This window comes from Homo sapiens, chromosome 1 (assembly GCF_000001405.40).
Source record: "Homo sapiens chromosome 1, GRCh38.p14 Primary Assembly".
Classification (NCBI taxonomy): domain Eukaryota; kingdom Metazoa; phylum Chordata; class Mammalia; order Primates; family Hominidae; genus Homo; species Homo sapiens.
In genome coordinates this window covers 218,831,197-219,968,378 of record NC_000001.11, presented here as the reverse complement: position 1 = coordinate 219,968,378, position 1,137,182 = coordinate 218,831,197, and the positions used below count along the sequence as shown (strand labels likewise).

The window sequence follows — 1,137,182 nt, the reverse complement described above, 5'->3', positions numbered from 1 at the left end:
TTTCTGTTTAAAAAACAAAGCAAACCCACAAATGGAAAAAGCAACAATAATAAAGATTTCCCTTGAACTTCTGTCTTTCTCTAGTTAGTATCAGGTCTTTGAAATAAGGGTTACAGTTTCTGTCTGAAAGAGTGATAAGCCCTCCTCCCTTCTTTAAACTTTCTACTTTTCCTCACCCTTCTGCCCCTACCATAGCACTGTTTTCACTGAGATCATGAAGGGTACTCCTGAGCAAAGCTCATGTTGACTTCTTAGTTTCATGTCTTACCATATCACTCCGGTGCATTTGATACTTTTTAAAAAAAATTATTCCTATGACCTGCCCTCCTACATCTCTGACCCTTTTTAGTTCCATGTCTTTCACTGACTTTTCTTCCTGGGTATGCGTCTTTGACATTGGTTTACTAAACTTCCATATTTGGCCGTCTTCTCATGCCTAATCAGCCTCATCTAATCCCACAGTTTCAAATAGCATTAATAGGCTAATGACTCCAATATTTTTATCTGTATGTCTGAGTTCTAGATCTTTTCCAACTGCATACTCAATTCTCTTGAGTGTCCCATCAGCCATTCAGGTCAACATGTCCCAAAAAGCTCATTTCACTCTTTACCGCCAGACCTCCTCCTATAGTATTTCCTGCCCAGAAGATTAGCATTGCCAAAACGTTCGTCATAACCCAAACCAGAAAACTGAGAGCCCCCCTGGGCTGTCCCTCCAGCACCATCATCCATATTCACTCGGCCAGCAAAACATGTTGCTAGTACCTCTAATTCCTCTTGGGTATTCCCTTTCAAAAACCTGTGGATTGCCTGCAGGCCTTGGTACCTCTTGTGCTGATTACTGCAATGGACTCCAGTCATCTCCAGTCCAGTCCACGTTTTCACAGTGTTGTTTTTCTTTTTCCTAACAGTTTATTAAGAATTTTTTCTTCCCCTTAACATCCCTTTGTAGTTCACCATCACTTAAAAGATAAAATTTAAACTAGCCCATCTAGTTTCCTTTTCAATCCAGCAAAGTCCTTTGCAACCTAACCATTTGGGGTTTCCTGGAAACAACGTGGCTATTTCCTGCCTGTGCCCTTTGCTGGGAAAATGCCTTTCCTCCCTCATTTCTAGTCCACTTGGTCAATCTTTTACCAATATTTCCAGTCCACTTGGTAAATCTCTTCCAAAATGCTTTTACACTTGGTAGTGATAAATACACCAGTAAAGGAAAATGCATCAGAAAGGACTTGCATTTAAAAAAAAAAAAAAAAAAAAAAGGACTTGCATTTTGAGCTGTGCTTTGAAGGATGAGTACAATTTCAATAGGTAGAGGAAGGAGGAAGGACATTCCAGGTAGAGGGAACAAGAGATGGAAAAGAACAAAAGCACACACTGTATGAGAAAGCAAGAACTGTTCTTAACATTGGTAGGAAATTGTCAGTTGAAAGCAGACTAAATAGAGCATGCTTTCAAGACTCACGTCTTGAATATGTGCATTCATATACCTGTTAGTGAAATTGATTTCAATGGACTGAAATATATATAGTCACATTTTTATACTCAGAATCATAATTTTGTATTCATTTATGGCAGTTCAGAATGCTTTGCCTTCTAAGTGTCTACATAAACTGCCTAAGTTCAGTTATAAAATGGAGAAAAGTCTAACAGCTATCTCAGTTACTCTACCTCATAGAGGAAGGCAGTTAAAACAATGCCCAGCACATAATAAATAGCTGTTGTTGGTTATGACCATTATGTAGGGTCAACTGGAAGTTGCTTCTAATATATAATCCTAGTTATAGTAGTTACTTTAGCTGCTAATTGTTTTTCTGCAAACCAACATAAATGCTTTTAGGGGACAAGGCTTTTTTTTTTTAACCAGTCCACGATAAAAGCCCAAAAAGTACATTAGAGATTATTCACATTTTTCCCTGTAGCCACTGGCCATTTTGGAGGAGGTGGCCATCTCTGGTGCAAAGAGAAATCCTTAATATTACGTTTTGAAACTTCAGATGAGTAGCACTAACGACAGAAAAGCTTGAAGTTTGCTGCTTTAAAGGAAGTCACTATTTAAAGAAACTCTACATTAAGTACTTTTGTTAAGCAGGGAATCCTTTACTCAAAATGTACCTCTGGCACATTGGCCTTTTTTCATAAGTTGAGGTTCAGCTAAAGTATCAAAATATTTTCTTGAGTGTGCGCTTTTCAAAAGAGTACATGAACCTGAATGAAATGAACACGATTTTATTTACAGGTGACAGCTGTAAACTAGATGTATGACTGACAGTTTGTGATTATGTGCTTCATGTTTATTGTAGCCAAAAGAAAGCAGGTCAAGGCATATTTACTACTACTCCGTTCACTGGGGCCCGTGTACTACAATACATCTTAGCAATTTCTAGTTCATCCATGAGAGTGTGTTTTTCATTATGCCAGTAAATCACATGAATCCTTAATGAGAATTGGACAATAACGGTTGGCTTGCCAGTGAAGAGGATTTAAGTCTTGATAATAGCAGCATCAGAACATTCATCAAGCAAGCAAGGAGGAAGGCATTTTGACCGGAGAGTGGAGAGATCACCCTATTTACGTCTGACTCTAGTTATTAATATTAGTTATCTGCCATATAACTGTGGTGTTCAGGGGTTGCCAGTACCATCAAAAAGTTGGGGGAAGTAGCTACCACTACCCTGTTATTTTCAAACATAACTTTGGTCCTTTGCTTGTCACTTTTACTATGTCTAGAAAGTGCTAGCCATTTAACAAATTTGAGTGCCTGCTCTGTGCACAGCGCCAGAGGATACACTAGTGAGTAAAGCAAAACATGATTTTTCTTTTTCTTGGCTGTATGTCCTTGCAGTAGTTCTGTTTGAGATGCCAAATTAGGCAATCACTCAGTGGTGGAAAGTGAGATGGGGCACTGAAATTGGGTTGAGTGTTGTCAGTAAGAGGCCATAGTCTGAGTGACCCTGACTAAGAGGGTCTTATCTAATCATGAGATTATCCCTGTCACCAGTGGCAACACACTGAGAACTTTGTAGTTGAGATAATGCCTGGAAAATCACTCTGCCACACCATCAGGCTTCAAATAACAGGTAGAACCATATTCATCTTGTGGTCAGTAGGCAATTTTAAACCAATGTCTTTGTTCAATTTTACTGGAAAATGTATGAGTTTGGAACATCAAAAGTACTGAAATGATATAAAATATTTTATTAATATTTAAAAAGCATCATGTAATAAGGATATTTCAAAATACATTTGAAGTATGTCACCAAAACCAAATTTTGTGATGAAATATCTGTTGATGAGGAGGTTGAGGGATACAAGAGCTGGTGATGATGATAATATCAGTATTACTTTATATGTGGGTAAATATGTAATTGTACCATATTTCCTTCATTCATTCTCTCACTCTTCTAGACAATTATTTCATACCCTTCTCTCCTCAAATACGAATGCTTCCTTTTTTTGACTTTCAGTTGATCATCTTGATTTCTCTTTCACTGAGATGACAGAGGCAATAAAGATAGAACGTTTGGGACCTCCCACCACATCTACCCACCTACTCATGTCCATGCATTTCACTTTCTCTGCTGTTTCAGGTGAACTGTCTGTTCTCAGAGTGGATGCCAACCCCTCCACGTGTGCACTAAATCTCATCCCCTCTTGCCTTCTCAGTCGTGGCACATCAGCAATTCTCCCCTATGTATCATCAGGTTTTCTTTCTCTCCTGGTTCTTTCCATCAGCTTACAAACATGCTGTTATTTTTCCCAACCTAAAAATACCCTTTCTTGACTCCACATCCCTTTCGGTGTAGAGCAAAACTCATTGAAAGGATTATCCACACTTGCCAGCTCCAATTTCTCTTCTCCATTCTCTTGAGCCCCTGTCTCATTTACCCTCAGCACTTCCCTGAAACCACTCTTGTGAAGATCACCCATGGCCTCCATAAGGTGCAATCCCATCGGCATTTCCAGCCCTCATTTTGCTTGCCCTCGTAGCACTTGACTCAGCTGATTCTCCCTCCTCTTTGAAACACATTCTTCCTTGGCCTTCAAAACACTATACTCTTCTATTTTTCCTTTTATCTCTCTAGTCCTTCCTTCTCACCTCTTCATATTTTCTTCTCTTCATATTTTCTTGGTGGCCTCATCCAGTCTCATGGCTTTTAATGTTATAAATTATCAACTCTTGAGTTCACCCTCCCCTGAACTCCAGGGTCATTCAACTCCCAACTAGCTTCCAACTTGGATATCTAATAAATACCCCAAACTTAACATCATTTCCACCCCTCGCCCCATGCTGCTCCTACAACAGTCAACTTCGTCTTACCTTCATCTCAGTTGCAATATCACTCTTCCAGGTCAAAACTCTAGTGCCATCTTTGTTTTTGTTGTTGTTTTGGAGACAGAGTCTTACTCCGTTGCCGCCAGGCTGGAGTGCAGTGGTGTGATCTCGGCTCACTGCAACCTCCATCTTCCGAATTCAATTGATTCTTGTGCCTCAGCCTCCCGAGTAGCTGGGACTACAGGGGTACAACCATGCCCGGCTAATTTTTCCATTTTTTGTAGAGATAGGGGTTTCACCATGTTGCCCAGGCTGGTCTCGAACTCCTGGGTTCAAGTGATCCATCCACCTCGACCTCCCAAAGTGCTGAGATTACAGGCATGAGCTACCGTGCCCAGCCCCTAGTGCTGTCTTGACTATTGCCTCTCTCCTACCTTACGTTTAATTACTCAGCACATGCTGTTGACTTTAATTTCAAAATCTCCTGGATACCAGCCAGCTTCAGGTGTGTGCGACCTGAGCAGTTGCACCGGGCTCTGTGCTTGGTTTAGTGCTCTGCTGTTGCTGTCTTGAAATTATTAATAATTTAAAAAAACTGGAGTGTGGTAAAATACATATAACATAACATTTACTATCGTAACCATTTTTAAGTGTACAGTTCAGTAGTGTTAAGTATATCCACATAGTTGTGCACCCAGTCTCATCTTTTTTTATCCTTGCAAAACCAAAACTCTGTAGCCACTAAACAACTGCCCCATGTCACCTTCCCTTCAGCCCCTGGCAACCATCATTCTCCCTTCCATTTTTGTGAATTTGAACTTGACTGTAGATACCTCATATAAGTGGGCTCATACAACATTCATCTTTTTGTGGCTGGTTTATTCCACCTAGCAAACGTCCTCAAGGTTTATCTATGTTTTAGCATGTATTGGAATTTTCTTCCTTTTAAGGTGGAATAATATGTGCTTGTATGTATGTAGACCCCATTAAAAAAATTCATCTGTTGATGGACACTTGGATTGCTTCTGCTTTTTGGCTATTGTGAATGATGCTATGAACATGGGGTGTACATACCTCTTCAGGGCCCTGCTGTCAAATCTTTTCAAGTTTCTATACCCAGAAGTGGAATTGCTGGATCATATGGCAATTCTATTTTTAAGTTTTAAAGAATTGCTATATTGTTTTCCATAGTGGTTGCACCATTTTATTTATTATTTATTTATTTATTTTAAGAGAAACCACTCAGACTGCATGCATCCTCTCCCTCTTACTCTCTCAGAGGAAGAGAAGAACAATCATCAATGGCAAATAGCAGTTGCAGTGAAGCAATGCCAAGAACCAACTTCACGCTCAGGAGAGAATACTGAACCTCCTCCTTGTGGATTCCAGGGCTGCGCCATTTAAAAACTCTTCTTCTTCCTTTTCTTTGCGGGGTGGGGGGATAAAGTCTTTCTCTGTCACCCAGGCTGGAGTTTACTGGCACAATCATAGCTCACTGCAGCCTCAAACTTTTGGGCTCAAGCAATCCTCCCATCTACTTGTCTCCCAAGTAACTGGGACAACAGGGAGTGTGCCACCATGCCTGGCTAATTTAAAAAATTTTTTTGTAGATGCAGACTCTTGCTATGTTGCCCAGGCTGATCTTGAATTCTGGGCCTCAAGCAATCTTCCCACTTTGGCCTCCCAAAATGTTGGGGTTACAGATGCACACCATCACGCCTGGCTTAAAAATTCTTGATAATTGGCTGGGCATGGTGGCTTACACCTGTAGTCGCAGCACTTTGAGAGGCCAAGGCAGGCAGATCACTTGAGGCCAGGAGTTCCAGACCAGCCTGGGCAACATGGTGGAACCCTGTGTCTGCTAAAAATACAAAAATTAGCTGGGCATGGTGGCTCATGCCTGGAGTCCCAGCTACTTGGCAGGCTGAGGCACAAGAATCACTTGAAACCAGGAGGTAGAGGTTGCAGTGAGCAGAGATCATTCCACTGCACTCCAGACGGGGCGATAGAGCATGACTATCTCAAAAAAATAAAACATTCTTGATAATTTTTGAACAATGGAACCTGCTTTTCCATTTTGCAGTAGAACCCATGAATTATGTAGCCAGTCCTGCCTGGGTGTTTCCACTTTACACCTAGTCTAAACCACAATCTCATCTAGATTATTGCAGTAGCCTCCTAACTGGTCTCTCTGCTTTCATGTGATCTCAAACACATACAGCGATTCCTTTAAAACATATACAGGACCTCCTCATTCTTCTGCTCAGTATTCTCCCATCTCCAGGCCCCACATGATCTGCCCCTGCTCCACACTTCTCTGGCTTTGTCTCCTCTTTCTCATCCTCGCCATTACTCCTCTCCAGCCCTGCTGACCTCTTTGGTGTCCCTTGAATTCCCATGCGCATTGTTCCTTCTGCCCAGAAAGATCTTCCTTCAGATGTCTGTGTGGTTTAGTTTCTTACCTCCTTCAGATCTTTATTCGAAGAACATTTTAGTAAATTCTTCCCTGATCATTTTATTTAAAATTTAAAATTTAAATTTATTTAAAATTTATTTAAAATTCTTCCCTGACCATTTTCTTTAAAATTACAATCCATCCCTATCTCTTTCCCCTGCTTTATGTGTCATCATACTTATCACCATTTAATATTCAATACATTTCATAATTTATTTTGTTAATCATTTATCTCCTCCCATCAATCACTAGAATACAAGCTTCATAAGGGCAGAGATTTTTGCCTGTTTTGTTGGCTGCTGTCTCTCTGGAGCCTAGAACTCTGTCCAGCATGTCGGCACTCAGTAAGTATTTGTGGCATGAATGGATGAAAGAGCTAGTCTTAGAGCAATAATTTTCACAATATGGTTGTATTGGAAGTCTGTCAGAATATTAACTGAATTGGAGATAATTTATGAGATACTATGGAAGCTGTTAGGGCTACTGTCTAAATTATCAGGTTTTAGTCAAAGTCAGACTATTAGCCAGTGTTCTCCAGAGAAACAGAACCAATGAGAATGTGTATGCATGGTACACAGATAGTTTTTTATATATATATATATTTATATATTATATATATTTATATATATTTATATATATATTTATATATATTTATATATATATTTATATATATTTATATATATATTTATATGTATTTATATATATATTTATATATATTTATATATATATTTACATATATATTTATATATATTTATATATTAATATATATATTTATATATTAATATATATTAATATATATATTAATATATATTAATATAGATTTATATATTAATATATATTAATATAGATTTATATATTAATATATATATTTATATATATTTATATATATTTATATATATTTATATATATTTATATATATATTTATATATATATTTATATATTTATATATATTTATATATATTATATATTTCTATATATATTTATATATATTTATATATATTTCTATATTTATATATATTTATATATATTTCTATATATATTTCTATATATTTCTATATATATTTATATATATTTCTATATATATTTCTATATATATTTATATATATTTATATATATTTATATATTTATATATATTTATTTACATATTTATATATATATTTATATATTTATATATATTTATATATTTATTTATATATATTTATATATATTTATATATATTTATATATATTTATATATATATTTATATATATTTATATATATATTTATATATTCATATATATTTATATATATTTATATATTCATATATATTTATATATTTATATATTTATATATATTTATATATATATTTATATATATTTATATATATGTTTATATATATTTATATATATGTTTATATATATATATAAAGAAATGTATTATAAAGAATTATTTCACATGATTAAAAGACTAAGAAGTCCCAAGATTGATGGTGAATCAGTAGGCAAGAGACCCAGGAGAGCCGATGGTGTAGCCCAAATCAAAGACCCACACGCTCAAGACCCAGGAAGAGTCCATGTTTCAGTTTGAGTCTGAAGGCAGGAAAAAACAAACGTCCCAGGCTGAAGGCAGTCAGGCAGGAAGAGCTACCTCTTATTCAGCATTTTTGTTCTCCTCAGGCTTCAACTGATTGGAGGAGGCCCACCCACATTAGTGAGGGCAATCTCCTTCATTCACTCTGCTGATCCAACTGTTAATTTCATCCAGAAACACACTCACAGACAAAGCCAGAAAGTCTTGCATGTCATTGACCAAATGACCAGTCAAGTTGACATACAAAATTAACATCACATCTGGGAGAAATAGAGATTGTAATATCACTCTGTGTTTCTTTAAAATATTGACAGTAGTCAGGCTGCTCACAATAGAGGCCACTGCTGTTTCAGTCATTTTGGAACTGATAGGCCTTTAAGGGCTATGAGTGTTTGACAGATAACATTTTTTAAAAATAAAAACAAAAACTTCCTTGCATCAGTGAAATCATTATTACCTGTCTGTCTTCCTGGAAACTAACTGGAATTATGTCTTCAGCTCTTCCAGTTTAAAGATTTCCTGAATATGAGGAATATTTCTTTTGTCTTATAGAGAATGTTTGGAAGTAGGGTGACCCCTCGAATATTCCCTACTTCACACAGTAAATGACATTCAGAACTGCACACCAGGTGGACAAGATGTAATTGCTTATGTCAAATGACTTGCTTCACCTGAGCTGTTTCTGCACACACGGAGCATGGAAGCTGGAAAGGCCACCGCCACTGATGAGCTTCTACATGACTCAAGGACACAGAAGCTCTTGACGTCTGTAATTAAACACACACATGCACAAACAAAACAGTCTCTCAAGTCCATATCTGAAGCCAGTGTCTTGTATTTCCATAAATCCTGGCTCATGTGACATCTCTTGCTTAATTGCCCTTTAAACTGTTTTATGGCTTTATAGCAACCTATAAAAGGTGATTTCCAAATATGACAAGCGCCGGAGGGCTGAAGGGAAGAGTTACCCAGGAGTTGTAATCACTGAATCTATAGCTGCTTCCCTAGCAGCTCAGCCTTCCCAAGAAAGGGAGAGGAACTGCCAGGGCACCGAGACGCCATGGGGCGATACTCCGGAAGAAGCTTCCGTTTAATCCTCATGTGCGTCGTTAGCATCCTCCTCTTTGTGATGGAACTAGTGATCGCTTACGTTGGCAACTCCCTCTCCTTGGCCTCCGATGCTTTTGCCGTCCTTTCCCACTTTGTGTCCATGATCATAGGTTTTTTTGGTGTAAGGGCCAGTAACATAAAACAGCACAAGAAGAGCACTTACGGCTTTCTTCGGGCAGATGTTGTGGGAGCATTTGGGAACACCATTTTTGCGGTGGCGCTGATGTTCAGCATCCTGGTTGAAGCCATCAAAAGGTACATCAATCCCCAGAAGACAGAGGAGCCGATACTGGTTCTCAGTGCTGGAATTATCGGTCTGTTCTTCAATGTTCTTAACTATGTCATCTTCTTGGACTGCTGTTACTGCGCAGCACCCAAGCCCCAGGGAGACATGGAAGCAGGTAAATAGCTACTCAGAGGGTGGCAGTAAATTTGGTGAGAGTCCTGGCAGGTGCTGTCTGAGGGGGCCTTTGTGGTGCTATCCAAAGGGGCCCGAGTCTTTGGGTCAGCCTTTTGTCCCTGTGATTTTACAATCGACCTTTCTCAGAAGAGTTGCCTTTAGTTTGAGGTTCCTTGTGAGTAGGGTAGCAGCAGTTTGCTTCAATGTTGGGAGGACTTCTCGAATTTTTACTCACAGGGAATGAAAAAGTGTCTTCAGGCACGCAGAGAGGAAGTAAAGGCACTAATCGTAGCCACAGAGAGAGCGATTGGAAAGACGGTGGATGTGGCAGTCTTCTTTAAGTGATTCACTGTTGTTTACCCATATGTGACATGGCTATGTTTGAATTTAAAAAAAAGTTAATGTCTCCATAAAATATGTTTAAAAGTACTGGGCTACATAACCAACTTACAAAGAGCACAGTATCAGACAATCAGGTACGCTGATTAACTGTTAGGAATATATTTGAGGAATGGTATGTAAAATGGCGAGAGAAAAAATAAAGAAGATAGTCCAGTAAATGGGCTAGTTTTTGAAAGGAAAATTTGCACTTATTTATTGCATACGTCTGTTCTGTTTGAGAAACAGGACAATTTACATGTGAATCTTTAGGAGAGACTTAAGTGTGAGTACCAAACTTATTAGATTATCTGTCAAAAGAATGGAATTAAATCTTGGAAGAGAACAATATATCTATAAGATGCTTTTTTTTTAAGATGGAATCATGTTTCTTTAATTTATTGCCACAAGAGGTGTTTGTAAGTATATATGTATCAGAAAGTTCTTACAGAAGAGAAATTTTTAGTGCTTTTATAAAAGAAGTCATATAGCATGAATAGATTCAAATTATGGTTCCAGCACAGGGCAATAGTCAACTTACTTCACCTAGCATGTTTCTCTACCTGTAATATGGAGTTAATAAGGACTGAGAGAAATGCTAAGTAACTTATTTAGTATTTAGTAGGCACTTGATAAATATAAATTATTTTCGAAATCACAATGCAAGCCTTTAAACTACATGGCAATCCGGTATTTAATTCTAATAGCTCATATGAATTTTTAAAAATTTCAAATATTTCCTTATTTGATGCTGAAGAGTTTTCTCTCAGTAGCTGGGCCATTATATAACTGAGTATGGGGACCTCAGAGGCTAAGTTGCATTTTTTATTTGATTCCCTGTCTTTGCTACTATGATAAATTACGTCAGTTGGAGCCGGTCCTTTATCCTACCTCTGTGTCGATTTTCCTGTTGGTAGAACATATGTTATGAGAGTATCTGTAGGATGTGGTAAACATAAAAATAAATTAGAAACTAGAGTCTAGATTTTTATTTGAGTTAATGAATCACTGAATTTGGGCCTCATCTTTTGTAAAGGAAAATTCATTGTTAACTTGAGACCCTATGCTATGGCTACACCAATCATCGTGAAAATTACTACTAGAGCTTCCAGATCATGAAATTCACATATTTCATATAAGACAAATATATATTTTTTATTGCTAGGTATAAATTTAAGGCAAGAGAGATGATTTCAAATGATTAGTGTTGACATTACCATTATATTTTTGATTGTCACATAACAGTTCTGATTTTGCCTTCATTCTTGACATACAACATTTACCTGCACATAACAAAAGCAATTTAGGTAAACGGTCTGACTCTGACCAGTATGAAACTTGGTACACACCATAGTTCTATTTTTATAAAATTGAATTATTACTGGATAGGTCTTAGTTAAGCTTTTGTTTGGGAAGTGGTATTTTCCAATGTGTATGTTCATGCTGAGATAACAAGAGGCTTAAGACAAATGTTTCACTCCAACCATATGGGTTTCTTTTTTTTCTTTTCTTCTTTTTTTTTTTTTTAATTTTTATTTTTAGTAGAGACAGGGTTTCGCCATGTTGGCCAGGCTGGTCTCGAACTCTTGAGCTCAAGTGATCCACCTGCTTGGCCTCCCAAAGCACTGGGATTATAGGTGTGTGCCCCAGTGTCTGGTCCAGCCATATGGGTTTCTGCTGGCTTAATTCTAGAGTATCTAGCTTGTTTTGAAGTATTTGATGCTATATAGTGTTCTAGTTTAAATAAGTGATAGGTACAATACACGTGTGACTCACGCTTTAAGATCCATGTTCTATGTTACCATTATTATTTTGGCAGCTTTTGGTGTTGTTAAATTCTTCTATTAGAAATTTTAGGCTGTGTACAGCAGCTCATGCCTGTAATCCTAGACTTGAGGAGACTGAGGCAGGAGGATCACTTGAGCCCAGAAGTTTGAGGCTGCAGTGAGCTATGATCACACCACTGCACTTCAGCCAGGGTGACAGAGTGAGACCCTGTCACTAAAAAAGAAGAAAAAAGAAAAAGAAAAGAAATTTTAGTGTTTAAACTTGCCAAATTCCTTTAGGACAGCTGTTTGGCTTGTTAGCATTTATGTCTGCAGTTATGTATCACCTTTTCTGAACCATACATTTTGGTATTCTTCCCATCATCTAAATTGGTTTAAAGAAAAGAATAAATATTGCATCAGACGAACGTCATAAATTGACATTAACCTGATATCAATTGGCTCACATTTTAAGAACAAATATGATTAATCCATCCATATTTATAAAAGGAGTTATAAACTATGAGAGGGAAAGACTCTTGATTTCAAAAGATTCAACCTAAACTTAGGATAAAGAATTTCTGTAAGTCTAGAACCCTAGCTTATAGCACATGGCAGTGCCTATAAAACAACTCCTGGTACCGCCTGGCTTCATGATCAGAATCCAGTAATGTATCACTTCTTTTGTGGAATCTCTAACTAGAGATTTTGCTTAACAAGCCTTCAGTCTCCCCCAGGTTTTGTGGATCTTTTACTTGTTCTGCTTATCTATCTGGTGTAGAAATTGAATTCATAATATTTGATGTTTGAGATCATGGAAAGTAAAAAAAATCAAGACCACTAACTTTAAATTAAATATAATAGAACAAACTATATATAGGTAAGACTTTAAATATCCCTGGGATTCATGAAAAAAGTTATACTGGAGAATCAGACATACAGAACCAGAAAATTTTTAAAACCTGCGAGAAAAGAATGTCTGGAAGATTTAGCTGAGATGAGAAAACTTGGAAGTCTTAGATCCAGATCTAGCCGGTGGGAGGTCACCCCTGACTCTAAAAGGTGTGAGGAAGTTCAGGTGATGGTAGAGCCAGTATTTTTGGCTAAAGTGAGAGGCAAAGTGAAAAAAGTAAAAAATACGAGCATTAAGTAAAAGACAAACAAACAAAATAGGGTTAAAGTCCACAATGGTCGATGGCTTTGTGTGTGCATGTGTTTCGGGGAAGGGAGTAGGGGAAAGGTTGAAGGGGTGGAAACAACATGTAGGTCCAGATCGCAGGAGATACTTGTCACGAGCCAGTTTCTTTCTCTAGGCTTAGGGACTCCTTTTGTTAACGTTTATACGTTTTCCTATTCCTTGCTTACTTTATTTGATTTTCCTTGATTTTCTTGTTATCTTTCATGTTTAAGTCTTATTTTTAGTTATTTTTTCAGACCTGAAGTTTCTTTAGAATCAAGCTACTAAAACCCTCCATGCCCTTGCCTTGTACTGTACGAATAACCTTGCTGTACAGTGGCCTTTATTTTAACCTAAAGGTGACCTTGTACAGCTCACTTTTCTAGTAGGATGGCTTCTGCTCTATTTTGCGTCTTTTTCTGTCTGGGATAGACGGGGCCTGCCATTTATATCATGTACAAATGATACATTTATATCAGAAATATCTGTTAATTATTTTAAAGTATTTTTTTCTTAAAAAAATGCCTTTCCTTTGAATTTAAGTTTTTTTTTTTTTTTTTTTTTTTTGAGATGGAGTCTCACTCTGTTGCCCAGGCTAGAGTGCAGTGGTATGATCTTTGGCTCACTGCAACCTCTGCCTCCTCGGTTCAAGCAATTCTCGTGCCTCGGCCTCCCAAGTAACTGGGATTACAGGCGTGCGCCACTATGCCCAGCTAATTTTTGTATTTTTAGTAGAAATGGGGTGTCACCATGTTGGCCAGGCTGGTCTTGAACTCCTGGCCTCAAGTGATCCACCCGCCTCAGCCTCCCAAAGTGCTGGGATTACAGGTGTGAACCACTGTGCCCGGCTAAGTTTTGTTTTGATTCCAAATTGTGCTTGCTTTCTCTCTCTCTCCTTCTGTTTCTCATAATCACGGTTCTGGCATTATGTTTCTCCAACCAACTCGCTAGAGGCAGTGACAGCACAGCATCCAGCAAAGTGTATTGTTGCAGAAGGTTTTAACACACTGCTGATTAGTTGCTCATGCAAGCTTCTAGTTAAGACTCAGTACTATAGCCTGACATGGGCTTTTCACGTGGACAGTCCTGTAGCCGCTGAAACAAGTCAGGTTTCCTTTTGTCATAGAGGAAATTTTATTCAGTGACAAGCAGAGTAGGCAAGGCCAAGAATTTTAGGAGAGGCAAAGGGGAATTTGCTGTCTCTCTACCAGTAGCAAATACTATGGAGTAAATAAAATTTGAGGCCGGGCGCGGTGGCTCACGCCTGTAATCCCAGCACTTTGGGAGGCTGAGGCGGGCAGATCATGAGGTCAGGAGATCGAGACCATCCTGCCTAACACGGTGAAACCCCATCTCTACTAAATATACAAAAAATTAGCCGGGCGTGGTGGCAGGCGCCTGTAGTCCCAGCTACTCGGGAGGCTGAGGCAAGAGAATGGTGTGAACCCAGGAGGTGGAGCTTGCAGTGAGCCGAGATCGGGCCACTGCACTCCAGCCTGGGCAACAGAGCAAGACTCAGTCTCAAAAATAAAATAAAATAAAATAAAATAAAATAAAATAAAATAAAATAAAATAAAATAAAATTTGAGAAGCTGCATAATTGAAGGTAGCTTTTCTTTCTTTCTTTTCTTTTTCTTTTTTTTTTGAGACGGAGTCTCACTCTGTCACCCAGTCTGGAGTGCAGTGGCACAGTCTCGGGCTCACGATAACCTCTGCCTCCCTGGTCCAAGCAATTCTCCTGCTCCTGCCTCAGCCTCCCGAGTAGGTGGGATTACAGGCTTGTGCCACCACACCCGGCTAATTTTTTGTATTTTTAGTAGAGACGGAGTTTCACCGTGTTAGCCAGGATGGTCTCGATCTCCTGACCTCATGATCTGCCCGCCTCGGCCTCCCAAAGTGCTGGGATTACAGGCATGAGCCACCGTGCCCGGCCTGAAGGTGGCTTTTCAAACTAGAAAAGGGAAGGTTTTCTAGGCATAGGTTACCTGAGTTCCCTTTCTAGATCGGAGGCAGAATGGTAATGATTGGGAATTTGTGATAATTATTAAATAATTTAAAGAAACATGATGCTTAATTCCCACCAGCTTTACTTTGCATTTTGTCTATATCTGACAGTAACCATTGTTTTCCAAGCACTGTCACAGCTGTTGATCAATTAACTTCCACATGAGGATTCGGTGATAAGAATGCACACACCACAGATCACAGTATCTGTCCCATGGTAGAGACCTAATAAATTCCCTCACAGCTCTTTTGCTACGTTCCTGACAGCTTACCTAACCTCTTACTTCTCTTGTTGTCCCGTGAAGGGGTCTGGATTAGTTACGGGGAGTAAATAAGAAAGATTAAAGGAAGATAGAAAAATAGGTGCTATTTCACATTTGTGAAACCAAATTCAACTGAAGAAAAAAGAAGTTAAAGAGACCATCTCTTTGTTCTTAGTAATTTTTTTTTCCAATGTGCAGAGGCTGCTATGACTGATATCAGGTAAATTTTAATGAAAAATGAGTTTATATTGACATCTGTGCATTGTCAGTCTTTGTCAGAGTATAGAGAGAATAATTAACAGCATCATATCACATACATTTGAAGAACTGTACAAAATAATTAGCTAGAGAGAATACTTGCTATTTATTTCCATTGTTTAGACAAGGAAAACAGGTTCAGACAAATTCCACAATCATACAGCTAGTTAATAGTAGGGTACAAAGAAATTAAAACTTTGAGTCCAGGCCCTTAATTAAAGACTCTACTCTACTTGGCTCCCCTCAGAGAGGAAAACAGTTATGGACTGTGGAAAGTTATTTGGCAATAATCACAAAAGGGCATATTAAAATGTGCAAATGAACATACCATAAGTTGAATCCTAATTCCAGTAGCTAGATGACCTCCAAAAAGTCACTTAAACTTTCTAAACCTCAGTTTCTTCATCTGTAAATCTGGTAATATCTGTCTCTTAGAGATGTTGCAAGAATGAAATTATATTATTTGTGTAAAGTACTCAACACAGTACTTGGAATACACTGAACACTCAATAAATGGTAACATTGGTGGTGGTGGTGGTGGCTGGTAGTGATTGTCCAAGGGCTGAAGGGAAGAGGAACTAATGAAATATTAGTAAGATCCCTTGGCAGACAAGGTCTCTGCTCTATTTCACATCCACAAACTGGCAGGCCACCTTATCCTTGCCAAGACTCTTATTATTGTTAATCATATATATGGTTACAGCAGATCCATCACTATTTCTACAAACCGTACAAAACATGTGTTGTTTTGATGATGGGTTAGTGGCATCTCTTGTGGGATGAACCAGAAGGAGCATAGACCAGTAACAAAAATATATATTTCAGCTGGGCACAATGTTCATGCCTGTAATCCCAGCACTTTGGGAGGCCAAGACAGGAGGATAGCTTGGACCCAGGAGTTTGAGGTTGCAAAGAGCTATGATAGCATGCCATTACACTCCAACCTGGGTGACAGACCAAGTCCCTGTTTCTTTCCTTTTCTTTTCTTTTCTTTTTTTTTTTGAGATGGAGTCTCACTCTGTCGTCCAGGCTGGAGTGCAGTGGCGCGATCTTGGCTCACTGCAAGCTCCGCCTCCTGGGTTCACGCCATTCTCCTGCCTCAGCCTCCCGAGTAGCTGGGACTACAGGCACCCGCCACCACACCCGGCTAATTTTTTGTATTTTTAGTAGAGACGGGGTTTCACCATGTTAGCCAGGATGGTCTCGATCTCCTGACCTCGTGATCCACACGCCTCGGCCTCCCAAAGTGCTGGGATTACAGGCGTGAGCCACCGCGCCCGGCCCCCAAGTCCCTGTTTCTAAAAGTAAATAAATAACTACACAATAAATTAACTTAAAAAAAGAAAAATACATGTTCTGGAACGTCCTCCCTCATCCACTGGTTCTGACACTGGAAAAGATACTTAAGCACTTTGAGCCTCATCTTAGGTATCATTACACCTATTTTAAAGAATCACTCTACAGCCAGGGGCGGTGGCTCACACCTGTAATCCCAGCACTTTGGGAGGCTGAAGTGGGTGGATTGCTTGAGCCCAGGAGTTTGAGACCAGCCTCGGCAACATAGCGAGGACTCACCTCTACAAAAATAAGAAAAATTAGCCAGATGTGGTGGTGCGTGCCTATAGTTCCAGCTACTTGGGAAGCTGAGGTGGGAGGATCACCTGAGCCTGAGGACAGATGCACCTTCTTATCAAGGCTGCAGTGAGCCATAAGAATCTGTTTTTCTTTTGACAAATAACAACACCTTCATGGTGTGTTTTATTTATTTATTTTTGAGACGGAGTTTTGCTCTTGTCACCTAGGTTGGAGTGCAATGGCATGATCTCAGCTCACTGCAACCTCTACCTCCTAGGTTTAAACCATTCTCCTGCCTCAGCCTTCTGAGTAGCTGGGATTACAGGCGCCCGCCACCACGCCTGGCTAATTTTTGTGTTTTTTAGTAGAGATGGGGTTTCATGTTGGCTAGGCTGGTCTCAAACTCCTGACCTCAGGTGATCCACCTGTCTCGGCCTCCCAAAGTACCGGGATCATGGGCATGAGCCAACACGCCCAGCCTATGTGTTATTTATTTATTTATTTATTTTTAGACAGAGTCTTCCTCTGTTGCCCAGGCTGGAGTGCAGTGGCACGATCTTGGCTCACTGTAAACTCTGCCTCCCGGGTTCACACCATTCTCCTGCCTCAGCCTCCCCAGTAGCTGGGACTACAGGCACCCGCCACCATGCCTGGCTAATTTTTTGTATTTTTAGTAGAGATGGGGTTTCACTGTGTTAGCCAGGATGGTCTCGATCTCCTGACTTCGTGATCCACCCACCTCGGCCTCCCAAAGTGCTGGGATTACAGGCATGAGCCACCGCGCCCAGCCAGATTTTTAAGAAGGCTCTTGTAAATGTTAGCTTCCCCATCTTTCAGTGCTCAAGATGGCATTTTGTAGCAGGCCATTACTTGTACTTTTAAAACTACATATTTTAAACTGCTTTAATGGTAATGCAATGTCAATATGTAGCTCATTGAAATAATGCAAATGTGGCTCATATACTAGACTGTAATTTCCAAGATACAGATGAAGAAACTGAGGCATCAACCGTTTTATGGCTAACCCAAAGTTGATGTTAGAGCTGGACTTTGTATTACTGCACCTCTCTTCTGTCAACAGATAGTTTGCCTCTTGAATATTTTCCTGCAGTCCTGTCTAGTGAATAATGATACTCCCCATTTTCTTTGCTGAGAAGCTTGATTTTTCAGGAAGGTAGGGTGAAAGTAAGCTTATTATTTTGGTTTTCTTATTGGCTAGCTGTTTACAAGATGGAGACATTATATTTCTAATTTTTTGCCTCTTTCTTGTTCTTTTGATGGAGACAATAGTCATTGTGGCTTTTTGAAAACATTGTGTACAACTGTCTCTGATGATTATGAAATACACCAATTTTTCTTTTTTTATTTTTATTTTTATTTTATTTTATTTTATTATTATTATACTTTAAGTTTTAGGGTACATGTGCACAATGTGCAGGTTAGTTACATATGTATACATGTGTCGTGCTGGTGTGCTGCACCCATTAACTCGTCATCTAGCATTAGGTATATCTCCTAAAGCTATCCCTTCCCGCTCCCCCCAACAGTCCCCAGAATGTGATGTTCCCCTTCCTGTGTCCATGTATTCTCATTGTTCAATTCCCACCTATGAGTGAGAATATGCGGTGTTTGGTTTTTTGTTCTTGCGATAGTTTACTGAGAATGATGGTTTCCAATTTCATTCATGTCCCTACAAAGGACATGAACTCATCATTTTTTATGGCTGTATAGTATTCCATGGTGTACATGTGCCACATTTTCTTAATCCAGTCTATCATTGTTGGACATTTGGGTTGGTTCCAAGTCTTTGCTATTGTGAATAGTGCCGCAATAAACATACGTGTGCATGTGTCTTTATAGCAGCATGATTTATAGTCCTTTGGGTATATACCCAGTAATGGGATGGCTGGGTCAAATGGTATTTCTAGTTCTAGATCCCTGAGGAATCACCATGCTGACTTCCACAAGGGTTGAACTAGTTTACAGTCCCACCAACAGTGTAAAAGTGTTCCTATCTCCACATCCTCTCCAGCACCTGTTGTTTCCTGACTTTTTAATGATTGCCATTCTAACTGGTGTGAGATGGTATCTCATTGTGGTTTTGATTTGCATTTCTCTGATGGCCAGTGATGGTGAGCATTTTTTCATGTGTTTTTTGGCTGCATAAATGTCTTCTTTTGAGAAGTGTCTGTTCATGTCCTTCGCCCACTTTTTGATGGGGTTGTTTTTTTCTTGTAAATTTGTTAGAGTTTTTTGTAGATTCTGGATATTAGCCCTTTGTCACATGAGTAGGTTGCGAAAATTTTCTCCCATTTTGTAGGTTGCCTGTTCACTCTGATGGTAGTTTCTTTTGCGGTGCAGAAGCTCTTTAGTTTAATTAGATCCCATTTGTCAATTTTGGCTTTTGTTGCCATTGCTTTTGGTGTTTTAGACATGAAGTCCTTGCTCATGCCTATGTCCTTAATGGTAATGCATAGGTTTTCTTCTAGGGTTTTTGTGGTTTTAGGTCTAACGTTTAAGTCTTTAATCCATCTTGAATTAATTTTTGTATAAGGTGTAAGGAAGGGATCCAGTTTCAGCTTTCTACATATGGCTAGCCAGTTTTCCCAGCACCATTTATTAAATAGGGAATCTTTTCCCCATTGCTTGTTTTTCTCAGGTTTGTCAAAAATCAGATAGTTGTAGATACGTGGCATTATTTCTGAGGGCTCTGTTCTGTTCCATTGATCTATATCTCTGTTTTGGTACCAGTACCATGCTGTTTTGGTTACTGTAGCCTTGTAGTATAGTTTGAAGTCAGGTAATGTGATGCCTCCAGCTTTGTTCTTTTGGCTTAGGATTGACTTGGCGATGCGGGCTCTTTTTTGGTTCCATATGAACTTTAAAGTAGTTTTTTCCAATTCTGTGAAGAAAGTCATTGGTAGCTTGATGGGGATGGCATTGAATCTATAAATTACCTTGGGCAGTATGGCCATTTTCATGATATTGATTCTTCCTACCCATGAGCATGGAATGTTCTTCCATTTGTTTGTATCCTCTTTTATTTCATTGAGCAGTGGTTTGTAGTTCTCCTTGAAGAGATCCTTCACGTCCCTTGTAAGTTGGATTCCTAGGTATTTTATTCTCTTTGAAGCAATTGTGAATGGGAGTTCACTCATGATTTGGCTCTCTGTTTGTCTGTTATTGGTGTATAAGAATGCTTGTGATTTTTGTACATTGATTTTGTATCCTGAAACTTTGCTGAAGTTGCTTATCAGCTTAAGGAGATTTTGGGCTGAGACAATGGGGTTTTTATTTTTATTTATTTATTTTTGAGACGGAGTTTCTCTCTTATTGGTTGCCCAGGCTGGAGTGCAATGGTGTGATCTTGGCTCACTGCAACCTCTGCCCCCCGGGTTCAAGTGATTCTCCTGCCTTGGCCTCCCAAGTAGCTGGGATTACAGGCGTGATTACAGGTGTGAGCCACCACACCTGGCCTCATTGTTTTTTAATGAGAGGCAATAATATCTGGAGATTCCCTGTCCTTAGAATGTTTTCCATAGTCCATGTCCTGATATATACTGTCTGCACCTGAATAGGTGTCTTTAGAGAATTTTGAGGAGGTAATTTTTTTTTGAGACAGGATCTTGCTCTGTCACCCAGGCCAGAGTGCAGTGGCATGACCACAGCTCACAGCAGCCTCAACCTCCCAGGCTCAAGCGATCCTCCCATCTCAGCCTCTTAAGTAGCCAAGACCACAGGTGCCTGCCAACCATACCCAACCATTATTTTTCATTTTTTTGTAGAGATGGGGGTCTTACCATGTTGCCCAAGCTGATCTCGAACTCCTGCCCTCAAGCAATCCTTCCACCTTGGCCTCGCAAAATCCTAGGATCACAGGCATGAGCCATTGCACCCTGAGGATGTAGTTTTTGATAAAGTATACCTATGCTCTTGTTCTTCATCTGCCATGAGATCTTTAAAAATGTATCAGCTTAATAGGAAATAAAATAAAGATGATCCTTACATCAGGTCAATGGGAGGTAGGGGCTGGCTCCTTACAAAGGAACAGCAGAGAAGTCAGGTTGAAGGGGCAACTGGCTGAATGGACCATCTGTTTTCTGTAGAATTCTTTACCTGAAGAAACTCTCTTAAGGTCATGAAGGAGAGGAAAGAGGAGAACTAGCAACTAGCTCCACACATGCTGACCAGAGCCAGTTGAGCACATTGTTGGGACTTTTGGGGGCCAATAAACAACTTCATTCATAAATCTGGAACTACTTGAGAAATAAGGAATAAAAGTCCAATAGCAATGAAAATAGTAGCTCAGTGTTTTTGGTAAAAGCTGTTTTGGAGAGTGTAGCTTGGATGTCACAATTGGCTTCCTAATACTAATTCTGTGGAGTAAACTCACCTATCCTCTTACAAGCAGAGCACAACAACTGGAAGAGCAGGGGTGGGCCCAGGAACAGAGAGAATGTGCCTTCTCAGTGGGCAGGCAGTTGGAAGGAGGAAGCCCAGGAAGGGCTGAGCCAGGCTTAATCCATTTCTTCAACCTAACCCGCCAGTGAGAGAAGACCCTTCCACCCTCAGAGTGACTACTTACATGGGGACTGGGGAGGGAATGGAGGCTACACTGGTGGTCGTCTCATGGAAACACAAGACAAGAGGAATGGCAGTCTCCCCCAACACTCTCCAGATTTATGTTCCCTTCACTCCTGGCTCCCCTGGAAGGACTAGATGAACAGTTTATCAGGACTGTACTGCTGCATTTCCATAAAGCTTGTGCTCCCAATATCAACCACTGCTTCCTTTGGATTTCATCCTTTGGAACAGGTTTGGCAATTTAGATACCCTCAATGACTGAAAAGGGTTAGAAGAGTAAGTATACTAGTTAAATTAACTCTGAGGCCCCCAAATGTTCAATATTGCTCATTGGCAATTATATAGTGACACAAAGTGATAGTATCAAGATATGCTAACAATTCAATGTCAGCAATATAAAAATGCCCCAAATTTTAGCAATATGAATCCCTTCCTATTATCAAATTATAACAGAAAATTAAATTTCAAAATTAAATATCTTTGAACTTATGTATTAATAGCCAAAGAAATCAAAACCACTGTTTATTAATCTAAAGGCAAGACCAAAGGCAAGTAAAACCACAAAACCCCCAAGCTTCCTCTTTTGGGCACAGTCTCAGTTTGAGTATAGTTTCATGCCTGGTGGAGTTGGAGTTCCTTCAGCAGTTTCAGTCTGGATTGTTTTCCACTAGAATGGATGCCATTCCTTCAGGGCATCCAAAGTTGCATAAGTTTAGCACCAAGACTTTCATGTTCTCCACCTTTTAAAGATCTTCTCTTTGTCTTTGATGTTCTTCAGTTTTGTAATCATATTTCCATATGTGGACTCTTTTTAAAAAATCCCATCTGGGGATTAAATCCAAGCATTTATGTCTTTCATAAATTCCAGAAGATTTTTCAAACATTATCTCTTCTAGTTTTGGCTTTCCCCTGTTCCTTGTACTTTCTCCTTCTGCAATGCTAATTAGATAATATTTGATCTTATTCTGTCCTCCATGTTTTGTAACTTCTTTTTTCACATTTTGCTGTTTTCACATTTTTGTTGTTCTGTGTTGCATTCTACGTGGTTTTTCAGATTTACCTTCATTTATTTCTAGTTTTTGTTTTTTAACTTCGGTTCTCATTAACCTGCCCATTCAATTTTTTAAAATTTTATTTTGAAATCACTTTATATTCTCAGTAAGTTACAAAAATAGTACATAGAAGTCTCATGTACCCTTTGTCAAGTTTTCCCCAATGGAATGATAGTACAATTTCCAAACCAAGAAATTTACATTCATACAATGAGTTATATAATTCTACGAGATTTTTGTCACAAGTGTAGTTCTGTATAACCATCACCAAAATCATCATTACAAAAATATCCCTCATGGTACCCTTTAGTAGTCATAGCCACCCTTCCTACCTTTACACCCTATCTCTATGCTCTGGAAACTAATAATCTGTTTTCCATCTTTATAATATTTTTATTTCAAGAATGTTAAATAAATGGAATCATACATATGTGACCTTTGAAATGGGCTTTTTTTCTTTCAGCATAATGCTCTTAAGATTAATTTGACTTGTTGCATGTATCAGTTGTTGTTTTTTATTGCTGAAAAGGATTCCATGGTATGGATATAGTTAGATATGTGTTTTAGCCACTCTGCCAGTTTTCTGTCTTTTAAGTGGTGTGTTTAGACAATTTACATTTACGCAATTATTGAAGGTTGGGGCTTGAGACTGCTATTTTACTTTTCATTTTCTGTTTGTTCCTTCTATTTTTTATTTCTCTATTTTCCGTTTCCTGGCTTCTGTGAACATTATTTAGAATTTCATTTTGATTTCCCTGTAGTGCTTTTGAGTATGTCTTTATAGAGCTTTGTTAGTAGTTGCTCTAGGTATTAGATTGCACATACATAACTTATCACTGGCTAATGCTGTCAATACTTTGCTAGTTTGAATAAAATGTAGAAACCTTACCTCCCTTTATCTTTTCCTATTTATAATTGTTATAGTTACACAGGTCCCTGAGACTTATTTTATTCTATTTTCTCTCTGTTGTTCAGATAAAATACTTTCTTTCCTCTGTCTTCCCCATTTCTGCTACTGGGCCCATCCATTTAGTGTTTGTTTTGTTTTGTTTTGTTTTGTTTTTGAGACAGAGTCTTGCTCTGTCACCCAGGCTGGACTGCAGTGGCGCGATCTCGGCTCATTGCAAGCTCCGCCTCCCAGGTTCACACCATTCTCCTGCCTCAGCCTCCTGAGTAGCTGGCACTAAAGGTGCCCACCACCATGCCTGGCTAATTTTTTGTATTTTTTAGTAGAGACGGGGTTTTACCGTGTTAGCCAAGATGGTCTCCATCTCCTGACCTCGTGATCTGCCCGCCTTGGCCTCCCAAAGTGCTGGGATTATAGGCGTAAGCTGTCATGCCCCGCCAGTTTTTTTTTTAATTTTAAAATTTTGTATTCACTGCCAAGAGCCCCATTGAAGGTTTTTTTTTTTTGAGATGAGTCTCACTCTGTCACCCAGGCTGGAGTGCAGTGGCATGATCTCGGCTCACTGCAAACTCCACCTCCTGGGTTCACGCCATTCTCCTACCTCAGCTTCCAGAGTAGCTGGGACTACAGGTGCCCACCACCATGCCCTGCTAATTTTTTATATTTTTTAGTAGAGACGGGGTTTCATCATGTTAGCCAGGATGGTCTCAATCTCCTGACCTTGTGATCCACCCACCTCGGCCTCCCAAAGTGCTGGGATTACAGGTGTGAGCCACCGCGCCTGGCCTCCCATTGAGTTTTTATTTCAGTTATTGTAGTTTTCATTTTTAAAGTTTCTATTTCATTCTTCCTTTTATCTTCTATTTCTTTGCTGAGACTTTCCGTATTTTTATTTGTTTCAAATGTATTTGTAATTGCTTGTTGAAGCATTTGTATGATGTCTACTTTAAAACTGCTTGCCAGAAAATTTGTAACATTTTGCTACCTCAATGTCAGTGTCTTTTTTACACTCAGGTTAAAATTTTCCTGGCTTTGCTATGATGGTAGATTTTCTGTTGAATCCTGGACATTCTGAGTTATGAGGCTGTCAATCTTATTAAATTTTCTGTTTGAGCAGGTCTCCTCTGACACTGTGCTGGTGGAAGGGGTGCTGCTTGTTATTTTAAGATGAGAATGGAAGTCCAAGTTTCCCACTTGGCCTCTGTTGACACCCTGAGATAGGGGGTGCTTCATTAGTGCTGAGCAGGTGCGGGAGATCAGGGTCTCCATTATGACTTCACTGATAGCATCCTGACTAGAAGAAGCAGGGGCACCTTCTATTGAGTTTTTAATTTCAACTAATCTACTTTTCATTTATGATGACTTGTTCTTTACTTATACTTTCCAGTCCTTCCTTTATTCCCTTCTATTAAACATACTTTGTTTATATTATGTATCTGGTATTCTCAACATCTGCAATTTTTGCATGTCTGATTCTGTTTATTATTTTTGCTGCTTCTCTCAAGGTGGTTTACCTTCTCACATTTTGTGTATTTCATGATTATTTTTATTTTTATTTTTGAGACAGAGTCTTGCTCTGTCACTGAGGCTAGAGTGCAGTGGCATGATCTCAGCTCATCGAAACCTCTGCCTCCCGGATTCAAGTGATCCTTGTGCCTCAGCATCCCAAGTAGCCGGGATTACAGGCCCTTGCCACCATGCCTGGCAAATTTTTGTATTTTCAGTAGAGATGGGGTTTTATCATGTTGGCCAGACTGATCTCAAACTCCTGACCTCAAGTGATCCTCCCTCTTCAGCCTCCCAGAATGCTGGGATTCAGGCATGAGCCACCTTGCCCAGCCATTTCATGATTTTTGATTGTGAATTAATGTTCAACAAAGCTTTCTCTGAGGGAATTCTTTGAAGAATAGATTGTTGGTACATTTTTCCAAGAAGATTTGCATTTGCTTCTGTCAGGTGCCTGAGGGCATTACCAACTTGTAAATACTTAAAAAATTGTTTGCCTGAGTTATTATTATTACATACGTAGCATGACTTTAGACTGCATTACCACATGAAGACCACATTATAGTTTCAACTTCCCATGGGAGGTAGTTTTCCCTATGTCCACAACCAAGGCTAACAGATTCAAGTTTCCTTGTTGTCGCCTTTGGGGCAGCGGGTTTTTGTTTGTTTATTTGATTGTTCATTTCATTTTGGTTCAACCTTTGATCAAGGAGTCAAACTTTGTAAGGGGATCTCTGGTCCAACTCTCCATCTCGCATCGATCTCAGTTTTGTCTCTTATAACATCCATGATCATGTGGCTGTCAAAACTCAAGGCTAGAGCATTTGTCTTTATTGGACAGATGCTCTTAAGTCAGATTCTGACTTCAACTTACCTTTCTGGATTTTGACTTTTACTTCATTTTTGGCCTTTGAGTACATTTTTTATTTTCTGCCACACTTTCTGAAGATTTCAAAAAGTCTGAAACCTTATCCCAGAGCTAGAACAGTTATAGGAAAATTTAGATTACCAGAATTTAGCACTTACTATAAACCAGGCCATCTTTATTGCTTTTTATGGCCACAGCAGAGACTCAGAAAGGAAAGAAGTCTTCTTGGTTTTTGCCTCTCAAAGATACCAGCCAGTATCTGCCAGACCTGGCCAGGGCCAAGACCTGGGTACTTAGGTCCACTGGCAGAGCTTTCACAACAGGAGATCGATTATGGCACCAAGTTTTCCTATCTGGTAAACACATGGTATCCTTTCCCAGCGAGTGACATTGAAAACATTCTTGCTTGCTTGCAGAGTTTAGATATGTGCAGCAGTGACATCCTGGGCTGCAGATTTTATTTGTGGTACATTTCCAGTCAGCATGTGAAAGAGATGAGAGAGGGAGAAGGGGAGAGGGGGAGAGAGAGAGAGAGAGAGAGAAAGGGAGAAAGGAAGGGAGGAAGGAAAGGAGGGAGGGAGAGAAGGAAGGAAGGAAGGAATGAAAGAAAGAAGGAAGGAAGGAAGGGAAGAAGAGAGGAAGGCAGAGAGGAAGGGAGGGAGGAAGGAAGGAAGGAAGGAAAGAAGGAAGGAAGGAAGGGAAGAAGAGAGGAAGGCAGAGAGGAAGGGAGGGAGGAAGGAAGGAAGGGAAGGAAGGTCCTTAATTCCATTTCCACTTGAAGCCCCTGCTTTGGGCTCTGTCTACACTTGGGCACCATCTATACTCACTGCTGTGACTGCCTGTAGCTCTAGCACTGCTTAGACCTGTGAATCCTGCTTCTAATCCTGCTGCTCCCTCATGCTCACATTCATCTGAAGTTCAGCCTTAGCAAACTCCTGAGCTGAAGCTGTTTTGAAGGCTTCAAATTTGTCTTGTTGTTTCTGCTTTATGCTCCTCCAAACATTATCTTTCCACAGCTTTTGAAGGTTGCAAGCATATCATTCAACTGAATGTCTCATTCTGAAGTTTGGAACGTGCTTCTCGTGTTTTATTTCCTTCTGTGTTCTCCTTCTCCTCTCAGGAAGGCTCAGTTAGGTTGTTAATGGTTTAATCAAGTTCGTAAGCTGGTCTTTTTCCTTCTCTACCTCCTGTAGGCTGGCATTTTCATTGGACTTTCTTCCTTTTACTTTGTCATGGTTTTCTGGGTCAGATATTTATTATTCAAACAGATTTTTTTCTACTCTCAGTGAGAGAAATGAAGTCAGGGTTTTATGGGTCTGCCAAAGGCAACAGTTGTCCAAACAAATCTGATCAACCCTCACCTCTCTGAGTTAGATAGTCTCACTTGAAAGGCATTTTCCAATTAAACCAAAAATCGACCCAGGCCTGGACTCAAACTATTATTGTCCTGCCTAGATCCCATTCAGTAAGTCTCGGCCTTCCTGTGCCTGTCAGGAGAATCCTACCTTTGTCTGTTTTTTAATCTGTTCACTCAGGACATGGGAAAACCCTGCCCCACAATAACTATTTTGTTTTGAAGCTCATCTAATAATACCCTAAATATTCTATGCCAATATCCATTGTCTTCTCCTCTCTTATAGTTCCAAACTTTATAGACCCTTTGTACGGCTTCCCAATCTTTCACATGGTGGTTCTCCCTTCCAGTTACTCTATAACAAACCATCCCAAATGTACTGGCATAAAATAGCAATTGTTTTATGAACCCAGGGGTTCAGTGGGCTAGAATTTGGAAAGCACACAGTGGGAACAGGCTGTGTGCTTCCACGATGTCTGAGGCCTCAGCTGGGAAGACTCAAAGGCTAGGGGTGACTTGATGGCTTGAGGCTGCAGTCACTTGAAGGCTCATTCACTTATAGGTCTGGCATCCGGGCTGGAAGGTCTCAATGTATAGGACTGCTGGCTGGACCACCTACACGTGACTGCTCCTTGCGTCTTGGCTTCCTTGCACTAGGGTGGTCTCAGGACATTGGGTGTGGTGGCTCAGCGTTTCAAGCATGAGTGCTCCATCAAACAAGGTAGAAGCTCCATTGCCTTTTCTGATTCAACCTTCGAGTCTGTGGATTGCAAGCAAGTGACAAGATGGAAGGAGTGTCAAGCACATAGAGTCGGCCTTTGAATGGAAGGCGTATCAAGGTCACCCTGTAGAAGAACATGTGGACTAGGAGAACGTGGAGTAGAGATATGATTATGGCCATCTTTAGAAAAACAATCTGCCCGGTTTGCCCCTTGGCTATGATTCTCATCACTTCCACATGCAAAAGACTCTCACTCCTCCCTAAGATCCCTAAAATCTCAGTCCATGCGGCATGAGCTCCAAGTCCAGGATCTTGTCACCTTGAATGGGTCCATGGTTAAAGAGGCTCTTCTGGGACAATTCCTCAGATACAGCTCCTTGAGTTATCTTCCTCTTGATTTGGAGATCTGTGAAGTAAAGAAAGAAATGGGCCAGGTGTGGTGGCTCACACCTGTAATCCCAGCACTTTGGCTGGCCGAGGTGGGTGGATCATGAAGTCAGGAGTTCAAGACCAGCCTGGCCAAGATGGTGAAACCCCCTCTCTACTAAAAATACAAAAATCAGCTGGGCGCAGTGGCAGGTGCCTGTAATCCCAGCTACTTGGGAGGCTGAGGCAGGAGAATCACTTGAACCTGGGGGGGTGGAGGTTGCAGCGATCCAAGATAATGGCCACTGCACTGCAGCCTGGGCGACAGAGTGAGACTTGGTCTCAAAGAAAAAAAAAGGAAAAAAAAGAAACCCATGACCTGCCCTCCACACACCCAACACATAATGATAGGACAGTCATGGAATAACTGTTGTATTCCCCAATTGCATTTATTTTGGATGGCATTCACAGCTTTGAGAGGGTAGCTTTTAATAGCTGCCTGGATCTGTATCCCACTGATGGTAGAGGTGCATTCCAAATCCCAGGCAACTATCTGAAATATTGCCTTCCTGCTTCTGAAAGATTTATTTGGTTGCTAGTCCCCAGTCTCATCTAATTCATCCCCCTTTTAAGAGTATTTAGATATGTGGGCATTTTTCTTTTTTGTATCTTTCTAGCCCCAAGAAAGCTCTCCAATCCTCTAACTTAGTCTGCCTGTTGTTTCTGAGAGCAAATTACTCTCTCTCATTTTCTTTGCACAGTAATACTGCAGCATGTAATAAAAATTGCTCTTAAAAACTCATGCTCACTAAGGTCTGTTAAAACAGCCCCATAGCTACGACAGCAGCATTCTTCTGTAGCCAATAAGCTGCTGCGACCTGCCAAGGTTGAAATACTGCCTGACTGCCTGACTCACTCTTACTGAAGCATTAAAACCTGGCAGCTGCTTACCACAGGCTCAATCTCCATGGGTTACTTTGGCCTGTAGATACTCATCTTTATCTTTCTCAAGGTTCCTGCCAACTTACCAATATGTTAGGGCTTCAGGGACACATAAATAATACCCATTTCTTACTCTTCTAGGTTTGGAAGCAATTGATAACATAAGATATGGATGACAGTTGAACATAAAATATTAACCTGATTACTGATATTGAAGGATATGGCTTAGACATGTAGTGGCAAAGAGCTTCCTAATCGTCCACCCCAGAATTAAACTTCCTCACCCAGTCCCAGGCCTCCCTCCACAGGGCAAAACCTGCCCCAGTTAGCTTCTCTCATGTAGCAGGATTGCAGGTCCCTGGGGAAGGCAAATTTGAAAAAGAAGTCCCAGAAGAGGATAGCTGAGCATGCTGCACTCTTTCTCCCAAGCTTACTGGACAGAGAAGTGATCCTGCCTCTGGGAAAAGTCAGGGGAGTGGTAGAAAGATGTCTAGAGTGATGGGCCTTTGGAGGCGCCCTCATGGAAATGTGAAGCTTGGGGGAATGCAGTGTTCCCCTAACACAAATCAAAAACTGCACTGGGCAGCTCCATTGTGAACCATGTAGGCCATCTCCAGAGTGACTTATCCTGATGGGAAGAAGCATATTTTGTTCCATCCCTCAACCCCTTCCCCCACTGTTAGCAGATTTGGATATAAGTGCCCCACTCAAAGATGCATGATAATCAGCAAAGATCCAACATGGTAACTACATAGAGATACTACAAAGAAAAAGTTAAAAAAGGAACCAGCAAAAAAGGCAGAAGAAAAAATACATTGAAGAAAAATAATAATTACCCCAGGTGACAGAAGAAATTTTCAGATAAAACAATGAACATGAACTGTCAGAACTCCGGTGGCTAGGGAAAAGATAACAAACATTACAGAAATGAAACTCATATAGGAAGCAGTGAGGCATAAAATAAGCACCACTGAAAACCATCAGTGAGCTAGAAGACAGGGTGGAGAAATTGATTAAGGAATTATTCTAGTTTTTTGAGACTAAGTCTTGCTCTGTCACCCAGGCTGGAGTTCAGTGTCGCGAGCTCAGTTCGCTGCAACCTCCGCCTCCAGGTTCAAGCGATTCTTGTGCTCAGCCTCCCGAGTAGCTGGGATTAAAGGCACACACCAGCACGCCTGACTAATTTTTGTATTTTTGGTAGAGATGGGGTTTTGCCATGTTGGCAGGCTGGTCTTGAACTCCACACCTCAAGTGATCCGCCCGCCTTGGCATCCCAAAATGTTGGGATTACAGGCGTGAGCCACTGTGCCTGGCCTCATCAAGGAATTTAAAGCAACTGGAAGACAGATAATAGATATGGAAAACAAAGAGCAGACATGCAGCATAATATACACACTAGGTGTTTCCTGATGTAGAAAGCAGACAAGTGCCCCATGAAAGAAATTCGAAGATATAATAGAAGATTTTTTTTCTGAACTAAATGATGATAAAAATTTGCATACCAAAAGGGAAAATTGATATGGAATAATTCATACATACATTCTGGAGAAGTTGCTAAATATCAAAAATAAAGAAAGAATCCCACAGGCATCTAGGCAGAAAAAGCCTGAGGACAAATATCAGGCTGTACTCAGATTTTTCCACAGCGACATGCAATGTCAAGATACAATGATGAGATGTCTATACAGTTCTCAGAAATAAAATAAAACACGAACTTATGAATTTCATACCCATCTAATCTAAGTTTTGCTCATTTATGAATGGCAACATAATGACATTAACAAATATATATATGTAGATAACCCAAGAGCTCTTCTTTTTTTAAAAAAAGACTAGATGAAATCCAGTCAACCAAAATGTGAATCAAGATGAGCTCAGAAATTGGAAAGCCATGGTATGAAAAGACTGTTGGTGAGCATCAAATCAATTTGAATATAGAACTGTGGCTAAGCCACTTTCAGAATTACAGGTACACAATAGAATGTAAGTGTTTTGGAAACTGTCAATGAAATATAAGGAAAACCAGGAGGGTGCAGCATTCAAAAGTCAAATTAGGAGCGTAATTGAAGAAGGAAAGCAAAGATTCTCTACCACTGCCTCTCAGCTCTTTCTGCTTCCTCTCCTATTGCAGTTTGAAGGGTATTGGAAAGAAGCAGGGGAAGACAGGATTACCAGGGGCTCCAAGTCACATCCTCATGTTTAATGACCAGACAAGAAATGAAACCTCTCTCCCAGGTTCATTTGAAAAATTCCGAAAGAAGAACTCTGGCCCATCTTGGGTCAAGTGCCCATCTCTTGAACCAAGCATTGTGATCAGGGCATGAGGGACTGTGATTGGTGTACGTGCCTACCTCTGTATCCAAGGGGACAAAGGGAACAGGATATCTTACCACAGGAAAGCAGGGAGGGGTTCAGGGAGGGGTCCAGGCAATCTGAAGCTTAAGCTGACCCATTTAAATACTGGTGGCCACAAATACAGTGCTTGCTTTCTAGAACTCATGTTGGTTGTGGGTCCATGGCTTCATAATTACAGCAATAATGCCTTTTATTTTTCTATATATTTGTACCTTCATTATCTTATTTGATATTCAAATCAACTAGATACACTAAGTAGTATGAGGCTATTCTTTGCATTTTACAGATTAGGAAACTAAGGCTCAGAAATTCTGTAACTGGTCCAAGTTGTACAATAACTTCATGTCAGAGGTCAAGAATCTTAGTTCTCTTCCAGACTTCATTTCAATATTCAAAACAGCCTCTCATTTTGTGATAGTAATAGTGTCTCCCAGTCCAGATACCTTGATTCTCTCTACTTTTCTGCCACATGACTAGCAGGTAGGTCATGATGGCAAAAGAAGGATGTCAATGATAAAACTAGGGGGTTTGGGTTTAGATTTACAAAAGATTTTATTTTAAATATTTTTATATTTGTAACATAGTATTAATCAATGTTTTATATTCATATAATATTTTATTAGTCAATAGCTAATTTGTTTTAAGATAATTAGCTAAGTAGATTATTTGGATTAAGGGGACATACATGATTTTATAAAAAGTAGGATACTCTAGATAACTATGAAGGAGATTCCACAACTGGAAGTCAACAATAGTTTTGGGTATGACAACAGCCAGAAATCAATGGAAGGAGCCAATGTTTGTTGATTATCCACTAAAGGAACTATGCAAGACCCTTTACATAAGCTTTTTCATTTGATTCTCATAACTACTGTCTGAGAGAGTGATACCTCTATATCTAGCTTAGAAATGAAAACATAGAGGCTCAGAAGTTGAGTGACTTGCTCACTTGCGAAGAGCTGACAGAAGCAAGATTGGATTTTAGATGTGCATGGCTCCAAAGCCTATGTTGTCCCACTACATATTCAACCAGTGCACTTGGCAAATAAAGTTAAGGACATTTATTAATATCTTTGGTTTTGACCCTCTCTCCCCTTCACACAAAATTATTTCCACAATTTCTTGGGCAAAAGGCTTTTTTCATGTTCATATAGTCTAAAAATTAAGGCGAAATCTAGCAGTGAAGAAGGTTGCCATCTGTGTTGGATTGTTTCTGATGGCACCAAAGAACACATAGGAAACCTTGTTGTAACTTACAAAATAACACAATTTAACTTACAGTTAAAACAATTAGGTCTAGAATCAACATCAAGGGGTTTTTCTCTATTTCTTGCAACTTGTAGTTCTTTTTGCTTCCATTTGAATTGGAAATAGTCTAAAAGCTGATTTTTCCCCCTCACTGTTCACCCATCAGGAGGATTCAGACCCCAAATGATATCAGTAAATGATGATGAACTCTGAATGAAAAGTGTTTCTTAAACTGCCAGTTCTGCCTTTAACCCTTTCCCCTGTTCTTCCTAGTAGCCATAACCCCTTTCATTTTCGTGTTTTCACTTACCCTTGTCCCCTTGACAAACCCCAAGCACAGGGTTTCTCTATGAGTGCGTCTCTGGGGTTGTCCTTGTGACCTGGAGATGGTAAGAAACACAGAGAGCAGTGCTATAGTGTCAATAATGACAAGATGACCCCAGATACCACAGTTGGCCTCTTTGCTCTCAAATGAATCTAATAGCCCAAGGAAGTATTTCTCCTTTATCAGCAGCCCATTCAAAGTGGTGTTAGCCATTACCCAGCTTTTATCATTCCATATCTCATGGAAAAATAATAGCGTTCACCTCAAGTCAAGAATCTCTTAAATTTAATGCATTCTGAAATACTTCGAGAAAAAAAGGCATCATCCTGGTGTTATATAAAAATTGATGTCATCTTTTTACATCCATGCGATCAACAGATGGTAACTTTGGTTCCTATATTTTGTATATGTGGAACTATTGTCTTTCAAACTATGCTTTTCTTCTTTTTTTTTTTTGAGATGGAGTCTCACTTTTGTTACCCAGGCTGGAGTGCAATGACATGATCTCAGCTCACTGCAACCTCCGCCTCCCAGGTTCAAGCAATTTTCTTGCCTCAGCCTCCTGAGTAGCTGGGATTACAGGCACCCACCACCATGCCCGGCTAATTTTTTTGGTATTTTTTTGTGTGTGTGAGACGGAGTTTTGCTCTGTTGCCCAGGCTAGAGTGCAGTGGCACGATCTCGGCTCACTGCCAGCTCCGCCTCCTGGGTTCACGCCATTCTCCTGCCTCAGCCTCCCGAGTAGCTGGCACTACAGGTGCCCACCACCACGCCTGGCTAAATTTTTGTATTTTTAGTACAGACGAGGTTTCACCGTGTTAGCCAGAATGGTCTCGATCTCCTGACCTCATGATCCACCCGCCTCGGCCTTCCAATGTGCTGGGATTACAGATGTGAGCCACCACACCCGGCCTTTATTTGGCAGTTTTAGTAGAGATGGCATTTCACCAAGTTGGCCAGGCTGGTCTTGAACTCCTGACCTCAGGTGATCCGCCCACCTCGGCCCCACAAAGTGCTGGGATTACAGGCGTTGAGTCACTGCGCCTGGCCTATACTTCTCTTCTAATTGCAGAAACTTAAACATGTTTTATCTTATGTCTTCATAAACTTCACTGCTCCCCAGATGGATCTGTAAACAAATTCTTAAATGTGTATTTTCTCTAAAAGTAATCCTTAGCGAATCCTTTGGTGAAGGAAAATATTCTGCTGTCTCTCTAAACTTGGATTTAAAACTCCAGGTGATGGTTATTTTTTGTTAATATTCACTGAGCCTTTCTTATGAACCTGGCACTATCCCAAGCAATTTATATACCTTTTCCCACTTAAGTCTCATGACAACCTCATGAAGTAGATACTATTATTATCCCTATTTCACAGGTGAGGAAAGAGAAGGTTTAGTAAGGAACGTGTCCCCCAGGTCACAAGAGCAGTTGCAAGTGAGAAGCACAGCCCAGATTTAGTTCCAAATCGGTCCGACTCCAAAGCTCAAATTATTAACTGCAGCGCTACTCTGCCTTTTAAATTTTCTCAAAGTGAGTGCAAAATTAAAATTATTTAGAGTCTGGTATTTTCTCAGTAAGTAGGTGGTATCACGTGATGCTATGCTCGTGCTCCTAACACTTCCTGGGCCAGGGCTATTAGGAGACATACTCTTTCGTTGCAAGAACAAGTGGCATTTTGAAGAAACCATGGAGGTGGCGTTTGGGTGAGGACACTGCAGGCTGATGGGCACAGCTTTACATTCATATTAGAGCTGCTTCGTTCTAGGTGGGCTGCAAATCACAACTCCCTTATAAATATAGCCCACTCAAATTAGTATTGACCACTATCTCATTTTTCTTTCTTCTTTTTTTTTTTTTAGACGGAGTTTTGCTCTTGTTGCCCAGGCTGGAGTACAATGGCAGGATCTCGGCTCACTGCAACCTCTGCCTCCCAGGTGCAAGCGATTCTCCTGCCTCAGCCTCCCGAGTAGCTGGGATTACAGGCGTGCGCCACCACGCCCGGTTAATTTTGTATTTTTAGTAGAGACAGGGTTTCTCCATGTTGGTCAGGCTGATCTCAAACTCCTGGCCTAAGGTGATGCGCCCACCTCAGCCTCCCAAAGTGCTGGGATTACAGGCGTGAGCCACCTCGCCTGGCCTCACTACCTCATTTTTAATCTTTTGCACATCTCATGCCTCCATCACTAAAAAAAAAAAAAAAAAAAAAAAAAAAGAATGGTTACTCAAGTCAAGAATCTCTTAAGTTTAATGGATTCTAAAAAAACTTGGAGGCCCAATATGCATACTTTTGGGGTACAAAAATTACCTTTGTACAAAAGGTTACAGACGTACACATTATATAAATTCACCAATGAGGAGCTGACTTCATCCACAATAAGAATTTGGTGCTTTGGAAAGATGTCCATTCTCTTCTCCAAAGGCAATGTCATCTCTTGTCAAGTAGAACTAAAAACAAAAACAGATGCTTTTACAGTTTCTAAAAAAAAACTAATTGTTAATTTCTGGTCAAATACCAGTATAAAAATAATTTTTAGTGTCATAATCTCTGAATTTGTGAATTGTAGCATATCAAGTTTTGCACCAATACTAACAGAACTTTTAAAAACCATTTCATTTGTTTAGAACAAAAGAAGCATTAAAGGCCAGGAGCAGTGGCTCACGCCCCATCTCCACTAAAAATACAAAAATTAGCTGGGCGTGGTGGCAGGTGCCTATAATCCCAGCTACTTAGGAGGCTGAGTCTGGAGAACTGCTTGAACCTGGGAGGTGGAGTGTGCAATGAGCTGAGATCACGCTATTGCACTCCAGCCTGGGTGACAAGAGTGAGACTCCGTCTCAAAAAAAAAAAAAAAAAGATGATTGAGTTAGTATAATCTGGAAGCAAAGGGTGTAAGCTCTAGAGTTTGATGCCTAGTTCAGAGCTCAAATCTATCAATCATTTACAGCTTGTGTGGTCTTGGGTAAGTTACTTAAAATCTCAGGTTCTATCCTATAAAATAGTACTTATTTTATGGGGCTGTGATGAGGAAGAAATGAGATGATGCTTATAAAACTCTCAGCACAGGGTTGGGCAGAGTAAGAGATCAATAAACAAAAGCTATTTAAACCTCACAATTTGCTGTTAAGTATAAAATGCTGGCCAGGTGTGGTGGCTCACGCCTATAATACCAGCACTTTAGGAGGTCAAGGCGGGCAGATCATTTGAGGCCAGGAGTTCGAGACCAGCTTGGCCAACGTGGTGAAACCCTATCTCTACTAAAAGTACAAAAATTAGCAGGGTGTGGTGGTGCACACTTGTAGTCCCAGCTACTCGGGAGGCTGAGGCAGGAGAATCAGTTGAACCCAGAGGGCAGAGGTTGTGGTGAGCTGAGATTGGGCCACTGCATTTCAGCCTGGGTAACAGAGTAGACTCTGTCTTAAAAAAAATAAAAATAAAATGCAGCCTGTATTTTTATCAATTAACTTTATATATACTGTGTGTGTGTGTGTAGTTTTAGTACAAACATTTTTCTACAGTGCTTTTTATTGACACCATCTGGCAACACTTACCCTTTCTTAAAGTCAGGAATGGGTCCCCCAGGCAGGCTGCCTCTGCCACTTCCAGCTCCTCCAGCTTCCTCAGCCACTGGCTTTATGGTTCCATCCACTGCACTCCTGGGGCAGTGACACAATTCTTATCTGCCTTTGGTTAGGAAAATAATTGGGCAATTTGCTCCAGTGATACATTTCTGCTGATTTCAGGTTTTCTTTCAGTGGTGAATGACAAAGACATGCAATTAGCAAGGAATGCTTTAGTTTGTCAAGTTTAGTTCCACCAGGCTTCCCTCACTTATTTTGACTGTTTTGCTTGCTGTCATATTAAATGTTTCAGAAGCTTTACAGTTTGAAGACAGTCTAAGCCAGAAACAGCAATGGCTACAGTACTCTGATAAATCTCTTTTGTCTATTAGAGTGTCTCATCTGTTGTTCAATAGTAATTCCATCACACATGTGCTGTAGTATTAATACTATTGACAACAATAATAGAACATTTATTGAGTGCTTACTGTGTACCAGGCACTATTTTAAGCATTTTACACATATTAACTCATTTAATCTTCCCTATACTATTATTATTCCCATTTTACACTAGTGAAAAATACCGTAGTCTATATCTTCTTACCTCTACATTATTGATTATTTTTATGTTGATTTTTAGAAAATACTTCCAATGATCAATTTTCTCTAATTCTCAATATAAGGATATTTTCCTGGAGGTGCAAATATTTAATAAGCTCTGAGTTTGGAGGCTTATCTGGTGTAAGGTGGGACTTGGATCAAGGATGCTTTAGCATGGCTGTTATGGACCTCAGAAATACTGAAAGACAAGGTTATGTTTTACAAGGCTAAGGACAATGAATAGGGCTAGAGGTTAGGATGTTCTGTGGTTGGGGGGAGGTGGGGTTGAGACAGGGCCTTGCTATGTCACCCAGGCTGGAGTGCAGTGGCACCACCACGACTCACTGCAGTCTCGACTTCTTGGGTTCAAGCCTTCCTCCCACTTTAGCCTCCTGAATAGCTGGGACCATAGGCACACACGCCTGGCTAATTTTTTTTATTTTTATTTTTTGTAGAGATGGGGTTTCCCTATATTGCCCAGGCTGATCTTGAACTCCTGGGTTCAAGTGATCCTCCCACCTCGGTCTTCCAAAATGTTGAAATTACAGGTGTAAGCCACCACGCCTGACCTGTGTTTTTTTTTTGTTTGTTTGTTTTTTGTTGTTTTTGGAATAAGACATTTGTATTCATTTCTAAGCCAAAACTACATGTGTATTCTTCAGGAATGGTTAAAGTTCAGGGGCTAGGGATGGGGAAGGAGAATAGAGATGACCAGACTGCACCTTCAAATCCTCTATGGGATGAGATAATGAGACAACAAAAGAAACCAACAAAGAAACCTAGGAGCCAGGCCTCTCAAACCTCCACAGCAGGAAGAGACCAGCAGCAGACACCCTTCTTCAAGGGTCCCTTCCTCAGCCTCTTCCAGAGTCCTGGAGACAGTTACCTTCTGGATAACTTTTATTTGGAACACAGCCTGTTGTCAATAGAAGAGTCTTGGCCAGGTGCAGTGGCTCACGCCTGTAATCCCAGCACTTTGGGAGGCTGAGGTGGGCAGATCACTTGAGGTCAGGAGTTCGAGACCAGCCTGGCCAACATGGTGAAACCCTGTCTCTACTAGAAATACAAAAAATAAAAAATTAGCCGGGCATGGTGCCTGTAATCCCAGCTACTCTGGAGGCTGAGGCAGGAGAATCGCTTGAATCCGAGAGGCGGAGGTTGCAGTGAGCCGAGATGGCGCCATTGCACTCCAGCCTGGGCAACAACAACGAAACTCTGTCTCAAAAAAAAAAAAGAGTCTTTATTTGGAATAAACCTTCATGTAGGTCAGTCGATTGTACTGCGTATCAGGTCATGCTGTCAGGGACACGTGGGGGTGAGTAGAATATTCTCTTCAATGAAGAATGAGACAAGTACACAGAGGAGGTCAGCCCTGGTTTCTTTGGCGGCCAAGGGACTTGTGTCTACCACAAAGTAGACCAGCCTTCGAGTGCTAGGCAGGAGTGCATGCTTACAGAAGTGGGGTCTGCTCTCCTGAGGGCTGCCTGCGATTCACCCAGGGAAGGAAGCCTTGACAGCGAAGATCCTGAAGGGGAACGGGGACGATCTTGTGCCATGAGTGGGTAATAGGAACGATCCTGCACCGTTTATAATGGCTGTGAGGAACAAGAGAGGATTAAATAGCTTTATCCTGGGGTTAGTGGAATGAGGGTGGAGGGCTGAGTGGCGGATGAGGTCACATTTCACGAAATGAAAAGCAGGAAGCACCCTCAAGGGCAAGTTGCCCCAAGCCTGTGCTCCGGGGCCTTGCACCTGATTAATATGGAATCTGCACCGCAAGGTGCCTATGGGCACGTACGCGAAGGTGTCCCAGTCCACCGCAGCGAACACACCCCACAGCAGCCAAGGCCCTTATGACTGAGTCAACAGGACACTGGCGACCCTGAGGGCCAGGAGAAGCGGGGTGTCTGGGTGAATCCCACCTCTGCATGGGGAGGGAGTCTGTGAAGATTGACGTCCAGACACGCCCCCTCTCCTCCGCAGCGCCCCTCTCTGCACAGTCCTGTCCCACAAAGAGAGACATCGGCTCGTGGCCACCTGCCAAGTCAGGCCCAGGCCGCGAGGGAGGGGAAAAGGGCCGCGGGAGGCGGTGCACGGGCTGTTCAGATACTGCCCCCGCCACTCCTTTAGACTCTGGACGTGCGGGGACTGGTGGCGCTCGGCCTCGCGTTATAAAAAGCGGTGGGGCAGGGCCGGCGAGACAATCTGGGAGGCGGGTACCGGGCCTCACGGATCCGCGCCGCGCCCCCCACCTGTGGCTGCGCGCGGGGTGGGCTGCGCTCCCCTGGGCGGCGCCGGGCGCCCGGGGCTGGTGGCGAGATGGGCCGCTACTCTGGCAAGACGTGCCGGCTGCTCTTCATGCTGGTGCTCACCGTCGCCTTCTTCGTGGCGGAGCTGGTCTCCGGCTACCTGGGCAACTCCATCGCGCTGCTCTCCGACTCCTTCAACATGCTCTCCGACCTGATCTCGCTGTGCGTGGGCCTGAGCGCCGGCTACATCGCCCGGCGCCCCACCCGGGGCTTCAGCGCCACCTACGGCTACGCCCGCGCCGAGGTGGTGGGCGCGCTGAGCAACGCGGTCTTCCTCACCGCGCTCTGCTTCACCATCTTCGTGGAGGCCGTGCTGCGCCTGGCCCGGCCCGAGCGCATCGATGACCCCGAGCTGGTGCTCATCGTCGGCGTCCTGGGGCTGTTGGTCAACGTGGTGGGGCTGCTCATCTTCCAGGACTGCGCCGCCTGGTTCGCGTGCTGCCTCCGGGGACGCAGTCGCCGCCTGCAGCAGCGGCAGCAGCTGGCGGAGGGCTGTGTCCCCGGCGCTTTCGGGGGGCCTCAGGGCGCGGAGGACCCGCGGCGCGCGGCGGACCCGACAGCCCCAGGCTCGGACTCGGCCGTAACCCTCCGGGGGACCTCGGTGGAAAGGAAGCGGGAGAAGGGGGCGACCGTGTTCGCAAACGTAGCAGGTGCCTTTCGGTTGCATCCTTTGGACCGCTTGGCCCTTCCTTCCTCCTCCCACCCGGTCCCTTTCTTCTCACCCCACGCCCTCTTTTTCTTCTGCATGCTTTTTTTCTGTTTTTTTTTTTTTGTTGTTGTTGTTTTTTTTTTTTTTTTTTTTTTTTTTTTTTAATAAATCCATTCCCTTTACAATCCCGCTTTACTTCTCTTCTGCCAATTTAACATATTCCCCATCCCTTCTTTTTTCTCCTGGATCCTCGGGTAGCCCTGGCCTCTTTTCCCTTACCCTATTCTCTGTATATGAGTATTGATTTTCTTGGAAATCGGTCACTATTATTGGGCAACAGGCAGGACTCTCCAACCCCTCCTCCCTCTCATTACTTGCTGTCTGAATTTTGTTGTTCTCCCCCCCTCTTTGCCCATCCGTTTGTCTTCTTGGGTGTTACGGGTTTAGGGGCTGCAGGTGGGCTCCCATTCACCCTCTTTTTGTTTTAACTTGAAAGGATGTGTGAATGAAGTCCAAAGGTGGATCACAAGGCTATTTCAAGGCCAAAATGTACTGTTCTGAGCTGTGGGTGTGCAGAAGGGTCTCCCTTAAGCTAGTAGAAATTTAAAATAACAAAACTTTATTTTGAGTCCATTGGTTTTTTTTTGTTTGTTTGTAGAACTTATACACAACACAAGGTTTCTTCTTTGAATGCAGGTGATTCCTTCAACACCCAGAATGAGCCAGAAGACATGATGAAAAAAGAGAAAAAGTCTGAAGCTCTGAATATCAGAGGTAGGATTGACTTTGGGCCTATTTGAAATCCCTTTCTATGACACACATGGACTGTGTTGTTTATTTCTGTTTGACTTTTAATAAGGCAAAGGTGTGTTTGAAAGTAGGCCAGTTACATGCATAGACTATGACCCAACTCTCTTTCGTAATCACTGCATTGATCCTGAGGGAGAAACTGGTTGCTAATGATTTATCTTAGCTCCACTGAGACCCATGCTAATACTGCCTGCTCCAGAGCTGCACATATTAATATTGTGTTACTACTTTACTTGGTTTTACTGGTCCGTGGATATTGCTAATAAATCATGCAACCCATTTTAATTGAATTGATTTTGATAAAGGTAGGAAAAGAGTAGGTGAGCTGCTATCCAAGGTTATGCCCTATCTCGCATTGCTGAGTGACCCTATTGCATCAGCTATTTCTGCCAGAAATCTGCTTTTGTGAAGGGACCGTTGGCTCACTAAAACCTCCACTCCCAGGACCAAAGGGAGTGTTCTGGTGAGGCCCAAGGCAAGCACCTAGCTAGCCTCTCACCATGTGGTCAAGGTCGGAAGCACTGGACTAAGGTCAGCCCAGGGCTTTTTGAGATGTGTTTCTCGCTGGACACCATTGTAGCCAACATCTCTCCCTTCCAACTTCTTGGGCATAGACTTTGCTTCAGAGTGATCCCAGAAGGGGTTAATCCCCAATTTTGACTTTGAGAATTCCAACAAGGATTAAGCAACCCTCTACTTTCCTGTGGTTTGGGGAAAGCCTGTAAGTGGGGCTTTGATGGAAATAATACAATGAAAAATTAATAATTCAGGAGATACCTTCACTTTGAGTGTCTCACATCTGTTTTACAAAGGAATTCTCAGAGTGAACCTATAGGGAAAATCCAGAAGATAACAACAATAACATATGATCTCCTAAAAATTTCTAAATTAATCAAACAAATTTAAAGGCAACAGGGGAATTTGCTCTCTGAAAGAGCTTAGTAGTGAGCTTTTAAAAGAGAATCTGTAATGAAAAAAAAATCATCCTTTATCTCTCTTTTTTAAGGTCCAGTTTAAAAATATATACATTGGGGTGGGCGCGGTGGCTCACGCCTGTAATCCCAGCACTTTGGGAGGCTGAGGTGGGCAGATCACCTGAGGTCGGGAGTTTGAGACCAGCCTGGCCAACATGGTGAAACCCCACCCCATCTCTAGTAAAAATACAAAAACTAGCCAGGCATGGTGGTGGGTGCCTGTAATCCCAGCTACTCGGGAGGCTGAGGCAGGAGAATTGCTTGAACCCCAGAGGTGGAGGTTGCAGTGAGCCGAGATTGTACCACTGCACTCCAGCCTGGGAGACTGAGCTAGATTCTGTCTCAAAAAAAAAAAAAAAAAAAAAATATATATATATATATATATGTACACACACACACATAAATTTTAAGGTGGAGTTCACCATCAGAGGCTTTAACTTTTCAAAGCCTGTTCTGTTAAGTATCCTCATTTTTTTTCTTCTTTGAGATGGAGTCCTGCTCTGTCTCCCAGGCTGGAGTGCAGTGGCGCCATCTCTGCTCACTGCAACCTCTGCCTACCAGGTTCAAGTGATCCTTGTGCCTCAGCCTCCCAAGTAGCTGGGATTACAGGTGCGCACCACCACGCCTGGCTGATTTTTGTATTTTTAGCAGAAACGGGGTTTCACCATGTTGGCCAGGCTGGTCTCGAACTCCTGACCTCAGGCAATCTGCCCGCCTCGGCTGCCCAAAGTGCTGGAATTACAGGTGTGAGCCACTGCACCCGGCCAACTATCCTCATTCTTATGTTACAAAGTTGAGAAAGAGAATAGGTAGGTGGATTGATGCAAAGAAGAAGAAGAGTAGGCCCTCATAGTTATAGTGATCTTGTTTGGGAAACTTGTATGAACTTGCCAAATTTTAGTCCTAAGCTATTGAAGTTTCTTGGTAGAAAAATGTCAGTAGTAGAATGCCTTGCTATACCTGGCTGGGCCTTTGGTTTACAGGGACTGACACCAGTGCACCTTTAGCTTCTGATAGAGGTGAATAGTGCGGTGGCTGAAAGGTTGGGATTTGGCTTCAAACTGCCTGAGTGTGAATCATGGCTCTGCCACTTAAGAACCATGTGACTTTGGGCAAGTTATTGAACCTCTCTAAGCCTCCAATCCCCTCATCTTTAAAATGAGGATAATAACAGTACCCACCTTATGGGATTGCTTTGAAATAAATGAAACATATAAAGTGTTTAGGCTTATAGTAGGAAAACTAGCTAACATTTTTATTGAGTATGTACTTTGTCCCTGGTACCATTCATGAATGAGTGAACTGGTAGTCACATTAATCTTACTGAGTGGATACAATTATCGTTTAATTAGTGGGTGGAATTGCTGGGCTCAATCCATAGTGCTTCCGTGTTAGCTGAGATCATTCCTGCTGCTTTTGATGAGTACCTGTACTGTGGCTAATAGGAGCCTTTACATATTCCCGGCTAAGTGTGAGGCTGGCCTCCCCTTTGGTGCTGTGTTCTTATCTTGGAGCCACAGTTCAGGGAAGGATCACAGAATGTTAGAACTAGAAGGACCTTAGGGAAATTGGACTTCAACCTTTCACTTCACAGATGAGGAAGCAGGGTGTGGAGAGTTTGACGACTTCCCCAAGTCACCCCAGCTCATAGCAGAGACAAGGCTGGAATCCTGGGCTCCTACATCACATTTCTGGCCCTTTCCATGATCACACATTGCCTCTAGACTCCAGACAGGGCTTGCTTCTCTAGTACACAGTCCACTGAATGGTTATATTTCTAACATTTAAGCAACTGCTTTAGAAAGCAGGACTGTGTCCCACTCTCCAGATCTGCAGAGGTAACAGCTTACGGGGATCTCTGTGAACAAAAACAATTTCTTCACTTTCTTTACTGTTTCTCTTATTCCAATGGGAATTTAAAAAATGAGTTTTTGTTTGTTTGTTTGTTTTGTTTTTTGAGATGAAGTCTCACTCTGTAGCCCAGGCTGGAGTGCAGTGTCGTGGTATTGACTCACCACAAACTGCCTCCCAGGCTCAAGCGATTCTCCTGCCTCAGCCTACAGAGTAGCTGGGATTACAGGCGCGCGCCACTGCACCCGGCTAATTTTTTTTGTATTTTTAGTACAGACGGGGTTTTGCCATGTTGGCCAGGCTGGTCTTGAACTCCCAACCTCAGGTAATCCGCTGGCCTCGGCCTCCCAAAGTGCTAGGATTATAGGCGTGAGCCACCGTGCCTGGCAAACAAATGAGTTCTAAGGAACACACTCTGTCTTCTACTGTAAAGTATGGTAAAAACACAATCCTCTTAAAATGCTCATCAATGTGCTTTGTAGTGGTCAATTTTATTTAATAGGATCAAACATGATGTATTAAAAATGTTGTAACAATATGTCAGAAAGACAATTAGCTTTTTAAAGTTTGGTGTAAATAGATGAATAGCCATCTTGACATCCCTTGAAAAGAAATCCCCTTTGATGAGATGTTTCTTTGTAATTCCAATAAGAAAGATCTCAGTTTTTCATTACCATTTGCCCAGTGCAAATGCACTATTTCCAGTCATTCAACAAATTCAACAGCACTGATGGCTTTCCTAAGTGCTGGGACACATCAGATTTCAACTTGTGTCAAATTGCCAATTTATGTTATATGCCCGTTTTTTGGGGGTTTCGTTTTAATCTAAAGGCAGCAAGTGAGGGCCAAGTACAGAGGTTTGCTGTCTTTGCAAAGCTACCTTGAGAGCATTGTAACTTAGCAGGTGATTGAGTTGTCTACTAAGTGGTGCTCTTTATGTCTCAGATAATGCTGCCAGATTTATCTTTCTGAATCATAGATGTGATCACATCGGAGTCTGCTCAAAGCCTTGGCCGCATACAGGGTATGGTCTAAACACTGCTGACATTCAGAGCTTGCTGTTCCGGTGCCAATACTCCTTTCTAGACATTTCTGCCCTTCTCTTCACCCCTTCATGGCCTCACCTCCCCCATCAGCTCTTCACTGTCTCCCGGCATACCCATCAACATTTAATGTACATCTGTAGTGAGGTGAGAAGCACTTACACCCTGTGATCAGGCAGATCTGGTTTGAGTTCTGCCTCTCCCTTTTCCTAGCTAGGTGACCTTGGGCAAGGAACTTCATCTCTTTAATGTTCAGTCCCGTCATCTATATAATGGAGATAATAGGACCAACATCACTGTGTTGTGCGGATCACATGGGTGGTTAGAATAGCACAGAGGACCCACTCAACAAATGGTGCCTGTTATCATTATCATCACCTCTTGGTCATTCTCAGAGGGTTTTCAGACATTTTTTTACATACTCTACAGAACTAGCCTCTGAGGGAGGTGAGGCAGATATTATTACTACCCCATTTCACAGATGAGAATCTTGCTCCTCAAAGAGGTTGACTCTCATAAGGTCTTTGGCTCATAGCAACAGCGTCAGGGTCTGTGAGTCCAAATTTAGCACGTCAGCCTCCAGCGTTGCCCCACGAGCACGTCCTCCATCTTCAGTTTCCCACGAGTCTCCCGTGAGGTGTTTCTGTCTGAAATGCCTTCTCCTGTGGTTGCCTGTTGAAGTCTGTCTCCTCTCCAGAGTCCTGCCCAAATTACCTACCTCTCAACAAGACTTTCCTGAGATGTCTCATCACAGGAGACTCTTTTCCTCCCTGAGGAGATTATCGATGTATTTATCTCAGAATCTTCCATTTTGAGAGGCTGAGGCAAGAGGATTACTTGAGGCCAGGAGTTTGAGACCAGCCCGGGTAACATAGCAAACCCCTGTCTCTGCAAAAAAAAAAAAAAAAAAAAAAAAAAAAAAAAAAAAAAAAAAAAAAAAAAAAAAACACACACACACACACACAAACAAGAAGGTAAAAAAATTCTTTTAAAAAGTAAAAAAATTAACCAGTGCAGTGGCACACATCTGTAGTCCTAGATACTTGGGAGGCTGAGATGGAAGGATCATTTGAGCCCAAGAGTTCGAAGTTGGAGTGAGCTATGATTGTGCCACTGTACTCCAGCCTGGGTGACAGAGGGAGACCCCATTTTTTCTCTCTCTCTGTCTCTCTCTCTCGGTCTCTCTCTCTCTCTCTCTCTCTGTCTCTCTCTCTCTTTCACACACACACACACACACACACACACACACACTCAGAGACACCCCACAGAATTTTGCCAGTGCACTGTAGTTAATGGTCATGACCAGGCCTTCTTCATCTTTGCATGGGCAGCCAGAAGATACATTGCATTATTAAATGTCAGGAATTGAGTGGGATACTGCTTTAAACAGTTTTTCAAACTGAAGGCTGCGACAATTTGGGCCCTAGAATTAGTTTAGTAGAAAATTAATTATAATTGAATGAAATAGAATAGATAATATTAAGAAGTCATATATAAGGATGAGTTTTGCTTTCCCATGAATTATTTGTTGCAATTTGTATCTCTGTGCTAGGATGCAAAACATAATTCTTACTGTGGATTATGGGAAAAACAAGTTCAAAAGTTACTATTTTATGTAATTCTTAGGGGGTAATAGTGGGATTTCTCAGAAGGAAAAGCTGAAATTGAATTTTAGAACTTACATGAGGCAGGATGCACAGTAGATCTCTGGTCAGACCACCCAGATTGATATCCCCAGTTAACACTTTTTAGTTGTGTGATTTTGGACAAGTTACTTATGTATTCTGTGCCTCAGTTTCCTCATTTGTAAAATGAAGAGAGTACCAGCCATAAATAATCAAAAGGGTCAGATTCCAGTTTTCCAGAGTTTATTCAAGTGAAAAGTTGGCAATGGCCATTCCGGGACTCATCACTCCAGAGAAATGGGGATAGGGTTCCAAAGTTAAAAGCTAAATTCTTGCTTATATATAAGACAAAGAAATTTAGCAGGGTTACAACATTTTGTATACAAGCCTGGTTTAGTAGTTAAAAAAATTAGTTACAATTTGTTTTCTTTTCCACGCGGCTTGTTTTCTTTATAGCTGGTTTTCATTTCCTTTCCAACTTAAAAGAGTGTATTTAACATTCCATATTAAGGGACTGTGATAGCCATGATGTCTTGTATGAAAAAGGTAAGAGGGAGAATGAAAATCAACAGGAAGAGAGAAGGGGGTCTTCCCTGGGGCCCTTTGCCATTTACAACATTTTACAGAGCAATGCAGGTAAGGAAAAAGACTGAATTCAGACATACAACAGCTTACAGCTGCCTGTCACGTAGCTCAGGCCCTGTAATTCACATTCCTTGAAGGCTCAAAATACTTTTGAGTTCCAACAGCTTAGATTTTGCATTACTTATTTTTACAAGGGTAACCACCTTACAGTCCTTAAAAGGACTTAATGGGTAAGTATAATACGCTTAAATCAATACCTGGAGCATATGTGTTAGTTAGCATAATAATAATAATAGTTATTATTATTAAAGACAAGAGTTACTGTATGTCATAGGAGTTATGACAATCAACCAGAAGCTACTGTTTTATTGAATGCCTACATTGCTATTATATAAACAAAGGCAATTTGGAGTATGGCCCTGATCCTCATGTTACTTACGGAGGAAATGGACCTAACATGTATGAGACAATCAGAGAATAACAGACTGTCTCACGCAGTAAACATGACATCACATGTGTATAGGAGATATTAGGCTTTCATATTTTTATGGTAGCATTTTGTACTGTCCTGAAGCAAGTTAAAGCTTCGATTCTTAGCTCCTTGTAGAGGAACAAAGTATTTTTGAGTTTCCCTTCAGTGGTTCAGGACAGGGACTGGGGAGTTAAAAGCTCCTTTGGGGGTGGGGTGTTGGGAGAAAGGAGCACAGCATTAGAAAATGAGAATGTTAATGTATATATTGAATCAAGATCTTATTATCATAAGTAAACACTCATCCAAAAGGAAATATGGGAATTCTTTTTATTCCTGTATTTTTTTGGGGAAAATTTGAGGCAACTGCCTCAAATTACATTTAGTGTTCACATGCCATTTTACCTATGATGTTATTTAGAATTGTGGAGTTGTTGCCAAGAGGAGGAATTAGCTCAATTAAAGCACCTTCCAAATGAGACTGTTTAGTCTTAGCCATGAGTAAGTTGTTAGTAATTTGGATTATTATTAATTCTACTGCATAAGTCTGTGGAATACATGGAGAGACAAAGCAGACCTTTCTTAATATATATGCTTTCTTCTAGAGCAGTGCTTTGGAAACTTGTATGTGCATTCCAATCATCTGGGCATTTTTTTTTTTTTTTTTTGAGACAGAGTTTCACTCTTGTTGCCCAGGCTGGAGTACAATGGCACTATCTCGGCTCACTGCAACCTCTGCCTCCTGGGTTCAAGCGATTCTCCTGCCTCAGCCTTCTGAGTAGCTGGGATTACAGATGCCCCCACAATGTCCAGCTAATTTTTTGTATTTTTAGTAGAGATAGGGTTTCACCATATTGGCCAGGCTGGTCTTGAACTCCTGACTTCAGATGATCTACCTGCCTTGGCCTCCCAAAGTGCTGGGATTACAGGAGTGAGCCACCACGCCCAGACTCACCTGGGCATCTTTTTAAAACGCAGGTTCAGATTCTACAGATCTGAGGTGGGTCCTGAGATGCATCATTTCTAACAACCTCCTAGGTGATGCTGATGCTGCTGGTTTGCAAACTATACTTTGAATTGCAAGATTCAGATGTTGCTTTTTGTAAAAAACAAACAAAATCCCCCAAAACCAAAACCCAAAACTTTGTGTTTATATTTTATAATTTTTCTGACCAAATTTTTACCTAATTTACTTACTGAATCCCAATTTAGTCTTTGGCTAACAATTGGGCACTCAAATCTTTGCTGAGGAATGCATGTGTTCTATATCATAATCAATATCTTTAGAAACAATTCCCTTAATTAAAGGCACCCACAATTTTTAGTATTATCTGTAGAATTTTAATTTTATTTTATTGTGATAAATGGCTCTTTATGCAATGGAAATGTTGCCAGAGTCCCTGTTCTTGGACACCTCTTAAACCAAATGCCATTTAAATGACCACAGACTAAATACAAAGTAGGTAAATGCTTACAGGGAAAGGGGAAAGTGGATCAAGGTAGAAAAAAGACAATTTGTTTTAAACACTCTTAATACAACTTGTTCTCTCTCCCCTTAAACATGTTTAAAACAACGTAAAGCACAGATGATTGTCTGAAAGAAAAAGAAATCATTTGCACAGCCCCTGTTTTCCAGCTTGGTGCCCTTTGATGGGTGGTGAGTGGTAGCGATGTGGCCCAGTGAGACGGCACAGTCGCTCTTCCTGCAGGTCAGAATCTTCCTAGGCTGTTGCTCTTCCAAGGTACTCTGAGTCCTGCGATGGTGGCCTGGGGTTTTGTTTCCTAAGAAGTAGTTGCCATTATTTTGATTCATCCTACTGTTCTAACCAAAACAAAAACCAAAAAACTCCAAATGGTAACAGATATTCATATACCCGGACACCCAAGTCAGTGAGTGTCACGTGGCTTCCAGATTTGCATCTGTGCTGCAGTAGTCTTTCTTCCTGGCAGGTGTACTTTTGCATGTGATGGGAGATGCCCTGGGGTCCGTGGTTGTGGTCATCACGGCCATCATATTCTATGTGCTTCCCCTGAAGAGTGAGGACCCGTGTAACTGGCAGTGTTACATTGACCCCAGCCTGACTGTCCTCATGGTCATCATCATTTTGTCATCTGCCTTCCCGCTTATCAAGGAGACCGCTGCCATTCTGCTACAGATGGTCCCAAAAGGAGTCAACATGGAAGAGCTGAGTAAGTAGACTGAATTTTGATCCAGAACCACTCTCAATTTAATGTTATTCAGGCCAAAGGACAAGCATTATTTAAGAGCAGTGTTTGAGTTATGTATTCTGAAACACCTTAAATCACCAGGTGGTAGAGATGTCATCATATGTTTTATAGCCTATTAAGATGACTCAGCTCCAAGTACCAAAGGTCCTTTGCAATCCGTGATTCTCTGACTCAACTGCAAATTTTTAAGAATGCAATACTTGGTCTGGGCATGGTGGCTCACGCCTGTAATCCTGGCACTCTGGGAGGCAGAGGTGGGTGAGTCACCTGAGGTCAGAAGTTCAAGACCAGACTGACCAACATGGTGAAACCCTGTCTCTACTAAAAATACAAAAAAATTAGCCAGGCGTGGTAGCACGCGCCTGTAATCCCAACTACTCGGGAGGCTGAGGCAGGAGAATCGCTTGAACCCGGGAGGCGGAGGTTGCAGGGAGCTGAGATTGCACCACTGCACTCCAGGCTGGGTGACAGAGTGAGACTCTGACTCAAAAAAAAAAAAAAAAAAAAGGAAAGAAAAAAAAGAAAAGAATGCAATGCTTGGATAATACCTATTCCTGGGCTACTTACTTTCATGTCAAAGATTTATTTTAATTCAAATAAGGCCATTTCTGCCAAGAACTTTATTTTATTCTCCTTATTCTAAAAACACAAATCATTCATATTCTAGACCCTGCTTTCTAGTTAATGCGGGCATGCAAGTCACTGTGTCTCTCACAACACTGCCCAGAGCTGCAGGCAGAGCAGGTGGTGGGAGAGGGAAGGAGACAGAAGAGCAGACATACAGCATTGCCTTTGCCTTCCCAGGAGCTAGATCATTTCCCAATTGAGGAAATAAGATAAACATATACAAAGAAATTTGTGATATATACTGGATATGTTTTTAGTAAAGTAATATATTTAAAAACAGATATTTTTAAAAATAGAGGGCTACTTTTTGTGACTCATTCCTGTAATCTCACCACTTTGGGAGGCTGAAGTGGAAGGATTGCATAAGGCCAGGAGTTCAAGACCAGCCTGGGCAACATAGTGAGGCCTCATTTTTAGAAAAATAAAAAAATTATTTTTTATAAATAAATAAAAAAGTAAAGGTTGTAGTGTGTGCCTGTGGTCCCAGCTACTCAGTAGGCTGAGGTGGGAGGATCACTGGAGCCCTGGAGTTTGAGGCTGTAGAGAGCCATAAATATGCCACTGCACTCCAGCCTGGGAGACAGGGCAAGACTCTGTCTCTAAAAAAAAAAAAAAAAAAACCCCACAAGATAGTAATAACAATAGCAATATTTTCATAGCGTTTACTACATGCTAGAAATGTAAGTGTTCCAAGTGCTTTACTTATAATAATTCATTTTAATCCTTAAAATAATACAAAAAGGTACTATTATCATTTCTATTATACAGATAAGGAAACTGAGGCACAGAGAGGTTAGGTAATTGCCTAACGTCATGCAGTTAGTAAATGTCTAAACTAGGATTCAAACTAGCTGACTGCAAAGCCTTTGCTCAAATCAGCACTGAATACCATCTCTCTAAATACATACTCATTTTGGAAAGTATAGAAAATACAGAGGAGCCTAAATGAGATAATAGAAATCTTTCATAATTTGACCATGGAAACTACCACTGTTAATATTTTCTTCTATATGCGGTGTAAAAAGAAAGATCATACCATACACACAGTTTAGCAATTTGCTTTTTCACTTAAAAATACCTTATGTACATTTTCTCATATCCTTAAATATGCAACTTACTTTTAAACAACTATATCCTATTCCATTACATCATTGATTTAACTATTTCCTTGTTGGTTCCATCTTTTTAATGAACACAAGGAGCATTGTCCAAACCATTCTTGTACATACATATTTGGTTATTTCTTTTAGGTTAAACTTTTAGTACTAGAATTGCTAGGAAAGGTTTTTTTTGATCCATGTTGCCAAATCATCCCTTTTAAGAAAAGGCATTGCACTTTATCCTACTATGGGAAGTTCATTCAAGTGTCCATTCCCTTGTATACTCAGCAACCCTGGGGACTTTTTTCTTGTCGTTGTTAGACTTACTTTCTTAAATGACTTTGTGTGGACTAACAATGTGTGGAGAAAGAAGGTTAAGGGCAAATGTACCCACAGAGGTAGAACTAATTTCTTCCAGCTGTTCGTAGTAAGTAGGCAGCCATTTTGGTGAGAATGCTTAACGGAACCATATCCCTCCTGTAGTTCCATGTTTCAAATGCAGCGCTCACCTTGGCTTTTGTTTGCTCTTCTCTGTTATAGTGAGTAAACTCTCTGCTGTGCCTGGAATTAGCAGTGTACATGAAGTGCACATCTGGGAACTTGTAAGTGGAAAGATTATTGCCACCCTGCACATCAAGTATCCTAAGGACAGGGGATATCAAGATGCCAGCACAAAAATTCGAGAAATCTTCCACCATGCGGGAATCCACAATGTGACCATCCAGTTTGAAAATGTGGACTTGAAGGAACCCCTGGAGCAGAAGGACTTACTGTTGCTCTGCAACTCACCCTGCATCTCCAAGGGCTGTGCTAAGCAGCTGTGTTGTCCCCCCGGGGCACTGCCTCTGGCTCACGTCAATGGCTGTGCTGAGCACAATGGTGGGCCCTCTCTAGACACATACGGAAGTGATGGCCTCAGTAGAAGAGACGCAAGAGAAGTGGCTATTGAAGTGTCTTTGGATAGCTGTCTGAGTGACCACGGACAAAGTCTTAACAAAACTCAGGAGGACCAATGTTATGTCAACAGAACGCATTTTTAATCTGGTACTCACATAATCAGACCATATAGACGAGGCACTTTGGAACCACAAGCTTGGCTCACAAAAAGAGCTTTCTGGGTTGTAGGCCCAGACTAGACTTGCAGCATGCATGCTCTGTGTTCACTAGGGGTTGGCTGTTTGGGATTTTAGTTAAACGTGTCTGTGAATTTTTATGTAACTAACTCCTTTCCATTCCCCTGGGTGTCTCATGCTGCTCTTTGACTGTTTCAGCTTGAACATGCATTTTCTAAAGCAAACTGCACTAGTGTATATATCAGGGACATTAAAGTCTGGGACTGGGGCTCAATAGCTGCGGATACAGTGTTCAAAGAAGTTCTTGTTTCTAAACTGATTAGAACTTCTAGCTAATGCTCAGGTGAGATCATAGCTTAAATACATTGAAAAAACTAAAGTACCACAATAGCTGTATTTTTCCCAATCCCCTTAACGATCATAAAAGAGGCAAGTTAAGTATTTCTGGCACTGAAGAAATATCTTTTTTCTTTGATTCATTTTTGAATAAATATAAAATGAATAACTATTAAGGTAGAAAATATTCTCAGAACATTCTAGAGGAGGTAAAGGTTAGTAGGAGGGCGTTGGCCATCTCTACATTTTGTGAGGTGAGAGAAAACTAATGTTTACTTTCTGCTGTGAACTGAACTGCAGCTATAGAATGTTTCAAATGCTTAAATATATAATACATTTTTTTCCATGGAAGTGAGGGAATATTTCAGTTTCCTGAAGTATGACACAAATACTCATATACTGTCTTTTAGAGTCAGTATAGTTGGAGCTGTTTTCATTTAGTGCTTTGATAATGATTTACTTATTTTTCCAAATTTCGTTTGAATTTTCTTTCATATGATTGCATTGATCTATGCAGCATTTACCAGAAAAGAGTATTCCTGGGATAGCAGAATGCATAACACTGAGTGTTAATTCTTGTGAAATAAATAAGCTAGACTGCCTTCTCTTTAATTAGACATATTTTAAAGTATTTATTATAGTTGTCAACTAGTAACTCAATGAAAAAGTTGATGCCCAAGGGAGAAATGAGAATTAGCTTAATTGCTGCCTTTAATGTGTTTTTGAGGAACTTAAAATTTTCTTTCATGTCGCTGATCCATATTACCAAGTTCAAATAAAATTTTTATAATCGGATTCAGACCCATAACCAAACTATGTTGGTAGTAGAGAAGCATCTGTCATGTTTTTAACACATTGCTCAGACATCAGTATTTAAATCAGAACAGTCTCACAGGTATGAGAAAATGGGAAGTGCCTCACTAGACAACTAGTATCATCTCTGGTAGACTGCAAGATTGTCTGAAAATAACCATCTCTTAGTGTGTAAAGTCCTGTTCAGAATCTGCACAGGGTTTTTCAGAGGTGCTGGGTTGATAATGAAGGCAGCATCCACAGAACAAACATCATATTTAAACAATGTATCTTAGTCCTAAATTTGAAGGCTAAAATAAATAAGCAGCTATGATCCGTAGGATAGGAAATTATTATTTTTTTCTTTTTTTGTAGAGACAGGGTCTCGCTATGTTGCCCAGCTGGCCTTGAACTCCTAGCCTCAAGTGATTCTCTCGCCTTGGCCTCCCAAAGCACTGGGAGAACAGTCATGAGCCACTGCACCTGGCCAGGAAATTCTTTATTCCTTGAAAATGTATTATCTGAGTTTAAATTGGCTGTGAAGTAGGTAAATAGAAAAATGCCTAAAAATGTTTTTATTTCTAGGAGCTTATTGGGCTAGGTTATATGCCCTTTATAAGCTCAAAGGGGTTAATAAGTAAGAATTTCTATTTTTAGTATTAAAAGTGTGGCATGTACTCACACAAAACAGTGCATCCTCTTAAGAAACTTGGCATGGAGATCAGTGGGCCAGATTCTCCTACATAAACATTGGTTGAAATTCCTTAGAGCCAAAAAAGAAATTTTTCTCTGACTTCCAAATTTGAAGGTCTAATTTGATTTCACATCATTCTGCCTTTATTAAAAGGGAAAATTATAATTTCACAGTTTTTGTGCAACTGGCTGAAGGAATGGATATTAGTTTGCACTTAAACACTGTTCTTTAATCTCTAAAATATTTTTCTGGGTAAGAAAAGGCACTTAATTCCACTGTAATTAAACCTAACTTCAGAAAAGTATCTTGATAGACAGTTATACCAGATTATGGCCTGGAGTCAATATGAAGTAATACCTTTTTAAGACAGTTTGGCTGACTGCATTTAATAATGTCCAATCATGCTAAGTGCAATAATTTTGTATTGGGTTGAGTGGCTTGCATTTGCCACCTGTGGCACTGTGATGCCTGCTGTATGCTATTTTCACTTGGGTTTCACTCTCTCTTTAATTGTCCTGCCTTTTAATTCTCCCAAGGAAATACAAGAGTTTTCTTTTTCCCTTTAAATCAGCCCTGCTTGGTGGCAGTAGCAGCTGATAAATAGATTTAAAACAGCACTGTTTTCCTTTAAGATTAGAAAAACACTGGCACTCAGTTTGGTGCTCCTGTATACTTAGGTTATTTACAGAAAATCCCCTCCTCCCCGCCTTTTTTTAAAGAACTGACATAATTTTTTTTTGGTTTGTTTGTTTGTTTCTTTGAGACGGAGTCTTGCTCTGTCGCCCAGGCTGGAGTGCAGTGGTGCTATCTCGGCTCACTGCAAGCTCTGCCTCCTGGGTTCACGCCATTCTCCTGCCTCAGCCTCCCGAGTAGCTGGGATTACAGGTGCTCGCCACCATGCCCGGCTAATTTTTTGTATTTTTAGTAGAGACCGGGTTTCACCATGTTAGCCAGGATGGTCTCGATCTCCTGACCTTGTGATCCACCCACCTCGGCCTCCCAAAGTGCTGGGATTACAGGCGTAAGCCACTGCGCCCGGCCAGAACTGACATAATTTTTAAAGTCTACGGCATATTTTGTGTGTCAGCTCAGGGACCAGTTGTCCTGTGTGCTCACCTGGCCTTCTACACGGCCCTACTGCACTTCTGTTTCTACAGAAACAGTCCTTTCCACATTATTTTAGCATTGGCCATAGGAAATACTGTCTGTTTCATTTTCTGACTCTCAACATTGTTTTTGAAAATATAATTAATTTTTTTCATGATATTGGGCCATTATGAATACCCACAGGCTCCATTGTTGACAGAAAATAAAATTACTCTCTTCTTGATAAAATGTCAATAAAGTAGGGAGACATTATTTGAGGAAGAATTAAGAATATTCTCCATATTTAGTTCTTTTTTTTTTTTTTTTTTTTTTTTTTGCCATTGGTAGAGCAAATTCCAGTGGTGGTAAATCAAGAACTCTAAAGTTCAGTAGAGACAGGTGTTTTGAATGTCAAGGAAATCACTGAGGTAGATTTGGGATTACAATAAGACAGCTGCCCTGTGAGGTCATAAGAGCTTTTGTGAGGCTTACTCCAGGGGTTCTCAGTCTTGGCATTACTGACATTTTGAATTGGATGTGTTCTTGCTCCTGATGTGTGGGTTGTGTACTGTAGGATGTTTAGCTGCACCCCTGACCGCTATGCATAAATGCCGGTACTGTCCCCCGAAGTTGTGACAACCAATGTCTCCAGACATTGCCACATATAACCTGGGAAAAAAAATTGCCCCAAGTTCTGAGCCACTGGGTAGAACTAAGGGTAGTTTAGGGACAATGTTAATGAAAGCCTCTCCAAAGTCCCATAGTCTTTTTAATAATTAATTCTGCAGAATTTGCTCTTTAAAAACATATTTTTAAAGGCAAGACCAGCCTATTCATAAAAATTGCAGTTGTTTCCACATAAGAACTTTGGATATTTAAAGAAAAATGTAATTTGAAATGAAAAGCCCTTATAAATCCCTTTATACTCATCAGTCATTATAACAGTAAATGAAATGAAGAAAAAGCATTTGGTCTCACTCTTCTGTGCTGATCTCTTTAACTCCTGAATATCCTCAATTTGATGAGCCCACTATCCAATGAGACTGGATAGTTATCAGCACAATTGATTCATGGGGTTGAGATGTTTAAATCTCCTTCATATTTAAAATGATCGATTTTAAACTTGATGATGTTAATTCTTCTTAGTTCCTGGTAAGCAGCTCATCTTAGTGCTAATGACAAGTTCAGATGTTAAAAAAATCTTTATCATTTATGGCTAATTTTATCCTTTGCCAAATCATATCTATTTTCTTCAAGAGAGCAAAATACATTTCCTGATTTTAAAGTATTCTATTTTTAAATATATCTTCACATTCCTGTAGTAAAAGACTGCAAAAAAAAAAAAAAAAAAAAAAAAACTGATGTAGAAAAAATGAAGAAACATGACCTGATTTGAATTTTGAGTTTGGATGAATGATCGCGGACTGCATGCCTGCTCTATAGAAGTCATGCACCTGATAAAGTGTCACGTATTTGTGCTTCTTAGTTTATTTACCCTTGAGTAGCCACAGGTAGAAATGAGGTTGTCAAACCAGGAATTTAGTTTCTCAAGTGGAAATTGCATTGAAAGATAATCCTCAATGTAATCTGCATGTTCTTACCCATCTGGAGTTTAGATAATGCAGACGAGTCATTTTCTGGTGCTTCTCTTTTCATGTGTTTTATTTCGTACCTTTTTGTTTACATGGAACTTTCTTGAATGTTTGCTAGATGATCAACTGTCACCTCTTAGTACAAAGCCATGCCAGACACTGCACCTACTCTGCACTCTAATGAGAACAATCCGGAAAGGATGATTTTCAAGGGAGAGTGACCTCTTCCTGGAGATCTGAGGTTATGTTACAGTATTGTGGAGTTTTGTTGCTTAAAATTCTCCTCCTGTCCTCACAGGCAATTTTGCTAGAGTTGCAATCCTCACATTTGAGAGAACTGTCAAAACTCTAAGACATAAAGTTTAAATAACTCATTAATAATTGCATGTGAATCCCCCAGTAATGTATGTACATGAGCATACCTTTCAAAGATGTTCAATGGTGCTGTAAATAAAATTTTTTTAAAAAATAGAAACATGACTGAGATATGTCTGTGGCAATTAAACAGATAACTGAAAGTAGCAGAACTCATTTTGTCTTTGTCACTTACCCTGGTAAGTTTATTATTCAGTAACTCCTTGGATTGGTTTTAATAATTTGGGCCTATTTCTGTTTTTCTGTTTTGCTAGTCTCCTTCACACCCCTTCTTCTGTCACCCAGGCTGGAGTGCAGTGGCACCATCTGGGCTCACTGCCACCTCCGCCTCCCAGATTCAAGCGATTCTCCTGCCTAAGCCTCCTGAGTAGCTGAGATTAACGGCGCCCGCCACCATGCCCGGCTAATTTTTTATTTTTAGTAGAGACGGGGTTTCACCATGTTGGCTAGGCTGGTCTTGAACTCCTGACCTCAAGTGATCCACCCTCCTCAGACTCCCAAAGTGCTGGCATTACAGGCATGAGCCACCATGCCCCGCCCTGATTTGGTTTTCTAGAAAGACTGTTTTGGCCCTGGGCTCTGACCGATTTGGCTCAGTAGGCTTCGTGTAGAAGGGAAAGCTGTTTGGATTCAGGGAAGATAGAGAGGCCTGGCTTATTTTGGAGAGGGTCTCTGGATTTGAAATATCTCCAATGGGTTGACTGTAATCTTTATAAATGTTGGATTAGAGGAACAATCTTCCAGTTTTTTCAATTGCTTTTATCAATTAATTGATTTATCAGCATACACTTATTGCAAAGTGTGTGCAAGTGATTCTTGTCTTCAAGGAGTTTATAGTCCACATGTGAACTTAAGTAAGGCCGTGCAACTTAGTGGGAGTTTAAGGGCAGCTGTGTATAGCCTGTGATTGCTGAGATAACCTTGTGCTGGATGCGTTCTGGTGCTCAAATGTGCACATTCCAACCCCTGGGTAGCGTCTGCAATAAAAGGGGGCTACACGACATTTCATGACTATCAGTTTCTTTCAACAATAAGAGTCTGTAGGATGAAGCAGAGGACTGAACCCAGGAGTTAGAGTACAGACTCTCTATTCCACAGAGAATCCCACCTACCCTCTGTCTCTTACCCTGCAGAATATTTTTTTCATACCACTATTATGTTGTAACATTAAGTTATGCATTCACTTATTTTCAGTCTCTCTCACTAGATAAGGCTTTACATAATCCACCACTGTGTTCTTCAGCCCCTATCACAGTATTTGGAACAGTACCTGGCACATAGTGGTAGCTCCATAAATATTTACTGAGTGAATGAATGAATGAATGAAACAAACACAAGAATGAAGGAAAATTTCAACTCTTGGTGTTAGTAGTTACAGGCTTTGAACAAATTCTATAACTTCATTGAGCTTCAGTTTTCTTATTTATAAATGAGGCTAATGATGAAAACCTGTGGTACCTACCACAGCGTTGTAGGAATTAAAGGAGATGATGCATATGAGAACAGATTTAAATGTCAATGGATCTTATTCTTTCACACTTTCAATCTGGCATTCATATTTTTCCTGTTCTTATCCTGCCTCCTGCCATCTAGGTAACTCCATTTTGTCAATTAATTAAACATCAATGCTAAACAGCACTAAATGGTAGTATAAGCAACAGGGTGAAAGTGAAGAAGAAAGAATGAAGAGTCAAAGACAGCTTCACAGGAGAGCTGGCATTTGAAATCAGCCCTGGAGTGGTTCAGCGAGTGGAGAAAGAGGGGAAAGGACCTTCTGAATTGAGAGCTTAGTTTTAATTCTTTAGGCAATTGCCCTTAAAGCTTTGGTGGGAGGAGTGTGAGAGGGCAAATTGGGGAAATGCCAAGAATAGAATATTTTCAGAAGACAATTTTCTCCAAAAATCTTCCTCAGCTGCTCTATGTTGCTCTGTACAGAGCGTTTCACCTGACACGCACTGAGCCACTAGCATCTCCAGTCCTGCCCAGGATGCTGAGCTCCATCAGAGAAGGACTCACTGTTGTTAAGTCAAGTTTAGCCTAAAGCTGCCTCCTTACATATTTAACTTCAGCCTAAAGGTTTCCCTGTACATCATGAACTATAGCTAGTGGAAGTGGAACCAGATTGTAGCCCACACTTGCGCCAGTCACCGAGTTTTGGCCAATCAAATATGGCTCTGTTCCCAGGCTGCAGTGCAGTGGCCCAATCTTGGCTCACTGCAACTTTCGCCTCCCAAGTTCAAGCCATTCTCTTGCCTCAGCCTCCCAAGTAGTTGGGACTACAGGGACAGGCCACCATGCCAGGCTAAGTTTTCTGTATTTTTAGTAGAGACAGGGTTTCACCATGTTGGCCCAATGGTCTTGAACTCCTGATCTCAGGTGATCCACCCACCTCAGCCTCCCAAAGTGTTGTGATCACAGGCGTGAGCCACCATGCCCAGCCTATCCTAATTTTGAAATCAGCTTTCCTTGACTCTTCTCTGTTCCTTTCAGTGGGAACAGCTGCCCCAGATTCCCCCTTACCCCCTGGCTTATCCCCACAAACCAGCTCAAACCTTGCAGCCATGTTTAATGCTGCCTTTACTCTTATCCTATGTCTAACTCATCATTATGCTCAACTAATGCTCCCTGCAAAGTACTACTCATGTCAGCGCCTCCTTTCCATTCCTGCCTGTTCCTCAGGTTCAGCTGTATCACCTCAGCCTGTACTGTTGCAGGAGCCTCTTGGCCAGCTCCCAGCCACCCCTAAACTTCCTCTTGTCAACCCTCTTGCTTCCCTCTGCTCCAGGAGGAGGGACAAACTCCCCCAGCCTGTCACTGTGGTTTCCTTCTCACCCCAGCACCCCCCAGGGTTTATCTTCTTCAGCAGACAAGCAGAGCACAAAGATACCTAAGGAAGTTAGAATGTGAGAGGGTGCAAGGATGCATTTTCTCTATAGGCTAGTGAATCGAGTTTTGTATGAGCTGGGGAGAGAGTATTATAGAGTAGTCTGTTTCTTCTATGCCAAAAGTCTTTCTTCTTCTTTTTTTTTTCTTTTTGATTTTTACATTACACTTACCAAGTTATTTCTTTTCTGGTTTCTCTTTCTGGCTGACTTCCTTTTCTATGTGAGTGTGTCATTTTGCCCCAAAGCTGACTTCCTGTGGATGACCAACTGCGACCTTCCTTGACTAGTGTCCTGATTCCAGAGCACACTCTGATATTGACATATCCCATGAGCGTAAGCAGAGCCATGGCCTCTCTCATCTTGTGTGAGGCAAAAAAGAGGGTGGACTTTCCTTTATCTCATATTTTCACCACATGGTCACATATGTGGCTGTGACATAATAATGAACTCCAATATAGAGCCAAAATATTTGGCACATTGCACAATTCTTTTAGGCTTGAAGATGCAAGAGTAGATTTGCATGGGATTTATAACCACAGGGCTGGGTGGGGACGAGGTGAAGGTGGGGGAGCAAATTGTCCCAGTGGCTAAGGTCGATAGAGGCTTGCAGTGGTGCTGATAACAACCAGGTCTCCTATCTGCCTCAGAAAACTGGGGCCAAAAGAAGACCATGAGTTTGTAGATGTCATCTGATGCCCAAAAGCATTCAGAAAAAAAAACTGTTGACTCTTGGAAGGCATGATGATTGAGAATGTTTTATAGCATTTACTTTCCATTGTTAAAAATTGCACTATTGGCTGGGCGCCGTGGCTCACGCCTGTAATCCTAGCGCTTTGAGAAGCCAAGGCGGGTGGATCACTTGAGGTCAGGAGTTCAAGACCAGCCTGGCCAACATGGTGAAACCTCATCTCTACTAAAAATTAAAAAATTAGCCAGGTGTGGTGGTGGGCACCTATAATCCCAGCTATTTGGGAGGCTGAGGCAGGAGAATCACTTGAGCCTCGGTTGCGGAGGTTGCAGTGAGCTGAGATGGCTCCACTGCACTCCAGCCTGGGTGTCAGAGAGAGACGCTGTCTCAAAAACAAAAACAAAAACAAAAACAAAAAAATTGCACTTTACAGCACTTCCTGAGTGGGGAGACATGACCCATGGTATGACTAATGTTAAGTTATAGGAAAGTGTTTACAGAGAGATTTTATTATAAAAATCAATACATACTATGAACTATAGTTTAAGGTTTAAACATTCTGGTCTTGAAATCTGCCTGCTTTCAAATCCTAGCTCTACTATTTGTTAGTTATTTGACCTGTGAAAGTAAATTGCCAGAGAATTTAAAAAGTTCTCTGGGCCTCATTTGTGCCATGCGTGGAATGGAGGCAATTAGATTTCCTGCCTCATGAGATTGTCGTGCAGACTAAAGGAAATGCGGAACGCTCAACACAGAGCCTGGGTCTCTGAATGTTCTATGAATGCTATTAACAAATCTTCTTTAAATGCCAACTTTAATTAATAAGTAAAATTTGAGCCAGAGTTATTCCAATTGTTAACTCACTACTCGTGAAATGTCAAAAATATATGGTGTAGATTAGCCTGAGTGTCAGCACCCAGTTAGATTTGAAATGGCAGAGGCTGTATTACATGACTTTACCAAAGAACTATACAGACCTGGACGCAGAACCCTGCTTCTCCACCCCCAAATTCCAAGGGCCCTTATTTCTAAGAAAACACAATTCAATGCTGAAGGGCTTCAACAAAATACCAGGGCTTGATACAACAGGACCTCACCTCCCAGCCATACACAGGTGGCATCTCGAACAGTAATGTCAATTGCTAGAGGGCTACTGAGTCCAGGGTTCCAGTCAGAGGCAACGAAGTCTTCAGCTGACTCTGGGTGAACCTCCATTCTGTCAATGCCTTCCAGCTAGAGACGAACACACCTGTGGTTGAATGAGTTGGGTTTAATAATTGATGCCAAGAGGAGAAGGTACACCATGGGGAACCACGGGGCATATCAGCAAGAGGGTGTTCACAAACTTGAGGATTTGGGTTCATGTTAGGTGATTTTGGGGGAGGATTAAAGGAAATGAGGCTTTGCTTTGGATTGGATGCTGTCAGCAAGTGGGGATAACTCTGACCAGGTATCTTAATAAATCCTATCTTTAAGGGAAGTGGGGAGGAATGAAGCAAGGCTCAAGTTTTAACTGGGAGCAGTTGTCACTTTTTTCTTTTTTTGAGACAGAGTCTAGCTCTGTTGCTTAGGCTAGAGTGCAGCGGCAGGCCCATAGCTCACTGCAGCCTCGACCTTCTGGGCTCAAGTGATCCTCCCACCTCAGCCTCCTGAGTAGCTGGGACTACAGGTTTGGACTACCACTCTTCGCTAGTTTTTCTGATTTTTTTTATCAGAGACAAGGTCTTGCTATGTTGCCAGGCTGGTCTTGAACTCCTGAGCTCAAGTGATCTTCCTGCCTCTGCCTCCCTCTGCAGTGGCTCACACCTGTAATCCCAGCACTTTGGTAGGCTGAGGCTGCTGTCACTCATTTTATCCAGGGTGGGGTCTGGGATTTTAGGGATTTGCACAGTGCTCTTGTTTTTGTCTGTGCTGAGATGGTATTACAGAGTGATCTTGTTTCTCACCTCACTTCATCACAGTCACGGTGGCCTCTTGTCTGGTGCTGGTGTTCTGAGAGATGGTTTGTGCTCCACAGGGGAATACAATGGCTTAGCTGTGAGAGCCAGGCCAGTCCCACCAACACCAAGGTCTTGTATAGTATCAGTTTCCAGATGCCAGGGGTGTACTTTTCTTTTTAGTATGTTCTCAGTACTTAATATATTTGTGGTACATTTTAATGAAGCAGGCTATGCGCATTGAAATCCTGGCTGAAAGGACACTTAGAAGCTATGTGACCCTGGAAAGTTACTCCACCTTTTGAGGCATCAGTATCTTCCACATTTTATATGTGAGGTCTATACCTGGCCTCCCAGGGGTGCTGTGAAGATTAAATGAGATAATGCATGTTCCTGACAAATAGTGATTTAAAAACTTAGCTATTTTTGTTGAGTCCTTCTGTATAGTTTGGCCTCCATGGCTTTCCGATTTTAAGACATGGATCAAATGCATTCTCTCTCTCTTTTTCTTTCTTTTTTTTTTTTTTTTGAGATGAAGGCTTGCTCTGTTGTCCAGGCTGGAATGCAGTGGCATGATCTCGGCTCACCGAAACCTCCGCCTCCCAGGTTCAAGTGATTCTCCTGCCTCAGCCTCCTCCGAGTAGCTCGGACTACAGGCACGAGCCACCATGCCCAGCTAATTTTGGCATTTTTAGTGGAGATGGGGTTTCACCATATTGGCCAGGCTGGTCTCAAACTCCTGACCTCAGGTGATCTGCCTGCCTCGGCCTCCCAAAGTGCTGGGATTATAGGTGTGAGCCACCGTGCCCGGCCAGCTCAGAAAATTGAAATGCGTTGTTCAACTCAGCTACAGTGGAGCCAGGATTAGAGCCAAGCTATTTTCGATTTCAGTGCCTCTGCCCTTTTCACTATTCTGTGATGCCCTCCACTTCAGAATCTACCGAAGTCCCCAACATAGGGATGGACACACGATTGATGTTTAATTAAAAAGTGTTGGTTTAACTACTATTGAGGACAATAACTTTCTCTAAAGTCATAACCTGGTCAGCATACCCAAGCCAGTCTCCTCAAAGACCAATGCTATATGATATGTCCTGACCAGCAATGCTTCTTTTTTTATATTATTAGCCACTGGATTCTCTTCAGCATTTGGCCTTGACACATCACAAGAAGAAGGAGAAAAGCAAACTGGGGAAAAGGTGAAGTGGTTTCTTGAAGCAGTAACGTATGGTGGAAGACAGAGGCTGAAGCTCAGTAGATCCAAGGGAATGACTCCTACAGAACTGAGGCTATTGATTGGTATTGAAATGTGGGGTGCCTATTCGTTGTCACCCTTATCTAAAAGTTGTTCATTAGAATTCATAATTGCCTTGTCATAAAAGAGGGCTTGCATTTTGAACTGCTGGGCAAGCGAAAACTCTGGACTTTTTAATGTTTTTGAACAGCCTACTCCTTATGAAAGCAACCACACCTCATGGCGATCTCATCAGTTCTCTGGAAAGCAAGTCATGCATTTAGAGGCAGGTCATGCAGCAGAGACGTGGTCTTCCCTCTTTCTCCACAGTGCTCTTCTCTATGAGAGCTCTAAGTACTTTAGATATACAGTAAATCTGTCCTTAACTACAAGTTCTTACTCCACTAAATTCTAACATAAGAAGATTTGCTTCTGTATATCTTTTCAATATCTGGGAGAATTTGGATTCTAGAACATGCAAATTGCGTGTCAACTCCCGCGAGGGTAATTTGGAAGAACAGGGAGCTAGGTATTTGGAATAGAGACAAGGATATAGTTGACAGAGCAGAATTAGAGCCCTTTGCATGGACTTCTTAGGAAAGATAAAAGCAAATGAGGGAAATGAAACCTTGGCCTTGGGACTGCATGTGCGTCAGAGGAGCCAGGAGTAGGCAAGGTCAGGGACTTTGAAATGCAGAGACCAGGAGAGGGGCTAAGGGGATAAAAGCCTAGATGTGTGGCCTGGGGTGAGACTGAATGGTGAGTCCTGGAAGTTAGGGGTTAACATAGCCATGTGTTAACCTTGGAAAAGCATTCAACACTTGGCTCAGAAAAAAAGCACATTGCAATAAGAGGACTATCTGTTAAAGAAAACAACTCAAAATGTACCAACAACTTATTTTCAAAATTAGGGAGATCATGGACCTTTTCTAGCAAGCAAGTGATGATAGCATGAAAAAACATGGCACCTTTATTACTTATTTACAATGTATAATTATTATTACTATCGCTTACACTTTGCACTTTCTTTGTAGGTTTATTTTAGTGGATGTATAATATTTACTAGGCCTTTCATTCTCACCTTTGCCTTCAATTGAAATTTCATAAATAAGGTTTTAAGTCCTCTTCTAGTCCCACACTGAAAAGTTCTCCTATCCGGGAACTTTTTAGATACCCAACACCATTGTTCAGGGAGAGTGTTCTGGTTTATGAATGACTAGTAATAACATCAAAAGGATGCAAAATACGACAACAAAAAATAGGCATGGGTACAAAAGAATAACCAAAAATGCATACTTGCCATATTAACTTCATTTAAAGACGTTTTGAGAATGCAGCCCTCACTTGAATGAAAAGGAAGTTTGCACTGAGCTGAAACATTGAACTATAACAAAATTTGTTGTTGGGCTACTTAGATCCCCATTCTCAATTCCCTTTTCTCCTGCCTGCCTCCACTGTAAAGGCTGGAAATGCCACCTGCTTACTGTCCCAGCTTCACGTGCAGTTCGGGATTCCCATATGGCAGTTTTGGCTGATGGCAAGAATGCAGGAGTTTTTAGGTTTGGGAAAGAGAGAGTGCTGGGAAGGCCTTCATTTTTTTTCTTCACAAAAAGAAGAGATATAACTCTTATTTCCCTTTCTCTCTTCTTTTTCACTTGAATGCAGATTACATGCACAGAGCTATGATAACCATCTTGTGACCAAAAGAAGGGAAAAGACAAAAAAAAAAAAAAGAAATTGATCACAGGGATGCAGTTTGTGATGTTGCTGGGCTGTGTAACCACAGTCAGCAGCTGCTGATCTCTAGGCTTCTTTTCATAGGAGAAGAGTAAACTTGTACTCTTTTAAATACATTGTTAGAAAGTCTTCTGTTACTTGAAGCTAGAAGCATTCCTAACTGATTCATAGTATTGTAATTTTCTTGTTTCCTCATTGGCAAACATGAGTCTGTTCATGGAATTGTATTACCAATTGATAGTCCCTATGGGGAGTGTATATTGTTCCAGCCTTGTCTTTAATTCTTACGGATTCCCGAGTCGTATTTCTTTTTTCTTTTCTTTTTTTGAGGCAGAGTCTTGCTCTGTCGCCCAGGCTGTAGTGCAGTGGCGAGACTTCAGCTCACTGCAACTTTCGCCTCCTGCCTCAGCTTCCCAAGTAGCTGGGAATTCAGGTGCACGCCACCATGCCTGGCTAATTTTTGTATTTTTAGTAAGACGGGTTTTTACCATGTTGCCCAGGCTGGTCTCAAATGCCTGACCTTAAGTGATCCACCCACCTCGGCCTCCCAAAGTGCTGGGATTACAGGCCCAAGTCATAGTTCAAGAATCACAATATTTTAAATTGATATCCATGTTATATATCCATGTTATAGGCTGTTTTATCTATCTAAAATAATTTCTCTGTGTTTTATATTGAAGGAGACAAAGATATTTTGTGAAAGTCAGGGAAAAATCTATGTTCAAGAGTTTTTATAGCCTCATTAATACTTGGGGCTAAACAGTATACATTGTCATCTCATACTAAAACTCTCATGCAAGGTGGTGGGCAGAGTTCCATCCACTTTACAGGTGGAAAAATGGACTTAAATAGATTAAAACTATTATGCAAAATTTTACTGCAAATCAGGCTTGGGGGAAATAACAGAATATTTGCATTATATTAGGAAGCCTCAAGTATTTTCTTAATTTTTTAAGTCCTTAACAAGTGCCACAAGCCCTGGATTTATTTTGCCTACTTAATACATCTTTTACCATGTGGTCCTATGTCATCTCCTCCCTTTCTCCCTCCCTCCCCTCTCCGTCCTTCCCACCTCCCTTCCTTCCTTCTTATTTTAATTCCATCCTTTCAACTTTTGTGTAAACTGTTTTCAATCAAGTTTATTGTAAATCCCATTTTTTTTTTTGAGAAGTAAAAACTTAAAAAGAAGATTAAATGATTGTCTCTTTGAGAATCAGGTCTTGAGTTTCTCTCGCCCATTTAGGCGACTTCTCCTTTTTCCTCAGATGAAACAATGAATTTCTATTTTGCTGTCACATTTTGGATGTGGAATCTGACTTTAGAGAAAGAACCCCTGGTTTCTGAGTCTTGGGCATATCTTTTCAGCCTGGGCCTTCTTTTCTCCCTGTCAAATAAGGAAAGTGGGCTGAATGATCTCCTTTCCAGCACGTCCACCCTAGGATTCCATGGTTCATGCTGTGAGTTTCCTGGCCTTATTCTTGAGAGTCTTGAGGGTTTCTTGCTCTTCTGCTGTGTTATCCTTCTCTGTTTGTACAGCTGTGGCACATGATGAGTGTTTTGATTTTATTCTTGGCTAACTGTATTTCCCTTTAGCTTCCTGCTGATTTGTTTGTTTGTCTAAAGATTTTTTTCTCTTACATTCTTTGCCTGTGTTCTTGCATTGATTCTTTCTGGACTTGTATCCCCATTTTAGTTCCATCACACAGGACCTCTTTGTGCCCCCAATGTCAGGAGATAGGCCTAAGGTCTGTTTTGAAGGCTACTTGTGTTCTTTCAGGACCTGCTCTTCCCACGAGATAGTTGAGTCCATGGAAACAGGAACCTTGCCCAAACTGGTTTTTCTTTCCTTTGCTAAATGGTTTTGGCATCTGTTCCATTGTATTCCATTTCTCCTCTTTGGTTTTCTTTCCTTTTTCTCATTTTGCATAAATCTAGTAAGCTTGTAACTACTTTCTATGGATTACCTTCAAGCTTTAAATATCCAACATTGTATATTCTTTCTACTGGTAGAAAACAGCCTAGTGTGGGGTCATATTCTCAAAACAGAACCTGTGTATGAGAGATGAGTTTTAGGTGATACCTGACTGAATATCTTGTCTTTGAATATTACATACTTATTTTAATGTTTATGGAAATATAGCTGTCACATCAAACTTGTAATTTCATAGTTGTGCTATAAAAACCTCCCCCTTTAATACATTTACTGACATAGCAAAAGCCTAATTTAAAAGAAATTCTGAAATAATGCTAATGGATTGAACACTTACTACAGTGCATGCATTACATATATTAATTCATTTAATCCTCAAAACAACCCTGAGGTAGGTACTACTGTTTACCCCCATTTTAAACATAAGGAAACAGGCATAGGTCAAGTCAGTTGGCCAAGGTCACAAAGCTAGTAAGAGGCAGCACTGGGACTGGAACTTAGCAGGGGTGACTTCAGAACTACGTTCTACCCACTAAACCATGATCCCTCTTAAAAAATCCTGTATGTGGTACATGATTTTGGAACAAATAATGAAGATAGTATTTGAATGATTGAAATTTAGAAATAACTTATGTAATGGAAAGCACATGGGCTTTGAACTTAGACAAACCTTAAATGCTAGATCTGTTAACTGGTCAATTATGTGTTTCTAGACACATCACTTAACCTCTATTAAAATGCCCATCCCAAGTTGTTTTTTTTTTTTTTTTTGAAAAGGAATCTTGCTCTGTCACCCAGGCTGGAGTGCATTAGTGCAATCTCGGCTCACTGCAACCTCTGCCTCCCAGGTTTTAGCAATTCTCTGTCTCAGCCTACTGAGTAGCTGGGGCTACAGGCACGTGCCACTGCACCTGGTTAATTTTTGTATTTTGAGTAGAGATGGGGTTTCACCATTTTGGCTAGGCTGGTCTCGAACTCCAGAACTCAAGTGAGGCTCCTGCCTCAGCCTCCCAAAGTACTGGATGGTTTTGTTTTTTTTTTTTGAGATGGAATCTCACTTACTCTGTCACCCAAGTGGAGTGCAGTGGCACAATCTTGGCTCACTGCAACCTCTGCCTTGTGGGTTCAAGCAGTTCTCCTGCCTCAGCCTTCGGAGTAGCTAGGATTACAGGCATATGCCACTATGCCAGGCTAATTTTTGCATTTTTAGTGGAGAATGGGTTTTACCATGTTGGCCAGGCTGGTCTTGAACTCCTGACCTCAAGTGACCCACCTACCTCTGCCTCCCAAAGTGCTGGGATTATAGGCGGAGCCACCGTGCCCGGCCCCTATCGTAAGTTTTAACGCATATGAATTCCCTCTTCTTTCTGTGAATCTCAGTCTTTTCATCTGTTAAAAAATCAGGATCCGTGACTATTAAGAGGTTTAGAAAAAGTTATGGTGGTCAATATATAGTAGGTGTCTACCAAAAATACACATGAATATCTTCCATTTTGCTGGCCTCTCATAGTTCGTACTTTGGCATTTAGGATCTCCAAGTGCTTTAAGAAAAGATCTCTCTCTCCTATTCCCGTGTTTTGTGACCAAAACAGGGTCAGCCTGGTGAATTTCTTTGATGCCAGTTTCCCCACTGTGGGGAAAAGCACAAAGTACCGAATAAGCATAGCCAGGAAGAGAGCACATTTCTTGTGTGAAGCTGAACTGATAGGAAGGGGGTTGTATCTCTATCAGAAAAGAAACGGGGGTGGGTTACCTTTTAGGGTTCACATGGATAGCTTCTGAATTGGTTTGGTCACTATGTGGGTCATCATAAAGAGGCTGTGACCTGCAAGATGTGACTGTGGGTGAGGACAGCTGTGGTTCAAAATGGGAAATGCCTATAGCAGCATTCTAGTGGTAAAACATTTCCAGATTTTACAACTTTGAACTTATTATCCTATACAAATGGCTCCAGACTGTTTACCCAAAAGTGATTACAATGGCGTTAGATAAAGATATGGCCGTTTCATTCTTCACAAATGATTAAACCTCTGTGACGAATACATGGACAATTGCATTTTAAAGACAGGGGTTGATTAGTTAAGAATTTTGAAAATAGCCAGATGCCCTGATACGATAACTGAAAATAACATTTCATGCAACTTAGTTGAAAGGGCTTTTTTATAAGCCCGTCTCCTCCTCCATGAATGTATGTGCCAGTTTTTTTTTTTTAAATAATTCCACATTCTTCTTGACTTCTTCCATGATGTAGGGAACGCAGAATTAGAGTCCAAAGCTCTACACTCAAGTTTGTGCCCTTCCATTTAAGGCTGCTGGGTGACTTTGGGTGTTTATGAAACCATTCTGGACCTGAGTTTTTTAATAAATAAATGGAAGGGGTGAGATCTGCCCCTGCCTGCCTTCCAGGTTAAGGTGGGGGTTATCAGGTAAGATACTGTAGGTGAAAGTGTTTTTAAAAACTGTGAAGGGCCATAACTTGCAGTGTTGTTATTCTCTATGTCTTCTAACCAGATGCCAGGTCATTTTCCCCTTCCAAGTTCCATGCGCCTTTCCTGATCTCTTCCCTAAAGCTTATCTCCAAAATCTTACAGGAGTCAGAGTCTGGGAGATTCTGCTTTCCAGTTTAAGCCTTGATGGCTCCTTGTTTGTTTATTTTTTGTTTTGTTTTGTAAACACAACATGAAACCTCATTAATTTTGGGGCAAGCTAGTGAAAATCTACAGGGAAAAAAGGGTAATTCAAAATGCGGGCACACTGTCTCATTATGTTTTTCCATTATAGCAAGAGTTTTAAGTGCCTATCATATGTACTCACCGATGTTAGATGAAACGCAAAAGAAACCTTCAGCGGATCTTTAGTCCACTGTGTATATGTGTATGTATGTTGGTGGGGGTGGGGGTGGGGTGGGGAGGAGAGATGCTCAAAATGCATGAAGGAAAACTAGAACAGACACTCTTACCTGAGAGTTCATGGGCTCCATAAGGGGTCCACAGATGGTCTTTCAGGGGGTCCTTGAAAGCATATGTCCAGATTTATGCATATGCGCATGTGTATATTTTCTGCAGAGAGGACTCATAGCTTTCATCAGGTTCTCAAAGGATCTGTAATTTAAAACAGTAACAACTTAAGAACCAAGACAGAGAACACGGCCAAGCTGCAGATAGTCTGACTAAATGGCATGTAGATTATTTATATGGTGAGCTTAGTCAGAAAAAGCTTTTCAAAGAATAATTAAGTCAGGTCCCGAGTCAAGAAAAGTTTCTGCTGGTTCTGCTTGTATGTGTAGATACGACTAATTTATTAAATACGACAAGTCATTACAGTAAGAAGCTGTAACATCTGGCACTTCACTAATTGGGAAAGCTTTATAAAATTGCATTGGAGGCCAGGTGCAGTGGCTCATGCCTATAATCCCAGCACCTTGGGAGGTCAAGGTGGGTGGATCGCTTGGATCGCTTGAGCTCAGGACTTCAGCCTGGACAACATCAGCTATTATGTCTTCAAGTATTGCTTCTTTTCCATTCTCCTTCTTCTTCCCTTCTAGGTATATTCATATGTTAAATCTTCTCACTGTGCCTTTCATATACCCTATCACCTGTTTCCCATCTCTTTATCTTTCCATGCTTTATTTTGAATATTTTCTTATGATTTATCTTCCAACTCATTACTAATCTTTTTAAGTGTATGTAAAAGCTGTTATACTCAGGCACCAAGTTTTCAATTTTAATTATTTTACTTTTTAGTTTTTCAATTTTCATTTGTTTCTTCAGGTACATGCATATATATTTTTCTCAGTTCTCTGCTGAAGTTTTCATGCTTTCATCTTCTTGAGCTTGTGAACTTATTTATTTTGAAGACTGTCTTTGAAACTATAATAACTGAAGTCCTTGTTGATATTTATTTACTCTAGTTTTTTCCTTCTTGGTTTTTATTCATGTCACATTGTCTTCTTGTTTGTCTGCTTATTTTTGGTTGTATGCTTCACATTGTTTGGCAAAATTTTTTTGTATAAATAATTTGAGGCTAGACTGATGTTATTTTATCACAGAAAGGATATCATTTTGCTTTTCCCAGTTATCCAGGGGGCACTAACAATGCTGGATCATCTCAATCCAATGTTACAGACTGAGAGGATTCTAGCTGAATTGCTCTTCTGTAAGGATCTATTTACATCTGGTTTACACTTACTTCTAAATGAATCCTGTTAAGATTCTAATCTAATGCAAGGGATGTTTATCAGGTTCACCTGTTGGCAAACTCTCACTCCAATACCTGTCTCCCTAAAACTGCAAGAATTTCCAAAGTGACACAAAACTTCCCAGGAGTTCTTAGGGACAAGCAATCCCAAACATTGGGCTTACTTTCCTGCACCTTCTCATCCCCCATCTCCTAAACTGGTAATTCTGCATTTGCTTGATAGTTCTCTATTGCCTCTAAGCAGATTTAAATTTCCACTTTTCTAGTTGTCCTCAGCAGAAGAGTTGGCCTGAATGTCCTGGTTTGCATTTGCCGGAAGCAAAGGTCCTCTAAGACATTTAAATTATATCTTAAGGCATGCTCCTTCTCTCACACTTTCCCTACTACTGGAAGTTAGATATTCCCTTTCAAAATGTTCCTGAACTGCAGTTGTCCGTGAAAGTGTTTGCTAGTAATCTGTTTAGAAAATTGACTTGGCTATTCTTGAATCTTTATACTATCAAATAAATTTTTGAATCTGTTTATAGGTTTTCATACACAAAGATATCCTGTGGAGTTTTGATAGAAATGGCATTGAATTTTCATAATATGAATGGGAGATGGCAGATTGGCTTTCTGAAAACATGGCCGAGACAGAGATCGCTTTGTAGCAAGGTTCTATGCTGCAGTTGTAGATTTTCTTGGAAGCCCAGTCTAGGGCTCTTTCTTGAGCCCTTCTATTGATTCTATGAACAGCTTTCACTCTTTTTTGTTTTGCATATTTGTATATTTGCCTTTTATTCTTATGAAATAAGAAAGAAATAAAAATTATTTAAATTACCATATCAATTTAGATTAAGAATTCTTATCTGTTAGTATAAATACACGTCACCCAACTATTATTGCTTATGTGGAAATCATTTTAATTTTTTAAATTGTAGTAAGAATACTTAACATGACATCTACCCTCTCAACAAATATTTAAGTGTACAATACAGTATAGATAACTGTAGGCATGATGCTGTACAACAGATATCCAGAACTCAATCATCTTGCATAACAAACTTTATACCTGTTGCAGAGCAACTCTATTTCTCTCTCACCCAGTCCTTGACAACTGCTATTCTGTTCTCTGTTTCTATGTGTTTGGCTATTTTTAGATACCTCATATTAGTGGAATCGTGAAGTATTTGTTCTTTTGTGACTGGTATATTTCACTTAGCATATATAATGTCCTCAGGGTTCATCCATGTTGTTGCATGTGGCAGAATTTCTTTCCTTTTTAAGGGTGAATATTACGACCTTGTATGTCTATACCACGTTTAAAAAACCCATTCATTCATCCATTTACATTTAGGTTGTTTCCACATCTTGACCATTCTGAATAATGCTGCAATAAACATGGGAGTGCAAATATCTCTTTGAGATCTCGATTTCAGTTCTTTTGGATAAACACCCAGAAGTGATTGCTGAATCATATAGTAGTTGTGTTTTTATTTTTTTGAGAAACCTCTATACTATTTTCCATGGCAGCTGCATCATTTTATATTCCTACCAACAAAATGCAAGGGTTCCAATTTCTCTATGCCCTCATCAATGCGTGTTATTTATTTATTTACTTTTAAATAGCCATTCTAATGGCTGTGAGGTGATACCTACTGTGATTTGAATTTCTCTGATGATTAGTGATGTTGCGTATCCTTTCATATAAGTATTGGCCATTTGTATGTCTTTTTTTGAGAAATGTTCATTTTTAAATTGAGCGTTTTTTTTTCTTTTTGCTAGAATTGAAGGAGTTCCTTATATATTTTGAATATTAACCCCTCATCAGATATATGGCTTGCAAATATTTTCTCCCATTCTGTAGATTGTATTTCACTCTGTTAATGTCCCCTTTGCTGTGCAGAAACTTTTTAGTTCGATGTAACTCATCTTGTCTATTTTTGCTTTTGTTGTGTGTACTTTTAATGTCACATCCAAGAAATTATTGCCAAGACCACTGCCATGAGGTTTTCCCCTATATTTTCTTATAGGGGTTTTACTCTTTTAGATATTACATTTAATTTTTTAATCTACTTTGAATTGATTCTTGTGTATGGTGTAAATTAAGGTTCCAATTTTATTCTTTTGCATGTGGATATTTGGTTTTCCCAACACCGTTTATTTATTTGAGACAGGCTCTTGCTCTATCACCCAGACTGAAGTGCGGTGGTGCAAACATGGCTCAGTGCAGCCTTTACTTCCCAGGCTCAAGCCAGTCCTCCTATCTCAGCCTCCTGAGTAGCTTGGATCACAGGCGTGTGCCACCACATTTGGCTAACTTTTGCATTTTTTGTAGAGACAGGGTCTCGCCATGTTGCCCAGGCTGGTCTTGAACTCTTGGGCTCAAGTGATCCATCAGCCTCAGCCTCCCAAAGTCCTGGGAATACAGGTGTGAACCACTGTGCCTGGCCCCGAAACCGTTTGTTGAAGATACTATTCTTTCCCCATTGTGTATTCTTGGCATGGTCAATTGATCACAAATGAATGGATTTATTTCTAGGCTCTGTGTTTATTTCTAGGCTCTGTATTCTGTTTCATTGGCCTATGTTCCTGTGTTTATGCCACTATCATACTTTTTAAATTACCGTAGCTTTATAATATATTTTTGAAATAAAAACCACGATGCTTCCAGCTTTGCTCTTTTTCAAGATTGTTTTGGCTATCTGGAGTCCTTTGTGGTTCCATATGAGTTAGGATTGTTGTTTCTATTTCAAAATGCCACTGGCATTTTGATAGGGATTGCATTGAATCTGTAGGTCACTTTGGATAGTATGACCATTTTAACAATCTTAAGTTTCCAGTCCATGAACTAGGCATGTTTTTCCATTTATTTGTGTCTTCTTTTATTTCTTTTATCGTTGTTTTGTAGTTTTCAGTGTACAAATCTTTCACTTTCTTTGTTAAGCTTGTAAGCTTATTTTACTCTTTTTGATGCTATTACAAATAGGATTATTTTCTTAATTTCCTTTTTACATAGTTCATTATTAGTGTGTAGAATGCAACTGACTTTTATATGTTGATATTGTATCTTGCAACTTTACTGAATTTGTCTTAATTCTTTTTTTTCTCATAGAATTTTTTTTATTATACTTTAAGTTTTAGGGTACATGTGCACAACATGCAGGTTAGTTACATATGTATACATGTGCCATGTTGCTGTGCTGCACCCATTAACTTGTCTTTTAACATTCGGTATATCTCCTAATGCTACCCCTCCCCACTCCCCCAACCCCACAACAGGCCCCGGTGTGTGATGTTCCCCTTCCTGTGTCCATGTGTTCTCATTGTTCAGTTCCCACCTATGAGTGAGAACATGCAGTGTTTGGTTTTTTGTCCTTGCAATAGTTTGCTCAGAATGATGGTTTCCAGCTTCATTCATGTCCCTGCAAAGGACATGAACTCATCCTTTTTTATGGGTGCATAGTATTCCACAGTGTATATGTGCCACATTTTCTTAATCCAGTCTATCATTGTTGGACATTTGGGTTGGTTCCCAGTCTTTGCTATTGTGAATAGTGCCACAATAAACATATATGTGCATGTGTCTTTATAGCAGCATGATTTATAATCCTTTGGGTATATACCCAGTAATGGGATGGCTGGGTCAAATGGTATTTCTAGTTCTAGATCCTTGAGGAATCGCCACATTGTCTTCCACAACGGTTGAACTAGTTTACAGTCCCACCAACAGTGTAAAAATGTTCCTATTTCTCCACATCCTCTCCAGCACCTGTTGTTTCCTGACTTTTTAATGATCGCCATTCTAACTGGTGTGAGATGGTACCTCATTGTGGTTGTGATTTGCATTTCTCTGATGGCCAGTGATGATGAGCATTTTTTCGTGTGTGTTTTGGCTGCCTAAATGTCTTCTTTTGAGAAGTGTCTGTTCATATCCTTCGCCCACTTTTTGATGGGGTTGTTTGTTTTTTTCTTGTAAATTTGAGTTCTTTGTAGATTCTGGATATTAACCCTTTGTCCGATGAGTAGATTGCAAAAATTTTCTCCCATTCTGTAGGCTGCCTGTTCACTCTGATAGTGGTTTCTTCTGCTGTGCAGAAGCTCTTTAGTTTGATTACATTCCATTTGTCAATTTTGGTTTTTGTTGCCATTGCTTTTGGTGTTTTAGACATGAAGTCCTTGCCCATGCCCATGTCCTGAATGGTATTGCCTAGGTTTTCCTCTAGGGTTTTTATGGGTTTAGGTCTAACATTTAAGTCTTTAATCCATCTTGAATTAATTTTTGTATAAGGTGTAAGGAAGGGATCCAGTTTCAGCTTTCTACATATGGCTAGCCAGTTTTCCCAGCACCATTTATTAATATGGAATCCTTTCCCCATTGCTTGTTTTAGTCAGGTTTGTCAAAGATCAGATGGTTGTAGATGTGTGGCATTATTTCTGAGGGCTCTGTTCTGTTCCATTGTTCTATATCTCTGTTTTGGTACCAGTACCATGCTGTTTTGGTTACTGTACCTTGTAGTATAGTTTGAAGTCAGGTAGCATGATGCCTCCAGCTTTGTTCTTTTGGCTTAGGATTGTCTTGGCAATGCGGGCTCTTTTTGGTTCCATATGAAATTTAAAGTAGTTTTTTCCAATTCTGTGAAGAAAGTCATTGGTAGCTTGATGGGGATAGCATTGAATCTATAAATTACCTTGGGCAGTATGGCCATTTTCATGATATTGATTCTTCCTACCCATGAGCATGGAATGTTCTTCCATTTGTTTGTATCCTCTTTTACTTCATTAAGCAGTGGTTTGTAGTTCTCCTTGAAGAGGTCCTTCATGTCCCTTGTAAGTTGGATTCCTGGTATCTTATTCTCTTTGAAGAAATTGTGAATGGGAGTTCACTCATGATTTGGCTCTCTGTTTGTCTGTTATTGGTGTATAAGAATGCTTGTGATTTTTGCACATTGATTTTGTATCCTGAGACTTTGCTGAAGTTGCCTATCAGCTTAAGGAGATTTTGGGCTGAGACGATGGGTTTTTCTAGATATACAATCATGTCATCTGCAAACAGGGACCATTTGACTTCCTCTTTTCGTAATTGAATACCCTTTATTTCCTTCTCCTGCCTGATTGCCCTGGCCAGAACTTCCAAACTATGTTGAATAGGAGTGGTGAGAGAGGGCATCCCTGTCTTGTGCCAGTTTTCAAAGGGAATGCTTCCAGTTTTTGCCCATTCAGTATGATATTGGCTGTGGGTTTGTCATAGATAGCTCTTATTATTTTTAGATATGTCCCATCAATACCTAGTTTATTGAGAGTTTTTATCATGAAGGGTTGTTGAATTTTGTCAAAGGCCTTTTCTGCATCTATTGAGATAATCATGAGGTTTTTGTCATTGGTTCTGTTTATATGCTGGATTACATTTATTGATTTTCATATGTTGAACCAGCCTTGTATCCCAGGGATGAAGCCCACTTGATCATGGTGGATAAGTATTCGATGTGCTGCTGTATTCGGTTTGCCAGTATTTTATTGAGGATTTTTGCATCAAAGTTCATCAAGGATATTGGTCTAAAATTCTCTTTTTTGGTTGTGTCTCCGCCAGGCTTTGGTATCAATATGATGCTGGCCTCATAAAATGAGTTAGGGAGGATTCCCTCTTTTTCTATTGATTGGGATAGTTTCAGAAGGAATGGTACCAGCTCCTCCTTGTCCCTGTGGTAGAATTCGGCGGTGAATCTGTCTGGTCCTGGACTTTTTTTGGTTGGTAGGCTATTAATTATTACCTCAATTTCAGAGCCTGTTATTGGTCTATTCAGAGATTGAACTTCTTCCTGTTTTAGTCTTGGGAGGGTGTATATGTCAAGGAATTTATCCATTTCTTCTAGATTTTCTAGTTTACTTGTGTAGACGTGTTTATAGTATTCTCTGATGGTAGTTTGTATTTCTGTGGGATCGGTGGTGATATCCCCTTTATCATTTTTTATTGCATCTATTTGATTCTTCTCTTTTCTTCTTTATTAGTCTTTCTAGCGGTCTATCAATTTTGTTGATCGTTTCAGAAAACCAGCTCCTGGATTCATTGATTTTTTGAAGGGTATTTTGTGTCTCTATTTCCTTCAGTTTTGCTCTGATCTTAGTTATTTCTTGCCTTCTGCTAGCTTTTGAATCTGTTTGCTCTAGCTTCTCTAGTTCTTTTAATTGTGATGTTAGGGTGTCAATTTTGGATCTTTCCTGGTTTCTCTTGTGGGCATTTAGTGCTATACATTTCCCTCTACACACTGCTTTGAATGTGTCCCAGAGATTCTGGTATGTCGTGTCTTTGTTCTCATTGGTTTCAAAGAACATCTTTATTTCTGCCTTCATTTCATTATGTACCCAGTAGTCATTCAGGAGCAGGTTGTTCAGTTTCCATGTAGTTGAGTGGTTTGAGTGAGTTTCTTAATCCTGAGTTCTAGTTTGATTGCACTGTGGTCTGAGAGTCAGTTTGTTATAATTTCTGTTCTTTTACATTTGCTGAGGACTCCTTTACTTCCAACTATGTGGTCAGTTTTGGAATAGGTGTGGTGTGGCGCTAAGAAGAATGTAGATTCTGTTGATTTGGGGTGGAGTCCTGTAGATGTCTATTAGGTCCGCTTGCTGCAGAGCTGAGTTCAATTCCTGGATATCCTTGTTAACTTTCTGTCTCGTTGGTCTGTCTAATGTTGACAGTGGGGTGTTAAAGTCTCCCATTATTAATGTGTGGGAGTCTAAGTCTCTTTGTAGGTCTCTAAGGACTTGCTTTATGAATCTGGGTGCTCCTGTATTGGGTGCATATATATTTAGGATAGTTAGCTCTTCTTGTTGAATTGATCCCTTTACCATTATGTAATGGCCTTCTTTGTCTCTTTTGATCTTTGTTGGTTTAAAGTCTGTTTTATCAGAGACTAGGTTTGCAGTCCCTGCCTTTTTTTATTTTCCATTTGCTTGGTAGATCTTCCTCCATCCCTTTATTTTGAGCCTATGTGTGTCTCTGCACGTGAGATGGGTTTCCTGAATACAGCACACTGATGGGACTTGACTCTTTATCCAACTTGCCAGTCTGTGTCTTTTAATTGGAGCATTTAGCCCATTTACATTTAAGGTTAATATTGTTATGTGTGAATTTGATCCTGTCAATATGATGTTAGCTGGTTATTTTGCTCATTAGTTGATGCAGTTTCTTCGTAGCCTCGATGGTCTTTACAATTTGGCATGATTTTGCAGTGGCTGGTACCGGTTGTTCCTTTCCATGTTTAGTGCTTCCTTCAGGAGCTCTTTTAGGGCAGGCCTGGTGGTGACAAGATCTCTCAGCATTTGCTTGTTTGTAAAAGATTTTATTTCTCCTTCACTTATGAAGATTAGTTTGGCTGGATATGAAATTCTGGATTGAAAATTCTTTTAAGAATGTTGAATATTGGCCCCCACTCTCTTCTGGCTTGCGGAGTTTCTGCTGAGAGATCAGGTATTAGTCTGATGGGCTTCCCTTTGTGGGTAACCCAACCTTTCTCTGTGGCTGCCCTTAACATTTTTTCCTTCATTTCAACTTTGGTGAATCTGACAATTATGTGTCTTGGGGTTGGTCTTCTTGAGGAATATCTTTGTGGCATTCTCTGTATTTCCTGATTTGAATGTTGGCCTGCCTTGCTAGATTGGGGAAGTTCTCCTGGATAATATCCTGAAGGGTGTTTTCCAGCTTGGTTCCATTCTCCCCGTCACTTTCAGGTACACCAATCAGATGTAGATTTGGTCTCTTCACATAGTCCCATATTTCTTAGAGGCTTTGTTCGTTTCTTTTTATTCTTTTTTCTCTAAACTTCTCTTCTCACTTCATTTCATTCATTTGATCTTCCATCACTGATACCCTTTCTTCCAGTTGATCGAATTGGCTACTGAGGCTCTTGCATTTGTCATGTAGTTCTTGTGCCTTGGTTTTCAGCTCCATCAGGTCTTTTAAGGACTTCTCTGCATTGGTTATTCTAGTTAGCCATTCGTCTAATTTTTTTTCAAGGTTTTTAACTTCTTTGCCATGGGTTTGAACTTCCTCCTTTAGCTCAGAGTAGTTTGATCATCTGAAGCCTTCTTCTCTCAGCTCGTCAAAGTCATTCTCTGTCCAGCTTTGTTCCGTTGCTGGTGAGGAGCTGCATTCCTTTGGAGGAGGACAGGTGCTCTGATTATTAGAGTTTCCAGTTTTTCTGCTCTGTTTTTCCCCCATCTTTGTGGTTTTATCTACCTTTGTTCTTTGATGATGGTGACGTACAGATGGGGTTTTGGTGTGGATGTCCTTTCTGTTTGTTAGTTTTCCTTCTAACAGTCAGGACCCTCAGCTGCAGATCTGTTGGAGTTTATGGGAGGTCCACTCCAAACCCTGTTTGCCTGGGTATCAGCAGCGGAGGCTGCAGAACAGCAGATACTGGTGAACAGCAAATGTTGCTGCCTGATCGTTCCTCTGGAAGTTTTTTCTCAGAGGAGTACCCAGCCGTGTGAGGTGTCAGTCTGCCCCTACTTGGGGGTGCCTCCCAGTTAGGCTACTTGGGGGTCAGGGACCCACTTGAGGAGGCAGTCTGTCCGTTCTCAGATCTCCGGCTGCATGCTGGGAGAACCACTACTCCCTGAATTTGTCTTAGTTCTAACAGTTTCTCTCTCTCTCTGTTTGTGTGTGTGTGTGTGTGTGTGTGTGTGTGTGTCTACAGTCTTTAGAATTTTCTATGTATAAGATCATGTCATCAGCAAAGAGAGATAATTTTACTTCTTTCTTTCTGATTTAGATACTTATTTCTTTCTCCTGTCCAATTTCTCTGGCTAGAACTTCCAGTACTGTGTTGAAAAGAAGTAGCTAGACTGGGCATCCTTGTCTTGCTCCTAATCTTAGGGGGAGAACTTTTCAATTTTCCACCACTGAGTATAAGGTTAACTGACTTTTCATATGTAATTTTTTTATGTTGAAATCTCCTTCTATTCCTAGTTTGTTGAGAGTTTTCGTTATGAAAGGGTGTTGAATTTTGCCAAATGCTCTTTCTACATCTACTGACATGATCGTGTGTTTTTTGCCCCTCGTTCTGTTAATGTGGTATATTACACTAATTTTTGTATGTTGAAATACTTTGCATTCCATGGAAAAATCTAAATTGGTTATGGTGTAGGATCCTTTTAATGTGCTATTTAATGCAGTTTGCTAATGTTTTGTTTTGTTTTGTTTTGTTTGAGACAGGGTCTTTCCTGTCACCCAGGCTGGAGTGTAAGTGTGTGATCATAGCTCACTCTTACCTCAAACTTCTGGGATCAAGTGATCCTCCTGCCTCAGCCTCCTGAGTAGCTGGGACTATAGGTACATGCCACCATGCCTTGCTAAGTTTTAATTTTTTTTGTGGAGACAGGGTCTTGCTATGTTGCCAGGGCTGGTTTCAAATTCCTGGCCTCAAGCAATCCTTCAGCTTCAGCCTCCCAAAGTGCTGGGATTACAGGCATGAGCCACCACAACTGGCCTTTGCTAATATTTTGTTGAGGATTTTTGTATTTGTGTTTATCAGGAGTATTGGTCTGTAGGTTCTTTTTTTTTGTAATATCTTTGTCTGGCTTTGGCATTAGGGTAACACTGGCTTCAAAAGAGTTGGAAAGTGTTCTCCCCTCTTCAATTTTTTTTAGAAGAGATTGAGAAGAATTGATGTTAAATTTTCTTTAAATGTCTGGTAAAATTTACCAGTGAAGCCATCTGGTCTTGGACTTTTCTTTATTGAGAGGTTTTTGATTATTGATTCAATCTCCTTACTGGTTATAGGTCTGTTCAGATTTTCAATTTCTTCATTATTCAGTCTTGTTAGGGTGTGTGTTTCTAAGAATTTATCAATTTCTTGTAAGTTATCCAATTTGTTGGTGTATAATTGCTCATAGTATTCTCTTATTCTTTTTAATTCTGTGGCATTAGTTGTAATGACTGCTCTTCCATTTTTTATTTAAGTCTTCTCTTTTTGTCTCTTAGCCTAGCCAAAGGTTTGTCAACTTTATTGATGTTTTTTCAAAAAAGTGTTGCCGATTTTTAAAAGTTTTCTATTTTATTTATACTCTAATCTTTATTTTTCCCTTTCTTCTGCTGAAATTGGGCTTAGTCTGTTCTCCTAGTTCTTTGAGGTTGGTTTGTTAATTTGAGACTTTTCTTCTTTGTTAACATAGGGGTTTATTGCCATAAACTTTGCTCTTGGTAATGCGTTTCTTGCTGCCTCCTGTAAGTTTTGGTACATTTTATTTTCATGTCTATTTGTTTCAAGGTGTTTTCTAATTTCCCTTTCATTTCTCTTTTGACCCATTGGTTATTCAAGAATGTGTTGCTTAATTTCCACATATCTATGGAGTTTCTAGCTTCCCTTTTCTGTTGTTTCTAGTTTCATTCATTGTGGTTGAAGAAGATACTTGGTATGATTGCAGTGTTCTTAAATTTGTTCTACATGTGTCTGTTAGGTCCATTTTTATCTATAATGCTCTTCAAATTTGCTGTTTCCTTATTGTTTTTCTGTCTGGATGCTCTATCCATTATTGAAGGTGGGGTGTTTAAGTTTCCTATTATTATTACATTTGTGTCTATTTCTCTTTCAGTTCTGTCAATGTTTGCTTTATATATTTAGGTGCTGTGATGTTGGGGATGGATATATTTATAATTGTCATATCTTCCTGGGTGAATTGACCCTTTTATTATGAAATAATGTCTTTCTATATCTCTTGTGATAGTTTTTGACATTATATAATAATAAATGTCAACTGAGCAGGAAGACATGACAATTATAAATTATAGTTTATGAAATATCTGTTGCTTGAGTTTGGTTAGATTCATTTGTAAAATTGTCTAGGCCTTATACCCTTTTGGTGTGGGATAGGAGCAGATTTTTGAATGACTTTTTAGTTTCCCTAATGGCTATTGGTATGTTCAGGTTTTCTATTTCTTTTTATTTTTGCGTCAATTATGGTAATTTATATTTTTTAGGCATTTGTATGTTTCATTTTCCAAATTTATTTTAGTAAACTTGTTCACAGTGTACTCCTATTTTAAAATCTCTACTGATGTATAGTTACCAGCCCCTTTGTTCTCATATTGCTTATTTTGTCTTCTCTTTTCCCCTGTTGTGATTTAGTGCAGATTATTTTATGAGACTTTTCAAGGAATAAACTTCTATTTTTATTGTTTGACTCTTTTTTGTTGTTTATTTAATAGTTCTGTTTTGTTCATGTTAAGGTTTGTATGCCCACTTGACATCCAAGTGGAGATTTTAAGTAGGCAGTTGGATATCCAAGTCTGGAGCTTACAGAAGAGGTCAGAGATGATGACATAAATTATGAGAATGATCAGCATAGAAATATTATTAAAAACTATTGGGCTAGATGACATCACCCAGGAAATAATGTGGATCAGCGCTTCTCAAAACTGTCTGTGGGGAAGGACCAGTTTTATTTTTCTAATCCAATCTGATGCAAACCAATACTTTGTAAAATACAATTGTATAAATCATTATAAAAATGAAATATAAACTATTTAAAAAAGGTATTCAAATTCAAGCCTAATTTTTTATTCTTAGATACAACAACAGAAACATATACTGTCAAATTGCGATTAGAACTTTCTAAAGGCTTAGTCAGTTTCTGTATTTCTGTCATTGCAGTCTGGTAACAAATAGTTAATGGACTGACACTGGTATGCAGACCAAGGCTTTGAGTGGCACTGCGTGCATGGAAAAGAGAAGAGAATCAAGGACGGAGCCCTGGGGCACTCTGACCTTTGGAGATCTGGCAGCTGGGGGAGGAGCCAACAAAAAAGCTGGAGGAAGAGCAGCCATGAGGTAGGAGGAGAACCAGGCAAGTTTACAGTCAGGGAGGGCTGGAGAGGATAGTGTTTCTAGGAGGAGACAGTGGTCAGACCTTTCGAATGCTACTGAGTGGGTTGGGTTGGGTAATACAAGGACAAAGCATTGATCATTGGCTTTGTCAATATTTGACCAATATTTGGGATGAAAGTCCCTTTAAAGTAACTTGGAGAGAAGATGAGAAGGGAGAAAGTAGAGCCAAGTACAGACAGCTTTTTCTAAAAGTTTTACTCTGGTGGAGATCAGAAAAATAGGGCCACGATTGGAAGGAGATATGGTGTCAAGAGAAGGCATTTTGTTTAAAAAACACAAGGGATAAATATTGTATGATTCCATTTATATGAGGTCCTTAGAATGGTCAAATTCATAGAGACAGAAAGTAGCATGGTGGTTGTTGGGGGCTGGGAAAAGAGGGAATGAAGAGCTAATTTTTAAAGGGCCTTCAGTTTTGGTTTGGGAAGATGAAAAGTGAAATGGATGGTGGTGATGATTGTGCAACAATGTGAATGTGCTTAATGCCACAGAATTGTACATCTAAAAATGGTTAAAGGGTTAAAATGGTAATATCGTAAATTTTATGTTACTACACTTTACTACAATAAAAGACATATTATGTATGAAATATTAAGTGATACTTTTATGTGGATGGAAATAATTCAGTAGAAAAGAAACTGATGGTGCAGGTGACCCCAATTCAGAAGCAGTTTTACTTCAGTGGCTTTCATGTTGGGAAATTACAGTCTGAGTCCCAGTCCATGAGCAGGGTCTGGTGGTGGGTGCGTCTTCACCTGTTTTCCAAAAAAGCAACTTGTTTCTCGTGGTAACTCCAGCCTTCATTCTTGTGTGTGCAAACCAAGCCGGTGGCTTTATGTAAAAAACCTGGTTTGGGCTAGTTCCTTTTTCCCTGAGGAAGTTGAAATTCCACTACCCATTGTCTGCTGTGTCTATTGAAGTAAGGCTTGAGTCTTTGCAGACTTATTATGCAGAGCTCAAGGTAATAAAAGGTAATAATTAATATTAATTGAGTACTGACTGTATACCAGGTACTTTATGCTTACCCCCCATAAGCTTCGCAAGAGCCCTATGAAGTAGGTGTTATTATTAGTATGACCAGTTTACAGATGTGGAAACTGAGGCACATTGATGTTAAGTAATTTGCCCATCGTCACACATTCAGAACATAGGAAGTGACAGCTTTGGGATTTGAACTAAGGCAGCCTTACTTCAGAACTCCAGTTTACATAGAGGGTAGATACAGAAATATGAATTCATCACCCAGTACATAATAATTTGGGCATGCTAATCCAGAAATTTCTCCATCATAACGTCAGCACCATGTTTACATTGTGGGCAGTGGATTTTGTTTTAGCAAAATATGATTTATCACATTAAAGTAATGTCATTCGCTTAATTTTTTGTTGGCATTACATTTTAAAATGTGTTTCTTTTTAGAGCTATAAATGATCTAAAATATATAACCTAATTTTATGTTTTTGCATATTTGCTTAATATTATAATAAAATATTATTTTAATCAACAATGGAAGTCTTAAAAAAATTTTGTCCTTAGAGTTTAAGTAAAAAAAACCATAATGGTATAGTTTTTTTAAGAAAAAAAATTTTTCTGGAAGAAAGAGGATCTTTGTTTTTTTTCTTAGCTCCCTGAGAATTAACCAGACTTCTGTTTGTAGAGAGGAATTAGTGTATGACTTAACAGGACTGTTCTCATTTGACCTAAAAAGACTGTATTTGAGGGACTTTCTGAGACCTGTTCAAAGGCTTCAGCTGCCTGGGTAACTGAGCAATGTAGAAGCAGAATTCCAGTTTTGAATTGCTTCCCAAGGCAGGCTTTATTTAGTTCTGGGAGAGAGGGAATGCACTGTGATTCTTAAAGAAACTCGGTGTGATTTTGCATTGCGATAACAGATTTGCAAGACATCCAGCACTTTTCCATGGGCATTTTCTTAGAGGAAAAAAAAAAAAAAACAGTAGATTGCGATGATCTGTTCTGTTTCCCGAAGGTTGCAGAAGATGTTAAAAACCGGAGCACCTAGATGACAGACTGTGAAGTTGACCAGGGATCTTTGTATTGCCCCATTATTTATCCATTCCTATTCCTAACCGACTTAGTCCAAGCGTGTGCCTTACTTTTTGGTGCGGGGGTCAGGAGTCATAGCTGTTACTATAGGCCTATAAGAACTTTGTAAGGGTAGAATACAAAATGAACATCATTTTCATAGGCTTTTAGGTTGACTCCTTGGTGACAATGAAAAGGTTTAATCTGAGCTCACAAAATTGCTCCTAGACACTATTATAAAGTTTTACCACTCTTATAAGTTCTGCTTTGAATTCCAGTTTGCCCTGTGAAATAATGGGAAATCATTAAATATGTCCTGAATGAATTAACAAATGATACTTTCATTCCTGTCTGATACTTTCCAATATTATTTTGGAATATTATTTGACAGGGGAGTATATACTTTTCTATTTTGACCCTTTACTGTCAGATATTTCATGCCTTGAAAAACCCTAATTCCGAGCTGGAATTCTTCATGGCATGTGAATAAGATAACAGAAAAAAAAATTACATGTCTTAACAGTAACCACATTTGTTAATAAGATGTCTGGGTTAAGCACTTTTATTTTTTTATCATAAATCATGGTCATCTTATCTCCAACCCAGTTGCTAAAAGCAAAAGCACAAGTGAGTTGTTCCTTGCTGGTTTTTCACAGTAAGACTTAAACAGTTAATCAGTTGCAAAGGGAAGAGGAAAATCTGAAAGAAAAGTTGGAGCTCCTAGTTATTGCCTTTTGCTGTGATAAGGTATTAAAGACTAGTGATAACAAAGGCAGAGTGATGATACCCAACATCTGCAAGATTGGGATAATAAAACTGCTACTCTGATAAGATTAAGTGCAAATTCACAAAAAGCATGTAATTTTTTAAAAACCAGTAAACACATATAGAGTGCTTAGTACATTCCAGACATTCCCTGTCTTAAGGTGTTCTCACAGTTTAAACTCATTTAATTCCTACAGTGATTCAATGAGGCAGGTCATTGAATGATGAGGTCATCATCATTTATTCCTCTTTGATAGATGAGGACAACTGAACCATAGGGAAATGAATGTGCCTGAATTCATCAGCTAGTAAGTGACAGAGCCAGGACTTGAACCTAGGTGGTCTTGCTCCAGAGCTCACACTCTTGACTATGAGGCTAACACTGCTTCTCAAAAGATGGCAGCAAATGTATGAAATGTTGATTATCCTCAAATATCATTGATGACCTAGCTCTCACAATCTATGCTTTGAAAAAAAATTGAAACACTTTTATTGTGATAAAGTCTTTCTTATTATCCTTAATCCCAAGGGGTTAGAAAGGATTCAGGCAATAATGCCAGTAAATTACCTTTAACTTTCTGTTTGGAATTTACCATTTAAATGTGGAGAGACAATCATTATCTATACATTTTAGCAGCTACTATTCACTGTAAGTGCACACAGAAAAGCTCACATAATAAGTCAGATAAAAAACTGGCATCAGACAGAGAGAAAAGCAAAATAACTTAAAAGGGACCTAGAGTTTGTGCATGCACTTTTTGCTACATTATTGATTAGGTCATTGTTTCATTCACGTTTTCTTCTGTTAAAGATCAGCTACAGCAATAGCTATAAAGAATTTCGGACATTAAGGTAATAATTTTTATGGTACTTTTATTCTAGAAAGACTACAAAAAGTTTCCAAGAGATAGACTGAAATCTTGAGTATTAAGGTCTCTTCACGTTTCAGAATATAGAAAATTTCCATTCATCTTTAACTAGTCCCTGAACAAATATAATTTTGTTTGGGACACATAATTTAATTCACAGAAAAAACAATGTGAAGATGTAGATGCCATTAAAAAATCACCCAAATAATAAACATTGTAAATAAGGCAGGTATTTCATTATATTAGAGAAAAAATGAATTCATTTTATATGGTTATTAGTTTCACAGTAACAGCGTTGAGATAAATGTAATTCTATGTAGATATTTACTTTCGATTTGCAAGATGGCTGAGAACATCAACCAAACATTTTGCTGCAGTGGCTAAAAGAAAATAAATCATTGATAGTGGTTATTGCTTGTAGGAGTATTTGTTAGGCAAATAAACTTTTAATTACAAATTTTTTACCGATATCATAATCTCATTACATTTCTTAAAACTTTTAGATTAGTCATGGTTGCCTGGCACTCTTTAAAGGAGGCAATTTTCAATTTGTAGTTAATAAATAGGAGACTCACTAATCAATTTCAAACTTGAAATATACTTAAAAGAAAACATTTGATTGCCAAACTTTCAATGTACTTTTTCAGTGATTTAACTTTTCTCTTGTAGAACCAATAACATATTTGGTATAATAATAAGAATGTTACAAATTAAATACTTAACTTGAGCACATTTATTTACTTTCATAGTATCAATTTTGTGTCCTGTAACATAACTTACACATCAAATTAACATGAAAGTGACATGGAATTTGTGTGCTCAATATTTTTTTCTAAATGTATAAAATGAATTAGAAACAAATTAAAGAATATAAAATTCAATGTCTTCTTCTTAAACACCTTGTTTATTTCCTTAGGAATCTAGTATTTCTCATGAGAAATATCATATCATCTGGAATAGGTTAGCGTGACATTAAAAGCTAAAAATATGTAATCCTCAGAACAATTTTCTCTCAGTTCAGGAATGGTCAGTTGTAATAGCCTTGTCAACGTCTCTCCATTTACACTTTTCAGGATAATTTTCTATGTATTCTGTTTATTCCTGAAGTCCTGAGTTTTTTGCATCCTACAAAGTTGGATAGTCCTTTAAAATTTTTTGAACACATTCTGCATTTTCTCATTTAATGCCCTTAAGTTGAATAATGGAGCTATACTTAGTTTTGTTTTGAAAATGTCCTAGTTAGAGCGAAATGTCTTTACAATGACTATGACTGAATGGCTCAACATTTTAAACTGTGAACAACTTATCAGCTTACCTAATTAGTTGTATTGCAATTCAATATTTATATTTCCTTAATATTTTTCCCTTTAGTTGTCTTCCAAAAATCTGAAGTTATTTGATAATTTTATACATAAATAAAATAATCTTTCTGATTTCTGTTTAGATTGTAACAGTTATAAAAACATATAACACAATACATTAGTGTATTAATGTATTCAGTCACAAGGAGTTAATTTTTCAACTCTTGCAGGAAAAAAATGAAGAATTTTTAATATCAAATGCTAACTTTTCAAATTCTAGCCTTTAGTAAATAGAATATTTCTGTTTTTATAAGTGGCACAAGAACTTTGCAAATTCTCAAGATGCAGAGAAACATTTCTGGAAAAGATTGATTTGGAAGGTATTTTTGAAGAGCCTACTCCTTAATTAAGTGCCAACATAGTGACTACAGAACTCTGAAATTTGGTCTAGAATTACGTCCCATGTGAGCTAATGTCATGCTTTCTATTTTACAGGTTTGTCAAAGGATTAATCTAAGCACAACTAGCATTTCCAAGGTTGAATTTAAAAGGAGTAGGCTATTTTACACATATCTAAGTGTGGAGCTTGAATTTGTCTGAGCAGTCATTCATGTTTTTTAATGTGTAGTGTAAGAACAAAGAAAGGAAACATTTGAATGAACAACTGATTAGCCATTATCTTAGTAATTTTTTGATATGGAAAATTTTAGTATATGGCAATATGAAACCAGCTAAGTTGTTAGCATAAAGAAAGCATAAGAGGTGATCTAAAAATCAACATAAAAATTGTCCAAGTTCTTCTCAAATTTTCAATTTAATGGTGCTTATCCCCCCTCCATTAAATAATTTCTAGGAAATTCTTTTCCTAGCGTTTCGACAGCCTATAATTTTTTAAAGAGTTTGCCTATTAGTGTATTACATTTATTGATATTTGTTAAGCACCTTAATTTCATCTTCATCAACCTGAAACATCCTCTGCATTTCACATAATCTCTACTGTAAGAAAAGTGTATATTATATACACATACATGTTGCCTCTATTTCCTTAAGGACGCCAAAGTCAAAACATGGATGTGTAAATTAATTTCTCTCAACATAGGTAGGGACACTCATCAATCCTTTTATCTCTTGAATTTGTTTTCATATTCCGTTCTGCATTATTTTATGTTTTTATATGAAGTCTTATGTCATAGGCAAATCATATTGTGTCTAAAAGTTTAGTTTTGTAGGATTGTAAATGATCAGTATGAGCTCTTCCTTCCTTGATATACAGTCATGGATTGCATTCCTACTGGCATGACCTGACCTTGTTCATTTCACTTTGGGGATAGTCTATGAATTTTCCAGAGTTGAATTAAACATTTATCTCTCTCCTAGGAAAATAACTTTGTTTCCATTTAAGCATCAAAGCTTAAAATTAGCCTTTAGTTTCAGAAGATCTGTATTTAATATGTTCTTTGCAAATTTTTTTGTAGGATCAGGAAAAATAAAAACAGAAAAGGTTAAGAAATGAACACCACGTTCATTCATCTTTAGACACTTTGAAACGAGAAAAATCTCCAATCAAGAGATTATTTGATATTTTTAACACATAAACTTGTACTGAATTTAATTTAATAATAAACAATTTTTTTGTTTGTTTGTTTGAGAGAGAGAGAATATGTATTTAGATATAGAAGGGGAAATCTCATTGGAGCAACAGAACTGTTTTTTACAAAAAATTTTTGAACAAAATTTATTACAAAATAAATTCTTATTTGTTGTGTAATTTTTGGCATTGGTGGTCTGAGTCACTCCTTACAATTACTTTAAAAAGTAATCTATTGGATGTTTAAGATAAGCATCTTTATAATTTTAAGGGACTGTAGATTCAGATAAAATACTATAACTCATCCTATAAATTATGAAGTTGTTTGAAGTGATGGCCATGGCAAAAATAACTGGTAGCCTTATCATCATCATCATCATTTTTCTTTATGACTGCATAGTACTCACCTTGTAGCACTATGAAAGTTTTTATAGGTCCTCTTGAATTGGAGGCATTTTTTACAAATCCTCCATAGTTAGATAAATACACAGCAGCTGTAAAACCTATAAGGGCTGAATATATCTGCCGAGAAAAATTCTACGCTTTTTTCCTTGGGGCTGCAACAGAGTCTAATGAATTTTGGAAGTTAAAAAAGCAGAAAGTCATTCTAAGCCTTATCTGTGGCCTGGAAGCGCCCCCGTATGTCCAGGATCTAGAATGTACAGCAAATGAAATCTTGTTTGAGTATGAAACCAGCAACGGTGGCTTTAGTCTTGGACAAATCAGCAACAGAAAGGGCTTTAACTTGCTGCTGCCCCATTTGTTGTACCCCAAAGACAGAGAACCAGTAATCCTTGTTTTCTTTCCAGCCCCCTCAAAATCTGTTTTCTGGAAGGCAGTTGGTAGGCTAATAAACATTAGCCTATAATGTTATGACGTATTATATTATATTATATATAATTTGCTGAGATTTAATACGCTGCTTCCTCTCAGAAATTTGCATGTTCATTATAGACAATGATGTAAAAAGAGGGGCTTCTGAAGTGTGAAATTTCTGGGATCACTAGGTCGGTCCAGAAGGGCCAGGGTTAGGTGAGGAGAGAGGCTGAATCATGCAAGTGCAGGCTCTAATTCAGTTTTTATTAAAATTTTTGATATTTCCCTCATCATGATTTCTCTGTGTTAATTTTTTACTTTTGAAAAGATTGCATCAAAATGTTATTTATCTTAATTACTAAGTTTTTGGACACCTCCTTAAATTCTGCACGCTACCCTCCTACCCCCAAGTTCAGTGCCTTACTTGCTTCACCCTAGTCCTTGCCCATTCTGGAGGAAGTGATCTTTTCTTGGAGTGGTGGAAGGGAGGTATCCACCATTCCCAGTATTCTAGATATCACACTGCAAAGTTGCCACCCAGTCCACCTTCCCAGCTGAACTTGGTGACCACCAATAAATAGTTTCACCATGTCTATCACAAGTACGCTGTGCAGGGCAACTGAACTGGAAACTTGCCACCAGTCCAGTGATGTTGGGAAGGTTTAATGGGTTCATGTAACGAGGGAGGAGGAGGTCCATGGGTTCAAAGATCATAAAATAATAAAGTCATATAATATTTTTGAATTACTCTAATAAAAAATAAAAGACCTGCCGTATTGCAATGATATCTGTAGCCCTGGAATGATATCTCATTTTGCATAGCTAAATGTGCAGTAGTCATTATTTTTAACATTTCAATTCGCTGGCTTTTTCTGGTAGGATGAAATAGATGTAACCAGGTTGGAGATGATATGTCCTAAAAAGCATAGGGTTTAATATTGACTTCCCGGAGAGACAAATGAGGGCTTCTGGTGCGTGCCTCAGTTGCCTTGGGTGAGAGCTGAAGGCTCAGTACTCCCAAGCCTGGAGTGTGATGAGGTTTCAGCCTTCAAAGGTCAACATCTGAGGCTGCTGAAATGCAGTATTTGGAGTGCTTTTGAGGCTTATGACAGGGAAGAAGAATAGTTGTGTTCAGCAACCCTGAGGATTCATAGGCAGTGCTGTTTTGAGTTGAACTTATAATGTGTTTTGATGGAGTTTGTTTTCCTTCTGTAGATCAGTTTCCTGGTTTTAACAAAATAGGAAACCTAAATAGGGAAGCTCTTAATTGCAGCTGGGCAAGAAGACAGGACTACAGAGAGGATAATCTGGATAAATACCAAAAGTTTAAATTCACTTATAACTTTGCTTTTATATATGAAAATAGATCCTCATCTAAAGTAGGCTTTTCATTTCATTTCAGTATGACTGAGACATCTTCATCATTGTGTTTATGAGGCATTAAAATCTTGAGGGGGAGGTGCCTAATAAATTCATTTAAGAGCTGCCTAGAACTCATTGTGGAAGAAACCTGGCTACAAATAATTAGCCAGTCTCATAGTTGATTCATGCTTGATTAACAATGGTGATGGCAGCCGTACATACTCTTTATTTTTCTACTTCCACAAAAGTCAGAGAAAAGGAATAAACTCACCCTATATTAGGAGATAACTTTCTGTCATGTTTATAAAAAGCATTAGGATATATTAGAAATTAGACTATGATAAATGTTGCTTTTCTTGATATCTTTTTCATGGGAAATATTATGTTTGTGTGTTTAAAGATTTTCCCCTCGATACATAGGGTTTTAAAACGGATTTCATTAATGACTTTCTAACCTTGAGTATGCTGAAATTGGATAGAAATTCAGCTAAAACCCTTGCATTTTATTTAATAAGACCTTCAAATTCATATTTTAAAATTAAGAAAATTATTTGTTTTAAAACATATTAGCTGCCAGACAAACACATAAATAACAGTAACTGGCATAATTGGAGTGTCTTCTTTTAAATGTATCATTTAAGCAGCATTATTAGGCAACACTTCTGTCTAGGAAGAGCAAAGTCAAAACTCCTAGAGTTAATATGTGTAATGAAGAAACGTTCATTAACCTTGTAATATCTTGCAAGTGTCCAGAAGGTTGCAAAAGTGTTTATACAGAAACCCCCCATTTGTCTTTTTATTTTTCTATATTTAAACTTTCCATTATTCAACACCGATTTGTTTTTTGTTTTCAAGATGGAGTCTTGCTTTGTCTTTCAGGTTGCAGTGCAGTGGTGTGACCTCGGCTCATTGCAACTTCCGCATCCCAGGTTCAAGTGATTCTCCTACCTCAGCCTCCCAAGTAGCTGGAATTACAGGTGCATGCCAACATGCCTGGCTAATTTTTGTATTTTTAGTAGAAACAGGGTTTCAACATGTTGCCCAGGCTGGTCTTGAACTCCTGTTCTCAAGTGATCTGCCCTCCTTGGCCTTCCAAAGTGCTGGGATTACAGGCGTGAGATACCGAGCCCAGCCATGATGTTTAAGATGAATAGACAACATTTAAAAATGAAATTTTATCTTTCTCAATATATTTAAGTACTAATATCGAAATTACAATACTTCTTTTTATGACACTTTCCTTTTTGGGGCTTATCTTCCATTAGGTAGGTTCATGTGATCTAGCCTTGGAAACTAGCCACCATTTTTAACACCACTACTATGGGAAGATGAAGCAAACTTTTGGTACATAACATTTGCATTAGGAATGACTATTTGTTATAAAGAATCATGAACCCCAGGATAGTCAGGTTTTCTCACTGAAGTATCAAAATGAGCTCAGTTTAAGGCCATTTTCCCCATGAGATGGTACCATGGTTGGTCGGACCTAGATGACGTGGCTTGAGTGTATTAAATTCTGTTTCATTAACCATCAAAATACAGCAGAGCAATTGATAGATAAAACAGTTTTAAAATAGCTCAGAGAAACAGGGGAGTAGGGCAATAATCAGAATTTTAAAAGTCAACATTACCAATGAGATTAACTTTAATCATGTTAGGCTAGATGTCCAATTGATTTATAAAATGCAATGACTCACTTAAGGTGTTAATTCAGTATGTCAAATGGATTAAGCTGGCCTGAGATCCTGGGAGTCATAAAGGAAACTATGTTGTTGTTTTTTTTTTAATTTTTATTTTATTACTATTATACTTTAAGTTTTAGGGTACATGTGCACAATGTGCAGGTTAGTTACATATATATACATGGGCCATGCAGGTGTGCTGCACCCATTAACTCGTCATTTAGCATTAGGTATATCTCCTAATGATATGGAAACTATGTTTTGAACAAGTTTAGTTTTGTGAACTTTGCTTGCCTTTTGTTTTAAATAATTGAAAGTGTTAGTTAGTAAAAGGCGAAAGATTTATTCGGTCTGAAGAGAAACCAGTGAATAGAAAGGGGGGAAAGGTGGGGAAAAGATTGAGAAATCGGATGGTTGCCGTGTCTGTGTAGAAAGAAGTAGACATGGGAGACTTTTCATTTTGTTCTGCACTAAGAAAAATTCTTCTGCCTTGGGATCCTGTTGATCTGTGACCTTACCCCCAACCCTGTGCTCTCTGAAACATGTGCTGTGTCCACTCAGGGTTAAATGGATTAAGGGCGGTGCAAGATGTGCTTTGTTAAACAGATGCTTGAAGGCAGCATGCTCGTTAAGAGTCATCACCAATCCCTAATCTCAAGTAATCAGGGACACAAACACTGCGGAAGGCCGCAGGGTCCTCTGCCTAGGAAAACCAGAGACCTTTGTTCACTTGTTTATCTGCTGACCTTCCCTCCACTATTGTCCCATGACCCTGCCAAATCCCCCTCTGTGAGAAACACCCAAGAATTATCAATAAAAAAATAAATTTAAAAAAAAAAAAAAAAGAAAGTGTTAGTTAGAAATATCTCTGTTTATTAGCCATTATTAATGATGAGTCATTGTCTTTACCTCATATACATATTGGGCATTGATATATTTGAGTTATGATGAATTATAGTATCGACCCCAAATGAGACTAGGGAGACACAATTTTTGATTTTTAGTAACACAGATTAATTTGGTATTGGTCATCTATAGGTTGATTGGAAAGCAAGAGTCAACTGTATGTTATCTATAAGAAATACACTTTAAGATACAGATAGGGTAAAAAATACAAGATGGAAGAAGACATATCATGCAGACACTTCTAAGAAAGCTAGAGTGGCTATATTAGCACCAGACAAATAGATTTTAAATAAAGAATATAACCAGGAATAAAAAAGAGGCTTCACATAATAGTATAGGGAGCAATTAATCAAAAAGACATCACAATTCTAAATGTGTATGTGGCAAATAACAGAACTTCAAAATACACAGAGGAAAAACTGACAGAAATGAAGCAGTAAGCAAACACAGTTGTAGTTGGAAACCTCAACATTTGCTTTTTGACAATTGATAGAAGAAATTGACAGAAAGTCACCAAGTATATAGAAGACCTGAACAACACTGTCAGCCAACTTGATTTAATTGACATTTGTGGAACATTTCATCCCTCCAAAAAATTTATATTATTTTCAACCACACATAAATTTTTATCAAGATAAACCATATGCTGGGCAAGAAAGCAAGTTTCTGTAAATTTAAAAAGCTTGATTTCATACACAGTATGTTATCTGACTACTATGAAATTAAATTAGACATTAGTAGTAGAAAATTATCTGAAAAACCTCTCCATATTTGAAAATTAAGCAACACAGTTCTAAATGACCCAGGGAGGGAAAAACCCACATTGTTTTGTAACCTGCTGTATTTACTTAACAGTATGTTTTAACGTGTTAATGATTCTGTTGTATAGAGGTACCATAATTTACTTAGCTGATTCACAGAGGCTGCCCATTGAGGTTGTTTCTTAGTTTTTGCTTTTGTAAACAAACGTTGCTATAAATGTTGTTTATACTGTTGACTCCTTTCTTGATTATTTATTTAGGAAAAATTCTTAGGAGTCAACCCTTTTTTTTTTTTGCCAGAGTCTCACACACTCTGTCACCCAGGCTGGAGTGCAGTGGCACGATCACAGTTCATTGTAATCTCCACCTTCCAGGCTCAAGTGATCCTCTCATCTCAGCCCCCTGTGTAGCTGGGACTCCAGGCACATGCCACCATACCTGGCTAATTTTTTTTTTTTTTTTTTTTGTAGAGACAGGGTAGGGTTTTGCCATGTTGCTCAGGCTGGTCTGGAACTCCTGAGCTCAAGGCATCTTCCTGCCTCAGCCTCCCAAAGTGTTAGGATTACAGGCATGAGCCACTGCTCCCAGCCAAGTCAACTATTTTGACCAATTTCTGATCTAAGTGTCTTTGATACATATTGCCAAATACTCCTTTGGAAATTGTACCAGTTTCCTCTCTCAGCGGCAGTTTATTAACATTCCTGTTTCCCTGTATCCCGAATAACACTAAACATTATCTGTTTAGATGTAAGGTGTGAGGGAGCAATCTAACTAGTTAGCCAGTTCACTAACTGCATTTCAGGAAATACCATTTTCATTTGAAAGAACGATTGACAGACAAACTATGGTTCCTCATACTTCGGTATTTCACAGATATGTTCTTGAAATTAAAAAAAGTGAGTGTGTCACTTCAAGGAAAACAACTGACAGTATTTATTAGCAATGATAAAATTTAACCTTTCAAGTAAAAATTAGTATTCTGAAGAACTTGTTTCTCCCATCTTGAGCCCATATTTCTGTATTTTCCTAAGAGTGGTTGGGATATTAATGAATTTGATTTGTTGATGTTGCATATTGAAATGCATCAATATTTGAAATAGCTGCATAGCTCAAAGAATCAATATTTTCCAATTTATTGGTATTCATAACATAGGTTTCCCTGATTCTCAGGCCTTAGAATTCAGACTGGAATTATACCACTGGCTTTCCTGGTTCTTCAACTTGCAGGCAGCAGATCATGGTGCTTCTCAGCCTCTACAATGGCATGAGCCAATTCCTCATAATAAATCTCTTTATATCTATATCTATATATTGGTTCTGTTTCTCTAGAGAGCCCTGATTAATGCAACCAAGGTTATTACAAAATCATACGTAGGTAAAAGTTTCATTTAAAGTGCAAGATGGGCAAATGATTTTTAATATTTCAGAATATGGAGAGCTTATTGGTATGGTTTCAGATTCTGCATTGCAACTAACCATACAGAAATGATCTTTTATTGTGTTTTGGTATATTTTACCAATGAAGAATATTGACAATTGTCTGAAAAGTCTATTAAAAAACTCCTCCCCTTTCCAACTGCAAATCTGTGTGAGGCCACATTTTTTTCATACACTTCAGACTTCAATCAAAACAACATATTGAATGCAGAAGCAGATAAAAGCTATTTTCTATTAAGCCAGATATTAAATAGATTTCCAAAAATGTAAAACAATGACACTTTCTCACAAATTTTTTTCTTTGTAAATATGATCATTTCTCTTAAAATATGTTTATGCTAACATGTATTGGGTTTATTATATCTAAAGAATTTAAAAAATATTTTAAATTACCTTAATTTAATTTCTAATAAGGTAAATACCTACAAGAACAGAAAATCTTGGGTGTTTTTAGTCATTTTTGTGTGTAAAGAGAGTTCTGATACCTGAAAAGTTTGAGAAACCTGAAAAAGATGCTCTATACTGAAGCATCTTTGTGCCAACCATCTACTGTGAACGAGATCCAGTTGGTATAATCTTATACATGTACTGGGTCAGGGCAAAGTTCTGTGAAGTGTCAAGATGATCAAGATCCCTGTAGACTATATTATCACAGAAAGCAGGACAATTAACTTTACCCTGAAACAAGCTATGTAAAGATAAACTGGTTTTGATCCTTGCTTTTGGCTATTGATATGTTTTCATCACATTGACAAACACATTCAAAGTGACAGGGTCTGTGTTGATTGTTCCTGTAAAGATGCAGCATTCAACATGGCAGCCATGGTTTGGGCTATCATCTAGTTATGTTTATGTTAGTCCATCATTATCTGTCACCATCCATCTCGTTTTTACAGAGGTCAGATAGGTGAATTGAATGAGGCTATAACAAGGCTCACCACTCTTTTTTATTTTTTTTTTAATACTTTAAGTTTTAGGGTACATGTGCACAATGTGCAAGTTAGTTACATATGTATACATGTGCCATGCTGGTGCAATGCACCCACTAACTCGTCATCTAGCATTAGGTATATCTCCCAATGCTATCCCGCCCCCCTCCCCACACCCCACAACAGGCCCCAGAGTGTGATGTTCCCCTTCCTGTGTCCATGTGTTCTCATTGTTCAATTCCCACCTATGAGTGAGAATATGCGGTGTTTGGTTTTTTGTTCTTGCGATAGTTTACTGAGAATGATGGTTTCCAATTTCATCCATGTCCCTACAAAGGACATGAACTCATCATTTTTTATGGCTGCATAGTATTCCATGGTGTATATGTGCCACATTTTCTTAATCCAGTCTATCATTGTTGGACATTTGGGTTGGTTCCAAGTCTTTGCTATTGTGAATAGTGCCACAATAAACATACGTGTGCATGTGTCTTTATAGCAGCATGATTTATAGTCCTTTGGGTATATACCCAGTAATGGGATGGCTGGGTCAAATGGTATTTCTAGTTCTAGATCCCTGAGGAATCGCCACACTGACTTCCACAATGGTTGAACTAGTTTACAGTCCCACCAACAGTGTAAAAGTGTTCCTATTTCTCCACATCCTCTCCAGCACCTGTTGTTTCCTGACCTTTTAATGATTGCCATTCTAACTGGTGTGAGATGGTATCTCATTGCGGTTTTGATTTGCATTTCTCTGATGGCCAGTGATGGTGAGCATTTTTTCATGTGTTTTTTGGCTGCATAAATGTCTTCTTTTGAGAAGTGTCTGTTCATGTCCTTCGCCCACTTTTGGATGGGGTTGTTTGTTTTTTTCTTGTAAATTTGTTTGAGTTCATTGTAGATTCTGGATATTAGCCCTTTGTCAGATGAGTAGGTTGCGAAAATTTTCTCCCATTTTGTAGGTTGCCTGTTCACTCTGATGGTAGTTTCTTTTGCTGTGTGGAAGCTCTTTAGTTTAATTAGATCCCATTTGTCAATTTTGGCTTTTGTTGCCACTGCTTTTGGTGTTTTAGATATGAAGTCCTTGCCCATGCCTATGTCCTGAATGGTAATGCCTAGGTTTTCTTCTAGGGTTTTTATGGTTTTAGGTGTAACGTTTAAGTCTTTAATCCATCTTGAATTGATTTTTCTATAAGGTGTAAGGAAGGGATCCAGTTTCAGCTTTCTACATATGGCTAGCCAGTTTTCCCAGCACCATTTATTAAATAGGGAATCCTTTCCCCATTGCTTGTTTTTCTCAGGTTTGTCAAAGATCAGATAGTTGTAGATATGCGGCGTTATTTCTGAGGGCTCTGTTCTGTTCAATTGATCTATATCTCTGTTTTGGTACCAGTACCGTGCTGTTTTGGTTACTGTAGCCTTGTAGTATAGTTTGAAGTCAGGTAGTGTGATGCCTCCAGCTTTGTTCTTTTGGCTTAGGATTGACTTGGCGATGCGGGCTCTGTTTTGGTTCCATATGAACTTTAAAGTAGTTTTTCCAATTCTGTGAAGAAAGTCATTGGTAGCTTGATGGGGATGGCATTGAATCGGTAAATTACCTTGGGCAGTATGGCCATTTTCACGATATTGATTCTTCCTACCCATGAGCATGGAATGTTCTTCCATTTGTTTGTATCCTCTTTTATTTCCTTGAGCAGTGGTTTGTAGTTCCCCTTGAAGAGGTCCTTCACATCCCTTGTAAGTTGCATTCCTAGGTATTTTATTCTCTTTGAAGCAACTGTGAATGGGAGTTCACTCATGATTTGGCTCTCTGTCTGTCTGTTGTTGGTGTATAAGAATGCTTGTGATTTCTGTACATTGATTTTGTATCCTGAGACTTTGCTGAAGTTGTTTATCAGCTTAAGGAGATTTTGGGCTGAGACAATGGGGTTTTCTAGATATACAATCATGTCGTCTGCAAACAGGGACAATTTGACTTCCTCTTTTCCTAATTGAATACCCTTTATTTCCTTCTCCTGCCTAATCGCCCTGGCCAGAACTTCCAACACTATGTTGAATAGGAGTGGTGAGAGAGGGCATCCCTGTCTTGTGCCAGTTTTCATAGGGAATGCTTCCAGTTTTTGCCCATTCAGTATGATATTGGCTGTGGGTTTGTCATAGATAGCTCTTATTATTTTGAAATACGTCCCATCAATACCTAATTTATTGAGAGTTTTTAGCATGAAGCGTTGTTGAATTTTGTCAAAGGCCTTTTGTGCATCTATTGAGATAATCATGTGGTTTTTGTCTTTGGTTCTGTTTATATGCTGGATTACATTTATTGATTTGTGTATATTGAACCAGCTTTGCATCCCAGGGATGAAGCCCACTTGATCATGGTGGATAAGCTTTTTGATATGCTGCTGGATTCGGTTTGCCAGTATTTTATTGAGGATTTTTGCATCAATGTTCATCAAGGAGGTTGGTCTAAAATTCTCTTTTTTGGTTGTGTCTCTGCCCGGCTTTGGTATCAGGATGGTGATGGCCTCATAAAATGAGTTAGGGAGGATTCCCTCTTTTTCTATTGATTGGAATAGTTTCAGAAGGAATGGTACCAGTTCCTCCTTGTACCTCTGGTAGAATTCGGCTGTGAATCCATCTGGTCCTGGACTCTTTTGGTTGGTAAGCTGTTGATTATTGCCACAATTTCAGAGCCTGTTATTGGTCTATTCAGAGATTCAACTTCTTCCTGGTTTAGTCTTGGGAGGGTGTATGTGTCGAGGAATTTATCCATTTCTTCTAGATTTTCTAGTTTATTTGCGTAGAGGTGTTTGTAGTATTCTCTGATGGTAGTTTGTATTTCTGTGGGATCGGTGGTGATATCCCCTTTATCATTTTTTATTGTGTCTATTTGATTCTTCTCTCTTTTTTTCTTTATTAGTCTTGCTAGCAGTCTATCAATTTTGTTGATCCTTTCAAAAAACCAGCTCCTGGATTCATTAATTTTTTGAAGGGCTTTTTGTGTCTCTATTCCTTCAGTTCTGCTCTGATTTTAGTTATTTCTTGCCTTCTGCTAGCTTTTGAATGTGTTTGCTCTTGCTTTTCTAGTTCTTTTAATTGTGATGTTAGAGTGTCAATTTTGGATCTTTCCTCCTTTCTCTTGTGGGCATTTAGTGCTATAAATTTCCCTCTACACACTGCTTTGAATGTGTCCCAGAGATTCTGGTATGTTGTGTCTTTGTTCTCGTTGGTTTCAAAGAACATCTTTATTTCTGCCTTCATTTCGTTATGCACCCAGTAGTCATTCAGGAGCAGGTTGTTCAGTTTCCATGTAGTTGAGCGGTTTTGAGTGAGATTCTTAATCCTGAGTTCTAGTTTGATTGCACTGTGTTCTGAGAGATAGTTTGTTATAATTTCTGTTCTTTTACATTTGCTGAGGAGAGCTTTACTTCCAAGTATGTGGTCAATTTTGGAATAGGTGTGGTGTGGTGCTGAAAAAAATGTATATTCTGTTGATTTGGGGTGGAGAGTTCTGTAGATATCTATTAGGTCTGCTTGGTGCAGAGCTGAGTTCAATTCCTGGATATCCTTGTTGCCTTTCTGTCTTGTTGATCTGTCTAATGTTGACAGTGGGGTGTCAAAGTCTCCCATTATTATTTTGTGGGAGTCTAAGTCTCTTTGTAGGTCACTCAGGACTTGCTTTATGAATCTGGGTGCTCCTGTATTGGGTGCATATATATTTAGGATAGTTAGCTCTTCTTGTTGAATTGATCCCTTTACCATTATGTAATGGCCTTCTTTGTCTCTTTTGATCTTTGTTGGTTTAAAGTCTGTTTTATCAGAGACTAGGATTGCAACCCCTGCCTTTTTTTGTTTTCCATTTGCATGGTAGATCTTCCTCCATCCTTTTATTTTGAGCCTATGTGTGTCTCTGCATGTGAGATGGGTTTCCTGAATACAGCACACTGATGGGTCTTGACTCTTTATCCAATTTGCCAGTCTGTGTCTTTTAATTGGAGCATTTAGTCTATTTACATTTAAAGTTAATATTGTTATGTGTGAATTTGATCCTGTCATTATGATGTTTGCTGGTTATTTTGCTCGTTAGTTGATGCAGTTTCTTCCTAGCCTTGATGGTCTTTACGTTTTGGCATGATTTTGCAGTGGCTGGTACCGGTTGTTCCTTTCCATGTTTAGCGCTTCCTTCAGGAGCTCTTTTAGGGCAGGCCTGGTGGTGACAAAATCTCTCAGCATTTGCTTGTCTGTGTTTTATTTCTCCTTCACTTATGAAGCTTAGTTTGGCTGGATATGAAATTCTGGGTTGAAAATTCTTTTCTTTAAGAATGTTGAATATTGGCCCCCACTCTCTTCTGGCTTGTAGAGTTTCTGCCGAGAGATCCACTGTTAGTCTGATGGGCTTCCCTTTGAGGGTAACCCTTTCTCTTTGGCTGCCCTTAACATTTTTTCCTTCATTTCAACTTTGGTGAATCTGACAATTATGTGTCTTGGAGTTGCTCTTCTCAAGGAGTATCTTTGTGGCGTTCTCTGTATTTCCTGAATCTGAATGTTGGCCTGCCTTCCTAGATTGGGGAAGTTCTCCTGGATTATATCCTGCAGAGTGTTTTCCAACTTGGTTCCATTCTCCCTGTCACTTTCAGGTACACCAATCAGACGTAGATTTGGTCTTTTCACATAGTCCCATATTTCTTGGAGGCTTTGCTCGTTTCTTTTTATTCTTTTTTTCTCTAAACTTCCCTTCTGGCTTCATTTCATTCATTTGATCTTCCATCACTGATACCCTTTCTTCCAGTTGATCGCATTGGCTCCTGAGGCTTCTGCATTCTTCACGTAGCTCTCGAGCCTTGGTTTTCAGCTCCATCAGCTCCTTTAAGCACTTCTCTGTATTGGTTATTCTAGTTATACATTCTTCTAAATTTTTTTTCAAAGTTTTCAACTTCTTTGCCTTTGGTTTGAATGTCCTCCCATAGCTCGGAGTAATTTGGTCGTCTGAAGCCTTCTTCTCTCAACTCGTCAAAGTCATTCTCCATCCAGCTTTGTTCCATTGCTGGTGAGGAGCTGTGTTCATTTAGAGGAGGAGAGGCGCTCTGCTTTTTAGAGTTTCCAGTTTTTCTGTTCTGTTTTTTCCCCATCTTTGTGGTTTTTATCTACTTTTGGTCTTTGATGATGGTGATGTACAGATGGGTTTTTGGTGTGGATGTCCTTTCTGTTTGTTAGTTTTCCTTCTAACAGACAGGACCCTCAGCTGCAGGTCTGTTGGAGTGCCCCGCCGCCGTGTGAGGTGTCAGTCTGCCCCTGCTGGGAGGTGCCTCCCAGTTAGGCTGCTGGAGGGTCAGGGATCAGGGACCCACTTGAAGAGGCAGTCTGCCTGTTCTCAGATCTCCAGCTGCCTGCTGGGAGAACCACTGCTCTCTTCAAAGCTGTCAGACAGGGACATTTAAGTCTGCAGAGGTTACTGCTGTCTTTTTGTTTGTCTGTGCCCTGCCCCCCAGAGGTGGAGCCTACAGAGGCAGGCAGGCCTCCTTGAGCTGTGGTGGGCTCCACCCAGTTCGAGCTTCCTGGCTGCTTTGTTTACCTAATCAATCCTGGGTAATGGCGGGCGCCCCTCCCCCAGCCTCGCTGCCGCCTTGCAGTTTGATCTCAGACTGCTGTGCTAGCAATCAGCGAGACTCCGTGGGCATAGGACCCTCCGAGCCAGGTGTGGGATATAATCTCCTAGTGCGCCGTTTTTTAAGCCCGTCGGAAAAGCGCAGTATTCGGTTGGGAGTGACCCGATTTTCCAGGTGCCGTCTGTCACCCCTTTCTTTGACTAGGAAAGGGAACTCCCTGACCCCTTGCGCTTCCCGAGTGAGGCAATGCCTCGCCCTGCTTTGGCTCGCACATGGTGCACGCACCCACTGACCTGCGCCCACTGTCTGGCACTCCCTAGTGAGATCCACCCAGTACCTCAGATGGAAATGCAGAAATCACCCGTCTTCTGCATTGCTCATGCTGGGAGCTGTAGACGAAGCTGTTCCTATTCGGCCATCTTCAAGGCTCACCACTCTTGCATCCTTCAGGTTTTCGATGGTGAGGATAATCTTGGCTGTCCCTCCAATAATTCAATATAGCTTCTGATTTGCTGCCTTTCAGTTTCAGGAGCTCTCATGTTGTTCTTCCTGCCATAATAACTCTTACTCTCTAGGTGAGGGAACCAGTGTGAGGATTCTGCCAGCTGAAAATTGCATAGTCCCAGTGGAGTCACTGTGAGACAGACTTGGGCCAGAACTCCATTTATTACCTGGCTTCCATTAAGTCTATGTTTTTTTTGGTTGTGTGTGTGTGTGTGTGTGTGTGTGTGTGTGTGTGTGTGTTTGAGATGGAGTCTCACTCTGTTGCCCAGGCTGGAGTGCAGTGGTGCGATCTCAGCTCACTGCAACCCCCCCACCTCGGGTTCAAGCGATTCTCCTGCCTCAGCCTCCTGAGTAGCTGGAACTACAGGCACGTGCCACCACATCTGGCTAATTTTTTGTATTTTTAGTAGAGACAGGGTTTCAGCGTGTTAGTCAGGCTGGTCTCGATCTCCTGACCTTGTGATCCACCCTCCTTGGCCTCCCAAAGTGCTGGGATTACAGGCGTGAGCTACCGAGCCCAGCCCCATAAGCCTATGTTATAACCAGAGGACCATAGTGCCCAAAGCAGCTGGTAGCAAAAACAGCTGAGATCCTGTGTACACTTGTCCTTAAAAAAATTCTGGCCTTTCCACTTTGTTTGGAAGTTTGTAGTTACTCTGTCAAATGATTGCAAGTCTTCTTGGGGGAAGGATGGAAAGAATATTTAGAACATATCTGTGCAGTGGTTACAGGGTTGATCCTCAAAGGGACCCGTCTTTGTCCTCAATCAGTGGGCTCTGGGCCTGTGAAGAGATTTAGATCAGGACACTGGATGAGCAACTGTGATATTTCATTGTGAGCAACTGCTATGAGCCTTCAGGTTATCATCTCTTCATTTTTTTCCTATTATATAACCAGAAATTATCCAGTGTCTTAGGAGCTGTCCATCAATCTTGCCCCTAAGAATACTGTGATCTGTTACTTTCACTCTAAATCCCTATGTCTTATGGAACTTGACTGCTGCTCTGAGCTTGCTGACCATTAAGGTACAATTATATCTATCTTGCTTCAGTAGTTAAGTGCTGCTACCTGGGATCTGCTATTCTGAAATTTCATCTTCTTTATGGATACTAGGGAATCTTATTTCATATCAGTATGTCCTACCACCAATTCTGGCTTGCAGAGTCACTGCTGAACTTCTCACCAGTATACTCCTTACTGTCTTAGCAAGGGAAGTGTCTTTTGGGTTCTCAAGAGAATGTGGAAATATGGTAGGTTCTCAGGTTTTAAATGACATTTCTACCTCTCCAAGGCTTCTAATCTCTCTATTTCAGTGCCCAAGAAATTCTCACATTTCAACTTCATTTACTGTCAGCTATTGTCAAATTCAGTCTTTGAAGAGCCATTCCAGCAAGCTCTCAGGAACAACTATTGTTCCTTGCTGGAGCTTTGAATCCTGAAGAACAGATGAGTGGTCCCATATCAGAGAATTATCCCTGAACCACATTTATATTCTTCTTACCCAGCCCCCTCTTCTCCAGTATAACACCCTCAATATCCACTTCTGTATATGTTCCTCTTATTTCTGCTGATGCATTTTAATCCAAGGATCAGTTATTTCCACAATAATTCTACATAATGAACCACCAAAAAACCTCAGTGATATACAATAATAAACATGTATTTTTGACAACATGATTATGGCTGGCTGAGCAGTTCTGCTTATCTGGGCTCACTGGGGGCTTGTTCATGCACTGAGAGTCAGCAGCAAGTGAGTGCTGACTCTCAGTGCTGATGGCTTTGCTGATCTTAGCTGGGCTCTCTCACATATCTGGGGACTTAGTTGCTTGGCTGTGGTCCACATAGCACCTCATCCTCCAGCAAGCCATCCTAGGATTATTCTCCTGGCAAAGGAGAGGTGCAAGAGTAGAAGTATGGATGTTGAGGCCTAGGCTCAGAACTGGCACATGTCACTTATGCTGCATTCTGTTGGCCAAAACAAGGCATGAGACAAGCCCAGATTCAACGGCTGTGGGAGTAGACCACACTTCATGATGTGAGGGTCCTCAAAGTCACATGCAAAGGATGTAGATACAGGGAAAGTGGAGAATGAAGGCCAATTTGGCAATCAATCATTTTATATCCTCTAGCCAGAATTATTTACATCTTATCCACATGCAAGACACATTCTCACCCTTTCAAGGTTCTTCAAGGTCTTATACAACCATAGTATCAGGTTCAAAATCCGGGATGTTATGATCAATATCAGGTCTATAGTGGTTTCTTGGATGCATCTCCTTTTGGTCTGAAGCCCTTAGAATAAAAAGACATGTTATCTTCCCCTACATACCCAATGTGCAATGGTGAATAGGAACAAAACAACCACAATAAAGATTCCCATTCAATAAGAGGAGGCACATAGCAGCCACTGTTTCATGACAGTTCTGAAATCCCAATGGAGAAATGTTTACAGGTTCTCTTGGAGTGAAGAGTGTGTCTTGATTTGGCCTTGCTTCTGCTCTTTGGAGTGGTTCCTGGCTGTACCCTCTGGCCCTTGATTCTGCACTCTGAGACATCCTTACTTTTCAATATCACTTGGTCAATTCTAATGAGGGCAATGGAAATTATGTCCTTGATTTCCCTAATTGGTCTGAGGCTTCTTTCTGTCTGGGGGAGAAGGAATATTCAACTTCTGGCATAATAATGATATTTCTAAATTCTTTTATATCTCTGCTTAATTTGTCAAGGCCCAGGCTCCTAGAATTAATGTATTATAAAGAAGAGACACTTTCCCCCTATGATCATTGGCTTAGCTATAATGATAATAGAGGACATTCAGGTTCTGGGGGCTGTGGAAAGAGGGAAGGGAAGAGAGCAAGGAAGGGGTTAGACCTGTGGGTTTTTATTCATCCTTTCTGGATGATGCTCTGGAACGGAGAGGTGTGTAAGATAAGCTAAAGGGAACACCAGTAAATGAGGGGGTTCCTTCCTCACTCTCTGAAAGAAGAAAGTCTCAAGGGCTGCTCCTACATCAAACTTTGGAAAGGCAATGTCAGCTTAGTAGCTCAGTGTTGTGAGACAGAGGAGCAGCCTTAAGTCGTAGCTTTCTGGAGATGCCCTTGCTTATAGAGGCATGAATTGGACCCAAATGTAGCTGAGGTGTGCTGGGGACTTGGGCTAGAGGGGCTTAGTGTACCAGGGCAAGGGGTTCTGTAGAAATGAACTGCAGGGTAGATGGTTCAGGCTAGGACAGAGTGGGAGTCACAGCTAGACCTCCAGAGGGACTGTAGTGGTAGGGAGCATGTAGGTGTGACTAAATCATGAAGGGAAGGTGACCCTGGCTTCCAGGGAGCAGTGCCTGATGCTAAACTAATGGAATGATTATGAGTTCATCTGTTGCAAATGCCAGCATTGTGTCCAACAGGGCTTCTGGCAACTGCGCAGAAGACAAATCTCCCTGGAGGTGAGAGGACGTGGAGAACATCATGCCTTAGTTCTCTGATTCTTTCTCTCTGTCACCATGCTCTGTGAGCCATACTTCTTCACGATGTTGCCTTGGAGAAGAAAGGTGGGGATGGTATGGAAGACTAAAATCTGAGTGACTAGTCAGTTTTTCCTAAAGAGATTGACATTTACTTAAAGTGTTTTTAAATCTTATGGACATTAAGTTATTTTATTCCCATTAACTAGTAGAAGAGGAGTTAGAAGGAAAGTGCGAATTACATAAAAAAATGATGCTTACTAACAGTTACTGACACTTACTATGTATGAGGAATGTGCCAGACTTAATCACAGTAACCCTCTGCAGTAGTTATTATGGCTGTCCCTATTTTGCTTATGAGGAAATTAAGGCACAGAAAGGCTAGGAAATTTCCCCCAAGGCACATAGCTATGGAATGATAGAACCAGAATTCAAAACCAGGCAGTTTGAAACTCGAGCCTATGTTCTTAAATATTTCCTTTGCACAATCAAATTGTAGAATGAGATAAATTTGCAATTCCACTTCATAGATGATCAGTAAGTATTTTTGGGATAAATGAATGGTGTGCTGAGTACTGGAGGTGGTAGTAGGGATGTGTGTGTGGACATTACAATGAACCCCAATTACTACCTTCCTGGGTCTTAAAGTAGGGATGAACTTTAACTGTGAATAGTGAATTCAGCCTTCCTTAATATATATAACTTATATTTTGATTGTATGTAAATAATTTAGCCTTACAACCAAGGTATTGCCAAAGCAAATACTGAGGGTAATAAGAGAAAGACTCGTTGACCTTAAGTGTGAGACTCCAGTATAATAACAACCCATAAAAGCTGCTGAATTGGAATTACCCAGGAGATAGGGCTGTCAGCCAATTTACTCAGCTTAAAGTGTTCCCTAAAAACAATTCTCCAGGGAAGGAGGGGTCAACCTGGGACACCGAGGTGGAAGGGACTGATAAAAAAGACATACTTTATGTGTGTGTGTGTTTTTTTTTTTTTTTTTTGGTTCAAAGACTCTCAAATACTTTCAAAGAGCAATCTATACGTGAACAGCTTCCTGCATAAAACCCATATAACAGCTGAGCCTATTTGAAGAGGGTCCAAGTTTTCTTTTGTATTTATTGGAGATTGGAGGAATGAAGTTTGCAAACCCAACCTTTGCTCCTTAGGATCACTCATTTCAGGCACATGTTCAGCAGTGGAAAGTTTGTGATTTCTTGGAGACCTCCTCAAGGCCTCTGCTCCTAGGAGCACATGGCAGTGTAGGATAGCAGGACTCCAGCCGAAAACCATGGCGTGAGAACTTTGAGACACATGCACAAGCTTCAATAGCCAATTCCATCAAGTAAAAGAAAGGGTATCAGTGATTGACGATCAAATTAATGAAATAAAGTGAGAAGATAAGGTTAGAGAAAAAAGAGCAAAAAGAAACGAACAAAGCCTCCAAGAAATATGGGACTATGTGAAAAGACTAAATCTACATTTGATTGGTGTACATGAAAGTGATGGAGAGAATGGAACCAAGCTGGAAAACACTCTTCAGGATATTATCCAGGAGAACTTTCCCAACCTAGCGAGGCAGCCCAAGATTCAAATTCAGGAAATACAGAGAACACCACAAAGATATTCCTCAAGAAGAGCAACCCCAAGACACATAATTGTCAGATTCACCAAGGTTGAAATGAAGGAAAAATTGTTAAGGGCAGCCAGAGAGAAAGGTTGAGTTACCTACAAAGGGAAGCCCATCAGACTAACAGCTGATCTCTCGGCAGAAACTCTACAAGCCAGAAGAGAGTGGGGGCCAATATTCAACATTCTTAAAGAAAAGAATTTTCAACCCAGAATTTCATATCCAGCCAAACTAAGCTTCATAAGTGAAGGAGAAATAAAATCCTTTACAGACAAGCAAATGCTGAGAAATTTTGTTACCACCAGGCCTGTCTTACAAGAGCTCCTGAAGGAAGAACTAAACATGGAAAGAAACAACAGGTACCAGCCACAGCAAAAAACATGCCAAATTGTAAAGACCATCAGTACTATGAAGAAACTGCATCAATTAATGAGCAAAGTACCCAGCAAACATCATAATGACAGGATCAAATTCACACATAACAATATTAACCTTAAACGTAAATGGGCTAAATGCCCCCAATTAAAAGACACAGACAGGCAAATTGGATAAAGAGTCAAGACCCATCAGTGTGCTGTATTCAGGAAACCCATCTCAAGTGCAAAGACACACATAGGCTCAAAATAAAGGGATGGAGGAAGATCTACCAAGCAAATGGAAAGCAAAAGAAGGCAGAGGTTGTAATCCTAGTCTCTGATCAAACAGGCTTTAAACCAACAAAGATCAAAAGAGACAAAGAAGGCCATTACATAATGGTAAAGGGATCAATTCATCAAGAGGAGCTAACTATCCTAAATATATATTCACCCAATACAGGAGCACCCAGATTCATAAAGCCAGTCCTTAGAGACCTACAAAGAGACTTAGACTCTCACACGATAATAATGGGAGACTTTAACACCCCACCGTCAATATTAGACACATCAATGAGACAGAAATTTAACAAGGATATCCAGGACCTGAACTCAGCTCTGCAACAAGCAGAACTAATAGACATCTACAGAACTCTCCACCCCAACTCATCAGAATACACATTCTTCTCAGCACCACATTGCACTTATTCTGAAATTGACCACATAATTGGAAGTAAAGCACTCCTCAGCAAATGTAAAAGAAAAGAAATCACAACAAACTGTCTCTCAGACCACAGTGCAATCAAATTAGAACCATGATTAAGAAACTCACTCAAAACCACACAACTACATGGAAACTGAACAACTTGCTCATGAATGACTACTGGGTAAATAACGAAATGAAGGCAGAACTAAAGATGTTCTTTGAAACCAGTGAGAACAAAAACACAATGTACCAGAATCTCTGGGGCACATTTAAAGCAGTGTGTAGAGGGAAATTTATAGCACTAAATGCCCACAAGAGAAAGCAGGAAAGACCTAAAGTCAACACCCTAGCATCACAATTAAAAGAACTAAAGAAGCAAGAGCAAACACATTCAAAAGCTAGCAGAAGGCAAGAAATAACTAAGATCAGAGCAGAGCGTAAAGAGATAGAGACAGAAAAAACCCTTCAAAAAAATCAATGAATCCAGGAGCTGGTGTTTTGAAAAGATCAACAAAATTGATAGACTGCTGGCAAGACTAATAAAGAAGAAAAGAAAGAAGAAACAAATAGACGCAATAGAAAATGATAAAGGGGATATCACCACCAATCCCACAGAAATACAAACTACCATCAGAGAATATAATAAACACCTCTACACAAATAAACTAGAAAATCTAGAAGAAATGGATAAATTCCTTGACACATACATCCTCCCAAGACTAAACCAGGAAGAAGTTGAATCTCTGAATAGACCAATAACAGGCTCTGAAATTGAGGCAAGAATCAATAGCTTACCAACCAAAAAAAGTCCAGGACCAGATGGATTCGCAGCCAAATTCTACTAGAGGTAGAAAGAGGAGCTAGTACCATTCCTTCTGAAACTATTCCAATCAATAGAAAAAGAGGGAATCCTCCCTAACTCATTTTATGAGGCCAACATCATCCTGATACCAAAGCCTGGCAGAGACACTACAAAAAAAGAGAAGTTTACACCAATATCCCTGATGAACATTGATGCAAAAATCCTCAAGAAAATACTGACAAACTGAATCCAGCAGCACATCAAAAAGCTTACCCACCACGATCAAGTCAGCTTCATCCCTGGGTTGCAAGGCTGGTTCAACATATGCAAATCAATAAACGTAATCCATCACATAAACAGAACCAACAACAAAAACCTCATGATTATCTCAATAGATGCAGAAAAGGCCTTTGACAAAATTCAACAGCCCTTCATGATAAAAACTCTCAATAAACTAGGTATCGATGGAACATATCTCAAAATAATAAGAGCTATTTATGAAAAACCCACAGCCAATATCATACTGAATGAGCAAAAACTGGAAGCATTCCCTTTGAAAACCAGCACAAGGCAAGGATGCCCTCTCTCACGACTCCTATTCAACATAGTGTTGGAAGTTCTGGCCAGGGCAATCAGGCAAGAGAAAGAAATAAAGGGTATTCAATTAGGAAATGAAGAAGTCAAACTGTCCCTGCTTGCAGATGACATGATTGTATATTTAGAAAACCCCATCGTCTCAGTCCCAAATCTCCTTAAGCTGATAAGCAACTTCAGCAAAGTCTCAGGATACAAAATCAATGTGCAAAAATCACAAGCATTCCAATACACGATTAACAGACAAACAGAAAGCCAAATCCTGAGTGAACTCCCATTCACAATTGCTAGAAAGAGAATAAAATACCTAGGAATCCAACTTACAAGGGACAGGAAGGACCTCTTCAAGGAGAACTACAAACTCTGCTCAAAAAAATAAGAGGACACAAACAAATGGAAGAATGTTCCATGCTCTTGGATAGGAAGAATCCATATTGTGCAAATGGCCATACTGCCCAAAGTTATTTATAGATTCAATGCTATCCCCATCAAGCTACCAATGACTTTCTTCACAGAATTGGAAAAAACTACTTTAAAGTTCATATGGAACCAAAAAAAAGCCTGCATTGCCAAGTCAATCCTAAGCCAAAAGAACAAAGCTGGAGGCATCACACTACCTGACTTCAAACTATACTACAAGGCTACGGTAACCAAAACAGCATGGTACTGGTACCAAAACAGAGATATAGACCAATGGAACAGAACAGAGGCCTCAGAAATAATGTCACACATCTACAACCATCTGATCTTTGACAAAACTGACAAAAACAAGAAATGGGGAAAGGATATCCTATTTAATAAATGGTGCTGGGAAAACTGGCTAGCCATATATAGAAAGCTGAAATTGGATCCCTTCCTTACACCTTATACAAAAATTAACTGAAGATGGATTAAAGACTTAAATGTTAGGCCTAAAACCATAAAAACCCTGGAAGAAAATCTAGGCAATACCATTCAGGACATAGGCATGGCCAAGGACTTCATGACTAAAACACCAAAAGCGATAACAACAAAAGCCAAAATACACAAATGGGATCTAATTAAACTAAAGAGCTTCTTCACAGCAAAAGAAACTATCATCAGAGTGAACAGGCAACCTACAGAATATGAGAAAATTTTTGCAACCTACCCGTCTGACAAGGGGCTAATATTCAGAATCTACAAATAACTCAAACAAATTTACAAGAAAGAAACAAACCCATCATAACATGCGCAAAGGATATGAACAGACACTTCTCAAAAGAATACATTTACATAGCCAACAGACACGTGAAAAAATGCTCATCATCACTGGTCATCAGAGAAATGCAAATCAAAACCATAATGAGATATCATCTCACACCAGTTAGAATAGCAATCATTAAAAAAGTCAAGAAACAACAGATGCTGGAGGGGATGTGGCGAAACAGGAATGTTTTACACTGTTGATGGGAGGTAAATTGGTTCAACCATTGTGGAAGACAGTGTGGCGATTCCTCAAGGATCTAGAACTAGAATTACCATTTGACCCAGCAATACCATTACTGGGAATATACCCAAAAGATTATAAATCATGCTACTATAAAGACACATGCAGACATATGTTTAATGGGGCACTATTCACAATAGCAAAGACTTGGAACCAACCCAAATGTCCATCAATGATAGACTGGATTAAGAAAATGTGGCACATATATACCATGGAATACTATGCAGCCATAAAAATGGATGAGTTCATGTCCTTTGCAGGGACATGGATAAAGCTGGAAACCATCATTCTAAGAAAACTATCACAAGGACAGAAAACCAAACACTGTGTGTTCTCACTCATAGGTGGGAATTGAACAATGAGATCCCTTGGACACAGGGTGGGGAACATCACACCCTGGGGCTTGTTTGGGGGTAGTGGGGGCTGGGGAGAAATACATAATGTAAATAATGAGTTGATGGGTGCAGGTAACCAACATGGCACATGTATGCCTATGTATCAAACCTGCACGTTGTGCACATGTACCCTAGAACTTAAAGTATATATATATATGATATAAGGAGGGGGTCCTGTTTCAGTTTTCTGCATATGGGTAGCCAGTTTTCCCAGCACTATTTATTAAATAGGGAATCCTTTCCCCATTGCTTGTTCTTGTCAGGTTTGTCAAAGATCAGATGGTTGTAGATGTGTGGTGTTATTTCTGAGGCCTCTGTTCTGTTCCATTGGTCTATATATCAGTTTTGGTACCAGTGTCATGCTATTTTGGTTACGGTAGCCTTGTAGTATAGTTTGAAGTCAGGTAGCGTGATGCCTCCAGCTTTGTTCTTTTTGCTTAGGATAGTCTTGGCTATATGGGCTCTTTGTTGGTTCCATATGACATTTAAAGTAGTTTTTTTTTTCTAATTCTGTGAAGAAAGTTCATGGTAGCTTGATGGGGATAGCATTGAATCTATAAATTACTTTGGGCAGTATGACCATTTGCACGATATTGATTCTTCCTATCCATGAGCATGGAATTTTTTTCCGTTTGTTTGTGTCCTCTCTTAGTTCCTTGAGCAGTGGTTTGTAGTTCTCCTTGAAGAGGTCCTTCCTTTCCCTTGTAAGTTGGATTCCTAGGTATTTTATTGTCTTTGTAGCAATTATGAATGGGAGTTCACTCATGATTTGGCTCTCTATTATTGGTGTTTTGGAATGCTTGTGATTTTTGCACATTGATTTTATATTCTGAGACTTTCCAGTTTTATTTATTTAATTTCTTCCCATCACTTCTTTCTTCCACACTCTCCTCACCCCTTAACATTAATTTTTCCAATCCCATCAACACTCAAGAGGATGTAACTTAACAAACAAACAAAGAAACCCATGCATTACTTACCATTATGAATGTTTTTGGTCTGCTTCTGAAAGTATAGAGAAAAAATATGCATTGCCTCTAAATAAAAAACAAAAATATAAAGTTGATCCAAGGTCTGAGTATGAGTTTTTATTTTAATAGTGTTTTGGAAACAGGTGGTTTTTGGTTACATGGGTAAGTTTTTTAGCGGTGATATCTGAGATTTTGGCGCTCCCCATCACCCAAGCAGTGTATACTGTACCAAATGTGTAGTCTTTTATCCCTCATCCACCCTTCACCCTTCCCCCGAGTCCCCAAAGTCCATTATATCATTCTTATTCTTTTGTGTCCTTATAGCTTAGCTCCCACTTACAAGTGAGAACATACGATGTTTGGTTTTACATTCCTGGGTTGCTTTACTTAGAATAAGTCTCTGACTGCATCCAGGTTGCTGCAAATGCCATTATGTCATTTCTTTTTATGACTGAGTAGTTTTCCATGGTGTGTATATGTATACTATATATGTGTATATATATATATATATATATATATATATATATATATATATATATATATATCACATTTTCTTTATCTACTCATTGGTTGATGGGGATTTAGGCTGGTTCCATATTTGTGCAATTGTGAATTGTGCTGCTATAAACATGCATGTCCATGTGTCTTTTTCATATGACTTCTTTTCCTCTGGGTAGATACTCAGTAGTGGGATTGCTGGATCATATGGTAGTTCTACTTTTTGTTCTTCAAGGAATCTGCATACTGTTTTCCATAGTGATTATATTAGTTTACATTCTTACCAGCAGTGTAAAAGTGTTCCTTTTTCACCACATCCACACCAACATCTATTATTTTTTGATTTTTAAATTATGGCCATTCTTGCAGGAGTAAGGTGGTATCTCAATGTGATTTTAATTTGCATTTCCCTGATAATTGGTGATGGTGAGCATTTTTTCTTATTTTACTGTCCACTTGTATATCTTCTTTTGAGAATCGTCTATTCATGTCATTTGCCCACTTTTTGATAAGATTATTATTTTTTTAATGCTGATTTGTTTGAGTTCCTTATAGGTTATAGACATTAGTCCTTTGTCGGGTGCATAGTTTGTTAATATTTTCTCCCAGTCTGTGGGTTGTCTGTTTACTCTGCTGATTATTTCTTTTGCTGTGCAGAAGCTTTTTAGTTTAATTAGGTCCCATCTATTTATTTGTTTTTGTTGCATTTGCTGTCTGGTTCTTGATCATAAATTCTTTGCCTAAGCCAGTGTCTACAAGAGTTTTTCTGGTATTACCTTCCAGAATTTTTATGGTTTCAGGTTTTAGATTTAAGTTTTTGATCCATCTTGAGTTGATTTTTGTATAAGGTGAGAGATGAGGATACAGTTTTATTCTTTTACATGTGGCTTGCCAATTATCCCAGTACCATTTGTTGTATAGGATGTTCTTTCCCCACTATATGCTTTTGTTTGCTTTGTTGAAGATCAGTTGGTTGTACGTATTTGGCTTTATTTCTGGGTTTTCTATTCTGTTCCATTAGTCTACATTCTTATTTTTAATACCCTTGTAGTATAGTTTGAAGTGGGATAATGTGATGCCCCCAGATTTGTGCTTTTTGCTTAGTCTTGCTTTGGCTATGTAGGCTCTTACTTTTTGTTCCATAGGAATTTTATGATTTTTTTTCTAGTTCTGTGAAGAATGATGATGGTATTTTGATGGGAATTGCACTGAATCTGCAGATCGCTTTAGGCAGTATAGTCATTTTCACAATACTGATTCTACCCATCCATGAATGTGGTATGTGTTTCCATTTGTTTGTGTCGCCTATGATTTATTTCAGCAGCATTTTGTAGTTTTCCTTGCAGAGATGTTTCACCTCCTTGGTTAGGTATATTCCCAAATATTTTATTTTATTTTCACAGCTGTTGTAAAGGGGATTGAGTTCTTGATTTGATTCTCAGCTTGGTTGCTGTTGGTATGTAGCAGTGCTACTGATTTGTGTACACTGAGATTTTATATTCTGAAACTTTTCTGAATTCATTTATCAGACCCAGGAGCTGTTTGCACAAGGCTTTAGAGTTTTCTAGATATGTAATCATAACATCTGTGAACAGCGACAGTTTGACATCCTCTTAACCGATTTGGATGCCCTTTATTTCTTCCTCTTGTCTGTTTGCTCTGGCTAGGACTTCCAGTTTTATGTTGAATAGAAGTAGTGAAAGTGGGCGTTCTTGTTTTGTTCTAGTTCTCAGGGAGAATGCTTTCAACTTTTTCCCATTCAATATAATGTTGGCTATGGATTTGTAATAGATGGCTTTTATTACCTTGAGGTATGTCCCTTGTTTGTCAATTTTGCTGTGGATTTTAATCGTAAAAGGATGCTGGATTTTGTCAAATGCTTTTTTTGTGTCTATTGAGATGACCATATGATTTTTAAATTCTGCTTATGTGATGTATCACATTTATTGACTTGCATATGTAAAACCATACCTGCGTCCCTGGTATGAAACCCACTTGATCATGGTGGATATTCTTTTCAATATGCTGTTGGATTCAGTTAGCTAATATTTTGTTGAGGATTTTTGCATCTATGTTCATGCAGGATATTAGTCTGTAGTTTTCTTTTTCTGTTATGTCGTTTCCTGGCTTTGGTATTAGGGTGATACTCATTGCATAGAATGATTTAGGGAGGATTCACTCTTTCTCTATCTTTTGGAATAGTTTGATTAAGATTGGTACTAATTCTTTGAATGCCTGATAGAATTCAGCTGTGAATCCATCTGGTCCTGGACTCTTTTATTTGTTGGCAATTTTAAAAATTACTGTTTCAATCTTGCTACATGTTATTGGTCTGTTCAGAGTTTTTATTTCTTCCTGACTAGTCTAGGAGGGTTGTATATTTCCAGGAATTTATCCATCTCCTCTAGATTTTCTAGTTTGTGCATATGAAGGTTTACATAGTAGCATTGAATGATCTTTTGGGTTTCTGTGATATTGGTTGTAATATCTCCCTTTTTATTTCTAGTTGAGCTTATTTGGAACTTCTCTCTTCTTTTTTTGGTTAATCTCATTAATGGTCTATCAATTTTGTTTATCTTTTCAAGGAACCAGGTTTGGTTTCATTTATCTTTTGTATTTTTGTTTGTTTCAATTTCATTCAGTTCTGTTCTGACCTTTGTTATTTCTTTTCTTCTGCTGGATTTGGGTTTGGTTTGTTCTTGTTGCTCTAGTTCCTTGAGGTGTGACCTTAGATTGTATGTTTGTGCTCTTTCAGACTTTTTGCTGTAGATATTTAATGCTATGAACTTTCCTCTTAGCACCATCTTTGCTGTATCCCAGAGGTTTTGTATCACTATTATCATTCAGTTCAAAGAATTCTTTAATTTCCATCTTAATTTCATTGTTGACACAACGATCATTCCAGAGCTGATTATTTAATTTTCATGTATTTGTATAGTTTTGAGGGTTCCTTTTGGAGCTAATTTCCTGTTTTATTCCATTGTGGTCTCAGAGGACACTTGATATAATTTTGATGTATTGAGACTCGTGACCTATCATATGGTCTATCTTGGAGGATGTTTCATGTGTTGATGAAAAGAATGTAAATTCTGAAGTTGTTGGGTAGAATGTTCTGTAAATATCTGCTAAGTCCATTTGTTCTAGGGTATAGTTTAAGTCCATTGTTTCTTTTTTGACTTTCTATTTTGATGACCTGTCTAGTGCTGTCTGTGGAGTATTGAAGTCTCCTAGTATTATTGTATTGCCGTCTATCTCATTTCTTAGGTCCAGTAGTAATTGTTTTATACATTTGGGACCTCTAGTGTTAGATCATATATATATTTAAGATTGTGATATTTTCCTGTTGGACTAATCCTTTTATTAGTATATAAAGTCTCTCTTTGTATTTTTTTTAACTGTTGTTGTTTTAAAGTCTATTTTGTCTGATATAAGAATAGCTTCTTCTGCCTGCTTTTCATTTCCATTTGCGTGGAATATCTTTTTCACCCCTTTATCTTAAGTTTGTGTGAGGTCTTATGTGTTAGGTGAGCCTCTTGAAGACAGCAGATACTTGTTGGATTTTTATCCATTCTGCCATTCTGTATCTTTTAAGTGGGCATTTAAGCCATTTACATTCAACATTGGTGTTGAGATGTGAGGTACTGTTCTATTCATCATGCTAGTTGTTGCCTAAATACCTTTCTTTAAATTTTCATTCTGTTATTGTTTTATAGGCCATGTGAGAGTTATGCTTTAAAGAGGTTCTGTTTTGGTGCACTTTAAGATTTCATTTCAAGATTTAGAAATCCTTTTAACATTTCTTATAGTGCTAGCTTGGACGTGGCAAAATCTCTCAATATTTGTTTGTCTGAAAAAGATCTTATCTGTGCTTCATTTATGAAGCTTAGTTTCACTGGATACAAAATTCTTGGCTGACAGTTATTTTGTTTGAGGAGGCTAAAGATAGAATCCGAATCCCTTCTGGCTTATAAGGTTTCTGCTGAGAAATCTATCATTAATCTGATAGGTTTTCCCTTATAGGTTACCTGATGCTTTTGTCTCACAGCTCTTAAGATTCTTTCCTCCATCTTGACATTAGATAACCTGTGCCTAGCTGATGATCTTTTTGCAATGAATTTCCCAGGTGTTCTTTGAGCTTCTTGTATTTGGATGTCTAGGTCCTAGCAAGGCTGGGGAAGTTTTCCTCAATTATTCCCTCAAAAATTTTCCCAAACTTTTAGATTTCTCTTTTTCCTTAGGAACACCAATTATTAGCTTTGACCATTTAATATAATCCCAAATTTCTTGGAGGCTTTGATTATTTTCAAAAAGTCTTTTTTCTTTGTCTTTGTCTGATTGGGTTAATTTGAAAGCCTAGTCTTCGAGTTCTGAAGTTCTTTCTTCTACTTGTTCTAGTCTATTTTTAAACCTTTCCAGTGCATTTTGTATTTCTCTAAGTGTGTCTTTCATTTCCAGAAATTGTGATTGTTTTTTCTTTATGATATCTATTTCTGTGGAGAATTTTTCATCCACATCCTCTATTGTTTTTTAAAGTTTATTTAAGGTGTTTTTCACCTTTCTCTGGTATCTCTATGAATAGCTTAATAATCAAGCATCTGAATTCTTTTTCTAGCAATTCAAAGATTTCTTCTTGGTTTGGATTTATTTCTGGGGAGCTAGTGTGATCTTTCAGGGGTGTTATAGAACCCTATTTTGTCATATTAGCAGAATTACTTTTCTGGTTCCTTCTCATTTGGGTAGACTATTTCAGTGGAAAAGTCTGGAACCCAAGGCCTTCTGTTCAGATTCTTTTGCCCCACGAGCTGATCCCTTAATGTGATACTCTCTTCCTTCCCCCAGGGATGAGGCTTCCTGAAAGCCAGACAGCAGTGATTGTTACTGCTCTTCTGGGTCTAGCTACCAGGCTTTGGGCTGGTGCTGGGGAATGTCTGCAAAGAGTCCTGTGATGTTATCCATCTTCAGGTTTCCCAGCTATGCATACCAGCACCTGCTCTGCTGTGGGTGGTAGGGGAGTAAAGTAGACTCTGAAAGTCCTTGGTTGTAGATATGTTTATATCTGTGTGCTGGCTTTCTCTAATGCTGGTTATGCTACTAGTGAAGTCATGTGGACACACTCAGGACCACTGTTAGCCAGGGTGTTGCAGGCATTGAACTTAGTCATTGTTTTCTTCTTCGTGGGAGTAGGGTTATTCTGTCATGAGTCGCTATAATGGCCAAAGTTCGTTGGCCTCCAGCCAGGAGGTGGCACTTTCAAGAGAACACCAGCTTCAATAGTAGTAGAGGGATCTAAGTTTGCCCTAAGTTGGCCAGGGCAAGTATTTTGTTTTCTCAGGTGATGGGTGGGGCCATAAACCTCCCAAGAGTTTATGTCTTATGTGTTTGGCTACCAGGGCAGGTAGAGAAATACCATCAGGTGGGGGCAGGCTTAGATGGGTCTGGGCTCAGGCTCTCCTTGGGTGGGGCTTGCCATGACCACTGTCAGGGATGGGGGTGTGGTTCTCAGGCCAATGGAGTTATGCTCCAGAGGGGATTATAGCTGCCTCTGCTGTGTCATATAGTTTTCCAGAAAACTAGGAGATAGCTGGTAGTTAAAGACTTCACCCAGCTGCCACACAGTTGGTGGGTGGTCTTGCTCCTGCAGTGCCCTGCTCAGACCTTGTTCCAGGCCTTAAGTTTCTCTGCTGAGAAAGCAAGCATGGCTTTCAGGTCTTGTCCCTCCCTGTCTGCCCACAATTTCGGCAGCAGCTCCTGTGCTTGTATATGCAGCAGTTTCTGTTCACACCTCGGATTCTGCTCGAGAAAATTTGTGCCCAGTCAAAATTATTACAAATTTCATTTGGAAGCTTATTTCACCCTGTGACCTCCCCACCGCCCAGTTCAGCTGGCTGTCTTCCCCAAGGACCTCCATGAGTTATAGTCAGGGATGGCTTCCTTGGGCTCAGGCTGGAGACTGGGAGTGCCTACAGGGCTCTTCCTGCTGCTGCTTCTACTTTTAGATTTTGTGCAGGCCCCTAAATCCATTTCAGCACTAGATAAGGTTAAGTCCTTATCCTGTGATCTGGATTTTCAGATTCCCCCATGGGGATGTATGTTTGGAGGAAGGTTTTCCCCTCTCACACTTTGGGAACTTACAGTTTTTTGCCTGTCTCATGAAATTTGCTGTAGCATGCCGCTTCCTTCAAAGGATCCATGAATTCTTTCAGTTTTCCTGGTGCATTCCTGTGGTGGTTCTTGGAGCAAAACGATGTGAGTCTCCACACACTGTTCTGTTGGTCCAAGTGGGAGCTGCACATTAGCCCTGTCTCTTATTTGCCATCTTCCTCCTAATCCTCCTGAGCATAACTTTTGTGTGATCTATTTTTTTTAGTCTTGGTCTTAATTTGAGGCATCAAGTTTATTTTATTTTGTTAATACTTGGAAAACTTGGGTATTGAAGTACCTTATAAGTAATAGTGTTGCTTGCAAGGTCTGGCTAGTATTTCAGTTCTAAACTGAATAGTTCTGAGTTCTATAGTGAATAATTCTATTCACTATAGAAACCTGAGTGCAGGGAAAAAGAAAAAAAAATGAAAGAAAGAAACTAATTTGGGACTGGAGTCAGAAAATCTGGAATTGGAACTTAGCATTGCCAAATCAGAGTGACAACAGCAGCAAACACTGGTTGAGCACTTACTATATGTCAAGTGCCATTTTTCTAATTTTCTCAGACTGACTAGCTGTATGATTGTGGGAAAGTCCCATAATCTTTCTGAAATCTAGTTGTAAACTAAAATAATACTGTGTACCCATCTTATTTCATAAGGTTGTTATGTGACTCAAATGAGATATTAAGTAACACAAATAGAGCTAAAATTTACAGTTCCCTTATTATGTATCAGGTATGGTTTTAACTGCTTTACATGCATTAATTCATTTATTTTTAAAAACTATCCTACAAGTTAGACAGTTTTATTTTATAGACAAGGGAACTGAGGGAAGAAGACTGTAAGTATCTTTCCCAGGGTTAAATAGCTAGCAATGCATTCAGAGCATGCATTTGAATGAAATGATATGTTAAGATGATTTGAATATATACAACATTTCTTATTTTTCTTTTTTATTTTATTTTATTTTATTATTATTATACTTTAAGTTTTAGGGTACATGTGTACAATGTGCAGGTTAGTTACATATGTATACATGTGCCATGCTGGTGTGCTGCACCCATTAACTTGTCATTTAGCATTAGGTATATCTCCTAATGCTATCCCTCTCCCCTCACCCCACCCCACAACAGTCCCCAGAGTGTGATGTTCCCCTTCCCGTGTCCATGTGTTCTCATTGTTCAATTCCCACCTATGAGTGAGAATATGCGGTGTTTGGTTTTTTGTACTTGCGATAGTTTACTGAGAATGATGGTTTCCAATTTCATCCATGTCCCTACAAAGGACATGAACTCATCATTTTTTATGGCTGCATAGTATTCCATGGTGTATATGTGCCACATTTTCTTAATCCAGTCTATCATTGTTGGACATTTGGGTTGGTCCCAAGTCTTTGCTATTGTGAATAGTGCCGCAATAAACATACGTGTGCATGTGTCTTTATAGCAGCATGATTTATAGTCCTTTGGGTATATACCCAGTAATGGGATGGCTGGGTCAAATGGTATTTCTAGTTCTAGATCCCTGAGGAATCGCCACACTAACTTCCACAATGGTTGAACTAGTTTACAGTCCCACCAACAGTGTAAAAGTGTTCCTATTTCTCCACATCCTCTCCAGCACCTGTTGTTTCCTGACTTTTTAATGATTGCCATTCTAACTGGTGTGAGATGGTATCTCATTGCGGTTTTGATTTGCATTTCTCTGATGGCCAGTGATGGTAAGCATTTTTTCATGTGTTTTTTGGCTGCATAAATGTAAAATGCCTTCTTTTGAGAAGTGTCCATTCATGTCCTTTGCCCACTTTTTGATGGAGTTGTTTGATTTTTTCTTGTAAATTTGTTTGAGTTCATTGTAGATTCTGGATATTAGCCCTTTGTCAGATGAGTAGGTTGCGAAAATTTTCTCCCATTTTGTAGGTTGCCTGTTCAATCTGATGGTAGTTTCTTTTGCTGTGCAGAAGCTCTTTAGTTTAATTAGATCCCATTTGTCAATTTTGGCTTTTGTTGCCATTGCTTTTGGTGTTTTAGACATGAAGCCCTTGCCCATGCCTATGTCCTGAATGGTAATGCCTATGTCCTGAATGGTTTTCTTCTAGGGTTTTTATGGTTTTAGGTCTAACGTTTAAGTCTTTAACCCATCTTGAAATAATTTTTGTATAAGGTGTAAGGAAGGGATCCAGTTTCAGCTTTCTACATATGGCTAGCCAGTTTTCCCAGCACCATTTATTAAATAGGGAATCCTTTCCCCATTGCTTGTTTTTGTCAGGTTTGTCAAAAATCAGATAGTTGTAGATATGCGGCATTATTTCTGAGGGCTCTGTTCTGTTCCATTGATCTATATCTCTGTTTTGGTACCAGTATCGTGCTGTTTTGGTTACTGTAGCCTTGTAGTATAGTTTGAAGTCAGGTAGTGTGATGCCTCCAGCTTTGTTCTTTTGGCTTAGGATTGACTTGGTGATGCAGGCTCTTTTTTGGTTCCATATGAACTTTAAAGTAGTTTTTTCCAATTCTGTGAAGAAAGTCATTGGTAGCTTGATGGGGATGGCATTGAATCTATAAATTACCTTGGGCAGTATGGCCATTTTCATGATACTGATTCTTCCTACCCATGAGCATGGAATGTTCTTCCATTTGTTTGTATCCTCTTTTATTTCATTGAGCAGTGGTTTGTAGTTCTCCTTGAAGAGGTCCTTCACGTCCCTTGTAAGTTGGATTCCTAGGTATTTTATTCTCTTTGTAGCAATTGTGAATGGGAGTTCACTCATGATCTGCCTATCTGTTTGTCTATTATTGGTGTATAAGAATGCTTGTGATTTTTGTACATTGATTTTGTATCCTGAGACTTTGCTGAAGTTGCTTATCAGCTTAAGGAGATTTTGGGCTGAGACAATGGGGTTTTCTAGATATACAATCATGTCATCTACAAACAGGGACCATTTGACTTCCTCTTTTCCTAATTGAATACCCTTTATTTCCTTCTCCTGACTAATCGCCCTGGCCAGAACTTCCAACACTATGTTTGAACAGGAGTGGTGAGAGAGGGCATCCCTGTCTTGTGCCAGTTTTCAAAGGGAATGCTTCCAGTTTTTGCCCATTCAGTATGATATTGGCTGTGGGTTTGTCATAGATAGCTCTTACTATTTTGAGATACGTCCCATCACTACCTAATTTATTGAGAGTTTTTAGCATGAAGGGCTGCTGAATTTTGTTAAAGGCCTTTTCTGCATCTATTGAGATAATCATGTGGTTTTTGTCTTTGGTTCTGTTTATATGCTGGATTACATTTATTGATTTGTGTATATTGAACCAGCTTTGCATCCCAGGGATGAAGCCCACTTGATCATGGTGGATAAGCTTTTTGATGTGCTGCTGGATTCGGTTTACCAGTATTTTATTGAGGATTTTTGCATCAATGTTCATCAAGGATGTTGGTCTAAAATTCTCTTTTTTGGTTGTGTCTCTGCCCGGCTTTGGTATCAGGATGATGCTGGCCTCATAAAATGAGTTAGGGAGGATTCCCTCTTTTTCTATTGATTGGAATAGTTTCAGAAGGAATGGTACCAGTTCCTCTTTGTACCTCTGGTAGAATTCGGCTGTGAATCCATCTGGTCCTGGACTCTTTTTGGTTGGTAAGCTAATGATTATTGCCACAATTTCAGAGCCTGTTATTGGTCTATTCAGAGATTCAACTTCTTCCTGGTTTAGTCTTGGGAGGGTGTATGTGTCAAGGAATTTATCCATTTCTTCTAGATTTTCTAGTTTATTTGCATAGAGGTGTTTGTAATATTCTCTGATGGTAGTTTGTATTTCTGTGGGATCGGTGGTGATATCCCCTTTATCATTTTTTATTGTGTCAGTTTGATTCTTCTCTCTTTTTTTCTTTATTAGTCTGGCTAGCGGTCTATCAATTTTGTTGATCCTTTCAAAAAACCAGCTCCTGGAGTCATTAATTTTTTGAAGGGTTTTTTGTGTCTCTATTTCCTTCAGTTCTGCTCTGATTTTAGTTATTTCTTGCCTTCTGCTAGCTTTTGAATGTGTTTGCTCTTGCTTTTCCAGTTCTTTTAATTGTGATGTTAGGGTGTCAATTTTGGATCTTTCCTGGTTTCTCTTGTGGGCATTTAGTGCTATACATTTCCCTCTACACACTGCTTTGAATGTGTCCCAGAGATTCTGGTATGTTGTGTCTTTGTTCTCATTGGTTTCAAAGAACATCTTTATTTCTGCCTTCATTTCGTTATTTACCCGGTAGTCATTCAGGAGCAGGTTGTTCAGTTTCCATGTAGTTGAGCGGTTTTGAGTGAGTTTCTTAATCCTGAGTTCTAGTTTGATTGCACTGTGTTCTGAGAGATAGTTTGTTATAATTTCTGATCTTTTACATTTGATGAGGAGAGCTTTACTTCCAAGTATGTGGTCAATTTTGGAATAGGTGTGGTGTGGTGCTGAAAAAAATGTATATTCTGTTGATTTGGGGTGGAGAACTCTGTAGATGTCTATTCGGTCCACTTGGTGCAGAGCTGAGTTCAATTCCTGGGTATCCTTGTTAACTTTCTGTCTCGTTGATCTGTCTAATGTTGACAGTGGGGTGTCAAAGTCTCCCATTATTAAGGTGTGGGAGTCTAAGTCTCTTTGTAGGTCACTCAGGACTTGCTTTATGAATCTGGGTGCTCCTGTATTGGGTGCATATATATTTAGGATAGTTAGCTCTTCTTGTTGAATTGATCCCTTTACCATTATGTAATGGCCTTCTTTGTCTCTTTTGATCTTTGTTGGTTTAAAGTCTGTTTTATCAGAGACTAGGATTGCAACCCCTGCCTTTTTTTGTTTTTCATTTGCTTGGTAGATCTTCCTCCATCCTTTTATTTTGAGCCTATGTGTGTCTCTGCACGTGAGATGGGTTTCCTGAATACAGCACACTGATGGGTCTTGACTCTTTATCCAATTTGCCAGTCTGTGTCTTTTAATTGGAGCATTTAGTCCACTTACAATTTAAAGTTAATATTGTTATGTGTGAATTTGATCCTGTCATTATGATGTTAGTTGGTTATTTTGCTCGTTAGTTGATGCAGTTTCTTCCTAGCCTTGATGGTCTTTACAATTTGGCATGATTTTGCAGTGGCTGGTACCGGTTGTTCCTTTCCATGTTTAGTGCTTCCTTCAGGAGCTCTTTTAGGGCAGGCCTGGTGGTGACAAAATCTCTCAGCATCTGCTTATCTGTAAAGTATTTTATTTCCCCTTCACTTATGAAGCTTAGTTTGGCTGGATATGAAATTCTGAGTTGAAAATTCTTTTCTTTAAGAATGTTGAATATTGGCCCCCACTCTCTTCTGGGTTGTAGAGTTTCTGCCGAGAGATCCACTGTTAGTCTGATGGGCTTCCCTTTGTGGGTAACCCGACCTTTCTCTCTGGCTGCCCTTAACATTTTTTCCTTCATTTCAACTTTGGTGAATCTGACAATTATGTGTCTTGGAGTTGCTCTTCTTGAGGAATATCTTTGTGGCATTCTCTGTATTTCCTGAATTTGAATGTTGGCATGCCTTCCTAGATTGGGGAAGTTCTCCTGGATAATATCCTGAAGGGTGTTTTCCAACTTGATTCCATTCTCCCCGTCACTTTCAGGTACACCAATCAGATGTAGGTTTGGTCTTTTCACATAGTCCCATATTCCTTGGAGGCTTTGCTCGTTTCTTTTTATTCTTTTTTCTCTAAACTTCCCTTCTCGCTTCATTTCATTCATTTCATCTTCCATCACTGATACCCTTTCTTCCAGTTGATCGCATTGGCTCCTGAGGCTTCTGCATTCTTCATGTAGCTCTCGAGCCTTGGCTTTCAGCTCCATCAGCTCCTTTAAGCACTTCTCTGTATTGGTTATTCTAGTTATACATTCGTCTAAATTTTTTTCAAAGTTTTCAACTTCTTTGCCTTTGGTTTGAATTTCCTCCCGTAGCTCGGAGTGGTTTGATCATCTGAAGCCTTCTTCTCTCAGCTCATCAAAGTCATTCTCCATCTAGCTTTGTTCCGTTGCTGGTGAGGAGCTGCATTCCTTTGGAGGAGGAGAGGCGCTCTGCCTTTTAGAGTTTCCAGTTTTTCTGCTCTGTTTTTTCCCCATCTTTGTGATTTTATCTACTTTTGTTCTTTGATGATGGTGACGTACAGATGGGTTTTTGGTGTAGATGTCCTTTCTGTTTGTTAGTTTTCCTTCTAACAGACAGGACCCTCAGCTGCAGGTCTGTTGGAGTTTGCTAGAGGTCCACTCCAGACCGTGTGTGCCTGGGTACCAGCAGCGGTGGCTGCAGAACAGCGGGTTTTCGTGAACTGTGAATGCTGCTGTCTGATCATTCCTCTGGCAGTTTTGTCTCAGAGGAGTACCCGGCCGTGTGAGGTGTCAGTCTGCCCCTACTGCGGGGTGCCTCCCAGTTAGGCTGCTCAAGGGTCAGGGGTCAGGGACCCACTTGAGGAGGCAGTCTGCCCGTTCTCAGATCTCCAGCTGCGTGCTGGGAGAACCACTGCTCTCTTCAAAGCTGTCAGACAGGGACATTTAAGGCTGCAGAGGTTACTGCTGTCTTTTTGTTTGTCTGTGCCCTGCCCCCAGAGGTGTAGCCTAGAGATGCAGGCAGGCCTCCTTGAGCTGTGGTGGGCTCCACCCAGTTCGAGCTTCCCGCTGCTTTGTTTACCTAATCAATCCTGGGCAATGGCGGGCGCCCCTCCCTCAGCCTCGCTGCCGGCTTGCAGTTTGATCTCAGACTGCTGTGCTAGCAATCAGCGAGATTCCGTGGGCATAGAACCCTCCAAGCCAGGTGCGGGATATAATCTCGTGGTGCTCCATTTTTTAAGCCTGTCGGAAAAGCGCGGTATTAGGGTGGGAGTGACCCGATTTTCCAGGTGCCGTCTGTCACCCCTTTCTTTGACTAGGAAAGGGAACTCCCTGACCCCTTGCGCTACCCGAGCGAGGCAATGCCTCGCCCTGCTTCGTCTCGCGCACGGTGTGCTGCACCCACTGTCCTGCGCCCACTGTCTGGCACTCCCTAGTGAGATGAACCCGGTACCTCAGATGGAAATGCAGAAATCACCCGTCTTCTGTGTCGCTCAAGCTGGGAGCTGTAGACGGGAGCTGTTCCTATTCAGCCATCTTGGCGCCACCCCCCCAACATTTCTTATTTTTCAACAGAAAGATCTCAAATTCTGTAGACTGGGAAGTCTAGCATCCTTAGGAACATACCAAGAATTTGCATTCAGTAGTGCCGAAGGAACAGCAGCTCCGTGACAGTTCAACTCATAAGTGGCTCCTCTTTCCTTTCTCTTACTGTTAGGTTCCTATAATTCACTCTACGTCAATACATTATGGATTTAATGTCAATTAGAGAGCCTTCAAAGAGCAAAGTGACCTGAACACTTTGCAATGAGATGCACTTGAAAATACAAATGAAAAAATGACAAAATACACTGTTACATCAAAAATAAATGCTATGCACTAGATTTTTCCCCTCTCTACCTCCAACTTGTCCTTGTTCCTGTAAGAAGTCAAGATGTGGCTATGTTAAAAAATGGGTGGATGGGTGAACAGATATGGAGCCAACACTATCTCTTATACACAGAGGAAGCAGTGAAGGAACCTTTCACCTTGATTTTAAGCCTGACAAACAAAGGCCAATTTGGTTGTAAGGAAAAGATGAAGTCTTAGGAGAAAATGACCTTGCCTTTCATTTTCGACCTTATAATAACCATTCTGAAAAGTTGTAAAAGGGAATCCCATGTTGATTAAGATAGTGAATGGACCAAATGACTTCATTGGTTTAAGTGAGGTACACCCTGTCCTCACCTTAAATTCAGGGTGGGAAAGGCCGGACTGTCATCTTACTCTTTTCTAATCATCCATTTAGTGGATGTTATTGTTCGATGATTTGTTCGATGTTATTGCTGTTTACCATGGGGGCTGTAAAAGATGAAGCCATTTTAGTGTAGGTCACCAGAGCACACACTCTGGAGCCTACTGCTTAGATATGAATCTCAGCTCAAGTCCATGTATGAGCTGAGTGACTCTGGGCAAGTTACTCAACCTCAGTTTACTCCTCTATAATATGGGCATAATAACAATTCCTCCTTCATAGCTTTATTGTGAAGGTTAAATAGTTAACATTATGTAAAGTGATTAGAACAGTGCTTCATAATAATAATTATGTTGATATTAACTTATTAAAAATTAATATTACTTAAATTATTGTTATTATTGTTATGCATTTTATTACTTGTCTATAGACTCTGGAAACTCAAGGCCTTTCTGTCTTTTCACGCTTGAACAGGTCACTGTCTTCTACATCCTATCCTTTAGTTTTCTATCAAATTAACTTTTCCAATTAATGTCTTTCATCATTGTTTTTTTTCGGCTCACACTGTGGACTGACCTCACACTGAATAGACAATAACTCAAACACTCTTTGATTACCACTCAAGGCTCTCCATAGACTGGCCTCAACTGTATTCTCCAAACTTTTTAGTAGGGAAGATGAAGTCGCTTTGGTTTCTCAGTCCATTTTCAGAGACAGCAGCACCATCTACTGGACGATCTTTATTCTAAGTAACTGAGCATTCACATTCTCGACTGTTAGAACTTGAAAGAGCGAGAAAGCAGAGGTGGATGTTGGTGTTGTCTTTGGTTCATTTGTTCTAAGATCACATTCCAAGGCTGAATACATGAAAGACCATGAAAGAGTTAAGGGAATGCCAGGTACAGTATTTCATGTTGAAAGACTTTGAAATCATGATTTTAGAATGTAAAGGGAACTTAGAAGACAATGGTAAAGCAGCAACAGTTAGAGTAACGCTGTATGTTTATGTATCGCTGAAAAGTTTTTAAAGAACTCTCACATGATTTGACCCTCAAAGTAGCCCTGAAAAATAGACAACACAGATCTTATTATCTCCATTTTAAATGAAAGGAGAGTTAGGCAAAGGAAGGCTAAATTAGGTGCTTTAGGTTTCACACCAGGAATTGTGACTCAGTGTTGTGGACTTTCCATTACACTATACTTACCTGCTCCGGACTCTCATTCTATAGATGGGAAAACTGACTCCTGAAGAATCTAAGCAACATCTCTCAAATCCAATGGTAAGTTGTAGTAGTATCAGAACAAGAGTCTCCTGATTAACAATTGGCACTCATTGACAATTCTACTTCTTCACTTTCTTATAAAATTTGTATAAATTTAAAGGGTATAGGTGCAGTTTTTTTTTTTAACATGGATATATTACACAATGGTAAAGTCTCAGCTTTTAGTGTAACCATCACCCAAATAACCTACGTCATGCCCATCAAGTAATTAATTTCTCATTCCTCACCCCTCCCACCTCTCCACCCTTTTGAGTCTCCAGTGACTATTATTGCACACTCTACGTCCATGTGTACATGTTATTTAGCACCCACTTTTAAGTGAGAACATGCGGTATTTGGCTTTGTTTCTGAGATGTTTTTACTTACGGTAATGACCTCTAGGTCCATCCATGTTGCAGCAAAAGATGTGATTTCGTTCTCTTTTATGGCAGTGTATATTCTTTTGTGTATATATGCTACATTTTCTTTATCCAATCCTCTGTCGATGGACACTTAAGTTGAATTCATGTCTTTGCTATTATGCCCCACTTTGCCCTAACCCCAATAATGACAACACCATCAGTGAAAAATAGAGAGGTGATGATGAAACTCTCATTGGAATTATTGCTCTGAATTGTGAACATAGGCAGGTGAAGCATGAAAAGGTGAAGCATGAAAATAAATTGATTCTGATACCTGCCATTGGTACAGTCACTCCAGGGTAGAGCCTGGTCCTGAGATTGAAGAAAGAGGCTGGGTAAGATGGCTCATGCCTGTAATCCCAGCACTTCGGGAGGCTGAAGTGGGAGGACTACTTGAACCCAGGAGTTGGAGACCAGTTTGGGCAACATAGCGAGACCACATCTCTACAAAAAATAAAAAAATTAGCCAGGCAGGGTGGCGCATGTCTGTAGTCCCAGCTACTCGGGATTCTGAAGTGGAAGGATCACCTGAGTCCAAGAAGTTGAGGCCCCAGTGGGCTGTGATTGTGCCCCTGCACTCAGCCAGGGTATCAGAGCAAGACCCTGCTTCCTGAAACCACCCTCCCGACCACAGCCCCCCAAAAGAAGGAGGTGGTGAGAGGAAGGGACTGTACCTTGAACCTCAGATGGACTCTCCAGATTTTCCCAGGCTTGGCTCTGAGCCACATTCTCAGGACACCAGGTTAAGGAGGCCACTTGAGCAGGGCTACTCCACAGCTACCTTCTGACCTCTGGCTCTGGGCAGGTCCTTGCCTCTTTCTGCAGGAAATGGGGCAGGTCGCTATGGGGGCTGTGGGTTTTTACAACACATCCTTTGCCAGGTCTAAGACCTTTTCCTGAGCAGCTCTCACAGTTTGAGCTCTGGCACTAAACACACTGGTGGAGTGAGAATGTCTTATTTCCTGGTCTCAATTCCTACTTTTGGGAGTTTTAATGAAGATTTGATCATTCTCTAAGGGCTGAATCCTGGCACAAGAGTTTCCTGGAAATATAAAAATGTCACCTGGGCTTGCTTGCACTTAGGTAACCCTTGCTGGTACAACTTTGAAAGAAACCAGGAGACCCTTTTAGTTAAATATTTAAAACGATTTAATTGTCAAGCCTTCACAAACTCTATTGGTTCTTTTGCAGTTGATTAAATTTTCTAGGACCACACTTTCTAGAGCAATCATTGTTTCATAAAACCAATTTAAAAATGAGTGTTCAGCTAGATTCCAAATTTAGCACTATGTACATTCACCAAATTTCTGTCATTGCCAGGAATTACTGGACTCCTTTTTCTTGTTGGGTGGACAGCTGGAGTTTTCAAATTACACTGTATAGTTTGCTCTGCCTTTTTTTTTTTTAATCTAAGAAGAAAACTTTTTCTTTTTCTTGCTGCATAAACAGTAGTGGTTTCAAATGTCAAAATCTGAACTCTAGATCCTTGCATGAAGCTTACTTCCCATGCTACCTGTGTCCTGTGTCCTTCAAGATGGTGTGTTGAAGTGAAGCGAGGACACACAGTGGAGGAAGCTGTGGACATAAGGTTAAGATGTTACCCAAGATACAGGTCAAGCTGAAAGAGGATGGGGTAAGCGAGAAAAGATGGTTAGAAGGTAAATTTGTTGGTTGGGCGCTGTGGCTCACGCCTGTAATCCCAGCACTTTGGGATGCCAAGGCGGGCAGATCACGAGGCCAGGAGATCAAGACCATCCCGGCCAACAGGTGAAACCCCATCTCTACAAAAATACAAAAAAATTATCTGAGCATTGTGGCATGTGCCTGCAGTCCCAGCTACTTGGGAGGCTGAGGCAGGGGAATCGCTTGAACCTGGGAGGCAGAGGTTGCAGTGAGAAGAGATTGCGCCACTGCACTCCAGCCTGGCGACAGAGCAAGACTCCGTCTCAAGAAGAAAAAAAAAAAGAAGGTAAATTTCTAAATTTCTTTCCTCCTATTTGTCATATCTTCTCCTAGGACACCAAAAGGGCCTCAGGTAGAAAAAGTTCAGAGATTATAAACTGAGCACAATTGATGAGGTCAATTGACTATAGAAACAATGCAAAGCAGCATCATTCATCTGGGGTAATACCCGAGGTTCAGTGTCCCACGCCAAAGAAATCAAAGATACGGACACACGAGCAGTGAGGTTAAGAGCAGAGGTTTAATAGGTGAAAGAAAGAGAAGAGCTCTCTCCTGCAGAGAGAGGGGTCCCGAGCAGGTTTTCTGGTCCATTGTGAAATACATCAGGTTTTATAGATGAGCTTGAGGAGGTGGTATTGGATTTACATAGGGCACAAAAGATTGGTTGGACCAGGTGTGTCATTTGCATAGGGTGCGAAAAACTGGTTAGGGCTAGATGTGCCATTTGCATAGGGCATGAAAAAGCTGGCCACCCCACCCTAATCTTTTATTATGCAGATGGGTTCTCTATCTGGCTGATGCCATGTTGCCTGTTTCCTTACTGTACACGTGGTGACAAAGAAAAGGGAAGATAGAGCCTCCATGTGGAACATGCCTGGCTCTCAGGTAGCCCTTTCCTATTGGCACAGCTGCCAGCATTCACCTGTGCAAGCTTCTAGCTTGCTTGTATCTATGTCTGCAGCTCGATTTTTCAGGCAGTTGTTAGAAAAGAAACGAGTTTGAGGCTGTTTTTCATTAAAAGGGAAATTCTGCTGAGGACTCTCTTACCCATACTATCTGCCTAAATAACTTCTTTCTATCTCTTGTAGCAAATGGATTTTTCAGATGGAGCTCTTTTCCTCTTTGGAGGGAGGGCTTAGCCTGGGGAGGACAGCTAGGTGCCAAAGAGAAAAGAAGCACATTTAACGGAGGCACATTTGACATCCAAGAAACACTGAAATATGGTTTAAATCTTTATAAAAATTTCTATAAAATGTGCAAAGGAATGATTACATTGTTTGACACAGCAAAACATTGTAATATTCTTAATCAGTGGCTCAGCTATCACAAATCTCATCTTCAAGGCAGTTTCTAAGTTGACCAGGTAATTTGTAGTCCAAATGGGGACACTTTTGGGTGCAAAGAGCATGCGATTTATAATTTCACTGGGCACAGGCATACACCAGGCCTGTCCTTGCACACTCCTTTTTCATCTAGTTCTCTCAATTCTGGCATGCACTGCATCACCTATGTTCATGTTTTTCTCCCAACTAACTCATCTGTGGGATTTATTCTGTTTTCCCAGAGGATCTAGAATGTAAATTACTGCTTTGGTCCTTACTGAGATCAGCACAACAAAAACCCAGTGGGTGTTCAAGCCTCATCTCTCACCACCATGCCTCTCTCGCTTATGGTTTAAAAGGAAGTTTCTTGGTCTAGAGCCAGTGCCACCCCAGGAGCAATGAGCACGCTGAACACTCAGATCTTGCTTTTTCTAAAGATTGTTTTTCAGTGAAAGGGGCCAGGGCTTTTTGGAGACATGGCTGATTCTAGGGCAAGAGTGCGAAAAATACAAGATGAGCCTGGAGAGTCTTGTAGTGTCAGGAAATAAGGAAGTGCTCAGAAAGTAAAAGCATGTAGGCATGCATGGGACAGACATACTAACCTGAAAGAGCTCCTGGGGGCCAAAACTGGAAGAATTTAAACAGTAATTTTTTTTTAAATGTAGCATTGAATTATAACACAAGTATAAAATAAATGTACATAAGCCTATGTTGCTATACATAAATAATTGAATAATCAAATTAATGAAGGATGAGCAATAAATTTTCATTACAGAAGAATTTCAGATAGTATGTGTGTATAATCTACCCTCTCCTCACTCTCCAAAAGTGTGAACTGGACATAGTGACTGATTTCCAGTGAGTAGATATAGAAAGGGGAAAATAGTAACTTTACAGTGGAGAAAACTGGCAAACACTACTTTAACCAAAATGATCAAGTTTAACATCACCAGTAATAAGTCATGTTGCTACCACACTACTTCCTGTTTTGCTATGATGACGAGAGGACCTCATCTCTGTGGTATTCTTTTCCAGATCCCATAATCCATGTTGAATCATGATGAAAACATATGATGAACCTGTATTGAGGTATATTCTAAAAATTACCTGACCAGTACTTCTCAGAACTTTTGAGGTCATGAAATACAAGGCAAGACTGAACAACTGTGAGAGTAGAGTAGACTAAGATGACACGAGGACAAAATGCAACATGGCATACTGCCTTGGATCCTGGAGCAGAGAAAGGGCCTTAGTGGAAAAAGTGGTAAACCTTAATAAAGTCTGGAGTGTAGTTAATAGTAATGTACCACTGCTGGTTACTTAGTTTTGAGAACAGTGCCATGGTAATGTAAAATGGTTATAGTGGGAGAAGTTGGGTAAGGGGTATATGTGAGCTCTCTACCATCTTTGTAACTTTTCTATAAATATAAAATTATTCCAAAATAAAAAGTTCATTTTTTTTGAAAAAAAGAACATAGTTTCCAGCTTCATCCATGTCCCTGCAAAGGACATGAACCCGTCTTTTTTTATGGCTGCATAGTATTCCATGTTGTATACGTGCCACATTTTCTTTATCCAGTCTATCATGGATAGGCATTTGGGTTGGTTCCAAGTCTTTGTTATTGTGAACAGTGCTGCAGTAAACATACGTGTGCATGTGTCTTTATAGTAGAATGATTTATAATCCTTTGGGTATATACCCAGTAATCTGATTGCTGGGTCAAAAGGTATTTCTGGTTTAGATCCTTGAGGAATCGCCACACTGTCTTCCACAATGGTTGAACTAATTTACACTCCCACCAACAGTGTAAAAGCATTCCTATTTCTCCACATCCTCTCCAGCATCTGTTGTTTCCTGACCTTTTAATGATCGCCATTCTAACTGGCATGTGATGGTATCTCACTGTGGTTTTGAATTGCATTTCTCTAATGACCAGTGATGATGAGCTTTTTTTCATATGTTTGTTGGCCGCATAAATGTCTTCTTTTGAGAAATGTCTGTTCATATCCTTCACCCACTTTTTTATGGGGTTGTTTGTTTTTTTCTTGTAAATTCAATTAAGTTCCTTGTAGATTCTGAATATTAGCCCATTGTCAAATGGATAGATCGCAAAAATTTTCTCTCCCATTCTGTAGGTTGTCTGTTCACTCTGATGATAGTTACTTTTGCTGTGCAGAAGCTCTTTAGTTTAATTAGATCCCATTTGTCAATTTTTGCTTTTGTTGCCATTGCTTTTGGTGTTTTAGTCATGAAGTCTTTGCCCATGCCTATGTCCTGAATGGTATTGCCCAGGTTTTCTTCTAGGGTTTTTATGGTTTTAGGCCTATCTGGGGTTGGGGGTAGGGGAGGGATAGCATTAGGAGAAATACCTAATGTAGATGACGGGTTGATGGGTGCAGCAAACCACCATGGCATGTGTGCAGCTATGTAACAAACCTGCACGTTCTGCACATGTATCCCAGAGCTTAAAGTATAATAATAATAACAATAATAATAATAATAATAAACAGGACATAGCAACTAGCTTAAAGAGGTTTTATTTACCAAATCTGGACCAATTTTAGCATAAAATTGGGATTATAAACCAATAAATTCAGTTAAGGTTTATGAGTTTGTACTAAGGTAAATGAATGAATGGGTGAATAAATAAATAAATTGGAGGGACAAAAATGTTTCTCCTTACATTGTATTGCCAATTCATAAATGTAGAAGGGACAGTGAATTTAGAAAATTATCAATGGATGCCAAAACTAGTGATTGAAAGTTTGATGATTGAACAGTTACTTGCATAACCTTAAGGTATTTACCTGCAAAGGAAGTACGGGGGAGAAAGCAGGAACGTACTTATGGTTGAAGAACATTGTCAGATGTTCATAAAGAATCACCATTAATATGACGAAAAATAGACAAACTAGCGTTGTGTGCTTCTGGAAAGGAAGCACTGAGGGCACCACATCTCTTTCATGGTTTTTCTGCCCTCCAGAAGGCATTACCTGAATCCTAATCATGGAGAAATATCAGAAAAATTCAGACTGGGAAGCCTTCTCCAAAATAACTGGTTTATATTTTTTTAAATAAATATTCAGGCTAAGAAACAAAAAAATTGGCTAAGGAATCATTTCAGATTAAACGGGAACAAAGAGCCATAACAGATAAATACACGATGTGATATAGAACTGGATCTTGCACTGGGGTAGGTGGGAGCTATTAAAGGACATTATTGGGACAATCAATTACATATGACTATCAACTGGGGATTAGATAATAGTATCCTATCAGTGCTAATTTTCTTGATTTTGATAATTGTGCTGAGATTATGTAAGGCCACGTGTTTTTATAAAATACACACACAAGTATTTTATTTAAAAAAGAGATACTTCTTGCTGCTTTGTGGAGAAAGGACTGCAGAGGAGATAAGAAGGAAGCAGGAAGCCATTAGGAGGCTATTTAATACTACGAGCAAGAGACAAATGAGGCCTGGTGTGGTGGCTTATGCCTGTAATCCCAGCGCTTTGGGAGGCTGGGGCAGAAAGATCCATTGAGGCCAGGAGTTCAAGACCAGCCCAGGCAATATTGTGAGACCTAGTCTCTACACACAAAAAATAAAAATATTAGCTGGGCATGGTGGCACGCCCCGTAGTCCTAGCTACTCAGGAAGATTGCTTGAGCCTGGAAGTTTGAGGTTGCAGTGAACTATGATTGCACCACTGCACTCCAGCCGTGGTGACAGAGTGAGACCCTGCTCCTAAAAAATAAAAAAAAAAATTAAAAAGATGATGCTTTTTTGTAGTTGGTGGTACTTGTAGAAATGGTGAGAAAAGGCTGGTTCTATTTGGAAAGTAAAACCAAAAGGGTTTGCTGATGGATGGGCTGTGGATGACTGGGAAAAAGAGACAAGGATTTCAGCCTGAGCAACTGGGAGAATGGAGGCGGGAAGGGGCTGTCACTTAACTGAAAGGGGAAGATCCTGAGAGGAGCATATTTTGGGGGTGGGGGAAGATCAGGATTTCAGTTATTACACATTGTAACTCATTGCTTTCTCTCAAGTGTAGCTCTGATAATCCCATTTCCCTGGCTGATAATTTCATTTCTTCAGTAGTTGAGATGTTACCACCAAAGGACTTGGCATTCGAGGTCTTTCTCAGCTTGGTCCCATAACACTTTATAAAGGCAGTATTTGCTCCCCTCCTCAGTGTTCCTTTTGTTTCAGTCTAATTGAAAGACTTGTGATTGTTAACTTTTTTCCTGTTGGTGTTTCCCAAAATAGGGTCTGTATATAGTTGTTGATCTGAATAATTGCTACAAATTGTACTGGCAGAAATATTTTTCTTTTGATAGTTACACACTGATCTTAATGTATATTAGAAAATGACAACACTAGTTCATCAAACCTGTGATAACATTAGTATTATCATTAGTACAAATCTTGAGTATTATCATTAGTATTATCATTAGTACAAATCTTGGTAAAATAGTGGATCGGTTTAAAGTCAATAGAAAGAAAAATATTGTATAAGATATTACAAAATAATAATATGAAGGTGGAACATGAAAACCTGGAGCTGGATAAATACTGTACTGTTAGGGGATAATTTTTTAAAATATGTTTCATTTTATAAAATTTAAATATACCAAAAATAGAGAGAATAAACCTGTCATTCAGCTTAGAGTTGCCTCATGTCTAGGTTGAAGGTCCCTCTGGCTCACCAGTCTATTCCAGCTTAGTCAACCAGGAGAACCCACAGGAATTCAGTGCCCCTAAGCCCCTGTTTAAAAATGAAGGGCTTTTGAATAGCCAAGGCAATTCTAAGCAAAAAGAACAAAGCTGGAGGCATCACGTCACCTGACTTCAGACTACATACTACAGGGCTACAGTAACCAAAACAGCATGGTACTGGTACAAAAACAGACACATAGACCAATGGAACAGAATAGAGAGCCCAGAAATAAGGCTGCACATCTAGGACCATCTGATCTTCAACAAGGCTGACAAAAATAAACAATAAGGAGAGGACTCCTACTCAATAAATAGTACTGGGATAACTGACTAGCCATATGTGGAAGATTGAAACTGGACCCCTTCCTCATACATACCACATGCAAAAATCAATGCAAGGTGGATTAAAGACTTCAGTGTAAGACCTCAAACTATAAAAACCCTGGAAGACAATCTAGGCAATACAATCCTGGACACAGGAATGGGCAAAGGTTTCATGACAAAGATGCCAAAAGCAATCACAACAAAAGCGAAAATTGACAAATGGGATCTAATTAAACTAAAGAGCTTCTGCACAGCAAAAGAAACTATCAATTAGCAGAATAAACAGCCTACAGAATGGGATAAAATATTTGCAACTACGCGTCTGACAAAGGTCTAATATCCAGCATCTATAAGGAACTTAAAGAAATTTACAAGAAAAAACAAATAACCCCATTAAAAAGTGGGCAAAAGACATGAAAAGACACTTTTCTAAAGAAGACCTACATGTGGTCAACAAACATATGAAAAACAATATCACTGATCATTAGAGAAATTCAAGTGGCAAAACCACAATGAGATAACATCGCACACCAGTCAGAATATCTATTATTAAAAAGTCAAAAAATAACAGATGCTGGTGAGGTTGTAGAGAAAAGGGAACACTTACACACTGTTAGTGGGAGTGTAAATTGACTCAACCATTGTGGAAAGCAGTATGGTGATTCCTCAAAGAGTTAAAAACAAAACTACTATTAGACCCAGCAATCCCATTACTGGCTATATACTCAGAGGAATATAAATCATTCTACCATAAAGATACACGCATGTGAATATTTATTGCGGCACTGTTTACCATAGCAAAGACATGGAATCAACCTAAATGCCCATCGATGACAGATTGGATAATGAAAATGTGGTACGTATACACCATAGAACACTCTGCAGTTATGAAAAACAACAAGATCATGTCTTTCATGTGAACATGGTTGGAGCTGGAGGCCATTATCCTTAGCAAACTAACAGACACAGGAAACCAAATACTGCATGTTCTTACTTATAAGCGGGAGCTAAATGATGAGAAGTCATGAACACAAAGAAGAGAACAGCAGATACTGGGGCCCACTTGAGGGTGGAGGGTGGGAGAAGGGTAGGAGGTGGGGGGAGCAGCAGAAAAAGTAACTATTGGGTACTAGGCTTAGTACCTGGGTGATGAAGTAATCTGTACAACAAACTCCCATGACACGAGTTTACCTGCATATCAAACCTGTACATGTACACCCAAACCTAAAAGAAAGTAAACAAATAAAAATGAAAGGCTTCGAAGCCAGGAGTGGTGGCTTACGCCCATAATCCCAGCACTTTGGGAGGCCGAGGCAGGAGAATCCTGTGAGGCCAGGTGTTTGAGACCAGCCTGGACAACATATTGAGACACTGTCTCTCCAAAAAAAAAAATTAGCCAGGCATGGTGGTATGCACCTGCAGTCCCAGCTACTGGGGAGGCTGAGATGGGGGGATTACTTGAGCCTGGGAGTTCAATGATGCAGTGAGCTATGATTGAGCCACTGCATTCCAGCCTGGGTGACAGAGTGAGACCCTCTCTCTAAAAATAATAATAATAATAAATAAAAATTAAAAAAAGAAGAGCCTTAAATACTCACCAAAGAATATGAACTTGATCATATAATAATGGGACATTACGGTGAAATTATTTGAATAGAGAAATGACGAAAGGGTTACATTTCAGTTTAGAAAGGACTTAGTGATAGAGTAGTATCATAACATATAATGGCTGAGATGGTGGTTGTAAATCTGGGGTATTAATTTAAATGGCACTGATTATTAAGAGCCATATTTTGCTATAATGCAACCATGGGTCCAATCAGAACTTACCAGGGGAAATGCTCACTACCTCTTTACTATGGTGGACACACTGGGGAGAACACTGGGTGTGGAGTCAGGCAGCTTCAAGCTGGTAAGACACCATATCCATATTTTGCTATTTTCTAGCTATATGGCCATGGGGAAGTCATTCTAATTCAATGAGTTTTTCTTTAATTTTCTAAGCATGGTGTTTTCTTTTCTTTTTTTTTAATTTTTAATTTAATTTTATTATTATTATACTTTAAGTTTTAGGGTACATGTGCACAATGTGCAGGTTAGTTACATATGTATACATGTGCCAAGCATGGTGTTTTCTATACACATCTATTGAGATAATAATAGTTGTTGTAACGATGGCAATATTCTAGAAGCATTCTGCTCTCTGCAGATGCACTACTTTGGTGATTTAGTATTCTTTTATAGTGACTCCAACCCCCAACTCCCTGCCTCAAGCCTATGTTTTTTTACTTTGGTGGGTGAGAAGATAGAGATAACTGTGGGGATGTACTTTATCATCAATGAAAGAAGGGATAAATAACAGAAATTTAAACCTTTGTTCTGTGAGCCTCTTGCTTCAAGGGAATCAGCAGGTTACCCTCTGTGGGTTCCTGTTATGCATTTGGAAAGAAAGAAAGCCTGATGAGGGAGGGGATGACATTGTTGAAGTTTCTCTTTTTAGCTGGCAAAAATAACACATTTAAAGGTATAGCAATAATTCTCCTGCCATGTTTCTCACAGAGAAGCAGTGGGATCTTGTTGGGAATATTACGTCTTTGGAAAGGGAGAACTTCCTCAATCAGAGGACATAAAACAGTAATGAGAATAAACATTTGGTAAATTTAGGAAATCAACTTCAGCTTGGGAATCCCAAAAGGGAGCTCGTTTTGTGGGGTGGAAAGATATTTTTCCAGGGCTGACCCTTAGTAAAAGGAAACTTATGATTTTAAGTTTAAAAGCTCCAAAGGACTAATTCAAAGTGGAGAAGGGAAAGTTATTTTCATGAGAATTCCTGCTAAGACATTTGCGTACTGTAAACCAATTGCCTGTTGGCTAATAGGATTTGAAGTTTTGAATCTGTGCACTTTTTTTCAATTTCTGTGGAATGGATGAAAGCAGGGAAAGGGACTTAGATAGACCTAGGTGTGAAGCGAAGCATTTTCATCTTAGATCAATTACTGAACCATTCAAACTCTAGCTTCCTAATCACTAAATGAAGATAATAAAATCTACACCTCGGATTTGTTGTGAGAATTAAATGAGATATCTGTTAAGGGTTCAGCAGGGTGCCTGCATGTTGAAGTGCTTCATAAATGGGAGCTATTGTTGTTTTCATCTGAATCAGCTGGCCTCTCCCCACCTCTCTGGCCTTCTCCCTCATGTATTTGAAACCTACTGGATGGGCCTCTAATGAGCAGGCTATCTTTATGGTTAGATGCTTCTATGGGGAAAGAAATGTAAAAAAGCAAATTTTTAAAAAGTAAACTAAGGAGTAGCGCATGACATCATTCGTAATAAAACAGAGTTAAGGAGTCCAACTGGAAAGGTTTATGACTTTGTAGTAACTTTGTGTGTGTGTGTGTGTGAATATACCAGTGAGATTAGGGTGGGTCAAAGACATTTATATTTTGTAGAAGGGAGTGATTTCACTTTTCCTTTGTGTATGATGTCCATGAAGCTAATTATAGCTGAGATTTATAACAGCTGATCAATTTGGTGAAATGGAAAGACACTCAAAAGAATTAAAGAGTAAAAATGTTATTATTTAGCATTCTTTCATCAGATAATCTTTAACTGCTCCTGCCAACCTGGTATATGAGAGTTGGTTTTTCCAAAGGTAATTCTGAGGCCCTTGATGATAACATTTTTGTTTTCTATTGTGATCAGTGAAAATCTTACCTCTCCAACAAATTGCTTTGTACTTCAGGACAAAGATTGTCTCCTTTACTTCTTTTTTTTTTTTTTTTTTTTTTTAATATTCCATGGTGATATGGTTTGGCTGTGTCCCCAGCCAAATCTCAACTTGAATTGTATTTCCCAGAATTCCCACATGTTGTGGGAGGGACCAAAGGAGAGGTAATTGAATCAGGGGATTGGTCTTTCCTATGCTATTCTCGTGATAGTAAGACTCATGAGATCTGATGGGTTTATCAGGGGTTTCTGCTTTTGCTTCTTCCTCATTTTCTCTTTCCACTGCCATGTAAGAAGTGCCTTTCTCCTCCCACCATGATTCTGAGACCTCCTCAGCCATGTGGAGCTGTAAGCCCAATTAAACCCCTTTTTGTCCCCAGTTTCAGGTATGTCTTTATCAGCAGCATGAAAATGAACTAATAATATGGTAATTAGATTATTTAATAATTACTCATTTACTTTGTCTTGTGAGTCTTGAATGATCAAAACTAGTTTAAAATAAGGTCATGGAACTTTTAGTGTTAATCCTTTTTTACATGTTCTTTGAACATAACTATTTAAAAATTGGCAATCTGTGTATTTACTAACCAGAACAGTCCATTCTCAAGTCCTGCCATGTAACAGGGAGTTCCCTGCGTTCTTTTTATTGTTATGGCCCATATGAGACCTGATGAGTAAATGGGATCTGTCCTCATACACATCTTAGCATTTGGATTTACACAGATTCTGAAATGCAGAATTAATACTTAATGTTAAATTCTGATGTCGAAATATGTGCCCACTGAGAATTCTACTGGGTTTGTTTATAGAAAATAAATATTAATTTTGTTAAATTGAATGCATTTGCATTTCTTTCCCCAAATTACCATCAGCTTGCTTAACAAAAGACATGCAGAGGCAAATCCCTCAGTTAGTGACTTTTCTATTTTCCCTGGGATGCTTTTCATAGACGCTTGTGTGTGTGTATGCACGTGTGTGTGTGTGTATGTGTGCATGTGCGTGCTATTTATACATATATATAATTTTTTTTTGTATCACTTTACAGTGTCACTTGAAATGAGGGAGCTCTTATTGATATATTCCTTTTGGCTAGTTTTCATTGCATTGTCTGTATAGGTGACCGACTTGATGGGACAATTCTTCAAACACACACAAGATGCTATATAAGGCCAAGGCTTGAGTGACTTGACTTATAAAGTAGAACAAGTCACTTTTACATTCAGGCCATTAGTTACTTACATAGACAGCAAAAGGAAAAGTAGCTGAAGATACTCAGCTCCCTGAGGTCCTTATCCTACACACCAGAAAGGAACGACACAGAAACAAAAGGGACTGGACAATGGCAACACAACTTAAGGGATTCCCCTTTGCTAAGGAGCCAATTCTAAGCTACAGTACAATGGATTTATATCCTGCATCTCTGCTTTTAGGGAGGCAGCCCCAAATTCTTCATACCTCATCAGAACCTCTGAGGCAATGAGAAACAACCTTGTGACAGCCCCCAGAAGAGAGAGGGAGGTGGGTGGGTCTCACAGCAGCTCATCACGAGCCTCTCCTGAGCTCATGTTTAGGGAGGACTGTGAGACATTCATTGAAGACATACATGAGCTGCAGTCCAAGCCTTTGCCTGCATGTCCCATCCAGACACGTGCAAGGCCACCAGGGCACCATAGTGGAGCCATCTCTTACACCATCCTTCTGAAGCATCCATCTCCTACGATGGTCAAGTGAGATAGACTACAGCAGGATCTCTCACTCCATTTTGAAGACTGACTTATCTTGCTTGCCCAAATTTCTTGTAGCTGCTTGAAATCCACAGAGAAGTTTTCTTATGGGCAGATTTCAGTTACTAAGATAGCTTAGGCCCACTCCATCACACGTTACACTTGACTCCAAGAGGATGCCCAATGTATTAAGAAAGTAAAGCACTTTCTGAGTGCTTTGGTGCAGATTTTGCCGTACAAGGCTTTAGTTGGTGACCTCAGACTAGTGGTTAAGAACTTAGACTCTGCAGTTGGATGGTTCTGCCACTTACTAGGAGGGTGAACTTGAGCCAGATATTTAACCTCTGTAAGTCTCCATTCTCTAATCCACAGAATGAAGACAACAGCACAAGAAACTTGTATGAAGCAGTGCAGGTAACGTGCTCAGAATGGTGTCTGAAACAGGGTAATACCCAATAAACGTAGCCCTATATGTTATTGGGAATCTATTGGCGCTGAGCTCTTTACTGAGCACATGGCACTGGGGAGAAAGACAAGGGAAAAGAAACCCAAACATTGTTAACTTACCATATAGTTGAATGAACTGAACATGGACAGTCATAAAATAGCCTACCGATGAATATCAACCACGGTCTTTGCAAAGGAGAAATCAGTAGTCATAAAATTCATCCTTTGGTTGAACTATGTTTGATTACAGTTCTAAGTTGGCCCAGTGACTTGTGGATAAAGGCAGAGAGCAGTGGGTCACTCCGTAAAGGCCACCACCAGAGTGCTGTCCATAGAGTCTCTTTGTATAATGGTCTTGGCCAGGCATTGCTCGCTTACCTCCATTTTCCTTTCACAGTCCAGCCTGAGGAATGCCTGCTCAACTGGTTTGATCATTTTGACTGAAACAAGCGGTCATTTCATGTCCTATGGGATGCTTGCTGAGGACATTAAACACAGGTGTGTGGGGATAGGGGGTGAAAGCACAGCTATTTTCCAATTAGGAGCCCCTTGGTTCCCTGAAATCCAATCACATGGAGTGAACCAGACGCCCCTGTCTGGAGCTCTGTGTTCAACTCAGGATCCAACTCTCAGTGGAAAATTAAAAACAAAGTCATTATTATATATTAGATTTATTAAAAATGCAACTATTACCAAGAGCCTGTGGGCATGTGTGGAAAATGCTGTAATTAAATTAAATTAAATTAAAGCCAGCAGTTAGAAGTAACATTTTCCACTAAGGAGGAGGAGGAGGAAGAAAAAAATAAGCCCATCAGAGAATTCCAAACCAGAAAAGTGCAAGAAGTGGCCAGGATTCTTCTAGGAGAAGGAAGATGTCATAACTGTTATTATTATTATTATTGCTGCCCTGAGATAATGGAAAAGTAATATATAAATTTGGAACAAGGTTGGAACTTTCCAGGCATTGGGAAAAGATGTTTATTTGGAAGAAGGTGAATAACATTAAAACCAGAAATGGAATGGCTACTATTATAGACAGAAAGTTTATTTGTAGTGATTATCTAGAGTCATTATTCCAATAGTGACTATCAAATCAGTGGGAAAGCAGTGCTCTTTCAATGTTGCCAAGGTCATGGAAGGGTAAAATTGTCTGTTGGCAGTTGCAGCTGTCATACTTTGTTGCTAGAAGAATTGGGTTGTGTTAAGATGATAGGTGATGGTTAAAGCTGGAGCTTTAGTCCTAGCTTTAAGACAGGCTACGTTTCTTGTTTTCATCTCCATGTGGTGGAAGGAAGGCAGGAAGGAAGGCAGAGAGTTAGTGTGATGACCCTACATGTATCTACACTTAGTTTTTTTTTTTTCTTTTTTGAAATGTGTTGCTACAAAGAGAGTTGCATGGTCCCTGCAAAGGCCTCTAAGCGTGTCTCCATGTCCCTTTGGAGGCAGAAGCTCTTTAATTGGTTGGATTGCTGGATTAGCATGTCTATAGCCTGATTTGTTGGCCTCTTCTGCAAGGTCAACACTGGCTACAGTTATGCTGCTTTTTCAGAAATAAGGATAGTTCTAGGGTATGTTTAACAAATGAAGTGGTCTAGGCAGCTTGAGAGTGAGGTCACAGCATAGCCACTACTTCGGGGATGGCAGCTTCCTAAGATGCCTGGTCAGAGGAATTCCCTGGCAGCAGCACCAGAAGCAATGGCTGTTCTCATGGTCCATGGTCATGGACTGTCTGGCTACCAGAAATGTTCCACTAGTATTTGGTATCAAAAACTTTTATCTTGTCCCATACCTGGAAAATTTGTTATCCTTCTGGATTTTACCAAGGATGTGTTTTTGCTCCCAACTGGCTTTTTCTGATTTGGTTGAACTTATTGATCAATTTGGACATCCCATTTGACTGATTTGATTTACACTTGATCAAATAGTCTCATTCATGTCAGTCAAAATGATTGAACCATTTGCTTGAAGGTGACTCTAGGTTGTCACCAGGCCGCTTAGAGAGTTTGATGGAAAGCTCTGAGGTCCAGAAAGAATCCTACCCTCTGAATGTGGCATTTTGGGGGCATTCTGCACAAGAACTGGTTTCACTTTGCTCAGGAAGAAAGCCTGTGAGGACTTTTAATGATTTTAGGATTTTTTTTTTTTAATGGTGAGCTCATTGATTACAGTTCTAAAACTCTTGAGGGATGAGGGAGATGGTGAATTCTGGCATTGAGGCTGGCCAACCTTGTAGTCAGTGAGGCTCTTTGGCTCTGGAGTGGGGCTAAGTTTGTCTCTGGCTGTGAATAAAGACTTCTTGAGTTTACATAAAAGGGGTTTGCTCATCCCCTGAAATCCCCATGAGAAGGACTGGGGAAATCAGAGCCTTATTTAACACAATATAATTTAAACGCCACAAAACCTCTACCCCTTTTACACGCATAGAACTCAAGTGCCAATTGCTGAGCCTTGAGCAGGTCTGCTTTTATTCTTGTGCAGGTTTTCCCAGGGTATTACTGTCAGGGTGAGGTGGTCTGGCTGCTTACCGTAATCCGAGCCCTGGTTGCACAGTAAGATTTTAATTTTTCTTGAATTCTAACCAAGTGGCAGAAGTCAAATGTTGGAGTGCAAGGGGAATCAGATACTTAAAATCATTTTTATCTGCTTGGATCAGATCTGCAAAACCACTAAAAAAGCCAACCACTCGTTCCATCTGCCACATAGTGCAGGGAAAAGAACTGGTTTCACTTCTATAGAAAAACTATATCATTTTCAGATACTTTGGAAAATTGTAAACTATTCTCAGACGTTTCTTTGTAATATGTCCTCCGCTTCTCTCCACAAAAAACATAGGAAAGATAGGATGATGATATCAGGAAGTATAAATCACATTCCCTTATAATATCTTTTTTGCTGTGTGTATGTTTCTTTTCTTTCTTTCTTTCTTTCTTTTTTTTTTTTGAGACGGAGTCTCGCTCTGTCACCCAGGCTGGAGTGCAGTGGTGCGATCTCGGCTCACTGCAAGCTCCGCCTCCTGGGTTCACGCCATTCTCCTGCCTCAGCCTCCCGAGTAGCTGGGACTACAGGCGCCCACCACCACACCTGGCAAATTTTTTGTATTTTTAGTACAGACGGGGTTTCACTATGTGAGCCAGGATGGTCTCAATCTCCTGACCTCATGATCTGCCCACCTCGGCCTCCCAAAGTGCTGGGATTAAAGGCGTGAGCCACCGTGCCCAGGTTTTCTGTGTATGTTTCTAATGCCAATATTAAGAATGATGAGGAAGAAATGTTAAAGTGGCATGATGGCTCCATGTGGATGATTTGCACTCTGATGGCCTCATGAAGTCAGATTGCCAGAAGCAAACTGGGACATGAAATGTAGGACATGGAGAGGAATATCAGAAAATTTCATGCTGTTTCTAAGGAATTGTACCATTTGCAAAATATGCTGATAATATTTTGGATTGCAGAATCTCCATGTCCATGCTGTGTGTGTGGTTGAGTTGGAGTTTGTAGAAGCACAGCTTGAAAATGGCCAGGTGGCTAACCACTGGAAAAAGGACATGGCTCTTCAAACCAGCGGCTGAGCAGCCTTCCGGATGGGTTGGAGGAAGGGTTTAGGGGGTGCAATGTGGTTTGAGAAAAATCGACATAGCTGAGGAAGGGTGAGATGAAGAGTAAAGGAGAAGCCCAAATAACATTTCATACAGATAATCACTCCATATAAGCCCTGAATGAAATGATGGGAAAATATATTGTTGCTAATTCACTGGCTTTGCTGTCATTACTGGATATCTAATTTCAGCAAAGGCTTTGGGGTAAAATGGTAATAGAACACATATATATCACCAACCAACCTTCATCCTAAACATGATTGCATGTGAAATGGCTCTGACAAGGCGGAAGGCAGAGCTGATCAATGTTAGCATGAACATAGTAGGCTTAGACATTTATATATGGCCGGGCGCAGTGGCTCACGCTTGTAATCCCAGCACTTTGGGAGGCCAAGGCGGGCAGATCACTTGAGGGCAGGAGTTCAAGACCAGCCTGGCCAACATGGTGAAACCCTGTCTCTACTAAAAATACAAAACAATTAGCTGGGCGTGGTAGTGGGCACCTGTAATCCCAGCTACTCAGGAGGCTGAGGCAGGAAAATCGCCCAAACCCAGGAGGTGGAGGTTGCAGTGAGCTGAGATCATGCCATTGCAATCCAGCCTGGACAACAAGAGCAAAACTCCATCTCAAACAAACAAACAAACAAACAAACAAAAATTTATATACATTTTCTTTGTATCATGCCATTTATCAAAAAGTACGAACATGGCTTTGAATACGGCTTCTGGTTTTGTTTTTCAATTCTGTGAAGGATATGTGAGGTATGGGAAGAAGCATGGACTTGGACAGATCTAGATTTGAGTCCCAAGTCTACCATTTGTTACCTGCTGGATCCTGAGCAGGCTGTTCAAACTGTTTCAGCCTCAGTTTCCCTATCTTCAAACCAAGGATAACAGTACCTACCTTATGTATAGTCATGAGGATTAAATAAAATGATGAATCAAGAGCACTAATTTTTATCTTTTTAAACCATAATATACAGTAGGACATCCTTTTTCCTTTTTTTTACATTTATATTTGGTGTTCCTAGATGTACACACACACACACAGAGATGCATATGACTTTAACAAAAATTTCATGAAACAATGCTTACTCTCACTAATGATACACTCTGATAGTTTCTGTTCTATTCTATTTCACATTTACAGAAATTCTGGTCATGACCCACTAAATTTATTTTACAACCCACCAAAGGGTCTTGACCCATAGTTTGAAAAACATGAATCCGGCACATAGAACAGTGTCTGGTACACAGTCATTGACCTGTAAGGAATAAACACTGCTCTGGGGAAGGAATGATGTCATGTAGTAGGTTTACTGAGGCATAATTCTTTGGCCAAAGGAAGTTGTAATAAAACGCTAAAAGTTTCTTAATGAGAGTAGCATGAAGGTTGCCAATATGATAAAAGCACTTTCTCCTCCTCCTCCTTCTTCTGATTAAGGCACAAAATGGAAAAAAATGAGGCAAAGAGACTGAAAAAATTAGAAACAAAACATGATGATCTTTTCCTTAAAATAATTTAATTAAAATTTTCTAGCTTAAAGACTGATTTCAGAATGGTTAATATTGCAATTTTGGGCAATAAATATTTAAAGGGGAGAAATCCAAGGAGGTTGTTTACATACAGTTAACTAAAAGCAGAAAAAAGTAGGGCCTGCTGAGTTTCTATCTTCTAGATGATGGTAAAACATCCTTTTCTTGTCTCCTTCTGCAGAAACAAGTAGAACATGAATTCAGAGTGAAGGAGATGTTAAAGGTATGGTTGGTGTATTGGTTTTCTACTGCTGTTATAACAAATTGCTACAAGTGTAGATGCTTAAAACAACACAAATTGATTATCTTATCGTTTCCATGGGTCAGAAGTCCGGGCACATCACGGCTTAGTGGTCCTTCTGCTCTGAGTCTCACAAGACTGAAATCAACATTTTGGCAGGGCTGCTTTCCTTTCTGAAGTCTCAGGATGAATCCACTTCCCAGCTCCTTCAGGTTGATGACCTGATTCAGTTCCCTGCAGTTGTAGAACAGAGGTTCCCATTTCCTTGCTGGCTGCCCACCGGGAATCAGGCTTTTCTCCTAGAGGCTGCTCCATTCCTCCTCATGCTTCCCGTGGTGCTCCCTCCCGCGACTAATTGAGTCTCTCTTACCTCTCGAATCTAACTTCTCCTTCTGCCAACCTCTCTCTCATTCCCACTGGAGAAATTACTCTGCTTTTAAGGGCTTATGTAATTAATTAGATTGGACCCCCTAGATGACTCAGGATAGTCTCCCTAGCATAAGGTCAGCAACCTACAAAGTTTCTTTTGCTATGTAATGGAACATATTCACAGGATCCAGGGAGTAGGGCATGGGTATTTTTGGAGGGCCATTAGTCGGTCTGCTAAACATGGTTCAGAAATCATTTTCTCTTTAAAGAAGAGCTCTTACAGTCATGAGATTTTCCATGGGTTTTAAGTACCTACAGTTACTGGATGAATCTTAAAATTAAGGAATTTTAGAGGCATCTTAAGATTCATGAGGTTCAACTTCCTCATTTCACAGATGAGGAAATCAAATGGAATTACTTGCCTACACTTACAGGAGACTGGTAAAAGAGTCAGTGGTACCTCCCACGTTTCTTGATTTCTGGTCCTTCATGGCTCAGGTACTCAGAAATCATGATGGAGTATGTTATTGAAAGGGTGAATCATTAAGAAGAAATAAATGAAAAGTCTCAGCAATTGGAAAACCAGGATTTTGTTTTGCCTCCTTCCATATAGGAAACATTTGTAAGATAGAATTCTGGCAGTTATTTGTTGAAGGGTCATTTTATACCATCCTCTCATATTTAAATGTGAATAGTGGACATTTTTTTTAAAAAGACTTAATTCTAAATGATATCTGTGATATCAGAGATATTTAAAATTTTTCTTATTCAGATATTTCAGATAAAAAAGAGTGTTTTTTTCTTCTTAATATAGAATAAATAACATTGTTTCTTTAATGAAACCCAAGAGGATGAGGATGAAAAGGAGTGCAAGAGGACAGAAAGAGAGCTTGAAACAATCAATTCTTGGGAGTTCCTAAATGACAGTCAATGTTGTGCCCTTGCTGTCTGAGGCTGATATTAACACACAAGACCAGTAGTAGTTTCTTATTTGTCAGTGTCAATGGAAGTAGGAAAGAGGTTCTATCATCTATCTATCTATCTATCTATCTATCTATCTATCTATCTATCCATCTATCTATCTATCTTTCCATCCATCCACCTATGAATTATTCTTTCATTCCCACTTCATTTACTCTGTACTTACTGAGAATCTGTTATATGCCTGGTGCTATGCTAGGGGCTGGGATACGTTGAGAAATGAGATATGGCCTTCGCATGAGATCACAAGATGTGATCTTCGGGGAGCTCACAGTTTAATCAGGGAGACAGATATTAGAACAGATGTAAAAGCATGTTGCCCCAGAATTGTAACTAAAATCCCAACCTGAAAGGAAGATGCTCAAGTAATCCTATTTTTTAACAAGAGGCAAATAGGAGCCAGATATCTCCCTCCAGGGCTTACAAGGAGGAGGTAGAACTTCCCTATTAGCACCTGCCACCCTCCAAACACAGGATGAAGGGGTGGGAAGGGGAATGATGGTCCCTTACATAAGAAGTCTTGAGAATGAATGGGAGACACAGGGAATGTTTTGAGTCACTAGCCTTGTGAGGAGTGCCGTATTCATGATAAGAGGTGATTGCCACTCTCCCTTCGGGTAGCACAGGGGTTGATCTCCTTCCCCATCATCAAGTGAAGGGGTTCCCCACAATCCTGTGTAGAGATTGGGTGTGTCTGTGCAAGGCAGGGTCACTGGCATCTCATTCCTTAGGCATCAGACTTGCTGATCTGCCCCTGAGTACCAGAGAAAGGGAAGAGAATTGGAGGAAGACTACAGGGCTGCAGAAAGAGTACCACAATCAGCACAGCCACCAGTTAGTCTGGCAGGGGTCTGTGAGTCTCTAGTGGATAGAGTGGAACCTGCAGAGATGGCTGGGCTTGAGCCCTTTTGATGCTACTCCACTTGAGAGAGCTACACACAGGATAAGGGGACCCCATCAGCAAAGGGCTATGGGAGATGCAGCATGAATGACAGGATATGGGAGGATAGAAGAGGTGAGGCAAGAGTAGCATTTGCCATGTCAACAAAACATGTAGTCAGAAGGCCCCTTCAGTGCTCTCCAGTCAACATATTCATGAGCCTCACAAAAGAGTCAGCTTTGGATTCCTCCCCACGTGCCCAGCCTTAATGGCCAGTCAGGGTTGGCCAGAGAGAGAACTGCAATGACTCCAGTTAAGTAAGGAGCTGTTTGCTCTTCACCAATCTCCCGTATCTCACTTCCTTGTTTCCATCACCAAAGAATCCAGTCCTGAGCACAGAGGTGGTGCGGTAATGAAAGAGTGTCATCCTTCACTCTCCAAGTCCCTCAAGCCATAGGTCTGATTTGCAATGAGGGAGAGGAAAAGTTTTGAATCAAATATGAGTCCAGAGTTATTAACAGGATGGAACTGAATTTTAATAACTGAAAAGTTATGACACTTGTTCGAGGTGTTAAAGGATTTACTATTGAGTGGGGAAGGAAGATTTGACAGAGTGTGAATGAAAACAGCGATTAAAAAATTTTGTTTGTTTCCCACTGATATGAAATTCCAATTCCTCAATGCAATGGTTACAAAATAAATGCAAAACAGAGGGACTGGGCTGTAATGGTGGCAAGTACTTTTTCTTTCTTGCACAACATTTTGTTTTTTTCTAGACTTCATAAACTTGTCTTAATTATCGGTTTGCTTCAGTTTCTATTTACATATTACCAATTCGACCTCAACCATTTTTATCAATTGTCAAAATCTTCTTTCAGTCTGTTGGAGTACCTAATGTGTTCTATTACATGTACTTTGCTGAAGAAGTCTCATTTAGATCTCTTTCGACCTGTTTCAGTTTGAACTGGTTGCTCTCTGTGTCTGCTTCAGAGCTATCAGCTTGTGGTCTCCCAAGAATATTTTTCTGGGAATTTCCTTTTTTTTTTTTTAAATTTCACAATGATATACCTTATTTTGTGTCTCTTTCCATCTTCTTCTATTGTGCTGGGTGAGCACTTGATGAAAATGTATACTTTCCATCAGAAATTTGTGCCTTCCAGTTTGGGACTTATTTTTTCTCTTTTGGTGAATTATTTAGCCGATGATTCTAGTCATCTGTTTTCTGTGTTCTCTCTGAATTTATCTATGGATACTAAACTCCTTGGGTTGTACCTTAGATTTTCTTATGTGTTTTTTCCCCTTTCCATTGCTTTGAATTTTTGCTCTATTTTCTGGAAGATGATCATTAAGGTTTAAAACATTGAGGTGTTAAAATCAATTAATTAGGCTAACAATGTATTTTGGCAAGCATCCCCAAATTCCCTACACTTTGGAAGAGAAGGCTATCTGAAGAAGCCATTTAAGTTATTCTCCTGGTTCCAACCACATCTGTGTCCAAACAAATGGAAATAGCTTGAAATATTCTCTCTTTCTTTGACAGCCTCCAAAGGGAAGCATCATAGAACCTTTGGCTTATAAACATTTAGGGTTGAATGGAAAATTAGAGATTTATTATGATACTCTTTTAGCAGTTGAGGGGACTGAGACCCAGAATAGTAAAATGCCTCTCACAAGGTCACATGGCTGGTTTGTGGCAGAGCAGGAACTAAAATCCAGTGTTCTATATTTTAAGTTCAGTTTTCTTTGCAACATACCACATTATCACTCACAGTCCCTGTGGAAATTTCTTCCTTGCATCTAACTGAAATTCTTCACTGTGTGTTTGAATCCCAGTTTCCTACTGTCTTTACCAAGAGTGATGAGTGTTGGCCATTGTTCCTGGCAATAGAAAGTCTTTGTCTCTGTTAGCTGTATGTTATGTTTTCCTCTGCTGGGATGGGGCGATGTCCATTTCACATTTGCACTTCTCTGAAGTTAACAAGAAAGCTGAATAATAAAAGACAAAACTGGTAGTTACTGCTGTTTGCAGTAATTTCTCAAATACTTGCATTGAAACCAAGGTTAAGATCTGGTTCCCACATGCCTGTAGGTTTCATGCAGATGTCTCCTCTCAGGGAACAGACTTTTGCTTATTTCATAACTGGCTGAAGGCATTGTTTCCACCCTGCAAAACTCTCGCCAGGTGGACAATTCAACTGGGGTCCAGAACTTAAAATGGTAGCTTTGTCTAAGGCAATCCTTTCCCTACCACTCTGTGCCTTAGTTTTTACATTTATTGACATTCTACTAATTTTGAGTTGGGCTTTCTAAACCTGCATGCACTACCTCTGTGTATAAAAATAGAATTTGATATACTCATGCCTCCTCCTCTTACTTCCTCCTACCTCCATTTGGACCTTTTGCTGTTTAAAATATGCATGATCATTTAAAACCATGAGTGTATTCTTTGATAAATATTTTTAAAAGATTCTTGGCTCAAGAGTTGTTTTGTGTTGTTTTGGAACTGGGAAGGGATCGGGCTGCAATCCAGCACTCATTATTAGATGTTTTCTCTCTGATGTATGAAGACAGCTCAGGTGGCTGTAGCTCTGCATAACCACAAGAGGGCAAGAGAGTCTAAAGAATGAGAAGAGGACCCGCCACGGAAACAAACTCCTCTTTGTTCACCTAGAGGCCAAATCATCAGATGATCTGCAAAACCTGGCAACTCTCAAGAACAATAGAGGGGCATGTATTAAGTGACCAGCTTGCTAGTCAGACCATCCAGAGGAGAGCAGCAGACTGCTAGGTCCAAGATTTATAAGCTGCAATCTTTGGCTAGTCGGCTGACCTCTCTGAATCTTTTTCTCCTCTGTAGAAATGGGTATTGCCCATCAAGCACCTGCCTGTCTTCCTTCCAACTTTTCCCAGGGGTTGGTTCCAACGCCTAATGCCACGCTTTCTTCAATGCCAAATGTCACTCCGCTGAGAAACCTTCCAGATCCCCTCATCCTTGCTCTCATACTACTCTGCACTGACCTGATAGTCTTTCTCTGGTTGTGTTCTTATTATTTGTTTCCAAGTCTGCTTCCCTCATTTGACTAGAGCTCTTGCAGGGCAGCTACTGTGTATCTTTATACCTGGCGTTCAAGGAACTGTGGAATTCTAAGCATTTCTCTCCCTTCTTTTTTGCTCCCTCCCTTCCTTTATTCGTTTATACAGGTTTTTGTTCCAAGAATCAAGATAGGCATTAGGGAGGATGTGGTCCCTGCTCTCAGGATTACAGGTTAAATAATATTTTGGCTAAAACTCCCAGTATGAAAGAGTAAGCATAAGAGCCACATGATTAGTCATTGCACTTACTGAAATAAGCAAATGTTAGCATGATGTACAAAGGGAAGAGAAGACATATCTCATTTGGCACATACTGGGGCTCAGACCACTCTTGGCTGTAAATGTAAAAAAGATGTTTCCAAAGAAATATAAAAATATATACACAAGGAGGCTTGTTTTTCATTTAATTAGAAATGAGCAGGTGAAAGGGATTTAAAGTTCTCATAGGATTCAAAAATGCCAGAGAAGCGTGGAACTGTGCAAACTCACTGTGCTCAGTGAAGAATGGTGCAGTTAGTGGTCAAGAGTGGGGCTTTGGGGTTAGAGTGAGCCAGCTTCCTCACTTACCTACCTAGGAGGGCAGGCAAGGTGCCTCACCTTCCTAAGCCCCAGCTGTTTATTTGAAAAATGAATACGAAATAGGAGACAGTTGGCTAAAGATCAAGGGTAATGCCTGGCACATGAGGGACATGTCAGCTGTTATTGACTGTGATCATCCTTCTTTTTTGTAATTGACTTCACCACATTCAATAACTTTCCACAGTGAGGATGAGCCTTACAGGAGGTGCCTGAACATCCCAAGAATGGCAGCAGATTTTTCAGGGAAACAATCATTCTTATTTGGTTGGAGGATCTAACAACGCAGCTTTGGGAGCCCCAGTCCTGTAGTGTCCTCCCTTGGGCGTGAGAATAGAACCAACCAGGGTGGCTTGGTGTGTCACCAAGGTCTGATGCTGCCCTTCCCACATTCTAACTCATTATGAGTCAATCATCCATTAATGCATCTGAACAAATTAGCTCTGATTTATAATTTTATCTTGGGAGGTGGCGGAGTCCCATAAACTGCTTTACTGCTTCGCTGATGATCATTTGAGCCAAGGGAAACAAAGGAAGAAAAGAATGAGATTTAAGCACAAGTTTTAATCACATTCCACATATAGAAATGCAACAAGTAAGCCAGCCTTTGGAAATGGCCATTATCACAAATGTATTGTGTGTCTGAGGCTTTGCAAATGTCTCTGCTAGGACAGTATGATTGCAGAGGTGCATGGAGGTTAAATACAACTTCAGAGCAGCCTCACAGTGCCTTGTATGGCTGACATGCCTTTAGATGCCCTGTGGCTTTCCAGGCAGGAAAGGGGACCCAGTAGATGTGCTGAGGTTTTCACACCTATCGCAGGCTTCTTAGTGTGAATGTGGAGCTTACCAGGGCTAGCTCTTGCAGGCTGCAATTTCCAGATAACTGGAAGTTACACAGTGATGGTGGCCATTGGTTATTCTGATTATTACAAAGAATCAGGAAAGATATTATTTACTCTTTTATTGGATTTTCCAACATATGGCAGGGTTGGGTGTGTTGCTCTCTCATCTCCAATAACGAATCGGCTTTCTCTTGGCCAGCAACTCTTGTGCGTAGGAGGCTGAATGCCTTGTTCTCTTGGGAAAGATAGACTTAGCTGCCAGGATGAGGAATCCAGCTACGCCTGGACAGGGTGGGGTCTCCAGAGAGCAATGTGAGGGAGAGGGAGGGATTGAACAAGAAGACCTGGGCTCTGGTAAAGTTAACTTTTTAATATTTACTAGGGAGCCTAGAGTTTCAGTTGATAACTGCGTGATGTGTTTGCACCAAGTGAGCCAAATGACATCCCAGAAAGCTGTGTGAGAGAAGGCTTTGCAGTAATTCAAACATAGAAAAGGACCTGGAGTATTCAGACACCACATAGTGCCCAGTGCTACAGGCTTGGGATAGCAAAAGAACCTGTACTGCGGATTCATTCATGACTTCATTTCAGCACAATGACATTATCAGGAACATTAAATTAGTGTAACTGATGTGAATTTTATTTATAAAGTTTATTTTCATTTATAGTTACATGTTTTGATTAATATATGTACCTGTTTAGGTAAGGTCATGATAATAATAATTTAAGTAAACACTAGGAAATTACAAGGTTTTTTTTTTTTAAATGAGTTCATGCATTACTCATGTTTCAGAAAGGCTAAATTAAAGAATATTTAAAAGGGTATTTTTCTGTATCAACGTTCAATCAGAAATAGAGATCCAGTATGAGTGACATGGAATAGGGGGTTTATTATTCGATCTCATGCAACTGTGGGAGCTGGTGAAGAAGTCTAAGGAAGACTGTTATCCTTTTGTCTGGTCTGATGGCGAACCTGAAGTTGCTGTACCTCTGCAGAGCTGGCAGCTGGGGAATAATAAGCTGGGCATGAAATAGCACAGAAGACAAAGAACAAACACAACTGAGAGGACAATCTGGAACCTACGACCATCCCCTACCACCTCCAAACCTGATATGCAGAACCTGAAGCAGGAAATGCGGTGGCGGCTGGTACAGCTGCAGGTTTGGCTGCAGGCTTACACTGACAGGGTGATCCCACAGATTTGCTACAACAGCCACTGGTACCTACATCCACCTTCAGAACATAATGGCTGCTACTTCACTTTTGCCCTCTGAATCTCAGGCAAACTTCTCTTGAGGTTAACCCTAACCTGCACCAACTGTAGGAGGGAGTGTTGGGAATCTTAGCTCAAGGTTAGTTAAGTGGATACAGTACAATGCCATTGCAATGATTTAATTTCAGCTATTTCTGGGATGAGTGTTTAAGCAGAATCTATAACACAGCATATATTCACTTAATTCTTATTGAATGAATAAATGATTTGATGAACAATATTGAGGTTCAATTAGTCTCACGTCTTGATGATCCCAATTTTTCAGTTTAGCAGAGGGTTTGGCATGTAGTTCATGCTCAGTGAATATTTGTTGACTGTTACTGAATGGTGTGGCAGGAAGAGCAATGGTGCAATGGTTAGCCAATCATGAGGCTTCAGGGTGGTCCCAGTTGGCTACTACTTCACTGTGGGGTCCTAGAGCAAATCACGCCAGCTCTGTGGCCTTGGTTTGGTCTAAGGGACTGAGATGAAATAATCTCTATGTAACCCTTTTGCTCAGAAGTTTCACAGTTCAGAGAGTTTATCAGATTGCTTATAAATGGTGGGGGGGTGGAATATTTCACAAACTGAGCATTTGGAATGAGAGTTAGAGAATGTGAGTGATCATTAAGCAAAGCAGGACTGGGCGGGGCCCGTTGGGAGCCCTGGAATCCATCAGTCTGCAGGGAGACCTACCTGGAGGGTGCTTGATTAGAAGAAGAAGGATAGGTGCAGACGGGAGTTGCAAGGGAACTCGGGGCCAACTTTGCCTGTTGGAAAAATTGTGCCTCAGCTAGCTCTGCTCCATAAAGCACGATCTGACTCGATTCAAGTCTGGCTTCTAAATCGTGTTAGTTTTTCTGCAGAGCTAATTCTCTGCAGAGCAGAGATCTTTGTCCCATAGCAAGTGGCAGTGTCTTCTGAGATTCCCAGGCTTCCTAGGACACAGAGCCTTGCCTTGAAAAGCCTTCTTTCTTGGTTTGGGCACTGATTTCTTCTATCTGTCCTAATTCTGCCAGTTGCTTTCATGCATATGCTATTTGAGCTGAGCTTGGCTGATGGTTCTAAATTTTTAGATGAAAATGGTGTAGAAAGTCCTTTTTTTTTTTTTTTCAAATATGTGAGATAATTTGTAGTCTTTTGAGCATGAGACAAGAAAAATCTCCAGCTTAGGCCATGGTAAATGATAAAAAGTCATGGTAAACTCATTCCTGTTTTAGACGGAATAACCATTTCCTTATGCATACCCCACCCTGGCCACCTCCCAGGACCTCAGATGCATGAGGTCCAATTCAAGCTAAATTTAACAGTTTATCTAGAACTTAAAGTCAGTCAACAGCTATTTACTGAGCATCTACAATGTTGTTTGGCTAAGTAGGTGCTGGAAGAATCCTGAAACATAATTAAACATAATACTTTCAAAGAACTAATCATCTTCTTGGAAATAGAACAAACACATGAACAATTAAGAAATGAATGTGCATGACAGGTGGCTCCAAACATGGTGGACTCTAGGGGAGGGCTTTACAAATCTATGTGATTCACAGAAGAATTTTCTTTTACATGATGGGCATGGAACGAGGCTTGTAACAATTGTCAAAAAACAGGAGAGTTGTTCCAAGCTGGAGATGGGAATGACAAAGAGGTGATAAGAAGACATGAAAGGAGGACAGAGGAGAAGTAGATAGAATGTTAGATCGATACAGAGTAGGACTTCTGTATGTTTTTTCTCTTCTTAACATTAAAATATTAAGACTTTATTTTTAAGAGTAGTTTGAGGCTCACAGCAAAACTGGATAGAAATTCTACTGTTTCCACTTACCCCCTGTCCTCACACACCCATGACTTCCCCCACTATTGACATGTCACACCACAGTGGCACAACATTTGTAAGTTTCTGTGCTCATCTTTCCTTGATATTGTTAGACTCTTTTTTTAAATTTATTTTTTACTTTTTAGACAGAGCCTTGCCCCGTTGCCCAGGCTAGGGTGCAGTGGTGTGATCTCAGCTCAATGCAACTTCTGCCTCCTGGGTTCAAGCGATTCTTCTGCTTCAGCCTCCTGAGTAGCTGGGATTACAGGTGCGTGACACAATGCCTGGCTAATTTTTGTATTTTTAGTAGAGCCAGGGTTTTGCCATGCTGGCCAGGCTGGTCTTGAACTCCTGACCTCAGGTGATCCACCCGCCTTGGGCTTCCAAAATGCTGGGATTATAGGCATGAGCCACCGCACCTGGCCCAGATAGACTCTTTTAAGACAAGATGCTAAACTGGAGTTTAGGTATTACCTGGCACAATCCCAGTTTCGAGATATGAGCCTCTGTTTTTGGAGGATATTTTCTGAAGAACTATTGTCCGAGATAACCAGTTTAGATTAGGAATCTAGGCTGAGAACCAAATTCCTAAAGCCCATTCTATTTTTCTGGTGCAGACCCATACATCTTGCCTCTTTCCCTTCTAGCAGCTCAACGTCTATAGGTTAGTGCTCTAAAAGAACTTCACAGGTGGCAGAACTGAAAAAAAAAGCCTTTTTTCCCTCTCATAAAAATACCTCTTTACTTTATGCCTTTCCATCATCTCATGTAGCTTTCCAAAAAATGAAACACGTACATAAAGACCAACTACACTCAAAATGCTGAGTGGGTCAGGGAGAGACTGGGATCTTGATCATTAACCAAGGCTCTGTGGAGGAATTAAGTTGTTTGACTTGTAGCTCCAGGCTTGGTGAATTAGGTAGTATTTCATTTCAATCCTTTGTAGGATTCAGGCTGCCAATATCTAGGCTTTGAAGTGGTTTCCCCCTCCTATGATGTAACTGGATTCCCTTTGCTCGGCCTGAAGAGGCGTTCTTATACTCCTTTTCCCCAAACTAGTCACCAGTGGTTTGCCAGGCTGTGAGTCTGATGTGACTTCTCCTCTGGTTTCCAGCAATTCTCCCCCAAAGTCTATATTTCCTGCCCTAGATAATTTAAGAAATGAAGATTGCAATACATTCTGCCTGTATGTGTGTGCTTGTGTGCATTTGGTCGGGGGTGGGTACTGGGCTGGTAGCAAGTGCTGCAAATTTCAACCCTCAGAATTTAACTCTTCCAACTCAACTGGGATTTAAGAGTGACTCTACTAACTCTATTTCTTTGTTTTGGGCCATCCACACCAGCACAGGCTTTACTGACTCTTCAATTTCCATTAGAGGAGCGTTGCCTTACCCATTTTTTGGTTGTTCATTGAAGAAAATGGGTATTTTATTGGAATCATAGAATGTCTTCACTCCAAAATCTTTCCAGAAGTTAACAGATTGATATTTCGTCGATCTACTCATTTTCCATGTCGTGAGAAATAGTTTGTATTGAGGCTTTTCTGAGAGATAGAGGCAGGCTCTCTATAAGTCACTTTCACTTTGAGTAAAGGCCCCGCCACCAGAAAGCTGTGTGTTGGGATGTATTTTGCCTCTTGCATAGATGTATTCACTGACTTTCACCATTGTAGTATGTCTCTAGCCAACACTGAGAGGCATGTAGGGGCAACTGTGTGAAACTTACTTTATTTACTGTAAGAAAGCTTTTGAAACATTGCCCTTCATCATACATTGTCTTTCTTAAACCAGGAAAATAACAAAAACAAACAAGTAAATAAAGATTCTATCATGTCTCAAATATGGTTTTTCTAAAGTGTGGTTTCTTAAGAGGAACAATTTCATAGCAGATATAAAATCTCATTGTATCAGTTCCTGCTGATTTAAAAGTTATAGTAGTTTGTACCTATGATTTTGATCTCAGATCAAACTGGCTTTTAAAATTTTATTTTTATTAATTAATTAATAATTTTTTTTTTTAGAGATAGGGTCTTGCTCTGTTGCCCAGGCTGGAGCATAGTGGTGCAGTCTCAGTTCACTGCAGCCTTGAACTCCTGGGCTTAAGAAATCCTCCTGCTTTGGCCTCCCAAAGCGCTGGGATTACAGGCATGAGAAACCACATCCAGCCTGATTTTGATCTTAATGTAAGCATGACATATTTTGTAACTTAAGCTCATGGTACCTTCTTTTGTCAAAAAGTCTTTGGCTGGTTCATAATTATGGCCTTAATTTACTGCATTTAACCTACAGATGCTCGTTTGTTTAGTGGCTTATAAAATGGTCTGGGGAAAGTAAACGGTATTTATTGGAAATGTTTTTGCAATTTGGAGGTTAAATCGTGTTTCTTCTATCAACTCAAATTATTCTGTCTAGGTCTCTTCACACTAGGTGGCAGAAGTGGCTCGTGGAGGAGTCTAATTTCTTGACACGTGATTTTGATTGCTCCTGGGGGGCAGGGGCACTGAGGGGAGAGGTAAGTCAGTTACTTATAATGGACACTGAGATGTCTTTCTCTGGTGAAGTGAGCAAATGTGTGGCTTGGGGGATTGTCTCTGATTCCGAACCTGTAGCCCCACCCATCTTTCTGTCTCTATTGTTGCATCCAAGAGACAGAGGTGAGGGCAGGGAGAGAGAAAGAGCACCTTCATTTTTCCTTATATTAAAGTAACCAGAATCACATTTAATAAACCACAAGAGAGATGAGAAGTTACAAGCTGTTATGCACCCTGAATTGACCTGCCTCTGATGAGCTACAGGAGACAGTCGTCTGTCGTGGCCCATGGGTCTCTTGATTGTGTTGATGGATACCAGGTTAGCAGTGTTCCTGCTTGGAATTCTGCTCACATGTTGCTTTTGGACCATTTCAGTTGTTTAGTCAGCACAGTGAGAGAGCATGAGAATTGGGTAGGGGGGTGCTGCAGCCTTCTTTGATACGGTCTTGTTTTGGGCAAGTTACTTAATCTTCCTAATAAAAAAGTTTCCTCATCTGTAAAATGGAGATGATAATAGTACTTTATAGTGTGTCTTTGAGAATTAAAGGAGATAATACATGTAAAGTGTTTAGCACATGGTAAGTAGATAATATATGTTTGTCATTGTTTTTTGATCAAGTCAAACTCTATAAATGAACTTTAGTTTCATAACTTATAAGATGATAGTTTTGAATAATAGATCTGTCATGTTGTTAGCCTTCAAAGTTTAAAAACCTGTGTACAATGTGTGCACTGTCTATGTCATTTCTATATCACTCATAGGGCCTCGCACCTGGATGTGCACACAATAGTTAATCATGCTATTAAGTGCTTATTGAATTCTGGATAAATAGAGAACATAAGGAACTATGCTTCTAACATGATTTATTTTACATATAAGAAGATAGTTAGAACAGAAGTAATATAGTCCGTTTGTTCCTTCTTGATCATTCATTTAATCATTATATTTAAAATAATGAACATTAATGCACCAAACCATTACTACACCCTAGGAACTGAGCAAAAGGCAGCAGGTATAGAAAGCAAAGGTAGAACAAGTTTCATGTCCTCAATGACCTGACTTCTGGGTAGGGAGACAGAGAAATGTAATATGGTGCCAAAAAACCTAAGTCTGCACAGATTCCACTGGAGCCAAGGGTGAATGAGCTTGTTGTATTAGCAATTGCAAGCTGTTTGATGTAGCTAGTGTGTAGGGTGCTTTGGGGGGTGTTCAGAGATGAGGCTGCTTACCAACATTTTCTAGGGTCTAAACTGTGCACGCACTGTTTGAAATGTAGATGTACCACATTTGAAATGTAGATGTACGTAAAGTTCAGCATTTTAAATTAATGAAAAAATATTGACTTTAACAATTGTTCTGAAACTTCTCTATGGTAGAAATGGTAACAACTATACTGCATTGTACAACTCATAGAACTTAGACATTATCTCATTTGATTAATCATAATAATAGTATATTTCATTTAATGAGCCTATATTATTTACTAGGTACTATGTTTGACACATAACATATGTTATCTCATTTATTCTTAATTAGAACCCTTTCTATCAGGAGCCCAAGTTTACCAATAAAGGGTGTAAGTTAGGAAGAACCAGCTTAAGCTCTGTGAGAGCAGAGATCATGTCTATTCATCTATCCCTCTATCTGGCATGCTGCCTGGCACCTAGTAGGAGTTTAAGTGATGTTTATTGACTGAGTAGATAATATGACTTTTTCAGGTAAAACTAGTAACTAATGGAGACAAATAGGAAGGTACTGGATTTTGACAATTTAGTTCGACATGATCATGGTTAGTGGAAGTCCACTTTTTTTGTGATGTAGGAGAGATTCAAACTCAGTTTATGTCCTTTTAGCCATAGATCCTTGCTGGAAAGAAATGCAATCTTGGTCATCAATTGCTTTTCATTTGTCAAGGATGTTGACTCTGGTGAGACAGTCCTTAACTGTGCAGGACAGGCTATCAGTAATTACGTTTTTGAGGAGTCAAAAGTTATTTGTGCATTTTTGACTGCATGGGGCGTTGGTGCACCTAACCCCTTGTGTTCAAGTGTCAAGTGTATTGTTTCTGAGAAACCTTTCTTTTCATTCTTAGTTTGATCCAATAGCCTCTAGTCAAAGGTGCTGTATTATTGTTTCAGCTTCTGGTCTTGGGGTCATTTTGGTTGAGGAAAGGTCACCAAATTTTGGGAATGACTTCATGACTGAAGAACATTTTTGAGACTTTTGAGTTTGCTCCCTTTCAAAACAATGTTTTTCTCTTTAATGAACTTAACTGAATAATTCAGCCAACAGTTTCTGATAGCTTACTCTGTGTTAGGTCCTATGATGGGTGCTGAGGATACAAAGATGGTAAGACACAGCTCTTGCTTTCAAGGATAAAAGGGGGAGACAAACTTGTAGACAGATTACTTTTGTATTCAGTGTGTTTGAGACCCTCATTGGGAGAACATGAAAGGCCTATGGATGCACAAAAGAAGCAGAAATGGAGGCCATTGTTGGCTTCCCAGCATCAGCAACTTGAGGCTAATGGGAGGTAAAGGTGGGGAAGAACTTGTAGGAGGGGCAAAACCATCTACTGGCTATGAATGGGTGAGAAGGCTCAAGTTGCACCAGCAGTAATCTGATACCTCTGCCTCATCATTTTGATGGGCCAACAGCTCCCCAGATTTTAGAACCAGATTAACACTGCACGTATTATTTTTGTCTCTTTCATATTCATCAGCTGAAAGAATGCAAGTCCTCATTGACTTGGATGGCTCTCAGGTGGAGAAGCTGAAGCTTACCCTTTCTTCTTCCATTCATGGTCCACTGATGTATGGCACCTCTAACGGTTGTCCTTGGTCTAGGCTCTGAGATGCTGATTTATCTTTGGCCATTAATCTTTTTTTTTTCTCTCTCTCTTTTGAGACAGAGTCTCACTTGCTCTATCGCTCAGGCTGGAGTGCAGTAGGGCAATCATAACTCACTGCAGCCTTGAACTCCTGGGCTCAAGCGATCCTCCCACCTTAGCCTCCTATGTAGTTGGGACTACAGGTGCACACCACCATGCCTGGCTAATTTTTAAACTTTATTTTAGGTAGAGACCGGGTCTCACTATGTTTCCCAGGCTGGTCTCCAACTTCTGGCCTCAAGTGATCCTCCCGTCTCGCCCTCCCAAAGCACTGGGATTACTGGCATGAGCTGCTGTGCCCAGCCTGGCTATAAATCTTCAATCTGTTGTATTACTAATTCTTCCTTTAATCTCCTTTTCCCCAGTTTTCTCCCTTTGTGTTTATTTTGTTCTCTCAGTGAGTACATAACTGAGATTATCTCTATTTATTCTAAGAATTTGGTAAAAACGTTAATGCAAACTTAAGTACAAAAACTGCTGGGCAGAACTGATTATCTACACCTGCTATCAGAGAGTGAGGGAATCCCTGGAGAAGCAGGGGTGCTATCACACAGTTAACAATCTGAGCAAGTCTCATCTCTTGAACCCCAAATTTAGTTTAGTTTACCAGACAGAATCCATGACTGCTCATCAACATAATAGACCAATGGTAAGTATGAGGATGCCAGATAACAATTTGTCTCATGATTAGAAGCTAAGGGCAGGTAGCAGCCATTCAGCAACCCTGAAATGACAAAGTTAGGGAATTGGGTTTTGAAAATGAGTCACCCAAACATTTTCTTTCCAAACATCTGCAGGTTGTTAGCCTGATTTATTTTGAATTAAAAAATCTTTTTGAGCTGGCTGACAGCTTATTTTAATTCCCAGCTGTTAAAATGTTTCAGCAATTGGAATTAGGGGCCGTGCCATTGCTTTTGATGTGGCGGGAGCCAGTTCAGCGCTCAGGTACACTTGGGGGACCTGCCCCTTCTCATCATGGCCCTCTATAGTTTTATTTCCTTCTGTTTAAGAGCTTGGTGCTTTGAGTTCTTTGTTTACGATCTATTTGCTTGGGTCTTATAGAACTGGTGGCCAAGGGAGTTTAGCTCATATTCCAGGATGTGGTGGCTTTTATCCAGCACACAGTGCTTTGTTGCTGTCTTAGATTCCTTCTGTGACAAGTTGGGGGATAAACAAATAAATAAATAAGTGTATATTTAATTAATATTGCCGCCTCCTTTCCCAAAATATGCTGAAGTAAACTTTCTACCCAAAGCAGTGGTTCTTATAAATGTTTTCAAGATTTTTATGCAGATTGTTGTCTTGGTAAAGGCTCATTTTCCCTGGTTTTGAACGAATGCCTCTCTTTTTTGTTGTGATTTTGGATAGGGGATCTGGGGACCTAGTCTCCTCTATCCTGATGCCACTTACCACAAACAGCTGACACCGCTACCAGCATCTATCATGACCACCACCAAGGAGCTGGTCCTGGCCACCCCTGACTCCTGTGGAATGCTGTCTGATCATTACTATTCCTTTTAATGCCTGATTTCCCCAAGGAATTATCTACACTAGCTGCTTTCCCTCTTCAGCTTCTCTTTATGCCTCAGTTTTTTCATTCTGTTTGTGGCTCATTCTATGCTTCTGTTGACACTGGGCTCTCAAAGGTCATTCATGGCTTTTTTTTCTTTCTTTCTTTTTTTTTTTTTCCCGAACATGTTTTTTAGAGCATGCTTTCAATTAGAAAAGTAGTATGGCTTATAATATAACATTTAGAAAACACAGACAAATGTAAAGAAAAAACATTCATGATCCTGTTTTCTAAAAATAATTATTTATAACATCTAGTTTACCTCCACTTGGACATTTTATTTGCATATGGGCATATATTCAAAAAATTGAGCTCCATGAGATTTGTAGTATTCATTCTTTTTCAATATCATGAGCACTCAGACCACTGGAAAATCCTCATGAACCATGCTTTAAGCATTCATGGCTTTTTAATTGGATCTCAGTCTTTTTGTTACTTGATTTCTTTGCTTATTTCATGACCTCCATGTATCTGCATTAAGGGAAATTATAAAACCAAAGCCTAGAATGACATAATGGGACATTCAATATTAGAGTAAAGATTTATGACTTTATTCAGTGGGCACCAAGAAATCCAATCCTGTTTTTTAAGCTGTAAAATGAAGCATCAGATTAATACAAAGATGAAAAAATGAATAGAAGAGACCATTATGAAGATGGTCACAATAGTCTAGGTGGAGATAGGTATTGAAAGTATTAATTAGAATAATAATACAGAGAATCTAATGTAAAGCAAAGTTTGGAGAAGCATTGAAAGAGTCAAATAGATAAGATCAGGGGAATGATAAAATATGTAGAGGGAAAGTGGAAGGAGAGAGATGCCTTTCTCTAATTATGTTCTTCAGTTTTGACTTTCATGTTTCTATTCCTGTTCTCTCTTTTTGTAGTATCCTTTTTTGGTCATCTCTTTTCATTGAAATCTACACTTTATTTTAAGTTCCGGGGTATACACGTGCGGGATGTGCAGGTTTTTTACGAAGGTAAATGTGTGTCATAGTGGTTTGCTGCACCTATCAACCCATCATCTAGGTATTCAGCCCAGCATGCATTAGCTATTTCCCTGATGCTCTCCCACCCTGCGCACTCCCCGCCCTAGCAGGCCCCAGTGTGTGTTGTTCCCCTCCCTGTGTCCATGTGTTTACATATGAAATGTATACTTTTTATCAGGATTCTTCCTCTTCATGAAATTTTTCTTGATTACCTCAGGCAGATATTATACCTCCAATTTCTTAGAATTCTGTCATACTTTCTATATCTCAAATTTTATCTCATTATTTTAGGGCAATGATCTCCTCAGCCGTAGTTAGGTAGACAGCTTGTGGTTTAGGCTTTAGATGAAGGTGTAGGAATAAGAAAAACGCAAAGAGGCAATTGAAAAGTATAAGATTACATGATCTAATGACCAAGATGAAATTACAAACTCCATTTCATGTGCGGTCTGAATTAAAAATACTTTAACTTGTGACAACATTTTCAAGTTAGCTCCTTGGGAGCTTTGTTAGGATAAAATGAGTAGGAGGAACTTACCCTTTGGTAAGAAAATACATCATAGTTTCCATGTCTCTCAAGGAACTGGAAGAGAGTGCTCATTCTTTTTTCTGGAAATTTAAGAAAATTATTTTATATTAAACAATTATCCTCTCTCCCTCCCTCCCTCCCTCCCTCCTCCCTCCCTTCCTTCCTTCCTCCCTCCCTCCCTCTCTCTCTCCTTTCTCTCTTTCCCTCTCTTTCTCTTTCTTTTTTTTTTCTTTCTTTTTTTTTTTTTTGTAGGATCTCCCTCTATCGCCCAGGCTGGAGTGCAGTGGTGTGGTCTCAGCTCATTGCAACCTCCGCATTCCAGGTTCAAGCAATTCTTCTGCCTCAGCCTCCTGAGTGGCTGGGATTAGAGGTGTTAGCCACCATGCCTGGCTAATTGTTTTTTTGTATTTTTAGTAGAGACAGGGTTTTGCCATTTGTCCAGGCTTGTCTTGAACTCCTGGCCTCAAGTGATCCACCCGCCTTGGCCTTCCAAAGTGCTAGGATTACAGGCATGAGTCACCATGCCCAGCCTACTATTATTTCTTGACAATCTTTCCTGAAGAATTTATCTTTATGTGACTGAATGTGAGTTAATTTGTTTTCTAGAAAGATGCATTAATACAAAACAATATTGGTTTTCCACTAGGCTTTTCTTTCTCTAAAGACCTTCAAGTCTTAAGAGAAATATGACATTGAGTGTGAAAGCAATATATTAGAGAAAATAAATATTCCCTGCCTCCAGCCTTCCATTTTAAATTTGGCTAAACTTTGGGAATCATTTTAGAAGAGTAGGGTAATATTTTGAGTGAGACTCTCTCAGATGCAGTTTAGTTGGGAATGAGTCATATGGGTGCTTTCTTAATGATACGTTATGACACATCACATGAAGATGACTGAATTTTCCTTTTCCTCTTTCTTTCCATTAGCACATTATCTACTTTGCCTCTTTTTCAATGATGAGTATCCAGCTTTGTCTTTTCACTTCCTTTCACATTTCAAGTCTGGTTTCACATTCAGAATTTATTAAAAATGACTTTGAGAAATGCTAATTTCACAACCATCTTCAAAGATTCTGTTCAGAGTTCTAGGATGGAGTTTAAGACATTGCATTTTCAGTGTCTACCACCATCACTCTCTGTCCCTAGAGGATTTAGGTACAGTTGGACTGTGGATTACGCTTTGAAAAATTCTGGACTAAAGGAGCTGATTGAACTTTATCTCTTATTACAGCATCTCTCTCCAATTGCCTTGGCCCATTAGTGAGCAACTACTAGATTTAAATTTGTATGTTTCTTCCAACGCATCTCTTTTGAAGGTTTATTATAGTGTTATGTACCCATTCAGAGCTTAGTACCTATAAATGGAGAGGATTCTCTGAAGATAACCTCCCTTTATCACTTCTAACCTCTTATTCTTGGGTTGTGACCATTTTGCTTACTCAGGGATTCCTAAATAGCCTTTTCAAAAAGTGCTCTAATGAGTAAATTAAAGTAAAAAGCATTTTTAATGATATTCATGTATCTGATAACGATTTGGACTTAACAATGCTGAAATTCTATAACTCAATGAAATGCACTTTTATAATGTTATACATCTATATTTAAATTACCTATTAAGATTTAAATCACAGCAAAACTTTCTTCTCTCAGATAATGCACTGTGGAAGTTATGAATTTACCTCTCATTTCTTTCCAGTAATTCTTTCTCCCATTTTGTGTGAGATATTTGTCTTTATAATTTGACATATTATTTTGGTGTTGCTTAAATATTGCAACTATTATGGGTAACTGAGCTGGCTATTGACATTGTTTGCCACTTATTATAAACAAGAAAATAATGAAGACAAGTCAAAAATGTCAGAACCTGTTAATGATGGGATCGCAGTTATGGTTGGATATACATCAAGGATGGGAGTAGCTAGCTGCTATTTATTATGACATTGTACCAAGTGTGTTAACTTTTGTTATTTCATTTTTTCTCATTTTATTCTTATTGACTCATGTAAGTATAATCATTCTAATGTTACAGAGGAGAAAACAGAATCTCAGAGAGTAACCTGCCTTAACCACAACAATGTAAGTAATAGAAGCAGAGCATGAATCCTGGCTTGCTTGACTCCAGAGTCTCAGCTTTCCCCACTACACTGTGCTGTTATGATGCTTAATTCATTTATTGTATGCCAACTTAATAAAAATAGATTTTATTCAGTGGAAACTCTCTGAATCATACTATATTGGTGGATGCATGTCATTATACATTTGTCCAAACCTGTAGAATAGAAAACACCCAGAATGAACCCTAATGCAAACTATGGACCTCAAGTGACAATGATGTGTCTATGTAGGTTCATCAATTGTAACAAATATTCCATTCTGTCCAGGGGTGTGGATAATGGAGGAGACTATACATGTGTGGGAGCAGGAGCTATATGGGACCTTTCTGTACCTTCCTCCTAATTGTGTTGCAACTCTAAAATGGATCTTAAAATATATATATGTATTTCTTTTTCTTTTTATTTCTTTTTTTTTTTTTTTTTTTTTTTTGAGATAGGGTCTCACTCTGTTGCCCAGGCTGGAGTGCAGTAGCACAAAATGCAGCAGCAGGATTCTCTTGCCCCAGCCTCCTAAGTAGCTGGGACTATAGGTATGCACCACCACGCCTGACTAATTTAAAAATTTTTTTGTAGAGACAAGATCTCACTATGTTGCCCAGGCTGGTCTCAAACTCCTAGGTAAAGTGATCCTCCAGCCTCTGCCTCCCAAAATGTTAAAATTACAGGCATAAGCCACTGCCCCTGGCCTAAATATATATATATATATATATAATTATTATTTTTTGAGACAGAGTCTTGCTGTGTCACCCAGGCTGGTGTGTAGTGGCACAATCTTGGCTCACTGCACCTTCTGCCTCCTGAGTTCAAGTGATTCTTATGCCTCAGGCTCCTGAGTAGCTGGGATTATACACATGTGCCACCATGTCCAACTGATTTTTTAGTAGAGACAGGGTTTCACCATTTTGGTCAGGCTGGTCTTGAACTCCTGACTTCAAGCGATCTGACCACCTCAGCCCCCCAAAGTGCCAGGATTACAGGTGTGAGCAACAATGACTGGCCAAAAATAATTTTTTTTAAAAAAGATTTTGTTCTGATTCTGATGGGGAATGGACTCTTTTCTAAAGTTACCAGCAGTTCTTTAACTGGTTAGCGCTACGTTAGGCATAGCTCGTAGTTTTTAGGGTGGCAGGTATGTAAAAAAAGAGGAGAGATGGACAAAACCAAGACAGCAGAAGTAGCTATTTGAGGGATTTCGGAACCCTTGACTGACAGTCACTTCCTGGGACAGTCCTGATTTTGCTGCTCTTTCCCCACCTCTTTCTTTTCAAGGCTTACTCCCTACACACTTACCCTAGCTCTAACCCTTCCTGCTGAGGGGCACCCCATTCACAAGGCAGCGGATACCAGATGTGAGGAATGGAAAGAAAAACGTTGTTACTTGATTGTTCTTATGAGTTATACACTCAGGCTCTTGGTTGGAGGGCTCTGATGTGAAAGCTTGGCTTCAAATCCACTGAAAAACTAGCATGATTGAAGTGGTGAACTGGAGATAGGGTGGGGGTGGCCTACCACGAGGACTAATTTGTTCTTTAAGTTTATCTAATGGTTTGTAAGGGTGGAAATATCTCTGGGGAAGTGTGATGGATTCTCCTAGGAAACTGACTTCACCAAATAATTCTTTTGAAACTGTTTTCAGAAAGGAGACAAGTGGCATGAATCTATTTACAAAGAGAATCACCTCTGTGTCTGTGACCCGAGAGCCATTCCCGTAGTGATACAACTTGGACATTTGTTCAGGAGGCAAGCGCTCACGCTGAGTGATTTTCAAAGCTGTTCGAGGGCATTTATCAGGCTTTTAACTCTAGGTACTCTTTCCCACGGTGTGAAGGCCAAGAGAAGGGATCCTGGGCTCTCTTCCCCGGCCCCAGGATGGGAATTCAGGGGGAAAAGGTCATCTACTCTTATCCCACAAAAGAAAACTTATTCATCAGTTGTCAAGCTAAGGAGCTTCGGAGTCCACAAATAGGGAAATTGCTAAGAGCTTATCAGTAGTGTTCACCCCCCAACCCAACCTGGGGCCACATGGAGAATGATGTTGGGGGCACCAATCTTGTCCTACTTCAGGTGAAAAGCAGGGGTGGGGGGTTCATTCTGAAGGGCTCCTTTGTTAAAATTCCTTCCAATTCCAGGAAAAACATGCACTCCAAAGCCATTATCTCTTTTACTTCTTACTAGGGGACTTCCAGGAAAGAGACAGAGGGAGCGAGAGAAAAAAAGAGGAGGGCAGAACAGCTGCAGTGAATTTAGTCGCCTCTCCAGTTGCTTTCCTTGTTGCAGAATATTTCACATCCCAGGATTTTCCTTCTTGTCCTCTGGACTGTTGATACACCCAAGATCTTAATATCCTTTCGATCACAGGTTAAAGACATGGGGTGGGGCCGGGGGTTGAGGGAGCAGAAAATTGTATTTTAAAGTTTTGTTCTATTTGTTTTATCAGCAATTAAAACTTTTTGTGGTCCCTACCCTGGGCCATGAGGCCACCCTGCTGTGAATTCAATCCAGCCTGACCAGCTAGGACAATGATCATATGAATTAATGGATCTTGATAGACCTCAGTTCCCCTCTTCTCGCCTCACTGAGCACAGCCCAGGCTTCAGTGGCTGCACGTGTGAGCATCCACTCCCACACTCTACCCAAATCACATGCTGAATTCATTGCACATGTGAGCCGTGCTGCACCTGTGGTCTGGAGATACCAGAGTAAATGTAGCTGTGCACCTCCTCTGGGTGTCAGAGGACCTGAGGTTGCTCCTCTGCCTCAATGAGGGGATCTTCCTTCTTCCCTCACATCTCTCCTCCTCTTTGAAGTCGGTAGCATGATTTGGACCCAGCCTCTTGGGAGAGGTGAAATACTCTTTCACTTTGGAACAGCTGAGGTTTGCTCATGGAATCGGAGGTGCTGAAGTCACAAGATCGTGGTGTGGGTGACGCTGGCGTTTCTTAGTAATGAGCCTTGCTGACACATCCCAGGAGAGGAAGTTAGGTTAGGGCAAGGCAAGTGAATGAAATTGATTAAAGGCTGCAACAGATTAAAAAAATTAATGTACTTCATTTAGGGTTATGATGTCTTCTTTCCTGGGTTAATCCATAGGCAATGTGGGATTAGGGCTCCTTAACCTACACCTGGAAGATTTCACGTCAGAGGAAGGTAAGATAGGGGAATCTGTAGGGGCTGGTCTGTGAGCCAGCATTGAGAGTTTAAATTGAGCCCCATAAGGAAAGCCTTCCTTATCTCCCATAACTAGGAATTACGATGGTGTCTGAGGAGGGGAGGCCTCTGGATGCAGGGTTTACTGTAAAACTGAAGGACAGCAAGGCTGATGCTCACAAGTGAGGGTGGAACAGGTATGGTAAAAGTGCTTTGCATTCAGCAGTCACTCAACAATGACTGAATTAAAGCTATTTTGTGATAAACTTTGTTTGATAGGCTACTGCCCCAGAATGTTTGCAAATATGCTCATTTTTGAGGTTCACAGCTGTCCTCTCCTTCCTGAGGTTCTACTGAGGCATCATTTACCTCCTGGTAGATGTGAGATGTGGTGATCACTATAGGGTAGGCAGCTTGGAAGCAAGGATTGGTGAGCAGTCTTTTGTTCTGAGTTACTACTGCAATGTAGGCCAAATTCCTCTAATTTTTTTTAAAAGACAGAGTGTAGATATTGATATTCTCATTTCCTTTGGAGCTAGAGTAACCCAGAGTAATAAAACCCCTTGGGCAAGCAAAGCAAACACAACTCAAGACAAACCACTTGCACGAGAGGCTTCAAATGGTGATTTAGATTTAGAAAGTTAAGTGATGGGATCTTGAAGACCACATATTCCTTGGGAAAGGCACATGATCTGGCCAGCCTGAAATGCATCATCAGCCCCTTTGAGGAGGTCAGTGACCCATGTTAATGTAAGGTATAAAATTCCAGGTTGTGGAATTCGGTGGTGCAACTCATGAGGGTTCCTACATTATAGCAATCTTTAAATGGTTTGATAAAGTTGAGAGAGAGAAACAAAACTGAAGATTCTTTTTTCTCTCTGAGTAATGAGACTCTTGGATGAAAGGCTTTTTCTATATATGGTTTTTAATCTTCATTTTCCACTTTCTGGTACCCAGATCGGCGCAGGGGAGATCTTTAACTTGGATAGCAGTTTGTATTTCTAATTCAGCCCCAGATTAGTCTCCTATTGTGTATATGAGATGTTGAACACAAAAGAAAACTGCCTGAGAGTGTGAGTTGTGGAGGTGGCTGGGCCAGATGCTTGCCTGAGTGATGAGCTGCAGATATCGGCTCAAGTGGAATACTAAAAAGGGCTGGTACATGACTCCAACATCATTGAATTTCCTTTTTCTCCTGCCAGTGGACATGACAACTGAGGATAAGGTGGCTGGGAGACCATGAGGGCAAATGTGACACAAGGCAGGAGTCTTGCCCGAGCTTGTCAGCTGGTTCTTATTTCCTCATGCTGCAGGAGCCTTCTCTGGTAGGGCAGAAAGACAATGAGATCTCCATGCGATTTTATGGATCAGTTTTCACTTTTCCAGATGCAAAGAGAGGAGCCATAATTACCTTGCATATGTTTTGATAGCATCCCTTGGGCAAGTGGAAGGGGTAACTCACAACAGATAAACTCTGCTTTTGCTCCAGAAATGTCTCCTGCATCTGCAACAGGGGGGTGTTGAGTGATGCTATAGGCAGCTGGAAGGGCTCATTTATTTGACCTAATTATTCCCAGTGTAGACCTGACTCATCATAATGGGCTCTTCTTCAAAGGAAATGAGAGCCAGATTGTCTCCTTGGCAGCAATGGAAAACAAATGCTATCCACAGAATGGCTGTTAGATTAAAAAAAGGTGCAACTTGCCTTTGGGGCCAGCTGATGTTTAATGATGTTACCAAGAATAGAGGACTGGAAAGAGAGTAGTGTCAACTTCTGACATTGTAGCTTTCTAAAAATGTTCTTAATAAAATTAACTTACCATTGGATGCCATGAACAAAAGTAACCACATACTCAGAATCCAAGGAAAAATGGAAGCCTTGGGGTGTTTTTATTAATAATCGATGAAATCTCTATGGGTACAATGGAGGACTTTTCACATAGAGACCTTATTATTTCTTAATCCTCTTGGATGCTCTATTGAAGGATTAAAATGATCTTTTTTTCCTAAGGGATGGAGAAATGGAGAAAGAGAGTTGAAATAACTCTCCTATTACCATCAAGCAAATCAAACACAGAATGGGACCAGCATGCCACATTCCCTCTGTGAAGCCTTGGAGTGCAACTGCATTAGCTCAATGGTGCATTTCACAACGTCACAACTTCATCTCAGATCATCACAAATTGTCCATATTGAAACCTGGGTGCAATGAGAATAATCACTTAAATTTTCTCTGGTCCCACTTTTCTGCTTTACAGTGGTAGTTGAGAATGTCATACCCCTAAGGACATGGGGAAGATGTGTCCTTGACTGATTGATCCCTGTGACACAGTCTGACACTTTGCTTTTGTTCAGCAATTCTCAAAGCACTGGATTGCAATGATGCCCTGTTGACAGCACTGTTCAAAAGTCGACCTGTTGTTGCTGGAACCTCCAAGAATACAGTGTTTGATCTCAGCCAGGATCCTGTCTTGGAAGAGGAGAGGGAATCCCAAAAACTACTTGTGAAGAAGATCCCATTGTTCAATCAAATCCTCGTCACTGTAGCAATCCATGCATGCCATTGCAGTTGGCATTCTGACACGTGTACACAGTGTTTTCATCTCTTCCCTGGAGTTGCAGCCAAAGCCTGAGATTCCTTTCGACACGACCCTGAAAAAACTCTGGGTTTGTGCTCCCCTCTGCTCTGCAATAACATACCAGCTCTGTGATGTGGCCAATGTTTACCTAGTTGGTGGGAGGACTTTTTAATATCAAAAGGAAAACATTTCTTCTGCATTCCACATAGGTAAGATGTGGTTTGCTGTTGTGCAGGGATAAGGATTTGGGGTGGGGAAGGGATGAAGAAAAGAAAAACAATCCCCCCACCCATGTTTTTTTTTGAAATTTTCAGGGCTAAAGTGATGGGTCAGAGTAGGTGAGCAAAAAAAAAAAAAAAATCATCAAGCAATGCGGGAAGATGAAAGATGAACAGACTTTGTTTTAAAGAGTCACAGTCATGACTGAGCATATGTTTCCTTTGCATTCAGTTCCAAAAATAGATGATTAGTAGTGAGAAGCAACTGGTTTCTGATACTTATCAGAGGTCAGTTAATATCATTTCCAACTGTTGGGGTTAGATATAGGGTAGGCTGTATATCTAATGGAAAGAGATTATAAAACTTCATGGTACCTTGGATTATATTTCACAAAGCTGTTTCTGGCCAGACAAAGCAGTTAGCTAAGTAAGAGGAATTTGCCCAAGGATAAAAGGGGCTGGTAAGTTGTAGTGATCTTTTTAGATACTCTCTGTTTTAAATAGTATGAATACACTGGCAGTTTATCAGTTATCATGGAACAGTGGGGGCCAGGGAGTGAGGGATGAGCAGGAGGGGACACACTGAAGACCAATTGGGTGAAGAAGCGGGTCCAGCTGGGTATAGAAATCAGTGCTCTATTTTCTCCATAGACCCCACAAATGGTAGCTTGCAGGCTAGAGATTCTCTGAACCTCTAATGTTACCTAGAAACCTGAAGAGGCTGAGGGTGCCCTGTTCTTAGGGAAAGAACAACCTTGCTTTAAGTTATGTTGTTAAATGTTTTGTCAGTTTGATTTAGTTTGTTAATTTCTCCAAAGCAGAATCTGCCAAGGACATTCCCAAAGATCTACTTACTTATTAGAGAAACCAAGAGAGTCCCAGCAGCACAGAGGGATCGAGAAGACTGAGAACAGAACTGGAGGTGAGAATATGGCCACAGGAGACCCCAGGACTTAACAAATGCACTGGTTTGACTTATTTTCTGGATATTTTCTGGATGTATATACTGCCTTTACTTCTCTTTAAAATAGGGGCAGTGCTAGAGGTATTGACGTTTCTTGAAATGTTCACAAGTCCTTGACACAGACTTCAGGGACTTGCAGTGATCTATGTAGACTGGATATGCTTCAAGTGGAAGGTTGTTGACTTTATTTTGGTCCCTAGGGTTAACATCCCACCTTATGGATTATTCAAGTTAAACTCTCAACAGCTGTTAGGGCTTTGTACTTCCACAGAGCTCAATCTTTCAGTTGACTGCTCATTGCTGAGCCCTGTACCATGCACTCTGGGAGTAATATAGGAAGTCTCTTCCTTAGGCATTGATTTGCAAAGGCTGAGTAGGTGAGAGTATGAAGGCGTGTAGGGGTATGGGCTAACTTTTTTTTTTTGATTGGGATCTCACTCTGCTCTCCACGCTGGGGTGCAATGGTGTGATCATAGCTCATGATAACTTCATACTTGAGCTCAAGTGATCCTTCAACCTCAGGCTCCCCAGTAACTAGGACCACAGGTGCATGTCACTACACCAGGACAATTTTTAATTTTTTGTAGAGACAGGGTCTCGCTATGTTACCCAGGCTGGTCTCAAACTCCTGGCCTCAAGCAATCCTCTGGCCTTGGCCTCCCAAAGTGGTGGGATTACAGACATGAGCCATCATGTCCAGTCTGATTTCTTCCTTTCTAATGTAGCTTTTCTTCTGAGGTTGAGGGAAACAATATAGTGCAGTTATTAGTATATTCTATAAATACTTATTGGGCATCTATCCTGTGACAGTCTGAGATTCAAAGGTTAATTAAGAGACAGAGAAGTCGTCAAATAATTTATGCTTGATTTACATTTCTCTCCTCTCACTAGACTCAGCTTCTCTAGCATAGCATTATTCTTCTTTACTTCCCAATCCCTGGCATCTAGCATAAACCCTGGCCTATAATTGGTACTCAACGAGTATTGAAATGATGTACAACAAGAAGTTTGCATTGATATTTTTCTTTCCTTTTCTCTAACAACTTTGCTTACACATAACAACTGACCATTTTCCTTCTATCAAAATAGAACATTTCCCTCTCTGGGCTGCTTATTTACCATTGTGTCTCTTACAGTTACTATGAGGAGGAATAAACCTTTCCCTTATTGGCAAGACTGCCTTGCTATTAGTACATATTATATCCCATAGAGGCAGAAACTTTTTATTCTTTTGTTCACCACTGTATCCTCAGCATCAAGAATATACAGGGCTTTTAATAATTATTTGTTGAATGAATACATAAAATTGAAATCAGGACAAAGGTTCTAACTATATGAGGCAGGTTAGGTTAAGCTTTGCTGCAGTAACAAACAAATCTGAAAATCTCAGCACCTGAGCATACGTAGGTTTATTTCTCTTTTGCACGAAGTTGGCTCTGGGTCCTGCAGCTTTCCAGGTCAGCTTCTTTCCCAGTGGCAACTTAAGGATCTAGTCTGATTGCGTCCTGTATATACCCAATCTAGAACATGCAGCTTTTGAGTTGCTGTATTATGCGAAGAGAGGGTACAAAGGTTGCATACAGACTCATAAGTGCTTTGACTTGGAAATGATCTGTGTTTCTTCAGTTCAGACTTTCGGTCATCAAATATAGGTAAGCCTATGAGTATTTGGTGAGCATGCCACACTAAGTATGTTATTCAGTGCTTGCTAAATGGTGCTGTAATTCCATGAAAAAGTAACTTGGTGTTCCCTGCTCACTCTTGCCACTTCAGTGCAGACTGGTCAATTTCCAATTGCCGTTTTCCTGAAGTCCATCTTGATAAGCCAGAGATTGCTTTGGCTCCAACATAAGAGGCTCTCAGTAGCAGGGAACTATGCTATGTTATGCTGGGGTTCAAATTTTAATAAGACATATAGCATCCACGGAGGAGTTTAAGCTGTTTAAATTTCTGGCTCCCAACTGGACTAAGCTTGTCAAAGGCAGCATTGACTCAACCAATGACTCAGGGAGTTGGTATATAAATACCTCAGATCCCTCACTGCTCTGGTGAGATGGCCCTGAGATGCATTTTCTACACTGGCTCCCAGAGATGTCATTTGGATTAAATTCCAATTATCCACAGTGGCAACTACCTTTATTGCTATCTCCCCTTCCCTGTCTCATTTTCCCATTTCCTGACTCCCCCAACAGTGTTTCTTGGGGTTCTCTCTAAAATTAACTATTTGCACTTGAATCCATGTCTTTGGGTCTGTGTATGGGGGAAACAACAAACTGAAAGAGAAGGTTAGAAGGTTATCTAGATAGTTATCGGTGTGTGTGTGTGTGTGTGTGTGTGTGTGTGAGAGAGAGAGAGAGAGAGAGGCAAAAAAACTTCATACAGATTAGGGAGGGGACCCTAGGGAGGCCTCTTCCTTCACTATCTGCACTTGGAGAACTGCTTAGGTAGCTGGAATGAAGGAAGTGAAAGAATACAAGCGAGGGGAAAGGAGAATCCCTGAGATGCCAGAAAGATTTTCTCCTATGCTATGCATTTAAGCACATAAAGTCTGGATCCTACTGTGAAAGTATTGGCTACCTGAAGTCTTGGGGAGAGGGATTCCCAAAGGTGTTCTAAAGCAAGCACTTCCTGGGCAGCCAACATGATACCTGTGGTAATTGGAGCCCTGTATTTATAAGCACTTCTTATTGGGATTCCAGAAGTGTAATTGGACAGGTTGACAAGTAGCTGTGGCTGCTTGTAACTGCAACACAGGGCTCAGAGTCCAGGCTGGGTGCAGTACTGAAGGAGTAAAGCATGTCGTTTGTGGTTCTCCACCTCTCCTTTTAGTGCCCTCTGCTCCTTTTTGGCGATCTGCTATACCCCAAGGGTCATATAATGGTAAAGAGACCTTATAATTTATCATCTAAACAAGGGCACTTAAAAAATTACCTTCCCAATATTCCAATGAGAAAACCAAGAAGTCATACAAGTGCTCCAAAGGCCAGTAAGTGGTGGCACCAGGATTTAAAGTAAGATTTGGGTGATTTCTTACTGCACCACCCATGTTCCGCGTTGACTCTGACAAAGGGCTTCCTGGCAGGGAGAATGGGGCTGGGGCTTGGGAGTCAGGAGATGCAGGATGATCCCAGGTTTGCTATTCACTCATACGAAAACCTTGGCAAGTCCTTTCTTTTCTCTGCTTGTTTTCTTATGTTTTGAGAGTTCTTTATATGTCCTAGATAACATGTTGCTTATCAGATACATGTTTTGTAAATATTTTCTCTTAGTCTGTGGCTTCACTTTTCATTCTTTAGCAAGCCTTTCACAGAGCAAAATCTTAAAGTTTTGGTGAAATCTGATTTATTAATTTGTTCTTTTATGGCTAATTGAAAGGTTTTCTCCCAGAAGCTTTATGGTTTTAGGTTTACCCTGAAGTCTACCATCCATTTTGAATAAAGTTTTGCATACAGTTTGGTGCCATAAATCAAAGTTAATTTTTTTACATATGAATATTCAATGGTTCCAGCATTATTTTTTTTTTAAGAGACAGGGTCTTGCTCTGTCACCCACGGTGGAGTGCAGTAGCATGGGCATGATCATAGTTCACTGCAACCTTGAAATCCCAGGCTCAAGCAATCCTCCTGCCTGAGCCTCCCAAATAGCTAGGACTACATGTGGGTGCCACCATGCCCAACTAATTAAGAATATATATATATTTTTTTAGAGGGGAGGTCTTGCTGTGTTGCCTAGGCTGGTTTTGAACTCCTGGCATCAAGTGATCCTCCCACCTTGGCATCCCAAAGCACTGGGATTACAGGTGTGAGCCACAGCACCTAGTCCCAGCACCATTTGTTGAAAAGATTATTATTTCTCTACTAGATGGCTTTTACACTTTTGTCAAAAGTCAATTGTCCACATATGCATGGGTCTGCTTCTGCACTTTCCATTCTGTTCCATTGATTATTTTGGTTTGTTTCGTTTCCATCAATACTACACTGTGCTGATTACTATGTTTATAATAAATCTGAACCAAGATAGTTTCAGTCTTCCAATTTTGTTCCTTTTCAAAGTTGCTTCAGGTCTTCTTGGTTCTTCACATAGTCATGAATTTTAGAGTCAGTTTGATAGTTTCTACAGAAAAACCTGCTGGGATTTTGACTGACATTTTGTTGATTCTACAGATTAATTTGGAGAGAGTTGCCATCTTGACACTATTGAGTCTTCTGACCTGTGAACATGCAAACTGGGACACATTTGAGAATGAAAGGGGACACTATGAGTAAGCCAGGGCAGTTCTGGGCAGATTGGGAATTATGGTCATCCTACCTGGTGCCCTCTTGTCACTGCATGTGATGATATCTTGCTGGTGGCATGGTTCCCACAACTCTCATTTACTCCTGTCCACCTGAAAATTTATTATGTTTCCAGTGGTTTTAAGTATATTCCTGGCACAAATATATCAATAAATAAAACCTTAAAATCACAGTATCCCATTGGACATTTTTCTTGGATGACAAGAGTGACAATGGATTAGCCTGATAAATCAATCCCTAGTCAGAATTACGTAGCCTATGTCTTATTCTATTACTCATTCTTTTGACTTTCCAATGTGTCCAACACATATACATAGAGCACTCGTGTAATGGGTATGATGCTTGGTAGTATTCTTTAACTTTTAAAAACAAACTCTGAAGGCAGGTTAGAGGGAAGGTGCTTCAGACTGTCTTTAAACATTCATCTCTGCAAATTAGATAACAGATGTGAAATGCCCAGTACTGTTTCTGATTCATGCTAACCCCCCTATAAATTCCCCTCCCTGGGAGCACATCAGAGTCCTGGACAGTCCCTGCAGCCAGCCGGGAAGGTCCTTCCTGGGGAGGGAGAGAAGGATGTGAACCCTGATCTTCCTATATTTGGGGTGGATCAAAAGCAAAGCTCATGTAAAGTTGGCAAAAGAAAACTCAAACTATTGTGGCAAAAAATATCGTGACAAAAAATCTGGATGAGTTCTTCTTAGTGTCCCTGCCAGCAATCTTGCAAGATACTTGGGGACATGACCTTCATCGCTCTTTGCTGTCATACATCAAGGGTCAGGGTTTGGGTGGAGCAAGGAAGGAGGTGGTCACTTTGAAGCCCTTGCCATTCTTGTGGGCAGGAAGTGAAGTATTAAGGGTGTTATCCAAACATTCTCTCTCTGCTGAGTTTTGAATCACCATGACTTCCTGTGCATCTCTTTTGTACTATGTTCCTTTCCTGGGACGCTCTGAATCCATTCAGGTGGTCAAGATGATAAGCTCAGCTGGTTAAGCTATGGGGCTAAGGAAATCAGGCTCACAGGTTCAGTCTCTATATGAGCCAGTTAACTCGGCACACAAAGCAATCTGTCCAAGTCCTCAGATTGCCTCACTAACTCCCACCAGCTGGCTTGAAAACACGTGCTGTGTAGGGCCTGGAAGACGGATGGCTAAATCATAGGCCCATTCCCAGTCCTGGCAAACTCCCCATAAAGGAGGCCCTCCAGACATTAGAAACCGCTCATTAGATTCTGGAACTGTTCATTAATCTGGCAGCACTTCATTTTAAGGCCTGGTGTTTATCTTGAAGTAATTTATGAGCGACAGAGGATTTTGTATTGTTGTAAAAATTGGTTGTTGATAGTGTACCAGCCTACTTGATAAATGACTCCTTGCTTCAGTCTGCTGGAATGCAGAGTCCACTCAATGGGACTTGAGGAGGGAGACCGTGGGCCAGCCAGTGGGGGCTTCGGAAGTTTAGTTCTTCATTTAGAAACTTCTACTGAGTGCCTTCCATGGGCCAGTCACAGTTTAGATGCTAGGAATTTAAGTATTCATTATTTCCACCAATGTTTTCTTGCCTATTCCATGCTAGGCATTGTGCTGGACCCTAAAGCCTCAGCAGAGAATGAGACCCAATCCATGCCTTCAAGGAGACCTGAGCGTGGGGCAGGAAATAATTTATTTTGTGCCATGGACTTTTTTGGCAGTTTGGTGAAGCCTGTGGAAGCCTTCTCAGAACAATTTTACAGGCATACAATAAAGCACATGAGATTACAAAGGAAGCTAATTATAACATAATACACTTGTCAAAACATTAAACAAATGCATCAGTGCTAAGTGCTAACTATTGAACATGTAAACCATGATTCATGCCTGTTCATTGCCTTCTTCTAAGGGATACTGCCCCAATCTCAGCTCCTGCTGCTGGGGTGGTCCTCACCTTGTGTCTCTATACACCCAGACACAGCTGAGTAAAGACAGGGAAGCACTAGCCTGAAGGCTACTGTTCCTAAGCAACTGAGATGCTCTGACCAATCAGAAAGAGCTGCCTCGTCAGAGCATCACTCTTAGGAAGTGTAATTGGAAAGCAGGAAAAATTCTGGCAATAAAAGGGAACTGAAGATGAAGAAATACAGAAAGTGGACTCATGTAGAGTTGCAAGTCATGAGGTGTCTGAGCAAAGTAAGGTTATGGGGAAGCTAAACCAATAAACAGGCAGAAGCTACTAAGAAAGGGAGAGAAGTGAGTGATTCAGTAACTTGTAGTGGGAGAGAGGTAGACTAACACGAAGAGAAGCAGAAAAGCAGAGTAGCAAGGTGGCAGAGTGGTGAAGGGAGAGCCTTAGAAGGAGAATTCAGAAACTTTTCTTCTGAAATCCCTTGAATTGGTTTGGATTCAGAAGAATCCTTTATTATTTATTTATTTTTGAGACAGGGTCTTGCTCTTTTGCCCAAGCTGGAGTGCAGTAGTGTATTGCGGCTCACTGCAGCCTCGACTTCCTAGGCTCAAGAGATCCTCCCACCTCAGCCTCCTGAGTAGCTGGAACACAGGTGCACAACCCCACACCTGGCTAAATTTTAATTGTTTTTTGTAGAGATAGAGTCTCCCTATGTTGCCCAGGCTAGTCTCAATATCCTGGGCTCAAGGAATCCTCCTGCTGCAGGCTCCCAAAGTGTTGGGATTACTGGCGTGAGCCACCAAGAACAACCATTTCAGTTTTTCTCATGGGAGCCTGGTTGTGTGTGTGTGTGTGTGTGTGTGTGTGTGTGTTTTTAATTGCACTGAAGGCTAGCTTCCTGGATGACATTCCCATTTTCTTTATTACCATGCAGATTCTCACAATAAACTTTCGTTTCCTGAGGCAACTAGAGTGAATCTCTGTTCCTTGTGATCAAAAGAGTCAAATCCAAACATGGCAGGGTGGGGTGAGGACAATGAGGCCATCCTACTCCGCCTCCAGCAACGGGTGTGGACAGAGACTGCTTCCCAGCTCCCTTCTAAATTGATTTTGGATTTGTTAAAAATTACCCAGTTAGTTCAAAATTTTGGCAAAACATGTCATGGTTTATTAAAATACTGCTTCTTTTTCATGTTGTTGACATTTTAATTTCATTACACTGTGTGGTACTTAGGGTAAAAGTTTATTTGGTATTTTAGGAGAAGGGTATGGTAAAAGAGAAAAGTCATATCAGTAAAAAATTCAAGGTAATTAAAAGTGATATTGAAGTGGCCCTGTTGTCTGGGGTAAATACCCAAGGTTCATTGCCTCATGCCAAGGAAATCAAGGACACCGATACAGGTGAAGTGAGGTTAACAGCAGAGGTTTAATCAGCGAAAGAAAGAGAAAGGAGAACAGCTTTCTCTCCTGGGAGAGACAGGGGTGCCCAAGTGGGACTTCCAGCCCACAGCAGATTGCACAGGATTTTATAGACAAGCTCGAGGAGGTGGTGTCTGATTTACATAGGGCCCAAAGATTGGTTGGACCAGGTGTGACATTTACATAGCATGGGGGTGGGGTAGGGGGCAGGGGGAAGTGGGGAAGCTGGTCACCCCGCCATAATCCTATTATGCAAATGGGGTCTTTGCTGGCCTGGGCCATGCTGTCTGCTCCTGACTGCACACCTAGTTGGCAAAGAGAACGGAGGATGGAGCCACCATGTTGGTCATGTCTATCCCCTCTTTCCTGTTGGCACAACTGCCAGCAATCACCTGTGCAAGCTTCTAGCCTGCGTTTCTATGTCTGCAGCTTGATTTTAGAGGCTCCTATTTGTTAGAAAAGAAAATAATTTGGGGACTTCTTTTCATTAAAAGGAAAACCTTACTAAGGACTCCTGTACCCTTATTATCTGATGAAATAATTTCTTTTTAACTCCTATATCAATGTTTAATAATGAAATCTCATTCATACCTTGATCACCTGGTAATGGATAGTAAGGTAAGAAGAGCCAATAATGACCTCTAAAATCAGAAGTTGCATGTGGATCACTTAGACTAGAAAGTATAGTCCATCCTATAAATGAAGGAAGAGGGTATTGGAACCAGCAGGGACTCATTCATTTATCTATTGGGTGGCTACTATGTTGTCAGGCAAAAACCAGACAGATATTCCCCCAAGGAGCTTACATTCCAGAAGGGGAAAATAAACAGGCAACAAATTTTAAAAAAGGCAAATAGATGAGATATGCTAAGAAAGCTATAAAGGGGGTCATGAGAAGAGAGCTACTGGGTCTGGTGGGGCTACTTTAGATCAGATAAGTAAGGAAGACCTGCTTCTGTTAGGAGGTGACATTTGAGCTGAGACTTGAAGGATGAGATAAGCCAGCCATAGGCAAAACTGGAGGAAGTGCATTCCAGCCAGAGGGAGCCTGAGTGCTCCTTGGAGAAGAGCATGGGAGGAAGAGGAAGAACTATATGAGTGAGCCAGGAGATAAGTAAGGACCACTGGCTTAACAGCCATTTATGGAATGCTGAAAATGGACCAGGCTCTGTGCTGGTCTCAGCAATACAGCAATGGACAAAATATACAAAAATCTCTGTCTTTATGGCAGTTATCCTCCAGAGTGGACCAGGTCCTAATGTGCCCTATAAGTCATAACAAAGGGGTGAGACTTTAGTCTGAAGGTGATAGGGAGCCTTTGAAGTGCTGAAAGCTGGGGAGTGACACAATCAGATTTGCATTTTAGAAATACCAGCTCTGAGGTCAGTGTGGAGAATGGCTGCGACAGGGTATTCTAGAAGCAAGGAGACTGCCCAGAGGCAGGTGGCAGAAAGAAGATGCTGTTCTTTATGTAGACAGTGAAGTAGGCTGGAAATAAATAGAGCCATTCTAGAGATACTAAGAAAGTACAGTGGACAAGATCAGATCATGGACAGGGGAAAGATCTAGGATACAGAAGTGTACTGTCAGGTTTCATGACTTCAAGTATCGGGTGGATGTTGTTGCCATTTATTTCGTTGGGCAATGCAGGAGGAGGAGCAGATTTTTGGAGAAAAATTAAATTGTATTATTCTTGTCCTTGATGCAGTTTGTACTTTATTGAGGAGACAAGTATGCAAATAAAATCATTCCATCAGCCAACGTACCAGTCAGGATAAGCTAAACTTTGATGTGCAAACTAACAACCATCAGAATAGCAGCTTGACACAGCAAAGATTTATTTTTCTCTCGTGCTACACATCTAAAACGGACAGGATTGAGTGGGGGTCTGTTTTCATTGTAGTCCCTGGACTGAAGCCTATAAATATACGTTCCATCCTGACATACGCATCCATTGGGACATGGTTAAAAAAAGAAAGAGAGAGAAGTAGTGAATCACACACTGGCTCTTAAATCTTCTGTCTGGAAATGGTTTGCATCACTTCTGCTCACATTTCATTGGCCAAAGCAAGTCATAGGGTCATGCCTAACTTCAAGAAAATGAGGGAGTGCCATCATTCTGTGTACTGAAACGAGGGAGACTATTCGTTCTTGCTATTGCAATCTATTAGGTGGTGCACAATTTCAATTTGTCCTTTATTGACAATAGTAGTTTTGATAGCTTGATTAAAGTGGTGTCTGCTAGACTTCCTCACTGTATGGTTATTTTCCCCTTTGTAATTAATAAATACATTGTAGAGAGTTACTTTGAAATGATGTAAACTTCCCATTTCTTATCAGACTTTTAATTAATTAATATGTAAGGAGATTTATGATTTCTGTTTAATTAATATCTAAACAGACTCATGGCTACAATTTCTAGTCTACTAAGTGATTCATATGCAACTTCAGATTTTAAAGGTCATGGTTTCCATCGAATACTCATGGTATTCAATGAGTTATCATTATTGCTGTCGTTATTTACTCGATGCTCAAATTATCCCAGATTTGATTTGGCCATTGGGAACCTTTCAATCTGGCTTCTATGTCTTTTTGTCATGGCCCTGCATTCTTCGAGCACTTCCTTGCTCCAGAATCATCTTATACTTTTCTTGCTCCAGCTCTGGCCATGGGTCCAGTCCTTTCTCCAAGGAGCCCTGATTGTTTATAGTGGAGAACGGTATTTAGAAGTGAAGATTGGGGTGCTTGGTGTGTTATTTGCTATTGGGATGTTGCTGCTTCCATGCTCTTTCGGGGGACAGAGCTGTAGGATAGAGGCATGTATGCACACGTACACAGACATACAGATTTACATCTATACTTGTATCTATCTTTATCTATTATGTACATTAAAAACCGTGAACTCACATTGATGCCTCCAATTCAAATTCAAATTCAAAATCATACGGTATATTCTGGTTTTCTCTCTCTCTTTTTTTTTCCTATTTACAAATCCTTTCTCTCCATTGAGAAAGTTGGTCCTCATATCCAAACTTATTCCATAAGCTTCCCCTTTACTCCCTTACCCTGTGTAACTAAACTTTCATTGTCACTGCTGTCCCCTCCCTCACGTCAGAGCCCTCCTCCCACACTGGCTACTCCCCTCAGGTGGGGACCCTCCTCATTGTGCCTGGACTCCAACAACCAGGCCCCCTCTCCTGTCTGGACCTTCTCACTCTGATGTCCCCTTAGGTGGAAGCTCCTCACTTTGCCTGGGCTCTGACTTTTCATTCCAGGTTAATGAGGATGTTGCAGCAGCAAAGAAGTTAGCCTGGTGACATACCTGTATCCTACTAGGTATCTGTGTGCAGACCATTTATAAACCTGAGAATGGGTTACAGCCAACTGAGAGTTAGAAACCCAAGTTTTCTGATTCCCAGTTTTTTTCTCTCTCTCAAGTTCCTGGCATCGATAGCAATTAATGGAATCCATGGAGGCTTTCTGTGGTTCTCTTTCTCAGTTTGGGCCCCAAATGGATTTATTTTGGAAACCAAATGTAAGTCCATTTACTCATTTAAGGGTTATCTAAAGGTGAAAAAATGCTACTTTTTTTTAGCAGTTCAGAAATTTTTCAAATGCTTTTTTGCGTTTGAATTTCTCAAAAGCAACTTTGTTTGGAAATTTTAAACTTGGCATTCCTGGTACATAACCCTGAGTGAGGAATGTGTGCTTTGCCTTGTTTGAAGAAATTTGGTTTTGAAATAACAAAGTTATGGATGTTTAAAAATACTGCACGGAACAGACACTGTGAGTTATTTTCCTTCGCCTTTGAAACATACTCTATATTGTGAAGCTGGTAACTTTCATGGGTGGGGGAATTTAATAGCATATACTTGACTGATGCAAATGTGAGATCATTTTATAAGCCACATGGGGATCTAGTTGAGGCATCTTTTCAATTTTTACTCAGTAAATTCACTTGATCTCTGAATAACTTAGAATCCTGGGGCATAGTGCCTGTGTCCATATCACGTACTCAATGATTGTTGAGCTGATGTGAATTGAACATGCTTGTTCTCATTTGGCTGCTCATTTCCCCTCCAGCTCCAAGTGGCTAACTATGGTCTGGGAGGGTGGTTAACAAATTACAGTTCGTGGGCCAAATACAGCCTGCCACTGTTTTTTTTTTTTTAATGGCCTGCAGGCTGAGAGTGGTTTTTACATTTTTAAATTCTTGAACAACAATAAAAAGAAGACTAACGTATCATGACATACGAAAATTACATGAAATTCAAATTTCAGCATCCATAAAAGATGTTTTATCAGAACACAGCCATTCTCATTCATTTATGTATTATCTAAGACTGCTTTCACACTACAATGGCAGAGATGAGTAGTTGCAACAGAGACTGTATGACCTGCCAAGCCTAAAGGATTTACTATCTGGACCTTTACAGAAAGAGTTTGCTCACCCCTAATCTAAGAGACAGAACACACATCGTCAGTTCCTTTTTAAGATTACTTGCTATAAAATTAAAAGCCAAGCCTTTTTTTTTTTTTTTGGTTTTTAGTATATTTACTGTATTGTGGGGCATGTGGAATTCAGTGTTTTCTAGTGTATTCACTATGTACTATATACACTACCACTGTCTAATTCCAGAGCATTTCTATCATCCCAAAAAGAAATGCTGTACGTATTACAGTCAGTCCCAATCCTCTCTTCCCTCACATTCCCTAATCTACTTTCTGTCTGAATGGATTCACCTATTCTAGACTTCATATAAATATACATACCATATAAGTATTTCATATGAAAATTTCATTAAAATGTTCATACAATATGTAGACTTTTGTGTTGTTTTTTTTTTTCAAAGTTCATTCATTTTCTCACATATAGTAGTACTTCATTCCTTTTTACAAGGCTTTCTTTTAATTTTCTACTTTAATACTTCTGGCCTGCCTCCTCTTTGACATTTGATTGAATTCCAATTCAATATCAATAACAAAAATTATTGTGATAATAATAAAAGTATAAATCATCAAGCCAAATATAAATTTTTTAAACTCTGTCCATTTTGTTAATTGCACTATTTCCACATTTGATGACTAATAAAGATATCATGAGTGAAGAGATTTGGATGATAACATCTATTTTATACATCTCTAGGTTTATGTCTAATTGGTGCATTTGTTTTGCTTTCTCTAGCTCTTTATAAGCTCCAGAAAGATAACTTCTTTCGGATTTCATATGCATAGTGTATTAGTCCATTCTCGTGCTGCTATGAAGAAATACCTGAGACTCGGTAATTTACAAAGGAAAGAGGCTTAATTGACTCACAGTTCCACAGGGCTGGGGAGACCTTGGGAAACTTACAATCATGGCTGAAGGGGAAGCAAACATGTCCTTCTTTAAATGGTGGCAGCACATTGATTTTGTATCCTGAGACTTTGCTGAAGTTGCTTATCAGCTTCAGGAGATTTTGGGCTGAGACAATGGGGTTTTCTAGATATACAATCATGTTGTCTGCAAACAGGGACAATTTGACTTCCTCTTTTCCTAATTGAATACCCTTTATTTCCTTCTCCTGCCTAATTGCCCTGGCCAGAACTTCCAACACTATGTTGAACAGGAGTGGTGAGAGAGGGCATCCCTGTCTTGTGCCAGTTTTCAAAGGGAATGCTTCCAGTTTTTGCCCATTCAGTATGATATAGGCTGTGGGTTTGTCATAGATAGCTCTTATTATTTTGAGCTACATCCCATCACTACCTAATTTATTGAGAGTTTTTAGCATGAAGGTTGTTGAATTTTGTCAAAGGCCTTTTCTGCATCTATTGAGATAATCATGTGGTTTTTGTCTTTGGTTCTGTTTATATGCTGCATTAGATTTATTGATTTGCGTATATTGAACCAGCCTTGCATCCCAGGGATGAAGCCCACTTGATCATGGTGGATAAGCTTTTTGATGTGCTGCTGGATTCGGTTTGCTAGTATTTTATTGAGGATTTTTGCATCAAATCACAAGCATTCTTATACACCAATAACAGACAAACAGAGAGCCAAATCATGAGTGAATTCCCATTCACAATTGCTTCAAAGAGAATAAAATACTTAGGAATCCAACTTACAAGGGACGTGAAGGACCTCTTCAAGGAGAACTACAAACCACTGCTCAAGGAAATAAAAGAGGATACAAACAAATGGAAGAACATTCCATGCTCATGGGTAGGAAGAATCAATATTGTGAAAATGGCCATACTGCCCAAGGTAATTTATAGATTCAATGCCATCCCCATCAAGCTACCAATGACCTTCTTCACAGAATTGGAAAAAACTACTTTAAAGTTCATATGGAACCAAAAAAGAGCCTGCATCACCAAGTCAATCCTAAGCCAAAAGAACAAAGCTGGAGGCATCACGCTACGTGACTTCAAACTATACTACAAGGCTACAGTAACCAAAACAGCATGGTACTGGTACCAAAACAGAGATATAGATCAATGGAACAGAACAGAGCCCTCAGAAATAACACCGCATATCTACAACTATCTGATCTTTGACAAACCTGAGAAAAACAAGCAATGGGGAAAGGATTCCCTATTTAACAAATGGTGCTGGGAAAACTGGCTAGCCATATGTAGAAAGCTGAAACTGGATCCCTTCCTTACACCTTATACAAAAATTATTTCAAGATGGATTAAAGACTTAAACGTTAGACCTAAAACCGTAAAAACCCTAGAAGAAAACCTAGGCATTACCATTCAGGACATAGGCATGAGCAAGGACTTCATGTCTAAAACACCAAAAGCAATGGCAACAAAAGCCAAAATTGACAAATGGGATCTAATTAAACTAAAGAGCTTCTGCACAGCAAAAGAAACTACCATCAGAGTGAACAGGCAACCTACAAAATGGGAGAAAATTTTCACAACCTACTCATCTGACAAAGGGCTAATATCCAGAATCTACAATGAACTCAAACAAATTTACAAGAAAAAAACAAACAATCCCATCAAAAAGTGGGCAAAGGATATGAACAGACACTTCTCAAAAGAAGACATTTATGCAGCCAAAAGACACATGAAAAAATGCTCACCATCACTGGCCATCAGAGAAATGCAAATCAAAAAACCACAATGAGATACCATCTCACACCAGTTAGAATGGCAATCATTACAAAGTCAGGAAACAACAGCTGCTGGAGGGGATGTGGAGAAATAGGAACACTTTTGCACTGTTGGTGGGACTGTAAACTAGTTCAACCATTGTGAAAGTCAGTGTGGCGATTCCTCAGGGATCTAGAACTAGAAATACCAATTGACCCAGCCATCCCATTACTGGGTATGTACCCAAAGGGCTGTAAATCATGCTGCTATAAAGACACATGCACACGTATGTTTATTGCGGCACTATTCACAATAGCAAAGACTTGGAACCAACCCAAATGTCCAACAATGATAGACTGGATTAAGAAAATGTGGCACATATACACCATGGAATATTATGCAGCCATAAAAAATGATGAGTTCATGTCCTTTGTAGGGACATGGATGAAATTGGAAATCATCATTCTCAGTAAACTATCGCAAGAACAAAAAACCAAACACCGCATGTTCTCACTCATAGATGGGAATTGAACAATGAGAACACATGGACAGAGGAAGGGGAACATCACACTCTGTGGACTGTCATGGGGTGGGGGGAGGGGGGAGGGATAGCATTAGGAGATATACCTAATGCTAAATGACGAGTTAATGGGTGCAGCACACCAGCGTGGCACATGTATACATATGTAACTAACCTGCACATTGTGCACATGTACTCTGAAACTTAAAGTATAATTAAAAAAAAAATGGTGGCAGCAAGGAGAAGTGCAGAACAAAAGGGGGAAAAGCCCCTTATAAAACCATCAGATCTCAAAAGAAGTCACTCACTATCAAGAGAACAGAGGGTAACTGCCCCCATGATTAAATTACCTCCCACTGGGTCCCTCCTATGACACGTGGGGATTATGGGAACTACAATTCAAGATGGGATTTGGGTGGGGACACAGAGCCAAACCATATCTCATGGTGTAGGGCACAGGACTTAGAATCACAAGGGTCTGATGGCATTCTTCCTGAATCATGTTATTGGAGATACTCATAATGCGTAATGATGACAAATCTCAATTGGATACTCCACCCTGCCTGATTATCCTACAAACATCCCTAGTCAGTTCACTTTCTCATTCTTGCTGTGAGTTGGTTGCCTCATCTCATACTTCCCAGAGAATATGGAAAGAACAAGATGAGAGTTAGGTCCATAAGTATGCCCCATGTACTTGCATGTGTATCTAGATGATGATACAGATCATCACCTAACAATGGGCCTTTTCACCAGAGGTAATATTCCCTTTATTTCTCTCCTGGATCACATTGCTTCTTGCCTTCTACAGGACTTGGCTCCTTATTTACCATTTCCTTGTTTCCACTACCAGTTTTCCTCCTCTTCTGCATCATTCCAATCAGCACATGAGCTAGTTCTAATAAGATTCATCTTTTAAAACCTGCCCTTTCCCCAGCACTCTTCTCTAATTACTGCTGCAAGTCTTTGCTACTTTTAAGAGACCTGCTAAAACCATTGTCTATGTACTTGTTATCTTCACTTTCTCATGTCCTTTTCTATTCTCCATTTATTCTAAACAGATTCTATTTACCACCACTTGTGACACTTGTTAAGGTCCCTAGAGACTCCATCTGACCACATCTATTTGATTATGTTTTTTCCCTACTTTGCCTACCAGTCACACACACTGTGGTGTTTCACTTTCCTTTTAAAACACTTTCTTATCTGGTCTTCGTGGGTACCACACTCTTCCGATTTTCCTCCCACATGATTGGTGATTTTTCTTCTTAGACGAATCTTTGCAGGGATTGGACATCCCAGTCAGAAAATCAAAAATCTGAAATGCTTTAAAATGTGATGTTTTTGAGCACTGATATGATGCTCAAAGGAAATGCTCATTGGAGTATTTCAGATATAATGCATGTATTCTAATGTCCTCCAAAAATTGAAATCCAAAATACTTCTAGTCCCAAACATTTTGTCTATGGGATACTCAACTTCTACCTAGTCTCTGCTTTATCCTCAATAGCTGCAACAGTGCTTGGCATAGAGTTGGTCTCAAAGATGACTTGTGGAATGAATGAACTCACCGACCTTGTTCCCGCATTGACATCTTTGTATTTGCTGATTTGCTTGGAAGATTTTCCCTCCAGGCCTCCACTTGGCTTCCTTTTTGTCATTGTTCAGCTTTCAATTCGAGTCACTTCTTTGGAGCAGGCAGCCCTTGCCAGCCTTCTGCTTCCCATTCCCACCCCTGTGACTCTCTAGGACAGAAGTAAGCAAACCTTTTCTTCACAGAGTCAGATAGTAAATACTTATGACTTCTCAGTTCATCCAGGACCTGTCACAACAACCTAACTTTGTCACTGTAGTGTGAAAGCAGCTGTAGATAATTCCTACATGGGTGAGTATGGCTATATTCCAATACAATTTTATTTACAGATACTGAGACTTGAATTTTGTACATGTCATGAAGTATTAATCTTTTGATTTTTTTTCAATCATTTAAAATGTTACTTTGTGAGCTGCACCAAAATAGGCAGTGGGCTGGATTTGACCCAGAGGCTATGGTTTGCTAATTTCTGCTCTAGTGCATTACCCTCTTTTATCTTTGTGGTGCTGAAAATTATGTTATTTATTCATTTGCTATTGTAATTTGTTTTCCCTTTCTTAGAACATGGTTACCTTGAAGGCAGGAATTCTGCCTTATTCCTTATTCTATTCTCAGAGCCTACAACACTGCCTAGATGCCTCCTGCCCAGGCTAGAGCTACCCCTACCAGACCTTGCCCCTCCCCATAGCCCTTTCTCTTTAAAGGCTTATTCTCTTTCCTCTCCCATATTGATAGCTTCCCTCTTAGGAATTCAGGGTTCATTTCAAGAGAGGGAGTCAGTAAATTTGTCATCTGGTTGGAACAGGAACCTCAGATTTTAGTGGGGAGGGGCCCACTTAACGTGATTATAGCTGATTCCCGGCATCTAACTGTTCTGATTACATCCTATTTATCCCAGTGGTAAAGGAGGGATCCCCCTCCACATAGTGTGAGATAGTCATGCACGAGACACTTGACACTGGGCAGATAAGGGTGACAGCAGTTTAATAGTCACATCTATTCACTCTGGAGGTAGAGGACACTGCCTGCCATGCAGGGCCAATGGGGTTGCACTCAGGAAGAATGAGCTGGCAGGGACTGTGGGAGGCAGGCTTTGTAGTATCAACAGGGTGAGGTGACCCCTGGTTACCAAGCGAGGATGTGATTGGCTTGTTTGAATAATTTCATGTGCTGTTAGGGAGATAAAATCCACTAAGTTGAAAACTGAATGGGGTTAAGATGATTGGGCTGGTGGGAAACTAGCAGAATGGGGTCTGTTTCCTGCTGGGTTGGGTATATCTGGTGAGAGCAAGAGAACTCATGGGTAGGCCTTTTGGGACCTGGCTCAGACCTAAAATTTAAAGGGCCACCTTAACATCTCGGCTCAAAGATGTTAAGGTGGCACTCTAAATTTTAGGTCTGATATACTAGCACCAAGCTTAGAGTAATAAATATTTGTTGAATGAGTGAAGGATTTTACTTAACCTTTATTCAGTATCTGTATGTAACAGCTTCATATTTGCTACTGAGGACAAAAAGAGGATTGGGAGGCCGGGCGCGGTGGCTCATGCCTGTAATCCCAGCAGTTTGGGAGGCCGAGGTGGGCGGATCACGAGGTCAGGAGATCGAGACCATCCTGGCTAACACGGTGAAACCCTGTCTCTACCAAAAATACAAAAAAAAAAAGAAAAAATTAGCCGGGTGTGGTGGCGGGTGCCTGTAGTCCCAGCTACTTGGGAGGCTGAGGCAGGAGGATGGTGTGAACCCGGGGGGTGGAGCTTACAGTGAGCCGAGATCGCGCGACTGCACTCCAGCCTGGTCGACAGAGTGAGACTCCGTCTCAAAAAAAAAAAAAAAAGAGGGTTGGGTTACAATTACATTTACATTATAAGGCTCTGTACAATTACAACAGAGAGCAATAAATGTTCTAATGGAATGTAGGTTCCAGGGTTTGTCAGAATGCTGATGATAAGTCAATGTATGGGTAGGATGGGAACAAAAAGAGGGAGTTGCATTGAATCAGTTCCATGTTTTTGTTCTCATCTGTTCATCCAGTATTTATTGAGGGTCTATCATGGGCCAGGCTAGGCAACTAAGCTTTTGTTGTTTCTAACTGAACCCAGGAGACAAGCTACAATGGTTGAACACAGAGGATGAATTGGAATTAGCATATGAACAAGGGCACACTAATGTGGTCTAAATAGTCTTCCCGAGAACTGTAGGAATGTGGCCAGCACATGTTCTCATGTGAGTGTGGTGAGTCAGGGACACCTTGGAGGGGCGTTTGGAGTTCAAGGCAGTGATGGACGTGGATTGGCAGGAAGGAGAGGTAAGGCAATCCAGGCATGAGTCATTCTATGGTTGGTTTCCTTGCTAAATAGATTCTTTCACAGGGAAGAGTCATCTCTTGTCCAACTACTTTCCTCTGTTGGATTTGCACAGCCATAGACTACACCACGTCTTTGTTTATGGGGATTATAAGGCTGTATTTGCAGCTGAATTTTAGTCAGGCAGAACCTCTCATCATCCAGATCCTGGTCTTCACCATAAAATGTGGGCAGGAAATGGGAGCCATAAACTCCTTGCTCTCCTGAATCAACTTATTTTGATAAGACTCTTTAGTCCTCATTTCACTCTTCGTGTGGTGGAAATTCGTGTCTGTATTAATTTGTCACACGTTTATTGAGCAAGTGCTTTGTGCAAGACAAAGGGCCTGGGTCTGGGTAAAACAGCAATAACAACAAAAAATAAAGATCCCTGTTTTTGAAAAACTTGCAAGATAACAGGGAGTAATAGCAACAACAAGATAGCAAATAAAATCCCACGTAAATAAAGTATAAGACACTGACTCTCAAACAAGAAAACTGTGGCTGAGTTTTGATTCAGCCTTCTATTAGCTGTTACACCATAGAAAGTAGCTTAGTCTGTCTCTTGGCTCTTCTCTAAAATGGGACTAATAGTTCAAACACCTCATAATGTTCGTGTGAGGATGAAGTAGTATAAGATTAAATGTTGTTAGAGCAGAGTCTGAACATAGAAGTCAATAAATGCTAGCCCTTATTATTATTGTTATTATTATTATCATTATGACAGAGACATGTTCAGTATGCAGTGTGTATACATAGGATAGACAACCAATAGGGAGGAAAGGATTCGTGAACGTTTTCCCATAAGTGGTGACACTTGAACTGAATCTGGAAAGAAGGGTAATGACCGTTGCTAAAATGTGTCGAGTACTTATGAGAGGTCAGATACTGTTCTGAGAACATAACATGGATAATCTCTCTTAATTCTCACATTACCCTCTGAGGTATATGCTAATATTACCTTCATTATTACAGAGGAAAGACAAGTAGGACTTAACCAGGCAGAGAAAGGACCTTGGGGAAGGCATTTTGGATAGTGGTACAGATCCAAAGGTCTAGAGATATGAAAGATTACCAGATTAATGGAACTCAAAGCAGTGCAATATGGCTAGAACAACAATTTAAAAAAGATGGGAAATGGTGTGAGGTGAAGCTGGAGAAATAAGAAGGCCAGATTATTGCTGTCATCCCAGAGACTCATTGGATACCCCAACTGAATATGGCCCAGCATTCTCTCTAACAAAGCTCTGGCCATCCACTTTTTTATTTTTATTTTTTAAATTTTTCCATAAGTTATTGGGGTACAGGTGGTATTTGGTTACATGAGTACATGAGTAAGTTCTTTAGTGGTGATTTGTGAGATTTTGGTGCACCCATCACCTGGGCAGTATACACTCACCATATTTGCAGTGTTTTATCCCTCGCCCCCCTCCCACTCTTTCCCCCAAGTCCCCAAAGTCCATTGTATCATTCATATCCATTTGCATCCTCATAGCTTTGCTCCCACATATCAGGGAGAACATACGATGTTTGGTTTTCTATTCCTGAGTTATTTCACTTAGAATAATAGTCTCCAATCTCATCCAGGTCACTGCAAATGCTGTTAATTCATTCCTTTTTATGGCTGTGTAGTATTCCATTGCATATAAATACCACAGTTTCTTTATCCTCTCGTTGATTGATGGGCATTTGGGTTGGTTTCATGATTTTGCAATTGTGTACTGTGCTGCTATAGACATGTGTGTGCAAGTATCTTTTTCAGTTAATGACTTATTTTCCTCTGGATAGATACCCAGCAGTGGGATTGCGGGATAAAATGGTAGTTCTACTTTTAATTCTTTAAGGAATCTCCACACGGTTTTCCATAGTGGCTGTACTAGTTTACGCTCCCTCCAGCAGTGTAGAAGGGTTTCCTGGTCCCCACATCCACGCCAACATCTACCGTTTTTTGATTTTTTGATTATGGCCATTCTTGCAGGAGTAAGATGGTATCGCATTGTGGTTTCAATTTGCATGTCCCTGATCATTAGTGATGCTGAACATTTTTCATATGTTTGTTGGCCATTTGTATATCTTCTTTTGAGAATTGTCTGTTTATGTCCTTAGCCCACTTTTTGATGGGATTGTTTGTTTTTTTCTTACTGATTTATTTGAGTTCATTGTAGATTCTGGATATTAGTCCTTTGTCAGATGTACAGATTGTGAAGATTTTCTCCCACTCTGTGAGTTGTCTGTTTACTCTGCTGACTGTTCCTTTTGCCATGAAAAAGCTCTTTAGTTTGATTAGGTCCCAGCTATTTATCTTTGTTTTTATTGCATTTGTTTTTGGGTTCTTGGTGGGGAAATCCTTGCCTAAGCCAATGTCTACAAGGGTTTTTCCAATGTTATCCTCTAGAATTTTTCTCGTTTCAGGTCTCAGTTTAAGTCTTTAATTCATCTTGAGTGGATTTTTGTATAAGGTTAGAGATGAAGATACAGTTTTATTCTCCTATATGTGGCTAGCCAATTATCCCAGCACCATTTGTTGAAAAGGGTATCCTTTCCCCACTTTATATTTTTGTTTGCTTTGTCGAAGATCAGTTGGCTGTAAGTATTTGGGTTTATTTCTGGATTCTCTATTCTGTTCCATTGGTCTATGTGCCTATTTTTACACCAGTACCATGCTGTTTTGGTGACTATGGCCTCATAGTGTAGTTTGAAATCAGGTAGTGTGATGTTTCCAGATTTGTCCTTTTTGCTTAGTCTTGCTTTGGCTGTGCAGGCTCTTTGTTGGTTCCATATGAATTTTAGAATGGTTTTTTCTAATTCTGTAAGGAATGATGGTGGCTGGTATTCAAATGAGGATTGTGCTGAATTTGTAGATTGCTTTTGGCAGTATGGTCATTTTCACAATATTGATTCTACCCATCCATGAGCATGGGATGTGTTTCCATTTGTTTGTGTCGTGTATGATTTCTTTCAACAGTGTTTCATAGTTTTCCTTGCAGAGGCCTTTCGACTCCTTTGTTAGGTATATTCCTAAGTATCTTATTTTATTTTTATTTTTTGTAGCTGTTGTAAAAGGGGTTAGTTCTTGACTTGATTCTCTGCTTGGTCACTGTTGGTGTATAGAAGAGCTACTGATTTGTGTACATTAATCTTGTATCTGGAAACTTTTCTGAATTCTTTTATCAGTTCTAGGAGCTTTCCGGAGTCCTTAGGGTTTTCAAGGTAAATGATCATATTGTCAGCAAACAGTGACAGTTTGACTTCCTCTTTACCGGTTTGGATGCCCTTTATTTCTTTCTCTTGTCTAATTGCTCTGGCTAGGACTTCCAGTACTATGTTGAAGAGGACTGGTGAGAGCAGGCATCCTTGTCTTGTTCCAGTTCTCAGAGGGAATGCTTTCAACTTTTCCCCATCCAGTGTTATGTTGGTTGTGGGTTTGTCATAGATGGCTTTTTTACATTAAGATATGTCCCTTGTATGCCGATTTTGCTGAGAGTTTTAATCATAAAGTGATGCTGGATTTTGTCAAATGCTTTTCTGCATCTATTGAGATGATCATGTGATTTTTAAAAATTTTGTTTATGTGGTGTATCACATTTATTGACTTGCATATGTTAAACCATCCCTGCATCTCCGGTATGAAACCCACTAGGTCATGGTTGATTATCTTTTTGATACGTTGTTGGATTTAGTTAGCTAGTATTTTGTTAAGGATTTTAGCATCTATGTTCATCAAGGATATCAGTCTGTAGTTTCCTTTTTTGGTTATGTCCTTTCCTGGTTTTGGTAATGCCACCTTCATAGAATGAATTAGAGAGGGTTCCTTCTTTCTCTATCTTGTGGAATAGAGTCAAAAGGATTGGTAACAATTCTTCTTTGACTGTCTGGTAGAATTCTGCTGTGAATCTATCTGGTCCTGGACTTCTTTTTTGTTGGTAATTTTTAAATTACCATTTCAGTCACACTGCTCATTATTGGTCTGTTCAGGGTATCTAATTCTTGCTGATTTAAGCTAGGAGGGTTTTATTTTTCCAGGAATTTACCCATCTCTTCTAAGTTTTCTAGTTTATATGGATAAAGGTGTTCCCAGTAGCCTTGAATGATCTTTTGTATTTCAGTGGTGTCAGTTGTAATATCTCCTGTTTTGTTTCTTAGTGAGGTTATTTGGATTTTCTCTCTTCTTTTTTTGGTTAATCTTGCTAATGGTCTATCAATTTTATTTATCTTTTCAAAGAACCAGCTTTTTGTTTCATTTATCTTTTATATATTTTTTTGTTTCAATTTCATTTAGTTCTGCTCTGATCTTAGTTATGTCCCTTCTTCTTCTGGGTTTGGGTTTGGTTTGTTCTTGTTTCTCTAGTTCCTTGAGGTTGACCTTAGATTGTCTGTTTGTGCTCTTTCAGACTTTTTGATGTAGGTGTTTAGGGCTATGAACTTTCCTCTTAGCACTGCCTTTGCTGTATCCCAGAGGTTTTGATAGGTTGTGTCATTATTGTCATTGAGTTCAAAGGATTTTTTAATTTCCATCTTGATTTCATTTTTGACCCAATGCTCATTCAGGAGCAGGTTATTTTCCATGCATTTGCATGGTTTTGAAGGTTCCTTTTGGAGTTGATTTCCAGTTTTATTTCACTGTAGTCTGAGAGAGTGCTTGATATAATTTCAATTTTCTTGCATTTATTGAGGCTCATTTTATGTCATATCATATGGTCTATCTTGGAGAAATGTGCTGTTGAATATAATGTATATTCTGTGGTTGTTGGATAAAATGTTCTATATATATCTGTTAAGTCCATTTGTTCCAAGGTAACAAATGGACTTAAATCCATTGTTTATTTGTTGACTTTCTGTTTTGATGACCTGTCTAGTGCTGTCAGTGGAGTATTGAAGTCCCCCACTATTATTGTGTTGCTGTCTATCTCATTTCTAAGGTCTGTTTGTAATTGTTTTATAAATTTGGGAGCTCCAGTGTTTGGTGCATTTATGTTTAGGATTGTGATATTTTACTGTTGAACAAAGACTTTTACCATTATAGTGTCCCTCTTTGTCTCTTTTAACCACTGTTACTTTAAAGATTGTTTTGCCTGATATAAGAATAGCTACCCCTGCTCACTTTTGGTGTCCATTTGCATGAAATGCCTGTTTCCACCCCTTTACTTTATGTGAGTCCTGATGTGTTAGCTGAGTCTCCTGACAGACAGTTGGTTGGTGAGTTCTTATCCATTCTGCTGCAGGGTTCAGTATCTTTTAAGTGGAGCATTTAGGCTGTTTACATTCAATGTTAGTATTGAAATGTGAGGTACCATTGCTTTCATCGTGCTCTTCGTTGCCTGTGTACTTTGGTTTTTTTTTTGTTTGTTTTTTGTTCTTGCTTTTTAACTTACATTTTGTTTTATAGGTCCTGTGTGATTTAGGCTTTAAAGAGGTTCTGTTTTGATGTGTTTCCAGGATTTGTTTCAAGATTTAGAGCTCCTTTTAACAGTTCTTGTAGTGGTTTCATGGTATTGGTGAATTCTGTCAGCATTTGTTTGTCTGAAAACAACTGTATCTTTTCTTCATATATGATGCTTAGTTTCCCTGGATACAAACAAGCACCAAAAGGTATTTTAAACTAAGACACATTCAAAGAAACATTTGAAAGGAAAACAGATAAAAGCATCAAATAAATGTGGAAGTGTAACCCCAACAGCCCAACGCTTAAGTCATGTCCATGATTTAGGGCAGGTACTTGAGAAGGATGCTGGAGCCTTCTAGCTCTTAGGAACCCTAAAGCCACCTGACCAGGTGGGTGACACATTTGAAGACAGGCCTGGTTCAAATGGCAGCTAACACTCTCCTGTTTGTAATCCAAGAAAGAGAAGCTCATTAGTACCTCTCTTCCCCCCTCCCCTGTCCAATGCACCACTGGGGACTCTTCTTAACAGCATATCTTCTATTCCAGTGATTCATGACTTTGATTAAACTTTATCTTTTTAGTGCCCCTTCTTCTCCCTGTTTTATAAGACAAATGTTATTTTTGGGGGTAGTGTTCAGGGTCAGAGACTTTTCAGGGTGCCTGTGCTCAGTCTGATGGTGAGACCAGGATGTTGAATATTTTGTCATTTGCCTAGGTGACTTGATACTTGTAAAAGCGTATATCTCTCTCTGTACCTCCATGCTGACCAAACTTCAGTTCCTCTGAGAATTTTATGCTAAGAAAAGGCTCATCTTCTAAGAAAATAACACTAATATTAAACAGTTGTCTCTTGGAGGTCTATGATAAGCAAGATGCTTTACACATCTCTAGTCAAGGGACTGTTTTCTTCATTTTTCACTAGAGAGAACTGAGGCTTAGAGCATTTAATTCCCAGGTCTTCAGTCATACGGTATCTACTAGACCTGGGGTTCAAACCCCAGTCCTTCAGACTCCAAAGCTCATGCATTCTAGACCACACTGGAGCTGCCAGCTTCTTGTTATAGAACACTTTGGGGTTCCCTCTCTTGATGTGACTGCAAGTAAACTCTGGCATTTATTTATTTATTTATTTATTTTTTGTTTGGGATGAAGTCTCACTCTGTCGCCCAGGCTGAAGTGCAGTGGCACCATCTTGGCTCACTACAACCTCTGCCTCCCGGGTTCAAGCAATTCTCCTGTCTCAGCTTCCTGAGTAGCTGGGACTACAGGCGCGCACCACCACACCTGGCTAATTTTTGTATTTTTAGTAGAGACAGGGTTTCACTATATTGGCCAAGCTGGTCTTGAACTCCTGACCTCAAGTGATCCTCCCACCTCTGCCTCCCAAAGTGCTGGGATTACAGGTGTGAGCCACCGAGCCAGTCCTAATTTAATGTTCATGGATGGTAATTACTGTCTTTATATTTCTCGTTTAATTATCTCTCTTTTTTATTCTAGATTATTTTTCATCTCTCTGATTTTGTTTGTAACACTTGCTGAATATACATTGGAGTCTATTTCAATCTGCCTCAAATTCTCTACTTTTTTTGAGATTTGGAGTTTAGATTATAAATAAATGACTAATAAAGTCACCCAGTCTTCAGCTCTTTATTAATAGCTAATAAACTTCATTGGTGCTATTGAATTTTACGGGGTATTCATTTGCCATGTATTGCCTCATATTGCATTTAAATTTCCATTTAGCCAGAGGCCAGACTCTTAGGCCAGACACCTGAAAGCCAAGCCTTCTATTCTCCCTCTCTCACTCCATATGCAATTAGTCAGTTTGTTCTCCTGACCCTATTTCCTCATCACCTCTATAAGTCTCCCTTCCTTCCTCTCTTTTATAAGCAGTTCGGGACTTTGATATCCCTCTTGACTATTGCAATTACTTTCTGACTGATCTTCCTTCCTCTAATCACTCTTTACTTACTACAGCAATCATTTTTTAAAATTTATTTTTTATTTTTAAAAGTTTTAAGAGACATGGTTTCACTCTGTTGCCCAGCCTGGGTGCAGTGGCACAATCATAGCTGACGGCACCCTTGACCTCCTGGACTCAAGTGATCCTCCTGCTTCAGCCTCCCAAGTAGCTGGAACTATAGGCATGCACCACCACACCTTGCTAATACAGCAATTTTTGTAACATGCCTATCTGCTGGGTTTATTCTACTTATTATTTATACTGCTTACTGTTTATCATGTATTTATGATCAACAGGTAAGAGCAACCATCTCAGTGTAGCACACAGAATCATCTGAAATCTTGCCCTTACTTACCAGATCCACGTGGCCTTTTAATACTCTTCCACAAGCTCTCTCATAGCACAAGGGACTTCAAGCTATTGTGGTCCCAGAGGAGGCCATGCATTCTCACTCCCCAAGTTTTCCTGTGTGCTGTCTTCTCTGTCTGGACTGCTGTTCACCCCCGACTCACCCACTCAAACAATTCTATTTGTGAAGGTTTTTCTGCACCTCTTTCTGCCTCACATATATTTAACCAATCCCTCTTTTATGCTCATTTTATATGTTGGCTTTTTTATTTTTATTTATTTATTTTTTTTAATTTTACTTGAAGTTCTGGGATACATGTGCAGAACATGCAGGTTTGTTACATAGGTATACATGTGCCATGGTGGTTTACTGCACCTATCAATCCATCATCTAGGTTTTAAGCCCCACATGCATTAGGTGTTTGTCCTAATGCTCACCCTCCTCTTGCCCCCCCACCCCCCAAGACAGGCCCCGGTATGTGAGGTTCCTCTCCCTGTGTCCATGTGTTCTTGTTGTTCAACTCCCACTTATGAATGAGAACATGTAGTGTTTGGTTTTCTGTTCCTGTATTTGCTGAGAATAATGGCTTCCGGCTTCATCCATGTCCTGCAAAGGACATGAACTCATTCTATTTTATGGCTGCATAATATTCCATGGTGTATATGTGCCACATTTTCTTTATCCAGTCTATCATTGATGGGCATTTGGGTTGGTTCCAAGTCTTTGCTATTGTAAATAGTGCTGCAGTAAACATATGTGTGCATGTGTCTTTATAGTAGAATGATTTATAATCCTTTGGGTATATACCCAGTAATGGGATTGCTGGGTCAAGTGTTATTTCTGGTTCTAGATCCTTGAGGAATTGCCACACTGTCTTCCACAATGGTTGAAATAATTTACACTCCCACCAACAGTGTAAAAGCGTTCCTATTTCTTCACAGCCTCAAGATGTTGGCATTTGTTGATGCATCTATCTTCTCCATGAATCTGTGGGTTTCCTTATGGGTCGGGAGCAATATGGGGTAGGGCAGAGGCTGTAAACTGGTGGCCAGCAGGCCAGGTATGGTCCCTGAAGTGTATTAAAAATACCTTTCATAGCATTTAATTTTCTTAAAAATTAGTTGCCAACTTTGAAAATTCAATTGATTTCATATGGAAATTAAAGCTTCTGGCTTTTCTTTAAACATTAGAAGGTCAGTATCCCAGGGACCTTATTTCTGCACAGCAACCATCAGCTGGAATAAGACAAGTGCTCTCAGGTTTGCTTCTCTGGTTCAGATTCCATATCTGGTCCACTGGAGGCACTGGGGTATGAAAACCCTGAAGCAGTAAGGATAGGGGTGGTGGAGCTGACCTCGGCTCTAATTCCAGCTTTCCTGTTTATTGGATTTGTTACCTTGGGCAAGTGTCTTAACTTCTCTGAACTTGAGCTTATTCATCCTCAAAAGGTAAGCAGTAGTATACTGAAGGATTTTGCAAAGTTTAAAGGGGAAGATGAGCAAAGAACACTTGGCATATAGTAAGCATTCAATATTAACGGCTACTTTGATATCATTATTGTTGTTTTGAATAAGTATCCATGAATGAACATGACCCTTGCCATCAGAACACTAACCAGGCCTGACCCTGTTAGTTTCTGAGATCAGATGAGATTGGGTGCATTCAGGGTAGTATGGCTGTAGACTGAACATGAATCTTATTCCCCCAACTATGCTGCACACTTTTTGAGGCCAGAGAACAGGACTGTTCTTTGTAAGTACTTTGTAGGCAAAATTTGATATGTGGTGCCCTTGTGCCTTGGGGGTAGGCAGTATAAATGAGGTTTAAGAAACAGTCAAGGAAGTCTGTCCCTTCAGGATTTCTCTGTGTCCCTAGGGGCAGAGTCTGCAATTTCTACGTCTGTAGAAAAGTTTAAATGTCACTTTCTCAGGGAAGCATTAGCTAATGCCCCAGAATAAGTAATATTCTCCTATGACATGTGCTTATACAATTTCATTCTTCTCCGTTGCAGTGCTTTCACCATTTCGATTAATAATTATCCTTAGTGTGTATTTCATCTATGAGACAGTACAGTCCACAGGGCAAGGATCAGCCTGTTTTTCACTGTTGAACTACTGGTGAGCTAAGCACATAGTAGGCATTTGGTAGAAGCCATAGATGGTAGTAGAACCATGACTTGGTTTCCTCATATGTGCAATAAAGGTAATAATACCTACCTTGTAGTGCAGCTGTGAAGATTAAGTAGGGTAATTAAGGTAAAATCTGTAGAATAGTACCTGGCACATAAAAGTACTTAGTAGTATTTGCTGTTCTTATTTTCAGCAAATATTTATTGAATTTTCATAAATAAATGATTACATGAATATATTCTTCCTTATTGAGCACAGAAGAGTAAATGATCAGATAGCACATACACCTGTGTTCTGGTGCAGTATCTATCAGAGGAAACTCACAGGGGCAGGGCTGGAAACAGGTATGCAGGTCCTCTGCTGCCCCTGTGAATTAGTGTACAAATCTATCAGGGACCAATGTTAGACTCCAGGAGAGGGGCTCTGGCCCATGGTCTTCTGCATTTATGTGATATTTTCCATGTCACATATCGTATTTGTGTGCAACATACCAGGAACTAAGTCCGTGGGTGGCCAGGACCACTGGAATAGGCAACCTCTGGTGTAACAATAGAGCTTGAACAAAAATTAGTTGGGGTTTCAGTGGCCTGGGCAGTAAGGCAGGGAAGGAAACTGGGAATGGGATGGGCTGGGTCTAGAAGCGTTAACCTTATTGAAGGCCCACTTTCTTAATGGGCAGATGAGAACGGTAGTTTAAAGTCTGGTAGATTAGAATTGAATAGACTATAAGAAAATAAAATTTTTCAGGTGGAACAGAGGAGGAAGGATTCCCTAATAATGATGATACTTACAATCTGATAGTATCCATATCAAGATTATAGACAACTGTCCTTTTTGCAACAGGATCCCAAGAGGTACTGAAGACAAGTTCTAGCTTCCAGAAGGAGCCCAGCAAGTGCTTGACAGGAACTCCCACCGGGTGAGCTGGGGGCAGAAAACAGCTCTAGTGTCAGGTGAAAAATTGATGCCAAAAAAAAAAAAAAAAATGAAAACAGCAGCCTTGTCTTAGTATAGAAAGTGGGATGGTGAGGGAATATAGCTGGTTGGAAAGGGGTGGCTGATGTTGAGTAGCCATTTAAGGTATGCTGGCCATCAGGAACAGGTCACCAAGCAGCAAATGCCAGGTCCTCCCTCTGTCTACTTGTCACCTCACATCCCCCAAATGACAGCAGACATCCAGTAATGAGTAGTGGCCTAGGGGTTGGCTGGGATTGAACCTCTAACTTTCATTACCAGCTGCTAATCACTGGTAAGGAGGGGACGAACTGACCACCTCAACTTTGACTCCCACAAAAGCCACATTTCAAGATGTGAGAGTCCTCATCTTCTCAGGTCTATCCCTGCCTGTCTTGTCTTTTATTGAGTTATATATATATATATATAATTATGATAATAATTATTATTTTTTGCACAGCCTTGGAGATGACCTCTCCTGGTCATCAGTACAGAAGGTTGTCTTCCTGGCATCTGCAATGAGATGGAGCCAGGAATGACCTGTTAGCTCATGATCAAACCCAACTCCAAAAATTTTCAGTTTACTTTCCATCCTCAAAAGATTGAGAGAAGCCTCATTAAGCACTCAAAATCTTTGATGTTTGACTAAGCTGACCCTGTTGATCCATTCAAAAGTTATTCTTAGCAGAGCAGGGTGAAGAACCGGTTGGGATTTATGTGGGGGCTGCAGGCTGAAAAACACTGAGCAAGGGGCTGGCCAAAGTTCCTCTTGGGAATTTTGTCAATTACAGTGCTCAAGTCTTGGCCCTTGATTTTTTTTTTTCTCTCCCCTTAAGGGGGTGAGGGCTAGTTAAAGCAGTGTTTCTCAAGCTTGAATGTACATGAGAATCACTGACAATCTTATTGAAATGCAGTTTCAGATTAAGTATGTCTGGGGTTAGGACCAGGGTCCTGATATCGTCTCCCTCCCTTCCTTCCTCCCTTCCTTCCTCTCTCTCCCTCCCTCCTCCCTCTCTCTCTCCCTCTCTCTTTCCTTCCTTTCTCTCTTTCTTTTCTTTTCTTTCTCTCTTTCCCTTTCTTTCTTTGTTTCTTTGTTTCTTTCTTTCTTTCTTCTCCCCTTTTGTCCTTCCTTCTATCCACACTTCCTTCCTCTTTTCTTTCCTTTCTTTCTTTTTTCTCTCCTTCATTCCTTCTTTCCTTCTCTCTCACCCTCCCTCCTTTCCTTTTTTCCTTCCTTCCTTTCTTTCCTTTCTTCCTCCTTCCCTTTCTTTCCCTCCCTCCCTCCCTCCCTCCTCCCTTTCTTCCTTCCTTCCTTCCTTCCTTCCTTCCTTCCTTCCTTCCTTCCTTCCTTCCTTCCTTCTTTCTCTCTTTCTTTATTTTCTTTCTTTATCTTGCTCTGTTGCCCAGGCTAGAGTGCATTGGTGTGATCCTAGCTCACTGCAGCCTCAATCCTGTGATCTTCTTGCCTCAGCCTCCCTAGTATGATACTCTATTTCAAATAAGCTCCTAGGTTATGGCAATGCTGTGAGCTCAAGGACCACAGTGTGAAAGGCAAGGGTTTAGATTGTAGTTTATGTTTATCAGCCAAATTGTGGCTCCAGAGAGAAGCAATAAAGCCTAAATCAAAGTGGATATATTTGTAGAGTGAACAGCATGCATTTTAACAGAATCAATTGCCTGAATGGTAGAGTCTCATTGTAAAGTGGATTTAGATTTTTAAGTTATAATGAGAGAAATGCTTTAGTATAATTTTTAAAAGGGGGCACATCATTTGACCTACCATAAACCAAAGTAGTATTATAATGAGGCCCTTCAGAAATGAAACTTGTCAGATGGATTTAGGTTTCCATTGCAGAAACTCCTTTGGAATAAATGTCCCCAAATTTCTCTACTTGAGAAATATAAATTTCTTGGGATGCAAAAATTGTGAACAAAACTGTTGGAGGGAAGAGATGAAGAAGAGGAACATGTGCAGGATCATAATGCAGCTTTGAAGGCAAAAAACAAAAACAAAAACAAAAATCCAAACAAAAACACCCAAACCCAGTGGGACTGCCATTTAGATCTGAGCCAAAAGAATGGGCTTGAGATCAATCAGCCTGAAGCCTCTACATTCTGAAGGCAGGAGAACGGCTAAAGTTAGCATGTGCAGCTTCCTACACACTGGGAGTAATCTAAAACAGATATTCTCCAAAGGATACTTCCAGTGTTTCCTGGCCCTGGGCCAGACACTTCAAAGCTTCATTATCAGTGAATTGTGGTCCCTCTGTTAGGAAAGCTGGGTGATGCTCTGAGGAAATGTCAGCTCCTGATCACAGTTTCCTCTCATTTCAGTGCACAGAGGTCAGAGGCGCTGAGGGCTGCCCACACTCTGCCAGCCGGCCAAGTTGCCGACTCTAACTGTGCACGTTGGAGCTTGCCTTCTTAATTTCATCATGAGTTAAGATGCTATCTGAAGGGAAGCAGGGTTTGAAATGGTCTCTGCTAGCAGATGGATGACTTCTCTCCAGAAATCTGACTCTGCCAGAAACCGCTCACCTTTTCAATGAAAAGAACACAGACAGATTCCATGTCCTAGGCTTTTCAATTGTTCCTGGTTGAGTTGGTCAGTTGTCAGCGTTGGGCACCCCTGTGGTGCTAAGTATTATACACAAGGATTAGCAAGCTCACAAGACAGGGAATCTTAAGAAGTCTATTTTGAAAATATGAGGACGTCACATATTTCCATTTCTACAGTCTCTTGAGTTCTGAGCAGTAGTACTTGCACCAATAGAAGTGCACTGTGGAGCTGAACTTCCTCAAACCCAAGAACTCCTTCATTGGAGACCAAATGTCCTCTTTGTAGTTTAGTGACTGTATTAGTCTCTTTTCACATTGCTATAAAGAAAGACCTGAGATTGGCAATTTATAAAGAAAAGAGGTTTAATTGGCTCACAGTTCTTCAGGCAGTACAGGAAGCATAGAAGCATCTGTAGATCCCCAGCATCTGGGGAGGCGTCAGGAAACTTTTACTCATGGTGGAAGGCAAAGTGGGCCCAGGTATCTTACATGGCAGGAGCAGGAGGAAGAGAGAGAGCGGGGAGGTGCCACACAATTTTAAACGACCAGATTTCCTAAGAACTCACTCACTATAGTCAGGACAGTACTAAGACAGATGATTCGAAACCATTCATGAGAAATCTGCCTCCATGATCCAATCACCGCTCACCAGGCCCCACCTCCAACACTGGGGATTACAATTCAACATGAGATTTGGTGGGGATACAGATCCAAACCACATCAGTGACACAAACATGGCATAAAGATGAGACTACATTCACACAGCAAGCCAGGGTCCTAACTCTGGATCCAGGCATAAAGCTGTTCGCAAGAGTGTTAGGACTTCCGAGTTCGCTATCCTGACCTTAAGGAAGTATAGAGAGATAAACATGACTAATTGGGATCCAGGAAATTGTTCTGTTGTTTCTGGGACTAGTTGATTCTTGCTTTGGGGGACTTGGGTGGAGAGAGGAGAGGAATAAAAAGGCTGGGTGCACAAATGGTGAGAAAAATTGCTCCAAGCCAGGTAGTACCCACCTTTTTATTCTACATGGGCTTGAATGTCAGCTTTGAGTGAAAAGGAAATGTCCCTTAGTGGACTTAGTATTATGTGCCATTGTAAAAACTTTTGTCAGCATTTTGGGCTGTTTAGTAAGTGTGTCATCAGGGCCAGTTCTTGGAAAAATTGAGGTTTGTCCCTAATACCTATTTCTCATTCTCTTTCCGCAGTAAGATATTAGTTGATAAAGCTTAGGGTGTGATAGCTCTTGGGGATATTTGCATATTATTAGAACACTCTTTTGTTTTTCAAAATAAAAAAGTTTTATGAGGTATAACCAATATATAGTAAACTACACATATTAAAAGTATATACTTTGATAAGTTTTGACACATATATATATTTGTGAAACCATTATCACAATAAAAATTATGAGTGTATGCATCACCCCCAACATTTTCCTTATGCGCATTTGTAATGTCTTCCTCTCATCCCTGAATCTCCACTGATCTGTTTTTTTTTTTTTTTTTTGGTCACTATAGATAAGCTAGGATGTTCTAGAATTTTGTATAAATACAATATATTCTCTATTTTGGTCTGGCTTCTTTCACTGCAGATAATGATTATTAGATTTATTCACGTTGTGGCATGTATCAATACTTCTTTCATTTTTATTGTATTAATATGCCACAGTGTGTTTATCCATTCACCTGTTGATAGACATTTGGGCGGTTTCCAGGTTTTGGCCATGACATTCTGCTGTGAACATACTAGCTGCTATGAACATTCTTGTCCAACGTTTGTATGGACATATGGTTTCATTTCTCTGAGGTAAGTACCTAGAAGCGGAATGCCTGGATCATGTTGTAGAAGAATGCTTAACTTTTTTTTTTTTTTTTTTTTTTTTGAGTCGGAGTCTTGCTCTGTCGCCCAGGCTGGAGTGCAGTGGCGCGATCTCGGCTCACTGCAAGCTCCGCCTCCCGGGTTCACACCATTCTCCTGCCTCAGCCTCCCGAATAGCTGGGAGTACAGGTACCTGCCACCACGCCTGGCTAATTTTTTTGTATTTTCAGTAGAGACGGGGTTTCACCGTGTTAGCCAGGATGGTCTCAATCTCCTGATCTCGTGATCCGCCCGCCTTGGCCTTCCAAAGTGCTGGGTTTACAGGCGTGAGCCACCGCGCCCGGCCGAAGAATGCTTAACTTTTTAAAAATATTGCCAAACTATTTTCCAATGTACTGGTACTATTTTATAGCATATTCCTACCAGTTCCTTCATATCCTCACCAACCCTTGGTATAGTCAGTCTTTTTAAATTGATCCACTTTAATACGCATGTAGTGATATCTTATTGTGGTTTTAACTTATGTTTACTTAATGACTAACGATGCTGAGCATCTTCATGTACTTATTTGGCATCTATATTCCTTTATTGGTGAAGTGTCTGTTCAAATAGTTTGTCCATTAAAAAATGTGGGTGTTTGCTTTCTTCCTATTAAGAGTTCTTTATATATTGTGGATACAAGTACTTTATCAGGCATATGATTTGCAAATATTTCTCTACGACTATGGCTTGTTTATTCATTCTCTAACTAATGTCTTTTAAAAAGCAGAAGTTTTAAATTTTGATAAAATTCTAATTATCACTTACTTTTTCTTTCATGGATTGTGCTTTTGGTGTTGTATTTAAGAAATTTTTGCCTAACCTGAGGTCAAAAAGATTTTCTTCCATGCTTTTTTCTACATGTTTTGTAGTTTTAGGGTTAACATTTCAGTCTATGATTCATTTGAGTTACTTTTGTATATGTTGCAAGATACGGATCAAAGTTTATTTTTTTTGCTTGTAAACACCCAAGTGTTCCAGCACCACTTGTTGAAAATAATATTCTTTGTCCACTGAATTGTTTTTGCATTTTTGCCAAAATCAGCTGTATATGTATGTGAGGCATGTATGGACATTGTACGTGTTCCATTGATGCCTATTTCTGTTGAAGTCAATACCATACTGTCTTGATCACCTTAGCTCTGATGAGGCTTGAAATCAGATAGTGTTAGTCCTCCAACTTTATTCCTTTTCAAAGCTGTTCTGGCTATTCTAGGTCCTTGCGTTTCCAGATAAATTTTAGAGTCAGATTGTCAGTTCCTACAAAAAGAGCCTGCTTGGATTTTGATTTGGATTGCACTGAATCTACAGACTGGGGAGAATTGATATCTTAAGAATATTGAGTCTTCCAACCCATGGACATATTATATGTTACCATTTATTTAAATTTGGTTTATTTTTGAAAACACTGCAGAAATGTCGTGTTTTGTAGATTTCAGGTATTGCACATGTTTTGTGAGATTTACTTCTAAGTATTTCATATTTTTGTTGCTATTGTAAAGAGTGTTTAAAAACATTTAATTTTGAATTTTTCTTGTTAGTATAATAGAAAAACAGTTGACTTTTATACATTGATCTTGTATTCTCCAACCTTGCCAAGCTCACTCTCTACTAGCTCTTTTTTGTTGATCTCATTGGATTTTCTACATAAACAATCATGCTGTTAGAACGTTCTTTAAGACTAAAAAGACTTCAAGACCAATACTATTTTAAAAGCAGAATTTTTTTATATGCATATGTAATCTTAATGAAAGCAGCTCACGGAGAAAGGTCAGTACTTTAACAATTCATTTCTGACGATGGTTCTTTAGAGCACCAGAAGGTGATGAGTGACACAAAAGTTTCCTTGGCAGACACGTGGATCCTATATCTTTGGTTTCTCAGCACAACAGTGGACTGTCTCACTTTCACTTGCTCCAGCCCAGTCTGGTGCTGGGCTGTAAATTCCATTTTATAGTCATATTTTATGTGCACTTAGAATACCTCTACAAACCATACAGGAAAAACCTATATACATGGCTAGGTGCTAGCACACATTTCAAATTAATTATGGCTTTCAATTCATTGATAGTGAGTTATTACTTTTTAAAACATTTTAAGTTGCCTGTTTTATCAAAGGGGAGATAAAATTGAAAACAAAAGAAAAAAAACCAGCAACAGTACATTTGCATCTTTATTTATCCTTTCTTTGCAGTCCTGCAGTTTTTTCTTTTTTTAAAATAAAAGTTCACTTTTTTTTTTCTCCTTTGGGAAAGGATTGCAGAGGTAGCTAAACCACATGGTGAAAACTCATGTGAAGACTGAGCTTTTGATGTGTTTATTTTTGCTGGTTCAGGGAGGCATGGTAGTTGACAGTGGAATTGCTTGCCTCCCAGATGGTGCAGGCAGAAGCGTTACTGAACGTGCATGCCCTCACCTCGTTCTCTCACACTTACACATATGCACTGCCTTGTGTTACCTGCAGAACCTCTCTGACCTGCACATATACTCCACATTCCTCATGCCACTCTCCTTTCCCTCATCCTCCCTGGCTCAATGTATCTTGATGCACTTGTTGATAATACTGCAGATTGTCAGCATTGCTCATGTGTATGGTTCTGGAAGAAAACGCAAGATTAGAGGCCGGGCATGGTGGCTCACGCCTGTAATCCCAGCATTTTGGAAGGCCAAGGCAGGCAGATCATGAGGTCAGGAGATTGAGACCCTCTTGGACAACATGGTGAAACCCTGTCTCTACTAAGAATATAAAAATTAACTGGGTGTGGTGACACGTGCCTGTAATCAATCCCATTACTTGGGAGGCTGAGGCAGGAGAATTGCCTGAGCCAGGGAATCAGAGGTTGCAGTGAGCCGGGATCACACCACTGCACTCCAGTCTGGTGACAGAATGAGACTCCGTCCAAAAAAAAAAGGGAGATTAGAAAACCCCTAACTCCTATACATGTGTTCATGACAACACTTTAGCTTTAGTGCCCACTTTCTCCAAGACAATGGAAACATGAAGGAAGGATATTGAGTAGTTAAGTAGAGAACTAATGACCATCCATTGAGCATATTATTTGTGAGGCAAGGGTAGGGGGAGTGACAGGCAGAACAAGAAGGTCTCTCCTAGCATTCACTTAGTCAGCAAATATTTTTGAGTGCCAACTATGTGCTAGCCTTTATCTTAAGTGCTTCGCATATTTAACCAAAGATAGGGGAGGGTGGTGACAGAGAATAAATAATAAGTGTAATAAATAAGCAAATTATGTAGTACATTAGGTGAAAATTATATGGAGAAGAGAAAGAGCAAGGCTGGCTCTATTGCTTTTCTCCAAATAATTGGACACAAAATGGAATCCAGAGAGGAATCTGGAGAGGAGTGAAAAATGATTATAATTTTGAATAAGGATTGCAGAATGATATTTAAGCTTGAAGGAGGTAAGAGAGTCAGCCATACAGAAGTGCCATTTTACCCACTGTGACTGGTTTAAATGGGACCATGCCTGGCATGTTTGAAAAATAGCAAGTGGCCAGCACAATGAAACTGAGACCTGGTCCAGTCCATGTCAGCCTCTGGTAGCTCTGAATATGAGAAGAAACCTAGCTGGAGACAGGAGGATGGGTTAGCTGCTTTCTTTAGGCCCCTCTTAGTCTCCAGTATTGTGGTTTTTGACAGCTTCTGCCAGGAGGGCACCAGCTGGTGTTTGGTCACACTCTATGCTGCCTTCCAATCTCTAGCTATTTCATTAAAAAAATTTGGGTAAGAGTGAACAATAATAGAAGCTTCAGATGTGAAAATAAGGTTGAGTTTTGTTAGAAAGGTATTTGGGGCTGTGTTGGATGGGGTGGTGTGGGCAGTGTGTGTGTGTGTGTGTGTGTGTCTGTGTTTGTGTGTGTGTGTGTGTGTAGTTACTGTTGCCAGACAATGCTTCTGAATATTCTCAATAATGACAAAATCTTGGCCTTTTGTCAAGATCCAAGTCTGGTGTATATGATGGGTGGGAAAAATAAACTGTAATGAAGCTGACAACCTTGGGTGAGCCATAACTTTGATCTGAAGGCAATTTGCAAAGTGAAGTTCCAAAATGATTTTAGCACCAGCAGGACTTTTTGGATGTGTGTGTGGTTGCCTACGGGCTACTTTAAAAGGAATACTCTTAGGAAAACAAGCTTGATCCTTAAGGAAAGAAGATGACCTTAAAAAAAAAAGAAAACATAAGAGGCAGGACCATTTGTTCTCCAAACCTGGAGTAACTACAGCATTCTGTTTTCCTAAAATGTGGAGGTGTTGGAGAAGGTGTTGAGGTGTTGAAGGTCAGATTGCTTCTGCCTCACGTCATCTGCAGGGTGAGGAACAATGCCTCCATTGTTGTATGTGTGTATTTCTCATTATTAGAATGCTATGACTGTCTTATATTTTTATGAAAATTTGGTGAATCTGTAAAGGAAGTGTGGTTGTATTCTCACAGAGGGTGAGGACTTTTCTGGTATGAGGAAGAGTCATGGTTCGGGTCGGAAAATGGCACGAGGAAAGAGTTTATGAAATGACTTCAGGTGAGAATCTGTTCTATTCATCTAATGCTTGGTCTTAAGCATGGATCAACATGTTGAGATGTTTCCAAGTGGGCCACCAAGTGGTGGGAGTTAACACAGTGGCCAGAATGTAGAGGTGAGTAGTTGGGGGCAGGTGGGCATTGGGGTGGGGGAGCTGTCCAGCTGTACCAGTCCTGTGGGGCTTAAGACAAAGCGTTCAGTAAGACAGAGTCTGTGAACCTTGGGAGCAAATAAACCAAGGTAAGATCAAAACCTAGATTCTTTGTGTTTCTTCTTTTCTGTAGCCTCTCTTAGCATTTAATGAAAAGATTTTGAAATTTTGAGCTATTCTAAGGGGAACCAACAGTGCTGAAAGGGAAGCAACTTATCACAAGGGCCAGTAAAGTGGTGGTAGCAGGGATTAAAATTACAGGGCTCTGGCTGGGTGTGGTGGCTCAGGCATGTAATCCCAGCACTTTGGAAGGCCAAGGCAGATGGATTGCTTGAGTTCAGGAGTTCGAGACCAGCCTGGGCACCATGGTGAAACCCTGTCTGTACTAAAAATAAAAAAAATTAGCCAGGTATGGTGGTGCACACCTGTAGTCCCAGCTACTTGAGTGGCTGAGGTGGGAAAATCACCTGAGCCTGGGAGGTCAAGGTTGCAGTGAGCCAACATGGTGCCACTGCACTGCAGCCTAGGTGACACGATGAGGTCCTGTCTAAAAAAATTAAAAATTAGAGAGCTCTAAAGGAAAGGGCAAAGTCCAAGATGGCAAATCAAGGAAACATGTCCATTCACCTCTTTTCATCTGGTGATTTGCTTCTTCAAGCTAAAAATCTCAAGTTGCAGTTCTGGCATTAGTTTCTTTAGGAAAACTGAGATTGCTTTACAAGGTCTCACATCTTCAGTTGAAAGTCAGATCAGTTTCCATATCCAGAAAAGTAGCTTCCTCTAATCTGCTGTTTTGCTTTCTGCAGTTTCAGTTACCTGCAGTCAATGGTGGTCAGAAAATGGAAAATTCCAGAAATAAACAATTCATGTGTTTAAAATTATGTGCCGTTTGAGTAGCATGATGAAATGTAGTGCCATCCTACTCTGCCTTCCCCAGGGAATCTTCCCTTTGTACAGCATCACCATGCTCTAAGATCCAAGTTAAGAATGAGTCCATAGGCCGGGCGCGGTGGCTCACGCCTGTAATCCCAGCACTTTGGGAGGCCGAGGCGGGTGGATCATGAGGTCAGGAGATCGAGACCATCCTGGCTAACAAGGTGAAACCCCGTCTCTACTAAAAATACAAAAAAATTAGCCGGGCGCGGTGGCGGGCGCCTGTAGTCCCAGCTACTCGGGAGGCTGAGGCAGGAGAATGGCGTGAACCCGGGAAGCGGAGCTTGCAGTGAGCCGAGATTGCGCCACTGCGCTCCAGCCAGGGAGACAGAGCGAGACTCCGTCTCAAAAAAAAAAAAAAAAAAAAAAAGAATGAGTCCATAAAATTGTGAAGAAGGGAAAAGAAATTCTTTCCGGTTTTGCTGTCACACCTCAGACTGCAAGTTACAACCACGGTGTGTGATGAGAGTTAAGATGAAGAAGGCATTAAATTTGTGTGTGGAAGACACAAATAGAAATGCATTCTGGTTGATAGCAATCAGATTTGGTACTATCCATGGTTTCAGACATCCACTGGGAGTGTTGGAACATATCCTCCTGGAGAAGGGAGCAACTGCTGTTCTTAACCGGGTGAATCTCACACCCAGAGCTTGCTATTTGCATATAGTTCTCTATCACTGATGCATTTATTAACAAGATATACCATCAAGAGGGTTTTTGATTAATTGTTTGGCAGTCTCAGTGTGTCCTGGCTCACAAGAGCTAATCACGTGCATTTTTCCCAACACCACATGGTAGACTGTGATTGCCTGTGTAAGGAGTATGACACCACAGAAACTGGCAAACTGTACAAATCAGGGTTTTCCCACCCTCAAAATCTGTATGTTAAACATTTACCAGCACAACATTTGTCCTAGTGCTTTTTCCTCTTTTAATAGAAGATAAAATATGAAATAAAAATATTTTTTTACAGGTCCACAAGGGACAAAAAATAAAGCTACCAAAAGTTTTGGTTATTTGGATCGTTGTTCAGTTTTACTCACAAAACAAGAGAGGCATTCGGTCACAGACATTAAGAGCCATTTCAGAATTTTATGGGTATTTTTGTCTCATATTTCTTTGGGTAGTGTCATGCAAGATTTGGAGTATTTTTTTTGAAGTTAGAAAACCCTGGACTTGGATCTTAACCTACTGTCTTTAAGACGAATGACAATAGAAAAGCTATTTAAATTCTCCAAGGTTTAAATTTTCTTATCTGTGACGTTAGAATGAAATATTTTACATGTGGGGGAGTTTTGTAATTTATAGAGCTCTAACACTGTAATCTATGATTACACAAACACCTTCAGTAGGTAATAGTACTGTTATTCAATTTATACTATAAAAGTATTAAGGACTGCCTTACTTTTTCCTACAATATACAGATGTGTTTTTTCTTTTTCTTTTTTTTTTTTTTTACAGCTATTATGGTACTGTACAATAGCCAAACATTTGACTGGCCAAGCCCTTCCCTTTTTGAATGGTGGGAGAGGAGTTCTTTCAAGTCCCAGTGAATAATTATTTAGCATTAACGTCTGAATCATGGGAACAGTGCCTGCTTATCCCACTGCTGATTGTCACCCTGTGAAATGGAGGATAATAAAATATAAATACACTTTACAGGACAGTAGAAACAAAGAAGGGAAGCTTTTCCATATTCACTTCCCTCTTTCCATACCCAGGCCTCTTCTCAGACTGAACTTCCTTCTTCAACCTTTTTGTAGTATCAGTTGCTGATAATGACCTAAAAACAGAAGTACACTTTAGTGAGGATGGCTGCTATTGATCAAAGTTGTATCACCCAGACCAACAGTTAAAAGATTTCTGACTTCCTCCCTTATCTATGGAACTTCTCTTTGTTCTTCGTCACCCCCATCCCTCTTCAGCTCTAAGTACATACTTACGGTAGTCATTCCATTTTGTCCTCTCTGTTCTCTGGCTTCGGAGGTTGTTGATCCATATATTATGTTCTCATTCTAAACATCACAGTGTTCACTTTTCTTTGCATTCACTTTGTATTTAGTGTGGGCAATAGATTTTGCTGTAGCCTTCTAATTATTTCATTTGTGTTTATTTTGCATTGAAAACTGTCTGCAAGCTCTGCAATATCTTCTCCTATATAACCTTTCCAAGTGTTAATTTCCTCATTTGCAAACAGAAAAAAAAAGATACTAATACTTTTCTCTTAGAATTGTGTGGATTAAATGAGATGATGTATGAGTATGTAAGAACCCTTAACATGGTGTCCAGCATTTTGTAGGTGTTCAACAAATATTAGCTATTTCCTCTTCTTTTGCTGTTCTCCTTCATGCCTAAGACAAAATTTATCTACAAGTAAGCATTCAGAAAATTGTTATGGGGTACATAATTATAACACCCATATGGATAGTACCTATTCTTCCCCAGTCTTGTGGTTTCTTTTTCTATTGAGGGATTTCTGTTAGTAGAACAACACCCTGGTTTCGTCTCCCTTGGGAAGGAGTGATATATTGGATAAGTTCGAGATGAAGAACTTTAGAATGGGGAAGAAAAGAAGCTTGTGATGAAGAACAGAATGAGGAAATAGCTCAGCCCCTTTTTGCTCTGTGTGTGTGTGTGTGTGTGTGTGTGTGTGTGTGTGTGCATGTGTAGCAGGGAGACATGGAAGATAAAAGGAGATTTGACTGCTTATAAGCACAGTCTGACCTGCTCCTTTATGCTGAAAGTTTTACAAGGGCAAGCTCCCACACGAGGGGGTCTTTGTTTTTTCAGCCTTATACGTGCATACTTCTGTGATTCAGTAATAAAGGGTTCATTGTTGCTGCACATGGAAGCCACATTCTTCAATATGAGATTGATCAAAAGTTAAAGTGGTATTTTTATCTACATATACTACTCTTTTGTGCCTCTCAATTGGATCTGAAATTGGGTATGAAAAATAGCTTTTTAAAAAAAAAAAAAAAAAAAACTCTTTTTTTTTTTTTTTTTTTTTTGAGACAGAATCTTGCCTTGTCACCCAGGCTGGAGTGCAGTGGCATGATCTCACCTTACTGCAACCTCTGCCTTCTGTGTTCAAGCGATTCTCCTGCCTCAGCCTCTCAAATAGTTGGGATTACAGGTGCCCACCACCATGCCCAGCTAATTTTTTGTATCTTTAGTAGAGATAGGGTTTCACCATGTTGGCCAGGCTGGTCTTGAACTCCTGACCTTGTGATCTGCCCGCCTTGGCCTCCCTAAGTTTTGGGATTACAGGCGTGAGCCATAGCGCCTGGCCAAGTCTTTCTAATATCTCTAACAATCTATTCTTCCAGTTTGTGTAATACAAAATTATATCAGTCCCACAGCATCCTGTTTCTCTTATCCTACTTTAAAAAGTCTCTTTCATATGAATTCGCAGGTCCAGTGGAATTCCAGGACCAGTGGAAGCCATCATTAATTTTTTTTTTTTTGTAAATTATCCAAAGCGCTCTTTATTGCTTTGACTTCTCGATGGATCCTTTTCATTTGGTGTCTTTCTGAAAATAATAACTTGTTTTTGAGGTTTTGCTATTTTTGGTGCACTTCTGTTATATTGACCTGTTAGAATCACAATTGCTGTATTTTTCATCTTAATATTTATTTTATTTAAAAATTCTTTATGTAAAAATTCTCATCTTTATCTTCTTCAGAGGACAAGATTTCACTATGGAACATGGTTAGAGGCCAAAATTGCTAACCTCTGAGTGACTATAAAATACTTGAGCAGATTCTTTTATCATTTTCCTCCAATTCTGACTTGGAACCTGTGTGTAGGGTCACAGAGAGGAGGGAATGGGAAGGAGGTGATGATTAAAGAACAGGCAGAAAAGATGGGCTATAGGCTGCCAAATAGGTTTATGACGGGGATTGGTAGAGAAGTGTTCTCTGTGCTAAGATGCTTTTTCAGAGCCCATTGAGCCCTGGGACAATTGATGATGTTCATGTGACACTAGTGGGGAATGAGTCAACATCAGTTGTCGGAAGGAGGGAGTTATCAAGCACACAGATGTGTCAGTTCTGAGAGACAGACTGCATTCTGTGGCATTTTAATGGAGAGTAAGATTGCCAATGAGCCACCAACTACAGAGCTCTATGTTAAGCTAAAGGAGAAACACCAGGGATTTCACCCTCTTCAGAGTGCTGGTGAGTTTTGTTTGAGAGCACTTCTCAGAACTGAGTTTGGGAAAATTTATCATTGACTCCAGAACAGCTGGAGTGGTTTGTATTGGGGGCTACTTTTTCTTTCAGAACCATTGTTCTGTCCATTGTTCATAGGATCCAACCACTGGGATAATAAGAGGTCAAAAGAATGCCAATTACAGGAACTCTTGGCCTATCCTACCTATATAGTGAGTTATCAGACTTTCACTTCACCAACCCTGCCCATAAAAAAACCAACAGAAGTGTATTCTCAGGGTCGTATTCATTTGTTAGCTAATTAACAATTTATTCACTGAACTCATTTTGGACCCTTGGCATTGGGCCTGATGATGGAAATATAACAAATCCATAAGCTGTGGCTCCTGGTCTGCTTTTGAGGGAACTCTGAGGTTTCAGGGGAGGCAGAAATCTGAACAGCTAAGCCACAAGCTCATACGAATCAAGAACTAAAGGTTGTGGAAGCACAGAGGAGAGGCCAGTCTCTTACACAGCATGAAGACATAGAGGGTGCAGCTTTTCCAGGGGAAGGAGTGACCAGCAATGTATACCATTTCTAAAACGTGCTGATGCGTTGAGTATCATTGAAATTTGCACCACCTGTTTCATTGAGTTTTCTCACGCTGAGGGAACTTCATGGAACACATGGGTGTCAAGACAGTCAGTTGTGAGCAGAAATGATTTTAATATCTTACTAATCATGATAACATCTAAATAAGTGTGTCATAAGAAGATAGATGCCTGTGAAGGAATTGCCTGAAAAAAAAAGTGTGGTTGAACCAGATTATTGCAGTTGGCTGAAGGAATTTCATTTTTCAAACATATTTGTAAACCATGCAGAAGCTTATCTGGGTGACCTTCTGGCAAGTAGCAAAGGGTGATGCTACCTCGGTGATGTCTGGGAGTGGTGAGGCTTGAGTTGTTTAGGGCCAGGAGGAGAAATAGAAGATATTTATTCTCCAGACACTTCTTATCAGATGCAGAGTTGGAAGTATCCTGATAAATCTGGCACTAGTTAAACATCCGCTGAATTATACACTCCCATGGGAAAAACCTACCCTTGAGAACTTGGTCTTTTTATTTGCTTTGAGAACCTCAGTTGCTAAACTATACAATTCCTGGAAGCATCTTGACAGCATGAATTGATTATGAAGACAGTGTTAGTAGCACTAAGGTTTCAGTGCATTAGGTCATTAGAGTTCTTCATCGTGAAAAGAATAGTTGGGACATTTGCTGAAAGGATGATGACATGAAAGAAACACCATTTCCCACCAAATCTACAAAGGTTACCATGGCATTACCTGCAAGCAGCTTGCACAATATAGCAGACTTTGGGCAGATCTTATTGTAGTCAGTGTTTCCAGAAGTAGCCACTGAGAATGGACATGACCTTTCAAAATGCTGCTTTATTTTTTGTGATTGTGAAAATGGCAAGTGGCTGGGCATGGTGACAAACACACATAATCACAGCATTTTGGGAGGCTGAGGCAGGAGGATCACTCAAGGCCAGGAGTTTGACACCAGCCTGGCAACATAGTGAGACATCATTTCTACAAAAAAAGAAAAAAACATTTAAACATTAGCTGGGTATGGTGGGATGCACCTGTAGTCCTAGCTACTTGGGAGGTGGAGGTGGGAGGATAGCTTGAGCCCAGGAGTCTGGGGCTGCAGTGAGCCATCATGGTGCCAGTGCACTCCAGCCTGGGTGATGGAGAGAGACTTTGTCTCTATTAAAAAAAAAAAAAAAAAAAAAAGAAAGAAAGAAAAGAAAAAGAAAAAGAAAGGTAAATTATTATAAACATGGAGGCCAGGGCATGGTTCTGTAATCAAAGTATTGAGTAGAAGGAAGAAAAACAATTTTACTAACCATATATATATGTATGAAATCATTTAATCCTCATAATATGAAATCATTTAATATGAAATCATTTAATCCTCACAATAACCAGTTAGACATCATTGCTCTCATTTTACTGAGAAGGAGGCTGAGGCGCCAAAAAATTAATGAATTGAGTCAGGGCAGAAAGTGGAAAAGACACTGGACCAGATCTTAGAACCTAATACTTATTTCTTTGCAATGTGATATTGTGTAAGTTATTTAGCCTGTAACCTCTGTGTCTAATGTCTCAGTTTAATGATTGAAAAGATAATAATTCCAACAATAATATATTAGTGTACTACTTTATACTTTATGAATGTTTTTCATATTTATTATCTCATTTGTTCTTCACCTAATGCCTGTGTAGTAGCTGGCATAGTTGACACAAAATAGTGGAAAGTGCTAGAGTCCTGGGTTCAAATCCTGGCTCTGCCTTCAGTCTGCCCTTTCGAGATTCAATCTCATTTTCACTGCAGTCGAGATAATAATGCCTATTTGCAGCGCTGTTGTGAGATCTGAAAGAGATAGATGCGGGTAAGCATGTTTAACAAATGGTAGCTCCTATTAAGGGCCCATTTGAGGGATGAGAAGAATAATACTTAGATACTGCATGAGTTCCTCAAAGTTGCACACAACATTCTAGGCAGTGAGGTAAGGAGTTAGAAGCATAAGCTTTGGAGTTAGGTGGACTTGGGATTTAATTCTAGCTCCATTTCTTCTTCTTCTTCTTCTTTTTTTTTTTTTTTTTTTGAGACGGAGTCTTGCTCATCGCCCAGGCTGGAGTGCAGTGGCGCGATCTCGGGTCACTGCAAGCTCCGCCTCCTGGGTTCACGTCATTCTCCTGCCTCAGCCTCCCGAGTAGCTGGGACTACAGGTGCCCGCCACCATGCCTGGCTAATTTTTTGTATTTTTAGTAGAGACAGGGTTTCACCGTGTTAGCCAGGATGGTCTCGATCTCTTGTCCTCGTGATCCGCCCGCTTTGGCCTCCCAAAGTGCTGGGATGACAGGCGTGAACCACCGCATCCGGCCCCTCTAGCTCCATTTCTTATAAGCTGTGTGATCTTGGGCAAGTTATTCAATCTGTCTGAAATTTAGTTTCCGCATATGTAAAATTATCTGTAAAATAATCATAGCTTCTTAAGTGGGTGGGTGATGGAGATGATAAAATAAAAAGCACCTAGCTAAATGCTGGTCTCTTTCCTTCTTTACGCTCCCTCCTTTCCTTTCTTCCTTCTGTCCTTTCATTTGTAATCTGGTACATGCCCAATACATGTTAGAAGATCAAATATAATCTTTTTTAGAGGAACCAGCTTGATGTTGTAAAAAGCTCACAGGCTTTGAAGTTGAATGTGTAATGGTTGAGGTTGAGGAGTCCTGAACTGACCCCTCTAGCTCAGTGATTTTGTGCGAGTCACCTCACCGTCCTTTAAACCGACTCACCTGTTAATGATCCTTACCTTAAAGGGCCACTGTAAAGAGTGCAGGAGGGAGATGATTTGGATGGTGCTTTGTAGTGTCATAGAGCTAGAGAAGTGTTATACTTATGAATATGGAATTTTGGGCATTAGGCAATAAATTAGAAGATGTTTTTGTGAGTGAGGGCAGTGGGCCTAGATACCAAAGTTTTTAGAACAAAAGGAAAGTCCTGTCTCAGGCAGAGCTGAGACAGGTGGTTCAACTCTCACCATGTTGCTGTCATTGCTCATCTCATTAGCCCAGTCCTTCTCTGTGCCTGGTACTGCCCAGACTTACCAAAAGGAATCTGTAAGTCCATATGCATATGTATATTCCCAACCAATGAATTTAAAAAGTAGATTTTCTATCATTATTCTTACCAAAGTTTTCGTTGTTAAAAAGAAGCCTAATGGCAGCGAAAGCTAGAAGCTACTTCACTTGAGTGGGGCAATTCTCTGGTGGCAAGGACTGGGTCTTACTTATCTTTGTATCCTAGTGCCTAGCACAGTATGTTATGAACTTAGTAGATATTCAAGAAATAGTGTGAATAAGTGAATGAATAAATGTGTTTTTTTTCATTGACTTAGCACTATGCCCAGTTCCTCCCTTTGGAAGCCTACAGAGTCCAGGTGTGGCCAACTTGACCTCTGGCTTCCTTTGCCTTTTCATGTGAGTTGATCTGCCTCTGGGCTTACAGAGCTTTTGTTTGAAGAGTATCCTGCTCCCTTGGAGTTGTTTGTCTGATAGACTTTTCTCCTCACAGGATGATGATATCACTTGAGAAATTCAGCTCTTAAAAATTCCATCTCGTCTAAACTAGGAAACAAGCTCATCTCAGTCAAGCTGTATACCTGTTATTATATCTCAATAATATCCTGCCCTACTATCCCTTTTGTCTTTAGTGTTAAGAGAAAGAAGAAAAGCAACAACCCAAAATGACCTACATGAAACATCTCAAAAGTTTTCAGCACTTAGTTATTATCACCTCTCATGGGAAAAAGCCTTAGGCAAAATGTGGGAAAATGGTCCCTTAAGTGGAAAAAATGAAGAAAGGGAAAAAAATGAGATCAGTGAAAATAAATACAGTACAAAGCTCCAAGTGATTCAGTTTTGTTAAAAGTAAAGTGATGATAGGTAGAGGGAGTGCTCTGATTGTGAGTTATTTTCTAAAACCCCAAACAAGGGATTTGGAAAGCTGAAAGGCAAATCTGTCTCTTAAACTTCCCCAGAGAGATCTTTCAGGGAGAGCTAATATCTGTAGCTATTTTGGGAAGGTCACCTATTAAACAAGAACCTTGTGTGCTGAATTCATTTGGGGCTAGCACTCAAGGTCGTGGACATCCATGAATCAAAATGTTCCCGAATGTGGATTGTCTGCAGCCAGTTGGAATCTGGTGGAATTTCTTCAGGAACTGGAACACCATCCTTATCCCTACAGCCTCCACTGATGTCACAAAACTCTACAAAGGAGCCCTCCAATGGATCTCAAATCTTTCCATACATTTGAATGGCAGATCCATTTTATTCCAAGGAATGTTCTCAGGAGCAGAGATGTGTGGCCCAGAGGCTCACATATTCTTTTCTGGTTGGTGGTTGTGAAATGCACGGTGTGGTGGTAAAGGTCCAGGAGCCTGGCATTTCTTGAATTTGGACTTGGGCCAGATGGTACGTGACCCAGTGTTCTGGGGGCAGAATACTGGAACTTTGGTGGCATATAGCAGGTTAAAACATAGCTTGAGAATCAGATATTTCTCTCTCAGTTGCCTACTGATTAAGTGGCAGAGGACAAGTTAAGTATTTTGGAACTTACCGCCATGTTTAAATAAGATGAGTATAATATTTAGATCACGAGATTATGTGATGATTAAATTACGCAGGCAAAAAGTGTCCTGAACTGAACTTGATCAGAGTAAGTAGTAAATGTTGCTATTGTTATTATTCTCCAGCTAGAGAGCTGGGAAGAGAAACAGGATCACATATAGGATGTGAGCAAGAGGATGTTCTTCTATTGCTTTTGTATTTTCTTTTTATGAGGAATCACTGAATTTGCGTTGTTGAAACATTGTCACAAATGGAGTTTGTAACATTATTACAAATAGAATAGCATTTTGTTACTCCTTGAAACATTGATGCAAATGGATTTAGGTTCCAAGGCAAACCCAGAATGTTGCTGAAATAATGTGCTTTAGCAACAAGATTTTGCATTTTCTCTTTCTTCTCGTTGCCAGTGTAAGTGATTTAATTTGTGTGAGCTGCTTTAGGAGATTTATCATACTGTTTTTATGGGTAAATCCATTCCCAGCTACAGACAACTGGAATATAACTTATTTGTGTGCTGGAGGCTTCCAGTGCTGTTTTAGGAGGATTTTAATTGTGTTGGAAATCAGTACTCATGACTCCTGGTGAATATTTTTATTTTTTTAATCCTGCAGGAAATTTCTAGTGCTTTGGCTAAGCGGCTGGGAGGGAATCTCAGCCTTTGGCCACAGCTACCTTTCCCTTTTCTTCTCTGTCTCCTTTTCCCTTTGGTTCCTCTCCCAGGATCTTGGGTATTTCTCTGGGCAAATGAGCCTGCTTGAATGACTTCTATGTGGGGCTACTGTTTTGATGCTGCCTTTAAAAATATGTCAATTCAATAATTTTACTAAAGAAATATTTTTATAGTAAGCAGTTGGTTACTTAAGGTTAAAGTTATTTAACCAGTAACCTTAATCTAATTCATAGAGTAAGCCTATAACATTTCCCATTTCCACGACATCCTGTTTTCTCCTCATCCCTACCAGTAACAGGTATTATTGTTATTTTTAATTTTTTGTCAGTCTGTTAAATTTTAAGTGTTATTTTCTTATACTTCCTAATAAATTTATACCTATTTTCACATGTTTGATGGCTATTTAGAACTGTTCTTCTCTGGATTGTCTATATATCCTTTGCCTGTTTTCTATTAGTTTGTCTTCCTGACAATTTGGAAGAACTTTTTAAAAATAAATAAACTGTGGACATTAGCCTGAATGTGTTCTGTTTGGTGAACAAATAGTCTCTCTCTCTCTCTCTGAGTTTCCAGTCTTGTTAAAATGGCATCATCCAGCCTTATGCTGATTTAGATGACTTAGAATGGTTTTTCTTGCAAGATTGTGTTTTGCACATATGTTTAAGCCATTAATCCATATGAAATTCAGTTTTGTATGTTGTATAGAAGACCACTTTTATTTTCTTCTGGACACGTGGCCACTTATGACAGCAGCATTCATTAAATAATCCACATCTTCCATGCCTTCATTCTATTTTCACCTCTTATTTGTACTGGGATCTATTTCTGTATTTACTATTCTGTTGTTGTGATTAGCGTGTCTATTTCTACCATTATTAAATTGATCTGATTATATTGGTTTTGTAGTGTGCTCTGTGTCTTGTTTTTCCTTCTTTTTCATGTTCATTTTGGTTCTTCTTAGGCATTTATAAATCTATATAAACTTTAATAGGTATCTAATTACAAAATAACCCCATCTGTTGAGATTCAAATTGGAATTGCATTACATTATATATTCATTTGGGGGAGATTAATTTTTAATAACAGTAAGTATTTTTACTCAAGAACCAATGTAAGGAGAAATACAAATTAAAAGTAAGAAGCTTACTTCTCTCTGTAAAAATAAGGGAAGAAACTTCTTCCCCATATTCCTTTTCTTTCAGATTTTCTTTATGAAATTCTCTTTTCAAAAGACAGTTAGATATATGAGTCTGGAATTCAAGTGAGAAGTCTGGGCTAGAGCTATAAAACTGGGAGTCATTGGCATATGCTATTTAAAGCCATAATATTGTTTGAGATCACTAATCAAGTGCAGATGAAGGAAAAAAGGGACCAATATTAAGATATTGGGGAATGACAAAGAATGGCTAGATTACTGAGGAAAATTAGGTGATTAGAATTTCTTGGAACTAAGTGAAGAAAGTATGTATTTCAAAGAGGAGGGAATGATCAGCCATGCCAAAATGCTGCTTACAGGCAAAGTAAGTGGATGTTGGATTTAGGAACATGAAAGTCATTAGTGATCTTGACAAGAGGTCACCAGTGGAGGAGAGTGTTAGAGGTGAAAGCTTGATTAGGGTATGTTTAATGCAGACTTCGAGGATGACAATTAAATGTAATGTATGGTCCTCAATTGAATCCTGGATTAAAATGCCACCATCACTGTCACCATCACAGATACTATCATCATTATCACCATCACTGACAATAATAAAAAAATCTGTAAAGAACATTATTGGGACAAATAGAGAAATTTAAATAGGGACTATTAAATAATATTGTAGCAATGTTAAATTTTCTGATAGTGAGGACTGTATTGCAGTCCTATAGGAAAATATTTGTAGGATATACATACTTAAGCACTTAAGGAATGACATAATGTTTGTAATTGACTCTGAAATGGTTCCTCCAAAAGAATGTGTATGTGTGTGCATATACTTCACACTTAAATACATACATATATGTGTATATAAAACATGTATTTGTATATGAAGACTAGAGAGATATCATGGAAATGTGGCAAAATATTAATAATTAGTATATGGAGGTGGAGGGTACATGGATCTTCATTTTATTATTCTTATACTTTTTGGTGAGCTTGGCATTTTCTAAATAAAAAGTTGTAAAGAGAAACATTGAGAATGGAAGAAGAGGAATTAGAAACAGTGCATATAATTTATGTTTTTATCTAGTGCACAAGTAAAGATATTAACTTTAGATGGGAGCACCAATTCCTCCTCTTCAGTAAAAGGCAGAAAAGTGGACTACATGAGTACAGATTTCAACAGATGCTGATAGATATGGTAGTGTGGGTCTATACCTTTTCTTACAAAAGTAACCTTTTGTATTTATTTTCTTTTGGTTGTTCAACTTTCTTAGTGAAGTGGGAAATAAGATCATCAACTGAACATAAGGATGGGTGAGGCTTAAGGAGAGAGAAGCGCTGAAGTGGGAAAGTGAAGGCACTACGGAAATGCAATTTCTGATTAGCGTTAAGGGGCCACCTGGGGTTCAACAACAAGCAGACTTAAGGTAAGACCAGTCGGTGTAGCTGTGTGTTTTTCTTTAGTCAAATTCAGATACTTGGTTGAAGGTATGAAAGTTGAAGTGGATTTAGTCAGGGTTGTGGTTTCCCAAGAAAGGACAATACTAGAGAGGACAAGAATTGTTGAAGGTGTATGCAAGGACATGATTATGATCACTCATGGAGTAAAGCTGGGAGAGGGGTGAGGCCTGGTGAAAAAGTTGTATGATCAATGGATTGGAGATCCTGTTGAGGGAAAATGATAAAAGTTGGATACCAAGGAGAATTATCTGGAACGACAGGAGGTGGTGGTCAGAGAGTGGGAGATATGAAATGGCATTTACGGAGGGGTTACAGTTATTGCCAATAGTGAACTACTCTTGTTTTTCTGGAATATCTTCCTTACTCATAGTATACTATTCATTGGCTGGATTGCTAGAGTTCTATTTTATTTAGATATTTTGCATTTATATTTAAAAGTGAGATTATTCTTATTTGATTCTTTTTTTTTTTTTTTTTTTTTTTTTTTTTTTTGAGACCGAGTCTCGCTCTGTCACCCAGGCTGGAGTGCAGTGGCACCATCTCTGCTCACTGCAAACTCTGCCCCCCGGGTTCACACCATTCTCCTGCCTCAGCCTCCCCAGTAGCTGGGACTACAGGCGCCCGCCACCACGCCCAGCTAATTTTTTGTATTTTTAGTAGAGACGGGGTTTCACCCTGTTAGCCAGGATGGTCTCAATCTCCCGACTTCATGATCCGCCTGCCTCGGCCTCCCAAAGTGCTGGGATTATAGGCGTGAACCACTTCTCCCGGCCTATTCTTATTTGATTTTTATGTTCTGGCATTAGAGATATATTGGTCTTATAAAGTGAATTGGGAAGCTTTTGATAATTTTGGGAACAGGTAAAGCTTAGCTGTTGACTTACCTGTCTTGTGCCCTTTTCCATAGTAGACTTAAATCACTTTCCAATTTATTTCAATAGTTATTAGTTTATTCAAGTTTTCCATGTCTCTCAAAAATTATTTTGATATTACTACCAAGTCATTTCTTTCTTATGGGTTTCAAAACTTGTTGCCACAGGGTTGTATGAAATATTCTAGTTCTTTTTATCTCCTGAATCCGTAATTTTATCCCTTTTCTTATTCCTAATTTTGTCTATTTGTGCTATAATCAGGTACACAATGGTATTATCTGTTTTACTTTTTTCCAAAAGTAACCTTTTGTATTTATTTTATATATCTACCAATTTTATTTTATTCTTCATTAATAAAATATTTTAGATTTATTAATTCCTTTCTCCTGTGTGTTTTTTCCTTTATTTTAATGATCTGTTAAATGAGTGAACTGACTGGGCACAGTGGGTCATGCCTGTAATCCCAGCACTTTGGGAAGCCAAGATGGGAGGATTTCTTGAGCCTAGAAGGAGCTTGAGGCCAGCAACATGCCAAGACATTGCCTTTCCAAAAAAACAAAACAAAAAAAAACTGTGAACAAGGATTCTTTGTTTTATATCTATTTTTAAATTACGAAGACATTTAAAACTGTGCATTTAATTTTTGCTTAGTGTCAAAGAATTTGAAACAAACTCCTTTTCATTGCTCTTCAGATCGTTTGTGATTCAGATTGTCTCTTTAAGCATTGTCTAGATATTTGTGAATAAATTTTCAACTATTTAATATTTTTGGCACCAACTTTTTATTATTTGTAATTGTATTATATTATTATCAGAAAATATGGCTTATAAAATTTATAATACATTTAGCCTGTGAATTTTCTTTTGTGGCCAAGTACATAACTTGCTTTTGTAAACGTTCCTTCAATATATGAAAGAAATATGTATTTGCTATTTAAGGGATGTAAATTTTTTTTCTATCTGAAAATCAAGTATTATTTAATTTGCCTTTGACTTATTGTTTACTATATATAACAAATTCTGTAATAAGTGTATTAAAATAGCTTCTTCTAATTGTATTTTAGTTGAATTCTTCTTTTATTTCTATTTTTATATGCTTTACATATTTAACTTATATTTTGTGATGTGTATAGGTTTATCACTATTTTATCTTCTTCGTAAGTTGTGCCTTTATTTACATAATGTTCTTATTCATTCTGTTTAATATTCCTATCTTTAAATTCTACTTGTGTGACATTTTTCTTGCCACTTCTATTTTCTTTTTCTTGATATTTGCCTGAATTTTTTTGCCTTTTGCTTTATTGTCAACCATTCTTTATTATTTTTTAAAGTGTTTTTTATAAATAGAATATAGCTTTATTTTTGTATTTTAGCTTAACCTGTCAGCCTCTTTTCTTGGTTTGTTGTTGTTGTTTGTTTGTTTGTTTTTGAGACAGGGTCTCGTTCTGTCACCCAAGCTGGAGTGCAGTGACATGATCTCGGCTCACTGCAGCCTTGACTTTTTGGCCTCATGTGATCCTCCCACCTCGGCCTTACAGGCATATGCCCCCATGCTTGTCTAATTTTTTGTATTTTTTTGTAGAGATAGGGTTTTACCATGTTGCACAGGCTGGTTTCAAACTCCTCTAGTCTCTATTTTTTAAACAGGAGAATTTAGTTATTTTCCATTGGTTGTAAAGACTTATATACATGCCTTGTCCTCATACATCTTCCCTCCCTGGATGCTGGGCACCGTCAGATAGTCGTTCTACTTTGTGGACTCCTTGAGGATCAGGTCTGGTTGTAGTCATACTATGCTACAAATGGTTGCAATTCTACCAGCAGACAGGAGGCTGCTGGAATGTCCTTTCTTGTATTCTTTCAGCCTCAGGGGTGCGGACTCACTCCATTCCTTTAGCTTCTCTCTAGATTTCTTTAGGCCAACTCTCCAGGGAGAAATGCCAGCCCCAGTTTTTTCTGCTTAATTTTCTTCAGAGCCCAAGGTCTTATTTACACCTGGGTCATCATGGACTTCAGCAGCAGTTTGGCTCAAGAACTGTGTACAGACTGGAGTTAGGAGTGGAGAGGTTTTGAGGTGAGTTGAGGCTGTCATTTTCCGAATGTCTTCTAAGACCTGCCACTGATGTTTATAATGACCATTTTTTTCTTCAGTTTTGACATATATGGTTTACCACACAATAGGGTTGTATTTTGAGAAAACGCTCAGTAGTCTTCTCCTCTCTATATACTTTGGCTCATACTTAGACAAAGCACCTAACTGTAAATAGCCCAGTAGGGATACTGAGCATCAATAAAATAAGAAAGAGCAAGTGGTTTATTTTTATGGTCAAACTGCTTGGCATTAGTTTTTAGAAAAAACTTGTCAAGTACTTTCTGCCCTCATACTCTTTAAACCAGTCAGAGGCTAAGGGGCACTGTCAGAATGTCCTACTTTGGCTTGGGAATTTCTTCTTTCTTTTTCTATATTTTCTAGGAGTCCCTAGTACTTCTACCATAAGCCTATCCATTCTGGGACTCTGACAATGATTCTTAACTGTGATTGTTATCAAGATCACTCATAGATTTTAAAAAGATACATATATCAGGGTTGCATTGGCTCTAACTTTGTGTCTTTGGAGCTCAAACTTTTTTTTTTTTGGTAAAGGCTCTTAGGTGACTGATATATTCCCAGGGAATTATCTTCTCATCGTTGCTATGCTCTTTTTCTTTCTTATTCCCCCTTTTCTTAAATACACCAAATCACTGACTTTCATTACTAGCACACTTCAAAGGCTTAAAGAGTTTTTCAAAAAGGCTGGACCTTTCTAATGTCAGACATGCATTGACTCTCCACAGCTACTGCGCTTAGCATTATGAATTTGCTCTCTAGGGTGTGGTCTCAATTGTGTAAACAGATTGGCCTTCACTCCCTTGTATATTCATGGCTGGAAGTGGGAACAAGCATGGACACTGAAAGTTTTGAGCAGTAAATGTCCCTTTAAGTCTATGTCAGATAGCTTCTATTTGTGCCTCTAGATCCATTCTCCACCCTTATCTCCTTGCCCTCTGTTCCAGGAAGCTGACCTGTGTGGACTATAGCAATAAGTTCCCTTTCTTGATGAGGCTGGGCCAACTGGGAGCCCTGGTAAGAGAGCAAGGTTGATATATTCAGTTCCCTTTTTCCTTCTTTGTGAGGACCTTGAGCTGGCTGTGGCCTCAGCTGAAGGTCACTATTCCTTTCAACGTGGCTTCCTCTATGTGGTATTCGTCTTCTGGTTTCCACCATTCTCTCCTTTCTCTTGCTTCTCTGGCCTAGGAGTAGTAATGGCTATGTGGCGATCTTGCTCTTTCCTGTACCTGATCTATGTTTTTGGAAATAGCTCCATTGTAATTAAACCCTCTGCCTTGTCTTGGGTGTGTCATCTGGCTCCTGGTGGGATGCCAACTGACCCTCCCTATTTCCCATGATAACAGTGACCCTGATCTCCCTGCTGCTTGGTAGGAAGTTATAAAAATGGCAGGATGATCATTAGTCTTTTTAGCAGATTCTGTGGTGTGTTGCCCAGACTTCCTCTTTCAAGACTTAAATACTCATTCCTTCAGCTGCTAAGAGTGTTGGTGGCTGAGTTCCCTTCTGGAGATTGTCCTCCACTGAAGAGAACTGCCTCTACCAAGAATGCCTTTCCTGGGGCAGTCTGCATCTGGAGACTAGTCAAATGCAGTGTGGTGATCAAAGACATGGCTCCTTATGCCAATTTGGGATGACTGTGCAGGGCCGTTCCAGCTCCTTTGTTGTGACTGTCCAGCTTTTCCCTCTGCCCAGTCTTTCTTCCTTCACTCTCCTATAAATGTCGATCCTGAGCATTCTAACCATTAAGCTTCCTTCACACAAACCTCTGAGTCAGAGTCTGAATTCCCCAGGGAGTCCAGCCTATCATAGTCTTCAATCTGCAGCCCCACCCCCCCCAACCCAGTCCCCCACAGCTGTCTTCTTGATCTGTCTCCACCTGTCCTCATCACTTACCTATGGGAGCAGACCTGGAGGGTCTTCATTTTGAAGGCAGTTTCCAACACAAATGAAGGATACACATATGAGGGAAGTCTAATGAGAGTGATTCTAGGCATGAAAATATATGGAGAACTGGGTGTGGGGAATCCCCTAGGGTGTCTCAAACTTCAAGATACATAATTAAATTCCTAGAACCAGGGTGGAGAGAGGAAAGGGGACTAGGAACAACAAAGTAAATACAAAGAAAAGTAGAAAGAGTTGGTGGCTAAATGGACTATTTGAAGGTGTGTTTTAAATTAAATGTTATTATGATTTTTAGAGATGAGTCTGTTTCCCAGGCTAGAATGCAGTGGCTATTCACAGGCACGATAATAGCACACTATAGCCTCCAACCGGCCTCAAGTGATTTTTCCCGCATTGGCCTCCCAAGTAGCTGGGACTACAGGCATGTACCACCATGCCCAACTTTGGGGGATTGCTTTTGAAGCATAAACTGTCCCAAGATGGATTCAAGATGTTAAACTAAATAAAGCTGTGTACGCTGTCCCATCACCTGCTAAGGTCTGTCTAATCCAGATTTGTAGGCCTGCCCTCTGCAGTAAATGAGACATAGGAATGGCAAGGGTAAATTCTGTTTTCATATTGGAAATTTGGCCTCTTCCTGGAGGGTGAATTCTGAAAAACAAAGCTCTTTTTCGTTAAAGAGCTTATGGAAACTTCTTTGAGGAAATCGTACATTTTGCCATTTTAAAATATTGAGCAGAAAAAAGAGTACACATTTTTAATTTTAAAAGGGCCCAGAACAGAGCCAAAAAGGAGCCTGTGATCCAACCCTGCACTGGTTTGGCTGGATTTTCAAGTTTATGAGCAAACCACCAATTTGTCACCAAAGGCAGATGGGTAGCATTGGACTCTTCTAACCTGCTGGCTATTTCTGGGAAGGCAGACAGAGCCCCTATTCACTGCCTGCTTGGGAAAGCTTTGAAATCCTCCCCCACAGATATAATCCTCCTTGAGATCCTTCTGATGAGCTTGCCTCCCACCCAGGAGAATAAATTTTGGTCTAAAGGTGATTTAAGCCACAGTGTGGGCTTGATTAAGAAGAACGTCTATTTTATTACCAGTCAGATTTAATAAAAGGCAGTATGCTCTGATTAGTAACTTGCAAAACACAAAGTGTTGTTGAAAGCTAGAAGGGAAAGGTTAGGACCACTTCCCGAAGGTGCTTGGAAAGAACATTGAATATATTTCCCCTATTCAATTGCCCTTTTATACTGAATCTGATTGCTGGACCTTATACACTCTAAATACTACAAAACATACTCGACTTGCTTGACAGTAATTTAGTAGGGTTTGGGATTATTTTCTTAACTAATTTCCATAGCAGGAATCCAGTACCCTCAAGTATAGACAATGGGTTGATAAGGCTTTATCTTTAAACTTTCTATGGCCTCATTATTTGTCATTTACTTGATTTAATTTTTGTAGTCATATATTTTTACTATATTGCTTTCAGTTTCAAAATGTTAATCTTTTCTCAAACATATTCATTATTGACAAATAACATTGTTTACATTGATAATTAAATAATGATCTGTTTAATGTTCATCTTCCATACCAGACTATAAGCTCCAATGATTGATTTGTTCTTATTTCACAACATAGTGCCAGCATATAATATGCATTATAAAAATAGTTTTGAATAATAGAATGTATTTATATAATGCATTCTAATTTACAAAATGTTTTCACATACATTTTCTTATTTTGATTCTTACAAAGTACTGTTTTGTATAGTTTTGTTATCAGAAAGGGGTCCCGATTCAGACTTCAAGAGAGGGTTCTTGGATCTCATGCAAAAAAGAAGTTGGGGTGAGTCCATACAGTAAAGTGAAAGCAAGTTTACTAAGAAAGTAAAGGAATAAAGAATGGCTATGCCATAGGCAGAGCAGTGTCATGGGCTGCTCAACTAAGGACACATATAGTTATTTCTTGATTATATGCTAAACAAGGGGTGGATTATTCATGAGTTTCTTGGAAAAGGGTGGGCAATTCCTGGAACTGAGGGTTCCTCCCCTTTTTAGATCATATAGGGTAATTTCTTGACGTTACCATGGCACTTGTAAACTGTCATGGTGCGGGTGGTAGTGTCTTTTAGCACGCTAATGCATTTTAATTAGCGTGTAATGAGCAGTGAGGATGACCAGAGGTCACTGTTGTCATCAACTTTGTTTTGGTGGGTTTTGGTCAGCTTCTTTACCACATGCTGTTTTATTACCTACGTCTTTGTTACCTGTATCTTGTGCCAACCTCCTATCTCATCCTGTGACTTAGAATGCCCTAACCTACTGGGAATACAGCCCAGTAGGTCTCAGCCTTATTTTACCCAGTCTCTATTCAAGATGGAGTTGCTCAGGTTCGAATGCCTCTGACAGTTTGGGTAGATATTGCCATATGAATTTCACCAGCGGGGCTGAAACTTAGATTAAGTGGTGTACTTATGATTAAGTGGTGTACTTATGGTCACAGGGCTACTAAGCAGTAAAGCAGTGGTTCTCAAAGTGTGATTCCTGGACAAGTAGCATTAGCATCACCTGGGAACTTGCTAGAAATGTCAGTTCTCAGGCTGCCTTCCAACATGAGACATACTGAATCAGAAACTTTTTGGGTCTGGGTCCAGCAGTTTGTGTTTTAAAAATTGCTCCCCATGATTGTGATGCATACACACAGTACATGTTGTGGTTTGAGAATCACTGGTGTAAAGGAAGAACTTTCACTATACTTCTTAAACAAACAAACAAACAAACAAAAAAACCTCAAACTAAAAGCATCTTACTTTGACACTATGTCTTCTTAATCCAAAATTATATTATCTTTGCCCTATCATTTTGGCTCCCTAATATTATTTAAACATAAAAAGTTTCTGAAATTGAGGCAATAATTAATAGCCTACAAACCAAAAAAAGTCCAGGACCAGACGGATTCACAGCTGAATTCTACCAGAGGTACAAAGAGGAGCTGGTACCATTCCTTCTGAAACTATTTCAATGAATAGGAAAAGAGGGAATCCTCCCTAACTCATTTTATGAGGCTAGCATCATCCTGATAACAAAGCCTGGCAGAGACACAACAAAAAAAGAGAATTTTAGGCCAATATCCCTGATGAACATCTATACGAAAATCCTCAATAAAATACTGGCAAACTGAATCCAGCAGCACATCAAAAAGCCTATCCACCATGGTCAAGTCCGCTTCATCCCTGGGATACAAGGCTGGTTCAACATATGCAAATCAATAAACGTAATCCATCACATAAACAGAACCAATGACAAAAACCACATGATTATCTCAATAGATGCAGAAAAGGCCTTTGACAAAATTTAACAGCTCTTCATGCTAAAAACTCTCAATAAACTAGGTATTGATGGAACGTATCCCAAAATAATAAGAGCTATTTATGACAAACCCAGTATGTGCCCAATATCATACTGAATGGGCAAAAACTGGAAGCATTTCCTTTGAAAACCGGCACAAGACCAGGATGCCCTCTCTCACCACTCCTATTCAACATAGTGTTGGAAGTTCTGGCTAGGGCAATCAGGCAAGAGAAAGAAATAAAGGATATTCAATTAGGAAAGGAGGAAGTCAAATTGTCTCTGTTTGCAGATGACATGATTGTATATTTAAAAAATCCCATTGTCTTAGCCCAAAATCGCCTTAAGCTGATAAGCAACTTCAGCAAAGTCTCAGGATACAAAATCATGTGCAAAAATCACAAGCATTCCTATACACCAATAATAGACAAACAGAGAGCCAAATCATGAGTGAACTCCCATCCTCAATTGCTTTAAAGAGAATAAAATACCCAGGAATCCAACTTACAAGGGATGTGACGGACCCCTTCAAGAAGAACTACAAACCACTGCTCAATGAAATAAAAGAGGACACAAATAAATGGAAGAACATTCCATGCTCATGGATAGGAAGAATCAATATCATGAAAATGGCCATACTGCCCAAAGTAATTTATAATTCAATGCTATCCCCATCAAGTGACCACTGACTTTCTTCACAGAATTGGAAAAAACTACTTTAAAGTTCATATGGAATCAAAAAGAGCCTGCATTGCCAAGACAATCCTAAGCCAAAAGAACAAAGCTGGAGGCATCACACTACCTGACTTCAAACTATACTACAAGGCTACAGTAACCAAAACAGCATGGTACTGGTACCAAAACAGAGATATAGACCAATGGAACAGAACAGAGGCCTCAGAAATAATGTCACACATCTACAACTATCTGATCTTTGAGAAACCTGAGAAAAACAAGCAATGGGGAAAGGATTCCCTATTTAATAAATGGTTCTGGGAAACTGGCTAGGCATATGTAGAAAGCTGAAACTGGATCCCTTCCTTACACCTTATACAAAAATTAACTCAAGATGGATTAAAGACTTAAATGTAAGAATAACACTGTAAAAACCTTAGAAGAAAACCTGGGCAATACCATTCAGGACATAGGCATGGGCAAAGACTTCATGACTGAAACACCAAAAGCAATGGCAACAAAAGCCAAAATAGACAAATGCAATCTAATTAAACTAAAGATCTTCTGCACAGCAAAAGAAACTATCATCAGAGTGAACAGGCAACCTACAGAATGGGAGAAAATTTTTGCAATCTACTGATCTGACAAAGGGCTAATATCCAGAATCTACAAAAACGTTAAACAAATTTACAAGAAAAAAACAAACAACCTCATCAAAAATTGGGCAAAGGATATGAACAGACACTTCCCAAAAGAAGACATTTATGCAGCCAACAGACATATGCAAAAATGCTCATCATCACTGGTCATTAGAGAAATGCAAATCAAAACCACAATGAAATACTATGTCATGCCAGTTAGAATGGTGATCATGAAAAAGGAAACAACAGATGCTGGACAGGATGTGGAGAAATAGGAACACTTTTACACTGTTTGTGGGAGTGTAAATTAGTTCAACCATTGTGGAAGACAGTGTGGCGATTCCTCAAGGATCTAGAACTAGAAATACCATTTGACCCAGCCATCCCATTACTGGGTATATACCCAAAGGATTATAAATCATGCTGCTGTAGAGACACATGCACACATATGTTTATTGTGGTACTATTCACGATAGCAAAGACTTGGAACCAACCCAAATGTCCACCAGTGATAGACTGGATAAAGAAAATGTGGCACATATACACCATGGAATACTATGCAGCCATAAAAAAGGATAAGTTCATGTCCTTTGCAGGGACATGGATGAAGCTGGAAACCATCATTCTAAGCAAACTATCACAAGGACAGAAAACCGAACATTGCATGTTCTCACTCATAGGTGGGAGTTGAAAAATGAGAACACATGGACACAGGGTGGGGAACATCACACACTGGGGCCTGTCAGGGAGTGGGAGACTGGGGGAAGGATAGCATTAGGAGAAATACCTAATGTAAATGACGAGTTGATGGATGGAGCAAACCAACATGGCACATGTATACCTATGTAACAAATCTGCACGTTGTGCACATGTACCCTAGAAGTTAAAGTATAATAAAAAATAAGTAAATAAAAATAACAAAAAGAATAGCTTTTCCTACTTGCTTGTGGTTTCCATTCACATGCAATATCTCTTTCTGTCCCTTCACTTTCTGCCTATTTGTGTCTTTATGGGTGAGGTGAGTCTCTTGTAGGCAGAATATGGTTGGGTGTTGTTTTTAATCCACTCAGTCAGTCTGTATCTTTTAAATGAAGAATTTAATCCATTTATATTCATGGTCATTATTGAGAGGTGAGGTCAATTTTACTATTTTCTGGCTGCTTTGCGTGTTCTTTGTTCCTTAGTGTCTTTTATTTATTTTTTTGCAGTTGTATAGTTTTCTGTAGTAATAAGGTTTGGTTCCTTTGTCTTTCTCCTTTGATATAGGCTCTACCAGTGAGCTTTATGGTTTTGCATGTTTTCATGATGGTAGTTTTTATCTTTTCACTTCAGATGTAAGAATCCCTTGAACATTTTTTTTTTAAGGCCTGTCTGGTGGTGATTAATTCCTTCAGTTTTTGCTTGTCTATGAAAGATTTTATTTACCTTCATTTCTGAAGAATTGCTTTGCTGGGTATAATATTCTTGGTTGACAGTTTTTTTGTTGTTTTCCTTCAGGACTTTGAATATAACATCCCATTGTCTCCTGGCCTGTAAGATTTCTGCTGAGATATTTGTTGTTAGTCTAATGAGGATTGCCTTGTATGTGACTTGATGCTTTTCTCTTCCTGCTTTTAGAATGTTTTCTTTGTCTTTGCCTTTTGACAATTTGACTATAATGTACCCCAGAGAAAAACAATTTGGGTTAAATCTACTTTGTTGGGGGGATTCTTTGAGCTACACAGACATGGATGTCCATCTCTCTCCCAAGACTTGGGAAATTTTCTGCTATTATTTTAATAATTATATTTTCCTCACCTTTGTCTTCTTTACTCCTTCTGGAACACTGATAATACAAATAGTTGTTTGCTTAATGGTATATCATATATCTTGTTGCCTTTCTTCCTTCCTTCCTTCCTTTCTTCTTTTCTTTTCTTTTCTTTCTCTTCTCATGTTATTTCACAAGACCCATCTTCAAGTTCAGAAATTCTTTTTTTCTGCTTGGTTACTGTGCCTTTGAAGCTCTAGATTGTATTTTTAATTTTATTTATTGAATTCCTCATCTCTAGGATTTCTGTTTGGTTCTTTTCAATGTTAACTATCTCTTTGTTAAATTTCTTATTCAAATAATCATTTGTTTTCCTGATTTTGTGGAATTATTTATATATATTCACTTGTATCTCACTGAATTTCTGTAAGATTATTCTTTCAAATTTTTTTTGGCATTTTATGTATTTCCTTATGATTGGGATCTGTTACTGGAGAATTACTGTCTTCCTTTGGAGGTGACATGTTTTCTTGCTTTTTTATGGTTGATGCATTCATACATGGATTTCTATGCATCTGGTGGGAAAGTTGCCTCTTCCAACTTTATGGTGTAGGTTTCATAGGGAAAACCTTATTCCTATGAATGAGGCTTGCATTGTCAGTTTGATTGGTATATGTTGGCTTTGGTTTTAGGTGGACATAGTTTTGTAGTGTCTGTGTAGTTTCTTCAGCTGTAATCCACACTAGTGGCATTTGGGAGTTTCTTAGTGGCCTAGGCTGGAAGAGTATGTGGTGATAGTGGTTTAGCTTTGCCAGGAGTAGGCTTGCTGAGCTGTTTCTCAGATTGGGGGCACATATGTGCACATCATGGGGTAGCCAACTTGGAGTCTAGCTGACTGTAGTTGGGGACATAGGGTTGTTACTCTGGCTATGAGCAACTGCCTTGGGGATGCCTGCTCAGGGGGAGCCTGCAGGGCTTTTCCTCAGGCCTGTTATATAGTTGCATGGCTGTTCAGCTGGCCTGTGAGTGTGTCTATTGGGTTTGAACCACTGGCCTGTTTATCAGTCCCAGGACACAGCTGCATGGCTGCTTAGTTGGCCTGGAAACGTGTTTGCCAGGAGTGGCTTACAAGACTATTTCTCAGGCCCAGGACATGGTCACATGACTTCTTCACTGGTCTGGGTTTGTTTCTGCTGGGGTGGCCCATGGGGCTATTCTTGGGCCTGGGATGCAGGCAAAGGACTGCTCAGCTGATCTGAGGTGTGTCTGCCATGGGTGGCCCATGGGCTGTTTTTCTTATTTTTTTATTTATTTATTTTTTTGAGACAGAGTCTCCCTCTGTCACCTAGGCTAGAGTGCAGTGGCGCAAACTCAGCTCACTGCAAACTCTGCCTCCTCGGTTCAAGTGATTTTCCTGCCTTGGCTCCCCAAGTAGCTGGGATTACAGGTGCGCACCACCACACCCAGCTAATTTTTGTATTTTTAGTAGAGACAGGGCTTCACCATGTTGGCCAGGATGTCTTGATCTCTTGACCTCGTGGTCTGCTCCCCTTGGCCTCTCAAAGTGCTGGGATTACAGGCGTGAGCCACCGCACCTCTCCAGGCTGTTATTCAAGTCCAAGGTGGGGGCTCTTGGTTGGTTGGTTGGCCTGGAGGCATGTCTGTCAGGGATGAGCTGTGGGGCTGTTTCTCAGGCCCTTACTGGGGTTTCGGGGCCATTGGAAAGGCCAGGGATGTGTCTGCAGGGGGTGCTGTGGGGCTATTTCTTAGGTCCTGAGCATGGGTATGTAGCTACTCCACTGGCCCAGGAGCATATCATCTGCTTGGACGGTCTAGGGCCTCTCCTGCTTGTGGGAGGGCGCAGCAATTGGGCTGGCTCACAAATGGATTTCCTGGGCAGTGCTGACAAACTGTTCCTTCGCCTGGAAGTGCAGGTGGTGGGGGTTGATTTTCCTGCTGTTCAGAACTAGAGTGATAGCCAATCCTGGGCCCAAGTTCTGCACAGCTAAGGTTGCAGTATTCAGCCACCTGTGTGGGCTTGGCACAATGAAGGTAAATCCTTAGAGCTGGAGAGGTGCAATGACTACTGGTTCCCCAGAGCAGGGTACACTCCAGAGGTGTGTGTAAGCTGCCGTAGTACAGCACCATCTTTTCCCAAGATGGTGCTGTACTACAGCAGCTTAGCTCACAGGAGTTGGGGGATGGAAATGTACACCTTGTGCTCCTAATCCAGGACAATGCAGCCACATGAATTCCTGGTAGCTCTCCAAACTGGACTCAGTGAGTGTAAGGACTGTTGGTTCATCCATTGTAAGGACTGTAGGCATGAAGTTTGGTGGCAGTGGAGGCTGGTGGAGATTTTTTGATTACCTTTTCTCTGTAACTGGATGTCCCTCCTGACTCTTGGCAGATCTGATCCCAGCAGGGGAGATGGGGCTGTAGAGGTCAGGTGCCTCCACACTGTCCTCCTGGATTTCTAGTTGCCACAGGTGCATCTGCACTCCCCTGCTGTACTCCAGTGCTCTCCCTTGAACACTCCTGTCAAATCTTAGCTGTTTATTCATTGCTTTGGTCCTTTCTTACTAAGACCTCCTTTTGACCCATGGATTATTTAGAAGTATGTTGTTTACTTTCCAAGTGCTAGGAGATTTTCTTCTTTATTTGTTGATTTCTAGCTTGATTCCACTATGGTCAGAGGACACACTGTATAATTTTAAATCTTTTAAATTTGTTTTTTTAATAACCCCAAATATGGTCTTGTATGCTTAAAAAATGTGAATTCTTCTGTTGTTGGATGGATTGTCTTATAAATGTTAAATTTTGTTGGTTGATGGTACATTCGTCTGCTTGGTCTGCCATAACAGAATACCACAGACTAGGTGGCTTAAACAACAGATGTTTATTTTCTCACAGTTCTGGATGCTGGAAATCCAAGATCAAAGTGCTGGCATGTTTGGTGTCTCTTGATGCCTCTTTCTTTGGCTTGCAGGTGGCTGCCTCATTTCTGTGTCCTGGATTGGGAAAAACCCTCTCCAAATGTGTTTTTTCTCTACTCTCACACCACAGCATTCATCAAAATAGAAGAAGACTTCTGAAACCAGATGTGTGTGGGTTTTTCTCCACACACCAAGCGGTGGACACCCATTCAGTCCTGACACAACCTACTCAGAGATAGTGTCAGATTCCACACATTGGGGTCTCAGTCCCCAAGACTGCCACCCATACCCACAGATACCAGTTGCAAGTCTGGGCCTCCAGAAGTTCTGGCCAATTGGCTTCAAGTTGGGGTTCTCATGACCCACTCTGAGTTTAATTAATTTGCTGAAGTGGCTCACAACTCAGGGAAACACTTTTGTTTACTAGTTTATTACAAAGGATATTACAAAGGATACAGATGAAGAGATGCATAGGGTGACATATGGTGGAAAGGTCACGGAGCTTCCCTGTCCTCCATGGGTATGCTACCCTCCAGGAACCGCCATATGTTCAGCTATCCAGAAGTTTTCTCAACCCAGGCCTCTTGGGTTTTTATGGAAGCCTTCTTTCTCCCAGGGTATAAGGTGGGACCCACACAGGGGAGGGTCTTAAGACCCACAATCAGAAAGGTAGGGGAAGATTCCAGTCCTACATTGGGACAGGTGAAAGGAAGGCAGGCAAGAAGTTCCATTTCCTGAGGCCTGCCTCTGAAGCCTAACACACCCAACATTACAACAAAAGACAGTAACAAGGGATATGGGAGTTATGAGCCAGGACCCATGGATGAAAACACATAAAAAGCCTACATACTTATATATGTTTCCTATATATCATAATGCCACACACACACACACACACACACACACACACACACACATGTTTCCTATATATCTTAATACTACGGTCCTCACATGGCCTGTTTTGTGTGCACGCACATCCCTGGTGTGTGTCTCACTCTATATATCCTAGTCTCTCCTTATAAGGACACCAATCAGATTGGATTAAGGCCCACCTTAACAGCCTCTTTTCAATTAACTCTTTAAAAAACCAATATCCAAATATAGTCACATTCTAAGGTTCTGGAGGTTAAGCCTTCAAAATACAAATTTTTGGGAAACACAATTCCATCCATAATAGATGGTTTTGTTGAATTCTTATGTAGTTTTGCTGATTTTCTGTCAATTGTTGAGCAGATGGTGCTGAAACTTTCAACTGTAACTTTATGTGAACTTGTCTTTTTCTCCTTTCAATTCCATCAGTTTTCGCATCCCATATTTTCCAGCTTCATTGTTTGTTGCATGCACATTTAAGATTGCTGTACCTTCTTGGTTCACTGACCCTTTTCTAATATATAATATCCTGCTCTGTCTATGGTAATTTTCTTTGTTTGGAAATCTACTATCTGATATTAATGTAGTCACTCCTGCTTTGATTAATGTTTGAATGATGTACAGTAATCTCTCTTTATCCATGAGTTGTTATTCATGAGCAACCATGGCCTGAAAACATTAAGATATTTTGAGAAAGAGAGAGAGAGAACACACACACACAACTTTTACTACAGTATATTGTTACGATTGCTCTATTGCATTATTAGTTAATATTGTTAATTTCTTATTGTGCCTAATTTATAAATTAAACTTTATCATAGGTATGTACGTATGTATAGGAAAAAACATAGTATATATGGGCTTCAGTACTATCCATGGTTTCAGGCATCCACTGTTGGAATGTATAACCTATGGATAAGAAGGAAGTATTATATCTTTTTCCACCCTTTTACTTTCAACCTGCCTATGTCACATATTTGTGGTATTTTTTTTTGTAGATGGCACATAGTTGGGTTAAGTTCTTTAATCCACTTTGACAATGACTGTCTTTTATTTTTAATTGGCATATATAGACCAATTTATATTTGATGTAACTATCGATATATTAGGGTTAAAATATGCCTTTTTATTTTTTGTTTTCTGTTTGTTCACTTTATTGATTTATTATCTTTATAGATTTAGGGGGTACAAGTGCAGTTTTGTTACATGGATATATTGCATAATGATGAAGTCTGGGCTTTTAGTGCAGCCATCAACAAAACAGTGTACATTGTACCCATTACATCATTTTTCATCCTTCAGCCTTCTCCCACCCTCCCACACCTCCAAGTCTCCAGTGTCTATTATTCCACTCTCCATGCCCATGTGTATACATTACTTAGCTCCCACCTATAAATGAGAACATATGGCATTTAACTTTCTGTTTCTGAGTTATTTCACTTCGGATAATGGCTTCCAGTTCCGTCATGTATAATGCCGAGATAAACATATGAGTGCCAGTATCTTTTTGATATGATGGAATATCTACCCTTCTCTTTGGGTAGATATTCACAGGAGGATTGTTGGGTTGAATATTAGTTCTGTTTTTAGTTCTTTGAGAAATCTCAATATTGTTTTTTATAGAGGGTGTATCAATTTACCTTCCCACCAACAGTGTATAAGCATTCCCTTTTCTCCACATCCTCACCAACATCTGTTATTTTTTGACGTTTTAATAAGAGCCATTCTGATTGGTGAAAGATGGTATCTCATTGTGGTTTTAATTTGCATTTCTCTGATGATTAGTGATGTTGAACATCTTTTCATATGCTTGTTGGCCATTTGTATATCTTCTTTTGAAAAATGTCTGTTCATGTCCTTTGCCTACTTTTTAATGAGATTATTGGTATTTTTTGTTGTTGTTGAGACATTTGAGTTCCTTGTAGATTCTGAATATTAGTCCTTTGTCAGATGTATAGTTTGCAAATATTTTCTCTCATTCTGAAGGTTGTTTGTTCGCTCTGTTGATAATTTATTTTGCTGTGCAGAAGCTTTTTAGTTCAAGTCCCGTTTGCCTATTTTTGTTTTTGTTGCATTTGTTTTTCAGATCTTAGTCATAAATTATTTGCCTAGGCCAATGGCCAGGTTTTCTTCTAGCATTTTCATAGTTTCAGGTCTCACAATTATGTTCACTTTATTTTTTGCTTTTCTATAATCTTTTTTCCTTGACTTCCTGTGAATTACTAGAACATATTTTTTAGAATCTCATTTTGATTTATCTATAGTGATCTTAAGTGTATCATTTTGTATAAATATTCAAATGGTTTCTCTGGGTATTACATTATATATACATTACTTATCAGAGTCTAATAGTGCCATTAGTTTACCATTTCAAGTGAAGTACAGAGACTTTACCTCTTTTACATCCCTTTACCCTCTTCTCTTTATAACTTAATTATATAAAGAATTTTCTTTATATACATTTAGAATAACATAAGATAGTGTTATAATTATTGCTTCAACAGTCAAATGTAATTTAGAAAAGTCAAGAGCAGAAGAAAAGCTGAATGAACTCACTCATATTTTTATATGCCTCATTTCTTAATTCCTTCTTATATTCCAAAATTCTTTATTTTATTGTTTATTTTCTGTTTAAAAACTTTGGTTAGCCTTCCTTTTAGGGTATATCTGCTGGCAATAGTTTCTCTTGGTTTTACTTTATCTGAGAATGTCATTATTCCTCCTTCATTCCTGAAGGATATTTTCACTGGGTATTAACAGTTATTTTCTTTCAACATTTAAAAAACATTGTGCCACTTTTTTCTAGTCTCCATGCTTTCTAATCAAAAATCTATTTTCTTAGAATTGTTTTCCCCCTATTGCTCAGGTGTAGTTTTTCTCTGACTATGTTCAAGATTTTCTTCTTTGTCTTTATATTTGGAAGTTTAATTATGATGTGTTTTGATATTGATTTGGTTGGATTTATTCTGTTTGGCCTTCCAAGAACCCATAGGTTTATGTCTCTTCCCAAATTAGGGAAGTTTTTGGCCATTATTTCTTAGAGTACTTTCTTTAGACCTGCCCTCTTTCTCTTTTCTTTTTAGGACTTCAATGACAGATTAGATCTTTTGTTACAGCCTCACAGGCCCCCAAGGCTCTATTTATTTCTTTAAAAATTCTATTTTCTCTGTTGTTAAGATTGAATAATTTCCATTGGTCTACCTTCTAGCTCAAAGATTCTTTCCTCTGTTTCTTCTGTGCTGTTATTGAGTTCATCTATTGAGTTTTTATTTTGCTTATTGTATTCTGGAATTCTAAAATTTCCATTTGGTTCTTCATTATGTCTTCTATTGCTTTGCTGATACTTTTATAGATTTGGCTAATTTTACTTTTTCATTTTTTTCAAACATCTTCGTAAATGATCATTGTAGCACTTTCATCATGGCTGCTTTAAAATCTTTGTCAGAAAAGTCTAGCATCTCTACCATGTCAGTTTTGGCATTTATTGATTGTCTTTTATTAAACTCAGTTTGAGATTTTCCTGGTTCTTGGTGTGGTGAGTGATTTTTTTTTTTTAACTGAGATCTGGATAGTTTTGTGTTATGTTGTGAGACTAGATATTACTCAAACCTTCAGTTTTAATTGGCTTTCTCTGTAGCACACTGCCATAATTGGTGGGGAGTGTTACCTCATTATTGTCAGGTGGAGGTAGAAGTACAGATTCCCATTTGGCCTTTGTTGACATCTAAAGTAGGGAAGTTCCTTGTTATTGCTGGCTGGGCGGGGAGGTCCAGCTCCCCACATAATCCCCACTGACACCATTGGAAGGGACCCTGTAACTGGCTGGAAGAGATGTAAATGCTGTCTCCATACTTGGCTTTCTTTAATGTTACCTTAGCAGAGTATTGGGTATTTCACCATAGCCTCATAAGGGTGGAAATCTGGGCTCTCCACTTGACCTTTTCTGGCACAGACATGGTGGGGCCACCATTTTTCCTGTGGTGTTTGGCTGGAGTAATACGATTATTGTCTAAATTTTTTTTTTTTTTTTTTTTTGCTGGGCTTTCTCTTTCTTGATCCTTTGGCTAGAGGGTGGAGGATTTGTTGGAGCTCTTTTTGTCTGTACCTGTTTTCATTTCTGGGTTACCAGCTTCTTACAGCTCCAAGTCTGGTATACAGGAGGTTAAAAAGAAAACCAGGTAACTCACCACTGTGTTTCCTCACATCATGAAGTCCCTAGGTGGTCTGCCTTCTCTCCTCCATTTTTTCTTATGTTTATTTTACGTATATGGTACAGGTCTTTTAGTTGTACTTAGTGGGAGAAACAGGGAAAGTACATCTACTCAAAGTTCCTGAAAGGAGAAGTCATCTAACTATGTTTCTTAATACAGTTCTTTTCCTAAAAGAGAGAAGTAGGTTTTTATTTTCAGATACAATGTATTTTTTAAAGAAAGTATGCCTAAATGGAAGTGTATTCCATGTAATGTTCCCAGTGCTTTGACTGTAATATTTGTGCAACGTAAGTATGTCAGGATTTTAAAAGTTGCCTTGTTGATCTGGTTGCGATTTAAAAGTCGACATTTTGCCTTGGTTCTCGGATTTCCTTTTTATGCCTATAAAGCATTTACATCATTTAGTCAGTTAGCCAGGAGTACCTATTGCCAATAGGCCTCCAATCTCAAGTAATTCTGGGTGGGAAGTATCCAGGAAGATGTTTAGATTTGTTCATGGAAAATAGATAAGCTTTCCGATCAACTGATATAGAGTCGGATAATAGAACAGCTGGGACTTCTGTTGGGCCTTGAGTGATTGGTAAAATTTAATTAGTAGTGGAAGAAAGGGAAGACTGTTATGTTCCAGAAGGTTGCTTAAGCAAACAAACTTTTTGAGTGATAATTAGGTGACAGGACTATCTGAAGTGACGGGAACGTTCTGGAGTGCCCTGTGAAGAACTCATTAAACAAACTAGAAGTTCAGTAGAGACCTTAATAGCTCAGCCATCAAGCCTTAGGCTTTCATAAGGACCACTTCAATGTGGTATAGTGAAACACGGAAATACTAATCTGTTCACCTAATAGAGCAAGAAGCATCACCCAGAGAAATGATAGAAGCACCAAGGGTTCCTGAGCGCTTGTGCTTCAGGCTATTCAGAGAATGGCTCTTTACTTTCTCCAGTGATGTTCAGTGGTGAGCAAGAGATATTTAATGCCAAGAAGTTTTTGCGACCCAGTCTGACAAAGTTAGTTTATATATCTCCTTTTTTAATCACTAAATTTTCTACATGTAGAGTTGTATTCTCAGTTTACTCCTTAGCAGTGATCCAAGACCTCAGGGCATGTGTGTTAGTATGTTAACTTTATCCATGTCTTCCCTTTCTATGCTACCATGATTATCCCTTCATTTTGGTTTTATTGTCATTGTTTTTATCCTTTTGCTTTATATACATTTCCATAATTATTTAAATAAATTTTGAATATGGTAGGATACCTGTGTCTAATGTCTAATGGTGTGCTGGTAAATATTAATCACACTAAAAAGATATCTATATATTTGTATCTATATCTATATACCTATACGTATAGTCTTAGTTCATTTCATGCTGCTATAACAGAATACCTGAGACTAGGTAATTTATAATGAATGAAAATTTATTGGCTCATAGTTCTGGAGTCTGGGATGTCCAACATCCTGGCTCTAGCATCTGGTGAGGACCTTCTTGCTGTGTCATCCCATGACAGAAGGCAGTAGGGCAAGACAGAGCAAGAGAGAGAGAGAGAGCAACAAGGGCCCAAACTTGTCCTTTTATAAGGAAACCACTCCCACAGTAACAAACCCACTCTCATGATAACAACATTAAGCAATTAGTGAAGGCAGAACCCTCATGGCTTAGTCATCTCTTAAAGGTCCCACTTCTTAACACTGTTGCATTGGAAATTAAGTTTCCAACACATGCTTTTTGCGGGACACATTCAAACTATGGCGTATACACACACACACACACACACACACACAAACACACATATATATGTATGTTTATATATATGCTATATATACAGACTGTATATGTAGGTGTGTGTTATATACATACATGTATCTATATGCTTTATTATAAATATTAGATATACAGATGTGTAGCACACATTTATAAATAATAACATATACAATACATTTTATTGTAAATTCCATATATCCAATTGATTCTTAAAGAATGCTTTTGCTGATTTTTGGTGAACTCTTGTGTCTTTAGCCAACTTACGATTGCAACTGCTACCTGAGAAATGAAATTTCTTTCCAATCTGCTAACTCTTTTCCTAGTACAATCTATCATCACTACATTTGTTATGTGTCTTATAATTAAACTATTTCTCATCCTTATACAAATTACATTTATTAAGTAAAAATCTCTTTCAGCTTCAGGACTATGTAGGAATGTCACTTATTTAATGATGAGTGACTTCTTTGCTGAGCCAAATAATGATTTTCAAATTGAGGAAAAATTTTTAAACAGATATTTTGTGTTATTTAGAATGCATGGCTACAGATATATACATTTTTAAGTTTATCTTCATTATTAACATTTTATCCATCTCTTTCTTAAGCCCAGGCAATCAAAAAGATAAATAAAACCCTGGTTTTTAGCTTTTGTTGATTTCCATAGTATTAATACTCATACCATGTCTGATTTCAAGTTACTAACATGATGTTACTGAAAGAGGAACTGGGAAGAGGAGTACAGCAGCACACAATTTTATAGTATTTTCATCATACAGATAAAATGCGTGTCTATAACATCGATAGCATAGATGATTGTAAAATATAGTAAAATAAGTAGTGAGAATTTTGAGTATTATCTTTCCATTTTGATATAATGCATTTCATTTTAAGCTTATATAATTTAATTTTTAAAATGGCTGTGTTTAACATGAGCTCGCAAATCTCTTGACACTTTAACAAGTGGTTCTTAGACAGCCTGAGTGAGCCAGCTGCTGCATCACACCACTGCTAATGTCACTGTCAGAGCCAGAGTATTGGGTTAATTTTGGTTTATAAGGGCATTTCAATTTTCTCAAGCCAAATTGTCAAGAATAAAAAAGACTTTAGGTTTTTCCATGTTGAGGTTTATTTACCTCTTCCTTTATACTCTCATAGAGGGTAGCACTGGGTGTATTTAGTTTCTTATTCCCCTCTACTTCCTTCTTATATTTTACGCCTTTTATTTTTTGTAAATAATTTTCCTGAAGTAATAAGCTATACATAGGCAAGCGAACGCTGTAATGGTGACTCCAGTAGCAAAAGACAATGGTGGTGTCAGAGAAGAGTCCTTGGTCCCAGAACTCTCCCAGGGAATGAAAGCCTTCTTATCCCTGCAACCCCTGATTGGAGTTAGGATGGCCTGTTAGGTCTTGTGAAATGTAAAGTCTCAGGAGGGTGGCAACATGTTTCTCCGGTTGATGGGTTGTTTCTTCTGATATCTTGCAATGCCAAGGCTTTGGCTGTCCACTCCATGCGAGACTTCAATTGAGTTTTCTGAGGCTCTCCCCTTGGAAATGCTTGGCATATTAGGTAGAAACTGCTGATCTGGACCACTTTCTTTTGCCGTATCTATAGTTTGAAGTCACTTCCTGAGAGGAAGAGGCCACTCTTACCAGTAGCCCTTGCCTCTTGCCTTCTTAGCAGGCATAGACTCCCCTGGCTACTCTTACAGTTGCAAGACAACCTCTTCTCCTATTGCTAGTGGTGACATCTGTGAATGACCTCATGGAGCTCAACCTGAGGTTTTCTTTTTATGTGATTACGTGACTTTTATTCCGTCAGCAAAATCTGTTGATCTGATCCAATGTGAAGGGCAAAGAAGGTTACCAAGAGTGAATTGGGAAATACAAAATACAATTAGGAATGATATAGAAGGGATATGTAAAAATGATTTTTTGACTAAGAAACAAAAACTGGCACTATAAACTCTTTTTCTTTAGGCTGTGTTGAATTTATGGCAATTAAGCGAAATTAAAGTACTTTACTGTTTTTGAAACTTAAATGACAAGAAAACAGCCTCAGGAGTCTTTTTTGGTCCTTTTTGATCTTAGAAAGAAACACAATTTAGATACAGAAAAAAAATAGGCCTAATTAAGAGAATTCACAAACTATTTTTTTCTTTCATTCACATGAGATGTCAGTGTGTCTAGAAAAGCAGTTTGATGTGTTTTCTCTTGCCTATTCCCATGGATGTTATCCCATACTCTTAGAACTTAACACTTTTCTCCTATAGCCCTGAGGTCTAGTTTCAGCTCTATTGTCTCAGAGCCAAAAGCAATACATACTGAAAAAGGAGCAAACAATTGCTTTTATTTAGAGTGCTGAGTCAGGGACAGCAGCTGATGTAAAACTAGAAGTGAGGGCTAGCAAGATCAAGGGAAGCCTGCGAACCACGTCCCAGATAAAGTCACATAGATAATTCAGAATGAGGAATGGATGAAGAAGATGGCAAACAATTTGCCAAGCCACAGAAACAATCCTCACAAAGAGAGAATGTATTAACAAGAAAGGGTCTTCTATAGGGCCTGCCTTGGACGAAAGGCCATCTGTTTAGATGTTCTAATGATTGTGTGCCTCGTGAGATGGCCAGTGCCAGGACAACAGTGGGGAAGCTGTGTCTTTTCCTAAGCTCTGGCAGTCTTGACAAACAGAACTCAGTTACAGCAGAACCTTTTAGGAAATGGTTCAATATTATCAACATTATGACATTTTCTAATCTGTGGCTGTCAATTTGGGGGTTTGCAAAGTACTTGGTGGGATCACATTATTAAAGACAAGAATGCCCCGTTTTAAAGTCAATACATAAGCCATTATTTTTTTTTTTCCTCTTCAAAACAAGTCAGTATGAAGGATGCTGAGATGGACCTAGTGAACATGTGAGCGAGCCTGTTAAGACGCTGCTTGTGATTTTATCACTCAGCTAATTTATTTCTCAGCCAAACACCTCTTTCCCTTGTGGTAGTATAATTACAAATAATTTTTATTCTTGCTCACATATTTTAAAATTTGTACCCATCATAAATTGTTGGTTAAATATGAGATCATAATGAACATTGATGCTGAAACGTGGGTATAATTGTGTAGGTTAATCTCAAGATAATCTTCACTAAAGATCAAGATGATAAACTGTTTAACTTTCAATTATTTAATGGAAATTCTTTTATGTTTTCAGTTCTTAACTAATGTTTACAGAGGAACTGTTATGATGATTTTATCCACTTTACTGGGAACAAAGATGATATATCAGCAATACATTATTTGTGGAGAGGGTTTACAAGTAAAAATCTAAAGCCTTTTTTTCAATTAGTTTAGAACTAAAATGCAAAAGTTATGAAGAAGTCTATTTTATTGTCATAATATTTAGTTAAATTTCAGTCTACATTTACATATACATTTATAACTTTTGCACCTACATATATATTTTCATGTATAAAATTATATAATATATATTCTATGGTCTCCAAACTGTACATACGCCATTGTAACCTTTTTTGTAAACTGTTTTATATTACAAAATTAATGTAATGGAACTTAGGTGGAACTTTTCATATATTATGGCTATTATTAATGATAATAGGGCTTTTATAACACAGTCAATATTATTCCAGTTTAAAATAAAAGTGAGTCTTTATTTAAAGTGATTTTTTAAAAATAATATACCACTCAGTAGTTTACAAAAATGTCTTGCGAGGGTTTTGGAAGGTTTATTTCTGTGGAAGGAGTTCCTCGTAAGTTATATCATGTTGGAAATTCTGAGATGCAATATTGAAGCCGAAGGAATCCTTTAAGAACATCTGGGCAGTCCCCTGAGTTTCATAGGTGAGGAATAATGCAGCTGAAACTTCAGGCATTTGTACATGACACAGACCAAATGTTGTGCCTGGGACACTGCCATGCACTGTGAAAGTCTGAGATAATGTGACTTGTTAATAGCACAGATGGCATTCGCAAAATCTTGCCTTCTGTGTTTTTCTCTTCTACAAACAGCATGGGACAAAATTCATTGTTTTTCTAAGAAACACTGAGGAGGAAGCATCAACAAAATTAAATATTCTGGCTTGAAAAACAGGGGCCCACCTCTTTGTTAGTGGATGCGATCCTGCAAACAATGAATGGAGAGCCAACTTATTGTCAAGTGGCAAAGGCATACATTATTTGAAGACAATTTAAAAAAATGAATATATTAAAAAATTGGTAAGTGTAAATATCAAGTAAGGAAAGGTTAGTTTGAACTTTTACTCTGTAGTTTCTACATATTGCATTTGCTTTTGGGATAAGTATTTTCCTCATTCATTTCACTCTAATCTAATGGAATAGAACCTGGGTATCCTCCACCCCTCTAGCCTGTGGGCACTTGTGGAATTATATTAAAATTATATCTCCAGCAACTATGGAGACTTTAGGAGTCCCTACGTGTTGTCTATGGGCTCACGTGCAGTTTTCTTTATTTTACTTCCTGCCGATATCCCCTGCCCATTGGCTACTAGTGGGAAATATGTGGTGGCCACTGTTACAGGGGCTCTAGGGAGAGAGCTGCTTCCAGGCCTGGAAACTGCCCTGGTGGAGCCCATAAGTACCCACTGTTGTTCCTCCTGGGTCATCTCCAGTGCCCAAAGCAACACTGTGTTTTCCTGTAAATATATCCTCACTCCCCAGCTGGATGGATTTGGTCCCTTGGGTCCTGGAGTAATCCTGATTGATCCTGAGAGATAAATTCCACTGGAAACAGTGTTTTTGGCTTCTGTCTGCAGCCTCCTTGAGGATAGGGCTGACCTGTCCTCCAGGCCTGGGCTGGGATAAACAAACACACTAAGCTGTCCTCTCCAGGGGCCATTTCTCCTGCCTTCCTCCAAGATACCACAATTAAACTTCCTGCCTCCTTTCTGGACCTCTTTTTGTTTATTTACATCCACTCCTAAAGGCCACACTTCTTAATCAGATTGTACTGGGGATTCAGTTTCCACATGAATTTTGGTGGGGACACCATGATTCAAACCATAGCAAGGTGCTTAGGTTTAAAGTGTTCTCAACACACCCAGACTTTCTTGAGATCGCACAATTATTGTTCAGCTGTGTTACTCTAAAGAAAGTTTGAGGCTGGGCACGGTGGCTCACGCCTGTAATCCCAGCACTTTGGGAGGCCGAGGCGGACAGATCACGAGGTCAGCAGATCGAGACCATCTTGGCTAACACAGTGAAACCCCGTCTCTACTAAAAATACAAAAAATTAGCCGGGCTTGGTGGCGGGCGCCTGTAGTCCCAGCTACTCGGAAGGCTGAGGCAGGAGAATGGCGTGAACCCAGGAGGCGGAGCTTGCAGTGAGCCGAGATCGCGCCACAGCACTCCAGCCTGGGCTACAAAGTGAGACTCCGTCTCAAAAAAAAAAAAAAAGAAAGAAAGTTTGAAACACAGAAGTTGTATTTTACAGGTGAAAAAGTATTTTCTGCTGCAGTAAAGATCACTATCTCTGGAAAGTTTTGACCGCAGTGTTTTGAGTCATTAGTTCTGTTGCCTGGGCAACTTAGCAAATGTACCAACTCCATAGTATGTGGGTGGCCATTTACTTTTGTTTCCTGCTTCTGAAAAGGTCTTTGAGGATGTGGATCAGGATGCTAGAGTAAGTATTTTAAAGTAGAGAAGTTCTTTCATGTGGTAACTCCAGAAGTTTGTAGGATGACTAGGATCCCCTCTCACTGGTCCCATCTGTGTTAAAGGAATTGAGAATTGCCTCCTTTGGATCTGAGTACATTGGATGACTCAGACTGAAGATCAAGAATTTGCCTTACAAGTATTTCTTTTATGATGATATAAATGTTACTCCTGATCCCCGGCTATTGGGAATGAAAGTGGATGAGGTGCTGGTGATTGTGCATTTCGGAGTCACATGACTATGACGGAAACTTTTTCTATCTGTGACAGAGGATGGCACAGTGCATTTCCTTAGGAAGCTTCCTTTCATTTCCCTAAGAAAGTTGGGGGGAAAAGTAGGGTGGGAAGGATTTCTACTTTATTAGTTTGGCTCGATCAGAGAAGCAGAGCCACAGTGAATGATCTGAAATAAGGGGAGTATGATACGGATCCTCCATAACTGTGGGATCTGATAAAGAATTCTATGGGATGCTGTGGTCTCTGCACCTGGTGTGGGCTTGAAGTTGCTGTGGATGGATAGGATGGGCTGTCAGGAAGGAAAGCCAGATGTTAAGTGGGAAAGAGCAAAACCCACCTGGAACCCATGAGGTTAAATTAAACCCCTCCAGGACAAACTGGCTTGGACTTGAGGAAGCTGAAGGGAGCTGTCTGGTGGGAATGAGAGTAGCTACAAGCCTGGAGGGTCCCGTGTCAACAAAATGAGCCCACAGATCAGTCACAACATCCAGGAGCTGCAACCATGCCTCATGCCCTTGACATACCTTCAGTGTGCAATGGCTGCTACTTCGTTCTGCTTTCCAAAACTTATGAACATTTCTCTTGTTGTCAATCCTAGCCTCGCCCCATGCAGGGAAGGAAATTCTGAGAGATGTAGTCCAGCTTATCTAAGAGGGCACAGGACAAAGCCACCAACCACATCTTCATAGGAGCCCTTTTTCCCCTAGTCCTTTAGATGAAGCCCCAGAGCTGGGTTACTCTCCCATGTTTCCCAGTGAATTCTTCTGTGCCCCTACTGAAAGAAAGAAGAGCATCATCTTCTATTTCAGTTGATGTTTAGCACTAGAATGTATAGATCAATGATATTTTGTGGCTCTTCTCACTATTCCAACAACCCTGAGAGGTAAGCATTGTATCATCTACACTTTACAGTGAAGAGTACTGGAGTGTTTATTCACCAGGGAAGCTAAGTTTGGGAAAAAAGCAAGATCAATAACTATCACAAAAAAGCGTAGTTTGGCTTTTAGGTCAGTAGCGATAAGTTGATAGTCACGTGTAAAGTCTGAAGGAAATTACTGCAATTGGGCAGTGTTGCTTGGAGCCACCCTTTCTTGGATAGAGGTGCTTGAATGAGCTTCCTTGGAACTGGCTATCAGCTATGATGTTCACTGGCTTCTCAGTGAGCACATGAGTGCTTTCCGGGTGAGGATGGACTTCTGGCCATACTCATTTTGTTGTCAAGTTCATCTGAGAAATCGAAAAATTGTTCTGGCAGCCTCAGCTTTCCTTTTTGTCTTTTCACCACTTCAAGAGCATTCCTAGTGTTTTAAAATATGAGGTTATGCTCATTTCAATCATAACTTGAAACAAAAACGTTGACATTTTTCAATGCATTTATAAAATCTTCACCTTCTGGAATCTCTCTCTTCTTGCTGATGAGAACCATCTGATTCTGGAAGCATCAGTTGACAGAAAATTTTCTGGCAGCAAAAAGCTCAATAGTCTATTGGGCACTTAGAAGTCGATTTCACAGAGTAGCCATTTTTTTTTTTCTTTTTGGGATGTTTATCACTTGAAATGCCAGCACTTTGCTTAGTCATAGTAGTAGTTTGAAAGCTTACCTCTAGGAAAAAAGGCTTGGGGGAACAGAAAGAAACCGCTTTAGTTTTAGAAAAATGTCTACAAATATAAAAATGATGACCAAGGGAAATTAACCCAACAACCATCCAGGATACTTGGAATAAAGATTCTTGGATCTTTCTCTTCCTTTTTTTTAGCTCTTTATCAGTTCGGCTGGGCACCATCACTGTATTCTGAGAATTCGTAGGTGAGTAATCTATGTTTTCTGTTCCAAAGGGATTTTCAGTCTCATAGAAAAAGGCAGGAATGTAAACAAATTAAGTATTCAGAGTATTACTAAAAAGTTTTCCAGGCAGTTTTGGGGTCACGAAAGTGAAGAAAAAATTTTATAGAGAAAGCCACTCTCCAGCAAGACTCAAATGTTGAACTAATATTTCCTAAGCCAAAGTTCCCCAATCTCGGTGACAAGCTACATGGATTAGAGGTGTGTTAAATTATTGAATTCCTCAGCTTTGGGCTCTTGGAGCTCCTCTTTATATTCTGGCCTGCTGTATAAGTATTATTTTAAAATGCATGCCATGACATAAAAAAATTGGTGATCACTGCTAAGCGAAAACATGGGGTGGGGAAAGAACAAAGGGAAGGCTCAGAGCAAAGAAACTGAGGTGTGAGCTATTTCCATATTTGTAGGCACATAAAGGGTTTGGAACAGGGGAGGGACATGCTCAGATTTGTATTTAGAAAGTTCGCTCTTCTCAAAGTATGTATGTTGGATTGGAATATAAATGTACCTCAAAGATATTGCAGGTTTCTATTTTAGACAACCACAGTCAAACAAATATTGCAAAAAAGTGATTCACACACATTTAAAAGTGAATATAAAAGTTATGTTTATGCTACATTTTAGTCTATTAAATGTGCAATAGCATTATGTCTGAAAATATACACACTTCAATTTAAAAAGTACTTTATTGTTAAACAAATACTGGCAGTCAACTTAAACAAATTTAAAAGAAAAAAAAACAACCCCATCAAAAAGTGGGCAAAGGGTATGAACAGACACTTCTCAAAAGAAGACATTTATGCAGCCAACAGACACATAAAAAATGCTCATCATCACTGGTCATTAGAGAAATGCAAATCAAAACCACAATGAGATGCCATCTCACACCAGTTAGAATGTCGATCATTAAAAAGTCAGGAAACAACAGGTGCTGGAAAGGATGTGGAGAAATAGGAACACTTTTACACTGTTGGTGGGAGTGTAAATTAGTTCAACCACTGTGGAAGACAGTGTAGCAATTCCTCAAAGGTCTAGAATCAGAAATACCACCTGACCCAGCAATCCCATTACTGGGTATATACCCAAAGGATTATAAATCTATAAATTCTACTATAAAGACACATGCACATGCATGTTTATTGCAGCACTGTTCACAATAGCAAAAGACTTGGAACCAGCCCAAATGTCCATCAACGATAGACTGGATAAAGAAAATGTGGCACATATACACCATGGAATACTGTGCAGCCATAACAAAGGATGAGTTCGTATCCTTTGCAGAGACATGGATGAAGCTGGAAACCATCATTCTCAGCAAACTAACACAGGAACAGAAAACCAAACACGGCATGTTCTCACTCATAAGTGGGAGTTGAACAATGAGAACACATGGACACAGGGAGGGGACCATCACACACCAGCGTCTGTCAGAGGGTGGGGGGCTAGGGGAGGGATAGCATTAGGAAAAATACCTAATGTAGATGACGGGTTGATGGGTGCAGCAAACCACCAATGCACTTGTGTATATATGCAACAAAACTGTATGTTCTGAACTTGTATCCCAGAACTTCAAGTATAATAAAAAAAAAAATGCTGACAGTCACCTGAACCTTTAGCGAGTTGTAATCTTTTTTGCTGATGGAGGGTCTTGCCTTAATGTTGATGGCTGCTGACTGATCAGGGTGGTGGTTGCAGAAGGCTGGGATGGCTGAGGCAGTTTCTTAAAATAAGACAAAATTGAAGTTTGATGCATCAATTGACTCTTCCTTTCATGAAAAATTTGTCTGTAGCTTGTGATGCTATTTGATAGCAGTTTGCCCACAGTAGAACTTTCAAAATTGGAGTCAATCCTCTGGAACCCTGAAGCTGCTTTATCAACTAAGTTTATGGAATATTCTAAATCTTTTGTTGTCATTTCAACAATGTTCACAGCATCTTCACTAGAAGTAGACTGTACCTCAAAAATCTACTTTCTTTTGTTTCTTCAACTTTTATTTTAAGTTCTGGGATACATGTGCAGGATGTTCAGGTTTGTTACATATGTAAACGTGTGCCATGGTGGTTTGCTGCACAGATCATCCCATCACCTAGGTATAAAGCCCAGCAACCATTAGCGATTCTTCCTGATGCTCTCCCTCCTCTGGCCCCCAACCCTGTGACAGGCCCCAGGGTGTGTTTTTCCCCTCCCTGTGTCCATGTGTTCTCATTGTTCATCTCCCACTTATAAGTGAGAACATGTGGTGTTTGATTTTCTGTTCCTGCATTAGTTTGCTGGAGATAATGGCTTCCAGCTCCATCCATGTCCCTGCAAAGGACATGATCTCATTCCTTTTTATAGCTGCATAGTATTCCATGGTATATATGTACCACAGTTAGACAATCCAGTTCATCATTGATGGGCATTTGGGTTGATTCCATGTCTTTGCTATTGTGAATAGTGCTGCAATGAACATATTCGTGCATGTATCTTTATAATAGAGTGATTTATATTCCTTTGGGTATATATCCCATAATGGGATTGCTGGGTCAAATGGTATTTCTGGTTCTAGGTCTTCAAGGAATTGCCACACTGTCTTCCACAATGGCTGAACTAATTTACACTCCTACCAACCGTGTAAAAGCATTCCTTCTTCTCTGCAACCTCACGGCATCTGTTGTTTCTTGACTTTTTAATAATCGCCATTCTGACTGGCATGAGCTGGTATCTCATTGTGGTTTTTATTTGCATTTCTCTAATGATCAGTGATGTTGAGCTTTTTTTCATATGTTTGTTGGCCTCATGAATGTCTTCTTTTGAGAAATGTCTGTTCATGTCCTTTGCCCACTTTTTAATGGGGCTTTTTTCCTTGTAAATTTGTTTAAGTTCCTTGTAGACTTTAAATATTAGACCTTTGTCAGACAGATAGATTGCAAGAATTTTCTCCCATTCTGTAGATTGTCTGTTCACTCTGATGATAGTTTCATTTGCTGTGCAGAAGCTCTTTAATTTAAGTAGAACCATTTGTCAATTTTTACTTTTGTTGCAATTGCTTTTGGCATTTTCATCATGAAATCTTTGCCCATGCCTATGTCCCAAATGGCATTGCCTAGATCAAAAATCTATTTTCTTTCCTCCTTCATAAGAAGTAACTCCTCATCCATTAAAGTTTTAACATAAGATTCTAGCAATTCAGTCTCATCTTTAGGCCCCGCTTCTAATTCTAGTTCTCTTGCTATTTCCACTACATCTGTAGTGACTTCCTCCACTGAAGTCTTGAACCCCTCAAAGTCACCATGAGGGTTGGAATCAACTTCTTCCAAACTCCTGCTAATGTTGATATTTTGACCTCTTCCCATGAATCACAAATGTTCCTAATTGCATCTGGAGTGGCGAATTCTTTCCAGAGGTTTGCAACTTTCTTTGCCCAGTTCTAGCCGAGGAATAATTATCTATGGCAGCTATACGCTTACAAAATATATTTCTTAAATAATAAGACTTAAAAGTCAAAATTACTTCTTGATCCATAGGCAACAGAATGGATGTTGCTAGTAAACATGAAAACAACATTCATCTCCTTATACCTCTCCATCAGAGCTCCTGAGTGACCAAGCACATGGTCAATGAGCAGTAATCTTTTGAAAGGAATGTGTTTTTTATTTTTTTTCCTGAGTATAGGTCCTAATAGTGTGTTTAACATATTTGGTAAACTATGCTGTAAACAGATGTGCTGTCATCCAGGCCTTGTTCCATGTATAGAGCACAGACAGAGTAGATTTAGCATATTTTTTAAGGGCCCTAGGATTTTCAAAATGGTGAATATGCTTTGGCTTCAACTTAATGTCACCAGCTACATTAGTCCCTAATCAAAGAGTTAGCCCATTATTTGAAGCTTTGAAGCCAGGTATTGACTCCTCTTTATCTGTGAAAGTCCCCAGTGGCATCTTCTTCCAATAGAAGACTGTTTTATCTGTGTTGAAAATCCGTTGTTAGTGTAGCTATCTTCCTTAATTACGTTAGCTAGATCTGGATAACTTGCTGCAGCTTCTCCATCAGCACTCACACTTTTATGTTATGGAGATGGCTTCTTTCCTTAAACCTCATGGACCAACCTCTGCTAGCTTTTCTTCTGCAGCTTCCTTGTCTCTCTCAGACTTCATAGAATCTAAGAGAGTTTAGACCTTGCTCCAGATTAGGCTTTGGCTTAAGGGAATGTTGTGGCTGGTTTGATCTTCTGTTCAGACCACTAAAACTTTCTCCATGTCAGCAATAAGGCTGTTTTGCTTTCTTATCATTTGTGTGTTCACTGGAGTAGCACTTTTAATTTCCTTACAGAACTTTTCCTTTGCATTCACAGCTTGGCTAACTGTTTGACAAGAGGCCTAGCTTTTGGCCTATGGCCTATCTCAGCTTTCGACATGCCTTCCTCACTAAACTTAATCATTCCTAGTTTTTTACTTAAAGTGAGAGACGTGTGACTCTTCCTTTTACTTGAACTTTAGAGGCCAATGCAAAATAATTAATCGGCCTAATTTCAATATTATTGTGTCTCAGGGAAAGGGAGGCCTGTGGAGAGGGAGAGAGGGGAATGGCCAGTTGGTGGAGCAGTCAGAACACATACAACATTGATTGATTTGTGTGGTTTGTGGGGCCCCAAAACAATTACAATAGTAACATCAAAAATGACGGATTACAGATCACCATAACAGAGATAATAATAATGAAAACGTTTGAAATATTTTGTGAATTACCAAAATGTGACACAGAGACATGCAGTGGGCACATGCAGTTGAAAAACTGGTGTCTATAGAATTGCTTTACACAGGGTTGCTGCAAATCTTCAGTTTGTAAAGCAAAAACAAAACAAAACAACAACAACAGAACCTCAGTATCTGGGAAGTGCAATAAAAAGAGATGTACCTGTATCAGGAGAGCAGGTGTACGAAGCCTCTGGGAGACCTCTGTAATAGACAGGTGAGAAGTTGTTAAGCTGTGAATGAGGAGAACTAGGGAAGGAGAAGCAGAGATAAATATGAGGGATGTTAAGGAGGTAGACTTGGAAAAAAAAAACTTGGCTACATATTGTTTGGAGGAAGAATACAGTATTCATTCATTTATTCATCACATATTTTTTAGTTAGTTACAATGTACCAGGCACTATGCTATGCTCTGGAGAAGTAATGGTAAATAAAACAGAGGTAGTCTCTGTTCATGGATATTATATTTTGGTAGGGGACTTAAAAGTCAAATAATCGCAAATAAATATAAAATCATAAGTGGTCTGAAATATGGGGGCAGGATGGTATGGATTGTGTATGTATAACAGAGAGCCTCACCTAGTCCACAGTTAAGGGGAGATTGCTGCGAGGAAGAGAGGTTTAAATTGGGATCCTAAGGGTAGACGGAAATAAAATCGATGCTGGAAGGGTTGTTGTGGTGGAGGAGAGAATTACAGGCAGAGCCAGCATGGACAAAGGCCTTGTGGTTGTGGGAAGTACAAGAGTGAGGAACTGAAAAAAGAACAGAGGAGCTGGAATATAAAGAAAAAGTAGGGAGTGGTGTGAGGGACAGCTGGAGAGGAGGTAGAAGGCAGCCACACAGGGCCATGAAGGCTGTGCAAAGTATTTTGGCATCTATCCTCAGGGCAAATATGAGGTTTAAGCAAAGTGGTGTGTGTGTGTGTGTGTGTGTGTGTGTGTGTGTGATCTGACCTTATTTGGACTGTATTAATTTTATAAAGATCACGTTGGCTGCAGCATAGAGAATGGATTGGAGAGAACGAGAGTGGAGCCTTGTGGGAGATCCATCAAGCCTGCTGTGGTTGTCATGGTGAGACTTGGGCAGCTGGAGCTAGGGTAGTGACATTAAAGACGGAGGGAAGTGGATAGCTCTGAGAGACATCTAACTGTCAGCATTAATAGGGCTTGGTGATATGCTGGGAATGGGAAGTGAGAGAGAAAGAAAGGATATGTTTGTAGGTATCTGGTTTGGATGATGGGTAGATAACTATTTTATATTCTCTGAAACTGGAAAAACAGGAAAATGCATGGGTAAGGGAGGAATGTCTTCAAGTTGAACATGATATGTCCAGTAATCATTTAGAGTTCCAGAGTATGATCTGGGTAAAGATATAGACTTGTGAGTCATCAGTCTATAAGAAATGACCACATATGTGGTAATGTAATATACCTGATAAGCAAGGAAGATTATGCAGTATAAGAAGAGAAGAGATTGAAGGCAGAAGCCTAGGCAGAGATCCAGGAAGAGGAGCCATCCATGGAGGATGGGGAAAAGGAAAGTCATCATGGGCCAAAGCCACTGATGACATCAAAGGGGACGAATTTGTCAGTCTCAAGGAGAAAAGAGAGAACCATTGAATGTTGAGTCTTCAGAAAACATCTATTTCTCTTTAAAAACCAAAGGCTGAAATATACTGTATTTTTATGAAATAACAAAATAGCTTATTAAAAATTGAGAAAGTAGGTGCTCAAACATCATCACATCCTGCTGGACTTGTCTTTGTCCCTGAATATACTACTTCCTTTTCCCCCTCTAATGCTTTGGGTACAGCATACTGAGGCTGAATGCCGGCCCCACCCAAATATGTTGGACTGAAATCAGAAGAATAAAAGAAACAACAACCCACAAGTAAACATAACAAATTTAATCAAACAATCAATTCTTATGTCTTCTTCTTCCTGCCTCTCCACATATAAAGAGAAGATTTTTCACTATCCACGTGTACACAAACTGATTTGGACAAAAGCCTCTATCAGAAGTGATTGGGAATGTCAGGGCTTCCAAATTCCTCCCCAGCAGCTTGCTAGATGCTCAGGAAGGCACAGTTTCTCACTGGGGACATGTGGGGTCCCAAAACCTTGAAAGGATGTTTAATGAATGCTTCCACTAACTAAAATCTTGGGGATGTTGCCCTTGGTAATTTATTGTGAAGTGTATGAGTCCTCATTAGCCCCCTTTTCAATCAACACATAGTTATTACGTATCTATTATTTGTTAAACACTGGGGTGGCTCCAAAGGAATATAAATTCTGGCTTCCTTCCAGCTTGGCCCACATTCCCTTTACTTCAAGGACTCTCTTGACGCCTCCAGCCCTCAGTTATACCACCCTCCTTTGTACTCTTGTTGGCCTCATATGCTCTTGTAATATCCAGTTTTAGCAAGATGATGGCTCAGAGATGGCTTGGACTCTGCGGTTCTGAGACAGCGCTTGGCAGGTTAATTGTATATTAATCAGGGCCAGATGGATGTAATCAGACTTGCAGAAAGATTTTAAAAGGTTCTGGACTCACCAAAATGTTCACCAGCCTGGAAACATTCTGATAAAGATAACAAAGGTTAACAACCCTCAGGAGGATTCTACATATTTATAGGATGGGACCCAAAGCATTCTGATGTAATTGAATAAAAATATTGACCTTCCCAATGGAATAGAGCATACTTAGGCCTACATGTGGAGTCATATCTCTCCTGTGTTGTATCATCCAGTTCTTGCTGCAGGATCTGAACTCAGTTTTCACAGACTGCCTGTGTTCATCTATCTTGTATAGTCTTGGCTCACACACAGTTACAGAGGAGGTTTGCCTTTGAGGTCTTCTTCATGCCATTATGTTCATTCTCTACCCAAGGTGCTAATGCTCTCCTCTGGATTCTGGGCTGAAATTCTTCCCCTTTAGCCATTGTCTGGGTGCATTGCGATCTTCCTGTAGGGAAGTTTGTACAGCATCTCATTCCCTCGAAGCTCTACTCTCCATTCTAAAGTGATCTCTAGTTATTTTTGATACAATAGCCTGTGTTTAGTTTATAACAGCTGATAACGGGTTAATGTGCTACCCTTCTCTGGGATATATAGACCTAGAATCACAGGGCTCAAAACAAAGAGTGAAACAAACAAGATTTCAGAAACTTGATGGGGAGATACCACGGGCTATAAAGCTGGGCTTGTTCATTGTGGCTGATGTCTCCTGAACAATGGATACGTTTTGATATGTTTTCTTTTCTCAGAACCAGAATGTTAAAAATTAGTTAATGACTTTTGAAATAAATTTGGCAATGTGAGATTCCAAGGATTAGAATAATACCTGCTTAACTTCTAAGGACAATCTGTCTTGCATGCTAGAATTTTGTTCTTGCTAATGACTTGAATTGCTAATCTAGCCCATCAATCAGCAGGCTTTGCATGGTACTATGACTTAATTAGTATACATTAATTATATGTATGCATTAACTTGTATTTAATTATACTAATTAAGTTTAGTTTAATGGCAGACTGTCTAGACTTCAGTGTCCTGCCTTTTCTGATTCCAGGCACCTAATATAGCTAACATCAACACACTTGGTTTCTCCTTGCACCCCATTTTCTTTTCAATAAAAAATTATTATCATTATTATTAATTTTTCTTTGTAGAGATAAAGTGTCACAATGTAGCCCAGGCTGGTCTTGAACTCCTTGCCTCATGTGATCCTCCTGTCTTGGCCTCCCAAAGTGCTGGGATTGCAGGTGTGAGCCACAGCAATTGGCCCCAATTTTCTTTTATGTTCTCCGTTTTTTTCTTAATAGGCTCTGTCTCTTCCTCCCCTTACAGGGTGCTCTGGCCACAGGCTATGGGTTGTGTAGCTGCTGCGTTATATCAGAAATCCTGGCAGGACTGGGTCAAATCAGGGAGTGGGAGGCCCTCACTCAGAGAAGGCTCCTTTCAGCAGCGTGATGGGGATGGAGCACAATGGGTCAAGCCTGGAGCTCTCCTGCAGGGCAGCTGTGTTCCCGCTTCTCCCCTTACTCCCTGTCTGTCCTCACCCCAAGCAAAACATTCACCAAGTTATCTCCTTGTGGTTTCTCCACAATCTGTTCACATCATCATGTTAGTCATCCTTCCTTTGGTTTGCTCTTGGACGGTGTTTATCAGTTACCTCAGCTAATCCCACGGAACATGTTTCCTGGATTCCTACCTAGATCCTCCATTTACCCTACTATGTATTTAGAAAATAGGCACTGGCATAAGTGTCTATATGCATTTTTTCATTTAATCCTCATCACAACCCTGACACTTATTTCATGGTTAAGCAAACTGAGGCCGAGGGAGATGAAATAACTTTCCTGTTGCAATGTCCCACTGCTTCAAAAATGTTGTGTTCCTACATATTGTCCTCTGTTTTCTTCTTTCCCAATGCAATGGTGCCCACATCTTCTCTCCACTTGCATTTCCACAGTTGCCTCAGACCTGGAAGTCTACAAAAGCCTTCTGTCTCTTCACCTCTCACTTCCTACCCTCTTGGAGCGTGAGGGAAAGCCTCAGGGAAGGGAGTCTGGTTGGACTTCCAGAATGAGGATGATAAAACTGTTCCTGAGCCATGAAGGTCCTGAGATGACTGCCAAAGGCACATAGTGGGTGCTTAGTAAGTGATCATTGAAAGAATGGGCAAATGAACTGGACAGTGATGAGTACAGTCTTTTATGTTTGGTGTGTGTATTATGCTATGATATGATACATTTAGCGGCTCCTAACCATGATGTTTACCCACAACACTGTGTAGCAAACCATCCTGAGGCTTTTTCACAAAGAGTTAAAACAGCTTTCCAATAATTTATTACAAAGATAGTTTACAGCCCAATTCAAGGCCATCACTGAGAATTGGATAAACTTTTCTTGAATGGGAAGAAAAGGTTAAGATAACCCAGAATCTGTCTGGTGTTTTCACAGCCTGAAGTGAGAGATTTTTAAATCTCTCAGAAAGTTTGCTGCACTCTTTGTTATACTTCTCTTCCAATTTGAGGGTGAATTTTTTTTTTCAAAATCTGGCTCTGCCCATAACATTAAGCATATTGTGGCAAAGGCAGTGTAATGTGCTTATAGGGAGTCACTAAACTGTTTCTTTTCCCTATGTGGTGCACGGAAAGACTATGTTTCCCAGCCCTTGGATCTAGATAGGATCATGTGACTAATGCACACCAGTGAAGTGTGAGCAGGAAATGTGTATATTACTTTTAGGAGATCATGAGGTATCTGGTGTACCTTCCTTACTCTCTCTTCTCTTTCCTGTTTGCTTGGGACAAGAAATGGAGGGTTCCAAGATGGCAGAGCAGCATGATGAAAAGAGCCTGAATCTCTCTTTCAGGCTGTTTCCATCACCACTCAGGGGAGAGCTGTGAAATCAAAGCAGATTGTGATTCTCAGATTGTGATTTCTCATTCATTAAGAGAAATGAATTGTTATTTATTAGTGTTACTTCCCTTGACTAATACTTATATAATGTATATCATGACAGAAAGGTCAAGAACCACTGGCATTTATTTTAACTCTAAGTTTACTCAAAAGTATTTCCTGACATTGACATTTGAGAGAGTTTGGTTCACACCTATAATCCCAGCACTTTGGGAGGCTGAGGTGGGCAGATCACCTGAGGTCAGGAGTTTGAAATCAGCCTGGCCAATGTGGTGAAACCCCATCTCTACTAAAAATACAAAAATTAGCCAGGCGTGGTGGTGCATGCCTGTAGTCCCAGCTACTCAGGAGGCTGAGGCAGGAGAATAGCTTGAACCTGGGAGGCAGAGGTTGCAATGAGCTGAGATCATGCCACTGTACTCCAGCCTAGGTGACAGAGCAAGACTCCATCTCAAAAAAACAAACAAACAAAAACAAAAACGCGCGCGCGCGCGCGCGCGCGCGAGAGAGAGAGAGAGAGAGAGAGAGAGAGAGAGAGTTTATTCTATTTTATTTCTATTTCTAAAACATCATTGTCATTGTCATCGTCGTCATCATCATCATCATCATTGCCTTAACAAATTGAGCACTTACTGTGGGTCCTGTAGAATCCTAGGGTACTCTCACATAGCCTGTTAAATCAGTACCTATCATCTGCCTCTCCCTACTATGCCCTTGCCACACAGCCAGATTATTTGATCCTTGGAAATGCCAAGCATGTTTCTACCTTAGGGCTTGACATTTGTTTCATCTGGCTGGAATATTCTTCCCCATATCTTTGCTGGTTGTCTCATATGAATCATTCAGTTGCATATAAATTATGACCTCCACAGCAACACATTCCCTGATCATTCAAACGAAAGTATCCATCTGGTTTCTCTCTCTTTGTAGCCCTGTTCTATTAAATTCATGGATCATTTGAAATTATCTTGCTTCCTTATGTATTATTTATATCTTCCCTGGGTCCCTTCCTCCTCACCACTGTAGCCTCAGCCCTGGAAGGATGCCTAGTACACAGTAGGTGCTCAGTAAATACTTGTTGAGTGAATAAATAAATAAACCTTACATAGTAGAAACTATGACTTTTTTCTTTCTTTTTAAAAATGATACCTATTATATAGATTGTGCCTGTGACTACAGTGAAAAGTTCGGCCCACCAGCTAAGCTTTTTTATTTAAAGAAAGCCAAGTATCCAGATATTTACAAATGGTAAATGTTTAGAATAGTGTAGATTCTGCTATTTGACAGATGGATTCAAACCGTTTAGATGGACTTAATACCTAAAAGATACCTAAAAGTATTAAAATCAATCCTTTGATGCATGTTTGAACCATGTTCACTATTTTAAATGTCTAGGTCTTGCAAATGCATTTATTTTTCTTCAGAAATGCAAACCTTTTCCTTCTGAGGGACAGTATTTCTTAAGTTTTGGAATTGTACTCATTATAACTCTGTCTCTCAGATTCATTATGCTCATTAGCATAGGTAAGGCTTTGAGAAGTCCTGCACTTAAGAAACCTGTTTAATTTTATTTAATCCAGTATTTCCCGAATTATTTGACACTGGGCTTTTTTTTGGTCCACGTAATGACTATTAATATTTTAAACAAAACTCACTGGGAAACACCGCTCCAGAGTATGCTAAAAATTTATAGTGATTTTAATGGTTGCTACAAAGAGGTTTGCTTCCCAAGTTTGCAGCTCTGTCTATGTTACAAAAAATTTGTCATTTTGTTTCACAAACTTCTAACACATAAAAGGAAATAAACTATGCATTGTTATATATTTGCAGCTTTCTGTTTTGTTGAAAGGATCTTTTATTTATTTATTATTTATTATTCTTACCTTCCCAATAGCTCATTGATATGGTCTAATCAATCTTCCTGTCACGGATAAGAGCTTTCATGGCTGTGGGGTTAACATATTTTCTTTAAAAATGTAGCACTCATCAACTATGTTCTCTTATCTTAATCCAATTCCACAAATGTGGAAATATCTTTTTCATAAATTCAGAGATGAAGCGTTGACTGAGGAAGAATATGATCCAGATATAAGATCATCCTAACAAAAGATGTCTTTTTCCTACAGGAATTTTCTGAATTTTAGGTTCTCAATTAATCAAGCAATCATCAATACTTATGAATTCACTTAGTATGTGTTCAATTTTATATTTTTTGCTGAGGCATCTGAAGAAATATGAGACAATGTACCTGTCCCAGTGAAGCTTACTGTCTCTCTAGAGAGAGATCATGATTACTCTCAGAGCAATTACAGTAGAGCTGAATCTATAGACTATAGGGTCTGAAATTCATAGCAGAGGAAAATCCTTTAATTAAACATATTTCAAGCTTATTGATGCAGTTATCTCTTTGCAGAACTCCTACTCACCTGCCTACCATGACCAATTTAAGTACACGAGGAATTCTTATTGTGTAATTTAAATTTATGTGTGAATCTGTTAAGGAAAAATTAGGACATTTTGTCCAGTCATAAACATTGGTTTGGTCAATTTGGGGGTCAATTTTTCCCTTTTCTTTCTTTTTTTGGAGACAGAATCTCACTTTGTCACCTCAACTGGAGTGTAGTGCCTTGATCTCGGCTCACTGCAACCTCTCCCTCCCAGGTTCAAGCGATTTTCCTGCCTCAGCCTCACAAGTAGCTGGGATTACAGGTGCCCGCCACCATGCCCAGATAATTTTTGTATTTTTAGTAAAGGTAGCGTTTCACCATATTGGCCAGGCAGATCTCAAACTCCTGACCTCAAGTGATCCACCTGCCTAGGCCTCCAAAAATGTTGCGATTACAGGCATGAGCCACCGTGCCTGGCCAATTTTTCATACCTAATATATAAGGTGAATTATCTCTCTTTCTCTCTCTTTAGAGACAGGTTCTTGCTCCGTCACGTGGGCTGGAGTGCAGTGGTACAATCATAGCTCACCACAGTCTCAAACTTTTGGGCTCATGCAATCCTCCCATCTCAGGCTCCTGAGTAGCTAAGACTACAGGTGTGCACCACCACGCCTGGCTAATTTTTAAATTTTCTGTAGAGTCGAGGGTCTTGTGACGTTGCTCAGTCTGGTTTTGAACTCTTGGGCTCAAGCAGTCCTCCTGCCTCAGCCTCTCCAAGCATTGGGATCATAGGCATGGGCCACATTGCCCAGCCTGAATTTTCATTTTTAATTCTCATTTTCCATATATTAATAGATTTGGATTTTCTTGGGTCAATAACTACAGGAATATTTTTCCTTTTGAGTTTTACTTAGGCTGCATAAACATGTGAATGTGGTTTAAAAATTAATGTAAAGTTAAATATTTTAAACCACTACACACACACATGTTATTCCATGGACAGATTGGAAAGATGCTGGGCCTATATCCCCATAAAGTTGGGGAGCTTGAGAAGCACCGTGGCAGAAATTGATAAGAGGTAGGCTAGTTAATAACCTGAGCTCCTTACATGGATGGCAAGTGTCCATGAGTTTCCTTGGACTCAGAATATGAAGCAAAGACATTAGCTGTGAACAGGATCCAAGAGGCCACTAGGCAAAGTGAGCACACTTCATGAATGAAGTCTATGCAGGAGACTGATCACTGGTGGTGGGGGCTGTGTCCATGCTACCATAGGATCATTCAGGCCAGGAAGTTGCACAGAGACCCAGTTGGGTGGCTATCGAACACTACTTGCCTGAGTCTGTATCAGGTATTTATTCTTTATGTACAGTCAAATGCCCATGTACCTGAGAAGATGAGCAAAATCATACCAAGAATGAGAATATACTACCCCGCTCCCTGTCTTGTTCACCATATACTTACTTGTTGTACCTGATTGTCCAAATTTTCCATGCCTTCCATAGAGTGTGATGTGAGTGGGAGTGCAGAATAAGCTTTGAAAACTCCTTTAAAAAATAACTGAGTTTAAATTGAGTTTTGAGTTAGATTATGTTGTACTAGATTTTTCTGTTTCTGAGCCGTAATGGAGGAACCAGAGTAGAGATCAGTGGTAGAAAATAGAGCTTTACTTTTGCAACATTGTAACCAAGAAATCTCATATCCACTACACACACAATGAGCTCATGTATTCCCTTCTAACTCTCACCAAAGTGAAATGGAAAGAACCGATCCACTCCATTTACACAGATTCCTGTGTCAGGAGATATATTGCTCTTTTGTGATTTTTTTTTCATCAAAGATGAATCTTGATATACCTTTGTATAAAAGGAGGCATACAGGAAGGGAAACGTGGAGGAAAGGAAGGGAAGAGATCCTACAGATTGGTTTGCTCCAGTAGATACTCTAGCAATATTCATCAGCAAACTTCCAGGGTTGCTACATACAATATTCATTCATTTATGGAATTTTTTCCATAATATTACCATTTGGAGCCTGATCTTAGGGAGGATTTTCCTATAAGAGCATAAAGTGTTAAAAATGAGTTCTGGCTTCCATAGATATTTTAATAAATCCCAATAGGCAACTATAATTTTAAATTTGTTAAAGCATTTTCAAAGGCTAATGTCAATAGCAAAAAAATAAAGAAGAAAAAATATCCACATGCAGCATAAATATGACATGGCTCACTGAGTCTTCTCATCTCTTTGACCTTTTCCTGTGGTAATGTTGGCATTCTTTCTATTAAGGAAACAATACATGGCATTTTAAAATGAAATTAGAGTTAAATGGAGTTGGGGAGATTTCATCTGGGAAGTAAGATCAAAGTGTTGTTTTAGAAACACTCATCTAATTTTTTTTAGTGCAGTGTCTTTGGAAAATGTTATTAAAATACAAATACATTTAAGAGCAAACTGGAGGAGGGAGATATAGGAATCTGGGGAAAATATTTTGTAATTATGTGGTAAGTCTATTATGTAGCAACCCTCTTTCAAGATTAAACAAATGGTAGGTGGTCTGTTGGGCACATGCAGGAGCCGACAGGATCCAGTTATACCTGAGAAGCAGAAGTTTGGCCCTGGAATACATGGTATGGAGAACTATGTTTTGGGGGATGTTTTCGTTATCCTCAGACGTAAGAAGAGGTAATGCATACTCAAACAGCTGTAATTTATATAGTAGAAATCTCAGCTAGAGAATACAAGCTGTTTTTCACCTTAGCATTTAGATGTATCTGGCCATTTTTTAGCATATCAACTGGGTTAACTAGTGTTTTACTTGCAGAAGGGATTGTGAGAAATTATCACAAAATGATCCCTATTTTCCATCCTTCCCTTCAGCCACATCCTTTGCAAAGTGAGTTTGTAGCTCTTCTCATCAGGGATGGAATCTAGTTCCTCAGCTCTGGAATTTGGGCTGGTCTTTTGACTTGCTTTGGCCAACAGAATGCAGGGGGAATAAAATTATGACAGTGTTACGCCTAGGTCTCAGGAGACCAAAATGCTTCTGTTTTTCTTCTTGGAATCTCATCACTGTCATAGAAATCAGCTTGCACTGGCCTACTAGATGATGAGCAACACTTGGCCTGGTCACTGTTGTCACCACAATGGACAGTCAGTCAACCATCAGACACGTGAGAAAATCTGGGATCAGCCAGCCTTTGGCCAGTTGACCCCAGATGCATGATTAAGCCCAGCTGGATATCAACTGAATTGGCTCAAATCAGAAACATTTTGCTGAATCATAGACTCATTAACAACAATAATAATTTTTTAAATGACTACATTTTGGGATGATTAAATCCCAAAATGCAGCCAAACATACTGACAGAGACCAGGGTATCCCCTGGGAAAGCCAGTACCCTGAAGGTAAGGGCCACTAACAAGCACTAATTTGGTACAAAGATAATGGGCCATTTCAGAGTGGAGGATGAAATAGAGCAGTGGTTCTCAAAGCTTGGGTCTAGGACTAGTAGCATCTGCGTCACCTAGGAACTTGTTGGAAATTCAGCCCTTTAGCTGACACCTTGGACTCACTGAATCAGAAACTCTGAGGGTAGGGTCCAACAATCTGTGCTTTAACAAGCCCTCCAAATGATTCTGATTCATATGAAAGTTTGAAAACCACTGAGATATATTTAAAAGGCCTGGGATAGGAATAAAGTTTCTTATACTTCTGCCCTGGCAATTCCTCAGGTGATACAATTTGGTGATTTTAGAAACACAAAATTAAGTGACCCAGATAAATACAATTATTTATAAAGGATAGGGATTTCAGGCAGTTTGAAGGCAAATCATTTCTATTCAACTTGATGCTACCTATTTTGTTTTGAGTATCAGAAACTTAGAATCCGTCTCAAAATCTGCAATAATGGTGCTTAAAAATCAATATCCACAGTAGTTTTTGAAACACTGACTATGAGATGGATACTGCTGGCACCATGACGATGCCTATTACTAGCACATCACCCTGGTGCCACCGCTATCGTCACTATAGCCAACTCCTTCCTAAGTGCAGGCACTGTGCTTAATACTTCACACTAATCAACCCAGTTGCTGCTAAAAACAATTCAGTGAAGCAGGAATTATTATTTTTATTTCAAAAATGAGGACGCAGAGGGACTTAGAGGGATTAAGTAATTTGCCAAAGGTAGTACAGTAGAATCTCTGCTAAGCAGGAAGTTAATGTTTCTCTTTTGAAACGCAATAGGAAACAGTGATACACTGCAAAATATTTAACAACTAGCTTTCTGGAAAATAACAGCCACTGAACACCCCCGCCCGACCTTTGCTTTTTTAGTGTTTGCTAATTTCCATGGTATAAATATTGATACTATAACTGATTTCAAGCTACCATTGTGAAGAAACTGTTTGTGGAGTTGGGAAGAGATGCACACAGTTGGCTCTTATGACCTGATATGAGCCAGCTCCACATCATTGAGGGGAAACATGAATGAATCCTACTTCCTGGGGTCCATAGATGTGATTATTTTAAATTTGATCTTTAAAGTAAGTAATTATTTTCAGAGAGGACCATTTCATCACTTTCCGGTATAATCAAAAAAGACATTAAAACCATTCTGTCTTAAGTTTGAATTTCAGCCCTGACTTTACAAAGAAAATATATTTAAAAAAATCATCTGCTTTCATGAACTTTTGGGAGATACTCATTTTATGGAGTTAGAGCTGGGTGGTAGAACCTTATGAAAACATTTTTTCTTGCCCCCATGACTTTAGGGAAGGATGCTTATCTAGTAAAATTGTTTTTTAAGAGATGGGGTCTTGTTCTGTCGTCCAGTCTGGAGTGCAGTGGCAGTGGTGTGATTATAGCTTACTGCAGCCTCAAACTCCTGGGCTCAAGTGATCTTCCTACTTTAGCCTCTCAAGTAGCTGGAACTACAGGTGCATGTCATCATGCCTGGCTGATTTTTTTTTATTTTTAGTAGAGACAGGGTCTTGCTAGTTTTCCCAGTCGATTTTGAACTTCTGGTCTCATGTGATCCTATTGCCTTAGCCTCCAACCTTCTGGGATTACAGGCATGAGCTTGCACCTGGCCCTATTTAATTTTGTTGATCTCTAAGCATAAAGGCTTTACCACATTTCTCAGTATTCTAAATGAGTGCTTTATCAACCTCAAGAAGGCTCTCTCCTAGGTTGATACGAAAGCGCTTCAAGTGTAATTTAAACCTCTTCCCTTTGTTTTATCACTACAGACATGAAAAGTGATTGACTGGCATTCACCTCTTAGAAACTCTCCTACATTGACAAAAGATGTTAAAAGATTACTTTAGTATCTAATTCCAACTTCTTTAAAAATAACCTTTCATCATTACATAAAGAGGAAGATTTCCAGTTAGGCAGGCTGTCATTATTGGTTCCTTAAGAGTACATTCTTAAGACCTCTCAAATTACGAAGCAAGAATGTCCTGACCTATTTTTGACATATACCCTTCTTCATTTCATCCAATGTTGGGATATTTTTTATTGTGGTAAGAGCACTTAACATGATATCTATGCTCTTAACAAATTTTTATGTGTATAATACAGTATTGTTAACTATAGACATGATGATGTACAGCAGATCTCTAGAACTTATTCATCTTGCATAATTGAGACTTTATGTTAGATTTTTAAAGAGAAAAATGCACCAGGCATACACTTCCAGTTCTGTAAATGGCTTCTCATTTATATTTCACTGGGTTCAGCTTCAAGAGATTAATCCATTTGGAATATCTTGGCTGTAATGCTTTTAGAAAAATAGGAAAAGTAATACTGCCTTTAAGTGACTGTACCTTCTGCAATAAAGAGGGAGATAACTTTTCCTATAGAAGTTTGATTTCATGTGGAAAGGCATAAGATACACTATAAGGTGTTGAATTTTTTCATTATTGCTCTTTCCCACCTCCACCACTCAAGTAAGAGACAATGTTTAAAAATATATAGGTAACTTCTTTATTAAAATGTATGGAAGGAAGTTATTTAAAAATGTGTTCTTTTGATATCTCTTAGCAGGAACCCTCTTCCTACCCTCTCTCACTGCATATTGGTTTGGCTTTGTATTTTTTTTTGTTGTTGTTGCTATGGGAAAATCTGATTCTGAGTTTTTCACTTCAGTTTGAGTAGAAGCAGAAGATCCTTGGGAAAGTTACAGACCCTGACCTTTATGTCCCTGGCAGTGACATCCCAAGGATAGGAAACGGTGGGGAAATCAGGTGCCAGTTCATGAGCTGACAAAGCATGCTAGAAGGATGAACAATAAAGGGCCTGGTAGAGAGGAAAAAAGAAATTCAAGAGTTAAAACGAGCAGGGTTAAAATTATGCTGACCTTGCCTTCCTAACTTAGCTGAGACTTTGGAAAATCATGTAACTTCTCAGTGTTTTTAACTATAAAAGTTAGGCCAGTGCTGTATACTGCAAAGGATGAAATAAGTTAATGTACATATTACCATCTAGTTTAATGTCTGGTACATAGTAAGTGTTCAAAAATGCTTGTAGGTCATCTGCATTCAGACTGCTTAGGATTTCCAGGATACACTTGAGCAAATTTTCATATATTTTCCTTTGTTGGTAGAATAGCATCATTTCATGTAATTCATGGGTCTCTTTGCCTTCTTTCCTGGTTGCTGATCTTTGCTTGTGTTGCTGAAGTTTTACATTGGCACGCCTAAACTTCTATATAGCATAGAAATGGAGTATTAAAAGTAAGGTTTTTTTTCCTTTCTTCTTTTATTTATTTTTTTCCTACCTAAGCTATTCTAACTAACTCCCTCATGACAGCTGAGTGAAATTTTAGTATTAGTTTGCTGGACAGAATTTTTAGGGAAGTCAGTTCACTATGACTTCTGCTCTCTGAAACCTTGAAATGCAATTCAAATTTAAAGAGGCAGAATCAGCTCATAAAGTGTGATTTCAGGATTAGACTAGCTCTTCGAGATAGCAAAACTGTGGTCTCCTGAAATTCTAGAGCCAATGCTTATCTACATTTAAGATTTTATTTGGAACTGTCACTTTGCTCAAATTCTAAAGATCCTGTAATCATTTTATTATTCATGTTATCTTTAACTCTTAAACTGTGCTTATCAATTCTCTCAAGACATATTGATACTTTCCTCAGCAAAATATGAAATACACTATGTTTGAGGATAAAAAAACTACGATCACCTTACGTAATATAGAATTTGATATCAAAAGTGATGTGATAGCATCAAAGTCAAAATATGTGACACTGACTTAGCATTTGGTTTCCTGGCAATGGGCAGTAGGGTAATTGATATTGGAATCTGGAAAGATAAAGACTCATCCTATTTGGTGGCAATGCATTTGGTAAAGCCATTATCCTATGAGAGCTCGGAAAACAGACAAAGTGAAGACAAAGTATACAGCTCTAGGAAAATAAATTGGAAAATGGAATATTATTAGAGTGTGTTAATTATTGATTAGTTATTCAAAGAAAGATATGAGCTGCGGCAAGAACTGGCTGGTTAACAAGCAGAAATTTTAAAAAAAATGTAGGAACAAAATGTGGGGGCTTAAGACATTGTAAAGGCCAATTGCTTCTAGACCCGGTGTCTAGAAATTTGAGAGAAATAGGCATGGTGAGGAGAGGGAGGGTGGCAACAAGTCAGAAAGATAAAGCAGGTTTCAGAATTATATCTAGCAAAAACAAATTTGGGTGTTTACTGGCACACGAACTTGTCTGGAACAAATAGATACAAAATCTACTAAGGGCCAGGCACAGTGGCTCATGCTTGTTATCCTAGCACTTTGGGAGGCCAAGGTGGGAGGATCACTTCAGCCCAGGAGTTAGACATGAGCTGGGGCAACAAAGCGAGACCCCGTCTCTACAAAATATAAAAATAAAAAAATCAGCCAGGTGTGGTGGTGCATGCCTGAAGTCCCAGCTGCTCGGGAGGCTGAGGTGGGAGAATTGCTTGAGACCAGGAGTTTGAGGATGCAGTGAGCTATGATTGCACCACTGCACTCCAGCCTGAGTGACAGAGCAAGACCTTGTCTCTAAGGAAAAAAAAAAACCCAATAGCCTATTAAGTTTCAAGAGAATTCTACTGTTAAAGAAATCATAAGTCTGAACTAAAAAGCCTTAATGATTTACATCTTAGAACTCTTGGGCTGCCAAATGGGAAGTGAACTGTGAAAATTGTACTGTCTCTAAGAAGACCAGGCTCTCCTACTTCCTGTGTTGTTTTGGAGGATAGCATGTATGGAAGTCCCTCTCTGAAATCAGAGACAAGGCCTACAAGAGCAATGGAAAAGGGAGTTCTCTCCAGGGAGTGTCTCCTGGGATTGCAGATGGTTGAGTTCTGGCAAATAGAAAGTGGGTGGATCTGATGTATGCACATTTCCAGGTGTGGCTCAGAAAAACCACCCATGTGCAATTCTCTTTTTCTTTCTTTATCTGCTGATAGGGAGTCACTGGCCAAGATAACCTTGGAAGCCAATAAAATATCAGGGTTTTTGTTGTTGTTGTTGTTACAGCAGCTATGAATGACCTAACTGGTACACAAAATAAACGCATTAAATTGGCCGCATTTAAGCACCACTCCCTTAAATAACAGCATCTAGCCTGATTCTTAGAGCCAAAGTCTTTGTTAGTTAATTTCTTGCTAACTATAAAATGTTATAAAGTGAAAATCAACTGCAAAGATATCTCGAGAGCCTGGCAATGTTGAACAATAAGAATCAAGAGAGAAAGGGACCTTGTTACTCCTCAGTTTAGCAGGAGGGTTCGTGAACATTCTCTTTAGAGAGCTGCCCCTTAACACTCCAGGGACTGAGGGTCTGTGTTTCCCGCCATTGCCTTTCATATTCCCAGAAGAGACAAACTCATTGTCTAAGGAACAACCAGTCTAGAATTAGGCTGATCCTTTTTTTTTTCTTTTTTGAGTCTGTCCACAACATTTGATTGCTACTGCATATATCCAGTTTTCAAGTTAAATTTGCTGAATTCCTTTAACCATCCTTTTCTAAAGACATTTTCCAGACCTTTTTCACCATCGAGGTTGCTTTCTTCCAAATACAATCCATTTTGACAGTTTTCTTAAAATGTGGTACTACAGATTGGGCTGAGTGGTGCAGAGGATACGGAGCTTCCTTCCTTTGATGTGCTAATGGTACCTCATATTCTATTAACTGCCATGGCCTTTAATAGCCAGGTCAAACTTGTAGGCTAATTTTGAAATTTGAGTCAACTCATTTTAACAGTCTTCCTTTTTGTTTACTTTTTAAACACTCCTTTTCTCCCTCCCTTTCTCTCTTGCTCTCTTTGTCTCTTGAATACAAACTTTTCAGCTAGAACTTGCTTCTCTTGCTGTTTTGCCAGAGACTTCTCTGAAGCATACGTAACACATAACTTTACATTCATTGGATTTCATTGTTGTTTTCCACTCACTATTTCAGTTTATATAGAGTATCTTTATTTTTTAAACTCTGAAGGCTATTTCTTTAAATAAAAGTTTTAATTTTTTAATTTTAATTTTTTCAAAAAATGAGATGGGTTCTCACTATGTTGTCCAAGCTGGCCTCGAGCTCCCAGGCTCATGTGATCCTCCCATCTCAGCCTCCTGAGTAGCTGAGACTACAGACATGCATCACTATGCTCAGCTTCTTACAAAAGCAATTTGCTGTACATTTGCAGAAACTTTGGAAATACCGAGACATATAAGAAGAAATTAAAAGTCTGCTACGTAGTCCCATTTCTTAGGAACAAATAATACTTCAGTGTACTAATTACTTTAATGTACATGTCTCAATTTCAATAGCAGCACCCTGTGAGGCTATCATATTTTGACTTGTACAGTCATTCCGCTCCTCATTTATGAGCCGACATGAATCTATGAATAGCTCCACAGGCTTTTACATAGTTTTGCCAGTCTCTGCTCTGATAACAGATGCATTGAGACTCCAGAGAGCCCCTCAGATTCTTTATTGATTCATCATCTTCAAACACCAGAAGGACTAATGGAGAAGCAGAAACATCTAACAATCAACCAGTTGTTCTGTCTCCTTGATGCAAAACAACTAACTTCAGAGTTTTTTCCTTCCTTAATTGATGAGTTATTTGAGACTTATTCCCAAGCTCAAGAGACTCACATCAAAATGCTCATGGTGGGAATCTCTCAGTCTTGCTTATACAACCCTGTTTATATGCATTAAGGAGTTATCTGCTGAATGAAATTCCCCAGGTCAGCGAGGACTCAAATCATTTTCAAATTGGGTTAAATTTGCCATTTCTTTGGCTTTCGACAGAGAAGAATGGGAGGTCTCTGGAGCCTGCAACCTGATCGGCTCTCATCCTCTAGTGTTTCCTTCTAACAGACAGGGTGTGATCCATGTGGCATTACCTCATGTAAAGCACGAGCCCACTGTGTTCTTTAGTCATCTGTGGGGCATGATAGTGTGTTGAGAGACAGGGGTCCTCGTTTTGTTGAATTCTGAAAGTTGATCTTGGAGTAATAGTTTTTTAAATGGCAAACCATAAAGTTTATTTGCACAAAAATCAGAGCTTGGTGACTTCTTTACAATGAGCTAATTTTGGCTCTTTTCCAGAACAAAAGTGAAGTGGTGGCAAAGTGCTGGACCAGATGTTAGAAGTCTCCAATTTGCTCTCGACAACAACAATCCACAAGTAACCCTGAGAAAAGTCATCTCTGTTTCCCCACTGGTAAATAATGGTAAGAAAAATAGTGCCTAGTGGGGCTTACGTAGAGGACTGGGAAGCTGAACTGTGAAAAATGATTCCAAGGTTTCTGGTCACCATGGCTACTACTCTTTTGTACCCAGTTCTTTGCTCCTCAAGGAGCCTTGTTTTCTATACTTGTGAATATTTCAACCAACTAATAAAGATTTAATGGCAATGTGTAAAGTTACTTTTTCTCCCTGGACATCCATTTCTTCATTTTGTGAAATCAGAACATCAGACTCAGTTTGACATGAACAGACTTTTCTCAAAAGAAGACAAACAAGTAGCCAACAAACATGAAAAAGTGCTCAACATCACTAATTGTCAGAGAAATACAAATTAAAACCACAACGAGATACCCTGTTATACCAGTAAGAAGGGCTATTATTAAGTCAAAAAACAACAGATGTTGGCAAAGATGCAGAGAAAAGCAAATGCTTATACACTGCTGGTAGGAATGTAAATTAATACAACCTCTATGAAAACCAGCATGGAGATTTCTCAAAAAAACAAAAATAGAACTACTATGGAACCCAGCAATCCCACTGCAGAGTATCTATCTAAAGGAAAAGAAATCTTTATGTAAAAAAGTCACCTGAATGCATGTGTTTATCACAGCACTATTCACAATAGCATAGTCATGGAATCAACCTAAGTATTCCTCAACAGATACTTTGATAAAGAAAATGTGATATCTACACACCAGGGGATACTACACAGCCATAGAAAATGAAATCAATTTGTTATTTTTAAGGGTTTTCTTTTTAAGGCTGTGAAGTTCTTTCTTCAAATGAACACTTTCATTTGTCCTTCTTTGTGTCTCTACAACTTGTCGACATTCTCCACCGATGTTACCACTCACCTCTCACTTGCATTATGGAAGAAGCCTCTCAATGGACACACACTACAATATAAATGAATCTCCAAAGTATGCTAAGAGAAAGAAGCCAGACCCAAAAGTCTACATACTATGTGAATCCATTCATATGATAGTCTGGAAAAGACAAAATTACAAGAAGAGAAAATAGATCAGTGGTTTTCTGAGGTTGGGTATGGAGGGAAACAGTTGGCTACAAAAGACCACAAGGGAAATTTTTGTTGTGATGGAAGTATCCTGTATCTTAATTGAGATGGTGGTTACATGACGGTATATACGTGTCCCAATTAATAAAACTGTACAACTGGAATTGGAAAACTCTACTGCATATAAATTATATATGAATATGCATGACTTTAAAAAGGTCGTTCTTTAAAGGTCAGGTCTTTCAATAGATGATTAGAGGGTACAAATATATAGTTAGAAGAAATAAGGTCTAGTGTTTGATAGATCAGCAAGGTGAGTATAGTTAACAATATAATACATATCAAAGTAGCTAGAAGGGAATTATTCAAACATTCCTAGCATAAAAAAACAGGTAAATATTTAAGGTGATGGATATGTCAGTTACCCTGATTTGATCTTTACACATTATATGAATGTATAAAATTATCACATGTACTCCAAACACATTTATATCTTTTATTTATCAGTAAAAAAATATATAGAAACCAAATTGATAGAAAACACATACTTCCCTTTTCTCTAGAGGGAGACAGTATCTCTATATTCCAAGAATATGCGCGATATAAACATCCTTTGAAAGATAGGAGAAAGGGTAGTCTTGTTAGCTTTACTTGCAAGATTTGTGGAGATGCAAGAGACTTGGGAAGATCCTTTCCCCAATACAACTCTCCAAACCTCTAGTCTTTTTTCTTCTTTTTATAAGTTTCCACACACAGCATTGACAAACCTCTAGTCTTAATGGTTCCTAATTTGTTAAGTTGGCCTTTGTGTTTATGAAAGTTAAGAAAGTTAATTTTATCTCAATATTTCTGGCAAATTGTCTGCTGCCTGTGTGCAGAAATGTCTTTTTTTCCCCCCGAATGTCCTTTTTCTTTTGTTCTGCCTAGAAACCATGGAAGTAATTATTTAGACTTTTTTTTGGCTTTAGGGTGGAAAGAATAATTTCAGTCGAGCAGTATCTGAAAATATCCCCAAATATGTAAAAATCACTGACTGCACGTGAAAACTGATGTGTGGAGACTATGTTGAACCTAAATATATAGTTACCTAGAAAAGAATGGGCTAAATAAGAAGTGTCTTGCACAGTACTTTCATTTTTACATAGAAAATATTTGTAAATATGTTTATTAGTGCATACATACATTCTTAAGAATGATAAATTATCTAAAGTTTGGTAATACTATCATTTTGCTACTTTCTATAATAGATGAATAAATCTATAATCTACATTAACATAGTTATATAGATCTAATGCCAACATTATATTACTACTGATTTCCTAGAAATGGAGAAAAACAGGTACAAGATGTGTGTTTTTTTTGTTGTTGTTGTTCTGAATTTGTTGCTAATGGCTCACACCTGAAAACAACAGGAATTACATCATCCTTCACATTCTGATTAGCCTTCTTTGCAGTCAGACCCAGTTACTGATTTGACCACAGAACCTGTGAAAGGAAAGGCTGAGCCAGCTCTTCTTCCTCCACCCAACATGCCAGCTTCCTTCCTCCTTCCTACTTGCAGACTGTGAGGAGGGAAGAGAGAGAGGAACTGGGAATGCAGTGTTTACAAGAATTTATCTTCTCCCTTTTTTTTCATGGGGTGGATAAGCACTCATTAAGATTGGAACTCTAGGAGAGGGAGGCTGTTTTTTTGTTTCCTGGGTGATGTATGCTGTGATTAGAGCCCATAGACCTATCCTGGAAGTCTTGGGAGTGCCGCTGAGCATGGGGCTGACTTAAGTTGGGGCATGAACTTGGAGTCAGGTGCCTGCATTTCACCTGCAGATCACTAAAGGTGGGGATCTTGATGAAATTAGCTATATCAATGCAAGAGAAGGTACTATGAAGCTGTGCATGGGAAGAAAAGGTGTCTTTTCATCCTTCCCAAAGCTTTTGGAGGATCTCAGTGATCCAATGGATTCACAATGAAGGGGCATGATTTTAACAAGATTAATAACAAAAAAATGTATCATGAGGTTAAGTAAATTCTAGTGAGTTGAGTCTTGGCGAGGACTTGTAATGGAAGGGAGTTGGTTTATATTTCTAAATTCAATTTCAATTATAGGCCAAGTGTAGATTAATCAAGTGTCATACCTCTGTATGAATTTATACAAGGTTTATTATATAATATATACATACATAATATATATACTGTATACATACACACATGTATAGGTTTGTATTCAGAAACATGTTCATATATTTTTAAGCCAAATTTTCCCATAGTTTAAGGATTTGCAGAGAGGACGTTCTTGGTTCCGGGGAATCCAATTTTTGTGATTTCCCATTTATTGATCTTGTTTTACTAGATGTTTACTTCCAGTGTTGGCTGTTTTCTGTTGTTCTGAAGTACTGGAATTAATCTCTTGTTAAGTTATTTTAATAACCGTTGGACAACCCAAGTTAGAGAGCTGCCCTTGGTAACCATAATTGCCTCTTTGTTCTCAACTTCAGTGTGTCCAGAGAGAAATGGTGTCATTGTATACCCTATCTAGGATGTTATCAAGTAGGAGTCCCTGAGATAGGATATGTTGGCTAAATATTTTCTCTACAAACTCTGCAAGGCCCATAATTAGAAATAAGAGCCCACACTTCTTTCTAACTAGTGTTTATTTAACCTTACAATAAGGAGCACATACAATTTTTTTCTTTGTTTCAAAGAAAACATTTTATCATTTAGATCAATATAGCCTCATATAAAATTACTCTTTTTGTTTCTTTTCAATGGCAGTGATTCTCTTGATGCTAGTCAATCTCCTTTTGTGTCTTCTACATGGAGCAATATGGAACTTGATCTATTACAAATTTCAAGATGATAGATGTCATAAAATATTCTTCTCTAAGCTTCCCAGTTTTTGGGTAGTTTTTCAATAATTTGAGGCATGGATTTATCCCTTACCAATCATGTGTGGAACATGCTCGTAAGCTCTGATAAGGGCATATAAGGAAGAAAAAGAAAAGACCTTGCTGTTGGAAGGTCTTAGACTAAAGAAGAATATGCGAGAGATAAAAGCTCCTTCTCATACACACTTGTTAGGGACTGAATATTTCTGTCTTCCCAGCATTCAGATGTTGAAATCCTAATGCCCAAAGTAATGGTATTGAGAGGTGAGATCTTTGGGAGTAAGTGAGGTGATGGGGGTATAGCCCACATGAATGGGAGTAGTGCTTGTATAAAAAAATACCCCAAAGAGGTCTGTTGCTGTCTTTCCACCATGTGAAGATACAAGAAGTTGACTGTCTGCAACCTGGAAGAGGGCCTTGCCAGTACTGAACATGCTGGAACACAGATCTCACACCTCCAGTCTCTGGAACTGTGAGAAATAAATGTCTGTTGCTTAGGAAGCCACCCATTCTATGGTGCTTTGTCATACAGCGTGAACTGACTAAGACACCATTCCCCACTAAACCTTCCTGCAAGAACAGATACAATCAAAACTTACTAACATAAATTTAAGTCATCAACATCTGGTCTATCCAAAATAGTCATGAACCTTTCAGCACCATATTAATTCTCTAAGTTAGGGCTATTGGGACCAACTGAACTAAGGGCTCTGATGCAGATGCGAAGGGGAAGGGATTGAATGAATTCAAATGATTGAGTTTGAATGGAATGATTGAGTTTGGATGCATTTTCTGTCCCTGACTTCCAAAATCAAATAGAAATTATTTTTGTATTATTTGCTGGTTTTATTTGAATCTGTCTGTTCTTATATTATTTTATTTCTTAAGAGTAATTTTTTATTAGAAGGTGAATATTGTGATATGCAAAAATTATATAAAAAGCAGAGGTCAAATTGTAGGCACCTTATTTTACAGATGAGGAAACCAAATTTGAAAGGATCAACTAATCCAAAGAGCCAGCACACAAACAGAGGTGTTCTTATCTCCAATCTGTTGTTCTATTTCCCTCAGAATGGACAGTGTAGATTTGAACACGTAGTGGCATGTACTCATTGAAATCTATACTTTCAAAAAATAGGCACATTAGTTTATGTCATCATGTTAGTTTGTTTTCTTGAGAATAGATAAGGTGTTGTTTTTAAAACAATTTTAGGTAGATGAAAAATTTTGGTGAATTATACAAATGAGACTTACTAAGACAAAGATTGCTTCATTTTCTTTCTATTGACATTTCTTTGGCTTCTTTTGGGAGGCTTAATTATTTTTTATCAAGTCATTAATTGATAATTATTTCACCTAAAAAAACTCCTTGGAGTGCTATTATATATCAAGCACTGTGTTAGGTACACAGAATGTAGAAATAAATAGAATTAAGTTCCTAATGCAAAGATCTGTGTGGTCCAGAGAGGAGAACATGACCAGCTTTGGTGGCTGAGTATTCTGGAAGGCTTCATGGAGATAATGTTAATTTGCTTAATCTCAATTTAGAAGGATGAGTATGATTATTTTAGGTAAGTGAGGGGCAGAAAAGCTTTTAGGGTAGAAGAAACTGCTGGTAAAAAGGCAAAGAGGAATGGAATTTGTATGTCATGTTTGGGTAATGACAAGTAGTTCGGTGGTTCTGGAGCATGGGGTATAAGGAACTATTTAAGGAGATAAAGTGGTATGGATTGTGAAGGGCCTGGTTCACCAAGGGTATTAGTTTCCTAGGGTTCCCATAGCAAGTTACCAATATCTGAACAGCTTTAAACAATAGAAATTTATTATCTCACAATTATGAAGGCCAGAAATCAAAAATCAAGGTGTTGGTAGGGCTATGCTCCTTCCAAAGGCTCTAGGGAAGAATTCTTCCTAATCTCTTCCCACCTTCTGGTGGTTGCTGGCAACTCATGGTGTTCCTGGGCTTGTAGCTGCATCACTCCAGTGGCTGCCCCTGTCTTCAAACGGCCTTCTTCCCTCTTTGTGTCTGTCTGTGTGTCCAGATTTCTCTCTTATAAGGACAACAGTCATTGGATTTAGGGCCCACCCTAATTCAATATTATCTCATCTAAAACTTGATTGTATCCAAAGAGACACTATTTTCAAATAAGGTCACATTCACAGGTTCTAGGTGGACATGATTTTTTACCCCTTTTTTGTACATATTGTTGAAAACCATTTTAAAGAGCAGTTTTAAGTTCACAGCAAAATTGAGAGGAAGATTCAGAGAGTTCCAAATACCCACTACCTCAACACATGTACAGCTTCCTCCATTATCAGCACCCCCTACCAGAGTGGTACATTTGTTACAGTTGCTAAACATATGGTGATATACCATTATCACCTAAAGTCCATAGTTTACATTAGGGGTCACTCTTGATGTTGTGAAAATTCCTTGGGTTTGGACAAATGTATAAGGACATTTACCCACCATTATAGCATCACACAGAGGAGGTTTGCTACCCCAACAATCCTCTTGGTTCTGCCTATGCATCCCTCCCTCTCTCTTAACCCCCTTGGACTGTCTAGTTGCAGGAAAATAAGCTCCGGGTTCCCACTGTTTCTACATTATAATGAGTTGTATAATTATTTCATTGTATATTACAAGGTAATAATAATAGAAATAAAATGCACAATAAACATAATGCACTTGAATCATCTTGCAACCATCCCCCACCCCACTGCCCTGGTCTGTGTAAAAATTGTCTTCCACAAAACTGGTCCCTGGTGCCAAAAATGTTAGGAACTGCTGATTTAGGAGATCATCCTAGTATCGGAGGCAACAAATTATATAGGTTCATCAAAAGTTGGACCTGACCCCTTCCTTCTATTTCCCATATACTTATTCATTGTAATCCCTATTGTCTTCTCCTGACTTTTCAGTTTTGGTTAATTTTGATTGAAACCAATTGTAAATGCTCTTGATATCAGGTTTCAGATGTCATTGAAAAAAAATATTTAAGGAAAAAAGAATTTTTTCTAAAATCTTGCAAAGAGATTTTTTTTTTTTTCTAGTTAGCTGTTGTGCTGTATTTAGTCCCAAAACTTCCCACAGGTAACACCTACTGGTTACAAGCTTTCTTCAACAAGGTGGTATAAATTTGAGCATGCCTTTACTGTTTTTTTCCCCCTTTGGTATAAATGCCTAAGTTATGGGGATGCCATTTTCAAGTGAAGCTGGTAAACTGATGCTGATACAAGGAAAAGTCGGGACTCTAAAAATTAATATTCAGCATTTGTATGGAACTTTTGGTATTACGGCACATTTTAAAAATTGTGGTATTGTATACCTATGTAACAAATCTGCACATTGTGCACATGTACCCTAGAACTTAAAGTATAATAAAATAAATGAAAAAATAATAATAATAAAATAGTGGTAAAATACACATAGCATATAAAATTTATCATTTTAATTTTTTTTATATCCTGCTCGCCATCCACTATGGCCCAGGACCCCATAGCATATTGTGTCCTTCTCCATCACCCCATTTTAACCATTTTTAAGTGTACCATTTAGTGGCATTAAGTACATTGTTCAAGGTTGTACAACCATCACTACTATTTCCAGAACTTGGTCATCATCTCAGAAACTCTGTACCCTTTAAAGAAAACCACCCATTCCCCCTTTTCTTCAGCTTCAGTACTCTCTATTCTACTTTCTGTCTCTGTGAACGTGCCTATTTCTAGGTACCTCCTATAAGTGGAATTATACAGTATTTGTCCTTTGGTGTCTGATTTATTCATTTGGCATGATGTTTTCAATGTTCATTCATTTTGTAGTATGTGCTAGAATTTTATTCCTTTTTAACATGGAATAATATTCTATTGCATGTACATACCATATTTTGTTTGTCCATTCATCTGTTGATGAATATTTGGGTTGTTTTCACCTTTTGGCCATGTGAACAATGCTGAGCTGATTATTGGTGTACACGTATCTGTTTGAGTTCCTGCATTTAATTCTTTTGGGCATGTACCCAGGACCAAAGTGTTTTTGCACAGATCACCTTCTTTCAATTCTGTGTGGTAGCTGGGTCAGATGCTATTATTTCTACTTTGCAGACATGCAAATTGAGGGGGATATATTAAGTGACTTGCCCAAGGCATCCAGAAGCTTAAAAATAGAATTGGGAGGAGAATTAGCGCATCCTAATTCATCCAGTGCCTTTTCCACTATATCTTGCTACTATCCCATTGAGCTGATTTGTTGCTGAGGCTGAATTTTAAAAAAACTTTATGGCCTGTTGAGTATGGTAGCTTCTGTGAAATTTCTAAGGAGCTACATCTCACATCCTAGTGATAAACCATCCTATCTAGCTGCACATTGCTCTGCATTCTGTGTATCAAGCCCATGCCAGGAGCTTTAGTTTTAGTTTGTTTCTTTTTAGCTGCTCCTGAAAATGTTTCAAGTTGCTGTTTACACCATGTAAACTGTTGCAAGGAAACTTCTCTTAACCCACATGCATCACTGCTGAGCTGCCAGAAGCATAGCTATTGTCTTCATGATCTGAAAACAACCAGTTAATTCACTCAGTTCAGAGCATGCACCACTTAAAAGTTGTTCTAGAAGTTTCTAGATCAAATAAATGTTAATGAACTACTCTTGTGTTCACACAGTACCCAAAACCTCTGGTGACATCTCTTAGAAATGTAATGAAAAGATTTGCAGAATCACAAAGATGCATTGTCTATACAGGCTGGTTTTGGGTAAGGACCATTTTTGTTTTACATTTGTTTTGGTCGCATGGTAAAAAATTCTTAACAGCTTTGGCTAAGCGTCCCATTAATGTAACCTGGAGATGAGCATTCCATATCATGGAACTGTAGGAGATTTTTAAATGCTTTTCTGTTTGCCTTTACAGGGACTGCACACTCTGGGCTTCAGGTCTTGAGCAAGGGTCCCGTTTATTCAGAGAGAATTCTCTTCCCATCTCCCATAGGAATTTGGTTTTCATCTATGACTGAATAATGTTGCGAGTTATCTTTCAATTTCTGGCTACCACAGCCAGAAAACTCTGTTAGCTAATGCATTTTTGTCTAACTACGAACCCAGAGGCACTACAAAAAGTTCAGATCTGACACATCAAGGGGAAAAAGAAGAATAAACAAGCAAGCTGTGAGCTTTCTACTGTGTGAGGGTACAGACTCACTAGGGTTCTCAGCATCTTTTATATACCATGGCCACAGTTTGAGAGGTCGCCAAGTTTGACCAGAAGTTAGACTTCAGAAGTATCACGCCTCCCTCAAGAGCATTGTCACTGATCTAAGATGCAGATTGCATTTGAACCGAGTTATCTTTGCTATGTGTCTAAATTTGAAGCAGAGAGAGAGATAATCACTTTGCTCCTCCTCCGAGCAAGGCTTCCCCTTGTAATGATGAGCTTTGTTCTGGGGAGTACATTTCTCAACTTCACTCTCATTCTTGGGTTGCTTGGCAGGTTTTCTGATGCTTTGGGGCAATCTGAATCACACCTGAAGCTGATGGGTTGCTGACATACGGAGCTTTAATTAAACCAAGCTGAAAAGGGAGAGCATCTGGAAAGCAGGGCTGGGCCTTGGAAGGGCCTGGGTGGTGCTTTTTTGATTATGTTTTTTTTCAGAGACCATGTTTATCTTCTCTACCAAAAAAAGTTGGAATAATATGAATAAGCAGATTGAACTTGGTCAAAGTGTTGTGTCAAGAGAGATTTGTTTTCTTTTGTGAGTGTTATAGGCAATACTTGAAAGAGTTGAAGTGGGATTTGGTCATGGAAACAGTTATTTGAAGGGCACATTGCTTCTTTGTCTCAACAGAACATCTCCCAAGGTTAATTTTCACTGGCCCTAAGGGGAGGTGGTGGAGGACCACTGAGTCAAAAGTGATCCAAAAGCTCATACCAGGAGAAGATTTTTCAATTCAGAACTTGCAACTGATGACCGGTGTAAAAGTTTGGTGAGGCAAAAGGTACCTCCTTGTTCCTGAACATGAACTATCTGTTTATAAAATGCAGTCTATTATTGCCTTTGACTATATGAAACATTAATCATAGCTTCTAGCTGGGTCAAAATCAGATTGTTACTAAATTATAAGAAGGAATCAGAGCACATTTCCATGTAGTAAGCATTTATTCTGATCTAGACACTGCACTTGACTCTAGGGATACAAGTATTCATTTATTCATTCATTCACTCATCCAGCAAATACTTTCTGGGTGCATATTATATGCCAGGCACCATTTTGAGCACTGGATAAAACAACGAACCCAACGAAGTCTCTCTTCTGGTGGAGTTTGCTTTCTAGAAGGAGAGTCAAACAATAAAGAAGTAAACAAGGAAAGTTATAATACAGCTTGAGGGAGTTATTAGAGATCTGAAGAAAAACAAAATGAGGATAACATGCTGCATACACCTTTGTTCATTTGCTCATTTACCCAACAAAATTTTATGGAGGCCCTCCATGTGCCAGGAAGGCAGTCAGGAGCCAATGAAGACTCAACTTGTCCTGATTGCTATGAAGAAAACAAAGGGCTGATATTGACAAGAACAAATGGCTGGGATGGAGGCCTGTGTGGGCCCAGAAGTACTGAAGGCTGTGGGTCAGGAAAGTCTTCTCTGAAGACCTAAAGTACGAGAAGGAAGTGGCAGTGGGAATGGTTGTGTTGGTTGTCTTTGTGTGTGTGTGTGTGTGTGTTGGTGGCTTGGGACTATAGGAGAGGCAAAGAAGATTATTGCAGGTAGGAACAGCAGTATATTCAAAGGCTCTGAAGCAGAAAATGTTTGGTGAGAGTTGGTCACGTAAACAAAATTTGTTCATGTTTTTAAAAACCTGGATAATGAGTGTGGCTCAAGATGAGGCTGGGGCCAGATCATTCAAGACTTCAAAGGCCATATCAAATTTTTGAAGTAGATTCTAAGGATAATTCAAAGACACAAAAACGTTTTGAGGAAGAGTGTGACATGATCTGATGCACATTAAGATCCCTTTTACCACAACTCAGGGAATAGATTGGGGTGGGCAAAAGTAGGAGCTGGGAGAGCAGCATGGAGGCTTTTTCAATAATTTGGGCAACAGAATTGGAGGAAGAATCCACTGGTAACCTTGTGTGCAGTAAACACCTCTCTGATAGTCTTTCTCATGTCCTTCTTAATTGGATCAGTGAGAATAGACAACTGTTCCCGACTCTTGCCTCCAGGCCATTGAATGTCTAGACTAATTTGAAACCTCTGGAGTTTGAGGTACCTGGAAAGACAGGTCCTATTTTAAACTTAATTTTATTCAGGGTGTTTCCTAAGAAGTGTAATTCCTCCTTTTGATGAGAGTCTGACATTAACAACAATAATAACCCAAGCCTATAACTCCTTAGTATGTCAATCAGAGTTTGAGTTTAAAAACTAAGGATCATATAATGTTCTTTGGAAATAATATTACAGCTTAATTTTTTTCTCTACCAGCATTGTTGGGAAGGACAGATAAAATAAGACAAACCATGCAAATGATTTTTGTATCAAATTTGACATCGCAGCTGTGGTGGTACGAGGTGAACCTTATAGACGAACAGACGTGAGTTTAAATATCAACTCCACTGCTCAACTGACTGTGTGACATGTGGCAGAAGCCTGCAGTTCTGGAGTGTGCGTTTCTTCAGAAAGTGAGGTGATATGGACAAAATAATTGGTACATGATCGATATTCATGATACGGCAGTTTCTGTTACTGCTGTGGTTTGAATGGGTCCCCCTCAAAAGCATGTGCTGGTAATTTAATCATCAATGCAACGGGGTTAATAGATGGGGCTTTTGAGAGGTTAGAAGGCCATAAAGACTTTGCCTTCATGCATAGATTAATGCCAATTATAAAATGGCTTGAGGAAGTGAGTTTGATCTCTTTTTCACCTTGTCTTTGCCTTTCTGCATTGGGATAACACAACAAGAAGGCCCCCACTAGATGACAGCCACTTGATCTTGGACTTCCAAGCCTCCAGAATCATGAGCCAGTGAATTTCTGTTCATTATAAATTATGTGGCTGGGCTAGGCATGGTAGCTCATGCCTTTAATCCTAGCACTTTGGGAGGCCAAGGTAGGCAGATCACTTGAGCCTAAGAGTTTGAGACCAGCCTGGGCAACATGGCAAAACCTTATCTCTACAAAAGACAAAAATTAGCCAGGCATGGTGGCACATGCCTGTGGTCTCAGCTACTCAGGAGGCTGATTGGGGAGGATTGCTTTACCCTGGGAAGCTGAGGCTGCAGTGTGCTGTGATCGGGCCACTGCACTCCAGCCTGGGTGACAGAGCAAGACCCTTTCTCAAAATATATAAACAAATAAATAATAAATAACCAAGTCTGTTATATTCTGTTATAGCACAGAACAGGACAAAACAGACTAAGACACTTGGTTTCTTCCTGGCTTTCCTCTTCCCTCTTCTGAAGGGCATCTAACTTCTCTTGGCTGCAACACATCCTAAAGATGTTCAGCTAAATTTTCTTCCATCATCACAGAAATATGAAGAGGATAAAGTAAATATTTTTTCCCTCCTTTTTGCTTCTCTTCTGTTTCTCTTCTCCTCCTCTCTCCTCTTCTCTTTCTTTTTGTTTGAAGGAATATTACAGGTTAGCAATTATGTCCTGACCATAAAACCTGGTGTCTGGCACCATACTGGTTACTTTCTAGGCATTAACTTATTTAATTTTCACAAAATCCCAAGAGGAAAGTATTAACATGATCTCAATTCTATAGATGGAAAAACTATGGCTTGCAGAAGTTTACTTACCCAATTTCACACAACCTGTAAGTGGTGGCACTGGAATTTGAATCCAGGCAATCTGACTTCAGAGATTTGTTAGTGCATTTTTTAGATTTCTCTGTCCCTTTAGACATTTTTACTGGGTGTGGAATGTGGGGACATTGGTACTGTTGATGACCTTGGTGGAGAGGTGGGAAGTCCTGCCGGGAAGTAAAGAGGATTTGGTGTTTATGAGTGCATGTATCTATGTGCCTTATTAATGAAAAATGGTTTCTCCCCTTTTATTGTCCACCATCTGTGTCACACCTGGAGGCACTCAGTATTTTTTAGAAATATAGATGATTCATACAACTATTTTCTTATAAAGTCTAACCTCCCAGAGGAGGAACTGGAGGGGAAAGTTCATTTACAAAGATCATCTATGCTTATAAAGGCATCTTAATTTGGTGAGTTGGAGAAAGCCCGGCTGCTAATTGATTAGCTTGTTTCTTGACCCGCTAATTGAGACTTGGTCTTTATTCACATGGCTCCTAGGCAGTTTTGACTTCAGTTGTGTGTCCTGATCTAAGCTTGCCAAAATCAGATACTGTGGGGTGTAGAGTTAACAATCTGGCAGAGCATCTGGAGATGTAATGTCAATGCCGTTATGGAAAACTGAGGAACTTCCCTCCCAATTAGAGAAGATTGTTCTGGTGCTTACTCTGTTGTTACAAGCTTGTTCTCTTAAATGCCTCTACTGTTACAATTCTAAAATATAAGACACAATTTTTTTTCAATAAGGGAAAACTGTGTATATTTAAGTGTTATTTATATTACAAACTAATACTCTCAAGTAAGTGCTTGGCAGTCACAAGTTGACTCAGTTAAAATAGTCCATCTAGGACTAGCTTGAACAACAGGGGAAGTTTCCTGTGGATCTTAACCACCCTTTTTGGAGAGTTAAGAGGTGCAATACAGTTTGCATAGAGGGAAGCAGGATCAGTAAAAGGATTTCTGACAGGGCTTCAACCTTTGTTGAGCTCCTTGGGTCTCTTGTGCACTCTGATCAGGGGTAAGCCATACTCTGTATTCTCCTTGGTATCTTCCTCTGAGTCCTTGTCTGCTGGGTGGTCAGCTGCCTCACTCAGTGCTTTATAGACACAGGGCCAGTCATAAGGCAGAAAGCAGGCCGGGTGTGGTGGCTCACACCTGTAATCCCAGCACTTTGAGAGGCCGAGGCTGGCAGATCACTTGTCAGGAGTTCGAGACCAGCTTGGCCAACATAGTGAAACTCCATCACTACTAACAATACAAAAATTAGCTGGGTGTGGTGGCACATGCCTGTAATTCCAGCTACTCGGGAGGCTGAGGCACGAGAATCACTTGAACCTGGGAGGCAGAGGCTGCTGTGAGCCGAGATTGCACCACTGCGCTAGTTCTATGGAACTAGATTCCAGCTTGGGTGACAGAGCGAGACTCCATCTAAAAAAAAAAAAGCAGTAAACATTTGTTTTCCATTTCCAAAGCAATGTTTCCATAGTATAAGAAGAGAAGAGAAAAAAGCCACTCAAGCCTTCTGAAGTAATAACAAACCATGAAGGTTTTTTTGTTTGAAAAAGAATATCTTTCTTTGAGGACTGACATGAAAATATCTTTAAAGCATAGAGTATAGAGCCTAGTCCTCAATAAATGGTTATGACCATTTAATTCATATTTTAGTACATTTTTGCATGCTTACCTGTTTGTCTTTCCCTGCTCTTCTTCCAACCCACCCTCCACTTCCTTCCCTCTGTCCTTCCTACTTTCCAGTATACAAGCTGTAGCCTACATACAACTTGGTAACCAACTTATCATACAATATTTTGTCTATTTAAACTGAGTAATCATTACTGAGAAAGCAGGGCCCCACACCCCATTCACTTTTCTTTTTTTAGATGACTACTTATCATTGTGTTCCTCTGTGTGGAGTCAGGAATAGAACTAGAGCTGGCAGCCTGTCAGCCCTCTGTCCTTATCGCCCTTCCTCATTTCCTCCTGGCTTTCCAAATGGCCGACAACTGGAAGCAGCCAAGTCCAGGAAACACACCTACTAATTTCAAAGGACGTATTTGACTGGGAAGTACTTGCATAAGCAGAATATTCTTGGAATTATACAAAATGAAGCTGGCCAATATGTGGTTGAGACCTCAGAGAAATAAAAATGTCGTCAAAATTGGACCTACCCTTTTGCTCCCTAGTCTTCATTTCTACTCCAGCTCTCTTCTTATTTGGTTAAGCAGTTGAGTCACAACTTGATCTCGATTTTATAGATGAAAAAACTATGGCTTGCAGAAGTTACTCACCCAATTTCACACAACCTGTAAGCGGTGACACTGGAATTTGAATCCAGGCAATCTGACCTCAGAGATTTGTTAGTGCATTTTTTAGATTTCTCTGTCCCTTTAGACATTTTTACTGGGTGTGGAATGTGGGGACATTGGTACTGTTGATGACCTTGGTGGAGAGGTGGGAAGTCCTGCCGGGAAGTAAGGAGGATTTGGTGTTTATGAGTGCATGTATCTTATTTGGTTAAGCAGTTGAGTCACAGCTTGAACTTCAGGATCATCTTGCTCAGAATCATTTGACCTATGAAATCAATGAGTTAGAAATCAGGTTGGGGTGAAATGATTTCTTATTTTCTTATTTGTTTTCCAACCCTGTGATTCTGTGAATTTTATGAACAGAAGGGGAAAACAATGCCATCAAATGGCATTTACTTTTGAAATTTTCCTGAGAGCCGCACAACTTGAAGTCTATTTATTCAATTCCTCTGAAAGTTGGGTAGTCTTTAAACACATGTCAAGGCAGCCAGACTTAATGCCTGTATATTTTACTAAGAGGTTGGTGGGCTTATTTGATTTAGCTCATGTGAGAAGTTTAATTGTTTTCTTCTTCTTTCTTTGCTGGCAGTGACTATATCTGGTAAAATAAAGCTTTGTCCAGCCACCCCCTTTCATTCTTTACACACGAGAGATGGGAACTGTGGATGGCTGGTGTTTTCTTGAGGTTCCCAATAGACCATGTGTTTCACATCAAGTGAGCTAATACCTTTTGAGCTGAAAACCTTTCAACGGCCTCAAGTTTCTAGACCAGACTTTACCTCTGGGCTCCAAACAGATCTAGTGCTCATGTTGGTTCACCCTTAATATTGGCACAGTACATGCTGATTCATGAAAGTAAGTCCCAAGACTTGTTTGGTATTATGCCTCAAGTCTTACACCCATTATTTCCCCCATCCAAGTCCTGCCAAACTGTTATGGGAGGCTCTATGCATGTTGATGATATTAATGGCACTGTGAATAATTATGCCCCCAGATCTTCGTAAGAACCCAATGAAGTAGGTATGGCTATTATGTGTATTTTACAGACAAGGAAGCAGGCTTAGGGAGATAAGGTCATTTGCTCAAGGTAGAAGAATTAGCATGCAGGTAAAGATTAAATCATGCTCTTTACCCCCTAAATCACACTTTTTCTGCAGCAGGAAATGTAAGTGCCAAGCCATGGGAGGGTAAGACGTTATTTTCTTCTTGTTTTGGTCAAATTAATTTAGAGCAAAAGTGATCTTTGAGATCAACCCCAATCCTACCTTCTTTATAGATGAAGGAGACAAGATTTGTGATGCTGAGTAATTTGCTCAAGGTCGAGCTACTGGCAGTGGTAGCGCCATAAAGAACAAAGGTGACCTGTGCTCTTTCCGGCACAGTATGCTGGGCAGGGCAAGAATCTGAAATTACAGAGGAGTGAGATGGTGCTGACTAAGAGTTAAGAGAGCTAAAGGTTTTTGTCCTAAATTAAAATGAGATTACACTTTCTTGAAATACAAATATAAATTAAAGGATCCTACATGTGGATGAGATCTGGAAAGCTTTCCTGATCTTCTAGTACCTTAGTAAAATCCACACTCCTTTTCAGGATCTCCAAGGCAATGCATGATCTGTCTCTGGCTGCCCATCCCAAGCTCTCATGGTGCTAGCCTCTTTTGAGACTTAGAGCCCAAGCTCTTTCGCTGCCATCTCATCTGCTGCTTGACCTGGTCTTTGCAGGGCTGGCTTCTTCTGCACACCTCAGTTTAAATACCTGCCCTTAGAGAAGTCTTTCCTGATATCGCTGCATGTATGCATGTCCTCTGCCCCATCTTTTATCTTTTTTTCTTTAGCCTTTACCACTATTTGCAATTATTTCTTTATTAGTCTGCTTGTTGAATGCTTGCCACTCCTTCTAGATTCAAAGTCCAATAAAGTCAGGGTCATGCTTGTGTTGTTCAACATCGATATGCTGGCACATTTGTTGAGTGATTGGCTGGCTGGTTGGCTGGTTGGCTGACTGGATAAATGAATGAATACATTTCCACCTGCCAAACCCCAAGTATACAGTCCTGAGAACAATATTGCCTGAAGCTCCCAATGGGGAGAGCTTTAACTACTCCAATTCCAATTCCAATTTATTTTCTAAGACTAGTAAAGTTAAGTTACTAACACTTCCTTGCATATTTTTTTTTCAAATAAACTAGCCAGTTGCTTAGCAAAATACGAAGCGAACAGGGTAGAAGGCGGGCAATATTTTTAGAGTAGAGGTGAAGAATCAAGAACTGTCATCCAAGGTACTGCATGTGAGCACCGTGTGCATACATGGGCCTGCATAAAACTTCCTTTTCCAAATGTTTAACAGTTTAAAAAAACCTCTAAGCTTCACTTAATGTCCACATACTCCTTCCTAAATCAAGATCCTCCTATGCCGAGCACCTTTCTCTACTTGAGAGACTCTCTGATGCCTCCTGGTGTTCCCTGGGCCTTGTCCAGTGCCAGGCACTCCACTGATGTTTGTCAGACTGGCTTCATACAGGAAATTAGTATATTTTAGAATAAAATTAGTCCAGAGGTATTATATAAATATAAAATTAATGATGATAACAATATGAATAATGATTATTGATTGAGTGCTTACCATATGCCGGGCATCATGTGGCTTTGCTTTCAATGTTATTTAATTCTTATAGTGACCCTTTGGAAGTAGGCATTTTTATTATTTCTGTTTAATGGATGAGGAAACTGAAGTGAAAGTAATTAAAAAGCAAAACAGGTTGGGCACTGTGGCTCACACCTGTAATCCCAGCACTTTGGGAGGCCGAGGCAGGTGGATCACTTGAGGTTGGAGACCAGCCTAGCCAACATGGTGAAACCCTGTCTCCACCAAAAAAAAAAAAAAAAAAATTGTCTGGGTGAGGTAGTGCATGCCTGTAACCCCAGCTCAAGAGGCTGAGGTGGGAGAATCGCTTGAACCTGGGAGGCACAGGTTGCAGTGAGCCGAGATCGCACCACTGCACTCCAGCCTGGGTGACAGAAGAAGACCCTCTTTCAAAATAAATAGAGAGAGAGAGAGAAGGAAAGAAAGAAAGAAAGAAAGAAAGAAAGAAAGAAAGAAAGAAAGAAAGAAAGAAAGAAAGAAAGAAAAGAAAGAACAACAAAACAAGAAGACCAAAAGTGCCGAAGCTCACACACCAAATTAGTGCAGAGCTAGCATTCCAAGCTGGTCTCTCTGATTCCAGAGCTTCTGCGTCTAAACACTCTGTCATGAACATGAGTCTTGTCGCACCTTCCCTTTTTCCTGATGACGTGGGCTAGACACATAAAATTCAGGAATGATCTACCTGATGGTGTATTCTGAAGGAACCACAGCAAGGAGGCCCGGTGGCCTTTGGGTATGCAGGGAGCTGCAGGGACTTCTCCCTCCTGTAGCCCTGGCTGTTCGATTCTCAAGGAACTTTGTACCACTCTTGGGAACATGGGACTCTTTCAAGGAGAGCACCAGGACCAAGTTCCTTGCTAATGTTCCCAGCCGATGGGTAGTGGAAAGAGATCAGGCCTAAATGTGATTCTGAATTTGCCGGCTTTGTGATTTGGGGCATAGCACTGAACTCCTCCGAGGTTGAGTTTTCTCATCTGTGCAGTAAGGACAAGAGTAGCGGCTACCTAGTGGAGCCGTTGTCAGGACTGAAAAAGAGTAATTCATTTGCATGTGTCTTGTAGGCAGCACTATCTTTACAATGCAAAATTTGTTACTAGTGACCGCCCTTTCAAGTGAAAAACTTGATGCCATTTGGACCTGGCAAAGTGATCAATAAGTGTTTGCTGATTGATTGACACAACACCGAGGGCCCAAGAGTCCTGAGGTCCATGGCCTGTTGTCCAGACTCCAGTTGAGTGGTGGGTCCCAGGCTTCCAATGCTATGGCCCCTGCAGTGGCTTCCATTTTTGAGAAAGATAAACGAGGCCAGGCCATAGGTTCCCAAAAATCTGAGGTGTTGGCTCATCAGAGCTTGCTGTGGAGCATAACTTGTGTACTTTAGTCCTGCTCACTGGCACATTTGTATTCATTGAAAGCAATTGCCCCAAATGTAAAAGTCATAATAGTGATAGCCAAATACTCTGTCCTTTACTGACAGTCAGCCAAGCCTTGCATAATGATCACACCGGAAAATCACCATGGAGCAACAAATCTGCTGGGGGAAGAAAGGAAACACTTCCAATCATTTCTGAGTCAGCTTTCTGACTTATTGGTTTTGTTCCTTCCCACATGAAGCATTTATAGAAATGTGCTTGGCTCTGAGAAACGGGCTTCCCTGAATGGAGAGACGCATGCCTCAGTTAGGGGTGTTGAGTGGTTCAAGCAAAGTTCTAAAGTGAGAGATGAATGGTTTCGTGTTTTGTGGTTCTGAAAGTTGGGGGGTAAGACTTCTTTTTCTTTAGAAGGAGGGTTGAGTGAACCAATCAGACTGAATACAGAATGCTTCCCCTTAGCAGGTCCAAACCAAACCACTTCTAACTTAGATTGGAAAGCCAAGCTCTGTCCTCATGTCACTGTTTATGAAGCTGTTGCATTCTTTGGCAGGAGAATATGGAGGCAAATCACAAAAGGAAGCAGAAATCATATAAAATCTTACTTTCAGTAGTGAGGTGTCTACTTTTTGTTGTCGGTCCTGGAGGAGCTGACAGTGGCTGCAACCTTCATCACCATTTTCATAACGACTCTTGGAGAAAAGAAAGGGAGATATATGTTGTATCACTAAAAGTAATCAGGATGCTGATGACTCTCCTTCTCTGCACAAGCAAGGCTGCTTCTTTTTCAGTCTGATAATTTGGTCTTAGCCCCACGTGACCAAAATGCTGGACTATCCTGGCGTCGTGAGCTTATAAAGCAAACTCTCTGCAGCAAAGCAGTGCTGGGCAATGTGCGGCTGTGTCCATGTCTGTCAATGGCTTGACTTTCAATATGATATTTGTTCTGAGTATTTATTCAGAACTTCAAAGTCACCAACAGCAAATGATCCCTTATACAGTTTAGATGACACATGCTCTTGTAGGGTATGGTGTATACATTTTCTCTAAAAAAGAGAAAAATATTTCCTCAGCAAGTCTGGAAACAAGAAAATAGTTAATTTCTGGGGTCTGACAGTTTTTTTTTTAATGAGATTCCCTGAGACCCCCTGAAACTCATCTAAAAATCCCATCAGGGTCAGCATTGTGTGTGAGGTGTGTGCATCCAGAAGTGGGTACCTGTGATCCTAGCTGAGTCAAAAACTTGGAAGATGTGGGAGTTGAAGCAACAGATTAGAAATCTGATGACTATGACTATTTATGTATATACGTATGTAAATATAGCATCAGAACATCTGGATTAAAAAATAGAAAAATGTCTACATAGTTATCCATAGATATGGATATATAGATATAGATATAGATATATACTTATAAATATATAAAATGCTAAATATCTGGCTGAATAGTTTATGTGCTTTCTCAGTTTTATTTGGACTTAGACTAAGTGTGGACACAACATGTGAGTTCTGATATCAGTTATGTAAATAAGACTCTGTTTGTTCATAATTCGGGTTCTAGGTCTTTTTTCTTCTTAGGAAGCAGCTGGTAACATCGGTGACATTTCTAATGCACTTGGACACACCTGACAATACCCTACCTTGATGAAACAGGTGAATGCCTATGCCTTTTAGGGAGCAGAGCCAAACTTGAAAGGCACTACCACCACTGTACAGCTAGCTGGATCTTCCTTCACAGATTTGGAAATGTTTACTTAACTGAACTGTGTGGCTGCAGTTTCTAGGTATTTGATAAGGAAGAAGAGGAGTGACATGCCTCTCCTCAGAATGAAGCAGCAATATAGTCTTGTGTATTCTTTATGTTTTGAAGTTACACCTAGACCCAGGGACATGACAACATGGTTTGGGGATCACTAGTAAACCCCTGGGCACCTCTTGGTTGTCCCCAGGACTGCTTTCTGAGGTATTACAGTATGACGCTGTGTAAGCTTTGGTTTCTGGTATGAATTAACTTGATATATTTATTATATTACTTATGATTTTTAATGAAAACCAGACATCATCTCGTTGGTGTTTCACCAAAGCACTGCCACATTTACTTATTTATTTACTTTTGTGGTCAATGAGGTTTTGGGTTTTTTAAAAATCTCACTGATATTAGGTTGGTGCAAAGGTAATGGCAAAAACCACAATTACTTTTGCACCAGCCTAATACTATCCATAGACAAAAACATTGTATCTTGGTTTATTCTACATTTTATAGGTTGGTGCAAAAGTAATTGTGGTTTTCACCTTTTTTTTTTTTTTTTTTTTTTTTGAGACGAATTCTGGCTCTGTCACCAGGCTGGAGTGCAGTGGTGCAATCTTGGCTCACTGCAACCTCCACCTCCTGGGTTCAGACAATTCTCCTGCCTCAGCCTCCCGAGCAGCTGGGACTAGGGGCATGCACCACCATGCCCAGCTAATTTTTGTATTTTTAGTAGAGACGGGGTTTCTACTACGATCATGTTGACCAGGATGGTCTCGATCTCTTGACCTCGTGATCTGCCTGCCTCAGCCTCTCAAAGTGCTGGGTTTTTACCTCTTTTTAATGGCCAAAACTGCAATTACTTTTGCACCAACCTAATAAACAATTCGATAAACATTTCTTGAGTTCATCACACACTTGGATGAGTGCTGCAGCTATCTGGATGAAAAGCTATGATTCCTGCCCTTAACAAATTCATAGCCTAGTAGAGAAGACAGAGGACAAATAATTGTTTTAGAGATTGTAAAACCTGGTGATTTAGTGACAGGCTTGGAATGACATCCTCTGGATCTGAATCTTTTCTCTTGCCATATACTAACTGTGTGCTCTTGAATAAGTTTCCTAATGTCCCTTTATCTCAGAAAGGATAATCAACATCTAAATAAGGGTAAAAACTGTACCCTCTTATAAAGTTATTGTGATAATTAAAAGAATTAATACATGTATGAAGTGTTTCAAACAGTGCCTGGCAAAAAACAGAAGTCTAATAAATGTTAGCTTCTACTGTGATTCCTCAGAATTATGGCGGCAATAAAATAAATGCATTTGCATCAAAATCACCTGGTGATGGGGGAAGCTTAGTAAATGCAGATTCCTGGGCCTCCATCTCAGAGTTTCTAATTTAGTAGGTCTAGGTGGAGCTTGGGCTTCTGCTATTTTAATAAGCACCCGGGTTGGAGGTCTTTTTAAAGGGGTGGTGGCTGGCGAAAAGTTGTGGGTGATGAAGTTAGAAAGTGAAAGTAATTTCTGGAGAGTACCTGAGACCATCTAATTAAAGCATTTCAGTGAATAAATGGGTCAAATTGGTTTCTGATTTCATGTGGACAAAAATGAGGGATGGAGTAGAAGTTCGATCTTGCAGTTTGTCATGGTGGTGATAAGTAGAAACAGTCAATACTGTGCTAGTTAATCATTATGTCATATTCTCTTCTGATAACCAGCACTGAGCATTTCTAGGGAGAATTCAGCTTAGATGCTGGTAGTGGGGATATTTAGACACAGCAATGAGTTAAAAATAAGGATGTGAGCTCTCTCCCTCTTCCTCTTATGAATATCTCCCAAAAAAAGGTAGGCTTTTACCCATCTGAGGTGTTTAGATATTTGGGATATTTTAGATATTTTAGATTTGGATATTTGGATGCTTGGGAGTACTTAGGTAATGCCTCAAAATATCTACTCCATAAAATGAGAAGGGATCTTGGGGAAAAATGTTACTTTCTCTTTCTGTAGCATTAATAAAACTATGGAAATAGTGAGGGAATAGTCAATGGTCTTATAGTACAGATAAATAAATGAATTTCCGGCAGAATACGTGATTTTCTTCCTGCATTGTTTTAGACGAGATCGGGTGCGTTCAGGGTGGTATGGACGTATACCTTGCATTGTTTTAAACCAAGGGGATTTTACAGTGAATTTGAACAAGAAGAAAGTTCCAAGTGAAATCTGGCCATTGCTTTACATTTAATCTTTACATTGCTTTATGGTAGAACAAAACTTTTTGTCAGTTGTATGGTGGATTCTATGATTCACCTGATCCAGCAGGGGAAAGAAGGAGATTCTTTGGGAAACCTTGTTTGGTGACATGCAGTTGTTGGTGAGGTAAAGGGAAGGGACTAAAAAGGTAGTCAGAAATTGATTAGTTGTCAGAGACATTCAAGGGTCACCTTTGTTTTTTCTTTCTTTTTAAAATTGTCATTCTTCAGACATTCTATAGATGCTGTTTATTTATCATGCTATTAGCAGAAACTATGCTGCTCTAAAAAGTTACATAATCAAACCAAATCCTTATCCAATTTCACTGCAGTGGGACTCTGCCCACTGTGTGCTGCTCCATTATTATTGTATCAGCTTTTTAGCAATAATTGACGTCTATCTGATATAAAAATTGATACTTGGCAGAGGAAAAGAAAACCTGTTCTTTTGTGCTTAGGGCAAGTGGATGGTAACTTGCTTAAAACCCGTTTGGGAGTCAAATTGGAATATCTCTCAGCAACATTTCCCCACTTAGGTACAGTAACCGGAAGGTAGCATCCAAAAAATGTAAACCATTGTTGGGCTTCTGGATGTCTCTGAGAGAGCCTGTGTTTAGATTAATGGACGGTCGACTGAATAGGGGGTCATGATGAGTGGCCAGACTCTTTGCAACACAGTAGGCCTATTGTACATCTAACAGCGACTCAATTCAAAGCGATTCATGGCTTGGATGCTTCTGTAAATATACATTAGCCTTTAAGCAAACCAGGAATTATACCAGCTTTTATTTTTTTCTTTAAGAGAAGAAAATAAGAGAAAAAAGAATGAAACAAACACCAGAGAACTTTCTTTTGCAACAATGCCTTCTTTTCCTTTTGACATTGTTTTTTAAAGTTGCGGCAGTCCTGGGTGAATGAATATGGGTTTTTATCCCTTGAAACAGAGGCCTGCTGTCTGATGCAGGCTTCTTTTTCCTGCTTGATTGGCAGGACTTTCTGTCTCACTCCCATTAGAGAAGAAATACTGTTTAGATTTCGACACAAGATATTGCCAGTGGAATAAATAGTGCCATTTTCATGATAAAGTGGATGTTTAAGATTAAGGGTTTATTTAAGCCCACTGGTGAGCGACATTCCACTTGAATTAGGAGACACTCCTACAGGAAACAAATTTTATCAACCTAATTTTGTATTTTCCAAGCTTTTCCTGAGCAGCAGACAGAAGCAAAGATGTCGCCATAACCTTCTGTAGATGTCGCCATAACCTTCTGTTGATAGCGGAAAGCAACACCCAGGAGTAAGCGCTTGCAAGGTTAAGACAAAGAGCTCCCATGTACACGGCAGAGGGCGCTCGAGGACTGGCTGCGAGGAGTAGTTGGAACCGACTTCCCCGCTTCTTTCCTTCTCTTTTAAATGTAGGACAGGAAAAATAAAAGGATCATCAGCCAGAAAACAAAGGGCGCCAGAGAGCCAAATGTATGCAGCTGAAGAACTTGAAAAAAATTCTGGGGACTCAAGAGAGGAACCCATATTCTCATTCTCGTTGTCAGTCATTTTGCAGCTGTCCTGGCCTAGTATCACCTTCTCTTCTCCAGCCACATCCCCCACTTCACACTCCCTCAATTTGGCCCTCCGAGATTTGGTCCCGTTGGCCAGAGCCATAGGCTGCCTTTAGGAAAACCCCTGGCTCGCATGACGTCACCACGCTCATAGGGAGCGAAACTTCCCAAGCACCCCCACGGATGGTGCTAACAAAAGTTAAGCAGCGCCCCACCTCCTGTGTGCAACAGGGGTATCCTCCTCACCCCCTTTTTTTGTAAGGGAGGTGAGGTGGGAGGAGCTGACGTCGGGACACCTGGTTCTCAGCCCAGCGCTGCCCCCAGGGGCCTCCCTTAGTCTTTGTATTCCTGTTCTTCATTTGTAAAATGAGGGAATTGGGCTAAATGGTCTCTAAGCGCTCAGGTTATGCCGTTTGTAAAATTATAAGTGAGAGGTTGAGTCACCCCAAAGCAAGATTTTTAGTGCAAAATTTTGAGGGAATTGAGGCAAAGTGTTTTTTTCCTCTCTTCTTCCTGGAGTGTGAATTACCTGATTAAAAGTCTTGACTATTTCACTTCTATCTCTGTGGTGTATCGATCAAAAAGTTTATTGAACTTTTACCCTATGATCAAAATGGAGACGAGCAGATTAGATTATACCTTAATTAGCAGTTTTCTTTTTGCTAATGGTTTATTTATGAGTTCACAGCAATTTCTTAATATTAAGTTAAAAATATTGCCTGATAAACTGACAGATTACACTTGCATTTTCTCTTTTGTTCTCAGAATAAACGTTAAATATTCTTTTTTGGGGGGGATGTTCTAATTTAATTGGCCCTAATGAGAGCCAGATTGCTCATTAGAATAAAAAGGAAAATGACAATCTGTGTCACGTTTATCATCCTCAGTGATGGGCAAGGTTGTACTAAGGTTTGGAATAAGTAGACAGATGTAGAGACTAAGAGGGGCTCTGATAAACAGAGATATTGAATGTAGATAATAAGCCAATCTTAAAATTAAGCATGTGTTTACATTGTGTTCAAAGACTATGACGCCATTGGGAGACAGAATGTGGGGAGAGTTTAGCAACAGCCCTCTCAGCTGGTGACTTCAGGACAGAAACTTCTCAGTTCTCAGCAGGGGCTCCCTAAACAGCAGGCATAAGTGGATAAGTCAGTTTTGTCAAATATAGGAAAGTATATCATGTTTCAGAAGAAGACCAAAACATTATTTCAATATGAGTAAGAGTTTTCTCTTTTACCTAATAAGTGAAATGCTCACCAGTTTTATTCTGGAATGTCAGTGTGGCCCATTTTCCCTTAAATATTTGTGCCAGCAATTTCATAGTTTCCTTGGGGGCATATTTTAAAATCTATTTATCTCCACAGTGTCTACTTTGCATGGGGCTTTTGCAATAAGAGGTGCTCAAAGGCAGTTGTTGAACTGAATGTTCATATTAATTTTTTCCTCTTTAATGCAACAGAACAGCTACAGAAACAAACAAACCAAAAAAAAAAAAAAAAAAGAAAAGAAAAAAGAAATAGCCCTGCATGAAGTCACAATTTGGCTCATGCTAGGTGCTGAGTCCATTTCCAGCTCTAATGACTGGATACTCACCACCAGCTTTATCTAGGCTGCTGGGAATGAGCTGCACCAGTTGGAAGACACACTACTTATTGTTCAGATCGTTAAGCATGAATGTGCTAAGCATCAAAACTCAGATTTAGTGCAAGCTTAAAGTGGCCATTTCTTAGATCCAGCATTCTGAGTTTCAAAAAAAGAATGTTTTTGTATGTTAATACTAATGCCACTTTCTATTTGAGTCACTTCTGAAAAACAGTTCTGTGCTAGGGCAGTGCAATATATAGTTCTGTGACATTACTTAGTGAGAACCAGCAGCAGTGTGGCAAAGTGCTTAGTTGAATCAGAGCCATACAGAATCATATTTATGCTTACATAGGCGTTGTTGCATTTGGGAGAACGTGTTCACGGGAAAGGGTGGTGATGATGGTGGTGGTGGAATAGTATGTGATGTGGTTAGAAACCCTGTTTTTCCATTCATTGTTTAATCTTTGATTCTTCATCTATAAAATGAGACCTCTTGCCATTGAGTTGTTTGAAGGCTGAGAAAAATATATGTAGAGTCCGTAAACATATTCAAAAGTAGGCATTCAAAAATAAGCTATTTTTGTTATTTAGGTTCTAAAAAGCTCTTTTCTTCCCAACTATATTTCCAAAGAGCTGTCAAATAATGTACTTAGTTTTTGATTAAGACTGATGCTTTCCAGAATTACTGGGACAGAAACACTAACTACTCATTAAAATAATCCTTTGTGCCTTCAAGGGTTCAGTTCTTTTCTTCTTTCTCTATTTTCATTCTACTTCTCTCCTCAGAACAGTTTCTAAATTCTGCTTCCATCACATCTATTTGATAATAATCTAATATGCTACTCTTCCTGAGAATATTTCATTATTAGTAGGGAACAAATCTATCCACTAAGAAATAAAGTATGGAATGGGAATTTTAAGCGTTGGTGAACACATTGGAACATGTTTTTTTAGAGTACTAGGAAGTTTTCAGTGTTTTTGAAATTAAACTCATTGGTGGTAACTATGGCATGAAACAGATCATCTATTAAATCATCAGAAATTAAGGATTAAATAATTTATCTCACCAGTTACTTATCTAGAAAGGCAATGAGGAAAAAACATTTACATTCACTCATTTATTTAAATTTTTTTTTTTGAAATGGAGTCTTGCTCTGTCGCTCAGGCTGGAGTGCAGTGGTGTGATCTCAGCTCACTGCAGCCTCCACCTCCTGGGTTCAAGCAATTCTCGTGCCTCAGCCTCCCGAGTAGCTGGGACTAAAGGCACAAGCCATCATGCCCAGCTAATTTTTGTATTTTTAGTAGAGATGGGGTTTCACCATGTTGGCCAAGCTGGTCTCGAACCCCTGACCTCAAATGATCTGCGCACCTCAGCCTCCCACAGTGCTGGGATTACAGGTGTGAGCCACTGCGCCTGGCCAATATTCAAAATATTGAATACTAAAAATATTCAATATTTTTAAGTGATGGATTATTATGAGCCAAGAACCATTGGTGCTGAAGAGTCAAAAGGCTTGAGGCACAGTCCTTATACAGAGAGTTCCCAGCCTAGAATCAGAGAGAGCAACAGCAATGCACTGATAACCCGGAGGCAAAGTGGGGATGACTGAAAGAAGGTTGTTGAGGAACCAGCTCTGACCACCATGGTCTTCAGAAAGCACACTGCCTCCCTCTGGAATGAGAAGGCTGCACAGGCCATGCCAGGTATAACCTGGGCAGTTGAGAATTTCCACTGGGGCCATGTATTTGTCCATGGACAATGGACTGGATCTGTCTAGAGAATTATTTTTTGAGCAGAAAATTCTCTCAAAACATAAGCAAGATTATGGAGTCAGTGGAAAGTGATGTGACCTCTGTTTAACCTTGGGACTATTTATAATTTTAAACTTTTTCACTGCCTAGGAGAACAGGGGAAAAGTCTTCTGTTTCTACCCTTATATCTTCTATTATACTAATTGCAGGAAGAAGGCTTCTAAAGTCCACCATTAAAAGCAGTAAGGAAACTCTACCCATGACATGAAACACTACACCAAGCCAATGTAAAATTGAGTTACAGGCTCACAGGATTGTGGCCTTTATTTGAAGTTGTCAGCTGTGCTATTGTGGGTTAACTATTCTGAAAGCATACATCTTTTTTTTCCTAGGCAGTAAAGCTGTTTCTGTAGCCTTATTTTATTTGGGAACTATGCTGTGCTTAAATATAGTTTGTGGGTGAAATTGTTATAAGCTGGCATTTGTACTTTATATGATTTTGTATTAGGAAATTTTAGTTAAATAAAAACACTCACAGGAACTCGGGCAAATGTCTCTTATTCAGAGCATGCTTTGTAGGTTCTCACCGTGTTACATTCTAAAACCATAAGTTTCCTAAGAAGCAATGCAAATAGGAAACAGTAAACAGGGTGGAACACAAGAATTCAAAGCACCATGGGATCCAATTAGTCCTAGCAATTTGATAAAAATAAATTTTAAAGTCATGTACCTCCTTGTTAAGTATTGTGACAAATGTTCACTTATTCTGATGACGCCAATATTGAGGGGATGAACTGAGGAAATATGAGGGAAGGCTATCACTCAAGGAGCCCTATGTATACAGAAGCCTCTCAGAATTTAAGGTGCAGTCATTGTCAATTTTTTTTTTTACTGTGTGTATTTCAGTTAATAAGGTATCAGACATTAAACTTAAACATTGCATTTAAGTACACGATTATGAGATATGCAGTGCAGACTGAAGATGTTACAATTAGCCAAACCTATGGAGAGAAACAGAACATAAGAGAATGAACTGAAAAGAGTATCATGGCAGGAAACACATACACAATTTCATGACAGCCTTTCAGGGCATTTTCTCTGTGGCTATGTGAACTTGCTGAATCAGTGGGCTTCTATTCAGATCACCAAATGCGGAGACAAAGGCAATAGCATTGGTAGCTGGATGGCTTTTCCTATTGCCTTCAAATAGGGCTGAAAGCTGAGGGCAAAGAAGCATCAAGCATTTCACTTTCTGAAAAGAAAAATGAACAACTGGTACAGGAAACCTCTTTTAGGGCTTCTAGGTTCTGTTACTACCATCTCTGGGCTCTGCCATCTTGCTTTTCAAGGTCATCCCGTCAGCACATGCTGCTTTTACTCATCTTCCATTGGCTAGAATCAGTCACATGGTTAGCCTGACAGCAAAGAGTCAGAGAAATGTAAAGAAGTGCATGGAAATTAGTGAGAATCAACATTCATTGTGGTAGACTTATTGGCATATTCGGAAGCACACTTGCTTTCTCAATACCAAGTGAATGAGGGCTCCAAGGATTCGTGATTAGCGACTGAAGATAATTGAAAAAAGGGAAGACTGTCTCTGATAGGTCACCTACTTAGGCAATAAACTTACTGAAGTACTCCTTGTGTATATCTTAGCAGAGAAAAGACAATTACTGAAGACCAATAGCAAGACAAAGAGAGGGGATGGCATTGGAGTACTCCACACTCACACTGGTTGGAATGTCAAAGATACAGGAAATAACAACAACAGCCACAACAACAACAACAGCAACAAAGCAGGATCTTTCCATGGGCCAAATGGACTCTGAAAAAACTTGTAGTGAAGTCACTGAGGAGTTCCCCATTCAAGAATGTGGGCCACAGTGAGAAGGGACCAGGAATCAAGAGGCTGTGGGATGCTCTGCCAGGACCAAGAGCTATGAAGAATTACAGGATGTCAAGCCACGGATAGAAATCTTACAGAGAACGGTGCAGCATAGATGGCCTTGCAGAATGCTCCAAAGAACGTTCACATGTGTCTTGTTAAAGAGCCAATATTGAATGCTTGATCACTCAGAGGATATTGATGCTGGAGAACAACAGGCATATCTATCTACCTACCTATCTATCTATCTATCTATCTATCTATCATCTATCTATCTATCTATATCAGAACCCAACAGAGAAAAAAATTGCAACAGACAGAAGATGGAAATTAAGCAAGAGGCAGGTGTTTCTTTCTTACCTGTTTACCCTTCCAACCCTCAACATTAGAGGAGTAAGGGAAGAAGAGAGCAGGAGGAGGGATGCCAAGTCCAGAATAGACTTCCCTAAGGAGGAAGGGATAGGAATAAATAAAAGCAAATCATGCCTTCTGCACTCCAGCTGTGTTGGAGGAGAAAATGTGAGTTTAAAATTCAGCTGGATTCTGAAAATGACAGCACAAGAAAATGATGGAATCTTCTGAAGACATTGTTTGAGGAGCAGAAAGAGAGTTTCAACATAGCAGGATTGAAAGCAGTAATTGGAGAATAAATAAAAGCAATTATTCATTGAAACTTCCACTGAGGTGAGCTGTTTTGATAAACTGGCTATAGATTCATCTGACTTATTAATATTGCAATCTGACTTATTAATATTGCTCATGTTTTGATGGGTTGGACCAAAGATTTAAATCTGACTTAAAAATATGAGAGACTGATAATGTGGAGTGGAAGTGAGATGAGGTTGGACTTGTGACATCAACAAGACATGAGAGCTGGGGTGTTGTGTTTACTGGCTTGACCCTATCATCTTTCACATGAACAAAACAGGGACCAGAGTTGGCATATGATTGGCTACAGATAAAATGACTGCTTCATAATCAAGATAGCTAACTTGATAATATCGAGAATACTATTAAAAATAAATGCTCCAATTCTTATTTTATATGTAAACTGATTCATCATTTAATTTCAAAATAAGTAGATTTGAAGATGAGAAGATCATTCTTTTTATGTTGGTCCTCTGCAATTTTGAGGCTACCTAAAAAGTAGTGACTTGAATTTTTTCTAGATCCTTTATAATCCAGAGTGCACATTGCTCAGAATTCTTTGTGATCAGAGTCCCTTAGAATAGTAACTAAAGAATAAAACATATGTTCCAAATGTTACTGGGCTTCCGGGATTAGCTTATAACATTGTCCCTTTCTCTTTATTTGAAGTAGGACTTACCTCTTCATCAAATCCCCAAAGTCAATCCAGTTCTACAGAACATTAGAGAGTAATGTAAATTTTCCTCAATATGTCATGGGGTAACACCATCCCCTCTTTTTAAGCATTTTACGATACTTAGTAAAATTCCCAGTCAAGTACCTTGCCCCCTCCTGTGCCTCTCCAGTCATCAGCTGCTTCTTTTCACTCTTAAGTGCTCCTAACCTGTAGCCTTTTCTTGCCTCCCAGAAATTTTATGATCCCTTTTCCATGTAAAGTAATTGACTCTTCTCTTAGCTTCTTTCATCTTGCACCTTCACAACATCATCTCACAAGGCAGGCCCCACTTTGGGGACAGTCTCCTTAGAGAGCTGAGGGGGATTTCAAATAAGAAATAGGAAGCAATCTAAGGGTCCATCAACAGATGAATGGATAAAGAAAATGTGGTACATAGACACAATGGAGTACTATTCAGCCATAAAAAGAATGAGATCCTGTCATTTGCAACAACATGGATGGAATTGGAGGTCGTTATGTTAAGCGAAATAAGCCAGACACAGAAAGACAAACATTTCATGTTCTTATTTATTTATGAGAGCTAAAAATCAAAACAATTGAATTCATCAGCATAGAGAGTAGAAGAATGGTTACCAGAGGCTGGGAAGGGCAGTGGTGGGGAGGTCAGGATAATTAATTGGTACAAAATAATTAGAAAGAATGAAAGGGACCTATTATTTTATAGCACTGGAGGGTGACTATAGTCAATAATAACTTAATTGTACATTTAAAAATAGCTGAAAGAGCATAATTGGAATGTTGTAACATGAAGGATAAATACTTGAGGGGAGGGATACCCCATTTTCCATGATGTGATTATTATGCGTTGCATGACTGTATCAAAACATCCCATGTACCCCATAAACATATACACCTATTATATACTCACAAAAATTAAAAATAAAAAACAAACAAAACAAAAGAAATATTTTTTATCTAAAATAAATGTAGCAACTTCAGGCAGTATAGTATTTTTTTATCTGAAATAAATGTAACATCTTCAGGCAGTAGAGTATTCTTCATGTATCTCAGTTCATCATGAGCAGTTGATGTTTGTAGATTCCCCCTTACTTCTAGAAGTTCAGTCTCTGCCCTCAAAGAGAGTCACTCAGTGTTGGATGTGGCTTGTAGAGACCTGAGCCTTTACAGTTGGTGTGGGTTACCTATGTATGGCTTTCTCTCTGGGCTGACTTCATGTTCGTGCTAGTGTCTGTTCTTATGTCTCTCTTCTTCGGTCTATATCAGATCTGAATATGGGCTACTATGCTAACTTGATATCAGGCTCAGCCCTGGCCCACCCTTCTTCTTACTAACGTCTCATTACATGAACCACATTTTAACATCCTTTCCTATTCCCCCACTGCATTCAGCATTTGTCCTTCTCCATGTTTAGAATGTGACTCCTGTATCAGCTTTGAGAACTGACCTTAGTTGTTCTGTCAGAGATACAACTCCCAGATCAAGCAGAGAGAATTTGTTGGGTTTCAAGTCACCATTGCTAATCTTAGATGATGTGAAGAGAAACTTTCATGTCTGGACTAACATATCCCTTTGTGCCACTACAAGATGAGATATCTGGCATATCCTGAAAGAATATATACACACACACATATATATATATACACACACACATATATACATATATATGCAACAATTTATATCACTATCTAAAGGATCATATACATGCAGAGAAATCCATTTCGACTTTTGGTTGAAGTTTTCCAAGGGTATAAATAGATGCAATTCCATGAAATTGTCAGTACCTTCTAAAAAGCTTACTCAGAGTTAGTTCATGAAACAGGCAGGCATTTGGACCTCACAGTCTGAAATCAAGAGTGCTAGAAGACCCGTGGCATGGGGTTTTGGTGAAGTAAGAATGCTGATCTCTCTGCTGTTAGCCACCCAGCTAGTGAGGGAGCCAAGTTCACTGCCCAGCATCAGCCTCTCACTGGACTCGCCTGTCATCTGCTCATCACTACAGGGATTTTTTTTTGTGAGGTAAATTATACACTGTTCTTGAATTTGGGGGTTCTGGACAATCTTGGGTTTTTATCTAGATTCTCAAGCTCTTACTTTGTTTTCTTAGTCACTCCCAGCCAAGGCTACTGTTTGTCACATGCTACAAGGGAGACATCTCCTCTCCCTGCCTGGGCCATTTCAATCTGTCTATTCAACCTCTCAAAGTCTGTAATTAGCCTCTCTCAGAGAACAGGATAAAACACAGAACCTGAGGTGAGGAAATGGGATGTGAGTCTTGGCTCAGAAATATGCCCATTCTGTGACCTCGCAAAGGCACATTTCTTCTCTGAAACTAATTATCCTTGTCAGTAAAATAAGCATAAAAATACCTTCCTCATAGAGTTGCTCAAGAACTTAAATGAGATAAGATACAGGAAAATGCTTTCTAAAGTGTAAAATTCTTACAAATGCAAAGTGATATTATTCTCTGGCAATCTATTTGTAAAACTTAGCATAAGGAATTTGTCTACCTCATATCCTCTATGGAACAAGGTAGAATGGAAATACAACTGGTTATTTCACTCTAACTTTTTCTTGTAACTTTCATATGTTTTTGAATGGTAATTCTTTTTATTGGGAATTTTTGTCAACCTTTCAAAATGTCAGTTTGAACAGTAAAAGTTATCATTCTTCATTATAATAACCCAAATACAGATTGTGTTTTAGGACATTAATATAACATGACATTATCTATAACTCATTTATTTACCTATTCCACCAACAAACTACTGGAATCACAGTGGACACTGCAAAGGATACAAGAAGAAATGGGGAGGTATTCTTCTGATCTTACTGCTTTCTAACAGGGAGGCCAGAACACATGAAACAATTAGAAGCAAGAGAGTTACTCAAAGATTACTTGATTAAAATAGCTATATATGGAGAATTTTGGAGGCCACCTTTTTACCAAACTCTCTGTGCCTTTTAAAAATGTCACCTAATTTTTTTATCTCAATTCAGAAATCGATGCAACTATCAGGCGCCACTCACAATTTATTATATGTCTCTTTAGTCTCTGTTTGTGTCCCACCTTAAAGATTTATAATGTGTACAAGCAGCAATTTTCTGTATTCATTACTTAAATTTCATTTTTAAAACCCCTCCTCAATTTTACCTCTTTATGTTTTAATTTTGAGATTGCAACTTGACTTGCAAATTTTGCTTGCAAAATCGCACCACAGATAAAGAGTAAGAACACTTCTAAACCTCTAGTCTACTGGAGCTGAAGATGCTTTCTTCTCAGCCACCGTGAGAGTAGAAAGGGTTAATGAATTAGTCAGTTCTCTGCTCTTTGCTCAGTTTCCGGTGGTAACCTAAACCCAATGGAACCACACAGACCTGCACTCAGCTTTTCCATCGTTTATATTTCTGGTGCCTGAAACAATGTCCTTAAAATGAAAGGAGCATTCTTGGCAAAAACAGACACCTGCTGTTTGGGTGAACTTGAGAATCCTTTGGTTTGCCTTAACAAAATAAATATTTCAGGGAAGAGCAAGTTCCAGGTCTGAAGATGACCTAGGTTGGGCTGGCTCCATGGAGTACTAGCCAAGGCATTGAGGATAATGGAAATAGATGGTCTCTGTAGGAGGGAAGTAGGAAAGAAGTGAAAGGGAAGCTCTGGATGAGATTATTACTTAAAGTATGGTTTGGCTGGAGGAATAGGAGCTGTGCTCCCTAGATGGATGCAAGAATCGAATATGTGGGTAGCTGTGGTTCACTTCCCAGAGGATAGTCTAGACTGGAGTCACTGTTCAAGTGTTGCTTCCAGCAAATACTAATTACAGACCTTCAGAAAATTAGGAGGCTGTCCATATAGAAAGAATGTAGATGAAAATATTCAAATAAACATTAGTGTCAGAAAAGGGAAGAAGAGGTGATAAAAATTTTTTATGCCTGCTATATGCCCAATGCTATGCAAATGTTTTTTCATTTACTCCTTTCAACTAACATATGAGATCTCTAACTATTGCCATCTTACATAGGAAGGAACTGAGATTATGGGAGCTTATGTTACTAAAGGTGGCAGAATAAAAAAGTAGAAAAACCAAAATTTGAATCCCAGTCTGTCTGACTCTGAAGTCTAGATTTTTCTCTCCTACAGCATTTGGCCTTGCAAAGTCTGTCCTCCGTAGGATCATGCTCCTCCTGGCTTGTCATGATCTCTGCTATCATTTACTGAACACTGTATTGTACATTTTATATATATATGCTCACAAAAACCCTAAACATAAGTTTTATTATTCTTATTTTACAGATAAGCTGAGGGGTGGGTAGATTAAGTTGTACTGAAAGGCGTACAGTGGGTGGAACCAAGAATCGCACCCTGGTTTATCTCTCTCCAAAGTCCACGTTGGTTTCTGTTTTTAAAATAATTATCCTGAATACAATGAAGTGAAAAAATTATTCCAGATCCAATGAATTTGTTATGTTAAGTGACTTCTTACCGTAGTACTTTGGGACACCCTACCAATCATGAGTCACCATGTTAGGGTGGGCTGTTTATATGTTTGTCAAGAAGACAGCAAGAAAACAGACTGTATTTCAGTCTATCTATCTATCTATCATCTATCTATCTATCTATCTATCTATCTATCATCTATCTATCTATCTATCATCTATCTACCTATCTCTCTCTCCATCTAGTCTACCTATTATCTATCTATTAATATGATCTGTCTATCTATCTATCTATCTATCTAATCTATCATCATCCATCTATCCGTCTATTTATCTACCGTGTACCTATTTTGCCATGAAGTAGCAATATAGCAATTCTGTCCCTAAGTTGAAGGTATAGGTAACTTTTAAAAAGTCTTAATAAGCTCAAAAACAAAACAGCAACCTACCAAGAGATGGATTCAGGGGTAAAATGAAGGACAAAGCCAGAGGCAGAACAGACACAAAACTGTTCTTCTTTTCCAGGTGACTTCAATCCTCTCCCTCCCAGTTGTTAATGTGCTACTGAGAATCAGGGCTTCAGCTCTTTCAACACCAGATCCTACAGTCTTGCAATAGGATTTAATTCAATACTTATGTTCCCTTGAGAAACAATTATTGGGAGCTTACTATATTCTGGCACTGTGCTAGGCACTGTAGACACACAGCTTTGCAAGACACATTCTCTGTCTTCAAGGAGCTCACAGTCTACAGGGGGACATAGATATATAAACTTAAATTGTGAAGGATGCATTCTTGAGAAGCTCTCATAATTCAAAACACCAGAATTCAAGAAACTACCGTATATAGCCAGTGAAATATATTACTGGCACCTTCTCCTCTTGCCTTTGGTATCCAGTCAAATGGAAGCACATCTATGGAGTCCTATAGGTCAAGAAAGAGTCATGATCCACGTTACCAAGTTGTTCCTGTGGATGAGAAGATATTCTGAAACTAAAGTTCAGTCAAACATAAATGCTATCCTTCCAGTACAATCCATACTTTAGTGTAATCAAAATGTTGATGAGGAGAAATTTCTCTTGATAGATATATTCCAGCTAAGAAATGCAGCATGAATTATAGAATTATGCATTGATCTTACTTGGATTTTGCTTCAAATGAATATACTATAAAAGCAAATAAGCAAAAACAAAACAATAGCTTGCAACTAAAAACAACTCAAATGGCCACCCAATGGGTGAGCAGTTCAACAAATTGTGGTATATCCTTATAATGGAAATGATATTCATCAATAAGAAGGAATGAACTATTGATTCACATATGGAATGAAGGAATCTCAAAATAATTATGCTGTATGAAAAAAGCCAGTCCCTTCTCCTCCTCCAAAAAAGTATATATTGTATTATTTTATTTATGTAAAATTTTAGGAAATGCAAACTGATCTATATTAATAGAAAGCAGGTGAGTGGTTGCTGGGAGATGAGTGGGGCAGTTCAGAAAGTGTAGAGGGAGAATTACAAAGGGATCTATGCAAACATTTGGGAGTGATGCATGTATTTATTATCTTGATTGTGGTGATGGTTTCATGAATATATGTATTTGTCAAGAACTAACAAATGTGTACTATAAAAACCTGTTGCTAGTTATATTTCAATTATATCTCAAAAGTTTATTTTTTTAAAAAGTGTAACAAAATCCTTTCCTATTATGCATGCATATTTGACCTTCAGTTAACTTTCTAGCTGTGTTCCTCTAGCAGTTGCATAGGGTAGAATGATACCTATGTTGCCAGGCAACACTGGTTACGGCAAAAATGATCCCTAATTAGAAAACTGTATTTGGACTTGGCGGAATTAAAAATACACTATAAATACCTGACAGGGACATGAAATAAAAAACAAAATTCAAGACAATTTTCCCCATAAAATTGGCCAAAGATGGCAGTTCTTTCTATTTACCAGTCTAAGTGGCACTGTCACTTGTTAATGTTAGAAATATGAAGGATGATGATTTTGAAATTAAATAACTCTTGATGAATTAAAAAATTGATAATGTACATTATTTCAAATTGGATGAATAAGTAAAATTTTATTATGTTGGATTACATTTCAAAGTTGCATATTTCAAAGTACCATCAAATGTGATTACCACATAAAGCAATATGATGAATGCAATGACAAAGGTAAGCTCAGGATGCTTTGGGGGCACCTGTGTGTGTGTGTGTGTGTGTGTGTGTGTGTGTGTGTGTGTGTGTATGCAGAAGGCAATCAGGGAAAACTTCCAGGAGTTCCGTCAAGTTTGGGATGAAGGGACAAATGCGGAGGACATCTCAGACAGAGGACAGACTGTGTGAAAGGAGAAAAAGTAAGAAGTAAAGTGGTGACTATGGAGACCTGAAGGCTGTTTGATGTTGCTGATGGAAAGTGAGAGATAGTAAATAGAGGGGCTAGGTTGCACATGTCAGCCCAGGGCATCTTGTCTAAGGTGTTAAAAAAACTTAGACCTGAAGTAGAGGGGCATATCTTCCCCCAAATCTCCCCTTGTCTCCCTCTCTCTAATCATTTTGCTTACCCCATAAGTTATTTCAAAAAGGCCATCTCTGAGCAATCAATCTACAATGATACTTCTTGACATCTTGACAACTTCTATTTCTTTTTTTTTTTTTTAAGAGACGGAGTCTCACTCTGATGCCCAGGCTGGTGTGCAGTGGCACGATCTCAGCTCACTGCAACCTCCGCCTCCTGGGCTCAAGCAATTCTCCTGCCTTAGCTTCTCGAATAGCTGGGACTATAGGCACACACCAACATGCTCAGCTACTTTTTGTATTTTTAGTAGAGACGGGGTTTCACCATATTGGCCAGGCTGGTCTCGAACTCCTGACCTCATGATCCTCCCGCCTCGGCTCCCAAAGTGCTGGGATTACAGGCATGAGCCACCGTGCCTGGCGACAACTTCTATTTCTTTACCTGTTTTTTTTTCATAGCACACACCGCTTCTTGACAGAAAATTACCTATCTATTTGAAAAATTGTATTACTATTGTCTTCTTCAGCAGAATGTAGTTCTATGAAGACTAAGTAAGGCTCGTTTTTTCTGTTTCCCACACCCTCAGTAACCTCAGTTTCCCAGCCTCTGGTAACCATCTTTCTACACTCTATCTCTATGAGTTTAATTATTCTAATTTTTAGCTCCTGTAAATAAGTGAGAACATGCAAAGTTTGTCTTTCTGGGCCTGGCTTATTTCATTTATAATGTCCTCCAGTTCCATCCCTGTTGTTGCAAGTGATAGGATCTCATTCTTTCTCACGCTGAATAGTACTCCATTGTGTATATGTATCACATTTTCTTTATCCAGTCATTAGTTGATGGACACTTTGGTTGCTTCCAGATCTTGGCTATTGTGAACAGTGCTGCAACAAATACTAGAGTGCAGATATCTCCTTGATATACTGATTTATTCTCTGATGATTAATGATGTTGAGCACCTTTTCATATGCTTGTTTGCCATTTGTATGTCTTCTTTTGAGAAATGTCTATTCAGATATTTTGCCCATTTTTAAAGCAAATTATTAGATTTTTTTTCCTATAGAGTTGTTTGAGCATTTTATATATTCTAGTTATTAATCCCTTGTTAGATGGGTAATTTGCGAATATTTTCTCCCATTCTGCAGGTTTTCTCTTTACTTTGTTGATTGTTTCCTTTGCTATGCAGAAGCTTTTTAACTTTATGTGATCCATTTGTCCGTTTTTGCTTTAGTTGCCTGTGCTTGTAGGGTATTACTTAAGAAATCTTTGCCCAGTCCAACGTCCTGGAGAGTTTCCTCAATGTTTTCATTTAGTAATTTCATATTTGAGGTCTTAGATTTAAGTCTTTAATCCACTTTTGTTTCATTTTTGTATACGGTGAGAGATAGGGATCTAGTTTCATTCCTCTGCACGTGGATATGCAGTTTTCCCAGCATCATTTATTGAAGAGACGGTCCTTTCCCCAATGTATGTTCTTGGCATCTTTGTCAAAAATGAGTTCACTGAAGATGCATGGATTTATCTCTAGGTTCTTTATTCTGTTTCACTGATCTATGTGTCTGTTTTTAGGCCAATACGAAGCTGTTTTGGTTACTAAAGCTTTGTAGCATAATTTGAAGTCAGGTGATGTGATCCCTCCAGTTTTGTTCCTTTTGCTCAGGATAGTTTTGACTATTCTGGATCTTTTGTGGTTCCATATAAATTTAGAAATATTTTTTCTATTTCTGTGAAGAAAGTCATTGGTATTTCGATAGGAATTGGATTGAATCTGTAGATTGCTTCAGATAGTATGGACATCTTAACACTATTGATTATTCTAATCCATGAACATAAAATACCTTTCCACTTTTTTGTATCTTCTTCAATTTCTTGCATCAATGTTTTACAGTTTTATTGTAGAGATCTTTCACTTCTTTGGCTAAGTTAATTCCTGGATACTTAATTTTATTTGTAGCTATTGTAAATGGGATTACTTTCTTGATTTCTTTTTTAGCTTGTTTGCTGTTGGTATATAGAAATGCTATTGATTTTTTTGTATATTGATTTTGTATCCTGCAACTCTCTCAAATTTATTTATCAGTTTTCATAGTTTTTGGTGGAGTCTTTAGGTTTTTCCAAATATAAGATCTTATCATCTGCAAATAAGGATAATTTGACTTCTTCCCTTCCAGTTTAGATGCCCTTTATTTCATTCTCTTGTCTGATTGCTCTAGCTAGGAATTCCAGGGCTACGTTGAATGGCAGTGGTGACAGTGGACATCATTGTCGTGTTCCAGATCTTAGAGGAAAGCCTTTCAGTTTTTCCCTGTTCAGTATAATATTACTTACAGGTCTGTTGTATGTGGTTTTCATTTTGTTGAAGTATGTTCCTTCTATACCTAGTTTTCTGAAGGTTTTTATCATGAAGGGATATGGAATTTTGTTGAATGCTTTTTCAGCATCAACTGAAATGATCATATCATTCTTATCCTTCATTCTGTTGATATGATGTATCACATTGGTTGATTTGATATGTTGAACCACCCTTGCATCTCTGGCATAAATCCCACTTTGTCACGATGAATGATCTTTCTAATGTGTTGTTGAATTCAGTTTGCTAGTATTTTGTTAAGGATTTCTGCATCAATATTTATCAGTGATACTGGCCTTTTCTTTTTTTGATGTGTCTTTGGTTTTGGTATCAGGGTAATACTGGCCTTGTGGAATAAGTTTGGAAGTATTCTCCTCTCCTCTGTTTTTTTAGAATAGTTTGAGTACGGTTGGTATTAGTTTGGTAGAATTCAGCAGTGAAGCCACTGGGTCCTGGGATTTTCTTTGCTGGAAGACTTTTTGTTAAGGTTTCGATCTCATTACTTGTTATTGGTCTGTTTAGGTTTTGGATTTCTTCCTAGTTCAATCTTGTCAAGTTGTATGTCTTTAGGGTTTCCAATTTATTGGCATATAGTTGTTCATAGTAGCCAACAATTATCCTTTGAATTTCTGTGGCATCAGTTATAATGTCTCCTTTTTCATTTCTGGTTTTATTTATTTGGGTCTTCTCTCTTTTTATCTTAGTCTGGCTAAAGATTTGTCAATTTTATTATCTTTTATAAAACCAACTTTTTGTTTTGTTGAGCTTTTGTATTGTTTTTCTCATTTCAAATTCATTTATTTCTGCCCTGATCTTTATTATTTATTTTCTTCTACGAATTTTGGGTTTGGTTTGCTCTTGTTTTTCTAGTTCTTTAAGATGCATCATTAAGTTGTTTATTGAAGTTTTTCTTCTTTTTGCTATAAGTGGTTATAGCTATAAACTTCTCTGTTAGTACTGCTTTCACTGTATCCCATAGATTTTGGTATGTTGTATTTCTATTATTGTTTGTTTCAAGAAAGTTTTCAATTTCCTTCTTAATTTCTTCATTGAACCACTGGTCATTCAGGAGCATATTTTAAAATTTCCATGTGTTTGTATAGTTTCCAAAATTCCTCTTGTTATTGATTTCTAGTTTTATTCCATTGTGGTTAGAGAAGATGCTTGATATTATTTCATTTTTGGGGATGTTTTAAAACTTGCTTTGTGACCTAACATATGATCTGTCCTTGAGAACGTTTCATGTGCTGAGGAAAAGAATGTGTATTCTGTAGCCATTGGATGAAAATGTTTTGTAACTATCCATTAGGTCCATTTGATCTATAGTGCAGATTAAATCCAACGTTTCTTTGCTGATTTTCTGTCTGGAAGATCTGTCCAATGCTAAAAGTGGGATATTGAAGTCTCCAGCTATTATTGTATTGAGGTCTATCTCTCTCTTTAGCTCTAATAATGTTTGCTTTATATATCTGGGTGCTCCAGTGTTGGGTGCATATATATCTACAATTAATATAACCTTTCGCTGAATTGACCCCTTTATCATTACGTAGTGATCTTCTTTGTCTCTTTTCATAGTTTTTATCTTGAGATCTACTTTGTCTGATATAACTATAGCTACTCCTGCTCTTTTTTGGTTTCCATTGGCATGGAATATCTTTTTCCATCCCTTTATTTTCAGTCTATGTGTGTCTTTATAGGTTAAATATGCTTTTGTAGGTAACAGATTATTGGATCTTGTTTTTTTTTAATCCATTCAGCCACTCTATGTCTTTTCATTGGAGAGTTTAGTTCATTTAAATTCAATGTTATTATTGATAAGTAAGGACTTACTCCTGACATTTTAAAATCTGTTTTCTGATTGTTTTGTGGTCTTCTCTTCCTTCTTTCCTTACTTCCTGTTTTCCTTTTAATGAAGGTGATTTTCTCTGGCAATATGGTTTAATTTCTTCCTTTTTATTTTTTATGTATCTGTTGTATGTATTTTGATTTGAGGTTTTTTTGATGAGGCTTACAAATACTATCTCATAATCCCTTATTTCAAACTGTTGACAACTTAACACTGATTACATAAATAAACTAAGAAACAGGAAAAGAGAAAACTAATAAAAACTCTACACTTTCACTCTGCCCCTTCCATTTTTAAACTTTTTATTGTTTCTATTTATATATTTTTATACTGTCTATGTCTTGAAAAGTTGTTGTTATTGTTTTTGATAGGTTCATCTTTCAGTTTTTCTACCAGGACGTGAGTAGTTCACACATCACAACCACATTATTATAATATTCTGTGTTTTTCTGTGTATGTACTATTACCAGTGAGTTTTCCACCTTCAGATGATTTCTTGTTGCTCATTAACACCATTTTCTCTAAGATTGAAGAACTCCCCACAGCATTTTCTGTAGAACAAGTCTGGTGTTGATGAAATCCCTCACCTTTTGTTAGTCTGGGAAAGTCTTTATTTCCCCCTTCATGTTTGAAGAACATTTTCACCAGATAAACTATCCTACAATAAAAGTTTTATTTCTTCAGCACTTTAAATATGTCATGCCTCTCTCTCCTGGCCTGTAAGGTTTCCACGGAAAGGTCTGCTGTCAGATACTTGGGAGCTCTGTTGTATGTTATTTGTTTCTTTTCTTCTGCTGCTTTTAGGATCTTTTCTTTATCCTTGATCTTTGGGAGTTTAATTATTAAATGCCTTGAGGTAGTCTTCTTTTGGTCAATCTGCTTGGTGTTCTATAGTCTTCTTGTACTTGAATATTGATATCTTTCTCTAGGTTTGGGAAGTTCTTTATTATTATCCCTTTGAATAAACTTTCTGCCCTGATGTCTCTCCCTACCTCCTCTTTAAGGCCAATAACTTTCAGATTTGCCCTTTTGAGGCTATTTTCTAGATCTTGTAGGGATGCCTCATTCTTTTTCATTCTTGTTTTTTGGTCTTCTGTGACTGTGTATTTTCAAATAGCCTGTCTTTAAGCTCACTAATTCTTTCTTCTGCTTGATCAATTCTGCAGTTAAGAGACCCTGATGCATCCTTCAATATGTCCATTGCATTTTTCAGCTTCAGAATTTCTCCTTGATTCTTTTTAATTATTTCAATCTCTTTGTTAAATTTCTCTGACAGAATTCCGAATTCTTTCTCTATTTGCTTTCATTGAGCTTCCTCAAAACAACTAGTTTGAATTCTCTGTCTGAAAGGTAATATTTCTCTGTTACGCTGGATTAGTCCCTGGTTCCTTGTTTAGTTCACTCGGTAAGATCATGTTTTCCTGGATGGTCTTGTTGCTTGTGGGTGTTCATCAATGTCTGGGCATTGTAAATTTAGGTATTGGCTGGGCGCAGTGGCTCATGCCTATAATCCCAGCACTTTGGGAGGCTGAGGAGGGTGGAACACCTGAGGTCAGGAGTTCGAAACCATCCTGGCCAACATGGTGAAACCCCGTCTCTAGTAAAAATATAAAAATTAGCTGGGCGTGGTGGTGGGCGCCTGTAATCCCAGCTACTCGGGAGGCTGAGACAGGAGAATTGCTTGAACCCATGAGGCAGAGTTTGCAGTGAGCCAAGATTGCACCATCGTACTCCAGCTTGGGTGACAGAGCAAGACTCCGTCTCAAAAAAAAAAATAAAGTTAGATATTTATCATAGTCTTTGTTTGTACCAGCCCTTCTTGGGAAGGCTTGCCAAATATTCAAAGAGACTTGGGTGTTGTGATCTAAATCTTTGGTCACTGCAGCCATATCTGCATTAGGGGTCACCACAAGGCCAGTAACCCTGTGGCTCTTGCAGACTTGTAGAAGTACCAACTTGGTGGTCTTTGGTACGATCTGGGGGAATTCCCTAGATTACCAAGTAGAAACTCTTATTCTCTTCCCTTACTTTCCTCCAAACAAATGGATTTGCTTTCTCTGTGCTGAGCTGCCTAGAGCTGGGGAAGGGGTGACACAAGAACCCCTGTGACCACCACCACTGGGATTGTGCTGGGTCAGGACCAAAGCTAGCACAGCACTGGGTCTTGCCGAAGGCCCACAGTTACCACTGCCTGGATACTACCTATGTTCATTCAAGGCCCAAGGGCTCTACAATCAGCAAGTGGTGAATCCAGCCAGGCTTGCATCCTTCCCTTCAGGGCAGCGAGTTCCTGCAATCCCAGCACAGGTTAAGAGATGTCTTTGCAGATCCAGGGCCTGGAGTCAGGAACCTTTGGAATCCACCTGGTGCTCTATTCTACTGCAGCTGAGCTGGCACCCAAGCCTCAAGACAAAGTCCTTCCCACTCTTCCCTCCACTTTCTTCAAACAGATGAGTCCCTGCGGCCACCACTGGCTCAGGCCGACAGCGAGTACCACCAGGCTACTGCCAATGTTCACCCAAGGGCTCTTCAGTCAGTTTGTGGTGAATGCTGTCAAGCATGGGTCTCTCCCTTCAGGGATGTGGGCCCCCTTCTGGCCCAGGAAAGATCCAGAAATGCTGTCCAGTAGCCAAAGCCTGAAACTGGGGATGCCAGGAATCCACTTGGTGCTCTACCCCACTGTGGCTCAGCTGGTACCTAAGCTGCAAGACAAAGTGTCCTTTGCTTTTCACTCTTGTTTGCTCAAGCATAAGGAGTTTCTCCCCATAGCCACCATAGCTAGGAATGTGCTGGGTCATAACCGAAGACAGCAGAGCTTTGATTTTTCACTTAGGGCCTGCAGTGAGTACTGCCTGGCTACCACTGCTGATTACTCAGAGCCCAAGGGCTCTTTAGTCAGCAGGTGATGAATCCTGCCAGGACTGGAACTGTAATCACCTCTAATTAATCTTTATATTCAGGTTTTACTATACTTCCCATTCATGTGCTGGATCTTATTGCTGTTTCCATGATTGTGTCATGGGATAGTTTGGTCAAATGACTCTTGTTCAGAAGTGCCAGAAAGAAGTTTCCAGTATTATTCTAGGGATTCCATCAGTTTTCATTGAATAGAAGTATGAAAAACAACCAAATGCAAATCTAATACCCTGTGACCCACCTACCATAACCCCATCCCTTTGCTTACCCTTAACTCCCATTGCTCTTTCAAAAAGGAACAAACAGGTCAGCAAACATGTGGACTTTATAATCTCTGCTATTTTAACTTTTTGAAGACTCCTTGTAACATTGGCAAGCATGTTAGAGCTCTGCAAGTATCCTTTTGATTGCAAAATACACAAGAACTTGCTCCTGACTAGCTTATTGTTTTTCCATACACAAATGGCTTTTCTTTGCAAAATGTGTTTAGGAAAACTGTCCAACACCATCTAAATTCCCATGATTTTGTACCCACTTTTGTTCTCTGTGAAGGTGAATGATTAATACAAAAAATCAGGCAAGATTAGGGAATTCTGCACACTATCATTGCCAATCTGGTTGCAACATATTTATTAGCAGAGTGGCATTTGTTTGAGGTTAATTTGGGTCTGTTATATTATGTCATAGAAGCACTACATTTTCTTTTTTTATATGTTATTGTTTATTCATTTTGTGTCTATAGGCAAGTATTCATATAAGACATATTCCAAAAATAGAAATACTGTGTCAAAAATGTGCATTTTTAACTTTTCTATATCTTGTCAAATTTTGATGGCCATTGCTAAAATGGCACTGAAACAGCTGCACTCGAATGCACTGGGGGGTGAGAGGGCACCTTTCCCTGGGCCCCACCTCCTCAGATACAGTCTCAGCTACATTTTCTATGGCACAAATACACTATATCTTTTCTTTTCCCTCAGGGTCAAGGTTTTCATTCTAATAGTCCTAAACTGCAATCTTTTATATAGGGCAATAATGTTTAAGTTCACCAATATGAAAACAGTTCTTTATTTAGGTTTGTAACAATCCATTGTAATTTCTACCATGTACAACCTGAAGAGGCTCTTTGAATGATCATTTGTTATCCTCTAACTCCAGTGTTTAACTTAAGTCCTTGGAAGGTTGAGGTAGGGATAGTAATAATGGTTATACAATGCTGGACATTTTCCCAGTTCTACTGTGGTCACAGCTCTGGTCCCTTTCAGAAAGGTAGCTGAAATCTTTGTTGCTGATGGTTACCAAAAGCTATGGCTGCTGGGAAATATTTCTTTCAAGTATGAGCCTCAGTTGTGATTTATTATCCTTTTCCCAGGAATAGAGATGAATTTGCAATGAGTTATCACTCAGAAAAGGATCTTATACTTAAAAGCGTTATATGAATAAAGGCAACCTGTCACTCTCCAAAAAGTGTTCATCTACTTTGATTCTCAACCCAAGAAAATTTATTTCCTTAGAACTCGTATTCCAGGAAGAACAGAAATTCAAGTTCTGAATAGTGATTCCATTTGAAATCAAGATGTCATGGTTTTGAGTAACTCTTACAATATTTAATTTGTGTACATAATCACACAATCATATAGCTTAAAGAAACAACGCTACTCTCCTATCATACATCCTGTGGTGGTGTTATTTCTGGAAGATTCTTGGACCCAACTAAGAATGGCACTTTTTACATTCCTATGTCCATAATTAGGATGTCCTCTAAAAAAAAATAACTAAAAGCTGAGCACTACAGTAGGCTTCACCCAATATCTTCATGCAAATATGGTCCAAGCAATGAACCAGTCATATTTCCATTTCAGTGATCTTTGATGTATACTTGGGCCAGTTTTGCAAACACTCTGTAAAATTCAGACTTAAAATATTCCAAGTGGAGAATTGCACGTTTCATAACTTACCTGTAAGGGAAAACCCTTTTAAGTACTTCATGGGTGCAGGAAGATAATTACTAATGGATTCATCAACTGCAGAAGATATTTAAGCTAACTGACTTGGAATTTATGTTTGGCTTCAGTGGGCAATTATACATAGTTTCTGCTAATCTGAGTTTTCCTGGTTGGTAGCTCTATAAATCTAGAGGTAGCCAAAACTTAGTGGCTTCTCAAAACACTTTTAGGTCCCACCTCTTCCAAATGTAACATGATGTGGCAGGATGGATATCAACATGTGGAGAATATCTATGTAATGCTGTTGTAGCTAAGTGATTGATTATGAGACATATATTTTCACCTCATCTAACAGGCAAGTAGACTGTCAGTGTATGGTTGCTATTGGGTTTAAAAGTAATACCTATAGTTATGTGAGAGAAATCCTCTGGATTATTTAATAGTTATCAAAGAAATGATTTAACTCACTGCTAAACCATAGTATAATTATAATTTTATATTAGAGGTTTATGAGAATGTTTCCAGTAACAGTGCAATTTTTTAAAAGTGTGATTAAGTTTCTATAAAATGGACTCATCTACTTTATTGATAATTTAAGAGATAATTTCATATTGCTGTAGCCCAGAGATTCTCAACCGAGTGATCCTGCCTTCTAGGAAACATTTGGCAATGTCTGAAGACATTTTTGGTCATCACAACTGGGGAGTACTACTGGTGTTTAGTGGGTAGAGGCCAGTAGTGCTGCTGAACACCCTACAATGCACAGGACAGCTTCCCTCCTCACTTCCCAACAAATAATTATCTGGTCCAAATTGTCAATAGTGTCAGGGTTGAGAAATGCTGCTCTAGCCCGTATGGAGGGGAGGCTGCAGGAAACTCTACAGTCTTGTGGGATAAGCATTGGACTGGGAATTTGGGATAAGCATTGGACTGGGAATTCGGACTTCTGGGTTTTAATGCTTATTAATAGCCTAGGAAATTTGTGGAAGGGCATCTTACCTTGCTCAGCTTACTTTTTAAATAAAAATGATAACTTATTCGCCAAGCTGGGATAATCATTTTGAAGTAAAAGTAGAGTGAAATTGTGGTGACTTTATCGTTGATTCTGATTCTCTCTCATGGGTGGTAGGAGTTTGGGAAGAAAGTATTGATTATCTTTAGCATATACAGATTAATGATCATCTGCATCTTCCTTTGGAGATAACCTGGGTTGAGTAATTGGAAGTTGTTCCAGCATTCTTCTTCCTGACAAGTCACGTGGTCACCACATTTGTACAATGCAGGGATTGGATCGCATTTTTTCCATGCTTCTTTGGTGGACTACAGGGAGGAAAGTGTGTTCATGTACTGGCGTATCCTGCTGATGAACGAGGACCACACACTCTATTGTTTTGATATTTGTAAAATAGTGTAAGTGTCTTGCTGTTGGATTCTGATGGGAGCTGCCAAACGGTGTAGAGCTGGTAACTGGTGCTTAGTGTATGGAACAAATTGAAGAAACTCAATTCCAATGATGCATATTCAAACTGATTTTCTTTTATGGCTGAACATTGAAGTTTAAAAATAGAATATCTCAGTTTTTCCATAGATGTGAATGCTGACTGAAGATCCAGTATCCAAATACATTTCTTTCTCACACACAATTTTCCCTTTTCACATAGTCTAGCTCTGGAATGAAAACACAGCTTTTTAGCCATTTGGGTGGCACCAGGGCTCTATGCAGCAGTTACACCCAATTTTGTATTCCCTAAACAGTGTACTGGGTACAATATTTATTCAGAGACAATTTCATTATTGTTTTTAGAATAAAAAATAATAAAACATCCCAAATCCTAATCCTCCCATGTAAACATTATAAACTTAAACTTTATTTGATTTTATTTTTTGAGACAGGGTCTTGCTCTGTTGCTCAAGCTGGAGCGCAGTGGCATGATTACAGCTCACTGCAACTTCCGCCTTTGGGTTCAAGCGATCCTCCCACCTCAGCTTCTCAAGTAGCTTGGACTGCAGGGGTGTGCCACCATTGCCTGGCTAGTTTTTTAAGGTTTTCATAGAGATGAGGTCACACTAAATTGCCCAGGCGGGTCTTAAACTCCTCAGGCAAGTCTTAAACTCCTGGGCTCAAACACCCTCCCATTTTGGCCTCCAAAAGTATTGGTATTACAGGCATGAGCCACTGTGCCTGGCCCAGTTTAAACTTTAGATACAGAGACATAGTTTTGCAAAGCAGAGCCCCCTGGTCATGCGCTCCTTGGGCTACATGCTCTCCTATGCTCCTAAACATTCCTTCTCTAAAACAGGTTGGATAATTGTTTGCTTGAAGTAATTGCATTCTTCTACAACAATTTCAATGTGATTTCTTATGAATCACATTGAAATCATATAAGAAATAAGATGATTTCTTATGAATCACATTGAAATTGTTGTCAATTAAAGCAGTATTTTTTTCTCGTTTCTGTGGTTTTAGATTTCCTGTTTTTAGTCTGTGAAATTGTTTGATTTAGCTTCCACTCTTTGGTTGATTCATTTATGTAAAATATTTTAAGCGGCAATAGAACACAAACCCTTCCTCTGCTCTGTTCTGAGCAGATAATGATTATCCTGTGATTTCTCACCCTTTGTTATGCTGCTGCTCAGGGCATCCTGGGTCTGCATTTTTTTTTCCTTGGAGCTTCCTTTTCATTTATCTTTCTCGAGAACATTCTTATTAAATATTATTAAGTGAGCATACATTAGAAGGGAAAGACCAGTGTCTGCCAAAATTCTTACTTTACATCCTATGTATTTCGATGTAAAAAAAAAAAAAGATGACTTTTTTCTTTCTCTTTTCTTTCCTCCTTGGCAAGAATTCTGAGGAGGTCTTTCTGGAAATGGATCTTTTTAAGTTCTGGGTAAGCCTCCTTATTATATAGATAAACTTTCCATAATTTAGAGGGGTTGTAGACCCACTTCAGCATGATGTTGTAATCAGGGAAATGCAACTCCTACGTTTAAAATAATTGAAAAACAATTTACTTATTATACTTCGTGATTACATAATTTATAATACAGAAACACTTCTTATAGTGCTTTTCTGTATTTATCTTTTTTTTTTTCCCTCTTTTTTGGAGACGAACAGTCTCACTCTGTCACCCAGGCTGGAGTGCAGTGGTGTGATCTAGGCTCAGTGCAACCTCCACCTCCCAGATTCAAGCAATTCTCCTGCCTCAGCCTCCTGAGTAGCTGGGATTACAGGCGCGTACTACCATGCGTGGCTAACTTTTGTATTTTTGTAGAGATGGGGTTTCACCATGTTGCTCAGGCTGGTCTCTAGCTCCTGACCTCAAGTGACCCGCCTGTCTCGGCCTCCCAAAGTGATGGGATTACAGACATGAGCCACTGTGCCCAGCCTGTATTATCCTTATTCTTAATGTCTCCTACACTTTACTGCACTCCCAAGTATTCCTCAACAACCACGTCAAGCTTTCCCAAACTTTTGCAAACCCAGCTATGTTTCTTACTTCTTTCCTCCTCTTTCTGGCTCAATTACTTATTAGATAAACTGGCTTGGTCCCTGAGATATCTTTCAATTTTTCTGCTGGAGCTTTTTCCTTGCATTCCTTGCAGCAAAGGAGAATCTAAAAACTGAACCTGAAAGGAAGAGTCCTTCTTTCTTGGAAGGCAGGTAAGGGTGAGGGAGATGGGAAGGGTAACAGCACATAACTTAATATTGAATTTTTTCTTTTATTTCTGTCACATGCAATGCTTTTATATTGAAACAATATGATTCCTGATCACTGAAAACAATTGGAATTCAGAAATAGAAACAAGACCTTCATCTACTCTAAGAAATGTGTGGCTTAGTAAGCAATCCCTCCCTCAGCCTCATTTCCCCCTTCAATTCCTCAATTATTTTTCCCAGATATCTCAAACCTATGTGCTGCTGTCCTTTATGGCTGAATGTTAAGATTTAAAAATAGAAACAACCATCACCTTTCAGCCAGATAACTTCAGTTTCCACACAGAAAAAAGAAAGACTTCATTTGTTTTACGTTTTTGTCAAACGCAAAGATAATTATTTCACATTCCCTTGCTTGAAACCCTTTAATTGCTTCTTGTTGCCTTCAGAATAATGCCTAAGTGCATCCACCTACATCCAGTACCCTCTGCCATCAGAATCCTTCTTACTGCCACCACATTTCCCCATCATATCCTACTCGCTAGCCATATTAATTGTCCTTCAGTATACGGATCACCACGATCACTCTTATCTCAGAGACGTCCCATATCTTGTTGCCTCTGATGAAATATTCTTCCTGTCCCAGCCTGCTTTACATGGCCAACTCCTTTTCCTACTTCAAGTCTCACCTTAGACATTATTGCCTCCCAGGAAGCCTTCTCTTACCCTCCTGGACTGCACTAGGCAGCCCTGAAATGCATTCCTTTAGCAACCCCCACTGTTTGTTTTTTGGCTCGTAAAATCCAAACTATAGATTATCTTGCTCAGTGTATATTCCACATTGAGTGGTATGAATTAGACACTCAGCACATATTTATTGAATGCTTATTGAATGCAGGAACTAACATTTCTTGAGCAGCTTGTATGTGCACTACTCATCAAGCCAAGAAAGGCATCTATCAACTAGTATAATTTATCCACTGGAATTACTCTGTGCATACTCCACAGTGCTGTGGGATAATGTTGTAGCTCTCTCCTTCATGCTCATATAACATTCCCATTGTGAGCTATTAATTATTATAATGACAAAGCTAACCCTTATCTCTTATTACATGTGAAACCTTGTCCTGAGTGCTATATGTGAATTGTCTCATGTAATTTCCATCCTAGATATTTACTGTTTAGTAGGTTGGAAGTAGGTACTATTAAGTATCTCCATTTTTTGAGTGAGGAATTTGAGGGTTAGATAAGTCACACAGGAAGTCATGAAGCCAGGATTCAAGCCTAGGCATTTCAGGTCTACTCTGCTAAAGTGGAACTGAACTTGATTGAATAACTTGGGGCATTATGATGAATATAGTGATAATTGTAAAACCTTATCATTACATATATTTTGTAAGCACATTTCATTTTCTTCTTTAAACAATACTGCAAGTCATATAATGTAAGTTTTACTTTCTTCCTTCAACTGCTGGTAAAACTTAAATACAAACTGGTCAAATAATGTCCAAAAGCAGTCAGCTAATGAGAAATGAATGGAACTTCAGAACCCAGTTGTCTTGACTGTTTAAACATTTTCATTGGTTCTCCATGGCCTTGAGAATAAGCAATGCCTTAACAAGGTAATCAGGATTCACTCTACCTCTTCCAGCCTCATCTTCACCAACTTCCCGCAGTGATCTTACACTCAGCCAGACCAGAATACCTGCCTTCTTTTTCACATACTCTATACACATTCACAGCTTGTCTCTTGATTTATACTGTGTTTTGAAACCTAAACAAGGTAAGTCGAATGGATGCCAGATTTTAAAAACAAGGAAGCTTTGCCTGGATCAAGTTAGACCAATAAGACTTACAAGGTTTGATGAATAAAGTGGGACAACAGGAACATTTCTGCTTTCTGATCCACAGAATCTGAGTCTGGATGGCCGGTTCATTCCACATCTTTCAATTTGCAATTTATTTGTACTGATAATCACACTCTTGCAAATGACAAATGGACAGTAACTTCATGGAAGCACAGGAGTGAAAATAGCCTGTTTCTTTGGTCCATAATTGAAACGTCCTAAGCTCTCAGACACATTAATAGACAACATCTGCTAAAGTCAAGAGAAAGACTGAAAAACAGGATATGAGGCTTTGAGGATTAGAGTGAAGGGTATCCAGCATGAACAAAGCTCCCATGACCGGGGTAACTGAGGCCAAGTGACTTGGTTAAGCAAAATAAAAACAACTAAAAAGAAACTATTGAAATGGAGCAGAGTTTATTTTATTCATTTTTCATCTGTCTCTTTTAGCTAAATGGATAATATAGAAAGACACACAAAATGCTTTTTTAGTCAAAAAGGAGTCAATCAGAATGTATGCTCTTCAGGGAATTATGTTGAGAGAGCTAGAGTATAATTCTTTTTACATTCCCTCATCATGAAGACTGTGTGAAATAAAAAAAAAAAACCCAATTAAAAATCATCGTGGCCTCTCCACAATCTTCAGATGATTTCTTAATCAATGAAAATGATTCAATAAAACTTCTACTTATTTCTGAAGAAAAACGCATGACCATGAGAACAAGCTATGATGGTGTCTTTAAACATTCTTCAAACAAAAGCTATTGTAGAGTCCAATTTAATTTACAGTATACAAAGACTGAATGCCTTCATGACTTTGCCCTTGCTCCAATATGGTAGAATAGACGACTTCCATCAGAGAGGAAGTAAATGTGGAGAACTGATTTTATTATGCAGAATAATGCACATACCTTTAGAGATATATTTAACCTAAGCCCATTCAGAAGAGATTATTTTGTCTTTTAAGAGATATTTTTCTCTGTTCCGGAATGAAGATAACCTTATTGAAAAGAAAAAGTTATGGCTTATCCAAGGGTCAGCAAATGTTTTCTGAAAAAGGTCAGATAGTCAGTATTTTTGGTTTTGGGGGCTATACGGTTTCTGGGGCAACTACTACGCAATTTTGCCATCGTATTGTGAATGTAGCTATAGACAAGAAGTCTATGAATGGGCATGCCTGTTTTCCAGTGATACTTTATTTATAAAAACAAGCAGTAGGGCCAGACCCTGGGTTATAGTTTGCTGACCCCTAGCTTATGCTAAGCATTTACCAATATTTAAATGAAGCAGCTTTTCTCTCTGGATTTTAAGCAAGGTTCAGTGATTACTTAAGCTTTTCTAGTTGAATATATGGCTTTTAGTGGCTGCATATCATAAAGTGGTCAAAATCGTTGCTTTCTGGTTATAAATGATAGAACATAAAAAATGCTACCGACAGCTGGCTGTTTGTCCTTTGGCTCTTAAATAAATGCCAAAACCTCAGTATGATGTCTTAATATTGAATGGAATCCAGTCTGAGGCAGGATGATCTTTGATACCATTTGAGGGGAGTTAGAAACAAAGGGGCAAACAATACCTCATTATAAGGCGGTGTTACTTATGAGGCATGGATCTCAAGGGCATTTTTTGAACAACAATGCTCCTCATGTAGAGGGCTATTTTCTGAGTGGGATAAAATTTGAGGACTGCATTATTTTTCTTTCAGATGTCTTTGAATGGAGAAAGGAATATATTGTATTTTGGGATCTACTTCCAGCCTGCAATGTTTGGACTTCACCCACACAGGCAATAGAGTAGTTTCCTCTACTCTGTGTGGCTGAGTGATCACCTTTTATTTTATTTTGTCCTTAGGGATGGGATTAGCCCTACCTATTTCCCTCCTCCACTCCCACAAAGTAGTTGGGCCTCTAGATGCTTTTAGGAGATCAGTAACTCATTAAGCTGTCCTAGGTGAGCCCCCTGAAGTAGGTGTACTTACCTCTGTATGCCTGCTGCCACAGAAGCCTTACTTGAAGTTACAGGCAACTTTCCCTAAGGAGGAGCACCATTCTGAAAGCATTGGAAAGACAGAAGTTTTTCTTTTTCTGTCTTTTAGTCCCCTTCTCCTCTCATGACTCTCTGAGGCCTGACGACATATGATCATTCTGCACCATTCATCACTTAAAAGATTTCCAATGAAGAAACTTTTATGCAAAAGATATACACATAGAGTGCGGCTAAAGAGAATTTGTTTTACAGTTCATGTACCACCATAAGAGTTGTAAAAGTCCTTATTTATATTTCAAATTGGAATTTGAACTGCATAAGCTTTCTCTGTTCCTTAGAAGTGAATGTTCTGAGGTTGGAATTTAAATCAATATTTTAAAATATAGACTGGCTGTGGCTCACTCAAGGTTTTCTAAGTATATGGTATTGTATATCTTGCCTGCTTTTGGCTGTCTTACCCCAGGTAAACGCTGACATGTCTGCTTGTCAGCTCTCACCATACAGCAGTTGGTCCGGTCCTTGACTCATTTTCCCAGGCTCCATGCAGCTACGGTCCATGTTTAATATTTTTTTGTGGATGATAACGGCCATAAATGAGAGGAGCAGTCCTGCCCCCACTAACTGCTTTGATATGCACTTATCTTTCTTATTTTATTTTTGTGGCTATATGTCCAAATAATAAAAGAATTGGATGAGATGGCAAACTCTAGCACTAAAATTCTATTTTTATGTAATGCTATTTGATTCAATTGAACCAATAGTACAGAATGCATGATATAACTAGGAATAGGATTCTGGAGCATAAAGAGGAAAAAGAGTTCACAAAGTAGCCATATTTCCTCTAGAGGCACCTAAGATTGTGTTTTCTTAGATAACCTTCTCCTTTCTTTCCTCCTTCTATCACTTTGGCTCCACTGGCGCTAGATGGAAGGAGAAGCTTAGATAGAAAGGGGAAAGGCAGCTGAAAAGACCATGAACATGTATTACTCCACATCTGCAAAAGACCCATGGAAAACCCATCTGTGAATATCTCTCTGCTTTTCAGTGGAAAATATATATTCTTTAATTTCTCCATGTGTGAGCTACTTGGTCATTGCCTTTCTGGGCTGATAGCCATGCCACTATGTAGGCTTTGGCAAATATTTTCTTCTCCAAATTGGGCTTTGATAACTTACAGGAATGTATTTTGGGCCTATGAGTAATCTAGGTCCCCTGGAAGGGAGTCATCCCAATTAAAAGATAGCAAAAAAAGTTGGATTTTACAGGATTCTGGTCCTTGTCAGTAGGAGGATGGGCAAACATTTCCTTCCCTGGGTTGCTGTGGTAATCTCTAAACCCAAGGGTAACACAATCATGCCACAAGGCACTTTTCAGAGGAAACCCAATATCAGAGCAAGGGAATGGGGTGACTCAGGGGGATTTCCAGTTTTTCTGGAAAAATAATTTTCCTGGGTGACAACTTGGGCAAGGGTAACAGCATGGGATACTCTTCATTACTAAATCTTGTTTTTATGCAAATAAAGTATAAATTGCAGAATTTCTCTTCCCATCCTTGTAGTGTTTGATGTAGCAGTAAGTGGGTTGAGGAGGAGGTGCTTTTATTACAGTGCACCATTTTAGCAGAAAATGGTTGAATACTTGTATCCAACTTCCTTAAAGGCACAGACTAACAAGACTGCAAAGGAAGTAAATAGAAACCAACCATGAGCTAAAATTCTCTATAATATAGTCCCACTTCTCTGGCTGTCTGTGTCCTTCCCTTCTTCACCTAATACCCTCTTTTTGCACTCTCTCTCTCTCTCCCTGAAACTCTCACTCTCTGTAAGTCTCTGTCATCTTTTGCACCTCTAATTTTTTGGAGTATGAATGTTTTATTTTAGAATAACTTTAGATTTACAGAAAAATTGCAAAGTTAGTACAGAGAATTCCTGTGTATTCTATACCCAGCTTCTCCTCATTTTAACATCCCACATAACCATGATATATTTGTCAAAACTAAAAAATTAACCTTAGTACATTACTATTAATTAGACTACAATATTTATTCAGATTTCGACAGTTTTTCCACTAATCTCCCACTTATTTCCACGATCCAGTACATGCAATCATACCTCATTTGGTATCCTCCTCAATTTATTTGCATTTTACAGTCCTTTTTTTTTTTTCTCCCCAGCTAAGGATGTAGCAGCGCTTCTTTGTTGGGAAGGATGCATCCTGGTTTATATAAAAATGACTTAGCATATTTCTCAGATCTCTTCTTGAGGTACAGGCCAAAAGCCTCAAGGATTTGTTTTTGCCTAAAGTTAAACCCCCATAGTAACTGTCTCTCATATTTTTTCACTTGTGGGAAGTGTCGTTTTCTCACACACCTTGCTCTCTATTCTGCTTCAAACCCAGTGGAGATCAAAATTTAAATACTACACTTTCTCTGAGAAAAAAGCAGTCATAAGGAGAAATAAGATCAGTTCTAGGGGCACTGGAAGACTGGAACATTTAAAAATGTGCTATGTCAGGACAGTAAAAAGTGCAAATGATTGTTAGTTAACAAGTCTGTGTTATAGGTTTGCAATGCACCAAGGGCTTATGAAAGCTGGTATCATTGATTTGCAGAATGCCAAGGCTTGGTGTGGACGGTGGGCGGGGAGGTGTTCTGTAGAGAGACCTAATTTACCACAGTTACTTTATGGAGTATAAAACTGGAGCCAGCCAGGCAAGGAATTGTCTTGACCAAGTTCCAATGAGAAGGCAAAACTAGAAACCACGTCCTTGTCCCTCTGGTCCAGTGCTTCTTAGGTTAGTTTTGCCAACAAAAGCCCTATTAACCGTGCTTATGCTATCGAATAAGTAGTTGACAGGTTAATTAAGTCACTTAAAGAAGAGGATCATTAAAAATGGTAGCATATATTTTAATATTTCATTTTATTGTAAAAACATATAACTGAGCACAGAATAACTTAAAAATGTATGATCAAGGCTAATTTATGTTTTCTGAGTATGAGTTCAGGGATTAGAGCTCATGTTGTCTTCTTTACATAGCTTATGATTTCCAATTGGATTTCTTTAAAGTGGACTAAGAACAGAAAAATACTCATGAAGCAATCTGTGTCTAGAAATCTTCTAATTTTATTAACAGTTACCTTTCTTTACAGTTATTTCACCAATACCTACATGGGAGAATATTTTTAAGCAACTCATATATATCAGCGATTTTCAAGGTATATAAGTTAGCTTTTCTAGGAATTTTTTTTTACTGTTTCATCCATTTATATAATATTTTACTAAACTGTAAAAACAAATTCAGCTGGTATAAAAACGTTCACTTTTAGAAGCAAGTCACTACAAACTAAAAGTGATCAGCTGCTTGCGGGTATCGGTCAATATACTTTACAGAGGACAAAGAGAAGTCTGGGAAGTCACTTAGATGAAAAATTAAGCAAGACAGGTATTCAAATTTCCAAACTTGGTCCCATCTCCTCCATGAAGCCTTTCCCAGCTACTCTACTCTGCAGATGTCCCTGTCGTCTTTGATTTCTTCAGTACTTTTTCATCCTGTCACAGTGTCGTTTAACAAAAGCTGTTTCACTCTTATCTCTTTAATATGCGTATGTCTTATTTTTACCCCAAATGTTTTAGCAACTTGAGGCTGACAATATGACTTATAATTTTTATGTTTCTGGCCAGCACTTAGCCTAGAGCTGTGGAAATAAGAGTTACTAAAAATGTACTTGAGGTCAGTTGAATTTGATGCTACATCTCTTTTGAGGTCAGCCAAGAGCACATGTGACTCTTTTCCTCATGGTCAGAAGAATCAGGTATGTGCTCTATGAAGGGCTCTTCTATTTATGGCCCTGTGATGGGCACATTAGACAATAGCCTAGATAGACCACTACCATACTGAGGTGGAAGCTGGCAACGCATCTACAAGGGCCACTCAAGGGTGTGTTATACATCCTCACTCTCATAGAGAAAGATCTGAATGTAACACATGAGCTTTGAGCCTCGGAAAAGGAATTCCCTGATAGGGAAGGTTGCTAAGTACTAGAATGTACTACCAAGGCAAATTCCAAGAATACTTTTCTTACAGGCCTTTATAACAGGATATATTCATCTCTGTCTTGGGTTATTGGGCCACAAGGTCCCACTTCTGCATTTTAGTCACAGACCTTCTTTATTTACACCATTCAAGACGTGGGGGCAACTCTTCTCTTATGGAAGCTCTTTAGCAGGACAGGCTCTATAACCTCCTAGAAGAGATCATTTTACTGCTTTATCACTCAAACCTTGAAAATACCTTTTTTTGCTCAATGGTAAACTCTCTGGATATAACTTAAACACAGTTTTTTTTGTTGTTGTTGTTGTTGATTCTCTGTGGATGTGGAACATAATTATTTACTGCCTTTAGAAAAGAAATCTTCAGTGACTGAAGAGCTGTGTACAAATCACTGTTTCTCTTCTGTAGGTGAAACACCTCCAGTTCCTTTAAACTTTTCTTGCAAAAACTCTTTCCCATTATTTAATCACATTGATTGCTCTTCTTCTTCCAAAAGAGGATGTGGTAGGCAGCGGATTAATTCATGCTGGAGCTTGAGGAGTCTCTATCGATATGTGGGTTGTGGATTGGACATCCAGCAATCTGACTCTGTGGACAGCGCACATTCTTGGAACACACAGAATGTGCAGAAAGCAAGACAAAGGAGAGACGGAGCAGAATATTACCCGTTTGAGATGTCTTGTAAAAGGCTCTATTTAAAATACTTTAAAAGACATTCTGTAGGCTTAACTACAGTGTTTTTAAAAATAGATCAAATGGTTTAAATATGATACTGTTCCTCCACTTTGCAAAAACTTAGACTTTCCTCTGGAGTATAAAATGTTTCCAACACCAAGCATGGTATCATAAAAATGCAGTTTATAAAAAGCATGCTGACACTGTAGAAATTAATAGTTTTCTTGGAAGTGGAATCTTTTCAATTCTCACAGTGGTAAACTGAAGTGAAAATGGACTTTTTTTTTCCTTCTATCTTGTAAAGTTAATTAACTTTCTTGTCTTAGTTTTCCCATATGAAACATTTTGGATGGCACACATGCACACAGTGAGTGCTCACCACCAGGCACCCTCCTAGCTTGTCATTCAAATGCTCAGCCTTATGTCCTGGAACTCCTTGGGTCACAACTGTTAATGGTTATGTTGGACAAGAAAGGGGCCAAATACTCAACCTTTAGAATAGTTACTTAGATGAGTTTATCCTACTTTCCCATTTTCTTAAATGTCATAAGAAACCATGACCGTTATTTTCTCCCATCATTGAATTCATTTCCCATTTCTTGCTGCTCATTCCAGTGGTTAAAAATCCTGAAAGGAGAGAAGAAATTGCTTGTGGATGTTTTTTAAAAGACTTGAGCAACATGTCTATGCAAAAGAGACTTGATTACAAATTGATGAGATGCTTCAAGTTTAGGCATGAATTTCTTTATATGTTTTAGTCTTATAGAAAATAACTTCTGTGTAGTCAGGCAGACCTTTTAGAAGAGTCTGAGAAAACAAAACAAAACTATCAAAAAGTTGATGTGAAAGCCAGAACCATCTTTGACATTGAAAATTTTATATTGGGGCATTCCAAACCAGTTGTTAGTATTTGTACATTTCTAGACTGGTGGAGGTGCTCTGAAGGAGAAGGTTGGAATAGCCCGTGGTGGAGAAGAACACAGAATCTCATATCTAGAAAAGATTTTGGGAACCATCTAGTTCAGTGGTGTCGATATAAATCTGACTATAAAATGTATTGGCAGTTGTTCACTAGCCTTCTAATTTATTTGAAGAGTGGTCTTATGCCCTTAAAGTCTTCTCATTTTCAGGCTTAATCATCCCAATTCCTATAACATTAAGCCATTTAGATTCATTCCCATCTAGATTTTCCTGCACTGGAAACACTTTAGTTTGCTGAAGTTCCTCTTAAACTGTGACCTCCTAAAAAATTGCACTCTTTCCTGTGTGTTTATATATCTACATACAGATATTTTATACCTAAGAAAAACACTTTTATTTTTCATTAAAACTCAGTATGTTATTAGAACCAGCCATCTCTATCATTTAAAAGATTATCCTGTCCTTTTATTTTAATATCTCACACTTTATCTCATACTTTATAAGCATCTGAGCTGCCTGTAATCCCTCATCCAAGTCATTGATAACCATGTTGAGTAGAATAGAGCCTGATATAAATAAAATATCAAATATTCTTCATTGTGGAAATAAATGTGGAAAGGGAGAGAATAAAATCAGGAGAGGAAGAAAGAAGGAGCAAGATTACCATGGAAAAGTGAAGGACAGGGGGACAGTGTACGATGACCAGGAACCCTACCTGCTGGGTGAGGTCAGCTCTGGTAACCCCTGTGGGAAACCGACTCGCCCATCTGAGCAAACACTGTCCTTTCTTTGTGGGGTTAGGGAACCTAATTACCACAATGAAAATCTACTGAAATTTATGGCCTTGAAAATTTGAAGAGAATCTGAACTTTTCATGATTGAGTCCGTTGACAATTGGCAAATGTAGCTTCCTGTTTTTATGAGGAGAGTGGATTAAAAATCTTTCTGAAAAGGCTGAAAACTCTTTGTGGACATTAAATTCCTCCTGGAAAAGAGTAGTTTGATGATTACAGAGAAAATGAATCAGTATTACATGGGCTACATTTCTGCTGAAATACACATGGTTTAAACATGAATGGAAAAGTGGTTACAACTTGTAAGTTTCATAGTTTTCTTTCTTTCTGAGTCTCCAAGCCCCTCCACTTCTATCTGGGACGGATGAAGGGGAGAGTTTGAGAGCTTCACAAAACTTCAAATATACCCTGGCTTTCTTCTTTCTTGTCTTCTCACCACCAATGAGGCTTTATGGATGAATTTTTAATTATATAAATAAATGTAGCTATGGAAAATTAACAAGCATGTCCAGCTTCACCAGGTGGGTCTGATATCTAAAGAGCATAGCCTGAAGTCTTCTTGATTTCTTTCTTGTTTCTCTATTTGTCCAGCTTTCAGATTTTCCTGAACTTTAAGATTTATGTCTCCACATACTTTCAAGTATTACTAAATCAATATTTATCTTTTCTTCTATAACTTACAACTCCAGAAAATTACTTTCTTAGTTGATAATAATACAGGAACAATTCAATAAATTTGATGATCTCTCTTGTACCTGAGGAAGGAGAAGAGTGGACGATAGAAGTGATCGCCAGGCTCTTGAACCCTGAATCTCCTCCTAATCTTTAGAGGTGGGTTACAGCACTCTCCTGTAGATGTGACTATGTGCCAGCCCAACCCCAGTTCTGCCTTCTGAGGGGACCTCAGTAATTCATCATTAGGAACATCTTGTGACTAGTACCTCTCAAATTTCAGCAACGCTCTTCCAAGTTATTGGGTTCTTACATTGTTTCTAAACCTTGCTGTGGCTGAATCTCTGCCCCGTAATTATTTCTCCAGAAAACAAATTCTCTATCCTCTTCCCCATTTTCTTAATGGCAAGATTTCTGCATTGTGTCCTTATTCTAGTGACCAGACATTTATCTGGTAGCCCATTCCCTAGGGTTGGCTGTATTGTTTCTGAACCCAGAAATTTTATCTTATCAGGATGCTAAAATAAAATACCATAAACTGGGTGGCTTATAAACAACAGATGTTTCTTTCCCACAGTTCTGGGGGCCGGGAAGTCCAAGATCAAAGTGCTGGCAGATTCAGTGTCTGGTGAGGGGCTGCTTCTTGGTTCATAGATAGCAGTTTTCTTGGTGTGTTCTCACATGGTGGAAGGGACAAGGGATCTCTCTGGGCTCCACCCTCATGACCTAATCACCTCCCAAAGGCTCTAGGTCCTAATACCATCACCTTTGGGATTAGGATTTCAACATACGAATTTCGAGGGGACATAAAAATTCAGGCCATTGCAATCCCCATCCCTATAATTGGGTCTCCCAGATGTCCACAATGTGGGATACATTCATCCAACTGTTGCCTGCCACTTGTAACCTCACATCTCATTTCCCCAAATTTCCTGTGCCACTCATTTTTTGCACTCACTTATTTTCTTATTAATTAGCTATTCAATATATGTAGACTGTCTATTACGTTACACAAACTGTACTGGGTGCTGTTTAAACAAAACAGCATTCAGCCAGGTAAAATATTGGAGGAGGACAGGCCTTGTACACAAAGGGAATAGCACTTATCATGGATTATGGATATAACACTATGAAAAAGGCAGACAGAGTCCTTGCCTCATAGAATTACACTATAGTTGCCAGATGATAAGTTTTACCTGGAGAGCTTGTTAAAAACACAGATTCTTGAATCCCTTCCCTGTTGATTCTGAATTGTAGGTCTATAGTAGAACCTGGGAATTTGCATTTTAAAAAGCATTTCAGTTCTCTTTGAAGAGGTCCTTCACATCCTCTCTAAGTTGGATTCCTAGGTATTTTATTCTCTTTGAAGCAATTGTGAATGGGAATTCACCCATGATTTGGCTCTCTGTTTGTCTGTTATTGGTGTATAAGAAGCTTGTGATTTTTGCACACTGATTTTGTATCCTGAGACTTTGCTGAAGTTGCTTATCAGCTTAAGGAGACTTGGGGCTGAGACGATGGGGTTTTCTAAATATACAATCATGTCATCTGCAAACAGGGACAATTTGACTTCCTCTTTTTCTAATTGAATACTTTTTATTTCTTTCTCCTGCCTGATTGTCCTGGCCAGAACTTCCAACACTATGTTGAATAGGAGTGGTGAGAGAGGGCATCCCTGTCTTGTGCCAGTTTTCAAAGGGAATGCTTCCAGTTTTTGCCCATTCAGTATGATATTGGCTGTGGGTTTGTCATAAATAGCTCTTATTATTTTGAGATACGTCCCATCAGTACCTAATTTATTGAGAGTTTTTAGCATGAAAGGCTGTTGAATTTTGTCAAAGGCCTTTTCTGCATCTATTGAGATAATCATGTGGTTTTTGTCTTTGGTTCTGTTTATATGCTGGATTACATTTATTGATTTGCGTATGTTGAACCAGCCTTGCATCCCAGGGATGAAGCCAACTTAACCATGATGGATAAGCTTTTTGATGTGCTGCTGGATTCGGTTTGCCAGTATTTTATTGAGGATTTTTGCATAAAAAAATTTTATTAAAAATCAAAAAAAAAAAGCATTTCAGGTTATTCTTATCATCAGCCAGCTTGGAAAACTCTGTAGAGTAGAAAATGCTAAGGCTCAAAGGTAAGAAGTGTTTGGAAACTGAGCAGTTCCATCTGGCTGGATTGTGAGGTGTGGAATGGGAGTCAGTGAGAGATGAGGTAAGTAGGAGCCAGTTTACGAGAGACCTTGGAGGCCAGCCAAGGAGCCCTGGCATTATCTAAAGGCTGTGAAGGCCATGGAAGCATTTTAAGGATGTTAAGACTATGACTATTTTTAAAAGTCTTAGACTTTTGGATGGCTATAAGAGTGATTGGGAGTGGTGCTGGAATTAGAAGATAGAGAAAGAAAGAAGATATCTATGGCGTTGAGCTTCCTACAAAGGTTTGGGATGCAGATATGTATTAGAAGTCATCCTGACACACATGGTAATTGGACACCTTGGTCAAATTGGATCTTTTCCATTTCTTTTTTCCAACCCATATATCGATCTCCCCTTTTCTCAGCTACCCATGTGTGACTGTATCTACAGCCAACAACCTGTGACCTTGATCCTGTGTCCACATCCCCAGGACCTGTGTGCTGGGTCTGCCTAGACTTCTGCTCTCAGCTTTTCCTTTCATAACTAGTCTGACTAATACCTCCATTCTCATTGGGTATTTCTGCGAGGGGTGCAGAGGCTGCTCTTCTATCTTCTTATGCCATATGCTGGATTAGTACTTGATTGTGGGGAAGAAGTTTTCTACAGCTCTAAACCTCTATAGTTTCTCACAGAAAAATTGAATTAGGCCCAATTCATGATGGGAAGCCTCTCCTACATCTGGCTGATTAGCAGCTGTCAGACAATGGATTAGGATGCCCTTTAGGGTTTTGGATTTAGGATAACAGCAGGTAATTTAGGAAAGCTGACTCACCTGTTTCACCTCTCTCTTCGAACCTTTATCTTTGAAACCAGACTTTTGCTTTGGAAACATTGTTTCTGTTTATCTAGTATTGGTTTTTATGGTACTAATAATAGAGTAACCAGGGTATTGAAAGAGCGGTTCTCCATTGGGTGCAAGCAGCAAACTACATTATTTTTTTTCTCACTGTCCCTTTAGACAAAATCTGTGGATTAGTTTTTCCTTGCTTTTTGGCTGAAATTTTGGGCAGGGTCCTAACTTTGCAGACACTTTTTGATAATTAAAAAGTCCACTAGTCACTTTTAGCCCCAAGATACATAATTAACATTTGCTGTCCAGTTTAAATATCAGCATGGCAATACTAAAACATAATATTATTTTAGCCTGGAAAGCCATCAGGGGAGGAGAGATTTATGGTAGATTTCTCCTTCCAGATGAAGTTGTCTCCTTTCAGGGGACAAATAAATTCTCTGTGTGGTCTTCTTAGAGCCTCTTGCTGTAGATTGAGATGCAGGAGAAATTCTGTCTCCCCACCCCCAATTAAAAACACTTTCTAGAGAAAACTCTTCTGTCCCTTTAACTTCAAATGTTTTATACCCTAGAGTTGGGTGATGGGCTAAGGCTGACCTGCCAGTTTCAAAACCACATAGACAGCTTAGCCTCTCTCTGTGTAACGTGAAGGTCCTTGGCATCTGGTGTTTTGTTCTTGGTCTTTATGTCTTGGAAAAAACTGAATGAGAAAGAGTCACAAATAAGATTCCATTAACAAATTAATTTTGGCCAGTGCTATATATTTTACAAAGTGTTTTCACATGTATTGATTTCATTTGTTTTGTAGTAATTCCATGAAGTACACAGGACAAAAAAATGAGACTCAGATAGGTTAACCGGCTTGTAGTGTATGAGGCTAGGGAGATATTAATGGTGGAAGCTGGACTGAAACCTAAGTCTCATAGCTTTAGTCTGGTTTAGGAGTTATCCTAGTGGAGTGGAAATATAGTAAGTTTTAAAATGGGCCCAAATCCAGCTTTACTCATTATTATCTTGTAACTTTTATACAAATTTCTTAAACTTTCTGATCCTTAATTTCCTAATGTAAAATGGAGATAATACCATCCTTATCCAGGATTTTGATGCAGATGAAATGATATAAATGCAATGCTGCGGATCTTGTTAAAACGCAAGTCTGGATGGCACCTGAGATTCTGAGTTTCTAAAGGCTCCCAGGTGATGCTGATGCTGCTGGTCAACCATGAATGGCAAGAGCATCATTCATTTCCAGCACTTGGTACATAGGAGATGTGTAGGGAAAAGAAAGAGAGATCAGACGGTTGTGTCTATGTAGAAAAGGAAGACATAAGAAACTCTATTTTGACCTGTACCCTGAACAATTGCTTTGCCCTGAGATGCTGTTAATCTGTAACTTTGCGCCCACCTTGAGCTTATAAAAACATGTGTTGTATGGAATCAAGGTTTAAGGGATCTAGGGCTGTGCAGGATGTGCCTTGTTAACAAAATGTTTACAGGCAGTATGCTTGGTAAAAGTCATCGCCATTCTCCGTTCTCGATAAACCAGGGGCACAATGCACTGCGGAAAGCCGCAGGGACCTCTGCCCTGGAAAGCCGGGTATTTGTCCAAGGTTTCTCCCCATGTGATAGCCTGAGATATGGCCTCATGGGATGGGAAAGACATGACCGTCCTCCAGCCTGACACCCGTGAAGGGTCTGTGCTGAGGAGGATTAGTAAAAGAGGAAGGCCTCTTGCAGTTGAGGTAAGAGGAAGGCCTCTGTCTCCTGCCTGCCCCTGGGAACTGAATGTCTCCGTATACAACCCGATTGTACATTTGTTCTATTTTGAGATAGGAGAAAAACCGCCCTGTGGCAGGAGGCAAGACATGTTGGCAGCAATGCTGCTCTGTTACTCTTTACTCCCCTGAGAAGTTTGGGTGGACAGAAGCATAAATCTGGCCTATGTGCACATCCAGGCATAGTACCTTCCCTTGAACTTATTTGTGACACAGATTCCTTTGCTCACATGTTTTCTTGCTGACTTTCTCTCTACTATCACCCTGCTCTCCTACTGCATTCCTCTTGCTGAGATAGTGAAAATGGTAATCAATAATGAGGGAACTCAGAGACCTGTGCCAGTGTAGGTCCTCCGTATGCTGAGCGTCGGTCCCCTGGGCCCAGTGTTCTTTCTCTACATTTTGTCTCTGTATCTTGTTTCTTTTCTCAGTCTCTCATCCCACCTGATGAGATATACCCACAGGTGTGGAGCGGCTGGCCCCCTTCAGAGACGCTCAATAAATGTGTGTTTCCTTCTCCTTCCTGAATAGTCCATCTGCTCTGCTCTCCATCTGACTTTAGGATCCACTAACTTGTTATTTGGAACGTACTCATAGGTAACACAGAATTCACATTTAAAGGACATACATACACAAACTCCTCATCTGGTCCTCTTTGAGTCAGTTGGAGGGCAGAACGTAGCAGTATCATAATTCGGGCTCTCCATAATATGGCACCAGCAGCACGAACATAAGAAAAGCTACCTAGATCATAGGGGATGCTGGATTCCAGGTTCTCAAACAACAACTTTATCTTCACTGAGCTAAGAAATAAGTGGAGGGCTTGCCAGAAAGAATTTAAAAGATTGCTTTTAGAGTTATTTTAAAGAAATGAGATGATTGTTACAAATACAGAGATAGCTTATGACACCGTACAGGATGGCCAAAAGCCATACACCAGTTATACTTTTGATAATAATTTTTCAATTATGATTTACTGAGGAGGGAAAGACAAAAATATTTTCAAACCCAAAGCCTAAGCTCTGCTCCTGAGCACATCTGTTTGAATTCTGACATGGCAGCATATTGGCATGTGTTTAAGCTTATTAATCCTTAAGAAGGTGTAAAGGGATCATGGAAAAATCTTTTTTTGCCTGTAAAGAGCTGCAAATTTTGCCTTTAATATTCAGTTCCTTTTGTGTCATAATCGAGTGGCATCTTCAGTTGTCAGCAGCTTAAAAGATAAACTTAATTTGAAGAGGGAGGGGAATTTCTTTAATATATTTATTATATAAATGTATATAATTTTTAAGTTGCCTTTTTAATGCTTATTTGGGATACTTGATCTTTCCTCTTGAGTAAAAGCCCCTTGGCTATTAACAAACTGGGCATATTAGCGACTGAACTAGGCTGAGATGAAGTAGAATGAATCCCTTCCCTAGGTGGACACAATCAGAAGACTCCATCCCTTTTCCCCAGGTGGCTGTGGTCTGTGTGGCTTACAGTGTGTAGGAGGGAACATTGACGTATTGAGCACATGCAGTGGAAAAAAAAAAAAAAAACCAACAGGGATAAAATAGTTTGTGGTATAGGAAAGCACATTTTGTTTATTAATAGAAAAGACTAGAATATGCAGTAATTTTCTTGCAAAAGTAACAGAAATTTATAGAAGTTAGAAGAGTGCAACAGAACAATTTGTTGTCCCTGGAAATTTTTTCATTACCAATAAATGCAGACCATAATAACATGTTTGCTATATTTTTCCATTGCAAAAGTAATACTTATAAAACAATATTTGGAAATATAGAAAGTTAGTGAAAATGTATCCATATTTTTGGCATTCAAAGGCAACTAAGTTTAACATTTTGTAATGTTTCTTTTCTGCCTTTTCTTTGAAAAAAAAAAATTGGTTTCTGAAAATATTTTTGACCAGAATGTGTGGGTTGATGGCCTCAGACCCACCAAAAAATGAGGTCATTGACCCCACTATAATAAGACAGGGCTATCTGCCTGTAGTTTCCAAGGAAGATAAAGTCTCAGCAAATAAATTCTCAATGTCTTACACTCCTTGTCAAACATTGTAACCCTTTTATTCTATTTTATTTTATTATTATTATTTTTTTAGATAGAAACTCGCTCTGTAGACCAGGCTGGAGTACAGTAGTGCTATCATAGTTCACTGCAGTGTCAAATTCCTGGGCTCTAGCCGTCCTCCAGCCCCAGCCTTCCGAGTAGCTGGGTGCAGATGCATGCCACTGCACGTGGCTAACTTTAAAAAATTGTTTAGAGTTAAAGTCTCTCTATGTTGCCCAGGCTCAGTGTGACCCTTTTATAGGTTCTTCCTGTTTTATGGACACACTCTGAGCTCTATCTAGGATGTGTTATTGGTCCCTCTTTTGAAATAGCCTTCTTGATGTTTATTTACCCTTTCTTGAGACTACCGAGTCAGCTCTGCCCCAGCCCCTGCTGAGTATCATGAAATTTCCCCTGTATCCCTGACTCGGAGGAGGAACCTCTTCCCCTCCTGACCACACACACAAAATTTTTGCAAGGGTCTTAATTAGAACTCTTGAGTGAAAGCAAACCCATAATTTTCATGAGTTAAAATACTGGTAATCCCCAACCTCTGGCTGGTGAGCACCCTCCTTCCTTCCTGAAATATGGACTTTATAAACAATAAGGTCACATTTGAAAAATGTGAACTCTTCTAAGTTCATGGTTTTGTTTTTCACAGAAGAAGTAACATGGTATATGGAAGAGTCAGCTTCATCATCTTCTTTTAATTAATTTTTAGCTATGCTCTGAAACCAGTTTTACAGAATTTAATTGGCCCTGTGTATTACTAAGTATTTGTATTTGTTGAATGCTTTGGACATTATTTTTCATCAACTTTATTGAGGCAAAATTTATATACAAAACATCTTCTAGCTGGATGAGTTTCAGCAATTGTATGCTCCTGTGTAAGCAACATTCCCACAACTAAGATACATAATATTTCCATTACCCCAAATTTCCCTCAGGTCTCTTTGAAGTCAGTCCCCACCTATATCCCACCTTAACTCTAGGCAATGACTGATCTTCTCCCTGTCAACATAGTTTTGCCTCTGCTAGAATTTTGTATAAATACAATTATCCAGTATGGACTCTTTTATATATGGTTTCTTGAATTTGTTGTAATAATTTTGAGATTCTTCCATGTTTTTGTGTCTTGCAGTGTGTTGTTATGATGTTACTTTTTATTGCTGAGTAATGTTCCATTGTAGGGTTATATTACAATTTCTTTACTTATCTGTTTTTGGACACTTGGATTGTTTCCATTCTGGCCATTGTGATTAGAGCTGCTATGATTACTTGTGGACATGTCCTTGTGTGGACATGTTTTCTATTTGGTAAATACATTGAAGTGGAATTTGCCATCGTACATCCTCTTTGGTGTCTTTTTGTCTTATGCCATTTTCTAATTAGATTTTAAAAATATTTTAGCTGTTAAGTTTTGAGAGTTTAATAATATATTCAAAATACTACTCAGATATGTGGTCTACAAATATTTTCTACCAGCTTGCGACTTTCATCTTTTTAACAGTCTTTGATAGACCAAAAGTTTTTAATTTGATCAAGTCAAATTTATTAACTTTTTCTTTTATAGATTGCACTTTCAGTGTCAAACCTAACAACTCTGCCTAGCCCTGGATCCTGAAGATTTTCTCCTATTTAAAAACAAGGCTTTATAGTTTGACATTTTACTTTGAGTCCATGGTCCATTTTGAGTTAATTTTTGTATGATATGTAAAACTTAGGTTGAGGTTTTTGGCTACTGATATCCAATTACTCCGGTACCATTTGTTGAAAAGATTATTCTTCTTTTATTAAATCGCTTTTGTACTTTTGTCAAAAATCAGTTGGGTATATTCGCATGGGTTTATTACTGGGTTCTCTATTCTGTTCCATTGATTCGTGTGTCTATCTCTTTGCCCGTGTGACACTGTCTTGATTACTGTAGCTACACAGTAAATTTTGAAATTGGGTGGACTTATTTTTCCCAATTTATTCTTCTCTTTCAAAATTGTTTTAGCTACTCTATTTCCTTTGCCTTTTCCTATAAACTTTTGTTTACATCTGTAACAAATATTGCAATATAGGAATTGCATTAAACCTAAACATCAATTTGGAAAAAATTGACATCTTTGTTGTATTGAGTTTTTCAATCTATGAAGATGGTGAAGTTTCTTCATTTATTTAGATCTTGTTTGGTCTTTCATCAGCATTTGAAGTTTTCAACAAATAAGTCTTGTAATTTTTTTTTTTTTTTAGCTCTACACCTAAGTTTTTAATTTTTGGGGACATTATAAATAATACTGTTCTTATAAATGTGGTGTTTCCATGTTCATTGCTAATATATGGAAATACAATTAATTTGTATAAGTTTATCATGTATATTGCACCCTTGATAAACTCACTTTTTAATTCTAGGAGTTTCTTATAGAGTCCTTAGAATTTTCGATGTATACAATAATGTAATCTTTAAATAGAGACAGTTTTATTTCTTTTTTAAAAATTACCTGTATCCTTGTTTCCTTTTCTTGCCTTATTGTAGTGGCAAATACTTCCAGCGTTATGTTGAGTAAGAGTGAATATTCCCTTTGTTTCCAGTCTTTTGGAAAATGCATTGTCTTTTATTATTAAGTATGATGTTAACTCTAGGTTTTGTGTGGATGCTTTTAATCATATTGAAGAAGTTTCTTCTGTTCCTACTTTTCTGATTTTTTTATTTACCACCAATGAGTAGTCAATGCTTTTTCTGAACTGATCAAGATGATCATATAATTTTTCTTCTTTAGCCTGTTGATATGGTAGATTACACTAACTTTTCTAATATTAAACCATCTCTGGATCCCACTTAGTAATGATACAGAATTCTTTGCTTATATTTCAGAAGTTTTTGCTAATATTTTGTTTAGGATTTTTGTATCTGTATTCATGGAAGACATCATTCTATAATTTTCTCATGCTGTCCTTCTCTGGTTTGATACCAGGATAATGTTAACCTCATAAATGAATTAAGAAGCATTCCCTTTTCTTCTACTTTCTGAAAAAACTTGTGGAGAATAGGCATCAAGATGTTTGATAGAATTCTCCAGCAAAATACTCAGGGATTAGAGATTTCTTTATCAAAAATTTTAAAGTTAAAAATTTAATTTTCTTTAGAATTATATGGTGATTCAAATTATCTGTATTATGTTAGGTGTTTTGTGATAGTTTGTGTTTTCTGAGGAATTAGTCCATTTCATCTAAGTTATCAGATTTATGTGTGTAGCGTGTATTACGTCTGTAGTGATACCCCTTTTCTCTTTCCTGATATTGGTAGTTTGTATCTTGCCTCTTTGTTTTCTTTTCTTGACAAATCTTTGTAAATTCAATTTTTTTTGGTCTTGACAAAGCTTTGTCAATTTATTAATTTTTTTACCAGCTTTTTGATTCTGTGTGTGTATATTCCATTTTTATCCTCATTGTGTTTTTATCGTCCTTAAAATCCTTGTGTGCAGCTATAACTACTTTAAGGTTCTTGTCTGCTAATTCTATTATTTCTGTCTTTCTGCATCTGTTTGTATTGACTTATTTTTCTCTTGTTATGGCTTATACTTTCCTGATCCTTTGCATTTTAAATAATTTTTGTTAGGATGTTAGACATTGTAAATATTTTATTGAAAGTCTAGATTTTGGGCTGGGCGTGGTAACTCATGCCTGTAATCCCAGCACTTTGGGAGGCCGAGGCGGGCAGATCACGAGGTCAGGAGATCGAGACCATCCTGGCTAACACGGTGAAACCCCGTCTCTACCAAAGATATAAGAAATTAGATCTTAGGCATCGCGTCATAGAGGAACTACATCTTCCAGAACCCTCGCGCCCTGCGTCGTGCTGGCACTTTTACCGGCCGGGCCTTAGAGCGCAGCCTGTAGCCGGGCGCCATCTTTGACGCTGGCAGTCTTGGTTTTCTGCTAGTGCTGCTGCTGCTGGGAGGACGACGGACGGCAGCGGCCAAGCAAGAAGAAAGACGTGGCAGCAAGCGGGAGTCGGGGATAGTGTCATCGGTTCGGGTCCCACTACTTTGGAGCTTGTCTCAAACTCCACATACAGAAAGCCACCAACCTTATTCCGGTATCCTACACCCATTCCCCACCCTCATTACACTCCCACCCCTGGCCCTCAGCATGGGAGTCAAGAGCAACAGGGACACTTCCGTACTCCTTGTAGGATTGGTGAAACCGTAATGAAGAACACCCCTAAACTCCCATAATTGGTGCGGATTCCTGTGGGGAAGGCCTATACTGTTGACATCTTCCAGGCCATCTCAAGGTTCTGGACCTTGAGAAGGAGGCTGTGGAACTAGAGATAGTGATGCTTTTTAGGATTTGGGGATATTCCCTGCCCAAAAAATTCCTGGAAAATTGACTAGTATTAAGTGTGAAGAAATCTTGAAGACCAGAAATTGGATCTTACTGAAAAATGTTTTTTTGTTTTTCAGATTATATTGTTCAGCTATGGAAGATGGATTTTTTTTCATGATCCTTTGACTCTCAAGTTCATCTTTAAATGAACTCTTTTTTTTGTTTTGTTTTTGAGGAGATAACTAACCCTTGCTGTCTCCAGTCTGACAAAGGTTATTTGAATGGACTTAATCTCCCAGTAGTTGGGAGATGTTTTAAAAACACATGCTGTGTTTGAATTGTGGCTGAGAGGTTTTCTTGGCAATGTGAGGAGGAAAATTTTTTCTGCCTCATTATTATTAATTCATGGATTGAGTGTTGGTTCGACCTACAGGCATAATAGATTGGAACTCAGTGAAGACACAGACGTTCCTGTTGAGAGCAACCAGCTAATGATTACAGTTTAAAGACAATTTCTGTGATCAAGTTGTCATTTGGAAGATTAAACCCATTTCACGAGGACTTGGAGCCTGGTCCTTGCTTTGAGGAAGCAGTGGCTTGTTTCAAGAAGCCACTTCTGATCTAAGAATCTACCCAGCATGCCTAATCAAGGAGAAGACTGCTATTTTTTTTTCTATTCTACATGTACCAAAGGTGACAGCTGCCCATTCCGTCACTGTGAAGCTGCACTAGGCAATGAAACTGTTTGCACATTATGGCAAGAAGGGCGCTGTTTTCGACGGGTGTGCAGGTTTCGGCACATGGAGATTGATAAAAAACGCAGTGAAATTCCTTGTTATTGGGAAAATCAGCCAACAGGATGTCAAAAATTAAACTGCGTTTTCCATCACAATAGAGGACGATATGTTGATGGCCTTTTCCTACCTCCGAGCAAAAGTGTGTTGCCCACTGTGCCTGAGTCACCAGAAGAGGAAGTGAAGGCTAGCCAACTTTCAGTTCAGCAGAACAAATTGTCTGTCCAGTCCAATACTTCCCCTCAGCTGCGGAGCGTTATGAAAGTAGAAAGTTCCGAAAATGTTCCTAGCCCCAAGCATCCACCAGTTGTAATTAATGCTGCAGATGATGATGAAGATGATGATGATCAGTTTTCTGAGGAAGGTGATGAAACCAAAACACCTACCCTGCAACCAACTCCTGAAGTTCACAATGGATTACGAGTGACTTCTGTCCGGAAACCTGCAGTCAATATAAAGCAAGGTGAATGTTTGCATTTTGGAATAAAAACTCTTGAGGAAATTAAGTCAAAGAAAATGAAGGAAAAATCTGAGGAGCAAGGTGAGGGTTCTTCAGGAGTTTCCAGTCTTTTACTCCACCCTGAGCCTGTTCCAGGTCCTGAAAAAGAAAATGTCAGGACTGTGGTGAGGACAGTAACTCTCTCCACCAAACAAGGAGAAGAACCCTTGGTTAGATTGGGCCTTACTGAGACACTGGGGAAACGAAAATTTTCGACAGGCGGTGACAGTGATCCTCCATTAAAGCGTAGCCTGGCACAGAGGCTAGGGAAGAAAGTTGAAGCTCCAGAAACTAACACTGACGAAACACCAAAGAAAGCTCAAGTTTCCAAGTCTCTTAAGGAGCGATTAGGCATGTCAGCTGATCCAAATAATGAGGACGCAACAGATAAAGTTAATAAAGTTGGTGAGATCCATGTGAAGACATTAGAAGAAATGCTTCTTGAAAGAGCCAGTCAGAAACATGGGGAATCGCAAACTAAACTCAAGACAGAAGGACCTTCAAAAACTGATGATTCTACTTCAGGAGCAAGAAGCTCCTCCACTATCCGTATCAAAACCTTCTCTGAGGTCCTGGCTGAAGAAGAACATAGGCAGCAGGAAGCAGAGAGACAAAAAAGCAAAAAGGATACAACTTGCATCAAGCTAAAGACTGATAGTGAAATTAAAAAAACAGTAGTTTTGCCACCCATTGTTGCCAGCAAAGGACAATCAGAGGAGCCTGCAGGTAAAACAAAGTCCATGCAGGAGGTGCACATGAAGACGGTGGAAGAAATTAAACTGGAGAAGGCACTGAGGGTGCAGCAGAGCTCTGAGAGCAGCACCAGCTCCCCGTCTCAACATGAGGCCACTCCAGGGGCAAGGTTGCTGCTGCGAATCACCAAAAGAACATGGAGGAAAGAAGAGAAGAAACTTCAGGAAGGAAATGAAGTTGATTTTCTGAGCCGTGTTAGAATGGAAGCTACAGAGGCTTCAGTTGAGACCACAGGAGTTGACATCACTAAAATTCAAGTCAAGAGATGTGAGATCATGAGAGAGACGCGCATGCAGAAACAGCAGGAGAGGGAAAAATCAGTCTTGACACCTCTTCAGGGAGATGTAGCCTCTTGCAATACCCAAGTGGCAGAGAAACCAGTGCTCACTGCTGTGCCAGGAATCACATGGCACCTGACCAAGCAGCTTCCCACAAAGTCATCCCAGAAGGTGGAGGTAGAAACCTCAGGGATTGCAGACTCATTATTGAATGTGAAATGGTCAGCACAGACCTTGGAAAAAAGGGGTGAAGCTAAACCCACAGTGAACGTGAAGCAATCTGTGGTTAAAGTTGTGTCATCCCCCAAATTGGCCCCAAAACGTAAGGCAGTGGAGATGCACCCTGCTGTCACTGCCGCTGTGAAGCCACTCAGCTCCAGCAGCGTCCTACAGGAACCCCCAGCCAAAAAGGCAGCTGTGGATGCTGTTGTCCTGCTTGACTCTGAGGACAAATCAGTCACTGTGCCTGAAGCAGAAAATCCTAGAGACAGTCTTGTGCTGCCTCCAACCCAGTCCTCTTCAGATTCCTCACCCCCGGAGGTGTCTGGCCCTTCCTCATCCCAAATGAGCATGAAAACTCGCCGACTCAGCTCTGCCTCAACAGGAAAGCCCCCACTCTCTGTGGAGGATGATTTTGAGAAACTAACATGGGAGATTTCAGGAGGCAAATTGGAAGCTGAGATTGACCTGGATCCTGGGAAAGATGAAGATGACCTTCCGCTTGAGCTATGAGAAATGATTGATAGCTGAAGGTGGTAGTGAGGACACTTTAAAAAAAAATCGCCAAAAAACTGGACTTAGTTTCATCTATTGTAACATTTACCTGAGATGATCATTTCTTTAGTCTAGAATTTGCCCCAAATCAGAAGTATACCTCTGAATTATCTGTATGTGTCCTGGATTCCTTGGGGTCAGATTTTTAAAGTTACTTTATAACCATTTTGTCCATTTGATGCCATTGTTTATCATCTTTTGAGAAAAAAGTTCTGTCATACCCTTCTCTCCACAAAAAAGAGACTGAGGGGGAGATCAAGTGAAAGGGTGCAAGCAAACTTAGTGACTCCTTGAGGTGTTTGTCAGTTTTGGCTTTTTTCTCCTTTGTTGTATTCTTTATGTATTGTCTTAATGTACTTAATATTACCTGAGTTTGAAATGGATGAAGACAGCTGCTACCATTAAGGGCCAAATTTTATGCTACCACTAAACAAAAATACCCACTCAGTCTGTGTTAAATTGTATGTCTTTTTAAAGGTATTTAGAGATTCAACTAAGCTTTAAAGAGGGCTGAGCAACTCAGGAAGCCTGTAATGTGGGCATAACTCTTTGGACCTGATCTTGATGCTTCTGCTGCTCTGTTGGCCTCTGAAGAGCAATATCTAATTTATTATTACTGTAATTTTTTAAAAGGCTTTAAAGTGCCTCAGGGGTCCCCTGAAACTAATTTTCTATTTCTGGGATTCCCTGGATTCATTATATGAGATGGTGACATGATTAGAGGAATTCTTTTTTAGTATGAAAATTGTTCCTTTTCTTCTTCAGTACTTGCCTCCTTGCTGGCATTGAATTAACACAGGGACAAAATTTGGTTAATTTTTTATTTCTAATTCTCCCAACAAACCCCTGTTGCCCAGTATTTATGTGGTGGCCTTTAACCACCTGAGGGAAAAAATGAGCTTATTCAAGCTGCCAATATTTATCTATGGGCTGTAGCAGTACACTGAATTGTACTGTGCCAGGGATATTGAGATGCTCTGGGGGTGTATTGTATACCTGCCAGTTTTCTTCATTTCTGAATTGGGTTTTCTCTTCTTGATGTTGGTTTCCTTCATATCACCTCAAGGTTTAGATTTGTGAAGGAATAAGCATGATGGAAATAATAGTCTTGAAAGGAGATATGTTGTATATAATCAGGAGGAAGAGGAAGGCAGGACTTACTCATTTTGATATTTTGCTGTAGGTGGCCAGTTTTGTTTCTCATAGGGAAATCTGACCCACCTGTCATGTTGGCTCCTAAGGAACTGCTGTTGTAAGCGGCTCATCAAGAGTTGAACTTCAAGTAGCCTTGTTGGGAATATGGAAAAGGAAGAAAGCCACAGGACTGCCCATTCAGTCTTGTTAAGATTGGGATGATTCTGCACAAGCAAAAATGACTCGAAATTTATGTATCGACACACCTCTACCAATCCATCTTCAGCTGACTGAATGTTGTATGATAGCCCTTCTCCAAAGCAGGGGTAGAATGTTCAGGTTTCACCACGGATTTTCTACTTATTTCGCTTTTGGAATCAGCTTACAGATTCCAGGTCCCTTTTGTATATATTCTTTATTCTTTTGCTTTTTTAAAAAATAAACTTGTATTAGTCAATGTTTCGTGTTCCGCATTATTTGAACCATTTGCCCTTACAGAAAGAGAAATACTTGTTTGTGTTTTAAATAAAACTGATGTAGGATAAAAAAAAAAAGAAAGAAAGAAATTAGCCAGGCGTGGTGGTGGGTGCCTGTAGTCCCAGCTACTTGGGAGGCTGAGGCAGGAGAATGGTGTGAACCTGGGAGGCGGAGGTTGCAGTGAGCTGAGATCGTGCCACTGCACTCCAGCCTGGGCAGCAGAGCAAGAGTCCGTCTCAAAAAAAAAAAAAAAGAAAGTCTAGATTTTGTAGTCTTCCTCTGGAAAGCCGAATTTTGTTTTGCCAGGGAGTTAAGTTACTTACCATTCAACCTGATCCTTTTTAAGCGTATTTTTAAGTTTGGGAGTATGCGTCTAGAGTAAGTTTTTCTTTAGGGCTAATTTAATTATCCTTTTGAAGCACGCCTCTTCAGGAGGCTCGAGGAAATATTCAGGGTGGTCAGCAATGCCTCCATTCTGGCTGGCTGCAACTCAACCCCCAGCTCACAAATCCCAGTAGCTGTTTTTGCCTGGCCTCACAGAGTTTCATTTCATGCATATGTAGCCTAATATTCAATGAAGGACTCAGGATAGCTGCCTGTATAGATTTCTGGAGTTCTTTCTCTCTGTGCCTCACATTTCAGCTCTTTTAGCTCCTTTAACTCTGATCTCTGTCTATTAAATTCAGTAAGTTGGATCTGCCTTGTCATGGTTCCTCCTCTCTTACTGCAGTCTTGGAAGTGCCTACATCCAGAAAGCCATGTTGGTTCTAGGGCTTACCTCATTTCTTTTCCTGTTGTGAAGACTCACACTTCTGTGCTGTGTCTGTTTTCTAACGTCTGAAAACAGCTGTCTCATGTATTTTGTCCAATTTCCTAGCTGTTTACAGCAGAGAGACAGATTTGGTACCAGTTATTCTATCACATTGAGAAGTGATAGTCCCTAAACTTGCTCTAAACATGTTTAGATTTAATGTGAACAACTAATGTTTCCATTTTCAGTTTCTCTTAGCAGTTTTCAGGAGCTTCAATCCATTAATTCTCAAATACATCCATAAATCACTTGGAATATCTTAATGCATTGTATGAAAGATAATTCCTCCTCTGTACCCATCATCACCACTCTTCCTTTAAATTGTGGGATATGTTTTTCTGAGACTGTGGCTTTAGTGTGTACGAGAAAAATTCAGTTGTTATCCCCTCATTTTGGGGAGTAAAAATAATAAGAATGAGGAGCATTATAGTATCTAATCTTGTCCAACAAAAACCTAGGTAACTTTGGAAGTTTTCTTCTCTCTCCCCCACTCTCCCACTTCTATGTGTGTATAAGTGTGTTTATTGAATAAAGAGCCTTTTATTTTTATTTATTTATTTATTTGAGATGATGTCTCACTGTCATCCAGGCTGGAGTGCAGTGGTGTGATCTCAGCTCACTGCAGCCTCCACCTCCCGGGTTCAAGCGATTCTTCTGCCTCAGCCTCCCTAGCAGTTGGGACAGACTACAGGCACATCCCACCACGCCCAGCTAATTTTTTGTATTTTTATTAGAGACAGGGTTTCACTTGTTGGCCAGGCTGGTCTTGAACTCCTGACCTCAGGTGATCCACCTGCCTTGGCCTCCCAAAGTGCTAGAATTACAGGCGTGAGCCACTGCCTCAGGCTGAATAAAGAGCCTTTTAGATAATGTCTTGCCTGACAAGTTTAAAACAACTTTCTTACCAGATATGCCATAATAAAAATCTCCAAGAAATTTTCCTTAGGCTACATCTCAATGGGCCATTTAATACTATATCAATAAACTTTATTACATAATAAGATCTTGGTGTTTATCAGAAAGGGATTTGAGCCAGGGTGTTTTAAGTTGGTTAGTATCTTGAGTGAGAAAGATCTCTGTTTTCATTAGCCTTCTCAGAAAAAACTCCCCCTATTTATCAGGAATGCAAATGTTTCAGATTGAAGTGGGTACCCAGACATAGCTCAACATTGCACAAACAGGTGCCAAGGGGAATCTGTTTCTTTTTCTATCTAACTCCAACTCCTTTGAATTTTTTTGACAGGTACTTAGAAAAACTGGGATTGACAAAGTGATACAGTTTGAGTTATATGTTGCCATAGAAAGAGGCAAGTTGGCAAATATTTTGGTAAATCATTTCAAGATAGCTTTGAGGAGGTCCTCAAAGCTTAGTATTATACATAGAGCAAGAGGATTATATGAAGTATGAAGAGAAAATTTCTTCTGATTTTCTAAGGAAGATATTGTTTAAGATCCAAGACTAGAAAACCAGTTGAATAATGTAATAGTAGTGCTTGGGCGAATCAAACCTTTTGGTGTGTTAAGTTTAAATTCTCAGGAGGATTGGGAAATCCATGGAACCAGATGGCTCCTAATTGTTTACAAGGAGAAAAAAGTCATGCAGAGGTTGAGAATTGCATGGTATTAAAACCTATAGGGTTAAAAAAATTAGAAAAAACTAGTGTGGAGTTTGGAGTATTTCGACTGGTAATCAAATACAGAATGTTATGAGATAGCTGATGAGATATTCTTTCGTCAGATTTCCTCAAATAAATAAAGGCTGTTGATGGTTCCATCAAGACAGTTTTGCGTGTAGGGAAATAATTAGCATGTGTTTTATTTCCGTTAACATATGTTCGTAATTGCACCCATACACTTCCTTAGAAGGGGAAAGTTTGCAGGCCTCTGAAATGACATTTGTACTTCCATAGCAGAATTCAAAACCAACACTATAGAAAGCATCTATAGCTGCCTTAAAGAAAAAAACTGGTGAATCAGCCAAGGGTGATGGGAAACATGGGGCCTGATAGACTTGTCATATCTTGTTACAAATGTTCTCAAAAAAGCATTATTCATGTGCCTCTGGTTCCTATGACTAGATATCAGATATCACCAAGTCTCTGTCACTGAGGAGCTTCTAGCTTAAAAGGGGGACTTTTAAATAAGTAAACACACTAGTAGACATTAATCAGCTCACCAACCCCAAAATATTGGAGCATTAGGAAGAACTGAATTCGAATCTTCGCTCTGGTACTTAAAGTGTGATTATGGGAATGTGTTTTAATTTTAATGAACATCAGTTCCCATCTCAGTTAATAGCAACCAAGCTTCCCGGTAAAAATTCTATGGTTATCCTTTATGTATCTTTCCCCTTGCCTCTTACTGCCAATTTAACAGCACGTCCAATTGATCCTACTTTCAAACAGACATGACTACTTCTCTCCCTTTCACAGTGACATCCAAGGCCCCAACATCTATTGCCTAGACAATTGGCCTCCAGTCTACTTCTACTTTTGTCTTCCTCCCCTTGATCCCTGTTCAATTTTTCTTGGTTGAATAGCCATATTGATCCTTTCAGTATGCACTGGATCACAATACTATCTTGCTCTAACCCCTTCAGGTCCCTCCCATTGCACTGGACTATACAAACTCTTGGCTGGGTGTGGTGGCTCATGCCTGTAATCCCAGCACTTTGAGAGGCCAAGGTAGACAGATCACTTGAGGTCAGGAGTTCGAGACCAGGCTGGCCAACATGGTGAAACCTCATCTCCACTAAAAATACAAAAATTAGTCAGGCAAGGTGGCATGTGCCTGTGATCCCAGCTACTCGGGAGGCTGAGGCAGGAGAATTGCTTGAACCCAGGAGGCAGAGGTTGCAGTGAGCCGAGATCATGCCACTGCACTCCAGCCTGGGTGATGGAGTGAGACTCTGTCTAAATCTATCTATCTATCTATCTATAGATATAGATATATCTGGGATTAGTGGTGACCAGCTTCCAAGATGACCCTCAATGATCCTGCCTGCCTCCGAGTACCCACACTCTTGTGAAGTTCCCTCCCTCACACACTATGCCAAGGTTAGTCTGTTTGACTAACCCTTGTTAGTCAAAAACAAAAACAAGGAAATAAAAAAACCCAAACTCTTCAGTATGCCCTTCAAGGCTCCATGTGACCTTGCCGTGTCTACCTCTTCTGCCTCATCTGAACCTTAGCTCTTTCCACACCCTTCTCATTCTGCTACAGTCATCTAGTTCTTACTGTTCTATGAGCAGCTCATTTGTTAAGCTCATTTCTTCTCCAAGGAGTGGCTCCATTTCTCGAGCGATTCCCATTTCCACTGGCTGGTTTATCATTATCATATAAGCTCCATGTCTAACTCAAGTGTTACCACTTCAAATGGGTTTTCACCATCCTAGCTAAAAGAGCAGCCACTGTCTCTCTTGCTCTGTTTTATATCTTCATGGCAATATTGCCAACTGAAATTTTATTATTATTATTTTAAAATATTATTTATTTCTTACTAGAAGGTTAGTTCTGTAATGACCAACTTTTCCTGTTGTGTTCACTATTGTTTTCCAAGCACATAATCGATACCCATTAAATATCTGTCAAATGAATACATACTTTTTAATGGGGATGATGAATAAAATATTATTTTTTGAGGAGGGAATAAAAGAACATACGTATATCTATAAATACTACACTTGATCTTAGCCAAAAGGCCGAGAAGCGATATGTATATCTATAAATACTTAAAAAGTATGAAGTACTACAATATTAATATTCATAGATATATAACTAAAAGGGTTGGATGGTAAACAAAGTACTTGGACATGTTTCTGGTAAGTTTCTCTATGAGCTGGGACATAAGTTTTACATTTAATCCTATTTTCTATGTTAAAGGAGGATAAGTGAGTTTTACCCATTGAACAAATAGACCCATTACTCATATTTCACAATTAGCTGCTTTATGCATATTTGACCAGTGTTGCGCTTTAAGCAATTACAGTTAACACTTAGTCCTGGACTTACAGATGGTTTGACTTATGGATGGGGAACGCAGTAGAATATTGTGTTCCCAATAATGCTGCCTATTTACAAAAGCAGCGTTTCCATCCTTTTCATTAGTTAAAAGTGAATAGTTTTTACTAATTAAATTAATATTTAATATTTAATTTGTGTCAATTAAATATGCACAAATTCTGCACAACCCTCAGCCCCCTTTTGCAGATTCTGATATGACAGTTGAGTATTATTATATGAGTAATGATAACTGTCAGGGCCAATGTTGGAAGCAACCATGTGACCTACTAATACAATATTTATTCTCTGTCCCTTTGATTTTCTGTTTAGTAGGCTCTCCAAATTATCACTCATTATGTATCCCAAAGCAGAAATCAGTGTAGGTAGCATTACTAAACTTAGCAAATAAAAATATGGGATGCCAAGTTAAATGTGAATTTCAGAAAAATGAGTGCTTTTCTAGTATAAGTATGTCCTATGCATAAGTATGTAGGGGTACAGTTTTGCTAAAAATTATTTATTGTATATTTGAAATTTAAATTTAGCTGGATATCATGTATTTTATCTGGTAAACATATATATAGGATATAGCCAGTGACATAATTCCTGATGCCATCACTGGTCCTTTGGCTCAGACCACAGTATTTCTAATATCAGCGGAGCACAGCTAGATTGTTCAACTGTTGCATCTGTTAAGGTGGTTAGAAGATGGTATTTCATGGAACAAGAATATTTACTATGCCTTCCTTTATCTAAGTGCCTTTAATATGTTTCCTTTTATTTGAATAACTTTGAGTGAGAAATAGACATAAAGGAGAGTTTTCCTATGATGCTTGACTAACTCTGAATACTTCCTGGCACTTGTAAGATAAACTTGGTCATGATAAATTAAGTGATCAGTTATTGCTCCCAAGGTTTCTGTCATCTGGGTTTAGGGTCAGAGGTGGATTTTCTGTGAAGTTAAGAAAACTATAGCTTTAGGGCCGTCACTCGCATAGGTCACTTCCACAGCCCCGTGCCTAATTTTGTATTCTTTTTCTTAAATACAAAAAAAAGAGACCTCCCAAACTCTATAAGTGCCATGAAAATCTGCATTCTATCCCCTCATCCCCCACCCACGTCTAGGGATAAACAGTCTAGCATGCTAGCTCTAGATAATTGCTGCTTTGGATAATTTCCAGATAAAATGCCCAAATTGACAAGACAAATGTTTTACATGTAAACAAGTTGCACTTACTTATCTTAGGCCCCCAACAACCTGATTCATTTCAGCTATTGGCTTTTTCTTTTCTCTATGGTCACAGTTATCACAGTATGCTCTCAGGAACATGGGGGCAGAGCTTCAACGTTAAACAGATCTTTCTGTTTTCCTTTCCACTGGGAGATACCTAGTTCAATGTTCCTGTAACCAGTTGTAATATATGCCAATCTCAAAGTTAAATTCTGGCTCTTTAGGAGGGAGCTTTCATCTGAAGACCTGGGATCTTCAGATTATCACTGCGTTGTCACTTCCCCTAATTTAACAGCTGCTTGTTTTGCTTTACTCCAGTCCTCAACCCCCAGATGAGGTAGTAGAGATCCCCTACTGTTTCATGGAAACACCAGCAACATGGACACAAAGGCAAACTGCAGCTTTCCTCACACCTCTTAAAGAGCATCTTGAACCCTACAAGTCTAGATGGCCCTGGCCTATTCCCTGGGGGATATTTTTTCCCTATAGGTAGGGCTGGTGAGATATTATGTTGGAGTCACCCGGGGCCTATTCTTGTACCTCTTCTGTCTTTCTTTGGGTATTTTCATTCACTTGGTAATCCCATCTTTTGTCATGGCTCTAAAAACCATCCAAATGTTGACAGCTCCCTAGTTTATATCTGGGAAATAATAGGAGGGTTTAGAGTAAAGAAGTGACCCGATACATGCGTGATTAACACATGCTTAAAGGATCAGCCCCGAATTCTCCCTTGACTCAAAACTTATTCAACTGTCTATCTGGGTGTCCTTTAGGCATCTCAGACATACTGTGATCACAGCTGAGCTCCTGATCTTGCCTCCAAATATGGTCTTTCTGCAGTTTTCCGTATCTCGATAAATGACAACTTCATCTTCCCAGTGTTTCAGGCCAAAAATCTTGGAGTCATTTCTGACTCCTCTGTTATTCTCACGTTAGCTGTTCAAACTATCTAAATAACAGTCTACCTACTAAATACCCTTTGTCTCTACCTTCAGAATATATCCAGAATCTGATCCCTTCTCAGTATCTTCACAGCAAACACCTGGCCCAGGCCACCTCATCTCCTACGTGGCCTTGTAATTGCCTCCTAACTGGTCTCCCTGCTTCTGTTTTCAGCCAACTTTAGTCTGTACTCAATGTAGCAGTCAAAGCAGTCTTTTCAATACAGAAGTCAGAGCATGTTAGTTATCCTCTGCTCAAAAGCCTCCAAGAGCTTCCCACATTAATAGGAATAAAAGCCCAAGTCCTATAATGGCCTGCAAGGTGGTATCTGATCAGACCCTCTGCAATGACTATTGTCCTTGTCTTCTAAAATTTTATCCACCACCCACTCCCCTCCAGCCTTGCTGACCTTGCTGTTTTTCACAGAAGCCAAACATTTCCCCACTTAGTGCCTTTCCATTGGCTGTTCCATCTGCCTGGATTGCTCTTCCTTCAGGTGTGTCTATCTGTGTGTGTGTGAGTATGTGCGTGTGTGTGTATACATGCTTACATGCTTCCTTACCTCTTTCAAGTACTTTCTCAAATGTTACCTTCTCAATGATCACCCCATTTAAAATCGAAACCCCCCCTCCACAATTGTTAATCCTTGTTTTGATTTTTCTCCATAGCATTCATTACTTCTAAGATAGGTTTTTAAAAATTTTTTATTCTGTCTCTTCCAATTAAATATAAGCTCCATGAAATCGGGTTTTTATCTGTTTTCGTTCCTGCTCTATCATTCCTAGCACTCAGAATAGTGCCTGTCACAAGAAATGGAGGGCACTCAACATATATCCATTGAATGCATAAAACAGGATAAGAAAGTCTTAAACATTTGCTTAATGTGTCTTCATCAATCCTTAAAGGTTCAAAAGCACTCAACCCTCTTTCTCTTCTTTGGACTTCCCCTTATGGTGTGTGTGTGTGTGTGTGTGTGTGTGTGTGTGTGTGTGTGTGTGTTTTCCAGCTAAAACCTAATATCCTTGAGTTACACCATTAAGAGAGTTGCAGCTAGCTCTTCAGAAATCTTGTATCTACTGAACTCCAAGAACATCATTTATTCAGTACCCAAGGATGGGACATAGCCAATGATGATGATGGGAACATTTTCAGGAACTGTGCTCACTCACATAGATTTTTGTTGATGGAATAAGTTTCTGAAGGTCTGTTTATCAGGGTAAAACTTCAGTCCTGTATCAACTAACAATCCCATACAGAAGAGTCACTGTTTATATTTCTCCAAAGCCTGGTCAAAAGTAACTTTGACTAATTTGATTAAATTGATTGATAACTCAAAGTAAATCATATCACCAAAACACTTCTCATTCCAATGCTTGATAGTTATGGAATTTGCTGAGACCACCCACTGAATACCCGTTCAAATGAATGGAATCTCACAGAGCACACATAATCATCTCTGACTTTTGTAGCCATAGGGATACATTAATACCTGTGCCTCATACTTAACTGAAAATCACCAGTTGTCTGCTGAGTAGTTTACTGCATGTCAAATCTGAGGTCCAGTGTAATAGACTGTTTTACTACTTCTATTCAGAATTTTCTAATTCATAGACATTCTAATTTTATTTGTCTTTTTCTCTCAAATACCATGATAGGGTGAAAGTTTGAGCTTTTGTATCTTAATGTTTATTGAATATTAAGATACATAGAGAATACTCTACTATACATAAATGCATACCACTCAATGAATTGTCCTTGGATCAACATTGCTGTAAAACTATTCAAGTTAAAAACTAATATTTCCAGTATCCAGAAGTCTTCTGATGTCTCCTCCCCATCACTACTCCCTTCTTCCTCCCCAATGTAACTGTTACGCTCATTCTAACATTGGAGTTCAGTTGTGTCTCTTTTCCAACTTTCTATAAATGAAATCATCTGTATAAATCTTGCATCTGGCTTCTTTTGCTCCATATTATGTTTGTGAAATTCATCTATATTATTGAATATAATAACTGTGGTTCATTCAGTATTACTGCTTCATAGTATTCCACTTTATGAATTTATCACAATATATTGTTTCTAGTTTTTCATTTTTATAAATCATGTTGCTCTGGGCATTCTTGGAAATATTTTTGGTTACCATGATCCCCTTTCTGTTGAATATACACTTTGGAGTGCAATATCTGTGTCATAGGTATGTACATGTTCAACTTTAGTAGATAATGTAAGCAGTTTTCCTAAATCATTGTCCCAATTTAACTCCCACCAGCAATATAAGAGACATCCTATTGCTACATATCCATGTCAGCAGTTAGGATTATCTCTCTTCTTTATTTTAGTTATTCTCCTTGGTAAATAGTAGTAGTATCTCATTGAGGTTTTAATTTGCATTTCTCTGACTACAAATAAGATTGAAAATATGCAGACATCCTTTTCCTGAAGTGTCCACTCAAGTATTTCCTTCTTTTTTCTATTGCATTGTTTATCTAGTTATAGTTAATTTGTAAAAGTTTAAAAATTATTTATCTGGATGCAAGTCTTTTGTTAGTTATGTGTGTTGCAAATATCTTTCCTCACTCTGTGGCTTGTTTTTATAGTCTCTAAATGGTGTTTGTGTTGAAAAGAAGTTTTTAATTTTAACATCCAATGTATCCATCTTTTCTTATGAACAGTCATTTTTGGTCCCAATTTATCAAATCCTTACCTATCCTAAAGTCTTGAAGTTATTATCTGTGTTATAGTCTTAGATTATCTTCTAATTGATTTATTATTTTCTCTTTCACACTTTTCACAGTTAAATCTACAATCATCCAGAATGGATTTTCATGTGTGGTGGGTGGTAAGGGTCATTTCTTTTTTAAATCGTCAACTTTTTAAAAAAATTATTTTTATACTTTAAGTTCTGGGATATATGTGTAGAACATACAGGTTTGTTACATAGGTATACAAGTGCCACGGTGGTTTGCTGCACCCATCAACCCATCATCTACATTAGGTATTTCTCCTAATGCTATCCCTCCCCTAGCCCCTCTCCCCCTGGCAGGCCCCAGTGTGTGATGTTCCCCTCCTTGTGTCATGTGTTCTCATTATTCAACTCCCACTTATGAGTGAGAACGTGCAGTGTTTGGTTTTCTGTTCCTGTATTAGTTTGCTAAGAATGATGGTTTCCAGCTTCATCCATGTCCCTGCAAAGGACACGAACTCATCCTTTGTTGTGGCTGCGTAGTATTCCATGTTGTATATGTGCCACATTTTCTTTATCCAGTCTATCACCGATGGGCACTTGGGTTGGTTCCAAGTCTTTGCTATTGTGAACAGTGCTGCAATAAACATACATGTGCATGTGTCTTGAATTGACCCAGCATCATTTGTTGAAAAGACTATATTCTGTGTGGATTTCAATTTGAAAATTTTATATAACAAATATTGTATCTATATTTATTACTATGATTTCTCTTTATGTTTGTAAGGCTTAGCAATTAGGATATGCTATCAATTTATCATTTTAAGGCTGATTTTGTCTTTTTTTAAATGTCAAAGTATTTATTTTACCTCAATTGTTGGAAGAACTCATTGGTTGGAGCAGCTAAACCTAGATCTTTGTGGAGAGATAATGTAAGAAATCCGTAATAGGTATTTGATTTTCTACTTAAATCTATTCACTGATTACTAATTTGCTCAGTTTATTTTCTGGAGTCAATTTTTAGTCATTTATATTTCTCCAGAAAATTATACATTTAAAGGCATGTTTTATTTTTACTAATATAAAGCTACATTTAATATTCTGTTAAATATGTAAACAATTCTTGTAAATACTGTTTTTCATTTGTAGTTTTGGTATGATTTTTGTTTTCTTATTGTTACGGTCTGTATATTTTATAAAATGAATGTCTTTGATTCTGTTATCTATTGCTGTGAAACAAATTACTCCAACACTTAGTGGCTTAAAACAACAAACATTTAGTATCTCATGCAATTTCTGAGGCAAGGAAATCTGGGGGCAGCTTGGCTGGTTCAACATCTCTCACAAAGTCACAGTCAAGCTTTTCTTCCTGGGCTGCCATTGTCTCAAGGCTTGGCTGGGGCTGGAGAATCCACTGTTAAGCTCACTCACTTGGATACCGACAGAGCTCGATTCCTTGCTAGCTCTTGGCTGGAGGCTACATTTTCTTTCTTTCTTTCTTTGAGACAGAGTCTCCCTCTGTTGCCCAGGCTGGAGGGCAGTGGTGCGATCTCGGCTCACCGCAACCTCCTCCTCCCGGGTTCAAGCAATTCTCCTGCCTCAGCCTCCAGAGTAGCTGGGATGACAGGCGCCCGCCACCACGCCCAGCTAATTTTTTGTATTTTCAGTAGAGACGGGATTTCACCATGTTAGCCAGGATGGTCTTGATTTCCTGACCTCATGATCCGCCCACCTCGGCCTCCCAAAGTGCTGGGATTACATGCGTGAGCCACCGCGCCCAGCTGGAGGCTCCATTTTTTTTTTACCGTGCAGTCCTCTCCATAGAACTGTTCACAATATGGCAACTTGCTTTTCACTCCTTTCCCCTTCTCACTCCTCTTTTCCAGCAATAGATCAGAGAGAGAGAGAGAGAGAGAGAGAGAGAGAGAGAGACAAAGACACAAAGAGACAGAGAGAGCAAGAGAGCTCAACGTGGAAATTATACTCTTTCAAAGTCTAATCTTAGAAATGACTTACCATCACTTCCACATCTGCTATTGTTCAAACAGACTAACCCTGGTATAGTGCGTGTGGGAGGAGACTTCACAAGAGTGTGGGTACTCGGAGGCAGGCAGGGTCATTGAGGGTCATCTTGGAGGCTGGTCACCACTGATCCTGGTTATATACATATTTTATATATATATTATATATATTTTATATATTATATGTATTACATATATTTTGTATATATAATTTATATGTAATATAATATATATAAAATATATATAATTTATATATAATATAATATATATAAAATATATATAATTTATATATATAATATATGTATTTTTTAAGACAGAGTCTCATTCCATCACCCAGGCTGGAGTGCAGGGGCACGATCTCGGCTCATTGCAGCCTCCGCCTCCTGGGTTCAAGCGATTCTCCTTCCTTAGCCACTGAAGTAGCTGGGACAACAGGCATGTGCCACCATGCCTGGCTATTTTTTGAATCTTTAGTAGAGATGGGGTTTCACCATGTTGGCCAGGCTGGTCTCAAACTCCTGAGCTCAAGGGATCCATCCGCCTTGGCCTGCGAAAGTGCTGGGATTACCGTTGTGAGCCACTGCGCCCAGCCTGGTAATAGTTTTGTTGTGAATTCTATTTTTTTCTGATATTAATATTATTTTCTACTTTTGATTTGTGTATTTACATATATATGTTTACATGATTTTTATCTTTATATTTTTAAACTTTTAAAATGTCACTATTTGGCTGGGTGTGGTGTCTCAGGCCTGTAATCCCAGCACTTTGAGAAGCCAAGGCAGGTGGATCACTTGAGGTCAGGAGTTCGAGACCAAACTGGCCAACATGGCAAAACCCCGTCTCTACTAAAAATGCAAAAAAAAAAAAACAAAAAACAATTAGCAGGGCATCGTGGCACATGCCTGTAATCTCAGCTACTTGGGAGGCGGAGGCAGAAGAATCTCTTTAACCCAGGAAGCGGAGGTTGTGGTGAGCCAAGATCATATCACCACACTCCAGCCTGGGCAACAGAGTGAGTCTCCATCTCAAAAAAAAAAAAAAATATATATATATATATATATTTTTTTTTTTTTTAATTAAAATGCCACTCTATTTTAGCAAAACATGGGTTTTGTTCATTGAATCTGAAAGTCTTCAGTTTTCCATAGAAGAACCGAAAACATTTAAATGTACTGTCCTGATACTTGGCCTTACTTCTTATTCCTCTTATTTTCAAAAACATTGTTGAATTATATTTGTGTCTTTATTAAGATGATGTCCAAACAGGAGTTTAAAATTTCTTCTGTATAATCATGGAACATTCTCTGAACTGGCACATTGTAGACACTCAATAAGTATTTGTTGAATCAGTGATACAGATAGATGGATGGTTGGTTGAAAGAGGAATGATGCCGCTTTGCTAGGGGAGGTGAGTGTAGGACTCCCTCCCTCAAAGTAGTCTGTTAAACAGGGAAGTGGCTGCTTGGTTATCTGAACAAGTATTCACTCCATATTTTGAGCTAGACATAATCATTGAAAGAGAGCTAGAATGCCTTCCTGTTGACTTCCTGGCCTGCTGGGAATTTTTGCTTCCTTCTCCCCCAGCCATCCAATTTTTCAAGAAAAATTTTCTGTTTGCCAGCTTATTTCCCCAACTCCCCTACTCTTTTGTCTTTCCTACCCTCTAAAGAGAGTCTAGGTCTCACAGGTGATCTTTTGTAGCTCTGTGATGCCTAATAATAGAACAGAAAAGGAGATGGGGAAGAACTGACAGAAAGACTAAAGAAAGGAATTAACTAGCGAGTTTAAGTGGAGCTGCCTCAGGATGCAATGCAGGAAAAAAAAAACACACAAAAAATGGATGGGGACTACATGCTGAAGGGACTGAAGTCAAGAGGGAGAATTTGGGCTGCGAGTCAGCCAATGAGAGATTCCAAAAGGAATAGAAAGTGCTGAGAAGACAAAAGCACATGTAGCCTGATAAGGGCATGGTGACCAGGAGCTCAGGTCCCTCAGAAATGAGTGTCTAGTTCATGCCATCAGGTAAGCTACTAAGACTAGCAGAGCTGCACCCTGATATAGGAGGAATCCAGACGGATAATGGAGGAAGGAGATGATGAGTATCAGTTGCAGCCCTGGGACTGGTGCAGAAGCAGGGGTGGAGTTCCTCCTATTAACTTCCCCTATTGTAGATTTCACTGGGAAGAGATGCCTCTTGGTACAGTGGAGGAACTGCTCCTTGAATGTATTCAAGTGGCGCATTTGGCTCCTTGAAGTGGATCCAAGTGGCACATGGGATAGATGGTGGTAGAAACAGAGATGTGCATCTCAGAAGGACATGTTGTCCTTCTGCCAGTTATAGTTCTGACAGTAGATAGCCTCTAGGGCTCAGCCCCTTCAGGGATTCTTTTAGCTGCAGAGGTGCAGCTTAAACAGGTGGCCTGAAAAAGGTGGCCTTAGCTAAGGCCACCACCTCCATCCCCTCAAAGGTTGGCATGCAGTGACTGATGGAGGGCCATGTTCACCCTAAGTGAGGCAACTCCAGCAGGCACCTACAGCTTCCTGTGGAGTTGGCTAAGGCAATCAGGTCTGCATCACAACCTGACTTCTCCCTCTGCTCCATTGTTTTCCCCTTCTTTTCACAGCTGTTGGTCCCAAGGGATACCCTAGAAATATACTAAACGCTAAACATTGTCTCAGGTCTGCTGTTGGACAACTCAACCCATGGCAGTGCTCTGTAAGACTACGGAGATTTTGTGGGATTAAAACTAGTAGAGAGTATGAAAGCCTTTTTTTTTTTTTTTTTTTTTTTTTTTTTGGCAGATGCAGTATTCTGAGAAATGGATTAACATGATTTAAAATGGTGGCCAAGAAATATGATTCTTGTTGTTTCATTGGAAGGCCTGGAGGTGTAAGAGGCTAAAATATAAAACAGACTGGGAATTTGTTTCAGGAGTCTAAGAATAAAATCCACAGGCTAAAAGAGGGTTGCAGTTGGAGGGAAAAAATGTACTTGCTATTTTTCAAAAAAGAGTTGGAAAGATTTGGTGTCAACCTGGATGTGAGGATGAAGACAAGCCAGCTAGAATAAATATTGATTCCAAGATTGAGGGCAGAGGTTTCTGGGAGTGTCACTGATGGGAACAGACAAAATGGAAAAAGACTTAATGAAGAAGATAATATCCTCAAGTTTTGACATCTCTAATTTAAAATGTCAACAATCTATTTAAGAGGAAGTTTCTTTGTGTTGGGAGCCACCTTAGTTGTCCAGCCATATTAAGGGGCTGCAATACAGTCTCATGAAGGCTATAACCAGCACTATGGTATCATGCCCAGTCTAAAATGAGGCTGAGCTCTGGCCAATGTGGGGCTGCATGTGCCAGGAAGAAGGGGTGCCTTTTCTGACTGGCACAAAGATGTTGTGTGAGCTGGTAGGGGGCCTGGCCATTGTCTCAAAATCAGTGAGAGAGACAATGTGATGCCTGGTGAAATGCACAAATTTGGTTTAGATTAGAGATGGAAAGTTAGTGAAGGAGAAAAGGCTTTAGTAAGTTAGATTTCTTTAGGGTCAGAGAATAGGCAAGTCACTTAAACCTTCTGAATCTCATTTTCCTTATTTGTGTGGCAGGATGCTTTTCTTTTCTCCACTCCCTCACAGCTTCCTCGTACCAAGATATGATAACTGAATGAGATATTTGGCAAGGCAGAGAAAAGAGATGGAGATGCTTAGCCTAATTAATGTGCTACACTTATGCCAAGAAGGGATTCTATGCTTACCTAGCAGATAATTTACCCTGAAACTGGACTAGGCAGGTCACCTTTTTCTTCATTTTATTCTTGCATATGCAGGATCTAATTATCCAGACGTATCCACAGAGAGAGGAACCAGATGAAATGCGGAAAGCACGGTTCACCTTCAAGAGAAAGAAGTAGGACTCTGGGGTTTTAAGCCGAGGCATGAAATGTACCGATTAATAGCGTCATTTTGTAACCACAGGTCTCAGGAGTTTTGGGAAGGTTAGTATGAGCTTGTCAGCATTGCTTATTAATAACAGTGAGATTGCTGCTTTGCACCTGATCTCAGTCAGACCTCAGAGGCTCAGCCACTGGGGCTGGTTATGCAGCAGGAATATATCCATGCGACCAGCAGGGTGTAAGAAGTCCAGGCCAGGACGGGCGCAGTGGCTCATGCCTGTAATCCCAGCACTTTGGGAGACCAAGGTGGGTGGATCACAAAGTCAAGAGATCGAGACCATCCTGGCCAACATGGTGAAATCCCATCTCTACTAAAAATACAAAACTTAGCTGGGCCTGGGGGCACGCGCCTGTAGTCCCAGCTACTCAGGAGGCTGAGGCAGGAGAATCACTTGAACCCAGGAGGCAGAGGTTGCAAGTGAGCCAAGATTGTGCCACTGCACTCCAGCCCAGGTGAGAGAGCAAGAATCCGTCTCAAAAAAAAAAAAAAAAAAAAAAGAAAAAAGTCCAGGCCAGACTCCATCTCAGGCTCACTGGTTCCAATGTGTTCCATCCATACCTCAGTGGCTCTTGATTTAGGGAAAAAAGCACATCCTGCTATTTAATTTGCAAAAATTAAATAACTACTTGATGTGTCTTTTGTGCAGATAATACCCACAAAATATTAATTTTTGCCCTTTTTCCCTTATAATTTTAACATACTTATTTTCTTTACTTGTCTCATGTTTTCTTTCAGAGATTCTAACTCTCTTTGCTAAATGGATATAGGAATAAATACTCTTAAAATACATTTTTTATTGTATTGATGTGGAAAATGTAGAAAAGCACAAAGGGATTTTTTTAAAACTCTGCAATATCATCCACCAGTCATAATCATTATTAAGATGTTTTCACAGATATTCCCAGCTTTTATTCTATAAATAAGACTCTCATGATTCACTTATCCCTCACTTGTCTAACTATTTTATACTTTTTGACGCACTAAGATTCTAAAATGAACCATAAAAGCTGGCACATATTTATAGTAATCAGTTTTCTTATTTAAGAGGATGAGATAGATGAGTGTAAATAATCTTGCTATACACAAAATTGTTTCTGCTACTCTGAAGACAAGATGTTCTTACATCTTGGTCTTTGAGCATATATGTAATTAAGTTTTGCATAAGGTTGCAGACTTTGTCTTTAATACAAAGGAAAACAACAGGTATAGCCTTCATATAAATTATCTCATTTAATCCATACCGTGATTTTATGAGTTTGGTATTGTTACCTTCATGTTACTGATGAGGGACCTGAGCCAGGAGAGGCAAAATATCTCAGTCAAAGTAGCCCAGCTGCTAAATGATTCTGCCTTTGAAAAATCGCCTGCCATTGACACCTTTGTCACCGTCACCTCCATCTCTGTCTGAGCCACCATGATCTTTTTTGACCTATTGCAAAATCTATTTAACTGCTACCTCTACCTTGGCCCCTGTATAGTGACCAAAGTGAGCCTTTCAAAAACATAAAGCAGATCATGTCATTCCTCTGCTTAAACCTTTCACTGGCATATCCCTCAGGGTAAAATCCAGAGCATTAGTAGGGCTTCTAAGATTCTATATAATCTATTCCCCACTCCCTCACTTTCCCAATCACTCTGGTCTCACCTCTCCCTCTTACTTCCTGAACTCAGTGCTGCCATTCTCCACACAGCTTGACATGTTCCTACCTCAGGGCCTTTACACCTGCTCTGTCTCCTTTGCCAGAAATCTATCACTTTATTCCCATCTCTGATTAAATGTCACTGCTCCTTCAAACCCTTGCCTGGCTACGCTATATAAAATAGCCCCTTTCCCAACTTTCTTTATCAATTACCCCGATTCATTGTTTTTCCAGTGGTATTTGTTACCACCTGGCTTTTATTTGTTTATTTCTTCATTTGTTTATTTTCTGTCTTCTCCTGCAAGAAGGTTACTATATGAGAGTGGGGACTTTGTTTTATTTGTTGTATTTCCAGGCCCAAAACAGAGCCTGGGCCCACTAAGGAAAATTTGTTAATGAATGACGGAAAGGAAGGAGCCAGATTTCCAGTTCACATCTTCACCCTAAGCCCAGGCTATTTCCTCTATGCATTCTGAATACCAGAGCCACCTGAAGGAAGGAACATACAGCGAAACACCGGTGATACTGTAATCCTTCCTTGCAACCCTCTTTGCTTGCCTTGCTGAGATTAGGAAGATTGGGATGAGTCAAAGCCAGAGTCCTTCCTCGGAAGATCACTCTAGCATTTGCTCTTCTCCACTGTCAGGAAAGAAGAGAAAGCATAGAGAAAATGGTACCTATAACAGTGAATTCACAAGAAAGAGGACACGAGACCATTTGATTGTACATAAGTAACCTGGACTTTGGATGAGAGGACCCTGGCTCTGCTGTGTGACTTGGAAAAACTTTTTAAAAACCTTTCTGAGGTTGTTTTTATCATTTTTAAAATGAAATTAATGATCCTTCCTTTGGTCATGAAAGAGTCAGGTTCTCTAAAAAGCCAAAGGACCTGTTTCCTCACAAAGTGTCAGAGAGATTTTTGAAAGAGCTAGATACTGCATCTCTGGGATTAAAGTGTCAGAGAGATTTTTGAAAGAGCTAGATACTGTATCTCTGGGATTAAAGTGACAAAGCATGGCCTTTAAGAGATCAGAAGTAAAAGATATTTTAGCACAGTGGATTGTCAGTCTGCATTAGCAGGTGGTGGAAGAGCTTTCGGCAGACATGCCCCTATAACTTCAGTTAGTGGCAGCACCATTGGCACAGGTACACCCCCAGGGAGCTGGCCCTGGTAACAAGGTGGCAGCAAGGGGAATTCACATTTAGAGGCAATGAAGGTAGCTGTCGCCACCATCATAAACTTCTCCTCCTACTCCTCCCTTACTCTTCCTCATCATTCTCCTTTCTCCCTCTTCTCCCCTCCTCCTCTCCCTTTTTCATCCTCCTCATCCTTCTTCATCTAGCTGTGATACTTTTTGTCCTGGATTTAGGTTGTACTGGTGAGGATAGAGACAGCAAATCAATAATAATATTTTAAATAAAGTTTTAAGCACATATACAACAAACGCTGCATTTGATACATACATTGTCTCATTTCATCATTATTTAATCTCCCTTAAGGTAGGTATAGTAACTCTGCAATGGAGTTGAGAGAAATGAGGCATAGGAGGGAGAATGACTTGCTTAAGGTCTCACAATTCATAAGTGATGGCAGGAGGATTTGAACTTCTCTTGGAGGTTCAAATTTGAACCTGGAGTCTCTTTGACTCCAGGACACTTGTTCTAAAGTCACTCAGATTCAAAAGGTAGAATCAGATGCCTTAGTGATTGGATGTGTCAGGGACAGGGGACTGTGAGGAGGAGAAGGGGTCTAAAATACTTCCTAGTTTTCTGATTTGGGTGGCCTGTTGAAATGTTAATGGTGCTTTACCCAGGGTAGGGACACTCTGACTCCTAGAAATAGTTCCAGCCTCTAATTAGTGTCGAGATCATTTTTTAGGTTAAAAATGAGCTTTGGGCTAGAGTTACAGGAATTCTTATTTCAATCTTTCACTTGGTTTTGCCTATAATAGACTGGCTAAACTGTAAGAGGCCTCCTCTTAATTTTAAACTGTCTTGAACTCAAAATAGGCAAAGTATTAAGCTAATGAAAGAGCAGTGTTCTTGTTACCTTTATGTTCATGCCCCCAGAGTCTTTTTCCCAATGGGCACCAGGTATCATGTTATGGCCGTGAAAGCTTTCAGGCAGTGGTTACAGAAAGTCTTGAAAAGTAGAAAAGTCAAGCATGCTGGAGGAGCCCTGGCCTATTAAAGAGAGAGAGAGGTCTGGTTCTGATTACTGATAATTATAGATAAGCTGGAGCCGACAGCCATTTTCTGACCACAAACTCAAATCAATCAATTAAAAACTGCATGTAGCTGCACCACGGCTAATCAGTCCCAGGCACTTCAGGATGATCCATTAAGTCCTACCTCTACCGTGTCATGGTTGCTGTGTTCCATCTGCTACTCTGACAGTGGATCAAATGCACACCTCATTTTATACTTCTGGCTAATCAAGAATGCTGTTCACAGTGTTAGTCTTCCTTCTACTTCCTGAAATTGCCAGCCTTGTACAAGAAGCTTGATGATTGAGTCATTATTTCCCTTTCTGGACCCAGACATGCAATACTAAGAAAAATAATTACTAGCAAGAAGAAGCAATCATCTTTGAAATATTTTGCTCATTCTGTTGCTCTCCCAGGAAAACAGATGGTGGGGGCTTCTGGAGGTGGGTGGTTGCAACACTGAGATACAGAAGCTATTCTGTAGAAGCAGCAGTTGAATGTGTGTTGGCTAAGTAGTCTCCGAAAGATATTTGGGGAAATGTGATCTACTTTCAAACTGAGATATGTGGAAGAGGGATAGTGACTTTTGGTTCCTCCATATGTGTGGATTCTCAAGGAAGCAGATTTCGACACAATCTAATGAAGAAATCTTTTCTTCTGAGGCTGCAAACTGGTAGCTCATGAGCTAAAGCCTGCTAACAGATGTGGCTTGTTGGTCTCACAGAGTGTTTAAAACAAATTTTGAATTAGTTACTAACATTTAAAAGGCAAGAAATTGAACATTTTTTATTTCTGACTTTATTTATTTATTTATTTATTTTGAAAAACTGGAAGATCCAGTGAAACTGAGCTCAGACTTCCTCCAGCCTGCAGGCTGTTTCCTTTGGACAGCACATGTGCTTTCCAGCTCACCACATTCCCTCCAACTTTCTTTGGAGGACCTGCATCAGCCTCCTTCACTCATTTATGTTACTTTCTGGCTCTTCTAGCTTTTCTGAGTTTGTAGCTCTTACTAAATACTGAAGCACCTTATGTAGTTAGTGATGAGCTTTTCAAGTGTTTAGACAGGCTGGAAGAACATTTGCTGGACAAAGAGTGGACAGTATATCCTTGGACTCCAGAAACTCGGCCCCTTCTGAACTCCAATCTTTAGAGGACCCTTCTTGGACTTTCCTCCAGCTGTGCCCCACCCTTGGGAAGAGTAGGCCATGGGGTCAAAGGGACAAGTCCTTTCAGAATCTATTCACTTTTGACATTCACTGCTCACTCCAGACACTTATCTTTCAGATTCTCCCCATGTTTGTCTTGCTGAAGATGGACTGTGCTGCTGGTGTATACGTACCCCTAAGTGTGATGAGTGGGCAAGAGGAGACAGTTAGGTAGGCAAGATATATTTGGTGCTTAGATATGTGGGTTGTTGAGTCCATAGACATGCATGGGAGACCCTTTGTGATACAGGACAGAATTCAGGGCAGGAAAAGAAGGTGGGCTGGGGGCCTCTGTTAGAACCCTGGGAAGGGCCTTTAACTCCTTTCCAGGGCTTATCCTGAGCTCATATTTTTAAATACTATGTCTCTAATATTCTCTTATTTCCAGTAATGGCACAAATCCTGTGCTTTGCAAAACATTAAGTAGAGGGTGGGTGGACTCAAGAGAAACAGGTACACGCCACTCTAAAATATGATAGACTATAAAGAAAGGCCAAAACAACACATAGATAACCATATGTCAAAAGAGTGCTTGGGGAGAACACTGGATTTCAGCAAAGAAGTGATAAAGACCCTCTGATGCACAAAGACTCAGGATGATAGCACAGAGAGGGAAGAAAAGCACCCAGCTAGAATTGGCTAGGAGTCAGGAGGGGCTCCCCATTGCAAGGAAAATATAAGCAGGATATCTCCAGCAGTTCACATTCCCACCATGGACTCCTGCAATCCTAGCCACAGGAGAGCCCCACAGCCCTTGCGGGACCTGAGCTCAGTATAGGGAGCTGCTTGGAGTTCACATGATTGCAGTGTTCCAGAGAGGGAATTCATTCTGGGTTCTCCTCCCTGCCCCCTGGGCAGCACCATTCTGTCACCATTTTGAGAATGGAGTAACCACCAGAGTGCATCCTGCCCTAAGGCCCAATAGCTCCTGCATCTCCATATCTCTTGTGCGCCACTGACGTGCTGTCACATCCATCTAGAGGGCTGTGATGTCACAACATAGGCTGAACCCAGCTGTGCAGCCATGACCTTGTTTACTTGAGTGCACACAACACATTATTTCCTGAAGCACAGGCAGTTCAGCTTAGCAAGAATGCTGCCCCAGGACAGAGGGAGCCAACAGGCATGCTCCCCAGGGCCTGTGGACTACAGCTGCCACCACTAGTGACCTCATTTGCTCTAGCAGCAGAGCTAGCACCCTCCTAGGAGCCAAAGAATTGGCCTTCCCAGGCCCACTGACGCTGCTGTCAGTGACGTTTTTTCATCCAGAACAAAGCTTCTGCATGTCTGCACATGCCCCTAAGTGGCCTGAAGACAGCCTTGCCCAGGATCTGCTGCTGTTGCTGGTGACCCCTCCCCTCCAGTGGTGAAGCAGCCATGCATGGGCATGCTCTGAGGGGCCCAAGGACTGGCCCACCCAGTGCTCTGATTCCCAGCAAAGTCTCACCCCCAACCTCCACAATCAACCACACCCTAGGCCGTTGAGGCAGTCACAGACACCACTGACATTGATTATAGCTGAAGAAACCATAAGGAGGCCATACTACTGAATCAATCAAGAACCAAAGCCAAAGCATCCCACCCAACCAACACTATAGGACATGCCAACAGAAATAGCTTTCATATCTTTTGCTATGAAAGCTTCTCCATAAAATTGGAAGAAGCTACTGATCCACCAGATATACAGATATTGACATATAGACACAAGAAATATGAAAAAACAAGGAAACACAACACCTTCAAAGGAACATATGAATTCTCCAGTGACAGATCCCAAAGCAAAGGAAATCTATGAAATGCCAGAAAAGGAATTTAAAATAATGTTCTTAAGGAAACTGAATAAGATACAAGAGAACAGAGATAGTCAATTTAATGAAATCAGAAAAACAATTCATGATTTGAATGAGAAATTCCACAAAGAGGTAAATATCATTAAAAAACAACCAAACAGAACTCTTGTAACTAAATAATTCAATGAGTAAAATAAAAATACAATTAAGAGCTTCAACAACAGACTAGATCAAGCAGAAGAAACAGTGTCTGAACCTGAAGACATGTCTTTTAAGATAGCCCAGTCAGATGGAAAAAAAAAAAGAAGTAGGGGGAGAGGGGAAAGAAAAAGAATGAAGAAAGCCTATGGTACATATAGAACACTGTTAACAACACTAAGCAAATGAATATTCACGTTATGGGAATTTCAGAAGGAGAAGAGATAAGAAAAGGCACAGGAAACATATTTGAAACTGATAAATTTAGCAAAATCGCAGGATGCAAAATCAGTACAAAAAATCAGTAGTATTTCTATACACCAATACAAACTAGTTGAAAAATAAGGAAAGCAACTCCAATTACAATAGCTACAAAAATACCTAGAAATAAATTTAACCAAAAAGGTGAACGATATCTACTATGAAAACTAGAAAACATTGATGAAAAAAATTGAAGAGGATACAAACAAATGAAAAGACATCCCATGTTCATGAATTGTTAAAATGACCATACGACTCAAAGAGATGTATATATTCAATGCAATCCCTATCAAAATACCAATTACGTTCTTCACAGAAATAGAAAAAGCAATTGTAAAATTTGTATGGAGCTACAAAACACCCTGAGTAGCCAAAGCAATCCTGAGCAAAAAGAACAAAACCGAAGGCATTACACTACTAACTTCAGAATATACTATAAAGCTATAGTAATCAAGACCGCAAGATATTGGTATAAAAACAGACACATAGACCAACGGAACAGAATAGAGACATCAGAAATAAATCCATGTATTTATAGCCAACCAAGTTTTGACAAAGGTGCCACAAACACATACTGGGGGAAAGGACAACCTCTGCAGTAAATGGTGCTGAGAAAATTGGATATCCATATGCAGAAAAATAAAACTAGATGCCTATCTCCCACCATATATAAAAATCAACTCAAAATGGATTAAATATTTAAACATAAGATCTGAAGCTATAAAACTACTAGAAGAAAACAGGGGAAATGCTCTAGGCCATTGGTATAGGCAAAGATTTTATGGGTAAGACTTCAAAAGCATAGATAACAAGTGGGATTATATCAGACTAAAAAGCTTCTGCACAGTAAACAATCAACAGAGTAAAGAGACAACCTGTAGAATGGGAGGAAATATTTGCAAACTATTAATATTGCAAACTATTAATCCAACATGGAATCAGTATCCAGAATGCACAAGGAACTCAACAGCAAAATAAATAAATAAATAAATAAATAATCTGATTAAAAAATGGGCAAAGGATCTGAATAGATATTTCACAAAAGAAGACACACAAATGGCTATTCAGATCTTGTCCATTTTTATGACAGAGATGATTAGAATATCTCTGATCATCAGGGAAACGCAAATCAAAAACACAATGAAGTGTTATCTCGCCCCAGTTAGAATGGCTATAATTAAAAAGATAAAAAATAGGCCAGGCGTGGTGACTCACGCCTGTAATCCCAGCACTTTGGGAGGCCAAGGCGGGCGGATCATGAGGTCAGGAGATAGAGACCATCCTGGCTAACACAGTGAAACCCCGTCTTTACTAAAAATACAAAGAAAAAATTAGCCGGGCGTGGTGGCGGGTGCCTGTAGTCCCAGCTACTCCGGAGGCTGAGGCAGGAGAATGGCATGAACCTGGGAGGCGGAGCTTGCAGTGAGCTGAGATTGCGCCACTGCACTCCAGCCTGGGCGACAGAGAGAGACTCCGTCTCAAAAAACAAAACCAAAAACAAAACAAAAAGACAAAAAATAACAAATGCTGGCAAGGATGTGGAGAAAAGGGAACTTTTATGCCTTTTTTTGGGAATATAAATTAGTACAGCCATTATGAAAAACAGTGTGGCGTTTCCTCAAAAAACTAAAAATAGAGCTATCTTATCCAGAAATCTCACTACTGGATATTTATCAAAAAGAAAAAAATTATATATTGAAGAGATAGCTGCACCTTTCTGTTTACTGCAGCACTATTCACAATAACCTAGTTGTGAAATCGGCTGAATGCCTATCAACAGATGAATGAATAAAGAAAAAAATGTGGCACATATGCACAATAGAATCCTATTCGGCCTTAAAAAAAAAGAATGAAATCCTGTCATTCACGGTAACATCAATAAGCCTTATGTTACGTGAAATAAGTCAGGTACAGAAAGATAAATACCACATGTTCTCACTTCTAGGAGGTAGCTGAAAATTGAGCTCATATAAGTAGAAAGTAAAATTGTGGTTACTAGAGGCTACAAAGGGTAGAGGGTAGGGAAGGATAGTGAAAGGTTGGTTACCAAATACAAAATTACAACTAGATAAGAAGAATAAGTTCTAGTATTCTATAGTACTGTAGGGTGAATACAGTTAACAATAATTTATTGCTATTTTCAAATAGCTTGAAGAGAGGATTTTGACTCTTCTCAGCACAAAGAAATGAGGAACGTTTGAAGTGATAGATTTGCGAATTACCCTGATTTGACCATTACACATTGAATACATGTTCAAAATATCACTATGTACCCCATAAATGTGTACAATTATTATGTGGAAATTAAAAATGAAAAGAAAGCAAAAGAAAAAAGTGATAATAAATGTGTTGATGGATTTGGTCCTCTAAATTGAATTACTGTCAGAAATACAGATTGGAAAAAAAAGGATAGGTTTCACAGAGACAGGAAGTAGATTAGTGGTTGACTGGGGCTGGGGGGTGGAGAGGTTGAAAGAGGGGGAGGGATGGGGGAAAGGGGAATGACTACTAATGGGTACAGGTTTTTTTTGCGGGGAGAGTATGCTGAAAATGTTCTAAAATTAGATTGTGGTGATGGTTGCACAACTCTATAAATATATTAAGTCACCACACTGTACACTTTAAGTGGGTGAATTTTATAGTGTGTGAATTATATCTCAATGAAGCTGTTTTTAAAACATTTTAAAAAATGATAGCTTTTCTTGCCAAGAAGAAACAAAAAAACAACAAATCTTAGAGCACCTCCAGGACACTTTTGTTAATTCTTCTCCTAGTTATAAAATATTCAGTATTAGAATGTGATACTTCCCTGGTTATACTGGAACCAAATGGTCTTAAAACACAGTATGGTATTCTATCTCTTTTGAGCATCATTGCTCATTTCTCATGGCTTTTATCTATTTTCTCTGATCCTGGATACCTAGGCTGTGCCTATTTTCATGGCTGGTCTCATTCCTTTTGCTGAGGTCTTCACTTTGACAACCAAGAACTTTTTCTTTTAGGATTAGAAGAACCAGTCACTAAAACAGCTTCAGGTTTCCATGGTTTCCATTGCTTCTTGTCTTTAAAGAAGTACCCAGTCCTGCGACTCCCAGTAGCTTGCCAGATATATACAGATTTTTCATCTAAAGCCCCTCACACTGTTGCAATGTCACCATAGTGCATGACTCCTCAATGAAAAAATTAAATTTTGGTGACCTTGGCATCATCTCTCAAGTTATGATAAGAAGCACATTATCCTTCAAGTTAAAAAACCAACCAAACAAAAAACTGATAATTGGGCCAAAAGATTTGATTAAATTTGTTTTCATCAAATTTAAATTCAAGCAAATTGGCTGAATGAATTGGCCAGTTATTAATTGAGTCAAATCCTGTCAAACTGGTTGGGCTTATAAACACAGCCGTGGGCTATCAAGGTTACACCACTGCTTACAACTGCCCAAAAGGAGAGCTATGCTCCCACTGTTTCAAAAATGTCCCATTTCAACACTTTTCCTTTATCTCTAATCATTTGGCTGTGCTGAAAGTCACCACACCATCAAGCAAACAATACTTGGCCACAAATCACAGAGTTGTAGAAATATTAATAGCAAATGGACTCTCATCACTTTCCATAATTAGAGTAATAGAAAACAGACATCTAAATGTCATCTCTTTGATTGTCAACTTATGCTTGTCATCTACTTTGACCTTAGGAAGAAAATATCATCCTGCTTATGGTGGTATTGGCTTGTTTATTTGTTGAAAGGACTGAAATTTGTTATGAACACACAATTTGGATTCATCATTTACTCCAAGCCACTCTTAAAAGAGACTTTCTAATCCACTCAACATTTCGAAAAAAAGTATGATAACTTGCTATCATTGTCCTTGTCCGTTATCATTCCAAAAGATGATATATTTGGAAAGTATGTTAGATATCACTCCAAGTATCTTTGCCTTGTTTTGCAGAAGCATAGAATTACTGTACAAATTATAGAAAGTTAGTACTTTCATATCCTTTAATGCATCAATTTTCAACTTGGTCTGCACCTTGGAATGATCTGGGAAGTTTTTTAGAAATGCTAATCTTGGCTGGGCACGGTGGCTCACGCCTGTAATCCCAGCACTTTGGGAGGGCAAGGCAGATGGATCACGAGGTCAGGGGTTCGAGACCAGCCTGACCAACATGATGAAACCCCGTCTCTACTAAAAATACAAAAATTAGCTGGGACTGGTGGCACGTGCCTGTAATCCCAGCTACTCAGGAGGCTGAGGCAGGAGAATTGTTTGAACCTGGGAGGCGGAGGTTGCAGTGAGCCGAGATTGCACCACTGCACTCCAGCCTGGGTGAGAGAGGGAGACTCGTCTCAAAAAAAGAAAAAAAAAAAAAGCTAGTCTCTGGGTTTCCAATCCAGAAATGTGATTTTATTGCTCTGAGTGTGGCGTGGGCATTAGAAGTTTTAAAAGCTCCCCAGGTGATTCTAATCTTTAGCAATCTTTGGGAACCACTGATCTAGTATAGCCCAGTGCTTCTTAAATCTTAATGTGCATATGGATCACCTGGAGGGCTTGTTAAAACATAGATTGCTGGTCTGCATTCCTAGAGATTCTGACTCTCTAGATCTGAGGTAAGACTCATGAATTTGCTTTTCATACCAGTGTTCTTGTGATGGTGATGGTGCTCACATTTTCATTAGCACTGGGGTGGCCCAACAGTTTTCTCTCTCCTGCATATGGAGCAGGCAAAGAACATTGAAGAGACGTGAACGGTCAAATGTACTCAACTGAATCTTTTAAAAGACAAGCCAAAGTATATAAAGGAATGAGTCAGAAGCTTTCGATTTTATTGCAAGGGGTGCCAAACCAGTAAACAAACCCTTGCCAAGCCAGTAAACAAACTGCTGAAATCCTATGGGATTATTTGAATTACTGGAATGTCAACACAAAGCTTAATTTATGTAGGAAGAAAACTGGGAATGAGCAAAAACAGAAAATCTGATCACATAGACTCTAAATCTTCACATTGGATTTGCAATCCAGTGATAACTGGAAACAGAGGAAGGAAATAAGGACAGAATTATGAGGGATGTTAAAAGAAAGAAATTTTTGGCCGGGTGCGGTGGCTCACGCCTGTAATCCCAGCACTTTGGGAGGCTGAGGTGGGCAGATCACAAGGTCAGGAGATCAAGACCATCCTGGCTAACATGATGAAACCCCGTCTCTACTTAAAAAAAAAAAAAAAAAAAAAAATACAAAAAATTAGCCGGGCGTGGTGGTGGGTGCCTGTAGTCCCAGCTACTCGGGAGGCTGAGGCAGGAGAATGGCGTGAACCCGGGAGGCAGAGCTTGCAGTGAGCCGAGATCGCGCCACTGCACTCCAGCCTGGGCGACAGAGAGAGACTCTGTCTGTCTCAAAAAAAAAAAAAAAAAAAAAAAAAAGAAAGAAAGAAATTTTTGTTATATAACCACATTTGAATTTTATTCTAGGTCTATCCACATTTGGGCATTGGAGCTAGAAAGACTTCAGTTTGATTTTTGTTCTGAAATTATTTATTTTGTGACCTGATGGGGTGACCAACCATCTTAGTTTGTCTAAGGCGTTCCCAGACACTGAAAATCCTGCATCCTGGAAAATCCCTCAGTTCCTTGCAAGCTGAGATGGCTGGTTCACCCTAAAATAGGCAAGTAATTTAACACCCGGGTAGCTCATTCTCTTCACCTATATAATGTAGACAATGACACCTCGAAGAACTGTTAAGAGGATTAAAAACAACAAAGTATCAAGCACCCAGCACATACCTGGCTGTAGGAGAAACTGAAAAATACTGGCTTCAAATAATAACTTTTTCCTGGCTATGAAATTTTGGAATGGGAGGCTCCTTAAACCAAAAACTATGCCGACACTTTACAACGTACCTAATTTGGTCTGATGGACTATTTGATGATAAGGAAGAACAGTTTTCTACACCACAGAAGAGTTCCAAACATTTGCTAGTAAATTCTTAAAGTCTTCTGGTGATTGAATAAGGTGTGCTATGAAACAAAAATTTAAGTTTTCAGGCATTCTCTGATAAACCTATGCACACATCTGCCTCCTTGAAGAAATCTCACTAAGAGAATTCAGACTTCAGGCAGATATCTTGGGCATGCTTGTTCACATTATAAGGATCCTTTCTTTCATCTATCAAGTTTCCTAGTAGCTTCTTTCTGCAGCAATGGAAATGCTCTATACCTGTGCTGTCCGATATCATAGCCACTAGCCACATGCAGCTCTTCAGCCTTTGAATGTAGTTACGGAAACTAGGGATAAGATTTTCAATTTTACTTAATTTTAGTAAATTTAAATTTAGATTGCCTTCCTGTAGCCTAGTGGCTGTATTGGAGGGAGAGGAGCTCTAGTATATTTGTTAGCTGTTAGAATTGATGATTAATAGAGAAGCTAAGACAAATGGAGGAGGAAACACTGATAATGATATCTTAATTAGAACAGAGGATGGAGCTATTTCCAAAATTATTTAATTCAGTAGACAAGTAAGGATTTATTGAACAGAAGGACAGTTAGTGAACAACTTTTCAGAATGGCTGTCATGTCACCCAGGAGTTTGGGAAAGGACATCGAGGAGAGGCTGGAAGTCATGGAGTCTTGAATTTCACTTGTAGTTCTGGCCTGCCCTAACCTGCTGAGTATCCCTGCATAAGTCACTTACCTGCACTGGGCCATTTTTCTCTAAGATCCTTTAAAACCCCCAATATCTTTTGAAAGGAGAGTACTTGCACATTGTAACTATTTTTTTTCCCCTGGTAGGCATATCTAAAAGTCATTCTGATTTTAGCATTTTTGAACTAGTAGGGAAGGAGAGAAATGTATTGTGAGAAAAAAAAAAAACAACTTTTCTCTGGAGAGAATCTGAGTTAACGTAATTCAAATTCATAGATACTCAGTCTTTACTTACTATGAACACAGTCCCCTACAAGATGGATAAAATAAATTCTCTGTTCTTTTACCACTTACAGCCTGGTTGAGGAGGCAGGTAGGACAACTCAATAGGATCCAAGGAAGAATGAAATAAATGTGCAATGTGCATACAATTTGGGGTGAGGCCACAGAGGGAAGGTCTTTTTTTCACAGGGATATGCACAGGGTGGGTGGCGTTTGGCCACTTGGGCCTTGCAAGAGAGACTGATGCCTTCAACAGGGACAGAAGACGAGGAATCAGGTTTGACTAAACCGTTTGGGGTTTAAGGACCCAGAGTATTTGGGCAATGGTATAGTCACTTTTATTTTTTATCTTGCTGAAACAACTCACATTTGGTATTACTAAAGAATGAATAGAGTCCTAACTTTTGTTCATTATTTACGGCATCTCTTCCTTTCCTTTTGATAATTTTAGCACATTTCTGATGATGATTATAAACTTCCATTGTCTTCCCAAATGTACCTCTTTTAGAAGGGCATTCTAGGTGAGGGAGCATTGTGAGAAAATACAGGGAGATATGAGTGATGATTTCTACCAGGTACTCATTATGATGCAATCACTCAACAAAACAATTTTGAGGACCTGTGGTGTAGGCTATAATAGGATTCTACCTGCATTTGATCTTGCAACCCTAAGTCAGCTGCTAATTAGACTGCATATTTATCTTTTTCTCCTCCGAAGTGCCTATTAACACTCAGCTGCCCACACACAAAAAAGCCTATGCAAACAGCTTCTACCAAGGCTGCTGTCCCTTCTGGTGGCTTTCCAGACCTCCCTCACACAATTTTCTTAATTATATCTTCCACCATCCCCAGCTGTACCCCTGGAGCAGCTGCCACTAATCCTAAATAAATATTTCCTGTTCTCCTTAGAAACAATTAAACTTAGCCTTTACCAAACCTTTGGCATCTGAGGCTCACACTGGTGGTGGTGCAGCAGTTGCTTTTTGTCCTTGTAAACTGAGCAGAGACTAATTCTATTCTTAAAGTCCTTTTTCTTGAAACAGAATCGCCTCTGCTGATGTGTCTCTAACCTTTTGGTTATGCATACTGAATTGATAGCTTAGAAAATCGCTCACAGCCGCTTTCTGCCCTCCAGGCAACATAGAAACATAGAAAGAGGTTGTGGGCCTGGGGCTGATTGAGGCTCAAGCAGAGCCTGACTTTTCTCCGCAGCAGTGGATGCTGATGGTCGGAAGCATTGGTTCCCAAACTTGGCTGCCTTTGGGAGTAACCTAGAGAGTTTTAAAAATGCTGATGCTTGGGCCCACTCCAAGAAATCTCATTTAATTGCTCACGGAGGTGACCATGGGCATTGGGATAGTTAAAAAGCTTCCCAGGTGACTGGTCTAAATGAACTCCCTTCACACACTTCCTGGCTCTCTGTCTAGGTCCATTTTTACCCTGTTTTGGTTCCCTCTGATTGTCAGTAAGGCCAAGGCAGAAGAGATTGGTATTCAGACCTTCTTTGTCAGCCTAGATCTGCTTTTAACTGCAGGTCTAGCCCAGGGAAGAGAATATCTAGCTGGTATATTCCCTCTTCCCCCGAGCCGGACCTCTACTTTCCTTTGCTTAACCACTCTCCAATTAGCACTTCCTAAGAATTTTCCCAAGAAACACATTTAGTTCAAAGGGACTCCCATGATGGTAGAACAGTCAACATTTCCATAGTTCCAAATGCAGTTGCCAGTATTTGACCCTGGGGAAGTCTTTAGGAGAGGGTGCTCTTTGGCAGGCAGCATTATGTCTGTGCAGGCCGTGCTGTAGCTCAGCACGGCCTGCAGAACTAATATGCCTTCATGTGGCCCATCTGAGCTTTTCTCTGCAGTCTTTCAATCCCTCTTCTGAGGCCCCACTTGCTGTGTGTTGAGACTAACTTTTAGGGATGCCTTTTCTTTGTCCGTTATCAATATGAAAACAGCAGATCCAGTGAGAGATGTAAGTTTGTCCTGTGGCTAAGCACTGAGAGCCTGGCTTCAGGTAGTCCTGGGCAGTCTCTGTTCCACCACTTCTTAGAGGCTGCCAAGCCAGCCTTTGGAAAGTCTCCTAGAAGAGTGAGAAATCAAATCGTTGCAGAGTGGCAATTCCCTGAAAGGCAGCTCATCCATCATTTTGACTTCATTCCATTTACAATAAGCACATTCAATTTTCCCTTTAATTAAGAACCTGAAAAGTACACCATCAGGCAGAAATACAGCCCAATGTGAGTTCTGGGTAAAATCTACGTGTCCTTGACAACAACAGCAATCTGAGTGTTTAGTTTTTCCTAGTGTTCCTGTGTGTAGAGTAAAGCAATAGTTTCAGGAACCACAGGTGGTAACTGTTGAACCTAATGGTTCTCCAACTCTCCTGGAGTGTGAGCTATCAGTCAGTCAACAGCATTTATTGAGCCTACACTCATTACTGAGCTGCAGAAAGCTTCAGAGTAAGTCAATAACATGTGCATTAAGGTTCACCATGATTCCCTTAAAGCTAATGTGAGTGGATGTGTGGGTGTGTATTCTCCCTTAAACATGTATGAGGTGATCCTGTAAACTTCATTCATTCTCTAATTCAGCTAACAGCTATTGAGCTCCTACTAATGCAGTTTACTGCTAGATTTTGAAAGAGTTGCAGAAATAAGACAGACGTTGTACCCACAGACCTTATGCTATAGCAAAACAAGGGAAAGGGAAGAAAAGGAAAGTTTAATGAAAGTGTAGTAACTGTCATGCAATGTTCTGGGCAGTTTACACTTTTTAGTTCATTTAAATCACACAGTAGCCCTTTGAAGTAGATATTTTTCATGCGCTCCTTTCTTCCAACTGGCTAGGAGATTGAGTAAGTTAACTAAGGGTACACAGTTCATAAGCAGTGAAAATGGGTCTGACTTCCTCTCTTCCCTTAGCGCTCCAGCGCTTCTCCGGGAGCATCCAAGGAGAGACACAAAGGTAGGGCATGAAGAGGAGGGAGACGTTTATCCTAGTTTCAGGAATTATGGAAGGCTTTTTCTAGATCAGGGACCCCAAACTCTTTTTAACTCTCAGTAATTGTTGATTGGGTATCTCTATAAGTGCCTAATACAAAACCTGTGGGGTCTTACCAAGGTGAGAGGAAAAGAACAAAGGTAGGAAAGGGGGAATAAGAGATGTGAGTTACAGCATGTTAAAGTCTGGCTGGCAGCAACTGCCGCTTGTGCACTCAGCTACTCTCATATCTGAGAAGTTACTTAGCGTTTACAAGTGGGTTTTCCCCCCTTGCTCACTAAAACCAGCTCTTAATCTTTAGATCAGTTTACCAAACACTCTAATGATAAGGCTGCTAATGAAACCTCTTTCCTGAGTACCCTGAAGGAGCTTGGAGAATGTTTTGGATGCTGCTTTTTAGATCTTTGAAGACAGCACCTTGGAATTCCCCACTCGGAGGGCTCCCCACTGTGCCTTCAGGAGCTCACAGAAATATCCCAGGGCAAAGAAACACATGGGGTTTCTCGAAATGAACTCACTACTTTCTATTATGGCCATGTTGAAAAATGTAGAACCTTTTCTTTGTTGTGTGTGTGTGTGTGTGTGTGTTTGGTTTGGAATAGAAAAGTGTTTTCATGATCCTTGGTGCAGGTTAAAAATAAATATTTTTTTTAATTCATTCATTTTCAATGGCAGTTTCCATTTATAATGAGCCAAGAAGCTCTACACCCTTTAATTTAATTGCCCTTCCCCCCATATTTCTTAGAGCAAAAGCCAAAGCCCTCACAATGGCCTACTTATTCAACATGATTTGTACCTTCTTCCCACCCCTTGCAGCATCATGCCATGACTTTTACTGACTTCACCCTTTATAACTTTCTTCTTTTTCATCCAGGAACATCCTGTTTCATTTCTGTTCTGCGCATATACTAGGCATGCTCCTGCCTCAGGGTCTTTGCACTAGCTGTTTCCTCTCCTGAAATGTTTCTACCCCAAAAACCCATATGACTCTTTCAGTTCCCCTTACCATTCTCAGCAGAGGCCTTCTCTGATCACTCTATTTAAAACGGCATTCCTTCCCATTCTCCTTCCAGACTTTAGTTTTCAAGAGTATTTATTACTTTCTAATAAACTAATTTACCTACTTTTTAAAAAACTTAAACCCCAGTAAAATGTAAGCCCCATGAAAGAAAAACCATGAGCATAGTACTCATGGCAGGGTGTTCAATATAGTTCCAGACAAATAGAGAGTGTTCAATAAATTTTTTAAAAAATTCCATAATTAACATTTAACATAGAGCCAGATCACCCCAGTAGCAAGGAGTATACCTACTTTTCGGGTCTTGTTTCTTTTATTTTTTTTTTCTTTTCTCCACATTCATTCTTTGTTTCTCCTGTGAATTGTCTGCTTCTGCTCTTTGACCATTTCTACTTATTTACTTACTTACTTAGTTGACAAATAAGAATTATATATACTTATGGCATAGAACATTATGTTTTGAAATATGTATACATTGTGGAATGGTTAAATCAAGCTAATTAACATATGCATCACCTCACTTATCTATTTGTGATGAGAACACTTAAAATCTACTCTCTTAGCAATTCTCAAGTATACAATACATTGCTATTAACTATAATATATTCACCATGTTGTACAATAGATTTCTTGAATTTATTCCTCCTGTTTAACTGAAACTTTGTGACCTTTGATTAACATCTCTCCAATCGCCTCCCTCTCACAGACACTCGGCCTCTGGCAACCACCATTCTACTTGCTGCTTCTATGAGTTTAACTTTTTTAGATTCCACATATAAGTGAGATAATGTAGTTTGAGTCTTTCTGTGTCTGGATTATTTAATTTAATAATATCCTCCAGGTTCATCCATGTTGTCACAAATGACAGGCCTTCCTTTTTTTTTTAAGGCTGAATAGTGTTCTATTGTGTATATATACCACATTTTAAAAATCCATTCATCCACTGATTGACATTTAGGTTGATTCCATATCTTGGCTATTGTGAATAATGTTGCAGTGAACACAAGAGTGCAGACATTTTTTCAACATACTGATTTTCCTTTGGGTATATACCTAGGAGTCGGATTACTAAATCATATGATATTTCTCTTTTTAATTTTTGAGGAAGCTTTATACTGTTTTCTGTAATGGCTGTATAATTTACATTCCCAACAGTGTGCAGAGTTCCCTTTTACCCACATCCTTTCTAATACTTGTTATCTTTCCTCTTTTTGATAATAGTCATTCTAACAGGTATGAGGTGATATCTCGTAGTGGTTTTAATTTGTGTTTCCCTGATGATTAGTGATGTTGAGCATTTTAAAACATATTCATATGGCCATTTGTATATAATCTTTTGAAATATGTTTATTCAGATACTTTGCCCATTTTTAGTGGGATTATTTATTTTGTTACTGTAGAGTCATATGAGTTCCTAATATATTTTGGCTATTAATCCCTTATCCAGATGTATGGTTTGCAAATATTTTTCCCATTCCATAGGTTGTCTCTTCATTTTGTTGATAGTTTAATTTGCTGTGCAGAAGCTTTCCTCCTTCCTTTCTTCCTTCCTTCCTTCCTTCCTCTCTGTCACCCAGGCTGGAATGCAATGGTATAATCACAGCTCACTGCAGTCTTGACCTCCCAAAATGCTAGGATTATAGGCATGAGCCACCATACCCAGCCTGCAGATGGTTTTCAGTTTAATGTAATCCCATTTGTTTATTTTTATTTTTAGTGTCTATGCATTGGGGGTTATACTAGATCTTGGTTTCTAATACCATTTCCTAAGAAAAAGTAGCAGGGCTACTTGGAGAAAAGGCTGATTCTAGAACTTGATAGAAAATATAGGAGATGAGCCTGAACTATATACAAGATGAGGCTGAACTATCTTGTAGTGCCAGAAAGTAAGGAAATACTAAAAAACCCCAAACCCAACCAACTAACCAGCCAACAAACCAATCAAACAAAATCCCAAAAATCCCTGTGTTGATGGGGGATATGTTAAAAGGACAGGAAGGCCAACTCAAAGAGCTCCCAATAGCCAAAGCTGGAACATTTTGAGCACAGATAAATAAATAAATAAATAAGTATAAGAGTGTTGAATTATAATGCAGAGTATGAAATAAATATTCATGAGTCCATACTGATATAAGTAAATGTGTGAATAAATACGTAAATAAGAGAGAAGAGACAAATCTCTCTTGCAGAAGAATTTCAAATAAATTATGTAGATATTCTGCCTCTACAGGAGGGCATGCTTCTTTACTCCTTAAGCGTGGGACGTACATAGTGCCTTTCCCTCCAAAGAGTACAGTCTAGAAAGGGTCAGGGAGTGGAGAATAACTTTACAGTGGAGGAAGCTGACAAACACTACCTCAGCCTGGTGTTCAAAGTCAGCATCAACAGTCATAAATCATGACGATAGTATGTACCCTTGGTACGATGTGATGAAAATGGCACTTTACCTCTGTGGTCTTCTTTTCTAAAACCCATAACTCGTTTAATTATGAGAAAAACATCAGACAAATCCCAATTGGGGCATGTTCTATTAAATCCTCAACCAGTACTCTCAAAACTTTCAAAGTCATCAAAAATAAGGAAAGCCTGAGAAACTGTCACAGCCAAGAGAAGCCTATGGAGACATGACAACTAAATGCAATGTGGCATCTTGGCTAGGCTGTGGAAAAGAAACAGACATTAGGGAAAGACAAATGAAGGAAATCTGATAAAGACTTTAGATAATAATAATGTATCAATATTGGCTCATTAATTATAAGAAATGTACCATACTAATGTAAGCTATTAATAATAGAGGAAATTGGATGTGGAATATATGAGAACTCTCTTTACTATCTTTAAAATTTTCCTGTAAATCTAAAACTATTCTTTAAAAAATGTCTGTTTAAAAAATAGAGCCAAGACCAAATTAGTTAGGAAGCCAGAAACCATTATTATATCTTGAATATGTCAGTTCCAGTTGGAAATAAGCCAGCTTTCTGAGAATGATCACACTGACAGCTATATTAATCTCCTGATACCAGCAATAGCAGAACTCCTTTTAAATTTAGAAATGAAGTAAATGGCCATTTTTCCCTCCACTACCTTTTTCTTTGGTCTTGATATTATAGCCTTAAGGCACTCTTTAATAGCACACTTATTTTCCAAAGAATGTGATAATTAATAATTCTGCATCTTATTTCTTCAACTTGCTACCAACTTCCATTTTTTCAATAACTTTTATTATTAATTTATTCTAAAATGGTTCTTCTTCTCTTGGTCATAAAATTAGAGAATTTTTCTATCTCAATGTTCTAAAAGGGCAGGTTGCTTCTAATGTGACCCATAATCTATACTTGTCTATAATTTTATTGTAGCACATTTGAAGTAAATAGTGCATCATTTCTCCATAGGTGAAGTTTGTTCCTTTAGAGAATAATAATACAGTGATATGAAATTTCCTATTTTTGCTAAAAAGTTCACATTTTCATTTGGAATAAAATTCACGAATTAAAAAAAACAGAATTTAATAAAAATTAATGGTTAGTTTGTTATGTTTTAGGTGCCGAACAAAGTCCCATCCAAAAAAAAAATTATTTGGCTTTGGTTCCTTGGCAAGTGGCTGTGACTCAATTGTTCTCCTTCGATCTCCTACCCTTACTACTGTACTTCGTTTTGGAGGGGGTGGAGGGGGAGAGTATTAACAACATTGGCTTCAGTCTGGCTGAGTCTTTTTTGGCCATCTGTTTTAACTACACCTGAGAAAGGCAACCTTAGGCTTGTTTGCCTTTTCCAGGATATGTAAATATTGAAAAATAAAAGTGATGGAATCTAAGTACGGAACCCTGTTTCTGTTCCACACCTGCACACTCATCAGCTGTGCAACTCTAGTCAAGACACTTCTTGAAACCTTGGTTTCTTTTTTCTTTTCTTTTTCTTTCCTTTCCTTTTCCTTTTTCCTTTCCTTTCCTTCCTTTGCTTTTCTTTTTTCTTTTTTTTTTTCTTTTTGAGACAGAGCCTTGCTCTGTCACCCAGGCTGAGTAGAGTGGCATGGTCTTGGCTCATTGCAGCATCCAGCTCCCAGGCTCAAGCAATCCTCCCACCTCAGCCTCCCAAGTAGCTGCTACAGGCATGCATCACCACACCCAGCTAACTTTTTGTATTTTTTGTAGAGATGGGGTTTTATCATGTTGCCCAGGCTGGTGTCAAACTCCTGGACTTAAGCCACAGGAGGCCACCCATTTTGGCCTCTCAAAGTGCTGGGGGTTACAGGTATGAGCCACCACACTTGGCTGAAACCTTGGTCTCTTAACCTGTAAATGCCAACTTTACTAACTGTTTTACTTGCCCAACTTCCATGTTTGGTTGGGAGGAACAAATAAGATAAAAGATGTAAAATTGTATAGAACTATAAAGCACAAAATAAAGGTAAATAATTATAATTAGAAATATTTTCAGTTATTAACACATTACTTTGTCTTGCAGTTTTTAAAATGATAGCTTTTGGAGAATTTTTAGAATTATTATTTCTAACTGGTTTACAACATTTATATCTGTTGTGCCCAGGCTTTTATTATATCTTTTCTTACACTTCTGGCCCCTCTCAGACTGCCAGCCTCTCAGAAGTTATCTTTATCTTTATTTCCCCAAATTTCTCCTATCAGTTCCTTCCATTCTGCTGGCAGGCTAAGAAAATCTGTTTCTGGGTTTAGACACTGATGTTACCTTTCTGCAGTTCAGCTTCATTAGTTATTGTGGGGTCAACAAGTGGATTTTCTTCAATGGATTTCCAGGCACATCATGCACTCTGGGCTGATTGTGGGGTTCATGCTGACTGTGAGCCCAGTTTTCCACCACCTCACGGGGCCATGGCCTGGACCTGTGAATGTGGAGGCAGTGCTGGCCCAAGGAGGCCTTTTTGATGACCGTGAGTGAACAAAATCTAGACAAACTCTTGATCAGGTCCTCTCCTTTTTTGTCAGGCTTGAATTGGCTTGATCAGCAAGAACATACTGTAAAAACATGACGGAATTAAGGTAAAGGGAACTGCCCATTTTCCTACTTCTCCCTGGTTGTGTCACTGTGTGTACAGCCTGTAAGGTTGATCAGGCAGGGGTGACTCAGGCGTCTGGGCTCTGCCCTTGTGGAGACAACATGGCTTGTCAGTCCTGCTCAGCATCATTAGGAAGAGGGCTGACCTCCGGGAACTTTGCTGTGAAATTTCCTATCAGTGTCACTTGGTAAGAATTCACAGAACAGTAATTCTCAGAAGAAGACCTGTCAATAACTGTCCATCAAAGTGAGACTCATGCGTGGCAGCCAAGCTTCATAGACAAAGGTGGATCAGGAAGTCATTGTTACCATAAGGAAGGAAAAAAGGAAAGGCAAATTAACATTTTCTGAATGTGTGATGTGTGCCAAACACTTACGTAGGTCCTCCCAGCCTGTTATTTGTTTGGGTTATATTCAGCATCTCAGCACTCAATTATACCTTGTCTTGTTTGGTTCTTTGATTTATCTCATGGGGTGAGGAAGACAGGGACTTTTTTTTTTTTTTTTTTTTTAAGCTGCAACTCTTTTGTTTTCCTTGTAGGACTCTGTAGGGACAAGGCACATGAACCTGCGGTAGGAATTTAGCAAACCCCGAGGACAAGGTGAAGGAAACGTGACTATTGCTTAGGCAAAGTGCAGGACTTGGAACATATAGAGCATGTTTATGTTACTATCCAGGCAGGAGGACCTCAAAGAGTTGTTGCTTCCTTTTGTGAAGCTGTCAATGGTAGTAGAAATCTCTGGAGCATTCAGGAAAGGCTTCTACAGGGAAGACTTTTAAAATCTTAGCTTCTTTAACTATCTTTGCCATGTTTGGGATAGAAATGATAACTCTTTTTCATTGTGTTCTTTTGAAGCTCCTATTCTGGAGAATGAGAAACTAGGAGTTTTATTTCCTATCCCTCCATGGTGTGGTGACCCATGTCTGGTCAATTTTTAGTTTCCAAAATCTTTCCATTTTGACACAGTTAGAGGGCACCAATGCAGCTATTTTTAGATTTTCTCAAGGTGGGGAGTCTCAGTGACATGCATGCATACCTGTGTGCTATTTGTGTTACATGTATGTTTAATTTATTTCTCTGGAAAACTCTGCACAGGCCCAACTAGGTACCATAAATCTATTCCAAAATGTCATAGTTTGGGTTAAGTTCAGGGCTATTAGACTCTAAGGACTGTGCTAGATCAATTAGACTGTCTATTCATTCCTTCTGTACCAACCCAACCAGAAGTGCATTGTGATTTTAAAATGTACTCTGTTTTTCAATATTCTCCTGGTTTCCTGGCTACATCGTTGGTGCTCTGGGGAGCAATAGTGAGCAGTAATGACTAGCATTAACCTTCTGGGCAGTAACTAACTGGGAAGAACCTGGGGAATTCTGTGAAGGCTCATTTCAAGCAGGATGAGACCCAAAGATACCTGGAAAAGAACTTTTAGAAACATTTCAGAATTGAATTGCAAAGCTCAATATTAACCAAGCCAAAATCCACTTGAACTTGGAAACTGTCAAAGCATGCAATAGCCAAAAGGTGGCACTCCTTATCCACTGTTCATTTTGTTCCAAAGTAAGGTCATCTCCACGTGTTTTTCTGTTCCTTCTATTAGTTGTTTCATAATAAAATATTATACCCTCATCCTCTCCTGGTAAAACATAGCAATAAAACAGACCTCATTATCTGGATCGATATGTGTTTTGATATATACCAGTTCTTATCCCTCCGGATGGACAATGTATAAGATAAATTGTATTTTCAGTAGAGTTTGGCTTATAGTTCTGTGTGCATCTATAGACTATGCCATATAACCAAACACCTTTACTGTAAAATCATCTCTGACCAGATCCAAGGTTTTAATTTGTCTCTAGAGTTTGCCTCTCTCAATTTCATAAACTGTGAAAACACAGCTGGAGCAATTTACAGACTGTGGAAAAACTCTTGAGTATTTTTGCTGAGGTACTAATTCAAGGATCATGCTTTGTTATTTCCTGTTTCATTGTTGTTTGTAAAACTAGTTAATGGGCAATGGGCTGTTTCAAATTTGTCTAGTCCCTCAATACTGTTGCATGCACCTCCTGTCGGGGCATAGCATGAATTGGGTGCAAGCGTGACAGCAAAATGGCATTGATTTGAGCAGACACACATCACTGAGAATGAAATCATAGCAAACATTTGGAAAGAGCTAGGCTTGTACTCTTTGAGCTACATGAATGTGGTCCCTGAGGCTTTTAAAAAATCAAATCCTACTCTGTTATAATTTCCCACCAACCCAGAATATTTTTGAGATATACCTTCAGGATCAGCACTATCAAGTAAGGGAAAGTCTTTACTGTCTCCTGGCTATTGGTCCTTAGAAACAAAGACATAAAACATGATGGAGAGAAAATGCCAGCACTGAGTAAAGATATAAAGCAGGACGATTAGCTTCACTGACGCCCCACTAACCTACAATCTGGAAATCTAGAAACCTCAGTCATTTAGAAAACAAACATAACATCATACATAAGTTAAAAGAGTTTCTGAGCAGCATAGAAAATTGTTATAAAGTGCAAGCACCTTTCTCCACAGGAATAAAGCTTCTAGGCATTTTGTAACTTTAATGCCTGATATAATACAAGATAAGGGCTCAATAAATATTTGTGGAATGAATGGATGATGAATGGAGAGAAGCAGAACCTGAGAGAAACAAGCTTACTGAGGCTGATGTTAGGAAGGGACCATCTAGTGTAGGGAAAAATTGCTTTACACTCCTCAGTGCTGTCTCTGAAGGCATCATCACTACAGCACAATTAAATGATTGAGGCTTTCCCTGTAAACTTGATATACTGCTAAAACATGAAATTATATTTAGAGTGCCCTGGTCCTTGAAATGTATGTAATAAAATGATTAAGATTAAAAACAACTCATGCTGTTAAAAGAACATGTTTGAATTGCTTACTTTGAACATCCACTGCTTGCCAAGAACTGAACTTGATTCTAGCATAGAATGGTAAACAAGTTATCTGAAGTGTTGCCTTAGATTGCATATTTTATATCTTTATGATACTAAATAAGACATTAGTACATTTTATTATATACATATGAAGAACAAAGGCACTTGAACACAACAGATCTAAAATACTTACAGCTCTAGTTCAAGTCCTCGGTAAAGTAGTGATCAGTGGAAAACATTCAGTACTACAGCAAGATTGATTTATCAAATGGATTTTCCTGTATTGACAAACTGTGATGCAACTTTCTTAGTGGATGACAGATTAGATGAAGAAATCAGGTAAAGTGCTGAGAAGCTACAGTTTTCATCTCTTACCAGAACAGAATTGCATTATGAAAATTATCTTATTTGTCAGGTAGCTCACCCAATATTCTGGCTTCTAGTACTCTCTAGGTTGGGTTGGAAAAGCTCATGTTTGATGTGTGAAGGGTCACTGTTTGGAGTAGAGAAGTGAGATGAATTTAGTCCCCTTACCCAAAATGTTTTTTCACCATGCTTTGGGAAACGTCTCTGGGAAGGTTCGGCTGGTGTAGGTTTGAACTCAAGTTTAGTAATTTGTTTTACCTCTCTAAACACTTTAAAGCGTTTTTTTACCTCTTGCATAGAAATGAGACCTCGACCATTGTTCCTATTTAATTCTTCAACATGCTCAACCATCAATTCCCAGTCACCTTAGTGAGAGTCTTACCGTAGTGTTCTTTATTATTTCCTTTGTATTTCAAGGATAAAGTCACTTAAAGAGTTTGCATATTCAACTTCAGCCCGCACAAAATCACAGAGCAGGACTGGGACACTGGGACTTCCACTGCTGGTGCCCAACTCTTCCACCACTCTGCAGAGCCTATACATTTGCAAACTCTAATTTCACATTGCTCTAAACTAGAAAATGCTCTATAATGCATTGGACTGGCATTTTAAATGTAGATTGTTTTCATCTTTATAGGCTGATAAGTTTTCAGAACACTCTTTAAGTGGAAAAGTCTGGGTCTCTCCAACATCAACTCATTCTACTATTACAGAAACTGAAGAAGCAGTTGCTTATCTAAGTTTTTCACTTTCCAATAAGTTTTCGTAGTGATTGTAAGATCTAGCCTAATCTCAGGACAACTCTGATAGGCAAAGGATTAGTGTTATCCTGCATGGCAGCTCTGGTTCACTCCTCATTTCTAGCCGTTCCAACTCAGTGAGATTCAAGAAAGAAATGCCCCTATTCATGCCACCAAACTAAACTCATGAGTATTACTTATTTTCTCCTACAAAGATTTTTTTTCCCTTTCCATTGACAACCCTAGATTCAGGCAAACACAAAGGTCACTGTGACTTCTATTTTGAACTTATATACTGCCCCAAAAGATTAATGAAGTGCCAAAGCCAAGCCAAGTGAATCCTAAGCCAAACATAGTTAACAAAGCAAGTCTGCTTCCAAGAAAATTTACGTATCGATTTGAAAAACTAAAGAGAAAATTATTTCTGGATAACCTATTGTATTAGTGGGATTTTATTGGTAGGCACAATTGAGAGTCAACTATATGTATTTTTCTGAGCCACTCATCTGTCCACACTGTCCAGATTGTTTTTAAAACTATGGAAATTTCCATCCAGGGTGCACTTTCCCTGTTTGCTTCCATCAACATTTCTCTGCTCAAATAGTTCCTTTTGTGGTTCAATTTTTCCATCTTTTTAATATAGTGGGTTGATCCCAGCTGTAATTGTGCATGGTTATATACTGACAACCCACATAAACAAACATCAACAAACACAGTCCTTTGATAGGGTGATGTCATCACAATGAGAGTTTCAAAAGCAAATACAAGTGGGCAACTTGGACACCTGTGTCAGCTCTTCTTAGTCCTCCCTCCCCTTGCCCTTGATGATGAAAGAATTATCTTTACTGAAGCTGGAATTCTGTGTTGACACCAGCTCCCCTAGCACCGACCCTGGAAGATCAATTTCACGTCAAATTGTTTAGATTGATACTGAGACCACCTGGGCATCAGCTGTCAGGAAACTCAGGGCTTTGCTTAAACAGCAGGCAGCTATCAAAATAGGAGAATGAAAGAGAGAGAGAGAGAGAAGAGAGAGACTATCAGACCCAATACTGGCACACATTAGAGAGCTACAGAACTCTCTCAGGTCTGGTAATGTTGCTGCTACCATTTGTCAGGTGTACAATCAACCTGAGAATAGGGATAATGGGATCTTTGTAGGATCCTGAATCAACATTCTAAACAATTCAACCACTGTTCGCAGGTCAGAGTCATACCTCCCTGACCCTTCTCCCCTCTCTTCTCAAAGAACCCAGGACTCCTCCCACCTCCCAGGAGCATTACATCAATGGGTACATTCACTTTTCCTCAATATGACAGCTGTTTAAGTGACACCATGAGATTCCCTCCTTAATAGCTCATGTATAGAAACAGCTGTTAGAATGATTTCTCATGTTGTTCAACCTTGTTTCCAGCATCGTAAGATTTAGAGTTTGGATTTTGTGCATGTTTGGAGAGACTTTTCTCTTTTGTTTTAAAATTTTTTAATTTTATTAAGAAAAAGTGAATGCGATTTATGGTTTAAAAAATAAGGGGAGGATAATTTGCTTTTGAGATTTATAAAATAATCTTTTTAACCATTTTCATTTCAGTATTGAAAATGGCACATATCACATGTGCCTTCATAATAACAGACACAGAGGGAAATTTGGGCTCAGCTTTGATGGTGACTGGGCTGGTTTGTGACTGGGCTGGTTTGTGACTGGAGGTGTCCCTGCGCCCTCAGTCTTGCTGCAGCCTTCCACTCCAGCCCGTACTCTCCCCAGCTCCATCTCCCTTTCCCTTTGCTTCTCACAAGTCCCTTGTCTCTTTTTAAAAACCACCAAGCCAGATCCACAACTCCCCTGAAAGAATTTACTTTCATCTCTTTTAGCACCGGGAAGAAAATGGAAGTAACTCAAAGAGCAGTGTCAAATAAATACGTAAAAATCTACCTTCTTGCTCACTAAAGCCAGTAGACTCTCTTGCTGGAAGTCCAGGGATGTGATTATGGATTTCCAAAGGTAAAAAATCAGAACTAACATTGGACTGACAAATGAACTTGTAGCAACCAAAATCATGGTTTTTTAGTTGTTCTGTGTATAGCTCAGAACGAATTTCCCAGAGACTTAATAGGAAAATGTCTTTATTATAGTTTTTCAGACATCAAGAAGAACAGAAAAATGTCTTTCTTGACAGGGCTTAATTTCCAGAACACACTTACTTTTTGCTTCCCTTTAGGTTGCAATTCTGTCTCTTGCAAAGGGGACTAATTTGCTCAGTAGGAGAAACTGTGGTATAGATGTTTAACCATGCTATCTCCCAGTTCCTTCTATGATGCATGAAACAGTTATAAGGAGGAAAGGTAATCGAAGTTTTTCCTTGTACATTTAGTCATCATTGATGAACAAATATTATCTTCATAATGTACTTTATTGACTTGAATTCACACCAAGGCACAAATTACATCTGTCTAAGAGAAGAAAGAAAAGTTAGAAGTACTGGATGTCATAAAATGTGCTCTGTGTGTGTGTAGCTTTTTCCTGAGCCCAGCACTGTATCAGTTTGGGGACATATACAGTAATATGCTGTTCTTGTGGTCTGAATTATTGCATCAGGAAAGGATTCTTTGAGCTCAGATCGGGGAGGCTCCAAAACAATCCATCTTCACTAGACAATTTACAGCAGTGCCTAGTAGCAAATTTAAATTCATTCACGTAGGATTTGGTCCATATAGCCAAGTAGATCCTTCTAATGGAGCCACATTGTTTTTATGGTTTTTTTTTTTTTTTTTTTTTTTTCATGTTGCTCCTTTTTTTTTTTATTATACTTTAAGTTTTAGGGTACATGTGCACATTGTGCAGGTTAGTTACATATGTATACATGTGCCATGCTGGTGCGCTGCACCCACTAACTGGTCATCTAGCATTAGGTATATCTCCCAATGCTATCCCTCCCCCCTCCCCCCACCCCACAACAGTCCCCAGAGTGTGATGTTCCCCTTCCTGTGTCCATGTGATCTCATTGTTCAATTCCCACCTATGAGTGAGAATATGCGGTGTTTGGTTTTTTGTTCTTGCGATAGTTTACTGAGAATGATGATTTCCAATTTCATCCATGTCCCTACAAAGGACATGAACTCATCATTTTTTATGGCTGCATAGTATTCCATGGTGTATATGTGCCACATTTTCTTAATCGAGTCTATCATTGTTGGACATTTGGGTTGGTTCCAAGTCTTTGCTATTGTGAATAATGCCGCAATAAACATACGTGTGCATGTGTCTTTATAGCAGCATGATTTATAGTCCTTTGGGTATATACCCAGTAATGGGATGGCTGGGTCAAAATTAACAACCTGATGCTGAGCCTAGAAATAAAATAGGTAAGAAAATTGATTCTGTAATATATCCACATACTCACTTCATCAGCACAATTGTTGAATGCTGACCATATTTATTTAACGATGTGGAAAAAATTGCCTTCCGAACTAGAGATCTAATTTTTCTTTTGTCTCGTAGTAAGCCCCCAGTTCTTTAGTATGAAATGTATGGGATTCATTTTTTTTTTTCAGGTGTTAGTTGCCTTGTCAGAAGGAGGACCCAAAATACTGTAGTTCCCTAGGTACTTGCTCACCATTCTCCGATGCACGTAAGAGAAGGGAGTGAGGGAGAGGGAGATGGAAAGGGAAAAGGAGAGAGAGAGATTGGTTCATTATTTAGATCCTTGGGAATCCCTTGGTGGTTTATTTGTTGTGCAGAGACAGGAAACCAATCCATTCTAAACTTTCTCCTTGTTGGCAGATTTTTCCAAGCTGATGTTTCTCTGCTGACTGTGCACGTCCTCTTAGCATGTGTTTGGTTTTTCAATATCTAGCCATTTCACAAAGAAAAGGACATTTATTTTCAATTAATAAACCACCCCGCAGTTACCCTTTGTTCATAGCCATGGAAATGCTTCTGTGTGTGCAGACGACAGCTTACACATTAAACAACTCTTTCTATCAGCTTCCCAGTTGTCCCAGTTCCTGGCTATGTTTTCCAGGTTGCCTTCTTACTGGCACATTATGCCTGCTTACTAGCAGATCTGCAGAGAAACACCCACATGGTAGTGGGCACATCACATTTCATGTTCATTTACAAACTGAGAATTAATGTCTTTTATTCCCCCAATGCCTTGAGAAGATTTTCATCATTGGTATCTGTAAATTAGGTGACTTACTTTCAGTAGACCTAATGTCTTCCCCTAGAAAGTATAATTACGCTTTGAAAAGAGCCATTCACTGATTTTAGTGAAATGAATTGTTATTTTGAAAACAGTTAGTGCTCTGGCTAATTTCTCTTGTTATGGCAATCTGTGTTTGGAACTCCAGGACTGTGTAGATGCAGAATGAATTGTAAGATCCTGAGAACAGCATTGGCTCTTTCTCATGTCTGTATTTTCATATTGAAAACAGATTTGAGAACATAATAGCCTGAGATGTTGATGCACAGATATAGGTGGAAATAGAGAGATGACCTAGAGAAGCATATTTAAGCTAGGCTGCAGTGATCTAGAGAAAATGTATGTCGGCTGGGCTCAGTGGCTCATGCCTGTAATCCCAGCATTTTGGGAGACTGAGGCAAGTGGATCATGAGGTCAGGAGTTCCAGACCAGCCTGGCCAAAATGATGAAACCCTGTCTCTACTAAAAAATACAAAAATTAGCCAGGCGCTGTAGTGGACGCCTCTAATCCCAGCTATTCGGGAGGCTGAGGCAGGAGAATCGCTGGAACCCGGGAGGCAGAGTTTGCAGTGAGCCGAGATCGTGCTACTGCACTCTAGCCTGGGTCACAGAGCAAGACTCACTCTCAAAAAAAAAAAAAGAAAAAAAGAAAATGTATGTCATTCTCACTGTTCCTTCTGCTGCTTCCTTTAAGTTTTTTCCATTCATTCTAACTCAGCAAGCCAAAATACAACATTCTTTCATTTCTATTATCCTGGGAAAAATGGTTAAAGGACTAAACTAAGATTAGAACACATATAAAAATCAATCCTGATGCTTACAAAAAGAAAGCAAGACTCTAATTCTGAAAAGCTCTGCCAGTGTGAATATAGTGGATGCCACTTGTTTGAGTTAAATATTAAATTTTCCTCCAGGCTGTTCACAGTTCCTTTCTCCAAAATACTTTGTGGGAGGTAGAGATTTTCCCAGCCCAACTGTTCCAACAACATTCTCAACAGAAACAATTCATGATCATTATACAAAATTCACCAAATACAGAAATGTACAAATATGAAAATTAAAACTGCCATATCCCAACCATTCATGAATCACTGAAACATTGTACTGTATGTCATTCCAGTTTTATTCTATAGATAAATGTGACTACCAATCCATCCATCCTTTGTCTGAATCAGAGCCTCAGATTCATTTATAATTTGATGGGATATTGTATTAGTCTGTTCTCATGCTGCTAATAAGGACATACCCGAGACAGGGTAATTTATAAAGGAAAAAGGTTTAATTGACTCATAGTTCCACATTGCTGGGGAGGCCTCACAATCATGGTGGAAGGTGAATGAGGAGCAAAGTCACATCTCACATGTCAGCAGGCAAGAGCACTAGTGCAGGAAAACTCCCATTTATAAAACCATCAGATCTCAGGAGACTTACTCAGGACCATGAGAACAGTATGGGGGAAACCGCCCTAGTGATTCAATTATTTCCACCTGGCCCTGCCCTTGACACCTGGGGATTATTACAATTCATGGAGAGATTTGGGTGAGGACACAGCCAAACCACATCAGATGTTTATATACTAAAAATTAAATATTATACTAGTTTAAAACTTATGAAGTTCTACCATAAAAGTTGGTAGACTTATTGTATATAAATTAGGGATTATAGACAAACCATTTATCTATTATCTAGATATTAAGTACCTTTATTAAAATATAGTTATAAAATTTATAAATGATATAATAAGGAACAAAGGGGCTAAGTGATAGTGTCCCAATTACACAGTGAATATTTAGGAAAAACAAGCTAGAAATCATAGTCTCAGAGCCTACATCTATGTTCAGACACTCAGAAATCTGGTTGAAAGGGTTGAAATCTGTGATTGCCATTAAGATTCATTTTGAGGTCTAGCGATATATTTTTTAAATGTTCTGTATTTGATGTTTTTCAAATTGCAAATGATAGTTCATACTTTTTTAAAAAGTAAATGTACTAATAGAAAATAAAGGTGTAAAGGGCAAAACTACACATCTCAGGGCCACCATATATGGTTGGGAAAGTTCTGCGTTGCAGAAGGGCATAACAGCTCATGCGGTTCCTGTCATGGCAGACAGTGAAGATTTTTATATTTATTACAGTAATTTTTTAGTAGATGACAGTATATTATGACAATGTTCCAACAGAGAGAAATAAAGTGTCTTGAGTAAGGGGTATCTTTAATTGGCAGCATCTCTGGTTACTCTCCAAACCCATGTCCTTTCGTTGACTTTTTTTTTTTTTTTTTTTTGAGACGAAGTCTTGCTCTGTCACCCAGGCTGGAGTGCAGTGGCGCGATCTCGGCTCACTGCAAGCTCCGTCTCCCAGGCTCACTGCAAGCTCTGCCTCCCAGGTTCACGCCATTCTCCTGCCTCAGCCTCCCCAGTAGCTGGGACTACATCGTCGCATTCTTATATTGCTGAATCAATAATATCTGACAGAAATCGTCTAAGTCGACTGATGTTTTCAATGGAGGTGTCCTATCTCTTATACAACTTATGATGTGAACTTGAAAGGCCTAATGGGATATAGTAGCTACTGATAGCTCATATTTCAAGCAACCATGTACATAAAATCATCAGAATTTTAATTTTGCCATGTAATTCAGTGGAACATTTCTGTAATCGATGCTCATGTTAATGTTAGAGAAAAGCATTGCCTCATCTTGAAATACTTTCTAAACTTTCGAAGAAAGGTTAAATTATATTCAAGATTTGTGTAGTGTTGGATTTTTTTTTTGGTTATGCTCTTTGAAAATGGTTGATCTATTGCTTATATGTGCAATGAGTCTTTGTTTGTTTGTTGGTTGGTTTGTTTTTGACACATGGTCTTGCTCTGTCGCCCAGGCTGGAGTGCAGTGGCATAATCTCGGCTCACTGCAATCCCTGCCTCTCAAGCTCAAGCGATCTCCCACTCAGCCTCTCAAGTAGCTGGGACTACAAGCATGCACACCTCCACACCCAGCTAATTTTTGTATTTTTTTTGTAGAAATGGGGTTTCATCATATTGCCCAGGCTGGTCGCGAACTCCTGGGCTCAAGCAATCGGCCCACCTTGACCTCCCAAAGAGCTGAAATGAGAGGTGTGAGCCATTGTGCCCAGCCTGTGCAATGAGTCTTTATTGGAATAAATTAAATTACATATTTATATGGGGCTTCAAAACATCTTCCCATAACCTTGGTATTTGATCTTTGCAACTGCAACAATATAAGGCAGGAAGTGTCAGTTTCCCAGTTTCCCTGTAGAGGAAGAAGCATTGGCTTAGTACTGTGGTTTGAATGTCCTCTCCAAAACTCATGTTGAAACTTAATCCCCAATGTGGCAGTATTGAGAGGTGGGCCTTTACGAGGTGATTGGTTATGAGGGCTTGGCCTTCATGGATGGATTAATCCATTCTTCAATTAATGGGTTAATGGATTAATGAGTTATCATGGGAAGGGAACTGGTGGCTTATAAGAAGAGGAAGAGAGTGCTAAGTGGGCACATGGGAGCACCCTCAGCTCCCTCTCCATGGGATACCCTGTGGGGCACTTCAGAGTCCCCACCAGCAAGAAGGCTCTCTCTCACCAGATGTGCCCCCCGCCAACCTTGGATGTCTCAGTCTCCAGAACTGTAAGACATAAATTTTGTTTCTTATAAATTATCCAATTTCAGATAGTCTCTTATAAACATTCAAAAACAAACAAAGACATTTTGAGAGGATGAGTATCTTGCTCAAGGCCCTGTGATCACAAAGATGCAGGGCCAGTTGGGTACTCAGTCTTTATAGGGCCCCACAGTGCTTTAGAGGGGAAATAATAAGAACCCACCATTTTCTGACCACCCTAATTAATTGGGGATTTGCTCTGCTTTGGATACTATAAAAGATACCAGTACAGCTCATGGGATCAATGTCCTCTTCTTCGCTAGAGGAGTCCCTTGCTGTGATTCTCTTGGATACATTTTAGGACTTTCTTCCGTGTTTCTCAAATGCCATAGGAACGCATTTGCTTCCACTTTCTGCCCTATCCCACCGATCTCCTTCCTACCTCTCACACACATTTGAAAGGCTGAATGAGTCTACTAATGATTTTAGTGACTGAAATGCAATCTAATAGAATAATAGACTATTAATTAACATCAATAAATAATGTACTTTTGTTCAAGTTTACAGTTATAGTGGTTTATAGCTACCAGCACTTTACAGTTTACAAAAACCCTTTCCTTCATTAACATCTAAAAATAATCTCCTGTTGGATTGGATAGATCTGACTTTAGTTAAGCCTCATGATTTTAGCTTTCTGGAGTGGGGAGAGGGGCATATACTTTAGAATAAAACCATTTCAGTAAGGTGTGATGAAATTAAACTTAGGTCACGGTGTTTAGTTAACATCTCAGGAACACCACCACCAATGAAAAGCAAAGCCTTCTTCCTTTTAAATTAAATAATGAATAGTTGGATATTTTTGTTAGGAGCTGGTGGGTTAGGTAACTGCACTTATTTACATTTTAGAATTACAGGCTAAAGACTAATTAACTGGTTAGAGCATATGCAATGGACCGTGGCAGTCTGCAAAGATTAACAAATTAATTAGTTATTTCCATCCGTTACAATTTTATTCTTTTCCTTGGAAATGAGTGGCCTGTTGATTTCAGCCTTTAAAAGTTTCAGAGCAGGGCTGTTCATTCAGCTTTCTGAATGGCTGAATAGAACAATAAGATTGTGTAACAACTGGGACACGTCAGTGCCTTCGTCAGGGGATAATGTAAGCTATAGAAAGCCCTTTTCATCTTTTAGCAAGGGCCCATTATTCCTATGTATCTCTCTTCTCTGCTTTATGAAAAGGTTTGTACAGTAAATAATGACCAACTATGTAGTAGTTCTTTCTTCTTTTGCCAAGCTCTTTTTAGCTTTGGCAGCAATTTTGTTTTCCCTGTCATCATCTAATGTCTATTTATTTTACATTGCTACAAAGCCAGTGAAATTCCCTTATAAATCCCAGGTCATGAAGATGAAGCAGCAATTCGATTCCTTTTATTAAACGTCTCCAGTGTCCTCTGCTTTTTCTAATTAGGTTCAAAGTGGTCAGTGGCTTAAAAAGCCTCTGGGCAGGAATCAAATCTGTTTGAACAACGCATTCCTAAAGGCCATGCATATTAGATCCTTGGATTTAATTAGAGGAGAGGTATCAAAACTCAGATACTCTCTGGATGCATTTAGGATTGTCACCGAAAGGTCCTGTTTCTACACAGGCTATTTGACCAAATTCCTCTCCTCCCTTTGGCTCTCCCTCCCCTCAACATACAATAGACATTAGGTATTCAGAGCCTGGGGCTATTACTCACCACTGGTTCTCAGAGGCTGCAGTTTTCTTTTGTCAGCATTGCCACAGCATGAAGGTGAGAACAAGAAGCTCTGAAACTGAAGAGAAAAAGATAAAAGGAAAAGTATGCAGGAGAAAAGAGAGGCTCTTTAACTGCTCTGTCAACTCGATTTCTCTCCTCTGCCCCAGGCGTGTTCTGAAGATGGATGGGCGTAGGTACAGGTGGTACATGACAGCAGCTGTGATTTCCATCTGGGTACCATTTAGGAGCAGATAGATTTTTCAGGCCATAGTCTCTTTCAATTGTTGTGGTTAGAGAGCGAAAGTGAGAGGCCCACTGTGTTTTCTTCCACCTCAGGTGCTATTGTTCCAAACCATTGTTTCTCCCAGGGTTGGCTTGCTATCAAAGAAGAGAATTAGAAGGGAATTATTTGATTGTGGGGTGAGTGAATGCGAGAGTTAACTGATGAGAGGTGGTGGAGCTCAGACGCAAACCATCTCATGGAATACATTAGATATTAGATTTATCCAACACGTACTCCTCATATTGTCTATTTCCCTCCTTCTAAGCTATAAGACTGTCAGGGGACACGGTGCTCTTCTGGGGAGTAATGTACACATTTGTGTCTGTGCAGTGCTAAAACAACTGGTTGAACTGTGAAAAATTCAGTACATTAACTAAAGCTCATTTTTGGTTGTGCTAAGAAACCAGCTTCTCTTTTACCTCTATGACAGAATTGACAGGTGTCTACATGTGATGCCAGGACAACCACCCCAGCCAATGGGTTCTTCCCAACAAAAACATTTTTAAAATATTACATATCTGAAAATATTTTAAGTACGCTATTTGATCAAATTTTTTCTTAAGTCTAACTTGCTATTTTTTTAAATTGAACATTTGTGTTTTTTAACCAGCTGTATCAGTGTGACATGGGCATGATAGAATTAAATAATTGTTTTGGAGTAAATTTTCTCTATAGTTTGTTCTCTATGTCTTTTCAACTCACCTGTCAGGGACATCTATAAGAGTCAGGCTGTTTTCTGCTCTTCACAGATGTTTTTAGGGGTGAAAGTTGGTGATTTTCCATCAACTAAAAATGCTTTTTGTCAAAGAGACAGCACCAATGATGTGCTCAAGGGCCTAGTTCTTCATGTGATTTGGATTTGAGACCCGAGGTGTTTCACAAGCATTCACAAGAATTAGCAAATCTGATCGAGGGAGAGATTGCAATATCTTTTCTGGCAAACCAAGCTCCTTTTTCTTTGTTAATATGGACATTTTCCAATGTTGACCCAGATTCTTCAGCTTTCCTAATGTATTCAAGGTCAATGCTTCTATCCCTAAGGAAAAACCATTCGTGAGAGCCATGATCAAGGTTGATTTTATTTTGCCCCCTAGTTGACTGCCCTTTTACCTCCCAAAATCCAGAAAATAAAGTAAGAACATGTTGGTAAATATGATGAAAGAGTACTTGATTCTTGCATTGAGTTTTAGAAGGAAGAATTCCTGGGCAGGGGGAAGCTAAGAGTGAGGTGGTGATGGTGGATGAGGTTAGGGGGTTAGCAGTTACATAAACAGAACATCTGGAGCTGTGATCCAGGGTTTTTTTAAGAAGTCATGCCAAAAAAAGTAAAAATAAACAGTTGTAATTAATTTTAACAATAAATTTTGTTTAACTTAATACAGTATATCCAAAATAATATCATTTGGACATGTAATTAATATAAAATTATTAATGAGATATTTAATCTTCTTTTGTTGTACTAAATCTTCAAAATCTTGTGCATTTTTTGCATTTATAGCACATTCCTCAGTAGCAATGTGAGGCTAATGGCTACTGTACTGGACAGTATAGATCTGGTGTGAACAGGTAAAGGAGAACTAGTTTTCACTGAGCACTTTCTATGTGCAAGGCATTATAGTAGTTACTAATATAGATTATGGTTAGCTTTCATAACCACCCTGGGAGGTGCTTATTATTTCCATTTTACAGAAGAATGGATGTAGCCATAACATTTATTATCCAAACTGGGGCCCTTTCAGAATGATAAGGCAACTTTTATTAATTATCAAGGGACAACAGGTATAGCTTGTACTGTACCAGGAAAAGTGGAAGGAATGGTCACCCTAGATGGGAAAAGAGGCTAGAATAAATTAACTAACATGCTCAAGATCCTAAAGCTCATAAATGGCAGCATGTTTTAAGATTTAAAGCCACATCTATTTGTGTCAAAAGCTCATGCTTAGAACGAGACTCCAGTATTTTTTCTAGATTTCTCCCTTGATGATTTGGTTAACCATTCTAACTTAGAAGTATTGGTCTCAAAATCTGTTGACAGCCTGGTTTTCCATTAAGCAAAAAACAAACAAGACAAACAAACAAAAAAACAACTTAGAGTCTACCTCTGTTCTTAGAAAGGCCCTTCCAAGGAAACAGAACTTACACAGAGGTTGACTACACACCTGTCATTTTTAGCAGAGCTTAGACCCCTTAGCTGTGTTATTTGGTGGCAGGTGGGAGTGTGGTGGAGATTGCAGGCAATTTTCTCTCAATGCTCTGGTTCACCCCATTGCTTTCCCTGTTGGAAAACATATCACTGGAATCTGTTTACAGACTTGTAAGAGGGCCAGAAATGAATATAGGAAACAAAAACATCATGCCCTATTCTGGGAAAACTGTTACTCTGTTCACAACAATTCTGACACCAAATGTGTGTTTTTTTTTTTTTTCCATACCAAGCAATTCAAGTCCCTGGACACCAACCATGTGTCCTACAACTCAATTCAATACTAACTCTCATTATGTGGAGTTAGCACAGACCTCACAGGTTAAGGGCTCAGCCCCACAAGACTGCCCCCGTTCACTTTAGATGCCAATTGCAAGTCTGGATCACTTGTACTTCTGACTGATCTTGAGGTCTTAATCAGGGATTCTCATAACCCTTTCCTTGGTTTGCTAATTTGCTAGAATGGCACACAAAACTCAGGAAAACATTTACTTATATTTACCAGCTCATTGTAAAGAGTATTATAAAGGATATGGATGAACCAAATGAAAAGGTACATAGGCTGAGGTCCAGAAGAATCGTGAGTACAGGAGCTATTGTCCCTGTGATGTTGTGAATAACAAAGACACTCCTATCACTCAGGAAATTCCAAGGGTTTTAAGAGCTTTGCACCAGAAACTGGAGACAAAGACCAAATATATTTCTTATTAGAAATATTATAATTATACACCTACTTTCTCCATCTCCCTTTAGCTCCCCAGAATAATAAGACTTTCTTCATCTCCAATGTAAGCAAGTGGGTTCTCTGGTCCTTGGTCAGCATTTCTCCATTTGCCTGACTGTTCTGAGATGATCTCTTCCTCAGAAATACATTCATTGTCTCCTTTAAGTGATGCCAGAGCTAATGATGACCATAGGAAATCAAGATACAACAGAAGGAAGGTCTGGGACCGTTAATGTAAAGCCAGCATTTATTGAGTGATTACTATGTGCCAGACACTGCTTTAATTGTTTTGTATCTTTAACATGTTTAATCCCAACAACAAGTCTATGGTACGGGAACTATAATTATCCTCATTTTACAGATAAGGAAGCTGTCTCAGAGAGATTGGGTAACTTGTTCGGTGTCACCTTGCCAATATTACATATTAATGCCAAAACTGGGTCCCAAACCCAGAGCTGGCTAAGTACAAAGCACTCACATTACATTATGTAAAAATATGATTATGTAGAAATCAAACTCACCTCTATTACCAAGGGCATTACTTGGAAATATTGTATTGTATATTTGCCTTGATATACTATTATATCTTTCTTATCCTGAGATTCCCTGAAGAATATATGGCTACCAAATTGAATGAGAAGGGTGATTTTTTTGGTTTGTGGTTGGGTTTCCCATAATGGGACAAGTTCCTTGGTATGTTTGTATAAAAATTTGGGGCACTGTTAAGTAGATGGATCAAGAAGAGCCTGAGCAGCTTCTCAGTATAACTGGCAAACTTAATTTAAGATAAAACATTACTGTCCTGTCTCTCTCTATTTCTCAGTTATGCCCATATTTGAACATTTTAGAGGTTGACGAGCAGTGCAAGTTTTTCTTATTTACGTTCTGCTTAGTAGGGTAGCCTCATCTAAGCTGTATGACTATACATGTTTACCATGAAATGCCAGAAGGCTGTTTTCAGGTGGAATTAAGAAAATGTGATCCAATATTTAAAAAGGAGAACAATTCCCATGCATTTGTTATCGTGATGCAGGGGGTACCCAGGTGAAGTTGAATACCTGAGCTCTTCCTCTCTCCTGTTCTGGAATAGTACCTTATTGGACCCTCTAAAGCACAAAGAAAAGATTTGAGTAGAATGATAATAACCAGATTTATTGTTTATATTAGACATATTTTAGAATAGCCTGTGACTTTAATATGAATGGTTTGATATTAAGTTTTATATTCTAATTGCCATAAAAAATTGCTCTTTCCCTAAGGCAGAAACAGCCAAGATCCTATCTGTTCTTTGTGTTAATTGTTGATAATGAGCATAAGACATAAAATGGCAGACACTGACCAAACTCACAGATTGTCCCCAGATAGAGAAGGGCTGGGTCTTCATTAGACTGTAAAAGTAGAAGTTTAGATCCATTGACAAGCAGCAGCTGGCAGGGCGTTTCCAGCTTATGCTCCTAAATAGCACAAGGTGGGTCTGCAGAATGTTATTGCCAAGTACCCCCTGAAAATAAATGCAATAATCTTCCTCATGTTCAACCTTTGTAGCAACCATAGGGCTGGGGAAAAAATAAAATAAAAATTGCATTTATAGGCCTGGAAAAAATAGGGGCGGATTATCTCTCTCATAAAACCCAACTTCTAGACCTGAAATTGTATTTCTTCCAGACTAATATTTCAGTTTATCTTTGATCATTATAAATTATTCTTTTTCTGTTTCTTTCTTTTTAAAGTCCTGGTTGAGAAAGTAGTTGGCAGTCCTTTCCATTGCAGCTTAAATGGACTTATTTGTTGAAAAATACTCAAAAGTAAAAATTCTAGAGTGCTTCCCATTACACTCCTCTGAACCCACCAAGATTGCTGCATGGAGCTGTCTGTGTAAAATTATGGGCAGAGTCGGGTAACCACCTCTGGCTCCAGACTCAACTTTCCATAGCTCTCAATGCCAAATACGTTTGCTTACTCAGATTTTCACTTGAATCATAATCTTTTTTTTTCTTTTTTTCTCTGTGGGTGATTCCAAGTTATGAGGAGATGGCTGGGCAACATTAGGGGTAGGGGTCTGAGAAAAGGCCACCTGGAGGGGGATAGGGGAGCTGGGGGGAAGGTGGCCAGGTCCTTAAGCCTTTCAGGTTGGAGAGATGATCTTCTCAGTGGGATTACTGGAGACTTCAGCAGTAAAAGCCTCCTTTCACAGTGTGGATACGTGGGTGCGTTATCAATGATAATGAAGAATAACTTCAACAGTGGAAAGTTACTTTTAGAGTCAGCGGAGGTCCTGATGGACTCTCATAAACACAGCTACTCTTCTAGCAGACTACAGCGGTGATGGATAACATCTCTCTTCCCCGTGTCTCTTGCAGCTTCCATATCTTCCTGAGGCATTGCAGCCTAAATTGGAACTCTGGAGCAGGAAGCTTGGTGATTCATTTTATTATTAGTAGTAACAATTCTAATAAATAAATTACTAACAATAATAAAACAATCACTAACATTTAAAACTTTATGGTTTACAAAGCATTTTCTCATTCATTATCTCATCTGAGATAATGGCTATGTGTCACAATACTCCTACCCCAGAGAGGACTTTCAATGTACTTGTTTTCAGATCAAAGGAGAGGTTTCCCCCCAGCCCCTGGGAGTGGTGGTGAAGTGAATCTCTAAGGGTACTAGCCTGGCCACCCTGGAGAACACAGAAGGGAAAAGGGGGGAATCAAAGAGAAAACAGTGGGTTTGATACCATTATGTGAAAGAGCTTTGTTTCTTCCCCATATATTTTTAACTGAACCCTTGGGACTTGGGGAGGTGGTTGGATGATCACATGCTTTTTGAATGCCTTATTGTGTTTGAAACATAAAGCTGCTTCATAAAAAGTTTGTATTGTGAAATGTCAGGTTTTTGGCATGTATCATATTTGTCAAATGAGGTTATATAAGCTGAGCTTTCCAGCATGGCCTCCCCTTGTCTAGCACTGGAGAAAAGGTTCCTAGAGAAAAGCCTAAGCCAGGTAAAGCCAGGTTGTGCTGAGTTTCCAAAGTTCTGAAAAACCACTCAGAAAGGAAATCTTTGGAAAGGGAAACTACTGAATCCTAGAAAACAAACTAGGACATACAGAAAGTTTGTATGCTTTTGAACTATCAGGAAGAAGGAGGGTGATTGATCATAAATTGCTAGTGAGTCCAGGTAGGGAAGAGTCAGATCATTTTTGTATCTTGTAGATGGAGCATCAGTTGATTAACTGCATTCTTCATTCTAACCACCCCTTCCTCTCCCCACAAAGTCAATCCACTGTTTATTGAATAAGTAAATCTTCTAGGCAAACTTCAGTGGTGAATTAGCAAATGGAATACATGATAAAGTATCCCAAACTGAAAGTAAGATCAGGTAGTGATCTGGGGTGCAAGCACTTGCTTGCTGGCTTGTGTTGAGTTTAATGAAAATAGGATTAAAGTGAGAAAAGTCACAGACAGACTTTTGCAAGAGACCACAGCCTGTGTTTCCTCACCTGCTATGCCAAAACAAAATCCTAGTTTATTCTTGGTTGCACAGTTCCCAGAGTGACACAGAGTGGAGCTGAGCCCCCCATTGTTGTTCCCTGGGTTAATTCCATCAGTCAAAATAATCTGGGGACTATGTAAAAGGGTGAGCTGCAACAGATATTGCTCTTTATTGCATTAACTCTGATTGCATTAACAATTTCCTCAAATCTGATTCTGTCTTAGGTCTGATTCTCCTAGGTACCAATCAAGCTGCTTGTTTGTTCCCCTGCATTAATCCTCACCCTTTAGGTTTACCTGCTGGTAGGTGCTGCAAGGCCTCCTCTCAGTCCCCATTTCCATAGCACCCCCTCAAGCTGCCCTACAATCTCTGCCGCTGATCCAGCATGTCACTCTCTCACTAAGCTGAGTCCATTAGCTCTTGTGGGAACTGAAAGTCTCCTATTCCAAATCCAAGAAGATTTCTGTCACTGTGATACGGTTTGGCTGTGTCCCCACCCAAATCTCACCTTGAATTGTAAGAATCCCACATGTCAAGGGCAGGGCCAGGTGGAGATAATTGAATCATGGGAGTGGTTTCCCTCATACTGTTCTCACTGTACTGAATAAATCTCATGAGATCTGATAGTTTTATAAATGGGAGTTCCCCTGCACACACTTTCTTGCTTGCAGCTATGTAAGACATGACTTTGCTCCCCATTCACCTTCCACCATGATTGTAAGGCCTCTCCAGCCATGTGGAACTGTGAGTCCATTAAACCTCTTTCCTTTATAAATTACCCAGTCTTGGTTATGTCTTTATTAGCAGCGTGAGAAGAGACTAATATACATCGTGTCCCCTTTACCCACTATAATGGAGAAGGAAGGGGAAAAGAAGGCAACCATCAATTTCTAGGTGATAGGCAAAGAAGAAAGTTATAATAGAAAATGTCTTCTCAGTTGCAGTAATTCTGTGTGTATGCTTATTGCTTGAATAATAATAAATAAGGACTAGTTGATTAGCTGTGTTGATAGGATCATATCATGTTTCTTGGGGCACTTAGTAAAGAAGGAGGTTGGGCCCAATCAAATAGAGATGGAAAAGATACAAAATATTCAGACAAAAAAACATAGGCACGAAGGCAGATAAATACAAAAACCACAACACTGCACACTGAGAAAGGTGGATTCGGGTTAGTGCTGGTGGGTTGGAGGAAGATCAATAAGAATGAAGCAATGCTCCCCAGCAGATGACCAACTTGAGATATGTTTTAAAAGGAGTGGTGTGATTTGGCGAATATTAAGGCCTCGTGCACAGTCTAAAAATCGATTCCACATTCTCGGTGCCTTTTACAGGGTGTTCGCACTAAAAGTGGTGTGGTGTATTTGTTTCCAGGCAAAATTCAATTTAAAAGCAGGAATAATTGAAAACATCATTTTGAATGATGTGATTCTAAAAATGGAATAAAAAAATGTTGACAAGCCTTCTGAGCTCTCACCACTCTCGCCTTCTTGACTGCAAGAGGAACTTCTGAAGACTTAGATTTCTTTTGTTATCTGAGACACTTTATAATTCCTTTTAAAAGTGTGCATATGTGCTGAACTAAGCCACGGTTACCTTCAACTCCTAGGCCAGTAAGCCAGTCAATTAACAAATGCTTAAGTCTGCCTTCTAAACACTTACAGTTAAGTTTTAGCAAGTTGAGGATCCACCCATTAAGAAATTGTCTTTGATGCACTTAATGACTACCTATAGGCCTAGCCATTTAAGACATCAGACCCAGAACTACTGTCTTGTTCTAGTCTCAGACAGGACTTTTGTTGCCCAAACTACTCTTTTGTTAGTGAGGAAAAACACTGCCTCAATGGATCTAGGACATAAATTTTTTTTTTTTTTCTGTTCATAGAACTTTATTTATTTATTTTTTTATTGATCATTCTTGGGTGTTTCTCGCAGAGGGGGATTTGGCAGGGTCATAGGACAATAGTGGAGGGAATGTCAGCAGATAAACAAGTGAACAAAGGTCTCTGGTTTTCCTAGGCAGAGGACCCTGCGGCCTTCCGCAGTGTTTGTGTCCCTGGGTACTTAAGATTAGGGAGTGGTGATGACTCTTAACGAGCATGCTGCCTTCAAGCATCTGTTTAACAAAGCACATCTTGCACTGCCCTTAATCCATTTAACCCTGAGTGGACACAGCACATGTTTCAGAGAGCACAGGGTTGGGGGTAAGGTCACAGATCAACAGGATCCCAAGGCAGAAGAATTTTTCTTAGTACAGAACAAAATGAAAAGTCTCCCATGTCTACTTCTCTCTACACAGACACGGCAACCATCCGATTTCTCAATCTTTTCCCCACCTTTCCCGCCTTTCTATTCCACAAAACGGCCATTGTCATCATGGCCCGTTCTCAATGAGCTGTTGGGTACACCTCCCAGACGGGGTCGTGGCCCGGCAGAGGGGCTCCTCACTTCCCAGTAGGGGCGGCCGGGCAGAAGCGCCCCTCACCTCCCGGATGGGGCGGCTGGCCGGGCGGGGGGCTGAACCCCCCACCTCCCTCCCGGACGTGGCGGCTGGCCGGGCAGAGGGGCTCCTCACTTCCCAGTAGGGGTAGCCGGGCAGAGGCGCCCCTCACCTCCCAGTAGGGGTAGCCGGGCAGAGGCGCCCCTCACCTCCCGGATGGGGCGGCTGGCCGGGCGGGGGGCTGACCCCCCCATCTCCCTCCCGGACGTGGCGGCTGGCCGGGCAGAGGGGCTCCTCACTTCCCAGTAGGGGTAGCCGGGCAGAGGCGCCCCTCACCTCCCAGTAGGGGTAGCCGGGCAGAGGCGCCCCTCACCTCCCGGACGGGGCGGCTGGCCGGGCGGGGGGCTTACCCCCCCACCTCCCTCCAGGACGGGGCCGCTGGCCTGGCGGGGCTGACCCCCACCTCCCTCCCGGACGGGGTGGCTGCCGGGCAGAGACGCTCCTCACTTCCCAGACGGGGTGGCTGCCGGACGGAGGGGCTCCTCACTTCTCAGACGGGGCGGTTGCCAGGCAGAGGGTCTCCTCACTTCTCAGATGGGGCGGCCGGGCAGAGACGCTCCTCACCTCCCAGACGGGGTCCCGGCCGGGCAGAGGCGCTCCTCACATCCTAGACGGGGCGGCGGGGCAGAGGCGCTCCCCACATCCCAGACGATGGGCGGCCGGGCAGACACGCTCCTCACTTCCTAGATGGGATGGCGGCGGGGAAGAGGCGCTCCTCACTTCCTAGATGGGATGGCGGCCGGGCAGAGACGCTCCTCACTTTCCAGACTGGGCAGCCAGGCAGAGGGGCTCCTCACATCCCAGACGATGGGCGGCCAGGCAGAGACGCTCCTCACTTCCCAGATGGGGTGGCGGCCGGGCAGAGGCTGCAATCTCGGCTCTTTGGGAGGCCAAGGCAGGCAGCTGGGAGGTGGTTGTAGCGAGCCGAGATCACGCCACTGCACTCCAGCCTGGGCACCATTGAGCACTGAGTGAACGAGACTCCGTCTGCAATCCCGGCACCTCGGGAGGCCGAGGCTGGCAGATCACTCGCGGTTAGGAGCTGGAGACCAGCCCGGCCAACACAGCGAAACCCCGTCTCCACCAAAAAAATAGGAAAACCAGTCAGGCGTGGCGGCGCGTGCCTGCAATCGCAGGCACTCGGCAGGCACTCGGCAGGAGAATCAGGCAGGGAGGTTGCAGTGAGCCCAGATGGCAGCAGTACAGTCCAGCTTTGGCTCGGCATCAGAGGGAGACCGTGGAAAGAGAGGGAGAGGGAGACTGTGGGAGAGGGGAGAGAGGAGAGGGGAGAGGGGAGAGGGGGGAGGGGAGAGGGGAGAGGGCGGGAGCCGGATCTAGGACATAAATTATCTGCCTGTATTAATAATTTCCTCCTCCTACTTCCCGATCAGCTTTGGGATGCTCCTGATGTTCTTACCTAAATTGTTCCTCCTCTATCAGGATAAGACCTGGAATACTCACAGATCTCACAATTATACCGTTGCTCAGGCTCGAAACCTTGGATTCAACATGATCTCTTTCTCTCCCAGATTAAATCTGGCCAATTAAATCCTGCTTGTCCCACCTTCTTGGTGCTCTTAAATTCATCCCTCTTTTCATCTGCAGGAATGTCTTTAGCTTTTCTTAGGTAGATTACTCCAATTACCCTCAAGTTGAATTCTTTCCTCTTTCTAATCCATTATCCACACTGCCGCCCAAGTTAACTTTCTTCAATGCAGATCTGTTTAAAAGCCATCAAGGGCTCCTTATCACCTTCAGAATAAATATCAAATTCTTCATTAAAGCCTACAAGGTCCTTTATGGTCTGCTCTTTCCCTAACTGTCAGTTCTAATTTTTTCGTGTACTTTCCTGTTCTCTTTTATAAAGCCAGATGGCACTAACGTGCTTGTCCTATAAAAGGGTCATGGTTTCAAGCCTCTGGGTTTTAAATCCAACTGTTTCCCATGAAATGCCTCTTCCTTAGCCCTTTGCCCATCTTGTCTGCTTAATGACCCTTACTTGTCCTTTAGCAATCAACACAAGTCCATCTTCCTCTGGGAAAACCTTCTGCACATCCCTGTGACAAGTAGGTGCTCTAACTCCCTGCTGCCTGTGCTCACCCAGCAGTCTGCCTACCAACTAGTATAACATTTTCACACAGTTTGTTAATTGTTCATCTCTTATCTGTGTCTTCTTAGGGACATTAACTGGCTTAAAAAGAGAACTTGGATTTTGTTTGCATACTTATCCATAGTACCTAGCACTTGTCAGAGTAAATGTATATAGTGTGCATAAGTAAATCATTTGCAGGTGAGGCTCTGCCAATTTCTATGAAATATAAAATTTTCTCCATGTTTATATCTTTGATTGGACAAACCCAAGCCTCTTCTGGCATTTGCTTTGGAGATAGGTCATGGGAGCAGAAGCTCTTATAACCCCACCCTGGTTTGAAAAGCTGGAGTCAGTTTGGAGTTCCACAATGACCCTTGGACTTCCACAGACCTCAAATATTTTACTTAACTTTACCAATTATTTGATTAATGCTATAAAGTTTCAAAATACTTTCACAAGTAATATCTATTTTCACCCTCACTTGAAATATCTGGGAGCAAGTGAGCAGATATATTCATAATCCACACTTGAGGGATGAGAAAGCTGAAGCTCAAAATAGTTATTTAACCTGCTTGAGGTCACACAGTGGGTAAATGAGAACCTACAGCCACTCAGCTCAGGCTAGGTGTTAGTATCCAACTGCTACTTAACAAATTACCACAAACTTAGTGGCTTCAAACAACAGATGTTTACTATCTCATCATTTCCTTGGATCCTCTGCTTGAGGTCTCAAAGTGCTGAAATCAAGGTGTCACCTGGTTTGGTTTTTATCTGGACCTCAGGGTTCTCTTCCAAGCTTATTCATACTGTTGGCAGAATCCAGCTTCTTGTGGTTATAGGAAATGAGGTCCTGTTTTCTTGCATGCAGTTATCCAGGCATTGTTCTCAGAGAATAAGTCAACGACTCACGTCTAAAACATGTGGCCTTATCACAATATGGCAACTTACTCCCTCAAAGTAAGTAGGAGAATCTCTCTCTGGTCTGTTAAAATGGAATCTTGTAGAATATAACCTAATCAGAGGGGTGACTATCCCGTCATATTCGTAGGTCCTGCCCACTCTGAAGGAAGGTGATTGTACAGGACATATGCACCTGGAAACAGAGACCTTGGGCACATCTTAGAATTCCACCTTCCCTGGGCCTGATGTCATCATTGCATTAGGCTGAGACTCCAAGGACCTGCCAATATCCCAGTCATAGAATGTGCCACTGAAAAGTTGCCATCTGCTCTGTGGTCTTAGTTTGGATAATTTCGTGCTGAAAGAAAAATCATTATTGTATGTCCTGTGGGTAGTTTTTGTTTGGGTAATTATTATCCTTTGGAATTTGTGACCTGAGAAGTGTTGATAGTTGGAGACTATTTTGACTTTTCTCTGCCTAGGAATACTTCAACTAAACATCCCAGATAGTCACTAGAAATTAATGTCCAGGAACAACCGGGCTTTAGAATCTCAACTTTTCAGTTTTCTTTGTGCAGACTTCAGCTGAAGAAATACAGATGGTCACTGCAAGCCTGGCCCTTGGAATAGAGACCTCTGCTAGATGGTCAGTTGAGAGTGTTTTTTCTCAAATTAGATTATGTCATCCAAGGAGTTTGAGGAGTCCAGAGTCCACCAAGGATCTAAGCTTTCTAGTTTTTCGGTCTTGTGTTTGGGATGGGAGGCAGCCGGGCATTTGCCTTTGGGCAATTTGTGCCTTCTGTGCTTTTGTGGGTAAAAAGTGTCTATTGCTTGCTTTTTTGAGGTAGCTTTTTAATAATTTCTCTCGGTGTATGTTGCTGTGTTTGATCGGGTATGGTGATAGAAAAGAGTAGTAACATGGGACTTTGGGGGTGTTCACCTTAATCTTGGCATATAGATTCATAAATATAGACTAGGGTGATAGCTCCTTTTCTTCCTGGAGTTCAACTCAGACATCTTTGCTTACAAAAAGCCAGAGCAGCTATTGTTTAATTTTTTTCATTAGGAAACTCACCAAATGTTTTGGCCTTAAATTCTCTATTTCTTCAAGCCACCTGGAAAACACCACAAGCTGCAAGGAAACATTAACCCACTAAATTAGTCACACACAAAAATGTATGTATGAAGTCTCTCTTGACCCAGTTCTTTCTACTTGCTTTTTTCATTCCACCAATCAGGTTTTATTTACTTTCATAGAAAAATGGAGCCTTTTGATTACTTGCTTTTGTTGCAACTTCCATCTAAGTTTATGCCCACTAGGTCATGCCAGTAGACACTGATACCAACATGCTACATGCATGAGCATTCAACATCTGCATGATAACCGTGTTCAGTGTTGTAGGCTCTGAAGTATAATGCAGACCACATTGTGCAGCTCTGGAAATTTGGGATCAGGATACTTCTGACTTAGTGCGACGTATTTACCAAGGAAATACCTATCAAGAAATGCATTATTGAGAAAATTAACAGCGGCTGTAAATAAGATAGCTAGCACTTACTGATTACTCACTGTGCTAGGTGATCTATGCAGCAGACTTCACACTTTGTTTTATTTAAACGTCACACCCTCTATGAAGTAGGGACTATTGTTTTCCTAATTTTGTGTTAAAAGTTGCTATTTACACTACTTAAGAGAAAAAACTTCAAGTATGTTCATACAGTTAAAAAGCCAAATACATTTTTGGTGTGATATTTATAAAACATTCTTATTCTTTTCATTACAGAAGGCCTTTGAAAGTTTTACTAGTGACAATGTACACCGTGAGCTACAGGATCACTTCCACAGTTGGTTGGAACAACCTGCAGATGGACCCATTCTTGATCCCTGTGTTGATCAGTTATATTTTTTTCTTTTCTAAACCCATATAATGTTTCCCTGTTCTCAACCAACCATCAGAAGAGTTTCCATAGTGCTCTGTGTGGAGAATTAGAAAGGATTCAGGTTTCTCTGGTCCAGACTTTCTTTGATGAATTCCTGTTGGGGATATAAATAGATGGTCATCCAATTTCCATTGACATACCAGAGAGAGAGAGGGAGCGCAGAACTCTTTTTCATTAGAAAGTCCTTCTTTGTCTTAAACTGAAGTTTTTTTCTTTTGTATAGCAGTCATACACGTCTTTGTAATTCTTGACCTGAACATTTGCTCTTCTATCATTAAATATTTCCTGTCTAAGGATAGACACCATTTCACCCGATCCTCTATGCTACACATCTAGTTTGAGTTCTATAGATCCATCCTTTCTATTAAGAAAACATCCAAAGCTTAAGTTCTTCTTATGGCTTGTCAGTGACAGCAATGTTTATTGGAAGGAGAGGACACTGCATCACACAAGCCCCCTTTAAGGAAATTTAGAGTGAACATGTTTTACCTATTTCACTTTGTCCTCTTATAGTAAGTTAATAAGGTTTGCCTTTAAGCTGAGGGTGGAAACAAAGGGTGGAGTGTGTGTGTGGATTGAAAGGTTGGAAGGGTGGGCATAGGTGAGGTGGGATTAGCGCCCAAGAGGTAAAGTGCTTGAAGTGGAAGAGTTTATATATATGTTATGTGACATGGAAGAAGCTCATTGAATCAAAAAATTCTAACAAAACAAATGGCTATTTCCCAGTCAGGTGACAGCAACGGAATTGCTTCCAAAAAATGAATCCACTGGGAAGTGGCACCAGCCCCAGAGTGGCTTCCCCATTGGGGTGGGATCACACAACTGGATTTATGTTGCACAATGATCTGGTGGATTCAGGGATAGGAAACCCTGTGAATTTCATCATGAAATTCACAAAGGTCACATTCAGGTATATGTAATAGCTGGAAGTGCTACACAGTATTTGCATTCAGTTTGCAAGCAAACAGCTTGCTGTCAACATGTATCCCTTGCTATTTCTTGCCAACCTACTCTAACTGATGAAGAACTCATATTCATACTATATTATATTCACAAGAACATAGCACAAGTGCGTGCATGTGTGTGTGTGTGTGTGTGTGTGTGTGGAGTAGAAGATGAAGGGCAAGGGTTATACACAATATGATGGGAGATTATACAGGTCTAGCAAATATATAGAATGATGTTTAGTGGAAATAAGAATGGGTTAGAAAGTAGATCTGGATTTTAGGCTCAGCTATTCTACTGATCAGCTGAGAGATCACTGAAATGCCACTTTACTTATCTGAGTCATAATTTCTTCATTTTATAAATCATGAGCTTGAACTGGAAGTTCTCTGAGGTTACTTCCAGTGGAAACAAGTTAGAGGTAAGTTTTTTTCTTGAATTGGCCACAGGGTCTTGGCCATTCATACAATTCATCCCTGCCCCCAAATACAGGACATTTAATGGAGCCTGAATCTAGGAAACTGTTAGCTCTTGACAACTCCTTAACATATGCAGAGCTTTCTTATTTCTCACTTCCCTTAATTTTTCTGCCATTTACTCTTCCTCCTCATTTCTTGTTACTTTTAAGTTTCTTTTGTCTATCTTCGTTTTTCTAATATCTCGACTGGGACATGGGGTCAGTAAATATTACTTGGCATTCTTTCCTTGATCAAGGTTATTGGGATAAAATTCATCAGAAAACGCATAAATCTCTCTGCTTTGACTGAAGTTTATATGTTTTATTTCTAACCTAAGCTGCTTCCCTTTATGTAGGTATTTATAGAGGTAGAAGTCAGTGAGAAGCCACTCTGCTCTACCTTTTTGAATGTAAAATTGTTACATTAGAAGAAAAAAAAAAAGCATATCCAAGAGTAGCAGGGCTTCCAAGAGTGAAATCATCCCACCAAACAAAGCCTGTTGGGTGTGTTTGTATTCATAGCGTTTGTGCCTATTAGTTTCTTCAGTTCATGTATGGGTGAAAGCTGCACAGGCTTTTTACTACAGTTATTTATATATATTTTAAAATCCATCAAAATTTCACTGAACTAATAAACCCAAGGCAGACATACTGTAGGATTTGTGAGGTAATGAATAGCACCCTTTGAAAACTCCATTCTGTTTTGCAGGCAGCCCATAGTGGTCAAAAGTTGTCTAGCCCCCATGTGTGAGAATAATGCTTTCAATAGACCACACTTTGCTTTGAGGAAGAACAGACCAGCTAATTGGATGATTAATGTTCAGTCCCAGGAAGGAGAGAATTACAACCCAAATGCACAATTTCATTACTTGATGCACTGAAATACACACACACACACAAAGGAAAAATTCTTTTGTTTTATAACAGAGGTACCTTGCATATACCAGGATGTGAAATCCCCTAAGGAATCTTAAGAGTTAAAGAAATGCAATTATGAACCCAGAGTATTAGTAACTCTATTCACTAGACAAAGAATGTGTAGCTCTTAACCGTCTTTTAAGGACGAATGTGTTAGCATAGAAGTCCTTGAGTGTAGAAAGTAGGATAGCTTAGAAAACTTTCTAGTTGCTGATTGTAGAACTTTAAAACTTGAGCTTAGATTGGCCTGACACTATTGAATTCAGAGCCTATTCACAACGTGTCAATATACTGTTATGTATTTTTATTAGTTGCTTGATATGCATGAATATTGCCTTCTCAGCAAGCTGCAAGTTGCTTGAGGGTGAGTAAGAGTTTTATTTTTCTCATTTCCCTAGTTTTAGCAGCTGCTGATTTTAGCTGTCTCTGGGCATTAAAAGGTGTGGTGTCAAGAAGTTGGGGTGCTAACGGTGGTTCAGTTCCCAGATCCCTGAAGGTATCTGCAAGCTGGGGCCAATAGCTAATCTAAGGAGGCTAGAAAGCTCCTTAGAGCCAGAAGATAAGACAACTTTATTCTAGTGGGCTCTGGATATTAAAAAGAAAAAAGTGAGAAAAGAAAAGACAGATAGAAGAAAGAGAAAAAGAAAGAAGGAGGGACAAAAAAAAGCTATAATCATTGGAAAGTAGATAATACTCAGGCCATTTCTACCCCTCTATTTCCCTGAGAACCAGGGAGCATGTTTTCTTTTAAAAAATAACTATCCCACTTGACTGACCCTTTTCCCCACTATTTTCCAGTAGTACATCCCCTGTGGAAAATGACAAACAAATCTTAGGGTTAAAAGTAGCTAGTTCTCTCACTTAGAAAGGAGAAGAGCCTCTTGGCAAGTAGAATTGAGGCTCCTCTGTAACCCTCCCCTGCTTAGGACCTTGTCTGCAAGCAACACTGTACTATAGTACAAAGCAATAATACTATACTTGAATAGTATTTGAAACTCAAAAACTGAAATACAGGACAGTCACCAGCAACATGTTTTTTTTCCTCCCTGAGAGTAACAAATATTTGGAACAGAATCCCAGGCCCAACTGTAAGCAGCACAGAAGCAATTAGATGCTGCCCTAGGAAAAAAAAGAGCTTATTGGAAAGGAATGGCCTCCATGGACCCCACTGACCTTCTCCTGTTCCCTGTGTTTCTTACACTCATATGAATAATGAGTAAATTTGAGACCAGTATACACCCGGGCTTAGCTCTTTCTGCTTTTTATGTTCTTCATTTGCTACTTCCATATGGTAGAGTAATTCTCCAAAAATTTAGCCCTGGTATATTAACTAGCCATTCTGGGTGGGAAGAGAATGTTAGGCTTATAAAGCAGCCGATAAAAGAGTCTTGCACTGTGCTTAAACACAGCACACTCTTCTAATATTTATATAAGCAAATGGGATTACCCATTTGCTGTCTACTTCAAAAGTAAAGCTGGCGTAATCACTGAAGCTGGGTGCAGGAATTTGTAGATGCCTGCCTTATAGAACAAAGACCATGATCATTACTAATTTGAGATGTAAGCTGTTCTCTGCGGTTTCTCACCCACTAAGAGTAAAAACTGCCTAGATGTTCTTTATAAGTGAACTTGGTGGGGCCCACAGGCTTCTGTGATTTAGCAGCCCCAGAGCAAAGAGGTCAGTTTCCCAGGATTCCAAGCCCCCAGCAGAAGCTGACTCTACAATGATGACAGAATCAGATAAGATAAGCACAGTCAGCCTGTCCTCCTCACTGCAGCCAAACTGCTTAACTCCATGGGCAGCAATGATCATTCCTGTCGTCCAAAAGCCTTTTTTAGTAAATTAGATGTGTTGATATTTTCAGTTGGGTTGATACCTCACAGTGGCAGGGCACTGATCTTTTCCATTGTTCCTCAGAAATCGAAAAATAGTGAGGATGATATATTGGCATACTGGTCCATTACCCAATAAAATAGTTTTTCCCCGCTAGTTTCTATGCCATCATGCAATAGAGAAAAACCATCGGGGGCAGATATAATTTCCATCATTCAGGAAATTGGTTTTGTCGTTGTCTTATCCAAGTGCATTCAATTATTGAGGTTTTTTTGGCTCATGACATTGTCTGAGGTTTAGGGCAGGACATCTAGCTAGAGTCATATTCCATCCTCTTGAAACTTAGTGTCTCTGTATTTTTATGCTATTTTATGAGGGGATTAACCTCTCCAAGGTTGGAATTTGCCTGCTTTGTATAAACTAACCCTTCCAGAGAGTTTTCATAATATATTGAACACCATTCCTGGAAACATGGATAGCTATGTGCTGACACTCCATGCCGGCTACTTATGTTTTAAAAGAACAAAGATCAGAATGGTTGAGTGGCTTGTCCAAAGCCACAGAATAAATCTGCCTTTGAAGTGGTAAACAATAACAACAACAACAACAACCACCAAACCGGATTTTCTAAATTTTCACTTTTGTCAAATGCTGAACTAATTGGATTTAGCGGTAAGAAGTGGGATCAGATAGAGTGGATTGCAAAGAGATGCCAGCCAGGCTGCAGATTGTTCTTCAGATCTGGAGAGAAGAAATTCAGCTGAGTAGCAGGTCCCTCTAGGCTTCATATAAAAGGACAATAAAGAATTGTTCTGAAGGGCACCAGAAATCTAAAGTCTGAGGGCGAGGCTGTGTTGGGAACCTGAACTCATTGGAATCAAGAGAAGTGAATCAGCCATAGGTTGGCTTGTTTCACTCACTGATGATCTTGCTGAGGTGGCTCATTTGTATTGACTCAACTAACCCTGTGACCCAGATCCAGGGTACTTTGAGAGTAATATGAAAGTAACCCTACTGAGATTGACTTCCTGTGTGTTTCTGAATGAAGATAGTTTTGACTCAAAAAGGTCATTATAAAACAGACATGGCACTTAGGGAGGCTGAGGCAGTTGGATCACGAGGTCAGGAGATCGAGACCACGGTGAAACCCCGTCTCTACTAAAAATACAAAAAAAAATTAGCCGGGAGCGGTGGCGGGCACCTGTAGTCCCAGCTACTCAGGAGGCTGAGGCAGGAGAATGGCGTGAACCCGGGAGGTGGAGCTTGCAGTGAGCCAAGATCACGCCACTGCACTCCAGCCTGGGCGACAGAGCAAGACTCCGTCTCAAATAAATAAATAAATAAATAAATAAATAAATAAACAAACAAACAAACAAACAGACTTGCAAGAAAAGTTAGCTGCCAAAACCTGAAGATTTTGATTGCAATTGGGTTGAGGAGGTTTTGCTTTCTTGGCGGGCAAGAAGCGTCATTCTCATGTTCTTCCCAATTCTTCTGTTACTGGGGCCATCATCTTGTTGAAAGTTCCTTTGCTCTGGCAAAAAACTGAATGAATGGCCTGAAAGACCCTTTTGCAGCCCCAAATAGTTGAAACAGTGAAGTGCTATGTTGTGTTCTTATGTTTAATAGTGGCTGGTGAATTTTGTGGGTGTCTCTCACCCTTTGCTTTCCTCCAACATATACTTTCTCTATCCTCCCTAAATACAAATTTAAGGTTCAGTTTAGTGTCTTAATTCAGGTTCTCAAGGCAAGCAGATTTCTCTTTTCCATTCAATTCTACCTAGTAAGGGCTGGAACTACTATCAAACTGAAGTTTCCTATGCATTCATTTGAGATGACTCTGCAGATGATAATGACCCAGGTTCAGTCAAGCAGGAGGGGAGCTGAAAGATATTTCAGACTTCTGTGGATAATAAATCAAGTCTAGGAGACAATATTTTACATTTACATTCACTTATTTCATCCTTACAGTAAACACAAGGTTTCTAGGTCAGCAGCAGACTGATGATCTATGTCTCAGTGCCAGTTTTCCATGTCCATTTCTTCTTCAGGGTATCATGACGAAATTATGAATCTTGGAGCTCATATGGGAGCAGCAGCACAGCTGTCTTTTCTTCATTCCTGAGAGAAGGAGAAAAACCTTTGCTTTCTAATGTGAGCAAATCTTCTCTAAGGAGAGAAGGGAAGGTCCTAGGGTGTTACAACCCTTTGAAATGTGAACATATGGCTCAAGGGGAGAGAAACTTGTAAATCTCTCCTAGGTAACTTACTATCCTTAACTTTCTACCCTTGTTTGCCATTCACTCACTCTCTAACCCAAATTGCTCAGAAAGCTCAGAGCATACAGAATTGTGAAAATATTCCCATTGTTTTCTGACACTAGGCAGCTCAACTAAGGAGTCAAGTGCCACAGATTCAAAGAGGCAAGCAGAAATTCAGAAGTCAGAGTCAGAAGGAATGAGATCAGTGGACTCTGGGGCTGGTGGAAAGGCTATTTTTCTCTTTCTGTCTGTTGGGTGTGGGTAACCCTAGGCCAAGGGGTATCAATAAAGGAAACACTGCCTCAGATTTGGAAGATAAGAGAAAGTAGAATTCTCTGGTAGCCAGTTCTAGTGATGGCAGTTGTAGCATGGCATAGTTAGTAGGCTATGGGATTCACAATTAAAAGAAGGGAAAGGAAACTAGAATTTATTATCACAGCTACATGCTAGATGCTACATTCCACATATGTTCTCCTGCTTAATTGCACACCTACTCATCCTGTTTTGCTGATGAGAAAACTGAAGCCTATATAACAACCTTCAAAAAAAAAGTAATGCTAGATGGTAGTAGAGCTAATATAAGAGACCAACACTGCCTGACTCCAAACTCCATGATAGTTACATTCTACCATGCTGTGTCTGAGTAACCGCTCTGTATAACCTCATACAACTCACTTAGCTTATTTGAGGCTTCATTTTCTCATCTGCAAAATAAAAATGAATAAAAGTCATAAATTGGCCTGCTTTTTGTTAGGCTGTTTACAAATTAGGCAATGTACTTGTAAATATTTTACAAAGTAATATGCTACACAAATTCTAGTTGTTTTTATTATTGTTCAAAGCTAGTAAAATATTGTTATGGTTTTAACATTTTGGAAGCTAAGTTGTTTCTATTTTTTTACCCTTATATTTAATGCTCCAATGAGCATCTTAGCTCATATTGCTTTTTTCCTCCTCCTGTTTAATTATTTCCTTATATGCAGACAAATTGAGATCCAGAGAGAGTAAGTGATTGTCTAAGATCCCACCATAGGTGGGTTTTTTCCACATTATTTGAAACTACATCCTGACTGTGGGATAAGACATTGTTCAGTGTAGGAGTGGAGCCTGGGAGAGACTCCTTGAAAAATTCATCTGTGAGCTGGTAGCCTTGTTCTCAAACTCTAATGACTGGGTAAATGGATAAGTTCAACGGTGTTTCAAAACTGGGGTGGGTAAGTATTATTTAGAATCATATTGGAGTAAAGGAGGAAGGGAATTCCTGAGGGAAATCCCTTTGAAGTAATGGAATGTAGATGCTGATCTTTGTCTTGTAGCCCTAATAGCCTTGGCTGTGGAGAAAAAAAATAATTCCTAAGTGATGCAGTTGAATGGGTTGACCAAGAAGCCCCAAGGGAGGTGGGTGTGGAACATGCCAGGAAGTGCTTTTCATAAATTAAAAGAGAGAGAATATTTCATCACATGGTGGTTCTATTAAGCCCACTACATAATTCGTTTCAGCTCACTTTTCTGGCACTCAATTGATTCTTCCTCCCCATCTCTAGGGGTTAGAAAGGATTAAAATTTCCAAAAATCACATGGACTCTCTTTAGAGTCAACCCAAGAACCTAGTGGAAAAAGAAGAATCTGAAGGGCTCTCTTGTTGGCTTTAAAAGATGATGAAACCCAAAGAATTTCCCAGTGCTTAACTTATCTTCAACTGTGGTCTGAAATTAGGAACCTGGGACATAGTATTTTAAGGAAGGACTTCTTTTATTGTTTATGGAGATAGATTTTGCAGGAGCAGATGGCAAAGGGCAATGAAGGGGGCTTGATGGCATACTGTACACCTTCTATGCATAAAAACCCATAGACCACAGGTCAGATTTCTTGAATGTGTTGTGTGAAGGCATGTGTGTGCTTTAGGATTTTATTATTTTAAACTTCTACTTAATTATAATGTCATATATTATTCTTTAAGCTTTATATTGCAGCTAATTTTAAAAATGAGAAACCTTATAGGTCTGATTCTGTCAAACAAGTGTTTAACAGGTGGTCTCAAACACAGTAGGGGTGATGGGTAATAAAATGTAAATTCCTCATCATGGCGCACAAAGACTCTTGGTGATCTGGACCCACCTTATGTGTTTGATCTCATCTCTTGTCGTCTCCCTTCTTCCCTGTTTCTGACCTCCACTGGCCTCTGTGCTGTCCCTCTGCTCTTCCCACCTTAGGGCTGTGGAACTCTCCTCCATGCCTTTTACTTGCTAACTGAGAAGGTCATTGTCCAATAGGGTCCTCTTTAAAGAACCTTCCCTGACCATCTTCTCTCAACTTGAACCAACCAATTCCAGTCTTTCTCTATCTCATTACCCTGCCTTACTTTGTTTCTAATACTGACCATTATATGACCTTATTTTATGTACCTGTTTATGTGTTAACTCTTTATCTCTTCCACCAGAAGGCAGGCTCCATAAGTGAGGGTCCCTGTCTGTTTTACTTGCTGCTGTACCTACAGGGTCTAGAACAGTGCCTGGAACACCTTAGGTACTCAATAAATATTTGTGAAATAAATGAATCAGAGAAGAAAAATGATATGAGGAGAGAATGAAGGAGAAACATCAGAGCTATTTTCAATGAGTTGGCCCTTGTGCAATGCCAAGGTTAAGGGTATTAAACCCCCTGAGCAGTCAAACATCTATGTATAACTTTTGACTTCCCCAAAACTTAACTACTAATAGCCTACTATTGACTGGAAGCCTTAAAATAACATAAACTGTTGATTAACACATATTTTGTATGTTACATGTATTACATAATATAATCTTACAATACAGCAAGCTAGAGAAAAGAAAATATTAAGCAAATAATAAAGAACAGAAAATATATTTCCTATTTATTAAATGGAAGTGGATCATCCTAAAGATCTTCATCCTCATCATGTTGCATTGAATAGACTGAGGAAAAGGAGGAAGAAGAGGGGTTGGTGTTGCTGTCTCAGGGGTGGCAGAGGTGGAAGAAAATCCACATAGAAGTGGATTCATGCAATTCAAACTCATGTTGTTCAAGGGTCAACTGTAACGACCATTTTAATTTATCGCACTGATGAAAATAATTCTAGATAGCCTAATTGGTGAGTTTCATTTCCTTTTGATTGCTAAGATACTTGAATTATTAAATAATTCCACACCTACTTTTATTTTCACCATTAGATTGAACCAACCAGATTGAGGAGTGTTTTATTTTCCCTAAGAGCACTAGCTTGCCTTATTTATAAGTGTTGGTTTATTTATTTTATCATTTTACTTTTTATTTGATTTTATGTTTCTAAATAAACTCCTTCATCTGCTCTGGATCTGTTTGTGTTGGCATCCAAAGTCTTCATGCATTTGGGTTTGGAAATACAAGTTTGGGAGAAGTTGCTAAGGAGAGCCGAACTCTTAACAGGTAGGGTGATGGGAATCAGAGAAGGACAGCAAGGTGAGAGGAGCAGGACGGATGGCTGGGGGCATTGAGATCTTTTCTTATGCCCTGTCCCTGTGGCCCCAAGATTTTCAGTAGAGCCCACTGTGCTCATGAAAGTTTGTGTGGAAATGAAGGAAGAAACTGAGTTTCTGTGTTTGTTGTATGAAGCAAGGCGCCACAAAAGAAAACATGCCTGGAGGAAGAGGTGACTAGGCAAACATAAACCCCAGGGAATCTGCAAACATCTTATGGTGCAATGGGGCTTTCACAGGGCATGGAAAGAGGGTCCCAGCCCATCTCATCAACGTCTTAAGGGTCACGTGAGTTAGATACATATAAGTGCAGGTCAACACAAAACAACCAAAAAAGACAGAAATACATGCAATCACTACTAAATTGATACTTCAAAGTAAACACAATATTCCTCCTCATTCGTTTTTATCTCCCAGCCTCAGAGCCTTGGGAACGGTGTAAAGAGGTTGCTGCTAAGACTCTGTTGGGTACAGTTATAGCATATTTGTAGATCCTATCCTAGCATGATTGAATAGGACTTAAAAGGAGACTAACGTCTGGATCTCACTTGCTTTCTACCCTTATACTGTCCTAACCCCGGGAGGTATGTCTGCTCTTCACTCCCCACCTACAAAATTCTGATCTGTTTGCTAGTGTGGCAGAGCCCCCAACACCAGGGGCTGGATCGGCCTTTTGCCAACTCAATCTCCTGTTGGTTTGAACCATGGTCAGCCATCTCTCCTGATAAATTATCCCCACTTAACTATTTTCTATTTTGCCATCAGGTCACTTGGACCTTTACCAATAGAGTCCTATTTTTACTCTGTTGGAGTAAAAATTTATCTTACCCCAATAGAAGTAATATTTCCCAGCCCTAATTTCAGCTTTGGTCCTCCTGCTGTTTTTTTCCCTTTGGGTATCTCTCCTGATTTCAGTGTTGCCTTCCAGATTTTCATTTTTCTTTTATTTTTTTTTCTGTCCACAGATTAAAAGTGCACTTGGATATAAGACCATTTTTAGAGCTTGCCTCATACTTGTCTTTGTATTTCTAGGAATCAGGAAGCCTGGTTTCTGACCAGGCACTCATATCATGTGACTGTGAATAAAGGAATAAAAGAAGGAGAAGAATCTATGAGATATTGAGTGCTCACCACTCAGTAATAATTAATAGTCTAATTAGCCCCATTTTACAGATAAGGAAACTGAGGCTTGGAGAAATTAAGGCCACATGGTTAATTGGTAGCAGCTCTAGGATTCAAACCCAGATATGCCTTATTTCTTGCCCTCTGTTTTGTCTTTTGTACCACATAGCCTCAATTCATTTAATTACAGATCATATAATTAATTTCCCTAGGTCTTAATTTCTCACTTTTAAAATGAGGAGGGTAGGACTGCATGAGGAATATGTAAACTCCCTTCTAATTCTAAAATTTATCAATTTTGAGACTTAGGCTTCTTACCTTCTGTGGTTGATCATTTTCTTTTCTTTTCTTTCTTTCTTTCTTTCTTTTTTTTTTTTTTTTTTTGACAGGGTCTCATTCTGTCACCTAGGCTGGAGTGCAGTGGCACAATCATAGCTCACTGCAGCCTCAAGTTCCCGGGCTCAAGTGATCCTCCTACCTCAGCCTCCCAAGTACCTGGGACTGCAGATGCACACCACCACGCCTGATTAATTTAAAAATTTTTTTTCTGCAGAGATGCAGTCCCACTACATTGCACAGGCTGGTCTTGAACTCCTGGCCTGAAGGGATCCTCTCACCCCAGCCTCCTAAAGTGCTGGTATTACAGGCATAAACCACTTCACCCAGTCAATCATTTTCTGACAATCACCAGTCCTCTCCAAATTAGAGTGAAGTGCAAGAAACAAAACCATTGTGGGTGTTTTAGACAGAAGGTGATTTAACATAGAGAACTGTGTGCTTACAGAGTTAGTGGAAGAACTGAAGGAGTTAGGGTCGAGGTCCCAGCACAGGACTATTCATGGTTGTGGCCAAGGCATCAGCAGGCTGCTGCTGTGCTGCTGTGGTCCCTGCTGCTGCTGCTGCTGCTCTAACTGCATCCTGACATTCATGGGACTGGTTATTTGACACTGGAACCCTGCAAGTGACCAGCTGCTGTGGTTTGGATATGGTTGGTCCCCACCAAAATGCATGTTGAAATTTGATTCTTAATGTGGTGGTGGTGGAGGTGGGGCCTAGTGGGAGGTATTTGGGTCATGGAGGCGGATCCCTCATGAATAGATTAATGCCCTCCCACAGGGTCAGGGGTGAGTGAGTAAATTAGTTCTTAGGACAGTGTTTTAAGAAGAGCCTGGCTTCCTTGGTTTCTTTCTTTTGCTTCCTCTTTTGCCATGTAAACTTTTTGCACAGGCCAGCTCCCCTTCCATTTTCCACAATGAGTAGAAGCAGCATGAAGTTCTAACTAGAGTCAGCTGCCCAATCTTGGACTCTTCAGCCACCAGAATCATAAGCCAAATAAACCTCTTCAATTTGTAAATGACCCAGAGTCAGGTATTGTGCTATAACAACACAAAACAGACTAAGAAATGGCCTCTCAATAGTTACATCTTTATGGCATGGTTTGCCAGCAGGGACATCTGCGTGAAAATAGCCTTCCCTCCTTATCTGTAAATCTCAGGCAACTACATCTGACTGGTAGAATCTAATTTGTATTCGCAACACCAGTTGCTAAGAAGTGTGGGAAATGTGGACTTCAGCTTGTCTCACTCTGCGGAACAAGGAAGAAGGAGGGTTAAATAGGGGCTGAGCAAAGAAAACCATAGTATTTGCCATCCTTCTTTGACTTCTAAATGTCATCTGCCTTTCTCTTGCTTAATCTGCACTAGCCCATCTCTAAGGCCCTGTGCTGCCTTCAGACTCCTGCCCTGTTGCTGTCTGATTTCTTAAAAAGTTATATTAGCAAAGACAATTTTTCTTCCCTATGAAGGAATAACATGTTTCCTGACACATGAACAGAAAATTCAGGCATTTGGAAAGGTGTGGTAATCTCATATTATCACCAGAATAGTAGAAAACAGACTCCAAATGTGATCATTCATAAATATGGTTGGTCACGTTAGCTTTATTAAAACCTAAAAGCAGCTACATTTTCCACTTAGAGTGACTTCAGACACATAAAGAATTCTGTAGAAGCCTTCTACTTAGGAGGCGAGCTGAAGGTAGATTTCTTTCCCAGAGCAAGAAATTTGCTATTCTGATACGGACATGTGGGATATGTTACAGTGCACAGTTGCCCTCTCCTCTGAAGAAAATGCTGATTCTGCAACTGAGTGTGGCCTGAAAAAGCTTGTCTATGTGGAAGACACAAGCCCAGTTCTTAACCACTTTTCCCTTTGCACAGCCTTATTCTCCAGGAGGCCACAAGTACAGCATGTTAATTCAAACTTTTCAAAACCATGAAACCACTGAATATCTCAATATCCACGTGTGGACTCTCATTTGCCTACTCTGTGTTAACAGAGAAACATTTGGTTTTAAACAAGACTTTATTTAAGAGGAAAAAGTGTATAAGATTACATTTGAAAATGTAATTACTGAAAAGATAAACCATATGTTGTAGTCTTTGTTTTATCTCCTTTTCACTGAGGCCTGCTTTCAGGGGTTCATTTGGAGGTGTATGGAAATTCTAATTCTATAACCAAGCTGGGTAAGCTGAGTGTACTTACTCACCAGTAATACGTGTTTACATCTTGATGTAGTTATTGCCAAAGTATTTTATAGTCCAGTGATATAGTCTTACTTAAAAAGAGCACAAAATATTGACTCAGAGATGCTGAGCTTGAGGTTCCGCACCTGCCTCCCTCCTCTTCCCACTGCCGCCTTCCTCAAAGATTAAATAAAGGGAGGTTGTCATCAAGAGAGAAATCTGGGGCTGGCAGAGTGGGCCAGGAATAGATAAAGAATAAAAATTGTGTTTTCTGGTTCCTTTGACTTCAGGTTGAGTAGGTTGTCTATGCCACACTAGGACTAGACAAAACGTGAACTAGGAGCAAAATATTAACAGCCAGATGGGTGCTCACAGATGTTAAAACCCATTATAGGCCCCACTCAAAATCTTTTATAAATGCTACTTCTGACCTTTAGTAAGCGGAATTAATAACCTTCTTCCAAATGGGAAAAAAGGGGGGGACTAACCATGGTAGTAGTTTCTGCCTGTTGCAAATCTACCTGTCAATTTGTTTATGTACATCTTGGGTTCTTTTTGATAGATAAAGGTAATAGCCCAAAATGTTTGAAGTTGATAAGGGCTACTATTCCACCACAACCTTGCTACAAAGTTATAATGTAAGCAAGCTTTTGGTAAATTTCATTGTTGGTGTAGACATTTTTAAACAAACCTTTATGAGCAGACAAGCACAATATAGTCTGCTCTGTAAGTCCAATGTGGCCCCAGTACCCCAGTACTCTATTTTTTTAGTTGCTCCAACCAACATTCTGCTAGAAAGGTTAGCCTAAGGAAAAGGAGACAGCATTCTAGAGGTAGACTTCTGTTATCTGTTTAGCAGCAACAGGTAACAGAAATTTAGAGGTAATTTAGAAATCCTTCTAAACCAGTGGTTTAGACTATAGTAAGGTGAAATTGTGAAAGACTTTTAAATGAACCAAAAGATTAGCAGGTGTTTTCAGTAGAAAACTTTGCATTGTTTAGAGCAGGGGTCCTCAACCACCAGCAGGTACCATCTGTGGGCTGTTAGGAACTGGTCTGCACAGCAGAAGGTGAGCAGAAAGTGAGCAAGTATTACCACCTGAGCTCAGCCTCCTGTCATTAGATTCTTATAGGAGTGCAGACCCTGTTGTGAACTGTGCATGTGAGGGACCTAGGTTGCACGCTCCTTATGAGAATCTAATGCCTGATGATCTGAGGTGGAACAGTTTTATCCCGAAACTATACCCCGCTCCCCACCATCCTGTGTAATAATTGTCTTCCATGAAACTGGTCCCTGGTGCAAAAGTGTTGGGAACAACTGGTTTAGAGAATACCTTTGCGATTATTTGATTCTATGTAGTGTCTCCCTTTCACTGTCTGAGCTGTTTTACAATTCTGTAGATATAAGTTAACATGTAGAAAACTGACAGTAGGGCAAATAATTTTTATCTATACACATGCAAATAAATTCTATCTAGTGGAGGTTCAATGGACTTCCCCTCCCTACAGTGGAAGAAACCAGTTTTGTACCTATTTAAAAAATTCGTTTCAGCATTACTCATGGGCTTATATGTTTGTCTGGTCTTAGAGGTCTTCTCTGAATAAACTGTTACTTCTTTCCTGGTTTCCTCATTAGTTAGTGAGGCAAATAAAATCTTTGATACATGTTGTTTTTATATTATAAAGAGTCATAATTTTACTGATTTTAAAAAATTTATCCCCACCACCAAACAAAACCTAAGGGCTAATTTGGACCTGGCCAGATTTTTATAGGCTGTTCACCAGAGTGAGGAGTGAATCCAAAGTATTTCATCCAGTTTTCAATCTACGTATCTTAAATATCTTTAATTTTATAAAATATTTTTTCAATCTGTATATCTTGAATATATTTAAATTTCACTAATAAAGTCCCAATTGTAACATTTATCATTCTAAATACTGACTGGAGAATCTAGCCTATTATGTTAATTATCAAAGTTTCAGGGATTGATCTAGATATGAATAATAGAAGTGCTTGCATTTCTAGTGTGGCCTTTCTAATAAAATTATAGTTGGTTTCCCTGGAGTGCAGATTCTCAGTCAGAGGAAGTGACTATCTTTAGAGCTCAAGCTTAAATTTTTTTTTTTTGAGACAGAGTCTCACTGTCTCCCCTAGGTTCAGGTGTAGGGGCACGATCTTGGCTCAGCCTCTGGAGTAGCTGGGATTACAGGCATGCATAACCACGCCTGGCTAATTTTTATATTTTTAGTAGAGACCGGGTTTCACCATGTTGGCCAGGCTGATCTCGAACTCCTGGCCTCAGGTGATCCACCCATCTCAGCCTCCCAAAGTGCTGGGATTATAGGCATGAGCCACTGCCCCAGGCCTCAAGCTTAAATTAAATAGCATATTTATAGTACTATAAGATCTATGATGGTATATTTTAACACAAATTACAAACATTATAACATTGCCTTTTAAACAAATTAAGACAAATCTTCATAGTTGAAAATCTCGCATTCTAACAGTACATCAGTTCATGTAATCTTTAAGCACAAAGTAATTTGGCATTCATATTGCTAGAAAATGAAAAGTTGATAAAATCTCAGTTGAGTTGAAGTGAGTTCTAACTTGAGTATTTTAAAGCTATTCACAGAAATCTGCAGAAAACATTTGAATATTCAACCTTAATATAAATACTTTTTTTGAAAAGGGAGAAAGATTTACAGAAAGTAGATAGTAATTTACATATAATAATAGTGTTTTGCATTTATATGGCACTGATAACCATTCAAAGTGAACTTGTGACCCAATATCAGTGAGCCCCAAAAGGCCAACAGAATTTCAAGCCCATTCGGCTAAGATTAATCAAAAGGAGAAGCAATTTTTTCTTCAATGAAACATCTATAGGGTGAAGGGAGGTGAGGAGGCCATAAAGAAAGGTTATCTGTGTCACGGCAAGAACTTAGCTCAGGGGATGTTTTCTACTCATCTAATGCTACAGAGAACCCCATCTGAATATAAGGAGAGTTTCCTACTTAAAGCCACAGGATAGAGTTCATCTGAATTGGAGAGGGACTTGAGTTATAGGTTCAACATTGTATGGAATTATGCAATAAAAATCAGGAACAGGCTTACTAGTTACAGAGGCAGTAAATGTTCTGTTGCGAATGTTGGGGCAGTTGAAGCCAAAGTCCCATGTAAGATGGAAACCTTGAACAGTTGCAGAGAGATTGAGGACTGACCACTTTAAGAGGGATAGAATCAGAGCAGCTTGGTTCAGGGAGAATTGTAGGTATAAGCAATCTGGATTAGAGAAAGTATTGAGACAACAGAAAAGGAAATGGGGGGAAATATTTCCCTTGACAATTTGGCTAAGGGGCTCACCAACACTCTAGAGAAGAGGTTTGATTAATTTCCATCAGAATTACATTGTTCTTAAGTCTGCAAGCAATATGTAATTTGCTGTACACTTTCATGCTTGGGCTGTTAAAAGCTCATGCTATTTCAGGATGTTTTAGTGTATATAAAATTTCAAAAAAGTAATAAAGTTAAAGAAATAAAATGTAACTTAAAAGTAAAATCTTTTTAGGTTATGTTAAGAAGTATTTGAATCAGGAGAACCTAACAGTCTTTTCGTTTCTATCTTCATAGATCTATTGAGGTTCTTTTGTAAAAGATGGTTAGAACAAGGCAGTTTCATTGGATCAGTCAGCTCTTATTTCCACCATGTGGTTTTTCACCTCTGTTATTTTGTCAAGCTTTCCCTTTTGTCTGGAATCACCTTCTCCACTCCTGCATCAGCACTCTCCTATCTCCTGCCCCCAAACACCAGGTTAACTTATCCTCTCAAACACGTTACATTGAATTTTTGCTAAAAGCCGTCACTATCCCACACCTGTGTGCTATCCTGTGCATGACCCTATGATTGCGTTCTCGCATTTTACTTAAATTATATTTCCAAATCTATATTCCCAAGCTGTGAACTCTTTGGGGGCAGAAGCTATGTCTTATCCATTGCTGTATCCTTAGCACCTTGCACTGTTTGTCCAGCACACAGTCTTCCAACATTGAGTGGAAGATTGAAGGAGTGAACTGTAATTTAGAGCTCATCGAATTCAATTATCTTCATTTTGCATGATAGAAAATAAGGCCCACCTTCCTTTCCTGGCAATGTGCCAGATTGGAGGATGTTCTATAAAACACTTAAAAATGGCATGTAAAATATCATCAACATTATCTCCAATGCGCAGAGTAGTTTGCAATTACCAGGTACTACATTAAAATGGAAAATGAAAACCATGTGGTGAAGGGACACAGAGGCCACTACTGCTGCCTGGGTTTGCTGAAGATTTCTTAACCTAATGCTGGTTTTGGACATTTAGTTCAGGTGGGCCTGGAATCCAGTGCAAGGCTTTGGGTCAGGACAAGGAGGGGAGTTGGGCTGTTTAATGAGTGTTTTGCTTTTGTGAAAGTGTGAACTAGGAAAAAAAATTCTCACAAAAAGATGATAAGGAAACCATCTTTTTCTGCCTGGGCTCTGGTAGAAAAACATCTCTGAGAATTTATAATATAGATATTCCCTTGCAGAGGTTTAGAGCCAGTTTTGTATGACCTCCCTGGTTTTAAAAACCCCAACCTCAGGTGGCCTATTAGCATCCTGAGGTGCCTCGCTGAGGCGATGTGAATTTCCACAGCAGGGGAAGATTTCAACCCTGATGCACAGGCTTGTCACAGAGATACACGGGCTGAATGAACACTAACACACTAATCAAATTTTATCTAACACACAAACAATTGTCCACAAGGCAGAATTATTAGATAAAGGACATAAAATTAATATACTTCAAATGTTTAAAGAAAAATGAGCCTCGCTTTGGTTAAATAGAACTCAGCAAATTTCTGGCAAAAATCTAAACTGTATTCCATCCAGGGCCGGCTACATAATTTGCAGGGTCCCGTGCAAAATAAGAATGTAGGGCTCCTTGTGAAAAAATTAGGGAAAAAATGTTATAAAGGTGCTAAAAGAGAACGTTTTTTCTTTAAAAACATTTTGTTACTTGTAAAACATAACAGGAATAATAATAATACACGAGTAACAATACAAACTTACAAATCACAATAATATATTGGTATAATTTTAATTAAATAATAATTTAGTAATATTATATCAACGAATTATGCAATTTTCTGACCTAATTTTCTGCAAATTCATTTATTAGGTCATCAAAAGTTACACTTTTACCAATTTAATTTTCAATTAATATAATTGAAAGCAATGTCAGTCCTCTTGGCAAATGCAAAGTTGCAAATAATTCTTGATAATATTCAATTTTGAAAAGGACCTTTCTGTTGATGCAACTGTTTACTAAAACTGCTAGTAGTATTTTATAGGCTGTGAGGACATTGACATAAATTTCTGACACATTATTTTGAAATACACATTTTAGCACATCAAGAACTAATGATTCTTCTTTTTTTTTTTTTTTTGAGATGGAGTCTCACCTTGCTGCCAGGCTGGAGAGCAGTGGCACAACCTCGGCTCACTGCAACCTCTGCCTCTCAGGTTCAAGCGATTCTTCTGTCTCAGCCTGCGAAGTAGTTGGCATTGCAGACATCCACCACCACACCTAGCTAATTTTGTATTTTTAGTAGAGACGGGATTTCACCATGCTGGCCAGGCTGGTCTTGAACCCTTGACCTCAGGTGATCTGCCTGCCTTGGCCTCCCAAAGTGCTGGGATTACAGGTGTAACCCACTGTGCCTGGCCAAGAGCTAATGATTCTTGCAAAAAAACTTTTCTAAAAAGATTTAACTGTATTCAAATTGGTTTATTGTAAGTCTGAATTTAATTTTACATGTGAATATATACAACAGCATTTTATTTTATTGTTTTCTCTAACATTTCTTCTCTAATGTTTCCTACAATTTGTGGCAGTCATACAAGAAACCAAAGATGGCTTCATAATTTGTATACAATTCAGAACAACTGTTTATGCATTCTATCACAATATATCCCTTGGCAGAAAAATTAGTCTTAGAATTGTCTTCCTTGTTAATAATTGGTTCATCCAAAGCTTCATATAAGGATACTGTTCTTTTGAATGTGATGATCTTTAAACTGTTTCTAAGTCTGTGGATATTTGCTTTTTAATGTTGCAGAAGTTTTCAAAACCAGAGAGTCTAGTCTTTGCAGAATTTTAGTAACTATCTGACATGCTTTAGTGCAATGTCCATGAGCACAGTTTATTTTGTAATAATGTATTGACAAACTTTATGGCCTGAGTACAGGCAGTTCCTGTCCCAGTATTCAGACCAGAGAGTTAATTTTGGTACAGATGCTATAAGGACAGGCTTTGGAGGTAGAAGGGCGAGCTGTGATGTTGGTGCTGCCCCCATGCAGAGCACATAATCTCTCCCTGAGCCATGGCAGCTGCTGCCACTGTTGATGTTTCTGCCCATTGCTCAGGATTCCAGAAGACCCAAGCCTGCACACAGCGTGTTCACACCTATCACATCTGCTCTGCTCATGCTTCGTTGTCTCATCAGACTTCACCGACCAAGCACAAGTTCAAAGGTAAAATTATTATGAATTTCAAGTCAGTGACAACTAAGCACTAAGCTATGGCCCTTCTGTTGAGCAAACCCTGTCAACTGTGTAGGTTCTCACCTTCAGCAGAGAGCTGCACTGATTACACAGTTTTATTTTGTTCTCCCAACCCCTTTAAAATTAGATACTGCAAATTTATTCTCTCCTGAGAACTCCTGGAAAAATTAATGTATAGAATAATTAATTTATTGGCCTGAATTCAAACAAGGTAGTAGTAAAGGTTAAGTGTAGAACTTAGACCATCTGAACTTAAGCTTGAGGTTGTCTTAGATGTTTAGGCTATTTTTCCATAGTCATGTCAAAAAGTGCACAGATTTTCCTTATCTAAAATGTTTGGTGTTTGCCAAAGTTCCCCTCAGTTTAATGCTGATTCTATCCATGAGAGCTAGGAAAACTTAGACATGTCTAGGACTTCAACTCAACTCTAAGCATAGCCTTGAAAAATCCCACTTAATATACAATACATTTGATGAAACTCAAGAAAATTTATTATTCTCCATGATGAACTGCTTTATACAGAAAGTCCATAGTATTTTAAAACTCTTTCTATAATAAATGTGTGTATCTGTGTGGTTATGGGTGTGCATGTACCACCCTGTGAGTACGTAATCTCTCACTCACACTAGATAACACTTTTTGATATGTTAGTGGTAAAGAATGTATATTTCATATGGTCTTTATATGCATATGGAAAGATCCAGTATGTGGGCTGATAAATGTTTACAACATATTCATAAAGTTGGTCTACAACCAGTTTCTATGAAGAATTGTGTAATCCTTACGTTGGATCACTCCCCAATCTTTGCTATTTCCATCATTGCCTGAAACTAACTGAATCTGGGGTTAAGATAAGAAACGCATTTATAGGGGAAATTTTGGATTTTTATTCTTCATGATGATTTGAAAGAAAGGTACATTGGGAATGGCCTTTGAAAAGCTGGATGATTGAAATGATACTCTAACAGCATTATTGGAGGCTTTGCAAATAGCTAAGTAAAGCCAGTTGGAAAGAAGGGTAAACTAAACTCATTCTTTCCAATGTCTCATCTATCACGAAAGAAAACATAAGGGCTAGTCTTCACTTTTAATATGATATGATAAACACAGAAAGGGAACGGCATTCATTTTGTTTAATATTCCATGAAGGTATGTGAGCAGGGTAATATTTTATTGTCTGAGAATATAACAAATGTCTATGTCATTTCCCAGTAATGAAACATGTCAAGAAATTATCATTGCTTGGGAAAATGAAGTTTAAAGAGCGTGCTTTTGCTAATAAATCATAGGATGTAATATAATATTGTGTGGCTATGTTAAACAAATAATTATATCTACGAATGCAATCTGAGCCAGAAGGGAAACATACGCTCTTTTGCTTTAGTTTGTACTCCACCCACACTCACACAAGCACACACACTCACACACAATTCACACATACACACCGTATCATGCTTAAAGATCAGGGATGTATTGCTTGATGGCCTAGAGAAACTAGACTAGTGGGAAACACTTATTAAGATTTGGTTACCTTTGCCCTGTCACCCCTTCTCTAAGTCCCCATGTATATGCCATATTCCCATGATTAAATTTGGAAGATATTTGTGTACCAAGCCTGCTTACTTAAGAGTAGAATTTGGTGAAATTGACTATGCAACTGAATTGAATATCCAAACCCCCAGTCATTTGCTATTCCCCAAACACCGTAACACCGAATGTTCCATTTAGAATCTTCAGGCTAGATATTTCCATGCTCATTTCAAAATTTGCAGTTTCCCTGCTTTGCTCCCTGCCCATCAAATTTGAGGGGAGGTAATCCATACAGTGCTCTTTATACAATAAGCACACAACAAATGTATACAAGGGAAATATAAATACACTAAAATGCCTTTCTGAAGTGCAGACCAATTATTTCTTTCTACTCTCTTTACCCATTGGACAGACGCTGGAGCAGATACTCAAAGAGGTGTCTGAATAGAGTTAGTTACTCTTATTGTGAAGATAAACTTCTGAGGCACCAGATCATTCTGTTTTGTTGTTGTTGTTGTTGTTGTTTGTTTGTTTGTTTTTTGACCCTCAAGGCTGGGTCTACCTGCTTTAAGTTCTGAGTGAGCTGTGTAGATGTGTGTCTATGGGCTGGGGGTGAGGTTGGAGGAATGGGAGACTATGTTCAGCAGGCATGACAGCATTTTCTAAATGTTATTACTGTTGGCAAAGTCTTATCTTAGATGAGGTGGTAAATTAGTAAACTGCCAGGGAGAAGTATGATTTTGTAAAATTAGATGGGGTATAAAGAAACACAATTAATTCCAGACCTTCCGGCAAGAGTGATGAAGTAACTGCAGTCTTTGTTCTTTTCAGACTATCAGATACACCATCTTTTCTTCTGAGTAATAGCAGGCACTCTCAGGCTGTCAGATGATATGCCAGGTATGCACTTGCAATGTCGACAAGGCCACCCCAGGGTTACATGTTGGTGTCTTTAGGGAGAAAAAGAGTGAATCACCATCCAGTCATCTGTTTTCTCCTGTTAACCCTAAACCCTGTGTTACATCTTTTCACATTTTTAAAACGACCACAGAGTGGTTATCAGCTCTTTTATTTATTTATTTTTTTAGCTTACACTCTAAATTAACCAATGAGATCTATGTTGAAAGACCCAGAGAACCCCATCCCTATGAAAATGCAACTTAGGCCCTTGCAGTATCTCATATTTTAAGGGAAGGTGCTGGAAAGACTTTAGATAGATGAAGACTGAGAAAAACTTTCTTTACTATTTGTGCACAGCCTCATGCTGAGAAGAGAGAAAAAATAAACATAGAAGAACAGGGTGCAGAGTTCTGCAAACTGGTGGCCACACACATGAGCCCAACACTATGTGGGGACTTCCTAGGAGCTATTCTATGGACTGTGTGAGGCCTGCCTTCCTTCTGCTGTTGGATCTCAGTTTTCTTTGCATCTTCTGAGAAAGCAAGTTCCCAGGTGTTTCAACAGTGGGTCTCTGAAATGCTGTACTCTAAAGGCAGGACTCACTTCATGTAGGTATCATACACACAGTTTTTCATTTTTAACCAAAACAACTTAAAATTATTTGCTCATGCCTAAAATTCTTTGCTCATGTCTATAATCCCAGCACTTTGGGAGGTTGAGGTGGGAGGATCTCTTGAGCCTAGGAGTTCAAGGTCAGCCTGGGCATATAGGGAGACCCTGTCCCTACAAAAAATTACAAAATTAGCTGAGTGTGGTGGCGCATGTCTGCTACTCACTCGGGAGGCTGAGGTGGGAGGGTTGCTTGAGCCTGGGAGTTTGAGGCTGCAGTGAGCTGTGATTGGGTCACTGTACTCCAGCCTGGGTGATAGAACAAAACCCGGTCTAATAAACACACAATTCCTGTCCCCCAAAACAAAAAAAGATTTAGAAAGGATGGGTTTTGGAGATTAAATATAGGTCTCATACACTGCTAAAGTCCCTTTTCAGTGGTTTTCTGGAAAGTGTCCCTAGTGATACTTGTTAAGAAAAATAATCAGAAAAATGCGAGAAAACAGACTTACACAACCATCACTGGGTGAATTACTTTGTCTTTAGGCAGAACCTTTCTGCTGAGAGGAAAGATTTAAAACTGTGCTCATCTGATTCAGAACATATATGGGATTCACCAGTATGACGCCTCAACAAATGGCCTCTTCACACATGTCAACAACACTCATTTCACAACTATTTATTGATTATCTATAATATGCAAGTTATAGTCTGAGCACTAGGTATACAGCAGCAGGCTCTTTTCATGGAAGATACACGAAATAAGTAAGTAAATAGTAGAGGCAGCTATTTTCATTTGAACTGGGAGGGAAAGCCTTTCTGAGCAGAAGACTTTGAATGAATTTCTAAAAGGAGTCAGTCAAGCAAAGACATGGGAAAATGGCATTCCAGGCAGGGGAACAGCTCACTTAAAGGCCCTGAGGCAGAAACAAGTTTGGTGAGTTTGGAGAACCAAACGAACAGTAGTTGGGAAAAGCGAGTCAGCAACAGAGACAGTAGACTGACATGAGGTTGGGTGGTAAGTCATGGACTAGATCATACCAGGCCTTGTAGGCTCTGGTTAGAATTTTTGATATGATTTAATTACAGTGGGAAGCCCTTGGAGGATTATAATCCAAGAGATTACTTGATTTTATGTTTTAAATATATAATTCTTACTGTGAACAATATTCTGTGAATAAGAGATTATATGGGCAAGAGAGGAAGCAGGGAGACCAGATGAGTATTGAAATGATACAGGGTATAAATTATAACAATAATAATAGCAAACACTTAAACATACTTACAGTATGTCAAGTGCTATTCCAAGGACTTTAAATATGGCAACGCACTGAGTCCTCATAACAACTCTACCATGATTTCATTTGACAGATGAGGTAACTGAGGCACAGGAAGCTTGAATGGCTTGCCCAGAGCAGGTAAGTAGCAGAACAGGAATTCAAATTCAGACAGTTTGTGCTCTCAGCTGGCCCTCAATTATGGTAGCAGCAGTGGAGATAGAGAAACATGGATAGAGTATTAGTGCTCTATTGCTGCTGTGACAAATTACCACAAACTTAGTGACCTATATCTTATGACTTTATTATCTTAGAATTCTATAGGTCAGAAGTTTTGCTGGGATAAAATCAAAACCTCAGCAGTCTTATGTTCCTTCTGGAGGCTCTAAGGGAGAATTCATTTCTTTGCATTTTCTAGCTTCTAGAGGTCAAACTTATTCCTTGACCTGCATCGTTCCACATCCCTGCATCACGTAGCCTTTTCTCCTCTCTCCCTCCATGGCCACCTTTATCACCCTTTTCTCTCTCTCTCCCTGATCTAACTCTGATTTTTCTGCCTCCCTCTTATGAGAAACCTTATGGATTACATTGGTCCTACTCAGAGAATCCAGGATAATCTCCCCATCTCAAGATTCTTAACCACAACTGCAAGGTCCCTTTGCCATGCAACATTCACAGGTTCTGGTGATTAGAACGTGGAAATCTTTTTTTCTGGGGCAGAGGAGGGGGGTCATTGTTCAGCCTACCATGAACAGGTTCAAGATGTGTTTTAAAGGTAGTATACACAAAACTTTGCTGATCCATTGGATGTGGGGATTGAGAGAAGGATTTATGAACCAAGGATGCCTTCTGGATTTTTTTTGCTCTGAAAACTGGCTGGATGATGCTACCACATATCAGGATGGACAAAATACTGGGGGAGAATCAGCTTTGTAGGGGTAAAATAGAGCTCAGTTTTTTCCATGATTAGTTTGGGTTGCCAAGTTGAGATCTCCAGTAGTTGGTTACAAGATAGCTGTTGTATATAGAAATTTTGAGTATAGTAGAAGGAATAAAGCTAGAAAAAGGAATTTAGGATTTGGCATTTTCACAGAATGAGTTGGGATAATCAGGGGAGAGTATTGCTAGAGAAGAGGAGAGACCCAGAAACTGGCCCCTTTGACGCTGATCCCTAAAAAGTATTTAGAGGTTAAGTAGAGTTCGGAGTCAGCAAGCGAGACTGGAAAAAAATGGTCAAGAAGGTGAAAGGGAAACCAGCAAAGAGTGGTGATAGATAATCCAAGAGGAGAGTGGATGGAGACGAAGTGTCACCAAAATCCATACTCTCCTTCCACAGAATTAGGCTAGCAGCTGGGAATGTGGCCACCCATTGAAAAGCTGTATTTCCAAACTCCATTGTACCAATATGTGACTACGTGACTAAATCTTCACAAATGACATATGCCATTTCCAGGCCATATCCTTACCATGTTGCACATGTACTCTCCAATGCTCTTCCCCCAACTTTCATCATGTAGCCAGGAACAACATACTATGGAATGGTAGAGAAATAAGAAAGAAAGATGCAGAGCAGAGCAAACCTCATATCTGGTCTGTTTTGTGGGAGAAAAATGAACATAACTATTCTTTAAGGCAAGGTATGGTTAAGTCTCTTTTGTCTTTAAGCCATTTGTGTATTGTTTGCCTAGCTATATTTTAGTTAATTCAGACATTGTGTTAAATTAAATTAAATTTGGCCCAAAGGTGTGTCTTTACTATGAGTTCCTGTGTAACAAACTACAACCTAACTTAGTATGTAAATAAATAAGCTGCAAACTAACCTAAGAGTATATTGTAGCAAATAGCTGAATCCTAGCCAATCGCAGTAGCTGAGTTTCAGTCAGTCACAGACTGCCAACTGATCAGACCATGCTCGTATGAGGCAAATGCCCAGCTGTAGCCAATCAAGCTGGTTCTGCATGCCACTTTCTCTTTTTGTTTGTACATACTATCTGCCCACATTGCTGGGTGGATATCTCTGAACCTTTCCTGTTTCAGGGTGCAGCCTGATTCATGAATTGTTCTTTCAGCAAATAAACTCTGCTAAATTTAATTTATCTAAAGTGTTTCTTTTTAACAGTTGATACTGGAAGAGGGGCTTTTCCTAACTAAGCCAATATATACGCCATCTGCATAGTGGTGAGGCAGTAGGTGGCCTCAATATACTAGAATGCTTATGACCTTTATAATGCTATAACAAAACATTTGGTAAACTGTGGCCTGCAACAAAATGTGTACCCTGCACTCACGGAGACTATTGGGTAAACAGAACCAACTAGATATAGCTAGATTACTGTATTTTTCTAGCTCCTTCCTGCTTTAGAAAAATGTTTCAAAACAGGTACAAACTCAGAAAAATAGTCTCCAGAAATTTAGACCCTCTTATGTTTGGGAAAGCTAACTCCTATGCCTTAAACAAAAAAGAAAAGACAGCTGTTGCATGTAACCTTGAAGAAGAATAAAAAAACAAACAAAAAACATTAAGCTCCTCAGAGAGAAACAGGCTAGGTAGGCAAAGAACAGACCAAGGATGTGGCCTTCCAAACCAGGCCTCTTGGTTCAGAAGACCTAAAAGTAGCTGCCATTAAAGTAAGAAAGAAGTGTGTGTTAAATAATGAAATGAAGCAAGAATTAGAGCTATGCTCACAAAAAAACTTTAGTTAGGTTGCTAACACATGGGACTAATTATGAGCAAAGGTATCTTAAATCTATGAATTTTTTGAGGGAATTCTATTTTCAAAGAAATAATTGCTTAAGCTTTTACCAATATGCAGGACATCAAAATTGTATAAGCAGAAAGTATGATATGAAAGTTGTACAGTTGCTAACAGAACATGGTTCCCACCACCTACTTTAGATATGGTCTTGAAGGATAACGACGTAACAAAAACTTAGCAATGTCACTGGGGATGAAGGACAATGATCAAGAATTCCTTCTAGGGAGCAGAACTAGTGTCAGCTAAGGAACTTCCTCAGCTACCGGAGCAGGGAATTTTCAAAGACCTGTCCAATCAGAATTCCATCATTCCTATGGACAAGTGACTGATGTATTTCCCATTATTCTCTTTTAATTATTTATTACATTTTTAATTTAAAAATAATTTTAGGCTCACCAAAAAGTTGCATGAATATAGAATTTTCTTACACTTCTCATGTAGCTTCCCCTAAAGTTCATATTTTGCATAACCACAATGACAATGATCAAAACTAAGAAGTTAATATTGGTGCAATAGTATTAGCTAAATCAGAAACTTTATTTTGGATTTCACTAGTTTTCCCACTAATGTCTTTTTTTTTTCTGTTTCAAGATGTAATGTGGAATTCTATGTTGCATTCAGTTGTCACATCTCATCTAGTCCCTTGACAATCTGTGACAATTCCTCAAGCTTTGCTTTTCTAGAAAAGCAAAAATTTTCTTCATGAATTTTCCTCCAAAATTTCTGCCCAATACCCTTCAAAAGGGCCAAGGACATAAAAGACCTTTTCAAGGTCTTTTGATAAAGTTTCTTCTATTTGGGTTTGTCTCATGTTTTCTCATGATTAGATTGAAGTTAGTCCGTTTTGGTAGGAATGGCACAGAAATGATTGTCTTTCTCTGTGTTGATACTGAGGGCATATGAAATAAATATGTCTCATTAGTGATTATGTTAACTTTGATCACATGGTCAGAGCACTTTCTGATGGATTTCTCCGCCATAAGTTGCTAACTTTTCCTTTGTAATTAATATGTCTTTGAGATGTTGAGAAATACTCTGAGACTATGCAAATATCTTGTTCCTTATCAAGCTCTTCTCTGATTATTTTAGCATCACTTGGTAGGACTAATGGTGATTTTCATTTCTTCTATATTTATTAATTGAAGTTCTTCATCAGGAAGAGTTCTCTCTCTTTTCACATTTATTCAATTATTTATTCATATCAAGTAGACTAATTGATATTTATTATATTTTATGGGTTATAATATAATATTGAGATTATTTATTTTGTTGCTCAAATTGTTCCAGCTTGATCATGTGGCACTCTTTTAGATTGCTTCTGGATCCCTTTGACATAACTCTTTCCTTGAGGACCATTTCCTTACTTTCTGACACCATACAATGTTCAAGGTTCACCACTGTATTTTCCCTGCCCAGCCCTGGAATGTACCTCTTCTCCAAGGACTTCTAGTTCCTTTTTTTTGGGGAGAATTATGTTTAAAACCAAGAGGAATAGATGTGCTCATTTCTACAAGGGTGTTGTTACTTCTAGACCCTCGCAGTGCACAAAGATTGGAAATATATATATGTATACTAACTCAGGCATGTACATACATCTACATTTCTCTATCTATTTGTATTTATATTTTAAAAAGCATGAGTTGTTACTGATACCTCTGATTCCAGTTCAACACTACAGTGTTCATTCTAGTTTTCTGCCTTTTCTTATTTGTAACTTCTTTCTCTGACAGTGAGAATCCTAGTTCTCATTATCTACCAAATATTCATTTACTTGTTTAACTATAGTACAAACATAAAGTGTTTCAGGAGTGCTAACTCATTCCTCTGAGAGAAGAAAATGTACTTACTGGAATTTAGTATCGTACAGTTCTTTTAGTCTTTAGTCTTACAGTATCCGATCAAAATACTGATTTTCAAAGTAATTCAGGTTAGTCCCTTTCTTCCCTACCCTCTTTAGCAGGGTCATGCTATTCATTTGTAATATAGTTACGTTCATTTGTTAAGTTTGTAGTCCATTTTGGGTCCTCTCACAACATCTTGGTTGGTTCTTAAAATTTTTTACATATAATAAAATTTGCTCTTTGTAGTATATTGCTCTACAGGTCCTGACAAGTACATAGTTACATATCCACTTTTATAATCATGATATAAAACAGTTTTATCAACCCAAAAGTCATCTTTACTGATTTTTTTCTAAGCAACCCCTCTCCACATCTCCTACCTCTGAAAACCACTGTCTCATTTTCCATCTGTAGAGTTTGGCCTTGTCCAGAATGTTATATTAATAGAATCATAAAGCATTTTCTATATCACATCTTAGGTCTGGCTTCTTTCACTTAGCAGAACGCTTTTTTTTTCTTTTTCTTTTTTTTTTTTTTTTGACACGGAGGCTTGCACTATCGCTGGGCTGGAGTGCAGTGGCATGATCTAGGCTAACTGCAACCTCTGCCTCCCAGGTTCAAGCAATTCTTCTGCCTCAGCCTCCCGAGTAGCTGGGATTACAGGCACCCACCAACACGCCCGGCTAATTTTTTAAAAAATTTTTAGTAGAGATTGGATTTCACTATGTTGGCGAGGCTGATCTCCAACGCTTGACCTCGTGATCCACCTGCCTCGGTCTCCCAAAGTGCTGGGATTATAGGCGTGAGCCACTGCGCCTAGCCCAGAATGCATTTTAAGATTCATTTATGTGGTTGTGGGCATAAATAGTTCGTTCCCTTTATTGGTGAGTAGTATTCCATGGTATGGAATTATTTTATATTAGCCATTCAAATAGACGTGTAGTCATATCTAATTGTGGTTTTTATTTGCATTTCTCTAATGATTAATGATGCTTATTTTTCATCCATATATCTTCTTTGGTGAAGTGTCTGTTTATATATTTTGTTCATTATTAATTGGGTTGTTTTCTGGTTAGGTTTCGAGAGTTCTTTTTGCATTCTGGAAACAAACTCTTTGTCAGATAGATGACTTGAAAATATATTTCTCTCATTCTGTGTCTTGTCTTTTTATTCTCTTGACTGTGTCTTCACAGCATAAAACTTTTCAACTTTGAAAAAGCCCAAATTATTGTTCTTGTTTTTTTAAATGAATTATACCTTTGTGTCATATATGAAAATGCATTGCCTAACCCAAAGTCAAAAAGTTGTTCTCTTATATTTGCTTCTAGAAATTTTATAATTTTATGTTTTATATTTAGGTCTATGATCCCTTTTGAGTTAATTTTTATATAAGATTTAAAGTACTCATAAGGTTCTTTCTTTCACATATAGATGATATGGTAAGCAGAATTCTAACACAGTCCCCTCAAGATTTTCCACCCTAATTCCTGGGACTGTGAATACGATGAAATAATACACCCTGATTATGCTACTTTACAAGGTATAAAGGATTATGTGGATGTCATCAAGGTTACTAATGTGTTGATTTTCAGGTTTCTCAACAGGGAGGTTATCTGTGTGGGACCAATCTAATAGTCAGGATCTATATTATACAAACAACCATGTGAACTTGGAAGCAGATTTTTTCCCAGAGTCTTCAAATAGGAGTCCAGCCAAGCTGACAGCTGTATTTCAACCTGATAAGTTCCTGTGAATACGTGTATCGTTTCACTAATACCATACTATTTTAATTATTGGATATTCATCTTGCATTTCTGGGATAAACACTGCTTGGTTAAGATATATTAACCTGAGGCCGAGGCGGGCGGATCACGAGGTCAGGAGATCGAGACCACGGTGAAACCCCGTCTCTACTAAAAATACAAAAAATTAGCTGGGCGCGGTGGCGGGCGCCTGTAGTCCCAGCTACTCGGGAGGCTGAGGCAGGAGAATGGCGTGAACCCGGGAGGCGGATCATGCAGTGAGCCAAGATCATGCCACTGCACTCCAGCCTGGGCGACAGAGCGAGACTCCGTCTCCAAAAAAAAAAAAAAAAAAAAAAAAAAAGATATATTAACCTTTTTATATTGCTGAACTTGATTCGCTAATTATTTGGTTGAAAATGTTGTGTCTATGTGCATGAGGGATATTGGCCTGTAGTAAGTCTTACAGCAAGTCTTGAAATGGAATAGATTCCTTTAATGTTGTTCTTTTTCAAACGTGCTTTTGCTATTCTAGTTTCTTTGCCTTTCTATATACCTTTTAGAGCCAGCTTGACAATATTTACAAAAAGGCCTGCTGAGATTGCATTGAATGTGTAGATTTAATTGGGAGAGAAGTGAAAGCGTACTAATATTGAGTCTTCCAATTTATGAACAAGTTATATCTCTCCATTTATTTAGATATAATTTGCTTTTTTGATCAGTGCTTTGTACTTTTTAGCATTTAGATCTTGTACATTTTTAATAAATTAATGCCTAAGGATTTAATTTTTTGGGTGCTGTTGTAAATAATACTTTTATCTTTTTTTTTCAAATTCCCACTGTTTGTTGTTAGTATCTAGAAATACAGCTGATTTTTGTGTATTGACCTTGTTTTCTGCAACTTTTATAAACTCCCTTGTTACTTCATTACCTTTTTTGTGGATTCTTGAAATTCTCTATGTCCACAATTATGTTGTCTGTGAATAGAGAGAGATTTTTCAAATATGTGTACACTGTATTTTTTATTGCATTATTACACTGATTAGGACATACTGTATGACGCTAAATAGTTTCAGTGAAAGAGGACATCCAGACTCTCACCAGAAAGTTTGATGTTAGCTGCAAGGTTTGTGTGTGTGTGCCTTTTATCAGGTTAAAGACATTCTTTTTTTCCTAGTTTGCTGATCTTTAAAAATCATTAATGTGTTGATTTTTTCCCAAATACCTTTTCTCTCTCTCTCTCTCTCTATATATATATATATATAGACATGATTATATGATTTTTTTATTTAGTCTGTTAATATAGTAAGTTACACTGATTGATTTTTAAAAGTTGAACCAGTCTTGTATTTTTGCAATAAAGACTATTTGGTCATGACATAGTAACTGTTTTATATATTGATGGACTTTGTTTTGCTAAAGTTTTACTGAAGATTTTTGTGTCTATGTTCATGAGAGTGAGGGATATTGGCCTGTACATTTCTTTTTTGTGTGTTATGTTTTTGGCTTTGATGTTAGGGTAATGACGGCCTCATAAAATGTGTTGAGGAGTGTTTTTTCCTTATTTTTCAGAAGAGATTGTTTATAATTGGTATTATATCTTCCTTAAATGTTTGATGAATTAACTGGTGAAATCACCCAAGCTTGGAATTTTCTTTGTGTAAAGGTTTTTAACTACAAATTTAATTTCTATAATAGAAGTAGGATTATTCAGGTTTTTTTTTCTTGAATGAATTTTGGTAGTTTGTCAAGGAATCAGTTCATCTCTTCTAAATTGTTGAATTTATAGGCATGGAATTATTTGTAGTATTCACTTACTATTCTCTTAATTTCTGATAGGTCAGGGTTATATCTGTTTTTTCATCCCTGTTGGTAAGTTGTAATCATTGTGTTAGCCATACCCAACAAATTTCTAAATTTTATTGCATAGTATTTTAATTACCTTTCAGTTTAAAGTATCTTAAAATTTTCTCAAGACTTCCTCTTTGAATCATAGGTTGTTTGGAAGTGTGTTCTTTAATTTCCAAAATTTCAGAGATTTTTTTTCAAATATCTTTGTTATTGATGCATATTTTAATTTCTTTATGATTCAAAAACATGCTTTGTATAAATTCTATTCTTTTGAATTTGCTAAAGTTTGTTTTATGGCCCAAAATATAGTCTATCTTGCTGAATGTTTTGTGTTCAATTGGAAAAAAAAATGTATCTTTTACTGTTGTTGTAAGTGTCACGTTTTACATAGCTTCAAATTGAAAGTCTGTTTAGTGTTTATGCTGCTCAGCATTTTGGTACTGTGAGCTATAAAGATAAAAATGTATATCTTTTGGCTAAGTTTACAGTTTGTGGAAGGAGCAAGCACAGTTAGTGAAGGAATACTATAATATAGGGAAAAGGAAAGATGCTCTTCTCAAAACAGGTTCTCTGACTCAGTGTGACTCTATCAGGTTTTGCCTGCTATTCTGGCTCTGGTTTTTCCATAACTAGGGATACATAACCTTAACCTGACACTGAGGCTTGTACATGGCCTTGGATCAATTCCGACCTAAGGTGACAGCGGGATTTAAGCAATTTTATCCATCAATGATTCTGAGCTTCAGGTCTTCTTCACTGCTGTCAGTTATTGCTTCCAGGAGCCCTAAATTCTGGTAAAGGTCCACTTTGCTGAGAGTCTGTGATCACAACATACTTCAACAGAACCCCAGATAAATCCTAATGAGATGTCTACCACAGAAAGTAGACTCTGCAGAAACTGCAATGTCTTGAGTCAAATAATTAACTTGGCAAAGGCTTCTCTGCTCTAAATACTAGCAACATCTCTGAACAGCAGACGGCATTTTAGAGTGATACATCTGGAAAGTTGCAAGCACAAAAATACATCTGTTTCCGTTGTTATAGAAAGATAAACAGGACCAGATTCAAGACACTGTGGGAAAAAAGTTCTTGCCTTAGTCTGCTTACTGTTTACTGCCTTTCTGGAAGCAAAAATGTCACAGATGTGTCAAATGGTGAGCACAAACTGGTATACAGTGCAGTCATCTCAAATGTTTCCTGTGAAGAATAAAAACAAGACTGCATCAACATGACAGAAAAAACACTCAGCTGATTTTTTGTTTATTTATATTTGCCTACATTATATCAAATTCAAAAACATCAAGAAAGTCATATTTAGCTTTGTATTCAGGCTCTTTGAGCCATTTTGTTTAAAAATGGGTTAATTATCCTTTTTAATGTTAGTCTGGTTACAGATATATTTATGATTTTCTAGCTTTCTCATGATGAACTATATGAGGTTGATTAACAATAGATTTATCTAATGCTTTCTTACAGCATTTGATATTTTTAACCCACACAATATCTTGGAAGTAATTTGCTACTTGCTAATTGAAGAGGTATTTACTTTTATTTGCCTAAAAATGACTGATCTGACTGTTTTTTTGAGTGAATTAAGTGAAAGTTTTGGCATGCTGGAGAAGTCAGAAGTGGCCAAATGATCTAGAAGAACAACATCATTTTTTTTCTTATGGGGTCAAATTATGAGCCGCTTGTCTCCAAGTGATCTTTCAAATATTTTTAGCCAGAAGCCATCAGATAAATGGAGATACTGGTTCACACTGGACCTTTTTGGAAGAGAGAATGAACCTTCCTCATAGTTACCTCTGTTGGCTTCACATTGGCCAAGTCCAGATTGAGGATCTATTAGTCAAGTCTGACAGGAAAGAACACAGTGTATCCTCGGTGTTCAGGGTGATGTATGGGCATCTGATAGGGTATTTGCTTTCCCTGACAAATCTCAGCACCTGCTTTCCAGCCAGGATTGAATAACCAAGGATCTGTGGGTGCAGGAGGAGGGGCTGTTATTCAAGTGCTGGATTTGTGTTAAACCTAGGATCAGTGGGGCCTAATGAATCTGCCATTGGAGGCATGCCCCAGTGAGACGCAGAACTGCTGGCTACCAAGAAAACCACGTGCTGTTCCCCTTGCCTGAACAGCAGGGCTTTGAGCAAACGCCTCATAAAACCCAGGGACAGCTAGACCTGGGGAGGTATGTGTGCTTGAAGGCCCTCATGATCATTTTTCCCCCTTTTAAACTCTGTTCAGCATGTTGACCCCCTGCTTTTCCTTGCCATGGATTCAGAAGAGATGAAAGCCAGTGGGTTTTTCACCAGCAGGGTAAATAAATGAGGACTCAACTTAGAAAAAGGACAGTCTTTCTTAGGTTTTCTGGCACAGCTGCTGAGCATTCGGCATTAAATTGAAAGAGAGTATAAGCGACGCAGAAAATATGATCAAGATCACCATAGGCAAGCAGGGATTCCTTTAAAGGCATGGATAGTCTTGTATGGAAGATTTCACTAGGAGGGGAACACTTCTCAACTAGACCCAAATCGTCTGTCCTATGGCCCTGAACCTTTTTTAAATGTACATCCATATATTTACTTATTTGTGGGAAATGCTGAAACCACAAAGTTCCTGTTTGCTCTATTTCTTAGGCATAAAGTTATTCTGTGGTCAGAGACACCTAAGACCATTAGACACGCACACTACAGATCTGAAGAAGGGCTATTTACCCGAGCTTCCAGGAAAAATATTGACAAGGCAGTAAAAATACTTTCCTTGATTACTCAGCCTTGTATTTTAAACCTAAAATTACAGGAACTTTTCTCTTTTAGTCATTTATTTTTAGCTTCTCTATTTTTCCACCTTTTTGGGTTTTTTGGGCTCACCTTTTAAAAAATGGTGTATTTATACTGACTGCAAATCGAGGAATAGCAAACTCTTCAGAGTGTTGTCACTGTTTTCTTCTGACCAGTTTTCAAGCTACTTGGGGACAAGTGAATCTCAGCTTCTGGAGGTAAACGGGAAAAGGAAAATTTGTTACACAGCTGAAAGAAACTTCAAAAAGTTCTTTAGTGCTGGTTTTCAGGAAAGTCACCATATTAACCATTCCTTAGTTCCTTATCTTTGACCAATGATCGGAAATAGTTACGAATCTGAAAGAGAGAAGTTGAGTTTGACTATCAACATCATACAGAGCGACCTCATTTGACTTCATTATGCTATTCCAGAAACAAGAGATTCGCACCATTTGGTCTTCCCTTACATCTCCACTCCATCAACTGTACCCCTACATGGAATTAGACTATATATTTATTTGATTATTTGTTATTTGTCATTTTCACCAGATTATAAACTACAGGAACCAGGGGGCTTCTCTCTATATCCCTGTCTTGTAGAAAAGGGTTGAGCACAGAAGAGGTGCTTTAAAATGCTTTTATTGTTGAATGAATACGTCAAAGTTTTGTCAGTTGACTGACATTTTAAAATTTGATCTAGTTATTCATTTACAACATCCAATGCTCATTTCTTTTGAATTTCTCATCTATAAAGACTTCCCTTTTTTCCCTGAATGCAGAATGTCGGATAGGACTTGCCACAATTTGAGAAAATTGCTCACAGAAACAATCAATGAGACTGAGTCTTGCCTTCGAGTTCCTCCTGAATAAACCTACATAATTTTCAAAGCGAATGAATGAATCATGCCTACACTGTCAGCTTCTGCTGAGTCCTCTCAAGTGTTAGGTACTATTTTTACCACTTCTGCCTGGGGTCCCCTAAAGTGCTCTTGCTGCTTTGACCTGCCAGTTTGTATTTTATATAACATTGCCTACTTTATATCCTGCCATAAAAATACATACACTTCTGGCTAAACAGCCATTCAGAACACACAGTGTGCTTTGACTAAGATAAAATAACATTTGGTCACCTGGCAATGACACACACAGTTGCCTCCTCCTGGAATGGATAACTGATACTCAAGAGAGAAAGATGTCTAGTTGGATTGGGAGGAAAAGTGTTGCCACTTAGCTTTGGAAACCCTGAAGATAAACTTGTGCAAAATGAGCCAATGCCTCATTAGCTATTAGGGATTTAGGCACATGGCAGATTACTCACCTAAAACTTGTTTTCTAGGTAACAGAATCTTATGTTTGGAAGAGGCCTGAGAGGCCAGACCACCTTCTTCCTAACATTCAGCAAAGTTTTGGCTTTCTCCTCTCACTGATAGTTGGTTACGCTTGGAGAGTGCCAAGCTCAGGCAACATAATTAGGAAAGTAAATCTACTGCTGCGAGAATTTAATGCAAGCTTATAAACTCATTCCAAAGATAGGTAGATGTCTGTGCCATCATCATTGTTAAGGATATCTGTCCAACTACTCTTACGCATAGTAGACATGATAAGGAGTTGACAATACTTAAATAGTAATGAGGAACATTTATGGGGCATTTAGGATATGACATATGCTGTTCAAAGTGTTCCAAAGCCTTCTCTGACTTCTTGCCATAATATCTAAGGTAGATGCTCTTATTATCGTTCCCATTTATAACACTGGAAACGAAGATTCAAATAAGTTAATTTTGCCGCCATCACCAAGATTTGAAACCAAAGAGCTTTCTTCAGAACCCACCTAAGGACATTTCCAGTCCTGACAATGACTGAGAAGTTGTTTATATGGCCTGTGAAATACCTTACCAAAATGACTCATTTTCATTCAGCTTCTAAAATTTGGCCGCTTCTCTATTTTCAAATCCACAAATATTATATTTTCCACGAGAAACCTCAGAGGTCCCATTTCTGGCTCAGAAGAGGGTTAATACACACTCCACCCAAGAGTCTCCCAGTACTGGGCTTCATTCATTTTCCAAAATATAGCATGTTCTGTTTATTAGTCTGCTCCTCATCGTTAAAGGAAACCCACACATCAACAGTTAGCTGAACCCCAGCCAGGCAGTGTTGCAGTGACCTTGACCTCATCGCCCCCTTGAGCTCTTGGACTTGATCAATTCACAGAAACCAAAGTTCTGTCATAGAGGCTTCTGACTAAAACAAATGAGGGTGTTTCAGCAGCCTGCTTTTGCAAGGAATCAACTGCTCTCTTCTGAAATGTCTCTTGACATTCATTTACCAAACATTAAAAATAAAAGTTTCCAGGAGAAAATGAGTGGAGTTTTTTTGAGTTGCCGATTTATTTGATGTGCAGATAAAAGTGGCATACGTCCTATGACTTGAGGAATGTTGAGGTGAGACCTTGGCCCCAGTGCCTCTCCCTCATGCCTCTGCCTGCTGCCATTAGAGTTTCATGCCTTAGAGATCATTTGCGTCTGCCCTGAAAATCAAAATGCAAACAAAGGGGGCTTCTGTCAATCTCTAACATCCTTCTGTGATTCAGTTAATCCTTCAAGGAATTCAGTTGGTCAGCACAAGTCATAAGAATTGGTAAAGTTTGGTCTGGAGAGAGAAGAAGAGAAGGAAAAGGCACATTTGGCTCAAAGGAACCAGACTGGTGGATGAGACCTAGGAGAAGTTGGCAAGTGGAGACTTGGGACAGTCAGCACTCCCGAGGAGGACACTTTACACCTGAAGGAACGGAATCTTAATACCCTGGCTTTAGACCTCTCCTGGTAGGCTTTCTTCCCAGTCTCAGTCCCCACCACCCTCAGGGCTAAGTCTTTTTGAGTTATGACCTCGAGCGTATGAAAATGGAAAGGTGGCAGTGAAACTTTGTTAATTTAAGGAAAAGATAGGTAAAGGGGGTGTTCCCTTATGCTAGGAAAGATAAGTGCTTATAATGTAGCAGATAGCAAGCACTTATTGTTATGGAATGGGTAGATGACCATCATGGAATGATTAATGGAATAAAAATGAACTCGATTCATCTTCAAAAGACCCTCTCTTAATTTACATGAACATCTATTTGTCTATATTTATTTACTGTGTGTTTTAGTATTCCTTGAAAAGAGAAAAGATTATCATCCAGCTAAGGGAATAGAAGGAAGTACCTCTTAGAGCCAGAAGAAAGGCCTATTGATCTCCAAAGTATTCTGCTATTTACAAAATCTGGACAAATGGGAACTCTTTTTCATGTGATTTGGTAATGGCATGGCCGACCTTACCAAACCCACAGTTCCACACACCAGGTGGTTTCCTGACTAATTGTGATAGAAGAGTTTTTGTTTGATATGTCTAGCATACAACATACCTGGCCCATAGTGAATTTTTAATACTTGTGATTTGAATGAATCCATTCATGGGCAAATAAGTCCCTTATTTTGGGGCCTACATCTGTGGGGCTGACTGACCTTGAACTTAATTGTTTATAACAGGTGGAAGAAATGAATGGCAGAGTGCTGTATATTGTTGGTAAAGATGTCCACCAACAATTCTTCCCATCTCCCAGCATGAATGACAAAGCTCCTGTCAAGCAGTAGAGTCTGATGGGCTTATGACTTGTGCTGACCAACTGAATTCAGTGAAAATGATTTTCTGGTGCCTCTGAGCTCAGACCTTGGAAGGACTTGCAACTTTTGTTTTCTTCCTTTTGGTATCTAGGTGTCAATGAGAAAAGCTTGGGTTAGACTTCTACATGTAAAAAGAGAGAAGCCCAGCCAGCTCCCAGCCAGCTCCCAGCCATTCCAGCCAATCCAGTCGAGGTGCCAAATATGTGAGTGTATTATCCTGGGTGTTTCAGGCCTAGCTAAGCTCCTAGCTGAATGCAGCCACATGGTTGACCCCAGTTGACACCTCATGGAAAAGGACCCAACTGAGTCCAGCCAACCCACAGCGTCAGGAGAAATAGTAAATTATTGCTGTCTTAAACCCTACATCTAGAGGTAATTTATTAAGCAGTGATAAATACCTGAAACCCATAGTAACCCAGACTCACCAAGCTCAGAAGCACTTACTTCCCTATGGGGCAAGAGTCTTTAGTGATGCCTCTTGTGCTGTGTATATTTTGTCCGTGTTGCAATTTGTGTCTTCCTTGCAGATCAAATGGTTGCAAGTGTCACCAGGGATTGGGATAACTGTAAAGGCCTTATTACCTGGGATTTAGTTGAGTGGACTCCTGCAATGGGAAGAGCAAAGATAAAATATGCCTAAAGAGGCAGGAGGAATTTATAGCAGTAGAGTCTGACTAATAGTTGGCTGTATCAGCGTCCTGACTTAACTAAACAACTATCCGCAGATACTATTAAACGGAGTAAAAAACAAGGATATATGCATATTATTTTATGATTTAAAAGTGCTTTGGGCCAGGTGCAGTGGCTCACGCCTGTAATCGCTGCACTTTGGGGGGCCAAGGCAGGTGGATGGCCTGAGGTCAGGAGTTCAAGACCAGCCTGGCCAACATGGTGAAATCCTGTCTCTAGTAAAAATACAAAAATTAGCCAGGTGTGGTGGCAGGCACCTGTAGTCCCAGCTACTCAGGAGGCTGAGGCAAGAGAATTGCTTGAACCCAGGAGGCGGAGGTTGCAGTAAGCCGAGATCCTGCCGTTGCACTCCAGCCTAGGCGTCAAGAGCAAAACTTCATCTCAAAAAGAAAAAAAAAAGTGCTTTGATGTGCCCTGCGTCATTTCATGCTCATCTCAAGCCTCTGATATACTTTTAAAAGACACTCAACTTTTATTGAGGTGCAATTTACATAAAATGAAATTCTCACACTTTAAGTGTATGGGTTAAAGACTTTTGACAAAATATATACACTTACGTAACTCCACCTGAATCGAGATGTAGAACATTTTAATTTTTCCAGAAAGTTACCTCATGTCTTCTTCATTCAATAGTCTCCACCACACAACCCAGGTAACCATTGATTGAGTTTCTGTCACTATAAGACAGTCTCGCCTCTTTTAGATTTTCTCTTTCTTTCTTTCTCTCTCTCTCTCTCTCTTTTTTTTTTAAGACAGGATCTCTCTATGTTGTCTAGGCTGGTCTCACACTCCAGGGCTCAAGCAATCCTCCTGCTCCAGTCTCCCAAAGTGCTGAGATTACAAGTGTGAGCCACTGTGCCTGGCTCTATTTTCGAATTTCATAACAGAATGATATCCTATGTCCTCCTTTGCTCCCAGTTTCTTTCATCCAGTGTAATGAATGAAAGATTCATCCATGCTGTTGCATCAGTCAGCCCTTCTTTTGAGAAAGGGCTTCTTTCTCTGATTCTATTGAGGTCGAAACTCAAACTCAAAGAGGTGGGCGATTTGTCTGAAGGTCTCAGCTCACGAGTAGACCAACTAGGACTCCCACATTGATTTTATGCTTCCTAAATTACTTACCATGATGCTGCTCTTGGTGCTGAACTGAAAGGAAGAGAGCATTCACTCTTACTTTGCCAAACAATCATATGATGGAGGCATACGGAACATGAGGAAAGAGCATATTCTGATAGTCTGATGCAAGGATCACTTTACGGCTTACAGGATGAGCACCCGATATAGCCAAACCGATCAGAACCCTTTGCCTGGGTATTTGAATAAAGAATAGGGTAAAATCTTTTTTGTTATTAAAAGCTGTTAGCTATGATGCTTTGATGCTTAGGACTGGCCAGAAGGCATGTTTCTTGCCTTGTGGAGGAAATTTAAAGAAAGAAGTTGACATACAGAGAAAAGCAACATAAGAGACACAGAAAATCCTCACTGTTTGAAACTCTGGTTGCATTTATTTTTGAGGGCTAGCAGCATTCTCGTCCTTCCAGTGAATTGGTTATTTAACCCTTCATTTGATAATGTGAGATGCTTCATTATCTATGAGTAAATTTCCTCTAAGTTAATTTGATTAGTTTTCTATCACTTGCAATCAAAAGACCGCTGAGTAACATATTTCACTTAAAAGAATTTAACTGGAATTAGTCATTTGCATAATGTTGCCACATCTTGCAAAAGACCCTCAGTTTTCTTAGTAACTCAAGTTAAATATGCAGCATCGGTATTGTGCCAGGAAGAATGAAAGCCTGGTATTTACCTTTTCAAATAATCTTTGTTTCCATTTGGCATATACAGAGGTTGAAATATTAACAGTGCTTCCCAGGAGAAAACCTAGCTCTGTAAGGCCTATGGGTGATAAAACGTATTATATAAATACACTGTGTTCAAGATCAGCAAATTCTATACATTTTTTTCCCCACTGGGAGCTACTCATTTTTATGGAAAATCTCCTGGCCCACTATAATAAATGTGAATAAAACTGCTGGGAATACTTTAATTCTTCTCATATCAAATGCAGGTAGTGAATAATGTCTTATATATTTGAGATCCCATTTTCAGAAGTGGAATACTCATATGCGGGAAAGACTGGAGGTAGTTCACTTCCCTTTAAATAGAACAAATGCCACGAGCAAAAATAAGTCCTTCTTGTTTCATGTAAATAAAGGCCCCATTTTTTGAGGATCAGTTCCTACTTATGTACTTATGTTATCAGTGGTCCCAAAAGAACTATACAAGAAGTAGAACCTGACCCTTGGTTGAGTTTCTCTTTGGCTTCCTTTTGTTATTTCACTCTTCTTGGTTTTAGTGTGTCCTTTGTTTTGCTGCTTTTTCTTCTGTCGCTGTTTCCCTTTTTTTTTTCTCATTTCCCCAGAGATTCTTGAGAGTAGAGTCCAGTCCTCCACCAGTCCTCCATTCCTCTTCATGATGCCCAGTTGTGAACAAGAAGGAATGCCCTTGTCACCTTTCCACAAGCAGAAGGAGCATTCAAGGGTTTCCAGTTTGGATCTCCATGCTCCAGCATGTCGAGATGCTCAGAGGGTAAATGTATGAGAAACAAAGGGTAACTGAATTACCAATTTCAATTGTCTTCAAGATGTTAGCTCTTGCACACATGTAGCAATTCTTGATTGCTTAAGAGGTCCCTGGTGTGTTTTTGGCAAGTGAAGACCTTTACATGTGCCTGGTTCTGGGCCAAGTGACATGCAAAGTTCTGGGATTGCTTAACTACTCATCTGCCTGTGTTTTCTTCCAATTCCTTAGAAAGAAAACTAAAAACAAAGATTAAGAAAGAAAAGGGGTGTTGACCCTTGTGACCAAAATAATTCCTTTTAGATAAATTCCAAGATAAACTTCAAGATTGAAAGGATAAGACACTCCTCAATGGAGTACTTGCAGAAAATAACTAACACAGGCTTTCTTTAAAATCAGATTAAAAACCAAAAGTCTGCAGTCGTTGGAAATGTGCATGTATGTGTAGGTTTGGTTTCATCTTATGAGCTTAATAGTGATTATTAATGTGATTTTCAAATCTGCCCAAAATGAGGGCCTAAGTGAAAAATAATCCTGAATAGAGGCTGCTTTAACTGGATGATATACTAATCCAATTAAGAAAGCACTTATGCAGTAAAAGAAATAAACATAACTAGCTGAAAAAATTAAAAAATATAAAAAATTACTGAAAATGTTTTTCATGTGTAAATTACCATGCTTAGTATTAGTTATATGTAGCCAAGATAGGTATCTGAAATTCTAAATGAAGAGAGAAAAGAAAGGAGAACAGAAAGTATCTTGAGGATCCTAGGAAGCCACACCAGTCTGCATCCTGGGGGATCCAAGCTTTTCTCTCTTGTCTAACAGGAACCATTCCTGTCTTTCGTTTCCTAAGGGTCTCCAAGAGACAGGTACATCCCCTACTGGGAGCTGGAAAACAGAACATGTATTGTGGTCTCTTGGCTTAGGGCATACTCTTCCCTTTGCTCTATAGAAAGAGTGGTTCCTCTTCTCCCTTGCCATAAGATCATATATGAAATATAGCAATATGCTGTCAAACTCCAAATAAAAAAAGGGCAAGAACAGTTATGAAACTTGATGATAGTTTAAAGTGGGATGGTGGATGGATAGTCCTCAGAAGCTGTGAAAGAAACCTCTCAGTCCCCTCCCGTGGTTTACACCTGGTCACCCTATCATGTGATACATGCTCAGGATCTAGTCTTAGAATTTGATATTCCCATATAAAGTCAACAATCAGAAAAATATGTGAAGAAGAAGAAGGGGATGGAAAAAGGGGATGCTTCGGACACCTACTGCTTTGTGTAAAGTAGCTTAATTGGTATTTTTTTTCCACTGACACCATTGATATTGAAGAAATGGGGGTGTCTTAGGGGGATTAGTTGCAAGTGTGAGACATAATTTTGATCATGGAGGCTTCTAGATTGCATGATGTTAAGTGGGTGGTGAAAGGTCCAGATAGGGCTTTGGGCATGTGCAGCTCAGGGACAAGAAAAGGCCCGCAAGATATAGAATACATGGAGAAGGGTGATAAATAAAAATACAAAGTGAAGTAGAAGAGTAGCTCAACAAGGAAGAAGAATAAGGACCCATTCAAATCTTCTCAAAGTGCTCTCTCTCTGTTATCCCTATTGTAGATACTATAAAGTTGTTATTTGTTTCACATGGATTATTAAAACAAATCTTTCCTATGATACTGAACACTTTAAGGGCTGGACCAGGCCACGTCTTATATGCTTTCTGTATTCTATCACCTCTATCAGCCCAGTGCCAGGAGGAAGATCTGCACCCCATAAATACTCATTTTTTGAGGGCTTGATTAGAGATAGCTAGAAGACTAAGCCCAAAATAAAAAAGATGGAACAACCAGTTTCTCCTTTGCTCTATTTTTTTTTCCCAAGGGAATTTTTCTTCAATGACAATTTGCTGTTGGAGATGTTAAAAAAAAAAAGAAAGACAAAGAGGTAAAACTAATTCTCCTACCCTAGTTCTCTGAGACTCCAAAATCCGTTGCCAGTGCCGCCAAGAACATCATCAGCTTCTTAGGTAAAATGATTTCTCAGAGCCACTTTGGCCCTCACACTTGCTTTTGGACTCTACTTGTCTCTTGAACCTTTGCCATTGACAAAATCATAAGCTCAGGACAGAACAAGGCGCCCATTGGACTAAGAACGAAATTCTGCCAAAAGGAAGACATTAGGCATGGGACGTGGGGGGCCACTATTTTCTTCACACTTGATGTTTAATAGGCCACGTGATATTGGTCTGAACTGTGATGGAAAAGAAGGTCTAGTTCAACATGATAAGGTTCTGAAAACATTGCTCTGACAAATGGTGAAAATTAAGTTTGACACTCGGAAGAATACTGAAGCATCAGATCTGGACAAATAAAAAACAGTAGAAGCTGCCCCTGCACCTGATAGTTACGTGAGACTTTCTCATCAGCCACCAAGAGGTTTATGGAGCAGCAAACTTTTCCTGGTGGTGGGGGCGGCAGACTGGAGGGCACCGTGTAAAGGTTTATGGGAGCCATAGAGAAAAAATGGTGTTGGAATTTTTTCTTTCTCCCTTTTTCCCCTCCATTGCCCCTTTTTGTTTAGCTTAGCTAGTTCTGAAGTCTGCCATAGAAAAGGCCTTGATTATCAAATGTAATATTCACATAAGATTTTGCTGTTCAGCCTCACATTGGGGAATATACAGGGCTTCAGTGTTCCTTAATAAATTACCTCTTCGTGTAGCAATTAACCCCCTTCTGTGAAGGTTCAGTGTTTCCTTGGTCCCTTGCCAGTGCTAACAGCTATGGCTTAGCATTCTTTTTAATGGGCTGCATTTACTGCTGAGAGTGGGGAAACATAAAATATTAACACTTAAGCATCTTTTACACTTCTTTGAACGTGAGATTACGTTGAAAATATAACTGACTTTTCATTCTTAAACCTGATATTTGCTTAGAATTCCACTGGACCCATGAAAATGTTTCGGTAAGTGGTTTCTGTTGATTTATTAACTCCCATGAAAGCCTCATGGAAATCCCTTGCCACCAAATATTTAATATGTTTTATGCATGCTTACAAAAGTCTTGTTTACCAATTCTAGCTTTCCCACATTTTTAAGATGATAAACGATTTGGAACGCAGCATGATGTACTCCCATTTTTCTCCTTCCACACCATCTGTTGGGGAAAAGAGGACTCACACTGATTGATAGTTACAGGTAAAGTTGACTTGGTCTCTCCATTACAGATCTATTTGTTGTTATCTTCACTCAAGTTTTTAAATTTTTTTTGTATTACCCTTTCTGTATTACCTTTCGATGTGAAGATTTAACGAGATGAATAATGTGGAAATGTTTGTAATCTGTACATTACTTATTCTTCATTCTTTATGTAGTATATACATATGTGTGTATATATATATAGACATACAATACAGTTGGCTGTCCACATCCATGAATTCAACCAACTGTAGATAAAAAATATTTGGAAAAGATAATAATACAACAATAAAAAGTAATACAAATAAAATATAGTTTAACTATTTACATAGAATTTACATTGCATTAGGTATTATAAGAATTCTAGAGATGATTTAAAGTATACGGCAAGATGTGTGTATGTTACACACAAGTAGTATGCCATTTTATACAAGGGACTTGAACATCTGTGGATTTTGTTATTCATAGGGATCCTGGAACCAATCCCAGGTGGATTCTGAGGGATGACTATACATATGTGTATATATATACTACATATACAACACACATGGTATATATGTCTACATAAACACTACATATATGAACACTGTACGTGTATATATATAGTATCTGGACACAGTATTTATATATGCACACACATATAACTTACACACTACATATACTATACAGAGAACAACAATTAAGTAACATACATATAAATGTTTATGTCTGTATATGCACACACATGCAAACACACATATATATTTATTTTAGTGTCTGCTTCACAAAACTAGAGTAGTAGAGGTGAAACTAATTTCAAGAGTTTATATGCATCCATCTTATTATTTCAGATGGTTAAAAATCTTAATTCCTGGAGATTGATCTATTTTCTTCTTTGTTATATTGAGAGAAGGCTATTACATAGAAATAAACAATTTTAATAACCACGTGATAATCTCTCATAAACTAAATTTAATTTTCTAATATTTGTTTCTTTTCTTTTGCCTTCTTTTTTATCTTTGCATTTCTGCAATAGAACTTACATATTGCACGGTCATTAAATATGTATAGATTGACTGGTGGTGAGCTTTATTCTGGTTCTTCTAAACATTATTTTGTGTACTATTATTGCCTCTGACGTGCCTTCTGATGTTTAGATAATCTGACAGTTTAGACAATTTGCCTTATAAATTAGTTTTGTAATTTAACATAAGTTTCTTTCCTTGTAATCATTAGTTAATACTACTGAAAGTGAAAATGAAAACCGTGTTGACTCCCTCCCTTTATAAAAATGAGATTCAAGTGTTGCTTAAATTTTAAATATATCTATTTGTTTTTCTTGCTTTCTATATTAGCACTCTTTTAGAGCTTTCTCCCTAAAATGGGATCACTTTAGCTATCTAACATCGGGGCTGGCAAACCTTGGACCATGGCCCAATTTCACTTCTGCCTGTTTTATACATAAAATTGTATTGGCGCACAACCACACCCATTTGTTTATGTATTGTCTATGGCTGCGTTCATGCCACAAAGGCAGAGTTAAATAATTATGACAGAGACTCTATCACCCGCTAAGCTGAAAATAGTTACTGTCTGGTCTTTAGAGAAAAGGTTTGCCAATATCTGCACAGAGATGGACATTTAGCAGCATTAATGATGCTGCTATGAAAACAAGCCTTTATATGCTTGTTTAATATATTGTTAGGTATCTTAATAAACTCATCCATTTAGTAATAAGTATATTAATTTATTCTCTATTAATAAATTATTATAATACATTTATCCACTAATAAATGCATCCAATTCAGGGACAGTTTCAATGTATATTTGAATATTTCACATTATACATGTTTACATTTAATTGCTTGTGTCCAAGATAATTATCCTCTCTAGAACTGGAATCTGCCAAAATTTTTTCAAAATCTGAGTTCTATTGCCTTTTTTCTGGGTTACAGAAATATTATTTTACATGATAGTTAAAATTATGGCTTTGGGTGTCTGATAGGTCATGATTGAAAGCAAGATCTGCCACTGAATGGCTGTTAGTACCTGCTAAGCACCTAGAAAGGAATACATAAGCATTGGTATGTCACTTGAACTCTCCAAGCCTTATTTTCTTCATTTATGAAATGGAGAGAATGAGAGTATCCATCTCACAGGTTTAATTTGCTAATTAATTTTAAAAAATGTATATTGGCTGGGCACGATGGCTCATGCCTGAAATCCCAGTACTTTGGGAGGCCAAGGTGGGTGGATTACTTGAAGTCAGGAGTTCAAGACCAGCCCAGCCAAGATGGTGAAACACAGAAATTAGCCGGGCATGGTGGCGGGAGCCTGTAACCCAGCTACTTGGGAGTCTGAGGCAGCAGAACCACTTGAACCCAGGGGGTAGAGTTTGCAGTGAGCCGAGATAGCACCACTGCACTCCAGACTGGGCGACAGAGTGAGACACTGTCTCAAAAATAAATGAATAAATAAATAATAAAAAATGATATAATGATGTTCATGGATTAAGGCCAGAGCACATGCCATATACCCCGCACATAATTAGTGTGTTTTTCTATGATAAACGAAGTAAATGTACAATAAAAAATAATTACAATAACACTGTAGTTGCCTCTATTCTTCACCTTACATATTCCATATAGTCCTTACTCTTGTTCCAAAATCAGTGGCCTTGGCTGCTTCTTTCACTCATAGTAAAGCTCAGCAGTTCATTCTGAGCCATAATGATATGATGTGAGGCAAAGCAGAGTTCCTAGTTTATTTATGTTTCTTAATTACTCTCCCTCATTCAGTCTCGCTGTCTCCAAGCACAATTAAAATGTTATGTGCTTCTCTAACATACCAAACAATTCTTGGTCCCCAACCACACTAGAATCTCAAACTGATGAAATGATTAAGGGAGAGGAAAATCCCTGAGGGTGCCCCATTGTGGTATCTAAACATAAGAGATTATCAAGAATGCTCACATTCATGTGGACACATGGGAATTCGAATGGTACGATCCACATTCTGACAATGGGGTGTAGCTGAAACACTGTCAGGGCAGACTCTTACTCCTCTGGCAGTTTTTGATGTTTATACTATGCTGGCATTTTTATCTCTTTTACATAGTTGTTGTAGTATCTGAAACTCTATCATTAGAGAGTCATTTCTCTGAGGATAGTCTTTTCTGTCTACAAAATAGGCACGTGCTTTTTTTGTAGCAAAACTTTTTCCCAGTAAAAAATCATTTCTCCTTCCACTAAAGTTGCTGCATTTTACTTGCTTTTTCATAGTATGCATCATATACTATCTTATATTCATGTGCAGATTAATCTGAATTATTTCCGCATCCACTCTCCATACTTCTTAAGAGACCTGGGTATGAACTACACATGCTTAACTGTCAGTATGGTCCAGACACTACCTGCATATAGGCATTTTTCAGCAACTGTTATCAAGATAAAAACTGTTTCTTTGCTTTCCACAAGACCCCATCTCTGAAAAAAATATGCTTTAGAAGAATTCTAACACCAGTTAATGAAATTTATACTATATTGATCAAATAATCCCTTCTGCCATGGATTGAATGTGATATCCCCCTCAAATTCATATGTTGGAACCCTATCCCTCAATGGGATAGTATTTGGAGGTGGGGCCTTTGGGAGGTAATTAAGGTTAGATAAAGTCATGAGGGTGGGGCGCGTATGATGGGACTAATGCTTTTATCAAAAAGGAAGAGATATGAGATCTTGCTTTCTCTGTCATGGGAGGACACGGCAAGGAGGCATCTGTCTGCAAACCAAAAAACAAACCCTCACCTGGAACCAAATGGGAGGCACTTTGATCTTAGACTTCCCAGTCTCTAGAACTGTAAGAAATAATTTTTTATTTGTTTAAGCAGCTCAGTTTATGTTATTTTTGTTACAGCAGCCTGAACAGATGAAGACACCATCTTTGAATATTTACTTTCCACAAATACTGTTGGGTGGCTAGTCCTGTGCCCATGCCTGGTCCTCTTCTCCTTTGCCCATTTGCACTTTTAGACCTGCCAAAATTATTGCTTGCCTTTGCAGCATTCCTTGAAGCTACGTATAGCCACGTGACACAGATCTGGGCGATAGAATATAAGAGGAATCTGCTGAGACTTCTGAGAAAGCCTTCAATTTCCTGATAAAAGGGATAGATGTCCCTAGCTCCAGGCTTCCACCTTCATTTCTGACTTGAACACCGGCCTGATGCCTGGCCCTCTGTTCCATCTTGTACTGAGATGGCACTCTTCGGTGTTAAGAATGGTGAATGGTTTACTAACTTTATTCCGTCTGCCTCTTTCTTGACATGTTCCAATCTTGGAATGTAATTTCCATTAACTCGTCTATATTAGTGGGTCCTCACAGAAATAGGTTACCTCAGCCTCAAGAGAAATAAAGCCGGCAGGTAATGTTTGCGGCACTCTGAAAATTACCCTGAGATATATGTGAACTTAATGGGACTTGGAGAATTTCTTTGGGGCCCTCCCTTTTGACATACTTCTGTTAGAATAAAAAATTTAGCATCTAATATCCTAAGGACACAAAAGTCTATATATTAGGATTTTTTAAATTTCATTTTTTAATTGTGATATATATATGCATAAAATAAATTTTACCATTTTAACCATAAGAAAAGAGTGGTGAATGGACAGAGGAGCATGGGTCCTTGACAACACTGTTGAGCTCCTTAACTCACTTCAGTAACCAGGTACCCCCAACTTCATGTGAAATCATACAATGAACCTTCCTCAATTTTTTGAAACGTTGTTTAAGTTGTATTTAATGCTGCTTGAAAACCAAATGTAGTCTTAACTATTGAATAGATAATAACAAATTCGGCAGGAGTCTACTAAAACACTTGGGAGATGTGATTGGAACTCATATCTCATCTAACCATTGTGTATAAAGGGTAAGCAAAATAAATAGCCCAGTGTTTAAGAACAAGGGTTTAAGTTTTGATCACTAGCCCCACCACCCACTAGTTCACTTATGTAAGCTATTTTCTCTTCCTAAAGTTCAGTTTCTGTATTTGTAAAATGGACAGGATTATGTAATAAAAAATAGAAGAAGTAAATGAGAAAAAAGCATAGAAAGCAGTCATTTGGCACATAGTAAGCATTCAATAAAGATTAGATTTTTAATATTTATGATTTTATAGTATGAAGTCATGCTAACGGTCTTAATTTATGAACTCTGTTATGTTTTACTGAGGTTCTACTTTACAAATTCACAACAATTCAAACTTTTAGATGCTATACTGTCCTGCCTTGATTTGACACCCATAAATCAACTCAATTTTATTTACTATTTCTTTCAAAAGTGACATGAAATCATACTAGTTCTATGTTTTTTATGCTATTATTCTTTTACTACTAGCATAATTCCAATTTATCACAGTTCAATTAGTTCAAAACCAAAGATTCATTACATTGAGGTTTATTAGAATTAATTGCCATTATTGTTCATGTCAATTGCCAAAGTGAATTTGAATTGCCCCATCCATTCACATGAATGCTGTTTACTTCTCTTGCCCACTCAATGTTCGAAGTTTTTATTTGTTCATTTTCAGATTAAGAAAAAACCCTTAATCGGTTTCTTTTCTTTCTTTCTTTTTCTTTTTTTTTTTCTACTCGGTTTGGAAGCGATCTTATGCCTGGTTACCATAGCTAAAACAGGAGACACTAAATGGAAGAGAGGTATGATTTATATGAGAAAGAATGAAAATAAAAATCACACCCCACTTAGAGGAAGAGACTGGGACCTAGTCAAAATAGTCAGAGATGAAAGCTTAGCAACTTCGCACATTTTAAGCACTGCCTGGAATTCTGACTGATGGGATATTCTGGAAGGAGGCTTAAGCAAATAAGTAGGCTAAGAGGAACACTGAAGTTGTTTCATGCTGTGGCTGTTTTAATCTTTGGGCATGAACTAGTAATTATTTTCATAGGAAGTGGGGGCAGAAGTAACCCGGGGATTTCTGAGGCCTATAATGGACTTCTGTGGTGTGAGCTGAGAATCTAATGTTATGCCACAAGATTACCAAGCTCTCCATGTCTTCTGACCAGTGAAAATTTTAATTCACTCTCCAGACTCAGTGTGTCCTTTTGGCTTGGGTCTGCAGAGGGGGACTTCATCTCACTGCCTGGGCTTTAGAATAAGTAAAATGGAATTAGCTGTTGTCGTAAAGGCAAACCTTAAGAGATTAACTGAACAAGGCTTTTAGGGAGGTATGCATAAGATGCTTCTATAGTTTAAAGTCTGTTTCTCTACGGGTACCTGAGATTAATTATCTAAAACAGAGGAATAACTCTCAAGTCTCTGCTACTTAGAAGAAATTTAAAGTATCCAGGAGAATATAAAAGAGTAAACTGCATCCAGTTACATTCTTCTTGTGCTGACAATACAGTTTTAGACCTTTTTTTTTTTTTTTTTTTTTTTTTTTTTTTCCGACGGAGACTCTCTCTGTCACCCAGGCTGGAGTGCAATGGTGTGATTTTGGCTCACTGCAACCTCTGCCTCCCAGGTTCAAGCAATTCTCCTCCCTCAGCCTCCTGAGTAGCTGGGATTATAGGCCCATGCCACCACACCCGGCTAATTTTTGTATTTTTAGTAGAGACGGGGTTTCACCATGTTGGTCAGGCTGGTCTCGAACTCCTGACCTCTTGATCCACCCACCTGGGCCCCTGAAAGTACTGGGATTACAGGCATGAGCCACTGCGCCCAGGCCGTTTCTTAAATTAATAACAAAAGTCAACGTATCTGAGTCTGTTCTCTCTTATATAAGAAATTCTTTGAGGACAGACTTTTTGAAACTTACTCTACCATGACTTTGCCTAGCTGCCCGCACCTTATGACCAGGGTGATATTAAACGTGTCTATAATGGAGAATGAAGAGGAAGAAAATGTTCAAGTTACTAGAATGAGCCTTTATTATCCCATTACATTATTCTTTATTTCAAACGCTGTATCTTTTTTCCATAAACACATATATGACATAAATATTATCTCATTTCTCTTCATCTCCTTGCAGGTACAGGATATTAAAAATAATAATGTCATCCTGAGGTTTACTAGTTTCAAAAAGGAGATTCTTTGTGGTTTACATATTTGGTGAGGCATTTGATATAAGAATATCCCCTAGGTTAAGCCCTGTTCCTTGACATCATAGTTTTCCTACATAACACAGCTAGATTAATCTTCCTAAGGCATTATTGTTATTGTGTCAGAAATGAACCTTGGTTTCTGCTGTCCGTGGTGTAGTTTCTTCTGCAATCTGGCTGGCACTAACTTTCAAGCCTTGTGACTCCTTTACTTGAACTTGATTACTAAGGTTCAGACAAACTTGGTTGCTACTTATTCTTCCAACATATTGTGTAATCTTTCATTTGTGAGTTTTGGGTTGTCCTTCACTTTGGAACCCCTGGCCTCTGCCTCTATGTCAATCTGGTTTATGCATCATGGTTTAAATGAAAAGCCCTTTCCTCCAAGAGTCCTGTTTTGGTCACATCAGATCTGATATTTTTCTTTTCTAAACTCCTATGGTATTCCACTTGTACCACTATTGGTTCACTTTTTACTTATTGCCCTTTATTAAGCTATTTGAAAATTGACTTTCATTAATTCAATGTGCATTTATTAACCAGCCTCTCTGTGTCAATGGCTGTCCTAGGAAGAAGAAATATTGTAAGTGACCTATACTCACGAAGCTCCAGGATATCTCTCCTATTAAATTGTGAACTCATCAGGGCCATAGACAACATCCATTTTGCTTCTATATTTCCAATAGGACAATGCTTTGGACATGGAAAGCAATTAATAAGTTGTTAAGTAAATCAGTGGGTTTTAACTCTATAAGACTCAATGCTGTCTTCTAGCCAATATTTTGTAATGCCCCTTTTGCTATACTGTAAGAGAAGTAACAAATAGTATACTCTTTCTACATATAAAATTTTGAAAATATTAATAAAATATCTACACATAAATTTATTGCCCTCAAAAAGGACAAATACAAGAAAAACATTTTATCACAAAATAACATGCATTTAATTATGTAAGTGCTTGGACATGACTACTTAGAAAATATAGTGAAGTAGTCAGATTATTGCCCCAACTTCACAATGAATAAGTTTGGGTTTTTCAACAAGAAAGTAAGAAATCGTTCCCTACACGAAAAGCAGGAAAATGAAATAGTATAGCTATGAGTGACACTAAATAAAAAGTAGTGTTTGAATAGGTTATACCAACCCAGATTCATTTGTGTGTAATAAAGGAAGGAGAGAAGTAACTTTAATTGAAGTTGGGATAACATGCCAAGAAAAATTGCAGACCAACGAAGTGGAGAAAATGAGGAATTAGTCCAACAAATGAGCTGTATCTTACTTGTAAGTGGAGGGTCAAAATAATTCATATGGAATGACCTAGGCAAAGTAATGACAGAGTATCCCAGAAAACATATCTTCTATTTTAAAATCCTGCCACGTGTTGGGGAATACTTTCAGTTACTGGTATTTATTAAGACTTTGAAGACCAAATATTTTGGCAGGTGGTAGGGAGCAGAGAGTGGATTAGGAAAAAAAAAGTAATACAAATAGGAGGCTGTAGAAAACTGTTTTATGATATGCTTCTGGGGGCAGTATAAGCAAAAAATTAAAATTCATAGGCAACTCACTTCTGCTTCCGGTCACAACTGAGGAAATAGTTCCTGTGGTAAACAATGCATATCTGTACAAAATATATGAAAAAAATGTTTTCAGGTGTTGGACAATAGCCAACACAAGACTGTGATTCCTGAGAGAAGGAAGACGAGTAAGATGTGTCAAATGATTACTCTGGTTTACAATTTGGAAGCATGTCCTGGAACCATGGCACAGAAAGCAGGAAGCTAAATGAAGCACAGCCATCTTGCTGAGCTGACAGCCAGAGATCAGAGCCTAGAGAGATTAGAGAACCAGAGAGAAAGGAGAGATGAAGAGTAAGTTCCAGAAATCTACATCAAATGTCCCTTTGAATCTAGGATGTAACTCCATGAGACTAGAGAAAAACAACTATGGGGCAAAGAACAAGTACCCAAGAACAAGAAACTGAGCAACGGTGTCCCATCTTTTGGCTTGAGCAGGGGTGTCCAATCTTTTGGCTTCCCTGGGCCACACTGGAAGAAGAAGAATTGTCTTGGGCCGCACATAAAATACACTAACACTAACAATAGCCGATGAGCAAAAAAAAAAAAAATCACAAAACAATCTTATAAATGTTTTAAAGAAGTTTATGGTGTTGGGCTGCAGGCAGCCCGTGTGCAGCAGGTTGGACAAACTTGTACTACAGCATGCACAGGGCTGAGAAGTGGGTAGGGTTTGAATTTAGTATAGTCACAGTGGAAACATCTCATTAAACTCAGAACATTCAGCAGAGACCCTTGCAAAGCCATGTCTTAGGAGTAGTCCCCACATAGTTAGTCAAGGCTTGACCTAACAAAGCTTAATATCAAGACTCAAAAGAATCAAGCTAATCCTCAAATAATTTAATTGATGCTGGAACAAAAATTCAATGATCTCTAAAGAAAGACAACAAAATTAAAAAAAAAATCAGCAATCTAATCACATCAATCAAAATGTGCTTGACACAAAGAAACAGAAAAATATGACTCATAATCTGGAGAAAAAATAATGAATAGAAACAGACTCAGAAATTGTAGAAATGTTGGAATTAATAAGCATTTAAATAAAGATATACATGTAAAATAGAGATTAAAAATGAGAGATGAAAAGCACAATATCTGAAAGAAAAAAATTCACTGGATGGGCTTAATAGCAGAAGAGATACTGGAGGAAAAAAAGATCAATGAACATTAATACATAACAATAGGAGTTTTCCATACTGAAGCATGGAAAGAAAAAGATGGAAAGAAAAAGCAGATTCTCACTTAGCTCTGTGATAATGTAAGAGGTCTAAGAAATGTGTAAATTGGGGTCCTAGGAAAAGAGAAGAATACAAAAAATTTGAAAACGTAATGCTCGAAAAATTTCCTGGTGATGAAAACTATGAACACACAGGTCCAAGAAACCCAACATACCCAAAGTAGGACAAACACAAAGAATCTAACCCCTGTGACATGAGTTTAACTATATAACAAACATGCACATGGCCCCCTGAACCTAGAATTTTTGTTTTAAAAGAAAGAGGCACATTGTAATAAAATTCCTGAAAATAAGTGAGAAAGAGAAAACATTCTCAAAAGCAGCCAGAGGAAAAAAGACACATTGTGTGCCAGGAACAAAGGTAACAATTAGCACTGACTTTATCAGAAACAAGCAAGCCAGAAGACAGGAGAGGAAAGAAAAACAAACCTCTGTTAATTAAGAATCCTCAATCAGCAATCCTTAAAAAATGGAGAAAAGACATTTTCACACAATCAAAAGCTGAGGGAATTGTTCACTAAGTATTACAAGAAATGTTAACATATATTATTTTGTCTGAAGGTGAAGGATACCACTGAGACACTTAATCAACATGGTAGAACACTGGAATTGGTAAATGCGAGGCAAATAGTAAAGACTTCTCGTTTTTCAATTTCTCCAAATGTTTGTGACTATATAAAGCAAACAACAAGGTAGTGTGGCGTTTGTAACATATATAGAAGTGAAAAATAAATGGCAATAATATCACAAAGAACAAGGGGAAAATGAAAAATTCCTGCTGTAAGCTTCTTGTGTTAACTTGTAAAGTGAGTATAACGTTATTTGAAGGCAGACTGTGATAAGTTGAGATTCACATTTAAATGAAATATAATGTTTTAAATGAAAACATAAACTACCTATGATTCTAACTTTCTAAGATAACAACTGACTCAATAAATACTACATTTAGAAGAGAATGGACAACCCAAGCAAAATAAATAGGCATTTTTTTTTGCAGCACAAATTTCCTATCATTAAGCTACAATACATATATTCTGTACATATATAGAATAGCAATAACATGAAAGACTTTAAAAATAATCCTTAAAACAAAAGTATATTTGTTTCATGTGACTCCACCAATTTGATAATATTTGTTTTGGAATTTGTTCACACTGTTTATATTCGTTGTATGTTTTAAGGCTTCTTTACAGTGACCATTGCAATATATTTATAACAACTGTAGTTTGTATTAACTGTGATGTAGCACTGAAACTCATTCTCCCTGAATATGAGGTTCAAAATGCTCTAATAAGTAATTCAACTTCTTTCTTTAAAGAAGTGGGTTTGCAGGAGAAACATGAGTGAATACACACAACAGATAATGCCTTATGGAAAAATAGATGAAGATTATGGAATAATCTAAAATTTTAACACTAACAATGAGACACTTGAAAAAGATTCAAGGGAAAGTGACAAAGATTGAACAGAGGCCAAATTTAAAAAAAGCAAATGAAGGAGTCCCTGAAGAACCGAATAAAAGCCAAGAGACAGGACAAATCCCAACAGTATAATTGGAGGAACTTTTCCAAAACAGCAACAACAATAATAGAAACTGCATATTGAAAGAATATATCACACACCTGAGAATATTAAGCCAGATGATCAATACTAGGATGTATTCTAGAGAAATTTTTAGACATAATCAAGGTGTGATACAAAAGGGACTTTTAACTGTAAAGAGGAGAAGCCAACTGTTACGAACAGGCAAGAACTTCAGATATCTCCATCCCATGAACACTTGAAGGAAAGTATTAAAGAATGAGCATCACATAACCAAAATTACTGGTGATAATCATGATAAGTACTGGTGGTGAGCAGTAAATATATAGTTACTTATAGAATTAGAACCAAATGAGGGTTAAAAAGAAGGGATTATAATATGTAATAGCTATATGCCCTGGCAATGTAGACATCAGTCCTTTAAACAGATTAAGAGAAAGATTGAATAAATGTTAAATGATGTTAAAACTATTTTCATTAAACATATTATTCATTAAACATTATATTAAAATTGAAAAAATCAAACAAACAAGAAAAGGAGTGGGTTAACTTTGTGATTAGAATGATTAAATTCTTGGGCCCCTGTCCTTTCTTCCTCCCTCAGGGAACTCTGTAAGTGTTGGCTGACATGCCCTTTTTCCATTTCAAATGAATAGATCATGCATTAATCACTTATTCATTCAGATAGTTACATTTCATCTTTTGGTAGCATCCATATGAGAGTAATATATTTCCAAATAGTATTACACTTAACTTCATTCGGTAGGTGGAAAGAAGAATAATGAAAATGTTCAGTGACAAAGATTATTTTAAAGAAATCTGTTTCTTGATAATTCCCATAAATATTTCTTTCACATTGATGTGATTGATTTCATTTCCTTGCATCTCAAAATTACCTCATTTAACTTTACAACTATCTCTAAAAAATAAATTCAACATTTTTCAACATTTTAATTTTGGTATTGTATTTGTCACTAATTTATCAATGATGCAATAATTCTACAACACTGTCAAATAGTAAGCATAAAATTGATAAGCAGTTGCCTTTGAAGAGCTATCTTACTTATAAGATTACTTATTATGTTGGATAAAATTTTTAATATTTTTGTCAATTCATAGGTTTCTAAATAATAATTCATAGATGTCTTAATTTTATTAAGACTAAACAATATATTGATTTCTGAAATGTTTCACCAAGATTCTTACCTACTAGTCATTGATGAAAAATAGAAGGAACTGCTAAAACATGGTGGTATTTTAATTTGTTTACAAAGCCTTATTGGCAAATCATAGCTGGTCCCATTTTCTATGGTACAGTCAATGACTGGAAAGGAAATTATTTTTCTGTTTAACATTTTTTAACAATTCTAACTACTGACATACTTTTTTTGTACTTGATCAGTTCTTTTGAAAATACTAGTTTATCTACTACTCTTTTTTTCCTTGCAGATCTTTGTATATGAGCAGTAAATCTTCATTGTCATACAAGATGCTTTCATATACTTGACATAAAAACTTACTTGTTGCAGTTCATTACATGGCTAATTTTTCAACACTGCCATAAATTCTTCTGGACACAGTAACACTGCTCAAAAGAACAGTAAAAAAAAAATTATTTGCATTTTTTCCATGATGATTTTACTAAATTCTTGCATAGCTAGTAAAGTTAGCTTTTCTCCAATATTGTGTAGCTTACCACAATTTAGCAATCATTTCTATTGCTAAGATTCATCCTTTTTTTGATTAAAAGACTATTTGTGAGTATTCCAGGGACAAGATCCCTTGGAAATGTGACACACTTTTGACAACTTTATTATGATGTTTCTTTGTAAAATGTTTCTTTAATCTTCATGACTTTGTTACTTCATTAGAAAAAACACATCGGGAGAGAAGGCATTTCCATAACTTCTCTTTTAAGGGCAAAGCTATATAATCCAATTTCAAATTGTCAGCTGAATCTTGTTGCTATTATCTTATATTTGATATTTTGAAACAAGATCTAAAGATATATATGCATACATATGTTCAATCATCATGAATGGAACAACTACTAGTATAAACAATTACAAGTATCTTGTATTAGAAACAAAAATCCTATGACCTGAGTTTCTCTTGGTGGCATAATTTTCCAAAATGTTGAGCAAATCTTTGTAAGGTAACAATGTACAGTCTTCTCTTCATTCATACAGTAGCTGCATTTTTGGAAAATTAATATATATACAAACTATTAAGTAGATTACTTAATTTAATTATAAAGGAATTAGGGTCAAGCTTCAGGTAATTGTACCAGTTAAAAGTGTTTTAAATATATATATATTTTAATATGAAGGTGTGGAACAATTTTTTCTAGTTTGGTTCTTCCCTGAACTTCGTAAGGCATCTAGCATCCCTGGTCTCTTCTCATTAAATGCTAGAAACCTCCCAAACTTAGTCTCAACTGAAAAATTATGACCAATTTCTGAAATGTTTCCTGGAGATTTTCCATCGAATGAAGCTGGGTAAAAGAATAATTGTGAACTGAATGTGGGCGATCCTTTGGGGTTACATGTTTAGGGTTGCACATTCCAAGCCCTGCCTATAAATGCTGGATGGAGGGAATGAGTGGGGGATGTGATCCAGGCTGTGCTCAGTCCTACCTGGAAGAAGGGGGAAGGCACCACCTTTTTCTTCTGTAAAAAAGTATCTTCCTCTTGCCAAGAAGTCATCCAGAGGGGCCACTGTTTTCTTATTTTTATGAAGGCACTGTAAAATCAAATTATGTACAAAATGGCCAAGCAGGTGCATCCACATCTAATTAAATATATATGGATAAGAAGTAAGCAAATAACCTTCCAACTTTTAAAATGGAAAAGCTCTTTGTCTACAATATTTTCTTTATTTCAACAGCATTGTAATTGTGGATAAATGTGTATTATAGCTTCCCACTGATCATTTGAGAGACATGGAGGGCAGAGGGTGGAAGAAATTACACGCAATTGTCTTTTACATCAACTCAGAGCTTCAACTTTTGCTCATTTGTACCATATATCATAGCTGGCTTTCTAGTGAAAACTTAATGCGTCATGGACTAATTTTTAATAGTTTTGTTACAGGCTGGGGGCATGTCTAGAGATGAATCCTATCTAAATATGTGAATAGGTCATATTTTGTAATCATTCTTTACTGAGAACACTAGACATGTTTATTTTGTTTTACCATGACATTCATGCTGGTCTTAGTCTCCTCTCTATAATCCTAACTTGCAGCCAGGGTTGAGGGCCTCCTGGCTGGAGTGGTGGGACTGAAGCTGTAGCCTGGAATGGAGAATGGTATGTATCTGCTGTTTCCTCTGAATAGCACAGTATAGTGACCTCAGAAAACTGGAAAGAACATGGGCCCAACTCAGGAGTAGCGGCATCACAACAGAAGGACACGACTGAGCAGATCTAGGTGATAAAAAAAATTTCTAAAGATTGTTTCCTGAGTCACCATTGCCACTGAAAAATAATGATAACAAGCCCCAGGAAAAGTTTTATTTGGCCAGAGTCCTCATCTAAGCCCAGTTCTGACACTTCAAGACATTCTTGGTAATTGGCAATGAAATGTCTTCTATTATGGAAAGGCAGTGTTCTTAAATACATATTAATTTCTCTCCATGATGTCTGGGGCCCGTTACCACACGTAGTTGTCGCAGCCTATACTGGGCTCCACTTCCTACCTGGTTTAGTTCCTCTTGCACTTCCTCTTGCCTGACTCACACCTGTGGACTGGTAGGTACCTCCTCAAAGAACCTGCTCAGGCTGGGCGCGGTGGCTCACGCCTGTAATCCCGGCACTTTGGGAGGCCGAGGCGGGCGGATCACGAGGTCAGGAGATCGAGACCATCCTGGCTAACACGGTGAAACCCCGTCTCTACTAAAAATACAAAAAATTAGCCGGGCGAGGTAGCAGGCACCTGTAGTCCCAGCTACTCAAAAGGCTGCGGCAGGAGAACGGCGTGAACCCCGGGGAGCGGAGCCTGCAGTGAGCAGAGATCGCGCCACTGCACTCCAACCTGGGCGACAGCGAGACTCTGTCTCAAAAAAAAAGAACCTGCTCAATGCCTCTGCTCCAGACCTCTTTGGATACCATGTCTCTGAGTCACACATGTATGTCTCTTAGCTAGAAAATGCACTAGAGCCGAGGGTGGGGGAAATTGGGTGTAGTTGCAAGTTGCACTTAGAGAAGGCAAGGGAATGCCCTTTATCCTAGAGTTTCCTTGCTTTCTGGAGCATTGAGCCAGAAATTCTGGGTCTGTTACATGTTACTAATAGGGGAGATGTATCATGAAGGACTTGAGTGTGCAGGTTCTAGAACCAATGAGATCTGAATTTGAATCTTAGCCCTTCTACCACCTGTGTGAATGACCCTCCTTAAACTCCAACTACTTCACTCAATGCGGATAATACTAGCTACAATGTGAGTGACTCCCATGCATCCCTTTTTGAAGGTGTCTTAACCCAAATGTGTAGATACTAATCCAAAGGCCCCAGATGTAGTTCAGATGTTGACCTCCTGAACCCTCATGGGGTCTCTTCCAGACAACCTGAAGCCAGTACCTCAGACACCCGTAAAGCAAATGAGAACAGAACTGGACTCGCCCAGGCTACTTGTTGTGTTAGAGTAAATACTGTGTTATTTAGAGGAAATAGGCTACTTGATGTGCAAACAGAACAAATAAAAACATTGCAGAAGAAGAAATGTTCTGTGATTTAAAATTGTCAGAAAATAATAGCTCAAATTCAGGCAATTCTAGTTTTCCTCTAGAGAACAGGAAAAGAAAAAGATGATGACAAGCACAACTATAGAACAGAGATTATAAGTGGAATTAACATACTTTTGGTCGTTGTTCCCTAGTGGATTTGAATGTAATAATGCTTTATTTTTTGGGTGGGTGGGGCTGGGCAAGAGGAGGAGGATGGTATTTTCTTCGAAAATGCCCTTTTTAGAAGCATGCCTCTATTTCTTTTTCTGAGAGTGCTTGCACAAATACAAAGACCTAATCAACACATTTATTTTTAAGACAATAATTTCATTGCCATGAGTCCCCTTCTTAGAATAAGGCAGGTTATTTTGCTAATTGTCTGGCACCCTGGCATCACCTGATGCTAATCATCAGACACAGGACACCTCGCAGTTCTCAGCAGCGAGTTGAGTTAAAGTGATTGAAGGGAGAATTGGCTTGGGCTCTCTCATTCTCCCGGCCCCAGGCTTTTGTGTGGTTTGGGGCTGCTTTTATGAGACAGAGAGATTTTCTTTCAGGAAAATATGGTGAACTGAAAAGTCCTTTGTATCTTCCATAACCTGGGGAGAGGAGTTTCAAATCTCCTTAGTCTGGAAGGCAAGGGTGGCTGAAAGCTAACAAAGAAAACCATTTTAAGCTTGATGAGCTGAGAGAAGGGAGACTATTTGAAGCTCTGGAAAAGTCCCAGAAGGTGGCTTGTCTACCTTTCAATATAAATGTGTGACTAGACTCTAAGAGCCAACTTGATCTATGTGCTCTTGGTGGGCACAGGCCTTGAAGGCTGCTACTGTTAGCAGCTAAGTGTCATGCGCACCCTCTCTTGAGACTGAGCCAATGATGCGGCCTTATGCTGGACTGGTTTATGCATGTGCTAGAATAACCTTTAGAATCACCTAATTAAACATATTATAATGTCAGCTCATGGTGCAAACACTTTCTCTTAGAAAAATATAATACTTTTTCTGGAATGGGAAAAGAATGTTTTTTGCATTTAATATCAACAATTTACTAAGCTTTAGATTTTTTATTAAAATTCTACCTTTTGTATTTTCTCAAGGTTCTTGATTAATTTTCAAAGCATGGAAAGAAATCTTGGGCTTTCCACCTCCTACCACCGGCTTCCCGCTTCTTCCTCCACTCTAGTGAAATCATACAGTCCCAGCACTTGGAGGGGAGCACTCTTTGAACTGCTGCTGCTGAGGCCCTGGGGGTAGAGTTGATTATTTTTGCAAGGGGGCATTAAAATGCCAGACATCAATTTCTTGTCTCCTGGTGAAGATATCTATACATTGAAGAGGCGTGCTTCAACCCTTTTCAAAGAATTTTTGCAAGTGCAAATTATGGGAACCCGAGAGAATTAGCTATATTTCTTTAAATAAATCCCCTCAAGGTCCATCTGAAGATGGTTGTGGAGATGGTTGTGGTTCTCTAAGAAGCAGCAAATTCTGCCTGGGGGAAATGTTGCACCAATACCCCTCCCCACCCTCATTCTCCAGCAAGTAGCCAGCGGTGTGGGGTGGGGCCGCTGCAGTGATGGCACATATTAGGTAATACCCCCCGTTAGACTGCAGATGTGTGAACTAGTTTAAAACTTTTATTAGGGTTTTTATTAGACTCCACTGCAGTCTTGGCCTCTTTACAGCTGCCAGCTTAGCCAGTTGCTCACAAGTTATAACAAATTAGGAATACCTAATGCCTAAGCTATTCTTACACTTTGGGGACAAAATCCCAAACAAATCATAGTCTTCCCTGTGAATCTAGTCTCCATTTAAGAAATTGCACTTACAGGCAGAATGGCGCTTGAGCCAGGGTTTTGTTATGGCTTTGTAATAACAGTGTGGTTCAATTCTCCTAAGCACATAAATCCCGGATCCTTTATCATTTTCTGCCTGGCCACGGAATGCCCTCTTTTAAGTCTTTGATGGCCTTCCAGAATCTTTTTTTTTTCGTCTTCTTTTTATTGTACGTATTCCTTAAGTGATCTTAATTCTTCTGTGAGTGCCAGATTGGCGTCTCTGAAAGCTGACATTGGCTTGCAATCCCCAAAAGAGGTACTTATAAAGTAGAAGATCCCCATCCTTCCTCTGTATGGGGGAAGAGCTCAGGAAGAGGACACCTCTCTTACCTAAAGAGGCAAAGCAGCCTGGTCCTTGGCTTCAGAGATTTTTATAATGTGCCAGTGAAACAAGCGTACCGGACTGTCTAGCTCCTTCATCTGAGAAAGACATTAATCTCCTTCTATTTAGACTGACTTACATAGGAGTGAATAAGTATAATGTAGTTTTTTTCCCCCTTGGAGTTAATAGACATGCATTGAAAAGTGTCCATTCACCAGTCCTCAAACTTTTTTCTTAAAGGGTCCCAATCTAGGCACAAAAGTGAGATTATTGTGCATTAATAGCTTCAATAAATCATATATCTTTTGGACAAACTAAACAATAGGATAGCATAATGTTTAAAATCTGAAAAAAAATTATTTGTTGAATCACTAAAATGTTATATTTGAATTTATTAAAAATATCTTTAATTCAATACACAAGGTTGATGTATGAAGATTACCTGCCTTCTCCATAATCCAATATTCAAAGAGATGAACTCAATTTAGTATATCTCTTCATTTTGTCTATTTTTGACAGTTTCTGTTTTACTTCTTGCTACAGTGTTACTTCCTGTGGTAATGGTTACAAATCAGGGAATAGGTTAAAAGTTTCTAGAAAAATTATGCAGGTGTTAAATCATGTACACCTAATCTCTTTCTTTTATAGGTAAAATTGAGGCTCAGAGAAAAGGGAAATAGTTTACCCGAAAAACTGGGTACAAATTCTCTATACATCCTACATTTGGCCTTGGGCAAGTTGTTCAGCCTCTGTTGCCCCAGCTGTGAAAAAGAGGCAATGTTAACTATAAGGTAAAGCTATGATGCTGATTAAATAAATGACATACAAAGTGTCTGGCACAGAATAGGTGCTCAGCAAACCACTAGTTGCCTTCCTCTTTCCTAAAGTCTCCATGGAGTTGTTACATATAACAACATGGAGTTGTTAAATATTTGGGAGCAGAATGCAAGAGTTGGCCCTCAATCTTGTGTTCTTCCCATTTCACCAGGCTGCTTCCTGCTGAGATTTATAGGGAAACTACCTTGTTGAAGAGCTAGCTGCTGACTCTCACTTGGGAATGTGTTGGGGAGATGGTGTGAGTGAAAGGTAGAGATGTGTTACAAACCCTGACTACCACCATGGCTGAAACTGCAACCACCAACTACAGGAGGGTCATTCATTGTAATAGAAAGGGGCTGTTGGTGGCAGAACTGTGTTTTCAGCATCCACAGCTGACAGTCCCCCTGAGGTTATAGAACTATGCTGCACACGAGTTCACAGCTGTGAGTGTGACACCGATGATAAAGCAATAATCCTCTCTATCTAATGTCCTTCCAGGTTGGGTGGCTGCCTGCCTTACCTAAATAGGTTTTGTGTAGACTTACATTTGAATGCATTCATTATACTCATAGAAACTGGTGGTGGCTTGAATAAACTCCTCATTCTCCTTGAGAAATAGCCTGAAATCATTCACTCGTCATTCCTTTCTTCCTCAGAAATGTCCTGAACCCTATCATATGCTTAAGATTTAGCAGTGCACAAAGAAAGATACAAAGAAGGAGTGTACACAGCCCTTCAAGTATTTTACAAGTCTGGGGTTTGCTAACAGACCTGGAAACTTAAACAGCAAACCACAGCAACAATTTATTCATTCATTCATTGAATATATATTTATTTAGAAATAATGCTGACCACCGACAAGGCTTTGGGCTAGGTGAACTGTAGCATAGAAGGATGAATATGATTTCTTTCTTTCCCTCTTTCTTTTTCTTTTCTTTCTTTCTTTCTTTCTTTCTTTCTCTCTTTCTTTTTCTGTTTCTCTTTCTTTCTTTCTTTCTTTCTTTCTTTCTTTCTTTCTTTCTTTCTTTCTTTCTTTCTTTCTTTCTTTCTTTCTTTCTTTCTTTCTTTCTTTCTTTCTTTCTTTCTTTCTTTCTTTCTTTCTTTCTTTCTTTCTTTCTTTTTGGGGTGGGCAGAGTTTCACTCTTGTTGCCCAGGCTGGAGTGCAATGGCACGATCTCGGCTCACTGAAACCTCCGCCTCCCAGGTTCAAGCGATTCCCCTGCCTCAGCCTCCTGAGTAGCTGGGATTACCGGCATGCACTACTGTGCCTGGCTAATTTTGTATTTTTATTAGAGACAGGGTTTCTCCATGTTGGTCAGGCTGGTCTCAAACTCCCGAACTCAGGTGATCTACCCACCTTGTCCTCCCAAAGTGCTGGGATTACAGGCATGAGCCACTGTGCCCAGCCCAATATAATTTGTTTCTAAGCAGCATGCAGTTAGATGAAGAAAGGACATTAGAGTGTTGAAGACAAACTTTAATATCTAGTATATAATATATGTATAGTATATAAGTATGAATAAGATGTACTAGGTAAATGATGTAAATTATGATAAATAGTCAAATAAATGTAAATAAGTTTGCGTTTGGCAAAGCCTCTGTGATCCAATCAGTGATTCTTAATCCCTAAGGTCATTAAGTCTTGCCCATCCTGCCTCCACAGTCACTTCTTCCTTCATTCTCTTTTCCTTTCTTGGTTCCTCTATATTTGATCCTTGTTATCTTGGTGCAATGAGTGACAGCCATCTTCTCAGAAGGAATGATGCTTGGAGGACGAGTGAGAATTAACCAGGTAGAAAGGGGAGGGCATTGTAGGGAATATAAATGCATGTGCAAGGGTCTGGAGAAAGGGAGAGATCACGGTATGTATGAGGGACTGAAAGAAAGCAGGACAGTTAGAACAAGAGGCAACATGGGATGAGATAAGTAGGGGATGTGTGCGATGGGGACACAGGGTTTGTTCAGTGAGGCCATGCAGAACTTGTGGGTCATAGGAGATAATTTTGTTTTTATTTGAAGAGCTCTGGAGATCATGACAAATCATCACAGACTATCATAGTTTCTAACTAGAAGGAATCTTGAGTTTCTCTAGTCTAAACCTTGACTTTATATCTGTCACTGTGTCTATATTGAGTGAACTTCTGGCCTATGCTGAAGAAAACAACTTAATTGCTAGGGAACTTGGGAATCCTGTGACTACTCATTCAACTTTTTTGTTGTTATTTCTCCTCTCTTATTTCTAAATTAACCATTTGAAAGTGAACAATTCAGTGGTGTTTAGTCCATTCACAGCACTGTGCCACCACCACTGCTATCCAGTTCCAAAACATTTCCATCATTCCTAAAACCTTTACCCTTCAAGTGGGTTCTCCCCTTTTCCCCTCTGCCCAGCTCCTGGCAAAAACCAATCTGCATTCTGTCTCTATGGATGTATCCATTCCAGATCTTTTATGTAAATAGAATCATAGAGCATATGGCCTTTTGTACCTGGTTTCTTTCACTTCATAGTTTATCTGTGTTGTAGCATGCATTAGTCCTTCATTCCTTTTTATTGCTGAATAATATTCCATACTCATTCCATTTTGGAATAACTCTGATAAAAACTTATTTGCCATTCTCCTGCCTCAGCCTCCCGAGTAGCTGGGACTACAGGTGCCCGCCACCATGCCCGGCTAATTTTTTGTAATTTTAGTAGAGACAGAGTTTCACTGTGTTAGCCAGGATGGTCTCTATCTCCTGACCTTGTGATCTGCCCACCTCGGCCTCCCAAAGTGCTGGGATTACAGGTGTGAGCCACCGTGCCCGGCCTTGGTTTTTTTACACCTTCAGAGGAAGGCAAAGGAGTGACAGGTAATCACCATATAAGAAGAAATTTATACGTCTTTTGAGTCCCTGTTGGTTATCGTAACAAGGAATAAGGTAGTTTTTAACTTACAATAACTTATGGTTATACAGTTCCACCATGTAGGACAATTTTTGACAGTAATTTTGTGTTAAATATGTGGTATCTTTTAAGTTCCCAAACTTATAATTAGCATCTTATACTCATTTCCATGAAATATTCTTCGAATGCACATTCTTCTTGAAGTATTTTTAAAAATATACAAGTAAATTGTTATGGAAAGTAAATCCCTTATGTTTACTGCTTTGGCAAGGCAGTGATTACAGCTTTCCTACCTCCAATAAATCTCTCTGTAAAGTCAGCAGTTACCAAAGGCTACTATGTGAAGTGCCTTCTGGAAGAAAGTGACAATCTACTTAAATTTTGGATACAAGGAAGAAGAACATGTTTACTTGTTTAGTTCTGGTTTTCATTTTCTCAGATTATTCACTCATGGAATTTCTTTTTTGGGGCATGTGGATTTTTTGAATCCACTCACTTTATTCTCTACTATTTCAATTATTTGATTTTGTCAGACTTTAAGAAGCTTGTGCAAATAGCCATTTTTTAAGGTTCTTCAAAGAAAACTAACATTTGACTGTTAGAGACCTCTGTGTGGACTGAGGTGGATGGAGCATGAAGCTGTTATTGGAGCTCCATGACAATGCATGGGAGAAGGCAAGGGGAGGTGACCTCATGGAACAGGTCATCCAGACTTTGCCTCTGCCAGTGTGAAGTTCTTACTCTTGTGGATGATTGATTGGCCTATTAGAATCACTGAATCTGTGTGCCTAAATTTTCCAAAGTGAACTCAACCCACAATGCCTAGTTGGTTTCTGTCCATGGGCGTTCTATCTACACAATGTCTTTCTGTCCAAATACTAAAGGCCAGAGAATCCCTTTGGAACTTTGAAGAGTTTGAACCCCATCAGCCACTCCCAGGTGGAGTTGCACAACCTTAGAGGCCCTGTTTGTGGTCCACTATATAGTTTCACCGTGAACATCAGACTTGTTTCAGTTTTGATCAATGGTTTTCTATAAACAGAGCCTGCTTTTGTCCAGCTCCTGCAATGGGACTCTTCAAGTATATATAATAGGTTGTTGCCTTGGAATTTTTCTGTTATTTAAAGTTTCAGTTGAAGCCTCAAAGCTGAGAGCAGTGAGTTCTAAGTATGCACACTCCTAACATAAACTTTCAAGATTTACCATGTGATAGCAAAGCTAGTTCTGAGACCCATATCCTACTAGCTAATTCCAGAATATAGAATAGAAGGTAGAAGATAGAGATTTAATTAGAGGAGGCTGTATTTGGAGGTAATTCATAGAAGAAGAGAATGTTAATGTTGCTCCCTCCACCAAGTAAGTCAGAAAGGGCCCCAAGAGCAACAGATGGAGTCATGGGTCAGATACTATTGCGGTACAGGAGTGAAGCATGGTGAGAGATCACTCCATGGGTCAGATACTATTGCGGTACAGGAGTGAAGCATGGTGAGAGATCACTCCACCTGAGGTGGGTTCTGTTAGGCTTGGGGATATTTGAGAATTGAGGAAGTTATACCTGCCTTTGCCTGGAAAATTCTGAAGACAGAAGGCTAGCTAAAGTTGTCTGTGATGATAGGAAAGGAGGGCAGACATAGGCCAATGTAACCAGTACAGATATGATACTTTAATCTGCACTATTAATATTTTCCATATCACTTTATTAGGTCTAGACCAGGGTTTCTCAACCTTAGCACTACTGCCATTTGGGGCTGAATAATTCTTTGTTATGGGAGGTTGTTGATATGGTTTGTCTGTGTTCCCACCCAAATCACAACTTGAATTGTAATAATTCCCATGTGTCAAGGGCAGGGCCAGATGGAGATAATTGAATCATAAGGGCAGTTTCCCCCATACTGTGCTCATGGTAGGGAATAAGTCTCTTGAGATCTGATGGTTTTATAAATGGGAGTTCCCCTGCACACGCTGCCTTGCCTGCAGCCATGTAAGGTGTGACTTTGCTCCTCACTCACCTTCTTCCATGATTGTGAGTTCTCCCAGCCATGTGAAACGGTGAATCAATTAAGCCTCTTTCCTTTGTAAGTAACCCAGTCTCTGGTATGTCTTTATTAGCAATGTGAGGACAGATTAATACAGTTGTCCTGTGAATTATAGGGTATTTAGCAGCATCCATGGTCTCTACCCACTAGATACTAGTAGTAATCCCCCGTTGGAAGAACCAAAAATTTATCGAGACATTGCCAAATGTTAGGCATTGGAGGGGCAAACGTCACCTTGGTTGAGAACTAGTGGTGTAGACAGTCAACAAGACAAATGAAATCCTGATTTGTAGTGTTTGCCAATTTTTGTGATATGAATACCTCTACCTTAGCTGATCTCAAGCTACCAGTGTGATGCAACTAAGGGAAAAGTTGGAAAGTGAGCTGGACATATTGTTTCCATTATGCCCATAGAATAGATAAAAATATAACTTCAAGAGCATAGATGATAGTAAAATGATAATAATTAGGAAGTGTTGAGTTTTGAAAAAATATATTTTTGTTTTTGATAAAATTTATTTATTTGAAAGTTTATATACTTTAATTCTTAATGATGCCTGTGTTTAACAACTGGTTTACAAAATTTCTGAGAATTTAACAGTCTGCTCTCATGTGCCAATGTGACTTGCCTGCAGCACACCACATTTACAGCCAAATTAGGAACGTAGAGAGGTAAGAAGATTTCTTCTCCTTACAGCTTATCATATAATGTCAAACTGACCCCAGTTTGTAAACTAAGTAATTATACATGCCATCTATATTCCAAGCATCAGCCATTCCCCAAGGGAGGCTTTCCTTTGGCATATTTAGGAAATCGAGGGGTTGTCTTAGTTCTTTCTCATGTTCATCCATTGGACAGTTGGCTCTCAGCATTCTGCGTTCTTCACAGCCATTTCCAGTGTCACGGTGAGTCACTGGTTGTTTTCTGTTATTTCACTCCTGGAAGTCTGCATCTCTTGTCTTTGGTGATGTGCCTGCATCCTCAGCAGTAGAGAGATCAGCAAAGGCCACAATTTCATTTCTAAGCCACAGATATTAGTTTTGCTCCTCTCCCCTGATATATGCTTTTACTTTCTATCTCTTAAGAAATCATATCCTCTGAAATTTTCTCAATATTAATTTCTTCAGCCCCTTCCCAAGGTAGAAAAACCCAATTCTGTATTTGCTCCTTATCTTAGATACCTTTTTCCTCTCCATCAATCCTTCCAGTGCAATACAGATAATTCACAGAAGAATGTGTACAAATTCTGAGATAGTCATTTTAGAATAATACCAGCAATGGGTAGTATGGGTATACTTCACATCTATAGATAGATAGATAGATAGATAGATAGCAGATGAATATATAGGAACCCATATACATGAATTATATATATTTATTTACGTATCTTGTATGTTTTACACACACAAACACATGTCCTCTTTGTATAGGCATAGAATACCAATATTCTATAAATGTAGCTACTGTTATAGTGAACAGTAGTTATTTCTGTGAATGTGGCCTGGGGTTGTGGTGGAGGAAGACTCTTTTTTTTTTTTTTTTTTTTAATTTAACATTTTTACAAGTTTGTATCTAGTTAGCTAAAACAGGTGCCTACCAGCCTTAATTTCTCCAGTCTTTCTTGAGACCAAACCCAGAAAGTCCTTCAGCCTCCATGATGATTGGTCTAAGTGAATGAGAGTGTTTGCTGTTGATGTGCACTTTTCTCTTTGGTCCTCTTTCTCTAGCATGATTTTACTGCTTCAGTCATCACACTCTCCAATCCGCTCTCATGATCTTCCTACTTTATTCTCGGAGAACATTTTGGTAATTGTCCCAGAGAAGCCCTAGTGAGGATTATCGTGTTAAAAGTGACATGCTAATGTCATGCTTGTGTGGATTTCCTTCAGCAGATGAGCCAGCTCCCTTGTGAAGCTGTAAGAACATGGTACTTACAGGAGTAAGGCTCATGAAGTGGAGAGATGAGAAGACTTTCGGGACAGATTGTGTGGAGGCTGTCATTCTCCTCGTGACATTGCTGTGGGAGAAGAAGGAGGCATTCCATGTTGGCTTCAGTGAAGAACTTCAGGTTACTAAAATTTAACTTTATCTTCTTTTGGGTTAGGTGTATAAGGCTGTGTGTACATAAATGTTTCAAAATATAAAGCTTATTTAGAGTTTGTTTAAACACAGAAAAAATGAGTAAAGAAAATTGAGCTCCTTTGCAGCAGAAAAATACAAAGTTGTCAGTGAGAGAGACTGGTTATTCCATCTAGATTTTCCTAGCTTTAAATATAATGAAAGAAAAACAGACCAACTAATACTACGTTTATTTGAATAGGTGAGCTCAGTGATCAGATGTCAGCTCTCAAAAGTTATCATTCAGCCTAGAAACCCAATTTAATTATTTGCAATTTATTCTCTACTATGTTTTGGAAAAAGATGACTATATCAGTTTTACTTGTAGCCTCCTTTGAAAATGTAAGTTTTCCTTCTGTTGGTGATTCAAGAGTCCCTTTCTGCTATCGTTAATGTCTTTTTTGAGATTTTTTAAGAAAATTTTATTTCAATAGCTTTGGGGTACAAGTAGTTTTTTGTTAGGTGGATGAATTGAGTTTTTTTTTTAAATATAGATAAGAAAAATGTCAAAGACATGATTAAAAATAATTAGAAATTACAAGAGTTTAAAAAATATTTTTCTCAATCTTAATTTAAACCCAACTTTGAAGACTGAGTTGACGTTTTGGAAAAAACCTAAATCCTTTGAGAGAAATAAACCTATAAAGTATTTTAATGTGAATAATATAAAGTAAAACAGAAAAAAATGGATCTCTAAAATAATATTAGTTTCTATGTTAGTTTTTCTTTAAGATCAACCTCTTTTTTGACTGTTTTATTGAAAACTCTAAGACAGTAGCTTATTTTTCCACCGACCTAAGCACCTGAGACTTTTGGCTGATGGCTATAAGACCAGTAAAACTGCCTAGAAAGTGTAACTTTATAACATAACTTAAACCATGTTTATAGAATGTATTCCAACATTTACTTTTTTCCAAAAGCAAACAACTCAGTGTGTATTCATTATATTACAATGGAAAACAACATTCATGTTTTTGAACATTGATAACACTTGCTCTGTAGTTATATTGTTTACAGTGTTTTGTAGTATCAACGGATAAGTCTGAAAGGAGGGAACGCTGATCTCACTTAGCGTAAAATTTTTCTGAGCCTAACATGAAGGAAATAGAGTAATATTTTATTTGAACATGTTTTATTAGCTTGATTTTCAAGTGCTGTGGTAAAATCATGTTTCTGACTCTATACAGCCCAAGATAATATGGTCAGCCAGTGCACCTGGTATCATCTCATAACCATGTTCCACTTCAGGGTCTTTGCCTGTAGTAGTATTCCTTTCTATCCGTTTGGTTTGCTTTTTAACCTCTTTTAATTCTTTCCTCAATATCACCTTCTCAGATACCCATGATCATCCTGTATAAAATCATACTCTTGTCATCCAGCACCTTTCATCTCTGTTATCCTAAGTATTGTTCTCTGAAATATTATGTAATACAATTGTTTATTATGTTATGTATTTTGTCTCTCTCATCACAGAATATTTATCATAAAACTCATGATACAGAGGATATTGTCTTTTAATTTTTTTTCTTTTTCTTCATTGCTGTATCCCCACTGCCCATACAGTGCTCGTTACATAGTAGGAGCTAACTAAATATTGTTGTCTAAATGAATAAACGAATGAATGGATGTAGGTTACCTTCTCCACACATTTGATGTATTCAGTAGTTAATTTCCCAGAAGTTTTTAAAAAGAAATTTTAGCATTGGATAAAACTAATAGACCTATTGTACCCAACATTGAAACTGAGGGCAGTGAACATTGTGATAATTTTGAGAAAAATCCCAAAGAAATGGAGCCAGTGATAGAACAAGCAAATTTGCTGAAGATCACAGAATTCTTAACCAGAAAAAAAAACATGTAGTGTTACTCTGCCAAGTATGACAGAACTACAGTTGTGAGCATTTGACTCATCTAGCAAAAGGAAATCGATGTAGATATTTTTTAAAAAATGACTTGATAGAGATGTGACTTGTTGCTTATCTATCAATATTGCTCAGTAGGGTATCTCAACTCTTGGCATTTCCATGTCAGGCACTGAAATGTGTTTTGGGCACTGATCTCCTTCCCGTGCAATGGAAACCAGGTGGAAAGCACAACAGCCTCCCACAGTGAATTTGTAATTAGTCAGGAACTTGGAGGAGAAAATAGTATGTGGGCCAAGAAAAGGAGGGAAACAGAGACCATGCTTGCCTTGCTCTTTTCTTCCTCTGCACCTCTTCTGTCATCTACCAAGCTCTACCCCTTGTACGGCTCCTCTTCTTATTTGAGTCTAAAAGTGGGGAAAGATGCTATCTTTGTAGTTTAAAAGGGAGTGTGGTTTTTTTCTTTACTGAAGACAGCTAGTTATTGAGGAAGAAAAGCTGAAATAGGTATTAGGGAAAAAATATTACTAATGGTAAGAAGAAATAAGCAGTGGAAAAGATGGCTAAAGGAGGCGGGAGAGGGGAGTTGACTTTTGGAGATAATCACATCCAACCTGCTAACCCTGAACCACTGGGTTACCTAAGTTGGTCTCCTCATATTAGAGTCTCAAATTAATATCTGGAATATATTCATGAAGGGGAAAAATCATTGAAAATTATCACTAGTATGTGCCAAAATGTTACACACATTGCAAAACCATATTGCAATTCCCTCCAACAATTTCTCCAGAAGAATAAAGCTGCATCATTGTAAGTGATGCTTGGTATATCCAATGAGTGTTTTGTTTACATTTGACCAAATATCAGTAACCAAAGATATAATAAAACACATGTAAAAGATAAATATGTACTAGTTTTTACTGGAAGATAGGACATGAAATATGCATTTTCTTCTGAACTATATTCATTCTTTTTTGTCAGGTTTTGGCTGTCCACATACTTACACATCTTCTCCCTTCATTCCTTCATGCATCTTTAACTCCACCATCTCCTTAGAAAAAGACATTAATACGAAAACAATGAGTCTAATTCAATTCTAAGGATTTCATTCTTAGAATCTGAGATTCTAATGAATCTAATTTACCGTAAGTTTAAAATGTATTGTTGGTTTCTCTAATAATGAAAGAGCTGGGGGCTATTATACACCATGAGAGAGTACAGTACAAGTCTTCCCACTACATGTAGTTCTCCCTCTCTCTCATAAATTGCCCAATTTGTAGAAGATCTGTATGAGGTAATTTTACATATCTTACCTCTTCTACATTTATAAAGCTGGTTTTGGTTATTCTCTTTTATAACGTAGAAAATCAATTTAGAGACACTAATTTTCCCAGAGTCACACAGTTCATGCCTGACAGAGGTGGAATTCAAACTCAAATCTGTCTGACTTCAAAGTCAACGTTCATTCGGAAAAGAGGCTTCTGTGTGACATGGATCTCAGAGAAGCAAGAGTATGTTAGTCTTGGTGGGTAATGGCAAGAGAAAAAAACTTCCTGTTGTGTGTTTCTAGAACTTCAAATTTCACCCCTTTCACTGACATGGCGAACCCTGCCAAATACCACCAGCTCACATGCCATTTCTTCCTTTTTTATGTTTTTACATTTCTATTCTTTTATTCTGCTTTGTGTAAAAATTACTTGCTTTGATGGCTTTTCCCTCAAGACATGGTGTGTACATTGAGGGCAAAGATTGTTACCTTACGCATTTCTCATTCAGCGCAAAGCCTAGTTCTGTGCACAAAAGTAAGTGCATAATAAATGTTCATAATGAAACAGGAGCTCTGCGTGAGAGCGAGGACCCAGCACTGAAGCACCTCTCAGGTCCTGTGACATCTGTATTAGAATTAAAGCTAGAAGGAACCATTTTCTTGGCATTGCAGTTTAGTCTGCCCCAGCCAAACATAGAAAGCTGTCATGTGAATATTTTTGAACCTCAAAAACAATTTTGGTTTAAGTCTGGGTGGGGGAGGAGGAGAATGGTGGCTCTTATTTCTCCCACACCAGTCCACCCATCTCATATTAGAACATGTAATTCCAACAGTGCTGACTGTCATAAAATTTGTGAACGGAGTGTCCTCTGAACACTGTTTGGTACACACATGGCCTCTTTAAGAAGCTTACTTGTAACTTATAATTAAATTAAAGAACCAGCAGCTGCTGAAAAAAAAAGTATAGCCTAGAGGCCATGTTTATGAGTTTCTCAGGCAAGAGGTAGTCATGTCAGAACTACTATTGTTATGAGTCTGAATGTTTCCAGTGAAATCTTTGCACGAATCATTTGCTTAGTACTAGTCATCCAGTCATGCCTCTTGATTTCAGCCCACTATTTCCTCTTGGAACTGGCAAAAACAACTCTACAAAGGAAAACATTTTATAAGAAAAATCATAGCCTTCTGCTTTTTAAACCATAGATGACCTGGACTCTATGACCAGTTCACAGGGGTGCTGCCTCTGGTTCCAATGGCCGGGGAAGAAAGACTACAACAAACACCAAGCCCTGAAAGCAGAAACCCTGGATTCTCTTTTCTTTGTTTCCTTAATAAAGGATTTTAATACAGTGTAGGTAGGAGATAACTGCCCTGGTTTATACAGGACTGCCCTGCTTTTAGCACTGACAGTCTCACGTCATGGGAAACCCCTCATTCTTGGTCAAATTGGGACAGTTGGTCATCCCAGCATTAGGGGCCTTTCCATGCTGTTAACCAAGCATCAAACATTCTGGGATCAGTTTATGATTTAGAAAGTTTTGAACCATAATACCCAAATCACACATCGGTGGTCAAGTCCCAGTAAATTATACTATAAAGAAGTCATAGAATCTCCAAATAGTCCTTAAATATCTTTTACTACAGAGCTTCCAATCTGGTGTTCCCAGTGGTAGATGTGAACACATTGTGCTACTAATCCAGGTGTGTCAAGGTATTGATCCCCCAGCCCTATTTTGGCTGGGCAGAATCTGGGGTACCTCGAGCCCTCAGTCACTTTTCCCTAGCCATGAGCTACCTTATCTATCTCTTTAGACCAGTGAGCACTACTAAATAATATCATTTTCCATATGTGCCATAATAAGAAAAAAATTTGGAAAGTAGTGCTCAGATCTAAGACACTCATTTTATAGGCAAAACCTAACTTCATTTCTATTAAATACAGGCTGTATGAAGCTGAGGCAAGATTGCGTTCAATTTATCTTGTGTTCAACAGTCTTCAAGGTGATTTAGATCACTGCCTGGGAAAGCTAATGTAGTACAGCATGAGTGGTAAGTGACAAAACTCAGCAAGCTAAACTTGCATTGAAGGCACGTGGCTGGCTAAACGAGGAGAAGAAAATAGACATTTATCTGAATAATATCGATAGAAATTCCCATGTTGCTTCACTTATCTATGTTTTTAGTAAACATACCATTTAAATCTCAATTACCTTTGAGTTTGAGTTAACCTGATGTTTCATTTCTACTCTTAATTTTGACTTTGGACGTATGCAGAGTTATTATTTAAAAAATCAAGATATCCAGAAAGTAAAGGCAGCTAAGTAAGAATTATAGACTTAAAATCCAGGTTTCCAAGATAAACAAGCATTTACACCTCCTCTTAATTATTCCATAAAGATTTACTCAAGTTCAAAATGGAGAAAAGATACAGAGTGAAAGGCAACATGCAAATAAAAGTCTACAGGCTTGAAGGTATTAGAGTTCTAAATTCCCATTCCCCTTGCTAGTCTTCATAGGCAGTGAGTCGAGAAGGGACAGATTCTGTGTATAAAGCTGGGCCTTTACAGATCCGAACTTTACATTGTGCCAAATTTGAAGCCTGCCCAACTTCTGGCTCTTCGATTGCTTAATACATTAGTGGACTTGTTCCAGTTCCCAGTGGTCGGAGTTCCACATCACACAGTCCCTGTCCCATCTGGTGCTAATTGGCACCCTTGTTGGTAGTTTCCAAAAGCAGAACAGGAAAAATAAAAGGGACTATCTTTCTATCCTTAGAAGTTAGAAGCTTAGTACAGGCAGTCCTCAATTTAAAATGAGCTGTGTACTAAAATATTGTATGTAAATCAGCTGTTTAGAACCCAGAACAAATTTTTCCGATGAAACAAAGTCATGTTTGATGGTTACTTCCCCAGGTCAGCCCAGTTCACTAAAGCCTGTTGGACCCATAATGTACCCAATAAATAGTTTCCATCTTAATAGCATAGAACCATCATCAGTGAACCAAGAAGTAGGAAGAGGTGGTGAAAGCATCACTGCCTTTTGTAGTAGAAGGCCAGGCTGGTTCCTCACTAGTTGAATGATTTTAGAAAATTCTCAGAACCCTTTTTAGCTCTGAGTTTCTTTAACTGAATGGAGAAGGGCAGATTATAAAAGTTGCTTTTTGTCTTCACTGGGTTATTGTTGCAAGGCTCAGATAAGATAATGCCTATGAAATATCTTAAAAAACTACTTTCACCTTCTACTGAAAGAACAGAATCACAGATCCTCCCTCTGTTTCCTTCCTAAACCTTGTCAGCAAGAGGATCAGGGACTACTCAAAATCCAAATTCCATGTTGTGGTTCCCATTTTGGGAAAGTGGTTGGGAGGTTAGGAGGCAATGAAGCAGTAAGAAGAGAGACTACTGAGGGGTGGGATCAAAGGATGGCTCCTTTAGGACGGGAAGATCTTTTATTCTATATAAACCCTCAAAGACAATTTCTTGGTACAGGCTGCTCTTTATTATCTTTTTATTTTCTTCCTAGGACTCCAGGGATTGGCCTGTCATTTACACTGTCAACAGTTCTTGCTTCTGAACAGCATATCTTCCTTCCTAGTGTTATTGAAGACTCAACATCCTTTCTGAGGTTTCATAATGAATTTGATTACCTGATTATAAGAGAAGTGATATAGAAAGTCAAAAATCTCACCCCTGTATGTACATATGTACGTGTGTGTGTGTGTGTGTGTGTGTGTGTGTGTATATATATAAACATAGATGAAAAAGAAGACCATACATACATGTTAACTGTACACTTTTGTAATCTAAGGACAATCATGTTTTATTTACACCTGAAAGACGGAGCAGACTCAGGGAATTTAATCTCAGAATTCCTCTGGTGCTGGAGCTATGGAGAGAAGAATAGGCTTAAACCTCTGCATGAGGACTGGTGACAGAATAACGAGGTGTCACAGAGGCTGGTAAGCCTGGGGAACAAGGCATACTTCTGGAAGAAATGGGAAGGAGAGGTAGCCTGGGATGAGATGATTGCTCTTCCCTGCCGTCCTCACCTTCCTCCCCTTCCCACAAGGAAGGAACTACTGTCCACACCATTATGGCAGCATTTACTCCAACTGCAGCCCTTCACTGACTTCTGACCACTTTCTGTTCTGTCTTCATCTTAGTGATCCTCCTTCTGAGCTTCCCCTTGTCTTATCCTGCAAGCTCCTCCCACCACCCTGTACCCTCTTCCATGGTAATACCGAACAATCTTGTCTTTTCCTCTTTCTCCCTCTACATTCTTTTCAGCTACCAATAACCCCTCCCTCCTTTCCCCTTGCCTCATCCTCAGGCTTTTCCTATTAGCCTTCTGCCAGTTCATTTTGAGTTAACATTCATTACTCTATTAGAAACATGATGGTTAAAACATAATTACCAGCATCAGGGAGCTGACACATTTGTAGATGACATCAGCATGATACAAAGCAGGGAATGGAGAAGTGGAATCTAAGGACACAGAGAAGGGAAACACAAATCCAAAAAGTGTGGATTTTCAGATGGGGTGGGAAGAATCAAGGAGAACCTCATGGAGGTGGTGGCATCTAGTCTGGGCCTCAAAGGGTATATGAGAGTTCAGAGGAGACAACCTTTTAAGTAAAAGGAAGACACCTTAAGAAAATTTCTAACTTGATTATTACATGTGAAAAAGGACCAGAGACCTAGTAAGCCACTGCCACTTCCCAGGAATATGTCCATTATATTTTCACAGGATAAGTGAAAGCGAATCTTTTACTTTTCCTTTGTGGGGACTTCAGACTTCACGTGGAAAGCTCTGATAATATAGCAGAGAGGGTTGGAGTAGCAGAGACAGCTGGATCATGTAAAGGACATACTCATTTTTCTTTTCTCCTTCAATATACAGACACAGGCCCCTAGGAGAAACCCACTAAAGTGTAACTCTTGAGGAAAAATAGCAAATCGAGGGTGTACTCCAGCAACCAAAGCAGCCCTGCAGTCAAGGATACTGGCTCAGGCTAATAAATTCTCTGCTAACAACCCCCAGCGGCAAGGTTGCAATCATGTGGTTCTATTTAACGAAAATATAAACAGAGGCCATCCCATTCTAATTTAGAAGAAGAGAATAGTTAGAATCTGGGGTTCTCAGGGCAATGACTCAGACTTCTGAGCCATTAACTCAAGAGAGAGCCTGTGTTAACATGTACACATTGGGTTGTCTGTTTTGACTTGACTGGTCAAGGAAACAGGCAGGTTAGGTTAAAAAAAGAAAACAACATGCCGGACAGTCAAGAAACAGTGAAACAAATTGTTTGACAGATGATTATTATTTCTGTTTCGGGCTGTCACTTATGTCAAGTAAATCACACCAGTTAAAACAGATGAACTTCATGTTCAGTGTCCTCTGAATGGAGTTCTACCCATCCACCTCATTCACGTAGACACTCCAGGCTTCTCATGTGGCTCTTTCTCCTCTACTTACTTCCTCTTCTATTTTCGTTCCTCATTCTGGTTCTTGTTTTTGCTTGCGTGCCTCCGTTCTTCACTTCCCCCCTCAATGTTTGCTTCATCCATTCCTCAGAGAAAACAAAAAGTTGTGCAAACTTTTTCAGTTCTGAATCTAATTCTAATGGTGTTTCTAATTTTTAAGGCATTATTCCAGAAATCAATCCTGGCATTTACATTTCCAAATTAATAGAAATGTATATATAAACACATTCACATTCCAGGAAAGAGCATCTTAACCATTCTTGCACAAATTCACCACTTTGTTTTTATTTGTACAGAATGGCTGAAGATAAGTTATTTGCTAACACTTTCTAGAATCAAATGGTCAGGCTTATTGTTTCTCCTTAGGTCTCCCTGAGTCCTTATAGTGTCATGCAAAGATCCCTGGGCTGAAAGTCAGAAGATTTCTGTTCTTCTTCCTGTTCCACCACCAGTCAGTGCTTGGCTTTCTTTCTTCTGAGCCTCACTCTCATATTTGAACATCAGAGGGCTGGTCTACTTGAGTTCTATCATTGTAGCATCTTAGTATTGTGATTCTCTAAGGCTCCTTATATAACAGATAATCAACATGAGGCATAAAGACACTATTTCTGTACACATACCTAATGTTATTTTTGGCTTTGTTATAGACCTAATATTGAACACCAAAGCTAAAGGCTGTCTTTCCTACACTTGCATTGAGAAATGACTAATTGTATAGCCCAGATTTCTCAAGATCTCTCCTTCCTGCAGATATCTGTGAGGCATGCTAACATTAAAGACTCCAATGTCACTATTACATGTCCTCTTACGCTGACACAGGTCCCCTCAACCCCTGGAAGTTTTTACCCTACGGACAGTTTTTCCCTACATTCTCATATGGCCACAGATAAGTTGGAGCTTATGTTGTGGGACACAGCTGTTTCTAAGTTGGGGTTGTTGCTGCTCTACTGGGCATGGCTGGTACATTTCTGCTATTCCAGGCTTGACATTTGACTGGTTCAGCAGTCTCTCCGTGGCTGCTGCTAACGCTGTGTTGGGTTTAAAAGCCTGCTCCAGATGCTGCCTCTATTCCATTGTCAAGTATCTTGTCTCTGTGACTGATCCGTAAGGCATGGCATTTTCTCCTGACTGACCACCCTCAGGCAGTTGGCAAGGCATGGCAGACACAGTGCCAGCTCTGCCAGGCACCATGCTGTGACTTCAGGGCACCAAAGCTGTGTGATGATTTATACCCTATGGAAAAGTGGTCAGGGGAGACTTTTTCTTTCTGTTAAGTTCTGCTAGAGGGAATTCCAATGCAGAGTTGCTCATGTCACAAAGTAAAACCACTTCAGCATTTACTTAGAACTCTCTGCTTCCCATCATACTCAGACTAAGCTGAACTGGAGTTAAGGTAGGGATGAATCTCAGACTTGCTGTGTTCGGAATTATCTTCCTCATCCCATGACACAGACTTTTTTACTGAGTCAACCTAATCTTTCCTGGATCATTCCTCTCTCGGGACCAGTCCTCTTCCAGAAAATTTCTCAGTCTTTATGCAGACAAGATTCTGGGGGCTGACACTGCTTTTTTTGCCAGATGTCCCTAGACACATCTGAATCTCTTTTAGTCTCAAGCTGGAGCCTTTTTCACCATTGCACAAAAAGCTGGGTATAGTTCAAATTCCTGACTGTATATTCTGATTCCCCTGGGCATTTACACTCTGCCATCCCACACAGTTCCCCCTCCTGTGTGAGGGTCCTATTGCAATTCATTAGCGTGCTTTTTTTTTTTTTTTTTTTTTTTTTTTTGCTTTTTGTTTTGGAGACGGAGTCTTGCTCTGTCCCTCAGGCTGGAGTGCAGCGGCGCCATCTCAGCTGAATGCAACCTCTGCCTCCTGGGTTCAAGAGATTCTCCTGCCTCAGCCTCCCAAGTAGCTGGGATTACAGGTGCGTGCCACCACGCCTGGCTAATTTTTTGTATTTTTAGTAGAGACAGGGTTTCACCGTGTTAGCCAGGATGACCTTGATCTTCTGACCTCGTGATCCTCCCACCTCAGCCTCCCAAAGTGCTGGGATTACAGGCGTGAGCCACAGCGCCCGGCCTTCAGCGTGCTTTTTTTTTTAATGGTTTGCTATATTTACATCTGGTTTCTCCTTCTGAATGGTAAGCTTCTTAAAGATAGAATTTGTTTTCTTCTGTATGTCTTCTGTTGTGTCTTGCATAGTGCTATTCACATATTAAGATTTTGATTGGGACAGAGATATACAAGAATATCACTGGTGCTTTTGAAGCAGTAAATTAATTTAAAATTTAAAAAATCAGAATTCCAAAATGATAGAAAAATGTACCTCCTGGGGCCACAGTAATTCAATGAGTCCAGGGCAGTGGGACATGTCCTCTGCCGGATTCCCATGTAGCCAGATCCGATAGTGTTATTTTAAGTACAGAAAGAAGTTGGCTTTTTAAAGTACTTTTTTAATTATGGAAAGAAGTTCAGCTTTGAATGCCTGGGCTGTGTTTGGTTGTTTAATATATAGAATAACTCCCTAGGAAAAAAATCCTAGGGAGGTAAGTATGAAACAGTGGGAAGATTGTAATTATGCAGAACTTTGAAGGAACTGCAACATTTGGGTTAACTTAATGTTGTGGTTAATTGTAGGTTAGTCAGAAAATCATTATTTCAACACTTTTAAAATAATCCTTACAAAATGCCCTTAGCAAATTCCCATGTTGCAAGCATAGCTATATCTTTCTTTGTTGTCTGAGGATTTTTAGAGCCTTCATGTCAATATTGCAAACACAAACTTTCATTTAAGTGTTAGAGGGCAAGATGGTGCAGGGTATTGGTCTTTGCCTGAATTAACCATTTTATATTCCCTAGACATTGGCTTAGTTGAGTGTTTGATCTCAGGTTGATTTTTTATAATTGTCTCTTCTTTACTATCCCACTCTTTTTTTTATTATTATACTTTAAGTTTTAGGGTACATGTGCACATTGTGCAGGTTAGTTACATATGTATACATGTGCCATGCTGGTGCGCTGCACCCACTAACTCGTTATCTAGCATTAGGTATATCTCCCAATGCTATCCCTCCCCCCTCCCCCCACCCCACCACAGTCCCCAGAGTGTGATATTCCCCTTCCTGTGTCCATGTGATCTCATTGTTCAGTTCCCACCTATGAGTGAGAATATGCCGTGTTTGGTTTTTTGTTCTTGTGATAGTTTACTGAGAATGATGATTTCCAATTTCATCCATGTCCCTACAAAGGACACGAACTCATCATTTTTTATGGCTGCGTAGTATTCCATGGTGTATATGTGCCACATTTTCTTAATCCAGTCTATCATTGTTGGACATTTGGGTTGGTTCCAAGTTTTTGCTATTGTGAATAATGCCGCAATAAACATACGTGTGCATGTGTCTTTATAGCAGCATGATTTATAGTCCTTTGGGTATATACCCAGTAATAGGATGGCTGGGTCAAATGGTATTTCTAGTTCTAGATCCCTGAGGAATTGCCACACTGACTTCCACAATGGTTGAACTAGTTTACAGTCCCACCAACAGTGTAAAAGTGTTCCTATTTCTCCACATCCTCTCCAGCACCTGTTGTTTCCTGACTTTTTAATGATTGCCATTCTAACTGGTGTGAGATGGTATCTCATTGTGGTTTTGATTTGCATTTCTCTGATGGCCAGTGATGATGAGCATTTTTTCATGTGTTTCTTGGCTGCATAAATGTCTTCTTTTGAGAAGTGTCTGTTCATGTCCTTCACCCACTTTTTGATGGGGTTGTTTGTTTTTTTCTTGTAAATTTGTTTGAGTTCATTGTAGATTCTGGATATTAGCCCTTTGTCAGATGAGTAGGTTGCGAAAATTTTCTCCCATTTTGTAGGTTGCCTGTTCACTCTGATGGTAGTTTCTTTTGCTGTGCAGAAGCTCTTTAGTTTAATTAGATCCCATTTCTCAATTTTGGCTTTTGTTGCCATTGCTTTTGGTGTTTTGGACATGAAGTCCTTGCCCATGCCTATGTCCTGAATGGTAATGCCTAGGTTTTCTTCTAGGGTTTTTATGGTTTTAGGTCTAAGGTTTAAATCTTTAATCCATCTTGAATTGATTTTTGTATAAGGTGTAAGGAAGGGATCCAGTTTCAGCTTTCTACATATGGCTAGCCAGTTTTCCCAGCACCATTTATTAAATAGGGAATCCTTTCCCCATTGCTTGTTCTTCTCAGGTTTGTCAAAGATCAGATAGTTGTAGATATGCGGCGTTATTTCTGAGGGCTCTGTTCTGTTCCATTGATCTATATCTCTGTTTTGGTACCAGTACCATGCTGTTTTGGTTACTGTAGCCTTGTAGTATAGTTTGAAGTCAGGTAGTGTGACGCCTCCAGCTTTGTTCTTTTGGCTTAGGATTGACTTGGCGATGCGGGCTCTTTTTTGGTTCCATATGAACTTTAAAGTAGTTTTTTCCAATTCTGTGAGGAAAGTCATTGGTAGCTTTATGGGGATGGCATTGAATCTGTAAATTACCTTGGGCAGTATGGCCATTTTCACGATGTTGATTCTTCCTACCCATGAGCATGGAATGTTCTTCCATTTGTTTGTATCCTCTTTTATTTCCTTGAGCAGTGGTTTGTAGTTCTCCTTGAAGAGGTCCTTCACATCCCTTGTAAGTTGGATTCCTAGGTATTTTATTCTCTTTGAAGCAATTGTGAATGGGAGTTCACTCATGATTTGGCTCTCTGTTTGTCTGTTGTTGGTGTATAAGAATGCTTGTGATTTTTGTACATTGATTTTGTATCCTGAGACTTTGCTGAAGTTGTTTATCAGCTTAAGGAGATTTTGGGCTGAAACAATGGGGTTTTCTAGATATACAATCATGTCGTCTGCAAACAGGGACAATTTGATTTCCTCTTTTCCTAATTGAATACCCTTTATTTCCTTCTCCTGCCTAATTGCCCTGGCCAGAACTTCCAACACTATGTTGAATAGGAGTGGTGAGAGAGGGCATCCCTGTCTTGTGCCAGTTTTCAAAGGGAATGCTTCCAGTTTTTGCCCATTCAGTATGATATTGGCTGTGGGTTTGTCATAGATAGCTCTTATTATTTTGAAATACGTCCCATCAATACCTAATTTATTGAGAGTTTTTAGCATGAAGGGTTGTTGAATTTTGTCAAAGGCTTTTTCTGCATCTATTGAGATAATCATGTGGTTTTTGTCTTTGGCTCTGTTTATATGCTGGATTACATTTATTGATTTGCGTATATTGAACCAGCCTTGCATCCCAGGGATGAAGCCCACTTGATCATGGTGGATAAGCTTTTTGATGTGCTGCTGGATTCGTTTTGCCAGTATTTTATTGAGGATTTTTGCATCAATGTTCACCAAGGATATTGGTCTAAAATTCTCTTTTTTGGTTGTGTCTCTGCCTGGCTTTGCTATCCCACTCTTAAAATTAAATTTGTAACATTTTATGATTGAAAACTATGCATATAGAAAAATTTGGAAAACTATAGGAAAATATCACCCCAAGTTATTTGCTTCACTCAGACAAAACCACTTTTAACATATTTAGTTTTTTGGTTTTTGTTCCTATGCTTTCAAATTTTTTTCCTTAAATATTATCATTTTAAACTAGTTTGTATGAGTTTAAGCAACAATGTACAGACTAAAGTAATGTCAGTAAGTGACAAGAACATTGAAGCTTCACAGAAGTGTGAAAAATGTATAGTTAAAAAAAAAGTCTTTCTCTGCACACATCTTCAGCTTCCATGGCTTGAAATAATAATATTTTTAACAGATTCTATTTCAATGTTTTGTAGTTTAAGATGTAAACTTTACAGCATTTATGTAGGACTTCAGTTAATAATGGTAGGTTGAATATATCTGTTTAGTTCTAATTTCTCTAGAGACCCTCTAAAATGACTGTAAAAGAGATTGAATGTGAATGTCAAGGTTACAGTAACTTCTCAAGATCAAACAAAATGATAGCAACCAAAGTTTAGAATGTGGAATTAGTGGTTTCAACTTGTTTTATACTAAATCTTGGTATCTTTGAGACTAGCCAAGACACCAAGATTTAGTATAATACACGTTGAAACCACTAATTCCACCTTCTATATTCTGTCCTGTATACAATATGTACTCCTTAAATTGCACACCGTTTGCAAACTAACTAGTTAGCCTGAGGTAAATATCATGAATTCTGGTAGAAGATACAAGTTTCTCGGATCAGAGACAAAGAACTTTATTACACATGACACAGTTTCATATTTGTGTGATTCCCCTTGCCCCTGAAGTCCCCCTGAGAGATGCAGAACAGTCCAGGGAGATGCTGTCCACTTGAAGATTAGCTTGAGGGACTGAGCTTAGAAAATCCCAATCTTTTATAATAGGTGGCTAGTAAATCTTCCTAACTTTTGCCCTGGTGATAAGCATTCTCTTTATTATCTTGGACAGCAAACAAATCTGTATATTTCTCCAGAAGAAGACTATCTCTATTTTCCAAGGCTCTTCATTAGACAAATATCCTTGTGCATAAACATGAGATCCATGTAGAATTGTCTAACAACAATGATAAACCTCAATAATAATTATTTTAAAGCAACAGGATTCCAATGTTAAGAAGAGTAAACTTGTAGTTTGACTGTGTACCATGCAAAAAAAAAAAAAAAATTCAGGACTCTGCTTCAAGATAGCAGATTTATGTTACCCTTTTGTTCTTCTCCAGTAGCCAATAAAAAATATTACACATATATACATATATATACACACATGTACATAGACACACATATATAAAAATCTGTATATTGTATATATTCCTCATATATACTTTTACACATATAAAATATGCACTATATATATGCATATATATACTTGTGTGTGTTCACACAGGCACACACACAAACATATACTAGTATTTATATAAGAATAGACACAAAAAGCAAAGCAAGTAAGATAGATAAGGAGGTTAGAGACCAGCAGGTAATAAACATACCTATGAAAGCACATTAAGTAGAGCATGTTGAGGGAAGACAGTGCATGAGAGCCACTGCTCAGAATATGCTACAAGGGAGCTTCAGAGAAATGGCCGTACATATGTTTGAGAGATCAAACTGTTAGAAATAAGGAAAACACAAGAGGATTCCCTAAAGGAGTATTCATAAGGAATAGTTGCTCCCAATCTCCCCTACCTGGCACAGGCAGTGAGGCTGCCATTGCTAAGGAAATTGAATGAGATATTTGAAATATGCCTAGTGTAGATGTTGGCATCACAGGTTTAAGTCCTTCTCATCACATTCTTACAGAAGAAAGGGCAACAGTCTGAGAGCTTTGCCTTCTTCACTGAAGCAGAGGAAAGTTGACCAGCTGACATGTTCTGCTCTGTCTCCTGCTGGCAGCCAGGAATATTCTCATCCAAAAGAGAGACAGAAGGGAAAAGAGACATAGCAGCAGAGGAGATCCTTATTAGCTGAGCAGTTATTTCTTAAATATAAATAAACAAGTAAGGATTACTAGGTATATAAAAAAAATGGCATGAAAGAGATTTTTAAAAAATACATAAAAATTATAGAGGCAAAATCAGAAAAAGCAACATAAGAATAATGTAACTTGATTAATTTGAGGTTTCATTGCATTCACAAAACAAGAGCAAGATGTTCTAAAAAAAAAAAAAAAAATCGAAGAGCTTTCAAAGAGAAGTGATAGGGTCCCAAAGTTAAAAACAAAAGCTAAAAGTTCATGGAAAATAAAGCTAAGGAAATCACCCAGTAAATAAGCAAAAGAGACAGAAAAAGATTCACAGATGAAGTGATTAGAAATGTAGACAATTTTTAAACTGCCAAAAAAGCCACTAGGAATAATGAGTGAAGCTTGCCAGAACCCTGACTGCAAGGTCAATATACAAAATTCAAGTATTTCTATGCACTAGAGGTAAATAAATGGAAACAAAAAGAAATTTAAATTACCACTTACAATAGCTGTAAAATTATCAAATATCTAGAAAGAAACTTAATACAAATTTTGCAAGACTTAAAAATATACAATATTGCTAAGAGAAAATCAATGTGTCTAAAGTAATTGGAGATTAATAGAAAAATATGCCATATTTATGGATTAGGAATTCAGTTTTGTTAAGATCTCAAGTTTACCCTAACTGAACTGTAGATTCAATGCAATCCTGATCAAATACCAATAAATTTTTCTTTGTGGAAATTGACAAGCTTTTTCTAAAGTGTATATGGAAATATAAAAGTCGTAGAATTGCCAAGACAATTTTGAAAAAAAAAAAGATGAAATGGCAACACTTAATAAGATTTTAAGATTCACAGTAAAAACAGTAATTAAGGGAGTGTGGTATTGGTGCACGGCTAGACAAGTAGGTAAATTGAATAGTATAGAGAGTCCAGAAAAAGGCCCACACATATATAGTCAGTTGATTTTCAGCAACACTGGTACTGCAATTTAGTGGAGAAAGTGGCCTTTTCAATCAAAGTGATGCTAGTGACACCTGTCTCACATCATACACAAAAATTAATGTGCAATGGCTTGTAAATCTAAATATAAAACATTTTTTTAAATAAAGGCTTTAGATGAAATTATAGAAGAGTATCTTCATGAATTTGGGGGTAAGCAAATATTTCTTAAATAGGCACTAATCATAAATGAAAAGATTGGGAACATGGAGATATTTATTTATTTATTTATTTATTTTAGATGGTCTTGCTCTTTCACCTAGGCTGGAGTGCAATGGCATGATCTAGGTTCACTGAAACCTCTGCCTCCTGGGTTCAAGTGGTTTTCCTGCCTCAGCATCCTGAGTAGCTGGGACTTCAGGCATGCCTACCACCATACCTGGCTAATTTTTGTACTTTTAGTAGAGACAGGGTTTCATCATGTTGGCCAGGCTGGTCTCGAACTCCTGACCTCAGGTGATCCACCCATCTCTGCCTCCCAAAGTGCTGGGATAACAGGTGTGAGCCCTCACGCCTGGCTTCCTTATATTTAAACAATTCTATTAATGTAAAAATACCATTAAGAAAAAAGGCAAGCCACAGCATGCAAGAAGACAGTTATAATACATACGTCTAAAAACTACTTCTGTCCAGAATATACAGAATCTTCTACAAATCAATGAGAAAATGCATATAACTCAATTTTAAAATGCATAAAAAACTCCTGAGCAAAAATTTTATAAAAGAGGATATCCAAAGGGCCATACACATAGAAAAAAGGTTCAACATCATTACTCTTTAGAAAAATACAAAGCAAATCTATAATGAAATACCATTTACACCCATTGGAATGGCTAAAATTAAAAAGACTGAAGGACTGACAGTAACTCATATTGGTAAGGCGGTTGAACAACTGGAATTCTCATACAGTATCATAGCAGGAGTGTACGTTGGTACAGTTTGGAAAAAAGTTTGACAGTTTCTTATAAAGTTGAACATAGAGACCCAATAATTCCATTTTTAGATAGATACCTAAAAGAAATAAGTAATATATTCTTCAAAACTCATATATAAGAATGATCACATTTGCATTTTTCATAATAACTCCAAACTGGAAACATGTCCACCAACAGGAGGTCTAATAATTGTGGAAGATGGAAAATTATACTGCAATTTAAAAAATAACCAACTACTGATATTTTAAATCGCATAGATGAATCTCACAGACATTATGTTAAGTGAAAGAAGCCAGACAAATAAGAGTGTATACTGTATAATTCCATTTATAAAAAGTTCAAGAACAGGCAAAACCAATTGATGATACCTTGAAATATGAGGTTATTGACTTCTGAGATGCTGGAGGCATTCCATATCTTTATTTGGATAGCGGTTATGTGAATGTATAAATGTATATACACTTAAGATTAGCACATTTCATCTTTTGTATGGTTAAATATAATTTAGACAAAGCAAGAGACCAATTCAGGTGGTCCTGTCTTAGTCTGCTTTCTCCTGCTGTAAAAGAATACTACAGACTGGGTAATTTATAAAGAAAAGAAATTTATTTTGCTTATGGTTCTGGAGACTGGGATGTCCAAGGGCATGGCACTGGCATCTGCTCAGCCATCTGGTGGGGGCCTTATTGTTGTGTCATCTCATGAAGGAAAGTGGAAAGACAAGGGAGCATGGGAGACAGAAAAAAGGGGTGAACTCCTGAGATAACTGATCTACTACAGCAATAACAGCTTTAATCCTTTAATCCACTCTTACCCTATGACCTAATCACCTCTTAAAGGTCCCACCTATTAATGCTGCCACACTAGCAATCAAATTTCAATATAAATTTTGGAGGGGACATTTTAAATGAAAGCAGGTTCCAAACTCACCTATTTATGACACCTAAAACAGGAATGGTGAAAATAGGGGAAGGGGATTGGTTTTTAATGTCACAAGAAACTTCCTAGAATATTCAGATTGAAGGGGTTCACTGTTAAGCAAGATGAATTTTAAATCAGAAATATAAAATATTCTCATTAAATTATAATGCAGCTAGGATCAAGGCATGTTGATAAAGTCTTCTGGACAGGAAAAACAAGCCATATGTAAAGGAATAAGGATCAGATTAATGTCAGACTTCTCATGAACAATTGGATATTACAGGAAAATGAAGCAATGTTCTCTCAAATTTCTGAGCCAACATATCAATCAGGTGTGAGAACAAAATAATTTTTTTCTGACAGGCAAAGGAGGGTAACGTTTACCTTTTAATCGTGCCTTTTAAGGGAGTTAATTGAAGATACAATACAGTCAAGCAACAGGAGGAAAGAAACAACAAATGGGAGACATGAGGTTCCGAGGATCATGGTTCCAACACAGGACAGCAGAAAAGAGGAGTTGCAAAATGACTGCTACAAAACAGACTTAAAGAGAAAACATTCCAGTTTCACGTAGGAGGACAAAAGAAAAAACAAAACAACATGAAGTAGGTGTCCAAAAAATGAAATGTGTTGGAGAAAGTTATTATGCAAATAACACACAAATTAAAAGCATAATTGGAAAAATACAATAGAACAGGTTCTATTTAACCTTGCTGCAAAAGGACATTTTACTTGGAGTAGTGTAGGGGCCTGCTTTGAGTAATGCTGGACCCACAGGAAAGGAAATATTATGTTAGCACAAAACTTGAGCCCATGGTGAACAATTTTTGCAAACTTCAACTTGTAATATGTACAGAGCAGGAAAGTATTATTTACGGTTGAGGGACACACTATGAATGTTCACAATCGTGATAATGCAAAAGACAAAATGCACATGACAGAAAGAGGGAGTGAGTGAAGACTGGGTAGAGGAGATGGAAAAGCTAGCTAAAATTCTTCAGAGAAGAAACTTGAGATACTAATTAAAATAGATGGGAAAAGAAATACAAGTATATTATTTAAAGTCACAAAGGTAAACAATAAAATATTTTAAAATAACAGCATTACTATCAAACTTTGGAATGAGTGAGTTGTAAGGATGGAGAAGTAGAAGTGCATTGGCATGTATAAAGCTGAATTCAAAAAGAAATCAGGTCTAAATTGTTAAAGAGTTAGGACAGCAGTCCAGTGGGAGAGTCCAGTGCAGACTGGGTTAAAAATATTTTCCCCCTGGAGTAAGACCAGCGTTGGTGAGAGTGGCTGTTGCTTTTCTCCCTGTAAACTCTTCAGCACTACTTGATTTGTCACCATATACGTGTGTTCTTTTGTTCAAAATTAAAATTAAAATGTAACGTCCATTTGCTATGGGTGCTGCCCCCTATCCCCCAGCATCCATTCTCTGCTTCTTTTCAGAGAAGGATGGAGCAAATGCCCCAGATGAAGCCTACACGACATGAGTCAGAGAACTTTGGCCAGGATGTCTGGGGAAAAAGTTTCCTCTTTCTTCTCTGGGAACTATCTGGAGAGGGTTGTTTTAACGCTGGATGTGAACAGCGACTCGTGTAGCCCCAGAAGCCTCTGACAGCCGCGTTGGAATCATAAGTTCTCAAAATGAAGGTGACATTGCAGGAATCAGGGAAGAGGGAGGGAAAAATTATTTAAAGCCTCACCCAAGGCGGGCCCTACCACCTGAATATTTAAGTTACTTGGGCCATTAAATTGTATTTTTAAAGCCAGTGCAAGTCAGGTTTTTTGTTACTAATAACCAAAAGATTTCTGAAAGACAAAAAAAAAAAAAAAAAGAAGAAAGAAACACTTAGAAAATGTTTATGAAACAAACAACCTAAAATATTTCAAAGAATTTTATAGGTTAGAAAACTGTATCACAGATTTCCCTTTGTCTTCACAGCATTCTCATGAGGAAGGAAATTGTTATCCAAGTGTTATGAAAGAGAAAACTGAACAGAATGGTCAGGTGACCTACTAAAGTCCCTTTGGTTATAAATGACCAGTACTTTTGACTAAGTACCATGCTCTTACCAGAAGACCACACTGCAGGTGTAGACAGATGGACAATGGGATAGAATAGAGAGCCCAGAAATAAATCCATGCATATGTGGAACTTTAATGAGGGCAGAGGTGGCCTGGCATTTCAGTGGAGAAAAGAGGGATTATTCAATAAAAGGAGCTGGAAAAATTGGTTGTCCATTTGGAAAAAAAGTGAATTTGGATCCCACCCTTACACCATACCCATAAATCAACTCCAGATGGATTAGGGACTTAAATGTCAAAAGCAAATTTTAAATACTTAGTAGAAAAATATAGGTGGATATCTTTCCAATCTTGGGGTAGGGAAGGATTTCTTAAACAGGAGCAAAAAGTACAAACCATAAAAGAAAAGATTTATGATTTTTGAGTATTAAAATTAAGAAATTCTGTTCATCAGAAGAATTCTTAAGATGAAAAAGCAAGCTACAACCTGAGAAAAATTCATTTGGAACATATAATTGAGAAAGGTTTAGTATCAAGCATATGTAAAGACTCATAAAATAATAAGGAAAGGCCAAACCACTTGATAGACCAAAAAAAAAAAAAATCAACATTTTACAGAGGAGAAACAGAAGGAGAAACATACAGCTAAGAACATATGGAAGGATCTTGAGTCTTATAGCAATATTGATGAGCAAATCAATATATAGAATAGCAAATCAATATCATTATCAAAGAGATAATGGATATCTCTTTATGCTCAATTTATTGGCAATAATTAAGAATTTAAACTACAGCAAAATTGAAAAGTATATGGATCAACCAGATTTCTTATATAGTGCTGGTATAAATTGGTTAACCACTTGACATTATCTTTTAAAGTTTAATATTCACACACCTTATGACCCCACAATTTTCTAGGTGTACATATTAAAGGAAATTATCACATTTGTGCACCCAGATAAACACATAAAAGTGTTCAAAAAAGTAGTGTTTATAATAACAAGAGCAGATAGCAAATGCCTATCCAGAGGGAAACGAATTGTAGTATATCCAGAATAACTTATTGCAATGAAAATAAATGAACTACAGGTATATGTGATAATATGATGCTTAGTGATAGCAGGTTCTCAGATGATCACAGCATGATAGTCTTTATAAGCAATAACGTTTTTGAGCAAACATATATTTGCTAAAATTATCTTTTAAAAAATGCAAGAAAATAATATAAACACAAAATTCAGCATGTCAGAGTTATGCAGCAGGGTAACGGGATGGGGAGGATTCTATAGATAGGCGCAAACATTGCTCATGTTTAAATTCTTGGGTTGGGTAGTTGACTTTTATCACTAACAAAGTAATAAGCCAGGGAATACAACGGGTAAATGAAAAAATAAAATAGAGTCATGATGAGACCAGTGATGATAGTATATCATAAATCAATATAAATCAACTCTTCTCATCTTTAAAATGGAATTAATAACAGTACTTAGCCTCCTAGGGTTGTTATGAAGGTTGAAAATCTTAGAATAATGCCTGGTACATAGTAAGTTTTATATTAGTATTTGTGAAAGATGAAAGAGAGAGAGAGAGACCGAGAGACAGAGAGAGACAGGGGCGGGTGGGGGGCACGGTGGGGGGAAGAAGTAAAAGAAGGAAGAAATAAAAGAAGGAAAGAAAGAAATCATTATGAATAATCAAATTCCGTGCACTTGAAGTCCATTATTAAAGCATTAGCCCAATGCAAAGAGGTGTCAAAGAATGCAAGTAAGAGTGGGCTTCATCAGGGAAAATTCCCGAGAGTGGTACAGATTTGAAATAATTTTTTTAATGTAAAAAGTATTGCTAAAACATAAACACATCAGTAGATTGGTTTACTAGTTAACAGGTTAAAGTTCCAGCTTCTATTTTCAGAGTGGAACTTAGTTGCCATGATAATAGGAGGTGACATTTGTTTGATTTTCCTCCCTTGAGTTGTGGAAGAATCCTATAAACTCTTCTATAAATAACCAAGTAGAGGCCGAAAGGTTTCCTGTAACTTACAGTCTAGAGCCAGTAACCTCTGATGGCAGTCTGAGTGGCGGTTGAATCAGCAGGGTGGCAGCGATCACAGGGGGAATTCAGTCTCCTCCAAGGAAGCTTGACTGAGCATGAATGGCTTATAGTTTGTTTCCCTCAAGTCCTCAGTAGTAGTCCATTAAGAGCCAATAAACATGAAACATTCCACTGGGTACCTTGTAGTCCTTGAGCAAGTGAATACAGCTCAGCCCCTCTGGCCAAGGAAAACACTGTCCAGTTGTTACAGGAGAACATACAGAGGACATACTATATTAACTGAGCAACACACTCCAACTCCCAGCTAGGAGCAGCGGATAAGACCACAAACCCTTCATCTGAGCAAAGTGCAGACTCTAATAAATTCGAATGCTTAGTGAAATATATAGTAACTTGTCTGTCTTATTCTGTTTAAGGTGGGATGGCCAGGGAAATATGTGAGTTGGGGGCATGAGTTAAATTGGTAATAGGGTTTAGGCCACTTAAAGAAATGAGTCATTTCTATAAATGGCAGACACCACTTTCAACTTCTTTGCTGTATCGGCCCCAAAGCTACCAATTATCTTTCATGTATCTTCCAGCTTCAGTTCCTTTCTCTTCATTGTCAAAGGGCTTCTTGGCTGCCTATGGGGTTGGCACCAAAAGGATTGAGTGTCAGGGTGGATGTCTCTTTGCCCACCTTTTGGGTGTGTTATTATTTATATTATACCCTGATTCCACAGATTATAGAGACTGTCTGTTGCTTATAAAAATAAAACAAGGCCGGGCGTGGTACACTTTGGGAGGCCTAGGCAGGCGGATCACCTGAGGTTGAGAGTTTGAGACCAGCCTGACCAACATGGAGAAACTCCGTCTCTACTAAAAATACAAAATTAGCCGGGCGTGGTGGTGCATGCCTGTAATCCCAGCTACTCGGGAGGCTGAGGCAGGAGAATTGCTTGAACCAGGGAGGCGGAGGTTGTGGTGAGCCGAGATTGTGCCATTGCACTACAGCCTGGGCAACAAGAGCGAAACTCCATCTCAACAAATAAATAAATAAAAATAAAATAAACAAACAAACAAAAAATTATCTTAAATCTATATCCTACAATAAATAAAGTTCCAAGTAATAAAAAACACCAAAATAATTTATTTTCACCTTTTTTCTCTTACAACTGCAGTCTACTTGTTTGTTCCCCCCACCGCCCCCCCCCCAATTTGAATAAACTTACATTAGGAGCACCAAGAAAAACACACAAAATAATCTAGTTTTTTTTTGGTCAGACTATGAGAATTGACAATGCTTGGTCAAGTTCAAGGACTTCCACACTCATCAGTTCCATTGATCCAGGAATGCTCTTTCTCTTCTCAGTCCTTTCCAGCAAACCAATTTTGTGGAAAGACCAACTAATAGTTACAAATGGAAACTTATTATTAAAAAAAAATTACAGTATAGGAACAGGTCTTCCCAATCAAAAATAAAGTAGAACATGAGTCAGAGATAAAGTCATTTCAAATGCATGTAGAAAACTGAAAGTCCTTGTTTTTTTTTTTTATTCACAGGATTTTTTTCTTTCCTTTTTAGGTTGTGGTCTAGAAAGCATATTGTGATTTGTACAAGAAGCACATTCCCATTTTACAAAAGTACAAAAGCACATTTTGGACTTTTAACAAATTCAACTGTTTTGTGTTCTGTGTGAGTAAATTTTAGGTTGCCCATCATTGAAAACCAGTTTAAAAAAAAATAATGGGAGTAGATAATCCAGACAACATTTTCTACCGTATTTGTTGACTCCAGTTGTTGGAAAGTAAAATTCTGGAGGAAGAGCTGGGATATCTCCAGGGGCTTAGTTTAACATCATCAAAGACTCTCCTGCTCCCCCTTTGCATGTTACAGTATCTGCTTTACCAATCAGAGGGAAATTTATCATGTAGGATTTAAAGGAGATATTTATGGCGTCCGTAAGCACAATGACTTTGACTGGTAAGACGTCAGCTATTCCCTTTAGGAGATAAAAGGCCACAGCTGGTGAGGTAATAGAACAGGAACTGTTTCAATATTTCAAAACAGAAGACCTTGTTGAAGAAGAGAGATTTTATATGGCATTTGCTTTTATTTTTTTCCTTCTATGATGAACAGGTGTGGGAGTCAATTCAAGAAGGCAGCTTAGATGATTGTGAGACAAGGGAGGGAGGTAAATATTTTTGATGGTTGGGGAAGGACTGAGATTTTCAAACTTCAAACCAAACATGTAGTCCAAGCCTTTTCTACCTGTGTACACAAAGGAAAGAGGAAACTAAGTCAATGTAAAATAGGCAGTTGTTGTTTGGAAAAGTTATGAAATCCTCCTGGCTACACAAAACAGAAAGCCCAGCTATGTGACAAGTGTTTGATGTAAATATGCAAATGCAGTTTTAAATTCATTATACCTAAGGGAACAAGGTGTCTGGGTAAGGGGGGTTCTACTGTTTCTTAAGCTTACAAAGCAGGTCCTTGAATAATGTCATTTAAGTTCAATGTAATTTCCTTATAATGTTGATGAGAAAAAAAAAATGGATTCCTAGCTGAAGTCATTGTGTGTGTGGACTTTGCATGTCCTCCCCATGTCTGGTTTCCTCCCAAAACCCAAAGCTGTGTCCGTTAGATGAATCAGTGTGTCTCACTGGTCCCAGCGTGAGTGAGTGTTGCTATGTATGAGTGGGCCCTGCAATGGGAATGGTGACCTGTCTGGGGCTGGTTCCAGCCTGGTACCCTGAGCTACCAGAAGTGGCTCTGGCCCCTTGAGCTTCTGAACTTGAATAAGTGGGTAAATTATTATCTTACTTGTTTTTGTTAACCTTTCTTAAGTGTATGTGTAGCTCACCTTCCTTTCAAAGTTATTTTGATGTTTATTTCAATATTAGAAGTGTTTGGGTCTTTCTTTAGAAGTTTGGTGATTTTTTTTTTTGTGACCAAAATATGCTGTAGCAACTTAACTCTTGTTTAGATCGGTTAGCTTATAGCAAAGCTATTTTCGTTATGTGTTCTTTCACTTGAAGTTCCAGTTTCCAAGAACCTATTGTCCAAGATAAGTAAGGACTTACTGTACTTCTGGGCACACAATGGGCTAAGCATCTTATATTATCAAATGAGATGAAATAAAATATAATGCTAAAATGATGTTAAAAAGTTATCACATTATAACAAATTATAAGAATTATTAAAATGACAGGATATATTAAAGCACTGTAAAAAGTAAAGCTTAGTAGATGCATTAGAGGTTATGATTGGCATTGCTAACATTATTATTATTAAAATCCTTCAGTGCTGGGCACCACTTATTTCTACCCTTATAACCCCATGGACCTGTACTGTATCTTGTAATAAAACCCTCAATAAATATTTGATACATTGCTGAATAAAAGGTAGGTTGACTTCTTAAAGTACCTGCAAAATACCTCATCCACAAGAGAAAAAGGCAAGAGAATAACCTTGCTTCATGAAGAAAGTATCGATCATTCAGGCGTTAAATTTTCCATTTGTTCATTTTTTTTTTTTTCCAGCAGAAACTCTTGGAGAAATTGCATAGCATTATTTTAAACAATTCCCCTCAGAGGCCCATTAGATAGGCTTTTCTGCAGACAGGATAGATGTCTTTTACAGCTGGTCAGTGTTTAGTTCTCCCAATACTTGACTGAAGAAAGAAAATAACTGGGATGTAAGATATCTGACCTATAGATTGCTCATTCTCTGCATGAGTCAATCTTTGAAGTCGGAAGATAAAAATCACCATTAATCACAAAACTTTCTTACCATCATAAGGTCAGATATCCCAGGGCCCTTCCAAAATTACCACGTGGACTGGCATAGGGCGAGATTGGCTCAGCTGTGGTCACTTTTATGACACAGAGCTCCTTCCCTCTGGTTGATGATATTGAATGAGCAGGAAGGAAGAAAAGAAATAAAAGTCAGCTAACCATGGTTGAGTCAATCCAGCCCACGGCATTCAAAGGCTGAAGGGCCACCTGACACTCCAGAGGCTGCTGGAAATGCAGGGCTGTTTCATCCTGGGGTGAGTTTCCGTTAGAAGAAATACTGACTTGAATGAAACAAAGAGTCCGTCCCTTGCTTTATTGGACAATGAAAGTTCCCATCATACTGATCAAAGATCGAGGATTTGGGACATGTGGGAATGCATTAATATCTCACCTGTGGCTGAGGCAGATGTGTGTTTCCAAATGATAATTTCTTTTCCTGCAAAGCCAGGTGTGTAAGGAGAACTAAGGGAAAAGGAAACTTTTTTTTCCTGTGAAAATCTGGATCCACTTCAATCCAATTCAGTTTCAAAAACATTTATTTACTTTGTGTCCCTTAAGTAAATAGAATATTATCCTGAAAACACAAAGAACATAGAAACTGAAGTGAGATAGGAAATTAAATGGAAAGGAAGGGAAGAGGGGAGAAAAACAGGGAGGAAGGAAAGATTGCTGAGGGACCTTTTGTATTGTGCTGTTTAATAGACACATTATTGCTTTCAGTCCTCAAAGCAATCTTGGGAGAATGGTATTGTTTAATCATTTGCCAGATGAGGAAACTGAAACTCAGGGAGGTTCCTACTTGCCCAGGGAGGTAAATATTGTTCATTCAATTTTGCTTTTTGATTTCTGAATTATTTTCTGTATTTTTGGAATTGCTCTCATTTTGATTCTTTGCAGTGGGGATGGGACAGGAAACCTTGTAATTGGAACAGATAATACTAGATGATTACTTTCCCCTCTTTCCCAGACTCCCTTGAAGCTATGGCAAAGGCTCTGATAACCACAGGCATCTGCCGCAGATTTTTCCTCAAAAGTTCCTGAGAGGGAATGAGTGGAGAGTATGCTTGTGCTCTCTGGCAGTGGCTCTTTCTCTGTCTCTCGCTCTGCTATAAGAGCAGATGACTCCAATGATGGTTAGTGGTGGCTACAGCGTTTTCCTTACGAAAGTGTTTCTGAGACTTAATTTTGCATTATTGCTAGAAGCTGGGTCTTATGCTTTTGTTTTCTGGCCCTTCTAATACTCTATTAGCTATTCAATATCTTTTTCAAAAACACTTCATTGTAGATTATTTAGCACATTCAAAAATATAGAGAATAGCATAATAAGCCTCCATATACCAATTTCCTTCTTAAACAATTATCAACACATGGACAATCTTGCTTCATCTGCACCCCTATCCATTTCCACAATTACCTGGATTATTTCAAATGAATCTCGGGCCTCATCTTATTTCATCTGTAAAATGTTAATTCTTTATCTCTAAAATAGAAATATTGTTTTACGAATGAGCACAATATCATTATCCTACCTAATGATAGTTCCTTAATATTAAATGTCTGTATACAGATGTCTGATTATCTTATAATTTTGATACATTTATAAAATATCTTCAAATCAGCATCAAAATAAGTTCCATACACTAAAATTGGTTGATATGTCATTTAAATTTCCTTTAATGTATAGATTCAATTTTCCTCTTACTCTTTTGTTTTTTAAACACATTGTTTTCCTGTAGAATTTCCCCCGTAAGAATTTGCTAATTGGATCCTTGTGGTTTCACGTATCATGCTTTTCTGTCCCATGTGTTTTCTGCAAATTATTAGTTGGATCTAGAGGCTCAATCACATTCACCTTGGATTCATTTGGCAAGTCAACTTCATAAATGGTGCTGTGAGCCTCTATTAGGGCATATAAAATGTCTAATTGTCTCCTTTTTCGTGAAGTCAGCAGTGATTGATGACTACTATTTAGATACACTATATCATTAGGAGTAGCAGAAAGGTGATATTATAATTCTATCATACTCTTTAAATTTGTTACCTGGAATCCTTCCATAAAGAGAAAATTCTCATACATTACTTGGTTGACTTGAAGTATTGGTCATATAGAAAAGTCAGAATAAATGCTTAATCTTTTTTCTTTATTTACCAGTTTTCAACATAGTTAAATAACTCACTGGTCAAAAGTGGCCAATTGTTTTTATTTCTATAGCCATTATTAACTAAGAAATTTAAATATATCTGATGTCTTTCAATCTATTGCCATTATCTTTACTGATATTTAAATTGACCCATCTCTGGCCAGTAAGAGGCTCCTCAGGATGGCTCCTGAGTCCTTTCTACACACTTTCAGTGGTCTTTGATGTTATGTTTTCTCTATGGTACATGAAGATCCAGGCTCATTTTGTACATTTCCTTCCCAGACATGATGTTAGTCATTTCTTAGTGGCATTTAGGGAATACACATCGATCCTGGGTTGACCTTTGTTTTTAGACATGTTTCAGTGGGCAGAGGTAGTAAATAGGTTTTTTTAAAAGAAGAAATTATCATGAGGTCATACTAATACTTCAAAATCAAATTTAAGACTGTAGAATTTTTGCTTAATCTAATCTACGTTACATATTTTTTTCTTTTTGTAGGCTGAAAATAAGGAACTCCCAATGGAATAATCTTAAAATAACAATTCCAATAGCACTATCAATAATATGATTACTGAAAAGAGAGTGAGAGTGTGTGTGTGTGTGTTTGAATTTCTTAGTATCACTAGAGAAAATCCCACTGAGTGTATATATATATATATGTGTGTGTGTGTATATATATATATATATGTGTGTATATATATATATATATGTATATATATATATAGTCAGTTTTGTCTTCTTAAGACAATTAAAATAGTTTCTCTGTGTGTGATTATGCCATAAAGCAATGTCTAGTTGGGTTTACTTGTTTTAGTTTGCTTTTGTCCTTTAGGGATTGCTTTTTTCAAACTTAATTTTGTTATATAATCATAAAAAATATTTGATGATTCCATAAAAGCCAGAAGGCCATAAGTTATAATATATATGCTTTCCCAACAGCAAGGATGCTCTGCAAACAGTATATATCCACAATGCCAGACCCCACTATTTCGTCTTTCACACTAATTCCATTAAGCTGAGCAAGCACTTATGAAATAGCCACTATTTAGTGTGGCCCAATCCTAGGAGTGTCCATAGTATTCTAACTATTTTGATATATCTAATATTGTGGTTAAAAGATAAGGACTGTGTTTTGCACATTTCCTTGAAAAGAGCTGTTCACAAAGCAAAATATAAACAAGTGCTTTGGAAGTTTCATTTGTTTTGGAGAGTAGGAATGTAAGGGAGTATTCTAGGCTGCTGAGGTTGGATAACGTATCATGGAAGAGGCAGGATTTGAACTGGAGTGATTCATGAGGAGGTGTTGAACATCAGCACCCTGGTTATGAAAAGAGGAAGGCAACTCTGGTCCTCAAAAAACTTGTAATCTAGTGGGGGAGGTTACCAAGAGTTCCATGTTATCTGTGCTCTAATAGAGGTATATGGAAGGCATAAAGGAAGTGTGCAAGAAGGGGACTTCAGTAAACTCAAGGGAAGTCAGAAGAGTACCTATGAAGCAGTGAGGCCCAATCTGAGTCTTACAGGAGTATGAGTTTGTCAGGTGATGGACTGGGGATAGGTAGGAATGGAGTGTAGAGCAAGACAAGCACAGGAAATAGTTCAGAAATGAGTTTGAAGGTAAAATAGAGTTTGAGTGAGTCGGAGAGCAAAGAGAAATAAAGTTGAAGGAACGTGCAGGATGAAACATCTTATATATCAGGTAGGCAAGAAAGAGCATGAAAAAGATTTAATAGGGTTATCAAGTGCTTAGCTTTCTGTCTAAAGAAATAAAAATTGTAAAACATAAATTAACCATTGACATACTAATGTCCTTTGTCATTACAATTTCATTTTTGATGGATGGATATGTTATCAACAGTGGCCTAGAACACTCCCCATTTTAGTTTTTTCTCCTCTGAATTATTTAGTGATGTGGAAACAAAACTTGAATAAATGCCATAGTAAATGCCTTGTGATCTTTTGCTGTTGTGAAGCATCTTTCTGTAGTATGAATAATTTCACCCTCTAATTTATCTGTTTGCCAATAAAACATTTAAATGCAAAGTCAAAAATGTGTTTATAATTGTTGTGTGGGAATCCCCAAGAAACTTCCCAAATAGGTGCTGACGATAACCTGGCAACACTATGTGACTAATTTTCCTGTTTACTACAGAACAATGGAGAGTAATAGACTTCTCTTAGTCCTTCTTGTTAGTTATTTGCATGTTCAATAAGAGGAATAAAACAAGTGCAGGTACTTTGCACGAGGAACAAAATGCAAAATATTTTATAGACCTCTTTAATGGACAAATTTCGTGGATTCCATCCCTTCCCCAAAACCCTACCTTAAGAAATATAATGAAAAGAGTTCCCTCTGTTAACCTGAATGACAGCCTGGGAATTCCCAACAGATACCTAACTCTAGGCATGGGCTCCCTCTGGATGTCTACTATAGAGGTGTTACCACCACAGTCTCAAGTCTCCAGATGAGGACTGAACATAGTGCTGATGATATCTAAATAGTTTTTGTCATTGTATTTGATAGGAAGTAAAGGGTAATTAAATTCTTTGAGGGGCCTATGCCTCTTGCTATAAGAGGGGTCCTTTTTTCCTCACTGAAATTAAAAAAGACAAATAGGGCTGGGTGTGGTGGCTCACGTCTGTAATCCCAGCACTTTGGGAGGCCGAGGCGGTTGGATCACTTGAGGTCAGGAGTTCGAGACCAGCCTAGCCAACATGGTGAAACCCCATCTCTACTAAAAATACAAAAATTAGCCAGGCGTGGTGGTGGGCGCCTGTAATCCCAGCTACACGGGAGACTGAGGCAGGATAATCACTTGAACCGGGGAGGTGGAGGTTGCAGTGAGCTGAGATCACACCACTGCACTCTAGCTTGGGTGACAGACTGAGATTCCTTCATAAAATAAAATAAAATAAAATAAAATAAAATAAATACAATAAAATAATAAAATAAAATACAGAGTGTCTTTGGGACCAGGGAGAGAAGGGACTTAATTGTTGCACACCCTAAAAACAATAGAATAAAAGATTGTACCAAAGGGGGCAAGATAAAATATATATTTAATATCTACTGAAACATTTCCCTGAACTCCAGTTTGGGAGAGGTACCTGGCAGCACAGATCTATGTGAGATCCCTCCTATTGCAATTTAATATGGAAATGTAGGGAGGGAGGGGAAGGATCAGAGTCAGGGAAACCAGGAATGGGTGTATTGCAAGAGTTCGGGTAAGAGACAGTGAGGTCCTTAGCTGGGATACTGGCTTTGAGATGAAGAAGACGTGGAAGATTTGAGAGCTATTTAGGAGGGATGGAGTGGGGTGGGAAGAGAGAAAGAAAACAGGATGTCCTAGTTATTAATGCTTTACAGGTGGGATGATGGGCAGAACATGGAAAGATGGTGTGAGAAGGGGAGAGTCCCACAGGCTGATGGTGGCATTCCTGCTCCTGCTCTGAGCTCACCCAGCCCTGTGGCACTCCAACTTCTACTAACTGGTGGGGTCACACTCCCAGTATTTTCCAGAGAGAAGTACTGAGAAGCTTAAAGTATTTGAATGGGAGGAGGAGAAGCAAACTACAGCTACTTCAGAGGATAACACTAAACACCTAGTCCACTCTGTATACACTAGAGGTAAGAGAGGTGGTTCATAGAACTTCACAGGCACCCAGAGTTTTCTCCTAGCCTTCTTGGTTAATTCTGTGTTGTCTAATATATCAAGAAAAAATAGTGTAACAGAGTTCCCAATCTCAAACTAAACCCTGAGATTTATTTTTTTGAAACACTGAAGCAAAGAACCTGGAAAAATTGTTATTTAGAAGTTGCAAGATGTTGTTTTGACTCCCTAGAAGTTCTTTCATTTTTCAGAGCCAGCTGTTCTCTTATGGAGGAGAGCCACCAGAATGTGATCTTTACTAATACAAATGCAGAACAAGTATTAACTCAACGCTCTTCATAATAATAAAATTCACTGCCCACTTGAGTGCACATGTTTATTATGAAATGGTAACACACTTAGCCTTGTGGATGAGGAACCCCAAATCTGAGCCCTGTGACTTAAGGGTCCAGACTTAAGGGTCTGCTCTGGCTATGCCTCTTCCCATGGGGCAAGGAATCTCTAGGCCAAATTAGAGCACACACTCCTTCCCCCTTCAAGACTAAGCTCCGGGCAGGCAGATTTATCTTTTAGGTACAATAGGTGGAGTGCCAAGGGCCCCTATTACTGTTAGGGGCCACAAAAATGTTCAAATTTCTTTTAAAATCAGAAAAAAAAGAATGAACTTTTAGGTTGAAAACATATCTGACATCATATTAATATATTTATTTCTATACCAACACAGTCGTAAGACATAACTTGTGATTTATTTTATGGAAAAGGGGGCCCACAAATACAAAGGCACCTAGAGTTCTTTAAAGACATAAAGTGGCTATCCCTCTAGGAGGCTAGAACCCCAGACTTTTATGTCCAAGTGGCCAAAGCCTACTTCCAGGGCCTGCGAGGGCCTCTTGCCCAGGTGTCTTCTTTTAAGAGCAGGCAGCACACAGGTATGAGCACCCCAAAGCACACCAGTGACTATGGCTGATCTTGTACAGTCTGTGACTGGAGTGTGGGTGTACGGGCTAGTGTGTTCCTGTGTCTATGTGTGAAGCTTCTTGTAATAGGAGATGGCACTGGGGCAGAATGAAAAGGAGTATAGACAAGGATTGGGGCTAGTTCTCTTCAAAATTTTGCATTCTGGTGCAGACTGTGTAGACAGCATTACTTGAACAAACTGTATGAGAACAGACATTGCAAATGCTTTAAATGAATGTGGGATGTGTCACTGATCTTTCACTATTATTATTATTATTATTATCATTTTTGGGACGGAATCTCACTATGTCACCCAGGCTGGAGTGTAATGGTGTGGTCTCGGCTCACTGCAACCTCCACCTCCCGGGTTCAAGTGATTCTCCTGCCTCAGCCTCCCGAGTAGCTGGGACTACAGGCATGCACCACCACACCCAGCTTATTTTTTGTATTTTTAGTACAGACGGGGTTTCACTATGTTGGCCAGGCTGGTCTCAAACTCCTGACCTCGTGATCCGCCTGCCTCGGCCTCCCAAAGTACTGGGATTGATTACAGGCATGAGCCACCGCACCCAGCCTGATCTTTCACTATTATTAACATTAGGAAGATAACATTGTACACTAAGCCCATCAAAGAGATGCAAGTTAAGTGCAGGCTAATAACAACTTTCTGTAAATAATTTAATTTTGAATTTTATCTAACAGGTGCTGTTAATTTTCTTGTGGAGAAGGAACTGTCTTTAGAAAAATATCTCAAAAAGCCACTGAAGTAGAAAGTTTCAGCATGCTGAAGATGGAACTTGAGAAGATAGAAAGTTCTGGGTCCTTAGTGGCATGACTGAGTCGCTGGACCACTGTTGGAACCACCCTATGTCTTAGTTTTTAAATCTCTTTACTGTCTAAGACATTTTTAGTGGAAGTATTTATCTCTGGCATCCAATAAGACCTTTAAGGATTTGCAGTTTTATCTATGTGTTTGTTTATTGTCTGCTCCACCCTACTTGATTGTGATCACCATGACATCAATGACTGTGCATCTTTTGTTCACTCAGGAATATCCAGTGCCTGCCACGCAGAGTGTGCTGCATGTACATGCTCACTTGATATCTGTTGTAGCAAAGAGTGAAAGAGAGAAGGAATAAATGCTTTCTCCCATGATGAGGGGACATGGGGTCCAGACAAGCTGGACCATTATCCCAGGCCCAGCGCTCTGCTTTATTTTTTTTTTTCCAGTACAGCATCACATTCAGTTACAACAGAGTGAAATCTCCTAAGAACACGGCTGATTATTTCTTGATTGCAAAAAGGACTCACTAACCCTCCGATCTCCTGTAACGCAAGTCAATGCTCTTCTAATCTCCTTTTAGACAGCACCTGTACTTGTCAGTCAACGCATGGTAGTCTGGGCTAGCCAAGTGAATCCTTAACTAAACTGAAGTGGTGCTGATCATTCAGCCTTCAGAATTGAAAAAATCACAGCATTGCTGAAGGAAAAGGCATTTTTCAGGTAGAGAGGCATAAGTCTTGGGCCAGGAAGCTTCAGTAAGAAGACAATAATTTCATAGAAATGCATTAGCTTGGGGAGTCCAACTGCTGTTCTTGCACCTAAGAAATTCAGAGGAGAGCTCTTTGCTTCCTTGCTCATTCCAGTGGTTAGGAGTCAGGCCTTGTCCCAGAATGTTCAGGTTGATGCTTACCATTTAAGCCTTAAGTTAATCCGTTGAAGCTCCAGGCCTTTTATGGGATTCACAAGAATAAACAGCATTTAACTATAGATTCTCAAAGGTCAAATCTTCAACCTAAATCTGAGGATTCAAAGCATTGTTCACTCTAATAATTCTGCTAGTTCCCAACTTCACACAAACCATTTATTTCAGAATGTAAACCTTGAATAATCTTTTCTTACTTGTAGTTTTGTGGTCATTTAGAAAACAGCAATACTCTATTTTAATTGGAACTAAGTGACAAAAATAAGCCACTTCATTAGTTTTCTAGATAACGGTAAAATGTAAGAACAAAAAGCCACTTCTTTTTCCACGTGGTATTTTACAGTGACTTTTTTTTTTCTTTTTACTGCATTTTAAAATTCTACTGGAGGCATTTCTCGGAAACTTTCTCTTACTTGTTAATGAATCATCCCCTTTGAGAATCAGCAGGTGATTTCAGGAGCCCAGGTGTGAATAATTGATTTAAGGTCGACCTTGTGGGTGGAGCCAATGTTTACCAAGTGCATTCATTCGACAAACAATTGATGAACACCAAATTAGAGTTCAATTCCAGATAACAAAAACCAGTTGAACTAATTTCATCAGAAAGCTACTTAATAGGGGTAATTAGGTGCTTACAAAATAGAAGGGCTGGAAGCCCAGGATCTAGGCTGACACCCATGTAGCTAGACCCTGGAAACTGGGATTCCAGCTGCACAGAACAGCCAAGTGTGTTCATGACTGTGCTTGTTTGTCAGCAGGAGCATGGCCCTGCCTTGTGATACTGTGTTTTTCAGCTCTCACGTGGCTGAGTCTGTTTGGAGAAGTTGGTTCAAGATGCAGCTTGACTCTCAGGGAGTCTGAATAACTACCCTTAATATTGTTAGCTTTCTGGTCTCCAGCACACAGTATGATTTTCTGGAAGAAGGATTTAATGTAGTTAAATATGCCAACGTGTAATATCTGATGTACATTTCTACCCTGCTTGGGATACAAAATAAATAAAAGCCAGTTTCTGTCTGTAAGGAGTGTACAGTTTAGTAAGAAGACAGACTCCTGAACAAAGATGTATACTTCAATGTTGCCAGCCCAGGATTAGAGATGGGTATTAAGAGGACCTCTGATGAGTGATATTTTGCATCTGGTGCAGGACAGTTCCCTAGGTGGCCTTGGACCAAACCAGTCCTCCCGCTTTCTCACTTGTAGTTTTAAGAATAACTAGAATGTGCTGGGAATGCAACATCCCGAGATAAGGCCTAGGCTCTGTTCCAGTCCCCGCTAGAAACAGGATGTCCTTCAGCACATTAATCCAGCAGGTCATGTTATCCCTGGAGTAGAAAACCCAGAGACGGCTACTTTCCAGGGTCCTGCATCTGGGGTGCAAGTGAGGCACACGCAGATGAGACTCCACCTGCCCTGGGCAGCTTTCCTGAGCCTTGAGAAACCAGCTCACCATGAATCCAAGGTGTCTGCTGTTCCTTGCCACCATTTCATGGAACCTGTTGTATGTGTGAGTATTCTCTCTTACCGGAGCAAGTAGTCAAAGTGCAGCCCAAGATGCAGTGGGCTGAAGTAACCAGTGCATAGTGAGCCTGCTTCTCACTGGGATTTGATTAATCATTTGAAAATGCATTATTCTAAGTGCTTAACTTTAAAAGGGAAAATATTCTACTATGAACGTGGACTCCCTAAAACAACAGATTAAGGGAAGGCTGAAAGTGATGACCCCTTTAATTCCTGCTTTCCCAAGGAGACCCTCTGATTCCCTGTGTGGTCCTTCCATTTCCCCTTCAGGAGGCTGAATGCCATCGTGTCCACTTATTTAGGCAAAGGAGATGAATGGGTTGCTTGGCTGCGGTTAGTCATCAGGCCACTGGCAGAGTAGACTGGCACACGGAAATCCTGAAGCTGAATTCACTGTTACCTTTTGAGTCACTGTTACCCACCCACCCCAGACTTCCTCCCACCCCTAGTCTGAACCTGGATCCTATTCAAAGATGTTTTCCCATCTCTTTCCACTTACCTTCTGAATTCATTTTGGAGGAATGTACCAAGATCCTTTGAATCCTCCAGGAATGTTGAACTCAGTGAAAAGTGATGTGGTTAAGAAAGCAAATAATATGCTGAAAGATGTTCATTGGAAGTGGCTAGGGACATCAAAGAAATTGATGAATCTGCATTTCAAAAAGCCAGCAGGGGGTAACATTTCAGCTTACCTCATATTTCTCCTGCTTCTAAATTGGCTATTTACTGCCCATGAAGTTTCTTCCTTCCCATCAGGGCAGAATACTAATATAGTTAGCCCCAGGAAAGAGATGTCTGGAAATGGTATTGTCTTCTTAAATCAAAGCAGCTGAAAGAAATTTGTCTCTTTTATTAACAATGAAATATAGTTGCTATCAATGAGCATCTACTGTATTTCAGGCACTGTACTTAAACACTCTACATGCATTATGCCATTTAATCCTCAATCGTATTGCTGAGATCGATAATATCATTGACCCTATTGTATAGTTTGGGAAAAGGAGGGTAGCGAGATTAGGAAAATCGCCCAACTTGGCAACTGCTGGAGCAAGGATTTGAGCTCTGTTGACCATATTGATCACTATATGATGTTGTCTCATTGCCTTTAAACAACACTAGGGTTGGGTTAGGGTAGCAGAGGATGTATATAATAACACACACTGTTTAGTGAGAGTAATTTTCCAGAACAAGCAAGAAAGGAGAAATGCTTCAATAATCTTCTGAAGTTTAGTTTCCATGGACAGTTATGGATTGCTAAGAAATTGTCAATAAAGGTAAGGGCCACGGAAGAAGCAGAAATAAGCTGCACAGGCCAGGCACTGTGCCATGTCAGTGGCAGAGCCACACCGTCACCTTCATCAGAGCCCAAGGTCTGAAGACACTGAAAAGAAGATCTGGCCACCAAATGCCCTCAACAAGGGGTTGTCCAGACCCTGCTTCAACATTGTCAGCAGCAGGGCATGCTCCACCTCAGCAGACAGCCACTTTTGTTTTCAAGTAACTCTCTAATTGCAAAAAATGTACTTTGTATTCATCCAAATCGGTGTCCAGGTAGCATTCACAAGTATTTGGGAGGCAGAGGCAGGAGGATTCCTAGAGGACAGGAGTTCGTATCCTCTGAAAACATGTAGAATAAATCCAACTCCTTTCCCATATGATAGTTCTTTGGATATTCAAAGCCCTTCCCCACACACCCAGCTGGCTTCTTAACCATCCTTCATACTGTGTGGATTTGAACCATTCTCCATTGCAGTCTTTCTCCTTTAGGCACATTATAGTTTTGCGAAAAGTATTTTGTTAGGTGAAGTACACAAAATTAAATAAGGCATGTTTAGTGTCTTTAAGTATCTCTTAAAGACAATTGTATGAGATTAACTATTGTCAAAAGCCCCCTTAAAAACTCTTCCGAGGTTCTGAGCATGGGTGGGTCATGTCTGTAATCCCCACACTTCGGGAGGCCAAGGCAGGAGGATCATTTGAGGCCAGGAGTTTGAGACCAGCCTGGGCAATATAGTGAGACCCCATCTCTACCAATAAATTAATAAAAATTAAATTAAAAAACTACACCTAGATATAGACCATTTGAAGAGTTCAGAGTGGAACTATGATGTCCCTACCTTGGACAGTATACCTCCTTTAAGGAGACCTAAGTTTACATTAGCATTTGGAGTTGTGTTGAGTCAACTAAGCCTCTAAGTGTTTTTCACACTGACAGCTGCTAAGCCACAAACCAAGGGCAATCACTACAGAGACATGGAATAAGAAAGAATGAGTGTTTTCCAGGCTTTCTCTCCCATTTAGTGATTTGTGTTCGCACTACCTATTCATTCATTACTTTACTTACTTGCTCATCCCACAAACATTTACTGAATACTTAAGTCTGTCTAATTATGCATAACATACTTGGGTGGCCTGAATGGGAAAGAAATATCAGACATTACTTCCTGCCTTTAAAGAGACCTATAATTTAGCTAGGGAGGGAAAAAGAAAAATAACTACAAAACGAAGTAACCTCTCAAAGCATCACATAATGGAAAAAACACAGAATTGAATCTGGAACCTGGGTTATAGAAAAGAGCTTTTTTTTTTTTTTTTTTTTTTGAGCTAGGATCTTGTCTATCACCCAGGTTGGAGTGCAAGATCACAACTCTCTGTAGCCTTGACATCCTGGGCTTAAGGCAATCCTCCCACCTCAGCCTCTGGAGTAGCTAAGACTACAGGCACACACCATCACATCCAGCTAATTTTTCTAGTTTTGGTAAAGATGAGGTTTTACCATGTTGCCCAGGCTAGTCTCATACTCCTGTGTTCAAGCGATCTGCCTGCCTGGGCCTCCCGAAGTGCTCTGATTACAGGTGTGAGCCACTGTGTCTGACCTAGACAAGAGCACTGACTAAAGATAATCACATTTACTCTCTAGATCTCAGTTATCTCATTTAAATAATGAGACACCTGGACTTTTGGGGTTCTTTCTATTTCTAAGGATCTGTGCTTCCAAGTGCAAGATAACTGTAAGCTTCTTGAGGGCAGGGATCATACTTCATGTACAACTGAATTTCCCATTAAATTTGTTACAGTTTTAACTCATAATATCACACAATACATATTTATTGAATGGTCTAATGAATTCAGATTAAATTGGCTTCAGCTTGGGATACAAAATGGCTCCCCAGGGCAATGGGAAAATAGGCCTGGGAATTTCTTTCTTATTTATTTATTTTTTTATTTTTTTGAGACAGGGTCTCACTCTGCCACCCAGGCTGGACTGCAGTGGTGCCATCATAGCTCACCACATCCTCAACCTCCTGGGTTCAAACACTCCTCTCGCCTCAGCCCCCCAAGTGGTGGAACCACAGGTGTGTGCCACCATGGGTGGCTAATTTTTAAATTTTTTGTAGAGACAGGGTCTTACTTAGTTGCCCAAGCTGGTCTTGAACTCCTGTCCTCTAGGAATCCTCCTGCCTCTGCCTCCCAAAGAGCTGGGACTACAGGCATGAGCCACTGCGCCCTGCTGGAATTCTCACCCCGACTGTCACTGGGTGATATCATGAAGTGATGGTCCAAGGAGAGGTATATGCAGTCTTGATGCTCAAGAACAGAGATGACTCATATATTCTCACATATGCCATAATTAGTGGATGAGATCCGAATTACGAGCTGGCTACATACTGCCTCCTATTCCTCCTCGAGTTTCCTGCTCTCTCCTTCTTTAGGTATTTCCAGCTCTGAAAAGCCTGTTTTACTTCATTCTCTTACCAAAGAGTTTGGTGACACAAAATGAAAAGTTTGATGGACAATCTGGAAGAGTCCCACTAAGCAACACAAGAAATACGCTCTCACAAAGGTAAGGTAGGCACAATTCTCAGCAAATCTGGTCTAGATAAGGCCATATTTCTGAGTATGAAAACATACGCACACACGTGCATGCACACACCACACACAGATGCACACACAATTTTTACACAGTCACCCTGCTATAATAGTCTGTACCCAGCTAAGGATCCATGCATAAGAAGGAAGGCTATGATAAAAGTATGGGCAGAATTTTGGGAGAGAAATGAAAACGTACTGCCAAGAGAAAAGGAATGACATGCCAGGTGGAGAGAAAGAAAAAAGGCACATGCTGTTTGAAAAATGCGTTTGAAAAAAATTACTTGTGTGTGGAAGGGGGATGATGATTGTTTGAATATTAAGCTGTTGAATTCTAATTCGATATAAGAGAGAGCCACTACAGGATTGTAAGCTGCTGTCAGATCCTGTGTGCCACATATTGTAGTTATTTGTGCCCATTTCCAATGTCCTTATTAAATTGTAAGCTCTTTAAGGTCAGGGGCTGGGTTTTGTAGATTGCACTGAAAAAAATACAGGAAGTAGAAGGACTGGCAAAGGACCAGTCTCATTAATTCTGGTGGTGATGAAAGGGCACTTTTCTACAACACTTTAACTGATGAGCTACGCTGTTGCTGAGAATAAAGACTGTTATAAGTGTTACTTAAAGTAGCTACTTAACATTTACAAACTTTCGGTTTTGAAAATAAATTAGACTTTGGGAGTCATGTTTCCCTGGCAAAACTCGAGTTCCACTAGAATCTGTGTGAGAGACTGAGAAATAAAAGCTCATGAAACTTTGGAAACACTTATGCAAATGGCATTTTGATGAGATAACTGTAAGTAGATCAGGAACACATGGATTAAATCTTCCACTGAATACCCACTGCTTGGGGGAGTAAAGGTCCAGCATTGTTGCCATCATGGAGTTTGGGTTTTGCTGAACTCCTTATCTTTGGAAAATCAGTTTGACTGTCATCAGATGTATGCAGCTGTGGGTTTTTCTCAGATCTGCTTTATGGTTTTATGGCTTTCAGAGTGAAGCCAAAAGTCTTCCAACAGTCATGGCAAGATGAAGGCCTGGAAATCTTTGAAAGCATGTTCCCAGGCAGACCCATCATGGTCACTGCTTTTTATAGTTGGTACCTGCCTAAAGGCCAAAGTTACAAGAAAAACTAATTTGGGAGTTTGTGTTTAGAGATTGCCCTGGGTCACAAACTTTGCTGGGATCTCTTAAATGGAAAACTTGGCCATTTCTGGTTTCCCTACAAATTTAAACTACAATTTAAATGGAAAACAAAACTCTCAGAAATTTCTGATCTCATGAACACAAGAGACTCTTGTAATGCTGTTTCTCATCTCAGAGGAGAAACAATCATGGAAAAGAATGAAGCAGAGCTTGGAGGTTGATGAGGTCCTCCTCCAACCATGCCTCTCTAACACTGGCAGTTTCACAATGACAATCAGAGTCACTGTCATACTTTTGTAGAGAGGTTGGAGGTGAAGCAAAGGCCAGGCAACTTCTAACTTTCATATTTTTAAATTGCAAAGCAGCCTCAGTGAAGATAGTACATTTTACATTTAAGAAAGCAATGTTCAATTTGCACACACAGGATGACTGCATATACAATATACATTTCTATAAAGTGTGTGCATATAAAATTCAAAAGCTCACACACAAAGCAACCTGATATTTTCAAAAGGAGTAACCCATAAATTCATATTTATGTTCTCTCTAGACCTATTCATGTTTTCCATGTTTCAAATATGACTGAACCTGACATATATAAGGTAAGAAAGTCTTTTTCATTTGAGTTCCACATTTTTACACTTTAATAAATGGATGCAAAATTTGATACATAACATGTTGAAGGCAGTTTTGGCCACATTGATGAAGATTTTTTACTAATAGGACAAAGAATGTCTAGAAAGTCCATAGGACCACATGGGAAATCTTAAAATTTGCAGATGCTTAACACTTATTTGCATAAAGCTGATACTTATTTTTAAATATGAAGCATATTATTATAATATGGGGCTAGGAGGTAGTAGAATGAAGTGATCTGATTCACAGTTTTGTTCCTTCCTAGCCATATTGCCTTTGGGCAAGATAATCAGCACCTTTCTTCATTTGTGAAATAAGGATATAAAAGTACCTACCTGGGCTGGCGTGGTGGCTCACGCCTGTAATCCCAGCACTTTGGGAGGCCAAGGAGGGCAGATCACCTGAAGTCAGGAGATCGAGACCAGCCTGGCCAACATGGCAAAAACCCGTCTCTACTAAAAATATAAAAACTAGCTGGGTGTGGTGGCTCGCACCTACGGTCCCAGCTACTCAGGAGGCTGAGGCACTTGAATTGCTTGAACCTGGGAGGCAGAGGTTGCAGTGAGCTGAGATCATGCTACTGCATTGCAGCCTGGGTGACAAAGTGAGACTCTGTCTCAAGAAAAAAAAAAAAGTACCTACCTGATGGGTTGCTGTGGTAATTATGTGAGATATAAAATATGTTGGAGTCTTAGAAACATGCTTCAGCTAATAAATGTTGGCCCTTACTGCCTCTAATATCAATAATCCTGCTGCTGCCACCACTGTGACATGGCAACAGCTAGTACTTTAAAAACACCTACCACAGAAGCAAAATCTCAGTCATACAATTTTTTTTCCTATGAAACTTCTCTAATGTAAATAGTACATTTCTGAGGAACAGAATTGAAAGCCAATAACACTGAGAGGACAAAGTGAGAAGAACATTAAAAAAACCACTAATGACATAAACTGTTAGATGGCAGAATCCTTTTCTAATTTTCCTTTAGGACAGATTCACCAGGTAGTTTTGTCAGAAGCTTAGATGTATATGAATGGTCATCTTAGGTTTCACCTTTTGTCTCAGCTTCTCTGCAAACAAGCCCAAATTACCCATGGCCCAAACCAAACGTATACACACTCATTTATAAGACTCAGTTGTCAGTTATGTTAAGTTCATTTTCCCATGCTGAGCCCTGAAAGCTTCTTGTGAAGTCTCTACCGTGTGGATCTTACACCTGCACATAACTAGGAAAACAATTTTTAGTTGGTTCTTTAGAACAACAGCGAGGAGAAAAACTCTTCAACAATGGAAGCAGATCTCAAGAGCTACAGAACTTTCCTGAAATGGTAAACATATTACTTGTCTGAGTTAAAAACTTTTTTTTTCTCTTTGTAGGCTACCTGAATTTAGGCAATCCACCATATAGCTCAAGCGTAATGACATACTTAGATAGAATATGGTATCTTTGTATGGTATGACCAGAATGGTAGCAGAATTAACTATAGGATAATAAATGCATTTGATCACTAAAAGTACAAATTTCATGAGCCACTTTGAATGCAGCATTCCCTATGGCCAGGTCCTATACTAAATTCTTTACATGTAATTTCTCCTTGAAGCTTGAAAACAACTCAGTGAGGTTGATGCTACTATTATTGTCCCTGTTCTACAAGTGAGGCAATTGAGGATTAACAAATTTCGGTGGCTTAAGTCTATCAAGGGAGCTGGATGTTACACTAACAATCACACAGAAAAATATATGATTTTAAACTATGTTAACTTTATAGTTAGAGCCAGTAGAGGATAGAAGTGAAGAATCAGGATCTGGCACCTTACTGCTTATATTTTGAATCAAAGCTCTGCCACTAATTAGCTGTGAACTTGGGCAAATCACTAAGCCTGTGCCTCATCTGTAACATGGGATACTAATGGTGCTATGGTCCGAGTGTTTATGTCTCCCCCAAATTCATATGTTGAAATCCTCATTCCCAAGGTGATGTTATTAGAGGTAGAGCCTTGAGAGGTGATTAAGTCATGAAAGTGGACTCCTTATAAATGGGAGGCCTGAAAGGAGCCCCTTGCCCCTTGCACCCTGTGAACACAGTGAGAAAATGCCCTTTATGAACCAGGAAACAAGCCCTCACTAGAGTCTATCAGTGCCTTTGTTTTGGACTTCCCAGCCATCAGAACAATGAGAAATAAATTTATATTGTTGATAAACTACCCAGTCTATGACATTTTGTTATTGTAGTTTGAACGGTTAAGACAAATAGTAACAATTACTGTACGGATTAAGTTAGTTAATATATTTTGAGTGCTTATAAGAATACCCACAACAAGTCCTCAATACATGTTAGCTATATTTTTATTCTTCTCTTATATATAAGAAAAAACAGGGATAGAGAGGTCAAAGTAACTTTGCCATAGGGGTAAAAAGCAAATCTCGAATGTGTCCAAGTCATATCCTAAAACCTACTGCCTTTAGTTATCTTTCTCCCTAAATGTCAGTCCCAACTAAGGGGAGAGGTGGTCCTGCTGGACAAAGCAGGAAGAAAGGGCCGTGATGAGATGGAGAAGCAGTGTGGTGGCCTCTGCTGCAATGAATGGAGGGATGATGATGTTGGTATGAGGATGTCATCAGGACATGTGTTATTTCTGGATGGAGAAATGAGGGAAGATGTCCTCCTCTGATTCTTCACTATCCTCTGACAATCTCGTTGTTGTTCCATGCCCGGTTCCATCCATCTGAAATGGTCCAGGGCACAAAATATACCCAGTTATGATTGTGAACAATTGATCTGGCAGCTACATAGCTAATGTGATGTGGTTTTCAGTCCTCCAACTTGAGCTCACAAGGAGTCTCAGATATTGAATGACTACTTTCTTGACCAAATTTAGATTACTTTAAGCCATTTGAAATTTGATTTTAGAAAGTGTCATATCAGAGCCTAATATATTTGACTTTCTCCTAGAATGATGTCCTGATTAACCTAGAGTGTCAATGCTAAGTTTATAGTTTTATTTAATTAGATGAGTCTTTAAGCCAGAATTAACTGGATTGAAATTCTTTTACGTAAGTCTACCTTCCCTCACAAATTTTCAGAAATGAACTTTTTTCTCTATGCAATTTTTTCTAGTAAATCTAGTTCAATATACAGTGATCTTAATTATTTTCTGTATAAATGTGCCTAATAGTATATTTTATAATATAGTATATTATAATATATATCATATACAGTAAATTATATACTATAGTGTATAGTGATATATACTATACACTGCATTTATAATATAGTACATAATAAAGAATGGTATATACTTTACAAGAGATTGCCTTGGATGAGATTTATTTGTCTTCTACTTTAAACCTTTATAAAACCTCTAAGGATCCAGAAGGGAGAGAGAAAAAGACGGAAAATATTTCTATTTTCCATAACACCTCACATTTATTTTCTACCACTTACTAAGTATAGTGTCTGAGTGATGCTGCTAAAACTCTCTGAGCTTCAGATTTTCATTTGTAACATGCTTTGATATCCTTTCAGGGTTATTGTGAGGTTCTAATTAAAGAATATTCAAATAATCTCTCCATAAACTCCATATAATTGTATAAAAGTGACTATCATTAATGTATACCTAGTAAACAAGTAAATATACAATGCAATGAAGTTGTCTCATTGGACAATTAGAATTCAGTCTTAGTGTTTGGAAAATGACATAGAACCTGGATGTAATAGGTTATTAGGGTTTTATATATCTCACTCAAAAATTCATTTATGTACTTGGTATTTGCCTGTGTTCAATCTACTGCTCAAAGCCCAGTGAATCACCATAGCAAAACGAAACACATTCACCCTCTTCAAGGAGCTTATTAGGAAAGCACAGACACATAACCATAACACAGAGTTGAATGTCACTAACACTGGGACATGATGGGCTGAAGACCAAAATGTCTATGGACATTTTGGGTGGAGATATCGGCCAGTAGATTACTTCCAGTTGGTAAGAGCAGAAAGCCAGAAAGTCCAAGAACACTGTATGAAGAAGAAAGGTTTTCCTCAGCCCTGAGTAATGATGTGTTGTACATGTGGCTGCTAGAAGTAAGGTGTGAAGAGAGGATGAGTGAGTAGAGAGGGGTGTTCTAGGCAAAATGAACTCTGTGAGCAAAAACATCAAGGTGGGAAAAATTTAGACTGCTGTTTCTCAAAGTATGGTCAGGGGTTTTCCTGCTTCGTGAATGATGAACAATTGCATGCTCCGTCATGGGTTCTTGTGGGAAGGAGGGATGTGCAAGCTCATGGATTTTCATTTTTATAATGACTAAGAACAAACCATTACCAACTGAGTAAGTGAATGACCAAAGATGACTAATATTTGGTACACATACAGCAACATTTATGTTACTAGAATTTTCATAGGTCTGTAACTCCATATCCTAAGAAGTCTGAGTAGCAAGATCAAGTTTCTGCTGTCTTTTCACACACACAGATAGTTAAAAGCCTGCTCCCCAAGCATCCAACCAACGATTTTATCCAGAAGCAAAATAGTTATTTATGCCTCTTGAATATTATTTTAAGTTGATCCTGGCTTTCAGTTTTTGCTCTCCCATTATTAATTATTTTAAGATGTACTCTTTTTTTTATTCCTGCATAATGGTTGGGCTCAAGCTATTTTCACAGCTACTATATTTTTCTGTATATCTTATCATCAGGGTATTTTCTTCTGGACAAAGAGTATAGGTGATATAAATGATGCTATGTACCCTTTGTCCTGCCATAATCTCTCTCTCCTGCTCTGTGCATGGCATTTGTTTTAATACCCTCCTCTGCCACCCTTGGGAAGTCCTATCTTTCAGGAAGGAAGCTGATGTGAAGGAAAAATACAAAGTTCCTGGTTCTGTAGATCAGGGGCTGGTTAATTATGACCCAAAAGCCAAATCCAGCCTGCAACCTGTTTATGTAGATAAAGTTTTATTGGAACACAGTTATTTCCATTCATTTATACATGATCTGTGGTTGCTATTGCACTACAATGACAGAATTAAGTAATTCCAACAAAGTTTCAGAAATCTTAACAATTTACTAATTGCCCTTTTACAGAAAACATCTTCTAACTCCTGTTCACCATGGTACTAATAACTATTTTCCAAATGGAAACCTTGGGAAAAAATGGTATGTGGTGTTTCTTAAGAGATCAACCAGCGTAGGTTGTGTTAACTTCAAAGCTTAGAGTGACTGACCACTTTTGGAAGGACAGTGTTATAAACTCCTCTGTCATCCTGAAAGGGCACAATCAAATTTTTGTTGGTGAAAGAGAAATACACAAAATGCGAATGATTGCTTGATGAATAATAACAAAGAGTAACCACCTAAAAAACGTTAAAGTAATCCTTTAACTTCGTAAGGTTTTCCAATTCTTTCAATATTCTTTATTTAATTATTTTTAGTCACTCTCTAAATCTACCTTTTTTTCCGAGAAACTAGCTCATCCTGAAGCTCCCCTCACCCTCCTGCTATCCTCCTTCTCCTTTTATTCCTCCTCATCTTCTGTTTTGTCACACATCCATCTCATGGCACTACTTATATATCTTGTAGGATAATAGAATCTCTAGATGTTTTTCAATGGCTTTGAGGATGAACAAACATCTTTGGAATCAGTGCTCAAATTTGAGTTTTATCAGCAGAATATTATGTAATTAATATGATGAACACAGCATAAGCATTGCTCACTTTCAACAGTAAAAATATCTTAAACTCAACAACCTTGTGAATAATCTATCTGAGATTTGAGGAAGTTGAATAGCCTCCTCAGGTGCTTGTAAATGGTAGAATTGGCTATGAATGCAACTTCGGCTGACCCTCCAGGGTTCTCAGATAGGGTCTTCATGTTGTTCTCTCATGATCTGGTTTTCCTATAGTGAAGTCAATGACTTTTACCCTGAAAAACATGATGGGCCACTGGATTGGATAGCTAAAAATTCATTTTGTATTTATGTCACTTAACTCTGACAGTTCTGTAGCTGGATTGATTAGATGTCCCAACTAGTTAATAAATTGGGCCTAACTCTTTATGTCAAAATCATTATTAAAAGGTTACACTCAGTTCACCAAAGTTGTGAAATATTTCAGGTCATACTGGGAGGCATTTCTGGTTTATTGGCCATGTCAAATCTCAAGCAAATTGTTTACTTCTCACTTGAATTTTTATTTAAAAATCCAAATTTCACAACTGGTTCAGATTTCCCAGGAGTATTTGCTTAAAGTAGACTCCATTTAGAAATAACTGATATATTTCCAAATTAAAAGAACTAAGATGTAAGAATAAAAATTTCAGAATGGACTTAAATTACTGTTTTGAAAGAGCATGCTACATCTACTTATATGAAATTCACCTTTAAAAGTAATCCCTGAAGCTTAGAAAGCCAGAATTTATAGTAATGGGGTAGTTAGAAAAAAATTTTAAAAGATGCCATAGTAAGAAAAAATAAGTGGTTCTAATTATTATGCCTTTGTTTCTCCTGAAATGTGTTTTTCCATGATACTTCAATATTTATCTTGCAGGTGGTCAGCAATTTTATTACAAATGACAAATCCACTCATACAATGGCAGCATTACCAAATTATAAAACAAGTCACTGGAGAAAAAAAAAATTAGGCTATGTGTACGCTGCTCATGGGATTTGCAAAACCATCAGTGTATGAGCTGCTCTGAACTAAACGTTTGACTACAAAATTAAGGGGAATGAGTGGGTGATTTCTACTTTCCAAGGACAGCTTCCACCACTAGTTTACAAGCATATGGTAACTGAGAATATTCTTGATATTGCAATACAACGATGATCTTTTCTTAGGATTATGAAAAGGTAGAGGATGCAATCAAAATAGAGTGCAAATTATTCGGGTTAATATTTAAATTATAACCTTGGCTCACACAGCAGTATCCCCTCAAACCTTTTATTTGGTGAAATTAAATCTTGAATACTGTAATTCTGAATTTTCTGAATTTCAACAAGACTTTTCTGAAGCCTTTGGGGTAACAAATTAATATTTAACACTGTGAGTGACTTTCATCTATTACTTGGCATGGCTGTTCTTGGAGTTCACAAGTCAATTCCTTTCCTCAGGGGCTTTGCCCCAAGTCTTCCTGCCAAGATCTATGGTTCTTTCCCTGCTGAAAGTTACTCCTCTGTGAACTTTGCCCAAGTTCTGTAGATAATAAAGAATCAGGAAGAAGTGAAGATAGTTGTTCCCTTTCCCAAGCAAGGGGACCTGGTCCCTGTGGTTTTGGCACCAGCTTCAGGCCTACCAGGTAGTGCTCATGAGGATTTAGCATAGAAATTAAGAACTCTGACTACCACTTTTAGACTTTGGGAAGCTAGCTGTACACATATTTCCTTCCAGAGGCGCCTTAATTATACAATGAAGCCAAGATACTCCAGGTTGTTTACCTGTATCTGCCTTAATCTGCTATTGTTGGTGATGTCCTGGGACACCTGTGCAGAGGCTGGACCCCCTACCCCCACAGTCAGGACATAACAGGAGAGAACACCGCCCAGCCTCAGAGGGGAAACAGCCATAAACATCCCCTTGGTCCAGCTAATAATGTGTAAGCTAATGATGTGGAAGCTAAAGCACATTTGTCTCTCTCTCTCTCTCTCTGTGTGTGTGTGTGTGTGTGTGTGTGTGTGTGTGTGTGTGTGTGTGTTGGGCTAGGGCTCAGAAACCCAAAGAGGAACCAGAGCATGCACCAACTCTGATCTCTGAAGAGCACAAGCCAAATCATCAGCATTCCTTTTTCTCAATAATCAGGAAGAGGAGGTATCAAGGCCAGAATTTTCATTGAGAGATGATTGCCTGGCTCTGGTGTGGCTGACTACTCACCCATCATAGTCCTGAGAACTCTCTCCTGATCGCTGGCACAGGGACTCTGATGATGCAGAGACATGGCTGTAGAATTGGTTGAGGACCAACTGAACTTTCTGCCAGTTTTAAAATCCCTAAACAGTGGGAAGATGGTTTGGCAGTTTCTTAACAAAACTAAACATACTCTTAGCACATGAGCCAGCAATCACAATCACTCTTCTTGATACTTACCCTAAGGGGTTGAGAACTTATGTCCACACAGAAACCTGCCCATGGATGTTCACAGCAGCTTCAATTATAATTGCCAAAACTTGGAAGCCACCAAGGTGTCCTTCAGTAAGTGAATGGATACATAAACTGAAGTACATCCAGACAATGGAATATTATTCAGTGCTAAAAGGAAATGAGCTATCAAGCCAAGAAAAAAGAATGGGGAAAACATAAATGCATATTACTGAATAAAAGAAGCCAATTTGAAAAGGCTCCATGCTGTATGATTCCAACTATATGACATTCTAGCAAAGGCAAACTTTTTTAGAGATAATAAAATGATCCTGGGTTGCCAGGGGTGAGAGGAGATGGAGAGAGGAATGAACAGGCAGAGCACATAGGATTTTTGGAGCAGTGAAACTACTTTATATGTTACTATAATGATAGATGCATGGCATTAAACATTTGTCCAAACCCATAGGAAGTACAACACCAAGAGTGAATGCTAATGTAAACTGTGGATTTTGGGTGATATTGATGGATCAATGCAGGCTCAGCAGTCGTAACAAATGTACTACTCTGGTGGAGGTTGATAGCTGGGGAGGCTGAGCATGTGTAGAGGCAGGAAGTATAATGGAACTCTCTGTACTATCTGTTTGGTTTTGCTGTTAACCCAACACTGCTCTAAAAAATAGTCTGTTTTAAAATTTTTAGTCTTTAAACACAGAGTGAGGCAGAACCACTAGGATGGGCTAGAATCAGTGCTGGGAGGACTGGGAAGTTTCAAGTTTTCATTGGGCCTAGAGCCTAATGGAAATATCCACACGGGTAGGGTGGCTTTGTGTGTGGGAATTGCTACCCTTTATCTTTTATTTGTGAATGAGAGTTGTCCAACTCTGGACAGAGACCTAGGGTCCGTCCTCTCAGTGGGGGACATTGAAATGGGAAGTACATTCTCTTGGCTGAAACGAATTTACAAGCAAAGAAAATGGCAGGATAACTTTTTTCGAGGTTTTAACTTGTGGTTTGATCCCATTGTTTTTTTTTCTGATTCCAAATAGGTAAACCAGGCATTTTAGATTTTCATGTCCCAAAAATTCCTGCAGGAGAGAACGCAGTAGCTGATGAAATCAGGTCCTACTTGTTTTGTCAGCTGCAATTACTTAATTAAACCTATTAAGTATCCTGGGCAGGGGGAAGTTAAGGAAGAATATCCAAGAGCCAGTTGAAAAATGGAATTCTTGATATAGTAAGGGAGGAAAGGTCATGGCGCCCACTCAGTATCAGCACCTTGGTCCATTAAGCACTGCCCCATGGCAGTAGCCTGGATGCAGGGCAAGGCCCAGAGGGATGACTGCCCGACATGCCTTGGAAGGCTGCACTTTGCCGTATGATTCCTTGGCAGAGATTCCCTTGTTCCAATTATGGGACTGAGGTGGCAAAGCCACTGGTCATGAAAAGACTCTGCAGGATGGGACAAAGGACACACATTCCTAGTGTCCAGAAAGGAGTATTTAAAACTCTCAAGACTTTTATCAGACCCAGTAATAACTGAGATTGAACTGATTCAGGATTAGATTCACATTTATTTAGAAAAAAATATATACTATTTATAATGCATCAGTGGTTCTGGTTGCAAATTCTCATCCATAACATCTGCCTATACCATGGACAACCTTTTACAGAATGTTACACAGGGCCATTCCTTAGAATGATAGCCCTCAAAGATCTCAATTTTAAATGATCTTTGCTACCCGTGCATGACAAATGAGTCCATTGCCATTTTAAAAAACTATTTGCAGCTTTAACATAGACTGTTTTTCAAGTTTCTATTTTTCCTATCAAAGTTTTAAATTTTAGAGTATTGATTCAGTCCAATAATAATGATATTAGTAGTCAAGGTGGTTATACTAATAAGGCTGGCTCACAAAACAAAAACAATAGAAGACAATAGAAAAATTTCCTATACCAATGAATTCCAAATAATGTATGTAGACTCACTGCCCTCAAAGAGTAGAGAATAACTTCACTCCTTAAGTGTGGGCTGTGCACAGTAACTTCTTTCAAAGGATATAGTTTGGAAAGGGGGAAAAAAAGAGTAATATTTTGTCCAGAAATCTGATTGACACTATCTCAGCTATGTGTGCAGGTTAATAGTAATAAGTGACAAATCAATTTGGTAGTGCATGCTTTTAGTATAATGAGCTGAAAATGGCACTTTGCCTCTGTAGCCTTCTTCTTAAAATCCATAAGCCCAGGCTAATTGAGGTAAGAGACCAGCAGGACTTGTTTTCTGGTCACAACCTTGTGGACCAAAATAGGATCTGGTCCAGACAGGATGAAGAGAAAAAACCAGCAGCAACCAGCAGATGGCGACAAAAGGGATCCATAATTGCCCTTACTGCTCACTAGCATAAGGCACTCACACCAGTGCAATGACAGTTTACAAATGCCATGGCAATGACCTGGAAGTTACCACCCCTTTCTGTGAACACAATCCAGAAGTTATGGCCCCTTCCCTACAAAGTTCTAAATGACCCACCCCTCAATTTGCATTGATCAACCTCTTAATTTGCATACAATTAAAAGTGGGTTCACATGAGTATAAATAGAGTTGCAAAAAGCCCATATGTTGCTGACTCTGGGTGCAGTGTCTTTGAGTTGGCCCTACTCTACAAGGAGCAGTACCCTTCAATAGAAGATTGCTGTCTAACACCACCACCTCACTCTTGAATTCTTTACTAGGCAAAGCCAAGAACTCTCCTGGGCTGAGATCTGCCTGTCCTGCACCAAAATCATGAGAAAAACATTGGGCAAATCCCAGGTGAGGGACATTCTACAAAAATCCCTGAGCAGTACTCCTCAAAACTGTCATGGTCCTCAGAAACAAGGAAGGTCTGAGAAACTGTCACAACCAAGAGGAGTGTAAGGAGACAATAATTAAACCTATGTGGTATCCTGGAACAGAAAAAGAACATTAGGTAAAAACTAAGCATATCTGAATAAAATAAAAATTTTAGTTAATTATTAATATTGGTTCATTAGTTGTGACAAATGTACATTAATAACATGTTATTAGTAATAATAGGAGAAATTGAGTGTGGAGTATATGGGAACTCTATCATCTTCTCAGCTTTTCTGTAAATCTAAAACTACCTCAAAATTTTATTTTAAAAAATAGCAGAATTCATCAGAGCAAAATTCACCTGTCAAAACTGACGAAAAATGACTGTTGCCTTTAAAAGAAGAGAGAAGCGCTATGTGAAGACAGGCACACTGGGAGAAGACCATGCGGTGACAGGAAGAGATTGAAGTGATTCAGCTGCAAGCCAAGGGGCACTCAAGATTACTGGCCACTACCAAAATCTAGGAAGAGGCAGGGAAAGAATCTACTTCAAGTTCCAGAGGGAACATGGCCCTGCTGACAACTTGCCTTTGAATTTTTAAGACCCTAGAACTGGGAGACAAAAGATTTCTATTGTTTTAAGCCACACAGTTTATGCCATGGCAATGACCCGGAAGTTACTGACCCTTTCCTAGAAAGTTCTAAATAACTTGTCCCTCAATTTCCATTGAAGTGCAAGAGTTCATATTTCTCAAGTGTATGTGCTCACTAGTATTTTGCTTTGGTACCCTAAGAAACTAGTGCAAATGCTTGGTTTATGATGGCAATGTAAACCTCCGGTCACTGCAGAACTCAGTAGTGATTCTGCCTGTGATGGTGATTGATGATATTTTCACCTGAATAATTTTATACACTTGCCTTTCAGAATGTATCACTGCATTATTTATTCTTTTAAGTCCTCACACTTTTCATGAAAACATCTCTTCCAGGGATTTCTTCCTCTTGCTTCAATCTGGACAGTTTCCTCTGTAAACCTGCTCTACAGTCACCCCAGGACTCAGTTTCACTGATTTTGTGGGGGTTGAAACCACTGTTTCCTGGGTTCTATGTCTTTTTCTATTATTGTTTTTCTCTTTTGCTGGTACAAGTCTTCCAATAATTTCCTAACCAAGAGTGGTGACAGATAAAAGACTTTTGAAGTCTTTTCTCCCTAGGCATGTTGCATTGATGTTGCTGGTGAGAAGGCTGTTGGCATTCTTCTATTTATATGTCCTGTTTTTATTATTTTACTTTGGACATCTTTCCATTATTCTTGGTGTATTGAAGTATTGTAATAATGTGCCTTGCTGTGGTTATTTTTCTATTCATATGCTGGATACAACAAAGGTCTTTCAGCCTAGAGATGAGTGTTCTTTAATTCTGGGTCCCCCTGGTTTCTCATGCTGCTAATATTCATAGCGGTAGGACCCTTGCCTACCATAGCCTCAGTGCCTAGCACAGAACCCTCAGAATACTCAGCATTCATTAAATAATTATGGAATAAAGATGGAATCTGGAAAGAAAGGACTGTAGTGACTTTTGAATTGGTCCTTCAGATTTCTCTAAAGTTTTAATTCTGACAAGAAAACAAGAACAAATAGTGAAGCCCAGACTTGGAAAAAGTGACCTAGTCAGTACATGTATTAAAACCACGAAATAAAAGCGAGGAGGAGTCATATAAACTTAGGTAATGTAGTTCCAAAAGAGAAAAGCAAAATTTACTTCCACTAGAAGTGAAAATAGCTGACTTATTGATCACTTTCTTTTAAAATGAATACCATTGTCCCATGTTACAGTTGACTAAACTAAGGCTCAGAATGTTCAAATAACAACTAGGAAATGGCAGAGCTGGAATTTAAGTCCGGATATTTGCTCATTTATTTAACAAATATTTACTGAGGCTCCATTGAGTGCCAGTCAGTGTGCTAAAGCTATTGTAACTCTCAAACTCATGCCCTTTTCTTTATCCCTAATGTCACCAAGCAGTGCAAGTAACGGGAACTGGTATAGCTTAGTTACATAAAGTAATATAGGATTGGGTACCCATAAAGAGATAAAACTAAAACTTAATGCTGGCATTTATTGCAAAATGTAGGAGCAACAATCAAACCGAAATTCAGTGATAATGGGAAAAATCGAAAGGGCTAAGGAAATCTGGTCATTCTAGTTAGGGTCTTATCCAAACCCTGCTGCATTCATCCTTCCCCCTCAGCCATCCATCCTTCCCTCTGCATTCAACAATGCACTCAGTGGTGTCTGGGGGGCATATTAAAGATACTGAGAACTACTCAGTAAATGAAAATTGTATATATGGTTTTTAACTTATTTCTCAAGTGTATTTGCTTGCAGAAGTCTTTACCGTTTTTACAGATCACAATTTATATTATACTATAAACTTGTTTTGCAGAACACACTCTGGAAAGTATTCTTCTACCAAAGGTTACATAATATGATTGGATTGTGGGCTTGTGAGAACAGGGCTTGTGCTTCCAGTGCCTAGCACGTGGCCTGTGCCTGATCAGTTCTCAGTAACAAGTGAATTAATGAATGTGAGAATTGTGAGCACTTTGGCAGGGCTAATGGATATAAGTGGTTTTTATTTTTGTTTCTTTGTTTGCTTATTTTAAAGGGTAGGGAGCTGTCACAGAGCCCTTCAAATGACAACAGACAGCTGCTTACTTTCCCTAGTGCAAGCACTCAGGAAGAATTAGATTACATTCTCCTTCTTTGGGGGGTAACTTTTCTCTCAGGCCTCAGAGGTAATTCCAGCCACTAAAATAAATAGGAATTTCCCTTTCCCTACCAAAAGATATTAGGAGTTATCTGATTCTTAAAACACTGCTTTTGAAAGTAGCTATCCCAAATGGATTGAATTTGGAAGGTGTTTTGTTTATCTGGTACATGGATCAGTGGCAGTCCGAAAAGCCCATATGAAAGAAGATGAGGATCCCTTATCTGGATGGAATTTAATTAAAAATAAACAAAAAGATGGCTACCATTTTAGGATAGCATAGCCTCTTATGGCAATTTAATTTCCTTTCAAGAAAGAAGATGATATAAAATCTTTTCAGATGCCAGTGTAGTAAGGCATATTCTAAATCACATTATTATTCCCATGGGTGCTTCCTCTAGCCCCAACCTTCCATTTTTTTTTTCTTTGTCAAGAAATTTTTCTTCAACACATGAGTTCCATTAGCTGACTCAGTTACATCCTGCCTAGTATCTCTAAGTAGTTAATTTTGACCACACTAAGAGATGGAACTCTAAACCAACAATTCCAAAAATAGTTTCTTTGAAAACAAAGATGCAATCACAAATAGATTGGATTGAAAAGTCTCTTGATAATGTCTTATAGGGTTCCTTTTAAAAAAAGCAAATGTAATGAGCCAACTCATCATACCAGAGGTCTCATGAAGCAAACCAAAAAAATGCATTTATCTCTTTCGTTGTACTTAATGTAAATTCTTAGCGTGGAGACTTCATTTTGATTTGTCTTTGTTGTGCATCTTGCCTGTGTCGGTAACATTGGACTTACATGGCAGGCTCCCAAAGGACACTTCTCATTTCATATCACCATACAAGTGATAAGTAACAGTGTTCTTAGAGATGAGCTTTTCAATTAGAGGAGGTTCTATATGAATGTGAGAAAGGATATGGATTCTTCATGGTCATTTTAAAGACATTTTGAGGCACCTTCCTTTTATTCTCTCTGAGCAATAATAGCAGACATTTACCCATTAATGGAGCTTTTGCTGTGTGACAGGTATCATGCTATGCATCTGACTCACAGTATACCATTTACTCTTGATTATAAACTGTGAGGTACACACTATAGTTTCTACTATTTTAAAAATAGTAAAAACAATAGTATGTTTTGTAGAAATAGCATGATGGAGGGGTTATCGCCCAAAGTCATGAAGTTAAGGGAGGAAGTGCCAACATTAAACCAAGAAGAGAAACCACCAAATAAGGCTTGGTGCAGTGGCTCATACCTGTAATCTCAGCACTTTGGGAGGCCAAGGCAGGAGGATCATTGAGATCAGGAGTTTGAAACCAGCCTGGGCAACACAGTGAGATTGAGTCTCTACAAAAAATTAGCTGGGTATGGTGGTGTGTACCTGTTGGGGGGCTGAGACAAGAGGATCCCTTGAGCCCAGGAGTTTGAGGCTGCGGTGAGATAAGAAGGTGCCATCTCATTCTAGCCTGCCTGACAGAGTGACAGCTTGTCTCTTAAAACGACAACAACAAACAAACAAAAAAATGAAATAGGGAGTCTCTAACACTATACACAATACTTCTCCTAAGCACATTCCATTTGCAATATTATTCTAAATGTCATCCTCCAAATCTCTTGTAGAACGCAAAAGATTCTTCAAAATCAAACTGTGTCCGGAATTGGTGGGTTCTTGGTCTCACTGACTTCAAGAATGAAGCCACGGACCCTGGCGGTGAGTGTTACAGCTCTTAAGGTGGCGTTTCTGGAGTCTGTCCCTTCTGATGTTCAGATGTGTTCGGAGTTTCTTCCTTCTGGTGGGTTCGTGGTCTCGCTGGCTCAGGAGTGAAGCTGCAGATCTTCACGGTGAGTGTTACAGCTCGTAAAAGCAGCGTGGACCCAAAAACTGAGCAGTAGCAAGATTTATTGCAGAGCGAAAGAATAAAGCTTCCACAGTGGGGAAGGGGACCCGAGCGGGTTGCCAATGCTGGCTCGGGCAGCCTGCTTTTTATTCTCTTATCTGGCCCCACCCACATCCTGCTGATTGGTAGAGCCGAGTGGCCTGTTTTGTCAGGGCGCTTATTGGTGCGTTTACAATCCCTGAGCTAGATACAAAGGTTCTCCACCTCCCCATCAGATTAGTTAGATACAGAGTTTCCACACACAGGTTCTCCAAGGCCCCACCAGAGCAGCTAGATACAGTGTTGATTGGTGCATTCACAAACCCTGAGCTAGACACAGGGTGCTGATTGGTGTATTTACAAACCTTGAGCTAGATACAGAGTGCTGATTGGTGTCTTTACAATCCCTGAGCTAGACATAAAGACTCTCCACGTCCTCACCAGAGCAGCTAGATACAGAGTGTCGATTGGTGCACTGACAAACCTTGAGCTAAACACAGGGTGCTGATTGGTGTATTTACAATCCCTGAGCTAGATATAAAGACTCTCCACGTCCCCACCAGACTCAGGAGCCCAGCTGGCTTCACCTAGTGGATCCGGCACCGGGGCTGCAGGTGGAGCTGCCTGCCAGTCCTGTGCCGTGCGCTCGCATTCCTCAGCCCTTGGGTGGTTGATGGGACTGGGCGCCATGGAGCAGGGGGTGGCGCTCGTCGGGGAGGCTCGGGCCACACAGGAGCCCATGGAGTGGGTGGGAGGCTCAGGCATGGTGGGCTGCAGGTCCCGAGCCCTGCCCCGTGGGAAGGCAGCCAAGGCCCGGCGAGAAATCGAGCGCAGCGCCGGTGGGCCAGCACTGCTGGGGGACTCAGTACACCCTCCACAGCCACTGGCCCGGGTGCTAAGTCCCCCATTGCCCGGGGCCAGCAGGGCTGGCTGGCTGCTCCGAGTGCGGGGCCCACCAAGCCCACGCCCACCAGGAACTCCAGCTGGCCCGCAAGTGCCGCACACAGCCCCGGTTCCCGCTCTTGCCTCTCCCTCCACACCTCCCTGCAAGCTGAGGGAGTGGGCTCCGGCCTTGGCCAGCCCAGAAAGGGGTTCCCACAGTGCAGTAGGGGACTGAAGGGCTCCTCAAATGCCACCAAGTGGGAGCCCAGGCAGGGGAGGTGCTGAGAGCAAGCGAGGGCTCTGAGGACTGCCAGCACGCTGTCACCTCTCAAAACCAAACAAAACAAATTAGGTGTCATATTTTAAAAGGTGCCACTACATTCTGTAGGCCCCTGAAACAGGTGCTGCGTGCAGAATCACAGCAAAAAAATCCCATCTATTTTCTAAAATTAAACTACGTTCTGTTTAATAACTAGCATATAAGAAATAAAAGGTTAAATGATTTCTTATCGAATTTGTTTTTTCCTCTACAGGTTGCTAGTAACACAATAATAAAGCTGCTTTATTTTCCAGTGAAGATGTATGTGATAGGGAGTGGAGGAAGAAAAAGGCCAGAAAATTCCATAGTTAGCAAATATACCTTTCTTACTTAAAATTCTTTTTCCAATGTGAGCCTTCTAAAGAGTTACTGAGAAATTAGGTGAGCTCACCTCATTTAATGCAATAGATATGTTTCTGAAAAATAAGCAATACATAGGACATTGGCCAATTAAGAATTCTGATGAAGAAGAATTTTCACATCCGAAAGAGTAAAAATGAAAAACGGTACAAATGTAGTGGCTTTTAAATTTCAAAACAAATTATTTTGATAAGATAAATATTCCTCTCATAAAGTGAAAATGGAAGAGACTGCTTGCTGGGTGTTCGTCAAAATGGAGTTAGATGGTCTGTCCCAGACTCCCCTGTTGTTAGTTCTGAGAACAGAAGTAATGGTGCTTCTTCAGGACTGGCTCATAGAAACCTGCCGTGTTCAGCCCCCACAATCCTCTCCCTTCTGCTGGCTGGAAACAAATGACAACGAAGCCTCACGTCTTGGAGAAACCACACTGCTGAGGAACTCAAGTCCTAGAAGAACCATTTGAAGAGACCCATCTCACTAAAGAAAATCACACAAGCAAGAAGTAAACTTCATTGTATCTATGTATTTAATTGTCATAACAGTCTACCTTAACTGATACAGCAAAAATTCGCTCCTTTTCTGGACACCCAGTTTCAAAATCTCAGTGTCATTTTTTACTTCTCTCTTTTCAGGTTGTTTAATATAATAAAATTTGTGTGTGTGTGTGTGTGTGTGTGACAAGGTCTTGCTCTGTTGCCCAGGCTGGAGTGCAATGGCACGCTCCCAGCCCACTACAGCCTTGACCTCCAAGCTCAAGTGTTCCTCCCACCTCAGCCTCCAGAGTAACTGGGACTACAGGCATGGGCCACCACACCCGGCTAATTTTTGTACTTTTTGTAGAGACAGGGTTTCACCATGTTGCCCAGGCTGGTCTTGAACCCCTGGGCTCAAGCGATCTGCCCATCTCCACCTCCCAAAATTCTAGGATTACAGGCGTGAGCCACTACACCCAACCATTTTATTTTTAAAAGTTTTCTTTGCAATATTGCTCACATTGTTTCCTTCCTTTTTATTCTTATTGTCACTCCCAAGTTCAGGCTTTTACCTCTTTTATTTGAAGTATTAAAGTATACTTCTAAGTCATTTCTGTGGCTTAAATTTATTTAATCCACTCCATCCTGCATCCTACCAACACAATAACATTGTTTCATCATTTCAAATTGAAATCGAAACTCTCCAAAGCTTTCCTACTGCTGAATGGATAAAAACACAAAATCCTCAATAGAGAATTCACTTTCTGGAGCCAACTTACCTTTCCAAATATTTCCCATTATTCCCTAAGAGAATCCTCCTGACATACTCACTGTTTTTCATATACACTAGACCTTTTCTCAACCACCTATTTGTCCACACATTTTTCTTCCAGCTAGAATATTATTTTCCCTTTCTCACTTCTGAAAGTCTTACCTGTCATTCATGGTTCATCTCAAGCTCAATCTTCTCCTTGAAACCTTTAAGCATACCCTCCTGGAAAGTTATCTCCCTCACCTCGAACCACCCCCCCAGCCCCTGCCAGAATCTCCTATAGGGCTGATTGTTTATCCTGCTTATTATATATTTATAAAACACTCCACTGAGTTATTAATTACCTTTTCCTTGACTGTGAAAACATGACTCTGGCTTCAAGGTAGGACCATTTTTTCTCTAACACTGTGTCTCATACACTTCAGCACAAGCTCTTAGTGGCCTGTGCATTCAACTCCCATGCATAGCCACTTCCTCCAGGCAAACCCCACAGCCAGCATCCAAATTTTAAAAGGGGTTCTGTCATCAACCCAAAGTTTCTTCTCTCTCAAGGAACCTAGATTTAGAAGTTGAGTCTAGGCCACCTGTCTAAGATACAGTAGTTAATTTAACATATTTTATTGCTCTCAACATCACAGAGAAAGAGCCTTACTGCAGATCTCATTCTTTCCTTCAAAGCCAGTTTGCCCATTCCTCTTCAGAAACCTTTAAGAGTGGTTATTGGGAGAGATGATAAGACTCCATCTGCTTAAGGAGTCCCTCTAACCCAGAATAGTAGATGTAAACACCTGACATGTTGTTATAGAGTGAATGTTTGTGTTCCCCTCCAATCCATATGTTGAAATTCCAAGCCCCAATGTGTTCGCATTGGGAGGTGAGGCCTTTGGGAGGTAAATAGATCATGAAGGTGAAGTCTTCATGAATGGATTAGTGTCCTTATAAAAGAGACCCCAGAGAGCTCTCTCATCCTGTTTCTGCCATGTGAGGACACAGCAAGAAGTTGGTCATCTGCAACCTGAAGTGGCTCCTCCCCAGAAACTGAATCTGCTGGGGTCTTAATGGTGGGCTTCCCAGCCTCCAGAATTATGAGTGTAAATGTTTGTTGTTTAAGCTACCCAGTCTAGGGTAGTTTGCTATACTACCCCAAACTGACTAAGATACATATGTTTGTCATCCACTCAGTTGTTTTCCTAAAATAAATGAAGTCAGCTCCAAAGATGAATTTTCATCTCTTTTTGTAGAGATGGGTGCTATTATGCTTTTTAATGAACGTTTATTCACAAATAAAAACAAAACATACCTCTCACATCCTCAGAGCAAATACTTACAGTAACATACATTGATGCTCACAAGCTCATTACATTTCATGTTTACTATTCATTGATAACATTACATTTATTATTATCACATAAACCATACCTCCTGTTTATGAAGCACTTATGGTGTTTTAGTCAATGTTATGGTACCTGCTATATATGGTCTCTAATTTTATTTTAACTTCCTATAGTAAACAATATTAGGTGCTAACTCAATAGTCATTTTCTAACCTGATTTTTCCTTGCAAACAGAACCCCAAATTTGTTTGGAGAGAAATGTGTCCAAATCCAAACAAAGCATCACCATTTCTTTGAACCATCATAAGGATCTAATCATTTTTTTTGTTTTCCTAGCCTCCCTCTAGCCAGAGATACTGGGTAACACAGTTCTGGCTGAGAAGACAAGAGAAGAAATCTGCTAAGCATTTCTGGAAAAAGTTTTGATTTGCTGATGAAAGGGAACAGACATACTGGTTGCCTTCCTTTTCCCTTTCAGCTGCCTAGTCGCCATTTTGCAATGTGAAACAACATCATTAAGGAAAGATCAAAACAATTGCAGAGATGTCAACCATCATGCCTTTGAATTCATGCTCACAGTTGTCTGCCTCCAGATTCAGTTATATTTGAGGTACTCTTTGAGTTAAGATCCTTCTCATTTTATACCACTTGCAGCTGAACACACTCCCCACTAATTTACCTTGTAAGGTGAATTTCACTTAAAGGAAGAACACATAAGTCAGGGAATGACACATAATAGTAAATGCAGGGTTTTTTTTTCTATTTATGATATAGATTTATACAACTGCTATGTTCTTGACATTGTACCAATTTCAAGGTACAAATAAGACATAATCCCTAAAAGCATGGGTTACAAAATCTGGGTTCAGCATAGGGTTTCATGATAAACAAACAAACACAAATTGTTTTTTATTGTATTTCCTTCTTCTTCACATCTTGTGAATCTAAGAAAAATATCAGAATGTTCGTTTCAGCTCAATTTTTGAAGAGTACAATCTCTAAGTAAAAAGAAACTGTAAATGTTTATAAATGTAACTAGAGCCTAGTAGAAAATAAAGCCATGCAAGTGTGTTTAGGTCCTAATCTTATTAACCAGATTAGTGACACACAGTCTGCCCAAAGTTAATGAAAGCAGTGAGGTTCTTTGACTTCAGTAGATACACACCTGAACCACAGAGATAAACTTGCTTCAAACCTGTGCGATATGTTTTTCTAAGCATAAAATTGAGCATGATAGCTCCAATTTCAGTCTCAGTTTCAAAGCTTCCCTTTCCCGAATAAGAGGCAAACTGTCACATTAAATTTAGCGAATTAAAATCAGTTAACTTGAAAAGCTCTTGGCCCCAATGCAGAGAAAATTGTTTGCATAATAATAACTTATTTCCTTTTTTAAAAGGCGGACTTCTGCCTGAATGCTTCTATAAACTTTTAAGAAAATGGGATTCTCAAATCTCAAGCGTATTGGGTTGCAGTTGGCACTTGAAGCTGGGGACATGCAGAGCTGGCTAATGTCAGCAGCTGTAGGACTGTCAAGAAAAATAGGTGGAAGGGACACTTTTATTATAAGTAGACTTGCAAGGCATTCCAACTTTCAGCTGCTCAACCCAGTATACCAAACACCTCTGACTACCTCAAGTGTGGCCTTGCTGAGTGCTTCCATATTTAGGGGTTATTAGACAGGACTGAAGCAAGTGACCTCTAATGAGGAAGCAATCAGGGCAGGCTCTGACCCTCCTCAGAGGTACTGTAATGAACTGGCCTTGGAAGGTCTTTGATGCTGCCTTTGCATACTGTATATGAGCTTTCTGCTCAGTCATTTCCTCTGCGCTCTGGTAGCACAGCATGAAGCCTGCTATTAGAAAAAAGGTTTATTGCTACCTTGCAAACATTTATTGGGTAATATCTAAAACATGGTGTCAAGTTATAGTAATGCGCTGTTCTGGGAAACTTTTTGAGAATTTTAGTGTTTCAGAAGATGGTCCTTTGAGAATTCTTCTGTTTCAGAAATGAAAAGTGGTAGATATATACGTGTGTGTGTATAATATGCTCATGTATCCTCTGATTACTTGCCAGAGATGTACCATTTTTCTTTCAAGGGAAACATCTATTCCTAAGATAGATTATTCTTGAAATTTTCAAAGAGTATGCCTCAGAGAACAAATATACAAATTTACCATTTGTCTGCAGATATTATTTGCCTGTGTTTATGCTAGGTCACTGACACCACACACATTTTAATCCCCAAGGGAATTTATTTGGTGGTGTTATCTACTCAACCAAGCTGAAGCTTATCTAGTTCACAAGAAAATAGTCAATATGAGCTCCATGCAGACTTATGCTGTTAATGCAGAAGAGGGAAAGAGAATTTACCTTTAACTGTTATGATGAAAATGTGTACAATGACACTTAACTATGGCATGCAAATCCTCTTTTCCTCCCCCACAGGTATCTGGAAAGTACCTTATACAGCTAGGTGCTTAGAAAATGTTTATTGATTAAATAGATGATGATTAACAGATTAATAAAAGGTGAAAGTTACTATCTATGCATTTTTTTCCAGTTTGATGTTCAAAAACTTACCAATGGATGGGGAGTTGCTTTTCATAAACAATTTATAAAGCACTGTCCTGGATGAAATTGTAAAAAGGACGTGGTGTCAAAGATGACTCAGTGGAGTTGAGGTGAAAAATGTGTAATGAGCAAATCATGGTAATTGGGATATCCATCACCTCAAACCCTTATCATGTCTTTGTGTTGAGGACATTTCAAATCTTCCCTTCCAGCTATTTTGAAATATACAACAAATTATTGTTAAGTGTAGCCACCCTAGTGTGCTACTGTACACTAGGACTTACTTATTCCTTCTATCTAACTGTATTTTTGAACCCATGAACCAACATCTCTTTGATTTCCAGCCTGGGCTTTGGTGTCCCTTTTTTTGTGTGTTTTCATAGGGCCCTATATTTATATTATTTGGGCTCAACACATTGCAAAACTGCAGAGGAGTTTACTATTATGCACATTATTATTCTATATTCTGTCACTCTAAGAAACAATAAGTGACCATCTGAAGAGACCATCTTCTAGCACCAAAATATTTAAAGATGATTAAGAATAAGACAAGGGTCTCCTTATTTACAAAATGACATAATTGAAAGGACTAGATTATTAGCAACCCCTCTGGAAAAGGATTACTCTTTTGGATTTTAATTACATAACTAATATATCAACTGAAGTGCTATGCCCTGACGTGTGCTCCCCTCAGCTTCACGATCCATATGTTGAAACCCAACCCCTTAATGTGATGGCATTTGGAGATGGGGCTTTGGAGATATTAGTTAGGTTTAGATAAGGTCATGAGAATGGGGCTCTTATGATGAGATGAGCACCTTCATAAAAAGAGACACGAGGTATTTCTCTTTTCTCTCTTCTCTCTCTCCCTCTTTCCCTCCCTCCCTCTCTCCTCCTTCTCTGTCTTCCTCCTTTATGTGAGGACATAGCCAGAAGGCAGCTGTGTCTGCAAGCCAGGAAGAAAGCCCTCACCAGGAATCAACTATATCAGCACCTTGATCTTGAACTTCTATCCTTAGAACAGAGAGAAAATGAATTTCTATTCTTGAAGCCACCCAGCCTACGGTATTTTGTTATGGCAGTCAAGCTGAATAAGATATATATCTACACTGAGACCATTAAAAGTAGTTCCTGATTGGCAGAAAGGTTGTATATATAAATGGCTCATTGAAAGTTCTCACTGCATGGATGAGAAATCTCAGATTGAGGTTCTTAAATTTTGAAAAATAGAAATAAAGGAATTAACGCAACAGTCTTCTAATCTTTCTGCCTTCAGTTTTTGCTCCCTTTGACTATTCTCTGTACACTGCATCCAGAGGTTATATTTTGACAGGGAAATTCAAATGATGTATATTATTTTTCTACTCAAAATCTCCCCACTGGCACCCTATTGTCCTAAAGCATAAACTGCTATTGCAGTCAATTCACCTGAAATAAGCTCTCTTCCTGCCGCGTCTTTTACATAGATTGTTTACTCCTCTTGTGATCCCAGTTCCCTGCTTCTCCCTCTCCTCCACACTTTTCAATAATTAAATTATACTCAGCGTTCAGAATTCAGTCAGGATATCCTACCTTCTTTGGTCAGCCCCCCAGGGTTTTCTGAAAGCTGGGAAGAGGCCCTCTTCTGCAATCCCCATGCACTGTAGACACATCCCCTTTAGGTCCCTATGTTGTGAGTGACTGTTTTCTTGTCTGTCTCTGCCACTATATTATGCACTCTTAGAAGGCAAGGACTACTTCTCTTCATTGTATACCTAGAACTTAACCCAAAAACTGGCATGTGCATGCACCCAAGTTTTCACTGAGAAAATAATTGCATGAGTCACTTGCTTTCCAGGTCTTTCTGACTACTATGATGGTGATGACTTGTAGTCACAACATGAAATTGGTTTCTGCCCCTGAGGATTGTATCTCTCTACTTTGCATGACCCCTAGATTTCAATCCCTCTTTATTCTCTCCTGATCCTTGGGTTCCAGTAATTCTCTGGGTTTCAAATATAAGCACAGTGTGAGGAGCTCTTCATTCTTGACAGAACTTTCAGGCAAGAAAGAAATAGATTCCTGGGAATATCTATATTCCCTCTGGCCCTATTCCTTACTCCCAAAACATAATAACCCTTTTCTTAGGTTTTTTCTCTCTACCTTTTTACTTCTTCCTTATTCTCACGATTACATGAATTAACTGCCTACAGAGTATGAATTCAGACTGAATTAATATGTATTTATGTGACATAAAAGATCTCTTTCAGTACTTCTTAATCTTACCAAATGATGCATACTATACAATAAAAAATTGCAATTTTTTCATTAGCTTTTTTTTTTTTTTTTGGTTTCTGGTAGGGTTTTCCTTTAGTGGTATTTTAGCAAGTAATACAATCCAGTTATTTTTAAAAGTATATTAGTAGAAACTCACCAGAAGTCAATATACTGGTCCAAGAATAATTAACTGATTGACTTTATTGTTTATGAAACTTTGTAATGTTCCTTTTGATGTGAATGCTTATCTTAGGGGGAAATGCACTTTTCAAATATAAATGATCATGTTTAAACAAACTGCTTCTAGTTTCAAATATGGCACTGAAAAACAAAATAAAATAAACACTCAATTTTTATTTAAAATGGTGGGCAATTTACTTTCTTTTTTGTTTGGGATCTGATTCAAGAGCCTCAATTCAGCTTATTGCAGAACTAACTAAACTAAACCTCAAAGGAAAAATTTTAAAAATGATTTTTATAGCAATGACATCATTATATAAAATGTTGGCATTTCATATTTTCCAAACAGAAACTTGGAAATAACAGAATACAAGTTAAATAAAACAAATTGAAACTAATCCAATTCTCTGTTTTTCTTTCCCTTTTTAAAAACCAAGCTTTTTATTGCCAGCTTTTACTTTGCATAATAATATATGATGAATTGTCCAAGAAAGACCCAGTGGGTACATTTCTCTTAGAAATAAGCCTCTCTATGCAATAGGAGGCCAAGTTCTAGGGCAACATACTTATATAATCATGTAAGATTTTCCTTATTGCTAACAATTGACCAACCTGGGCATTTGTCAAATATGTAAACACATGGAGGTCACTGGTCACCAGAGGATTGAAAACACAAATCACTCTATTCATATCCATCCCTAGTTCTAGAAAAACAATACCAAATTAAAGCATATATCCTACTAGCAATAGGACTAGCAAAATTATTTTGGTATACCAGAGCTACATGTTATACATTTTGCTACTTATGGATTTAATTACTCAGGATAATTATACACATGGCTACAACTGTAAACTTTATAATATTTTGCTGGCATACCTTCCAAAAGAGTTTGAAAAGCTATGAATTTAATTCTATATTTGCATTTGACATATAAAGTACTTCATTGTAATTTGAAATAGTAGTCAAAGATATAATTTTCATTATAAATATTACTATTTTATAATTTTATAAAATTTATCACAAAAATTGAAACACTTTTATAAATAGATATCAAATAGAAAAATAAAAATATTATTGAAAATGTATCTCTTGATAGATGTATGGGATTTCCTTTCCCCAATTATTCACTAACACATGAATGAATATGTTTTATTGCAAGAAGGAGGCAGGGTTAAGTGGCAATTAAAAAAAGAAAAGGCATTAGGCTACTACCTAGCATGGGGCTTATAAACATTATTAAGAATTTTTGTTAAGAGCATTACTTACAGGAGAATTTATCATTTATTTGTAAGTTTTGCCAAATAAATAAACAGTATTAATCAACATACAGTAGTGATAAATTAGCAGATCAAAAATTGATGAGAGCAATTTGTGAAAAAATTATTGAAAATGTTTTTGGAGCCTGAATAAATAATTAGAAAAAACAAAATGTTAACTAACCCCACTATATATTTCTTTTATCTAAAAATGTAATATTGATTTATAAGAAATAATAATAAAACTTCTAATCTCTTCTTAAAATCATGTAAAATATACAACTGAGATATAGACTGAGATACAAGGTAATTGAGAATATTCATCAAACCCTTTTTTATTGGATATGGGAAAAATAAAGAGATGGTGTGTTTTGCAGTAGAGTGAAATTTTCCAGCATGCTTTTTAATAAACTTTGAATATTCCAATCATTAGATAGATAGCTAGATAGGCAGACAGATAGATAGATAGATGATAGACAGGCCGGGTGCAGTGGCTCATGCCTATAATCCCGGCACTCTAGGAGGTTGAGGCAGGTGGATAACTTGAGGTCAGGAGTTCAAGACCAGCCTGGCCAAAATGGTGAAACCCCACCCTGTCTGTACTAATAATACAAAAATTAGCTGGGTGTGGTGGTGACCACCTGTAATCCCAGCTACTCGAGAGGCTAGATACAAGAATCATTTGAACCTGGGAGACAGAGGTTGCAGTGAGCTGAGATCGTTCCACTGCATTCCAGCCTGGGCAACACAGCAAGACTCTGTCTCAAAAAAAAAAAAAAGATAGATAGACAGATAGATAGATAGATAGGGCACACAGCTTTGCCATGAGTTTACTGCCTGGGTGAAATCAGGCATTGGAGGCTACAGAATTTCTTATTGATGATATTTGCTTTGCTTCCATAGATTTATCACTCTGGGTGACACATTCTTTAACAATAGTTGTAGTATGAAAAAGGAGATATTTAAACAAAAATTTACATTGAGAAAGGGCAAGATGGCCAACTAGATGCTGCCACATGGAACAGCTGCCACCAAAGGGCTGAGACAACTGGTGCACTCCTAACAGATCTTCATCAGGAAGGCACTGAGAGTGGTCAGAGGGAAGATGCAGAAGCTGGGCTGAAGGGGAAGGAAGCTGGGAACCCCGCACGACGATACTGTGCATCAGGACTCATTCCTGGTCCCCAGTGACTCTGGGGAAATAGGTGAGTGGAACTGGCAAGAAGCAACATGCTCTTACCTTGGACCTCTGGAATCCCTGCAGGAAGAGACCCCTTGACCACCACAGACACTCCAGTTGGCAGGGAGAGCTGCTTAGAGAAGTGGTAGGGTCAGCAAGCCAGCTGATGTAGAGACCAGCGGGTTTGGTGTGGGAGCATCTGTAGCAGAGCATGGCTAGGGATGGCCAAACCCCTGGGCTTAACTTGCTCCAATAGGAGACTTTAACCCTAGCAGAACTGTCGGACCTGAACTCTACTGGGCAGTCTTGCTCATCAGATGGGGCTGGTCTGACCGACCTGAGCACCCCTTAGTCCTGGCCTCTCCTGGGACCCCACCTTGTCTGTGTTTGTGTGCAGAGCAGCCTCGGGTGCCTGGGGGCCCACATTATAGCTCCTGGGCTGGCATACCATAGTACCTGATCAGTGGAGAGCTCCATCAGGGTGGCCCCCATAGCCATGCACCAACCCCCCTGCTCCCTCTTACACTGCAGCTTTGCTGGGCCCCACAGCAAATCCCCACATTGCTTCGCCAGCGCATGGGTAGATTTTGCCTTCCTTGCTCCACCAGCATGTGTGACTGGATGCACCCTGACCTGCCACTTCTGTGGCAGGAGTGCAGTCCATCCCCCTTATCCTGGCAACTGCCATTGCAATTAGACCCTTGTTTGGCACAGAGCCACACCCCCACCAGTGCCCTGGCCTTGCACCAACACTGCCATGGGAGTGAAACTAGGTACAGAGAACAGTGGACCCTCCCTGGACCTGAGTCACCACCCCTGTCTGTAGTACACTGAGAATGCACACAGACCTGTGCCCACCAGTGCCCCAACCCTGTGCCAATGCCTCTACCAGTGTGACTGTGTGCACAGTCACTGGGAGGCCCCCCCGCCCCAGCTCACTGAGCCATGTTGCTTCCACCACTGTGGTGAACACCCACATGGAGGCAGGCACCCCCACACCCACTAGCACCCTGCTGCAGCCAACAAGGGTGCCCCTCCCTGCACTGCTACTGCTGCTGCTGCTGGCATGTGCAAATGAGGACGGATCACACTGTCACTGCACTATGAAATGCTTTGGCTGACACCATCCATTGGAGTGTAGTGACTAGCAGTCTGGGAGCACCTCAGGCCACTCAGCACAGTGGATTCCTAACATCAAGAGGCCAGAAAACAAAGACAGGGCACAATAAAAGTCATCCAGAGTTAGAGCATGCAGTCCAGGAGTTGGGAACTCAGCACTGGCCCCCTAAAATCTTTCAGAAACTAAGCCAGTTGGATGAATTCACCTTATACCATAATCAAACCCTCGAGGTCATCGAATAGGATAATAGAAAAACAATTCAAAGGTTAACAACTTCAAAGACTGAAGGAACATCAGCCCTTAAAGATGAGAAAGGACCAGTGCAAGAACTCTGACAACTCAAAAAGCCAAAGTGCCTTCATTCCTCCAAATGACCACACCATCTCCTCAGCAAGGGTCTGAACTGTGCTGAGGTGGCTGAAATGACCAAAATAGAATTCAGAATATGGATAGGAATGAAGGTGATTGAGATGCAGGAGTACATTGAAACCCAACCCAAGGAAGCTAAAAATCACAATAAAATGATGCGGGAGCTGACAGACAAAGTAGCCAGTATAGAAAAGAATGTAACCAACCTGTAGTGCTAAAAAACTCATGGCAAGAATTTCATAATACAATCACAAGTATTAGTAGCAGAATAGACTAAGTGGAGGAAAGAATCTCAGAGCCTGAAGACTGTCTTTCTGAAATATGACAGTCAGACAAGAATAGAGAAAAAAAGAATAAAAGGGAATGAACAAAACCTCTGAGAAATAAGAACTCATGTAAAGAAACCAAATCTGTGACTCATTTGTGTCCCTGAAAGAGATAAGGAGAGAATAAGCAACTTGCAAAACATATTTCAGGATATCATCCATGACAACTTCAACAACCTAGCTAGAGAGACCAGGAATTAAAATTCAGGAAATGCAGTGAACTTCAAAGCTACTTCACAAGAAGATGATCCCCAAGATACATAATCATCAGATTCTCCAAGGTCAAAATAAAAGTAAAAATATGAAAGGTAGCTAAAGAGAAGGGGCAGCTCATCTACAAAGGGAAGCCCATCCAACTAACAGCAGACCTCTCAGCAGAAACCTTACAAGTCAGAAGAGACTGGGGAGCAATATGCAACATTTTTAAAGAAGAAAAAACGAGCCAGAATTTCCTATCTGGCCAAACTAAGATTCATAAGCAAAGAAGAAATAAAATCCTTTTCAAACAAGCAAATGCTGAGGGAATTTGTTACCACCAGACCTGCCTTTCAAGAGCTTCTGAAGAAGCACTAAATATAGAAAGGAAAGATTGTTACCAGCCACTATAAAAACACAAATAAATACATGAACCAGTGACACCATAAAGCAACCACATAAACAAGTCTGCATAATAACCAGTTAACATCATGATGGCAGGATCAAATCCACACATATCAATACTAACCTTGAATGTAAACAAGCTAATGCCCCAATTAAAGGGCACAGAGTGGCAAACTGGTGCACAAAGAGCTGGTACAATTCCTACTGAAATTATTCTAAAAAAAACTGAGGAGAAAGAATTCCTCCCTAACTCATCCTATGAGGTCAGCATCACCCTGATACCTAGCAATGACAAAGCAACAAAAAAAGAAACCTTCAGGCCAATATCCTTTATGAACATTGATGCAAAAATCCTCTACAAAAAATTGGCAAACTGAATCTAGCAGCACATCAAAAAGATTACCCACCATGATGAAGTAGGGTTTATCCCTGGAATACAAGGTTGGTTCAACCTATGCAAATCAATAAATGTGATTCATCACATAAACATAGCTAAAGACAAAAACCACATGATTATCTCAACAGATGTAGAAAAGGCCTTAAATAAAATTCAACACTTCTTCATGTTAAAAACTCTCAATAAACTAGGTATTGAAGAAACACACCTCAAAATAATAACAGCCATCTATGACAAATCCATAGCCAACATCATACTAAATGGGCAAAACCTGGAAGCACTCCCTTTGAAAACAGGCACAAGACAAGGATGCCCTCTCTCACCACTCCTACTCAACATAGTATTGGAAGTCCTAGCCAGAGCAATCAGCAAGAGAAAGAAATAAAGGCATCCAAGTAGGAAGAGAGGAAGTCAAACTATCCCTGTTTACAAATGACATGATTCCATATCTACATGTCCAAATTCCACAGTCTCGGCCCAAAAGCTCCTCCAGATGATAAACAACTTTATCCAAATCAGTGCACAAAAATCACTAGGATTCCTAAACACCAACAAGTCAAGGGGGGAGCAAAATCAGAACACAATTTCATTCAAAATTGCCACACATACTTAAGTAAAATACCTAGGAATACAGTTAACCAGGGAGATGAAAGATCTCTACAAGGAGAACTACAAAACACTGCTCAAAATAAAAAGAAAATCAGAAAAGACACTAACAAACGGAAAAATATTCTATGACCACAGATAGGAAGAATTAGTATTGTTAAAATGGCCATACTGCCCAGAGCAATTTATGGATTCAATACCAATGACATTCTTCATAGAACTAGAAAAACCTGTTTTAAAATTCATATGGAACCAAAAGAGAACCTGAATAGTGAAAGCAATCCTAAACCAAAAGAACAAAACTGGAGGCATCACATTATGCAATTTCAAACTATACTACAAGACTACAGTAATCAAACCAGCATGATACTGGTACAAAAAGAGGTACATAGACCAATGGAACAGAATAGAGAGCCCAGAAATAAGGCCACACATCTACAACTGTCTTATCTTCGACAAAGAAGACAAAAAACATCAATGGGGGAAAAAGACACCTTATTCAATAAATGATGCTGGGATAACTGACTAGCCATATGCAGAAGATTGAAATTGGACTCCTTCTTTTTTTTTTTTTTTTTGAGATGGAGTCTTGCTCTGTCACCCAGGCTAGAGTACAGTGGTGCAATCTCGGCTCACTGCAAGCTCTACCTCCCAGGTTCACGCCATTCTTCTGCCTCAGCCTCCCAAGTAGCTGGGACTACAGGTGCCCGCCACCATGCCCGGCTAATTTTTTGTATTTTTAGTAGAGACGGGGTTCCACTGTGTTAGCCAGGATGGTCTCGATCTCCTGAGCTCGTGATCCGCCTGCCTCGGCCTCCCAAAGTGCTGGGATTACAGGTGTGAGCCACCGCATCCAGCCAAAACTGGACCCCTTCCTTACACCATATGTAAAAATCAACTCAAGATGGATCAAGGACTTAAATGTAAAACCCAAAATTATAAAAATCCTGGAAGACCACCTAGGCAATACCATCTTGGATGTAGGAACAGCTAAAGATTTCATGACAAAGACTCCAAAAGCAATTGCAACAAAAGCAAAAATCGACAAATAGGACCAAATTAAACTTAAGAGCTTCTACACAGTAAAAGAAACCATCAACATCTTAAACAGACAACCTACAGAATGAGAGGAAATTTTTGCCAACTATACATTTGACAGAGGTCTAATATCCAGCATTTATAAGGAACTTAAATATACAAGAGAAAAACAACCCCACTAAAAAGTGGGCAAAGGACATAAACACACTTTCCAAAAGAAGACATACATGTAGCCAACAAGCATATGAGAAAAAAAACACAATATCACTGATCATTAGAGAAATGCAAATCAAAACCACAATAAGATACCCTCTCACACCAGTCAGAATGGCTATTTGAAAAAAGTAAAAACATAACAGGTCCTGACAAGGTTGCCTAGAAAAAGAAATGCTTATAGACTGTTAGTGAGAGTGTAAAATAGTTCAACCATTATGGAAAACAATTTGGCGATTTCTCAAAGACCTAAAAACAAAACTACCATTTGACCCAGCAATCCCATTACTGGGTATATACCCAAAGGACTATAAGTGGCTATCTCATAAAGACACATGCACACATATGTTCACTGCAGCACTATTCACAGTAGCAAAGACATTAAATCAGTTTATATGACCCTCAGTGGTAGAGTAGATGAAGAAAATATGGTACGTATACAACATGAAGTGCAGCCATAAAAAGAATGAGATCATGCCTTTGCAGAAACATGAATGAGCTAGAGGCCATTATCCTTAGCAAACTAATGCGGGAACAGAAAGTCGAATACCACATGTTCTCACTTATAAGTGGAAGCTAAATGATTAGAACACATGAACACATAATGGGGAACAACAGACACTGAGGCCTATTGAAGGGTGGAGGGTGGGAAGAGGGAGAGTATCAGGAAAAATAACTGATGAGTACTAGGCTTAATGCCTGGGTGATGAAATAATCTATATAACAAACCCCTGTGACATACATTACCTATATAACAAACCTGCACATATACCCCTGGACTTAAAATAAAAGCTAAAAGAAAGAAACATTATACTAAATGAAATAAACCAGTCACAAAAGGAAAAATATTGTATGATGTCACATGTATGTGGTACCCAGTGTAATTAATTCACAGAGACAGAAAGTAGAATGGTAGCTGCCAGGGGTTAGGAGAAGGGGTGATGGGGAGTTCTGGTTTAATGGGTACACAAGTTCCATTTGGAAGATGAAAGAATTTTGTGAGTGGATGATGGTGATAGCGGCATAACCATGTGAATCTCTTTAATGCCACTGAACTGTACACTTAATAAAGTATTATGTATCTACAAAAATAAAAGGCTGGTACTCTTTAAAAAGTTAAGATTTTTTGTGATGCCACTATGTAATTGTACAAATATTTGAATTCATAACATTTTGAATTCATAAGATTTCAACAAAGGCTTAAAAAACACCTTTAAATAACTTTTATCTAGACAAAATTATTCCTTCTTTTAACAAAAACATATCCTCATATCTCATGTTACTTTTACACTTGTATTCAGAATTGCTTATCTTATATCTAGTAGTTTTAATTAAATATATTAATTGTAATTTTAACTCTTTGTAACCATAAATTTTCATGAGAAATGTAGGAAGTAAGCAATTTTAATTAATACATATATACAAATAAGCAATTTTAATTAATACATATATACAAAAACATAAAAACATTTTATAATTTTTAGAAACACAAGTTTTTTTCTAGTAGAACATATTTTTCATGTGAATCAGTATTTACTAGCAAACCCAAATATCTTTAGTCTTTTTATAAATTTTAAAAAGCCAAAAGTGACAAACTTGAACCTATGTTTAGTGATCAATGTTTCAGTATTTTATCTTACTTAGAAGCAACTTGGACATGTCATGATTGTCTATTGCCCGATTTAACATAATATGACTTATGATTTTAAATTACTGAAAAACAGTTTTGAAATGACATTTATTTGTAAGCAACTATCTCATTTCCATTTACCCAGTTTACTCATTATTAACAGTTATATTTGAGTTGCTCATGGAAAACAAAGTTAGCCACTTAAGTTATTTATTTATTTATTTTTGAGAAAGCAAAGCCAGGCTAACCCTGCATCAGCCAGTCTTGTCTTAACCAAGGCATTTGGAATACTGGACACAGGTATCCTCCCCAGTGTCTTCCTACCCCCAAAGTCACCCTGGGTGTCATGTGCCTATGTGGCATCCAGGGTGGCTATGAAGGGCAGGGCATATCTGGATCCTGTGTTTACATATGAGGTACAGAGCCCAGGACAGAGGACAGAACTATGAAGATAATGCCTGGAGGATCTGACCTCTTCCAGTATGACCAGCAGATAGAGCTGGGCCAAAGACAAGGCCATTTTGGGCTTGAATCTGCCTTGCACCTGGTGGCCCAGGTACTATGGACATTGATATGTCCCCAGGCCTCTTCATGGCCATCTGTTCAGACTCCAGAATCCAGAGGCTCAAAACCAAAGACATAATCCCGCCATAAGATATGTGCAAGGCTTTAGGGGAGCCCAGTAACCAACCCTTACAGCTTTAGCTCAGAAAAATTAAGCAAGTATCAAAAATATCACAGAAGCAACAGTTTTATGACCTTAAAATATCTAGCAGAGAAAGTATAAATCTGTCTGACCAATAGACCCAAGCAAAAATACCTAAATTAAATTCTGAGGACATTCTTATTTTATTTTTCCAACAATTTAAAAACTAGCTTTATTTTTCAAAGATTATCTTAGATTATATAAAAGGTATCTGAGTTAGTTTTATTTTATTTATATAGATATTTTATCTCCAAGAAAGATCTTGGGAATATTGTTTATTATCAGAGATCAATTTTATGGAGGCTGTGGGCTCAATTTTAGCTCTGAATGTTTCCAAAGTTCATCTGGGTAAATAAAATATCTATTTCTGTTAAAACTTGATTTTATAAGGAAATACATGGATGAGGATAGAAGAAAATTAAGAAGTCTGTTTAAAATAACCAGCTGAATATCATAAAGCCTTATTTTGGAGATTAATTTTATTTAGGTGACTTTTAACATCTGTTTCTTAACTGTATTGCTGAGCTCAAGGTGGGGCTCCCATAGCTTCCAAGTACGCATACGACACCTATCAAGAGTCAGGTCATGTTTACAGCTCCAAGATTCCCTTGCCCATCATAGCTAATGACTTTTCTTACACCAAATTGCCACTTACTGTCAGTTTCTGTTAGACTCAAGCAGAAATCTGAGACTTAAAATTTTAAATATACAAACAAATGAGGAGGATGGAAGGCTGGATTTTGCCTACTGTAGTAATAACCTTTCATTGCAACCACTGTCATTTACTTTAAAATTACAGCTCTTGCCAGTGACTCATTAGTTCCTGCACATCGAGGATCAAGTGTTGGCTCACAGTATAAAGTGACTCTTGGTATCCCCAAAAGACAAAGCGATCAGGGATCTCAATGTAAAAGACAGCAGCACCTCTGACCTGAGAGGAACCTACTCACGACTCTTGGGGCTCCCTGAGGAAGACAGATGACCCCAAACAGGGGAGTCTGAGATGCTTTTTTTGTGTTTCTCAAGGGGTTTCAGTGCTGCTAGAAGGCCTCCCTAGGTACCTTTATGGGATAGCCAGAACACTGATGCTTTGTCTTAGTAATTTTATATCCAGTGACCACCAAATGAAGGAGGTAGAGGCTTGAATGGGGAACATATCAATGATTAAAGAGAACTGGATGGACAATCAAATGTGTCAAAAGGAAAGAGGTGCAGAAGTTAATAAAAGTGCAAGTCTTAGAGAAGCCAGTTTGGGGAGATCTTAAACTTCCCAAAATGCCAGTGAAGTTCTAGTTGGTAGGGGTTTGAGAAAAAAGAGTTCAATAGACTGAGGAGTTCCCAAGAGTAGAAACAAAATTCAACAGAAAGAAATAGAGTGGCTTTAAAAATATATAGCTTGAATATCAGTTCCTATTGTGCTGACTTTTTATCACAGAACTCTTAAAAAAATCTTCTCAAATCTCTCATTATCAGATTTCAGTGAGACAAAGAGAAAATAGTCCTGGCTTAATTTTTTTTTTTCAAGCTAAATGTATCTACCAATTGACTCAGAACCAAAACCAATAAGCCTCCTTTGGTTAACCAAAAATGCATGAGATGTCTCCAAAGAGGTGTGAAGACACAATCTTCTCAGAATCAAACAGCCTCCAAAGACAACTAAAAGCAAGGAAGATTTAGACAATGTCTTGAGAGATGGCAACAGTCTGTATTTTAACTTTTTATGATGGTCCCCCACAACCTTTTGCTTGGCTGTCTGCATATGCAGGCTTGACAATCTGCATGCCTGTGACAGGTGGCAAGCTGAGCCAAGTTCTCAGGTCACAAAATGAGACAAACAGGAAAACGATAGCAGTCCATGGAGGAGAAAGGATCAATAGCAAATGGGTACCCACAAATGTACACAAGAGTCACAATCCAAGCAAATAATATGCTTTTGCCAAACTGAATTTGGAAAGGAAGAAATAAAGACAAATTTTTACCTTTTATTCTTGACCAGGCACTGCAGGTAGAGGGCTGAGAAAACTGACTTCGGTAAAAGATTTTAACCTTTTGTTGTTGGCTTTTTGTCAGTTGTCCCAAGACTTTATTTGTAGGCTCTGGAATGCATCAGGTGTTTCAGTCATCCCATTCTTGTTACAAGAACTGTAGAGATTGAAAAGGGGTGATACATTTTCTCCCCATTATAAAATGAGGTGCAGAAGTTAATATAAGTGCAAGTCTTAGGCCAGTTTGGGGAGATCTTAAACTTCTCAAAATGCCAATGAAGTTGCCACCCCTATAACAAAAGACAGCTAAAAAGATAAAAAGGTAACAAATTTATTAAGGTGCATAATGCATGCAAGTCATATAAATAAATATGAAAAACTCAAGAAAAGGGCCAGATGGTTAATGCTTAAATGCCCTCTTCATTGGGAAGGGGAAATATGCAGAGATGTAAATAAATGAGCAAAAAGACCTAACAGGTTTGTAAATGATTCTCTTGATGCTGAACGGGATCAAAGGACAAACAATAGCTTGTGGACAAATTATGGAAAGGGCAAGAATAGAACTGCATTGTCGGCAAAGGTCGTCATATTATGCAGATACAATTCCCTAGCTAATCTTATGGAACTGCCCTCAGAAGAATAGATGGAAAATCTGTCTGGTTGTGATGATGACTCCCAGTCCCTTCTCTTCTCTGGTAGTTAATCTTCCTTGGTTATTTAATGAGATTTTTAGAGAGGGGATTTTAAGACAATTGCATTTCTTTTAGAAGAAGTTTTCTCTGTCTGATAAAGGAACTTCCAGAGAGAGCCCCTCCTGGTGCTCTGGAAAAGAAAAAGGATCAGAGAGATAGGAAGGCAGGGAGAGACTTTGAGGCTGCTTGTTTAGTATAGCATGTCAAAGCGCCATATTTGGAGGCTTCATTTTCTGAGCCTCAACCCCACTTCTGTCATTTACACAGTGTAGTCAGTATTTTCCTGTTTAGCTTCCAGGCTTATGGGAGACAAAATGAAGCCTAGAGACTACAAAGCATTTTGTGACACATAGAACAAGAACCAAATGTAAAAATTGTCCAATCCAATACTAATTTACTGATGAGAAAGTGGCAATTCGGGAGCATTAAGTGAATGAACTAAAATCAAATGATAAACAAGTATACAGATATTGAGGTCTTCTAATTTCTAGTTCAATAATTTTCAATCTATGCAAATCTGGCTTTCTACAGTGGAAAATATTGCTATTAATTTTATTGCAAATATTGCCTTTATCATCCATTCTTGATAATTATATATTAGGTTGGCACAAAAGTAATTGCGATTTTTGCCACTAAAAGTAATGGCAAAAACCGAAATTACTTTCACGCCAACCTAATATAACTGACTCAGAGAGACTATGGATGGCAAACATCAGTTATACATGGTAGATTACAGTTCTTCATTGGTATTAATCTAGCTAATGATGAAGTTCAGGACATGACAACCCAAAACATTCTGCTTTAGCATAAGGGTTATTCTGAGCCGATTACTTTGGCAAATAGCCAGCCCAGGAAAATCTCTGAAGACAAGAGTAAAATTTTCCCCTTTTAAGGGGCAATTTACATTTATAAAGGCAATCTTCATTTGTAAGGGTGTCTCCTTCTCTGCACCAGGAAGAGAAATATAACTTTAAATCTCCATCTACAACTCTTATCAATGGAGAAGGCACAAACTTCAGTCTGAATAACAAACTCCACCCTTGTTTAAGATGCTTTTCCTGGCCATTTCCTCATACTCAGGCCTTCCCCATACTCTTGTGTTTGCTTCAGCAAATCCAATGGAATCTTTGAAACTAGAAAAGACATGTATCAAATAAGCCACTTTATATTTATTCCAGGAAAAGTCTGACAAATGCATGTTAGTAATGACTTGAAATCTCACCTTTACATATTTCCTGCATGTCTGAATTATTAACAAAGATAGAGCCAGAATGAAAAAGAATGAATAAAATTCAATATTTTCAATCATATTCTTTCATTTGAGAATACATTTTATACCAAATGCATTTAAAATCAGATTTATGGCCTACTTAAATAGTGAAAATAATATTTTAAATGTGTAAAGAAACTCTTTCTCCTGGATAGATATGTGAAGAGAAAAATGTCAGGTGTGGAGTAGCTGTGTATTCTAGTCCACAATCCTATTAAGAAGTTGCAAACCACATAATGAGTTAAGGAAAAACTATTAAAAATTAGAGATATTTTGAATAAAGGAGTAGTCTCATCAAGTAATAATGAACATACTCCTTATTTGAGAAAAGAGAAATGTTTGTCAATACATCTCTATAAAACCTAGATTTTCCCTTAATGTTCATCAACACCTGCAGGGAAGCCAATGACATTTTGTGCTTTTTTTGTTTTTACTGATATTTATTTATTTATGATCTTATGTTCCAGAGCATTCAAGGAGACAAACGGTGTAGTAGACAACTTTTGGGGTATTTGCAGTATTCAATGCCTCACCCACAACCCACACAAACATCTTGCTGACAGAATCGAACCCTTCCAGTCACAGCTGATTGAAAGAGGTGTCCCACTAGTTTTGCCCAGTGATAGACAGTCCTCTCTCTCTTTTTAGAGTTTGGAATTGGATAAGGAATATTAGACTCTACTAGTCCTGTGAACTGAAAACACATAAACTCCAGAGCTATAATAACAACCTGTAACTTATGCGTGGAGGCAGAGGAATAAGTGTACAAGGAAACGTGAATGAAACCAAAACATGGAGAGACTTAAAATGAGAGAGAGGGAGAGAGAGAGAGATCCTGCCATTGGGATCTCTGAGAAAGTCTGTATTTTTAATAGTAATTTTCTTCCCTGATTGCATGGTCTTGCCAAGAAAACACTCTCCATATGAGGAAGCATTGAATTTTTTCACTCAACAAATATTTCCTGAATGCTTACTATGTCTAAGGCACTGTGCTATGTGCAGGGCATGAGCAAATGGACAAGGTAGACATGATATGGAGCTCATAAACTGAAAGACTGAAATTAATGGGGTAATTAGTGGAGGAGGTAAAACATTTGCTGTGGACATAATAATAACACCACCTGATCCAGCCTAGAGGTATTGGGAAAGCTTTTCATGAGGTAGTGGTGTTTAGGCTAAGGCTGATGGAGAAAAGTACAGAAATAGCAAGCATCACCTGTGTGTGAATTAGAACCGAATCTAGGTCATTTTTCAACTGTAAATACCAAATACTTCTGGGAAAGAAGCATATTAAACCATTCTGTTTCCACTCATAAATTTTCACAGGTAATTTAGACAGTTAGAAGAACAAAGAAAGAAAACCAAGAGTGGGAATGTCATTTAAAATGAAAGTGAAGAGCAACAGACATATTCCCCACCATCACATCCCAGTGATTCATGATTCTAAGCATCTGTGAATTTTTTCCAAACTCAGAATTTAAAGCAACATTTCAGGTGTTGAAGACAACCTTCGTAAAAATAATTTGACCTCAGGAGAGTTATTATCTCTATGTTGGATGAACGAAAATTATAGAAAACTGAAGCTTGCCACATGGGATACAGAGCAAGAATTAGATTTCATCTTAAGGGGAACTGGCTTCAACTTGATAAATCAGCTAATCAAAGGTCTTGGTTAAATTTTAGTTTCCTTATCAACTGAAAGCAAGGCTTTTCAGAGCACACCATCTGTGTAAACACAGCAGTTACAGGTGAGGGGAGACAGCTTCCTCTCTGGGCAAGAGTCTTTGTTTAATTTCTTTCCTTTTAATTATGGCTCAGTTAAAGGACATGTACATATAAAATTTTTCTACCTACATTTTATTTTAACAAAAATGAGACTTATAGCTTTAAAATGCAATATGAACATTAATAATTAGGTAGGTAAGTGTAGTCAGAGAGCATGCCAGGCAGGAGCAGCTGAATGAAGACCCCAAGGCAGGAAAGAATGTAAAATGTTATATTTGGACAGAGGAGCATGTGGGGGAGAAGGGGAAGAGAGACTGGAGAGATAAGCAGTGTCCAGATTATGCAGGATTTTGAGACCATAAAAAGAATATGGAAATTTATCATAACAGTCATCAAAGATTTAAAGCAGAGAAATGGTATGATCAGGTCTGCATTGTTAAAATAGTGGATTAGGGGATAGATACAGGAATATTTGTTAGAAAGTGATAGCACTGGTTTGTATGGCTTGGGTTAGGCTAGTGATGATGGTTAAAATAGATAGAGGGAATAAATTTGAAAGCAATATCAGAGGTGGAATTTATTGACTTGATGATTATGCGTCCCAAGAAGGAGGAAAATTCAAAAAGATGGTCGTGTTTGTAGGTTGTCATTTGCTTTGATTAGAAACACAAGAAAGGGGGCAGATTTGGGTTAAGTTCACTTCTGTTTCTATTGAGCTTGAAGCTCTTATGAGACATCTAAAAGGAAGAGTCTAAGAAAGAAGATCTGGGTACAATTTTTAATTTAACATTTATTAGTATATATCCTTGAGATGTCTTAAGATTGTACAAAGTCAGAAGAGAAGAGGCCTCAAGTTGATCCAAGGTTTAAAGGTCCAGTATAGGGGGAAATTAACAAAGGAGACTAAAAAGCAACAACCAGGAAAGAGAAGAGAGCCACTGGGAGAACTCTGGCTATATGGCCACACATTTCTAAATAATTCCTGGCAACTTAGGAGGAATCTCCAATTCCTCTTCAAATTTCAGGGAAATATATTGGTTATGATAAATCAGCCATCAGTCAGTCATACAGCTAGTTTTCTGACGGAATAGTGTTAGAATAATGGTTCACTTTCTCTTAATGCAGAACCCTCTCTTCTCTACAGTAATCCAAAGGCCATTGTTTACTGGTTCTACCCAAAGATTTGTCAGAATGTCAAGGAAAGGGTGTAACACTCTGGAAGAATAGAAATGTTAAATGGCAACTGGCAGAGGAGGTAGGCTTCCCATTTTACATTTGAGCTAGAGAAATACACCCAGAAAGCTCTGCCGTCTCCCCTCTGTTGCCCAGTGGTAATGTGAGATGACTGAATTTTTCACCTTTCCAGGCAAAGCTCCGGACATTGCATGCTTGGAGTCCCCCATCCACTAGAGGGCTCTCACCACACAGGTGATAGTTTGGAGGTCTCAGGGCCTACAACAATGTGTTTCAAAGGCTATCTGTGAAACTAGTGTAATTTTGTACAGTTCAGTCATACAATAGAGTTAGTGTTAGAAACACTGACTGAGAAAAAAAATAGATGAAGCAATTATATTTCTCTCTGCTTGGAAGTCTTTTCCCAACTGTATGTAATTTATACAGGTTGGCAACCTACAAAATTCTTTGTTAGCAAATTACAGCGTGCAATTACATCTTAACTCTGTTTATCTTTATTTCTTTACCCTCTTGTTCCTTCAAATAATTTCATCCTTTCCCCCTTCTTTTTAAAGCTTGCAAAGAGAAAAAAGAAATTAAACTAATGCAGAATATGGGAAGCTTTCCTCTTTATTGCCCTTCCCCTTGCCCTACTGGTCTACCCCAAACACTTTTTTCTACAAGCTTCTTAACAAATATAGACATAATATAAAATTATTTTTAGAGTCCAAAATGAGGACTCGTGCTATAACAGTGGAACACTGCTTTAAAAGTGACATATATTATCACATATATTGTGCTCAAATACCTCAAGGATAGGCCAACTATTTCTAAATGCATTAGATTTTGAACCCATCTGTTGCAAACTTTTGAACAATTTTTTGAGTGGCTTTGGGATTCAGACTAAGGTATTGGGCTGGAGGAACTGCAAGAAGCAGCCCTGGAGTTTAGCCTTCCACTCTATCTCAGAACTGAACCTATTGGAATCATGCCATGGTATTCCTGGGTATAGAAGTTCGATTCTGGCAGAGTTTTTTTCTTTGCCCAATGGAAGGTGTATTCTCCAGGCATAGAGTGCTTTCTTTTCAAAATGAGTTGATTCTGCCTTGTATCTAAAATGTTTAAAATCCCCAGCAGATCTCTGGAGGGCATATTTACAGCCAACTTATAGGTTTACTGACCTCCCCCACCACCACCTGCAGAACATTACTGGGAGAAAAAGCCCACCAATAGTCAAGTCATATAGTCTGGACGATCCAAGATCCGTAGAGTCTTATTTGGACCTGTTGTACAACCAAAAGTATGTGGGAGTAGAGAATTACTACGCAGTCTCTTTCCTCATTTGTTGGCAATGAAACAGAATCACAGTAATTATATCAGAATGCTCTGTAGTCTCTGGATGAGCTATATATATTTCTGTTTGATGAATTTCTCCTTATTTTATCAATGCCAGGTTATTTAGGAATGCTGCTTCTGTATATGTCATTTCCATACATATTTTATGACAATAAAACAGATCAAACAATACAAATAAATTCGACTGATTTGTGTTTATTAAACTCCTTACAACATGTGGTATTATACTATACTTGACAGCACTTTAAATATTCAGAAAATGTGTTTCATGTACTTTTTTTGATCAAAGATCATAATCAGACATCCGACCTAATTTGTGGATTTTATTCTATACATTTTAATTCAATCAATTGACATTACCTTTGATCTGAGATGATTCTACACTAAACAAGAATATATAAACAGAGGGATCAAATATCTTCACCTAAAAACCACTGCTGGAATGCCTCCCAAATGCTTCTTGATTGCCAACAGAGGTATCATTCAAATGTAGTTTGAGGGACATGATGGAGAAGAGCATTTGCTATAATTGAAACTGCAAGTGGTTATTCTTTGTTAATTACAGTGCAAATACAGAATTTTAAAAACTGGCAAGAGTATCACCTCTCAACAGTTTCCTTTACCCATTAGAAGCTTTGCCATTAGGATAATGGGTGTCTAAGGAAGATTTTTCTATTTTGCCCTATCTGTTTTACTGCTCTTCCTTTTCCCATAAATGAATCACAAGAATTTGGAATCACTGGTAAAGATGAAAATGGATGTTCGCATTTCTAACTTTGACCTCACTTCTTCACAGAGTTTTGTTCATTTTCAAGTGAAACTTGTCTTATAAGACATATGGGCTGTGAAGGAGAGGAAAACAGTAGGGAAGGAGAGGGGAAGGTTGGCTGGGAAGAGGAGGGGAGTGGTGAGATACCATCCCAAGAAGCCTTTTTACTTGAAGAAAATGCTATAGCCCTAACAGAAAATGAACTATATGTAAACAGAAATGACATCATAAATCACTTCTCTTTTCAGTAACGTCCAAAGCTGCAAGGTCTGTCTGCCTCTATCTATTCTAAATCAAGCTCACGTTGAATATTCCACTTGCTTTCTCTGCCAAAGAGAGAGAATCTCACGATAAATACACACTGATTTGGTCAGTGGAATATATGCTACTATGAAAGTTGAGACAGTTTGAGCAGTAATGAACTCTGGAGTTATGCCATTTATAGTTCTTTGTGTTTTTATTAAATATTATGCATGGGTTCTTGTATTTGTTTCAATATAATGTTATGGTGAACTACTGACTGAATGTATCTGTTTGCCATGTGGGTTATAGGCATCTGTTGAATATTAGGGAATGTAATTCAAGTGATTTGCCAAGAGCTCCATCAGAGATGTGGCCTGTGCATATTTCTGAGTTGAGAACACCACCTGAAGTATATTGACCTGTGGTAGTGCAGTGATACATCTGAGCCAGGAAGCACAATGACCAGCCCAATTAGTTAAAGTGTCATAAATATGCCACTACATTTCTCATTTATCACAAGTCCAATACAATTTCTTATATTTCACTTTCAAAGCTTTGAAATATCAACTCAAACTATCTGTGGATTTGGTGCTTTTCATATCTTAGGACCAAAGGGACTGACTTGAGTTTTGAGTAGAATATAAAGTGAAGAAGTAAATGTTCTTAGGACAAGTGAATATGCTTTAGTGGGAATGATCTGTAATTCAAGACTTTCCTAGACTAGAAAACAATAGTATGATAGTCTGGAAATTGACATGAGGTCTACATGGAACCACGTAGTGAGCAGCTATTGTTGTTTTGTTGTTGGTTTTTGACTTCATGAACAGTCCAGATCACTTTTCTAGACACATAATTTAAGAAATCTACATATAATTTGTTGATTTCATGTTTTTATAATACTATCAGATAGATGCAACTATTAACTGATCCGGACAGAAAAAATATTGCACCGAGTAGGTGGGCATTTTTATGCCATCTTTGTTTGGAGTTGGCCATATTTTTTGAAAAAAAAAACAAAACAAAACTTTTTTTAATGTAAATGTTTTCTATTTCTCTGATTTGTAGCTGGGCGTAAATACAAGTTATAAAAATCATGTTTTAAAAATGAAATTTAATTTTTATGTGGTTTTCTGCCTGGGTGGTTTATTTAAGCATTATGTGGAATGAGATGGTGGGTAGTTTTAAAGTATAAGGGTATTTAAAAATATGTGGCAACTTGGGCTGGGTGCAGTGGCTCATGCCTGTAATTCCAGCACTTTGGGAGGCCAAGGCTGGTGGATCACGAGGTCAGGAGATCGAGACCGTCCTGGCTAACACGGTGAAACCCTGTCTCTACTGAAAATCCAAAAAAAGGTTAGCCGGGCGCAGTGGTGGGCGCCTGTAGTCCCAGCTACTCAGGAGGCTGAGGCAGGAGAATGACGTGACCCCGGGAGGTGGAGCTTGCAGTGAGCCAAGATTGCGCCACTGCATTCCAGCCTGGGTGACAGAGCAAGACCCTATCTCAAAAAACAAACAAACAACAAAAAAAGTGGCAACTTGGAATGCAGTTTGCAATGAGGAAAAGCTTTTCTTCACCATGAGTCTAGCTTTCCCTGCCATGAAGAGTGGCCACAGATTGAGACTTTCCAGTTCTTTCCTGACTCTGTAGAACTTTGTATTCATTTTGAAGGAAACACTGAGATGTAGAGTCAGATTCTTCATCCAGAGAGGGCAACCTTATACAAAATTGTGAAGTGGACTTCATATACTCAGACTGCTTTCCTCCCTGACTGTGTCTCTTTTTTGCACCAACACACCCTGGACAATAGGCACCTCATGTGCCAGTAAGGTATTCTTGTCAGAAAGGAAAGATCATCTAAACATCCATTCCTAGCTAAGCCAGTGCAGGCTAGATCTGTTTACCTTTTCCTAGCAGAGAAGAAAGGAGTGGGGAGCTGCCTAGAAGAGGGCAATCCATACAGATCCATACAGACCATGTGATTTCCTGTACCATAGCTCGTATTGTACTGTGTTGTCTTTTCCCTGATGAACTGTGGCCTCTTCATGTGTTGAATCCATGACTTAATCTTTTTTGTATCTTTAGTATCAGCACATGATCAAGATTAAAGTGGGACTCCATTAGTATTTGAATGAATGAATGAATGAATGATGCATAATATTAATTTCAGATATAAATCTTCTTAGTCCTTCTCAAATGCCTTTAAAAGGGCACTCTCCTATTTTGTGTTCTGCATGCAACCCTCCCTGTCATTCCAATGTGAGGACTCAGCAGAATCCATATCACTAAGCCACCTATGGCCCACTCTATTTTCCTGGCCCAGGGAAAGAATGTGTCAGGAATGTGAAGAAACTATTTTCTATTTTGTCCCCACTAAGAGCGTATATATGAGTTTTCTCTTGGATAGAAAATAGAGACCTTATGTGAGTCTACATGACAGCCAAGAAATTGTTGTGAAGAAAATGGGCTGATTGGGCTTGTGTTAGTCCATTCTCATGTTGCTAATAAAGACCTACTTGAGACTGGGTAATTTATAAAGGAAGAAGGTTGAATGGACTCACAGTTTCGCACAGCTGGGGAGGGCTCACAATCATGGCAAAAGATGGAGGAAGAGGAAAGGGACTTCTTACATGGCAGCAGGCAAGAGAGCATGTGCAGGAGTGCCCCCTTTATAAAACCATCGGATCTCATGAGACTTATTCACTATCACAGGAACAGCATGCGAAAACCCACCCCATGATTCATTTACCTCCCACCCGGTCCCTCTCATGATGCGTGGGAATTATGGGAGCTACAATTCAAGATGAGATTTGGGTGGGGACACAGCTAAACCATATCAGAGCTGATGCTGGGTTCTCATGTCTTCATCTTCTACAGTTTATTACTTTTGTTTCCTCTTTGATCTGACATTTGTTTCTTGTCATACAGAGCAAGGGTTGGCAAACTATGGCCCCTGGGTCAAATTCAGCCTGGTGCCTGTTTTTGCATAAATACAATTTTATTAGAACACAGCCTCTCCCATTTGTTTTCTCACTAGGACCAACAGGGCCGAGTATTTGTGACAGACACCCCATATGCTCACAAAGAGTAAGATATTTACTTTATGGTCTTTTATATAAAAAGTTTGCCAACTCCTGAAATATAGCAAATACGGTATCAAGATATTTATATTGCCTTTTGACTTCTTTAACCAGATCAAGGAAGATTTCAGACCATTGTGCAATGCTCAGACAGCCCATGATCAAATCCTAGTTTCACCTTCGAGGCAAGTTACAGCGGCATCTGTGGAAATACCTGCTTAGACCTTCTCCAAGAAAACCTGCCACAAGGGCATAGTTGGCTGACAGCTTCGAATCCAGCACCAGGCTGGTGTCAAGATCACACTTCCCTTGGGATGCTCCCAGCAATGACTGTACATGACAAGACTAATGGTGCCAACACAGCCCTCCCTCCCCAGGACTCTTCCAATGAGCATGTTTGTTTGGGGACTCCCATTGGCTTGTGTAAAGCTACGCCAACTGTGCCGTGGTCTGGGGCTGTTTCTATTCATCCTTCCTTCCCTCTCTCCTTTTACAGCGTCCCACCCACACCATGGTCTGAAGATTCTCCCTGACGACTCCTGCTCCCTTTCTTTTAGTTTTCACAGGCATTTATTCGATAAATCTCTTGCAGTTCTAAGCCTGTTTCAGATTCTTCTCCTCACAAGACCCCAACTGACACATTATTTAACTCCTCTGGGCTTTAATTTCCTCCTTATAAAAGGATGCTAAAGATGATAACTATATCATAGAGTTTCTGTAAGGATGAAGTAAGTATGGTAGACAATATTTTTGGCATTGTTTGGTACAGTTCGTGGTGTCCATCCACATATACCCTTTACTGCCATGGCCTTTGGGATGGCCCCCAGCCAGTTCCTGCCTTTTGGGCCTCCTTCCTGCCTCTTCTTCACCACATTATGACTGCTCACTGAACCTTGTGCCCGTGGGCATGTTTTCTTCTCCTTTAAGCTTCTTTAAAAATTAACAATAGGTCTTTTCAGTGAGTGATTACAGCAACAGCATCCTGAAAGAACTGACATGTATGAAATAATTTCTTACTTGTATAGCATGCACTTCCATTAAGGTAGTCTCAAACAATTATCTGTCCAAATGAATAATAAAATGGAATGTAAAGGGACTTCTCATCCCACTCACCATTATTAATATTATTATTTTTTCTTTCTAAGACATAGAAATCACTGCATAGAGGGCAAAATAATTTAGGTCCAAAAATGCAGTCCTGTCCTGGAACTCCTGAGAATGACTTTGATGAGACATTTCCTGAGACCCAACAGAGACCCTCCTGAGCCTATCATGAATGTCCTTAAGCTTGTCATTTCAAAGTAGTAAAAACTCTATGCCCCCTTTAGAGCTAACTGCAGCAAAAACTGCTTGAAGTCTTGCCAAAAAGTGATTGAATAACTTAAGCAAGTGAAGAGACAGTTTGCTTCTCCCACACTGGGACAATGTACATCTGGTCTGAGGTGGCAGAAGCAGTGCTGTTCCAGGAGTTCTGCTTCCACCTTTCCCTCCTCGACCCCAAGGATGAAAGATTATTCTTGGGTTATGCCTTTGTATCCTACATTTTGCCTAAGGCTACTCAGCAACCAAGTTGGAGCAATGACATTGCTGATGGTTGGTCAAAAGTTTGAAAAATAGTGAATTAGAGGTTAACAGAAGTCACCAAAATCCCCTTAGGACATTTGTTGCAGACATACTTATGATTTACTGGCAAATATTACGGTTAAACTTAAAGTATAGGACAAACATACATAATATATATATAGAGAGAAATGTTAAAATGAAATATATTCTATGTTGCTAGTTGGCCTCCAAGCAAAAATTGAAATAGTATGAATTATGAATTTGTGTTTTCCTTTAACAGATCAGCATTTAATGGTGAACAAGCTCTCCCCCTTGGTAAAGTGATTACTGGGCATTGGCTTGTCAAAACTACTTACTGCATGAGTTCAGAACTCAAAAGCTCTATTAAAGTTCCAATTAAAAATATATTGTCTATTGTCTATCTTTACTCTCCTCCACCTCCCCTCAGCCTTTATAACCCTTTGGGTCTCTGCTGACCAAAAGGCCCTTGTGTATATTCTTAAATATTCATGCTAAAGCACTCCATGTCTCATTATGCCCTCAGTGATTTCCAAGAGCAGCAGTGGGCTTCATCATTTAGCCTCTGGGTCTCTGAGTATGTAGCTTCCTCGGATGGAGAACCTTCTCTCCACCTCCCCTGACCCCCATTTTCTTTTTACTCCCATCCCTACTCACCTCCACTACCTTTGCTTGAATAACAATTTTTAATTTCCTTGCTGATATGGTTTGGCTGTGTCCTCACCCAAATCTCATCTTGAATTGTAGTTCCCATAATCCCCATGTGTCGTGGGAGGTAATTTAATCATGGGGATGGTTATCCTTATGGTGTTCTCATGATGGTGAGTGAGTTCTAATGAGATCTGATGGTTTTATAAGGGGCTTTTCCCCTTTTGCTCACTCTTCTCCTTGATGCCACCATGTGAAGAAAGATGTGTTTGCTTCCCCTTCTGCCATGACTGTAGCTTTTCTGAGGCTTCCCCAGCCATGCTCAACTGTGAGTCAATTAAACCTTTTCCCTTTATGAATTCCCCTGTCTCAGGTATGTCTTTATGAGCAGCGTGAGAACAGACTAATACACTTGTCCTTCCTGACTTCATCCAGCTAACACTTTTCTTGAGAACTGTTTTGGACCCTTTTTGCATGAAGCAGAGATCTCATTTGGTCTACACCAGAGGTCAGCAACCTATGGCCAAATCCTCCTCACCATCTGTTTTTGAAAGTGAAGTTTTATTGGAACATAGACATCCCCATTAGTTTATGTATTGCCTATTTCTGCTTTGTTGCTACAGTTGCAGAATTGAATTAGTTCAGACAGAGACCACATGGCAAAGCCACAATATTTACTCTCTGGCCCTTTATAGAAAATGTTTGGCTATCTGTGGCCTACACCTTTAGGAAGCTGGGTGTCTTTGAGTTTGGAACTTCATATGAAAAATTACGAATTTGTGATAGAGAACAAGATGTAAGAGTCGGGTCATTAAAATTTTAACTTTGCAGTTTCTTTAAATAAAAAGAAAAATTATTACTTAAATAATGTAATTTATAATAATTTGATTTACAATAAATATTTTAGATAAGTATCCATTATATAGAATCAGCCAAATACTAATTAAAGAAGAGGCAATCTCCAGCTTTTATTTCTACAGGTGAGTCCTTTTGTAAAAAAATAAACTAAAGGTATGTGGGGGCATTTAAAAATTGTTCAAGTATACTTTTTTACTGTGACAAAATATAAATAATGTAACATAAAATTGACCATTTTAACAATTTTTAAGTATCTAGTTCAGTGACATTAAATACATTCACATTGTTGTGCAAGCATCACCACCATCCAACTCCAGAAGATTTTTATCTTCTCAAACTGAAACTCTATACCCATTAAACACTAACTCCCCATTCCTCACTCTCTCTAGTCCCTAGAAACAGCCATTCTTGTCTCTGGCTTCAAGAATTTGAGTACTCTAGATACTTTGTATAAGTGAAACCATACAGTATTTGTCCTTTTGTAACTGGCTTATTTTACTTAGCATAATAATGTCTTCATCATTTACCCATATTGTATTATGTGTCAGAATTTCTTTTGGATGAAGGCTGAATAATATCATATTATATTTATATACCACATTGTGTTTGCCCACTCATCTGTCTGTGGACACTTTGGGTTGATTTTGCCTGGTAGCTATTATGAATAATGCTTCTACGAACATGGGTGTACAAATATTTCTTTGAGACACTGCCTTCAATTCTTTGGGGTATATACCCAGAAGTGGAATTGCTGGGCCAGATAGTAATTTTCTGTTTAATTTTTTGAGGAACCACCATACTGTTTTCCATAGCAGCTGTACCATTTTATATTTGTACTAGCAGTGTACAGAGATTCTGATTTCCCCACACCCTTGCCAAAATTTGTTGTATGTTTTGTTGTTGTAGTTGTGTCTGTGTTGCTAATTGCCCATTCTAATGATCGTGAAGTGATATCTCATTGTGGTTTTGATTTGCATTTCCATAATGATTAGCAATGTTAAGCACCTTTTTATGTGCTTATTGACAATTTGCATGTATTTTTTAGAGAAATATATATCCTTACCCTTTGCCCATTTTTAAATCAGGTTGTTAGTTGTTTTCTTGTTGGGTTTTAGGGGTTCTTTACATATTATGGATGCCAACCTCTACTCAAACATACAATTTTGTGCTATTCCATGACTTGTCTTTTCACTCTGTTGATAGTATCTTTCAATGCACAAAAGTTTTCAACAGTAATTCAATTGCCAATTTTTTTGTTTCCGTTGTTTTTGGTGTCATATTCAAGAAATCACTGCTAAGGTATGTCATAAAATTTCCTCCCAATATTTTCTTCTAAGGGTTTTATAATTTTTGCTTTTATATTTGTCTTTAATCCATTTTGAGTTAATTTTTGTGTATGATGTAAGATAAAGGTTCAACTTTATTCTTTTGCAAGTGGATATATAGTTTTTAAACACCATTTGTTGAAGAAACTGCCATTTTTTTCCCCATTAAGTGGTCTTAGCATCCTTCTCAAAAATCATTTGAACATATATTTCTGGACTCTCTGCTTTATTTCACTGGTCTATATGTCCATCTTTACGTGATAAAATATACATAACATGACATATTTTACCAGTACCACACTATTTTGATTAATGTAGGTTTGTAGTAAGTTAGAAAATCAGGAAGCATAGGCCAGGTGCAGTGGCTCACGGCTGTAATCCCAGCACTTTGGGAGGCCGAGGCGGGTGAATCATGAGGTCAGGAGATCAAGACCATCCTGGCTAACATGGAGAAACCCCGTCTCTACTAAAAGTACAAAAAGTTAGCTGGGCGTGGTGGCGGGCGCCTGTAGTCCCAGCTACTCGGGAGGCTAAGGCAGGATAATGGCATGAACCCGGGAGGTGGAGCTTGCAGTGAGCTGAGATCGCGCCACTGTACTCCAGCCTGGACGACAGAGCGAGACTCTGCCCCCACGCCAAAAAAAAAAAAAAAAATCAGGAAGCATAAAAACTCCAATTTGGTTTTTCTTTTTCAAGATTGCTGTGGTTATTTGGGATGCTTTAGATTCCACATGAATTTTAGGATAAATGTTTATGTATCTGTAAAAAATGTCATTGTTTCAACTATATTCTTCTGAGACATTTGCTACATAAACCAAAACCTATCCTCTTTTCTCTTTCCCACTGTTGTTACTTGAGCTTCTTCTATTTGTTCCTTTTTTTTTTTTTTTTTTTTTTTTTAGAAGGAGTTTTGCTCTTGTTGCTCAGGCTGGAGTGCAGTGCTGCGATCCTGGCTCGAGTGCAGTGCTGCGATCCTGGCTCACTGCAACCTCCGCCTCCCGGGTTCAAGCAATTCTCCTGCCTCAGCCTCCTGAGTAGCTGGGATTGCAGGCATGCGCCACCACGCCCAGCTAATTTTGTATTTTTAGTAGAGACGGGGTTTCTCCATGTTGGTCAGGTTGGTCTCAAACTCCTGACCTAAGGTGATCTGCCTGCCTTGGCCTCCCAAAGTGCTGGGATTACAGATGTGAGCCACCATGCCCGGCCTCTTTTGCCGTACCAAAGTAATGCTTTTTTAATCTGTCTACTGTATTCCCTGTGCTTTGTCCCTTCTAAATTAGATTGGTTGACAACAGCTATTAGGCTGGCATTACTTTCCTTGAACAGCTATGTAATGGTAGTAGGTCTGTTGCCTGATGCGCACAGCAAGTAAATACGTGGAGATACTGGGATGCAGCAAAGAAAGAGGTTTAATTGTATGCTGCTGAATAAGGAGATGGAAGGGAACCTCAAATCCATCCCCCCAAGTAATTTGGGGCTGGGTTTTAAAGAGTTTTGGAGTGGGCTGAATCATGGAGATTGTTGACTGGTTGGAGAGCTCAGGGTGAAGTCATGGAACGGGGAAATGAAGAAACTGTATTCTCATGCTGATTCTATTCATCTGTGGCATTTTCAAGCTGGTTAATGTCAGCTGTTTTGCCGGAATTTGGGATGTGAAAAACATCTTAAGTAATCCTTAAACAAAATCCTTAAGATTCTAATGTCAGAGATTATGTCTATAGGAACAATGAGATGCAAATCAATTCTTAAACAGTCTCATGATCCTAATGTTAGAAATCCTGTCTATAGGAACAATGAGGATGTAAATAGTCAGTATCTAGTGATTTTTGGTTACAAAGAAGTGGGTTAAGGTGCAGCCTGATTAATGCTTAACTATAACAATATTTCTGTCCAGAATTCTTGTTAATCATGGGAGGATGGTTTCAGCTATTTCACAGTAAGATCAAATATCACTCTTTGGAAGTTTTTGCCTCCTTTCTGTTCAAGGACACCATAGGTCCCAGGCACTGGACGTCTCTGTGGGCTGCCAGGATGGGTCATCAGAAACGCTCACCCACGGCTGATATAAATATGGTCATATGGTTAATAATGCTTGTTTGTAGCTGGTAAGAACACAGCTGGAGAACATAAAGATTCAGCCGTTCTCTGCCAATTGGATTTTAATGACCAAACCACAAAAGTTTGGACTATTTAAATAAGACAAATGGAAGAAAAATCCAATATCCATACCGCCCCCACCAAAAAAAAAAAAAAATCCACACAAAACCATGTGATTTGTAATCTGCAGAACTGTAAAACCAATGTTATATTTGAGTAGAAAAAAGTGGAAACTTCTTGGATATGCACAGCAGCCACTATTTGGAGTTTCAGTATTTGACCCAATAAACTGTATGATTAAAAATTTGCAGGCAGAAATCTCTTCCTTTTTCCTTTTGGAGGTTTGGTTTGGTTTTATTTTTTTAGCTGTCTTCCAAAAGGAATTCCAAAGGTTTTTGTGTTTTTTTTTTTGTTTTTTTTTTTTTTTTTTGACAATTTTATCATTTCTGACTTAAGCCTGCTGCAAATCTCTTTGAAACAACTAGGCCCAAGGGTGGCTCAGGCAACTGCCTGAATTCCACACAAATGTAAAAAGTCTCTTCCATTTTGAGTGCTGTACTTCGCTATAATAGAATCCAGATGCTTAAACCATTCAAAGATTACCTTTTACAGTGTGAACAGAAGCATGAATGTAAGTGTTATGTTAAAATGTAGTTAGATTCCAATTGTTACTAAGCTTTTTGAGTGCGACTTCTGAAGGAGAGTTGAGGCAGAGAAGCCTAGGAAAAAGAGAACTAAAAAAATGGGCCTGGGAATGTCTTATCATGTAATCACTGGAGAGAGTCATAATTAGATTAAGCTGCTGCAGAGTGTACATAATTAACAGCAGAAGAGACCAAGACACCCCTTTTGAGACTGGGGTAATAACTCAGCAAGCAGGAGCTAGATTTCTCCTCCATGTAATTTGAAAGGAAATCCCATTATGATGTGAAACTGAGCCCCGACAACTCAATATACTGCGTTAGCTACCACGACTATCTTGACTTCACAAGGAAGTGATGGGAGCGGTTTCCTACTGTGTCTTACATGTGCATGTAGTGCAGGTGAGCTCCCAAAACCTTGTTTTATACCATTTATTGTAGAAAATGCTGCACATCCCCTGCTTTCATATGTATGTTCAGTCATAGCTACATGTACGCACACCAATGTGGACTAACACTAAACTGTTATGTTGGAATAAATGACTCATTTTTTTCAGCCACCAGCATGCCTGATGGTTAAACAATAGACCAGTCTAATATTTGCATGGCACAAACAGCTAAGTTATTTTTGCCTTTAGGACAATGTTGGGGCACTGCTTACAAATTCTTAGTGATCAATCTCTGAATGTTTGAGCCAATTGCTTTCCTGGAGAAAAATAATGTAGAACAATTTATTTATTTTTTTTTTTGAGAAGGGGTCTCACTGTGTAGCCCAGGCTGGAGTGCAGTAGCATGATCACGGTACATTGCAGCCTCTACCTCCCAGGCTCAGGTGATCCTCCCACCTCAGCCTCCCGGGTAGCTGGGATTATAGGGGCATATCACCATGCTTGGCCAATTTTTTTTGTATTTTTTTGTAGAGGCAGGGTTTCACCATGTTGCCCAGGTTAGTCTTGAATTCCTGAGCTCAAACAATCCACCTGCCTTGGCCTCCCAAATTGCCGGGATTACAGGTGTGAGCCAGCAGGCCAGGGCCAATTTTTATCATTTTATATTTTCAGGCACCACCAAAAGACATTTACTATACATCAGCACTGTGTGTGAAACTTTTTTTGTTATCTCAGAATTCAGAGTTCGCATTAGAACCCAAAGGTGAAAAGTCCTACTGAAGGTCAAAAAAGGGGGCTTTCTGAATTAAGAGTTTTTTGCCGAGATCTCAATTACTTCACCTATGGGTCTTGGCCTCCTCACTTGGAAAATGAGAAAACTGAACATGATTTTTAAGGTCTTCTCTGATTCTAACATTTTAGAGGTTCTAAAATCCTCAAATCAGGGCTGACCCTTTGCATAAGAAGGGAAGTGTTTTATTTATTTATTTGTTTAATAAATATGATTGCAAAGGTTTCCTGTCTCAGAATCTTTGTGCTCTTATCACCTTGCATGCTGGATTGCCTACCTGAATTTTTGCCAGGAGGGTAGTCCTTTGGAATAAGACAGTAATTGTGTTTTCAGATTTTATTGAAAACAAAATTTTCTATGTGAGGTGAAGGTGTAGCAATAAGCCATTCTTTCCTGGTAATTTATTCACATGGAACTAGATCCCCAGATAATAGAACTGAGGGACCAGGGGAAGGGGTGTTCAAGGAACAGGGATAGGCTAGAAGGTACTTGAAGGGAAGTCTGATGATTTCAGACAGTGGGTTAGGAAGACCCTGGGAAAGTGGAGTACATTGAAATTATTATTATGTTAAAAGAAAAACCTTAGACAAATTAAATTTAACAGAGATTAGTTGAACAAAGAAAATTTGCAAATTGGGCAGTCCCAGAATCACAGCTGATTCAGAAACACTCTAGTGCTGCTGCATAGTAAAAGACTTGTGTACAGACAAAGGAAAGTGACATACAGAGAATGGAAGTGAGGGAAACAATTGGATTGGTTACAGCTTGGCGTTTGTCTTCTTTGGACCTAGTTTGAGCAGTTGGCCACCTTTGATTGGCCAAAACTCAAAACTCGGTGATTGGCACAAGAGTAAGTTACAGTCTGTTTACACATCTAGTTATGTTATAAATATGTACAGAGAAACTTTTGGCCAAACTTAAGATATGTAGGGAGGTAGCCTTAGGTGAACTTAGCTTAACAATTATTATGCTGAGACATTGCAAGTTTAATAATTTCCATCCAAAGACACCAAGCATTACTGACAGAATATTGTTCATTAGTCAATGACTCTGTCTTGTTCACAGAAAGAGCATAAGAAATTTATATCCCTGACCCCCCAGGAGGGCAATGCTTCCTTTGATATGATTATCTCTGTGCTATCTGAAGAAGTCTGTTCATTCCTAAGGGACACCAAAAACAAGGACTTGGTGGGGACCAGAACATGATGTAGGAGCAAACAACTGGGATCTATGCATCCTGCCTCTTTTTAGTGCCTTTGAGTGGTGACTCCAAGGAATGCATACCCACAGTTTAGTACTAGAAGGAAGGTAGAGCTTAGGAAACCAATATTTCGTGACAAATATCTGCCTGCCAATAATGATTCTAGGTGTTTTGGTTGTAAGCAGTTAAGGTTCAGAGAAATAAGTAATATAACTACGATGATATGGCCAGAAACAGATAGGACCAAGAATCAATCAAGTCATCTACTCATGCATATAGAAATGAAGGTTGTATGGAGAGGAATTACTTTATACTTCTTCTCATTGCTAGAAGCCTGAGTGACCCAGGAGATAGAAGGGTTACTGTCTCAGCGCAATCTCCTTTATTGGTGCTCTATCTTAAGTGCGTGTATGAAAAGCTAATGAGGGCCTCCTTTATTAGTGCAGAAGCCCAATTTCTTGGGGTGATTATGTCCTATGAAAGGGCCCAGAAAGACTGCCAGGGCATTGGAAATTATTGCTTTCTGAACTCCATATAGCTATGGCATTCCTTTTCAAAAGCACATGTCTGAGAGGTTGTTCATGTTCTCAAAAGTGTGATACCAGCTTAGACTCAAGACTTTTCACAGTCTGGCCCCAAACCAACAGCTAAATCTTATCCCCAGCCTTCTATCTCCCGAAGTTGTTTGGTGGTGCTTGATGCAGTTAGCACTTTCCTGCTTCCTCATGGATCAAAAGGCTTAATCTGTGAGCCCACAGTCTTCTGAAGGAGGAGACTCAATATCTCTACCTTCCTGTCTCCAATTTTGTATAATCATTCTGTTTCTGGGTTTTGGGAATGCAGAATCGAGATATAGGGAGAGAAGCAAGTGCATGTGTGGAAGAAAAGGGGATAAAGAGGAAGGTCTGAGTCACCTCAATCATGGGCCACGAGAAAAGAAAGCACAGGTGAAGAGGGTCAATATTCACAGGCTTGCAGTGAGAGGGCACAGAGAAAGCAGAAGAGGGAGAGCAGGGTGAAATAAATGGAGAGGTGGGAGATCAGTCTTCTCAGATCGGAGAATCAGTTTCTTCAAGTTGTAGGAAGCTGGAAAACTGGACACCCCAGGGTATTTTTTACAAGAGTTGCTGTGTACAATGTGCTTAGATCTTCATTAATGTTTTTGAAGAGCTGCAAGTCAAAAAGGCAATTCTTGCTTCTATCATGCCCCTCTGAGTGTGGCTCATCCCAGGACGGAGCCACAGAGTCACAGCTGGCCATTGCTTATGCTCCAACTCTACCTTAAACACTCTTCTTTTTTTGTCCTAGGCAATAAGTTGCTTTCCCTTCAAGGACAAACTCAAAGGTGATTTCCTTGGAGAAGTTTGCACAGCATTATCCTACCTGAGTCCAAAGCAATAGACTTCCCTAATCACTCCAGAAGCACTTTTAAAATGACCTCAGTTCTAATTCGTATCACAGTCTGGCACATTGTGTATGAGGATACATTTATCCTTGTCATATATCTAGCTTGGTCATGTTTGTATCCCTAGCATCTAGCAAGGTGCCTTACATGGTGCATATGACCAGGACATATTGCACAGAGTAGAATGAATTCAGATGCAGTCTGGTCCTAATCAATCCAAATATCCAAGTTTGTACTGTATACTGGCCTTGATTCATTATCATTCACGTACAAGGCTTAAAATATTTTACACAACTGGCCAGGATCAGTGGCTCACGCCCATAATCCCAGCACTCTGGGACGCTAAGGCAGGCGGATTACAAGGTCAGGAGTTTGAGACCAGCTTGGCCAATATGGTGAAACCCTGCCTCTACTAAAAATACAAAAAAATTAGCAGGTCATGGTGATGCATGCCTGTAATCCCAGCTACTTGGGAGGCTGAGGCAGGAGAATTGCTTGAACCTGGGAGGTGGAGGTTGCAGTGAGCCAAGATCATGCCACTGCACTCCAGCCTGGGTGACAGAGCGAGACTCTGTCTCAAAAAACACAAACAAAAAATATTTTACACAACTAGAATAAAGGGTGTTAGTAAAATTCTACTTTTTTCCTTCATTTTATACACAAGATGACAGATGCTGATGTGACAATTTATAAGTCTGAAGTAGTCTTTTTTATTGTCTCTGGTCTGTTTCATACATGTCTGAGCCTGTTATGTGGGAGAGCTATATAAAGGAAACAAAAAATATTTAAAAGATATCATCCCATTTTATTTGGTTTCATTATTAAGAAGATTTGTATACCCACCCCTGTTCAAAGTTAAATGAGCTTGCTCAAATCCTTTGGGCACTTAACTGGAATATAAATAAAGAAGGAACACTCTCTCTGTTCTTGTTGGAAAAAATATTCGTGTAGTGCCAGGTTTGTGATAGTAAAATCAAGTGATTCATCAGCTCATTCATAGTTACTGCTACCCAAACTCTGCTTTTAGTTTAATGGTGTAGATAGTTCAGAACTGTTACAGTTTGAATTGTACATAGTAAAATCAAGTGATTTATCAGATCACTATACTTACTGCTACCCAAACTCTGCTTTTACTTTAATGGTGTAGATAGTTCAGAATTGTTACAGTTTGAATTATACACACGATTGCTTCAATTCTATGCTTTATTTTGGATGACAGAAAACCTTGTTTTTGACACCACAGCAGACACTGTTGGTGGCTTAGTCAATGGCCTTATCTCCATTTTTCTCTGGCTGACAGAGCCCTCCTTCGCTGTGTTTTTGCTTGGGAATCTACATTTCTTCCCTGAGATTACGAAAGTAGTGACTACCTCCAGTTCCAAGAGTAAATTCAAATTGCATATGCCAGAAATTATTGGCTTCAGCATAGGTTATGGATGTTATTCTGGCCAAGGAGATACAGGAAACTGTCTTATGGGGGCTACCTAGGAAATATCACCCTTAGTCCTAAGTTAAAAATAAAAATGATGAAAAGAAGAAACTACCTGTCTCTACACATTGTAGTGCCTGTTTGTAGTTGTGGTTTTTGGGACTACCAAAGAATAAAGCTGACATGCTGAAAATGAGAGCACAGAAAGGTAAGAAGAAACTGAATCCTTGGTATTGTCCTTGAGCCCCTGAATTATGCATTCCAAGTCACTCTACCTTAGTATTAAAATGCTACCTGAAATAAAGAATACCTTCCTTGTCAAAGACAAATGAGATAGATTTTTACTTTTTTTTGTTATTTGCTACTAAAGGTAAAATAACTCATCTAGAGAAAGAAGAATATAAAGGAGTAGCAATACATAGTTCTTACTTCAGCTTATACTTTAATTGGAGAGAGCAAATCCACATAGGAAATGACCAAAAAAAAAAAAAAATTGTAAAGCCATAGATCAAGTCGAGGTTCTTAACCATTTTTGTCCAGCAGAATGAGGTACAAGTCTGGGGAAGTGGATGGCCCCCTTTGCAGACAAATATTTTTAATGAACAAAAGTAAAATACACAGGATCACAAAAAGAACTGGTTATACTTTAAACATTACCTCAGGTTAGGAACTCTAGAAAGCTCCATAATTAAATACAACACTAAGCATTCTTTTTCATGGCATTAGGCTCTCAGAGTCAACACGGCTTATGTACTCAAGCCCAATGCCAGCTTGTTCACGGGCTACAAAGTGAAAAGTTCAATTAGATAAATTATCTTATATTTTAATCCTTTTCCCAATTGCCTAGAGAATACTCGATGATGGCCTCAAAGAGTGTGTTTATGTAAAATTAAATGAGTGTTGGCAGTGTTGGCACTTTTTTTTTTCTAAATGGAAAAAGGGGTTAATTTTATGCTCTTTGAGGCTGAACCAAATCTGACTTATTTTAAATGTGAAAATAAAATATAAAAATGGTTTTTGGAGTTATTTCTAAACAGAACTACCATCAGAATCATCTGAATCATCAGAATTGTTTATTTCAGAAAAATCGGATTCATCAAACTAATTTTTGGCTAACAACTTTGAGAACAACGTCAACATCACACGTAGGAATGCCATGTTTTTTAGGATTTGACATTTTCAATTTAAGAACTACTATTAAATATATTTTGTAAATGGAAATACCACTACTAAAATCAGAGTGCTATAAATAGAATGATGCCTTTTGTTTACTTGTTTCCAAAGTTGATATACTAGACTAATGTGAAAATAATAATAAAAGCGAGATATTTCGTGGCAAAGTTATCTCGGGGTAAATGCTGCTGCTGCAAGCACCGCAGGCAAGTAGTCCTGGGGCAAGTGGGAAAAGGGTTAAACACTGTTAATAATAAAGTTTAACTTAAAAATAACCTGAATTTAATCAAGTTATTTTCCTATGTGGGCTCTACCAAAGTTGTGACCAAGGGATAAAAAATCATTTAATTTTTTTCATTTTTCTGGAAGTAAAGACATTCACAAACAGAAGAAGGGATATGATATTGCACACTACTCTTCACTTTAACTGACGCAGTGGTGGAGCAGTGGACTAGAGTGTATAATTGGTCCTAAGTATATGTTATCCTTTTCTTTCATTCACGAGGCCCATCCATACAGTTTTCCTCCCCTGTGCTCTCTCTGTGGTAAGAATATGCTTCCTGCTCCAGCAACATCAGGTTTGGCCATGTAACTTGATTTGGCCCCAATGTGAGCAGAAATGATGTGTACGTTTTCACAGCTAAAGCTTTAGAACAAGTATGGTGGTTCCACCATCATTCTTTTCTTTCTGACATGAAAATGGCATGTACCAAATAGAGGTCATCTCTTTAGCCTGGATCCCAGACAATGAAGACAGATGGAACAGAAACTGTTCTATAGTAATAAGTCACACGAGCAAGGAATACACTTTTGTATGTAAGCCACTTAGAATTCGGAGTGTTTTTTAATTAGTGAAACATAACCCAGTGAAAAATAATAAATGTAAGTTGATATTTATGGGCAAACATTCTTATTTCTTCATAATTATCCTTGTTTCTGTAACCAGATGATCTTTGTCACATTTCCAGCTCCATTTAATGTTAGACTTATTTCTCTTAAAATTCAGTGCATATTGGATATTTAAACATTCATTATCATTTGCAATTATTTTTGTAAGATATTTTGTTTCTTCTTGGGGCAGGTTAGTGAGTTTTGCAGTAGTGATCATTGTCAGATAAGATATGAGTGAATGGGAAATTATTCACATCGTTAGGTAGCTCACTCCCACTATAGCAACATGATGTAGACTCAGCCTGAAGTCAAAATGTCTGGATGAGGCCTTTTCAGTTGTAGAATTAGCTAACCAGAACTGAGATAAGGTCCAATACACAAAATCAAACATCTGGATTAAAATTTAAAAGATAGTCAATCATCTTGATATTTTTTATTGTCAACACACTCAACCTTCAGATATTGAATAGATGGTCTTAGTCATGTTGGCTGAAAGTTTATGGCTTCACTAGATCACAGCTGAGGCTCCCAGAGAAGCCATAAAGACAAAGCTAACAGTTTTCTAAGAGTAGGGACAGGTTTTTATGTCAAAATTTCAGTGCTGTCCTGGGAGGTGTTGGACCCGATTCCCATATATCATGGTCACATCTGTGCTTCTGACTTATATGATAGTCTTTCCTTTATGACTAAACATAAAAGGAATTTTGGTTTTGTGGAATACTGTCAAGAAAAGTGAAGAGGGGGTCTGGTCTGGCACCATTCCCAGGTCTAAACTTTGTAGAGGTATCCAGGGAAGAGCTGTTATTAATTGACATTGACAGTCAAATGAAATGGGTCAACTCCTGGTGATCCAAGGCTATTCATGCAAGTCCCACAAAACTCAGGTTCTCCTTTTCCTTTTGTTTGAAGCCTTCCTTTGGGTTGTTTTGGTTTTTACTAACATTTCTACCAGAAAAACAGAAAGTGTATTGCCAACTTTGTTAAGTGGCTCAGAAAATAAATTAGCATGGAGGATGCTAAACCATTGAGATATGAAGATTATAAATTAATCCACATATGAAAGTGTACATATCATTAAGCATTGGCTGAAAATCACTTAAATGGAGATCCAGTCGACCTCCTTTCACCTTGTCTAACTGAGGATCACTTACTGATCCTTTAAAAAAAAGATTCTAGAATCACCTCCTTGTGAATCCTTTCCAATACCTCTTAGTCAGTTGATTTATCCCTCTTCTGGACTATCTTAGCACTTTGTACATATCTTCATCATACCTTTGCTGCAGCACTGTTGTATTGTGCTGCTATGCTTTCAAATATAGGATATATCAATAGTATGACAAAATAATTAAAAAAATCTGATGTAACTATCAGATTTTCCACCAAACACAAGGAAAAGAATCCAAATAGGTCGTTTAAATACTTCCGAATAAAGAAACACAGTTTAACTAAATTTTTAATCTTCTGACCTATCAGGTGATTGTATCATAGTGGTTTCATAAAGACTTAGCTCAAATAGGCAAGTAACTTGACTTTTGATGGAGTGTATAAAAATGATATCCTGATTATCTAGAAGTTTAAAATTAAAGACTCACTATATTTTATGTAATTCCAATACAAATTCACTTATTAATAAATCCAAATACAGACTGTTTGATTCTTCTGCAGAAGTGATATATTTCTTTATTTTATTTAAATCTCAGATTATCTGTTTATTTCCCCAAAAAATATTTATTGAATCTCTCCTCTGTGCCTGCCACACTATGGAGTTTGCATTCTATTAATGGAAAACAAACTAAAAAGTAATCACAAAGTCAAGATCGGATAGTGATGAAGTCTCTGAAGAGACTACAAACAACAAGATGCGAAAAAGAGTGGGGAGTAGTGGCTACATTAGAGAGATTAATCAGGAAAGGCATATTCTGGAGTGATACAAAGGAGCCAGCTATGGAAACTCAAGATCAAAGGCTAGAACGCAAAGGTCAAAATGCAGGAAACAGAGTGTATTAGAGAAATGGAAAATAGGCAGATTTTGGGAGTTAAGATGATTTTGACTACAAGTAACAGAACACTCAACTCACTCGACACATTTAAATACACACATGTACATATACACAGTAAGGAGCATAGATTATCATACTTAAGAAAGTAGAGCTAGACTTGGGTTATTGCGTTGTTCAATGACATTATGAAGAATTGGAGTCCTTTCAATATTTCATGCACCATATTCAGCCTGTCATCTTTGTCCTTTGGCTAGATCCCCTCAGGGTCCCAAGATAAATTAATAGTTCTAGCTGGTCATCACATGCAGAACAGGGATGTTTTGCTGAAGAAGAGATTATCTCTGCTTCTTTCTTTCTTTTTTAAGTGGGAGAACTTTTCAAGAAGCCTTCAGCAGACTTCCCCTGTGGCTCACTGCATAGAATCATACCACATTTCAGGGCCTAAGAAAATTACTTTCCAGGAGCCTGGAATTACCATGATGAGTTTGCTTCAGTCAGAATTTTCCCCACTAAACTGTGTATATCCAGATATTACCTTCACTGAGTACTGAGTATGAGAAGAAAGTTAGACTTTTGCTAGTAAAGAAGAAAGGCAGCCTGGGCCTGGGTTGCCAACCATCAGAGTCTGCCTCAGCAGGTCAGTGTGGCTAGAATTATGTGAATGAGAGAATGAGTGGTTCAAAATGACTTTGAAGTGGTAGACAAGGATCAGTCTATTTAGGGCCTTCTAGGTTCTGGGAAGAAGAATAAGTTTTACCTACTTTAAGTAAAATGGAAAGCCACTGGACAAAAATAACATGATCAGGTTTACAGTTTTACAAGTTCCTCTGCAGATCAGCACTGTTTAATACAAATATGATGTAAGCTACATAGATAATTTTCTGTTTTTAATAGCTATGTCAAAAAAAGGTAAAAGAAAATGGTGAAAATATTTTAATATGTTGTATTTAACCCATATCCCCAAATGTTATCATTTCAACATTTAATCAATATAAAAAATCTATAAAATATTTTACGTACTGTGTTTGGTATTAACTCTTCAAAATCTAGTGTTTACTAGGCATATTTCAAGTGCTAAATAGTGGCTGGTTTATTAGACAGTGCAAGAGTAGATAATTGATTATGAAGAGGAAAGAGAGGAAGCAGGGAATAGACATTCCTAGCAACAGTTTCAGTGACCTGGAAGATTAACTTACTTAAATACTTCCCCTCACAATAGTGCTGGATAAATTTTATTTTTAAACCTTTTTGGCCACGTTTTTAATTCTTACATAGGTAGGCTTGTTTGGTTTGTGTAGCCTTTGATTTTTAAAAACAATGAAGACGGTGGTATTGTGTAGGCACAATCGGAGTTCTACAATGAAGTGTGTTAAAAGGAAAAACATATATAGCAATAAAAAGTTTCTTTGTTATTTTTTTTTTTGCATTCATCCATCTATCCCCTTCCTGCCTGACCTCATGCCTGAGCAATCACAATAGCCTCTTGAATAAATTTTCCTGAGTCTAGTGTTTGTTTCCTTCCTCTAACCTCTCCTGAGTATGACTGGTTGATCTCCCTAAAATAAAACTTTGGTGTTACTCCTCTTACTAAAATAGAACAAAACTCACTACTTGTACAATAAAACTTAGCTTTTTCACCAGGACTGCAAACGTCTTACACTATATCACTTTTCAACCATGGCTTTCATTGTTCCCTATACTCCGCTTTCATTTGGTCCAAATCTAACTACTTGCCATTTCCTGCAGGTACGTTGAGATTTGCCACTTCCGTACCCCATTCTGGGGTTCCTGCTTCCATTTGTCCTCCTGTGGCAAGTTTACTTTATCCTTCAAGGCTCTGCTTAAAGATTATTTTCCTTTATTACTAACATAAGAAATACTGTCTGCACCTTGGAAATCGTTGAGTTCTTCATTTACACAACTTTTGCACGTTTTAAAATGCTTAACCTATTCCAGAAACTCTGATAAGTTCTTTCCATGGGTTATCTCACTTTAAACTCTCAGCTGAAGGAGAGGAGTACTCTATTATTCCTATTTGACAAAGGAGCAAACGGGTCTTCAAGAGGTTATTTGTCTAAGATCACACAATTAGTAAATGGCAGAAATCATAGGAAGCCTAATTGCCTTTATGTCCAAAATGTCTATATCATTTTCATCCATATCACACAGTCAATGGGCTTGGAGTAGAGGTCTATACACCATTTCCTTGCTGGGTTACCTCGGACAAGTTGTTTCACATCTTTGGGTGTCAGAATAAGAAGATTTAGTAAAAGTTCTTGGAGTCCTCTTCCTAACATTCTATTAATCTATCAAAACGCAGAGGAGAGAGAACTTTCAAGAGGATTAACATTTAATTTTGGTATTCCCCAGTATGTTGCTGGTTTGAGAAAACTGGCCCAAACAGGGGGACAAAGCCAAGCATGCTGATCTTTCCAAATGCAGGAGAGATTAAATGTTTTAGAAGGGTATGATCTTACTTCTCAGAAATATAAAAATTGACACAGAAAGACAGCATTTGCCAAAACAGAATGTTTTTAAAATCAGAAGTTCTCTCCAAGCTCAATCCCTCTAAGACTCAAGTTCTTTTACCCCTCACTTTTGTCATGAATAATGTGAATAATAATTTTCTCTTAATAACACCTTTCTTCTGGAGGTCATCGTGTGTTACTATTTGAAAAGCAACTTTTCCTGTTTCTAAGAAATAAGGCCTCACTGAAAAAGCTCCTTGGACTTCTTGGACATCGGATCAACCTTTCTTGTGCACATATTTTAAAAATATGTGGCTAAGTGGAGTGTGAAGGAGCCCAAAGCCTGGATTTAGAGCCTGAGAAAAAAAGTGCAAGGTAAAGCACATTCCTACATTCTCTGAGCTCTCCACACTGAGAAATAGCTTGGGTTGTGCAGCAAACTGAAACACAGATGCACACACTCCCTAGCAAATATAGCTGTTCCAATAGGTGGTTTGAAAGAAAGATCTACCTTAATATTTATATCCAGTTAGGCTCTTGAAGTGAAAGGAAACACATCTGACAGATAAACTACACTATGAGGGACCTAGAACAGGTCTGAAAGAATCAACTAGTCCATTCCCCACCTCTGCTCAAATCTTTACAGTCCTTCGGTAAAAGAACATAGGGCATACATAGCCCACCAGCTTATTCTCTAACCTGTGCAACTTGTTCTCTAACTTGTTCTGTTAACCTGTGCAAAACAGACTTTTTGCTGGTCTCCCACTGTAGTAGGAATCAGATAATACACTCCTGTGTGCACATGCAAACACACATTTTACACACATCTCAAGACAAGCTGTTATGAGAGAAACATGTCTTTTTTGAGTATTTTGTTGTGTGTGAAGAAAGAAAAATTTGGATTTTAGTGTTAAAGAGTCTTCATAACTAGAACATTTCCCTTCTTTTTTATTATAAATTCTCATTTTGTATTTTAATCACTTTTGCTTTGTTTCTATTGATGAGGCAGAAAGAACATGGTAAGAAGCAGCTCTTCTCCAGTAGAGAAGTCCACCCAGATACTGGTAGTGGTGTGTTCCTTTTCCACAAGAGTTCTCTCCTGTCACCATCAGGGAGCATGCTTTTGAAACTGGCTCATTATGCCTTCATGGGAAGAGGTCCAGGGGTCTGGTTTTATTAGAAGTGGTATGAACTGAGCAGCAAGTGTCCTCTTACATCTCCCTTTCCTACCCTGACAAACATACCCGTGAGCACACATGTGCATATGTGCAAACACACATATGCACAGACACACACAAATCCTTTTCATTCTGGCCCTTTCATTTACTCTACAAATGTAACTGAGTTTACTCTCTACCAGGGACTTTTCTGCAAGTTGGAATATGAAGAAGAATAAAAATAATTATGGTCTTTTCTCTCATAGGAACTTACGCTTTCATATGGGAGGCAGATCTTTGTCAAATGACTACTCCGATGTCTACGAGTACGAATTTCAATAAAGATTTTGAAGGCAAGCCTGAGAGTGCTATCAATCTGAAGAGAACTATGGCAACCTCCAAGAAGAGATGGTCTCATCAATAAATTCTGGACAAATAAAGAGGGATAACTAAAATTTATCACCAAGAAGTTCTCCCGATGCAAGGCATCCAGTTCCATGCTAAAAGCATACCGAACTTGGAAGGACTTTAGATAAGCTTTCAAGGTTCTAAACTTCAACCTGGTGTGGTTTGCAGTTTCTCTGTTGCTAGGTACAGCTCTTGCTGGCTACAGTCCATTCTGCATAATGCTCTCTTGGATTTTCTTAACATGTGGAGAGACAGGTTGATAATCCTGACTGAATTTCCCAAAGTTACTGATTTGTGCTGTTTCGGGATACATGAAAGTTCTGATTGAGACTTACAAGACCTTGGGCAAACAAAGATGGCTGACTATTAGAGGGAGGAAATTTTGATGCAGCTGCCTGTGTAGATACCCACATACTTCCCTTTCTATGCATTATATAACCGGATGTCATGCCCCATTCCAGTCTTGTGGACTTTTCATAACCAGTCTTTTTATGTGTTGTGTGTAAAGTTTGAAATAAAGCTGGCTTTGACTACCATGCCATAGAAATGATGGTTTTGATTCCAGGTGTGTCAGGTAATAGAAAATTTTGGACTTGCATTTTTTCTTTACAATCAGTTTATATCCCTTCAGTGACATTTTCATTACCTTTGTGTGTCTGTTTGTAGATTTTTTTCTCTGCATAAGTAGACAGATGTTATTTGCTATGCACTCCATGTTTATTTTAAGAAATTGGATCATTAAATCCACATCTCATGTTTTAGCAAATGACCTTCAAGTATAAAATGAGGTGAGGGCTGTTATTTTTAAGAAGAAAGGAAAGCTTTGTGAAAGACCATGGTGAGTGAATTTTGCTGTATCTGCTTCTGTTTTCTCCATTGTTCACAAGAAAACCGCTTGTCTGATCTCCAAAGTAATGGTTGTTTTATGCTCTAAAAGAGCTCAAGCCCCCAAATAATGAGGCTGATGTAACACTGGGAATAGTCAAAGGGGATAAATCCCTGATGTAAGAAAACACAGTTTGCTTTGTATGTTCTTTAAGAGTTGAACACTGAAGTGATCCTGGAGGTATTTGCTGCACTGCTGAGGTAAGCACAATGCTTTAAAATGGTCTGTGACACCCGCAGCAACATTAGTAATTAGCCAGAAATGTAAATGGTAGGTCAGCAAATCTCTTTATCATATTAAGAGTGATTTTAATTGCCAGGAATTTGTTTGCTTTTTTCATACTCTTAAGTATGATGTAAGGTTTCTACAGCTGGAAAAAAACAACTTGTTTCCTCACTTATATAGAGTTTGTAGTGTTGTCTGGGCTTTGGATTTTGTTTTCTAGTAAACTTATGTCTCTATAAATTGTCTTAATCAATAAAATCCTCATCTTGCAACTACTGGGAAGGCCTAGTGGTACTGCTACTGAATCTTGTGGGCATGTTCAGTAAGTGATAACCTCTGTCTCAACTGGGGCCTGAAATAGGATGGCCCAGATGACCGCACACACACACACACACGCACACACACACGCACTATAATTATGTATAATACAGCAATAATACTTGATATGATTTGGCTCTGTGTCCCCACCAAAATCTCATTTCAGCTGTAATCCCTACATGTTGAGGAAGGGACCTGGTGGGAGGTGATTGGATCATAGGGAGGTTTCCCCCATGCTGTTCTCCTGATAGTGAATGAGTTCTCATGAGATCTGATGGGTTTATAAGGGGTGCTTCCCCCTTTGCTCTCACTCTTTCGCCTGCCACCCTGTAAGATGTGCCTGCTTCCCCTTCTGCCATGATTATAAGTTTCCTGAGGCCTCCCCAGCCTGGTGGAACTGTGAGCCAATTAAACCTCTTTTCTTTATAAATTACCCAGTCTCGGGCAGTTCTTTATAGTGCTGTGAAAATGAACTAATACAATGATTGTTATTTCACTTAAATAGTATACATGCATAGTCGTTTCAGAATTAACTAGGATTCCCATAGAAAACAATTTTATCAACTAGAGTACAGTACTTGTGCAGTTTCTTTGGACTTTAGTTTCACAGAGTTCACTCATTTCCAAAGTTACTTAGTCAGCAACTTTCCCTTCTGCCCCTTTAGTGAGGTTACTTCATATTTTGTAATATAGTTAGAAGATTTTGTAGCATTCTGGATGCAATCCTGAAATCTCTGAACCTTCTAAATGATTTTTTTAGAATTTTCAAACACTGAAGTCCACTCTTGGTGTCATGAAGTTTCATGAGTTTTGTCAATAGCATCATGTCATGTATCCACCATTAAAGTATGACGCAGAATACTTCCACCACCCCAAAATGTCTCCTGTGTGGACGGCAAACACTGACCTGCTTACTGCCTCTACAGTTTTGTGTTTATCAGAATGCCATATAAAAAGAACATATAATATGTAGCCTTTGCAGACTAGCTTCTTTCATTTGGCATTACGCATTTAAGATCTATCCATGTCTTTGCTTGGTTTGATAGCTAACTTATTTTATTGCTGAATAGTATTCCATTGTATGCATGTACCAAAATTTGCTTATTTATTCACATCTTTGTTGCTTCCAGTTTTTGGCAGTTATAAACAAAGCTATTATGAACATTTGCATTCAGATCTTGTGTAGGCACAAGTTTTCAAATTAGTTGGGTAAATACCTACCAATATGATTGCTAGATTATACGGCAAGACCATGTTCAGTTTTATAAGACATCACCAAACTGCTGCTCAAAATGGTGCCTTGGGTCCACTTGGTGAGAATAAAATCTCCACTTTCATTCCCATCAACAATGAATGAGAATTTCTTTTGCTACACATCTTTGACAGCAATTGATAATTAGCCATTCTAGTAGTGAGTATGGTATCTCATTTTGTTTTAATTTCCTTAATGATGTGTGATGTGAAGCATATGTTCATATGCTATTTGTCATCCATATATTTCTTTTGTTTTTTTAAATTATGTTCCTTGTTTTCTTACTGTTGATTTCATGTCTTTCTAGTATTATTTATGGTGAAATGGGAAGCATACATAAAATGTTGTTGCCACATATTGAAGTACAACGTTTGTCTTAAGCCAAAGAACTTGTGGAATTGAGTTGCAAGCTGAAATAACTGCTTTTTTTTCTGAGAACACCAGCTTTACTTGGGAATAAAATACACTGATGAAAAAATTGGCACATTTGGCTATTATTTTCTCAAAAATTAACAAAGAGAACCTATAACTTCAAGAAATCAACTGAAATTTTTTTCCCAATAATAACATTTGGACATTCAAGTGAAAATTCAAGTGACATTCAAGTGAAAATTAAAATTTTGGAAAACTTTATGTGCCACAGTTGGCTTGAAAACTCACTTCTTAAAGACCTTTGCTGATGACATTGACGGTGATATTAACAAGTATAATTATAATATAATGTGTCCACATTCAGAATTGCTGCTTAATTCAATGAACCAAAATGTTCCAAATGACAAATATATGTTCCTGCAAAATCATGTATGACTAAAAGGTTTATTAAAACACAAAATATATTAGTGGGTTTTAATGTAATTAGTTTTTAAAAAGTTCATGAATATGGCTTCAGACTTCATATTGCAAGTAATTTTTGAAACAACTACTACTTTTCAAATTCTGGCATAGTGTCAAAGAAAACGATCTACAATTACCTTTAAATGTTACCAAGACTACAAATCTTTGTGAGGCTGGATTTTCTTCATATATACTTCCCCCAAAGCAATGTAGAGCAACAGACTGAATGCATCTATTAAAAATATTTTAATGGTAATAGGCAATGGATTAATTTTTAAATTGATAAATATTTGTAAAAATTCTATTTTCCCTTTTGTTGTTGTTGTTGAGACGGCATATCACTCTGTTGCCCAGGCTGGAGTGCAATGGTGTGATCTCAACTCACTGCGACCTCCGCCTCCCGGGTTCAAGCGATTCTCCTGCCTCAGCCTCCCAAGTAGCTGGGACTACAGGTGCGCATCACCATGCCCAGCTAATTTTTGTATTTTTAGTAGAGACAGGGTTTCATCTTGTTGGCCAGGATGGTTTTGATATCTTGACCTCATGATCCGCCCACCTCGGCCTCCCAAAGTGCTGGGATTACAGGCATGAGCCACCATGCCTGGCCCCAGATTTCCCTTTTTTAAACCATTCAATCATTTTATTTATTTATTTAAATTTTCTTTTAGAGAAAACCTGCTTACATGGACCTTTTATTGCTGGATTTTCATCTAACAATTTTATTTTGTTTTTATTTATTAAATTCTCAGTTTTAACTTCATATGGGGTAAATACGACAGATACAATGCACATAAACAAAAACCTGTTAGAGTTGTCAAGAATTTTTAATAGTATAAAGAAGGCTTGAGATGAAACATTTTGATAGCATTATTCTAAGCTCTACTTCAGCATTGTTCCATATATTTATTTTCATTCAATTCAAAATATTTTCTAATTTTCTTTCTGATTTTTTGTCCTATTTATTTAGAAGTATGTAGTTTAGCTTCCAAATATCTAAGGTTTTTTTTCAGGTATCTTTCTGCTTTTGATTTCTAATTTAATACCATTGTGGTCAGAAAACATACTCTGGTTTCAATTCTTTTAAATTTATTGAGACATATTTTATGGCCTTCCATATGGTCTATCTTGGTGAATTTTCCGTGTACTCTTGTAAGAGGTATATTTGCGATTTCATGTATAAAGTTCTATAAATGTCTTCTTGATTGATTCTTTTGTTATTATTTAATGTTTTTCTGTATCTCTGGTAATATTCCTTACTCTGATGTCTACTTCTTCTAAAATAATAAAGCTAGTTAGCCAGGTCTTGATTTGTTTTTTTTGATACAGAATGACAATCTTTGCCTTTTAACAGAGTGTGTAATGCATTTATATTTAAATAATTGTTGCTAAGATTTTGTTTATTTACTTTATCTCTTCTGTTCAGTGTTCCCTTTTTATTTTATTTTTCTCTCTTTTGGGATTGCTTGCTTGTTTTTAGTTTCCCTTTTATCTCCTTTATTTGCTTATCCGTGAATATATCTTTGTATGTTGTTTATTTTGTTTTGTTTTGTTTATGGTGGTTATCGTAGGCTGTGCTGTCCAATGCAGTAGCCACTAGCCATATCAGTTCCTTAATTCAATTCCTTAGTTACGCAGGCCATATTTCAAGTGCTTGTTAGCCTAGTGTGGCTAAGGACTACTGTGTTGGTTATGTAGAGAACACGTCCATCATTGCAGAAAGATTTATTAGATAGCTCTGCTCTATGGCTCACAGTATGCATCTTTAGATTTAACACAGTCTACATTCAGATAACATTATCATCTTCAATTAAGAACCTTAAGAAAATATTCATCTATTTTTCCACTCCTGTCCTTTGTGTTCTTGTCATACATTTTATTTCTGCTTATGTTTAAGTCCCCATAATACAATATTATTTTGACTTTAAATAGTCAAATATCTTTTTAAAAATTAATGAGAAAAAAGTATTTTATATTTAATCTACTTACTCTATGTAGTACTCTTCAATTTTTTTTATAAATTTGAGTTTTATCTATAATTGGTTTCCTTAGCCTGAAAACTATCCTTTAACAACTCTTTTAGTTTATGTCTATTAATTACAAATAATATTAGCTTTAATTTGTTTAAAAAATATGAGGCATTCTTATCTTTGTTAGCCAGTACATAATGCGTTGTTTTCCTATAGCTACTTTTTACATTTCTTTCTTTGTTATTTGCTTTTTGCCATTTGATTATAGTGTGCCTTGGTGTTGTTTGCTTTGGTTATACATTGCTTTAGGTTAATTGATCTTTTTTGATCTGCGACTTACTGCTTTAATCAAATTTGAATTTTTGACCAGGCATGGTGGCTCACGCCAATAATCCCAGCACTTTGGGAGGCTGAGGTAGGCAGATTACTTGAGGTCAGGAGTTCGAGACCAGTCTGGCCATCATGGTGAAGCTCGTCTCTACTAAAAATACAAAAATTAGCCAAGCTTGGTGGCGAGTGCCTGTAATCCCAGCCACTCAGGAGACTCAGTCAGAAGAATCAGTTGAACCTGGGAGGTGGAGGTTCCAGTGAGCTAAGATTGCGCCACTGCACTCTAGCCTGGGCGACAGAGCAAGACTGCATCTCAATTTAAAAAAAAGTGGAACTTTTGCCATTTTTTTCTTTAAGTATCTTTCCTTCCACTTCTTTGCTTGTGAGACTGTATGATAGACTTGATATTATCCATTGGTTCACTGATGCTCTATTCATCTCTTCTCTCTTTCTTCTCTGTACTTCAGTTTGGACTGTTTCTACTTCCATGTTTACAAGTTCCTTGATCTTAACTTCTTCAGTGTCTAATCTGTTATTATGTACACACAGTGATTGTTCTAAATTTCAAATATCTATTTCAGTTCCAGAGATTTTTTTTTATAATTTCCATGTCTCTTTATTATATTCATGTTTTCATTTAGCTCTTAAACATTTATAATAGTGATTTTCAAGTTTTTGTTTGTTAATTTCAATTTCTCGGTCATATTTTGATGTATTTCTATTGGGTAAAGTTTCCCCTGTTTATGGGTCATATTTTCCTGTTTCTTCGCATCTAGAAATGTTTGATCAGATGCTAGACATAATGATTTTTGTGTTGTCCAGTGTGTGAATTCTGTTTTCTTTCTTTAAAGAGGATTGAATTTTATTTGAGTAGGCAGTTAAGTTACATGGGCTATTAGCTGCTTTATCCTTTCATGCTTATTTTAAAGCTTCACTCTGGTGTGTCTAACATAGCTTTCCTTTAGAGCTAGTTTAGTTTACTCCTGAGGTCCTGTCCTCCTATCAAATGCCTTTGATGTTCTAGAAAGTGTCTACATTCCAGTTGGTGAAAGCACAAACCTTTTCCAGCACTGTGCCACTTTTAGAAATGGCTGAGCTCCCCAACAGTTTATCTGTCTCCAATAGTTGTCCTTCCCCAGGACTCATGGTTTCTCACTGTGTCTATGGCATGTAAACCTGGCATTCAAGTAAACACTGAAGGAACCATTATGTAGAATCTAGTGCTCTGTCTTTGCATAGTTACCTCCTATCTGGTATTGTGCTTCACAAATTCCCATGGTTTCAGCCTCTCTGAGCACCAATCTGCCTTCTTAGCTCAATGAGACCAACATGATCTGCTTTGATTGCTCCTTCCTGTGCCAGGATCTAGTAAATGCCTCCAGGCAAAAATCTGAGGTGATAGAAAGGCTTACATCCTCGGTTTCACTTCTCCTAAACATTACATTCTTGTGCTGACAGCTTTTCAATGTCTTAAAATTGTCTCATAATTTAGTCCGGTTTTGTAGCTGCTTGCAGCAGGAGGGCTAGTAGGTACCAGTTACGCATGACAGTTGGAATCAGAAGTCAACGTTTAGTTTTGACACTATAGAAAATAAGAAATAATTGAATGTTTTTGAGCAAAAGGATAGCATGGTAAATATTTTATTTGAGAAGAATCAGTACTGAGAAAGACAGATTATATGGTAGACTAACTAGGACCAGAAAAACCATCCAGGGAGTAGTAAGCCAAACACTGGATGAACAGAGCCTAAGCTGGGCTAGTGGTGATGCAATGAACATGCAGCTACCTTGAGGGGAAACTTTGTCTCTAGGCTTATTGTTCAGCAGAAATTGGGTTGGGGAAGGTATGCCTATTAAATCGTTCCTGGAAGGACACTTGAAGAAAGGAAAAGTACTAATAAATGGTAACCTTTACTGAACGCCTACTATATTCTTAATGTTTTCATATTTCATTTTATTTATTCCTCAATATAATCCTGTGGATATTTTATTTATTTATTTATTTATTTATTTGAGACGGAGTCTCCTCCGTCACCCAGGCTGGAGTGCAGTGGCGCGATCTCGGCTTACTGCAAGCTCCACCTCCCGGGTTCACGCCATTCTCCTGCCTCAGCCTTCCCAGTAGCTGAGACTACAGGCGCCCGCCACCGCGCCCGGCTAATTTTTTGTATTTTTAGTAGAGACGGGGTTTCACCGTGGTCTCGATCTCCTGACCTCGTGATCCTCTCGCCTCGGCCTCCCAAAGTGCTGGGATTACAGGCGTGAGCCACCGCGCCTGGCCCCCTGTGGATGTTATTATCCCCAATTTATAGGTGAAGAGACTGAGGCTCAAAGAGGTGAAGTCACTGAGCTAAGTAAAATCAGTTGGAAATGATAGAGTCAGCCTTCAATTTCAGATCTGGTTGTCTGCAGACCTTAAGCTCTTTCCTTAATCATGCTTCCTCTATAGAGTGGAGCAGATGTAGCTCTTAGAAGCCATAGTTATATCAATGGAAAAATATTAGCAACATTAAAAATAGAATTTACAAAAATCTAACATGCTGTGCCTAGAATTAGAATTAGAAGTTACAAAGCCCTGAAATCTCTGACAAATCTCCACCAAAGTGGAATTTGGAGGTGACTTTTTGCCATCTACATGACAGACTGGCAGTTTATAAATATTTTAGCTTAATTCCAACTACCAGATAATTTCCCATTGCCAATGGCACATTCCTAGGTGAAGTGTCTATGGTTTATTCATTCAATGCCCTAATTAATTGTTTGTATTTGTTTACTAAGAGTCTTAGTGCATCAAAAACATCTTCTGTTTTGCTTTAAAACACTGTGAATAACTTTGGGAATAAAATAGAAAATGTAGGCATGATTTGCTACTTTCCCAGATTCAGCAACAACTTCTTGATGTGTTTTTATTTCCCTTATAAGAACATTCGCCATCAATGAAATGGATAGGCTGGGGATAAAGTGAACATAAGGGCATTCTCGGTGAAGTATTTGGTTATTATCAGACATAAGCCAGTGGCATTCATGACATAGACCCTGCTATTTTAATGCTAGACAGGTAATTGGATGATCCTCATGAGAGTGGGTTAGTAACATTAAGTATAGAGAGATTTCTCTTTGATGATGTGCCCTCCTTAATTCCTTTCTCTCTCTGCTCTATTATTCCCTTTCCTCTTTTCTATACCACTTGTACTCCTAGGCCAGAGTAAATATTCTCATCCCAACAATGAGCTACCAGTAAGTTATTTTAACAGCAGGATATCTGCAAATGAAAAGGTCCTGAGAGAAAGTGTATATGTGTGTAAGTCTGAGAATTACTATGTATTGTCTAATCTAATAATTGTCCAATATGTTCTGTCTGAAACTGTTAATCTATTTGGCAAATACTAGATAACAATGCAAATAAGTGGGAATGATATTACAGAAGCTGCACTACAAATATAGTAGAAAGATCTTCAGAGCTTTAGGTAGTCACAGCAGAGGTTGAACAAGGCTCCTGGTCTTTTTGTTTTCTATCTATGGTTTGTTGTAATATTTCAGAGCAAGATGAACAAATACTTCAGAAAATGGCCCCTGACCCACTGGGCTCCTCACCCTCTTGCAGAAGCCCTGCCAGGAATTGGTTTCAGCAGCAAATGCCAGAAGATGGATCAAGCTCATCCCTTTCACCCCACTTAGCTGAGCTACAGATGTTATTCATATTCATCACAGTGTCCAGCTCTTTGACAAAAGTACAGAGTTCCTTGGCTCAATAAAAATCATATGTCATCGAGTTTCCTGGGTTAAGTGCATGCTACTTAGAAAAGCATTTCCCTTGGTCTATTTGTTTGATGAGATGTTTGGAGACCTCCAACATCTGCATATCGGTTGCAGCCTCCACTGTTGCCAAATGCCCTCTTGCCTCTACTTCATTCTCCAAGGTGCTCACTCACTCTGCTCAGCTCTACACTTTGCTATCTTTTGGCAATGCTCAATGTTTCCCTGAACCCAGTGAAATGTAGATATTCTCTACCAAAGTGCAGAATGCTGGGAACAGAAGGAGGAGGCAGTGTAGCTTCACACAGTTTTATTATTTCCTGCCCTTGGTCTCAATTCCAAAAGCTGAAGATTATTTCCAAATGTGCCCTGCAGCCAATCCCATCATTACACGGATATTAGGTCCTACAACCCAGCATTGTGGCTTAGGCATCTCTATGCCTCATGAGACCGTGTGTGGGTTAAGTTTTGACATTGAAAAAAAAAATAACAACCTTGTAGAACTGATTGAAAACATATACAGTGTGGCAGGGCATGCATGTGGATCTCAGGCTGTGGCTTCATCGATCTGAATGGAAAACATGAGCATCTGATGCTATAAAAAATCACTTAAAAAATAGACACCTTTTAAAATTCTTCACTCTATCCATCTCTATCCACACAAATTAATTTGAAGGTACATTAGAGTTTACAGGTTAAAATTCTGCTTTGGAAAACTATTTGTTTTTAATATGCAATGGAACCTCACTCTAATCTCAGCAGTTTGCAGTGAAATCAAAGGCATCATTGAATAATGTAATGGCTTATATTACTCCAAGAAAATCCAATTGCTAGGTAAAAAGAGTGGAGGTGAAGACATTTCTAAGATCATGTTACTATTTTTCCCTGTTATTTTAGAGATTAAAGCAAGATAAACATACACAGTGAGAGGCTTGAGTATAAGTGATGGGCAGAGTAAGATCAAGCCTGGAAGTTTTTCTTAGTCTAAATTTAAAAGGTGCTACTCTTAAGTTTATCCAATGTACCATTTTGTTTCATGACTGTGTCCTGTTGCCAGACTGATTCCCACTCTCTCCACTTTGTTTTCATGCTGCCCTCTTGATCACTACACACATGAACACACAAGCACATACACACAAACATGCATACACACATATGCACATGAGTACACATACATACATGCATGCATAGGTACACATGCACACAGGCATATGATCACATGCACGCACACTCTTTTCTTCTTTACTTGATGTTATCATCCCTGAGGAACTTTCCCTATCAGAGGATGGGCTTAGATGCCCTTATTTTATGCTTCAAATTATGCTTCATTAACAGTCTGTTCACATCTCTCTCATAGCATTTACCTCATCATACTGCCTACACCTCTTTCCTCTCCATATATCAAAGTTTTGTGAAGCTGGGGATCACATTTCACTGTGTTATCAACTTCTAGGTTAGCTCCTAACACAGAGTAGTTTCTCAGTTCATGCTGAACTGAATGAACTATATGTCTATAACCATCCTAAAAAGGATTTCTCTGGGAATACTTTCAAGAGCACTAAAATAAAGAGGGTCAAGACGTGGGGACTATCTAGGTCAATTATTTGTATGTAGTCAGTCCAGTGGTTATGAGCCAGGCTCTGAAATCAGCAGACCTGTTTTCACCTTTTCACAGTGTTGAGCAAGTTACGTAACCTCTCTAAAGCCCAATTTTCTCTTTTATGAAAAAGAAATGATGTTCCCTACTGCATGAATTGTTGTCAGTCTAAAATGAAATAATCATATGAACTACAGTAGCAGTCAATGATATAATAGCTGAGATGGTGATAGTAGAGATTGCCTTTATATTAGAGATGATGTTTTACTCCATCACCAAGATATGTAAATTCTACAAAGTGGAGATTTTTGTCTTTTTTTCATCCTTTGCCATTAGAGACAGGATGGCAAAGGAAGTTCTAGGAAGTTTCTGATATATAGCAGGCACTCAATCAATTATTTGTTGAAAAAATATGTAAATATGGGGTTTTCTCCCGGGAAAGGCAATAGATTATACAGCTTCATGCACACTCTCTGGCTCTTCTGAACATTTGCTAGACAGCTGGCTGCATATTTACCATAGACTGTACAGTAATCAAACCTGATGATTTAACTACCTAAAATTTTAGCTTATTAGGTCAAATTAGTCGAGTATATCAGTACTCAAGAAGAATGAAATGGAGAATTTAGGAGATAAAAAAAGAAGACTGAAGACATATTCTTTCTTGAAAATCTATCAGACCTGGAAGGAAAACCATGTGTGGAAGTGACCCAGAAGAAGCTGAGGAATACACAGAATGACCTGCAGAGGCCCCTTTCAGCACTAATGATCCATGAAGGAGATTTACAGACCCACACGAATTGACCCCAACCAAGCCTTGGCTTGCTACTTTGCTCCCACGTTGGCCGGTGTTCTCACTTCACTCACTACAGCAGCTCCTTCCAACCCTGCCCTGCCCTCAGTCTCTGCTGCTGGAAATGACCACTGGCCCATGGCCCAGAGGGCGTGGCTGGCACTGTGGAAGTGGGGTTTGCCTGACTTCTACATAAAGGCAGCAGCTGGGCAATACACACAACCTGAGCAGAGCTGCGTTTGTTTTATGGACAAGGCTCCCATGTGAAATTGACTTTCCCTCTTTGCTGACTTGGCCAGGTTAGCAGTGCTCACTGCTGGATCACAGGAAGCACATATTTGCTACAAAGTCTATTTGGAGACCCACATGGCCCTCAGATGAGCAATAATCCAGATTTCTTATTTTATTTTTTTTTCTTTTCCATGGGAATAAGAGCATTTCTCTGCCAAGGAACATATTTTAAGCTTTTCTTTTGGCTGCTCCTGTGGGGGAGCTCAAGGGCCTGGTGATTTTTTTTTTTTCTGTGCATCAAGGAGAATCTGGAGCCTTTTGTGAAAAAGAAGGGAAAATATGCTTCATGCACCCAATTGACCTGTCTCATCCAGTGAAAGAAGTTTTTCTGACAAAAGTTGAATTCATTATTTCTTGACAGGGATGGCAGGACATGTGAGAAGAAAGTAATGGGTTATTTGAATCATTCTAGCCACACCTCTTAATAAAAAAATAAATTATGTTGTGCAAATATTTTGTAGATCACAGCATCTATTGGCAGCTACATGCTATTTTTCCTTTTGAATAAAAGGGAAAACAAAAAGTGACAGAATCCTGGGGGGTGGTATTATTTTAGTTCTGATGAGTAACAAAGCCTGGACAGTCTTCTTTGTTTCAGGACAAGGCCCCGGTGATTGTGGAGGCATCAAGAATCCTTCTCACAGCTTTTTGCCAGTGACAAAGAAGGAAATATGGAGGGTTCTGACTTAAACAGTTCTTGTATCAAGACTACTTTTTAATGAAAGAATTTGGGGGTATTGGTTGTTAATTAGCATATGGAGCAAGGGAGAACACTGATCAACATTCAGAAGCCAAAAGCCAGACCTAGCTAAAAAGGAAAAGAAAAAGAAAAAGAATGGCCAAAAAGTGAATTAATCAAAACCCTGGGCATAGCAGCTTGTCCAGAAATAAGGATAAGAGAAAGGAAATGGAAAAGTGGTAATAAGGTAAAAAATCAAGGAGCATTTTTGAAAAATCATGGTTAATAAGAGCAAAATTGATGATGTCAGTTTAAGAGAAATGTGAATAAAACACAGAAAAGAGGCTAAAAAAGAGGAAGATTAACAAGAAGCAAAATTGAAGTACTGTCAGAGGTGCTTGTGTGGTTTAAAAACACATGTTACCTATAATAAACAAGATTTGTCAAGTCTCAAATAAAAGAAACAAAATAGGGGTTTTGGTGTTTGTTAAAATACATTTCAAATTACCTTCCCCAGGCTGAGCTCTTCTCTCTCTCTGCCCAGGTTTCAGAGAGGCAGGGCGTGCTCTTCCTGGTCTCTGTTTCCCTTCTAATCAGGTGTTTCCACCTTGGTCTCCAGCTTCTAGTTAACCTTTACTTTCTAATTTGCAACTTCTTTTTTATGGCCCCCCACTTATGGGGCTACCAGCCTATATGTGTAAATATGATCACATACACATTAAGCTCTGATTCTCCCCCAAACCTTCCACCTGTCTTCACAGGTCTCCTGGGGATGTCCTGGAAAGTTGGTTCAACACAGCGTCTCTCTGCCAGTATCCCTATCTTTTCATTCTTTTCCTGCACACATGTTTGTGTGCCAAATGGATGCTCAGTACCAAAGCCCTCTTATGAAACTGGCCCTATTTTCCCATAGAACTGATGTTTATGGCTTTTTTGAAAAAAAAAAAAAAAAATAGAAATTGACCCTCCTGGTCTTAAAAGTTGAAACTTATGTTTGTCTTATCTGAGTTCCTTTCTCAGAAAGACCCTCAGTTCTCCCAGACGGTATCAAGGAACTGACACTCCTCTTCCTTACTTGTCCCTAATTCCTGTTTCCCTAACTGACCACCTGCTTTCAGTTGGCCACCTTTCCTTCCTTACCCTTTCTAATTCCTGTTTTCCCACACATAGTCACACTCCTTCCTTGCTGTATAAACTTTCAATTTTAGTCAGTTAGAGATACAGATTTGAGACTGATCTCTCATCTCCTTGGCTGCAGCACCCCAATAAAGCCTTCTTCCCTGGCAATACTCATAGTCTCAGTGACTGGCTTTCTGTGAGGTGAGGAACAAGCCCTAGACCAAACCCCTGGTGTTTCAGTAATACCTGGACTCCCTTCTGTGGATTTTCCTAGAGGGCAGCCTTTCCTTGTACAACTCCATGTTCCAAACATTGCTGACCCTGGGGCCAGAGGAACTGATATAAATAGAATAGGATGGAAAACACATCACAGGGATAAAGGAGAACCACTCGTTGAGTGTGTGAGTATCACATTGAGGGGGTTGGAAGACAGGGACAGCATTGGAATGAAGTAGTCAAAATTTGCCTTTGAGTCAAGCCTGCTATAGCCATGTCCTGTCCATGCTTCCTTCCTTTCATTTTCCTCCCTTTTTTCAAAAACCTTCTTCTGAACAGCAGTGACCTTTCCAATATGTGTTTGGAGGAAGCAAAAGAAAGAAAGGTGAAGGGAAATGGATGGGATTGCTCTCCACCTCACCCACCCCAGATCTCCTCCTAACCTATTAGGGTTCACCTCATGCAGGCATCAAGTTAAAGTCTGTTTGTGTTCTCACCAAAACTTGCCTTAGAAATGTATTTCCAGCAGCACACATGTACATCATTTCTCTGGATATTTAATTATAACTTACAGTTTCCTAATTGCATCTTAGAATGAGAGTTAATTCATGAATCCAAAACAAAACCAAATCCCCAAAAAACTATTCATCACAAGCAGCAGCAGCTTTCTGGTAAGGGAGAGGAGAAAACAGAGGCAGCTTCATGTGGGTATATGCTTAGGATCATTGTCATTTTATCCATTAAATTACACATTCCATTAATCTTTTAGGACATCTACTCTGTGGAAGTTGCTATATGGTTACTGTGGAGAAAAATACAAGATATTAATTCTCATGAGAGTTTATTTTCTAATAGAGGTGATTAAATATGTGTACAAACATATAATAATGATAAACAAGTGATGGTTACCTGATATATTATATTTGAAGACACTCTCTAACCTATAGTTCTATAAATACAGAAAGAAATATTCCTATTTATTAATTGAAGTTTAAGCATTACAAATCATGTGCTGAAAAGAAAGTTATCATTTCTGACTATTATGATTAGGAAAAATACTGAGGACAAAATGATATGTGAGTAGAGCTTTGAGTCACATATAGGATAAATATGGGGAGGATTTTGTGGGTGGAAGATGTTAAGAAGCCATCTCAGAAAAAAAGTTCAGTAATAAGACACTGAATATGTGTGTTGGGGGAGGTTTAATGTACATATAGGATACAGCGAGTTTGGAAAGAAATGAAATATTTTCAGAAACATCTCAAAGCAAGGATTGACTGGATATTTTAATGGACTCCTTGGAACAAGTAAAATAGAAGAAGTCAAGGAGAACTCCAATCATTTTATTATAGAAACTATTTAACCATTAGGAAGTCTGGGGATGTCAAAGGGAGAGCAGGCTCAGGGGAGAAACATGAACTAGGTCCCAGACATATAGAGCTGGAGCGGTTAGGGTGGGGCAGTAATATTCAAGAGACAATGATAATTTGGGAGAGATGTCAAGAAAATGTTAAGGCTGTTGATATAAAACAGGAAGTCACTTATGCTGTGGACTTATTTAAAACCATAAGATGAAGAATTCTGATAAAATACACGTAAAATAGTTGCAAAGTATAAAAGGATAAATCCTGGGGGAAGACTCCCAGTTAGAGAATGGGAGGAGGACAAACAGTAAGTACAGGAGAGACAAAAGAGTTTGGAAAGAGAAGGGAGACGAGAATCGTGCAATGCCCAGAAGTCAAAGGAGGAGCCACTTTCAGAAAGGTAGATAGTTTGCAGTGTCAAATGCTATAAAGAATAAAAACTGGATATGGTCTGAGAAAACAATGGGGGTTCACTGGTTTCTTTGAGTGAACAACTGCAGGCAAATGGTGTAGGGGAAGACAAACTACAGTGAGTTTACCAATGAATACAGAAGTGTAGCAGCATGTTCTGTTGGAAGTTCCATAACTCAAAGAAGGACTGAGTGTTCATTTTGAGGGGGCAGCAGATCTCAGAAAAGATTTTCTCAGGATCCACAAGCCCTAGGTGGAGGGGAATCTTTCCTTAAGAAATGAGAATTCAAGTTGCTACAGAATTTAAAGGGAATTGCCTTTAAAGAAAAATCAGAGAAAGACAAGTGTGAATGGAAATACAATTAGCTGTGGAGATACCACCTTTAGGAAAGAAGAGTGACTTACTTTTCTCTACCATAAGTGGAAGAAAAAAAAAGGAATGGTTGGATAGTGGGTAGATATGCGAAGGCAAAGTCCAGAGAGAAGGAAGATGAAGGAGCTCTATAAAGAGAAGGTGAGATCACTAGATGAGAATAGCAAAAGAAGGTGCAGAATGATGACATGAGTGCCACAGAGTGAAGTAAAGCACAATGAAATAAGCCACCTAAATTTGCATCCTATAGTGAGAAATGTTCGTAGTTTATTTCATTCTGATACCAGAATTTTGAGCCATGGAGGTCTATCCCAGATCCCTATTTAGAATAGTATTGAAAATATTCTTTCAGCTGCAACATTTTGAAAGTGGTAAAAAGAGTAACTAAAAATAATTGAGCTATTACCATAAATTTAGAATAATATACAACTTATTAGAGAGTTAACCTCAGGTTAATTAAGTACAATAAGGATACATGTTAAGATCTTGCTGTTAATTTTTAGCTAGTCCTCATAGTATTTGGTCAAGATTCTAAATGAAGTCTGTGGTAAAACCATGGATCCATTTCATTCTCATCTGGATTCCTAGTTTTGAGGCATTTAGAATTTGTTGACTTTCTTTGACATGTTTCTGTGCTCTGGTTCAATGAAGGTCTCCCCTAGGACCTTGGGCTCATCTTTGTCTTATTCACTTGTATAATTTTAGCTCATCATTTTCATGAATTTTGTTTCTAATAAAGTTCATTTTATTCAAATGTATTTGCAAAATCATTGCTGATTGGGGAGGAGAAAAACAAGATCAGACAGATGTCATCACATCCATATTACAGATGCTCCAGCTTATTCCAATGGTTAAGTTGTCGGACTTGGGCTGAAGCCCAAATCCTCAAGCGCCAGATACAGAGCCCCACCTATTGACCACTATCACATCCGTGCTCCTCCCATTAAGCATCACATAACCTCATCCATGAAATAAACAATCTATTAATTAAACTTCAATAAGAAAAAAGGGACTAAATCAATCCTCTCTGTGTGATTTCGAAACAATAAACTGGAAATTGAAAATTAAACCATTTTACTTTTTGTTTTAATCTTTAAAATGCTAACCAACTTAAACTATTTAGACATTAGAAAAACAATGAGTCAACTCAGTCACTTAATAAAATAATCTAGTTTCAACACAAATCATTCCACTGGACACTTGACTGAATTTTTCATTTTTTAACCAGCAGTCTTGTCTTTATGCAGCCTTAACTTCATACAGTCAAAGAGGAATTTTTTTAAAGCAATTCAGAAAATGCAAGACTAGTGCTAAGAACTGTGAAGGGGCTGAGATTGTCCCTTACTTATAAACTAACAAATTAGGCTGCCAGTTTCATGGAGTCTGCGGAAACCACGAGACTCCTGGGTCAGAGACAATGGAGTTTGTTGCTCATAACAACAGCAGTAGCCAGAGCATCAGCACTTCCTTGTGCAGGTTCCTTGGGGCCTAATAGGGTGATGCAAAAAGGGCCCGCAAATGTAGTGGGTTGTATTAAAAGAGAGAAACCTTGAGCTAAGGGGGTCCCAAATCATTTTAAATAATCACTAAGCTTGTCTGTCTTTATCTCTGGAGGATTTACTATCTCTATCTCCCTCCTAAAGCTGTTCTATACTCAAACATCCTTAAAAAGATAACCCAGAACAAAGTCAGTCTGTGTCTCTGCTTACAAGTCATGCAAAACCTTGAGAGACTCATGGAGAATTGTTTCTCAGCAGCTAGTGGGTCAATGTAAGTTTGAAATGATTCATTATTGATACCCAGATGCAAAGGGATGACCAAGATTTAGTAAAAATTATTAACCACAAGGTGGCTATGGATAAGTTGTGATTGTTGACTGTGTTACAAAAAAAGTGCATTGAAATAAACTGATATAAATACAATGTGAGTATAATAATTTTTCTAATAAAAAGTATTGAGAATAGTCCTGTTATTCTTCCCCAGCCTGACCTTAATTTAAAACTTCTCTTCAGTAAAACAAATCTATTAGAAAGATATCAAATGCTCCTTATTGAGAAACTGTCATGGTTCAGATTTCAATCAACTTTTTATTTAAATGGCTTCTGAATCCACTTAATTTAGTTTTAAAATAAATGTAAACTTCATTTTTACTATAAATTCTACATAAATCTCAAGCAAACAGCTTGTCATTCATGCTCAGACCTATAAAAACAGGTTCTTGTAAGTCCACCTACTAGAAAAAAATGATAAGTGTATTCTTTAAAATGGTTCTTTGTGAACTTTGTTTTCATTAGATTTTTAATAATAAAAAGGCCACTTGGTTCAGGACAGAGAAGTATAATAAATGCAGCACATTAAAACAAAATAAAACATACATTACCCAACTGTCTAATATTGAATCTTACAATTTATCAAGTTGACTCAAAATAATAAACTCCACCTTGAGAAATAAAATAAAATAAAATTGAACCTTTTCTGAAAGGAGAGCCATGTTGCTTATGGAACAGCCCACATTAATATAAACTGAGAAGAAAGGAAATGTGTAAAAGTTTAGAGCTGAAGGAATTTCTGCATGTGGGTATACTGCAAGTACATGTATTCTAGAACTAGCATAATATATTGTTAAAAGTAATGAAATCTGGGAATGTGTATTCAAATTATTAACTTTATGCACTCCATGAAGTATTTGAGCTTATTTAGTGAAACATATATCAGACAAGTTGGTTATTACTAACATGACCAAAAAAGGAATAATAAACAGGCTGTGTCTTGCATACACTCCATATGCATTATAAGTCTGTGGGTTTTATGATGCATAAGCTGTTCCTATCTTTGGAATATTCAATTTGAATGGGTAGATTAGACAGATACAGATACATGCACATGGAATGTTAGTGAATAAGGCCTTGCACATTAAGATAAATGCTGAATTAGTTCAGACAAAGACTACAGCAGTTTAGAGGAAGCCCTCAGAGCTGGGAAGGGCTAGAAAAGGCTTTAACAGATAGGAGATCAGAGGTATTACTCATTGCCCTCTCTTGTTACAAAACAAATGGGTTCCTGGGTTATATAAAGAAAGGTGAAGGCAGAAAGCCCTCAGTTCTAGTTGTCGTTTCACTGATAATTTTCAGACTAGTAATAAATGATGATCCTTTTAATGTTCTCATCTCAGCCTCATAAAGTTACTCAGTGTAAATGGGAAACTCATTAGAGTTACTGAAAGAAATATATATATTTTTTAATGACCATCGATTCAACTTCGTTAAAAGCAGGGAAGAATCTGTTTAGAATTTAGATAAAAGGAAAACATTCTAAAATTAAGTGAGAAGAACAGTAAAATTCTAACTGTCAAAAGTATACGCATGGAAAACCTAACCCACCTATTATGAATAAGTAAGAAGGAGCTGGAATAAGCATTAATGTAATGTAACTTCCCCTCCCCTCACCCACACATCCATTGGTATCCCATCCTCTTAATTGGTTGGTTGTGTTCACCACTTCCATTAGATATGAACAGTTAGGACAATTCTTATTCTTTCTTGTATAATAACAGAAGCGAGATCTAGGTAGCTTAATGTGGTTTGAGCCTGGGGTTAAATCAAGAAGAGACTGTGGCACCTGTAATATTAAAGTGACCTGCTTCTATGACTTTCAAAGAACACCAGAGCTACTAAAGCTGCCCCAGACAGACTTAACTAAACTGAACATTATAACTTCTTTCCATCACTTTGTTGATACCCACAACGATAGTAATTGGTTATAAGTATTAGTTATTTTGTAAGCTGTGCATTTTGTTCAATAAATTATGTCAATTTTTATAAGATAAATATTTATATACCATACATTTTTTTCATCAGCACATAATGTTTGTAATAAATGGGTTAGGTTTTCCATGCATATACTTTTGAGAGTCTTAGAATCCTGGAGAAAACAATATAATAATTTTAAATTCCTGCATTGGAAAGGGAGAAATTGATGAACAGTACCAAAAGTCAGTGAAGAGGAAGCTCAAGTTCTTGCCAATATGTGGTGCAAAAATGCTGTGGAGTTTTTGGTTAGTCAAGTCTCTCAAGCTAGCCTTTACATATTTCAGAAAAGCCAAGTGTTTTTTTCTCCCTAATTTTTCAACCCTGATGTATTTTTGGGGAAATTTGGTCCATATGTTTCTAATTCATTTATTCCAACTCATCAAATGTTGTTTTGTAAGACTATTCATTGCCCAAAGGTTTTCTAAACAGTCTTCCAAAGACCTCTAAGCTAGAAATGGGAATAAATGCAAGTGATACCCATTGCTAAACCTAAATTTTCTTGAACCCAGTGTTAATAGAAGACTAGCATCTATTTTTAAACTTGGCAAACGATAGACACCATTCAGCTGCTGACTCAGAGTGAAACAACAGTTAGCTGCATATTTGTGTAAATTGTGTATGCAAAAGTTTTTTGTTTTTAAAAAATCCATGGAAAAGGATTTAATTCTTAATAATAATGGAGAGAACAGCAACATATTTTACTTTTTCCTAAAACTTTCTCATAGCTATTATCACCGTTGCTCCTTATTATAATACCGTGGGATAGACAAGGTAGTTACACTCATCTGCATTGCACACTTGAAGTACTTGAGGCTCAGAGAAATCAAGTAATTTTCACCATATTGCATAGGGATGTCATGGAGGAAGAGGATCTGGGACTCAGTCCTCCTAGATCTAGACTTTTGTTTTTTGGGACAAACAATGACATCTATGTCTCTCTATGACTTACGCAGGGTGAGACCATATCCTGTTTCATGGTAGCGTGGATGACCCAGTGTACAGAGCTCAATGTGGGTCTCACTAAGGGTCTTGTTAGTGCCAGGGCCAGACGTGGTATGAGTTCCTTCTTCTAGATTATCTCTGACCCTAATATAGGGTGAGGCAGCCTTACTGACCGCTGAGTAAATACACATATATATTTACACATATCTAGGCATTTGATCTGATCTAATTTGGTCTAATCAACTTACAGATTTGTTGCAAAGATTATTGCAAATATTTATTGCAAAAATTAATGTAATATATTATATTATTAAAATAATTATGTCCATGATGGCACTTAATTCATAAAACATTGAAAAAAAGATGAATATTTAGTCATCTCTACTTTACAAATAAAAATATCTAAGGCATGGAGTTACTAAACTTTCTATATTAAGTCAAGGGGAGAGCTCAGATGTGCATTTTGTAGAATTTACTGAGATGAAGCAATGTTAGGTCTACCTTTAACATTAATCATGATGTTGATGATGAAAATGGGAATTACCACTTCTGTTTTTGTTTTTTTTTTGTACCATGTGCCAGGTACATGATCTCAATTAGTTATCACAAAAGATATTGAGGTGGATATTTTCACTCTAGTTTTTAAAGATGAAGAAACTGAGGCTCAGCAAGTTTAGATATTATATCAGTTAGGTCTCTATTAGCTGCAAGTAACAGATAACCAAACCCAAACTGACTTAAGCAACAACAGAATGTTTTGATACATGTAACTGAAAACCCCATGCATATAGCTGGCTTCATGTGTGGTTTCATGCAGGGTCACAAATAACATTATCGGAATTCAGGTTTTTTCCTATTTTTTATTTTATCTATTCTTGGCCTCATTCCCAAGTTTTATAAGGAGTTATACAGTAAGCAGTAGCTCTAGATATTTTCTTGCCTAAATGGAATGCATCTATCCCTGGTTGACATTAGTCCATATTGGATTAAATGTTTCTCCCTGACAAAATTCCTAAATTAGCCCTTTGGCTTCGGTCTAGGTTGCATGCTTGCCCTTGAAACTTGGGGTAGGGTAAGTTCCATCCAAACCACGTAAAATGAGAATGAGGAAGGAGTGGTCCCTCATCAAAATTTAGGTGAACTATTACCAAAATAATAATAAACACAAACAGATTCTTAGAGGCCAAATAACTACAAATGCCCACAGCAAGTAACATGCCCAAGATGAAACAGCTAGCATGTGGCAGAGCTGGAACTCACATGTGTGTCTTTTTAATTCTGAAATTTGTTCTCTAACCTTGGGGTTGGTGATTTTTTTCTGTAGTGAGTTAATAAGTATTTTAGATTCTGCAGGCCATAAGCTGTCTGTTGCAATACACAGTTTGGTCCTTGTTATGCAAAGGCAGTCATAGACAACACAGAAACAAATAGGCATGGCTGTGTTCCGATGAAACTTCATTTACAAACACAGGTGAAGAGCCAGCTTTTGTGTGCTATGGTTTACTGATTCCTTCACCCCACTTTTAGTAATTTTGATCAGCCACAGTCTTCACATACAGAACAGAAATGGAACAGCCTCTTTGATGTGAGTAGTTGGAAAATATTTCCTAGATGAAGTACACCAGCCCATAGCTAGTGACCAGTCAAGGTGGAGTCTACTTACTTGCAAATCTCCCATGTGCTCCTGCTTTAATCAAATGAAATACAAGAAACAGAATGTATTCAAAGAGAATATTTGTTTTATGGGTTACACTATGTGTTTTATGTTCTACACTGTGTAGATATTTTCTATATCACAATATTACTATAAACCTTCTTCAGATGTTCTTATTCCCTGAATAATTTAACATCAATTTGACAATCTTTGTGCTAGATGGAATAATAGCCCTCCAAAAGATGTCTGTGTCATAATCCCCAGAACCTCTGAGTAAGTTATCTTGTATGTAAAAGGGATTTTGTATATGTGATTAAGTTAAAGATCTTAAACAAGAGAGATAATCCTGGTTGATCAGAGTGGATCCAATGCCCAATGTAATCACGAGATTTCTTAGAAAAGAGAGGCAGGATATTCAGAAGTTAAGGAGGAGAAGACAATGAGAAGATAAAAGCAGAGAATGATGTAATGCAGTCACAGGCCAAGGAATGCTAGCACCCTCTAAAAACTGGGAGAGGTAAGAAACAGGCTCCCCTGGAGCCTTCAGAAAAAACAGCCCCGCTGACAACCTGATTCCAGCCCAGTAGAACTCATTTCTTGTGATGTCATAAGTCATTAAATTTATGGTAATTTTGAAAGCAGACCTAGGAAAATAATACAGTCCTATATCTCAAAATAATATTGAGGCAGATTTCTTTTACTCTACTGAATTCAGTAGTGAAAGCACAATTAAGAAAAAAGAAACATTGCTTTCCATTTCCCAAGCTGATTGGTTATAGGTAGGTTGCACATTGCCATGAGAAAATAACATTTATGGACACTTTGATATCATTACCTCCAACAATGATTTTATGGCAATACTAGTTGTAGGAATAATAATAGTAGAAATGGCAAGTAAATTGGCTAAGGCATGTAAAGGACTTTGTACTTTTGCTGGCCCAAGGAACTCAGAAAATAGTAACAATTGTTATTATCAATAGTTGCAGTGTTCCCAATGGCAACAGTGTTGGTATTGGTATCACTGCTAGTAAAAAAAGTCACCATTTTTGAGTGCATAACATATCCCAGGTACTGTCTTAAGTATTTTTTACTCATTATCTATTTTAATCCTCACATAACACAATAAAATAGGTGTCATTATCTTGGTGAATGAAGAATGTGAATCTCTGGGAGATTAAATTATTTCCCCAATATATCATGACAAGTAAGTAGTAACAGTAGAATTAATTAAACCTTGGTATGCTCACTAATAAAATTCAGGCTTTTTGCAACAACTCAATTTTGAAGCCATCATCCCTGTGCCTCCAAAATTAGCTGGTGTAGCTAATAGAACTCTTGGTTGAGAGAAACTATATCCTTGATAAAAGGGGATATCATGGGACATCAAAGATACACTTTGTTGATGTAACACCTGTGCCAAGAGTTTTTTGTCAACACTGTTTGTGAGCAATGTTGTCAAAATGTTCTCTAGGTGACCAAACAGAAAGACATTCGACCTCTGCTGAGAATGTCTTTCTGTTTGGTCACCTAGAGAACACCCAGGTATTATTTAATGTGATAATCAGGCATCACTTGCTCTGTGAAGCCTTTCTTGACATCACCTTTTCTTGACTTCACTCTTCTATGCCCCTGCTCAAATATTTTTCTTATTAGGGTCTGTCCACAACTTACTTCGTTGTGCTAATTGGGTTTGTATCTGTCTCTCTCATAAGCTTTGTGATATCAACAAACCTGTTTATTGGCAACTGTGTATCCAGTTGTAGCACAATTCTGGGCGCATTAAAGTGTTCAGTGGATATTTAGTGATGAAGATACAAGTGAATAAATAATATGTAAATGAATAGATTAATGAATTATTTTACCATGAAGGAGCAAGGAGAGTTCTCATTCTAGAGGGAAGAGTTTTTAGTGCAGTTTTTTAAAAAATTTTATTCTGCAACACAACTACCTAAATAAGAATACAATATAAACCCCATTTTTTCTCTTACCAAATTACTGTTTCTAATTACATATCGCACTTTATGTTTCTTATAAATTCTAATGTTTTTTTTTCAGCTAAGTTAAAATGAAAGTTAAGCTTATGTGTATGTGAAGATATACCCCAGAAAAATTACATATAAATGAGAAAATGCTGTGTTCTAAAATCTGGAATATGATGCCTTTTTGAAGTAGGTCCTGATTCTTTCACTTTTGTAGTTAACTTAATAAGTAATTCAGCAGTTCTTACCCTGAAAAATATACAGAAGTGGTAACTTGAACCAATGAAATGAGTGTGAACAGGAGGGGATAGTATCGATGGAATTGATTCAAGATACACAAATACAGGTGGTAATTGAAAATAGAGCTGAGAAAACAAAATATGAGACCTAAACTAATAAAAAATTCTTCTGCTCAGTTCTCTATTAATGTAAAAATGTAGTTGGATGAAGAAAATTTGACTTGATTTATGAGAGTTTTCTGTATATGGAGGAAATGTTTTGAGAAGTGGGTTTGGAAAGAAGGTAGATGTGGTAGAGCAGAACCATGAGTGCAAGTATGGGAAAGAAGAAATTTGGGAGCACAAACAAGCATGGTAAAAATTTGGAAAACCATGCTATAAAATATACAAATTCTCCTTTTCATTTATTAGGTTTTCTGTGCCTTCCATGTTACCAAGAATGCTTTTGTGAGTGGAGTATTGGTAGGTTAATACAACAAGAGTTTAAAAGTCTAAGGTAAGGTATGCAGAGGAATAAAAAATAGTCTTCACACAGAAATGGCTAGCATAATAATAATAAGTACACAATACAAAACTTTAAGTTTTTGATTTATTCATTCTAAAAACAATTACTGGGAATCTATTTCATACTAAGGATTATATTAGATGCCGGATAAAATAGATACAAATTTTACAATTATTTCTTTATCAAAACTCAGCCATGGTGTAAAAAGTTGTTATACAAAATGCCATGCAAATGCAGATTAAACACACACACACACACACACACACACACACACACCCCTCTTCATTATGATTGGGTCAGAAAGCTGTCATTTATGCTGGAAAAGTAGGGATTTCACTGAAAGAAAAAAGGAAAATGTATTCTAGATATAGAAGAAAAAGTGGTCAATGGCCCAGGGTCATAAAAATTGGCAGAGTATTAGGGGAGGGCAAATAATCCTACAACATTAGAAGATTAAAGTATAAATGGGGAGCAGAATTGCAGTGGGAGATGAGACTGATGATCAAAGCAGTCCAACAAATTGATCAGATATTATTCTCAGTTATATCAGAAAAGAAACTCAGAGTTAAGAGGGTTGCTCAAAGTCACAAGGTTGATATAATTAAGAAATGTATTCTCTCTCCTTTTTCAAGGTTCTTTCTATTATAGTAATGTTTTCAAAACCATGATCAAAGAAGCCTTGGGATTCTATGATAGAGTTTCAGGAGCTACAAGGGAAGGTGAAGGGGAAACTGAATAAACAAGGAAGGCTTCATTTGAAGTCTTTAAATAATAGACATTTTACATTAGAAATGTTTGAAAAATGTTTTCCATCATAAAGTTGAGAGACATTGCCCTATGTCAATCTTTCTCAAGTCAATCTCATGGTTTCAAAATTAGATTGCAAAAGAATTAATAATATTACCATAAACAGAAAGAGGGCAAGTTGGCAGCTGTCTCCTGGACAAGGTGCTAGCTGGTGACATATGAGAAAGGCTGATTCAGCTGGACAGTGAGACATAGCTTAGTAAGTAGAGCTAGAATCCATTCAGGATACTATAAGAAGAAAAGCTAGACCTGAGAACGAGCTGAAGGATCAGTGATACCTAGGAGTTTTGCCTTGCTGAATAATCTGTCCTAAAACTTGTTCTTTCTGTAATTTTAAAAATTCTTATTTCTCTTATAAACATTTCTTTTAAGAACTTCAATTATCTCTTTATGTCTAAGAGAAAATCTTTCTCTTGGGTTAATAGAGAAAGGGGTTGGAAAAAGAAGGCCTACTCCAGAATGAGAGGAAGGTAGTGACCTTCCAGTTTGAGATCGGGAGCATTGGTGACACAGAAATGGAGCCCTAGACATGCAACCACCCTTACCTCTGTTCTAATATGCTTCTAAGTGCTGCCATGTATGACTGTACAAGCTGCCTACTGTGCAACTCCTGAGAGTACTATTTACATAGACTGTGATGTTAAAGGAGCTTCTTGGAATGGAGCAATGTGGGAATATTGCTATGGTAGCCAGAGTAATGGATCTTCCAAAGACATCAGTGTCCTAGTTCCTGGAATATGGGACTTTGTTGTGTTATATGGCAAAGTGAAATTAAAGTTTCAGATGGAATAAAGATTGCTAGTTAGTCATCCTTGAAATAGGGAGATTATTTTGGATTATACGAAGGGTCCCAGTCTAATCACACGTACCCTTGGCAGGGTGAGAAAATGAGACAGAAGTAGAGAAAGGATCAACTTGAAGTGTAAGAGGGACATGACCAGTCATTGCTAGCTTTGAAGATGAAAGAAGAGAGTCATAGCCAAGGAATTCAAATGGCCTTTAAAAGTGGGGAACAGCTCTTAGTTTACAGCCAGCTAGAAAACTGGGACCTAGTTTCTATACTCACAAGGTACTGAATTCTGCCAACAGCTTGAATAAACAAGAAATGGATTCTCCCCCAGAGCCTCTGATAGGTGGTAATCCTTCCATCTGGTTTAATTTGGGGGGGGGGGGCAGAAAATCAGCTAATACATTAATTTATTGAACCCCTTTCTTTAGATAATCTATCTATAGGTTTTATGCTTTAAAAAAAAACATTTAGTTGCAAAAGAATAAACTAACTCTTCTCCAAACTCATGCAGTAATAAGAAATAAGTCTTCTCTTCATCATTTTTACCAATATTCTGTGCAATAAAAGTACCATATTCCATAGAAACAATGACTCAAAATGGCAAAATGATAAAGGCCAAATAAGAATTCTTTTAGAGAAATTCCAATGAGAAGTTGTTTCAATGATCTATTGCTGCATATAAAACTACCCCAAAACTTAGTGGCTTAAAACAGTAACAATTTCATTATTTTTCAGAATTCTGTAGATCAGGAAGTCAGAAGCAACACAGCAGGGATTACTCATCTCTGCTTCATATGATATCTTCTGGGGCTGAAGAAGGCAAGATGGTCTCTTCACTCATATATCTGGCAACTCACCTGGGATGGTTTGAACAAACAGGGGTTGACTAAAACAACTCAACTAGTGTTACGTGTCTGGGGTCCAGGATCCTGCTGTTGGCTGGGCTCTTCAATTATCCTCCAGGTATCCTCTCCCTTATCCCACATCCCCAGCTCCACCTTGTCTTTTCATGTGGTGTCTCCAGCAGGGTAACCTGACTGCTTGAATGGTAGGTGGGTTTCAAGAAAGAGGGAGCAGAAGCTGCCAGTTTTCTTAAAGTCTAAGTGTGAAATGACACAACATCACTTCTGCTTCAGTCTTTTCCTTACACAAATTTACAAATCTCTGTAAAATTCTTCCTTTTCCATCTTAGTGAACCTCGGGCTAGTGTTACCACAAATAGTAACTATTAGCATTCTATGCAACCTAGCATTAATTAACAAAGATTCAGAATTCCACTGTGAAATCCCTTAGTAATGCCCCAGAAGCGGTGAGACTCTCACATGATAGCAAGGTGCAGGTAAAAGTCAAGGGAAAGATGTTGTGTGGCCTTCTTCATTACCCACAAAATTGTACCTCTCCAACGCACCACTAGCAGCTCCTTGAGTTACGGCTACAGACTGCTTTTCACCCTACTTGACATTTGACAGTGTGATAGATTGGATTGTTGGCTCCAATACCTAATCTCTCATTGTGTCCGGCCCTTGGCCTTAAGACTTTGTGGTTCTTCCCACTAGAAGTGGAGTGTACTTTATCTGTCCTTGACTTTAGACTCTTGCTTTGGCAACGGCATGTGTGCATAAATGACAGTTGCCAGTTTGGCAAATAGGCATTAGCATTGTTTGTTTTCATTTCCTCTCTTATGCTTCTGCTATTACCATGAGTTAAGTCCTGGCTGGTCCACCAGTCCAAAGAAGATGAGAAATATATAAAGTGGACCCAGTTTTAACACAAAAACGGAGCATTGCTTAGTGAAGACCAACCTGGATCAGCCAACCTCCACCTAATCTGCAGATGTGTGAATGAGAGTAATTGTTGTTTTAAGCTACTGAGTTTGGAATGGCTTATTATGCGACATTATTGTGGTAATAATTGTCTAATACACGTGGCAATACTAAATCACAACAGGAAAGTTTTTCTGTGACTTCAAGCAATGGTTGTCATGATGAAATCTGGGAGTCATAAAATCAAAGAGATCTAACCACCTAGCCAATGCCTGAGATATCTATATTACCAAGTGTTTTTCAAATCTGCCAGACTCAGTGAATTCCCAGCTTTACGGTATACTGGCAAGAGCACAAATGACAAGCCAGAAGGATGAGAAGAACATTTAATAGATGTGTTGAATCATACCTTTACATGATAGAAACTAGCTGAGAAGCCTTTACAACAGCAGGAATACTAGCCAGATTTCTGCCAGTTGCTAATATGTGACTTTGAGCAGATTTCAAAGCCAAGAGGTAGAAACAGAAACTGTGCATTATATAAACAAGGCTTGTTACCTCAGACCCAAAGAGAGCCTTGGTCAAACAACAGTCAATCAATAGTCTTCTCAGCAGGTGGATCACAGATTCATGGTGACAGATGCGAACGCAAAGAATGAGGACATACAGCTTTTATGAGACAAACATGCATATTGCTGGTCAAAGCCAATAATCTCCCTCTCTCTCAACTGTGGAGTAAGTGAAAACATTTTGATTTGGATAAAAGCAATTATTTTGTTGAATGTATTTAGAAGTACGTGTTTATAGGTGCCTTCTTTTTAGCTTAGCATACAATTGAATCAGACATTAGTTGATATTTTTAATATATCAATCATATAAAAGCATTGCTATCTACATGGAAGACAAAATAAGAATTAGTTTGAAATGTAACTTAGGTTCAACACAGAGGCCTTAAAAAGAGCTCACAATTTGATTTAAACTTTTGCTCTAGAAGCAATTAGCATCTAGACAATTAATGTGAAAATTACAGTTTCATTCATTGTCACACAGAAGATGATTATTTCATAAAGCTGAGTCTCTGTTTGGATTTAAAATATTTTTTGCTTGTAGAGCAGCATTAAATATATTGTCTGCAGTATCTCACCCTTATTCTATAGGTTATGTCAACATGAAATTCCTGAAAGTAATGTCAATGAAACATGAAATTAATTTTCTGTGGCTTACTAGCTTTTGCCAAAACAGCAGTCATTTCTTTAAAGTGGTTACTTAAAATGCAGCTATGCTCTGTCTATGGAAAGTTTAATTTTTTTTAGGACTTTGTCCTTTTATGATTACTCCTCACATGACTGAAGGATATCAAAACTCACATGCTTTTGTGACACTTGGTGCCTGAGAGATCTGTAAGCCCATTCCCCAGTGAGGATCTACAGTAAATTTTAACATTTATCTGCTGTCCTCTGCTATATAAATGGCAACTTAGTGCTTTTTATGAAGAAAGAAAGAAGGTCAAAAGATACAGTCATAAATCAGAGGGGGTGGGGGCGAGGAGGAGATTACCAAAATGCTTTGGAGGGAGACAGTTATCCTACTTGAACGCCACAGGTTCTAGAGTTTCCTGCAGCAGTCACAGCCTTTGAAACTCAAGTTCTTTCTATATGCTGTCATAGCTGACCGAGAGAAAGAAAATTGTTCATTGCATTTCCTCTTAAGACCAATCACTTCCTCTCACTCCCATTAAGCATTGTCAGAGTTGGTTGGAGAAAAATGGGTATCACCCCAATTTCAGCAATGAAGGCTCACCGGGCATTCCAGAGAAAACCCACTCATGCCTTCTTTGAAATGCATAATAAAAAGACAAAATAGACACGGCTATTTAGAATGCTTCATTTACTCAAGAAGGAAAGGATTTGTCCACATCTAAAATTTTTTGCATACCTATTTGATTAATGACTTCACAGTTGGGACCCTGGTGAAATGTTTAAGCCAGAAAGAAGGTTCCCAAGAATCTTACACTGTAAGGCATGATTGTCATTGCTAAACGTATGACAAATATTAGGTCAGGATGGAAAAAATCATATTTTATAATTCACGAATCAAAGAGCATTTATTAAGGATACAGTATGATTCAGGTATCATGTTAAGACTTTTCATATTTATGATTTTATTTATTTATCCCTTTGTCCTCATTATAAGGACAGTTCTCTTTTCATTAAGTAGAGTTAAGGAACATTCTGAGGTTACTGCTTCTAAGTGTCAAACCGAGACCAGTACTTAGACATTTTTATCCAATTACAGGTTATGGCAATGGTCAGATCAAATAATTAAGACTAATTTGAAAAGTGTTGAACTACAAAAATGGAGAAGGAACAGAAAAAAAAGAGAATAAAAGAATATTTACATTAATAAATTTACCAAATAACTTCTGCTTTGCTCCAAAAAGGATTGAAAGTTACTTATGAAAACCCCTGTGGTATAAGAAATAAAATAAATTCATTATTAGCAAGAAAAAAAGTTAATAAGGATAGAAAACAAGACACTTATTCATGAATAAAAACATTAAACATAGAACTAGTTTTGCAATTTTAGTCAATCCCAGGTATTCAAACTTAGAATGGTGGAAAGAAGAAAATAATTGCAACAAAAGTACTTTTTGTGTTGGCAAATGATGACATTAGCACTAGTAGTACAAGTGTAATTTTATAATTTTGGTTGAGGTTTCTGGCTTATTGATATAGATACTGTATATAATTTTGATTGAGGTTTATTAATGTGGCTTATTTATATAGATATTGTGCCCCAAGGTAAGGGTGGTTCCATTTGTGAGCGTGTGTATATGATAATTTATTTCTATATCAAGTATCAAAGAAAATGTGTGAGATATCAGTTATGATCTGAATGATGACTCTATCAGACAAAAGAAAAAATCCACAACTGGCCAGTATTAATGAAAAGAAATTGACAATTCTTCTGGTGTGTAGGATAATGGTGGGCACAAAGAGAAGGGAATTCTATTGAATCTTAGATCAGAATGTAGAACAACCAGGTCTAGACTGAAGGCTTACTATCATGTAGAAAGAAAATCATTCACGAAGGGTACATCACCTAGGAAGGCATGGTAACTGCAAGAACAGCTTAGGAAATTTTTCCTAGTCAGAAAGAAAAAGTGCCAAGAAAACTGGATCAGAGAGATGTGCATGAGTGAGAAACCGGAAGTATCGCCAACCCAGATGTCAGAAACTGGAGCTCAGTTTTCATGTAAGAAAGAAGCCAACAAGAGGTATGTTTCCTCAGTTGAACAAGGAAATATACAGAAAAAGTTCAAGTTGGTCTGGGTTAGAGAAGTAAGGACATTTGGGGCAAAACATGACATGTGTAAGCAAACCTTTAGATACAGACAGCAGGAAGTATAGGATAAATATTCTCGTCTTGAAAGAACAGTTTTTAGTTTAAAAATCAATTTTCCTATGTATTAGTCCATTTTCAATGTTGCTGATAAAGACATACCCAAGACTGGGTAATTTATAAAGGAAAGAGGTTTAATGGACTCAGTTTCACGTGGCTGGGGAGGTCTCAAAATCATGGTGGAAGATGAAAGGCACATCTTACATGGTGGCAGGCAAAGAGAGAATGAGAACCAAGTGAAAGGGGTTTCCCCTTATAAAACCATCAGATCTCAAGAGACGTATTTACTACTAAGAGAATAGTATGGGGAAAACTGACCCCATTATTCAATTACCTCCCATGTGGGAATTGTGGGAGCTACAGTTCAAGATGAGATTTCAGTGGGGACACAGCCAAACTATATCACACTATTCCTAGGGAATGATTATAGGGATCATCAACAACAGAATAGTTTCTTTGTTTGGTCCATTTGTCACACTAAGTCAAATAAAATTGCTGATCAGATGAAATCCACTGCCACTACCTCTCGTTCCCCTCCAAGCACCCAGTATCCCATTACTGCCTCCTGATGTTCTGAGCTGCTCCCCCATCTTCATGTGCTTCATTTCTTCAGGACCTCAATTGCCTCGCCATTTCAAATTCTTCTTGTCTTCATTTGCCTAGTCAGTGTTCTTCAACTCACTCTCAGCCTTGCAGACTGCTTGGGCCAGTAGAATACATGAGCAATTAAAGCGAGTTGTGCTGCACCCTCTAACAGCTGGGGGTGGCTAAAGCTTTTCTGCAGCTCTCCACCATAACCCCATTCCACCCAGCCCTGAGGAGGAGAAGCAGTGATGTTGGTGAAGTCAAGGCTGGCTAATGGAGAGCACATCAGTAGAAGGTGTACGATTATGGAAAACTCCTCTGCCTCCTGCTGTTTTTTTGTTTGTTTGTTTTTGTTTTTTGAGACGGGGTCTAGCTCTGTCATGAGGTGGTGTGCAGTGGTGCTATCTTGGCTCACTGCCATCTCCGCCTAATGGGTTCAAGCGATTCCCCCGCCTCAGCCTCCTGAGTAGTTGGGATTACAGGCGTGAGCCACTGCGCCCGGCCCCTGCTGTTGTTTACTGTGCTTTCTTTGCTGGCGACTTCTCAGCATTTTTCTCTTTGGGCTTTGGTTCTCCTTTTACATATTCTGTGCAGATTGTCTATTTTCTTCTTTTTCTTCCCCATAGGCTGATGCAATCCCATGCCGCAACCTGTTTGGTATCCAGAGGAAAACAGACATGGAATGAGAGGCTTAGGGGGAGCAAGAGACACTTTTTCCCCTTGACACTTTTTAAAAGGCTCCTCTTTCTTTAGCTTCTCACTGTCAAATTGATAAGACTTCAGGATTTAAGTTACTAGGGTCCACACTACAGGAAAGGCGCCAAGGAGGCTACTTAATCTAATTTGAATCAAATAGGTAGAAGGAATTTTCTTGTTGATACGGGGCCTTAGGCCACTACCCCGAGTCAAGAATCCCAGAAGGGAATTGGGGATCATGTCCTATATAGTAATAACCTCCACTGGAATTATAATAGACAACAGATACAGAATGAAGATTCAGGGTCCCAGCCATCTTTCCACCTCCTTCCTGGAGGCACAAACTAATATGACATTAAGCCCTGCCAGTATTGCAATTTTCATTCTAACCTTAAGAAAATTCTTGTGGCTGTTTAGAGACCTTTTCATTCAATGCCCCCCCACCCCCCAACCCCCCACCCACCAAAAACAAAAAACCCTCACGAACTAACAAAATGGAAATTTCAGGTTAGTAGGATCAAGATTTGGGAGTCAAAAAGCCTTTAAGGCTGGGCGTGGTGGCTCACCCCTGTAATCCCAATATTTTGAGAGGCCGAGGCAGGCGGGTCACCTGAGGTCAGGAGTTTGAGACCAGCCTGGCTAACATGGTGAAACCCCGCCTCTACTATAAATACAAAAATTAGCAGGGCATAGTGGTGGGTGCCTGTAATCCCAGCTACTCGGGAGGCTGAGGCAGGGAGAATCACTTGAACCCAGGAGGTGGAGGTTGTAGTAAGCTGAGATGAAAATCCTTTAAACCTCCCAAATTGCATCATTTAGGTGATTCCTACTTTACCTACAAATAACACCAATCCTGGATGGACATACCTTTAGGATTGTGTCATTTCTTATATTTCCCCCAAATTCTATAATCCCAAACTTCTTACAGGATTGGTCAGAAGATATGGAAACAATCACCAATGAGAGCCAACACCTCTGCTAAAACTGAGTGGATTAACAATATGTGCTAAGTGGGCTGAGGACATGACTGATTTAATTCACTCAATTAAATCAGAATTCATTCTGTTTCTCACAGGGGAAGGTGAGGTGAGAAGTGAAGTGATGAAGGAAAAAATATGTATGTGGGTGCTTAATTGACTTGTACTCATTTACAAGCTACAACCCATTGTCTTTATTCTTTTCATATGTTTTGAAACTCTTAGAAATTCTCAGAGGAACAAAGTCATATAAGTGTAAAACCATGATGATAGAGTATTGCTATTTCCCACTACTATTAAGTCTACTATAGTGGTCTTCATGAGTCAAGAAAGGGACGGTGCCATTTTTCTTTGCATGGAAATTTTCAAAACATCAGGGAAGGGGTGGTTTAGACAATGTCTCAAAATTTCTTTTTCAGGAGCTACGACTTAACAATGTTGTAGCGAAGGGGAAAGAAGAAGGGGTGGGTATAGGGAGTGAGTGAATCTATATGACAAATCTTGTAGTACAAGTGTTTGTGGTTAACTGAGAAACGCATTATGAGTCAAGCCTTTGGAAAGAGGTGAGTAATTAAAGACAAATGCTATGACATAATCATTTACACGCAGCAGAAAGATTTTAGATTAAATCTGGCCTGACCCACTGCTCGGCAAGTGTTATCATGGATTCTTGAGAGGTATTCATTTATTTACTTTCTAATTTGGCCCATATGTTTTTTTGAAAACAAAGAAGTTTATATTTCCCATAGGAACTAGCCTCAGTCTAGTGATGGTTAAGAAGGTTGGTGTATTTGGGAACACACAGATCTCCTGTGTGCACCATCAAACCCAATGAACAGCATGTCAGCTTGAAAACACCTTATTTGAAAAAAGCCAAGGAGCTTTGCTATAGCACTTTTACTGGAATACATTCTGTATTTAAGGCGGTTACTCTATGCACATTTAGATGACTCAGTGAAACATCAGTTAGAGCAATAACTTGCCACAATAACAAAAATCATATGTACTGACTTTTACTTTGCAACTCTTCAACCTGACCTCAACACACACTCACCAACACACACATACACACACACTATTTGGCTTCATCCTGTATTTCACTCACCATCCATGTCAATCTGATGTCAAGAAACCAGTTTTTGAAGCAAGAGGCAGATTTAGCCTTCTTCCTTCCTTAATCCTAACACTATAATACAAAACATGCTATGTAACTCCAGGAGATGGCTTCATGGTTATCCAATTCCTATTAAATTTTAGCTGCTGCCTTTATTAAATGCAGGAAACACGAGTGCAGAGGGGGAAGGGATAAGAGAGAGGGGCCGAGTCACTACCTTTTGTTCTTTATATTTGGATAGATGTGGAATTGTTAAGGTCAGGCTTTCTGCAGAGTGAAAGGATAGTAAGTACTGTTTGCAGAGCTGACCCAGTTCCTCCAGGCATTTCAGAACATTCTATGAAGGAGCTATACACTCGTCTTTGGAGAAAAGGAGAACTCGTGGTCACACTTATCCCTCCAAAAAGAATGAAGCTTAAAATTCAGGGCCTTTAACCCATAAGTTACAGAGTGAGAATTAAGAATCAGAAACTGGCATCTAGTTTCTTTTCAGGATAATTCTTTCCTAGTAACAACCATCTGGTCACATTCTGTTTTCTTGTAGGGTAAAGAATAAATGCACACTGCAGGAAAAAGGGGCCTTACAGTGGGTAAGAAAGAACCACCATTTGGGAACAGTACCAGAGAGAAACGCACATTTAGACTGGGTAGTGAAGAGAGCATCGGCTTACTAGTCAGTTACCATGTTCCTGGGAGCTTTGATGATCTGCCAAAACATGACAGATGTTCAGAAAGGTAAGGAGACTCAAGTCACTGCCTTTTAATTATTACTATATGGGTGGTTATGGGTGTGTGTTTTAGTATATATGCATGTGTGTGTATATTTCTTTCTCAGTGTTGATAGTATATTTCCATAAATATTGTTATACTGGGGAGATTAAAGCAACTGCAGGAATCCACTGTACTTTTTTCTAAGGTTTTTATTATTGTTTTTGCCTTTGCCCTCTTCCCTTCTAAACTGCCTCGGTTATTATTCAGGCTTATACTATACATTGTTGAACAAATGCCAGCTCTATGGAAACCACAGTTCTCCCTGTCCATGGGTCACTTTGGTACATGTTTCATTTGGAGCAGCCGTAACAGAGCCCAGCTTCAAAGGAGAGAGCTCACAACAGACGTGGGCAGGAATTTCATTATGCCACATGTGACAGGCAGGCTGCTCTGCCCATTTCAGCAATCAACAACCTTGTGGGGCACAGACAGATGAGAAGGGATACCCTACTGCTTCCCTATTTGGCTCAGCCCCTTCCTCCCTAACCTCTTTCAAACTCACCTAATGAAGGCCACATAATGAGACTTCCCTGAGAAACCAGGACTATTGACAGGAAGTCTTTACAAGGGTCTGAATCCACCCACCTCTCATTTTTCTTCCTCTTCATGAGGTCTTTTTTTCCTAGTTCATGTTAGTTTATATTTTCAGTATACTTTCAATTCCATAACTGACCTAACCTTTCCATGTGGTTGCACCTGCAGCTTTTGAAATGTGCATATGGTGACTTTTCCCCAAATGTCGCTGCATCTCAGGGAAGGGCAATTAGTTCCCATGGTTGTCCCGCTGTTTATACATTTAACAGTTCAGTTAGGTCTTGAATTGTTTAGCTAAATAGTTGTGCTTGCTTATAGAAATTAATGAACAAAACAAGGACTGGATTTCACAAGTATCTTTGAACTTCAAGTCTTGCATTTCACACCAGGAAGCCAATTTCCCACAGAACTTTCCTATTTCAACATGTAGAAACAAAGGGAAAAGCATCGCTTAAACAAACTGGCATTTAGAATCCAGCCTTAAAATCTAAAACTGAAACTAACTTAAGATTTTCTAATTTCCCTTTACTGCAGTATTTAAGCATTCAATTTTTACTTTGAACACACATTGATGCTCATGAAAGAACAGGAACAACAGAGGACTGAAAAACTGGGACAGAAAATGGGCTAAGTGAGGAAGTGAAAACACATAGGAATCTTAACCCTTCTGATTTCTTTGTTCTTAGCATCGCACAATTTAAGCTCAGAGATGACCTGTGTAAGTTATCACCTTCTTTACTTCTTAGAAGTTTCAAGTAAACAATTTCTCCTTTTTTGTTTGACTTCTGGAAGAATGCCTAAAAGCATTCAAGATATAACAATAGTTCCCAAGAAAGAAAAAATACATTTCATTATTTATATTCTATAAAATATAGAATATGTTTTATATGAGTTATCTGGTTCCAAAATCACTGTGCCTGAGTTTAATGCTTCACTAAATTGTTCGCCTCATTGTCTTCCAGAATGAATTTACTTTTGACTATTATAAACACCATGTTTATCTGTGCAAGCCAGTATATTAATCACACTGCTGCAGCTCCTACATCCCTTTTAATTAGTGTGGATACATTTATCAACTGAGCAAATGAGAGAGCTGAGAGGTTGCGTTTTAGAGTGAGCTTAAATGACAAGTATATTATAGGCAGGTTGTGTAAGCTCTGATTTTTGGGGTTTCCCAGGCAGTGATGATAAACCTGGCCATAATTGTACTGAGGGAAGTTATAAGACATTGAGGAGGTTCTAACAATGAAAACTGAAGTGAAGAATTTAGGGAAATGCCTTCTTCACAAATATTTCTAAGCCAGTTCTTGATATTCCATAAAATAAAACTAAATATAGGTGTGCTAAATATAGATGAAACTGTGCCTCCATTATGTTCCAGATTTTGTCTAGTTTTATCCAAAGCATTGGGACTCAAGTTCAGCAAGAAATTGTGCTTCCAGTTTCCAAAACTTCAAATATTTTCAGAACTGCTGCTTTGGTCTAGGGTATATTACCCAGTAAAAAAGGGTGTGCCGTTCTGTCACTCTTACTTCCCATTGTAGTTTTCTCTTTTCCTCCTCCTTATGTCTTGAAACAAATCTTAACTTTTATTCCTGGTAAATTCCAAGGAATAGCCCAAGAACCAATCTTGAGAACTTGTCAAACAAATCTGGTTTATGCTATCACTACCTCCTTATTTTGATGGTGCCACTGACCATTTTGGGGTCTTCATGCTACTAAAATGATCCCTTCCTTACACCTTTTACAAAAATTAATTCAAGATGGATTAAAGACTTAAATGTTAGACCTAAAACCATAAAAACTCTAAAAGAAAACCTAGGCAATACCATTCAGGACATAGACATGGGCAAGGACTTCATGTCTAAAACACCAAAAGCAATGGCAACAAAAGCCAAAACTGACAAATGAGATCTAATTAAACTAAAGAGCTTCTGCACAGCAGAAGAAACTACCATCAGAGTGAACAGGCAGCCTACAGAATGGGAGAAAATTTTTGCAATCTACCCATCTGACAAAGGGCTAATATCCAGAATCGACAAAGAATTTAAACAAATTTACAAGAAAAAATCAAACAACCCCATCAAAAAGTGGGTGAAGGATATGAACAGACACTTCTCAAAAGAAGACATTTATGCAGCCAACAGACACATGAAAAACTGCTCCTCATCACTGACCATCACAGAAATGCAAATCAAAACCACAATGAGATACCATCTCACACCAGTTAGAGTGGCAATCATTAAAAAATCAGGAAACAACAGGTGCTGGAGAGGATGTGGAGAAATAGGAACGCTTTTACACGGTTGGTGGGACTGTAAACTAGTTCAACCATTGTGGAAGACAGTGTGGTGATTCTTCATGGACCTAGAACTAGAAATACCATTTGACCCAGCCATCCCATTACTGGATATATACCCAAAGGATTGTAAATCATGCTGCTATAAAGACACATGCACACGTATGTTTATTGCGGCACTATTCACAATAGCAAAGACTTGGAACCAACCCAAGTGCCCATCAATGATAGACTGGATTAAGAAAATGTGGCACATATACACAATGGAATACTATGCAGCAATAAAAAAGGATGAGTTTGTTTCCTTTGTAGGGACATGGATGAAGCTGGAAACCATCATTCTCAGCAAACTATCGCAAGCACAGAAAACCAAACACCGCATGTTCTCACTCAGAGGTGGGAACTGAACAATGAGAACACTTGGACACAGGAAGGGGAACATCACACACCAGGACCTGTCGTGGGATGGGGGCAGGGGGGAGGGATAGCATTAGGAGATATACCTAATGTAAATAACGAGTTAATGGGTGCAGCACACCAACATGGCACATGTATACATAAGTAACAAACCTGCACGTTGTGCACATGTACCCTAGAACTTAAAGTATAATAATAAAATTAAATTAAATTTAAAAAAGGATCTTACTGTTTGCTTGGGTGATTAATCTTGACGATCAAGAAGAAGTTGGATTGCTGCTTCACAGTGGGGACAAGAATTATGGCTGGATTCTCGGGGATTCTGAGGGCGCCTTTTTGTGCTTCCATTCCCAGTAGCAAAAGTTAATGGAAAAATGATAGCAACCAAGAGAAGGCAGGACCAGTATAGATTGAAGGTCTGTGTCATCCCAGCAGGTAAAGAGCAAAATTAGCTGAGATGCTGAATGAAAAGAAAACATGGGACGGAGAATGGAGATAGAAATTATAAACGCTTACCTACTATGACATCCTGACCACTTACAGAAACAAGGACTGTAGCAGACATGCATATTTTCTGTCTTGCGTATTGTGTTGTGTGTTATCTGTGCTATTTTCTCCAGTTTCCTTTACCAATATTTTATGTAAGCGTTATTGTACAGTTGAATTATTTTAAAGATTAGTGTTTAGGTCACAGAATATTCAGGTGGGACTGTGACTGGATTATAAGACTAGTTAACCCCACACAGAGATGGATACTGTGCCTGTTGCTCAGGATGGATATGTTAACTATTGGGACTTGGTATCTTCCCTTTGTGAGAAGAGGATGACAGAGTTTTCATTTTATGAAGGATGGTTGTATCCTGATGTTATTGCTTTATAAAAGTTCAAACACATGTAGAAGGGGGTGAGTCAGTGTGAGTAAACAAAGAGTTGAACAGTCCTGCTTGTTACACTCTTGCCTCTTTCTCCAATTCACCATTCTGTGCTCTGCTCTGTGATGCTGGGTCTGGGACCCTGTGAAGCACATTTCTTTTTTGGCAGGTGGTTTCTGCCCATAAAGGGTACTAGAGATTGGGAAAGAGGAGTGCGGAGAAAAGGTTTGCTCCCTCCTATTTCTGCAGAATCCCCCAGAATTGGCCCTTCGCAGCATAGGTAGTTGGATTCTAGGGGATTTTGGGGGCATTATTTTGTGCTTCTTTTAGCATTTCCAGAATCAGCCTCATGGAATCCTCTCAGCAGTTCCAGTACAGCCAGGAAGCACTCCCCATTCACATCTCACAGATCTGGGTTCCAACTCGATGGGGAAGCTTCCCCAGGCACCACATTAATGGCACTCCTTCTCCACGGGTCAGAGGCTCAGCTATGGGAGGTCTTTCCTCTGAGTTTCTGAAGGGTCTACACAAGCTCTGTCCTCAGAAGTCTGAGTCCAGCTGCCCAGCAACATGCTCTGAGCTTAACTACCATCTCTTCCTTTCTCCTCCAGTCCTTACTTTCTGCAATTACTGTTTCTGTGTTACTGTTTGCTTTTTAGTTTACCAACACCTGTTTAGTTTATGCATTGCATCATATTATCTCTGTTGAAACATGGTTTCTGTTTTCTTGATTGGACCCTGCCTGAAAAAAAAGATAACTGCGATAAAGCCTTTCATTTGAAAAAGAGAAAGAATGGGAAGCAATCCCAAGGGGTCAGTGATCCAAAGCACACACCATCTTCTCCCGGAAAGAAAAACAGGGTTTCTTACCGGCAGTGGAGTAAGTTCCTTGGACAAGCCCCGTCAGCCTCCAACTCTGCACTCTGGAATATTTCCCTGCCCATTTTTCTAGGGACACATTAGGGGTCCTCTCCTTCCTCTTGGTGAGTGTTTGAGGACACGGTAATTTCATCAGGGAATGAGAGCTCCCAAGACTTCATCATTAGCCCTTATCTTTCTCTAAACACAAAATTCCCTAATGACCTTGGTCAAATTGTGATCTTTTACTTATTTAATTCCAAGGACTAGTAATCTAGTCATTATGGGTTGTGGTCTTTGAGCCTAAAATTTGGCATGGATATTTCTATTTTCTAATCAGAGAGCTTCATTCTCTTATTATTAGTATTTATTAAGTACATCCTAGGTAGTAGAAACACAACAGTAAATGACATGTAATCCTTGTTTTATACAATTCACAGTTTGGTGGAGATGAGAAAATCAGACATTTAAATTAGGCAATTCAAGTTGCAATGTGAAGAAGAGATCATGGTTTGGTGGGATGGGGGACTGTGGGGAGGGGTGGGGGTAACACAGGTGTTTGCTTAGGGTGCTAAGGGGATATTTCAGTCTTGATGAGGCAGGGAAGACTTCCTGGGAGAGTGACACTTGAGTTATTTGTAAGAAAAGGAGAAAGAGGAACACTCAAGGTGATGGAAAATTAGAGAAGCATGATAGATATTGATAATAATTGATCCACACAATTGGCCCAAGGGGAGAATCTACTTCCTTTTTTTAATCCCAGAGAAAACGAGCTCAAGCCCATACACATTAGATTAGCCCAACATTCAGTTATCTCCCACTTGCAGTTTTTCATGTTTCTGAGTTTTCTCAAACTCCAAAGGCTTGCACAATCCAACAGAAGGTCAACACTCTGACTTGAACACCCAAGAGTGAAGAGCCTGGGGTCTGATCAGTCTGCTATTGCTTTTGCTTCTTGCTGCCGCTTGGTGACACTGTTGACAACTGGACCTACAGAGTCCACAAAAGATGCTGATAGACCACAGACCTGTTGCTATGGATCTTAAAGGCTGCAAGGTCCATATCCTCAGCACAAGTCCAGTGGAGTGAAGGATGCCTAGGCTAAAAGCATGGGTCTTTTGATCTCATATAAAGTCATTCTCTGAGACGACAACTGCTGCAGGAGTATACTATCAGGATTAAACCAAGCATTTATGCCCTGCAGACCTGAAATTCCTCATCTGTTTTTTCCTTTCTAAGAATTCATACCACTAAAAGTCAAGTAGCTTATTTATTTATTTTTGATCCTGAAAATAGGTTCTTTCTACCCCCTTATTCCTGGGACAATTAGGATAACTGCATACTTTCTCATCATCACCTCATTTTCTTCAGGGTTCATATATATAACTACAAATATATATAGCCCTTTTTTGTTTGGGAACACTGTGTTCAGGGCCTAAAGATTATTTGCTTTTCTAAAGATGGTTGAAGTGACTTCCCTGTACCTCTCTCAGAAGAGAAAGAGAAAAAAAATCCAAGTTAAATATTCAACAGGACATTTACTATAGAAACACTGGAGGGGCTGAAAATAGTTCCTGTGAATGGAATATAGCTATTTAGGTGTTGAAACACGAAATAGTGAAAGATGAGACACCAGAGATACACAGGAAAGTCCTTGCTGACATGCTAAGGAGTTTGGATTTACTTCGGAAGCAATGGAGAATGCATGAAGGATTTAAGAAAATTGACATGAAGTATTTGGATTTTAGAACAGCCACTCTAGTGAGAAAAACTGATTGAAAAGGGCAAGTTTATAAAAATTGAACAACAAATTGAACCATGACCTTAAAAATTTTCCAATTTTTTAAATTATGGTAAAATACCTATAACATAAAATTGACCATCTTGGCCATTTAAAATGTACAGTTTGGTTGTATTCAATACATTAGTAATGTTGTGCATCCATCACTACCATTTCCGTAATACTTTTCACCTTTTAAAACTGAAACTTGATAGCTATTAAACTGTAACTCCCCATTTCCTCCTCCCCCCAGCCCCTAATGATCACCATTTACTTCCTGTCTCCAACATTTTGAAAACACTGAGTACCTCATATAAGTGGAATGATAAAGTATTTGCCTTTTTGCGACTGGCTTATTTCATTTAATGTAGTGTCTGCAAGATTAATCCACATTGCAGCCTATATCAGAATTTTGTTTCTTTTTAAGGCTGGATAATATTCCACTATATGTACATACCACATTTTTGCATATACATTTGACCATCAATGGACACATGGGTTGCTCTCACATTTTAGTTATTGTAAATACTGCTGCTATGGACAAACATCTCGTAACAAAGAAAATTCCTTGACCTGGAGGCCTTGCTAGTGAATTCTATCAGTCACTCAAAGAAGAATCAATATAAATCCTTCTCAAACTTTTTCAAAAAATTTAAAAGGAAAGAACACTTTCCACTCATCCTATGAAGACAGCATTGCCCTGATACTAAATCCAGACAAGACACTACAAGAAAACTACAAATCAATAATCCTTTTGAACATTGATATGAAAATCTTTAACAAAATATTAGCAAACCAAATTCAACAGCATATTAAAAGTATTATACACTATGACAAAATGAGACTTATTCCTAGAATGCAAGGATGGTTCAACTTAAAAAAGTCAATCAATGTAATATACCACATTAACAGAATGAAGAGGATGTAGAAATGGTAATTTTAATTGATGCAGAAAAAACATTTAACAAAATTCAATAATCTTTGATGATAAACACCATGATCTTAATTTTGCTAATACCAGCCTTCATCAACTGAGCTAAATAGTCATGATCAAAACCTGTAAGCGTATCTGCTTCTATAAAATAATATTAATATTATTGGATCTTTGAGATAGGTTTGTCCTTATACGTACATGTAGCTTTTCACCAAATTTTTTCTTGCCATGGGGCATTTTTTTTCCATTTAATTATAATGAGAAGTTTTCTTGAAATATTTAGCTATCCACATTGTCTTCTGAAATACAATAAAGAATTTAAATTATTCCATTAGCTTTTAGGGGATGGACTGCCCATCCCTAAGTTTTTGAAGAAAAACACCCTAACTTTTAAATGTACTTATTTCTAAAGTTTTGCTGTTTCCTTATTTGTCTCTGAAATTTTGCCAGTATCTGCTGATATTTTTGTAGTATTTATAATCACCAGAACTCCCAACAGTTCATATCCTGGAACTAAAGATGGGTGAAACCAGTTGTATTGGAGGTGGGTTGGTGAACATCTTGAACTATTTTTCAAATTGTGTTTGGGGTTCAAGGAAAACCAAAACACATTTTCATATTTTACCAAGAACTTTTTTTCCTCCTAATTTTAAAATGATGTCTATTTTAAGGGAAATTTAATCCATATGTTACTAAATTCCTTACACTTACCTCATCAAAATTTGTTTCTGTAAGAGCTATTTGATGTGCAAGAAGCCTTGGGAGTTGTTTTATGAGAGCTTTTTATGAGGAGTTTTTTTTTCTTAGAAACAGGAAGTCAAATTTTCTAGGCGAAGATTGACTCAAGTACAGCTTTTGCCAACTGTAAATTGCCTAATCAGTCAAAAGTCCTAAATTTCATAAAAATTTTTGACTTATCAAAATTTATATGAATCCTGATGATGTTACATTAATTTCTTGTATTTGCTTTTGCACATCGTCTTAACGATTCTTACAAGGTACTATTTCTATAATAACATATCACGCTTTTTAAAGGCAAAGATTTCAGTTTTAATCTAAATTTGAGATTCCCAATAATACTTAAAATATCTATTATATTTCTCATTTATGCTAAGATCTGGTTATGTTACCAACAGTAAAGCTTACAGAATCAACCCCTCCTCAAAACATACACACCCATACTCACACACACACACACAAACATCCATCCCAACATGTACACACACAAATATCAAACATATAGTTATTATTCTATTATTCAGATGCTTCTTTTAAGACACTGTTTTCCAAAGAATTTTCATTGAGTCACTTGCATCAGAATCACCTGTGGTATTTGTTAAAACGAAGATTCTAAGACCTCATCTCAGGCCTACTGAGTCAAAATCTTTGCGTTAATGGATCAATAAAGACATGCTAGCTCAAGATTCACAATATATTATCAAATGAAACAGTGTATTTAAAAACTCTCTGTCAGCCAGGCGCAGTGGCTCATGCCTGTAATCCCTGCACTTTGGGAGGCCGAGGTGGGTGGATCACGAAGTCAGGAGATCGAGACCACGGTGAAACCCCGTCTCTACTAAAAATACGAAAAATTAGCTGGGCGCGGTGGTGGTCGCCTGTAGGCCCAGCTATTAGGGAGGCTGAGGCAGGAGAACAGCCTGAACCCGGGAGGCGGAGCTTGCAGCTAGCCGAGATTGCGCCACTGCACTCCAGCCTGGGCGACAGAGCGAAACTCCATCTCAAAAAAGAAAAAAAGAAAAAGAAAAAAAATAAAAACTCTCTGTCAACCATTGCGGAAAGCAGTTTGGTGATTTCTCAAAGAGGTTAAAACAGAATTACCATTTGATACAGCAATCCCATTATTGGGTATATGCCCAAAGGAATATAAATTGTTCTACAATAAAGACATGCACATGTATATTCATCACAGCATTATTCACAATAGTAAAGACATGGAATCAGCCTAAATGCCCAATGATGGTAGATTTGATTTAAAAATGTGGTACATATGCACAATGGAATATTATGCAGTCATAAAAATAATGACGTCATGCCCTTTGAAGCAACATGGTTGGAGCTGGAGGCTGTTATCCTAAGAAAACTGACACCAGAACAGAAAACAAAATACTGCATGTTCTCACTTATAAGTGGGAGCTAAACACGGAGTGCATATGGACACAAAGAAGGGAACAACAGACACTGGGGCCCACTTGAGGGTGGAGGGTGAAAAGAGTGTGAAGATAAAAAGAACTATCTATCAGGTACTATGCTTATTATTTGGGTAACAAAATAATCTGTACATCAAACCCCTGTGACACTCAATTTACCTATGTAACAGACTTGCACATGAACCTAAAATAAAAGTTTAAAGGCCGGGTGGGTGGCTCATGCCTGTAATCCCAGCACTTTGGGAGGCCGAGGTGGGTGGATCCCTTGAGGTCAGGAGTTGGAGACCAGCCTGGCCAACATGGTGAAACCCTGTCTCTACTAAAAGTACAAAAATTAACTGAGTGTGGTGGTGGGCATCTGTAATCCCAGCTATCTGGGAGGCTGAGGCAGGAGAATCACATGAACCCGGAAGTATGTGGAGGTTGCAGTGAGCCAAGATCATGCCTCTCATCACTGTACTCCAGCCTGGGTGACAGAGTGAAACTCTATCTCAAAAAAAAAAAAAGTTTTTTTAAAAAGAAAACTCTCTGAAAACGTAAGATGCTATAAAAATTTATTTTTGAATAAATTTTCACACAGCCTTTCCCCTTCTTGCTGGAATTTGGGTATGCTGCTGAAAGAGGAGCAGCTGTCTTGTGAGTGCAAAGTCACCAACATGAGGATAAAAGCTATAACCTTAAAGGTGGCTTTTGTCACATGAGAAAAATAAAACTATTTGTTTAAGACAAACCCAATATAATCCTAAATGGTACACTGACGTTAAGTAGTTTGTTGTTGGTGACTCACAACTCAGTAGTGGCGGTAGACAGTGAACTCCTTTCCACTTGTCCAGAGCCCACATTCTTTCACTTATGACTTGTTCTATGTTATCATTTCCCAAGGGTCACAGCACATGGCTCTACACTGGATGATATAAAGGATTATAAACATGAAGAGACAGAACAACGAGATCTGCCTTCCAAAAACTTACAGATAGGCAGGCAAGATAAGGCATAGTCACAATAACCTACAATACTATAACCTATAATACTAAACAGAAAAAGAGATGTTAGAAGACAGGAATCATTGAAGTGTGACTGTATTATTAGTATCATCATTCATAATCATTGTAAGGACTATTATCGGTAGTTGTAGTCACAGTGATAAGACTTCTGGTTAGTAAGCTGTCACTTCAGTGCTTCCTCTCTACATCTCTGGAGGGCCCACCAATAGACCAGGAGAAGAGGAACTGCTACCTTCTCTAACGCAGCCTATCGCCTTCAGGTACAAATTCAGCCCAATACCACCTGAAGTCATATGCTTTGACTGTTGTTAGATTTGGGACAAAAATCCCGAGGAGCACTGAAAAAACAGACAAGGTGCCCACAAAAATGCTTTAGAAGAAAGAGGTAGAGAGCCCCTAGTTGCCTTCTCTTTCATGATAGTACTCTTGAAGCTGTGCCGATGAACTGTGCCCCAAGAAAATCTTTCTCCCATACTCAGGTTCTACTGGGCACTCCCAGCCCCAAGGGCTCCCTGGCGTGGTTTCCCCAGGGGTCTGCCTGTATCCTCATGCAGCTGCTCATTGGACACAGCCTTCACTGAGACCTCCTCAACTCCAAAAATGATGTGATATGTGTGTTTTGGTTTTGTTTTGAGGGAGAGGAGGAAAGGAGGCACAAAGAGCCTAGGACAAAGGGTGTGCTTGATCTAAAGAAACAGGGAAAGGAATACTTGAGGTCCCTGGCAAAATTTCAAAGTGAAGTTTATCCAAGCTGTCCTCTCACTCATTCCTCTACAGCCCCTGACCCTCTCCCACCTCTCTGCAGCCCTCACTTGCCCAGCTCTCCTCAGAAGTCCAGTGCCCTCCTTCCTCCTGCAATATGTCCTTCTCCTCAACTTCCCAAGGCACCAAACTTGGGAAAGCACCTTTCCCAAACTGTCCAATGCACCAGCATTCATTCTTCCTCTTTCCTTTCACATCACAAGCTTCTTCCTTTTACAGCAGCTTGGCAAGTGCTCAGAAAGCAGAATGATTAGAGTAATTCAAACAAAAATAAGAAGATTCCACTGTAACCTTCCAACGGGTTTCCTGGATCACACAATATATATTTTTAATGTATAGAATTCAAAATATTATTGGTGAAAAATTTTTATTGGTTAGCAGCAGGAAACCTGTTATTAAAAGCATTCTATGTATTTAGCCAACACTATTTTAATAGAAAGTTACATGAAATATAGAAAAGAAAAAATGCACAGCACCAGGTACAAAATCAGTGCTTAAGAAATGTTTGTTGGATTATGCGTATATTCAAATTCTCACCATTAATATCTGATGTCCTGGTGGTATAATCATGATGCATTTCTTTAACTATGAGAAAGATTAAATGTATTTAAGCCTTTTATCTTGTTTAAAATCTGTATTAGGGAACTACTATATCCAAAACACCATGCTAGGTTGTGAAAAGAGAATGATAGAAAGATGAAAAAGACATGGTGTCCACCTTAAAAAAAAAAAAAACACCTACAACATAGAAGGGAAGGCAAGCCAACGTGTAAATGACATCAAAGATTGGGATTGGTGTTGGTATGGGGGGAATAATGCTGATATTGTTCCTACCAAGAATATTTGTTCCATAGTTCCAAGCAAATATGTTCATACTGCTGACAAATGTCATTCCAGAAAAGTAGATTGATTGCTAATCAGGAATCTGTAGATTACAGCATCCAACACAGTCCATGCATGTTCACACTTCACCATTTTTCAGGTGATATTGCTGCATCTCACAATTTTTAAACTTCAAGAACATATATTGCATTTCTCACTTCCTATTTTCCATTCCATGACTGAAAGATAAAGGTTGTGGTTAAGCACAAACTCCATGTCCAGACTCAGGGAGAAAGAAAAAAAAAAAAAACTCTTAGACTAGATAACTAAGGAAAAAACATTTTCTGCAATAATTTTATATGATGAATAAGACTACAGGGTGGGTAATGTAGAATGGATAAACCAAAATGATAGAATGGATAAGCCAAAGACAATGAAAGTGAATATTTAATCTCTCTCCCTATGAGCCAGGAACTGTGCTAAATGCTTCACCTTCATCAACACTTTTCTTACTTCTCAGCAATCCTTAGACAGTGGAACTATTTTCACTTTACCAAGGAATTGGAGGCTACTAAGAGTTAAATTTTCCAAGAGAAGATAGAGAACATGTAGTTGAACTGAGATGCTAATTCAGGATTTTCTGGCAGCAAAATCCATTTTCTTAACCAGTTTCCTACATGTATTGTTCGTTTTTCCCATAGGGGTAAGGGATATACACTCATGAAAAAATGAAAATCATGAAGACAAATTTTATTTCACTTCACTTTTTTCTCAAGACTGCCATTATTTCATTTCCCCCCTACTCTATAATTCATAGCATGGCCTTTGCTTTTAGTTGATCTGAGTCACAAAATGTGCTTTGAAGTCCAAGCTTAGACAAAGTGAGATAAGGGCAGGCTCCAACCATCCTCAAAGCGTTCCCATTTTGTTTATTTTACTCACAGGCCTTGATCTTTTGATCTGTTTGTTCCTGCTTTCAGGACACTTGAGTGCTTGCTTATGGCATGTCTTCCAACTCAAATCAGCTATTCAAACCCACAAATTCCAATCTGGGCTCTTGTGAGTTAAGGTTCCCAGGTTCTTGGAAAGCCATGGGGACCTCAGATAGGGAGCAGGCAGGGCTGACTGCATGTGAGAAAATGAGGGAGTAAAAACTATTGGATTTATTATTCATCACCCCCATAAATAGGTACAATGTTTTTGTACCTTGAAAACAGTCAAAAACATTCCCTCCCTTTCAGTGTGTGTCACTTTGATCTTCTCAACAACACAGGGAGGAGTGTTATAATCTCACTTTGGTTTATAGATGAGGTAACAGACTTGGAGTGTTCACTCCATCAGTAAATAGCAAAGCTGAGGCTCAGTCTCAGATCTTCCAACCCCTAATAATATTATTTCCCAGAGAGCACACTATCACTACCTTTTAAATGCTAAATTTTATCTTCATTAAATAAGAAATGTAACCAGTTCAGTGTCAATGAGGGCAACTTAAGTAGATCAAAACTAAGACTGGGATTCCAACTCACTTACCATTTTGGTTTCTGTGACTTCTAGTCACTGACATGACAACACATGGTAGTAACTGGGTTCTAACAAGCTAAGATATAAGTCCTGTGTCTTGAGATGAATATTGTATTAGTCCATTTTCATGCTGCTGATAAAGACATACCTGAGACTGGGAAGAAAAAGAGGTTTAATTGAACTTACAGTTCCACATGGCTGGGGAGGCCTCAGAATCATGGCAGAAGGCAAAAGGCATTTCTTACATGGTGAAGGCGACAGAAAATGAGGAAGATGCAAAAGCAGAAACCCCTGATGAAATCATCAGATCTCATGAGATTTATTCACAACCACGAGAAGAGTATGGGGGACACCTCCTCCATGATTCAAATTTTCTCCCCCGGGTTCCTCCCACAACACATGGGAATTATGGGAGTACAGTTCAAGATGAGATATGGGTGGGGACACAGAGACAAAGCATATCATTCAGCCCCAGCCCCACCAAATCTCATGTCCTCACATTTCAAAACCAATTATGCCTTCCCAACAGTCCCCCAAAGTCTTAACTCATTTCAGCATTGACCCAAAAGTCCACAGTCCAAAGTCTCATCAGAGACAAGGCAAATCCCTTCTGCCTACTAGCCTGTAAAATGGAAAGCAAGCTAGTTACTTCCTAGATACAATGGGGGTACACAGGTATTGGGTAAATACAGCCATTCCAGATGGGAGAAACTGGCCATAACAAAGGGGTTTTGCAAAACAAAGGGCTCATGAAAGTCTCATGCAAGGCTCATGCAAGTCTCAAATCCAGTGGGGCAGTCAAATTTGAAAGCTCCAAAATGATCGCCCTTGACTCCAGGTCTCACATCCAGGTCAGCTGATGCAAGAGGTGGGTTCCCATGGTCTTGGGCAATTCCGCCCCTGTGGCTTTGCAGCGTGTAGCCTCCCTCCTGGCTGGTTTCACAGGCTGATGTTGAGTATCTGCAGCTTTCCCAGGTGTGCAGTGCAAGCTGCAGGTAGACCAACCATTCTGGGGTCTGGAGAACGCTGGCTCTCTTCTCACAGCTCTACTAGGCAGTGCCCCAGCAGGGACTCTGTGTGGGGGCTCCAACCCCTCATTTCCCTTCTGTACTGCTCTAGCAGAGGTTCTCTGTGAGAGCCCTACTCCTGCAGCAAACTTCTGCCTGGGCATCCAGGTGTTTCCATACATCTTCTGAAATCTAGGCAAAGGTTCCCAAAACCCAATTCTTGACTTCTGTTCACCTGCAGGCTCAAAATCATGTGGAAGCTGCCATGGCTTGAGGCTTGCACCCTCTGAAGCCTCAAACCGAGCTCTACGTTGGCGCCTTCCAGCCATGGCTGGAGCAGCTGAGACACAGGGCACCAAGTCCCTAGACTGCACACAGCATGGGGGCCCTCGGCCCTGCCAACAAGACCATTATTTCCTCCTAGACCTCTGGGTCTGTGATGGGAGAGGCTGTTGCAAAGGTCTCTGACATGCTCTGAGACATTTTTCCCATTATCTTGGGGATTAAAATTCAGCTCCTCATTACTTATGCAAATATCTGGAGCCAGCTTGAATTTCTTCTCATAAAATGGGATTTTCTTTTCTATCACATTGTCAGGCTGCAAATTTTCCAAACTTTTATATTATGCTTCCCTTTTAAAACTGAATGCCTTTAACAGCACCCAAGTCACCTCTTGAATGCTTTGCTGCTTAGAAATTTCTTCCACTAGATACCCTAAATCATCTCTCTCAAGTTCAAAGTTCCATAAATCTCTAGGGCAGGGGCCAAATGCCACCAGTCTCTTCATTAAACATAACAAGAATCACCTTTGCTCCAGTTCACAACAAGTTCCTCATATCCATCTGAGACCACCTCAGCCTGGATTTCATTGTCCATATCATTATCAGTATTTTTGTCAAAGCCATTCAACAAGTCTCTAGGAAGTTCCAAACTTTCTCACATTTTCCTGTCTGATTTCATGCTGCTGATAAAGACATACCCAAGACTGGGAAGAAAAAAGGTTTAATTGGACTTACAGTTCCATATGGCTGGGGAGCCTCAGAATCATTGTGGGAGGTGAAAGGCACTTCTTACATGGCGGCGGCAAGAAAAAATAAGGAGGAAGCAAAAGCAGAAACCGCTGATAAAACCATCAGATCTCATGAGACTTGTTCACTACCATGAGAAGAGTATGGGGAAAACTGCCTCCATGATTCAAACTATCTCCCATTGTGTCCCTCCCACAACACTTGGGGATTATAGGAGTACAATTCAGGATGAGATTTGGGTGGGGACACAGAGCCAAACCATATCAAATATTAACAATGAAATCAGATGTTATTGACATGTATCTTGTCCTCTAATGTTCTCAACTTTGCTCTAATTCTAATGATGCTGCTTATTAATTAGGCAATTTCAGCCATCAACAACTAAGGTTACAAAATAGCCACACTACCCATATCTCAGTGGCTTAACAAAATGCAAATTTATTTTTTGGTCCTATAAAATCCAAAATGAGTATTCCTAATCAGCTCTCTTCTAGTTGATGCAGGGACTTGGGTTTGGAAGAAACCATCTCACATTCCACCATCTTCAATTCATGGCTAATGTCACCACTGAACAGAAAAGAGTGTGAAATCTTGTGTGGGAGATCGTTATAAGCCACACCTAAAAGGGGTATATGTGAAGACTCAGTCACAAGCAAGACAGTCGGGAAACGCAGTCAAGCTGCATTCTAAGTAGAAAGAAGAAATGAATTTGTGACCAGCTAGTTTTCTCTGCCACATACTTCCATTGCTCAAGAGCTATTTGGAATTCCCATTTTAAAGTTACTTTCAAAGTCAGTTTATGATCCTATAAGAAAAATAAGGGATGAGATGATTATATATATATATATACATATATATATATATATATGTATGTGTATATATATCATTTGGAATACATGTGGCCAAAAATTGTATTACCAGCTTATCAACTAATGTATTCATTGAGTTTGGCCTCTGCATCAATAAGGGTTTTCCGGAGAAACAGGACCAATAGGAGATTTACTTTCTATCTCTATCTATCTGTCTGTCTGTCTGTCTGTCTATCTATCTATCTATCTATCTATCTATCTATCTATCTATATCTATCTATGCATCTGTCTATGTATCTATCTATCTATCTATCTATCTATCTATCTATCTATCTATCTATGCATCTGTCTGTCTACCTACCTACCTATATATCTTAAGGATTTGGCTCACATAATTATGGAGGATGACAAGCCCCAATATCTACATAAGCAAGCTGAAGACCTAGGAGAGGTGATGGTGTAACTCCAGTCCAAGTCTAATAGGCTGGAGACCCAGGAAGAGCCAGTGCTTTCCTTCAAGTCCAAAGGAAAAAAATATAAAAAACTTATGTCCCATGTTGATATGCAGAAGGAATTCTTTCTTACTAGACTTTATGTTCTATTAAGGTCTTCAACTAATTGGATGACACCCACCCAAATTAGGGATGGCAGTGTGCTTTACTCATTCTACTGATTCAAATGTTAATCTCATCCAGAAACTCACTCACAGACACACTAGAATAATCATAAACCAAATACCTGGGCTCCCTGTGGCTCAGTCATATTGACACAAAATTAACCATCAGAGCTCCCAATAACCTTTGGTTACTTATAAAATTTATTGTTTACAAGTTACATATCTGACAGCATTAGGAAACCAGAGAATGCAATGCATTTGTTGAAGACAATTTCCAAAGAGATTTTCCAAAAGTATTTTGGACTTGGCCTCTCAAAGTCTACACTCAAGAAGATACCATTCATATGTATATATTTATATGTTCTGTATGATTGATGTGAACTAAATTACATGTATGGAGTTCATTGTCTGTTAGAAAACGCTAGTAGTAGCTGAGACTTTCAGAGTGTCAAAGATAAGATTACTTTTCATGTAACCTGAGATAACCTGGACAAATGAAATATCTTTAATCTGGAAATGGGAGAATACTGTCAACATTCCTGGGTTAAATCATAAAATACCGCATAAACAAAATGGAAGTATTGTAGTTCAGAGTTGATAGTGATGATGAAGCTGGTGGTGTTGGAAGAAAGAGGTTGTTTTGCCAAGGACATATATGGATCCTCATTTCCCCTCCAATTTTAGATTTCTCTCAGCAGAGGAATCAGCCTTGTATTTCTTTCATATTCTCACAGCACCTGGTACAGCACCCAACACAGAGTAAGTGGTCAACAAATTTCTGTTTGTAAACGATAGGGTTTTCAACAGATACCCAATGCCCTGAATATCACTTTCTGCCATTGTGCCATTATCCTGTTCAATCAAGTTGCGTGCATCAGTTTAAGACATGCACTGTTATTTCAGTGTTTTACATCAGCCATTATAGGCTTCACAATAATTTTATGGAGTCCTTGGAAGTATCATCCAATTTTGTGACCCCAAAACATCCTTTATAGATAAATGAATAGTCTTGAGGGGGAGGCATCTTCGGCTGTTTTTTTCTTCAGTATGTCTCTTTTCTAACTTCTGCATAACTTTCCATCCAGGCTAAAGACTTATGAAAACAGCACCTTATATGCTTCCTACACCAATTACAGAGTACTCTACACCCTGAAAGAAAGGGAGTATATTTGTGTCTAGAGCTCCTGATGGGTTAACTACCCATGTTACATGTCATATCTCATCACCTGGCATTCCAGATAGTCTAACATTTTTCTTTTGTGATCTCTCCTTATAAGGCTTGTACCTTTCATCTCCACACTGTAAATTCTGGTCCTTCCCATTCCTAATTTCTTGAGCCACAGTCCATGTAAGAACAGACTGTGGTCCCCTCAGTGACATGGCACAACTTAGCCTAGTAGGTTGAGGGATATGCCGAACCAGTGAGTAATGTCTGGGAACTCTTTGGCTGACGTCCTCCTGTGCAAGGACAAATTTGCATTCTCACAAGTTCTCAGAATGTTTCTCCTTTAGGAACAATATCTGACACTGGAATTTTTGAAACCTGCAGTACTGTGTCAAGCCAAGCCTCTTTGCCGATAGGAAAAATGAAAGCCAATTTTGTTCTTCATTCCTGCGACTCGTTTATTGTGCTATGACCTTGTGTAGACTAGCCTTTAATTCCCTCAGAGATCTGTGTAGACGACTTGGCATCTCAATATGTGTTTTCATGGCAATCTAGGGTCTGGTGCCTTTCCTACCCTCCACAGCCACCATTTAGTGATCACTCCTTGGACTTCTGCCTCACTTACTTTCACTACACAATTTAGAACTTAATTATACACGACTTTATATTTTTGGACTCTTGTTTCCCAGTCTTCACTGCTAATTTGTTAAAGGAATGGATTATATTTTATGCCTCTTCTGAATCCCACCCAAAGCACCTAGCATCCTGCTCTAAGTAATCTAAGAGTCACTCACTAAATAGATGCCATGACGATGAAATCATACGAATGGCTTTTGATGACATACCAGATCTTACACATTCAAATGAATGCTTTCCTTGGCAAGACTGCCACCTGGCAGGCTACCCACATATGCCAGTGATGTTATCAATGCTCAAAATAATTTTTCAGTGACTCTGTCTGCTTGAATTAAACTGAGCATCTTGGATAATTATTTAATATTTGTTATTTAGCATCTACTATAAATGCATGGCACTGTTTTTAGTGGGTACCACAAATATATTAAGATATGATTTCCTGGTCTCAGACCTTTTGCAGTTTTATGTATAGGGTCAGAAAAGGTTGTGACAGCAATTTTACAAGGTAAAATCTGGCAAATATCATATGGGAGGTATAAAGGATTATAGGGATCAGAGAGAGAGAAGGTAATTTACAGCTGAGCCTAAAGGGGACATACATCTTCAATCTTTATGTTTGTAAATCATTGTAAATATTTATTAGATAATTGTTTTGGTCTTAAGCAACAACTAAAAACTATTTAGAACTAGTTAGGGAATAAGTTATGTAAATAATTGGGTAATACTGTTAAAAATTGCAATGGAGCAATAAATCATATCCCTAGGTTGGAAACTTGTTTTGAAGGGAACTGTTTCTTCAAACAGAAAAACATAGTAGCCACCCGAGCCAATCAGGTATCATAAGATACCTATGATGTCATTCACACCTGTCTGCCATCTAATTTTTGACCATTCATCTCCATGTGCCATTTGTATTTGTTTCCTCATTTGTAAAAGTAAAGAACATAAGCCAGACCAAAGGTTTTCAGCGGAATTATGAAAACATCCAGGAGTTATGGGCTTCCCTATGAGATTTCACTTGAATAAATATATGGCAATAAAATAGTATTTGAGAATTGCTAGACTTCATCACTGTTGAGTTCTCTCACAGCTCACATGTTCTATGATCTGCACATAGTAGATGAGCTCCAACCACCAGTAACACTGGGTGACAAGAAACAACCAATTGCCTGCTGCAGATCATCTGCTCCATGGCCAAAATGTCTTGGGGATTCCCAAGCCCCAGGCACAACCCTGCTTATCTGTCACTAGCTCTCCTGTCACCTGGTTTTATTTCCCTCAGAGTAGTCATGACTCTTAAATTATTTATTAATCTACATTTGTATTGTTTTTATTACCCACTAGACTATAAGATAATCCATGAAAGCAAAAAACTTGTCTATTTAGTTTATAGCTATGTCTTGAGTAACTAGATCAGTGCCTGGAACATTGTAAACATCCAATACATTGTTGTTGAAAACAAACGCACAAATAAATAAATGAATTGATTGATTAATTATTAATATTTCATGATTTAAGATTCAAGGGAAGACCTAGGGAAGATAATAAAATATAAAAATCAATTCAATAAAGAGATAGTGGAGCATTTTCTATACTTCTGGAAATGTGTGAGGTACTGAGAATACAGAGTGAATAGACCTATTTTTGGTGAGCTCATAGTCTATTTTGTGAAACAAAGCAGGAATGCAGGGAGGACTGTATACAGGAGAATAATAATAAAACATGACAGCATATCAAGAAAGATCTCAAAGATCCCACCAACGAGTGGTGAATGGCTAATGCATGTAATGCATTAGGCATTTAGAGGAAGCAGAGGAATTCCTGTGAGCTGGAATGACCTAGAAGATCTTCAAAGAGGAGAAAAACATCAAGAATAGAAGGATGTGAAAAAGTGGGCATCCCAGACAAAGATTGGAGGTGAAAAAGGGAAAGGGACAATCTGACTGGAGAGAAAAGAAACTAACTCTTAATGAGAACCTAAGGTGTGCCCCACACTAGGCAATGTATGTTTGGATACCTTTCTCATGTGTCCTCCACACGTTCCTGCAAGGTGAAAAATATTATGTTTATTCCATAAATGAAAAAAAATTGAGACTCAGAGAGATATGGAAACTTGCCTAGATTCACAACCTCTCTGTAGTGATGAAGCCAGGATTTGCACCCAGATCAGTTTCATTCTGAGGACCGTGCTCCTCCTACACCTCACCAACATAAGGAGCTTCTGGGCTGTGGAAAGCAGGGGTGGAGAGGGGAATAGTGAAAAATAAGGCTGAAATTAACTTACTGTTAGAATATGCTCAGGGCCTGGAGTGGTATTCTATACTATAAGACCAGTGAAGGTAATGAAAATACTTGCCCAGAAGAGTGACTCTTGGAAAATACTAATTTAGGCAATGTAATCTGAATGGATGGAGAGAGATAGAAGCAAGATCAGTTAACAGTTATTGAAGCACCTCTGAGCTGAGGTAAGTACAAATGAAGTAGAAAGAAATAAGTATAATAGATGGACCTACATTTAAGAATTGTAGAATAATAGGATCATCACAGGGAGAAAGTCAGGAAGCATGTGCACCCTTAACACTGCTGGCAATGCTGCCTTGCTATGCACACCCCTTTTTGCTTGTTCCAGAAGTTCCTTTTTCTAATTAGAGCCCCTACCCCCAGTTCTCTCTCTCTCTCTCTTTTTCATTCTGTCTTTTCTTTGTTTTTGCTTATCTGTATCATGTATTTTTTAAAAAATTCAAAACAAATATGAACTATTGTAAAATCAAAAAGGAATTTGAGAAGGGAGAATTAGTTACTGGCCACTTTTTGCAAGTGATAAAAAAGAGAGGCATTTAAAATATATCAGGTATCAAAAATGAGAAAAAGAATTAAAATGTACATTTAAAAATAACTGTTAGTTAAAAATAGGAGAGTATAGAAGAGCTTTTCAGAGTTGTAAAATTTTTAAAGAATCTTATTGAATAGGGTTATGTTATATTTTCTGGGGGGCAATTGAGTAACTGAAGTTAAGATACACATTTATTTATAAATTAGAAATAAAAGCACTTGTCTTTTTCCATGTCTCAGAAACACTACAAGATTAAGAGGTATAATGCAAATAAAATTACTTTGGATTTTTTTGTGGTTTATTGAAAAATATTTTACAATAAAAGCATGGTCTAAATAGAATTGCAAATAAACTTACATTTTTCCCATGCTCTATAATCACAAATTCCTTTTATTCTAGTACAATTTTTCTTCTATATAGTTCTTATTTCTAGATAGCTTGAAATTTGGAAAGCCCAATTATGCTCCCTCACATGTTTATATGTCAGACATGAGCTTCACCATTCTGTACCATAATTACGTCTTTTTGTACCTGTTTTCTTAGATTACTGTGAATACCTTGGGGAAAAGTATGTGTTTATTTATTTTGTATCTCTTTTGCCTTGAATAAATAGGATGCTCAACCAATAAGCTTAATGAGTAGATTTATGTAATGTAATTCATGCTGTGGAATTTTACTGCTGAAGAATAAATAATGTTGAATCGTTATTGAAAAGACAACCCATTTTGATTTCATGTATGCCAACCAGTAAAATATGAATATTCTTTTTTTTTTTTAGAGGTGGAGTCTTGCTATGTTGTCCAGGCTGGTCTCGAATTCCTGGGCTTAAGTGATCCTGTCATCTAGGCCTCCTGAGTAGCTGGGACTGCAGGTGCATGCCACCACTACTGAAAATATAAATATTCTTGAAAAGAGGAAGCAAACTTTGAAATATCTAAAAGATAATTTCCATCACTGGCTAATTCTGAACTCTCAGGACATTAGGAAATGTTAGGATAGGCCGGGCACGGTGGCTCACTCCTGTAATCCCAGCACTTAGGGAGGCCGAGACAGGCGGATCCCGAGGTCAGGAGATTGAGACCATCTTGGCTAACACAGTGAAACCCCGTCTCTACTAAAAATACAAAAAAATTAGCCAGGCATGGTGGCAGGTGCCTGTAGTCCCAGCTACTCAGGAGGCTGAGGCAGGAGAATGGCGTGAACCCAGGAGGCAGAGCTTGCAGTGAGCCCAGAATGCGCCACTGCACTCCAGCCTGGGCGACAGAGCGAGACTCCATCTCAAAAAAAAAAAAAAAAAAAAAAGTTAGGATAAAGAATCTCATAGGTTCACAAAGCGTCCCCCCTTTTTTCCCTCTTTTATAAATCTCTTTTCCACCTGTTCATGGGCCATAAGTAAAAATTTTTAAAAATTGACAGGAAAGATAAATTCTATTTAAAAATAACCATTATTTTCACAAGACAATCATGCTTCTTCATGTAAATGCCCCAAAAGATAATAATTTAACCATACTTTTCCTTATGATTGTATTTGTATACAAATACTGAATATAGGCCAGGCACAGTGGCTCACACCTGTATCCCATCACTTTGGGAGGCCGAGGTGGGAGGATCCCTTGAGCCAAGGAGTTTGAGACCAGCCTGGGGAACATAGATATACCTTGTCCCTGCAAAAACTAAACATATTAGGTGGGCATAGTGGCACTTGCCTGTAGACCCTGCTACTCAAGAGGCTGAGGTGGGATGGGAAGATAGCCTGAGCCCAGGAGACTATGGGTGCAGTTAGCTGTGATTGTACCACTGCACTCCAACCTGGGTGACAGAGCGAGACTCTGTCTCAAATATATATATTTCAGCAAGCCTATAACAGTGTTTGCTCACCCTGGTAGGTTGAGTCCCACATTGGCTGCTTCCGACTGGTTATCTGAGGAAACACTTCATACATACCTATGTGTGTGTGCATATATATGTACAACCAAAAAAATCAGCTTCAAGAAAAAACTAGTCAGCTTCAAGTAAGTGAAAATTTTAGGGCAAGTGGTAGGTAGTGATAACATTTTCCCTTCAGGCCATTCTGAACCATTGATATATTTTGCACATGTGGCTCCAGTCTTCATGTTTTCCCATCTAAACTTAGGCCAGCTCATGAAAGGGCAACACTCTACAGTGGGAAGAGAACCAACTTTACAGTCAGACATTCCTGGACTCGAGTTGCTGCCGCTCCACTATTTAAAAGTTGCAAGTCCTTGGACAAATCACTTCACCTTTCTGATTTGAACTTTCCCCATCTGTCCAATGGGGATGACTCAACACCACCCCGTTACCTATTAGGCTCTCGGTAAACACCAGTATTCATGCTCTCACTTCCTCCACACCTAAACCTCTTCCAAAAAAACACAGATATCTCTTTGAGTCTGTTATTTCATATGATACCTTCTTTTTTTAAACTTTCCCGTGGTTTCCAAAACCAAATGTATGTGATAATACATAGTACATATTACTACTATGTAATAACCGGTAACAGTGTTTGCTCGCCCTGGTAGGTTGAGTCCCACATTGGCTGCTTCCAATTGGTTATCTGTGGAAACACTTTATCCTTTTATAAGGGTGAATCTAGAGTGCACTGAGTAATGCATAATAAAATTAGTTTTGGGGGTAAGGAACCAAGTTTAAAAGACAAAAAAAAAAAAAAAAAGCTGGGGGAGGGCAGATAAGCACAGTAAAATAATCTCCAATGACTTCATTGTGAAGTAATGACTTTTACCAAATAACTGCATTGTAGTTTTATCTTTCCAACCAAGATTGTGTTAATGCTCTAAAATTAAGTCTCTTGTGAAAGTTATCTGGAATTTCTCAACGAGTTTTTAAAGGGGTTTTATTTTTTCATTGGAGGTCATGCCTCAAGAATTTGTAGGAATTCCGCCTGGAAAGTAATAATCAGTGGAAACTGGCAGTCAAAGCTAATTTATATTACTCTTCCAGATAAAAATTCCTTCCGTCTTAGACCTGCATTTCAAAAAAGATTATTATCACTCTGGAGAGAATACATCAGTGTAGAAAAAAGAAAGAATGACCTCAAGGATGTCTTCACTGCCTCTGTGCAACTCCAGGTCTGCTTCTTTTTAAACCTCCTTTTAAAAATCCTCTCTTTTGAAATGTTTTGAGGATATTCAAAGCCAGGAGATGTGTCAGAGGCCTGCCTGGCGAGAACTCTCAAAATGATGTTCCCTAATTTGCCTGTTGTGGGAGTTCATGAGACATCTTGGGTGGTGGGAAAAAGACAGAACTAGGAAATATGGGGGAGAGAGAGGTTCAGTAACTGCCCTAAGAGGAAGAAGGTGGTTTTCATATATTCTCATTCCCTTAGTGGCTAGAGGGATTGGCTATGCTCAAATCAGAGCCTCAGCGCCTCCTTTAGTGGTCGTGTTTTCATATGCATAACACATTTGTGAGGTTCCATGCTTAATGAAGAAGCCTTGGCTTTTAAAATGAAAGACCTAAATGTATTTTATTTTATTTTATTTTTGAGACAGGGTCTTACTCCAGCACCGAGGCTGGAGTGTAGTGGCTGTATCTCGGCTCACTGCAGCCTTGACCTCCCAGGTTCAGGTGATTCTCCCACCTCAGCCTCTCAAGTAGCTGGGACTACAGGTGCACACCACCATGCCTGACAAATTTTTATGTTTTTAGTAGAGATGAGGTTTCGCCATGTTACCCACGCTGGTCTCAAACTCTTGGGCTCAAGGAATCCACCCCACTTAGCCTCCCAAAATGCTGGGATTACAGGCATGAGCCACCCATTCAGGCCAGTAGATCTAAATTTAAATTTCAAGTTCTCCAATTACTAGTTCCTTCATTTACAAGTTACTTAACCTCTCTGAGTCTCTATCTATAAAATGGGTTTTATAGAATTGTTAAGGGGAGTAAGGTAGTTGTTCTGTGTAAAACATGCAGCTCAGTGTTTGAATGACTAAAGGTTTGTTGTGTTAGTGTTTTACCAACTAAAAGTTTGTTGGTAAAACAAATGAATAAATACATGTTAGTTCCTTCTACCCTCTTTATCGCTTCCAGAGAATCTGGGAAATGTCAACTCCAATGTAAATAACTTGCAGTCTGTTCAAGGATCCAACCAATGAAGTACAAATGCACTAGTACTCTCTTTAGTAATTTTGAAAATGTTTTTGAATCAATACCAATAAAAATCCACAAAAGAGATATGCCAAATGATGATTTGTATGACTAAATCAGACATTCAGAAGCCTTACCCATTTCTCAAGACTAAGAGCCTATACCTAAGTGGCTAAGAATAACTTTTCAGAACCACTTTTTATTCACAGGATTTCAATCTGAGACACTGCCCAAAACAGACACAGCATCAAAACCAAATGGCCTGCCTTTGTTTTTAAATCATCTGAGATACGTGTAGTGGGTCAGACTCACCAAACTTCCAGCATTCAACAGAGCAAAACTGAACAGAGGAAGTATTCTATTTACTAAGAATTCAATCAGTCTTATTGAAATATTTAAAAGTTGGACCAAAATGTACAAGCATCATAAATACAGTTTGTACAATTCCAAAAAGCATCTATCTGGGACAAAGCCATTGTTAATCCTATGTGTTTTTGTCAGTGGGTAGGTAATTCTTTAACAGTAGAAACAGAAGACAGATTTGCTTCCAATTGTGAGCTCATTCCTAAGGTCGCAACTGAAAGCTGAAAGAGAAACAGAGTCCAAAATAAACATCAGTTTGGACTATAAAGAATTTCTCTCTGAGGGTGCCCAGGTTTATATGAAGGAATTCCACCTCAAACAAGGAGAAATCTAACTCACTTTTCCCAGTTATTAGCGGGCACGTCTAGTGTCTGCCTGTTCACATTGATCCATTCCTCAACCTCAAATCCATTTTCCAAAGACCCTGGCTTAAGAACCACATGGACCCAGAGTTCTTCTGATTCGTTGCACTTTAGTTGCTTAGAGGGGTAAAAAAATAGTTATAAACTATCTGTAGGAACAGTCCCTAACATGGTTGGCCAGAAAAGCTCAGTAAGAGAGCCAAAAAGTTTAATTTGTTGTAACCTATGATTTCTTAGTAAATATTAACTAATGTTGGAAGTATGCATGGATTTACTTCCCTAGGCTGTTTGAACCTTTTAAATCATAATTTTTTTAAACAAAAAATTTAAGCAAGACCTTAAAAAAGTGACTCATAAAAGAAGGGTGTTTTGTTAGCTTCCCTCGCCTGCCTCCCAGCTACCCGTCTTCAGGGTGATGTTTTTCTTTCATGAGCTTGTCCCCTCCACTTATGTGCCTGGTTGATGGATAATTCCCTCTGCAGGTGTCTCAAAGACCCTGAGTACCCTTTTGGTTGAATGCCCAAACAAACTAACCACTGTTCACAGAGGTACTCACCTTCCTTACCCTTTGTCTCAGTCATGACTAACTGGATGCCCAGCCATATTAGGATTGAAGATTTAACCGTTTATTCAGGTGCAGAACCCCAGAGGCCCTGCACAGAGTGACAGCTGGAACATAACCCAGAAACCTACATATCCCCTAGCCATCAAAGGCATCTTCCTGGCCCAGCACGCAGAAGCTCGGTGGATCTAGAAATAACTGTTTATATGGGCTGGATTTTCAGAAGTTATTATTTCTTTATGATTGATTCATTTATGTGTCCATATATTGCCAAAATGTCAGATGCTATGTTCTTCTACTCCATGGGCAGAGAACTTTAAAATTTAGAAAATTTTCACCATGTATGCATTAATTTATTATTTATCAGATATTGATTTAACACCAACTATGTGCCAATGAGAGAAATGAGGGAAAAGGCACACTTAGAAAAAGCAATTTTAAAGACAAGAAAGGCTACATAATATATTGCAGGAAATGAGTAGGTCAATGTGGCTGGAGCTTAGCATTCATTGGAGAAGGTGGAAGGGGCCAGAAGGCTGGGGGATTTAGCGGAAGGTGCTGAGAAGGCCCATTGCAAAGACCTTCTGAATGCCAAAGTGAGGATTTTGGATTTGATTCTGTAAGCAAAAGAGAAATTTAAAAACCATATGATCAGATTTGTGATGAGCAACAATGATGGTGTTAGTTGTAGTTTGGTGGGTAGCTGGAGTAGGGGACAGAACAATGGCAAATAAACTAGTAGAAAGGCTCTGGCAATCTGAAAACTCTTAAAGAAAGCAGTGAAGAGAAGTTGAAGAGAAGGGGACATTAGGGAAATTAAGGGAGATAAGTCAACATGACCTCATGGCACACCTCTTTCAGAACAGACATTTTCTGCTAACAAATATTGCTTAAAATAAAAGGTCTCAAAGCTGGGAAATGGGAATCTCTTTTCAATACTGAATTTATAAAAATAGCCCGAAAATTTGTCTTATATCTCTCTTTACTAATTCATGACTTCAGAGCTAAACCCAAAAAATAGCAAATCAAGACAAATTTACAATGACAAAATTTCCTTGTATGGGAGGAGGTGGGTGGTATGAAGATGAAAATGATACAATCTCTTCCCTTAGAGACTTCATAACCCAGCTCCATGGTTCTCAATGGTTGTGTGTTGTGAACAATTGTGATGTGAGTCATAATTAGATTTTTAAAATGACAACAGAAGGCAGCATATGTAGGTTTTTAGTAGCAGTGATGATAAGGGCATAGGCAAGTTAAGAAACTTACCTGCAATCTGTAAGTGGGAGAGCCAGGGTGAACTCACTAAGTCTGTAGTGGATGCTGTGGAGTGCTGCCCAGAGCTGCTTTCAGGACCAAAGAGGGCACTCAATTTTCTCAGGAGCAAAGAAAGAGTGTTGACTGCTCATAACTCCTGGTGCCTCCAGGAATTGCCATTGGCTGAAAGAAGCTGCCTCACCCAAGGTTCAGACTAGAGATTGAGGTGAGATACAATTCCCTTAATTGGAAAACTCTGGAAAGGTCATCCCAGCTCTACACCCAGAAGGATTCATTGAAGCCTCTGTGGCAACTTCATTGCAGTTCAACTTCCCTCTCTGGACAATATTGCTTCTTTTCTTCCTCCAAAGATGTTAATTCCAAGAGCACTTTCTAATAAACCTATTATGTGCTAATTTCCATCCAGAGTCTGTGCCTCAGGAACCTGAGCTGTGGGAAGGCTTGAGGTCAATGCATGTGTACTTAGCTATTAAGCCATATGGTAGAACAGTCATCACAAAGAGTTTGAGCCAGACCTGAAGGAAGAGTAGATTTTGAAAGAACAAAATTTGGTGCTTAGGCCACAAGAAATAATGGGGAAATGAATATTTGGGGAGCAATGACTAGATGAGTCAGTCTGGCAAAAGCAAAGGATTCAAATCATTACCAGAGATAAGTAAGGGAGCAGCTCAAGTTGCTCTTGGATGCCACAGTTGGGAGCTTCTGTCTTGCTCTGTGTTCTCCATGAAAAACAGAAGACTGAGTCAGAAGAAAATGCATCAGGCATCTGTGGAGAGGATGGAATGGAAAGTTGAGGAGGAGGGCAGATGTGAGTGACATTTTATGTTAAACATCCACAAGGATCCTTGACTAATTGAGTAAGGGAAGCCAAGGAAAGATAGAAGTCATACAGATTTGAAAGCTTTGACAAAGGCAGGCATCCTTCCAGAGAGATGTTATTTGTTTGCCCTCTCAGGAGCATCTTCAGGATAGATTGAGTTCAAGGACATCTCTCTTCTATCAAATGGTTATTACAATTCTCCTCTTCCGTGAAATGTTACTTAATCAACTTTCTCCAGCAAATTTTCCATTTCAATGGTAGCCTAAAGGAGAAGACAGTGGGAAAATAGTCAAATGGCTTTGGAGATAATCTGCAATTTGGATGTTTCCCCAGGAATTAGTGCCATAGACCACACAGGTCTATGCTGGACATGTGACACATGGGGACTGAATAAGCTTGGGGGACAAGGCAGAGAAAACGTAAGTCCTGTAATGGATGTTTTTATTGTCTTTCCAAGGGCATCCTTTCTCTTCCTTAAACTTGAGGTTCTGATTAACCTCAGATGCCATATTGGAAACACAAGCTACTTCAATACACATTAATTCTATTCTGGATATATTGTGTATTAAGATACCTAAGCTATTTTTTAATATACGCACATGTCTAGTGGCTCAGTCATAATCAGATACTAATCACTTGATGAAATCAGTAGGAAAGACATTACACAAAAATGCTGTTTCGTGTTTTGTAATCAGCCTTCCAAAGACAAATTCTTGCTGGCTTTCAGCCATAGGAAACAAGATGTTTAATTTCAATGTGAATTTCTTGATTCCGTATTTAAATAAACAACAAATTGTGACAGATGAGAAAAACAATGTCTCCAGTGATATGATTGCACTAAATTGCCAAGTTGGGGGAGGGGAGAGAGCTGGGGGGAGAGAGACTATATTTTTAACTCTAAGCCAGGGATACAAAAACTAAAATTATAAATTTGGGGAATGGGATTATTTCTTTCTAATATATTTTACATAATATCATAATCAACCTATTTTTTTGGGGGGAAATACCCTATATTCCTTCCCATTTCTACTATCTCTCTCACCCTTTTTATTTTTATTTTTTTCAGCTCTGTATGGTTTGCGGAGACCAGAAATGTCAAAACTCTGTGGAGAACAGCTGTTCTCATTTCTGGCTCATCTGCTAAGGAAGTGCTCAGAATCTCCTCAAAAGGCTCCTGCAAGCTATCCCATCCCAGATGTAAACTCGGAGACTGATTTTGTAGTCTTTGAAAGAATTGATCAGACGCAGTAGAACTGGTTTCCTTACCACTGAATCTACTATGTGAAAATTATTTGGAGGCCACAGCTAAAAGGTTGCAGAGCTCTCCAAAAGTCCCCAAGCAGTGAATCCACTAGTATATTAACAAGACATCGACAACACATGCCTTTGGGTGGGAGCAGAGGTAATTGCTGTTGGTAAGAATGGATGTCTCCTATCCCAGGAAGCCTCCTCTGAAGCCCCATCTGCCAGGCTAGTTCAATAGCTCTTCTATGGGTACACAGGAAGCCTTGCCTCTCTATCTCAACACACCATAAAACACATATTTTTATAATAACCTTCTTACGTGATTAGAAACAGAGGGCCTACCTTACTTGACATTGTACCCCTGTGTAGTGCACAGTATGTAGTACATCTAAAGTGTTCAGTGAATATCCTAAAGATGAAATCAGTTTTTAAATCAGCTGGATGTAGCTACAAGACTAGATGAGGTGTAAAAGGCAGCTGTGCTGGGGAAATGAGGGCAGCAAGGTTTCAGTCCTAGTTTTAGGTTTGGGACTCTGACAGAAGAAGCATGTCCTGCAGACTGGTAGGGCACCAGCAGAAGGTGGCATCAGTGCCAAAAAGGTTGCTCTGACAGGCAGAGAGAGCACTTGAGCTTAGATCTTCCTAACTAAGTTGGGCTCCCAGGTAGCATGGGCAGGACTCAGCAATTCCTATTTGTTCCAAATGGAGGATGTAATATTACTGAGAATCTAGGATTACAAGAGGGGAGTCCAGTGGTTGGTGTGAAAGTGCCTTGTGGTTGTGAACTTCAGGGCATACTATCTGGCTGGGAACCAAATTCGAGTCCCATTGAGATCTCAGGGCTTTCACATTCCCAGGAGAGGTGAAGGGGGTCAGCAGGGAGGACCACCTGTCCCGTCAGCTGAGATTTGAGGATCAGAAGGCAGCAACACAAGGTGGTGTCGGGAGAGACAAGACATTGCTGCAGTACAAGAGGAGCAAAAGACGGGTGAGGAGCCCACGTGTTCATTTCTATTGTGTGGGCCCCCACTGCACACCCAGGTGCCTGCTTTTGAAGAGCAGGAGACTAAGAAATATATTCATAAGTGCCTGGGATATGTAGATTATTTCAATTATTGCATTAAACTGTAATCAATCCTGAAAAAAGTAAGCAAGCTAAGTTTTTCTTTTCTTTCTTTCTTTTTTTTTTTTTGCTTTATTCCGCTTTATCCTGCTTCCAATGAATGGTGGCGTTTGATGACAATGGGAGCATTTTGTAACATAATAAAGAAGCTACATTTTTTTTTGCACATATGAATGGAGCATGAAGGCATTTGTAACCCTGTGACAGGTGATTTTAATTACTAATCTAGGTGCATAGAAGAAAAAGACTTGGCCTAACTTGGCACCTAAATAGAGAGCTAAGAGGTTGGGGGAGAAATCTTATCTTTGAGTGGAAGTAAAATAAATCGGGGACATATGACTGTAATCATCACCATCTCCAGTCCCTCCAAGAGTCAGGAGACCTGGTGAAACCTGAATATTAGGGAAGAGGTGGCTTAACACCCCTGAAACATAGTAAGCATTATTATTAGAGAGGAATCATTAGTGAAGTCAGCTGACATGTGTTCCCAACAGAACAAAGGACAGTAGATTGTAGAGAAGATTCAAAGCTGGCACTTATTTCAAATATTTGTATGCTTTTTACTTCTTGTACTTCCAAACCATCCAAAACAGCAAACAAAAATAAATAAAAGAGTATTTTCTTCCACATTTAATAGAAGCTAAAAGACTGAACTAAAACACAAACTGACTATATCTGCATCAGAGATTCTTTGGTCTTGCATTATGTAACATATTGAGAATTTATAAATACGCAAATATTATTTGAGTATTTTCCTTTGTTGTTTGACATTTTTTTCTGTCAACAAACACCATTGTATGAAACATCATAATTAGAGTTATTTGATACTTGCTATATACCAAGTGTTATTTTAGGCACTTTATAGAAGCTTACTCAAGCGTTGGTTAACAATCCTTGAAGTGGGTGCTATTAATTCCCTATATTACAAACAAGAGAACTGACAGAATGATACTAAGTAACTTGATTGAGATTTTACAGCCAGTAATAGTAGATATAGGATTTGATCTCAGGTTTTCCATGACCATAAACTGTGCTTACCTCCTACACCAGGCTGGTCTGTGAATAGAGTATATTCAACAAAACTTTGTGAATACCTGCCATGTGTAATGTGCATGTACAGAATATAAAGATAGTGCATTTGGGTATGGTCACAAGTTATGTTAGGGGTCCCAATCCAGACTGCAAGAGAGGGTTCTTGGATGTCGCTCAAGAAAGAATTTGGGGCGAGTCCACAGTGCAAAATGAAAGCGAGTTTATTAAGAAAGTAAAGTGGTGAAAGAATAGCTATTCCGCAGACAGAGAAGGGCATTCCCGAAAGTAAGAGGAGGAATGCTCCCACTCTAGGTACAATACTTGTTTATATATAGGATAACAACAACAACAACATATCATAGGGAGATGTGCTCTGCTATAAGGGTTTGTGATAAAGGGTTACTTTTCTTAATCACTGTATTTTGTAAAAATCAATATTATTATTTTTAAAGCAAAATTAGAAATGCTTCTCAAGATGTTGGAAGTCTGGGTCTGTTTAGTAAATGTTATCAATCTGTTCTTTTAAACCTAAACATGTAGAGGGGCTAGGAATAACTAACGTCCTGGGAATGCAGCCCAGAAAGTCTCAGCCTCATTTTTCCTAGCCCTCACTCAAGATGGAGTTCCTCTGGTTCGAATGCCTCTAACAGTGAGATGGAAGACATGGAAGCACACTAGCAGGAGAAACCAACTATGCCTAAGAATGACACAGCACAATAGAGCCACAATCATGTCCATTTATTTACTTATTTATTTGCAGCATGAAACCAAGACATCACACCTGAGCATTCTGATGGGTCTTAGCAAGAGCACCTAGGTGACCTGTTGTTTCTCCAAGGCTGACATTTCTCAGTCTCCTGGCATTAGAAAGGCAGAGCCAAACCTCCAGGATTTTGCTGCTTACCTGCAGCTCTCACTGAGCCCCAGGTTATCTGGATTTAGAGGATTGTGGATCAGTAGGATTGGCCATTAGACACTAATTCTCATTCAATTAAGGAAGGGATAACTAATGTGTTTCTCTGATGAAAAAGGTAGGGTGGCCAAGGGGCATTAATATCAGAGAGATCTGCTTGGATTTAAACCCAAATTTGGTCACTTAATTATGTCATCTTTGAAATATTTATTTAACTTTTCTGAACTGTGGTTTCTTAATTTATAAAATGAGGATGGCGCGAGCAATTGTGGGCATTAACTAAAACAATACGCTTGAAAGTGTTTGACAATACCAGCAGCTCATGAAAAAGAAAAACATCTAAAACAGAATGTGGGTGAAAAGACTGAGAGTAATTTTCTACTTGAAGCAGAGTCTTCACTGAAAACCATACTTCTTTCTGCATGCCCACACTCTACAGCCTATTGGCTTGTATTATAGATTTTTATGTGTGTGGTATATTATTTTCTCACAATAGCTCTCTTGCCGTGTTCTGTCTGCTATTAATCTGTAAGATCATTAGGCACAAGGATTGTGAATTCGATTTCTTTCATATTCTCTTCCCATAGTACCTAATAAAAACTCCCCACAGAGCCTCCATTCTGTGAGAAGAATATAAATATACAGCACTTCACAATTTACAAAATCATTTCACATGCATCCCCTCATTTGATCTCACTACAGCTCTCACGGGCTTCCTTGGTTCTCAGATCACGATGATTGGGAGGTGGACAGACTAAGTAATGATCAGGTTTCGGCATTAAGCATAGCATGTACTCTGATACTTATCAAATTTTTCTCTGCCGCCTCCTTTTTCTCTCTAACCTTGGGCCCTTAGAAATGTATCTCAGTTACACATCCTCGGGTCCTGTGCCTCCAAAGAAATTTCCAAAGGCAAAAAAAACAAAAAAAACAAAACAAGAGGTAACTTGTGCCAGCACATTTCTGCATGGCCTCCCTAGAAGGAAAGGAGCCTATGTTTATCATCCAGATGTATTAAGACGGTAACATTTCCTGACCAAATTCGAGCAAGACGATTTAAATGAGAGCGTGCCTAATGACATTTTATGACAAATGCAATATTTTAGAGGCATGAATTAATTTTAAAGCGTACTTCTACCACAATTCTCACAAGTTAAAGTACAATTTTAAAACATGTAAGACAAGTTTTTTAAGAGCAGTTTTAAGTTTATGGCAACATTGAGAAGAAGATACAGAGATTTCTTATATACTCTTGTCTCCACATATGGTCAGCCTTCCCCATTGTCAACATCTCCCACCAGAGTGGTGCATTTGTTACAGTCGATGAAACGACATTGGCACATCAATATCACCCAAAGTCCATAGTTTCCCTTAAGGTTCATGCTTAGTGTTGTATATCCTATGGGTTTAGGTAAATGTATAATAATATGTATTCATCAATATAGCATTATACAGAGTGTTTTCACTGCCCTGAAAATCTTCTGTGCTTCCGTGAAAATTTTCACTGCCCTGAAAATTTTCTGTAGATAAATTATCCCACGCCTCAAACCCTGGCAGTCACTGATCTTTTTCTTTTAACTGATTCCATAGTTTTACCTTTTCCAGAATGTCATATATTTGGAGTACATCATATGGCCTTTTCAGATTGGCTTCTTTCACTTAGTAAAATATGCACTTAAGTTTCCTTTGTGCTTTTCTATGGCCTGATAGCTCATTTCCTTTTAGCACTGACTTATATTGCATTGTCTGAACATACCACAGTTTCTTTAACCATTCACCTACTGAAGAACATCTTGGTTGCTTCTAAATTTTGGCAATTATAAATAAAGCTGCTATAAACTTTCCTGTGTAGGTTTCCATGTGGATACAAATTTTTAACTTCTTTGGGTAAATACCAAGGTGTGATCGCTGGATTTTATAGTGTATTAGCCCGTTCTCACACTGCTATAAAGAACTACCTGAGACTGGGTAATTTATGGAGAAAAGAGGTTTAACTGACTCACAGTTCCACAGACTGTACAAGAAGCATGGCTGGGAGGCCTCAGGAAACTTACAATCATGGCAGAAGGCAAAGGGGAAGCAAGCATGTCTTACCATGGTGGAGCAGGAGAGAGAAAGAGTGAAGGGGGAAGTGCTACACATTTTCAGACAACCAGATCTTGTGAGAACTCTATCACAAAAACAGCAATGGGGAAGTCCACCCACGTGATTCAAGCACCTCCCACCAGGCCCCTCCATCAAGTGAGGATGACAGTTCGACACGAGATTTGGGTGAGGACACAGAGCTAAACTATATCACATGGTAAGGAATATGTTTAGTTTGGTAAGAAACTTTCCAAATTTCTTCCAAAGTAGCTCCTCCATTTTGCCTTCCCAGTGACGAATGAGACTTCCTGTTGTTCCACATTCTCATCAGTGTTTGGTGCTCTGTTGGTGATCTGGATTTGGGCCATTCTCATAGATGTGTAGGCGTCTAATAGATGTGTAAGTGTCTAATAGGTGTGTAGGCTATTCTAATAGGTATCTCATTGTTGTTTCAATTTGCATATCCCTGAAGATACACACTGTGGAGCAACTTGTCATTTGCTTATTTGCCATCCATATATCTTTTTTGGTGAGGAAAATATGATTTTTCAAATCCTACCTGGGACCTAATTGCACTGGCATAAGGGTAGCTTGGGGTAGCAATGGAAATCATTCTTAAAGCATTTTCTGTAGACAGGTTATCTCTCTGTTAAATACATTGCTAAATTATTTACGTATTGGCGGGACTAAGAAGTCTGGGCAGCAAGTCCTTGTCATTCTTCCTCACCTCTTCCTGCATTCGGATAAAAAGAGGATTGTTTTGGTTTTAGAGGTATCAGATTGAGGCCAATATCATCTCTACAGAGATTCTGAGTTAAAAAACCCAAACCGATACCTCAAGGAGCAAAATGATGAACTAACCTAGCTGAGTAAATGCATGGTAGATGTGTTATTGTTACTCCATCCTGCCATTCAACTGGAAAGATGACAAAGTGTGTTTTTCTCTCATTGTGTGTCCTCCTTCCATACCATTCCCTAGCTTCAATTCCATGCAGATTTTTTCAAGGAAGAAGTAAAAATGTGAATGGAAAAAAGTGAAAGCAAACCATTACAGGAAACTGTCAAAAAGCAGAGATGATGGGCCATGAAAATCAAGATCATGAGTTGCAACTGTCACCATACAGAGGAGAACAGGCAAATCTTATGGAGCAAAAGCCAAAGGCTGTTTTTGTGGAGCTGAAGCTGGCTGTGCAGAAGAAGTCAAGTATGTTTTTCAGAATTTCTGATGGAGCTCTTGAGGAGATGAGTGTCATGTAACTTGTTCTGACCAGTGGGATGCAGCAGCAGTGACACTGTCCCACTCTCAGCCTGTGCCTAGGAGGCCTGGCAGCTTCTGTTTTCATTCAGGGAAGGAGACTCCTAATTTGCTAGAATGCATTTTACATAAGGATGCTGCAAAATTCAGAGAGAAAGCATTTTAAAGGAAAGCATCTTTATTTTTTTTCTTAGTGACCTTGACTGACCTCCCCTCTGCAAGCCAGGGATAGCTATTGCTATGAAATTGTGCTTGTTTTCATATCATACGAGCAAGGATGATAGATTGTTTGTTTTGAAATTTTAAACTGAGCTTGGTTCCAATCAGGACTGAAATTCATCAATATTGTGCTTGTTGTTTAATATTAAAATAGTAACTTGCCAATTAGTAAATAGCTCCTGCTTCTAGTCCCCAAATGATCTCATGGCCCTAGGAACCCCCTAGTTTGTCACTTTAAGGAAGCCACTAGCCAGCCTATTGCAACTGTCATGCACCATCCCCATATCTCTGCTCCCCAGTGGGAGAGTCTGCATCCCTGGAACTCTAGAGGGCCAGTACCTGGTGGCCATTTAGTCCCCAAGAGCTTCAGTTATCTGCTTGCCTGTGGGACCTGCAGCCCTCCAAATGCACTGCGGCTGGTTGTTTTGTATGTGTGTGTGTATATCTCTAGCTCTATTTCTATTTCTATCTCTATCTCTATCTCTGTCTCTAATTTCTATCTCTGAGTAATGTGTTTGTGTGTGTATACACAAATATATGTGAGAAGGGAAGGAGAAAAAGATGAAATTCACATATTACAATGTAAAATTGACCATTTTAAAGTGCACAATTCAGTGATATTTAGTACTTTCTCTCACTTGTGCAACCACCACCTCTATCTAGCTTCAAAACAATTTCATTGCCCCTAAAAGAAAACCTTATGCCAATTAGCATTCATCTTCCATTCCTACCTCCCCTCAGACCCTAAGGCAACGACTGATCTACTATGTTTCTCTGGATTTGCCTATTCTGGACGTTTCACATAAATGGAATCATACAATATGTGGCCTTTCATGTCTAGCATTTTTCGCTTAATATAGTGTTTTCAAGGTTCATCCATGTGGTAGCTATACGTCAGTACTCGATTCCTTTTTGTGACTGTATAATATTCCATTGCACAGATATAACACTTTATTCATTTGTTGATGGACAATTGGGCTGTTTCGACCTTTGGCTATTGTGAATATGTGTTAGATATTTTAAATGTTACCCTGTGCTAGTGTCCCTCTAGTGATATAAACACATGTGAAGCACCTCTCATTTATTTCCAGTGCAATTAGTGTTTTATGAGTGCTTTCAGTTAACATTGTATTATACAGCAGTCCATCTCCTTCACCAATGAAATTTTCATTAGTCAAAACAGTAAGTTTTTCAGCTAATCTTTACTTTAATTCTGATTTCGTTTGTATGTTTAAAGATGAAGATGAGAAAAGTGCTTTATCGATAAAGTTGATTTCTTTTCCTTAAGGAAAACCTACAACTGAAGACTTACTCATGACAAATATTTTTAAATAATTTTCCACTAATTTTGTGGTGAGTTCTTTAATCTGAATTTTCCACATAATAATTTTAGTCTTGCTTGCCTTCTTAACTGTGTAGACACTACCACTGTATAATTTTTAAGTGTTATTACCATTAATTTCATGTTAGTATTTTCAGTGGGCCATTTTTTTCTCTTGGTTGATCACTACCTGGGTTAAAATTCATATTCAAATGCATTAGTTTTCTTTATAGAGGATTCAATCCAATTTGCTTTCTGTTGTCATTGTCTCACCACCAGTGCAGTGGCACAGAGGAGAGTTGGGGAATGGAGGCAGGGAAAGGTTACGAGCTTGGCCTGGGAGCCAGCCCCAACTCTCCTGTGGACCATGGGAAGGTCTTTAACATCTCTTTGATATCAGTTTCTGCATCTTTAAAATAAAGACAGTAACAGTAGTCCCTACATCATAGAGTTGTTGTGAAATTAAATTAGTTAATACATAAAAAAGCACAGAGAACAGTGCTTGGCATATATGTAGCATATGTATAGTTGCTGCTACTTCTTATTCTTTCTTTTTTTAATTTACTATGAGAATCCATTTAATATTTTCTTGTGTATTTATTTTTTACTTTTTGTAGGTACATAGTAGGTGTATATATTATTGCGTTACATGAAATATTTTGATACAGGCATGTAATGTGTAATAATCACATCAGGACAAATGGGGTATCCATCACCTCAAGCATTTTTCCTTTGCATTACTTATTATTCATTCTTCTGAATACGATGAATGAGGCAGAGTGCTCCTCTGGGATTGTTTGATCTCTAATGATTCTGGTGATCAGGACTTTTGCTCATTAAGCCATGTGTATTAGTCTGTTTTCACACTGCTATAAAGATACTACCCAAGACTGGTAATTTATAGAGGAAAGAAGTTTTATTGACTCACAGTTCTGCATGGCTGGGGATGCCTCAGGAAACTTATAATCATGGCAGAAGAGGAAGCAAGGCATGTCTTACATGGCAGAAGGAGAGAGAGGAGAAAGAGCAGGGAGAACTGCCTTACAAAATCATCAGATCTCCTGAGAACTTACTCACTATCATGCACATAGCATGGAGGGAACCATCCCCATGATTCAATCACTTCCCTCCCTCCATACGTGGGAATTACAATTTGAGATGAGATTTGGGTGGGAACACAGAGCCAAACCATATCACCATAAGAACAATTTCATTCTGAGTCTCAAATGCCTGACTAGTGCCCAGGCATAGAACATCTACATTACCCACTGCTTCCTCCCTCTTCTGATATGAACAAGATCAAACTGATCTGTACAAGGCCTTGACTCAATGACTAAGTCTCTACCCACAGATCACAAATGCAGCAATACAATCTTTTTAGTTAAAAATGGCAGGAATGCTTACAGTGACCTAACACTTGAATGCTTCTATGGTTCCTAATAAATTTTTTTTTGCCTTTCCTCTGCCCAAAGGCTGTACAGGCAATTGTCAGTCACTATGATATCTCTTTTAAAAATGCTGTGCTTTAATTTTAAAATATTATATTATTAATTTTATTTTAGCCAGAGTGATGAGGGTAGAATTTAAATTTCAACTAGCACGAAACAGCTTATGAGGAAAAATAGATTTTTCCACTTTCCATCCCTTTCCACACCTGGGTCCTGCTCCCCAGAGGCAAATACGCTAAACTGCTCTGCTTCTCCTTTGTACTTAGCTCCACGTTTGTGAATCATATGCATGCACTGCTATTTCTTCATCGATAATTCTAGGCATGGATGATGAAGATTTGTTTCTTTGCCCCCATCCCAAACAGTACCTCTCAATAAAGTTACACCCGGATTTTCTTTTTACTATATTATAATCAAAGTTACATCATAAATGACATGGCAAAGAACATGCCCTGTTGTCACGTGCTTGAAAAGTCCTACTGGGTGCCGGATAAGAGCACCAAATATGGAGCTAGATTATAAGCCCAGATCCATTGTTTACTAGATGTGTGGCCCTGGAGAAATCACTCCAACACTCTGTGCTGCCTTGTAGTAATTATTTTCCAAACATTTCATCATGTCTGCCATAGGTCTATCAATAATCCATTCACTCAAACACATTCATTTCATCTCTTCAGCCCCCACTTCTCTCTTTCTTAGAGCCCCACCAAGAAAAGGATGGATAATTTCATCCTAGAATGATAACTTTCATTCCTTTATGGTGGATAATTCTCTAGACCTACTACACACTCTGCTGTAATCATGAACCTTCCCTTCATCTCTCATAAGATAGACAACAATTTTTGCATTTTCTTTGTTGGTTTACTATGTTGTTTTCTAAAGCACTTATATTTCTGACATGACAAAATTATTTTAAATAAAAAATGCATTACCCTTATATTTGATTTTTTTTGGAAAAAAAATAGAATTCTCAGTTGAAAATCACTGTCACTCAGAATTTTTCACGCTTTGTTCCACTGTCTTCTAAGATTCAGTTGCTGTTAAGAAATTCAAGACCATTGTTTTGTATTTGACTGTGTTATCCCCCTCCCCTTTGGAAGCTTCTAGGATCTTTTCTTGATTTCAAGTATTCTATATTTTACCATAACCTACCTGGAATTTTTTTTTTTTTTTGTCATTCATTGTGCTAGGTGCTCCATTGTCCTTTCAATGGGAAGACACATGTCTTTCAGTCTGAAAATGTCTTAAATTACTTATTCAATAATATCCCCCCTTCATTTTCTCTCTTTTCTTTCTGGAACTCCTAATTAGTAGCTGGAGAGCTCACAAGATCTATGATATATTTTTTCTTATCTTTTTCCCTCCCATTTCTCTCTTCTTTAATTTTTGTTCTACTTTTGAGAGTTGCTTGGCCCTATCTTACAATTTTCTATTTAATGCTTGTATTTTACTTTTTATATTTTTTATAGACAGGAGTTCCTATTTGCTTCTGATCCTTTCTCATGGTAACTGTTATCTATATTACAGACTTGTTTCCCTGTGTATCTTTGAGGACATTATGATTTTCGAAAAGTTTCTTTCAATGTCTGCACTGACTCTGATTCATCTAAGTCCTCTGTGTCTAGTTGTTTGTTTGTTTTATGGGGTTTGGTCTCCATGCTCATGTTGCACATTTTCCTCTAATGTCTGGTCATTCTTCTCTGTCCAAGTGCATGTAAGAGAGAGTGGCTAAAATACTGCTGGAACTACTGTACCTATGAGCAGAGGTGCTGATTCTCAGGGATCACTGCAGGGTCTGTGGGGATGACGTCCCCTTTCCATTGAGGATCTCAAATACTTATCTAGAGACATTTTTCAGTGGCCGTTCAGAAAAAAAGAAAAAATCTAATTTCTGTCAGTTATGGAGCATGACGGTGGGTGTGGAGGGACCAGCATAAGTTTGACAATTGGCATCCTGGGAGCAGGTGAGAGGGTATGATTGAGGCGAGACACTTTTCATTCTTCCTAGACTTCTCCCCTGTTTGGTTTTTGGAGAGAAAGAGCCTTCTCCAGTCTCACCTGCTGTGTGTGTGTGTGTGTTGGGGAGGGTGGTTCTATAGTAGTTGCTTGGCTGCATGCAGTGGAGGGAGAAACTTGGTTCCAAACCTTCTCCTGAACTCCACTTTCTTCTGAAACCAAGTCCTCCAATTCTGAGCCTTTCTGGGTTTTACAGGGTGAATTAACTCACTTATTGTTTCCTTGATAGTAAGTGCTTAGATTTACCTTATTTAGATTTTTACCTATTTTCATTTACTGTTTTCCAATTTTCAAATATATCTTTAAATCTTTTATGTACTATTGTCTTTTTCTTTATAGATTAATTATTACCTTTCTCTCTTTATTTTTATTTTTTTAAGTTACTGGCACAGGGTAGACAGGGAAGATATTAATTGCATGTGTTTACATGCCAGTTTAACTAATTTCATGCCAAAGGAAAAGATACTTTCTACATAGTGTTCTATGAATCAAACTGCCAAGCCCATCCTAATCAGGGGAACATAATGGAATGTCATCTCAATCACCCTGAGTACTTCTTTAAAACTAATTAATGAAGTCTCATTCCTTTATTATCTGTCTACTTATTTATTTATTTTTTGAGACAGTCTCACCTTGTCACCCAGGCTGGAATGCAGTGGTGCGATCTCAGCCCACTGCAACCTCTGCCTCCTGGGTTCAAGTGATTCTCCTTCCTCAGCCTCCTGAGGAGCTGGCATTACAGGCGCCCGCCGCCACACTTGGCTAATTTTTGTATTTTTAATAGAGATGGGGTTGTGCTGTGTTGGCCATGGCTGGTCTTGAACCCCTGACCTCGGGTATTTTGCCTGTCTAGGCCTCCCAAAGTGTTGGAATTACAGGCATGAGCCACCATGCTTGGCCTACTATGCCTTTTTAAAATGTTAAGAGTCCTTTTGCAGAGGGTCCTAAAAAGAGCTGATGGATGTTTTCTCAAACTGGCAAAAAAAATCAATGCATATGAGAGTAGATTGTGTTCAGTTATTATTTGTGATTTGATGCTTATGGAAATCAACTTGTACCCTTTTTCCTAGACTAAACATATATGTTGTTCAGAATGCATAATTATTAATAAGCAAATTGTTAATGTGATTCCAATAAATGTGAAAAAATTAGACATTATCCCTTCATCTCCCCTCTCCCACCTGTATATATCTCAAAAAATAGGTAAAAATATAGCGTGATGGGGGGAATAAATTGGAGATTCAAATCCTGGAAAAGCAGATATCCAGTTGTCTAAATGAGGTGTCATAAAGATATTAGGAATAATAGTGTTATAATAATAGCTTCTATTCCAACTCAAGTATTTTGTTAAGTTTTAAAAATACCTTCTTTAGGCATCAAAAAACTTTATATAATACGTATTATCTGCTTGTTTACAAGTGGACATGAGGCTTAGAAAAGTTATGAGGTTCAGTGAAGCTCCAGAAGGGTTTTGGACTGCAGTCAGCATGGCTCTAAAGCCTGCATACTTCATATTGCAGTAGAAAGCGATGAAAATGGCATTCACCTATAAACTTCTAAAAAATTTTCAGAGACTTCCCTTGAGAATTGTCTGCCTATGTAATATTCATTCTATTCTGCCACCTCATCTGGGTGAAACAAGTTGAAACGTTTGTTATATATGTAATCAGATTTTCAATAATCTTGAGCTCTCTTAAAGATATCAGCCTATTTGTAATTTCTTCTACCCCATTTTTTTTTCTCCTTTTCTGATGTGGCTTTTAGAAACACCTATGGATATTTTGGAGTCTTTTCCTTTATTGAAAATTAAAATATGACTGGCTAAAATATGACTCAGAGAGTTTTCATTTGAAGGACGTGTAAATCTCACTGTGAAAAATCCTTTTGACTTTGGTTTTCTCTGCATAGTTGAAAATACTGTTGTGATAGGATGGCCATGCTACAATTAAACAAACATCCTATAAAAAATTCAACTTGTCAAAACTGGCTTGTTAAATAAGCTTGGAACCATTATCTGAACAACAAACTAGATCTGAACTTGGATAGCAGACTTCAGTTTTATGGGTCTTCCAATGATCTCATTGTTATAATAAATGAGTACATCAGGTTTCCTTATCCATCAGGAAAATCCTACACTCTGTGTTTCAGATGACTCAGAAAACACACAAATGTCTTTCATGCTGAAAGATAAGCAGGTTCTGGATTGTTTTCATCCAATGTCCTTACAGCTTCACGTCAAAGCAACATTATTCTGAAGTAAGCTCCTGACTGGGGGAAATTGCCACACCTCAGTTCATCTGGGCATTGGATCCATTACCTGATGGCGTGCCCCATTTCTTTCTTTTTTCAGAAATATGCTAAATGTACTGGCATGGAGTCATATAGGAGCATTGGTACCTACTATGCCATTCTCTCCTTGTCACAAATCCCCTGCCCACCCACATTCCTCTTCCCACATAGTCAGAATATTGCCTGGATGCAAGAACATTAACCCAACAAGTGTTATCTCTTAGCTGTTGGCGGAGGAGGCAAAAACGCACGAGCCCTTCATGCTTTTTTCCAGACTGCATTGGGAAAAGACAGTCACACGGGAGCATTCTTGATGCTGGATTCCTGGAAGGAATCCCCCTACAAGGCTGTACCTCTTTTTCATGCCCGAGGCCAGGAATTCTCAACCTTGAGGTGATTTTCCATCCCCCTACCCCTACTGCCATGGATATTTGGTAATGTCTGGAGACATTTTTGATAATCACAATTGAGGGGCACTATCAGCATCTAGAGGGTAGAGGACAGGGATGCTGCTAAACATCCTACAAGGCACAGGACAGCTCCCACAACAAGGAATTATCAAGGTCCAAATGTCAGCACTGGAGAGGCCATAAAACCCAGTCCTAGGCCAAAAGGCAAGTAGACAAGATGGCAGGGTGTCCGCCCTTCTTTCCCAATCCATGAAACGTTTTGTTGTTGTTGTTGTTGTTGTTGTTGTTTAGTGATTTTTATGTGACAAAAGTTTTGCTCAATATTGAGAAAGATAAGAAAGAATTTCACTGACTTTAGAGAGGGAATAAAGTACAGTGGGTAAGAGTACTGACTCAAGAGCCAGACTTTCCTCAATTCAAACCCCAGCCCCATCACTTATGAGCTGTGTGTACTTGGGCAAGTTCCATATCCTTTTTGGATATTTTCTCATCTGTAAAATATTCCCAGACAACCGGACATACATTGTAATCTTGTGATGATTAAATGAATTCTTACATATAAAGGCTTTAAATAGACCTGCTACATAGTAAAGGCTAAATTGTTAAATTGTTTTTTTCTCTCTCTCCCTTTCTCTTTCTCTCTCTGTGTACCACTTAAGATGCCTGGGACACATTATGAGTCCTCAGACAAAAAGAGGCTTGATTCTCTACAAAGGGGAGCAAGAGACATAGCAGCAATGTGGTTTATGGAAAAGAGTCCAGGGGTAGGTTATGTTCTAGTGTTCTAGTTTGCTTTTGTTAAGATCCTTGGCAAAATGGCTTACACAACAATCTGGGCCTCAATTTTCTTATGTGAAAAATGAGGATGTTGGCACTGGCCACATCATAAGGTTGCTGGGAAGATAAAATGAGATAATAAATGTAAAAACAATTTTTGAAATTGTGATCGGTTTGAACTTTTTGTAGAATATTTAAAGTTGTACGTTTGCCATCTTTCTGTATTCCCTCACATCTCCTCCAATACTTAAACAACAACAACAATAAAACTTCTTCTCCTTGGAAACAGTGGATCTGGAAAAGCTTAACTTATTTGAAGTCCCCAGATTTGTTTTTGGACAAAAGCCAGTGAATTGAATTAATTTTCAAAGCTTTGCTCTGATATTTAAAAAAAAAATCACAATGACAATTTCCTGGTTTTAGGAGATGAGAGGAGCTTAGGAAAAATATGTCAATTATTTAAGCCAATTTGTTAAAATGCCTTCAGATGAGCAGATATCTGAACATGGGTCATTTAGTGGTTGAGGGCTAAAGTGAATAAGACAAAGAAGATAGTGTGTGAGGCCATCAGATTCTTGTTGTTTTCCAGCTTCTGATCCTAAAATGTGGTGCTTTCCCTTATCTCCTAGTTCTGCTTGGAACTGCTGATCCTAGTATACACTCTACTTTCCACTTCAGTTCCTCTTTGTGTCATCTGTATGGAACAAGGCCCATGTTTAGATAAGTGAAATGAGTTCTAAACCCACAGTGTCTCTCTCCCTTTCTCTCTCCCTTTCTAGGCACAGGCTGTTCTATGCTCTGTCATCAAGGAAACACTTCAGCTACACCCCATTTACAACACCAAAATTGCTGATCATAATCAATGAATATTTTCAGGTCTGGGTGAAAGGTGCTGCCAAAATGCATCATAAAGGACACATCATTAAGCTCTCAATAGAAATACCACAGAAAGGGAGCATGACCCCTTGTAAAATTAATTGCTCCAATTGGGGATTACAGAAGATTAGGTGGAAGTAAATTCTACGCTGTGATTGTGGTGGTCACTGTACTGCCAGGATAAAAAGAGCCCTCATCTCTAAGGACCAGCGCCCTTCTAGATATTAGATTTGTTTTTGCCAGACCTCTGATATCTACTGCTAAAATTCTGCAGTTTGCCTCTTTGGTTATCATTGTTCATTTTTCCTTGTGAACTAGATAGGGAAAAATATGGAAGTCATTGGGGTAATTTCACAAGTCCATGGTGCAACTTAGTCTTGATGTGATAAAAGCCATTCACCACCAATCCTACCATCGGGACAATAACTGGGGTGAAACATCTCAATTTCTATACCCGAGCTCTTGTAATTCTTCATAAAGAAGGTTGCGGTGTCCCATATGTGTCCTTTGGGGGAATTTCCTCCGTACTTCTCCTTTTCCATACTTCTTTTGCAAACTGATCTGTCTAGGCATCATGTAAAAATGGGGCCAAACTGAATTTCCCATCCAGTATGCAACATGATCCCCACTCAAAGTAAAGTCAATCTTTATTTGTCGTATTCCCCAAAGGCCCAAAAGACTGTATCATTACATTTGCACAATTTACACATGGCCCACCCCCAGGGGCAAAAAGCTATGCCACATGATTTAATTCTACAGTGACTTCTCAGAGTTTCCATTAAGATATTGGAAGCGTTTTTGCTCAATTTACCCTCTGGCTGACTCAATTCTATGTCTTAGACAATGGATGCTTTTATAAAGAAACGTTCTTGGCTTATAAATCTTAATTTTTGAAAGAGTCCACTGTAAATGTAAAAATTGATTTCCTTTGCTGTTTTTTTTTTCCTTTAATTCCAAATAATGCCTTGTGTACCGCTGCTGCCTTGAGGAGCAGGAAAGCCATAATTTACCAGATGTGAAGCTATTAGGCCTTCATTTCCTGAAGCAATGAATTAGCAACTCTTTTACCCTGTCACAGAAAATTGTCACCAAAAGAGTCCAAGACACAATGGCAAGTCCAATTAATGTTTTTTTTTCTTCAAGTGGGACCAGCTGAAAGATGAAGTGACTTGAGTGAGAGGCAAATTGATTTGGAAATTACCTCGCTTCAAAGGCTGGCTGGGAAGCAGAGGGAGCTGCAGTAAACATTATTTTTATATTTGATATCATCACTGTTTCAATAATTACATTAGGATCACCCTTTTCTACTAGTCAAGGTAAAAGATCACAGATGATAGCTTTAATTTTGTTTGCTCCAATTCTCTGGAAGAAAACACTTAAATTTCACTTTTCAAGAGTAGTTAAAAGTAGCAGCATATAAAGCTCAAGTGTGCAAGACCTGTTTTAGTTAGAGTAGTGTCTTAGGAGCAAAGAATGAAGCTAGGGTGTAGAATCTTGAGCCTTAAGATGAGTTTAATATTTTAAATATTGTTTTTAGCATATATTAAATTTTACAATATATTTACATATTATATTTAACTCTATATTAAAGTTTTAATACTTAAAGCACTAATAATAATTTGAGATGAAATATATAATTTTATTTGCCTATAGATCACCTTAATAGTACATTCTTGTTCTACTCTATGGAAATATTTTTAATATTTGTGATAGACTTATAATTTGCTTTTAGAAGAAAATGTTCTCTGAAATTGATTTTGCTGTTAAATATGTTCATTTGATAATGGCAAATCAACTTAAAATTTGATGAGAAGAATATAGATTAGAGTTAATATAATACAGTCTATTGTTTCTGAATATATAGAAAATTATGAATGTCTTTCCCTTGTTTGTGCATTTAGTTAATCATCATGTCTACACCATACAAGATTAAATTGGCTGTACAGGTATACATTGCTCTCCAGGAACTTGGGAACCAGTGGGAAGACTAAAGGATGTGCCCGAAGACTGATAATTATTAGGCGGTACACAAGGAAATCAGAGCCCATGTAGTTGTTACAGACACTGGGGCCAAGGACATTTTAAATGAGGGAAAGCTTGCTGTGGGGTGAGATCAGTCAGAAGAGACTTGCATTTCTTTTCCCAATAAATTTTCCTAAATACAGAAGACAAAATTGGATGGAGGCTGGGGAGGAGTTTGGGTCCCAACTGTAGGCAGGGAAGAGAGAGGAGAATAGAATATGTTGAAAACCATATTTGAGAAAAATCAGTATTTTCGTTTAGGTTTATGTCAAGATTTTCATCAGACTGAAGGGACAATAGGAACGACTTAGGAAAAATAACTCGTATTGATTGGGTGATACTAAAGAAAGAAGAGTTACCTTTGAAGAATAGTATATAAAACTTATAATAATAATTAGTAGTAAAATCACTTCTCAAAGCCTCCTATAAGAGGAGGGCATGTAAACTTTTAACAAGTAATTATAGATGATCTCATGTGATAATGTCAGGAAAATCCATTCCTTTGACTGCTTTCAGAGACTGAATCCTTAAAACTCAGCATAGAAAATAGAACCTACTTCCTGAAATATGCTGATCAATACCACTTCAATTCTAAAAAATACAAAACTGGCCGGGGGCGGTGGCTCATGCCTGTAATCAAAGCACTTTAGGAGGACAAGGCGTGTGGATCACGAGGTCAGGAGTTCGAGACCAGGTTGGCCAACATGGTGAAACCCTATCTCTACTAAAAATACAAAAGTTAGTTGGGCATGGTGGCAGGCACCTGTAATCCCAGCTACTCAGGAGGCTGAGGCAGGAGAATCGCTTGAATATGGGAGGCAGGAGTTGCTGTGAGCTGATATTGTACCACTGCACTCCAGTGTGGGAGACAGAGCAAGACTCCATCTCAAAACAAACAAGCAAAACAAACTCTTTCATGCTTCAAGTTTTCTTCAGTTAAAAGATAGAGGGAAGTCTTCTATTTTATCATTTCTGGGTGTCCTTTTGCACGCCTTCTAACCCCTGATGAACTAGTTGGGCTGTTGGGCCCCTACATCAGTGTGATTTCCTTCTGTTCTACATTTGGGCATGCTGTTTTCAGTGCCGGAAACGATTGACTCCACTATCCCACTTCACTGCATTTTTGTTCAAACTTCTTTGCATTTTCAAGATGTGGCTAAAATTCTACACGCAAGTTTCTCTTCATTCCTTTACAGCTACGCCATCAGCAAAACTTTATAAAACACATACAGGGCCAGGCGTGGTGGTTCACGCCTGTGATCCCGGCACTTTGGGAGGCTGAGGCGGGTGGATCACAAGGTCAGGAGTTCGAGACAAGCCTGGCCAATGTGGTGAAATCCCATCTCTGCTAAACATATAAAAAATTAGCCGGATGTGATGGTGCACACCTGTAGTCCCAGCTACTTGGAGGATGAGGCAGAAGAATCGCTTGAACCTGGGAGGCGGAGGTTGCAGTGAGCCGAGATCTTGCCACTGCACTCCAGCCTGGGCAACAAGAGCGAAACTCCATCTCCAAAAAATAAAAAATAAATAAACACATACAAAGACCACTGTAGGAGTCACAGAAAGAGGACAAAATGTATGGTTTTGCTCAGAGAGAAACAATTCCTTTTGAGAAGAAAGATCATGCAAGAAAGGAACAGTACGTTGGAACAGAAGTTCAGCAGCATATCATGAGCCCAAAGTAAGGTATAAATATTGAAGGAATTAAGCTTGTTAGTTTAAAATTTAAAATGCCTCACCTCCTCCGTCATTAGCCATTTAATTCTATCACACCTGTAAATTGACTCTTCCTAACCTAAGCTGTCGTCATTAGGTGCCTAAGAAAAACACAAATAAATCAAAGTCAACATACTTTTATTTATTTATTCAGAGATTTAGGAAAAATTATATCACACTGAGGGTTCTGATTATGAATGAAGTTTATTGAGAAAGTCTTACATCAAAAAGTGTGTGTTAGCAATTCTGCATGACATCATCTGATAGATACAAGAAAGATTGTATGTTGATTCAAACTGCTATTTTATTGCAGTTGTGTCAAGTAAGTTAAGCCTCCTTTTAAGAACTTTAAAAATGTTTACCTTTTCCAGGCAATTACTTAACTTTGCAATTATCCAGAAAGTGAGCTCATGTGGAGAGCAAAATATAGTAAATAATCTTAACATATGGTATTAAATATAAAAATTTTTATCTGGTGCTTTTAAACAGATTTGATTTCTTTATGGATATTCTCTATATATTGAGTCATTGTCATATTCTCTGTTGGTTCTTTAATACAGTGGCTGTCTGCTAAATCTAATTTATAGGGCCTCTCAGAGTTTATTTCCATTGACTTCTTTTTTTCTCCCTTGAGTATGGTTCACACTTTTCTGCTTCTTAGCGTGTCTTATAATTTTTTATGGAAAACTGGATGTTTTTGATAATACAGCAATTCCGATTCTAATTTTCTTTTTTTTTTCTGCTGAGGGTTTCTATTACTGCTGCATTTTTTGTTTACTCCTCCTACTTTTTTTTTTAAGAGTCTTGCTCCGTTGCCCAGGCTGGAGTGAAATGAATGGTGCCATCTCGCCTCACCGCAACCTCTGCCTCCCGAGTTCCGAGTTTAAGCAATTTGCCTGCCTCAGCTTTCCAAGTAGCTGGGATTACAGATGAGCACTCAGTTAATTTTTTTTGTTTTGTTTTTAGTAAAGATGGGGTTTCACCATATTGGCCAGGCTGGTAATGAGCTCCTGACCTCACGTGATTGTCCCTCCTCAGCCTCCGAAAGTGTTGGGATTACAGGCGTGAGCCACCAGGCCCAGATCATTTCTCTTTTGTTAAATGAACTAACCTAGACTAAAGCAGCAGAACCTGTCATCCCTGTGGTGTATGGCTACTCTGACGTCTCAGCTCAGATTTTTGAAAAAAATTCTTACTTTCACTTTTCAGCCTGCTTCTTAGGGGTCATCTCTGTGTCTGTGTAGCTTAGTGGTCAGCCAATGACTGGTCACAGGCTATGCTCCAACACCTCTAGTTGATAAGGCTTCTACTCTCTGTGGATCTGTGTTTGGTTTAGGGGGTTGCATTCTAAGTCTGGGCAGTTTGGAAGCCAGCCCCAATTCTTTCTTTCTGCTGGGCCCTCTCAGGTCTCTGCTGCATAAGTGTAGAAGCTTCCAGAAAGCCAAGGATGTATGCAATGCTTATTAAGGCCCTCAATGACTATCTCGTTTCCAGGATCTCCCTGACTAACCCTCTGATATTCTACTTACACCCCAACAGGGACTGCAACCTTAGGCTAGGAGAGCGGCAGACTTTTCTCATTTGCTGCTGGGTGTGGGTCTTCCTTCTTTCACTCCAAATAAAGTCAGTCTCCTGCAAAGCAAAGCTGCTGGTTTTCACAGACTGCCTTGGAAGATTTCCAGGTTGCTGGGATAATTGTTTTCATCAAATTTGTCCAGCTTTATAGTTGTTTAGGGGAAAATGATTGCTGATCTCTTCATTTCTTCATAGCCAAAGTTCTACCTCATTCAAGATACTAGAATCATGCCTTTTGTAAAGTTAAAAAAAAGTTTACCTTTCATTTAACTGTGGTATTAGGCATCATTTATTGGCAGGTGGCCACCCTTCACTGCACTGAGAAAATGAGTCAGCTATCAAGCCAGTGTGATCTGAACATTAGTCTGATAAGAAAGCAAAGAGATTAGCATTTCAGCCTTAGAAAATGTTAAAGATGAACATTAGCTAATCAAATTCATATTTCTAAATTAAATGCATATTCTTTTAATTGGCAATATTCTTAAATGCTCTTCAATGCATGCAGAAAAATACAAATGCAAAAGATTATAATCCTTTAAACTCACGGAGCCGGTCTTTTAGTTAGAAAAATAGAAAATGTCAAAGGAAAAAAGCCTTCAGAAAAAAAAAAAAAAACACTTCAACCAGCATGAATCAGTGAGCACACATTAATTCCCACTTGTGCTGTGGGGATTAGCACAAGCTAGCTCCCAAGAGGAAGTTTCTCCATGTCCCACAGAATCTTCACAAAAATGTCACTTAACAGTGCCCAATAGGCCGGGCGAGGTGGCTCACGCCTGTAATCCCAGCACTTTGGGAGGCCGAGGCAGGCAGATCACCTGAGGTCAGGAGTTCAAGACCAGCCTGACCAACATACAAAAACCCCGTCTCTACCAAAAATACAAAATTAGCTGGGCGTGGTGGTGCGTGCCTGTAATCCCAGCTACTCGGAGGCTGAGGCAGGAGAATCCCTAGACCTCAGGAGGTGGAGGTTGCGGTGAGCCGAGATCGCACCACTGCACTCCAGCCTGGGCAACAAGAGCCAAGCTCCGTCTCAGATACAAAAAAGTGACCCATAAATGAACAAACAGCATCACCACATATGTAGAAGGCAGGATCAGCCCTTCTTTTCTTGTTTGTTTCCCCCTGTCATAGTGATACAGGAGATAGAAATAAATTATTTAGGCAGATAGTAAGGCAACAGAGTCCTCAGTGAATTTCCTTTTTAACAACAACATCAAAAAAAGCAGCCCCCAAATCATTTCTTTTCTAACAAAGAGCAGCCTGAAAAATCTATCTGCAAACATAGATAAGCAAGCTGGAAACTTGCACAGATGAATGCTGGCAGCTTGTGCCAATAGGAAAGAGCTACCTGGAAGCCAGGTATGTTCAGCACAGCGACTCCATCTTCCTTTTTCTTTGTCACCATATGTACGGTAGAAAACCAGGCAATGTGGCGCCAGCCGTGTAGAGAACCCATCTGCTTAATGAAAGATTAGGGTGGGTGGCCAGCCTTTTCGTGCACTATGCATGGCACACCCAGTCCTAACCAGTTTTTCATGCCTTATGCAAATGGAACACCTGGCCCAACCAATTTTTCATGCCCTATGTAAATCAGACACCACCTCCTCAAGCTCATCCATAAAACCTTCTGTATTTCACTGCAAAAGCAGCAACACATTTCTTCAGGACCCCTGTCTCTTCAGCAGAGAGAGCACTTCTCTTTCTTTCACCTATTAAACTTCCACTCTGAACTTCACTCTGTGTGTGCCTGCGTCCTAATTTTCCATGGCCATAAGACAATGAATCTCGGATATTGACACCAAACAACAACACCACTAAAATAACACCACTTGGCATCTTTGACTGAGTGAAGTGGATACTTTGGTGTCACACCACTGCACTTCCACCTGGATTCTGCCAATAACTGGAGGGCAGCCAGAATCTAGCCTTTATGCCCATTTTCCATCATCAATATCTAAGCTTGAGATTTAGAGAAATTTGGTCATCAGTAGGACTTGAACTCTCAATCAAGTATTATAGCCCATCTAAACAATTTTTTTTAAAGTTCGTTCATATTTTTGTCACTTCTGGGAAATAGCAGTTTGGTATTTTTATGATTTCTAGTCACATTCCTATTTATCTTCATTCTTCAACGTAAAATGGCAAGAATATATTTAGAAAATGATGCCTCTATATCAGAGATTTTCTACTTCTTCATAGTATGATATGTTTATAATTATGATTTGTGATATATTTATAGCCAACATGTCTTGTAAAAATAAAAATTCAGTTCATTGATTTAAATCTCTAGGAATAAAAAAGTGAATGGGGAGGTGGGATGTGTTTCAACTGTCCATTAGACTGATGTATTTATAAAACAAAATAATTTTTGTTTTATATTAGCATAGATTAATTGGCCTAGATGTAAAGCACAAAGAAAAATCTTTTAAATGTGGCCATTGAAATGTCCTTGCATTAAAGCATTGATAGAATATTAATCAGATTTTTGGTCCCTGCCTATTTACCCCTTCTGAATAAGAAAACTGAGGTGACTTATTCTGCTATGTTGTACATTACCACACTATTTCCACTACCTGTGAAGTCTGTGAGCTAAATCATTTTAAAAGAATTAGTCACTATGTTAAAAGTTTTTCCTTTTGGCATGCCTTCATTCCATGTTTTGCTGTTGCTCTGAAGCATTTCCCTATTCATTAGCAATGAAGTTCAAAATATATACTACATAAGCAAAAGCAGTTAGCTAACACATGCTTCCCTTCTACTCCTCAAGATTCCCAGGCATCACTGCATCCTTCTCCCATCTTCACTTGTAGGACACAGAAGAAAAACTCCTCTCTTCTCTGACAATAATCTCCAGTCTCTCCATTCATATACACTTGGGCATACAACACTTTTCTCTTCCAATAAACTTTTAGAAGAGACTGCTGGCCATGGCTTGTCACAGACTTAGAGCAGGTGACTGCCTTGACCGGCTACATCACCTTTGACAATCAGCCACAGGAAAGGGGGTTTAATTACAATGAACGTTAAGCAGATTGAGAATAAACAATTACTTCACAGGCAAGCTGGACCACATGTATTGCTACTAAGGCCCATGAGCACCTTGGGGGCCAAGTTATAAATCCCAGAAAGCCTTCTGAACTTAGCAAGCACCTTACACAGGGTAGACTGTGAGGTTGATGAATATTTGGTTAATGAGTGAATTAAATGGATGAGTGACTACAGAATAATGAAGCCTGCTTTTGTGTGAAATTGACAAGAGTTTCCCTAGAGTAATGTAGAAAAACACCTGCCTTTGCAGAGGAGTCTGGATGATATGTCTTTCAAAATCTTCTTCTAGCCTTTATATATGGACTTGTTTTTTATTTATCAGAACATATAACTTTTTCACTCAGTACCTGACAGTTGTTCCCCATTTCACTCAGAGAAAAAGTAAAAGTACTTACAATAGCCTGTAAGACCCAACATGAGCTCATCTGACTATTCCCTTCATTACCTTTCTGACTTTAGCTTTCACTTCTTTCTCCAGCCCATTTCCTCCACCTCCATTGGTCCCCTTGATGGTTCTTGGATGCACCAGGTACATGTTTAGAGGCCTTAGCACCTTTGTGCTAGCTACTCCATCTGCCTGATGATTTTACCCAGGCAAGCGCATGGCACATTCCTCGCCTTCTTTAAATCTCACCTTTGCACAGAAAACAATCTTGACCGCCTTATTTAATACATTATCCCCCCACCCCTCCTTATCACCTTACACTTCTCTATTGTCTTCTTAGCATTTACCACCTCCTAATATAATGCATAATGTACTTACTTAGGTTTTCCTCTGTCCCCTGTGAACTGCCTCCATTTCCACACTAGAATATAAGCTCCACGAGGGCAGGAATTTTTGTGTTTTGCTCACTGCCATACCTATAACAATGCCTAACACATAGTAAGTGCTTAATAAATATTTGTAAAATGAATTATTACTTATAAGGTGTTTTGGACCAGTTACTATGTTAGGAGTTGAAAAGCTACTGTGTGTTTTAGTTGTTCCTAAACCAAGCTACATATCAAAATCACATGGAACCCCTGTTAAAATAGATTTCGGGCTCAACCAAAGAAAATTCTGATTAAATGATATAGGGTGGGACTCAGAAATACGTATAGAGGCCTCAGATGATCCTGCTGGAAGCTCTGAATGATAGAAAGAACATGATTTTGGAGTCATATCTATCTAACTTTGAATCTCTACTCTGCAATTTATCAGCTGACTGTGTGATCTTGGGCAAATTACTTATTGAAGCTTATTCTCTAGCAGCCTGTTTTCTCATCTGTAAAATGGGAACAAATATTTAGTGAATGAATAACTGAATGAAGGAATGGATCAGAAGCCCTCAAAAGGATTTCTATAAACATTAATGAAGGTAACACAGGCCTGAAATGTGAGAGGCATTTAAGAGATATTAATGACCTAGTTTTCCCAGACGTAGTTATATTTAACAAATAAGCAGAGGAATATCCAGTCCATATTTGCATCTTTCTTGGTTTGGCAGAGGGTGAGTTTACTGGGGCTTCATCTAGGCATGAACTATTTAATCTCTGTACTTGGAGTAGATAGGGGTTGGCTAAAGCTAGCAGAATATTTTGTTGTTGTTATTGACTTTGGCCAGAGGTTCCATGTTATTAGCTCTTTGGGAAAATGTACTAAGTTTATGAGATGGGTACATTTTGATAAAAATAAATAAGGAGTGTGTTGCTGGGGGGATTAATGAGTGGTCTTGTTTGAAATGACCATGTGTTCTCTGGCTTCAATGATTGACACTCAAGAAGATTCCTCCTAGGGTTTTTGGAAACCCACAAAGAGAATTGATTCAGTGGCTTAAGAAATCCAGGGTTTATGAATGCTCATATATATCTACCATACAAAAGCTGAAGTTTTCCTGCAACTCTGGGGTTTATTTTCACAGAAAAATTGGGGTGGTATTTTCTAGCATTAAGTAATTCATCCATAAATTCACTGTGATCTTTCTCTGACACAACCAGTAATAGGAACAAATTTTATAGAACTATTTATCTTCTACATACTCTCAATTTGTGGTACAATTTGGAGAACAAGAAATAAAGGGAAAACATAATTTTGGGGAAAGATATCAGTGTACTTTACTGAAGAGAATATAGTCATGCACAGCATAATGACATTTCCATCAACAACGGACTGCATATAGGACAGTGGTCCCATAAGATTATACTACAGCTAAACAAGCCCTATCCTTAAGTGACTCAGCCATTATAACATTATAATGCAACGTATTACTCACATGTTTGTGGTGATGCTGATCTAAACAAACCAACTATGCTGCCAGTTGTATAAAAGTATAGCACATACAATTATATATAGTGTGTAATATTTGATGATAATACATGACTGTTACTGATTTTTGTATTTACTATCACTATACTTTTTATCATTATTTTAGAGTATACTCCTACTTATTAAAAAAAAAGTTAACTGTGAAAAAAACCTCAGGTATATCCTTTAGGATGTATTACAGAAGAAGGCATTGTTATCATAGGAAAGGACAGCTCCATGCTTGCTATTACCTCTGAAGAACTTCTAGTGGGACAAGACGTAGTAGCAGAAGACAGTGATATTGATGACCCTGATCCTCTGTAGGCCTAGGCCAATGTGTGTGTTTGTGTCTTTGTTTTTAACAAAAGAGTTTGAAAAGTACAAGAAAAATACATTTTAAAAATAGAAAAAAGCTTATAGAACAAGGATATAAAGAAAGAAAATAGTTTTGTACAGCTCTAAAATGTGTTTGTTTTTAACTAAATGTCATTACAAAAGAGTCAAAAATTTAAAAAAATGTTAAAGTTTATAAAATAAAAAAGCTACAGTTAGCAAAGTTTAATTTATTATTGAAGAAAGAAAAAATTTAAATTAACTTAATATAGCCTAAATGTAGAGTGTTGATGAAGTCTACAGTAGTGTACAGTAATGTTCTAGGCTTTTATGTTCACTTACCATTCACTCACCTGCCACCCCAGAGCAACTTCCCATCCCACAAACTTTATTCCTGTTAAGTGACCTATACTGGCTTACATTTTTTATGTTATTATACTGTACTTTTACTGTACTTTTTCTGTGTTTAGCTATGTTTAGATATACAAATATTTACCATTTTACTAAAAGTGCCTACAGTATTCAGTACGATACCATGTTGTACAGGTTTGTAGCCTAGGAGCAATAGGCTATACCTTATAGCCTAGGTGTGTAGCAGGCTGTACCACCTAGGTTTGTGAAAGTACACTCTATGATGTTTGCACAATTACAATATCTTAAGGATGCATTTCTCAGAAGGTATCTCTGTCATTAAGTGATGCTTGACTATACTACAATAGAAATGTATGATTATTAAACTAGAGAACAAAATGCTAATGTTATTAAAATATAATTCTATAGTAGAACTTTGAAATACTTGTTTTTAATTGTCATCTATAACTCAGTTAAATTGGGGAAAAAAGAATTGCAGCTTATTTGACAATCAAGCGCCGTTTTACAATTTTTTCAATCATTAAATAATAGATTATTGTGTAACTCTTGAATCAGGGTTAACATGTACTTGTTTATGATTCATCTCTTCACAAATGCCTTAATGTAGGAGCAAGCATCATGTCAAGGCTTTTATGGGACCTGGATCTGTGACTTCAACATAAGAAGAATGTAATAAGCCTTTATTATTTATGTGATTGGCTTGCCAGATATAATAACATGCTGCTTTTAATCCATGTAATCAAGGAAAGGAACATTAGCTAGAAAATTATAGAGAGTGCTATATATACCCCAGGACCACACCCATGCTGTGTCAGCCCTCCAGGCATTCTTTTTCTTTAGCCCATTTATTGCCATTAATGCTCCTCATTTAAAAACAAAAAAAGTGAAATTAACACAAGTGAATGTAAACTTTTAATCTTAACTTCTAATGCAAAGACAACTGGCTACTTGAGAAGAAATATTGTTTAATATGCCCACCCTAGCCAATAATAAATAAATTAGATATTTTTAAAAAGACTGTTGGCGACGTAATGTGTATAAGGCACTGAAATCATAATTGGCACTACCGTTTTGGCCCTGTGACCAGTTTTACATCAGGGACTTATTTTCCAGCTTTTTCCTCTGAGTTGTTGTAATCATTTGCTCTAGTAGAATCTAAACTGAATGGCATGCACAATAAATGTGCTCCCTCCTGGAGCTCACACAGGCATTGTAAAATGCAAAGGAAAACAGTGGGAGGCATTGAAGTGGCTCACACACTGACCTTTTGAAAACCAAATAGGAGAAAAGATCATCTAAAAGCCCGGGTTAGTCCAGAATCCCACACACATGACTCCAGACTGCCCACCCCCAACCCAACCAAGCATTCGTCTTCACATGTCACAAACAGACAGACCCAAAGACCATAAAGTCAGCCTAGATTCATAGGCATAAAGCCATCATGAGAGGATGAAGTCTACTTTGGAAAATCTATGAAGTTATTTTGCCCAAGTTGGTAAACATTCTTCATGTTTGGCTTTGCAATGTAAATCTAGATTAAATATAAAGGAATAACTAACCAAATATTTTTCTAGCTGATTATGAAGTATTTTACAGAAAAAAAAATTTTCAACTGACCAGAAACTCTATCATATATACCCAGAACAAAGAGATAATATACTTAAATTCCTCTGTCCACCCAATTGGTGGTCTGAAAATTTAATTTTTCTTTCTTTCTCTGATACCACTGCCAGTAGTAAATATTCAGCTGTTAGAACAGAGTGGACTCTTTGGTTAGTACTGTGTGATACAGACCTGAATATAGGATTACTCTAGAAAGACTTTGACACTGGAGATAGGTATAGCAGTGATTTTTTAAAAAATAAAAATTGGATTAGTTTATCAGGATTAAGGAGAGAAAATGGCAGATGGGAGACAGGACTAATGGGCAGCTCCCAGTTGGACAGACAGGACAGCATGTGAAGACTCACACTATGAACTTTTGCTCTGAGACCTGCCACAGGAACATGCCAGGAAGACTGAAAGAGTTCACAGATCCTGCGGAAGAAGTGGCTGGCCACTGCAAACTCCATGAGATAGCCAAAAAACTGTGAGTTCCCAAAGTATGAAAGGGGAAAATATGCCTCTGAACACACATCCCACTGCGGAATCTGAAAATCCAGGTCATGAGAAAAAGATTTAACCTTACGTAGAACTGAAACAAATTTAGGGAGCTGAGCAAAATATTAAAGCAGAAGAAGCAGCAGGAAGAGCCCTGTAGGCACTCCCAGGTCCCAGCTCAAGCCCAGGGAAGCCATCCCTGACTCTATCTCACAGGGGTCCTTGGAGAAGGTAGCCATCAGAAGTAGGGAGGGATCACAGGGTGAAAGAAGCTTCCCACTGAACTTCGTAATAATTTAGTTCAAGCATGAATTTTCTTGAGCAGAATCTAGGGGACAAACAGGAATTGCTAGAGATACCAGCACAGGAGCAGTGGCCATCAGTATCGGAAGGTGGAGAGGCATGAGACCTAAAAGCCATGCTTGCTTTCTCAGTGGCAGGCTTGTAACCTGGGGCAAGATCTGAGCCCTGCATGCAGGCTGCCTGGATATAAACTTGGCACTATTGGTGGGGCACAGCAGAAGTGAGACTGGCCTCACCAGCTGTGTGGGAGCTGGGTAACACCTATAACTGCTAGGTTTCCCCCACTTCCCTGGTGACATATACAATGAAGCAGAAGCAGCCATAATCCCCCTTGAAACATAACTCCATTGGCCTGATAACCACCTCCCCATACCCCACAGTGGACGTAGCAAGCCTGACCCAAGGAGAGTCTGACCTGCATGGTTTTCCTCTACCTGCCTGGTAGCCAAACACAAAACACATAAATTCTTGGGAGCTTTATGGCCCTGCCCATTACCTGAGAAACTTATCCTGTCCAACTTAGGGCAAGCTTATATCCCCCTTCTACTGCCACAGCTGGTGCTCTCTTGAAAGTGCCACCTCCTGGCTAGAGGCCAACCAACTCAAACCATTACAGCAATTCATGACAGAATAATCCTGCTCCAAGGAAAGACAAAACAACAGCTAATTCCTCTGCCTGCAACGTCCTGGCTAACCAGAGGTCCTGACTCTGTCCATGTGACAACTTCACTGCTAGAATAACTAGCATTTGAGAAAACCAAAACGCTAAACATAACTACAACCAAGGACTCTCACAGAGTCTACTTCCCTCCCCTGCCACCTCCACCAAAGCAGGTGCTGGTATCCACAGCTGGGAGACCTGAAGATGAATCACATCACAGGACTCTTTGCAGACATTTCCTAGTACCAGCTCAGAGCCTGGTAGCCCCACTGGGTGGCTAGACCCAGAAAAGCAATAATAATCGCAGCAGTTTGGATCTCAGGAAGCCCCATCCCTAGGGAAAGTGGGAGAGCACTACATCAAGGGATCACCCTATTGTACAAAAGAATCAGAACAGCAGCCCTTGAGTTCCAGACTTTTCCTCTGAAATAGTGTACCCAAATCAGAAGGAACCAGAAAAGTAATTCTGGTAATATGATGAAACAAGGTTTTATAACACCCCCAAAAGATTAATGGATCCAAACCAAGAAGAAATCTCTGAATTCTCAGATAAAGAATTCAGAAGGTTGATTATTAAACTACTCAAAGAGATAGCAGAGAAAGATGAAAACCAAATTAAATAAATGTAAAAAATAATACAGGATATAGATGAATTATTTCCAGAAAAATAGATATCATAAAGAAAAAACAATCACAACTTCTGGAAATGAAAGACACATTTAGAGAAATACAAATTACACCAGAAAGTTTGAACAATAGACTAGAACAAGTAGAAGAAAGAACTTCAAAGCTCAAAAACAAGGCTTTTGAATTAACCCAATCAGACAGAGTCAAATAAGAAAGAACAAAAAAATATAAACAAAGTCTCTGAGAAATTTGGGATTATGTTAAACGACTAAACCTAAGAATAATTAGTGTTCTTGAGAAAGAAGAGAAATCTAAAAGTTTGGAAAACTTATTCAAGGGAATAATCAAGCAAACATTCCCCGGCCTTGCCAAAGATCCAGACCTCCAAATACAAGGCGCTCAAAGAACACCTGGGAAATTCATTGCAAAAAGATCATCACCTAGGCACATAATCATCAGGTTACATAAGGCCAAGATGAAGTGAGGCAAAGGTATCAGTTAACCTGTAACGAAAAACCTATCAGATTAACAGCAGATTTCTCAGCAGAAGCCCTATAAGCCAGAAGGGATTGAGGATCTATCTTCAGTCTCCTCAAACAAAATAACTATCAGCCAAGATTTTTGTATCCAGCTAAACTAAGTTTCATAAACGAAGGAGAGATAAAGTATTTTTCAGACAAACAAATGCTGAGAGAATTTGCCACTACCAAGCCAGCACTACAAGAAAGGTTAAAAGGAGTGCTACCACCACCTCTGCCTTTTTCTTCATGAGTTAGTATTTAGTATTACATATCAGTAATATGCTAGCTCATTATCGCTGGATCAGCTCCAGGAAATGAAGACAACTGACTATAATATTCCTTGAATTGTTGTTGCTATCCTGGAGCCCTAGCTAGTAATATAACCCCAAACCTTCCCAACTGATAACGAATCTTGAGCAGACAATCACCACCAGGTGGTGAAGAATCATACACAGGACGATGAGAGATTTAGATTTTAAAGTTGGACACCTGAACTGCTTAGATGTACAAGTTCATCCAGGTCATTTCAATAACCATATAAAAATGTAATTGAATAAATTTGAACTTTTCTTATCATTTTATGGTGAGGTTTAATGATAGCTTATTTTTTCTCTTTCTTTTCTAAAAAGATATTTAAGGCGATGCCTTTTCCTCTGAATACAGTCACTACTGAGTCTTTTGGATCTGATATAAAGTATTATCTTTTTCATTGCTTTTGATATGGTTTATATGTCATTTTGATATTTTCTTTGTGACCCAAGGATTATTGAAAGGCATGTTTTAAAATTTCCAAGTATAAACGGCTTGAAATCTCAAGTATTTTAAAAAGAAGAGAATCACCTTTTAATTATTTTTTAATGATTAGGATAAAAAATTTGGCCTATAGAACCTAATTTCTAAAAACTATTAAAGGTTTTTTTGTCTTCAAGAACTTGAATGGCTTTCTGCAAATATTCCATGGAAATACAGAGAAAGGCATTTTCTATTTGAGATTATAAGGCTTTTTTTATATATGTATATGTGTGTGTATTTATGCATGTGTCTGTATATATGTATATATGTGTGTATGCCACCTATATTATATATATAGAATTTATAAATTTTATATACATATAAAATTTAATATATATATAATGAAGTTCTTTATTGTATTATTCGACCCCTCTGTATCAATATTCAATATTTTTTGGAGCCTACTAAGTATCTCCAGTTCTGAGAAGATATATTTTATCAAGTATTTCTTGTAATTCAAATCACTTTTCTTTAGTTATTTCACTGCCATTTGTTTGATGTGTTGAAGTTATGACTGCTATTTTATGCTTTATTATTTCCTTCTTTATTCTGATTAGTTCTTTTAACCATTCCACTGTATCTAATATTTATACTGGAACTCTTTGTTTCTCTTCGTATTTGCCTTTTATCTCTTTGACCCTTCCATTAATACAATTTTTTCCTCATTCAGTTTTAATTATATGACTTCTAACACAGATTTTTTTTCTTTAATACCAATCTTAATGCCTCTGATTTTAATGGGAATATTCAAACCACTCACATTCAGTGTAATGATTGATATAAATGAGGTTTATTACTTCCATCTTAACCTTTAAACTTTATTTTGATATTTCCTCTTCATTTTTCTTCTTTTAAAAATTCTGCTGTTTTGTAAAATTATCTTTTGGATTTGTACTAATTTACCCTTGTCTTGCAATTTAAACAAATTCATTCATTTCATAAATTTGCAGAACACTTTCTGAGTTTTAATGAGAATAAACTTCAAATTGTTAATATTCTTCAAAAGTTATGAGTGTTGGTTTAATTACTCAAACTTCTTTTAGTCATATTCATTAATTTCCAAATATTTCAATTTTTAAATAAAATGCATTTATCCATATCAGCTACTTTGTTTAATTGAGTAATCTCATGAATTTTTCTTTTTTCTTAATTTATTTATATATTTTTTTATTTCAATAGTTTTGGGGGAACACATGGCATTTGCTTAAGGTTCTTTAGTGATGATTTCTGAAATTTTGTTGTGCCCAACACCTGACCAGTGTACCCTATACCCAGGGTATAGTCTTTTATCTCTCACTTCTCTCCAACCCTTCCCCCCGTGTCTCCAAAGTTCATTATATCATTCTTATGCCTTTGTGTCCGTGTAGCTTAGCTCCCACTTATAAGTGAGAACATACGATGTTTGATTTTTCCATTCCTGAGTTAATTCACTTAGAATAATGGTCTCCAACCCCATCCAGTTTGCCTAAATGCCATTATCTCTTTCCTTTATATGGTTGAGTAGTATTCCATGGTATATATACATATATATATATATATATATATGTATATATACCACGTTTTCTTTATCCACTCATTGGTTGATGGGCATTTAGGCTGATTCTACATTTTTGCAATTGTGAATTGTGCTACAACAAACATTTGTGTCCAAGTGTCTTTGTTACATAACGGCTTCTTTTCCTCAGGGTAGATACTCAGTAGGATTGCTGTATCAAATGGTAATTCTACTTTTACTTTCTTAAGGAATCTCCATATTGTTTTCCATAGTGGTTGTACTAGTTTACATTTCCACCAGCAGTGTAAAAGTGTTCCCTTTTCACCACATCCACACCAACACCTATTTTTTTTTATTTTTTAATTATGGCCATTTTTGCAGGAGTAAGGTGGCATTGCATTGTTGTTTTTATTTGCATTTCCCTGATAATTAGTGATGTTAAGCATATTTTCATATGTTTCTTAGCCATTTGTGTATCTTTTGAGAATTGTTTGTTCATGTCCTTAGCCCACTTTTTGATGGGATTATTTGTTTTTTTCTTGCAGATCAGAAATCCTTGTAGATTCTGAATATTAGTCCTTTGTTGGATACATAGTTTATGAATATTTTCTCCCACTCTGTGGGTTATCTGTTTACTTTGCTGACTATTCCTTTTGCTGTGCAGAAGCTTTTTAGTTTAATTAAGGCCCATCTATTTATTGTTGTTTTTGTTGCATTTGCTTTTGGGTTCTTGGCATTCCCAAAAGAAAGAAGAAGTAATATAGTAAAGATGGCACAAACAGAAAACAAATAGGAAGATGGCCGATTTATACCCAAATATATTAGTAATGACATAATGTAAATGGACTAAAAACTGTATAAAGATAAAAACTGTCAAGATTCAACAATTTTTGAATTGTTGAAATTTAACAATATGCCTACAAAAGATATACCTTACGTTTAAGAGCATAGTATAGTTGAAAGTAAAAAGGTAGAGGAAAATATGCTATTTGTTGCAGGAAGTCAGGGACCCCGAACGGAGGGACTGGCTGGAGCCATGGCAGAAGAACATAAATTGTGAAGATTTCATGGACATTTATCACTTCCCTAACAATACTCTTATAATTTCTTGTGCCTTATAATTTCTTAGGTGTAAGAAATTACTTTAATCTCTTAATCCTGTTATCTTTGTAAGCTGAGGATGTACATGACCTCAGGACCCTGTGATGATTGCATTAACTGTACAAATTGATTGTAAAATGTGCGTTTGATCAATATGAAATCTGATTGTAAAACATGAGTGTTTGAACAATATGAAATCAGTGCACCTTGACAACGAACAGAATAACAGCAATTTTAGGGAACAAGGGAAGACAACCATAAGGTCTGACTGCCTGCAGGGTTGAGCAGAATAGAGCCATATTTTTCTCCTTGCAGAGAGCCTATAAACAGACATGTAAGTATGAGAGATATCACTGAATTCTTTTCCCAGCAAGTAATATTAATAATTAACACCCTGGGGAAGGAATGCATTCCTGGGACAAGGTCTATAAATGGCCACTCTGGGAGTGTCTGTCTTATGTGGATGAGATAAAGACTGAAATATGCCCTGGTCTCCTGCAGTACCCTCAGATTCGCTAGGGTGAGGAAAAACCCCACCCTGGTGAAATTGAGATCAGACCAGTTCTCTGCTCTTGAACCCTGTTTTCTGTTGTTTAAGATGTTTATCAAGACAATATGTGCACAGCTGAACACAGACCCTCATCAGTAATTCTAATTTTGCTCTTTGCCTTGTGATCTTTGATTTGCCCTTTGCCTTGCAATCTTTATTGGCCTCAGAAGCATGTGATCTTTGTTACCTACTCCCAGTTCATACAGTCCCTCCCCTTTTAAAACCCCTAATAAAAACTTGCTGGTTTTGCGGCTCAGGTGGGCATCACAGACCTACCGATATGTGATGTCTCCCCTGGTGGCCCAGCTGTAAAATTCCTCTCTTTGTACTCTTTCTCTTTATTTCTCAGACTGGCTGACACTTAGGGAAAATAGAAAGAACCTACATTAAAACACTGGGGGCTGGTTCCCCCAATACTATTCAAACAGTAACCAAAAAAAAAAAAAAACAAAAACTGGTATGGATGTTTTAAAATCAACCAAAGTAGATTTTATAGCAATTAACATATTTTTCATAATGCTAAAAAGGTAATGAATCAGGAATACTATATACAATAATTCTAGACATATATACAGCTATTAACATAGCCTCAATGTGTGTGAAACCAAACTTCAAAAAATGTTAAACATAGACAAATTAACAATCATAGCAGAGACTTTAACACAGTTTTTTACAAATGATAAAGTAGAACAAGCAGATCTAAAACATAAGGATACAGAACATCTGAAAAAGACAATTAAGAAACATGATCCAATTGGCATAGTAGGATAATAACAAAATACATATTTGTTTTAAGTGCACATGGAATATTTACTAAAATTTACAATATACTAGGTCATAAGGCAAGCTTCAATGAGTTTTAAAAGCTTAAAATCATGGAGTGTATTATTTGACCACAGTGAAATTAAGGTGAAAAGCAATAACCACAAAAAAAGATAGCCAGAAAATTCCCAAAAGGTTGGAAAAGAAGTAGTATACTTCTTGATAACTTATGGATCAAGAATAGCCACAGTGGAAAATCAAAAATAATTTGAAGTAAAATATGACAACTTGGAGAATGCAGCTAAAGCCATGTGTAGAAGGAATCCGTTATCTTACAAACATATATTGCAAAGAAGGGTTTAAATTCAATGACTGAATATCCGTCTAAACAAATCAGCAAATTCAACATAAGTAAAGAAGGGATGGAAAATAATAAAGGTTAGAGCAACAGTTAATAAAATATAAAAACTAAAGTGCAATCAAAGGATTAAGAAAGCCAAAAGTTTGTTCTTTCAAAAGGAAAAGTAGCAGCACTAGTAAGACTAATGAAAGAAAGAAAGAGAGAGAGAGAAAGGAAGAAAGGAGAAAGGAAGGGAGAAAGAAAAGAAAGAGAGAAGCAAAGCTCAAATTAGCCTTCTGGAAAAAGGGATCATTATTACATTTTGTAAAGATATTCAAAATATAATAAGAGAAAATTATAAATAATTACACTCCATTAAATCTGAAAATTTAGGTAAAATGTACACATTTCTTGAAAACCACACATTCCTGGCACTAATTCAAGGATAAATAGAAAATTAAAATAGTCCTTTACCTGTTAAGAGTTGAATCAGTTATCCAATAATCTCCGCAAAAAGATAACTCTAAGCCCAGATGATTTCACTTGTGAATTCCGCCAAATATGTTATTATAAAAACTCTTCTATAGTAGAGGAAAAAAGGATCATTTCCCTAACTCACTTTATGATGCAGTTAAACTTTGATAGAAAAATCTGATGAGAATATTACAAAAAGGAAAATTATAGTCAAATGTATCTTATAAAATAGATGAAAAAATTCCTAAATAAATATTAACCAAGCTAATCTAGTAATGCATAAAAGAAATCATATATGATGGTAAAATGGCTTTAAAATTAAAACTCAATCAATGTAACATCACACTAAAAGAAAAAGGAGCAAAATCGTGGATATTTTTGTCTTTGTTATCTTTATAGATATAGAAAAATATTTTGATAAAATTTAACATTTATTCATGATAAATACTCTTAGATTCTAGGAATGAAAGGAAACTTTCTTAATCTGATAAAGGGTATCTACAACATACTTACAACATATTTAATGGTGATTTATTAAAAGATTTCGTCTTGATGTTAGGAATGGAGACAGGCTTGTCTACTCTTGTCACTCCTGTGCAACATTGCACGAGGGGCCCATTTAGAACAAGGCAAGAAAAAGAAATCAAAGGCATAGGAATTGGAGAGGAAGAAATAAAATTGCAATTTGGGGAGACAAAATGATTTTAAACATAGAAAACCCAAATGATTTATAACCAAACTACTAGAATTAATAAGTGAATTTAGCAAGTTTGCTGCATATTAGACCAATAAAAACATTATATTTGTATATACTTGCAACAAATAAATAGAAAATTGAATTTTAAAAATACATTTACAGGAGCATAAAGAACAGCAGACATTTCTGAATTAATATAATGAAAGATGTACAAGATCTCTACATTCAAAATTAAAACAATTAAAAAATCAAAAACATTATTGAGAGAAATTAAAGTAGTTCTAAATAAATGGAGTATATATACCATATTTATAAAAAATAAAAGTTATTATAATAATGTCAATTCTCCCCAAATTCATCCATAATTTTAATACAATTTCAATCAAAATGTCAATATACCTGCTGATTCCAATATTTATATAGAAATTTAAAGAGCCTATAAAAGTCAAGGCTTTCTTTAGGAAGAAATAATTAATAGCAGAATAAACCGAGCTGAGGAAAAGAACTCAGAATGTGAAGTCTGGTTCTCTGAAATAAGATAGTCAGACAAAAATAAATAAAAAAGAATGAAAAGTAAGGAACAAAACGTTCGACAACTATGGGATTATGTAAAGAGACCAAATCTACAAATCATTGGCATCCCTTAAAGGGAGGGCAGACAACTTGGAAAATATATTTCATGATATCATCTATGAAAACTTCTCCAACCTTGCTAGAGAGGCCAACAGCCAAATTCAGTTAATACAGAGAACTGCAAGATTCTACACAAGAAGATCATCCCCAAAACACGTAATTGAGCTTTCTCCAAGGTTGAAATGAAAGAATGTTAAAGGCAGCTAGACAGAAAGGGCAGGTTACTTACAAAGGGGACCCCATTAGGCTAACAGTGGACGGCTCAACTGAAATTCTACAGGCTGGAAGAAACTGGGGGCCTATGTTCAAAACTCTTAAAGTAAAAAGTCTTCAACAAAGAATGTCATATCCAGTTAAACTAAGCTTCCTCAGTGAAAGGAAAATAAGATCCTTTGCAGATAAGCAAATGTTGAGGGAATTCATTACTACCAGACTTGCCTTAAAGAGATCTTGAAAGGAGTCCTAAATATGGACAGAAAAGACCACTACCAGCTAATACAAAAACACACTTAAACCCACAGACCAGTGTCACTATAAAGCAACCACAAAAACAAGTTAACATAATAACCAGCTAACAGCACAATGACAAAATCAAATTCATACATTCAGTACTAAACCTTGAATGCAAAGGGAATAAATGCCCCAAATAAAAGGCACAGAGTGACAAGCTGGATAAAAAAGCAAGACCCATTGGTATGCCATCTTCAAGAGATCCGTCTCAAACGTAATGACACTCATAAGCTTAAAATAAAGGGATAGAGGAAAACCTACCAAGCAAATGTAAAACAGAAAAAAGCAGGGGTTGCGATCTTAATTTCAGACAAAACAGAGTTCAAAGCCACAAAGATCCAAAAAGACAAAGAAGGGCATTACATAATGGTAAAGGGTTCAATTCAGCAAGAAGAGTCAACTATCCTAAATTTATATATGCACCCAACATAGGAGCACCCAGATTCATAAAGCAAGTTCTTAGAGACCTACAAAGCAACATAAACAACCACACAATAATAGTGGGAGACTTCAACACTCCACTGACAGTATTAGACAAATCATTGAGGCAGAAAATTAACAAAAATATTCAGAACCTAAACTCAACACTGGACCAAATGGATCTGATAGACCTTCATAGAACTCTCCACCCAAAAACAACAGAATATACATTCTTCTCATTGCCACATGGCACATACTCTAAAACGAACCACATAATTAGACATAAAACAATCCTCAGCAAATGTAAAAGAACTGAAATCTACTAAACACAGTCTTGGACCACAGCTCAGTAAAAATAGAAGTAAAGACTATGAAAATCACTAAAAAAACAAGCAATTATATGGAAACTAAACAGCATGCTCTGGAATGACTTTTGGGTAAATAATGAAATTGAGGCAGAAATCAAGAAGTTCTTTGAAAATAATAAGAACCAAGATACAACATACCAGAATCTCTGGAACACAACTAAGGCAGTGTTAAGAGGGAAATTCATAGCACTTAATGCCTATATCAAAAAGTTAGAAAGATCTCAATTAACAACCTAACTGCACAACTGAAAGAATTAGAGAAGAACAAATCAACCCCTAAGCTAGCAGAGGAGAAAAATACAAAATTAGAGTTGAACTGAAGGAAATCAAGACACAAAAAGTTATTAAAAAGATCAATAAATCCAGGAGTTGTTTTCTTGAAAAAAATTAATAAAATAGGCCACTAGCTAGACTATTAAAAAAGATAATAGAGGAACTCCAAATAAATACAATTAGAAATGACAAAGGGAACGTTACTACTGTCCCCACAGAAATAAATACAACCATCAGAAACTACTACAAACACCTCTATGCACACAAACTAGAAAACCTAGACGAGGTGGATAAAATCATGGTCACATACATTCTCTCAAGACTGAGCCAGGAAGAAGAAATTTATGCCCTGAAAAGACCAATAAGAAACTCTGAAATTGAATCAGTAATAAATAGCCTACCAACCAAACGAAGCCTGGGACCTGACGGATTCACAACCAGATTGTACCAGATGTACAAAGATGAGCTGGTACCCTTCCTACAGAAACCGTTCCAAAAAACTGGAAAGGAGGGACTCCTCCTCAACTCATTCTATGAGGCCAGCATTATCTTGATACCAAAACCTGGCAGAGACACAACAACAAAAGAAAACTTCAGGCTAATATCCTTGATGAACAATGATGCAAAAATCCTCAACAAAATTATTGTAAACTGAATCTAGCAGCACATCAAAAAGTAATCCACCATCATCAGGTAGGCTTCATCCCTGAGATGGAAGGTTGATTTAACATACACAAATCAATAAATGTGATTCATCACATAAACAGAAGTAAAGACAAAAACCACATGCTTATCTCAATAGATACAGAAAAAGGCTTTTGCTAAAATATAACACACCCTTTCATGTTATAAACTCTCAATAAACTAGGTATCGAAGGAACATACCTCAAAATAATAAGAGCCATCTATGACAAACCTATAGCCAACATTATACTGAATGGGCAAAAGCCAGAAGTCTTCACCTTGAAAACTGGGACAAGACAAGGATGCCCTGTCCTACCACTTCTATTCAACATAGTATTGGAAGTCCCAGCTAGACCAATCAGGGAAGAGAAAGAAATAAAGGGCATCCAAATAGGAAGAGAGGAAGTCAAACTATCTCTGCAGATGATATGACTCTATATCTGGAAGATCCCATAGTCTCAGCCCAAAAGTTCCTCCAGATGATGAGCAATTTCAGCAATGCCTCAGGATACAAAATCAATATGCAAAAATCAGTAGCATTCCTATAAACCAACAACAGCCAAACCAACAGCCAAATCAGAAAGGCAATCCCATTCACAAATGCCACAAAAAAGAGTAAAATATCTAGGAATACAGCTAGGAATACACATGAAGTGAAAGGTCTCTACAATGAGAATTACAAAACACTGCTCAAAGAAATCAGAAAAGACACAAAGAAATGGAAAAACAGCTCATGCTCATGGATAGGAAAAATCAATATCACTAAAATGACTATACTGCCCAAAGCAATTTATAGATTCAATGCTATTCCTATCAAACTATCAGCTACATTCTTTACAGAACTAGAAAAAGCTATTTTAATATTCATATGGAACCAAAAAGGAGCCTGAATAGACAACACAATCCTAAGCCAAAAGAACAAAGCTGGAGGCATCACATTATGCAACTTCCAACTATACTACAAGGCTACAGTAATCAAAACACTATGGTACTGATACAAAAAGAGGCACACAGGCCAATGAAACAGAATAGAGAGCCCCGAAATAAGGCTGCACATTTACAACCATCTGATCTTTGACAAAGCTGACAAAAAAAAATCAGTGGGGAAAAGACTCCCTATTTAATAAATGATGCTAGGATAACTGGCTAGCCATATGCAGAAGATTGAAGCTGGACCCTTTCCTTATGCCACATGCAAAATCAACTCAAGATGGATCAAAGACTTAAATGTAAAACCCCAAATTATAAAAACCCTAGAAGACAACCTAGGCAATACATAGGAACAGGCAAATATTTAATGACAAAAACACCAAAAGCAATTGCAATGAAAACAAAAATTGACAAATGGGAACTAATTAAACTGAAGAGCTTCCACACAGCAAAAAACAAACAGAAAAACAAACCATCCATAAACAGAAAACCTACAGAATGGGAGAACAAATTGCAAACTATGCACCTGACAAAGGTCTAACACCCAGCATTTATAAGGAACTTAAACAAATTTATGAGAAAAACAACCCCATTAAAAAGTGGGCAAAGGACATAAACAGCCATGCAGCCAACAAGCATGTGAAAAAAAATTCACTATCTCTGATCATTAGAGAAATGAAAATCAAAGCCATAATGAGATACTATCTCACACCAGTCAGAATGGCTATTATTGGAAAGCCAAAAAACAATAGATGCTGGCAAGATTGCAGAGAAAAGGCAACACTTATACACTGTTGGTGGGAGTGTAAATTCGTTCAACCATTGTGGAAAGCAGTATGGCGATTCCTCAAAAAAGCTAAAAGCAGAACTAACATTTTACCCAGCAATCCCATTATTGGGTATATATCCAGAGGAATATAAATCATTGTATCATAAAGACACATGCATGTGAATGTTCATTGCAGCACTATTCACAATAGTAAAGACGTGAAATCAACCTAAACACCCATCAATGACAGATTGGATAAAGAAAATGTGGTATGTATACACCATGGAATACTATGCAGCCATAAAAAGAATGAGATCATGTCTTTTGCAGGGACATGGATAAAGCCGGAGAAAAATATCCTTAACAAACTAACACATGAAGAAAATAATGTCTGATGAAATAATATGTACAATAAATCCCCATGACACATGTTTACCTATGTAACAAACCTTCACATGTACCCTCAAACCTAAAATAAAAGTTAAAATAAAAATGAAATACAATGCCAAGACTTATGCCACAAGGCCTCAAGACTTATTATAAAATGATACTAATTAATGCTTTGAGCCATCGCTTCAAGAATAGGCCAAAAGAACAGAGGGAATAGAAACAAACACAGATATGTGGTCACAAGATTACAACAAGGGTAACAGGGCAGTGTGGTAGGGAAAGGGTAATCATTTCAGTAAATGGTTCTATGTAAGTTGAATATCCATACAGAAAAAAGTGAATCTTGATTCCTTCTATACCATATACAAAAATCAAATTATATAGAATATAGATCTAAAGAGTAATATACTTAAGCTTTTAAACACAGAAGAATAACTTTGTGACTTTGGTGTAGACAAAAATATTTCCTTAACACCACTGGTGCTACTCAAAAGATGCTAAACATAAACAAGAAAATTAATAAATTGGCTTAAATTAACATTAGTAGTTTCTTAATTTATCAAGACACCACAAAGAGAGTGAAAAAGCAAAGAATGGGAGACTATATGTCACCAGTCTGTGCAACAATAAACTCAGATTATGATCTTTAAAATTCTTACAATTAAACAAACAAAAAGCAAATGGGAAATGGACAAAAGATATGAGCAGACACTTTAGAAAAGTAAATATCCCAATGTCTATCAACACGCAAATAAGTGTTCAGTTTCACTAGTTATCAGCGAAATGTTAATTAAAGCACAGTGCATACCACTAAAGCAAAACAACAAGTGCTAAAATGAGAAAAGATAGAAATTACCAAGGGTGGGCAACAATATGAAGCAACTAGTACTTTCATGCACTTTTGTATGATTTGCATGAGAGTGTAAATTGATAGAATTCACTTTGAAAAATAATTTGATATTTTATTGTATAGCCAAACATTAGCATCACCTATGATCCAGCATTTTCACTCCTTGATATTTTTGCACATCAAGAGACATGCATAAGAATATTCATGTCAGTGGTGCTCATAAGAGCAACACACACACACACAAATCCCTAACAACTCAAATGTACATCAATAGCAGAATGGAGAAATGGTGGCATTTTAACACTATGGAATATTACACAGGAGTGAATTACATTCAGTATTATGAATGAATCTTTAAACATAATGTTGAGTGATGAAAGAGGGCCATTAACAAGATGATCCCATTTTTACAAAGGCCAAATACCAGAGAAAATAAGCCACATACTGTGTGCGTGTGTGTATAGTTTATTTTTTTAAAGGGAAAGAATGATAGAAGGCCGGGAGACTTGTGATAGTGGAGGGAAAAGGAATGAAATAGATGAGAAGCCTGAGAGTATATGTAAGTCACTGATGACCATCTAGTTCTTTAGCTACGTGATGGTTTCATTGTGAGATATCCACATAATGAAATATGCAACCATTCTCTCACACACACCAGAGAGAAAAAGAGAGAGTAAGTGAATAATGGTCCCAATATATTATTTGAATACAACCACTATCTTGGACAATTTGTGAAGGGGTACATGTTTTTTTAAAGACATATACATATTTCTGTGTGTTTGTGAATTTGTGTGTGTAAGGAGAAATCAGTGTATGCCAAAGTGCTTGTTTCTAGATTATAGGATTTATTTTCTTTGCGTTTATCTGTGGTGTCTAAAAGTTCTATACTGAACATATAATATTTTAAAGAAGTATGCTAATTTTAGGTGTCTAATTCATCATCACAATACTCTTCAATGTTGAGTAAGCTATTTATTTTTACTATAGCCTTCACGCCCTGAAGCAACCACAAAATAGAAAATTTTACATCGAATGCAGTCTCTGTGCAAATAAGCCAGTCCCCACAATGGCTGAAATAATCGTTACCAACAATCTGAAGTTATTAGTGCCATAATGACACAGTCTTGACAACTTTCATAATTAAATTTTCAACAGCTTTAATTCCTGGCATGCTTTATAATTTGATAACTTCTTTTCTGGAAATAAAGGAGAAATCAAAAATCAGATAGGAGAGGAGAGAACCTTCACCCTTCTGATAATATATGTCTCAAATTTAAAGAAAATAAAGGCACTTAGGTCAGCATCTAAACCTGAAGCTCTATGCTAATTTCTATTTTAAAATCTGCCACTCTCATCTCACAAAGAGCCAGGTGTGGCAAACATCCTCTTGCATAAGTCTGTAAAGCAAACCTCATCACCAAGAGTGTCAGAGCCCAGAGATTTATTATAAAGTGATATATTTTCAAAGAGCAGCACAAAGAGTCTTTTAACACTGAATTTGTCAGGACCTCGTCGACATCAAACAGATGCTTTTCACTTGGAGCATTTGACTCTTAAAACTTCAATGTTTCATATGTTAAGTGATTGGAAACTTGGGAACCATGAAGTAATACTTTTCTCTGATTTGGAAAATTTGACTCTTTAACAATGAAACTTTAGATGCATATTAAGAAATACTTTGAGAAGTGGTATAGTGTTTTCTTAATAGAGAGACTATCATTTGATTCAGTAATATTACTTTTTCAAGGATTAAAAAAATCCCTAAAGTTGATTTCATGTTTTCATAGGTTTTTTTTAACCCTCTCTACCCTTTTCCCCTGTACTCACCTACATTTCTCATTGATTTCTTCTAAAAATCAACTAAGCACCATGTGCATGAGGCTTTAATAAAAAAAAAGTCTAACATGGGTCATTTGATGTTTGCCTTAAGAAAGAACTCATATGCCAGAAGCCAACTGCTATCATGTCATATTCTTGAATAAACATGGTGCCTCTCCTAAGCTGAAGCTGTTGTTTATTATTTTGCATACATTTTAACCCACATAGTCATATTGAGCTTTCCTGGTTACCAATCACATTATAAACCACAGAAAGCATGCAAAGCTGGAGAAGCAGAGCCTAGTTCTGGTTAATAGTCCTACTCAGCCTTTGGTCCAGCTAACTCTAACTACATCTTGAGCTGGATCATAAGGGAAAGAGCTATTGCTTTTGGATTTAAGAAGTATGCAGTGCCCAGCGTTCCTAATGAACAGGAGAAACAGCTGGGCCACCCAACATGATCTTAAACCTGTACCATAAATAATGAAGCACAAACTAGAACTTTCTCAAGTAAAGAAACTTATGAATTTCACTTGACAGATGTTTCTTTATAAGATTTTTGCATTGCACTTTTTAATTTAACAAACAAAACAAAATTTCTTTACTTTGGATTCTATTACTCATTCGTTAGAGTGTAAGTCTGGAGTAAAAGGAATGAACATTTATTGACTATAATGTACTAGAAAATGCAACACATTATCATGAAAATTTGATTTTGCTTAAGAAGTAGTTATAATTGCTAACAAAGAATAATCTTTTGCTTAATATCTACTGCACCAGATGTGATATTAGGCACATAATTACATGTCTATTTTAATACTCAAAATAGTCTTGCCAGAGAGATATTATCCTCACTTTTCAAATGAGAAAACAGATACAGGGAAGAAGGTGTATGTGCTCACAGTCACATCATAATGGGCCAGCAGTTTAACTTAGGTGTTTTTCAATTTAAGGTTCCGGCCTTCCCATTACATGTTTCTTTATTTTATAGAAAGTGTAAGTTAGGCCGGGCACAGTGGCTCAGGCCTGAAATCTCAGCATTTTGGGAGGCCAGTGCAGAAGGATCATTTGAGCCCAGGAATTTGAGACCAGCCTGGGCAATATGGTGAAACTCCATCCCTACAAAAAATACAACAATTAGCTGGGCATGGTGGCATGTGCTGTAGTCCCAGCTACTCAGGAGGCTGAGGTGGGAGGATCACTTGAACACTGGAGATCAAGGCTGCAGTGAGCCATAATTGTGCCACTGCACTTGAGCCTGGGCAACAGGGTGAGACCCTGTCTCCAAGAGAAAAACAATGTAAATTAAGGTTGTCTACTTGTAAACGGGGCATTTGCTTGTCATAAAGGGAGAGAGTTCTGGTGTCGGCCACTCCAGGTTAGGGTGAGAATGCAGGATGCATAAGAAGGAATCAGTAAATAATATCTTTTTTCCTCTCCTCTCATGTTCAGATACATTTGAGAAATCAGACCTAGATAAAGATAGAAATGTCAGCTTTAGTACTAATAAAGCCGATTGGATAACATGACTTTAGATATGTTAATGAAGTCTAAGTCTAGACCTTGGGCCAGCTTGCCTACAGGATCTCATTAGAGGATCCTGCAGTATCACTAGAGAATAAGATTTCTGCCTCTTATTGATCTGGGGCTTGCTGCCTTTTAGTGAGTCAGTTTCTACTCAGTTGAGAAATACGGACCACGGATGGCATCTGCCAATCAGATAACTCCATTCTCTTTCATGGGGCAAGGAGAAGATGGGGCACAAAACCAGGATTGCTATGTGAACAGAAGTTTTGCAGAAAATCAGAAAACAAAAGGGAAAAGAGGTTCACTCATAACATTCTTTAGCATTTTAATTTGTTAACCATTAAACCTAACATGAACCAAAGATATGGCTAACTCCCCACATCCCCCGACACACAGAGGATATTCCTTCATGATGGTCCATCTCCTAACTTCATGCAGTCTTAGTCTCTCTGTTGTTTATCGACTCGAGTCCACAGTGTGCAGTTTAGATTTTGTCAGAAGCCACTGAAATGGGTCGAATTTTATATTAATCAAAGTAACTCCAGGCCTAAATTCATTATAGGATGAAATTATCTCCTTACTCTTATTTCCTACTTCAAATTCTGTTGAGGAATGTAATTCAATATAGCTTACCAGAGATAAAGCATAAAATAACATGATACAATATAGATCCTTCTTTCATACATTCTCCAGTTGTACACAATACAGATCTTCCACTTACACAGGTCCACTTCAAATTTGATTATAAAGTCTTTTTATTATCAAATCTGCAGGACATGATTAAAGTAAAACTTCTCTTGCTCTCATATAAGTTAAAATGCAGTTAAATGTAAGTTCACAATCATTTAAATCTGAAACTCATTCTTCCAATTTATCATTCTTATTTCAATGCCTGTGTTGAGTTGGGGGTTGCTAAGGGATTCCTTAGCAATCACAGCAGAGAATGGATGAGGTTCCCTTAGGACTCCAGACATAGGGCAGACTAAAACATCCCGAGGTACTCATCTTCCCTGACTAGCCTGTTTAAGCAATTCTAAGTTGCAACTTGATTTCCCCTTTTTACCCTGTAATTCTGAAACTGTAATGTGATATGGTAAATGAGCTCCCTCTAAGGATCTGAACTGTAGAAGGAAGGAAGGAAGGAAGGAAGGAAGGAAGGAAGGAAGGAAGGAAGGAAGGAAGGAAGGGATGGAAGAGGGAGGGAGGGAAGGAGGGAGGCAGGAAGCAAAAGAAGAAAAAAGAGAACAGAAGAAAGGAAGGGAAAGAAAGAGAAAGAAGAAAGAGGAAGGAAGGCAGGAAAGGAGAAAGAAAAGGAAAGAGAAGGAAAAAAGAAAAAGAGGGAGGGAGGAAGGAAAGAAAGAATAAAGAAGCAAGGAAAAAAGGAAAGAAGGAAGGAAGGAAGAGAAAGGAAGAAATTTATGGCAAGTGTTTTTTGTTTTTTTTTTTTTTTTGCAGTGGCATGATCTCATCTCACTGCAACCTTCACCTACTGAGTTCAAGCGATTCTCCTGCCTCAGCCTCCCAAGTAGCTTGGATTACAGGCATGCACCACGATGTCTGGCTAACTTTTTATATTTTTAGTAGCGATAGGGTCTCACCATGTTGGCCAGTCTGGTCTCCGACTCCTGACCTCAGGTGATCTGCCTACTTCGGCTTCCCAAAGTGCTGGGATTACGGATGTAAGCCACTGTGCCCAGCCACAAGTGGTCTTTTATAACATATATTGTGGTTTCTACCATGAAGCCTGGTTTGGAATTGTAGGAACAATGAAATCTGACTTTTAGGAACATTTTTCCTAATCCCCAAGTGTGCACCAGCTGGAGAATTCCCTTCCATACAGTCCTCACTGAGAAAGCTGATGATGCTTCCGACACCTGTCTCCTATTAGGGGCAATCCCTCTGCCATGTGCTCTACCAGGCAGTATCCCTCCTCCACTGTGGAATTTTCCAGGTCTTAAATAACTTGCACTATCTCAATCATGAGTGTTACACAGTTCTACCCAAGAGGCATTCTCCTATCAGACCAACATCCAGACCTACTCTATAAACCACTGCCCTACCTGGCTTTCCTTCAGTATTTTCACTTCCCTGTGCCTTTCTTTATATTTCTTATTGGGCATGTTTTTTCAAGGCATAGGCAATAACTGCATCCCTCACTTACTATAACTATGTCATCGTGAAGGTCACTTAATAATCCTCAGTCTTTGAGCATTGGTTTTCCAATTGCATTTATGGACTCTACCAGAAACTTTTAAAAGGCTCAAATCGATAGTTTTCTGATTATGGTCCCTCTGAGGGGATTCTTTTTAGGCTTCTCTCCGAGATCTTGCCTGCTTTCCTCTTGTACATTTCTGTGAGTTTTGGTCATTTTGTTGGATTTGTTAGTAACTTAAAAAAGCCCTCCCCTACCTCCCTACCTCCCAAATCCTTTTTTTTTTTTTTTGAGATGGAGTTTTGCTCTCGTCCCCCAGGCTGGAGTGCAGTGGTGCGATCTAGGCTCTCTGTAACCTCTGCCTCCCAGGTTCAAGCGATTCTCCTGTCTCAGCCTCCCAAGTAGCTGGGATTACAGGCACCCACCACCACGTCCAGCTAATTTTTTGTATTTTTAGTAGAGACTGGGTTTTCATGTTGGCCAGGCTGGTCTTGAACTCCTGACCTCAGGTGATCCACCCACCTCGGCCTCCCAAAGTGCAGGGATTACAGGCATGAGCCACTGCGCCGGGACCTTTTTTAAATTTTTTTTTAAAACAGCTATGTGTAGCTGGGCACACCTCCTTTTCCCTTTCCAAAACTCTAGCATATCCTCTCAGATCTCCTTTTCTCCATCATGCTTGCCTAACCTGCCTACAACCTCAACAATTTTCCTAAGGAAATATTTCTTCCTCCAGCTTAATAAACCTGCTCTTCCTTTATTTTGTTTTTATTCTTACTGCCTCTTTGCTCCTTTATAATAGTAAGGCCAAAGCATAGGACTCAAAGCTTCTAATCCTTCCTTCATTTTTTGATTAAAATTGATTTCTGGAGACAGTGTTCTTCTAGACACAGGCCTTCTTAATTGTCCTCTTTGTCTTTGGACTTGTGAAAATTCAATTGTTTTTGGTTTCTATTTCTTCAATTCCAAAATATATTTCCATTAAAAATTATGTATAAACAAAATTGATCACCATTCTGTTGGTAAAGCCACCGTGTTGTAAATCTCTCTGAAATCCACAGCCATGATCAGAACTTAGGAAATTCATAAATGTAGAGTGACCTAGAGACACATGTTTGGGGAGTAAAAACCTGTGGCCAAACTACATGAATCCAAGAGGCTGGCACTCCCTTCCAGCCATTCTTTCCCCTGTTTCGGATTGCAGTTATAAGAAAAGCTAAAATGTGGAACAGCTGATCTAGCACAACCTGCGGATGCCTGGTTTGACACACACTGGTGCTCCTTAGCCCACATAGGACTGAAATGCTTTTACAGTTTAAACTCCAGTCTGCAGGCCTGACTCAGAAACACTGTAAATGCAACCAAAAATTGTTATGCCAAATTCTTAATTTCCACTGTTATTTGCCCATCTCCAAATATCTTATAAATATCATCTGAGATTTTAGTTCTAAAACTATATTAATTTTTTACAACTATATTTATATATATTAATTATATATATAATTTTTTCAACTATTTTCTTTAGTAATTCTTATAGCAAGATTCATTGTGAGTCAATTTTGTGGCTACTACATACTCCCAACCAATACACAATGATGGAACAGGGACATAATAAGCCATAATTAAAGTTTCCATTTAGAAAAATAAGGAGTGAGAGGAACAAAGCAGTTACTATTCCATAGCAGTGATGGAATCCAGCAAGGCAGGCATTGTAAAGGTCTCTACTGCAGGCATGTAGAAGTGCTCTGAATAGGCCCTGCTTCTGTCTCTGGAAGGGACTACTTTGTTCATCATTCTCCATGACCCCTGGCCTGTTCTCTGCTAGGTTCTTCCTGGTCTCCTTGGACTGTTTGGAGGTGGACATGGGGTAGTATGCCAACTTTGCAATAACAGAAGGTTGGAGACCAGTGGTTGGTTTAAGTCCATCTTCATGGTTTCTCTGGCAATATAAATTACTTCAAAACCTTAGTAGGCTTCTGATCTATTTGCTTCCAGTCAGTTGAATAGTCAATAGTACTGGTCAATAACCCCACTCCAAATCCCTCTCAGGACATAGTTCTTAGCCTGATATATTTTGCTTTCTCACTTTGATGCCTTACCCTCTCAACTTAATAGCGCCTATTTTAAAACTACCTTTAACCAAAGGTTAAAGAAAACATATTTTAAATTTTATCATAGATTGATCTCCTAAGAAAAAATAGACTGTTTTCTGTTTACTGGCCACAGAAAGCCAGTAACAACTCAAATTAGTTTTAAATCCATCCTATTTAATCAATGACAACTTTGCATCTGTAATCACACTTTAAAAGCCAGCTGGTCAACACCACCTTCACTCCAGTTAACATCCCTCTGAAAGACAGCCAGTTGACAACAGTCTTCCTCACTTCCTAGCTAAAAATCAATCTCCAAACTCTGTTTCTGAAAATCTGCCAAGTCCTTAACTCCATGGTTTCCCAAACTCTCTATATGGATTTTCTATCTCACAAGCACAGATCTCCCTTTCTTAGTAAGTAATAATTTCAGATTTTTATTTTAGGAAGTTTATTTTAGAAAGTGAGTAGTGGTCTCTTCCATTGACAGCTCTCAGTTACTTTATTAAACTGAGAAATTGTACTGGGTCAATGTGGCTCAGAAGTCTTAACTCTCATTCTTTGATGTCTAGATATAATTAGAATTTACAACCCAAGAAGGTAAGGATTTCTAGCTATCCAGCTTGCTTTGTTTCTGGAAAGCTCATGCCCAAATTCTAGGTCAATGCTGTATTATTCAGGCTTTTATTTTACCATTAACTCCACCTAATGTAAGTTTTCTTGTATATGTTAGGAAAATTAAAACTAGCTATTATAAACAAACTTCTCGCAGTGTCAATAGATAATATAATAAAATTGTATTTCTTGCTCACGTCATAGTCTTATGTAGGTTGGATGGCTTCTCCTTGTGTGGTTCTACTCCAAATAGTAAGATCCAAGATGCTTCTATTTAGTGGCATCACCATCATGGATATCTTTCCTTCTGGCCATGTCAACAGTGGAAATATCATGAAAAATCCATATATATATATATATATATATATATAGAGAGAGAGAGAGAGAGAGAGAGAGAGAGAGAGAGATTATATATATTTATTTATATATATAATATAGATAGATATAGATATATATAGATATTTTGAGATAGGCTGGAGTGCAGTGGCATGATCATAGTTCACTGCAGCCTTGAACCCCTGGGCTCAAGTGATCTTCCTGCCTAAGCGTCCCTGAATAGCTGGACTATAGATGTAGGCCACTGCACCCAGGTGACATTTTAAGGATCAGGCCTAGAAGTGGTGGACATCATTTGTACCCACATTCCATTGGGAAAGAGTCCAATGTAGTCTTCCGTGTGCACAGGAAGAGAGAATGGAATTGGAAAATTTAGGCAGTCTCTTACACAAAAGACCACCCAATTTTCTTAGTTCTTGGAACTCAACTATAGTGTACTGTCCGTACATAATAAATATTACTTGAACTACTTGAAAACAATTTTATTGAAAAAGAATGAAACATGAGAATTTAGTGCTAAAGTATTCATTTTGGGGAATTTGGCTTTTATAATTTAAAATCATAGGGAGCAAAAAGTTATTTCCTTATTTTCTTCTTGATATTATAGTTCTGCTTAAATTTTAACAATATTTTCAAATAACCATAAATGGGAAGGGAAATTAGCCTATATACAAATAAACTTAAGGATCTGTACATGTTCCAGTTTAAGCGTGTGGACCATAGTTTTGTCATTATGCAATGGAATTTTATTTCAATGCATTTTGTAGAAAATCTTCCAAAATTATATAAAACCCTAGGTCTGTCACTTTGTCATGTCAGTTTCATTTTAAAGCTATACCACTGAGAATTCTAAAGATTTTTCCATGCTTGTTTAAAAGTATGTATTTTCAATATGCAGATATTTATAAGTTATATTTCTCTAGGCCATTTCCATGACATACTTCACTAATTTACTTCCATTGCCATTCTTAGGTCCAGGACAATGTACAAGGGCACACGTGATTTCAAAGTCTTCCAGCAGCCACTCTTTCCCAGCTGGGCTATGAAAACCACACAGACATACAACTGTAGTGTAATATGCTATGAAATCAACTTTATATTTTTCCATGTGTCTTAGAACCAGGACCTCAACATTTCAGACTGCATCATATTGTGTTTTCCATTGGATTCATTGTTTGACAAGGTTTAATGATAGTAGAAATACTGTGACCTTTTCTTCACCCTAGGTAAAAACATTGCATCTCACTGAATCTTCGGCAAATCCGTTGATTACCATCTGATGAGCAGGGAAAAGTCTAGTGATCACATAAAAATGAGCAACTGAACAGATTCAGTAATAATTATTGGATTAAATGTCTGTAAGGAAAATGCTGTAATTTAACTTTATTCCAGGCCTAAATATGGAGAGAGTTAAAATATTGTGATGTATTCTAGCAGCATACTTGAAGATCTGCCAAGATTGCCATTATAATCCTTACTTGTCAGGAGTTTATATTGTCACATTTAGTTGACTATAAATTGGAATATAATACCTAAATCTCACTTTGAGCTTTAGATCTAATTATGTTTAAACTATTATATGTGCTGACACAAGAGAACACACACACACATTGCAAATCACAAACATACTTCTATGAACAAAAATTTTTCTCTATATCCCGATAGTGCTTCTTCCATAAAGAAAATTTCATTGTCATCTTGACCACCTCTCTGAAGTATCTTCATATTTCTGGTCTTCCCTTCTACTTCTGGAATGCTACCTACTCATCCATTTACTAACTTATTAATTCAGCAAACATAAACTTAGTACCTACTGTGTACCAGGACCTGTGCTGGATTCTGGAAATGCACTAAGGGCTAGCAGGTTGCCAAGGCAGCACAGTAGTAACTGCACATCTGGGCTTTGTTCAGATAGCGTATGTTCAAATCCCAGCTCTCTCATTTATTTTATAATTTCCCAATTTGTAAACTGGAAATAATAATATATTTCCTGGCACAGTGCCTGACACAAAGTAAATCCTGAATGAATGTTAGCTATTATCATCTGATAGTCTCCCTGGCTATCAGAAAGGAGAGGGATAGGAGGGGGGTTATGACAGAGAAATAGAAAATAATTAAAGTAATTATCCTGATGCACAAATTTCCTGGGACAAACCCTCATCAGCACATAATCCACACATCTTTGAACACCTTCTCAAGGTCAGTCATTCTATACTCAAGATATATTTGCCATATTTTAAAAATAGTATCTTCTCTGATTACGTTTTAGGTGAATTCATATAGAAAATGCCCAAAACATATTTACCTAAACAATAGTAATGAGATCATATGTTCATCTTCACAGTCCAATTATCTTGTTTTATTTTTAAAATGGTTAATGACAATTTTAAATAAGTTGAGGTTTATATTGTTGTTTATCTGTGCTGGTATGGGTAAAGTAAGGGCCTATTTTATTTTATTATTTTCTATTTGATTTTCTCTGATGATCTCAACATTGTAGAGCAGAGAGTATGTACAAAGTCTGCAGTGGTTCCAGACCTGGCCCCAGAAGCTAAACAAAGGCTTTATATCTGGATTATTAGCTATCAATTTGCTTATAGAAGCAAGTTTTCCTCAACATGGTGTATGAAGTTCTAGAAAACATATCTCAGGCAAATAAAATAGTACTCTGAAGAAAGGATTATTCCAAAGGGGTCATCACAGAAACATTAAAAGTTTAGGCCGGGCGCAGTGGCTCACGCCTGTAATCCCAGCACTTTGGGAGGCCGAGACGAGCAGATCACGAGGTCAGGAGATAGAGACCATTCTGGCTAACACAGTGAAACCCCGTCTCTACTAAAAAAAAAAAAAAAAAAAAAAAAAAAATTAGCCGGGCGCGGTGGCGGGTGCCTGTAGTCCCAGCTACTCGGGAGGCTGAGGCAGGAGAATGGCGTGAACCCGGGAGGTGGAGGTTGCAGAGAGCCGAGATTGCGCCACTGCACTCCAGCCGGGGCGATCCAGCCTAGGCGACAGAGCGAGACTCTGTCAAAAAAAAAAAAAAAAAAAAAGTTTAGATCCACCAAGCTTTCAGAAATCATCTTGCTTGCACTGCTCAGTTGGAACTTGAGGAAACTAAGGCTGAGACATATTCAGTGATTTGCTAAAAGCCATGCAATAATTGCAAAGTCTAAAAGCCAGGTGCATAGATGTCCCATTCATTTATTTTTCCTTCATTCATGGCTTCAGTCATTCAATAAGCATGTATTAGGCAACTTGTCTAGGCCAGGGATTGTGCTAGATGCTGGGGATAAAGTTACCAGTGAGACAGTCCTGCCCTAATGGAGCATAAATTGCTGAGGTGACTGTGGGACAGGTGAAGAGAATATTAATAAAGAATTATAATGTAGGTGCCATAAAACAGGAAGCATAAGGTGCTATGATAAAACCCAGGGGAGCCTATCTCAGTCTTGGTGTTCCCAGAAAGCTTCCTGGAGGAAGAGAAGTCTAAGTTGAAATTTGAAAAAAACAAAACAAAACAACAACAACAAACAGACAAAAACTAGACAAAAGGAGAAAAGAAGAAAAGTAGAAAGTTCTTTATCAAAGTAGACCGAGCAACAAGATAACAAATATAACTCTATACAAAACGGAGTCACCATTACTGCTCTGAGATGGTGTCATATGTTGTAATTACTAATACCACCTATCTGATGAAACTTTGTATCACATTATCCAATAAAATGTGTTGACAAAATCTTTGGTAACTGTTGAAAACTTTTCCCCAGGCTTTTTTCTCCCACACACAGAGTCTGAGTCTTTGTTAAGAGTCATGGCTTGGTTAATATATAATCCACATCGATGTTACTTGAAAAAGAAAGGGATACATTTCCGTTGCACTGAAAATAAAGTATAAAATATTTAAACAGTGAAATTTGAAACATATAGTAATCCATGTATTTTATTCTGCTGACGACTTATTTAGCACAATAGCTCACTAAAATATTCTCAGCCTCAAATGTGTAGTAGGAAATTTCCAATGAGTGTGCATATTCATTTGTGCTGAGCTGACTTTTTATGTTGTCTTAACCATTAATTTCTTCTTGTCAAAATACTCAGTGGGAAATTTTAGTTAACAGAATTATTTTTTATTTAGCATTTTTATGGACCAATACAATTTTAGGTGCTACAACAATAACAAAAAAAACAACAACTGAAGTGCTTTCTCTTACACATGGACACAGGGAGGGGAACAACACACACTGGGGCCTGTCAAGGGGTGTGGGGGAGGGAGAGCATCAAGAAAAATAGTTAATCCATGTTGGGCTTAATACCGAGGTGTTGGGTTGATAGGTACAGCAAACCACCATGGCACACGTTTACCTATGTAACAAACCTGCACATCCTGCACATGTACCCCAGAAGTTAAAATTTTTTTAAGGTGATTTCTCTTACAGGCAACTGGTATTTCACTGTTTTTAAAATTCATAAAAAGTTCAAGTAGACTATCCAACTATAGTTCACTATTTTGATACTTTACACTGTCACAGAAGACTAGGAAAACTCAGAGGTATATGAAAATATTGTTTCTAGGATTTTAGGAATGAATGGACTGTTTTGGTAGATAAAGTGATATAGTTTTATTTCTTAAGAGAATGTCTTATTGACAGTTAGGGATTCCATAAAGGTTTTGAATGACTTAATGCCTGAAAGTAAAAACGAATATATGAAATTAACAAGAGGTCTGATACAGACAACTAAAACCATGCAGATATTTGTAAAGTCACTCTTTATACAAAATGGAGGTATCATTACTTGCTTTGAGATAATAGCTAAGGCTGTAATTACTAACACTGCTTATGTCATGACACTTAATATTACACTATCCATTAAAATGTGTTAAACCAAAGTGTGATAACTGTTGAAAACTTAGCCTCTCCTCTTCCGCAAGAAACCACATCTTCTCACATCCAACACTCCTAGATAGTAAGAGCAGTCTCCTGCCTGAAAGAATCTAGTGCTCCTAAATGTATAGAATCCAGATGTTAGTGGATGGCTTCAATCATCCCACATGGGACCCATGTAGTGAACATTTTCCTTTTTTTATTTTTAATGTCCATATGTTTGTTTGGCTAGAAATCAAGTTTCATTACATGCTCCTATTATTCCACTGTATAACAATTTTATTTATAGGTCCTTCACATAAGGACTAATTTCTTTGATAGAAAGGCTGCTAATGCTTATTTAAGCTCACTATAATGAAAACAATATTGTTGAAACACCAAACAAATGCCCGACCTCAGAACCATGTCTTTGGTCCTCTCCTGGATAATGGAACTTCACAAGGTCAACTTACTCTCTGGGCTCCTTACAAAAATGCACTGAAGGTAGACAGGAACTTTATTAAATGCTGGAAATTCATGTATAAAGCAAGTATAGTGTACTTAATCTCCATATTGGCATCGAAAAATCTTCCTCATGCCAAGACTATACTTGAATTTAGGGGCTCACATAGATAATGAATGCCTTAGAAAACCATGTAGGAAGTAGGCAATTCTGTTTTTGAATACACCCTATATGTGCGTACGCATGTAGTAGAAATGGCAGTCTTGATTTCTGTTCTACTCTGCAAAAACATGTTTGGTCATGGCACATATTCCAAAACTGAATGTAAAATACATTATCTGAAATATTAAAAGTGCATTGATGTCAAGTCAGATCCCAGCCTATTCTTCCACATTGATCCATAGGTAATTAAATTATGTCCTGTAAAAAATGCTTAGCTTGACAGCCTCACTTTCCCTTTCAGAGGGGTCTGGTAGTAATCAAGGATCCCTTGTTATTAACTTTAGAAAGTTATGTTCTCAGTGCAAAAAGTTTTCCGTTTTAAGAATGTCACCTTTATGTTTCAGATGTTTACATTTTTGCTCACCTATGCAGCCATGAACAAATACATTGGTTAGTATGTGATTTAATAGTATGGTTATCTCAAGCTTCTGCAAAGTGTCTTGTCAGCCATCTCAAAGCATGTGTTCTGCAGTCAAGCCCCAATAATATTTTAATTAAATCAATCTACAATTTTCTTCAGGATATCTTGGTCAAAGTGAATTATAATGTAAACAAATGACAGATCTTGTATTATGTTATGCAAGATATACATAGTAAGCCAGTGTGAAAAATTAATACTTTAGTAATAATTTTAAGTGGCTCAGATTGTTGTCATATTCTTATTTCATCAAATACAGGGATAAAGAAATGAATAAACTTAAAAAATTTTTAAAAGATGAAATTCTCAGTTTGCCTCCAAATTAGAGGCTGCATATACATTATCCATTGTTTGCGATTATAACTTGTCTTAGGGACTGCTCAATGTGCACTCGATTGAGTGAACATGAATAAATGTTCCTAAGTGATAAAAATACCAGGTCAGCAATCACGTTATGTTATATAAATGACCTATATAAAAGATATTTCAAAACTTAAAATTCTATAGGAATGGCATGAATGTCTCGAGGTGTTTTACAGCACTAGATAGAAAAATAAGTTTTTGGAGTGATGGGCAATTATTAATATAGAAGCAATAGTTTTCTTCTAGTTTGACCTGCAGATTTTCATTATTATTTTATATAACTTTCAATATTTTCTCTAAATATAAATTTTAACATTTCTAACTAACATTACATTATCTTTTGTGCATAAATAAGTATGGGAATCCTTTATACTTAGTATTCTGTGAGTATTGTTTATTTGGTTTGGGAAATAAACTATTACTTAAGGAAGTTATCTAATAGAGAGGTTTATTTGGTTTTAGGCTCTATAATAATTTGATTCAATAGCTTATGAATAAGAGTTACATTCATTAAGTATAATTTTTAGTATATTACTACTTTGTTTTGCAAAGCTGAAAATGATTTTGATTTGAAGCAAAAATATTTTTATTTGAAAATAAGCAATAATTATGGTAATAATGATTTATTAGTATATTCTTTGTTCCAGGCTGTGTATTGGATACCTAACAAACACACATACATAAATTCATTCTCAAATGATCTTATAAGGTTTATACCATCATCACTTAACATGGAGAAGTCAGGGACCAGGATGTTTAATGAACTTGGCCCAAAATAGCAATACTTAGTAAGGTTCAAACCCTAATGTAAATGACCTAAGATGCTACAGTCTTTCTGATGTTTTCTTTACTTCTCCTCCTCTGCCCCATCACCCATACACATTACATCTCTTTTTTCAGAATCCCTATCACAGCTTCTTTTCCCTATGTATGGTCATACTTAGAGGCAGAGATTATACTACCTTGGAAAGCATTTCTTTATTATTATTGATATCTGACTGCATTTTGTTAGGCCTTTTTTATTTAAAGTGCTAAAATGCACATAACATAAAATTTATCATCTTTTTTTTTTTGAGACAGGGTCTCTCTCTGTCACTGAGACTGGGGTGCAGTGGTGCAGATCACAAGCTCACTGCAGCCTCGACCTCGTGGTCTCAAGCCATCCTCCTGCCCCAGCCTCCCAAACTAGCTGGGACTACAGGCTTGCACCACCATGCCCAGTTATTTTTTAAATTTTTTTGTAAAGACAAGTTCTCCCTATGTTGCCCAAGTTGATCTTGAACTCCTGGGTTCAAACGACTCACTTGCCTTAGCCTCCTAAAGTTCTGGGATTACAGGCGTGAGCCAGCATGCTTGGCCAAAATTTACCATCTTAACCATTTTTAAGTGTATAGTTTAGTATGTTAAGTATATTAATACTATTGTGCAAACAATCTCCAGAGCTTTTCATACTGCAAAACTGAAACTATACCTGTTTTACAATTCCCTATCACTCCCTCCTTTATCCCCAGGCAACTACGATCCTATTTTCTCTTTTATGAGTTGAACTATTCTAGATACCTCAAATAAGTGGTTGTCCTTTTGTGACTGTCTTGTTTCACTTAGCATAATGTCTTCAAGGTTCATCCATGTCGTAGCATGTCAGAAGTTATTTCATTTTAAAGGCTGAATAATATTACACTGTATATGTGCCACATTGTGTTTATCCATTCATCTATTGATGGACATTTGGGTTGCTTCACCTTCTGGCTATTGTGAATAATGCTGCTGTGAATATAGGTGTACCCTGCTTTTAACGTTTTTGAATACCAAGAAGAAGAATCACTGGATCATAAGGTAATTCTATTTTTAATTGTTTGAGGAACTGGAATATTGTTTTCCATGGTGGCAGCATTATTTTACATCATCACAACAGTTCACAAGGGTTTCAATTTCTCCACATCATCACAAACACTTGTTATTTTCCTTTTTTTTTTTTTTAAATAGTAGCCATCCTATCAGACGGGCAGTGATATATTGAGGTTTTGATTTACATTTCCCTAATGAGTAGGCATGTTGAATATCTTTTCATATGCTTGCTGGTCATTTATATATCTTCTTTGGATAAATGTCTATTCAAATCCTTTGCCAATTGTTTAACTGGGTTATTTGTTTTCTTGCAGTTGAGTTGTAGGAGATCTTTATGTATTCCAGATTGTAATCTCTTATCAGATAAATGATTGGCAAATATTTTCTCCCATTTCATAGGTGCATTTCACTTGTTGATAGTATCCTTTGACATACAGAAGTTTGTAATTTTGATGTAGTCTAATCCATCTATTTTTACTTTTGCTGCTTATGCTTTTGCTGTCATACCCAAGAAATCATTGCCAAATCCATTATCATGAAACTTTCTTCTTATGTTTTTTTCTAAGAATTTTATAGTTTAGCCCTCATTGATCCATTCCGAGCTAATTTTTGTATACAGTATAGGGTAAGGGCCCAACTTCATATTACACTATTTTTTTTAAAAAGTATGCATATATGTTTGTGTGTATGTATGTATTTATATTTTTAAATGAACTGCACTGAGTCTATCTGAGCTCGGGCATTACTGTTGAGTTATAGAAGAGCTAAGTTGTTTGGGGGTCTCAAATCTATGTGATAAATATCTCCCTTAAAAACTCACAGACTTCAGGTGAACACAGGTAGTAAAAAATACCCTTTCCAAAACAAACACAGTATGAAAGCTAAGATAATAAAATGTAGAATTTGAAGAGAAAACATGTCTCCTGAAATCCAAAGGCCAGTTGTATGAAAATGACTGTGGCAGAAACATATATAATTTCAATTGTATAGGAAGGGACAATAGTCTCAAGACATGTGTCATGGAGAACATAGAAAAAATACAAAATGGTCCCTATTTCTGAAAGCATTTATTATTAAGTGAAAATATGACAGCTAGTATATGCCACATAGAAAATAATTACATATACATATTGGTAGTTATTTGACATAGCCTTTACCCTCATGAGAACATATATAGAGTTGTCTATAGATATTGATGTTCAACATGTAAGGGAGGCATGCCGAGCTTGTCAAAGCATGGCAGACGGTCTACAGGGAAATTGATGCAGACAAAACATCAGTCTGGTTGGACTTCCCCAGGGAGTGTTTTTGCCATCTGTTTAAAAATGAATGATCCTTTTTATTTTCTAGCTTTAGTGTTGTTGTTAAGAAAATTAGTAAATAAAGGTTTAATAACATACATTTTCTACCGTTTACTAGTGACATTCGTTCTCTGAAAAACCTCAATACATGGAAATACACACCCACATATACATATATATACACAATATATGTATATTATATACATACATGTGTGCTTATTAATATGCACATTTGCATGAATATATTTATATATCAAGGTAAACTCTTGTTGATAGAAAATACAAATATTTTTAGTCCGGAGAATGACTAAATGAACATACCATGGGCTTTGACATCTTCATGTTCTTGCATTGTTTTACAGTTTAGGACAGTTATTTCCATTGCTTACAATCACAGTGTTTGATGTTTCCAATGTTCTCCTCTAACATGTTTCAAACAACCCTTTCTACATTCTTGTCATCTGGATCTCATCTCCATGTATGCAAGGTATTCACCCACACGGCCCTCCATCTGTATGGAATTGTTAAGGGGTCTTAAAGATGATTTACTTAAAATTCTAAACATTTCAATATACCAGCAAGAAGGACTAATTTAAAAGTAACATTCTATTTTTTTAGAAATGCCCTATGAGTTAGCTGTCATTGTTAATGGTTTTTATTAGCTATTTGCAAAGATTTATATAATTACATTTTGACAAGTAATTTTTTTAAGAGAGTCTCTAAAAATGACTTCTGAATCAGAACAATGCCCACGTGGGTGGGTGGTCAAGTGGGATTCTGTGAGTCTGGCACAATGTTGGATGGAGAACTGCCCTGGCATGGTTGTCTTAAGAATTCAGCTCTTGGGCTAGAACGGTGGCTAGTAAAAACAACTTCCAATCAGCACTCTAAAAAGCTGTTTTGCATCAATCCATGAGTATTTAAGTTGAACAAACATTTTGAATTTAAATATTCACTGAGCATTTAGATAACACTTTAGGCATTAAGAACCAACTGAGTTAATAGAATAGGGTTAAAGGAGACACAGATGGAGGCAGATTGTTATATTTGGGGATAGGAGGTTGTCTGCTAATCTTTAATTATAATTACATTTTAAAACTTTAATGCCATAAGATTAGCTTGATACATATTTTTCTTGTATCTTTCTTTTAGACAAGATTGAAAACATTATGAATCAGGAAAATACAATACCACAGAAACTAATTTTCTCTTGATACAGAAACTAATTTTGTCTTGACCAATGAATTGACTTTGCTAAGTCAATCAAATTGCAAGATAAACCTACGGCCGGGTGCGGTGGCTCACGCCTGTAATCCCAGAACTTTGGGAGACCGAGGTAGGCGGATCACAAGGTCAGGAGTTCGAGATCAGCCTGGCCAATATGGTGAAACCCCGTCTCTACTAAAAATACACAAATTAGCCGGGCGTGGTAGCAGGCGCCTGTAGTCCCAGCTGCTCGGGAGGCTGAGGCAGGAAAATTGCTTGAACCCGGGAGGCGGAGGTTGCAGTGAGCTGAGATTGTGCCACTGCACTCCAGCCTGGGTGACAGAGTGAGACTCTGTTTCAAAAAAAAGATAAGCCTACCATACAGTTTTTAAGTTGTTGAATAGTGAAAGTAACTCAGGTTACTTCTTATTTCAAAAGTTTCTATTTCAGAGAAAAATCTCTTATTTTTATTTACGTGACTAAAAGGCCATTTGTGTGGTAACCTTAATAATACATTGCCCTACAGATAAATGTAAGTCTCACCCATTTAAATGACAGAAAATATTTCCAACTTTTGAAAGGGTATTTTGCCCTCTTCAAATCATTTCAGTTTGTATGATTAGAGGACCTTGATAATATTAGTTTAGGGGAAAGGATCCAAGTGAAAGGGGAAAAGTTCCCTTGTCCCCCTCGCAGGGCATGCGATGAGGGTGTGGCTCGTTTCTTTAGTGTCCCACTGCTCAAACCTCTAGGAGAGCATTCAGACGGGCAGGCTATGGGGCTCCGACCCCACAGCAGTGTCTAGCGGTGAATACTTACAGCTGAAGCCCTAGTGGGCGTGTATTACAGTGTGCTCTTTTAGTTTTGCCATCTATAGGCGGCCTGTGTTAACCAGCTCAATTGGACCCTGTACCTTGTCGCTAGGACAGAGAGATTTCTGTATCCCGGGATTTTGCCCTGGTTTACCGGAAGAATCGGATGATACATGGGCTTGGAGAATTAGTGCAAGGTTTTATTGAGTGGAAGTAGCTCTCAGCAGATGGGGGAGCCAGAAGAGAGATGCTTTTCGCCGGGAATCAGGCCACTCCCTGTCCTTCCTCCAATTGCCCCAGCCAAGCTCTGCGTGGTTCTGCTGTTCGGTAGCCTGCGTGTCTCTCTCTCTCTCTCTCTCTCTCTCTCTCTCTCTCTCTCTCTCAAAATGCTTGTCCTCACCTATGTCCATGGGAGTTCAGCCCTAGTCAGGGACCACACCCTTCCCCGCTTCCGTATCATTTAAAGGGACCACGCTCTTCCCTTCCCAACACTTCCATATCGGAAGAAATATTTACATACCTCTCCTTTTACTTACTCTCAATAGCTCAAAACGCATTCACTTGCAGGTGACTTTAGGCAAATTATTTACCCTTTCTGTCTTTCAGTTTACTCATATATAAAATGGGAATACTAGTAATATCTATTTCAAAGGGTTGTGGTGAAGATTAAAAGAGTTACAATACATATAAATTGCTTATGGCCAGACGCAGTGGTTCACGTCTGTAATCCTAGCACTTTGTGAGGCCTAGGCAGGCGGATCACCTGAGGTCGGGAGTTCGAGACCAGCCTGACCAACATGGAGAAACCCTGTCTCTAATAAAAATACAAAATTAGCCAGGTGTGGTGGTGCATGCCTGTAATCCCAGCTCCTCAGGAGGCTGAGGCAGGAGAATCTCTGGAACCTGGGAGGCGGAGGTTGTGGTGAGCCAAGATCGCGCCATTGCACTCCAGCCTAGGCAACAAGAGCAAAACTCCGTCTCAAAATAAATAAATACATACAAAATAAAATAAATAAAGTGCTTATAATTGTATTTGAAAAAATATATTTCCAGATAACTACTTACCACAGTGATACAACGAGCCATCAGGCATATATTCTATATGGGAAGCTTGAGGAAATACACGTAATCGTAGTAAACAAAATAATAAATTATGTCACGTGAAAAAAAATCATATTTACTTGAGATAAGACATAGCAACATTTAAGGGGAACGTTTTCTATATTGGAGATTGCCGCAGGAATTCCAGTTGCCTACCCAGCATTGATTTTCTCACTTTCCAACTTTTTTTTTCTTTCTTTTAGCAGAATCTAATTACATTCGGGTATCTGCTCTCCATAAAGACATGTGCTGCATGAAAAGGTGATTCTATCCCCAATTGTAGGTAATAAACTCTACTCTGGCTAAGCAAAGCATGATAATTCCACTTCTCTCATCAGTGATTGGTTTAGAAATGGGCATGTGACCCACATCTGGCCAATAAGATGTGAGAGTTGGTCTTACGGGACCCTTTAGGGAAGTTTTCTCACTCTCAAGAAACAGCCAGGAAAAGAGATGGTTTCTCTTTGTTCTCTTGATGACGTTACATCTGAATGTGATGCCTGGAACCGCTGAAGCCGTCTCTCTACCAGAGAGGGAGTCAGTCTGAGAGCAAAACCAGCCCTGTTAGCATGGCGGTGACAAGTGATGGGATGAACTTGGGTCCTGAACAGCCTGGCTACACTGTGGAGGGCTCTAGGCTTACTCAACCTCTGGACTTCTGTGTGTATGAAGCAATATCTTTATTGCTTAAGTCAGTTTGAGTTAGTATTTTCTATTACATGCTGTTGCAAAGCATCCAAGCTGATAGAATATCCTTTTAAAATAGACAATACGGAATAAGTTATTATTTAAACATATACTGTTCTCCGTTAAGAAAACCATATCATGGAGAAAGGGTGATATAATAACATTCCCTCTTTTCTTCTATAAGGTGTTAAAATCCTAAGATTAAATTTTTTAAATGTCATTTTTCAATTTTTTTTTGCCAAGTCCTATGCAATCTAAAAACACTCCTGTGGCTGTTTTCCAAAGTCATGTTGTACAGCAAAAGTTTCCATTTAAACTACAAACTCCTTCCCCAAATGGGACACACTAAATTTAAGGAAAGCTGGCATTTAAAGTGCAAGACTACAGAATTTTCAGCACTATAACTGATCAAAATGAACAAAAAGATGCAAAAATAACCTTGCAAGTGTTAATACTTATAAGTAGGAAGAAGCCCAAATTGATTTCATAAACTAAGAAATATTAGCCAGGAAAAACACAATATCGAAACAGACACCACAAATCAACATCCAACTCCTGTCTTTGAAAGAGGAAGCAGAGTGGTGGGAAGTCAGTAAAGACAATTCTGAAAATCTTCTGAACTCCTCTGATTTAGACTTTTTTTCTCGAATGGAATATGGATGTGCTACTAGAATGTAAACTCCTCAGAGCAGAGATTTTCGTCTGCGTTGCTTACCAAAATCTCTCAGCATTTACAATAATGTTCAATAAATGTTCATTGAATTAATTCATACATACACTGTCATCTTGGCAGAATTAGGCCCCTGCATAGGGGTGTGAACAAGTTCAAACAAACGATGCAGTTTTTTCCACATATCACTCATTCAGTACAAAGACAGAAGAGTTGAAATTATCTTAAAGTATACGTTGGTACTTTCTACTTGCCTGGTTGTTATAACACAATCATAAGATATTGAATTGGTTTTGCAAGTAACTTAATGAAGTACATAATACTTAAACTTAATGAGACTATCTTTATATATGATTTTAAACTTTTCCCCTAGTTAATTCACATTCCTCATTATATTCATCTTTACAACAACTACCAACAGTTGCTTGAAAATTAACTCTTCTATTTTTGAATAAAGAAAATGAGGCAAAATAGTTTGGCAATAAATATTAACTAATAAACAGTTAACTGTTGAATATCTATTGCACACAAGATATCAGAGTACCACAGCATGCATGTTAGAGTTGTTGGTCAGCAACAAAGCTGGATCAGAATTTGAAGTCATTGAGTATTCACCTTTTTTTTTTTTCTATGTGTTATTCCAAAGAGATTTCACATCAGCTACCAGTTACTTTCAGCTGATAGCAGCTATCTATTTGATGTGCTGTGTTGAGAAGGGTTAAGAACCTACGTGGCTTCTCAGGGAAGAATATTTTGACCGATGATCAGTGTCTTCCAAGGACAGAGTGGGAGCAGAATGCATGCTGTATATTTGGCAGCATTTTATAGTCAAAAACAAAATGTTGCCTTTATAAAAACTAAATCTAACCTCAGGGAAAACAAAGGCAAAAAACAGAGGATCAGATCCCTGGATTCTTATGAAATAAATATAAAAGAACATCCAAATAAACTAGCAGTTAAAAAAGCCAACCAGAAATGATAGTTATGTCATTGTTCAGTATTGCATGTCAATTGTGTGGCAATCACTGTACTAGGCACTAAGAGAAAAAAGAAAAGATAAAGGGATAGATAGCCCTTAGCCTTGAGTTCAAAATATGTAGTGGGTACAGGACCAACATGTAAAAGATGAATACAGAAACATGGAGAACAGAGAACATGAGTGACAACTTCTACCATAGACACTTGGGCAAGGCATTGCGTCACTCAAAACTTGTGTCTAAAACGTTTAGTTTGTCAATTGAGGGAGAAGGAAAGAGCATTCCAGGTAGAAGGAATAATATGCTACACACAAAGTCATGAAAAGGTTTGGCACGTCCAGGAAATATTGGCATGGTAGAAGCATCAGGTGTGTGTGTATGTGTGTGTGTCTATCTGTCTGTGCATATGCACTGTAACATGGGAGACGAGAGGCAGGAGGTGAAGCTGTGATGAAGCTGGTAAGGACCAGATTGTGAAGGGATTTACTGCTGAGCTAAAGAATTTGAATGTTATTCTGAAGACAGACTAACATGGGGAGCCAGCAGGGCTTATTAGGTGGTGGAACAGACCAATAACTCTCAGGGCACATGGGAAATAAATAGGTGGAAGAGAGGAGAAACCAGAGGCTGGGAGATCCATCCAAACTGATTATGAGGAGGGTAGAACTAAGAGGGAGTCAACAAGGATGATTTAGATGTCACAATGGAAAGATGTTGCTTTTATAGAACATCAAAAGCATCTGTTAACTGACAAGTGAGAAGATGAGAGGGGGGATGAATAGATGCTGACATAATGATATTATATGGAGAAAAAGTCATTTTTTAAAGATCACAAAAGGAGAAGCAGGTTCCAGGATGAACCACAAAAACAGTAACTCAACTTCTGTCCTGGGCTCTTTATATTAAATCTCACCAGAAACCCATTTTACAGGTAAGGAAACAAATACTTGAAGAGATTAGCATTTTTCCCCCCAAATCACGCATTTGGTAAATGTAAGAATTTTGCATTGTTTTGAACATATTATGCCTGGTGAGCAACCAGGAGAGGAGGCCCAGCAGGAAGTTAGAAACATGAATCTGGAACTAGGATGAGTGCTTAGGGCCAGAGGTATAGACATGGAGCCAGCAGTCTGAAGCCATAGAAATAGCAGCTCAGCCAGAGAGAGAATAAAAAGAAACAATAGAGTCAAAAGGACCTTCCACATTAAGGGGCTAACAATGAGTGGGTCATTGAAAGAAACAGGAAAATAGCTGAGAGAGACAAGAAAAACTAGACTGCAAGGTCCAAGTTTCTAGAATCGGAGGTTAATCAAACCCTATAAAGATATGGAAAAGATAAGGACTGAAGCAGGCTATGGAATTAGAAAATTAGAACTCTGAAGGAAATGATTAATAACCTCCAAAAACTCCTAAATACATAATTCTACACTATGACTATAAACATTAGATTGGGCCTGCTATCACACTGAGGCAGAGGGAGAGACCAATGCATTCCTTTAGCAGAACAGTAAAAACTGAGCTAAAAGCAGCATGAATATTAAAATGTCTACAAAGGAAATAGTTCTGAATCTACAACATTTGAATGTTATATGAATTTTCAGCCATATTTTTTTCTGAACACTACCATTATGGCAGTGTGGCACAGTGACAATAACATCCATAAGGAGAATTATGTTTTTGTCCTGCATAATCAGAACCATGAGTACGTCACCGCTGTTCTTTGGATCTCTGTTTCCATATGTATAAAATGATAATCTCTGAATTCCCCTCCAGTAATAAAAGTTCTTTGATTCTATGGAAGAACTAAGACAATGTTAACCAGCTGACCCAAAACACACGACACTTCATAGGGTAATTAAGAAGTCCCCCTCAAAAATGCATTTTAGCTACTATTTGAAATTGATATTTTTTCTCTTGCCACTTAAAAATACTGTTGTTAGACTTACCTAGAGATTTATTGCTGTTGAAGTAAAATATTTTAAAAGAGTCATATATTTGCTCTTGCCAGTTAGTTCATGTTGTGAACTTTCATTTTTAACACTTCTTTCTTTCTTGTTACATAATCGAGAAGCTGGCTTAATACCTAATGCCCAAAGGAAAGACTTCTGTCTCTCATGGACACCCCCACTCAATATTTCAATTTCAGTAATTTCATTGGCAAAAGAACACATAGCAGAAGTTGCCAAAATTAATATGTTAAGTAACTAATATGTCAAGTATATCTCTAGTTTCAATTGGACAAGCCAATAACTGAACAGGAAAAATCAGGGTAGGGAAGAAAGGGAGACAAAAAATGGAAACAGAGTGATTTTTAACTAAAGTAATACTATGCCTTTAAGAGTAGAAAGTGAAACAGCAAAAGAAAAAAACAAAACAAAATACCAATTATGAATTTATCACAATAAAAACTGAAGTAACAAGCTATTTTGTAATTACCCCTAAAACAAATTTAAAATAAAATGGAAAAGCATCAAACTTTCTCATTGCTTCTTAAGAAAAAAAATAAAAGATCCCAGAAGCTCTGAACCAAACTATTGGCAAAAACATAAGTCTCTTATGGGCATTTTGCCCAAAATATGATTTCTTCAGAACAAAACATCCACTATTCATCATGGAACCATTAATTCTATTCTTGTTATAAAAATCACATGACTTTCAAAACCAAATAGAAAACTAAAGGCCTAATAATATCACAAAGAAAAAGCACATAATAATGAGAGGATAGCACAAAAATATATTTTGAAGTAATATTTTACATTTTTGAAAAGTCCACTCAATATTTTGAATATAATTTCACACTTATTTTCTAAAGTACTCAAGGGCTAGAAAACAAAGAATAAAGGTTTTGCAGGAGGATTATAACAGGATTCGAGGGAAGTCAATGGCAAATGTTGAAAATGTTGATCAAATTGTATGGTTTACTGGGCAATAAATTATTTTTCACTTTATTTCCTCTTAATGAGGAGAAATTAGGGAGGCAGGTGACTGTAGGCTGAGGGAAGACATCCAAACAACTACCCAAATGGTGTCCTATTTGTTGCTACTTCTCTTTCAGGTGGGAAAAGCTTGGTCCACCTCAGCCTTGGGCCCATGCTTTTATATCTAGTATTAACATTCATTCTGGATGTGTAGAAGTCTCTGCCCTCTTTCAGACAACAGTTACTGCTATGGTTTGAATGTATGTGTCCCTCCAAGATCCTCATGTTGGAATTTAAACCCCAAGGTGATGGTATTAAGAGGTGAAGCCTTTTGGAAAGTGATTAAGTCATGATGGCTCTGCCCTCAAGAATACATTAGTGCTCTTATAACAGAAGTTGAAGGAACCCCCCTAGTGCCTTTTGCCTTCTCCATTCCACAATGTGTGGATATAACATTCTGCCATATGAGAATTTAGCAAAAAGACACCATCTTGAAGAAGAGACAACCTTCGCCAGACACCAAATCTGCTGGCACTGTGCTCTTGGACTTCCTTATCAATTAATGATTCTATGGTATTTTGTTATAGCAATGGGAACAGACTAAGACAGTTAAAGAGCGACACACTTGCATTGAGTGTAAAAGGAGGGAAACTTACAGTCCTTTTAAGCAGAAACCAAGCAAGTTGCTAGACAGCTGGCTGGTACAACTGGAAGATGAGGGGGGTGGTGTGCATGATGGTTACTAAGGAAAAACCAGCAACAGAGGGACTTCTCCTAAAGTCCATCATGCCGAACTTTGATCCATTTGAAGATGGCAGTGAAACACCTCAGAACTTTGTTTTGTTTTCTTTACAACTACGCATGCCTGCTTTCAAGAAGCTTTGGCCCTCTCAGGGAGATTTCCCTGAGACAAACAATTTCCCATGGGAAACAAAAAATGGGCCTTGATTAGTATTCAGGGTCTTATTTTTTAGATTGAGTTTACAAAGCTGAAGAGGTTGATGCCCTGAAGTGTGAGAAACTGACCCCTCAAAATCAAAATAAATTCTTGCAAGCAGCTGCCACATTAACTCAAAATTGAAATGTGGTTTGCTTACTGCATAGTGTCACTCTCCTTCATGGAGAGCCCTTTGATCCATCCCTCCTCCTCTCACTGCCTTAAGTGGCATGAGAAGGATGATTTGATATAGGACAACATCTCCCTGCTCCCAAGAGGGATTAAAAGCCATACATCTATTGAATATTTTGAAGAATGTCAGGTAGGGAAAGGATTCCAACTTTTGTGGCTCTGTTGGATTCTAGCACGTGAGTTATCATCCTACTGGGTCCCATAGGGCGAGGATATGTCCAAATTTGAGTTGGGGCAGAGATCATAGTGGGGAAGGGAAGTCACCATAACGTGAGTGTTGAGCCCTCTATTGTTTTAACATATTGTTGTTTTGGCTTCCACTACTGAAAGTATAAGTGGTGTTGATGTTTTACATGCCTATACTGTGAATGCTTGCAAGTACCAAAAGGGATTTTACTGATTGGAAACAGCCAGATGTAGAGAGGTGCTAATACTTCTGCAGTCCCACATCTTCAATGATTCCTTTGAGTTACACATCTCCGTGACTCTAATGTTGCCAACGGGAGCCTCTGGCAAAGGAAGGTGGCCTCCACTTGGAGGTGCCCCTTAGACTTTGGGCTTTGCCTCCTTGAAACAGCTACCAGCAGATAGGCCTCTTTTGAAAAGCAGCTATTAGTTTACTATTCGGTGGGTTCTTGTTGAAACTGAGCACCCGACCCCCAGGGGAACTGTAACTCTTTGACTTGATATTTCAGTTTTGGCAAGATCAACTCAGACTCCATGACTAACAAAGTGAAAAGGGTCCAAAAAAGCTCACTTGTCAAATAGAAATGGTAAATCAAGAACACAGCCAGCCTGGCTTTGGTGACATCTAGGTGCTACATGAAAAGATGCAGCTTTTCTTCTCCACCACCTATAGCAAGATGCTGGCTCAGTGGAGCCCCTGATTCATAGAGGTTCCCCATAATCACTTGGCCTGCTTCACCAATGCTTCGGCTAAGCTGAAATCTGCTGGTGTCCACTGGGTGGCTTCAACTGCTCAGTCTCAGGCAGGACCAACTATTCATAACTGAAAATAGACACAGTCATCACTGCACTTAGTGGTCAGAACTGAAGGCTGTTCTCACAGCTCTGGCAAATAATACTCTTGATGCGTAGGCAACAACTGCATGCTAGAATTTTGATTCCTGCAAAAAGTTGACCTGGTTGTCTTGCAATGAGGGCAGCCACACAGCATGGGTCATTGACATTGACCATATGTTTCTGACACATTAATCACATCTGCCCTGTGACGTCTCCTAGGGGTTGTAAATGCTGCCTTACTGCAATTAACACTTTTTCAGGTTGTGTATTGGTGTTCCAGTCTCGTAAGTTTACTCCGGGCACAACACTGTGGCCCATGAAACTAATCTGTTGTATTTTTGACTTTATGGGCCACTTGGTATCTGACAATAATGTGCCTTTTATTGCAAAACACTTCAACAATGGGCTAGTAGTCAGATTTGATGGATCTTTTATGCTCGCTATAATTCTCAAGGATCTAGAATTGTTTAATGTTGGGCGTTCTCCTCAAAAATCGACTCCAGAAATGTCATGTCTGGCTGTACCTTCCGCACTTTCTTCTGGTTCACATGCCTTAGTAAGGCAGTTTGGTCAGTAAATGAAGGTGTTCCCAGAAAGAGATCATCTCCTTTCAATGATATTCCAGGTAACGGCCAGAAGGAAAGTGCTGGGAGCTACTTTGAAAATCTGGCATTCCACCTGACAATTACTGGGCATGATGATGCTCTTTTACCTAATGGGTAGCCCTAGGGAAAAGTCCTTCTTTTCCCTAATGGTAGATGGTACTAGTAGATGGCTGGCCTGCTTGATATGCCTTCTGAGAGGCTGCTTAGTAAAAAAGAGGCAGGATATTTAAACTTAATTCTGGTTAACAGATATGGATTTACTTGTTGCACTGACAAGATCTTAGATCAAAAAGATAATGGCTAATTGGTTGAGTACATTACTCGCCAAGTACCCCTACAGCGGTCCATGTGGGCCAAAGTAGGGTGGCATAATGGGTCTCTTGTATGTTTTTTAAATGCTCTAGTCCCTTTTGTATCTAGTCCTTCTGGAAGAAAGCTCTGGATTAGGGCTGATTGGAAAAAAGATGAAGTTATAGCTTCTGAAATGGGACACAAAATTATTATAGGGAAAGCAACAATTCTAGGACCTGAGAACCCTCCAGTAGCTACACAGAAGGGAAAAACTTTAATCATTGCTATCTTCCACAACAACCCCTGGAGCTTTCCTTGCAAAGGAAAACATGATGTTGTTCTCCCAAACTGTTGCAAGCACCTTAAATTTAAATTAAAGTTGAAATTAAATTTGACTGCTAGGCCTGCCATACCTCAACAGAGGACTCACTAGTTTATCACTATTCTCCTTTACCTTACTGAGAAGTTTATGGAAATAGCAAAAAAGAGCCCCAGCTCCTGTACCACACCTGGGCTTGTGTGTTTGTGTGAGTTTACACAGACACATGCACACACACACACACAAACATGAACCCACCTACCAATACCCCCAGGATCTTCCCCATTTCTCATAGAATAATAGTTGTCACTATTCATTCTGTGGTATGGACAGATGCCACCCAACTGGTGGTGCAAACAGCACAGGAATGCCCCTGGGCATCCCCTGCATAAACCAAGAACTGCACTCAATTGTTTTAACTAACTGGGAACTCAAAGGCTTACCAGATGGCCAGAAGACCACACTGAGGACATGGTCACCTGTTCCTGTGACTGATATTGGTCCTGTTTGAGGTGGCCTAACAAGTGTTAACTTGTCTCTAGAAAACATGGTGACTTTCACCTTTTGTAAGAAACTTTGGCATTTAAGGAAATAACACAAATCACTCTTGTAGACTTCAGGTGACTGCAGGGATCTCTCCAAAATGAGGCTTACCTTGGTTATTCAGGAAAACTTTCTGGAGAGAAAACTGATTTGTTATTTAAGCACAGTCTGAGGGCCCATGATCCCTACAATGGGAATAACTATGAGAATAATTAGAAAAGTTGGTATGAAGTTTGTGCCAGTCTTTAGCTAAAATGATTAATGATACCATCTTGGCCCTGGAAGCATTCAGGTCCACCTCAATTCACTAGCTATGGATGCTGTGAATGGCAACACTGTCCTAGACACTTCCTCCTTGCAGGCCAAAGTGGAATCCGTGTACTTGCTCATACATCCTACAATGCTGGGACTAATGTTTTGGACAAAGCAGGAAGGTCAGTACAGAAACTTAAGGAGGAGGACAGCTGGCCTCCTAATGCACACCCTTAATCATGGGATTTGTTTGGCTGGATGGGGCCAGGACCCCGGGAGGCACAGTTGAGGTTAGTATTTCAGGTTGGCCTCATTCTGGTACTTGCGTTGTTATTCATGGTTGTCTTAATTCAATGCTACATGAAACAAATTGAACTGATTTCATTGCAGCTAAATGGCAGAATTGAACAAATATGAAAAAGATAACACATGCATGGGTCTGTATCTTACCTTCAATATAGGAATATGCTTAGTCTTCCCTTCAGAAGGCTGGTGAATCGGCTGTCTTGAGTGATCATATAGTCTGAATTTTCTTGAAATGTTTACATCAAGTGTGTCCAATTTTTTGGCTTCCCTGGGCCACACTGGAAGAAGATTGTCTTGGGCCACACAAAAAATACACTAACACTAACAATAGCTAATGACCTAAAAAAAAAAAGGCAAAAAAAGTCTCGATGTTTTAAGAAAGTTTATGAATCTGTGTTTATTCAAAGCTGTCATGGCCCACATGTGGCCTGTGGGCTGCAGGGTGGACAATCTTGGTTTACATGCTTTTGGCATTTTCCTGAAATAGTTGGTAACTTGTAATTACATGGCTTTGCTAATTCTGTGCTCTTGTCATATGTCAAGAAATTTTTTTCATCTAATGAAGACATTGTTTAAATATGTTCTTGGTAATAATAATCTGGACATTTTATTTTACATATCAAAGTACTACACATGCTCAATTATAACCAGTCTGCCTCCTATTTTGTTCTCAGTTCATTTTGTTATACTTCAATTGAACTATCCAATTTCCTATAAACAATATATTTAATTTCCTTACTACTGATGGTCACTGCCTATTCAGTTTTCAGCTGAGAAAAAAATCCTATCAATAAACATTTTACTTCTCTTTAAGGATTATAAAGTAATAAAGCCTGTTATAAAACTTCAAGCAGAAGAACTATATAATAAAAAATGAAAGTCCCCCTTTACTCACATCCTAATGTGTCTCTCTCCTCCTTTGCAAAATTCCAGTTCCCCCAACACATAAATGTAATTTATTGTGATACTGATTTATGCTTTCTTCTTGCTGCAATTTCTCCTCACTCATGTAAGAAAGTATCATGGCTACTTCAACTTCCTGGCCTTAGGAAATGTTTATATGTGCAAAGCAACAGAAAGTTTTGGGGTAGGGGGCATGAAGAGAATGGTTGAGTGGTTTCTTAGGAGAGTAAAACCTTAAACTCCAGGGTTCCCAGCCTTAGCAATGATTTGTCAGGCTCAAATATTTGGCTTTAAGAGACCACACATATGTGGGCAATCACCATCTCAAGGTGAATGAGGAGTAGATAATTGAAGGTCTCCTCTGAATATATTGCCCTGTGCAAGGGGCCCAGACCTTGCATGATTTAGAATGAAGAGTTCATAACTAAGACTGAATATCCTAACAGCTAATTAGATGGAGGACCAGGATTGAAGATTATATAAAATATTTCGATATATCTTCCACACATAACTCAGTCCGTGAAGAAAGATTTACAACCATCTCTCACACACACACACACACACACACACACACCAAACCTGGCAAAACAATACTAACGATACCTTGAATCTGTTTAACTTTTCATTTTGTTAAAGACTTACAGAACAAGCATTCATTAAAAAATCTGGATTTCTTTCCTTTAAATTATATTTGGTATATACACTGAACATGTCACAAGCATGATATCTATGACACATGCATATAAAATGTATGCTACTCTTAAGGCAAAATGCATCCATAAGGATTTTAAACATGAATGGCACAGAATATGGTCAAGATAAAACATTCAATATTTCAAAGTGAAGGTCATTAAAAGCTTTAGAAAATTAAAGCACTGCATGAGTTGAGTCTTCTCTGAAGGGATTTTATTAAATTCTCAGTCTTAGAGGAAGGAAGAGACTTCTACTTTTGACCAATATGATCAAGATGGAATAATGGGGTCCAAATTAATTCTACTTGAAACAACTAGAAAGCTGTACTACATATATGTTTTTACATATTGTACTCTGGCAGCACAGGACAGTCATTCCTTAAGAAAGGAAGACAAATGAGGTAAGCTCTAAGGACTGCCCCGGCTTACTGTCTGTATCAGTTTTCAGATTGCAGCCTGGGGAGGGAGATCTAGCTGGGGCCATGAGGATACTGAGCTGGGAGTCCACAGAGGTCAAGAGCTTAGAGTTCACAGAGTAGAGTACTGCACACAGAGTACCAGAGATCTGCAGAGGTGCCCCCGCAATTCTTCAGTAGAGTACTAGTCATCAGATATGTGTGAGGAAACCATGAACCTCCTGAAAGGAAGAGGAGCAATAGGTGGGGCTCACATGAGGATGAGAAGTTTGTGTTCCCGCTAGCTATAGTGTAAAAACCTCACAATCCAGACAGTATCATATAGAGTATGACAAAATGTATTGCTTGAGTAGTGTGGCAACATTAGTCCTGAACTAAACACTGCTCTGCTACCACCAGGAAGCCACAGAAGAAAGTCTGAAAGGATAAAACAGTTTTTAATACTTTTCAATAATTGTATTCCATGACAAAACTTGTGAATATTTAGAAATCCAAAAATACCAAGCACTTAACAAGATAGAGCTCACATGTCTAGAATCCAATCAAAAGTCACTAGATATTATAAAGGGACCAACAAAATACTACCCTTAATGAGAATAAAAATATATACAAACTCAAAAATGATAGACTCAGAAAATATTAAAAATTGCTATAATTATATTCCATATATTCAAAAAGGCAGAGATTAAGCCTATTATATAGAAAAATGTAAGAAATAAAAAAACTAGAGATGAACAGTATCTGATATGAAAAATAAGTGCATTTTAGAATAAAAGATCAATGAACTTCATGAAGTATTTCAGGCAGAAGGAAAATGACACCATATGGAAATTTAAAGCTATATCATGGAATGAAGAGCAATAGAAAAGGAAAATGTAAGGGTAATATAAAAAATTTTAAAATCTTTTTAAAGGATCATTTAGCTTCTAGCTGTGATGTAGTAACAGGGAATCTTATTCTTTCACCTGAAACAAAGAAAGAAACACATGGCAAAATAATAGAAAAAATGTCTTTTCAAAAGCAGTGGACATTGGGTAGTAAAGGACAGTGAACCCTCAGAAATGGGAAACAAACAGGGTGAGCTTTATGACTACTCTGGCTTACTGACTTAAGTGAGTCCCAGTCCACAGTACAGGGAGGGGAAATCCATGCAAAGCCTGGTGGACTCCCTGAGATGAGACACAGTTATGAGTCTGAGTAGATCAAGCTGGCTACATTTGATAGGGCAGAGTATGAGAGACAAGTGAACTGCACAGAGAGAGAAGTCCTGAGATCTAGAGATGGTCTATCTTGAGTATTAAGCAGACTACTGATCACCATGGGTGTGAGTAAACACCCTCAGGCTGGGGAAAGAACCACCCACAAAGATCAGAGGGCACTCCAAGCACAAGACACGTGAGAAATTATACCAAGACACACAATAATCAAGTTGGTCAAAATCAGTGGTCAACAGAGACTACTAAAACCAGCAAGAATAAAAAGACACAATAGATACAGAAGAACAGAGATAAAAATGACAGAAAATTTATTGTCCGAAATAATTCAAGTAAGAAGATAGGAAAACAACATGTTTAAAACACTAAGAGAAAACATGTTTATCTGGAATTCTACACTCAGTGAAAACACCTTTCGAAAACAAATGTAAAATACAGACTTCATCGACACAAAAGCTGAAATTTATCACCAGATTTGCACTCCAAGAAATATTAAAGAATGTACTTCAGTCACAATGAAAATACCAGAAAAAAAATACAGGTCTTCACAAAAAATTGAGGAGCACCAGAAATGGTATCTTCATGGGTAGATAGGTAAGATTTTTTCTCATTATATAATTCATTTTAAAGAAAAATTGCCTGGGTCAGGTGCAGTGGCTCAGGCCTGTAAATCCAGCACTTTGGGAGGCCAAGGTGGGTAGATCACTTGAGGTCAGGAGTTTGAGACCAGCCTGGCCAGCATGGTGAAAACCCATCTCTATTAAGAATACAAAAACTAGCTGGGGATAGTGGCAGGTGCATGTAATCCCAGCTACTTGGGAGGCTGAGGTACAAAAATCTCTTGAACCCAGGAGGTGGAGTTGTAGTGAGCAGAGATCACGCCACTGTACTCTAGTAGACTAGGTGACAAAGCAAGACTCCATCTCAAAAAAAAAAAAAAAAAGAAAAGAAAAATTGCTGGTTTAAATAAAGTAATATGACGTTGATGGTACATGCAACTTATATCTATAAGCAAAATAACAAAAGTAGCATACAGGCTGGGAAGGGAAATATGAAAGGTTATTATAATAAATGTGAAGTGGCATAATATTGCTGTAAGAAGATAAAAAGTTATAGTATGCGGAAATCTCTGGGCCCAGATGATTTCACTAAAGAAATCTACCAAACAGTTAAGGAAAAATTAATAGCAATACTATATAATTTATCCCAGAAAACAGAAGAGGAGAAAATACTACCCAATCTATTTTATGAAGCTAATACTGTCCTGATACCAAAACCAAAGATAGTACAAAACAAGCAAAAACTGCAGACCAAAATCTTTCGTGAACATAGACACAAACATCCTTAACAAAATATTAGTGAATACAATTCAGCAATATATAAAAATTATACAATATAACCAAGGGAGTTTATTTCAGGAATGCAAAGCTAACGCAATATACCAAAATTGAGCACCACAGTAACAGACTGAAGAAGAAAAATCACAAATATATTAATTGTTGCAAAAAAATCATTTGACAAAATTCAACAGCCATTCATCGTAATAACTCTCAGAAAAGCAGGAACAGAGAGGAATATCATCAATTTGATAATGGACATGTATTAAAACACTACAGCTAACATATTTAATGATGTAAGACTGAATGCTTTCTCCTAAGGCTGGGAACAAGACAAGGATGTCTGCTCTCACCACTCTTGTTCAGCATAGTACTAGAAGTTCTAGCCAGTGTAATATGCAAACAAAAGAAAATAAAAGGCATATATTTGGAAAGGAAGAAATAACACTGTTTCAGTTTGTGGATGACATAATGATCTTTGCAGACTATCCTAAAAATCTACAGAAAAACTCCTAAAATTAATAATTGAGCTCCATAAGATCAAGACCAACATATAAAAATTGTGATTCAATATGCTAGCAAAGGGCACTTGGAAACTGAAAATAGTACAAACCACTTATAATCAATCGCAAAATAAAATACAAGTATAAATCTAACAAAATAGGTACAGAACTTATATGGAGAAAGCCTCAAAAACGCTGATAAAAGAAATCAAGTATCTAAATAAGTGGAGTAACATATCATGTTTGTGGATTAGAAGATTCAACATAGTAAGGATGCAAATTCTCCCCAAATTGATGTACAGGTTTAAAATAATTCCTATCAAAATCCCAGCAAGAATTTTTTTTTTTTGTAGATACAGACAAGGTTGTTTATGTGGAAAGGAAAGGAACAAAAACAGTCAAAAGCAATCTTGAAAAAAAAATAAACTGAGAGGACTTACTCTACCTGATTTCAAGACTTATACAGTTATAGTAATTAAGACTATGTGATGCTGGTTGAAGGATGGATACATAAATCAATGGAACAGAAGAGAGAACCCAGAAACAGATCCACAAAGGCAAGATCTAGCTGAATTTTGACAAAGGTGCAAAAATATTTCCATGGATGATAGTTGTTTCACCAAATAGTGCTGAGACACTGTTAATCAGCATATAAAAATTAACACATTCATTTAGAAAATGTAAATTAAGCCACAATATATTACTACCATATACTTACTGAATGGATAAAGGAGTCATAATGAGTGTTGGCAAGGATCTGGAGCAATACTACTCTCATACACTGCTGCTAGAATGTAAAATGGCACAACTATTTTCTCAAAGAGTTGGCTATTTCTTGGAAGGTTATAAGTATGCCTAAAATATAACCCAGCCATTCTACTCCTACTTATTTACCAAAGAAAAATAACATAGGTCGATGCAGAGACTCTTACATGAATATTCATAGCAGCTTTATTTAAAACAGCCTCACACTGGAAGCAACTTATATATCAGTGGTGAATGTGTAAACAAATAGTGATACATCCACACAATGGAATATTACTGAGCAATAAAATAGATGAACTATTGATGTACACAACATGGAAAAATCTCATGATAATTTTGTTGAATGAAAGCAGGCAGGTATTGTATGATTCTATTTATACAAATAGGGATAATGTATATTTAATAAAACTTAAACAGTTGTGAGGATCAAATAAAATTAGATTATGTATGCATGAGAACCAACTAATATATGAAAATGTTATTATTTATAGTATTTTCATTGAAGTAATACAATTTTTCAGTCATCTAACAATGTATTCCTGGAACCAGATCATGACTCTCCTTATGGTTAATCTTTATTGAGTGTTTATTATGTATTGGCTTTTGGCTATTTATTTAAATCTCAACAAAAATCCAATGGGATAAGTACTATTAGTATCATTTTACAGATGAAATTGAGACCTAAAACAGAGCAGCAATTTGGGTTAACAGAAATAGAGCTCCACTGAGAATTAGGAGACCTGAATTTCTTGTCTTGACCTGCAAGCTGTGGGAAAGTCTTTAACTCCTCTATTGCTATTATTAAATACCAGTAACAACTTCTCGGCTTACTTCACAAAGCTCTTGTGATGATCAAATGAAATAATGTGAAACCGGTTTATAAACCTAGAGTATTAATGTTATTCCGTGGAAAATTACATAAACACAAATATCTTTGGAAAGGTAATTTAAACAAAGTTGTAGAAAAGATAAAATAACATTATGCTAAGTCCTTTCATGTTTTTTCATTGTCCTTATTTATATTAGTTTAGAATACTTTATTTCAAAAATTTAAAAGTTTAAATACTTAAAAGGTTTCCAAATATTTACAGAATTGTGTCTGAAAAATTATGCACAGATGTTTGTCTATTGTTTTTCATTAATAAGATTAGCTACTGTCTACAGTGATAAGCATTTTAATAATAAAAAAGTCAGGAAAGTGTTATTTCTTAATATTTTAATTATCATTATAATTTGGCAGTAAAAATCACTTTTCACAAAGACATTACACTTACATTAACAAATCACTCTTGATTCATTCATTTTTGTTTTTCCATTTCTCCTGGCAGCTTTGTAAGAATCCATAACTTCAATATGTCTAACTCAGTTTTGCTTAGCTCATGGTAAACATTTGGAAAACTATGAAACTTCGTGGTCACTCCTAGAGATTTTAACATTGAGTTTGTCTCTTCTGCCCAAGAATGAAGAACTAACTCATCTGCAGTACCATGACACTGAAATAATTCAGGAAGTACACCATTACTCTTCTGAAGAGCCTAGAGAAGAAGATACAAAGACAGAAAAGTTTAAGAAATTCCATTTAAGATCATTCTTAGAAATCAGAGAGAACAGGAAAATTCCAATTTTACCAAGGCTTCAATAACTAATGGGAAAAAAAAGGCAGAGGGAGTGCTGTCTGAGGTATACATTGGTGGGCCAGGCCTGGGGACTTAGCTGGTTCCTGGCATCACTCAATTTGTAACTGTGTGTCACTTACATTTATTCTATAGAGGACGTCTTAAAAATGGCCAAAGCATTTCCTAAAGAAACTAAGTGACTTGGGAAGACAGACCTCTTCACACAATGTGGAAGGAGGGAGGAGTACACAGCTAAGGCACAATCAAGGGGACAATTACATTTTAGTTCTCTATTCTGTATCTGCTTTAACATTTCCACTTCTGGTACTGAAGCTGTAACATTATAATTGAAGCTGCATCATATTCATAGATGAGGATATTGCTGCATAATAAGTATGTGCTATGTAATTGATTTTTGTTTTATGTTCATGATGCAATAAGCAAACCCAGCTATAACCATCATGCAGTTTTAATATGTATAAAATTTACATATATGCTCCCCCACAACCACACACATGATTATCCTTTCCTCCTTGACATTTTGCTTAACAATATTTCTTGTACAGGGGATTTCCAAAACATTAATGATCAGCTGGAATTTAATCACTACGACTCATTTGGCCATGAATTCCAGGAATGGTCAATCCATATCAACTGTGCATCAACTGTGTGTGTGTTTTACAGCTTTATTACCGATTTTGCTTTAGTTTTAACATGTATATATTTCATATTTTTTTCATTTTTTTTTAAATCTGGAACTTACCTGGTAAACAGCAGATGCTTTATTCAGAAAACTAGAAAGAGCAAATACTCCTGCCACATCTTGATGATTTCTATATGCTAAATGTATTGCCATGCATCCTCCCATAGAGAATCCTCCTAAAAACAAAAACATACTTAAAAGTAGAATACATAAAATAATAATTTAGGATATGATATATAACAATTTTCCATATTTTTAAAATATCTGGAGACCTTTAAAGAGAATGCTAAAAAGAAATTTCGTCTACTCTAAGTTTCACAGACAAAGGCCTGCGATAACATAAATAACCCTGTTCCCTCTATGTCACCACTGGTAAAGAGAGCTGTGCTCTACAAGGAGCCAGGATTAAACAAATATATCATGTTCACCAAGTAAAATATCTATCGTAATTCAAAATGAGTCATATTACAAGCATTACTTAAATTCTCAATATTTACTTATATTTTGTTTACACGTACAGAAACCCTCACACTGCAACGCAATTAATAATTTGCACCTTTTTGTCTTACTTGCTAAGCTGTGAGCTCCATAAGGAGTTATGTATCTGGTGTTTGCTATATAATAGATGCTTAGTGAATTCTGAATTAAGAATGATAAAAAAAATTTGAGGAGCTAGTTAACACATTTTTGGATTACAATATTATTTTGGAAACTAATTTATGGTGATATAATAAAAATGAAACATGTATGCCTATATGTAGTTTTTAAAACCAAAGTTTGAAAAAAAAATTAGTCAAACTGTTATTGTCTCTTTAATGTACCAATTCTATGCCAGTCACTGGATATATGCAGATTAAAATACACAGACCCTCCTGTTCAGGGGAACTTTGAGAAGGAAACACATCCAACACAGAATATGGAGATAGCTGTTATGAGGTGACGGCAGCAGAGAGAATGGTGATTCCAGGCCTGACGACAAGTCAGTGACTCAGTGTGACATTCCTAAGCTTGAGAGAAAGCTAAATGACATCTCATTATATTCCATGAGAAAATACAGAATGTAAATCATGTAGCCACACACTCATAGAAATACAAAAATATACTTTGAAGTAGAATTCAAATCTCCTAATTTCAAGTCTGCTGCTTTATTTCACTTAACAAAGTGTAAAGCTGAGCTCTTAAGAGACCATAAATTTGAATTTACTACAATAATCTTTTATACATGGAGGGAACTGAGGCCCAAGATTAGGTACATATTATTTTAAATATAAAACTATTAATAGTAATTTTGGAATTCGGATCTTTTGCAATAGAGTTTAATATACTTTCTACTATCCCTTGATATTTATTAAAATAGGACTACTTTATCTGGAATAGGCAGGTAATATTATTTTGGACTCAGAACACAAATACCCGAGAGAAGATTACCAGTCTGGCAAAGTTTAGATTTTTTAAAAAAGGCACACTATGTAAATAATGAATAAAAGTTATCTGTGATTTTCAACATACCAGCAAGAAATAATAAGTTCTTATCGTAGCAGTAGCCCACCATGGACAAGAGCCACCTGAAAGGCTCTTTCAAAATACCCCCAATAACTCCAGATGTAGATACATCTAATTAGAAGTTCATAAATGAGCTTGGTGGGGGAGAAAAAAGCATAAGCATCTTAACACTGTATGTAAAATTTGCAAATGTACATTAGATTCTCCAAAAGGTTAAAAGCCACTGGGCTACATTATCCATGAATTTGTGCATTAATAAATCTTTGACATGTCCCATTTAGATATGAACAGCTTACGTAAATACACAAATTAGTATTTCTGGTAAACATTTATTGTAAGTACACAGAAAAAAATCTCAACTTTATTGTTTTTTGCCACAATTCTAGTTACAGATTTCTCTCTGCTTATGAAGTTTTCTCTTTAATAACATCATGAGGGTTGTAAAGCGAAGACATTTTGAAATAAAATTCTTATCGATTTAATTTATTGAATATAAATTATTGAGATTTTGAAACCCTTAAGGGTAAGAAACAGTTTTTCTTCAATAATCATATTTTCATTGAGTGCTTATGATTAGCTGAACAAAGTGTCTCTGTGGTGCACGCATACTAATGAGTCAGTTTCAACTTTACACGCTCAGTGGTAAGTATAGTGCTTTGCACATAGCAGTAACTCAATAAAAATTTAACTGAATTTTTAGAAACCGTATGGGTTTCTAATGAAAGTAGTAAAAAATTTACAAATATCTCTTAAGCTTATCAAAGAGACAACATTAAGGAAACTAGTTCTAGTCCTGCCTGTGATACTCCCAAGCTGAATGTCTTTGTGTAAATTATTTAAAATGCTGGATTTCATTTATAGTAAAACAAGATAGATGGACTAATCTCTAGATTTTCCACCAACCTTTTAAATACAAATACTTAATCAGTTATAAAAACTAAAATTGCGAGAACTTTTAAAATGTACAGTTACTGTAAATACAGAAATCTACTTTCAGTTTAAGAATCCCTATCTCTCAGAACACAATTCTAGCTTTCCTAAAAGTTCACAGAATAGAGCTTACCAAACACTCACTTCCTTCATCTCTTCCAATTTCCCCTCTGTTCTTTACAGCCCATTTACTTACAAAGGAATTTCAGGTTGCTTAAAATCAAACACACTGTTAATAATAAAACTACATCTCTAAAATAGGAGAGAATGTGAGAGAGGAAGAGATGGGATTTGAGCAAAGAGTGAGACACAGAGAATAAAAAAAGAGACTTACAGACCATGATGTTAGGGTGGGGGCAGTAATTACGTGTGCAACTGGGCATTTAACAGTTTCTCTGTAGCAAGGCAATATTCTTTAACAGAAGGAATCATAACAAGTCATACTAGAAATTTTTCTTAGCATTGAATTCCTTAATAGAATTTATTAAATGGATCTTTATTAAACATAAAATTCAAAATCAGACATTCTACATACTGCCACTTCTGTTGCTGATTCTTCTCATAAAATTCTGGGACATAAAGACTTAACTTTCACTAGAATTTAATGATGGGAGCTGGGATTTTTGTGTTTTATTCATCAATGTATCCCTCTATGCTTACAACAGTGCCTGGCACACAGAAAGTGCTTATACTTATTAAACAAATGAACAATGTAACTGTAACTCAGTAACAATATCTCTGCAAGGAGACAAATTTATCATCAGAAAATGTAGGTTTTTGGTGATTTAATTTGATATAAAAGTAAAGCTTAAAAAAACCTACAAAATCTAGGAATGAATGATTAGTGTGCTCCAAGCCCATCATTCCTAATCTGACCTCTTAAAAATAAAGATTTTAGACCCAATCCCAGACCCACTAACAAAATCTCACTGCATATGTCTAATTTTTAAAAGCTCTTATGCCATAAATCAGATGTCTGAGAATCACAGCTGTGTGGCAAATAATTCAAAATTAAGTAAAATGGGTAAAAACAAAAAGTTAAAATATGGTCACCATTTAAAGAAAATCCACACGCGATAGATAACAAGGCTGCAGGAGCAAATTTATTATTTTTTTCTGAGAAATTCAAGAGCCTGAATTATGTGTCTGCCAAATGTAACTAATTAATATTTGAAATATGTTAGTGTGACCAAGGAACCAATTCTATATTTTATTTAACTAAAGAGCAACATGTAGCTAGTGGCTACCATAGTTCTAGACCATCTAAGCTGTACGAATGATTGAAAAAAGCTTCAAAATTTATAAATGAAGCAAAAATAAAATTAGTATTTCATAGATAATTTTGAGGCTAAGATAAAGATCATTAAAAGATAAAATGTAAATAAAAGATTAGTAGGCAAAAACTTACATTAAAAAGAGATTTTAAAAGCATAACTATCAAGAAAATTTTACATATGAAGTGACAAACACTTCATTTTTGTTGACCAGGGAATGTAATCACTTTATGTAGTTTCAGAGACTTTTGATGGTAACAACTTAAAAAAAAAAAAAGAGAGAAAGAAAACATTTACCCGCACATAAAATGTCATTATGAATACACATAAATGCATCCTGCAGACATTTAACTTCATGTTTAATTCTCTTAAGTTACAATGAAGAAAAATATACTCATTGAAATATTATTATTTTAAGATTTAATCTAAGTCCCTTTCCCATTTATGATTTTGTGAGGTAATCTGCAACTCCTCACTAGCCGTCTTTGACAATACAATGACCTTTAGCATAGGACACTACTGTGAAAAGGGACTTTGTGTATTTTTTCCTAACAGAAGAAAATTTAACACAAAGAACTAGTTATTTGAATTCAATTTTCCACCTAAGAGTCTAAAAAATGATATAAAATCTACTGTTCAATAAGTAAATACGAAAATAGTAAATCCATTGTAGGTAATGGTTATAACGGGTATTTACGGTTGCTGGCAAAGTATTTAAAATGTCAAGAGTTAACATTTCAACATACACTTAAGATTAACAAGCTGAATAAAACATGTTAAAAAATAATAAACCTGGCTTTATGAACTCTTTATATAAAATAAAACAGAAACAATCTATAAAAAGACTATATTAGGAACATTAAGATAATCAATCTGAAAGTAAAATCCTTAAAAAAATCCACTTAAAGTGTGCTATCAACTGAAAAGAACTTTAAACATGCAATAAAGTCCATTACCATTCTAAATTTCAACACCTCTTCCATTTAACTGGTATACTATTATAATTATTCTTCAGATTTGGGAATACAGAAATTATGACTATTACATTTATTTGGATATCTCCTCTCATACAAAACTTGTGGGATAAACAAAATATTTATTTTCCTCTATGGAAAACTGTTAGAACAACAGTCCAGAGCCTTTAAAGTCCTACTAGTTGTTGAAGAAACATAAAATGTTTAATTAAAATACATATATGTTCAAAGAAAGTAGAAGAATGCTATCATTCTGAAGTTTTAGCTCCCAGCTGGGCTATAGAGAAAACGTGTACAAGTTCAGAAAAAGGCAGGCTGGAAATTTTGATGCTAGACTTCATCTTGGGAATTCTAACTATCCCTTCATTTATTTTTATTTTTAATCTTATTGCAAAATTAATATACACCCATTGTACAAAATGTTTCTTGTACAAAAGTTTCTTGTACAAAATTTTACAATATTTTGTACTGTACAGAATTTTGACATGTTCTCTTAAATTTCATTTTTACAGTTAAACTAACTCTACATGTTCAATGTATCTTATTTTTTTCATGTAATACTAATTTGAAAGTCTTTCTACAGAATTACAAAATTTTATAATTATTTTTAATTGAACACATACTTACTGAGTGCTTTTGTTTTTTTTGTTTTTTTTTTTTTTTGAGACGGAGTCTCGCTCTGTCGCCCAGGCCGGACTGCGGACTGCAGTGGCGCAATCTCGGCTCACTGCAAGCTCCGCTTCCCGGGTTCACGCCATTCTCCTGCCTCAGCCTCCCGAGTAGCTGGGACTACAGGCGCCCGCCACCGCGCCCGGCTAATTTTTTGTATTTGTAGTAGAGACGGGGTTTCACCTTGTTAGCCAGGATGGTCTCGATCTCCTGACCTCATGATCCACCCGCCTCGGCCTACTGAGTGCTTTTTATGTGTGTGTGCATGTAGTACTTAATGGTTACATAATACTCAATTCTATTAATAGGCCATCATTCCCTCAACCATTCCTGTCATGATGGATATTTAGATCATCCACGTAAATTACTCCAGTGTAGTTCCAGAAAGACTTGATTCTCTCTGCTTCAAAATTCTGATAATATGCTTATATTATCAAAATTCTGATAAATCTATTCATATCATTTGTCAGGTTCTATACATCCTAGATCTAAGTTAAGCCTAAATTATAACAGTATTCTCTCTTAACAACGAATTATCACCACCTAGTGGCCAATAAAGGAAGGTATTATGGGGACCCGGGTTCTAGTCCCAACTCTGTATTAGCCAGGAACACTTTGAATTTTAGTTTCTTCACCTCTGAAATGAAAATAATTATATCCTACTTTACTTTTACCTACTGCAAGACCCAGGAGATCTAATGTATATAAAAACAACTTCAGAACTTAAAACATTACCTAAATAGAAAACACTGACATGTAATGGCAATTTTAAAACTATCCAGTGCAATATAGATGCCAATTAATTTAAAGCTATCTCTACCATATGTACTTTCTAAGCACAACAATACACAAGGGAAAAATGATATACCTTTCTCCAGTTTCCTGTCTTAGACAGAAACAAACTAGAAGGAAATGAAGAGTTCAAGACAGGCTTTAATAATGATGGAGAATGTACTGACAATAAAATGCTTATATTCTGCACACTGGACACTGTTAATATGTTAATAAAGCCAGAAGAAGGCAGGACAATCTATTATTAATAATTTTCTCAGAATACAGAATTTGAATCCTGGTTCTGTCAATGACTATACTGCCAACTTTCGAAAAGTAATTTAAAAGTCACTATTCTATTGCCTGTTTTCCCTAAGTTTTATCTTAATGTCTGGTAGAATCATATGAAACATAAATATACAAAAATAAATTTTAAAAAATCAACATTTTTCTTATATTCCTAATGTGCAGAGTGAGGATCCATGAATGTCTCCAAGGAACCCCCTTTAACTGAACATCCCCTGTAATGAGCCTTTTGCTGAGTTCTCTCTCTCTTAACAAAGTTTACTATTTTTTCTATTAAGAAAGCAGTGCATATCCATTGCAGAAAGCTTAGAAAACAAAAAATTTTCATAGCTAAACCCCACAGATGATTAAAATTTTAAATGTAGTTTTACTCATCCTGGTATTCCTGAAGTCTTAAAATAGTGTGTCAGTTTAGCACTTCATCATTCTACTAGATCTATTGCATTTGCTTTCTTGCTGTTTTTCTGACCTTCACACTGACTAGTCAGCCCTCCAGAGTTGTCAGCATAATCTTTCTAAAATGCCCATTTGATCACATCATTCACTCCCTGTATATAATTCAATGATACTAGGATTTGGGATGTACACCAAACTATTTCCTGGAAGGATTTAATGTGTCCCTTGCTTTCTTTCATGAACATGTTTCTGTCCTTGTTTACCAGTCACATTCTCAATTATTCTTTAAGACTCAGTTGCCACTTCAACAAAGCAGTTCCCAACTCCCAGAAAGATTTACTTCTCTCCTTGCTGCTTACGCTATACCTTCGACATTGTTCTTCAATAATACCTGTACAGTATTAGAATACTTTACTTCCCTCTCTGCCTTACTAGACTGTAAATTTCTCAGTTTCTTTTATACTCCAGCACATAACATTTTATTGACAATTTGAAAATAAAATTTAGTGAGAAGTATCATTTTTGACCTGTCCAAGCTAGACACACTACCTAGAAAAGGTAGAAGATCACATACTGTAAAAAAAAAAAAAAAGTTTGTAAAACTGAGTTCAACATAACAAAGTACCACTAATCAAATAAAACCGCAAAGAATGGGCTCCTATCTACATCAAATACAGAGAGTAGTTTTGTTTTATAAAGTTACACAAACACAACTACACTCTCAGAGATTGGGTCCCATTAGGACATACTGTCTTACATTAAATCAGAAATCTGAACAGATTATTAAACAAAATAAAAGGTTAACAACTTTTGAACCTATCCCCTTCATATTTCTTTTCCAATCTTACATTTTGCTAGTTTTTCCCATTATAATTCATTTTTAAAAGAAACCTAGCCTGGGCCAGACATGGTGGTTCACAGGTATAATACCAACACTCTGGGAGACTGAAGCAGAAGATCACTTGAGGTCAGGAGTTTGAGACCAGCCTGGGCAACATAGAGAGACTCCATCTCTACATAAAACAAGCAAACAAAAAAAAAAACAGCCAGGCATGGTGGCAAGTGCCTATCATCCTAACAATTCAAGAGGCTGATGCAGGAGGATCACTGAGTCCAGGAGTTTAGGTTGCAGTGAGCTATGATCACGCCACTGCACTTCAGCCTGGGCAACACAGCAAGACCCTGTTTCAAAAAAAAATTACCTAACTTCATTCCTCACTATGGGTTGTGTGTGCTTAATAAAAATTGTTTGGAATCTCAAATGCATTTTTCTTTTATTTCCCACTGAATCCCTCCTTCATTAAAACGTTATGAATAGCACTTAAATCTGACCTAACAACTTAAATGTACCCTAATAGACACTGTACAAAAGTATAAAAGCTAGTAGAAAAATACTAAACAGTAACTCTTGTTTAAATAATCTAGGAGCAATGAAAAAGAAAGAGGGAAGCAGAGCTCATATACCACTGAGGAAAAAGTAAGCAGCTGGTAGGGAAGAAACAACTAAGCTACCTGTAAGTCTCCAAGTGGTACCACTGTTCCAGTGTGGCCTTTTGCTATCCAGGTGACCATAGGATGGGTGGTATGAAGTATGTAATAATGGCAAGAAAACTTTTTCAACATTACATGTCAGACACATTTGTATTTCACATGAACTGACTAGTTCAACTACCACAACTTTAAAAGGTAGATATTATTACCATCATCCAAGACACAGAGAATAAGGAGACTGGACACCTACAAAGTGAGGAATATAGGATTAGAACTCAGCACTCTGAGTCTAGAGCCCAAGTTCTTAACTATGTTATATGATGTCAGCTTAAGGGCATTTGTAATTATGATGTTTCTAACTCAGGGAATACATACATGAGAAGTTCAGCTAGATCACTAAGGTAAACAACAAATACATACGAGAGGTTCAGCTAGATCACTAAGATAAACAACCACCACAACAAAAAACTGCAACAAAAGACTTGAATATTATTTGCTCTATGAATCAATAACTAACGTATGTGAAGAATCCAGCATATGAAAAGTGGGGTAATAGCACTAATGTTTTGTCACAGTATAAGAGGTCAAGAAACGTGTGTTTTGTGGCATGTGTATAATTCCATAAAACTTAGTGAAGATTTATTTTCACTGGCTGGTTAAAGAACTATACAGTTAACAAAAACAAACATGACTGCCTTTGCACTTTTGTGGTCTCTTTCTGTATCTCAATGTAGAAAAAAGAGGCTTTATAGACATTAATTAGCTCATCTCACAAAAAATGTTTTTACCCCCACTTTAATTTGGTATATTATATATTATAATATGAAATTAATAAATCTTAGATTTTATAATTTCATAAGTCAACATATCTTCCAAAAAGAAATTTTATTCTCATAAACCCAAAAGAGGCTTAACAAAATACTGACCATATAACTGGTGCTTTAGAATTATAAATAAGACTGTCTTTTAACAAGGTTCTCTTGGTACTTCAGAAAATAGTCTTCCATTATATGGTAGAAAGAAACAAAAATAAACTCCAGATGAGTCAAATAATTCAGTGTAAAAAAAAAAGCAACACTAGAAAAACCAGTAGAAAATTTATTTTATATTCACCCACGTTCTAATGAGAAAACTTAAACTCAGAAATTATTTCAAAACAATTATAAAAGATTTTAAAAGTTTTTTTATGTCAAACTATAATGGAATTGAAAATAACAAATTAAGCACAAATTAAAATTAGTTACCACTTCCTGTGTACTTATTTTGAGAAAAATTTTTTCAAGACCATATTAATCAATGTAATAAGGTTCTAATTCTTCTAAAGATGGTTGGAAGTATCAACTGGTACACTTTTTTTGTGACAGGAATTTGATAATACGTATTAAGAATCTTAAAAAAGTTCAGCTAAATGTAAGAATCGTTGGCTTTAAAATGAAATAAAGTTAGATTCAAAATTCATATTGGCTCTCAGACCTTAAGAAAATCCAGAGATTCCAGGTTAGTGGACTGCTTCCTTGTACCAGGAGGCAACTCCGGGGAGACAGAAGCTCCTGTCCTCAGGACCCTTCCAGACCTTGCCATATATATCTCTTCACCTGGCTGTTCCTCTCTTCTTTATAATATCTTCTATAATCAAGTGATAAACTTTATACTGAAGAGGAAATAATCCAAGCAAGGAAGAGCAAGCAGATCAAGATGTGTAGCTCTTTTGGCTGCCGAGTTGTGGTTTTTGACAGATCGTGGCATCAGGAACACTACCCCCAAAAGAGATCTTGTGAGCACTGAAGGCCAAATGCTGTGAAGGCCAAGGGTTGTGGTGATGGATGATGTGGTATCAACAATCCAACAAGGAAAGCAGGTCTACGGATCAACTGCTTATCCCACGTGGTGGCAGTGACAGTCCAACCCTTGGGTGATATCAATGTTTTGCACCATCTAGAGAAGATGGAATGCCAGTTGATGAACTGACCTCAAACCATCCTGAAATGTGCTAATAAGTGGTGGGCATTTCAAGAGTTGGTTGGCCATGGTGTTCCTCTGTCAGATACTTTTTCTTATGATGGCTATAAAAATTTTGCTAAAATGACTGATGAAACAGAAGTACTGGAGCTACAAATGGTAGTGAAGAATACATGGGGTCATAGAGGTAAAGCTGTTTTCTTGGCTCGAGATAAGCACCATTTATTTGGCTGATCTAAGCCATCTTATTCATCATGAAGCTCTATACCAATTCCAGAAGCATGTAGAAGAGTTTCAGGGACAGGATATATGTTCCACTGTCATGGGAGGCTGTATGGTTGGCACCATGTTACATTGTTCAACAGATGGAAGGATGCAAAGCAACTGCTCACTAGGTGGTGTGGGGATAATGGGCTCACTGAGTGAACAAAGGAAGCAGCTAGCTGTCCAGGTGTCTAATATCCTGGGGATGGATGTGTGTGGCACTCATCTCTTGATGAAAGATGATGGCTCCTTCTCTGTGAGGCCAGTGAAATTTGCTATTTTCCTTCAGATGGACCTTAAATTTAATTTCTTGGACACTTGAAGGCAATAATATTCGAGACCAGCCTGGGCAACACGGTGAAATCCCGTCTCCACAAAAATACAAAAAATTAGCCGGGCGTGGTGGCAGGCGCCTGTAGTCCCAGCTACTCAGGAGGCTGAGGCAGGAGAATGGCGTGAACCCAGGAGGCGGAGCTTGCAGTGAGCCAAGATCACGCCACTGCACTCTAGCCTGGGCGACAGAGTGAGACTCCATCTCAAAAAAAAAAAGAAAAAAAAAAATTAGCCGGGCGTGGTGGCGTGTGCCTGTAGTCCCAGCTACTTGGGAGGCTGAGACAGGAGAATTGCTTGAACCCAGGAGGTGGAGGTTGCAGTGAGCCGAGATCTTGCCACTGCACTCCAGCTTGGGCGGGCCACAGAGCGAGACTCTGTCTCCAAAAAAAAAAAAAGATCAGTATTAACCAGCTTTAAGAGAGGTTTGATCATGCTTACTTGTACAATTTTTCCCCATTTTAAAAAGAAGTGTTATAAAATTTTTTACCATACACTTAAATAATATTAAAATTGATTGAAAGGTTGATTATTCATGAACAGAATAATACTTCTTGTCTGTACAGGATCTCATTTCACCTCATAAAAAATATACAAAAGAGGAGTTTCTAACTTATCTTCGGATATTCTAATCATACCTAAAAGAATTTGTCTTGCACAGGGTAACTGAGGGACTCACATACATATATTAGTACCTCCAACTCATTAACAGAAAGAAATACTAAATGCTTTTTTTCACTGAATGACCATACTTTGGAGTACGCATACTACTTGGTATTGAGAAATAAATGGGGAAGAGAACTGCTTAATTAAATCATCATTCATATGTTCACGTATAGACCTTCTGGTTGCCACATATATTATGATATATATACTTTGAATAGTTATATGTCATGTGTAAGTAGACAAATGCATTTAAAAACACAAACAGAACAACCTCTGTATTTGATGAAAAGCTCAAGTTTGTGTTGGTGGGGTATGGGAACCAGGAAAAATGTACGTAGCTTTTTTTCAACTTAACCAACTATATCATAGGAAATGTCTGAAATTAGTTCACTTCTAATTTTACTTACCATCTTTTGTGCATTCACGTAATATTAAAACATAGCTTTAGCAACCTATTTCTGGGCTGTAAACTTATACATCAGAATGAAAAGGGGAGAAATGGTTAACTTAGATTTTATAAACATGGAGATCTTCTTGAATACCCTTAAAAATTAAGGTAAAGAATAAGAAAAAATTATTCTGGAAGAACCCAAAAGAAACAGCAATAGATATTTAAGTGAATGTTAAATTTATTTTCATAAATGTTTAATAACTTATGTAATTTCATTTCCATTATGAGAAAAAATATATCAAATGTGTAATCATGATAAAATCTTAATTACTGTAAATTTTTATGTCAAAATTAATTCTAAACTATACTTTAAAAACATTTCTGATAGTTTTTATATCACCCATGAAAACTGGATTATATATAGCATATATAATATGTACATATATGCATATATTATAAGCTATTCTACTTAAAATGTTTAATAATAGTTTTTTTTCTTTTTTGGTGCCTATAATTGACTGGTCATTTCTGCTAGCTTTTCTACAATGAATGCTGAAATACTTCTGTATATGCTGTCAATCAGAAAACTACCCTGGAGCATTAGAAAAATTCAACAAGAGACTTGATTTAATCAATCACATTGTCGGACTTTGAAAATATATCAAAGGCACTGATTTTTAAAAATCATCTTTTTCTCAAGAAGAAAATGGAAAAACAAATTATCTTCATTCAGTGAGCCCCAAGTTTGGGGTTTGAGGGGGCTTACAGACATTGAAAAATCAAGTCTTGTGTTATATTTTTCTCCCAGGTGACTTTTTTTGAGGTTTATGGGCAATCTGGCTGGTAAGACATGATTCCCTCTAAGAAAATATAGGTGCTCAAACAGGTAACCTCTCCTGCTACTGTTTTTATATGTGTGTTTAACTTCATTTAAGATTTGTTTCTGCTTTGAGAAGCATCTGTTCATGTACTTTGCCCACCTTTTAATGGGGTTTTCTTTTTCTTGTAAATTTGTTTAAGTTCCTTGTAGATTCTGGATATTAGACCTTGGTCAGATGGATAGATCGCAAAAATTTTCTCCCATTCTGTAGGCTGTCTGTTCACTCTGATGACAGCTTCTTTTGCTGTGCAGAAGTGCTTTAGTTTATTAGATACCATCTGTCAACTTCTGCTTTTGTTGCTATTGCTTTTGAAATTTTCATCATAAAATCTTTGCCCATGTCTATGTTGTGAATGGTATTGCCTAGATTTACTTCTAGGGTTTTTATAATTTTTGGTTTTACATTTCAGTCTTTAATCCATCTTGAGTTAGTTTTTGTATAAGGTGTAAGTAAGGGGTCCAGTTTCAATTTTCTGCATATGGCTAGCCAGTTTACTCAGCACCATTTATTAAATAGGGAATCCTTTCCCCACTGTTTGTTTTTGTCAGATTTGTTGAAGATCAGATGGTTGTAGATGTGAGGTCTTATTTCTGAGATCTCTATTCTGTTCCATTGGTCTATGTGTCTGTTTTTGTACCAGTGCCATGCTGTTTGGTTACTGTAGCCTTGTAGTATAGTTTGAAGTTGGGTAGCATGATGCCTCCACCTTTGTCCTTTTTGCTTAGGACTATCTTGGCTATATGGGCTCTTTTTTGGTTCCAATTTTAAAGTAGTTTTTTCTAATTCTGTGAAGAATGTCAATGGTAGTTTAATGGGCATAGCATTGAATCTATAAATTACTTCGGGTAGTATGGCCATTTTCATGATATTGATTCTTCCTATCCATGAGCATAGAATGTTTCTCCATTTGTTTATGTCCTCTCTTATTTCCTTGAGCAGTGGTTTGTAGTTCTCCTTGAGGAAGTCCTTTGTATTCCTAAGTATTTTATTCTCTTTGTAGCAATTGTGCATGGGAGTTCATTCATGATTTAGCTCTCTGCTTGCCTACTGTTGGTGTATAGGAATGCTTGTGATTTCTACATATTGATTTTGTATCCTGAGACTTTCCTTAAGTTGCTTATCCACTTAAGAAGCTTTGGGGCTGAAACGATAGAGTTTTCTAGATATTGGATCATGTCATTTGCAAATAGACACAGTTTGACTTCTTCTCTTCCTATTTGAACACACTTTTTATTTCTTTTTCTTGCCTGATTGCCCCAGCCAGAACTCCCAATACTATGTTGAATAGAAGTGGTGAGAGAGAGCATCTTTGTCTTGAGCTGGATTTCAAGGGGAATGGTTACAGCTTTTGTCCATTCAGTATGATACTGGCTGTGGGTTTGTCATAAATGACTCTTCAGACATTTCTCAAAAGAATACACTTATGCAGCCAAAAAACATGAAAAAAAGCTCAACATCACTTATCATTAGAGAGCTGCAAATCAAAATCACAATGAGATGCCATTTCATACCAGTCTGAGTGGCAATTATTAAAAATTCAAGAATTTTTGAATTTTGAATTTTTAATATGCTGGCAAGGCTGTGGAGAAACAGGAACACTTTTACACTGTTGATGAAAATGTTAATTAGTTCAAGGATTGTGGAAGACAGTGTGGCAATTCCTCAAAGACCTAGAACCGGAAATACCATCTGACCCAGCAATTTCATTACTGGGTATACACCCAAAGGAATATAAATCATTCTATTATAAAGATACATGCACACATATGTCCACTGCAGCAGTATTCACAATAGCAGACATGAATCAATCCAAACGCCCATCAATGACAGACTGGGTAAAGAAAATGTGGTACATGTACACCATAGAATACTATGCAGCCATAAAAAGGAACAAGATCATGTCTTTTGCAGGGACAAGGATGGAGCTGGAAGCCATTATCCTCAGCAAACTAACACAGGAACAGAAAACCAAACACTGCATGTTGGAAGCTGAACCATGAGAACACATGGACACAGAGAGGCAAATAACACACACTGGGGCCTGTCAGGGAGGCGGTGAGAGGGAGAGCATCAGGATAAACAGCTAATGAATACAGGTCTTAATACCTAGGTGATAGGTTAATAGGTATAGCAAAACACCATGACACATGTTTACCTATGTAACAAACCTGCATGTCCTGCACATGTATCCTGGAACTTAAAATAAAATTAAAATTTTTAAAAGATTTGATTTTGTTGTACTAGGATTCTTTAAAATGTAATATACTGCAGAAAATCCATAATATCTCTAGTACTCAAAGATGAACTAGATAAAGTAATGGATCTGGGAAAGGAAGAGAGAGGATGGGGCAAGAGACAAATGGACAGCAGTTACCATTCAGTGTGATAAACTCTTCAATACACACTCATTAAGAGTACTACTCAGAGTATTTTCTCCTTTTATCTATTTTTTTGCTTATGAAGAATGTACTTTTATTTTTTAAAGCAATTTCTCATCCTGATCTTTTCTTTTCCTATTGCCACCACACCACTTCAGACTTTCATTATATTATACTGGTTTCTCCATGTCAGACTTCTCATCCTTTTACTTACCCCTTCTGCCAAATTAGTTTTTCAAAGTACAATTCTTATGACTTGAAGACATTATTTAATGATCCTTTACCAATTATTACATGTTATTATACCTACAAAATAAAGGATTAAAAACTGAACAGAGTATTTACTGAGAGTCTGGAAGAAACCAAATAGTTTGTTCATCTCTCAGTAAACAGATATTATATTATTATTTCCACTTTACAGATTAGGTAGCAAAAATTAAGTGTAGGTAATAAGTGGTGAGCCAACTAGGAAGTGGTGGACTGTAGATTTGAACTCATTTTTGTCACCATTATGCCATCACGTTCTAGTCTCTTACTGTGGCTATCTGAGTCAACAGGTACTTTTTAGTTAGACACAAACTTTGTTACAGCCAACTACTGTCCAGACAGACAAAAACAAAAAGCATTACTCTGTCCACTTCTACTTTACTGTACAAATCATTCCCTCTACCTAGACTTCTACACTGTAATAGTTAAAATTTTAATAATTTGTGCATCTTAAATGCCACTGCCATCTTTCTATTAAATCTTTCTCTTACAGCCCCAAATGCATGTGACTACTTCTTCCTCTCAATTCCTACAGTACTGACAATTTATTGATTGGGTAATGTTATTTGTTATAGATTTCCTGAGTATTTGCTCTGTGCCAGGCATTGTGATAGGTTCTGGGAAATAAAAAGAAATATATACTATCATTGGCTTTGAAAAGCTATTAGTTATACCACATTAGAGCACTCATCACAGCCTGGCTGGCATTATAGTTACCACTTTAAGAATCTCATTGGCCCTTTCAGGTTGTAAGAAATATGTAAGGCAGATAGATCTTGCTTTACTTATCTGCACATCCCCGTGAACATCTATAATAATGCGTAGCACATAGTGGGGACTTAAAAAATACTTGCTAAAGATTGAATGATGACTGAATGATACATGATTCACATGTTTGGAATTCTATCTTCTAACTACTTCATAATCCCCTAGACTAAGTTGGGAATCCCTTCCCTACACTCTTCCTAGTCCTCCCATAATGCTCCATGTTTATCTCTATTAGAGTTAAACATCAACGTTAAACATGGAAACACAGAAATATAGAGTTAAACATAATGAGGAAACTAAGGACCAGAAAGGTGATGTTGTTATGCTAGAGGCCACGCTGCTTTCAACAAAGTGGAAACTAACGCCAAGACAGAATAGAATGGATTTTATCCATTATATCATGTTGTCTCTCATGACTCAACAGACAGTTCAGCACTTCAATAAACACAAAGAAAGTTTATTAGTTTACCCAAATCCCATCTATAAAGAATTTCAATGTGCATTTTAATGTTATTTAGAACATAATGGGGATACTTAATTTGCTTTTTAATTTCATCATTAAATACAACTCATTGTAAGTTAAATAGTTACATTTGGAAATAAAACCCTTTCACCAAAATATGTCGTGTACCATTCATATTCTACATGCCCCATCTCACTTTTGCATGTATTAGAAAAAGATTTTAATAATTTATGTATATGCTAAGTCCAGAAACAGAAAAAGGTATTAAGCAGAATAAAGAGCTTATATAAAGCTACTTATATTCCCTTAGGAACAGGGCTTGCTAAAGACAGTCTAACAAAAATTTACAAATATTCTTGTGAGATTAACTCTGAAGATTATAATTTTCATAAATGTAGTGGTATATTTTGACTGTATATCTTAATGGCAATAGATGTTTAAACTTATATTCATAAGAGTTAAGGTAACTGAAGTAAAATGTTTTAAAAATTGAAATGAATAATTTCTTAACTGAAAATTAAACTAGAAGAAAAATTTTAACTGCCACAAGAGTCTCAAAATCCGTTATTATTCAAAAAGAAAATCAATTAAAGTTTCATGCGCTGCTGTTTATAATTCTAATATCTTTGAAATCCTCAATATGTAAAGTTTATCTGAAACTATGAATGCATCGAATGATATACAAGTGCTTCTAAATAATGTTCCAAGTAAGATTTGATGTATAGAATTAGACAAAAGTGAACAGTGATAAATTACCAACATTTAAAGGTCTTACCTATTAATATCCTGTTCTTCTTGATGCCACTTTTTACTTCTTCATCAATCAAATCAGTAAGCACTTGACACATGACATCAATTGATTCAAGGTGTTCTGGGCAGTCATTGGTTATTTTAAATCTGTCAAACCATACATTGGAGATTCCTCCTTTCATAGGAGTATATGATCTGTTTAACAACCGCCCCCCCCCAAAAAAAAAGAAAGGAAAAGGGAATATGAAAATGGATGCTTTAATTACCAAAATAATAGTGTTTTGAATAAATGATTTCAATTTCTTCTAAGTTTTATAAGTTAAATGCATATTAAAACTACTCTCATGTATATTGTATTAACTATCCCATACTTGTATCTAATCCATTAAAATCTACTAATGCCAGTTCATATCCTCTTTACCTACTCCCTCCATCTTTTAAGAGGGAGAACAGTTACAGTACCAGTGAATCTTAATCCATTCATTGTATATTCATGCTCTGGGATACTATGTTGGTTAAAAAAAATACACACACATACGTGCACAGGCACACACACCATCAAGATATTCCAAACTGTAATGGAGTAAAGGGGGTCCTGTATTCAAGTATTATGTTGGTAGATGTAAATGAAAGGGGAACAAAAAAAAACCTTAGAGATTTCTGTGGGCAAACACAGAGAGGGATGGGGGCTATATTAGATAAACACAGAGAACAAATGTTTTCCAAATATGAAAAACGGAAGAGTTGCACAGAAGATAATCCTTATCCCTTGGCATGCCCTGCTTTCTCCTCACGTAATGATGAGAAACAGAGTGGCAAAGAAAACATAGCCAGTGACAAAAGTGCCTATAGTAATTTGAAAGAACTCTAAACCAATGACAAGTAATATTTCCCTTTGATGAACCCAGACACAGGATTCTTTCCACACCAATACCTCCTCTACTTTGCCATCTCAAATTTAGCTGTATACTGTCACCCACCAAAGTTAGTAAAGTAAAAGCATGAAATGTGCAGCTAAATTGAAAAACAAAAATAGACGGCTAAAAGACAACAGGTGAGACCTGAACATGCTTTTGTACTTCTTCTCTAGTGAAAAACCCAAGTAGAACCTCAGCATATTCAAGGAGCTAGAAATATTCAATTGTCATTGGCCTTGGGATGCATACAATCTTTAGGACCAGTGGGTGGTGCTGGAAGGGAACAAAATTACACCATTTTTCAATATTGATCATACCACCCCAAAATAAATGGACATCCACTTAAGGGGCTTGAACGTCAAGGTTATATTTGGAAAGTTTCTCAGAGAAACTAAAAAAAAAACCTGGAAACAAGAAAGTTGAACTGACTAAAATTTAACAAAAATTCATATACGGGGATCTTTTATTTACTCAAATAGAATCATATAAACATTACTTTGTAACACATTTTCTAAAATTTAAATGGATATGATGAATACCTCTGAAAGTCAGTACATAAAAACTTAAATGTTTTCCCTAAGTTTATGCAGATACATAAAATTTTTTAAATATGAGATTATATATATATACATTGTTTAGATGTTTTTCATGTCAATCTTATTCATTTTTTACCCATCTCTACATTCCTCCTCTTCTCTCCAACTCCCTCACACATCTTGTCCTTTACATTCGGTAAACTGTGTAAATGATCTGAAATATATCCTTCAATGTTATTCTTATAAATTAAAATATGCATATTTACAGGCTATTTCTTGGCACACTATTTCTTTTCAAAAATAAAGTAGTCTATCTGATTCTATTATGTGCATCATGCTTTTTTCCTTCAACAATATCTCATGGAAATCCTTTCATCAGTTACAGTTCTAACTTACCCTTTTAATGGCTATATTATATCCTATGATAAGCATATTCTGCAATTTAATCAGCCATTCCCCTAATAATGGGAATTAATTTGGTACCCAGCTTTTAGCCACTAAGAAATATGCTTCATTAAACATATGCATACGTGTTTTTATCTACTGGAACTTTTATTCCTATGGAAAAGAGTCAAGAAACAGGTTGGATTAAAAGGTACAATTTTTGTCTTAATAGATGTCTCAAAGTTGCTTCCATAAAAGTTGTAAAAATTTACCTTTCTACAGGAAAGGTAGGAAAATATCCTTTTGCCCACAGCAGTAATAGCAGTAGGTGCTGACATACATTAAAATGTTACCATTTAAGAGTATCAATTGAAGTTTTAAAACCAACTTTATTGAGGTATAATTTACATATATAAACTATATTGAACTACACACATTTTAGGTGTATAGTTCAATTACTTTTTACAATGCAACCACCATCTCCACAATGATACAGAACATTCCTTTTCCTTGGAAAATTCCATCATGCCCCTTCACGAGCAACTCCCGTAACCTTCCCAAGCAACTACTGAGTGAGACTATCAACATTGATTTCTTTTGCCTGTTCTAAAACTCCACATAAGTGGAATTGCTGACTGATGTCATTTGCTATTATTTTTTCCTATTGTCATTTCAATTTTTTTCTTGTTTAAAAGAGTACTTTGTCTATTATTGACAAATATTTGTTGCATATATTTCAGGTATTTTCTTCCAAGTCTATTTTGAATATTGATATTACGTTATTATGTACTTAAGGGTTTTTTTTTTTTTTTTTTTTACTGGACAAAAGACTCTACATTTGATATAATGTCTTTTTAAAAAAAAATTTAAATTTCTGGGTCTCTAGATTTGCTTAAGAAGCTCCTGCCAATCCATACATTTTTTATATATAGTAGCCCAGATTTTCTTTTAAGACTTTTGTTTTCATTTTTACACCTAAGCCTTGAATTTTGGGGGAATTTCATACATGGAGTAACCTAAGGATTCAAATTCATTTTATCCCATATGATAGTCAATTGTGCTTGTGCTATTAAAAGAAGGAGAGAGAAAGGGAGGAAAGGAGGAAGACACCCTTCTCAGCAAACAGTGAAATTTTATCTTTGCCATATATTTTATAGTTCTGCATTATCTAGTCTCTCTAACCCTGATTTCTGTAAGACATATGCTATATATAATGAACTGACTTCCCTCTAATACATCTAGAATGGTGCTCGTTCTATATCATACATGCAGTGGGCGGGGGAACAGTCACTCAAATAATTTTCTATGTCTTGTGATTCAGCTGAAGAGCTTTAGTTGAGAAAGGCTCTATTTTGTTCCACTAATCTCTTTATCTATTAAGTTAGTTTCTATTTAGTATCTATTAAGTTAATTATTAAGTTAGTATATAACGTTAATCATATTATAGTGGTTTTAGAGCATATTTTGAAGTTGTGTAAGGTAAGTTCCCCTCTCCTATCATTACTCTAGTCTGTGTTTTCATACTTGTCCTAGCTATTCTCAGGCATCTATTGTTCTTGATTATCCAATAAATTTATCAAAAAATTTAGTAAACTTGAAACTATTTTCAAATAATTATCCTTAAAAAATCCTTTTGGAATTCTAATTAATATTGCATTATTGTCTGAGAATTACATTTTATGACATAAACCTATGAGGAGGGCAGATTTTTGCAGACTGAGCTTTTCCTTCATTGCTCTTTATCCAGGCTTTCAACTGCTGCAGAAAAGATAAAATCTTGCACCACCTCTATACTAGGACTCCAATAAGCATAAATTATCTCACAACCCCATATGCCTTCTGACCCCAGAAGCTGTGTGGCTCTAGAAAGGTAGATAAATTAGAATCAGAAGGGGAGAGAAGGCAGAAAGCATTCAAACCTTCCTCCTCCCAGAATCCCTTCTCAAAACTAGCTTCTTAACTAGTTTTGAGTTACTCATTTTCATTACTCTGAAAATGAGAGTAGGTGCTTTCCAAATAGTCATTGTCAGACAAAATGAAACCTCAAATTGTAGTCAAACTGTCACTAAAATCACAGTGAAGTTCTAAATCAAAATATCAAAAATACAACACTCACTTTAAAATTCAAATGAGCCTATTACCCTTCTGAATTGTTCTACTTCCCTTTTCATTTTACTCTGCTATTTCTGTGTTTATTTGTCTGTCTAAATACTTAAATAAGGATGATATCATAGGCTAAAATGTGAATCATTCTGGGAACTCAGCCATTAATGGAAAAAAGTGGCATTCACTTAACTTTTTTCTTTGACAATGCCTTAATTAGAGATAGATGCTCAGCAGAAGTAGAATCCCAATGTAAGTATGTTACTAATGTGGTAGCTAAGAAAATTAAAATTCTGTTCAAATGGAGTAATTGAGAAAATTTAACGAGACAAAAATAATTTAGAACTTTCTTGCTAAGAAAGCATAAACAAGAATGTATAAATCTCCTAAAATGTTAGAATAACATTTAAATAAAATATAAAAGTTTGTTTTTTAAACAGCTAAAAACTATCACATATGTTATACTCATTCACCTTCTTCCTCAAATAAATCACTTTATTAGCTGGTATAAAACTCCTCAGACATTACCACAATAAATAAATATGTTTGGCAAAGAACATCTGTGTGGTTCCTAAGTTAATCAATCAACCAACCCATTACACATTGGTAAAATATTAAGCTAGAATAAAATGTCCAAGGTTAAAAAAAAAAAAAAGTTGACATTCAGCTTGATACCAAGTTGTTTTTGATCTGTGTTGCCTTAAAGTCATAAAATCGAAAGTTCATTCATAACCTTTAAGTTAACAAATTGGCACCAGTCTTCCTCTTTATCCTCATTTCATACCACTTCTCTCTCCCACCCTTCACTAGGTTCCAGTCACATTTGTCACTTCCTTTTCTTCAAATAGTACGAGCTTATTATTAGTTGAGTGGCTTTGCATCTGATATCCCCACTACTTAGAGGGCTCTTTGCAACATTTCTGCATGGTGGGCTCCGACTGTTCATTTAGGTCTCAGCTCAAGTGTCACCTTCTCAGGGGAGCTTCTTTGACTCTCCAACTGAAAGTATACCTCCCTTTTACCCTGCAACACACACATATACTCTCTATCCCCAGTCTTAATACCATTTATCACTATTTGAAATTATTACATTTAATTTCCCTTTTATTTTCTGTCTCTACATGAGCTCATTGAGAGCAGGGACTTCATTCTTTCCACAGATACATACCCAGTGCTAAGAACAAAGCCTGACATAGAATAGATGCTAAATATTTGCTGAATAAATTTCAGTAATCATTTGTGCCACTTGGGAATAATTTGTGCCAGCCAGAAATAACAATGTCTAAAATTATTTTATTTTTGCTCCAAATATATTTTGACTTTAACTCTTATAAAATCTACACTGTGATTTGTAGAAAACAGTCCATTTTTGTTTCTTTTTTAAAAAATCATATCTAAGAAAACTTTTCCATACTAGTACCTATTTAAACATACCTAATACTTACCAAAGAAGTACATTATTTCTTCAAAATAGCTGTTTTTAGTAGGGTTCCTTACTAGCATACTTGTAGTACAGATATACTGTTATCAGGAGAGGGCTCTCCTACTATCATGCTTCAGATAGGAATTCTAAGTGATGGAGTAAAGAGGAATTCATGGTTTACTATGCCTAAATAAAAAGTGCCTAGTTTATTTTAGAATACATATTTACTGAAAAATACAAACATGGACTTTGTGTGGAAAAACAGTGAATCTAAAAGTATAGGCACTATGCAAATCTTATTACTTTTAGAATTTTTTAAAACACCAAAAGAAACTATATTATCATATAAATCATAAATGGCTTGTTAAAAATTATTTTTAAATGGAAATTCTAATAATAAACACAAACTAAGAAAATCTCTAATTGTAAATATAGCTAAAGCATGTTATAGAAATAAAAATCTTTATTGGGCACTTCATTTAAAGAGTCCAAATTACCACAGTGAAAAAAAAAAGCAGTATTTTCCATCTAAATCAACACAGCAAACTAATTGCTGACTTTTACTGACTATGCCCCTACCTTAGCTGATTTAAAACATCTATTAAATACAGTTGAGGAAAAGGGATACCTTATAATCAAAATGGTAATTCACAATTTAATCAAAACACACTTATATGCTGTAATAGACCACAACTGAGTATATACAATAAACTATTGTTCTCCTCTTAAGCTGTTTAAAATATGGTTGACTGTTGAAAACAAAAATTATAACCTTGTTTGATACAGTTTTCAATGTATGCAGACAAAATACATATGAAAACTATAACATACACAAGATGGGGATAAAGGGACCTATATAGTTACAAGGAAAAAAAAAACAACAAAGAACTCTAAGTAGGTAAAAAAGCTTTGCTATGTATATCATAATCCCTATGGCAATCAGAAAAAAAATAAAGTAAAATGGTGTATTAAAAAACGAATAATTCAATAGAAAGTGTGAAAGGGAAACAGAGGAATGAAAAGCAGTAGACCTAAATTCAAGCATATTAATTGTTACATTAAATGTAAATTGCTTAAACAAATCACTTAGAAGACAAATTATCAGTTTGGTTAAAGATGAAAACAAAGCCCAACTACGTGTTGTCTATAAGAAATCCACTTTAAATACAATGATATAGGTAGGTTAAAAGCAAAAGAATGGAAAAAGACATACCATACAGCTCTAATCAAAAGAAAGTAAAAGGATGAAAAATGAAGTGCCATGTAAACAATAAGCATAGGGAAGCTGAGATATACTATATTTTTATTAAACACAGTACACTTCAGAGTATTACCACAAATTAAAAAGGAACATTTTATAGATAAAAGTAGCCATAAAAAAGACAATATTACTACATGAATATGCACCTAATAATATAGCCTAAAAATACATAAAGAGAAAACTGACAGAACTAAAGGGAGAAACAGACCAATCTACAATCATAGCTAGAGATTTTAATACCCATCCCTTGGCAACTAATAGAACAACTTAGAAAAATAATCACTAAGCATATACAGAATTTGTGTAATGCTTTCAAATACCTTGAACCATTAACATTTATAGAACGTGACACGCAGAAATGCACAGTAACAGTCACCAAGATAGACCATATGCAAAGCCATAAAAAGGTCCCAATGAATATCAAAAGAAGAAAATCATACAGGATATTTTCTCTAATAATAATGAAATGAAACTAGATATCAACAGTAATAAGAATATCTAGAATAGCTCCAAATATCTGGAAACAACATGTTTCTAAATAACTCATGGGTTATTTAGGACCCAGAACTTATGGGTTATTTAGGTCCCATGGGGTTATATAGGTCCCAGAACTAAATTTTCCATAACTGGCCAGAAAAATACCTTCCATCCCACATGCCCTTCTTACAGTGTAACTCTGTCTGACACCTCATTAAGAAACAGAAGTCTGTGTTTTCTCTGCTTGATTCTAAGCAGTCTTTTAACTAATGAGGGAAGAGTACTATGTTACTGTTAACACTAAGTCTTTAGGTCTGGTTCTCTTTAGACACTTTTGCTCTTGGAATCCAGCCTCCATGCTGCCAAGATACTACATGGTGAGGTCTCACATAGGTGTTACGGTAATAAGACCAAAGGCAGGTCCCAGTTAATATCCAGCATTATGCCATATATGTGAGTGAGCCTTCAGATGATTCCAGTTCCTGGCAATCACACGACGAGTCATTACCAATCTTCAAGTTTTCCCATAGGAGAGGCCCCAGATCAAGTCATAACCACCATCCCCCTTCTGAATTCTTAGCCCACAAAATTTGTGAACATAACAAAACTATTATTATTTGGGGTGGTCTGTTATACAAGTACAGCAATGGGACCATTTAGATTTGAAAACATTTCAACATAAATAAAAAGAAAGAAAAAAATTAGTGGAACTTAGCTACAGTAATGATTAGTGAGAAATGTATAGATTTAATGTAAATAGAAGAAAATAAGAAACATAAGAATAAATATAAATGAAATAGAAAGCAAATAAGAGAGAAAATAAGAAAGCCAAAGCTGGTTCTATAAAAGATTAATACAATTGGTAACTTCTTGGTAAGATGAACCACGAAAAAAAAGAGAAAATATACAAATTATTACCAGCAATGAAATAAAAGTTATCAACAACAAATCATAAAAGCATTAAAAGGAAATATCATGAACATCTTTTTGTCAATAAATTTGACAAATCAGAAAAAAGATACAAATTTCATGAGAAATACAAATTATCAAAACTGGCCTAAAAATAAATATAAAATCTGAATATCCTGGTTCTATGAAAGAAATTGAATTCATTATCAAAACCTTCATAAAAGGAAATCTCAGGTCCAGGTAATTTCAATAGTGAATTTTATCAAATATTTAAGGAAGAAATAACATAAACTCAGACACAGAGAAGGGAATCCTTCCCAATGCTTTTAAGTGACTAGCATAACCCCGATGATAACGTTTTTCAAAGGCATTAAAGAAAATCACAGAACAATATTCCTCATGAACACAGACATAAAATTCTTTACCAAAGTATTAGCAAAACAAATTTAGATACATATAAAAAGGATAATACATTACAAAAGGGTTTATCCCAGGAATGTAAGGTTGGTTTAAGACTTGGAAATCCATTAATGTAATTCACTGTGTTAACAAAATGAAAGATAAAAACCATGACTATTTCAAAGGACACAGAAAAGCATTTGATAAATTCACAAAGAAACCTCTCAGCTAATTAGGCAAAGAAATGTCCTCAATATAAAAAAAAGGCATATATACAAAAAACCCTAGAACTAACATCACACTTAACAGTGAAATACTGAACACTTCCCCTCTAAGATTACACAGGAAGGAAGTACTCACTTCTATTTAACATTGTACTGGAAGTTCAAACAAGTCCAAAAAAGCAAGACAATGAAATAAAATGCACACACGAAATTCATAAGGAATATACTAAGTAAGTACTAGAAATAAGTGAATTTAGAAAGATAGAAGGATACAAGGACATAATAAAAAACTAAAATTTATTTCTCTGTACTAGCAACAATTTGAAAATTAAGTTTTTTAACATTCCATTTACAATAACATGAAGAAACAGAATACTTGTAGATAAATTTAGCAAAAGACTTCTACACTAAAAACTCCGAATCACTTCTGAGAGAAATTAATAAAGACCTAAGTAAATGGTGAGACATACCATGTGTATGTATTAGAAGGCATCTATTTTCTCTAAATCAAACTAGATTCCATGCAATTTCAATCAAAATCCAAACAGGTGTTTTGTAAAATTGAAGAGCAGGTTCTAAAATTTACACGTAAATGCAAGTAACATAGAATGAGCAAAACTTACACCACTTGGTTTCAAAATTTTCTATACAGCTGTGATAATTACAACAATTTTGTACTACTATAAGATTAGACCAATGGAATAGAGTCTAGATAAGAATTCAAATTATGCTCACAAAAAGACGTGTAACAAGAATATTTATGGTAGCATTATTCATTAGATCTCAAAACTGGAAATGATCCAAACGTGCAACAACAGTAGATAAATAAACAAACTGTGTTATATTTATATAATACCTACTTAGAATTTTAAAAATTGAACTATTGATACACACATATAGATGAATCCCAAAAATACCAATTTGAATAAAAGAAGCCAGACACAAGATTCCATTAAGTCACTCATTAAGTGACTCAATTTAACTGAAATTCAAGAACAAGCCAAACTATGCTACAGTAATAGATATGCAAACAATAATACATGAGATGGGAGTTGACTTGAAAGAAGCACAAGGAAACTTTCTGGGGTGATGAGAATATTCTCCAACTTAATTGAGGTAAATAGGTGCATAATTTTACCAAAATTCTCTGTACTATAATTTATCAAAATTAACTATGCACATACAATTTCTGTATTTCACTGTAAATTTTAAAGAAACATGTTAGAACTTATGTCCACAAGATGTCATTAAGAATGTGAAAATGCAAACCACAAAGAGAAGGTATTTGTATTCATATATCCAACAACAATAATAAACTGTATCCAAAAAACTACAGAACTCCAACAAATCAATAGAAAAAGATGACCAAATAAAAGAATGGGCAAATAATCTGAGTGGGCATTTCTTTTGAGGATATTTAAATGCTCAATAAGCACATAAAACAGTGTGCAACATCATTAGTATTAAAGAAATATTAATAAAAATCACAATAGGATACCATTACACATCTACTGGTTTGGCTAAAATTAAAAAGACAATGGAAAGTGTTCAGGAGGATGTGAGACAAATGGGAATCTTGAATACTGCTGGTGAGGCTGTCAATTGTTACAGCCTCTCTGGAAATATGCTTGGCATAGTGTACCAAAGTTAATAAAGCTTAACCTGCTTTTATACATTTCATTTTCACTCATTTCTATAAATACTGGCTTGGGTAAAGCCACATAATAGTAAGCATCACTTCCATGTAACAAGAGATTAGATACATTCTAGGACAAAACTGGCCAACTAACAGGCAGGTAAACCCTGAATATCATTTACATGCCATCAATGGAATGATTTTACAAGCCAAGTGATATCTTCAATATACCTTATAGGAATAACATAGTCAATGAAATATCCATAGTACAGAAAAACTTATGGGTTTACAAGTGGTGAAAGAAAAAAATCAGGAGAGAGAATAAATACCAGAAATGTGGACAATATCAGAAAGTATGTAGCAACATGTTAAAGCATGAAACCTTGATAAATTTTTAAAAAGGTTATTAAAATTCATTTTTATCCTGTACCAATCACATTAAAAAGAGTGAGAGTTAAGGAAGGCACGTATCTATCACATGCCTCCTTTTGACGTCACCGGAAAGGTAGCAAGCAAGGTAGATGACACCAGAATCTCTCTTATTAGCAGCACAAGAAACATTGCCATAATAGATGGAAGGTAGCAACTATCCTTAAAACCGCAAATGAAGCCATATTATGCTACAAAAGCAACGACAATAAATCTATGCCCAAACTGCTTGCCTAAACAGGGTAATGTGTTAGGAACACCAGTCAGAAGTCTTAAAACAGCAAAGTACACCATGAATGCCAGAGCATTCTAATAAAATACTATCAAACAGCATTCTGAAGTCTGGAAACCAGTTAAAAGCTACAGGCTTAATGATACCGCAGTGCTCCTCAATTTGAGACTCATTAGTTAAAACTGGCCCATAATCTGGTGCTCACTCAATCTATTGCAGGGTCAAGTCTTAGGACAAGTAATTGCAACCCCTTATGAACAACAATTCTTAGGTTATTTACCACAACAAAATACACTTTTTAAAACCTCACATAGGCATAAACTATTACACAATTAAAATATTAGTATTATATATAAATACCCACAATTACTCATTCCTATTACACTATTTTAAATAACAACAACAAGCAAATACTGCAAGATATTTATTCAATCTTCACTAAACATCTATTTGTCAGGTTCTATGCTAAGTGCTTAGAGATACAGTATCCCTCAGTGTCTGTAGGGATACAGAAGTAAGTATCATATAAACTGCTCTAGAAAATTAGTCCAGCATAAGGTAGGAAAAAAATCAGCTAATTATAATATACTAAGTATGATATCATCTCTCTTAACTGACCTCCACTGAATTGCCTCATAGTATTAACCAAAGCCATGTATTCCTATATCTAACGCCCATGGAAGACCAAATGGTCCAGATCAAGAGGCTTCATTCTTGCACACCCTCACACTTTTGCTCCCACAAACTGAGCCTTATGCTTTTTATGCTTATTAAGAGTCAACTATGTTTGTTCTCAAATTTGTTTATGCCAGTTTCATTTTCTATTGCAATTAAATAATTTAATATTTAAAGTAATGTGTTGGAAATCTTCTATGTTTTGCTACTAATAAGTGAAAACTTGAGCAAACCAATAAGTAAAAATGATGACTTGATCTAGAACAGTGGCTCCCAATCTACTGTATATGGGAACTCCTCTTTAAGTTCTAAAACTAAGCTGTAGAAAATGGCAGCCCCTAACCACATAAGGTTATGAAGCACGTAAATGTAGCCAGGGCAACTTGAGGAACCTAATTTTTACTACTATTTAATTTCAGTGTAATTATTTAGCATCAGAAGTAAGATGTGTCGTACATGTAAAACATGCCAATTTTCAAAAATTTAGTGTAAAAAATATAAAATATCACTTTAATAATTTTATACCGATTACATGTTGAATATTTTGAATATACTGGGTTAAATAAAATATATTATTAAAATCAATCTTACGTATTTCTTCCTTTTTATAATGTGGTATCAAGAACATTTAAATTTATATGTAGCTCATATTACATTTCTATTGGTGAGTATGGTCTAAAACGTTCGATGATCTGTTCAAATAGCTATTGGTTATAAAACTGTGTAACAAAAAGTTACCATGAAGCTGGTCCAATGATTTCATATTTTACTAAATCACAACAGCACCCACAAATAATGCTTAGTGCACATGGAGATTTTTGGATTTTCTGAAATAACTCTGGCCTAAAGTTTGAGAAATACTGCCTAGAATTCCTATCACAATTGGTAATGACATGAAATTCTTAAGATAAAAAATATTAATTCCTAGAATAAGGTTTTCAGTGGTCTTATGATTAATCAGACAATTGTATTTATATTTAGGTAGAAATGAACTTATCTTTCATCCCTGCAGAAATACCACTATGTTTCTTCCTTCCAACTTCAACTATCCTAAAAATCAGTAACAAGAAGCTTTTTTGACATTTTCAAAGACATGCAATTTATAGCACAAAAATAACCACTGGTGATTGGGTCTTTTAACTAGATTACCAAACTTTTAAACTCTATTAAAATTACATTTAAATAATAACTCCTTTGAGTCTTCAGTCTTACATTATCATTTTGTTCTCCCTTTTTCAATTCTATCAATTAAAGTAAGTAAATTCTTATTAGTACATATAAAAACGTCCTTGAAGTTCTGGTTTTATTTCTCCTTAATACTAAGTTAATGAAAATATAAAGCAAGGCATTTGCATAGTATGCCTGATAAGAAAAAAATCAAGAACAGGCCAGGTGCAGTGCCTCATGCCTGTAATTCCAGCACTTTTGGGAGGCCGCGGTGAGTGGATCACCTCAGGTCAACAGTTCCAGACCAGCCTAGCCAACATGGCAAAACCTTGTCTTTAAAATTAGCTGGGCGTGGTGTCACATGCCTGTATTCTCAGCTAGGCAGGAGGCTGAGGCAGGAGAATCCTTTGAACTTGGGAGGCAAAGGCTGCTGTGGGCCAAGACTGCACCACTGCACTCCAGCCTAGGCAACAGAGTGAGACTCTGTCTGGAAAAAATAAAAAAAGAAGAAGAAAAAGAAACAAAAAAAAATCAAGAACAGATTATGAGAAAAATCAGATTGGGGCGTAGCTCCACACATCATTTCACTTAACCAAAAAAAAATCCCAATCCCTGATTTACGGCATGTGTTCCGAATAAAAGACTATGCAGATGTTAATTTAATATTTACAAAGAGTAGTTTGACCTCAAAACTATAGCAGTTTTATTACTGTGAATTTTTTGCACACACCTACAGGTTATATAACCTAAATATTTATTAAGTAGTCAATTCTATCTTCCTATTCTGGTTTACTGATTAAAAAAGCATAACATTGTTTCTTGATAATCCTTTTAAATGTGGAAAGAATGCCATAAAACCCTTTCCCAGAGATTATGAATTCTGGCTTAACTAAATTATTAGAAAGATTATACTTGTTGGAGTTATTAAGTTTCCTTTTGGGGTGAATGTAGGGAAGAAGTATGAAAGTTGAGCAATCTGCAGGGCAAGAGGAAGCAGAGTTACATAAGCCATGCTTGGGACACAGTTTAAATTCAGAGCTTTAGGGAATGCTTTACAGAAAGGGAATAAATTACTCACCTGGCAAAACTTGGTCCAACAGTGTAACTGCAATAAAGAATACATTCTGGGGACAAAGTACTCTAATTTAAAGTATGTTAAATACAAAATTAAGCTTAAAGAACACCTAGCTGGCACATCTCTCTATATATATTTTATGCCACAGAGTTATATTGACAAGTGAGATAAATTACTGCATACCTGGGAGGAGCTGTTGGATAAATAATTTTTATGTGTTGGAATGTTAAATCTTGATTTAAAACCTGCTTGATCCACATTCTTAATCCTTGTCCAGAATCACCTGATGAATCAAAAAATCTAGATTAAAATAAATATTTTAGTAATACAATGCATTTCAAAGCAGTCTAAAACTTTTATGTCACACAGAGGATGGAATAAAGGATTTAAAAAAGCTCCATACATCATAATAACCATATAGAAACTGACTTACTAATATGAATTAACTAACTAGGTCTCAATAACTAGCAATAATTTTGATTATTTTACTCCTGGCTTCACCATTGATTACTCTGAAGATCTTGTTTAAGCTTAAGTTTTAAGTTACCTAATTTGTTTAGTGGGTAGTACAGGAATAAATAAATAAATTGATTTTTCTAAAAAAAATTTTATTTCTGTATTTATATGTGACTTTTAATAGTCATTTCTTATCATATTCTTAATAGTAATAAATTCCTAAAGTGACTGTTAAACTTCTGTAGTTAGAAGAACCTAATTTTCTTGGTTAAAAAAAGTCCAAAATGTGTGTTCAGTGTAATTTTATTTTAACTTGAAAAAATCATAATTTAATTTTGACAACATGTTTACATGACCTAAAAGAAGAATTATCTACTCCAAAGCTGGTAAGTAATAAAAAGCCATATAAATATTAATGTATATGTATTTACAGAAAAAAATGGAAGGAAATATAAGTCCATCTTATGGAGTCCTGAGGAGGAAATTAAGGTCACAACTTTAATTTTTTAATCAATTAACTCATTAAGGTATCAGTTCAAAAACTGCCTATTGAATCCCTGTTAATGTGTCAAGCACTGTGTTCACTGCTAGAGAGGCAATGATGGTGGGGTGAGGGAGGAATAGAGTCCCTATTCTCATGGAGTGTGTAGCATATTGTGAAAAACAGAAATTAGTCAAAAAATCACACAAATAAATGTGAAAGGCAAATGTACCTGCTTCAAAAATGAGACACTTGGTGTTGCAAATATTTATTTTATTCACAACTGACTGGGTTTATGGAGTTCAACAATAAATGCACTAGCCTATAAACTCTGCAAGAGGAAGTTTATGATGTATTTTATCTGAGTTATTTGTTCACATAGTGCCTAGAACAGGACTGACAAAAACTGGGTATCCAAATATAGTTGCTGAATGGTTTGAACTAAAGTCTACAGGATGGTGAGAAGTGCAGGGCAGAAGAAAAAAGTATCCCAGGGCGAGGAAAGGGCAGGTGCCAGGATTCTGGATAAGAGGGAGCAGTATGACATGTAAGAACTGAAAAGCAGAGAATGAAAAGAGCAGTGTCTATAAAATGAGACCAGAGAAACTGTAGGAACGTGACAAATCTGTTCATGAAGAAGTCATGAATATTTCTGACAGAAAGGTTGGCATGATTCTAAAGGATCAATCTGGAAGCTGTGTCAAGACAGAATTGAAAGAGAGCAAAAGTAGATGTACAGAGATCAGTTAGGAAACTACTGTTCATGCTTAGACTACAGCGATGATGTAGATAGAAACAGATACTAGAGAAATTTAGGTGGTAAAATTAATAGAGATTGGCAACGGATTTGTTATAAAGGGTCAACAGTAAAAGGTCTCATGGATGACTAACAGGCTTTTGGCCGGAGTAACTGGGTGAACAATACTAGACACCTGCCTAGACAGGAAACATAAGCAACAGGCATACACAGGTTGAGTGTGAGGTGCCTCTTTGTAATGCATACAAGGTCTTATACCATGGGTTGATTGAGCAACTATGGACAGCTAGAGGGGAGGACAAAATCCAGCCTAGGGTCCTTAAGGAGGATAAGCTAAGAATGAGTTTTACATTATTAAAGACTCCTTTCTCAAAAAGAGAGAGAAGGGAAAACTATGGGGAAGAGACCTTACATGGCCCACAAAAGCTAAAATGCTTACCTGACTTTTTGCAGAAAGTTTGCCAACCCCTGCCCTACACTACCTGGATGCCAGTACCCTCTTGGATATCCCTTCCTATTCTTCTCACTCCAGACACACTAGCCTTACTGCTGTTCCTTGAACATGTCAAGGACCCTACCCTGGAGCCTCCGACTTGGCTTTAAAGCCAAGTCTAAGTCTAGCTGTGAAGTTTCATCTTCTGTCATCTTTGCAGTGAGGCATAACCTGACTACTTTATTTAAAATTGTAACACTGTTCCAACTTCTCATCCATGGAAGAATCCCCTTATCCTGCTTTCCTTGTTTCCATAAAACTTACTACCTTCTACTATAGTATTTATTTACTTCATTAGAACATAAGCTCCATGAGAGCAGTGATTTGTTTTTTTCATTGCTGTATGATCAGAGCACAGAACAGTGCCTTACACATGGAGGCTGTGATATATTTCTTGAATGAATGGATTCATGAATGAATGTCTATCAGGCAGTTAGATGAACTTGTCTAGAGCTCAAAAATAGAATCTATGAATCTCCACAGAAATTCAAAGGTTCTATTTTTACCTATACACCAGTGACACAAATGGGTATCTCTAGGAGACTTCTGTGATTAGCCTAGGGAGAAAAATGTAGAGTGAAAAGACCTTGGACCAAATTTAGAGAAACCCCATCATTAATGGCCAGGTAGAGGAGGATGAGTCTGCAAAAGAAACCAGAAGGAGCAAATCAAGACAGAAAAAGAACCAGGAGAGTTTTTTGAGAAGAAAGCTGAATGCAGATGACAGTTCACGTAAGAGGACGACTGAAAATGTCCATTACATTGAGCGACATAGAGCCTGAGCTTACTGGTGACTTTACCAAGAAGCTACTCAGTCAACTTGCTGAGCCTTACCACACAAGAAGAAAGCCATAAACAAGACACATGGTTTGGGCTTTGTGGACCTACTAGCTTAGTGTGGAATACAGACATTACATTACATAATTACAAGTATGATGACTACCACTGAAAGAAGAACCAGTGTCCTATGGGAGCAAATAAGAGTGAATTAATCTGATCTGAGAGACTGAACAAAACTCATTAACCTATCATTTATTTTTATCATCTTAAAAGAAGGTCCGTCTTTAGTACTTTATTAATAGAAAAGGCTCAAATTAAGTTGGCTACATATAATTTACACTCCCATATGTTCTTCTATGGCTGCTATCTCCTAGAAGAAAATCTCAAGCTTTTAAGGTTTTTTATTTGAAAACACAAAATCTGTCTTTAACAACATTTTTTCAGCCTCGAAGAGTAAGAATGCAGCTGCAAAACAACATCTATCCATTCCCAATGTCCACTTTTTAAAAAGCTAGTACTTTATTCCATAGTAAAAGTGTTAAAACTGGTTAACAGTATGGCAAAACTGAGTGTGATAAAACAGAATTGGTTTGCCCATATTCTAGTTAAGCAGAAACCAAACATCTCCTATAACATAACCACATACATTAAAGTTGAATGTAAAATCACTAGCTGCTAAAGACCTACTGGATGATAAAGACCTACTCCCAACGATAAAGATGATAAAGACCTACTCCCAATAAGGTTTTATTTACTTCAGTGGAGATTTAAATATATAGGAATCACATTATACTCGCATACTTGGCAGAATTCTTTGAATAAATTCTTGGTTCAAAGTACAAAGGAAAAAATACATACATACATGACTCTGAATTTTAGAGACATACCCTTACAGGTTATAAAAATGTAATCTGAAATTCAAAAAAAGGATAATTATTTTAAGCAAAGAGGTCCAGGGGAAAAAAGAACATAGTCTAGGAGTTCTTCCTAAAGATAATGAGAATTGATTATGAGAAAGGGTACAGTGTTGGGGAATTTCTGGGTACTTATAAATGAACACTCTTGGAGCCCTAAATAGTACTACCAGTCTCCTAGTTATTAAGTACCGCTGTCATCTTACACACGTCACCTTCTAAATATATGCCGTCTTTCCCTTTAAACACTATTGGACCTCTTCTTCCCTATCTCCAAAACAATATATCCTAGTTCAAACTTTTTCACCTTACCCCACCAAAGCCCTGAGTTTGAGGTCGGAGAGCTTTGGGTTCTAATCCCAAATCCGCCACTACTCACAGTAACAGCTAAGAGACCTTGGCCAAGCTGCTGAACCTGTCTGGCCTCATTTTCAAAATAAAGAGAATACCTCCCACAATTGCCCTTTTCCAGGTCTCTGCCCAGTACCTTTCCAATTCCCTTCCAATCACCGTCCCATTTAAGCCTACCCGTCTCGGCTCAAAGACCACTTTCTTCGAAAAGTCTGACAAGCTTTTCATCTTCCAAATGCCTTAATAATGCCTAACCACATTTTTTTCTCTTACAATTCACTTGGCAGGAAACCATGCACCGTCTTGTGATCTTCCATGCACTGCTGACTCAAACTAATTGGATTGTTTTTGTTTTTAACTTTAGGTAGGCCCCCTGAGGACACCGGCTGCATCTCATTTCTTTAAAAAACATTTCCTGAGAGCTTACCCTGGGCCAAGCACTGGGGGTGCAAAGGTTGACACAAGGGCCCTTACTCTCATAATCCAGTGGGAAGTTCACAATCCAGTGGGGAAGACAGACAAAAGTGATTACAGATGAGTGTTAAGTAACGATACAGCATTAAGCACACGTTACTAAGGGCAGGTAGTGGAAGATGCCTGTCCCTGGGGGTCCTGCCCCTGTAGTCTATCTTGGAAGTTTAATGACACAGGCGGGAAAGGGAAAGGAAGGAAAGAGAAGCAGCAAAAAGGAAAGTGAGAGAAAGCACTCCAGCCATGGCACAGTGGCTTACAGAAAAGAGATAATCTGTAAACAGTATCTAAGTTAACTGTGAATCTCAATTGTCTACATTAGTATGGGAGCCTGGAAAAAGCAATGGGCAATTACGACTGAAAAATCACTAGTAGCTGATAATGAAAAACACTAAATAATTTCCCTCTAGCAGAAGACTTACCTTACTAACTTGCTCTGTTTAAACTTGGGGCGAGGAATGGGGAGGTGTGTTGTGGGGATGGAGGGCTGGCTGAGCGGCGGGACACAAGGCCCCAAAGCGAGGGTGGTGGACCAGTGACCGCCCGATAGAAAGAGGAAGACTAACGGGGGAGGCTGGGGGCAGGTGGCGCTGCCCGTGCATCTACAGCCGGGGCTGGCGACGGGGGAGCCACCCACTGGGCCCTATTTGGGCCCGGCGACACCTCCACTTGGGCAATACTGGGGTAACCGAGGGGAGGATGTTTCCCGAGCTGTAGAAAACCAGGACGTAAAATTGAAATCCACCTGAGCCATGCAGGAAGATCAGAGAGGCGCTATGCCTCCCTGCCGGCGACACGATACAGCGCTGCAGAACCGACCCCGACGCAGCCGCCATCGCTGATGCCACTGCCAGTCATGCGGTTCCGCCCCTGCGTTGCCGCGCGGGGCCGCGCACGCAAATACGCAGGCACGCGCGGGAGCACGCCCGGGAGCGCGCATGCGCAGCGCTGCTGGCCCGCTCTCTGAGGAGCTTTCAATACTTTGGGGTCAAGTTTGAGGCAGTTGTAACTGTACTGAGTTTAGTTTTGCTAATAATGGTATTCTACGTGTGTCAGCCTCGTGTGGACTTCTGTAATGACTAATGGATATGTTTATATCCTGAGCATTTGCTGTAGGAATTTTAAATGCAATCCCAAAACTCAAGATTACCTTATTTGGAGAAATATTCGTGTTACTATGTTTAAAATTTAATAGAACCATATTTTACCTTTCACTTTGGGACTCGCACAGGATGTTTGCAGCTCTTGATATACAGGGTAAGCGAAGCATATAATAATAAGTTCTCTTCGTGTCTCTTATTTTTAATAAATAGTTTACAAAGCAAATCTAATTTAATGAGATTCTGCTTTATATACCCATTAGAATGGCTCTTATCAAAAAAACAGAAAATAAGTATTAGTAAAGATGTGTAGAAATTAGAAACCTTGTGCATAGCTGATCAGAATGTAAAATGATGTTGCGGCAATAGAAATAATTTGGTGGCTCCTCAACAAGTTAAACATTGACTTAGCATAGGTACTAGCAGTTCCACTTCTAGGTATATACCCAAAAGAGATGAAAGCAGGGACTCAAACAAATACTTGTACTTCAGTGTTCTGTAGCAGCATTATTCACAAGTACCAAAAAGTGGAAACAACTCAAATGTTCATCTACAGATGGAGAGATAAACCAAATGTGCTATGTACATATTGGAATGGAATATTATTCAGCCTGTAAAAAGAATGTGATTCGGATACATGCTACAACATGGATGAACCTTGAAAACATTATGCCGAGTGAAGCCAGACACAAAAGGACAAATAATTGTATGATTCCACTTACATGAGATATCTAGAATTGGCAAATGCATAGGGACAGAAAGTGAAATTAGAGGTTACCAGGGACTAAGGGAAGAGGGAGTTGGGAGGTTGTTGTTTAATGAGTACAAGAGTTTCTGCTTAGATAGTGAAACATTTTTAAAAATGGACAGTGATGATGGTTGTACAACAGTGTTAATAACTGCCAGTGAACTATACACCTAGTAAATTTTATGTGTATTTTACCATAATTTTAAAAATACTAAGAAATGGAATTATTTCCTGTATAAAGTCCAAAACATAGGTATCTTTTAATACTGAAGGCAGTGGCCCCAGCAGGTTGCTCTTGCCTCATGTAAAATTCAACAAAATAACCCAGTAAAAGCTTAAGTACCATTAAACACTGGCCTTCCATTCATTGTAGTCTGCATTACATTTTAGCAATTACAACTTACCTTTTATTTGTTCCAGGTAATCACCCTACTTACAGGTAAGTAAACTGTTTACTATCAACATTAGTTGCCAAAATCAGCTCTAAGCTATCATGGTGTTATATTAATAACAATACCATCAACAAGAATGGTCCTACATGCCATTAGTTAACCAAATCAAAAAGAAATTCTGAGTCATTTCTCCAAAGCCCATAGATCTGCAGCAGAGAGTTGTATAAGTGAAGTCCCTGAGGAGGACAAACTAGGGTAGGCTGAGCTCTGATAGCCAATTCTTAAAAGAAAAACCTCTGTCTTTTGACCTGCCTTCCCCGTATGAGTTCTAGATAACCTTCCCTAGCCAGGTGAGAAGAGGGCAGTGCTACTAGGAAAGACCACTTGGAGATATACAGGGAAGGCTTTAAGTTCTACTCTTAGAACTCCATTTACTACCTGAAAATCTTACTGTACACCACCCCACGCTTTTGAGACAGCAAAAAATCAGAATATAATTATTTAAGAGTAATGATTATTAATAATAATAAGCAACTAATATTCATGGGATTCAGTAGGTGCCAAAAACTGTCATAAATTAATTCCAATAAAACTCAGTACTATTACTATCTGCTTTTGTCAATGAGGCTCAAAGAGGTAAGGAACCTGGCTCAAAGTCATAGTGCCAGTCAATTGTAGAACCTGGATTCACATGCTGGGCTTGACTCCAGAGCATAGGTTCTTAACTATTACCCACATTTACACATGAGTGCACAGAAATGAAGCAAGGGCATGTCGCAACTCTTATTTCAAAAACAAAAGTCTGGAATTTGTATTGTGGCCCTTTAGAGTCTCTATTTATTAGGTGTTCCTGTGCTTCTTTAGTTTTTCCCAAGTCTACTGCTATTAGTTCCTGATTTGTTCTTCCAACTATTCTACCAGTTTAAACAGGTAGATAAGCAGGTGGTAAATACCAGAAGCAACCTTCTGTATTCTGAATTTCACTGAGAACTCCAGCCTTCCCAGATTCATTATTAGAATGAGCCAGATTCTTCCACACTTAACCAAAGTGCTATTTTATTTCCAGTGATTTAAATGCTTAGCTATTGTTGCTATTCCTTTCATCTGTATTTGTTTATAGGACAAGCAAAGGTTTTAGATTACCTATATTTAGAGATCCCATCTGGTAGGCAAACTGTTGAACAAAAATGTTTTGTTCCTTTCATGTTACTGTACTACTTTGAAATGTAATTAAGTTTCAAGATGACTATTTGCTTTTGTGGTGGATCTTTTGCCCTATTGAAGGTGGGGGAATATTATCACTGGAAGATTCCTATTCATACATTCTTTTACTCTTTATATAGCTCCTAATTATTTTTTGTTGCTACTCATTTGCTTTCTGCCAATCTATATGCACCTCCTTTTGGTAACTTCAGTTCTAAACTTAAAAAAGCAAGTAAACAAAATAAAAGAAAAAGAAAAAGTTCTCCTGTTTTGCAGGGTTTCAATATCAATTAGGATCTAACGATATAAATGGCAAAGTCGGAGTTTAGTTTACTGTTCTTCAGTGTGTTGAGAAATGCTTTAGGCCACACTTAGTTTTCAAAACAGAAAAGCAATTGAAAGTTCAGCCATTAAGATTAGTATATTTTGCCTGGGTGCAGTGGCTTACTGTAATCCCAGCACTTTGGGAGGCCAAGGCAGGCGGTTCACTTCAGGCCAGGAGTTTAAGACCAGCCTGGCCAACATGGCGAAACCCCATCTGTACTAAAAATACAAAAAAACTTAGCCGAGCATCATGGCGCATGCCTGTAATCCCAGCTACTCCGGTGGCTGAGACACAATAATTGATTGAACCCCGAGGCAGAGGTTGCAGTGAGCCAAGATCTCACCACTGAACTCCAGCCTGGGTGACAGAGCAAGACTCTGTCTCAAAAAAGAAACAAAAACAATGAACAAGATTAGTATACTTGGTATTTTCAAATGATAACAGTTAAATGAAGTTGCATTTGTCACGCAGACAGTACACAGTTTCCCGTTTGTTGTTTGGCTCATTCTTAAGCATCAAACCATATCCTCTCTATTGGTTAGTTTTCATCTGTTGCATCATTCAGAGAGAGAGAAACACACACACACACACACACACACACACACACACACATATATATATAAACAATATATACACATTGCACAAAATGCTTCAGCTTCAGCTTTAGGTAATTTAACATTTTGTCATAGATAAATAAAATGATTTCTTTTATGCATTCCCCCTGTCCATTCATGAAAGAAAAACTAGAAACAAACTTAAAGGTCCTGAATTCTTACAAAACAGCAAAACTATACTTTTTATAAATGAGATTATAAACTTTAACATAATCATTGCCTCAGTTCTGGGGACCTTAATCTTTTTCAGTCCAGTCTTTCCAGATACAGATATGGGTCATTCCTCTACTTTACCTTACTACTAGATGTGCATGGTCTCATTCTCTTTTTAGAGCAGATGGGTCACGTGGGGCATTGTGAGATGGACTGAGATGGCATTGGCAGTAGGGGTAGGGGAATACATGAGCTCCTCAAACACAGACCAAACGCAGCCTTGGAGAATGGATAGTGATTACTCTGCTGGATTATTAACAGTCAACATGATACACACCAAAGCAGTATGTAGGCCCTAGAGGAGGACAGTGAACTTTCCTCCCTTGGGTGCAGGCTACAGGGTCAGTGTTTATGCTTGGACACCAGAACAATGTTCTTTGCATTGCCATTTGTCTCCTCTTTTCTGGGAAATGGGTCTTCTTCCATTTGGACACCTCTTATGGCCAGTTCTCAAATTCCTAAGTTACCCTCTGGAAACACTTCTTATTCAACTTCCACTCAGTGCTTATATGAGTCTGAGGAATCCCTCCTGCAATCTTCATATTTGTCTCTGTACTCTAGAACCTATTACTTTTTTCTTCTATAACAAATTTTCAGGCTTTTGAAATCCAGGGCAAGAATCAACAGCAACCCCTAATCAGGTTTTGGGCCCTTGAGGGCAGGGAAGTTCAAATCCTACCATGAGATGAGGGGAAGTCATTGCATTGCATACGTCTATTACAAAGAAAAGAAATAAAAGCCAAAAGAGTAATTTCCTTATGAATGCAGTCAGAATATCTACTGTATTTTGCTACATTCATTTAAGAGAAGATTAGATAGGTAGATATAAAAAATGTTGAAGTAATGAAATGATAGGAGTTCCTGTTCCAGCCTCGGGGATGACAAGCTATGTAAATTAGACAGGCCATTTAGTCTCATTGGACACGTTTCTCCAATTGTGAAATAAGGGAGCAGGACTTGATGGAGAAGCCCCAGGTTCTGTCATTCTGAGATCCTGAAAGAATTTAAATATGTGACATGTGCCACTCATTTATGAATATACCTCTGATGTTTAACTCTACTTATAAAATAATGGTTCAAAACTCTTAATTGCACTACATAAACTTTTAGTTAGTAGTATGAGAAAGATCAGCACATGTGATTCTCCTTCCTCCTTGTATGGCTGAGTTTAGCAGCCTTAATCTCTTCCTACTCTTTCTGTGATTACTTTTAAAAGCCAGGAAAAAAAATTTAAAAAGACCTTTAAAAAAAGATAATTAGAAAATATAAAGTCAATTTTTGCAATTTGAAAAATGGAAGTGCACTTTATTCTGAAGTAGACTATTTTCAGGTTGTGTCTGTGTATGTGCATATTTCTCTGTGTATATATATTTATGAATATTTTCTATATATGTATAATTGGCATCAAGGTATGACAATGGATTTTCTTTTATTATAACTATATATGAAGAAAATCGAGACGCTTTGAAAAATCTACCTTAGTTTATATTTGAAAGGCAAATTAATACAATTATTTTGTCTTATCATATTTCCAAAGAATTTACTTTCTTATAGATTGATGGCAAAGTGTCAGTCTTCAAGAGCAGATATTCTTTGTGTAGGTTAAAAATGGATGCAGGTGTATATACCGAAAAGTATTGAAAGCAGGGGCTCAAAGATGTACTTGTACACTCATGCTCATAGCTGTGCTATTCACAACAACCAAGAGATGGACGCAACCCAAATGTCCATCAACAGATAAATGGATAAATAAAATATTATATATACATGTAATGGAATATTATTCAGCCTTAAAAAGGAAAAACATCCTGTCACATGCTACAACATGGATGAATCTTGAGGACATTATGTTAAGTTGAATAAAGCAGTCACAAAAAGATGAATACTGTATGCTTTCCCTTATATGAAATATCTGAAGTAGTCAAATTCATAGAAAAAAAAGTATAATGGTGGTTACCAGGAGCCGGAGAGAGGAGGAAAAGGGGATTAGTAGTTTAATGGATATAAATTTTCAGATTTGCAAGATGACAAAGTTCAGGAGATTTGTTTCATAACAATGTGAATATACTTAACACTACTGAACTGTACACTTAAAAATGGTTAAGATCATTTTACATTATGTGCTTTTTATCACAATAGAAAAAGGATGCAAGTGACAAGAGAAGTTTAAAGCAGTGATTATTCAAAATGTTAGTTTGTCATTCATTATATATTTTCATTCATATGCATTTATTTAGTTTTCCTTCACAGGGGTTAACAAAATAAAATAATATAAGTGAAAACAAATATCTTTATTAGACACTCTTGCAAACCTGAAAACACATACACAATTTCAAAATAATTATAAACAAAATTGTCATTGAGCTGTGGTAGAAGGTGCGATGGATTTGAGGTACGAAAACCTAGGTTTAAGTACTTTTCCTGCATGGCTAGTCCTGTGAACTACTAAATTGTAGTTGCCTTAATAGCAAGAACTGTTTTATTTCTTTGTATCCTCCTGAAATACCTAGAACAGTGTCTCAGATATTACTTGTTGGAGTTAAATTATGCTTTTAATTGAGTTATATTTTGAACAGGAAGGATGAACAGAGAGGAAAGCGCTACACTCCTCTGGCATCTACTTGTTACTCTGGCATGTAAGCAGTAACCAGAGGTACACAGGTGACAGGCCACCTCTTGGAGAAAACCAGCCAAGGCCAGGGTCAGGATCACAATATTAGGCCTGGTTTTCAGCTTAGTGTGGGAAGCAAAATTTTTGAAAATTACAAAGCCCAATGTCAAATCTTGTAGTGAGAACCAAGCAAAGCTAGAACATGACCATGAGCAAGAAATAACTAGGTCATAAAAGACAAGGAAACAAAAGAGCCATGATACAGGAAGGCTGGTAGCTTAAAGTGCGGCATGTGTGATTGGAGTACTGAGGTCAGTCAGCCAATGAAGAAGAGACTCTGTACTATGGCAAGGCAATTAAATTGATGGTGACAATGGCGGGGGTATTTATAGTCTCATTTAAGATTTAGCTTAAAGTTACAGACTCTCTCAAGTGAAAGGGAAACCAATATACAACACACACACACACACACACACACACACACAGTACTCTGAATGCCCGTTAGAGGGTTTGTGAACCCACCAAAGCTAATGAGTAGACCCCTTGAAATTGGTGGATCTCAGAGTGTGACTCACCTGCCTCATACTTTTATGCTTTTGAGGGCAGAAACACATAAAATTAATGGCCACAGGTCCGTTCCAATTCCCAACAAGGCAAAGCTTATGAGAGGTCCTGTGCTTTATGTCCTCAACTAAATCAAAGCAGTACTATTTACCTGGTGCAAGCTACAACTGTCCAGTTTAGTTGATATAGTAAAAATAATTAACTTTTATGGTGGTTGTCTCAGAAATTTGTCTATTATATATACCTATCAGTAAAAAGTTTTTAGAACATCTCTTATAAATGTGTATTTTTAATTTATAAATTATATGAATGCACTATTGTAGTAATGCATTATGTGCATACTGAACATAGAAAAAAGTAGAAATGTAAAACAGGGAAGAAAAGTAAAATATAAACAAATTCTTATGTTTTCTTTCCACATGCCCAAACAACTGTCTTGTACACCCATAAGGTGTAGTAATCCTATTTAGAAAATACTATTCTTTAGGTTAATTATGCAAATCTAAGCATGGAAATAAAAGCAAATAATGTCATTTTGATAGGAATGCCTCATTTTAAGAAAGTATAATTTATATCCCAAAGTCTAAATTTACAAGATAGAGTACGTATAACTTATATCTCAATGAGTGTCTGTTTCTGTGACCTTCTTGCAGGCAAACTGGATTTTTTTTTCATTTTCATTCCTCAGTGTCTATAAAAGCATTCTTCACAGAGTTGTCTTTTTAAAAAGATGCTTTTATAGTGCATCTATTAGAAGGATTGATACCAGTTTTCCTAAAGCTCTTTAGGAACACACCTCTACTTATGTTCCCCATTTTATATCTGGAGACATCCGGTCTTATATTCTACTCTTTTTACCATGTTGAACACCAAGAGTGTTAAAAATGTGCTGTGCCACCTCCTGTCCCTTCAGCTTTGCCCATTCTAATCTCAGCCAGGCTTGTAGCCCTCCTCTATTTACTTCTTCAACTGCCTACTCATTCTTCAAAACTCAGGTCTGCTGTTTCTTCCTTTGATCAGTCCTCTTCTACAGGCTTTTAGCAAGCTCAGCTACCACGAACATAGCCATTTGCACATTTGACTGTTTACTTTTCTGCCTTTCCCTCTTTATACCAACATTGTGGGCCTGAGAAACAATAATATCAACAAAAATAAAGAGCTTCCCTTTAGTGTTGGCTCTGTGCTAAGTCCTTCATCATTCTCTCACTTAAAAATAGGATGCAGGGGTGTGTGTGTGTGTGTGTGTGTGTGTGTGTGTGTGTGTGTGTGTGTGTGTTTGTAGAAAGAATTTTTGCTTATTTTTTTCTCATATTACTTATTAATTTATGCTCACATGGTCATTATAGAATGCATAATACACAAAGGACATTCACAGATTATATTAACCACATCTGTTTCAATAGGAAAAATATAAAAGACAAGCAATTTACTCAATAATTTAGATTTAAAAAAACACGGTACACATCGGTGTTTGGAACCTTAACTGACAATCTCAACTGTTGCTTTAATATGTACCAATGACAGTCTTTGAAAAACTATTTATCCAGGTATTTTATTTCCCTTTTCTAACAATTTGTATATTCTTCTTGCTAGCATTAAAATCAAAATGGAAAAACATTAATAATATTTTATTTATGAAGACAAGTGAGTTGACTGTAATAAAAATATTAATTCATGTCTTGCTTTTCAGTAAGAAATACCACCCATGAAGTCTGCTGGCACTTGCTGCTAGTAATAGTATAATTTCAAGAATGCCAGAAAAAGTGCATACCTTCCCTTGCAAAAGTGTGAATTATTTATTTTTCTTAATAGAAAATGTAAAGTGCATCAGTGTTTGGCTGAAAACAATTTAACAGCATATTTTTACCTAGAAAATGGGAAACATCGAAAGGACTTGTCATAAATTAACATAAACCATAATAATTTATCTCCCTTTCTATAGAGCGTAGGCATATAATTTAAAATCTAAAAACATTTAAAGGATTAGATAATAAATTACATTCAGCTTTCATTAATTTAGCTATTCTTTTTTTTTTTAAAGGGAAAGTTCACCTATGTTACACAGATTTAAGTCTTCCTCTTCTTCTCAAAAAGGTATCCTATTTATGTAGGGTTTTTACATCATGCAGATGGATGTGATAGACAAAAAAGGTATTTTTCATGGTTATTGAAATCATCATATATACTAACAATTTCCCTCTCTTGCCATGCTTGTTAGAGAATAGTTGAGTTTGGTCACATGGCATGGTTAACATCTGGAAGTCACTCAAGGTAATAATTACCACGGATTTGTTGCTTATTCAGAGGAAACATACCAGAATGGAAGTAAAGAAGGCGAGTTTTATGTCTCTTTTGACACACAAGGACTCAAATCCCATCATTGTCTTTACGTCATCCATTACGCCAGTAAAAAGATTGAACTGTCAATAAATACGTTCTTTGTCTTAAAACAAACTTCCAGAAAACGTAAAAATGCACTGCAAATGAAATTTCTTGATTATTTCAGTTCAAACAGGACATGATTTTCATTTTGACCCATGGCCCTAGCCATAAACACAAGGTGCATGCATTTTTTTCTACAATTTGTGCTTTGTGTAAAGCACCAAGTTTCTCTCATAACATTATTAACCAGACTTGTTCATTTCTGAGTATGAAAAAAAATACAGAGTGTAATATAAAAAGTTCAGCCATACTCTTTATACTGAATAGCAATCATTTAACTGTGTTCCACAGATCTCCAAGGCATTTTCAATAGTATCAATCTAAGAAGCTTCTCTAGCAATTTGTTTAAATCTAGTTTAATAATGACATTTTCATTTTGTCTCTATGGCTATTCCTGTAGATTCTATGGCATTTAAAAGGTACATATGAGCTCAAAAAAAAAAGACACAAATCTTGTAGAGAATCAGTTTTTTTTTTTGTTTAAATAGTGGCCTACGTCACAAGTTAGAAAAAAAGTAAAGGTTTTTCTTTACATACAAAGCTTATGCTAATTATGGCAATTGTTTTGGGATCTGTAACTTAAAATGAAGCTCTTTGAAGGCAGAACTTTAATTTGCTATGGTTCTTGTTCTCAGAAGCTGTATGTGTTTTTAATTATTGTCTTTATTGACCAGTGATTGGCTAAATCCTTTTCTCAAAAGACGTCACCACGTTCCACATTACTATGTTCCTAGCTGTTCTGCTGATGTTTCTTGCCAGCCTCCCACGTTGTTTGAAGAAGTACTTACTGCATCTATAAGAGTTTGTCAGGATCTTGCTGTTTGCAGTTCATCCACTTAAACTCATTAAAGCCTTTAGGGTGTTTTGTGCCTAGACCAGTGAAGTTGTATTGTGATCAACATAATTTGAATTCAAGTGGATTAAAATCTCGTTGTAAGGGATACAAAATCAGCAATAACTCACATACCCAGATGTCTCATTCTAATGCAAAACTGTCCAGTATTCACCACTTGCCAATGTGAGCAGGAGAGTCTTAAAAAGTTTTTAATAATCTCCCTTCCAGAGCAAAATCAGGAATCAGTTAGTTTCCCAGAGATTATGTGGAAATGAGGCAAGCTTATCTTCACAGTGTTAGTCATCCTCAAAGTTCAACTAGATACCGAAAATTTAGTATTTATTATCTCAGGATGGATGATTACCTGAGGATCAGTAATAGAAACTTTTCATCAAAATTGATCAAGTTTATTAAAATGTTAATAGCACTGGTAGATTGCCTGCTACCTTGAGCACTGTTACAGAAGGTAATTGATAAGTCTGTACTCTTAAAAAACTTGTTAGAAACTACTGCAACTAACCAAAATGGTTGTTTTTCCATTTCCATGATATTTAACATTGGTAACACTAAGTGTAGTAACAGGCTGGGCGCAGTGGCTCATGCCTGTAAACCCAGCACTTTGGGAGGCGAGGCAGGTGGATCACCTGAGGTCAGGGGTTCGAGACCAGCCTGGCCAACATGGTGAAACCCCATCTCTATCACAAATACAAAAAAAAAATTAGCTGAACATGGTGGCGGCCGCCTCTAATCCTAGCTACTTGGGAGGCTGAGGCAGGAGAACCGCTTGAACCCAGGAGGCGGAAGTTGCAGTGAGCCGAGGTTGTGTCATTGCACTCCAGCCTGGGCAACAAGAGCGAAACTCCATCATACACACAGACACACACACAAAAGAATAGTAACGATAATGGGAATGAATTTGTTCCTGGAAATCATCTGCTATTTGCAGAATTTGCATTTGTTTGTGAGGGAAAATACTCCAGTGGTACATTTTATTGAATTATGGAACATAAAAATGGTAATATCACACAGCTTATGTAACTGCATTCTTTTATTGTGGCCTTTAAAATACACTCAATACACTCACATACTTTTTGGGAATTTGAAAAAGGTCACTTTTCAGTGGCTTCTTCATTTAATTCCACATTTTAAAAGGTACAACCAGAATTTCCTTATTTGGTTCCATTATTTACTAATCTGCACATGATTTAGACTACCAAAATTGTACTTCTCTTAAATGTTAGTTATGCTTTTTGGGCTTCTAAACTAATATTTATATTTTTTGTAATTATTTATTACTACAATGTGTTATTCAGATGCTATGAGTATTTTGATCATATATTGGTTGAATTCATTGAAAACTTTATCCAACGAAATAGTATAGAATGTTCATAATTGTAATGTACTGTGCAAAATGAGAGATAAATCATATTTTAGTTCTACCTTTAAGGAGTTTACATTTAGTAAGGAGATATGAGATGTACACCTATAATATAAGGTAACTAACAATAACTGCTGTAATAAGGCCATAGCAATTTTTTTTACAAGTTCAGAGGAGAGAATATATTTCTAGCTATGTAAATTCAAGGAAGGCATCTATAGAACAGACAATTGCAGTTCTCTAAATACTCTAATCAGAAATTCCCAACCACTTGAGTCAACAGCACCTAGGAGCCTTCAGGTAGGACTTAGAGCTACTCTATGTCCTCTCGTTTGACCGAAGTTTAGTATTTCCCTACGGGAAAGGAATGTACCCTACCAATGCACCCTTGTGCCTCTCTTTTCTTGCTTACCTTGTTCTGGCCGCAGCTCATTTATTTCAAGCCCCTGTGTAAAGAGTTTTTTTTTTTTCTTCCACAGTTGATTTGGGATCTTTTGCTAAAATAGCACGTTCTCTGTGATTTATTAGGCCTGTGTGACTTGGATATAGTAAACTCGCAATAGACATGTACTGATTGAATGTTGAATGAGTGACTAGTGAGTGATTGAGTGAGAGGGTGAATGAGTGGGTGAATGACCATCAGCTGGGAAACAAACCAGCCCAAGAAAAACAGCTGGGCCCTGACTATATTATGTGGTGTAAATTTCACAAGAACTCTTAGCATCATTCCTTGAACTCTATTGTAGTTATTCAATAAATATTTGTTGGACATGATGTTCCTCAAAATCCTGAAGTTGTACACTCATATTACAGTATTTACATTGTTAGGGAAAGCTATCTCCTTGTAAAAGGGATAATCCTGTTTCACTACTGCATAAATAGATCATTATGTAGTGTTTCCAACAGCTTTTCTAGAAATAACCCCTTTGAGGTTCAAAAAGGAACCAGAAGTGATTAGATTTTACAAATGTTGTGCCACTTCTTATTACATGTAGTATTCAACAAAAAGAAAATCCCACAAGACAAATCTGTTTGCCCCATGGGCCAACTATCATAAAGTCTCATTGTTACAGCATCTACATTCTGGCATTTGTTTGTCAAAAATGGGCGGAGGTAAAAGTATTCTTTTTGCCAGTTAATGTGATGCCATAAAGCAGCATTTTTCATTTTTCAGCACTTATTAGCTCAGCTCCCCAGCTGTGTAGCACCACGCCCTGGTGTGACATTGAGAGAGAGAATTCTGAAAAGTTTATATTGGCTTAAATTTATAGCTTTCTTTTGAGTGGGGGAAGGGATTTTTAAAAAGGACATTGTAATTTTGTGATGTTGTATTACAAAACCTCTATAATATGAAATAATAGCTATGGGAATAATTATCAGTATATTGTGTTTGGCTCCCCTAAAGCAATATTAGCAGCTCTGTATTTAGAAGAAGAGTGAAGTAGGAAGTTATTAATTATTAATTAATTGATTGACCCATTTAATCGAAGCACTTTTATATCCTGCAAAATGTACAGCTGAGTGTCTTGCAAGAAAAATATATTCAAATATGTGAGCCATTAGAGAAAAATACAAGCTCAAACTCCACTTAAACAGTTGGATTTTGACATAATTATTTGTATAATTGCTTTAAAACTTTATATCTCTTGTTTTCTGGAGAGCAATTTCAAAATGACAAAATTAAATTGATTTCACTGAAGGTTTGGTATGGTCACCAGAAAATGGGTTAAAACAATTATTGTAGCATGATGTGGCACATTAAAGTGAAATGATTGACTACAAGCTAAAAGTTTTAAGACAAACTTAATCCTTGGCTTCTTCTTTGCTGCTCTCACACACACTCTAACATGTGACAAACAAGGCGGAGATTTTTAAAAACATTTTAAAAACTACATCTTGAGTGAGACAGTACAAGTAAACTTGATCAAACTCCTTATATTTATGTTGTGTGAAAGGCTTAACTATCAACACAAAATCAGGTTTTTAGCTTTCTTCTAAGTAATACTTTATATTGAAAGTAGAGTGGACGAAGAAAGAGCCTTTACACACCCTAAACAAGCTTGAAAGAGATGCACAGATATCTTTCCAGCCAGGGCGGGAGGGGAGATCTATGAGTCAAGACTTGCACGCTGCCCAGGCTGGCACTGACAGTACATAAATACCTTCCTGTACTATCAGAATGAACTGAAAGCAGCCTTAATTGGCTTGATGGCTTTGTTTGCACATGTAAAATGCAAAGTAGCAATTGCATGTCTTCTAAAATAATCTTGAAATTCCAGGGCTGTCTTCAATTCAATGAGCTTTTTTAATCTCTGTAATCATAATCTTATTCCAGATAGAAGACTAGGACATTGGACATTTCAGCAGGCATTTTAAAAAGTAGCAACACTAATTTTTATGCCAAGTGTAAGGATTATTCTTTAGAAATAAGTGAGACATCTTAAAGAGAACTCACTGATGCCCAAATTCTATCTTTTTGCCATGGTTGTGAGATACAAGGAAAGAGCAGCAGCTGGAAAATGAGGCTGGTATATAGCCATTTACAGAGAAAGACTCATTTTGAGTACAAAGAACTGCATCTGGAAAGAGGATAAAGTGGTTTCACAGACAGCACCCAGTAGTTTGAACAATAGAAGAAAATAGGTACCATCACTCAAATAAAATCCACATGGGCAAAAGTTATACATTGGACTTCTTGACCAGCGTTAATATGTAGCCCACACTTTTACTTAGGAAGACAAAAGACAGGCTAAGATTTAGAAACTCAGATCAGAGGCCTTTTTTCTATTTTTTTTTTTAACATAGGAGTGACATGTTCATATACGTAACAGGCTAGCTGTGGCACATAGAAATAACAATAAGAGTGAATGAGAGGCTATAAGAAGACACTCATTAGTAATCTTTTTCTTTTTCTTTCTTTTTTTTTTTCTTTTGAGACAGAGTCTTGCTTTTTTGCCTAGGCTGGAGTGCAATGTCTCACTGCAACCTCCACCCCCCAGGTTCAAGCGATTCTCTTGCCTTAGCCTCCTGAGTAGCTGGGACTACAGGCATGTGCCACCACACTCAGATAACTTTTGTATTTTTATTAGAGATGGGGGTCTCACCATGTTGGCCAGGCTAATCTCAAACTCCCGACCTCGGGTGATCCACCCACCTCAGCCTCCCAAAGTGCTGGGATGATAAGCGTGAGCCACCACACCCAGCCCTTCAATAGACTGAGAAGGATGGGAGAGAAGGCAGATTGGAAAGGTTGAATGGTATAGGACTTTGTTATCCATTTGACTTGGGGATGAGGTATAGGAAATAATCTAAAATGGCTATTTTAAAGTGTTCTGGTGAAGATATTAACAAGTATAAAGAATACAGACGAAGAAGCAAGTGTAGAATGAAGATAATTAGTTTAACTTTCGGTGGGTTTGAGGTGTTAATGGGAATTTGGTGACAGCTGGGAATTTTGGTCTAAAGCTCAGTTTGGGGATAGAAATAAATTTTGAGAGTCATTAGCATATAGGAATCAGAGAAAACTACAGGAATTGAAAAATCATTTGGGGAGAAAATTTGTAGGAGAAGAAAAGATAACTTAGAAATCATTTTTTTAAACCCACATTTAAAAGCTAGATCAAAGAAGACAAATTAGTGAAAACCTCTCAGGAGGAACCATGAAAGTAGAAGGAAATATAGTGGAATGTCATGAAAGCAATGGAGACAGTTGTTTTGAGATGTAGGTAAACAACTGTGGGGTGCTATAGAAGGATGAAATGAATCCATAGGATTTAGCAGGTAAGGAAGAGGTGACCAGAAAAGTTTCTGAGAGCAAGTTCAGTAGAAATGTGGGACTCAGGGTCAGATTGCAGTGACTCGAGTTGGGAATCTGGAATGAGAAAGTGTACACAGCGAGTGTAGTCTATTCCTTTAAATAGTTAACTTGTAAAGCCAAGGAACAGACAGGGCTGGAAAAAAAGGTATTTTAAAATATGTGGATGATGCTATCTTATTATAAACTGACAAAAGAAGGCAAAGGAGAAGAATAAACAGAACAATCATGTGCAGGAACTCAAAGATGAAAGGGGAAGGGAGCCAGAACCTGGAAGAGCAGGGCTGTGCTGCCTCTAACACTAGAAAGGGAAGAATGGGTCAAGAAATAGAGGTAAATCTGAATGTGAGAATAGATTACACCCTGCAATGGCCATTTGCTGAGAATAAAAGAAATAGAAAACAGATTAGAAGCTTAAAAACATAGAGGTTTAAAGGAAAAGAGAACTGAGTAAGAATAGGGAATAATTGCTAATTCACTGTAAATACAAACAGAACATTTAAAGGAGCTAATCAACATTGTCATCAAATTTGTACCAATAGCTTCTGGGAAAAAAAAAAGAAGAAATAAACAACGTATTGATCTGTTTTTGGAAATAGCAAGGCAGGAAGTCAAGGTGGGGTGGAGGTATTAATGAGACTGGCGAGGATGTAGTACTGTATGGTTTAAATAGTAAGAGAATTAAAGCCAGAAAGGGCAAACAGACAGGAAAAATGATGAGGCAATAAAGTGTGTAGATCTTCAATGGGGTCTCTGAGCCAATTTAGTGGGAATGAAGGAATAAGAGAGATGAAAGGACAAGAAATGACATATTAAAACATTGAAAGTTAATTATTTCAGAGGTAAGATATTATGATGCAGAGTATGGTAGTGTGAGAATGCCCTAGACTGTTAGGGTTTTAAGGGTGGGGAATAGCAAGGATATTCTGTGTCCAAAGTCAAAGAAATGGGGACAGGCTTGAATAGCGCTCATGAGGCCCAGAGAAAGGGGAGGTCCAGCTAGAAAGGAAGCAGTGATCTGTCTGGAACAGTAGCTGTGTGCTGAAATTTAAAAGAGAAAGATATCTATATTTCTTTTTTAAACTGATAGACTGAGCTAATTACAGAAGGGTTTGAAAACCTATTGCGGGATGAGAGCTTTTGTCTAGTGGACAATTGGAAACCATAACGAAATGTTAAGCAGCAGGATGCCATGAAGAAAGTGATGTTTTTGACACATTTACCTGGATGGAGACTGTGGAGGTGATTTCAGAGAAGAGGAGTCTATACCTTCAGGGTGTCATCAAGAGGCTCAGAATACAGGAGATGGAGGGATCTGAGCTTGGGAACAGTGGCATGAATCTAGACAGCCCCAGCTAAGAGATGACAGGATTTCATGACAAATTGTATACAGGGGAGATACAGAAGAAAGAGTTAAAGTGGTTCTAACGTTTCCGGGCTGAGACACCAGAAAACTATCTTTCTATTAAGAGATGTGGGGAAATTAGGAGAGGGTGGGGGTGGAGAGAGGGAGCCGGCGAATCAGAAGATCTGCTCTGATGCTTCTTGTTTGTGCCATGAAAAAATTAATTTCTTATGAATCCACAGGATGTCAAAAGCTCATAAACAGAGTTATCGTCATGTTGTTTTATTTTATTAAAACTGATGTGTGACAGAGCAGTACACTGCTGAGAGATTGTCAGTAGCAAATATCAACCTGGTGTGAAGAAATCAGAAGTTGGGTGCCTCATTTGGTAATTTGGAGAAAATACTTCTGGTGAACAGACTCTGTTAATGATGTCTGTGTTCCAGTTAAAAAACTTTTTTAATGGAGGATAATATGAAAAAGACTATTTAATCACACCTTGATTTTTTTTCAGTCACAGCTGCATATGGGTAGCAGGCACCATGCTGGGAGCACTACCTTTGATTGCAAAGCATAAAATTTTTACAGGCTTTTTTTCCCCTAATAAGTTAAAATTTGGGGTCTCCTCTATGTTGCATTTGGGTAATAATCTTGGACAAAATATTTGAAAGTGTGTAAGTGGGCCTAGTTCAAATATTTTTTTAAAAATAATCTTTGATGGTTCCTAGTTACTTAGGTTGTGGAAAAAAGTAGATTAATGAATATTGTAAATGAACTTTACTGTGTAATAGATTTAAAATTGGGCTAGATAGATCTGTAGTAACTAAGAGTAATGAAAATATTTCTTGAATTGGTTGTTTCATAGTAGAAAAATGACAGCATTTTATTATATTTTTGGAATTAATTTTTTTCTAAAATATTTCCTTTAACTTTATTTTTATAGAACTAGAACGTGTCTTTTAAGAGCATGCGGTTTTATAATTACGTGGAAGTATGCTACGCAAGGGAAAAAAGCCTCTTGCTGTAAGTAAATTTTGCCCTAATTATTGGACCATCAAAAGTGAGAATAAATGTTGCCAGTATTGGCTTGTGTTTTCCTCGTGTGGAGTAAGATTCATAATTTTCCCCACGTAGAGTGTGATTTTCAGAATTTTTACTTTAGTTTTATATTTTGAATCTCTGATTCTTCAGGGATTCGGAGAGTCATTGAAATACCTTTTCTAATTATTTCTAGAATAAAGAGTAATAGTAGTGGAGTAGTAATAGTCGATTTGTTTTCTAGGGCTGTATCAAATCACCAAAACTCGGGTGGCTTAAAAAGAGAAAAAATTATTCTCTCACAGTTCTGGAGGCTGGAAGTCTGAAAGCAAAATGTCAGCAGGGCCATCCTCCCTCCTAAGGTTCCAGGGAAAAATTCTTCCTTGCTTCTTCCAGCTTCTGGTGGCTCCTGGCAATCCCTTGTGTTCTTTGGTCTGTAGTAATATCACTCCAGTCTCTACCTCTAGCTTTGCACGGTGTTCTCTGTATCTCCGGTTCTTCTGCATCTGTGTCTCTGTGCCCAAATCTCTCTCTCCTTTCTTCATAAGAACACCAGGCATTGGATTTAGTGCCCACCCTAAATCCAGGGTGATTTACACCTGAAATCCTTAACTAATAACATGTGAAAACACCCTATTTCCAAATAAAGTGACTTTCTGAAGTTCTGGGTAAACATGAATTTTGGGAGGACAATGCTCAACCCATTAAAAGTAGTAGTAATCATGTGTTAGGCTTGTATTATTTTATGTTTTGAAAGTTATCAGCCAGAACAGCTGTAGAGGGGAGGGCCTGCAAGGGTGAGTGGCCAAAAATGTGGAGGCTTCAGGATATAACACAGGAAGTGGTCTGGCAATAGAGCCGTCCCTCAGGCCTTGCATGTTCCATAGAGGATTCACCAGATGGACCTGCAGCAAGATCCTTGGCCTTGCATATGTCTTCCAAGATCCCCTGACATTTCTATATGTGGAAATACAGTCAGCAAGTTCTACCCTGATACCTAAACTGAATTCACCACATACTAGACTAGACCAAAAAAGGGGTAAAATGAATGTAGACCTTGGAAGCACACCAGTTTAGCCACTCATTCAAGTGTCACTGTTTTTCTTAACAAATATGCTAATAGCACCTAACACTTGTGAAGTACGTGTTTTCTCATGGAGTGTCACATGTATAAGCAAGGTGGAAAGGTGAACTGGGACTCAGAGATTGGTGAAAGAACATGTGGCTCATCAATGAGTCCAGTGTTTCCTTAGCATCTGCTTGGTTCTAGGCTATGGCTAGGAGGTCCCTGAACCAGAAACAGATTAAAGGTTGGCTGATTACTGGTCCAATGGCCATTCATTATATCATATGCCTTATGCAGTAGTGGCCATGAAGTGGGGCTCTGGGGTTGGAATCTCAGTTGTTCTAGTTGCCTCTCTGAACCTCGGATGTTTCATATGTAGATTGGGAATGATAATAATAACTACTTCATAGGCTTGTGGTAAAGATTAAATCAGTTTATAGAAGTACAACATTTAGAACGGTGCCTGATACATAGCAAGTGTTCAACAATATTCAATTATTATTACTGCTCTATATGAGGAACAAGAGCATGTATATCTTCCTTTACCTCAGGAAGGTGATTATTATTATCAATACTAACATATTTGCATAGTGCTTACAATTTGCAAACATTTTTATACAATCCTTTTAAAACCCATTCAATTTAATCAATACAGTTAAAGGCTAAAAAAACTGTATTTCAGAGAAGTCAAGTGACTTGCTTAGGTACATTGAGTTAGTAACAGTTGTGGACTGAAATCTATGTTGTCAGCCCCATAAGCTACTCCTTATATATTAGGAGAGAGGGAAAAAAGTTGGTGAATATACAGTAACTCTAACCTAGGCTCAGTGATATGGAAAATTGAACCGAGAAGCATCCTATGAAATGGAAAATGAACTGATTTCAAAGTCAGAAAACTTGCATTTTAGCTTCTTCTCTGACATTTGAGCTGGAAAATGATGTCCATGCTTTTGCAAAGTCAACTGACTGTTAATGAGATGAATCCTCACTCCTCAGGTCCATGTGATATATTTCAAATGGTAGAGCTCTGAGTTGTTAACATGCAAATCCTTCATTCATTTGCTGAGTTTGTATTTTCTGGAAAACGGCAGTCTGGCTTGTGGAGCAAACATATTTGTATAATGTGCTGGTTGCCACGTGTTCGGGAGAGGTTCCCATGCATTGCTGTTGATGCAACAAGGATGGGGCTTTTAAATGTTGATACTATGAAAATGTAATGTGATTGGACTTGGACAAGTGCCTGAACAGACCACCCATCATATTATTTTGCTGCCAAGCAAATTCAATTGAAGAGCTTTGAAGTTTCTTGATAGCGAATAATTCACCTTTCATTTTAAATGCATGCTGAGTTGTACTGAAATATTCACGCTGAAAAGTACTTTTTGTTGCATATTTTTTCAAAGAACTTTCCCTTTTTTCGCTTTTATTTTTAGGATTTACTTTGAAAAAAAATCCTACCTTGTTGAGGGAAAGAGAATACTTGGTTTTAGGTGTGCCATGAAACTTTAATCAGTGTTTGAAGGTGATCTCTCAGAAGAATGACCTACTTTGTGACCCTTCCTGTGTTTGTTCACCAGATCTAGTGACTGGAATTTGCCTTATTCCATTACTTCTTGCCCTGCTAGATACTCTTCCATATTCAGAGGAAATTCTTCCACTGGAGACTAGCGTTATACCTGGCATATAGCAGGCATTTAATACATGCTTGATCATTTGAATTGTGTGTCCCATCTCAGTAACACAGGTAGTTCTGGGTCTTAGCTCCCTTCTTAATTTACCTGTGCCCCTGACTACTGAGAACAAAGTTTCTATTTTGAGAACATTCCCATTACTCTCACACTTTCCTTCCCCCACACTGAGAACCCTGATTCCCTGAGTGACAGCTCATACTAAGATTTACCAGAGCCACCTGCTCCAATAAGTACAATTGTGACTGGAGTGTAGAGGGTGTGAGAGCAACTAAGCAACCGTTATTTGGGAAAATGCTACGAAATCATATCTTCACAGTTGCTTACAGTAACTCACAGCTACAGAAGCACATCATTAGTTTCTCAGTTGGAAGTCTTCTTGTGGCAGCATATGATTTCTTTCGCCCTTGAACTCCCTAGAGGTTTTTTCTTTACTATCTTTTCTTGTTAGGCAGTTTTGCATAGTGGTTAAACATGTGGATTTTAGAACCACATTGCCAGGATTTGAATGGCTCTACCACTTACTGTGTGATCACAGGCAAGTTACTTTCCTTTTTTTCCTGCTCCAATTTTCTTATCATAAGTCTTATTATGGACCTAATAACATTACCTAATAAATAGGAATTAATGTGAGATTATATAAAGTACATATTTATATATCTATAAAACAAAATATAGCATAAGTACTCAATACATTGTAGCCATTATTAGTCACAACTTCCAAACAGCCCTTAATCCTCCACCACTACAATAAAATCTCTGCTGTTAAATTCCCACAAACATGCAGCCTTAGGGGTACAGATGGGATGCTGAACAAAGTTCAGAAGCAAAGGAAAAGTTTAGGTCTCAAGAAATCTTTGTATAGAAGCCATCATTCATGTCCCTGACATTCACTGGAAATAAAAGGGGTAAAGTACTGATAATTCTCTTAATTGGTGATTCCAAACTTTACATGCACAGAATCTCTTGGTGAGCTTATCAATATGTGAAGGATTTGATATGTTTGAAGCGGGGCCCAATAAAGTGCATTTGAAACAGGGTCTCAAGTGAGTGAATGATGCAAATAGTCCACAGATCGCATTTTGAGAAAGCTTTTCTAGATTTTGGTAAGGTACCGCTCTCCTCTTGCTCATTCATTCATTCATTTGATACTTGTTCTGAATACCTGCAATGGGCAAGAAATATCATGCCTGGAGCTTTGGAGGCTCCAAAATGAATTAAACACTGTCTTTGTTTTCAAGAAACCAAAAATATAGTGAGGAAGATACATCACACATATTTTTTAATTTTGTAAGGAAATGAATGAAATGCACTACGTATATTCTATAGCTAAGCAGTGTGATTAGAGGGCAAAACTTGATCAGTTGGGTTAACATAAGAATGGACTCCCTAATCTCACAAGGGACACATTCGAGAATCTTGATTTAAGAAAATGAATCGTAATATTTTAATAAAATGGACCTAGAATAAACCATAAGATCTAAAAAGTTTTCTATACTAGAAATGTGAGAATGTAAATAGGGAAGCCTTAGAAATACCCATCAAAGCGGACCCTCTATTAGCTCAACTATTTTCTTACTTCATCTTTAACAATTGAGTTAGTAGTATTTGCTCCCAAAGTATGACCATGAAGAATTTTCCTTCCCTGTGTGCATAAATGATTCCGTTCCTAAACCCACCACCAGGGAAATCCTGAGAAGGAGAAAGCGTCACATCCAACAGTCATGTACAGTAGGATGGTGCTGTTTCTGGCAGCCTCATTGTAACAATTAAAATAGAATAAACCTTTTAATTTCTTCTTCCACCATTATTAGATCCTCAGCTCTTTGATGAAAGTCTTATTTACCTTTGCAACCTGTTCATTTGCAAGTCACTGTGGAAGTGAAATTACTGGCTGGGTTCAGTAGCTCATGCCTATAATCCCAGCACTTTGGGAGGCTGATGCAGGTAGATCACTTGAGGTCAGGAGTTTGAGACCAGCCTGGCCGACATGGTGAAACCCCATCTCTACTAAAAATACAAAAATGAGCCTGGTATGGTGGTGTGCACCTGTAGTCCCAGCTACTCGGGAGGCTGAGGTAGGAGAATCACTTGAGCATGGGAAGTGGAGGTTGCAGTGAGCTGAGATCACACCACTGCACTCCAGCCTGGGCAACAGAATAAGACTCTGTCTCAACAACAACAACAACAACAAAAAGAAAGTGAAATTGCTGATTTTAACAATCATGTGTAAAAATGATGATTGGCACTTTTCCTGATTGGGACCTCAGGCAGTATCTAATTTAACTATAAAACTTGAAATGGAAATTCAGAGAACTAAGTGACCTGGGTAAGGACAAGTAGCTGAGTGGTAACAGGTCGCAGTGTCTCAAATCCAGGATTACTGATTCATTATTCTTCGTAATAGGTCAGTGGACCTATTACATATTTATGATCATGCATCCCTACTAGTAAAACAAAATAAATGTTTTGAGCCAGTCCTTCCAACATCTTTGTACTTATGTGTAAAATGTTTACATGTGCTACTAACTAGTATATTAATCGTATTATAAAATATATTTTGAAAATAAATTTTTAAAGGATGAAATTGAAAATAAATAGTATACAGAAGATGTAGAAATTTTTTCATCTCCCTGCTTTGGAGCAAGGCCACTCAGACTTTTATCTTAATAGGGCAAAATGATTTATGTCATTTATGTCAGGGAAATAAAAAGTCCTTAATGATTATAAGCAAGGGGTAACATACTTCCATCCCTAGTGCCTTATTTCCATAACACCTTGGTCCAGGAATGTTTATTAAATGACTAGCTCAGGACTCATTTCTGCACATTTTTTTCACTGTAGTTTTGTTGTTGTTGTTAAGTTATACCGCTCTAGTTTGATAAAAGAAAAGATTAAGACCTTTATTTGTGAAACTCAGAAGGTAGATTTTATGCTGTGTATTGAAAAGTGCATTTTTTTCTCTAAATACCACACATATCTGTTTCATCTCTCTTTAATTCCTGGGAGAGCTGATGAAAGAGAGCTGTTTTTCTCCTTAGGAATTTCCTTCGGATTATTCTTATTTCAGTACACTAATCTTCTGTTTTTAAGTTTCTTCTACAGAAATTACACATATCTCAAAGCCAGAGGATTTTTATTTCGAATTCTCAAAGGGTAGCAGAAGGAAAGGAATGCCTTTAGACCTAAGATCTTGTTTCCAAAGGAGTCCTTAGAAGTAACAGGGAAGGCTTGGAGTCTGGTAATGAAGGAGGTAGTGGGAGTGGGTGGAGGGAAAAGTAGATATCAATATAAGCAGATTATCTCTAATGTTTTACAGAGTGTTAAGGGTCTTCATAAACAGAAACCGCAAGGAACCTGGGATCTGACAGCTGTTGGAGGAATGCCTGTGAGGAAGGAGGAGGAACAGAAGGTATGGTTGCTAATTTCCAAAAATAAAAAAATAAAAAAAAATGAGATGTCAGACATTTTAATGGGAAAAATAAAGCCCCACCGGACGATAGATGACAGAGCACAACTAGCCATCATTCATGATGCTGGGACCAAATATCTTTCATGAAACACTCAGACACAGATCTTTAGTGTATGTTTCCCTGAGTTGGTAGAGAAAGGGAATGGATTGATCCCATGCTTCACCAAAGATGCTGGAGTTAGACTGGAAAGTGAAGGAATAATTAGCTTGTGGAAATAATCATTAAACAGATAACCTTATACTTGTTCACTCAGACCCCAGAGAGAGCCAGGTAAAAATTTCCATCTTTTCTTTCTCTCTCTACATAAACACATAAACAAATTATAGTAGGTAGGTAATGGGAGATTACTGAATTGCACTGCTTAATTTTCTTAATTTACAACTGGGACTGATGGGTGGCAGCTAGTCCTGACTCATACAGGTTTTGCACCATCAAAGGTTTATATCCTCTAAAATAAAAGTGACAAGAAAGAGAGTGAACTATCAGAATAATTCCTCCCAGCTGCAAGATTTGGAGCTAAGCATTGTCAAAGGCAAAGTGTGCCTGATCCAGTTAAGAACTCCCTCATTCTTTATGGAATTTGAGTATTAAATGAAGCCCCAAGATTTCTGGGTTCAGGTTCCAATTGTTTACTAACTAAAATAAAAGAGCCCACAAAACTGTTCAGGAGGCATTGTGCTTCAAATCATTCTTACCAAACATGTTGATGAGTTAAGTATAAATTAATCAGAAACATATGGTTCAAATTTCTGTGAAAATCCACAGGGTATATTAAGGGAATTAAAGAGAAATGTGTTAGGCCAAACATATTTAAGAATTTAGCAAAACTGAAATCTACCAAAATAGTTTAACATTTTCTGGTGCATCTATTCCAGTTTATTCTTTTTTAATAGTGTGTTTTCTCAGTTGCCTTAAACTTGCATTTTTATGTGATGTGATACATCCATAAATAATTGTAACATATAATAATGAAGTTGCCAATCTAGTTCTTTATATGAATCTGAAGTGATCAGATTTATCACAGCAAAAGATGCTATAGTTAGAAAAAATTCAAATATCTAAAAAAATTAAGGAATTTGGACCAATCACAAATAAGCTAAATTGTGAAATGGTGAACTCAAAGTTATGTAATATATTGAATTTAAGTCATTTCAAGTGTATACATTATTTTAATTTATTCATCAAAATTTAGTATTGTTTAAAGCACTGTCCATAGGTGTTTTGGAACAAGGAAGATTTTTTAAGAATAAATAAATCAAATGTGGCTCATGCCTTCAAGGAATATAGAAGACTTTAACTCAAACTATGCTAAATTATCATAAACTCAGAGATATGATTACTTGCTACATAGTTTAATTATAAATAATATTATAGAATTTCTTTTTAAAGTGGCTCTTCTAAAGTGGGGAAAAGTCTATTATTCCCCAAAGAAAACATTCATAGAGTTAATATTCATGTAACTTAGCATATTACAGAAGACAAATTTTTCTCACTGTAAAAACAAATGGAAATTATCTTGTACATAAAATGCTTAAACATAGTCCAACTTTTTAAAATTCACAGTGCTTCAAGCGAAAGAAAATTGGGTTAATTAGATTTTGTTATTGTCAGACCCTATGATATTTTAGGGTCCTTCAGTGACTCCTTCTAATTTTACTAAAGAATATTATGCAAAAGTGAATGTATAAAGCATAGCGGGGAAGAAAATTTCTTATTTGTTTTCTACTATCAATATATCACTCAGAACCATAGTTCATGTGAATGATAAAAAAAAGAAAAGGAAACTTGAGCTTTAGGTGTCAGAAGATACCTAAGGATAACTCTCAAAAAGCATCTCACCAAACTATATTTCTGAAGGAAACATGAAGTTTTATGTAAGGTGTATGCACTGAGGCACTCACCTCCATACAAAAATATAATTGTCATGGTGTTTATCATTTTCAGACTTTCCAGGTGTCCTGGAGAGATTATTTTCCTTCTTACCTCATCTTTCTTGGAAACTGCAACATGTTAGGCTGACAATATCTTTCAGCCAATGGCATTTGATAGAGGCAACTCCCTGGATCTGAGCCTTTTTTGGGGCTGTGGTAATTTAGGATCCCTGCTTAAAATGGACCCCTTCCCTGACAGAGAACTAAGGCATGGGTGAGGCTGCTGCAAAGAGCCAGGCAAGCAGGACCCAGCCAAACTGTGCGGGTGACATTGCCACCCCAGTGTGTCTGGAAGGCAGAACATTTAGCCAAAGAGGATTGTTCTTGAGGTTTAAGGTTTCATGGAGCTTGGCTTGCTAGGTTTTGGACTTGCTTGAGATCTGTCACTCTTTTTTCTTCTTTCTTATTTTTCTCTTTGGAAATCGGAATGTCTACCCAATGCCTGTCACACAATTGCATTTGGAAAGCAAATAACCAGCACAGCTGGAGAGGAATTTCGCCTTAGGATGAATTGTACCTTGAGTTTCACCCCTATCTAATTTAGATGATATTTAGATGCTAATTTGGACTTTAGACTAGAGTTGATGCTGAAATGAGTTAAGATCTTTGGGGCTCTTGGAATGGAATAAATGTATATTGCATGTAAGAAGGATATGAATTTTGGAGGGCTAAGGTGGAATACAGTGGATTGAATGTTTGTGCCCCCATCACAAAGTTAATATGTTGAAATCCTAACCCCCATTGTAATGGTATTAAGAGGTAGGCTCTTTGAGAGGTACTCAGGTCATTAGGGTGGAACACTTATTAATATTAATGTCCTTTATAAAAGGGACCCCAGAGACCTTTTTCTCTCTCTTCCTGCCATGTAAGAACATAGCAAGAACAAGCTGTCTATGAACCAGGAAGCAGGCCTTCACCAGACACCAAATCTTCCAGTGCCTTGATCTTAGACTTTCTGAGCCTTTAGAACTATGAAAAATAAATTTATGTTGTTTATGAGACACTCAGTTTACAGTATTTTGTTATACCAATCCAAGCTAACTAAGACACTGCCATTAGTTGGCATCTAGGCAGTTATGGTCCTTGAAATATATGTTCTGATTGAGTCCAGTCCTATTGGAGAGATGATTATGTCATGGAAACCTCATTGTTGGAGCTGTTAACTTGAAGTGTAAGGGTGGTAGGAGGGTAGAAAGCAACTGCAGTACTATGAGCAGCTCTGATGAGTGGAGGATCGGAGCCTTGGAGCTCCCAGTCTGTGGAGAAATCAGACAGTGTGTTTATTATTATTATTATCAGTATGTGGGCAACTATAAAGTAGATCATTTGGTGCCCCTGTGGAGGTGTTTAGAGGCATTTGTGGCGAATTATCTGTGTATCAGGAACTGAGGGCTCTCTAAAGACCGTGACTAACTCAGATTCTGGCTTGTCTGGCATCAGTACCTGAGATCTCATCAGTGAGTGTAAGTACAGGAGCTGAATCTTCAAAGAGCTTTGGTTCTTAATGGGGATAGGAGGCTGGGAAGTAGTGGAAACAATAGCAGGAACTAAATGAAGACACCAGAGTCACAAGAATGGCTTCAAAATTAAGGTACAGTTTTATTCCAGGAAAAATGCAAGGAATTCAAATAAGAGTGAAGTAGGGGTAGAATATTGGGGTAGTAGTGAGAAGTAGAAATGAAATTTGGTGAACCTCAAAATCAATTGTCTAATTTAGTTAACTTGGGACACAGATTATGCACCAAGAGATTAAAGATTAACTTTTTCTTAGAGGCAATTCCAAAGCAGCTCAAGAAACCTATTTCATTGAGAATATGATTCAGCATTTCAAAAATTTTAAAAAAGACTTCAATGATTTTAAGTATGAGAGAAACTGATAGAACTAAAAATTTTTCATAGCCTAATCTGTCTTAATATATGGCCATTTCATCATATTATTTTCTATATTTGTCTATATTTTGTTTTTTTCTTTCTTTCTTTCTTTTTTTTTTTTTTTGAGACAGAGTCTCACTCTGTAGCCCAGGAGGGAGTACAGTGGCATGATCTCAGCTCACTGCAGATTCAGCCTCTGGAGTCAGGTAATCCTTCCACCTCAGCCTCCTGAGTAGCTGGGACTACAGGTGACGTGCCTGGCTAATTTTTTGGTTTGTTTGTTTTGTTTTGTTTTTGTAGAGATGGGGTTTTGCCATGCTGCTCAGGCTGGTCTTGAACTCCTGGGTTCAAGTGGTCTGTCTGCCTCAGCCTCCCAAAGTGCTGGGATTACTGATTGAGCCACTGCACCTGGCTGGATTCTTATAAAATAAAGATTCCAGGAAAAAAATAGACCAGATTGTGGTATTTCAAAAATCGCTCAAATAATTTAAAAACCGAGATTGCAAAAACAGACATGTTAATGGTAATAAAGAGAGCTCTGTTATTAGGAAGATAGAGTATCTTGAAGACTTATTCTACAGATAGAATGTAAAAGAGAAAAAATAGTTTTTTGGAGTAGTATCTATATAGTTTAGATTGACCAATCAATTACATGAAACATTTCATCTATTTTGCTTTTTGGTAGAATCACAATACTTGGAATTTGAAATGATGAGGCAGTCACTTTAGCTATCCTAATGAAATTTAATCTACTTTCAGCACACCAATCAATTGCTTAGTTATTATCTCTTAAAGTTAATATGGAAGTCTACTTCACTTGAGGGGAATATATTTTTGGCTTCAGATTAAGGAGGATGAATTTAGCAAATGAATATTTACTTCCTCTGCAGTGAAGTGAAAATAAATTAATGAGAGTTAGTGACTGTACATACTTCTGCTTCGTGTTGTCAGCAGCATTTATTTGTCATCACTCTCTTCCTCAAATGCATGATCTCTCACACCTCTCTGCAAGAATGTCCTTTTCCACCTTACCATCTCAGCAAATTCTTAACTTTCATATAAGAAGTTCCTAACCTTCCCTCCAACTGCTCAGAATTAAGTACATCCTGCCCTGTTCTCAATATGTGTTTTTTATACTTTTAACAATAATTTCAAAAGTATACATCTACCTCCCTGTTTTTGTGATGGTTGCATAACACAGTGGTAAAAAGCCCATGCATGGGCACTAGAAAACTTAGACTCAGATAAAAGGAACTGGCTCTGAGATCTTGGGCAAGTTCCTCAAATCTTGAGGTCTTTGTATTCTCACCTTACATAATGAGGACGATAATTTAATTTACCTTACAGGCTTTTTTAAAGGAATAAATGAGTTAATATATGTAAAGGACCCACTTATATTAATATATGTAAATGAGTTAATATCTGTAAAGAAGATTTGTATTTTCTCATCTATCTATAGATTTACATATATATAATTCTATAGTCTATGTTTATCAAAAAATGTATTGGTATAAATATTGCTGAAAAATCTTAAGTTGTATACTCGTATTTCTCCATGCTGTATTTATATAGCACAACGAGGGCACTTGACAAAACACAGTTAATATTATAGAAAGTTAATTCTAATAGTAAAAGTTAAAAAAATACTTTAAAGCTATCCACATTAAAAAAATTAACCAGAAGACTGCCAGATCTTCAATACATACTGCTTGCCCTCCTCTGAATTTAAATTCTCAACCTTACTTTAGAAAAATAACGTTTACCTCTGTTTTGAATTTTTACTAATCCAACCAGGCAGAAGAGACCTAAATAAGCTTACATCTTAACTAATTTTTTCTTCATTTCTTCTAAAACATGTGGAATATGTTTGCTTTAGTGTTTAAAAGTGTTGTTTTATTGATCTTTTTATATGATCCCTTTACAGCAAGAGATTTTGATGTAGTCAAATAGTGTGCTATAGATTGTGTAATAATAATGATATGTTATTAAGACCTGGTGTATATTTTCCCTTATCATTTGCCTGCCTTTCCATTGATGTTTTAATTTCTATCATCCTACTCTCAAGCCTTTTCCCAGTTATTCCAGGAAGTGGGTTCCCAGTGCTAGCCAGCTGCCTTTCTCTTGGCATTGCTTCTTCAGGAAGTAACAATCACTGGGTCTATTACTCATGTCAATTCTTCTTCCCATCTTCAAATTCTGATTTTGATAGAAGAACAGCTTTTTCATTTGCTCCTTTATTCTGATAATATATTTCAAGAGCCTATTTTTTCAGCTAAAATACTTTTCCTGTGGTTTGGCACTCATTTCTTTCACCCATCGCTAAAGCTAAAATCCCTTATCTTGCTTCTAGTTATTTTTACATATGGCACCTCCAAGTTCACATTACTAGATTTCTTTATATTTTTTGAGGATTTCTGCATATAAAAGTTTTATGTCTCTTTCCCACTTTAGTGTAGTGGCCTATAATTTCCTTGTTCTAGTTGGTTTTAACTTGAAACATTTTCAATTGCTGAATCTTGAGCCCTTTCTTAAATCTATTTCATCTTCCTACAGTAGGCTTCCCAGAAGCCCTCAGAAAACCAAATTAAAATGCTTTTTTCTTTCTTTCAAAGTCAGTCCTCTAATTATTCCTATCATATTCTGAGCTGGATTCATACTGAACTCGTATCTGGTCATCTTATGTATAGTTTCCTAAAAGTTGGATAAAATATATTTATGTTTCCTGCCCTTTTCATTGTGGTTTGTTGGCCTCAAAAACTCTTTACGTAATGTAAGATTGGGCTTCTGAAACCCAAAAATCTTGCATCTTCTCAATCTAGCTGTCACCAATGGCTCTCTCAATCTTTTTTAATTAAACAAAAAGATATGGGCTTATCTCTTACTTCAGAGATATTTTTAAATAAAAGAAAATGCAATCAGATGCAGAAAGAAAATACTATCTTCCTATGAGGCAGTTGGGAGGGCAATGAGCACAGAGCAATTTCCCAGTAATATGGGGCCTCTGATGTAGGCTAAGAAAGCGTGGAAAGCCACGCAGGAATATAATTAAAGAACTTAAAAATCCAGAATAGATTCTCGTACTTCACTAAGAAGATCTCCACCATCAACAAACAAAGCAACAAAAACAATAACAAAAACCACTGTTTCTTTAAGAAAGTCCTCATCCTGGTTCTGCATTAGTCATGGAAGTTACTATATTATTACAGTACTTTTACTGCTAAAAAAAAATTCCCATGTCAAATTCTTCTGCTCTCCTTCTCTCTCTCCTCTACTGCAATTTTAATGTCTATTTCATATAAGCACACTTTACATATTATTTCATTTAATCTTCACAACAATTTACAAATTAGACATTAGTACCTCATTTGCCAGATTCTCAAAACTTCTCAAACTGATTCAGCTAGAAACTTATTTGGGACAAATACTAACACATATATATTACATATACCCTCTATCCCCTTTCCTGCCCCAATGCATTTTTTTTTAAGTGTAGAATTCCATAAAAAAGTCAGAGACATGGAAACTCAAACTGGTAAGCCACGGAAGTATTGGCTATAGTTTAGTATTAAAGGGCTTTCCTGATGACCAGAGATTTGGGACTCCAGGAAGTTTCTTTTTGTAGGCCTATATGAACAAAAACACCTGAGTTACCATAAAGAAAGGATATAAAATATTGTGAGGGGCACCATGCCAATGATTCCTAAGTAAGATAGGAGGAACTGCAGACCAGAGATTCTATTTTAACTATCATTGTATCCTCCCACTAAGCACATTAGCTGATGCTACCCAATAGGTACGTAGTAAAAGTTGAATTAATTAATAATGAGTGTATAAAACAAGGTGAATCAAAGAAAAAAGAATTGATGATTGTTATGGAATCAGACAGAGACACTGAGAACATCAACATCTGATCTAGTATCTGACACATATTAGTGGTAGCAATTGAGATTGAATACATGCATGAGCTTTGGTTAAGTCTGCTTTTAGGTAGACACCTGAATTTACATCTGCCCATCAACCAGTGATGGCTTTTTTTAGCCACCTGAATGGTATTCAGCAATTTACACCTGTGCTTTTTGTTCTTCAGATGCTTCCACAGCCTTTGAGAACTGAAGGAATGGGTAATCACAGGGGAGGCAGGGACTCCATGGCATTATCCACGCTGGTCCTGAGTCTGTTGTCACAGCTCCATAGAATTCATTTGTGACCCCAGGCCCTGGGAAGAGAGGAAATCTTCAAGCTCCCTTCATGCAGTAGAGAATCACTATTCTAGGACTAAATAAAAACCAGCAGAGAAAACCCCCCCAATAATTTGCCAAGACCAGAGGTATGCACATCGCTGTAGCAGGGTCTGCTGAGAAGTAGAGGGACATAGCAGTTATGATCACAGGCTCTGCAGCCAGGCTACCAGATGCTAATAGTGTGACCAATATTAGCATCCAGTGCACAGTGCTTAAATAAGGATCAAATGAGCCAATGTATACAAATTGGCTAAAACAGCGACTGACACTTATTAAGCTCTGATTCCATTAGCTGTTAGTAGTAGTAAGGCAACTATTTGTAAAACAGAGAAAAGGAAACCAATGTGATTGGGGTATACGAGGGATGTGAGATAGGAATTAGAAGTGTGTACATAGAAAAGAGGCAGTAGTAGGAGAGAATGGAATGTAGCCAGATGTGTGGAGACATTATTGTTCCTGATGCTGTCTATATTGCCCTGTTGGCTTGCCTTTGTATTAATTCCAAGCAGGGCCAGGTTGGGGAGTCCATGGTTTATACTGGAAGAGGGGAGGAAGATAAATGTCAAGAATAGGGAGAAGGGCAGTTACTCAGAATTTCTGCTTGGTTCTGGCTTTCTAAATAGACCTACTCAGCTGTTGGGTAGGAAAATAGCTGGTAGGTTTCCAGATGTGTGTCAGGAAAAGGAGGAAAAAAAGTAATGACCTAGCAACCTGACATTAGGATCATGACAGGGACATGAACTATGATAAAAAAGCTGAAAGAGCTCACAAAATGATAATAAACAGCCCAGCACTCTTTCTCCTCAACCCTCAACTCCAACCACATTTCTGGCCAAATAAGTTGTTAAGAGAAGATGCTGATAATTCAAACACAGAAAATTCCATGGCTACTTTAATTCTGTTAGAATTTTATAAAGCCACTTTCATACAATTAAACTGAACTCTATGTACCCAGTGCAAACAAGGGAGAAATTTTACAATTACCTGGTTTGCTTGATCGATTCAGACAGCCAAACTGGGTTAGTCATTTTGGTATGATTACTTGATCCAAAAAAATCCACTTGGAGGCTTGAATTATCTAGTTTAGCTGTCTAAATTGATCAGATTAATCAAATTTTAATGAAGTTTTGGGTTGAATTTCATCCAGGTCTTTTATTCAATCATTGTCTGCATCTCTAGCTGAAAATAGCAGTACAATCAAAGGGAGTTAAAGCAATCTGAGATAATTTAGTAATACTATAAAGCACTTTATCTTTATTCACTTATTACCAAAAAAATGGCAGTGATTATATCTGAAATATACCCATATGGTCTGTTCCCTAGATCACCAAGCTAATCAAATCAGTGTAGTCAGAAATCTGTTTTCCTTGAACAGCCGTATTCTTGCATGCCCTTGATCAAGCTTTTGCTGCTGAGACTAAGAGCATCACAGAACAGCAGCTGTGGCAATTGCTGTGACACTTAAAATATTTTCCATGCTTTTCTTTTTCTCCCACAATCCCTTCCTTCTTTGCTGTATCCTCCATATATTCCTTTTCTCTGTTTTTTTTTCTTTGTTTCTCTTTTTAATTTTCCTTTTTATTCATTCTCTAATTTTGTAAGAGTTCTTGTGGACCTATTTATGTCCAACTGCTAGGGGCATTCAGTGCCTGGGGTCAAGACCAGGGTGCTGACATTCAAAAGCAGTGCAAATATTCAGAAGACTAACAAGCACTGTTCTCACACATCTCCTAGGAAAAACTTCAAAGTGGCCCTTTTTTTTCAATTTTTTTTATTGTAGTAAAATACACATATAATAGTTACTATCATAACCATTTTAAGTGTACAGTGTAGTGGTATTAAATACATTCCTAATAATTTGCAACCATTACCACCATCCATCTCCATAACTCTTTTCATCTTGTAAAACTGAAACTCTATACCTATTAAGCCAAAGCTTCCCATTTCTGCCTTTCTTTAGCCTCTGGCAATGACTATTATATTTTTTGTCTCTATGATTTTGACTACTGTCAGTATCTCATATAAGTGGGTTCACACAGTACTGGTCTTTTGTAACTGGCTTATTTCACCTAGCATAATGTCCTCAGGGTTCATCTATGTTTTAGCATATGTCAGAATTTCCTTTCTTTTTATAGGCTGAATAGTATTTCATTGTATTCGTATTACCACATTTTGCTTATCCTTTCATTCATGATAAACACTTGCGTTGCTTACACGTTTTAGCTATTGTCGATAATGCTCATATGAACATGGATACATAAATACCACTTCAAGACCCTGCTTTCAGTTTTTTGGATATATACCTAGAAGTGGAATTGCTAGAGCATACAATAATTCTATTTTAAATTGTTTTAGGAAATGCCATACTGTTTTCCACACTTGTTATTCTCTGTTTTTGTAAATAGTAGCTGTCTGTATTAGTAAGGATTTTCCAGAGAAACAACCAATGAGAGAGAGAGAGAGACAGAAATTTGGAGATTTGTCATAGAAATTGGCTCATGTGATTATGGAGGCTGAGAAGTGCCACAATATGCCATCTGAAAGCTGGAGGACCAGGAAAGCAAGTGGTGTAATTTAGTCTGAATCCAAAGGTATAAGCTTCAGAGTCTGAAGTTCCCAGAATCAGGAGTTTCTGTGTGTGAGAGCAGGAAAAGAAGGATGTGCCAACTCAAGGAGAGAGAGAAAATTTACCCATTTGACTACCTTTTTGTTCTATTTGGGCCCTCAATTGATTGGATGATGCCTGCTTACAATGATAACGATGGATCTTCTTTACTCAGTCAAATACTATTAATAATTACTTCCAAAAACATCCTTAATGACGTATCCAGAAGTAATGTTTTACCAGCTACTTGAGCATCTCATAGTCCAGTCAAGTTGACACATACAGTTAACCATCATACCAACCTAATGGGTGTAAAGTGTAATCTTGTTGTGGTTTTGATTTGCATTTCCTTAATGATTACTGATGTTGAGGATTTTTTCATATGCTTATTGGCCATTTGTACATCTTTTTGAAGAAATGTCTATTCAAGTCCTTTACTCATTTTTCAATCAAGTTTTTTTTTGTTGTTGTCGTTGTTTTTTTTTGCTGTTGAGTTTTAGGAATTCTCTATACATTCCAAACATTAATTTTTTATAAGATATTTGATCATAAATATTTTCTTCCATTCTGTGGGTTGCCTTTTTACTTTGTTGATATTGTCTTTTGTTGCACAAATTTTAAAAATTTTCATGAAATCCAATTTGTCCATTTTTTCTTTTGTTGACTGTAACTTTGGTGTCATATCCAAGAAGTCATTGCCTAATTCATTGTTGTAAAGATTTTGCCCTAGGTTTTCCTCTAAAAGTTTTATAGTTTTGAGTCTTACACTTAGAATTTTGATCCATTTTGGGTTAATTTTTGTATGTGGTATTAGATAAGGGCCCAGCTTCCTTCTTTGGCATGTGTTTACCCAGTTTTCTCATAACTATTTGTTGAAGAGACTGTCCTTTTCCCATTAAAAGTTCTTGCCACCCTTGTCAAAAATCATTTGGCCATATATGTGAAGGTTTATTTCTGTGCTCTTTATTCCATTCAATTACATGTCTGTCCTTATGCCAGTACCACACTGTTTTGATTACTGTAGCTTTGTAGTAAGTGTTGAAATCAAAAAGTGTGAATCCTTTAACTCTGTTTTTCTTTTTCAAGATTGTTTTGTCTATTTAGGATCTCTTGAGATTTCATATAAGTTTCAAAATGGATTTTTCTATTTATGCAAAAAATATTATTGGAATGTTGACAGGGATTACATTGAATCAATAAATCACTTTGGGTAGTATTGGCATTTTAATAATACTAAGTCTTTTGATCCATGAATATGGAATGTGTTTTTATTTACTTACATCTTTAATTTCTTTCAGCAATGTTGTGTAGTTTTTATTGTACAAGTCTTTCATCTTTAGTTTCTAAAGTACTTAGAAATTGACTTTTCAGTGCTATTATAATGGAATTTTAAATGTTATTTCCTTTCAGATTGTTCATTATTGGTGTATAGAAATGCAACCAATTTTTGTGTGTTGATATTGTATCCTGCTACTTTGCTGAATTCATTTACTAGCTCTAATAGATTTCTTATGGAATCTTTAGGATTTTCTACATATAAGATCATATAATATGCAAACAGAGATAATAATTTTACTTCTTTCTTTCCAAGTTGGATGTCTTTTGTTCTCTTGTCTTCACTAATTGCTCTAGTTAAATCTTTTAGTACTATGTTGAATAGAAGTAGTGAGAGCGGGCATCCTTGTCTTTTTTTCTGATCTTAGAAGAACAGCTGTAAGTCTTTCATCATTGAATACAATGTTTGCTGTTTGCTTTTTATGTATGACTTTTATTATGGTCAGGTCGTTTCTTTCTATTCCTAGTTTGTTGAGTATTTTTATTGTAAAAAGGTATTCTGCATCAATTGGGATAACGATGTGCTTTTTGTTCATTCTGTTAATGTGGTATATTACATTGATTGATTTTGTATTTGAATCATTCTTGCATTCCCAGATTAAACCTCACTTGGTTATTGTATATAATTCTTCTAATATGTCACTGAATTAAGTGTGCTAGTATCAATGTTCACAAGAAATATTGGCTTGTAATTTTCTTTCCTTGTAGTATCTTTATCTGGCTTTAGTATCAGAGTAAAGCTGGTAAAGCTGGCCTCAGAAAATAAATTAAGATGTTTTCTCTCCTCCTCTTTTTTTCTTTTTCTTTTTCTTTTTTGGAAAAAGGTAAGAACAATTGGTATTAATTCTTCTGTAAATGTTTGTTAGAGTTCACCAGTGAATCCATTAGGTTCAGAGCTTCGCTTTGTTGGGAGATATTTGATTACTAATTCAGTTTCCCTACTAGTTATAGGTCCAAACGGATTTTAAATTTCTTAATAATTTAGTCTTGGTAGATTTTATGTTTTTAGGAATTTGTCAATTTCATCTACTGATCCAATTTGTTGGCATACTATTGTCCATGGTATACTCTCTTGTAACCTTCTTGTTTGTGTAGAATTGGTAGTCATGTTTTCATTTTCATTTGAGTAGCTTCTCTTTTTCTTAGTTCAGCCAACTAAAGTTTTGTCATTTTTGTTAATCTTTCCAAAGAAACTAATATTGGGGGGCTTATAATTTTCTCTATTGTGTTTCTATTCTCTATTTCCTTTATCTCTGCTCTAATTTTTATTTTTTGCCTTCCATCTGGTAGTTTTGTGTTTAGTTTGTTTTTTTTTCTAGTTCCTTCAATTGTAAAGTTAGATTGATGATTTGAGACCTTTCTTGTTTTTTAATGTAACCAGTTATAGCTATATGTTTCCTCTTTAGCACTGTTTTTGCTGCATCCCATAATTTTTGGTATATTTTCATTTTCATTCATCTCCAAATATTTTCTTCATTTTTTGATCCGATTGTTGTTTAAGAGCATGTTGTTTTATTTCCACAAAGTTATGAATTTTCCAGTTTTACTCTGTTACTCATTTCTAACTTTATCCCAGTGTTGTCACAGAAGATACTTTGTATGATATCTATCTTTTAAAATTTACTGAGACTTAATTTGTGGACTAATATATGGTATATCCTGGAAAATATCCCAAGTGCACTTGAGAAAAATATATATATGGCTGTTAGATGTGTTGGTGTATTGTGTTAAGTTCTCTGTTTTCTTACTTTTGTCTGGTTGTTCTATTCATTATTGAAAGTGACGTATTGAAGTGTTCAATTATTATTGAAGAACTGTCTATTTTTCCCTTCAATTATTTCACATTTTCCTTAATATATTTTGATGGCCTGTCATTAAGTGCATAAATGTTTATGTTATTATATAAACTGTTATATCGTCTTGATAATTTGACTCCTTTATCATTGTATTATAACCTTTTTGTCTCTTGTGATCTTTTTGACTTAAAATCTATTTTGTCTGGTATTAGAGTAGCCATACTTGCTCTATGTACTATTTGCATGAAATGTCTTTTTCCATCCTTTCAATTTCAATTTTTGTGTGTCTTTGGATCTAAAGTGAGTCTCTTGTAGACAGCATATAGTTAGATTGTGCATGCTCTTTTTTAATCCATTTTGCCAATCTCCCTTTGATTGAAAAATCTAATCAATTTATATTTAAAGTAATTATTGATGAGAAAGAATTTACTTCTGAATTTTGCTATTTGTTTTCTATGTAACTTTTGTAGCTTTTGTGTCACCCATTTCATGCATTGCTGCCTTCTTCTGTATTTAGTTGACTTTTTGTTTAAACTTCTTTCTCGTTTCCTTTTGTATATATTCTATAGCTATTTTCTTTGTAATTGCCAGGGATGTTATATTTAACATCCTAATGATGTAACACTCTGATTTGAATTTATACCAGTTGACTTCAATAATATACAAAAACTCTACTTCTTTAATAGCTCAATTCTTACCCCATTCAATTGTTGATGTCATGAAATTACATCATTATAAATTGTGTGCTGAAAAATATGAAATAGGAATTTTTCTAAATACATTAGTCTCTTAAATTATGTAGAAAACAAAATGTGGGGTTACACATCAAAGTTACAAAATATTGGGTTATAGAGAAATACTTTTTAAAATGTCTCTTAAATAAAAGTAGAGTTGCAAACCATCATTACAATAATATTATACCAGCTTTTATTATTGCCTGTATATTTACCTTTATTGAGATCTTTATTTCTTCATATGGCTTTGCATTACTGTCTAGTGTCTTTTTTTTTAATTTTTTTATTTTTTTGAGATGGAGTCTTGCTTTGTCACCAGGGTGGAGTACAGTGGTGCGATCTCGGCTCACTGCAACCTCCGCCTCCTGGGTTCAAGTAATTCTCCCGAGTAGCTGGGACTATAGGTGCATGGCACCATGCCCAGATAATTTTTGTATTTTTAGTAGAGATGGGGTTTCACCATGTTGGCCAGGATGGTCTCGATCTCTTGACCTCATAATCTGCCTGCCTTGGCTTCCCAAAGTGTTGGGATGACAGGTGTGAGCCACTGTGCCTGATCCTGTCTAGTGTCTTTTTATTTCACCCTGTAGGACTCCCTTGAACATTTCCCTTAAACATTTGCAGGGCAGGTCTGTGTTTATCTGGATATTTTAAAACTAGTCCTTTATTTTTGAAGGATAGTGTTGCAAAATACAGGATTCTTGGTTGACAGATTTTTTTTTTCTTTTACTACTTTGAATATATCAGCCTGATGGCTCCTGGCCTCCAAATTTTCTTATGAGAAACCCAATAATGTTATTGAGGTTCCCTTCTATGTGATGAATTGCTTTTCTTTTGGTGCTTTCAAAATTCTCTCTTTGCATTTGTCTTTCTAAAGCTTCATTATATGTCCTGGTGTGGGTCACTTTGAGTTCATCTTACATGGAGTTTGTGGAGGTTGAAGTACCTCCATCCTGGATGCTAATCTGCCATGTTGACTTCTGATGAACTGCAATTCTGAGAATGCCTCTTAGATTTCTACTTTCACATGCTTACTGCAAATCCTGTCCTTAGGTCAAAACAACTTTGATATTATCATAAACGTATACTTACCATAAATGCTGCCTGTCCTTAGACAGATTTTCTGTGGTAAGTAAGTCCTGGGTCTAGGGGATAATGACATGAGGATCCACCATGTCGTTTTGTGGCCTTCTGAGACATGCCTCCTGTTTCTAAGTCCCTAGTAAGTGTTCCAGCCACACTACCCTCCTAGGTGCTCCTTTGACACACCAGGAGCTACTTGGAGCTTGCTGTATTCCTGTCCACTCTTCCACATGGCTCACTCTTTCACATCTTTCAGCTCTTTCCTCAAATATCTTTTTAGTTAGACTTTCCCAAAAACCTTAATTAAAATTGCTACTGAAATCAGTTTTGCAAAAATTACAACAGTGAGGAAATTACGATGGTGAAAGTGATCTAACCTAACCAACTCCATCTTACTTTTAATCTTCAAACTGCCCTTTGTCATTCCTAGGCATGGGCCCAAGTAACTTTGGGAGAAATTTATAGTTTAAATAATAATAGCCCCTCCTCAAACTAAACTGCCTTTGTAAAACTAATGAAAGGCCACCAGGTTAGGAGGATGAGAGGGGCCTGAATTCTGCTAAGATGTAGATGTAGTTAAATAATTACCAGCTGTTATTCCAGAGGTCACAAGATTCGCAACTTCTTCAATTACTCCTATAAATAACATCACTATTGTAGAACCTAAAATTGGCCTTTTAAGATGTTTTTTCAGGCTTCTGCCTTTTTGACAACCAGATGGTTCCATCCAGACTAGTGACTCCTCTGTGGCCCCCACCCACAAGGGGACTCAGTGCACAATGACTCTTTTCCACACCCCTATGATTGCATCTCCAACCAACCAGCAGCACCCATTCCCTATCCTCTTACCCGCCAAATTGTTCTTGAAAAACCCTAACCACTCGATTGTTGGGTCAGCTGATTTGAGTCATAATAAAACTCCAGTCTCCTGTTTAGCAGACTGTATGTGTATTAAACTCTTTCTCTGTGCAATTCCTATCTTGATAAATAGGCTATATCTGGGCAGCAGGCAAGACTTACACATTTGGTGGTTACACTACCCACTCAACACTTCCTATCCTCACCTGCTTAACTTTTTTTGATACTCTTTGTCACCTTCAGCACACTGTATTTTAGACTTAGTTATGATGTTCAATGTCTATCTCTCCCTACGAGAATATAAGCCCTGAGGACAGAGATTTTTGTCTTTGCCTTTTTTTCTCCCTGTTTATATCCCCAGGTCACAAAGCAGTATTTGGCAGCTTCTTGATTTATAATAAATATGTGTTAATGAGTGCCTATATAATTAAACTAATTTGCAAATGCATTGGCATGAAGACAACTGTATATATAGGAATTTTTAAAGAGATGTTTATTAATATTTTGAGGATGTGTTTTTTGAATAATGCTTAAAATAAGTACTTCTTTTGCTAACAAATAGGCATCTAATGAAAAAAGAAATTGTCATTTTATTTTCTGAATTCCAGTCACCTTCTTTCTTCCCTGCCTGGGCCAGCCAGAAGAAAGGGTAGCATTTTGCTAAGTTCTAAAAAATTCTTCATTCTGCTCTATGTCATTTAGTGTTAAATTCAATCTGATTATTGTCTGTATATTATAGTTATATTCTTATATTATGAATGTCTTATAGAAATGCAGTTACTAGGAATTAATGCTGATCATTTCAGAAAAAAATACAAAATTAATGAATAAATACATGTAGACCTGGTACACCCTGTGTAATAAAGCAATTATGCATATCCTTCAACTAAAGTTTGCCTATGTTCACAATAATCACTTCTGCCCATTTGAGAATATATGTGCTTGCACATCTTGAAGCATTTAATGTTATTCACATCAAGTTTTGGCACCTCATAGAGCATAAGCCATGCCTAGGATAGTTAATCATGGGAGCTGACATTCTTCATTTTCTGTACCTTAAAGTTAAAACTTATTTAAGGTAATCTTTTTTTTTCATATTTTTTCACCAAAGTAAAACTTCCAGAGCATGAAATAATGCAGTTAGTGTAACAGATTTTAAAAAAAAAAAAAAAAAACTACAGTAACTTTTTCTTGTGGTTATATAACGGCAAGGTCAAACTAAGGTGCCATCTGTCTAGATTCCTATCTCAAAATTCAAAAGGAATAACTGGGCATTGGGAAGCCTGCCTCACTGACAAAAATCAGTGACCAACACAAGACAGGGAAATGACGAAAATCCTCATCATTGGCCTGTTTTTTTCTGTGCAAATAGGTCATCAGGAGGAACCATGTATGGTGGCTATCTGGATGTTTGTTTCCTAAGAGCCCAGTGGGAGTTTCTAGTGCCTCCCCAAACTTCCTGCCTCGATTTGAAGTGTCTCTACAGTCTGATTCTCTTCATCAGCTATCCAAACTTATTTCCCAGTAATTTCATTCTAAAGCCTCTGTTTCTGTCATAATGATCCTGACTGTCTCCAGCCCTATTGCACTCACAGCTGTTTCTGTGCCTTATTTAAGTTGTTCCCTCTGCTCATATTCACCCTCTGTTCCACCCTGACACAGTTTTAGAAATTTTAAAAACGCATTTAAGATTTACCTCCTCTAAGATACATTTCCTGGAGAAACCAATTCATACAATCACTTTTCTCGTTCTTTAAAAAATTCATTAATTAATTCATTCACACTATACTTGAAATCTACCCATGTGCCAGATCCTGCTGGAAGTAATGAGGACAAAAGTGAATAAGAATTAATAAACTCAGCTAGGCACAGTGGCCCACGCCTGTTTCCCAACAGTTTGAGAGGCCAAGGCAGGTAGATCACTTGAGGCCAGGAGTTAGAGACCAGCCTGGCCCACATGTGAAACTCCGTCTCTGCTAAGAATACAAAAATTAGCCAGGTGTGGTGGTGTGCACCTGTAATCACAGCTACTCGGGAGGCTGAGGCACGAGAATCACTTGAACCCAGAGGAGGAGGTTGCAGTGAGCTGAGAATGCTCCACTGCACTCCAGCCTGGGTGATAGAGCAAGACCTTATCTCAAAAAAAAAAAAAAGATTAATAAACTCACAATTCATGGTGAAAAATGATGGAAAATAACAGAGTGTTGTATAAGTACTCAAGAGAAGTCACTGATTCCTGTCTGCTGCTCTTTATATACTTTACCCAAATTCACCAATTTCAACATTTTGTTACATTTGTTTTTCTTGCTTGCTTTTTCTCCCTACATTTCCTGAACTACTTGTGAATAGATTGCATATATTATTTCCCTTTACTCTTTAATAATCTGTGTATTATTTTCAAAGAACATTTCTCACATAACCACACTCAAATGGTCAAATTCAGAAAATGTACAATTGATACAATATATACTTTTATGCTTTGCTATTTTCCTTTGATATATTATGGAAGTAACTCCCTACTGCTTCAGTGAATTCTTCTTCATTTTCTTTTATAGCTACATAATACTATACTATTGTATTGTGTGCATGTAACATAGTATATTTAACCAATCTCCTATGCCTGGATATTTAGGTAGTTTCCAATATTTTGCAATTACAAATAATGAGGTAATGAATAACCCCTTGCATGTATTTTCATATTGTTCAGGGTAAATCCCAGGAAGTGGAATGGCTGCATGAAAAGATAAATACATACACAGTTTTGTTAAATATTGCCAAATCTGCCCTTCCATAAGAGTTAGGCCATTTTGCCTTCCTTTCAGCAACATATGAAAGAATCTTGCCAGTAGTGTATTTATATGCTTTTGAGGTTTTGCCAATATGATGGATAAGAAAAGTTATCTCAGCGAGCTTTAGTGTACATTTCTACTTCTGTGAGTAGAATAAGCTTTACATGTAGGGACCACTTGGTTAACTATATCTTTATGCTTTTGCTCATTTTCAACAGGATTTTAAAATCTTTTTTCTCAATTTTCAAAGCTTTTTACATATTAGGAATATTAGCATTTTTCTTTCATATTTGTTGCAGTAATTTTTTTCTGTTTTCCATTTATCTTTGAGTTTACTTATGGTAATTTTTTGTTTGTTCAATTTGTTTTGCCATTCAAAAGCTTTTTAATTTTTTTTTATATAGTTAAATTTATCAATCTTTCCTTTTATTGCATCTAGATTTGGGGAGCATAGTTATAAAGTTTGGCTCTATATCAAGGTTAATAAGGAAGAATTCACTCGTGTTTCCTTTTAGTACTTGCATGATTTCATTTATTACATTTAGATTGCTGGTAACATTTGTAGTTTATTCTTGGTAATGGTGCAAGGAATACATCTAGTTTTATCTTTTACTAAATGATTACCTAGTTGTTCCAGCACCATTTATTAAGGAGGTCTTCTTTGTCCCATTGATAACATCTTTTACATAGCATGTATATATATACACACACACACATATACATGTACATATGTATGTGTATGTGTACATATGTATATGTACGTGTGTGTGTGTGTGTGTATATGTTGAAATTGGTGAGTCTGGGTAAAGTATATAGAGCAGCAGGGAGGAATCAGTGACTTCTCGTGAGCACTTATAACACCCTCCGTTATTTTCCATCATTGTTCATCATGGATTGTGAATTTATTAGTTCTTATCCACTTTTCTGTCCTAATTACTTCCAGCATATCTGGCACATGGGAAGATTTTGTTTATAGTGTGAATGAATTTTTTATAGGTGTGTGTGTGTGAGAGAGAATCTAGTTTTAGACCTAATATTCTACTTAACTGGTCTGCTTATTCTTGCATCAATTCCATACTTAATTGCAAAGTTATGCTTATTTAATATAGTAGGTCTTAGCCACATGTGGTTACTGAAATTTAAATTTATTATAATGAAATAAAATTAAAACTTCAGTTGTTTAGTTGCACTAGGTATATTTTAAGTGTTCATTTAGCCACATGTGGCTATTTTATTGGACAGTGCAGATACAAAAAGTTCCATCATCACAAAAGGTCCACTGGATAATGCTGTTAAAGAGGTTTTTTAGTATGTTCTAATATCTGGTATGGTTAGTACTTTCTTATATCTCTTTAAAAAATATTTTTTCTGGCTTTCCCTTTTGGTCTATTTAATTTTTATTTTTTGAGACAGGGTCTCGCTTTGTTGCCAAGGCTGGAGTGCAGTGACATGATCATTACTCATTCATTGCAGTCTTGACTTCCTGGGCTCAAGTGATTATCCCACTTCAGTGTCCTAAAGTGCTGGAATTACAGGCATGAGCCACTGCACATGGCTACTTTTTAATTTTTTTTACAGAAACAGGGTCTCAATATGTCGCCCAGGTTGGTCTCAAACTCCTGGCTTCAAGAAATCCTTCCCCCTTGGCCTCCCAAAGTGTGGGGATTACAGGTATGAGCCACTGTGCCTGGCTGTTTATTTATTTTTTTATATGAATTTTGTTATCACCTTGCCTAGCTCAGGGAAAAAGCTCCTTGGTATTTTATTAGGAATATATTTAATTTATAAATAACTTTGGGACAGCTGATACAATTGATGATGTTGAGGTGTACTTCCATTTGTTCATGTCTACTTTTGGTTTTTCAGAAGTGTTTTATACAGTAGTTGCCCCTTATCCACCGTTTTGCTTTCCGTGGCTTCAGTTACCCAAGGTCAATTGTAATCTAAAAATATTAAATAAAAAATTCCAGAAATAAACAATTCATAAATTTAATTTAAATTGTGTGTTGTTCTGAATAGTGTGATGCCGTTACACACCATCTTGCCTGGGATGTGAATCAGCCTGTTTCCAGCATATCCACACTGTCTACACTACCTGCCAAGGAGTCACATAGTAGCCATCTTGGTTATCAAATCAGTTGTTATGATATCGCGATACCTGTGTGTTCAAGTAACCTTTATTTGATTTAATAACTGCCTCAAAGCAAAAAAGTAATGATATTGGCAATTCAGAGATGCCAAAAGGAGAATCCAGAAAGTGTTGTTTTTAAGTGAAAAGCTGAAATCTTTGACTTAAGGAAAGAAAAATATTGAATACCACATCTAAAACTTCTATCCATGAAATCATGAAGAGGAAAAAGAAATCTTACATAGAAGAAAAAAGAAATCTGTGCATAGTACATGTAGGGTTTAGTACTATCTGCAGTTTCAGACATCCACTGGGGTTGTTGGAATGTAGTTTCCATGCATAAGCGAGGACTACTGTAACTTCCTTCATGTCAGCTTCACACATTTCTTGTAAGTTTATCCCTCAGGATTTTACTCATTTTTATGAAAGCATTAATGGAATTTTCTCTTCTATTATATCTTCTACCTGCTTCTTATTTATGTACAGGCTTTAATGTTTATCTTATATTCTGCTGTATGACTGAATTATTTTATTGTTTTAGTTTTATTATTCATTTTCTATTGTTATTGGATGTTATTAAAGGCTTTTTCAGCATCTATGGAGATAATTATGTGATTTTTCTCTTTAAGTCTATTAATGTGATAGATTATATTATTTAGATTTTTCAATATTAAACAATTCTTACACTTCTTATATCAATCCTTCTTAGTCATGGTAATGACTTCTTCTAAGATCCCTCTAAAGTTACTTGCTTGCCTGTATTAATGAACATTTTCTGATCTAAATCTTCTTTTTACCAGGCTCCCATCTGCCAACAGAGATATCTTCTGTTATCTCAGCTATAGTTTTTGATACCAAAAATTTCTTCTGGTCATGACATCTGCCACTCATCAGTGTCTGAACTTAGTGTCTTTACTGGTTCAATGCCTTTTCCTATCCTCCCCCACCTTCCCATTATTATCCCACCATAGAGAACACATCTAGTCTGAATCAGCTCCGTGTACATACATATTGTCATGTCTCCTGTGTACGGCTACATCATATATAAGTGATAGCAATTACTTTTGTCCATTCATTCGCTTAACAAATATATATTCAACATGAACTAACGACTGCATGCTGTACCATCTGCTCAACTATCTAAACTCACATTCCCTGTCCTAATTGAATTTAAAGTCTTGTGGGAGTTGCAAACAAACTAACAAAAATTATCTTTAATGAGAGGAGCACTGTGTGCAATTAGGAAGTCAAAAAAGACTTCCTACAGTTAATGATATTTACCCAAATCTGAAAGACAAAAATATGATGAGGGGAAAAACAGAGGGGAGGGTATTATTGGTAGAGTTTATAGTAGGTGCAACAGTGTGAGAAGACCATGACATGTGTGTGGAACTTGGAAAGGTCACTATAAAGAAGGGGGAGGGATGAGGAATGAAGTGATGATTAAGGTATTTCCATGACTGTTCCTATTGTGGTCATCTTTTTCACTGAGTAAATTAATATCTGAAGTGGTCTTCATTTTTACATTATGTCACTTCGGGTTTCATCTGTGGAACCCTTTCCCTGGCTAGGAATCATGTGTTGCAGAGCAGATATCTTACACTCTACTTTTCAAAACATAAACCAGTAACTGCTCCTAATGAAGAAGAGGCCATTGTTCTCTTTCACTAGGAAAAACTTTATAAACCTCAAATATATTTATTTATTTTGTCAAAACTCACTGCCTTGACAAATAGAACCTAACTCAGAGTCCCTAGAGACTCGGTTGGACACAAACTGTGTGTTTCTGGCCAGAGCATGTACGAGCAAGGAGCTCAAGTAGATCCAAGGATGCAATTGAAATTAAAAGCCAGGGAGACAGTTTAAGGGTCAACCTTAAGAGGCAAGGCAGAGAGGGCAGAAACTATCAGTTTATTCAGGAATAAGGCATTTGGAACTAAGGCAAGTGAGTATTAGACTAAAACAAGGGATTTGGACTAAAGAGTGGGAGTGGATTCTGGATAAACTCCATGAAATGTTGGAGTAGCCCCAGGGACATTTTTATAGGGCACATATGGTCTCAGCTGTGAGTGAGGAAGGAGCTGTTAAGGGCTAAGCTAGATCTTGAGGAGGTCTCAGTCTTTTGTGGATGAAACAGTAGCAATGCAGTCTGAGAAGTTGTATGCTCGAGGCATGCTCCAAGTAGGAGAAAGCTTTAGGATTTTAATGAGGACTTCATAGGAGTAGCATTTAAAAGATATAAGTTGGATGATTGGACGAAGGTAAGGAAAGCCTAAGAGGAGCAAATAACATGGGTCAGGGTGGATGTAAAAAGAGCATCATGTTGCATTTAAGAATCAGTGTCTAGACTGTAGAACAGTAACTTATGTGGAATATGCCAAAGGTATGTTGGGTCCTGTTAGGTACAAACTGGTTAAAGATGCAGTAATCCTAGAAGAGTAGGGCTAGGATTAGGACAATTAACTTCAGCATACACTGGCTTCAGATGGCTCATTTGGCGCTATTTGGATTGGCACTGATGTGCTAAAGTTCTGACCTATTGCATACAACACAGCTGTAGGAGTCTCAAGATGATGGTGATAACAAAGTCTCATCTCATGTAAGTGACCATTTAAGTTGGGTCAGATCTCCAGCCAGCTGTGAAGGTCCAGTGATATGACTGTTACTCTAGTTATGTAGCATGCTACAAACCTGTTCAAGCAGGCTAACTTTCAGTACAGAGCTAGAATCCTGGTGTTAGAAGTGGAGGGTGAACAAGGAAATTAAAGCCTAAACATATAAGAATTAGACAAACATTGAAAAGTCAGTGAGACGGCTGAATCTTGGTGGGCTTATACATGCTAAGGGTTAACACACAGCATAACAATGACCAGTCTAAGGGCAGGAAAACTGGACTCTACTGCCTGATCTTCCCAAAGAGTTTAACTGACTCAGGCAGAATCTGTTCCAAACCTTGGTATGGGCTGGGCACAGTGGCTCACGCTTCTAATCCTGGCACTTTGGGAGGCTGAGGCGGATAGATCACTTGAGGCCAGGAATTTGAGACCAGCCTGGCCAACATGGTGAAACCCCATCCTACTAAAAATACAAAAGTTAGCCAGGCATGGTGGTGCACATCGGTAGTCCCAGCCACTCTGGAGGCTGAGGCATGAGAATCATTTGAACCTGGGAAACGAGGTTGCAGTGAGCCAAGATCTTGCCACTGCACTCCAGGCTGTGCAACAGACCAAGACTCTCTCAAAAACAAAAAAACAAAAACAAATCAAACAAAAAAACCTTGGTATGATTGTCTTCTGAGTGAAAATCTTCGGGGTCCATAGCTGAATAGGTTGTAGTTGTATCTAATCAGTGAGTTTTCTATGTCTCGCTGAGAAGTCTGGTCTTTATCCCTTAGGTAACTGAGGATCCTTGAAGAATTTTTGGAAGTGAAGTAACCAAACATAATTTTTCTTTTGGACGATGACTCTGGTGGTAATATGGAGGACCGATCTGGAAACTTGTAATCTCATCAGGAGACTTTTTTCCTTAAGATAGGTTACATAGTAATGGTTTAAATTGACTCAATGACAATGGGCATAGAAGTAGATATAAGGGAATGCCAATTTACTCCTTTATGAATTGTTGTTTCTAACAAGATGTGGCTTATGACTCTTTGAAAAGGCAATTAATTTACCTGTGTTGTTTTGTAAACACTGCCAACCTCACATGTAAATGGAGAGAGGTAGCCTTTATATGTGTGTCCACCTTTCTCCCAAATCCACATGACAATCCTCCTATTTATTGGGTGATAGATACCCTAGACTGACATTAGTGTCTTTTTGTAAGTGCAAGGCATGGCTCTGTTAGTTCCTAATAAGGTATTGACCCTTAAGCTATCACTTATTTTTTTTCTGCATCTGAATAAAATCAAAGAATATATTTGGAACAAGGGGGTCAGTAGACATAAAAAGTCTCGGTCTGCTAGGTGAGAGCAAAGGAGCTACTTATGTTCCCAGATAGGAAGACCGAGTTCACTGAGAATAAAGATTTTTGGCAGCTTCACAGCCTTGACCAGGTGATGCAATAAAGAAATAGAAACCTATCACCAAAAATGGAGTTCAAGCAGATTGGGTTTCACGAGATGATTTGGAAAGTTTTCATCGAGCGCACATGCAGAGATTCCAATAGCAAGTGATAATGGACTCTGAGAAGCTCTTCACATGCACTGTATTTGTACTAGATAATTCACACTAGAGAGAGGCAATGAGCTAAGCTCAGTATTAATTTCAGGCCTCCTCCCTTCTTATTTAAAGGAAACCCATGCTGTTTTACAAAATTGTCAAATTTGGCTGCATTTTGTCTGTTACTGTAATTGACCTTCATCCCAAATGTCAGGTGGCTTTGTCTAAACCAAAGCAAATGGCCTTTTTTTGGAGTGTTTTCTTTCTTTCTTTGTTTATTATTATGGATCACAGTTGTGTGCTAGGTAACTATAGGGTAATATTGGCAAGCATGTCACATTTTGTCCTTTTTGCTATAGATATGCATTATAAAACTAAAGAAAAAAGACTTCATTGGCTATTCTATCTCCATCCTGACCCATGGATAATTTTTTTGTCCCATACTTCTTCCCCCAAATTAAACATTTTAATGTACTCTCAATTTACAAAATGAGAAAAAAATCTATTTACTTTCAAAGATGAAGTACCTGTCTAAGCTGCATATACGTGGAGCCTCTGGCTTAAACATTTCTATCAAAATCTATTTTGTTACCCATTCAAAACCGGAATATGCACATCTCCAAGGGCAAATAAACAGCCCAAGTGAAATTTAAAATTTTGCAATTATTGATTTTGAAGCAGCCGAAATGCTTCAGAAAATACCTAGAAACTTTTATGCTTAATTTCAGGACACTCAAGAAACAGAAAGTTATTTAAGCATGTATCAAGACGCAAAATATTGTAATAACTAGGTACAGTGGGCATCAGCTATCCAATATCTTTGGACCACCATCTTCTACATTTGTATAGTTCCCTACAGTGTAAATCACACTTTCCAAGGAAGAATCCCTTTCTCCTGAAACAAACATTTAATTTGGTTTCTATAAATAAAATACACCTGGGGAAGACTTTGCTTAGAAACTGAATCAGGCAGACAAAACTGAAAGATACGATGCCTTCCTTTCTCGGAGTGGACTGTGGCAGAGCTGTAATCACAGCTTTCTGAATCTCAAACTTCCTTATTTTGGCAGAGGCATCAGCTTCCTTGGTGGGCCAGTTGGGAGTGTGATTCTGGGAGTCATTCCCGGAACTTAGCCTAATGTCTGTTTCCTCAGCCTCACGATGACTCTGTGAGCCACCCAAATCTTGTAACAAAATCCTTTCTTCCTAAAGAAGGTAGAGTGAATTCTGTTATCACAACTAAGAATCCTAGCATATTTGATAATTGCTCTGCAGGATGGATGATACTAGCAGCCAGTTTGAGCTGGGAACGAATCAGATTATATAATAGCAAGAGCCTTGGCATGAAGGAAAATGATTTTAAAAGTGGGAGAGATCTAACTAATTTTGACTGTGTTAATTTAATCTTGTGTGGTCCACAACATGATTTGAGCATCTGAACGACCATGTCTTATATTTATTTAATATAAAATAAAGCCCCTAATGTGATTTAGAATATTGATCTTGAAAATATTTTACCATAAAAAGTAGTCTGATATTAATGTAGTATTTTCATAGTGCCATTTTATTTTTTAAATGATAATATTTAATTATATTTTCCCAGCACATTAGTTGGAACTTGGAATAGTGTGTAGAAAATAACACATGCTTTAGGCATAGAAAAAAAAATACCTACCTACACAAATGTCTTTGTTTCACTCCAGACCTCCTGATTCTGAAATTCTAGTAGTAATCCCTAGTACTTTGCAGTTTGTAATAAACTTGCAAAATTATTCTTAAGCATAATAAAGTACAAGGAGCAGTGTTTTAGAATACCAAAAGAAAATTATCTTTAAAGAATTCTAATAAATTTATTTCAAAATTGTTGAAATTTGTTAATAAATTGACCACCCAGTTTTCAGTTCAGTGACTTTCACTCTAAAAGTTAAACACTGCATAAGAAAAAGTTGTTCTTAGAGATGAAATTTAAGTAGTTTTTTTTCCAACTATCTTCTAAAATTCACAGCCAACAGTTTAAATATTCAAAACAAACAAAAGTTCAACTTTTACCCAATCATCATTTCTCAACTACTTTTTAGCCTTTTTTTCTGATCAGTATAATAAGAAAAATGATCCAGGGGAATGTGGAGCAGTGTACAATTCTCTTCCACTTAATTCAACATTTATTGAACACTTATTGTGTAGTAGTCATTGTGCTAGGGTTTAAACTTGACATAAAGTGAAATAAAGTAAATCAAAAGGCCGTGATTCTTGTGTCTGAGGAATCCAGTCCAGGAGGAGAGATGGACATGTGGACAGTTTTGGGGTGCACACATGGTGTTTAGGAACATAGATCAACGATTCTCATCCTTGGCCACACACTAGAATCCCTTGAGATGCCTTAAAAATACTAATGCCTGGCTCCCACTTCCAGAATTTCTAATGTATTGTTCTGAGATGTGTGGCCTGGACATCAAGATCTTAAAAAGCTCCCCTGCTGATTCTAATGTGCAGCAGCCAATTGAGGATTAAGATTCACAGTTGGTTCCTGGAGGAGATGATACATAAGGCAAGCCTTGACGTAGATGAAGTAGCTGTCATTAATCAATTGGTAGGTCTACATCATAATCTAACAAGTCATTTGTTCAATTTATTGTTTACCAGATTAATAAAACTATTTCAAATAAAGAAAAAGCCATAATAAAGTTATCTCCCGTCTATAAAAATAACTATCTTTATTTTTTATCTTTCCACTTTATTTTAGTATATAAGCAATTTTACCTATTTGATCTCATTTGATTTTTTTCAACAGCACCATGGGAGTGAAAAAAAAATTAGAGGGGCTTTTTTCAAGAATATGACAGTGAAGTTGCTGTGCACGTGAGGGAGTTCTGCTACCCAGATTTCACTGTGTAAGCCTGGGCTTTTTTCCAGCAGCTGTTCTTATTCTTGGGAGAAGTCAAGAAATTCAAGTTAAAATACCTTGGACTTGAATCAAAAAAAGTAGAGACATCTGGAGAAAAGAGTGATGCAAGGCTATATACTTGGGTGGAGGTCAAAGGAAAGGCAAGGGATTCAGTGGCCAAAAAGCAAGCAAAAGGGGTTGATGGGCCATGCTACCATGACTCCGCAATAACAGATAGCACTTGGGAAAATCAGCAGGTCATGTTGAAAACAACACATTCTGAGAAATGATGACAGATCCATTTATTTGCGACTTGGATTTAACTCATAAAAACGAACAAAGGAGCCTGCTGAAAGAAAATGCTCTACAGGAAGAGCCCTCAGAAAATCAGAAAATGCGAACTCAGGTTTTACTTATCAAAGAGCATGCTCTTAGTTTTAAAATAAGTACGGAATCTAAAATCCAGCTGTCAGATGCAGTTTGCATGTCATTTAGCCTTTCTTTTCACTGGTAAAGATATGTATTTTTTGCTCTATAGGATATGAATTAGCTTTATTTTCTATAACTTGTTTGTGTCATAAAATTATCAGGCTTCTTTAAAAAAATTCAGGCTGCAGAGTCATGCTAAGTCATTCATCCAGGCAGAGCCTGGATTACCTAATCAGAAACAGATGGTGCAAGGGTGGTGCCATCAGTGCACATTTAGTTGCACACACTTTCAGATTCATATAGAAATGAGTGGAATATTAAAATTGGGACACACCTATATGTCAGGAAAATAAAATAAAGTAGGAAATCATTATTTTCCATAAATGTCTCCAAAGACTTTATGGAGAAATAACAATAGAAACTATGATCTCTTCCTTCTTTCTTATGTTAATACTTTGTTTAAGATGGATTGCTTCTCTGAAATTTCCTCCCTGACTCCACCTACCCTTCCTTTATCCCTGAACTTACAGTTTCAGTTTGATGTCCCTCTTCTATGCTCTCTCAGTGCCATATAATTATTACTATTATTGGTTATCTCTCTAAATTTTAATTATATGTTTATATCTTCTCAACAATTAAATTTATCCTTTATGACAATTAGTAGCAGTGTAACTTCATAGTTAATCATAAAATTAATAAGCTTTATTTGCTTCTCCTGCTAGAAAGCTACATGTAAGCAAAGACTATTGGTTCTGTTCATCGTATAGTCCTATACCTGCTTGGATCCTGCATATATTAGACACTTAAAACATATTTGGTGAATTGAAGAATGAATGAATGTGAGTGAGCTATTCAAACACAAGGACTGGATCTTATTTCTCTCCATTCCCAATATTTAATTGTCTTCTTGGTAGAGGGACTGAGAATCCTAATACTTTCAAAGGCTAGGCAGATGACATAAATGTGTGAAGCAACCCTGCCCCTTGTAAACCTGTCAAGAGTGATGAGCTTGCAACAACCAGAAAGGCATGTATTGCTTAAAATCATGCACACTAAAAACACTTTTCTTGGTGAAAAAAAAAAAATGTCTGCAAGCTAGATTTTCAACTGGTCCACCAGTTTTATTGCTATTTCTAGGTTTTTAGTAAATATTGGTTAAAAATTAAATATTTTTGTTAATTCTTCTCTGTAGTCTTTGCTCAAAGTATTATTTCTCCATGTAACATTTTACTTTCAAAAACTCATTTATTCCTCTTTGTCATCTGTCTTGGCATATGCCTATTCTATATAGCACTACTGAAATCTATCTAAAATGCTGTCATCCCTATCAAAATATTCTTTCTCCAGGAAAGCACCAAAAAGTAGAGGTTTCAATAATGAGCTCTAGTGCCAGCTGTTCACCTGCTATGCACTAGCTATGGGAGATCTGGACAAGTATCCAATCTGTATTTCACTTTGCCCACCTGAAAATAGGGATACTTTTAGATCTCATAGGGATACTTTATGTATCTCATAATATCATTATGAGATGCATAATGCACAGTGTGTGGAACAAACTAAGTGCAATAGAAGTATTTGTTAAATAAACTTTTTAGAAAATAAAATGAATTAGATGTAATCTTGCCTCCTTTTTTTATATATATGACTTCTGTGAAATTGTTGACTATGGATTGTTCAGTACATATTATTCACATTGCTGTAAAAGTGCAGTAAATTAAAAAATTCAACTGGGGTAAAAGGATACTGAATCCAGATGAAAATCTGGCGGTGGGGGGCGGGGGTGGTGTCAGGAGAAAACATTCTGCTTTATTTTTCTCTTTAGCACTTATGACATAATACATATTTATTTATTTGCTTATCGACCTCACTCCACTAGGATATGTTCAATGAAAGCAGGTAAATTGTTTTGTTCACTGTTATACCTCCAGTGCCTTGCATATATTGAGTGCTTAGTAAGTAGTTCTTGACTGAATGAATGAATAATACATTTGAAAGGCAGTCATATTCTTAGTTGAATTTTAATGAATATTGGATAGCTTGGAGTTTGAGGTTTTCTTCTTTGGACAATATCTAAAATGGAGTTGTGATATCACTCCATTTCTCTTTTCTTTATGATATAAAGTAATTAATTTTTCCTGCTCTGAGGGCCTAGAAGATGCTGCCATGTATATATTTTTTATTTTATTTTATTTTATTTTATTTTTTAAAATTTAACTTCTATTTTAAGTGCAAGGGTACATGTTCAAGTTTGTTAAATAGGTAAACTTGTGTCATAGGGGTTTGTTTTACATATTATTTGGTTACACAGGTATTAAGCCTGGCACCCATTAATTACTTTTCCTGACCTTCTTCTTCCCTCTTTCCCTTCACCCTCTGACAGGCCCCAGTGTGTGTTGTTCTCTTCTTTGTGTCCATGTGTTCTCATCACTTAGCTCCCACTTATAAGTGAGAACATGTGGTATTTGGTTTTCCATTCCTGAGTTAGTTTGCTAAGGATAATGGTCTCCAGCTCCATTCTTTTGCTTAGGATTGCCTTGGCTGTTAAGGCTCTTTCTGGGTCCATATGAATTTTAAAATAGCTTTTCTAGTTCTGTGAAGAATGTCAGTGGTAGTTTAATAGGAATAGCATAGAATCTATAAATTGCTTTGGGCAGTATGGCCATTTTCACGACGTTGTTTCTTCCTATCCATGAGCATGGAATGTTTTTCCATTTGTTTGTGTCATCTCTGATTTCTTTGAGCAATGTTTTGGGGTTCTTCTTCAGAGATTTTTCACCTCCTTGATTAGCTATATTCTTAGGTATTTTGTGCATGTGTGCATGTGTGTGTGTGTGTGTGTCTGGCAATTGTGAATGGGATTGTATTCCTGATTTGGCTCTCGGCTTGACTGTTGTTGGTGTATAGGAATGTTAGTGATTTTTATTGTGATACATTGATTTTGTATCCTGAGACTTTGCTGAAGTTGTTTATCAGCTTAAGGAGCTTTTGGGCCAAGACTATGGGGTTTTCTAGATAGAGAATCATGTCATCTGCAAACATGGGTAGTTTGACTTCCTCTCTGCATATTTGGATGACCTTTATTTTTTTCTTTTGCCTGATTGCCCTGGGCAGGACTTACAATACTAGATTGAATAGGAGTGGTGAGAAAGGGCATCATCATCTTGTGCCATTTTTCAAAGGGAATGCTTCCAGCTTTCGCCCACTCAGTATGATTTTGGCTGTGTGTTTGTCATAGAGAGTTTTTAACATGAAGGGGTCTTGAATTTTATAGAAAGCCTTCTCTAGATTTATTGAGATAATCGTGTGGTTTTTGTCTTTAGTTCTGTTTATCTGATTAATCACATTTATTGATTTGCCTATGTTAAACCAACCTTGCATCTCAGAGATAAAGCCTACTTGATTGTGGTTGATAAGCTTTTTGATGTGCTGCTGGATTTGGTTTGCTAGTATTTTGTTGAGGATTTTTGCATCGATGTTCATCAAGGATATTGGCTTAAAGTTTCCTTTTTTGTTATGTCCCTGCCAGGTTTTGGTATTAGAATGATGCTGGTCTCATAGAATGAGTTAGGGAGGAGTCTCTCCTTTTCAATTGTTTGGAATAGTTTCAGCAGGAATGGTACTAGCTCTTCTTTGTACCTCTGGTAGAATTCAGCTGTGAATTTGTCCGGTCTTGGGCACTTTTTGGTTGGTAGGCTATTCCTTTCTGAGTCCATTTCAGAGCTGGTTATTGGTCTGTTTAGGGATTATATTTCTTCCTGGCTCAGACTTGGGAGGTTATGTGTGTCCAGGATTTTATCCATTTCTCCTAGATTTTCTAGGTCATGTGCAGAGAGATGTTCATAATATTATCTGATGTTTGTTTTTATTTCTCTGGGGTCAGTGGCAGTATCCCCTTTGTCATTTTGGATTGCATTTGTTTGGATCATCTCTCTTTTCTTCTTTATTGTCTAGCTGGTAGTCTATATATTTTAGTATTTTTTTTTAAAAAAACAGCTTCTGGGTTTGTTGATCTTTTGAATAGTTTTTCGTATCTCGATCTCCTTCAGTTCAGCTCTGATTTTGGTCATTTCTTGTCTTCTGGTAGCTTTGAGATTTGTTTGCTCTTGGCTCTCTATTTCTTTTAGTTGTGATGTTAGGTTTAACTTGAGATTTTTCTAACTTACTGATGTGGGCATTTAGTGCTATAAATTTCATTCTTAACACTACCTTAGCTGTGTCCCAGAGATTCTGATATATCTTTGTTCTTATTAGGTTCAAAGAACTTCTTAATTACTGCCATAATTTTATTATTTACCCAGAAGTCATTCAGTGGCAGGTTGTTCAATTTCCATGTAATTGTATGGTCTTGAGGATTTTGAGTGAATTTCTTAGTCTTGATTTCTAATTCGATTCTGCTATGATCCATAAGATTATTTATTATGATTTCAATTATTTTATGCTTGCTGAAGAGTATTTTACTTCTGATCATGTGATCAGTTTTAGAGTATGTGATCTATTTTAGAGTATGTGTCATGTGGCTACGAGAAGAATGTATATTCTGTTGTTTTGGGGTGGAGAATTCTGTAGATGCCTATCAAATTTATTTGATCCAGTGCTGAGTTCATGTCCTGAATATCTTTGTTAATTTTCTGTCTTGATGATCTGTCTACAATTCTCAGTGGGATGTTAAAGTCTCCCACTATTGTTGTTTTTTTTTTAATACTTCAAAGTGGATTTTATTAAGGTACATATAACTATACTATATAAGATTATCTGCAATTGACACTTCATAAATTACATTATTAAAGCATGAATCAAAATTGTTACTTTCACAATAACATTCTTAGTACATTTATTTTAAGATATACCCAAAAATGTGGTTGCTCCAACTTCAAAATTATTATTATTATTATTTTTTAATTAATTCATTTATTTATTTATTATTATTATACTTTAAGTTTTAGGGTACATGTGCACAATGTGCAGGTTAGTTACATATGTATACATGTGCCATGCTGGTGTGCTGCACCCACTAACTCGTCATCTAGCATTAGGTATATCTCCCAGTGCTATCCCTCCCCCCTCCCCCCACTCCACAACAGTCCCCAGAGTGTGATGTTCCCCTTCCTGTGTCCATGTATTCTCATTGTTCAATTCCCATCTATGAGTGAGAATATGCGGTGTTTGGTTTTTTGTCCTTGCGATAGTTTACTGAGAATGATGATTTCCAATTTCATCCATGTCCCTACAAAGGACATGAACTCATCATTTTTTATGGCTGCATAGTATTCCATGGTGTATATGTGCCACATTTTCTTAATCCAGTCTATCATTGTTGGACATTTGGGTTGGTTCCAAGTCTTTGCTATTGTGAATAATGCCGCAGTAAACATATGTGTGCATGTGTCTTTAAAGCAGCATGATTTATAGTCCTTTGGGTATATACCCAGTAATGGGATGGCTGGGTCAAATGGTATTTCTAGTTCTAGATCCCTGAGGAATTGCCACACTGACTTCCACAATGGTTGAACTAGTTTACAGTCCCACCAACAGTGTAAAAGTGTTCCTATTTCTCCACATCCTCTCCAACACTTGTTGTTTCCTGACTTTGTAATGATTGCCATTCTAACTGGTGTGAGATGGTATCTCATTGTGGTTTTGATTTGCATTTCTCTGATGGCCAGTGATGGTGAGCTTTTTTTCATGTGTTTTTTGGCTGCATAAATGTCTTCTTTTGAGAAGTGTCTGTTCATGTCCTTCGCCCACTTTTTGATGGGGTTGTTTGTTTTTTTCTTGTAAATTTGTTTGAGTTCATTGTAGATTCTGGATATTAGCCCTTTGTCAGATGAGTAGGTTGCGAAAATTTTCTCCCATTTTGTAGGTTGCCTGTTCACTCTGATGGTAGTTTCTTTTGCTGTGCAGAAGCTCTTTAGTTTAATTAGATCACATTTGTCAATTTTGGCTTTTGTTGCCATTGCTTTTGGTGTTTTAGACTTGAAGTCCTTGCCCATGCCTATGTCCTGAATGGTAATGCCTAGGTTTTCTTCTAGGGTTTTTATGGTTTTAGGTCTAAGGTTTAAGTCTTTAATCCATCTTGAATTGATTTTTGTATAAGGTGTAAGGAAGGGATCCAGTTTCAGCTTTCTACATATGGCTAGCCAGTTTTCCCAGCACCATTTATTAAATAGGGAATCCTTTCCCCATTGCTTGTTTTTCTCAGGTTTGTCAAAGACAACAGAAAGCAGGAAAGATCTAAAATTGACACCCTAACATCACAATTAAAAGATCTAGAAAAGCAAGAGCAAACACATTCAAAAGCTAGCAGAAGGCAAGAAATAACTAAAATCAGAGCAGAACTGAAGGAAATAGAGACACAAAAAACCCTTCAAAAAATTAATGAATCCAGGAGCTGGTTTTTTGAAAGGATCAACAAAATTGATAGACCACTAGCAAGACTAATAAAGAAAAAAAGAGAGAAGAATTAAAGTCTCCCACTATTGTTGTTTGAGAGTCTAAGTCTTTTTGAAGGTATCTAAGAACTTGCTTTATGAATCTGGGTGCTCCTGTGTTGGGTGCATGTATATTTAGGATAGTAAAATCTTGTTGAATTGAACCCTTTACCAAATGTAATGCCCTTCTTTGTCTTCTTTGATCTTTGTTGTTTTAAAGTCTGTTTTTTCTGAAACTAGGGTTGCAACCCCTGTTTTTTTCTGTTTTCCATCTGCTTGGTAGATTTTTCTCCATCCTTTTGTTTTGAGCTTATACATGTCATTGCATGTGAGATGAGTCTCTTGAAGACAGCATACCAATGGGTTTTTGTTCTTTATCCAGGTTGCTTGCCATTCTGTGTCTTTTAATTGGAGCAGTTAGCCCATTTACATTCAAGGTTAGTATTGATATTTGTGGAATTGATCGTGTCATCATGATTTTAGCTAGTTATTTTGCAGACTTGTTTATGTGGTTGCTTTATAGTGTCACTGATATGTGTACTTCAGTGTGCTTTTATAGTGGCTGGTAAGAGTCTTTCCTTTTTGTAGTTAATGCTTCCTTCAGGAGCTCTTGTATGCCACATCTGGTGGTAACAAATTCCCTGAGAATTTGCTTGTCTGAAAAGGATCTTATTTCTTCTTCACTTAGTGAAGCTTAGTTTAGATGGATATGAAATTCTGAGTTGGAATGTATTTTCTTTAAGAATTTGAATACTGGCCCCCAGTATCTTCTGGCTTGTAGGTTTTCTGCTGATAGGTCCACTGTTAGTCTGATGGGCTTCCCTTTGTAGGTAGGTGACCTGGTCTTTCTATCTTTCTGCCTTTAGCATTTTTTCTTTCATTTGAACCTCTGAGATTCTGATGATTATATGTCTTGAGGATAATCTTCTTGTGAAGTATCGTACTTGAGTTCTCTGCATTTCCTGAATTTGAGTGTTGGCCTCTCTAGCTAGTTTGGGGAAGTTTTCATGGATGATATCCTGAAATATGTTTTCCAAGTTGCTTATGCTGTCCTCATCTTTTTCAAAGACACCAATGAGTCACAGATTTGGTCTCTTTACATAATTCCATATTTCTCAGAGGTTTGCTTCATTGAAACATGTTTTCCAAGTTGCTTATGCTGTCCTTGTCTCTTCCAAAGACACCAGTGAGTCATAAATTTGGTCTCTTTATGTAATCTCATATTTCTTAGAGATTTTCTTCATTCTTTTTTATTTTTTTCTCTATTCTTATATAATTGTCTTATTTTTGAATGCCAGTCTTCAAACTCTGAAATTCTTTCTTCTGCTTGGTCTATTCTATTAATACTTGTGATTGCATTATGAAATTCCTGTAGTGTGCTTTTCAGCTCATCAAATCAGTTACATTTTTTTCCTATACTGGCTATTTTGTCTGTCAGCTCCTGAATTGTTTTATCATGATTTTTAACTTCCTTGAATTGGATTTCAATGTACTCCTGTAGCTCAGTGATCTTTATTCCTATCCATATTCTGAATGCTATTTCTGTCATTTCCACCATCTCAGCCCAGTTCAGAATCCTTGTTGGAGAGGTGATGTAGTTGTTTGAAGGAAATAAGGCATTCTGGCTGAGTTTTCAAGGTCCTTGCACTGATTATTTCTCAGCTTGTGGGCTTATTTACCTTCAATCTTTGAGGCTGCTGACCTTTGGATTTTTTTAAAAATCTTTTATCCTATCTGATGATCTTCAGGATTTGATTGTCATATAAGGTGGATTCAGCTGACAGGCTTCATTTCTGGAAAATTTTAGGGGCCAACCCTCAGCTCCTAACTCCTGGATTAAGCGTTCTTACTCTGGGAGACTTGTATTGGTCCTCAACTTTGTTCTCTTGCTCCTTGAAATTAGGAATCCACTGCACTTGGGGAGCTAAGGTGTTCCCAGTGTTGGGTTGGTTGCTACACTCCAATGGGTGGTGTCAGGCAAAGTGTTTCATAGTGCAGTGACAGCAGGCTCTGTCCACATTAGCCTGTGCCAATAACAGCAGTAGTGGCAGCTGATGCAGAGTGCTAGCAGGTGCCTGGGTGCCCTCCTCTCACTCAGGGGCAGGGCACTGGTAGGCACAGGTCTAGTTTCCTTCTCTATGCCCTGCAGGCAGGGATGTTCACTCAGCATAGGGGAGGATCCATTGTTCTCTGTGTAGTGTTAGTGCAAGGGCAGAGCACTGGTGGAAGTGGGGTTGGCTGGCTCTGTGCCTTCCAAGGCTCAGTCTCCAATGGAAGTCTGTGGGTGATGTGGGAATGGACTGCATTCCTGCCCACTGGTGGGGCAAGGAAAACAAAACCCACCTGCACAGATATGCACCAGCAAAGTGATGTGGGAAGTTGCCATGAGCTGGGAGGAAGCTGCAGTGTGGGGAAGGAGCAGGTGGGCTGGTGCGTAGGGGCTGCCTTGCTAGAGCTCTCTGCTGGTCAGTCACAGTCTGCAAGTGCAAAAGCTATGGCGTGGGCTCCTCAAGCACCTAGAACTGCCCTGCAAGCAGGCATGGCCAGGGTGGGGCCTGGGAAAGGCCAGCACACCAAAGAATGCTCAGGTCACACTGGCCCTGTCTGATGGGCAAGACCACCCTGCAGAGTTCAGGTCTGATAGTTCCCCTAGGTCTAAAGCCTTCTATAGGAACAAGTCAAGCTTAGAGGGATGGTCACCCCTGGCTGTCCTCTGCTACAGATGCTCCCACACCAAACTCTCTGGGCCCTACATCTGCTGGCTTCCTGCCCCATCACTTCACTAAGCAGCTCTCTGCCAACCTGAGTGTCTGTCGTGGTTAAGGGAACTTCTCCTGCTGGGATACAAGAAGCCCATGGTGAGAGGGGGTTTTTCCTTGACAGTTCAACTCACCCATTCCCCTGGAGCCACTGGGGACTGGGAATAAGTCCTCATGTATGGTAGGCCCATGCAGGCTTCCCAGCTTTCTCCCCCTTCAGCTCAGCTTCTGTGTCTTCCCTCTATCCACTCTCAGATCCTTCCCTCTGAAGATCTATTAGGAGCATGCCAGTTGTCTCAGTCCCTCAGTGGGAGCTGTTCCACTTGGTTGTGTCTAGTCAGCTATCTTGCCCTCCTTCTCAATTATTTTTAACAGCATCATTGAAGTATAGTAAAAATACAATAAACTAAAGGGATTTAAAGTGCAATTTTATAAGTTTTGTCATATGTATACACCTGTGAAACCATCACTGCAAGCAGGGTAGTGAACATAATGTATTCATTATTCCCAAATGTTGCCTTGTGCCCTTATGTAATTTCTTTATCCTTTCTCTCCTGTCCCACACTCCCCAGGAAATCATTGCTCTGCTTTCTGTCGCTATAGATTAGTTTCCATTTCTTATAGTTTTATATAAATGAGTAATTCAGTATCTATTCTTTTTTCTTTCTGATATTTTCACTCACCTTAGTTAGAGATGTATCCATGTTGTTGCGTGTATCAATAGTTTATCCATGTTGTTGCATGTATCCATGTTGTTGCACATGTCATTCCTTCTTATTATTAATTAATATTTAATTGTATGGATCATTCATAATTTGTTCACTCATTCACCTGTTTTTGAACATATAATTGTTTCCAGTTTTGAGTTATTATGGGTAAAGCTGCAGTCAACATCTTATACCAGTCTTTGCATGAATATATTTCTTCTTTTCTTTTGGGTAAATGTGTAGGAGTAAAATGACTAGATCATATTGTAACATTTTACATTTCTACAAGTTCTTCCACGTCCTTACCAATACTTGGTATGGTCAGTCTTTTTAATTTCAGCCATTTAATAGGTATGCAGTGGTATCTCATGAAGGTTATGATTTACATTTTCCTAATGAATAATTATGTTGAGCATATTTTTATAATTTTACTTGACAAATATATGTCTTCTTTGGTGAGATGCTTCTTATAATCCTTTGCCCATTCAAAAAACTGGGTAATTTTTCTTTTTGTTATTTAATTTTGAGAGATCTTTATAGACGCTGAATATAAGACTTTTATCAGATATTTGATTTGCAAATATTCTGTCCTCGTTTGTGTCTTGTCTTTTTATGTACTTCACAGTGCCTTTGAGAAGCAGACATTTTAAGTTTTGATGAAGTCCAAATTATCATTTTTGATTTTTTCATGGATTATGCTTTTGATGTCATGTTTAAGAAATATTCGAATGTGGTGTGTCTCATGGCAGCAAAGATGTTTTTGATAAGCAAGTATTGGTTTCAAAGAGGCAATGGGAAGCAAGAAGGTCAAGAACACAATCCTGAGATATAAAGGCATGAAAGGATCAATAATACTCAATTTAGAGGTTTTAATAGAAATCTAGTTTTAAGTGAAGAGAATAGCTACTACCTATAGTTGCTCATTGGAAATTTCTAGTATGCTTTAGCCAAATCCCAATGCCTGATGGACCCCACCCCCAATACATTTAACTATAATATCTATGAATCAAATGCAGGCATTATTATTTTAAATTTCTCCAGACAATTCATATATGTAACCAGGATTGAGTATTATTGAGTTGAAGCAAAAAGATAAAGGAATATTCTGGAGTTACATCAGCAAGATCATGGAATAAGAAGTCCCAGAACTCATTCTCCCACATTTAACAACAAAATGCTAAACAAAATCCCTTTATAAGAGGTTTAGAATATAGTTAAAAGTTTGCAGTATTCCAGATGAGCACAAAGCTGAGAACCTATCAACATGGGTAAAAAGAACAGTTTCACTTTACCCATGCCAGTCCCTCCCACAAGACAGCACAGTTCAGTGTCAAGAGAGCTCATCTGGCCCATGACTTCTCTCTTGAGGGGAAATAGTGAGGCTTCATGTCACTCTTCTTTCAGTGTGCTGTCAAAGAATCTGGTTTTTGTCTCACCTCATATATAGTGTTTATGGATCTGCCATAGCTCAGATGCCTTTGGGAAGTTAAGAACAAAGAAAAGCAGAGAGCTTCTTGCTATGACTGGTACAGCACTGTGAGATTGAGAGAAAGTGCAGAACTGAGGAGTTTTCCATAGCAGGAAGAAAGAAGCAGAGTACATGAACATCTATGGAAACAGTTTAAGAGGCTCCCAGAATCTCTAGCAATAAAATCTGGTTGATGAAAATCTTATCTAAGTTAGTCTATGAACACTGGGAAAGGTGGCTGATAACTCTAATGTGCAGACACCAAGGCAAAGCTACAAGGATCATGATGAATCAGGGAAATGTACCATGACTAAAGGAACAAAATAAATCTTCAGTAAGCATCTCTTAAGAAGTGGAGATCTATGAATAGCCTAACAAAGAATTAAAAATAATCATTTTAAATAAGCTCATTAAGTTATAAAAGAATACAGACAGACAACTAAACAAAATCAGGAAACTAACACATGAACAAAATGAGAATATTAACAAGGAGATAAAAACCACAAGTAGAAAACCAAACAGAAATTCAAGAGCTAAAGAATGCAAAAACTGAATTGAAAAATTAAATAGCTTCAAAAGCAGACTTCAGGAAATAAAAGAATAGCAAACCCAAAGACAAATCATGTAAAATTATCTGTCAGCGAATCAAAAATAGAAAATGAAATGCAAAAGAGTAAAGAAAGCCTAAGGGACTTATAAGAGACTATAAAAAGAAGCAATATGCATTATGGGGGACTCAGAAGGAGAAGAGAGATAGAAGAACAAAATTGATTTTTTAAAAAATGACACGTTTTAGTAAGAGATCTGGGAAATAAAAACAAAACAAAACAAAAACAAACAAACAAAAAAAGAAATAATGCCTGAAAACTTCCAGAATCTGGAAATGTAAATGGACAACCAGATTCATGAAGCCCAAAGAATGCAAAAAATAGTGAACCCAAAGAAGTGTACACAGAGACACATAGGAATCAAATTATCAAAATTCAAAGACAAGGAGAATTACGAAGGGAACAAAAGAAAAGTGATTTGCCATGTACAATGGAAACACCCTCAAGACTAGTAGTGGATTTACCAACAGAAGCCTTGCAGGCCAGGAGAGAGTAAGATGATGTATTCAAGTTGCTAGAAGAAAAAACAAACAAAAATCTATCAACCAGAATACCATATTAAGCAAAACTATCCTTCCAAAATGAGAAAAAGATAAAGACATTTTGAGGCAAACAAAACCTGAGAGTTCCTCACTACTATCACTGTCTTATAAGAAATATGAAAGGGAATTTTTCAAGTTGAAATGAAAGGATGCTAAATAGCAACACAGAAACATAAGAAAATGTAAAACTTATGGTAAATGTAAATATATAGACAAATACAGAATATCATGATATAATGTTGGTATGTAAATTGCTTTTAATTTTAGTATAAAAGCAAAAGACAAAAGTATTAAGAATAACTATAAATACAAAATTTGTTAATGGATATACATAAAAAAGATGTAAATTGTTTCATTTATAACATAAAGTGTAGGGGGTTGCTAAAGTGTAGGTCTTTTGTATTCCATTATATTAGGTTGGTGCAAAAGTAATTGTGGTTTTGGACCATGGATTTTAAGTCATTATAACTAGGCTCAAACACATCTTTATTAATCAAAATAGGAACCATTACAATCAACACATTTTTGCCAATGACAAATAAGTTTGTTTATTCCCGTAGCATAAAATTCTGTGCTTTGGGATTTGACGAACTCTTGGAAACCATTTTCTGCATCATGCTCATTGTGGAAATGTTTTCCCTGCAAAATGTTTTAGAGATGCTTGAAGAAGTGGTAGTTGGTTGACAAGAAGTCAGGTGAACATGGCGGATGGGGCAAAATTTCATAGCCCAATTCTTTCAACTTTTGAAATGTTGGCTATGCAATGTGTGGTCAGGCATTGTCATGGAGGAGAATTGGGCCCTTTCTGTTGACCAACGCTGGCTGCAAGCATTGCAGTTTTTGGTGCATCTCATTGATTTGCTGAGCATATTTCTCAGATGTAATGGTTTTGACAGGGTTCAGAAACCTGTAGTGCATCAGACTAGCAGCAGACCAGCAACCAGTGACCATAACCTTTTTTTGGTGCAAGTTTGGCTTTAAGAAGTGCTTTGGAGCTTCTTCTTGATTCAACCACTGAGCTGATCACTGCTGGTTGTATAAAATCCACTTTTCATCGCACATCACAATCCAACCAAGAAATGGTGCCTTGTTGTTGCATAGAATAAGAGAAGATGACACTTCAATATGACAATTTTTATCATTTTCGTTCAGCTCATGAGGCACCCACTTCTTGAGCTTTTTCACCTTTCCAATTTGCTTCAAATGCTGAACAACCATAGAGTGGTCGATACTGAGTTCTTCAGCAACTTCTTGTGTAGTTGTAAGAGGATCAGCTTTGATGATTGCTTTCTGTTGGTCATTGGCAACTTCCAGTGGCCAGCCACTATGCTTCTCATCTTCAAGGCTGTCATGTCCTTTGCAAAACTTCTTGAACCACCACTTCATTGTACATTTCTTAGCAGCTCCTGGGCCAAATGTGTTGTTGATGTTGCGTGTTGTCTCTGCTGCTTTACGGACCATTTTGAACTTGAATAAGAAAATTGCTCAAATTTGCTTTTTGTCTAACATCATTTCCATGGTCTAAATTAAATATAAAATAAACAGCAAGTAATAACTCATTAACAAAAAAGAAAAGCAAGAAATGCACATTAAAACAACGGATAACATAACCATATTTACTTAAAAATGTATTCCAATATCAAATGGCAAATTTCAACAATGCAAAAACTGCAATTACATTTGCACAAACCTAATAGTTATGTTTCTGATGAGCTTAGACTGTTATACCTATAAGATGTTTTATGTAAGCTTCATGGTAACCACAAAGAAAATATCTATAGAAAATAAACAAAATAATTAACCAGGTAGGGTGACATGAGCCTGTAATCCTAGCTACTCAGGAGGCTGGGGCAGGAGAATCACTTGAACCTGGGAGGCGGAGGTTGCAGTGAGCTGAGACTGAGATGGTGTCACTGCACTCCAGCCTGGGCAACAGAGTGTGACTCTATCTAAAAAAAAGAAAAAAAAAAAAAAAAAGGAAAGAAAGAAAGGAAGGAAAGGAAGGAACGAAGGGAGGGAGGAAAATAGGGAAAGGAATCAAAGGCTATCACTAAAAAATCACCAATGGAACACAAAAGAAGACAGCAAGAGAAGAAAAGAAAAATGAAAGAACTACAGGACACTTAAAAATTTAACAAAATGGCAATAGTGAATCCTTCTGTATTAATAATTACTTTAAATGTAAATAGATTCAGCTGTGTAGTTGAAAGATATAGTAACTGAAGCCAAATGGATTAAAAAAAAAAAAGACCCAACTATATGCAGTCTATAATAGACACACTTTAGATTTAACGACACACATAGGCTTAAAAGGGGAAGGTTGAAAAAAGATATTCCATATAAATGATTAACAAAAGAGATTATCTATTGCCTCTAAGGGTGGCTGCCTTTGAGACTTCATCTACATAATAAGAACCTTCATCTGCACAACCATTCATCTTAACTCAGACACTCCTTTCTATTGTTTTCAGGTCTTTAAATAATGACTCCATCAACCAATTGCCAATCAGAAAACCTCTGAATCCACCTATGACCTGGAAGTCCCTGTTTTGAGTTGTTCCACCTTTCTGAACCAAACCAATGTATACCCTACATGTATTGATTGATGTCTTATGTCTCCATGAAACACATAAAATTAAGCTGTAACCCAATCACGTTGGGCACATGTTTTCAGGACCTATGTCTTATACTTATATAAAACAAAATATACTTTAAGTGGAAAGATCCAAAATTGACACCCTAACATCACAATTAAAAGAACTAGAAAAGCAAGAGCAAACACATTCAAAAGCTAGCAGAAGGCAAGAAATAACTAAAATCAGGGCAGAACCGAAGGAAATAGAGACAAAAAAAACCCTTCAAAAAATTAATGAATCCAGGAGCTGGTTTTTTGAAAGGATCAACAAAATTGATAGACCGCTAGCAAGACTAATAAAGAAAAAAAGAGAGAAGAATCAAATAGACGCAATAAAAAATGATAAAGGGGATATCACCACCGATCCCACAGAAATACAAACTACCATCAGAGAATACTACAAACACCTCTACGCAAATAAACTAGAAAATCTAGAAGAAATGGATAAATTCCTCGACACATACACTCTCCCAAGACTAAATGAGGAAGAAGTTGAATCTCTGAATAGACCAATAACAGGATCTGAAATTGTGGCAATAATCAATAGCTTACCAACGAAAAAGAGTCCAGGACCAGATGGATTCACAGCCGAATTCTATGAGAGGTACAAGGAGGAACTGGTACCATTCCTTCTGAAACTATTCCAATCAATAGAAAAAGAGGGAATCCTCCCTAACTCATTTTATGAGGCCAGCATCATCCTGATACCAAAGCCGGGCAGAGACACAACCAAAAAAGAGAATTTTAGACCAATATCCTTGATGAACATTGTTGCAAAAATCCTTAATAAAATACTGGCAAACCGAATCCAGCAGCACATCAAAAAGCTTATCCACCATGATCAAGTGGGCTTCATCCCTGGGATGCAAGGCTGGTTCAATATATGCAAATCAATAAATGTAATCCAGCATATAAACAGAACCAAAGACAAAAACCACATGATTATCTCAATAGATGCAGACAAGGCCTTTGACAAAATTCAACAACACTTCATGCTAAAAACTCTCAATAAATTAGGTATTGATGGGACGTATCTTGAAATAATAAGGGCTATCTATGAAAAACCCACAGCCAATATCATACTGAATGGACAAAAACTGGAAGCATTCCCTTTCAAAACTGGCACAAGACAGGGATGCCCTCTCTCACCACTCCTATTCAACATAGTGTTGGAAGTTCTGGCCAGGGCAATTAGGCAGGAGAAGGAAATAAAGGGTATTCAATTAGGAAAAGAGGAAGTCAAATTGTCCCTGTTTGCAGATGACATGATTGTATATCTAGAAAACCCCATTGTCTCAGCCCAAAATCTCCTTAAGCTGATAAGCAACTTCAGCAAAGTTTCAGGATACAAAATCAATGTACAAAAATCACAAGCATTCTTATACACCAATAACAGACAAACAGAGAGCCAAATCATGAGTGAACTCCCATTCACAATTGCTTCAAAGAGAATAAAATACTTAGGAATCCAGCTTACAAGGGACATGAAGGACCTCTTCAAGGAGAACTACAAACCACTGCTCAATGAAATAGAAGAGGATACAAACAAATGGAAGAACATTCCATGCTCATGGGTAGGAAGAATCAACATCACGAAAATGGCCATACTGCCCAAGGTAATTTATAGATTCAATGCCATCCCCATCAAGCTACCAATGACTTTCTTCAAAGAATTGGAAAAAACTACTTTAAAGTTCATATGGAACCAAAAAAGAGCCCGCATCACCAAGTCAATCCTAAGCCAAAAGAACAAAGCTGGAGGCATCACGCTACCTGACTTCAAACTATACTACAAGGCTACAGTAACCAAAACAGCATGGTACTGGTACCAAAACAGAGATATAGATCAATGGAACAGAACAGAGCCCTCAGAAATAACGCCGCATATCTACAACTATCTGATCTTTGACAAACCTGAGAAAAACAAGCAATGGGGAAAGGATTCCCTATTTAATAAATGGTGCTGGGAAAACTGGCTAGCCATATGTAGAAAGCTGAAACTGGATCCCTTCCTTACACCTTACACAAAAATTAATTCAAGATGGATTAAAGACTTAAACGTTAGACCTAAAACCATAAAAACCCTAGAAGAAAACCTAGTCATTACCATTCAGGACATAGGCATGGGCAAGGACTTCATGTTTAAAACACCAAAAGCAATGGCAACAAAAGCCAAAATTGACAAATGTGATCTAATTAAACTAAAGAGCTTCTGCACAGCAAAAGAAACTACCATCAGAGTGAACAGGCAACCTACAAAATGGGAGAAAATTTTTGCAACCTACTCATCTGACAAAGGGCTAATATCCAGAATCTACAATGAACTCAAACAAATTTACAAGAAAAAAACAAACAACCCCATCAAAAAGTGGGCGAAGGACATGAACAGACACTTCTCAAAATAAGACATTTATGCAGCCAAAAGACACATGAAAAAATGCTCATCATCACTGGCCATCAGAGAAATGCAAATCAAAACCACAATGAGATACCATCTCACACCAGTTAGAATGGCAATCATTACAAAGTCAGGAAACAACAGGTGCTAGAGAGGATGTGGAGAAATAGGAACACTTTTACACTGTTGGTGGGACTGTAAACTAGTTCAACCATTGTGGAAGTCAGTGTGGCGATTCCTCAGGGATCTAGAACTAGAAATACCATTTGACCCAGCCATCCCATTACTGGGTATATACCCAAAGGACTATAAATCATGCTGCTATAAAGACACATGCACACGTATGTTTATTGCGGCACTACTCACAATAGCAAAGACTTGGAACCAACCCAAATGTCCAACAATGATAGACTGGATTAAGAAAATGTGGCACATATACACCATGGAATACTATGCAGCCGTAAAAAATGATGAGTTCATGTCCTTTGTAGGGACATGGATGAAATTAGAAATCATCATTCTCAGTAAACTATTGCAAGGACAAAAAACCAAACACCGCATATTCTCACTCATAGATGGGAATTGAAAAATGAGAACACATGGACACAGGAAGGGGAACATCACACTCTGGGGACTGTTGTGGGGTGGGGGGAGAGGGTAGGGATAGCATTAGGAGATATACCTAATGCTAAATGACGAGTTAATGGGTGCAGCACACCAGCATGGCACATGTATACATATGTAACTAACCTGCACATTGTGCACATGTACCCTAAAACTTAAAGTATAATAATAATAAAAAATAAAAATAAAAAAATAAAAAATTAAAAAAAATAAAAATAAAATAAAATAAATAAAAATAAAAATAAAAAGGATCACAAGAGACTCCAATTAACAGTTATACACCAATAATTTGGATGGTGTTCAAGTTAAATGTATAAGAGTTACAGGAAATAAAAACAACATACAAAAATTATTTGCATTTCTATATAACAACATTAAACTCTCTGAAAAGGAAATGAAGAAAATGATTATATTGATGAAAAAGCCAAACTGTGTAAAATATCTAAAGAGATTTATTCTGAGCCAAATATCAGTGAACAAGGCCCAAGACATAGTCTCAAGAGGTCCTGAAAACATGTGCCCAAGGTGGTTGGGTTACAGGTTAATTGTATATGTTTCATGGAGACATAAGACATCAATCAATACCTGTAGGATATACATTTTTTTTGGTTCAGAAAGGTGGAAGAACTCAAAACAGGGACTTCCAGGTCATAGGCGGATTCAAAGATTTTCTGATTGGCAATTGGTTGAAAGAGTCATTATTTAAAGACCTGGAATCAATAGAAAGGAGTGTCTGGGTTAAGATGAGTGGTTGTGGAGATGAAGGTTCTTATTATGTAGATGAAGTCTCAAAGGCAGCCACCCTTAGAGGCAATAGATGGCAAATATTTTCTAATTCAGTCCTTTTAAGGGTGGTAGATTCTCAACTAATCTCCTCCGGCTCAGAAAGAGACCTGCAGTTCTCTACAAAATGTAAATTTCCCCCACGAGAGAGCTTTGCCAGGCCACTTCAACATATGTCAAATAAGTATATTTTGAGATTAAATACTCAATTTCCTTTAGGGCCTGCTATTTGTCATGTGATGCTCTGCTAGGATCGGATTGAATTTGGTATCATATTGCTACAAATAATCAGGTTGTCAGTGTAAAGATCTCTGTTTTAATGTTAATGCTGGTCATTTGTGCCTGAATTCCAAAGGAAGGAGAGTATAATGAGGCATAACTGAACCCCCTTCCCATCATGGCCTGAACTAGTTTTTCAGATTTTTTTTGGAATCTTCTTGGCCAAGAGAAAGGGTCCATTCAGTCAGTTGGGGGGCTTAAATTTTTACTTTTGGTTTATAATTCTATTTATGATAGCATCAAGAATAATAAAATACTTAGGCATAAACTTAAATGAAGAAGTGAAAGACCTGTACATTGAAAACTACAAAAAAATGCTGAAAGAAATTAAAGAAAACCAAATAAATGGAAAAACACCCCATGTTAAAACCTATCAAATTTTATATATTAATTATGTGCAGCTTTTTGTGCATAACAATTACACCTTAATAAAGCTGTTAAAATAAAGGGAACATTCTGAACAATAGTAGAGGATTAAGAGAGTTGGCTGACTGCAAAGGAGAAGATTCAAGAGTTTCAGAATTCAGTGGAGAAATAAGAACTGGATCAAGGGTCAGCAAAGTCAGTTAAATGAAATAAAGAAAACATATAGAATAAGCTTTGAGATCACAACACCTTTGAGGAGATGAATACAGTAGCTGATGACCAAATGATGTAATTACCCTGGGATGGAGTGATGCTAGTGCCCGTTCACCTCTTTGTTGGCAACCGGAGACACTGTCAGTTGGATTGGATGATCACTATGCTTAAAATGTTTCTAGCATTATTACTGCAACTGCTGTGACTCTAAGGACAGACATGACAACAATTACAAAATGCCTCTTGAATCTTTTCATTTTCCTCCACATTTACCATTTTATTCTACTCCAGGCCACCATCATCTCTTACCTGGAACGTTGCAATAGCCTCCAGACTGTAATCTCTGCTTTTGATCTTCCCTAGTTCTAGGATAATTCACCAAAAGTCAACCAAATGTGGGATGGTTTATTTGCTAACTCTCTTTGAAGTATTTATTTCTTTTTTTATTCTTTTTTTTACCATTTACAGTTATGTTCACCTTGTCTCTGCCTCAGCTTCCTGGTGCAACTGTAGCCAGAAGAGGAGAGAGAAGAGGACATTGGAGTGCACGAGAAGAATATATTATAAAAGAATATTGCTTGATTAAAAAGCATTTTTTACTGGATAATACTTCTTAATTTAGAAAAATACCAAGGAGGGCTTTAAAATTGTATCTACACATTGTGGATCTCTTTCACAGTCTCTGCACTTTCCCCACATTCCCTGTGAATTTTTTGTTTCTTCTTCCTTTTGACTTATTTTTTTTTTTTACAGACAGGGTCTTGCTCTGTCACCCAAGCCAAACTGCAGAAACATGACCATAGCTCACTTTAACCCCCAACTCCTGGACTCAAGTGATCCTCCAGCCTCAGCCTCTGGAGTAGCTGGGACTATAGGCACACACCACCACAACCAGCTAATTAAAAAACAAAATGTAGAAACAGGATCTCACACTGTTGCCCAGGCTGGGCTCCACTCTTGGCCTCAAGCAATCCTCCTGCCTTGGCCTCCCAAAGTGCTGGGATTATAAACATGGGCCACCATGCCCAGCCTCTTCATCCTCTTTAAATAGTATTGTTATCACAAATGCATGTATGCCTAAAGTAGCTGTATATTTAGTTGAGCTTGTTTTACATTTCTACACACATAATATTGTTACTGAAAAAGCAGAGGTTCGGTTTAGGTCCTGTCGCTTGCCACACAGAAAGCCATTCACTGAGATGCCAATTATTGACAAGGAAGAACGCTTTAATTGGATGCTGCCGCTGACGAGATGGGAGCTCAGTCTCAAATCCATCTGCCTGACTGACTAAAACTATGGGTTTATATAGTAGGGAACAAATGCAACAATATGCAAGAAACAAGAACTAGGGAGGGGCAAGCAAGCAATCATAATGAATGAAGGATCTGGCATCTCATTGTCTGGATGTGGTGCTCTGGTGAGCTTCAGTTCTTTGGTACTTTGAGAGGCTTGAAGGTCATTTACTGAGGAAGGAACTCAGATCGAACAGATGTAAGGTTCAAGCTTTAAGACCATAAGAGTCAATTTCTATGTTTACCCAAACAACTATCTATGGGACTATTGGGTTGTTTTCAGCATTATATTGTATGTAGTCTTCTGAGTCTTGATGATTTTTATTGAACATAGGCTTCTGCGGTTTATATATGTTACTGCACACAGTAGAAATTTTTTTCATTTTCACTGTCATACAATATTCAAATATGTGACAGCACCACAATTTTTCATCTATTTCCTGTTAGACTCTGGGTGACTTTCAGTTTTCTGATAATATAAAGAGTACTGGTATACACATTTTACATATCTTGCAGTCATTTGAATAGTTTTTCTAGGATATATACCTAGGAGTGGAATTTCTGAGTTATGGTATATACAATGCTCAACTTTGGAAAATAATGATACACAGTTTACCAATGCAGTTGTACACATTTATGCTTTCAAAAGCAATGTATATAAATTACTCACTCCAACACTAGATGTAGTCAGACTTCTTAATTTTTGCCTATCTCTCAGATATAAAGTTTCTCATTCTTAATATTCATTTCTCTGATTGCAAATGAGAGGAAGCATCTTGTATATCTAGCAATTCCTTATCCATGAAATATATATTTGTGTCAGTTTATCTATTAATTTGTTTGTTTTTATTATTAATTTGTGGGAATTCTTTACAAATACTTAATTTGAACTCTTTGTTAATAATGTATGTTACAAATATTTTCCCTTGGTTTATGGCTGGTTTTTTACAATCTTTCTTTCACTGACATATCTTTTGCTGAACATATGTTCTTAATTTTAATGTAGTTAAGTTTATCATATTCTTTTGATTAGTGATTTTTGTATTTTATGTAAAAAGCCTTCCTTAACCAAAGGTCAGAAAGATATTCTCCTATATTTTCAACTTAATGCTGTTTTTCACATTGAATTTCTTACCTACCTAGATTTTTAAAAAATATTTTCCTTTCTGGATAATGACAATCATACTACCATTTACTGATGAGTCCCTTTCTCTACTGACCTGCAATACGTATTTGTCATATATGAATGTTTCATAAATATTGGGTCTATCTTATATTTAATTTCATTTCATTGGTGAAGTTTTCTTTCTCTGACTTGCTCAGTGTCCTACTTTGTAGTTTTAAAATAATATATCTAAATATCTGCAGGGTAATTTACTTATTTTCTTCTTTTGTTTCAGAATGTCTTGGTTATTCTTGATCCTTTGCTCTTTCACATAAACTTTATTATTAGCTTGTCAAGTTCCACTTGACTCCACTCTAGATTTGGCAAGCATTAATGTCCTTACAGTTTTAAGTCTTCTTATCCCAAAACTCATGTCTGTCTCCAAGTTCTTTTTTTTTTCTTACATTTCTTTAGCAGATTTTTATAATTTTCTGCATATAGGTACTGTCTACATTTCATTAGATTTATTCTCAGGTTTTATATAGTTTTCATTGCTGCTATGAAAATGTCACCTTTTAAAATTATATTTCCTACTGAGGACATATATTGATTTTTGCCTATTGATCTTATAGCTAGCTCTCTTGCTAAACACCCTTATGATTTCTGATTATTTGTCTTTGGATGTATTAGTCCATTTTCATACTGCTATGAAGAAACACCTGAGACTGGGTAATTTATAAAGAAAAAGAGGTTTAATGGACTCAGAGTTCCACATGGCTAAGGAGGCCTCACAGTCATGGAGGAAGGCAAAGGAGGAGAAAGGCAAGTCTTACAAGGCAGCAGGCAAGAGAGTATATGCAGAGGAACTTCTTTTTATAAAACCAATAGATCTCATGAGACTTATTTACTAACATAGAATGGCAGAGGATAACCCAACCCCATGATTCAATTACCTCCCACTGGGTCTCTCCTATGACACCTGGGGATTATGAAAGCTACAATTCAAGATGAGATTTGGTTGGAGACACAGGCAAACTATATCATTACACCCCTTGCCCCTCCCAAATCTCATGTCCTCACAATTCAAAATACAATTATGCCCTTCCAACAGTCCCCCAGAGTCTTAACTCATTTGAGCATTAACTCCAAAGTCCAAGTCCAAAGCCTATAAAATCAAAACAAGTTAGTTACTTCCTGGATACAATGAGGGTACAGGTATTGGGTAAATAGACCTGTTACAAATGGAAGAAATTAGCCAAACCAAAGGGGCAACAGGCTCCATGCAAGTCCAAAATCCATCTGGGCAGTAAAATCTTAAAGCTCCAAAATGATCTCCTTTGACTCCATGTCTCACATCCAGGTCACACTGATGTAAGAGGTGGGGTCCCACAGCCTTGGGAAGCTCCACCCTTGTGGCTTTGCAGGTTATAACCCCACTCCTGGATGGTTTCACGAGCTGGCATTGAGTGTCTGCAGCTTTTCCAGGTGCATGCATGGTGCAAGCTGTTGGTGAATCTACCATTGTGAGGTCTGGAGAATGGTGACCCTCTTCTCACAGCTTCACTAGGCAGTGCACCAGTGGGGACTCGGTGTGGGGACTCCCATCCCACATTTCCCTTCTGCACTGTCCTAGCAGAGCTTCTCCCTGAGGGTTCCTCCTGTGCAACACACCTCTGCCTGGACATCCGGCCATTTCTATACATCCTCTGAAATCTTGGAGGAGGTTCCCAAACCTAAGTTCTTGATTTCTGTGTACCCACAGGGCCAACATGACGTGTAAGCCACCAAGGCTTGGGGTCTGCACCCTCTGAAGCAACAGCCTGAGCTGTACATTGGTCCCCTTAAGGCATGGGTGGGACACAGGGCACCAAGTCTTGAGACTATACAAACCAGCAAGGCCCTGGGCCTGGCCCATGAAACCATATTTTCCTCCTAGGCCTACAGACCTGTGATGGGAGGAGATGCTGTGAAGACCTCTGACATGCCTTAGAGGCATTTTCCCCAGTGCCTTGGCAATTAATAGTTGCTTTTAAGAGCACCAAAGTCACCTCTTGCATGCTTTGCTGCTTAGAAATTTCTTCCACCAGATACCCTAAATCATCCCTCTCAAGTTCAAAATTCTACAGATCTCTAAGACAGGGAGAAAAATGCCACCAGTTTCTTTGCTAAAGCATGAGAAGAATCACATTTGTCCCAGTTCCCAGTAAGTTCCTTATGTCCATCTGAGACTACCTCAGCCTGGAATTCATCGGCCATATCACTATCAGCATTTTGGTCAAAACCATTCAACAAGTCTCTAGGAAGCTTCAAACTTTCCCACATCTCCCTGTCTTCTTCTAAGCCTTCCAAACTGTTCCAACCTCTGCCTGTTCCAAGGTTGCTTCCACATTTTCTGGTATCTTAATAGCAGTACCCCATTCTACCAGTACCAATTTGCTGTATTAGTCCATTTTCATACTGCTATGAAGATATATCTGAGACTGGGTAATTTATAAAGAAAAAGAAATTTAATGGACTTACAGTTCCACATGGCTTGGAAGACCTCACAATCATGGCAGAAGGCAAAGGAGAAGCAACCACATCTTACATGATGGCAGGCAAGAGAGTGTGTGCAGGGGAACTGCCCTTTATAAAACCATGAGATCTCATGAGACTGTTTCACTATCACAACAACAGCATGGGGAAACCAGCCCCCTTTATTCAATTACCTCCCACCAGGTCTCTCCCATGACATGTGGGGATTATGGGAGCTGCAATTCAAGAAGAAATTTGGGTGGGGACATCGCCAAACCATATCATTGGATAATCTGAGATTTTGAAAGCAACCGATATCACTTGAAAATTATGATAATTTTGAATTTTTTCCTTTCTAATTCTTATCCATTTATTTGCATTTTCTTGAATTACATGCTAACTAAACTTAAAGGAGAATGTTGAGTAAAAATTGTAATATGAAATATACTTGTATTAATTCTAAAGGGAACTCTTCTAATGCTTCTCCATACTGAAAGATGTCTCATTTTTGGTAGACATACATTATAAGACTAAGGAAGTCCTTTCTTGCTACTGTTTGGTAAGAGGTATCATCATGATGGTAGGTTAAATTTTATAAATTATTATTCTTCATATAGAATAAAACATTTCAAAATTTATTCTGTTTATTTGCTTAATGGCATTTATTGATTTTCTGATTTAAACTGCCTTGCAAGTTTGTGATAAACCCCAACTTGGTTATATGTGCTTGTATTTTTTTAGCTTGTTAAATTTAGTTTTGTAGTATTTTTAACAAAAACTTAAATCTTTTTGTGAGTGAGACTCACCCACAATTATCTTCTCTATTGTGTTTGTGTGGTTTTGATACTAGGGGAATACTGACCTTATAGAAAGAGTTGAGAAATAGCCCCTCTTTTTCCATATTCTAGAATTGCAATACAATAGAATGGCTGCTCCTTGTAAATCAACTAAACAATCTTAGTGTGATATTTTCTTTTTAGGAAGATTTTCAACCCCCAATTCATTCTCTTCAGTATACACAAGATTAATACAGGCTCTCAGTTTGTGTCTTGAGTAAGTTTGGTATGGTTTTATTTTTAGAAATTTTCTTTATCTAAATTGAAATTTATTGTTTTTATGTATTTTATTTTGCTTTCATGTTTTAAAAATCCCTGTTATGTTTGTGATATACCCACATTTTCATTTTTAAAATTTTTCATTGAGATTTCTTTATCTTTTTGATTAAGTTATCAGAGGTTTATATTTTTTATTTCAATGTAACCAACTTCTGATTTATTTATATTTCCTATTATATCTGTTTTCTGTTCATTGATTGGCATTGATACATTCATTCTATTTTTTTTAACATGACAATTACATCATTAATTTTCAGCATTTATCTTTTTCAAAAAATAAGCACTTTAAAGCTATAAATTTTTCCTCAAAATATCAATTCTGCTTTATCTCTTGCTTTGATATTTTCATTCTTATCTAAGTATTTTATAATTCCTATTATGGTTAATTTTTTATGAGGTATCTTAACTTATCAATGGTTTTCTATTTTCTATTTTTATTTTTTAGGAATGCATAGTAGGTATATATGTTTATGGGGCATATCAGACATTTTGATAAAGGAATACAATGGGTAATAATCACATCAAGGTAAATGGAGTATCATCATCTCAAGCATTTATTACTTTGTTGTGTTACAAACATTCCAGTTATACTCTTATGATATTTAAAAATGTACAAATTATTGACTATAGTCATCATGCTGTGCTATCAAATACTAGATCTTATTCATTCTAACTATATTTTTGTACTCATTTCCTTCCCAACCTCTGGTAACGATTATTTTACTCTCTATTACCATGAGTTAAATTGTTTTAAGTTTCAACTATCAAAAATAAGGGAGAACATGTGAAGTTTGTCTTTTGGTGATTGGCTTGTTTCATTTAACATAATGTTCCATCCATATCTTGGCAAATGACAGGATCTTATTTTTTAAGGCTGAATTATACTTCATTGTGTATGTGTACCACATTTTCTATGTCCATTTGCCTGTTGATGGAAACTTAGGTTGCTTCTAAATTTGAATATTGTGAATAGTGCAGCAATACATATGGGAGTACAGAAATATCTTCAACACACTGATTTCATTTTCTTTGGATAAATATTCAGAAGGGGAACTGCTGGATCATTTAGTAGTTCTATATTTAGTTTTTTGAAGAACCACCATACTGTTCTCTATAGTGGCTAAACCCATGTACATTCTCACCAATGGTGTTTGAGGATTCCCTTTTCTCCACATCCTTGCCAGCATTCATTATTGCCTTTATTTTGGATAAAAGCCATTTTAAGTGGGATAAGATGATATTTGATTTGCATTTATTTGATGATCAGTGATGTTGAGCATCTTTTCACATACCTATTTGCCATTTATATGTCTTCTTTTGAGAAATGACTATTTGGACATTTTGCCCATTTTTAAATTGGATTATTAGATTTTTTTCCAATTGTTTGAGCTCCTTATATATTCTGGTTATAAATTCCTTGACAGATGGATAGTTTGAAAATTTTTCTCCCATTCTGTGGGTTGTCTCTTCACTTTGTTAAATTTTTTTTCTGTGCAGACGCTTTTTAACTTGATGTGATCCCATTTGCCCATTTTTGCTATGGTTATCTCTGTTTTTGAGGTGTTATTCAAGAAACCTTTGCCCAGACCAATGTCCTGTGGAGTTTTCCCAATGTTTTCTTTTGATAGTTTAATAGTCTTAGGTCTTAGATTTAGCTCTTTAATACATTTTGATTTGATTTTTGTAGATGATGAAAAATAGGGTTCTAGCTTCATTCTTCTGCCTATAGACGTCTAGTTTTCCTAGCACAATTTATTTAAGAGATTGTCTTTCTCCACTGTATGTTCTTGGCGCCTTTGTCAAAAATAAATTCAACATAGCTGTATGGATTTGTTTCTGATTTATCTATTCTGTTTCTTTGGTCTATGTGTCTGTTTTTATGCCAGTACCATGCTGTTTTGGTTACTATAGCTCTATAGAATAATTCAAAATCAGAGAATGTGCTTCCTCTCATTTTGTTCTTTTTGCTCAGAATGACTTTGGCTATTCTGGGTCTTTTGTGATTTCACATGAATTTTGGAATGATTTTTTTCTATTAATGTGAAGATTGTATTGGTATTTTAATAATGATTGCACTGAATCTGTAGATTACTTTGAATAGTGCAGACATTTTAACAATATTGATTCTTCCAATCCATGAGCATAGAGTATCTTTTCATTTTTTTCTGGTCTCCTCAATGTCTTGCATCAATGTTTTATAGAGTGCATTGTAGATATCTTTAAATTCTTTAGTTAAATTCATTTCTAGGTATGTTATTTTATTTGTAGCTATTGTAACTGGGATTACTTTCTTGATTTCTTTTTCAGATTGTTCACTGATGTAATATGTAAATACTATTGATTTTTATATGTTGATTTTGTATCCCTCAACTTTGCTGAATTTGTTTATTGGTTCTAATAGATTTTTGTTAAGGTCTTTAGGTATTTTTCAGATATAAGACCATATCATCTGCAAACAAAGATGACTTACTTCTTTTCAATTTGGATGTTCTTTATATCTTTTTCTTGTCTGATTGCTCTAACTAGAACTTCCAGTACTATGTTGAATAATAGTGGTGAAAGTGGATGTTTCGGTTTGTTCCAGATCTTAGAGAAAAAGTTTTCAGTTTTTCTGTATTCAGTGTGATGCTAGCTGTGTGTCTGTCATATATGGTTTTTATTGTGTTGAGATATATACTTCTATACCACATTTTTAGGGCTTTTATTATGAAAGGAGGTTGAATTTTATCTAATGCTTTTTACCTTCGGTTGAAATGATTGCATGTTTTTGTCCTTCATTCTTTTGAAATGATATATCACATTGATTTATTTGCATTTGCTGAATCATTCTTGCATCCCTGGCATAAATCCCTCTTGGTCATGATGAATTATCTTTTAAATGTGTTGTTGAATTTGGTTTGTGAGTATTTTGTTGAGGATTTTTGCATCAGTATTCATGTGGAACATTGGCCTGTAGTTTTCTTATTTTGATGTCTCTGTCTGATTTTGGTATCAGGGTAATACTGGCCTCACAGAATGAGTAAGGAAGTATTTGCTTCTTTATTTTTTTGGAATTGTTTGAATAGGATTAGATTAATATTAGTTCTTTAAATTTTGGGTGAAATTTAGCAGTTGAAGGCTTTGGGTCTCTGATTTTTCTTTACTGGGATACTTTTTAATATGGTGTTGAACTCATTACTTGTTATTGGTCTATTTAGATTTTGGAAATCTTCATGATTCGGTCTTGGTAGGTTGTATGTGTCTAGGATTCAATCTATTTCTTCTAGGTTTTCCAATTTACTGGCATGTAGTTGCTCATAGTAGTCTCTAATGATTCTCTGAACTGCAGTATCAGTTGTAATACCTCCTTTTTATCTCTCATTTTATTTATTTGGGTCTTCTATCTTTATGTCTTTGGCTAAATGTTTATCAATTTTATTTTTTTAAAATAAGCCACCTTTTTGTTTAATTGATATTTTGTATTGTTTGTTTTGTTTCAATTTCATTTATTTCTGCTTTGATCTTTATTATTTCTTTTCTCCTACTAATATTGGCTTTGGTTTGCTCTTTGTTTTCTAGTTCTTTAAGATGCATCATTAGGTTGTTAATTTGAGGATTATCTGCTTTTTTGATGTGGAGTGCTTATTGCTATAAGCTTTCTTCTTAGTATTGCTTTTGCTGCATTCCATAGGTTTTGATATATTGTGTTTCCATTTTTGTTTGTTTCAAGGAATTTTTAAATTTTATTCTTAATTTCTTCATTGACCCACTGGTCACTCTAGAGCATATTGTTTATTTTCCATGTGTTTGTATAGTTTCTGATATTTTTCTAATTATTTATTTCTAGTTTTATTCCATTGAGAATAAAACTGGAAAGATGAGACACTTGATATTTTTTCAATTTTTTAATTTTTTAAGACTTGTTTTTTGTTCTAACATGTGATCTATCCTTAAGAATGAGCCATGCCTTGAGGAGAAGAACGTGTATTCTGCAGCTCTTAAATGAAAGATTGTGTAAATATATATTAGGTCCATTTGGTATATAATGTAGATTAAGTCCAATGTTGTTGTTGGTGGTGGTTTTCTGTGTAGTGGTTCTGTCCAATGCTGAAAGTGGGGTGTTGAAGTCTCCAGCTAATATTGTATTAGGGTCTATCTCTCTCTTTAGCTCTAATAATATTTACTTAATATGTTTGAGTGTTCCAGTGTTGAATGTATATATATTTACAAGTGTTACACCCTCTTGCTAAGTTGACTTCTTTATCATTATATAATGACCTTCTTTGTCTCTGTTTATAGTTTTTGTTTTGAAATCTATTTTGTCTGATGTAAATATAGCTACTTCTGCTTTTTTTGTTTCCATTTTCATGCAATATTTTTCAGTTCCTATATTTTAAGTCTAAGTTAGTCTTTATAAGTGAAGCGTGTTTCTTATAGTTACCAGATTGTTAGAGCTTGTTTTTTTATTATTGTTATTGTTCAGGCTCTCTATGTCTTGTGATTGGAGAGTTTAGTCCATTTACATTCAATGTTATTATTAGTAAGTAAGGACTTACTACTGCCATTTTGTTATTTGTTTTCTGGGTGTTTTATGTGTGCTCTTCTCTTTCTTCCTTCCTTCTTCCCTGTATTCCTTTTTGGGAAGTTAATTTTTTTTGGTGGGTTGTTTTAATTTACTGATTTTCAGTTTTTTGTGTATCTGTTGTAGGTTTTATGATTTGAGGTGACCATGAGGTTTGGAAATAACATCTTAGAACTCATTATTTTAAACTGATCACAACTTAGCACTGGATACAAAACAATCCAAACTCACAACAACGAAAGAGAAAACTAATAAAAGCTCTACACTTTAACTTAATCCCCCTGCTTTCTAACTTTTTGTTGCTTCCATCTACGTTTTATTATACTATGTCTTAAAAGTTGTAGTTATTATTTTTGATAGGTTTATCTTTTAGTCTTCGTATTCAAGATATCAATAGTTCACGTACCACAATTACAGTGTTATAATATTGTGTGTTTGTTTGTGTACTTACTATTACCAGTGAGTTTTGTACCTTCAGATGACTTCCTATTGCTCATTAGTGTCCTTTCATTTTAGATTGAACAGCTCCCTTTAGCATTTCTTGTAGGGCAGTTCTGGTGTTGATGAAATCCCTCAGCTTTTGTTTGTCTGGGAAAGCCTATTTCTTCTTCATGTTTAATGGGTATTTTCACTGGGTGTACTCTTCTAGGATAAAAGTCTTTTTTCCTTCAGCACTTTAAATATGTAATGCCACTCTCTCCTAGATTGTAAGGTATGTTATTTGTGTCTTTTCTCTTGCTGCTTTTAGAATCCTTTCTTTATCCTTGACCTTTGGAAGTTTGATTATTAAATGTCTTGAGGTAGTTTTATTTGGATGAAATCTACTTGATGTTCTACAACCCATCTATACTTGAATTTTGATATATTTCTCTAGGTTTGAAAAGTTATCTGTTATTATCTCTTTGAATAAAATTTATACCTTGATCTCTGTACCTCCTCTTTAAGGCCAGTAAATCTTAATTTGCCCTTTTGAGATATTTTCTAGAACTTATAGGCAAGCTTCATTCTTTTCTATTCTTTTGTTTCTTTTGACTGTGTATTTTCAAATAGCCTGATTCTTTCTTCTGCTTGATCAGTTCTGCTGTTGGGAGACTCTGATGCATTCTTCTGTATGTCAATTCAATTTTTCAGCTCAGAATTTCTACATGTTTCAAAAATTATTTCAGTATCTTCGTTAAATTTATCTGATAGGATTCTGAATTCCTTCTCTGTGTTATCTTAAATTTCATTGAGCTTCCTCAAAATTTCTATTTTGAATTTTCTGTCACTCTTGGATTGATCAGTGGTGACTTTTTCAGTTTGTTTAGTGAGGTCATGATTTCCTGAATGGTCCTGATGCTTTTGGATGTTTGTGAGTGTCTGGGCATTGAATAGTTAGATATTTATTGTAATATTTGCAGTCTGCACTTGCTTGTACTCCTCTTGTGGAGGGGTGATGCAAGCTCCACTGTGACTACCACACTGAGACTGTGCTGAGTCACACCCAAAGATAGCACAGCACTGGGTCTTGCTCAAGACCCATGGTGACCACTGCCTAGTTACTGCCAGCGGAAGGAAGGAGTCTCCCCCAGGTTACTGAGCTGCACTGCCTGGGTTGGGGGAGGGGTGATGCAAGCACTCCCTTGTCCACCTGGCTGGTGTCTCATTAGGTCAACCCAAGTCTACTGCCTTCTAGCCCAGCACGCACCAAGACTTGCCCAGGAATTGCAGTCCTTGTCGCCTAGACTGCCTTTGAGGTTTATGTAGTATCCCAGAGTGCTTTGGCCCATGGTAGTGGGGCTAGCCAGAACTCTAGTTCCAACCACTGGGAAGGGCAATTCCTCTCTTGCTGGGACGGATATAAGGACTCCCTCCATGGGCACTGGCTGAGTTCTGCCTTATCTTGTTTTCTACTGTGGCTGGGCTGCACTGAGTTCCAATGCAAAGTCCCACATCACTGCACTCTCTCCCCCACAAGAACACAGATCCTCTCCGCAGCATCAGCAATTCAAGACTATCTTTCCTAACCTCTTCAATGCCTCTTTCTTTGATATGATGTTAGAACCTGGTACTGTGATCACTCACTTGATTTTTGGTTCTCATAAAAGTGCTTTCTTGTGTGGATAGTTGTTCGATTTAGTGTTCCTGTAGGGGGACTATTGTTGGAGAGTTCTATTAGGCCAACCTGCTCTGTGTCTTCCCCTATAGTTTCTTTTTGACTCAGTTACATTCAAATTTATTTTTTACACTTTATAGAAATATTAGGGAGGTTAAAATTTATCCTTTATTTACTGAGCTCTAATTTAACAGAATTGAAATTGTGGTCAGAGAATGTATTATGTTTGACACTAAGTCTTTGAAATTTATTGAGATTTGCTTTAAAGCCTAGTGATATGCTTAATATCCCATTCTATTCCTATGTGGAGGAATCATAAGGTGAGAGACAGACCCTCTCTTTCAATATGTAGCACAAGGGTTCTTATTTATCCTCTGGACAATAGCATACAGATACATGTCTCAAGTTTATCTAGTAAGATTCTCTTGCCTGTAGCTTTGAATAATGAGGGTTAGAGATTTTTCCCAGCCAATGTGGAAGGTTTGAGAGACTACTGGTGTGGCAGCAAGAATCCAGTAGCAGCAGTATCAATTCCTATGTCCTAAGCAGACTTCAGGCTCATAACCTGCTTTCCTTATTTTTCTGCCAGAGTCTAATTCTCAACTGTTGATTAATTCTCTAAGTTATTGATATCTTGCCAATACATTCCTTTTCTGATTAATGTAACCAAAGTCAGTTTCTGTTGCTTAGAACTCAGAATTCTGACAACTGTGAAACACAATGCTTCTGAGGGAATTACAGCATATTACTTTTTGCTTTATTTTATTTAATCTTCTGTTTCTCTCCTCAGGAAGTGTTATTTATTATCCTCATTTAACAGATAGGAAAACTGGGGATTCAATATTTGAAGCACTTTATTCAATACCACACAGCCTGTAAAGTGTGAAACCAGAATTCAAGCCAGCTCTGCCTGATTCTTGAACTGCTACTCTTTAAGCCTTCCAGATATTCAATGGGTGATTTTAAACCTTTCTTTCTGACCCTAATATTCTATGAACTGAAGAATAAATACAGATTGCCAAGTATAAATCAGGAATAGCTTAGGTACTGAGAGGTCAAACTCTAGAAGCCACAAATATTCATATATTCTTAAGTTTTAATTGAGAAAAGTACTTCTCCTAGGCTTTTTACTTCATATACTCTGTGAGATGAATTTTTAGAAACTGACCTTCTCTTATTCACTGCCCCAACTCTGCAAATTTGCCACACGTGCCTTGGCAACATGAACCACCATAACACAGAGGGGCTGGTGACTTAACATACTTTGTCATCCCCCTGGCATAACAGAGGGGTTCTTTTAGGTCATGGGCCACTTTTCTTCTTGTAGGTTTATTGAAAGTTTGTGTGTTCATGCTCATTAAGTAACTTCTAGCAACCTTGGCTAAATAAGTTGGTAAAAGGCTGAACTCATAGTCAGTATTGCTTCATAATACACACATGCAGAGCTCATAATATATGTGACAGTTGATTCACTTAAATCACCTAATTAACTTTTTGCAGTCTTGTATAAATATAATAAAGTAGCTATAGAAATGAAAGATGTTTTCAAGTTAAATTTAACTCCACTGAACTCATAGAATCAGAGTTAACTTATATTTCATTTTAGGTGATTTTAGAGAAAGTTGTTTTAAAGGCAAAACATTCTTAAAAGACTGAATTTGTTTCTACCCCCATTTTTCTTAATTACTTTCATGAAAAACCTATTGATTTTATAATCTATTAATTTGCAGTAGAGAAACTGTGCTCTTTTGTTGATGTAGAACTAATAACGTACATAAATGTTTATAACTTTTAACCTCATCTTAAATATTTTTTGTTTTAAATCACACATAGCTGGCATTTTAAGGTATTTCTTGTTTTTTTTTTTCCCCACTTGCAGAATGCTTTGATGTCTTAAATGGTACATCCAAACTTAAGTGAAATAGAGCTGTGAGGACATTTTGGGGAGAAGTGACCTAGATAAGCACTGACTGTTGCATTCATCTCTCTTCTTGCTGATTGTGATGATTTCCTGTGCCATAGCCATTCAAAGTCTGCCAAAAAAGGTAAGTAATTAGGGTCTCACAAATAGTATCCAGGTACAAAAATGAAATTAAACTATCTCTGGGAACAGGAGTTTGCTTTTTGAGAGGAGCAAAATAAAACAGAGTTAAGGAAGAAGTGTTAATTTTAGCTGTCACATACCAGTTGAACAATTCTGATAGTGATACTGTTGTTTTCCAGGTGAGTAAAAGAGTCATGGAAATTAGCATACAACATAAAAATCTGTAGAAATCAAGGGAGATGTGTTACAAGAGTGGCCTAAGGAAATCCATCTGGGGATGAACAACAGGAATTCCTCATTTGGACTGCTTCTGTTATTACTCACTCAGAGACTAGAGGAAATTGTTAGATTGTCTGTGGTGTCCTTTATCTATCCTAAAATGTAGAAAGTGAAGTAGGGAAGGATGAGGAGTTGATATGCAGAAGAGGAAGCTGAAATAACCTTCCCTCAATTATTTTTCTTAAAATTGGCCTCTGAAGGGAACCCGAATGTTTAGGCATTATTTCACTCTGTCTTACACTCTATTTGTGACAGATAAATGAAATGGTAGACTGTCCATTCTTTGGCTAATGTCAGCAGCCAAATTAATCAAACTGTGGGAAGTTGCTGATATATTTATATGAAAATAACTTTAAAAAAGGCCCAATTGTACACCTGGTTTGTTTCATGGTTCAGGCTGAATATATTTATCTGATATATCATGTGATAATATTAGTAACGAAAGCCCCTAAATTAGCAAGTGGTTTGCCTACATCTCCAAGTCCTTTTTCTTTCCATCCTATGCCACTGATATTCCACCTGAATTGGGGAAATTAATTATCAAAAAGTGCCTATTTGTTTCCATCTTCTTTCTTATTCAAATACTATTTATTTTAAATTACTGTTTACTAATTAATGCTAAATAAATGTAATGCACTGTTAGCTAACCAGAGATTTATAAATAACTTTATTTCTTCATTTTCTCCCTGGGTTTTCTGCTATTTATTATTATTTAAGTTTTAGTGCTTTGAGAGTACAGCCGGCATTTCAACAGCACTTTCCTCTAATGCTTAATCCTAACTCATAACAGAAATATGTATTAAAAGCTTGAGTACATGCATATAAAGAGGAAACATTTTTCTCAACCATCAACACTTCACATTAAATCTTTGGAATATTTAGTGCCTTATCGTCATTTTAATTCTTATTCTGAGTCACAGACAGCATGAACTGAGTTTACAGGGTAATCACTGCGGTAACATTTTCTTCCTCTAGATTATCTTTCCTGGGATTAATTATATTGAGATCACTGCCCTGAGTCATAGTCTTCTGTATTTTAATAGGGTATCAGGCATGGTTCAGATAAAGAAACTTTATTGGGGCTATTTTTGTATCCTCTGTGGATTGGATGAAGATGGAATGTTCTTTGAAGAAATTGTGAGGAAGAAAGAACACAGTTTTCTCCATTACTATTTAACTTAACAGAAATTTTGATCAGTTGGATTTTAAAATCCATATTTCAAAACTTTCTTAAAAGTTTGCATACTTTAAATTCAACATTTTAAAAATTAAAATTAAAAATAAAGTATGTGTGTATGTATATATTCCTTAAATAATTTTGATAAAAATTTTGTTTATATTTGTCTAGGTTTTTTGAAGTATAAATTATATTATAGTATTATTTTAATCTCTCAGATGAATGCTTTTTTATGTACCAGGTAATTTTCTCGGTACTGAGATACATCAGCAGATAAAAAACCAAGAACATGTTAAATATCTGTTCTCCTGGAAGGTATAGTCTATGACAAACGGGGGAGGCTGAAAAATAAATAAACAAGTATATGGATATTATGTCAGATGCTAATGAGTGCTGTGAAAGCAGGAGAACCCAGCAGGGTTAGAGGAATAGGGAATGTGTACGTGTGTTTTTTTATTTTTTCTTTTTTGTTGGGTTGCCATGGAAGGTAACAGAGTACTAAGGCAAATTAGAGAGTGAATGGTTCACGTAATACACACAAAATGGAGGAAATAGCAAGACTGAAGTGTCTGTGGTGGTATCTTGCTTAGTATTCCAAGGAACAATAAGCAGCCTAATATGACTGGAGTGAAGTGGGTTAACAGGAAAGTATTAATAGATAAGAGATGAGGACAAAGAGTTATCAGGGGGTCAGATTTGCAGGCCCTTTTAGGTGCATGTGAAGGACTGGGTTCTGTACTTAATGAGATGGAAAGCCATTGAGAGTGACATGATCTGATTTAAATTTTAAGAGAATCACTATGGCTGTCTGCCATGGGGAAAAAAGTGGTGTATGTATCTTTCCATATTTTGGTATAATAGGGAGTTAGGCGCTCTAGAAAATGTATCTTAAACTATAAAATCAGAGAATGAAATAATTACTCAAGCCAGTCCTCTTATTTAATGTTCTAACCTAAATCACTACTAATTACAAGCAGAATTTATTTTTGCATGAAGCCTTTTGTATGATCACTCTTCAAATATAAACACAGAAAAATGCCTCATATAATACCATGTAAATTAATTAAGAAAAAATATAGTGAATCTCAAAAGGAAGAAAGGAAATCACTAAGTGCCAGAAACAAATAAAGAACTCAGTTCCAAAAGGAACCTTGAAGTGATACCCTAGCAGTTCATAAGACTGTCAGATGCAGCCTTGAGTCCCTCCAGGATAGTGGATTAGAAAAAATATCTTTGAAGATTTTGAAGACAGCCCTAGCGAAATGCAAAAACAATCTTACAGACTTCCCAGGCTCTGGAAGTAGCTATAAATCATCTCCTGAGAGAAAAGTCAAGAACCCAAGCTGCACCAAAAGTATGTGGTCAAAATTTGTAGTAATACATAAAGCAGGAATAATAAGCTTTGAAATTCATTTTTAAAAACTGGTCTGATACCAGAGGAATCTTCTGTACTGAGGCAAAACAATAAAACCTCAATAACTCTATAAAGAAAATTCTGCATCCCTGGATGTTTGGGACACACAAAGGAAAAAATAAATCACCCACTGAAAGTGATCTCTCTTTGTGCATATACAACTTATTTATTTTTTACAGAGACACAATCTATAGAGAGAGTTAACAGAGGAAAGCAGTCACCAACTGAAGATAATATGTCACATGTATACATATACAGACACAGATGCGCACGCACACACACACACACAAGTTTTTTTTAGAGAGACACAATTTTGAGAGAGAGAGTAGGCAGAGAAAAGCATGAAAATAACATACTAAAAACAGAGATAATAGAACAATTTGGAAGAGATTAATAAGTATGTTCATAGTTCTTCAACAAAATATAAAATTATCAAAATATTTGAAGAAGAAATAATAACCTAATGTAATGACAGATCATAAACACTAAAGAACAAAATGAAACTATTAGAAATAAAAGTAATATAGTCATTGCTAAAACAAAACCCTGGGGAGGAGGTGGAGTAAGATAGCCGAATAGGACCCTCCAGCAATTGTCTTCCCCACAGGAACACCAAATTAAACAACTGTCTACACAAGAAAAAGTCTTCACAGGAACCAAAAATCAGATGAGTGATCATTGTACATAGTTTTGACATCATATCAAGGAAAGAGGCACTGAAGAGGGTAGGAAAGACAATCTCGAACAGCCAACACCACCCCAACTCCATCCATCAGCAGCAGCTATATGGAATGGAGAGAGAATATGTGTGCTTGCAGGAGAGACAGCTCAGTGATTGTGGGACTTTGCATTGGAATTCAGTTCTGCCTGCCACAGTGGAAAGCAACATGTGCAGAACTCAACCAGCAACCACAGAGGGAACATTTAGACCAGCCATAGCCAAAGGAAAATAATCCATGCCAGCGTTTGGAACCTAGGTTCCTGCTATTACCACCACTGCAGGCTAACGCTCTCTGGGGTCCTAAATAAACTTGAAAAGCAGTCTAGGCCCCAAGGACTGCAATTCCTGTGCAAGTTTTGGTGCTGTGCTGGGCTCAGAGCCAGTGAACTTGGGGTGCACACAACCTAGTAAGACACCAGCTAGGGTGGCTAAGGGAGTGCTTGTGTCACCCTCCCACAGCCCCAGGAAGCGCAGCTCACAGCTCCTTCTTCCCACTTGAAGAGAGAAGAGGGAAGAGAGTAAAGAGGACATTGTCTTGCAACTTGGATACCAGCTCAACTACAGTATAATAGGCCACCAGACAAATTCCTGAGGCCCCTATTTTAGGCCCTAACTTCCAAATGACATTTCTAGACACACCCTGGGCCAGAAAGGAACCCTCTGCATTGAAGGGAAAGACCCTGTACTTGCAGGATACATCACCTGCTGACTAAACAGCATTTGAGCCTTGAAAAAACATGAGTGGTAACAAGGAAGTACTCACCACAGGCCTTGGGTGACACCCAATGCTGTGTTGGTTTCAGGTGTGACCTAGTATATTCCCAGCTGTGGTGGCCACGCAGAGAGACTCCTGCTTGAGGAAAGGAGAGGGAAGAGTAAAGACGAGTTTGTCTTGCATCTTGGGTATCAGGTCAGTAAAAAACAAACAAACAAAAAAAACAACGGGCTTCTTTTGTTCCAGGCCTTGCCTCCTGGATGGCATTTTTGAACCCACCCTGGGCCAGAGGGGAGCCCACTTCTTTGAAGACAGAAACACAGGACTGGCAACATTTACCATAAGCTGACTGAGCAGCCATTGGGCCTTGAGTGAACATTGGTGGTAGCCAGGCAGTACTTGTCTCAGTACTTGCCTCAGGCCTGGGGTGTCGGTGACCACAGGGAGAGCATCCATCTGCTTGAGGAAAGGAGAACAAAGAAAATAAAGGGCTTAATCTTGCACTTGATTGCCAGCTCAGCCATAGTAGAATACAGCACCAAGTAAATTCCTAAGGATCCTGATTCCAGGTCCTGGCTCCCAGATGACATTTTAGGACTTGTCTTGGGCTTAGGGGGAGCTCGTCATACTGAAGGGAAAAACACAAGCCTGGCTGGATTTGCCACCAGCTGAATAAAGAGTGCTTGGGCCTTGAGTGAACATTGGCAATAGCCAAGGAGTGGTCACCATGGACCTTAGGCAAGAAACCCGGTGCCGTGCTGGCTTTGGATCTGACCCAGCATAATCTCACTGGTATTTTACTTCTTGTCCATTTACTTTTTAGTTTATCATACACACCATGTTTACTAGTACTAAAACTGTCTTAAAATATTGCAATTTTGACCCTTTTTCTAATTGACCTTTATGTTTTTACAAGCACATTTTATTACATATGAATGAGACTTTACTATGTTATATGTAACTCTTAATTCTGTAAATAATAGATTGCTTATCTGAAATATAGCTGATATTTGTTTCTTAATTATTTGGCTATTCCCTATATGTTATACTCTACTAAAGATCATGGGATTTAGATTCAGAAAACTTACTTCCTAGCTCTTATTATTTCTGTGATCTTGCAAAAGAAAACAAAAATGAACCATTGTTTTTTTATCTGTAACAGGAAATGTACTTCACAGGATTGTAATGAGAATTAAATTAGATAATATACATGAAAATCACTTCTGAATTGTCAAGTAATTTGTTAATACTGTCACTATTATCCAGATGTTTGGTAGACTTAAATGGTTTGCCTTTGCCTGTATACTGAGTAAAGAAGCAGCATTTTGGCATTACCAGTTCCAAAACCCAAAACGATACAGAAATCCCGTAACAGAAAATTAAACAGTCTAACCTGGATTCCTCCTACCCCCCTGCCCACCACCTTCATGCTGTGATTCCCAAGATGATTGGAGGGAAAATGCCAGAAACAGATCCATAAACTGCCCATGAGACATACTATAAACAGAAAATGAACCCGTCTTATGTCAGGGCAGGTGATTGAAAAATTAAAAGAGCTTAAGAATAGAAAACTCTGCAATTCCAGATGGTCTCCCTCTAAGGAGTGCACAGGCGATAAGTGACTTGGGGAATCTGTGATGAACATGTGCGAGTCATCTCTGAAAACGGAGGACGCACAGGTGGCTGGTTTTGAATTGAACACCACACCTGTCTTTGTAATAATGCTTGCAATTCGGCATTGCCTTTCATCAGGGCTTCTTGACAGGTTTTGCAGATATACCACTGCAGCTTTTAGAAGGGATGTTAAACCCATTTTGGAGAGAGACATCTTAGAATTGTATGATAAAATAAATGAAGGTTGCAGAGTGGGCTAGAATAGAACAAAGAAATCCTGATAGCCCCCTTTAGGGAAATATGTTGTATGCTTTCTTTTTTTTTTTAATTAAAGCTGATCTCTTTTAAAATTTCACTCAGAAATTAAACAAACATTTACAAAGCACCTACTCTGGGACAATACACGAGGCACAAATAATATACAAAAATGAGTAGAGATTAGTCCCTGCATACAATAAATTTATATTTAAGAGCTAGAGAGGCATTCATTTATAACATGGCTATAGGCCATCATTTTTAAGTAGAATAATATTGGCATAAACAAATGTTAGGTAATCATGGAAGACAGTGATTTTGGTGGAGTAATTGTGGAAGACTTCACAGAGTAAACGGCAATAGTGTAGTTAATCGCATTTTTACAGAAATGTAAATAAGGAGAGAATGGTCCAGACAGAAGCGGTGGCTTAGGTAAAAGTACATGCATGTGAAAGTTTCTGACAAGTTTATAAATGTTCAAATAGTCTGGGATTAACAAGTATCTAACAAATCTGTATCGTCTAGATTATAGTGCAGGCATGTATGGCTGTGTAGATGAGTGTGAAAAAGAAGAGATAAGAATGATTGTGGGAAGTAAGCAAGATTGTGAGGGTAGGCTCTGGTTATATTGTGGAGACTTTGAAACTATGAATAAGAATTTGTTTTCTATAGAAAATGGGGCAGGGATCAGGGATAGGAGGGGAATGTGAACATAACAATGCTGGTGGAAATGTGGACAGTGAATTAAGGAGGGAAAGGAAGAGGGTAGTAAAATGGCTATTAAAATGAATCAGCTGAGAGATGGGGCTTGAAAGGAGAAGATGGAGTCAAGATATTTCAGACATAGAATATATTTTATCTCTGATTAAATGCTGAGGGTTAGGGAAGAGAAAAGTTGAGAATGACTCCAAGACCTATAGCTAGAGACTGAGTGGATAGTGATGGCATTAACTAAGGGAAGACACAAACATAGGCAAGTAGCTTTAAGATGAGGAGGAGAATATCAACTCAGCTTTTGATATTTTAAGTTAGATATGCAAATGAGGCACCCTTAAAGAGAAGACCAATAGGAACTCAGAAATTAATCTGGCCTTAGAGAGAAAAGACCCAGCTCTTTCTCTAAGATTTGTAGGTCCTAAGACAAGACTGCAAATGGAGGACTGTGTACCATATGTTAAATATTTAAAAGTTATAAATCAAGCCACAAACTGTTAAATAAAATATCTAACCTCCTACCATGACAAACATGCTTTCATATCAACCTCAAAGGCCAAGTTCGAATTACAGTTCCATGATAAAATATAGTGGCAGTAACTCAGAAAGGACCTCTTCTCCTCCCACTTTACCCTCCTTCCCGCTAGCCCTATCCATGCACAGGCCTCAGGGTCACACATGGAAATCCCAGGCTTAGGAGCTATGTGAAGCCATTATGAAGATCTTGAAACTATGAGAAGAAATTTGTTTTCTATTCTATAGAAAATGGGGCAGGGATAGGGGCAGGGAAGGAATGTGAACATGATGATATCTCCACTTCATCCCTGCTTCTCACAAACAACCACTCCTTTGTCACCACTTGGATCTTGGGATACACTGGATGTTTGGAAGTATAGTCCTGAAGTCAAGAAGCCACTAGGCCCTGGAAGTAGATTCAACGAGATAGAGAATGTGAATAGGAATTATGATGGTCCCAGGTACCCAGCATCTGAATCAGAAGGGATAGTGTGAGCTGGGAGACAACTGGCCCTGGAGGGGGAGGATGGGAGATAGAGCAAATGTCTAAAGCTTGGAGTCTAGAAGGGGACTTCTCTTGCCCTGGTCTAAAAGGGTTGATGAGAAGAGACTCCTAGAAAAGTAGATTTGACAGTCAAATATTTATGGGAGTGAATGAAATAAAGAAAGCATAGAGGAATAGGAAAGATAAAGTATTAAAAGGTAATTTAAATTACAAATAAAAGGTCATTACCACTTGTTTTAATTTCAATTTTAAGTTCTGAAGTACATGTGCAGGTGTAGGATGTGCAGGTTTGTTACATAGGTATACGTGTGCCATGGTGGTTTGTTGCACCTATTAACCTATCACCTAGGTATTAAGCCCAGCATGCATTAGCTATTTTTCCTAATGTTCTTCCTCCTGCTTTCCCCCAACAGGCCCCAGTGTGTGTTGTTCCCCTCCCTGTGTCCATGTGATCTCATTGTTCAGCTCCCACTTATAAGTGGGAACATGCGGTGTTTGGTTTTTCTGTTCCTGTATTTGTTTGCTGAGGATAATGGCTTCCAGCTCCATCCATGTCCCTGCAAAGGAAATGATCTCATTCCTTTTTATGACTGCATAGTATTCCAAGATGTAGCTGTACCACATTTTCTTTATCTAGTGTATCATTGATGGGCATTTGGGTTGATTTCATGTGTTTGCTATTGTGAACAGTGCTGCAACGAACACACATGCGCATGTATCTTTGTAATAGAATGATTTATATTCCTCTGGGTATATACTCAGTAATGGGATTGCTGGGTCAAATGGTATTTTTGGTTCTAGACCTTTGAGGAATTGCCATACTGTCTTCCACAATGGTCGACATTACCACTTTTAAGAAGTAGATCATATAGTACCCAAATATGGAGCTGGGAGGGGAGGAAACAAAGGTAGCAAGTGCAGTGTACCCCTACAAGAAATGTATCAGAAGAAAGAAGCAGCTACAGGAAGAACTTACAAAGATCAAGAATTAGGGATTTTTTTAAAAAAATAATAAAGGGTTAGTTTTTCTTGTTAAAATGTCTCGTTGCAATAGTGAAAGCTACCCAAAAAGCAGATTAAAGGGTTAAAAACCAGATGTCATTTAGAACAAGGAGTTTAAATGATGAAGCCTAGGTTTGTATACATGAGGGAAAAAATACAAATGAGGCAGAAATATTAATTTTTATGAAAAATGTAGCTGTACTGACTACCATTAATGTCAACATTAATAAATAGTTTCTGTGAAGGATGCAGTTTATGTTATTTCAGTCAATACATGGAGTTGATTGTCTAAGTACTGGCGTGTCTAATTTTATATATGAATCAAGAATGTCTATCCTGGGAAGAAAAGTCAGCAATCATACTGTGAACCCAGTTCTCTGCTCAGAGAAGAGTGGAAGAGCATAAATTACACCCAGCCATGGAACAGCCACACTCAGTGTATTAGACAAGACACATATGTGTAAATAACAAAAGACACTATAGAATCATCAATAGGAAATTGTAATTATTTTGGTGATAAACAAAATAGGGATATCAATGTAGCTGGGCTGGCAGTCCAGAGATCCTAGGGTTTTAGCTTAGTTTGCTAGATTGTTTGTGAATCAGGATAAAATATTCAACTCAGCCTTAGTTTCTTCATTCATCATGTTGAACTGTGGATTTTTATGATCTAAAGCTCTGGAAACTTTTGTTCAAACAATGTCTTTCTGGGAAAGGTAAATAATTAAAATGATGAAAGCAGTGCTGGATTAAAGTAGGTGAGAGCTCCAGAACTCTGTTGCTCACTTTACTTCCCTTCCCATTTCTAACTCTCTTTCAAAAGCCTTCTAAGTGTCTCTATGTTGCACAGTTGGAAAATATTTGAACTAGATAATCTCTAAGAGTTATTCCAAGTATAAAATCCTGTGACTCTACTAAGTCAGGTACAGCTTTGCAGATGAAGTGGCGCTTGAGTGGGCCTTTGAAACTAGGCCATATATTTGGATTAGTGGGTAGGAAGAGTGAAGATATTTAAAACAGGAAGAAGAGCATAATAAAAGAAATAGTGAAAGGAATAATACTGGTTTCCTTGGCAGAGGATGTGTGGAATAATAAAGAGACTTTTCTAACTAAACTGCAGGGATTGTAAGGTAGAGCTGTGGGAAATAAAATTTAAGTGCAGGGCACTTGCTTTTCATATGAGAGAAGTGTTATTCCTGGATACTCTGCATAACTTAAAACTCAAATAATTCAAAACAAATTTTCCCAAAGGGGGAATGCATTTTTGGAACTTAAGAATTTCTAATTCTTTAGTATATATTTAGTATATATTTGCTTTGAAATTGCTTTTTACATTTTCTTTATTATTTTGCTGAGGACTCTTTCCTACATTAATATTGGTGGTTGTTTGCTTTTCTTCATAGTGCTTTATCACATCATATGTCTATTCCAGTTATTAACTTTATTCTTTTTTTCTCAGCACTAACTTTAGCAGCACCATTTAATGAACTTGAGTAACACTGTGCAAGGATATGAAAAACAAGATTAGAAATGATAATAAGAGTGCTTGCTTAGATTCTAAAACCAAGACTCACTTTCAGAAATTCTGATACAAAAAGTAATCGATAATGGTTCTCCTAATACTGACAAAGGAGAGTTTGTGTTTCATTTTCCTAGTGGCGTGGGTGATGACAATAACATAAACACAGTTTGCAATTAACTATGTTTTCAAATTATGCTATTTTGCAAGAATTATATAAATTGTATTTCTCATCAGTTCAAATTTGGCATGAACATTTCTTTAATCCCACAGTTTCATAATTTACAATCTTACTTCTGTGTATTGTGAAAATGGTCTGAGCATAGGGAATGTATGCTATTTATCTTTGTAATCCCTGAGGTATCTTAGCACTCTGCCTCTCAAGAAATACAGCATCTGCTAAATGGAATTGATTTGTTCCACAGATAGTTTGCCCTGGTCAGAGGTAAGATTAGGGAGTGGAAATTCATAACTTAGGTTCTCCAGATCTGGTTGCACGCTAAACATAAAGGAAACACAGAGTAAATGCTTATTGATTTCTGAACTAGGAGGGTGGGCTTTTCTAACCACACCAATTTTAGCCATTGCTATATCTTGTAAAGCTATAAAGGATTGATTAAACACACTGACTTGTTACTGAGCAAGATTCAAGGAAGATGTGTGTCTTGGACAGGGAACAGCTAGAGACTTTGTGCTCAGTTAGGCTGGGATGACACATGGAGAAAAACATATGGAGTCAAGGGTGACTGTAGCCAAGAAGAAAGGTGAAGCAGAGTGTGGAGCAAAACATGCAGCTGGAAGCAAGTGGCTGACTACAGCCCAAAGTGCTATAGCTCTGTCTAGGCAATGCCAAAAGTCTAGGTGAGGAGTGGAAAAATCAAATCAATCATCAGGATGGTTCAAAACATCCCGATGTGTGTTGTCATCAGGGCCATCACTAGGGGTATGTGGGGATAAGGCAAATAGTCTTCCCACACTCCCCCAGCCCAGATATTTTTATTCAGTTGAAATCATCCTGGAAATGGAGGCTTAAATAAAACTAAGCCTTCAAAGAGCTCTGCATATTCAATCTACAAAGAGCTTATGTAAAGGTGGGGAGTAGTAATTCGTCTTAGTGCCTTAGGGGCCCTAAGAACCATATCAGGGTTTCAAATTGTTAGATTCTAGTGATAGAATCAGATATGATACATTATAAATGGTTGAATAATTCATTTTTAAATATGAATGTTATCTAGTACTTTAAGCCTATTGTCTGAAAGTCAATTAAGTGGGTTTATCCAGTACATAATGTCAGCAGAAATATAGGAAAGCAGCTATAAATGAATGGAATTATTTGGAATAGTTCAACATAGGCCTGTACAATGTGATAATTAAAAGTAAATCTTAAGGTCAAACACAGGGAAAATAAGTACACCCTCAGAAATGAGGTGACAGATTTCTTTTTTTCAGAGATCTCTATGACTAGTTTTCCTGAGGCCACAGGCTGTGACTTGCATATCCCTAGAATATTTGGTTTGGCCAAAATATGCATTTGGAATGAACAGTAGTAGATAAGAGAAAGACCTTTAGCCTTTGATTTGGCCACTACAGCACTCATAATCAGAATTTATTTCCAGGTTAGAGCCTAGATTCCCAAGCCAAACTATCCAGCATACATTTCAGTTGGGAATAAGGGTTACATTTCTAGGCTTTCGGAAACACTTGACGAGATCTTTGAGTGAAGCGGATACAGAAAGCAGAAGATGAAGGTGGGAACACTGACATTTAGAGCGCAGAGGGCCAGGCATGTATAAGAGCTCAGTTTCAGAGGCCACAGGAATATGTGCAAGTCCCTATCAGAAGTGAGAGGGCTCAGGGGAGAACTTGACACTCTTGGCTTTAATTATTGGATAACTCTATTTTTTATTATTATTATTATACTTTAAGTTTTAGGGTACATGTGTACAATGTGCAGGTTAGTTACGTATGTATACATGTGCCATGCTGGTGTGCTGCACCCATTAACTCGTCATTTAGCATAAGGGAGGCACTGCACCAAGTATTGTTCCAGGTGATAGGAAAACAGCAAGGAACAAAACCAGCTTTCCTGTCCTGTGGGACTTAAATTCTAAACAGGGAGATAGGCAATAGATAATCAAATAAAAATGAAAAGACACATGATATGTCTCATTTTTATAGAAGAAAAATCAAGAGGAGTAAGCCAAGGAAGAGTAAAGGATTGTGTACCTGGAAAGGTGACTGTTAAATTGGAAAATGATGATTGTGTACACTGGTATGTACTACTCAGATTGTATCCAGAAACTTTTTCTAGGAACCATTTTGACCTACTAGGTACACGAGGCATTTCTAGATACAATAACAGATAAAGATATCACTCAATTGAATCCTTATTTTGCATTGAATCAGACCTGGTTGAAGAGGGAATTGCTAGTTTTGGTCTAGATGGGTTGAGACATGGAAATGGCAACTAGTATTTTTAAAAATGCTTTAAAAATTGTGATCTTATACACTTCTAGTGAGAATGTAAATTACTACAACTTTTATGGAAAGCAGCAAGGAGATTCCTAAAAGAACTAAAAATAGATCTACCATTCAATCCAGCAATCCCACTACTGGGTATCTACCCAAAGGATAAGAAGCCACTATATGAAAAAAACACATGCACACACATGTTTATTGCAGCCCAATTTGCAATTGCATAGATATGGAACCAACCTAAATGCCATTGACCAATGAGTGGATAATGAAAATGTCAAGGAATACTACTCAGCCATAAAAAGAAATGAATATGTCTTTTGCAACAACTTGGATGGAGCTGGAGGCCACTATTCAAAGTGAAGTAACTCAAGTAACTCAGGAATGGAAAACCAATTATTGTATACTCTTACTTATAAATGGGAGCTAAAGTATGTGTATGCAAAGGCATACAGAGTGATATAATGGACTTTGGAGACTTGGAAGGTGGAAGGTGGGATGTGGGCAAGGGGTAAAAAACTACATATTGGGTACAGTGTACACTACTCAGTGACAGATGCACTAAAATCTCAGAATTCACCACTACATAATTCATCCCTGTAACCGAAAGCCACTTACACATTAAAAGCTACTGAAATAAAATAAAATTCTTAATTCACATACCGTAAAATGTGTACATTGCTTGATTTTAAGCATATTTACAAAGTTGTGCAACCATCATTACTAATTCCAGTACCTTTTCGTTACCCCTGCAAAAATTCTATACTCATTAGCAGTCACACTCCAACGTCCACTCCCCTCATCTCCTAGCAACTACTAATCTACTTTCTTTCTCTATGGATTTTTCTCATATCAAAGGAATTATACATTATTTGGCCTTCTATGTATGGCTTTTTTCATTTAGTATAATTGTGTTAGTGAGTTTTCACGTTGCTGATAAAGACATACCCGAGACTGGGCAATTTAAAGAAGAAAGAGGTTTAATGAACTTGCAGTTCCAAGTGGCTGGGGAGGCCTCACCATCATGGTGGAAAGCAAGGAATAGCAAGTCATGCCTTACATGGATGGCAGCAGGCAAAAAGAGAGAGCTTGTTCAGGGAAACTCCCCCTTATAATACCATCAGATCTCATGAGACTTAGTTGCTATTACGAGAACAGCACAGGAAAGATCTGCCTCCATAATTCAATTACCTCCCACTGGATCCCTCCCACAACATTTGGGAATTCAAGATGAGATTTCGGTGGGGACACGGCCAAGCCATTTCTTTCCACCCTTGGCCCCTCCCAAATCTCATGTCCTCACGTTTCAAAATCAAACATGCCTTTCCAACAGTCCCCCAAAGCCTTAACTAATTTTAGCATTAACTTAAAAGTCCACAGTCCAAAGTCTCATCTGAGACAAGGCAAGTCCCTTCTGGCTATGAGTCTGTAAAATCAAAAGCAAGATAATTACTTCCTATATACAATGGGGGTACAGGCATTCGGTAAATACAGCCATTCCAAATGGGAGAAATTGGCCAAAACTAAGGGGCTACAGGCCCCATGCAAGTCCGAAATCCAACAGGGCAGTCAAATCTTAAAGCTCCAAAATGATCTCCTTTGACTCCATGTCTCACATCCAGGTCATGCTGATGCAAAAGGTGGGTTCCCATGGTCTTGGGCAGCTCCACCTTTGTGGCTTTGCAGGATACAGCCTGCTTCCTGGCTACTTTCACAGGCTGGCATTGAGTGTCTGTGGCTTTTCCAGGTGCACGGTGGAAGCTGTCAGTGAATCTACCATTCAGGGGTCTGGAGGACGTTGGCCCTCTTCTCATAGCTTCACTAGGTGGTACCCTAGTCTGGACTGTGTGTGGGGGCTGCAACCCCACATTTCCCTTCTGCACTGCCCTAGCAGAGGTTCTCCATGAGGGCCCTGCCCCTGCAGCAAACTTCTGCCTGAGCATCCAGGCATTTCCATACGTCCTCTGAAATCTAGGCTGAGGTTCCCAAACCCCAATTCTTGACTTCTGTGCACTGGAAAGCTCAACACCACATGGAAGCTGCCAAGGCTTAAGGCTTTCACCCTCTGAAGCCATAGCCCAAGCTCTATGTTGGCCCTTTTTAGCAATGGCTGGAGCAGCAGAGACACAGAGCACCAAGTCCCTAGGGTGCACACAGCATGGGGACCCCGGGCCCAGCCCAGGAAACCATTCTTTCCACCTAGGCCACTGGGCCTGTGTGGGAGAGGCTGCCACGAAGACCTCTGTCGTGCCTGGAGACATTTTCCCCATTGTCTTGGGGATTAATATTTGCCTCCTTATTACTTATGTAAATTTCTGTAGCCAACTTGAATTTCTTCTCAGAAAATGGGATTTTCTTTTCTATCGCATTGTCAGGATACAAATTTTCCAAACTTTTATGCTCTCCTTCCCTTATAAAACTGAATGACTTTGACAGCACCCCAGTTGCCTCTTGAATGTTTTACTGCTTAGAAATTTTTTCCGACAGATACTCTAAATCATCTCTCTCAAGTTCAAAGTTCCACAGATCTCTAGGTCAAGGGCAAAATGCCACCACTCTCTTTGCTAAAACATAAGAAGAGTCACCTTTGCTCCAGTTCCCAACAAGTTCCTCATCTCCATCTGAGACCATCTCAGCTTGGATTTCATTGTCCATATCATTAGCAACATTTTGGGCAAAGCCATTCAACAAGTCTCCAGGGTGTTCCAAACTTTCCCACATTTTTCTATCTTCTTCTGAGCCCTCCAAACTGTTCCAACCTCTGCCTGTTACCCAGTTCCAAAGTCGCTTCCACATTTTGGGGTATCTTTTCAGCAGTGCCCCACTCTACTGGTACCAATTTACAGCATTAGTCAGTTTTCATGCTGCTGATAAAGACATACCTGAGACTGGACAATTTAAAAAAGAAGAGGTTTTATGGAGTTACAGTTCCAAGTGGCTGGGGAGGCCTCACAATCATGGCAGAAGGCAAGGAGGAGCAGTCACGTCTTACATGGATGGCAATAGGCAAAAGAGAGAGCTTGTTCAGGGAAACTCCACCTTATAATACCGTCAGATCTTGTGAGATTTATCTGCTATCATGAGAACAGCATGGGAAGACCTGCTCCCATGATTCAGTTATCTCCCAAAGGGTTCCTCCCACAACATGTGGGAATTCAGGATGAGATTTGGGTGGGGACACAGCCAAACCATATTAATAATGTTTTCAAAGTCCATTCATATTACAGCATGTATTAGTGCTAAATTTCTTTTTATGAATTTTATTCCATTATATGGATGTATCATATTTTATTTATCCATTCAGCAGTTGATGGAAGTTTGTTTCTACTTTTTGGTTATTATGAAGAATGCTGGAATGAAAATCCATGTACAAGTTTTTGTTGTATATATGTTTTCAATTATCTTAGGTATATTGCTAGGAATGGAACTGTTGGGTCATATGGTAACTCTGTGTTTAACTTTTTGAAGATTTGCCAAACTTTTCCAAAAGCAGGTGCAACATTTACAATCCTGGTTGCAATGTATTGAAGTTGAAATTTCTCCACATCCTCCTCAACCCTTGGTATTGTTTGTCCCTTGATTATGGCCTTCCTAGTGGGTGTGAAATGGCATCTGATTGTGGTTTTTAATTTGCTTAATGACTAATGATGTGGAACATATTTTCATGTACATGTTGGCTATTTGTATATCTTTGTAAAAATGTCTATTCAAATTCCTTGTCCATTTTTGAATTGGCTATTTGTCTTTTTATTAATGCATTGTAAGATTTCTTTATATATATACTATACATATAAAGTATATATAAGCTATATGTATACATGTATATTTTATATGTGTGTATATATATATCATATATATTTTTAAAAATCGTGATTATAAAAATCCCCACTCCAGGTACCCAGAGGTACAAATATATACAAGATATAATTGGCACCAAGTGGAAGAATAGGCTAAGAATGAATCTACCTAAAGTCAATTAGTCAAGATAGATTGCCAATGCTGTACTCTAACAGGTCAAAAGGATCTCCCAAGCTGAATCCTTGTCAAAATTTACTAGTTGCACCCATAGAATGCCAGAACATATTTCAAATCATATGTCTGATAAGCCTAACATCCAAATACTGTCCTGCACCAAATAAGGACATTTCAGTCATTGACTAACCACATATAAGACAATGGTCCCATAAGATCATAATACTGTATTTTTACTGTACCCTTTCTATGTTTAGATACACAAATACCATCGTGTCACAATTGCCTAAAGTATTCAGTGTAATAACATGCTATACAGGTTTGTAGACTCAGAGCAATAGGCTATACCATATAGCCTAAGTATGTTGCAGGCTATACAATCTAGGTTTCTGTAAGTACACTTTATGATGTTTGCAGGAGGACGAAATCGCCTAACAATGCGTTTCACAGAATTTTCTCCATCATTAAACAACACATGACTGCTTATATCCTATTATCGTTGGCTTTGTCCTGATCACAAGTATGAGGAAACTTTGGAGGACACCAAATTTAAATGTGAATGATGACATTAATAAATACCATTTTGGACAGGTAAGGTGGAGCAAAAAGGAGTTAAGGAAAGAAAATGGCAAGGAGAAGGGAGGAAAGAGCAGCAATAAAGACAAACCACATTTCCCTTATATGTTTACTTAGGATGCAGCTTTAACCTTTCTTTGACCATAAATTAGATCCACTATTCATGACTTTGTTTGCAAAATTACTTCCATGCCACACTTACGATGCATAGCATTGTGATTATATATAATGCTAGATGTGTCTTTTTTTACAGAGAGCTGAAAGATGTAATAATTTATTTTGTTCATGGAGAAAAGTCTTTTCTTATAGGTGCAGAGAAGGCCATTTCCCATCTAATTTTCTTATTTCAGATTAATAAAGGAGAGTATTTATATCCAAATATATATCTACAATTTAACCTAATAAGCATAGACATTGGAGTCTTTAAGATGATTTTGCCTGAGTGTCATACTTAAAAACAAAGCACAATGAAAATGGGGAAATTGGCCAGGTGAGGTGGCTCACACTTGTAATCCCAGCACTTTGGGAGGCCAAGGCGGGTGGATCACGAGGTCAAGAGTTCAAGACCAGCCTAGCCAAGAGGGTAAAACCCCGTCTCTACTAAAACTACAAAAATTAGCCAGGCGTGGTGGCAGGCATCTATAATCCCAGCTACTCGGGAGGCTGAGGCAAAAGAATCGCTTAAACCCAGGCAGCAGAAGTTGTAGTGAGCCGAAATCACGCCACTGTACTCTGGCCTGGGTAACAGAGTGAAATTCTGTGTCAAAAAAGAGAGAAAGAAAGAAAGAAAGAGAGAAAGAGAGAAAGAGAGAGAGAAAGGAAATGGGGAAATTGACATTTGTTGATTATTTCTTAGGTGCCTGGGGTCTGCCCATCCTGTAAAAGTGGCACTGACGCTACACAATCTAGTTTAATCTGTATCCCTGTATTATCAAATCAAATCATTCCTCAATCCACTAATAAGATAATCAAGCTGGTAGTTAGCTTTGTGCAAATAATATACCTTCTGCTTTACTAAATCATAGAGTTTTTAGATGAAATACATTCTGAGGAGATAGATGTGTTCATAATAGGTAGTCAAAAATAGGGTATGTTTTAAAAGGTAAAATGCTACTTTAAATACATAGGATTATTGAGAAAATTCAAAGAGATACTGTGTCCACTCAAAGCTTTTTTTAAAAAGAGAGATAATAATAAGACTATATTGATTTTATAAAATGGATGACTAAAGAGTAAAAATGAAGATTCTATAGTATTGACTCGACACAGCAGAGGAATCAAGATGGTCTCCCTGAACTCCTTTTATCTGATAATGTTCCATAGCACTTACCCCAAATCACCAAATTTTTAGCCAGTTTTTAAAAAACGAACTTTGACACTTGGCAAATTCATGAGGAAGACATGTATCCAGGTTTTATGGCCCAGCTCAACATTGGACTGTCTTGGGCCTAGCACTCTTTCGGCTCTTTAATTCTCTGAATAATGTCCGCCTATACAGCTGAGAGAAATTTGTCATCTTCTCAGTTGTTATAAGTCATCACTTTCATGCCCTACCTACAGCACATGTGAATTGTGGGGGCTTAAGGGAAAGTGCGCTTGTGCATGTCAAATTGCCTACAAGAATGGACATGGGGGTTGGAGGCAAGCCCTTTCCCACCTCTCCAAAGAGCAGCAGAGATGAGATTCCTATAGTTATTTATTGAACTTGGATTTTCAATCATTGCTGAGGTATAATCATGCCTTCTCTTGTTTTGTTTTTTTTCTTTTACAATTACAGTACTTCATTATTGCCACAGGGGGAACTGTTGGCTTAATTTTGCTTTGGAGACACTGCTGCTGAAATTATTAAGCTAATGATTTATGCCCTGTGTGATACAGCAATCTCTTGTGCTTAAAATGGTTACTATGTTTTGTTTACTGTTTATAACTACCAGTGGTTGTGCCACAAGAAACCTCTGCCAGCTTGCAGAGTTTATTTATCCCTGTGGATCTTTAGAAACCACTGATTAATATAGAAAAAATTTGAATGGTTTATATTAAAAAAATCCCATAAGCTATGAATTAAACCACTGTGCTCTGCTATATAGGAAGAAAAGTTAAGTGAGAATGAACAATGGATGTCAAAACCTACTGACTCTCATATTTGCTTCTGATTTTATCAAAGTGGAAAATATGAGTACTTTTCAGGAATACAGTGCTGTGACTCCATCAGTTTTGGGCAATGAGATCACCAGTATTTCCCCTTGGGTGCTGCACATTTTACCATATTAAGGAACCAATTTGCTTAGAGAAATGTTGCACATGTTTAAAGGCTGTTAAGTTTGATGGCTGGCAGAACTCTCCCATTTAGCCCTGAGGCTGGGCCTTCGTGAATGAAGGCTTTACAACTGGCCTGCATTTTTTGTTCTGAGGGCTTTTTGTAACCAAAAGCTTACACGGGGCAATCATAGGGCAGGGAGGGACATGGTTTGCAAGTGTTGATTTGTTTAAAATGGCAAAATGGTTCTTATACAATGTTTAAGTCTTGACACTGCTCTTTCACCAAGAGAAGCAAAGAAAATATCACTGTTGTTTTGGGCAGCTTTAGCCCAATTCCACACCTTCAGTCTTAAGCATCACTTGCTTACACTTCAAGTATACCTTCCTGCTGGTTTCTTAACCTCATCAGTTCTTTTGGCTTGGTTTTGACTTCAAACTAGTTCTCCACCTCTCTCTTTTGGACAGCTCCACATTTCTGTTCCTCCTCTGATCAGCCAGTTCTGATTATTCCCAGGGCACCTTTTCTCTATGGTCTCAAGTGATTCAGTCAAACAAAGAGTACCCTTCCCTGAGCAGACCTTGGCCATCACACACAACCAGCCATCCCAAGTACAAGACAATGCTGACATTTTTGCAACAAAGCTGAATGTAACGCTAAAACTTTTCTCAGTCAGGGATCTGTAAATGTGATGAATGTAGACAACTCTGCCTAAAAGACAGAACTTGAGCAATTCAGTTTCTAAGCAGGAAAGTGAGGGACAGACCTTAATTATGGGAACAAAACTGTCCTTATGTTTTAATTTCATAATTTGAGCATCTGTATATAGCTTTAGCCACAGATATTCCCTTTATATCAGACTTCCTGTACTAAAGTGCTGTCAGACATTTAAGAGGAAGATATGGGTAGATGGTTAAAACACCAAAGAATAATAACATCTGTTTTATTTCTCCTCAGAACCCATTAATTTTCTTCACAAAGATGCACACTTTGGACATAAAGAATATTTATGATATTACAGTGTGTGGGAGTATGGAAAACATATTAGCCAAGTGGCAACTTTAATTAAGTATACCTGCCTAATTTCATAGGGGTTTTCATTCAGTATGTGTTTTCATCTAGAGCCTTAGAACACTTCCCTCTTGTGTTAGAAAAATGAAATTAAAGAAACAGAAACTCTGATGTAATTTAATTTAAATTACATCAGAATTACACTAAATGTTTTTTGATGAATTCTGTTTAAATTTTAACACAAATTTAGAAACTAAAACCTATACAGCTTAAGTGTCTTGCAGATTATTTTTAAAAACTCAAAAAATGTAATTTAATTACAGATCTTTAAGTCACAAAATCTAAAACCAGTGTGGTATATGATTTGAAATTTCATACTAACCACAAAACAGATTAAAATATAATGCTTAATAAACATGGCAGGCAAAATATCTATGATATGTAAAATTTTATAATATGAAAAATTCTAAGCTATAGTAGATAGATACGGAGATTAGACTTCTTAGTGTTAACCAACTGAATAATTTTCAAGTATTTCCAGTGAAAAATATTGAAAAAAACTGGAAAACCAAACGCTTTTTCAGGGAAACCGGAGACCAAGAGTTAAATATATCAACAAAAACAATTGATATTATATTTTTAAACATTATGTGTGATGGTACATTTTCTGTCCACAAAATTGTAATATTGGGAATCATTTTGTGAAATTACCCTATACATAACCATATTAGGAATCTATTTGTACCCTAGCAGCCCCTCTTGTTTTTTGAAGGCTACATTCTGAGGGTTGAAGGGAGATTGTGCAGTCAAAAGTTATCAGAAACACCTCAAGATTTTAACTCAACTCCAGAACACACATAAGACTTCCTTTACAAGAAGAGTATTAAAAGTACTGCACTTACTTGGTTATTTTGGGGGATTTTAAAGTAAATAGTACATGACAGAGTAGTGATCCTACTCTAATTTGTTCATGTAACTAGCTTTTATTGAAGTATAATATGTATACAAAGAATGTACCAACCTTAAAGGAGTAACATTTGGTTAATTTTGACAAATTAAGTTGTGTAACCACCACCACAATCATGACATAAAACGTTTCCATCAATCCAAATTTTCCTTCATGACCCTTGCAGTCAATCTTTACACCCTCAATCCTTTTTCAGCAAACACTGATCTCCTCCTTTGACTCTAGTTCTGTCAGAATTTCATATAAATGGAGGTGTATAGGTCATGTAATATTTCACTAGGCAGTCTTGGTACTGGGTTCCTTTCATTTATCATAATGCTTTTGAGATTCATGTATCGAAAGTTTATCTTCTTTTAAACTTCTTTTTTTAAATTCTTGAGCCTATTATATGATTATAAAAAAATGAGTTTATCCATTCACCATATGATGGACATTTTGTTTGTTTCTAGTTGGACCTATATTAAGAATAAAGCTCTATGAAAATTCCAAGCACACATTTTTCGTGGCTATATGTTTTCCTTTAAAAAAAAGTAATACCTAGAAGTAGGATTGCTAGAACATATAACACCTTTCTAAAAAACTGCCATATTGCTTTCTAAAGTGGATGCAATATTCTGCAATATACTAGCAATATATGCAATATATGCAATCTCCAGTCACTTCGTATCCTTTTCAGCCCTGGGGATTATCAGCTTTTAAAACTGTAGCCATTTTAGTGGTCATGTAGAGATATGTCATTGTTCTTTTAACTTTAATTTTTCTAAACATTACTGATATTAAGTATTTTTTTGTGTGCTTATTTGCTATTTGTTTGTCTTCTTTGGTAATATGTCCATATATTTCTCCCTTTTTAAATTGCAAATTTTTTATTGCAGAGTTGTGAGAGTTCTTTATATATTTAATATATACCTCCTTTATCATATTATGTCATGAACATACTACCTCTTAGTATGTAACTTACACTTTCATTTTTAAAACAGTATTCCCTAAACAACAATTTATAAACATTTTGATGAAGTTCAATTTATCATTGTACGATTTGTGCTTTTCATTCCTATCTGAGAAATCTTTTCTACTCCCAGCTCAGAGGAATTTTCTGTTTTATTCTGAAAGTTTAAAAATTTTAGCTGTTCTATTTAGATCTAGCATGCATTTGAAATTAATTTTATATATAGTATTAGGTAAGGGAGGTTTATTTATTTTCTTGCATACGAATATCCTCAATTGTCCTGAAACATTCATTGAAAAGACTATCTTTTCCCTTTTGAATTGCCTTGACACCTTAGTTGAAATTAATTGCCATATTTGTATGTGTCTATATCTCTTTTCTGTATTCTGGCCCATTGATCTGTATATCTTTGTTCATACCGATAACCAGTATCTTGATAGCTATAGCTTTAAAGTCTGAAATAAGATAGCGTAACTCCTCCAGATTTGTTCTCCTTTTTCAAAATTGTTTCAATTATTCTAAGTCTTTTGCATTTCCACATAAAATTAACATCAGCTTGTCACTTTCAACAAATAAGCTTGTTAGAATTTTGTGATTGCCAATTTTAATGAATAAGTTCATTGACCAATTTGAGGAGATGAATTTGAGGAGAGAATTTGGAGAGACATCTCAACAATATCATGTTTTCCAATCAACAAATATGGCATATACCACGCTTTATTAAGTCTTCTTTAAATTGCCTTAGTATTTATTTATAGTTTTAAGTGTAGAAGAATTGCATGTATTTGGTCAAGTTTATCCATAATTCATACTTTATGCTATTGTTAATACCCCAATTTAATTTTTAAGATACAAGTGTTAGCTCACTTATTAGTTCTAGTAGGTTTTTGTTAGACTTAAAATTTTCACCATAAACAGCCATGGCATCTATTCATAAAGAGATTTATTTTTCCCTTTCCAATTTGTATGTCTTTCCTTTCTTTTCCTTGCCTTTTGCTCTGGCTGCAACTATCAGGATAATGTCAAAAAGAGCTGGTGAGAACAGTTATTCTTGCCTTGCTCATGATCACTCAGTGTTCCACCCCCAAATATGATGTTAGTCGTTGTTTTTTTCTAGATTTTTTTTTTCAGAATATCTAAGTTGCCTTCAATTTTTGGTTTGCTGAGAATTTTTATATTATGAATAGGTGTTGATTTTTGAGGGGAAGCTTTCAGTGTTTCACCATTAACTATTGTGTTACTTGTATAAACACACACACACACACACCCCAAAAACCAAAAACCAAAAAATATATATAAAATTTGTTTAAATTGAGGAAATTTCCTTCTTCTTTTAGTTTGCTGAGAGTTTTTAACATAAATGGGTAATAAAATTTGTCAGATACTTTTCCTGCATCTATTATGGTTGATAAAAGAAAAACTTCAGCCAAATTAAATTTAAAAGAGTTTAATTGAGCAATGAATGATTCACGAATCGGCAGCCTCCTGAGTCAGAGTAGGCTCAGAGACGCTAGTGCAACCATGTGGCAGAAGAAGATTTTATGGAAAGAAAAAGGAAAGTGAGGTACAGAAACAGCTGGATTGGTTATAACTCAGAGTTTACCTTATTTGAAAATGGTTCAAAGAGTTGGCTACATTTGATTGGCCAAAACTCAGTCACTGGCACAACGGTAGGCTAGGGTCTGTTTACACCTCCACTTGTTATAATTCAAGATGTACAGTTAAGTCTTTAGGCCGAACTTAAAATATGTAAGGAGGCAGCTTTAAGTCAAACTTGATTTAACAGGGCTTTTCTCCTTTATTGTAATAAACAATGAGATACATGGATTGATTTTCAAATGTAAAATCAACCTTGCATTCTTGAGATAAAGCCGGTTGGTAAAGATGTGTTATCTTTTTAAATATTTTCCTTAATTTAATTTTCTGAAAGTAACAATTGTTGTGTCTGTGTTAACATGGGATACTGGTCAGCAATTTATTATTTTTTTGTAATATCTTTGACATTTTTGACATCAGGGTACTGCTTGCCTCATAAAAGGAGTTGGGAAGGTTTTCCTTCTCATCTATTTTCTGGAAGTTTGAGGAGAACTCCTAGTATCAATTTTCTACTTAAATATATTTCTTTAAATTCCCCAATGAAATCAACTGGACCTGAAATTTTCCTTGTGGGAAGATTTTTATCCATAAATTTAATTAGTTACTAGTATAGGACTATATTACTAACATTCCCTTATTATCCTTTTAATTCCTGTAGAATCAGTATTAATGTTCCCTCTTTCATTCCTGATATCTTTTTTGGTATGTTCAGACTGACTAGTTGTTTATCAGTTTTATTGACCCTCTCAAAGTAGCGTCTTTTGGTTTTATCCGATTTTCCCTTGTTTTTCTGTTTCCATTTTCAATTATTCCCATACTTATTTTTATTTTTTTCTATTTTATTGCATATTTTGGTTAAATTTCCTCCTTTTTTTCCTAAGGTGGAAAAATATATCACAGATTTTTTTTTGAGAACTTAAGGATGACATATTACAGATTTGAGACCTTGTTTATCTTCCTGATACAAGCATTTTATGCTATAAATTTCACTCTAAATCCTACTTTCTTGCTTCAGTCTATAAATTTTGATATGTTATTATGCTAGTTATTAATTGATTCTCATCTCACATCCATCTATTTTTGTCCTGATTTGGGAAACTAAAAACGAACCCTGTAAAAATTTCCCTTTAGACAGCTGCTTAATGTTAGCCTTAGTGGTTGCTGGGGGATCACTGCAAGACAAAGCAAAGGAAGAGGCTTCTTTCTGGTGTGATTTTTCTTTTTCTCCCATAGTAACCAGTGATGTGCAGGCGGCTCAACAGTACTCAGTCAGTGAGTTTCTCCAGCAGTTCAGAGGGCTGCTTCTGGTGGAAGAGCTCTAGGAAGACAGTGCTACATGAGGACCTCTTTGTTTTTTTTTTGAGACAGAGTCTGGCTCTGTTGCCCAGGCTGGAGTTCAATGGTTTGATCTCGGCTCACTGCAACCTCCACCTCGTGGGTTCAAGCGATTATCCTATCTCAGCCTCCCAGTAGATGGGATTACAGCCTCCAAGTAGCTGGGATTACAGGCACCCGCCACGAGGGCCTGTTTCTGCATAGTGGCCGTGGCCCTCCATTATTTCAGCAATGGATTGTTTCTTTGGACCACCTTTGACCAGCCTGTCACTTCATGGACACTCTGCAGGGAGTTTCCATAGAACAGCTCCAGCCTACCCGACCCTCTACTGAATTTTCCAGATACCCAGTGGATTCCTCTTATGAATGAGCTCTAGCTGCAACCTCTGGCAAGTTTGTTTGCCATAGGTAGATTGTAGTTGCTTGTAGTAGTCATACTCTCTCTAATAAAGTCTGTAACTTAGACAAGCAAGGGGAGGGGAATATCTTCCAACTTCTAAACTCCTTTCATCTGTATTCTTACTCACCAGAAATAATGGATGGTTTCTGCATTTATTACTCCTATATTCCACTAGTTACCTATATTATTAACCCTTTACTAGTTAATAGTTCTTCACCCTAAAATGTTCGTGTTGAACATATTGCTGTGGTTTCTATCTACTGATTGGAACTTGACTAACTTGTGTTTCTATTTACCTTTAGTTCAAAATATTTTCTAATTTCCCTTATGAGTCCTTTTTTGACCCAGAGGTCATTAAGAAGTATGTTGGGCTGGGCGTGGTGGCTCACACCTGCAGTCCCAGCAATTTGGGAGGCCGAGGTGGGTGGATCACCTGAGGTCAGGAGTTTGAGACCAGCCTGACTAACAGGGAGAAACTCCATCTGTACTAAAAAATACAAAATTAGCTGGGTGTGGTGGCACATACCTGTAATCCCAGCTACTCAGGAACCAGAGGCAGGGGAATCGCTTGAACCCGGGAGGCGGAGGTTGCAGTGAGCCGAGATCGCACCATTGCACTCTAGCCTGGGCAACAAGAGTGAAACTCGTCTCAAAAAAAAAAATGTTGCAAAAAAAAAAAGATGTTGCCTTATTTCCATATATTTTAGTATTTTCAGGATGAATTCACATTATTTAATTTTAGTTTAATTTTGTTGTGGCCAAAGGTGATACTTTATATGATTTATATTTTTTCTTTATTGTGGTAAAAAAAACACATAATATGACACCTACTCATTGTTGTACAACACATCTCTAGAGCTTTTTCATCTTGCGTGACTGAAACTCTAGATTCATTGCATAGCAAATCTCCATTTCCCCCTACCCTGAGTCACTGGCAGCTAACATTAAACTTTCCATTTCTATGAGTTTTTACTACTTTTGATACCTCATATAAGTAGAATCATGTGGTATTTGTCCTTCTATAACTAGCTAATTTCACTTAACATAACATCCTCAAAGTTCACCCATGTTATGGCATAGGATAATTTTTTTTTCTTTTTAAAGGCTGAAAAGTATCCCATTGCATGATTATGCCACATTTTCTTTATCCATTCATCCATCAAAGGATTTTAGTTGTTTTTACATCTAGGCTATTGTGACTAATGCCAAAATGAACATGAAAGTGAAAGTGCACATATTATTTCAAGACCCTGTTTTGAATTATTTAAATAAATACCTGGAAGTGGGATTGCTGGATCATATGATACTTCTACTTTCAATGATGAGAAACCTCCATATTGTTTTTCATAAAGATTATAGAAGTTACATTTGTACCAATGGTGCACAAGGGTTCCCTTTTCTCCACACCCTTGCCTAAACTTGTTATTTCTTGTTGCTCTCTGTTTCATTTTTGTTGTTTCTTTGATAATGGTCATCTTGAGAATTATGAGGTAATATCTCATTATGGTTTTAATTTGCATTTTCCTGAATATTAGTGATATTGAGAGTCTTTTCATGTACATATTGACTACTTGTATGTCTTCCTTGGAGAAAGGTCTATTTAAGTTCTTTGTTTATTTTAAAAATCAAATATTTCATTTTTTTTCTTATTATTTAGTTGTAGGAGTTCCTCACATGACTGGATATTAACCCCTTATCAGATATGTGGTCTACAGATATTTTCTCCCATTCTATATGTTCCCTTTTCACTCTGTGATTGTTTCCTTTGCTTTACACAAGCTTTTTAGTTTGATTTAATCCGGCTTGTGTGTTTTTGCTTTTGTTGCCTCTGCTTTTAGTGTTATATCCAGGAAATCATTGCTAAGATCAATGTTATGAAGCTTTCCTTCTATGTTGTTTTCTCTGAGTTTTATAGTTTTAGGTATTACACTTAAGGATTTAATACATTTTGAGTTGATTTTTGTGTAATGTGAAAGATGAGTCCAGTTTCATTTGTTTGCATGTGGGCATCCAGGTTTCCTAAATTCATTTGTAAAACAGACTATCATTTTCCCATCTGTGGTCTTGGTGCCCTTATCAAAGATCATTTGACCCACTATGTAAAGGTTTATTTCTGTACTCTCTATTTTCCTCTGTTGTCTATAGACTTGTCTTTATGCCAGTACCATCCTATTATGATTACTCTACCTCTGTAATATGTTTTGAAGTCAGAAAGTGTGAGGTGTTTTTAGCTATCTGGGTTTTCTTTTTTTGTGGTTTCATATAAATTTTATAATTTTTTTTCCTATTTCTGCAAAAAGTACTATTGGGATTTTTATGGTAGTTGCATTGAGTCTGTAGATCACTTTGGCTACAATGGACAATTTAAAAACATTAAATTTTTTATTCCATGAACCTGGGATATCTTTTCACTTATCTGAATCTTCTTTAATTTTTTCATGAATAAATTGTGTTTTTCAGTGTACACATCTTTCATTTCCTTGATTAAGTTTTACCTAAGTATTGTATTCTTCTTAATAGTATTGTAAATGAGATTGTTTTCCTTATGTCCTTTTTGGATGTTTATTATTAATTAATAGAAATGCAACTGATTTTTGTATACTAAGTTTGTATTCTGCAACTTTGCTGAATGTGTTCATTAGCTCTAATAGGTTTGTTTTGGTGGACTTATTCATGGTTTATATATATAAGATCATGTCATGTGTTAATAAGGACAATTTTATTTCTTCTTTTACAATTTGCATGCATTTTATTTGTCTTTCTTGCCTAATTGCTCTGGCTATGACTTTCAGTACTAGAAATAGTACTGAATAGAAGTGGTGTGAGTGGGTATCCTTGACTTGTTCCTGATCTTAGCAGAAAAGCTTCCAGATATTTTTTAAAGCATTGATTATGATATTAGCTGTGAGTCTTTCACATATGGCTTTTTTATGTCGAGGTAATTTCTTTCTATTCCTAGTTTGATCAGTGTTTTTGTCTTAAAGAGGTACTAAATTTTTTTCAAGTGCTTTTTCTACATCTACTGATATGATCATCTGGTTGTTATCACTTGTTCTGATAATGTGAAGTTTCATATTGTTTGGTTTTCATATGGCAAACTATCCTTGCATTCCAAGGATAAATTCCACTCGGCCATGGTGTATATCCTCTTAATATGCCACTAAATTTGATATTAAACTTGGTTTGCTACTGTTTTGTTGATTATTTTTGCATCTATATTTATCAAGGATATTGGTCCATAGTTTCATTTTCTTGTAATATTTGTTGGCTTTCGAATCAGAATTCTAAATTGGCCTCATAAGTTTGGACTTCCCTCTTCTTCAATTTTTTGAAGAATTTGAAAAACACTGATGTTAATTCTTCTTTAAATGTTAAGTAGAATCCTCTAATGGTTCACTTGACTGTATTCTGTAAGTCCCTTAGGCTTTACTTACTTTTTTTTTTTTCTTTGCTCCTCTGACTGGTTAATTTCAAGTGACCTGTCTTCAAGGTTGCTGATTCTTTCTTCTGCATAACTGAGTCTCTGTCGAGCCCCTCTAGTAAATATTTCAATACAGTTATTGTATTTATCTACCCCAAATTTTGTTTCAATGTTTTCTCATGTTAATTTCTCATTTTTTTGATTCATTGCTTTCCTGAGATCATTGAACATTTTTATGGCAGTTATTTTGAATTATTTGTCATTTAATTTATATGTCTATTTCTTAGAGTCATTAACATATTTAAATTGAAACAAATTAGAGTGCCAATTCCAGAAACCCTTGAATCAATTCAGAAAAGTCATCTTTAAAATTGTGTTCCCCTAAAACCACTCTTAGTACCAAAATCTGTGTTAGTCATGGTTCTCCAGAATAACTGAACCAGTAGGATATATGTATATATTTTATATATATTTTATACATATATTTTATATATATATATAGTGTGTGTGTATATGCTTCATATATGTTCATATTATATATATGGAATTGGTTCATGGAATTATGGTGGCTGAGAAGTTGCAAGCTGGAGAAAGAGGGAAGCCTGCACTGTAATTTATTTCAAGTCTGAAGGCCTGATATCTAGGGTAGGGTGATAGGGGCAATGGTGTTAAGTTCCAGAACACTGATGTCTGAAGATAGATGTCCCAGCTCAATATCAAGATTAAGTTCTCATTCCCTGACCTTTTGTTCTATTTGAGTCCTCAGCAAATTGAATGATGCTCAGTCAATTGAGTAATTATCACATCTTTATTTACCTGTAAACAGTTAAAATATGGTAATTGGTCATTTTTAAAAAGAAATATCTTACTAAAATTTAGTTTGTCTGGCTAGATTGCTTTAAACAAAGTCAAAACTTAGACACACATACACACATAAAACAAACAAAAAACAAAAACAATTGCTTAGGTAAATGTTTCATAGTAAATATAGGATGCTTATCCCAGTGACTTCTGGCCTTTCTGGGTAGAATTGCTGAGTATGCACTGCATGTGTTTAAGGAGAATTGGAAGATCTAAATATTCTTCCATGATCTTTATTCCCTCTTTTTCCTTATCTTTTTCTCACTTCTCCACCTCCTTTTTCCTTCCTCTAATGTTTGGATTCTTTTCTAATTCTTCTCTGTGGCATAAATTGCTGTTCACTTAAAAACAAAAAATCAGATGCAAAAAAAATACTCTTAAAACACATGTCACTCACTCTTATTTGTACAAATCTGAATAAAGTATGTGCTTTTAAATGTTTAAATGGTAGTGACTAGAGAATATGCTGGTAGCAAATGAAGGTAAACTATAAATATATCTCTTGTTGATATTTTACTTTAATATTTTAGGTGAAAACAGTTATTATAAACACAAAATTATCCATACAATCACTTAATTCCTTTACATCATTTGCTAATATATCTCTTGTTGATATTTATTTTGCCTACCATCAGGCTTGCCAATCTAAGCTCAAAACTGGTGTAGTTTATCATTTAACATAGTAGTTGACACATAGTCCAAATCTAATAAACATCTATTGAGAGAATAAATATAACTTTTAACTCTAGAATTTTTCTTCCATTTCTAGCGTATTCAGCTACCCCATTCATTTTATCTCATGTCCTAAAGATTTTTGTTGGTTTGAGTCCCACCTTTGAAATATTCCTTGGGTTGGCATTGTGAAGCTTGTCAAGATAACATGGGCCTGTCAGGATTCCATGATCTCTATGTATTTTTACAATGTTTCTTCAACGAATACTATAGAACCTAGCCTTCTAACTGTCTCCTATCTCCTCCCTACTTTTCTTACACAACTCCACAGAAGGAAAAATGCATGCTGTGAAGATGAACATTTAGTTGATTGCTTTTTTACTCTCAACTTTGTGTCCTCAGGAGGATCTATTAAGGACCTGCTCTCATGTCAGTTGTAGATGGGGCTCATTTCCAAGAGTTAAATAGAGTTAGACTCATCCTCTAGCAATATATTCTCTGATGATTAATCAGAAATTTAGAATGAAAACTTACTTTCTTACAATTTTCCTCAGTTCTGTAATTATAAGCAAATCAAGAAAATGCTCTCCATGGCTAGCAGAGAACATAACCTAAGGTACCTTGTAAGAAGACCTCATGGCATTTTTTAAGAATCACAGACAACCCCGCCTCTACTAAAAATACAAAAAAATTAGCTGGGCGTGGTGGCATGTGCCTGTAGTCCCAGCTACTCTGGAGGCTGAGGCAGAAGAATCGCTTGAACCCGGGAGGCAGAGGTTGCAGTGAGCTGAGATCACACCACTGCACTCTAGCCTGGGTGACAGAGCAAGACTCTGTCTCAAAAAAAAAAAAAAAAAAAAAGAAAGAAAGAATCACAGACAATTTAGACTACCTAGCTTTCCTTATAAAAATATAATATTGCCATAGGGAGGCTGCTGAGCATAATTCATGCTCATCTGAATTGTCTTGTTAATATATTCTTTTCAAGGGATAAGTCAGAACAACCTGCCTGTAGGTTTGTACTTAGTGCCTATATTAGTCAGGGTTCTCAGGGAAACAGGACCAGTAGGATATTTATAATATTCCCTGGGTTGGCATTGTGAAGCCTTTCAAGATAACATGGGCCTGTCATGATTCCATGATATCTATGTATTTTTACAATGATGTATGAGTGCGTGTGTATACATATATACACATATATACACACATATTATATGTATATACACACATATATACACATGTGTATATATATTAGGGTGGTACAAAATTAATTGTGGCTTTTGCCATTGAAAATAATGGCAAAAACCACAATTACTTTTGCATCAATCTATATATACACATATATACACACACATATATATGTAATGTGTATATATGTATATATACACACATACTTATCATAAAAATATTTATTATAAGAAATTGCTTGAGAAAAAATTGTGAGACCTGAAGAAAAAAAATTGCTCACGTGATTGTGGCAGCTGGCAAGTCCAAAATGTGCGGGGTGGTCTGGCGGGCTGGAGACCCAGGAAAGCCAAAGCTGCAGTTCAAGTCTAAATGCTGTCAGCTGTAGAATTCTCTCTTGCTTGAGAGAGGCCAGTCCCTTTGTTCTCCTAAGACCTTCAACTGGTTGAAGGAGGCCCACTCATGTTATGGGGGGCAATCTGCTTTACTGAAAGTCCCCCAATTTAAATATTAATCTTATACAAAACCACCCTCACGGAAACACCCAGAATAATCTTTAACCAGATAACTAGGCATCCTGTGGCCCAGCCAACTTAACACATAAAGTTAACCATCACCATGCCCAGGAAAACTTCAGGATAATTTTCTTTGCCAGATACACATTCAGAAGACAAATCAAATGTGAAATGAATTACTTATTTTACAAAGAATGCTCTAGTATAGAATGTTCTTCTGGGGGATTTCAAGGATAAGAAAATCCTAAATGAAGAGAACTTATAAGAGAAGTATACCTCATGAGTAAATCACAGTAGTGAGAAAATCTCCAAAGAGCTATAATTATAGCTAGATGTTTCTGTGAGGGTGTTTTTGTATAAGAGATATATTAGCAAATGATGTTGTCAGAGATAAAATGAAAAGAAGCTGTCAGCAGGCAAACTAGATAATTTATACCAGCACCCCCAAAATTCCTTTATCCTAAGTTTTGTGATAGCTCATCATACAGATCTCTTCTGTCCAGGTAACAGCTGAACTTAGCTCTGCAATTCATTTTGCAAAGGTATTTTTAAAATATTTGAGACTGAATTACTTTAATATTTTAGGTGAAAATCGTTATTATAAACACAAAATTATGTACACAATCACACAACTCCTTCACATCATTTGCTAATATATCTCTTGTTGTTATTATACCAAAGCATTTTTAACTTTAAACAAAGTAGCAATTCCTTTTACACACTTTTTTTTAAAGTAGATCTTTGTTATTCAGGTAGAAAAGGACTGTGAAAATTCTCTAGTGGCATGTTTTGCTACTTCTGTTGAACAGTATAAAGACAGCACAGAGCAGTGTTTTTATTTTTCAAAATACATTACTCTTTTAAAGTATTAATATGTTTTGTCCTTTGTTTTTTATTTCTGTCTATAAAATCCAAATTTTACATAAATAATGGTACCTTGGGCTTTTCACTAAAATATCAGGGCCAGGACTCTTAGCTTCCTGGAGTCCTATTATAGTACATAAATAACTTTGCAAATATGGCTCTTAAAACTTTTAATTGAATAGTGTCATAAAAATACACCTGGCATACTTATTTTCAAAAAATTTAGTCTCGAACACTAAAGTCACCTTATCCATTGAGACTTTCAGTATCATTCCTTTTATATTTCTTTTTCCCCTAAAGGCGTTTCTGTGCTTTAGATTATAGGACCATTATAGTCCCTAAAGCAAATCTTTGGTATTTCAATGTCTGCTCCTAAAAGCTTCAAGACATACAAATCAACTTGTATGTCATTATTATGACTTTAGTCCTTGACTTCTCATTTTCTAGTCCAGTGTTTTGTTTTGATTTTAAATATGTGCTTGGGCATTTGTGTAGGACAATGAAGATCTTCGGTTCTTTTGATAATTTTGTATTTGGATTTTGTCACTACCTTTTAGATGTCTAAAGTATAAAACATCCTTAAAGAATTTTTCGAATAAAGTTAACAGTGTAGCCTAATCACTGTGCATTTATCTTTCCACTCAACTTAAAACCACTAGTGACTCAGGTAAACATGAAATAATAGGATAATATATTGTGTAATAATTATAAAAGGAAAAACAATACTGAGATAAATATTAAATATTGAGGCATTGCTCAAATGTAAGAGAGGGCCCCTGAAGTGTCCAAGTGCCACTTGGTGGCATCACCATTCCTACCTGCATCATAGTTGTTATTTCAAAGGTTCGTTTTGTATTCTGCATCCTCTAAAGAGAAGAATCAGCAGAAATTTACTCATTGTGTTTATATTTAAATGTTTAGCTCCAGCAAACAGTCCAGAGTGTTAAGACCATATAGTGAATATACCCTTCAGATAACAATAAATAATGCCAAATTGGACGTAAAATACAAGTCCTATGGCTAAGAAACAACCATGGTGCCAGGCTGGAAAATTAAGACAAAAGAGGAATGAAATATTTTTTAATTGAGAGAGCAGACCTCACTGCCATGTTAAGGAATTGGAATAACATGATTTTATGCCCATTACCAAGGAGCTATGCATCATTTTGGTCACTGCAGTAATGAGGATTATGCTAGGCAATATTACAATAACAAACTACACATTCTCAGTGGCTTAACACAAGACAGACTTTATTTCGCATTTATGAAAATTCTGATGCCGGGTGGAGGGCTCTCCTTCATGTGGTCACTTCACCACTCGCTGCACATCGCCTTCAGGGCTGTGGTGGCTGAGGAAGAGAGAGCTGAAGGCTTTATAGGTGGGCCTACAAGTGTCATTCATCACTTTCTCCTGTGCAGTGACCAGATCACAGCTACATGGTTTCAATCTAACTGGAAGGGAGGCTGGGAAATATAGGGAATACATTTGATCTATTGCATGAAATATCTCCGGCATACAGACTACAATTAGATAATAAGACAATGTTGTGCTTTATTAATGTGTGTACAGGGGAAGCAGATTCAACCAAACTTTATTTATTCATGTGTGTTCTTCCACCACTTATATGGCAGAAGGTAATCATGACAATAGCCATGACTTACTAAATTCCCAACACCGTTCTAAGGACTTTACTTGTGTTATCTCATTTAATCCTTGTTTATTACCTTCTGGTAGGCATTAGGATTATTATCTCTATTGTACAGGTGGGGAAATTGTGCCAGGAGATGTTACATGACTTGTCCAATGTCACATGGTGGAGTAAGTGGGAGAGCCAATTTTGAATTCAGGAAGTCTGGCTCCCGAGCTAGGTGTTTTGCTTTTTGTGTTTTAAGGTGAAGAGTAATAGAGAGCCACCAAAAAGCAAATCAGCCCAGGTCAGTGGCTTTATTCTCACTAAAAACCTCCCATTTCTGCAACTAACAACATCTTATAAAAACAGCAGTACATCAGTGGACAAGTTAGTGTAGATGGTAAATAGGGAATGAAGAACACATTACAGCTGTCTCCACCATTAACTATCATCTCTCTAAATAAGAACGTGCAGTCAACTGGGAACTCAGAAACAACTTTTTGTACACATTTTACCTGTATGCCTTGCACCTTAAGTTATTTCTAATGTCATTAGAGAATAAAAATGTACCATCAGAAACTGCATCGTGACACTCTCAAAGTTACTGTTGAATAGAACAAAAGGAAAATAAAGGTAAAAACCTCTCCCCTTGGTCTTCTGTATTTCACTCTTTATTCATTGATCTTTTTATTCCTTCCTTTCCCTCCCCTTCTTTTCACTCCCCTCTTCTCCCCTCCCGTTTTCCCCTCCCCTTTCTCCCCTTCCCTTCTCTCTCCTCTCCTTTCCTCCCCTCTTCTTTCTTCCTTTCTCCTGTCTTTCTTTTCTTTCCTTCCTCCCTCCATCTCCCCCTCCCGCTCTCTCTTCTTCCTTCCTTCTTTCTTCCCTCCCTTCCTTCTTCCCTCCCTCTCTCCTTCCCTCCCTCCCTTCTTTCCTTCCTTCCTTTCTTCCTTCCTTCCTCCTTCTCTCCCTTCTTTCCTCCCTCCCTCCCTCCTTCCTTTCCTTTCTTCCTTTCTCTGAACTCTTCATTTTTGCTAACACTCTGTTTCCTATGTGCTTGCCAAATTTTAGTCTATTTTAATAGTCTAGTGTTGGTTGCACGTAGTTTCTGACTTTTAAATCAAATCTTTAATGAATTTTGTTAAACCCGTAAATCTCACATAATGAGTTTTTGTAATTGTGTTTATGTGTTCAGAAGGAATAACAAGTGTAATTAAGGTTACTATTATCTGTGGAGAATTAAACCCTTCTTTTAAAAGCAATGGAGTTCCTTCATCATATTAATAAAAAAGACTTAAATACTTTCTAAAATAATATATTTTCTCACAGCACATCATAAGCAGGTCTGTTAACTAAGATAATTGTAAATATAGCTTTTCCATGAAAATAACAATTTCTTTAACCCAGGACCATATCGGTCTATGCTGTGATTTGAGCCATGTTTCACTTGCATTTCTTTGTCCAAACTGTAATGTTTACATTTATTCTTTAGTATCTTACTACATCATGTTTAAATGTAAACAATTGAGATTTGTTTCTCTCTGTTGGAATTTCTGAATAACAGTTCTGCATATTACAACGTTAAAGATGTGTCATGGCAGCTGCAAATAACTTTTAAAAAGAAACTTTGTGCAGCAAACTATCACATTTCATCTGCACTCTGGCAAATGGTGCTTTCTTTTTGGCCCCAATTCAGCCTTCATTTTGCAAAACCAACTTCCTGCGGCATGAGAATATACATTTTCTTGGGCCAAATATTCCAAAGTGGACACCAATTTGGTACTCCCAGTGTTTTTCAGCTCTCCAGCTTTCGGACATATGAGCATTGAAAAATGCCAGATTTCTATATTCGTGCCAAACATTTAGGCTTTGGAGGCTGAAAAGTCAAGCATCTCTATTTTAGTATAAAATGCCAGAAGCAAGCTGTCCTTATGAAACAATTACTTCCAGTCAATGGATCAGCAAACAGCACCACGTTTTCAGGCAAACTTTATGTTGTCTGCTCAGCACCCCCAAAATAGTCAGTTACTTCTAGCTCTGGAAGGGAATTTGGATCACATGATGAGAGATGAAGAGGTTGATGGATGTCAACAGTGTGGAAATTTGATAAAATGGAAGTTAGGCTTTCTACTTTTTCATTTTTGTTCTATTTTTCTTTTTCAGCTAGCATGTAATTTTCTTTCTCTACTTCTCTACATTTGGAGGATGGAAATGTAGATGTTCTTCCATTGTGCCAGCCTCCTCATTCTTCTTTCTCCAATGCCGCATCTTCCTGCAAACTTCCTGCCACAACTCAAACAACAGGAAAATAAATGATCTGAAATCCTCCTGAACTGCAGCCTACCTATCGTGGTCTCTATGGGTGCAAACTTCCTTCCAGAAGCTTGTTCAGCTGGCTAAAACAGGACATTTGCCAATGCAGCCAAAAGTTGGGTCTTATACTGGCTACCTCCTATGCAGAGTGAAAAACTTTTCTTTCTCCCACAGCCACAGACATCGCTCCTCTTCCAGCTCAACATCTTTCAAAGGGATGGCTCTCAGTCCCGAAATGAAAAGAAAAGGTGGCTTGGTGCAAATCATTCTCTTTATCAGCAAAAGAAATACCAAAGCCTGTGTCCTTCTGACATAGTGAGCTGTCGAGGTAGTCCAGGGAAAAGATGACAGTGAATTGAGTTATGGGATGGCAATGGAGACTGAAAAGAATCTGTGTTTATTATATGTATATATATCATTAAGGTAGAACTAGTGGATTTTCTCTGGCACTGCACATGGGAAGCAAGTGAAGGAGAGTGATCTAGAATGACGCCACCATTTTTGCCTGAGAAATTCAGTACTCAGAGGTGTCTGTCATTCAGAGAGATGGAGGAAACAAGAAGAGGAGCAAGTTGGGGGAGAGGGTAAGCAGAATCAAAAACTGTGTTGATACATTAACTTTAGGATGCATAGTAGACATCAGAGTACAGATGGAGTTTAGGAGCAAAGTTATATAGAGAGATAAATTTGAGAACCTGTAATTCTTTTATTTGTGGCAGATAATTAGACAAATGATTTCTAAATATTCCCATGACTACTACAGAACATCAATAAATTCCTTAATAATACTAGAAGGAGAAATGTGGTTTAAATTTTCCCAGGGGTTTTCTAACCTTTCAGCAATTCTCTTTCTTTTCAGCAAATGTTTGGTAATTATGCTGGAATATTGGGGTGGGGGTGCTTTCTTTTTAAGGCCGCTATTTCTTTATGTATTTCTCTGGTCTTTAAGCTCTCAAGTAGAGTCATCTGATGTGATTTCTCAGCTAATATGGGCATTTTATAACTTGCCCAGAGCCTCATTGTTTTCAATTCTGTTTTTTTTCCCCCATTAGTTCTTTAACCATATTTGTGACTTTGTATTTTGAGACATTCTGGAACATTCTCCGGTAGAATAAAACTATAATACTATGGGAATAAAAAATACAATACTAAGAAAACAACCATAGGGCTGGGCGCAGTGGCTCACACCTGTAATCCCAACACTTTGGGAGGCCGAGGCAGGCGGATCACAAGATCAAGAGATTGAGACCATCCTGGCCAACAGAGTGAAACCCCATCTGTACTAAAAATACAAAAATTAGCTGGGCATGATGGCGCCCACCTGTAGTCCCAGCTACTCGGGAGGCTGAGGCAAGAGAATTGCTTGAACCTGCTCTTTTTTTGACATGACCACACCCTGCAGCAGCTCGCCCACTTACTCCACTATGTGACATTGGACAAGTCATTTAGCATCTCCTGGCACAATTTCCCCACTTGTACGGTAGAGGTAATAATCCTAATGCCTACCAGAAGGTAATAAATAAGGATTAAATTAGATAACACAGGTAAAGTGCTTAGAATGGTGTTTAGAATTTAGTAAGTCATGGCTATTGTTATGATTATCTTCTGCCCATATAAGTGGTTGGAGAACACACATGAATAAATAAAGTTTGGTTGAATCTGCTTCACAGTTAGAAGAGTGTTATTATAATCTCAAGATGCTTAGGGTGTAACAGTGGGAATATACACAAATATATAGGAACCAATATTCAGCATGTGATTAATCTTTCATCCACAGCATGAAACACAGAGCCTGGCACAAAGTATCTTCTCAATAATTAGTGTTAAATGGAAAAGCAAAGTAGATGTAGAGAGATAGGAAAATAAGAAACTTAAAAAGATTCCTAGTTTTCTGGCTTGAATCACTAAGTTGATGCTTCTGTCATAACACTTTGAGAGGCTGAGGCAGGAGGATCACTTGAGCCCAGGAGTTCAAGACCAGCCTGGGCAATATGGTGAAACCCCATCTTATACAGTTTGGCTCTGTGTCATCACCCAAATCTCATATCGAATTGCAATCCTCAATGTTGGAAGGAAGGGCCTGGTGGAAGGTGACTGGATCATGGGGGTAGATTTCTCCCTTGCTGGTCTCTTGATCATGAGTGAGTTCTTACAAGATCTGGTTGTTTAAAAGCATGTACCACTTCCTCCTTCACTCTCCCTCTCTCCTGCTCTGCCATGTGAAGATTGTGCCTGCTTCTCCTTCACCTTCTGCCATGATTGGAAGTTTCCTGAGGCCTCCCCAGCCATGCTTCTTGTACAGTCTGTGGAACCATGAGCCAATTAAATCTCTTTTCTTTATAAATTACCCAATCTTGGGTAGGTCTTTATAGCAGTGTGAGAATGAACTAGTACACCATCTCGACAATTTTTTTTAAATTAGTTGAACATGATGGCACCTGTGTTTGGTTCCAGCTACTCGGGAGGTTGAGGCAGCGAGATTGCTTGAGCCCAGGATGCTGAGGCTACAATGAGCTGTGATCATGCCATTGCACTCCAGCCTAAGTGACAGAGTGAGACCCTGTCTCCAAAAAAAAAAAGAGAGGTATAGAAGGAATTATGTATTTCAGTGAGAAGAAACCCATGAGATTTGAGGTTATATTTAGTTTGAAATGCTCATAAGACATTCACGTCTAGATGTTAGGCAGAAAGTTTGAGATATGGCACTCAAAATGGAGATATAAATTTGGGAGTGTGAAAAGAAACAATTACAATAATTGTTGTAACAATAATTACAACAGTTACTACACATTTGCCTTAAAGATCTTAATTGACTTTTATATGCAATTCTAGAATCATAAAACACCTCCTTATATAAAATAGAATGAGTGTTCCAATGAGCTGAACAGAGATTGGTTTATAGACAGAAAAGGGCTGAGGAAAGCAGAAACAGAGAACAAAAAGTGGATTGGTTGTTTCAAAGTTACTTTCCTTGTAAAGGTTAATGCAGAGGGGGCTTCCTTATCACACTGGCTAAAATGGCCTGTTTGCGGATTTGGCTATTTTCTCTCATTCTTTTGAGGTCAGATAAACAACTTAGTTTTGACTTGGAGGTGTGGAACTTTAGCATGAGTGCCTCCATTTTGGTTTGGTCTGTGGGGCCTAGGTGAAAGTGTGACCAAAGCTTAGGGCATTATTGCTACTCTCAGTTGTCAAAATTCTGAGTTTCCATACTCAACATGCCTATAGATTACAGTATCCTTATGATGATGCATTTCTTTGAATTTTTGTTGTTCTGGCTAAAGAGAGATCGTTTGACATTAGACATATGACTGCATGCAAACATTTAAAATATTTGAGAGAATACAGCACACCAGGGAGAATACTATTATGGCTCTCTGGATAATAATATTAGGAGTTTGGAGTTTGTCACTTAGCTAGGATCCCCATAAACTAAACCAACAAAAATCAAATAGGTGAAAGAATGAACCAGATGAGGAATCTACCCATTTTAGCCAAGCAGCCTGTCTCTTCTACTTATTCATGTGCAACAAGAAGTGTCAGCTACTGTGCAGATTCCTTCCTGTTCAGCCAGTAGGTAGCGATTCCATTATCTAGTATCCCATGACTTGGTTACGTTAAAGCAGGGAGTCAGAGCAAGTGGGTCCAGAGGTCTGACTCGATAAAAAGGGGCCACTGGTACAAGTCAAAGGATAATTGCATTGGAGATATTGCTACAGTTTACCCACTGAGTGGGCTAAAAAGTCACTTAGTTCATGTAAAGATCTGGGTTTGGCATGACAGATCTGACATTTTGTCAAATTGCCTGCATAAACTACTGATTCTGAAATTTTAACCACAGCATTATCCTGCCAAGTGAGAAAGATAGGCATAAGCAAGGGAACATTAAGAGAGGTAAGGGTTTCATTATTGATAGGAAGTCTTAGTTCAACATCTTGAGAAAAGCTGTCCACCGCATGAAGTCATCAACTTCTCATTCTGGTTTACAGTTTAAATGTCTCTGGTTAGGGCATCAGGCATTTTGATGAACTATCTGTGTATCCCATACATCAGGCATGAGACTAGTTCCTTGAAATTTACATTGAATTGTCCAGCTTCAGCTTACAGGGCTTCAGGAACAGAGCAGTTCTTGTTCTTGGTTGAAGAGTTGTAGCCAGACATTGGAGAAAATGAAAATAATTCAGAATCTAGTTCATTCTATAGGTAGATGTTAAAAACTTGCAAACAATTAACAGCTAGATTGTTTTAAAGGTGAACTATAATTTTTATTTAGAAAAATATTTTTTTCTCCATAGTCACCCCTATTTCTACCAAAGATAATCAGAATAAGACAAATTTGTTTACAAAATATATCTAGTTGACTAAACTTGGCCTGATTATTTACGTAAGTATGCCCAAAATAGCAATTGACCACATAGACTCTTTTTAAGTTTGCTTCATTGGAATGTTTGACAAAGAATCTCAGATTGGACTTTGAAAAACCTCTAGATGTTAGGAAGCCAAACCAAGGCCGACTTCAGACTTCACCTGTAGTGTCTGTAAATTCATCCTAGCCACGTTCACAAATGTGTCATTCTAGCCTGCGCTTTAATATAATCAATATTTCCAATTTTATTCTGTTAAAAAAAGAACATATTCTTATTGAACTTATGCAAATAACTATATTGCCATAAAAGTAAAATACTCAATGATTGTTTCCAAATCTTGGAAGGAAGGGTCAAAGGGAGAGGAAAAAGTAAATGTTTTATTCTGTTTAGAGAAGTATAATTTGCCAAATTATTCTAAGGTATAGACAGATAGCTTAAGAGAAAAAAATGTTAATTTAGATCTGGAAATTTTTTCATTTTCCAGCAAGAATGAGCAATGTTTCAAATTAACAACATAAAACCCCATAATTCTTCATTTTCTCATTTAATCTCATATAATTAATTTTTGTTCTGCTTGATCTTAGCAGTTTCCCAAACTTATCAGTTTCTTCACTAGAGTTCTAGAAATTCTTACCCAGTCCCATGGTATGATCTTAAAGTTATCAGAAGCCTGCACTTATAATTCCATTCTAACCTTTTCATTAATCTACTTGAAAATATAGTACTATAAATCTATAAAATCTATAGTACTATAAATCTATAAAATCTATAAATAAAGTATAGATTTACATATCATGTATTTAGGAATTTCATACAACTTTTGAGACAGTCAATCAATAATGTATCCATAAATATAACCTAAGGTTTAGCATCATGTATTATTTTACAATGCTTTCTATATCAAGTAAACCTAATTAGTCCAATATCTCTCTTTTACAAGGTGAGATATCCTTTAAGGTTTTTCAGGGGTACAATTGGAAAATTCAAAAGTTATTCAAGGTTGAAAAGGCCTAAGTTAGAATTTGATTTAGGGAGATTTGTCAAAAATATCAACAGCTTTAAAACACTTGATCTAAATAGGATTACAGGTTACTATGAAATAACAATCATTCATTTAGCCATAGTGACAATTTTAAAAGCTCCTAAAGGCAAATTTAAAAAGTTAGATAGTTGTCGAAAACCTTAGCTCTTTAGTAAAGAAGACTCAGTTTTCTTAAATAATCAAAGGCTCAATAAATTCAACATGAAGGATGAGGAATCATCTTGATAAAACACAGAATCTTTGTTTCCTAGGCCAATTATCTAAAAGGTAAAGAAAGACCTTCTGCTGTTTCCTATTAAGAACACATCAATACTCCAAGAAAACTTTATTGTTTTAACTCAGAGAATGAAATTCTAGTTTTGCATTAGCATTTGATACTAATGGTCAATTTTTAGAAAAACTTATATAAATGTCTTTGTGATTTTTGCCAGCTTGATCCCAAATAAAATACATTTTATAGGATTAATCTTCTATAAACCTACAGCATTCTGATTCATTCAATTTTTGTTCTTTACCTTTCCCGTTTTCAAATTTTGAAACAGCTAGTCACTCTACTTTAGGAAAAAAACTACTCTCTCCCTTAACAAGAACATTCTTATACTTTATAATATGCTGTATAAACATGCCTTACTTCCCTCACACACAGAGTTGTTTCCTTATTATCCCTAGGTTTACTTACCATATACTAACTAAAATTTTTAACACTTAGTGACCTTAAGGTCAGTGAAAACTAGCAAGTAAGCAAATTTCAACTCTTTTATATCAGGATTTTTTTAGAAGGGGAACCATTTCATAATTTTTACAAATATGTTTTCTTATAATACTATTTTTAAACGTTTATTAACAGAATTAAAAATACTTAGATTTTCTATATCATATAAAAACAAGATGCCAAAATTTATATTCAGGAATTAGTGTTTCAGTATTTTCCTTAGAAATGACCCAGAAATTTCATGTATGTTTTTTATTTTGCATGACATGACATTAACATTTCAAGTGACTGAAAAATATTTTTGAAATTATGACAAGTTCATCTATAAACTTTTACAGTAGTGTAATTGCCTGATGGGTTCATCTTGCCCACTGCCCAGAAAAGCCAATGTACTAAGAACAGCAGATTTTTGCAGCCAAGAATGAGTTTAATAATTGTGGTGCTGGCTAAGTGGAAGAACAAGAATGTATTATTATTCAAATCAGCCTCTCTGAGAACTTAGAGGCCTGGGTTTTTATGGATAATTTGGTGGGCAGGGGGCTAGGGAATGGGTGCTGCTAATTGGTTGGGGATGAAATTATAAGAATGTGGACAATGGTCTTCAGGTGCTGAGTCAGCCTCTGGGTGAGGGGTCACAGGACCCATTAAGTTATGGGTCAACTGTCCAGGTGGAGTCAGTTGTGTCTGGAAAACATCTCAGAAGACCAATCTTAGGTTTTACAATAGCAATGTTATCTATAGGAGCAAGTGGGGAAGTTACAAATCTGTGACCTCAGGCTTCATGACTCTTGAGCAGTAAAGGATTACAGGAAAGCAGGCTATGAAACAATGGCTGGTTATCATTTGACTACACACACCAACATTTTATCAGAATTCAGGCTCCTTGCATAATCCTAATCTTGTGGCCTTTCATTAGTCTTACAAAGGCAGTTTCAGTCCCCAGACAATGAGGAGATCAGTTTTAGGGAGGGATTATGACCATTCTTGTTTCAAAGATAAACTATAAGCTAAACTCCTCCCATGGTTACCTTGGCCTATGTCCAGGAATGAGAAAGGACAGCCAGCCTGTGAGGCCGAAAGCAAGATAGAGTCAGCTATGCTAGACCTCTCTCTCTCACTGTTATAATCTTTGTAAGGGTTATTTCAGTAGCCACTCCTTATCCACAAGAGATATGTTTTAAGACCCCCAGTAGATGCTTGAAACCGCAGATAGTACTGAACCCTATGTACACTATACATAAATTTCTTTTTTCTTTTTCACAATTTCATAAATAGGAGATTTGTTATTGTCATAGATCTTAGCAACCTCACACACATTTTTTTTCCTTTATTAAGTCAAAAACTTTTACCTTCTGATCTTTCAAACAGGTATGCTTCTCGTTGGCATACCTGAATTGCCAACATCACTACTCTTGCCCTTTGGGGCCACTATTAAGTAAAATTAGGGTTACTTGAACACTAGCACTGTGATATGAAAACAGTTAGTTGATTTGATCATTGAAATGGCTACAAAGTGACTCACCAGTAGGTAATGCATACAGCCTGTTTATGCTGAACTAAGGGGTGATTTACATCCTGGGTGGGCTGGAACAGAACAGCATGAGGTTTCATCATGCTACTCAAAATGGCAGGCCATTTAAAATTTATAATTTGTTTATTTTGGGAATCTTTTATTTAATATTTTCAGACTGCAGTTGACCTTGGGTAACTAAAACCACAGAAAGCAAAACCTTGGCTAAAGGAGGACTAATGTATCCCATAATGTCCACCTAATTTCCTCATTCTTAACAATTATACTTGAATTTCTTCTTAAACAAAACTAGCCGTTGAAGGAGCTCAGGGCACAGGACATGCCATCCCAAAATATACTGCTTTGATATATTATTTTGAGCTAAACGCACTTGGAAGATAGTACAATGCAAGATGAGTCTTTCTGAATTTCCCTTATCTGCCTAAAGACAGATTTTCCCAAAGGGCCTCCATTGTCATCAACCCTTTCCCCAGGGAGTTACAGCAACCAGAGAAGAATTTTATCACAGGACAGGAGACTTCATCACACTCACACAGAACTTGTTAAAAATTATGATCTATTCTTTGAAGGTCCCATTTATCCTAAGCAAAGAAAGGTGTAGGTAGAAAGCCTGGTTAAGGCAAAATGGTCAAAATTGAGGCTTGTTTAGATCCAGGTTCTCTCTTCAATGTAAAAATTTCCAGGAATTTTCCTTTATAGATGTAAATTTTTACAAAAACCTTCAGAACAGCCAGCCAAATGCCAAAAAGGTGTATTTTGGAGACTGACTTCGTTTCATGAGTGGTCTTTTCAATTTAGTTTATTTATTTACTAGATTAATGACTCCAGGGAGGAGCCCATTAACAAATAGGACAAAGAAAGCATTCTTTATGCCTGGACTCAGCATGGATAGCTCTGATAAAGAAGCAAACCCACTTGACCTGAGAGCCTAACCTTTATAAACACTTTAGCATTCTTTTGGCCTTCTTCTTCGATAGGATAGTAACTAAGCAAAAGATTAGCCAATTCCATTTTTGTTATCAGTCACTTAAGCTTTTCATTTGCTTTTGAAAAGCATTCTTTAAAAGACGCAATAAAATATTTGGAAATCTTTTCAGAAGCTTCGGCACATCAATAGGCGTGACCCTAGATGGACCTAATTTGGGAACCCTCATTTTTAGAGTCACTTCTTTAAGTGCAATGTTCTTCATCTGGAATATTCCACCTAATGGCCATGGTAATTTTAAATTATCTTTAGTAAAATTTCATCATTTTTGTAAGTATTTGCATTTTCTGGTTCCTAATACTTTTATATGTGAAGGCAGAAATAGCTGGAAAGTGTAGTACTCAGTTCTTTAGAAATTAAGGATTCTAATTTTTCACTGAATCTTGGATCTCTCAAAGCCAAGATAAAAGCCTGAGAGGAAAACCCCACTGGGTTGGGTTGTGTAATGCTTTCACAATGTAGTTTGTTTAAAGGGCATTTTCTTGAGCCTCACAGGCAGTAACCCATTCTGTGTCCAGTTTATCCTAAAACGGGAGATTTATTTTTTGGTGGTAAGCACTCTATAGCTATTAAGTGCCCAACTCATGTCTACCAGTCAAGTTGTGGTTTTGGCTCTGAGATCCCCTTGATCCACTTAGCCAGTAATTTTTCAGTTTCCATCTGACCCAGTCAGACACCTGAAGACTCCCTTACTTAAGTGTGCAATAAAAAGAAACAAACAGATAACACCTGTATTAGTCCGTTTTCACACTGCTATAAAGATACTACCTGAGACTGGGTAATTTAATTACAAAAGAGGTTATTTGACTCACACTTCCACATGGCTGGGGAAGCCTCAGGAAACTTACAATCGTAGCGTAAGGCGAAGGAGAGGCAAGCACCTTCTTACATGGCAGCAGGAGACAGAGCACGTGCTGCAGTGGGGGTGAGGAGTGCCACTTCTAAAACCATCATATCTAAGAGAATTCCCTCACTATCATCAGAACAGCATGAGGGAAACCACCCCCATGATCCAATCACCTCCCACCGGGTTCCTCTCTTGACACGCAGAGATTACAATTTGGGATAAGATTTGAGTGGGGACACAGAGCCAAACCATTTCAGTACCCAAATGCCTGCAAATTCCAAGAGCTGGTGTTTGTGCCTCCTGAAGTAAAAACCACTTACTGCAATTGCTGTCACTTACCTTTAAAACTGCAGTTCTTGCCAGTAATTCATTAGCTCCTGCAAACCCAAAGGTCAAGTACCCTCTCACAACACAAGCTAACGCTGGATTTGAAAGCCATAAGATCAAACAGCTCAATGAAAAAAGGACAGAATTTGACCTAAGAGAAACTTGCAATCCCCAGGCTCTGTGAAGACCGAGAACCTTAAAAGGGGTCAGCAGTGTCTCTCTTGTGTTCCTCAAGGGACATGTCACTGGGGTCCCTTCATGGTTGCCAGAACTATAAAAGATAAAATTACAACAAATTTAGTTTCAAGATCTTAATTGGCTTTTGTAATTCTAGAGTTAGAAACACCTTATTCTATAAAATAGAATGAGTGTTACAATGGGCTTAGTAGAGGAGATTGGTTTTGTAGAGAGAAATGGGTTGATGAAAGCAGAAACAGAGAACAAAAAGTGGATTGGTTGTTTCAAAGTTACTTTTCTTGCAGAGATTAAAAGCAGGGAGGGCTTTCTTATCATACCAGTTAAAACTGGTCGGTTTGGGGTTTTGGCTATTATCTCTCATGCTTCTGGTTTCTCAGAACGTCAGATGTGAAGTCAGTTTTGGCTTGGGGTGTGGAACTTTAGCATGAGTGCCTCCATTTTGGTTTGGTCTGTTGGGACTAAGTGCAGGAACTTAGTCCAAACCAGTGGCTTCCTATGCATTTTATTTAACAAGAGTTATGAGCATATTTGTTGACAACTTACTCCATAGCAATAGACAAGATGTAGAGAGAGAAGAAAAGTGAGCCAAATGGTATACAAAGCATACACCAGTCTCCAAGTCTTTTCAGATGCTTTCTCTTTGCCTGAGTGGCCTTCCTTCAGATAGCTCTTTTTTGTACCCTCACTTCCTTAAGTTTTAATTACCTGCCAATCTTACTAATACTATGCCCCTTCCCAGGACTTTCATCCCTCTGCTTTAGTTCTCCACATAGCACTTAGAGCTAATATATTGAATATTTAAATTATTTGTATTGCTTATCTGCTTACTCCCAATACGAGTTGTGTTTCATGAGAGCAGGATTTGGGGTTTTCTTCCTTTGTTTATTGCTTTGAATTCGGTGCATGTAACAGTGCCAGGCACACAAAATGTGCTCAATGTACATGTACTATGTGGATGAAAAGTCCGGAAAATACCAAATAATGCAGGATCATTCAGAGTAAACAAAGGTCAAAGCAAAAATTGATAAGATGTAACTGCAACTGGAGCATCAAGAGATGAAGTATTTCTAGATGGAGTATTGAGAAAAACCAATGCCACAGAGGATTAACAAAGAAAGAGCTTCAAGGAGAGAACAGCGACCAAAACTACTAGAACATAATAGAGATACTAAGCTTTCTTCAGATGAGAAGATAAGTTCAGATAAGAACTGAAATTTCAACTGGGTAAAAACAATATCGAATTTGAATTTGAATGGATAAAAGTCCCTAGGCATCATGCATTCAGACTTAATGCATGTAAAAATTTCTGTGGAAACCTGTTTCCCACAATGGAAGCAGGAAGTAAAGAAAACCTACAAGAGCATCTGTTCTCATGAGATTTTCAGGCTTGAATCACAAATTAAAGGAAGTTTGGATAGTTCGAGTAAAGTTCAGATGACAAAGTTCAGGTACTTATCTGAATTTTGATGGGAGTTACTAAAACCAAAATATACGATATACTACAGTTTATCTCCTAAAGATAAAAATTTATTTGAGAGCACTGACCATAATGGTAGTCACATCGAACGTGTAGTTACAAAGCTTTCATATATGCTCTACATACTATAGTTGAAATGGAGAAAACACATAGGATTTTTTCTATTGTTATAGTTATTAGAGGCAAAATTAAACAAATCACATTAATCTGTTTGCCTGATATTTAACAAGCCAACCTGTTTGTATACTTTTTAGTTTTAAAGTAACATTTCATTAGCTGTAATATAAGTGAAATTTGAAAGTAAGATCAAAGGCATTAAGACAAATGACACTGAGAATAACTTTAAACCTTTTACAGATGCACATCAATAGAGTTTTTATTATAATACAAAACAATAGCTTTTTAGGTACTAAAAAAACATTTTTTTTACTACACAAAAAACAAGCCCAATGATATAGAGTATAAATTATATGTTAGATTGCATTTCAGTTTTGATGCAGAAGAACAAAATATTCCTTTCTGTTTATATCATTTTTTGCTAAAATTGATCTATATTTCAAAGCAATCAACAGATAATGCACACTCTGGGAAGCAACCCAATGGGAAGAGGACTTAAATCCGTGGTATAAACCAGAATTGGGTAAATTTAACTGAATTTTGGTTTGGCTAACACTTTAAGCCATTTCAAAATTTCTATATTCAGCAAAATCTGAAATGCATATTGTACAGCCCAGTTCTCTCCTTTCTTTTAAACTTATGTGCAGTTAATAGGACATAGAATCCATAAATCCTTATGCTTTTATAGCTAACTCATTGTCATGCCTCATGAAATCTATGCAATCTTCAGAATGCCGAGAGATCCAAACTTTCTCAAAAAGTGACTCTCATAAGGAATACCCCAAACTGAAACCTTAAGCTCTAAATATATGAAATGTTCAAACCTAAATTGATTACTAGGGCATTATGCTCTAAGTAACACTCTTCTATCTTGAATTGAAATATGATACCTAAAGAAGGGACCTCTGGCAGAAACACCAACCTAAAAAAGATGTCTTTCAAAACAGTGCTACACTATTTTTTTTCAGTAGTCTCTAGGCAGCTTTTTTGAGATGGAGTCCCACTCTGTTGCCCAGGCTGGAGTGCAGTGGTACAATCTCAGCTCACTGCAACCTCCAACTCCTGGGTTCAAGTGATTCTCTTGCCTCAGCCTCCCAAATAGCTGGGATTACAGGTGCCTGCCACGATTGCCAGCTAATTTTTTTTTTTTTTTTTTTTGGTAGAGACGGGGTTTCGCCATGTTGGCCAGGCTGGTCTCGAACTCCTGACCTCAGGTGATCTGCCAGCCTCGGCCTCCCAAAGTGCTGGGATTACAGGCATGAGTCACTGTGCCTGGCCTTTAGGAAGCTTTTTATCTTGGTTCCTAAAAAGCTCATTTCAAATAATTTTGTCACAGACAAATTAAAAATTAGGATTACAGGCAATGGCATGATTCTGTTCTAACGGAAGAGGCTTTAGTACATTTTAGTTTGTCCATGAGAGGTCAGGGAATGGCTAATGCTCCACTTCCTCACTGTTCTAGTGAACTTTTCATCTCAAAAGATCTTAGGGAAAGAGGGTTTAATAGGAAATGTTAAGAGAAAATGTGGAAAAGAAAAGGATTGCAAACAGGAAGCTGTGGAAATCAGTTAGGCAAAGAAAATAAGGCTGTGAATTCATCTAATTAATGACATTTTTCTATGATTCTTTTTTAGCACTTATTAGGAAGTGAAGGTTAAAAATGTGTGGGAGCTCTAGAGATTCAAGAAGGGGATTGAGGACATTACAAATAATTAATTTGTGAGCATTTGTGTTGAGGCTTTAAAATATCTTTGAGCGATGACAAGAAACTTGCTGTTAAAACTGCATTTTGAGTAGTTATACAGCTGTATTAAGTCATGACCTTGTTCTTTGATTTTCCTGAGCATACATCTCTGAGGATTAAAGAGTAAGAGAAGGTCACCAATATAAATGAAGAATGGAACCTAATGGTTAGCCAAAAGTCTCAGCTTCATATTTCTTCTAAATTACTACAAATACTCTGATACATCTTCCCAATTAGATAGCACTGTCATAATCAGCAATGAAGCTTAGTTGTTATTGATAATATTTATGAGAAATATTTTAATATAAACTATACCCTCCCAATTCTTCCTTTAAATAACTAATCTATTTAGTTATTATTTCTATAATGTAGTTAGTCATATACAGCTAAAATATGCTTAAAGGATGAAAAGTGATAGAAAATTAGGTGGTCTACAAAATTTAAGAAGACAAATAGGGATCATTTGAAGGAGAGATAATAATTTAAAAACTAGTTGAAATAACTCTAAACAAACCCCCAGAAAGCTACCTGCTTGACATTCAAATTTCCAAAAGGAGCACTCAGGTCAATTTTCACCTCAATTTTGCAAAATTCTGATACAATATCTTGCTTTATCTTTTAGCATAGCAATTACTGCTATTATATGTACATATTTTGTTGTTTTAAGTCATTAATTTGTCAGTTATACAATCACATAATATGAAGGATCACATAATTTTACTAGCTTTGTTAAGAAAAAAAGAAGCAGCTACCCAAACTCACTCTCCTTGCTCTATTTTTCTCTTCCAAAAATAAACACCTTCATTTTTTTAGATAATTCTTTTGTCATTTAGCCTGTATCCTGTGTCATTTAGCATGACTATAGGTGCATGCCACTGTGCCCAGCTAATTTTAAACTGTTTGCAGAGTTGGAGTCTTGTTTTGTTGCCCAGGCTGCTCTTGAACTCGTGGGCTCGAGTGATTCTCCTGCCTCAGCCTCCCAAAGTGCTGAGATTACAAGTGTGAGCCACTACTCCTGGCCAGCACTATATCTTTAATCAATATATACACTCTTGATTTTTAAATTATTTAATAACCTATTGTATTCCCATGATTAAAAAAATTAAAAATCAAGGAGCTGGGTATGGATGACTATTTTTTCAGATTGCTCAAATAATACTGCATGACAAAGGACCCCCTAAATATTATTGGTTATATAAGCAAATGTTTGCTTCTTGATTATAAGTCTACAGATTGGTGTGAGGAGCTCTGCTTCAAGATGTGGAGTTATTTTCAGATCTGCTGCATGGGTCATTCTGGAGCTAGTGAACTACCCAGGCCATGCTCTGCTTATGAGGAAATACATGTGACAGTCAAGTCAAACCACACAGGCACCTAGAAAGCCTCTGCTCACATTGCTTCTATACATGTTGCGTTGGCCAAAGCACATGATATGCCCAAGTCTACATCAAAGGGACCAGGCAACAAAAAAAGTGAATATTTGCTGAATACTAATATAATCTACTGCAGAAGACCCTCCCTGCCAAAATACGTACACACTGGCCTCACCCAACACTCTCTCAATTTCCCTATCATCTTGTTATCATTATACTAAAATAATTTTAGTGAGATCAGTATTATTTACATTTTTATGACTATGTAAATGTAGTGAATGTTTCATAGCTATACCACTTAGTATACTTTGAGTACTCTCTTTTGTGTACAGATTGTTTTCTTTTGTAATTAATTATTAATTTGTTTTTAAATTTGCTTACTTTTTGTGTATTTTTATATTGCTAAATCATTCTCATACACCCCACAGATTGTCCGTATCTTTTTGCAGTACATTCAGTAAATCAGTTATTCTACCAATGTAATCTTAGAGTTTTCTGATCTGCAGTTGTCCTCAATCTGTTCTGGTACACCAGCTGTCACCTATGATCTTCCACACTCCCCTAGGAGTTTCTTTGACTCTTTCTTCTGAAGTGGATCTGCCATTTCCTGTATCCATGTATTCCTCCTTCTTGGTTTGCAATATCGTTTTAGTAGATAACATTCTCTGGTAAATTCCTGAGAAAAGGTGCAATAGAGATGTACTTTTGAGACCCAACTTGTTTAAAAATATATTTTCTTTTTCTAAAAGTTAATATTTTCTAAAAGTTTTTAATATTTTGTTCTTTGACAGTTCCTTTTTATATTTTTATTTTTTATTATTTCTCTGAATACTATATATTTCCCTTATCTCCCTGAGAATTTATTTATGCTTCAGAGCCTTTCTTTATAAATTAATATGTATTAATAATTCACATACCATAAAATTCACCATTTAGAAGTGTGCAATTCAATGGTTTCTAGTATATTCACAAGATTGTGCAAACATTACTAACTCTAGAAGATTTTCATGAACCCAGAAAGAAACCTTATGTTATCAGTCACACCCCATTCCTACTTCCCAAGTTGCTGGCAAATAATCTCCTATCTCTACAAATGTTCCTATTCTATACATTTCTTATCAATGGAATCATATAAAAAATGGCCATTTTTCACCTAAACTAATATTTTTGAGGTTCATCCAAGTTGTAGCATATATTAGTACTGTATTTCTTTTTTTGTGATCAAATAATGTTCCATTGCATGGATACACAGTCAAGCAACATTTACTAATGGGATGCATTGAAAAATGCATCATTATGTGATTTTGTTGTCCTGCAACATTGTAGAGTGTAGTTACACAAACCTAGATGGTATAGCTTACTATACACCTAGATTATATGGTATAGCCCATTGCTTCTAAGCTACAAATTCATACAGCATGTTACTGAAGTGAATACTGTAGGCAAATGTAACACATTGCTAAGTATTTCTGTATCTAAAGATAAAAAAGGTATAGTGAAACTACAGTATAAAATATAAAAAATGATACCTGCATAAGGCACTTACCATAAACGGAGCTTGCAGGACTGGAAGTTGCTCTGGGTGAGTGAGTGAGTGAGTGGTGAGTGAATATGAAGGTCTATGACATTACTAAACATCACTGTAGACTTCAGAAACACTGTACACTTAGGCTCCACTAAATTTATTTAAAATTTTTTCTTTCCTCAATAGTGAATTAACCTTAGCTTACTATAACTTTTTAACTTTATAAGCTAATTTCTTAAAACTTTTTGACTCCTTTATAATTACAGTTGCCTTGAAAACATTGTATAGCTATACAAAAATATTCTTTCTTTATATTTTTATTGTGTAAGCTTTTTTCTATTTTTAAATTATTATTATTTTTTTTACTTTCGAACTTTTTGTTGAAAATGAAGACATAAACACACACATTTGCCTAAGCCTACACAGGGTCAGGATCATCAATATTACTGTCTTCCACCTCCAAATCTTGTCCCACTGGAAGGTCTTCAGGGGCAATAACACATACGGAGCTGTCATCTCCTGTGATAACAATGTCTCCTTCTAGATACCTCCTGAAGGACCTACCTGAGCCTATTTTATATTAGACTTTTTTATAAGGAGAAGGAGTATACTTTAAAATAATGATAAAAGTATAAGATAGTAAATACATAAACCAGTAACATAGTTGTTTATTATCATCATCAAATGTTATATAAAGTACATAATTATATATGCTAGAATTTTATGTGACTGGCAGCACAATAGGTTTGTTTACACCAGTATCACCACAAATGCATGAGTAATGCATTGTACTGTGATACTACAACAGCTACAGTGTCACTAGGCAATGGGAATTTTTCAGCTCCATTGTAATCTTATGGGACTACTCTCATATATATATGTGGCCTGTCATTGACAGGAACATTAGATGTTTCATGACTGTGTCACTTTTATTTATCTCTTCATCAATTGATAGACAATGGAATTATTTCTACTTTTTGTCTATTACAAATACTGCTGCTATAAACATTCTTGTACAAGTTTGTATATTAATATATGTTTTGAGTTTTCTTGGATGTATACCTAAGAAGTGAACTTGCTGGTTTATATGGTAACTCTACATTTAACTTTTTGAGGAACTGCCAAACTGTTCTCCAAAGGTTGCACTATTTTTCATTCCTACTCACAAATGCATGAGGTTCTAATTTCATCACGATTTCACCATTTAAAAAATTATTGTAGACATTTTACTGTGTGTGAAGTAGTATTTGATTATGGCTTTGATTTGCATTTTCCTAATGAATAATTATGTTGATCATCATTTTACATGGTTATTTATCATTTTTACATGTTTAGAGAAATATTTGTTCAGATCCTTTGCCCATTTTAAACTGGATTATTTGGGTTTTTTTTTTAATTGTTGAGTTATATAGAGTTCTTTATATATTCTGGATATTAATCCCTTATCAGACATATGATTTACAAATATGTTATCCACTTTGTGGGTTTTTGTACTTTCTTAATAGTGTCATTTGAAGAACAAAAGTTTTGTATTTGAAGCCCAATTTATCTATATTTTATTTTGTTGGCTGTGCTATTGGTGTTATGCCTATGAAATCATTGCCAAATCCAATGCTATGAATATTTTCCTCATTGTTTTCTCCTAAGAGTTGTACAGTTTTAGTTAATAGTCTTAAGACTCTGATTTATATGAAGTTTTTTGTATACATTGTGAGGTATGTGCCCAAATTCATTTGTTTTCATCTGGATATTCAGTTGTCCCCAAACAATTTGTTGAAAAATATTCTCTTTTGATTAAATGACCTTAGTGCCATTGTCAAAACTAAATTGCACAGGTTTATTTACAGACTTTGAGTTCCATTCCATTAAGTGATATGTCTATCTTTATGTCAGTATCACACTGTCTTAATTACTGTAGCTTTGTATGATAGTGTGATACCGTCATAAAGATAAGATATGTCTATCTTTCCCCAAGATATTTTGGCTATTTTTGGGACTCTTGCAGTTCCATATGGATTAGGATCAACTTTTCCATTTCAGTGAATAATACAGATGGAATTTTGATAGGGATTGCATTGAGTCTGTAGATTAATTTGAGAAGTATCACCATCTTAATAATATTTTGTCTTCAAATCCATGAACATGTGATGTCCTTCTGTTGATTAGGTACTTTTCAATTTTTTTCAACATGAATTTCAACAATGAATTGGGGTTTCCAAAGTATTAGTTTTGCAATTCTTTTTTTAAAATTATTCATAAGCATTTTACTTGTTTTAATGATATTTATATATGGAATTGTTTTCTAAATTTTATTTTCACATCATTCATTGCTAGTATATGTACAACTGACTCTGTATATTGAACTTGTATATTACAACCTTGCTGTAAATATTTATTACTCTAACAGTTTTGTGTGTGAGTGCATGTATGTGCATTATTTAGGATTTTTATATAACATGTCTCTAGCAAATAGAGATAGTTTTGTTTTTTCTCTCCAATCTGGATGCTTTTGGGTTTTCTTTTTTCTTTTTTTTTGTCTAACCTCCAGCACAATATTGAATGAAAGCGGCAAGAGTTAATATCTTTCCCTTTTCTCATGATCTTAAGTGACAAATGTTCAGTTTTTTCATGATTAAGGATAAAGTTAACTGTGGGTTTTTTGTAGATGAGATTTATTAGGTTAAAATAGTTTCCCTCTTTTTTTGATTTTTAAGTGTTTCATCATGAGGAGTGTTGAATTTTGTCAAAAGTTTTTCTGTCTGTTGAGATGATCATGTGTTTTTCCCCTTTATTATATTATTATGTTACATTATATTGATCAATTTTCATATATTGAACTATGCATACATTCTGAGATAAATCTCATAGTTTATAATTCTTTATATGTGCTGATAAATGTTTGTTTCATCTTGATTTTCTAATTTGTTGGCCTATAATTGTTCATAATATTCTCTTATTTCTGTGATGTTTTTAGTGATGTCTCTTCTTTCATTCCTGGTGGTAGTAATTTCTCTTCTCTTTTTTCTTCTTGGTTTGTATTGCTAACATTTTGTCAGTTTGTTGATCTTTTCAAAATAATCGGCATTTGGTTTCATTGATTATTTGTCTAGTTTTCTTATTGTCAATTTTGTGTATTCAGAATCTAATCTTTGATGTTTTCTTCCATCTGCTTTAATTGGGTTTAGATTTTCTTTTTTTTTTTTGTTTCATAAGGTAGAAGTGTAAGTGACTGATTTGCGAACTTCTTTTTAATGTAGGTGTTTACAATGAGAAATTTCCTTCTGTGTCCTACTTTCACTTCATTCCTTAAGTGTTGATATGTGTTGTTTTTGCTTTATTCATCACAGAGCATTTTCTAATTTACTTTATGATTTCTTTTTTGACCCATTTGTGGTTTAGAAATGTTATTTAATTTCCCTGCATTTGTGAATTTCTCAGATTTTCTTGTTATTTACTTTAAGTTTCCTTTCTTTGGGGTCAGAGAACATAATTTGTATGTTTTCAATTCTTTCGAATTTGTTAGGATGGGTTTTGTGGCCAAACATATGGCCTGTCTTGGAGAATGTTCCACGTGCACTTGAGAAGAATGTGTATCGTGCTGTTGTTGATGGAGTGTTCTACAGGTGTCTTTCAGGTCTAGTTCATTTACAGTATTGTTCAAATTTTCTACATCCTGGGTTCTCCTGTCTAGTTGATTATCTAGTATTGAAGTCACCAACACTGATTATTGAGTTGTCTCTTTCTTTGTTCAATTCTATCATTGTTTACTTTATGGATTTTTAGGGCTCCACTGTTCTGTTTATAATTGTTATATCCTTTTGATGGACTGACATTTTTATCATTATAAAACACCCTTTGTTTCTCCGGTAACAATTTTTTTTTGTCTTAAAGTCTATTTTTTATTTTTGATATTAGTAGAACCACTCCAAACTCTCTTTGTGTTACCGTTTACTTGGTATACATTTTTTCTGGCCTTTTATTTTCAATCTGTTTGTATCTTTAAATCTAAAGTATCAACATCACCTAGATGGATCATTGTTTTAGCCATACTTTCAATCTCTAACTTTAATTGTAGTATTTGATCAATTTACATTTAATGTAATCACTGACATGGTAGAATTGACATCTACCATTTTGCTATATGCTTTTAACCTTCCATGTCTTTTTTTGTTTCTTATTTTCTTCATTACTGCCATTTTTTTGTTAAATTGATTTTTTTCTTTTTGACATTTAATTCCCGTATCATCTTTTACTAAATATTTCTCAGTTGTTTTCTTAGCAGTTGTCCTTGGAATTTCATTAAGGATCTTAACTTATAATAATCTAGTTTCAATTAATACCAATTTAATAGTACATATTATGGGCTTATGTTCCCCAAAATTAATATGTTGAAGTTCTAACACTCAGTTTTTCAGAATATGATATATTTGGAGATGGGGTCTTTAAAGGGGTAATTAGGTTAAAATGGGGTCATTAGGATGGACTCTAAATTAAGATGTCATGTTTTACTATTAGAAGAAGAAATGTAGACACAGATACATATAGAGGGAGAAACATGTGAACACACAGGGAGAAGATGGCAATTCACAAGCCAAAGAGAGAGGCCTCGGAAGATACCAGCCCTGCCGACACCTTGATCTTGGACTTCTAGCTTCTAGACCTGTAAGAAAATAAATTTTATTTGTTTAAACAACCCAGTCTGTGGTGCTTTATTATGGTAGCCTTAGCAAACTAATATGGCATACAAATATTTTGCTTCTATATTGTTTTGCCCCCACTTAATGCTTTATTGTTTCAAATTACATCTATATACATTTTATGTCCATCAACTTAAGATACATTATTAAGATAGGAAGCAAAAGTTACAAAGGATATATTTATACATTATACAAACAGAAGGTATATTTCTATATTCTTTGATATTTATCTATGTCATTACATTTACTGTGCTTTTTAGTTTTTCATGTGGTTTTGAGTTACCATTTAATATGTATGATGATTAATTTTGTATCAACTTGACTGGGCTAAACGATGACCAGATAAGCTGTAAAACGTTAGTTCTGTGTGTGTCTGTGAGGGCACTTCCACAAAATATTAGCATTTGGATCAGTAAACTGAGTAAAAATGTTCTGCCCTCACCAAAAGTGAGTGGTCGTCATCTAATGTATATTGAGGGCCCTAATAGAACAAAAAAGTAGAGAAAGAGCAAATTTTCTGTCTTCTAGAGCTGGGACATCCATCTTTCTCCTGCCCTCAGATGTCAGAGCTCCTATTCTTAGGCCTTTAAGCTCCAGGATTTACATGGGTGCGCCACCCTGCCCCTTGATTCTCAGGCCTTTGAATTTGGACTGGGAGTTACACCATTGGCTGCCTGGTTCTCAGGGCTTCAAACTCAGACTGAATTACGCCACTGGCTTTCAGCTTATAGAGAGCAGATGGTGAGACTTCTCAGCCTCCTAATTACAAACATCATGTTCCATAATAAATTACACACACACACACACACGTAGGTCTTCTACTGGTTCTGTTTCTGTGCAGAATGCTGACTAATACAATGTGCTCTCATTTCAGTGTGAAATACACTCTTTAGTACTTTTTATAAGACAGGACTGCTAGGGACATATATCAGTTTATATTTATCTGGGAATGTATTCATTTCTTCTTCATTTTGGAAGGATAGTTTTGCTAGATACAGAATTCATGATTGTCAGCTTTCTCTTTCATCACTTAGAATATGTTATCTCACTGCTTTCTGACCTCCATGGTTCCAGAAGAGAAAAAAACTTGTCAATCTTATGAAAGATCCCTGTCCATAATAAATCATTTGTGGCCTTCAAGATTTTATCTTTGGCCGGATGCAGTGGCTCATGCCTGTAATCCAGGCATTTGGGGAGGCCGAAGCGGGCAGATCACTTGAGGTCAGGAGTTCGAGACTACCCTGATCAACCTGGCGAAACCCCATCTCTACTAAAAATACAGAAATTAGCCAGGGGTGGTAACACATGCCTGTAGTCTCAGCTACTTGCGAGGCTGAGGCAGAAGAATGGCTTTAACCTGGGAGGCAGAGGTGGCAGTAAGCTGAGATCATGCCACTGGACTCCAGCCTGGACAATAAAGGGAGACTCTGTCTCAAAAAAAAAAAAAAGAGTTTTATCTTTGTTTTTTTTCGCTTTCCACAGTTTGATTGTGATGTATCTAGGTGTGGATTTGCTTTAGTTTGTCTTACATAGAGTTTGTTGAGTTTTTTGGATGTGTAGACCAATGTTTGTTTATTTCTATCATAACTGGGAAATTTTTAGCCATTATTTCCTCAAACTACAGACTAATTCTACGTAGTCTCTACTGCCTGACCTTTACTACCTCAAACATTTTTCTCCTTCTGTTCTTCTGGGACGTGTATTATGTATATTTACATACTTTTGATAATGTCCCATAGTTCTCTGAAGCTCTGCTCTTTCTTTATTGCTCCCTCCTTTTTGTTCTTCCTTTTTACCTTCCATTCTTTTTGTTGTTGCCGTTGTTTCTTATGCTAGATAATCTTAATTGATCTATATTTAAATTCGCTGACTCTTTTGCCTGATCAAATATGCTGCTGAAGCCCTTTATTGAATTTTTCTTTTTTTATTTTACTTTTGTTTTTAATGTTTATGGGTAAATAGTAGGTGTATAATTTATGGGGTAAGTGAGACATTTTGATAAGGCATACAAAGTGTAACAATTACATCAGGGTAAGTGGGATATATATCACCTCAAACATCTATCATTTCCTTGTGTTACAAACATTCAGATTATACTCTTTTCATTATTTATTTATTTATTTAGAGACAGAGTCTCACTCTGCTGCCCAGGCTGGAGTCTAATGGCTTGATCTCGACTGACTGCAACCTCTGACTCCCAGTTTCAAGCGATTCTCCTGCCTCAGCTTCCCAAGTAGCTGGGATTACAGGCACCCGCAACCTCGCTCAGCTAAGTTTTGTATTTTTAGTAGAGATGGGGTTTCACCATGTTGGTCAGGCTGGTCTCGAACTCCTAACCTCACGTGATCCACCCACCTGAGGTCTCCCGAAGTGTTGGGATTACTGGCGTGAGCCACTGCGCTCTGCCTTTTTTAGTTATTTTTAGAAGTACAATAAATTATTCGTGACTGTGATCATCCTGTTATACTATCAAATACTAGATCTTATTATTCTATCTAACTATATTTTGTCATCATTAATCATCCTCATTTCTTCTCTGCCTCCCACTACTCTTGCCAGCTTCTGGTAACCATCATTCTGCTCTCTATCTCCATCAGTTCAAGTGATTTAATTTTTAGATTTCACAAATGTGTGAGAGTGTGTGAAGTTTGTCTTTCTGTGCCTGGTTTATTTCACTTAACATAGTTGATTTACAGTTCCATCTATAATGGTGCAAATGACAGTATCTTTTTTAGGACTGAATAGTACTTCATTGTGCACATATACCACATTTTCTTTATCCATTTGTCTGTTGATGGACACTTAGGTTGCTTCCAAATCTTGCTTTCCTGCAGTATTGGTGAACAGTGCTGCAATAAATATGAAAGTGTAGATATCTCTTCAATATACTGATCTCCTTTCATTTGGGTATATACCTATCAATGGATTACTCAAGCATATGGTAGTTTTATTTTTAATTTTTGAGGATCCTCCGTACTATTCTCCACAGTGGTTGTACTAATTTACACTCTCACCAACAGTGTTACAGGTTTCCCTTTTCTCCACATCCTCCCCAGAATTTGTTATTGCCTTTCTTTTGGATAAAAGTCATTTTAACTAGGGTGAGACAATATCTCATTGTAGCTTTTCTTTATATTTTTCTGATGATCAATGATGTTGAGTACCTTTTTATATACCTATTTGCCATTTGTATGTCTTCTTTTGAGAAATATCTATTCTGATCTTTTGCATATTTTTGATTAGATTATTAGATTTTTTCCTTTTGAGTTGTTCAAGCTGCATATGTATTCTGGTTACTAATCTTATATGGAATAGATCATTGGCTATTGCATTTTTAATCCATTCAGCCACTCTATGTCTTTTGGTTAGAGAGTTTAGTGCACTTATATTCAATGTTAATATTGATAAGTAAGGACTTACTCTCTCCATTTTTGTTATTTGTTTTCTGATTGTTTTGTGTTTTTCTCTTCCTTCCATTCTTTCTGCTTGTCTTCCTTTTAGTGAAGGTGATTTTCTCTGGTGGTAAGTTTTAATTTCTGGCTTTTTATTTTTTTATGTATCAGTTGTAGGTTTTATTATTTAAGGTAACCACAAGGCTTGCAAATAACATCTTAAAACCCATTGTTTTAAATTCTTGACAACTTACCACATTGCACAAACAAACTAACAACAGGCAAAGTGAAAACTAATAAAAAATCCACCCTTTAACTTCTTGCTTCCACTTTTCAACTTTTTTGTTGCTTCTATTTATATCTTATTATACTATGCCTTGAAGTTGTTGTAGTTGTTATTTTTGGTAGGTTCATATTTCAGTCTTTCTGCTCAAAACATAAGTAATTTATATACCACAATTACAATGTTATAATATTCTGTATTTGTCTGTGTTTACTATACTTACTATTACTAGTGAGTTTTATACCGTCAGGTGATTTCTTATTGCTCATTAATGTCCATTCAGATTGAAGAACTTGTTTTAGCATTTTCTGTAAGACAGGTCTGGTGTTAACAAAATCCTTCAGCATTTTTTTTTTCTGGGAAGGTCTCTATTTCTCCTTCATGTTTGAATGATAATTTTATTGGATGTACTATTCTAGTATAAAAAGTTTTATTTCTTCAGCACTTTAAATATGTAATGCCTCTCTCTCCTGGCCTGTTAGGTTTCCACTGAGAAGTCTGCTGCCACATGCATTTGAGTTCCTTTGTATGTAATTTATTTCTTTTCTCTTGCTGCTTTTAGGATCCTTTCTTTGTCTTTAACCTTTGGGAGTTTGATTATTCAATGTCTGAGATAGTCTTGTTTGGGCTCAGTCAGCTTGGTGTTCTATAATCTTTTCATACTTGAATCTTGATATCTTTCTCTAGCTTTGGGAAGTTCTCTGTTAGCATTTCTTTGAATAAAATTTCTACCTTGATCTCTCTCTCTACCTCCTCTTTAAGGCCAATAAGTCTCATATTTGTCCTTTTGAAGCTATTTTCTATATCTTGTTGGCATGCTTCACTACATTTTTTGTTTTTCATTTGACTCCTTTGACTGTGTATTTTCAAATAGCCTGTCTTCAAGATCTTTAATTTTTCTGTTTGGTCCATTCTGCTGTTGAGAGTCTCATTCTTCAGCGTGTCAGTGGAATTTTTCAGCTCCTGACATTTCTGCTTGATTTTTAAACATTATTTCTGTCTCTTTGTTAAATTTATATGATAGGATGCTGAATTCATTCTCTGTGTTATCTTGAATTTCACTGAGCTTCTTCAAAACAATTCATTTGAATTCTCTCTCTAAAAGGTCACATTTATCTGTAACTCCAGGATTGGTCACGGGTGTTTAATTTAGTTTGTTTGGTGAGGTCTGTTTTCCTGGATTGTCCTGATGCTTGTTGATGTTCATCAATGTCTGGGCATTGAAGAGTTAGGTATTTATTGTAGTTTTTGCAGTCTGGGCTTGTGTGTACCTCTCCTTCTTGGGAAGAGTTTCCAAGTATTCAAAGGGAATTGAGTGTTGTAATCTAAGTTTTTGGTCACTACAGCTATATATGCATTAGGGAGCACCCTAAACTTAGTAATGTTGTGGTTCTTGCAGACTCAATTAGGTACCACTTTGGGGGTCTTAGATATAATCTAAGAGAATTCCTTGGATTACCAGACAGGGATTCTTGTTCTCCTCCCTATTTTCCTCCAAACAAATGAAGTCTCTCTCTTTGTGATGAGCTGCCTGGATCTGGAAGAGGGGTGACACAAGTACCCCTGTGGTCACTACTACTGGAACAGTGCTTGGTTTAACCTGAAGCCACTACAGCACTGAGTTTCAACCATGGCCCATAGGAATCACTCCCTGGCTACCATCAATATTCACTCAAGGCCCAAGGGCTCTTCAAACAGTACATGGCAGACCTAGCCAGGCTTGTGTCCTTCCCCATCCAGGTGGCAAGCTTTTCCCTGGTTCAGCACAGATCTAGAAATGCCATCCAGGAGCCAAGGCCTGGAGTGTGGAACCTTAGAAATCTCCTTGGTGTTCTATTCTGTTGCAGCTGAGCTGGCATCCAAGCCACAGGATCAAGTCCTTCCCACTCTTCGCTCTCCTTTTCTCAAGCAGAAGAACTCTCTTCCCATGTGCACTGCCACCCCAGGCCCATGGCTACCACTGATGTTTACTCATGGCCCAACAGCTCTTCAGTCAGCTTGTGGTAAATGCTGCCAGGTCTCTGTCTCTCCCTTCAGAGAAGTGGGCTCCCTTCTGGCCCAGGTCAAGCCCAGAAATGTCATCCAGGAGCCAATGCTTGTAATTGGGGCTCCCAGGAGCCCACTTGGTGCTCTGTCTCACTGTGGCTGACCTGGTGCCTAAGCTGCAAAACAAAGTCCCCTTTACTCTTCTCTCTCCTTTTCTCAAGCAGAAGGAGGCTTTCCTCATGGCCACCACAGCTGGGAAAGTGCTGGTCACAGCTGAAGCCAGCACAGCACTAGGTCTTACCCAAGGCTCACGGTGAATACTGCTTGGCTACTATTGGTGTTTATTTAAGGCCCAAGGGCTCTTTAGTTAGCAGATGATGGATCCCACCAGAATTGTGTTCTTCCCTTCAAGGCAGTGTGCTCCCTCTTGGCCCACAGTATGTGTAGAAATGTCATTCAGGAGGTAGTGCCTGGAATGGGGGCCTCAGGAATCCACCTTGTGCCCTATTCTACTGTGGCTGAGCTGGTATCCACGTTGCAAAGATAAATTCCTCTTTACTCTTCTCTCTTCTCTCTCAAGTCCAAAGAAGGTATCACTCCCAAAGCTGCATTGCCTGTGGTGGGAAGAGGCATGATGCAAGCACTTTGTTGGCCACTTTAGCTTGCATCTCACTAGGTCATGTGTACCCCAAGATTATTGGATCCCAGCCCAGCACAACTTCAAGACTTGCCTAGGAATTACAGCCCTTGTTGCCTAGACTGCCTTTGAGGTTTATTTATGTCCCCAGAACAATGTAGCCGGTGGTGGTGGCATTAACAGGAACTCAGGTTCTGACCACTGGGGTGGACAATTCTCCTCTGGCTTGATCCAGTCAAAATGCTCTTTTCTGGGTGCTAGCTGAAGTTTGCCCTGTGTTGCTTTCTGCTGTGATAGGCAGCACTGAGTTCCAATGCAAAGTCCCAAAATTACTGAACTTTTCCTCCTCTAGACAGACAGATTGTCTCTCCATGCCATGCAGCCACTGCTAAGGGATGGAGGAGAAGTGGTGTCAGCAATTCAAGGCTTTCTTTTCTACCCTCCTTGGTGACTCTTCCATTGATATGACGTTGAAGCCAGGTACTGTGATCATTCACCTGATTTTTGGTTCTTATGAAGGTGCTTTCTTATGTGGAAAGTTGTTTAATTTGTTATTCCTATACGGGGATGATCACCGGAGAGTTATAATTGGTCATTTTGCTCCATCTCTGTACCTGAGTTTTTCATAGTGGTATATTGTACTTTGCAACTCCAAGTGTTTATTTTTTTAAAAAATTTCCATTTCTGTATTGATATTTTCTCTTTAGTGTGATATCAGTCTTAAAAAAAATTTTTAGAACTAGTTTTCTCTGGGTCTTTGAATATAATTGTAAATGCTGACTTAAGGTATTTGTCCAATAGGTCAAGAATCTGGGCCTCCTCAGGCACAGTTTCTAAGAATTGCCTTTTTTTCCTGTCTATGGTTCATATTTTCTTGCATTTTTGGCAAGTCTCATTTTGTTGTTGTTGTTGTTGTTAAAAACTGAGTATTTTAAATAATATAATGTGGCAACTCTGGAAATCAGATTCACCCTGTTCCCCAGAGTTTTTTTATAGCTACTTGTTTAATTGTTGCTGTTGGTTTGTTTAGTGACTTCTGAACTAATTCTATAAAGTCTGTTCTTTCTCATTTGTGGCCACTGTAATCTCTACTCAGTAAGTTTGATGGTTAGCTAATCATTAGAAGAGGTTTCCTTAATGCCCTGGAACCAATAAATCTCACAGTCTTTGCTAAGGGGTCCTATATACATGATGAAGTATGCTTTCAACACTCAGACAGACAGTTTACAACTCTGCCTTAGTCACCACTTCCTTTGCTCAAAGACTCAAGGCCGCTTAGAATATGAGGGCTTAGGGCCTTCTCAGATGTCTAATGAGCTTGGCACAGTGCTACATATTCACACAGTCTTCTACGTTCCCAAGTATAAGTCAGAGCTTTTCAAAGCTCTTATATACATCTCACACATAAGCTTTTCCTTTAAGGTTTTTGGCTACTCTATAGTTTTTCCCAACTGTTGTCTATTGTCCCAAGCAAAAATGGATGTCAAAACATTCCACAAACACTTCCCAAAGAGAGGCTTCAGTACCTCATAAGTTTGAATAGGGTCAAATAAAGACATGGCTTGATTGGGGTCATCCTAAGACCCACGAGAGAGACCTGATAATCATTCTTTGAAAAAAGAGTCTTTTAAAGGGTTCTAACTTTGTTTTACTCCCTTAGTTTTTAGGAATCTGGAGTGTAGTTTTCAGTATGACAGATGAGCTTGGGAGCAGAAATGAAAGGAACGTTAGTTAGAGTACCACAAATCATTTTGGCATATTTTTATTAAATCATTGTCTTCTTTTCTTCCAAAGTGTGATTTTTTAATTTTCTAATATGTACATTCAAAGCTATGCACTTCCCTCTAAACACTGTTTTCATTGCATCCTAAAATTGTATTAATTTTTGTTTTTATTTCCATTTAGTTAAAAATATCTTGTTTTATTGAATATTTCTTCTTTGACCCATGTATTATTGAGAAGTGTGTTGCTTAATCTCCAACTATTTTGGAAATTTTCTGTTATATTTCTATTACAGACTTCTAGCTTAATTCCATTGAGTTCTGTGAGCAGATACTTTATGATTTCTTTTTCCTTAAATTGGTTAATGTGTGTTTTATAGCCCAGAATGTGATCTATATTGGTAAAGGTTTCATGTGAGCTTGAGAAGAATGTGTATTCTGCTGCTCTTGGATAAAATACTCTGTAGGTGTCCCTTATATTTAGTTGATTGATGGTGTTTTTCAGTTCAACTATGTTCTTACTGATTTTCTCCATACTGGATCAGTTCATTTTTGATAGAAGTTCTGAGGTCTCCAACTATCACAGTGAATTAATCTATTTCTCTTTGCAGTTCTATCAGTTTTTGTTTCATTTAGTTTGGTGTTCTGTTGTTAGGCATATATACATTTAGGATTATTATGTCTTACTGAATAATTGAACCCTATATCATTATGTAATAGTCTTCTTTATTCTTGATAACTTACATTGCTGTGAAGTCTGCTCTGTCTCGAATGTATATACTCTTGTTTTCTTTTGATTAGTGTTAGCATGACATATTTCCACATCTATTTACTTTTATTCTATATATCTTTGTATTTAACGTGGCCTTCTTGTAGACAGCACATAGTAGCATCTTATTTTTTGTTCTGTTCTGACCATCTCTGCCTTTTAATTAGTGTATTTAGGTTATTGATATTCAAAGTGACTACAGATATATTTGGACTAATATTTACCATATTGTTACTCTTTTCCCTTTGTTACTCTTATTCTTTGCTACTACTTTTCTACTTTTGTCTTCCACTCTTTTTTCTTTGCTTTTTGTGGTTTTAATTGAGCTTTTTATATAATTTTGTTTTCTCTCCTGTTTTAGCATATCAGTTATATTCATTGTTTACTTGTTTTAGTGCTTGCTTTATAATTTGTAAAAAAAAAACCCTAATCCAAGTCCACTTTTAAATAACAGTATACCATTCACAGTTAGTGTGAGTGCTTTATGTTAACCAGATACATTTAATGCCCCCATTCTTTGTATGATTCTTATTATTCATTTCATTTGTATGCAAACATGCATATATATGTATATGACATATACGTAAGCATACCTAATTGAATACATTGTTGCTATGACTCTTTTAAATAAGTTGTTATCTGTTAGAACAATTAAGAATAAAAAAAGCTTTTATTTTACCTTAACTTATTTCTTCTTTAATGCTTTCTTCATGTAGACCAAGTTTCTGACCTATAAGATTTTCCTTCTCGCTAAAGAATTTTGTTTTTAACATTTCTTGCAAAGCATGTCTACTGTCAAAAAATATTTTCATTTGGGTTTGTCTAAGAAAGACTTTATTTCTCTTTCACTTTTGAAGAATAATTTTACATGATATAGAACTATAGTTTGGCAGTTTTGCTCTCAACACTGTAAATAGTTCCCTCTACTCTCTTCTTGCTCACATGGTTTCTGAGGAAAGTCATGCAATTCTTATCTTTGTTTCTCTGTAGGTAAGGTGCTTTTTTTTCCCCTCTGATCTCCTTCAAAAATTTTTCTCACTTGTTTGGTTTTATATAGTTTAAAAATGATATGCCTAGGTGAGGGTGTGGGTGTGTTTGGCATTTATCCTCCTTGTTGTCCTGTGAGCATCCTGGGCTTGTGGTTTGGTGTCTGACATTACTTTGGAGGTTATTTTCAGTCATTATTGTTTCAAACATTTCTTCTGTTTCTTTCTCTGTTTCTTCTCTTCTGGTATTCTCATTATGCGTAAGTTACACATTCTGTAGTTGTCCCACTACAAAAGTCCTTAGATGTTCTGTTATTTTTTTTCCCTCAGCCTTTTTTCCTTTGCATTTCAGTTTGTATGTTTCTATTGACATATTCTCAGAAATTCTTTCCTCAGCCATGCCCAGTCATCTCAGGAGTCTACAAAAGGCATTCTTCATTTCTGAAACAGTGTTTTTCATCTATAGCAATTTTGGTTTCTTTCTAATTTTTCATCCCTCTGCTTACATTACCCATTTTGTTTCGCATGCCATCTACTTTATCAGTTAGAGCCTTTATCGTATTAGTCATAGTTGTTTTAATTCCCAATCTCATAATTCCAACATTTCTCCTATGTCTGTTTCTGATATTTTCTTTGTCTCTTCAAATTGTATTTTCCCTCTTGGGTATGGTCTTAATTTTTTGGTACAAACTGAGCATAATGTACTAGGTAAAGTGATCTGTGGTAAATTAGGCCTTTAGTAATGTGATGGTAAGCTTTGGGAGTAGGGGAAGCATTTTATAGTCTTACGATTAAGTCTTATTCTTTTGGTGAGCTGGTAAACTGATAATTACCAGTTCTTCTCATTTTCCCACCCCACCCACCTACCCCTTATGTGAGATAGGATAGCTAGTAGGGGCAGAAGTTGGGTAGTTTTATCCCTTTATGTGAAAGGCTGGTGTAAGCTGGACTTGGGTATTTTACATCCCCCAGATGGAAAGAAGGTGATACTGGGCTAAAGTTGAATATTTTCCTTCCTCCAAGTCAGTTATGCACTGATAAAAACATAGTAGGCTAGGCTCAGGTAAAATAATTTGTCTTGTGGTCAGGCCTTGTTAAAAAGAACAGAATACTCTGCCGTATCTCAAAATAGTTACTTTTCCCCTCCCCTTTTTGGAAGCATGATGGAATTTTTCTCTGGTATTTACAATGAAAACCTAGTAGTTTCTGGAGGTAAAGCTCTCAAAAATGTATTGGCCTCCCCATTACTAGGTCTTCCTGGAGATTGTAACCCCTAGAATTGTCCTCATGAAATCTCTATTTCTCAATTACAGTTCATATTTTCCTACTTCAGTCCTCATTCCTGTGAGGTTCCAGCTCTGGTCAGTTGTGATTCTCTGTAACTTCCTGTCTGTCTCACCAGTTTTGGGGGCAATTGTTGACCCTGTGACCTCATTTCTGTGAGGTGTAGATACCTCTTAGAAGAAGAGTTATTGATTTTGCAGTTTGTTCAGATTTTTACTTGTTAGAATGGAGTGACAGCTTCCAAGCTCCTTACATGCCAATCTGGAAACCACTCTCTGTCCTTTTATTTCAATGATTAAAATGATAATTTTCGTAATCTCTTATTGTTTTTTTCCAAGGTTTTGCTCAGTTATGCCTATGCTGTGTAATAAATGTTTACCTTTTTGAATAGAAATTATTCTTTAATTATTGTCTATGAGGATACTAATTAATTTGTCTCAAATTATTTGCTAGACATCTATAAAATCAATTTCATTTGAAGTGAAATATCTTTTAATTATTGATTTTGATACTTTTTAACTTTAAATTTTGTTCAATTCTTCATGTATTTTGGAATTTTTGTTTGCAGGTTTATTTTTTGTGGAAGATATCTTTTGATTTTCTTAATTTCTCTGTGTGTACTTTCTAACAACTTTTTGGTTACCTTCCTAGTTTGCAGTGCTGCAAGTCCAAACTAGGTAATATAAAAACACTCAGGACTATTACTTTATGATATTAAATATATTAAAAATTCAATTACCCTGCCAGTGGGTCACTGTTCAGTTCCTGAGGAGGAGGCTGTGCATTTCTTCTACACATTTAGATATGCCGCTTATTAAAAGCTATAGCCTCAGGCAGTTGTTAACACTTTTTGTTTTAGTCTACTTTTCTTGAGATAGGGCACATAACTCAGTTCTTTGATCCAAGTAGTAAGCCTCATTACTCCCAACTTCTGTACGTTAATTCTATCATCTATACAGTTTTATCTAAATTCACCAACTCCATAAAGATGTTAATACTTTGAGCCACTCTATGTCTTTTTTTCTCCCATATTTTCCTACTTCATTAGCTACTGCTTTGCATTTGGGTTGAAGGAAGTGAGTCAAACATGAATCCAAGACATCGTATTTCTAACACACCTTTTGACTAGTTACCTAACACATTCTTTTACTCCTTAACCCCTGGTTCATCATGCTCTTCCATATGTTTTTATTTTTTTAAAAAAAAGAAATCCTTGAATATGTCAAGCTCTTCTTCATCTCAAGGTCCAAATATACAGTTTTCTCGACCTAAAACACTCATATTCAACTTCATTCCATGGCTGGCATCTCATCTCCCAGGTCATAGCTCAAGTCACCTTGCCAGAGTGGCAGTCCCTGATTACTAAATACAAGTGGATCCCCCTCCTCTTCCCCATTATTTTTTTTTTTACCTTAGAATCTTGATAGATTCCCTGGGAACGTTCCTTAAAATGCGTAATTAATTTATTTGCTGGTTATTGGCTGGTATGAACTCATCCCCCTATCAGAAGGTAAACTGTATAGAGGGCATTTCCATGTAAGTTCTGTGGTTCAGTCACTGTCTGGCATTTGTTGAATGAACACATAGAATATGGCTTTTTAATGTATTAGGTGGAGCACTGCTAAATGGGGATCTACTTTAAATACACAAACATTATAAGACCCTAAATCATTAAAATACCCTTTTTTTAACTCTTCATAAATCTAAAGGGCCTATTAAATTCTAAATTAGTAAAGTCTATAAATAGTGTAAGGTAAAAAGATGTACATTTATAGATTACAAATCAGGCATAATTATTGAACTTTTATTTAAAATTATCATAAGAAACAAGTCTTTGCTTCCAAAGGTAATTCCTTAAGTTGTTTACACTGAAGTTCTCTGCGTTGCTTTAGGTTTTCAAGAGAACTCTATTGTGTCAACTCAAGGACAGTCAACTTTGAGGGTGGGTGATAGAAAATTATTGTCATAGTTATTTTAAGCTCAGAAGCAAAACTCTAGACATGTGCTCAAGCCTTATCTTCATTAATGAAACATATCACCTTAACCTGAGTAAAAGCCTGCAGTGACTAATTCCCACATGAATTTTCTATTATTCTTTTACTTCAGAAATATTTTGAAGCCTCTTAAAGGTGTAGACTAAGACAAAAAAAAAGGAATAAGTACTTAGAACTTCAGTTTCTGAGAGCTTCATAGGAAAGAGTTTGATTTTCAGATCAGTCAATACTTAAATATTATTCAATTGCATCTTTTCCTGTTGACAAAAATAATTGATGGAAAATATGCTTGTTCTATTTTCTTACCAAAATATGTAAATTATTAGTGGAATTCTATGGTTTGGAACAAGCACAAACTTGAATAAGGAAATTTAATTAAATGTGAGGCTGTGGGGAAATTGTGTGTGGGGCAACCAAAACTCTAAACTCTTTCAGCGTATGCAGTATTTACTAAAACCTGCCAAATTTTGAATCCCTGTATAACCTGTGATGAAGCACAATAGGAAAATTCAGCTTCTGTCTTAGTCTTCTATTCATACACATAATATTAGCTTGGGATGTTAAAGAAATATTTTAGTAACACTGCAAGAATTGCAGCCAACAATCTTTTCTGGATTATGTGCAAAACAATAACTAAAAGGAAATCTTATTCAGTAAGGGAACTTCTAAATTTTATAGCTATCACTTTTGGTAAAGGGCAAGAAATAAAATTAAATTTCTAGTCTGTCAGTGAATTCTGGTTTTGCTTCAGCCTAGTATCATTTCACCACGAAGATATGCTGCATATCCTTTAGCATGATAACATCACAGAAGAAAAAATCAGGGTTGTTCTAATTTGAGCAGGAACATTAAACAAACTATTTGTGGATTGGCAAATGAAGTGTTTGCACACCAGGAAATGGATTTCTTCGAAGGCAAGGTGGTTTCAACTCCTTTCTACTATTAAGAGGAGCCAGTGAGTAGATTTTGCACCAAGAGAGATTTTACAGAAGAACTGGACATTTTAGTATTCCATGTTATTTTTGCTCATATATTTTGAAGATAATTTTATGTTTTCATGCCCTCTTGTAGGTTATCTGTGTCATTCCTACTTTAGGCACTGAGAATAGAAGCTTTATTTAGTTATTTTTGTAAAGCACCTAGTAGTGTTGTCAAATAAATTATGGATACTTTTTAAATATCCAAAAATGTAAAAAGATGATCAGATTCTTCATATGTTTGTATTGTTTGCTTTAATTTTTCAAAATGTTGTTTATATTCCCTACTGAAGTTGAAGATATATCAGTCCAGCAGAAAATGTTCATTGTCACTGTTATTATACCCCTATATTGTAAGCTCTTGAATTTCATTAATACCACAGTAGTCATTTCCCTGGAGGTCTCCCTACATTTCATATATGCTGGTGTGTGTGTGTGTGTGTGTGTTTGTATGTGTGTGTGTATAGGTAGTACATATATACTATATATGATGTCATATAATTATATAATTATATGTAACTATACGTATAATAAGAAAACATGCTGATTATATTTCTTCAGGTTTTCCACTCAGTACTTAATATTTATGTTGCTTCTCATTGAGATAGATATTATTGTAATAATTTTACGTATCCAGGAAAAAAAGGTAGACTCTAAACAGCTTCATTGTTGATATAGGATATTTGCCTCTGTGCAGGTCTCTGATGTTCTGAACTTCGGTGTTATGATTTTTTTTACATTATTATCCTGATTTATTTTATCTTCACACTCACTCTCATATCTGTGGATGCTCATTTCTAACAAGAAAGACTGAATGGAAGTCAAGAAAATATTTACCTCATAACCAAGAATAGAATTGGCTTTCACTCTGAAAACCCATCACATATGGGACCAGAGAAAGACAAATAGGCCACTGGGCATCAGTAGTAGTCATTTAACCTTGTTGCCCCAAACCTGGGAGGTAGCATAGCCAAGTAGTTGAGAACTCAGATTATGTACTATTTTGATAAATGAGAATTTAATCCTGTCCCTGCCACTTTTTATCTGGATAACCTTGGACTTATGTTGTAGTTTTAAAAATACAAGGGCCTGCTTACAAGATTCCTTACAAAAAAAAGAGGGTATAGCATCTCTTCTGATTAATAATTATCAACTCTCCTAATTAATGATTAGCTTCTCTTTACATCTTCCTAAACTGAGCCTTCATAACCTGTACTTTAATATTACATCTCTTTTCCGTTTTTGTACTAGGATTGTTTTGCACACACACAGACACACATATATACACACACACACACACCAAACACAAATAAAAACTAAAAAGCAGATTATGAAAGAATATTCTTTGTATATATGAAAAAACAGCTAAAACATAATATGCCACAGGAAAAGTTTAAAAGTCTTACTTTAATAAGCAAATCGAGAAATTAGAAATATTGAAAAATCTCATTGAAGAGAAAACAATGGGATGTAATCATATATATATATGTTATGACAAGATTCTAAAGGAGAAAATCAAGAGAAAAAAAGAAAGACAAATAATATAGTTATATGATTGAATATTGATCTTGTCTTAGGTTTAGATGTGGTGAATGCAAATGTGTAAAGGACTGAAAACTTAATCACAATAAAAATCTCAGTCATAATTTTGCAGGAAATGATGTTATCTTGAAAAAGACTCCTCTAGCCTTGAAGTTTTAAATTGAAAATATCTGTTGTCTTCTTGCCTGAACATTTACCTTCATTATTGAGTAAATAATGAGTAAATATAGTGGAAATAGATGCCTGAAACTTAGATTTTCATTATAATGATAGGTAATACTCCTAATGTTAACTCTGTTGTCTGAAAAAGTCAGAAAAAATTAACAAAGAAATGTTTTTTGTGAATGTGTGTGAATTATTAGTACTTTATTTTGTTTGAGAATATTGAGAATAGTTGAATTTACTCATACTTTAAAAAACTTTTTCAATCAAAGCATGAAAATAATTATAATACTTTTAACATGAAAATAAACCAAAACAACCAGTTTTATGCAATTTGGCAAATGTGTTATAAAATCACAGGTGTAAGAATAATAAACCTTATTCTGAGACATCAGATATCATTTTTACTGATATTGGCAGCTGTTCTCAGTCCAATACAATTTTATAATATGTGAATTTTTAAGCTGCATGCTATGGTCTAATAATCTTGTGTTTCATTCTTTTCTCATAGTATTTTCTGTAATAATTAAATTCAAAACACAACCAGATCCTAAAAATTAGCACTTAGTTAAGTGATAGGAAAATACAATCAACCCTAGAGGACTTTTTTTTAAACAAGATAATTTCATCTGGGTTTAATTTATTTCTCATTGATGAGCGAATACAATTGAATCAACATGTATTTCGCTCATTTAGTGATCAGAATTTTAATATTTGAATTACTTAGATTTATGAGAAAGAAAATGTTCCCTGACATCCCATTTATTCTTGAGGTGCGATTGTTTACCAAATTGCTCAGTCTATGACTATGAGATCATAGTACCCTGATCTGGCATCAGTAGACGGTAATAGTGTCAAGAAGGAGGCCAGAGGCCATTTGCCACTAACCCTGCAACTTTTGGAGTCTTATCCATGTTTCCACTGGCAAAAACATTTGCTTTTGCCTGAAGATACTGTTTAGAACTAAGAGAAAGTTTATGGACAGAAAGTCAACTGGCCAGCAGTCGTAGATCCCTCAGAGAAGTGAGGTCACAGGGCAAACCACTGCCCCCGGAATGGGAGCATCAGGTGAACGTAGAGAGTCACAAGGTACTGCAGCAGAAACCCATAAGCAGAAATCTCCATGGACCAGGGCCAGAGTTAAGAGCTCCTACATGGTAAATGATGAATTTCTGTAGGCTGAGTGTGGACAAGTTTGAGTTAAAAACTTCAAGGGACCCAGTCATAGGGGTGCCTTCACACTTTTGTGAGTTTTACTTCTGCAAGCTTGATTAGATTCTCGCAGAATATTTGGGAAAAAAATCCCCGTATAGCACAGGCAGAGGGAAGGAGAAAGTGCTCAATTTGAAAGACTTCAGATCACTCTGTTTTTCACAAGGCCTCTCTTCAAGAGAAACTATTTTTACCAAAACCTAACCTACTAGGGTTTTTTCAGAGCCTAACTGACCTGAGGGAAGGGAAGTACCCAACTCCAGCCCACTCTAGTCATCCTGTTCCACCTAAGGTGAGGCAAATAAATTGAAGCACTGGTGAACTTGACAGTCCAGGGGTACAGGCTCACAGTACATCATGCCCAGCTTTTAAAATATTAAAAGGCATAAAGAAAGGAGAAAAAGCCCAGTGTGAAGAGACAGAGAAATAATCAGAAACAAATATGGAAGGAATGTTGAAATTATAAGATCAGGAATCTAAAGAAACTGTGGTTAATATGTTAAGGACTCTGAAGGATAAATACACAACATGCATGAACAGATGGGCAATATGAGGAGAGAGATAAAAATTCTAATGAAGAACCAAAAAGAAATGCTAGAGATGAAAAAACAACATTACACAAATGAAGCATGCCTTTGATGAGCTCAGGTTTCTGGATATGGCTAAGGAAAAGCTCTCTGAGGATATATCAGTTGGAACTTACAAACTGAAAAGCAAAGAGAGAAAAAGACAAAAACTGTGAGAGAACTAGAAAAGGTGTAACTTGTGGATAATGGGAATACGAGAATAAGAAGAAAGAGAGAAAGAAACAGAAGAAATATTTAAAACAACAATGACTGAGAATGTTCCCCAAATAAAGTCAGAAACCAAATCACAGATGCAGGAAGCTCAGAGTACGCCTGTTATTTTTGTAGGAAAAACAGCAAAAAGACGAAAAAGGAAAGAAAATTCTAGGTGTATCATTTTGAAACTACAGAAAATCAAAGATAAAGAAAAATATATTAAAAGATTCCAGGGGACAAAAAAACCTTACTTCTAAAAACCTTACTCCTAAAAACATTTTAGGAGCTGGCTTTTGGTTTTGTTAGTTTTCTCTCTCTCGATGTCCTGTTTTCAATTTTATTAACTTATGCTCTAATTCTTATTTCTTTCCTTCTGCTTACTTTTGATTTACATTGCTCTTTTTATCTAGTTTTTAAGATGGGAGCTTAGATTATTGATTTTACATTCTTTTTCTTTTGCAATATATACATTCAATACTATAAATTTCCCACTAAACATTGCTTTTGCTGCATCCCCCAAATTTTGATGTTACATTTTAATTTTAATTGAGTTCAAAATGTTTTTAAATTTATCTTGACAGTTTTTTGACCCATGGATTATTTAGACATGTTGCTTAATCTAACTGTTTGGGGAATTCCCAGTTATCTTTCTGTTATTGATTTGTAGCTTAATTTCATTGTGGTCTGAGGGCAAACATTGTATGATTTATATTCTTTCAAATTTGGTAAGATATGTTTTATGGCCCAGATTGTGGGTTATCTCAGTGAATGTTCCAGGTGAACTTGAGAAAAATGTGTATTCTGCTCTTGTTGGATAAAGTAGTCTAGAGATATCCATTATATCGCACTGATTGATTATGTTCGTTAGGTCAACTATGTCTCTACTGATTTAATGCCTGCTGGATCTGTCATTTCTGACATAGGGGTGTTGATGTCTCCAACTATAATATTGAATTCAACTATTTCTCCTTGCAATTCTATCAGTTTGCCTCACGTGTTAAGGTGCTCTGTTGTTTTACATTACAGTACATTTTGAGAAACTTTTAAAAACACAGCCTGTAGCAGGTTATAAACAGGTTTTCAATTTCTCTCCCCAGCTTCTCAATAAAGTATGGTCAATAGGCATTTATACATTTTCAGAATTATTTTCTTAATTCTGCAACTCTAGTCAAATACAAAAGTAACTACCTAATGAATATATTATAGTAACTTGTAAACTATGCTAATACTTCATTTATACATTTCACAGTGGTAGTAAGCACAATACTTTCTGTGGTTAAATACATTGTGTTTCAAATAAAATATAGTAATTTTCTGTGTATACAATTACAACAACACTCTCATGGCAATAAATCTGTCATGTTTACTACACAAAGAATGCAATAGTAAGTTCTAGCTTACATGTACAAGAAATTTATATTTAAATTACTACAGAAAAGCAGACTGCTATATTTTACATGCACCACAATTCTAATTACAGGAAAAGTTTTTGTTTTATCAGGTATGTTTGTATATTTTCCAATTTGTTCAAACAGCTAATTATCACTGGAATTATTTAAAAATTATAAAAAATCAGTGCTTCTTTTAGGTGATGTAAGATTCAGCCAAAAACTTAACTTTGAAACTTTACATTGATATATTCTGTATGTATCATATTCTAATGATGCAGACTGACTTTCCTCATTTTACATAAAGTTGTGTATTAGTTATAAAACACTAAAATCTCAAGGCAAAATTAATTATACTTGAAATTGTCATATTCTTTAAATATATGATAAAGTAAATGTGTATAGCCATATTCTTTGATTCTCAAATGAAGGTAATAATGAATCACTATTTGTATCTCTGAAGTGAAAACAAGCAAAAAATTGGATTCGTGTCAACTCTTTAGCTTGAGAGGTTAATATCTATAGCAAAGGAGAGTTGACAAATTTTATATGTGAGCCAAAAGTATGAATTTTTTACTTATTTTAGAGAAACAAATAGCTAACAGCAGAAAGCTTGTGTCATATTCCATGTAGATATTTCTCTAAGAGTTGTAGGTATTCCATTATCCATTCACTTATTCATTTACTAACATCTAATATGTACCAAGAACAATGGTAGGCGCTATAAAAGTTTTTTTAAAAAGATCTTCAGCTTCTAGTAACCTTGCTGATAACAATTACAGACTCTAGACAAAGTGAAACAAAACAAAACTCTTTGAAGGAATGGAAGAGTGAATGAAAAGGCAGAAACTTGGCCAGGCACGGTGGCTCACACGTTTAATCTCAGGACTTTGGGAGGCCGAGGCAGGCAGATAACCTGAGGTTCGGAGTTTGAGACCAGCCTGACCAACATGGAGAAACCCTGTCTCTACCAAAAATACAAAAATTAGCCAGGTGTGATGGTGCACGCCTGTAATCCCAGCTACCTGGGAAGCTGAGGCAGGAGAATCACTTGAATCCAGGAGGTGGAGGTTGCTGTAAGTCGAGATGGCGCCATTGCACTCCAGCCTGGACAACAAGAGTGAAACTCTGTCTCAAAACAAAAACAAAACAAAACAAGGCAGAAACTTGAAGGAGGGGAGTTACACTAGGTGAGATCCACATTTAACCAGCTTGTCAATAAGGACTCTCCTGGTCTATTCCATGTGTGGAGGATAGAGCTAAAGGAAAAAGTGTCATTCTTATTGGCTGACAAGCCAGAGATTGGAATATGGTACTTCCAGAATGTCTAGAAACAAACAAACAAACAAACAAAAAATCCCTGCAAAGAGGAATTCATAATGTTGTGAAGCTGAAAAATCTGCAAGCAAATTTTTCCAACTTTTATTTTGACCATTAAATAGTGAATGCAAATTACAAGACCAAGGAGCCTACATTAAAAACAAAAACAAAAACAAAACAAAGCAAAATAAAAAAAAAAAACAGCTGGAAGGTTAATAGAGATGAGCAGACAATTCAGTAGTCACAGTCACATACTATAAAGAGTTTGGAATTAATTCCAACCAAGTTAGAGGGACTTGGAAAACACATCACACTTTTGTAAACTGATGTGTATTAGGAGCAAGAATTATGTCATGTTCACTTTTAAAGTTTTGTCCTATAAAGTAAGGAAAATATTAAAATAGATACATTATATGAGAGTAAAACAAAAGGTAAGTTAAGGTACATTTATTTAATATACAATCAAAAATTAGTAGATATATGAAGAAGCAGAAAAATGTAACCAATAATCAAGATGACTATTAATCATTAGATATTAAAATAATTAGTTGACAAATAATCTTAAATAACTATGATGGCTAGAGGTTCTGCAGGGAAAAATTGAATAACATGGGTGAAGTGATGGGTAATATCAGTAGAGATAAAAAACTCAAAATAAATGAAATGGAAATAATAGGACCCAAATATATATATGATATGGTTTGTCTGTGTTCCCACCCAAATCTCATCTTGAATTGTAACGCCCATAATTCCCACCTGTCATGGGAGGGACCCAGTGGGAGATAATTGAATCCAGGGGGCGGTTTCCCCCATACTATTCTTGTGGTAGTAAATAAGCCTCACAAGACCTGATGACTTTATAAAGGGAATTCCCTTTCACTTGGCTCTCATTCTCCTCTCCTGTCTGCTGCAATGTAAGATGTGAATTTCACCTTCTGCCATGATTGCGAGGCTTCCTCAGCCATGTGGAACTGTGAGTCCATTAAAAGTCTTTTTCCTTATAAATTACCCAGTCTCAGGTATGTCTTTATCAGCAGCATGAAAATGAACTAATACAATATATATAGATAAAATTTGTGTTAGATTAAAAAATGAAGAAGAAAGGACCAGTGAACTTTAAAAGAGTTAAACAGAAAGCATTCAAACTGAAGAAAAAAGAAAGAAAATTTACAAATAAACAGCACTTTATGACCTGTGTGACAGTATCAAGTGATCTAAAAACACTTGATTGAAGTCCTAGAGGCAGAGGAAGGTATGTGTCAGTTTTTATGCCAGTACTGTGCTGTTTTAGTTAATAGAACTTTGTAGTATATTTTTAAGTCTGGTAGTATGATGGATCCAGTTTTATTCTTTTTGCTCAGGATTGCTTTGACCTTTGAGGTCTTTTCTGGTTCCATACAAATTTTAAGATTTTTATCTATTTCTGTGAAGAAGGCAATTGGTATTTTGATAGGGGTGCATTGAATCTGTAGATTGGGTAGTATGGTCATTTTAACAATATTAATTTTTCTGATTTATGACCATTGGGTGGATAAATTAATCTATGTGTCTATAGCTAACTAATTTTTGACAAAGGTGACAAGAACAGTCATCAGGGAAAGGATTATCTCTTCAATAAATGGTACTGAGAAAACTGGATATTTCATGCAGAAGAATGAAACTAGACCTGCATCTGTCATCCTATACACAAATCAACTCAAAATGGATCAAAGACCTAAATGTAAGACCCCAAACTGTAAAACTACTAGAAAAAAAATATAGGAGAAACACTTTAGGGCATTGGTTTGGGGAAAAATTTTAAATAAGACCTCGAAAGTACAGGCAACAAAAGTAAAAATAAACAAATGAGATTGTATCAAACTAAAGAGCTTCTGCAGGGCAAAGAAAACGATCGACAACAGAGTGAAAAGGCAACTATAGAATGGGAGAAAATATTTGCAAACTATTCATCCACTGGGAAATTAATATCCAGAATATAGAATAAACTCAAACATCTCATCAGTAAAAAAAAACCCAACAATCTGATTTAAAAATGGGCAAATGATTTGAACAGATATTTTTGAAAGAATACATACAAATGGTAAACAAATATATGAAAAAAAGCTTAACATCACGAATAATCAGGGAAATGCAAATCAAAACCACAATAAGGTATCATATCACCCCAGTTCGGATGGCTATTATCAAAAAGACAAAAAAATCCACTAATGTAAAGGAAAGGAAGTCAATATTTCAAAGAGACACCTGCACACCCCATGTTCATTGCAGTGCTACTCACAATAGTCAAGATATGGAGTCAACCTATGTGTCCAACGACAGATGAATAGATTTTTAAAAACGTGATATGTACATCATGGAATACTATTCAGCCATAAAAAGGCTGGAATTATGTCATTTGTAGAAGGCTGAATGGAACTGGAGGACATTGTGTTAAGTGAAACAAGCATGTTAACAGAAAGCTAAACACTGTATATTTGTATTCATATGCAGAAGCGCAAGTATGTGGATCTCATAGAAGTAAAAAGTATAGTAGGGGATACTAGAGGCTGGGAATTGCCAAGAGAAGGGGAGACAGGGAGAAATTTGTTAAAGGTTACAAAATTATAGCCAGATACAAGATATAAGTTGTAATGATATACAGCTCTGGAGGATGACTGTGCTATCTATCTATCTATCTATCTATCTACCTATCCGTCTAGTTTCAAATAATGAGAAAGAAGATATTGAATGTTACCAACACAAAGAAATGATAAATGTTTGAGATAATGGATATGCTAATTACTTGGATCTGATCACTATACAAAATATGTATCAAAACCTCACTATTCACCCCATAAATATGTAGAGTTATTATATGTCAATTTAAAAAGAACAGAAAAGAAAAGAAAGTAGCCAGAGATAGTGGGAGGTACTTATTTCATCCTACCTGCAAGGGAACAATGGTAAAAAGTTGGCTGATCTCTTATGAGAAACATTCTATTCAGAATAAAACAGAGCTATATTTTTAAGCTACCACCCTCCAAAAAACAAACAAACAAAAACCCAAAACAATAAAAAACCCTGTCAACCTATAATTTTATATCCAGCAAAAATATCCTTCAAAAATGAAGAGAGGATGAAGTACCATGTTTGCATTAAAAGAAAAAATTTAAAGAATTGTTGCAGACTTGTACTATAAGAAGTGCTAAAAGGAAATTTTAGGTTAAAAGGAAATTATGTCAGATAAATGTACCAAAAAAGTGAACACTGGAAAGAAATAAAACATTTTTAAACTACTACTTTTTGTTAAATTTCTTAAAAGTTGATTGGCTTATTAAAGCAAAAATAATAACAGTGTATTTCTAATAAGATATAAAGAGAAAAATATGTATATATGTAACACATATTTATATATCTGCATATTGATATCTGTATATAGTAGCAAAATATATAACAATAACAGTGAGAATTATAAAAGGGACTATAAATTGATTTATATTGTTTTAATGTTTTTATGTATTTATGAGGTATTATAATATTAATACTGGGTAGACTGTGATAATTTAAGTATGCATATTGCTCTCCAAGAGAAACTGAAAATATAATACACAGTGATATGTCTAAAAAGTCAATAGATGAAAAAGTGGGATTTTAAAAGATGCTTGATTATCTTAAGAAAAGAAAAGAGAAAAAGATTAAAAAAGAGAAGGACAAATTGAAAACCAAAGGCAAGATGTAGATTTAATCCCAATCATATCAATAACTAACTAATAACCAAGGTAAATTAATAACTAATGTAAATAAATTGTTACAATTAAAAGAGATGTCAGTCTGAATATGGGAGCAATATTCGGCTGTATGTTGTCTAAAACAGATGTCCTTTTTATATAAAGACATATATAGGTTGAAAGTAAAAAGATAGTAAAATAATTACCATACAAATATCAAGAAAGAAGGAGACATTAAGACAAAAGTATTATCAAAGATAAAGAGAGTCATTTCACAATATTGAAAAGATCAACTCAACAAAATTATTGCAATTTTAACTTGAAAGATGTGGGTTTAAACTATGTGGGTCCACTTCTATGCAGACTTTTTTCCCTCCTCTGCCATCTTTGAGACAGCAAGACGAACTCCTTCTTTTCCTCAGCTGACTCCATATGAAGATGATGAGGATGAAAACCTTTATGAGAATCCACTTCCACTTAATGAATAGTAAATATGCTTTCTCTTCCTTTTGATTTTCTTAATATAATTTTCTTTTTTCTAGCTCACTTTATTGTAAGAATACAGTTTATAATACATATAACAGAAAAAATACATGTTAATAGACTGTTCATGTTATTGGTAAGGCTTCCAGTCAATAGTAAGCCATTAGTAAAGTTTTGGAGGAATCAAAATTTATACATGGATATTCACTTGTACTAGGAGTCAGTGTCCCAACCTTCATATTGTTCAAGGGTCAACTGTATAACAAAATAATAGAACTTAAATATATATGAAACAAAAGTTTACATATCTACAGTTAAACAAATCAACTGTATCTATTAAAGACTTTAGCACCCTTCTCTAAGTAATTAGTAGAACTAGAAGAAGAAAAAAGTGACAGGAATATACAAGATTTGAGCAATGTCATCAACTAATTGAGAATTCCAGAACACTATTGCAACTTTCTTTTTATGTAGATATAGAACATTTGGCAAGAAAGACTATATTTAGCTGTTTCAGTAAAATTCAAAAGACAAATCATAGAGAGTGAGTTCCCTAAGTTAATAGAATTAACTTAGAATTTAGTAACAGTAAGATATATAGAAAATCTTCAAGTATTTGCAGATTAGTCAACACACTTATAAACAATTTACAGATAAAAAAGAAACAAGAAAGTTAAAAATATGATTAACTGAATAATACAAATACATCAAAATTTGCAAGATGAAGCTAAAACATTACTTAGAAAAAATGTATAGGTTGAAATGTGTACGTCTGAAAAAACAAATGTTTAAAATCAATAATATAAGCTTCCAGCTTATGAAGCTTGGAAAAAAGGAGGAACTTAAACTCAGAGTAAGTAGAAAGAAGGAAATGAAATCCTTACACTAAAACCTTATTAACCTCTATCTCTATTACCTGAAACAACATATCTAGTTTAAAAAAATTATAAGCATGACAAACGGGAATAAATAAAATGGTCTGAAGAGAAATCAAATATCAGAACCATGCTTTATTATGAAACAGATGTTGCAATTTTCAGGGAGGGAACAAAATAACTAAAGTTAATATAATAAAGGATCTAGTGAAAAAAGTATACAACATGTAAGAACAGGTGGGTAGTGTAAGCAGAAATATGTAAACTCAAAGAAAGAATTTTTTTAAAATGCTAGAAATAAAAAAATACTGTAACAGAAATAAGCGAGGCTGAGGCTGGAGGATTACTTGAGGCCAGAAATTTGAGACCAGCCTGGACAACACAGCAAGACACCATCTTTACAAATAAAAAATAAATTTAAAAAAGTAAAAAATTTAAAAAAATGTTAAAAAGAATGTGTTTGATAGGCTCCTTAATAGACTGCACATGGGCAAAGAAAGACTCAATGAGTTTGAAGATATATTAACATTAATAAACACTTCCTAAATTGAGAAGGAGAAGAGAAAGAAAATAAAACCAGAACAGCATATCCAAAAATTATGAGGCAATTTGAAAGTATAACATATGTATAGTCAAAATACCAAAACAAGAGAGAAGGAGCAGAGTACATATTTCAAGTAAAAATAGATGACAACTTTTCAAAACTAATGATAGACAAAACACATGGGTGAAGTATAGGAGATTTTTAAGGGTAGTGAAACTCTTCCGTGTAATACTATAATCGTGAATAAATAGCAATATGCATTTGTCAAAACCCGTATCAGCTTAATCTGTGCAAACTTTCAAAGAATCATTTGATAGGTTGGAGGATACCAGAATGAAATGCAGAATGTGACAAAGCAATCCAACTCTATTGTAAATGTATAAGACAAACTTACTGAAGTGGGTAAGCAAAAAGGTGCTGACCTGAGTAATTTTGCAACTGAGTAGTGTGTGAGAATAAGAGCTAAAGAAACTCTACATAAAGCACTGTACTATAGTTGATGAAGTGGTTTCCTAGGGAAATACAAATGATGAGTTCTGATACTTTTATACATATACATTGTAATTGAACAATTAAGTAAATGGATAGAAGAGAGTAGGAGCCAGGCTTCTTGCTGTTGGAGTGCAACCTTAAAAATAAGCAACAGGATGAGGATATAATCATCCCTGTGGTAATGGATTACAGTTGGAGACAGCAGTATGAAATCATGATTAACTAATTACAGATACAGATGGTTACACATAGAAATATATATGGGTTGGGGCTAGGCGCGGTGGCTCATGCCTGTAATCCCAGCACTTTGGGAGGCTGAGGCACGTGGATCACGAGGTCAAGAGATCGAGACCATCCTGGCCAACATGGTGAAACCCCATCTCTACTAAAAATACAAAAATTAGCTGGACATTGTGGCCCGTGCCTGTAGTCCCAGCTACTCGGGAGGCTGAGGCAGGAGAATTGCTTGAACCCAGGAGGTGGAGGTTGCAGTGAGCTGAGATTGCACCACTGCACTCCAGCCTGGTGACAGAGCGGGACTCCACCTCAAAAAAAAGAAGAAATATATATGGGTTGCTATACACACGTTTCTCTTACTTTTTCAGCTAAGAGGACTTAGAAGAAATGACACCCCAGTAGAAATAAGCATACCATCTAGTACCCAGATTTTGTTTTTTAATAGCAATTTCCAGTAAAAAGGGAACAAGGTTTCTTGGTGAAATGACTGTTTACACTGGTGATTCATTTACATTGGTTATTCAAAGGACTGGGGCAGAAAAATGTGCAAGATAAGCCTGGAGCATTTTGTAGTGCCAGAAACAAAAAAGTGCTAAACAAAAGAAAATCCCACAATGATGGAGATATGTCAATGGAGCACAGAAGCCCACTGAAAGAGCTCCAATGGCCAGAGCTGGAACAATTGAAGCAATGAAATAAATGAAAGAGTATTGAATTATCAACAAAAGTATAAGATAACTATCTATGAGTCTATACTAATATAAATACATAATTGAAAAAATAAGGAATTGGGGAGATTAAACAAACCTGCCATGCAGAATAAGACCAAATAATTTATATAAAGTAGTTACTCTGACCTCAAGGAAGTGGAGCTTAACTCCCCACTCCTACAGTGTGGGCTGTACATAGATACTGTCTTCTAAATAGTCTAGTATGGAAAGGGGAAAAATATTAACTTCACAGTGAAAAAGGCAAACTTTACATCAGCCAGGTGGTCAAGATTAACATCAACAGTGACAATTCACATTAATAGTATATACACTTTATATGATGTAATGAAAAGAAATACTTTAGCTTTTTAATTGTTCCTGACAAATCTCATAGCGTCAGTCAAAGCATGAGAAAAACAATTTAAATCTTGATTGAAGGACATTCTTCAAATGCCTTCTCAAAACTGTCAAGGTCATCAAAAACAAGGAAAGTCTGAAGCACTCTAGAAGCCTAAGGAGACATAATAACTAAATGTAATGTGGCATCCTATATGGGATGTTGGAAAAGAAGGAAGAATACTAAAATTAAAGAAATTTAAAAATGAAAGAAAGCTGAATAAAGCATGGACTTTAGTTAGTAAAAATGTATTAATATTGCTTTATTAATTGTAATAAATCTGCCATTCTGACATAAGATGTTAATAATTAGGGGAACGGCATGTGGAGTACATTGAACCCTCTGTCCTATCTTCACAATGCTTCTGTAAGTTCCAATCTATTATAAAATAAAAAGTTTATATAAAAGTGAAAATAAATTATAAGAGGATCTCGGTATCTGGAGTAAACTGATTTTTAAAAATAAAAATTTGAATACATGTATATTATGTTAATCTGTCAGGAGTTATATACACGTATCATTTTGGGAATTTCAGGGGATATGAAATCCAACGATAATATTACTTTTACTGAGCACAATACTAGAACTCTGCAGGCATTATCTTACATATCAAAAAAGGCTGCAATGCAAATGCTCTTATGCTAAACAAACTGAAGTTAATTTTTTTGGTTCTAATTTCAAAGTTAGTGGGAATATACTCACTTCTGGTTTCCTTTATCATGCACCATTTCCAGTTTTGGTTTCTTTTATCCTTGTTTTTCTCCACATAGTAATCACCTTACAGATTATATTATGCATCTGAGAAATATGTAAAGCCTCTATAGTTTCTAAGATCAACAGTAATATAATTCAACTCAATTAGAATTATTGTTCACTACAAATAAAATGTGCTTCCCTTCTTTAAAAAAAATCTAATTTTCTTTCTCTTTCGCTATCCAGTTATATATATTTTATATATATATATAAAACAATACACCTTGTCATCAGTGGTTTGCAATAATGCCTTTCTTGATTGCATAAGTGATCAATGTATTGTTTTTTTCTGTTACAATGGTCTGTGTATTTATGTACTGATACTGCATTATTTTAACTATAAAGCTTTTGTGATATGCTTTAATATCTGGCTAAGTATTCTTCATTTCATTTCTTGCTTTTATTTTTCTGGGATTTCCTAGCTATTCTTGCTTTTTTATTCTCTCTAATGAACTTTATCATTTATTTGTCTAGCCCCAAAGGGGAAAAATAAGCCCAATGGCATGTTTAAGGTTGTGTTAACAACAATTTGCTGCATATTTCACAATAGCAAGGAGAGATTTGTAGTGTTCCCAAAACTAAGGTAAATATTTGAGGCTACACTATCCCAATTATCCTAATTTGATAATTACACATCCTATACATGTATAAAAATATCATGTGTATCCCCAAAATATTCACACCTAATAATATCAATACACAAAAACTACCAGTCATGGGAAAAGGCACAAAATTACAACATTTAATGAAGATAAACATCAATAAATCAAACTGATAGAGAAAAAATATTTCATTAAATTTGTAAATTAGGAAGACTAGCCTGACTGACATGGAGAAATGCCATCTCTACTAAAAATACAAAATTAGCCAGGCATGGTGGCACATGACTGTGATCCCAGCTACTCGGAAGGCTGAGGCAGTAGAATTGCTTGAACCCGGGAGGTGGAGATTGCGTTGAGCCGAGATCATGCCCTTGCACTCCAGCCTGGGCGACAAGAGAGAATGGAGCATTTCTTCCATTATATCTTCTTTCATGGTTTTAATATATTGAAGACTATTCATTTTTATAATTTTATAACTCCTTATTTAACTATATTATTTTGCTTATGTTAGTACTGAATTGATACTTTCAGGTTTTTCTATATATGCCATCATATCATCTGCAAGTAGAGATAATTTTACCTTTTTCTAACTTTTATGCCTTTACTTTCTTTTGGCTATTTGCATTGGCTATTACATCTATACAATATTAAATAAAAGTAAATATAATGAACATCCTTATTTTCTTTGACGTTATTGGAAAAAAATCCAGTGTCTGTATATTAAATAAGATGTTGGCCTTGTGGTTGAAAAATACATAAATACGTACATATACATATGACACACTGAATGGCACAAAGTAGGCTTGAAGAAATAGAAAGGTTAAATATGTTCTTGCATGGTAATACTCAACATCATAAAGACAAAAATTCTTCCTAAATTAATTTACAAATTTAACAAAATTTTTTTTCTGGATCTCTTTGACTTATTGATGTTTATCCTCATTAAATGTTGTAGTTTTGTACCTTTTTCCATGATTGGTAATTTTCTTTGGTATTGATATATATTAGTTGTACATATATATACATATGTAGACACATACATAAAATATGTATACACACAAATTAACTCAGCATGTCAAAAAACAATGATATATAATTGAACTGAATGCCCTTTAACATTGATGAATATTCACGTTAAACTCATTTTACATTGATATGTAAAATATATATTGCATTAATATATGATTGAATTTTTAACATGAATGTGTATTGAATTTTTGTTAAATGCCTGTTCACATTTACAAGTATATCATATGATCTTTATCCTTGTCTCTGCTAATAAAATTGATTACATTAATGAATTTCCTTAGTTCAAATCACCTTTGCTTTCCTGGAGTGAACCCTTCTTAAGTAGAATGTGGGATTCTTGATGTGCTGCTAGTTGTTTGCTAATATTTCACTTAAGATTTTCAAATTGATATTCACATGTGAGACTGGCTTGTAGTTTTCTCTTCCTCAAGGAATGTGTCTGTCACCTTTACTAAACTGGAAGCTCTTGAGGGTACGTTCAACAGTAATTTTCTTATACACGCTGAGTGTCCAACAATTCAATTCAATTCTAACACCAACTACCTGGAGTCAGCACAGACCCCACAGGTTAAGGGGCTCAGTCCACCATAAGACTGTCCTCACTTCAAATACTAGCTGCAAGTTCAGCGTCTTTAGGCTATTTTTCATTCTGATCATATTCAAGGGATCCCATGACCTACCTTCGGTTTTGATGATCTTCTACAATCACTCACAGAACTTACAGAAGTCACCGAAAGCGCTGTATCATATAACCAAATGGAAGATACAGATGCGGCAAGATATTTATTGAGGAAACAAAGGGGATACACAGCTTCCATGTCTTCTGTAGGCATACCACCTTCCTGGAACATCAATGATTTTACCAACCCAGAAGCTTCCTGAACTTAGTTGTTTCAGAGTTTTATCTGGATGTTTGTTACGTAGGCATGGTTGGCTAAATCACTGGCCATGTGATTTGAGATCACACCAGCCCCTTTCTCTTTCCTGGAGACCAGAAAGTGGTGCTGAAAGTTTCAACTCTATATTCAAGTGTTTGGCATTATTTCTGGAGTGGCCAGTTTCTCCCTGGAAACTGTCTAAGACCCCACCGTGAGTCAGCTTGTTAGCCTAAGCTCAGGTATGTTACAAACAGGGTCACTATGAATAATAGAAGACACTTTTATCACTCAGAAAATGCCAAGTGGTTTAGAAGCTCTGTGCCAGGAACTAGAAACAAAGACCATATATATATATATTTTTATTATACCACAGAGATCATACTGTGTATTTTTTTAGTGGCTAGCTAATATAGTGACTAGCACCAGTAGGGGGTGCAAATAATTATATATTAAATGAGTGAATACAAGAGTGAATGAGCTATATTAGTTTCAACTAAGCTGTGGTTTATTTCAGGGAGGAAATTTGAACTTGCTCTGTGTACATGATATTTGGGAATGTTAATTCATTGAATATCCTTTAAGAGTTCCCCAAAGAACAGGTCACTGCAATCCAAGGACTTGCAATCCTGATTTAAGAATTGCCAATATGAGGCTTTTCATCAAAGTTTTCATTGTAACTTATCAAGTCTACAGTTATTTGAAAGCATGAACCTTGCATTGATTCAAGTAAGAAGACATTCGGGATAGGTCCAAACATCACATTTTCTTACTGCTTTCTTCTTACACAGGTACAGATTAAGAGGGCTTTTTAAATTCTATTTTATTTTATTATTTTTATTATTTTAGAGATAGGGGTATCAATATGTTGCCCAGGTTGGACTCCAACTCTTAGGCTCCAGCAATCCTCCTGACTCAGACTTCTGTATCACAGACGTGTCACTGCACCCAGTGGACATTTTAAGCGTTTTTAAATGTGTTGTCTTTAAAGGTTTTAAATTCTAGATTATCTCTCTTTCTCTCCCTCTCTACGTGTATGTATATGTATATAATCTCCCATGTATACCAATGTGAAAAGTTCTAGTTTTCAGATCAGTTTGAGAATAAAAACTAATTCAATTTGACAGCCATACCTGATACTCAGTTTTTCCTCCACATTTTTAATCATCTGGATTTTGTAATTCTGTTGTGTTTTGCAGGAAAAACAACTGTGTTATGTGAGAGATAAAACTTTTCAGTTTTCCCATGTTTTATTTTTTCAAGCCTGTCAGAATTTTTCCATCTGGATAAGTAATGCAGAGGGATTTTTTTCTTCCATTGCTATCATCCCTTATGTGAATTATTAATATATGTTTTTATTTATAATCCATTATCTTTAAAAAAAAAAAAAGAGTCATGGCTGAGCAAGATCCAGCTGCACTTGGGCTCATCGAATGTCCCTAAGTATTTTTCAAAGTTTTAGCATATTCCCAAACATGTTTCCATGAACATTTTCCCTTTATTTACAATCTCTTGTGTGTTTAAGGGAAATGTAAGCCTTATGTTTCTATTTCATTTATATTTAACTCATCAAAATGTTTTGTAAAGCAATTTAAATGTCCAAGAAGATTTTTATTGCTGATTTTCTAAGAAACAGAAAGTCCTATTTTGCCAACAAAACCAATGACTACAATTTGGGCCAGAACTTGAAATCAACAAGGTTTGAGTAGGTTCTAAACTTGGCGAATGTTTCTCTAAATCACTTGTTAGGAAATCTTCATTTGACAACTACGAAAAGGCAGTTTCATGAGCAAACTGGTCATTACAAGACTTACTGCTCAATTTCCTTTTGCTAGTATCTAGCAGTGGACCAAACTATAGTTTTTCAGAAGTATAGAATGACATACAAACCATGTGGGCATATTGTAGAATGCACCTATCAGCTGACATGGAATGAATAGTACTTAAATTCTAGTTTGTGAGGAAACATTAAGGAACTAAATTATTCCATGTCTTCATAGAGTTTTCCATGCTAATTCAATAAGCGAGTAAGATTGAGGCAACTTACAGATTCTTCACTTATTTAAAAGCTCAAAATGCTTCTCAAATCTTTTAGCAGATTTTACATAGGCAATCAATACAGCAACTCAGATTAGTCTAGTCTTGGCTAGTCATTAAAGTAAGCTAAGACTGATTTTGCAACAATATTAACAGGTCAAATGAGTATATTGGAGGGTAAAGTAGAAACACTTCCTGAGCTGATTGAAAATTAAAAAAAACTGCCTTTTATGAAGCATAATTGATTTATCTTTCAGTTTATTCAAATCAGTAAAATAAATTTTGATTTATTGAATGAGGTTCTTAAGCAAATAGAGAAGAAATTTATTCTTTCATAAATTTGAGGGTTCAAGTTTGTGGTAACACTGGGAGTTACAGCATCATTTTTTAATGTTGTACATACTTGATTTTAAATACTGGTTCAGCCGTTTGACTACTCTGAGCTGATTTTCCTATCTTTAAATAGGAAAAACATATCCCCTTTTCAGGGTTGCTGTGTAAAGGCAGGTGTTTTAGAAATGCAAGTTCTCATAGCATGAGAGCTCATAGTATCTGGTGGTGTTCAAGCCTGGGGGAGACCACTACCTGAAGGAGATATTGTAAAGATGGTTTTAGCATCATCTGGGCATCATACTTGATTTCAATGCATTTTCCAACACTAGTCTATTCCTTTCTGACTCCTTCACCCAGGGATGTGTCTATTTTTTTTTTAAGTGTGCCCTAGACTCACATAGCATCATTCTGACATATGATCTGTAATCTAACAACCCACTAAATAGCTACTAAAATTCATTTGAGAAACTGCATTTGCCATTTTGACAGAGAAGTTAACACTTCAAGTAAGGGAGTCCTTGTTTTAATAAGACCTGAAAATATGCAGAAGGAGGCTTAGGGAAGTGTATGAGTCTCAAAAAGCCACATATTGAGTACCCCAATGCTGGTTGGAGAAGAGTATAGCTCATGGGAGCTTTTTGATTGTTTGTTTTTGTCTAGGATTTTTAAAAGCATTAGTTCATTATAAAACAAAACAAAAAACATTTCTTTATAAAACCATAGAAATAGAATAGATTCTAAAAGGAACCAATAAGAGGATATCCACTGGGCACACATGCCACTCCCTTACTTCACATTCCCAGGACAACCTTGACAAGTCAGTCACAGCTGTTTTTGCCATTGAACTCTTGCTGAGCCTCAACGTTATTTACAATGTCTCATTCCATTAAGTTATTATAAATCTATTGGTGCTAACAAGTGCACTTTTGTTTTTAATCTAGGCCATTCTTTTATTCAAGAACTATTCTTAGACATACCATTATCAACTTCATCCCTAACATTATTAGAAAAACAAATTGGGGTCTTTCTTTATTACAAAACTTCTCAAAGGAGAAATTCTACAAAGAAATTTATATTTGGAAGTGGACATAGTTTACTCTAATTGGCCACCATAACTAGTAAATATCATGAAGATACTAGCAAGATGAAAGAAATCCTGGATCTGTCTTGACAAATATGAACTTACTAATGGAAATGTATGCTTTCTTATTTGTATAAAAATGAAAATTTCTTGTTATATTTGTTGCACGAGAAACAACTCTTCATGACACTGATGAATTGTGTTGGTTGTTTCTGAGAGGTGGTTAAAACAAGTTTGATGAAAAAGGCCACTGCAGCATGGAAAACAGGAAGAAACCACAAAGGAAAGAAAAAAAGAATAGTTTTAACTACCTGAAAATCTAAAACTCACTACCTCAAAAAAACCAAAATCAAAGTTTAAAGACAAAAAGCACTAAAAATATTTTGTAGTATTTAATTGAAAAATAGAAATATGCTTGCTTAATAAATGTCACTGAACAATCAATAAGATAAAACAACACTACTACAGAAAAATGAGCAAGGAACATGAATGACTGCACAATTCACAAAAACACGTGATAGAAATACACTCTGAAGTGATTTAACATGTCTAGTTTCTTTAATAATAAAATAATTTCTAATTGAACGATCAGTAAAATACGTTTTTCACATATCCAATCAATCAAAAATGTTGACATGATTGTCACCAGCATTGTTAAATATGGTAAACCAGGCCGGGTGCGGTGGCTCACGCCTGTAATCCCAGCACTTTGGGAGGCCGAAATGGGTGGATCACGAGGTCAGGAGATCGAGACCATCATGGCCAACACGGTGAAACCCCGTCTCTACTAAAATACAAAAAATTAGCCATGCGTGGTGGCGGGCGCCTATAGTCCCAGCGACTCAGGAGGCTGAGGCAGGAGAATGGCGTGAACCTGGGAGGCAGAGCTTGCAGTGAGCCGAGATCGCGCCACTGCACTCCAGCCTGGGTGACAGAGAGTGACTCTATCTCAAAAAAAAAAAAAAAAAAAAAAAAAAAAAAGGTAAACCAGAGACTGTACAGCTTACTGGAGGGAAGGAGAACTTACTTTTGAAAGTCACTTGAGAAATATGTGTCAAGGAGCTTTAAAAGTTTAATGCTTTTAATTCACTATTTCAAAATATAATAAGTGTCCTTATAATCAGAGATGATAATCATTAGAGGTTCACAGCAATACTATTTATAGAAGTGAAAAAATGAAAACTATCTAAAATGTCCAATAAGGGAAATTTTCAACACAGAACTCCCGTGTAATAGGATATTATAGACCTATTTAAAGTGATGTTCTTAGCATTTTTTAGTCACAGAGACAATGACGGTGATATGTGTTCAACTGGAAAAAAATCAAATTAAAAAGCTTTACTGTAGCTGACATTTGCTGACTGTTTATTACATGGCAGATATTTATCTTATTCATTCTGTAAAATATCCTCATGTGATATGTGCTATTTTTATTACCAGTTTACAAGTGAGGAAACTGAAGCTCAGAGAGGTTAAGTGGCTGGCCCAAAGACACACATGTAAAAAGAGGCAGAATCAGAATGTTTCCCCATGCAGTCCAACTGTAGAACCTGCGTGCTTTTCAACTCACAGTCTTGCCTCAATTTTCTAACCATTAACAAAATTGTATGTGTATGTTTAATACAAAAGTATGGGCGGGGGCATGGTGGCTCACACCTGTAATCCCAGCACTTTGGGAGGCAGAGGTGGGCGGATCACCTGAGGTCGGGAGTTTGAGACCAGCCTGACCAACATGGAGAAACCCCGTCTCTACTAAAAATACAAAATTAGCTGGGAGTGGTGGCGCATGCCTGTAATCCCAGCTACTCAGGAGGCTGAGGCAGGAGAACTGCTTGAATCGGGAGGCGGAGGTTGTGGTGAGCCAAGATCGTGCCATTGCACTCCAGCCTGGGCAAACAAGAGCAAAACTCCATCTCAAAAAAAAAAAAGATGTATATATAGCAAAAAGAGTGAAAGAAAACACAGTATACTATTAATAATGTATACCTCTCTGCAGCAAGGCTTTTTACTTCTTCTTACGTATTTTATATTTTTCAAAATTCTCACATAAATATGTATTAATTTTATATTCAAAGACAATTAATATTAAATATAAAGAGAAAATTATAATTCCATCCTAACATATTTAGACATTGGTGTAATTGTGTATGTCACATGCTCATTCTTATTATTTAATTTTAGAGTGGAGAAGGAGCAGTTTTTCCATTTCCCTGAAAAGAATTGAGTGAAGTTGACAGCAGGATTGCAGAAGTGGGAGGACCCAAGGTGAGGGAAGCATGGTTGGGAATTTCTGCTATCTGTTTGTCATTAGGATTTGTTTTTCTTTCCTTCTAAGACTTAAATGTCTTTTAATTATAGGTCAGCTGATTCTGTAACTGAAGAGTTGAGTAGCGGATTAAATACAGCCTGCTGTTACTGTAATAAGGAATGATTAGGATCTAGAACAGTTTTCTCTCTTGCATGGAAAAAAAAGCACCAATTAGTATTAATGAATCACTGCTTGTATAAGGCAGCCAGGTTTCTAGTTTCCCCAAAATACGAGAATGACCTAATTTTGCCCAAGAAATTTTGTTTTCTTATTATTATTACTGTAGTTGCACTTTTTATAAATGAAATCTTTGTATAAAGGACTATCTAAAGTTTTTAGGTATACTGTTTAGAAATAATGATTAAGAGTATATTTAAATTTCTTACATTAAATATAAATGTACTGAGGCTGAAAACAAGAGCTTATTTTTGGTTACATATCTGAATTAAACCTGTGTACTCTTATTTTGGTAGCTTAGTCAAGGATTGATTTTATTGTCTTAATGGAAGGAGAAAGGAGGATACTGTTTGTCAGGGACTGTTGAAATAGTCATGCTGTTCATTTGTGGTGTGTGATATAAATGTAAACCTTTCGGAAGGTAATTTGGCATATTTGTCCAAAAGCCTGAAAAATGTTTGTACTGTTTGATAATATACAAGCATTTCTAGGAATATATAACTAAGAAATAATTATAGGCACAGGAAAGATTCACAGTTACAATGTGTAAAGTTGGAAACAGCCCAAAATGATCAACTAGGGATTCCTGTTACAGAGGAAGAAACTTTCTTCTGTCTTGTTCAGGGCAGTATCCCAAGTGTCAAAAACAGTGGCTGACTGGCCTGAACACATGCATGGAGGGTGCCAGCCCCATGCCTGCCAGTGCTCTGCCCCCGTGCCACCACCACTACTGGTGCAAACACACCCATGGATGCCAGAAGCCCCACACCCCTCTCCCATGTCACTCTGTCACCACCACCACTGCAAACACCCTGATGGAGGCCAGCACCCATGTGCCTGCCAGTGCCACACCTCAGTCAACAAGGGTGCACCCTGCCATGCTGCTGCTGTTGGTGGTAGTTGCAAATGATCACAGATCCCACTACCATCACTCAATGAAGCACTTTGGCTGGCACCACCCAGCAGAATGTTGTGACCAGTGGTCTGGGAACACCTCAGCCTCTACAGTACAGTAGATCCCTAACCTCAAGGGGACAGAGAACAAAGCCAGGGGCCTGATACCAGCTCCCCAGAATTAGAGGATGCAGCCCAGGAATCCTGAGCTGGGGCTTGGCCCCCTAAACCATTCCAGAAACAAATCCAGTCAACCAACTCACTTTATACCACAGTCAAACCCCCAAGGACATAAAAGAGGTTAAAAGAAAAAAAAAAAAGAACCCATCCAAAGGACAACAACTTCAAAAAATAAAAGAACATCAGCCCGCAAAGATGAGAAAGAACCAGCACAAGAACTCTGGCAACTCAAAATGCCAGAGTGTCTTCTTACCTTTAACAACTGCACTAGTTTCTCAGCAATGGTTCTTTACCAGGCTAAAGGGGCTGAAAGAACTGAAATAGAATTCGAAGTATGAATAGGAATGAAGATCATTGAGATTCAGGAGAAAGTTGAAACCCAATCCAAGGATTCTAAGGTATAAAAATAAAATGATACAGGACATGAAAGACAAAATTATCATTTTAAGAAAGAACCAACCTGATCTGATAGAGCTGAAAAACTTACTCCAAGGATTTCAGAATACAATCAAAGAATTAATAGCAGAATTGACCAAGCTGAGGAAAGAATCTGAGAGAACAAACACTGGATCTCAAAAATAACTCACTCTGGCAAAAATAAAGAAAAAACAGTAAAGAAAAAGGAAAAAAATCTCTGAGAAACATGGGATTATGTAAAGACACCAAATCTGTGACTCATTAGTGTCCCTGAAAGAGAGGGAGAGAAAGCAAGCAACTTGGAAAACATATTTTAAGATATCATCCATGAAAATTTCCCTAATCTCACTAGAAAGGCCAACATTCAAATTCAGGAAATGCAGAGAACCGCTGAAAAACTCTTCACAAGAAGATCATCTCCAAGACACATAGTCATCAGATCCTGCAAGGTCAAAATGAAATAAAAAATGTTAAAGGCAGCTAAAGAGAAGGGGCAGGTCACCTACAAAGGTAACCCCATCAGGCTAACAGCAGAACTGTCAGCAGAAACCCTACAAGCCAGAAGAGATTGGGGGCCTATATTTAGCATTCTTTTTTTTTTCTTAAATAATATCTTAAATAAAATAATTTCCAACAAATAATTTCATATTCATCAAAACTAAGCTTCATAAGTGAAGCAACAATAAGATCCCTTTCAGACAAGCAAATTCTAAGGAAAGTTATTACCACTAGATCTGCCTTAAAAGACGTCCTGAAGGAAGTACTAAAGGAAGTACTAAATATAGAAAGGAAAGACCATTACCAACCACTACGATAACACACTTAAATACATGAACCAGTGAAACTATACAGCAACCACACAAACAGGTCTGCATAATAACCAGCTATTAATAATAACACAATGACAGAATCTAGTCTTCATATATCAATACAAACCTTGAATGTAAATGGGTTAGCCCCAGTTAAAAGGCACAGTGTGGCAAGTTGGATAAAGAAGCAAAATCCAATGGTATGTTGTCTTCAAGAGACCCATCTCACATAAAGTGACATGCATAAGCTCAAAGAAAGAGATGGAGAAAAATATACCAAGGAAATGGAAAACAGAAAAAGCTGGAGCTGCTATTCTAATTTCAGGCAAAACAAACTTTAAAACAATAAACATAAAAAGACAAAGAGGGCCATTATATAATAATAAGGGCTCAATTCAACAAGAAGATCTAACTATGATATATGTACAATCTTATATATATTATATAAGATCTTATCTATATGATATATATTATATATCTTAGCACCCAGATTCATAAAGCAAGTTCTTAAAGACCTAAGGAGAGACTTAGATAACCACATAATAATAGTGGGAGACTTCAACACCCAACTGACAGCATTAGATCATCAAGGCAGAAAACTAACAAAGATATTCGGTGCCTGAACTCATCACTTGGCCAAATGGACTTATTACACATTTATAAAACTCTCAACCCCAAAACAACATACTATACATTCTTCTCATCTGCACATGGCATGTACTCTAAAATTGACCACCCAATTGGTCATAAAACCATCCTCAGCAAATTAAAAAAAAAAAAAGTTGAAACCATACCAACCACATTTTTGGACCACAGAGCAACAAAAATCGAAATCAATGTTAAGAAAATCACTCAAAACCATAAAATTGCAGGGAAATTAAACAACCTGTTCCTGAGTGACTTCTGGGTAAATAATGAAATTAAGGCAGAAATCAAGAACTTCTTGGAAACTAGTGAGAATGAAGAAAAACATATGAGAATCTTTGGGACACAGCTAAAGTAGTGTTAAGAGGGAAGTTTATAGCAGTAAATGTCTACTAACCAAAAAGTTAAAAATATCAAAAATTACGAACCTAATATTTGAACTAGGGGAACTAAAGAAACAAAAGCAAGCCAACCCCAAAGCCAGCAGAAGAAAGTTTAATATCCAGAATTCATAAGGGGCTTAAACAAATGTATGAGCAAAAAAAAAAAAAAAAAAAATCCCAGAATGTATAAGGAGCTTAAACAAATTTATAAGAAAAAAAACACTTAAAAGTGGGCAAAAGACATGAAGAGATTTTGCAAAAGCATATGACCAACAAGCTTATGAACAAATACTCAATATCACTAAACTTTAGAGAAATACATATCAAAATCACAATCAGATTCCATCTCACACCAGCCAAATGGCTATTACTAAAAAGTCAAAATTAACAAATGCTGGCAAGGTTGTGGAGAAAAGGGGACTCTTATATACTGCTGTTGGGAATGTAAATTAGTTTAGCCACTGTGGAAAGCAGTTTGGCAATTTCTCAAAGAACTTAAAACAGAACTACCATTTGACCCAGCAATCCCATTGCTAGGTATATATCCAAAGGAATATAAATTGTTCTACCATAGAGACACATGCAAGCGTACGTTCATCACAGCACTTTCCAGAATAGCAAAGACATGGAATCAACGTAGGTGCCTGTCAGTGGTAGACTGGATAAAGAAAATGTGGTGCATATACATCATGGAATACTATGCAGCCATGAAAAAATGAGATGACATCATTTGCAGCAACAAAGATGGAGCTGGAGGCCATTTTCCTAAGCAAAGTAATGCAGGAAAAGAAAACCAAATATTGCAACTTCTCACTTGAATAAATAAATAACATATAATTAATAAAAGTAATTTTATCTGAAAATATTTAAGAGAAAATTAAAAATTTAGTTAAATAGGCAGGATAAATCAGTATGTGCAGTATATTAAGTTTATTTAAAGTGAATTTATTTCTACAATTTGCATACTTTCACATGCCAGTGAACATTTGGAAGAGTACAGAATTAAATGCTAACATGGGTTGCTCCTGGGAAACAGGATTAAGGTTGTGAGGCAAAGGAGATAGATTTACTTTCAATATATAACTTTTTGTATTATTGGTCCTTGATCCAGACATATGCTTTTCAGTTTTAAAAGGCTAGCTAAAAGTGTATGTATATTTTTCTTTCTGTGTAATGTTTGAAAATTAAAAGTCAATTTGAAAGCCTCATACCAAAATAAAAATATTTCAGTTTTCTGTTTTGTAGAATTACTGTAGGATTTTTTTTTCATCATGCTCTTTTTGTATTTTTCTAATTTTTTTAATAAGCATGCATTACATTGTTGTAAGCCTTAAAAGTAGTTAAAAGTTACAAAGATATAAGTCGAAGCAAATGATCTCCTTATAAGTTTGTCTGAGCTGTGGATTATAATTCCTGGGAGGTGCAGGTATGATACAAAGAGAACATTGGTATTCTTGAGATTCAGATATCCTGGCAACTAAAACTAGGGATTAATAGAGAAAGTTTCTCATGCTGACAAAATGTGATATATCTCTAGGTTTTATTGGAGAATAAAGAACTGAGGGAAGAGAAGAGATTTAAAAAAAAAAAGGTTTTATAGCTTGATACAGGTTGGTATCTCTACATCCCTACTAGATCCACAGCACTTAAGGAACTCTGAACTCTTTGCTGAATGCTGTAACAAATGTAGCAGAATCTGGGCAGGGGACTGAGATTGAGCAAAGTGATGGGAGTGAAAATGGAAATATGGAAGCAGAGTGAAGGTGACAGAATGGTCTGTGGGGGCCATGACCCTAGGGAGACATTGTGACCTACTACAGTATTAGTCCATTCTTACACACAGTGATTTGCAAAAGTGTTTTCATTGATGCTTTTCCAAAATTTCATGCACTCCAGAGTAATGCATACCTTTGTGCTTCTCTTCTCTAATTATACCTTGATTTATAACATGATATTCAGGCAGGAGGAAATTAGCAGCCTAATTCCCTCGTGGGCAGCAAAGTTGCCCTTATGCAAACACTTTGGTGACAGGAAAAATGCTAAATGTTTGCAGTTGTAAATCAGGAAAAATGCAATGGGCTTCGTTATTGCTAAGCAAGACCTTCATTGCCTCACCTTTGTCACCTTGCTTTCACTGCTCTGCCAAATGCACTCTGGCTTCTGGCTTCCCCAAACATCACTCAGCTGCAGCTGATCTCATCCTGGTCTCAATCACCTCTAATTTTCAAGTCAGGAAAATGGCATTTTAAATTCTTCATCTTACTGGATCACTCTGAATAATTTGGCACCACTGACCACTTTCTCATTCATTATATTTCTTTTTTGAAAATTAAAGAGAGATATTCCCAAGTGGTCCAATACCAGTTCTTTTTCCATTGCAGATACTTTGGGAAATCTCAAACACTGAAATGTAACTCCTTTATATCCTTTCAAATCTCCACGGAATCCTAATATCTCTTCTTAGTGCAAGGCTCATAGTTCTAAACACATTCCTACAGTGTGATCCAAAAACCTTATAGACATTCAAATCTCATATTTTTAAATTGTGCTAGTTATCTTCTAGCAAATATGCTCCTCTATCTTTATTTCTCTTAATAAATGTAAAAATAATCTAGCCATTCTTCCAAGCTAGAATGGTAGAGGCTTCCTTCTCTCCTCTGTTCCTTTTATCCACCTGCCTTACTCTAACCCACCTGTATATCACGAGAGTCACCATCTGGCCTCAAACCACATCAGCTTCCTACCACTACTCCTCTCATGAGAGTTTAAGATTCAGCCTCCCGGAATATCTCTCTGGCCCCTGAAAACAGCACATTTTGTAATGACACATGGTGCCCTTAAATATGTTCTTTCTTCTGCCTAAAATAACATTTGCTGACTTGTTCAACTGATGGAAACATACTTGTCTTTCCAGAGCTATGCCACGTGTACCTCCTGCCTGATGTCTTCCCAGATGTATACTTCAGGAAGAATTAAATATTCCTGCAATTCTGGTTTCACAAAATATTATATGTAGTTCTATTAATTTCCATTCCATTGTATTTTCATTGCTCTTTTCATGACTTTATTTCCCATAGTTTCATGAAAACAGGAATTAAATCAACTTGAGAGGTTTTCCAAGAATATAAAATAAAACAAATAGATGAAAGTGATGAAAGAAAATATGAAAGATGTGGAGGACAGAAAACACACATCTAATATAAGGATTCTGGGTTTTTTTTTCTGGACAAGAAATCAAAATAACAGGAAGAGAAGAAATAACATAATTACAGAAAATTTTGTGGAACTGAAAAATGTTTACTTATGAAATTGGAAAACCTCAGCAAATTCTTGGCAATACTAATAAAAAAGAATTTGCATGTTATTTGGGTAAAAATATAGGACAGCAAGAAGAAACAAAAAACAGGCTGGATTTTCATTTTTCTGCCATAGTTACACTTTTTCAAGGAGAAATGTTGAGATATAAGCATTTTATTCACAAATTAGTTTTTCCTATATGAAAGCAATAGAAAACTATCATCAGATAGGCAAGGGTTCAGAAAATACGTCATAAACATTTTGAAAAAAATGTCCTAATATGTAGTTCACCTTAACTGTGCTATGAATGAAAATAAATGCTCAAAGTAGGATGAGCAATGACGGCAGGTGGTCCATCAGAAGAAGCCACTAGGGGGACACCAGCTGCAGCAGGGGAGGTGTGGGCCAGGGCTGCATACTCAATGGAGCTGGCAGGCCAGAGACAACACTGCTGAGTTGGTGGGGTGGGAACCCTGCTCTCCCAGCTGGGTGGCTGCAGCTGCAGACCGGGCATCTGTGTACTCCCAGGGACCCAGAAAGCCCCCCATTTCCTGTAGGCTCAATAGTGCCTGCTTCCGCTGTCTGGCTTCTCCCTGCTCCTGGCACTCACTCCGATTTTGGAGCAAAATTGAGGCCAGTCCAGGTGCTGTCATGATCTGACCAGGTGTATCTGTGCTTAGGGCAGTGCTGACACGCCAGCCCCCTTCCATCTGGGACCCCTCTGGACTTTGGGCACTGATAAGCATGGGAGGGAGGCTGAGGCGGTGCTGAGGGCAGCTCAGCGTAGGCCTGCATGTGCCCCTCAGCACAAACAGCCTGGGTGCCATGCGCGTCATGGATGGTAGGTTGATGGCAACAGGAGGCAGGCAGGCTCCTAGCGGAAAGGTGCAAGTCCCTAGTCAAGCCCCACCTTCAAGCCAGGGACGGCCTGAAGCCAGGTGGCTGGACTGCCAGTTTCATGGATTGCAGTGAGAACTTATGGTGCTTTTTCCGGGCTGCCCATGGCTGCCCAGGAGCCAATCAGCATCCACTTCCTCCCTTCTGAGCCTGTAAAAACCCTAGACTTAGCCAGACTTGGACAGCGATCAGGACTACCAGCTGCGAGAAGGAGCTACCTACTTTGGGTTTCCTTGACTCATCAGGACCACCAGCTGCGAGAAGGAGCTACCTACTTTGGGTTTCCTTGACTCATCAGGACCAACTGCCTGTGGAAAGGTGCTAGAAGCTACGGACTAGAGGTCTCCTCTCTGCTGAGAGCTGGACACTCTTTGGGACAACCTGCCTGTGGAAAGGAGCTACCCACTTCAGGTCTCCTGAGAGCTGTTCTGTTCCTCAATGAAGCTCCTGTCTGCCTTGCTCACCCTCCGGTTGTCTGCAGAACTTATTCTTCCTGGATGTGGGACAGGCTACGGATGATAAGGAGAGAAGAGAAGAGTTGTAGCCTTTGGGGAGCCCAGACCTTAGGGGCTCTCCAAGCCAGAGTTGGGACACCCTCTTTGGGGCTTTGTGGTTCCTGGCATCTCCAAGTTTCCAGGCGCCACTGCATTCCCCTCATCCAGATGCAGGTGCCCACAGCAGAAGCTGCATGCAGTACCTCTGGTCCAGCCATAGCCTTGAATGGAGCTGGCACCTGGAGCTGACAATCTCATCGCAGCCACTGGTGTGCCTGGTTGTGTGTAGTGGCAGGACCCTCCATTGCCGTACCCACACACCCCTCACCACTTTGTGCCTGCTAGCCCTTGGCAGCTGTGGGATCCCGGCCAGTAGCACGAGCCAAGTGCAGCCTGCCGGGCTGAGTGGGTGGAAGGAGTCCAGCAGGTGTGAACAATACTGAGGCAGAAGGCACTGCCAGCCACAGAGGTTTCCAGTTGGCAAAGCAACACCCCAAGGATCTCATGACAGTAATATTATAAAAGGTGATAGATTAACCTACAAGATTATCGCCAACTATGATGCACTATTATCACAAAAGTTATAACAACAATTTGTACCTCAGAGTCACAAATCTTTTAAATGATCACCAAAATGAATTTTAAGAAAGTATATAGCATGTTAATGGCTTTCATAGTGGTACCTGGATAAAAATTAAACTAAAACAATTGTAATTTCTTTAATTTATTATTGAAATAAACTGGTGATTTGGTGCAATTATTCCCAATGTAACAGAAACATCTCTGTTAGTCAGAATGTATCTCCAGATCTATGGTTTCTACTAAATAATATTATTAAATAATATTACAACTATCTATTTTTTTGTGCTGTGGTAGAGACTGTTTTGCTTAGTAAATCCATAATAACCTTTTCTTAGTTACACAGCAAGATTGTAGTTTCCAGGTTCCTTGCTTTAGGTATTGCCACATGACTGGGTTCCAGAATAAGTAGAATATTCTGGAGCCTGTACTGACATACAGCAGTTCCATGTCAGACCCATATAGAACATGCAGTCCTCACTTTCTTTACTCACCTACTGGCTGAATGGAGAGGAATCGAGTAAGCATGTAGAAGAGGACAGAGCCTCAAGATATAAGGAAACTTTGTCACTAAATGACTGTGTAGAACAAAGTCCCTCATTCGACTGTGAATTATTGAGAGTTAAGCCACTGAAATTATGGAATCACTCGTTAAAGTTTCTCTTTATTCTTATAAATACAAACACCTGAAAAAAAAACAATAAAAGTAAGATACCAAGGTGTCATGGTTGTGGGGTTTTTTAAATGCTTTTCTTCTTTCCATTTGTTCTCTATATTCCATAGTTCCTTTTATTAGTAATTTAAGTGAAAAAGTCTAGAGTCTTGCATATGGTAATAAACTACATTTATTTTATATCATCTCAATTGCTCCATGCTTGAACTTCTTGTCATATGTTTTTCCCATTCTTTAGAGCTCTTACTACAGTGCTAAATATGTGGTAGGAGTTTAGTAATTGATGTTAATTTATCTTATAATTGTCTGTATGAAAGACTTACATTTTTTGCAACTTGATATCAAAGCTTTGTTTCAGGGATGATAAAGTTTCAACTAACATGTTGAGTGTTCACTTTGGGAAAGTACAGTTGTAGCACTGGAGATATGATAGGAAATAAAACAATGTCCCTAATGTCAAAAAACTTAACATTCAATGGGGAGACAGAGAAAGGACAGACAAGCAAATAAACAGATAGCATAATTTCAGGGAGCAATAACATCTATAGGAAAGAAAAATAAAGCAGAGTTAGGGCTCGGAAGAATTCTGGGTGAGTGACAGAGACAATTTTATTTTAGGCAGAAGTGATGTCTGAGCAGAGACTGAAGGGTGATAATTGAGTGTATCTTGTGAATTTTGGAAGAAGAATGTATCAGGCAGATGGAGCAGCAGGTGTAAAGTTCTCCAGGCAGGAAGAAGCTCAAAATGTTCATAGTAGAATGAGTTTGACCATAAGTTACGAAAAGAATGGGAGGAGATGATATCAGAGAGACAGTGACTTGTGGGCCATATCAAGGAGTTCAGACTTTATACAAGTACTAAGCAGCATTAGAGTTTCTTTACACATAAAACCTCATTTGATTGTTACAACATACTCGAAAGCTTCAGGTTACAGTTTCAAATACAAAGGAGAAGGTAGGAGAATTTAAGTAACATACCCCAAAGAAGAAAATAAATGAGAAACAGAATCTGGATTATATACCAAACCTGATTGGCTCCAAAGCCTGTTGTTCAAATAACTGCTAAGAAATACTGCCTCTAGAATTTGGCTAAGCCTTTCAATGTATGTAAATATATGTCACACAGCACCTCACATATTCAAGATTGTGAGCAATCCCCTTCTAAATCTTTCTGGTACTCTAAACATTTATTCTTCCTTGAGGAAAGTCAAAAGTTTCTACAGAAAAATACAAAAAATTAGCCGGGCTTGGTGGTAGGTGCCTGTAGTCCCAGCTACTCTGGAGGCTGAGGCAGGAGAATGGCGTGAACCCGGGAGGCAGAGCTTGCAGTGAGCCGAGATCGCGCCACTGCACTCCAGCCTGGGCGACAGAGTGAGACTCCGTCTCAAAAAAAAAAAAAAGTTTCTCCTCCACACAAGAAGGTTGAAGGAATCTGCTGTGAATCAATGACACCCAATTTCTTTGCCTTTTTCACTAGGGCATACGGGGGTTTAGGGGGTGTATTAGTCTGTTCTCACACTACTATACAGAAATGCCCGAGATTGGGTAATTTACAAAGACAAGAGGTTTAATTGACTCATGGTTCTGCAGGCTGTGCAGGAAGCATGGTGGCATCTGCTTCTGGGGAGGCCTCAGCAAGCTTTTACTAACGGTGTAAGGCAAAGCGGGAGTAGACGTCTTACATGGCAGGAGCAGGAGGAAGAGAGAGAGTGGGGAGGCATCACACACTTTTAAACAGCCAGATCTCATGAGAACTCTATCACAAGACAGCATCAAATGAATGGTGCTAAACCATTCATAAAGGATCCACCCCCTACGATCCAATTACCTCCCACCAGGCCCCACCGCCAACATTGAAGATTACAATTCAACATGAGACACAGATGGGTGGCGACACAGATCCAAACAACATCAGGGAGTTTGTTACAAAACTTTAAAAGTTACATTTTGTTTTTGTGCTATTTTTAAAAAAATGATTAACTATATCCTGGGTTATATGACCTCCTTAGACCCAAGAGCAACCTGGTGAATTCAGTGCCTACATTTGCATTTATATTTAGGATGATGCTGGCACCCAAGCTAAGTTGTGCTACTTTTTTGTTGGGTTAGTGGAGGTTGGGGAGTGAGTGGCAGCCAGTACTCAAGTGATGAACACCAGCAAAATGAAGGCTAAGCAATGTTTAGGTGGCTTGTAGGAAAGAATGTTTTTCAGTACTCAAGCTGAAAAAAGCTTGAGGAGAACAAAGCCATTGCAGGATACACACAGTCTTCCATGTCTGCCTAGTAGAAGGCGAACTTGGCCATCACTCTACAAGCAGCAATTCACTTTTAGCAAAACAACACCAGGTGGCATATTAAATAACTTTGTTTGAATTGCATTGGTCCTGAAGTTTTACCTATTTTGTAAATTCATTTTGGTTTTATAGTTGTATAGAGCTGTAGCATTAATAATTTATACGTACTTTATGTTACTAAATATTAAGAAGGCACTTGATAAAAAAAATTAAACACAAATTGAGGTCTGCAGAAATGTTTTCTTTTAAAGAGATTCACATATTTTTTAAATTTAAGAAATACTGGGCTGGATGCAGTGGCTCACGCCTGTAATCCCAGCGCTTTGGGAGGCCAAGGCGGGTGAATCACCTGAGGTCAGGAGTTAGAGACCAGCCTGACCAACATGGAGAAACCTCATCTCTACTAAAAATACAAAATTAGCCGGACGTGGTGGCGCATGTCTGTAATCTCAGCTACTCGAGAGGCTAAGGCAGGAGAATCGCTTGAACCCGGGAGGCAGAGGTTGTGGTGAGCCAAGATCGTGCCATTGCACTCCAGCCTGGGCAACAAGAGTGAAACTCTGTCTGAAAAAAAAAAAGAAATACTGATTTATATTGTACATCACATGTAGAGGAGAGAATTGTGAATTTACTTTGATGACTTTGTTAGCGTCCAACATATATACAAAAAACGTAGCTCAAGCTAGATGACGTGCAAATTTAACTACAAGGTTGTTCATTGCAGTGCATTTTATGACAATAATGATTAAAAACATTTAAAAAATAGAAAATTTAAATGTTTATTATTACAGAATTAAATAAATGATAAACATTACACAGTTGAATACATTTTACACTTCAAAATGATACTATAGATACATTTTTGTTGACTTGGAAAAATGTTCAGTATATATTGCTAAGTGAAAAGACAAAATGTATAGGCAATATAATCCTATTTGGTGAAAATATGTATGTTTGTGTGTGTGATGTGTAGTGAAAATTTATGCATGAGAAAAGGCATAGATATACCATGGGATTTAGAGTCATCCTCTCTGGGCTGTGGGATTATGGGACGTATCTTCTTTTTTGATGCACCTGTGTTTTCGAACTTTTCCACATTGATCAGAAATTGATTTTGCCATTAAAAAGAATTAAATTTTAAAATGTAGTTTAAACGTTCCAAAGAAATATTCAAAATAACCATATCGGTTTGGAAAGAAGCATCAAGGAGAACTTTCAACAGATTACACATGAAAGATTGAAGAGTGGGTGAGGCAAAAGATGGTTCATAGATTGTGATAATCCTTTGAGAAATATGAAATAACATCAGAAATAGTCATTGGAAATAACAGGATGGGGCATCACAAAACCACCCCTGGGAATAACTCACTTAAACACTGAAATGTGGATAGTTTCTCACAGTTCTAGGATGTAATTGTACTCTTTTATCTTTCCTAAATGAAAATAACAGATACCACTGGAGTCAGGTTGTACTTTTCTACCAAGAAACTAAAATTAAAGAGTAAAACTTTAATCATGATTTCCTGATGATTCATGGTTATAAAAAGAAAAATTATAATCATTTATGTACCTCATCATTTTGAGAAATTAAATGACATGCATAACTCCAAAAAACTAAAACTTGAAAGGATTATACATTTCCTCCCCAATTATTTCTGTAGAAAATTTAGAAAGTATAGAACATTTCAAAATATAAGCCAAAATATTTGCATTTTCCCCACCCAGGGAAATGACTATTAACATTTTAATGCATGCATTTGGTCTTTCTCATCATTATATATATTTTAAAACTATTTGGATGTAGTAAACATACCATTTTATAAACTATTTATGTAAAATATGCTCAGGGCACTTTTCTTCATGAAAAAATCTTAGCAAACAAAAATATTAACTACTTCTAGTAATCTTTTATTAAATAGTTTTCAGGTTGTTGTAGAGTATTCTAATTTTTATTTTTCTATTACAAACAATACTGAGAGAAACATAACCCTTTGAGCTTCTCTTTAATTATTACTTTTTAGAATATAGTCCAGAATTAGGGTAAATGGGTTAAGATGTAGACAGTTTAAAACTACTTTAAATGGCAGGAAGGTCATTTTTAAAGAGAAGAATTGGCTTGAGATCATGGAAGTAAAAACATCCAACACATCAGGTTAATCTTCATATTACATTATAAATATTTACAGTTTCCTCTTCTTAACAAGAAGTGGGAGTAGTTTTATCCTTGTTTGTTTCTTTATTTTCAATGCTGAGAAAGAGAAAATGTGTTCCTCCATTCCCTAATCCTGATTCTGGCCCCACCTGTGGGATGGTTTTAATGAGAAGCCCTACTATGGAAACATACCTTGTATGCCACATGCATTCCAAAAGACTGGATTCTGGCCTTTCTAGCCCGTGTCTACACCACAGGGTTCAGATGAAGAGTTGGGTAATGAATGTGGGTTCTACCTGACAGCTACACCCAAAATCCACCCTGACTATTTTATTTCTATCTGTGTTTGTGGTGCTTTCCCCACAGACCTTGAGTTCCATGGGGGCTGGGTCTGTCTTTCTCATTTACTGTTGTATCCTCTACACAGAAATACTGACGAACCAGCAGAGTAGAAGAGTGTCTGCTTTCCCATAATCTTCCATCACAGGGAATTCATTTCAGTTTTTAACCTTCACCAATTTGATGGCCAAGAATGGAACTTACTGTGTGATACTGGTACAGTTGAATTTAAACTCTTATGTTTATTTTCCTTTTGTAATTTGCCTCTTTGTATTCTTTGCCTATTTTTCAATTAAAGAATTCTTCTTTTTCCTGTTGATGTAAAAGAACTTTTTTTATGTATCAGATAGTAACTCTCTGTCTACCATGTACGTTGCAAATATTGCATCCTGGTTTCTTATTTATAGTGTTTTTAATATACTAATAATTTTAATTTTTTTCTCAAATATATGAATGTTTTCCTCAATGGTTTTTGCTTTTTACTTAGAAAGCCTTTCTCTAATGCTTGTCAAATTTTTTGTGGCTTTATTTTTAAAAATTTCAAGCTTGCTAATCTGCAAATGTCATTATGATGAGCATTCAGTACTGGAAGATCTTCTTATTGGTCCCAAATGCTAAAGAAGAATAACTCTACTTATTATTACTGGGACCCTGCATGACTTCCTCCTTGCATGGAGTTACTTCAAAAAAGCCTTAAAAATAATGTTGATTTTTTTCCTATAGTTTAAAAGAGTGTAAGCCAGGGGTTTTACTCTGTGCAATATGAGAAAAACTTCCTATAAATACTCCAAATAGTTTTTTCTTTCCCTGAAATTCCATACTCATAGTGATAGCTCAAAGTAGCTATCACAGTTGTTCTTATTCAAATAGCCCCCTATATTTGCTGTATCCCTGTTCCTTTGAGACTAGGTGCCAGAGAGTCAACTTTCCACTCTGCCACTCACTGACTACCTGGAGAATCTTTTTGTTAGCCAGAACTCAGTGTGACAAAAAAAGCATAAATTATGACATTGCAACCTACAACTCTTCTTTTTGGAGAAATTTGGAAGAAGGAAATCTGCAGATATTGATCCAGTAATAATTTTCAGTGCCACCACAAAGTAAAAGCTACTATTCTTACACAGAAGGTAATGGCCATTTAATGCCATCTATGATAAAAATGGTAAAGCTCATAAGCTTTGCTTGTTAAATCATTAGCTAAAGTCTCTTTAACTCTGATTCTCTTACAATGTCACTATGACCCTTTCCCCAAAGGAGATGCTTCACAATAAGTTTATTAATTGTTTTATAAGCTTCCCTGATATCATTGTGCTCAAAGGTGAGTTTACTCAGAGGTGGGCCAGGCCCCAGCAAGCTCATACAGCTCCTTTGATCTAACGAAACAAAAAGGTGCTCTTCTTCCAGATGAGTGCCAGGTGAATTCCTGAATGTAGGACAGATTTCAGCCTCAAGGTAGTCTTCAGCCTGTCCCTCTTATGCAGAGCACAACCTATACAATTGTACAGAGTGGCAGGGTCTTTGATGCCTTTTATTAATATATATGGCATACAATTGAAAAGTGGCAACATGGAGAACAGCCTCCATATTCCTCCATGAAGTTCCTATGCCAGGATCTTGAGCTGGATGAACCATGGCTCTGACGAACAATTTGGGATACTCTTCCATAGAAGACAGATACATTGAAGAAATTAAATTATCATTAAAAACTAGTGGTGCCATTTAGGCCCCTCTTTTTCTTAACATGTAATTAAAAGCAAAACAAAACAAAACAAGTTTCTCGTGAATGTAGTACAACTTTGGTTTTATTTTGCCTCTGATGTGCTTTTATATTGAGAGACTGAAAGAGTTGACATTTATTTTTAGTGAGTGTTACATGAATTGGAGCTCTACTTATATTAAAATGTACAAAAAGACAATTAAAAATGTTTATATTTTTGCTTTCTAAGGGAGATGCATGGAGCGCCATAATTAATGCAAGTATCTGTGGAGGCAGTGCTCCTAAGACTAGTAGAAACATCTACCTAAGCTGGAACCAGGGTCTGGTAACTGAAGTCCATTAATTTGGGATGAATTTCTTTGATGCCTGACTCCTGTCACATGCCTTTTGCTTGAGATTTGGATAGACTTTGTTTTTTAGGACCATATAGTCCAAAATCACTAGGTAAATCTTCATGGAAAGAAGATATTCTGCATTACTACAATTTTGTCTTTAATATTTTGGGGCAGGTTGATGGGGCAGAGAGAAATTGGAGACAGGTGGCCAAGGCACCAAGCACAACTGTGAGGTATAGGCTGCCTGGGAGCAGTGGGAGGAGCTGGCAGTGGGACGTGCTGTGCATTGGATGAACTCAGTCACAAGGAACTTTCTTGCATGACTGATGGAAAGACTCTGCAGGTGTGTGTGCCAGGAAGAGCCACATCTGTGCCTCTAACCAAATAACCTTTCTCTTGGGCTTCACATTTAGTGTAAACTTTATCCTATTCACTGATGTCTTAATGGAAGTGTGTGAGTCCTCTTAGGCAACTCACAGCTTTTTGAACCCTGACTGATGGCTATGGCAGAACTTCTGGTTAGCAGTGCCTAATTAGCTCTGCTGCAGACTCATCAGTAAAGATGAAATCATTCCCACACAAGGTTTGAAGGGACCATTTAAAACATTTAATTATACTAGATTGTATTTCCTGAAAGAAGCTTTATGTTCTCAAGGTATTTATTAATATAATACTTGAGAATGACAAGTATTATCTGTACTCCTCTCACTCTGTCATCAGAGTATGTCATGGTCTCTTAGTGGGTCCTGATCCTCAGTTTTAAAAACAATGCAATGCATCTACATCTCCAAACTTATTTTCTTTGAGGTTTGGGTTTGGGTGGGAAGGGTGTATCAGTCCAATATCACACTGCTATAAAGATACTATCTGAGACTGGGTAATTTATAGAGGGAAGAAGTTTAATTGACTCACAGTTCTGCAAGGCTGGGGAGGCCTCAGGAAACTTTCAATCATGGCAGAAAGGGAAGCATGCATCTTCTTCACAAGGCACTAGGAGAAAGAAGAATGAGTAAAGGAGGAACTTGCCAAACACTTATAAAACCATCAGATCTCCTGAGAACTCACTCACTATCATAAGAACAGCATGGGGGAAACTGACCCCATGATCCAATCACCTCCAATCAGGTTCCTCCTTCAACACCTGGGGATTACGGGGATTACAATTCAAGATGTGATTTGGGTGGGAACACAAAGCCTAACCATATCATTCTGCCCCAGGCCCCTCCCAAATCTCATGTCCCTTTTACATTTCAAAACCAATCATGCCTTCCCTGCAGTCCCCCTAAGTCTTATTTCATCCCAGCATTAATCCAAAGTCTAAGTCCAAAGTCTTATCTGAGACAAGGCAAGTCCCTTCTTCCTTTGAGCCTGTAAAATCAAAAGCAAGCTAGTTATTTGCAAGATAAAATGGGAGTACCAGCACTGGGTAATGCTCTTATTCCAAATGGAGACATTGGCCAAAACAAAGGGGCTATAGGCTTCATATAAGTCCAAAACCCAGCATGGTAGTCATTAAATCTTCAGACTCCAAAATGATCTCCTTTGAGTCTGTGTCTCATATCTGGGGCACACTGATGCAATGGCTGGGCTCCCACAGCCTTGGACAGCTCTTCACAGGCTAGCATTGAGTGCCTGTGGTTTTCCAGGTGCATGGTGCAACCTGTCAGTAGATCTACCATTCTGGAGTCTGGAGGATAGTGGCCCTCTTCTCACAGGTCCATTAGGCAGTGCTCCAGTGGGGACTCTGTGTGGGGGTTCCAACCCCACATTTCCCTTCTGTACTGCCCTAGCAGAGGTTCTCCATGAGGGCTGTGACCCTGTAGCACACCTCTGTCTGGACATCCAGGCATTTTCACACATCTGAAATCTAGGTGGAGGTTCTCAAACCTCAATTCTTGACTTCTATGTACCCACAGGCCCAATACCATGTGGACGTCATCAAAGCTTGGGGCTTGCACCCTCTGAAGCAATGGTCCGAGCTGTACCTTGACCCCTTTAGCCATGGCTGGGACACAGGGCACCAAGTCCAGAGGCTGTACATAGCAGAGGGGTCCCTGGGCCTGGCTCAAAAAACCATTTGTCCTCTGAGGCCTCTGGGCCTGTGATGGGAGGGGCTACCACTAAGCTCTCTAACATTCCCTGGAGACATTTCCCCCATTGTCTTGATGATTAACATTTGGCTCTTCATTACTTATGCAAATTTCTGCAGCTGGCTTGAATTTCTCCCCAGATAATTGGTTTTTCTTTTCTATCACATTGTCAGGATACAAGTTTTCCAAACGTTTATGCTCTGCTTCTCTTGTAAACATAAGTTCCATTTTCAGATCATCTTCTCAAGTTTGAACTTTAACAGATCTCTAGGGCAGGGGCAAAATGCCACTAGTCTCCTTGCTAAAGTATAGCAAGAGGGACCTTTGCTCCAGTTGCCAATAAGTTCTTTATTTCCATGTGATACCACCTTAGCCTGAACTTCATTGTCCACATCACTATCGGCATTTTGGTCAAAACCATTCAAACAAGTCTCTAGGAAGTTCCAAACTTTCCCACATCTTCCTGTCTTCTTCTGAGCCCTCCAAACTGTTGCAACATCTGCCCATTACCCAGTTCCAAAGTTGCTTCCACATTTTCAAGTATCTTTATAGCAGTGCCCCACTACCTCAGTACCAATTTTCTGTATAAGTACAATTTCACATTGCTATAAAGATACTACACAAGACCAGGTAATTTATAAAGGAAAGAGGTTTAATTGACTCATGGTTTCTCATGGCTGGGGAGGTCTCAGGAAACTTAAAATCATGGAGGAAGGGAAAGCAGGCACCATCTTCACATGGCAGCAGGAGAGAGAGGAATGAGCAAAGGAAAAGTGTCAAACACTTATACAACCATCAGATCTCATGAAAACTCACTCACTATCACAAGAACAGCATGGGGGATATCGCCCCCATCATCCAATCACCTCCCACTAGGTTTTTCCTTCAACACCTGGGGATTATGGGCATTGCCATTCAAGATGAGATTTGGGTGAAGACACAAAGCCTAACCGTATCAGAGGTGAACCTGATTCGTGATAAATTCTCTGTTCTAATGATAGCTGCTCATTTTTAATAGTATGTTAGAATATTTATCCCAGTTTAGGTAGTCACATAGGAACATAGATCAATATTGAGCTGGGTGTCAAAGGATGTTAGATCTGATTCTGGCAAAGTCTCTAATAAACCTTGAGAAAGTCATCTGGCTTTTCTGTTTCAGTTGCTTCACGTGTTGAAGAAGGAAAAGAATGCTTGTCTTACCCACTTCAGAGGCTTATCCTGAGAATCTTAAATGTGAGAGTACTTTGCAAACTACATAGCACTCCCTAAGTGCATGTTTTTTTATTAGGAGGCCCTGCTACCTCCCTACCTGAGGGAGTCTTTCCAGAACCTCCCTGCTCCCACCCCTCACTGGCACTCCTGCTGCTCTGTTTGGAGAAACACATTTTATGGCAGCACAGATACAGACCTGGATCATGGGGTCACTGCTGTGTTTCCATTACAAATACACAGGCTTCAAGCTTCAGCCCTTTCCACATGCTGAACTTCATCGGAGTCCCATGTGTTGAGAGCCTTCTGGAAGAGACCCAACAATTACAGAGGGCTGCATCATACAGACTTGGCCTGCATGTAATTTCAGCCTGAACTTTTGGGGGATTGTTATGGGGTCCCATCCTGCAATCTTTCAACATGGAAAACTCTCCTGGGCCTGGAAGGTTTGGAAATTCTTCAAGAGTGGGAGGTATAGCCTCTAGGATTGAACATCAGGGAGGACCCTGTAACCAGAATGGAACTTAAATCTTATTTCACGAGCCTTCTAATTTTCTGTGTCTGTGTGGCCTTTTACTTGAAATAAATAAGCAAAGGATATAGTTTTAAGTATAGTGGTTTCCACGCTCCTGGGGCTGATTTCTCCTTTGCCCCCCAGGTTGATAGTAGATCACAGTTGCAGAAATGGATCCAAATGGATTTTGCAGAGATAGTCGAAAGCCATGCCAATTTGGCCTCTTTTGTGCAGTAAGTACAGTGTGAGTAGCTGCCAGATAGAGAAGAGAGAACCCCAAGTCAATTATTAATTACTTCAGCTCCCCTTAGGGTCAGCAAATCACAGCTGCGCAATGTACTACAGCACCTAAAGTGTGACCGTGGAGAATTAGGGGCACATGTATATACTATTCTGCAAAAGCAAGGGTGTTAGCCATGGTGTCGAATGAATAATGGAAGTAGTCTTTAATCCATGTTTCCATGAATCAGTCTGTTTTTGTCACATTGTTGTCCAGTATCTGTAAGTGGTAGCATTATTCATGAGGCTTAAGTAGACACACAGACCCAGGGAAAGGCTGGAGATGAAAACAAAACTGTAGTATTCATTCATCAGCTTGTGGTGACAACACTGCTGTCAGTATACTGAAAGTCAGCGTGGAGGGGCTGAGACCAGAGCCCCTGGTTCACTGCCTCCATTATAGTATCCTTTGCTGATCTGTTCAAAGTTCCCACTGTGGCTAGCAGCGTGTCTCTGTACCTCATAAGCACCCATTCTTTTTCATTTTTAATGAAATCAGTTTCTTTTTCTTCTTTTTTTTAAAAAAAAAATCAGTACACCAATATCTTCTGGGGGAAAATGGAGCAATCACATTAAAACATACTCCTCAAAGAAGTCAGTAACACCTGAGCTAAGGAGTTCTTCAGGAAACTCTGTCCTGAGGCAAGAGTAAACAGGAACTCAATTTTGTAGGTCAAAGGATGGCAAATTTTTCTGTGAAGGGCCAAGACCAGATAGTAACTATTTTTGGCCTTGTGGGCAATAAAAGGGTCTCTGTTGAAAATACTGAACTCTTCATTGTAGCACAAAGACAGCATAAACAATGCTTAAACAAAAGGGCGTGGCTCTGTCATAATAAAACTTTACTTATAAAAATAGACAGTAGTCCAAATTTGGCCCACAGGCTGTAGTTTACTGACTTATACAATAGGCTGCTGCTATGTACAATGTTACATGTGTTGACAGTAAAAAATTCTGCAGACAATAATTAGTGTCTCTTATGTGCCACAGTAGATACCAAAATGAGTTAAGACTCAGTTTTATTCATATACATTGCCTATTAACTATGCAATGGGGGCAGAGAATGGTGTTTTTATTCTTATATTAGACAATAGATATATTAATATATGTAGGTTCAATTCACAGTGTGTGAGGCACTGTTATATGCCTTCTCTTACTTAATCTTCAAAACAATATAGTGAAGTAAACTCCATTATTCCTAGTTTACGAATGAGACAAATATAAGCCCAGAAAGGTTAAGTCATGTCCCCCATTAATTTTATACTAGTTGGTAGTGGAGCAAGGGTCCAACCCAGGCCACAAGAACATTATCACAGATGTCCTAGATGACAGATTTTCTTTGAGCATAAATAGTTTATTTTGAAAAAAGAGGAGAAAAGATAGGAAACATCATGAATCCAAATAAGGGAGCTGAGAGGAGGGCTGGGTGTCCAAGACCACTTTTAGGGTGGGTTTTTGTTTTGTTTTGTTTTGCTTCTCCTTAGCATTAACATTGTGGCTATGTACTGGAAAGGACATGCATTCTTCATTCTTTTTTCATTACTTGAGAATTGTTGCAACCATTATGCAAAACCAATAAAAGGAAAACTTTTCAAAAAACATGTCCTTTGGCAGGCGATGCCCAGCTGAGGAGCAGCACAGGTCTCATGGGAGAACAATATGCATTTTGTAAAATTTCTTAAGAGATGATTTATGGTTTTGAGAAAACAAAACAGGAAATTGAATTAAAAGGAGAAACATATTTAAATAATGCTCAAGTGATGACATAACCAACTAAAGTCCAAAAATCACAACCTAGAGTCAGGCCTTGTGAGCTACAAGAATTTTCTGGCATCAGCTGGTAGTGTCCATAAATGAAGAGAGGTGTTTCATTATTTAATTGGTGCTACATCATAACTTTTGAATAGATAAAAACTAACTTCTTAAATTGGAAATATGTCCCTAAATACAAGGCTCTTGGCATATCTTTGCTGAAAACACTGAAATATTACCTTTATTCTGATGTCACAAATTTTGGTGCCTATCTCTGGATTGACAGAGCTGCACCGTAGGGCACATCAAATGGGTATCTTTCTTCCATGATTAATACCTCTTGGAGAGTTAGGAATTTAAAAAATGACCACTATAAGAAAACAGTTTCTATCAGAAAGAAAGAGAATCAAGAGTCATTTGCTATCATCAGTAGTAAATACATACGTAACAAATACACACTTTTTGCCTCGTATTGTGTTCAGCAAATCAAGTTTCAGGTAGAGAAAATAGATTCCTAATTTGAATCAGTATACTATCTCTACAACCTTCTCGTTTGTTTGTTCAAGATTCTTGAATATTAGGATGTAAAAGAGAGAAACTCTGGGTACCTGAGTACGTTCAAATTCTGAATCTTCGCTCGAACATTTCTGAAGAGGGTTTATATTTTTCATTAGTTATAAAATAATGCTTTTATATCTCAAGAAGATGATTTTTACATACTTTGCATTTTGTTCTCTGTTCTAAAGTATAAGTAAATGAGTTAGATTATAAAGCCTTTATTTTACAGTGAGGACACTGAGACACTAGGCTACTTTTTAGACAGCCAAGCTCTTAACTACTACCCTAATCTGCCTCTAAAAAGGGACCTAAAAACTGTGCTGTCATTCAAGTGCGATAACATTGTCACTGATACAATTTCAGCAAGAAATGTATCTTGACTTACTTGATTCTATTATTTTGTTGCAATGGGGTTGGGTTTACAAACAACACACATAAACTTTCTTGCTCAGTCCATTTTGTGATGAATGACACACATTTCTGGAATGCCTCACTAGATTCAGCAGTTCAGCTGAACACAACTAACCACATCACATGGTCGTTGAGCCACTAACCATCTAGGAAGTCTATTTATTTTTTATCTTTTCTATCAGACATAAAATCCCCTAGAGTAAGAGCTGTGTCTTTTTTCTTTTGTATCTCTAGCACCTGTCATACAGTATATGGTTTAAAAGAAAAAGTCATCTAAAAGAATCAGGATGGTAAATAGAAATTATACATGACATGATTTATTTTTACAAAGTTTTTATGTGATATGGTAGATTATTTGCAACATAGCTACTATAATTCTCCTCTAAGTATGCATGCCTCTAGGCTTATCCAGCTGACTTTCATTGACCAATAGAATGCAGCAGAACTCATGGGATGTGATCCTAAGTCTCAAGAGGCCTTGCAGCTTTTGCTCCTGCACTCTTGGAAACTGGCTACCCATCCAGACTATTCTCTTGGAGACATGTGGCCCAGCTGATAGTGACCACAACTCTAGAGACATCTTTGAAGCCAAGTTAGCCCATAAAGCCCAAATTTAGCCACTGGACAACTGCTAACTGCAGCTTTAGAAGTGACCCTACGTGATATAAGCAGAAGAACCTCTCAGCTGAGCCCAGCCCAAATATGAGCAAATAAAATGGTTACTACTTTAAGTCATTAAGTTTTGGGGTAGTTTTTTTTCATAGCAATAGATAACTGATACCTATGAGCTTATGAAAGCTGAATATTTTCATCTATCACATCCTCAAAGTGAATAAAACCATACAATTTAATCATAAGAAACCAACTGGAAACACGCACTTGAAAAACCTCTTACAGCTGAAAACATCTCCATCCCATGAGGTTCATCAAAAGTAAGCAGCAGGGATGCTGTTTCTCTATTTTTATTTTTCTTAGAGGAGTCAGTGATATGAAATTAACTTTACAGGTCAACCTACAGGCATTTCTTCAAAGACTGAGGACACTTGTTTGGTTAGGCCTATGTTTTATATTGTTTGATAATATATTTAGTGAAATCTACTGACATTGTTTTTCTTTGGAATTTGACTTATTACAATAATAGTTTCATGATAATAAACTTAGATTTGAAGAGTTTATGAGCAGCAACCATGTGCTGGAAAGCTAAGGGTCTTGTCCTGAGGGGAAGAAGAAAGGGGTATACACATTTTACAAAGTTTTATAGGTTTTCTTATTGTGATTACTAAAGGCAGCAGAAAAATCACTCTCTTATTATAAAAACATTTAAAAAGTTGCCAATATAACCATAAATATAATGCAATTACCTTATCATTGGCAGTGAGTAAAACACTTTGGATGTATTATCTGCATTTTAGATTGATTTTATGCCAGAAATATTGTCACAATTTTATAGATGAGTAAACTGAGGCTCAAGAAAGTTGAGTGACTTGCTAAGTTCATACAAATTGCCAAGGGATTACTCAAGGACTGAAACCGAGGCTGTCTAACTTCAGAGCATCTTCATTTAACTACAATACGAAATTTATTACATTCCTTAGAAACTAAAATACGATGAAAAACATGGGGAAGAAAAACTCCCAATGAGCTGTGACATCAAGCCATTATAGAACTGCAAGAAATTGTAACTAAAAATTATTTTGCTCATATCTTTACCATTATGCCACCTAAATCATTTCACATGAAAATGTAACTTGTTATGAGGAAGAAATTAATTCTCTCTAGTACCATTTTTTTTCCCTCACAATACCAAGTGGATAGCTTTACTTGAAAAAATCATTTTTCCCAAACTAAAACAATATTATTTCCACTTAGGATTTGCCATTGTATAGAAATAGTTTTGTTCATTGTGTAGACTGTAATCAAGATTGAAACAAATTCAAAAATCTGTCCCAGGGATATTGTTCGAAAGTACCAACAGATGTGAACTCTCTAATAATGCAGGACTACTGTTAGATATGTTTTCTACTGCCAGTGAAATTGGGAAGATTTTATAACTGAGAAAGCAAATTAAGAAAATAAACCCCTTCCTGAACTATCTCCACTAAGAGAACTCTCCATGGAATACCAAATATGTTGAATTCTTTTTGTAATTCAGCTGCAAGGCATAGTGTTCTGTTATATGCCTCTGGAATAGAGAATCACATACATAGAAATACAGAGCTGTTACAGATGTCAGATGAATGAACTGGGTAGAAAACCTTTCTGAACCCCTGTGTACACACCACCAAATAAAGTTGTGAAATCAAACCACTTTAGAGCTCATGAATGAGAATGAAGTTTGGGGCGCTCTGAGAAGTTTTCCCCTACAAATTTCCTTTTAAATTGACATTGCCCACAAAGATAGGAAAGGTTTCCAATGTGAAAGCAGCTACTAATTGAGGTGCTCATGCCCCAACCTGAAAGCAAATCTCTGCTGTAATAGATCCTAAGATATAAAAGGGATAGGATCTATGGAATTAATTAATTGATGCAGGATTCCCCGCTAGCATGCCTTTGACATCTACTATCTTTTTTTCTCTCTCTCTCAGTTTTTTTAATTGCTCCCCTAGGAAAGTACAGACAACTATAGACAGGAACAAAGTAGAGAATAGAACTGAGGCCATTTGAAAGTCTTGCGTCATGTCATGAAGTGACATCTGTATGATTGAAATAAACCAGACTGCTACTCGTGCTGTGACCACCTCAAGTTACCTTAATAAAAGGAGATTGCAAGGGGGTCTTTCAGTACCAGGTGTACCTGACAACCTTGACTGTGAACTGGCTGACCCAGCTCAACTTCTCAGTTACTGTCTCAGCTGGATTTTAAATTTTTCTTACCAAATTTTGTTTCAGTTTGAGTAATCTTTGATCATTTAGAATATACTGGTTAAAGTGTTCCTATCAGACAAGAAAACATGTTTTGGGAACACCTTTCTCACATCACATTCTCTTTGGTGATTGTTTGATAAGGAAAGGAAGAAAGCAAGCAATTTGAACATGGACTCTCTCTGTTCCAAGTTGAGGGGGTGTGAAACTCAGAAGAAAGGAGATGAAAGTCTAAGATGCTGTGTTTTCTCACCAGCGTGGATAGTGAAATGTACAGAACACGATTGTTTACAGTATCTCTGGGCTGTGAAGCCGCCGTGATTGCAGCTGGCTGGGGCAGACTGAAAGGGTAGCATCACCAAAACCCAACTCATTTTCGAAAAACACAAATCCTTTTCACTGCCTGTGGACAAAATTACTGACTGACATGCTAAACCTATTAAATATGTATTTTGCAAATTTTGAAATGAGGAAAAATGCTACATAAAAATTTTTACAGATGCTGAATGATTGTAAATGTGGTTAGAGATGTGGGACTTGCTCCAACTTTGTTCTTTCGTGGATTGCTATTAGCTTACATTTGAAATCTCTGTTGGCCACGTATTTCACATTGTTCTTCCAAATGTAATCATTTCTCTCTTTTATCTGATCTCCTACAGTCTCTCTGTTTTCATCAATATCTGACAGCAATTCCCAAAGATCCAATATAGTCCACTCTAATATCCTTATGTGTACTCTCTTCTCTCTTTGAAATCTAATACCTCAGCAGTGAAATAATTTATTGTGCTTTATTTAGACTTTTATTTTTTGCATGTGCTTTGATATTATCCTTTTGAAAGAAGTTATTTGGAAATTTAAACCAACTGTTCACCAAAAGTTATGAAAGCATGATTAAGAATTTTTCTCTCTTTTTAAATCCCCTTTAAACCTTCATTTTTTGTGTGTGCTATGGCAAATGCCACAAAGTCCATGGGTCTGGCAATGATGGGAAAATAAAGATGAATACTTTTTAGAGCCCCAGCTAATGGGTAAAGCCATACAGAAGATCCAATGAGCCAGAAACATCAGTGACATTTTATTTTTCTCAGTAACCCTTAGTTTATGTGGTTGTCAGAACCTGGAGATGTTTAATTCATTGAATATGACCTTCTGGTGAAATGACTATGCCACCAATGTACTTGCTAATAAATAAATGAGAGCTACTTGGTTCCAAATTGCATATACTATATTTCTGTTTATCTTGAGGCTTGAAGACATGCATCTTATAAGCACTATCTCAGAATAAGTTTTTGTGGGTACAGTACAGTAATATGTGCACTGTTAAATTAAAGGGAAAGCTTGTTCCAGTGAAATGGTTGGCAGAAGATTATAAAACTTGATGGATAGAAAAATATGCCTTTCAGTGAAAAAGAAAAAGCAGATACAGAAAGCAAGCAATCAGGCCTCTGAACAGCATCTAGCAATATTCATCCCTTTCCAGTGTTTAAGATCAGTCCACTCTCATATCGCCATTTTCTTCTTTGCTCTTCCCTTTTACTCAAGAAAATTGTCCCTTGGTTCTGCCAAAAATTTGAGGCAAGAATGAAAAATATTTTGCTTTATTGCTAACCTGTGAAAATGTGTTTTTTTGCCAGTGTTGTGGTGGTTGGGATTTTTTTTCTTTCTTTCTTACATAGCTCTATTCCTGGCAGGATAGATCTTGACGTACAAATAAAATTCCATCATAAATAAGTAAACTATGGTTAGAATAAATAAGTAAAATTGATTTGGAGTCTGGAAAAAAATCTATTTCTTATTCTTCTGCTCATGCAAGATATACTTTTCACTGCTTATTACTGAAGATCATTCCTCACGACCAGAGTAAGCAAGCAAAGGGAATACCCAGAAAAGAAAAGAAGCTTTCTTTCTCTTTTTGTTATGGGACAGAGCCTCGCTGTGTCACCCAGGCTAGAGTGTAGTGGCATGATCATGGCTCTCTGTAACCTCGACCTTCTAGGTTCAAGTGATCCTCCCACCTCAGACCCCCGAGTAGCTGGGACTATAGGTTTGCACCACCATGCTCACCTAGATACTAAAACTGAGGGAATGGGGGAGTTTCTTTCCTTTTTTGGAAAGTGGAGTTCTCACTATGTTGCTCAGGCTGTTCTTGAACTCCTGGCCTCAAGTGATCCTCCTACCTTGGCCTCCCAAATTGTTGGGATTACAAGTGCGACCCACTACACCAGGCCTCCGTTCTTCTCTAACCAAGATATGAACATATGAATCAAGCAGTCTCTGTAAGTACTGCCTGCAGTCCTGAGCATCTTGAAGATAGCTACAGGATGCTCACTCTGTCAATAGAGTTTTATCTGTAAAGACCATGTCTTTTCCAATATACATGAGTGACCATACTAATTCATTCAATAGAAGCATATTAAATGTTTTAGGTGCTCTGGATACAAAGAGTGTACAAATCAAAGATAGCTGTCTTCCCTCAGCCATTCACATTTGCATAATGATTAGTGATTTTAATTGTTGAACCAACCAATTAAATATATAGTGTTGATTAAATCTGAATTATATACCAAAGTTGTGTTACTCTATTAGGCATTAAGACACAAAGACTTGATCCTAATTCGCAAGGAGCTCTCAGTCTAGCAGTGAAGAAAGACGTCTAAGCCAATACATATGGTAAATTACTATAATTGCCCTGTTGAACCATGGTAGAGCGAATGCTCAATACTAGTGGGCCACGTAATTTTGGTAGTCAGTGTTTTTTTTATCTCTAATAGCCAATATTTTCTCTAGACTTGCCATATCAGAAGTTGGCATCAACTAGATGTGACCTCCCTTTTCTTATGTGTTTACCTATGTTTACAAAATCTGCACTATGAACATCAGTGGTTTGTCTATGTCAAATTTAATTCATCGCATAAATTCAGACTTTGCCAGTTCAAAAATTGTGATGCACCAGATACTTGCTATCATAATTACTCTGGAGATTAAATTAGATCAATCTTGGTCCTCATACACTAAAGTTTAGTTATTAAGGGACAAAACTGGTCTTAACAGATATGTTTTTAGCAGCATGGAACTCTCATAATCTGGAGCCCAGAGATGGCTTTGTTATGTGAATGCCAGTATAAATTAGACATAGGATATATTGATGCAAGCAAGAATTAATATTTTAAACAAACAAAAATCAGCAAGTGTGATGACAATTCTTAAATATAAGCTATTCTGAAGATACAAACTCTTCTGGAAAAAGTAAAACAAGATTAAGATTGCTTTTATGGCATTTGATATGCAGCTGTACAAAGATCTCCCTGATCATATCTGGATGAGATACTCCTTCTAAGAGCTATTATGGCACCACATGTATACCTTAGACTAATACCACATGACACTGAAATTCCCTGCTTCAATGTCTGTGTTTCCAGCTAGAGTACAAACAATGAGGGACCAGTGATACCTGGTTCTGGCTGTGTGCATAGTAGACACTCAATAATTTTTTCATTTTGAATTGATTCCCAGGCACAAGTTCCAGCCAAATGTTTAATTATCATTCCATCAACGTATATGGCAATTTCCTTAATCATGATAAAGAAAGGGATAAATTGGACTCCAAGGTTATTTTGATAAGGGGTGGTACTACATCAAAAAGTCCTGCTAGGGCATAACATTAAAAGGAGTTTTAGTATGATGAAGTCTATGTTTTTTTTTTTTTAAACAGATATTGCTTAATCTTCATGCTTGTCAATTTGTAACTCAAATGGCCTCAGGAGTTCATGCTAAAATTGAGACATCAAGGAATAAATCTGAGATGTTTGCCACATTTGAGGCAAAGTGAATGTACCAAGCATTGACAGGGAGGAAATGCCGTCTCTGGTCACCTGGTAGACTACTGACCTCTCAAGATATGTCCAAGGATAAAAATCAAAAGAGTTTCCAACAGGGCTCTGTTTAGTGGTCACATTCTTGAATACTTCATCTTGTCACAATTTTTATCCACATTATATCTAGAAAGTGATCTCAGAAGTTTTCTTTTTTTTTGTTTGTTTTTCTTTCTGCAAAATGGCAGACTATTTTTGCTCAACTTGGAGTGGCACAACTTAGTTTTCTTCCTTAAACTTTTTGATAGGCTTTTAAAAAAGTTTCCTTTGTAATGGCCTTATCTTCCTTCAAGTAAAGTCGATGGATAAAGGAAGAATAATTTCTACATTTATTTATGAAGAAAGAACTGATTGAATACATACTAGTTATGAGAGAGCAGAAAGAATTTCCATAGTAAAAAAGAATCAAATCAATAAAGCAGGAATCTTTTATAAGAGGCTCACAATATAATCAAGATGATATACAGGCAAACATTATATTGCAATATTATTTGTAATAACAAATAATTGTGGTTATTCTAAGTAGCTATATTGCAATTCATTTAGTCAATAAATATTTATTCAGCATCTACTTTGCTAGACATGAGGCTAGGCACCAGGAATGTAATAGTGAACAAGACTCAGCTTACTACCCTCATGGAGCTTGCATTCAAGTGGGGAAACAGACAATAAATGAATGAATACATTAAATAATAAAATATCTACAATAATAAAGAAGGTGATTTGCTCTAAAAAGGAAAGAAGAGGGAGCTGTGATAGAAAATGGCCATGTTTACCATCACAGAGAGTTTACCATTACAGACGTGTGATCATGAAGACCCCTCTAACTGCGTAACACTCAAACTAATACCTGAAGAAGAGATGTCAGTCATGCAAAAGTGTTAGGGAGAGGATGCCACTGGAGGAAATAATTGCTAATGCTGAGGGTTACAGGTGTAATTCCATTCAAATGTCACATCCTAGGGACATAGATGGAGCTGGAGGCCATTATCCTAGCAAACTAACGCAGAAACAGAAAAGCAAATACCACATGTTCTCACTTCTAAGTGGGAACTAAATGATGAGAACACATGGACCCATAGAGGGGAACAACACACATAGCAGCCTATCGGAAAGTGGAGGGGGAGGAGGGAGAGGATCATGGAAAAAAAACTAATTGACACTATGCTTAATACCTGGGTGATAAGATAATCTGTACAACAACCCCCCATGACACAAGTTTACCTATGTCACAAACCTGAACTTGTACCCCTGAACTTAAAATATAAGTTAAAAAAAAAAAAAACTCGCCTGAAACCCTCCAGGCAAAGCAGCAGAATGAGTGCTCCTTTCCTGGTACTTGATTACATCATAAATCATGCTGCTTTGAGCCATTCCACATTATGTTGAATTATTTGTGTAGCAGCCTGATTTATCACTAGGCTGAGTTTTCATTCACCATTGTTTTACTGTACCTATGGCAATACTGTACCTATGGCAATATGTGTCACAATGTTTTTTTGGGTTTTCTTCCCTCTCCTTTCTTCTCTCAGGTTCAAACACATACCAAAGGGAGGATATGAGAAGGATGCAGACTGTTTTGCATAATGCCTATCTAATAATTAATCCACATAGTGTGAACGTTTTCTCATTTATCCCACATGCTAAGAGTAGAATAGCTTACTTTTCCCATCTACTCTTCTTCACCAAAAAAGAACCTATCATAACCTGGGCCATCGCAGTAAGGAGCCATGGGGGGCAGAACTGATAACCACGCAGAGAAGAACATGGGGACCCAGGGGTGAGAAACAAAAAAGGAGCTAAAGTAGGTGAAAGAATAGAGGAAAAGATAGGAGATAAATGGGAACAAAGCTTCTCTGTACCTTAAATGACGAGAAGGCCTTTGAGGAGGGAGGACTGAGGCTCTGAATACATAAAAGAATCTGATCAGTTACCCAAATCCCCAAATTGTCTTGAGAATTTTGTTCTACTTTGTTATATATTTGTTATAATTTTGCTATAAGAATTTTGTTATATACTTCCCAATTGGAGAACTTACACAAAATTCTTATATCAAAACTTTTTTGTTATAAGAATTCTTCTTTTGTTGTAAGAATTTTGTATATGTTCTCCTATTGGGAAGTATATAATCCCAATCTGAATAGTTGGACAATTTTATATAATTTTCTAAACTCTATGTGTGTTTTCTCTATTAATAGTTTGGAATATTTGAGCCTCAGGTAACCCTACTCTTGCTTATCAAAGATAGAAACAATATGATGGGTTTGTAAATAGTAGAGGTTCAATGATTTCTCAGTGAATGTTAATTAAATAAAATTCAAAGCAAAATCAATTTCATTGTTATTCTAATTCTATTGTATGATATGAAATAAAATTAGCTCTCTCAATCCAGACTCCTCCAACTGGAGGGAGTAAATACACATGGACTATAAAAACACAGGGGAGAAAAGGCAGACAATAGTCTATAATAACATAAAACTCATATACAAAGAATTAACCACTTTGGATACAATGTTTAAGTCTTAAAAGCACAGTATGGGGAAATATAAAATGTCTAGAATAATTTAAATTGTGAGGAAAAATTTTCTTTAGGATGTCTCAAGGGGATCTTCATAGGCAGGAGGGTATGGTACTAATATTAGGAAAACCAGTGATCAATTATATAATTTTTCACACTTTGCAAGGGTTGCTTTTCTAAAAAGTATCATAACTGACAAAATTTATTTTTTTCAAGATCAATGCCCTACAGAAAATTTATGAAAGTCAACAAAAATAGCATTATATTTTTATACACCGTCAGAAAAGCTCAAGAGGCTCTGCTTCTAAAACAAACTATTTTAAAATCAAAACAAATGCTTCATTTGGTAACTAATGTTAATCAAGATAGGCTAAATCATGCTGTAGTAACAAATCACTTCCAAATACCAGTGGCTAACCACATAAAGCTTATTCCTCAATTATGGTGGGGTTTGGTTCTGGTAATCGCTCCTATTGGACTAATCCTCCAGCAGGTAATATTTGCAAACACAAAATATAAAGAATAAATACCTGGAGGCCTTTGAAAGTGACCAAACCAGGCAAGTACCCGAGAAAAGTCAATAGTAGGAGAAGGGAACAGCACTGAGTAAGTTTCTGAATTTTAAAAGCACTGTAGCCTGATGACAGGCCCCAATCTGATCTCTCAGGGCTGAGAAAACAGAAAAAGCATTCATCTATGTAGCTTCAAGAACCAGGCTCCAAGCAGCATAGCAAAGGCTAAAAGAACAGAAATGAGAGTCTGCTATTGTTAAGTACAGGGGAGGCAGAGTTTGTATTTTGAGTTCAGCCAACTTAACTGTCTTCCATAAACAAATGAATACTCTTTGAAGGAAATAACAATTGAGTGTCTCCACAACAAAACGTTCACAATATCCAGAAAAGATACAAAATTATTTAACATTCAAATAAAAACCAGAAAACAATCCAAATTTAAAATTAGCAGGCAAGCATTTTAAAATAGCGATTACAATTATGCTTAAGAATATAAAGAAAAGTAGGTTCAGAATCAATTAAAATGTTCAAAATTCTAACAGAGAAATAGAAAGAGCAAAAAAAAAAAAAAGAAAAGAAAAAACAAATGGAACTTCTGGAACTAAAAAATACAATATCAGGGGAAAAAAAGTTGACTGGCTGGGCTTAACAGCAGATTGGAAATGATAGAGCAAAAAGATAGTAAACATGAAAATAGATTAATAGAAATTATCCAAACTTAAAAACAGTGAAAACAACGTTTTAAAATAACTTAAAAAAAAAGTCTTAGGGACCTTTTGAACAAATTTCAAGCAGTAATTATAGCCCCATAAGAAAGGTATATAATAGCAGAGAATAAATTTTTGAGGAAATAATTACTGAAATTACATGTTAATAAAAATTTAAAGAAATTAATTTCAGATTCAAAAAGCTCTATGTTTAAGACAGATATATATATGTAAATAAAATTGACTAGGCACATTATAGTCAAACTGCTCAAAACCATTTATAAAGAAAAAATCTTGAAAACAGGTGGAGGAAAAAAGTCACATTACATGTAAGAGAGCAAATATTTGATTAAAGCTATTTGTAACTTCTCATCAGTCACAATGGAGGCCAGAAAATATTGGAACAACATCTTTAATGGCAAAATAGAAAAAAAAACCCAACAACCTCTCAACCCAGAAATTTTTATATAAGAAAATTTTTATTAAAAAATATATATTAAACATTTTTATAAGAAAATAAGAGAATTTGTCACCAGCAAACCTATACTATAAAAAGTAATAAAGGGGATACTTCAGGCTAAAGAAAAATCATGCCAGATAAGAAGTCAGACCTTTATAAAGGAATAAAGAGCCATGGAAATCATAAATATAAAACTCTACATTTTACTCTTAATTTGTTAATACAATTTTTTAAAGCAAAAACAAGAATAATTTATTGTGGCATTTTATAATGTATGTAGATGCAATATATGTAACAAATCTAGCATATATAGGAGAAGAAAAGAGGTAAATAGACATATATGGTTGCAAGTTTGTTATATTTTGTAGGAAGTGATGCAATATTAATACTAAATAGACTCTAAAACTGAAAGATATATATTACAATCTCTTAACCCTTAAAAATTAATGCGAAGGAGTATAGCTAAAATGCCAATAGGTACGTTAGAATAGAATTTTAAAAACACTCAGTTAATCTAAAATAACTCAGGACAGGAGAAACTGAGGAACAAAAATTGAAGGGACAATTACAAAAAAAAATGTTAGACCTAAAGCCAACTATCTCAAAAATGATATTAACTATAAATGCTCTAACACTCCAAGCAAAAGGCAGAGATTGTTTGATTAAATTTTTAAAAGGAAGACTCAACTACTACATTCTATCAATAAGACATGTATTTTAAATATAAATGCATAGATACATTGAAAGCACACAAGAAGGCCAAAATGGCTATATCAAGATCAGACAAAGAATATTTCAAGACAAAGAGATAACCAGAGAGAGGGATATTTCATAATGATGCAAGGATCACTTCCTCTGCATAATACACCAACACAAAAATCATAGATATAGGCCGGGCGCAGTGGCTCACACCTGTAATCCCAGCACTTTGGGAGGCTGAGGTGGATGGATCACGAGGTCAAGAGATCAAGATCATCCTGGCTAACATGGTGAAACCCTGTCTCTACTAAAAATACAAAAAATTAGCTGGGGGTGGTGGCAGGCGCCTGTAGTCCCAGCTACTTGGGAGGCTGAGAGAGGAGAATTGCTTGAATCTGGGAGGCAAAGGTTGCAGTGAGCCGAGACTGGGCCACTGCACTCCAGCCTGGGCGGCACAGCCAGACTTCATCTAAAAAAAAAAAATCACAAGATATATATTAATATCTACCTAATTATAGAACTTCAAAATACATGAAATGAAAGTTGGTAGAATTAAAGGGAGAAACAGAAAAATCCAAAATTGTAGTGAGAGATTTTAGGAGCCCTCTCTAAGCAACCAATAGAACAACTTGAGAAAAAAAAATTAAAGATATAGAATATTTCAATGAACAATGCCATCAACCATTTTGACCTGATTGGTACTCATAAAGTGCTCCAGCCAACAATTACAAAGTGCGTTTTCTTTTCAAGTGCACTTGGAACATTAAGTGCTTATATTCAAAAAAAGGCCTAAAATCAATGACCAGAATAGTCCTTAAAAGCTTTTCCGATTCAGGAATCTGGAAAAAAAAAATACAAATCCAAAATAAGTAGTAAGGAAAAAATGATAAATATGAGTAAAAATCAATGAAAAATACGAAGGACTGAAAACAGAGATAAATTAACAAAGTTCCTGTATAACCTATTGGTTAGTGACTGACTGAATTAAGACTTGTTGAGACAAAGTAAGCCAGAGAATGAAGTCCTGAAATACACAGTGTGAATATCAGTAATACTTTAATTTCAAGATGTTCCTATATCTGACCAAGTTCAGATATATCTGACCAAGTCCTTTCGAAAGAAAACAGCAGGACCAAATGGCTTTCCTATTGAATTATATTCCTCACTAACACAAAACCTGCTGTAGGTTTAGGTGACTCTCCAGGATGACTTTTTCCATGACTCAACAATGCAGCATATTTTATGTCCCTACCATCTCAATAAGAGACCCCCTGGATCACTGAGGTAGGGAAAAAAATTGAATTTCCTTGTCATAGTCTCATTCTGGAAGTGACTCATCACTCCTATTCACAGTTTATTGGCTAGAACTGATCATTTGACTTCACTTACCTTCAAAAGATTGAAAAATGTAGCTTTTTAAAAAATATTTCTAGGAGTGAGGACTATGAAACAGGATTTGGTGAACATTTAGCACTGCCGCTTACAAAGAGCTCTTTTCTATTATCATTTTTTGTCAGTTGGTCAGAAAGTATCATAATAGGTCAAACCAACTTTTTTATAAAAATATTTTATTTGGATTGGACTCTGAAATTTTTATATTGCTTTCCAGTTGCCTTCTTACTATTTTTACTTTTGTAAGTCTCTACAAAATGTCTGATCATTAAAAAAAAAAAACGTATTACTTAAGGGCAATTTGGCTGAGTTTGAACTTCTACTCTTGTATCTACATTCTGAAAGAATGAGGCATAAAAAATATCTACTCTGTGTTTGCATACTTCCAGGGACTTACTCAAGTTCGGCGATGAAGAAGGGAAGGATGTGCAGCAATCATTTTTCCCTGTTGTTTTGAGTAAATAGAATAAAATCAAATTTTAATACACAGATACAAAAAATTTTGTCTTTAAACTATAGTTGGTAAATCCAGCCATATTTGCTATAGTTGTATTTGCTATTTGCTATAGTTAGCAAATGAGTCCTGTGTTTTGCAGATTGAACAGGAGCCTTAGCGGAGAGTTTGTGCAATCACTCTGCTCTGAAAAGGCTGCAGGAAAAACCATTGTTTGCTGTAAGTGCAATCCCACTGGAGAAGGCATTGAAATCAAATGTGTGTGAGATTAAGCCCGGGTTGCATTTTGTGATTTGATTCTTTAAAAATCTTTCATCTGAGACAAATAAATCTATGCAGCTAGTCCTCAATACATTGAAACTACATCTACAGAGTAGTAACAAGCACTAAGTGGGAGGAAAGACATTGAGCAGGGCAAGGTGGACATCATCAGCTAGAGGGGTCAAATACAGAGGGGAAAAGTAATGTGGGAACTTTCAAGTCTGACAAACAGCAGCTCAAATCTTGTCCCTTCCGCTGAGTAGCTTTGTTAGCTGGGAACAATTATTCCACTTGTGGAAGCTCAGTTTCTACCTCTCCAAAATGGAGATAGTCATATTTATTTTATAAAACTATGATAGGGCTTGACTGTAACTGTGTCTGGGACATAGGAAATGCTCAAAAATCTAGTGATGGTTATTGCCAAGGAGGTAGGGGGTTTCAGAAAGCTTTTGGTGAAAAATGTTTTAGAGTTGTGGTGGCTTAATTATAGTCACAATTTATTTCACTTCACTTAATATAAATGGGCATGACCAGAAGCAAAAATATTATATTATACTTTTTGTAGTTTTTCCTATTTCTAATTTATTTACACTTTTAATGTACACACACACACGCAGAGAGAAAGAGAGAGAGAGAGATCTCCATCTTTTTTACTTTCTCTTTGCTGGTTAGCACATGATTGAACTGAGACCTGTTGAGACAAAATGAGACAGAGTGAAGTCCTGAAATAAACAGTGTGAACATCAGTAATGCTTTAATTTCCATGTTTCATGGTTATGCAAGCCCACTGCCTTGGAATTTCAACATAACCTTGAACCATCACCAACTTTAATTTTCTTCACACTTCAACCAGTAGTAATTGGGCCCTCCCTCCCTCCTGCTGCTGCTGCTGCTGGCATTTTTGTTGTTGCCTTTCCTTTGCTTTCATTGACTTTGTTTAATTCTTTTTGGCAGCTGTGAGAGCTGGATGCCAAACCCCTGTGCTTGTCACATCAGAGCTGTGATTCCCACTCTTGCTGCACGGCGGGCTGAATTGCGCCTCTGATTCCTAAAGAAAGATGCCTTGGTGAGATCTCTGGACTTACCAAGAGCTTTTCTCTCAAGCTGCCATTGGGAGCAGGGGCTTTAGGGTCCAGTACAAGTGGATTCAAATTCTGGCTCAGTTTCCCATTGTTGGAGCAATATTGGGCAAGTTATGTGATCTATGGGAGCCTCAGCTTCCTCTTTTCTAAATTGGAGATTAAAATAGTATTTGCCTCAAAGGGTTGTTTGGGATTAAACTAACTAGCGTAGGTAAAGTGTGCCTGGATGGTATTAAGCTCAATAAATGTTAGCTACTACTATTTCCCTTTTCCATGCTAGCTTCCCCCTTCAATTCATCCTTAGTTGCAGTGTTTGGACACCCACGAATAGCTTTTCATGGTGGATCTAGAGGGCTTTGGGGTCATTCTTAGCACAGTGCTGAGACTTATTCCCATATGTATAGTGCGACCTAGGTTTGTCATAACAAGGTACCACAAACTAGGTGGCTTAAAACAACAGAAATCTAATTTAACAGTTCTGAAGACACAAGTGCAAAATTAAGATGTCAGCGGGACCACACTCCCTCTGAAACCTGTTGGAGAGAATTCTTGTCTCTTCTTAGCTTTTGTAGTTTGCCAGAAATCCTTGGTGTTCTTTGGGTTTTAGCTGCATCACTCCAATATTGGCTCCTATTGCCATGTGGCCATCTTCTCCCCATGTGTCTCTGTGTCATCATATGGCATTCTCTTATTTGTGTCTCTCCCTCTCCTCTTCTTATAAGAACATTCGGCCAGGCACAGTGGCTCACACCTATAATCCCAGCACTTTGGGAGGCCAAGACAGGCAGATCACCTGAGGTCGGGAGTTCAAGACCAGCCTGACCAACATGGAGAAACCCCGTCTCTTCTAAAAATACAAAATATTAGCTGGGCTTGGTGGCGCATGCCTGTAATCCCAGCTTTACTCAGGAGGCTGAGGCAGGAGAATCGCTTGAACCCGGGAGGCAGAGGTTGCTGTCAGCCAAGATCGCACCATTGCCCTCCAGCCTGGGCAACAAGAGTTAAATTCCTTCTCAAAAAAAAAGAAAAAAAATTCTTCATAACGGATTAAGGGTAAACCCTACTCCAGTATGACCCTATCTTAACCAATTATATTGATAATAACCCTATTTCTATTAAGGTTACATTCTGAGGTTCTGGGAGTTAAGACGTCAACATATCTCTTTTGGGGAGAAAATTCAACTCATAATATGTGGGCTCTTTTTGTTTTGACCAGTGCCAGTTACCATTTGCATCTGCTCACACCTCATGGTAGGTGAGTTGCTGTCAGGATGTGGTAATGGGAAGTGTCTGGTGTGGGCTTCTGGTTGGCTCCGCTAGAAAGGACTGCATTGGGTTAGCACCAGAACAGTTATTCTTAAACTTGGGAAGACATTGGAATTGGCTGCGGAGTTTACGATGCCTAGGTCCCATCCCGAGTGATTCTAATTTGGTCTGAGATGAAGCCTAGGTATTAGGATTTTCAAAAGCTTCCTAGGTGATTGCAATGTTCAGGCATGTCTGAGAACCACTGGACTAGAAAAACTCAAAGCTAGTAGTGACAGCTTTTCTGCTTGTTTTAAGTAACCCAAATTGAAAAAAATAGGCCTGTATTTGCTTATCCAAAATCCTTAAAGTCATATGTATTTGAGAATTCATATTTAAGATTCTCTGTAGAATTTTAAAAAGTAATACAGAGCATACATAGCATAGTAGCTTATATAGTATATAAAACTCCTAGTGGGGTCAGGATAGCACCCCTAATCAAACAATACTTTTGTAGTGAAACATGTAAACATTTACATTATAAAGAAAGCTATGTCAGTTCAAGTCAGATTTTGACACCAAAGAATTGGTGTCATGTTTAGACAAAAAAATAAAATAAAATAAATCAGTTCTGTATAGATTCTGGAACTGAGGATAAGGAATTGTGAATGTAATTATAAAACTCATCATTAAAGAGTCCAATTATTATGTATCAACACTGTATTCTTGGCTGAAGTAGTCGTAGGTGTAAGTAAAGAAAGAGTTCTGCTGTAGGGCCAGAAAATCACTACTGATCATCCGGTTCTTTCTAGCAGGACCTACTCCCAAAGCCGTTTTCACTTCTGCAGAGTTAATGTTAGTTATTTTCAAACTGACCCCCAAAGCAACAAAGAAATTCCAGGTGTTCATTTCTGGCTGCTGCCTCATTTGAAACCTGTACTAGATTGAATTATGCTGCCCCAAAATGTATGCCCTTCCTCAAATTTGAGAATGTGAACTTATTTTGAAATAGAGTTGTAGAAGGTATAATTTAAGATGAGGGCATATTAGAGAAGAGTGAGTCTTTAATTCAATGTAATAATCACCCTTATAAGAAGAGGAGAAAAGACACAGAGATAGACACATACAGAGGGAAGACAAGGTGAAGACACATGGAAATCACCATATGATGATGGAGACAGGATTGGTTTACACAGCTGCAAGCCAAGGAAGGCCAAAGATTGCTGGTAATACCGGAAACTAAGAGAAAGACATGGAGGAAGTTCTCCCTTAGAGCCTTCAGGTAAAGCATGGCTCTGCTCACTCAGATTTTGGACTTCTATCCCCTTGAATGGTGAGAGAATAAATTCCCATTGTCTGAAGCCATCAAGTTTGCAGTAATTTGTTATGGCAGCCCTTGGGAAATAATATAAAACCCTAAGAATAGTACTCTTGAGAGAGAGAAACCTAGCTTGCGCTTTGTTTGATAAGACTCTTCTTTACTATTATTCTTTGATAAGCTGCACAATGAGGATAATCATAATACAACTATTATTTGTGTATGTGGAGTGGGGGGTGGGAGAGAGAGAATGGGAGTATATTTTCCTCCAATAGGGAAAAAGGGGGTCTTAAGGGAAAAAGGGGGTCTTAAGGCACATTAGGACACTAGAAATATTTATTACTCCAAGACTTTTTTTTTTTTAGTAGTATTTCCCTTAGTTTCTAACTGCAAAACCAGAAAAGGGACCATAGAAATGTTTGTGTAATCCAAGAAATGAATTCATTCAAAAGATGTTTATTGAACTGAGCAGTATAAGCAAGTCACTGGGACAGATGATTGTCAGTGTAGAATGTATAAGAAGGGGAATAGACAAATAAGTCAGAGAAGAAAGCAATCATTTGCTGTGCTAATGATTATGTATCTCAGGAACATTGGACAGGTAAAGTGACTAATAGAAAGAGATGGATGAAAATAACACAGATAAAGGAAAACCTGGTCATGTATTTATTTTAAGAGACATAAGTCAAAGCTACATCAGTTGGCCTTCCCACCTTCTTCAATCCGTGCCTCTCAACAACACATACACACCTCCCTACACATTCTAGAATTCCTGTCAGCAACACCCAGCAGTCATAAACTCTAAAATTCTCTACTGCCTTCTCTCTCTAAGGGACGGGAGAGTGCACTAATCATGTAAAATATGTATGCGACATGAATGGGTGGATTCGGGTCAGGAAGATCTTTTATATCAGGCTCAAGTTGAGTTCTGAGAGTAAGGCACTCCAATAAATGATAGGCCTCATTTCCACCCTTAAGGAGCTTCTATCCATTTTTAGACATACTATTTGCATTAAAAAGTGACTTAAGAATGCTTACAAAGTCACATAATGCCAAGTATTTAACTGTGCTTTGCAGCTTTGCAAACATTTCCCATGTTATTGAATTTGATTTCTGATAAGAAAGATAAAGTTATTATTATTAATATCCACTTAATATATGAGGAAGGTAGGTCACTTGCCACAAATGGCAAGTGAAAGAGAACAGTCTTAGAACCAGGTCTTGTGACTTCAGATCCAAGCTTTTAGCTTTTAGCACTTTTACCAATAACACCACACGGAGAAACACCTTGTAGTATAAGAAGTGAACTCTATACCTTTGAATTTAAGAGGTTGGACTTTAGAATTAGACACATGTAGGGTTGAAAAATAGTTCAATCTCTTAACTTCCTGGGTAACTTCAAGTAAGTTATTTAATTTATTTCAGCCTCTGTTTTCTCAGCAGAAAAATGAGGTGTCTTTTATCTACCCAAAGATGTTGGTAAGGATTAATGACCTAATAACCACAAAGCGTGGTGACTGGAAGATGGTACAGTATTAATAATTGAAAAATTACACAGAAACTTTTTAGAGGCATTGAGCATATACAAAATAGCCAGGTGAGATACACTGGGACAGAAAGCGGATTGTTCCTCCTTCTGTGGCATCCATGACCAGATATTTGCTTTCATGTTGGCCACAACAAATGCTCTCTTGCCCACATTACCATCCAATTTGGAGAGAGGAGGAGGTTTGAGATAAGATATATGAGTATCTCTATAGAGTTATTAAAGTGCTGTTATTGTCATCCCCAGCCCTGTAATCATGTGTAGGTGACCAATAAATAGCAGTTCTTCCAAGGTAGCATCAGGGTGGATGCCCACAATTTCGCCGATGACTTTTGTAATCAATAGCTCCGTCTGAAACTGACGGTTATGACCTTTGTTATTTTGGTGAAAGTTACTCTCTAATTGCTAATTTCGCAACTTATCACAGGATGTGTGACTTGCTCATAGGAAATAATAAATAACCATAGTCATGAGAAATAATTTCCTGAAACATTAATTGCAACGAAGAAACACTGCCCAGTGAAAGGAAGTGATTTACTCAAAGAACAGGACTGTTCCTGGCCTAATGATTAACTTGGAGTTTCAGGAAGTGTGGTACCTATCTCCAGCAGGTAGAGGAAAGCATTCCACAGATGCCTTCAAGGTGGAGACCTCCATTTTGGGGCTAACGAAATTAATGATCGGGAGATTTCCAAGGGCATTTAACCAGTCTTGGTCCACGAAAAAAAAAAAGTGAACATAGAAATGGAAAAGTAAGATACAAAGTACAGCTGCTACATAGTTGATGAAAACGCAAAAAAAAAAAAAAAAAAAAAAAAAAAGGTTTAGGAAAAGCTGCCAGAGTATTTTTTGGAAGCTAAAGACAAAAAATTAACAGTATTTTATTTTTCTTTTTTTGCTAGCGAGGGGTAACCAGTACAGAAGAAATCATGATATGATTCAGGTCAGGGAAAAGAAGGCTAAGGAGAGGAAGGGAGTCATTTATATTATCTGTCGGCAGAGTGAGGTATGAAAGAGCACAATCTCTAGACTCAACACTGTTTTGAGAGGAGGATTAACTAGGAGGAAACATTTCCGAGAGAGCCATGAGGCCTGTATCAGCAGGAAGAAAAGGAGGTGGTTCTGGCAACTGGAAGAATGAAAAGCTAATTATGCATTTAACCTACAGTAATCTCTGTTTTCATCTTTCAATTAAAAGGAGGAAAAACCTTTTTGAATTGTTGGGATGTGTGTCTTAAAGAATGTGTTTAAAGATACAGAGATGCTTGGGCCCAGGAACAGCTTCTAGGATATCTTTGTGCAAATGTGAAGAAGGTACCTCTTCTGGGGGGCCACAGCTCCATGGGCACGGGGTTGGCTTGGCTAATCCTTGGCACTCATGCTCAAAGAAGACAGAAAGGTGCCTTTGCCTTGGGAAGGGCACAGCTTCACACTGGGACACATGGCCTGGAAAGTGGAGTGTGGGATGAATTGCAGTCCCCAATGTCCCCTCTATCAGGCACTTTGATGCAATACACAATCCATACAACCGCATGTGGTAGCCCTGGAGATGTGTCATTGTCAGTCAACCAAATGACACAAAAAGTAAAGCTTCTGCTTTAGCGAGTCAAAAATATTTATTATGAGCACTGTCTGTATACTGGAAACAAACAGGCCAAAACCATTTAACGGTGTGTTTTATACAAACTTGTTCTGCAATTATGTTTAGACTGTTCTTTTACCCTGTTACCCATAAAGAGTTAAAAGATAAGCTTCAATCTAAGTCAAAAATAATGTGTGTGATAATTAATTTTTGTGTCACTTGGGTAGGCTATGGTGCCCATTTGTTTGATCAAACACCAGTCTAGATGTTGATGTAAAGGTATTTTTTTTAGAGGTGATTAACATTTAAATCAGTAGATCCGTAGTAAAGCAGATTACCATCCAAAATCTGGATGGGCTGTATCTGATCAGTTGTCTTTAAGAGCAAAGACTGGTATTTTCCAAGGAAGGAATTCTCTTCAAGACTGAAACAGAAATCTTGCGTGAGTATCCAGCCTGTTGACCCAAACTGTACATTTCAAACTTGCTAACCCTCACAACTGTGTGAGATAATTCCTTAACATTTCTCTGTGTCTCTCTGCTCTCTCTCTCCATGTCTCTCTGTCTCTGTCTCACTTTGCCTCTCTCTCTCTAAATATATATGGATGGATATGTATGTGCATATATGTATGTATATATCTTACTTGTTCTGTTTCTCTGGAGAACCCTGAATAACACAATGAATTTGTCAAATAGGAGAAACATCTTCTATTTTGTCTCTAGCTAGTGTTCACCAGCATTCAGAGCCCTGGCTGAGGACATGGTTGGTTTAGCCAAGGTTCAGGCCCACTAATTAAATATAAGTAGCCTTTCATTCCTGGAAGGAAATATCAATCTTTTGATTGATTTCTGATCTGTCTCTCTCCTGGATGAAGAGCACTCTCAAAAACATTGGCTTCTACCAATACTAGAAAAAAAAAAATAATTGAAGCAGGTAGTCATGACATATTAGCAAGATTGCAATGCATGCCGTAGACCAGGATAATCTATTCCTTGTTAAAATGTGTGGTACATTTTCCACTTTTTTTTGTTATTCCAATATACCCACCCTGGGATGTGCTTGTGGTATTTTGGGATCCTTGTAGTAATTTGGTCCTAGGTAAGTGTGGGAGGTAACAATGCTTAATTTGCTTGGAAATGGAAGGGATCTTGACTATTCAGTGCCCTGGGTTATCAAGGACTCTGGAAGATAAACAGCAAAAGGTAAAGACCGTGTGTGTTAGTCACTAAGTACACGGTCATTTATGGCCTAATTTAATGTGCAAAAATGAGCAATACCCTCTGCTTACCCTAGGAAGTGGGAGTTCATTACAAGGTCATTTGAGAAGAAGGAGAAATGACTGGTCCTCACAGAAAACAGGACACAGCAGGAGTTCTGAATTGACAGTAACCTTAATGATCAATAGGAACTCTGGTGGTTGCTTTCTCAAATTTTTAAAATTTACCATTGTTGTTACTTAATCACTTAATTTTTGCTTTCAAACTAACTCTTTGTATATGTACATATTCCCAAGATATACTCTATGAGTTCATACTGTGAAGAAATCCAGTGAGTGCAGCCATTAATAATCCAAGAGAAAATGTATGAGTTCCCCAAGCTCTCATGTCATCCTACTTAATAGGCTACTGACCAACCTTTATAGTTGCTTTTGTTTTGGGCCCAATCAATAATGGACTGATAGTGCATTCTTTTGGTGACCTGTGTGTAAGGAGCCCCTCAGAAGGGGTATCTGAATGTGGTAAATATTTGGAGATGTATAGAAAATATGCCAAAATAATGCAAGATAACTTTTTTTTTTTGATTTGGCCCTAAGCAATCTATTATGGGCACACCAATGCTGCCATCTTTATGGTACTGTTTCAGGCTGAATTATAAGTTATTTCTAAGGGTTGCCATGAACAACCCCTTCCTTTCTGATGGCTCTGCTGTTCTTAAGGAGTCTTATTCTTTCTTTTCTGGCACCCAGTCTTCCAAAATGGAATCAGCCTTCAAAACTCAATCCACAGATGGAAGAGAAGTCACCAATGATATACACCTACACTCCAAGCTTCTATAACCTCTCTGTTCCAGCCAGCTCAGTGATTCCAGACATGGTCATAAGAGACCTAGCCCATGACCATTAGGTTACAACGTCTGAGCTGTGGGGACTGGGGACCAAGGTGGTGTGAGACTTACCACATCTCCAGCCAGAAATACATGGTCAAGTGCTGCTATGCCTACTCAGCTTTCTTCAGGCTACATCTTGCTATTTCCACTGGAAAAATAAATAGGAGGGAGGCTGAGGGGAGAAAAACAGCATTTCTATGCTAAGGAGGCACTAATAAATTTGCTGATGCTGAATCACATAGCTCAATGTTTTTGGCATCACATGAAAAGTGATGAGTCATCACATGAAACAATGAGCACTATATTAGCCAATACCTACCTTTATTTGTAAGGCAAAACAGAACAGTTTGATAAATACTGTATCATCACTTCCAATCATACTGGATACATTTTGTAATAAGTTATATACGAAGGAACAATATCCATTTAGCTTTAGTTGTGCAAGGATAAATGATGTGTGTCTACAGGAATAGTACACAAATATACCTACATAGGATATTACATAGACTATATAAATACATACATATATGAATGCATACATACAGAGGCATTCCCATATAAATATAATACATAGATAGCTAAACTTTTATAAAAAGTATAAAGCTGTCCTTGATTAATTGAGACACTCTAGTAGCATACTTGATATGAATCGTAATGCTCCACCAGGATGTAGCCAAGATGGGCCAAATGAAAGACAATTGAATTGTTCTCTAGACAAATAGAAAAGGTAATATAAATATTCAAAGATATACTCACTTCAATCTTATTATTCTTTGTATTTTACCAATGAGAAAAATAAAATTTTAAAAAGTTGAATGACAAGTCCCACGTGTTTACTTAATCTTCAAACATATATTGCCAGGCACTAGAGATCCTACCCTCATGAAGCGTATATCTACAGGGTGGACGGGAATGAGGGGACAGAGCATGAAAAGTAAATAATACAATAGGTAATATAATTTAAAGTGAACATAAATGCTATAAAGAAAAAAAATTAAGAGCTAAGAATATAGAACATGTGTACATTCTAGTTTAGGAAAATCCAATTGCTACCAACTCCCATAGTGTGGATTAAAATTAATCTTATTATGTTAAAAAATTGTTAACTAAATTACAGACCATAGAAAACTGATGAAAGAGCATTCCATGTAGACTAATGTCAAGTACTAACATTACTGTCCTGAGATGGAAGGCGCTTGTTGCGTTAAAAGGAGAACGAGAAAGCCATGGTTGCTGGAGCTTGAAGAAATCATGGAGAACATGATGGGAAGTGAAGACAGGAAGGTAGGTAGGTGAGGGCGAGGTCATGGTGGACCATGTACATGAAAGAGTTTGAATTTTATTTTAAGTGTGTGCAGGTGCCATGAGACAGTTTAGAATGTGACAGTGACATGATTTGACTGATGTTTTGGAGCATCACAGTGAAGAGATTAGAATGTAGACGCAAGCATGGAACAATAGACAGTAAGACAATAAGACAACAGACAATAAGAGGCTATTGCTGTTGTCTAGGTGAGGCACTATGATGGTATCAGAGGGAGTGAAAAATGGTTGAATTCAGTATTTATTTTGAAAATAGGGCAGACAGGTTACTGGGTATGTGAAAAAAAAAAGGAAAGTCAAAGATGACTCTTGGTTTTTAGCCCCAGGAGCAAGGTGAATGGTAGAATCATTTTCTGAGATGGGGAATATTTCAGAAACAGGTGTGGAGTGGGAGACAAGTCCAATTTGGGGTACTTTAAGTGTGAAATGCTTGTTAGATATTTAAATTGAGTGTTGAAAAGGCATTTAGGAAATTTATTCCAGAGCTCAAGGAGAAGATCAAATCTGGGAGTCATTGGTGTAAGTGCAACGTAAAGAAGAAAGCAGCCTCTAAGACTCAGAACGTAACCACAGCAGGAAACTGGAGCACAAGAGGATGAGGCAAGGTGACTGGAAGAAATACAGCCTCCCACTCCATCCCACCTGCTCCCTCTCCTTCTAACACCCTTGGAGATATCAAGAGGAACACTATGTGGGATGCAGTTTTCAGCTTTTCTTCCTCTTTAATTATTAAAGAATTCCAGGTGCCTGGATGTTTGGAGGCATTCAGGTGGCAGACACTTGTGTTATGAATATAAAAGCTAATTTAACACATCTGTAGCAACATACTCATGCTTTTTATTAAAGAAACTTTACACAAATGTTTCACCTAAGGTGTTTTGAACAAGGTTCATCTAGATACACAGAGTATAGAAGTTATAATGTTGATAATTGAAAATATGGACCTGGATCTCAGAAGAGAGGTCAGGGTCAGAATGAGAGTTGGGGAACTATTTATGTAGACATAGCAGCTGAGAGTAAGTGTGATGTCGAGGGAAGAGCTGATATGGAAAGAAAAATAAATGATGGCCTTTGGGAAATTCATGTGCCTAGGGTCTGAAAACAGCAAAGAGTTAGAGAAAATGTCAAAGAAGAGGACAAACAATAAGAATGAATAGTGTAGTTTAGTAAGGCAAGAGAGAAAAGATTTCACATTCTACAGCAACAGCTCCAATCTGATAAATATTTTCTGCACTGGAGCCCTGAATGATCTTGAACTATGGAAGGTTTTATTATGCTCATTTTTTCTGTGTTTGCTGGCAAAGCACAGTGTCAGGCTACACCTTCAGATAATGTTTTCACAGTAAGCGCTAAGGCGCTTTTTCTGGTAAAGCTTTAGTGTAAAACTCACTTAGAAAGCAATCCAGATGCCAGATCCCATTTCTGGTGACCTTCATAATAGCTTAGAAATGGCATCCACCCTAAAGATTCCGTGCAAGGGATCTAAAATAGAAACTCAGAAAGTCAGCAACCCACAGCAAGCCTCCACCCTTTTCTCATCTTCCTTTGTTTTCATTTGGTCGTTACTGGGAGCCCCTGTTCTAAGGAGGGTTCCCTTCCTTCCTGCCAACCCCTGAACTCCGGCATCCTGCCCAGTGCTGAATAATAATCCAGAATTCTTTCCCCAGAGAGACAAAATTGGGAGGCGATAAATCATGGACTGCTCTTTGGTATCCTGGCTCATCATTCGTAAATAAAGCCAACAATAGATACAAATGGAGTCATTTGTGTAGAAGCAGTTCTGATGCACTGGAATTCTCCAGAGTTTTCTGCTTAAATAAAATCTTCGGGGTATCTGCTTTTTGATGAAGATCACTATCTGTCTAAATTTAAAAAAAAATATGAGTAAAAGGAAATTACATTTTGGATTCAGAAAAAAAAGTATTTTCCAAATAATAAATAACTTCCAACCCAATTTTTAGCTGTTTGGGTCTTAAATAAGTTAGACCTCAGTTTATTTTCAAGCATCTAAGAACACTGTAGCACATTCTTTACTGTTTAAAGTGAAATGGATTGTTAATAATGTGACTTGATTATTCTCTCACTGGAAATTTCTATGTTTTCACCACCCCACACCCAGCTCTTGCAGAAAGAAGCATGATTCTAAAATGAGAAGATGCTGGGAGAGGAGAGTGGTCAAATACGGAAAATGGACAACCTTAGGGCACAGAAGAATAATTGTATCTTTGTTACTTTCCCATTTCCTTTTTTGGACCATATGGAAACCTCTGCTTCCAACACAGCATCCTAGAGGCATGCTTCCTTTGGTGGCTTAAAGTGTCACATAGAAATATTCAGTCCCCAAACTGCCTTCTGTAGGCAATACACAATCAATCAAATGAAATTCATAGATCTCCTTTCCCTTTGTCTTCAGTCTCTGCCTCACTTCTACTGCTAAGTTATTTAATTAAATTCACTTATACCCCCTCTTCAAAGCATATTACCAATGGCTCATGGAGAAATATCAAATCAATATTAGAACGCATATGATGTATTAGTCTGTTTTCATGCTGCTGATAAAGACATACCCGAGACTGGGCATTACAAAGAGGTTTATAATGGACTTACCGTTCCACATGGCTGCGTAAGGCTCACAATCATGGTGGAAGGCAAGGAGGAATAAGTCACATCTTACATGGATGGCAGCAGGCAAAGAGAGAGTTTGTGTAGGGAAACTCCCCCTTTTAAAACCGTCAGACCTCATGAGACTCATTCACTGTCACAAGAATAGTGCAGAAAATACCTGTCCTCATAATTCAGTCAACTCCCACAGGGCTCCTCCCACAAGATGTGGGAATTGTGGGAGTTACAATTAAAGATGAGATTTGGGTGGGGACACAGAGCCAAACCATGTCATTCCACCCCGTCCCCTCCCAAATCTCATGTCATCACATTTTAAAACCAATCATGCCTTCCCAACAGTCCCCCAAAGTCTTAACTTTTTTCAGCATTAACTCAAAATCCACAGTCCAACGTGTTATCTGAGACAAGGCAAGTACCTAATGCCCATGAGCCCATAAAATCAAAAACAAGTTAGTTACTTCCTAGATACAATGGGGTACAGGCATTGGGTAAATACAGCCATTCTAAATGGGGACATTGGCCAAAACAAAAAGGCTTCAGGCCCCATGCAAGTCCAAAATCCAGCAGAGCAGTCAAACCTTAAAGCTCCAAAATGATCTCCTTTGTCTCCATGTCTCACATCCAGGTTATGCTGATGCAAGTGGTGAGTTCCCATGGTCTTGGGCAGCTCCTCCCCTGTGGCTTTGCAGGGTACAGCCTCCCTCCTGGCTGCTTTCACAGGCTCTTGTTGAGTGTCTGCAGCTTTTCCAGGTGCACAGTGTAAGCTGTCAGTGGATCTACAATTCTGGGGTCTGGAGGATGGTGGCCTACTTCTCACAGCTCCACTAAACAATGCCCCAGTAGGGACTCTGTGTGGTGGCTCTGACCCCATATTTACCTCCCATACTGCCCTAGCAGAGGTTCTCCAGGAGAACCTTGCCCTTTAGCAAACTTCTGCCTGGAGTTCCAGGCATTTCCATACATCCTGTGAAATCTAGGCAGAGGTTCCTAAACCACTGACTTCTGTGCACTGGCAGGCTCAAGATCACATGGAAGATGCCAAAGCTTGAGGCTTGCACCCTCAGAAACCATGCCCCAAGCTCTACATTGAAGTCCCTAGGCTTCACACCGCACAGGGACCCTGGATCTGGCCCACAAAATCATTTTTCCCCCTAGGTCTCTGGGCCTGTGATGGAAGGGGCTGCTGTGAAGACCTCTGACATGCCCTGAGACATTTTCCCCTTTGTCTTGAGGATTAACATTCAGCTCCACGTTATTTATGCAAATTTCTGCAGCCAACTTGAATTTCTCCTCAGAAAATGGAATCTTCTTTTCTATCGCATTGTCAGGCTGAAAATTTTCCAAACGTTTATGCTCTGTTTCCCTTTTGAAACTGAATGCCTTTAACAGCACCCAAGTCACCTCTTGAATGCTTTGCTGCTTAGAAATTTCTTCCACCAGATACCGTAAATCATGTCTCTCAAGTTTAAATTTCCACAAATCTCTAGGGAAGGGGCAAAATGCCACCAGTCTCTTTGCTAAAGCATACCAGCAATCACCTTTGCTCCAGTTCCCAACAAGTTCTTCATTTCCATCTGAGACCACCTCAACCTGGATTTCATTGTCCATATAATTATCAGCATTTTGGTCAAAGCCATTCAACAAGTCTCTAGGGAGTTCCAAACTTTCCCACATTTTCCTGTCTTCTGAGCCCTCCGAACTGTTCCAGCCTCACCTGTTACCCAGTTCCAAAGTCACTTCCACATTGTCGAGTATCTTTTCAGCAACGTCCTACTCTATTAGTACCAATTTACTGTATTAGTCCATTTTCACGCTGCTGATAAAGACATACCTGAAACTGGGCAATTTACAAAAGAAAAAGGTTTATAGTGGACTTATAGTTCCATGTGGCTGGGGAAGCCTCACAATCATGGCACAAGGCAAGGAGGAACAAATCACATCTTACACGAACGGCAGCTGGCAAAAAGAAAGCATGTGTAGGGAAACTCCCCCTTTGAAAACCATCAGATCTTATGAGACTCTTTCACTATCATGAGAATAGTGCAGGAAAGACCCATCCCCATAATTCTATCACCTCCTACCAGGTTCCTCCCATGACACATGGGAATTGTGGGAGTTACAATTCAAGATGAGATCTGGGTGGGGACACAGCCAAACTATATCACGATTTCTTCTTTTTTTCAAACTTTTAAAAAATGTTTTATTGTTTTTCTTAGAGTCCTGCTGTGGATTTTACAAAGTAAAGCCCATGCTAACGATTTATAGTTAGGTGAAGAAGGTGACTGGGTTTCAGTGTAAACAATGATTCATACTGTTCTTGGGGAAAAAACACAAGAATGCTATTATTGACTTTGACTATTCTTCTTTCATTATTTTCTCTTTATTGATTTTAGAAATATCTTGTCTAACTACAAACAAAATTAGTATTATAATTGAGATCGTGTAACATTTAAAAAATTAACTCAGTGAGAATTACATCTTTTTGATGATGAATCTTCTTCTTTAAGACCCTGGTGTGGCTGTTCATTAACTCAAGTATATTTTTCTGTCTTTTCATAAGCTTTGAAAGCTTTTATTAAATAGTTTTCAACATTTTTGATAATGTTCATTACAAAGTATTTTACTTTTATGCTATTATTGTATACTATATTCAATTATATTGTGTAACTGATTATTGTTTTTATACAGAAGGCAGACAGATTGTGCTAATTCATTTATATTCTGCCTTATTATTTTTTAGAAGCTTTTTCATTAGTATTTAGAAGCCAAAATTTTGAGTGCTCAATGTACTCATTGCAAATATTGTGTGATTGCTTGTAAGCCCTACAAGCAAAGAACTAGTAAAATTATGTAATTCTGCAGATACATACAATTATGCACACACAGCTACCTATATGTATTTCTCCAACATCTGAATATAATCAAGGTGATTGGGTCAGAATTTGGCAATTGAACTCCCATCTCTGACTATGTTAACAGGAATCAGACATGCCCTCTCACCATAAACAACTATAAAACTGGGCAAAATATATAAGAAACCTGTTTTAGATATTAAAAACCACAGTCTGGAGACTGTGATCTTTGGAGAAAGTAAATACATGAGGCAAACCCTACTCTCACCCCTGCTAATTGCCTAAGTACATACAAGCAAAACCGAAGAAAAGATTTGTCATCATTCTGAACTGAAGAAGCAGAGATAAAAATTTTTGATGACATAAGTCCTGGCATTTCCAGAGCAGAAAACTATGGAAAGAGAGCTGTGAAAGGGGTGAGAACAGAGAGAAGGATAGCAAAAGCAGTTTATACAGGGATTCAACAGGTATTATTGGCCAACTCCTAAGCTGTGTACATCATAGAAAAGTGCTAAAACCAAAGAAAGAGAAATTTCTCAAAGAAGCCAGAGAAGAAAGACATATTAAAGTCATTGGAACAACTATAGAAATGATACATTCCCTCTCCTCAGGAACAATAAATGATGGACTATAATACACTATAATAAATAAAATATGTGATGTATAACACCATATAGTAATACACATTATATACGATATATAACATATTATATTTAATTATATGTCATATAATAGGGTATAATATCTTCAAAGTGATAAAAAAAAAACCCTGACAACCAAGAACTCTTGGCTAGTCAGAATAATCTTCAAAATGAGAATAGAATTAAAGAGAATTCATTGCCATAAAACTGAACTAAAAAAAAATGTTCAAGGGAGTTTTTCAGGTTGAAGGGAAATGACACTAGTTGGATACTCGGATATACAGAAAAAGAAAGAATACAGGGAAAAGTGGCAAATAGGAGGCAGGACTAACTTGCAGCTCCCACTCGGATGGACAGAGTAGTGTGTGGAGATTCATGTTGTGAACGTTTATTCCAAGAACTACCACAGGAACGTACCAGGAAAGCTGAGAGAATCCACAGACCCTTTGAAGGAGGTGGATTGCTGCTGCAGGCTCTGTGGGACAACCACGGAACTCTGAGTCTGCTTGCTTTCTCAGCTGGGAGGCTTGTAGCCTGGGACAAGCTTTCAGCCCTGCTCACTGGCTGCCTGGAAATAAACTTGGTGCTGTTGCAGGGAGCACAGTGGGAGTGAGACTGGACTTTCAGGCTGCGGGCTGAGTGGGAGCTGGGTGAGGCATGTGGCTGCCAGCTTTCCCCCACTTCCCTGGCAACCTGTGTGAGGCAGCAGAGGAAGCCTAATTTCCCTGGGAACATAACTCCATTGGCCTGGGAACCACAGCACCATCACCCACAGCATCTGCAGCAAGCTCCGCCTAAAAAGACATACCTAACCCTGCCCTACCTGATGATCTTTCTCTATGTGCCCTGGTAGCCAAAGACAAACAAAGTAATCTCTTGGGAGCTCTCTGGCCTGTCCACCATCTAACCTTAGGGCAAGCTTATATTCCCCTATACTACTACAACTGACGCACTCTTGAAAGCACCACCTCCTGGCTGGAGGCCATCCAACACAAAACCAGAGCACTTAAGAAAAATACAACCAAGGACCCTCACAGAGTCCACTTCTCTCCTCTGCTACCTCCACTGAAGCACGTGCTGGTATCCAAGGACGAGAGACCTGAAGACGGGTCACATCACAGGACTCTTTGCAGACACCCCCCAGTACCAGCCCAGAGCCTGGTAGCTCTGCTGGGTGGCTAGATCCAGAAGAGAAATAACAATCACTGCAGTTTGGCTCTCAGGAAGGCCCGTCCCTAGGGGATGGGGAGAGCACCAATTTAAGGGAGCAACCTATTGGACAAAAGAATCTGAACAGCAACCCTTGAGTCCCAGATATTTCCTCTGACACAGTCTACCCAAATGAGAAGGAATCAGAAAAACAATTATGGTAATATTACAAAACAAAGTTATTTAACACCCTCAAAATATCACACTAGCTTACTAGCAATGGATCCAAACTGAGAGGAAATCTCTGAATTGTCACAAAAAGAAAGCTGATTATTAAGCTAATCAAAGAGGCACCAGAGAAAGGTGAAGACCAACTTAAAAAAATAGCTTTTTTAATGATACACAATGTGAATGGAAAAATCTCCAGTGAAATATGTAGCACAAATAAAAAACAATCACAACTTCAGAAATGAAGAAATACATTTAATAGAATACAAAATGCACTGGAAAGTTTCAACAGTAGACTAGAACAAGTAAAAGAAAGAACTTCACAGCTCAAAGACAAGGCTTTTGAATTAACCCAATCCAACAAAGACGAAGAAAAAAGAATTTAAAAATGAACAAAGGATCCAAGAAGTTTGGGATTATGTTAAACAACCAAACCTGAGAATAATTAGTGTTCCTGAGGAAAAAGAGAAATCTAAAAGTTTGGAAAACATATTTGAGGGAATAATGGAGAAATACTTCACCAGACTTGCTAGAGATCTAGACATTCAAATACAAGAAGCTCAAAGAACACCTGGGAAATTTGTTGCAGAAAGATCATCACCTAGGTTCACAGTCATCAGGTTATCTAAATTCAATACAAAGGAAAGAATCTTAAGAGCTGTGAGGCAAAAGCAACAGGTAACCAGTAAAGGCAAACCTACCAGATTAACAACAGATTTCTCAGCAGAAAACCTACAAGCTAGAAGAGATTGGGGGCTTGTCTTTGGCCTCCTTAAAAACAACAGTAATCAACCAAGAAACAACAATAATCAACCAAGAATTTTGTATCCAGCAAAACTAAGCTTCATAAATGAAGGAAAGATACAGTCTTTTTCAGACAAACAAGTGCTGAGAGAATTTGCCACTACCAAGCCAGCACTACAAGATGTACTAAAAGGAGCTCCAAATCTTGAAACAAATTCTCAAAATACACCAAAATAGAACCTCCTTAAAGCATAAATCTCACAGGACCTATAAAACAATAACACAATGAAAAAAAACAAACATACAAACAAGGAATTCAGGCAACAAATAGCGTGATGAATAGAATAGTACCTCAAATCTCAATACTAACATTGAATGTAAATGGCCTAAATTCTCCACTTAAAAGATACAGAATGGCAGAATGGATAGGAATTCGCCAACCAAGTATCTGATGTCTTCAAGAGAGTCACCTAACACATAAGGGCTCACATAAACTTAAGGTAAAGGGGTGGAAAAAGATATTCCATGCAAATGGACACCAAAAGCAAGCAGGAGTAGCTATTCTTAGATAAAATAAACTTTAATTTAATAAATAATAGTATTTACAAAAAACCCTATAATTAAGATTACAATAAGGTGAATACTGTCCCCTTGAGATAGTAAGCAAGGCAAAGATGTTCACTTTCATCTTTTACATTCAAAATTGTGCTGGAGATTCTAACTAGTACAATAAGGCAAGAAAATAAATAAGAGGCACACGAATTGGAAAGGAAGAAATAAAACTGTCTTTACAAAATGACAGCATTATAACATACATAGTAAATTACAAGGAATCTACAAAAACAAAAGTTAAAAAAATCTACTAGAATTAAGTGAAGTTAGGAAGGTTGTAGGACACAAGTTCAATATTCTAAAATCAATTATATTACTATTCATTAGCATCACTATATGTAACAATGTAGAAATAATATTTAAAATATTATTTACAAAGGTATCACAAAAATATAAAAAACTTTAGAATATATTTAATAAAATATGTGCAAGACCGACATGTTTTTTGCAGAACTTGACAAGCTGACTCAAAAATTTATGTGAAAATGCAAAAAATTCTACAACAGCCAAAACAATTTTGAAAAAAGGAAAAATGTTTGTTTCCCATGCTTAATATAAAACTCACAATTAAAAAAATGATGCATTGAAAAACAGATAAAGGTTCAATGAAACAAAATTAAAAGCATAAAAATTGATCCAAAGATACAAGATAAATTTATAATCTGAATTATTTGGGTCATAATTCAACAAATGGTACTGGTCATGTACCTAGAAAAAAATGAGTCTGCATTTCTACTTAACAATATAAGAAAAAAATAGTGTAATAATTTTGTGTCAACTTGGCTGAGCCATTTGGTTCCCAGATATCTGATTAAGCATTATTCTCTGTGCCTGTGAGTGTGTTTCTGGATGAGATTAACATTGGAATCAGCAGACTGAGTAGATTGCCCTCCCCAGTATGGGTGGGCCTCATCCAATCTGTGAAGGCCAAGTAGAACAAAAGCCTAAGTAAGGGAGAATTTGCTCTCTGTGACTGTCTTTGAGCTGGGAAACTGGTATTCTTCTGCCTTTAGACAGACTCAGACTAGGACTTACACCATTGGCTCTTCTTGTTCTCTGGCCCTCAGACTCAGATGGGAGCTACACCATTGGCTCTCCTGGGTGTCCAGGTTGCCAACTGCACATCTTGAAACTTCTTAGCCTCCATAACTATGTAAGCCAATTATATATATATAATATATATATATATACAATATATATATAATATATATACAAAATATATATATAATATATATTATATATATACAAAATATATATACATTATATATAATACACACACACACACACATTTTTTCATGTCCTTGGGATAGGCACAGTTTTCTTAAATAGGAACAAAAAAGGGGCAAAAACTATATAAACAAAAATTTAAAAATTTGACTTTATCATAATTAAAATTTTGTTTTTCAAAAACAGTTAAGAAAATAAAAAAAGCAAACCACAGATTGTGAGAAAATATTTACTCTCTATATATCTGTTAATAGGCTTCTACCCAGCATGTAATAAAGACTCAAGAACAAGAAGGCAACCATCTCTATTTAAAGTATGGGCAAAATGTTTGAGTGAATGCTTCACAATAAGGCACCCAATAAGCACATGAAAAGATGCTCAACATCCAACAATGACTCAACGTTGTTGAGTCAACAGTCATTAGGAAAACACAGATTAAAAACACATTGAGATACTACATATTCATTAGAATGGCTAAAATTTGAAAGACTAGTTATGCTGTGGAGCAACTGGAACTCTTGTACATGGCTGAAGGGAGTTATAAATTGGTTAAAACTTTGAAAAACAGAGTTTCTTTAATATTAAACATGTAAGTATCATATGACTCAGGAATTTTATTTCCAAGAGAAATGAATGCATACATGCATACGTAATATATGATCCAGTAATTCATTCCAACAGAGGTGAATGCATACAGACATAAAGACTTGCACATAATTACTATGAACACTACTATGTGTATATCTAGGATTTCTCAGTCTTGGATTCAAAAGTTCTTTGCTTTGGTTTGCAGTCTCTGCTGTCTCTACATACATTTTATTCACAATAATTAAAGATCAGAGAGCTTTATTATAGTTGTGAAAGGAGCTTGCAGCTTATTAAGTGCAAATGACCCCTACAATCTATTAGGCCCAAGTTACTTACAAACATCACTGTTTGAGGTGCTGTGGCTATTTTTTTACACCTGTAAAAAGACAAATAGTAAACTCTCAGGAATTTCTATCATCCACTCTTTTTATTGTGGGTTTTGTTTTATTTTCATAGTTTGGCTCCAGACTTTGTTCCAGTTCATAATCAGAAAGGTAATAGACAGGTTATATTTTTTTCATATGGGATTTTCCTCAGTCTGTTTCTATATGGAGGATAGAAAAAGGGCAAATGAACATTGGATTCCAAGCATATTTGTTCATCCTTACTGAATAAAATAGTTTTTAATTTTCTTAAACGTTCATCTGTTCTGATTTTCTTATCCTTGCAGACAGTAAATTCATTGGCCCAGTACATTTTTATTCTGCTCACCTAGCTTGAAAAAGTTATTCAGTCTGTCATTTGTTCTCCTTTGCCACCAAAACAACATATCCACCAAGAGCTGCAGAGCCAGAGAGCAAACCTTTGGACATGTGTATTTGCCTTGACCTTTGACATAATCTTCACAAGACCTGTCCACTTTTCTGCTGCAAGAATGTTCTAAATGCATTTCGTGGAAATCATTTGTTTGTCTAATTTGGCACTGAAGGTGAAGTAAAAGAAGAAACTATTTAATGCATAGGCTACATCTTAATAATGATAAAAGATGTAATCTCAAAATTCTCCAGATTGCTTTTGGAAGAAATCCATAAAGATCAAATGATCAGTTGCTGGGTGCGGTGGCTCACACCTGTAATCCCAGGGAGGCTGAGATGGGAGGATCACTTGAGCTCAGGAGTTTAAGACCAGTCTAGGCAACATGGCAAAATCCTACCTCTATAGAAAATACAAAAATCAGCCAAGCATGGTGGTGTGCACCTGTAATCCCAGCTACTTGGGAGCCTGAGGTGGAAGGATGGCTTGAGCCCAGGAGGCAGAGGTTGGAATGAGCCTTGATCATGCCACAGCATTGCAGCCTCAGTGACAGAGCCAGACCCTGTCTCAGAGAAAATAAAATAAAATGAAATAAAATAAAATAAAATAAATATATAATCAGTTGGCCTTTTACTTCCAACAACTAATTCCTCTGTGTGTGTTTCTGTTTTTTTTGTAGAGATGGGATTTTGCCATGTTGCCTAGGCTGGTCTCAAACTCCTGAGCTCAAGTGATCTGTCCACCTTGGCCTTCCTGTGATTACAGGTGTGAGCCACTGTGCCCACCAACTGACCATTACATCTTTATGGTTTTCTTCCAAAAGCAATCTGAAGAATTTTGGGATTACAGCTTTTATTGTTATTAAGGTATAGCTTATGCATTAAATAATTTCTTCTTTTACTGTGTGTGTATACGTGTTTGTGTATGTGTGTGTTTAAATATGGATGATAAAAATCAGCTGTAGCACTTAAAACAGTGATGTCTGTAAATACCTTGGACCTAAATACTACCTAACTAGCGTAGGAAATTTATCCCCAAAAGTGAGAATGATCAGTCCAGTTCTACATGTCCTTCGTTTAAGAGGCTGCAGTGTTTGAAGCTTATATTGCAGCAAGTTTTAAAAGTTTCCTTGCCAAATCAAATGGATACAATGTAATTATTCTGTCATTCCAAAAATCTCTGAAGGTGACCTTAGGTTATTTCCTAAGGCCTCTAACGTATTTGTTTAGGGATCATCAGTTCTAATAAAAATTGTGTTTGGGGAAATCTGGATGATTGCTACATAGCTTTTGAGCTGGGTTCAAAGAGACTTCCAGCCTCCTCTTTAGATTCTTCCATTTATTCTTTCTACTCATTCACTAATCTCAAGTTTTTTTAAAATGTAAAATGAAGATAATAATTGTTGCAATCTCCTTAGGGAATTTGTAAAGATTAATTTGTTAATTAGTCAAAGTACTTTGAGATCTTAGAAGAAAGAGGTTTCCTAGTTAAAGTAAAAAGATATCACCATAATTTGTGTGACGTTCTGCTTTATGGGTGGGATGATCCTCTTTTAAAAAGGTCACAGAAATTGCCCACAGGCATGTAGAATGACAACAATCTAATCTTCTCTATTGCACGGCTCTCTATCCTGACACCATTGTTCCCTGTTTCCTGGCTTTCCACCGGCACAAGCCTTAAACATTGAGCAACCTTCTGGCTTGGAGAAAAACTAAGTGCATATTTGCCTATATTCCAAAACCAAGATGACGTATACTTCCAATTAAACAGATGTGGTCAGCCGTTGATCGGACCCAGAGGAGAAGAAAGTAAATGCATCCAAAACAACAATGAGTAGGAAATAGGGGTGAGCAAAGGTGAGTGGATGCACCGTGTTTCTCTTTTCCCATCATTGTGTTTCCTTTCCTCTTACTTGTCCAAGTTTCCCCTTTTTCCCTGTAAGAAAAATTTTCCAAGATTTTTTTTCCTCCTGGCTTTCTTTGCATGGACATAAGCAAAGGTATGTCCAGGGTTAGCAAATCTTTCCCATTACCTTCCAAACACTGACAGCTGAGCAGGAATTTTGAATGATGCTCAATATGTACTGCCAATTTCAATAATTCAGTGACTTAAAGATCCACTGGTAGACTCTCCGGGCTCCTGAGTGTTTCTCTTTGTGCTTCTGGTTGCTCCCTGCTTATATGATAGCCATTTCATTCAAAATTGCCAAACAAATTTACAGAACCACGGAATGATTAAGTTGAATGGGGATGCAGAGTCCTCACTCCAAATTCCCTCTCTTCTGTATTCTAAACAAAAATCCCCTCCACAGCATCTCCGGAGAATTTCATCCAGCCTCAGGTCAGACAACTCCAAGCACTTCTTTTAAAAAGCATGTGTCTGGCATTAATGATCAGAAAATTCTTCCTTACCCTGAGCCAGAATCTGCCTTCCTGTACTTTTTACTTTTTATTTAGTTTTCCCCTTTAGAGTAATATGAAATAAATATTATCCCCTTTCACAGTCTTTCTCTCCTAATTCTTTCCTGGTCTGTGTTAGGCAGCTTTAATTCTTAACTGTCTCTCTGTGTGAGGTCCAGCGTACTATCGAGTTATGGCATAATTGACTCATATTGAACTTGTGTTAACCACAAGACCTTGTCTTTTCCATATAAATTGTTGTTAATCCCCCTCTTCCTCATGTCACACCTATCCAGATGATTTTTGGAGGCTAAGTGGGAGGGCTTTATTGTATCCCCATCAAATTTTATTCTGTTAATTTGAGTCCGTGATTCAAAAACGCTTTCCAGTCTTGATCTAACTTAGCTATTCTTCCCTCCTTTGAGTCATCCACAGAGTTGAGATCTGCTGTCTAAATAGTTTTCCAATAGCTGGTGAGCATCTGAAGAAAGAGAGCCCAGGCACATGTGAGTGCAAATCTCCTCTGAGGGAGTGTAGCAGCGGCTTCAGTGCTTGGCTCACTTTCCCTCAAATCCATTTCCATTTTCCTGCACACCAACCACAAGGGTGCTTTCCCATTCTCATCCAGCAACCATTTTTCTGGAGGGCTGCCTCAGGTGGCTAGAGCCACATTGCCTATGGTCACGGAGAGCCTTTCTGGGAATAAATGGTTTCCTGAGGGCAGCCCTTAACCAGTGATGGTTGGGGACACTAGTGTAGAAACACTCCAGCTCTCTTTTAACGAATAATTCTGAGGTGCAACCTCTACTATACTCAGATCTCTCCTGCAGGATTCAGTCAGTGTAGCCTCTATGAGTCTTTTCCAGGTAACATACCCGAGGGCTTGGCCTCCCAGTGTGAATGTGTGTGCATGTGTGTGTGTGTTTATGCATTACATATAAAATCAGCATCCATCCCCTAATTCTATTTGTTTGTAATGGCTCCTATATACACATATAGGAGTGTGTGTGTGAACATACATATTATTATATGTAATAATATATAATTATATATAAATACATATTATATATTATAAAATTATGTTATTTAATATATTATAAATTATATAACATATAAATTTAAAATGTTTTTATAAATATATAATTATATATTGTATATAATATACAATTTATAAATATATGTTATATATTTATACATTTAATGTATCTATAAATATAATATATACTATCATGTAATATATAATAGTATATATTATAGCATATATAGTATATTATACTATTATATAGTATATATTATGTATAAAGTACATATTATAGTATTATATATACTATGTATAAATAGATCAAGCTATAAAAGAAATGGGTTATACTAAGTGCAAAATATATATATGTATGTACTTATATACATGTACACGAACACATAATATATATACTTCTATAAATTTTTGCTGTTAGTATAATCTATATGTATATATTGCACTTAGTATAATCTATTTCTTTTATAGCTTGATCTGTTTATTATATCAGTTTATACTGAGAGAAGAATGTCTGGTAGAAAAAGTTCTTTTCTCATCCACATTCTTGTAGCAACAGTAATATAGATGTCTTCTTAATTGGAAGATTATTCTCCTTATTAGAGAATTGAACAAAAGTGGAATAAAGAAATTGTGACTTTTTATTTAGTGCTTAATATTATAGTATATGCCCCTATTATTGTCTCCTTCATGATTGTTTTTTGCTCTGAATATAATTTTAAAGGGCATTTTGACTATTGTTACAAACTGAAGTCATTCTGGAATATATCATTTCTGACTGCTTTTATCATCATGTGATAGGTGAAATGTCCATCAGAGCAAGTATCTAAGAAATTCCAGGTGTTTATTAGGATAAAGTGGTAGGAAGTTGTGTGGCTATTTGTATTATAGTTCTCTATTTCTACTTGCACGTGCTCTGTATTAAGAATGTAAAAGTAGAAATAGAGCTTTTAGACTACTTTGATAGAAATAACTCTATATTCCTATAGCAAATGCTCTCTATCTTCATATGAAATATTCCTGCCTCCCACGAATGCTTATACACTTGAGTGCAAGGGTTTCCAAGCATTGAAACAGTGTTAACTCCTTCATCTGTCTAGCACATTTACCTGAATTAACTTAGGGAAGTCTTTTCTATTGTCCTATGCTATCTCTGAGTCCAGTATTTATGATTTTATTTTTGCCTCCCATTTGATCCTCAGACATTTTTTTATTCAATGAATCTAAGTATGCTTTCTTTTGCTCTTCCTATTTCTAGATGATCTCTCCTCTATTTTTAAAAATTACTTATTATCTTGTGGGATCATATCAATAAAAGTAAACAATTTCAATTTTGTAAATGTAGGTATAAATATACATATACATATATACATGGATAACTAAATAAGTTTTATATCTGTGATCTCTATTGTATTCAGACTCATAGTGGTAATATGTTATTTTCATCTTGTTTCAATCAAATTTAATTTTATCAGATAATAGGATTCTAGGCCTTAAAAATACTTCAGATAAAGTCTCATTCAAACCCATACTTTTGTAGATGCAGAAATTTAGAATAAAAATTTACATAACTTATTAAAGTTCACAGAGTTAGGTATATTAAGTGGTCTACACTTAAAATGCTGTTTCCTGTCAAATATTGTTAATTTATCACATTGTTCATCCCACTCATCACCCGAGGAAGCAGGTAGTCATGAGAAGGAAAAATGAAGAAAAAGAAAATCAACTATTTTATCTTCCTGGTTATAGAGATACTGAAACATGGAGCTGTAAGAAAATAAATATTTTAACTGAATTCAGGAATTGCCCAATGATTTTCAGTATTCATACAACACTTGAATACTGTTAGGTTAAGGCATAAATTGAAAATGGCAATCTATCTTAGAATTAAAACATTTGCATTTCATATACACAAGCAGCACCAGAGTAGCAGTATTATGATTCCAGAAGCACTAGGTTGAGCATGAATGTGTTTGTCATATTCTCTGTTTCTCTTAGCTCCTTTTGGTTGAATTGGCAAATCAACCAACCATCAGAGAAACAACAGGTCTGAATGCATGGGGAAACTTGCTTGCTCAAGCTTATCAAAATGCATATTTTAAAAATATTCAACAATTCACTTTGAAAAATGCTCTGGAACCTAAACCCAGCATCAGTGAGCTGTAGCAGGTGCACTCGGTGGTGACTTGTAAAGGTTTGTAGAAGACGTGGAAGTAATTCAAAGAAAAGAGAGACTTTCCTTTTTTAGTGGAGGGAATGAAGAATAAATTTTAGAAAGATATACCATTTATGTTGAATTTGAAAGGAAAAACATTTAGTGTTCATGCCCAGGCTTGGGCTAAGCCCCAGAAACCAGACTGGACTAATGGCAATCCAAGCACCATAATTAGGCTGAGACAAAAATAAAAGAAGAATATCCTTTTTTTCTTTTTCCTTTTTCCAGGTGACCTGAGACACTGTGTATGCTTGAATTCCCCCATTGATCTCAATAGCATGTATGTCTTTTTGTTTTCAGCTACTGAGTGGAATAGCCTGACAACACTCCAAGTTGTTTCTCACATTTCCACTGGGTATTTTCCCAAAAACTCTGCATGTATTTATTCGTCAGATATATTTAACACGATAGAGTGTTTTTCCATCTAAACATACTCTAGTGAGTCCTTTTGATAACCAAGAGTAATTCATATATGTATGCTTTAGATAAAAATTTTTTAGTGTAGAGTTGGTTTGAAAAGTTACTCAACTTCAATCCAGTGGGATTATTTTTAACCCTCTTAGAGATTACTAGTGGAGCAACTAATATAAGGGAACAGAAATATAAATGGTAAAGAACAAATATGATTTCTACTCTAAGAGAGATAAACATCTACTAATGTATGAAGAGATCTCAGCTGATATCAAAGAGGTTGTGAACAATGTTAGTTTCATCTCATTAGTTAAGGAAAAAATTAAAGAGGAGAGAGGATAAAGTCCTGTTTTTTCTACTTGGTTGGGAGACTATCATCAACATTGGCTTTAATCTTTGGTAATCAACTTTTCTAGCCACTGAATAGAGAGGGAAGGGGGGTTTGTTAGTGATTTGAGTGATTTGAGTTAGTGATTTGAGTGACTGAGCATTTGTTAGTGATTTGAATGATTCTCAATCTGGAATCAACTGAGTTTTTTCTACTTCCTGACGTACTGGCAAATCATTTTTATGAGCCCTTATATGATTCATTGAGCCATTTGGGGAGGGTCAGAGGGCAAGAGTGCCATTTACCAGAGCAAGTTTAAGTTGGGGAAGGCAAGGTCAGAGGGGAAGAGAGACCCTCATTACTCCAGGAAGATTCTGGGGCCAGCTCTGCGCCTGCCCAATTGTGTTAAGCTCACACTGGGTGTTTGTTAACACAAAGCACTAGGCTGCAGGTGTTCTGCACTCTACAGAGTCTTCAAAGATCAGCTTCAAATGTTTCTGTTACTATAAAGAGGATTAAAAGGATTTAAAAACATAGCAGGCCTGTCCAACTGCAAACATATTTGCCAACATTTGCCAGGAGAGGGGAAAAGGGGGTAAGTTATATCAGCTAGAAGTCCTAGTAGTTGAGGAAAACACACTTTTTAGGTTTCTTTTTCTTTTTTCTTTTTTCTTTTTTTTTTTTTTGCATTTCTCTCTCTTTTTTTTCCTTTAATAGCCTGAATGGGGAACTGTAGCACTTTCAACTGGAACTCATTAAGAATTCATGGGGCAGAAAATGTAAGGGGTTCTGGAACCAGAGACTTTGAAAGTCCAGAAATGAGCTATAAATAAACTGCTGCTAATATTCATCTTTTTTCTGATTTTTAAATATGCATATTACACCAGAATGCAAATGTGGAATAAACCAGGTGATTTTTGACTTGAAAGCCTAGTTTACATTAAGAGACACATTGACATTTATGGACTTACTTAGCACATATAGGTATCACAACAGTCATTACACCTTCTCGAAAAGCACTTTTGTTATCCCATATGGGTTGCATGTATTGACCAACATCACCTGCAGGTGAAAGCATGAAGGCCAGGCATCTGGAATCATGGTTAAGATACTATTATTACTAATTATTGTTAATGGTTTTTAACATGAATTTCCAATTTCTTTGTTTTCAACTTAGCCCTCGTTCAATAACCTGCCTTTAGTAGTACTGGTTCCTCTACAGAGAACATTGATTTTCAATGAGGTCTAGTGAAGAGACAGAAAACTGAGTCAGCTGTGTAATCTTAGGTAGATCAAATACCTTTTCTGACTTTAGCTTCTTTGTTGATTGAATGGGGGTTATAATAATCCTATGAATCTATCCACCTCATAAGACTTGACATTTTTATTATAGGAATAAGGCTGAAACTAAAGATGACTTCTTAGCATGTGTTTATAGATAAGATGTGAAGGTATACACAAGCACACACACATGCACACACATGCTCATATCTCCCATTTGCATCACACCAACTCTCGAATTTCTAGGGTAATATTATACACATTGGCTTGTTTAATGGAATTTGCTTCTGGAGGACACTGGAAAAAACTTTCATTTAAGTATTTTAAAATCACATAATGTGTGTTGCAGGAATTCCTGACATGGGCTCATGGACACTGCAGACTCAGAGATAGGCCTCAGAGGTCCTCCCCTCAAGGACTGCATGCAGACATTCAGTGTGCAATACATGCATTTTTGTGGAAAGAAGTTCTATAGCTTTTATCAATTCTTGAAGGAGTCTGTAGCCTTGAAAATATTTAATGACCGCTCTTCTACAAGCTCTAAGAATGTAATGCAGTGGATGAGCCCAGAGGTTGTCTCTCCAAAGAGACAGATAGCTTTTGTCTGATTTGATGGCTCTCCTTTAGTTCTCTTTCTTCCATTCCATCATCTGTACAGAAAGTATAAAATAATACATGTTTAAAAATGAAATTAAATAATGCACTTTTAACACAGCTTTTGGTAATGTTCAGCAAATATTAGCTATTGTTTCCACAGGTAAATATTAGATAGCACCCTGAGAGGGAGGAGGGGTGTATTAGTCCATTCTCATGCTGCTAATAAAGACACACCTGAGACTGGCTAATTTATAAAGAAAAGAGGTTTAGTGGACTCACAGTTCCACATGGCTGGGGAGGCCTCACAATCACGGTGGAAGGCTAAGGAAGAGCAAAGGCATGTCTTACATGGTGGCAGTCCAGAGAGCTTGCTCAGGGGAACTCCCCTTTATAAAACCATCAGATCTAATTAGACTTATTCACTATCAGGAGAACAGCATTGGAAAACCCACCCCCCCACCCCCTGATTCAATTACTTCTCACTGGGTACTTCCCATGACATGTGGGGATTATTACAATTCAGGGTGTGATTTGGGTGGGGACATAGATCCAAACCATATCAAGGGGCACACAGGAGACCTTGCCCTTGATTAACTTGCCTTTGAGTAACTTGAGGAGACCAGATACATTAATATGAAACAGTAAAATAACAATGATGAGGATCTGTGGAAATTTCAAATAAATGATGCAGGTAATTTTACATGTGTTCAGCTTGAGGAGGAATCTGTGTAATTTGAGATATGAAGAATAGATGAAGGGTACTGAGCAGCATATCAGGAGGTTGAGGAGGCATGAGTTGGCTTCAAGTTGAGAAGCACCCAGAGATAAGTGTGGTCAGACAGGTCGAAGCAAGATTATTGAGAGTCCAGAATGGCATGGTGTGGAGTTCAGATTTTACCCGTAGGAGATAGCGGCCTTAGGTTATTTTGAGCAAAAAAATTACATAATGAAAACAATATATTGGAAGTATTAATTTGGCATATGTGGGCAGGATGGAGTAGCATGAGGAAGGACTGGAGTCAGGGAGCGAGCTGGGAGCCATGGCAATAACCAAGGTGTGAAGTGATGAGGGCCTGCCCCAGTATGGGAATATTTGTAGAAGGTGTATGGGGACATTGTATCCACCTTAATTGCTTATTTGCTACAATTTCAGCTTCCAACCACAGTTTGCCTTGGCTATGAAACCTTCCTGACTCTGAAAATACTCATTCCAGTCTTCCAACAGTGAAAGGGAGCAAGGAAGGAAGGTGGGAAGGAAAGAGGGGAAGGAAAGAGGGAGGGAGGAAGAGAATTCTTGGAGCAGGCAGATTGGGCTTCTGGTGTGAAGACGGGGTTTTAAGCAACAGTAGTTTCGGGGAAATAAGGAGAAAAAGAGGTATAGATGTTCATTTGAATTTATTTAATTCAGGAATAACTTCCTTTAAAAGAACCAACATCACTGCAGAATGAGTGAATTTAATCTCCTATTTACACCAGACAGGTCCAGAAGATGCAGAGAACAGGCATTACTCTTCTTATTGGGCTGCAGGGCCACCTAAACTTGGGCTTTCAAACTTTTTTGACCATCAGCCCATAATAAAAAAATAAATTTTGCATTACAATCAAACACATACAATGATGAATATAAACATAGTTGAAATAAGTGTTCTATAGAACATTTCTACTCTGACTACTTGTGATATTCTTTGATTTTTTTCCTAATCTATTTATTTTGAGATTTTTTACAAAAGTTGGTTGCGGCTACTTCAGATGATTTCCTGAACAATTAATGGATCACAAACTGCTTTTTACAAACCACAGACTTCTCAGAACTGGGGACATCACATCAGGATCTTCAGATTCATGGATTCACAGACATAGGGGAATGTTTTACTTCTGTTCCCTACCCACCTGCACCACCCAAGCCTTTCTCCTCTCTGAAGTTCCATGAACTGACAATAAATGGAGGCAGTTGCTCTAGTAAGTTTAAAACTCAGTTTCAGAATATGATCTCAGATTCAGAGCCTGCCTGCAAACCTTCTGGCAATGCCAACTCACTCACTGGCTTGATGGCCCTCACTTGGGACACAAGCCCACACACAAAGATCCATCAACAAAGATTGCTCCTACTGAGTCCTGAACCCCGACACAATGACCACAATTGGTGCAGACATTTTAATGTCTTGGGCTAGTTCCTTATATTATCCTTGGCTCTAGTGGACCAAGGCACACATAGTAACATTCTTTACCTGTAGTTAGCTGTAATTTCAAACTAGGTGGAATTCTTTCCTAGCTTTGAAACCACAAAATAAAATCAAAGAAATAGGATCCTTTGCAAACTGTGGCTCTGCATTGATGAGGAGGGGTGAAAGGTAAGCACATGGCCTCAGGTTGAAAATAACTTCTAAAATGTCTGATTTTAATCATGGGTCCAAATTATCTGGGCACACGGCAGTCATTAAAGCCTCCTGTATAGAAGTCCCTCTTGTGTGTATGTGCATACCTATGATTTAGCATTCTGTCTCAACAGTCAGTAGGACATCAAAGCAGAGAAGGAAAAGTGAATTAAGGCAATGAAAATCAATCTGGTTTAAGAGGATTGGGTCTTTCTATGCACTCAGCTAGTTATCACTATTCTGGAAAGAAAAATGTAGAGTGTCAATTCTAGGAGGCATAAATCAAAATAGGATACACAATTACTCCCACTTATGTGCTCATCTGGTTAAAAAAGAAAAAAGACTAAAGTTGTAAGAATAATTCTGGTAGAATGAACTCTAGTATTCCTCACTGGCCATTCTTCTTTTTGGAACGCTGGTTAACTTATAACCTGATTTTGAATATTTCCCTGGATAGTTGAGTCTATGTAGTAGACAGTGTTGAGTATTTTGGTAGGCCCCTGGTTTCCTTTACAGTGTAAAGATTGGGTAGATATGTTGTCAGCTCAATCTTCAAGTAAAGCTCCTAATTAAATGGTTCTAGAACTGTGGTGCATTAACCCCCTGAAAGGAAGTCAATGGATAAAATTTTAAATTTTTATGGAAAATTTTGTGTGAAAAGGTATACCTCATTTTACTGTACTTCACTTTTTTTAAAATTATACTTTAAGTTTTAGGGTACATGTGCACAACGTGCAGGTTTGTTACATATGTATACATGTGCCGTGTTGGTGTGCTGCACCCATTAACTCGTCATTTAGCATTAGGTATATCTCCTAATGCTATCCCTCCCCCTTCCCACCACCCCACAAAACTTTATTCCGTTTTGTAGGTGTTGTTTCTTTACAAATTGAAGGTTTGTAGCAACCATGAATTGAGCAAATCTATTGGCACCATTTTTCCAATAGCATGGGCTCACTTTTTGTCTCTGTGTCGCATTATGATAATTCTTATAATATCTCAAATTTTTATTATTATTGTATCTATTATAGTGATCTATGATAAATTATTTTTGATATTACTATTGTAGTTGTTTGGGGACACCATGAACTGTGCCCACATCAGATTGGGCACAGATTAAGCAAACTTAATCAATAAATGCTGTAAGTGTTCTGACTGCTCCACTGACCAGCTGTTCCCCTGTCTCTCTTCCTCTCCTTGGGCCTCCTTATTCCTTAAGACACAAAAGCATTGAAATTAGGCCAATTAATAACCCTAAAACAACTTCTAAGTGTTCATATGAAAGAAATCGTTGAACATCTCTCACTTTAAATCAAAAGCTAGAATTGTTTATGCTTAGCAAGGAAGGCATGTTGAAAGCCAACATAATCTAAAAGCTAGGCCTCTTGCACCAAACCAGTTAGCTAAGTTGTGAATACAAAGTAAAAGCCCTTGAAGGGTCCAGTGAACAAACAAATGATAAGAAAGCAAAAATAGCCTGATTGCTGGTATTGGAGAAAGTTTTGGTGGTCCAGATAGAATATCAACCAGCCATGACATTCCCTTAAGCCAAAACCTAATCCAGAGCAAGTCCCTCACTCTATTCAGTTCTGTGAGGGCTGAGAGAGGTGAGGAAGCTTCAGAAGAAAAGTTGGAAGCAAGCAGAGGTTGGTTCTTGAGGCTTAAGGAAAATGCCATCTCTGCAACATAAAACCAGCAAGTGCTGACACAGAAGCTGCAGCAAGTTATCTGGACATTTTGACTAAGATGAAGGTGGGTACACTAAACGACAGATTTCTGATGTCAGCAAAACAGCCTTCTATTGAAAGAAGATGACATATAGGACTTTCCTAGCAAGAAAAGAGAAGTTAATGCCTGGCTTCAAACCTTCAAAGGACAGGCTGACTCTCTTGTTAGGGGCTAATGCAGCCGGTGACTTTAAGTTGAAGCTAATGCTCATTTACCATTCTAAAAATCCAAGGGTCCTTAAGAATTATGCTAAATTTATTCTTCCTGTGCTCTGTAAAAGTAACAACAAAGCCTTGAGGACAGCTTATTGGTCTACAGCATGGTTTACTGAATATTTTAAGCTCATTCTTGTGATCTACTCTTCAGAAAAAAGATTCCTTTCAATATATTACTTCTCATTGACATTTTGCCTAGTCACCCAAGATCTCTGATGAAGATGTACAAGGATATGAATGTTGTTTTCATGCCTGCTAACACAATGTGCATTCTAAAGCCAGCAGATCAAGGAATAATTTTAATTTTCAAGTTTCATCATTTAAAATACACATTTTGTAAGATTATAGCTACCATAGGTAGTGATTCCTCTGATAGATCTAAGCCAAGTAAATTGAAAACCTTGTAGAAAGGATTGACCATTCTAGATGTCATTAAGAACATTTGTATTTATAGGAGGTCAGAATGTCAACATTAACAGAGTTTGGAAGAAGCTGTTTACAACCCTCAGGGATGACTTTGAGAGATTAAAGTGCTGGGTGCCTGGATGATATTTCAGATATGAAGGGAAACAACAGTTAGCTACTTACCATTTTCTTCTTTTTTTCAAGACAGATGGAGACTTGCTTACTAAGTTAAGTGATATGTGTGAGGATTCACAGTGGAGAAAACCAGAGGGAGATAAATGATGCCACAGAAGAATGGGCATACTGTGTGGCTGAGAGGCAGGAGGCAGAGTGGATCCAGAGTGGCCAGAGGCTGCATAGATGGGAATTTCCAGGAGAAAGGAGAGAAGTGGGGAGCTGAGACTAGGAGAAGAACATTAATGGATAATGGGGGGATCACGGAGGTGGCCAGATAGGCTTCTCCTCTGTGATGTACATGCACCTCTCTTCAATAATTCCCCATTAAATTTGATTAAACATTTTATTTCTCATTGTGGAGTTAAATTTATTTCAGCAATGCATCAAAGTTCAGTCTTAAGGTGCAAGGCAAAGACTGAGTACCCAGCCTGAGACCTATGACATCTGGGTTACAGGTGTGAGGTAGCGTATCTAGTAGCTGTGGATACTAAGTGGAAGAGTAGCCAAGGCTGGATCTTCTAGGAAATGTGTGGCTTCTTCAGAGAGCAATGGGTCTGGCTTTGTATTTCTGATAGACAACTCTTACCACTCGTGTTGTTACGCTACCGTGAAACTCTCTGGTTTCTCTAAGTATAAAAGAAACTCCTGTCTCTATTCGCTGGTCTTAAGAAAGTCAACATCTGGCTTGGTTTGTGACCAGCCTTCCGTGATCTCTCCTGGGCCAAGGGTTTTCCTCCCAGTCATTTGACAATTTGAGACACTGATGATGCTGTTTCATTTTTCTGGTTTAAGGAATGGTTCCAGATTAAGATTCCACAGTTGTCAGGGATGCTATTGTACTCTATTATCCTTTATCAGCTAGTGTATGCATTTGACAGCTACCCAGTTGGCTCTGATGAGGTGTAGAGAATCCTATCGAAGATAGGGCACATTAGCATACTGAGTATTTTATGCTGAAGGAAATTGAGAAAACTGCGGAAGCAGAAAGTTGCCTCTGACCTCTCTTAAAGACCCTCATGTGACAAGTGTCCTGCTCTATACACAGAGGGAAGGAACTACACAAACAGGCCAAGAAGAATCTGGAGAAACAGTCTTTTCTAAGCCCTCCCCAGTTTACTGACACTAGGTCATACCTCCTTTTTGTTTAATTATACCTTTACAGGACTATCTATTCTTCATCAAACCTAAGCATAAAAATATACAGTTTTCCCTGGGTCTTCATTTCTGAAAGTTGTCATGTCAAGGAAAACTTATATTAAGCTTATATTAAATAAATTTGTCACACTTTTATCTTGTTAATCTATATTTTGTTGTAGGAGTCTCAGCCATGAACCTAATGGTGGGTAAGTAAAGAAGATATTATTTTCTCCCTTACAGCTGATAGCAACTCAGAGTCATCGTCTTTTCAGCATTACTGCCCTCAACTAAAGGGAATGTGCTTGGCCCAGGGGGATACATTCCCCAGACTTTGGCCAATCTTTGGCTGACATGGGGGTGCAAAAGTCTAACCCCTCTAACTCAAAGTATGACCAGCTCTGTGGTACAACTTGTGCTCCAGAGCTCCTAGGGGGTCAGACTGAAGCAAGTCACCACCTGACACTAGGTGTTTAGTTTTTCTCCCCTTCCATTTCTTTTTCCCTTACTCTCCTTCTCTTGAGACTACTCCCCTAATAAATCACATAAACAGAATGTCTGTCTTAGGCTTTGCTTCCAGGAGCTCTATCCAAGACAATAGTTGAATCCAATCCCAAAGTATCAGCTGAATTCAAATGAACCTTTAGTCTTGATGTTCTCATTTTCAGATAATGGAAAATCTTTATTCATTCAAATATTCAAGTGGGAAAACATGAGTCGTTCTGGATTTTCACAACTCATATCCAGTTACCAAATTCTGTTCATTTCCTCTCAAAAATATACTTCAAAGATATCCACACATCTCCATACTGTGCTCTGAGTTCAAGCCTCCATAATCTCTCATCTCTGAAATAGACTTTGTGCCTCCAAATATGTTCTCTATACTACAATCATAGTAGCATTTCAGAATTTGGTGCATGCTTATTAAAATCCTTCAGTGACTCACTATTGCCTATAGCAGTGGTTCTCAGTGGAGTTTATTCAAAGCTTCATGAAGTGAGATATCATAGTCAAAGCAGATATGAAAATCCAGGTGTCTAGTAAGCAGATATCTTAGAGACATTTGCAACAATGTAAAATAATGACACTCCTTCCTAAACTTTCCTTGTTTTGGAAGACATATAGTTATTTTTCCTAAAAGTATTTTATCTAAGTTTGCATATAATGAGCTTATTATTTTTAAAAAGTAAGTTAATAAATGTTTCTTAAAATGCATATTTCTCAGGTTTAAATTATAATATGATGAAATAAATAGCTGTGACTCATATAAACAAAAGCTCTTTAGGGTTCTTAATACTTTTTAAGTTTGTAAAGAGATTTTGAGATGGAAATGTTTGTGAACCACTGGCTTACACAATTAAGTCAAAAGTACCTAGAATGTCATCCAAGATTAGCCAGGACTTTGATCCCACCTTTCTCTTCATCCTCCTCTTTTGCCACTTTCTGCCTTTACTCTGTATGTTGGTGTAATAGATGCTTTGGTAGCTGCAAACCCTGTGCCCCACACCCTTTAAGCCTGAGCATTCATTCTCCCAGCTGCTTGGAGTGCTGGCTTCTGGTAGATCTCAGATGAATTCCTTTCTGGGAATCCCTCAGTCATAGCATGCAGTCTCAACCAGGGTTTACCCTCGCTGGCTGAGGACAGCCTGAATTCACTTACTTGTCAAGGCAAGAATACAAAGGCCTGGACCATTTGCATCAATTTCCGATGCTGACTCTGCAGGACCATTCCAGCTCCAGAGAGTCCCACAAGCTTGGTCAAGGCCTCTGCTGCAACTGTGTCTCACTTTTCCCTCATTCAATCCTGAATCCTCGCTCTCTCACAGGTGATTTTCCCAGAGCTCCACTCAATAAACCTCTGCCTCAGAGGTGAACCCCTGCCTCATTCTGTTACCCAGGGAATCATCCCTTAAACTTCTGGTGACTCTGAACTGTTTATAAATCCCTGGACATCCCATTCTCTTTCATTCTGCCTGATATTGTTTCCTTTACCTGACTACATCCTTCAATCGATATATCTAGATAACATCTACATAATCTAGATCTCAATACTTACCTCAAATACTGTCTCTTCCAGAGGGTCTTTGAGGAGGGCTGCATGCTCCTAATTTGTGCCTCTGCAGTAATTTGTTCCTCACTCTATCAAAGACATATCATATTACATTGAAGTAATCTGTCTCCTCAACTAGCCTGGATGTCATAATGCCCAGGGCTTGCGTCTGATTAATTGTATGTCATTTATATGCCCTTCCTTGGAGAAGACACTCAGTAATCCTATATTAATCTCTTTTTTGAGGCTTGAAAAGTGGAGTACGGCTTCTGCATTTCTATACAACATTAAGGTCAGTAAAGAAGCCTTGTGTGGCCTTTCAGTTGCTGTTGCTTATGAAAATATTCTGCATTTAGAAGACATTTAGCCTGCTCTGTGCCACAAAATAAAGTTTCTCTGAATCATAAGTCAGGGTTCTTGAGACCTATAAGAAACTACTGAGGCAGATTTATTGAGCATTGGGGCCAAACTTGGGAATACGATGAGAACGTATGTGTGAGAAACCAGCCGAGGAAGAAAGATTTGCATCTTGTGGGAATATGGTTATCCTACAGCAGCAAAATTTAATGAAAGTGTTTCAAGAATCTCAGAAACCTTCCTGTAAGGGATCCCTAAATAATCAGGAAGTGCTCCTGGGAGAACTCAGAAATTTCCATATGATGGCATGTGTTGGCCAACGATATGTGTTCATGGCCAATATCTTAACTATATCTTTTTGAGAGACCCTGAGCCATATCCAAACAGCTAAGCCACTCTGGAATTCCAAAGTTTTAAGGCAGTTTTTGTTATGCAGCAATAGATAACTAACACATGTATCCAGTAAAATAAGTGAAATCTATTTCCATCATGTGCTTTACATTAAGATTCAACCAAAAATATGGATTGTCTAATATAACGTCACATCTTTTGTGAAGTGTTTCAAAATAAATTATCTTATTCACATTGTATAACCCTATTATGGGTGTATAATTAAGCAGATTTTTACATGGTAGGAAGCTAGGTCTCAAAGAGGTAAGGTGACTTAACCATGTTTTCACATCTAGAAAGTGAAGAAGTCAGAACTCACACCCAGTTCTCTCTGACCAGAAATCCCATTTTCTTCTTGCTACAGTTTCAAAGGACAGATGAAAGCAGAAGAGCCATAGAAGAAGGCTCTAGGTGCTCAGTTACTGCTACATCTTTACCATCCTGCACGGTACACTCATTATGTTAAACCTTGATTGAAAATATGACATCATTGCATAATCTATATTTCTTTATGTTTGATCTAATTTTTCCAGAATTCCTTTTTTTTTCCCCCCAAGATGGAGTCTTCTTCTGTCACCCAGGCTGGAGTGCAGTGGCGCAATCTCAGCTCACTGCAACCTCTGCTTCCTGGGTTCAAGCAATTCTCCTATCTCAGCCTCCTGAGCAGCTAGGATTACAGGGACTCGCCACTGTGCCTGGCTAATTTTTTTGTATTTTTAGTAGAGACAAGGTTTCACCATGTTGTCCAGGCTGGTCTCGAACTCCTGACCTCGTGATCGGCCTGCCTCAGCCTCCCAAAGTGCTGGAATTACAGACGTGAGCCAGCGCACCCAGGCCAGAGTTCATCTTTAGACAAAATGTCAAGTGAAAAATCCACATATCGATTCTGGCTATTGTGAAGAAATAGGCTTTGTGAACGTCAGTTTGAAAACTATGATCATGTTTTTTATCTGGGTATTCAGACAGAAGAATAATGAAGATTATACCTCTTTATTGTACTCCTGTCTACAGAATCACAGAAGAACAGATAAAATGCGACATTAAGGCATAAGCCATATTTCATGTTTATCCCTGTATCCCGAATACCGAATTCCATATCTGGTCTATGTTAGATAATTAATAAGTAAATGTTGATTATTATAACATGTGATAAATGGGCAGCTTTATAAAACAAATAGACTCTTACCTTCTAGCCAACGTTGGTTAAAGATATATATAGCTGTATAGAAAGAAATGCATGAATCTGACAGAAAATAATTCAAACATGAACACATTTCTTGATGGAGATTATTCAAGTTTTATACAATAGTACCAGTGAACGATGTCTGAACCTCGTTATATTTAGTTATATTAAAGAAAAAGCTGTTACATTAAAGAAAATACTGAGCTATCACTTTTTCATTTTATCCAAGGAATATGTGGCATTTTTCATGCCTCATATTGAAAGAAATTACTTGCTTTCTACATTTATTCTCTATTAGCATTTTGCCATTTGGGGTAACATTATCATTTTGATGAAGATAAGCATTTCATGTAGGAACATTTAAACAAGTTGAATTGCAGTCCATGTAAAAATTATACTTGTTTGCTTCATGAATACTTAATAATTACTTAATTATAAAAAACAAGCCCCAATGTCTTTTATTATGTTAAGGTAGAGAAACTAGCAGATTTTAGACCGTATGCTTAAGGGTTATAATCATTCTTATTGTTCTTTCACTCTTTTCCACTATAGTCTATCACCTGTCAAATTCTATTTGGAATACAGGGATTTTTTCATTGTTGTTGAGAAGAAATTAAAAACAGATTTGTTTAGCTTACTATTCTACTTCCAGTGACTAAAATTGGTATCACTGTATTTGACAATGATGATGTGATTTCTGCTGTCTTTGAGGAATTTCAGCTCACACAATTTGGCATTGCAGAACCAGGCCCTACTAAGAGGATCTCATTCACTGAAAAATAATTAAGGAGGAAATTTCAACAAAACAACCAGTGTTGTATGCTTAAACACATTTATAGGAAGACAATAATATTGTTCTGTGCTAACAGTTGCTTGATTTCTGGTCTTTCAGGGAAAAAAAAATGACAAATAGTTTTTCTATGTAGTTAGAGGGGTCACTTTGCTCAATTTAGGTCACTTAGTCTTCTTCAATACTGAAGATGAAAACTCGGAGCTACACTGCCTTAGTTAAAATTCTGGCTCTGCCACTAACTAGTGTGTGATATTCAGCAAGTTGCCTAACTTATCTGTGCCCTTGTCCTTAACAGAAAGATGAGGTTAATAATAGTATTTATTTCAGTAAGGGTATAATGAGGATTAAATAAACCAAGCTTACTAAGTGCTTATAATAGAGGCTGACACATAGTAAGTTCTCAGTCAAATTTAGCTACCATTCATTTATTCAACAGTAGTTTTATTATCATTTTTCTTTTATAATTCTACTACAGTGTCTGTAACTCATGGAACTAACAGCAGTAACTCTTTCACAGAAGGTATTTTCTCACATTGAATATGGTCACACCAAGGCTTCAGATTGCCATATGGGTTACCATCTAAAAAAGAAATTTATAATACATCCTCATAGAATTTCTCAAGAGGTCATGGAGAAAATTCCTCTCCATTCCATATGATTGATAAAAGCATATTTCTTCTCTTCTCTGCAGCCTCTTTTACTTATGGCTAGATTCCCGCTAACAAATGTTGGATAAGAAACACTGTCTGAATCACAAGAACAGAGAGGTTAGGAGAAATAGTTTTGCTCACTCCTTCCATGTGGTGAAACATCTACTAATGCAATACTCCAGTCCTCTCTCTATCCTTACTCACATGAAAATGCAATGGTTCGATTTGTAAAGGTAAATAAACAGATGTGTTATTTTGCATGTATCTACATTATACTTGATATTTGAAATCTGCCGTCAACTCTTTGCCTCAGTAGTCTGCCAGTTTTACTTAGTAAGTGGGTAGCAGAGAGTCCAAGTCAAAGGATCTACAAGATTCTTTCATTTCATTTCAAAGATGGAAAATGACAGACACTAAAGCTCACAGAAGGCAAGTAATTCTCTCAAGAGTAAAGAATATATACGTTAATAATGCATTAAAATAATATTCCTTACATTCTGGTTATAAGTATACTCTCCAAATTGACTGTTTTAGTTTTTTATGCAGGAAACACTCTTAACCATTTATTCAACTTACTCCCCATAAGCATCTGTTTTTACATCTGCAAAGCAGGGATGTTCATAGAAAACAGTAAATCAAAAGACAATAATCTGTGTGAAGTGCTTAGTACTTTGTACTACATAGCAAATCCTTGATTAATGGTTGTCACTATCATTATTAATAATATCACTGTCATTGTCATTATTAGCATGACAGAGGCAATACCATATGCAAAGGAATATTACTACCAAAAAACACAGTACCTCCGGAGACCCGAAAATTGTTGGTTGGTGATATGGTTTGGCTGTGTTCCCACCCAAATCTCACCCTTGAACTGTGTCAAGGGTGGGGCCAGGTGGAGATAATTGAATCATTGGGGGCGATTTTTTTTCATGATGAATAAGTGAATAAGTCTATTGAATAAGTGAATAAGTCTAGTGAATAAGTCTCATGAGAACTAATGGTTTTATAAATGAGTTCCCCTGCACAAGCTCTCTTGTCTGCTGCTATGCAAGACGTGACTCTGCTCCTCTCTTGCCTTCCACTATGATTGTGAGGCCTCCCCAGCCATGTGGAACTGTGAGTCCATTAAACCTCTTTCCTTTATACATTACACAGTCTCTGGTATGTCTTTATTAGCAGCATGAGAACAGATTAATACAGTTGGACTGGCATGTTTTATGTATATCTTTCAGTGTCAAGAATTGGGGCTGTAAAATTGACATTGATACATGTTAAAAGCCTTTTAAAGTGTTAAAGTTTTATCCTATGGGCAAGGGGAATCCACTGATATTTTGATGTCAAAGCATGAGAATCTGGTGTTAGAAAGATAATTCTGGCAGCAAGGTGGAGCATATACTAGAAAGTGTAATAGTCTGTAGGCACTGGCCAGCAGGATCAAAAGATGAAAGACTGAGTTCTAATTTAGGAGCTATAACAGGGAAAAGTCTTAGATTCTTCATTTCTGGAATTGAACTAACTTTTCTGGTCAGCTAAGCCATAACATCCACATTCTTTTTTTTTTTTTTTTTTTTTTTTTCTGAGACGGTGTTTTGCTCCTGTTGCCCAGGCTAGAGTGCAATGGCACGATCTCGGCTCACTGCAACCTCCACCTCCCGGGTTCAAGCGATTCTCCTGCCTCAGCCTCCCAAGTAGCTGTGATTACAGGCACCCACCACCACGCGCAGCTAATTTTTGTATTATTTTTAGTAGTGATGGGATTTCACCATGTTGGCCAGGCTCTTCTTGAACTACAGACCTCAGGTGATCCATCTGCCTCGGCCTCCCAAAGTGCTAGGATTACAGGCATGAGCCACCGCCCACTGCCAACATCCACATTCTTTTAAAAAATGCACTAATATAAGACATGCCATCCAAATTTCCAAAATCCTTTACAAATTTCTAAATTATTTAGGAACCAAGACAATATGACAGATTAAATTATGAAATGCCTAGATGTTGTTCAGAGAAATATTTTGGATGTTTATGATCAATATTTTTAAAGAATAAAAATGAAATTTTTAAGCAAAGATTTTCTAATAAGGATAGAAATTCTGGTTATATTTAACATACTAAGAATCAGATAATTTAAACATTTTTCATTATCATTCATAAAATATAAGTAATGACTAATTTTCTGTGAGTTCACTTCTTTTCTCAAATACCCAGAATGATGGGCCTAATCTCTGGAATAATGAATCCTTAACAACTTATTCTGTAAAGAGAAGTTTGTGTGTGTGTTGAACTATTGAACTATTTTGACTTTTGGTACGATTTGATTGAATCAAGCATTTGTTTATTTTCCTTTACCCCTTAGATTTCTTAGCTTGACTTAGAGGTGAAAACATAGCCAACCATGCATGAGTTATTCCTTCCAAGGCCCTGGTGTGCTGATATATACCTATCATTGGTACTTAGCCACATTTCTTTATAATCTTTAGGTGGCAGCTCCTGGTATGTAAAACTCACCAAATTCAGATGCAAATCTCTAACTGCAGCCTCAAACCTGTCTAACAATTAAGACACTCTTCTCTGTTAACAAAATGTTTTGAGAGTAAGAAGATATAATTTTTACCAAATCTTTAACCAAAAAATATATAATAATAATAATTAGTATCATCATCATCATCATCACCACTGTATTTACTCTGAGGGACTGTCAAGTTTGTTTTTGTATTTGATTTGGTTTGGCTTTATTTTGTAAATCTCTAAGAATCAGAGTTTAACCCCTTGGATGAAGTAAATTTCACTTCATCCAACAGTATTTGTTGGATGGAACTGTATTTGTTTCAGGTTCTAATATCAAGACACTTGTTAGTTTTGAGAATTAATAAACATTTTTTGAAAATCATTACCACCCAAAAAATATGGGTGATTATTTTCTTCTCCTTTAATTTTTCTTTATTTTCTAAAATTCTATAAAGACTAAAAAAAACCATCAAATATATATAGCCCAGAAACTTTTGAGAGGCTTTTTCGCATATAGAAAATTTCCTATTTTGAATCCCACTTCACTGAGGTAGAAGCCAGACACTCGCTGTTCCAGTCCCTCTTGCAGCTGGGGTACAGGCTCTTTCACTCAGATGTACTCATGCCGAATTTTAATTTGGAAGATAGTGATGTGAAGGTGGTGCTCCCTGGAACTGGTTTTGTAGGGAGTAGTGGCAGAAGTTCTAAAGGTACCCACTTGCCCACATCTGCTAGGAAAGCTGCAGTCCTGGGCCTACCTACTAGTGGCAGCAGCATTCATTACTGGAGCTGCCCAGTTGTGTCACTGGATACATTTCTGGTGGTCTAGCATCCACACCAGATCCTCTGACCATCACAGACATTCTGTGAGCTAGTCCATATAATTTAATACATTTATTTTCTGTTTAAACTAGCCAGAATGGCTTCTGTTCTTTGCAACCAAGGGCCCTGATATGTATGTGTGTATTTTTCTATACATACATGCAAACATCTTTTGAAAAATTTTTAAAAAAGCTACAACCACCACTATCTCAGTCTCCTGGAATAGTATTTATTGATTCATTCATTTGACAAAGGACAAAAAAAATATATTGAGTGGCTATTGCCTGAGGCACAACACTAGGCACTGATATCATAGACATGGTCCCAGCCCTCTTTGGCATGCAGACAGTAGCTCTTATATCCACTTTCATATTGATGCCTACCTTTAAAATACAATGTCACTACAAGTATCATATCACATAAACCATGCTTACTGCTTTAGATGAAATTTGTCCTTCACTCTTCCACAGCTGAAGAAACCATGGAGCGCCACCATTAAGATAATATTCTAAAACAAGGGAAAGGTGAATTTATTATATTTCCAAAAATATCAAATATATACATTTATGAATAAAAGTAAAGGACTTTTAAAAGAGCAAAGTTAATTAATGTATACACATCAACTAGCTATTTGATACCTAGCAATATGTTAGATGCTAGAAGAGGAGTAATAATTAAAACTCTTAAGTTGCTGGAGTGCAGTGGCGCGATCTAGGCTCACTGCAAGCTCCGCCTCCCAGGTTCACGCCATTCTCCTGCCTCAGCCTTCCAAGTAGCTGGGACTCAGGCTCCTGCTACCACGCCCGGCTAATTTTTTGTATTTTTAGTAGAGACAGGGTTTCACCGTGTTAGTCAGGATGGTCTCAATCTCCTGACCTCGTGATCTGCCCTCCTTAGCTTCCCAAAGTGCTGGGATTACAGGCATGAGCCACCGCGCCCGGCCGGTTATTGGTTTTTTACTTACCCTATCACTAGAGTTGAATAGACAATTTGAGCAAGCATGAGACTGTCAGAATAGAAAACTATATATAACAAAGCAGGTTAAGGATAACATACTATAAAATGTTAATTTTATTACAAATTAATGATAATAACATGACGTATACAATGAAGAAATAAATGTAGGCTGGAAAAGGCAGGGATATCTTTACCATGACATAAGATTTAAGCCCTTTTTTTGGCAATGGTAGTGTAGGTTTAAATTCTAGTTTTGCACCCCAGTTAAAATGGCTTTTATCCAAAAGACGGGCAATAGCAAATGCTGGCAAAGATGTGGAGGAAAGGGGACCCTTGTACACTGTTGGGGGCAATGTAAATGAGTACAGCTACTATGGAGAACAGTTCGAAGGATCCTCAAAAAACTGAAAATGGAGCTATCATATGATCCAGCAATCCCACTGCTGGATATATACCCCAAAGAAAGGAAATGAGTGTATCAGAGATATCTGCACTCCTATGTTTGTGCAACAATCTTTACAATAGCTAAAATTTGGAAGCAAACTAAGTATCCAACAACAGATAAATGGATAAAATATACATATACACAATGGAGTACTATTCCGTCATAAAAAAGAATGAGATCTAGTCGTTTACAACAACACAGATAGAACTAGAGGATGCTTTAAGTGAAATAAGCTAGGTACGAAAGACAAACATTTAATGTTCTCACTTATTTGTGGAATCTAAAAATCAAAACAATAGAGCTTCTAGACATAGAGAGTAAAAAGATGGTTACCGGGCACTGGGAATGGTAATGAGGGGCTAGAGTGAGGGGCGCTGGGGATGGTTAATGGGTACAAAAAATAGAAAGAATGAATAAGACCTACTATTTCATAGCACAATAGGGTGACTATAGTCAATAATAGCTTAATTGTAGACTTTAAACTAATTTAAATAGTGTAATTGGATTGTTTGTAACTGAAAGGATAAATGCTTGAGGGGATGGATACCCCATCCTCCATGATGTGCTTATTTCATATTATAGTCCTTTATATCAAAACATCTCCTGTACTCCATAAATATACAGACCTACTATGTACCCACAAACATTTAAAATATAAAAAATAAGACATTCTGGTTCTGGCATTTACTTGTCGTAAACCTTGACTAGTTTCTTAGCCTCTCTGGCATCAGTTTCCTCATGGATAAAATGGGGGTAGTGAAAGAATCTACTTCTAATGATGCCAGGATTAAATGATTTCTTATATGTAAAGTGTTTAGAGTAGTACATACTAATACATTTTAGCTAATAGTAGTATGCTTTAGCTTTTAGTATTATTAGTATGTGATTAATTTTAGCTATTAATATTGCTTATTAATATCAGTAAGGAGGGTGCATTTTTTGGAGGTGGAAGGCAAACAGTGAAAATATGACTTAGGACTGAGCATCATACCAACATGTTAAACAGCCCCATACCATCAGATAATGCATTGCTCCCCAAGTTCTGTCTTTAAACAACGAATTGCTTCATTATATGTATTACCAATCTCATTCTTCTTTACTACTTCCATTATTCTGTTTTGTACACAATTGTTTTTATGACCTGGATGACCATTGTATATTCCTAGTAGTAAACTGCTTGCATGGGATTTTATATTCTTTAATGGATACTAAGGAATGTAATAATCATATATTCTTTTCATACCACCTAGGTGACATTACTCTTTTCTTAATAGCTTCTCTGAAAAACTACTAATAAGCTGAAGAAATGGGAGCATATAACATGCAGAACTAGTGGTGCAAATACAGAGTTTGTAGTGGAGATCTGTGATTTTTGTCTCTTGCTGCATCCTTATCTGAAAATACATTGACTTCCCATGGGAATTCATGCTTACCACTTCTCAGACCATGACCCCATCCCCTGATATCAAAGGTGAACACATGACCTAGGCCTGATCAATCAGTCCAAATGAAGGGATCAGGAATGGGCTTAAGGCTTATGGTGTATGCCTTGTCAATAACAGTCTTCCCAGAACTGTTGCTAGATCTGGGGTTAGAGGGTGGAGGAAAGGACTCTTGTTGCCAACAGAAAGTAAGTTTATAGCTCCTGGTGGCAGCTTTTGTTACCTCTCAGGGGAAGACCCTCCCTAAGAATACACGTATAAAAGCAGAGACAGGAAAATGAAGGAAGATAGACTGTTAATGACAACATCAGGGCATTCTCATCCAGTTTTATAATTGGACCTTTCAATTGTGCAACAAAATAAACTCTTTGCATAAGCAGGTTTGAGTTTGGTTTCTGTCTCTTATGACTAGAAGGGCTCTAACTAATATACCTCCATACCCTTAAAATCTCATTGGTGGTTCTCTTTGGCATTATTTTAATAAACATTAATATATTCATTATTTTAATAAAAAATTAATATATTCGATATCTGGATCATGAACTCATAAGTGGCAAAAATCTATATCTTGGTCATTGTTTTTCTTGTTACTTCTTAATTTAGTCCCAGGCATATGTAGTAATTCAACCAACGTATTTGACATGAAGCAAGTACTCAACAATATTTATTTCCTGCTTTTTCCATCCTATTTTCTTCCCATTTTAATTTTCAAACACTGTTCTGGTGGCTGCGGGAGCACTGTGTACAGACAAAGTCTATCATCTTATAAGTGCACTTCTTAGTGGGGAGACATGAAATAAACAAGGAAACAAACAAATAAATAAACATAGCTTCAGGTATCCTTTTTAGGTGTCCTTAAAAAGAATAAAGCAGGATAAAGAGGCAGAGAATGGTGCTGATGGGATTTAAATAGTGTGAAATCCAAAGGTCTTTCTGAGGCAATGGCAATAGAGCAGAGACTTAACCAAAGTGTGGAAAGGAACTATGGGGAAAGAGCCTTTCAGGAAGAAAAACCAGCACATTCAAAAACACTGAGATGAGAATATGCTTGATCACCTGAAGAACAGCAAGATGTTGGCATTCTCCTCCACTAAATTAGCATGCTCATGCTCATTTTTATCATCTTATTTGCAAAAACAAAGTATGCTTATGGCAATGTGAACCATGAAGTGGGGAGGAGGTGCAGGATGCATATTTCAAAAAGAGCTATTTAGCAACTTATTAAAAATGATTATTGGGTTTCTTGTCTTTCATACACCTTTGCATGCTCAGGTTAATGAGGGAATAAAAAGTGTGCTAAATAATCCTTTGATAACATAATCGCATATTATCCCTTTTCTTCTATGAAACTGAAAATAATGTGGCCTTGGAAGGAAAATGGAGGATCATTAAGCTCCCTTACTTGAGACTTGAGAAAATTAAATAACTTGTCAAACTTATACAAGTTTTACACTGTTAAGCTAAACATTGCAACTTAAAGTAGAAACAATTCTCGACCAATTCACATGACATTTCATTAACTATTTCAGTCAATTCTATCAGTCTATCTCTTTGTGGGGAACAAATGTTAAGTAGGAGGGATGATATGATTGGGCATTTTAGCAAAAACCAAAATATGGCAAAACAAACCCTAATTCTGTTTATATGAGACTCTTGGTGCTTTACATGGCTTTATGTGGCAACAGAATTTTTTTTTAAACTGTCCTTTCCAGAGACTATCATTTAGTTTGTAGTACCTAGTTTAGCATTTAATATTGCTAAGCTTTTAGAATTAGATGAATAAGTAATACATTTTAATATTAGCAAATGAAAAAAACAATGCTGATAATTCTTTAGCACCTCTCAGAATAAATGTTATATAAAGACAGTGTAAAAAAGTGAGTATTTGACAGTTAATTTTTAACGAATTAGACACCTGCTATCTCCATTAGTATTCCATTTACTACATATAATACATATTTTTTAAAGTATGAGTTGTTGTGCTTGCTCTATAGATATTTATAGTCTAGGTGAATGAGCCAATTATTAAGTTATCTATTGTCTCTCAATTTCAAGCCGCCAACCTACACTGGCTTTAAGATGCCAGAGCTGGGACTCTGTAAACAACATTTTGGCATTGCCAGCTGCATTCTGTTAGTTTCTTCTCATAGGAAGCACTAGACAAAGAATTCAAATCTGGAGGAGGAAGGGGGGATATATTTTCCTGTTTCTGATGTTGCTTCCTGTTCTTGGTCGGTGACATCCTAGCAACATTTTTTCACCCTGGAAGCAGCAGTTCATTCAAGTTGCAGTCACTGATTCTATTTTGTGGCTTTTCCAGCATTCACAGAACCAGCCTTCTCATGCCTCTCTAGAGACACCAGTATCAGCTGGACAGGACTCCTTTCTCAGGGATTGGAATATCAGTTCCACTGGGCTCCTTTCCCAAGAGAAGTCAGGGGAGCTATTTCCTGTAGTTATTGACTCCGTGATATTTTAGTGTTCACTTTTTGCCTTTTCGGTTTTCAATACCTGTGTAAGAGTTGTTTCCTTAGGGGTTTGAAGAGCTACACATATAAAACTATACACAACACCCACAAGTACAACAGATTTGTGAAGACAGAGAAATCAATGCAAAGTTGGAAGAATAATTTTTGCTAAAACACGTATGTACATGTCTGATAACAATATTTAAATAAAATGTTTATAGTTCTAAGTATTATAATTCATCATTCACATTTTCACATGTACCAAAGAGCATGAAATAGTTTAACAGGAGCATTTAGTGAGTTGCTGCTGAGCTAATAGTTAATGTATTTCAGGAAATGTCAAAATCTGTGTTGTTTCTTAATGTATGAAGCCAATTTGCTCAGTTTATGCGTCTTCCTAAAAGATTTAAAATATTTTCTATTTTTCTTGTTGAGTAAGGAGAACACAACTTGGAGATACATCAGCAGTTAGATTTTGGAGAGATTTGTATTTGTTTTTCGTATCCCTCTGTATTTAAGAATGTTTCATAAGTGGGATGTATTATTATTATGTTTTATATTTTAAGCTCCGGGATATGTGTGCAGGATGTACATGTTTGTTACATAGGTAAACGTGTGCCATAATGGTTTGCTGCACCTATCAACCCATCACCTGGGTATTAAGCCAAGAATGCATTAGCTATCTTTCATGATGCTTTCCCTCTCCCCACCCTCTGGCCAGGCCCCAGTGTGTGTTGTTTCCACCGCCCATGGCCAGGTGTTCTCATTGTTCAGCTCTCACTTATACGCAAAAGCATGCAGTGTTTGGTTTTCTGTTCCTGTGTTAGTTTGCTGAAGATAATGGCTTCCAGCTCCGTCCGTGTCCCTGCAAAGGACATGATCTCATTCCCTTTTATGGCTGCATAGTATTCTATGGTGTATATATATCATATATTCTTTATCAAGTATAGGACATTTGGGTTGATACTATGTCTTTGCTATTGTGAATAGCGTTGCAATGAACATACATGTGCATGTATCTTTATAATAGAATGATTTATATTCCTTTTGGTATATACCCAGTAATGAGATTACTAGGTCAAATGGCATTTCTGTTTCTAGGTCTTTGAGGAATTACCACACTGTCTTCTACAATGGTTGGACAAATTTACATTCCCACCAATAATGTAAAAGCATTCCTATTATATTTCTCCACAGCCTTGCCAGCATCTGTTGTTTCTTGACTCTTTAATAACCACCATTCTGACTGGTGTGAGATGGTATCTAACTGAAATGCCAGGTCACCTGCAAAGGGAGGCCCATCAGAATAACAGTGAACCTCTCAGTGGCAACCCTACAAGCCAGAAGAGATTGGGGGCTAATATTCAACATGTATTGTTTTATAAATGAAAATAAAACATCATTTTAATAAAAATTAGTGAATAAATAAAGGACAGAAGGATGAGAAGAGGAAATAAGACGCAGAAGGGAGAGAATTTAGATGGCGCAGATTGGCAATGAACACAAAAAAATTACATGACATAAAAAATATCATCAGAATCAGGAAAAGAGAAGTACAGACTAGACCAGAAGACAGCAATTATCTGTGTTATACTAGCTAATACTTTTCACAAAAAAACCTGGTGAAAAGAAGTTGTAAGTTTCTATCAAAACCCCACATTACTGTGTTTATAATTTGAAGTTTGATGAGATTTAGGGAGATTTAAACTAACGGATTCCATTTCCTCACTAAGTCATGTTATCTGAAAACACTTGCCTCTAAGTCTGAGCTATAGCTTATATTTTAGGGAAAGAGGAGCAGGTACCACCTCTAACAATGAAGTGAAGTTACCAGTAGTCTATGGGTCTCAATGCTGACCTTTTGGAATGCCAGTTGTTGGCAGGGAGAAGATTTTTAAATATCTGTAGATCCCTTCATATCAGAAGCCTGGATGATTTAGTTATAACATTTTTACATAAGAGAAATCCATGCCAAACAGAGAGAAATGAAAATCCCAACTCTTCTACCCAAGCACTTTGTGGAAAGAAAGGCATTGAGAGTAGAATGCAGAAGGGTTTTTGTATCCTTGCCTTCCCTTTCTTAAGGTGGAAACCCAAAGTGGAGCTGTGGCAGAAATATTCAAATTAGTAAGAAGGTGACCAAGAAGAGAAGTAAGGAAAAGGAATGTGTGGTGAGTTTCTCAGAGTGAAAGAAGAGAAGGTTTCAAGTCTTGAAGAGGTCCCCTGACTACAAGGGAAATAGAACAACTGGTAGGTGGCAGTAGCTAGATAGATCAGCCTCACGCAGCACCCTGGCTCCATGTGAAATGTGCAGCACATTAGAAATCTAGAAGTTCCTATGTGCTCCCCTATGTGAAGGGGAACAGAGTTCTGAGAGGTCCAAATAAAGCAGCATGACCCTGAGGATGGAAAGAACAGGCTGCCATGGATGGGAGACTCCATGGCTGGGGCAACTGGCTGGGACTACATACTTCTGAGGTGTTGCCAACACGTCAGGCAGGATTGATTTTACTTCAGCCATCACAAGTCCAAGGAGCCAAGCAGAATAGTCTTTTCACTCAGAAAGTGTGAGGACTCAGCTTTTAAGGCCTCTGTCTTTTTCCACAGCCCAGAAAAAGGGTTCCATAAAGCTCCTCCACTTATCCACCAAGTGTCATCTTGGAGGAGCAGTGGAAAGAAGAGGCTATCTGAAACACTGAAATTAAATTATTGGGTAGAGCATATTTGTGAGATTGGATAACAGTTTTTCCCTTATTTACAAGAGATAGAGACTCCTGAGGGAGATTAGAGTCAGAAAAAAATATAGAAATTAAATTTTCTTTGCACATCTAAGAGTAATATGAGTGAAATTTTCACCTGTCTACAACGGTATGCAAGTGTGCCTCATAAAAATGCATATGTTCTTCATTATTGGTAATTAACCTAATAATATTTATAAGGTCTCATGGTAAATAATTGCTCAGATAATATTTTATCTATTGATTGGGTTCTCCTTAAATATTCTTTTCAAGATTCTGATTTTCTCCTAGAAGGAGCAAAGTCAGGTAAGTAGCTTTCATTAATAGAATGCTCTTCTATCTGGGTTTATTCTGAATTCCTAAGTCTATAATCAAAAGTTTCAGTGGTCTCTCCTACATCCTACCTATTAGACACGTCTGTGTTTCGTTGTCTCTTTCTTTCGTAATCACTCAAGTCTTGAAGGAATTGTTTAGTGGTTTTCATAAAAGTAGTTCTTGGAATTCAATTATTAATACGACTTAAAATTGTCATTCTTTAACAACCATTTAAAACAGTAAGCTCCTTTTAGACAGTTAATATAGTGCATGTTGATGTTTGCAATATGTGGTAAGGCTAAACCACAACCAAAATTCCTCTGTATCCCTACCAAAAATCAATCAAAGGAACAATAATTGAGGTAGTCTCTTTGTGACTTAACATGACATGTCCATATTAACAAATTTGCTAATGATATAGTCTCACATTGTTCCTAGGACGTGGGGTAATGCTTTCATAAAATGAAGCAGACAGAATAAGCTCAATGACTAGCACATGGACAGCTGTTCATGCCAATTGCTTAGTGTTGAGAAAAATAGCCAGGAACTTGGAATCGTAGGATCTGGATTTGAGTCCTTGCATTTCCTGTTTGTGTCGTGTGGCTTGAGTAATGCACATATTCCTTCTGAGCTCCAGTTTTTTCATTTGGACAATGGAAATCACCCCTCACAGGACTGAAGGGATAATAATCTAGATCATGATTTGGAGAGTAGAGGCTCTGGTGCTTTAAAATGCTTCACCAAACATCCAAATGCTCTGTTCATAACACCCTTGCATCAGATAGGAAGAGGTTCTATTGTCCAAAGTGAGGACAAAAGCTCTCTTCACTTCCATAAAATACTGATAAACACTTCTTCCTGGGACTTAAAAAAGCATACTATTCAAAAGCCATAAAGCTACATTTTGCTCACATGCCTCAAAAGCACTGTATGAAAGAATGGCATGACCATATAGCAGTGACATTGCTACATAGAGGACCATTTTCTTCACCAATCACCAGGAAAGGATCTGTGGACAGGATTATGGTAGAATGAGAAGAAATTTTAAATGATTTTAAAAACACAGGGAAATTTCGTTTATCTCTTTGAGTTGGAAAATAGGAGGCCATCTGAATTTCACAAGAGTATTCTATTGTTACCAGACCTGGTTCTTCAGATATCTTACAAGCAAAACCCTCTTCTTTGGTCCCACACACACACATTCTCAAGGTCATTGTTCTCAATATTTTAATCATCAAATTTTATTTCTTGAGTCTTTAAGAGAGTTTCCAATTCCATGTTGAATCAAATTAAAATTTTCTGATTATTCATAATGAATGGTGCCCTCTTACCTTTACCTCCAAAGTAGTTCTGATTTCTTGCTAGAGATTGATTTACCACCACTGAGTAAGTCACTCAAATGTCCTCCCTTAATTGTCATGTCTCTTTCTACCTGTCAGACTTTTTTTTTTCTTTTTTTTGAGACTAAGTATTGCTCTATCGGCCAGGCTGGAGTACAGTGGGGCAATCTCAGCTCACTGTAACCTCTGCCTCCTGGATTCAATTGATTCTCCCACCTCAGCCTTCCCAGTAACTTGGATTACAGGTGCATGCCACCGTGACTGGCTAATTTTTGTATTTTTTTGTAGAGATAGGATTTCACCATGTTGGCCAGGCTGGTCTCGAACTCCGGCCTCCAGTGATCCTCCCACCTCGGCCTCCCAAAGTGCCAGGATTACAGGGGTGAGCCACCACACTGGCCCCCTCTCCAACATTTTACATGCTGTTCTCACTGCCTGGAATGCCTTCTCTCATCCTCTACCAGCTGAATTCTGCTCAAGTTTTATTATCTCCAAAACATTTGCCATATCCTTCCTTTTATACAGTTAGCCTCTCCACTCCTATGTACATGGATGTATTCAGTTATGTCTTTTTATTCCTATATTATTCATAGTATTATGTAGGTTTTTTCTGCTTTTAATGCCAATGCCCTTGGTATATGGCAAGTGCTTTCATAACAAGGCTTATATTGTCTTCTGTTTTATTTTCTTTATTTTCCTCTTCTTCTTTCCCAACTTAATATTACCTATGAAACATTGGGAGAGATTCACCAAAGCAGAAGAGAAGGTCTCTGCTTTCTGATGTTCACAAACGTTTTCATAAAAGAAAAAGTCATTTGACAAATCTGCCAGGTGCTGAGAGTGCACAGCTGTCTCACATAGTCCTGGCTTGTGAGATCTCCCCTGCTCAAGCACACACAGCTTCTTTACTCCTTTGCTGGAGGGTCCAATCATGGGCCAATCAGGAGCGGGAAGAGCAGGCAGAGAGAGGAAGGAGCATACTTTCTTTATGCAGTGTGTCACCTACAGCAGGACCAGCTGGGGGAGTGGAGAAAATTTAGATTTTAAGAATCTTTGAAGTTTTGACTATTATAAGGGACTATTACTAGACACAATGAATTACTGAATTGAGATTGCAGTTTTATCTTTCTCTTATTTCCTAAGAATAACCAGGAAATTATGAGGCTCTTCAAGTTTTTATCCTATGGGAAGGGAAGGAATATCCCCACTAAGCAGGTTTAACAATATTGTGGGAAAGAGAAGAAAACCGACTTTTATGATTGAGTCCTCATGAGTCCTGCTTGTATAGCATGATGTGATTTTTCCACTTGCAGTAGAATTTATCTTGATAGTATAGGTTAAAGAAATGCACCAAATCTCTCCATTCGCTCCTTCATTGTTTCTTTTGTGACTAGCAATGTCTATTTTTGAGATATCTGACTTAAAGTTAGTTGCTGAAAATTGAACCATTTCCAACTATAAACTCAATTTATACAAAGTTGGAATGAACTACTGATCTAATGAAACTTGAGCTGAGCATCACTTACCAAGAAGTAACACAACCATTTTTTTTTGTTTTAAAACCTAGTGAGAACTTTTGAACAGACACCAAACCTGTATTTTTGAAAACCACTGAACCAGAATGAAACTAGAGCATCAGAATATTTTCTGAAATAAACTTGAACCAAATTGATATTTTATTTGGCCCAAATCCCTGGTTATGATAAAGTATGATCACATAACAGAACAAAGTTAAACAGCCCACCCAGAGCTTAAATATGTGGCCTTTCACTCATTAGTACCATGTTTCAAAAACTAAAACAACTGAAACTTAAACTAATCACTATAATAAGCATGAGTAGAGGGCTTAATGATCATTTTTCTCAAAAGGAAAGTCTGAATTTATAAAGATTCATGACTTACCCAAGATCATGTAGAATATCAAGGAAGAATTGGGATGTTTCAAACTCTGCTTTCCCTTGGGTTTTGCATAAGAAGAGGCAGGTTCAAAACTGTAACCTAATTCATATACAGTGATTAACTTGGGGAGTACTTCAAATAATTGGCATTGATATTTGCCAGTAGTAGAAGCTGTCAAAAAGAGAATTGCCATTCTCATTACCAAAGCTGGTTCTTTTTCCTCTAAGAACAATTCAAAATGCACATAGCAATTCCCGTTGTGTTGATTGGTATTATCTGTGCCCAAAATTTTAATGTTTCCACACTGGACTGACCTATGTATATCAGAATGTCACTATTCTCACTGCCTTGTGATTCACTGAACTGGAACCATGACCAAGTTTAACTAGAAAAGGTCTTAGGCAAGGGTTCCAGCCCAGAGACATCTCTTGGGGGGCTTCTGTGTGGACATGAGTTACATTTGCTACCACTCCTTTAATTTATTAAAGGAAATAAGGAGTCCTCTACATGACTTGGGCAAGTGACTATCTGTGTCTTATTTCTTATCAACTGTAATTACACACTGGGGATTTATTCTTCTCAGTATTTTTCTGCACATAATATTGAAAAGCAAAGGTTGCTTTTTAAAGATATGCATCTATGGCTGGGCGTGGTGGTGGACACCTGTAGTCCCAGCTACATGGGAGGGTGAGGCAGGAGAATGGCATGAACCCAGGAGGCGGAGCTTGCAGTGAGCGGAGATTGCACCACTGCACTCCAGCCTGGGGGAGAGAGCAAGACTCCGTCTCAAAAAAAAAAAAAAAAAAAAAAAAAAAAAGATATGTATCTACGGAAAACAACGTCCCAAGTTGCTTTAATAAACAAAGTGTGTTTTTTCTTCTCTGGGACACTTCAATGTGTAATATCAAAAGGATAGCTCTGATTACTTTTGCATCAACCTAATAATAAATCGCTTGACACTAAAACTGTTTCCAAGTAGGGGTTAATTATTTTATCTCATTTTATTTTATTTATTTTTTCAGCTGGAGTCTCGCTCTGTTGCCCAGGCTGGAGTGCAGTGGTGTGATTTCGGCTCACTGCAGCCTGTGCCCCCCGGTTCAAGCGATTCTTCTGCCTCAGCCTCCTGAGTAGCTGGGACTACATGCATGTGCCACGATGCCCAGCTAATTTTTGTATTTTTAGTAGAGGCAGAGTTTTGCCATGTTGGCCAGGCTAGTAGAGATGGGGTTTTGCCTTGTTGGCCAGGCTGGTTTTAAACTCCTGACCTCAAGTGATCTGCCTGCCTCAGCCTCCCAAATTGCTGGGATTACAGGCATGAGCCACTGCTCCCAGTGGGTTAATTATTTTAAATGGATGAGAGGTAAGCATTGATGCATCATTTTCTCTTTAATAACAGCTCATTTGCCAGTTTTCTCCTGGTAACTGCTGAACGGTTTTGCAGAAAGGTGTTTCAAACAGGCTTTAGTGAGCCTATGGATTATCTGTAGAAAAGCTGCAAAACTCTTTGGTGATGGAAAACAAACACTATCTAAGCTTGAACCTTACTTTGTATCAATGCAGTCATTAAAAATTCACTTAACATTTTTATTATGCCAATAGATCACAAGTCTAGATAATGGCACAGTAGAATGTATCCCGTTCTCTTCTGGTGCGCAAGTGTGATGTATTGCTAATCCTGTAAGACGTTTCAGGGCCATGTTTTATGGGTTTAATCCCCTAGGACAGCACCCTGGTACTTATATCAACTCACATGCAGGCAGTTTTACATGTGGCGCAAGTTATTGCCCATCTGAGTGCTGTGCCTTCAGGATTTCCCAAGCAGGGTCAATTGCATCCACTTGCTCTCCTTCCTTCTGTCTCCTAACTAGATGTCTACTACTAATAATTACTTTACCAATAGACGATGAATTTTCTATTGCTCGCCTAGGCAAGTATGCTTCCTATCGATTTGGGAGGTTGCCTGTTTAGTATATTGTGTGCTCATCCTGTTCTGTCTTTGCAGCACAACCATGGACTCGGGGGCCAATCTGTCATTAAACATAAGTAAAGAAGAAGATCTAGATCAATAGGATGGAAAATTCCTTTTCCCTACATCATATTCACTCATTCCACCTGCAGATTCTAAGCCAGCCATTCTTGGGACATAGTTCCTGTCTTAACAATAAGCATACAAAAACTAAAGCAAGTTACTGATTAAGGAGGAAATAGGTTTGGATAAAGGGTCATCTTGATTCTGTGCTTTACTTCTATGGCCTAGGCTCTCTGCCTGAGTTCCAATGCTCTTTTGCCTGATTTCTAAAATATTGCAATGCCCAAACTCCCAGAATGACGGTTACTGCTTTGACCTTTAAAATTGACCTTGTCCTTCATGATATATTAATCCTAACATGCACATTATTTAAACTTCCCACCCACCACTTGTTATTCCTGTGTATCTTACCTGCACCTGTCTCATCTGTTTCTGATACTTAACACTTCTCTGACTTCAGATGCATGGTTACACCTTCACACTGGAGGGCCTACCTACTAGGTCCAGACATCTACATCCATCATACCTACTGCTTTCTGAGACATGCCATGATTGTGTACCCCTCAAATTCAGCGTTTCAGCCTCCCTTGATCTCCAGACCCCTAAACTCCTAGTCTCAAATCAACCATAATTTTGTAGTAGTCAGTGCGAAGAGGGAAACATCAGGTTACAACAACACATACTAAGTAAATGAGATATAACGCTCATTGTAATATTTGCCTTTAAAATGAGTAAGCTTGTTAAGATAAATATATTTGTACTTGGTAGAATTTCAGCTGCAGTGATAAAAATAATTTTGGACATTTATAGGGAATGAATCCAGAGGCAAGGGACTGAGTCATTCTTAAACACCTATGCTTCATTCCTGAGTTTGGATCAGCCCTTGGCTACCAGCACTATCCACTCCCTGCCCTGTGCCAAAAAGACAAACAAGGGGTCCTATGGAAGCTGTATTTGCAGGGTTCCCAGGTTTTGATTCTTATTAAAATACAAAAAAAAAATACTCCTCAAAGAAGTGACTATTCAAATTTATATCTGCTTTTTGAGACTTGGATAGAGTTTCCGTTTATGTTCTCAAAGACAAGAGAAAAATAAGTAGATTTTACACTTAGGATGGGTGTAAAGATAAGAAGGGGTATAAACTGGAGAAGATGAGGCAACCAACAATAAGCTTAATCACCTTTGCAACTTTGCAGAGGGTTGGTTTGGGTTGCAGTAATAAATTATCTGGAAACAGTTAACCAAGTGTCATTCTGAATCTATCTAAGTCAGTGATTGAGGAAAGATGACTTAGAGATTCATAAGCATTGTGTAGAAAACTACTTTTCTGTCTTGTGATTGAGGAAAGATGACTTAGGGATTGATAAGCATTGTGTAGGAAACTACTTTTCTGTCCTTAGCATAGTTATGGCAATGGGAAATAGCTGGCAATCATTGCTTAAAAATTTATAGATCAAATATTTTTCCCCCACTTTCTAAAAGTATTTGTGTGTCATTTATAACATTGGACCTAGAGTTAACAATATTTATAGTGCATTTAAACATTTGTTAAGAAGGAAGATCTCATGTTAAGTGTTCTTATCACAGTTTTTAAAAATTAAAATAAAATAATAAAAATGCTTCTCGAATATACAGTTTGGTGGTATTCATTTTAGCTGCATTTGGACTAATACTCGAAATTAAATTCTGAGGTATAATATCTGGGATTTTTAATTTGGTTATCAACTTGAGATATTTAATAATTAAAGCACTATGCTTTGCTTCTCCTAATTGTTTTACTTTCTAATAAAATTCCCTATTTTGGACAAGTCTTTTCAATGTCAATTGCCCATTTATTTACCTTGCTTCTTTGAATACCAAACCTGGTTCTAAATGGCTTTTATTTTCTCTTGTTATTTCTTAGATTTCTACTGATTTGTAAGCATCAAGTAGTGTACTTACCCACTTTTGTCAAAAGGATATTGTCTTTCAGCTATACAGGCTTCTCTCTCTCTCTTTCACACACACACACACACACACACACACACACACACACAGAAATTATAAAATTATTGACAAAATTGCCAACAATCCTTAATTAACAGAGCCTGGTAGTACAACTATGTTAATGACATTATACACTCCCTGTATCAACTAACACAAGACACAAATATTGTTATATGCTTTATGCTATCACATATGGGTTAACATTAAGGTTTTTATTATAAAAATAATAATTTAGCTATTTTCCACTTATAGAGCCTTTCACATCACCCCATTTGACCCTCATTATAGCTCAGTGATATACAGAGGGCAAATTATTCTTCATATGCACAAGCGTGTGCATGAATATGCATGAATACACACACACACACACACACACACACACACAGAACAGATGGTCACCAACTTACAATGGTTTAACGTAGGATTGTTCAACTTTATGATGGTGTAAAAGTGATACACATTCAATAAACACTACACTTTAATTTTTGAATTGTGATATTTTCCCAGGCTAGCTATATGTGGTATAACACCTGCTTGCAAAGCTGGGCAGTGACAATGAACAGTTCCTGGTCAGCCACGTGATCACAAGGGTAAAAAACCTAGATTTTACAGTGTACGGTGTTGCCAGTGTTTTTTAGATATCCTGTTTTGTGTTTTCACATCCCATTATGTCTACAAAATGCTCATCTGCATACAGCATTCCACACTTGTTTATAAAATAGGCCTTATATTAGATGATTTTGCCCAATTATAGACTACTGTAAGTGTTCTAAGTACGTTTCATATAGGCTAGGCTTAGCTATAATACTGGGTAGGTTAGGTGTATTAAATGTATTTTCAACTTATGGCATCTTCAACTTACCGTGAGTTTATGAAGACATAAACCCACTATAAGTCTAGAAGCATCTGCATCTTGTCCAAGTTCATGCAATTAGATAATGGCAGTGCAGAAATTCAAATCCAGTTTTTCTAACTTTCATTCCAATGCTCTTTCCATTCAATAATATATCCATCCAATTTTCACCAATATTATTATTGTAGTTATACCCCAATGGATCTATAAGTATAATATATTTCATTAAAAATATGTGGACAATTTAACAAAACTAATTTTATTTTAAAATATATTTGCTGAATTTACTATAAAGATATATTTATAAATGTAAATAATTTCCACTTAATCTATCCTTTGAAACAAAAAAACAATGAATTTTCAAGCACTGGGTTTTTAAGAATAAGTCAATTCATATCTATTTTCTGCTCGTATTTCACATCAATTTGATACCAAAAAATGAGTTGCAGGCTAATTTAATCATGGAAATATTTTAGAAGACAGGAAAACTAAAATGTATTCTTGATTTTCTATGTGACCTTACCTACTGTACTTAACCTTTTTGTTGAAACTTGATCTGCAAAAGATTCTTCATAATTGTACCATCATAATTATACCAGATAATAATCTCATCAGTATGCAGGAATTCTAAGTTCTTCTGGAAATAAGAGAATAACATAAACTCCAGGACTCTCTATCTCCTAAATCATGGTGATGAGATTCTGTCATGACTGTCTAGGAGTGGTAAAAAAAAAAACCCTGACATTATTGCTACTGCCACCATCACCAAGGCAAAGTTCACTCATAGATGACATCATTCTTTCCCAAAAAGCGAGAATTTAGCTTCAGAATATTCTTTTCCACATAAAACTCCAGGTGGCTACCCTAAAGTTATTGCTCTTTATGCTCAGATCTCAGAGTAGGGTCAGAGGACCAGAAGCATTGCCCAAGAGCATGTTGAAAATGTAGAATCTCAGTCCCTGTCCTGATCTCTTGAATCAGAATCTTTGTAAAACAAGATCCCCAGGTGGTCCAGATGTGCTTTAATGTTTGAGAAGCACTCTGTGTGTGAAATATGTGTTCCATTCTGGACCCTCTGAGATGTGTTAGCAGGAATGCATGGAAGTCTTCTTCTGATTGGGGGCTATTTGCATGGACAGAAGTTGGAGATAGCCCCCCAGAGACCCATGGCCTCTGTATTTAATTATGATAGAAAAGAAAATAAGAAAAGGGACCATCAAGAGTGGCCCCTCCTGGGACTCTTCAATTGTCCTGGTCTTTGTAACCTGTATGGAGTAACTCTCCATAGTTACAGAGAGAGTAGCTCTCAGTTACTTTCTTTGCTGCAGAAGAAAAGTACTTGAAGTTGACACAGTTTTGGCTGTCTGTTATGTACAAAAATACTAATGGTTAAAATTATAAACATCTTTTTAAAAATGTAATTCTGTTACAAGATAAATTATTATCTAAACTTAGTTCCAAATGGAATTAAAACTGGGGTGTTTCTTTTCAAACCGTCAGTTTGTTTACGCAGTGGCTTCAGCCCTGAGCAGAATCGCCTTCAAAGTGAAAACAATTCTGGCTTAGAACTACCGGTTCCTGTGAAGCAACCCTAGGTAACAGGATGCTCCAGGTCCTGATTTGTTTGTGTAATGTAAACTTAAACTTATGCAGTAACATATAAATAATATATACGCAACATCTTCCATTAATAAAAAAAAAAGGGCAAATGGGTTAAGAACCTTTGCAGAGCCAGTCCCTCTTCTGACCAATGTGTAAGAATCTCCAATTCTTTCTAAAATTATTTGTCAAGCCTCATGGTGCATTATGAGATATTCTGGAAACTTTTGATTAGAGTGGAAGAGTATTTGAGATACTAGGGCAACATTTCTTGGCTCTCCTATCATCATAGTCTGGGAAGACTTCACTTATCACGATGGATCTCTCACTACATGATTAGGAGGCAGACAAAATTTAAGTCTAATTTCATCTGAAGTAGCATAGGTGCAAGTGTTAGAGAGAGAAAGAAATATTTTCATGTTTTCTGCTGAAAAGGAAATAATTCCTTTTGCATTTGAAATCATTCCTCTTTTTGACATTGCCCATCCACTTCCACGTACATGAATGGGAATTGAGCCTTTGGGAATCAGAGCCCAGATTTTTCCAGGATAATCCTACAGTCATGGTGGCAACATCAATACTTGCTAAGAGTTGTATATAGAATTGAAGAAAGGTTCAATGTAGGGAGCAAGTATTGAGGACAACCTGGCCTTACCACATGTGCTCTGAACCAGTGAGAAACGCTGCAGGTCTATAGAGGAGGAAAGCGTGGAATCTGCAGTGTCTTTCCTCATACATTTGTGTTGGGATCATTTAATGTTTGTAGTATGAGAGAACAAGTATAAATGTTTCAAAATTCTTTCTTTTTGTACCTGTAACAGGGGTATACGTGAAAGCCAAATAGTCCATCAGCTGGCTATATTGCAAATTTTCGGACATTTGAGCAGTAGTAATGACTAAATCCCTTCTTTGCACAACTCCTCCTCTCCCCCCACAGAATGTCATGGTGTGGATAGGAAGCATGTGTTAACTGACCTGAAAACTTTTTTTCAGCTTGGGTTGATTTGAAGAATGAGAACTTTGTAACCTCATGTTTCATTAAAAAGGGTTACATTTGAAAAGCAAGTTGATTAAGTCCTAACTTGTTCCACTAACAATGAAAGGAATAAAATGAGATTAACTGCTTCATTTCCAAAATGCTGTGCTGACCAAGAGTTTGCAGATTTTTTTCCCCTAAGCATTTTCTGATTACAAAACAGCAAACGTCAATAGCCCACTCTCTCTTTCAATGTTGAAAAGCAAATGACAAGAGCACATTGTGTTGGTACTTTATCACTGGTATTTTTTCCAAGAACAAAATTTGTTGAAAAATTATAAAGCAAACCTTCGGTTTGGGGTTTAGATTGTTGTTTTGTTAAGCATGGAGGGGCAAAACACACATTTCCAAGAACATCAGGCGTGAATGATGGCCAGGAAGTGGAGTTGGTGCATGCTTGCTGCCAGGGGTTATGATGTAGCTCACAGATTTCCCTGCTACCATTCTTTGTTAGTTTTTTTTAATTCATATTAGTTTCCTTTTGAATGACACTGTGTGAGTGTCATTGGCTTTTTCCCCTTGAAAGCATTGAATTCCTGAGGGTTTTTGTTGTTGTTGTTGTTTGTTTGTTTGTTTGTTTTTTTGAGATGGAGTCTCGCTCTGTCGCCCAGGCTGGAGAGCAGTGGCATGATCTCGGCTCACTGCAAGCTCGGCCTCCCAGGTTCATGCCATTCTCCTGCCTCAGCCTCCCGAGTAGCTGGGACTACAGGCGCCCACCACCATGCCTGGCTAATTTCTTGTATTTTTAGTAGAGACGGGGTTTCACTGTGTTAGGATGGACTCAATCTCCTGACCTCGTGATCCACCTGCCTCAGCCTCCCAAAGTGCTGGGATTACAGGCGTGAGCCACCGCGCCCGGCCGAATTCCTGAAGGTTGTATCAGCATTTTGACTTAGTATGATATGGGAAGGTCTCAGGTCTCTCCCGTTGTCCTGTATCCAGGGCTCACACCAATCAATCAGCACAGGGTTGGGATTTGGTGCTCCCACCCTGCCTCCTGTGAATAGCGCTACAGACATGGAAAATGCTCTTAGGTTTTGGCTTGTAAAATAACTCAAATGTGATGAACACAGAGAAGATGACTCTCATAATTCTGTCCCTTGTCAGATTTCCCCAAGACTGGGAAGTCTTTTGATATTTTTGCAAGGGTTGGAGGTGACTGGAAGGTGATAACATGCATACACATGCTTCTGTTGTTCTTTCCAGGATGGGAAGAGCCCAGTAGAAATGTCATTGGCAGCTCCAAAGAAAGTCAATCTTAAGTTGTATTATAATCATCTTGGCAGGCAAGCATTTTATTATCTACTTGTTCAAGGACTTCTGGCTGCTGTTACTGACAGCCTAAATTTCATAAATGGACTCGTAAGCAGTTAGTAACAGCCAGGTGAATAGATCTGTCATTCACTATGTGGCTCAGTGACCAAGAAGGATAACACATCCATACCCCAGTCCATGAGAACACTTGAGATAGGACAAGGAGGCTACAGGAAAGTTTCTATCATATTTTATGGGTAGTGAGTGTGTTATTCAACTATGTTACTTAATGCACAGTTACTGTATATAATGGACATGGATAGCCAATTTCAGCAGACTGCAATAAAACACACTAAAACTCAGCTAAACCTGTAAAACTCAGCTAAACCTGACTTACTCATTGGTGATTCAAAAGTTACTAAAAGATTTGAAGTTACTGAATCAGAAGTTATTGAAGGATCAGAAGTTACTGAAAGATAAAGTGTCTTCATTTTAAACTCAATTGATCTTGTCCTCTATGGACAAATATAAATGGTTGTTCTCTATATGAAGGAATGTTAGATAAACCAGCCAGTATTTTCTACAGATCTTGAAATTTATATATCCAGCTATATAATGAATACAATAATATATCAGAATGCCAATGAACTCCTGGACCCACTTGGTCTTTAATGACTCACATTAAGCTAATTTGAAAGAAAGAAATGTAGATACGTTTATTTAGTCAGCCAGGAATTTCAAACATATCTACTTAATAATTAGTCTGTTATTTTGCAGAAAACAAAACATTACATTTCCAATAAATATTCATTAGGAAGGAATATATACCTTAATTAAGACTGACTGAAAACAAACCAAAAAACCAAACCAAACCAAACCAAACAAAATTGAAATGTTAGGTGATTGTTCATCTTGGCTTGTCCTGTTCTCTTATTGTAGAATATACAGATTTCGCATATACAGATTGCTGTCCCATTTTTTCCCTTGATTTTATTTTCAAATAGAATATATTAAAATATCCTCAAATTACAACTAATATATAGGAATTGGGATCTGGGCTTGAACCCAAACTCTGTTACCTTAATCTGTCTGGATGCCTGGGAAGTAGCCTACCATAAGTTCATTTGCATAAGGAACCTAAGCATTCCCTGAGGAAGACTTATCCAGAGAAAAGGTGCCTCAAAAGTAGCTCAAAGGGAGACTGAGTCTACAGCAAGCAATGAGTACAATGTCTGTTATCTTGTTTGTCACCCAAAAAAGCCCCATAGAGTAGTAGGCAGAAATGAATGTTAAGTGGAATGAAAATACCTCTTTACGAATTATTCGCAATGCCACGCAGCCCTTTTGTACAGTGTGAAAAGGGAAAGGGAGATGCACCACATTTTAGGGCTTATAACAGCTCACTTTTGACATTTTCTGAGTTCTAGAGACTGCAGTTATACTCAGTACTCACCCAGTCAGACCCACAGCAGCAATGTCATTGAGAATATTGCACTAAGGCACTGTCACAACAAGGTGGCTTTGGACCCATAAAGCAAGGTGGCAGCAAAGATAGTGAACAATGTTGGATTCAAAAGGAAAGGTTAGTAGCCTATGCCACGTGGGGGCTCTCAGAATTAATCATCTTGGGGCACTTGGCGGGGCACTTGGCAGGGCCTTTGAATCTCAAAAGAGAGGACGAGGGTGAGCCAAAGAAATCTCATTTTGTTGGCAGTGTAATTTAATTTTATATACCTCAGAGCTCCCGCAGCTTTATCCAAATTACACTCCCTAACATGCATCTGTAAAGCCAAAAGATCAGAGAAAGGGGCAACATGATTTCTTAAGTGCTCCATTTTCTAAGAAAATACAAGGCTATATCTCTCCTTAATGATTTGTAATTAAAATCATTCAGGTAATTATGTTTAATGAATACTATCTCTCTTCATCTTAAAGCATCCTGAATGAGTCAGGAAGAAAATATTCTTGCTGAAGATAAATACACACATGCCTATGTGTGAGTACACCTCTCTCTACCCACCTTTTCCTGTTTCTCCCCCCTCCACAAGGAACAGGACATGCCATTATTGGCAGCTGATGGGGCAGAGCCCCCCAAGTGAATAGACAGGGGTGCAGTTAAGGGAGCTTTCCTCTGGTAGATTAGACAACTACCAGTTCTACGTTTATGAGTGGCTTTCCCCCATATAACTGTTAGACAAGACTACTCACCTGTTAATGTCTACATTCTGTGCTTTGAAAATCACTGTCAGAATTCATGAGGCAGCCCTTTACATGTGGAATCAGCTTTGCTTGGGCTCCCCTGAATATACCCTTAAGCCCCTGCCTTTTTCACACTGTCTCCCTTTCTTCATCACTATTTTAGGAGAATGCAAGACCCATCAGCCGTAATACACTCATTTTCCCTAAGAAAAATCATAGAAAAAGAATACAGAAGATATACAAAACATACTCTGGGCCCCTGAATCCCACTGAATGACTTCATGAAGCTTCTTGGGGATCTGTTTTGGTCTCACATTGATCTTCCCTGGTGCTAGAGCTCTAAGCCAATGCCTCTGGCCAATGGTACTACAAAATCCTTTTTAAGTGTGTGCACACTCCGGTTCCCACCATAGGGAGAGCCCTTCTAAAGGGACCTGAACTGTTTCTTTCCAAAACTTTGAGCCCCAGATGTTCTCACAGGCCAAGAGCTGTTCTCGGAATTCAAAGGAGAGCTGGTGCTTTTACAGAGCTGAGTAGTGGCAGTGGGCCAGCTCGACTCATGTGGTGAACTTCACTGCATTGTGATTTATAAAATGTCCCTAATAAAACCAAAAAAATAAAAATAAAAATCTGTTCCTTATTTACCCTACCCAGTAAAAAAAAAAAGCACCATAATGCATTTCTAAGAATACTTAATTTTATGTGTGTGATTATAATTATTTAAACACTTGCTAGCATTTTTCCAGAAGCCCTTTCTTCCTCAGAAGAGCCAAAACATTATTTTCTCCACCCTGATTGTCGCAAACAAAACATAATGGATATTTTCTGCTATTAGAAGCCTGAAGAGCATTTAAGTACGTGGCATATCTTGAAAGGAAAATTGGAAAGCTCTATTTTTTAAATTCATACTTTCCAAGTAAAGATGAAAGTGGATCAAATTTAAACTAATATTAGAATGCAAAGTTGGGAAGGAAGGACAATGGAAATTCCAGTTTGTCTTCTTCCCAGTTTTTGTATATAAAGCTCCGTACATGTTTTTAAAAGAATATGCATAAATCCATTCATAGAACACTGTACGTGTAAGTTAGTAACTATTTTTATATCATTAGGATAAACTAGCCTTCTTTGGGCCTCCAATTACTGTAGCTCGAACCTGATGCAAGAAGAGAATTTGGGTCAAGGCAGAGACAAAGCAGAGAAGAGAATACTACAGATGTCCCTTTGGTATTTTCTGTGAACAACTCAATTCTCTAGAGAGCCCTGGCTATAAAAGAGAATGCCCAACAGCTGAGCAGTTAAATGCTAACTTATTGTCAGGCTAAGATAAACCAGAATTTTGGAAACCTTTAGGAAAAAGAGATTGTAACAAGCAGAGAACTCTAGTAGTCTTTATTAAACCAATTCAATATAAGTTCTTGGTATTTAATTATAAGAATAATATCTTTAATGATACACAGAGTACCTGATACTTCGGGGAAGGTGTGGAGCAATTTGGAAACAGACAAAAAGTCTAATTAATGGTGATATCTGGGAGGATAACAAGAAGCCATTCACAGCTATTGTAAAAGTTCTTATAAGATAAGATACATCTAGGGGACTGCTTCTCCAAAGGGGCAATTTTGCTTATATGGGACACTTGGTAATGTCCAGAGACATTTTTGGTTGTCTCAATGTATAGCTATAATTGGCATCATCTGAGTCGAGACTTTGGATACTTCTAGACTTCATATAACACACAGGACAACCCTTCACAAGAGAAAAACTATCTGGCCCAAAATGACAATAATGCCACAGTCGAGAAACCCTGGTCCAAGAGTACAAATCTCAAGGTTTTTCTTTTGCAAGGTACAGGGTTAAAACCATGTTAAGCTGGGTTAAAACCATGTTAAGCTATCCTTTCCTCAATTAACCTAGAATGCTTACTAACTGGCATGGTTTGGCTCTGTTTCCCCACCCAAATTTCATGTGGAATTTTAAACCCCACATGTCAAGAGAGGGACCTGGTAGGAGATGATTGGATCATGGGGGCAGTTTCCTTTATGCTGTTCTCATGATAGTGAGGGAATTCTCACAAGATCTGATGGTTTTAAAAGTGGTAGTTTCCCTGGCATGTTCTCTCTCCTGCCACCTTGTGAAGAAGGTGCCTGCTTCCCCTTCTCCTTCCGCCATGATTGTAAGTTTGATGAAGCCTCCCTAGCCATGTGGAACTGTGAGTCAATTAAACATTTTTTGTTTATAAATTTCCTAGTTTCAGGTAACATTATAGCAGTGTGAAATGGACTAATACAGATAATTGGTACCAGAAGTTGGATACTGCTATAAAGATAACCTAAAAATGTGGATGTGAGTTTGGAACTGGGTAACACAGAGTGGTTGAAACACTTTGGAGGGCTCAGAAGAAGACAGGAAGATGTGGGAAAGTTTGGAACTTCCTAGAGACTTGTTGAATGGTATTGACTAAAATGCTGACAGTGATATGGACAATGAATTCCAGGGTGAAGTGGTCTCAGATGGAGGTAAGGAACTTATTGGGAGCTGGGGTAAAGGCCACTCATGCTATGCTTTAGCGAAAAGACTGGTGGCATTTTGCCCCTGCCCTAGGGCTCTGTGGAACCTTGAATTTGAGAGAGATGATTTAGAGTATCTGGTGGAAGATCTTTCTAAGCAGCAAAGCATTCAAGAGGTAACCTGGCTTATTCTGAAAGCATTCAGTTATATGCATTCATAAAGACATGGTTTGAAATTGGAATTTATGTTTAAAAGGGAAGTAGAGCATAAGGGTTTGGAAAATTTGCAGGCTGATTATGTGGTGGAAAAGAAAAACCCATTTTCTGAGGAGGATTTCAAGCTGGCTACAGAAATTTGTATAAGTAATGAGGAGCTGACTATTAAAAGCCAAGACAATGGGGAAATGTCTGTGGAGCATGTCAAACACCTTCATGGCAGCCCCTCCCATCACACGTATGGAGGCCTGGGAGAGAAAAATGGCTTCATGGGTCAGGCCCAGGGCCCTGCTGCTCTGTGCAGCTTTGGGACTTGGAGCCCTGTGTCCCAGCCACTCCAGCTCCAGCCATGGCTAAAATGAGCCAAGATGCAGCTTGGGCTGTGGCTTCAGAGGGTGCAAGCCCCAAACCTTGGCAGCTTCCAGGTGGTGTTGGGCCTGTGGGTGCACAGAAGATAATAGTTGAGCTTTGGAAGCCTCCGCCTAGATTTCAGAGGATGTATGGAAACACCTGGATGTCCAGGCAGTTTTCTGCTGAAGGGGCGGAACCCTCATGGAGAACCTCTACTAGGGCAATTCAGAGGGGAAATGTGGGGTTGGAGCTCCCACACAGAGTGGCCACTGAGGTGCTGCCTAGTGGATCTCTGAGAAGAAGGCTGCCATCCTTCAGACCCCTGAATGGTAAGTCCACCAACAGCTTGCACTGTGCACATGGAAAAGTCATAGGACTCAACACCAGCTCTTGAAAGCAGCCGCAGGAGTCATACCTTGCAGAGCTACAAGAGCAGAGCTGCCCAAGGCTTTGGGAGCCCACCCCTTGCATCAGTGTGCCCTGGGTGTGAGGCATGGAGTCCAAGGAGATTGTTTTGGAGCTTTAAGATTTCATGAATGCCCTGCCAAGTTTCAGGCTTGCATAGGGCTTGTAATCCCTCTGCTATGGCCAACTTATCTCATTTAGAAGGGGAAAATTTACCCAATGCCTGTACCCCTATTGTATCTTGGAAGTAACTAACTTGTTTTTGATTTTACAGGCTCATAGGCAGAAGGGATTTGCCTCGTCTCAAATGAAACTCTGGACTTGAACTTTTGGGTTAATTCTGGAATGAGTGAAGACTTTGGAGGACTGTTGGGAAGGCATGATTGTGTTTTGAAATGTGAAAACGACATGTGTCTTGGGAGGGGCCAGAGGCTGAATGATATGGTTTGGTTCTGTGTCCCCACCCAAATCTCGTGTGGAATTTTAATTCCCACATGTCAAGGGAGGGACCTGGTAGGAGATGATTGGATCATGGGGTTGGTTTCCCCCATGCTGTTCTCATGATAGTGAGGGGGTTCTCATGAGACATGATGGTTTTAAAAATGACAGTTTTCCTTGCACACTCTGTCTCCTGCCACCTTGTGAAGAAGGTGCCTGCTTCCCCTTTGCCTTCCACCATGATTATAAGTTTGCTGAGACCTCCCCGGCCATGCAGAACTGTGAGTCAACTAAACCTCTTTTGTTTATAAATTACCCAGTCCCAGGTAGTATCTTTATAGCAGTGTGAAAGTGGACTAATATACTACCAAGACAAATAAGTGATGCTCACTCATTTGTGCATGCTGCTTCTTAGGTAATTAGATACAAAATCAGCTACAGCTCTCCATGACAGGGAGTTGAACCTGGCATCAGAGTGCCCACCAGCACCCTTGTTGCAATTAAGAATTAGCAGTGTCCAGGCCAGGTGGACAGAGGAAGCGGGGTCGCCGCTGCCTCCCTACCCACCTGCTTGTGCGTTGGGGTTGTGGTGGGCCAAGATGGTGGGCTTCTTGGAGGAGCAGCTTGGTTAGAAGCTGGTGATGAGCAGCAGCAAGGATGACCAGTGGCAGTGGTAGGACTTCATGTGGGACATGACTTGGCTGGCGCTGCCCTACAAGGAGAAGCACAGAAACTTTGGAACAAATACCAAATTTCCAATATTCCATTGCTAATATTCGTAGATGCCACCACTGCAAAGGTTGTGGGCAAGAATGGGCTGCTGGTGATCTGAGATGACCCAGAAGGTATGGAATTCCCTTGGGGACCTAACCTTTTCAGGTTTATGAAATGACTCACAGTTCTTGGAGAGCAGCATCCCAGAAAGGCCTTACATAGGACCCTATTTCTCTGCACATGGGTGTTCATCCTGCCAAAGCCTCACCCAGGTCCTGGTGGAATCTTATTAGAAGATCAAGGAGGCAGGCCAGAACTTTGAGATTATCTTAGTCAGTGAAGACAGATCAGAGAGTCCTTCAAACAGTACTTCAGTGATAGGTTCTGGCTCACTAACCCCCATACTGAAAAGGCCTGGAAGTCGCACCCCATCTGGCTGTATAGAATCCAAGGCATTCCCCATGCTCATTGTGCTGGGCCCACAGGGTGAGGTGATCATGTGGCGGGGTGAGTGGAGGTGCTTAACGACGAGGACTGCTGGGAGTTCCCGTGGCACCCAAGCCCGTGCTGAAGCTCTCTGACTCCAACACTTTGCAGCTCAACTGGCCCCTGCCTCCTCCTTTTTGTAGACTCTGAGGATGACAGAGAGTCCCAGGAAGCCAAGCAGCTGATTCAGCCAATAGCTGAGAAAATCATTGCCAAGTGCAAAGCCAAAGAGGAGGAGCATCACTTCCATTTTTTGTATCTGGGGAGGATGATATGATAGACTTCCTGCAAGGTTACACCAACCTGCCTGAGGCTGCCCCTTTGCTCACTATCCTGGACATGTCATCACTGATGGAGTATGTGATGGACGTGGAAGAAGATCACCCCTGCCATTGTGGAGGCCTTTGTGAATAACTTCCTGGCAGAAAAGCTCAATCCAGAGCCCATCTAATGGAGCTCCGGCCTTCTGAGATGTTGTTTAGAATTCAGTCTTCTCCTCCCCTTTCTTCCCTCCACCCTTCGACTTATCCAGTGTGTCCTGAATCACACAACCCAAGTGTCCAACCTCTCTGTGGTGCCTTGCTTCTGCATTCACTACCCAGCTAGCATCCTGGGGTGAGTGTCCTCTCAGTAGCAGCAGAATCCACCATGTTTGGAGACTCTGCTTGGGATCACGAGATGGCATAGCCTAGCCAGAACAAGGACTGCATCACTTTCGCAAAGTCACCAGCTTTTGGTGAAAGATTTGCCAGGGCGTTCTTCCACAGAGTGAGCGTGAAGGACCAATGGATCAGGGCTCTTGCTCTGACTCTGGTATCAGCACGCACATACAGAGACCCTGACAGCCAGAGGAACTGCCTGGTGACAGCTACATGGAGGCGAAGCAGAGAAAGAGTCTTGATAGACCTCGGCTTAGAGCTGTTGGTGAGAAAGTCCTTTTCTAAGTGACATAGTTTCTTTTAGTCAGAGGGAAAAACAGCAGCTTATCAATGAGTTCTTGGACAAGAGTTTCTCAAATGTAAAAGGAAGCTTGTGGGGATTTTCAGGGTGAGAAAAACCATTTAGTGAAGGTACTAGTTCATATAATAATGGCTTACTGTTACTGAGCTCGCACCTCGTGATGAGAGCTTCTCATTCCTGTCTTATCTCTCTTTCTTCCTTGATCTTGACCTTCCCCAAGTTTCTGCCTGCTTATATGAACAGCTCCCACGATCTTGAAATTTTGTTAGCAAATTCTTCCCTTTGGATATCTATTCCCAAGAAACTCAGCCCTGAGGTTTTAGAGGAGCACCTCCTAGCCAGCACAGACCTCTCACTCCATCCAGCTCTGTGCCTGAGGCCGCTGGACCTCTGCCAAGGTGCCTGCACCCACTTTGGTTACCCTATGGTCATTCCCTTTTCTTTTCAAAGCAGAACTAAAAGGACAAGGAATTACCAGAAGCCTCACATTTTCTGCAGAAGGAACTGTATCCTAGGGTGGGAGTGAGGGCAGGGGGTGTGCCAGCCACGAGTAGGCATTGGATTCCCTTTGCCAGGCCCAGGCAGATCAACCTCTTATTTTGGTGAAAGATCTGCCAGGCAGTTCCTCTGGCTGTCAGGGTCTCTGTATGTGCGTGCTGATGCCAGAGTTAGAGAAAGAGCCCTGATCCATTGGCCCTTCATGCTCACTCTGCGGAAGAACGCCCTGGCAGGTCTTTCACCGAAAGCTAAAATAATAGTTCACCAAAAGAGAAGCAACAACTATGCTCTTAGGATTTGGGGTGGAGGGCTTTGGCCTAGGGACTCATAGGGCTTTGGCCTCACTTAATCAGGTGTCAAGGTCTTTAAACAATCCTGGAGATTACCCTCAACTCCACTCAGCACTCTGCCCATCCAAATCATTTATTTGGAAAACCCAGCCCCTCACAAGCTGTTGACATTGTTATACCCTGCCACATCGGATTATTGGTTTGTAGTTCAGAGGCACAAAATGAGTTGGTAATTAGATTGTTATTTGATGTTATCAGCCTGAAATGCAATCACCTAACAGGAAATAAAGCAGGCATCTTTGGACATTATCAACCAAAAGAAAAAAAAAAAGAGAGAATTAGTAGTGTCCAAGCTAAAGAGAACTTTCATTAACATTTAAGTAAAGGCTGAAGTACTAGGTTGGCTGTCAAAATTCAGAGGACAAGAGGAGAAAAACCCTCAGGGGTTTCCTAATTGGGGGTAAAGGAGGGTGTGCACAAGACTAGAGGCCTTCAAGGGTCTTTGGGTAAATAAGGGATCAAGAGAGAAAGAAATCTGGAAACTAGGAAGCAACTCAGGATCTTCCCTTTTGAGTCTGTCTTTTTGAAGGCTTAAGTGTGTAAGACTTTTTTCCTTGTATGGTGCTAGATAGCAATCTATAAAAATACAACCTCCATTCATCCTCAATGTGCTGGTTTTGAGATCTAGCTGTTATTTCAATGAAGGGACTTTATCATGTCCAGGGGTAGGGAAACTGGCAGGATAAGAAGTTTGAGATGAAAGGCATGTGACCATCTCCCTACATCACTGCAGCCATCCCTCTCCCAGACCCTTGAGTAGTGAGGATAGAGGTGACAGGATAGGCTCAGGATAGAGATGACAGGATGAACAAACCAGTGACAACAGATCATGGTCTTTCTGGAGAGGCAGTAGGATCCATTTCCTTTTTTTCTGATTGCCTGCTCCAAAAAATACCTTAGAGAAAAAGGGAAGCTGTATCACTTTGCCACCCCTGGGTAGTAGGGGAAAATTACTGTAAACTGATCATTTGAGAAATGCCAAAAATAAGTGAACATCGTCACAAAAATCACAAGCTTCCAACACAGCCTTTAGATGATTTTTTTATGGCAATTAAATATTTTGGGTTGGGCACAGTGGTGGCTCATGCCTGCAATCCCAGCACTTTGGGAGGCTGAAGTGGGAGAATTGCCTGAGCCCAGGAGTTGAAGACCAGCCTGGGTAACATGGGGAAACCCCATCTCTACAGAAAATTAATAAATTTTCTCCACATGGTGGCGTGTGCCTGTGTTCCCAGCTACTTGGGAGGCTGAGGCAGGAGGATTGCTTGAATCCAGGAGGTTGGGGCTGCAGTGAGTCATGCTCTCACCACTGCACTCCAGCCTAGGCAACAGAGTGAGACCTTGTCTCAAAAAAAAAAAAAAAAGTTAGAAAAAATAAATAATAAATAAATAAGTAAACATTTTGTATTAACATCATGCTGACCTTTTTCTCATTATTGATTATTTAGCTCCTTTTCCTTGAAAAACTATTTTGGTGAATTCTGTCATTCATATAAAAAAATTCTGAATGCTTAGTAGTAAGTAGTGCATGACTTTATTTTTTAATTTTCCCAGGAGTACATTTGGAATCACAGTATTTCAAGCTAGAAGAGAGGTTGGAGGTTGTATAGTGATAGCAAAGCCTTTTATATGAGGTAACAGAGGCCCTGAAAGTCAAGGATATTATCCAAGGAAATGCTGAGTCACACTTTCTTTTCAGACAATGACTTTCTGATCTGTGTGTTCATTTCCCATTTAAGAATAAATCTCTCATAAAAGGAGTAATATAATCAACTTGGGTTTCGAATCAATGAAACCACTAATATTCTTATATATTATTCCAAGTAGAAACATTTAATGTAATCATACTTGCTGTTGTGAAAACAAACTCTATTTCATTGTTTGTGTAACTTAAATTTCCTACATGACCCATCAAAAATGAATTAATTGGATTTGGCATGTGAAGCTTAGGAAGGATTTTAGAAAAGCTTTCTTATTATTCCCTGCTCATTTTCCACCTAAGAGTTTTTTTCTCAAACAGATGTACACATTTCACATGCAAACCACATGTAAATACATTTAATAGAATTCAGAGCAAGTTTAAAAACATTTCAAAGTGTTTCAAAGCAGACTCACTCCTAGTCTATATCAAATATCACCAATAATTCAATAACCCAGGAAAAGAAATGCCACCAAAAATCTGCAAATTGGAAGGAAAAAAGATGCCGACAAAAGTCATTGTTTTGGAAGCTCATAGTACCAGAAGAAAGCTGAGCAATTGGTTTAGCCCATCCTCTTGTCTTTAGGCAAAAGTGCCCTAAATAGTCTGTACAAAATGGTCAACGTTTTCCCAGGTAACCTACTTCAATGAACAGTATTTGACACCAATGACAGAGAAGAAACCTTTTTAAATACTCACTATAGCGCATATACTTGACACATTTACATTTCTGAACGAGTTTCTAAATGATACCTGCAAACTATATGTAAGAGAAACAGCAAGACAAGATCATCAACAAAAATACTAAAATGCAGCCATCGTCAAGTTGAAAATAATGTGTGCCATTCAGCTTAGGGTATGCTCAGAACAGCAGCTCAGCTGTGGAAATAGTCACAGTTGCAAATGACTTGATGGACGCAGAAATCATTTAGGACCATTAATAATATTTGAAACATTTAGGTCAACATTTCTCAAAAGTCATTAAAGCAAAGTTCTCAAAAACTAATACTTCTGTCAATCATGGTTATTATTTAACATATTATTCTGATTACTTATGTCTTCATTCTAACAAACTTGTTTTCAAATATGTTGAAAGCATGTCTAAAGTATAGTTCGTGTTGAATTGCTTTAGTACTCTTAATACATCTCTAAACCATTATATTATTTGCAAATAGATGCACTGTATTTGAATGAGAATTGTTATATAGATGTGTATGCTGGTGAACAGGGAAGGTATTAAAAACACTACAGAAGAATGTGGTAGGTTGCTTTTTAGAAATATTTTAGTAAATTTTTCAGAAAAAAGTATATAATTTAACTATTGAGCTAATTCGATTTCCTCTGTATTTTCTTAAACTCACTTGTTTTCATATTAATTTTTAAAAACAAATTTTATGTATTTTGTGATTTTATGTATTTTGATTCTGTGAGATCAAAGTATATTTGTAAGAGCTTGATTCTTGTGCCTGATCCTTCATGATAAATATAATCACTAGGAAGATAAGAGAGAGGAAAAAATGAGAACAGTAAATGCAGGCATTTTAAATTTATTAATGTTAACTTCAAATCCATGCTAAGGCTGAACATGTGTAATAAGAAATGAGAATAGTTGCAAGTATCAATTAAGTTGCAATTCTAAATTTCAAAAACTGAATTTGAATCATGCTGATCAACAGAATTAATGAAGGGCATGGGTGTGTGAACCAATTTGGCTTCAAGAAAAAGACTATATTTGCTTGGTGTTCTGATTTAAACTGTCTATTTCCTTTATATTTAACAACTATTAACAAGTTTATATGTTATCTGACAGAGTAACAGACTTACAAATGGAATATTATTACTTCAAGCAAGAGAAATTTGTTAGTGTGATACAATCATTTGATGAATTGAGGATGTATCAAAAACATAATTGCTCTGTTGTAACATTCATTTCCCTCAATTACACATTGGTGTGTCTTAATGGTAATGACAGATATAAAATTATGTCTGTTCACCACTTAAAACTAAGTTTTTATTGCTTCTTTGCTAAGCTTTTAATAGAGCCAAACACACTAATACATTGTGGGTGGCTCAGCTTAAGAGTGATCTCACAGTATATTTGTGTTAAACCCAGAGAAATATTGCAGTGTTAATCAACTCATAAAGATGATAACTAATTTACGTTGTAGAAATCTAAGGTGTAACCCCAATTATACTTTGTTTTCCTAATTTTTTCAGAGCTAGAACTATCAGGCAACATATAAATTTATCTCCTAGATTCCTGAACTAAGCTTTCCAGGGAGCTTTCTCAGCATCTGCCTCCATGCCCTCCCTGTTCATCCTTCGTTACTCTCTCAGGAATCCCTAGTCCATTTAGGGACATGATAACTAAGGAGAGAAAGCTAAGGATACCAAACTAGCTCAACATAAATTAAAGGTATAAACTATTACCTAAAGTGAAACTTTCTAGAGGCTGCAAAAAAAAAAAAAAAATCCACTGTCTTTACTGTATTAGATACATGAGGTCCTTAAATTAATTTGGGAGTGTTTGTATCAGATAAATTAGCTAACCTCCAACTTGCTCATTTATGTGGTGTTTCTTAAGACGGTGCAGCTTAAATGGAATGCTAGTTGTGCTTTAGTCTTTTCTTTCTCACATAGCATTAGGGAGAAAACTGTTTCAATATTTCCCTCCTTTTGCCTTGCTAAGAAAGCGTTGTCCATATGAAAATAGCTTTTTCTACATAGAAGCAAGAATATTAATTTTAAACATTTACAACTATTAAGGTTTAGAGATACGATTGCTTTTCAAAGGAGGAAAGAACACAAATATGTATTTTGGACTTGGTGTGATCTAATGATAGGTGATCTGCACATACTGTCGCATCTGATTCTTGTGACAATTCTCTGAGGCTGGCATTGTTATTATACTTACCTTTTACAAATGAGTAAACTGAAGATAGTAGAGTAGCCAATTGTCAGAGCAAATGCTGGCCTGTCTTTCAAGCCCAGTATTTTCCACCAACGTTAATGTTTCAGGTTTCTACATGAAGGTTCCTTTTCTTTCAATTCAGTCAGTAATTTCATCGCTTTTTGGAATTATTTCATTTTACAGTGATTTTTTTCTATACTCAGACTAAGTTTACAAAAGTGTTTTACATATTCATTTATTTATTCAAAAAGTATTTATTACATCATATCTATTTATTATATCTCGGATATGCCAGGCACTGTGTTAAATGTTAAGGAATTCAAGGAAATAGCCTCTTTTCTACCTGTAAGTTGCCTGTATTCTGGTAAAGAAGCCAAACATGTCCCCGGATCACTGCCGTGAGACTCCGTGAGGGCGGCCGAGCGCCTGTGTAGGAAGCTAGCTCTGGCGGAACAGTGTTTCAAGTATGTCCCTATTGGATTACTGATTCTGGGAAATTCTAACCCAGCTCCTGTGCATACTCCTAAACCTCAGACTTCTGCTCTTTCCCTCATAACCCATTTTCTGCTCTACAAACTGTTAGCTTCCTTTGCCAAGGAAAGGACAGTGGTCTAGACGTCAAGGAGCCAACATTGTGGTTAGAAATCAATCTCTGTTTCCCTGGCTTTGAATTACTATATGACTTCAGGCTTCCCATTTAACCTTTGCTGGCCGTGGTTATTTATTTGCACAATACAGGTAATAGCTACCTTATGAGTTGCTGTAGGGCTTCATTAGTTAATGTTTACAACATCTTTGAAAATATAGCATGAAAGCTACTAAGTAAGCGCAAATTATTATTATTATTATTAACATTATAATCATCATCAATCTATTTCGTATATAGCCAAAGGCTGTCTGCAAGAAGTGAATCATGATGGTTCTCTACAAGCCTGGCTCCATCTTCCAGGCTTGATTGCTAGATCCAAAGGCCCGAACCCAATGACAGGCATAGCAATTTAAATAAGTTATTTCTGTGCGTGTAAAAAGACAAATCATCTCACATTCCCACTTCTTGACTCTGTTGCTAGTTGCTCAACCTTCCTCCTGATCGTCATATAATCATCTCTGTGTATATAAAACATGTAGAAACTCTCCTAGCCAACTGACAATTATCTGGATCCCCTAGACAGCCCTGACATCTTATTCCTCTATTGTGTAAAGCAGGAAACTGAGACCACAGAAAGTGAGTCATAGATTTGAGTTCAAAGTTTGAATGAGCCCACTCTTTGTTTAGCAGTTGAGACTGCGCCTATATGCACAAGCATATTTGGAAAGAGAAACTTTACATTAAGCCACATAAATATCATTTTGATTATAGTTATTTAATAGCTGATTACTAAATAATTATTCAGCCTATTTAAATTTGCTGTTTCTAAGAGTGCTGATAATGACAAAAAGGCAGTTATTTTAAATAGGGAAAAATTCATTTTTAATAATGGATTTCTCTCTGCCTAAAAAAAGTCTCTTTTGCCCTTGTTTCCTGGTCTACTCTGACATATTTTTCATAACCCACATAAAACTTTTGCTCATTTTGGAAACTTCTGTAACTCCCTTTAGACTGTGGTGAATTTCCCTCCCTTGAATGTGTGATGCCTGATTATATGATTTATTTGGTAATTATTTATTTCTCTTTGGCATATCCCATTGTTTTCATTTGCAACTTTTCAAATATCTACACAGTATCTTCTTTTTACAATTAAATTACACAGCCTTTTGTGGGTAACACAGAAGGAGTGTTCATCTTTATAATCCCTGAGATGCTTAGGTTAGATTATTGGAAGTGGGATTCAATAAACATTTGTTTCTTCTTTTTTGTTCAAATATATTTGGGAGACCATTTTATATTGCCATTGAATATGATGGAAAGCTGCTACACCCTTTCCCTCTGATCCTGGGCACATAGGTAGACTACACTTCCCAGCCTCTCTTGCAGTTGAAGTGGGCCACGTGATTGAGTTTGGTCAATGTGAATGGTAGACATCATGCATGCCACTGCCTGAACTGGCCTATTAAAATATTCAGCACAATCCTCCCTGCCTGCACATGCTCTTTACTCACTAACAAGCTGAATGGAGAGAAAACCAAAACCCGAAACAAAACCCAAGGACTTAGAGAAAGGCAAAGTCACAGATAGAAAGATCCCAAGTCCATATGCCACCACTTGGAGAAGAGCTTTCCAAGAGAATTAAGTCACCAGGAAAATCCATGGACGTCTGTTGGGTGAGTAAGAAATAAGAAATAAAATAAATCACTGAAATTTGGGGATTGTTACAGAAGCATAAATTGACTTATAAAACATCTCACAATCATCTTATCCTTAATATATTCAAAATAGAATTCTTATTTCCTTTCTTCTGTATTCCTCAAATCCAGTGCTTCAGCAAGTCTTATCCAAACTCCCTTCAAAATGTATCTCAGTACCCATCAAATCATTCAATTTCTCTCTCTTTTTCTGCATCGTCAGCATGAGTTTGCTCCTGGGCTCTGTGATAGCCTTTAAACTGCTCCTGCTGCTTCCATTCTTACCCTTCTCTCTTCAATTTACCCTCTACACATCAACCAAAACCATTTTGAAAAAACACTACTTAAACCACACCATTCCCTTATTTTAAATCCTTCAATAGCTTATCATTGCATCAAGAACAAAATCCATACTCCTAACCTTGGCCTGCAAGATCCTGCACACTCTGGCCCCAGCCTAGCTCACCACCTTATCTCAGGCTCCTTTTCCAAAAGCCTGCAAAGTCTAGTCACTTGGAATTCTTTTAGCTTCTCTCACAATCTAAAATTTTATCTCCTCCAGGATGTTCACCTTGAAGGTTGTTCTCCTTTCTCTTCACATGGCCAGCTCCTGGCTACCTTTCATATCACTGATTAGACATCCCTTCTTCAGAGAAGTTCTCTCAGATCACCATATTTAAGAAAACTATCTACCTTTTTTTATCCTTTATTGCAATATCTTGATCTTTTCCATATTAGCAATTACCAGAATTTTAAATTATACTTTTATGCAGCAGATATGAACTTCAGGTCACATGTTGAGAAGTGTACATGTAGTCCTATTTCACATAAAAGGATGAAACTTCCTTTTCTGTACTATTTCAAGACCTCATTCCATTTGTTTATTGATTAGGACATAGGTTTCAGATGCTGTAACAACAAATAAAATGAAACAGTAGCTAAAATATCTTTGTTAAATGTACTGCATCTTCTATATTAAAAGTGTATTTCTTTCTCCCTTAACTGTCAGAGGGTAAGCAGTCCATGGCTGATAAAGGCAGTTTTGAAGTGTCAAGGAAGCAGGCTCTTTTTATGTGGTCAGTCTGTCATTCTTAACATGAAGCTTCCATACCTCGGTATAAGATGCAAGATTCACTGTAATTTAGTGTGGTGGTTAAGAGCAGTGCACGGTTGAGGTAAACAGCTGGGTCGAAAGCAGCTCTTAGATGTCAATTATCATGGCCAGTGAATGCCCTTATATAAACAAGGTCGTTAATTGTTTCTAAAGGAGGTAAGATTGTGAGAAGACATGCATCCTCTTTTGATAAAAGACATGGAAAAGGATGAAAAAATGAAGAGGCTAAGTATACAGCATTGTTTGAAAACCCAGTCTTTGTTTTATCCTTCTTGATTTGGATATATAGTAAACATATTTCAAATGCTCATAAAAAGTAAATGGTTACAAAAGAAATTAAGTTAGATGTGGTTTACTTTAAAGAAAATCTCAGGAAGTAATGTAGAGGAGGGTATACTTTCAAACTCATTTTATAAGTCTAGCAGTACTCTGATAGAAAAGCCAGACAAGGCCATTACTAGAAAAGAAAATTACAGGAGAGTATCTCTCATGAACATACATGTAGAAATCTTCAAGAAAATACTAGCAAACTGTATTGAATAGCACATTAAAAGGATCACGTATCATAATCAAGTGGGATTTATCCCACGGATGCAAGGACGGATCAATATACACAAATTAGTAAATGTGATACACCACATTAACAGAATGAAAGACAAACACTTGATGATCATCTCAACAGACACAGAAAATGCATTTGACAAAACTCAACATTGTTTCATGATAAAAGCTCTCAACAAATTAGGTATGGAAGGAATGTACCTCAATGCAATAATGGCCGTATATAACAAACGCACAGCTAACCTCATACTCAATGGGGAAAAGTTGAAAGGTTTTCTTCAACATCAGGAACAAGATAGGGATGCCCACTCTCACCACTTCTATTTAACATACTATTGGAAGTCCTAGCCAGAGCAATTAGGCAAGAGAAAGAAATAGAAGACATCTGAATTGAAAAGAAAAAAGCTAAATTGTCTGTGTTTACAGGTAACATGATTTTATATATAGAAAATCCTAAAGATGCCATCAGAAAGCCATTAAAACTAATAAAGTTTTAGACTACCAAATTGACATACAAAAATTAGTAGTATTTCCATACATAAAAATGAACTATCCAAAAAAATCAAGAAAACAATCCATTAACAAAAGTTACAAAAAATAATAAAATCTTAGCAATAAATTTCACCAAGGAGATGAAGGATTTGTACACTGAAAATTATAAAACAAAATAAATGAAGAATAAAAATGGAAGAAAATATAAATAAACAGGAAAATATCCCACATTCATGAATTGGAAGAATTAATATTGTTAAAATGCCCATACTATCCAAAACAATGTACAAAATTAAGGCAATTCTTATCAAAATTTGAATGATATTTTTCACAGAAATAGAAAAAAAAAACTAACATTCTAACGGAACCATAAAAAATACCTGAATAGCCAAAGTAATATTGAGCAAAAAGAACAAAGCTGGAGGCATCACACAACCTCACTTCAAAATATACTGCAAGGTTATTGTAATCAACACAGCATTGAACTGGCATAAAAATAGGCACATACACAAATGAAAGAAAAAAGAGAGCCAAGAAGTAAATTTATGAATTTGTAGTCAGTTAATTCTTGACAAGGTGCCAAGAATACACAATGGGGAAAGGGCAGTCTCCTCAATAAATGGTATTGGAGAAACTGGAGATCCACATGTAAAAGAATGAAATCGGATCCTTATCTCACACCATATACAAAAATTAACTCAAAATTGATTAAGACTTAAATATAAGACCCGAACCTGTAGAACTAGTAAAAGAAAACATAGGAGAAAAGCTCAATGACATTCATCTGGGCAATGTTTTGGATATGACCCCAAATGCACAGGAAACAAAAGTGGAAATAGACAAATGGGATTACCTCAAACTGAAAAGCTTCTGTACAATAAAAAATCAACAGAGTGAAGAGATAATCTACAGAATGGGAGAAAATATTTGCAATCCCTACATGTGATGAGGGGTTAATATCCAAAATATATAAGAAACTCCTACAACTCAATAGCAAGAAATTACATCACCTAATTTACAAATAAGGAGAGGATCTAAATAGACATTATTCCAACAAAGACACACAAATACTGAAGAGGTTCATGAAAAAATGCTCAATATTACTAATCATCAGAGAAATGCAAATTAAAACTATAAATCATAATAAGATATCACTTCACATTTGTTAGAATGGCTACTATGCAATGGACGATAATAAATGGTGAGGATGTGGAGAAATGGAAACCTTCACACACTGTTGGAGAAAATGCAAATTAATATAGCTATTATGGAAAACAGTATGGAGGTTCTTAAAAAAAATAAAAATAGAACTACCATATGATGTAGCAATCCCACTACTGGGTATACAGTTAAAGAAAATTAAATCAGGACATCTAAAAGATAACTACTTTCTCATATTCATTGCAGCATTATTCACAATAGCCACAATATGGAATGAACCTAAGTGTTCATCAGTGGATAAATGGATAAAGAAAATGTGGTATATATACACACAATGGAATACTATTTAGCCTTAACAAAGAAAGTAAATCTTGTCATTTGTGAAAACAAAGTTAAACCTGGAAGGCATTATGTTAAGTGAAATAAACCAGGCACAAAAGACAGAAAACACACACCACATGATCTCAGTTATATGCAGAATCTAAATAAGTCAACTGTGTAGAAGCAGAGAGTAGAATGTGGTTACCAGAGGCTGAAGTGAGAGTAAAGGAATGCTGATGAAGAGAGGTGGGGAACTAGAAATATGATGGTCAAAGGAGGCAAAATTTCAGTTAGCTTCAAGAGATTCATTGTACAACATGGTGACTATAGTTAATAAGAATGTATTGTATTCTTGAAAATCACTGAGGAAGTAGATTTTAATTATTCTCACTGCAAAAAAATGGGAAATATGTGAAGTAATGCATATGTTAATGAGGTTGATTTAGCCATTCCACAGTTTATAGATATTTCAAAACATCATGTTGCACCTGATAAATATATACTTTTTAAATTTGCCAATTCAAAAGAAATTGATTAAAGAAACAGGAAGTGATGAGAAAATTCAGAATAGATGTGGAATATGGAAAGAATCATTTGACAGAAGGAATAATTCTGAGCAATAAACAATAACTTATGATTACCTGGAAGCAAAGAATAACCTGGAAATAGAATTGGGCCTATGGCATCAACAATTCATCTGTGAAAGGAAAGACAAAAATTGTGACTGAAAGTCAGGTTGTTTTTGTTTGTTTGTTCGTTTGTTTGTTTTGAGACATAGTCTCACTCTGTTGCCCAGGCTGTAGGCACGATCTTGGCTTACTGCAACTTCTGCCTCCCAGGTTCAAGCAATTCTCCTGCCTCAGTCTCCCGAGTAGAGTAGCTAGGATTACAGGTGCCTACAACCACATCTGGCTAATTTTCGTATTTTTAGTAGAGACGGGGTTTCGCCATGTTGGCCAGACTGGTCTCGAGCTCCCTACCTCAGTGATCCACCCTCCTCGCCCTCCCAAAGTGCTGGGATTACAGGCGTGAGCCACCATGCCCGGCTGAAAGTCAGGTTTTATGTGTCTGGTGAGGAGACTAGCATCAAAGTCAGAAATAAAATGTTAATTGAAAAAAAGTTTGAATTTGAGAATTGTAAGAAATCAGCTCGTGGGGACTGGTGGCTGGACAAGGAGCATGCACACTGGTCAGTTGTCTAACATCCAATGCTTCAGAGTTGTTACATGTTTCAGATGCCTCTTGAGACCACAAGCCACAGCTGTGCAAGGTACAGAATGAACTTGCGGAGTTTTATTAAACCTTTGGGGAAATCAAAGGGGAAATCAAAGAGGAAATCATCTGCCTCAGTAATTTCCAAAGGAGATGAAGGGTCTACTTTAGAAAAAGTTAGCCAGTAGGCAATATGTGAGCAAGGAAGAAAGTATAGTAGGTTAAAAAGCTTTAATGTGCTGATATTCCAATTGAAGAGTGTAAAGCAATCATAATCCTTTCAGACATATGGACAAGAGGAGCCTCTCTTGTTGGATAAAAAGGCTTCTTTGATTGGGTATGACTGGAACATTGGGCATTTGTTGGTGAACACAGAGGGTGGTGGCTAAGAATTAGTAATGGAGCAGGATTAGAAGGAACCACAACATTTTTACTAAATCTCAGTGTGGCAGTTTGTGTGAATGGAATATCCACTAGATATCTATTATAATGTCTCGGTTTCTTTTCTAAGTTTCTTCCATTATTCCCATGTTTCATCTTTTTTTTTTTTTTTTAGAAATAAAACTTTTTTTTCAGAGGAAGAGTGCCATTTTCTTGTCAATAAAAAGAAAACTCTTCTTGAAACTCCCTAATATATTATCATTTAAAGTGAAATATAGAATAAGATGTTAACTATCTATTCTTTTTTAATTTATAAAGATCAAATTGCCAATTAAAAGTTCCTAAGCATTCAAACCTTAAATGTAAGCATTATTAGTTTATTAATAAAATTAATAGAATAGAGTTAATCTCCTAGTAGTTATCTGATCTCAGTTATTCATTACCTTCTACCACAAAAGGCTAAATACAGAATCTCCCTACTTTTATAGAAAAAAAATGATAAATGTTTCAGACCTCACATGAAGAACAGTTTTTGCTCTGGTTTTTAGGTATATTCCCACATTTAATGATAAAAACAGAAAGTGATTTAAGAACATTTTTCATGTGTGTCCAAAATGGAAGACAAAACATCCTCTTTATAAACGAGCCAGCAGTTATTGATGTCTGAAATGACCAGTTAATTCATGTAGATGTGTACAGGGGCTTTCACGTGTACATACACACAAACATATACTCAGTGAACATTCCAAAAGTTCAATATTGTTTTTATATGTGCAGTTTTATAAATGCAGTGTATTCTCACAGTAAGAGCTGCTTTTCCCATGGCTTCTGCATCCAAATTGGATCAATTCATCCATTTGATTCTTCCCAAAGGAGACAAAATGACCAAACAATACAGGTGCATATAATCATGTGTATTCTCTAGCAATGTGTGGAAAACAGGAGAAAACTCTGAAGTATTTATTACGTCAGCATTTTCCCAATACTGCAAATGCAATTCACAAAGTGGGAAATATCTAGGAGGGATTGGATATGTTTAAAGAAAATCCAGAGAGAGTTATTTCTTATTGGTGATTATCAGTTATCTTTCTCTGTTGAAAACTCAGATTATTTTTTAATACCCACTAAATTTACACATTTTGACTCTGAATTTAGTTGCTACTTTCAAAACAATTACTTTTGTAGGGGAGACAAAAATGTTCAACTTTCTGATCCCCTTTGCCACCCCACCCCACTCAGCTGTCATCACCACTGATAAATGAAGCTAGAAAGTGCAGATGTTTTAAAAGTGTCCCATCTTTTGACAAAGTAAAGTAAAATATTACATGATTATGTATCACAAAAGAGATTTTGTTTGTAATTACACAGCTCAAAGATAAGATGGTTTGTTCTGTTTTTGCTCCAAGTCTCTTATCTATATTGACATCCAATGTACAACTAAGAGAGTGAAAAGAACAAGCACCTTCCCAGGAGGATTTTTCTGAGAAGTTTTAATCAAAGATACAAAGGATAAAAGCAGATGCCAGATTCAAAAGAAATAAATAAGGGAGAGATGGCAGAATGTTCCGCAAACAAAATTGAGAACTGTAGTTATCTGAAGGCTACAATAAACTGGGTATAAAGGCAAAAATTAGCCCGCATTGTTCAAGGGAGAAAATAAATGCTTTGCAAACAGGCGGCATTCATTCAGTTATTCAGGAAGCTCGATGTCTGATTGGAGATTGTTTAGGTATTAGGCCACTTTTCCTTGAAATGATTCTAGCAGCTTTCAAGATGTGAGAGGAGATGATATATTATTTCTGTGTAGAGGCAACCTCTGATTTATTAGGAAGAGTATAGGTTGGGAAATTGACCACCCATGTTTTCTTCTCTATCTTCTTTTCCAGATGTATTTTGTGTTTATACTCTGTTGCTCTAGTGAATCACTATAATTTTGTGAATATTTACCCACGTAATAACATACAATGTTTATAAAATTTTTTTCCTTTAGAAAACTTAAAGCACCTTAGAGACCTTAAATGATAAATTTGCATCAAAATCTAATTAGGAAAGAAAGGTCTTTGCTAATCAATAATAACTTATTGAATTCTTTCTAGAAAAGCATTTTATTTTTTACTGAGTCTTACCTGCTTATTAGTATAGAACATTTTAATTTTATTCTATAAGTCAGAAAGTTAAAGAGTCACAGATATATTGAATGAGTTCAAGTAAGGCCAAGAGAGATCTGAAGTTTGGTCAGTTCGATTTTTGGCTACTCTTCAATGTAGCTGAAACCACAGTTATCACTGATACATTTGGTTGCATAATTCATTCTACTGAAGAATGTTTGTTTCTCCCATGCCACACAAGTAGAACTGGCTGGACTTTCCCAGACATGAGGGTGCTAAGGAGGTAATGTAGGCAGGGTCAAGGTCTAGGATAACATATTTCTACCAGGAAATGTGTCACAAGAACAAAGCTGGAAGCCTTATGAACTGCTCCTCAGAATTACTCTTCTTAAATTACAATTGGTATACTATTTTATTAAATATGTACCTGAGAGAAAGATATATACTGCTGATCTATATCTTCCTTTCATCATTCATACATAATTCATACATTCTACACTCATCTACATGAAAAAAAGTGGGTTTCTTATTTAGGTAAAAATGGATACTATCCCTAATATTACAGAAAGAACTCTTTTGAATTCTGGTGCCTAGAAATTGGAAAATACCTAAGCTTTAAATTTCTCATACATCTAGAACATTCTGGTAGAAGAGAAGTGGTCTGTATCATGTTAAACTCTTTTTCAACTTAGCTGACATCATTGGGTACTGTTTGATTTGCATATTCAACATATATTGGGAAGTTATTGAGCTAAATGAGGCAAGGAGGAAAGTTTGGGGTAAAATATGCCTTCCCTTGAGCAATATATGAACAAGTGTATTCTTGTAAGATTTGTTAACATAGGATACATTCTTTAGTATATTTGTAACTCACCTAAGGATCCTAACATTCAAGATGTCACTAAGTTATAAATATTTTCATGGCACATAAATAGACACATTTACAGTGTGTTATTTTATGTTTTCAGTAGATTTTTAATAAATGGCTGTGTGGGGATAGCTGTGGTTTAAAATGATAAATTAGGATTAAATAGAGAGTAACTCTCTGTCCCTCCCATCCCAATAAACCTGACTATATCTTGCTACACAGGTTGGTCTGCAAGTTTCATTTGAATGACAATTTATCTGTGTCTTAGTGAGACTCATTGCTTTAGATTCTAAACTTCAAGAGTGTCTGAGACATGTTGAAGCTTCTGTTACATCCCTAATACTTGCCTACGTGCCTGTCACATGGAAAGCTCCCAATAAATATTTATGGAAAAAAGAGAAGAGGGGAGAAAGTATGAAGAAGGAAGGAAGAAAGGGAAGGGGGAAGGTAGCAGGGAAGGAGGGAAGGATGGAAGTAAAGAAGGGAGGGAGGGAGGGAGGGAGGGAGGAAGGAAGGAAAAAAGGAGAGAAGAAAGGAGGGAGGGATTCTGTGTCATATGCACCAAACTGGGCACTGTTTGTGGCTCAAATAGTCATAGATCTCTTCCTGTGTTGTTGGTTTCTTGATTCTGTTATTAAGGTGACTAGAATGAACAATCTCTTACTAGGAACTCAGTCATCATTTTAAAGACTGGGTTCCAACAAATATCTATCTGTCTGGTTTAGTGTTGCATGCTTCATAAAAATTTTGGTGTTCAGAGCAATTGAATATTTTTGTTTTGCTATAGACCATTTTATTTTAATACTTTTTCTTAAAAAGGAATATATACTTTTTGTCTACTAAACACTACGTAACACTGAGTACCTTACATGTTCAGAGTAGCTTTATGTTTAAATCCTGGATTCAGTGAGAACAGTGCTTGCGTCATGTTGCCATGACACACATGTGCATAAAGGCAGTCCTGCTGACTAGAAGGATTTATGGGAAAGAATCTCATTGTGAAAAAAGTTAGAATAGTAGAAGGAGAGGGAATGTAAGATGTGCTGCTCTTCTTCTCTACTCTCTTGCTGCCACCACTGTAGGGTCCCGTCTTCTTATTCCCACCCCAGGAAGCTACTTACAGTTCTGTCAGCATAAAGGGTTAGATGAAAACTTGTGTCACTGTGAGTTATGCATTACTTGAGCACAGATACAGTAAGCACCCGCTGGACTCTTACTCACTGTGGGAGTTTGAATTGGTGCAGGCCACGTTCATGGTGTGCCAGGGAAGATCAGGTGGCTGACTGCTGAGTGGCTTCTTCAGGTGGCATTACTATTAGTGAATCTTTGTCAAGCAACTGGTCCTCAAATTTTCAATTTCAGAAGAGTGATCTCAAGAGATTTTCAGTTTAGTGGACTTAGGGACATTGACACATGCTAGCAAAACTTACGAGAGGATACTATATAAAACATTATCAATTATTAAACACAGTGAACAATGTGACTCCCACATGGCCAAAGGACCCTAATATGTAATATTATACTATGACATAATAGCACATTTTTTCTTTGCAGCCAGACCACATAGAAAGTCAAACTGCAATCAGAACTGTGCTTGAGTAACATGAACTAAGAAAAGGGGAAGTAGTGATATAATTTCAGGGGTTAAGACCACCCAACTAATTGTATCAGGCCTACCTATTTCCATAACATGAATGAATGAACAGATAGGAACACTACATAGATATATGTAGATACACACATATGTATTATACATACATATATAAAATACATATATAACACATATGTATTATATATACATATATATTATATACACACCTGTATAAACACATGTATGTATATGTAGACATAAATAGAAATAGAGATGATAGAGATAGGCAGATATAGATATAGGTAGATGTAGATAGATATAGATATAAATACAGATCTCTCCATACTATCAGAAGGAATCTATGGGTGAAGTAACCCTCCACTGAGTAGATATTTGAAAAATACTGGCAATCAGTAGCATACTTACACCTGGTTAAAGGGATTGGCTTTTGCCCTGGGTCTCACTCTTGAATGTCTTATTTATACTTGTAAAACCAGGAGCCTGTGAGGCCACCTGGAGCTTGGCTCCCTCACATTCCAGACAATGCTCTATGTATTAAAAACTCTAAAATTTCCTGCGTAATTGGTCCTGAGCCTACTTGGATCTGCAAGGGCCTCTTGCTCAGGTCTATCCTCCTTGAGATGGTTTTTGTCAACTTTACACCTACTACTAGATCAAAAGTTGGTCAGGAAGGGAACAGAGCCTAGAAATGTGGACTCGGGGATACACATGGATATATGTGAGGCCCCTCTTGATGCAGCTGGAGCAACTGTGGGAAGAAAAGGGGTTGTGCGTTGAGCCATGAGTTCAGGACTAGGAAGGCAGGAGCTGGGTATCTTATGCTGCCATGATCTGGCACAAAGCTTCCAGGAGTCCTAGAAGTCCCAACATTTTAAATTCATATCTGTCCTTTTGGGTCCTTATGAAGGTATATTTTGTGAAGTAGAAGGTAGAAGATATTTTATTACAAGCGTGTTAACTTATTTATCTGGCACAGGGTCCTGCAGATGTCATCTTAAGCCCTTTTGAACCTTACCCCCTTCTTTCCTTAGTAAGCACATCAAAACTTTTATTCTTTGATCATATCTAACTATTAAACTATTCTTGTCTGTTTTAGTTCCTGCTTTACCCCAGTTCCTAGAGTAGTATCTGACACCTAATAGAGGCTCAGTAAATATCTATCAATATCAAATTGGGACTGTGATGATTTACCATTGAAACTCTTGCACAATTGCCCTTGTTTGGTGAGAGGAATGAGCAGAAGCACTGTCTTGATGGAGAAGGACTCTCGGGAGAAACTTTCCTGGGCATTCTTCTGCTAAAGCTTTGACCAGCTTTTTCGAAACACTATCATAATAAGCATGTGTGATTGTTCTTTGGCCCTCCCAAAAGTCTAGAAGCAAAATGCTTTGAACATCCCCAAAAAACCGTTGCCATGAACTTTGCTCTTCACCGATCCACTCATGCTTTGACTGGACCGCTTCCACCTCTTAGTAGCCATTGCTTTGGTGATGCTTTCTCTTCAAGATTTTACTGGTAAAGCCATGTTTTAGCTCCTGTTGCAATATTTTGGAGAAATGCATCAGGATCTTGATCTCACTTACTTAAAATTTCCATTGAAATGCTCTTGTCTGCAGCTGATGTGGATGCAATGGTTTGGGCACCCATCAGGTGGAAAATTTGCTTAACTTTCATTTTTCAGTTGAAATTGTGTAAGCCTAACTAATCGAGATATCTATGGTGTCAGCTATTGTTTGTGCTGTTAATCCTCATTTCTCTTCAATCAGGGCAAGAACAAGATTAATTTTTTTCCATGCAAATTGGATGGTCTTCTGCTGAGGGCTTCATCTTCAACATCATCTCATCCCTTCTTAAATTGCTGATTATTTGCAAACTGATGATTATTTGGAGCATTTTCCCCATAAATTTGTTGTAAAACATCAATAATTTCATCATTTTCTCATTCCAGCTTCACCATAAATTTGATGAATTCATGTCGCTCTTACAAGGGATCTTTTCAAACTAATGTCTTATCCTTCCTCACGCCTCAAACTAGACTCTGCTCAGATATGTTATAACAAATCAATATGAGTTTATTTGGGTGTAAAAAAAGTTTTGAAGTCTATGCATAGTTTTTTTCTTTTTGTTTGTTTTGTTTTGTTTTGCTTGTACTGATTTATTTTTTATTTGGGCTCATCTTTACAGAGCACACACATAGTTTTTCATAATATGCATTTTTCTATGAACTTCTTAAAGACCCTTCCTATCATTTCAAGGAGACTTGATTATTATAATTGAGTTATCAGATTCAACTTATATAGTGACAAACTACTCATGATCTTTGCATTTTACAAGTAAATGTTAGATCAAGATGCTATCTTGATCTGTTCCCTGGTTAGTTAGCAATTGTTTTCTTGGGCAGTTTCTTGTTTGTTTTATTGAGGAAGGAGAGATGTTTTCCCTCAAGTTTGATGAATTTGAAAGAGATCCCATGAATAATAACAGACTCTAGATAGAGACTGAGGAAAGGAGTCTCCACTCATCTCACCCAAATAAAGTGTATGAAACCTTGTAAGATCAGAGTCTGTGAATTTCCAGATGGTTCTTGCCATGGCTTCCTGTAAAAACTGATGGACAGGCAAACACTAAAATGCTGTACTGAAAGAACTATGCCACATCTGGCAATATGAATGAATAGTAGTGTATAACCAGATCGTGGATGTAGACAGAGAGATATAATTCACCAGGAATTGAGAAACTGAATATGTACATCACCTATCTAAGGCCAGTTATGTACCAGGGAGATTATCTGGACAAATTAGCCTCTTTTAATTACAGAATAATATTTACTTCTCTTTCTATTGTAAGTCATTTTCTGTCTCCTTTAGATGTTATTTAGAGTTGGAGTAGGAAAGGGGATTGTAGGTGAAAAGGAGCCAGAGTTATGGCCTTCTTCTGTTTAACTTCTTGCCACCTTCCTTAAATACTTTTTATGTGAAATAGTGAGTTTCAACTTATTTTAGACTTTGTCAATGGTTGTATTCCAAATGTTCTTTTATCTTTTAAAATGTTACTCTGATATTAAACATGTTCCAGATGAATCTGACAAATTCTAAATAGTACGTGATACTTAATTCATAGTGTGGAAGCAAAATAAAATTTGTTCTTTAATTAAACTTGGTTAAAGAGCTAGAGTCAGACATTCACTCAAATATGGACAATCTTTTAAGAATCATGGTTGTCAGAATAATGAATAACTGTGAGATTCATCCTTACTGTGTATGAAACAATAGTTCATTCATTCTCATTCAATTATGTGAATATACCACGATTTATTTATCCATTCTACTGTTGATGGACATTTGGATATTTTCAATGTAGGGCCATTATGAATAGTGGCACTATGAACATTCTTAAGCTTACCTTTTAGTGGACTTCAGTACATATTTAGGTTTGGCATATACCTAGGAAAGGGTGAGATGTCTGGGTCTTAGGTTTAATTTATGTTCATCTTTAGTAGATAATAAATAATTTTCCAAAACTTTTGTAATAATATTACTCCCACAAAGAGTATGCGACAATAAAAGAATCTAGGCATAAATGAGTACATTATATTGTATGATTTCATTTTATATAAAGTTTGAATCCAGGGAAAACTAATTGATGGTGAAATAATTCAGAAGAGTGGTTACTTTCAGGGATATACTGACTGAGAGGCGTCCTGGGAGGAATTTCTAGATGCTATTAACTATCGGTTTCTTGGTAGTTACAAGAGGGAGTTCATACTTTTGATCTTTTGTCAAGCTGTACACTTATGATTTGTGAAAAATTCTGTATGCATGTTATACATCAATAAAAACTTATTTAAAAATGTTTTTTACTAAAAGAACTGCTTTGCTGGGGAAAGGAAACTCATCCTCATTGGAGTTATTTTAAGCATAGGATAGACAAGCAGTTGGTAGGAAACTTAAACATTTTGCAGAAAATTGGATGAAATAATTTTTGATCCTCTTTTTACCCTTAGATTGTCATTTTCTGATGCTAGGCTAAAGTTTCATATTATTTTCAATTAATCATTCTTCAAAACCATCCACAATTCTGACCAATTTCATCTAAAGGCAAACAGTGTTCCAGGAGCTGAACTTTCAGCTTTTTTGTTTTTGTTGTTCTAATTGATACACAGTGTCCTTAGGTTTTATGGAATTTCACTTGAGTTTTTTTGGTACATCTGCTGTGGGTCTTCTGTCAGAGTGTTCTCAGCAGCAGAACAACTACAGCACTGTTCACACTTCATGTGCATGCTCCTTCCCCTCATTTTCCAAGTGGTGCCAACTTTTCAATGTGTTGGGGCTGCTGTTGACATGTTATTTGCTATTTCAGTCCTTTTGGGTCTTGTGCATGTGAAGGGCATACTAATTGCAATAAAAAACAAATGAAAAGCAAAATAGGAAAGTAGATGGAGTACAAATGTAGGTCGAAAAAAAAATATTTCCTAGATAATGAAGCTAGAAGTAATTGGATGGAGGAAGCCAGGTAGAGAATTCAAAGCACTATGCAATAGAAGGACCCTAAAGTGAGAACAAATTGTCACGGATGATGGTTCTCAAGAGGTCTTGGGAAACTACAAACATGGAGCACCACTAATTTTAAAGTCTTCATTAGAAGATACTAAGAAAAACTAAAATGTAAATAGTCTTTAGCAAAAACAAAGCAACACAAAGAGTCCAGGAGAATTCCTGAAGATTGAACCAGATGAAAAGCCAATGTACACTTTTACATGCAATTTGAGGCTGGTGATATCACTTTAAAAGATAGCATGCATTTCATCGGCTGTCAGTGAATACCTGGAACACAGATTTTGTTTACAAATACTGTTGATTAATTCTGTCTTTGTCTTCTATGAGGCCTTTCTATATCCATGCAGTTGTCCATCCTTTTTTCTTACATGGATTTCTGTCGTTTGCAACAAAAAAGTGCTAGCATTCAAATTGGCAATTGTTGTAAAACAAAACAAGGCAAACCAAAACACCTTAGAAAAAAATATAGAACTGACTCATGAGTGCTGGAAGCAGAGAGTATTTGACCATTCCAGAATGAAAGGTTGTAACTTGTGGATAACAATTACTTAGTTTCTCTCTTTGCATTAGAAATTGTGCCATTTGCGTCTGAAAGTTTAAGAATTTGGTAGTACGTTGTTAGATTATTAGAAATCACTGAGTATTTCTGGTGACCTCCATTGACATATTTCAAAGGGCAAGAAGTTTCTGTCTGAGATTTATTTGTTTAAAAGTAGAATCAAAATAACAGGATAAGTACATGACTTTGTTGAAGGAAAATCTAAAACCAATGATCAAAAATCATTGGCCCTTCGAGCTGCAAATTTTTTTTTTTTGAGACAGAGTCTTGCTCTGTCACCCAGCCTGGAGTGCAATGGCAGGATCTTGGCTCACTGCAACCTCCATCTCCCGGGTTCAAGCGATTCTCCTGCCTCAGCCTCCCAAGTAACTTGGATTACAGGTGCCCACCACCATGCACAGCAAATTTTTTTGTATTTTTAGTAGAGACAAGGTTTCACCGTGTTTGCCAGGCTGGTTTCGAACTCCTGACCTCAAGTGATCCACCCACTTGGGCCTCCCAAAGTGCTGGGATTACAGGGGTGAGTCACCACCCCTGGCTGAGCTGCAAAATTAATACAATGTTTTCTAATAGACCCTGCTTCTGATACTGAAGATAACAAATTTTCATTTGAAATGGAGATACCACAAAGAGGTGAATCAGACAACTACAATTTCACATTGTATTTTTCCTCTTATCCCACAAAGCACTTCTTGCTAATAACTATCATATATAGTTGTGATTAGAAATTAACCTTGGTGTAAGATTATTCTAGTTCTGTGTTGTCTAACATGGTTGTCATTAGCCACATGTGGCTATGTGAATTAAAATTAATTAAGATTAAAATTCAGTTCCAGCCACATTTCAAGAGCTCAGTAGCTACATGTGCTGTATGTGTCTAGTCCCTATCATACTGAATAGCACAGAATCCAATAATTTCTACCATTGCAGGAAATTTTATTGGTCAGCTGTGATTTAGTACAATATCACATATGAGGAAAAAATTCTAGCTGCCTCATTCTAGCTTATTGTGTTTTATCTATTCATCAAGGCTGATGACTTCAAGCAGATATTAGGGGAATGAACAATCTTTGGGGATTGTACTTCAGTCCTTATTTGACCACTGGATTTTCTATGTTGCTAATTAGCAAAGAGCATCTACAACAATGACATTGAGCAGCAGCTACTTACGTTTTTATGGTAGTTGTATGAAAAGGATTTTTAGTACTAGAAAAGTTGGCCATGTTTCTCAGCCTCTCAGGCAATTCACAGTCACCAAAATCAGCACCAAGGGAATTGAACAACTAACTTAGGACAACCCAAGAGGGTTCTACAATGCCACTTTCATGGCTAGTCCTAAAAAAGACAGGAGGAAGTTTCCCAGGAGACAGATCTCAGGAGTCCATATTCACCAATTGTGAGGCTTAATCAATTGTCAAGAAGTTAATCACCCATCCAATGCCCATCTTGCTATTACCATCTAGAAGTGCCCAAAGTCTGGTGTATTCACATTTCTAATTTTCAAAATGAGTATTTTTACTGATGCTATTTTTGTTTTTCCTCAACCATTAAATACTGGGCTTCATTAGGGGAAGAGAGAGTGCCAAGTGTATTGGTTAGTATTTTAGTCCATTTTCTGCTGCTATAACAGAATACCACAGAATAACAGGGTAATTTATAAACAATACAAGTTCATTTGGTTCACATTTCTGGAGACGGAAAGTCAAGAGCATGGTACTGGTATATGGCAAAGTCATCCCATGACAGAAGGGTGGAAGGCAGAAATGAGCCCAAGAGACAGAGAGAGGAGCTCTAGCCAAACTCACCATTTTCATCAGAAACACACTCCTATAATAACTAACCCACTCTGCTATAACAGCATTAATTTATTCATAAGAGTGAAGCCCTCATGGTGTAAATAACCTCTTAAAGTACCCTCCTCATAATACTGTTACAGTGGCAAGTAAATTTCAACATGGGTTTTGGTGGGGACATTCAAACCATAGCATTCCATCCCTGGAACTCTGAAACATATGTCCTTCTTATATACAAAGTACATTCATTCCATTAAAATAATTCCAAAAGTCTTAACTCATTCTAGCATCAACTCAAAGTCCAAAGTCCTGAGTTTTATCTTAATCAGATATGGGTGAGACTCAAAGCACAATCCTTCCCAAGGCAAATTCTCCAGTTGTGAGCCTGTAAAATCAAAACAAATTATTTATTTTTAAAATACAATGGTCATGCCATGGGAGAAGGATGGACAGTGGAAGTGAGCACACAAGACGGAGAGGGGAATCAGGGTGAACTCAGCCTTCTTGTTAGAAGCCCATGCCCATTATAACAGCATAAGATAGACATTCGCATTTCAAAAGGGAAAAATAAGCAAGAAGAAAGCAGTAACTGGTCCCAAGTATGTCCAAAATTCAACGGTACAGACCACATTAAATTTTAAGGCCACGGAATAATTGTTTATTCCATGTGTCACCTCTTGTACACACTGGGGGTTTACAGGCCCAAAGTGCTGGGTAGCACCACACCTATGCCTCTGCTGGGCTCTGTCCATGCTTCAGCTCTCTTGGGTTGAAGTTGCATGCACGTGATCCTACAGTTCTGGGATCTTTGGGTCTGCCCCATTCCCATGGCTTCACTGGGCATTGACCTAGTAGGGTTTATCTGCAGTGTTACATCCACATGGTAGATTTCTTCCTGAGTTTCCAGGAATTCCACAGCATTATTCGAAATCTAGGTGAAGGCAGTCATGCCCCCACAGCTCTTGCATTCTGCACGCCTGCAAAACTTGCGTCATGTGGATGTCACAAAGGCTTACTGCTTGTACCCTCCAGATAATTGGATCAAGCCACATCTGGGTCCACTTCAGCTGTGGCTGGGGTGCCCAAAAAGTACAGCACCAGCATGTAGACAGCAGAGACCCAAGGTGCCTCTGGACAGCAAGCCAATGGAAGGCACCCCGGGCCTGCTCCCTGAAACCCTTCTGCCCTCCTAGAGCTCTGGGTCTGTGATGCAAGGGGCAGCCTTGAAGATCTTTGAAATGCCTTTGGGGTCTTTCTCCCATTTTCTTGATTAATAGTACCTGGTTTCCTTCTATCCATGGTAATCTCTTTAGCAATCAGTTGTTTGGCCACATCATCAGTATTCTCTTTTTCACTCTACATGGCCAGCCTGTGAATTTTCCAAATCTTTCAGCTCTGCTTCCTCTTTAATTACAAATTTCATTTTTAAGTCATCTCTTTGCTCTTGCATCTCACTGTATGCAGTTAAAAGTAGCCATGTAGGCCAGGCGTGGTGGCTAACGCCTGTAATCCCAACACTTTGGGAGGCCGAGGCGGGCTGATCACCTGAGGTCAGGAGTTCGAGACCAGCCTGGCCAACATGGTGAAACCCCTCTCTACTAAAAAAATACAAAAATTAGCTGGGCATGGTGGCAGGTGCCTGTAATCCCAGCAACTCAGGAGGTGAGGCAGGAGAATTGCTTGACCCCGGAAGGCAGAGGTTGCAGTGAGCTGAGATTATGCCACTGCACTCCAGCCTGAGTGACAGAGCAATACTCCATCTCAAAAACAAAACAAAACAAAACAAAACAAAACAAAACAAAACAAAAACAAAAAAAAGTAGCCATGTAGCCACATGAATGCTTGGCTGCTTAAACAGTTCTTCCACGAGATATCCTAGTTCATCATTCTTAAGTTCCACATTTTATAAAACTCTCAGACATGGACACATTTCAGCCAAGGTCTTTGCTACCGTATAAAAAAAATTGCCTTTACTCCAGGTTCCAATACCTTGTTCCTCATGTCCATCTGAGACCTCATCAGGATGGGCTTTACTGTCCATATTTCTACCAAAATTCTGCTCATGACTACTTACCTACTCTCCAAGAGGGTTCAGACTTTTACCACAGCTCTCCTCTTCATTGGGCTGTCCTGTCACCAGAATTATCCTTAATTCTTTGCACATGACAATTCGGGCTTTTTCTAATCTTTTCTTCCAAACTTCTCTAGCCTCTACCTATTACCCAGTTCCAAAGCCACTTCCACATTTTCAGATATTTGTTATAGCAATAGCCCTACTTCTGGCTACCAATTTTCTGTATTAGTTTTTTTTATTTCTGTTATTATAACAGAATATCACAGATTGAGCAATTTATAAACAGCAGAAGTTTATTTAGCTCACAGTTCTGGAGACTGGGCAGTCCAAGAGTATGGTGCTGGCATATGGTGAGGGTCATGCCATGGGAGAGGGATGGACAGTGGAAGTGACCATACAAGATGGAGAGGGGAATCCGGCTGAACTCAGCCTTCTTATTAGAAGCCCATGACCATTATAGCAGCATTAATCCATTAGTAAGGGCAAAGCCCTTATGACCTAATCATCTCTTAAAGTACCCACCTTTTAATATTGTTACAATGACAATTAAATCTCAACATGAGTTTTTGTGGGGATATTCAAATTAAAGCTGTTAATCCATATATTTTATTCTCCTCAAGAGTCATATCTGGATCTGACTGAGCCATGTAGAAAAGGAATCCTGGGTCGCTGAACTTAGAATGATCATATTGGTTCTGCAACATTAACCAGATGCAATACTGAGTTGTTACCTTTTAAGTTAGTAGTTTGTGGGGTATGAGATGGAGCAAATGAATCACATTAAGCAAGGGCTCATTAGGAATTCTATACGAAAAAGAGGAAATGCATGTGTTAGGAGCAGCCATAGGATGGAATATATAGTGGAAAACTTTTTGGCTGTGGCTAATTCCAGATTTTTTAAAAACATCTCTTTCAGCCTGATACATATTTTTGGTTTTATACAACATGATCCCAAACACCTGACCCAAATGGATTGAACCAGAGGCAAGTACTTATTCCAAGGCTTTTGCCAGACTCGATTCTATGGCCAGAGCTGTCAGTCTATGGATAAACACCTGATTTGGGCATAATGAAGTGGAGTACGAAAGTCGAGAATGTGATCAGTTCTCCAGAGAAAAGAACATTGAATTAGAAGCAAGTCACAAATCTCTGACTTCTACTCAAAATTTGTAAGTGTATTCAGCCTGGGACAAGTCACTTTATCTCTCCGGACCTAATTCTCTTTATATGTAAAAATGGGGGTTTCATGCTGAAATATGCATTTCTAGGGTCTTTTCTATGGAATGTTAATGATCATCATGAAAGGGAAAAAAGGAAAAACTTTGTTAGATATGTGTTTACTAAAGTTTCTTTGTAATAAGACTTCTCAAAGCATTTAATATAATATTGTGCATCGTAAATCTTCTAGAAAGACTTAAATATACAATATTTCTTTCTTTTATCTCAGACCATTGTTCCCACTAAGCCTCTCACAGTTCCATGTTTCCATGGAACACATTTTGAGAAATGTTGGATAAGATCTTTTCTGGGATCCTCTGCTGCTCCAAAATACCATGGATTTCATATACCAACATCCACTGACTTATCACACAGCCAATGAGGAAGAAAGCATTTAATATTGGACCGGCACCATTCAAAAACAGCCCCTTATTTCAGTTGGAAATCTTGTGAGGCACCTGGATCTATTGCTTGTACAGTGCCAAGCAGGCAGCTTGACTGAATTTTTGTTCACATCAGGCAAGCCTGTTGGCATTGAGTAGATACGGAGAGTGTGCATTCCTGGGCTCCTTTTCCATTAGCCACGCAGCAGCTGCAGTCCATGGCTGAACTGTTCTTCATCTTAAGTGGGCATGTGTCCAGCAGCATTGAAGAATATAGAAAGGAAAGAGAGGAGAGATGTATTCCCTATTATAATTTGAAGGACAGTAAACTATTGCCTTATCCTTAACTAAACGAATCCTAGAGTGTATACCCAGGATTTCAATATTTGAAGACATTTGAAAGGCCATCTCATCCAGCTACTAAATGGATATTCCACATCTTATTGCCACTGTGTTAGATATTTGTGTTGATAAGAAACACATTAATTACAAAACAAACTAATGCACCCATAGATATCTAATAGGCAGAAAAGTCTCCTTTTGTTTTGGGTTAAAATGTGACTCCCTACAGATTTCATTTGTTGGTTTAGTTCTTCCCTATGGGGTCATTTGGAATGAGCCTAATCCCCTAATCACATGATAGCCCTGAAAATCAGAAGTCAAGTCACCCTGTAGTTGTAAAGATCACATAAAATTATGCCAGTCAAACTGCTTTGAAAATGTTCAATGGCATAACAGACAAATAGAGAATATGATGGTTAGCATACATTGCAACCTTTTTTTCTTCAGTTCTCAAAGTTCTGTACACAATTCTTGCCTAGGTCACTGGAACACTTAATATTAAAAGGATACCTACATAGTGAAAGTATGCAATATATGTAACATAATGCTTTGTTAACGTATGAGTACATGTTATAATTGACATTGAGCACTTACATAGAAATCCTCAAATCTATATACAACAGCTGAATTAAAACCATACACTGACAGGGAGTTACTGTCTGAAGGTGAACCATATAATGAATTCTGTAATGGTCAGTCGGTGAGGCACTCAGAGGAGGGGCCCAGCCAGGGATTTGATCTAGGGCACCGTTTGATCTGTGGCCAACTTGGTCACAGATATCTATTACAGCACATTCTATGAGATATGCATATCATTAACTTAGTAACATAATATTTTGTCTCTATGGTGTTTTGTTTTTTTAAGTGTATAAATGTAGCTAACATGTGTTTCTGCCAGTGAGAAAGATTTCTTTAGGTGAATCACCATAAAACTTGGGGGGGAGTAAAGAGCTTTCAAATGTTGTCACTACAGACACTAAATATGCATTAATCAATTCTTTTGAAGTTTTCCATGAATCATTTTATACCCTAAACCCTACGGTACTTTAAAAAAACCTTTAAATTCCTATAGTTACATTGAAGAGTTGCTCATTTAACTCAATCTCTTCTCAAGACCTAAAATGCCAGCAACATAGCAAACATTTTAAAAATCTTAGGTTTAACAGGTTTTGTTATTCCTTCTGTTCAGATGATAATTCAGTATATTTTGAGACTGTTGTGAGAAAAACTTAGATGAAATACTTCTTTTTTCTATTTTGATCATTTTAAGGGATCATTTTTATTAAATTACTTGTTTTATCTCAGAAAATGGGTATATTATTTAACGAATTGACCTCAAACTATCTTGCCTTTCCTAGGACAAATTTTCACTAATGCCATATCAGAAGTAAGTGATTAATTACTCTTTGTGCTAAGAAAGCCACATAACTTCCAGCAAATACTCTGAAAACAAAAATCTTGCAACCTCTTTAGCCTTCTTAATTTTTTTCTCAGAAATTGAATTTTGTTTAATTTGTTTGTTGAAATAGGACTGAAAACACCACCTAAAATACTATGAGTGATCTGGAAATTTATATATGTAGAACAACATGTATCTAAGTAAATTAAATAGGCCTCTATCATTATCTAGTAAAATTTTCTACCCAATGTAGGAATATAGAGGATTCCTAAAAGGTAAATATTCAATTTTGGTTTCTTCCATTCATCTGTTAAGTTGATGGCAGATAGATAGATAGATAGATAGATAGATAGATAGATAATAGGTAGATTCTGACAGGAAACACAGGTCTCTTAATCAGAGGACAGACTGTTACAGAGCATCTTAGCATAGGTTTTCCAATCCGCCATGGGCAACAAATTGAGAGAAAATGTTCACTTGAGCATTTATCAGGGTTGGACCATAAGAGAGGAGCTCAGAAATTATGAGATTCAAAGTTTATACAGAGTGCCTGGCATATGGGTCTAACCTCCCTTCCAGAAAAAGAAAGTCCTTCACTCTGGACTGTAAACAAATATTCCCGGGTGGGGTGGAGGGAGGAAGTTTCTTACTACCTTGGAATGTAAACAAGTGGCTCCAGGGTAGATGTTTTTAAAACTTGTACAATACAAATCATCTCTTCCTTCCAAGACATGTTTTCTATTCAGTCATCCTTGAACCAAGTTCACCAGTGTTTTTGCTCACAAAGCCTGGACCATACAGAAACATGGAAATATTCATGGAGTTCCAAACGCTGTCTATCCATTCATTTATCCAAAGTCTCTTGAGCTCTTTATAGATCTTCTTCTACATGTACACATATTACACATATTTAAAGTATAAAAAGGTATAAAACCTGCCCATTGTCCTTGGATATCCACAATATACAGTTTGCATACCTGCAGTGGCAGGGGGTTTACTGCTTCACAACGCAATTCATTATATTTTTGAAATGTTCACATTGCTAACAAATTGTGTCTTACATTATACTTAAGTCTGATTCTATGTAATTTTAACTTTTTATTGATTCATTTTAGACCCTCTAGAATAACTTGAAAGAATCAAATGCTAGTATAATTGATAGATTTTAAAATAAATTTTATTTAACTGTTTCTTATTAAAAATAATTTCTGAACATCTCACCATCCTGATTATTTACATGATATATGCTCTGGTTTGCCAATGATCCACTTAAAATACGTTTCTTAAAAAATATTCTAGGTCAGGCTCGGTGGCTGATGCCTGTAATCCCAGCACTTTGGGAGGCCGAGGTGGGCGGATCACAAGGTTAGGAGTTCGAGACCAGCCTGGCCAACATGGTGAAACCCCATCTCCACTAAAAATACAAAAATTAGCTAGGCGTGGTGGCGGGCGCCTGTAGTCCCAGCTACTCGGGAGGCTGAGGCTGGAGAATCACTTGAATCCGGGAGGCAGAGGTTACAGTGAGCTGAGATCACACCACTGCACTCCAGCCTGGGCAACAAGAGCAAAACTCTGTCTCAAACAAACAAACAAATATATATATATATATATATTCTAGATATTTTTTACCAGTCCAGGATGCAGAATGAAATGATTATTTCCTTTTATCTGTATGTGACCTATCTTGGCAGCCTATCACACTGTTTAATTGCCTTTAAAACTGTCTTTTCTATATCTAAATAAGTTATTTATGAGGAATCTTGGCTTAGTACATAAATATTGCTTGATAGTAACCATTGTAAAATAGTAAAAATTACTATTAGAGATTTTATTCTGCTAAAGTTACTATTAATTATATGCACCATAATTCAAATAATGCTTTGCACTTTCTCATTAGTTCATCTGTTGAATAGCAGGTTGCTTATAAATGTCGATTGATCCAACTTAATTTTGTGCCTGCAATAACTGGACAAATTTCATAAGATAACTCTATTTAATATATTCATAGTTAACAATAATGTGTGTTTTTTAAAAATAAGTATTTTAATTTATCCTGTCTATATTTAGTCTGACTTTATGAATAGACACCATAATAATTTTAACTTGAACGTAATTTCTACTCATAGTAGAAATACAAGATCTACTTAAAGTGAATTGAATACAAAAATTACTCTGAGGTTATAAAAAAATACTTTAAACCCATTAGGACAAAAATTTAGAAATCATTCAAAAACAAGTATTTATAAAGTACTTGTATGTTCAACATATTCTTTTGGGCAACAAGGATTAGACAAAATTATCTGGAAATGTAGACAAAATCCTTATGGAGCTGGCCTTTGTGGAGAAGAGACAGAGTATAAACAAGACAAAGTAAATAAAGTTTGTTGTATGTTAGATAATGATAAGTGCTAAGGGATAAAACTAATGCAGAGAAGAGAGACAGAAGGGTGAAAAGGTTGAGGGAGTTTGAAATTTAAGTAGATTTAAAGGTGTTCAGGAATCTGTCATCCTAATGTTGACCTTAATTTCAAATTCCATATCCCTTTAAAATTAAAGAAAGCTTTTAGAAAATTTTCTTTAATGATTTAGTTTGTTATTGATGTTGTCGCTTTTTAATTCAGAAATTCTATTTACTTTTTTCTAGCCATGTCTCCCTCCTTGCTGACTTTCCCATTATAAGAAGCGGACAATGTGGGAAAATCGAAGGTCCCCATTTGATGGGAATTCCTAACAATTTTGCAAGGGGACACAAATCACATTAGAAAAAAATCTCTTAGTCCAAGCAACAAAAAGCAAGAATGTGTGAAAATATGACAACTTGGAATTAAAATGTGGAAATCACAGATGTTCTAAGGCTGTTTGTGTTTAGCCACGACAACATGAAATTGATTCAGAAACATTTTTCATTTTTTTATCCTAGCCTGGCTTTCCCCCACTCTCTAGTGCTAAACCCATACATCTCTGTGCTCTCTTATGTGTGCTCAGAGAATGCAAGCTTATTTGAACACTGGCCTGAACAAACCAAAGCAAGGAGGACAAATAGACTTGAAGTAAAATCACACATGGTCTTCCAATTCCAAAGTGAATTGTTTTTGAGTTATTCCTTCCCCTGGCACAAGTAATTTGTGAGTTGATTAAAAGCAGATTTGTTTTCAAATGACAACACTATCTTTTTGAAGCTCTTTTGAGAAATAGGAGATAACGGAAGCCTGATTCTTGCTATTTCAGTGTATTCACCTCTGGAAATTCTGCACAAAACTTCATCTCTCAGTTCAAATCCCTTCTCCTCCACATAGCCTTTGCTAGTCAAACCAGTGTACCTTGAAATCTCTATCTGCCCTTCCTCTGGCATTTGTCCTATATGTCTGGATTTGTTAAATGTTCATGTTTTGCTTTATTCCTCTAATACAAAAGTTTCTTAAAGACAAGAACCTTTGTTTATGCATTTTCCATATCCTTCATTATGCTTAAAACTTAAGAGCTGCTCGATAATTACTTCCTAGTTGATGGACTGATTAATCTTTCTACTTTGCTTATGGGGGCACCCTTTATATTCAACATGGTTGGAGTGCAACATCACTGTGGATTTTTGGGAAATGACGGCAGCAGCTAGATCAACTGGAGTCCTGAAATCAGGGTTGGGAATGGCCATAAAGCGGAAAGAGAAGGCTTTTAACCAAGCCCTCAGGCAGCTGTATTTCCTAAGAAGAAAATCACAGACAAAGCAGACAGAAATAGATTTAACTTCAATCAGAAAATTTTTAAATTTTATTTTTATTTTTCTAACCATGAGCAATTAAGGAGAACTTCTGGCAGAATTCTAATCTTCCAGCCATACTAAAACCCACAGGAAACAGCCATTCTAGTGCAAAGGCAAGCCATGACACAGGCTGACCTAGGGAATGATCCCAAAGTAAATAGATATTGGAGCTTTGGGACATAAGATTTCATTTTCTTTGTTAGCAGATTTACTTCCCCCTCCATGACATTTATCTTGGATTCCTATTTATAAGGTGGAGTCTCAGTGAATATTGTCCCCAAGTCTTGTGCTTAAGAGAAGGAGCTGTGTAAAATTATTACTTGAAATAACTACAAATATGTCTTCTACTTAATTCTAGAGGGTTTTTTAATTCTTTTTTTGTTGTTATTTTTGTTATACTTTAAGTTCTGGGATACATGTGCTGAACGTGCAGGTTTGTAACATAAGTATATACGTGCCATGGTGGTTTACTGCACCCATCAACCTGTCATCTACATTAGGTATTTCTCCTAATGCTATTCTTCCCCTAACCCCCCAGCCCCCGACAGGTCCCACTGTGTGATGTTCCCCTCCCTGTGTCCATATATTCTCATTGTTCAACTCCCACTTATAAGCGAGAACATGTGGTGCTGGGTTTTCTGTTCCTGTTTTAGTTTGCTGAGAATGATGGTTTCCAGCTTCATCCATGTCCCTGCAAAGGACATAAACTCATCCTTTTTATGGCTGCATAGTATTCCATGGTGTATATGTGCCACATTTTCTTTATCCAGTCTATCATTGATGGGCATTTGAGTTGGTTCCAAGTCTTTGCTATTGTGAATAGTGCTGCAATAAATATACATGTGCATGTGTCTTTATAGTAGCATGATTCATGATCCTTTGGGTATATACTCAGTAATGGAATTGCTGGGTCAAATGGTATTTCTGGTTCTAGATTCTTGCGGAATCACCACACTGTCTTTCACAATGGTTGAACTAATTTATCCTCCCACCAACAGTGTGAAAGTGTTCCTGCTTCTCCACATCCCCTCCAGCATCTCTTGTTTCCTGACTTTTTAATGATCGTCATTCTAACTGGCACGAGATGATACCTCATTGTGGTTTTGATTTGCATTTCTCTAATGCCCAGTGATGACGAGGTTTTTTCATATGTTTGTTGGCTGCATAATTTTTATTACAGAGAAGAATTAGAAGATTCCATTGTAAAATTGAAGTTTTTTATTCTTGCTCAAACTTGTTGCAAGAGTTAGTTGATTTGGGATGCAATATTGACGCAATTCTCTCACTTGTTTTTTCCCTGTTTGCATTTTCTTCTACTTTTCCCAGATCTAAAGTCCATCAGCTTTTCCAGTTTCCTGGTTGGATCATTTTATTTCAAGGTTGCTTCCTTCTCTAGCATCCCAGGTCCTCCACATACTAGCCATCCTCTCAGCAGAACCAGTCACTTCTACCTGCTTTTGCACCAACTTCTACTCAATTTTACCTGAAGATTCTCAATCCTGATTCATTTTAATCATTTTCTGCCTCATTCCCTGTCCCTAGATTGTTGAAGATAACTGCTGAACTCTGGAAATATGCTTCTAAATGCACAGTTCCCTAGTGCTGTGGACCCTCTGCACAACTCGACAGTCCTTGCATCATTCTCTAGCCATTCTCCTTTGCCACTTCTTCATTTTTTGGTTTCAAATCCTTCAGGCTCCTCTTTAAGTTCCTACATCTTTCTTCTCAGTTAATGCTACTATGTTCTATTGAAGTCCTGGGCTTAAACACCTAAATTCATTACTCCTATGCCTATTAAATCATAATTTCCTCTGTTCCTGCCATGACCCCACTTTCTGATTTCTCCCTCGCAGTTTTCAAAGGAAAGGGACCCCTCTCCTTGTTCAAGACTTGTCTTTCCATCTGTACACCTACCTCCTTCCCTATTCCCTGTAAAACTGAGACATGCCCATTTGTTATCTTCTCTCTATTGTTTTCCCTCAGTTCCCTCTGCTGATGTTTTCTGCACCATTTATAAATATGCCAGTCTCCTCTATAAAATAAAAATTCATAAAATTTGTGATGCACTAGCTACTCTTTAAGCTTTACTTCAATTCAAATCTCAGCTTATATAAAGAACCATCTACACTGATCGTTTCCTTCTTAGATTCCTTTTGCGCTCTGTAATTTAATTTTTTAAGAAAAACATTTTATATAAGAACCTATGTGGAAAGTGCACAAATCTTAAATGTACAGCTTGATGCATTTTCACAAACAAATCTCCACCAGTACCTGCGAAGTCCCTTTTACAGCTACTTTACAGTCACTAGCACTCAACATTCACCCTCTTTTAAAATCACTTCTTTTTAATCTTTTTTAAATTATAAAATATATGAATACAGAAAACTGAATAAAATATAAATGTATAATGTAATATAATAATATAAAGTGAAAGATGTTTAACCTAGCATTCAGGTACAGGTGTCAGCTTCCCAGAAGCAATTCAACGCTTCTCCTCATTCTACAATCCCCTTCCCAATCACAAGCCTGTGTGTGTGTGTGTGTGTGTGTGTGTGTGTGTGTGTGTGTGTGTGTGTTGGTGGGTGAGGGGACGATTATCTTGGCTTTTATAGTAATCATATTCTGCTTGTCTTAACAGTATAACTGCCTATGTATTTAACCATAAATTATATAATTTCATTCATTCTTTATATAAATGGAATCACATGCTGCATATATTGGGGGATCTGACTTCTGTTGCTCAATAAAAATTATGTTTAAAGATTTCTCTTTTTTGGGTAAAGGATTGATGTATCTTTTTTTTCTGTGTGGCATCCTGTACCTATTAGTACACATTTCTATAGAATATAAATCTAGAAGCAATAAGGCTTGCAATATATAAATCTTCTATTAAGGCTTGCAATATGTAAATCTTCAACTTTGCTAGGAAATGACAAACTATTTCCCAATGAGTTTGACTATTTAGGTTACTCCTAGCAATGAAGGAGTTTACTGGTTACTTCACACTCTTATTTGGTATTCTCAGATTTTCTTTTACAATTTTGCCAGTCTAACTTGGATTTGCTTTCTTATGAAGACTGTTCAAGCTCTTCCTCTATGATTTATGGGTGTGCTTTATTTCTTTCAGTTTTTACTTACAGGTTTATCATACCTCTTTTATATTCCAAATATTACCCTTCTGTCAAATATATGTATTATAAGTATTTTTATTCTGTGGCTTGACATTTTACTTTATGCTATACTTTGATAAACTACTTTTTCATATTGTAATGTCATAAATGTATTCAATTTTTGCTTTATGATCTATAGATTTTGTGTCTTGTTTGCGATATTTTCTGCCTCCAGATCATGAAGATATTTCTCTGTATTATCTTCTGAAATTTGTCTTTTTTTGAGACAGAGTCTCGCTCTGTCGCCCAGGCTGGGGTGCAGTGGCACGATCTTGGCTCACTGCAACCTCCACCTCCTGGATTCAAGCAATTTTCCTGCCTCAGCCTCCTGAGGAGCTGGGATTACAGGCATGCACCACCATGCCTGGCTAATTTTTGTATTTTTAGTAGAGATGCAGTTTCACCATGTTGGCCAGCCTGGTCTTGAACTCCTGACCTCATGATCCGCCCACCTCGGCCTCCCAAAGTGCTGGGATTACAGGCGTGAGTCACTGTGCCAGGCCTAAAAATTTTTTATGTTCAGATATGTAATCCGCTTAAAACTCCCTATTACGTATGTGTAAGAGATTGCAACTTTTACCATTAATATGAATATCTGATTTTACCAACATCACTTCTTTAAAAGACTGTCATCACCCCAACTCTCCTCCAGGGCCATCTTTGTCATATACTAAGATCTGTACATGTGTGGGTCCACTTCTTAGCTTTCTATTTCATTTCATCCAACTATTTCTACGTTGCTCTACCAACACCACACTATCTTAATTACTATAGCTCTATAAATCTCCATATCTACAAAGCAAGACTGTCTCTCACCCATACTTTCTTCTTCAAATACACCTTATTTATTCTTGGCTGTTTGCTAAATTGGTTAGAATAATTCCTAGCTAAGCTACTTGATACTTTTGATATTAAAGTAAGTTTTTCTTAAAATTATCTATTTTTTGCTAGCATATAGAAAATGATTGCTTTTATATACCTGTTGATATATCTAGCAAGCTTGATTAAATCTCTCATTAATTAACTAGAAACTTTTGGATTTTTATGTACATATTTATCATATGTGTGTAATGATACCTTTGCTTCTTTCTTTCCAATCTTTATACATTTTATTTTTTTCCCTTGCTTTACTAAAGTGTTTAGGACCTACAGTTTAATATGAGTTATGACATAGGGTAGTGTATTAGTCCATTTTCATGCTGCTATAAAGAACTACCTGAGATTAGGTAATTTATGAAGAAAAGAGGTTTAATTGACTCACAGTTACATGGGCTGTACAGGAAGCATGGCTGGGGAGGCCTCAGGAAACTTACAGTCATGGTGGAAGGTGAAGGGGAAGCAAGCACATCTTCACATTGCTGGCAGGAGAGAGAGAGAGAGAATGAAGGGGAGGTGCTACACACGTTCAAACCACCAGATTTCATGAGAACTCTATCACAAGACAGCAGTAGGGGGATGGTGCTAACCCATTAGAAACAACCCCTATGAGCCAATCACCTCCTATCTCCATCATTGGGGATTACAATTCAACATGAGATTTAGGTGGGGACACAGAACCAAGTAGTATTGTTCTAAATCTTAAATTTTGAGGTGGTTTATTACACAGTGATACATCATGAAAGTAATTTTCTTTTCTATTTTTTTAGTTTTTACTTTGGAAATGCCAATGTGCATCTTTAACTTACATTAATCAATAACTTTAACATCCAACCTGGAAAAAAAGAACCATAGAGAACTTTAAGTTCATTTATCCACCTTTTCAAAGTATGCTGTTATTATAGTGTATTTTAATTATTTTAAAATTCAAGCAATCAGTATTATTACTGATTTTATTTATTTATTTAAATTTTTTTTTTTTTTAGATAGAGTTTTGCTCTTGTTGCCCAAGCTGGAGTGCAATTGCGTGATCTCGGCTCACTGCAACCTCCGCCTCCCGGGTTCAAGTGATTCTCCTGCCTCAGCCTCCCGAGCGTCTGGGATTACAGGCACCCGCCACCAGGCCTGGCTAATTTTTTGTATTTTTAGTAGAAATGAGGTTGCACCATGTTACCCAGGCTGGTCTCGAAATCCTGACCTCAGGTTTTCTGCCCACCTCAGCCTCCCAAAGTGCTAGGATTACAGGTGTGAGCCACCGCGCCTGGCCTATTACTGTTTTTATATAGTCAATATTAATTTAAAGTTCCCTGCATATTTACAAGTCTCTCTTTTCTTACTTCTTCTGGCAATTTGGACACCCCCTTTGAGATCATTTTATTTTACTTGAAATACATGCTTTAGAATTTTCCTTTGTGTAGATATGTTAATGTCAAACTTACTGTTTTTGTTAATCTAAACATGTTTATTTTACTTTGATTTTTGATGGATTTTTTTTTTCTGGGAAGAGAAATCTAAATTTGTAGATTTTTTTTTTTTTTTTTTTGAAATGGAGTCTCTCTCTTGTCGCCCAGGCTGGAGTCCAATGGCATGATCTTGGCTCACTGCAACTTCTGCCTCCTGGGTTCAAGAAATTATCCTGCCTCAGCCTCCTGAGTAGATGGGATTACAGGTGCCTGCCACCACCCTGGCTGATTTTTGTACTTTTAGTAGATACAGGGTTTCGCTATGTTGGCCAGGCTGGTCTCTAACTCCTGACCTCAGGTGATCCACCCTCCTTGGCCTCCCAAAGTGCTAGGATTACAGGTATGAGCCACTGTGCCCAGACACTATTTTCTTTCGAACATATATTATTGTAATGATTTCTGACTTATTTTTGCTAAGTCACTTCTTTGTTTAGTTGTTGCTCCTTTGACGGTAAAGAGGGCTTTTTTTTCCTCTTACTGATTTATAGATTTTTGTTTTCTCCTTGTCTTTAATATCTTGGAGTTTCAGTAGCAAGAGAATAGATATGGAAATTTTTTTTATTGTGTTTGAGATTTATTTATCTGTAGATCTGCATTTTTCTTTAGTTGTGAAAAATTCTCAGCCATTATCTTAACAAATATTGTCTCTTCCGTTTGGTTCGCTCCTCTCTTTTTGGGATTCTGATTAAGCTTATGTTATCATTTCTCACTTTATTCTACTCACAGTTCCACAGGTTGTACAAGAGACTATATAGAAGAGAATGCCTTGCTGTTTTTTCAAACATCAGTGCTGTTTTCTAAGACATTTTGTCTGACCTACCTTTCAGTTCATCTATTCTTTCTTTTGCTGTGTCTATTCGCCTGTTAAACTTGTCCATTTAGTTTTAAATTTTAGTTTTTTTTAAATTCTGGAAATCATATTTGTTTAAGTTTATTATGTTATTTTATAGTTGATTTCTCTGCAGATGTATTCAATCTTTTAAAAACACTTAATTTTTTGTGTCTGGTAATTTCAATATCTGAATATTTGCAAGACTGTTTCTATTTTTTTGTTTCTTTACAGTGGCCTCCATTTATCAAGTATAATTTCCTTGTATGCCTGGTTATCTTTGCTGTATGTTACATGTTTTACATAAAATAATAATTTATAGAAATAATTATTGAGGCCTACAATATGTGAATATTTATCTAGATATAATTTGCTATTGTTCCTGCCAGATTGCTGGATCTCTTACAGTTTGGGATCACCTCAAATCAAGGTGCAAAGGTGGTTTTCATTTTTCTTTCCTTTTTTTCTTTTCTTTTTTTAAGAGATGGGGTCTCACTCTGTCACCCAGGCTGGAATTCAGTGGTGCCATCATAGCTCACTGCAGCCTCAAACTCTTGGGCTCAAGCGATCCTCCCACCTCAGCTTTCTGAGTAGATAAGACCACAGGTGTGATCAACCACAGCTGGCTATTGTTATTATTACTATTTTGTGGAGATGAAGTCTTACTATGCTGCCAAGACTGATCTCTAATTCCTGGCCTCAAGCAATCCTTCTATCCTCCCACCTCAGCCTCCACAAGTGCTAGGATTACAAGCATGAGCCATTGTACCTGGCCCCCAAAAGGATTTTAAATGATTCATGGGAATATTCAGTTAACCCTTACCTTACCATGGTCCTTTGGTTCTTCCGTGTGTGTGGGCAGGTGGAAGGTGTCTTCTGCTTTTATTTCTGTCCTTATCACTTGGTAAGGCTATCAAGATTAAAAATAACATTACCAGGTTCTGCAAATGCTCTCAAAATAAACTAGCTTAAGTACTCATTTCTCTAGTTATTTTTTCTTCACTTTGGATTAACATTTCCTTACTTGACCTCTTGAATTATTTTCAAAAATGTTTAGATGTTTCTAGACACATATTTTTGTTATTGTTTCTTTCCAGTGGGAAGAATGAACCAAATGGCTTTCTATTCACTCTTCATGATAGGTGATATACTCATTTCTAAAGTCTAAATTTGATATTGACAAATTGCCCTGCACAGTGAATGTATGAATTTGCACTCTCACTAGTAAGGTATGAGAGTGCCTCTTTGTCCTCATCCTCATCTATATGGTATGTTATCACACTTTTGAATCTTTGATAATCTGATAATTTTGCATAGTTTTAAATTTTAATTTATTTTAATATGAGTAAGAGTGAGTATTTTTATTTCAGGGGAATTTAAATTTCTTTTTTAACATTTTAATAGTCTCTCAGTTTGTATCATGTGCTCATTCTTCTTTTTGGTTGATGATCTTCTGGATTTGTAAGAGTTATTTTTAAAAAGTAAGTTGCATATTTTTTGTAAGTTGTTGTTATGGTCCCTCCCAAAGCTCATGTTGAAATTTAGTTGCCAATGTAATGGTGTTGGGAGGTGGGACATGTAGAAGGTAGTTAGGTCATTAAGATGGGTTAATGTCTTTCTCACAATACTGGGTTAGTTATTGCAAGATTGGATTAGTTCCTTTGAGAGTAGGTTGTTATAAACCTAGGTTGCCCCTTGTGTTCTATCTCTTTTGCACAGGCTCCCAACAACGTGATGCCATCTGCCATGCTATGATGTACCATGAGGCCCTCGCCAGATGCAGCCACCCAGTATGGAAACTTCTCAGTCTTCAGAGCTGTGAGACAAACCTCATTATTAAAATAGATTTTCCAGTCCCAGGTACTCTTTTATAGCAATAGGAAATGACCTAAGACAGCTGTTATGTTTTCCTGTTGTATCATCCGTCTTCTAATTTTCTTTTTGATAGTTTGGTAAGGATAAACTGTCTTAATTTTTTGTAGCTGTATTTATCAATGTGATTTTTGTAGTCTTTGTGTCACACACATAAAGGTCTTTCATACTCTGAAATTATAAACTGTTTTCTCCCTCCATTACTTTTATGATTTTATATTTTTTACTGTGGACTCTTCAATTTTCTTGAATTAGTTTCAGTGACAAAATGTGAATCCATTTTTGTCCAGATGGCTTCCCCATTATCTAAGCACCATTTATTGAATTATCCATCTTTTCCCCCACAGATATTTGACATATATTATATGATGCCACCTTTATTATATGCTAATCCCTAAGTATTTCTACCTATTTCTGGACTTCCTAGTTTGCTCCATTTACATGTCTGTCTGCTAATGTGCCAACACTGCCTCATTTTACTGTTAAACATTTTAATCATTTAAAAATATCTGTTGTGCTATTCTTTTATCAAAAATACTCTTCTGAATTTTCCTTTTAAAGTTTTCCATATTAAGTTTAAAACTAATTCCACAGAAAAATGCCTTGTTATTTTTATTGGAATCAAGTGTTATTTATAGATTAATTTTGAGAGAATTTATTGTTTTATGATGTTAGATTTTCCTATTCAAAAATATGATATGCTTTTATATTTGTCTAAGACTTCCTTTCTCCACTGGTAGCATTTGAATATTTTCTTCATACAGATTTTATGTGTTTCTTGTTAAGTATATTCTTTACTACTTCTCTCTTAAAGAGACTTTTTTTTCTTGAAGAGACTACATACTACAGCAGTTAAAGCCATAGCCTGTGGATTAAGACTCCCTAAATTTAAATTATGGTTCTAAAACTTACTAGCTGTAGAAACACGAACAAGTTAATTAAATGCTTTACCTCCATTTCTTCATTTGTACTACAAGCCTGTGAAAGCTCTCAGAAGAATGCCTAGTGCATAATAAGAATTCATTATTAACTCATTGTTGCTATTGTAGATGATTGTTTTTTTCCCATAAATCTTCCAACTTTTTATTATTTACATAAACAGAAACTATTGGTATCTGGACATATTTTGCATCTAGTCAGCTTATTAAATTTTCATTGTTTGGCAATCATTCTCCCAGCTGATTTTCTAAGTATGGTGTATAATCATATGTGTTTCAAGTAATGATATTTTATTTCCTTCTTTGCAGTTTTTATATTCCAATTGTTTTCTCATTATTTACTTTGGCTAGCATTTCCAGAAAGATATTTAAAACTTCAGAAGATACAAATAATAACTATAATCTTTCTTCTCTTTGATTCTAAGACTGTAGTTTCTCCTAGTTACCTGCTTATAGTTCTGAGCAGACTTTTTTCACATCCTTTGCCGGATTTTCTTCCTATAGATGCCTTTATATCTAGTAACTCCTGTTTCTAGATATTCTCTTTGTCCATGGTTTCTCACTGTACACATCATCCCAGAATAATTCTTCAATTAATACTCAAATTATAATGACTCACAAAATTACATATCCATTCTATATATATTTCCTACAACTCTAATTTCATATATTCACTTCCCATTGGGTTTTTCCATCAGAATGTCTCAGAAATACTTAACAGCAACATGTTCAAAATGGAGGTCATTTTCACTAACCCTCCTACACACACACACACACACACACACACACACACACACACACTTTGTTTAATGGCAACCACATAAATATAGTAACTAGAGCTAAACATACAGGCTTTATCTCAATTCATTACTTCTTCCCATACCTTAAACCCATTAAACACTAAGTCTTGTGGAATATCTCTCAAGATCATTTCTTATTCTCTAGCTGAAGTTTCTTATTTCCTTACATAGCAACTATCGTCACAGTCTTATAACTGACTTCCCAGTAGGGTGACCAACTGTCCTGGTTTCCCTAGGATTGGCAGTCTTCCCAGGATGCATGGCTTTTATTACTAAAACCAGAAAAGTTTTAGGCAAAACAGGATGGGTTTATCACCCAGCATCCTGGCCTCCAACATCACCCTCTTTTAGTAATTCAAAGTCAGATGCATGTTATGGAACTTCCCTCAAAAAGTGTACAGGCACGTAAGTTTTGCATTTAATTCCAGAATTTAACTGATGATCTGAATCTATAGGTCAATTGACCACAGGTTTGAAATATATAAATTTGAGGTTTCAGTGCTGGGCGTGGTGGCTCACGCCTGTAATCCCAGCACTTTGGGAGGCCGAGGTGGGCCGATCATGAGATCAGGAGATTGAGACCATCCTGGCTAACACGGTGAAACCCCATCTCTACTAAAAATACAAAAAATTAGCCGGGTGTGGTGGCGGGCGCCTGTAGTCCCAGCTACTCGGGAGGGAGGCTGAGGCAGGAGAATGGCATGAACTCGGGAGGCGGAGCTTGCAGTGAGCCGAGATGGCGCCACTGCACTCCAGCCTGGGTGACAGAGCGAGACTCTGTCTCAAAAAAAAAAAAAATTTAGTTTTTAAACAATCTTCCATATGGCTTTCAGAATGATCTAAATTTGACAATGGTATTATTATTCTAAACATTGTCCTATGGCTCCCCATTGCCTGTAGCATAAACATTAAATTCTATAGAATACGTAAAATATACTTTGTGATCCAAGACTTGCTTTCAGTTTTCATTGTATCTCTGAGTGTTTTGTCATACCTTAACTCTTGTCATAGTGAATGACTGACAGTTTCCTGAAGGTGCCATGCTGCTCCTTTGTATGGTATGCAATGCCTCTCTCACCATCGCCATATCTGCCTTAGAATACTCACTCTGTCTTAGAAAACTCATTCGAGGATCTTCTTTTCTCTGAAACATTGTCCTCCCAAATCATTCCAAACAATGTGTCCTGCCTTTTTCTGTCCTATGACTGGAGTTGATGCACACTTTTAACACTTGCCACATACTGAAATTACCTTTTACAACCCATTCTCTGCAAAAACACCAAGACTGAGGAACAGAGGCAGTATAGTATCTTACCCTACTTTATATCCTTAACATTTAGCACAATGCCTGACACATTCTAGATTATCAATAAATGATTGTTAAATGAATTAATGAATGAATGTGGCAGGAATACAAGAATCATCTTACTACTCACGGATAGGTAATTAACAGTGATAATCTACACCTCATTGCTTAAAATTGTGTGTACTTTTAATAAAGATTGTGTGAATTAACAAAATGTCACAATTACCAATTTTCTCATTAAAATATGGGTATGTGACATCTTATGTCTCTGTTATTAGCATTCTACATAATAGGAATAAAAAATACAATACTGAACTAAAATTGCTGCCTTTTACATTGCAGCTGAGCCTTCCCTAGAGGTCTCATTTGACACTGGCTCAGAAAGCCAGTCTAAAGCAGTTTGCAAGAGAGACTAGCAAATATTATAGCGAGTAATAAGAATGTAATTTCCAGTACTAAAGAATTACACTATGCAGGCATATAAAAGTCATCTTTGCAATAATCAGCTGAGTTTCCTTTTTTGTTCAAAATTGAAGCCCTTAAAAAATTGATCACAGAGTGTTGTTAACATTTTGAAGCCTGCTTTTTGTGCCATTTTAAAAGCAAAGTAAACATGTATAAGCGAAGGTACCTAATTTTGTATGTGCTTTTAATAAAAATTACACTACCTTAATTAGGCCTATGATTTCAATGCATTTTAACACACAATTCATCAAATGCAAATAAAACTAAATTTGCAACCATTTTAACACACTATTCATCAAATGCAAATAAAACTAAGTTTGCAACCATAGAATTTTGCTGAGCTCAGGATATACTTTATAGTTTCATTCCTGTGAGTACTGGTACGCTACATGATTGGGCTCTATACACTGTGTTGTTCTTTGTTGTTTGTCTACATCTCCAAAGTTCTAACAAAATAAGTTGGAAAGTAAATCAGCTAATCAACAGTCCAGTTTTATTCCATGGTGAGACATGTAGCTTCAGGTGAGGGTTGGCAGTGCAGAGGATGAGGACTTGGATGTGCACAGGAGTCACTGGAAAATAGTCACTGCCTATCAGAATGGGAAGCAAATGAGAAATTGGAGTTCTCAGGGAAGAGTTGAAAAGAAATAAGGTACTAGATGTCAAATAGAAGTAGGCAACATAGATTAAGAAACTAAATTAAGGTCACAGATTAAGAAGCAAGAAGACATTTGGGATCAAGGGCACTAAAGGTCTGATAGGTAAAAGGATGATTATGCCATAAGACTAAAATTATTATCTGGAATGTCAATGGACTAAAATTCAGTCTTTACTTTCTGCTGTACTCCACAAGCTCAAGAGACATAGGGAAAGTGTACAAACTCCACTGTCTACTTAACATTAAATTCCTCTCTCCAACTGGGGCAGGCTTCAAGCTGGCAGCCTGTAGTGGGAAAGAGGACATGGGTGGCTTTACCTCCTCCTCTTCCTGCTCACCTCCTTTTGTATTTGCTAGTTCTTTTTCTTCTTTTCAATATTGTTGTAAGAGAAAGGAAATGAAGATCAGGAATAAGCCAATTTTTACCGAGCTGAATGGCTTCATGCTCACTCTGTCTCTCTTTTTTTCTTTCTCTCTCTCTCTCTTTCTTGCAATTGGTTAAAATGGAGACCTGGGAGATAGCTTTGGTTAACTCCTTCTTATGGGTGGTTTTGTGGGCTATTTGGGGTTTTGCTCTTCTGCTGACCCAGGAGGATGTATCTCTACTCTAGGTTATCACCTGTAACCCTACATTCCTTCTGATGATACACCTCTAACCTCTCTCTGCTGAATTTGGCTCACTTCACCTGTCAACCATTTGGTTCAGGAACTATGCAGGCCCTCTCTCCCATGACACTGCCATTTTCTACAGGTAAACACTTTTGGCTTCCTGATAAATTCTGAGAAACAGACTGAATCTCATGCTACAATACCGTTGTCCACCAACAGAACATTTGGCTGGTAGAAAACAGACTCCAGTCTATGCCTAATTAAGCTCTCTCTTGCATAGATCAGACGACAGTCTTCAGTCTCTTAGTGGCAAGAAACATTTACCATGACTCTCTGAATATACCCATTGAAGTCTTTCTTTGTATGTTTAGACGTAGACAAACAACAAAGAGCAACACAGTGTATAGAGCTCAATCATGTAGTGTACCAGTACTCACCGGAATGAAATTACAAAGTACATTCTAAGCTCAGCAAAATTCTATGGTTGCAAACTTAGTTTTATTTGAATTTGACGAATTGTGTGTTAAAATGATTGCAAATTTAGTTTTATTTGCATTTGATGAATTGTGTGTTAAAATGCATTGGAAATCACAGGCCTAATTAAGGTAGTGTAAAAGGTAGCATCCACCATGTTTCCTTCACTTGGGGAACATGGGAAGTGCAGCACAGCATCTGCTCGCTCCAAAGAGGTCTCCACTAACATTCTCCTTACATCTTTTCTCTGTCCCATGTTTACATTCTTGAATTTGTTGAGTGTTTCAGGAAAATGAAACAGGCCCTTGGGGTCATTTTCTTTCTAAATTTGTCTGCAATGACAGAGGTGATCCATCTCACACTCACTCTCTTGTCCCGATAGTTATCAAAAAGAGTTACATTCTAAATTGCTACTTCTTATCATTCTGTAGCCAGCAGTTCTAAACCCCAACTACAAATTAGAATCACCAGCAAAGCTTTTTAAAAGTGTGGATGCCTGCTACTCCTTTTCTCAGGCTGAAATTCTGATCCAATTGGTCTGGTTGAATATTTGTATTATTTTAAAAACTGAAATGATGATTTTAATGTGCAACAAGGGCTGAGAAGAACTAATACAAACAAATGGAGACTTACTCCTTCAACCAACATCTTTGGACGGAATAGTCTGTACTAACATTTTTCTCTGTGTTTATAGACACAGCCCTAATAATGCTAAAAACTATTCCTAATAATAAATTCGTTTAAAAAACATATCCTGAGTTCTCTTAAGAACTCGTTGTGACTATTTATAGAAGGATTCATTTCTGTGCCAAATTTAAACTCATTTGGTTGATATATTTTAAACCATTGTCATTCAAACAAAGTGGAAAATCATGCTCATCAATTGTATTTATATATACCCATAAGTGTTCCCATGTATGAACATTTCTTCTCTATTGAATAGCTAATGCATGTAAATTTTCTTATGATTACTATCCTCTTACAGCTGTACAGAAAATAAACCAGGAAGAGAGGAAAAGCTGAAGAAAACAATTAATCATTTCTATTTAGGAAAAAAAGACAAGCCCATCTAAAGGAAAAATAACACATGAAATAACTGGAAAAAAATCACATTTCTATCAATTCTGTCACGTTTAAGATGAATTTTCCAAAGAGAGTAAGATGGTCTCCTGACATTCTTATTCCAGGAAGTCTTTCAGATTTTCCACAAAGTCTTTCCTACACTTAAAATTAAATGGTTCCCATGTACAGAGCTGAGACTGATTGTCTAGTATTATCCCACCTTAAGTGCCAAGTGCCATTAATGTCCAACTTTAACTTTAAAGGGAAATAAAATCCATTGATTATTTTTCCCAGCAGGGCTGATAACTCTCAAACATCATTAAAATCGAAAAAATAAGTTTAATAAGCCTGTTTCTCTGCTCCCTGGGGCTAAAAATTTCAAAATTTTATCCCCAAAGTTCTATATTTAGGGATTAATTCTACAGATATTATCAGGCATATAAACAAGTTTCTCTGTGTGTGTGTGCATGTGTGTGCATAAACACTAATTTATTAAAACATTTTCAGAATAACAAAGAATGTGAAACAAACTAAGTATCAATGAGGAAACAGTTAAATGAGTGATAGTAAAGCTATTGAACACAATGACATTAATCTATGTATACTGATAAGGAAAATTTTGTAAGACACATTGTTAAGTTTAGAAGGAACAAAATACATTCAATATATTTATGTCTCAGTGTGTAAGTCAAAAATATATAAGGAGTATATAAATATGTTTCTATGCAGAAGTAAAATTTCAAAAAGAATATGCAAAAAAAATCATTAACAATGGCTCCCCTAAGGAAAGCGTCTGTTCTATGGTCTGGGAAGGATACTTATTTTCACTATATAGCTTTTTGAACTGTTTGAGTTTTTTATCATGTGCATGATACAATTCTCAATTTTTTTAAAAAGCTACTCTATTACAAGTACTAGTAGCAAATGGTTTTAAGGCACCCTTAATACCTTATTTTCCTCCGGAACTAATTTACCTTGCATAGCTGAAACTTTGTATCCTTTTACCAACACCTCACCATTTTGCCCTCCCCTTAACTCCTGACAACCACCGTTATACTCTGTGCTTCCGTGTGTTTGACTATTTTAGATTCCACATCTAAATGAAATGATGCAGTATTTGATTTTCTATGTCTGTCTTATTTTGCTTAAGATCATGTCTTCCAGATTCATTCATGTTGTCAGAAATAGCAAGATTTCCTTGTTATGGTTGACTAGTATTCCATTGTATATACACCCCATTTTCTTTATCCATTCATCCAGCAATGAATACGTAGGTTGTTTCTGTATCTTGGCTATTGTGAATAATGCTGCAATTAACATGGAGGACAGATATCTCTTTGGCATACCAATTTCAAATCCTTTGAATACATACAGACGTGGGATTGATGAATCAAATAGTATTTCCATCTTTAATTTCTTTAAGAAATCATCATACTTGTTTCCATAGTGGCTACACCAATTTAAGTTTCTGCCAACAACGTACAGGGTTCCCTTGTCTCTGCTCACTCACCAATACTTGTGTCCTTTGTTTTTTTTGATAATAGTCATCTTAACAGGTGAAAAACGATATCTAGCTGTGGTTTTGATTTGCATTTCCCTAATGATTAGTGACGGTGAGCACTTTTTCATATACCTGTTGGTCATCTGTATGTCTTCTTTGGAGAAATGTCTATTCAGCCCCCTTGGCTGTTTCAAATCAGGTTATTTGACATTTTG

The 1,137,182-nt window shown here is 38.0% G+C and overlaps 3 protein-coding genes, 8 long non-coding RNA genes, 1 other non-coding gene and 4 pseudogenes across 48 annotated transcripts, besides 26 other annotated features; 9 read left to right on the top strand and 7 right to left on the bottom strand.

Annotated features, from left to right (window-relative positions):
- LOC124904668 (small nucleolar RNA U3) lies at positions 5,514 to 5,727 on the bottom strand. Its single transcript, XR_007067175.1, has one exon. It is a non-coding gene; the product is annotated as a small nucleolar RNA U3 (small nucleolar RNA).
- On the top strand, positions 9,281 to 57,934 carry SLC30A10 (solute carrier family 30 member 10). 4 transcript variants are annotated; one of them, NM_001376929.1, is made up of 4 exons: positions 9,281 to 9,811; positions 41,274 to 41,351; positions 49,885 to 50,124; positions 52,431 to 57,934. In NM_001376929.1, the coding sequence occupies exons 1-4, from the start codon at positions 9,361 to 9,363 to the stop codon at positions 52,928 to 52,930; spliced, it is 1,269 nt and encodes a 422-aa protein (NP_001363858.1). In that variant the 5' UTR covers positions 9,281 to 9,360; the 3' UTR covers positions 52,931 to 57,934. The 4 variants fall into 4 exon arrangements, with proteins under 4 accessions (NP_001363858.1, NP_061183.2, NP_001402934.1 ...); NM_018713.3 differs by lacking the exon at positions 9,281 to 9,811 and adding an exon at positions 39,822 to 40,578; NM_001416005.1 differs by lacking the exon at positions 9,281 to 9,811 and adding an exon at positions 39,822 to 40,578 and having other exon boundaries at positions 41,236 to 41,351.
- Positions 33,287 to 39,594, bottom strand: LOC107985281 (uncharacterized). Its single transcript, XR_001738476.3, has 3 exons — positions 39,074 to 39,594; positions 37,011 to 37,143; positions 33,287 to 33,514 (listed from the first exon to the last, which is right to left on the bottom strand). It is a non-coding gene; the product is annotated as an uncharacterized LOC107985281 (long non-coding RNA).
- Positions 39,498 to 39,792: an enhancer, noted in NCBI's record as "tiled region #9893; K562 Activating DNase unmatched - State 1:Tss". NCBI's record gives its function as "activates a minimal TATA promoter and a strong SV40 promoter by Sharpr-MPRA in K562 cells {active_cell/tissue: K562}" and the evidence as "EXISTENCE:reporter gene assay evidence [ECO:0000049][PMID:27701403]".
- On the top strand, positions 84,081 to 282,954 carry LOC105372926 (uncharacterized). 4 transcript variants are annotated; one of them, XR_001738475.1, is made up of 7 exons: positions 84,081 to 84,253; positions 145,287 to 145,328; positions 145,759 to 145,859; positions 150,675 to 150,716; positions 171,081 to 171,127; positions 172,802 to 177,100; positions 177,931 to 178,466. It is a non-coding gene; the product is annotated as an uncharacterized LOC105372926 (long non-coding RNA). The 4 variants fall into 4 exon arrangements; XR_001738474.1 differs by having other exon boundaries at positions 145,287 to 145,859; XR_001738473.2 differs by lacking the exon at positions 84,081 to 84,253 and adding an exon at positions 282,647 to 282,954 and having other exon boundaries at positions 144,626 to 145,859; positions 177,931 to 178,031.
- Positions 128,601 to 129,344: an enhancer, noted in NCBI's record as "NANOG-H3K27ac-H3K4me1 hESC enhancer chr1:220012377-220013120 (GRCh37/hg19 assembly coordinates)". NCBI's record gives its function as "activates a minimal SCP1, AML or CMV promoter by ChIP-STARR-seq in primed H9 embryonic stem cells {active_cell/tissue: H9 hESC(primed)}" and the evidence as "EXISTENCE:reporter gene assay evidence [ECO:0000049][PMID:30033119]".
- Positions 132,766 to 132,966: a silencer, noted in NCBI's record as "peak704 fragment used in MPRA reporter construct". NCBI's record gives its function as "represses an SCP1 promoter by STARR-seq MPRAs in K562 erythroleukemia cells {active_cell/tissue: K562}" and the evidence as "EXISTENCE:reporter gene assay evidence [ECO:0000049][PMID:32103011]".
- Positions 134,440 to 135,385: an enhancer, noted in NCBI's record as "NANOG-H3K27ac hESC enhancer chr1:220006336-220007281 (GRCh37/hg19 assembly coordinates)". NCBI's record gives its function as "activates a minimal SCP1, AML or CMV promoter by ChIP-STARR-seq in primed H9 embryonic stem cells {active_cell/tissue: H9 hESC(primed)}" and the evidence as "EXISTENCE:reporter gene assay evidence [ECO:0000049][PMID:30033119]".
- Positions 141,580 to 142,144: an enhancer, noted in NCBI's record as "NANOG hESC enhancer chr1:219999577-220000141 (GRCh37/hg19 assembly coordinates)". NCBI's record gives its function as "activates a minimal SCP1, AML or CMV promoter by ChIP-STARR-seq in naive H9 embryonic stem cells {active_cell/tissue: H9 hESC(naive)}" and the evidence as "EXISTENCE:reporter gene assay evidence [ECO:0000049][PMID:30033119]".
- Positions 173,890 to 174,039: an enhancer, noted in NCBI's record as "active region_2550". NCBI's record gives its function as "activates an Ori minimal core promoter by ATAC-STARR-seq in GM12878 lymphoblastoid cells {active_cell/tissue: GM12878}" and the evidence as "EXISTENCE:reporter gene assay evidence [ECO:0000049][PMID:35858748]".
- Positions 194,364 to 194,423: an enhancer, noted in NCBI's record as "active region_2549". NCBI's record gives its function as "activates an Ori minimal core promoter by ATAC-STARR-seq in GM12878 lymphoblastoid cells {active_cell/tissue: GM12878}" and the evidence as "EXISTENCE:reporter gene assay evidence [ECO:0000049][PMID:35858748]".
- Positions 196,132 to 196,301: an enhancer, noted in NCBI's record as "experimental_4814 CRE fragment used in MPRA reporter constructs". NCBI's record gives its function as "activates a minimal promoter by MPRAs in K562 erythroleukemia cells, with activity observed for both the introgressed and non-introgressed 1:219945505 variant alleles {active_cell/tissue: K562}" and the evidence as "EXISTENCE:reporter gene assay evidence [ECO:0000049][PMID:34662402]".
- RNA5SP76 (RNA, 5S ribosomal pseudogene 76) lies at positions 206,504 to 206,590 on the bottom strand (annotated as a pseudogene).
- Positions 257,017 to 258,216: an enhancer, noted in NCBI's record as "P300/CBP strongly-dependent group 1 enhancer chr1:219883505-219884704 (GRCh37/hg19 assembly coordinates)". NCBI's record gives its function as "activates an origin of replication core promoter dependent on BRD2, BRD4, P300/CBP, MED14 and CDK7 cofactors, with strong dependence on P300/CBP, by STARR-seq in HCT116 cells {active_cell/tissue: HCT116}" and the evidence as "EXISTENCE:reporter gene assay evidence [ECO:0000049][PMID:35650434]".
- Positions 306,998 to 307,292: an enhancer, noted in NCBI's record as "tiled region #297; HepG2 Activating non-DNase unmatched - State 13:Ctcf, and K562 Activating DNase unmatched - State 4:PromP". NCBI's record gives its function as "activates a minimal TATA promoter and a strong SV40 promoter by Sharpr-MPRA in HepG2 and K562 cells {active_cell/tissue: HepG2 | K562}" and the evidence as "EXISTENCE:reporter gene assay evidence [ECO:0000049][PMID:27701403]".
- Positions 307,002 to 307,051: an enhancer, noted in NCBI's record as "active region_2548". NCBI's record gives its function as "activates an Ori minimal core promoter by ATAC-STARR-seq in GM12878 lymphoblastoid cells {active_cell/tissue: GM12878}" and the evidence as "EXISTENCE:reporter gene assay evidence [ECO:0000049][PMID:35858748]".
- Positions 307,006 to 307,205: a silencer, noted in NCBI's record as "fragment chr1:219834516-219834715 (GRCh37/hg19 assembly coordinates)". NCBI's record gives its function as "represses an EF-1alpha promoter that drives an FKBP-Casp9 reporter gene in an ReSE screen in phorbol 12-myristate 13-acetate-treated (for megakaryocytic differentiation) K562 erythroleukemia cells {active_cell/tissue: K562(+PMA)}" and the evidence as "EXISTENCE:reporter gene assay evidence [ECO:0000049][PMID:32094911]".
- ZC3H11B (zinc finger CCCH-type containing 11B) lies at positions 355,274 to 360,367 on the top strand. The gene is made up of 2 exons (NM_001355457.3): positions 355,274 to 355,448; positions 355,816 to 360,367. The coding sequence occupies exon 2, from the start codon at positions 356,317 to 356,319 to the stop codon at positions 358,732 to 358,734; it is 2,418 nt and encodes an 805-aa protein (NP_001342386.1). The 5' UTR covers positions 355,274 to 355,448; positions 355,816 to 356,316; the 3' UTR covers positions 358,735 to 360,367.
- A 4,441-nt stretch (positions 360,368 to 364,808) lies between these two features.
- LOC124904657 (uncharacterized) lies at positions 364,809 to 364,911 on the bottom strand (annotated as a pseudogene).
- A 45,760-nt stretch (positions 364,912 to 410,671) lies between these two features.
- Positions 410,672 to 412,979, bottom strand: LOC124904514 (uncharacterized). The gene is made up of 2 exons (XR_007066882.1): positions 412,902 to 412,979; positions 410,672 to 411,186 (listed from the first exon to the last, which is right to left on the bottom strand). It is a non-coding gene; the product is annotated as an uncharacterized LOC124904514 (long non-coding RNA).
- On the top strand, positions 411,055 to 533,221 carry LYPLAL1-AS1 (LYPLAL1 antisense RNA 1). Its single transcript, NR_135822.1, has 4 exons — positions 411,055 to 411,188; positions 498,536 to 498,714; positions 531,206 to 531,323; positions 532,966 to 533,221. It is a non-coding gene; the product is annotated as an LYPLAL1 antisense RNA 1 (long non-coding RNA).
- Positions 412,666 to 413,365: an enhancer, noted in NCBI's record as "OCT4-NANOG hESC enhancer chr1:219728356-219729055 (GRCh37/hg19 assembly coordinates)". NCBI's record gives its function as "activates a minimal SCP1, AML or CMV promoter by ChIP-STARR-seq in naive H9 embryonic stem cells {active_cell/tissue: H9 hESC(naive)}" and the evidence as "EXISTENCE:reporter gene assay evidence [ECO:0000049][PMID:30033119]".
- Positions 465,697 to 466,896: an enhancer, noted in NCBI's record as "CDK7 strongly-dependent group 2 enhancer chr1:219674825-219676024 (GRCh37/hg19 assembly coordinates)". NCBI's record gives its function as "activates an origin of replication core promoter dependent on BRD2, BRD4, P300/CBP, MED14 and CDK7 cofactors, with strong dependence on CDK7, by STARR-seq in HCT116 cells {active_cell/tissue: HCT116}" and the evidence as "EXISTENCE:reporter gene assay evidence [ECO:0000049][PMID:35650434]".
- Positions 507,131 to 507,220: an enhancer, noted in NCBI's record as "active region_2547". NCBI's record gives its function as "activates an Ori minimal core promoter by ATAC-STARR-seq in GM12878 lymphoblastoid cells {active_cell/tissue: GM12878}" and the evidence as "EXISTENCE:reporter gene assay evidence [ECO:0000049][PMID:35858748]".
- Positions 522,883 to 794,501, bottom strand: LYPLAL1 (lysophospholipase like 1). Of its 29 annotated transcripts, XR_007078557.1 has the most exons (12): positions 794,398 to 794,501; positions 789,133 to 789,232; positions 788,953 to 788,979; positions 775,128 to 775,297; positions 757,732 to 757,847; positions 756,627 to 756,887; positions 749,667 to 749,861; positions 727,071 to 727,180; positions 696,641 to 722,520; positions 673,228 to 674,318; positions 536,183 to 536,319; positions 522,883 to 526,127 (listed from the first exon to the last, which is right to left on the bottom strand). XR_007078557.1 is itself a non-coding variant. In XM_017000271.3 (7 exons), the coding sequence occupies exons 1-6, from the start codon at positions 794,486 to 794,488 to the stop codon at positions 756,651 to 756,653; spliced, it is 741 nt and encodes a 246-aa protein (XP_016855760.1). In that variant the 5' UTR covers positions 794,489 to 794,501; the 3' UTR covers positions 738,881 to 749,861; positions 756,627 to 756,650. The 29 variants fall into 29 exon arrangements, 10 of the variants coding, with proteins under 10 accessions (XP_016855760.1, XP_047301090.1, XP_047301094.1 ...); XR_007078562.1 differs by lacking the exons at positions 673,228 to 674,318; positions 696,641 to 722,520; positions 788,953 to 788,979 and having other exon boundaries at positions 522,883 to 524,027; positions 525,549 to 525,656; positions 525,945 to 526,127; XR_007078564.1 differs by lacking the exons at positions 696,641 to 722,520; positions 727,071 to 727,180; positions 788,953 to 788,979 and adding an exon at positions 577,265 to 577,427 and having other exon boundaries at positions 522,883 to 524,027; positions 525,945 to 526,127.
- Positions 525,082 to 526,281: an enhancer, noted in NCBI's record as "CDK7 strongly-dependent group 2 enhancer chr1:219615440-219616639 (GRCh37/hg19 assembly coordinates)". NCBI's record gives its function as "activates an origin of replication core promoter dependent on BRD2, BRD4, P300/CBP, MED14 and CDK7 cofactors, with strong dependence on CDK7, by STARR-seq in HCT116 cells {active_cell/tissue: HCT116}" and the evidence as "EXISTENCE:reporter gene assay evidence [ECO:0000049][PMID:35650434]".
- Positions 535,331 to 560,718, top strand: LOC107984018 (uncharacterized). Of its 3 annotated transcripts, none has more exons than XR_002958459.2 (4): positions 535,331 to 535,476; positions 541,058 to 541,109; positions 556,440 to 556,661; positions 558,112 to 560,718. It is a non-coding gene; the product is annotated as an uncharacterized LOC107984018 (long non-coding RNA). The 3 variants fall into 3 exon arrangements; XR_002958458.2 differs by lacking the exon at positions 535,331 to 535,476 and adding an exon at positions 538,935 to 539,334; XR_002958460.2 differs by lacking the exon at positions 541,058 to 541,109.
- Positions 551,471 to 551,520: a silencer, noted in NCBI's record as "silent region_1821". NCBI's record gives its function as "represses an Ori minimal core promoter by ATAC-STARR-seq in GM12878 lymphoblastoid cells {active_cell/tissue: GM12878}" and the evidence as "EXISTENCE:reporter gene assay evidence [ECO:0000049][PMID:35858748]".
- Positions 568,378 to 569,007: an enhancer, noted in NCBI's record as "H3K27ac-H3K4me1 hESC enhancer chr1:219572714-219573343 (GRCh37/hg19 assembly coordinates)". NCBI's record gives its function as "activates a minimal SCP1, AML or CMV promoter by ChIP-STARR-seq in primed H9 embryonic stem cells {active_cell/tissue: H9 hESC(primed)}" and the evidence as "EXISTENCE:reporter gene assay evidence [ECO:0000049][PMID:30033119]".
- Positions 637,338 to 637,632: a silencer, noted in NCBI's record as "tiled region #2527; K562 Repressive non-DNase unmatched - State 24:Quies". NCBI's record gives its function as "represses a minimal TATA promoter and a strong SV40 promoter by Sharpr-MPRA in K562 cells {active_cell/tissue: K562}" and the evidence as "EXISTENCE:reporter gene assay evidence [ECO:0000049][PMID:27701403]".
- Positions 752,744 to 752,813: an enhancer, noted in NCBI's record as "active region_2546". NCBI's record gives its function as "activates an Ori minimal core promoter by ATAC-STARR-seq in GM12878 lymphoblastoid cells {active_cell/tissue: GM12878}" and the evidence as "EXISTENCE:reporter gene assay evidence [ECO:0000049][PMID:35858748]".
- Positions 767,473 to 768,527, top strand: RIMKLBP2 (ribosomal modification protein rimK like family member B pseudogene 2; annotated as a pseudogene).
- Positions 790,527 to 790,816: an enhancer, noted in NCBI's record as "active region_2545". NCBI's record gives its function as "activates an Ori minimal core promoter by ATAC-STARR-seq in GM12878 lymphoblastoid cells {active_cell/tissue: GM12878}" and the evidence as "EXISTENCE:reporter gene assay evidence [ECO:0000049][PMID:35858748]".
- Positions 794,211 to 794,540: an enhancer, noted in NCBI's record as "active region_2544". NCBI's record gives its function as "activates an Ori minimal core promoter by ATAC-STARR-seq in GM12878 lymphoblastoid cells {active_cell/tissue: GM12878}" and the evidence as "EXISTENCE:reporter gene assay evidence [ECO:0000049][PMID:35858748]".
- LYPLAL1-DT (LYPLAL1 divergent transcript) lies at positions 794,591 to 887,406 on the top strand. The gene is made up of 5 exons (NR_038845.1): positions 794,591 to 794,909; positions 812,180 to 812,259; positions 818,348 to 818,440; positions 881,719 to 881,884; positions 886,436 to 887,406. It is a non-coding gene; the product is annotated as an LYPLAL1 divergent transcript (long non-coding RNA).
- Positions 794,621 to 794,670: an enhancer, noted in NCBI's record as "active region_2543". NCBI's record gives its function as "activates an Ori minimal core promoter by ATAC-STARR-seq in GM12878 lymphoblastoid cells {active_cell/tissue: GM12878}" and the evidence as "EXISTENCE:reporter gene assay evidence [ECO:0000049][PMID:35858748]".
- Positions 879,108 to 879,157: an enhancer, noted in NCBI's record as "active region_2542". NCBI's record gives its function as "activates an Ori minimal core promoter by ATAC-STARR-seq in GM12878 lymphoblastoid cells {active_cell/tissue: GM12878}" and the evidence as "EXISTENCE:reporter gene assay evidence [ECO:0000049][PMID:35858748]".
- Positions 886,079 to 886,148: a silencer, noted in NCBI's record as "silent region_1820". NCBI's record gives its function as "represses an Ori minimal core promoter by ATAC-STARR-seq in GM12878 lymphoblastoid cells {active_cell/tissue: GM12878}" and the evidence as "EXISTENCE:reporter gene assay evidence [ECO:0000049][PMID:35858748]".
- Positions 901,766 to 901,966: a silencer, noted in NCBI's record as "peak701 fragment used in MPRA reporter construct". NCBI's record gives its function as "represses an SCP1 promoter by STARR-seq MPRAs in K562 erythroleukemia cells {active_cell/tissue: K562}" and the evidence as "EXISTENCE:reporter gene assay evidence [ECO:0000049][PMID:32103011]".
- LOC124904513 (uncharacterized) lies at positions 1,043,554 to 1,049,534 on the bottom strand. The gene is made up of 3 exons (XR_007066881.1): positions 1,049,352 to 1,049,534; positions 1,048,772 to 1,048,940; positions 1,043,554 to 1,043,918 (listed from the first exon to the last, which is right to left on the bottom strand). It is a non-coding gene; the product is annotated as an uncharacterized LOC124904513 (long non-coding RNA).
- Positions 1,049,535 to 1,049,867: 333 nt separating this feature from the next.
- Positions 1,049,868 to 1,055,622, top strand: LINC01710 (long intergenic non-protein coding RNA 1710). The gene is made up of 5 exons (NR_146917.1): positions 1,049,868 to 1,049,891; positions 1,050,082 to 1,050,108; positions 1,052,196 to 1,052,241; positions 1,053,061 to 1,053,144; positions 1,055,364 to 1,055,622. It is a non-coding gene; the product is annotated as a long intergenic non-protein coding RNA 1710 (long non-coding RNA).
- Positions 1,085,828 to 1,124,617, top strand: NXNP1 (nucleoredoxin pseudogene 1; annotated as a pseudogene).

Coding starts and splice junctions, on each gene's coding strand:
- SLC30A10 (NM_018713.3), top strand. CDS start 39,939: ATGGGCCGCTACTCTGGCAAGACGTGCCGGCTGCTCTTCATGCTGGTG. Junction 41,352..49,884: donor TGAAGCTCTGAATATCAGAG/GTAGGATTGACT, acceptor TCTTCCTGGCAG/GTGTACTTTTGCATGTGATG. Junction 50,125..52,430: donor AGTCAACATGGAAGAGCTGA/GTAAGTAGACTG, acceptor TCTCTGTTATAG/TGAGTAAACTCTCTGCTGTG.
- ZC3H11B (NM_001355457.3), top strand. CDS start 356,317: ATGCCTAATCAAGGAGAAGACTGCTATTTTTTTTTCTATTCTACATGT.
- LYPLAL1 (XM_017000271.3), bottom strand. CDS start 794,488: ATGGCGGCTGCGTCGGGGTCGGTTCTGCAGCGCTGTATCGTGTCGCCG. Junction 789,233..794,397: donor GATCTTCCTGCATGGCTCAG/GTGGATTTCAAT, acceptor TTGATTCATCAG/GTGATTCTGGACAAGGATTA. Junction 757,848..775,127: donor GAAGAACAGGATATTAATAG/GTAAGACCTTTA, acceptor TTTTGTTTTTAG/GAGGATTCTCTATGGGAGGA.